Source organism: Eschrichtius robustus, chromosome 1 (genome assembly GCF_028021215.1).
Source record: "Eschrichtius robustus isolate mEscRob2 chromosome 1, mEscRob2.pri, whole genome shotgun sequence".
Lineage (NCBI taxonomy): Eukaryota > Metazoa > Chordata > Mammalia > Artiodactyla > Eschrichtiidae > Eschrichtius > Eschrichtius robustus.
In genome coordinates this window covers 184560334-185540973 of record NC_090824.1, presented here as the reverse complement: position 1 = coordinate 185540973, position 980640 = coordinate 184560334, and the positions used below count along the sequence as shown (strand labels likewise).

General features: G+C 36.5%; 2 protein-coding genes and 1 pseudogene across 2 annotated transcripts; 2 read left to right on the top strand and 1 right to left on the bottom strand.

Moving 5' to 3' along the window:
• Positions 1–65685: 65685 nt before the first annotated feature.
• LOC137765505 (E3 ubiquitin-protein ligase MARCHF2-like) lies at positions 65686–66325 on the top strand. Its single transcript, XM_068545410.1, has 2 exons — positions 65686–65759; positions 65812–66325. Exons 1-2 carry the CDS (start codon positions 65686–65688, stop codon positions 66323–66325), a joined length of 588 nt encoding a protein of 195 aa, XP_068401511.1.
• A 24593-nt stretch (positions 66326–90918) lies between these two features.
• On the bottom strand, positions 90919–710995 carry MALRD1 (MAM and LDL receptor class A domain containing 1). The gene is made up of 41 exons (XM_068545334.1): positions 710774–710995; positions 701238–701448; positions 689622–689762; positions 665070–665164; positions 664820–664981; positions 642420–642516; positions 630221–630322; positions 629409–629555; positions 621988–622154; positions 616769–616861; positions 613953–614160; positions 605141–605290; positions 590390–590487; positions 582565–582738; positions 574556–574676; positions 536415–536567; positions 535419–535524; positions 534573–534940; positions 530563–530975; positions 503789–503876; positions 490107–490283; positions 487467–487629; positions 459796–459952; positions 455862–455972; positions 452164–452377; positions 418139–418386; positions 414302–414593; positions 362138–362383; positions 360399–360556; positions 300098–300281; positions 268284–268412; positions 259672–259833; positions 239773–239930; positions 213042–213243; positions 196950–197213; positions 188116–188241; positions 181350–181416; positions 121563–121642; positions 121374–121470; positions 93947–94022; positions 90919–91238 (listed from the first exon to the last, which is right to left on the bottom strand). Exons 1-41 carry the CDS (start codon positions 710993–710995, stop codon positions 91158–91160), a joined length of 6708 nt encoding a protein of 2235 aa, XP_068401435.1. The 3' UTR covers positions 90919–91157.
• A 221296-nt stretch (positions 710996–932291) lies between these two features.
• Positions 932292–933191, top strand: LOC137761653 (zinc finger protein 771 pseudogene; annotated as a pseudogene).
• Positions 933192–980640: the final 47449 nt, after the last annotated feature.

Here is a 980640-nt window from a genome sequence, read left to right as displayed (position 1 = left end):
GGTGGAGTGTACGGCCAGGCCACTCAGGATGGCTGCTCTCCTGCTTTTTCTACATCCCCTCGTCCACCGGTCCCTACTTCACCTGCACCCTACTTATACGAACTTGCTTGCCCTCTCCCCCAGCTAGTGATTGTTCTAATCCTTAGGCCAGAACGGCGCCGCCTGCTCATTTATTAAAGAGAAACATCTGCCCTTGTGACGTTCATTAACCTGAGGGGCTGTAAAAGACGTGCCCACGCTGCTGGTTTCCCTGGTAACTGATGAACAAACCTGATGTCAATTCCCCCTATAAATGGTAGCCTCCTCCTTCCCCGAGTAGTGAAGATGGCTGCCCTGTCCCGTCTGCTGTACACGGTGAGGTGTTGCTCCAGGACCCTTTGTTTCAGACGTGTAAGGTCCCCTATCCAATATCGTTCTCTGTTGCCATTTTCAGGATCCTTCAGTCTCGGGTCTGGGTAATTACAAGGTATCCAGGCCTGCAGGGTGCAGCCTAGCAACACCTAAAAAGGGTAAGGGCATTAATAAATGAAACATATTAAGGAATATGCTGCACAATACCTAATATGGAACACTCAGAAAAGTTCTGAAAATGCTGATTGTTGTGGACATTGTCAACTGAGATTTTTCTGAACTGATTAAAAAATGTCTGAACCACAGGAAATACGTTTCGCAGAAGTTGTGCTTCTGCAGAGCCCCTAGTGGAGGCTATTATTCCTAGCACAGATCATGGGCCTTGTTTTAACTGCTGAAGTGCTCTGCACCACATGCCACCACATGACTAATATTCAACCCTGATGGCTTCTACTGCATTTCCTTTCCTCACCTTGCATTCATCTTGTTTTCTTTTTTCTCTTTTTCATCTTCACCATATGAATTTTTTATTGATTTATAATTGACATAGCTCTAGACTCACTTGTTTAAAGCGTACAATTCAGTGGATTTTAGTATACTCATAGGACCATCTAATTCCAGAACCATTTTCATCACCCCAAAAAACCTCATGCCCATTAGCAGTTACTCCCCATTCCCCTCCCCCACAGACTCTGGCAACCACTAATCTACTTTCTGTCTCTATGGATTTGCCTATTCTGGATCCCTCACATGAAAAGAATCATATGACATGTGACTTTGGGTCTGACTTCTTTCATTTACCATGTTTTCAAGGTTCATCCATGCTGTAGCATATATCAGTACTGTATTCCTTTTTATTGCCAAATAATATTCCATTGAATGGATATACTACACTTTATATATTCAGCAGTTGATGGACATTTGAGTTGTTCCCACGTTGGGGCTATTATGAATAATGATGCTATGAACATCATGTACAACTTGCACAATATATGTGGATACATGGATGACACAGTGACTCTATTTAACTCTGTGAGGAAATGACAAACTGTCTTCCATAATGGCTACACCTTTTTTACATTCTCGGCAATGTATGAGGGGCCCAATTTCTTCTCATCTTCACTAACATTTGTTATTTCCCATTTAAAAAAAATTATAGCTATCCTGGTTGGTGTGAAGTGGTATCACATTGTGGTTTTGATTTATATTTCCCTACTGACTATTGATATTGAACATCTTTTCAGGTGCTTACTGGGCATTTGTGTATCTTCTCTGGAGAACTGCCTATCCAAACCCTTTGCTCCTTTTTAACTGGGTTGTTTTTTTCATTATTGAGATGTAAATGTTCATATATTCTGAACACTAGCTCTTGTCAGATATATGAATTGCAAACATTTTCTCCCATTTTATGGATTGCCTTTTTACTTTCTTGATAGTCTTTTCATGCACATCTTTTAAAAATTCTGATTAAATACAATTTAAATGTATTTCTTTGTTTCTGCTTTAGGCACCATATATAAGAAACCCGTGCCTAATTTAAGGTCACAAAGATTTACACCCCTGTTTTCTTCTAAGAGTTTTATAGTTTTAGCTCTTAAATTTTTTTAGGTTTCCGATTCATCTTGTTTAAATATTTGTATTCAGTGTGAGGAAGGGGACCAAAATTATTCTTTTGTATGTGGATATACAGTTGTCTCAGCCATTGTGGACAAAATTATTTTCTCATTGAATGAACTTCGCATCATTGTTGAAAATCAATTGGCCATAGACTGGTTTATATCTGGACCCTTAATTCTATCACATTGATCTATATGTGTATCCTAGTGCCAGTAGCAAGCTATTTTGGTTACTGGGCAAAAATAGTAGTTGGAATTTTGATAGGGATTAAATTTACTCTGTAGATTAACTTGGAGACTTCTGCCATCTTAACAATAAGAAATCTTGAAAATCTTGCAATCCATTTAAATGCAATGTCTTTCTATTTATCTAGGTCTTTAATTTCTTTCAAAATGGTAGTTTTCAGTGTACTATCCTTGTACTACTTTTGTTACATATATTCCTAAGTGTTTTTTATGCTATTATAAATGGAATTTTTAAATTTCACTTCTGAATTGTTCATGGCTAGCATATTAATTTGCTATGGCTGCCAAAACAATACCACATGCTGAGTAGCTTAAACAACATAAATTTTCTCAGTTTTGGAACTGATCAAAGTGTCAGCAGGTTTGGTTTCTTCTGAGGCCTCTCTCCTTGGTTTGCGGATAGCTGCCTTCTCTAAGTGCCCTCACATAATCTTGGCTCTGTGCGAGCGCATCCCTGAAGTCTCTCTTTCTTTATGTCCAAATTTTCTCTTATTAAGGACACCAGTCAGATTGGATTAGTGCCTACACTAACAGCCTCATTTTAATATATCCTCTTTAAAGAACTGATCTCCAAATAACAGTAACATTCTGAGGTACTATGTATTAGGGCTTCACCATATGAATTTGGAGGGCATACAATTCAGCCAGTAACAACTGGTATAGAAAAACACAAATGATTTTTTGCTTATTAGTCATGTATTCTGCAACCTTGCTGAACTCATTAATTCTAATAGTTTCTTAATATGTATGGATTCTATAGTTTTTTATGTGTAAGATCATGTTATCTGCAAATATAGTTCAACATCTTTCTTTTGAAAATGACTGGACTTTTTTTTTTTTTTTTTGCCTGATTACCCTGACTAGAACCTCCAGTACAATGTTGAATAGAAGTGTTGAGAATGGATGTCTTGTCTTGTTCTTAGAGGGAAAGCTTTAGTTCTTTCATCATTAAGTGTAATGTTAGCTGTCGGTTTATCGTTGATGCCCTTTATCAGGTTGAGCAAGGTACCTTCTGTTCCATGCTTGAGTGTTTTTTTTTTATCATGAAGGGATGTTGGGTCAAGTTCCTTTTTCTACATCTACCAATATGAGTGTGCATTTGTTCCCTTTATTCTATTGGTATAGTATATTGATGAACAAACCTTGTAGTCATGATATAAATTCCACTTGGTAATGGGATATACTCCTTTTACTAAACTTCTGAATTCAATTTTCTAATATTTTTGGAGAATTATAGCAACCATACTGCTAAGAGATACTGATCTGTATTTCTTGTGATATTGTCTTTTGTCTAATTTTGGTATCGGGATAAAACTATCCTCATTAAGTTAGGAAGTATTCCCTCTTCTATTTTTTTTGAACAGTTTGAAGAATTCGTACTTAAACATTTGGTAGAACTCGCCAATGAAGCCATTTGGATCTGGGTTATTCTTTGTGGAAAGCTATCTTGATCACTAATTAGTGTTTTTACTTTTTATTAGACTGTTCAGATTTCATTTTTTAGTCTGTTTTCGTATTTTGTATCTTGTTCACAGTGTATCAATTCGTTACCTAATTTGTTGGCATACAATTGGTCATAATATCCCCCTAAACTTGTTTTTCATTTGTGTAAGTTTGGTAGTAATGTCTACTTTCATTCCTGATAGTAGTAACTAGAGTCTTCAGCTCTTGATGCTGTGCCACGGGTCTGTGTCTTTTTATGGTTTGATTACTATAGCTTTGTAATGTAATTTGAAATCAGGACGTGTGATGCTTCCTGCTTAAGAAGAAATTGCTTTGGTTATCTGGGATCTTTTGTGGTTCCATATGAATCTTAGGATTGTAAACCATCTAAGTGACTGTCTTAAGACAATTTAGATAATCATATGTTTTTCTCTTTCATTCTACTAATGTGGTGTATTGCATTTATTGACTTTCATGTGGTAACTATCCTTGACTTCCAGGGATCAGTCTCACTTGATCATGGTGTATAATCCTTTAAATGTGTTGAATTCGGTTTGCTAATACTTTGAGTATTTTTGCAACTATATTCATCTGAGATATTGGTCTGTAGTTTTTTATTTTTTATTGTTTTGTACTATCCTTATCTGGCTTTTGTATCAGAGTAGGGCTACCCTCTTAAAATAGTTTGGGAGTGTTTTCTCCTACTGTATTCAATTTTTTTTTTTTTTTGAGAAGAATTGCTGTTTAATTCTTTAAATGTTCAGTAGAAATCACCTGTGAAACTCTGATTATAGACTTTTTTTGGTCGTGAGGTTTTTGATGAATGATACAATCTGTTGGTCTGTTCAGATTTTGTTCAAGATTCAAACTTGGTAGGCTGTATGTTTCTAGAAATGTATCCATTTCTTCTAGACTGTCTAATTTGTTGGTATACAATTACTCATAGTTGTCTCTTACAACTTGCTGTATTTCTGTGGTAGCCAATGCAATGTCTCCCTTTTGACTTATAAAACTGAGTCCTCTTTTTCTTGGTAAGTCATCTAAAAGTTTGTTTTCAAAAAAGTCTTCTTAGTTTCATTGATTTTTTTTTTCCTATTTTTCTATTTACTTCATTTATTTTTGCTCTGATCTTTGTTATTTCCTTCCTTTATACTAACTGGACTTTGTTCTTCTGGTTCCTTGAGGTGTAAAGTTGGGTAGTTTATTTTAGATCTCTCTTGTTAATAGAGCCTTTATCTTTATAAACTTCCTTCTTAGAACTGCTTCTCCCGCATCCCATAAATTTTGGTGTATTGTGTTTCCATTTTCGTTTCAAGATATATTTTGGTTTCTCTTTTGACTACTTCTTTGATCCATTGGTTAGTCAAGAGTGTGTTAATTTCCACATTTTGTTAATTTTCCAGTTGTCCTCCTATTACTGATTCATACCACTGTGTTCAGAAAAAGATTTCAGTATTTTAAAATTTACTGAGAATTGTTTGGTGAACCCCTCTAGTAAATTTTTCAAGCGGTTATTATACTTTTCAACTCCAGAATTTTTATTTGGTTCCTTTTTATAATTTCTATTTCCTAATTGACATTTTCTATTTGAGATACCATTTTCATAATTCATAAAAACTCATTTGGGCATACTTTCCTTTAGCTCTTTTGAACATTACTTAAAACAGCTGATTTAAAGTTTTGTTTTCATCTAATGAAAACATCTGCACTTCCTCAGATTGTTTCTATTGATTGCTTTTCCCCATGCGTGGGCTATTCTTTTCTGCTTCTTGGCAAACTTCTTTTTTTGCAAACTGAACATTTCGAATAATGTGACAACTCTGTAAAGCAGATGATATCCTCTACCCAGGGTTTGTTGTTGCTGTTTTCTATAGCCACTGCTGTTTGTTTAGTGATTTTCCTGTACTAATGTGAAATCTGTATTCTTTGTCACATGTGGCCACTTAAGTCTCTACTTGGTTGGCCTCGCAGTTGCTGATCAGGTTTCCTTAAAGGACTGGAACCAAATTTTCTGTCCTTGCTGAGGGGCTTGTGTGTACTTTGTATGCTTTCAACATTCAGCCAGATTAATTTTCAGCTACACTGTAAGTTCCCACTTTCTGCTGACCATGGCCTTATGGTCAGCCAAAGATGAGGCACTGTAGTCTTCTAAGGTCTTTCCTCAGCAGGCACATAGCTCTACACATGCATGTGGTCTTCTAGATTCCCTGCAATATATGTCTGAGTCTTTGAGAGCCACTATAGGCATCTCATTTTTCAGGTTTTCCTTAAGATGTTTGGTTAATCTGTGTTCCCCAATAGTTATCAATCTCCCCAGGCAGCTGCAAAGATAAAGCACTTGACTAATTGTTTTCACTGCAATGTAAAGAAGAAGGCTTTTAGTATAGGGTGTGTTCCAAGTCAGCCTTGAAAGTGGGTCTTCCAGGGACCCTTCAGACAGGTAAAATAATGACCATACTTTGGAAATAAGGCTTTGAAAGAGATCCAGTTCTACTTGCTCACTGCTGTAGATGCCGTGCTGCACCGGGAATGCAGAATGTTACCTATTACAGCTACCACTGAGCTGGAGAGCAGCATAGGGCTAGAACATGATAAAATGCCCAAAAGCTCACTGTTCTTGAGAGTCAACCATTTTTCTTGCATTAATACTCCTTGGGTTGCTGCAAGCCTTTGGTTAATTTCCAGAATTCTGAAAAGATTCTTCTGATAATTTTGCCAATTGCTTTTATGGAAGAACAAATGTTCAGAGGTCCTTCCTCTACTATTTTTGCTGACATCCACCCCTGCTTTTTTAAAAACAGTCTGAAAACTTTGGGGATTAGGAGGGTAATAAATCTGAAAGAATTAGAGAATCACAGGAAGAAAAATATGTAAAGTTTAAAATATCTAATTTAATTCTTTGAAAATGTAGAAGAGAATAGTATAACATTTGTATGTTTTAAGAAGTTTAAGAGACTTACAAAATACACTGGTTCTCTCGCTTTTAATACACTTCACTTTTAAAAATTTAACATGTCAGCATAAAATATTCATATTTTTCAACTCATTAAGCTCATGAAGCCTGCTCCTACCTAAAACAGCTTTGTCATCTATTCCTCAGTTCCCCTTTGCATAATTTTTAACTAACGAGTTATTCACTTTTAATCTTTAAAATAGAAATAAACAACGTACATGGAAGTTGACTTGAGTTGTTAGGAATCTCAGCATATAATTTGACTGAACTTATTTTCTCACTTGTCTTTTTCTGAAGTTCTCTGTAAACAAATCTGTTTCAACTGATTCATGTCTGTTCAGTCTTAACAAATAAACAGAAAGAATGCAGTATAATATTCTGAACATTTCTTAAAAGTAGAATTTTCCTTAAATGTCTTTATATGCAAATGTTGACTAAAATGAGTCATTAAAATGATCAATTACATTAGAGAACAGCTATTTTACTGCTAATTGATATTGATCTTAGCCCACTATTTTGTGCTTCTCAACATCCTTTCTAGCTCGATTTCACCGTGTCCCTGAAGTGACACTAGGATCCCAAATGGACTCCCAAATGTTTCAAGCTCTCTAACCTCCTTTTGTAAAAAACTGTGGTATAATGTATATAAAATTTTTCCATCTTAACCATTTTTAGGTATACAAATCATTGGCATTAAGTATACTCACATTCTTGTGCAGCCAACATGACTATCCATATTCAGAACTTTTTCATCAAAAACTAGAACTCTGTATCTTTAAAATTCCCCATTTTTCCTTCTCCACCCTCACTACTACCCCAGCCCCTGATGACTACTATTCTACTTTCTTTCTGAATTTGACTATTGTAGGTATCTCATAAGTAGAATCATACAATATTTGTCCTTGTATCTGACTTATTTCACTTAGCATAATGTCTTGAGGGTTTATGCATGTTATATGTATCAGAATTTGATTCCTTTTTAAGGCTGAATAATAACTATCAACATAACTTATATCACACTTATTTATCCATTTGTCCACTGACAGACATTTGAAATTATTTCAGCAAGGACAATAATAACCCATATGAACAAAGAAGAACTGAATAGGAAAAAATTTCAGCAAGTGAAAATTAAATATAAATCTTAGAATACATGCATGTAGTATGCCACATTTACATGACTAGTATGTAGATAAAATTGAGTTTTTCATCCGTTTACCTGGACATGGATACAATACCAAATGCTGCGTGAAATTTAACTTTTACCTGATTTTTTTTCATGTTAATATACTGTATAAAAATCTCTATTCACAACATTAAGATTCATAAAACATAACACATACCGAAAGTTGTAAGGAATACTTGATAATATGTGCTTTATGGCACTGATTTTTATGGCACTGGTTGTTTGCAATAAGCATGTTTTGTATCCTGTTAGTCTACTTTTAGCCTTTATTCTAACCTAGGCTTCGCTGTCACTTGTTTCAGAATTTCCCTGGAGATCTGGCTTCCCCGTTAAGGTCTCCTTTGCTTCCTTAAATATTACTTTTTTTTTTCTAACTAGAAATTGTATTTTCATTTCTAGTTTCTTTTTTCTTCTCCAATAAGAAAATACCATATAGTGAATCAACTCTAAACACATTACTGGTAGGAGGAAAAATTAATAACACAATTACAGATAATGTACTATTTAAATTTGAGAAATGTTAATAGGTTATCACAAGTACAACAACCTTTACTAAGGAATGAAGTCCAACCCTCACATGGGATGTGGATGATTAAAATCAACATATACAAGAGGCAGGATTGCTCATGCAGTGTGATGCAAAAGCTTGAGAAGTGAAAGGGTGTGGTGAAAACTCAGCTGTACAGTCAACTGAAACTTGATGGCTCCAGCAAGTTTCCACACGCCCACATAAACAGGCTAATGTCAACCACAGTCATCTCAGGGATTCTTAACTGTGCCCCTTTTTTGGTCAGAATAAACCCAAAATTCAGGAGATCATTTTCACTTCACATGAACCCTCGGCAGATCTGGACTCAAATTTTTTTTTTTTTTTTAATAAATTTATTTATTTATTTTTGGCTGTGTTGGGTCTTCGTTTCTGTGCGAGGGCTTTCTCTAGTTGTGGCGAGCGGGGGCCACTCTTCATCGCAGTGCGCGGGCCTCTCACCATCGCAGCCTCTCTTTTTGCGGAGCACAGGCTCCAGACACGCAGGCTCAGTAGTTGTGGCTCACGGGCCCAGTTGCTCCGCGGCACGTGGGATCTTCCCAGACCAGGGCTCGAACCCGTGTCCCCTGCATTGTCAGGCAGATTCTCAACCACTGCGCCACCAGGGAAGCCCTGGACTCAAATTTTTAAAGACTATTTCTGTTGCTTGTTAAATACTGTAAAAATTCTATTATACTAGAGGGATTAGTAGACAAATACAAAGGAAGCTAGTTCAGAGTAATCTGATGGGCAATCCTCATTTTAATGGAAAAGAAGTTTAAAGTAGCTTTCAAAGAGTTGATGGAAATGCTATGGTCAAGTTGGATATGACTCCTTTCACAATGTTTTAAAACCAAGTGGCTCTAGCCAGCATCTTTAAAGAGAGGAAGATGCAAATATCCTGTGTTACAAAGGACCAATTCTGCCATTTAAAACTTTAAACCTCAAACAAATATTCCTATAGCAAACATATTATGGTATTAACATTCCTTATAACATATCACAATAAGTTGCCAGGACAGTCTAACTTTAGTTCGTAATACGGAAAGTGTATTTATTTCAGAAAAAGATTGTCAAAAGAAACATAATCATTAGCATTACATATTAAATGTGTACCTAAAAATATCCTATTAATTAAACAAAGTGCAAAGGACATAACATGGAAATACATGGGATAATATTGTGTTGCTAATAATAAGACATAAACTACAAGAGCAACTAAGGTAATCTTCAAGTAATACTGTCCACTTTTAGATTTCCTGCATATGCCTGTTGAGTTTGCCAGAGTAAGGAACTTTCAGATATATATAATTTTGTTGCCATTGTACTTTTGTGGTAGAACATCAGTATTTAGTTGTGGTTGATTCATTGAAATACACAACATTTATTGAAATTCTGCAGAAAAATGAAGGAACATTCAAATTTAGGTATTCTGTGACCCAGTTAAAATGACAGAAATCACAGGATAATTTGTATTAAAAAGCGAATGAAAGCTTTAGAATCTTCTAGAACATCAAAAAAACTTTAATAAATGCTAATGTGCTATTGTTAATGAATGCCTTTTGTACATAACTGGAAAAGTCTATTAGTTTCTTTTGATACTTAGAGGATTTCACTTATTATTAAAGAATCCAATAACCCATTTTTTTCCTAGCTCTACAGAATTTGGTCTGACGTATTTTACTACCTGTGTGCATTCTCTCCTTCTGATTTAATTCTAGTTGTCCTGATTAAATCATCCATCATTTTTAGGAAGATTTTTCTCCTTATTGACTTTTTGGTACTGCCTCAGTAGTTTTAGCCATTTGCTACTTTCTCTTCCCAATATGTCACTTTGAAAATATTACTGTGACTTTCTTAAATTTTCTAATAGCATTTTAGTTTTCATTTTAGTTTCAGTTCATTTCTCTATTTCTTATCCTTCATGCTTTTCATGTCTCTGGATTTCTATATCTACTTGGGACCTTCAATTAAATAAGCATCTCCTCCAAAGAAGAAATCTTACCCCTATATTGTCAACATATAACCTGTAAATATTCCATAACCCCTAAATCCGGTGACACCTAGAAGTACAAGTTTTCTAATGTATTAGATTTAGATGATCATTAGCTACTTTTTATTTAATGAGCTACAAAATGTTTTGTATTGATCCTGAAAAGACCAATTAAACTTTCCATTTTGTGCAGAAATAGATACCACCAAAGAATGATTCCAGAGAGAGGACAGAGCGATAGAGAAAACATCATCAAATGACAGTCATGTAGTTACAACCACATGATGATCTTTCTTCATTTCAAGTGATAACCCAGAGTCCTAGCATCATGAACTAGCCTCATGACTTGTGGAGTCAATCTTGTAAAGCTGTTAAGTTGGGTCATAGATTAATAATGGCAACTTGAATCAATATCTGAACTTTCATTTGAAACATGATGGTACTTAACAGAAATGTGATTCTCAACAGGATGGGCATGTTCATATTTCTTGCAGGGCTGTGGGGGATGTTTGGGGAAAAGGAGGCTGTGTAGAAAAAATTGATGTTATAGTTTTGTATGTGGGAAACAAAAGTCTACCTGTTAAAACACAAACTACAAAAAATAACATCTTCTCAGCTAATGGGAATATAAAAAAGATCATGATCCTTAACTGGCGCTGAGGTACAGAGGGCACACACTGGCAGGGGTCATAACAGAATCTTCATGAGAAGTGAGATTTTTATGTTATGGAGGACATGAAATGAAGCAGAAAATATTAGTGTTGTATAATGACTAATCCAGTGTTGTCACTCAAGTGTGTGTTCAAGTCAACATTTGAGTAGCTCTGGGCTACTATCAAAGCAAGAATTAAGACTAATTTAGTGATATTTAAAAATCCATAATTATTGCCATCATTTTGGGAAGTCCCACAAATTACCAATCATCAATTTAAAAAGAAGTCTCACAAAATATACAATAGATGCACATCTGACATTAAAGTGTACTTTAAAGAAGCTGGATAGAACACATCTTAGATGTGACAATAGCCCCTAAAGCAGGGCCACCTTAAGGTCACTCCTTGAACTAGCTCCATCAGTATCACCAACTATGCTTGTTTTGTATGCATTTCTGATCCACACCCCTGCCTGGTGATTCTCGGTCAATGAGTCTGAGTTGGGGTGGAACGTGGGAAACAAATTTTTAAACAAGCTCTTTAGGTGATTAAATAGCTCAAGTCATCCTAAAGCCACACTTTGAGAACACTGTCATAGAGTAAAGGAATGACAGAGACGTTTCATCATACATGTATGTATAAATGCATTTTATTTGTACTCTCTCTCAATTTTTCATGGTGACAGTAAAATTAAAAGTGACCATAAAATAATACATGCTTTTTAAAAAAGTTTTCTCTAACATATAAATTTCTGCAGTTTTATTAGATTAGAAAGTAAGATGCATTAATTAAAAATTATAAAGCACATTCCTCTATGATTAAATCAGATTACATAATGAGGTTGTAACTCAGAATTCAGAAAGTAGTAGTCAAGTTGAGGACAAGCCCATCTCATTAAATAGTTCCTCCTTGGTTATGAGTTAATAATCAGAGCTTAAATCCTTTTGATTCTAAAACAAGTTTCACTTACAGAGCCTTTTAGAGAGATTTGTGAGAACTCCTCTCCTTGTTTCATTGATCAGAATAAGTTAAAAATATATGGGGCAGTTCATTTTTCACATGTTTTTACTATTTTAAAGAGAAAATTTCTATCTGGGAAAATTAGCCCTTTAATTACCAATACAACCTCTCATTGTCTGTGTGTGTACTCTATAGACAGACATCTATTTATTGCTCATTTCTACACAAAAATTTTTATCATTGAAATTAATAAACCATGTTTGTAGCTTTATCTGAGAAGATAGTACAAGTTTTCTTGTGAGATGTAAGACATAAAACATTTTGTTTCTAGTATTGCACAAATACTACTGTTTAGCCTTACAGACTTTTGCTTATTTAAAATACATTATAGGAATGCAAAATTACTGCCTTTTCAATGGCAATAATTTATACCTTGTGGTTCTTACATAAATTATATTATCTAAACATTTGTGTGGAAATATTCAGATTGCCCAGAGTAAAACAATTGTGCTTCCAAATGAATCAAAATGACTGTTTCAGTGAAAACTGATAGTGGCATATACGCAAATTAGAATGTAAAAGGTATTAAAAAGTTACAGACCTTGACAGAATTTTATAGTTGAAAGTTTTTTATTCGGTGAGTCTATTACGTCAAACTTCTGGATTTTTGATATCCTACAAACACGAATGAATCTTTATCCTCATAACTGAGTTATGTTCTGCTTAAGTAGAGGGTGTGCCCAAATTATGACCAAGCTTGACAAAGGGATCTATTCTCAAAACTAGATTGGAAAGTTGCCACTGTGACACTCTAGTAAAACAGTAGAATTACAGTAAAAGAAACAATACCCTTTTCTTTCCATTTCATGACATGGGTCAATCTGGATAATTTGGGAACTGTGACAAAACTAGAAATGGCTTGTAAGTGCATAATTTGGAGATTCCATATGTTTAATAGTTTGTGAGATAAAATAAATGCATATGTAGAAAAGACTATAATCAGTTCATTAACTCCACCTTTATGATTCTTTTTAAATTTACTTTTTAATTGAGGTATAATTTACATATATTAATTTCAATTGGATGACATAATGATTCAATTATTTGCATAGATTGTGAAATGATCACCACAAAAACTCTAGTTAATATCCATCAGCATACATAAAGATTTTTTTCTTTAGATAAGAATTTTTTTTTAAACATCTTTATTGGAGTATAATTGCTTTACAATGGTGTGTTTCTGCTTTATAACAAAGTGAATCAGCTATACATATGCATATATCCCCGTATCTCCTCCCTCTTGCGTCTCCCTCCCACCCTCCCTATTCCACCCCTTTAGGTGGTCACAAAGCACCGAGCTGATCTCCCTGTGCTATGTGGCTGCTTCTTCCCACAAGCTATCGGTTTTACATTTGGTAGTGTATATAGGTCCATGCCACTCTCTCACTTCGTCCCAGCTTACCCTTCCCCCTCCCTGTGTCCTCAAGTCCATTCTCTATGTCTGCATCTTTATTCCTGTCCTGCCCCTGGGTTCATCAGAACCATCTTTTTTTTAATTTTTAGATTCCATATATATGTGTTAGCATACGGTATTTGTTTTTCTCTTTCTGATTTACTTCACTCCATATGAAAGACTCTAGGTCCATCCACCTCACTACAAATAACTCAATTTTGTTTCTTTTTATGGCTGAGTAATATTCCATTGTATATATGTGCCACATCTTCTTTATCCATTCATCTGTCGATGGACACTTAGGTTGCTTCCGAGTCCTGACTATTGTAGATAGAGCTGCAATGAACATTGTGGTACATGACTCTTTTTGAATTATGGTTTTCTCAGGGTATATGCCTAATAGTGGGATTTCTGGGTCATACAGTAGTTCTATTTTTGGTTTTTTAATGAACCTCCATAATGTTCTCCATAGTGGCTGTATCAATTTACATTCCCACAAACAGTGCAAGAGGGTTCCCTTTTCTCCACACCCTCTCCAGCATTTATTGTTCGTAGATTTTTCGATGACGGCCAGTCTGAATGGTATGAGGTGATACCTCACTGTAGTTTTATTTGCATTTCTCTAATGATTAGTGAGGTTGAGCATTCTTTCATGTGTTTGTTGGCTGTCTGTATATCGTCTTTGGAAAAATGTCTATTTAGGTCTTCTCCCATTTTTGGATTAGGTTGTTTGTTTCTTTGATATTGAGCTGCATGAGCTGCTTGTAAATTTTGGAGATTAGTCCTTTGTCAGTTGCTTCATTTGCAAATATTTTCGCCCATTCTGAGGGTTGTCTTTTCGTCTTGTTTATGATTTCCTTTGCTGAGCAAAAGCTCTGAAGTTTCATTAGTTCTCATTTGTTTATTTTTGTTTTTATTTCCATTTCTCTAGGAGGTGGGTCAAAAAGGATCTTGCTGTGATTCATGTCATACAGTGTTGTGTCTATGTTTTCCTCTAAGAGTTTTATACTGTCTGGCCTTACATTTAGGTCTTTAATACATTTTGAGTTTATTTTTGTATATGGTGTTAGGGAGTGTTCTAATTTCATTCTTTTACATGTAGCTGTCCACTTTTCCCAGCACCACTTATGGAAGAGGATGTCTTTTCACCATTGTATATCCTTGCCTCCTTTATCAAAGATAAGGTGACCATATGTGCATGGGTTTACCTCTGGGATTTCTACCCTGTACCATTGATCTATATTTCTGGTTTTGTGCCAGTACCATACTGCCTTGATTTCTGTAGCTTTGTAGTATAGTCTGAAGTCAGGGAGCCTGATTCCTCCAGCTCCATTTTTCGTTCTCAAGATTGCTTTGGCTATTCGGGGTGTTTTGTGCTTCCATACAAATTGTGAAATTCTTTTGTTCTAGTTGTGTGAAAAATGCCATTGGTCATTTGATAGGGATTGCATTGAATCTGTAGATTGCTTTGGGTAGTAGAGCCATTTTCACAATGTTGATTCTTCCAATCCAAGAACATGGTATATCTCTCCGTCTGTTTGTATCATCTTTAATTTATTCCATCAGTGTCTTATAGTTTTCTGCATACAGGTCTTTTGTCTCCTTAGGTAGGTTTATTCCTAGGTATTTTATTCTTTTTGTTGCAATGGTAAATGGGAGTGTTTCCTTAATTTCCCTTTCAGATTTTTCATTACTGGTGTATAGGAATGCAAGAGATTTCTGTGCATTAATTTTGTATCCTGATACTCTACCAAATTCATTGATTAGCTCTAGTAGCTTTTGGTAGCATCTTTAGGATTCTCTAAGTATAGTATCATGTCATCTGCAAACAGTGACAGCTTTACTTCTTTTTTTCTGATTTGGATTCCTTTTATTTCTTTTTCTTCTCTGATTGCTGTGGCTAAAACTTCCAAAACTATGTTGAATAATAGTGGTGAGACTGGGCAACCTTGTCTTATTCCTGATCTTAGTGGAAATGGTTTCAGTTTTTCACCAGTGAGGACGATGTTGGCTGTGGGTTTCTCATATATGGCCTTTATTATGTTGAGGAAATTTCCCTCTACGCCTACTCTCTAGAGGATTTTTATCATAAATGGGTGTTGAATTTTGTCAAAAGCTTTTTCTGCATCTATTGAGATGATCATATGGTTTTCCTCCTTCTATTTGCTAATATGGTGTATTACATTGATTTGCCTATATTGAAGAATCCTTGCATTCCTGGGATAAAGCACACTTGATATGGTATGATCCTTTTAATGTGCTGTTGGATTCTGTTTGCTAGTATTTTGTTGAGGATATTTGCATCTATCTTCATCAGTGATATTGGCCTGTCATTTTCTTTCGTGATACCTTTGTCTGGTTTTGGTATCAGGGTGATGGTGGCCTCGTAGACTGACTTTGGGAGTGTTCCTCTCTCTGCTATATTTTGGAAGAGTTTGAGAAGAATAGGTGTTAGCTCTTCTCTAAATGTTTGATAGAATTCGCCTGTGAAGCCATCTGGTCCTGGGCTTTTCTTTGTTGGAAGATTTTTAATCATAGTCTCAATTTCTGTGCTTGTGATTGGTCTGTTTATATTTTCTATTTCTTCATGGTTCAGTCTTGGAAGGTTGTGCTTTTCTAAGAATTTGTCCATTTCTTCCATGTTGTCCATTTTATTGGCATAGAGTTGCTTGTAGTAATCTCTCATGATCCTTTGTATTTCCACAGTGTCAGTTGTTACTTCTCCTTTTTCATTTCTGATTCTAATGATTTGAGTCTTCTCCCTTTTCTTCTTGATGAGTCTGGCTAATGGTTGATCAATTTTGTTTATCTTCTCAAAGAACCAGCTTTTAGTTTTATTGATCTTTGCTACTGTTTTCTTCATTTCTTTTTCATTTATTTCTGATCTGATCTTTATGATTTCTTTCCTTCTGCTAACTTTGGGGGGTTTTTGTTCTTTCTCTAATTGCTTTAGGTGTAAGATTAGGTTGTTTATTTGAGTTGTTTCCTGAGGTAGGATTTTATTGCTATAAACTTCCCTCTTAGAACTGCTTTTGCTGCATCCTATAGGTTTTGGGTTGTCGTGCTTTCATTGTCATTTGTTTCTAGGTATTTTTTGATTTCCTCTATGATTTCTTCAGTGATCTCTTGGTTATCAAGTAGTGTATTGTTTAGCCTCCATGTATTTGTATTTTTTACAGATTTTTTCCTGTAATTGATATCTAGTCTCATAGCGTTGTGGTTGGGAAAGATACTTGATACAATTTCAGTTTTCTTAAATTTACCAAGGCTTGATTTGTGACCCAAGATATGATCTGTCCTGGGGAATGTTCTATAAGCACTTGAGAAGAAAGTGTAATCTGCTGTTTTTGGATGGAATGTCCTATAAATGTCAATTAAGTCCATGTTGTTTAATGTATCATTTAAAGCTTGTGTTTCCTTACTTATTTTCGTTTTGGATGATCTGTCCATTGGTGAAAGTCGGGTGTTAAAGTCCCCTACTATGATTGTGTTACTGTCGATTTCCCCTTTTATGGCTGTTAGCATTTGCCTTATGTATTGAGGTGCTCCTATGCTGGGTGCATAAATATTTACAATTGTAATATCTTCTTCTTGGATTGATCCCTTGATCATTATGTAGTGTCCTTCTTTGTCCCTTGTAATAGTCTTTATTTTAAAGTCTCTTTTGTCTGATATGAGAATTGCTACTCCAGCTTTCTTTTGATTTCCATTTGCATGGTATCTCTTTTTCCATCCCCTCACTTTCAGTCTGTATGTGTCCCTAGGTCTGAAGTGCGTCTCTTGTAGACAGCATATATAGATGGGTCGTGTTTTTGTATGCATTCAGTGAGCCTGTGTCTTTTGGTTGGAGCATTAATCCATTCACATTTAAGGTAATTATCGATATTTATGTTCCTATTACCATTTTCTTAATTGTTTTTGGTTTGTTATTGTAGGTCTTTTCCTCCTCTTGTGTTTCCTGCCTAGAGAAGTTCCTTTAGCATTTGTTGTAAAGCTGGTTTGGTGGTGCTGAATTCTCTTAGCCTTTGCTTGTCTGTAAAGGTTTTGATTTCTCTGTTGAATCTGAATGAAATCCTTGCTGGGTAGAGTAATGTTGGTTGTAGGTTTTTCCCTTTCATCACTTTAAATATGTCCTGCCACTCCCTTCTGGCTTGCAGAGTTTCTGCTGAAAGATCAGCTGTTAACCTTATGGGGATTCCCTTGTATGTTATTTGTTGTTTTTCCTTTGCTGCTTTTAATATTTTTTTTTTGTATTAAATTTTTGATAGTTTGATTAATATGTGTCTTGGCATGTTTCTCGTTGGATTTATCCTGTATAGGACTCTCTGTGCTTCCTGGACTTGATTAGCTATTAGCTATTTCCTTTCCCATATTAGGGAAGTTTTCAACTATAATCTGTTCAAATATTTTCTCAGTCCCTGTCTTTTTCTCTTCTTCTTCTGAGACCCCTATAATTCGAATGTTGGTGCGTTTAGTGTTGTCCCAGAGGTCTCTGAGACTGTCCTCAATTCTTTTCATTCTTTTTTCTTTATTCTGCTCTGCAGTAGTTATTTCCACTATTTTATCTTCCAGGTCACTTATCTGTTGTTCTGCCTCAGTTATTCTGCTATTGATTCCTTCTAGAGAATTTTAAATTTCATTTATTGTGTTGTTCATCATTGTTTGTTTGCTCTTTACTTCTTCTAGGTCCTTGTTAAGCGTTTCTTGTATTTTCTCCATTCTATTTCCAAGATTTTGGATCATCTTTACTATCAGTACTCTGAATTCTTTCTCAGGTAGACTGCCTATTTCCTCTTCATTTGTTTGGTCTGGTGGGTTTTTATCTTGCTCCTTCATCTGCTGTGTGTTTCTCTGTCTTCTCATTTTGCTTAACTTACCTTGTTTGGGGTTTCCTTTTCACAGGCTGCAGGTTCGTACTTCCCATTGTTTTTGGTGTCTGCCCCCAGTGGGAAAAGTTGGTTCAGTGGGTTGTGTAGGCTTCCTGGTGGAGGGGACTGGTGCCTGTGTTCTGGAGGATGAGGCTGGATCTTGTCTTTCTGGTGGGCAGGACCACGTCCAGTGGTGTGTTTTGGGGTGTCTGTGACCTTATTATGATTTTAGGCAGCCTCTGTGCTAATGGGTGGGGTTGTGTTCCTGTCTTGCTAGTTGTTTGGCATAGGGTGTCCAGCACTGTAGCTTGCTGGTTTTTGAGTGGAGCTGGGTCTTAGCGTTGAGATGGCAATCTCTGGGAGAGCTTTCGCTATTTAATATTACGTGGAGCTGGGAGGTCTCTGGTGGACAAATGTCCTGAACTTGGCTCTCCCACCTCAGAGGCACAGGCCTGACACCCGGCCGGAGCACCAAGACCCTGTCTGCCACACGGCTCAGAAGAAAAGGGAGAAAAAATAAATAAATAAAAAAATAAAGTTATTAAAATAAAAAATAATTATCAAAAATAAAAAAAAAGAAAGAAGAGAGCAACCAACCCAAAAAACAAATCCACCAAAAATGGACAGACAGAACCCTCGGGCAAATGGTAAAAGCAAAGCTACACAGACAAAATCACACAAAGAAGCATACACATACACACTCACAAAAAGAGAAAAAGGAAAAAAATATATATATCGTTGCTCCCAAAGTCCACCGCCTCAATTTTAGGATGATTCACTGTCTATTCAGGTATTCCGCAGTTGCAGGGTACGTCAAGTTGATTGTGGAGATTTAATCCGCTGCTCCTGAGTTTGCTGGGAGAGATTTCCCTTTTTCTTTGTTCGCACAGCTCCCAGGGTTCAGCTTTGGATTTGGACCCGCCTCTCTGTGTAGGTCGCCTGAGGGCATCTGTTCTTCGCTCAGACAGGACGGGGTTAAAGTAGCAGCTGAATAGGGGGCTCTGGCTCACTCAGGCCGCGGGGAGGGAGGGGTACAGAATATGGGGCGAGCCCGCGGTGGCAGAGGCCGGCGTGATGTTGCAACTGCCTGAGGCATGCCGTATGTTCTCCTGGGTAAGTTGTCCCTGGATCATGGAACCCTGGCAGTGGCGGGCTTCACAGGCTCCCGGGAGTGGGGGGAGGTGTGGACAGTGCCCTGTGCTTGCACACAGGTTTCTTGGTGGCTGCAGCAGCAGCCTTAGCGTTTCATGCCCGTCTTTGGTGTCCACGCTGATAGCTGCGGCTCGTGCCCATCTCTGGAGCTCGTTTAGGCAGTGCTCTCAACCCCCTCTCCTCACGCACCCCAAGACAATGTTTTCTTGCCTCTTAGGCAGTTCCAGACTTTTTCCCGGACTCCCTCACGGCTAGCTGTGTCACACTAGCCCCCTTCAGGCTGTGTTCATGCAGCCAACCCCAGTCCTCTGCCTGGGATCTGACCTCCAAAGCCCGAGCCTCAGCTCCCAGCCCCCACCCTCCCCCACAGGTGAGCAGACAAGCCTCTCGGGCTGGTGAGTGCTGGTCGGCACCAGTCCTCTGTGTGGGAATCTCTCCGCTTTGCCTTCTGTATCCCTGTTGCTGCACTCTCCTCCATAGCTCCAAAGCTTCCCACCACCACCCCTGTCTCTGCCAGTGAAGGGGCTTCCTAGTGTGTGGAAACTTTTCCTCCTTCACACCTCCCTCCCAGTGGTGCAGGTCTCGTCCCTGTTCTTTGGTCTCTGTTTTTTTCTTTTTTCTTTTGCCCTACCCGGGTACATAGGGAGTTTCTTGCCTTTGGGGAAGTCTGAGGTCTTCTGCCAGCATTCAGTAGGTGTTCTGTAGGAGTTGTTCGACATGTTTATATATTTCTGATGTGTTTGTGGGGAGGAAGGTGATCTCTCACTCCTCCGCCATCTTGAAGGTCCCAAGAATTTTTAAGATTTACTCTCCTACCGACTTTTGAATAATGCAAAACGATATTAATAAGTATAGTCACCATGCTGTACATTACATCACCATAACTTATTTACTTTTAACTGGAAGTTTGTATTTTTTGATTCCCTTCATCCATTTTACCCAACCGTGACCCTCTGCCTATGGCAACCACAAACATGTTATCGGTATTTATGAACTTGTTTAGTTGATTTTTTTTTTTTTTTTTTTTTTTTTTTTTAGATTCTACATATAAGTGAAATCCTATTTGGCTTTCTCTGTCTGATCTGTCTGACTTATCGCACTTAGCATAATGCCCTCAATATCCATGCATGTTGTCGCAAACATCAAGATTTCATGCTTTTTTATGGCTGAATAATATTCCTGTGTGTGTGTGTGTGTGTATTTTTATCCTTTCATATATCAATGGACACATACGTTTCTTATATCTTGGCTACTGTAATTAATGCTGCAATGAACATCGGGGTGCATGTATCTTTTTGAGTTAGTGCTTCGTTTTCTTTGGATAAAGATTCAGACATGGAGTTTCTGGATCATATGCTAGTTCTGTTTTTAATTTTTGCAGGAACCTCCATACTGTTTTCCATAGAGGCTGTACCAATTTACATTCCTACCAACAGTGCACAGGGGTTCCCTTTTCTCTATATCCTTGCCAACACTTGTTATTTCTTCTCTATTTGATAATAACCATTCTAACAAATGTGCAGTTATATCATTGCAGTGTTGATCTGCATTTCCCTGATTAGTGACGTTGAACATCTTTTCATGTATCTGTTGGACATGTGTATGTCATCTTTGGAAAAATGTCTATTCAGATCCTCTGCCCATTTTTAACTGAATTGTTTGGGGGTATTTTTTGCTCTTGAGTTGTGTAAGTTATTTATATAGTTTGGATATTAACCCTTTATTTGACATGATTTGAAAATATTTTCTCCCGTTCCACAGGTTATCTTTTCACCTCTTGATGGTTTCTTTGCTATGTGGTAGCTTTTTACTTTGATGTACTCCAACTTCTTTATTATATCTTTTAATGTCAAATCCAGAAAATGATTTCCAAGATTGATGTTAAGAGCTTTACTGCCTATATTTCCTTCTAAAAGTTTGGTTTCAGGTCATACGTTCAATCCATTTAATTTTTGTGTGTGGTGTAAGAGAGTGGTCCAATTTCATTCTTTTATATGTGACCGTACAGTTTTTCCAACACCATTTATTAAAGAGACTGTCCTTTCCCCATTGTATATTCTCTGGTAATTTGTCATAAGTTAATTGACGATATACGTGTGGGTTTATTTCATGGGCTTTCTATTCTGTTCCACTGATCAATATGTCTGTTTGTATGCTGAAAGCATACTGTTCTTATTACCACAGCTTTGTAATACAGTTTGAAATCAGGGCGCACAATGCCTCCAGCTGCAATACAGTTTGCAATCAGGGAGCACAATGCCTCTTCTTCTTTGTAAAGATTGCTTTGGCTCTTCAGGATCTTTTGTGGTTCCATACAAATTAGATAATTGTTTTTTCTATTTCTATGAAAAATGCCATAGGAATTTTAATAGGGACTGCACTGAATCTGTTGATTGCTTTGGGTAGTATGGACATTTTAACAATATTAATTCTTCCAATCCACAAGCACAAAATATCTACTTAATGTGTCTTCTTCAATTTCTTTTCTCAATGTCTTACAAGTTTACAGTGTACAGGTCTTTCACTGCCTTGGTAAAATTTATTCGTAGGTATCTTATTTATATTATGAAATGGTACATCAGACTGTTTTCTTAATTTCTCTTTCTGATAGCAGTGTCTTTCTGTTATTAGCATACAGAAATACAATAGATTTCTGTATGTTGATTCTTCATCCTGTAGCTTTAGTGAAATCCTTTACCAGATTTTAGGTGGACTCCTTAGGATTTGGGTTATATAGTACCATATCATCTGCATAGTTTTACTCCTTCCTTCCCAATTTGGATGCCTTTTATTTCTTATTCTTGTCTAATTGCTCTGGGTAGTACTACCAATATTATGTTGAACAAAAGTGGCAAACGTGGGCATACTGGTCTTGTTCCTGATCTTAGAGGAATTGTGTTTAGCATTTCCCACTGAGTATGATGTTAGCTGTAGGCTTGTCATATATGGTCTTTATTATGTTGAGGGACGTTCCCTCTTCACCCACTTTGATAAGAATTTTTATCGTAAATAGATGTTTAATTTTATCAGATGCTTTTTCTGCATTCATCAAGATAATCATGATTTTTATCTTCTGCTTTGTTAATGTCATGTATCACATTGATTTTTGCAAATAGTGAACCATCCTTGCATTACTATAATAAATTCCAGTTGATCACAGTGTTTTATTGTTTTAATGTACTGTTGAATTTGGCTTGCTTATGTTTTATTGAGAATGTTTGCATCTGTGTTTATTAGGGATATTGGCCTGTAATTTTCTTTTCTTGTGGTATCCTCTGGTTTTGGTACCAGGGTAATGCTGGTCTCATAAAATAAATTTGAAAGTGTTTCCTCCTCTTCTATGTTTTGGATGAGTTTGAAATGGATTGGTATTAATTCTTCTTTGAATATTTGGTAGAATTTGCTAGTGAAGTTGCCTAGTTTTTCTAGGAAGTTTTAAAATTACTGATTCAATCTCTTCACTAATAATCAGTCTATTGAGATTTTCTATTTCTTCCTTAGTCTTTGAAGTCTGTATGTCTTTAGGAATTAATCCATTTACTTTAGGTTATCCAATTTGTTGTAATATAATTATTCATAGTCTCTTATGATCCTTTGTATTTCTGTGGTATCAGTTGTAATATCTCCTGTTTCATTTCTGATTTTGAGTCCTCTCTCTTGATTTCTTGATAAGTCAAGCTAAAGGTCTGTCAATTTTATGTAACCTTTCAAAGAACAAGCGTTTGGTTTGATTGATCTTTTCGATTGTCTTTTTACTATTTCATTTATTTCTGCTCCGATCTTTATTTCCATACTTCTACTAGAACTTTATTTATAATTATTTCTCTAGTTCCTTGAGGTGTAAAGTTAAATTGAGATTTTTCTTTTTTCTTGTGGTAAGCATTGATTCCATTTTAGAATTGTTTTTGCTGCATCCCACAAGTTTTTGTATGGTATATTTACATTTCCTTTTGTCTAATGGAATATTTTGATTTTGCTTTTGATTTCTTCATTGAACCATTGTTCAGTAACATGTTGCTTACATTCCACATATTTGTGAATTTTACACTTTTCTTTTTATAATTTATTTCTAGTTTCATACCATTGTGTTCGGAAAAGACACTTGATATGATTTCTTTTTTTCACTGAAGTACAGCTGGTGTACAATATTGTATAAGTAACAGGTGTACAATATAGTGATTCACAATTTTCAAAGGTTATACCATATTTATAGTTCTTATAAAATATTGGCTATATTCCCCGTGTTTTACAATATATCCTTGTAGCTCATTTTATACATAATACTAAATATTTCTTAATCCCCTACCTCTATCTTACCCCACCCCCTTCCCTCTCCCCACCGATAACCACTAGTTTGTTCTATATGTCTGGGAGTCTGCTTCTTTTTTGTTATATTCACTAGTTTGTATTTTTTAGATTCTACATTTAAGTGATATCATACAGTATTTGACATTCTGACTTATTTCACTTAGCATGATGCCCTCCAAATCCATCCATGTTATTGCAAATGGCAAAATTTCATTCTTTGTATGGCTGAGTAGTATTCCATTGTATATATATACCGCAACTTCTTTATACATTCACCTGTTTATGGACACTTAGGTTGCTTACATATCCTGGCAATTGTAAATAATGCTGCTATGAACAGTGGGGTACACGTATCTTTTCAAGTTACTATTTTCAGATATATACCCAGGAGTGAAATTGCTGGGTCATAGGGTAGTTCTACTTTTAGTTTTTTGAGAAGACTCCAGACTGTTTTTAACAGTGGGTGCACAAATTTACACTCCCAGAAACAGCGGACCAGTGTTCCCTTTTCTCCACATCTTTGGCAGCATTTCTCTGTGTTCTTTTTTTTTTAATATATAAATTTATTTATTTATTTATTTTATTTTTGGCTGCGTTGGGTCTTCATTGCTGCATGCGGGCTTTCTCCAGTTGCTGCGAGCAGGGGGCTACTCTTCATTATGGTGCACATGCTTCTCATTGCGATGGCTTCTCTTGTTGTGGAGCATTGGCTCTAGGTGCGTGGGCTTCAGTAGTTGTGGCACATGGGCTCTGTAGTTGTGGCTCACAGGCTCTAGAGCACAGGCTCAGTAGTTGTGGCACACAGGCTTAATTGCTCCACGGCATGTGGGATCTTCCCAGACCAGGGCTCGAACCCGTGTCCCCTGCATTGGCAGGCAGATTCTTAACCACTGAGCCACCAGGGAAGTCCTTTGTGTTCTTTCTGATGATAGCCATTCTGATAGGTGAGAGTGATATCTTGTTGTACTTTTGATTTGCATTTCCCTGATGATTAGTAATGTTGGGCATCTTTTCATGTGCCTGTTGGCCATCTGCAAGTCCTCTTTGGAGAAATGCCTATGGAGATCTTCTGCCCATTTTTTAAGTGTTTTTTTTTTTTTTTTTTAATGTGGAGTTCTATGAGTTGTTTATATATTTTAAATATTAACCCCTTATATCATTTGCAAATGTTTTCCACCATTCAGTAGGTTGTCTTTTCATTGTATCAGTGGTTTCCTTTGCTGTGCAAAATCTTTAGGTTTAATTAGGTCCCATTTGTTTATTTTTGCTTTGTTTTCTTTGACCTTAAGAGAGAGATCCAAAAAAATACTGCTAGGATTTCTGTCAAACAGTGTTTTCCCTATGTTCTCTTCTAGGAGTTTTATGGTTTCCAGTCTTACCTTTAGGTCTTTAATCCATTTTGAGTTTAATTTTGTATATGGTGTTAGAGATTGTTCTAATTTCATTCTTTTAAATGTAGCAGTCCAGTTTACCCAGTGTCACTTATTGAAGAGACTGTGTTTCCTTCATTGTATATTCTTGCCTTTTTGTCATATATTAATTGATGCTAAGTGCATGGGTTTATTTCTAGGCTCTTAATTCTGTTCCATTGATCTATGTATCTGTTTTTGTGCCAGTACCATACTGTTTTTGATTACTGTAACTTTGCAGTGAACTCTGAAGTCAGGGACTGTGACTCCTAAAGCTCTGTTCTTCTTTCTCAAGATTGTTTTGGCTATTCAGGGTCTTTTGTATTTCCATACAAATTTTAAAATTATTTATTCTAGTTCTGTGAAAAGTGCCATTGATATTTTGATAGGGATTGCACTGAATCTGTAGATTGCCTCAGTATTATGGTCATCTTAACAATATTAATTCTTCCAATCCAAGAACATGGTATACCTTTCCTTCTGTTTGTGTCATCTTCAATTTCTTTCATCAGTTTCTTAGTTTTCAGAGTACAGATCATTTACTTCCTTAGGTAGGTTTATTCCTAGGTATCTTATTCTTTTTGATGGGATGGTAAATGGGACTGTTTCCTTGATTCCTCTTTCTGACAGTTCATTGTTAGTGCACAGAAATGCAACAGGATCTGTATAGTAATTTTGTATCCTGCAACTTTACTGAATACATTGATGAGCTCTAGTAGTTTTCTGGTGGAGTCTTTGTAATTTTCTGTGTATAGAATTATGTCATCTGCAAACAGTGACAGTTTTACTTCTTCCTTTCCAATTTGGATTCTTTATTTTTCTTGTATGACTGCTGTGGCCAGGACTCACAATACTGTGTTGAATAAAAGTGGTGAGAGTGGGCATCCTTCTCTTGTTCCTGATGTTAGAGGAAATGCTTTCAGCTTTTCACTGTTGAGTACGATGTTAGCTGTGGGTTTATCATATATGGCCTTAATTATGCTAAGTAATGTTCCCTCTATGGCCACTTTCTGGAGAGTTTTTATCATAAACTGATATTGTATTTTGTCAAAAGTGGTTTCTGCATCTAATGAGATGATTATGTGGTTTTTATTCTTCATTTTGTTAATATGGTGTATTACATTGACTAATTTGTGAATATTGAAAAATCCTTGCATCCCTGGGATAAATCCCACTTGATCGGGGTGTTTGATCCTTTTAATGTATTGTTGGATCTGGTTTGCTAATATTTTGTTGAAGATTTTTGCACCTATGTTTATCACTGATATTGGTCTGTAATTTTCTTTCCTTTTTTTTTTTTTTTTAAATATCTTTGTCTAGTTTTGGCATTAGAGTGATGCTGGCCTCACAGAAGGAGTACACAAGTGTTCCTTCCTCTGCAATTTTTAGGAATAGTTTCAGAAGGACAGGTGGTAACTCTTCTCTAAATGTTTGGTAGAATTTACCTGTGAAGCTATCTGGTCCTGGACTTTTGTTTTTTGGGCGTTTTTAAATTAATGATTCAATTTCATTACTGGTCATTGGTCTCATATATTCTATTTTTTCCTGGCTCAGTCTTGGGAGAGTATACATTTGTAAGAATTTGTCCATTTCTTCTAGGTTGTCCATTTTCTTGGCATATAGTTGTTCACAGTAGTCTCAGGATCTTTTGCATTTCTGTGGTGTCAGCTGTAACTTTCCCTTTTCATTTCTGATTTTATTGTTTTGGGCACTCCTTTGTCTTCATGAGTCTCAGTATAGGTTTATCAATTTTATTTCTTTTCAAAGAAACAGCTTTTAGTTTCATTGATCTTTTCATTTGTTTTAGTTTCTACTGCTCTGATCATTATGATTTCTTTCCTTCTATCAATACTATCTTTGGGTTTTGTTTGTTGTTCTTTCTGTAGTTGCTTTAGATGTAAGGTTAGGTTGTTTATTTGAGGTTTTTCTTGTTTCCTGAGGTAAGCTTGTACTGCTATACACTTCCCTCTTAGAAACGTTTTGCTGAAACCCATAGGTTTTTGATCGTTCTGTTTTCGTTCTGTTTTCCTTTTCATTTGTCTCTAAGTATTTTTTTATTTCCTCTTTGATTTCTTCAGTGATCCATTGGTTGTTTAGTAGCATATTGTTTAGCCTCCACATGTCTGTGTTTTTTTTTTTTAACAGTTTTTTTTTTTTTTTCTTGAGGTTGATTTCTTATCTCATAGTATTGTGGTCAGAAAAGATGCTTTATATGATTTCAATTTTCTTAAATTTAGCGAGGCTCACTTTGTGGCCCAGCATATGGTCAATCCTGGAAAATGTTCCCTGTGCACTTGAGAAGAATGTGTATTCTCCTGCCTTCAGATGGAATGCTCTATAAATATCAGTTAAGTCCATCTGGTCTAATGTGACATTTAAGGCCTGTGTTTCCTTATTGATTTTCTGTCTGGATAATCTGTCCATTGATGTAAGTGGGGTGTTAAAGTCCCCCACTATTACTGTGTTACTGTCGATTTCTCCTTTAATGGCTGTTAGCATTTGCCTTATATGTTGAGGTGCTCCTATGTTGGGTGCATATATATTTACAATTGTTATATCTTCTTCTTGGATTGATCCCTTGATCATTATGTAGTGTCCTTTTTTGTCTCTTGTAAGAGTCTTTAAAGTCTGTATTGCCTGATATGAGTATTGCTCCTCCAGCTTTCTTTTGATTGTCATTTACAATGGAATACCTTTTTCCATCCCCTCACTTTCAGTCTGTCTTTTGGCTGAAGCGTTTAATCCATTTCCATTTAAGGTAATTATTGACATATACGTTGTTGTTGCCATTTTGTTCATTCTTTTGGATTTGTTTTTGTAGGTCTTTTTTCTTCCCTTCCTCTTTTGTTCTCTTCTCTTGTGATTTGATGACTAACTTTATTTAGTGTTGTGTTTGGATTCCTTTTTCTTTGTGTGTGTGTGTGTGTGTGTATCTAGTGTAGATTTTCAGTTTGCAGTTACCATGAGGTTTTGCTATAATAGTCTATATATATATATACAAGGTTGTTTTAAGTTGCTGGCCTTTTAATGTCAAATGCATTTCCAATATCCTGCATTTGTACTCTCCTCATGATTGCTGGTTTTGATATCACATTTGTGTGGTGATAATTTCCTACCTTTACTGTACGTTTTGCTTTTTCCATTCGTAATTTTCTTGTTTCTATTTGTGGCCTTTTCTTTTCCACCTAGAGAAGTTCCTTTAGCATTTGTTGCAAAGCTGGTCTGGTGGTGCTGAATTCCAGGCCAGGGAGCCTGATGTCGGGCTCAAAACTTTCACTCCTGTGAAGGACTTCTGTGATATAATTATCTTCCAGTTTGTGTGTTGCCCATCCAGCAGGTATGGCATTTGATTTTATCACGATTGTGCCCCTCGTACCGTCTCACTGTGGCTTCCTCTCTGTTTTTGGATGTAGGGTATCTTTTTTGGTAGGTTCCAGCTTTCTTTTGTCAATGGTTGTCCTTCTACTCTGCCATCTTTTCTCCACCTCTGATCCTGCCTCCAGAGTGGGGAAGATGCATGACCCCTGGCCACCTCCGAGAGGTTGTCCCTGCAAACCCCTCACCTTGTCACCGGACACTACCAGGGCAAGGGTCCCCTGGCTAGGGAATAAAGACCCAGGAGAATGTGGCATGCTGACTAGGTCCCCTCAACCTAAGAGCTGCCTGAACATCCCTCAGGTACACCACAGCAGCCCGTGCATGAGTGTGCTCTCCTGCCACGTCGCTTAGCAACCTGTGAAGCCATCCAGTCTTCCTGACACATCAATTCTTCCCACCCCTGCAGAGTAATTTTTTAAAAGATTTTGTTTCCGGGTCGAACCTGCTTTATGCAGCAGCAGGTCTCTTTAGCTCCCACGTTAACCCTTGGGGGAGGATCAAGTCTCCTTTTTTTTTTTTCTCTCTCCCTTAGAGAGGTTTAACATTTGTTGTGAAGCTTGTTTGGTGGTTTGAAGTCTTTTTGCTTTTCCTTGCCTGTAAAGCTTTTGATCTGTCCTTCAGTCTGAATGAGAGCCTTGCTGGGTAGGGTATTCTTGGTTGTAGGCTTTTCTATTTCATCGTTTTAAATACATCATGCCACTCCCTTCTGGCCTGCACGGTTTCTGCTGAAAAGTCAGCTGATAACTTTACAGGAGTCCCTTGTATGTTATTTGTTGCTTTTCCCTTGCTGTTTTTAATATTCTCCCTTTATCTTTAATTTTTTGTCATTTTAATTATAGTGTGTCTTGGTGTGTTCTTCTTTGGGTTAATACTTTATGAAACTCTCTGTGCTTCCTGGACTTGGATGACTGTTTCTTTTCCCAGTTTAGGGAAGTTTCCAGCTACTATGTCTTCAATTATGTTCTCAGCCCCCCCACCCCACCCTTCTCCTTTTGGGACCACTATAATGTGAATATTAGTGCACTTGGTGTCGTCCCAAACAGCTCTTAAACTGTCCTCATTCTTTTTTTTTCTTCTGTTCAGCATCACTTATTTCCACTACTCTGTCTTCTAGTTTCCTCTGTTTAACTTACCTACTGCTGATTCCTTCTAGTGTATCTTTCATTTTACTTATTGTATTCTAGCTCTCTGGTTGGTTGTTCTTTATATTTTCTAACTCTTTGTTAAAAACTTCTCTCTGTGCATCCATTCTTCTCCCAAGTTCTTTGATCATCTTTATGATCACTAACCTGAACTCCTTCTTTGGTAGACTCCCTGTCTCCACTTCACTTAGTTTTTCTTCTAGGGTTTTATCTTGTTCCTTCATCTGGAATATATTCCTCTGCAGCCTCATTTTGACAAGTTGCTGTTATTTTTATATATCTGGTAGGTTATGTTTCCTAACCTTGGAGAAGTGGCCTTTTGTAGGAAACATCCTGTGTGTCCCAGCAGAGCACTCCCCTCTCGTCACCCAAGCTATATGCTCTAGGGATTACCCCTATGAGGGCTCCATGGGTCCTTCTGTTGTGGTGGGCTGAGTATGTGGGTAATCTGGCAGGTCTGTTTGGCCCCCGATCTGGTTGGTTGCCAGGCCCTGCCTTTTGCAGAGGCTGCCATCTTCTGGTTGGCAGGACTAGGTCACATTGCAGCTAACTAGGGAACCCCAGGGGCCCTGGGACTCATGCTGGCTCACCGGAGGGCAGAGTCAAGATCCAGAGGACCCCAGGATTGTTCTCCGCTCACTGGTGGGTGAAGTTATGTTCTGGGCTTAGTGCTGGACTACTGGCAGGGAGAGGTGGGTCTTGGAGTCTGGTTGCAGAACCCAGGGACCTCAGAGCTGGTGTCAGGTCACTGCTGGGTGGGGTGGGGGGAGCAAGTTTCCTGACACGTTGGGTACAGAGTCTGGGGTGTCCTGAAGCATCTGCTGGCCTTCTCGTGGGCAGGGCGAGGGCTCAGCTGGTCTCAGAACAGCATCTGGACAGACTGAGTTCCCAGGATGCAGGATTATCGTTCCCTCGAATCTGGTGTCTACCCCCTAATGGGTGAGGCTGGCTCAGAGCCTACAGCAGGCTTCCTGGAGTGGAGGGCAGGGGCCCAGGGGTTTCTGAGGCTGGTGCCTTACCATTGGTGGGTAAAGTTGGGTCCTGGGACCTCTGGTGGGCAGGGCTGTGCCTAGAGGCCTGTCTAGAGGTGGCAGTGGGCTCAGGAGATCTTTAGGCAGCCTGTCTACTAGTTGCTTGGCCTGAGGCTGTGCCCACCCAGTTAGTAGCTTGGCCTAAGGCACCCCAGCAGTGGTGCCTATAGGCTATTGGGTGGGGCCAGGTCTTGGTACTAATGAGCTAAAGGGGGGATTCCACAATGGTACCTGCCAGCACCAGTATCCACATAGTAGAAGCTCTCAAGAATGGCTGCCTCCAGTGTCTATGTCCCCCAGGGTGAGCTGCAACCAACCCCCATCTCTCCAGGAGACTCTGCAAGATCAGCAGGCAGGTCTGGCCCATGTTACTATCAAATTACTGCTTTTGCTCTTGGGTGTCAGCATGTGAGATTTTGTGTGTGCTCTTTAAGAGAGAAGACTATTTCCCCAGTCTTGTGGGTCTCTGGAAAGAAGCCCACTGGTCTTCGGAGCCAAATGCTCTGGGTTCTTGTCTTTCCAGTGCAGGACCTCTGGGGTTGGGGAGCCTGCCATGGGGCTTAAGACTCTCACTACTGTGGAAGAACTTCTGCAGTATAATTATTCACCAGTTTGTGGGTCACCCCTGCCCCAGGGGTATGGACTTGACTATATCACGGGTCTGCCTCTCCTACATGGCTCGTTGTGGTTCCTTCTTTATGTCTTTAGTGGCAGGTCTTCTATGGTAGGTTCCGGTCTTTTTCATTGATGGTTATTCTGAAGATAGTTGTGATTTTGGTGTTTGTGAGAGGAAGTGAGCTTAAGGTCTTTCTACTCTGCCATCTTGGTCAGATCTCCTGGCTGATGTGATTTCAATATTCTTAAATTTGTTAAGACTTGTTTTGTTGCCTAATATATGATCTACACTGGTGAATGTTCCATGTGCACTTGAAGAATGTGTATTCTATTCCTTTTGAATAAAATGTTATGTATTATTCTTTCTCTTAATGCTTGTATTTGACTTTTCCTTTCTATGAAGATTCATTTTTAGTCTGTGTTGTTGACATAACCAAGGTTGTAAGATATTCTTTATGTTTCAAATTTTTTTTAAGATTAAAAGTATACTCTGGTGCTTGCTTGGTCAATATGTATACTAAAATTGAAACAGCACAGAGAAGATTAACACAGCTAAAGTGCAATGAGGGTTCACATGTTTGTGAGTCATTCCCTATCTGTCAGTCTTTGTCTTGGAAGAGATAGGGTTGGGGAAGCAGGATGGCAAAGGAGATTAAAGGGTACTTAACCTCTACCAATTGTATTTTATTTATTTTATTATATAAAACACCGGTGTTAATAAAGTAAATCTTGGTGTGTGAATACGGTCTCTGATTTTTATATTTTAAAGTAGAGAGAAAGTAATCACTATAGCAGTCATTCCATTTCCAAACCTATGAAAATTATCAGAAGTCCATTCCAAGATTTATCCATAAGGATATTCTCTTCAGCATTATTTATAACAAGAAAAAACTGGCAACAATGTAAAATTTGAACAATATAGGAATGGTTAAATTATAGTAGAGTCATGTGATTGTTGTATATTTATTTGGACATCTTATGTTCCCTATTAGTTTCTTATTGCTGCTGTAAGAAATGACCACAAACTTAGTGTCTGAAAACAAAACAAATTTATTATCTTACAGTTGTGGAGGTCAGAAGTCTAAAATGCGTCTAAATGTGAAAAATCAAGATGTTGGTAGGGCTGTATTTCTTCTGGGAGATTGTTTTTCCTTGCATTTTTCAGCTTGTGGAGGTTTCTACATTCAGTGGTTCTTGGCCTTTTCCTCACGTCACTCCAACCTTTTGCTTCCATCTTCACATCTTTCTACCACTGACTCTGACCCTCTGACACCCTCTTATAAAGACCCCTGTGATTACACCATACCCTCCAGAATAATCCAGTGGAATTTACTCATCCCCACATGATTAATCACATCTGCAAAGTCTCTTTTACCATATGAAGTAACATATTCACAGGTCTGGGGACTGGGATGTGGACATCTTTGGGGGACCATTATCCAGATACCACACTACTTAAGCAAATAAAGGCATGTGAATATTTAAAGTGTTCAGAATAGTGCCTGGGGGAGTTCCTTGGTAGCCTAGTGGTTAGGATTCTGGGCTTTTGTGGCCCAGGTTAAATCACTGGTCCAAGAACTGAGATCCCACACAAGCTGCACAGCATGGCCAAAAAAAAAAAAGAATAATGCCTGACACAAAACACCATCAATTATGATTTGTAAAATGAATGGGTAGATAGGCATACTCCTCACTGCTTTCACAGTCTAATCTAAACCACTATCATTTCTTACCTGGTTAATTTCCATAGTCTTGTCACAGGCCTCCCTACTTCTATCCCTGCCCCCATCTACTCTCAGCACAGCAACCAGAGTGATGTGTTCAAAACATAAATCAGATTGTATGCTATGCTGGCCCCTTAATGTTCCTTCATAACACTAGTCGTGTTACCACCTCAGGACCTTTTCACTTGCAGTCACGTCTGCCTGGAATAGTCTTCTCCCAGATATTCATATGTTTCATATCCCCATTTCTTCAAGTCTTTGCTCATATATCACCTCATTGAGGCCTACCCTATGCACTCCATTTCAACTGTTCCATCATTTCTATGTTCCAAATTCTTCTTACTCAGCCTTGTTAATTTTACATAGCACATCACCTTTTAGTATTCTAAATGCTTTATTAATTATGCTTGTATTTTCTCACCCCTTACTGAAATATAGATTCCAAAGGACAAGGAATCTTACATGTTTTGTTTAATGATATATTTTCACTTCCTTGAAAAATGCGTGGCAAATAGAAATCACTCAATAAACAGCTACTGAACAAGTGACTAATAAGATCCTACTATGTGCCACGTTACATCCTAGGTACTAAGATCATATCAGTAAATTTGACAGAGTATCTCCTTTATTGGAACTTGCTTTCAAGTTCTCTAGTCTCTCAAAATCTACTACACCCAAGTCCCCATGTTGATGAGATAGAAGAAAACACTAGATGAGAAGTAGTAAGACTGGAAATTATTAATTAGCCTTGCTTTCTTTACACACCATCCCCACCCTTACCACTCCTATACTTCTGTCCCAATTACTGGGTATTGTTTCACTGCTGTTTGGGAAATTAATTCAAATGGATGTAGATGTTAATTGTGGGTGCCGAAAAACAAACAAAACAAAACATGGCAATTTGTTTTTAAGGGTCACAGAATAAACCAGTGGGAAATTAGAATGTCTCTTTAAACATTCTATCATTTTACAAATATACATATAACATATATGCACATATTCAGATAAAACTGACTCAAAACTAATTAGCCTTTTTCAAAAATTATTTTCTTGTTGACTGTCATTTTTAAGCTGCATTGAGCATAAACCTTTGTCTTAAATGCATCCTTCAGTATGTTACATGGAATCCTGACACAATTATCAGGAGAGTTCTGGCTGGGATTTTTCAATTTATTTTGCACGACACCACACTACTATCTTCAGAAATAAAGCAAAGCAGGGGAATCAGTTATTTGTAAGCAGAATTTTTAATCTTTGCTTTACACTTTGCCATTTTCTTTCTACGTATAAAATACTCTTAAATTTTAGAATAAACATGCTGATGCTGCATCATCCCAAACTTTTTTTTTTAATCAGAGAATGCAGGGTCAAAACACGCCAAATGGTTGATATGGAACTTTCTGATCTCGATTATCAGGCTTCCCAAAGATGAGATTAACTAGATAATTTAATGTACTATCCCAAAACATTTTACTTTTTTCTATTACTATGAATATTTTATTGCAATTTACAAGTGTAAACATTTTTTAAAAAAATATTTATTTATTTGGCTGCGCCAGGTCTTAGTTGCAGCACATGGGATCTTCACTGCCACGTGTGGGATCTTTAGTTGCGGCATGCGGGATCTTTAGTTGTGGAAAGTGGGATCTTTAGTTGCGGCATGTGGGAACTTTAGTTGTGGCATGCAAACTCTTAGTTGCAGCGTGTGGGATCTAGTTCCCTGACCAGCGAGCAAACCTGGGCTCCCTGCATTGGGAGCATGGAGCCTTAGCCACTGGACCACCAGGGAAGTCCCAACAAGTGTAAACATTTTAAAACACTGTATTTTTAAAATTTCAACTATATGGGTACCATGACCAATCATGTCCTTTTGGTGTTTTAAAACATTCACCAAGACTTTCCTTCACATTTTGTGAGAAAAATATATGCAAGTCCAATTTCTCCTCAAATGCTAATCAACCATTTGAAAATAATGTAATATTTCAAAAGGCATCCATTATTTTATGATTTTTTGCTCTATGACAATCTACTAATCATTTTTTTCATTATTTGGAGGACTTCATAAAAATAAGATCTGGGAAGACATTTATTTATATTTTTGAAATGTTAGTAAAGTCTAGCTTGCTTCATCATCAACTACAATTTTAGTATTTTCAGATGTAGATAACTTCTGGTTATACTCCCAACTCAATAACATAAATGTTATTACAGTACAATTAACTACTGATTGGGTAAATTTATACTTTTTTACATAGCAATATTTTATAGGTTTACATGAAAACTGTGTCTTGCTTGAAGACAGAAATGTTAAACTCCACATACTTTTAAAGAAGTATTTACTAATACCTCTAAATAGCTGATAGTGATGTGTGTGTGTGTTCCTTTCTTCTGTTTCTTCTGTTTCTAGTTTCAACCAAAAGACCTAATTGTAACTTACATGTTCAGAGCAAGCTGCCCAGCACCTCGGAGCATCACTTCATCTTTGATATGCAGATAGTAATTCCTGCCCAACCTCACAGAGAGGTTGTAAAAATGACATAATCTGGTGGCATGTTGTAAACTCTAAAGCAACTGGAGATAAAATATAAGATATTAAGTGCTTACGTAAGTCTCCTCAGCTTAAGTGTAACTAAAATGTTCTCTCCCCCACTTTTTCTTCCATATTACCTCTCCTTAGAAAATAGTAGGCCATGTGACACATAAAGACAAGTACTGCATGATTCTCTGAAATAGTCCAACTCATAAAACCAAAGACTAGAATGGTGGTTACCAGGGGCTAGGGGAATGGAGAAATGGGGAGATATTAACCAACAGGAGTGAAATTTCAGTTAAGTAATAAGATGAATAAGCTGTAGAAATCTGCTGTAAAACACTGTTCCTATGGTCAACAATAATGTACTGTACACTTGAAATTTGTTAAGAAGATAGTCATGTTAAGTATTCCTAACACTATTTTAAAAAAAAACTTATTTGGTTGTATGATTCTATTGATATGAAATGTCCAGAATAGGTAAATCTATAGAAATGGAGGTAGATTAGAGGTGACCAGGGGCTGCGGAGGGAAAAATGGGGAGTTCAGTGGTCAGTACAGAGTTTGTTTGGGGTGATGAAAATGTTATGGAAATAGTGATGATTGCACAACACAGTGGCCATAATTAATGCCACTGAATTGTACATTTAAGATAAAGTGGTAACTTTCATATTATGTATATTTTACCACAATTAAAAAAAACAAAGAAAATAGGGGGTCATGAAATTCTGTTTTCTCCCCCTACATCAACAAATAGACGTTAAAAATCATGAATATGCATTTACTCAACAAATATTTATTGAGCGCCAATTTTGAGCTGGCCTTGTTTTAAGGATACCCCAAATGTCTACTGTTTTCCTATGTGGGAATACAGATGTTTTAAGTTAAAGGTATTCACAGATCCTTCTACCTCTAGTGTTAAGTCAAGAACTTCGTAGCTTGATGTTAACTCTTTGCTTAATTTTTTAAGTTGGAGATCAATACCCCCGCTTATTTCTTGCCTCACCCTCACTGTTACTGTGATTTTCACAATGAAGTAAAAAACCACACTGGCTCTAACTATGAAACTCTTGTTCACCACATAGGAAAATACGTTTAGATGATCTTTTTATCATAATTCTCCCAAAATCTACAGTTCTACCTGGTTATTCTGTTGATATCTCAACATCAGTACACCTCACACTGTACTTATCTCCCTTTCCTCACCCCTAAGCTGCTCCTTCTGACTTCACTATTTCTATTAACACCAATACCATTCGCTGAGGCCCTAGTTTGAGAAGTTTTTGTGTTTCTGACCTCATATATTTTATTTCTTCTTGTTTCCATTCTACCTCTATTTTGTTCCCCACTTTAAAAATTTCATATATCAGGCACTTACAAACTTGGGCCTGGATTTTTTATAATTACTAGTAAACCACACTTCTGTCTACGTTGCTTCTTATCCACTCAGTTGCCAGAATAATTTCTTGGAGATGTTATGCTCTTTCCCTCTCAGAAACCTTCACTAGGGTTCAGCCTCCTTGGAATATCATTCAAAGCTATCCTCAGTATTGTCCAACTTTTTACCTCTTCTTTCAGTAGCCTTGGAAGTCGATGACTTACTCTGCACGCTAAAACCTGTATTCTTTCTGTCCCTATTTGCTCATGTCATTAACTTTACCCAAAATGTACAACCAACTCCTTATTACATCTTCATTTCTTATCCTATCCATTATTGAAGACCTAACCCATCACCTTTATGACAGAAACCCTAGCAGAGAATGTGAACTTTATTCTACACGCACATTGCTTTTCAGAAGACCAACGGGGCTTCCCTGTTGGGGTCCGGGAAAATCCCACATGCCACGGAGCAACTAAGCCACAACTACTGAAGCCTGCGTGCCTACAGCCCATGTTCCACAACAAGAGAAGCCACCACAGTGAGAAGCCCGCGCACCACAACGAAAGGAGTCCCCACTCACCACAACTAGAGAAAGCCTGCCCACAGCAACAAAGACCCAATGCAGCCAAAAACAAAAAGACCCAACAGTTTCCATGCCCATGATTTGCTTTTCAGAACTCATATTTTTTTCTGTTTAATAATGTTGGTACTAAGCTCGGCACATTCATAAGTTGTCCTTGTACCTTACAGTGTACAGTCAATAGACTACAAATGAAAACAATCATGAGGGAGGATAAAAAGAGTGGAAAGAAGAGTTTTGAGATTCTGACAAAAGAAGTCACTATATAGGATAGAGGAGGAAAAAAATGATTTGGGGAGGAAGAAAGGAAATGTATTAAGGCAATAAGTATATTAAAGAAACAAAATGATTCATGTTCTTCTCTTGGCTGTTGGTTTTTGATAGTTTTAATGGCTACTCTGTGTGCTCCCTGGAATTATTTAAAGGCCTTTACAGTGCTAGATAAGTGAAAAGAAACAGACATTCAGCACTGATTGTTGCTTCATTTTCAGGTATAAGTTCTCTGAATTCCTCTCATTCTTGGGAGTTTTCTTGTTTCACTAATTAAAGATAATGAGGATGGTCATGACTTAGTACCATTTTGGTATCTCTGTGTTATAAGGAAATCTATAAATTTTGTTCATTACCTTTTTTTAAATAAAGATCTACTTTAACAATTAACTTTTTCTTTTATATTTCCATTTTTAAAAGTCTTTTAATATTTTTTAAAAAATTTTATTGGAGTATAGTTGATTCACAATGTTGTGTTAGTTTCTGCTATACAGCAAAATGAATCAGTTTTACATACACCCCTTTTTTTTTTTTAAAAGATTCTTTTCCCATATAGGCCATTACAGAGTATTGAGTAGAGTTCCCTGGGCTATACAGTAGGTTCTTACTAGTTATCTATTTTATATGTAGCAGTGTTTATGTGTCAGTCCCAGTCTCCCAATTTGTCCCTCCCCCACCTTAGCCCTTGGTAACCATTAGTTTGTTTTCTACATTCGTGACTCTTATTTTGTAAATAAGTACATTTGTACCTTTTTTTTTTTAGATTCCACATATAAGCAATATCATATGATATTTCTTTCTGTGTCTGACTTACTTCACTCAGTATGACAATCTCTTGGTCCATCCATGTTGCTGCAAATGGCATTATTTTATTCTTTTTCATGGCTAAGTACTGTTCCACTGAGTATACATACCACATCTTTATCCATGCATCTCTTGATGGACACTTATGTTGCTTCCATGTCTTGGTTACTGTAAATAGTGCTATGAAGAATGGGGTGCATGTATCTTTCTGAGTTGGAGTTTTCATCTTTTCTGGATATATGCCCAGGAGTGAGATTGCTGTATCATGTGGTAGCTCTATTTTTAGTTTTTAAGCAACCACCATACTGTTTTCCATAGTGGTTGCACCAATTTACATTCCTACCAACAGTGTAGGAGGGTTCCCTTTTCTCCACACCCTCTCCATTATTTATTATTTGTAGACTTTTTGATGATAGTCATTCTGACCAGTGTGAGGTAATACCTCATTATGGTTTTGATTTTCACTTATATAATAATTACCAATGTTGAGCACCTTTTCATGTGCCTGTTGGCCATTTGTATGTCTTCTTTACAGAAATGTCTATTTAGGTGTTATGCCCATTGTTTGATTGGGTTGTTTGTTTCTTTCATATGAAGTTGTATGAGCTGCTTGTATTTTTTGGAAATTAACACCTGTTGTTTGTATCATTTGAAAATATTTTCAACTAATCCATAGGTTTTCTCTTTGTTTTTTTGATGGCTTCCTTTGCTGTGCAAAAGCTTTTTTTTTTTTTTTTTAAGATCCTTATTGGAGTATAATTGCTCTACAGTGTTGTTAGTTTCTGCTGTATAACAAAGTGAATCAGCTATATGCATATGTATATCCCCATATCCCCTCCCTCTTGCATCTCCCTCCTACCCTCCTTATCCCACCCCTCTAGGTGGTTGCAAAGCACTGAGCTGATCTCCCTGTGCCACGCAGTTGCTTCCCACTGGCTATTTTACATTTGGTAGTGTATATATGTCCATTGTGCAAAAGCTTTTAGGTATGATTAGGTCCCATTTGTTTATTTTTGCTTTTATTTCTTTTGCCTTGGGAGACTGATCTAAGAAAATATTGCTACAATTTATGTCAGAGAATGTTTTGCCTATGTTCTCTTCCAGGAGTTTTATGGTGTCATGTCTTACTTTTAAGTCTATACACCACTTTAAATTTATTTCTGTATATAGTGGGAGGGAGCATTCTAATTTCACTGATTTACATGAGGCTGTCCAGCTTTCCCAAACCACTTGCTGAAGACACTGTCTTTTCTTCATTGTATACTTTTGTCTCCTTTGTTTAAGATTAATGGACCATAGTTGTCTGGGTTTATTTCTGAGCTCTCTATTCTGTTCCATTGATCTATATGTCTGTTTTTGTGCCAATACAATGCTGTTCTGATCACTGTAGCTTTGTAGTATTGTCTGAAGTCTGGGAGGGTAATGCCTCTAGCTTTGTTCTTTTTCCTCAGGATTGCTTTGGCAATTATGGGTCTTTTGTGATTCCATATAAATTTTAGGATTATTTTTTGTAGTTGTATGAAAAATGTCACAGGTAATTTGACAGAGATCACATTAAATTTGAAGACTGCTTTTGGTAGTATGACCATTTTGACAACATTAATACTTCTAATCAAAGAGCATGAGATATCTTCCCATTTATTTGAATCACCTTCAGTTACCTTTATCAATGTTTTATAGTTCTCATCATAGAGGTCTCTAACCTCCTTTGTTAGATTTATTCCTGGGTATTTTATTTTTTTGATGCAATTTTAAACGGTATATATATATATTTTACTTTCTAATATTTCATTGTTAATATAAAGAAATGCATGATTTCTGTATATTAATCTTGTGCCCTGCTACCTTGCTGAATTCATTTATTCTAATAGTTTTGTGTGACATCTTTAGGGTTTTCTATACATCTGCATATAATGACAATTTTATCTCTCCTTTCAACTTGGATACCTTTAATTTCTTGTGCGCTTGCTGTGGCTAAGAATGCCAATACTGTGTTGAATAGAAGTGGTGACAGTGGGCATCCTTGTCTTGTTCCAGAATTTAGTGGGAAGGCTTTCAGCTTTTCACCCTTGAGTATTATGTTGGCTGTGAGTTCTTCATAAATGGCTTTTATTATGTTGAGATATGTTCCCGCTTCAGTGGGAGTTTTTATCTTGAATGGATATTGAATGTTATCAAATGCTTTTTCCACAACTATTCAGATGATCATGTGGTTTTTGTCTTTTCTTGTTAATGTGGTGTACCACACCAATTGATTTATGTATGCTGAACCATCCTTGCAACCCTGGAATGAATCCAACTTCATCATGGTGTATAATTCGTTTTATGTATTGTTGGAGTAAGTTTGCTAAAATTTTGTTAAGGATTTTTGCTTCTTTATTCATCAAATATGTTGGCCTGTAATTCTCTTTTTGGTAGTGTCTTTGTCTGGTTTTGGTATCAGGGTGATGGTGGCTTCATATGGTGACTTTAGGAGTGTTCCCTCTGCTTCAGTTTTTTGAAATAGTTTGAGAAAGATAGCTATAAGTTCTTCTTTGTATGTTTGATAGAATTCCCCAGTGAAGCCATACAGTTCTGGACTTTCGTTTGTGGGGAGTTTTTTTTTTTTTTAATTACAGATTCTATTTCACTATTAGTGACCAGTCTGTTCAAATTATTGTTTCTTCTTGACTCAATTTTTGCAGGCTATATGTTTCTAGAAACTTCTCTGTTTCTTTTAGGTACTCCAATTTGTTGGCATGTAATTGTTCATAGTATTATGATTTTTAGTATTTCTGTGATATTGGTTGTTATTTCTCCTCTTTAATTTCTTATTTTGTTTATTTGGGTCCTCTCTCTTTCCTTCTTGGTGAGCTTGGCTAGAGGTTTGTAGATTTTGTTTATTGTTTCAAAAAACCAGCTCTTTGTTTTATTGATCTTTTCTATTTCTTTTTAATATCTATTTATTTCCTCTTTAATCTTTATTTCCTTCCTCCTGCTTACTTGGGGTTTTGTTTTTTTCTTTTCATAATTCCTTTAGGTGGTAGGTTAGGTAATTTGAGATTTTTGTCTCTTGAGAAATCTCTGTATTGCTATGAACATCCTTCTTAGAACTGCTTTTGCTGCATTCCGTAGATGTTGTAAGGTTGTGTATTCATTGTCATTTTTCTAGAGGTATTTTCTGATTTCTTCTTTGACTTCATCATTGACCCATTGGTTTTTTAGTAGCATGTTGTTTTGTCTCCATTTGTTTGTTTTTTCTCATTTTTATTTCTGTGTCTGATTTCTAGTTTCATACCAATGTGATCAGAAAAGCTATTTGAAATAATTTCTATCCTAAATATATTGAGGCTTGTTTTGTCTCCTAGTATGTGGTCTATACTAGAGAATGTTCTATGCGTGCTTGAAAAGAATGTATTTTTTTGGACGTAGTGTCTTGTAGGTATCAATTAAGTCCAACTGTTCTGTGTCATTTAGGATCTCTTTTGCCTTATTGGTTTTCTGACTGGAAGATATGTCCATTGGTGTCAGTGGGGCATTAAAGTTTCCTACTATTATTGTATTCCTGTCAATCTCTCCCTTTGATCAGCACTTGTTTTATATATTTAGGTCCTCTTATATTGGGTGCATATATGTTAACAAGTGTAATGTTCTCTTCCTGTATTGATTCCTTTATCATTATATAGTGGACTTCTTTGTCTTTGTTTATAGGTGTTGTTTTAAAGTCTATTTTATCTGATATAAGTATCACTAAACCATCCTTCTCGCCGTCTCCATTTGCATGAAATACTTTTTTCATCTTCTCACTTTCAATCTATGTGTGTCTCTGCCCTAAAGCGAGTTTCTTGTAGGCAGCATGCTGAACGTTCTTCTTTTATTATCCATTCTACCACTCTGTGTCTTTTAATCAGAGCATTTAGTATACCGACATTTAAAGTAATTATTGATAAGTACGTAGTTGTTGCCATTTTAAACCTTCTTTTCCAGTTGATTCTATAGTTCTTCTGTGTTTATTCCTTTTGTTTTTCCTTTTATGGTTTGATGGTATTCTTTTGTATTATGCTTGAGTTCCATTTTTTGTAAATTTTTATTGTTTTAATTTTTTTAAAAATTGTATTTTATATTGTAGTTAATTAACAACATTGTGTTAGTTGAATAGCGAAGTGATTCATTTATACATATACATGTATCTGTTCTTTTAAAAATTTGTTTCTCATTTAGGTTACTACAGAATACTGAGCAGAGTTCCCTGTGCTATACAGTAGGCCCTTGCTGGTTATCTGTTTTAAATATAGTAGTGTGTACATGTCAATCACAAACTCCCATTTGTCCATCCCCCACACCTTTCCCCTTTGGTAACCATAAGTTTGTTTTCTAAGTCCGTGAGTCTGTTTCATAGATAGGTTCATTTGTGTCATATTTTAGATTCCACATACAAGTGATATCATATGATGTGTACCTTTCTCTGTCTGACATCCTTCACTTAGTATGATAATCTTCAGGCCCATCCACATTGCTGCAAATGGCATTATTTCATTCTTTTTAATGGCTGAGTATTAATCCACTGTATATACGTACCACATCTTCTTTATCCATTCATCTGTCAGACATTTAGGTTGCTTCCATGTCTTGGCTATTGTACATAGTGCTGCAGTGAATACTGGGGTGCATGAATCATTTCAAACCATGGTTTTCTCTGAATATATGCCCAGGAGTGGGACTGCTGGATAATATCATAGCTCTATTTTTAGTTTTTTAAGGAACGTCGATACTCTTCTCCATAGGGGCTGTACCAATTTACATTCCCACCAACAGTGTAGGAGGGTTCCCTTTTCTCCACACCTTCTCCAGCATTTATTGTTTGTAGACTTTTAGATGATGGCCATTCTGACTGGCGTGAGGTGATATCTCATTGTACTTTGATTTGCATTTCTCTAATAATTAGTGATGCTGAGCATCTTTTTTGCCTTCTTTGGAGAAATATCTATTTAGATCTTCTCCCCATTTTTTGATTGGGTTGTCTGTTTTTTTGATGTTGAGCTACACGAGCTGTTTGTAGATTTTGGAGAATAATCCCTTGTCAGTTGCTTCACTTGCAAATATATTCTCCCATTCTGTGGGCTGTCTTTCTATGGTTTCCTTTGCAGTGCTAAAGCTTTTGAGTTTACTTAGGTCCCATTTATTTTTGTTTTTATTTCCACTACTCTAGGAGACAGATCAAAAAACATATTCCTGAGATTTATATCAAAGAGTGTTATGCCTCTGTTTTCCTATAAGATTTTTAGAGTGTCAGGTCTTACAGTTAGGTCTTTAACCCACTTTGAGTTTATTTTTGTGTTTGGTGTTAAAGAATGTTCTAATTTCATTCTTTTACATGTAGCTGTCCAGTTTTCCCAGCACCATTTATTGCAGAGACTGTCTTTTCTCCATTGTATAGTGTTGCCTCATTTGTCATAAATTAATTGACTATAGGTGCTTGGGTTTATTTCTGGGCTTTCTATCCTGTTCCTTTGATCTCTATTTCTGTTTCTGTGACAGTACCATACTGTTTTGATGAATGTAGCTTTGTAGTATAGCCTGAAGTCAGGGAGCCTGATTCCTCTAGCTCCATTTTTCTTTCTCAAGATCGCTTTGGCTATTTGGGGTCTTTTGTTTCTCCATACAAATTTTAATATTTTTTGTTCCAGTTCTGTGAAAAATTCCATTGGTAATTTGATAGGGATTGCATTGAACCTGTAGATTGCCTTGGGAAGTATAGTTATTTTGACAATATTGATTCTTCTAATCCAAAAACATGCTATATCTTTCCATCTGTTTCTGTCATCTTTGACTTCTTTCATTAGTATCTTATAGTTTTCGATGTACAGGTCTTTTACCTCCTTAGGTAGGTTTATTCCTAGGTATTTTATTCTTTTTGATGCAATGGTAAAGGAGATTGTTTCTTTAATTTCTCTTTCTGATCTTTCATTGTTAGTGTACAAAAATGCAACAAATTTCTATGTATTAATTTTGTATGCTGCAAATTTACCAAATTCATTGATGAGCTCTAGTAGTTTTCTGGTAGCATCTTTAGGATTTTTTTATGTATACTGTCATGTCATCTGCAAACAGTGACAGTTTTACTTCTTCTTTTCCAATTTTGATTCCTTGTAATTCTTTTTCTTCTCTGACTGCCATAGATAGGACTTCCAAAACTATGTTGAATAATGGTGAGAGTGGACAGCCTTGTCTTGTTCCTGATGTTAGAGGAAATGCTTTCAGCTTTTCACTGTTGAGTATGATGTTAGCTGTAGGTTTATCATATATGGCCTTTATTATGTTGAGGTAGGTTCCCTCTATGCCCACTTTCTGGAGAGTTATCATAAATGGCCATGGAATTTTGTCAAAAGCTTTTTTTTTCTGCATCTATTGATACAATCATATGGTTTTTATTCTTCAATTTGTTGATGTGGTGTATCACACTGATTGATTTGTGGATATTGAAAAATCCTTGTGTCCATGGGAAAAATGCTATGTGTTCATGGTGCATTATCCTTTCAATGCATTGTTAGATTAGGTTTGCTGGCATTTTGTTGAGGATTTTTTTCATCTATATTCGTCAGTAATCTCAGCCTGTAATTTTCTTTTTTTGTGGTATCTTTGTTTGGCTTTGGTACCAGAATGATGGTGGCCTCATAGAATGAGTTTGGGAATGTTCCTCCCTCTGCAGATTTTTTGGGAATAGTTTCAAAAGTATAGGCGTTAACTCTTCTCTAAATGTTTGATAGAATTTGCCTGTGAAGCCATCTGGTCCTGGACTTTAGTTTGTTGGGAGTTTTTAAATCACAGTTTCAATTTCAATACTTGTGATTGGTCTGTTCATATTTTCTATTTCTTCCTGGTTCAGTCTTGGGAGATTGCACCTTTCTAAGAATTTGTCCATTTCTTCCAGGTTGTCCATTTTATTGGCATATAGTTACTTGTAGTAGTCTCTTATGATCCTCTGTATTTTAGTGATGTCCATTGTAACTTCTTTTTCTTTTCTAATTTTACTGACTTGAGCCCTCTCCCTTTTTTTCTTGATGAGTCTGGCTAAAGGTTTATCAATTTTGTTTATCCTTCCAAAGAACCAACTTTTAGTTTCATTGATCTTTTCTATTTTCTTTGTCTCTATTTCATTTGTTTCTGCTCTGATCTTTAGGATTTCTTTCCTACTACTAACTTTGGGTTTTGTTTGTTCTCCTTTCTCTAGTTGCTTTAGGTCTAAGGTTAGGTTGTTTATTTGAGATTTTTCTTGTTTCCTGAGGTAAGCTTGTATTGCTATAAACTTCCCTCTCAGAACTGCTTTTGCTGCATCCCATAGGTTTTGGATCGTGTTTCCATTTTCATTTGTCTCTAGGTATTTTTTTATTTCCTCTTTGGCTTCTTCAGTGATCCACTGGTTGTTTAGTAGCATATTGTTTAGCATCCACATATTTGTGTGTTTTTTCTTCTTGTAGTTGATTTCTTATCTCATAGCACTGTGGTCGGAAAAGATGCTTGATATGATTTCAATTTTCTTAAAGTTACTGAGGCTCGCTTTGTGGCCCAGCATATGATCCTGGAAAATGTTCCATGTGCACTCGAAAAGAATGTGTATTCTCCTTCTTTCAGTTGGAATGCTCTATAAATATCAATTAAGTCTATGTTTTCTCATGTGTCATTTAAGACCTGTGTTTTCTTATTGATTTTCTGTCTGAATGATCTGTCCATTGATGAAAGTGGGGTGTTAGAGCCCCCACTGTTACTGTGTTATTGTTGATTTCTCCTTTTATGGCTGTTATCATTTGCCTTATATATTGAGGTGCTCCTATGTTGGGTTCATGTATAGTTACAATTGTTATATTTTCTTGTATTGATCCCTTGATCATGTAGTATCCTTCGTCTCTTTTAACAGTCTTTATTTTAAAGTCTATTTTGTCTAATATGAGTATTGCTACTCCTGCTTTCTCTTGAATTCCATTTGCACGGAATACGTTTTTCCATCCTCTCACTTTCAGTCTGTATGTCTCCCAAGATCTGAAGTGGGTCTCTTGTAGACAGCATATATATGGGTCTTGTTTTTTTATCCATTCAGCCAGTCTCTGTCTTTTGAAGTATTTAATTTGTTTACATTTACATGATTATTGATATGTATGTTCTTACTGCCATTTTGTTCATTGTTTTGGATTTGTTTCTGTAGGTCTTTCTTCTCCCCTTCCTCTTTTGTTCTCTTCGTGATTTGATAACTTTAGTTTTGTGTTTGGATTCCTTTTTCCTTTTTGTCTATCTATTGTAGATGTTCAGTTTGTGGTTACCATGAGGTTTTGACAGATCAGTCTATATATATATACACACACACACACACACACACACACAAAGATTGTTTTCAGTTGCTTGTCTTTTAATTTCAAGTGCATTTCCAATATCCTGCATTTGTACTCTCCTCACAACTGCTGGTTTTGGTATCATATTTGTGTGTGGATGATTTCCTACCTTTATTGTATGTTTGCCTTTACCGATGAGCTTTTCCATTTGTAATTTTCTTGTTTCTAGTTGTGGCCTTTTCTTTTCCACCAAGAAAATTTCCTTCAACATTTGCTGCAAAGCTGGTCTGGTGGTGCTGAATTTTCTTAGCTTTTGCTTGTCTGTAAATCTTTTGATTTCTCCGTCAAATCTGAATGAGAGACTTATTGGGTAGAGTATTCTTGGTTGTAGGTTTATCCCTTTCATCACTTCAAATATATCATGCCACTCGCTTCTGGCCTGCAGAGTTTCTGCTGAGAAATCAGCTGATAATCTTATGTGAATTCCCTTGTATATTATTTGTTGCTTTTCCCTTGTTGCTTTTATTTTTCTCTCTATCTTCAATTTTTTGTCAGTTTGCTTACTATTTGTCTCAGCATGTACCTCCTTGGGTTTATTCTGCCTGAGACTCTCTGTGCTTCCTGGACTTGGGTGACTGCCTCATTTCCCATGTTTGGGAATTTTTCAGCTATTACTTCTTCAAATATTTTCTCAGGGCCAGTCTCTCTCTCTTCTCCTTCTGGGACCTCATATTGCGAATGTTGGTGCATTTAATATTTCCCCAGTGGTCTCTCAGGAAGTCCTCGTTTCTTTTCATTCTTTTATTCTGTTCCATGGCAGCTATTTCCACCATTCTGTCTTCCAGCTCACTTATCCATTCTTTTGCCTCACTTATTCTATTGATTCCTTCTAGGGTATTTTTCATTTCAGTTATTGTATTGTTCATCTCTGTTTGTTTGTTCTCTAGTTCTTCTAGGTCTTTTTAAACATTTTTTTTCTCTTCTCGGTCTGTGCCTCCATTCTTTTTCTGAGATCTTGGATCATCTTTACTATCATTACTCTGGATTCTTTTTCGAGTAGATTGCCTATCTCCACTTCACTTAGTTGTCCTTCTGGGGTTTTGTCTTGTTCCTTCATCTGGGACATATTCCTCTGCTGTCTCATTTTATCTCACTTTCTGTGATTGAGGTTTCTGTTCTGCAGGCTGCAGGGTTGTAGTTCTTGCTTCTGCTGTCTGCCCCCTGATGAATAAGGCTGGTCTAAGAGGTTTGTGCAGGCTTCCTGGTGGGAGGGACTGGCTCGTGCCCACTGGTGGGTAGAACTGGGTCTTGTCCCTCTGGTGGGCAGGGCCGTGTCAAGGGGTGTGTTTAGTGAGCAGTTGTGGGCTCAGGAAGACTTTAAGTAGCCTGTCTGCCGATGGGCGGGGCTGTGTTCCTGCCCTGTTCATTGTTTCGCCTGAGGCATCCAAGCACTGGAGCCTACAGGCTGTCGGGTGGGGCCAGGTTTTGGTGAGAAAATGGTGGCCTCCAGGAGAGCTCATGCCAATGAGTACTCCACAGAACTACTGCTGCCAGTGTCTTTGTCCCTGCAGTGAGCCACAGCTCCCCCCACCCCACTCCGCAGTAGACACTTCAATACCAGGAAGTAGTTCTGGTCCATGCCTCTATGAGGTCACTGGTTTTTTCCCTGTGTCCTGGTGCACACGAGACCCTGTGTGTCCCCTCCAAGTGTGGAGTTTCTGTTTCCCCCAGTCCTGTGGAATTCCTGTGATCAAACTCCACTGGCCTTCAAAGCAGATTCCCGGGGGGATCCTCCTTCTGCTGTCAGACCCCGAGGCTAGGGAGCCTGACATGGGGCTCAGAACTTTCACTCCTGTGGGAGAACCTCTGAGATATAACTATTTTCCAGTTTGTGGGTTGCCAACCCGGTGGGTATGGGATTTGATTTTATCATGATTGCGTCCCTCCTACTATCTCATGGCTTCTTCTTTGTCTTTGGGTGTAGGAATCTTTTTTGGTAGGTTTAAGCATTTTTTTGTTGATGGTTGTTTAGCAGTTACTTGTGATTTTGGTGATTTTGTAAGAAGAGGTGTGCTCACATCCTTCTACTGCCATCTTATCTCTGCCTCTCCCAAATACAGTTTTGATCCCCTTTTCTTTCTTCTCCTTCAGGAACCCTTATGATGCACAGGTTGACACACGTTATACCACAGATCTCACATGTTGCTTTCATTTTTTCAGATTTGTCTTCTGTCTGCTGTTTTGATTGGATGATTTCCACTATTTTATCTTCCATATCATTTATTCGTTTTTCTGCATTATTTAGTCTGCTATTCATTGCTTTTAGCTTGACTTGTACCTTGGCAACTCAATTGCAATTGAGTTGTCTAACATTGTTTGGTTCCTCTTTATAGCTTCTAGCTCCTTGTTGCAGTGACCTGCATTTCTATCGATAATCTTTCTTAATTCCTTTCGCATTTTTATTACCTCCTTTTTGAACTTGGGGTCTAGTAGACTGGAGAGGCCTGTTTCATTGTTTCTTCTTTCAGGGGATTTCTCTTGTCCTTTTAATTGGGAGCAATTCCTCTGCTTTTTCATTTTATTCAAATTTCTCTGTCTCTATGGATTTATGAGAAACATTAACTACTGTGGTCTTGAAGGGCTGTTTTTATGTGGGAGCGTCCCTGTATAAACTGTGTGAGTCCAATATTTTTGGTGTGAGGGCTGTTTGAAAAAAGACATGGCAGACATACATACCAAAGGGTGTGGTGGCTGTCATCCCTTTGATAGGGGGTGTGATTGATTGGTGTTGCGGTGACCGGAGCCTGGTCTGGAATTGGGTGCAGCCTCCTCTTTGCTGTGTGGTTGTCACAGACCTGTCAGGGGTAGGGTCTGCTCCCCCGTTGTGTGAGTAGAGCCCCTGAGGGTCAGGTTTGATAAGGCTCTGTTGCCCTTGTGTGTGTGCTCTGTCCCCAAGGAGGTGAGCACTCAAGTGAGACCTGTGTGGTCAAAGACAACCTATGTACAACCATACAGGTATCCTCAGTTCTACCCAGAAGCAGCCCAGTGTTGCATCCCTTTCTCCATTGTGTTCATCCCAGATAATGCTAGGCTGGTGCTAGGGCCTAGGGCATTGTGGCTGCAGGAATAGAGGTGGTTGTGCTGCCTCCTAGAACCTGGGCTGCCTCTATGGTAGGACTCTCCCAGGGCCTGTCTGCCCCAGATCCAGCTCCCAGCTGTGGTGTGAAGTAGGTGGGACTGAAGCACTCCACTGGGAAAGGGCCCACTGTATACTCCTCCCTAGGGGCTGTCCGCAGAGTACACATGATTCTGTGATGCTGCCCGCCACCCGGTGTGTGCACCAACGAAGTGGCTGTTGCTGGACCCACCCTTGGACCCACCCCCACTGTGGGAGCACTGATAATAGGCTTAGATATCATCCACATCCCCACCGTGTGCTCACTCACAAAGCCTGCCACCAGAGCTGCTTGCTTCCTGCTGTGAGCATGCTGACAATGGAGCTCCTACGACAGAGCCACGCCACTCCCTGCATGCACTAACAATGGGAGCCTGGACCACACTCCAGGCCCTTCAGGCTGCCTACACAGCTAGACCAAGTCCTCTCTCAGAGTCCTTCCACTGAAGCCTGAGTTTCAGCACCTAGCTGCTGCACATACTAGCAGCCCCACCTGGCACGTGTTTCAGGCTGGGAAGTGCAGCAAAGTGGCAGCCGTCAGCATGTGTCTCTTTCTGCCCTGATTGCTAGCAAGCCAGCAAGCACACACTCCTTCCGAGCAGAGACCAGACCCCTTCAGCTCCCTATCTGTCTCAGCAGGCCTCCCAGATGGTGAAGGGGTTCCCAGGGCAAGGGAACCTTTCCTTTTTCACAGCTCCCTTCCAGGTTTGCCAGTCCTGTCCTGACGCTTTTATGTTTTTGTCCTACCCAGTTACGTGGGGATCTTTCTTGCAGCTTCAGTTGTATAAGAAGTCTTCTGCCAGTTTTCAGTTGGTTTTCTGTGAGAATTGTTCCACATGTAGATGTATTTTTGATGTGTTTGTTTGTGGGGGGGGGGTGAGCTCCACGTCCTTCTACTCTGCCATCTTGGTCTCTGCCTCGCTTTTAAGGGTATTTTTAAACGGAGAACCTTTACTTTCATTAAATTGTATCCATGTTTTAAATATAAAAGTAATTTACTCCAATATAATAGAACAAATAATTACTGTAATTAGTCCTCATGACAATAACACCATTTATTGAAGGTCTACTATATGCACATGCTTTATATACGTCTATACTTAATCTTCACAATAATATCAAGTGATCAATATTTTAATACACATTTTATAAATGAAGAAACTGAGTTTCTAAGTATATAAGTAACTAGTTCAGCGTTACGTAGCTAATTAATGATAGAGCCAAGCTTTTAATCCAGGGTTCGTACACATACACATTTTCCACTATGCCATGCTGTGCCAGTCAAGCATTTCTAAGGTTAACAAGTCTCCTCAAACTCTCAGAAACATTATTAAAAAAAAGAGGAAAAGCCCACAGGTGCCAAAAATTCCAAATATTTAAAATTCATAGAAGTCAACCCACTCTAGCTTCTCTAGCTCTATCATGAGGTCTGCAATGCTTGCGGGTCCCTTTAGGTGTCACTAACAGGACTAACGCAGAAGCAGAGAAAATGCACATAGGAACAATAAAGGTGACAGAAGAAGAAAAGAGAAAGAAAAGGAGAAATGAAGGGGAAGGATGCTTTTGGTGAGGAGTGGGAATACCACCACCAACTGGCTACCAGACACCCCCATTTGTGGGTACACTTTAACACTTAATGCATTTCTGATAATGTGTGAAAGTCTCATGTAAAGCAGTCAAATATTAGGCAAATACAGGAAGTTTCTCTTAGAGTCTGAAGAATAAAAAAGCTATCTTTTTTTGTTAGACCTAATCGTCAATGATGAAATTCCAACATTCTATACATGTTCTTAAATTTGGTTTTTTGTTTTGACAGTCAAATGCATAGTATACTTGCTTAAATCTAGTGAGAATCTCGTTACAATATAATTTTTTCAAACATTTTCCAAGGTTATTTAAAATAGAGTAGGCTTATGAGTCATGCTTCTTGCCCTCTGAGTCGGAGTGTTTTCCAGTTTTCATATTTTTCATAAAAGGATAAAAAATGTAGTAAGACATTAAAATAATTACAAAAACTAGTAAACATAAATGGTGATGTTACTGAAATTGAACTACAGCCTGAAAGAGTTCCTTTTTTGTGACAGCTTAAAATGTCTGTCAGCTAATCATAAAGGTCTAAATTCAGAGTAGTGAAGGATTTTTAGGGACATTGGTGGATAGTTTGTGAAAATTAAACTGCTATGGAAGATGAACACATAAACAGAAGTGCCTTTAATTACCAACGTTTTTGTCTCCTTGGTTCAAACTCTCTGAGGCCATCCAGTGTTTCCTTAATTACACTTCATCAAGGACAGAATTGCCTTTTCAAACCTGAAGGGGTCAAAAGTTCATTTCACTCTTTCTTTCTGCTCTACATTCATTAGCTTTTCCCTTAAAGCATCAACAGAGTAAATGCTCTCTTCTGTACACCATGGAAGAACATATGAATGAATCAGGCAGAGTCTTCCCTCAAGGAAGACAAACTCCGAACTCCATGAGAATGCAAAGACTGGTTGTTCACTGACTGTTCTTATCTTAACGGCTGAATTCCAGTAAGTGAAACAACAGCTGGTATTTTATCAGTAGGCATTCAACAAACACTTGTTGATGACTATATCTAAAACTGGGAAAGTTTGTTCGTTGACCCAAAAAGGAAGGAAGGAAGGGATGCCTTTTATTCAGTTATTTCAAAAATATTTGTTGATCATTTGTTTCAAAATGTACATTTAAAAAAATCCATACAAAACCGTAATACAAAACAGAAAGACAGAGAGAAAGAATGAGATAGAACAAGAAAGAGAGAAAGAGAAGGAGAAGGTGGGGGAGAAAGAAAGAAAACTGTAGGATTTACAGCTAGGGGAAACATTAGCAATTATGTAGTCTATGAAAAACCAGCCAAGGTATTCCATTTAGCAAGTGACACAGTTAAGAGTAATATTTTATTTATAATTCCCAATACAGTGTTTTCTCAACATTACAGTAAAATAAACAAATATGTATTAAATACTTAAGATGAACCCAGCCATGTTTAGGCTTTAAAAGAATATAGGAAAAATAACATATTAAATCTCCCAATCTTTGCAGAGTACACTGCACAATAAATGGTATCTAGAATAGTAATAATAATAATTATTATTAAGTAGCTTATATTTAGAATTCTGAGGATGCCTCATACTAATAAAACTATAACTACGAATGCCTCTCTCAAGAATTAGGAAAATAAAAGATAAAGGAATCATCAAACTGAACTTTAAACAGCACCATAACATTACTATATTTCACAATGCTTAATATATTAGTCTTAGTTCTTATAAATAAACAGCTTACTGAACATCTCTCAATGTCATGAGGCATTTATTCTTTAAGATAAACTAAGATTATTAATATTTCCTTTTTTAATTCACTTATACCTTATCTCTAGAGCTCTTTGGAGGCATTAAAGTTTTTCTGCTTCGATTTTCTAATGGTGCCTTTCCCTGAGGCTCTTATCCAATAAAAAAGCAGATTAAGCAGCACAGAGTACACTGCTCAGTTTTTCTGAAGTAAGCTAAGTAGCATATCTAAGGTCGGCCAAGTCCTGAAAAAGAACTTTCCTAATACCTGCATAGCAATGGCAGGTACACTCAGAAACTTGCTTCAGGGAGTGGTACTTTTTATTACTTGTTTTGTTTCTGGTTGTTTTTGTTTTGCTTTTGAAACAAGTAATAAAAATGTGAATCAGTATGGAAGACACTTTTTGCTGTAAGAACAAGTAACAACTTGAATTTGTCTATATAACAGCTGCATGAGAGGCCATGTTTATACAGTACAGTATACTACCTGCACCAGTTGGGGGTGGGGCAATATATAGTAATAACTCACATCTGATTTATGTATCTTTGTTAGTACTTACTGAAGTGTGGTTTAGAATATAAATTTGCTTATTTCTTAGTCTCCATATCTGAATTGTAAGCTTCTTGAGGTTACGAGTGCCTGATTTGTTCATTACCTGATGTTCCTAGCCCACATCTTACATATTGTAAGTGCTGCTCTAAAATATTAGTAAATTTAACTAATAATTAGTTAACTTCAGACTTAATTATATACATTACAAATTATACACTATAAATTATTTAATGTTGTCACTAAAATAAACCGTTTTAACATTCAAAAGGAATTCATGTTTGTTATGGAATATTCAGAATATTTAGAATATAGTATAAGCCATAATAAGAAATAAAATTTTCATATGGCCTCACAAATAAGAATATTTGTTCATTCAACAATATTGAACACCACCAGGAGTTAGGTAGGTCTTGCTCCAGGTGTGGGTAACATGGCTGAAAAGTTATGACAAGCTCCTCCTGACTTTACAGAGCCTATGTTCCAGAGACAGACAACAAACAAAATTCAAAACTGCTGGAAGGAGCATGTTCTGGCACAAAAGTTCTGAAATGGCAAGAACTTGATATGCATGAAGCTTTTGTTGCTGGAAAAGGTAAGCAAAGGGTGAGGTGGTACATGCAGGTGCTCATGCAGGCCACTGTTAAGAAGCTGAGTCTTTATGTACATAGGAAGCCACTGAAAACTCTTATGTAGGAAGCCGATGTGGCTTTATTGAAGAAAAAGCAAACAAACATAAAGGCAAAACCAAAGCAAACCACACTGGCACACTGGCTGCTGTAAAGAGAATGGGTGATGAAAACCGGAAGAGACCTGATAGGGAGTTCACTGCAATAATACATCTACCCAGGAGATGATGACGGCTTACATTAAAGGGATAGCAGAGGAATGGGAGAGAAGGTGATAGGTTCAAGATGTACTGTGGAAAGAAAACTAAGAAGACTGGCTGATAGATTAGATGTGGGGAGGAATCAAGAATGACCCTAGGATTTTTATCTGAATCACCAGGTAGACAATAGTTCTGTTTACTTAGATGGCAAGAACTGAAGAAGAAATAGTGTGGAAGATCCCTCTACCTGCCACACAGTTCCACTTCTCTCCTCCTTTGGTAACAACATTCAGAGTTTATATTAAAGATGGAAATGGGTCCAGCTAAAAATATTTTTGTCTTCTTTTCCTTGCAGCTAGGTGTGTGCCCATTGGCTGGGTTCTGGCCAACAAAACATAATTGGAAATAACATGTGAGATTTCTGGAAAGTTTATTTCAAGCTAAGTGATGTTCCCTTTTCACTCTTTTATCTTTCCCGTTTTCCTCCTGAAACCTGAACATGATGGGTGGTGTCCCAAGACCACTATGGATACTGAAATGATTTGAAAGACGGAGGCACCTGCCAAGACAGTGTGACTCAGAAACATAAAAAGAAACCTGATGACCAAGGAGCCTTCATAACTGCTTTGAATGAAGACCTTCAGCCCTCTTTCATATAAGAGAGAGAAAAAAATTTATATTTTTAAGTCATTTTATTGATAGTTTCTTTTATTTGCAGCTGAATTCAATCTCCACTGATACCAACTGGCTTGAGGAGAGGGGTGAAAAATCAAGAACTATTTCTGAAACACTAAGGTGAGGTATCTATTAGACATCCAAATGGACATGTCAAATAAACAACTGAATATAGAAATCTTGTCCTAAAATGAGAGACCAGCACTGGAGATATACATTTGGGAGCTACTGGTGAGTTAAAGCTATGGGACTGATAAAGATTATATAGATAGAAAAGGGCCCAGTCCTGAACCCTAGGACACCCAGATTTAGGTATCTGCACAAGAGAAGGAGCCAGAGAATGAGGCTGAGAAAAGGAGTCCAGTGAGGTAGTAAGAAAATTCAAAGATTGTGGTTTCATAGATGCAAAGGAAGGAAAATATACTAAGATATAGGGAGTTGTCAATTGTACCGAATGCATTCAGTAGAGAATTGAATTCAATGTAGAAGGAGTACATGGGAGGGCTTTAGTTTCCTGCAATGTGGAAAAATACATATCCTGGAAAGCCTCCCAACAGAAAACTTAGAAATACTGGACAAAGTACAACAAACACTTTCTTAAATAGGTAGCTAAGCTACAAGAAACTAAGGAGAATCCTAAAGGGTAGACAATGAAGAGGTGTTAAAGAAGAACAAGCTGAAACTAAAACTGTTTGGTTGCCCTTGGGTAATTTGCCAATCACCATTTAAATTTTTCTTAAAGAAAGACTGAATAGAAACAAAAATATTAAGTATTTGTAATATATGAAAATAATCATAACAAACAAAATGAACACTTACAAATACCTTTCAAGTCGCCTCTGAGCCCCTTATATTACCCTTTCCCCTCCTTGCTAAGAGTTAACCCCTTTCCCAAGTGTTATTACTACCTTCACTTAATAGTTTTATTAAAGCTGTGGCCCCCAAAAAGTTACTATTTATAACGTGTTCATAGCAAGTTTTAATCTATGTTTAAATGAATTCAGTCTTTATGTTATTCTACAGCTTCATTTTTTTGGCTTAATTGTATTTTTCTGATGTTTATCAATGCTGTTACATGAAGCCACAATTTAGTAACTGATGATGAAAGTAACACTGCAGTGCTGTGGGAAAAAGATGGTTTTGTCAATAAATGTGCAGGCTAATTGGAAAATACAAATGAAACTTAGCCCCTACCTAACCCAGCTCACAAAAAATAGAATGGTGGGTTTGAGAGCTAAATGTAAAAGTTAAAACAATCAAGGATCTAGAAGGTAACATCAAAAATCTTTATGACAACAGAGTACAAATATATTTCTTAAATTAGATGCAAAACTTACTAGCCCTAAAAAAGAAAGAGGACCGCATTAAAACTAGAGATTTTTGTTCATCAAAAGATTACTAAGAGTGTAAGAGAGTGGAGAAAGTATATGCAACAGGTATATCCAACAATGAGTTTGTAATGAAGAATATTCAAATAATTTTTACAAATTGACAAGTTTGACAACCCAATATAGAAAAATTAGCAAGAAATCTGATTAAGAATTTCACAAGAGAGTTTAACTAAATGACCAAAAATTATAAGAAAAGGTCTTGACGTGATTAAACAGGAGGAAAATGCAAGTAAAAACCACATGAGGTACACAATAGAATGACTGCAATTTAAAAATGACAATGCCAAATGTTGGAAAAGATGTGGAACAACAGAATCTGTCATGCTGGTGGGATAATAAATTGATACAGAAACTTTGGAAAATTCATTGGCAGTTTGTATTAAAGGTAAGCATTCATATATCCTCATGCATGTTTCCATTCTTAGGTACACGCCTAGCAAAAATGCATATATATGCATTGTTTACCCAGAGGCATGTCCAAGAATGTTCATAGCAGCATTATTTATATAACTCTAAACTGTCCAAACTAGAAACAAACCAAAATGTCCATGAACAGTAGAATGGATAATTTTCAGAATATCCATAGAGCCAATACTTGACAATAATGAAAACTGTAGCAAAATGCAACAAAATGAATTTCACAAATACAATGTTGAACAAAAAGCAAGACACAAGAGAATACATACTTACTATTCATTTTTTAAAAGTACAATAACTCACATATGGTGTGAGACATAAAAAGAGTAGTTAACCTTTGAGAAGAAGGGAGGAGTAATGATTGGGAGAATCATGAGAAACTATGAGGGAGGTTTCTGGAGGGCTGGTGACGTTCTGTATTTTGATCTGAGTGCTGTTTACATAGGTGGTCTTATTCATTTCTGCAATCTTAGCAACTGAGAATAGGGTTAAATACTATAGGTTTGCATTAAATGTTTGTTGACTAAGTTTTGTTGAATTTAAGATGAGAGGGAGAAGCCTTATAAATGAGATCATAGCTGTTATATTATTTCAGCACTCCATAATATATATCTCTACTGAAACCAAGAAACCAAAAGTGGTTCGCTTATGCTTCACAGATCCTTTTTAAAGCAAGGAAATGTTTGTCAACCATAAACACTTTTATACTTTTTAAATTTTTAAATATTTAAATTAGTAATTTCTGGATTTTTTTTTTTTCTTTTTTTTGGCCGCACCACACGGCTTGCAAAATCTTAGTTCCCCGACCAGGGATGGAACCCATGCTCCTGCAGTGGAGATGCAGAGTCCTAACCACTGGACCACCAGAGAATTCCCAGGAAATCTTCTTATTCACATTATCTTTTTCCCTGACGATTACAAATAAATTAGGTAGTGGGAATGAAAACGTACATCTGGTCACTAAATTGGTTTCTAGTGGGGATAACGAAGTCCTAAATGACTTTCACTGAATTTCAGGAATGCAATGTTAAAGTTAGCTCTGGAAGTTTTAGAAGGTGCCAGGAGAGAAAAATAAAGCTTAAAAATGTCCCTAAAATAATAAGGCTTCCAGCTTCACACTAACAGGAGGTTCCAATGAATAAATTGGAATGCTTAGGAACTGTTACAACATAACAAATGGAGAGTTAAAGTATTTCCTTCTTCTAAATGCTCTCAGAAAAATAAACAGAAAAACACTTCCTCAAGAACTACTGAGCCATAAAAATTCAGGACATTTCAAATTTATGAAATATTAAAGAAAGACAGGAAGTACTGCACATGAAAAAAAGAGTTCTCTAATCTTTTGTCTCCACAGTAAAGAAAGGAGATGGATTTCAAAGGGAAAAGGAAAAAAACCAAATACGCGCTTTTACGTTCTCCTTTCCCGTAATAAATAACAATTAAATTTCAGGTTTTCTATTTGCAGGTAAAGAGTGGATACTCTTCATTATGACAAGGTTGAGAAAGAAGGATATCATCTGAACCTTCAATTATACTTTGAAGCAGACTCAGACTGCAACAACACTCTATAAACATTCAAACATCTAAAGAGGCTATTAATAAATAATCGCCTGAGATTTAACAGCAATAACAACAACAACAACATCCCAAATGCTCCATAGCTACAGACCACTCTTCCAGCTCCAGGTAGCCACCTCCATGAGTATGCTCCTATTCAGAGGAACCAGGAGTGTAAAGGATTTAGCTCAGTGCAACCATTAAACTCACTGAAAAACAGCTCAAAGCACATGTCCTATCAATGGGTATCTATATTGCCATTTATCATTGTCAGTATTATAATGGAACACACATCTTGAGAGGCAGCTAAGCCTCATAGTTCAGAACACAAGTTCTAGAGCCAGACTGAGTATGAATTCTGCCTCCACCACTTATAAGCTATGACTTTGGGCAAGTTGTTCAACCACTCTGGCCTGCAAAACCATTAACTGTGAAAAGGAAATAATAATGTGTCTACCTCAGAGATCTATAGGGATTGTGATGGTTCATGTGTCAACTTGACTTGCCACAGGGTGCCAAGATTAAACATCATTTCTGGGTATGCTGTGAGGGATATCTAGGGATGAGATTAGCATTTGGATCGGTAGACTCAGTAAAGTAGATGGTCCTCCCCAATGTGGGTGGGCATCATCCAACCCACTGAAGGCCTGAATAGAACAAGAGGAGGAGGAAGGGGGAATTCATCTTCTACTGCCTCGCTACTCTAGCTGGGACATCACGTTTCTTCTTCTGCCCTTGAACTGGGATTTATACCATCAGCTCCCCTATTTCTCAGGTCTTCACATTGGGTCTGGGTCTCTAGCTTGCAGACAGCAAATCATGGGGACTTCTTAGTGTCCATAATTGCATGATCAAATTCCTCATAATATGAAACAAAACCAATAGGAGATATATACCTGGAGAACCCTAATACAGGGGTTAATAAGTTAATACATGTTATCTAGCACTTAGAAAGTCCTCAGTAAGTGTTAATTACCCTCATTGTTATTTTCATTACTATTACTGTGTAACCCAAAGAGTAGGAACAGCTCAAAGACTTACGAACTTTGTTCTAAGAAAGAAGGACAGTCAGTCATAATTAAATGGATTCAAGAAATCAAAACACATCCTGGAAACCAGGGCTGCTGTGGGGGCTGAGTGTGGAAGAAAGAATCAGTATCCAGAAAGGTCTTCCCCATAACTTCCTGGTCTTTAAAGGAGATATTCTACTAGCAGTAAGGCCATCCCAACTCTTTCTTGTGCACAGTGGGAAAAGATATGGGAAACCTCAGTGAGACGTCTCTAACCACTATCCACATAAAAGGAGAGAAAAACACTGTGAGGCTGAGAGGTAACACCTTGAGGCCAGGTGGTGTGAGAGATATATGATGATGAGTGAGCCATGGGACAGAGGACCCAGGTGAGGCCACTGGAGGACAACCTGGCCACATATTCAGAGTCTGGCTTCCTGCTAACAACTTTAAGGAGTTTTAACAATATTCTGTCAAACTTACGCCATCTCCTCTGTGAGCAGCTCCCTGCTCCCAACTCCCCACCCCCTACCCCTAGGTGATAGCAGATGCCTCAAGCCTTTCATGGGTAGCTAAGGGATGTAAGGCCAACCTCACTATCTGCTTGAGTTTCTGACTCTACTATGCAACTTCTGCCAAAGATTTCAGGGTAAGACTTATGGTAGGGAAAAATACCGCCTCAGGAGGGAAACTGCAAGGTGTGCAGACTTAATGAAGTTTGACTTTCACTAAAGGTAGTGAAAACGGGGAACTTGGGTGATTTGTTTTCAAGCACTTTTAGGACACAATACTCTCCTTGGTTATATATTACCGAAAGGACTCATAACCAATGGAAGGTGAAGGGCGGAAGTCCTGGTTCTCACCCAGCATCTGCTAAAGGTCTCCCTTTTGGGCTCATAATGACAGAACATCTCGTGAATATTTAAAAGGAAACACCTTTTTGGATACAGATTCAAATAAATGACCTTATTGTACAACAATGAACTCTTCTTTGCCAGGACCCCCTCCTCCTCCTCCCTGCTTCCCACATACTTCCAGGTTCTTTTGTAGGCACTGATCCATGTCACAGTTTTGAATATATATATGTGTATATATATATATATATACACACATATACATACACACACACATATATCCAGCTTTTTCCTGAGTGGGGTTGAGAGGGTAGGCATGGGGTAAAAATAATACACCTTTATCTTTCTTTACAAATTGTAAATTAACTCAATTTTCTAAGCTTCCCCCCCACCCCACCCCTTTTCTGTCTGTATCAACACAGAACTTGTTTAGCCAGAGGAGTTTGTTGTGGTGACACTGTCAAATATATGAATAGACTAGACTGTTGTCAAACAGCCTTGAAAAAACAAGTATTTGTTCACCATATGAAAGCACATTCACACAAACCTCTCTCTATCAAATCACTGAGCAAATACTCTTAAAATCTGTAGTGGGATAGATGTTCTACATCAAGTTTACAACAAAACAACAACAAAAAACTCAAAATGTATTATACACGAGGCACCATGCTTAGCATTGATGTGGACACAAAGGTATGCAAAACCTGTACTGTCTAGGTATACAGTAAAGCTATGAACTTGGGCCATTTGCTTAATGTCTCCTGGTGGGCTTCAGTTTCTACTTTCTTACAACAGGACCAAATAATTGACACACATCTGTGGTTGTATCTACCCTTAAAATCAACCTAACTAGAATGGCCAAACACATACACAGGAAATTTAGCCAATAATGTAAAAATACAAAGAATGGTAAGTGTGTGACAAGTGTTATTGCTCCTACACGAGTTCAGAGGAAAGAGTTCACTGCAGGCTGAGTGTTGCAGGGAAGGCTTCCAGGAGGAGGGAGGACCTCACCTGGACACTGAAGACAGAGTAGGCACTGGACGGCCATGAAGACAGGATAGGGAGTTCTATCAGTAACTTGGCAGCGCATTTGTGGGTGGTAAAGACTGGATGCGATAACATGAAAAGGAAGTTTTATTGAGAGCACAAGGTAGGTATGGGGAAATGTATTGCAGTTTGACTATGATTCATCCATTCTCCACTTTTCTTTTGTATGAAAAATCTCAAACTAAGAAACATGCAGTGCTCTGTGGGATAAAATCATTCTGGCAATGCTATTAATTGTTTATTTTTGTAATTTTCTAATTGTATTATGTATTTAATAGAATATAAAACTGAAAAATCAGCTTTCATAACATTTTCCAATTTGGATTTTTTCATACAGTAAAAAAATGCTAGCTTTATATATTAATAAACCATCTTAAAGTACTGGACAATACTAAACATCAAATGAAAAATAACTAAAAATAATTTTGTAAAATATTATTAGTCTGCCAATCAACAAATGTTCATTTGGCACCTACTACATGCTAGGCTCCATGGCAGGAGCTGGGGCAGATACGAACAATAAATGCGTTCTGGCTGGAATAAGAAACACTGATTTGAAATGCTGAAGAGGGTGTGGAGAAAAGGGAACCTTCCTGCATTGCTGGTGGGAATGTAGCTGGTGCAGCTACTGTGGAAAACAGTATGGACATTCCCGAGGAAACTAAAAATAGAATTTTACCATATGATCCAGCAATCCCACTCCTGGGCATATATACAGACAAAACTACAGTTCAAAAAGATACATGCACCCCTATGTTCACAGCAGTACTATTCACAATAGCCAAGACAGGGAAATGACCTAAATGTCCATCGACAGATGAATGGATAAAGAAGATGTGGTATATACACATATACAATGAAATACTACTCAGCCATAAAAAAGAATGAAATAATGCCATTTGCAGCAACATGGATGGATCTAGAGACTATCATACTATGTGAAGTAAGTCAGAAAGAGAAAGACAAATACCATATGATATCACTTATATGTGGAATCTAAAATATGACACAAATGAACCTATCTATGAAACAGAAACAAAATCAGGGACATAGAGAAGAGACTAGTGGTTGCCAAGGGGGAGGGGGTGGGAGAGGGATGGATTGGAAATTTGGGATTAGCAGATGCAAACTAGTATATATAAAATGCATTAAACAACAAGGTCCTACTTTATACCACAGGGAACTATATTCAACATCCTGGGATTAAACCATAATGGAAAAGAATATGAAGAAAAATGTATGTATGTACAACTAAGTCACTCTGCTGCACAGCAGTAATTAACACAACATTGTAAATCAACTATACTTCAACAAAATAAAATAAGGTGTACATAACAAAACCTGGTGCTCTGAATCTGATGTCTTGCATTTCCTCTAGGGGAGGTCTCTAAAAGAGTGAAATGACCTTATACGTAATAGAACTTGGATATTTATGTTCCAACACATAATTTTCACTTGTGGGACAAAATGGCTCTGTAAGAATATGTTTATTTTTTGAATCTATTTCCTCTTTTATTATGCAAACTTTGAAGTGATATTTCATAAAGTTTCTGCCTTCTCAAATTTCAAGGCATAGCTCCTCATTCACATGTGCCAAAATTTGATGAAAGTTAATTATTTCTGTGTATCCATCTGGTTCATGTCATTATACATCTCAATAAATAAATAACAATTAAAAAAAGAAACACTGGTTTGAAATGCTGGAGAGGGTGTGGAGAAAAGGGGATCCTCCTACACTGGTGGTGGGAATGTAACTTGGTGCAGCCACTATGGAAAACAGTATACAGGTTCCTTAAAAAACTAAAATTAGAGCTACCATATGATCCTGCAATCCCACTCCTGGGCATATATCCGGGAAAGATAAAAAAAAACTAATTTGAAAAGATACATTCACCCCAATGTTCATAGCAGCACTATTTACAATAGCCAAGACATGGAAGCAACCTAAATGTCCATCAACAGATGAATAGATAAAGAAGATTTGGTATATATACACAATGGAATACTACTCGGCCATAAAAAAGAATGAAATAATGCCATTTGCAGCAACATGGATGGATCTAGAGATTATCATACTAAGTGAAGTAAGTCAGAAAGAGAAAGACAAATACCATATGATATCGCTTACATGTGGAATCTAAAATATGACACAAATGAACTCATTCTCAAAAATGAACTTATTCTTGAAACAGAAACAGACTCAGAAAACAAATTTACGGTTACCAAAGGGGAAAGGGGGTGGAGGAGGGATAAATTAGGAGTATGAGATTAGCAAATACAAACTACTATATATAAAATAGATAAACAGCAGGGTCCTACTGTATACCACAAAGAACTATATTCAATATCCTGTAATAAACCATAATGGAAAAGAACACGAAAAAGAATACATATATATATTCAGATACATATCTATATATATCTGAATCACTTCACTGTACACCAGAAACTAACACAACATTGTAAATCAACTATACTTCAACAACAAAAACAAAAAACCCACTGGTTTTGAAACGAAGAATAGCTCAGTCAATAAAAAAATTTTAATAGGTCTTTCTGATAACTGAAGAATGTTGCCATTTTATATGTACTTTATCCCAAAGAAACCTGAAAATATTTTTTACCTTGACTTATTAATATTGAATCTGTCTTGTTACATACAGTTAATTACACTACACAAATACATTTTTATACTTGCCAATGCAGAATATTTAAATTATGTTGATTATTCCTATTTTACAGAGGTGACCAAACTTATCATACAACTGTTTCAAAATATCCATTAGAAGGAAAGGAATAAAAGTCTCATAAATATCTATGAGCTCCTTTTCCCTCATCTACAAAAGAAAAAGGTGGTGAGAGAATTCTGACATTACATCCTGTGAGAAAATTTTGTATCATGAATTTCTCAAGGCATAACCCAATCCCATCAGTTTTCAGTGTTTTTGGATTTTCCTTGAAAAAACAAAAACTACGGCTGCAGGCACACACAAGGCTAACTGCAATAGCTCCTTCTCAGGGAAGAATTTGTTAAAGGAAATAGATTCTAATGAAGGCATGGTCCTTCTGCTTGTTCCCTACATCCCTTTCCTTCCTTGCTTCTCAAGGACTTTTCTTCTACAATTATATTCTCTCAATTGACAAAAATGTCCACTAGTTTTCTCCTACAAGTGACTAAATGTTTAAATTCTAATTATTTAACCAAGGTGTTTAAGGTCAGCATTAATAACGGTGCCTACTTGTGTGTGTGTGTGTGGAAGGAGGGGGTGGAGTGGGGGGGGGCTGGGGACATGGGAGAGAGGGGTGTAGACTTGGCAATTGGGGGACAGAGACGGGAGAGGGCTTCTCACTGTTTATCTTTTAAATGCTTTTTGGTCTTTGAAGCACATAAGTATAGACCCTTAGCAATCAATCAAGCAGTCCATCAAATCAATAATACCTAGTAACAGCAACAATAACAACATAACTGGAAATTTTAAAAAAATTGTTCTCCAATCTCTATAGGATTATTAGAGCAGAGCTATGTAAGAGTTGTAACATGTAGCACAAGTTGCTCGTTAAATCTGTGTAAATTAGACACGAAACTTCAATTGTGGACTTTTTCCATAAAATATTCAGTGTATGCATTTTAAAAATTTGTTCTCACCATGTTTTTAAATATTCACTAATCTGCCACGTTAACACCATCGGCCATCTTTCCCCACGGGAAACACCTCAACCCTAATGCCGTCACCCTTTGAGTGAAGAGCACCAACCCAACGCCTCACAGCTTCAACTATGAAGGCTGCTGCATTAGCTCAATGTATTGCAATAACTTACCGCTCTGCATACTAAACTGGTGTCTGGACGCAGGTGGAGGCGCCGGAGCGGTGCTAGGGACTCGTCGCAACCAGAGGGGACCCGGAGGAGAAGAGGGATGTGCGTGGGCAACCGGCCACGGCTCAGGCTCCTAGGACCGTCAGGCTTTGAAGACACGAGGCTCCCTGCGTCCATGAGGAAGAGCGACTGCTCCGGCAGCCCTGCCTTTTCCATGGTACTGGAGGCCAAGAGCCTCAGGCCACCCCAGTACGCGCAGGTGACTTCAAGGGGTGGCCTGCTCCTCTCAACCGGCATCCAGGCCTTTGACGCGCCAAGAGACGGGACCTTCTACGGATCTGCCGGGACGGAGCGAAGGGGGAGAGCTTGCGGTCTCTGCAGGCTGCACCGGCCCGCTGGGCCCAGTGCACGAGAGCTGTCCAGAAAGGTGGCTCTCCTCGTCCACCACCAGCTACTGGAGCTCTGCCACACGGTGTTTGTGGCGGAGAAGTGGCCCAGCCCCTCACAGGCGGTTTGAAGGCCCCAGGGCCTCGCACAAAGGAGCACTCTGCTGCGACCAGGCCCGCTTCCAGCTCTTCACGCCACTGGCCGCCCTCTTCGCTGGCAGGGCCGGCGCGGGGCGCGGGCTACTTCCGGCTCCGCCTCCGCCTCGAGGCCAGGGGCTCACGCCTCACCCTGGACCTCTTCACCGCCTACAGCCTCTGACGCCGCTTACAGCCTCTGACGCCGCTTACAAACCTCTGACGCCAGTCTCCTTCCGCTGCCAAGTCCAGCTGTGCTCCGAGTGGGGAAAGTGCGCTGAAGAGCCCGGATAGGCATGGCTTCGAGGCACCCAGCTCAGCTCGCTGGCGTCTGGACTCCTGAAGAAGGCGGCGGCGGAGGAGACGCCATGAGAAGGCCGGGCTGGCAGGGGCAGAGGCAGCTGGTGATGCCCCGGCGTTTGGAAGGACGGAAACTGCTTGACCCTTCCTGCGTGGCTAGAACGCTTCTTAGGCCGAAAGATGCCAAGCAGAGCCTATTTTGTGACCCTGTGTGAAGATATTTTCAGGTATTTTTGCGCACCGTTGTACATAAGGAGGGCAGATGGACGTGGTCGTGAGCTTCCGACGGAGCAGGTACCCAGATCTCATTCTAAGGTCCATTTGGCCCCTTCCAGGCCAGCAGGCGTGGCCACAGGTGAGATGAGGGTGCCCATCAGGCGGGGAAGTTACACAACCCTCTTGCGCTTCTCTGCACCGCAGGCTTGACACCTTCTGTAAATTGCATCGCATTTCAAAAACCCACCCCAATGAGTAAAAGGAGACCTTGCTGGGGGAAAAAAAAGTGTTCAAAGTCAACAGCATCCATACATCAGTCAGGCATGATTTTGCATATGATAATTCACAAAAATCAACATTTTTCAAGTGTTTTCTGTTTTAGAAAAGCTCTGTTTCAATGATTTCTTAAAGAGTCCTTTTCATCGTCTTATTACATATTGTTTTTCTAGTGAAGAAAATATTTTAAGAACTTTTGCCATTTCTAAGGTCGAAGAAGAGTGCTAGATAAAAAGCACTGGGTTGGTTATTGTGGCTGCTATAATGCCTCACATCTCTAGAAAGTCTTCCATATGATACTTCAAATACATCACATTTATAGTGTTATAGTACAATCTTTATTTGATGAATGGGGGAAAAAAGGCTCAGGAGGCTGAGGGGCTCATCCACGATCACAGAGTCAATAGGAAAATAAATTCTCAGAGTGAACCCTTACTGATACACTTTGCTGATGACATCTGACCACAGGGTAGAGAGAATGGCTTCTCCAAGTGTGGAAATGAGTTCATGTATAAAGGGTTAATCAGTGACCTTACTATTGGAGAGGTTTTCTGACTCAAATATACATCTTTCCAGAGCCTCTGTTCAAACTGAATCCTGTGGCTTGTATGCCTTCTCCTTAGGCATCATTTTCCATTAGGCACCACAGGAACAGTGCTTGGTGACTGTGCGTTTCCCAAGAGTCTAAAAATGTCAATGGAAAAAAGATATTATACTAAATATAAGAAAAAATAATCACAAAATTGAATTAATAAACATTTCATTTTTTGTCCAAAATGTGGCCTTACAGCATCTTCAAATACAATCCAACTCATATGATTATGTATAAATTATAAAGTACACTTTAGTGTCTGATATGGTCACATTTTAAAAGTGTTTGATGTGACATTAAGTACTTAAAAGAGTATCTAGAATTTACAGAGAACCTCTTCCCCAGGCCTACCTGGAGACAACTATTCAACTGTCAAATGCCACCTTAAGTGCCACTTTCTCTGAGAGGCTGTTTATTATTCTGCATTTCTGCTTCCTCTAGGCTAAAGAGCTAAGCATTTATTTCTCTGTGCCCTGATGATAATTTGTTCATAGTATTAGTAGTTTATTATAGTTTTTGATTGTTTGCTGGTTTGTTGGTTGGTTGGTGTGCTTGAACATACTGCCTGGATTCAGGGACCAGGAATTACTCATCTCTGTATTCCCAGTATCAGGAACAGCACAGGTAATATGGTAGGTCCCATAGTTGTTTACTGATTTAAATTCCTTTTCTGTGCAGATGTCAGAGCATCTGAAATTCTACCATTACAATTATACTTTTTTGGGGGGGCCAAGTACGCTTATCATAAAATGCACATAATGTTCGGACTTATATTGGAGTGTTTTCCCCATATCTTTTTGAAAACCTAATAGTTTTTCGTAGGACTGGGTAGACATAGAATGTTAGAATCATATTTGACCATTTAACTTTTCCTCAAAGGATGACAGCTAGCCTGAAATTTCCCCAAAATGCTCTTTGCCTCCATTTTCTTTTTCTGTTTCTTCTATCCACCATAATTTTTTTCCCCCTCTTTACTCTTTCCATTTTGGACCTATCAATAAAGGTTTTAGCTAGAATCAATTTTCCTGAAGGTTATTTTTATGACAACTCTGAAGACTCAAGCTTTTCTTTTATATAAAACTTTCCTTAATTTATTGATACTTCCAGGAGGTTTGTTTTCTCTTTTAGTGGAAGGGGAAAAAAAAACAAGAGACAGAGCATGCTTATCCTCATACTTAATATTTTTACACTTACCCATTCTTGATTAATTACAATGATATGCTGCAGATGTCCAACATAAACTGGATCATTTAATGCATAATTATACCTTTTAGATGAATCTCAGATCTATTGCTGTTATTTTCCATGGGCTGGAGCTGTTATGTGCCTGAACAGAATTAAGTTCCCATCATTCCTGTGCCACGGAAGATGAGAGTGAAAAAGAAACTAGCTTGAGGAGAAACTGTTCTTATAATAGCAAAAGTAGCAGTTGAGGTTCCTGAAAGACAGCAAACTGCTAAATGCCACTATTAATTCATGTAAAAAATAAACTCCATTTTACAGATGATGAAACTGACTGTTCACATGGTAACGAATAATGCCACTAAAAGAGTAGGTTTTCAAGAAATGTTGTTTCATACACTTGGTAACAAAATACTGTTCCTATGCTTAACTTTCTTCATATAACAGGAGTACCTATCTTTTAAATGTAAGAAAAAAATTTAGTGTTGAACGGATAAAAGAGTAAAAACAAAAAGTCTTATAGCACTTTTTTTTTTTTTGGCTTCATTTTAAACTTTATCATATGGCATAGAGTTAACAAGATGTGTGTTTTTCTGTAAGGGTAAGTATTATTCAAGACAGCACTGAATATGTATGGCTAAATTTTTAGAGATAACAATAACCTTTTAAAATTTTGATTGATTTAATGCCATAACAGCATCAGAATTTCAACACTGACTCTGAAAAAAGCAACATCACCTATATCTCCAAAATATTTAATTGAATTGTGCACTTGACAGCTTAATTTGGTTGTAGTTTATGAACCTTTGTCTCCCTCTTGGAGATTTCTTTTTTTTAACAGGGGTGATAAACTACTGATGTGCTTTCAAGATCAAAAAGCTTGTTTATTAGGGCTGCCTTCCAAATACAGTATTTCACAGAGCTATTTTATTGAGGTCCAGGGCAAGTTCCACAGTAAGAGGATGAATGTTGAGCCACTGAGTGGCAGATTTGATGTGGGAGAGATGTAGGCGAAGAGTCAGAAGCCAGGCTTGCAAGATCAGTTTCATAACTATTCTTTGTGGCTGATCTTAGGTAGGTTAAGTCATAAGCCTTATAAAATTGAGATGATAATATCTGCTTCAAAGGATGACTTTTTTGATTTTGATGCTACACGGGAAGGCACTTTGAAAAGTGCAAAATTACACAACTTTTAAGCTCTAGATTTTCTCTTGATCTGCTATCCAAAGTATCAAACTTAACCTGAAGTTGGAGTATTTTGCTAACCCACAGAAAATGTACCTTGAAACACTTCTTTGGACTTAACTTCAGATACATTATGTACTCCCTCTGGATGATTTAATTCATTTCTGTTAATCCAAATAACTTCAAAAATAAATAGCAACAGAGCTGTCATTTATTGAGGCACTGTGTATATCTCATTTAATTACCCACTACAAACTTTATGAGGTAACTAGTATTATCTGCCTTCTAAAAATGAAATTTAAATAACTTGTTTAAGAAAACCAGTATGTAAATTTTCTGTTTTCGTCTTCACATTGTCCTGGAGCTGGAGACCCATATTACCTACTGTTTATTAGACTCTTCACTGGGATATCTAGGTTACTCAAATTTAACATGTTTAAATCTAAACTCATTATTTTCTTTCCCAGATCAGTTTCTTTCTCTTGCATTCCTAATTTAGTTAATTATATCAATATCTACTTAGCTTCCCAAGTCAGAAGCCAAGGATCATTTTACATTCCTTCGTTTCCCTAACCTACTGTAGCCTAATAATCATGAACTTGCCAATTATACCGTAAAAGTGAGTCTTAAAAATTTTTCTATCTATAGAGCCATGTTTTTACTCCAAATCCAAATAATTGTTGGTACATATGACAGCCTTTACATTGGTCTCACTGCCCTATCCAAAACCATCTACCACACTGAAACCAGAGTTATTTTCCTAAAATAATAATTTTCGAAAAAGTGTGGTTATGCCACTTCCTTGCTAAAATAACCACCACAGGTATTCTGGCCGATATAGGCTAGAATCCAAACTCCTTATCAAGACACAGTATCCTTTATTAATTTGCCTTGACTTATGTTTCTGGTCTTATTTCCTGCCTCTGTATCGTGTATTTCATGCCTCACACTCATTCCACTCTCCTAGAAATTACAGTGTTTTTCTATTTCTGCACTTTTGTTCTGGCTTTTACCTTACTGTACTTTCCCAGTACTTCTTGCTTTAAAAACTCTTGTTCATTCTTCAGACTTAGCTCTTGCTATCACCTTTATTAAGTCTTAAAAATTTTTAAGTTCTCTATCTTCTTCTGTCCAGCCCCATTCATGGAACAGAGACTCTACCTTGGTGCAGCATGCTTAAATGGGACTCTCATCTCTCTTGCCCTGACAAAGTGGTGGTTTCACACTAGAAGAGGAAGGCAAGAGGACCCCACCCACTGAACTCTGGGTTTCTAGAGCAGGATGTCATTCAGAAGATTGCAATTGTCCCCAGCCCTAACTCCAGAACACTGGCTCAGAGATTTTGCCTGGGGGGAGAAACAGGCCAAAAAAACAAATCATTACTAATTTATTTCCAAGGAATTGCCTTCATTTGCAACAGACTGAAGAAATTCCAGCCTAAAGGCACTCTGAAGAAGAGTTCGGGTTGTGGTGAAGGCAATTGGGAGAAGATTCCAGCTTCAGGCTAAACTGTAGGTCAGATAATTTGAAGGAGAGAAGTAGGAAATAATACAGCTGGGTTGAGTCCTCCTGGTTTCAGAACAAAAACCCAGCTGTTCATATCAGAAACTAGTCCTTCAAAGGGGACACATTTTATTAGATTGGTTTAATAATGCCCCAAGGCATTATTTTAAAATGATAGAGCAATCAGCTGGTAATTAGTATAGTTTAATAGTTAGGGGTAGTCAGGGAAAAGACATGAAAAGAATCCTACCAGTGCCACTGTCATCCCAGTGTGTTGTGGGCATACCCAAAGTTATACCACCCTGAGGAACAACGTCAGAGGCTGACACTGAGGGTGGGGGGAAATCAACTTCAGTGAAATGATCCAATCAGTTACTAGACAAATAAATAATAATAATGAGGTAGTACTGAAAGTTGCTACAATATATTATATAAAATGTCCAGTTTCCAACAAAAAAAAATTGTGAGACATGTAAAGAAACAGGAAAATATAACCGATACACTGGAAAAATATTCAGGTAATAGAAATTGCATATGAGAGAGATCAAATATCAAATATATCAGAAAAAGACTATAAAGTAGCCATTACAAACATGTTCACAGAACTAAATGAAACCATGATTAAAGAAGTAAAACAAGGTATGCCACATAAAATATATAATAAAAATAGAGATAGAAATTATAAAAAAGAAGCAAATGGAAATTATGAAATTGCCAAGTACAGTAATTAGAACATTCACTGGAGGGGCTCAATATTAGATTTGCTTAACAGGCAGAAGAAAGAATAAGGAAACTAGAATATAGGTCAATAGAAGTTATGCAAGCTGAAGAACAAGAAATGAGGAAAAATGATGAAAGAATCAGAGAAATGTGGGAGGCTATTAAGTATACCAACAAACATGTAGTGGAAGTACCAGAATGAGAGGAGAGAGAGAAAGGAGCAGAAAAATATATGCAAAAAGATTAATAATAATGGATGAAAACTCCCCAACTTTATTGAAAAACAATATTATACACATTTAGGAAGGTCAGTGAACTCCAAGAAGGATAAACCCAAAGAGAGCCACAAACAGACATGTCATAGTAAAAATGATGAAAGTTGAAGACGAGTAGAAAATCTTGAAAGTAGCAAGAGAAAAACTACTCACTACTTAAAAAGGAACCCCAATGAGATTAAAAACAGACTTTATGGTAGAAACAAGAGAGACCAAAGTGCAATGGCATAACATATTCAAAGTACTCAAAGAAAAAAACTGTCAACCAAGAATACTATATCCAGAAAAACTCTCTTTCAAAAGTGAAGTCCAAATAAAGACTTTACCAAATAAACAAAAACTGAGATGATCTGTTTCAGGCAAACCTACCTTCTAAGAAATACTAAAGGTACTTCTTCAAGCCAAAAGCCAGTGACTCTAGGTGGTAATTTGAATACATGAGAAAAAACAAAGAGTACCAGAGAACATAATTATGTAGTTGTAAAAGACAATAGATATACATATTTTTTTCTCTTAAATGATTTCAAAAGCAATTGTATAAAATATGTGCATAATGTAATCTTGGGCTTATAACATAAAGAAATGTGCCAATAACAGCACAAAGGAGGTGAGTGGGAGAAACAGTGTTTTGGGCTAAGGAAATGACTAGATTGTAGAGTAATAATTGTAGCAATGTATTGTTGGGTCTGTAATATTAACAGATATAATAAGTATAAAAATAGTACCTCAAAAAAGGGGAAGAGAACAGAGCTATATAGGAGTAGTATTTAGATATATATGGTAAGCCCTGAGCAACTACTAGAAAAACAACCAACTAAAAAATGTAGTGAAAAAAAAAAACCATTAGAGAACTTAAAATTGCTACATTTGAAAATATTCACTTAATGTTTAAAAAAGTCATAAAGGAGGAATAGAAGAAAAAAGAGGTGAGATATATAAAAAACAAACAGAAAAATGGAAGATGTAAATCTATCATACTAGTAATTACATTAAATGCAAATGAATTAAACTCTCCAATTAAAGGTAGGAATTTTTCAGATTTGATTTAAGAAACTGCCACAGTGAACATTCAAAAATGCAAACATATTGAAAGAAAAAAGATAAAAAAGATGTATCAAACAAACAGCAACCACAAAAAAGCTGGGGTGGCTATACTGATATCAAGCATAATAGACTTTAAAATAAAAGATGATACTAGAGATAAAGAGGGATGTTTTATACTGATGAAAGGGTCAATCCATCAGGAAGATATAATGATTTTATATGCACTCAATGACACTTCACTAAAATACATGAAGCAATACTGACAGAAATTAAGGGAGAAATAGACAATTCAACAATAATCATCTGAAACTTGAATATCTGATTTTAAATAATGGATAGAAAAACTAGACAGAAGATCAGCAAATAAACAGAAGATTTGAACCACACTATAGACCAACTAGACCTAACAGACATTTATAGAACACTCCCAAATAACACAATATACATTCTTCTCAAGTGTACGTGGACAGTTCTCCAGGATAGGCCATATGCTAGGCTATAAAACAAACCTCAATAACTTTAAAAGAACAGAAATTATACAAAGTATGTTCTTTGGCCACAATGGAATGAAATTAGAAATCAGTAGCAGGAAAAATTGGGGAACTCATAAATATTTGGAAATTAAACAACACACTCCTAAATAACCAATGGGTCAGAGAAGAAATCAAAAAGGAAATAAGAACATATTTTGATATACATAAAAATGAAGACAATGTACTGAAACTTATTAGATGAGACCAGAGCAGTGCTTAGAGGTAAATTTATAGTAGTAAATGCCTATAATAGGAAGAAAGATTGCAAATCAATAGCCTAAACTTTCACCTTTAGACACTGAAAAAGAAAAGCAAACTAAACCCAAAGCAAGCAGAAATAATAAAGAATAGAGCAGAAATGAATGAAATAGGGAATAGACAAACAATAGAGAATAATCAATGAAAACCAAAAGCTGGTTCTTTGAAAAGATCAATAAAATTGACAAATCTTTAGCTAGATTGACCAAGAAAAAAAGAGAGAAGACTCAAGTTACTAGAATCAGAAATGAAAGAGGAGACATTACCATTGCCTTATAGAAATAAAAAGGATTTAAAGAGAATACTATATACACTTGTATGCCAACAACTTAGATAATTTAGATGAAATGGACAAAATTTTTTAAATGTGTGAACTACTGAAATTGACTCCAAAAAATAAAAGGCAATCTGACTGGACCCTGTAACATAAAGAGACTGAGGAAATAGTTTATTTAAAAATCCAACAAAAAAGCCCAGACTCAGATGGCTTTGCCACTAAATTCTACCATACATTTAAAGAAAAATGGAAAACAGTTATTCACAACTTCTTCTTAAAATTAGAAGAGGAGAAAACACTTCCCAACTCTTTGTATGAGTCCAGTATTACCCTGATATCAAAATCAGACAAAAACATTTTAAGAAAAGAAAAACACAGACCAGTATCTCTTATGAACATAGGTTCAAAAAGCTTTAACAAAATACTAGTAAACCAAATCCAGCAACATAAAAAATGAATTATACACCATGACAATGGGATTTATCCCAGGAATGCAAGGCAGGTTCAACATTTGAAAATAATACATTACATCAATGTAGTAAAAAATAAAAGTCACATAGTCATCTCATTAGATGCCAAAAATGCATTTGACAGGATCTAATACCTTTTGATAATAAAGACACTCAACAAATTAGGAATAGAAGGGATCATTCTCAACTTGACAAAGGGCATCTATTGAAAAATCACAGCTAATATCATAGTTACTGATAAAAAGCTGGATATCCCCTAAGATCAAAAAAACATAAAGATATCCTTCCTCACTGTTTCTATTCAACATTGTAGTGGAGGTTTTAGTAAGGGCAATTAGGCAGGCAAAGGAAATAAAAGTCATCCAGATTGGAGAGGAAGAAGTAAAACTATCTCTATTTGTAGATGACATAACCTTATGTATAGAAAATCCTGACGAATTCACTAAAAAGAATTAGAACTAATAAATAACAAGACAAACAAGTGAACTGAAAGAAACAATTAGAACAAGTTCAGTTAAGTTTGCAGGATACATTATCAATATACGAACATCAATTTTATTTATATTGACTTGCAATGAACAATCCAAGAATGAAATTTTAAAAATCTTTTTATGATAGTGTCAGAAAGAATTAAATACTTAGGAATGAATTTAATAAAAGAAATATAAATCTTATACTCTGAAAATTACAAAGCAATAGTAAAATAAATTAAAGAAGATGTAATAATTGGAAAAGTTCCTTGTTCATGGATCAGAATACTTAATATTTTATGATGGCAATACTTCCCAAACTTATCTACAGATGCAACACAAACCTCATAAAAATTGCGGCTGACTTCTTTATAGAAATTAACAAGCTGACTCCAAAATTCGTATGGAATTTCAAGTCACCCAGAATAGCCAAAATAATTTTGAAACAGAATACCAAAGTCAGAAGATGCATACTTCCCTATTTCAGAAGCTACTGCAAAGTTTGAGTAACCAACACAGTGTGGTATTGGACCAAGTATAGACATATAGATCAGTAGAATAGAATTCAGAGTTCAGATATAAACCTATGGTTTATAGGTTTATAAACCTATATATGGTCAACTACTTTTCAACAAGGGTGCCAACACCATTCAATGGGAAAACAATCACCTTTTCAATAAAAATGGCTAAGACAACTGGATATCCATTTGCAAAAGAATGAATTTGGTCCCCTTCCTCACACCATATACAATGATTTACACAAAATGGATTAGTCTAAATGTAAAAGCTAAAGCCATAAAAGTCTTAGAAGAAAACAGAGAGATAATGTTAATGACCTTGGATTTGGCAGTGGATTCTCAGATATGACTGCTCCAAAAGCAGGAGCAACAAGACAAAAAATAAATAAATTGAACTTCTTGAAAATTAAAACTTTTGTGCTTCTAAGGGCACCATCTAGAAAGTGAAAAGACACCCGCCAAGATGGCAGAAGATATTTGTAAATCATGCTGATATTGTTGACCATGAAGGTGGAGCAAGAATACGGAGAACTTCTGGCACCTTTGTTCCCATTCTAAGCATGAGGTAATGATAACCAACTGCTATATGTGTTTGAAGTCTGTGGGAAAAGGTTAGGAGAGCAGCAACAAAACCCAAAACAAGCCAAGTCCTGATTAGAATAACAACCCCACACAATAGAAGCATGACAAAAGAAGAGGTATGCTCATTTTCAGGCATAAATACTATTTACTTTAGTCTCTGCTATTCTACATATGATATCCAGCATTCAATGCAAAATTATCAGACAAAAAAGCAAGAAAAGCCAATCCATAATCGAGGTAATCAGAAGATCCAGTTTCAAAATGACAGAGATGTTAATCTGATAAGAGAATTTAAAATAACTATAATTAGTATAAATCTTGCTGAAAAAGTTGATAACATGTATGAACAGATGCAAGATTCAGCAGGCTGAAAGAAACTATTTTAAATCTCAAATGAGAATACTAAAAATAAAACATACAATGTCAGAGATGGAGAATTCCTTTAATGGTATCATCAGCAGACCAAACACAGCTGAGAAAATAACTAAATTTGCAGGTACATCAATAGAAATTATCCAAAGAGAAACTCAGAGATAAAAACTGTGGGAAAAAAATAACTCAAAACAGAACAGAGCACCCAAGAACTTCAGGACAATATCAAATGGTCTAACATACATGAAATTTGAATCTCGAAAGAAGAGAGAAAGAATGAGATAGAATAAGAGAATGAAGAGATAATGGCCAGAAAATTTTTCAAAATTTATGAAAAAAAGCCACAGATCCATGAATCCCAAAGAACCTCTAAAAGGATAAATTCCCCAAAACACACCTACACACATTAGAGTCAAACAGCTAAAACCCAATGATAAAAAGAAAAATATGGAAAGCAAACAGAAAAAACAACAAAAAAATACATTACATAAAGAGGAACAACGATAATAATGTCACCGCTCTTTTCATTAGAAACTATACAGCCTAGAAGAATATGGAATGGCATCTTCTTCACTCTTCTTCAAAGTAATGATAGAAAAATCTCTCAACACAGACTTTGATACTCAGCAAAAATATCTTTTAAAAAGTGAATGCAAAATAGAGACTTTTTTCAGGGAATCAAAAGCTGAGAGAACTTATGGCCATCAGGCCTGTGTTAAAAGGAATGTTACAGAAAGTTATTTAGACAGAGAAGTATGATGTCGGATGGAAATTGAGAACTACCTAGAGAAATAGTGGAGTGGAAAGGGTAAAAATAATGTAACTTACAGTAGTTTTTTTTCATAATTTTAGTTGCTTTAAAAGATAATGCAGAAGAATTAACAGTGCATTGTGTAGTTTTGACATATATAGATGTAAAAATTATGACAAAAATAGCATATAGGATTAAGAGGGAGGGAATGGAAGAATACTATTGTAGGGTTCTTACACTATACATGAAATTATATTTCAAGGTTGACGTACATTCTAAACTCTACAGCAATCACTTAAAAATAATATAATAATTTACCTATATAATACAGGAAATCTCTTGAATAAAAAGTGCTATACTTTTAAAAAATCTTGTTAATGAAGACTGATGCTCTCTTCTTATAAAGCATTTGCTATAAATTGAAAGAACAAATATATTTTAAGTGTTTAATCCTAAAGTCAGTAAACTTTATCTTTTTTCTCTTTACAAATACAAATATAAAATAACTGGGATTAATATAGTAAAGACAAGGACAAGGTAGACAATATTTTGTTCTATATATACTTTCAGCACTATGGAACACAGTAGTGGAAGTTTAAAAGTATTTTATTCTAAGCAACAAGCAATAAGATGAAATGTTCCACTTTCTATTCCTTACCATGGTAGGAAAAATAATAAACTTGCATTATAAAATCACCTTCCAGGGTATCATGTTTCAAAATATACCAGACAGTGTGAAGAGCCCAAGACAATAAGAGGAATTTTAAATGTAGAGCTTTTATTGGAAATAACATTGTTTATTTGTTCCTAATACGTTTTACTTCATTTTCATTTATGCTGATATTTTGGATCCAAAAGCATAGGGAAAATAGAATATTTGTATTTTGAGTTGCCATAAAACACATTTCCATTCCAACAAAACAAAACAAAAAAACTTGGGCTTTTAATCCTAATATAAGCCTTCCTATTTTTTCAACTTCCAAATTATAGTTATTGCTGTAATATGATTGATAGAAACACATCAAGCACTGGCCGTTTTCTTGCATTAATTGAACTACATTCATACTAATCTTTGGGTTGCTAATGGTTTATGCTCTGCATCAGAATGAGCAGCCACTGGGCTAGTTTTCTGATATTCCCATCCCCCTTTCTTTCTTTTCAGTTCTGCTTCTAGATGCTGCAGTAGATCAAAGCTTTTTAAAAGCAGCAACATGCTCATTGTCTTTCGAGTCATGGTATGATAGAGAGTGACGAAGAGGAACAAGAGTGTTTGGAACAGCTACAATAGTATCCATTATGCATCAATCATAGAAGGACGAGCTGAATTATGCGGAATTGATACGTGACTATTGTCGAAGCTTTTTCTGTAACATCAGCTAGAAATAATCATTCCGAGGCAGGCTTTCCTGGGAAAGATATCCTCTCTCTTTTGGACGTGTATTTTCAGTATGGTAGGCGGTGCTGCGGTTAATGTAAGGCACATCAAATGAGTAATCCAGTTTCAAAGAATTGGTTTTAATTGCGGTGGCAATGCTAAATGACCAAGCATTGGAATGTATAATACCAAGCATGGAACTGGCACTCCTTTGAATTAGAAATTGTCTATTTTCATATTTATATCTGGCAAGCACCTTAAGTATGGAGAAATGCAAATGCTTCAGGGAGCTGCAAATGGGGATCTGCCAAATAGGTATCCATTAAGAGCAAAATGTCTAGCATTCTTGAGAGTCTTGAAATTCGTTTTCAGAAATCTCTAGATCATGAAAATCCTACCTGGCACGGGCCTAATTTGTCTTGTCTTTATACTTAGGGCACTGGATACTTCGCACCATTTTCTCCTGCTAACATTTATAAACTTAATTGATAATGTTCAATATTTTATTCTACTTAATTTTACAATATAATATCTCTGATTATGCTGTACTTCATCGAATGTGCTTCAAAAAGTGAAATTCCAAAGTCTTTTTCAATAAAAATTTCCCAGGGGATTCGTTTTGTAGAAAGATGTAAAAATTTATTAAAAACTAGGGGGATTTTTATAGTTTTATAGGCACTACAAAAAACCCATAAATTTTCTGATAGGCACATTATTAAAAATGTAAGTCAACCGATTTTAAGTTTATAGCTTCTCTGTAAGTTCCCTAATGTTTTTTACACGGAGGGGAAGATCTGCCTCCAGTCTGTTGCAGTGGGTTTTCTTGAGGAACAGAGCCCCCTGAACCCAAGAACTGTGCAGACAGAGAGGAGGTCACCTAAGAATTTGACCACTAGAAGCACTCCCTGTCTTGGCTCAGCTGGGCAGGTGTGGAGAGGTGACTTCTTTCCATGATGGCCATGGTAAGGCTGTCTTAGATTTGGATAAAGTAGAGAAGGTAGCAAAAGAAAGGATTAAGGCCTCAATCTTATGATTTGACACAAACCAGAGTGATATGATCTCTCTCTCTCTCTCTCTGTATATACACACACACATCTATATACACCCATCTGTATTTGTATCTATAGCTATCTACATCTATCTCTATCTCTATCTCTATCTCTACATTGTTCTTAAGAGCCTAACTTGCATCAATAGTTTGTTTGCTCCATCACTGCATATTGAATTGCATGTTGTCTGGACTAAGGACGGTTCCTTTCTCTCCATACAATGTAACACCTATGTACAGACACAGGACAGAATTATTCATGGGCCTGAGTATGCTACTTACCTACCTGGACAGAATTAATCTCATTTAAATGAATACATTTCCTACTTAGTACACTGGGAAATCATTACTAAATTGTGGACACACTTAAATAAATTATTATCATCCTTGATACTAACGTCATTATAATGTCAAGTTCTATCATAAGCCTGCTTTAATTTAGCACTAAATACCCTCCACTTCTTGAAAACTGTTGCCATGTGAAGATTAATAATGAATAATATTGAGACCTTTATTTTATTTATCTTGTTTCCAAGTTTAATACAATTCAGTACTTAAAATGTTTACATCTGAAATAAAAGTAAGGCCGTGTAAATTGATTTCTGAGTAATAATATATTTCCTAATCTTCACCACGAAATGTTTATTAGGAAAGTCAGAGTTTAGTGGAACTGTGTTCATTGGGAACAAATACAATTTGGCAAAGTTAAGAGGACTTGTGTTCTACTATATCAAATCTATGAAAAATTTGGCAAATAAATATTTTTTGTGATTCTTCATGACTTAAAGAATTTCAAAAATTTCACTCAGTGTTAATTAACCTTCTATGAGTTTTCATTTTTAAAAGTTTCTAAAACTGAAGTTTCTAAAAGTTAACCATCCTGCTCTTACAGTCTGTTCTCATATCACAGAATGCTTTCTGAAAATCTATAAAAATAATATTTTTACATTACTTTAATGATATTTTTATTAAAACAACTTTTCATTGATATGATTAATCCCTAATAATGGACAATATACAGACTGTATCTGTAAAAAGGAATGAAGGAATTACTAGAAAGCTGAAGGGATAGATTTTGTAATCCATTCTTGGTCTACAATCACAGGTCACTGTCTAAATGAAGATCTGAACTTTACATTCTTATTCTATTATTTTCTCAGCCAATTCTTAATATGTTTCCCACACCTATGATCTATGAAAAATGTAACAAAAAACCATTGCAGGTCCCATGTAACAGCACTGTTATGGACTGAAAGTTTGTATTCTCCAAAATTCACATGTCAAAGCACTAACCATAATGTGATGGTATTTGGAGATAAGGCTTTGCGAAAGTAATTAGGTTAAGATGAGGTCATGAGGGTGGGGCCTCATTATAGGATTAATGCCTGGAAAAGAAAAGGCACAAGGAGAGTTTATTTCTCCTTGTCTCTGCCCTAACACAAGGAAGAGGTTGTGTGAGCACACAGATAGAAGGCAGCTGCCTATAATCCAAGAGAAGAGACCTCAGAATGAAACCTACATTGCTGGCTCCTTGATCTTGGACTTCCCAGACTCTAGAACTGTAAGAAATAAATTTTTGTTGTTTAAGCCACCCAGTCTAAAATATTTTTTGTTACAGCAGCTCAAGCTGACTAAGGCAAGCCCCAATTTATGCTTCAGTTGGTTTTCTTTGGTTGTTAACAACAGAAACTTACCCTGACTAACTTAAGCAAGACAAAGGTATATTGCTTAATAGACTAATTCCCATCAGAAAAAAATCAATTAGCCTGCCTGAGAGTTGGTTAAATTTAATCCAGGACTTTGGTATCAATTTTTATAACTAACATGAGTCAAAATTATATTTTTCTTTGCTGTTTGCTATTTGTGATCTCTTGAATCAATTTTTATAACTGGCATTTCCCTAGAAAATTATTAATTTTATCCAGGTTTTCAAATTCATTAATATTCACTAATACAAATTACTTTTTTATAATAATTATATTTTTTACACTTTTATTAAAATATAATTGACATAAGACATTGTATTAAAGTGTATTACATAATGATTTGCTGTATGTGTGTACTGTGAAATGCTAACCACAATAAGTTTAGTTAGCATCTGTCACCACACATAGTTACAGTTTTTTTTCTTGTGATGAGAACTTTTAAGATCTACTCCCTTAGCACCTTTCAAATATGCAATAGTGTTATTAACTATACTCACCATGCTGTACATTATATCCTCAGAACTTACTTATAACTGGAAGTTTGTGCCTTTTGACCACTTTTACCTATTTCCCCTACCTCCCACTCCAGCCTCTGGCAACCATCAAACTGTTCTCTGTATCTATAAGTTCATTTTTGTTTTGTTTTATTTTGTTTTTAGATTCCACATATAAGTGAGATCATACAGTATTTGTCTTTCTCTGTCTGACTTATTTCACCTAGGTCACAAACAACCAGAGGAGAAAAAAAAAAGAAGATATACAATGGCCAGTAAGCACATAAAAAGATGCCCAACATTATTAGCTATTAAGGAAATCCAAATCAAAACCATATGATACCTCTTCATAAAAACTAGGGTAGCTATAAAAAATATATGGACAATAACAAATCTTCGTGAAAATGTGGAGATACTGGGACCCTAAACATTGCAGGTAGAAGTGTAAAATGATGTAGCAATTATAGAAAACAGTTCGGCTGTACCTGAAAAAGTAAACATAGAGTTAATTTATGATCCACAATTTCACTCTTTGGTATATACAAAAGAGAGCTGAAATCATATGTTCACATAAAAACTTGTACATGAATGTTCATAGCAGTTCTACTCAGAAAAGCCAAAAAGTGGAAACAATCCTGATGTCCATCAATTGATGAATGGATAAAAAAATGTGGTATATCCATTCAATGGAATATAAATCAAAAATGAAAAGTAATGAAGTACTTATACATGCTGCATGATGGATAATCTTGAAAACATTATTCTACGTGAAAGAAGTCAGACATAAAAAAGTCACATATTGTATGATTCCATTTCTATTAACTATCCAGGTCAAATCTGCAGAGACTGAAAGTAGATAAGTGATTGCCAGGGGATTTGAGGAGCCGGGAATTGGGAATGACTGCTAAAAAGCATACAATTTCTTTTGTGGGGGCTGATAGAAATATTCTGGAATTAGTGAGCGATGATGAATGCCTAGTAGTTGAATATACTAAAGACCTTTGAATTTTACGATTTAAAATAGTAAATTTTATGGTATATGAAATATATCTCAAAAACATTTAAAAATGCATAGTTCATGAATTATCACAAAGATCATACTTGTGTAACAGCACCTAAGTCAAAAAGAGTAGGGCATTGCCAATATTGCATATCTCCTTTCATGTTTTACCTTCTGGACTGTCACACCTAAATACTGTTCCTAATATATATGATATTTTTGCATCTACCCTATTTTACTCAACATTATGCTAGTGTGATTCATCACTGTTGTTGCAAGTACCTGTAGTTTGTCCACTTTCATTGTTATATATTTTTCTAGCTTATTAATATGCTACACTTTATTTAATATATGTATATACAATGGACAGATATTTGGAATTTTCCCTATTACAAATAATGCAAGAATCATTTCTTAATGCACATATGTATGCAATTTTGTTGATTGCACATTTTATTGGATGCATATATTTATTGGATTCACATATGTATGCAATTCCTGAAGAGGGTGAATTGCTGGGTTATGGGGTATGCATATGCTCAGCCTTAGTAGATAATTACAACAAATTTACACCATCCCCAGCAAGTATGAAGGGTTCAGTTGCTTCATTTCCTTGTCATTGTATACTTTGTATAGGCAGCATCCTTGGTATTTGCTCACTGTCTTAGTTAGCTCAGGCTGTCATAACGAAATACCATAGACTGGGTGGCTTAAACAATAAACATTTATTTCTCACATTTCTGAAAGCTGAGTAGTCCAAGATCAAGGTGCCAGCAAGGCAGGTTTCATTCTGAGGCCTCTTCTCTTAGCTTGTAGGCACCCACCATTTTACTTCGTGCTCACATGATCTCTTCTTTGTATGCTTAAGGGAGGAGAGAGCGCAGGCAAGCTCTCAGGTTTCTTGTCTTATAAAGTCACTAATCCCATCATGAGGGCCCCCCACTCATGACCTCAAACTAAATTGTGGGAGAGGGGCACAGATATTCGGTCCGCAACAGCAACATTTGGTATTGTCAGTCTTCTAAAATTTCAGCCATTCTATCTTGCATATAGCAATATATATTAGCCTAACATCTAGTGTTACCTAGTGGCACATTTAGTTTGGATTTGCCTGATGACTTATAAGGTTAAGGATTTATTCATATGTTTATTGACTCATTTTCTTTTGTAGACTTCCTATTCAAGTGGCTTGTCAATTTTTCTTTTTCTTTTTTTTTTTGATTTATAATGTTTTAAAACATATTAGACATATAAGTTCTTTTTATGGGCTTATGGGCTGCAAATAACTTCTCACACCTTGTGTTTCATTCTTCACTGTCTCAATTTTGTTGAGCAGAAGTTTCTAAATATAATGTCATCCAATTTATTGATTGTTAATTATGGTTAATTTTTTGGTTAAGAAGTCCTTCCCTTCTTGGAGATAATAATCACATTTTTCTATATATTATATTCTAGGTCAGTCTGGGAGGTTAATTGTTGTGCCTTTTACCTTTACATATACAGTAAAATCCACCTAGAGACGATTTTCATGTAAAGTTTATAGTGGGAGTCAGATTGCCCTTATTTTTCTAAATTGAAACAGAAGTTCGAGCCTATCATTGAAAATGTCCTCCTTTTTGCACTGTTCCACAATGCCACATGGGTAAGTCAGGTACCCATATATATAGTATTTGTTTCTGGGATCTCTATTCTGTGTCATTGGTCGATTTGGTTATCTTTATGCCAACACCACAATGCACTAATTATTCTAACTCTGTATATGATATACAGTAAAGAACTCCTCAGACCATATTCTTTCAGAGTTTCCTGGCTAAATTTGGCCCACTGTGTTTCCATATAAATTTGAGTCAGCTTCTCAGGTCTTAACCATCTGACAGGAATCTGATGGGGATTTTATTGACTTTACAGATTTGGAAAAATCAAATATTGTATCTATTTATAGGCCTATTTTAATATCTCTCAGTATTTTAGGCCATATATGTCTTTTGTAAGATTTATTATTCCAATGTATTTATTTAAAATTTATTATAATAGTTTCATTTAAAATAATTTGTTTTCTGTTTGTTCAAGATATATATTGAATTGAACATTATATATTATTCTTGTATCTAACAAACTTGTTATACTATCTATAATGACAATATATTTTTTCTTTTCCAATACTTATATATATATATTTTTTCTTTTTTCATGTCTTATTTTCTCACTAGGATCACCAGTAAACAGTTCAAATATTTTAAAAGAAGCGGTAATAGTGGCTATTCTTGGCTCATTCCTAATACCAAATTGAAATCAACATTCCACCATTAAGTATAGTCGTGAGTATTTTTGTAGCCACTTTTTATCACATTAGGAAAATTCTCTTTTTAGTCTTCTAAGATATTTTTTATTATGAACAGATGTTGTAGTGACCAAATGCTTTTTATGCATATATTAAAATGATCATGTGCTTTTTTTCTCATTCTGTTAATGATTGATTTTTAAAGTTAAACTTAGATTCGTGGAATAAATACGAAAACAGTAATATATTATATTCATAATAAAAAATATATATTTAGTACTTCACATCTGTTTTTATGAGTAACATTGACCTAAAATTTTCCTTTATTGTGATGTCTTTGTCAGAGTTTGTATCGAAATTTTGCTGTCCTCATAAAATGTGTTAGGAAGCATTATCTTTTTTCCTGTTCTCTTGAAGTGTTTATATGTCTGGCATTATTTATTTTTTAAAGTATTATAATATTTGCTAGTGAATCTTATGAACCTAGAGTTTCTGAATCTTCTGAAGGAAGATTAAGTATGGATCAGTTACTTTAACTGGTATAGGATTACTTAGGTCTTCTATTTCTTAAGTTTGTTTTAGAAATTTGTAATTTTCCAGGAATTTGTTTATTTCCTCTAGAGCTTGATATTTTTATATTTTTGGTTGTAAAGTTCTTTTTTTTTTTTTTTTTTACAATAGTGTCATTACCCTCTTATTTCTAGTATCTGTAATGATTTTATCATTTCCATTTCTGACACTGGCTATCTTTTTTCTTTGATTTGTTTCCTAAGGGCTTTTTCATTTTATGCTTTATTTCCCCAAAGTTTCATCAGGGGGTTATTACTCTTCTTAAAGAAACAACACAGTTTTATTGATCCACTTCATTTTATATATGTTTTCTATTTTATTAATTTCTTACCTTAGATATTTGAAGAAACTGGGGTGCTAACAATGTAGAGAAGAGTTATGAGATCAGCATCGAGGGGAGGATAGAAGTCCCAGATGGGATGAATCCACATTATATAGAGTGTTTGTTACTTACCTCTCCTCTCACTGTCTCACTGCCTTGTCTCACTTCTTTCACTGTAAATATTTCTTTACAGATATTTGTTGAACAAATTAATGACAATATAGTTATCCTACAGTGACTAATTTTTTTCTTTAGCCATTAGTTTATGGTTAGTGATAGACTAATTGTCTGTTATTAAAAATAAAAAATAAAAAGCTAGATAGAGAAACAAGGTTTCTTATTCCTGATCTCTTATGCTGACATTTCTTTTATTGGCCCCAAATTATATACTGACTGCAGATAATTATGCTAATTTCCTCAGCTGATTTCTTAGTAACACAACTCTGGGAAAATATTATAAAACTCTGAGGAAGTTGTCTTGAAAGGGGCAAGAACCACGCCTAAATAAATAAACATTTAAAAAATTAGAATAAAAAGCTCTTTATTATTGCTTCCACATTCTAGAGAAGAGAATGTGTTCTTTACTGTCTCAGAATGTTTAATGACATGTATCAGTGTGAATTTTTAAGTGGATCTTTAAGTGTCATAGTCATTCATTCATTCTTTTATTTATTTGCATGCATACTTTGATTCATAGTTAATGAGTTCTTTAATTCAAGATATGGCATGTAACCAGTTTCACTGAAATTTCACAAAGTGGGTGCTTGTAGAAAGTGGTGTCTTTTCACTTCTAATTATTTAAAGAGCAAGGTCTTGAATTTGATGATTACTTATTTTAGACATTAACCCTTGAACTGGTTTTCTAGATACAATAGCAAAGAAATCCCAAGCGTTCTGCAAGTTGATACAAAGAAAAGCAGAATAACTACTTTTAAGACTCACAAAGCTGTCATTGTTCAGACAGTGAAATATATACTTGAAATCTTATTTTTTAAAAGGCTTTTTGGAAAAAAATTCAGAGTCCTTTTATGGATGTTCCTTGGTTTTTATTTTTAAGAATAAAATTTAAGACTACTTATTGCGAAAGACATTGCCATGAATATAGTAGTTGGTTTACCTAAAGTACATGCCCTTAGATGCAAAATACAAGGCGGTTATTATTTAAAGGAGTCATGAAACTTCAGTTCTTGGTGTGATAAATGTGAAAAATGACAGTCATGAAGATGAAAAGGGAAAAGCAAATTTTTACACAATTCTTTCAAAATGCCGTCTAAATGTAGAAAAAAGTAGGCAAAGATGATATGGGTATAACAGAATGATATGTTATATTTATATGCCAAGAAAGCACTATTAAAATATGCTTCTTTATCACATGTTTGCTAGTTTGCTTACAGCTAAACATGCTTTGTCTTATTTATAACATTACTATGCTAAAATTTGGCTGATTCTAGTTAAAATATACATACTGGGAAATATTTTTAGTGCTTATTAGATTTATAGAGATTACTGCTGTGCTATTTACAGAAAAATATTTCAATATTGTTCTAAGCCAGTGCTCTCGGAGAGAACTTTATGGGATGATGGAAATGTTCTCTGTGTTGTGAAATACAGTGGCCACAAGCCACATGTGGCTACTGAGCACTTGGAATGTGGCTAGTACAACTAAAGAAATGCATTTTAAAATTTTATTTAATTTTAGCTAATTTAAATTTCATATTAAATATCCACATGTGGGTAACATAATATACAGCACATTATTTCCATGTATGTGAGTTAAAACACATAAACTACTTTGAACAGTATTTGGCAGACAATTAGTACTTATTAGCTTGTTATTAATGTTGCTATTGTTATTAATATGCTTAAAGTATATTTTGGGAAAGAGCAGGTTGGTCACGTGAATCCAGTTAACAATAAGATATTGTCTTAAGTATTTGTGCACTCAAAGTCCTAAGAATCTGTCAGCACTACTCATTAGTATCTGTTCTCCTTACATCCACCAGCTTAAAAAAAAAATTGTTTTCAATAGATTCTCTGTCCATTGTGAATTCTGAGATGTTTTTATGACTTAAAGCTGAGTTATATGATTTGTGGACTCTGTATACTTCCTGTTGTCCCTTCCTCTATTTTTCTTCTTCCTTTGCCTATTTTAAAAATCACAATGGTGCAAATCTGGACTTATATCAAAAAGTTTTCAGAGGAAGAAATATGCAAATAAAAATAATTTTTTTTGTAAATCTTACATTAAATTATGAAAACAACATAAGCATCTACCTCTTCTACTTATTGGAAAAGCAAAATCAATTTTATTCTTTTAGTATCATAGAATTGCCATATTTGATTTAAATATTTTAGAGCACATTTAACTTGCTCCCGAAGAAAATTTTGAACACTTTTAAGAGTATCTTAATTTTTAGGCTCTGTAGATTTTCTGTCATTAGTCTCAATCAGGAGCTACATATGTTATGAATTCCCGCAATATTCCTATAAAACAAGTCAATTTAAGTTGGATAATCATTTTTATTATCTCTTTTGCACTTTCTCTACATTTTTCATGCAGTAGCTTTGAGGTCTTTACTAAAACCATACCTGAATTTTAATTCACTGCTTCTTTAAGAGGTTAGGCAAAGATCCTGATTATATTTGTTTTGTTTTTAACAAATTTATTGGAGTATAATTGCTTTACAGTGTTGTGTTAGTTTCTCTTGTATAACAAAGTGAATCAGCTATATGTATACATATATCCCCATATCCCCTCCCTCTTGCATCTCCCTCCCACCCTCCCTATCCCACCCCTTCCCACTAGCTATCTATTTTACATTTGGTAGTATATATACGTCAATGCTACTCTCTCACTTCGTCCCAGCTTACCCTTCCCCCTCCCTGTGTCCTCAAGTCCATTCTCTACGTCTGAGTCTTTATTCCTGTCCTGCCCTTAGGTTCATCAGAACATTTTTTTTTTTTTTTTAGATTCCATATATATGTGTTAGCATGCAGTATTTGTTTTTCTCTTTCTGACTTACTTCACTCTGTATGACAGACTCCAAGTCCATGCACCTCAGTACAAATAACTCAATTTCGTTCCTTTTTATGGCTGAGTAATATTCCATTGTATATATGTGCCACATCTTCTTTATCCATTCATCTGTTGATGGACACTTAGGTTGCTTCCGTGTCCTGGCTATTATAAATAGAGCATTGTGGTACATGACTCTTTTTGAATTATGGTTTTCTCAGGGTATATGCCCAGTAGTGGGATTGCTGGGTCGTATGGTAGTTCTATTTTTAGTTTTTTAAGGAGCCTCCATACTGTTCTCCATAGTGGCTGTATCAATTTACATTCCCACCAACAGTGCAAGAGGGTTCCCTTTTCTCCACACCCTCTCCAGCATTTATTGTTTGTAGATTTTTTGATGATGGCCATTCTGACCCGTGTGAGGTGATACCTCATTGTGGTTTTGCTTTGCATTTCTCTAATGATTAGTGATGTTGAGCATCCTTTCATGTGCCTGTTGGCCATCTGTATATCTTCTTTGGAAAAATGTCTATTCAGATCTTCTGCCCATTGTTTAATCGGGTTATTTTATTTTATTTTTTTTTGATATTGAGTGGTATGAGCTGTTTATATATTTTGGATATGGATATTAACCCCTTATGGGTCATGTCATTTGCAAATATTTTTTCCCGTTCAGTAAGTTGTCTTTTCATTGTGTGAATGGTTTCCTTTGCTGTGCAAAAGTTAAGTTTAATTACGACCCATTTGTTTACTTTTGCTTTTTGTTCCTTTTGCCTTAGGAGACAGATCCAAAAAATCTTGCTACAGTTTACGTAGAGTGCTCTGCCTACATTTTCTTCTAGAAGTTTTATGGTTTCAGGTCTTACATTTATTTCTTTAATCCATTTTGAGTTTATTTTTGTCGATGGTGTGAGAAAATGTTCTAACTCCATTCTTTTACATGTAGCTGTCCAGTTTTCCCAGAACCACTTACTGAAGAGAATGTCTTTTCTTCATTGTATATTTTTGCTTCCTTTGTTGTTGATTAATTGACCAGAAGTGTGTGGGTTTATTTCTGGGCTATTAGGTTCAGAACAACAAAGCTTCTGAACATATATTTTAGCAATATTTTTTATATCTATGTAAGGATAGATGTTAAATGATTATTTGAATGAAAGGAAGTTTAGGATGATAATTTATCACATTTTTTCCAAAATGCAGAAATAAATTTTACTCATGGTTATATTGTTAGGATTACTATGATTTGTCCACCCACTCCTGCTAGTTAGTTTGTATACTAAGTCAGTTCAACTTTGTTTCTAAGGTCAATGGCATATAAATAAGCATTTTAAAACTTCTTTATATTCAGGATCTGAAACAATTTGATTCATCCTTTAAAAAAATAACCATAATAAAATGAAAACAAGAAACTTACGTGGAACATTTTATTAAAATATTCACATATATAATGAAGATAAGGTTCTGATTCAGATTCCATGAAAACATTCAATATATTCCATAAGAAAATTTATTTGTAAATGTAATAATTAGAGTAGTATTCTGAATCCCTCCTATTTTTACTATTGCATGAGTTTCTATCAGATTTCACGGACTGGAATATAAGATCATACTTGATCTTTTTTTTGTTGGTTGGTTGGTTGGTTGGTTTTTCTTTTTCTTGCCACACCATGCAGCACGTGGGATCTTGGTTCCCCAACCAGGGATCAAACCCGCGCCCCCTGCAATGGAAGCGCAGAGTCTTAACCACTGGACCACCAGGGAAGTCCCAAGCATACTTGATCTTGATGGTACTATTTGAGATGATTAGATACAGTCTCCAGGCTTCCTGATGTTGTGTCATATAACGGATTTGAGAAGGAGTATATAGAACTCTAAAGAAAAACACATTGAAAAAAGTTACAATTTTAGGTGTTAAAATAAGAGACTTCTTTCCAAATCATGCAGATTGAGGTGAATTTTTTAATGGATTTTCACTGCAGTAATAACTAGAGCATCGCCAGCTCCTACTTCAGCACCTCCAGTCCACACTGCCTGAACCACTGACACAGGCCTAGTCTTGGTGTATGCCCAGCGTCCTCTGGTGGCATAGGAGCCACTGCCTCATCCTCACCTCTGGTGGGATGGGGGAATGTAGTGGCCAGGATCTTGACTGCTTCTTTCTATGGTGCTGGTTTCTCTAAGTCTGCTGTTTTGATTATAGTTAGGTTAAACAAAACAAAACAAAAAATTTTTAAAAAACAACAACCAACAGCTTTCAGCTCAGAGAATTATATTTTGCAGTGTATATTAGAAAATCTAAAACATGGAAAGTTGTATAGGACAAACAACCTCATTTCTTCAACAAATAAACTGCAAGGGGGAAATAAGAGAGAGAAAATGAAACCTAGAGATTAAAAGAGACTTAAGAGACATGTCTACCAATTTGGATGCATATACCTTATATGGATCATGATTTTAAAAATATAGCAACAATAACAAAGTATAAAACCCCCTACTTACTTATGAGACAATTGGGGTAGGTTGAACACTGATTGAATATTTGATTGTGTCAAGGAATTATTATTAAATGTTTAAGCGTGTTACTGTGGTTACATATTTTTTATGTTCTTATCCTGGTACAACTGAAGTCTGTACAGGTAAAATTAAATGATATCTGGAATTTGCTTAAAAACACTCTGGTTGACACCAAGAGTGAACCATAATGTAAACTATGGACTCTGGGTGATAATGACATATCAGTGTAGGTTCGTCAATTGTAAGAAATCTACCCCTCTGGTGGTGGATGTTGATAATGGGGGAGGCTATGCATGGGTGGGGGCAGGGAGTATATGGAAAGTTTTAGGTTCTGCCCTGAACCTAAAACTGCTCTAAAGAAAATTTAGTCTATTTTAAAAAATATCACCACCATTCTGGTGGGTGAAGGGAATAGATGGCAGTAGAGGTGAAACAAGAATGACCACAGGTTGATAATTGTTGACGTTGGCTGATGGGTATGTGGTTTTCATTATACTATTCTCTCAATTTCTATATCAGAATATGAGAATTTTCTCTAAGAATGTTCAGAAGAGTATTTTCGGGGAAGTCTATTTTTCTGTTACAATGTCAGGGAAGGTGCACTTAGTTTAATTAATACAAAGTCATTTGTTTCTGAAACAACAGAAATCAAAATAGCAACAAAAGTCTAGAGCTATGACAGGATTTCTTCCTTAGCCATTCTTAATGGAAAGAAAAAAACATGAAAGAGGAATGATAAATATAAAAATGTCAAATTTAAAACACATTTTAATTCCTTACATCATTTGTAACTTTCAGATACTAAAAGTTAAACTAAGCTAAAGATTAAAAAGATTAAGTTTTCTTTTCTTTAGTAAAAATGAAAATAGGTTTATATTACACCTTCCTACTTTGTCAAGAAGATGTATTACATTTTGTTTCTTAAATATTCATTTATTTATTTGCTTATTATCCATTAAGTAGGGCTACATTTTCATTTTTAGTCTATGACTTGACTGACTTGGCAAATCATCCAAATTAATTCTCTCTGTGTTCTGGGAAATATCTTACTTCTTCCTTTCATTCCTAACAAAACAATACTAAAAGTGTATATGACATCATTATTGAAGATGCAATGCCCTTAATTTCTCCTTTCCTCTTTTTAAGTTATCAGGTAACAGAAATAAAAAAGTCAAGCGTTGTGTTAGACTTCAACCACATCACTCAAAAATACTAGAAACCACCTGATCTGAAACCTTTGCTACTCGGTTTCAGCAACAGTAACAACTGTTTTATGGAGGATTTTCATTAAAAGAATAATGGGAGAAAATGAAAGCTGGCTTTCTACCTGTTCACTTTCACAAGAGAATGAATTTGATACAATATTTCTAAAATCAGATGTAAGGAAGCTTTCATACAGAAGAAGTGATGTGTTATGCCTAATCCTGTTTTATACCCAGATGGATGCTCATATTACCTATTTAAGAAAGGGATGAGAGAGATTTTATTATACTTGCCATTTTCTCTTTAGCCTACTTCATATTGCACTGATAAGGAGTAGCCCTAAAAAAGGCCAAGAAAGATGTAACACACTTCACTTTCTCCTTTCTCTTTCTAAGTTATCAGGTAACGACCCTCACAGCCCACACCTGAATTGAAAGAGAGCCCAGAACGCTATTCTCCCTTTTGTGTTTGGGAATAAAATATGAAGAACAGTCAATGAAGAGTTACTGTGAGTAGATGACTAATACTTTGTGGGTTAAACTGATATTTTCCAGATTTGTCAGCTCTATTTGGGTATGAACAGTGACCACAAAGCCATTTAACAGTGAACTGATCCTACAAGCAGATTGAAACCATCCTGAAATGGAAAATTCTCATTGCATATTTAGAGAGACTGAAACTCCTTCCCATCCCACCTCTTTAGTGGAGAAATAACTCCACTAAAACACATCTTTTAACCATGATATGGGAACATGTCCAGACAACACTGTGTGTGTGTGTGGTGTGTGTGTGTGTGTGTGTGTGCGCGCGCATGTGCAGGCTTGTTCCCCGTTCTGAAACAATACAGTTCATTACCACTTACCTCTGTTTTCTCTGGGTTGCTCCAGTTCCCATAAATTGGATTAACAAGTGCACAGTTAACACTTCTTTTCGTTTTCCTTAAAGCACCCAGGGCCACAAAAAGAAAAGTAAGTATTAAAATGCACCACAGGACATTTTCAGGCTATTATCTGATAGAAATCTTTGGGAGACACATTATCTAGCCAGTGTACTTATTTTTATGAAGGTATTTCCATAAGTAAAGACTTTTTTGCAGGATGCCAAGGCAAACACATTCTTGAAAGCAAATGTAATTTGACCTCTGAATATTGAAATCCAAAAAAACCCAAGCACATAAAAAAAAGTTGTTCTTAAAATTGATTGCTTAAATATTATTCAAGTAATACCAAGGTGTACAAGATTAGAAAGAACAATGTTATATAAAGTCGAATTGGTTATAAGGAAAGGCCACCTTGAAGTCCCATGGACTCCAAGAGTTGCCAAACCCACCACATCCTGAGGACTATTTTCCATGACAGTGTCTGTCATAGAGATTTGTATGTAGTGCATGTCATAGTATTTAACATTTTAAACAGCTCATTTTAAATATGAGCATTTTGAAGAGATCTTTATGTTAGTATTTCCTTTCATGGATCATAAAGAGGCATGTCCTTGGTAATCTCACATACTGGTCTAGATCTGCATAATTTACTCTGATTAACTGAGCTCCTAAATGATCATTTCCTTTTTATACTTCAGTTACTTAAGAGTCAATAGACTTATCAGAAGACAACTAGCCCTGGTATAGCTGGTCACAACTGATGAAGAAAAAATGCTCATCACAGGAAAGAAATAAATATAACCAGATAACTAAATACATCCTATTGAAGATATAAGGAAAATCCCAAATACGCACACACACACACATACACATGCATGCATACACACACACACGTACACATACACATAGTGGAGAATGGAAGACCGATTCCAGGATGATTGCCAGTGTCTTGAAGAGGCAACCAGGAAGAAAAAATATATAATGCATGACTATTTTTGCCCAATCAGAGTATAATGACAATAAATGTTTGTCAGTAATGTACCCTTAAATCCTAAAAGAAAAGATAATAAAGAGGAAGTCTTACTGATTTACTCTTTGAAAAGAAATTGTCAGAGGTATGACCTCTCATTTCATCTACCAAACCGCATGGTCCTCTTCTAAAAAATAACAGTGTTCATGAGCCCAATAGCATAATCAGGTTAATTGTGTTTGGCTGACAATACATTCTCCCTGTGGATTCAGTGTCTTCTAAGCTTCCTGACCTCCGCTGTTTCTATGTAATTGGCTTAAATATTCAGTAGTTTAACCAGTTCACCTTCATTGCATCTACGTTTTGGTTATTGATGAAGAGGGCCATAGCAGCCATTTTTTGTGAGTTATTTTGTGAAAAAAAAAATCATAGACATACTCTTAAATGGTGAGGCAACAAGTTAATTCCTTAACCACTAATTGAAAACTTATGAGTTGCTCTCATTAAATTGAATGAGTGGTGCTTGATTCTTTGCCTTTTCTCTCTCCAAGACTAGTCAATGTTACGTTCTCAGAGTAGTAAGCTCAATAATTGGCATAGTTAGAGCAAGAGCCTAGACAGTGCTGCTCTCAAAACTGAGACTGGGTGGGACGTGACGTGGTGTTTTGAAATATGTCAAAATGTGAAAGCAAAGGCTGGTACAGGAGAAACAACATGCAGAGAGGGAGGATTAGAACAAAATGGAAATTAGGAACTAGGTAAAGACGGGACAGCCACAAACACCGACAGCTCAGAAAAATTATTCTTGGCTGAAATCAGGCATGAAGTCGGGAAACAGGAGGAAACCCAAACCATAAGACTAGGCAGGACAGATGGTCCAAAGACTGGGCAGGCAACCAGGAACTGGAGGGACAGGCTCGCCTGTCAGGTGGATAGAATTGAGGCACATGCAACACAAAAGATTTCGAGATGAGGTGATTATTTTTGGCTTTGAACTGCTGAGACCCCAGATGACCTAAACCAATATTGGCAGGCAGAAGCCAAGTAAATTGATCAATTTTCCAACCCTATTGATTCAGCTATTGAAGCAACTTTTCTTCTGAAGGATTTTAAGTCTTAAATAATTTTCTATTAAAATTAAGTGGCCAGCCTTTGGGGATTGGGTGACTATAAAGAAAGAAGGGTGATACATAAGTGTCAGGATACGGAGTTGTAATAAAACAAGAAAGGGTCACAGTAGGAGTAGTGGAAGGTGAGCAAATTTGTTTACTTCAAATTATGTTTATTAGTAATCTCAAACTTTAATTTTTCCTAGATCAAGTGTATGTCTCCCAACATTGGATATCCCTGAATTGTTGGGCTTAATTCTTAATGTCTTTCCTATTTAAAAGGTAAAAATATTACCCACTGCCCATAGATACTTCCATTAAGAAAAATTTTAAATGTCAACTCCATATATTTACCATTTCAAGTTCTATGATATAATTTTCCACCTTCATCAATTATATAAATTCAAACATAAACAATTTTACTTAAAATGATGGATCCTGATATGAGGAAAACAAAATGTTTGACTATGAAGTTTTCTACCACTTCTAACACTGTATGCTGCAATGATAGTCTGCATTAGGATAAAAAATGCTTGTTTAACTTACTGTATCTGTCATTAGGCAGACAGCTCTTTAAGAGCTGAGGTTTCAAAGAATGGAGCGACCTCTAGGAACCAGCAAGGCATTGACTTAGAAGCTTAGAGTAGAGGAAAGGAAGCTGCATGGATCACATGAGTTTTCCTCCCCTAACTTGTGATGAATTCACTTAAATTATTATTAAGCTCTGGCTACATCCAATATGTGCAGGCACTGTATAAGGTGGCATTGTGAGGGGGCTAAACAGAGAAAATGTTTCTGATGCAAGTTTCCAATTTAAATTTAGTGAGCATATGAACACCTCTAAAGGAATTGACTTCATGGCTTATTAACTAACAAAATTGTTTTAGTGTTGATTAAAAACATGAAAGTATTTAAAATAGATATCTGAAATCACTGTAGATGGGCAATGAGGAAAAACAAAAAATAAAACGAAACTTATCTATGTTGCATCCAGTAAACATGACTTTCACACACCATACACTTCACCCATTTAAAGAATATAATTCAAGTTTTTTAATAAAATTAATTTTATTAATTTAAAAAACTGTAAAATATATATAACAAAATTTGCCATTTTACCCATTTTTTAAAAGTGTACAATTCAGTGGCATTCACTGCATTCACAGTGTCGTGCAACCATTACCATTACCTATTTCTAAAACATTTTCATCAGTAGAAAAGGAAATTCTATAGCCATTAAACAATAAAAACTGTTCTCCTCTTCTTCCAGCCCCTGGTAACCTCTAACTTACTTTATGCCTCTATGAATTTACCTAGTCTAGGTACTTCATATGAGTGGAATCATACAATATTTATCCCTTTGTCTGACTTATTTCACTTAGCATAATGTTTTCAAGGTTAATCCATACTGTAGCATGTATAAGAACTGCAATAATTTTTATGGCTGAACAGTATTCCATTGTATGCATATGCTACATTTTGTTTATTCATTCATCTGATGATGGACACTTGAGATGTTTCCACCTTTTGACTATCGTGAATAATGCTGCTTTGAACATTGGCGTATAAGTATCTGGGCCCCATTTCAACTCCTTTGGGTATATAACTAGGAGTGGAATTGCTGGGTCATATGGTAATTCTATTTTAAGTTATGAGGAGGCACCGAACTGTCTTCCATAGCAGCTGTACCATTTTACATTTCCACAAATAATGTATGCAGGTTTCTATTTCTCCACATCCTCACCAACACTTGTTATTTTCTATTTTATTATTACTATTATTGCCGTCCCAAAAGGTGTGAAGTGGTATCTAATTATAGATTTGATTCACATTTCCCTAATGACTAATGATGTTGAGCATCTTTTCATATGGTTATTGGCCATTTGTATATCTTCTTTGAAGAAATATCTATTCAAGTATGCTTATTTTTTTCAATTGGGCTGTCTGTCGATTTGTTGAGTTGTAGGAGTTTTTATATATTCTGTATATTAAACTCTTATCATATATATATGATTTCAAATATTCCCATTCTGTAGGCTGTCTTTTCACTTTCTTAAGACCCTTTGATGCATGAAAGTTTTTGATGAAGTCCAATTTATTTTTTTCTTTTGTTTCTTATACTTTTGGTGTCATATATAAGAATGCATTGCCAAATCCCAGGTTATGAAGATTTACTCCTATGATTTCTTCTAAATGTTTTATGGTTTTAGCTCTTATATTGATGTCTTTGATCTGTTTTGAGTTAATTTTTGTGTGTGGTATGAGGTAGGGGTCCAATTTCATTCCTTCGCATGTAGAAATCCAGTTGTCCCAGCAACACCTGTTGAAGAGACTGTTCTTTCTTTTTATTGAATGGACTTGTCAAAAATCAACTGGTCATAGATGTATGGGTTTATATTTGGATTCTTAATTATAACCCATTAGTCTCTATGTATATTCATATGCCAATACCATATTGTTTTGTTTGCTGTGGCTTTGTGGTAAGTTTTGAAATCAGGAAGTGTGAGCCCTCCAACTTGATCCTTTAACAAGACTGCTTTGGCTTTTTGGTGCCCTTGCAATTCCATATGAATTTGAGGATCAATTTTCCATTTCTGCAAAAAAGGCTGTTGGAGTTTTAATAGGCACTGTGTTGAATCTGTAGATTGCTTTGGGCAGTATTGACATCATGACAATATTGTCTTCCTATCCATAAACTCGAAATGTCTTTCCACTTATTTAGGTTTTCTTTAATTTTTTTCAGTAGTGCTTTGTAATTTTAAGTGTAGAAATCTTTCACCTCCCTGGTTAAATTTATTCCCAGGTATTTTATCCTTTTAGATGCTATTCTCAAAAGTGATTGCATTCTTAATTTTTTTTTTCTGATTGTTTATTGCTGGTATTTAGGAGCACACCTGATTTTTGTGTGTTGATTTTGTATATTGCAACTTTGCTGAATTCATTTATTAGCTCTAGTAGCTTTTTGGTGGATTCTTTGGGATTTTCTGTATATGCATGATCATGTCATTTGTAATAGATTTATTTATTCCTTTCTAATTTGGATGGCTTTTTTTTTTCTTTTTCTTGTCTAATTGCTCTGGTTAAGGTTTCTGATTGGTAAACACATTTATCTCTAGCTTAGTGGCGCTATAAAACCTTCATTAATATAAAAATAAATTGTAATGCTAGTGTATGAGGCAAATTATTATGGCAACGTTTGGACAGTTTTGGGTAGAGTCTGATTGTCACTTAATGTGAAACCTTTAGACTGGATAAGTGAATAAACCTTTATCTAGGTTGAAAGAAAAACAAGGTGACAGTGAGCATAGGTGTCATTCTGCATGTTGAAGAATGGCTATCAGGAGGGTTACAAAGAAAGAATGACAAGACAATGCCTGAATTGTTTTTACTGACAAGTCTATACTTCAAAATAAACATCAATTTACACATATTGTAAGTTTATTAATTAATAATTTTAATCAGCTTTTATAATTTGTCTTACTGAGTATGTCTTATTAATTATTAATTTTATTTACTAAATTAATTGTTGTTTTTGGTTATCAATCAGTGGTTTACTTTCTTTCTGTTAAGAACAGACATGTTTTTCTCCAGTTTACTGGTATGTCATTTTGTGTGTCTGAGAAACTACTCACGCTTCTTAGTCAAATCCACCAAACACCTAGTGGTAGTCCCCACTACCATCTCATGGGAGTAAATCTGTCACAATGTATTCGTATTTAAAAATAGGCTTAGAAAATGTTCAGATGAGCTCAAAACTTTAGCACAAATTATAAAAGTAAGGTGGTATGCCATTTAAGATGGCCATGCATGATGATTCCTGTTACATCCAGGTGGATTGCATTATAAAACTCTACTGTAAAAACCTGTCTACTAAAAAGTATGGAGAACAACACTTTCTGAAATTGGGTAATGCTAATGCAGCTATCAAGGTGATTTGAAGAGATAAACATGATAATTTATTTACCAAAAGATATTTGCTGTGCATGTGTGTGTGGAGGAATTTGCTCTCATGCTTCCACTAAAGAAATGATTTCTATATTTGTTTCTAAATGCTGAAGAACATTCTAAGATCCAAGAAATAACTGTCCTGAGTTAAGGGCCTGAAGGAAAATGATGTCTATAATGTGGTGACTCACTCCTTAAGGTGGTGAAATGCTAGAATGCTGATTATGTTATTTATCATCTTTCATGTTTATTTAAATTTATCCAACATTTCTAGGACACATACTATTTATCAAACACTGCATTAGGTCCTATACTTACAAAGTTGATCATTATTTGTTCCTGCCTGTAGAATTTCTTTTGGAGGGCGGCAGCTTGCTAGATTTCTGTCTCTTAGATTAAATTACATTTATAAAATGCTTACCACAAGTAGATGCCCACTAACAGTCCAGTGCTATTCTTTTACCTTCTTTTCTTATTCTCTCCTTTTGTCATTTATATCTTCTTTTAAACTTCCTACTTGTTTCTCCTGACCCCCAAACTTGCGACCAATGAAAGGACATTGGGATAAAGGAAAAAAATAAGGAAGTGGCAAAATTAGTAATAATACTCACTGTAGTACTTTTAATTTTTTAAAATAAATTTATTTATTTAGAGCTAGCAAGGACCTTTGCAATCATCTTGTTCATGCCTTTTTTACAGATGGAGCAAATGAGGTTCTTCCCCCACTAGATTATAAGTCCTCTGGAGGATAAGGACCTTGTCTGGTTTACTCTTCTCTCTATCACAGCACCTAATACAGTACCTAGTGCGGCAGGAATCAACTGAATGTTTATAGAAAGAATACCTTAATGAATGCACATAGTCCGAAGGCTTAATGATGGAAAAAAAGCCACTAACCAGCTCTCTACTCTGTTCTTCCATGCCTACTCCCAGCAATATACTTCATCAATACTCAGAGAGAAAAGACATTCATTTTTACTATTGTTACCATGGAGTCACATTTGTATTTAGATTTCTGTTCCAGGTAGCCCAAGACTTTAAGTGGGCCAGGAGCCTACTTTTCTCTGTCTCTTTCCATTTTTGTTTTTTTTTTTTTCAGCTGGTTAAGTGCCAGCTCAGAGGAGCAGCCTGGGGGCTTTCCTGAAGATGAGCAGAGTATAATAGAATAGGGCTGGTCCTTCTATCTATTTCATTACATGGAAACTGAAAAAGTCATATTATTGGAGAAAAATTAATTTGGTACAAGTAACTCATTTTACAATATTTGAAAAATAAAGGTCTGTGTCCCTTATATCTCATATATATCTCTGAAAAATAAGAGGTATGAAATATCCATGTATAAATATCAGGGGTTGATGTGAGTTTTCAGGCTATGAAGTATTTGATTTGTTACTGCTGGGGAAAAATGTTTTCTAACCATAAAAGTACATGTGACATATTTTTTTAAAAAAGGGCCCATCTAAATTATGAAATACAATCATTTCACTGGTGGAAATGGAATTCATTTATTCTGGGAGTCATGCCTATTATATTAAATTTTGCTTAGCCTGATAAATGGTGAATCTGGAGTGTCTCAGAGAAGTAAATCTCAATTCTACTCTACTCATTTCCACCTATGTCATTTTAAACTCTTCAATTAGGTTTTTCCAAATGTTTCCAGTCCTAAGACTTTCTATGAAGTCTTTCTGAGTGTGCTAATCTTTCACATAAAGGGAAAATACATTATAAAATCCTAATAAAAATAATATATTTCTGGTCCCCACTTTTACTCATATCTATTTTTAATGTTCATTAAACATATTTCTGTCAAGAAGAGATCTTTTTAGAAATGTTTGTTTCTTAGGGTACTAATAATTTTTTTTTCTCTGTCTCATTATAAAAATTAATGAGTAATGCTCTAATTTTTGCTTCCTGATTTTAGAACCTATAAAAATGAGTTATTCTTTTTTTTTGGTTTGTTCATTTTTAACTTGTAGTAATAGGAGGAGATTGGTGCACTGCATTTCCTGTGCAATTATCGGTGCCAAACGATTCACATACATCATCTTTCTTTTCTCAAAACCTTAGACAAGTTTCATTTTACACCTGGTCTCTGTTTCCAATCCAAATTTTAGCCTGTCTGAATAGACTGTTTTTAAGGAGAGGTATCACACATTTTTTAATTTAGACACTACTTTGTCCTTTTTGTAATGAGAGCAACTTTATGGCAGTTTGCAAAGATAAGCACAATAGAAGAATATAAACCAAATGAGAAGGGACTTCCCTGGTGGTGCAGTGGTTAAGAATCCGCCTGCCATTGCAGGGGACATGGGTTCGAGCCCTGGTCTGGGAAGATCCCACATGCTGCAGAGCAACTAAGCCCATGCACCACAACTACGGAGGCTGCATTCTAGAGCCCGTGCTCTGCAACAAGAGAAGCCACTGCAATGAGAAGCCTGGGTACCGCAACCGAAGAGTAGCCCCCACTTTCCACAATTAGAGGAAGGCCACACGCAGCAATGAAGACCCAACACAGCCAAAAATAAATAAATTTTTAAAAAAATGAGAAACAGATAGGAAGTGGAGAAAAGAATTCTTAGAACTGGAAAATAGAGTTGAGCCAGAGGGAAAGAGATGGGGACAGTATATGACATCGGTATGGTAAGAGTCTATTTACTTACTTAATGTAGGATACAAATTTGACTTTAAGATTCTCCAATTAAAATTTAAGCAGGACAAAAGAATCAATCACATAGGTCACACTTTCAAAAAACAAACAAGAAAAAAAAACAGTTGCTTAGAAGCACATCTTCACCAACTCAGGAGAGAAGACTTTTATGGTATGCATCCTGTCACCATACTCTAGGCTAACAAGGTAACAAGTGCCCATAACATTATTTTAGGAAGACCAGCAATGGGTTTCACTAGGTTGTTTCAATAAATATCTTTCAAAATATCAGACTGAGACTATGACAAAGTGTGCCTCAGTAAAACTATCTAGGAGAGGGTGGTAGCAAGAAGGGAGAGGGATTAAATGGAACACTTGAAGCACAACAGTGTGTTAGAGAATTTGATTTGGGGAGCATTTTTTTTTTTTGGCTGCACTGTGCAGCATGTCGGGTCTTACTTCCCTGACCAGGGATGGAACCCAGCCCTTGGCAGTAAGAGGAAGGAGTCCTAATGACTGGACAGCCAGGGAATTCCCATGAGGGGCATCTTAATATGGTTGTGTTTATCATAAAAAAGCCAGCACCAAGATTACAATTTGTAGTGTGTAATTACAGTGTGGCACATTAAATCTGTTATAAGAATCTGTAGATAGTAAAACTGTCACTGTCTGCAGATGACATGATACTTTACATAGAGAATCCTAAAGATGCTACCAGAAAACTACTAGAGCTAATCAAAGAATTTGGTAAAGTAGCAGGATACAAAATTAATGCACAGAAAGCTCTTGCATTCCTAAACACTAACGACAAAAAATCTGAAAGAGAAATTAAGGAAACACTTCTGTTTACCATTGCAACAAAAAGAATAAAACACCTAGGAATAGACCTACCTAAGGAGACAAAAGACCTGTATGCAGAAAACTATAAGACACTGATGAAAGAAATTAAAGATGATACAAACAGATACAGAGATATATCATGATCTTGGATTGGAAGAATCAACATTGTGAAAATGACTATACTACCCAAAGCAATCAACAAATTCAGTGCAATCCCTATCAAACTACCAATGGCATTTTTCACAGAACTAGAACAAAAAATTTTACAATTTGTATGGAAACACAAAAGACCCCGAATAGCCAAAGCAATCTTGAGAAAGAAAAACAGAGCTGGAGGAATCAGACTCCCTGACTTCAGACTACACTACAAAGCTATGTAATCAAGACAGTATGGTACTGGCACAAAAACAGAAATATAGATCAATGGAACAGGATAGAAAGCCCAGAGATAAACCCATGCACATATGGTCAACTTATCTTTGACAAAGGAGGCAAGAATATACAATGGAGAAAAGACAGCCTCTTCAATAAGTGGTGCTGGGAAAACTGGACAGCTACATGTAAAAGAATGAAATTAGAACACTACCTAACACCATACACAAAAACAAACTCAAAATGGATTAAAGACCTAAATGTAAGGCCAGACACTATAAAACTCTTAGAAGAAAACAAGGCAGAACACTGTATGACATAAATCACAACAAGATCCTTTTTGACCCACCTCCTATAGAAATGGAAATAAAAACAAAAATAAACAAATGGGACCTAATGAAACTTCAAAGCTTTTGCACAGCAAAGGAAACCATAAACAAGACAAAAAGACAACCCTCAGAATAAGAGAAAATATTTGCAAATGAAGTAACTGACAAAGGATTAATCTCCAAAATATACAAGCAGCTCATGCAGCTCAATATCAAAATAACAAGCAACCCAATCCAAAAATGGGTGGAAGACCTAAATAGATATTTCTCCAAAGAAGATATACAGATTGTCAACAAACACATGAAGGGATGCTCAACATCACTAATCATTAGAGAAGTGCAAATCAAAACTACAATGAGGTATCACCTCACACCGGTCAGAATGGCCATCATCAAAAAGTCTACAAACAATAAATGCTGGAGAGGGTGTGGAGAAAATTGAACCCTCTTGCACTGTTGGTGGGAATGTAAATTGATATAGCCACTATGGAGAACAGTATGGAGGTTCCTTAAAAAACTAAAAATAGAACTACCATACGACCCAGCAATCCCACTACTGGGCATATACCCTGAGAAAACCATAATTCAAAAAGAGACATATATCACAATGTTCATTGCAGCACTATTTACAATAGCCAGGACATGGAAGCAACCTAAATGTCCATCGACAGGTGAATGGATAAAGAAGATGTGGCACATATATACAATGGAATATTACTCAGCCATAAAAAGAAACAAAACTGACTTATTTGTAGTGAGGTGGATGGACCCAGAGTCTGTCATACAGAGTGAAGTAAGTCAGAAAGAGAAACACAAATACCATATGCTAACACATATATATGGGATCTAAAAAAAAAATGGTTCTGATGATCCTAGGGGCAGGACAGGAATAAAGATGCAGACGTAGAGAATGGACTTAAGGACACTGGGAGGGGGACGGGTAAGCTGGGATGAAGTGAGAGAGTAGCATTGACAAATAAACACTACCAAATGGAAAATAGATAGCTAGTGGGAAGCAGCTGCATAGCACAGAGAGATCAGCTCGGTGCTTTGTGACCACCTAGAGGGGTGGGATAGGGAGGGTGGGAGGGAGACGCAAGAGGGAGGGGATATGGGGATATATATATATACATAGAGCTGATTCACTTTGTTACACAGCAGAAACAAACACAACATTGTAAAGCAATTATACTCCAGTAAAGATGTTAAAAAAAAAAAAAAAAGACTATTGTACTCACTTTGAATGGTGACAGGTGGTAACTAGACTTATGGTGGAGATCATATTTTAATGTGTAAAAGTATCAAATCAGGTGTGTTTTACACCTGAAACTAATATAATACTGTGTGTCACTTACAATTAAATTAAAAGTTAAAAAATAAAAAGGACAATTAAATAAAAAAGAATCTACAGATAGAATAAAATTGCACATCATAAAGCATTATAAGAAAGAATAAACTGAGTCTATAAATCATCCTTTTCTCATTGAATGTATACTCCTGTAAAATACTGTATTACCTGACCACTGCTAAAGAAAAAAGGGAAGACATCATGGGAGTAGTAAACAAAAATATTCACCTATATAATGGTCTCTACCTTTGGCAAGATGATGACATTTTTTTAAAAAAAGAATTACAACATCAATTTGTAACACAGGACAGAAAGAAAGAAAAGAAGCAAGTCAATTTGAAAAAGCAGGGATAATTTAGGGGGGATGTCCATGAGCTCAAGTTTTCATTTCCCAGTCCTTAAGGAAGAAGCTGAACCAAATGTTTTGGGTGAAAAAGTTCAGAAAGAATTGGGCTTGGAAATATAACCAGAAATGCCCCAAAAGGGAGAGGAAAGGATTAATCATCCGGGGTCACAAAACCAAACCACTGGGACACCAAAGTTTGCTAAACTCATTCACATGATACAGCAGCTGCCATATTTTTCTCCTACTCTTTTGAGGCAGGAAATAAATATCACTAACAACAAAACATGTCACTGTTTAATACGATCTTGCTGTGGCAGAGTGCTTACATGGGAACATGCCCAGGAACATGGAAGCAATTAGTATGAATAAAGCTGACCCAGGTTCCTGTAGCTTAACCCTAAGGAGACCCCATGTTGCCAATGGGAGGGCAGTCTCCACTGACTTCTAGCACATGCACAACCACCTAACATGAACCGGATGCACAGTGGAACACAGATTTTCAAGATGAAAGGTGCATGTACATGTGTGCACATTGATAAAAGTTTGGAAGAAGACACATCAAAATGGTAACAATCTCTATCTCTGGGTAGTGACATTCAATGTAATTTTTAATTCTTTTCTGGCACTTTGTTGTATTTTCCAAATTCTATTCATTAGGCTGCTGTATATCAGAATCTTGGGAGTGGGGTGGAAAAGATCATGAGGTGTTTCCCCTGCACGAGCTCCTCGCCTCCACCCTGCCCTGGCTCCTTGTAAACCATTTGCCTGAAAGGTAAGATCCCTACCGCAATCTTTCCTGGCTCCTCTCTTTTCAGCATTGCTTCTCAACATCTACCTGCCGTCCCTGCTGCACTTCTTAGGGGTTTTAAGTAGGTCGTAATTCCTGTTTTTGCTCTTAGATACCCTCCTCATTGGCCAGAGCCTTTGCCAGCTCTGGAGCCAGATAAACCGTTTCTCTTCTTTGTACTCCCCTGTGCAGTGTGCATTTTACTATCAGGATATATGGTATTTTTGTTAATTGGAATGAAATATTTTTCCCTGTAAATTGCTCCATATGAAAACTCACTCTAATTTCCTTATTGAATTCCCTTAGACACGTAATCTCTTTGCTTAAAAACCGATTGCAGTATTGAAGTTAATTATCAGTCTTTGTGATTTTCCCTATTAATCACCTAGCGACTGGCTTCTTTCTAAATCTTTTGACAATTTAAAGTTGACAACGCTATGTAAGAATCTGTCTAGAAAAATGAACTTAGTTGCATTTATCTATTTACATTCATGTCTCTCCCACTTGAATGCTAACTTCCTATGGGCAGAGATAAAATCTTTATTTTCCAATTTATCTCAGAAACGTTACTTGAGTCCCAAATATGTGCCATGTACTCTACTGCAGAGCTACTCAGAGTGTGATTTATGTATGGTAATGGTCTTATTCTGTTTATGGTTCCGTAATGAGATAAATACAAAAATTGAGGATAGGTGTTTAGAAATGTTTGTAGCTATCTGACAGAGTAAATTTATGTCTGTTGAGGCTCAGAATAAGAAATTTAGGCTAGTATTTTGTGTGTCTTTTAATTTCACTTTTCCAATACTTCTTACAAAAGCATTGGTATGTGATGGATTGAAAACAAAACAAAGCAAAACACATCCGGTCCTTCATCACACATAGTTTTGCTGGCTCTGTTCTACTAACACTGGGTGTTCAAATATGAGTAAATACACATTTGCCTGGCTAACTTTTTGCTAGCTACCTCTTCTGAAAATATTTTCTCTTCCATTCTCTTTGAATGAATGTGATACCTCATAGTCCCACAGTTGGAAAGGGCCAAGTACTATATAACTTTCTTCGATCAGAATGAAATATTTTTTCATGTAAATTGCTCTATATGAAAACACCCTCTAATTCTCTTATTGAATTCCCATAGACACATAATCTGTTTGATTGAAACTGATCGCAATGTTGAAGTTAATTATCAGTCTTCGTGATTTCCCTTAGCAGTCACCTAGCAACTTGCTTCTTTCTAAATCATTTTAGACAATCTAAAGTTGACAACACGATATGACAATCTATCTAGAAAAACTTACTTATTTCATTATGACTTACAAATACCTACAAATTCCTTTAAATATACCCTATTTTGGATTTATTAATACATTTACTTAAAACTCTCTTTGGTCTATGAATTAGTTCAGCTTATAATACTTAAAATTTGAAAAAAGCAATAAAATTGCATTTTCTTGTAGTTATTTTAGAACAACTTATTTTTAAAACATAAAGAGAAATTATAAGTACACAAGCACATGATTAGCATTCTATATAGATTTCTTAAAAATAGTCTATCCCTGTTGTTTCTCAGTAAATTTCCTATCATTTTTCCTTACCTGACCTATGTTTTATTCACACTAACCACACCATTCTCCATTACAGCTTGTGCCTTGACACAAGCTGTTCTGTCTGCTCTTCCTCATTTTCATCTTGGGGATTTCAATCCATGAATTCAGACTTGAGTGATGCAGCATATACTCACTAAATCCTTCCTCAATTTCCCCACCATATTATTTTCACCTTTGAAAGAGACTTGGCCTCTCTTTTACCTGTGTTTCTCCAGAGCTTTGTAGGAAGCAACTGCATGTGTTTCATATATGCTTGTTGAAGAATTGACATTATTTGCTTTTCTATATGCTGTCTCCACTCGAGTGTAACTATCATTTACTTCTATATTCCCAGCGACTAGCACAGTGCCCAGCACATAATAGATGCTTAATAAATTTTTGCCAACAAGTACATAAATGAATCGCTGAGAGTTTCTGATATATGTGTTTCTTTTCACAAAGACAAAAATAAGCTGGTCTTTCAAGTTCTCTTGTCATTCTGTCCTTTGATTCATTAGTGAACTAGAAATTCCAACCCAGTAAACAGATTGTTGAACTTCTAAGAGTGTCCCTAAGGATGCTGTTAAGGAGAAATTGTGTGAAACATAATTGAAAGCAGAAAAGAGTCTTTATCAGGAGGATGGCAAAGCAGTTATGAAGAAAAATTATGAAGCTGATCCCATCTTCCCCTCTTTGAAATTCCCTACCCTCTAGTAACATTAATAAAGAACAACATTTAGAATTCTGATTCTCCAGCAAAAGGAACGAAATGTATTTGCTACATGCCATAGCAGAGCTAAATGATTTGCTAAGAGCACGCTTTTCTTTACTGCCTGCCTGTCCTTCCTCATTTAAAGAGGTTACGTCTTTCAAGGAGCAACTCTGATTTCCTACAACACATTCTTCTACTCTGATTGCTTGGATATGAAGAAACACATGCAACACTGAAATATTTCAGGACTGAAATGCTGTCTTCCTGCTAATGTAAGATTTATAGTGAACAGAGAGAAGACGCTGAAAAGGGCCTTGAATCCTGCCCTGGGGACTATTTCTGCCAAATAGTCACCTGTATTAAAATGGCAAAATAGCTATCTTCAGATCAAATAATTAGAACATGGGGCTATTATACAGTAAAGTGCTCTTTATATTTTTTACACAGAATTTATTTCTTAGACTATTTGGAGTCTGTATCCAATGACAATAGATTTGAAACAACTTGGGAGAGTTTGCAGTGACAACACACACACGTACACACCAATGAAGCTTGCGTTATTCCAGACTTATATTCCTGACACATTGCATGTAAGCTGATTTTGCATAGTCAAATAATATAATAAATGACCAGGGAACTGGTTATTTAAAGAGCTACTACTTATTTAGTAAAAATAGCAAATCATTTTGAAATTCATGTGAAATTTCTAATTTTATTCATTTGATAAATATGAATATTACTTTAAGAGTTAATCTATGTACTCATGAAAGAAAGTAGAATAAGAGTAATAATATCCTTATAAATAAAACTGGTAATTAGATTACCAGTTATATTGATTAGATTCGATTGTCAGATGCCAGGCACTGTTTTCAGAAACTTCAGGGTGAAATCTGTCACACATATAGATACCCAAATTAAATGGTATAGTGTGAGGACAATATTGAGAGGAGTGAATATCGTCACTTTTTAAAGTAAATTGAATTTCCTGCCTCCCTGAAATGCCCAGGTGTTTTGATGCCCAGTTTCTTCCATAGATTATGAATGTTCATACTTGTAGGTTTTTGGTATTCCCTAATGTCCTTCATTAATATTCTAGGATGTAAGCTTCTGACTATGGGCTGATTTGGTAGCCCATCATGGACCCCAATAATAATTTTGCTAAGGGTACATGTAGAGCCATACATGTAGGGCTCATTTGGGATTCCTTTATTTGCTTTCAGCTTCTGTAGAATGGCATGAAGGTCAATCAAGTTAGATTGAAATTCTTCAAGAATACCGAACAATGATATCCTAACTTTAAGAGTCATCTGTGAGTATTCTAGTAGGAATAAATCCTGGAGCATTGAGGCCGAGTAAAATATTTCTTGGAAAATAAAATGTTCATTTGGGCTCAAACATCCTACTGGAAACAGGCTGAGACATTTGATTTAACAGATATTTTCTACGATGAATTTCTAAGGAATATCAATATAAATAGGACAAGGACCCCACCACTAAGAGGCTCACAATCTGTTATGGGAGACATCAAATCAAAAGTCAATGTGACGAGGGAAAAACAAGGCTGAGAACAAAGCGCTTTGGAAGCTCAGAGGTAGGAGTGCTTACTTTTTGTCCAACATGACTTCGGAAAATTTGCAGATGACACAACTTCTGTGGTTAGCCTTTGTGAAAGTTTTCCCTTTTTATGTTTTATTTTTATGGCAAAGGAAGAAGCAAGCCTAGCATTTCTGAAAATTTGTTCTATCTTACTTTGATCAACAAGTTCTTCTTGGCCATTAGAGTCTGGAAAGAGGCAGCTGGCACCACTCATTCAATGTCTCGGGCATAATCAGCCCATAGAGCCTGAATTCCAAGACTTTGATGTATTACTGCAAATCTACAGATCCTAGCCATCTTATTTTTCATCTGCCCTACATGTTACTTATGAAATGCACACTGTGTGTTAGGCAAGGAGCAGAGTAAACAGACACTGCTGTCTCTGCTTCCCAGAGATTTTATCAGTGGATAGAATTATAACCGAGTCCCAGATATTGCTGTTTTTAACCATCAGTCAGTTGCGTGGTCAAGACCACCATACAGAAAGATTTGCCAAGTGCCTGGTTTAATATCGTAAGTTAGATACTTTAAAATTTTAAAAAAATAAGCGTTAACTCTCTCAGAATGCAAAGATAAAGGTAGGACACTACTCAGTCAGGTAAAAGGCACTCTAATAGCTGAAAGGCTTAATGCAGTTACATTACAACCAGGGAATACTCAGGGCCCAAAGGACCAAACTCTGAAGTCTATTTAAAGATAAGTAAATAAATAAAAAGAATAGTAAACATAATATATAGTCATGCCCTAAATTGTGGAGGTGGCCTATATACATGACACACATTTGGGAAAAATTTAGTTCAACTTCCTCATTTTATGTATAAGAAAATACAGAATGTCAAAATAGTTTTCTTCCCTGTTGCCCAACCTGTTTTTCTTCCTGGATTTTTGGATCTCTGTTAGTGGCATTACCAACTGTGCAGTTGCCTAGACATGACATCCTCGGATCAACTTTGACCCCTGCTTTTTCCTCACCTCCTATGTTAGGTCAGTCACCACTGCTCAAGTTCAAGTTCTCACTGTCTCTCATCTAACCTCTCAAACAGGCTTATGTCCTCTAGACTGCAGATCACTCTCTTAATCTTTTCCTAATCTGTTCTCATGCTCTGCCTTCTTTTTTTAACCATAGATATGATCTTGTCATTCTTCTTACATTCTTAAAACACTTCTTGTCATTCTTAAAACACTTCCCTGGCTTGCATCAGTTAAGGCCCTAGCAGGAAATAGCTGACATACTCAAACTGGGAAATTTGAGGAGCGTTTGATCAAGTGACAGTTTGCAAAGGTTTGGCCAGAATATAAAGAAACCAGTAGCAATAGTGCAGTAGGCTGGGCCAATGACATCATGCCTGTTACCACCCTAGGCTGGAAGGAGGCAGACTGAGAAGGGTACAGCTGTGGAATGCATAGGGGCTCCTCATGGACCTGTCACTGCCAGCAGCCACCTGGAACCATGCTGCAGGCAGGAGCCAGGGTTATGAATACCCAGCCCCCTCTCTCTTTCCTCCCTCAAGGTGCTCCACTTTGGCCAAACATATTATAAATTCAGATGAATATAAATTCAGCCCGTTAATGCAGTGCATAGAGGTCAGGTCTCCAGATCCACCTTCTACCCTCTCCATCCTGTTTGGTGGAGAAGTGTAGAGGGTGGACTTGGGGGGACAGACAGAAGATAGCCAGCACTCAGCGCAATTTTTTAAAATAAGTTGAAATCTCCTTAAAATAGGCATTCAGAACTTTTAACCACCTCTCTACCATATCCTTTTCTAAGCGTAATCTAATTTGTTCTCCCACCCCCATTCTATAGCTATGTCAGCCAATTTGAAAACCATAAGTTTCCACATTCTCTTTTATTTTCAGGAACCCTCTTTCTTCATCTCTGCCTGGCTTCTCCATCCTTCAAGTCTTTATACGATTGCTACCTTCCCTTTGCAGCCCTCTTCATCCATCTAAATTGCTGGCTCCCCAGAATATATCACCTCTATGTGATATGCCAAGGCTTGCCCCGGTGCACTACTCACTCCACTCTGAATAAGAGGAGTTCTGACTTCATGAAATTCCCGGCCACAGGGTAGGGAATGGGACTCTTCTGAGAGGAGCAGAGATGTGATCAGTTTGGGACAAAGACTCTTTTTCCTCTGAGGCCTCTTTTATGGGCCTGTTCTACCATTTCAGGATAAAATAACAAACAAACAAAGGTGAGGATGAAGGGAAAAGTATAAAAGAATAGGCTGCATAAGATTCTTATTTAAAAAAACAAAAAGAGAAGAAAAAGAAGGAGGAAGAGGAGAAATCATCATTATCACACATGGTCCAATCCCGTTTTTAAGGGGAAGATTTCGAAACCCTGCTCTCCATTTGGCTTTTCTAGCTCAAAGTAAACATTTAGCAGGGTTTGGCAGAGCATGGCCAATGTATGCACAAAGGACTGAGACTGGGGAGTTCGGTTCGTGGATCTTAACAGCTGTACTTCTTGAGGGCAAATGCACATGTGGAGAGAGCAAATGTTCGCAAGCGTTATGAGACGACCTTGGTCATTGCCTCTAGTGGAATTCCAGTTTGCTAAGACTAAGTATTCATTTCAGGGACCAAGGACAGGCTCACTAGTGACATTCTAGCTGCAAGAGCAGCTGAATGCCTTGAGGCAGAGAGTAAGTAAGGTTTTGATTTTGACTAAGAATAAATACCCATCGCTGGGTCCAGGTTAGGTCTATGCCAGGATCTCACACTGGAAGAGAAGCAAAACTTCTGCCTCCAAAGAGCCATATTATCATACAGGGTGTCAGCAGTGGGAAAGGGTCGGGGAGAAAGAATAATATTACAGAGATAGATATTTTATTTGGAAGTCAGGGCCACTTATTCATAAATCTCAAACAAGAACATCTGTGATTCTCATGGGCAGCTGGTATAGCTTTCGGGATCCTAGTAACCTTCTTTCTTATCAGAAATACAAACAACAATCATTCTTTTGATCCTTCTTTCCTTCCATTTTACCCCCAAAGTATTTTGTTTTACATTTCTACCGTTACACATGCCATAGTCAAATATATATTATAATGGAGTTATGAGTCAGAAAGCATATAAGATGATAATCTTATATATCTTTGAGCTTTCTCAAGACTAGCACATGTTTGTGGCATTGAATAATGAGGCATTCCCAAGATCACATTCAGGTCTTATAATTTCCTAATCAGCAATCTTTTTACTGTTGCACATACATACAATCCTATGAAATTATTTAGAAAATTTTTAGAAAAGACATAGACATATCTTATTTCTCAGCATAACTGAATGAAATAGGTTTGTTAATTTTTAACTTTTGTTAGTGTATTTATTAAATTAACACAATTCTTTAGGAGTAAGTGCCACAATGCAGCATAATAAACAGCAATTTATTGCATATTTTCCCCCAGGCAAAGATGATATAATCCAAAATAGGAAAGCTGTGGGTGTTATGTGGCTTCAGCAAATTAAGAATAAATAGTCCACTATTTATTTTGTATCCTTTAATCTAGATTTCTAGGTGTAGGCTGGATTGTCACATCTACTTTGTATGAACCACAAACAGCTCTAGAAGGCTGCTACATTTGTTGCTTCCTCTAAAGTGTCATGAGTAAAAATCTGGTGGATTTTGGACCAGGGGGACAGGTGTAGTGGATACCTTTCAGAGACCTTTCATGATGACCCCACCCAGCAGCCATGTTTGTACTATTTTTTTTTTTTTTTTTAAAGGTAGCCATGTGCTATCTGTGTCATCAACATTTTTTTTTAATTAATTAATTAATTAATTTTTGGCTGTGTTGGGTCCTCGTTTCTGTGCGAGGGCCCTCTCCAGTTGCGGCAAGCGGGGGCCGCTCTCCATCGCGGTGCGCGGGCCTCTCACCATCGCGGCCTCTCTTGTTGGCGGAACACAGGCTCCAGACGCGCAGGCTCAGTAGTTGTGGCGCACGGGCCCAGTCGCTCCGCGGCATGTGGGATCCTCCCAGACCAGGGCCCGAACCCGTGTCGCCTGCACCGGCAGGCAGACTCCCAACCACTGCGCCACCAGGGAAGCCCCACGTTTGTACTCTTGATCTTGCCCCATAGCTCACCCACAGTTGATTTGACCAGAAATGGGATCTTGACCCAAGTGGGCTAATCAGAGGGTTATCCTTTGGAATATGGAACGGAGACGTAAAAACAAAGATATAGTCTCTCCACAGATCTGGGGACATAATGAGTAACAAACATCCATTCTCTAGTCCACACCTTTTTCTTATATAGACAGAGAGAAAAGGAAGTATGTCTTCAGAGAGAGAACCAACAAGAATGAAGCAAAAAGCAGCAGAGATGAGAGGCAGATGAAGAATACTGCTGGGTCCAGGCCTTCCTGAGGTCTGATCTCTTTATTCCTACCCTTGTGCTCTGGAAGACATGTGCATTGTTACACTAAATTCTTTATTTTGATTAAGGTGCTTGAGATGCTTTCTTCCCCTGCAATCAGAGTGTCCTCACTAATACATTCAATGGCAAGTAGCTAACAGAAAGGTCAGAGAATGTATAATAAAATCCAGGAACTGCATCTCTAAAAACAACTTTAAGAGTCTCGTTGCTGTGCTTAGCATTGTCTGAGCATGCAGTGCTCCATCCTATGTTTTTAAGAAATTAATACAAAAACGTTTCCTTCAAGTCACTGAAGGGCCTCTTATGCTACAGATTCTTTTTATAAAATCTAATGAAAAATCTTAAGGTTAAGGTTTATTTAGAGAGGATGATGAATTTCCTGCTTACATTAATTCCTGCCTATCTCAAAGTTTTGGTATTATTTTCAAGGTGAGTCATTTTTATCATTTAGCCATCTCTTGGCCAAGCATTCTAACTTGCTTTAGGGCTTAAAAGATTTCATGCAAAAAGACATTTTTTTTTTTTTTTCAAAAAGACATTTTTTAAAAGTTAACGTGCAACATTTTAATTTAAAAGTAATTAGTAGACAGGAGCAATGTCTTTGGTGATGGTCAGAAGTATGGATAATGTTCAATAAAGTATAGATAGCCTTCAGTGGGCGTGTATTGGGTATCAGTTATGCATACAATGCTAGAAACTGGGGATGTAAAGATAAGAACTGGTTAATATGGAAATAGTTTAGTAGTAACACTACATAATGGAGCTATAACTGTCTTCTTTAGGATAACATGCTGACAACTCAGTGACTAACCCTGAAGGGATGCCAGGATATTTTTGCTTAATATCAAAAATACATGAGTTTGTATAGCTCCGCCAGGCAGAGGGTGTGAAAAGCCATGCACTTTGGGGAAATGGTGAGACTTTTCCCAAGGCTAGGGTGTATGTGGAGGGTGCAGATGGTGGAAAATTAAACTTGGTGCGGTGGTCTTTGAACCCTGCCACTTGAGTTTTCCCTAAAATAATTTAGAAAAATACGCATCTCCTTTTACATTTTCATGTTAATATCTAAAGTTTTTATGATAAGTTTAGTGGTTGCAAAGAATATAATTTCTGAAATATTTTATATTGAGTTCTTTAAAATTATGGAATTTGTCTGCCATCTCATCTAAATGACAAAGCCAGTCCTGCTAACTATCCAATCAGCCAAATCAAACTTAATTTTCAGAAAAAGACTGACTTCATTGTTAAACTCAGATGCACATGTTAAAATGTGTCCCAGGGAATCTAAAAGAAAATGGTACAAATGGACTTATTTAGAAAACAGAAACAGACTCACAGACATAGAAAATAAACCAAAGGGGAAAGGGTGGAGGGAAGGGATAAATTAGGAGTTTGGGATTAACAGATACACACTAGTGTATACAAAATACTGTACTGTACTACTGTATGGCACAGGGAACTATATTTGATACCTTGTAAAAACCTATAATGGAAAGTAATCTGAAAAAGAATATATGTAATATGCACATATAACTGAGTCACTTTGCTGTACACCAGAAACTAACACAACATTGTAAAACAATATACCTCAATTAAAAGAAATCATGATTTCAAAATCTAAGTGGGAAAGGAGAGAAAGAGGAAGAGAGACAGAGAAAGATTGGGAAACTGAGAAGATAAATTTGGCAAAGATTCATCTCCTGTTCCCCTTTCAATATTGCTTATCTCAAATCTCTTTTGCTACAGGAATCTCTTTTTGGTAAGTTTCAGGATAAGTGTAAGGTAATGAGGACATCTGGGAAAGAAGCAACAAGAGAGGCAATGCCCTGGGGCCAAATGCACCTTTCTTAGCCAGAAGAGAACCTCTGAAGTTTGAGCATCTGTAAATTGACTCCCTGAAACTATTTGTGCCACAAATCCTTGAGAAGTCTCTGAGGCCTCAGGGTAAACCTCCCCCAGTCCAAAGGACTGGCAGAGGGATGGTGGTAGCTCTGGGTTGGGTCTTCCCCACTTTTGGGCCGAGGCAGGTCCAAAGTAGGAACTTCCTCACTGTGGCCTCTGGGGCAGGGTGTGCAGTGAACAATTCAGGAGATCACGTACAAGAGAAATACAAATATCACTGTCTGGAGTGATATTTGTTTGGGGGAGTTATAGGGAATAAAAGCACTGTCTTGAGATTTTGGAAATCAGAAGAGAAGGTACTAGTGAGAGAGAAGAGGGCAGGGCGGTAACTCAGCAGTGAGGAGCAAAGAGGAAGAGAAAGTGTAAACTTACAGAAGAATGACAGAAATGGAAGAGAGAAAGGAGAGGCGGCTCTGTCAGGCTGGGCTGTGCTGCCACCAACGTTTGCCTGAGAGGTCTCTCCATAGCCCTGACGGTACAGGCTGTCCAATAGGAATCTGGAGAAGGTGTGAAATTTAGGGTTGTTTCTGAGGACTCCCACTGGTTGTGTTAATATGACAGCTTATTTATATACTGCAATGATTAATTTTATGTGTCTACCTGGCTAGGCTATGGAGCTCAGCTGTTTGCTCAGACACTAGTCTAGATGTTGCTGAGAAGGAATTTGCAGATGTGATTAGCATTTACAGTCAGCAAACTTTAAGCAGATTACCCTCCGTAATGTGGGTGGGCCTCATTCACTTATTTGAAGGCTTTATGAGAAAAGACTGAGATTTCTTGAAGAAGAAAGAATTCTGCCTCAAGCCTGCAGCAGAAAATCCTACCTGTGTTTCCAGTCTGATAGCTTGTCTGGCAGATTTTGGACTCAAGCCTGCACCATCAACTCTTACTTGAATTTCCAGCTTGCAGGCCTGTCCTGCAAGTTTCAGGCTTGCCAGTCCCCACTATTACAGGAGCAAATTCCTTGAAATAAATCCCTCTCTCTTAATATATTACATTATTAATTTTCTTATTCATACAATTAAAATATTGATTAATTATTTCATTAATATTAATAAATATAATTTATGTAACTAATATTACATAAATGTAATATATGAATATGTAATTCTTTATATAGAGATATATGTTAATTTGAGATATCTTTATATATTATATATTATATACTGATATATTTAAACATGATAAGACAATATAGTAATATAACAATAACCAATGTATTAATGATATATACTGCATAATATATTATGTTTATACATTAAGTATATATTATATATTTGATATTTAAAGATATATATATACACAGAGAGAAAGAGAAAAACAATAGGATATCTAACCAGCTACCTAGCTTTCTATCTATCTATCTTATCTTTCTGTTTCTCTGGAGAATGCTGACTAATACATGTATTTCCTAGCACAAAACCAGTATTTCACTTAGTAGCTTTGTTTCTGTTTTTCCCCACTACGTTAAGTCCAGACTGATTTTCATTCATATTTGTATCCACACTGTCTGACATATTTTAGGCACATAAGAAAGCACTAAAAAATTAATAGGGGTCTTCCCTGGTGGCGCAGTGGTTAAGAATCCGCCTGCTAATGCAGGGGACACGGGTTCAATCCCTGGTCCTGGAAGATCCCATGTGCCATGGCGCAACTAAGCCCAGTGTGCCACAACTACTGAGCCTGCGCTCTAGAGCCCGCGAGCCACAACTACTGAGCCCACGCACAGCAACTACTGAAGCCTGCGCATTCTAGGGCCCGTGCTCCACAACAAGAGAAGCCACCACAATGAGAAGCCCGCGTACCACAACAAAGAGTAGCCACCGCTCAGCACAACTAGAGAAAGCCCGTGTGCAGCAACGAAGACCCAACGTAGACACAAATAAATTAAAAAAAAAAAAAAAAGAATTAATAGATGAGTAAGATCTTCTTAATAGTAATGGATTAAAATGTATTTTTTTTCTAACGAACACTATAATTCTATAATAAATTTGCCTTAATTGATGATATCAAGATTGGTGTCTGCTAATTAACATGATTGCAGACTGGACATCTGAGGAGAATTCAAGTGGGAGCACATACAAGTTGGCACCAACGAAAATGCAGTTATCCAGTGCTCTGTGACACAGTGATCTGCAGCAAATCTAAATCTCTGACCACAAACTCAGGTGTGCAAGAGATGATGCATTTAAAGGAGGCAAGGACATACAATGGAGAAAAAACAGCCTCTTCAGTAAGTGGTGCTGGGAAAACTGGACAGCTACATGTAAAAGAATGAAATTAGAACACTACCTAACACCATACATAAAAATAAACTCCAAATGGATTAAAGACCTAAATGTAAGACCAGACACTATAAAACTCTTAGAGAAAACATAGGAAAAACACTCTTTGACATAAACCACAGCAAGATCTTTTTTGACCCACCTCCTAGAGTAATGGAAATATAAACAAATGGGACCTAATGAAACTTCAAAGCTTTTGCACAGCAAAGGTAACCATAAACAAGACGAAAAGACAACCCTCAGAATGGGAGAAAATATCTGCAAATGAAACAATGGACAAAGGATTAATCTCCAAAATATACAAAGAGCTCATGGAGCTCAATATCAAAAAAACAGTTCAGGGCTTCCCTGGTGGCGCAGTGGTTGGGAATCTGCCTGCCAATGCAGGGGACACGGGTTCGAGCCCTGGTCTGGGAAGATCCCACATGCCGCGGAGCAACTGGGCCCGTGAGCTACAATTACTGAGCCTGCGCGTCTGGAGCCTGTGCTCCGCAACAAGAGAGGCCGCGATAGTGAGAGGCCCGTGCACAGCGATGAAGAGTGGCCCCCGCCTACCACAACTAGAGAAAGCCCTCGCACAGAAACGAAGACCCAACACAGCCATAAGTAAATAAATAAATTAAAAAAAAAAAAAAACAAAAAAACAGTTCAATTAAAAAATGGGCAGAAGACCTAAATAGACATTTCACCAAAGAAGACATACAGATGGCCAACATGCACATGAAAAGATGCTCAACATCACTAATTATTAGAGACATGCAAATCAAAACTACAGTGAGGTATCACCTCACACCAGTCAGAATGGCCATTATCAAAAAATCTAGAAACCATAAATACTGGAAAGGGTGTGGTGAAAAAGGAACCCTCCTGCACTGTTGGTGGGAATGTAAATTGATACAATCACTATGGAGGTTCCTTAAAAAACTAAAAATAGAACTACCATATGACCCAGCAATCCCACTACTGGGCATATACCCTGAGAAAACCATAATTCAAAAAGAGTCATGTACCACAATGTTCATTGCAACACTATTTACAATAGCCAGGACATGGAAGCAACCTAAGTGTCCATCGACAGATGAATGGATAAAGAAGATGTGGCACATATATACAATGGAATATTACTCAGCCATAAAAAGAAGTGAAATTGAGTTATTTGTAGTGAGGTGGATGGACCTAGAGTCTGCAATAGAGTGAAGTAAGTCATAAAGAGAAAAACAAATACCGTATGCTAACACATGTATTTGGAATCTAAAAAAAAAAAAAAATGGTACTGATGAACCTAGGGGCAGGACAGGAATAAAGACACAGACGTAGAGAATGGACTTGAGGACATGGGGAGGGGGAAGGGTAAGCTGGGACGAAGTGAGAGAGTAGCACTGACATATATACACTACCACATGTAAAATAGATAGCTAGTGGGAAGCAGCAGCATAGCACAGGGAGATCAGCTCGGTGCTTTGCAATGACCTAGAGACGTGGGATAGGGAGGGTGGGAGGGAGGCTCGAGAGGGAGGGGATATGGGGATATATGTATGCATATGGCTGATTCATTTTGTTGTACAACAGAAACTAACACAGTATTGTGAAGCATTTATACTCCAATAAAGATCCATTAAAAAATTTCATTAAATCTTATTCTTAGCCCTTACCTTGTTCAGGTTATGGGAAAGTCAATCGCTTTCATTATTGGGGTGATGTGTTTCCCATACAGGTGATGGGAAGATGGGTATTGGGTAGGAAGCCCCAGGGTCCTGAAGGGCACTGTAGGTTGTGAGGTCTTAGTTATGCATGAGCCCAGCCCACAGAGGTCCTCCAGGTGCAGCAGCTCTTGGCCTCTGTTCTGTATGTTGGCTAGAACATGGGAGTCTTGGTCTGGAACACTGGTGCTTAGAGCCAGCCTCCCTAAGCAAGTCAAGAAAGGATCCCTTTGGCAGTTCTGCTGCCTTCCCCAGGCACTACCAGAAAGTGGGACATCCATCGCCTCATGCCCTTTTAATTTGGGGAGAATGTCGGATTCTGTTTTCTGGTGTCATCAAAAATGTTCCTAACATAATTGGAAAAGTAAACTTAATGCTTCTTATTTAAAACAAGAGTGATTATCATTAAGTAGCTCTTGCTTTCTACCCAGAAAAATAAATCCATAAAGTATGGAAAACTAAAGTTACCAGTATGTAATATGGGGTGAAAGAAAATATAGCAAATGAAATGTTTCAGAAAATTGGTCTGCCACAGCAATCAAAGGCATCACTTACCTTACTGGTACTTTTCTCTTGGCAAGAAAACACAAGACCGCTACTGTTATATGAGTCGTCAGGAAAGCTAATCCAATACCCAGGAGGGTCCATATATCTGGAATTTCAAACCAATGAAAAATGTAAATATTCAGTGAAAAATATTAGAGACTCCAAAACTCAAGTGACTGTGGTCACAATGTAACCTACTGTTCTGAGTGTCCGTGAAATCAGCAATGGGAGGGTTAACCTTGATATGGCAACGATTTCCCTTCCATCCTTGTCCACATCTGGAAATGAGATAAAATGTAATAGTTGGCAAAAAAAGAAGTGGGAACATATTTTAGCAGTATTGTCATGGAATAAAATGATGAATGTCAATAAACAGTGAGATACCAGGAATGTGGGTAACTTTGATATGAAACCAAAAATGTTAAACCAAAGCAAAAAGATAATTAAATTGTATTCTTACATTATTGTGTAAGATGATTTTTTTTTAATATTTATTCCCTTCTTAACTTTATCTGTAAGGTGGGGACTTGATTTCTTTATCTATAAGGTGAGAACAAGGCTAATTTCTTGTTTTCAAGAATTGACTTCACTTTTCACCAGTGTCAAATATTACTTTACTTTTTCATTTGACTCAAACTCAAAAGCTAGCACATTTTTCAACAGTGAATGGATTTCAGTTCTTTCAGATACCAGTAGAGAATATTCAAATTATAGATTAACATAAATATAAATCAGTATTTTTATTTCTCGTTACAAGGGGATGATCCTTCAAGTTCATAGATTTGGAATCAGGTTAAGGATCAAATTGGATATACCATCAGTCCTAGAGGATTTCACTACCTCTGCTATATTTAGGGACATACGTGATGAAACTTGTAACACTAGGGACATCTCCTCTGATATGGATGGCCTTCAGAAAGTTCAGAATTGGAGGCTAGCTTGTGCCTCAAAGGGAGACGAGGTTTATTTCTAAGCAGTGAATGTGTCAGAACTTCTCTGGTGGAATGTGTTTGCATATGAATGTGAAAGCTTATGTATACATTCTTGTTTACCAAAAATAACAGGATACAAATTAAGAAGGGTTTGGTTGAATTTCCTGCCAAATTCATGGTACATGCTATAAAATAGGTTTAAAAACTAGCTTTTCAATGTGTGTGCTTAGAAGTGGTGTGTTAGAAGCAATGCTTCTTCAGCACACAGTTAATTTTTTTTTTCTCAGTCTCTCTTTTGAATTTGAAAATCTGGATGACCAATAGCAATTTCTTCAAAAAAGCAATAGCTTGTCTAAATATAAAAAGCTTAGTGGTTCAAGGAGGCCCATAAGAATGCCTTCTTTCCTTAGTAAATACTCTTTAAAAAGTAGAAATTTAAGATAATTTGATTGTTTTTGATGTCTCTGACATTCAAATTAAAATAAATTAGAATGTTTAAGATTGGAGTAATTGTTTTTTATTCTCATAAACCTTAATATGTATTCCTTATCAGTTCTCAGGTTGGCAATGTGAATCTGCATGTAAGTCCTTCACATTTTGCCTGGACTCCTTTAAAATCTTCCTGAATGGGGTGGGTCCTCAATGCTTGTCTTGGAACACGGAGACCTGCAGTGATGGTATGCTAGAATTGGCACACTGAAGTTCCTTTCGCTTTGACCAATGGCAGTGAAAGGAGTTTCTCTGGTCCCATCTCCCTGAGGACTGCAAGCTAGAAGTGAAAATTGAGCATCCTGTCTGCTCTACAGTTTGGTGGACTCATCTCCTCCAAGGTGACCACAGATCTGTATTAAAGATCATTGAGACGTTTTAAAAAGAAAAGGCTAGTCATCTTCTCTATTACTTTTCACAGGCAATCTGGGTAGGGAAGCGTAGACATTTCACTCAACTATTTATTTCTCCTTAGCAAATCAGCAATATTAGCATACCAAAGGAAAAATAAGAGACTGACTTTTCCTGAAGAGATAATGCAAAGATTGTTGTTTTTAGTAGTAGCGTGTTGGGTAATATTATAGTTGTTGGGGGTGAAGGGCGAAGGCTCTTGTGGGGAGAAATCAGATGGGGTAAGTGGATGAGATATTGGGAAGAACTGGGTGTGCTTTGGCTAAGTGGACGCCAGCCAACCAGAGCAGACCAGTCCCAGTGGCCATTCCAGCCACAGCAGTGGGAAAGCTGGGTGGCTGTTAGAGTCCGGTGGGTGTGGGGAGTGCTGCATAATTGGTGCCAAGAGTGAGGTCCCTAAGAGAATGGGGCAATGAGATTCACCTTATTTGCTTGACAATTAAGGACTAGATAGCGCTTTTTAGGTAATGTTTTAGCTATTTTATGATTAAACAAGATCAAATGCAATGGTGATTCCACCTCTTGTGTAATCCAAAAGGATCCATAAGGACGATAAACATTTTATAATATTTGTGCTAAAGACTAGGATACCTCAGTCTAAATTAGAATGCATGTTCGTTTTGTTTTAATGTCAGGAAAAAGGAAATGTTAGATGTGATGAAATTATTTTGCAGGTCTTTTTCATAATGAGTCATAAGAATCGGTTTAATGAAAAAAAATTAACTGATAACTTGACAAAAGGGAAGAAAGTGACTTGTTTTTATTCAGAAAGCACCCATAAGAAAAAGCTTTTAAGGAAAATTTGATTTATTCTGAGCTAATCTGAGGCTGTGTGTTTTATCACTTATTTCATATACCTGATGAGTGTAAGTCTAACACTGGAGAATTTCAGCCTTATTTTTAGAATGATGGAAGTTCACACTACCACTTAATTATCCCCCAGATTCATTTAACCACCCACGCTCCTTCCCTTCCCTCCACCAAATCATAAGCATTTCTATGGTTTGGTTGGGATGGAACCACAACCTGACCTCTAGAGTTAACCTCATTTTCCTTGGTGTAGTCTTTTGCCTCAGGACCCTGTCCAATGCATTCCTAATCAACAGTGATTGGTTCATAGAGAGACATGGACGTAAGTTTGTCCAGTAAGAATTTTGTCACCAGTGGGTGCATATTGATGGATATTTGTGGTAAGAAATGTCCTCTGCCCAACTCTGATGTAAAAAAGGAAGAGTATAGCCCTGTGAAGCTACCATTTTGTTACAAAAGCAAGCCTGAGGATAAAACAAACAGGAAGACAGAGCCTAGGAAATCATGGAGAAATGGAGGAACAAACTTAATGGCATTGAAAACTTTTCAATCCATTCCTGTTTCAAGCCTGCTCTGGGTTTAGACTTTTTAGATACATGAGTCAATAAATTCTTTAATTGTCTGAGCCAGTTTGAGTTTGGTCTTCTATTACGAGCACACACACAAAACCAGTTTTCCTACTCTTTCATTTTGATCCCTGAAGTTCTCCTCATTAAATCAATAATCCTTTATTCAAAAAATATTTATTGAATGTCTACTATGTACAAGGTGGTCTGCTAGATATAAAAAGGATGGGCAAGACATGCTTGAGAATTTGTAGGAGCATAAACTTGGGAGATAAAAAACACATTTAAAAATAAGTAAGAGACAAAGCAGAAAATAAAATATATGAAGTATAAGAAAGGTAAAGAAAAGTGCTAAAGAAGAAGATGAAAAAAATAGCTTCAAGAATCTATTTTTCCAGAGCCAGAGAGTGAAAAAATGTGTAGTCTCAACTAGACATGAACGGAACAGGTGATATATTAAGTTATATTTATTCCAAAGCATTATAAATTTATGTATGTATTATATAACAATGTTTCAGAGAAAAAGTATAAGAAGTATAAGATTTCTAAGTATATAGAAATCATCTATGACTGATGGGATCTCGAGAGATATGTTTGAATTATGTTCAGATTATTAATGGGATGCTAAACTAACCTCTGGATTTCCCAATTCTTTACTGCAGTATATTTTTTTAGCCATACTTACTCTAATTTTATAGTTTTTTTATGTCTGTAGAAGGAAAATCCCTTCATAAGGAGCATGCATTTTGAATATAGTCCAGATTAGATTTATCATTTAGCATTAGAGCAGTAGACTTGTTTTTCTTTTTATTAGGGATGTTTACAGCAACACGTTATGATTATTAAAATCATGAGTATCATTTTTGTTTATAGAAACCAATATCATCCTACAATGACATTCATGCTTCAGAAAAACTACAATATACTAAGCCCCATAGAGATTGAATTGAACACCTGCTGTGTGCTAAACAATATTCTAAATGCTTTAATGTATTACTTGTGAAACACTAATGTTACAAGATACGAGTTATTTCCCCATTTCATAGTTGAGGAAATAAAGGCCCAGAGTGGTTGAGCAGTAAGTCACCAGAGGTACACTCTGAACTAGACTTTAAACTACATCTCTGGCTCTCGTGTTATGCTCTGTTCACTACACGGTTTTGCTTCCCATGGTCTTCCTAAAGTTGGAATATAGTTGTTTATAATAGCAGTCAACTTCGCAATTTTTGTCTGTTAGGAGAGAAACAGTGGGGATATTCCTGAGCCTCATGGTCTGAAAACTCCCATTTATCACATTAAGCTTTACCTTGGAAACATCTAGGTGTAGGGGAGGCAGATGTAGAGCTGGGAAAAGAGTAAGTAATGAGAGTCAGGGCACCTGGATTTCAGGCTAGACTCTGCCACTTTCTAGCTATGTGGCTTTAGGAGAGTCAAATCACTTCAGTTTCCTATTTATAAACAGTAAGAATTACAACTTACCTAACAAGATGTGTAGGAGAATTAAATAAAACAATGCATGTGAAAGTACATTGTTAACTGTAAAGTGTTATCTGTGTCAGGCTCTTTGATACCCAGCCTTTTGCTTTCTGGTGTAAATCATGGTCCTGACCATTCCCTGCCCTAACATACTGGCCCTCCAGGGAGCTGGCATCTGACAACTGCCCTGTCTCCATCCCTGCCTGAGCATCAGTAAGACTTAGGGAGCAGTGAAAAGACATTGCCACAGCTTCTGTTTTCATGACTTATTAATTATGCCATTTAAAAAGCATTTTTACATCTGAATATGCCTGGAGGTTCTTGAGCCAGTTATACAGGGAGGGGAAGGAAAAGCAGGTGTTTAGGATGCTCGCTGCTTGTGATGAACATTTCTTCCCCCCAACCCCGCCCCGCCCCATCCTCTGTGGTTTCTACCCGTCGGAAGTACTCCAAGGGGGAGAAAGTAGTGCCGTCCCAACTTTGCATGAAAGCATCAGCTCAGACCGAGTACTTTCTGATCCCTAGGCTGAGCCTGTGCCAGCAGAAGGGGAGTGGGACAATTGAGGTAGCCCCTAATGGGCCATCCTTGTTGTCATGGATGAATTCATTTTAACAGAAAACAAGAAAGCAGGAGAAGCCACTAAATAATCTCTGAGTCACAAAGCACTGAAATTCCACATTGAGTACCAGTGATTAATTTGCTTGGACTAATTTCCTCCTTGACTAATTAGCTGCAGCATATTTTATAACATATAGAAGTATTAGGTAGAGCCCTCTTGAAAGAGAAAGATAAACTTCCCACTCTATCCATGCACAAGGGCCTGTTTTCTTAACACAAACAGGAGAAAGGGAGAAATAAAATGTGATTAGACTCTTTCAGCCAGAGCCAACACCCTAATCTTTCCTAACTTCTAACAGGTCTTCTGCTACTAGTAGGTAATAAGTGAGGAGTTATAATAAAATAACAACTTATTTCTGGGTGTGCTTGGGAACACCCATTCATTACTAACACCTGGAACAAAAAGATCTCCCATCCTTTCTGTCATTTGTGTGCAGGTCCCAGTTCATCTGTCTCATTGCCAGGAAAAACAAATGAGGAGCCACACATTTTCTAAGAATGTGTTCATGGATTAATTTGGTGGGAAGCAGCAGAGGGTTTACTCTGTCCTTTTTAAACTACTTGAATTGTTCAAATAAGTGTAAAGTAACAAAAGACAAATTTTATTTGTCAGTTATTTCATAGCATGTTGATATTTGAATATTTAACTTTAGATTTTAATTAGCTGACCTGATCCAATCCTTTTTACTGATTCAGGATAATGGGGAGAACACACTGGATTGCATTTTTCCTAACAATTATGAAACCCTTTAAAGGGAATCTTAATCTTATTTTGAAATATGACATTCCAAGCATCAGAAAGAGATAAGAATTTTATGTTTAAAAAAAAAAGATGTATAAGTTTAAAAGTTTCTGAATCCCCATATCCATTCTCCACTTCATCATCTCAATCACCAAAATTTCATCAATTTACCTGCTAGACATCTCATACATACATCCTCCTGCCCCATCCTGCTTTGGCCACATGGCCAAAGGCCCTCATGGCTCCAGTGCTGTAACAGGTCCGTAACTGGGTTTCCTGCCTACAGACTGATGTCACATCATGTAACTTCCCCGATTCTATGCCTTCACTGCGTTTACACAGCTGTGAGAATCCTGTCTGGATGAAGTGGTTTCATACAGAGGCTCTACTCCAATAGGGCCTCTTGATGGCACAGCAGGTTCGATCTCAGTTCTCCCTTTGCTCACACACCCTTTACTCTTATTTGAAACCCCTTCACTTAAGATACTCTTTCACACTCCTAGGACTTTCTAGGACACCCATTCTCATTAGCTGGAAGATGGCTTCACTTCTTATCAATCTAGCCAACTCATATTTATCCTTAAGGACACAGACCAAATAACATGTCCCCCTGGAAGCCTTCTTTATGCTCCCGCCTAAATTAAATGGACCATCTTTGGTTCTGGGACACTCTGCAAACTCCCATGACAGCACTTAACACACAGTACTGTTAATTGTCGGTTTCCTTACAAATTTTTCTAGACTATAAATTTTTCTAAGGTAAAGACTATACCTGTTATACTCTTGTATGCTCCAATGAGCACAATCCTGCTCATAGATATTTACTGAAAATATTCACAGTCATCACAATAATGGCAGTTAAGTGGATAAAGTGTTACAGTTATCAAAGCACTTTCATTTTAATTAAAGTCCAAATAGTCCAAATGGTATCTTGTTTAACCATGGTAACAGTCATTTACAACCTTAGTATGTAACAGAATCACCTGGAATGTTTGCTAAAACAGATTGCTGGCCCATCCACAGAGTTTCTGATTCAGTAAGTCTGAGGTGACTCCAGAATTCCATTTCTAACAATTTTTTAGGTGACACTGACTCTGCTGGTCTGAGGCCACACTTTGAGAACCACTGCCTTAGAACACCCCTTGAGGTTAAGTGTTATCGTTCCCAATGTACAGAGAGGAAATGGAAGCTCAGAGAGCAATGGTTTTGTAAGTGGTGAATTCAGGTTCTCGAAACTGCTTCGCCTATGTTCTTGTCATTGCACCATATGAATATTTGTAAAATTCTTACTATATTCCATTTCCTAACAAAAAAAGCAGCGTATATATGATCAGATTTTGTCCTTAGGGGATGATTACTTGAAAATACAAATCACATGCTCCTGTGTGTCTTTTACTGCTATTTCCACTTGGATTGGTAGTCAAGTTGCACAGAATTGCAAATGTAGGAAGGAAGCACATTCATGTTATTTCAAATGATTACAATAGAAACAACTTTAACTACTTCAGAGATGAAATAAAGCAGATAAAAATTGTCCTTCTTTTTCCCTTTTGCTCATACAGATAGCTGATGTGACACTAAAAAACCCCCAGAAAACTCCCGAAATTGATGTTTTGAGCTTCCCACTTCTGCTTTTTTTCGCAACTGTTATGAAGCATTATTTCCCTGGAGTTGGATGGAAGGGGGCAAAAAGAAAGAAGAAATAGAAAAGAAACTAAATAATTCACAAACTGGGCAACTGAAAATGGCTGCAAGTCAATAGAAACCAGTCTTGTTCTAAGATGAAGAAGATAAAGGCATTAAAGTTTTGCTGTGGAGTGTAAACTAGCAAGAAATAGGTTTCTGAACTTTTTCTCCTGTCATCCTATGAAGTGTGAAAGAATTTTCCTTTAAAACATAGATTGTGACTTAATTCCAGCAAGGCTTTATTCTTGTTTTCTCTCCTTCATTGAATATATGTGCTTTGAAATACATACGAAAACACACAAGATGCTAAGGCTGAAAATTAGAAAGAACAGACAATGAATTGTCAGCCTCTGGAAGGAACGTCCACTAACCAGAGTACTCACAAAGCCCAGGGTGAGAATCCACGGGTGTTTAGGACTCACTTTGACCTTTTGGTGAAGTAACAAGGCCCTCTACTTGCTCAGTACAAAACAAAGAATCTTCTAATGACTTTCCAGTCAACTGAGAAAAAAGTCTAAACCCTGCACTCTTTGCTCAGTGAGTAATTATTGAACACCTTCTGTATGCTAGGCCTTGTTCTAGGTGCATCATAATCTATTAGACCACATGTTGTCTGGTAATGCTCTTCCCTAAACACACTAAGCTTGTTCTTGCCTCGGGGACTTCATGTTTTCTGCTTTTCCTGACAGTTAAGTAGTGTGCCCAAATCTTGGAATAGCTTGAACTTTCATGGAATTGTGATCTTGACTCAAATTACACCTTCTCAGAGAGGCCTTAATCAGCAAGTTTATCTAAAATACATCACTGCCATCATCCCTTCCCCGTCCCTTCCTAGCAACCTGCTTACCCTAATGATTTTTCTTCATTGCACTTGTTACTATTCAAATTTAATGCACACATGCACACACAAGCATATATATTATACATGTGTGTATATTTAACATATATTTGTAAGTGTAAATATATATAGATTATATATAATGTATATAAAATAAATTTATTTATGTATTATGTGTATATACATACATATTTATATACTAAGCTCTATAAACAGAAACTTGAAAACCTCAATGAAATGAATGATTTTGCAATGATACTATAAATTATACAATTAATGTAAGCAGTAGAAATCTAGAGTAGTTCAATAACACATACGATATTGAAAAAGCCTTAAAAACTGCTTCAAGACCAGGCTATTTGGCTGTTTTGTCCTCTCCAAGTTTCGAGAAAAGGTAATTCTCATGCTTTATGTGCCGTTTCAGAGAATAAAAAGCTACCCAATTTACTTCAGAGATCTAATGCTTGTCTGGTAACAGAACCTCAAAAAATATTATACACAGAAGAAAACCTGGGAGCAATGTCACTTATAGATGCCAAAATCCTAAATAAATTACCAGCAATCTGAATATAAGAGTACATTGTGCTGTAAGATTTATTAAACACTTGCTTTTCACTGGGTATGTAGTTTTAACTCATGGGTAAAAGGCAAATCAATTTGTACAAGAAGCAGAGGACCCTGTGAGAGAGAAGTAAAAATAGTAGAAGAACCTATTGTTCTAAATTATCCACAGGTTCCTTTCAATAAAGTTTCTATCTCTGAATCACTATACTGATGAACTTTCTAAAGTTGTTAATGAATAAATAATCCTCATGTTATATAAACTCTTCTAAACATAGAAAATGGATAATAACAATAGAACCATTCTGTTATTAATGAAAAATCTCCTAACATATTTCCTGGTTTAGATCAATTTACTGGTGAATTCTCTCAAATGTTTAATAAACAGATAATTCCCAGCTAATTATCTCTGCCAATTACTTACCCTCAAATTTCTTTATAAGATTTGTAATTAGAAATTTATAAAATTTCTAATTCCCTTCTAAACATATGAAAAAGGAAGGTTAACTAATTTGTTCCATAAAGTTACATATCTCTGCTACATAAATCAAGTATAGCACACCCACAAAATCATAGATCGATCTCACTCAAAGATATGCAAAAATCCCCAAATACAATACAGAAAAAAATTATTACACAAACACATATATTTCCATTGTTTATATATCTTTGTTGTTAGAGTATGTGATGATCTCTTAAAACTTCACACCCTTAGACATAATGAAGAATGATGGTCCTTCATGTGTAACACCTGGTGAGGATGGAGCTCTGGATGACCGCCTCTGTGGGCGGAACCTCTGAATAAGAATAGGGTGGTGCAGCTGGCAACGGAAGAAAAATGACTCTGTTAGAGGCTATTTCACCTTGTGAAAATCTCATAAATTTTAAGGATAATAGGTCGTTAACCACCTGGCTTGGGATACTCTAGGTACATAGCAGGAGAAATTGGAAAAAAGAAAAAGTCAGGGCAAGAACAAGCTGGTGATGCTGATGGATCATTACCAAAGAGATGTTGCCTCACCTCTCCTTAGGTTTCAACAGTTTCTGTTACAATAAATCCCGATATTAGATGATTTTGTGACACCCCATCCACAGAGCAATAAGCATTTCCCGTTAGATTTTAAAAATATATATAGTTTAAATTATTTCTGAGCACGTTACTACATTTGCAAGGAAATAAACATGCACTAAAAATGGAATTTTTAAGCAATTAGAACTGACATGTAGCATGTATTGGTTGTGATTACATTACTAAATATTTAACTATTTTAGTGGGATGTTATATTTACATATACATAATATAAACACAGATTAGTGCAAAATAATTAAATACGTCTTTTCATTTGATTTGCATTGCATATTTGTATTAAATCAAATGTTTTTAAAAAAAGTATTCAAGTAATTGTCACGCTGTATGTCCAATATTGTGTACCATATATTATGCACTAAAATATCTTTTTAAAAATCATTGTGTTGGGCTTCCCTGGTGGCGCGGTGGTTGAGAATCTGCCTGCCAATGCAGGGGACACGGTGTTCGAGCCCTGGTCTGGGAAGATCCCACATGCCGCGGAGCGACTGGGCCCGTGAGCCGCAATTACTGAGCCTGCGCGTCTGGAGCCTGTGCTCTGCAACAAGGGAGGCCGCGATAGTGAGAGGCCCGCGCACCGCGATGAAGAGTGGCCCCCCCTTGCCGCAACTAGAGAAAGCCCTCGCACAGAAATGAAGACCCAACACAGCCATAAATAAAATAAATAAATAAATAAATTTAAAAAAATCATTGTGTTGTTTTGAAACAAAGATTTGATACTTAATTCATTTGTTTGAAGATATTTATTGAGGGCCAGGTGCTATGTCCAAAGTGTTGGGATAGCACCATAAAAGCCAAAGTCCTGCCCTCACAAAGTGTACATTTTATTGAGGGAGGGGGTTGTAGAGAAAGGCAATAAGCAAATATATCAGTAACTACGTTTATGGTGGAATTAGAGAGGTTGCAGTGCCAATGGAAGGACCAAGTTGGAGACAGTGAGCGTGGACAACACTTTGAAGAGGATAAGATGGATTTATTGGACCTGGAATAGCAAGTGGGAACAAGTGAGGGTTGTGTTGTCTTCTCTTTTTTAAGGGTATAGCTACAGAGCATGTTTGTTGATAATTCAGTAGATATGGAGAGGTTTCTGTCTGATAGAGAGAGGGGGGGGTGATGAAATTCTTGGGGTGTGGAGAAGGAATGGGCTCCAGAGCCCATGGGGAACAGGGTCTTTTCTGAGAGAGGATATGGATAAGAATGGGTCATTTGCTGATGGAAAGACTTGGGAGTTCTCCGCTAACAAATCTTATAAAGAAATTTGAGGGTAATTAATTGGCAGAGATGGTACTTTGGGGTGGGGGGCTTGAGGAAGAGAGGAAAATGCGTGAAACTGGAGTAATTTCTGACTCAAAAAGCACTCAACCTAGAAACATATAACAGCATGTTCAAGCAGTGCTGAGTGCTCATTTGAGGTCATAAATATGACCTCAAACAGTTGGGGTTACGGTTAGGGTTAGTGTGTGTATATGTGTGTGTGTGTGTGTGTGTGTGTGTGTGTGTGAGATCAGGGGGATTTTGTTATATTTATATTTTCATTACAGTATTGCATGCATATGGTTCAAAAACTCAAGTTGCACTAAAAGTCTTAAGCTCCTAAGACAAATACTTTCAATCTCCTTAACTGTTTCTTCTAGTGTGAACCTCTATTTTTATTAATGATACACATATGTGGTGGTTTTTGATTTATCTATTTTATTGTTATAGCTAAAAATTTCATTGTGTTATAAAACCAGCAGCTCCTTACTCACTGCCTCTTGGAGCCCTCCCTCCACCACTCCATATAATTAAATCCATATTCAGGGTTTATAATATTATTACTACATAAATATTGCTGTTAACTGCTGAGCCAATAGTGTATGAAAATTAACCATCCGTTTACTTTTTTTTTTTTTTGCTTTTTTCCTGGAGCTAATTATCCAATTTATTTTAATTTGCTAAGTTTTCTAGGCTTTATGGCTGATCCTTAATCTCTCCAATAACTTCTAAATACAATTTTCCACTAGATTAAAATATCAGACAGACTATTAATACACTATTTCTTTTGGAGACTTCCAAAATCCCCTTTGGGTTGATTCTTTGGGCCAACCTGGACTGCTTACTCTCTAGACCTGCTTTCCAGGGACTTTCCTGGGACTTCTCTTGAACATCACCCCGGTGTCCTGGATCCCATTTCCTCCTCTTCCTTGGTTTCCTCCTTCATTTTGCAAGGGCACAGACTATGTGGGATGTTCATTTTTTGAGATCTTTTGTTTGAAATACTACTCTCATATTCAATTTTTAGTTTGGAACTCAGTTTTGAACATCATGTTACCTAATAAATAAGCCAGAAGATGTATTGTCTTCTGGATCCCTCCATTCTCTTCTAGTTTCCAGTGTTTCTCGGATTATTCCTCATTCTTTGTATGTGAACTGTTACGTTCATGGAGAGTGTTGTCATCCCCAGGTTTTCTGAACTTCCCCCATGGAGAGTCTCTGTAGGGTTCTTTTTTCACTCACTGTACCTGACACTTCACCAATCTGGGGAAGTTTTTGCATTATTTCTTTTACAATTCTCTTCCTACTTTATTTTCTCTGTTCTTTCTTTCTGAAACTCTTATTTTTTAGATACTAACCTTCTGAATTGATCCTTAAATTTTCTTATTTTTATCACATATTTTGTCTTTATATTCTATTTTTTAGGAGAATTCTCTGCCTTTATCTGCCAACATTTTTATTAATGTTTTAAAATTCTGAGAGATATTTTAAATTTCTTTAAGCTCTTTTTTCTCTAATTATTTATTTTTTATAGACACTGGGTATAATATATTTCCTAACTCTCTGAGCACATTAAATAGAATTAAACATTTTTCTTTAGATTCCCCACACTGTTTCTGTTTCATATGAATTCCATTTTTCTACTTGAATCTTTTGATTTCTTAGTTTTATCTGTCTTTTATATTAGCATCTTTCCTCTACATTTGGTTATTCTTAGCTTTCTAGGTGTTAAGAGTAAAGCCCTGAAAAGATCATCACTGGGTCTCTAGCATGGGCTGAACTGGTTGACTAATGGGCTACATTTTAAGGCAACAAGCCTCCTTTTCTTGGCACTGCCCTATTATAGAATTTGTACGTCTTTTTTCTGGTGTCATTTAGCCTCTCAATTGAGAGACACTTCAGTCTTTCACTGTGTGGTGGTGGTGGAAGTTTGGCATGGGGAAGATATAAAATTAACTGCTGGAGTTTTGGGGGCTGTGAAGGAAAAGGAAAAGAAAAACAAGGTTTTTCATCATTAAAAATGCAAACTGGCAATTCTTGAAGCAGCAGCTCATGGCTGTTCTCTGCTGAACCTACTCTTCTTGCATCCAGAGTGACACAATTTCTCCAGAGAATACATCTCCTGAATGGGTGGGTACAGCTGGGGTTTGGATATCTAACAACTCCTTACAGGCTTTCAACAAGTTATTTTCCAACGTAGTGCTCCATTCTACCATTGAGGTACTCAGTTCTCCAACTGTTGGGCCCTGTTGGGTGTCTATGGGGTAAATGCACTTATGCCTCATTGGAAGCCCCTTCTGCAGGTGCTTAGGCGTCAGCTTGTTCCACTCAGATAAGTCATCCTTCACCTATGTTTCCCTTTTAAAATGTTATCAACTTCTCCTATCTTTTGTTGTCTATTCATCACTGCCTCGTCCTTGTGGATTTATATGGCTTTTGTTCTTTGTTGATATTTTGGTGATTATTTTTTTCTCCCTAGGACTTAGAACAGTATGTGCTAATTATACTCTTTCATATTAAAGTAGTCTGTGATTGTATTAACAGATGCTACATTTTTAAGATACATTTTCTTTTAAAGGAAATAATGAAGGAATGGGTGTTGCATTGAATCCATCTGTAGGTTGGAAAGTTAATTCAAAACCTCAAATTTTCTATCTGAAGCACCTATTTTGTCCATTGTGGTGCCAGCCATGGTACCACAGTGGTATATGCACTGCTTCTCACAATAGAAAGTGAGGCTGTCTCCCTTGGTTTGCTCTCTGTGATTACATTGCTGTTAATATCAATCTGTCATTTGTTTTCCTTTCTACCAAAGAAAAATTGTTAGTGTGTTAGGAATGATGGCATTGGAATAACTGATGTTATCTACCACCTCCTCCCACATGGAAACAAAAGAACCTGGGGAAAGAGAGTTTAACAAGAAAGTCCAATTGTAAAACAGTTCTTTAAAGAACTATGATCACTGTAGCTAATTAGTTTCCTTTTTTCGGAAAACGTAGGGAAGTAGAAAAACCTTCTAGAATTAAGGCCACTATTTTCATAGCATGCTATTTTGTTTGATTGGGAGCTTATGGGAGAAAATATTTGATGCTTTCAAGTGATTACAATTACTGTGAACTCTCAAAAGCAAAGCAAACCAAAGAAAAAACAAAACTGTTTTTTTCAAAGAGAGAAAGGTGAAGGTAGCTTATAAAATAATTTGAGCATTTTGAAATGATACCTGACTTCAGTAAATACACCTGGTATCCTCTTCTTCCATTTTCATACCCTCATCACGAATATGTAATAACTAGTTAAGAGCGTCTTTTCCCTCCCAGCCTCCAAGGCCCAGGATGGCAGCAGTAATGACTGTCTTGTTCACTGCTTTATCTGCAGCCTGGGACAAGAGGCGCTTTGTGGTCACTCAGTACACACGTTTTGAATTAAACTATGCTGAATGCTTATAACTTCTTGTATGGATATCTCTGATGAACCCCTAAAAGAAGAAAACTCAGAAATCCCAAACTAAAATTGATAGTCCACCTGTTGCCAGAGACTGGGAGAAATTTCTTCAAATAACAATTCAGGCAGATTACAACAAACATACCCAAGCTTCGACATCTTGTGTAAGCAGACTTTAATTGTAAGCTTAGTCTGTGCCTAGCAGAGAACAAGGAGTCATTTTATTACTGCCAAGGTGTGCTTTCATCTCTCTATGTCTTTTCAGTGGAGGGAACCCCCAGAAAGTATCATGACCCAAAGATACTGATTTTGGGGCACATTATGTCCTGTGAGATAAAGCCCTCACAGCAAGTCACAGAAGGTGACTATGGAATTAGGTAGAAAATCCTCCAATAGCTCAGGCTATGCTGTGCATTGTATCTTAAACAATTCAGCATCAAGTCAGCAACACATTCATCAAGTCGGCAGATCCAAGGGCCAGTTAGCATCATGAAGGAGAGCTGAAAATGGGTTGGCTTGTGCCCATCACCAAACTCCCCATTCGACTGGAGACGGGCTTCATATCACCCAGGCAGAAGGGGAGTGGGGAAGTGGGCGCCTGATATACTCTGTTTACTGACCTCAGTCCACAAGGAAAAATAAATATGCCACCTTAAATATTATGTTAGGAAAAGGTGAAAGGAACATTATCCTAAAGATCCAGACAATGATCTACTGTAAGAAGAAATGGCTTCTATGAAGCAGACAAGTGGTGGAGAGAGAAGAAAATGAAATAAGTATGAACAGGGATAAGATAAGGAAGAGTATGTGGAAATTTAAAACAAAAGAGTTAAAAAATTAAAATTAAATTATATGTTGGAGGTAATGAATATAGAAATAGGCATTTCAAAAAATAGTTTATTGATAAAGAAAATAAATTTGAAAATCTCATCCAGTATGTAGAAGATAAAGATAATTACTTAATTTGTGCTTCAGTTTCCTCATCTGTAAAATACATAAACATAATAACACCTATATACCTTAGGGCTTGACTCACTTAATATATGTCAAAGTGCTTATAATTGTACTTGATACATATTAAGCATTCTGTGAATGTTAGCTATTATCATAAACAAATATTTTATTGAGCTCCTAATATATGCAGTGTGCAGGGCTAATTATTAGAAATACAAAGGCTAAAGCAACTGACATATTGATGAAAAGTTAATCAAACGACTAGCAGAGCAAATATCAAAAGACTGAAATAGATAGGAAAGAGCTCCCTATCCTAACATGACACTGATGGCTAAAGAGTAAAAAGTAGGAAAATACACAGACGAGTCGTTGTTACAGTCAGTTCAGCAAACAGGCAGATTTCTGCTTTGCCGATTAAAACACTTACAAGATATCAAACCATTTGTCTTCCAGAGTAAACATTTAGCTCAATTGATTTTTCATTTGTTCTTTAAAAAAATCATGATTGTTTTTAATGGCATTCCTCTAACAAAGCAGTGCAGCAATATGATTACTTACACAGGTAAACTACCAAGAGACATGTAGAGTTTTTTCACGTGTGGTCAACATGACAGTGAAAAATAACTGGTATGAAATTAGAGGCTGTGCCGTGTACCATGGTGGGTAAATAGGAGAGGGTGGTAAAAATCCGCACTGGAAGGGCCCTTATTGCTCTTCTGGTCCAAGTTGCTGTCCCCGTTCCCATTTATATATAAGGAAATTGGAGATCAGAGAAGTGAATTAACTGCGTAGAAATGACCCAGTTGGGACTGCAGCCATCACAGCCCACAACTCTTGACCCTCAATATCAAGATCTCTATCTACATTATTTTGTCCAGTTCTCAAAATAGCCCTATGAAGCAGTCAAGACGAACATTGTCATCCCATTTTAAAGATGGAGAAATGAGTGTTTATAGAAGTCTCACAAGCAATAATAGCAGAAGACAAGTGTCACCTAAACTCTTAGTGAGGGGGATCATGAAGGTTTTTAATGATTCATGATGTGTACATTTTGAAAGTAGTGGTATATTTAACCGATTGTTGAATAAATGTGTATGTAATCTGTAATATTGATTCCTCTCTCTTAATTCCTTTATTTCTAAAGGAAACAAACAAAAACAGCTCTTCATTTGTCCTTGCAGTCATTTCTTGGTGACTGAAATGACTAGGTATTTCAATCACCAAGGTGGGGCTTGGTGGGGCTTCACCTTGACTAGGTATCTGGACCACCAGTACAGAGGTCCCGGATGTGGACACTGGAAAATGCTTTCATTGGGTTTTCTGGAGAAGCCACCCTGAACTCTGCATTCTCAAGAAAGAGAGAAGCAAAGGTCTGAGGATTGTGTGGGAGAATGCACATTGTTAGGATGTGGAAGAGGGAATGAATTCAATGAAAAATAAAAATCCAATTAGTGCAAAGGCCAAATCAGTCAACAAAGCAAAAGTTGAAGACAGGTTAAAGAGAAAAAGGATTGGATTAGATGATCAAGGGTGGTTGAACAACTGTGCCAGCACACCAAAAGACATGGGGTAAAGGTATGAAAAGATTGGGAGGGAATGAGGATAGCAGGTTGAATGTACAAATGGAGAAATTTGGTGACGGAAGGTAGGAGATACATAAAAACATCACTAACCATTTTGGCCAAACATTGTTTGATCCATATCTATACTAGTATTATATATTGATTCAGCAGCAACTATTCTCTTAGATCCTATAAATTTAAAAAAGTCTGAAGAGATAGTTCACAATAGAATAGAACTCCAAATGTTTGTAAGCAGATTGAGGAAAACCAACTGAGCAAAAAAGATTGAGGATGTCATACAGAGAAGAGTCCCAAAGGAAAATGGTTCATGAAGACAAGGTCAAGAACAGTATTGGGCAATCTGATGGACAACCCTAATGAATACATTGTTGTCTGCTGTAAAATCATCATGCTACACATAAAGCAGGTATATAGCTTAGAAACATTTCCTAGAATGCCAATTTTCTATCTACTTGGGAAGCTTTTATAAGATTACATGGAGGTTGCAGATAAACAAATGCATGAGGCTGGAGGTTAGTTCTGAGTCAGACAGAAAAAACAAAGTTGGTGTGTGAAACATTGCCAGAGTTCCCTAGGTCACAAGAGCAAAAGGAATACAGAGAATGAATGGTGGCAATTCAGCAAGAAGAAATTTGCCATTAATAGTATTTTAAATTCTATTTAATAAAGAAAAACATTTATTTATAGAATAGTAAATTGGAACTTTAGGTGAATCTGTTTCATTATTGTCTCAAAAAATATTAACTATAAAAGCTATATATTGGCCTTTGTGGACAATACCAAATAAAGCATTCTAAAAGAATTGATCTATTATAGATATTTTTTTCAAATATGAGATGATAAATGGTTAGCATAATTAAACATAAAAATGACCTGGGATGCTTAGACACTCCAATATATATGAGGTTTAATATTTGGGTCAAGACGTCAGATACTCTGATTTTTGATAAGCTCTGTTAAAGGATAGAGTTTTTTCTTAGTGCCAATCTACCAAATAATTATAATAGCTGCAAGAATCCAGCACTACCTATGTACTTGGCATTGTTTCAGATGTTCTATCAGTATTAGCCCAGTTAACCTTTATACCTACATGATGAGGTAGGTGCTGTAACAATCTACAATTTACACATGAAAATAGTGAAGAGAGAGTAATTAACTTGTCCAAACTCCTGCAGCCAGCTAGTATCAGAGCCAAGATATCAACTCAGACACCCTGAACCTTAAATTCTGTACACTTAATCATGACACTGTACTGTCTCAAATCAAGTTCACACACAATTAAGGTAAGTGGCCCTCTAGTGGAGCAGACGTGTGCGGAAAACTGTAAGAAGGGAAATCAGAAAGGCGGTAACAGGTCTTCCTACTAGAGTCACTACCTACCTTAAAAAATTGCCTTATCCTACTGGTGTTATTTTCAGCAATGGGTATGACATATGTCTAGATATATCTCACAGAGCAATCATTTTATCACAGTTAGGTATAATGGGAATAATTGTGGATAAAATTATTGTCTTATCTCCACAAACGCACGTGCCATCTTGGGATCTCTAGGTTCTGTGATGTCAAGTGTATCTTCAAATCATCAACAGTTACATTGAAGAAAGTCAGGCTCAGAGTAGTAAATATATGGAGAAATCAAGGCCAGAAATGGTTTATAAAATCACTTCCCTCTTCCTGCATACAAAGGTCAAAATCCTAGAAACAGACCCTTCCAAGTCTTACTGCAGAAATTTAAAAGTCCTTCAATTTGCATTTCATTTTTAGAATTAATTTGACCAGAAGACTGAGGGAGGAGTATAACAACGAACCCCCAAACTGAGCACACGTTTCTTTTTGATCTCAGATGCACCTTCTGTAACTTTTGCAGCATTATTCTGTCTACAAATTCCCACTATTTGTAATTTTTATCCCACACAACAGGGCAAAATATTGACCAACTATGTCATGTTCTTTGTTCTTTAAAATGAGTCTTTAGATTCACATAAATTCTGTGATTATTGTAAAGTTATTACCAGTGGAGGACTGATTTCTTTCTGTTAAATAAACAGGAAAAAAGTTGCCGTTCTTTACGTTCTACCAAAGCCAAATACCTCAAATCTTCATAAGACTTTCGTGTAGCAGGTGGGGCAGGAAGCTGAAACAGTCCATAAATATTCAAGCCCTCAGTCCCAGCACACACTGCTGTGTCTATCTTTTACATTTCTTGCTTGCAACTAATTCTCTTGATAGTCACTTTCTGATTTCCTCTCTGTATGAGGATATTTTCAGCTTCAATTTTCATCCTGCCTCATTTTCTCTTTTACTGTATTCAACGACAGAGGTAGTTTCTTTTGGGAACTTTGTTCCCTAACCTCTTTTTACTTTAAGAACATTGAATTTTAGATTCATCTGAAAGTTATTTGTTTGCAATTGGGAGTAAGTGAAAGCATACAAATGTAGCCATTTATTACAACAAAGGTTTCCTTTCCAAAATATAGTGAGAACAAGAAACTGCACTATTTAATATGATTCTCCTTTTGGGTTCATCTATGTAGAAATATGGATAATGGTCATTTGTCCCAGCCAAAGAGCCTTTATATCTGTTTTCCCTGGTGCTTACCATATAAATCAGCAAAGCACGAATGACATGAAACAGGCCTTCACTTAAAGGCTTGAACGATGACTGTGCTTGGTGAAATGTGTTATGCTACACATCTTGCTAATAAGATGCATAAAAAAAAAACTTCCCATTTTTTGATGAAATTTTTTTCTTTCCCTGTTCTTAATCTTGGTTTAGTCTTTTATCCATCAAAATTGTTTCTTCCCACCGGAGGGAGCATGCAAGGGGAAACATTACTCCTGCCAGGTGGATGGCAGTGCATATGGGAGGTGATAAATCATTTTGTCATTTTGAGGAAATCACAAATTCATCTGCCCCACAGGAGACAATATTATGCTGTAAAGTCTATGGCTGCCTATTCTTAATGCTGTACATGTCAGGAAGCCACTCAGTATATCCATGATAACCTTGCTCATTGTTAACAAAAATATTCATTAAACTGTTAACATGAGATTATGGTCCCACTTGGATTTACCCATCTGGGTGACTGTTGGAACCAAGGATCGTTTCTCAGCAACAAAGACATGTTCAAATCTCTCTCCATCAAGGATTCAAAAAAAAATAGAGGAAGGAGAAAAGACCTATATGATATTTTAGGTTCCTTTCTATAATCTATACACGTCTTTCTCTGTATTTCTATTATCCTGTTTCATTCGTTATAAAGTTAGTTAATTAATTAATTGGCTAATTAAACCCTGGACTGTGAGAGCTGTAATGGTGAAAAAAAGTCACATTTATCTTCATGGTTAGCTGCTACGTCAGTGAATTGAGAGGCACCTGGGTTTAAGGGAATGATGCTCATAATTTGTAGAATATCCAAAGGGTTCCACAGCAAACGAAACTAGCTAAAGTCTTTAGACAGCTGAAAACTTTATCCTGCATACATTTGCATATATATTCATAATGATAATTAGGAGCCACCAGCAATGTTGTGGAATTCAAAAGTTTTTTATTATTAATGGAAAAACTGTATTAAAATGGATCACCATGGACCACCAAAGAATAACCTAGATATTATTCTGAAGTGTAGACAGAGTGTTCAGAAGTTACCTTTGAATTATCTGCATAGAGGTAAAGAAGAACAAAGTCTTCTTAAAGTACAAAGAAAAAGAAAAGAAATTAACAAAGGTAAACATGAATAGAGGAGGGCAAATGAACTTTAAACTCTTTCCCAAGGATTCTTCTCTGCTATCTTTTCTTCCCCATTTTTAAACCTACAGAAAAATGCAACTTTGAGGAAAAATCATATTTAGTAATTGTTTAGGTTTATTCTTGCTAGGGATCAGAGGATTCTTTGCATTTCTAAACTGAAAGTAATTTTCATTTTTAAGAAGTGTCATTAGCTTCTAATATTTACCCCATATGTTTTATTTTTGAAACACTTGTCAGATCTATATCTCATGTACCTTCCCAATACACTGAGCCTGCTCTACGTAAGGTGGCTGGTAGCATTCTAGTTGTTCACAAGTGGACAATTTCTAGGCTTTATCTTACTGGGCTCTTCACCATTTGACAGTTCAGACGACACTGGTTGAAATTCTCTAAGATTCTCTGGTTGAATCCTCCCTAGGACTTCGTGACATCGACTCTCCCAGATATCGTCCTTACTCAGATTCTTCCTTGTATTCTTTTCTGCATTCTGCCCATCCTTTGTGTTTATGTACTGATGATTCCAAAATTAAAACCTCTAGTTCTAAGTGTTGAGAACTACCTGCACATCATGATTGATACACATTATCTTGTTCTTTATATATATGAACCCTAGAGGTAGAAATTATTCTCATTTTATAATTGAAAAACTGAGGTTCAGAGAGGGTAAGTAACTTGCCTAGGTCATACACCTAGACAATTAGTAGAGTGATAACATTTTTTAATTACTAGAGTGGTAACTCAAACCAAAGACAGTTTGTCCAAAAGCTTCAGCCCCAGCCATCCCACCACACTGCTTCTGATCAAGAATCTCATCTAAGTGCCAGACGCTCATACTGAATTCCTAGAGGATACCTCCATATAGATATTCCACAGGTGCTTCAGAATCAGCATATCCAAGGTGGAATTCAACAACATCCTGCAAAACCTTCTAATGCACTTGCCTTTCTTAGTTCAGAGACTCTTATTCCTTGCAACCTAGTTCTAGAAATCTGAGTGTTATCTTTTTTTTTTTTTTAGCCACACCATAGGCATGTGGGACCTTAGTTCCACAACCAGGGATCAAACCTGTGTCCCCTGCAGTGGAAGTGTGGAATCTTAACCACTGGACAGCCAGGGAAGTCCTCTGAGTGTTATCTTAAGCTATTCATTTTCACTCATCCCTATATATCTGGTCAGTTTTCAAGTCTCGCTGATTTCTCTTTTACATATTTTTATTTTTGTAGCCTCCTCTTTGTTCTCAGAGCCATAGCCATCATCCAGGCCCTCGTCTTTCCCCGCCTGAATTTAATTCAGTGGCCTCCTAACTGATCCTTCTTGCTTCAGTGTACCACTGACACACACTTTATTCCCAGAGCAACCCCTATTGTGCATAGGGATTTGTGTAACATTCAAATCCAAGAATGTCCCTTCCCATTTCTCCCAGGCTTACCCTCCTATGTGGCACACAGGAACCTTCGTGATCTGGATACTGTCTGCCTTTAGAAGTTTAGCTCCTACGCCTTTCTCACATGGGCCACGTACTTGATCAGCACATTGGGTAAATACGTCTTTACACATTTGCTCCCTTCTTCTTAGGATATGTAACTCCTTGCCTGTTTAGTAAACATCAATTTATTTTTCAAGATTCACCTCAAAGGCACTTCATATAAGAAGTGAGAGGCACAGCACACATCCCACATCCCATTATAGAAATTGAACACTCCAGACTTTTGCTTTTCCAGTTTCCATGGCAGCTAAGATGTCAAATCCTGGCTTTGTTTGCTGCTAATGTTGTGACTTCTTTCAACGTTCTCATCCATAAAATGAGGATATCTATAGTATTACTCCACAGAGGAGTTTTGAGAATCAGTTGAGATAATGCATAAAAAGTGCCCAGCAAAATGCCTGGCACTGAAAAACTCTAAAAAAAAAATCATACCATCTAAATCACATGGATAACCTCCAGGAAAACAAAAATGGGTCTGCTTTCTGAAAATAAAAACCTATATTATCAGAACTGTATTTTAAAAAAACTCATGTAGAAAGGATTCTTGTCACTCTTAATGCAGCATTAATAATAAGAGTGCTTATTCTAAATGGAAGGCTCACTATTTAGAAAGAGCTATGACAAAATCCCTGTTGGCAATAAACCAACAGAATATGTTGGCAGAATATAACTAGGAATGCACAAGGATATTCACCATCTACTTATATTGTTCATTTTTTTAAAAATAGAAAAGTAAATTAAACCTTAACTTTAATTAGCCTGACTAGAGGATTTTGGGTTTTATGGATTTTTGCAAAGAGCCGTCTTTTCATTGATTTTCTCTATTGTTCTGTTTTCAAATTCGTTGATTTCTGCTCTAATTCTTATTATTTCTTTTCTTCTACTTACTTTGGTTTTAATTTGCTCTTCTTTTTAGTTTTCTAAGATAGAAACAGATTATTAATTTCAGATCTTCCTCTTTTCTAATATAATCATTCAATGCTATAATTCTCTCTAAGCACTGCATCCCGCAAATTTTGATGTTATATTTTTTTCACTGTATCCCGCAAATTTTGATGTTATATTTTTGTTTTCATTTAGTTCAAAATACTTTCCAATTTCCCTTGAGTTTCCTTCTTCGACCCGTGTGTTATTTAGAAGCACATTGTTTAATGTCCATGTATTCTGGGATTTTCCAGTTATCTTTCTGTTACTGATTTCTGTTCTTTCAAATTTAAGGTGTGTTTTATGACCCAGAATGTGGTCTATCTTGTTGAATGTTCCATGTGAGCTTGAGAAGAATGTGTTCTGCTATTGTTGGATGAAGTAGTCTATAAATGTCAATTAGATCTAGTTGATTGATGGTGTTGTTGAGTTCAAATATGTCCTTCTGATTTTCCTCTTGCTGTATCTGTCCATTTCTGATAGAGGGGTATTGAAGTCTCCAACTATAATAATGGATTTACCTGTTTCTCCTTGCAGCTCAATCAGTTTTTGCTTCATGTATTTTAACACTCTGTTGTTAGGTGCATAATACATTAAGGATTGTTATGTCTTCTTGGAGAATTCACCCCTTTATCAATATGAAATTCCTTTCTTTATCCCTGATAATTCTCCTTGCTCTGAATGAAGTCTGTTGTGTCAGAAATTAACATAGCTACTCCTGCTTTCTTTTGATTAGTGTTAGCATGGTATGATTTTCTCTATTCATTTACTTTTAATCTATATGTGTTTTTATATTTAAAGTGGGTTTCTTGTAGAAAACATATAGTTGGGTCTTGTTTTTGATCCACTCTGACAATCTCTATCTTTTAATTGGTTCATATAGACCATTCATGTTCAAAGTGATTATTGATAGTATTGGAATAATATCTACCATATTTGTTACTGTTTTCTATTTTTTGCCCTTATTCTTTGTTGCCCTATTTTTTCTTCTACGCTTCTGCCTTTTTAATTAAACATTTAAATAACTGAGTTTTCTCTCCTTTCTTAGCATATTGGTTATACTCTTTTAAAATTCTTTTTAGTGGTTGCCCTACAGTTGGCAGTATATATTTGCAGTTAATCTAAGTCCACTTTCGAATAACAGTAAGTGGTAACTTCACGAGTAGTGTGAGTATCTTTTAATAACAAAATAATCCTAATTCTCTTTCCTGCCCCTTGTATCATTGCTGTTATCTATTTCACTTATATATAAACATATATAATCAAATATATTGTTGCTATTATTTTCAACTGTCATCTGTTAGATTAAGAATAAGAAAAATAAAAGTTTTTATTTTAGTTTCACTTATTCCTCCTTTGATGCTGTTCCTTATTTTGTGTAAGACCCTAGTTTCTAACGTATATTATTTTCCTTCTCTCTAAAGGACTTTTAACTTTTCTTATAAGGCATGTCTTCTGGAAACAAATTTCCTCAATTTTTGTTTGTCTGAGAAAGTCATTATTTCTCCTTCACTTTTGAAGAATAAATTCATGGGACCCAGAATTCTAGGTTGGTGATTTTTTTCTCTCAACACTCTATTTCATTCCACTCTCTTCTTACTTGCCTGGTTTCTGAGAAGTCAGATGTAATTCTTATCTTTGTTCCTCTATAGGTAAGGTATTTTTTTTTCCCCTGACTTCTTTCAGAATTCTTTATCTTTGATTTTCTGTAGTTTGAAAGTGATATGCCTAGGTGTAGTTTTGGGGGCATCTATTCTGCTTAGGGTTCTCTGAGCTTCCTGGATCTATGGTTTGGTGTCTGGCATTAATTTTAGGAAATTCTCAGCCATTTGTTTTTTTCAAATGTTTCTTCTGTTCCTTTCTTTGAGTATTTGAGAATTCCCATTATGCATATGTTACACCTTTTGTAGTTGTTGCATAGTCCTTGGATATTCTGTTCTGTTTTTTTTGAGTCTGTCCTCTTTGCTTTTTGGTTTTTGAGGATTCTAATGATATATATTCTAGCTCAGACATTCTTTCCTCAGCGGTTTCCAGTCTGCTAATGAGCCCATCAAAGGCATTCTCCACTTCTGTTACAGTGTTGTTTTTATTTTTTCTAGCATTTCTTTTGGTTCTTTCTTAGAATTTCCATCGCTCTACTTACATTGCCCGTCTCTTCTTGCATATTGTTTGCTTTATGCATTAGAGCCATTAGCACATTAATCATAGTTGTTTTAAATTCCTAGTGTGATAATTCCAACATCTCTGCCATTTCTGGCTCTGATGCTTGCTATGTCTCTTCACATTGTGATTTTTGCCTTTTGGTATGCCTCGTAATTTTTTTGTTGATAGCCAGGCATAATACACGGTAAAAGGAACTGCTATAAATGAGCCTTTAGTAATGTGGTAGTAAGGTGTGGGGGGATGGGAAGCATTCTATAGGTCTATGATTAGGTCTCAGTCTTTCAGTGAATCTATACCTCTGGACTGTGAACTTCACAAGTGTTTTTCAGGTTTGTTTTTTTTTTTTCTCCCCCAGGTGAGACAGGATAGCTAGAACTGGCTGGAGTTAGCTATTTCCCTTCATCCTGGTCAGTTAGGCTCTGGTTAACTAGTTTCCCCTGAGGGCAGGCCTTATTAAGAAGGACTGAGTGCTCTGGAGTATTCAAAATAGTTCCTTTTCCCCTCCCTCTGCTGGAAGCATGTGTGGATTTTTCTCTGATATTTATTGTGGGAAACTTGTTGAGCTCCTGGAGATAAATCTCACAATATTGTGGGGGCTCCCTGTGACTGAGTCCCTCTGAAGTTTTCAACTCTCAGACCGGTCCACACTGAGTCTCTGAAAATCTGTCAATTAAAATTCAGGCTTTCCTACCCCAGCACTGGTTCCTGCAGTGGTTTCTGCTGGGTAAACCTCGACTGCCTGTATTTGCCTGTCTCTGCAATCTTGGGAGCATCAGTTTGCCTTGTCCTCCCCTCTTTTAAGCTCCAAAAAGAGTTGTTGACTTTTCAGTCTGTTGAGCATTTTACTTGTTGTTATTATCTAGTCCATCTCGAATTTTTAACTTAGTATAGGTTCCAAATGTCTGTTCTGCAGTTGTTGGGTATAGCATTCTATAAATATCATTTAGGTTAAGTCGGTTGATAGTGTAGTGCAAATAATCTTTATACTTATTAAATTTTTGTCAACTTGTTCTATCATTTACGGAGTGTGAATTTATCTATTTCTCACTTTAGTTTAGCCACTGTTGGCTTCATGAATTCTGAAGCTCTGTATTAGTTGTACATGTATTTAGATAATTAAATCTTCTTAGTTAATCCCCCCTCTTATCATTATAAATGTGTTTCTTTATTATAGTATTTTTTGTCTTGAAGTCTATTTTATCTGATATTAATAGAACCAAGCTTTCTCATTCTTACTGTCTGTATAGTACATCTTTTCCAATTCTGTTACTTTCAACCTATTTGTGTCTTTTAAATTACTGAGTATCACCTGTAGACAGGATACAGTTGGGTCTTGATTTTCCATCCAATCTGAGAATCTTCCTTCTAATTTGAATGTTTAGTCCATTTACATTTAATGTAATTTTTTAAATTAATTAATTAATTAATTTTTGGCTGCATTGGGTCTTTGTTGCTGTGCGCAGGCCCTCCTTAGTTGTGGTGAGTGGGGGCCACTCCTCGCCATGGTGTGTGGGCCTCTCACTGCGGTGGTCTCTCCTGTTGCAGAGCATGGGCTCCAGGCGCACAGGCCTCAGCAGTTGTGGCACGCGGGCTCCAGAGTGCAGGCTCAGCAGCCGTGGCACATGGGCCCAGCTGCTCCGCGGCATGTGGGATCCTTCTGGACCAGGGCTTGAACCCACGTCCCCTGCATTGGCAGGCAGACTCTCAACCACCGCGCCACCAGGGAAGCCCCATTTAATGTAATTTAATGTGACTACTGATAATGTTATTTGTTTCCCATTTGTTCCTTCTTTTTGTTTTGCTTTTGGTTCTTTTAATGCTTCATCCCTACTTTCGCCTCCTCTGAATTAACTGAATATTTTTTGGTAGTCCATTTTAGTTCTTCTATTGACTTTTTAGCTATACCTTTAAAAAAAATTGTTTTAGTAGCTGTTTAGGGCTACAAATATGCATCCTTAACTTACCAATTTCTAATTAGGGATACTTCAACTTCCACTTCTCAATTAAATTTCCTATTTCCATTTCACAAATGTAATAAACTCACAACTCCATTTACCTGCCTCACCTGGTCCTTTTGCTATTGTTATTTACCTCACTGTATATCTCTTATTTCCTAACTTATAATCTTACTGTTTTGCTTTAAACAGTCAGTTGTCTTTTAAAGAAAAATGAGGTGGGGGGGGAAACTTTGTCTTTTATATATACTACTTAGTTGCCACTCCTAATGCCCTTATTTTTTCCCCATAGATGCAAGTTTCCACCTCATATTATTTCTCTTCAGCCTGAATGACATTCTTTTGCATTTCTTATAGTACATAGCTGCTGATGACAGATTTTCTTGGTTTTTGTTTATCTGACAATGTACTGTATTTCACCTTTGTTTTGAATGGTATTTTTACTGAACTGTTTCTTTTTCTTTCATTACTTTAGATTTTGGTCCATTGTCTTACTGCTTCTGTTGCTTCTGACAGGAAGTCAACCTTCATTTGTTTCTTTGTTTCTCTGTACATAATGCATACTTTTTTTTTCTCTAGCAGCTTTTAAGATTTTTCTTTTTTTTTTTTTTTAATTTATTTATTTTTGGCTGGATTGGGTCTTCGTTGCTGCACCCGGGCTTCCTCTAGTTGGGGCGAGCGGGGGCCACTCTTCATTGCGGTGCGCGGGCCCCTCACTGCAGTGGCCTCTCTTGTTGCGGAGTGCAGGCTCTAGGCGCACGGGCTTCAGCAGTTGTGGCACACGGGCTCAGTAGTTGTGGCCTGCAGGTTGTAGAGCGCAGGCTCAGTAGTTGTGGCGCACGGGCCTAGTTGCTCTGCGGCATGTGGGATCTTCCCGGACCAGGGCTTGAACCCGTGTCTCCTGCATTGGCAGGCGGACTCCTAACCACTGAGCCACCAGGGAAGCCCCTAAGATTTTTCTCTTTAAGTTTGATTTTCAGCAGTTTTACTACAATGTGTTTAAATGTGGGCTTCTTCATATTCATCTTGCTTGGGGTTTGCTGAGTTTCTTGAATCTATAAGTCGATGGTTTTCACTAAATTTGGCAATTTTTTGGTCTTATGTCCTTAAATATTTTTATGGACAATTCTCATGTTCTTTTTCTGGGGCTCTTCTTATAAATATGTTAGATAATTTCATATGTTATACTATTTAACACATCCCTAAGTTTCTGTTCACTTTATTTGTCAATCTTTTTTTCTCCGCATTTTTCAGATAGGATAATTTCTATACTCCAGGTGACTGAATATTTCTTATGCCACCTCTAATCTCTTAATCTTATCCAGGGAATTTTTTATTCCAGATATTGGATTTTTACATTCTATAATTTCCATTCTGTTCTTTTTTATATTCTCTGCTGAGATTGCCGTGTCTGCTTACAAATTAATACCATATTTTCCTTTAATTCCTTGAACCTATTTATAATAGCTGCATTAAAGTCTTTGTTAAATGCAAAAGTCTTTGTTAAATGGAGTATTTGGGGGTTGGTTTCTGTTGACTAACTTTTCCCTTGATTGTGAGTTACCTTTTTCTTCATCTCTGCATATCTGTATACTGGGTGTTGCTGATTATATATATATATATATATTTTTTTTTTTTTTAATTTTTATTTATTTATTTATTTTTGGCTGTGTTGGGTCTTCGTTTCTGTGCGAGGGCTTTCTCCAGTTGCGGTGAGCGGGGGCCACTCTTCATCGCGGTGCGCGGGCCTCTCACTATCGCGGTCTCTGTTGCGGAGCACAGGCTCCAGACGCGCAGGCTCAGTAGTTGTGGCGCACGGGCTTAGTTGCTCCGTGGCATGTGGGATCTTCCCAGACCAGGGCTCGAACCCGTGTCCCCTGCATTGGCAGGCAGATTCTCAACCACTGCGCCACCAGGGAAGCCCCGCTGATTATATATTGATGAGACTCTGGTCATCTCCCTCTGAAGAGTATTGTTTGCTTTTTTTTTTTTCCTAGTAGACAGCTCAATTATTAATTGATTACCTTGAAACTCATTAAGTCTTGATTTTAAGCTGTGTTATGTGTTATGGTTGATCTGTGGGAAACCTAAGGAGTTCCCCAAGCTCCTCTAACTTGGCATGACTCAACCTTCAACTTTCTCTCCCTGGCACATTTGTCAAGGTTTGGTTTTAGGCCCTGTTGGGATGGTTTAGATTAGGCCTTATTCTGAGATGTGGTCCTTAATCCTAAAATGAGGCTTTATCTCATGTCTGATTTTACGTATCTCAGATGAATAACTGGTGTTAACAAGGTGTTAATGAGGTCTTTCCACTGTGACTGAATTGGACTCCCAACACCCCACCCTTGACTTCTAGAATTTCTTTTCCATTTTTGACCTCATAACATTTGTTCTCTGGTAATCCTTGAGTAGTTTCACACTGTGCATGTAGAGCCCAACCTTCACAGACTTCCGGACCTCTCATCTTCATAGCTTCCTTCTAACTGGTGCCTTGCTTTGCAAATTCCAGTAGCCTCAGTTGCCCTAATCATCATGCTCTGCTTAAACACCTGCTTTCTGTGCCACAGTTGGGAAATTATGTCCAGGCAGAAGAGTCTATGAAATTGTGAGCCTTGCCTCATGAGTGTCCCTTCTCTCAGGGTTTGCAGACTTGTGCTGCCTATTAGTCCAATGTTTGAAAATATTTGCATCATGTATTTTACCCAGTTTTGTCATTGTTTACAATGAGATGGTTAGTCTGGTATCAGTTACTCCATAATAGCTAGAAGCAAAAGTCCTAATATTTTATATTGTTGATTAAAATATTCTATTTAGTATATTTCTGCAGTATTTTTGATACATAAGATATCTATATCCCAGGCTAAATCCTCTTGCTTTACCAGTTGCCCAATTTACTTTGATTTTCCATATATAAATCAGATTACTCTATGTCCTGGTGTGATACAGTAAGAAATATGTATTTTGGTCTTTGTCCTTAGTTTCTGACACAGAGTTTCTAAAACCTTTGGAGTTGCCTTAGTAACAGGGTTGACAGGAGCATCTTTTGATATTCATAACAACTCCTTTTGACCACATCTGAGTTTATGCTAATGAGGTGACTCCTGGTGGGCCCCTAGATAGCGTCAGCATTCGGTGTGGTTGCCAGAGGAACCAACCACTGGATTAGATGGTTGGAACTTTCAGCCCTACCCCTGGACCTCAGGAAGGGGAGAGGAGCTGCAGATTTGAGTTCAAACACCAATGGCTAATGATTTAATCAACCATGCCTAGGTATTAGAACCTCGATAAAAACCCCTAACTGGTGGCGTTTGGAGAGCTTCCAGGTTGGTGAACATATGGAGGTGCTGCAAGGGTGGCATGCCCAGAGAGAGATGGATACTCCATGTCCTTCTCCCATACCTTGTCTAAGACATGCATTCTATTTGGCTGCTCCTGAGCGGTATCCATTGTAATAAACTGGTTATAGTAAGTAAAGCGGTTTCCCGAGTTCTGTGAACTGCTGTAAGAAATGATTGAATTTGAGGAGGACATTGTGGGAAGCCCCAATTTATAGCTGGTTGGTCAGAAGTATGGGAGGCCCAGCGCTTGTGATTGGTACCTGGAGTGGGGGCTGTCTTGTGGGACTGAGACCTTTAACTTGTAGGATCTGGTGCTAATTCCAGGTAGATGGTATTAGAATTGAAATGAATTGTTGGACACACAGTTGGTCTCTTGAGAGTTGGAGAAGTGGTTGGTGTCAGGAAAATACAACAGCTGGTGTCAGAAGTGTTTTGAGTGAAGACAGTTCAGACCTGATTTACCTGGAGCGGTCTTAGCTAATTTATCCTGCTTAAATTGTGCCCACTTTCACATTCCAACATGTTCCAGTTATGAGAATACATTATATGGTCACCTTACTTACCTATACATCCCTGCTCAGGTACAGCCAATCCATAATAGTGACTTTCCTATGGAAAGTTAAATTGCCATGCACTCCTAAGGAGAATGGGCATGTAAAACTCCTTTAGGTTGGTTTTATTCAAACAGGTTCGTATAATAGTGGTGTGCTAAGGAGAACACAAAACATGATAGAAATGCTATACCTAATTTTACGGGCATCAATTATACTAAAAGAATCTTGAAAAACATTATTGTATATATGGAAATAGAGATATACCATGTATGCATCTCAAATTTTGCTAACTTCTTAAAGATAAAGCAGGAGACTATCAGAAAATGTCACATTTGCAGTAAGCTTCTACAGGCTGTACTCCTAAACTTCTCCAGGGATATGCTTTTGTTTCTTTCTGCTACTAGGGCTTTTTTGATGAAAAATTTGAGGAACGCTTACCTCTAGGTCACCTGAGGACATTTTTCAAACCTTATCCAGCTGTTAAAAATCTTCTCTGTGCCTTTCCCCTGTCTGCCCGTAGGTCTTTTATCACTCAGCGCTCCGCACGGTTCTTATAAGTTTTCTGTTAAGAACTACATATATGGGGCTTCCCTGGTGGTCCAGTGGCTGGGACTCCACACTCCCAATGCAGGGGGCCAGGGTTCGCTCCCTGGTCAGGGAACGAAATCCCACATGCTACAACTAAGAGTTTGCATGCTGCAGGCCACAACTGAGGATCCCGCACACCGCAACTAAAGATCCCGTATGCTGCAACGAAGATTCTGCGTGCCGCAACTAAGACCCAGCTGAACCAAATAAAAAAAAAAAAAAAAAAAAGAACTACATATATATCCAGCACATTTTATGTCCTAAACAATAAAGCAGCACACACTTCTGTCCTTTTTTACTCCTGAACCAGGACAAGTGAAAGGCCGTACATAGGTAACCCCATTCAACAAACCAATGGCTTTATGAAAAAAATGTATTATCATTTGCTTTATTATTTTTTTAAAGCATGCATGTGCCAACAGTGCCCTGAGTGCCAGGGACACAGACATAAACAGTACTTAGCTCTGTAACTGAGAAAATAACAGAGGGAAGCTTTAAAACCTACTTTAAACCTAAAATATTTTATATTCTACAAATATGTTGGGCCATTGGTTAACCAAAAGTTGGAAACAATGTAGTAGCCGAGACGTGGAATGAGCTTTCCCATTAATAATCCCAGCCAGCGGCCACATGCCAGCAGCCTCCCTAATGAACTGCTGAAAAAGGAAATGCTAACCTTTGGATGTGTCTCAGAGAAAATAAACAAAAGAAGAAACTGTCGTTTTTTAAGAAGAAAAGAAAAGAAAATTGGTGAAAACTGGATCCAAATTTAGCTTAGCAAAACTTTGCTTTTCCTTGTTTACATGAGCTACAAAATTTGTATTTTAGTCAACAAAGAAAACGCCAATAAAGGAAAACCAGAATTTGTTTTTGCAGGAAAAAAGATACACCATTGTTTAACGTAGTATTTGGGAGCTAAGAAAATAATTTGCTTCCTACCCATTTTTTAATATACTGAATTCAGAGATCATTGTTTAAGATTTTACAAGATATAATGGCACCGTTAAACAAGAAAAAAGGAGGAAAATTATCTGATAATGTCCTTCAATTAGAACTGATACATATTTTATCCCAAGTTATAATCAGTACAAGATAATTATTTATATATTGTTATCAAAATACAATTTTTACTTATCCCCAAAGACAATGTATAGCTTTATTAATGGTTGCTTTTCTACATATGCACCAGAAGGCTAATTATAAGGGTTAAGGGTTAGGAGAATATTATTTATAGTCAGAATGGGTTTACTTTCTGTTGCTTGTTAGCTGCATGACTTTGGGGAAGACACTAAATGTGTTCAGTCCTCAGGTTCATCATCTGAAAACAACACCCTCATGGACTTTCTAGTCTTAAAATTAAAAGAGACAGTGGTACCTGACCCATAGTATTCAAAAGTGATGGCCATTTATATTATTAAATGATAATATGTATCCACTAACACAACTGTTTTGGTCTTGTCCTGAGCTCTTGTCATGAGATAAGACCTTGCTAAGTGCTAATTTTTAAGGTGATCCTCACTTAAGAACTCTGTTTTATTACACAGAATCAGATGCTGTCTTGCCTATAAACATACAGGCCATATATTTACATAGAGCCCACCCCCCTCCCCCATCACCGCACATGATCCAGTTGAATGAACTGCTCTGATGTCCACAAGCAGAGCAATTGGAAGGGCAAGTTCCCTTCAACACAGCAGATTGATAGGCAGTTGTGGTGAGCATCTCCTAAGCCTTGTCTCTTTCAAATGAATAACAATGGGGTTTCTTTATTAGATCACTTACCTAAAATGAGCTCAGAAGATAGTGTCCCACAGGATCCCCGGTTCGTGTACTTCCAGGATCTATAAGCCTACAGAGCACTACCTTTGAGTCTTCTCCCCCTTTAAAATCAAGATTTGGGAAGGGAAGTGTTCGGTTAGGCTTTTGGCCGAAAACAGATGACATAGCCCTTGCAGTTCACTGAAGAGAGTTTAGTAAAGGGATATTTTACAAAAATGAAGGCAAGGCTTAGGCAAAGCCACAGGGATAGAGCTGTATATCAGGACAATTAACAGTAGGAAGCTGAAGGGATAAGAGGAGAGAGCTCTTTCCTGAGCTCAGAAATAGAACTGTAGCAGAGGAGGGTTCCTGGTCAGAAGCTATGTCTTAGAAGGTACAGCCAGCCTGCAACAACCCAGGAGGTAGGGGTCCAGGAAAATAATCTCATTCTCCTCCTGCTCTCCGCTCTCTACCAGTGCATCCCCACAGCTGAATTCAATTAGAAGCCAAAGGGCAAGGGAGCCTGTTGACACAGTCCAGGAAGGTCAGCATCGCCGGAACAGAGCGTGGGAACAGGGAGTGGAGAACAGATATGGGGGCAAATGGAGTACGTGCTGCAATGAGGGGACAGAATATGCAAGTATTCCTGGTCTTGACACTGCATACTAATAAATACGCCTCTTTTCAAAAAATCCTAATGTCAAACATTTAATTTGATCTGTTAGTGGAGTCAGGGGCCAAAATAAGAAGAATGGGTGCTGATTTTCCCCCTCTATTAACAGAATTCATATGAGATTACATTAAAAAGTATGTTAAATTTATTGGACAATTTAATCAAGTACAATTTTGGTTAACTGAAGAAATAATATGCACAGTCTTATTCACATAAACTTACATCATTTTATCTTACCCAAATGACTAATAATTACCATACTAGTTGGTATGCAAAATTTTTCCTACAAAGGAGAGAATATACAAAAGAAATGCAAAGGCGAACTAGACTTGACCATTACCCACAAGGAGATGATAAGAAGCTATGTTCAAACTAACTACAAAATTCTTAGAGCTACTAAGTCACAATATGAATCAAGTTCAGTGAGAGCCTGAAGAGACAGCTTTCCGGAGGCAATGGCAATGGCTTTGTTTGCATAACTCTGAGACCACTCCTTGAAAGCTCCCTCTAACCTCACAGCCATATCCCCTTGCTGAGTAATACATGGGTGCCAATTATCTTTAGTTCTTCCCCTCTAGACTCTCAAACTTGAGGCATCTAACCGAGGACTTCAAATTTTAAAAGGCCCAGATCTTCTCATAGGAACGTTACCTAAATTGAACTTGAGGATTTCTGTGCAGATTATACATTTTTTGTTCTTAGCTCTTTCTAAATTACTCAGACTATTGCACCTAGCCTTAGAAATAGGTTTGTTCAGTTGGATTATATGTGTATTTACAGTACTGATTATTTTGATCTTTTTCCCCTGCCATTCTATTCAATAAACTTCTTCTAGCTTGTTTTTATATTGTTTATTTTACCTTTGTTTTTTTTTTGTTTTTTGTTTTTTTTTTTTACTTTTACTGAAAAATTGGAAGTAACAATGTAGGAGAGTCAACTACGTAGGTAGGTAGAGTTTTAAATTAAAAAAAAAAAACCCTCAATATGTTTGGTTGCTTAGATTAGCTCTTTATAAGTAATTTCTATACCTCTAAATGGATTTCAAAAGAAGCGGCACCAAGCCCCAGTCAAAAATGTATCCATTTTGCTAACTCTGCAGATCACAGAGTTCAATATACCTTCACAGAAGAGTGATAAGATTAGCCACTAAGACAGTCCAATAGATTTTCTGAAATAGTCTGTTATCCTGTTTCTACAATGATTCAAGCCAATATAGGGAGATGCATAAATATACAAACAAAAACATTGTTTTGCTGGCCTAACCCTTAAAAACAAAGTATGTGGTAAAGTTTCAATAAATTTAGTCTGGGGTTGAGTTTGCCATATATCATTCAAAAATATCTTAAAACTGTGCCACAAATGATGACAATTAGTTTTAATTTTAAGGAAAAGTATGCATTAACCTTTATTCACTCAAAGATAATCTCCAGTTCCTACCATTATGGGCTTACTTGTTACTATCAATAACAAAAGGACAGGGTTTAGATGTATGGACTGTAATACAACTTGGGTCATTTAATATATGTTGAATTTACAGTTTAACTCAGAGGAAGTCATGTCTAGTGGTTGGGAAATATTTTGTATATATACTTGTAATAAAATTTTGTACCAGGCATTAAAAATCAACTGATGAGCTTGCATAAGAGACAGGCAAACTCACATTAGATTGTAAGGTAGCTACAATGCTCATTCTCTCCTAACAAAGTATTTTCACTCCAAGAATATAACAAATGGTTTCTATCATTCCATAAAGGTCTTACTTTTTCCATAATTTGTCTGTTGGATCCTATAAGTAATCTGTAAAGGAGAATTAGAGCCCCACAAACAAAAGTTCTAAACAAAGTCTAATACTGTACTGGGGAAAAAACATTTGGTCAAAAAGTAAAACAAAACTATTAATGTCTTAAGATGCTGTCTTTGCTTGTAAGACCATACTCTTTTATAAAGTATTATCCACTGCCATTTCCTTTCTGTATTTCAGAATTCACTTTTCCCTGTGAATGTAAAGCCTCTGATGATCAAAAAGCAATGGGTGTACATATAAGTATTGCTTGGTACTGCAATACATATAGTTTATTTATAATATCTTTAGTGGTATTCATTATTCACTTTAACCATTTTATCTAACAATAAGATTTTGAATGTTAATTCTAGAATGTCCTTATGTATTACTTGCTGTTTATAAGATTCATCATACTATATATGCTATCATATAAAAATATAACCCACCATCATAGGATTTATACTACATTAAACATACCTTTGGGATGTTTAAATCTGACCATTTTCTCTTTTTTTCTCTTATTTAAACCTATTTTTATCTTCCTTTGGGACCATTAGTAAAAATGAATGTCTAAGATAAAAAACACAGATGGCATTAAGATGATAATATGAGTAGAAAGCAATTCCTAAATGATTTCTAGTTGGATATGAAAATAAAATGAAAACCACATAGCACTGATTTTTTTTTCAAAGACAAAACTCCATTATTCTGACAAATTCCTTCTTCATCTTTTTTTCCTTTTCATATGAAAAACAAAAAATTATTATAGAATTTCCACATCTCAGCTCTTTTGCTGTGTAATACCATGAATACAGTTATTTCTGGATTGTGTAGAAAGGGGAAAGGGGGAAACTAGATAAGTTCAAGAAACAAAATGACAGGAACTTTTTAACCACAGAGTAACAGTGACCCAGAGAGATACAAATTAGAATTAGATGCTGTTGGATACCACATTTTCCAAAATAGTCTGGTGTTATGAGAATCCATAAAGTATCAGAATATTTTAAGTCCAGAATATGGTTAGGGTAGAAAGGAACATTAATAATACGTTGAGTGTTAAGTTTCAATTGTGGCTTTTGAAAGACCCCATAGACGTTTATCTATTTAAAAAATTAAAACAGACTTTCTTTTTCTCCTTCTTCTTTCTCAGGATTGGAGACACCCTCGGATACCGCAACAGGACTTCAGGAAATAGCAGCTGAGGAGTAGGACTCAATGAAGCAGTACCCCCTGGTGGGCATCATACTCAATGGGGGAATTACTGCAATACTTTCAAGTTGAGGGGAAGGGAGGTGACTTGCGCTAGTTTCATTTAATTTGCCCAGCTCTACTGTGAAAATCACCTCCATCTCTACTACCATCACTCCTAAAAAACATCCTATATATTCTGATATATGTGATATATAGACACAAAACCACACATTGACTCTTTAGGGCAATAGCAACTCTGAGGTTTATTTAATGGTGACTCAAACTATATCCTACCCTGCTAAGCTAAAAACATACAAATTATCTGTATTCTGAAAGTAATATGGTGGTTAGCTGCTGGCCAGATGTGTATACATTGCAAATACGATCAGAGAAAATATTAATGTTCGATGGTTGTATATTCATACTCTTTATTTAATGCCTTCTGCCAATGAAATAATTTGTATCTGCCATTTCTCACACTGATTTTATGGTGGAAGACTAGAGATGTATGCTCAGGTTCCTGTGCACTCAAGGAATGGAACACTGAGATCTCAGTGACCCTTTCAGGTATACTGCGGAGGGTCAAACTCGATTTTGAAGTGTTATTTATTTACTTATTTTTGCGTATTTCCCAAACGTATGGTGTGAGCTGGGGAAAAGTTGCTTTAAAGGGTATGGGAACCTCCATGTGTGATGGGCAGAGTTATTTTACAGGATTCTTGTGGGGATCAAAGACAAGTGCCTGTTGAATTTGAACTACTTCATTTCAGCCATTTTTCTATTCAAGGGCATGTAAAGATGACTACATCCTGCCAGCATCCTAGAGACAAATAAGCACATGAGTTTCATCCATCTATGTAGGATTGAACTCTATTTGGTGATGCGATGGATGCTTTTTCTAAAATAAAAGTGCAGTATCAAGATCAAATGTTTTTCTTTGCTATATAATTTTTTAAAGGAGAATAACACTGTATATTTTTGACACTGTATTTGTTTCTATGTTTGAACTTCTGGACCATTCCTCACTTCGACATCCTAACTTTTACTTTCTGTATAGTTGTATACCTTATGGAGCTCTGAGCTATTTCTTTTTTTTTTTTTTTTCCCCCTCAGATAAAGCAAAGTTTAAGAATTTAGTTTTCATGAGGCTTCAGTTAAGAAGAAAAAACCCTAGCCTTCCTGTTACTGTGGTCACCCACATGACAAAAAGGAAGTTAAACTGTTTGCTGACATGTCTCTTATGGTTTGAGTCTGGGCTTCCTTCTCTAGGACTCTTGCCAAACACTCAGCTTCCACAGACAATCTTTTGTGGGAGGTGACCTCATTGGAATCTAAGAGCAAAGGCTAAAAAAAATGCCATAATCATTGCAAACAAACCCTAGTTCTGGGGAGGGATTGGTTGGTTCACATTCCTGAAGTAGCTGGAAATATACTTTCTGAAGATTTAATAGAATAGTAGGTCTCTTCTCTTGAAAACAACTCTTCTAGACTCTCAGGCTCCTGTTTACAGTACCACCACTTTCCAAGTTGTTAACAAGGGTTAGGGTAATCTTTCATTCTTCCTTCTTCTTTATCATCTATCTCTCATATTTAATTAATTAGTAAGTTCTAAAATCTCTTTTCCAAAATTAATTTTCTGCTACTCCCTTAATGCAGTATCACTTTACTTTTAGGTGAATGGTGTGCCTGTAACTTTTATGATTAATTTCAGTCTCTTTAAGCATTCTCTCCACTTTCATCCCCACCTAACTTTTTGTCCTGTGCCTTTAACACACTTCACATGTTTTCATAGTCCATGGAGAGAAATCAATAGAGGAAAAAAATGTGTCCACTGGCATATGACCTTATTCACTGCCTTTGTTTAAACATTTAGCTTTAAATATCCTTGGCTTTCCTTTTGTTGATCTTTAGGACTAAAACTTTTGCCTTCTCTCCTGAATTCTTTGATCTGTTATGTGATGCTGTCTTTCTCGTACTGAGTGGTTCCTCTCTGGGAAAGTGACCCCAAATTTGTTTTGGAGATTACATCTTGGCATACTAGTATTGTGACTTAACCCCACGTGCCCATCCCAGCATGTGGCTGGTATGTTTGCTGATTCATTTCTTATTTCTGTAAATAAAATGGGGCATTAACCTTCCTAAAACAGAACTTTGACCATATGACTAATGTGGTTATAAACCATCAACGACTCCCCTTTGACTCTGGATCTGGAACCAGGTAGACCCGATATCCAGTTTTGTCATGCACTAGCACAGTGGCAATCTCCTGAACCTCACTAGGAATAAGTTACTTTATCTAGTAACAATTGATAAATTCAGTTTATGAGTATTTCACTTTTGATTTTTGCCTTTGTGTTTAGAAGTAAACGTGCTCTACACTTCCTCTGATTTGTCCTTATCCATCATTGGTATCAATATTATCCTAAGTCTCATAAAGTAAATTGGATGGTTTTTCTATTTCCTTTTATTTTTCTGAAATCATTAGTATAAAATAGGGATAATTTTTCCATGAAATTTTGGTAAAGCTCATTTTTAAAACCATCAGATATGGGAATCTGCTTTGTAATTGTTTTTTAAATTAACATATGTTTTCTTCAATTTTCTAAATATACGATATATTTCACATTAAAAGAGGAAAGAAAAAAACTTGTCTGGTTTCAATGGCCACTTGATGGGAATACCTTTTGTTTATTTGATTTATCTAAGGTGATTATTTTTGTTTCTTCATAAGTCATTTTTGGAAATTTAATTTTTTGAGATAAATCCCAATTTTATGTATTTTTAAAAAGGTATTAGCAATGCAACATAGTAATCTCATACTCTAAAAAATTAATTCAATCATGGAAATGAAGTTCCCTTGTAACTTGATCAATTTTTGCTATATGTTATTTTGATGCTGTCTTGTTATGTGCATTTAGGTTCATGAGGAATTATTCTTTTATTCACCTTTATTCCTATATAATACTTTTTTTCCTTTTCATTCCTATTTTAATTTTTTGCCTCATTTTTATTTAGTTTACTTCTATAGCAGCTTTATTTTTATTATTTTTTTCCTGGATGTGTTTTACATCCCCCCTTTTTCTCTTCAAAATTTTGTATATATCCCCTTAAGTAGCACATAATTGGATATTTTTTAAACCAATAATATAATTGATACCATTAAATAGTCAACTTTCATCTGTTTAAATGTATTGTGATTACTGATGTTTCAATATTTTTATTATTTTATTTTGTGCTTCCTGTTTAGTATTGCTTTTATTTGTTTCATTTTTTTCTCCTCCTATGGTTTTTGTTGGTTGGTAGACTGCCATTTATTTTCTTCTATCTTTTTCTTGGAAGTACACATTTTATTTTTATTCTTTGCTGGCTATCTTTATATTTTAAAATATATTCATAGTTTGAAAGCAGGAACTCTAACAGATATTTATATACCCATGTTAACAGCAGTGTTATTCACAACAGCCAAAAGGTATAAGAAACCCAAGGGTCCATTGATGGATGAATGGATAAACAAAATGTGGTAGGTATATCCATATAATGGGATATTATTCAGCTTTAAAAATGAAGGGAATTGAGACACATGTTACAACATAGACGAACTTTGAGGGCATTATGCTAAGTGAAATAAGCCAGTGGACAAATACAATATGATTCCACTTATATGAGGCACCTAGAGTAGTCAAATATATAAGAGACAGAAAGTAGAATGGAGGTTGCCAAGGGATGGGGTTAGAATGGAAGTTATTGTTCAATGGGTACAGAATTTCAGTTTTATAAGATGAAAAGTGTTCTGCAGATGGATGGTAGTGATGGTTGCACAACAATGTGAATATACTTAATACTACTTAACTCTACACCTAAAAATTGGTTAAATTTTATGTTATGTATATTTACCACAATAAAACTATGAAAAAATACATTCATAACTAATATTTCTCAAGCAAATCTTAAAGTAATTTGGAATGTTTATCTTCTTCTGAAATGAAAAAAGAATTTAGCCCATATAACTACCTTCTGAACTCTCTCTTTCCTCTTTAATGTTATTCCTTTCCAGATTTTAGCTCTGACTTTTAAAAACAGTATTATTTTTAGAGTTAATAGTTAATAAATTTATAGAAGGGTTTACCAACTTCTTTCATCACCATTGTTTTGTGAATCTACACTTTTCCTTTGGGATAAAGTTTTCTCTTTGTTTAAGTACTTACCAAGGAATTGTTTCTTTTACTGGAAAGTCTATGGGTAATAAATATTCCTGATCTTCATATGACTGACACTGTCTTTATTTCACTCATGCCTTATTTTAAAGAGTTTACTAGGGCATGAAATTCTAGTTTGACAATTATGTTCCCTCGGCATTTTCCATCTGTTGTCATTTGGCATCCTTAGTCTTGAGAGAAATCCATGGTCAATTTAATTGCTAAAGATTTATAAGTACTTTGTATCTTTTCTTCCAAATGCTTTTATCAATAAACTATTCTCTTTCCCCTGATATCCTGCAATTTTTCTATGACTCATTAAGGAGTGGATTTTGTTTTTTTGTGTTGTTTTTCATATTGTGTAGTACTTCATGTGTTAAATTTGAAGTCAATTTTACTCAAATGAAAAATATTCTTAGCATTTTTACTCTTTCAATATTGCTTTTCTAATATTCTATTTTTCTATGTTTCTAGAAATCATAGTGGTGTATATTGAAGCTCATCAATCTGTCCTTCATATATCACAACTATTCTTTCATATCTTTAATTTTTTTGTTTTTCTGTGTTGTATTGAGTTAATTTGTTAATAATATCTTCCAATTTACTTATTCTCTCTTCAACTGTGTTCAACTTAGAATTGGATTTTATTTTAAACTTCCATGACTAGTTTTCAGTTCATTTTTTGTTGAATCATAGTAGCCTTTTTACTTGAAAAAAATTATTTTGCTTTTTTGTGGGTCATACTTCTTCCTTTAGGTTTTTGAGGCTCTTTAACACACCTATTTAAAATTTATTTTAAATTGCTTTTTTATTTCACCAGGAGTATATTTCCAAATTGTTGATTTTCCTTACTCTCTCTCTTATGATTAGGCTTTCTTATTGCCTTAGAGTGTTATTTGGTGAGCTCATCATGAATTAGAGTTCTCTCTCATGATTCTCCCCTGTGTAGTGGTTTTAGGTTACTTTTCTTAGGTTGCCTTTCATTCTCCTATCAAGTCTTATTGTTTCAAGGCTACTGTGCTGTCATGATACCAGAGATCTCAAATTTGTAGTTCTTGCTCCCATAGGTGGCTTGGCCCAAGTACTAGATGCAAGGCAATCTGTGCTCTTTGCTGTGATAGGCATTCAGCTTTATAAAAGGTGCAGATCAAAGCCACAACTGCAATTTTCTTTTATCCTAATTTCATGAGTGCAGAATCTTGCTTTCATATCTCATTTCATATATTCTTCCACCAAACTGGAAGTATTTCTGGTACTGATTCTTCTTCAGGAGTTAAATGTCCAGTCAATTTTGCCCATTTTATAGCACTTTTTATTTGGCTCTCACCAAATAAGTCTCTGGAACCAAACTCTTCTTACTAAATTTTTATAGTTTACTTGCCTTTTAATAGCATATTATTTCTCATAGCTGTGCAGTCATATTTGAGGACCCTGAGTCTAGTTCATCCTGTTCAATCTGCATATGAGTTCTATAGAAGAAACTTCTGGGCACCATATCTGTTCTCTCCTCATTCCAAAGCAAACAAACAAACAAACAAAACCCTGAAAAATGCCCAACTGAAAACTAGTAAACCTGTGCATTGCACAAGCATGGCTTTTGGAATATAATAAAAATAAAATCCATTTTGTCTTCCATGGTCTTTAAATCTAGTACAGGTAAATAAAAATTCCAGTAGCCCTCATGACTTTCCTACTCACTTTAGGCAAATCAATAATGTGATGGTCACTTTCAGTGCCTTGTTTTGGTGATTTGAATGCTTAATCTTACGTAATAATCAAAACCCCAAACTTAAACTTGTGTTTCTTCCCCTCCCTTAGCAGGGGCCAGCTTTAAGAGGGCTGCCCCATTGGAGAAAAGGTGAACTGGCATTTTCTTTCTCCCTCAGCTCCTCCTCTCCCAGCTGCTTCTGGTCTACCTGGCATGGGAGTCTGGGGAAGGCCAGGGGAAAACAGATAAAGTGTATTCTTACTTGAGTTGTTCTTCCAGTTCTCTGGGCCTGGCAAGTGTTTAAAGAATCTGGATTTTTCAGAAGGCTGTTTTGCAGTCCTTTCTCTTTGGGGTCCCCTCAGCTTCTGGCAAAACCACCTTGAGGAAACCGTTTTTAGAACCACTAGGCTGACATTACTAACATGAGTAGAACATTCTGTCTCCAGGATTTGCATACTTTTGACTTACTTATAAGAGGAGGAATGCAGCTGTTTTCCGATGTCCCCTCTACTGCTTCACTCTGCCCTGACACTGTAGGACAACAGCCACTACCAACCACCTGTAGGTATCTCATGTGCATGACAAACTCCAGTCTATGAGCTCTTAAACGATAGGAAACATATCAGTGCTCTCCAAGAGGTCTCTTTGAAGCCAATTTCACTGTGCTTTGCCTTGAGGGATGGAGTGGGACTCAGCATAGCCAAGAAATCTTCATAAATCCACTCCTTCAAAATTCCCCTCTCAACAATTTTAATAGCCTCAGTGTTGCACAAGATGTCTAAAAGAATCACAATATCTTAACAACTTGATAATCTTACTGACCTTTACCCCTTAATCTAAACTGCCACTGAATATCTTGTCACAGGTCATTTCTTTGGAAAATGAGACAGATGTGGAAATTGTTAGGTGGGGCTTCTGGTTAAGCCTCTTTTCCCCGTCTGTCCTATCTTTTTTTGAGTTGTCTGGAAAGGGGTCATGATGGAGGACCAGGCCCAGAATGTAAGGTCAGAAGAATCATAGATTTGCTTTTGGCATCTTTGAGGAAGTGAAACAATGCCAGTAGTTATTTATCTCCAGAATTTTTATTATTAAAAAATATTTTTTGTCCTTAGGTTTTTAAGTCACTGTAGTCAGATCTGTATTAGTAGAAACTGGATGGGCTTTCTAATTGATACATATACTATTGTTACTGAGTCTAAGCTCATACTGCTTGCCACATGACAGGCCAATAATCGAGAGATGAGTTGTCGGGGCAAGGAATAACGACTTTATTTGGAAAGCCAGCAAACCGAAAAAACAGTGGGCTCATGCCCGAAAGAACCATCTTGCCTGAATTAGAATTCAGGCTCCTTTTATGCTAAAAGGGGAGTAAATCAAACACTTCCCGCTTCCCATCAGCCTCCAGAGGAGATGTGTTCATTTCTTTCTCCCTGCAGTCATTCACAGGCGGGCCTGGTCAGGATGTTTCTTGTGAGCTAAACAAAGGTATTTTAGCTTAATGCTCATTACCTGGGAGTCAGGGTTCCCAGAGATGGGCCATTATGTATAATTTAAGCTTATAGGCAACATTCCTTTAGTAATTAGCTTGTTAATAGAATACTACAACAGGTTCTCCCCTATTACACTATGATAGAGAGAGGTTAAAAGATTTACCGAGGTCACTCTACAGGTCACTCCCTTCTATGTCCTTATCTGTGGCCTGGGATAAGAACCACTATGGGTTACTTCCTTATCTATGGTCCCTGGTTGGCTTTCTGTTGGGTTTAGCCAAGGGGAGACAGAAGTTGGAGTTTGAAGGGCGGGAGAAGAGAGAATTTGCATATGTTTTATCTGTTTCCTCCAGCTTCTCTGCCAAGGCAGTTGCTTCCACAACTCCCACTCCTGCTACAAGGCCCCCTTCCCCACAGTTCCAGCTCTCACCAGGAACTGGGTATCTACGACCTACTCCTTGTTCCCTCAGTGTAGCCTTTCTAATGTTGCTAGTCTCTTGGAGTCTCAACATCACTTGTCATTTCTTAAACCTTGCCTATACCTTCATTAAAGTAAGTATTCTTGAAAGTTTTGTTATTTTAGCCATCTGGAGTGAATTGTCTTTTCTGATAGACTCCTGACTAATACTGCTATATAATTATTAAATGTAGTCAAGGCAGATCTTCTAATTATAAGTCCACTCTTTCTTCTCTTATACCTCACAATATTTCATATACTTGACATTGAATAAGTGACTAAGTTTTATGTATTGTGATGTTTTACCATAAAAATAAATTTAAAAAATAGCAAAATACTTGTCAATATGGATATATATTTGTTCCCTAGGGTGATTTATCCTAGTGAAAAATATACCATACAAAGAATATATTATATATCATCTATCAACATATACCTTTTTTTGTATAGAGCTTGTGTCCCTCCATAACCAATAGGAAAAGACAATGCATTATAACTTACATTGCTACAGAGAAAATTCTTGTAGTATCATTTTAAATTCCAACAAAATGGAAAAGAATAGTATATGTAAAGCCTTGTTTCCTTTATTGAAGTCTTTAGTCAAACTAAACACATTCTCATTCTGACATTCTAACAAGAGAATAGTGTTTTTCAGTTTTATCTACAAAATGAAGAAAGCAATTATTAGAAAATATTCTTACTCCAAAGTTAGAATTCCCCATATATATTCAGAGAGCATGTCACTTTAGTCCTCTACATTGTCAGATAGTGGTGACACTAAAACGAAAGTTTTGCTGTGAAGGGATCTTATATGTTTTCATTCTGGATCCCCAAGCAATAAATTCAAAAGGGACACACTTCTCTTTAATACCAAAATGCCTGTTCTCTCTTTTACCTTTTTTTTTTGCTACTCCTTTGGTATTTACTCCAGTGTATTTGTGTGGTCAGTCATTGCCCACATAGAGAATGAAAAGGCAAGAACGTCTACCAACACTATCATACTTTCCATAAAATTATTTGTTCCGTATTGTGTGTTACTTTTTCTAGTTTTCGTATATCTGACTCTCACAAGTTTTTACGTATCAATACATAGTGAACAGAAGGATAATATGGACCTATAGACTTACAGCTTATATAAAATCTAGCCACTGATAATGAGTAGTGATAATTTAATCCTAAACTTAGAGACATAAACAAGTTCCGTTACCTCCTTCTTCCTCCTGGCAAAAATAAGGAAAATAAACAAAGTCTTTCTCTGAAGAATACAAAGGGATGCCCTACATCTCAGAGTTACAGATGGACAGCAGATTAAGGCAATGGCAAACATAAACTAGGGCTTTCAGAGGATGAGAAAAGTCCCACGGGGGTTTCAAAATTAAAATGCATTGAACTACTTAGATGTGTCAACATTTCACTAGAAAGAGGGAGAAGTTCAAAAAGTTCTACCTCATTTGCTAGATTTTGCTTCTGTAAGGCAGAGATCAGCCACCTAGCAACACCACAAAAGATGCTACTCTGACATAGTTTAACTCATGCTGGCTGAGCAGGAAGAAAAGCTATGTGGGATCAGGGCAGAACTGGATGGCCTGTAGTTCCAGTGCCACTAGGGAGTCTGGTTTGGGAAATTGTGAAATTCAGTCTGAGGAATGACTTTTTGTCAGCATTCTTCGAAGTTCACGTCTCTGAGCACCTCTGCTGGGCTCTTTCTCTCCCATTCAATAGACTGCATTGGAAACACACACACACACACACACACACACACACACACACACGCATCACGCACGGTGAAGAAAGAAAAGATGTCATTTCCAATCAATGACTACCCCATTAAGGTTCAATTGTGCATATGCTAGGAAAAGTGATAAAGTAAAAACTGTGTCGATTAAGAGGAAACATTTTCCTATGCAGCTATTTTAGGATTGGTGAAGTACTGAGCTTTCCCAAGTTCCTGATCTTCACAACATAGACAGCTATCTCTTGTTCTCTCTTTTAAAGCCAGTCCGTTGGCATTAGATCCTGCCCCAGAAATAACCCACCACTTTTCTTCCAGGAGAAGAGAAATATCTACTTAACAGTCAGGTCATACCAGAGACTTTGGAAAATATCTGGATCACAAATCCCTGTCAGCAACGACCAGTGAACGAAATCTGGGCCATGTCCTTCCTTGGAGTATGTCCTCCCTGGATGAGTCCACAGGTCATTCAAGAGGCACTTGCATCAGATTGTCAAAGCAATGCCGTTTCCAGCTGTGAAAGCTTACGGCTGGCACGGAAAGTCTAAAAACAATTGGACAATTAAGTGTACCAACACACCACGAGGCTTCCTTTCTGGGAAAGGGTCAGAGAAGGAAAATTAGGTATTACTGTGCTTTTGATTTTCATGACTCTCTGGGAGTATGTGAGCGGAGAAGAATCCAGCTCTGGGAGTGAGGCAGGGAGGGAGGCTTGGGGAGAGAGGTTATTTGCTTCATCTTCAATCGCATTCCTGGCCTGCCTGGCTTGTCTGACTCTGCACGAGGCACAAAGTGTGTAATGCTTTCTGACAACAGGGGAGGAAAACCGAGGGACAGGCACATTTCATCTCAGAGCCGCTGCTGAAAGCAGCCAGCTGGCTCTGCCTTTTACTGTAAGAGGTGTTGTTATTTTTTAAATATTGTAACCGTTTTTAACATCTTTTTGGAAAAATGCGTTTCTAAGCTACGAAAGCAGTTCTTGTTAAAATACAAATGCAGAAACTAAAATATGAAACTGCCCTTTCCTCCAGAGCCAGCCTCCTTCTAGACAGGTCACTGACAACTCTGAATACTTTGATGTGTATGCTGTTAAACTTGTTTTGCATTTTCACATACTTTCTGTCCCTTGCATAGTATTTTAATACGCATATTATTTTGGAATTTGCACATTTCACCTAACAACACAGACACATTCCTATATCAGGATTTATATTTCCATTAAAAAAATTGTCACATAGTATCCTACATTTAAATTTGTTTTCAAAATAGTACTGCACAATATCAAAATCAACACATTTATCTGCATATTTCTTGTTAATATGACAGTAGGCTAGATTCCTAGGATTGAGGTGGCTGAGTTTAAGAGTATGAATATTAAAAATCTTGAATGGATATTGCCACTTTGTCTTTCCTACAAGTTTCTTTTCCTAAATGTTGTATGTTTAGTTTCCTAAATATACGGGTTATATTCTTATAATCTGTGTAAAAGAGGGTCAGTGTTTCTACATTCTCACAAATAGTAGATATTACTAAACTTCTTTTTTTGTCACTTTGATAGGTTAAACCAAGGTTTCAAGGGTTTAACTTTGCACTTATTTATTAAAGAGGGTTGAATTTGTTTAGATATGTGCTGACCATTTATATTCCTTCTTCTGTGAATAATCTTTGTCTATCATTTATTGTATAATTTTTATTGCTTTGAGGGAACACTACATATTATAGCTAATCCCCATCTGTAGTATATACGGTATATCTTTCTTGTGGCCTGTAACTGTGTTTTTAAAAAATTTTGTTTATGGTGTCTTTCACCATTACTGCAGTTTTATTTTTCTTTAGGAACCATCCATGTGGTCAGATTTCCAAAGCTGTTCATCTTTTCTTTTATGGCTGCTAGTAAGCTTATAAATGACTTCCATTCGTCAAGATTTTAAGCTATTCCCTTATTGTATATTTTCTCTAAGAATTTTTGTAAGATTTCCCTATTTATACCTTTAATAAATCTGGGATTAATTCCTTGGGTATAATGTCAATAACAATTTATATTTTAAATAAATGGCTAACCAACTGTCCTAACACCAATTATTACATAGTTCAACCCATCCACTCTCATAAGCTTGAAATGCCACCTATTTTACATTGCTTTCACATAGCTACATCAACCTATTAGTAGACTCTTTACCTGTTCCAATAGTCTCTTTGTCTCTTTCTGTCCCAGCTCCACAATATTTATTACCATGACTTTATGACAAGCTTTACTATGAAGTACAGCAAATACCAATCCTTAATTTTGTCTTTAAATATTATATTTATTTTTCTGGTGAACATTAAGACCCATTGGTCTATTTCAAAAATAAATAAAAATCTAAAACACTAAAAATGTCCTTTGTTAACTGTCATTTGTACACTACTGAATATGGTTAATTCTAGAAAGTAAGTTCATTTGCTTCTTTCTTATCCATTTGATCAGGTCTTCGAGTGTCCTTCATTTGTACCTTCAGTTTTCTTTATGTGGGTCTTAAACATTTACAGTTAAGTGTAGGCCTGCATATATTATAATAACACAGCTATTTCAGAATGGAGCTCTTTTCTAATTATCTTGCTCAATTGTTTTTCCTACTGATGAAAAGGAAATTTACTTAGTCTTGCATATTATCTTGTATCCATCTACCTTGCTGAACCCTTTTTATCATTCTAATAGTGTCACAGTTAATTTGCTTGAATTTCCTAGACTGTGAATATCTGCAATAATATTTGTCTTTCTTCTTTTTCAATATGTCTCACTCTTACTTCTTCTTCCTTATTCCTTTGGTTAAAACCTCTTGAGTAAATAGAATAATCTCAGTGGCAGCAGATCCTTTTTTTCTTATTCCTGGATTTAAGGGAAAATACTTTCAGTTTTTAAAAATAGATTCACAATTGGAAGAGAGGGACTACATCTTTGCCTTTTAAAATTTCTACTGTGTCATTTAAGCTACTCAACTTTAATACCTCTGCTTGGGCCAATTTTGGTAATTTATATTTTCCCATAAAATTGTTTCTTCCATGTGTTGGATATGAGAAAACTACAACCACATGGCCTCTTAAGCTTACTACACAAAAGATATCTAAATGCCCTCCTCTTTAAATTGACTTATTGAAACTTTGAAATAATTTTCATTTACAGAACAACATTCAAGTGTTATTATAAATATATTTGTTAGTCCTTAGCACTTGAGTACTATGTTTGAAAAAAATAAAAACAGGGGCCATGACGTTAAATTTTGATCATTTGTTCTGTATTCCACCAGTAAAGAACTATTGTTGGTTGCTATGGAGATGATTTCAACAATGTTAAATAAGAAACTGGCAAACGGATTACTAGTGCTTCCCACTTAGATACATTTTAAAAAGTGTTCTTAAGTAAATAAAATGATTATGAATTACACATTTCAGCAGTACAAAAGCTCTTTTCAATTCACAGCTCCATCATGGAGGAGAATGTTGGTTTCTTAGCGAATGTTCATTTTCCCCTCCTCCTTATAAAAAGGTTAGGTAATTTATTCAAAGTCATGGAGTTAGTAAATGGTGGATGGAGTTCATACCCAAACCCAGGTTTACGTGGTTTTAGGGTCATATCCCTGTCCTCTTTTGTATACTGCGTACAGGATACGGCTCATATGCATGTGGGTTCAGGAAAATAGAGAGGAGGTTCTACACAAGTTGGGACATAAAAGATAAATCTGGAGTTTTTCAGGTAGTCAAGGTGAGAAAGAGTAATATGGGCAAAAAGGAACAACATGAACACTCATAAGAATACTAGAAGTGCACAGTATGTTAAAGAACAGAAAACAGCCAAATGCAAATAAAGCTTAGTTCTAGAATTTCTTCAGGCATTTGATTCAAATCTATACTCACTGAATCCTGCAATCATAGAATCACGAGCCACCTAGTCAAATCCCCAAAGAGGCAAAATACCACGATGGTTCATAACTTAGGAGTACAGACGCTGGCCAGAAGACTGAGGTTTAAACCTGAACTCCACCACCTTTCTTGCTCTTTGTCTTTGGTAAAATTACTTAATTTCATGGTCTCATCGCCTTACCTGCCGAATTAGACACCATATCATCTGCTCTGTAGGTTTATGTGAAGGCCAAAGGCATGTCAAACACTTAAGAGGTGCCTGATGTGTGCCAGTAACATACCTCAGATTTTTAACATTTGCGTCAAATGAAAGAAAAGCCATAGGGTGGTTCTAGCAACTATGACTACATATTTTCATTTTCCTTTAGCCTGTCCCAGGCAACACCTGCCCCACACCTGGTAGAAGGGACACTCCTTAACTGTCCCACATTCCAATTGTACTCTGTTGTGTGGATGTACCATAGTTTATTCAGCCACTCTCCTATATGTGGGCATTTAGGTTGTTTCCAATATTTTGAAATTATAAAAATGCTTACAGCGAGTAACCTTGTGGACATTCATTCTCATAGTGCTGGAATTGTACCAACAGTATAAATTCTAGAAGTGGAATTGTTAGGTTCAAAAAGTAAATGAATACGTAGTTTTTTTAGATGTTGCCAAATTCATTTCCATAAAAATTATACCAGTTTGCATTTCTACTAGCAAAGTGCTTGTTTCTTTATATCCTTACCAACAGAATACATTGCTCATCAGAGAGGTGGGGAATAGCATCTTAGTATGGTTTTAATTTGTCTTTATCTCATGAATGAAGTAGAATTATTTTCATATGTTTAGGCATAATTTTACATATTTTTAAACTAATCATTGTCCATTTTCTTAATGTGATGTTTGGACTTCCCCATATTTTAAAACAGCTCTTTAAGTATTACGGACATTTTCATTTTTCTGAGATATATAATAATACAAGCATTTTCTTTCAGATTGCCAGCTGCCTTTTGATGTTGCATATTGTATATTTTGCGCCAAGCAAAAGATTCTTTCTACCCAAACTTCTATGTAGTCAAGTTTATTAGTATTATATTTGATTGCATTTGGACTGGAGTCATTGAAAAAAGCTTTAGTCTTACATCCAGATTATAGAGGAATTCACCATGTATGTAAATGGTTTTAAATTCACCCTAGCATGTATAGTTTCACTTTGAATTCTGATCTACCTGAAGTTTATTTTTATGTGTGTGTGGCGTGAGGTATGGTTCTAATTTTTATCTTTTTCCAAATAGCTAACTAGTTGCCCCAACACTGCTTGAAAGTCTATCTTGTTCAGTGACTTAAGATGCCATCTTTACCATTTACCAAATTTTCATGTGCAATTGGATATATTTCTGGAAGTTTTACTCTATTCTGTTAGTCTGAAATGTCTATAATGCCTATTGAAGTTCCTGTACCACACTGCTTTAATAATAAGCACTTAATTCAGTTTATACTGGTTGGGCTACTCAGCCTCTAGTAGCTTGTCTTTTTCAGTGTTTAACCAGTGAATTCCATGTTTATTTTTCCATAGGAACTTTAGTACCAAATTGTTTACCCCAATTTGTGGGTATTTTTGTAGGGATTGTGTTAAATTTATAGATTAACCGAGGGAGAACCAAGGTCCTTAAGATGTTGCATCAGCTACCCAGAAAAGGAAAATGTCTTTCTACTTGTTTAAGACTTTTGGGATTGTTTTTAAACATACAGGTTTGCTTTTATTTTTTAAATTTATTCCTAAATATTTTATCTTTTTATTTTTGTTGTGAGTAGGGCTTCCTTTTCCACTTTTTCCTCTAGTTTTGTGTATACAGACTGTTGATTTCTGAATGCTAATTTTATATCCTCCAAACTTATTGAATTGATTTTAACTTTTGAATTAATATTTATGATTATTTTCTAAGGTTTTCCAGGTATACTATCATGATAATTTAACTTCTTTCCTAATTTTTATGCATCTTTTTTTGTTTTTTCGTCTTGTTTTGTTTTTGGTCAAATTGTGTTGACTACTATCTCTCATAAAAATGTTAAATATCAGTGAAGATAGTGGTCATATGTGCCTTGTTCCTAACATCTTCATGGAAATGCCTTTTGTGATTCTCTATTAAGATACTGAATTTAGGAATAATGAATTTATATTTTATAATATTAAGGAAGCATCAATTGGATATCAATTCCTATTTTCCTTAATGCTTTTTTTGAAAAGACTTAAGATTTTTTTTTAAAACCCTGGAGAAAATCATAATAGGTTTCTTTGTCTCTCTGCTTTCAGAAGTCTAATGCTTGACTAATCCCTTTTCCTTATTATTTGGTCTTTTTCCCTAGAGGTCATGAGGATATTTTTCTTTGGTTTAGAGCTTAATATTTTTACTAGGCTATATCTTGGAGTTGCTAGGTTTGTGTCAAATTTCCCAGGTAACTGTTGGCCCTTTCATTATGTAAAATTCAGGTTTTCTTTCATTGCTGAAAGTCTTCTTGGATTATAGTTTTAACTATTAATTCTGTTCCCTTGTTTTGTTTTTCCTTTTTAGGGACTCAAACTGCAGTTGATCTTTGAACAACTTGGGGTTTAAGGACTCCAACTCCTGCACAGTTGAAAATCCATGCATAACTTTACAGTCAGCCCTCTGTATCTGAAGTTCCACATCCTCAGATCCAAGCATTCATGAAACGTGTTGTACTGTAGTGCATATTTTTTTGGAAAAAAATCTGCATATAAGCGGACTTATAATCTGCATATAAGTTGTGTGCAGTTCAAATCCATGTTGTACAAGGGTCAACTGTACATCCATATTCTTTGTCTTCCACTTCAAATACTTTCTCTTTGATTCTTTTTACTTTATGTCATTTTCATTCCCTTGGTTATTTCCCCACCTTTGTTCACAATTCCTTAATAAATTTAATTTGAATATGTCCTCCCTTGGGAGAACTGTAATTTAGTGTTTCTTTCTTTTTTATTTAATTTCTTTCCTGAGTTTCATTGATTCTTATTCGATTCTTACTGTTTTGTTGTCCATTTGTACTTAGACTTCGAATTTCTCAATTAAGAATTTTTTTCCAATATCCCTAAATGTTTTTTCTGACAATATTTAATTCACTTTGGAGTTGGGATCTTAGAGTATTTTCTTTTTTGCTTCATCTTTCTTTCTTTCTTTCCTTCTTTCGTCCTTCTTCTCTTTCTTTCTTTTTTTGGTGGGGGAAGGAGAGTGTTCATAAGCTAAATTTTATTTTAAACAGTGGTTTTGTAGAGATGGAAATTGCATTTATTCTTCATTTCAAGCCTAGGGCTGTAGATTTGAGGTAGTTTACAAGATTCCTAGTTTAAGAGCACCCTCTTCTGTCATTGTAGAATTCCCAGAGTTTCTTTAATGGGTGACAATTTTCTTTTTTGGTATCCATGCTGTCCTACAAACTGGAGAGTAATTTCTTTTTAGTATAATGAGCACATCATAGGCTCACTCAATATATTGGGTTGGCCAAAAGATTAGTTTGGGTTTCTCCGTAAGATGTTATGGAAAAACCCAAATGAACTTTTTGGCCAACCCAATACTTCTTGCAGCACACATAGAAAGTACCCAATAGTTCCTCTGTGGTTGATAGTTTGGGTTATGGTGAGGCCATACGCTCATATCAATAATTTAAGAACATATTTAAAAGTATTGATATTTTTTCCTTGAGACTTCAGAACTTTCTGTTTGTATTCATTTGTTCATCCTTCATTCAATATATCATTCAAATGGTTCTTACAATGTCAGGTATGAATTTGGTACTAGTCATGAAAAGGTATGGAAAACATACCTTTTGAAGACAATGGTCTTCAGAATGTTTGCCCACACACCCTAAAAGAGTTTTTGAAAAAAACTTCGTAGTCCCTTTAATTTTAAGTCAAAGTTAAATTTTTTTTCATCTTAACTTTAAGAAATTGCAAAGGATGCACTCTCCAGGCTACTATAAATAAAACTCTTAGACCGCTCAAATGTAGACACTGAAATGCAAATACCACGGTGATTGGACACACATCATCTTCCAACAAAAAATACATGAAGACATTTGCCTTTAATATTTAGAATTTTTAATAGTTCCTTTTCCTCCTTAAACTAGTATTTTGATTTCCCTTTCCAACTGATTTTTATCCTTCATATTACAGATTATTTTTTAAAATTTTCAGTGAGCATAACTGTCTAAGAGTTTATCCTTACATATAGAACTAGTAAAAATTGGGAAAAACAAATTTTGATAGTCATAAAAAATAAAATTGCATTGGAAATATATTTCTTAATAGGATAGGTAGGGCAGGTTTTAAATAGGTAATTTTGTAAAACAAACACTTGTAAAAAAACATAATGAGGGAAGCAATAGCGGAGCCCAGAAGGAGCAATGAGCCATTCTTCCTGGTTGGATGGGAAATGATTCCCAGAGAAAATGCCATTTATATTGGATCTTAAGCATTAAAAGGCATCCTTTGGGAAAATAAGGTAGAAAAAGAAAACTCTAGGCAGAGGGAACAGTGTGTGCAAAGCCTGGAGAAAGAGGAGAAGACGGCCTGTCAAGGCAAAAGGTCTTTTTGGACATGTTAAATGTGTGATGCTTATTAGATATCCAGATGCGATCTGGTGTCTTTTGGGGAACTGAATTTAAGAATGTGGAATTTAGTGGAATAGGTTTGGGCTGCTGATAAATTATATTCAAAGCCAATAAATTAACGCAAGCTTAGATGAGATCATAGAGTAAGTGAGGGTAGGAAGAAAAGAGAAGAATTTCAAGCACTGAGGATTGGAGCACTACAGTGTTGCAGGAAAGAGAAGGAACAAGTAAAGAAAAGTGAGTGATGGCCAGTGATATCCCCAAAATCAGGTAAAGGAAAAGGGTAATTCACTCTCAAATACTCCCATGTAGAGAAGGTAAGAAATGAGAAATTACCATTTTTATTGCCTTTTAAATTCCAGGTTAAAGTGCCATTCTAATATAAGGGCTTCCTAGAAATGGTATTTAAAATTTCCAAAAGGTATTTTTTTTTGTCACCCGTCTATTTTTTATTTCTTTTGGATATCTAGGAATTTTTGCTTTCTGTATTTTGTTACTATGTCATTTGATACATAGAGATTTTTGCCTGTTGTAACTTTTTAGAGTGTATCATTTTAATTTAAATTGATATAGCCTTTTAAAAATGTGCTTATACTATAATTCTGTGGGGTTTTTGATATTAATAAGGTCATTACTGTGTATTTTTATTTTTATTAGCCAAATCATTTTTTCTTACCTTTTGTTTCAGTTCTTCTAGATATATTTCTTGTTTAAAATGAAATCATGCATGAAATATAAATATAATATAAAATGTTTATGTAATAAGAATATATATGAAATAAATATATATAGTAAAATTCTATATATGTATGTAATTATATATGTATTTTAAATCTGATGTTGCTTCCTATGTCTCTCTTTTAGCCTGGCTAACTTGATTTTCTTTTCTTTCTTGGAACCTCTTTCCTGCCCTCCATATTAATTGGGAATTTATATTACATAGCTCACTCTATTTTTCTAATAAACATATTGGTATAATTGAAATAATGATCGAGCCTCCTTAAGTGAGGAATAATTTACCTCTTTCGGCTCACGGTTTGCGTCTTCAGCCCTCAAACATGCCAAGCTGTTAATGTTTCTCAAGTAATGGAAAACCATGGTTCGCCTAGTAGTTTCTACTCTTGTGGATAATTACAAGCTCCTAGCAACACAAATGACCTTATAAAGTCTCTCTCCTCTGGATTATAGATAAAACCTTAGATTCCAAGAGGAAATCCAAAGGTTGTTGTGAGAGGCTTCCGCAGGAAACCATGAAATTCTTGTATTCACAATGGCCTGGATGAGAGGTGGGCTTTGGCCTTCTGTCCTTACTTCTTTGGGTGACAAAGACAATGAATTCCCACTCTTGGGAATAAGAGAATAGGGCTTGACATAAAGCTAATACCTTTCCACAGTGCCCCATAGTTACTCTAAAACTATATTCTAAAGCTGTCTTCACTTAACCTTAAATCCAAAAATGACTACCTGTATGTGACAAATGAACTGGACACCAAATTTAACTGGAAATGAATCTGACACTAAGTGCAATTAGAAATAATTTCATTGTTATTTGGCATTTCAGTAAAACACATTATGCTTAAAGTAAGGAATTGTGCAAGGACAAGTCAAAGGATGGGTATTGCAAGATACTGTGAAACAAAATATTTAAGAACCAAATGACCAGGACTTCCCTGGTGGCGCAGTGGTTAAGAGTCCGCCTGCCAATGCAGGGGACACGGGTTCCATCCCTGGTCTGCGAAGATCCCACATGCCGCAGAGCAACTAAGCGCGTGCGCCACAACCACTGAACCTGCACTCCAGAGCCTGCGAGCCACAACTACGGAGCCTGCATGCTGCAACTACTGAAGCCCACGAGCCTACAGCCTGTGCTCCACAACAAGAGAAGCCACCGCAGTGAGAAGCCCGCGCACTGCAACAAAGAGTAGCCCCTGCTCGCCGCAACTAGAGAAAGCCTGCGCACAGCAGTGAGGACCCAATGCAGCCAAAAATAAATAAATAAATAAATTCATTAAAAAAAAATAAGAACCAAATAACCTGTAGTAGGATTAATGGGGTTAATTAAATGATGACAAGCCCATATATTAAATACCGTATACTACACAGCCTAAAACAGTGGCATAGTAATACTGATGGCTAGCATTCCTGTAATGTCTTTTATGTGTCAGGCTCTGTGCAGAATGTCTTACATATATTAACCCCTTTAAGTCTCATAACTGCTGTATGAGGTAAGTGCTGTTATTTTCTCCATTTTACCAAAGAAGAAGCAGAAACACAGTCAGATTGAGGGATTTACCCAATATTAGACAGCTGGTAAGTAGTGGATCTAGAGTCATGTTTACTGACGTGGAAGAACAGCATGATATTTCATGAAGAGATTAAAAAAAAACACAGCACAAAGTATATTGCAAAGTGTAATTCACATTTTGGTAAGAAATAAATGTGTGCTCGTGTGTGCATGTTTGTGAAAGGAAAGCCATATGGATGTAAGCCATAGTACTCAAGAGTAGGATTTAGGTGTTGGGATTTCTACTTTTTGCCTCATACACTATTTTATGCTTTTAAAAAATTGTATTGCAATACACATGTATCACTTTTGCAGTTCACAATTTACAGAAATAAAAATCTGAATGAAGAGACTACCATATTATACTATGAAAAAAATGGTCAAAAGTCTTTTTTTTTCACCCCTACATAGCGGATAGCACTCAGTCCAGACAGTTATTTTGATGGTAATTACAGTTATTTAGCTATTTGCAAAGTATTATTTACTATCAAAAGTAACATATTAAAATACTTCATTAGCTTTTTGGTTAGTGAATTGCTTTATACATTTTGCTGCGTTAATTTCCTTTCTTTGGTCCATCTCTCTGTCAATCCTCCTGTCACATCTTCTCCCCACATTAGAGTTTTGTCACTTGAGAGAAAGAAGTTTCGAACATCACCATCTGGATTTCAATTTTTAAAGTTTATTTAAGTACATGAGGACGTTGCCAAGAACGCAAAACTCTTTGCTTGCTCAGCTGAGACTAAGTACAGTTGGGAGCTTTCTTGTCTAACCATCAGGGTTAGAGAAGACAAAAATTCAAACGTCCTTACTGTAAACAGCTGACACTAAATAACATTACCCACTCAGTTGGTGTTTAATAAACATTTACGCCATCATTCTCAATTTCTTCCAGGAGATTTTTAGCAATTAATATTACTTATTCTGTATTTCCATCAAGTTGTAGTTTGTGCTAAGTTAATTTCCATGGAAACCGATACAGGGAAAAGTATAATTTTGCTAAGATGTTGTGAGATAAATTATGTAGTGCATTTGAGAGCCAAATACTTTGAGAAACCCATTAATATTTCCATTTCAGCAATGTTAAAACAGTGTTATATTTCATCATAAAATTTTTTGTTATTGTTTTACTTGGTAGAGGTTTTTGCTTTTTTTAGGGATAAACAACTTGTCCTAAAATATGAGTGTTGACTCAGAAGGATATAAGAATCTAAACAACTATTAATCAGTTTTTTTCCAGATACTCCTGTGTGCTTTGTTATGACTTGAGTATCAACCTGAAACCATTTCTCTGATAAGCAAGGTAATATATCCATCGGTCTGTTAGATTAACAAAGTCATAAACACTAATATAATGGAATATGCATCATTTCTTTTAGAATTTATGAATCAGTTTGCACAATTTCCTAAAGGGTGAGGGAAAAAAAAAATCAAGCCATCTTTGATATGCAATGTAAATAATTCCCAGAAGAAATCACAAGGACTGTTTTTGTTTATTTTTGCTTTAAGTATGCAAGTACATTCCTTATCTGTACCTTAACTTTAGCTATTCATAAGCATCCATTGAAAAAAACGGAAAAAGGTTTTATTTATGAATTAATTTTATCCTTGTTAGAAAAGAAAAATATGGAATTTGAAATAAAAAGGGAGATAGGAAATACAGACACTAAGCTCATCTGAAATAGGATGATACCCATATAAAACATTTTTATAACCTGATGTAAATATTAAAAAAAGGAATAATGAGTACTATTAAAGCCATATATCCCATACAATATAAAATGCTGAGAGACATAAAATCATGTGAAATAATTGATATTTTTCTAAAATACACTCACATCTTTCTTTCTCTTATTGAGACAGATAAGTGTAAATGGTGTCATTATCCACTATTTTTACCTTAATAACCACATGTTCATTCATTAGATCAGCCTCAAGAAAAATAAGACGACAACAATACATGTTAAAAAAAAAAAAAAGGCAATGGTTCTTACCGACACACAGGACCGTTTTTCTCCACTACACAAGTCCCACCATTTCTGCAGTAACCTCTTGGACACTCTAAAACAAAGCATTCGAAAACCCACAGTTAATTATAAATATTACTAGGAAGAAGAAGAATGTATTACTGTTAGTCATTGCATTAAATCTAATCATGGAGAGTCAATTGCTTCTAGTTGCTAAAAGCACAGAATTCTTTTAGGTTACTTTCCTGTACCCCCTAAATTTGTTCGATGCCGTCTGCTGTCCTGGACGTGTTCATTCTCTTTACATGCGCAGTGCTTGACCACAAGAGACTTTTTTCTCCCGTGGATTAGGTACAATCCATTATTTAGAATAATGTCTGCATGACATATTTGCGATTACACTGAAATGTTTTCTTTACTAAAACATTTCTTCAGCTACACACTGCAGTCACTGTACCACAGCAGACAAATGCTTTGCATGGGTGACTGTCATTTTGACAAGATGTCACTTGTGTGCACGCTCTTGTCCTAGCTCCACGTCCGTGACAGATGTCAGCACAGCTCAAATGGATCCTCGATGCCCTGGCCCTGCTTATTTTGCTGCTCGTATATTCCTGAGTTTTAGGTTAGCATGAACATTTATTTTCAAAGGTGGTTTGTTAAAGAAGCTAAATCGTTTCACATAGTCACGGTTGTAGAAGTGATTAGTGATTTCAGCTCTTTCCTTTACACTGTCTCCTTGTATTGTCACTACAAAATCCTGATCCATTAAGACCTGTCAATTTCCTTACTTAATCCCCTAGTTACTCTTCTTGGCTTTTTTAATACCTCCTCTCTTGTAGGAGACCATTCTTCCCTGGTTGGGCTCCCATAACTCTAATACTTGATGGAAACCTACACTGCCTTTAATTTGTAATCCAACACATCTATTCTGAGTCCCTGTTCAATGTCTGGCACTTGGCTAGGCACTGGATATGGAATGATAAATAATATAGGAAGCTTACACAGCTGTTAAGGCTGCGGGCACTGGAGCCAGACCACCTGAGTTGAAATTTCAGCTCAATTTATTAGCTGTGTAATACCGAGTAAGGTAACTAATCTCTCCGTGCCTCCGGTTTCTCTGTTAAACAGGGTTAAAAACACTACCTATCTCACAGGGCTGTTGAGAATGTTAGAACACTAGGCTCATAGTATGTGTTTAAGAAATGTTGATCTAAAAATGATATAGGCACAGTCTCTGCTCTCACTGACCTTCCACCTTCATGGAGGATGCAAAAAAGTGACGAGGGGATTAAAATACAGTATTAAAAGTAGTCTAATTTGGGATGAATGTAACAAGGGTAATGGGAACACCAAGGAGAGCACATAAGTCAAATCTGGGGAATAAGGAAAAGCTTTCCAGAAAAACTTTTATTTGGGCAGGTGTGTGTGTGTGCGTATGTGCGTACCTGTGTGTAAAGGTAAGCATAGAGACACAGAGGCATGAGAAGAGAGTGTGGTGTACTTGAGAAACTGAGGGAAGTTCAGCCTGGTTGGATTGTTGGCAATATGAAGTATAGTAAGTATGAGAGAAGGTCAGAGACACACAGGGGCCAGATCATCTGGGTTCAGTGAAGAGTTTAAACTTTATCCTAGGAGACCAGGATTTTAAGAAGGGAAGTAGTATGCTTTGTGCTTTAGAAAGATAATTCTGGCTACAGAGTTTACAGTCAACAGAAGGGCCAAGAGTAAAATCTGAGAACACAGTTAAGTCTTTGGTAGTAATCCAGGAATGCCTGAATGAAAGGGATGGGGTGGGAGCATTCAGAGTTGTGGGAATTTATAAGATATTTAAATGTTGGGATTGAAACATCTTGGTGATTATTTGGGAAAGTCAAGGATGATGTTCACATTTCTGACCAGGCTACTGGTTAATTGATGGCTTGATTCCTTGAGTTGGGGGATTTATGGGAAAGGAAGATTTTAAAGGGAAAGATGCTGTGTTGTAGGTGCCTAAGGGACATCCAAGTGGAAGTATTCAGTGGGCAGGATTTGTAGGTCTGAAGCCAAGATGAAATATTAACACACAGAGAGAAGCCATTTACTTGGGTAGAGGAAGAATGATGATCGTGAGGCATAGTAGGAAAGTAAAGAGGAGAAATAGAAACATTATGTAGGCAATATTCATTGAAGGAAAACGTGGGAGGATAGGGTGTCTCGAGAGAGTCAGATTGTCATGCCAGTCTCTGAATGTTCAGAAGGGGATAGAAGAGGCATTAGGAAAGAGGAAAATAGGGAAGGAAGGAGAGTGCCTTTTGGGAAAAAACTTGAAATATACCATGTGTTTGGTATCTTGTTTGCTTCAAAAGTTTCCAGTGTTTTGCTTTCCCAGGGGTGTATTTCCCATCTTGCCTTCCTCAAATCTTCCCATTTAACCGTAAGAGGGAAGTGCAGTGCTGGAGATGAGTGTAAAGACCTACAGCCCTCAGGCTTCGGGGGCAGACTCAGCTGAACAGAGCAGATGGGAAACTGCCTTCGTAAACAAGAGATTAGCTGGTCTCACTAAAAATAGCCCATCAGTATGATAAAGCATAAACAGATACATACCTTGTTAGAGAAACCACTTTATGGTTATTTTGGGTCTTAGGTACAATTTTAATCTTCCTCAAGTAAGAGTTGTATTTTAGAAAAGAATCACATTTAGAGTGTCTGATACTGCACCACAGCTGCACATGTTTTTCTGGGGTCATTAAAATTTGCTTTGATGCTTGCTTTACATCAGAATGATTCTGTGGGAATCTAAATATGTATTTTCTTGCACGAGATAGTGGAGCACAGTGGAAAGAACACAGGCATTGGCTGCAATAAAGAGTGAATCCTGGTGTCTGGGTGGACAGAAGATTTGTAGATTATCTCTGCGAGAAGCTTTTCTAAGTTTCTGCCTGAGACCCAGGTTCTTTATCCAGAAGATGGAAAGACACAGTACCAGTTTTTTCATCTTTAATTTACTCAAAACAATTGACAGCAGCGAGCAGATGAAATGGGGAAAGACACGGGTACGCTAGCTAGTAATGAAGAGATTAAATATTTTCAGTAGATAATAGTTGGAACCTAGAAATCCATAAGTGTAATATTAGAATTAGCACTATTATTGTCTCACTGCCTTGTACTCTCTTGAGCTGGTTATTATGACCATGTGTCTGGAAGCCAATAGGACTCACAGTTAGCTACATGGAAATATCATTCTGTAAAGGATTCACATTTAATCCCACTCTGGTGTGTTACTTTGGACGAGCAGAAAAACACATATAAGCTGGACAAGCGATCAGTATAAAAACAAAAGTAACTTTTAAGCTTAAATCTAAATAATTTGCAGTTAGGCACACACACAAACATACATATATTTTTTTCCTTCTAAATTGCATGGAGACTAGGGAAGTGATGGCTATTCCATGCTGGACTGTTGGGAAGACTGATAATCATGTGAGTCCTGGTTTTTCCTTCTGTGATACTCGGTTTAGTTAATGAGTTATGTGTTGTCGTTGGGCTAGGTATTTTAGGTATAATGTTCATCATGTTTAAAGTGAGGGTGACCTTTTTTATAGGACTGTTGGGAGGATAAAATTAAATTTATTTATAAGAATTGTACACTAGTGAATGGTATTTATAAAGTATTAAATGATTGTTCTCATCCATCTCTCTATATTTGGAGGTCCTTTGAGCTTGCCATGAAACCTAATTTCTATTACCACTGCTCTCTCTCCAAATTCTTCTCTTTCTTTTATTTTCCCTCTTCTATCCTCATCATCACCATCACCACTACTGTTTACTGAAGACTTGCTCTATGTCAGAGACTGTCCCAAGAGTTTTACTGGTGTTACTTCATTTATTCCTCACAACATTATGTGGTCTATCCCATACTTACCCTTTTTTTTTTTTTTTTTTTTTTTTTTTTTTTTTTTTTTTTTTACAGGGGAAGAAACTGGTCAATAATATAATTTGCTCAAGTTAATAGCAAGGGAGCACCAGATATTCAACTAAATTCTGGTCCTCTAATTTTAAAGCCTGTTAGTATAAAAATGTCAAATAATTATTCAGTTCAGAATTTCTATCACCCCTTGTGTTTCTTGATATTATGGGATCAAGAACCCCTTTGAATTGTATGGTATTTATGCATTGTCATGGATTAAATATATATATATATACACAATAAACTGCATGTCGTTTCAGGAGCTCTAAGGATTACAAGAGTTCACCAGAAGCTTGTGAAGCAAACCAAATTCCTCGTGGGCACGGACTGTTTCTTTATCTTGAAATCCCAGCACAAGAACTGCAGGAGGGATTAACCATATTTCAGAAACTTGAAGTAGCTTCACAGTACTTGTATGAGAAGTTTTGTGTTATGTTTTGGTTTGGTTTTCAAAAACTTCTGGGGCTTCCCTGGTGGCGCAGTGGTTGAGAATCTGCCTGCCAATACAGGGGACATGGGTTCGAGCCCTGGTCCGGGAAGATCCCACATGCCGCGGAGCAACTGGGCCCGAGAGCCACAATTACTGAGCCTGCGCATCTGGAGCCTGTGCTCCGCAACGAGAGAGGCCGCGATAGTGAGAGGCCCGCGCACCGCGATGAAGAGTGGCCCCCGCTCGCCGCAACTAGAGAAAGCCCTCGCACAGAAACGAAGACCCAACACAGCCATAAATAAATAAAAATAAATAAATTTAAACCTGACACTGTTTAAAAAAAAAACCAAAAATCTTCTGAAACATTGTTAAGCTATATTGTTATTATTCATATATTAAGTTAGTAATATCTCATCCTATAATTGTATATTTTTAGTGCCTTTCCCTAATTCTCCTTCAAATAGGTGATTATCATAATTATAGTATCACCTTAACATAACCTTTATTAACCTCTACTACTGCAAATGACTGGAAAAAAACTTTCAATTTACATGAACTCGGATGTATCCTGTTCAATAGTTTTCTGTTGCCTAAGCAATCAAAAGTTGCAAATAATATGCCTTTTTAATGTAATTTGGGAATAGATAGGACTCATTGAAATATACTTAACCTGCAACACTCATGCAATGCCTGAGCTTGATGTTTTTGTTAATGACTTAAACCTTGAGGTGAGGGGAGACCAGATGCTCACCATCTGTTGTGTGACCACTGGGAGAATTACTGGATGCTGTAAGGACTGGCCTCATAAATGTCTATGAAATGCTGACCTTAAAAGAATATGATGCTTGAAAAGAGAGAGGAAGGTGGAATGTGCATGGGCACAGCATGGATGAGACTTAAAGGCTTTCTTAAAAACAGTGACTTTATCATATTTGACTGACAAACTGAAAAGCATAGAAAATATAAATAAGAGAACGTATAATGTAATATGGATCTTATTTCTGAGAACTGTTTCACTAGTTCTTTATTTCATTTTAACCCAATAGCTGTGGCAATATGACCTATACTTTGTAAATGAACTAAATGAATTGGTGAGTGGCAGAAATGATGGACAACAAAAATGTGTTCTATGTTATTACGTATAGGTTGTCTATCACGCAGGATGAATGACAGGTCTTCTGTTTTCTGTTTCTTCGTATTTTTAAATATAGAACATGTCAAAGCAGACAATGAACTGTAATATGTTATAATATATTTGTTCTCATATAGGTCTATCCCGAAGAAAATCTCATTTTTATGTAAATACATTTGGGTACTGGACATAAGTGCTGTGTCTTAATAGTTTCAAAGAATGGAATTATCTCATTAATATCTTTCTTACTCTCTGAAGAGAGTAACAGAATTTCCTTTCTGGTATCTAATCTGATGCATAAGTATGCATAGTAGAGAAGTAATGCCAAAGAGCATTCATCTTCACATATTTTATGGAATCAGATTTGTGCACTTCTTGATTTCCCTTTGTACTCATAAAATTCAGTGCTGCACAAGTACTCATTTTTAGTAGCATAAAAAAAGATATTTTTTGCACTATGATTTTATTTGAATTATCATGCTTTTGTCACTTATAACATTATTCTATCTTGAAAGATACAAAAAATATATTCTTTCCTAGTTTTGATATGAAATATCCCCAATTTATTTAGAAAATATGATTGAATACATCTTTTATCACCAATTTATATTATTGTTTAGTTGTGACGTTTACATTGCCCCTAACTATCTTTTATTTTATATATCTCCTGCATGAAATAAAAATTCAATTACTCAGGAGAGATGTTAACAATGGACTATAATAAATTGAGACTATTAAAGCAGTTTTGATAAAAGTATAATCACAAAAACACATTATCAGATCTTATAAATATTCTAGGGTCAGAAGAAAGAAAAATGTTTAAAAGTTAGTCTGAAGTTAAATAAATTGACTTTTAAGCATGACTAGATCATGCAAATAGGGAGCTCTTATGAGGAAGTGAGAAAAAATTACAATTAAAAAAAATTAATAACATATTAGATCATGTAGGGGTTTCCCTATTATAGAAACCAGCAATTTGCATAGAAGAGATTATTAAATGCTAATGATGTTAAGTTATATTATATTAAATTAAAATGGTTTGATTTTTATTTTGTGAGCATGGTTTATGTAGAGTATACATGAATTCATTATATTATATACTTGTACATTTTTTATAAATGTAGCAAATTAATGTTAACATTCTTCCTGCCCCCAAACCAATAACAGTAATTCAATTATTCCATGCTTGATATTATTTAGAATTTCAAGTTTTAATATTTTTATTGTGTGCAGGTTAAGTTATTGGCTTATATTACAAAGAATTTTAAAGGATATACAGTACCTAAGCAGCTGGACTCATCAGGTTGGAAATCCATGCAGTCGGCAAAACCATCACAGCGCTTGTGTACTGGGATACAGCTGTTAGAAGAGGCACACATCAAAGCTCCATCAGAACAGTTTTCATTGGCTGAAAAAAAGAACAATAATTATCACTGTTTTTAAAAAACAAATTTCTTCTAATAAAATAATAAGACAGTTTATTGTTTTACCCCTCATTTTTCTAGCTCTACATTTAAACTATATATTAGAGCTCTTGGTGAAGAAAACTTCAATTTATTAAATTGAAATTTATTAAATTAAAAATTTCTTCACAAAAAGTTTGTCAATAGAATCATCTCCCAGTTGTGCATTATGTAGTATTATTCATGTATGTGTGTATAAAATGCATTGTGTGTACTATATAGTCCAAACTGATTTTAGACTAGAGTCAACTTTAACATCAAGGCAGATCTCTTCGTACTTCTGTTGCTCCCCTAACATCTCTATATTACGTGCAACTGAACTAACAGAGACTGTAATTTGTTTGAATGTTCATCCTTTTCCAATTGGGTTATAAGTCATGGGTAGTCACTGGGTATCTGTTAGATCTGCGTGGTGATGTAGATCACTGTAGCCCAAGGTAATATGAGTATGTGCCTTTATAGCATTGCCAATGCATGATGTAGGTATTTTACTAACTTCAGAGTCTCTTGTTGGCTTGATTTCAAGGGACAAGCATACGTCTTGTGCATAGGACTTTGGTTGTTTCAGAAAATTGTCCTTATCAATGAACCCATCAATGATACTGACAGTTCAACGGCAATCTGGTTCTGCAAAGTACTTGACCTCCCTTGGATGCTACTCTTAGTCCTGTAACTGTTTTCTTGTGTTCCTCCCTCTTGCTCTCTAGTCTCTTCAGGATTACAACTTCCTGTAAGGCAGTGGACTGTTCTACACTCCTTTTACAAGTTAGGGCTAAACCAGAACCCTTCATTCCAGGCCACCATCATGCATCTCCAGTCTCCTGTTTACTTCAGAACCTGCAAACCAGCAGGCCTGGTTCTATTCCAGTTTTGTTCCAGCCCTATATTAATCATGTCCCTGAGCCTTTTTAGGGTTATTTCTTCTATCTAGCATTGTTATGTGTTTGGAGTAGAGGGAAAGTGTCAAAGAATGAACCTACTGCACCATCTTGTCAGGATTTCTGGATCGATTTCAAAAGCACTAAATAATAATGATACTGATCTAAGCTGCATTTCTATTCCTGTTTCTTTGAGCCCTGGGGTTCTGCAGAGATATGTGGAAGGCAGCAGTGAAGAGCCAGGGCTTTCTGGCACTTACCCCAAGTTCAACAAGAACAGCTCTGCTTCTCTCTGATGTACTTAATGGTTTCATATACAATATCTTATTTGAATATTTTAACCCAAACCTATTGCCAAAAATTTAAAAAGGATTGATCTGGAAAGTTACTTCTACTAGAATAAAGACAATTAAGTTCAAATTTCTCAAGCTAAATTGATAGTTTAGAAGACTCAGGAGTAAATATCCCCATGCATGGGTCTTGCACAGATTTTGTCAGTTATGTCACAAATTTTTCTTTTTTTTAAGTATATTTATGGGCTGGAAGGAGTTGTTTATTTGAGTTATCATAGGTTACTGACAAAGTTCAGTTTGAGAACTGCCTATCAAAATTTATTGTCAAGTGGAACATAAAAATGTTTTTTAAGGCACCCCAATGTACATTGCAGCACTGTTTATAATACCCAGGACATGAAAGCAAGCTAAATGTCCATCAACAGAGGAATGGATAAAGATGTGGTACATATATACAGTGGTATATTACTCAGCCATAAAAGGAACAAAATAATGCCATTTGCAGCAACATGGATGGACCTAGAGATTGTCATACTGAGTGAAGTAGGTCAGACACAGAAAGCCAAATATCATATGATATCGCTTATATGTGGAATCTTAAAAAAGGATATAAATGAACTTATTTACAAAACAGAAGTAGAGTCACAGATATAGAAAACGAACTTATGGTTACCAGAGGATAAGGAGGGGGAGGGATAAACTGGGAGATTGGGATGACGTATACACACTACTATATATAAAACAGATAACTAATAGGAACCTACTGTATAGCACAGGGAACTCTACTGAATACTCTATAATGGCCTATATGGGAAAAGAATCTAAAAAAAGAGTGGATATATGTATATGTATAACTGATTCACTTTGCTGTACACCTGAAACTAACAGAACACTGTAAATCAGCTATACTCCAATAAAAATTTTTAAAAAAAGAGTATGTATTTCCATTGACTAAAAATGCTGGATCTGAAAAATTAAAGTGTTACTCTTCATTGAGCAATTCTTCCTGCTAGAACATTAATTCACACCAAAAAATATTATTGAGGTGCCACTATAAGTAAGACATTATGCTTAGCACTTCCACTAGTGAGTGCAGGAGAGAAATTTTTAAAAACAGTAACCAAAACATATACAGCAACAAAACCAAGATAACAATACAAGAATGATTAATGGTTCAAAATAATAATAAGAGAAATGTCATACGGCCAGACTTAGTTAGAAAAGCACTGGTATAGATAAGTATGATAAAAATAAGAGATTCCTTTAGTATAGGGAAGTCTGTAAAGGGTGAAAGTAAGAATAGAGTCTTGAGATATGTTTTAAATTTTAATGTTTCCAGAGAAAAGCCATTTAGCAGAGTGGAAATCAAGTCTACAGATTGGGAATCAATAAGTTTGATACTGGAACAGTGAGTAAAAGCAGTTTGCCTCGGACTGGGGAGTCTGTGTGAAGAGGTAGGACAGACAAATATAAAAAATGAGGCTGAAACCGGATTGTAGAAATGGCTAAGGTGCCAGGAGAATAGATGACCTTTAAGCTTTTCCAAAGGGTGACATAATTTTAGGATATGTAATACATCAACAAGATAAATAATATTCCAAACCAAGTAAACTAAGAAATAGAATAATTTTCCAACTCCTATAAGATGAAGAGATGTTTGTAAAAAATGAATGTGTGAATATATACATGTCTCAATATATCCATGTATGTGTATGTATTCATATTTTTTATCATTGTTTTTCATTGCAAGGAGCTGAGGGACCATACAAGATAATAGTTTTATGGTTTTAAACAATATAATGTGTTGAAATTTGTATACAAAGATGATAGATACTCATTTACTTGTAAAGCATTATTTTGGACCCCTCTTCTCTCAGAAATACTAATCCAATCCATATTCCTTAACCTAATTTCCAGTGTGACTGAGAGTTTATTTTCAAGTTGACTGTACAATGAAGAGTTCTAACTTGTAAGCAGTATAAATGCTCAACTATGGCCCAAACAGCATTGAAACACATAAAAAGTGTATAAGAAAATAAATGGTTTCATTTGTAGAAAGTTTTACTTTTTCCTTTTTATAGAAAGTTTAGTTTAGATAGTTAAAAATTGGCCTTTCACTTTATGAAATTTGAAACTAAAAGCTTAGTTTCTGTGGCATTTTAAATGGTATAACATTAAAGTTAGTATTTATTAATTTCCTCTTAAAAGTGGGTTGAAAATGAATTATGTATGCAATTAATACTTATTGACACCTATACAGCAAAGGACTGAACGCAGCAAAGCAAATGGAATCATTAGTTTCTTTTTATCCTCCATTATTAACACATATACAACAAAAACATTTTCCAAAATTAGTCCAAATCAGTTATAAATAAAATTTATAGGAAGGTCAGGTTTCAAAATGTTGCCCTGGACAAAACCTACTTTTGCCACATTCTCTTTCAAACATTATGGTTTAATGTCTATAAAAATACTTATTTCAATCTGTCATCATCCTAGAGGTTCATACTCTTTCTAATCGAAATAAGCTAAGTAACACAGAGAATTTTATGGCTTTTAGCTCATTCACTCAGGTAGATGATACATTAAAGATAAACAATTCATGAATGGCGCTCATCGGAGTTACTTCCGTAAAGCAAAATCCCTTTTGAAGATTATAGTTGCTGCATAAGAAATATACACAAAAGTAAGGCATGTATGACTATGGGTGTGTATCCATTTACTACTAAAATGAAACTCATGTATGTAGCAGATTAACGTTTCTAACAGCAAAGAAACTATGATCTTGGCCATGGGAATAAAGGCTACAAGCCCTTCAAGGCAGACACACACCTAGCGTGGAACAGGATGGATATGTATTCTATCCCTGAACTAAAATCAATCACTACTCTTATTGAAATATCTTAGCAGCTTAAATAATTTTAATAGAACTATAAATATAATTTAAAGTGGAGAGGATAATAATTTATTATGTTTGTATTATGCACTTTACCATATTAATTCATTTAATTCTCCAATACCTCTGTAAAAAAGACTTAATCTCTATGATTTTAATGTTGAGTAAACTGAGGAACACTCTAGTTAGAAGCTGTCAAATGCAGAGGATGATCTTTACGGTGTGATGGAGAAGCACCAAAGGATGCTGAGATCGTAGCTAACAAATTGAAGGGCCAATAATAAAACTGTTGATGATAGAGGCTGATCCACAAGTCTTAGGGGCATGATCCATTCCCAATCTTCAGAAGTGACACTCAACTTGATAAGACGTATCAACTACTATTGGAACATAAAGTTAGATAATAGGAAAGCTGTCCACTTCTCCATCTGTTTTTCCCAGTTATCTCTATTATTGATGGATAATGTGCCTGTCCTGAGCCATTCTCCATCTTTTCTCCCTGCTCTGAGCCCTGGGAGGTTGAACTCTAAGGGTACATCAATGTGCTTCTTTGCCTTCTAGCTTTGGTTGGGTTTGGTTGATAGGTAGCACCAGCAAGAGGTTGATGCAGAGAGAAGAGACTGTGAGATCACCACTGGTTAGCTGCTCCGTAACCAAATGCCACGCCTTTTATCAAGTAGCTCTCCTTGACTCTAGATTCAGGCAACTGTTCCCTCCTCTCACATCCTTTGCTCTATGGATGATAAAAGGCCCCGCTGTTACTATTCCTTATGGTTTCCCTATGCATATTATTTCCCTAATAAATAATCCCTTTATTAAAACAATCTCAAATTATATAATATCAGCGTGCCATCCATTTCTTGCTAGGATATTGACCGATACATCTGATGAAATCAAAATCTTCTTGGTGAACAGGAATATCAGAGGAATATCAATGAGAAGAATGCTCCTGGTTTTGCATTATTTTCCCATATAATTAAGCCATACTTATTTTTCCATTTATTTTAGGGAAAGGAAATATTTTTGGTAAAAGTATCACTTCAGTTTATAAAAAAACATGTTTCCAGTGGAAAGACAACATTAAATATGAATTATTTTAAAATTTGGACTCATCACATGCTTTGTTTAAGCATTCTGATCACTAAACATGTATTTTTGCAAGAATAAAAGGATTTCAAATATCAATTGCTATCTATTTTCCTGCACAAAATTGCAAACTTTTCAGAATTCTATTCCTACAACATTTAAACATGTGCAAGCCTCACAAAACAAACAAACCAAAGAACCAAACCTCTTATTTTATCCTATATCCCACTCGAAATGCCAGCTTCTTGAAGTTTTCTGTAGCCTGTTTCCCTCTGCCATTTCCCATCTTCTCCACAAAAGACTGACATCACAATTCTGCCCTACCACTCTAAGCATGTTCTTGCTCCAAGACCACCAGCAACCATTTTTGCTATTTCCCAGTCTGTATTTTTCAGTCCTAATCTTACATGATCTCTCAGAAACATCTGAACCTTTGAATATTCTCTGATACGTAGGCTTTCTACCTTTGACTTAAGATCATCACTCTCTTTTGTTTGCCCTCCCATGTCTATGACCACATCTCCGTGTCTTTCGATGTTTGGTTTTTCTTAACTGTCCTTTAGGTGTTCCTTAGGATTCTGTCTGCCACCTTACCTTTTTCCTCTCTCCATTATCTCACCTATATCTGCAGCTTGAATCATCGTATGCTGATAGCTATGTATATGTATCTTTATATATCTTCCTTTAGCTCATTCCTGAGCTCCAGACATCCATTTATAAATACATCCTGAACGTTCCACGTGGATGTGCCACAGATACCATAAATACAACATGTTTAAAAATGAAGCCGCATTCTTACCCTAAGAGGTCCTTCTCCTCCTATTTTTCCCAGCTCAAGGAATGGCTGATTAGCTGTCTTGTTGCCCACATCAGAAACTTGGAAACTATTCTCGATTACTTTCTCCTCCTCTTCACTTGAATGTCTCTTAAATCTATTCATAATCTTCATACCTCATGCCATTAATCTACTCAATCCCTTTATATTTCCACTGTAACAGCTCCTAACCAGTCCCCCGTCCTCACTGCAATCCATTCCATTTACTACTTAAACACTTCTTCCTGGCATGATGGGGTGGACTCTTCAAGACCTAGTCCCTGCTTATCTCTCCCAACCTATTTCTGCAAAAGTCCCTGTACTACAAACTCCCCTCTAGTTATATGAAATATGTTTCAATCAAACAACTTTTTCTCTATTCTTGGAACATTCTCCACTGGAACCAAGCATCTCTACTTGCCTAATGAGTACCTGTCTTTCCAAATTTGGCTCTGCAATCATTTTTCTTGTTAAAATTTATAGACTCCCTGGCACCATAGCTAGGGAGTACCCTATGTTATTCAATAACACTGTTTTTATCTCTGTCACAGAACTTATCACATGGTATTCCAACTATCACTAATCTCCTTCACTAATATGTAATGTATCTAACAACCTGAGCTTGTACCATGTCATGTCCATCTGGATCGTCAATGTCCAATACAACATGTGGCATAAAATACATCCTTAATTAAGATTTGTGAATGAATGAATGAAGGAAGGAAGGAAGGAGAGTTTACAAAATACCATTCTAAATAAATAGGTGAGCCCAGAGGGGGGGGAAAAAACTGTTAGGCTTTCAATTGTTTGGTAAATTGTCACCATCAGATGCTTTTATTCTGTAATTTTGCTCTAGCATTTTGTCCATGGTTTATTTTCATGCAATTTTCCCTACAGAGTCCTAACTCAATAAATATTTTGGACACGGAGAGAAGCAATTCTTTTACAATGCCATCTATTCCTAATGTGGACTTATTTCCCCTTAGGAGCAGAATTTTGTATATTACTATCCCATCAAACACCAATTTTCCAACATATGTCTGAAAGTATAAGGATACAGTACCTTCCTAAGCTTCTCTTTACATAGCATTGTTATTTGAAGTCAAATACCATATGACTATATTGAACTTAATCTGATGTCTATCAGCCAAATTCCATTAGAGCCTTGATGGGAACAGGGATAAGTAACTTGGCTTCCTCTTCCTCATTCACCTCCATTTGTTTAACTTGCTCCTGAGAAAATATTACCTCACAAATAGGCTTTCTTATAGAAAGAATATACAGGTAGGAAATAACAGGGGGATAGAAAGCCAATCTGCAAACCTAAACCAGCAAACGAAATTCACTGATTTAAGGTTAAAGCCTTCAAAACTCCAAGTCATCTTCCTTTTCCTTTATTCATCTTCACATCTTTTCCAATAGTTATCATAATTCTGGATGCCCACACAAACCAGGGCACTGAAATACCCTTCTATTTCTCCCAAAATCCCCCTCCTACAGTTACCTTCCAAACTTTACTGCTCCCCCCCCCCAAAAAAAGTGGCCACTAACATAGGGCTTATGGAGCTCCACCATTGCAGCCCAAATACAGTATGATATAATGTGAAACCAAGCAAACAAGTAATAAAATGTTAGTGATGCTCTGACTCCCCCATGATTATGTGCTCACCTTAAAGATTTGTGTAATTTGTATAATTACTTACTTAACACTCTTCCTTCCCTACCTGACATAGGCTAATTATAATAAAGACAGAAGTTGACGGATGCAGGACTGGGAATTTTACATGCATCCTCTCAAATCTTCACAGCCGTGTAAGTTAGGTATTACATGGATGGTAAGACTGACTCAAATAATGGTGCAGATTGTACAGGTAGTAGGTGATAAGGATAAGGTCAACCCTAATGTCCCACAGATTTACTTCTGCATTAACTTTCTGTTTTGTTTTTTTTTTTTAATTTATTTATCTTTGGCTGCGTTGGGTCCCCGCCGCTGCGCGACGGCCCCCCACCCCCCCGACCGCAGCGAACCCCCTTGCCGTGGAGCACGGGCTCCAGGCGCACGGGCCCCAGCAGCTGTGGCACGCAGGCTCCGCAGCCGTGGCTGGCGGGCTCCAGAGCACAGGCTCCGTAGCCGTGGCGTACGGGCCAAGCTGCTCCGCGGCATGCGGGATCCTCCCGGACCAGGGCCCGAACCCGCGTCCCCCGCACTGGCAGGCGGACCCCCATCTGCATTAACTCTAATGACATAACATCTACCCAGGTCCAGGTCCATTCCCTAGCTACATCTATTCACTACAATAGATATTTGCCCATTTGCTCGAGCCATCTTCATGAACATTTAGGGTGGGAAGAAATTATAATTACACGTCTTCAATCCATTCCCACAAACATTTGTTAAAAAGATAATGGATACATAAGAGCATCCCCTATATGAATGACCCAGTTGTAAATAAAAAAGGAAATCAGACACATTTAACGGAGATTAGTGTGACTACAAACAAAATGTTTCCAGAAATGCTAAGCAAGGACAATATGCTTTGTTTAGCAATATAACACAAACAACTATGTTACTGATGATACGATCATGGTAACGCTCTAGAGAACTCTGTTTTATCTGTCATGCTCTCTCTATCATTTCCAAACAGCATTTCCCCCCTGGCACACTGGGTGAATGAAAATAACTCACAGCAGCCGGATTCGTCTTCATTAAAGCGACAGTCAGGCACGCCATCACATAGCAGGAGGGATGGGATACACTCGTTGGCAGAGCACTGGAACTTCATTTGACCGCAGAGCTGAGGAGGGGGGCTGAGAGAACAATCCATTTCATCAGATCCATCCATGCAGTCTTCCTGTCCGTTACATTTCCCTGACAGGGGCACACACTGGAGGGTGTAGATGCAAGAAAACTGATCAGCTTCACACGGTGACGGCTGTATTGTGACAGGACCTAAAAAGAGAGCCAGTCATTTTCACGTTAGGGGAGTTATCTCTCTGTCTAGTGTTGAAACATTATAGGATACTCTCATCTCGCATAAACATGAAACATTTAGCTAAGTTAAGTAAATCAATTTTCTATTAGGAGTAATATGAACTCTAACAAAACAGGCCAACATGATTAGAGAATACACCTTATCTTAACCTCAGAAACATTTATATAAAGGGCATCATTACTGTGAAAAAATGACACTTTCAAATTAAAGAGGAAATTTTGATTCATGCTCTTAAATTTGATCATCAGATTTTCCTTGAGGAGTAAAGATACTTTTATACAGTAAGTTAGGCACTTTGAAAAGTTGCAATCACAATTTAAAAATTTAAGTAAATTGGCATTATGTCATTATATCAGTATACAGTTTAGTAACAGTTTCTTAGTGGCCTCAGCTAGGGGAATTTGGTTCCTGAGAACCTGGGGAGGACTGAGTCACAGACCTGAGGTCTGCTACGGTTTTGTCACACTGCTCTTTGCCCTTGAGTCTTGATCACATTTCAAAGGTCTAAAAAGTGCAGATATGTGTAGCCATATCTAAAGTGCAGATGCAATCATAGTTTAAGCTAAGATATTACACTAGTGAGAATCTTCAGGATAATGTGATTCACACCCAACCAACCCATTTTATAGATGAGGATACTGAGGCTCATAAATTTTTAGCGTCCAAAGACATGATGTAAATTTAATGAGATTTTATCATGTGAAACTATTCCATAGCAATGGTTTAAGTCAACACTTAAAGCATGAGCGAAGAGTGTTGACTTGCTGCTGTTTCTAGAGGTCAGGGGATATCTGTGAACATACAGGATTGCACTAATTTGCTGGAACATTCTTATACTTCGTATTGTGGAACAGTATTCGTATTAGTGGAAGAGTTCTTATACTTCATATTGTCTCTGGGACAGATGTTGACGGGCTCATCAGTATTTGAGGGAAAAGAAAATCAAAAGTAGTGGGGACCAGTTCAGGAATACCTTATTTTGTGTTTTTTACATTTTAAAACTACTATTATTTATGGATAATATAAGAATGATTTGTTTTATACATAAGGATGGTGGTGTGAATTCATTTTAGAGACGAAATTTAAAAGTTACTCTCCTTTACCACTCACTCAGTAGTGGTGACATATCTAGAATATATTTAAATTCAAACTCTGTGACGAAAGTCATGTATCTAAGACAATCTTTGTTCATGGAAATATGCATATTTAAGTGGGAGAGGGATAAATGTATGACTTTGAGACATTTGTGTCATATTCTTATTTAACTACCTAAGTCATAGCAGTGCATACAATTGCAGTGTTCCAATGGAAACATTCTGAATTCAAACTTAGAAAGTAAATTGGATTTCAATTTTTATAAATTTACATGTATAGCTATATATATCTTTTGATATTTAACTATTTAACCATGGTCAAATAGTTTCTCTTCATTCTTTTTATTAATCTCACATTGAAGACAGGGCAGACATCCTTACTTTCATTTTTTTCTCATATATTTTATGGACTAAACTTTCATCTTTATATACTCACCTCAAGGTTGAACGTCAACTGTAGGTTGAAAAGGCTGAATAAACGTTTTGCACGTGATGAAAATCTTGAACCAACCTTAGTAATACACCTATTACTTAGCTAAGCTAAGGTACCAACCTTTTGTGACAAAACACAAGGGAATAATTTTCTCTATTTCAAGACAAGCTTCTCGCCTTATTCAAAATGAGTTGCATGTGTGTGTTCCTTTATATTTTTGCTTACATCAGATGTGCAAAATAAAGTTCTCTTTTATTTGGAGGCAGCAATTCTGTTAAATTCTAGAATCATTTATATCAAAAGATATTCAAACTCACTTGTTCTAGGTCCTTCTTTACAAGAAACCTGGTGGGCTTTATTGTCTGTAGTGGATTCTGTCTTGCATTGTCTGGAGTTTTCTATCAAGATCAAGGCCCTCATGCCCCCAGCTGCTGGGAGGTTACCAGATGACAGCTCACAGCTGAGTCTACCTCTAGGATTTTCCCTCTAAAGTCACACAGCCTCCCAGGATCGGCTCCCTTCATTGGCGAATTGGGGATACGATGGTCCAGCCCCTAGGCATCAGTTTGGGACCAACGCAGCTCCCGAGCTCCCCATGGCATCAGCGTGAGACCCCCTATGGCACCTGTATCAGAGTTCAACCCTCCCTCTGCCCAGTCCTGCTTCCTTCACTTCACAGGGGTTGTTCCTGGGACAATTTCCAATAAACCTTTTGCATAGGAATCAGGCCCTCAGAGTTCACTTCCCTGGGAACCTAAGATACTATCCCACCATCAAAATGCATCTTGTTTTAAATTAAACGCCCTCCCCACACTGCCGAATCACTTCTCAAATTTTCCGTGGAAATACTTTTGATGCAAGAGGAATTTGAACTTGCACTCGTAAAGGGAGTCTAGGTAGACCCTTAGCCAGAAGTAGTTCTCCATAAGCTCAACATTTCTTTTAAGTCTCTGGTTTTATCTGATGAAAATTCTACATTCTACGACATAGGACATTCAAGCTTTTTCACTATAAAAGACTGCCTCCAGGAATTCAAATAAAATGAATACTCTTGGAAGATGTACTGTGTATATCTTCTGAATTGAATGCCTTCTACTGCATACCCTCTTTGAGAAGTTAAGAAGGTTTCCCTAAAATTTTAATATTAACGTGTTTATTCTTGGGTATCACCCATGGAGTTACCTAATTAAGACAGTTAATGTCTTTCTCATATAATTCTATAAAAAATGAACGATATTAATTGTTCTCTTTTATAACCTGAAAAAGGTTAGCACCACCTTAAATGCATATTACTAAGTGAAAACAGTCAATCTTAAAAGCTTACATATTGTCTGACTCCAGCTATATGATATTCTGGAAAAGGCAAAACAGTGGATATTGTAAAATGGTCGTTGGTTATCCAGAGATGGTAGAAAGGAAGGGAGGAACAAGGGGGGATTTTTAGAGCTGTAAAACTCTTCTTTATGGCTCTGTAATGGTGGATACATGCCATGGCACAGACTGAATGTTTACATCCCCCCCAAATTTCGTATGTTGAGACATAATTCCCAATGTGATGACATTTGGAGGTGGGGTTTTGGGAGCTGATTAGGTCATGAGAGTGGAGCCCTCATGAATGCAATTAGTGCTCTTATTAAAACTGGCCCTTGCCCTTTCCACTTTGTGAGGACCCAGCAAGAAGGCACTGTTTAGGAAGTAGTTTTGCACCAGACACCAAATCTGCCAGCATATTCGTCTTGGACTTTCTAGCCTCCAAAACTATGAGAAAGAAATATTTGTTGTTTGTAGGCATCCAAGTCTATGATATTCCGTTACAGCATTCTGAACAGATTAAGACATGCCATTATACATTTGTCAAAACTCACGGAAATTATAATACCAAGAGTGAATGCTAATGTAAACTATGGGCTTTGGGTGACAGGGATGTGTCAATGTTGATTAGTCAGCTGTAACAAACATAACATTATGGTGCTGGAAGGTTGATTATGGGGGAGGCAGGTATACCCAAACTCTCTGTAATTTACACCTAATTTTGCTGTGAACTGAAAACTGTTTTAAAAAAGAAAATGTGGGGCTTCCCTGGTGGCGCAGCGGTTGAGAATCTGCCTGCCAATGCAGGGGACACGGGTTCGAGCCCTGGTCTGGGAAGATCCCACATGCCACGGAGCAACTAGGCCCGTGAGCCACAATTACTGAGCCTGCGCGTCTGGAGCCTGTGCTCCGCAACAAGAGAGGCCGCGACAGTGAGAGGCCCGCGCACCGCGATGAAGAGTGGCCCCCGCTTGCCGCAACTGGAGAGGGCCCTCGCACAGAAACGAAGACCCAACACAGCCATAAGTAAATAAATAAATAAATAAAATTAAAAAAAAAAAAAGAATCCACAGCCAAGTTGCATGCGAAACACATATTAAGTAGATGTGTCCAGCTGTGTTAAAAAAAAAAAAAAAAAAGAAAATGTGTGTGTGTATGCATCTCAGCACCAACATCCCTCAGAATCTACATTCTAGCCCAAGCTCTTCACTAGTGATGGAAAGGGTGGAGGAGAGACACAGGGCAGTGGATGTTGGGTTACCTACGACATGAAGCTGTGATGGAGCTCGCTCTCTCCCCCAACACACAGAGGCTGCAGACTCGAAAGAAAATCAAGAATATATTTTCCGTGCTAGGGAAAATCAAGAGCTGAAGAAGCAGAACATATTAAGAGGCCCCCAAAGAGGTATCATTGTTACTCAGCATCAATATTTGCCACAATGATAGTGAATTCCTTCCTAACTATGAATAGTGATACCACTGCAAATGTCTGAAATTGCATAAATGAAGAATTTTCTGCCTTCATATAACCTCAAATAATCTAAAACATACATGAATGTGGAAACATATACAAAAATATGAAATGTTAGAGCAGTTGCTGGTCATTTCCTTCTTGTCATGAGGCCTGGAACCCAGAGAGACCCCAGAGGATAAGAGATACATTCCTCTTTTATCATCTCCAGATGGCCCTACACTATATTTCCTGGTCTGACATATCTGTGCTGGTATGGCCTCTTTTATACGCAATGTTGGGCCAGGTTATGTACTTGACCTAATTTAATGCTATTGTTCACTGATAGCTCTATTCCATATTAACTGAACTTTATTTAATAGTCAAAGAATTCCCCAAATGTTAAACTCTTAACTTCTACTTTAGGGCCAATATTATTAAATAATTCCCCTTTTAATTCCTGCTTCACATTGCTTCCCAAATACATTTCCCCAAGGAAGAATCCTGTTCAAAACTGGTTCCCCAATGCCTCACAGGGTGAAGTGCGCTGTCCTTACCAGATTAAGGTCCAATGTCCTGTGGTTATTCAATGACCAAACTCCTGACTCAGCCTCACCTATATTCTCCCAACAAAGCCTAAAATTGCAGAGGAAATCATGACTATTTCAATTATGACTGTATTGTACTCTTTGCCGGCTGGGATGGGGCAGGAAGGAGAATGCTGTTGTCATTCCTGTGCGTGGGAAGGTTTTCACTTACAGATATCATGAGTGGGTGTTTTGGCACCTATGATTACATCTTTGTCTCAGTGTAGAAGGCTTGAGATGGAGAGTGGGAAGCTGTCTCTTCATCACACACCACAAATATACACAATTGAAGGAAATCTAAGAGTCTTAGGCAATCTGTCTGTGAGGGAATATTGCCGAATTTCAAGTACACTTTGGGGACACCTGTTTTACATGTCTCAGGCAGGTCAAAGGAGAGAGAGGCAGGTACTGAGATGGAGATATCGAGGTGGGCAGTAGAGAAGACCACTCAGGAGTTAGACATGGTGGTTTCTCAGAGATCTCCCAGCTGTATTGTCTCGACTGCCTCGATGAAAGAGAAACTGGAGAAAGTGGCTGTGATACCCCATAACTTCCAGTTAACAGGGCATTGGCACTAAACACAGAGACAAATACACACAACTATGTTTAACTTAATATTAACTTCTGAGGAATATGAATAAGTAGCTTTACCTAAAGTTTGGAGTGTTCTACATGATTGAATTAGTTTTACTTTTAAAACCACATAATTTTAAGACTAATTTCTGCCTTTCTAATAAAATAATATAAAATGTACAGCTGTATAGCTGAAACTAACACAATACTGTAAATCAACTATACTCCAATAAAAATTGAAAAAAGGAAAAATACACTTGAAGTCAAAAAGAACTACTAGAAATAGTAGTTCGTTCATTGCTTAATAATAAACAAAACTTGATTTATTGAGAAGATAAAAAAATGATTAATGTGTGTTGGGTTATCTTGCCCCATATGAAACCCTACATGAGGCATACCCAACTAACGTTACCTTAATTACATTGTAATCAGAAAGAGCAGAAAGGGCAAAATGCAAGATCTGGATATTTTAGCACTTGAACTGACCTTTTAATTGATCAATCATCTGCTCCATCGGGCAGAGAAGACCAACCATGGGCCTGTCATTCCTTTAGACCCCTTTTTATCAAAAACTGGTTATTTCTCTAAACTCATGCTTTCTATTTTGACCAAGTTTATATTAGTGCAAATGATAACTCATACATATAAACCTATGTATTTACTCTTTGTTAAGCCAAGAAACTTGTTTTTTGTTTTCTATTTTCCCATTTCCAACTATTTCCACAAAGAGTAACTGGTCTTTTCTGGGTAAAATGTTCTCATATGCCAATAAGATGCTATCGGAAAAACTGGTCATTCTGTTGAAGTCACTTGTTTTCAATGAAAAAAAAAAACTTTTCTTAAAACAGATTTTTGTAGTGAAGCAGTGTCACTTTCTTATTTTATTTCTTAGGCAACAAACAAACAAGCTTGTTTTCATAAAGTCTGAATGTTTTCCAGATAACAATATATGTGTTCCAGGGAATCAGGAAACCCATAATAGAAGTAGACTTTAATAGCCCAAGAGAACAAAACAGGCCCAGATTGACCTTGGCTATTGAAAAACTCCCAGAATCCCTCAGACACACTTGGTCTGGTAAAACACTGGCCTGCTGAATATTTCCAAGTAAAAAGAAAAGAGTCAGCAAAGGTTATGATAATTTTCAAAAATGACTATACGGTAGAGAAATGACTAACTCACCATACCGTATTTTATTTTAAATATACATATATATTTATATACTATGGATACATAAATATATATGATTATGTGGTAAACATCATTGTTCATATAAAAGCATTCACCTTTAAGACAGTGTTGGGACAGTGAACTGTGGTTTATCTTCACATTCAATATGAGGAACTTGTCAAACCCAGGCTAATGGAGTATGGTTCCTACTGGGACTGATTTGTCCATGGTTGTCATTTAGATTTCTTCCCCCTAATTCAATAAAATTCCTTCCAGCCTGAAGATCAGCAGGAAACCCAATAAGAACCACCTCACAGTATAACAGACAAGCTCCACCAAATGTAGTTAAGAGGGAATCTAGATCTTACTCCCATAAGCCGGTTTGGTATTAGCTTTTAATGCTATTTTCCAGTTCTTGTGTTTCTTCCTTCTAATCTAATGTCCCTTCCAGGAATAAAGGGGAATTATCCCATCATTTGACAAACTGGGAGGACTTCACGACCTGCAATAATAGATTTAAAACCTAATAATATTCTATAAGCCGATAAGCGAATCAGGATTGACTGATAATCATTTTCGTTCAGCTTTTTGTACATTCATCACTATTTGTTTAAAAATTAGGCCCATGAATCACTAACTGAACCAAAATTATAAAAATGACCCATGCATTAAAACCATGTTCTAAATCATTTATCTACAGTGCTATAATATCTCTTCCAATATAAAATGGATATCTACTCTATATCATACACTTATTTCAAATTTATATTTTTATCAATCAACCTAAAGTTAAAGATACTCATACTCACTAAAATTTTCTTTAAAAGACAAGATAATGACAATGGAGATTTTTCAATGGAGAGGAACTGAAAATGACAGAAAACAAGCTACACATATCACAAAATACCATGCAAGATATATTACAGGAGAGCTGCAAACTTAAGGCCTTAACAATCTGGAACAGAGTTTGGTTTCCTGCTGGGAATATTAAGGATAAATTCATGAAGAAGGTGGCTTTTGCTCTGCCCTTGAAAGTGAAAAAGGATTTACACAAGAGGAGATAAAGGGCAGGGCATCTCCAGCCTGAGAGCAGTAAGATTAAAGTCAATGAGATGAGAGGACAGAATATGGGACATGACTAGAGAAAGGCAAGAGGTCCTATTTTAAGGGATCATTTCATGACCAGAATCAGAGAGATAAGACAGGAGCTGCGACAAAGGATTAGAGACATATTCAGTAGGCAATTGAGAGCCTCTAAGCATTTTTCTTCTTTATAACTCGTATGAATTTATGTATTTTGATTAGTCTCAGTTTTATTTCATCTCTCACCATTGGAGTATAGATAGAAAATTTATTGTTTCTGGTCAGCTTTGTAAATTGGTCCAAATGGTTGCAGAATATTCAAGCTCGATTATGATTTTTTAAAAAAGAAGAGGAATGGTCGTCAGCCAGAGGTGGCTGACGTGGAAATTAGAAATGAAAGTGTAACTTACAAGACTCTGAAGTGTAGACATATGATTTGGGCTTAGTCAACAGTATGCTTCCAACCAGCTCCTTTAATTTTGAGGGAGTGACAAAGTGACGATTAGAGATTACTCATAATGGTGGCAGGAAAGTAGATAGCCCAGCTCTGAAGGAGGTATTCATAGGCAGTGGACTTAGGTAGTTTCAACCTCTAGTTTACTCAGTCTTACTCACTTCCCACTTATTTTTCTGTCTTAGATTCTTAGTTTTACATTTAATTTTTGGAGCAATCCAATATTCTTTCAATAAACTTATTTTCTGCCTTTAAGTTAGCCCGAGTCAGGTTCTGTTGCCTGCAATAAAAAATTCTTTTTGTTATCGTGGTGAATAAGAAAAATGCAAGGTCTACTATTCTGGAACTTACACTATAGTAGGGGCTAGAAGATTAAGTCGGTAGTTCCGTGTGTGTGTAAATTAGATAAATCAGTTATGCAGCCGTAACAGGGATTCCGATGAGTAATAAGAAGGCCTTGAAGTAGAGTTTGAGCTGTAAAATGGAACTGAGGGGGAAAAAAGAAGGCAGAATCTCTGGTTTCAAAGTGGATATTGAGAAAAAGATAAAGGCACTAAAAAATTGATGACATCTCTTTATGGTTCATAACCAAGAGGTTTTTGAGCCTTTTTAAAAAAATATCAACTCATACAAATGGTACAAATATCCTTATTATGAGATGTTTTCATTAGCAAACTCTTCATCCATTATGAGAAGTAAATGTGCTCATTCTTTGCCCTGGACCACAGCCATAGTTTTCACTCCTCTGTCCAGCTGGGAGGAAGGGAGCATCATTAACCCTGAGGTTCCTTCCTCTGACATGTGTGTATGGCAGCCTGTTGTACTGCTTCACCAAAGCTGACTGTGTGCTTTTCTTCTCAAATACACCTTCAGTGAGGTCATACTGGCAACCTGAAATTAACCATGCTGGGGTATTTAACCAAGGAAATAGGGAAATGCTACACATCAGGGATTTTTTTCCCCCTTGAGAGCTAGTCTACCAACACACCACTGAATATTTCTCATGAATATTCATTGATGGGGCTTCCCTGGTGGCGCAGTGGTTAAGAATCCGCCTGCCAATGCAGGGGACACGGGTTCGAGCCCTGGTCCGGGAATATCCCACGTGCCACGGAGCAACTAAGCCTGTGTGCCACAACTAGAGCCTGCGCTCTACAGCCCGTGCGCCACAACTACTGAAGCCTGCGCACCTAGAGCCCATGCTCCGCAACAAGAGAAGCCACCGCAATGAGAAGCCCGAACACCGCAAAGAAGAGTAGCCCCCGCTCACCGCAACCAGAGAAAGCCCGCGCACAGCAACAAAGACCCAACACAGCCAAAAATAAATAAATAAATAAATAAATTTATTAAAAAAAAAAATCTATTCATTGATGGCTCAATAAGTTACTTCCATATACTTGATACTGCCTTCAAGTCAAATGAAATCATCTTAGAACTATAGTTTTAGAGCTGAGAGAGTTTCAAATGCACTTTATAATATTTTAAGCTTCCACGTATGCATCATTATCCCAATATGTCCTTAGTTTGTAAATTCCTGGAGAGTTGGCGATAATATTATAGGCACATATGTCCTTCCGATCTAAATCCAGGGCAGCACACAGTAGATTCTCAGCTTTGACTAAATGAAGGGCAGACTTACTCAAGTTCACAAATAGAGAAAGCAGCAAGAAGTCTTCTGTGTCTTCCTGCAATGACATTTCTGCCATAACCCTAGATCCCTTTGAGCTCCCTCCTCATTCTCTCTGGACTCTCTTCTTTTCTATGTCATTCTCTATGCCTTCCTTCTGCCTTCCTGATCCTCTTTTACAAACCAAGTCCCGTGTGATCATAAGACGGTAGACCTGAAAGGGACTTAAGAGATGGTCTATATCATTTCCCTGATGACAAAACATGGTCTAAGGAGTTTAAATTAGTTTCTTAAAATTATACAAGTATTTAGTGATACAGTCATGATTTAGACTCATGTCTCCAAATTTTTAGTATAGTTGTCATCTGTCTATCACTCAGTATAGCCACACAGAATCTACTGGATTCTCTCTGTGTCTCTCTTTGTCTCTGTCTCTGTCTCTCTTACCTCCCAAACATGGGTTTGAAGATAAGACTGGAGGCAGAGTTCATTGGTGGTAGTGAAAGGAGGTACCATATGTTGATAAATTCAGTTGATGACTTTTACTTATTCATCTACTCATCTGACATATTTCTTTATTCATAGGACATGTTTATTGAGTATCTCCTATATAACAGGACTCTTCTAGGCATGTAGAATACATCACTGAAGATGATATAAATGATGAAGATGATGAAAACAGACAAATGTCTCCATCTTTAAACAATGTGCGTTCAAGAGAATATATCTGTCCTGGAAATGCTCCAGAATAATACTTGCTGCTCAAATTCAGAGATGTGAAACAAGAATGAAAATCTCTATTCCAGAACGATGTGAGAGCCACTGTCGTTTAGCAGTGATAATATAAACAAGGAGAACTTGTGGCTGCTTATTCCCCTTGAATGCCTTATGAATTTCATTATTTGTTTGGCACCTTGCTAGTTGCTGTCATTTTATATTTACCAAGTCAATTTAAAAAAGGATGCCCTAGGATAATATTTCTTTTCTTTGGAATTACATTCACTTCCTGAAGATCATTTTCTTTCAATTTAACAAAAAAATCTAGTTGGAAAGTTTGTTCATAAAGTTAATTCCTAAAACTGGAGTTTCCTTAGATTTAAAATCCATAGCGGCATCCCTTGTTATTTACTGTGTATTTAAATAACGGCGCATCAGACTCAGTACATTTCAATCAGGAATGTTAATTAGTAGAAGACAGTATGTTGCAGAATTATTCTTAGGTTTTTTTTGACTGAAATAGTTAATGCTTCACAAAACAGAAGTAAAGTCATGGATGTAGAAAACAAACTTATGGTTACCAGGGGATAAGTGGGGGGAGGGATAAATTGGGAGATTGGGATTGACATATACACACTACTATATATAAAATAGATAACGAATAAGAACCTGCTGTATAGCACAGGGAACTCTACTCAATACTCTATAATGGTCTGTGTGAGAAGAGAATCTAAAAAAAGAAGAGTGGATATATGTATATGTATAACTGATTCACTTTGCTGTACACCTGAAGCTAACACAACACTGTTAATCAACTACACTCCAATAAAAATTAAAAAAAAAAATAGTTACTGCAACTCTTTTCAGGAAAGGCACATTTCCTAAATCTTGATAATTATTTCATGGATAAGAAAAATGGGGTCAAATGGCTAGTAAGTGTTTTAATGACAATTTGAACCCAGTTCTTGGTTATAAAGTAGACATCAGTGTTCCCAGTTGTATTAGTTTCCTAGGGCTGTCATAACAAAGTACCACAAACTGGATGGCTTAAAATGATAGACATTTATTCTCTCACAGTTGCATAGGCCAGAAGTCTGAAATTCAAGGTGCTGACAGAGACACACTATCTCTGAAGGCTCTAGGGGAGAACCCAGTCCATTCCTTTCTCTTAGCTTCTGGTTTTCCTGGCCATCCTTGTCATGCCTTTACTCAGAGATGCATCACTTCAATCTCTGCCTCCTTCATCACATGATGTTCTTCCTGTGTGTCTGTTGCTGTGTCCCTTCTCCTCTCCTTAGAGTGACACCAGTCATATTATATTAAGGGCCAACCCTACTCCAGTATGACCTCATCTTAACTCGCATCTTAATTACATCTGCAAAGACCTTACATCCAAATAAGCTCACATTTTGAGGACCTGGGAAGGCCATGGATTTGGAGGAGGACACTATTCAACCCAGAACACCAAAATAATCTGCTTCCTACCTATCATTCCCCTTCCAGCTGTGTCTACTGGTATTTGCCCCCTTATTAGACTCCTGAAAAAAATTCTGTAGATATGCACCGTATCTTCAAGTATGCTACATTTCCTCACTCACTCTTACTTCAAATACTGTACAATGTCTTGTATAGTTTTAAAGGCAGCAATGTCCTACCAGCCCTGTAAAATGTTTCTTCACCAGGGAGAAAAACGTGTTCCTCCTTGTTTCAAATTATAGAACAAAAATAGAAAACACCTTCCACCCTTGGAAACTCACATGGTTAAAAAAACCAGACCCTATGCAAATAAATGCATTTCTCTACTGACTCAGAATTGCTGGGGATGCTTTATTGCATCAAGGATGTCTCCATTTAGAAAATGTTTCCCTGGGAAACCTGAAGTAATTAAAGGAAGGATAGAGAAGTAATAACGCAGAAACTAAAGATCTGTGGGGTAGGGGAGGGGTCGCCATTATAGGGCAATCTTCTAAATGGAAAGAAAACTACAGGTAACTTATGGCGACAAATGCTGTAGTTCTCCATCCCTTCATATTATGGGAGAGTGTATGTTATTGGGGATGTGTGGGGAGAACGGTCAAAACAACCAAAAAACCTAATATGAGGTTGAAATGAAGTTGAGAGTTTTTAATCTTAGGATGCTGTTTTTAATCTTAGGATGTTAATCTGGACATCAGAAAATGTAATATGCTAAATGTAAAACTCTGGATGTCTTATTATAGATTTGGAGAATATTATCTAAGTCAATTTAGCTTGCTTAGTTCATTTGAATCGAGACTGAGCTAATTAAGGAAAGATGGAAGCAGCAAGTATTCAATAGTTTTGATGGTAGAGTATTTTTCACATTCTCTGAGAGCTGAATGAAGAAGGACACACATAGATGAATACTGGAAACATTTATCTAATCTTTCTCTTGCTTTGTTCAACAAATATTCATTGTAGAAGGCCCTGTACCATCTGAATTTTAACATTTTTTTACAACTATATTCCATTGGAAAACTGTGTCCCATCCTGGGCATTTTCATTCAATAAAAATAGAATATTTGGAGGGAACTTCATTGAAATTTGATCAGTTTTAAATTTTATGTGATAATAATGCTTCCTTTATACAGCATTACTAGGAAATGAAGTTTTCCCTGCTAAGTGCTAACACTTAAAAGACCATTTTTACCAAACGTTTCTGAGGCATAAATATATAATTGCTATTTTTTTCTTCTTAAAAAACCTTTAAAAATTCCGTGTGAGGAGAGTGACATCAGAAAGATGGTAGAATAGGAGGTCCCTAGCTCATATCCCTCCAACCCCAAACAACAAACTAGCAGTCATCCATGGACAAAAGTGCCTTCGTGGGAGCTTTAGGATCCTGGCAGGAGTTGTGAAACTCTGGTGAAGCCCAAGACCAAGGAGAGCTGCTTTGAGAAGGGAGGCCCATGCTCTGGTGGCAGGTTCACTGAAAGTGGTCCTGGATACAGACCAAAAGTAGCCCCATTTCCCAGTGGACTCAGCTACAGCCATGCTTGGCCACAGTTCTACAACCAGCCCAACCTGCCAAGAGGTGTGGGAGGAACCATGCCTGTCTGTGCCCCATTAAGAGGCCGGCTGACCATGGACTTGACTGCAGATCCTGCAGCAGTCCTATGACCCAGTTCCAGCCCTGCTCTACTGCATTCCAGGAGTTAGTCTTGCCTACACACATTTGTGCCCCTGGAAGCAGGCCCGCTGACGTCAGTCCTGGCTGTGGACCCTGGAGCTGTCCTGTGACTCAGGTCCAACCCTGTTCTGCCACGGTTCAGTTCCTGCTCACTCAGGAACCAGGAGGAGCACAGTGTGTGCTCCCAGTAACAGGCCTGCTGGCTTCAATCTGACTATGGTCCCCGAGGCAGCCTAGTGACCTGGCTTGAATCCTGCATCATGTGATTTCCAGAGAACAAGAGATAAAGAGAAAAAGGCAGAAAGTTTACCTAGAGAAATAATGGCCCAAAACGTCCTAAATCTTGGAAAGGATATAGAAATCCAGACTCATGAAGCTCAAAAGTGCCCAAACAGGATCAACTCAAAGAAGTCTACCCAGATACACATTATAATTAAATCATTAAGAGTCAAAGAAAAGAAAGAATTTTGAAAGCAGCAAGAGCAAAGTAACTTGCCACATACAAAAGAACCTCCATAAGGCTATCAGCAGATTTCTCAGCAGGATTTTTCAAGGGTTTTTTCCTGAGACGAATGGTGACAAAAATAATTTGGTTGCAGATACAGGCACATTTGGAGGAGGGAAAGAGAAAATTAAGTAAGTTTGTTACAAACGGGCTCTATTTTCTGTTCAAAGGATATAAGAACATTGGCAGAGTGAAGAAATTTCAAGGAAGAGATGAGGATTTGAGGATTGTTGTAGAAAAGTAGTGCCAGGCAATGGTCCTAAACCTGCATCTAGGACTGTTGAGAGTCCAGCTAAAGTGATAAGTTGAAATTTTTAGTGGTCCCAATGAGTATGACCAGTAGCGGTTTGGAAAATGCAAATGGCTATGGCTACTGTAAGTCAATTTCAAAGACTGATAAACCCATTATGACAGAACATGAGCTAGATACTTGTATCTATTCTACAGGGATGGTCTGATAAATAAATGTGTTAATACTTGCAAAGTACTTAGCAGAGTTCCTGGCACATAATTAGGATCCATATTTATGTTAAAATGAAAAAAATAGGACAGAATTCTAAGTGCTTGTTTAAGAATGGAATTGAGGTGTTAGATCATTAAATCTGAGACCATTAGGGGAAAAGTATAAAGAGGTCGTTTTATGGAAAAAAACAGGAAACATTGCAAATCTAGAGTTGTATTTTTTCTTATTACTTACGTTGGAAAACAGGTTTAGGAGGAGTAATCAAAAAGAAGAAGATATAATGATTAGATTATATCTTTCAACCCTAAATTTTCAGAGGGGATGATAAAGTTCATAATATAACTATGGGAGCTGGTTAATGAGGAAAAATATTTATGAAAGTGACTAGAATTAAAGAGGCCAATGTTTCACACAGTTTGATTCACCTGGAGATTGAGATTGCCCAGGATTTAGAATCCAGTGGAAAACCATGAGAAAAAGAAGAACCCAGATGTGTGGCTTTAAAAGAGAAGAAAATTTTGAATAAAGGCTGTAAGAACAGAATTTTGAAAGAGGCATGGAGTAGTCTGAAAGGCAATGACCCTACTCTCTAATGTTGATAATGTGAAGAATTTATAAGAGAACAAATAGCCACTTAAGTGGAAGCATCTTAAACATTAGAAATTCAGATTTCAGTTAAGGGGATGATTTCTAAGAAAAGGAGTTACTGACAAGATTTTTTTTTTTCTTTATGCAATAGAATAAGAGTTCTAGATTGTAGTGTTGAAACAGAAGGGAAATGGCCCAGGGAAAGGGAAAAGCTAATATGGATGGAAAAGACAGTCTGGAAGATGACAGGTGAACAGAGGAATCTTTACCTCGTGCAGTTGCTGTGAACCTTTGGAAATAAAGAAAGTAGACAATAAAGCTATATTGATGGAACTAAATTTTCTCTGGGTTTCTTAAAGAATTTTAGTCAAAGCTATTTTGTTGCCTAGAGGATATGAAAATTCCATGATAAAGTTTCATGGGGAGATAAACTTTACCTCCTACAGTATATACTGTTCTTTCTACAATGTATGAGTAGGACTGGACGTGAAAAGAAATGCAATGCCTCAGAAATTCCCCATTCTTCTATATTCAGATATTTAAAACAATCCTTGCACATCCCATTTTCTGAAGGGATGGCTTACCTCCAAATATACATTCTGGGGTAAAGGAGATGTCATCAAGGGCAATAAAGATGTTCTCTTTTCCGCTCAGATCAGCTTCAAATGCCACCTTAAATGGACTGTTACTGGAGAGAGGTACATGTCCATACATCCAACCGGTTCTTTTACTGCCAATCACTGACCACACCAGGATGTTTAGTCCAGATTCCTCTACAGTATACACCTAAAAATGGGGAAGAAAAAGAAACAAACAGAGAAAATCAACTCTTCATTGTTTGGATGTTAGAGGCGTATGGGCATCCAGGTTGTTGATGAAAGAATGGAATCCAGCAATGCAACAGCTCAATAATAATACTTTTAATCATCCTTGATGTACAATCTGTTCTGTAACATAGTGGGCAAGATCCAGCTTATACTCAGGCAAGTTGTGGTGGTAAAGTGAGACTATGGATGTTATATTTCCTCTGGTGACTTAGACCTTTGTTTAGTTTTGACATATCGATTTCTGTGTACCAAATTAGACATGGCCCCAAACTGTAACTATCTCAAGTATCTAAAAAGCTGGTGGAGGTGTACAACTAGAATTTTTCACCACTTAAAAAAACCTCATCCATCTCGACTAAGGTGTGTTACTGTAGAAAATCCTCATAGTAAATGAATATGAGAGTAAACAAGTCATTTCAGAAACCAATCTGTGCAAAATATTTAACATTTTGACAGACAGAAAAAATCTACGTGAATTAACTAACGTCAATATTCAGGACTTTTTAAAGTATAAGGACTAACAGATTCAAAAGGAAGAGAAATAGAAAGAGAGCTTGTTTTGAAACCAACCACCATGACAAGTTCTGATCTTTTTTTAAACAATAAAAACAATTCAGAACAAAACAAAAACAGACATTTCCTAGTGCTCTTCAAAAAAAAATCTATTTAAACAACAAAAAATAAAGTTGAAAAGATACTTTCCTACATTTTTTTGCACCAAAATTTTATGAGTACCATTTCCTTAGTTGCTATACATATGTATAATATATACATATATATTATACATATATAATGTAGTTTTAAGGTACTTCAGCAATCACTTATACAATCCTTTCTTTTACATGGGAAAAATAAGACTCAGAGTAAAGAAAACTCATGGATGGTAATTTTCTTCTATTGCAATATTCTTTTTCTTCAATGACATTTCCCTTTACTGAAAAATCTTACTTCCTCACTTTTTTCTTAGTGTCAAAATTTATCTACAGATAATTTATCCTATAAAAATCTATGCAAAATTTATACTATTAGAAGGAGAGGACAATATCACTCATTCTGTTACACATGATATTATATTGACATTCTAGGAGTCTTACCAAAAACCACCAAATAATTCAGACCAGAAATTAAGCATATTGCCAATGAGCACCACTACAAAAAGTCTAAGGTCAAGTCAGAAATCCAACTCTTAATGGACATTAAACATAATAGCAAAAATAAATCAAGATGACAGACTAAAAAAAAAAAAGAAAAAGAAAAACTTGCCTGAAGCTTGGAAACCTGAAAAGTGAGACTTTAACACCAACATTTTGGAAAAGCAGACAGTTCTTAAGTAAAAATTACCTTTCATATTTGATTTCTTGAAAAATAAAATAAGCTAAGATTCAATATGAAAGGAATTTGGGTCAGTTGACTGTTTCCCGTCTCACACATAAGCAAACACTCACTCCAAAGAGTCTTCAGTTCCAAGATTTAGTGAATACTTAGTTTTCAAATTCATACAAATATTCCCCATTTTTTAAAAGTTAAAAATAAATATGTATGAAGCTTCTGACTGACCTTGATAACAGGACAACTCTACAAAATCAAACTAAATTGAGCCCTCCTTTTGCATAAATCCTGGATTACATCACAGAGATTTAAAAAGAAATAGCTTTATTTTATTTATTTTATAACTCTTTTTCTGGGAAAATCATTTCAGAAAACCAAATTTCATGAAAATATAACACAACCTTTTCTGGTTTTATCCAAAACTCTAGCATATGTGTGTTTTATTTATTAATGTATCTTTTTTATTGTTTCAACATTTCATTTTATTCTCTGCTTTAGTCTTTTTAATCTTCAGTCGATCCTACATGCTCTTGACAAATTCCCTTTCCTTCCATTCTCCTTTTACTCTACTTCTCAAAACCCCACCATGACATCTCCTGGCCATCTCTCTTGTACCCTCTCATCATGAGCATTAACTCTCCAATATATGTCAACCTATTTTTATCCCATTATTTCATCCTACTACAGTCCAAATTAATTATGGTCGAGTTTACTAACTCACTACTTAATTTCAACAAAACTTTTTGACAAGTTCATTAGTTGTTTCAATAGTAATATATATTTATGGAACCATCAGTGTATTAAATTGAACAACTGCATGTCATGTAAAGTGATTTTTGTAGCCACAATGGCCAATGGAAAAACTAGAAGAATCATTTATGGACTCCTTTTAATGCTGGACTTTATTTATGGCCAATGGGACACCCACTAAAGACTAAAATTATGGTATGTATTTTTTGCCTTTCAGCAGAAATAATACTCACTGTCCCCTGAGATTTTTTTCGTGTGTATGTGTATGATAATGCTCAGCAAAATATTTATTTTAAAAAACTTTTAAACAACTATCACTTTGAAAAATTAAAGTGGCTAATATCTTCAAAACTAATTAATTCTAAGTTCGTTTGTTTCTAATTTTGTACTTTATTACACAGATTTTACTGAAAAGCAATTCATGTTGCAATAATAACATTATTTGAAATAGCTTTCTAAAAATCAACTGCTAGATAAATAATCTGGTTACTTCTATTTTGATAGTCTACATTTTGGTTGAACACTCACCATTAATATAATAATTGTTAACATTATATACTTAAAACAACCATTGTTACCCTGATTTTTATTATAAAAGCAAAATGTATTCAAAGAATATATAAAGATATAATGAAGTTTATACATTGATATTATAATCAAGTTTATATTATATTCAAAGGTGATATTATAATCCAAGCTTATAATGTAGGGTAGGAAAAACTTAAAGAGAACTTGCTAAATCAAAAACATAGATAGTCAGAATAAAATAATATTATACCATTTAAATACAAATATTATAATATTAACCAGTTAAATTTATGTCAAGGATTTGAGAAGCAACTCCTCAGCATTTATTTAGAATGAACATTCCTCTGGAGGAAAACACTCAGCAACAGGTAACAGAAAATATGGGAGATGGTGATTAAATTCCAGAAGAGTATGGCTCTTAGAGACCAGCTTCCTCAACAATATCCATGTATCTAGGTTGTCCAGGTAAAGAATGAAAAGAACTCGACCAGTAGCTTTTCCTAAAGTTCCTCTCCTTCAACTAGTCAGTCTCCAGGTTCCTGAAACATTGAAGGCAGGTCCCAGTGCTGATTTAGAGACTCTGAATGGACACTTTTGGATAACGGAAACATTTATCCATTTCATCACATACTTAGCTCACTAAAGTTAGGGTGTAAAATGCATCAGTGAGAGGAAACCTTGGCTTTACTTGGCCCTCAGTTACTCTCAGCTGTTCTGCTAGGTGTCTGCTCTTTAATCACTACTGATAGGCCAAAGCAATGAACTGAACTGTGCTTAATCCTTAGCAGTGCACAATTTCTCATGGTTTCATTTGAAAACACTCAAATTTTATATGAGAGGAAAGAAAATAATCAAAAGTAATGAAAAGGGAAATTTCCCTCAAAAGGGAGGTTACAGGCTTTACATTCATTTAATAAAGGATAGAAATAACAATAATATTGCCCATATTAATAAAATTTAGAACATTCACATATGTTATGTTATATGAACACTACCACATGTGTAGATGTAGGGTAAGACTATTAACTTCCCTTTACAGATCTGGGGTTAGAAATGTAGAGAGAGGTTAAACAACTCATTACATGTGTACAGCACAGACCTCTAGTCTCCAGGACAGCCATGTAAGGAGCTTGGAAGTTGTTACTCTAGTCCTCACGACAAGAGAAAAGCTGAATAAACTGAAAATCAACAACTCTTCTTAAATTCTTCAGTGAATTGAGGTCACAGAGCAATCATAACTGCTGCCTCCAAAATTGGAGGGAGAGACAGGTAGATGCTGAGATCACAACTTACTAAAGCAGAAACCAAGGGACAGAAACCCCTGTGGGGACCAGTAATGAGGTCAAAAAGCCTAAACTGTAGTTGATGAATTGCTGGAGACTCACTGTGGACAAGTTTGAAAGTTAAAAAATCTTGGGTGGCAGGGGGCAGTGGGGAGGATCTCCAAACTTTTGTGAGTTAGACCTCCAGGAGTCCTATCAGGGCCTCACAGGGAAAAATCACAGAAAAATTTCCCTCAATTTTTTGGCAGGAGGAGGGGAAAATATACCCAGAAATATACTTAGAGCATTCTGTGCTTCTCAGCAAGGCTTATCCTCAAGACAAATTATTTAAAAAGAGCTTAACTGACTAGGTTCATCGGAGCCTAACCGAATTGGGGAAAAGAAAATACCCAACTCCAGTCCCTGGTAGTTTTCCATGCAGGGGGAAATTACCAGTTCAGCTCCCTCTAGTCTTCCTGTATTACCTAAGGAGTGAAAAAAGCAAAAATCTGAGGGGAAATTATAAAGAATAAAACCCAGGGGTAGTAAAGGACTCACTAAAAGACTGAGACCTAATCGTAGCCCTACAGAGAGCTTTCTCTCACCCCACAACTTACCAACATATACGTAGGGCTTCTATGTAATAATAGGGGGATTCAACTTAAAGAACAGTACATTGTAGACCTTATTTAGGAAGAAATCTCTCTGGAAACCCAAAGACAGCAGAGGAGACAAAAACAAGGACAAAAGGGAAAATTAGAGCCCTGATCCTACGGTTAGAGCAAACAGCAAACACAGCTTAACCTCTAGCCAGATGAACATAAAACCTCATACTAAAGGCCTAATTTTTACCCCGTACATCATGTCAGGCTGTCAAGGCACAGACTAAGCATCAGAACCAGATTTAGGTATGGTGGAGATGTTGAAATTATCAGACAGGAAATTTAATACAAGTATGATTAATAAGCTAAGGGCTCTAATGGAAAAAGTGGACAACATGGAAGAACAGATGGACAATGTAAGCAGAGAACTGGAAACTCTAAGAAAGAATCAAAAGGAAATGCTAGAAATTTAAAAAAAAAAAACACTCTAACAGAAATGAAGCATGCTTCTGATAGGCTCATCAACAGACTGGACACAGCAGAGGAAAGAATCAGTGAGCTTGAAAATACATCAATAGACAATTCCAAATCTGAAATGCAAAAAACAAACAAACAAAAGAATGGAACAGACTATCCAAGAATTGTTGAATGGTTATAAAAGGTATAACATGCATAATGTGAATACCAGTAGGAGAAGAAAGAAAGAACAGAAAAAATATTTAAAGTGATAATAAATGATATTTTCCCAAACTTAATGATAGACAACAAACCACGGGTCCTGGAAGATCTGAGAACATCAACACGATAAATACCAGCACTAGAATTTATCTACACTGAGGCACATGATATTCAAACTGCAGAGAATCAAAGGTTAGAGAAAATCTATCTAATGAAAGAAGCCAGAGGGAGAAAACAACTTATAGAGCAGCAAGGATAAGAATTACATCAGACTTCTCTTCAGAAACCATGCCAACAAGAAGACAGTGAAACAAGATATTTAGAGTGATGAAAGAAAAACTCCAACCTGGAATTCCACATCCAGTGAAATTATCCTTCAAAATAAAGGAGAAAGAAAGATTTTCTCAGACAAATAAAAATTGAGGAAATTTTTTGCTAGTAGATCTGCCTTGCAAGTAAAGTTAAAAGAAGTTCCTTAGAGAAAAGGAAAATGATATGGTCAGAAAATCAGATTACATTAAAAAAAAAGAAAAGTGTTAGAGAAGGAATAAATAAAGGTAAATAAAATATTTTACTTTTCTTATTATTAATTGATGTAACAGATAATAGTTTAGTCAAAATAATAATAACAAGAATGTATTCAGTGATTTTAGCTTTTGGGCAAGTGAAATGTATGGCAGCACATTATGAGAAGGGAGGGAGGAATTGAGAATACTGTGTACTTGCACTACTCATGAAGTGGTATAATGTTATTTGAAAGTGGACTTGGATTATTAGTAAATGCATGCTGCAAACTCATGGGCAAACAACAAAAAAAGGTTTAAAAAGAAGACATGCTAAGAGAAGAGAAAAAAGGACTCATAAAAAATGCTCATTTAAAACAAAGGAGGCAAAAAAGAGTATAAGACACGTGCACACAAAAAGAACAAAGTTAACAAATGTAAAACAGTAACAGATATGCTAGGTATTGACTCAACTATCAATAATCACTTTAAATGTCAGTTTTCTAAATATACCAATTAAAAGACAGAGATTGTCAGAGTGGATTAAAAAGCAAGACTCAACTATGTATTGTCTATAAGAAACTTAAGTTAAATATAAAGACACAGGTAGATTAGAAGTAACGGGATGGAGAAAGATATACCATGCTAATACTAATGAACAGAAAGCTGGAAAAGCTATATTAATTTTGGGCAAAACAGACCTCAGAGAAAGAAAACTATTATGGATGAAGAGGGCATTACACAATGAGAAAGTGGTCAATTCTCTAAGAAGACAACAATCCCGAATGTGTATGCACCCAACAACAGAACATCAAATACTTGAGAAAGTACAACTTGAAAAGTGGTACAACTGCAAGGAGAAGTAGATGAATCCACTCTTACAGTTGAAGACTTCAACATCCCTCTATAAGTAACTGACAGAGTGGGAGGCATTAAATCAGTAAGGACATAGTTGAACTGAATAACATCAATCAACTGGATCTAATTCATTGGTAGACTACGTCATCCAGAAACAGCAGAATACACATTCTTCTCAGACTCATAGGGAACACTCACCAAGATTGAAGACATCTGGGCCATAAAACACACTATAGCAAATTTAAAAGAATAGAATCATACAATGTATCCTTTCAGATCACAGTGGAGTTTAACTAGAAATAAGTAACAGGAAAATAGCTGAAGAAAAATGCCAAATACTTTGAGATTATACAACACGCTTCTCAATAAAACATGGGCTAAAGAAGGAGTCACAAGAAAAACTAAAAGTATTTCAAACCAAATGAAAATGGAAATATAATTAATCAAAGTTTGTGGGATAGTGAAGCCGTGTTTACAGGGAAATTTCATAGAATTAAATTCATAAAGTAGAAAGTAAGAAAGATCTAAAATCCATAATCTAAACTGGTTCTTGGAAGGGAACAATAAAACTGATAAACTTCTAGCTAGGTTACCTAAGGAAAAAAAGAGAGAAGATACAAATATAAATATCCGAAATGAAAGAGTAGCCATCATCATTGATCCCCTGAAAGAATAATAAAGGGTTATTAATTATTAACAACTCCATGCCCACAAATTTGATAATCTAGATGAAATTGATCAATTCCTTGAAAAGCACATCTATGAAAACTCACACAAGAAAAACAGATAATGTGAATAGGCCTTTATCTATTAATGAAATTGAATCAATCATTAATAAACATTCCAAAAGAGAAAGCAATAAGCCCAGATGGGTTTGACGGTGAATTCTACCAAAATTTTAAGGAAGAAATGGTATCAACTCTCTACAGTTGTATCCAGAAAATAGAAGCAGAGGAAACATTTCCAAATTCATTCTATGAGACCAGCTTTACCCTAATACCAAAATCAGACAAAGAGACTACTAGAAAAGAAAACTATAGGCCAATATCTTCCATGAACATAAATGCAAAAATCCTCTCCAAAATATTAGCAAAATGAATCCAACAATGTATAAATGAATTATACACAACCATGAGGTAGAATTTATTTCAGGTATGTTAAGTTGGTAAACATTAGAAAATCGATTAATGTAATCTATCATATCAGCAAGCTAAAGAAGAAAAATCATATAATTTTATCAATAGATGCAGAAAAATCATATGACAAATTTTAACATCCATTCATGATAACAACTCTTAAGAAGCTAGGAATAGAGGGGAACTTCCTCAACTTGGTAAAGAACATTCTACAAAGAACCTATAGCTAATCTCATTCTTATTTTTATGTCACCGGTTTTTATTTTTATTTTTTAATGAAGAACATAGATGTTTTATGTTCTGAGTCCTGTTTTTCATTGTCATCACACATTCATTTACCATTTCATTCATTCAGTTAATAAACATTTATTGAGTTTTGGCTAAGTACCAGGCATTGTTTCACGTACAGCAGAAAAATCTTAGTTCAGTCTTACAGTCTTACCATAGTAGTTAATTTGTGCTATCCAACTTACTTATAAGCTTCTTTTTCAATATATTTAAAGTTAAATTTTTTTTTTTTCAATATGTGTCTGAAATTGCAGTTCTTTAAATCACTTTTGCCTGGTATATGGTGAGAAACTGGAGACTTTCCTGTTCAGATCAGGAACAAAGAAGAATGTCTGCTTTCACTGTTTCTATTAAACATTGTACTGAAAAACCGACATAATGCAATAAGAGAAGAAAACGAAATAAGAGGTATACTGATTATAAAGAAATAAAAATATCTTTGCTTGCATGTGACATGACTGTCTATGTAGAAAATTTCACAGATGCAACAACAATGAAAAAACTCCTGAAACTAATAAGCAATTATAGCAAGGTTGTAGGATACAAGGTTAATGTACAAAAGTCAATTATTTTCTTATATTCCAGCAATGAACAGTTGGATTTGACATTAAAAACATAATACCATTTATATTAGCACTGAAAAAAGAAATATAAATGTAAAAATGTAACAATAAAGTACATGGTCTATATGAAGAACACTACAAAAACTGATGAAAAAACTATCTAAGTAAATGGATGATATTCCATGAGGAAGACTCAACATTGTCCAGATGTAAGTTCTTCCCTACTTGATGTATAGATTGAATTCAATCCCAGCCAAAATCTCAGCAAGTTATTTCAGGGCTATTGACAAATTCATTCTAAAGTTTATAAGGAAAGTCAAAATACTTAGAATAGCCAACACAATATTGAAGGAGAAGAACAAAGTCGGAGGACTGACACTACCTGACTGCAAGACTTTCTATAGAGGCACGTTAATTAAGACAGTGTGGTATTGGTGAAAGAACAGACAAATTGATCAAAGGAACTGACTATAGAGCCCAAAACAGACCCGCATAAATATGGTCAACTGATCTTTGGCAAAGGAACAAAGGCAATTCAATGAGGAAGGTTAGTGTTTTCAACAAATGGTATTAGAACAACTAGATCCATGTGTAAAAAAGTGAATCTAGATTCAGAGCGTCCATGTTTCACCAAAATTAACTCGAAATGGTTCACAGACCTAGATGTCAACTGCAAACTATAAAACATCTAGAAGATAACATAAAAGAAACTATAGGTGATCTTGAGTTTTGCAATGACTTTTTAGATAGAAAACCAAAATCATGAACCATGAATGAAAAAATTGGTAATTGGACCTCAATGAAATTAAAAGTTTCTGCTCTGTGAAAGACACTGTTATGGGTATGAAAAGATGACCCAGAGATTGGAGAAAATACCTTAAAACACATATCTGATAAAGGACTATTACAAAATATATAAAGTACTTTTAAAACTCAAAAATAAGAAAACAAACAACCCAATTTAAAAATACACAAAATGTCCAACAGATACCTCACTAAAGAAGCAATACAGGTGGCAAATAGGCATAGGATAAAATGTTCAATGTCATACGTCATCAGAGAAATACAAATTAAAACAATTATGACACATATTAGAATGGCTAAAATCCAAATCACTGAAAATACCAAATCTTCTCAAGGAGCAACTGGAACTCTTTTTCATTGATGGTGGAAATGCAAACTGGTACAACCACTCTAGAACACAGTTTGGCAGTTTCTCACAAAACTACACACATCCTCACCACATGATCCAGCAACTGCGCTCCTTGATATTTACCCAAAGGATTTGAAAATTTATATCCACACAAACAACTCCATATTAATGTGTATCGCAGCTTTATTTATAATTGTCAAAACTTGGAAGCAACCAACAGGGTTTTCAACAGATGAATAGTTAAACTTTGGTATATCCATACACTGGAATCTTATTCAGTGATAAAAGAGAAGTGAGCTATCAAGCCACAAAAAAGACATGGATAAACGCATATCTCTAAGTGAAAGAAGCCAATCTATAAGGGCTACATACTGTATGATTTTAACTATATGAATTTCTGGAAAAGATAAAACTGTGGACACAGTAAAAAATGATCAATGGTTGCCAGAGGTGTGAGAGAGGTAGGGAAGGACGAGTAGATTGAGCACAGGGGAATTTTAGGGCAGTGACACTATTCTGTATGAAACTGTGGGTACACGTCATTATACATTTGTGAAAACCCATGGAATGTACAGCATGAAGAGTGAACCTTAATGTAAACTATGGACTTTAGTTAATAATAAAGAGCTAATTTTGGCTCATCGACTGTAACAAATATACTAGAGTAATGCAAGATGTTAATAATAGGGAAAACTTGGAGCTGGGGGTAATGAGAGTGGGTACTGTATACAGGAACCGTCTGGGCATTCTGCTCAATTTTTCTGTAAACCTAAAACTGCTAAAAGAAATAAAGTCTATGAATCTGAAGAATATTTTTAAAAACCCCAAATATACACAGTAGAGAATGACAGAGCTAGTGTGGAATTTTCCTGATTTGCTTTGATTCACTCAATTGCCTATTCTGTTGGAAAAACACAATTGCCTCATCCATTTCAATGCCAATTACAGCAATTATTCAAATGGTCACTTGGTCCTCTAAACACATTTATTCACCCTCTCTTTCCTCCCTACCCTCTTTCCATCACACTTTCTATTTCCAATTTTGGACATTTAAAAAAGTCAGGTGGCACATCACCTCTAAGCTTGCCAATGTCAGCTCCTTTTCCCAACTCCCTCTTTAAGACCAAGCTCCTTTGCCTGATCAGAGGCAAGAATTATCAAAGTACCAGGTATATTAAGCTATCAAAGGAGGCACTTAAGAACTCAGTAATAGCAACTTTCTAGAACTGGGTCCCACAACAAAGGTAATAAAAATGTCCTTGCAATGGTATAAAAGTTTTTTCAAGACCTCTCCCCATTCCCCTTCCTCTGTGTCTTCTTACTCTCTCCTCCCTCCCTGTGCTCTAGCCACAAGACTCCCTTGCCCATCTCCCTAAACCCCACGAACACGCCTGACTTGGGTCTTTGCACTGTTTTTTTCTCTCTGTCTGTTCTCCCACTCTGGGCCCTGTATCTGCGTGGCTCACAGCCTCACCTCCTTCAAGCGTTTGCTCTAAGCTTACACCCTTAAAGCGGCTCACTCTGACCATACCCAGCCCCACCAATCCTCTTACACTGCTTTACTTTGTCACAGAGTCTTGAAAAAGACTACTCAGCTTACTCACTGATCCCATTTCCTGCTGTTTAATGGCAGTTTCCCCATTATGACATAAATTCTACGAGAACAGGGAGTTGTCAGTTTTGTTTATTTATGTATGCCTTGAACACTGCCAGGTTCATAATAGGGGCTCAGTAAACATTTGCTAAAGAATGAAAGAATAAAAAAGCTAAAGATTTAAGAACTTTGGAGTTGGACAGGATCTTGGAGATGGTCTAGTCAAAAACTTTACAGGGACTAGAGACCAAGTAACTCGCTGACCAGTGGTGGAAGTAGAAGCAGCATTCTTATTGTTTCTCACTGCACAAGTTCTACCTTGGCAAATTCATCATTTTACCTGATAAAGAAAACGTATCTACTTATAAAAATCAGAATTGTTCAGGTACTGCCGTGAGAGCTAGCAATACCCTAATCACTATTTTTTACAAATAGTTCCTTGTTCGCACTAAAACATCACCACAATTTTCTTTCTGGGTTAGGCGGTCAGTGAGTTATAAATAAGCTATGGTGTCTTAAAATTTAAAAATACACCATAGGTAAGTAGGGGAATGGATGATTTAAAAAAAAAAAAACAAAACACCTTAGAACAATCAGAATTTGAACTGCAGAACAATCTACATTTCAGCTCTGTCCCTAAAGGCTGAGGAAATAGATCACTCTTTTTTTCTTTGCCTTTCTCATTGGAGATGAGAAAAAGGGAATCCAGTTTGTTCTGTAACATCTCAGAGCAAATTAAATGAGTTCACTGACATGAAAACCCTGTTCAAACTATAAAGGACCAGCCAAATTGGCTGGTGAATATTTGTGGTAAAAGGAGGCATTTCTGGTCCCTCTATCATATTTAAAAAGCATATAACTTTCCTTCAGGGTTTTACCTACCTATAAATAAGAAGGCTGAACAGTGTTATGGTCAGGGGCTAGGACCCAGATTCTAATTCTGGCTCTGCCAATGCTAACTGGATGTCCTAGGCTAAATTATGTAATCTTTTCAAGCTTTGATTTCTCTTTCGTTAAATGGAAGAAATATTGATATCTTCCTGATATGTCTGTTATTAGGTTTAAGTTAAAATAATGTATATAAAGTAAGTACAAAGACTAAATACATTTCCTTTTTATTATTATTCAAGAGCTTGCTATTACATATCATATATCATCCATTCAGAAAAAAAGAGTTAATATAGTAGGATGAGTCATGTTAATAAGAAAGTTAACTAGGCAATTTCACCATAACGAGCTGACAGATTCATGGGATTTTAAAAAATGATTTCAGGGCACAATTTCAGGTTTTTCAGATTTTTTACAAATGTATCACTAGGGTGCTTGTAAATAAGGGGAATGAGAACCAGAGAGCTTTAGAAACTCTCTAAGTTTCTAGTCATTAGCAACTTAGAAAGCTGGGTCTAGGACATAGGTTTCCAGTCGATTGCCTTTCCTGAACATCACTTGTTTGCAATAAACATCACTGGCTGTATCAGAGGAAGAAGAGCTGGGAAAAATTACAGCTACTATGCATGTGGAAATTGAAGTGGCTGATTTGTATTTAGCTCTACAACATTAACTTCACATTCTTTGAAAGAGACAGACTATTTAGGAGTAATCAGAAATAAAGCACCAACCAAATGTTTCTCAATAGTAGAAATGACCTGTGTAGCATTCAGTGTTAGCCTGATAACCTCCATGTTTTTTCTCCCAACTAATCACTGTACAGACTACCTTCAAAATGCCTTCAAAACATCTTCTCTCAAAATGAAGGAAATTTTGGACTGTAAAACAGCAAACAGAAAAAAAAAAAAGGGAGTTTACTTTTTTAGTGTATTCTGCAAAATTGTAAATATTTGGAAAAATGGTTCCTGGTTCTGACGGCTAACTGAAAACATATGTTTACTTATACACCTCAAGAATGTTCCACTGCAAAGACAGGAAAAATACTGAAAGAAATCCACAGAAGCACAGGAAAATTAGGAGCACATCTACCAACATACAAAAATAGTAAGGACTTTCTGGAAGTTTTAAACCAAGTGGAAACTGCTGGTTGAAATTACATAAACAAAACTGAGGAACTTGCAAACATCTACAGGTGAAAAAAAGACCAACAAAAAAGTGACTGTTCCCAGTGGAATCCTGGAATAACTCTAAGAGGTGGACAGAATAGAGAAGAAGCTATGCATGTGTCACTAGCTCATAATTAATCAAAGAACTCCATAAAAAGCCAGATCAGTCCTTATGCTAGGAGTTACTGATGCAGGCATACCTAGGACACACAGGGTGGATAAATACTGCTGGCGTTAAAAAGAAATGAAATGGAGGTATTTGTAATGAGGTGGATGGAGTTAGAGTCTGTCATACAGAGTGAAGTAAGTCAGAAAGAGAAAAACAAATACAGTATGCTAACACATATATATGGAATCTAAGGAAAAAAAAAAAAAAGGCCATGAAGAACCTAGGGGCAAGACGGGAATAAAGACACAGACCTACTAGAGAATGGACTTGAGGATATGGGGAGGGGGTGGGGTGAGATGTGACAGGGTGAGAGAGTGTCATGGACATATATACACTACCAAACGTAAAACAGATAGCTAGTGGGAAGCAGCCGCATAGCACAGGGAGATCAGCTCGGTGCTTTGTGACCACCTAGAGGGGTGGGATAGGGAGGGTGGGAGGGAGGGAGATGCAAGAGGGAAGAGATATGGGAACATACGTATATGTATAACTGATTCACTTTGTTATAAAGCAGAAACTAACACACCATTGTAAAGCAATTATACTTCAATAAAGATGTTTAAAAAAAAAAAATACTGCTGGCGTGGGAGATCTGACACAGGAGTTTTCACGAAAGGGCACTGAGACCAAAGAAATGAGGTGGTGGCCTTGTGACTGCCACAAAGTACTTGTACCTCCCTCAACAAATAAACAAGCCAGCAGTACATCAGAAATGTAAGTCCACTAGAAAATGCATCTCCTTCTTCACACCAGAGCAACAAAACTGGAGATCTTGAATTAGAATGCATATTCACTGCTAGGAAAATAAAATTTCTTACTTGGTCTGATGCAATGAAATACACATGGTAATATTATCCAATCTAGACTCATCCACATATAGGAATAGAAAACCAATAGTAAGTAACCTGACAGTTGAGGAAAATTCTGAAAGACAGGAATTAAATTGAGACCAGTACTGAACACCATGAGAACAACTGCCAATAGAATAAATGGGGAAATATATAAAGAAATTTAATTAATTCCCTTGAGAGATTGAAGTGTCCATCATATCTATAAAATAGAACAAACTAATATGAAAAAGAAGCATTCAGAGTTCTTGGAAATTAATGAAATGATTGCTAAAGTAAAGCCCCCAGAGATGAACTGCATAGCAGAATCGATACAGATTAAATTTCACAAAGTGAACTGGAAAACTGAATCAAGTGATCCTCCCAAGACTTGGTCAGAGGACCAAGAGATGAAAATTTTGAGAATATATGATAGGGGATAGCAAGGATAGATCCAGAAGTTTCCGCATCAGTCTAATAGATGTTTTTAGAAGGAAATAATTAAATAAATTACAGATGAAAACCTCCCGGAGGTGAAAAATGATGAGAGCCCATCAAATTCCCAGGAGAATTAATCAACTCCAAGGATTAAAAGAATATTTTACCCACTTCCTGCGAGAAAAGTAGGACATGTGAAAATCCTGGAGGAGAAATAATCAGTCAGATAGCTGTCTTCTACATGGCAGATAGATACTGGACATTAGAATACAATGCAGGAATGCCTTCAATTACTTAAGGAAAAATAATTTTGAACCTAGAAGTTCATACCCAAACTATCTTTCCAGTATGGATCCATGATATGTTTCTTTCAGCCAATCAGGAACTCAAAAAGCTTACCAGCCATGCACTGTTTCTGAAATACCTACGAATAAAACATGCTATGGGCTGCATGTGACCCTCCAAAGTTCATATGTTGAACCCTAAACCCCAGTACTTTAAAATGTGACTGTATTTGGAGATAGAGCTTTTAAAGAGGTAATTAAATTAAAAGGAGGCCATTAAGGTGAACCCTAATCCAATCTTGCTGGTGTCCTAATAAGAAGAGGAAATTTGTACATTGGAGGAGTTATTAAAAATGCACCCACGTAGAGGAAAGACCAGGACATGGTGAGAAAGCAACCATCTGCAAGCCAAGGAAAGAGGACTCAGAAGAAATCAAAACTGCCGACTCCTTGATCTTGGACCACCAGCTTCCAGAACTGTGAGAAAATAAATGTCTCCTGTTTAAGCTACCCAGTTTGTGATATTTTGTTATGGCAGCCCCGAGCAAACTGATATACATATCAAACAAAAAGAATCCAATATAGTGGACTGCAGAGGAATTAATAAAGAGTAGTGAGCACAGGTAACTGTAAAACATATAGTTTTACTTGATAATTATATACCGGTGAGGTCTAAGGCATTTTAAAGAATACGATTGCCAGGAGAGTAGATGAATTATTTACACCATGAATCTAATGTTCCAACAAATTTTAGTAAGTCATAGAGCTGTTTGGGAGGATGAGCCAGGTCAGTAAAATTTTGCCAAAGGTTTTCTTTTATTTGAGGGGTGGGTAGGTTAGAAGTATGCAATTAATTTTCAATAAAAATGGATAAATATTTTGAATAGATTTACTAAAAATTAAATGTCCACTTTAGAAAAAAGATACAGCAATTAAAACTTACAAACACTGGGAATAAGGAGGAATAAAGGAAATACAATCACTCTAATTAAAGGCAGAGGTAAAGGGGAAAATAATGAAAGAAGAAAAAGACTAATAGAAAACACACACGAAAAATGTTTTGTACATATGTGAAAGGACTGAATTGATTTATTAAAAAAAAACAGAAGCTCAGATTATGGAAAAAAATAATCCAGCCATATGCTGTTTATAACTGACATAACTAAAGTCAAGAGTCATGGGATTGTTGAAAATAAAGGGATGAGTAAGATGTTAAGGCATTTATTTATTTTTTATTTTTTTTAACATCTTTATTGGAGTATAATTGCTTTACAATGGTGTGTTAGTTTCTGCTCTATAACAAAGTGAATCAGCTATACATATACATATAACCTCATATCTCTCCCCTCTTGCGTCTCCCTCCCTCCCACCCTCCCTATCCCACCCCTCTAGGTGGTCACAAAGCACCAAGCTGATTTCCCTCAGCTATGCAGCTGCTTCCCACTAGCTATCTATTTTACATTTGGTAGTGTATATATGTCCAGGGCATTTATTTTTTAAATGGTAAGAATGTCCACATTATTAACAGACAAAATAAGATTTCAGGAAAATATAAAGGAGGTATTTAATACTGATAAAAGTTATAATTCCTTGAGCACCTATAACTGTCTTGAATCTTCATGCATTCAACCATATGGCTTTGAAATATAAGGGCTGAGACCAGTAAGAACAGAAAGACAAACTGAGACTTTATACTGGAGGAACTTAAAATACCTTTTTTTCCCTAAATTGACAAATTAAGTAGATAACAGTGAGTAAGGATGTAGAGGATTATGATTCAATTTATCTCTGTGTTTCTATCATCTCTCTGTGCATCTATCTTTGCATCCAAAGAAGAAACAATCATTCTTTCATACATCTGTAGAAAATTTACACATGCACATATGAACTTAACATATTATGAAAGCATGTCAAATCAACAGGGGGAGGACACAGTATTGAATCAGTGATGTTGGAAGAACGAGCTTCCTATTTGGAAAGAAAATCATGAATTTCTAACTTCTCACCATACATGTGCAAAATCAATTATAAGTGGACGAATGAGTTAAATCTAAAAAATCAAAATTATGAGATAACTTAAAAAAAAAGAGAATATTTTATTTTATGACAGGAAAGGGCTTCCTAAGCAAAGCATTAAGGCCAAAATCTACAAAGAAAATAGAGACTGACAGATTTCACAAAATAAAAATGTAAAAGAAAAGTTGCTTTAACTATGAATCTGTTAAATGTTTTTTTTTTTGGTTTGGTTTGGTTTTTTTTTAAGAAGCAATATTCAGCTTGGGACCCAGACTTCTAAGCGAAGCTGACTTTTGGTTCTTTCTCAAGGTGACTTTGCACCTAGCCTGCTTGTAGGCAGGTGTAAGAAATACCTTCTTTTGCAAATTCCCATGTCTCTGTCCTAAAACTGTGACTTGATTTTAATTTTTAGCAGCATAACTCTTCAACTTGAGGTCACTTTTCTTTTCCTGCTTTTATTATATTCTAAAGGGAAAGTCTAATTTGAAGGTCATATTCGATTAGCTCCTTCTCCTGAGTGTCACCCTTTGCATTTCATGTAGTGCCATCCCAGCCTGATAATTTATACTTTAATAGAAACTTGCAGCAGGGCTTTTTACCATCCTGAGGTTTATTTTTCTATTATCTACAATAAAAGATACACAGCACATGTCAGCATCGTTTCCTCTATCTGTCCTATCCAAGTATCTTTGCTGTCAAGGTCTGTGTGCCCACCTTTGCTAAGTTAACATAAGCTCATGATTCTCACTACGTGATGGATGATATGTTGTGTTTGACACACTATCCTTGGTGTCCCTCATCACAGGGTCCTGAGGGTCATGCAAACTGCTTGACAAAATGCCTGACACATCAGATACAACCTTACCTTTCTTCTCTTCTATTCAATAAGACCTGTCAGATTAAATACAGCATTCTGATAAAATATAGGGAGAATCTTGAATCTACACTCAAAAAGGGAGGAAATCACTAAAAAGTACTTGGGTTCATTTTAACTACTGTTCTTGAGTATTACCTGTGTCACATCTTACAAATGACTGCAACACAGCAGTGTGTGTGACACGTTGAGAATTACTGCCCTAGTACATTACTAGCCATGTTTATGCTAAATTAGTATGAAATGCTCAAATGTAGGGTATAATCTAGAGCTCCGACAAGTCTGCTTAGAGGGCAGAAATTTGCTAAGTACGCTCAATGACTCCAACACATACTTCCAACCTTTTATGCCTGGGGATATCTGCATATATTATTGGTTCTGCTTTTAAACACTATCTAACGTTGTTCTCAAAAGCTGCCTATGATAAGCAGTGTACCACCACCTGTGGAAATAATGACCATGAGGTTTAGCATGTAACAGGAATGAGAGAGAACTGGTTAGTCTGGGACAGTTAAAATGCATATAAAAAGGGAATAAAATTATTGACCGAATACTGATAGTGCCTCCCAACAACTTTCACAATAACATAACATCATAAAAAATGCTTTGTTAAATTAAGCACTAATAATAAAGAAAAGGATTAAACAAAAAAATCTGATGTGTAAATTGTCTTAAGCATATGCCATACAAACTAGTAGCTATTTAATTTTGTATATATATTTCTATATGAATACAAGTACATATTCAACTTTTAAAATATATTTTTTCCTTTTTGAAACTTAACATTTTTCTCCTTTTTCTTTTTACTCCACATATCACTGGAAGAATTTCTAGAGCACTAGTGATAATTAAGAAATGGGCCAGGTCCTCATCTATGTGGTAACATCTCATGGTAATAAACAGAACCTTTGGGGCAAGTCATTAACACAGGTTACCATTTTGTAAATTATTACTTCATTGCGCTAAGTGGTAACCCAGTGCCCTGATTAAGTGAATGTAAATCTAAAATGCATTTCCTTTGTTAACTAGGAACTGTTCATACACAATATTTCATTGATTCATTATTCAATTATTTCTGATTATATTATTATATATAGTGATAAGGGTAGTTGCTGATTGAGGTATCAGAGGTCCTTTCCAGAATATCTCGTAGTACCTGGCCCTCGCTGGTGCACTGTGCCTCTGCACCATCCCCCAGAGGGCCCAAGGTCATCCTGCATTTAAGAAACAAGGCTGAATTGAAGTGAGGCTATTTTCCTCCTCTGCTAAACTTCCTATTCTGAAGTTCATGAGCCTGGAAGCATCACAGGGAATAAACAGAAGTTCCTCCTGCATTTATCCTAGAAAATGGGTCCCTGAAAGGTCCAACTCTTCTAAAAGGACAGCTATAGGTCTAATGACAAACCCAAGAGGACTCTGAAACTGACCAGACGAGGCCTGGATCAGTTTGACAAAGAGGATGTATGTCTTCTGGTAGCTCTTATCCGTGGTGAACGGCTCATTCACAAGTTAATCATCAAAAGCAGCAGCACAAAAGGATTAAATGGTATGTCACACAGCCAATTATAGGAAAAAGAAATACCGATAGCATCTCCCACACCACCTCACACACACTACACATTTAGGGAGCACATTTAGGAGGACGATTTAAATAACTGTTACACTAATTTTTTTTGTTTTTTGTTACATTTGTAATTCAAATCAAATTTATACTGAAAACTACAATATGTAGAACCAGAAATATGCAAAGCACCTTTTAAAGAACCAGATTTCAGTAACTACTGGTAGAAAATAAAAGATGATTTTGAATAATAAAATATGGAAAATAAAATACGCCATAAAAAACCCATCTAGTTCTGAGAGGCAGTAAGCATAGTAATTAAAAGCATATGCTGGAGCCATTTCGTAAATAGCTCTGTGACCTTGAACAAGTTCCTGAAGCTTTCTGTACCTCATTTTCCTCATCTGTTAAAATGTAGGTAGGTAATGTCATTACTTGCCTTATGGAAGGTGTGAGGATTAGATCAATCAATACATGTAAACGACTTCAGTGTATGGCATACAGTAACCCTCCTATATTATTCTCAGCTTTTTTCTTTTTTTTTCCTCTGATCTTATTATCTTCCTAAATATCACATTAAAACAAAACAAAGCAGAATTCACATGCATGCGGCCACCGCAATAATGGCTTCCCGAATGGAATATTTACATGCTAAATTCCATAGGTTTTAGCAGAAATCATGTAGCTCTAAAACTCAACTTTAAAATAAAGACCACTTCAACCTGGTGGCTAACTGTTCTGATATATGAACAATAGCCTTCTAGAAGCCATTTAGATATATTAACCCATCTGTTAACACTGAAAGAAGTTTTAGGAAATAGTTCATTTTTTCCCTCCTGAGCAATTAGAAATTTCTATAAATTACAAAAAGTATTATGAAAAGTATTAATTATAAAAGTTCACTTCCTTTTTGTGTCTTTAAAAAATGAGTCTGGAGTAAAACAAGGATATTAGTCATTTGCAGAGACATTCTCTTGTCCTGTGTCAAACTTTACCTCTTTCCATAGATATTAAATAACTCACCTGAGCTAGCATTAAATATCAGAACAAGCCAGAAGCTAGAAAGATGAACTACTGAAACTAAATAATCTCATGGGAAATTAATTTGGTTTCACTTAGGGCTCTTTTGGCAATGTGAATCAGAAAGAGACCAGAACCATTTTAAAGAGTGCTTTTAATTTAATATGTAGGTAGGTAACTGAAAGACAGAAAGAAACTGACCTAGAAAATAAAGTATGTGGTAGCATTGTTCCATTATTCGTGAGCCTGTGAATCAAGGGATACTGATGCCTGTATAGATATCTTATTATTCTGAATATTATTCATTCACTATCCTGAATATTATTCACTTATTATACTACCAGGCTTTCCAGTTCCTGTAAAACATTTCCTCCATCATGCAGCACTCTACTTTACAGGCTGGGATAAAACTGAATTTGTTTTTACCCTAAAAAGTAATAGGGACATCATAATTGAATTTCACTTTGATCTCATCAACTGTATGTCTTCTTTGACTGCACTAGCTTTATATGATGTCCTTCACTAATATACTAATAAAATTAAAGTGTGCTTTATTTAGAAAATAATCTTAATATGCCAGTGAAGATCTAAGTCTTGTTCATTATTTGTAGCAATTGTTTTCCAGTTTATCCTTATACTCCACTTTAAACCAAGCCATATCTTCTCTGCCGGAGACCCCTGGAAATCATCTTCTAACTTGTCTCCCTGTTTCACTTCCACTTTCTGGCCTCCTCCTACCCCCAGGTCCTGTCCTTTTTCCCCTCAGCAGCCAGACAGATCTTCTAAATTCTCAAATGAGCTGTTATTATCCCTCAATTTTAAACTCTCTGCTATGGACTTAATGAGTCCCCTCAAATTCATATTGAAGCCCTAATTCCCAATGTTTTGGTTTTGGGAGGTAGGGTCTTTGGGAGGTTATTAGCTCATGAGGGTGAGGTCCCTGTGAATGAGATTAGTGTCCTTATAAGAAGAGACACAGAGAGATGATCTCTTTCTGACAGGTGAGCACACAGTGAAAAGTCAGGAAGAGGGTTCACAACAGGAACCAAATTGGCCCATACCTTGATCTTGAACTCCTCAACCTCCAGAACTGTGAGACATAAACTTCTGTTGTTTGAGCGATCTAGTCCATGTTAATTTGTTATAGCAGGCTAAGCTAAGAGACTCTCCAATGACTTCCCATGATTCTTGCAATAAAATCTAATCTCTTTACCATCCTTACAAGGCCCTGAAGGAGCTGGTTCCTACCTATCTCTTAGCGTCTCTCGCTCTCTTGCTTATTTTGTGCCAGCTATACTGGCCTTCAGATACCTCCCACCTTTGAGCTTTTCCATTAGCTTGTTTCCTCTGCCTAGAACATTCTTACTTCAGTTATTCACATGAATGGATCTTTCTGGTTTTTCAAATCTTAATTCAAACTTCATATTTTTCAGAGAGACTTTCTTACCATTCAATATAAAATAACTCTCTCAGCAGACCATGAGTAATTATTTATAACAGAGAACAGTTTACTTTGCTCCAGAGTATTGTATCACAAATTGAAGTTTTCATATTTGTGTTTTTTAAATGTCTGTCCCCCCCTACTAAACAGTAAGTTTTTAATAAGTTAATGTAAGGAGGACAAGTTTAAACTGAATGAAGCTCACTCAAAATTTTTCATTGTTTTATCAGTTAATGTCTTCAAAAGATTTGTGTTTTCATTTGGGTGGGCACTTAGACAGGGCTGAGTTAGAAAATATAAACTAACATATTTCAAATAGAGGCACTTTAACATAGGGAATGGGTACAAAGTTTGTGGAAGAGATGAGAAACTACCAAGGAAATTATGAGGAAACCTCTAGATTAGTGTGTACAGGAAGATATCTCCAACCCAAAAACTAGAGGGTCAAAGGGAGGGAGTAGTGAAGCTAAGTTGCTGGAAGAAGATGGCATTTGGCAGGCATCCTTGGTGGGAGCCAGAGCCAGGGAAGCAGGGACTCTCTAGGGGAACTGAGTCACAGATGAGACGCAGCAGAAACTCAGCCAGAGAGACAGAGACAGAGACAGATAGAGAGAGAGACAGAGAGAGAGAGAGAGACAGAGAGAGGAGGAAGGCTTGTCTCCTCTTTCTACCCTCAGATCTTTGGCCAGTACCTTCCGTTGGCCAAACTTATTCAGGAATGCAGACAGCAAAGGACTCGGGAAAGTATAGTTCTCTGGGATACAGAACAGAGCACAGAACAGAAGGGCAAGGAATACATAACACTTAATACAATTTCATAAAATTTGTGCTGACAAGAAAGCATTCTCACACAATCTGCAAGTTGAAATCTCTTTTAGGAATACCTTGTTATTTTTATGGCCTCACAGATGCTCTATCATGAAACTTCACTTTAGGTATTTTCTTTGCCATATCCTTTCTAAAGGATTTATGTAATCAGTGTAAGAAATAGTTTCAGATTAGCACAGTTATAATCTACCATATACTCCAGATTTGTATTTGCTATTTATTAACTCAAGAAGTCACCTATTTATGGCATATCCTAGAGCAGTGTCTTTCAACCTTTTCAAACATGAAGACCCTTTAGAAATATATATTTTTCTCATTAGAAAGGTAATACATGTTTAATGTAGAAAAATTATAAGAGTAAAAGTAATGAAAAATATCTTTTCATTTCACCATCTAGAGGTAACTACTTTTACCATTTTAGTGTCTATCCTTCCATATATTTTTCATATATATATATATATATATATATATATATATATATATACACACACACACATACACAGATACAGATATTTATTAAATTAATATATAGATATAGATATTCATATGTTAACATATACAAAATTAGATATATTTTTATATGGCATTCTAAAATACATATTTGTTAATTTGGTTACTTTGGTTATTAATGAATCATAAATACCTCTCTTTATCATTAATTATTCATTCATAGAATTAATTTCTCCATAGTATTTCATTGTAAGAGTGAATGTACTATATTTCACCAATTCTTAATATTTGACATACAGGTGGTTTCAAATATTTCCTACTATAAACAACAGTGAGATGAAGAACCTTATAAATAAAACATCATGCATATCTATCTTTATTTCTTTATAAATATTTATAGATGTGGAATGTTTTGATAGGTAGTATAAAAATTATAAAGCTTTTAATTTCCAAAATGCTCTTTATAATTGCATATTGATAGCAATGATTATCTATTTCTCCACATCCATGCCCTCAGTGAATATTATCATTTATTTTATTCTTTAAAAATTTATTTTTAATATGAAAAAGAGGAGGTTTTTCCTCACCACAAATCCAGATAATATTAGCTGGACTTTTGGTTAATTTAGAAAATACATGCACAAAGTTGGGTTCTCAGACCTTTTGTAAGAAGCTATCTGTCCATCAGACTTGGCAATGCAGTAACTACAGATGGTTCTTTCAAATGCAACACAGCAGTGGAAAAACCCCACCGTAGAAAATGTTGTAAAATGTGACACTGTTATACCCAAATTAGAGATGAAAAGAAAGAATTAACTTGCATGTGAACGAACAGCATGTTGCTGGAAAGCCTTGATTTAAAGGGTAAAAAGAACAGGTTTCCACTTAATTGATTCACTCACATATAAAAATATGGCATACTCAGGAAGTTTTTCAGTCTGGGAATAACTCAAGATTAAAAGCAATAGTTGAGAAAGAGACTCGCCACAGGAACTGTGACCAGCCAGAGACATAAGGACACGTTAGGAAAACAGTTTCTCCCTGGGTGTCTGTCACAGTTAGGAATTTTTCAATAGCAAGTAACAAAAAGAATTTTACTGGCTCAGGTAAAGTAGGCTCCAGGATTTAAACAAAGCAGGCACAATTCTGTTTCCTCCTTTTTTTTTTAGTCCTACGTCCCTCTGTGTGCTAGCTTCTTTCTCACACAATCTCTCTCCCCATATTGGGAAAGATGGCTTCCAATAGCCCCAGATTTAGCCTACTTCCTTGTGACTTGCAACACAGAAGAAAGAGAAAGCCTCTTACAAACACTGCATCAAATACTGTGAATGACTATGATTGGCCCCGCTTGGGTCATCTACGGAGGCGGTAAAAAAACAAACAAACCATGGTGACAGTCAAACCTACCAAGACAATCTGGAGTAGGGTACGGCAGTTCCTCTACAAAACCTGGGTGTCAGCCTGACTACCGCTGGCCTCCACTGTTCTTTCCAGTAGACCTCTGAAGGCAGCCCAGAGTAGAAAAGCATTGCTACACTTAACTGCTGGCCTCCAGTGAGAAAAACCTGTACTCACCAAAAGCAAGCTATCAGAAATCAAGACTTGAGGCCAACATTTCCATTTCAAAGGTTATTTGTAGAAGCATGGATTAAAGCAGTGGGCTGTTTAACTAGGTAACTGAACTAGCTGACTGTCTTAGTTAGACTTTAACATTTGAATTTTGGGAGACAAAAACATTCAGTCTATAGCACTGAATGACCAGCTGGCGAAGAGCTAAAGGATATACGGACACTGTTTTTGAATTGAGGAAGCAACATTTTGTGAGAAAGTGACTGGAATCTGCATGCATTCCATTGAATGGTTCATTGGCCTTTCCATTTCTTATTTGCTTCCGTGTGTAACAAATAACCATTGACTAGTGTCCTCTTCAATTGCAGCATCGATGTTTTAAAATGTCGGTAAAACAACATGTTAGAGAGTCTTTTTTAAGATCAGTAGTTATAAATTACCCTGGACAAAATTTAGCATAAGCAAAAGGCTAATCTACTGAATATTCACATACTGTATGTAAAAACAATGAAAAAAAATGTAAAGTTTTCTCATGATCTACATAGACTCACATGTATTGAAACTGTTAAAAATGAATCTCTTTTTCTGTTGTTTTTACTGGCTTCTCTTTAGGAAAATGGACATTTAAATAGAATCTGTATAACTCCTCCACTTTCTTTGCATGTTTTTATTTTTACCTGATAAGAGCTCTCTTTCCTATCAATGGCTAGAATTGATAAGGCCATTTATTCTTTCTTTCCCTCATGTTTCTCCTTAGACATCTCTGAATACTGCAGAAAATCTGAGAAACAATGCTGGATAAATGATGTCAGACCTTTGAAATCAGATTTTTGGCTAGTTGTGCAATCATGGAAAAATTACTAAGCCACTTTGAGTTTCAGTTTCTTCACTGAAAATTTGGGAAAAAGATACTACCTCATCAGGTGCATGTGAGAATTAAAACTGATAACACATATAAAGTTAAAATGAACAGCCAGAAAGATAGGAATCACTTAATAATAGCTGTTATTATTTATAAGGGACAATGTTTGAGATAAAGACAAAAATTCCAAATTGTATATATCCCAATAATAAATGACTGTATAATTTCAAACCAATAACACTACATGTTGTGTTCTGATACATAATCTTTTAATTAGAAATTAAGATTTCAAAATTGGTTCCTAATGAATGAAAAGCTCATTCATTGATCTCTCATGCAATAAGAAGTATAAATGCGGCAACTTGTTTCTTTAAAAACATTTGCATTTGGTGCAGATTCTTATATTAAATTAGTTAAAAATGAAGCAGGTATGTTGATGCTGTTTTTAGTGTGAGCTGATATATATTTATAATCTTAAGTGTGCTTTGCCTTTACTTTGTGGAAGAAAATTCTCTCCATTATTATCCCTCTCATCACATTTCTTCATTGTCCCTATCTAAGTTGTTATTAGAAGATATATGTAGAATCTGCCCATTATCTTTTATCTCTAGATAGTCTTTTAAATAGCATGAGCCATAATTGAGTTCAGGTGGCAGCCATGAAAGAGATAAATCTTGAATGAGATTAAGATGAATGACAGCACTGCTTGCCAAAGTCCCATCGTCCCAGAAAGAAATGAGAAGTTAATAGAATCAGGATGGGTGTTGTCTGACTACTAAAAAAAAAAAAAAAGTTTAAACACATGCTCTGAATATTTCAGTGAAAGACAAATCTCTATCTTCCTTTTGTACCTTTAATACTCCCATGCTCCTGGGATCGACCATGTAGAACCAGAACCGAACAGTACACATTCCAAGGCTTGCTGGGAAGCATTGAGAAGTAGTGATTCTTGCAGTGTATCCTTCTTTGGGGCCGGATGAGTTGACATACAGGAAGTGCTGGCCACTACCTTGTAACAGATGAATATATTTTTTATTTAGTGAAATATGTTTTATAGCATGAGGCAGAATATATTTAAATCAAGTACAGATTTCATTTTTTCCCCAAACACACACACACACACACACACACACACACACACAGAGAAAATTAAACACAACTCATTTTCTTTTTGTCAGTTATAGATCAATAATATTTAATTCTTTGAACCAATATTAAAGAGTGTCACTATGATTATGTGATTCATAAAATTCACCTTGGTATGTGACTTGTGCATAGAGTGATCAAATAGTTGTGTTGACTCTGAAAGTGTATTCCTTTTCTCCTAGTTTGCTCAAACCTGTCTGTCAGTTTCAAGTACATAAAATATTTTGTATGCTGTATGTAGAGCAGGTTCAGAGGCTGCTGGGGCTGATTGATATTGTATCTCATTTTTGGTTGTTCCGATTCCCACACTGACCAAAGTAACAGTGAATGGTAGGCAAGAACTGCAAAGTGAAATGTAATTCTGAAAGTCACCACGTTATTTTTCTGAGCAATAGATAACTTCTGTTCTTCTCAACTGCATTAGTATGTGAAAGATCTCTCCATTTAAACACAATTGGATTTTATTTTTCTGCCGACATCATCAAAATTCATCATAGTTATTATTCCCTCCGTGGCATTTACTGGGGGAGAATGAAAAAAAAAAAATATATATATATATATACACACTTTCTTATGTTAAATATTTATTTGTAGTTCTAAACTAAGGCTATTAACATATTTTCTAATTAAAAATATTTTTTTCCTGTGGTATTTATTATTGTTACTGAGATATATGCTCTTATATCATAAATTGTGAGTTAACAGTATGCCTTTTCCAGAGTGTCATATAGTTGGAATCATACAGTACATAGCCTTTTTAGATTAGCTTCTTTCAGTTAGCAATATGTATCATTTAAGGCTCTTCCATGTCTTTCTGTGGCTTGATAGCTCATTTATTTTTATCACTGAATAACATTCCCTTGTATGGATGTACCACAGTTTGCTTATCCATTCACCTATGAAGAACATCTTGGTTTCTTCTAAGCTTTAGCAAATATGACTAAAGCTTGTGTAAGCATCAGTGTGTTAAGCTTTTGTGTAGACAGACGTTTTCAACTCATTTGTGAGTATACCAAGGTGCACAACAGCTGGATCTTATAGTAAGACTATGTTTAGTTTTGTATGAAACTGACAACCTGTCTTCCAAAGCTGGCTGTCCCATTTTGCAGTCCCATCAGCAATGAATGAGAGTTCCTTTTTCTTCTCATTCTCATCCACATTTGGTGTTATCAGTGATTTGGATTTAGCTATTGCAATAGCCAATACTTATTTGTGTTCTCTCCTGAGGGCGGGTCTTGTTATTAAGAACACATTGTTCTGGGTAAATTTCAAAATGGCTACTTTTCCCCTCCACCAGCTCAAAGCAGAGAGGAGGTCTCTATCTTCACTGTGAGAAATGGCAGGACTCCTGAAGTTAAAACTTACAGAAGTGTGGAGCCCCCTAACACTGAATCCCCTGGGATTTTTTAATCTCTCAAATGTGTGCACATTGAGCCTGCAACAATTCATCAGTTATAGTTTAGGATTTCCTATCCCAGTTCTGATTCCTGCAGAGGTTTCTCTTCATGAGCTTCTGCCCCAGGAAGCTGTGATTCTGTTTCTCCTGTTTGTCTCCAATTTGGAGGCAGTGGTTTGCCTTTGGCCTCAATTCTCTAACAGATCAGGAAGAGTTGTCGATTTTTAGTTTATTCAGCTTTTTGTCTTGTTATGGGAATGGGAATAATGACTTCCAAATGACTTACATGTCAGATGAGAAACTGAAAGTGACTCGTATCTATTTTTTAAAAAATGTTCCTTACTGAAAATATTTCTCTCGCTAAGAACCCTTAGAATGTCTGGCAAAATAAAGTAAAAAAGCTTAATCAAGAAAAATAACCAAGGAACATGACATGTGAATTATTATAGCAAGATTTTCCTCAATATAAAAGAGTGGTAGTGGAAATAATTTGAAAAGTTGAAAAGTCTCCCTATTGCATCAGTGAACAGTCTTCTATCTTCATTGTCCTATGAAATATATTTTATGTGCTAGCAAATATTGGATTAGGAAAATTGTACACACTATTTTAATTCAGCAATGAAACAGTTTTCTAAGTTTTCTTTCACATTTCTTTGCAAGGCTGTCACTTGTTTGTTTTCTTGTTTGGAAAATGAAGACATATATGTGGCATGCACAACCAAGTTACACCTACACTCCATCTGTCAAACCTACCAAGAACCGTGGCTTATTCATTAAGAACATGCATTCTTTAAATCTATGCTATTTTTTAAAATTTAATTAAATTAATTTATTTTTTATACAGCAGGTTCTTATTAGTTACCTATTTTATACATATCAGTGTATATATGTCAATCCCAATTGCCCAATTCATCACACCACCACCATCACCCCCGTCACCTTCCCCCCTTGTAAACCCATGCTATTTTGATTAAACAAGAACATCTAAGTTTTCCTTCATTTTATTACTTTTTACACTCTTGATGACTTCCAGTACATTTAGACTACACTTTATGAAACATACTTTAAAACATTACCCTGAATGAGGAAATATAATACAATTAGCTATAATAATTACTTTTTTATATAGTTAAGACTTTATTGAAAATATGGAATCTATTCAACCCATACTGGATGTAAAGAAATAGCCTTGATCTAGTGCCAAACAAGGTAAATTAATGTTAACTATGTTTGTATGAAACTATTCCACATTTAGTAGCTCAGCTCTTAAATAGTATGGCATACATAATGAGACTGATGAACTTCTAACTCAAAAGCAGATTATGTTTAATTCAGACAGCAAATATATTTCATTCTATGCTTTACTGCTAACCTGATGCTGAAGATCAAATATTTAGGGCAGTGGGAAAAAAGTAATTGTGTTCACTGACACAAATTTAATCTGTTTTACAAAGTTAGGAATTCTGATTTAAAACCCTGTATTTCAGTAAATTTATTCCTCTAACTACAAAAATACATTAAAATGTCACTAATTTGGATGTTTCTCTTGAATAATTTTCATCAAAAATATTTAGTTTTAAAAGGTAAATTTTAAGTTTGCCCGGCAACCTGAGTTCAGTCGAACCAAGTTCTTCATTCTTAGTCATTGCCTATAGGCTCCCAGAGTGACTTAGATCACAGCATCCTTAGTGTCCAATGCCTTTTTCACAGCAGCCCAGGTGGGGAGCAATACTGCAGTTTTGTTTATTAAGTATTTAAGTCCAAAGAACTTAATGCTCATTGGTATTCCAACAATATTACAGGCATCTAAAAACTAAAACACACAAACTGAAAACAAATTACTTCATTCTTAATTAGCCACAATTACTTTCTATTGGAATGTGTGCCTACTGGGCACACATTATCAAACCTTGAAATCAGATCGAACACCCTCACCTTCATTCCCTATTTCACATTTATCTTCCCCAGTACTTACTTTTTCTTACAGCGACTACTGAAAAGCAGTTTAGCAAAGATACATCACTGAAAAGAACGTGGGACAATCTGATGTTTCTATTTTAGGGCTATATCATGGAACTCAGTGTCAAAAAAAAAACAGCGAAAAAACTAATAGTTCACTGGGGATGATAATTATCCATCATTTCACTGCAGTATACTTATTTCAGTACAAGACAAACAATGCTATATACGGCGAAACATCAAAGTTAGCAATTCCAATTATTAGTTAGGGGACTCGGGGTGAGTTTCCAAAGCACACCCCACCTGGCCTCTTCTGATTTGCATATTCAATTTTGGTCTTACAAAATCCCACAGTCAAACACAAAAATTAGAAAGTCAATTCCTGTGTGATGTATTAGTGCATGTAAATGTAAAGTTTTATCCATTAAAAAATTTAAGATTGCAAAACCGTGCACGGCAATTTAGAAGCTACCATTGCAAATTTGGTCTTTGGGGATTTTAAATTCTAGAACTCAAGCATATGTAAGTCTGACTTTGTAAATGGAATAGACTTGTTGCAATGTCATATTTTTCTGGAGAATCATCAAGGTGAAAAGTTGCTTAGCCTCTTAAAATTATTAATAGAAATTTATGAATTATCCAGGAACTATATACTGTATCACAACATTATAAAACCTTACATTGAATTATATTTTCAGAAATAGACTCGTGGGGCTTCCCTGGTGGCGCAGTGGTTGAGAATCTGCCTGCTAATGCAGGGGACACGGGTTCGAGCCCTGGTCTGGGAAGATCCCACATGCCGCGGAGCAACTAGGCCCGTGAGCCACAATTACTGAGCCTGCGCGTCTGGAGCCTGTGCTCCGCAACAAGAGAGGCCGCGACAGTGAGAGGCCCGCGCACCGCGATGAAGAGTGGCCGCAACTAGAGAAAGCCCTCGCACAGAAACGAAGACCCAACACAGCCAAAAATAAATAAATAAAAATAAATTAAAAAAAAAAAAAAAGAAATAGACTCGTTCTTTATCTAGCAAGCTCAGACTAGACCTGCTTTCGAACATTTATAAACTTTCAGTTGCTTCATTGAGAATTACCTATTTATATCTAGCAAAATCCTTGGGGAAGGTCAATCTAGCCTCCCACACAAAGTTCAGAACTTGTTAAAGCAGATAATAAAACTGAAAAGTCTCAACTGCCACAACATAGTTAGAATTTAATGATAAATCATTAAACCAGCTTTATTTAAATGTAACTATATGGAATGATCGACAACATTCATTCGTGGGACAGATTTCTACAGAAGCAGAATTTTTTGTTTGTTGGTTTGACTTTGGACTGTTTCACAGCTTTCTACCGGGCATTTAAAATGTTACTTAACTCTCATATATTAGACAGTATGCATTCAATTAAGTTTGTAAAATCTATCATACTTTAATTAAACACTACTAGATGTAATACTCTAGAACATAGGCATTCACTAAATATTGTCTGAATTTTACCTCTCCCCATACTTTCTGCCTCCTGATATTTTCTGTAAATTTTCAGATTAATACTTCAATTTTGCTTGTACAGGTGTAATGATTACAAGTTCTTAAGATTCTCAGGGTATAGCTTTTATATTTCACATCTTATTTAGTTAAAATAAGAACTGGATAGAAATTTCTCATTAATGTTCAATTTTTTACCTTAAAAACTTCAAAGAATTGGACATGTTTTAAAAAATTGACTTAGTGTCAAATAGGGCAAATTCAGCATCAAAGTGTACTTTGTTCAAATCACTACTGTTTCTTGACATTAGAGGCCAAAATATATTAGCCACATTCAGAATCCATCACCATGCTTCATGGACATTCTTTTTTAACTTTGGTGTCTGTAGAGAGTAAAGATTCTAATTTGTCTTTTAGATGTTATTAGCTACAATCTTGAGTTTTCAAAAATGTTTCATTGAGTTATTATGCCATAAGGTAATAAATTTGACATGTCTTTTTAAAATAGACAGTTAATACTTTTAAAAGAAAGCTGTATTTTTAAAGCTCCAGTGCCCTCAGCAGAATCATACTCGTTTGCACTAGGGTCAAATCATAAAAGACAATTTCCCACTTCAAGTGATCTGAATTCATTCCCTGTTTTAAATTGTAGGCAATTTTCATCTTTTTTTTTTCTTGCTCATAAAATAAAGTTGCCTAATGTTTTTTTTTTAACTGCGATGCAATATGTCTCTCTTTCAAGATAGCAATTCTCCCTTCCTCAGAGTCAGACTTACTTAGCTGGGCTCTACATTCTCTATAATTTCTACCTGTCTCTCACTCTAAACTAGAAGGGTGCATAATGACTATCAGTTGAAATGCCCTCAATCTCTTCTTTTACTTTCATTCCCCCCGCCCCCAGATTTTCAAGGTGCTGGCTATTTGCATCTGCAAGTTTTACAGCCTGTGAAATGTAAACATACTCAGAGAACAAAAGTTTCCTCAAAGTTGTCAAAATGGCAACCACAGATACAGCGCCTCTCAAGTCAAATGAAATTTTCTCATGGTATTTGATAGACATTGTCTGTCATTATATCACTCCTATTTGCTTTTTGTAGAGCTGTGCAATGAATAGATTTGGCATTTCTTTATTTTTACCCTTTCCAACAGTTTATTCTCTAGACATTATTCTCTTGAGAGTCATTACTACCTATTTTTTAAAACACGCTTTTCAGCTGACTGTCTCATTTCAGTACTATTTACTATTACCAAATTTGGTGCTGCAAGTTTTTCCCTTCAGTATGCAATGTTCTGATATAAAAGTGAAGCTTCTAGTTGTGACATGCCAACACAGGGTAGATTCATCTTATTTTGAAAGCTTCTAATTTGCTCAGAAGGAAGAATGTCTCAATCACACGAAGATGAAATATGAATGGAATTGGCTGGTTCTTCCTATAAGTAGGAATTTCAAAGGACTCTGTAGTTCTTAATTCTTATACTAAAAGAACACTGAACAACATCTTTATGTGCCTTTTCTTGTCAAGATGCCTTTGGAAATATTATTGGCTTAATAGCATTTCTGTAACTTGATTTCATTTGCCGAGTTGAGATTAAAAAGTAAAATAAAAATATAAATCATAAACCCTTTTCTTTAGGTAAGTGAGATATGGTAAGAACTTTGATTTTATTTGATCTATTACATGGAAAGCAAATAAGAAGAGAATATTTATTTTTATGGAAACAGAAAACAGGATTATCATATTCTTTTAATAAAAAAATAGCAGAAACTGTGGGCTGGATATTCCACTAGTTAAGCCTGCAGGTACTGGAGGCTTTGATTCAAATCCTGACTCTTCCACTTATTAGGTATGTGACCTTGGGCAGCCTATTTAAATTCTCTAGGACTCAGAAGCAATAAGATAATTATAGTAGATACTTCAGCCTCATGGGGTTGCAGTAAAGATTAAACAATACACTACATGTAAAGTGCTTAGAACACAGCTGCAAATTATTGTTACTCTCATGAAAAATTTAGAGAATAGATATAAATATGATTTTAGCAGTGGAAATAATCATTTAATAATTGATTAAATAATCAATCACAAGTTACTGATTGGATAACTATTATATAGAAGACACCAAGTCTTGCATTTGGATGTTAGGGAGATGGACAAGTTATGACTGGGAAAATATGAAACATACCCAAAAGACTCTAAGAATAAAAGCTAACAATATGTACTATTTAGAAGATAAGCTCTGGGTCAGGCTAGCTGGGTTCTAATCCAAACTCTGATACTTGTGAGCTTTATGACTTTGGGCAAAACACTAAATTCCCACTGTCTCTCATATTCATCATCTATCAAATGGGGATGATAATAATAATAATAATAATAACAATGATATACAGCTCATTGGGGTTACTGTGAGCATATAATACCAAGTATTGATGTAGATCATAGTTGTTATGCAGTTCAACAGATAAAAGATGGCTTAAATTTGGTGGATATAGAAAGACTTCATAAAAGATGGTAGATTATATTAGGATATTAAAGAATACAGTGGAGATGAAGTAGGCAAAGAAAGTTGTATAGGAGTGGGAAAAGATTATTCTAAAAAAAACAACGGGGGAAGACTTCTGGTTTCCAGTCCAGCATGTAAGGAGCTTCGAAAGCATCAGTTTCATCTTCACAGCAACAAAAACTCAAAAAACTCTTCTTAGATCCTTCAGAGAATAGAGATCACAGGGGAAACTGCCGCCCCAAAACTGAAGAGACAACAGGCAGATATAGACAGTGATAACTTAGCAAAACAGAAACCTGGGGAAAGGAACGGTGGCTGGAGCCTGTACTGGGTGAGGAAAAGGTAAACTGTAATTAACAAACTGCTGGAGGCTCAGTGTGGGAAAGCTGGAGGGATATGAACTCCAGGGGGACCAGTCTTAGGGGCACCCCAACAATGTTACTTCCAGGAGCCCTACCAAGTTCTCACGGTGAAGACTGGAGAGAAAAATCTCCTCTGCTTCTTAAAGGGAGAGGGGAAAAAGTAGCCATTTGGAAGTGTGCCTAATTTTCTTGGCAAATTCTAGATTTCCTATCTCACCTGAGGGGTCTGGGGTGGGGTCGGGTAGGGTGAGAGTAGTCACAGTGAAAGGACGCAGACTCACTAGAAGACTGAGCTCAAACCGTAGGACTGTAGAATGCGTCCATTCCCCTGACCTTACACTCAGCACCTTTCCACCCCATCATCACATCCGTAGGGCTCCGACATACTAACAGGGAACTGTACTGAAAGAGCATCATCTCTCAGACCTTATTTAAGAAGTTTGGGGCACGAAGATACAAGGGAGACAAAAACAAGGACACCAGAGGAAACTTTACCTTCTGTCATCTACAGCTGCAGTAACTAGTAAACACAACCTTACTCCTAGCCAGATAAACAAAAAACTTTATACTACAGGCCTGCTTACCTTGATTCCTTCAAACCAATTCATCATGTTCACCATTGACACAAAATTACCGGTCATACTAAAAAAATGATATGGCCCAAAGTTGACATTTATAATACCCAAAGCATATTTGGGGACAAGAACACAGTTTGTAGAAGAATAATAGATGAAATCAAAAATACAATTTGGGAAAGAACATAGGAAGACTTTAAAGCCAGTTAAAAGGCAATGAAGAGCTTCTGATGATTTGGAGACCAGGAGTCATTATTTAGGGATATTAACCCTGCATCTGTGTGAAGGGTGGCCTGGTTTAGGAGAATATTTGCATGGAGATGAGTTGCCTTGACACGTGCAATAGCCCAGGAGTTAACTAAGATGACAGAGGTGGAGATGCAAAGAAATAAAAGGATATAAGTCGAGAATGAAGAGGTGACAATTTGCAATTCAGAGAGAATTAACTGTGTTGATGATAATGTCAATAACTGAAATAATAAAATCAGGAGTAGGAGATTCTTTTTTTTCTTTTAAACATCTTTATTGGAGTATAATTGCTTTACAATGGTGTGTTAGTTTCTGCTCTATAACAAAGTGAATCACCTATACATATACATATATCCCCATATCTCCTCCCTCTTGCGTCTCCCTCCCACCCTCCCTAACCCACCCCTCTAGGTGGTCACAAAGCACCGAGCTGATCTCCCTGTGCTATGTGGCTGCTTCCCACTAGCTATCTATTTTACATTTGGTAGTGTATACATGTCCATGCCACTCTCTTACTTCGTCCCAGCTTACCCTTCCCCCTCCCCATATCCTCAAGTCCATTCTCTAGTAGGTCTGTGTCTTTATTCCCGTCTTGCCCCTAGGTTCTTCATGGCCTTTTTTTTTTTTTTCCTTAGATTCCATATATATGTGTTAGCATATGGTATTTGTTTTTCTCTTTCTGACTTACTTCACTCTGTATGACAGACTCTAGGCCCATCTACCTCACTACAAATAACTCAATTTCATTTATTTTATGGGAGATTCTTTCTTAAAGGAAGGTAAGTATGAGTCTGAATATGTGACTTGGAGATACTGGCAATTGAAAATATGGGACGAGGTTGTGGAAATAAGGGCTACATAAATGCAGGAATGAGCAAATTTTGAGCACTGAGAGAATAAAACCTCTAAGTAAGAGAAATATGTAGGAAAAGACATAAAAAGATCAAAGTCAGAATATTGGGTGAGACTCACAGTTAGGTCTTAGAAGGAGAAAGAAAAAGCACAAAATATGAATATAACATTAGGGGAAAAACCACAGTCCACTGTACTGAAAACACAGGTGAACACTTCAAGAAGGCGTGGCTTGATCAAACGCAGCATTAGAAGAATCAGGTCATTATGATTCTGAAATCAATAAAGTCCTCAAAGACAGCTAGAATACAAGCTCCATGAGGGTCAGGAATGTCTTTGATAAACAATTATCTCTACAGTTTTACATCAGTGACCAAAAGTCAGTGACCAATAATTATACGCTGAAGAAATAATATTTTTGCAGAAGACAGATTGTAGGGAGTCAAAGAAGATGTGTGTAGTGAGGTAGGGGATACAGACAATGTGTGGGAAATGGTAACTGGAGATTAAAAAAATAAAAAACAATAATACTTAGATGGGAAACAAAGTTAAGGTTAGGTAGTTAGGTATTTCATTTTGTTTGTTTTTTAAGGTAAGAGAGAATTGTGATGCTTGAAGGCACAAAGTAGTGATAAAGAGGCAATTTAAGGACACACAAAAAAGGAAGTAAATACAAGGAGGCAAGGTTCTGAGAAGATAGAAAGGGATAAGCTTAATGGTTCATTATTTTATTGAGAAATAAAGTCTGTAAATAAATATGCATTTAGTAAATTCCTTTTAGAGAAACTATGATTCCTGGATACTTGTAAAATGATAACTAACCTGAAAGATTTTCAGATTATTTATTCAGGGTTTAATCTTGCCCTACAGGATTCTAAAAGAATTGCTTCATTCACATGCCTTTCACTGAACACCATGTCTCACAGATGATACCTCCTGGTATTTCAAAAAAAAGAAAGCATCATCTGGGTCCTACCTGAAACAATTATTAAGTATTCCTGGAAGTATTTTCAGTGAACACAGACAAAACAAAGACAAAGAAAAGAAAAACAGAAATTAAGATTTTGTTTCTCCCCAGAGGCAGAAAAACGTGATATAAATTGGTTGCGGTATTGATTCAAATGGTACAGGTGGGGACTTCCCTGGTGGCGCAGTGGTTAAGAATCTGCCTGCCAATGAAGGGGACACAGGTTCGAGCCCCGGTCTGGGAAGATCCCGCATGCCGCAGAGCAACTAAGCCTGTGCGCCACAACTATTGAGCTTGCGCTCTAGAGCCCACGTGCCACAACTACTGAAGCCCGCGCTCCTAGAGCCGTGCTTCGCAACAAGAGAAGCCACTGCAATGAGAAGCCCACACACCACAACGAAGAGTAGCTCCGCTCACCGCAATTAGAGAAAGCCCACGCGCAGCAACAAAGACCCAACGCAGCCATAAATAAATAAATTAAATAATTAAATAAATAAATAAAACACAAATGGTACATGTGGATGATTGGTAGTGGTTCAAGGTTTGACACCAGCATTGCTTTTTGGCAACAAAATGGAAATCACTGTCAGATCATGAGAGTTTTTGAAGACACGTAGAGGACTTATAGATGATCTGGGCTTGTTCTTGCTGTCTAAACATCACCAAAGTCAAGTTTACCCTTTGTCTCAGAGTAAAATAAGGAAAAGAGGAATAACCCTGGCTTAACCACTCGCTTCATGAAGAGAACTGCCCTTGTTTTCTCACTTCATGAAGATGAAGTGAGAAAGAGAATTGCCTTTATTCTAACTCTGGTTAACAAACAAATGATGAGTGTCATTCATTGCCTTTTTGCAATGGTTTAGAGAAATCGAAACCTGCAAGACATATTCTGAGAATTATCAGCCAAAAAAGTCTCCTTTTTTTTTTCCCTTGGCATTGCTGTATATTTGGAGTGGAATGTTTGTAGTTCTAAGAAGTAACACAAGACAAAGAGAGTAGAAATGATACTGAACTGTGGTAAGAAAATGGCAACTAGAGTAAATAAGAAATATAGAAAAAAATACTTGTTTGCTTTGAGCTATTTTATACTGATAAAATGCCATCTTCCAACATTTTTGTGTTTTAGAAGAGAAACTACTGAGTATTCTTCACTTATCTGATCAACACATTTTACATTTCATTAAGTTTTGAGAATGTCACGTTAAGCCTTAGAGACTAAGGGTTACAAATGTAGGCTTTTGCTTTAGAGAGACATGGGTCCCAGTGCTGGATTCCACAAGTGTCTTCTGTGTGGCTGGGGGCAAGTTATTTATTCTCCCTGTGCATCCATTTCCTCTGCTGTAAAACTTCAAGGTATTGTGAGGGTTAAACAAGAAAGCCAGAAGAAAGCCAGGGACCTGGTGATTGGCACTCAGTGAATACCAGCTACACAGACATGACAATTTTTGACAACAAGACTTGTTCTATTTAGTTACATTTAACAATTATCAATTTTTAGTAGTAAAAAGAAATAAACGATAACAATAAAAAACCTCTCTTCATCTGCACTGTATGAAAGTAGACTCTTTAGTACTCTTTCATTCTAAAGTATATAATTACTGAATTAATACATTTTTAGAAAATATCAGAGCCAAACTACCTTTACAAGATGATATTAAAGGTTACCAAGGGCTTCCCTGGTGGCGCAGTGGTTGAGAATCTGCCTGCCAATGCAGGGGACGCGGGTTCGAGCCCTGGTCTGGGAAGGTCCCACATGCCGCGGAGCGACTAGGCCCGTGAGCCACAATTGCTGAGCCTGCGTGTCTGGAGGCTGTGCTCCGCAACAAGAGAGGCCGCGACAGTGAGAGGCCCGCGCACCGCGATGAAGAGTGGCCCCCGCTTGCCGCAACTGGAGAAAGCCCTCGCACAGAAACGAAGACCCAACACAGCCATAAATAAATAAATAAATTAAAAAAAAAAAAAAAAAAAATTAAAAAAAATTAAAAAAAAAAAATTAAAGGTTACCAGAAGTTATAATTAAGTCAGAAAAATATGTTATGCTATTTATTATTACTCATTTTATCCTAATATTCTACGTCTCCTTTTACCTAATGCTTATATGTTTTGGGGGCATCACGAGAGAAAAGTAAAGGGGAAAGAAAAAGGAGGTACAAATAGCAGGAAATGAGAAAAAAATACTAATATTCATAATTTACATACGTTCTATAATGCATAACTTGAGCATAAAGAAAAAATATTGACAACGAAAGAAAGTTAGAATAACTACATAAATATTTTGTAGTTATGCTAAACATAAAGGGATCTGTCTAGGCCAAGTCAAAGAAACAGCTCTAAAATTAAGTAGAACAGAGAAAGCTTTCAAAAGAATCTGAGATAAATTCAGAGATCCCACATGATACCAGATCCAATTATGGGGATAATGCCGTCTAATTCATTGTTAAAGCAGAGCATCCAAAGGAAATCAATTTATACGACCCGTAAAGGCCCAGGTGGCGGCACTGGCCATGCTGATGATCACGCTGGTGGTCACAGTTGTGGTGATGGTTGTAGTGGTGGTGGCGTTTGCGATTCATGATGCAGTGATTGCCACTATTTTCAACTCAATTCTGTAGTAAGACAAAGTTCTTCCTATTCAAGAAGCTTCAGAATATGGCTGTCTAGTAGTGAAAACCTATAGTGTTGATCCTGTGCAGCCCCATGTATGACCCTGTCTCTTTTTCAGGATCTAATTATCTCATGATAATCCTTTTCCAGGCAGGCAGATGCCCAGTTTTCTTTAGATGACAGTACTCTGATTTTATCCTGGGAGAAAAAGCTACTTTTGTGAGCAGTTGTGTTTGAAACACTGGTCCTGGCAGGGAAATACAAAGGGTGGGGCCAGGTTCCCAGCTCAGCCAGGTGTTCTGAGTGCTGTTCCTCAGTCAGTTACTCTCAACAATTCTTCATAACATTTCTCGGTATTTGTAGTAGCTCGGGCTGACATAACAAAATACCACAGACTGGGTGCTTAAACAATAGAAAGTTATTTTCTCACTGTTCTAGAGGCTCAAAGTCCAAAATCAAGGTGCTGGCAGGGTTGGTTTCTCCTGAGGCCTCTCTGCTTGCTTGCAAATGGCCACCTTCACTGTGGGTTCTCACAGGGCCTTTACGCTGTGTAGGTGCCTCCTGGTGTCTCTTCCTCTTTTTATAAGGGCACAAGTTCTACTGGATGAAGGCCCCAAATTTACGACCTCACTTGACCTTAAAACCTCTTTAAAGGCCCTTTCTCCAAATGCAGTCACATTGGGGGTTAGGGCCTCAACATCTGAATTTTGGGGTGGGGGGGACACAATTCTGTCCAGGACAGTGCTTTTGATTTTAATCTTAGAATATTTGTGTAGCTTCCTTGGGAAGATCTACAGTGAACCATGTTTCCCTAGGATGGGATTTCTGCTGTTTTTACTCCATTCTTTCTGATCCCATCAGCTTTTTTTTATTCCCTTCTGGAATACCTCAAACATTTCTCGTCCAAGGATTGGAACTTTTAAAAATGTGTTACAGTACAGTTATTATCTCTTTCTGCATGTGTATGTATGTGTGCATGAGTGTGTGTGGACATGGTCAAAGTGAGTGGTCTGATAAACATGTGATCGAGGGCTGGCTTTTGTGTATAACACACCATATCCCTGACCAAGCCTCCACCCTCCCTACTCTATCAGAGACCAGGGTGAGATGCCGATATCAATCTAGAAGGAATAGAGGTTAAGTGGCCCCAGATACGGATGTTAAGGAGATTCAGACAGAGCTGTATAAGGATGAAGGAAGATAGTGATGTCCTGGGAACGGGCTTGGATGAGGCTCCAAACACCAGGGGTTCATTTCTGGCTTTTGGTTCCTCAGTATACAGGCTCAGAGAAGACCTTTAACTGCTCTTGTTCCTCATCTCTAGTGTAGGAATAATAATATCTGTCCTGTCTGCCCAATAGGAATCACAGTTATCACCCATTAGCCTGCAGGGCTCTGTCAACCAAGTACCAACTAAGTTCTGTTTGTTGAACACTTAATACTTTAAACTGCTGTCATACACGTTAGAGCACTAGTGTCACTAAGATTGTTTGTGGGTACTTTTTGACCTTGGGCTGTGAACACAGAATTGCACAACAGTAAGCATGTGCGTTATATCAGGCAGCATATTCCATTCCAGTTACCTTCCAAACATTTACTTAATTCAGTTCCCAACACATTGTGTGTGGTGTTTAGTAGGCACTCAGGAAATATACGTTGCCTTAATTAATCCAAAATATTTGCAATAAATACAGAAGGAGATAGATCCAGGTCACATGAGGCCTACACAAGTATTCATCAAGTGCTATTCAAGTTTAAATGCTGGAGAGAATATAAAAATAGCAAAAGATGTGACTTCTGCCCTACCAGAGTTTACAATCTAATTGTGGAGATGGTTAATTTATTATAATATTAAAAAGAAAAAAAAGTTATGAGGGAAGGGAATAAAAAAGAGACAGCAGCCTTTTGAATTTTACCTCTGTTAATTCATGTCACGCAAATGTCATTCCTGCCATTAAATCCCATATATACTAAGCCCAAACACTATTTATTCATGTGCAGACTGGAGAGTGGATTAATGCTTGTAGTTTCTCTCTACAACTTTGGCAATGGCTCCAAAAAGACTCAAAAATAGGCCTGTGATGGGCACTGAAAATGTCCTCCTTATGTATCTAATGCTTCATCTTGGTAACAATAAGTGAAAAGAGCCATAAATGCAGCTTTAATTAACAGCGACGTTGTGATGCTTAGAAACAGACGGTAGGCTCTTTGAATCTGCTGGCCTTCTCATAAAGAATTTTGTTTTTCCCAGAGGGTCAACATTAATTAATGTCCTTATAATCTATTTAGCAGCCCATTGTCTCAGTGATGCCTAAACAAGTTTAGTGAGCCGTAGTGGTGTAGCCAGGATGATATAATCAGAGTGCTTTGAAAAGAGCACTCTGCAAAAATATACTGTCTTGTGTAGTGATTAACAGGGAGGATAATAAAGTATTCTGTCAGAATGATTAGTTTTCCTTATCTGTGGATGACATTACTTGTATACCATATTGCATAAATAACCAGATGGAAAACTTTTCATGTGGTCTTTAATGAACTCACACAAGCTATAAAAGTTCAAAAAAAGAAAATAAACACAACTATTAATAGTCCTTAATTGTTGCATTAAAAGGTATCGATAGATTACTCATGTTTGTCTTTTGGGACAATGTGTGGAAACTTTCTCATGTCCATCGATTATACTTCTACTTTTTTTTAAACTGAGCCTACAATACTTTTTGTCCCATTAGTAGTATTATACAAGCAGACATGCTCGGTAATTTTCAAATATTGTCTTAAGGAAAGATTGCTGCAGATGTTATCAAAAGAACCCACCAGCATTTGTTATCTAGATGTTACTGTCTGGATCTTAGTAGGAAATAAATATTGGTTTATTTCTTACAGTTTCTCAAGGAACAGAAACTAATATTTATCCTCAGGAACTATCAGAAAAGTAAAAAAAGTTCCATCTAAATGTATATTGATTACTGTGATGTTTAATATTAGGAAATAATTTAAGAATTTACCATTAGATAATTTTATAAATTATGGTATATCCAACAAGTAGAATACTATGATATAATAAAAACGATGTTGCTAAACATATTTCATAACATAAACTTGTTCACACTATGTTTTCTAAATTACTAAATCAAGTAGAAACTTTCTTTTTATTGGCCAATATGTGCATTAAGAAAGAATGGCAGGATACACAAATATGAAGCTTAAAGGTGGTTATATTACTCTACTGGAACAACTAGGGTTTTCTTTTTTCTGGTTATTTATATTTTAAAAATTTTAGAAAAAGATGTATTACTCAGTAATGTAAAATTGATGAAAAGAAATACTGAAGAAAAAAATAAATATTAAAAGAGTGAAATACAATAGTTCAGGCTTTTTAAGGAGTAAAACTTAAAAATATCCACCACATTTTCCACACACACATAAATGTGCTACCATCATGTACGTTAGAGTTTCTTTTGAGGTGTGATTCCTGGTTTCAATTATTTTCTTTTATTTTTGGATTTATTCCTCCTCTCCTCTCCTCCAACCTTATCACCCATCCAAGTAATTCATGTTAATAAATGAGTATGTATCCTTTTTCATCCTCTTTTCCACGTTCACGTAGTTATTCTGGAAATATCTAGGTATGGAGTTATACATATGCACAGATGGGGGGGCAGTCATTGTTTGTTTTAGAAATATTAGATCACACCATATAATCATTTTGCATGTTGCTTTACTCCTTTTAGAATATCTTTTGGAAATCCCTGCAAATCAGCTGTATGGCACTAAACTCTCTTTTTAGTGGCTGCGTGATATTGTGTGTTGTGGATGTAACCAGTTATGTTGGCTGTTCCTCTAGGTTCTCAATTTTGGCCCCTTGGGGATAGTTGTCAATTTCTGAAGACATCTTGAGTTGTCAGCACCCGGGAGAGGAGTGATGCTGGTATCAAGTGGGTAGAGGCCAGGGATACTGCCAAGCATCACGCAGTGCACAGGGCAGCCGCACAACAATTAATTAGATTACCCGGAACATCACTAGTGTCCAGGCTGAGTCACCCACCAGGCACACTCTGATCTCAGGGTGTTTGGCACTGGCTGTCCCTGGGGCTGGAACACTCTTTCCTTAGGTACCTATCTGTATCACTCTCTCACTTCCGTCAAGTCATTTTTCGAATGGCATTTTCTCAGTGCAGCCTATTCTGACCAGATTATTTAAATTGCCATCCTCCCCCAACCCATCCCCTGGCCTTCCCAATCCTACTTCCTCTATTCTTTCTTTCTTCTAACAGGCCATATAACTTATTTACTTATTATGTTTATTTATTATTGTTTCCCTCTGTCTAGAATGTGAACTCCACTGTGGCAGTGATTTTTGTCTGTTTTATTCACTAATGTATCCCCAGGACCTGGAACAGTGCCTGGCACTTAATAAATGAACAAATAAAAGAACAAAGGAATGAATAAATGATTGTATGAATGATGCATGTTCATTTTATTTCTCATTTTTTTCAACTGCAAACAATGCTGACGTAAATATCCTTACACACATGTACTTATGTCTTGGTCCTTGTATTTCTGTGTGGCCAGAATGCTTTCCAAAACAGAAAATTTCCCATAACCATCAATGAGTATCCTGTTCCCCCCACTCCATCTCTCAATCATCTGTAAGTGGCTTTTGAAAATCTCTTCCCATCTGATTATTTTAATTTGCATTTTTCTGATGAGTTGTGAACTTGAGCATCATTTAATATATTTGTTGATTATTTGAATTTGATCATCTGTGAACTGGCTAGGCAAATCTTTCCTGGTTGTTAAAATTGCCATTTCTAATAAGTTTGTGAGAGTTATCTGTATATATAGTCTACCTGTAATATGTAAAGAAAAAAACTTCAAATCTATTATATGCCTGTAGATTTTGTTTATGAAATTTTTAGATCATAGCTATAATTTTATATCTGGGCTTTTGGAAGTTAGATACTGCCTTTAAATTGCACATAGTTTACCCTACGTTTTCTTGGTAAGAGTTTTATTATTTTAATTTGTTACATCTACATCTTTAATCCATCTGGAATATATGTTGTATATGAAATATATAGAAGAAAAACTGGAATTTAATTTCATTTCCTTCCAGGTGGACAACCAGCTATGCCAGCATCATATTAAATAATACAACTTCTTCCCACTGAATTGGCCTTTGTTATATACTAAATCCTCTTAATTACTTATCTAAGTGTCTTGATTCTCTGTCCTGTTCCATTAACCTATAACATGGTGTATACTAATCTCATTTTTTTTTTTTAAGGAAAAAAAACTTAATGAAAGGCAGAAAAAATACAACTTGACAGGTCGAAAGGAATAGAAATATTCAATCTGAAGCTGAATTAGGAAACAGCTTTAAAATGAGAATGAACATCCGTGCTGTAATTGAACATCATGATATTTTCATGGAATATATAAATGCTAAAATTACTGTTCTCTTTTCACTGGACATAAAATGGCTAAGCCAACCTTGTATACTTTTTCTATGAAAACTTATTTTAACTCCATGTGTTCTTGTTCTTTTTCACTGTTCTACGCCTCAGTTTTTTTGAGGAGGTATTAGCTAGTGTTCTCCAGAGAAACAGAACCAATAGGATGTTGTGTAAATATAGCAAGGCATTTATTATAGGAACTGGCTCATCTGATTATGGAGGCTGACAAGCCCCACATTTGCAGTGTGGGCTGGCAGGCTGGAGACCCAAGAAAGCCAACAGGGCAGATAAAGTCCAAAGGCAGGCTGTTGGTGAGTTACCTCTTGCTCAGGGAGGCTGGTCTTTTTCGTTCTATTCAGGTCTTCAACTGATTGGATGAGGCCCACCCACATTATGGAGGGTAATCTGCTCCAAGTTCACCAATTTAAATGTTAACCTCACCCAAAAACACTCTCCAAGTTGACACTTAAAATTCACCATCACAAATATTTAAGATTATTTTTTATCCCAAAGAAAAGCTAGATTTTATCCCTAAGAAAAGTTTTGTCCCTAAGAAAAGTTATCACTGAATAAAGTTATTTTTAATTCCTAAGAAAGTTAGATTCCTAAGAAAAGTGCTGAGTATCAGGCAAGATTTCAGCATAAAAGTAAACAAGAATACAAGCTTCCTTCTACTCTGACTCTATTAATTGGAAAACCATTTAAGATTACATTGATCTCAGGTCACAGGCAGGAAGCAAAACTTGTTCAGAGTTTGTTGATGCTCATTCTTTTTATCACCACTTACCTTTTAAGTCTCTGCCCCTGTACTTCAGAGGGTCTGGAATGAAATTGGTGGCAAGCTAGCGATCATCGTGGCAGCATGCCAACTGTATACCTTTGCCTACTGCATGCATTAATCTGAATGTTCCCTACTTGTCCCTGCCCCAATTGGGGACTTTTAGGCCACCTTTAGGGTAGGGTAAATAAAATCTGTGAGTCTCTTAAATAGAGTCATTGATTTCCTTGTTGTAGCAATATCAATTCTAGGTCTATTAAATAATTCAGGGGTTACATGGAAGGAACTAACTCTCTTTTCAAAAAGGCTATTGAGCTCTACCCTCACAAAGACATAAGGAAGGTGCTCTGACATTCACTCAAATAGTTAAAGCAAATTTCCAGCCCAGTGAACTACATGGCCTGACTATCTCTACTGCATTTACCTGGTGTGTGATCAAGGTCTGGACTCAATGCTTCAGTAGGAATTCTGCTGCCAATGGCCCAATCCAAGTCATCTTGAGAGTCTTGAGTAAGACTGCAAGCTGTGGTCCAGCTTCCTGAAGTTATTTCAAAATTGCAGCTTCCTGTTGTGCTTGTATACTGGCCTAAGGAAACAAAAATATTAATGGAATGTTGTGGAAATGTATGTCACACTTGATATTACACTACATTTGTGATGATTTAAAGTTAGTATTTGCATACTCTGTTTATTTAAAAATTTAAAGAACCAGGGTATTTGCACTCACTGGAAATATCAGTTGTACACTGAAACTTTTTTTATCACAGGGTCTAGAAGCAGTGCATGAATACTGTCATTTAGCCATTAAGGATTTACATGGATTGACTAATAACATTTTAGATGATAGATAAAACTGTATCTACACATAAACAATGTACAAAACATTATGATAATATAGATAATTCAGGTCAAATAAATCAATATCTCCAGTTGTCTGGATGTTTAACTCCGTCCCTCTGTCCACTCTGGTGTTTGAACAGCATAGATCATTAGAGAGGAAAAGTCATTAACTAAAGAAAAGGTGCCTTTGGTAGAAGTAGTAAACCATATAGGATGCAAACCCTCTCAGCATACCATACCCATCACCCACGTACAACACTTCAGAGCCAGTCACTAAATAATGAAAGAAGTTCTCTTCTAAAAGTGTTGATTCATAACTCATTAAAAAATTAAGTTGTTCACAATGAGAAAAATTACTAGATAATAACTGATTGTCTACTACCTAGTCATCTGTGAAAAGTGCCTTCATAATACCCTGATACTGCTTTCATTTTTCTTTAATTTTCTTTTTGCATAGCAGTTATTATTTTTGAGCATTCACTGTAAAAACTGTGTTATAGAGACAGAATGAATTATTGGATGGTTTAATCAGAATGAATCAAATGAGATTGTCATTGACTTTTTTTTTTTTTTTTAGAAAGATGAAGTTTGTATTATTTTTAATGTTTCTTCTCCAGATGGTTTCTTGTTCATAACTTTCTCTTAACATAAAACTATTATTAGCATATATAGAAACTTTGTCAGCAAGGAAAAACTTGCTATTAAAATGGATGCCAAGCATTTGGCAAAACAAAGCTTTAATATTTTTATAGAAAATTTTCTGGATCTCTAAGAGTATTTTCATAAAATCTCAGCATTTTACTTCTCTGGCCTGATTGCATCTTATCCCTAAAAACTAGAATCGTTTTTAATTATATACATTTCTTTCACTCATTCTACATGACTTATGCTCCATTGGTTTTTATATGCTTATTTATGGGCTCTGTATATCCTTTTTATGCCATGCTTATATATAGGTTTATACCATGCTTATATAATATGGATAAAAGTGAGGAATGTGGTTCTCCAGGTGTTTAGTTAACACAACCGCAAACATGTAGAATCTTCCAATGTTACAAACAAGACAGCCATGTGTATTTGTTAGAATGATGTCACACACAGGTTCTATAGTACTTCTGTGTAACTGACTCCCCGACACATAGGCCCTACGATAATTATTCTTTTTCTATTCTCTGTGACCACTCTTGTCCTTCCTCTTACACTGTATTTAATATATGACTTTATCATTGACTCTAAAGATATCTACACAATCAGGATTCATTCTCTTACATTTCAGCCTCTCTAACTCAAATTATATCACTTTTACTTTTCCCTTTTCTAGGGTTAACCTTGGTTTATGATCTCAACTGCTTACCAAACACTGTTATTAGCATTCCACAGCTGCATTTATTTCAAAGTTATACAACTTTTCCACATCTTTCAACCACACATTCTCTACTAATTCCTTTCTTATATTGCAGAGTTAGCTGGGGTGCCCCTCTTGTTAAAAAATTACATAATTAAAAAAAGTCTCACTCTGTGTATCTTCACTCATTCTTTCCCATAGCCTTTCATACTTTTGTGCAGATGACCTACAAATCTACAGCTACAATGAAATGCAGGTGTTTATCTACAAATGTTTGTTGAACATTCCACTTGGAATATGCAATTATCATCTCAAAACCAACAGGCCTAAAATGAACTCATCATTTATCCCTCCAAATGGGTTCTTCTCTCTGAGATTATTGATTAATTTCATAGCATGAATCTTCTCTCTCTTTCTAAAGATTCAAACTATGAAGTTATCTTTGATTCTGCATTCTTTATTTCCATATCTAATCTATCACCAACATCTATAGATTCCCCCTTCGAGAACTTGTTTAATTCATTCCTTTCTTTGCAGCTCCATAGTCCCTGTTCCAGCTCCATTGGTTCAAGCCCCTGGTTTATGTTAAGAGCCTCTTTCTTTAGTGTAGCCTTCGTCCTATCAACCTTATACACCCAAACCACATTAGTCATCTTTAAGACTGCTCTCATGTTATTTCCCTTGCTTGAAATATTCAGGTGTTCACATTATTTGAAAATGCCCTCAAAACCTCTAGCCTTGAATACAATAACCTTTCTGTTGATGCAATGTTTTTTTTAGGCTGAAATCTGTCTTGTCTCCAAAACTGCCTCTACTTCAATGAAATTTTTCAGAAAAATTTCTTTTGAATAAAACTGACTTTTTTTCAACTTTTATGTTGAAGTATTTCTCTCTCTCTCTTTTTTTGCATATGTTCTCTAGCAATTCGATGCTCATTTGTCAGTCCTTCCTTCCCTCTCTTGTTCAGGGCAGAACTGCAGTTTTATCTAGGAATTCACCTTCTTTCACTCAGATATTTGTTTGAAGAGCGAAACGGCCCCCTGTAACTCCAGAGGCGGCTCATGGTTTATCTAAGCAATCATGATGCGATGTTCAAACTTCCCTTGTCTTGACTGGTTTAAGATAGTCTTGGGATGCTTTTCTAGACAATGAGACTTACTAGGGAAAAGACACCTAGGAAAAGGTTTCTTTATTCTTAAAAATAAATCAAAAGGAAGAAAACCTATTTGTCCTTTCTCAGGATATCATTGCAAAGATGCGATGCTTGGGACTGAAGAGATTCTATGGGGAGCTGACTTTATAAGAAAATCCATTATCTGAAGATGGCAGAAAATAAAGAATGAAGGAGGGCATATAGTTCTATACGTTTGATGACAAAAGCTACTAAATTAACCAACTCTAGAGCTCCCTTGCTTTTGGACTTCTTGCTATTTGAGCTAATACATTTTCCTTATTGCCTGTATTAGTTACAGATGCATTTAGTTTCAAGTAACTTAAAACCCAAATAATAGTAGCTTAAACAGCTACTATTCATTTATCTCAATTAACAATATGTCAGGAAGGTGTCAGTTTAAGGTTGGCATTGTGACTGTGGTTCAAATGTGTAGTTGTGAAGCACATATTTTCCATCTTTCCGTTCTGTCATCTTGTCACCCTCAGGCTCATTCATGGTTGCAAGATGCTGCGGCACCTTCCAGCAGTGAAAAGTTCACATATTCAAGGCATTGAAAGGAATGGGAAGAGGAAAGAAGAAAAAAGCGTTTTCCTATTCTGGTGCTTTTTCTTTTTGAAAGGGATTCCTTCCCCAAATTCCCACGTATATCTCACTGGCGGGCGAGTGCTCACGGGCGGCTACAAAGAAGTTTGGAGAAGATGGTACCTGTGGTTAGTCATAATGTTGCCCTGGATAAAACTGCAGTTTTGTTTCTAAGGAACAAAAAGAAATGGATAGGCAACAAGCAGGGACTGCTATGATGTCTACACCTGTCAAGGTTGGAATTTCTGTTACAAGTGTATTAATTAATGTATCTTCTCCATTCCATCTAGCAAATAATACTCTTTCTTGAATGTCCAACTTATGTACTATCTTTCTCTTTCCAGATCATGTCAGTTCTCAGGGTCTGTGTGTGTGTTTTATAACAGTAATCAGTTATTACTATTCGTTTGGCAACTTATTACTTCTTTATTTTGCACTGCCACCTTAATTGTTGTTTACCATTGAATTACTGTAAACATTTCCATGTGATCAGGTATTATTATTGAACTGCATTATATAAGCCGTGATTCCATACTAATTACTGAATGATAGATGATATGAAGACTTTGTAATATTAATATTCCTTGAAGATTAATATGTATCAATATTTTCAAAATGGCTATTGCTTTAGAAAAAATATTTTCCAAATTGTGATCTTTATTATGATCCCTTGAATGGATTCAAAGTATTACTAACACTGTTTTAAACGACTGGCATTTTTCCACTGGTACAATATTCAGCCATATTGTTGTAGGTCAGTATAAATATTAATCAACTGAGTTATATTAAAGAGATGGCTCCGTAATTAATTATTTTTAATTCTCACATCCACATAGCAACCTTATTTTGCCATACCATGATACATAACATAGAACTATTAAACAGTTTCTCCTCATTGTGAAATGCCTTCTTGGAAAGCTGCACTGAGAAGGATTTTGGAGAATCTGGGTACAGTGGGGAAGAGTGACATGACTGACTAATGATGTTTATCACTGTAAGATGCAGGAGAGAAAGTACCCATCCCATTCTGTGCATCCCTAGCCTAGAATACAAGGCACACTTACTACATGTTTTAGGTAATAATTTCCTCCAAGAAAAAAGCATATTTTCTAACTTAACTGTTTCTTTTAAAAAGAATTGATCTTATTTGTTATCAACCATGCATTTTTGCAACAAGAGGTAGCGATGCAAAAGAAGATTTTATCTTTGCTCATAGCCTAAGGTAAAAATTTAGTCATGAGGAATAGCTGCATTTATTGTCCAATAAGTATAAAGGACATGTAAATAAGGCATTCACAATGACTGACAAATTTCAAGAGAATATAAAAATAATGGCATGGAAGAAGCTAACATTAATCCTGAAAGACTGAACAAATATATTCTTTACATTATTTCATTTAATTCTCAAAGCACTCTGTATGTTATTATATGTACTATATAGATAAGGAAATTGAGCCTGTGAAAATTTAAATAATTGCCCAACAAATGATGGTCAAAGTCAAAACGAAGACTTCAGTTTAATAACCCAAAGGTCAATTGTTTCCTTATATTTCTCCAAAGGTCACTTTGAAAATGTTGTAATTTATTCCATTATCCACAATAGAGTCTCTGCCTGCAGGAATCCAGCCCTGATGCCTCCAATATATCCAAAAGACCATCAATATAAAATATTGATGGAGTCAGTTTGCAGCATCAATAAGTCACCTGTATATCTCTGTGTGCTGTGCAATGTTCCTTTTGGAGATGAATAAAATCTATCAAGAAGTTTTAAGAAAAGTGATTATTTCATTTGTCAACATATTGCTTTAATTTTAATAAATTCAAATACTTCTTGCAATTGTCCATCAAAGTCATGGGTAACACTAACAGACATGGATATGTAATTGACTTCAGTTTCTGATAATCAAAACTGCCTTTGTGTGTTTTATATCAATACCTCAAATAGCTGTGGGGAAAAATAAAAATCATATAAGGTACTCTGAGAAGAAAAATGAGTGAAGCAAAAAGAACATGGGCAGCATTCACATTTGAAAAATCAAAATACCTGTAACTCTTTCTGATGTTTTTAGGTCTATTTTTATATTTCATATACAGATGTACATACACACACACTTATTTTTCTTCATATGTACTCCCCACATAAGCTGTCATAACCTTATTCCTGATAGCACTTGTTACACTTAAAAAATAATCAGGAATCTTTTCATTTACTAACTACCTTTTCAAAAAGCAAAGAACATTATATTTAATACATTTTTCCCTCTAGTTTTTTTTTTTTCCACAGTAGAAAGTGAATTTCTGAAGCCTAACACAATGTGTTGTTCATTTTTATACACCCAATGTTTAGAAAGTTGTTCCTAGCCCTACTAGGAATAGGAATAAACGGAAGAGTATAATTTTTATATAAACATTTTCAATATATGTACATTTTTACATGAGAGGAAGATATTTACTGTCTGTAATAAGTTTTCTACATGCATGTGATAGCTGTCCTTCTCACCCCACTGGATTATGTATGTCAATGCCATCATATTCAAATTATTTTTTCTTTAGAACCTTCATAAATCTGGCCAACTTTCTAATGTTTTACTGGTGATTATTAAATGCTCTATTTGTTATGTCTTGTGGGGAAAATGGTGATTTCAAAATGCTTCAGAGCATTGTTTTAGAACTCTACTGAAATCAATTCCTAACAGTCAATATAAAAAATATATATATTTTTGGTGCACTTAAAAGAAGCTAGAAATAACCCTAGAAAGTATTATTTAATGTATTATAAATTTCATTTGAGAATATATATATTATAAAGGAAATAAATATTTTATGAAATTAAGATTATAATACTGTAGTATTCATAATACAGTTAAAAAAAGTGCCAGTCATTTTCACTTTCTTTTATGCTTGACTTAAAATTAAAAGAGGGGATGAATGTTGAGGATAATACGCTAAGTAAAATAAGCCGGTCACAAAAAGGCAAACACTGTGATTCCACTTACATGAGGCACCTAGACTTGTCAAATGCATAGAAACAGAAAGCAGAATGGTGGTTGTCAGGGGCTGGGGGATGGGGAGAATGGAGGGTTCTTGTTTAATTGGTACAGAGTTTCAATTTTTCAAGATAAAAAAAGTTCTGGATATGGGTTCTGGATGCCCTCTAAGGGAAAAACCTTTCTGATGACACTCATGCAAGCTGGCATCAGTGTGACGCTGTGGTGTTGGCTGCACAACGATGCAAATATACTTAATGCCACTGAGCTGCACAGTTACAAAGGTTAGAATAGTAAATTTTATGTTATGTATATTTTATGTATACTTTACCACAATTTAAAAAAAAATAGCGAATGCAAGAAAGAGAAATGAACACTTCAGAAGCAAACATCCCGAGGAATAAAAATAACACTGAGCTAAAAATAAACATTTAAACGTGCCTTGTGTAGTACGCCTTCCCTGTGCATGTGTGATATTTTCCCACTGAGAAAAGGAGTCTATTCCCTTCCTCTCTTTGAATCTAGGCTAGACTTTGTTATTTGAATGACCATTAGGAAGAGCCAGGAGGGACATTCTGGAACTTCTGAGGCTAAGTCATACAAACTCTTTGCTATTTTTCCTCAGGCTCTTGGAACTTTCTGTGAATGAAGAATGTTGCCTGCCATGTCAGTAAACAAAGGACATTGTAGCCGTCAGCCACTACCACTGCCCTGAGGGAACTCAGGGCAGAAACAACAGGATGCCCGCCATCAAGCCCTCAGTCACTGCAGCCACCCGCAAAGCTGCACCCTGAGGGGACTTAGCATGGGAAAAACCTGGATGCTGGCCCTAGATAGCTAAGGTGTATAGCAAAGGAATGACTTCACTGAGCACAGGTTCTTGCATCTTCCCAAACACAGAAAAGCACTGAACTCCTTAACTTGAGATATCTGGTTTTCTTTAATTAACAGTAATCTTTTGATGTTTGGGCTCCCTGGTCTTTGCTGCAAAACTCCTGTATATCCTGGCTCCCCCCCCTACCTCTTGGGAGCAGTCCCTCAGCGGGATCTGAGAGGCTGCCTCCTGGGCTTAAGTCCTCAGAAAGTCTGCCAATAAAACATACTTCTTAACTTTTACGTTGTGCATTCTTTTACAGGTGACACATGGTAAAAGCCAATCCCATGTAAGATGTCTGACTAACCTGTGATAGCCCAAGCCACAGGGATTGCCCTGGAGGTTGATTTCATGTTGATCCAGACAGAGAAACCAAAGAGTACACATGTGCCAAACATGTAGGGGATAAAGGCATCTTGGAAGTGATCCTCCAGGTCCAGCTGTACCAGTTTGAGCCATGTGGATCAGAGACAAGCTGCCTAGCCGATTTCGTCCTGAATGAATGATCCACAAAATTGCAAGCAAAATGAAACTTGTTTAGGCCACTAACTCTTAGGGTAGTTTGTTATGCTGCAAACATTAACGGCAACAGGCAGTCTGTATGGTATCAAGATTCCATATGAATGCTCATCAGTAAGATATATGAAAAAAAATTCTTTGGATTTAAATATGCGTTCGTATTTAAAAATTACACACTTGGCTTTATACATGAATTTTAAAATCATTTGAATCAAAGTTTGAACAAAAAAACCAAAGTGGTTCTTGCATTCCTCTTTTTCCAGGGCAATGTAATTATTAAAATTAATCATTAAACTAGTATTTATTCAAAGTGTTCTTTTTTCACCTCATCTATAAAATCAGTTATTTTGGGGGGAAAAAGGAATGGAATCAGTAATGAGAACTGATGAAGAAATGTAGGCTCTGCTAGTTCAGTTTCTGCCAATTTTAACCCTGACTCTGCACACAGTTCTATATAATGACATGATGGGAAATTTTGGTAACATGATTTGCTATACATTTGTTGCAGTTTTTAGTCTGGGGGTAAAAAGGATGGAAGGGCTGCCATTTAAATATTGGCATAGAGAAGTTGGAAAAATGTTTTGTCTATTCTAAATCTACTCTGGTGCATGAAAAGAACATTTCTTCTCAGTCATCAATGCCAATAAGTTACTCTGCTAATAAAGTGAAAATCTGTGCTGAACTCGCAGCGTTAACAACAGACAAATACACTTACCACAGTGAGCTTCATCAGACCTATCAGAGCAGTCGGGTTGATAGTCACAGACCTGGTGGGATGCAATACACTTCTTGTTGTGGCACAAGAAATCAGTGGCTTCTGGGCAAATCTCAGAAGTCTCTCCCACTGGGGGGAAAACAAAATAACAAACACAAACATCATTTGGTGATACCGGCATCAAATTTGAATACTCCTTTTAGTTCCCACACTATTAGATAAGTTAAAGATTTTAATTGTTGTCCAAGGTAGACTTGTAGACAACTCCCCATCTCAGTCCCACCTGGAACTGTTCAGCAAGTAACATAGATTGTACTTCCAAAATATCTTTTAATCAGTCAAGGGCTGACCATAAACCCAAACTCCCAATCAAGGCATTAAAAATAGTTTGGTTTTTGGCTCCAGCTTAGTTTTCCAGGCTCATTTTCTGCAACTCTTCTCTTAAGCACCTGCAGGTAAACTATATCCTAGGACTGAGGGCTTCACAAATATGCCACTTGGTCTGCATTTTGCCACGTGTTCACAAATGCCGCTTCCTTTACCTGTACTGACCGTTCATTCCCACTTGTGGTCTTGGTGGTCTGTTCAACCTTAGGACTCAAGGAAACAACTTCTCTCTCTACCCTTGTCTTGCCTTTCTCTTTGCCATCCAAGCCTCTGGTCGGACACTCCCTATTTCATGCTGTCTAAGGATACTTTTATTCCTATATTAAATGCTTACCACCTCGTATAAGAGCTGTTTACACTTCTGTCTGTCCTCCCAGACTCTAAGCTCCTTCAACACAGGAGTTTTTGCTGTGTTTTCTTGGGCCTAACACAGCACCTAATAATACAATTTGTGCTTTATAAATGCTGGTTACAATAACTGAAGGCATAATGGTTTCATCTAAAGGGGGCTTAGAAAAGCAAATTGACATAGAATTTTCAAAGCAATTCACATGTTGGCATATCATTTCAACTGATATTAAGTCTAATCATTTCAACTGATATGAAGTCTAATGATAATATTTTATAGCTTCAAAGTGATATACATTAAAGGTCTGAAACTATCTTTATCAAATTCAACAAATTAAATAAAGCTCAGCAATTCCTTTGTTACATAGATTAGTATGGGTTCAGGATAGGGTGTCTGCAGTGGGGGCAGGTTACTCAAGGTTAGGGAGTATTTTCATGAAGGAAAATAGTAAAACTCTACAGATTTCATAAAAGTGCATTTCTATAGTCTTTCCATAGTCATCCCCATAATGCAATAGCTAAAACCTCAATAATTTCCAGAAATAATTTACCAGTAAAATGTAGTCTAAATACGAAGATTGAGAGAGGGCATCTAAAAGAACAGCCAATATTTATTAGATCGTGGGTATCAGTAAGGTGAAGAATTAAAGGTCGTGTTCTTTGAGTGATTTAGAAACTTTGCCACATAATTTTAATTAACACTAGTGAGAATTTACAGTTAACCCAGAGAACTATGTAGACATTGTTTAGTATGCAAGTCTATGCATTGGAGATTATTTTATTTTTCTATGCCATAGGCTGTGGAGTCATAAAATTACTCCACAGAGGATATGGGTTTTGACTTATAATCTAAATAATTGGTTCTTTAGTTTAAAAAAAAATGACTGAAATAGACTCCATCTCTAAATGAGGATTATTACCTTAACAATATAGAATAGAAAAAACATGAAGAGGAATCAAGTCAATGCTTTGAATTATAGTAAACTGAGCATAAACCAGAGTATCTATGGTATATGGGTTGCACGAATTAAAAATAAAAAGAGACTGCAATTCTAAGAAAAGTAGATCTTCTTTAAGACAAGAATATAGTCAGTCAGACTGCTGTTAGCAAAAACAGCATTGTAAATAGAAGAGGAACATTACTTTAGTGAGAATGTCTTGCATGTGTTTAGCCATTTTCAGTTTCGTCATTTAGCCAAAATGATAAAAGTAGTACCTATTAACCTGGTCAACAAATATATGAAATGAAAGATAATCTAACACATACTATAGTTAATGATATGAGAATAGAAAGAGCATTGGTGCTCATAAGCGAGTTGAAGATGACCTGGCTGGCAGAATACGGCACATGAAACAGACTAAATATTTATTTTAGCTTAAAAAATAAAGGTTGACAGAGTCCAAAAGACCTAAAACTAAAACATGATAAATGGAAAAATCCTAGGAAGAAGAAAATGTCTGCAAAATAATGTAGCCATAAGAATCGAATATTTAATCCACTAAAAGCATGAGGAACATATAGGACTAATCCACTGTGTATTTGAATACACTGTCCCCAAAGTTAAAGTGACGTCAGTTGAAAACTCACATTATTCTTCTTTGAAATAGAAGTTACAGTAAAGAAATCCTTGCTCATATAAATTTGTTTTTGGATTAAAACAGCTTTGTGCACAGGATTCATTACATAGAATTAGATGTATTCATTTTACAGATTATATTTGTGGGTACACACTAGTTTTATCATCTCCTTCAAGTGATGATATTCAGTATGCTCTGGGATTTCAGACAGTAAATTTCCCGTGGGCACACATTTTTGGCACCTTTATTTCTCATGCAGAATATTACCACATGAAGGACATAAAAGACGTGATAGCAATGGCCAGACTCCCCCTCACTGAAGACCATGTTATTCAGGCTCCTTAGGCTGAAGGAGACTGAATAACCATGACCATGTCATGTCTCCTTAGGCTTCTCTTCACTGTGACAGTTTCTCAGATTTTCCTTGTTTTTGATAACTTTTACAATTTGGACAGTACTGGTCAAGTATTTTGTAGGATTTCTATTGGAATTTGATTTTCCCCCCTATAATTTAGGTAGGATTATGGATGTAGGGGAGGAAGACTACAGAAGTAAAGTGTTATTTTCATCACATCATGACCAGGGCACATACTATGACACAACTTGTCACTGTTCATGTTGACCTTGTCTACCTGGCTGATGTAGTTCTTGTCATATTTCTCCACTTTAAAGTTACTTTCTTTTCTCTATCTCTTTAAATACAACATTTCTTTGGAAGGAAGTCACTGTGTGCAGACCACATACTGGAGTGGAGATCTATGCTTCCCTCCTTGAGGGTAGAGAATCTACATAAATTAGTGTTCTTACATATGGGAGATTGGTCTTTTCTCTCCCATTTATATATTTATTTAGTAATTTATATCAATATGGACTCAACGATATTTATTTTACAATTTGAGTCATAATACAATGCTACTTTATTTTTTTATTGCTCAAATTGGCAAAGGGGAGCTCTTTCAGTTGGCTTCTATGTCCCTTTGACATACTACCATCAATGTAGCCTTTTTTTTTTTTGCACACTGCTTTCTGTTCTAACACCATAAGTTGCTTCAGCCTTACCTTGTATTTTTCCCAGCCCAGTCCTAGAATCAGCCATCAGTCATTTCTCTGAGCAGCCCTGGTTCCTTTTATTGGAGAATGCTGTCGAAAACCAAAATCTGGGTACTAGGTTGCCCCCTGCTACTGGGGTGTCATTGTTTCTATGCTATGATAACTTGAGGAGTCATGTCATTTTTAAATTACAGAAAATGATCAATTTTATTTCTTCAAGTACTATCTTTCCCTAAGTCTCTGTTTTCTATTTCTGGAACTTTCTTTTTTTTTTTTTTTTTAACATCTTTATTGGAGTATAATTGCTTTACAATGGTGTGTTACTTTCTGCTTTATAACAAAGTGAATCAGCTATACATATATATATATCCCCATATTTCCTCCCTCTTGCATCTCCCTCCCACCCTCCCTACCCCACCCCTCTAGGTGGTCACAAAGCACCGGGCTGATCTCCCTGTGCTATGCGGCTGCTATTATAAGTGTTAGATTCACTTAGTCTATCTTCAATGTCTCAATTTCTGTTCATATTTTTTTTTCTCTTTACCTTGCTGTGTTGCATTTTGGTGAGTAAGCTCACACTTATTTGATGATTTATCCTTCAGCTGTGCCTCTAATCTGTTTAACTTTTCCATTGATATTTATTTCAGTTATAATTTCTGGAAGTGAAATTTAATTATTTTATTTAGTATCCTGCCTATTTTATTTTATGCTTTCCTTTTTCTGTATTATGATCCCGATAGCATGTGGTCCTAACAGCATAAATTTACACTGGCTTCATGCATTATCCTTGAAGTTTCAGTGGTTCTAGAAATTTTAATATTAATGTGTTATTTTTGAGTTCTCATTTGCACAGCATGCACTGTCCTATATGTGGTATGGCACAAGTTTTAGGGTTTTGGTTTCATGTTGGTAGCTCCTGTTCTGCTTATCTATTTTTCTTTAATTTTTTCCAAGTCCCTGGACAGACAACAAATTTCTCTGGGCTTTCTCTGGAAAGGACCAGGCTTTATGCAAGGGTACATGTCTAGCTCTCCTACTCTGATATAGGGTTAAAACTTCCAGTCTCCAGATACCATTTACTATGTCCAGGTTCCCAAGTCCTTTAAGCCACTGGGAAGTTAGCTTCCATCTATGATCTATGTTTGAGTCCCCCTTTGGTTCTGGAACTGGTATATTTTCTTTTCTTTTTCAAATTTCAGTTTGGAGTATTAATAAGTGCTTTTTAAAGATATTTTTATATGTTTGTAGTGAGTGGGAAGCACATCCTATGATACGATTTTGTTAATTTTTCTGTAGTCTAATTTTCAATATAAATTTAATATTTAAAAACTGTTAAAACCTTATATCATGAATTCTAAAAATAATCTCAAGAAAGTCCCATAAAACAATTTTCTCCAAATCATGCTCCTTATTATAAAAAGAAACCCTCTGAAATTGGCATATATCATTTTCTTTATCTTGTGTTCCTATAAAGGTAAACATATATGAACATTTGAGTGCGTTCATTGAAACAGAAACATAAAGATATATTTGTAGTGGCTAGAAGAGGGAACTTTTTCATAAACATAGTTTCTTTCTGTTTGTTAATATATACATTTTCCTCGTCATTTGTCTGTTTTAACTTGTTAAATTATCTTTGGATAGTCTTTATTGTAGATATGCTTCAAAAGTTTTATCATTCTAAGTAAAAGTTTCCCTCTAGTTAAAGCTGGTAATACTGGACAGTAATATTGATTGATTGCTAGTGGAAAGTCAAAATATGTGTGGCCAATGTATTGATCTGAACCTCCATTCTCATGAAAGCTCTGTAACCTTAGGTAACTCATTTACTATCAATCTCTAAATGAAAACAATGGTAATCACTCTCTCATACAAAGTACTATACCTTTAAATCTAGTGACATCATCCATTTAGTATCTTTACTTATTCATCCTAGAAACATATATTGAACAGTTGTCAGACACCATGGTGGATAGTTCTTACCATCAAAGAATTTATAATCTGGTAGTGAAAACTTATGTGTAAAACAGGCTGTTTAGTGCTGTAATGGAAGATATTTAATGGCTTGCTGTCAGAGGACAACAAAATGTAGCCCTAGTTTGCACTGGTATGTTAATAAATATTTAATACATTTATTCAGTGCTGACCTTTCAAAATGCATATCATCTCAGCTTGTCATGTAGCCAATTAGAAAAAGAGGCCAGACCACTCAACTGAGAAGAAGCAGGTCCTTTATAAAACTCCATTCATTTCAGTTTCCTTATCAAGTACATTTGGCCACACGTTGCAAATACAGAAGATTCAATGTTATCTGAAGAATAACACTTGGGTAAAAAAAAAAAAAGGGGGGGGGAAATAGGCTCAAGAAAAAAATACTTTGGGAAAGATCACGCACCTGAAATCTTCCTTCACAGATGAACTGCTTATTTCACCTGACGGCTCTCTTGTTCTAGAAATAGGATCAGGGGCAAGTTTGCAAATAAAAGGAAATCTCAACACTGCTGATGACTACATATCTCATGACCAGGATTTTTAAATGTCCAGAAAATAACAATAAATACCTTTCATATTTTCTATTCAGGGTGAGCGTTTAAATCTATCTTATGTTAGAAAAATTGCTAGGTTTCAAGAAGGTCACTGCACATATCAGACAACTGAGAGCAACACATCTGAATGTGTAACCTCTGTGAGCTCAGTGACAGCAAAGTACAGTTTGTGCCAAAATTATCAGAAGTGTGGGGCTTCCCTGGTGGCGCAGTGGTTGAGAATCTGCCTGCCAATGCAGGGGACACGGGTTCGAGCCCCGGTCTGGGAAGATCCCACATGCCGCGGAGCAACTAGGCCCGTGAGCCACAACTACTGAGCCTGCGCGTCTGGAGCCCGTGCTCCGCAACAAGAGAGGCCGCGATAGTGAGAGGCCCGTGCACCGCGATGAAGAGTGGCCCCCACTTGCCGCAACTAGAGAAAGCCCTCGCACAGCAACGAAGACCCAACACAGCCAAAAATAAATTAATAAATTAATTAAAAAAAAAAAAAAAAAATTATCAGAAGTGGTATCAGAGTTACTGGACCATGTCTTAGAGGATAGCAAGAGCTTAGGAAAATATAAAAAATGCAAATCCACTTGTGCTACACAGAGGCAAGGTGTATACGAAGTGGAAAATATCTTAAAGATCAACTTTTCAGCTTTTTAAGCAAAAAGGTGACTTTATAAACTGATTCTATATTTGTTTGAAAGAAAATTATATACGTCAACCTCTCTTTTCAGACATGCAACTCAGATTTTTATCTTTAGCTTTTTTTAGATCTGGATATATTTTAAGTATCTAGTTTTCTAAATCATTAATTTAAAGGTTTAGACAAAAAACCTTTTTAGAAGGTTTACAATGAAGGAAAAGGAAATAATAAGAAAATAAAGCAAAATCAACAAAACTCAGAAGTGATGTATTTGACAATGACCAGTATGCTTTTCCGCTTTAAGAAGCACTTTTAGTGGGTTAGTGATTCAAAAGTCCTCATCCACCCCTCATCCCTTTTCAGGTCCTAATGCTCCCTTAAAAGAACGCTTGCTTCGTTTTCTGGTAATTTCCTAACTACCATTTTAAGAGAAATGTTGACCCTTTCCATTCTGGATTTTACTTCTGCATCTGATATACCAAAAATGTCTTCCTTTCTGTGACCCTCAATTCCTTTAGCTCCTGGCCACCATATTCCTACTACTCCATCACATCTTAACCCTCCTTCTCTCTCTTGGCTCTTTTTCCGGTTCAGGTCTTTAATGCCAATGCAGCAAATTGTGACCCTTTGTTCTTCTTTGGGCATCACATTTACTGTCATGATTTTACCTGACATCTGGGGGTTGATGACCTGATATCTACAACCCAATCTGTCCCTTTTCCTGAGTTTAGTCACTTAGGATACATTTCCTGCTGGATTTCTCTATAACATATCAGACACACTAAACGTGACCAAAAAATGCACTTTCGTCTCTCTTTTTGCCTCCTACTTTATCTTTCTCTATTTCTTGACTCACACTAAACCTCACAATGCCCATCTGTGGATGGTCCACAGAAGCATAACATCTTTTCTCACCTACTTTGGTCCTTACTCTTGTTTTTATGCCTTCATCCTGTCTCATCCGTGGGGTGGAGATGGCTGGCTGTTTACAACATATACCTTCAAATTTCTACAGCAGACGGTTGTTGCTGGGTAGCAGCTGCTCAGCCAGGCACTTGACTTCTCAACACCGTGTGCAACCAGGTGGGGCCACAAGGGTGAGTTCTAGCCAGTGGAGTGTGAGTGGAGGTGATAGTCACCACTTCCAGGCAAAGCCACAGAAACGTCCACGCACAGCTCGCCACGTTCTTTTCCTCTCTCGGCTGGATAGAAACAATGTGATGTTCACTAGGGTGGACCTTGAAGGTCAGAGACTAAAGACCGGCCTGGGTCCTTGAATAAATGCATGAGAAGAGTGGTCCCCCTAATCTGTTCACCTAACTACTGCAAGCTGAATAAGAAATGAACTTGAACTGTGATCTAGCTGTAGCCTCCCCTACTATAACTTGTATACAATGAGGATGATTCTGTTGATGAATATGGTGGCTCTGACTCTTAAGGAGACTAGATTGCATGTCTCATCCTGTTTAAGCACATTACATATATAAACTCATTTAATTCCGAAGATAGCTCCACGAAGCAGGTACTATAATTTTCTGTCTTATTAAAATTACTGAAGGTCACACAACTACTTCATAGCAAAGCCAGAATTCATGCTTTGACTACAGCCTTTACTCAACCAATAAACCCCATTCCTCCTCTCATCCTGCGCAAATATCCAATCCCATAAGCCATAAGTTAAGTGTTACTCTTTCCAAGTCCCATTTATCCATCCAGCTCTGTTGGTGCTCTGGATAATATCAATTATAGCACGTGGTATTGAAATACAGTACACTGATACATTTCCTGTTGGATTTATCCACTATACAACAGAAAACTAGACATGTTTCTTCTGGAAAAAAACGGAAAGAATCCTTAAAGGAAGGAACTATACTGTATTCATTACTACATCCCTAAACCATAGCACAGATCCCAGGGACCTTTTGGTGATTAAGTAACATTTGCTGAACTGTGTTTAAATTTGTAAAATTGCCTGGACTTTACCACTACAATCAGAATAGGTGGTTAATTAAACATAAAATAAATTCTAAACATGCTATGAGTACTAAGGACTAAGAATTACATTTAATGAATTTAAACTATATTGGGCAAAATCATTCCTATAGAACTTCACAGTTAAAAATGGTTACAAGAAAACTGTCAACTCTTGAAAACTGTTCAGAGGATAAATAGGTTGCAGGATAATTATTGTCACTGCCTAAGATAATTTCTGAGATGTAATATATACTGTGAGCTTGATAGTCTATATAAGCGCAGGTAATGATGCAATTTATTGCTTTCTACACAGACAAGTAGGCCCACGGTGTGTGATGACACAAGACAGAAAGCAAAGATAATCTAAAGAGAAGCGAGGCACAGGAACCTGGAGTATGGAGACAATAAATACTCTTCGTGAGGAAGACGACTTTGGTGTGAGACATAAAATTGTAAGGAAAGAAAATAACTCACCCAAGGAAATTGTAATCATCATTCACAAGTGGCCCTTTATTAAGGATGTCTGTCTACATGCTGGATTCCAACTCTAACTTGAAGAAGACCCATAATGGATGGAATATGTCATCTGTTTAGACCTAATTAAAATTTTCTAATTGCTGTATTAAGAGGGGAGTACACACTTTGCTCAAGTTTATCTCCATTCCACTGGAGATGAGGTGTAAGAGGAAATTTGCACATCAAAGCACCAATGTCATATATATCTGATAGAAAATGGCACAGGTGGCAAATGCAATTGCTTGTTTAGCTTTTGTCTCAGAATACTATTTTTTTTCCCTTGCTCAGGTAACTTTTGCATAGAAATTATACAGAAGTACTTGCTGATTTGCTCGAAATATTAATACATAGTAGGGATACAAGCTTATTTAAATATATTTTATAATAAATAGTTGATTCATTTTGACCAAATTGAAAACAACTATTTTTACACATCTTACTACCCAAGTCAGTAATTATCATGTGTGTTTGCTTCATGTTCTCCTACACCTACTATGGAGTGACAGAATAATCATTAAATTGAGAGGCAATAAGCTGTATTTCTGTTCCCACAGTGTCAAACCTCCAAGTAACCTGGAATGAAATCATTCAAACACTCTGGATCCCTAAGGTCTTTCCACTCTAAAGTTCTAGGGGTTTTGGGCCTCCCTGGTGGCGCAGTGGTTGAGAATCTGCCTGCCAATGCAGGGGACACGGGTTCGAGCCCTGGTCTGGGAAGGTCCCACATGCCAAGGAGCAACTAGGCCCGTGAGCCACAACTACTGAGCCTGCGCGTCTGGAGCCTGTGCTCCGCAACGAGAGAGGCCGCGACAGTGAGAGGCCCGCACACCGCGATGAAGAGTGGCCCCCACTTGCCGCAACTAGAGAAAGCCCTTGCACAGAAACGAAGACCCAACACAGCCAAAGATAAGTAAATAAATAAATTAAAGTTCTAGGGGTTTTGAATACTATCTCAAAGACACTTTCTTAGTTAATTCACTAGAAATTCTCTGGTTGCTTTTTAAAAATATAAATGCAAGTACAAAAATGCTGTAACAAGTAATCTAAGATTATTATTTTCAGCCATCCAAAAGCACATTTCTCTTACGAGCTAAAATGTAAGATGAAAATTCCATTAAAATTGTTGGGCATTAAAGAGTTAAAAGTTACTCATGTAGAATGTCTCAGCTATAGGCTGCCCCACTCCAATAACTATACTTCCACTAGAATGAAGAAATCAAGAGTTGTATAAAGTCCAAGAGTTTACCAGCATTGATCCTACATAAATAAAATGTGGGAATAACTGGAAAAAACCAAAACACTAACATTTTTACATACAAAATACATAAAAATAATTAGGCAAAAAGCTTAGTTTAAGGAGATGGAGAATGTGGAAGTCTGTGTTGAAATGTAGAGACATATTTCTGACGTGTACGTACCTCCCAAGAGCAGATTATGAATCATCTGTGTTTAATGTGTGAGAATATATCACATGGATATAAAACATGAATAGTTAGGGTCTTATAAAATATGTTATAGACTGATGTTCAGAATAAACACAAGGTGAATGAGCTTCCTGGTTCAAGGTGATGACGCAGGCTATGGCAATAGGTCCACCTTTAACATGCATGGGATCTGCAGTGGACACCCCAGTCTGTAGGTACAATCCCATCTTCATCTCCATGGTCATCTCGTAGCTAACCTTGCAGCTCAGGGTATGCATACCAGCAGTGCAGTCCCTCCATGAGAAGACAGAACTGGGGAAGAGGTGAGGAAAGACCCCTGAAGCCAGCTTGGAGCTGCATGATCAGAGTAATCTGAGATTTAGAACCGGGAACATAGGCTCTGAGTGGGCATGTCCTTTTAGCTCTCAACAGACTCCTTGCCAAATGGGGCGGGGTGTGGCCTGAGGAAGAACAGAAAAGAGCCAGCTAATGTTCATCACCCAGAATCTCAGTGTGGTGTTACATAGCTGATTGATCAAAGGAGAGATAACTGATTAAAGATAAGCCAACAGGATTATTGCATTTGGGACTGAATGTTGTACCAAGACACACAGAAATAGCAGTTCTGGGGGGCACAGGTGTCTAATGGGCACTTCACTGGAGCAACTTTCCATGAGCCCCTGTTACTTAGGTCCTTGGAGCTTATTCATTTCAAGGATGGCTTACACAATTGTTTCTTCAATTCTCTGATCCATCCCAGAATCTTTAGAAAAAATGACCTCGATTTATTTGATTGGTAAAATTGGTTTCTAGTACGTGCACTAAAAAAGGATATAAACTGTTAGTTGCATCTATTATTACCTTATCTTGGTCCTACTTTAGGAGTGCTGCAACAATAATCAATGATATGTGTAATAAAGGAAAACAATACCACTTCGAGGAAATATACGGCCTCCTAAAAATATAAGATTCTAGAACCTCGTTGATATTGATACCATTAATGAGTTTTAATGAAGAATAAGATTTTTGAAGTGCTGAGCAATCTGATTCAGACTTCTGAATTGGTTTGTCTTGTCTATTATTTGTATAGTAAGGTCACTGCAGGACACTGTTAAATAATTTTCAACTTACATGCAAATTCCAGCATCAAACTGTGATCAAGTTATGTTTTTCTGCATAAAACGAATACAAGTAAGTCTAATCACCCCATAATATTATCTTTGACCCTTTCCTTTGAACGCTGCCATATATGTGAGATGTATAAAAATTTAATTTGCACTGTATTTTTGACATAATATTTCATTCAAATCTTCAGAATTTAATAAGTTTACTGTGGACTAAAGAAAAATATTTTGATGCACTTTTTAATTGTTTACAAAGAGTTTAGCCACAACAAAGAAACTTTACGATATTTTTTAACAAAATCTTAAAATCTCCCTGAGTAATATCTCTACCAGTTGTGTCATTTGGCTAAAGTAATTAATCTCTCTGAGGCTCAGATTCCTCATCTGATAAATGGAGATACTGAAGTTACAACATGAATAACAGAGGTGTATGAACATTAAATGAGATCATGTATGCAAAGTTTTCAGTACATGCTTGACATTTAATAATTAGTTATTTAATGTTACTTTTTCCAAAGTTTTTCTTGATTCTTGAGAACCTGACCTCTCAGAACCTTAGTTTCTTTATCTATAAAGTGGGTTCTTATAAGATTTAGTGAAAGGACTTCCCTGGCGGCACAGTCGTTAAGAATCCGCCTGCCAATGCAGGGGACACAGGTTCGAGCCCTGGTCCGGAAAGATCCCACATGCCGCAGAGCAACTAAGCCCGTGCACCACAACTACTGAGCCTGCGTGCCACAACTACTGAAACCTGCGCGCCTAGAGCCCGTGCTCCGCAACAAGAGAAGCCACCGCGATGAGAAGCCCACGCACTGCAACGAAGAGTAACCTCTGCTCGCTGCAACCAGAGAAAGCTCGCGTGCAGCAACGAAGACCCAACGCAGCCAAAAATAAAAATAAATAATAAATAAATTTATATGTAAAAAAACCAAGATTTAGTGAAGGTAAAGCATATAAAGCTGGTAAAACTGTCCTTGATTTAGAGATATTAAAAGTTCTAATTATTTTTGTAGTCATCCTAGGTCAGCATTCTCTCTACAACAAAACGCTTCTTTGAGAAATCATTAATAACATTTTACACTATCATTTACTTTCTAAATAGTGTTAGAAAATGCTATCTGTATTAAGAGATATTAATTTTTCACTTACAAAGGATTGGGTACTGGTTTAATCACTTTGCAAGGATTAAATCAATAGATTTCCACAATAATTCAATTGTATAGAAAAGGCATAGAGTTGTGAAGTAACTTGTCCCAGGTCACACACCTGAGAAACAGTGAAGTTAAAATTCAAACTGAGCTAATGATTCCAATGCCTATCATGTTATATAACCTCTAAGCTATTGCTTTTCCAATCAAAATGGTGATGAAAGAATATAAATTGCATATTCCATGATTTTAAGGAAATTTGAAAATGTTTAAAAGTATTTAAAAATACAGGATTTCTTGGAATATGAGATAATTCTTAGACTAGAAACTCCTGGAAGCTCACTTGATCCACTGTCAAATTCAACATAATATTTAAATTGCTTAATATGTTGCATAAGTTATTTTAAAGATAAACTCACCAAATAGTACATTATGTCCAAAAGAATAAAGCAGGACTTGACATCTTGAGAAAAGATGTACATTTTAAGTAGCTAAACATTAAAAAATGATATAATTTTCCATAAAATACATTATAAAACACTGCAAAATACCTTTGTGTTAGTAATGTATTTTACATTTACATTTTAAAATATTTTAAATAATATTGATAGAAAATCTTTTTTTCACTTCCTTTTTTTGGCAGTATGAGATTTTAGTCACTGTATTAAGGCCAACTGAGAGAAAATATCTACAATCTGTAATAAAATACTGAAATATATTTTCAAATGCAAGACTCTTCAAAGTCAGAAATGAAATGAATTCAGCCAACTGGAATTTCTATTGAAATCTGGAGATAACTTCACGGGCTAAGGACTACCCAGGGCAGGAGATTTATTGGAGGTTCCCACACAAAACTGGAATCAATAAGGTTTATATTTGCAGCTTTAGAGTAAATGAGAAATAAACCTGCCTCTCAGAAGTGGTGGAGATATAGATATACATGAATCACCTGAATATCTATCTCTCTATCTATCTATCCATCTCTATAGATATATACCAATAGGAGATCTCCCTCTCTCTCCCTCTCTCTCCCTCTCCCTCTCCCTCTCTCTCTATATATATATCTCCTGAATCTAGAATTTATACAGAATAACAAAAGGCTAACAGGAGCCAAGACACTCCTGAAAAAAAAAATCAAAATCAAGAGACTATATACTTCAGATAACAAAACTTATTTAAACATTATGATAAATAAGAGGTGTGGAATAACAGAGATAGACTCATAGACCAGAGAACATAATAGAAGACCTAGAATTGAACCCCATGTGTTTAGATATTTGATTTTTGGCAGACTTGGCATGCACATCAGAAGGGAAAGAATGGACCTATCATGTATAAGCAGTCTTCAGGCTAAGTTATGGGTGCATCAGAGAGTACATAAAAATTGTTGCAAGGGAGATAAAGGCATACAGTTTTAAGGAAATCAATTTCTAGATCTTCGTTTCCAAATATGAAGCTTCCTGAAATTGATGTGCCAAGAATGCACCTATGACCATCTTGGTTCTCCTTCACACACTCTTTCACAACCACACTCCACGCTTTATAGAAGGTAGCGCTTTGCATCTTTCCCTCTATTTGACATTCAAAAGTATACATGGGCAAGTTGTGACAGTAGAAACATGATAATGTTTAGCTCATTTAAAGTCTCACTTCTTTTATTCCCTATTTTCAAAGAATGTTTCAGCCTGATGGAGTTTCATGAGATTGAAGGGAAAAAATATTAGCATGAAACAATTTTATCATGCAATGCTATTTACTAACAATGCATTCATAACTAAAAATAAAGCTATATTTTAAAATGAATAAATCTGAATATATAAGTACAAATATAAATAACTTTGATATTTTTAAGCTCCCATCGAAGTGTGAAAGTTTGATACAAATTAGCATTGCTCACAGTGGAAGCTAGGGAAACATGCACATCCATAGAAAAATGACTGATGTACTGTGAATAGCCGGAAGTTAAATGTTCATTTCAGCATATCAGAAAGTTGATTCCCTGTAATGACATCACTGTGCTTCATGAATGAATGTGACGGAAGAAGCCATTGTTCAACAGAGTGCATCAAAAATCATGGTAGATTAAAATAATGCTATGCCTTAGAGCAAAGAAAGGTATGTTACTACTGAGATTACAACAAGTGAAGAAGAGTTTGTTGAAATTTAGACACTTTTGCACAAGTATATTTGGACTTACATTGGGAATAAGGTATTTTTATAAATGTTTATATATTTGTATTTACATTTGTTTATTTTTTCTGATATAGCTGCTCAATGACTAAGCAGAAGGGTGCCCTTATTGCTCATATTCATTCCTTTACTCTTTTTAAAAGTATTTGCTTAAAATTCAACAGCAAAAAAACCACACAAATAACATGGACACAGGACTTGAAAGATATTCCTCCGAAAAAGATATACAAATGGCCAAGAAGCACTTGAAAAGATGCTCACCATCACTAATGCAAAATAAGGAAATGCAAATCAAAACCAAAATGAGGTGTGACTTTACACCCATTAGGATGGCTACTATATTTTTTAAAACCCCCAAAACAAAAAACTCCAGAAAATAACAAGTTTTGGTGAGGATGTGGAGAAATTGGAATGCTTGTGTAGTGTTGGCAGGAATGTAAAATAGTGTAGTCACCATAAATAATATTGAGTTGGCCCTCAAAAAATTAAAAATAGAATTACAATACGATCCAGCAATTCCACTTCTGAACATATACATAAAATAATTGAAAGCAGGAACAAGAACAGATATTTGTACACCCATGTTCATAGCGGCATTATTCACTATAGCCAAAAGGTGGAAGCAAATCAAGTGTCTATTTTTTTTTTTAAAGATTTTTTTGATGTGGACCACTTTTAAAGTCTTTACTAAATTTGTTACAATGTTGCTTCTGCTTTATGTTTTGCTCTTTTGGCCGTGAGGCATGTGGGATCTTAGCTCTCCCACCAGGGATCGAACCTGCACCTCCTGCATTAGAAGGCAAAGTCTTAACCACTGGACCGCCAGGGAAATCCCCCAAGTGTCTATTGACAGATGAATGGATAAACAAAAAGTGGTATATACATATAATGGAATATTTTTCAGCCTTAAAAAGGAGAGAAATTCTGATATATAGTACAACATGGATGAACTTGGAGGATATTATGCTAAGCAAAGTAAGCCAGTCACAAAAGAACAAATACTCTTATGATTCCACTTGTATGAGGAAACTAGAGTAGTCAAATTCACAGAGAAAGAAAGTAGAATGGTGCTTGCCAGGGGCTGAGGGTAGGGGGAAATGGGGAGTTATTGTTTAATGGGTACAGAATTTCAGTTTTGCAAGATGAAAAGATTTCTTGGATGGATGTTGGTGATGGCTATACAACAATGTAAATATACTTAATGTTACTGAATTGTACACTTAAAAATGAGTAAGCTGGTCAATTTTATGTTCTGTGTATATTGCCACAGTTTTTTAAAAAATTAAAAATATTTGCTGATTGTCTACTGATAGGCACTGTTCTAGAAGCAGGTATTATGGCAGAGCCTGACTTTATCCTCTGCTTAAATTTGGAAACATTTTTACTGACAAACAAGCTTTGGATTGCCAAAAACATTTAACCTTGATTTACATAAAATATAGGATATTGCCATTAAAATGGAAAATACTATTGTCTAGGATATTAAACTTTCATATTTTAAAAAGAGACATATAAGGAATAAGGTATAAATTAATATTCAGCAATTATTGCATCTAGAAGTGGGACAGCTGTCGGGAGGACGTGTATTTACACACTTACGTAAAATTTAAAAATATACTCAGGCTTATTATGATGAAAACCAGCTGGTTTGAAAATGAGAACTGTTTTGAATTTTGTCTAAAGCTTTTTCTGCACCTATTGAGATGATCATGTGATTTTTTTTTCTTTTATTTGTTAATGTGGTGTATCACATTGCTTGATTCGTGATACTGAACCATCCTGGCATCACTGGAACGAATCCCACTCGATCATGGTGTATAATCCTTTTACTGTGTTGCTGAATTCAGTTTGCTAATATTTTGTTGAGGATTTTTGTGTCTATATTCATCAGTGATATTGGCCTGTAATTTTCTTTTTGTGTGATGTCTTTGTCTGGTTTTGGTATCAGGGTGATACTGGCTTCTTAAAATGAGTTTGAAAGCATTCCTTCCTCTTCAATTTTTTTTTTTGAATAGCTTGAGAAGAAAAGGTGTTATATCTTCTTAAAAGTTTGGTAGAATTCACCTGTGAAGCCATCTTTTCATGTACTTTTGTTGTTGTTGTTTTTTATTACTGATTCAACTTTATTACTGGTAACTGACCTATTCATATTTCCTTTTTCTTCCTGATTCAGTCTTGGGAGACTGTATGTTTTAAGGAATTTATCCATTTCTTCTAGGTTGTCCATTTCATTGGAGTTTAATTGTTCATAGTACTCTCACGATCATTTGTATTTCTCTGGTGCTGGTTGTTAACTTCTCTTTCATTTCTGATTTTATTTTTTTTATTTATTTTTTTAAATAAATAAATAAATTTATTTATTTTTGGCCGCATTGGGTCTTCATTGCTGCATGTGGGCTTTCTCTAGTAGTGGCAAGCGGGGGCTACTCTGCAGTGTGCAGGCTTCTCATTGCGGTGGCTTCTCTTGTTGCGGAGCAGGGACTCTAGGCGCACGGGCTTCAGTAGTTGCAGCATGCAGGCTCAGTAGCTGTGGCACACAGGCTTAGTTGCTCTGCAGCATGTGGGATCTTCCCAGACCAGGGCTGGAACCCGTGTCCCCTGCATTGGCAGGTGGATTCTTAACCACTGTGCCACCAGGGAAGTCCCCATTTCTGATTTTATTAATTTGGGTGTTCTTTCTTTTTTCTTGATGAGTCTGGCTAAAGATTTAACAATTTTATTTGTCTTTTCAAAGAACCAGCTCTTTGTTTCACTGATCTTTTTTTTTTTTTTTAGTTCCTATTTCATCTATTTCTGATCTCTATTATTTCTTTCTTTCTACTAACTTTAGGTTTTGTTTATTCTTCTTTTTCTAGTTCTCTTAGATGTATGGTTATATTGTTTACTTGAGAATTTTCTTGTTTCTTGAGGTAGGTCTGTATCGCTATAAATGTCCTTCCTGGAACTGCTTTTGCTGTGTCTCATAGATCCTGGATTATTGTGTTTCCATTTTCATTTGTCTCCAGGTATTTTTTTTTTTAATTTCCTCTTTGATTTTTTCAGTGACCCATTGGTTGTTTAGTAACATGTAAAGTATGCTTGAATCATGTGGTGAATAAACTTATTTTATCACAAATAATTGACAAAGGTATATTAAAATTATTTGTTTCAAATTTCTCACATCTTTGAGTATATTATGTTTAAAAAGGAGCCACTAAATGGAAGAGTAAAAAGGATTACTAATAGTGTCTTTTAAAGTCTTGTTACATAAATCATTCTTGGATATTATTCCCACAAATTGAGAGAATGAATAATTCTACTGACTATATTGTAATAAATGCTTTTATAAGTCAAGTGGTTTCTAATTTGTCGCTTCCAAAAATTTGAACAGTGACTTAGTTTTCAGATGCTAGATCAAAAAATAATTTTTGATTATAAAATATTGTGATTTTTGACTTATATTTTTGGCAATCCAGTTCAAGCACTTGAAGGACGATGCTGTAACAAAATTCAGTCTTAACAAACATCACAATCTTATGTGAATAAGGTGTCTTAGCACTTATTTCAGTAAAAGCAAAAATTAGAATTAAATTCTTTCTTATTCTAGGAATATTCATTCATAAATACATAAAATTGAGGTAACGAATGAGTCACAGTTTCATGCGTAGTGAAGAATCTCAAAAATACTTTAGCTAAAAAAGAAGCAAGTCACCAAAAATACATACAATTTTACAGTATGACTCTATTTACATAAAGTATGAAACTGGACAAAATTAAATAATATGATTTAGGAATATAGTTATGCCAAAACTAAAATTAAATTCAAGAAGACGATTATCATAAAAGGCAGGGTAATGATTTCCTCTAGCGGAAAAATATATGATTGGAGAAGTGCATATAAGGATTTCCGAAGTACAGGTAATAAGAATAATTTCTGTAGAGTAACTTGGGGGAATCATTTTAATATTAAGCTAAAAATACACATTTAAAATACACTTTTATATGTATAATAAGGGCTCATATAGCTGGCTGCACATTAGAATTATCTGAAGCTTTAAAAATTATGGATGCCTGGAGCTCACATCCGGAGATAATGATTTAATTGGTCTGGAATGGGGCCTGGGAAGAGATATTCTTTTAAGCTCCCCAAGAGATTTTGGTGTGAGGCCAGAGTTAAGGGCCACAAACATTGATGCATTTCACAATAGGAAGTAAACCTGGTTAAAAAAAAAGAAAGAAAAAGAAAAAAGAAAGAGTGGGGGAAAAGAGAGAGAGAGAGAGAGAAAGAGGTTGACCAATCCTGGAAAGTGGGAGATTCTGAATTTTTCAGATCATCTAAACACTGGGGCTATGTTTTATGCCTTTTTGAAGGCCTCCATATGCTTTACTGAGCATACGTTATGTTCTCATGATCTCTTTCAGACATTGCATTAACGTATTGGGCAATTGCATCCAATGCTCAAAGAAAGCTGTATTCCACTCAACTTCATTTCAATGTGTTTATAATATTTAATATATGAGATAACTTTCAATGATTCAACCCATAAAAATATATCTAGGCATAAAATAACACACTCAAATGACCTAGAAATATATTAACAAGAGTAAAAAATCAATTAATGAATAATAAAATTATTAATTAATACTTTCATATTTTTGTTTTCTTTTTTTATTAGTTCAACCCACACATTTAGCTTTTTATAGATTAAAAGACCCTTTTAATACTTTGGGCTATGCTTATATTTAAAGCAATTAAGGAAATGAAAGCATCACCCTTCCAAATGAATTCCCACGAGTCTTTGATAATCAGGATAATCACCTAATTCCACATTTTAATTTCCACTAGATTGGGACAATTAAGAGAATTCTAATTAACCACTAAGCACTAAACAATTGAAATGAATGTAGGGTGTTCCCTCAGTGCAAAGTACAACAGATTAAAAAAGAAAAGAGTAGATTACAATACTAGGAAAGTAAAATGTACCAGCATGTTGCAAAGGAAAAAGCAAACAAACAAACAAACAATCTTACAGTGACTTTTCTTTCTGGTAGAACACTTGGGAAGAAGGAATAACCAAAAATATAAAGCATAATTAAAGTTAATAAAAATATATGTGGTGATGAAGTAGTATGGTTCAAGAACATTTAAATATAAGCACCAAAATGTAAAGATGGAAAACAGAAAGAAACATGAAGAGTATTTAATCTCAGGGTGTTTCTTAAGCTAGACAACAAAGCAAACTTATAAAGTAAAATCTTGATTAACTTAGATTAAATAAATTGGATGAGGATGTTTTCATCAAAAGTACCATAAACAATATCAAAAGACAATAAAAAGCAAGAAAAGCATACTTATATTTTATCTTATAAAAGAATGTTTATATAATTAGTGAAGAAAAAGCATGTCCAAATCAATACAAGAAGCGAACAGCTCAACAGAAATTTTTGACAAGGAAATGAATGGGCAGTTCTCAAAAGATGAAATGTGAATGACCAACGACAGGCTTACCGGTTTAAAGAAAAAGATTTAACTGCATTATTAACCACATATGTAAATTAAAATGCTATATCTATCATTTCACCTACTAAATTAGAAAAAAACTCCTTGCAGAAATCGAATGAAAACCGATGTTGAGCAGGATTTAAAGAAATAGATAAATTAATTTATCTAAACTAAAAAGGGAAAGCAATCTTGATGGAAGAGATGGGGGTTTAAGAAAGGTTCAAGGTGTTGAATTACGGAGACAGGCGAACATGGCCAAAGGCTGAGGAGAACTAAGCAATAAGCAACCTTAACAGGTGGCATGTGAAGAAACAGCAAACAACAGTGGATGAAGGGTTGCCAGTGGAAATTTACATTTTAATAATCATTCTTATTGACATTATATATTAAAGTCATAATTTTGTATACCCTTAGACTGGGATATTACCTGGTAGGAACTGGTGGTAGGCTAGTCATTCTCTAAACAAATGTCCATTTCCTTCCTCATCCTTAGTTTTGAATAAACACATTTCCTAGATTTCCTTCCAGTTTGACCATGCAACAAAATTCTGGCTAATTAGTTATAGGTGGAATTGATGTGCAACAGCTTCAAGGAAACCTTTTAAAGGACAGTTGGTATGTGCCCTTTGCTTTTTTCTCCTACCTTATTTTTTTCCTGCCAGCTGGGAGGTTGACATCATGACTGGAACTAAAGCATCCATCCTGAACTAGTGTCTCCCCCCACTAGTTCATTCAGCCATCTTCCCCTCTCTATTTCTGTTGCAATACTCTAGCGCAATTTATTACTTTTTACCTACTCCATTAGACCAGCCATCTATTGGAATAACCAACTCATCTGTGTACTTATTTGTGGAGGTATTGTATTAGTACTTGTTGAATGAATACTATTCTAAGAATACTTGTTCAGTGAGTCGAGAGTGGACTTGTTTACCCCACTCCCTTCATCTGATGACTCCCCCTCATCCCCTCATCCATATGGTCACCAAGGTGGGAGCTCAGTAGGCATGTTTGTACATATCCCTGACATCAGACTAGTTAACTAGTCTGAAGATGGCTGTTTGACCCAAGATAGGTCAATTGTAATCACCTACCAGAGAATTTAGAAATATAACTAATGGGTTTTTGCAACAGTGTTTTGAGGCTCTTGAATCCTGCGGTGTAGTCACATTTTCTGCCTATGTATGGTGAAGCATAGAAAGCTGGTTCCACAGAGAGGGGCCCGAAACAGATGTGCAGAGGGAAGCAGTTAAAAGAGACAAGAGGCACAGAAAGATCACAGCTCAAGTTCCCTCTTTTCAATCCCTGGTTTTAGAACCTTCCTGAAGCTGAACTGCGCTCCTGAGCTTGGGTTTCCTGAGGTTCCTCATACCCTTAAATAAACTCTTTATATTTAACGCTACTGGCAATTAAACTAGACCTAATTAAACTAGAGGCTTCCCAGAAATGATCATGAGGATGTATAAAGACTGAAAGGCCAAAAAGTAAATGAGTGGAAAGAAATCCAAACCGCACTTTTTTTTTTTTTTTTTTTTGCTGAGCTCCTTCCTGACCTTTTAATCAACAGTTTAAAACTGTATTTCCCAGTTCCTCTGAGGCAACTTTCCAAACAATGTGTGTGACTCATTTTGCTCAAATCCCTCAAGAATCCCTTCTGTATTAAACATCTTTATTCCCTTCTGAAAAGAGATGTGCTGGGTCTAGTTTCATGATGTCAACCACAATGGTAGGTGTTCAATATATATTAGTTTCCTTCTATTGTCTTGAAGTTCATGTATGCTACGCAGGTCTCTGTAAAACAGTGAAGTTTGTATGCAACTAATCAGCGAAGGAATTAAGTCAATACAACACAGAATTTGTGTGGATGCCTGCATGATTCTTCCCTCTACAGTAATGTCTTGTGCCTCCAAGGCATAGCAGATGAGAGGGAAGGACACTAACACAGCTGAGCCGGAGAGCCACAGAAGAATGACGGGCTGTTGAGTATGCACCTCACCCCGTCTTTCTTTTCTCTGTTTCTCCACATGCTCTCTTTTGGAAATGCTTATTTGTTGTATGTTTTTAAAAATTTTTCCTGGTCTTTTGTCACTTTTCCCATGTCTCCATAATTCAACAGCCTTAAACTTTTTTTTACACCACCCTTTCATCAAGATTCCTTGCATCGTACCCTACCCACCTTTTTAGGTAAAGTAGTACATTTGCTGAAAAGTTCCTCTATTTATTAGGATTTTAAAATGCTTTAAACTGTGCCTGTATTTTTATTATGGTTGCTTTTGTTTATACTAGTGCTATATAGCTCGGTTATCTATGCTTATAGTGGTTTGACCTAATCCTGTTTTCCCATAAGCCCTTTTATGTGATCATTCAAAATAGGAGATTTTTTAGAAACTCATGCATGCCTCTGTGTATATGTATGTGTGTGTGTGTTTCATCAAATAGATAAAAAATTGGTTTCTGGTCCTGGCCTAATATTTGTGCATGTATAAATACCTGTGGATTTAGTTGAAACCTATTTATGTTTGAATCACCTGGATATAAATTTATTGAGTTCCACATCTACTTATTTTGAGTACACCTGTAGCTTGTATATCCTACATATATATATATATATATATATATATATATATATATATATATATATATATATATATATATATATACATTTGTTTCAGGACTGAAGAGTTTATCTTTCAATAGTGTAATGGAAAAAAAATATATATATATCAGTGTAAAATGGAAGTCTCATTGATAAACATTAATATTCACTTTGATTAGAAAATAATTAATAAAACATAATTCAGTAAAAATTGAAATGCCATATTGTCACAAATTCTCTATGTAATCGTCTTACTGATCTAGATATTAAGTGGGGAAATGTTCATTGTAATTGAAACAAATTCTACTTAGAAACTGCATGAATAGAGGATAATGTTAGGATTCAGATTTACAGTAGCCTTCATTTGAACCTAGGGACATTTCAAGGGCTGTTTAAGGCTTACTAAAACGTATGCTCAAGTAATTATATTTTCTTAATATTATGAACGAGCCAAGTTATATCACTGTGCTTGATTATAATCAAGTATAATCACATTAATTATAATATTCAGTTTATCACTATGATATGATTACAGTTACATCTTTAAATGTAGACCTTTTGACATTGAAATGCTAATTTTATCAAGATTATTGAAAGATAAAGTAATATCTGATATTTTCTAGGTATGTAATAATGGTTGCCTTGAACACAACATTAAAGTAATTAGATCCATTCATGGTTTTGATTTTTTAATTTAAAATCGCTGATTAAAGATATAATAAACTCAATTACTTAGTCCTATTGCCTAAAATATGGTCATGGAACCAGGAATAAGAATCTATTCCCTGATTTTACGAGAAGCAAATAACTTGGCTCTCAGGCTTAATGAAGAACAATGTTGTTGGTTGACCATGACAAGGAAGTCTCTCCCCTGAGGCCTGGCTCAAATGAACTCAAGCAGTAAAGCAAAGTGAGGGCTACAGCTGTCAATGACTGGAAGGAGAGGGTTGATGCCACAAGGACTTTCTCTACTTATTGGTTTTGAATTTTGTTTAGTGTGGACTTCATTTTCTGACTATTTTCCCCATAAGACTGGAGCTAGGGATGCTGTTAGATGTTCTTTCTTAACATATTTGGAGTATTAGAATCTGAAGGGTACATATATTTTTTATATCATAGCCTTAACTGTAAATAATATTCTTCTATTTAAGGTAGGAAATTGCACTGTGTGTTAGTTAGATCTGACTAGATTATAAGACACTTAAAAAATAATCTCCATATCTCAAAAACACCATTTTTTGGGTCACTTGCTATATATGTCTAAAACAAGTTGGCAGAGGGACTTTCCTCTACAGACTCAAGGGGACCAGGCAGAGGTAGACACATCACCTGGAAAGTGAGGTGTCCTCTACCACAGCAGCAGAAGGGAGACCAGGTGGGTTGTACACCAGCTTGGAAATGCTTCAACCTGGAAGTGACACATCTCACTTCCTCACAGCACTCTGGCCAGAGCTTTTTTACACAGATCCACCTACCTGAAAGGGTCTGGGACACATGGGGGAGAAAATGGATATTTCGAAAATAGTAAATATCTCTATAACGTACAATGGTAGGTTTAAAATTTTTGCAATAATTTGTTTATAAATCAATGAATTGAGATCACCATTCTTCCCTTTTGATAAAGAATTAAACTTTTGAATCAATAAAAATTAGTTACCTTTCTTTGACTGAAAAGTCAAAATGCTTAATTTCTGCATAATATACGGTATATACTTAGTAAATATGCATTTATGTATGGATGGATATCTTATTGATACTGATATGTAAGTTGGGAGAGGAATATGATCAGGATATATATTAATTATAATGAAATATTTTTAAGCATGACTTTGATACTTTTTGTTAATCAAGAAAAGATATTTGCAGAAATGTAAAGTAGTTACTTCAAGTTAAGACTACTTTTTCATAGTCTTTTTCAGGACTATTTGAGAACCACTGGGCATTTCACCAGCCAACAGATAAAGTTTCACAGAAAGTATCAGGTTTAATTTAGAGAGATGAATTGGCTCTGACATATAGAATATATTTAACAAATTGCATCAATTCTTGGCAGAAATTTTTAGCCTTATTTACAAAAGGTGTTTAAGAAAACCTAGAATAAAAAGTTATATATAATCAGATAAAGAAAGAAACTGCTGTGAACTGGATCTCATTCAAGTCCTATAACATCCGTTCATAAAGTTTGTTTTATTTTCCCTCCCTCCTCTTACTGAAAAACTTTCTGATCCAAAATAAAACAAGTCTGTAACAATGAAGACTGGTTGAACATTAAATTTTTAAAAAACAGGATATACCATGTTTAAAATATTTCAACTAGTGTTACTAAAACACATCATTGTTAGGAGTACAAGTGATATGTCTGATATTGCCTGTTTTCTTTCAAGAGCATTTGAAACTACTGGCAAACTAGATGTGGCAGGTGTTGTCTGATTGCTTTTACGCCATAGTATTCATCATGATTTTTGTAGTATTCTATGCTGTTACGGCTAAATATAGCTGTTTCTGTGCCATTAAGCATCAGTAAAGAAATCAAGCTGGCTGGTATTATTTAGTGTAACCTCTGGATCCCTCAATTTTCCAGAGTTGTAATGAAAATTAAATTAAACATGATGGTGAGGATTTCAATGATAATCATGTCTAACATTTACTGAGTAGTTACTACGAAGAGAGTTACTGTTCAAAGCTCTTGGCATATATTAACTTGTGAAATCCTCACAATTACCCTATAAAGTAGGTTCAATTTTTACTGCCATAAAGAAACTGAGATAAAGAGTTGATAAGCACTTATTCAAGGTCACACAGCAACTAAGTGGCAGAGACAGGATTTAAACCTAGGAAGCCAGAGTCCGCTTGCTTACCCTCTGTGCTGTGAGATGATCGTTAGTACAGAGCAGGTGTTTCTGATGACAAAGTTCTGCATGATGAGGCCCACTGCCATCTCCCCACCCTTACTTCCTTCTGCTCCAGCAAAACGCTCCCTCCTAGTAAGTCTGCCTTGCTGGTCCCGAGACCTGGAGTGCTTTTTTCAGGGCATTTGCGTGGTTGCCTCTTAGTACATTTAAGCCTTTGCTCAACTGTAACTTTCAGAGTCTGTTTCTGACTACTCTATCAGGGTAATAATTCTCCCTCACTTTCTCCCTATATCATTCACAGCACCTAATACTACATGACACAATATTACACATTACTTTGCCTATTGTCTGCATCAGCCAGCAGAATGTAACTCAATGAGGGATCTGTTCTGAATTTTCACACATGTAACAAGATTTGAATAAATGTTTTCTATCAATCCATCTGTCTGCCCATCTATTTGTCCATCTATCTATCCATCCATCCATCCACCCATTCATCCATCATTTATGTACCCTTACATTATACAGCGCTACATATTATCTAGCCATTAGTTATTAAAAATAAAAGTCACTTTTAATTATTTCTTTAGGGTGAGATATTTATTTTTTCTACTGACCATCATCTTCCTTTCTTTTTTCTTTTCTGACACACATTTACTTTAAAAGAAAACTGTGGGAGACCTAAATGCAGCACTTGGAACACTCACGTGTTGAGAAGAAATACAGCTTTTCATCTAAACTAACTGAAGAAACTAAGTTTTGAAGTCACTCCACAGGGTTCTGTGTATAGATTTATGTATTTGTGAACTCTGTATAGAGCAATCACTGTTTTGTGATCTCCCAAGTTCAGTTTAATTCAGAGTGATGCTGCCCTGAAATCATTATCATCAAGCCACTATTTTTCACTCCAAATCAGTTACTGCTGACAGTACACTTAGGAGTCATACACACAGTTTTCAAGGGGTTACAATAAAAAGGAAAGTCTTTTCAAGTTATGTGTGAAGACAATGTACTAAACATCTGAAATTATAATGATTTTGTCTTCTCTTACTTTATCCCCAAGGTATTTCCTTCCTTTCACATTTAGGATTATCTAGGGAACATGATGTGCTTTGCTCTGTATGAATTTAGAGACAGACAGAGTAGCTACTGTGCTACTGTCTACTTAGAAGATTTTATTGACTTCTGGAAGCATTTGCTAGTCCCTGAATTATTTCTTCCTTTTCCCCCAATGGAAAACTGGTCATCATTCAGTTGGATCTTCCAGACTTTTCAGTGGAAAAGGCAACGTCTTATAATGTTATCGGCTCCCACCCTGAGGTCCTGGGTTTACCAGTGTCTTGGAGACTGTTCACAGAGCAGTCCTGGCAGCAGAAGGCATGGTGACGGGGGAGAGGCACACGGGGAAGAGGAGGAAATGCCGGGCGTCAAGAAAGGGGCAGTGAAAGTGGAAATGGAAAAATCAGGAAAAGCCAAACGCTGTGTGACACAGGCATTTCAGCCCTGCTCCGGGGAGGTGCACACAGTTCATTGCACAGAGTTTTCTGCAGGCTAGCCAAGCGATAAAGGCTTGCTGGACATGTGAACGGAACAGAACAAGCTTTTAAACGTTGATATGTTTAAAGGTGTTGTGCCTAGAACAATGTCAAGATTTTTGCCAATGTTACTCATCTATATTTTAGCCAAAAATATTCAGTGCTTTCTGTACCCCATGCATTCTTCAAAGTACTTCATATAAAGTAAATGATTTAATCCTTGTGAGAGTTCTTTGAGGTGGAAGCAGTATTCTCACCATTTTCCGGCTGAGAAAAATAAGACAAAGGAAGATTACATAACTTACCTAAAACCATGGAGCAGGTACAAGTGGGTAAACCAGGATTTGCACCTAATGGTCTTGTTGCAAAACTGACATAAATAATATTTAGTATTAATAGTAGACTCAATAAGTATCAGCTGGATGATTGTATGTAATAAATGATTGCACTTAATAACTAATGTTGATTGAAAATGAGTAACCATTTAAATTTAGAATTGGCACTTTTATAAATTACAGTGATGGAATATTCCTTTCCTCTCTATATGAATTCTCTTTCTACTTTTCTATTCCATAGAATGGTGGTTGCATTTTATAAGATTTTTGTACAAATCATCTTTAAATCAACTTGAATTTAAAAAGAGGAAATAACTGAATTCATAATGTCACTTTGTAAAAATGAATAAGCTACTTGCTTCCAAAAAGGAGATATGCTTCTTAATGTATCTTTGGACAGAACAAAGATATGCCTATTCTTTTACTTTATTTTTCTTTTTAGAAAAATATGATAAATTTGATAGTAAATTGAAGATAGCACCATGATGTGTTCAGAATGCAAAGAAATAAAAAAGCGTATATCTAGCTTTATGTTGGCCATGTACTAAATATTATCTAATAAACTGAGTTATATGTTTTTGAACGGAAAGTAAAAAATAAATATGAAGCTCAAGTAGCTTTCTTATTTGCGGGTAAGGTAGATAACCATCAAATATATATCTCATCTATATCCTCTGCCTTCTCCACTTTCACTCTTAATCAATTTAAAACTTTGTTCTGCATTACTTTGAAGTCTAAAAAACTATGCAAACATTACAGAGTTGTCAGAAAGTCCAAGAAAAATTTCAGAGGTAGTCTGTTAGGACCCTAAAAAGGATTATAAGTCTATAGATTCTATATAAATCTATAAAAATATGATGATTTGCTTTTTGAAATTTCCTGGCTCTATTCCCCTCCAGCTCTTTGATGTGGGTCTTCACTATCCTTCATCTGTATTTAGTCTATTTAATTTTGATTCTACTCCCAGGGATGTTTTTATTTGTTTGTTCATTTTTTGTTTTGTTTTTGAATGCAGGCTACTGTCCTAGAAAGGAATCCTGATGGATCCCTTTGAGTTTTCATGGGGTCTAGACTGCTCTAGCCCCGCAGACCTAACCACAGACCCCTTGGACCCACTTATTCTAAAAGTGGGTGAAACCCCTCCCAGTTTTACCTGTCATTCTCAAACCATGTGACTGCATTTTTCCAGTGAATATCTGTTGGCCCTTTCATGATTCTCCTGGCTTCTCTCTTATAGACATAAACAGCGTACAGATCCTGTTTATACTGGGTTTTATAGGGATGTATTTTCACTTAATTTTGTTGCATATGTTTTCCATAGCTTATAGGCTTTGTTAACTAGGCTTTGACTTTTTAAAAATATTTATTTAAAATACTCTTTAAAAATTGAAGTATAATTTACATACCATTAAGTTCACCCATATAAAGTTTACAATTTAATGGCTTTAGTATATTTATGAAGTTGTATTACAATCACAATAAAAATTTAGAATATTTTCATCACCCCATAAAGAAACCCCATATTCATTAGCAGTCACTCCCTACCCCATACTCTTTAGCCTTAAGTAACCACTAATCTACTTCTGTCTCCACATATCTGCTATCCTGGGCATTTCATATAAATGGTATCATACACTATGTGCTCTATTGTGATTGGCAGGATGTGACAGAGAAATGAACACTGCCATTTTTTAAGTTCTTCATCTCAAGTGGGGAACAGCAACAATTCCATGATAGATTTTATGGTGACCTGTTTGCATATGATTTGAAGCTGGTTTCCTAATATGGGGCAATAAAGCACCACTTGAAAATATGGCATAGTTAATAATAATGATGATGGACTATAACAATAAAATGTAATACATAAATTTTACTATATGCCAAGACTATTCTAAGCACTTCTCATATATTAACATATTTAACATTCACAGAAATCTATGACGGAAGTGCTATCTTTATCAACCCCATTTTATTGATGAAGAAACTGAGGCAAAGTGAAATGAAGAAACTCACCCAAGCTACTCAGTGGCAGAGCCAGATTCCACATGCAGGTAGTCTGACTGGACACCTTGTTCCTAACCGCTATTCTACACTGCCTCTCTGATGTTTAGGTGTTTTGTCAGATACCATTCTCTTCCAAATTGGCAATACTAGAAAACAACATAGGGTAACTTATGCTCTAATTTGCTTCCTGTTACTCATTTTTCACAGCACTGCTACTTTACTGGAATATAATTTAAAACTAGGGGGACAAAAAAAATCATTGTTTTTTAGTTCCAAACATAGTCTTTTAAACTTTTGCAAAATACTTTTTTTCCTATCTTAACTAAAACATAATTTGAAAATCCTCGTTATTTGTAGCAGGCTGGCTATTTAAAAAATGGTTACTTCTTCCTAAAATATATTCGACATACAGTTGACCATATTCACTACAATTAACCAAAATTTGCCTCTTTATTTATGACAAAGAAAGCCTTAAAGTAGTATATCACTAAATGTATAAGACATTAAAGTATTAGTCAGTACGGTGAATGTTTGATCAACTTGAACGAAATGAGTTATAATCATGTAAATTTTCACAGGACTTTAAGAGAAGAAGGGAAAGAAATGAAGGGAAAGGAACAGTCCACATTTCTACATGAAACTTGGCAGAGCTGGGATAATAACTTTCAGTTTTCTTCTGCCCTGAATCAGCCCATCCAAGAATCATTCTTCTTCCCTCGAGAGGAAAAGAATCTCTCCTGTTTAATAAAAGCTTCTTTCTTTCTAAAAATCTTAGAAAAAGCTTTGAAGAATTTTTCCTTTTGAACTTGCCAGAATCATTTATAAGTTGAGTAACAAACTCTAATAGAAATTTAGCATATTACTAGGAAAGTTACTAGAAAAGAGTTTAAAAAGCACGTTCTAAGATACCTTTTCATGATTATATTTTCAGATCCCATTTTCTGTGGCCCAGGAGCTCTCTCCTAAACATCTCCAAGCCCAAACCCTGTCTTTTGCTTGACATAGATACCTGGGGCTCTGTGTTCCCTGTGCTCACCTAGGGTGCATGAATTCTGATTTTATGTAATATATATGTACCTATGTATATGTGTGTGTATGTATGTGTATATGTATGCATGTATGTATATATATATATAGTAGCTGAATATCAGCCGCCTTTGCTGGAAACATGGTGGGGTGTGTGGGAGAGACTCAAACGCCAAAAGACTGACTTCTAAGCAGAATCCTTTTCACCAGCCCTGGTCTTAAAGAGAGCAAATGCTTTAACAGCACCAAAAACCAAAGTCACATTTTTGAACTGCCTTGGTGTAGTGATATTTTAATATGAAAGCAGCAACAGAATTAAACAGCATTCAGGTTTAGCTCTTCAGTCCCAGGGGCTTGCCTCTAAGTGAGTCAGTGTAAGAAACCACAGAAGGCATATCTTTCATGGGCAGGATATATCACACTGTACTATTTTGGAAATCAGATAGAATGACTCCTCAGAAAGAAACTTTGCCAGCTGTGAAACTGTACAAATGTATTTATAATTATTCTTGACATTTTCTGGGTAGTTTTGTAAAGAAAATCTAAGTGTAATTATACTTCACATTTAGAAGCATGATAAATGATAGCATATTTTTTCAAGCTACTATTCACTTGCTAGGGTAGCATTTTAAATCCCTTAAGCATAGCTCTCAATTTAAGTTCTGCTTGAATTATACCTGGTTGTATGTATTTCTTATATATCCACTAACTTCCAGCTTTCTAACCCTTTTTACTGATTCATTTAAAATTAATTAAATTACATAAATGTATGTGAATATTAGGCTTATATTTTAAACTTTGTTGAAAATTAATTCAAAGGACAACACTTTTGCAAGTTAGAAAGGGGATGATGCAGAAGGAAGAGAGGAATTACTTGTGTAATTAAAGGAAGGAGAAACTATTATCTCTTAACACGAAACTAAGTTCAACCATTATGAAATTATCTCTTTCCATTGATTTTTATGTATGTACAAAATACGTAACTGCAGAACAATTTATAAATATGAAGCAAAGATAAAATGGCTAGATTATAAATGTGCTTCCAAATGGCAGCGCTTTCCAGAAACTTACCAGTCATGCAGTTTTCAAATTCAATGTCATCAATTGCAGCTCCTCCTCCCAGATCCCTTGTTCTGATACCTTGAAATATGACTTCAAAATTCCTTAACTTTCCTAGAAGGATGACAGCCTTTTGCCAATGATCACCAGAGTTCTGCTTACTTTCTTGCCATACTTTTGATAGTCCTTTCTCTGTCTGAAGGTAAAGAAGTTTGCATTAGGCAAATAATTAAACACAAAAGAAGGAAAAAACAACAACAACAATTATTTAGAACAGAAGCATTTGATCAGTGAAAACTGATTAAAAACACTGATAATATTCATGATATACTTTACCTCGTCAAAACAGAGGCTCACTAATCTACTAAGTATTCCCAAAAGCAATACTAGCAAGATTAGCAGTAAACTTGTTTCGCTATTTTCAGAGACATCATTATTAGAAAGTGGCCTACTCAGTTAAATCCACTTCTCCTTGCTTGCACACAAAATTCTCAATGGATATTTGATGGAATCTGAACAGTTTACAGAAGCCCTGGGTTTACAGCTCTAGGTACCCTTCCCACCAACTTTCTACTCACATTCTTGAATCATTGGTATTGCACCTTCCTTTACAGAGCTTAAATAACTTACATAAGGAAAGAGAAAAGAGTGATAAGAGGAGGAATATGTGGGAGAAATCACATATCCCTGATAGATATGATAAGAAATTGTGAAGTGAATTGAGCACAGAGGGCAAGTGATCATTTCTAGGACCAGATTTCAAAAATTCGATTATATGATTATATGATTTTGGATATGTATAAAATTCTACTATAATTATTATATGAGCACCAACAATAATTATTTTATACCAAATTATTCAATGGTAAAGGAAAAATTAATTTTCTAAGAAAACTTGTTTAAATATCTCCTCTTGAGACAAAAGTTTCCTTCAGCAACAGAATACAAAGAAACTATAAGGGACGCATGCATGCACAGTTGGGGCAAATTATGAACAATAAGATACAAAAAGACTGAAACCCAACTGCCACTTCTGAGGTGCCAGGAGCAAAAGCAGGGGACTGTGCATGATTCCTGCACACAGCACCACCAAGGGGGTGGGCAGACCACCTAAGCCATTCCTCCAGCCCGACCCCATACCCTCATGCCATTTAAGGGACCCCCCCCCACTCAGGGAGTGAGCAAGGGAACCTGGCACTTGTTTTCGCTCGCTTGTGCTGTATCATGAGTCCCAATAAAGCCTTGCCTGAATTTCTTGTCTGACCTCTTATCAATTTCTATTGATTAAAGAGTTCAAGAACCTGGGTCAGTAACACTCTGAATGTCTAAGGTTGGTCTGCTAGCAGTACAATATTCTAATATATGAACAATCCTGGTATAACATGACATGACATGACAAGATATGACATGACATGTAGCATAACCCTAATGACACAAAAAAATGATACCAACAGTAAAACAGAATATAAGTCAGTCGAGCACAAGGACAAAGCTTAGACTGTATATGTTGCTCTTTGCTATTCTGGGCATAGCCCTTACAGGGAATTAGAGGTTAACACATCATGGTGATGGATATATAGCAAAGAAAGAGAAAAAACATATATAGAGAGGATTAACCAAGATGGCGGAGTAGAAGGACGTGCTCTCACTCCCTCTTGCGAGAGCACCAGAATCACAACTGGCTGCTGGACAATCATTGACAGGAAGACCCTGGACTTCACCAAGGAGGATACCCCACGTCCAAGGACAGAGGAGAAGCCACAGTGAGACGGTAGGAGGGGCGCAATCAGAGTAAAATCAAATCCCATAACTGCTGGGTGGGTGGCTCACAGACTGGCGAACACTTATACCACGGAAGCCCACCCACTGGAGTGAAGGTTCTGAGCCCCACGTCAGGCTTCCCAACCTGGGGGTCCGGCTACGGGAGGAGGAATTCCTAGAGAATCAGACTTTGAAGCCTAGTGGGAATTGATTGCAGGACTTTGACAGGACTGGGGGAAACAGAGACCCCACTCTTGGAGGGCACACACAAAGTAATGTGTGCATCGGGACCCAGGGGAAGGAGCAGTGACCCCAGGGGAGACTGAACCAGACCTACCTGCTGGTGTTGGGGGGTCTCCTGCAGAGGCGAGTGGTGGCTCTGTTTCACCGTGGGGATAAGGACACTGGCAGCAGAGGTTCTGGGAAGTTCTCCTTGGCGTGAGCCCTCCCAGAGTCTGCCAATAACCCCACCAAAGAGCACGGGTAGGCTCCAGTGTTGGGTTGCCTCAGGCAAAACAACCAACAGGGAGGGAACCCAGCCCCACCCATCAACAGTCAAGTGGATTAAGGTTTTACTGAGCTCTGACCGCCACAGCAACAGGGAGGGAACCCAGCCCCACCCATCAACCGCCAAGTGGATTAAGGTTTTACTGAGCTCTGACTGCCACAGCAACAGTCAGCTCTACCCACCACCAGAGCCTCCCATCAAGCCTCTTAGATAGCCTCAACCACCAGAGGGCAGACAACAGAAGCAAGAAAAACTACAATCCTGCAGCCTGTGGAACAAAAACCACAGTTACAGAAAGATAGAGAAGATGAAAAGGCAGAGGGCTATGTACCAGATGAAGGAACAAGAAAAAACCCCAGAAAAACAACTAAATGAAGTGGAGATAGGCAACCTTCCAGAAAAAGAATTCAGAATAATGATAGTGAAGATGATCCAGGACCTCGGAATAAGAATGGAGGCAAAGATTGAGAAGATGCAAGAAATGATTAACAAAGACCTAGAAGAATTAAAGAACAAACAAACAGAGATGACCAATACAATAACTGAAATGAAAACTACACTAGAAGGAATCAATAGCAGAATAACTGAGGCAGAAGAACGGATAAGTGACCTGGAAGACAGAATGGTGGAATTCACTGCTGCGGAACAGACTAAAGAAAAAAGAATGAAAAGAAATGAAGACAGCCTAAGAGACCTCTGGGACAACATTAAACGCAACAACATTCACATGATAGGGGTCCCAGAAGGAGAAGAGAGAAAGGACCAGAGAAAATATTTGAAGAGATTATAGTCGAAAACTTCCCTAACATGGGAAAGGAAATAGCCACCCAAGTCCAGGAAGCGCAGAGAGTCCCATACAGAATAAACCCAAGGAGAAACACGCCGAGACACACAGTAATCAAAGTGGCAAAAATTAAAGACAAAGAAAAATTATTGAAAGCAGCAAGGGAAAAACGACAAATAACATACAAGGGAACTCCCATAAGGTTAACAGCTGATTTCTCAGCAGAAACTCTGCAAGCCAGAAGGGAGTGGCATGATATACTTAAAGTGATGAAAGGGAAGAACCTACAACCAAGATTACTCTACCCGGCAAGGATCTCATTTAGATTTGATGGAGAAATCAAAAGCTTTACAGACAAGCAAAAGCTACGAGAATTCAGCACCACCAAACCAGCTCTACAACAAATGCTAAAGGAACTTCTCTAAGTGGGAAACACAAGAGAAGAAAAGGACCTACAAAAACAAACCCAAAACAATTAAGAAAATGGTCATAGGAACATACATATCGATAATTACCTTAAACGTGAATGGATTAAATGCCCCAACCAAAAGACATAGACTGGCTGAATGGATACAAAAACAAGACCCATATATATGCTGTCTACAAGAGACCCACTTTAGACCTAGGGACACATACAGACTGAAAGTGAGGGGATGGAAAAAGATATTCCATGCAAATGGAAATCAAAAGAAAGCTGGAGTAGCTATACTCATATCAGATAAAATAGACTTTAAAATAAAGAATGTTACAAGAGACAAGGAAGGACACTACATAATGATCCAGGGATCAATCCAAGAAGAAGATATAACAATTATAAATATATATGCATCCAACATAGGAGCACCTCAATACATAAGGCAACTGCTAACAGCCATAAAAGAGGAAATCGACAGTAACACAATAATAGTGGGGGACTTTAACACTTCACTTACACCAATGGACAGATCATCCAAAATGAAAATAAATAAGGAAACAGAAGCTTTAAATGACACAATAGACCAGACAGATTTAATTGATATATATAGGACATTCCATCCAAAAACAGCAGATTACACGTTCTTCTCAAGTGCGCACGGAACATTCTCCAGGATAGATCACATCTTGGGTCACAAATCAAGCCTCAGTAAATTTAAGAAAATTGAAATCATATCAAGCATCTTTTCAGACCACAACGCTATGAGATTAGAAATGAATTACAGGGAAAAAAACGTAAAAAAGACAAACACATGGAGGCTAAACAATACGTTACTAAATAACCAAGAGATCACTGAAGAAATCAAAGAGGAAATAAAAAAATACCTAGAGACAAATGACAATGAAAACACGACGACCCAAAACCTATGGGATGCAGCAAAAGCGGTTCTAAGAGGGAAGTTTATAGCTATACAAGCCTACCTAAAGAAACAAGAAAAATCTCAAGTAAACAATCTAACCTTACACCTAAAGAAACTAGAGAAAGAAGAACAAACAAAACCCAAAGTTAGCAGAAGGAAAGAAATCATAAAGATCAGAGCAGAAATAAATGAAATAGAAACAAAGAAAACAATAGCAAAGATCAATAAAACTAAAAGTTGGTTCTTTGAGAAGATAAACAAAATTGATAAGCCATTAGCCAGACTCATCAAGAAAAAGAGGGAGAGGACTCAAATCAATAAAATCAGAAATGAAAAAGGAGAAGTTACAACAGACACCGCAGAAATACAAAGCATCCTAAGAGACTACTACAAGCAACTTTATGCCAATAAAATGGACAACCTGGAAGAAACGGACAAATTCTTAGAGAGGTATAACCTTCCAAGACTGAATCAGGAAGAAATAGAAAATATGAACAGACCAATCACAAGTAATGAAATTGAAACTGTGATTAAAAATCTTCCAACAAACAAAAGTCCAGGACCAGATGGCTTCACAGGTGAATTTTATCAAACATTTAGAGAAGAGCTAACACCCATCCTTCTCAAACTCTTCCAAAAAATTGCAGAGGAAGGAACACTCCCAAACTCATTCTATGAGGCCACCATCACCCTGATACCAAAACCAGACAAAGACACTACAAAAAAAGAAAATTACAGACCAATATCACTGATGAATATAGATGCAAAAATCCTCAACAAAATACTAGCAAACAGAATCCAACAGCCCATTAAAAGGATCATACACCACGATCAAGTGGGATTTATCCCAGGGATGCAAGGATTCTTCAATATACGCAAATCAATCAATGTGATACACCATATTAACAAATTGAAGAATAAAAACCATATGATCATCTCAATAGATGCAGAAAAAGCTTTTGACAAAATTCAACACCCATTTATGATAAAAACTCTCCAGAAAGTGGGCATAGAGGGAAACTACCTCAACATAATAAAGGCCATATATGACAAGCCCACAGCAAACATCATTCTCAATGGTGAAAAACTGAAAGCATTTCCTCTAAGATCAGGAACGAGACAAGGATGTCCACTCTCACCACTATTATTCAACATAGTTCTGGAAGTCCTAGCCACGGCAATCAGAGAAGAAAAAGAAATAAAAGGAATACAAATTGGAAAAGAAGAAGTAAAACTGTCACTGTTTGCAGATGACATGATACTATACATAGAGAATCCTAAAACTGCCACCAGAAAACTGCTAGAGCTAATTAATGAATATGGTAAAGTTGCAGGATACAAAATTAATGCACAGAAATCTCTTGCATTCTTATACACTAATGATGAAAAATCTGAAAGAGAAATTATGGAAACACTCCCATTTACCATTGCAACAAAAAGAATAAAATACTTAGGAATAAACCTACCTAGGGAGACAAAAGACCTGTATGCAGAAAACTATAAGACACTGATGAAAGAAATTAAAGATGATACCAACAGATGGAGAGATATACCATGTTCTTGGATTGGAAGAATGAACATTGTGAAAATGAGTATACTACCCAAAGCAATCTACAGATTCAATGCAATCCCTATCAAATTACCAATGGCATTTTTTACGGAGCTAGGACAAATCATCTTAAAATTTGTATGGAGACACAAAAGACCCCGAAGAGCCAAAGCAGTCTTGAGGCAAAAAAATGGAGCTGGAGGAATCAGACTCCCTGACTTCAGACTCTACTACAAAGCTACAGTAATCAAGACAATATGGTACTGGCACAAAAACAGAAACATAGATCAATGGAACAAGATAGAAAGCCCAGTGATTAACCCACGCACCTATGGTCAACTAATCTATGACAAAGGAGGCAAAGATATACAATGGAGAAAAGACAGTCTCTTCAATAAGTGGTGCTGGGAAAACTGGACAGCTACATGTAAAAGAATGAAATTAGAATACTCCCTAACACCATACACAAAAATAAACTCAAAATGGATTAGAGACCTAAATATAAGACTGGACACTATAGAACTCTTAGAGGAAAACATAGGAAGAACACTCTTTGACATAAATCACAGCAAGATCTTTTTTGATCCACCTCCTAGAGTAATGGAAATAAAAACAAAAATAAACAAATGGGACCTAGTGAAACTTAAAAGCTTTTGCACAGCAAAGGAAAACTTAAGATGAAAAGACAACCCTCAGAATGGGAGAAAATATTTGCAAATGAATCAACGGACAAAGGATTAATCTCCAAAATATATAAACAGCTCATTCAGCTCAATATCAAAGAAACAAACACCCCAATCCAAAAATGGGCAGAAGACCTAAATAGACATTTCTCCAAAGAAGACATACAGACGGCACGAAGCACATGAAAAGATGCTCAACATCACTAATTATTAGAGAAATGCAAATCAAAACTACAATGAGGTATCACCTCACTCCTGTTAGAATGGGCATCATCAGAAAATCTACAAACAACAAATGCTGGAGAGGGTGTGGAGAAAATGGAACCCTCTTGCACTGTTGGTGGGAATGTAAATTGATACAGCCACTATGGAGAACAATATGGAGGTTCCTTAAAAAACTTAAGAATAGAATTACCATATGACCCAGCAATCCCACTACTGGGCATATACCCAGAGAAAACCGTAATTCAAAAAGACACATGCACCCCAATGTTCATTGCAGCACTATTTACAATAGCCAGGTCATGGAAGCAACCTAAATGCCCATCAACAGACGAATGGATAAAGAAGTTGTGGTACATATATACAATGGAATATTACTCAGCCATAAAAAGGAACGAAATTGGGTCATTTTAGAGGCATGGATGGATCTAGAGACAGTCATACAGAGTGAAGTAAGTCAGAAAGAGAAAAACAAATATCGTATATTAATGCATGTATGTGGAACCTAGAAAAATGGTACAGATGAGCCAGTTTGCAGGGCAGAAGTTGAGACACAGATGTAGAGAATGGACATATGGACACCAAGGGGGGAAAACTGCGGTGAGGTGGGGATGGTGGTGTGCTGAATTGGGCGATTGGGATTGACATGTATACACTGATGTGTATAAAATTGATGCCTAATAAGAACCTGCAGTATAAAAAAACAAACAACTAATACTAAACTTTTATTGGGTTATTTGTATGGAAATATGTTAATATAAATGTTTCAGACATTACATGAAATTTCTAAAAATCTTATATTTGTATGGAAATATGTATGGAAATATGTTAATATAAATGTTTCAGACATTACATGAAATTTCTAAAAATCTTATATTTGTATTTGTATAAAAAAAAAAAAAACATATATAGAATTATGTTTATGCTTAGGCCCCCAAAATTAATATTTCAGGGTCCAGTATTGTGTTTTCATGATGAATTCACAAGTAAACTTTGTCACTGAAGCTTATAATCAAAACAGTGGAATAGAAGAGAATATTTAATGGAACGGCATCTAGAAAAGCAAGCAAAATGTTCCAATTGATTTATAGCACACAACTGTGATATACATAATCTACGGATTTTTTAAAAAAATGTACACTAAAGAAAAAAAGAGAAATGCTTGAAGAGGGGATCCAAAAGAGTTTCACATTCATAGATCCATGCTTTAGGGGAACTAATGTTAATAAATGTGGCTGACACTTCGTTCTGTTACGGGAGATACAGATCAATCAAGCGGCTCTTCTGTAGAATAACAGAGAGAAAGTAGAACTCTGTATCAGTTACTCTAAAACTAACTTTGCAAAACAACTAACAGTGCATAGAAAGAGCTTTCAAAATCCTCCCCAAAACAACAAACACATTTTTACACCCAGAGACACACGTAGCTTCTTCATTGAAGAGGATGGGAAAGTCACACCTAATTAATGGAATTTCATATGTTTTTAATGACTAAGGAAGAGAAGCTTTTTCAACGTTAGTCTTTGACTGTCAGTGATGTCTTAGTGATTTGGAACCAAAGGAATTATTAGTTAAATTAAAGATTAAAGTAGAGGGCATCTAACACTTAGCAATATAACAGGCATAGATAAAAGTCTGTTTTAATTAACAAACTTAATTCACTTTGCTAATTTTTCCTATTAGTTGGTTTCAGCAACTCATACACTATGCCAATCCCCAAAAGGGTTTTCAACAAAGAAGATTGTGTGATCACTTTAACCAGTAAAATACAAACCATTTCTTTACTCTGACAACTGGCTTTCTAATACATGAGATTTAAATAATATACTCATTGTCATTTTATGTGGTAGGAAAAAAAAAATGAGGGTTAAGTCTTTAGAAAACCAACCACGGATCAACCTAATGATGGGTTATTGTAATATATCATTCTAATATATTTGCTCTCATTCAACTCTGGATATAACATACCAAATCATATTCCCATAATTATCAAAAGTATTAATCCAAATGTGCAATGGAGATTTATTTATCTATTGATTCATCCAGCCAGCGCCTTTCATCATTCATTCAGCAAATATTTGATGCTCACACAGTTGCCATATACTACATTAGACACCAGGAATAAGAAGGTGAAAAGAGAGGAAGCCTACCCTGTGATGGTAATCATTTAATAGAGGTGAGTCATAAAAGTGAATTACCATAAAATTACTATAGAAACATAAAACAGAGCAACTTTTAAAGAAGTGGTTATATATCCATTCCCCCAACTGTTGTTCTGCACACATTGTTGATTTAGAAAGAATTGGTATCAGAATTTTAACTAAATACTTTAAGAAAGAGAAAAATCTCTCAATTCCAATCATGGCTTTGCTACTGCCCAAGGATACATTTATTGCGTTCATGTGGTTGTTACATTCAAGAACCCAAGGCAGTAAACATTTGAAAAGTGAGTAAACACACTAATAACTGTAAAAAATAGACATTAATACAATAATGGTTAAATTATAGAAATTGAAAAAATACTTTCTTCTTACAATTCAACATTTTACACAGCTTTGAATTTATTTCCCAAAAGTATTATGCATATCGATGATTTACCTTATGTATTGCGTATTTGTTTTGGCAGTATGCTTGTCTTCCTGCTTTATGCCAGTCTCATTCCCTTTGGGTTATGTAAAGAAAGGCAATAAGAAATGCTAAAAAGATAGAGCCACTTCAAGTTATAGGTATGTATTAATGGAGTATAGCCACTTGGAATTTGTTTCATATGTTTGAGGTAAAGATATAAATTTTCCCCAAATTATGAACCAATATTTCCAAAACCAATTGATCAAAACTCTTTCCTCCACTGACACCTTTAACATATTTTGAACCTGTTTCTACAGTTTCTAGATGAATTTCTGATTTCTATTCCTCCATCAATGTCATACTTATTAAGCCACTAGATTTTCTTCTTCTGGGAAGATTTGAGTGGACTTCCTTTTCTATATTCCTCCTGCTATGAACAACTAAAACCCCTGGAGATCATACATAATTATGTATAAACAGAAGAAGACTCTGAAAAGTGGAGAGAAGGCAGATTAGCTAGGGACCTTGGGACTCAAGGGAGCACAAGGTGGTGAGTTTCCTAGCTTTTCCTTTTGCATCATATATTCCAAAATTGACACAAAAATCTGACAACCTGGAAATGAAACATGAGCAGACTACTTTCTTTAGCCAAGGGACCAGGAAAGGGGAAGTCCAGCGAGAATGAAAATATTTAGATAATAATAGCTCTACAACAGCCAAATACCATAGAAAAATTACTATCTGACCCCCACTCCCAATAGCAAAGGCTGACCAGAGAGCCTAGACTTTCACCTATATCATGCCCCAAGGGCCCCAAGACCTCTCCTCCTAAGATTTTTTTAAATGAAGGAAAACTAAAAGTATACATCACCTGTAGACCTACCCTAAATGAATGGCTAAAGGAACATTTTAAACAGAAAGAAAATGATAAAAAAAAGAAATCTTGGAACACCAGGAAGGAAGAAAAAATAGCAAAAATATTAGTAAATACAATAAAATTTCCTTATCCTCTTTAATTTCTAAGTTATGTTTGATTGGTTAAGGAAAAAATTAAAACACTGTCTAATATGATTCTAAATGTATATAAAGGAAATAATTAAGGCATAAATATTATAAATGGGTGAGAATAAAGACATGTAAAGGGAGTTAAGCTTTCTACACTTGAGTTGGTTACATCTTAATGTTATAATTTAATAGGTCACATTTTTTTTTTTCACACACACACACACACTGTATTTTATTTTTACAAGAGATAAATAGACTGACACCAAGCATTGTACATGGATGACCACAACAAAAGCAACAATGATTGCAATTACCAAACATGAAACACACTCATACTATGTCATAATATTGACATTCAGTCCAGTAATCGTCCACTGTAACAGCTCCTTTACTTTGCAGTGAAAATTGATTTGTATATTCTTTGCCTCTGAATAGGTCACATTTTTATCCTCAATATTTTTTTTATTCTTTTGGTTTTCTCATACACTCACTCTCCCAAATGAATCTTAGAATAATTTAATGCGTAACCTAAATATTTAAATATTGAATTATTTTACCCTGAGATACCATTTATGTTTCAACTTGTTTAGGTCTCTTTTTATGCTACTAACTAAAATTTTATAGTCTTTAATATAAATAACTTAACACTTACTATAAGTTTATCTCTAGATATATTACAGTGTGTGTTATAATGGTGATACTTCTCCATTACGGTTTTCGGACTACTGATAATACAAAGAAACAATCATATTGTCAGGATGGTGAGCTAACAATGGCTGGTGGCTCCATCACCCACTATCAATCCTGAAAAACTACAGAATCTACTGGGATGGATGGATTTGGGGAACAGTAAAAGGAAAAGAAAGGGGGGGGGAAGGAAGGAAGGAAGGATGGAAGGGAGGGAGGGAGGGAAGGAGGGAAGGAGGGAGGAAGGAAGAAAAGAAGGAAGAAAGAAAGAAAGAGACAAAAACTGAGAAACACCTGGGAAGGCTATACGTTGTCTTGAACACTGGTGTCGAATAGTGGGGGTGGTGATGGTGGTGGTTTGCAGCAGTCTGGGGAAGGAGGTGGCTGGAAATAGCAATAAGAGTGTAGGTTGTAGTCGAGAGCTCCTGTATGGTCATGTTTTCCTTCCTCCTTGCTTGGAACAATGATTGCCAGACTCTTCAGAAAACAGTAATTCAACTTCAGGCTGTAATATCTGTGAGGTATCAAAGCAGTTAAAAACCCTGCTCAAATGAAGAGGTGATAAGTCCACTCTTCCTACCCAATTCCCCTTCAAATTCTTAGGGATGTGAATTACAATCTACAGAGTTTGCCACCTACACTTCTGCTTCCAATATTTAAAGGTTCAAATGATGATAGGAGAAGAGATGCTGCCCAGTGGCAACTAATGGAAGTGATCAATAGTTGTTTTGTGGTCCTTAGGTCTCTCTGCTGTAAGGCTCACCCTTCATTCACATTTCCTTAAATTCACCTGGATGGACACAGGCAAAGGGCTGGTATTCTGCTTTTTCCTAAATCACCAGAGAGCACCTCACATTACTATAGATGCAAGAGTTCACAGGCCAAAGTAACTAGACTCTAAGAGGCCAAATATCTACTAAAGGATGACAATAAACTGAACAACGTATAACATCTAAAGCAGAATTTTAAAAACAGATGGAATCAGAGTTTTAACAGGCTTTGTGCAAGGTTTCCTTTGCTGGGCAAAAGCTTTTAAGTTTACTTAGTTCCCATTTGTTTATTTTTGTTTTTATTTTCATTATTCTAGGAGACGGATCCAAAAAAATATTGCTGTGATTTATGTCAAAGAGTGTTCTGCCTAGTTTTCCTCTAGTTTTATAGTATTCGGTCTTGCATTTAGGTCTTTAATCTATTTTCAGTTTATTTTTGTATATGGTGCTAGAGAATGTTCTAACTTCTTGGATAATGATGCCTTTTAAGATACAACAAAACACCAAGGACATGATCTATGAAAAAAATAATTGTTAAACTGGAGTTCATTAAAATTAGAAACTTCTAGCCTGTGAAAGGCAAAATCAAAAGAATTAGAGACAAGCCACAAACTGGGGGAAAATATTTGCAAAAAATACTTCTCAGAAAGACTGTTATCCAAAATACACAAAAACGCTTAAAACTCAACAATAAAACAAACAACCTGATTTAAAAATAGGGCGAAGACCTTAACAGATACCCCCCCAAGGATGATATACAAATAGCAAATACACATATAAAAGGATGCCCCACATTATATGTCATTAGAGAAAAGCAAATTAAAACAGTAATGATATACTACTGCACATATGAGAAAGGCCAAAATCCAGATCATTGACAACACCAAATGCTGGTAAGGAAGTAGAGCAACAGGAATTCTCAAATTGCTAGTGGAAATGCCAAATGCCAAATAGCAGAGCTACTTTGGAAGACATTTTGGCAGCTTCTTACAAAACTAGTCATACTCTTATCATATGATCCAGCAATCTCACTCTTGGGTATTTATCCAAAGATTGCAAACTTATTCCCATACAAAAACTTGCACATGGATGTTTATAGCAACTTTATTCATAAATTATGCCAAAACTCAGAAGAAACCAAGATGTCCTTCAGTAGGTGAATGGATAAATAAACTGTGGTGCATTCATACAATGGAATGTTTTTTTTTTTCAGCGCTAAAACGAAATGAGCCATCAAGCCATGGAGGAAACATAAATGCATATTACTAAGTGAAAAATGCCAATCTGGAAAAGCTAGGAAAGGCAAAATCATGGAGACAATAAAAGGATCAGTGGTCACCAGGAGGAGGGGGAGAAGAGATGAAGAGACATAGCACATAGGATTTTTAGGACAGTGAAAATACTCTGCATGGTATTACATATACCACTATATACTTTTGTCCATACCCATAGAATGTACAACACCAAGAGTGAACCCTAAAGTAATGGACTTTGGGTGACGATGATGTATCCAAGTAGGTTTAATATACTTAGTAAAAAAATGTACCATTTTGGTGAGTGATGTTGATCATGAGGGAGGCAGGGAGTAGATGGGAAATCTCATTTGTTGTAAACCTAAAATTGTTCTTTAAAAAATAGTTTGTTTTTTTTTTTTAAAAAGAAACTACCAGAAATCTTAAGGAAGTTTAAGAAGTAGTTGGAATGGGTAATTTGAGAACATAAAGGATTGAGGGATATTAAAAAAATAATTGATTTCAGAAAAAAACTGAACTAGGATTGAAACTTCTAGAAGCCAAATATGAGATATGAAAGATGAAATGGAATTATTATCTCAAAATACAGTATGTGTCATACTGATGTGCCTCCAGGCTCTGAAGTCAGACAGTCAGGTTTAAACCTGAGCTCTGCCCCTACTAGCAGTTATTTAATCTATAAAATGGAGAGTAAATGTGTTTATCTCACAGCATTGCTGTGAGGATTAAAATAAGTAATGTTAACAGAGAACCTACATTAGTTGTTGATATTATATTGTAATAATATTTATTATTAACAAATGCAAAAATGCTAAATGCAAAAATAAAAAGAATTAAACATTATGAGTGAAAAAATAAGAGACGTGAGTAGATTTAGAAAGTCCACATTTGAATGCAAGAGTTCCAGGAAAAAAGAGAGAATAGATTTTGGAGGAGCAATAATCAGAAAGAACAATAAAAGAAAATTTCTGAGATAGGAACAACTCAAGATTTTAAGATCAAGGCACTTCCTGGTGAAATCTCTAACCTCAGAGTTTAAAAGAAAATGTCTCAAACTTCCAGAAATAGGAAGTAGTTTACTTACAAAAAATGAGAATTATATTGGTAACCAGGGTCCTCTCAACTAAAATATTAAATATAGAAAACAGTGGAGCAAAATTTTCAGGCTTCTGAGGAAAACAAAGCAGAAGCAAAAGAAAACAAAGGATAAACAAAAATGGTGATCCTAGAACCTACACCTAAGCCAACAGATCTGTGTTAACTACAAAGTAAAAGCATAAAAATTGTGTTCTTGCCCTTTTGAGGTGCTTGTCATTTATTCTTGCTGTGGAAATGTCTAGAACAAATCACACTGCCTTTGCCAATATTCATAGCACCTCTAATGTTAGAAGGATCATTATATTCACTCTAATATACTCCTCTAGAATACCACTGCCATGAAAATTGTCATGACATTCTGGAAAAGCCAGAACTATAGAGATAGTAAACATATCAGTGGCTGCCAGTGATTCAGGGTGTGGGAAGGGAATTGAATAGGTAAAGCATAGGGGATTTTTTAAGGCCATGAAACTTTTCTGTAGAGCATTATAATGGTAAGTGTAAGACACTGAGCATTTGTCAAAACCCACAGAATTTTACGGTAAGAAAGTAACCTTAATGTATGCAATTAAAAAAACATCTTTAGGAGGTTGCAATATCCCAGGAAGGAAGGCAAAATGTGACCAAACTATATAAATGTATTACAAATGTATGAAACAAGGTCATTGAGGTTAAGACTCATGTCTATTGCAACAGAAGAATGATATTAAGGAAAAATAGAAGATCTGAATAAAGTATGGACTTCAGTCACTAATAATGTATTATATTGGTTCATTAATTGTAACAAACGTGTCAACCTAATGTAAGATATTAATAATAGGGGGAACTTGGGTGTGGGGTATACAGGAACTCTCTGTGCAATCTTTGAAACAATTACACGAATCTAAAACTATTCTAAAATAAAACATTTAAATAACTGTCATTTAAAAATATATAAATGTATATATTTATATGAAAATATACAGTGTACTTCCCATGAGTAACTAAAAATTATCAAGTCAAATTTGAGAAAGTCAGAAAAAGTAAGAACTATAAGAACTATTTGATCTCCACTCATTTTTAAGATAATAGAGCACAGCTTCCAAATATTCCACTTAAACAAAACTTTCTTTTTGTGTTTGGCATGTTCGTGAGTTATTTTTGCTATTAATTTTTTTTGAAATTTCATCAACTTTTTAAAAATTTAAAATGCTTTTAAATAAACATAATGCTCACAAAAGATTAAGCACATAAATGATACATTAAAAAGATGCAATGTCATACAGGAATCATTCTGAACCAAACAACAACAACAAAGTCATTTAATACATGTTTGGTCCTAATCACTGGTATAGAAACCAGATTTTGTCTTCTGCCTCTAGATAAGACTAAAATATTGATTAATGATGCCACATGGTATTAAAACCCTTCATTGCCATAATAAAATATTTTTTAAATATCTTTTAAGAAATGGAAAGGAGTGGCTAGAATTTAGTATAATATCTGTATCTAGCAGATAAATATTTACAATTCTTTAAATCATCTAAATATTAAGTATTTGAAAAAGTAAATACTAGAAATTTATAGTCTTTAAACCTCCAAACATTTTCAAATGTTTAAAGTTTATATATAGTTTAATCCTATTTTGAATTTTCAAAACTAGAATGAAATCAAGTACAGGCTATTTTAAATGTACATCAAATCTCTTCCACAGAAATATCTTGCAAACAGCTATTTTTCTGGGAGTAAAATCTGTGGTCAGTGGCTCTTGCGTTTACAGGAGGTTTTCTGCCCTGACAGAATGATTTTGAAGTTTTGACTAATATGCTCACTGAATAGACATGTGTGGTTTTAGACGTACATTTGTTGAAAACATTTTAAACAGTATGTCCTCATGTTTTCCTAGAATAATGTTCCTTTAAATTTAAAACATTTATTTCTTGATAATTTTCTTTAAAATTTTAGGCAACCGATATGGGGATCTTAGACAATGTAGGCAGTTTAATGCAAAGCATAGAGATCAGTAAAGCTGCAGTTGTATAATTTCTTACAATCACTTTTTTTTTTTTTTTTTTTACCATTCCAATCTTTCTGTTTTCCAGGGTTTCCAACTACAGAATCATAACCTCATTTAAACTGTACAAGATAGAAAGTTTAGTTTCTCTTTCATTCATACACATACACAAATTTGATATGTATATTTCCCAGTATGAGTGATTATCTTTTTCCCTTCAAATGTCACCTTGGAGAAGCCTTCCCAGGACCTTCAGGGTGGGTTCCATTCTCACTCATATGGCATCACCCTGCTTTAATGTTTATTGCACTTTCACCTCTCATTTTCCAATATCATCTCGTGTTTTAATTATTTCAATAATTCTTCATTGTCTGTCTTCACCACTACAATTTAAAGTCCATGAGGACAAGAACCTTCTCCATCTTATTAACCTCTGCATCTCCCATGCCTAAAACAAGTTTGGCATTGTGTAGGCACTAAAAAAGCATTTGTTTAATCAATGAATACATACTTAATTCAAACTGGTGAATTAAGATGTTGCATGGAATTGTTAGTCCTGGCTGAAAATTGGCTTCTTTATAAAAATTCTACTGGATTTCACATTCTTGCTCTGATATAGGTAAAAACTAGTTTTAATGGGTTTAAATTGCATAGCTTGTCATAACAAACATTTAAAAATTCACTAACAGATATGTTCTCTAAACAGTGAGTTACTATATTCATAGAGATATTTCCTCAGACATACTGTAATTGTTTTAAATCTTAGTTGATACAAAAAGGAGTAAGAATTATTTATAATAAGAAATAGGCTGTGGAGCTGATTGTTCTGACAAAGTTACATTCAGAATGATTCCTGCAAGGTCTTTACTCACTTTAAAGAAAGGGCTCGCTAACCCAATTAAGCTTCCCAATCTATGATATTCAAGGTGATTTCCTACTTAGTGGTTGATGGCTTGTTTCTACTGTCTTTCACACTACCTTTGGTTCCTGAAGGAGAAAAACATTCATATGGTTGAACATAGAAGAACAACGGGAAAAAATTTTAAATGAGGAGTATTTAGGAAGCATCTGACAGGAAGAATAAGGAGAGGTGGCAGCAAGGTCTGGAGCAGAATGTCAGTCATGAATGATTGTATGGCACGCTGCCATTCATGAGGGTTGATAACCGCCCGATGCAAACAGAACAGCATTTTATGACAAAATTATTGGACATAACTCAGCTCACTGTCTTCCTCCAGGGGTGGGGAATAATGAGAGAGAAAATAAAACACATATATGTGTGTGAAACAGCAAATGTGTACAAAGCAATGACAAACCTCAAGGTAAGATCCTTGTGCAAAGTTTTCTTCCAAAAGGGACACTGGTATACAGTGTTTATACAATGTGAATAATGGTCTTTCAGTAGAGTATTTAAAAAATAAAATTCTCAATTTAAAATAGTAAATAGTAGGCACAAAAATTATAGGTATAAAGGTATTACTACCCAGAAAAGTATATATTATGTGTGTATAAAGAATGAGAATGTTCTGACTTGCATAAATCATTGGATTCACCAAAACAGGAATGCTGTTCGGTATTTAACAGAGTCAAATATATCCACACTTTTACTCTGAAAATATATTAACGAAATAAAAAGTGAATTGAAAAAAGGATTACAAACCTAAAATCTGAGCATAAAGATGAAAAGATAATACTAGTATGAAAATTAAATCAATAACAAAAGAATAAGTCTAGTCATCAATTCACACAGGATAGGAATTAAGTTGGATAAACAAAGGTTTATTCATTACAGATTAGAACCCCAACATGATAAAATGAACTTATCATTTTTCTACTTACTTAACCCGTATACTGAGTATCAAGTCTAGGTCAGACACCCTTCTACTTGCTGATAAAATGTTATAATGATAGAAACACAACCTAATATTCAGCTTGTTTTACATAATCTCAAAGTAGACATGTTTAACTTGCTCACTACATTTTAATATTCCCTATTGCAAGTAATGAAAGAAATGAATAGCTATGATTCACATGAATGTTGAATTTTAATTTAAATCAGTTATTATTAGGTTCTTCTATAGGCCATTAATTGACATGGGTGTCAAGAAGAAAAATAAGAAGCTGTTATGATTTAAGGGACTCACAAATAAATGGAAACAAAACCACCATGCAACTATTTAACTTGAGTGTGAGCAAATCCTATTATATTACAGAAAAATACTATAGTACTTTGGTGGGGTTGCAGTAAAATGAAGGACCTGTGCGAAATTAGGAAGGTGTAATAAAGAGCATAGCATTTGAAATGGGCTTTGAAACTGAACAGAATATCAACAAGTACATAAAGTATATGAGGACATTCCAAGTAAAGAAAATCACATGACTGCAGACAGTGGGGTATGGAAGTATTGGAATATTTGGGGAACCCTGAATAGTCTGATATGATTAGAATATCAAAAGTATGTTAAAGACTGAGGATGTAAGACTCAGACATAGAGACCAAGACCATACAATGGAAAGTGTCTTTAATTCCATTGTGAGGGTTTAAGAGCTCAATCCTGTAGCCAATGGAAAGCCACCTACAATTTTTTTTTTTAAAGTTCTCCTAACTAGGGATCAAACCTGGGGCCCAGCAGTGAGAATGCCAAATCCCAACCACTGGACCACCAGGGAATTCCCTACAATTTTTAAATAAGGGGGAGTAACCTGACCAGATCTGCTTTAGAAAGATCTGCTCTTTAGTAGAAAGAGCTGAAGACCCTGGGCAGGATGGATTCATGGCAATTAATCCTGGAGCTATGGAGGAAAGAAATGGATGCAATATACAAGTAGACTTGGATAGGGCAGGTGTCATCAAGAAGGTATGAAATGTGGGGAGCAAAGGCTGAGGGGGTCTAAGAGTAAATATTACTATGGAATGAATGGGAGACTTACGGGGCTGCATTGAAGACCTAGTTGAAATTGGAAATCAAATTCCTAATGGAACTGATCAATATAATACACGGCTTTGCCAGTAGTCCAAAAGCAAAACTAGAAATCAGATAAAGATTGTGGAAAATGTGGATGTAAAATGTGTAAAGCAGAGCTGAGAAAACTTAGGGCTACAGCATTTGTCAGAAGAAGGCACATGCTTAGAAATCAGCCTCTACATACAGAGTGACTCTGTTTGAATCTTAGCTATGTCACTTACTAGTGTGTGACTTTGGGCAAGTCACTCAATTTATTCCAGCCTCTGTTTCCTTAGCTGTGAAATGGAGATGACAGCAAAACTCATTCACAACCCTTTATTTCAAACCTCTGTGACAAAAAATGAGATTTTTTTAATTCAGAATTTTTCAAAATTTAGGCAGATATTATGGTTCACATACTATATTTTAGGTGTATGTCCAGCAAGTTTTTACTATCAATTCCCTAATAAAATATATGAATACTTTGGAAGTAAAATATATGACTATTTACGTTCAATGGGATAAATAAAGACTACCAATAGCCTCATGTCAGTTTGTATCAGGTTTTCATGTTGAGTGAGTTAAAACATTTTTTAAAAAATTTCAGAGCTTTTTATATTTTGAATTTATGGGTAGGGTAGTGTATGAACCGGTAGCACCTAATTCATAGGGTTGTGATGATTAAAAGAGTATGTAAAGTATATGTAAAGGATTTTGAAGATCACCTACCACATGGGAAATGATAGCTCTTATGATGGGGATGATGGCTGTGACCATGACAAAGAGGAGGCAGAGATTAAGAGAATAAGGAGGATTGGGGGTCACCATGAGATAGAAGATAATGATTAGTAATTTGAGAAATAAAGTAACAAAAGGTAGTATTCAGAGATTAGTATTTCAGAGTTAAAGAATTCAGAATTAGAGCAATTTCAAGTAAAGAAATGTTTTCTGAGGTGTTGCAGGAAGCAGGTAAACATATTGCTTGTGCTTTATAAAGAAGGAATACCTTTGATGAAATTAACAAAAAATGTAGCATGCAGTGAAAAGTAGGTAAAACTTTTAGAGACTATCCATCCACTCACCTCCTAATCACCAGCACTTCGTCTCCCAAAGTCTCTCTCCCTACCTGAAGAAGACATGAAGGTAGTAATGGAAAGTGATATTAGGTCAAACTGTTGTTTATTCTGTCCACAAGGTGGGGACATTGACCTAGAACAGTTGACACTGGTCGGAGCTTCTCGACAGGTGGTGAGAAAGAGGTCAAGTCTTTCTAGCTCCTGATGTTTCTAGTTCAGGAAGTTATGGTATGTGTTTGATATTTGGCCATCTTGCACATGTATGTGTATGGTTCTATGTAGTATACATATGTATCTTTTTGGGATGAACTCATTCATGGGAAATTCCATGTCTTATTTCTCTGTGTTCCTCTATCAAAGATGCCTAGTACAACTTGTCTTATATAGAAGATGCTCAATAAATCATAAAATAACTGATCCTCTTTGGCTTTCATGCGTATGTACTGTATATAAATTATAATAATAACATAGGAGCTACAATTATACTGGGGTCTTAGATACAGTCTCTATGATGCTCATAACAATCCTGAAAAGTACCTATTATGAATCCATTTTATAAATAAGAAAACTGAGGCTCAGAGTACTTAGGACTCTTGAGACTGAGAACACATACCAAGAAATATAAGGATAGAGCAGAGGTTGGACTCAGACTTGTCTGAATCTAATGCTCATGCCACCACCTGCTACCTGGAACAGGAAAGCCACGCTAACAAGAGGTCTAATGCGGCATGGTTTAAGCCTCCGCTAAGCCAAATGGAATATTTCTCTTTAAAAAGGTAATAACAACACTCAGTCTATAATTTATTATCTGAACATTTTAGCTGCTGAAATGCCAGGGTAAGAACTAAAAAATGAAAGTTTGATTTGGTTTAGCCTTTCAATTTATTATGCATATAAAAAATATGAGAGACATGCTCATTAAGGTTTAATACAAAGAGCTGTGCATGTCCCTTGAAGCCTCAGGCAACAGTACCGAGACCCAAATGCCCATGAATGGCGGATTAATTACTCAGCAATAAATGGTAAGAAGTTTACTAAGGACAAGAATAAGAAATAATTATTGCATTTATTTATTCATGTCCTTGTTCCAGGGATGAAAGATGGGGACACTAGAGTATAACAAGATGAAAGTAAGTGATAAAAATGTGGTTAAGGGAAAACTCATGAGGTAAAAATTGGGCAAATCCTAGTACACTGACCTAGACGTTGGCCACAGATATTCCTCGTAGCCGCACCTGTTAGTAAACAGAAGCTGCAAACACACACACACACACACACGCGCGCACACACACACACGATCTAAAAGAGGAGGGTAATTAGAAAAGGGAGAACATATTTAAAAGGGTGAAAAAAACATAAAGTTCTATCCATAGATTTGAGATGCTAGAATTTCCTCTCATCTATTAAAGACTAGTATTCCAAAACTGCTTGTGGGCTTAGCAGTAACGAATGTCACAGCTTCCAAGAATGAGGTTTGGATGGCAGAACACTGCTGCTTTCTATAGGTATTTCCTATCCCTCAAGCCACAGGGTAAGTGATAAATGAATTAAAATGTCTCACTATTTTCAAACTTGACTTATCTATACTTACTTTATTCTGAGCACAATGGAGTATAATGGAAATAACCCCGATCTGTACTAATTAGGTATGTTTTTCAACCACTACGAGCCTCATTTTCCTCATCTGAAAAATGAAAACTATCATATTAACCTTGCAGTCTTTTGTAAGGATTGGAGATCAAGTGCTTGAAGCATCTAACACAATGTCTGACATAGAAGACATTCACATTTTACCAATATATGTTCATACATGAATATTTTATTAAGATCTCTAGCAAATTAAAAATATATTTTTAAAATATAAATCATAATTGTTTAAACAGTAACATCTCTCACCCTATTTATTTCCAGTGAGATGTTTTGGGAGTGAGATGAAGAAAAATAAAAATAAGAAAAATGTATATACATATATACATCTTCATACTCAAGAATTAGATTAATGCTCTAGGATTTGGTGGGGAGGGGAGACTAATGAATGGGCTGGTAGCTTGTGGCTCAAAGGAGACTCTAAGGACAAACAATTTCTCTGCAATCATCCCACTCCACAATGCCCAGGACCACAGAGGTCTCCACGTAAAATCCATCTGTCCTCTCAAGAAGTAGAGCCAAATACCCACTGAAGGTCTTTTCCCTCTTATTTCCCTCTCCAGTTCTAAGCAACTCAGGACAATGTACAGAGCTCTTCCTATACAATAGACAGAAAAGGCACAGAATCATTCATTTTTTGATTCACCCTTGCAGTTCACGACAACCCACCAACAACAATCACACCCTTTTTCTGATTCCACACTTGTCAACCTCTAGTTAAAAAAAAAAAAAAAAATATATATATATATATATATATAAACACATGTAGATACGTATGTATACACATACATGTACATACACATAACACCATACTGAGTATATATAGACACACATGTATATCTACCATAACTTATTCAATGCTACTATTTCTTGAGAGTCACTAGAAGCCATTCTTTCTTTCCACAGGGGTGAGGCACTAACAATAAAGGGAAGAAGGAAGAAATCATGAATAACAGGTAAAGTCAAAACTGAGGTAAAAATCAAAATAAACAGCCAAACCTCCACTATTAGGCTAAGAATAAGGAAAAGACTGATTTTTTCTTGACATCTTGACTGGGGTATAATTGCTTTACATTGCTGTGTTAGTTGCTGCTGTATAACAAAGTGAATCACCTATACATATACATATATCCCCATATCCCCTCTCTCTTGAGTCTCCCTCCCACCCTCCCTACCCCACCCCTCTAGGTGGTCACAAAGCACTGAGCTGATCTCCCTGTGCTATGCGGCTGCTTCCCACTAGCTATCTGTTTTACATTTGGTAGTGTATGTATGTCAAAGCCATTCTCTTACTTCGTCCCAGCTTATCCTTCCCCCTCCCCGTGTTCTCAAGTCCATTTTCTACATCTGCGTCTTATTCCTGTCCTGCCCCTAGGTTCTTCAGAACCCTTTTTTCCCCCTAGATTCCATATATATGTGTTAGCATATGGTATTTGTTTTTCTCTTTCTGACTTACTTCACTCTGTAGGACAGACTCTAGGTCCATCCACCTCACTACAAATAACTCAAGTTTCGTTTCTTTTTATGGCTGAGTAATATTCCATTGTATATATGTGCCACATCTTCTTTATCCATTCATCTGTCGATGGACACTTAGGTTGCTTCCATGTCCTGGCTATTGGAAATAGTGCTGCAATGAACATTGTGGTACATGACTCTTTTTGAATTATGGTTTTCTCAGGGTATATGCCCAGTAGTGGGATGGTTGAGTCATATGGTAGTTCTATTTTTAGTTTTTTAAGGAACCCCCATACTGTTCTCTGTACTCGCTGTATCAATTTACATTCCCACCAATAGTGCAAGAGGGTTCCCTTTTCCCCACACCCCCTCCAGCATTTATTGTTTGTAGATTTTTTGATGATGGCCATTCTGACTGGTGTGAGGTGATACCTCATTGTAGTTTTGATTTGCATTTCTCTAATGATTAGTGATGTTGAGCATCCTTTCATGTGTTTGTTGGCAATCTGTATATCTTCTTTGGAGAAATGTCTGTTTAGGACTTCTGCCCATATTTGGATTGGATTGTTTGTTTCTTTGATATTGAACTGCATGCGCTGCTTCTATATTTTGGAGATTAATGCTTTGTCAGTTGCTTCGTTTGCAGATATTTTCTCCCATTCTGACGGGTGTCTTTTCATCTGGTTTATGGTTTCCTTTGCTGTGCAAAAGCTTGTAAGGTTCATTAGGTCCCATTTGTTTATTTTTGTATTTATTTCCATTTCTCTAGGAGGTGGGTCAAAAAGGATCTTGCTGTGATTTATGTCATAGAGTGTTCTGCCTATGTTTTCCTCTAAGAGTTTTATAGTGTCTGGCCTTACATTTAGGTCTTTAATCCATTTTGAGTTTATTTTTCTGTATGGTATTAGGGAGGGCTCTAATTTCATTCTTTTACATGTAGCTGTCCAGTTTTCCCAGCACCACTTATTGAAGAGGCTGTCTTTTCTCCATTGTATACTCTTGCCTCCTTTATCAAGGAGGCAAGAGTATATTATTTTATTCTGTTTGCTAGCACTTTGTTCAGGATTTTTGCATCTATGTTCATCAGTGATACTGACCTGTAGTTTTCCTTTTCTGTGACATCTTAGTCTGGTCTTGGTATCAGGGTGATGGTGACCTTGTAGAATGAGTTTGGGAGTGTTCCTCCCTCTGCTATATTTTGGAAGAGTTTGAGAAAGATAGGTGTTAGCTCCTCTCTAAATGTTTGATAGAATTTGCATGTGAAGCCATCTGGTCCTGGGCTTTTGTTTGTTGGACGATTTTTAATCACAGCCTCAATTTCAGTGCTTGTGATTGGTCTGTTTATATTTTCTATTTCTTCCTCATTCAGTCTCAGAAGGTTGTGCTTTTCTAAGAATTTGTCCATTTCTTCCAGGTTGTCCATTTTATTGGCATAGAGTTGCTTGTAGTAATCTCTCATGATCCTTTGCATTTCTGCACTGTCAGCTGTTACTTCTTTTTCATTTCTAATTCTATTGATTTGAGTCTTCTCAAATCTTTTTGTCTTGATGAGTCTGGCTAATGGTTTATCAATTTTGTTTATCTTCTCAAAGAACCAGCTTTTAGTTTTATTGATCTTTGCTATCGTTTCTCTAATTTCTTTTTCATTTATTTCTGATCTGATCTTTATGATTTCTTTCCTTCTGCTAACTTTGGGTTTTTTTGTTCTTCTTTCTCTAATTGCTTTAGGTGTAAGGTTAGGCTGTCTACTTGAGATTTTTCTTGCTTCCTGAGGTAGGATTGTACTGCTATAAACTTCCCTCTTAGAACTGCTTTTGCCACATCCCATAGGTTTTGGGCCATCGTGTTTTCATTGTCATTTGTTTCTGGGTATTTTTTTATTTCCTCTTTGATTTCTTCAGTGATCTCTTGGTTATTTAGTAGCATATTGTTTAGCCTCCATTTGTTTGTATTTTTTATAGTGTTTTTCCTGTAATTGATATTTAGTGTCATAGCGTTGTGGTCAGAAAAAATATGTGATACGATTTCAGTTTGCTTAAGTTTACCAATGCTTGATTTGTGACTCAAGATATGACGTATCCTGGAGAATGTTCCATGAGCACTTGAGAAGAAAGTGTATTCTGTTGTTTGTGGATGGAATGTCCTATAGATATCAATTAAGACCATCATGTTTAATGTATCATTTAAAGCTTGTGTTTCCTTAGTTATTTTCATTTTGGATGATCTGTCCATTGGTGAAAGTCTGTGTTAAAGTCCCCTACTATTACTGTGTTATTGGCATTTTCCCCTTTTATGGCTGTTAGCATTTGCCGTATATATTGAGGTGCTCCTCTGTTGGGTGCATAAATATTTACAGTTGTTATATCTTCTTCTTGGATTGACCCCTTGATCATTATGTAGTGTTCTTCTTTGTCTCTTGTAATTGTCTTTATTTTAAAGTCTATTTTGTCTGATATGAGAATTGCTACTCCAGCTTTCTTTTGATTTCCCTTTGCATGGAATATCTTTTTCCATCCCTTCACTTTCAGTCTTTATGCGTCCCTAGGTCTGAAGTGGGTCTCTTATAGACAGCATATATACGGGTCTTGTTTTTGTATCCATTCATCCAGACTATGTCTTTTGGTTGGAGCATTTAATCCATTTACATTTAAGGTAATTAATGATATGTATGTTCTTATTACCATTTTCTTAATTGTTTCGTGTTTGTTTTTGTAGGTCTTTTCCTTCTCTTGTGTTTCCTGCCTAGAGAAGTTCCTTTAGCACTTGTTGTAAAGCTGGTTTGGTGGTGCTGAATTCTCTTAACTTCTGCTTGTCTGTAAAGCTTTTGATTTCTCCATCGAATCTGAATGAGATCCTTGCTGGGTAGATTAATCTTGGTTGTAGGTTTTTCCCTTTCATCACTTTAAATATGTCCTGCCACTCCCTTCTGGCTTGCAGAGTTTCTGCTGAAGGATCAGCTGTTAACCTTATGGGGATTCCCTTGTACGTTATGTGTTGCTTTTCCCTTGCTGCTTTTAATATTTTTTCTTTGGATTTAATTTTTGATAGTTTGATTAATGTGTCTTGGTGTGTTTCTCCTTGGATTTATCCTGTATGGGATTCTCTGTGCTTCCTGGACTTGATTGACTATTTCCTTTCCCATATTAGGGAAGTTTTCAACTATAATTTTTTCAAGTATTTTCTCAGTCCGTTTCTTTTTCTCTTCTTCTTCTGGGACCCCCATATTTCAAATGTTGCTGCATTTAATGTTGTCTCAGAGGTCTCTGAGACTGTCCTCAATTCTTTTCATTCTTTTTTCTTTATTCTGCTCTGCGGTAGTTATTTCCACTATTTTATCTTCTAGGCCACTTATCCGTTCTTGTGCCTCAGTTATTCTGCTATTGATTCCTTCTAGAGAAATTTTAATTTCATTTATTGTGTTGTTCATCATTGTTTGTTTGCTCTTTAGTTCTTCTAGGTCCTTTTTAAACGTTTCTTGTATTTTCTCCATTCTATTTCCAGGATTTTGGATCATCTTTGCTATCATTACTCTGAATTCTTTTTCAGGTAGACTGCCTATTTCCTCTTCATTTGTTTGGTCTGGTGGGTTTTTACCTTGCTCCTTCATCTGCTGCATATTTCTCTGTCTTCTCATTTTGCTTAACTCACTGTGTTTGGGGTCCCCTTTTTGCAGGCCACAGGTTCGTAGTTCCCGTTGTTTTTGGTGTATGCCCCCAGTGGGTAAAGTTGGTTCAGTGGGTTGTGTAGGCATCCTGGTGGAGCGGACTGGTGCTTGTGTTCTGGTGGATGAGGCTGGATCTTGTCTTTCTGGTGGGCAGGATTGCGTCTGGTGGTGTGTTTTGGCGTGTCTATGAACTTAATATGATTTTAGGCAGCCTCTCTGCTAATGGGTGGGGTTGTGTTCCTGCCTTGCTAGTCGTTTGGCATGGGGTGTCAGCACTGGAGCTTGCTGGTCATTGAGTGGAGCTGGGTCTTAGCACTGAGACAGAGATCTCTGGGAGTGCTCTAGTCAATTGATAGTATGTGGGGCTAGGAGGTCTCTGGTGGACCAGTGTCCTGAACTTGGCTCTCCCACCTCAGAGGCTCAGGCCTGACACCCGGCTAGAGCACCAAGGCCCTGTCAGCCACACAGCTCACAGCTCAGAAGAAAGAAAGAAAAATAAAATGAAATAAAGTTATTAAAATAAAAAATTTAAAGTAATTATTAAAATTAAAAAAGTAATAAAAAAAAAGCAACCAAACCAATAAACAAATCCACCAATGATAACAAGCGCCAAAAACTAAACTAAGATAAACATATAAATCAGAAACTAGTCAGTCGCATACAGCAAACCCCAAGTCTACAGTTGCTCCCAAAGTCCACCTCCTCAGTTTTCGTATGATTTGTTGTCTATTCAGGTATTCCACAGACGCAGGCTACATCAAGTTGACTGTGGGGATTTAATCTGCTGCTTCTGAGGGTGCACGGAGAAATTTCCCTTTCTCTTTGTTCGCACAGCTCCTGGGGTTCAGCTTTGGATTTGGCCCTGCCTCTGCATGTAGGTCGCCCTCTGGCATCTGTTCTTCACCCAGACAGGAGAGGGTTAAAGGAGCAGCTGATTAGGGGGCTCTGGCTCACTCAGGCCGGGGGGAGGGAGGGGTAAGGAATGCGGGCGAGCCTGCCATGGCAGAGGCCGGCGTGACATTGCAACAGTCTGAGGCATGCTGTGTGTTCTCCCAGGGAAATTGTCCCTGGATCATGGGACCCTGGCAGTGGCGGGCTGCACAGGCTCCCAGGAGGGGAGGTGTGGATAGTGACCTGTGCTTGCACACAGGCTTCTTGGTGGCTGCAGCAGCAGCGTTAGCATTTCATGCCCGTCTCTGGGGTCCGCGCTGATAACCGCGGCTCGCACCCGTCTCTGAAGGTCATTTAGGCGGTGGCCTGAATCCCCTCTCATTGCACACCCTGAAACAATGTTCTCTTGCCTCTTAGGCAGGTCCAGACCTTTTCCCGGACTCCCTCCCGGCTAGCTGTGGCGCACTAGCCCCCTCAGGCTGTGTTCACGCGGCCAACTCCAGTCCTCTCCCTGGGATCCGACCTCTGAAGCCCGAGCCTCAGCTCCCAGCCCCCGCCCGCCCTGGCGGGTGAGCAGACAAGCCTCTCGGGCTGGTGAGTGCTGGTTGGCACCGATCCTCTGTGCGGGAATCTCTCCACTTTGCCCTCCGCACCCCTGTGGCTGCGCTCTCCTCCATGGCTCCGAAGCTTCCCCCCTCCACCACACGCAGTTTCCGCCCGCGAAGGGGCTTCCTAGTGTGTGGAAACCTTTCCTCCTTCACAGCTCCCTCCCACTGGGGCAGGTCCCATCCTTATTCTTTGGTCTCTGTTTTTTCTTTTTTCTTTTGCCCTACCCAGGTACGTGGGGAGTTTCTTGCCTTTTGGGAAGTCTGAGGTCTTCTGCCAGCATTCAGTAGGTGTTCTGTAGGAGTTGTTCCACATGTAGATGTATTTTTGATGTATTTGTGGGGAGGAAGGTGATCTCCACGTCTTACTCCTCCGCCATCTTGAAGGTCCTCTAATTTCTTATTTATTTATTTATCAGCTGATAGGAACTCTGAAGCTCAGATGCTCTCCTCAGAAAGTTCAAGATTCAGATTCCAACTATGGCACGGATAGCAGCCAACGGCAAGATGGCACAGAGGCAAATTCCACACCTGTCAACTCTACTGCCTGTTGGGGGGGGGTCAAGACTGATTTTTAAAGAATAATTGAAAGGGCTGGGGTTTACTTCACATTGTCATTAGCTGTTTAAGGGCAGGTCACCACTGCCTTGCAAAGCCCCTCTGGCAGATGAAAAGATAGGGAGGAAATAGCCCCCAATCATTTTTTTAATGATGTGATTAAATATACAACTACAATATGTAAGAAGACAGAGCCCAAAATAATTCAGGTCAACCATTCCTACACTTTTTGGAAAAGTGGTCCCCCTGTTCCAATCCTATCCTCTTACCCTTTGTTGCATTATTCTTAAAATTTTATTTCTTTGAATCTCTTGACATTCAGTTTTAGTGAGCTATCCTTTTGTCAGCTAGAGACCCAGACTTCTCTGGTACCTGATGTTGATCTGGTGGCTGGTATTGGCTGCCAAGCAAACTCAGCTCAGAATTTTATCACTTTTGGATAAAGGCCATTTCAAGACTCAGAGAGCAAGAACTAATGTGATTTTTAAAGCAAATGTTAACACTTAAAGCCAACACAATTGGGGCAGTTTTGAGTACAAAAGCAGATTATGGTGAACTGTCCATTTCACAAAAGCAGCAAATACCTTTCTGTAATATTTTAATTGTAGCACTGAAAGTGACTTTAGCTCCGGTTTTTGAAGTGTCCCAAGTAAAGAGGCAAACCTCATAATAATGTATGTTTCTGTGTAGGACAGTCAGTGATGTCTCTTTTTTAGTTTTGTTTGAGTTGAAATCAGTTAAGATTACATTAAGGAACAACTGTCATCATTCCAGAAATATGAGCTAGATTTCCTAACTCTTGGCTCAATTGATTTAACTGACTGTATATTCTAAACAAATTGCTTTTCTTGTTTTCTTTTGTTTGTTTTCTTTTGGCTGTACATGTTACATCAATCTCTTCTGTGATTGGTTTCATCCATATTTTTATGTCATCCCTGTTAGATGAATGCCCAACATAAATGATTCACATGACATAATCATCTCATTTCACGCTTATTTTTCATCCTGTTCCTATGTCAAACTGTGCTCATTGTTAGAATGGTCGTCCTTATGCTGATTGCAATCAGACTTCCTGGTGCATCCTGGCCCCCATGAATGACAGAAGGAAGTGCTTCAGGGTGACATGAAGCTGCAAGGCTTTTTCAGCCTTGTTAATAGTTAGGCTCTTCGCATCACATGGGGAAGGAACACACAGCCTTCCACCCCAGGCCTCAACCCCTGATTTCTCCTCCTTTCATTATTGACACCAAGGTTAGTTGTCTCATCTCTCTAAAAGCATGATGACCTGCCACTAGAGTATCTCAATACTCTGATATTCTTCCATGGACACTCAAAGTGCCACATGTACTATACTTCTTGCAGGCAGAATGACTCAATGCTTACTGCACTTAGTTTAAACTTTAGCATCACCATTGGCATAGAGAACTTCATTGTAGGGTCATTTTTTTTTTGTGATTTTAGTATCATATTAACTTGAAACCCTATTACTCCTAAATCATGATCATTTGAGTTAAACTACCTTAAAGATAACAGAAATAATTATTATGATATTTGTGCCTAGAGTAGTAGTAAATTTCTATCTCCCGAAGAAACAGTTTTACTTAGTAAAACTAAGTAAATTTCATTTTACTACGGAATGATGAGAATACACAATATCTAGATCTGTGCTTTGTTGGAAGAGTATAAACAATTACAACTATATAAAATATTCTAAGCCAGATTTAGCTGAACCTCATACAGCAATTATTAGGCTTCACAAAACTTCTTCAATTGGAATGAGTACTTTTTTTGGTCAAATCTCAGTCTTTCCATTCTAAGGGGCATCTTCCAACCTGACAGCATGGCCCAGGCAGACATGAGTGCAGAGTGAGCACTGCACGGGCTCAAGAATCTCATTATGGGCTCCACTCTCAGTAGTGGATTAGTTACAAACACTACCAGTAGGAGCATAGCCTGATTAGTGATGGAATTGCCCGAAAGTGGGACAGAAAGTGAGTGCAGACCCAAACTACTTCTCCTGGGGGCCTTCTTGGAGCACACGAGTGAAGAATGAAAATGCTATCATTATTCTGCACTTTGCATTTTAGAAATGTCCAGCCCAATTAGTGAGGCTTCATAAACTTCCCGCATGGAAAGGAAAATGGAAATTCAGATGAATAAACTTCAGGAAGGCAATCTAGAGAGAAAGTGAAATCTGGCTTAGAAGATTATATAATGCATTAACTATTTTACATTGTTCCAATAAACCATAGATCCAGAATATTCTACATCTCATCACTAGGTATAAAAAAATGCAATTCTCATTTGGTACATTTCACTCTGAACCTGTAGCTTTGGAGCCAGAAAGCAATTACTACACTATGCACAGATATTATGGGGTAATAATTATCTTTGTCATTCTTAAATTCTCTCTAGCAGGCTGGCTCATAAGCCTTCAAGCTTTCATTTCAGGACTTCTCCAAAAATTGTAGCTATGCTGGTTTTAGTCTATGTGTTGCTGTGTTTATTTTTTGCATATGGCGTTTTTACATCTAAAAGATATCTGTCTTGCTAATACTTTTATTATTGTTTTGTTTGAAATTCATTTCTCATACATTGATTACTATGTTCTGGAATAAGGATATTTTATTGATCATAAAATTGCAAAGATATTGCAGAGTGACATTCCATCTCAGGGCTTCACCGTCAATTTTAATGAATATTATTAGTGCCAACATGAGGTTAGGAGAGAATGTAAATGTGACGGAGCCCACAGAGAACCATAAGACTTTAAAAGTTAAAGAAATGGATTTTCCTTTTCAAAATTTCTTCCTGGAAGAAATGTTATGTTTTCTGCACTAGTATCTTTATCAGTCTTCCAGAGGATTTTGTTCATGACTGGAATCATTCACTGTTCTTTGCTGTGTTTTCATTATTTTTTGTCGCATCATCAAAGGCAATTTGCTACAGATGGGTCCAGTCATATGCTCCTTCCACCCTTCTTCTTGGCACAAGCACTCTAACCTTGGCTCTGGTCTTTGAAATCCCTGTCTCTAAGCCAAACTCTGGACATGTCTTTCAAGTTAAGGGTTTTAACCCTGTCCTGGTCCAAAAAAAATGCCATAACAATCTGCCATTGAAGACTAGAGATGGATAGGATGAATTACCAAAATATTCTTTCTTACTGACAAGCTGGCTCTCTGATAGCAGAAAAAGCATAAATGGTATTTTTAGCTATATTAATTTCAGTGGATTATACAGGATATTTTAACTAGAGCAGTAATTAATCATTGCTGCATTTGGTCAGATTTGCAGTCATAAAATGTGGTTCTTTCTTATACTTGTCAGTGTGCAAAGCTTTTAAACATTCTCTACTTCTGGAGTAATTACCCAGGGACACAGTAATTATAGGACTTTGGTGTCTGTGATATCTTGTACTCATTTCACTGTGGCCTCTAATCAAGAATTAAAAGTGCTCTCTTTTACGATTCCCTGTCTTCCCCTACAATGACTTCAGGTGAATCAGGTATTACTTATTATTCCCTATTTAAGTCAGTGAGCTTCTTTACACATCTCCAAAGCCAGGATTATAATGTCAGTGCTTAGAACCAGAATGCATTAGAGAGCCAGGGTTCAAATGCTGGCTCTTATTAGCAGAGTTTCTGGAACATAGTGTATAACAAATTCTAGGTTTAACACATGCACACACACACACACACGCAGACAGAGCCATCAGAAACATCTATGGTGACAGGAAAAGATAACAATAAATATTAAAACTTGTATTCTTCCACTTAATAAAGGGCAGTGAAAGTAACAGATACAATTCTGATTATTGAAATTCCTACAAAATGAGGACTTGCCTTATTCTATACATTAAACACAAGCAAAAGTTTCTTTCAGAGGCACATAGAGAAGATGTCTTCTCCTCTATGTAAGAAAAAAAATGTATATTTCTATTCCCAAAGTCATACCTAGAAGTAGTATATTAGGCTGAAAAATATAACCTTTAACTATTTTTAGTTTAGAATCTTCTAAACCATGGCATTTATGTTTGAAAGCAATGCGTACATGTGTGTGGCAGTGAGGTGGGGCGAGTGGTGTGTATTTTATCCATCTACCTATCCATCTATCTATGTCATTTAGCTAACTAGGTTACTAGATGGCTAGCTGAATATATCTAGCTCCTAAGCGCAAATATAACGATAGCTTATCAGCACATAGTTATTTTTGGAGATCTACATTTATACTAAGATTTTGCATTCTTTATGATGAACTCATAGGAGTTCATGAATACAGAGAAAGTTGTCAAGACCTTTCATAGGTTAGTATGTTTGCCTTAAGAGAAGTGAATCCATAGGGCAGGGGGCGGTCTATGCATGTGTTTGCTGTTGTAACCCCAGTGCCACGCACACTACAGGTACTCAGTAACTATTTGTTGAAAGGTAAGGAAATGGTATTTCCACTACATCACATACCATGATGTGATATGTAACATAATACATGTTACATTACAAATATACATATATCTAACATACACACATATATGCTGTATGTACACTATATATTAGATATAAATTATATATATTACATATACATTTTATATCTGTATCTATATACAGCCACTCTGAACTGAGATCTCTACACTCTACACTGTGGTAAAGGAATGAGTAGAAATAGCACTCAGCAACTATACAAATAATACACAAAAATGAATGATGTCAGTCTAGAAAAAGCATATTGTATTCATTTAAGGATATTTCTTAAAGCATATTCTATCCATTTAGATGTGCTATGTATGCTTACTTAAGTTACAGTGTTAGATATTTGTGCTCATTTGAATTATTATAGTAAGGTTAATTAACAACTTCACTTAGAAGTAAATTTGATTCACTGCCTAGAATTGAGACAACCTTTATTTTATAGTGTGTACTTGTCCTGCCATATTGATATATTATTTGATTTCAGTGGGCATTAAGCACCAAATGGTTCCCTCTCATTGTGTTATGTGTCATAACAAATATAAAAGTGTAAAATGCATTGTTGAAACTCTATTTACAAGCACTCTGGGAAACATAAGTCATATACACATGAAGCTATTATAAGATCAGGGAACTTAAAAGCATGCACCAAAATCAAAGTTTAATTTGTATATGTTAAACTTATTGGAAATTCAATTCATTAAGTCATTTGATGTGAGACAACGAACAAAACAGTCAACATTTAAAGCTATATGAAGAACAAGAAAACATAAGGAGACTCGAATAAAGAGAATAAGGAGGCAAAGATCCTGGAAGAAGAGTTAGGAAAAGATATGAAGAGGAAAAGATGGAGAAGTTAGAGTATAACCATGAAGGTATAGTATCCCATAAGCTAAGACAAGGAAAAGAAAGTGTTTCCAAGCAAGGATGGCCACAGATGTCAAAGACTGCTGAGCTGCCAAGCAATTTGGGCCTAGAAAAGTGCTAATTGGCTTTGGTGAGATGAAACTGGTAACCTTTCCAAGAGAAGATTCAGTGGCGTTTTGGGAAGATGAATACGAGTTGGTTGAGGAGTGAATATAAGTTGAAGAAATGAGAGCAAGAATAACAACTTCTTAAGAAGTTTTACTGTGAAGGGAAGCCAAGTGAAGAAGTGGTAACTGAAGCAAGAAATTAGATAGATAAAGGAGTTTTAAAAGATTTAAAAAGCTGATTGGATGACGCAGTGAGAGGGTGAGACGAGACTGAAAACAGGAGAAAGGGCATCATCATGGGAGCAAGTACAGAAGGAAGGAGGGATTACAATCCAGAACATACCCAGATGCTAACCGGAGAGGAACTGAATGAGTAGGGATGTCAAAGTTGGCCAATGTCAACAGCTGAGAGTAATACCCGAGCTTTACAGGTTTGGTTTTTTTTTTTCCCCAGCTGGGAATGAGGAACTGCTGAATATACATGAGCAAATGAGAACACTTAGCATTTACATCAATGAAGTTTAAGCTGGGAGTGGATATCAGGATGTCCCTGTGGCAGCCAGCCTCCAAAATGACCCCACTCTCCATCCTCTTGTATTTACTGAGTTCTAGCCTGACCGACCTTTGTGTAGCCCCCTCTCACATTGAAGAGTGCTGGCCTATATAACCATGGGTAATTGTGGAAATGACAGTGTGTGACTTCTGAGGCTAGGTTGTAAAGACATTGTGACTCCTGTCTTGTTCTCTTAGGCAAATTCGTTGACTATAACCAGTGCTATCTTAGAAACATATAGTTTGTTTACAGCCAGAAACAAGCCACAAAACATCCCTTACTTAGATTACATTATTTTTCCTTAAAAACCCCATTTCATTTAGTAAGTGAATATCTGAGTACCTCTCTTTATCAAGCCCAATTCCTGATGCTTGGGATCCATCTGTGGACAAAACAGACAAAAGTCCCTGACTACTTCAAAACAAAGTTTATTGTCCAGAGATCACAAAGACCACGAGCACACCCTTTCCTATTGGCAGTATTACATAGCCAGGGTTTTTCACTTCTTAAAATTCTTAAACTATCCCCAAAAAACATGAAAACTAAACTAGGATCTTTTAAAAAAAATACTTCTGTGAAAGTCTGCAGAAGTCATCCATTCTCTAGGATCTATTTCTTAATTTTAAAAAAATACCCAACCGTTAACATGGTCTGGTAATTTGTATATGTCCTATTAAAAAAAATATCCTGCTTCCTTGTCTGGTCTACATGTAGAAATGGCATTTTGATTGCCATTTATCATGTTTAAATATGCTAATTAACTTAATTAGCCTGAAGACAGTGTAATAATACATTATTTATGAAAATACAAATCATCTTTAACAGATTCTCAAGAATCAGAGGGATTATATCTTTGAATTATTGATTTTACCTAATAACTCAGAAGGGGAATCCCAATATCATTAACTATTTTTTTTGAAAAGTTTATTTAACCAACCTTCATTTAAATGAATACAAATCTTCTACAGATCTGAAGGTATGATCAATGCCCAAACAGAAGAATCCTCTTATGGCTGTGTCGTATTAGTATATTTGCTTAGCTGGTTGGCAGTATGTGGGTGGCTATTGAGGTTCTTGTCATGCCCACCCAAGTTCCCCATACCCTGCCCGTTTCCTGGTGGGCATCCATTAATTTTAGCTCTTTGACTCAACAGACTCGTGGACCACCCTTCATGCCCACAATACCCGATTTAGAAGTCTCCTTCTCATCCAGTCCTACTTCTTCGATTTTGAAGATATGATGCTATTTTTGGTAAGAGTCCATAGTGTTCCATGACCAATTCCTTAGAGCATGTCTCTAGAACCTCCATAATGTCTTAAGTCCTATGGTTTAGTTTAAACCTCTGGGATGGAGGAACCTGAACATGGGACTGGGAAGTGCCAGCAGTCTGAGTTTCTTATGGAGGGATACCTGCCTTAGGGAGGGACACTGTGTGAAGATCTGGGACTCAGCTCAGAATCTTCCGGCTAAAAGCTGAGGTCTGGCCAGAGACACAAAATAAACAAAGAATACGTAAATGAAAAAGGAGAATACTGATGTGTCAGGAGGGATCTACCACTGAGGGAGAAAACAACAAAAAAAAAACTTAAGGAAAATACAGAAAAGTAAGATAGAGAAAATCAATCCAAGGGAGAATAAAGAAGGAATTTTTAATTATGAAGGATTAGGGGAGGTGGTTAGTTAGAAAAGTTTGGTGTTTTCAAATAAAAATGTTTCCTTCAATTAAAATCCAAATAAATAAAATGAACCTAATTGTTGGTGTGGGCAATATACCAATACCAAGGGGAAAAAAATGAAAAGTGTTGAAATACAATAAACAGAAAAGTACAATAAACATTCAAGGACTTTGAGATTGTTCATGAAATCCCTTTAGTCTCCACATCTCTCCATCTACTTTATCACTCCCAAAATAAATTTAATTTTCCTCACGTCAACATTCAAAAGTAAATCTAATAATTAGTGATGTTGAGCATCTTTTCATGTGCCTTTTGGCCATCTGTATGTCTTCTTTGGTGAAATGTGTATTTAGGTCTTCTGCCCATTTTTTAATTGGGTTGTTTGTTTCTTTGATACTGAGCCCCATGAATTTGTACATTTTGGAGATTAATCCTTTGTCCGTTGTTTCATGTGCAAGTGTTTTCTCCCATTCTGAGGGTTGTCTTTTCGTCTTGTCTATGGTTTCCTTTGCTGTGCAAAAGCTTTTAAGTTTAATTAGGTCCCATTTGTTTATTTTTGTTGTTATTTTCATTACTTTAGGAGGTGGGTCAAAAAAAATCTTGCTGTGGTTTATGTCAGAGTGTTTTTCCTATGTTTCCCTCTAAGAGTTTTACAGTGTCTGGCCTTACATTTAGGTCTTTAATCCATTTGGAGTTCATGTTTGTGTATGGTGTTAGGACATGGGATGGGGGAAGGGGAAGCTGGGGTGAAGTAAGAGTAGTAATGACATATATACACTACCAAATGTAAAATAGCTAGCTAGTGGGAAGCAGCAGCATAGCACAGGGAGATCAGCTCGGTGCTTTGCAACGACTTAGAGGGGTGAGATAGAGAGGGTTGGAGAGAGGCTCAAGAGGGAGGGGATATGGGGATATATGTATGCATATGGCTGATTCACTTTGTTGTACAACAGAAACTTAGCACAGCGTTGTGAAGCAATTATGCTCCAATAAAGATGTATATATATAAAAAAAGTAAATCTAAAAACTCATCTTATTCAGGGCATGTTTTCCATTTGGTTTAATTATCTCTAACTCAACACATTTAAAAATCATTGTATCCACCAAAGATTATTCTGACTGTCCCATGTGCTTAATTATATTTTTGGCATTTAGAAGAAAAAAAAGATGTTTTCTATACCTATTATTTTATTTTCAGATGTAGAGCCATATTATGGTTTCAATAGGGTTTTATAGACTAGTTTCTGAAACAAACCATGATTTACAATATTGTTTCTACAGAAAAATGTGTTGCAAGTCCCAACCAGTGGATTTACTGATGATACTTTGGAAGATAAATCATTCACACATTTGAGGCTGCCTAAGAACAATATGATGTCTGAAGTATTTGGCCTGTAGTAAAGTATTATGGTGCATCAAGATACTCCCTGCATTTTTCATATTTATGTAGAAAACTATGCCATGTATAAATTTTCCAAGCAATTTCATAAGACCCCGATTGTTCAAGAAAATTGCTAGCCTACAGAATTCTTGGGGGGAAGAGGTGACTCAGAGGATGCTGGTTACAATACTGATTATCAATAGCTGTCATTAAGTCCTTACATTTGCCCTATATACTGAAATGTAATCATTACATCCTTTCCCAGAACTTTAATATATTTCTGAGAGTAATTACCAAAATTTCACTTCCAACTCCAACATCTTTCCGGCCACATGTACATAATTCAGATTACAAGCTGTGTGTCACGTAAACACTAAAACACAACCTAACACTAATTCATCAGCTTTGTCCCCCACACTAGGTTGATCTTCTTCCTGATTTCTCTATTCTTCCTACCTATAATTTTTTACCCTAATCACTCACACTAAAAGTTAGGATTGTTGTACCTCTCTTTACCTGGCTTCCCAATTTCAAGTCACAAACCACTTAGTTGACAATGTGTTTTCAAAAATGTATCCTATGGTTTCCATCCTATTTGTGACAAAACGGTTTATCAATTATTACTTTATGACAGTTTTAAATTACACCTGAATGGATTTTACTCTTTCCCCCCTTATAGTGCATCCCATGTGTTAACGTTACAATAACCTTCTGGAAAAGGAGTAGAGATAATTTATCCAGGAGTCTAATTACTGAACACTGTACGCCATCATATAAAATTCTGCATGGTCTAGAACTAGGAGAGCTTCACTGAAAAAACTACTAAACGATGTACCACATTTAAAAGGAAACTGAACTCAGAGGGAAGGAGTTAGGAGCAATGATGGGGAAAGAAACTGGTAAACACTCTATTTAAAAAAAAAAAACAACAAAAACTTGCTGGCTATGTAGTGGGGGTAGAAAAACAAGGAGAAAATAGAGAAAAATAATCTGGTAGATGGATAGAGAAGGGTGGGGATACACATTAATGTTTCCTAAAATTCTTATATTTTTCATGATTAAAAGAGAAATAGTCAAATTAAATTGTGTCCACTAAATAAACAGATATTTAACATATAATTTTCAAAGCACAGGTCAAAAATTGCAAAAATGAGAATCTCTCAAAATCAATCTAATAGAAAGCAGGAAATTGGCAAAAGAAGCCCAGGGCAAGTATAGTAACTGAGAATTATTATTGAAGTATTTTTTTTGTGTGCTTTCTCTGAGAACATAAATCTATCAGTGTCTCAGACCTAGATCTGTAGTGTTGCCAAACAATAAAAAGTTAAAGCCATTTTACAAAATGTCAGTGTAAAATTATTAATAGGTCCCAAATTTCAAAACTATCTAGTAGTAGTTCATTGTTATCACGGGCTATGAAGTCAGAGAGACTTAAAAATTTTGAGCTTAAGTTCCTCATTTGTAACATGGGTAACTGTTTCATGATACTTTTAAGGGAATTATAGTACATCATGTATTGACATATGGTGTGCCTGCACATAGAAGGTACTCCAAAACTGATGTTTATTATCCCTTCTTTCCCCAAAGGTTTCAATCCATGTATAGGAGTTCAATTTATAGGAATAAAATTATCTTCTAAAATAAATCATACAAGAATGACATTTTTTCCCTGTAAAATGAAATCTTTGATCTACATAGCAATAACTTTTAATTTACTCAATGCATTAAGTATCTATACTTAACATTACTATGAGAGGAAGTAAGTAATAGACAGATCATGGATTTCCCTAGACAATGAGTAGGATTTTCATGGGAAGAATGGCAAGAGATTACTATTTTTATTAGTTAACACTAACATGATAATTCTTTGACTTTCTAGTGGCTGACTCATCCTCCTCATGGCTCATTTTCCTACATTGATTTGTGAGTTCATTTCATTAGGTTGTGTGTTTAAATTCTGAATGTGTCCCTATGGGGTTTTAAGTTCAACCCTACAGGTTCCAGTTGTCCTACATTTATTTTAATGCTAATTTCTTAGCTCAGCATGTCTCCATCATGCAGATAGTACACACTGGGATTTATCTTTGAAGCATTTTACAAATCTGGGTTTTCAAGTTATTTCGGAGACTTTTTAGCCCCACACAAGACTCCTGAAAAATGGCAAACTCCCCTGTTGCTTTTCTTTGCTGGTTGACGGAGTTTTTCTAGTACTGTTTTTATTAATTATTGATTCAATTTATGCAGGGTAATTTATGTGAGCCCAAACGCACTTGCCCTTCTTTAAAAGAGTAGATTCCATTCTAAGCTTTTTCTAAGACAGTCAGGTATTATGCAATTTACTTACACAATGATCAATATGAAGTAAAGAGATCTGAGAACGTGTGTGTACCATTCTCCCACAAAGCTCATACTTTCTTTAAAATTCTTTAATATAGTTTTATAATTAAATAGCAAAATTTTCTCATACCAAACTCCAAATCACTGTTATGCTTGGAGAAGTCTAGGAAAGTACTTAGTGTCTCTTGGTTGTCTGCCTGCTAGTTGTTGAGTGAAGGCTGTGTGTGGAATTCATAAATCTCTACATCCTACAAACTGAGAGACAGCCTTATGTGATGGTTAAGAGCTTGAGTCCTCAAGCTGGACTAGCTAGATGTACACTCCAGCTCAACCACTTCCTCAATTTAGCAAGTTAATGAGTACTCTGTAATGTAGTTATCCCATCTGAAGAAGAGTATTACAGTAACACCCTTTTCATCGAGTTAGTGTAAAGAATAAATGAGATAATGCATTTAGTTAAAAGGGTGCTTAGTTAATAGGAAGAGGATAAGAATAGCTACCATTCATTGCTCCATTAAGCACACATTTATGCCTATTACCTGTTAAGTGGTGTTTGGATAATACTGATATTAGAGAACCCTAGGTAAATGCTAGCAGCTGCTGCAGCTACCAGTTTTCAGAATTAGCTATATCTATTCACAAACCTAAATATTTTAAATTATGATTTTCATATCTTAGCTGAAAAGGGTAAGATGATGGAGTCTAAACAATATCTCCCTATAACCCTGAATTTGATACATTCAGGGCTGGTCCATACATCATGATAGACAATTGCTACAGCATACTTTAAAAACAGCCTTCTTCCACTCACCGTTGCCTAAGAGGGTGACCCAATATTCAACTTCTTTTCAACCCAAAAACTGTCCACCATCATACCATACTAAATCATGTACTCATTGACAATACTTTCCTGAAAATCAAATTGTAGCACATTTACCAAAAACGTCCAGTTGAGAGATAGTTAATGAAACTAACCTGGAAAAAAACCTTTATGGTCAAATAACATCAAGAGAGACTATGTTGCTAGGAAACATTGACACCAAGAAGGTTCTTTCTTTAATGTTCTTTTACCAAAGTTCAATTTTTGATAGAGTGGGTGTTCAAGTCTGTAACCTCTGAGCTATCCCACAAGCTAAATGGAATTCTTAGAATAATAAATTAATGATCAATTTGCTGCTATCATGTAACATTTATTCCCAACTATGGCTGGTTTAAAACAGGTCCTCACTAAACACTGGAAGGAAGGAAGGAAGGAAGGGGAGGGAAAGGGAGGGAAGACAGTTCACTAACTTCTATTTCCACTCTCCTTGCTTTTACCAGCAAGGTTATTTCCTGAAGTGTACAATGTTCACACTTAGCTGAGAGATTTAATTTAGATTTCCAGAGGTCAAGAGCCAGGCTTGTACTATGCAATTCTTTTGATTTGAAATGCCTGACTACAGCTTCATCCCAAATGCAAATTATTTCACCTCAAATTTTAAAGTAGTGAGAAGAGTGTCTGTTTCCTAGACTTGACATTCACAAGGACTGCTTCAAGGTTCATTTAGAGTGATTTGAAATGAGGTAAAAATAATCTAAACTAAATTTGGGTACAAAGTATCAAAACTATTTACCCAACATTACTAATTTTTTAGAGAAATGAAAATCAAAACTACAATGAGGTATCATCTCATAACAGTCAGAATGACCATCATCAAAAAGTCTACAAATAATAAATGCTGGAGAGGGTGTGGAGAAAAATGAACCCTCCTACACTGTTGGTGGGAATGTAAATTGGTGCAGCCACTGTGGAAAACAGTATGGAGGTTCCTTAAAAAACTAAAAATAGAACTATCATATGATCCTGCAATCCCACTCCTGGGCATATATCCAGAGAAAACCATAATTAGAAAGGATAAATGCACCTTAATGTTCATTGCAGCACTATTTACAATAGCCAAGACATGGAAGCTACCTAAATGTCCATCGACGGATGAATGGATAAAGAAGATGTAATACATACACACGATGGAATATTACTCAGCCATAAAAAAAACCAAATGAAATAATGCCATTTGCAGCAACATGGATGGACCTAGAGATTACCATACTAAGTGAAGTCAGAGAAAGATAAATATCATATGATATCACTTATATGTGGGATCTAAAAAAAAAAATGATACAAATGAACTTATTTACAAAATAGAAGCAGACTCACAGACATAGAAAACAAATTTATGGTTACCAAAGGGGAAACGTGGTTGGGGGGGGATAAATTAGGAACTTGGAAGTAACACATACACTCTACTATATATTAAATAGATAATCAACAAAGACCTACTATATAGCACAGGGAACTATACTCAATATTCTGTAGTAACCTATATGGGAAGAGAATCTGAAAAAGAATATATATATGCATACATATATGTAGCTGAATCACTTTGCTGTACACCTGAAACTAACAAAACGTTGTTAATCAACTGTATTTCAATAAAAAAAACTAATTAATTAAAAAGAAACATTTATCATACTATCAGCTAAAATCTAAAACCCAACATGGGATAATACAGGCAATATGAAAAGCAAAGTGTATGAAAATAATACATTTGAAAATAAGGATTGCTAAAATAAGAGTAAAATTGACCTGTAAGTAGCCACAAATATTATCTGTGTATTAATTTCAGAACATGGCTTATAACAGACACAGAGCAAGCTACCAATTAACCAAAATCTGGAACACCATAAACTAAGATTATTAGTGTCCATTTGTGGTAATATAATGACCTACAGATTCCACAGAGCTAAATATAATGTCATGATTAAGAAGATGGAAATACTTTCACATTGTATAAATTGCAGAGAAAGTTTAGCTGTATATAAAATGAAACAAAATCACCATTTGGATTTGAATCTAACATTTAACGATTATTTTAAATTAAACTTCTTATTCTGAGATAATTGTAGATTCACATACAGTTTTCAGAAATAATACAGAGATACCCTTTGCTCAGTTCCCCCAGTGAAAACATCTTGTAAAACTCTAGTACAGTATCATCAGCAGGATGCTGACATTGGTACACAACATTCTATCACCACAAGGATCACTCCTATCCCTCACTGTCCTCTTGTAGCTGCACCCACTTCTCTCCCACCTCTATCCCTTCCTTAACTCTTAGCAAGTACGAATCTGTTCATTTTTTAATAAATTCATCATTTCAAAAATGTTATATAAATGGAATCATATGGTCTACAAACTTTGGGGATTATCTTCTTTTACTCAGCATAATTCTCTGGAGATAGATCCAGGTTCTTGCATATATCAATAATATGTTCTTTTATCACTGAGTCAGTATCCATGGATGTACCATAGTTCATTTATCCACTCACCCACTGAAGGACATATGGGTTATTTCTAGTTTTTGGCTATGACAAATAATGCTGCTATAAACATTTGTGTACAAGTTTTTGCGTGAACATAAGTCTTCCTTTCTCAGGAAGGAACACCTGGGAGTTTAATGACTAGATCATATGGTAGTTGCATGTTTATTTTTTTTTAATTTGTTTAAGAAACTGCCAAACTGTTTTCCAGAGTGGCTGTACCATTTTGTAGTCTCCTCAGGAACATATGAGTGACCCAGTATCTCTACATCCTTCTTAGCCTTTGGTGTTGACATTTATTTATTTATTTATTTTTGTTTTAACTATTCTGATAGGTGTGTAGTGATATTTCATTGTGGATTTAACTTGTATTTCCCTAATAGCTAATAATGTTGAAAACCCTTTCATAATTTTTTTGTCATCTATTATAGTCTCTTTAGTGAAATGTCTCTTCATGTCTTTTGCCCGTTATCTAATTAAATTGTTTATTTTGTTTGTTAACGTATTTCACTAATGTATGATCTTCACTGTTTGAACATACCACACGTTATTTGATGGAGTCTATATATGCATTAGGAGGATAGAATATGTGTGATTCCTTGAAAAGACTCAAAGGAGGGTCAAAACTGAAGTGAAGGAGCAAAGATGGGAACCAGAACGTGCTGAAGGAAGAGCATGTGTGAAAGTTTGATATTTGCTTTTCCTTTTGTGCTATGGGAATAGTCATATTCAGTCATTCTTCTATTGACTGACATTTGGGTCAGTGCTAGCTTAGAGCTTTTATAAACTCTCTGCTTTGAATTTTTTTCATGACTCTTGGACACACAAGCAATTATTTCTCTAGAGAATATACAAACAAGAAACAGAGCTGGGTAATGGGATATATGCCATCTCAATTTTACTTACTATTGCAGTTATTTTCCAAAATTGTTATACCAATTTACACTCCTACCGAGAATATACAAAACATTTCATTGCTTGTTCTACTTTCTTGGCAACACTCGGTATTGCCTTTTAAATTTTTGCTCAGCAATTGCATACAAATAATAGCTGCTTGTGTTTTGATTTGCATTATCCTGATTACTACAGTGGGGGAGCATCTCTTCATATGTTTAGTGGCCGTTTGTACCTTCTCTTAGGTGGAATACCTATTTATGTCTTTTGCCCATTTGGCTATGCTTTAGCAATCTGCAGGAATTCTTTATTTATTTATAGAGGAAATAGGGTAAGTTGGTTTAAAGTACAGATTCTGGATCTTAAATCTTGAGACTTAATCCAGGCTTATGTCCAGCCAGGTTTTAGAATGGATGGGGGTACAATCAAGACCAGAGGTAAAGGAGTTAGCCTTCATCAGCCAAGAGAGATCCCACCTGATTTAAAATAGGAAGAAAAGTTGTACTTGTATTTGGAGAAAGAAGGTGGACACAAGGGTTATACATAGAAAACTAAAAAAAAAATAATCAATCTAAAATCATATTAATCATTAGATTATCCTCCTCATATTCAGTGCTTTATTGGAGAACTGGTACTCTGATAACAAAGTGTGGGCACTGGATTTTTTCTCCGTACAGAGCTACTGAATGAGTTGTCTATGGCACTACATCATGTTAACACACTTCTATCTGTGAGATATGGTGATTATTTGAACACTTGTCATGTGGGAGATGGGGAATAATGTTTTTTTAATGGACTATGTTGGCTTATCTCAATGCCTTTCCTTTACTTTAAAAACAAATATCTTAGTTTTACCTAGGTATGTATTTGTCACGAATAACCCACCTCATGACAACATTCTGCTTTTCTAAACATTATCTCCTAAATGACAGACATCCTTAGCCAGGTTACAGGAAGCAAACAATAACAGCCTGTGCTCTAAGCTTAACGCCTGATGGAATCTCATCATGGCTCAGCTATCAGTGAACACAGGCACAAAGTTCTATGCATCCAAACAGACAATGTGTGAAAATAAACACAGATAATGAATTCTGGCACCAAGGAGAAGGACACTTAAATGGAAATAATATGAAAACTCCTGTTTAGACAAGTCACAGAACACATTTTTGGATGACACATATATTCATACAGTTTATTTTTGACAAAAGAACAAAAATAAATATTCTAAATTTTACTTTTTCTCCCTTTCCTAAGCTCACTTTTCATTAGGAATTAATAGAAAAAAATGACCTAAAACTTGTTAAATGCTTTATAGTTTCCAAAGCACACTCTCATCTATCATTATTTGGGTTTGATGATCCTAAAACTGTTTTAGCTCATATTATGACCATCATTTTATACACATACACACACATATATATATATATATATATATATATATATATGGTGGCTCATAGATGCTAAGTGATTTACCCAAGGTCATGAGTAATAAGTGGCACATCTGGGATTCAAATCTATGTCTTTCTCTCTCTGGCTACATGTCCAGTAATCTTCTGACATATCCTGAAGCCCACTGTGAAATTCTGTCAGTTAAATACCTCACACCTTGGGAGATTAACTGATATAAGTTGTGGTGTCTTTTGATCACTCTGGCAAAAAGGAGAAAAAATGCATCCAAAGTCAAGAACAACTGCTATGTTTAGGAGTGGTGTTACCTGAAACTGGCATCTATCTATGCATTGGAAGGACAGATCATGTGATTCCTTGAAAGGCTCAAAGGAAGGTCAAAACTGAAGCAAAGGAGTAAGACTGAGAACTAATTTTGTTTCCCTTCTTACTTTCCAAAATACTCATTAGATCCAACCCTTCCGTAAAATCTATGACATACACCTAAGTCTTGTGTTGGTGGTTTTGTTTTGAATGAATGGATAAGATCAAAGGGGAATGTGGTTTTCTATGTTTAGTGAAAACAGCAAGGTAATTGTAGCAGAGCATCAAGTCAGGGGTCTCAGAGTCCCAGACAGAAACTAGAACAGAATAATCAATGGCTGAAAAGATTGTTGAGGGTTTCAGGTAAAAGTACACCATGCTGAGAAGCAGCTTGCTGGTAAGCAATTCACTGGGGGGTATAAAAATAATCTCAAAAATATTAGATAATGGTTACCTTTCAAAGGGGAGAGAAAAGGGGAGATGGCTCTTCTTATGAACATAAATTTCCATAAAAGTAATGATTTTGTTCATGCAGCTCCTTCTACATTCTACTTGTAGTTCTTACTTTCTTCTTCAGATATAGCAAGGAAGTTTTTTTTTAAAGATTCTTTTGATGTGGACCATTTTTAAAGTCTTTATTGAATTTATTACAGTATTGCTTCTGTTTTTATATCTTTTGGTTTTTTGGCCACGAGGCATGTGGGATCTTAGCTCCCCAACCAGGGATCAAACCCACAACCCTTGCTTTGGAAGGTGAAGTCTTAACCACTGGACCACCAAGGAAGTCCCAAGGAAGATGTTTTAAGTATTCTTACCAAATTCAGAAATATTAAGAAAATTAATGTCAATACATGCAAAAGACTACCAATGCCTCATTTCCAGTCTCAACTATTCTCAGAAATTAACCTTTTGCAAGACTGATTTTTTTGTTGTCATTATGAAATTCCTACTGAATAGAAGGCTAATTATTTTCATGAATATATACATAGACTTTTTATTCACATGGATATATTCATAGGCCATTACAAGGAAAACATTAGTTTCTTTCTCTTCTCTGTGTATAGGATTTCATGTATTTTCAAAGCAATTATCATGTATGAGAAGGTACAAATGGATGAATTGAGTACTGTGCCTTGTATAATGATTCTGATCCTAGTGATTCACTTTGAAGTTTTTAAATTTAACAGAACTTTTCAAAAGTGCTGACTTAAAAAAAGTTAATACACATTATGTGTGTGCAAAAATATAATATGGAGCTATCACTTCCCCCCAGAGATCTAGGAAAACAAAGTGAATCTACAGTCATCCATCAGTCATTCAAAACCATGCACTGCCATTTATTCGGCTCTAGGTCACTGTCCAGCTATGCTTGCATTTATAAAATTTTCTTAGAAATTTAATAGTATCTAAGCTACTCAGAAAAATCCTTTATGTTTGGGGCTAGAAAGTTTGGAGGAAAAAAATGGGAGATTTTCAAGAAAGCAGGATATCTCAGAAACTTCTAATGTGAAATAGAAAATACCACATCTTAGCTACAGATACATTATCTGGAAAAAAATTATCTGGAGCTCCAGATCAACAGCGTGCCTTTAATCATTTTATAAAGTATAAAAATATTTTTCAAGTACTGAGGTATCTGTTTGAAATATTGTATGAGTTTTTGCAAATGATGTTTATTGCTGTGTGGATAGAGTAGTAATAAAAAAGCATAAATGCACTATAAAATCACTACTAACTGTATATCTGTAAAAATAAAACTGTTCACAATCTTTCCTCATCTAAATAAAGTAAATTGCAAAAAAAAAAAAAATCAACTATATGTCCCCATCATATTTTGTGCTCAAATGTAGAAAGAAAATGAAAAAGAAAAAAATGTCCTCTAACTTTGACTATTTCTTTTTCTTAATTTATCTTCTGTTTAGACATCTTTAGGAAAAAAAAAAGAAAAAAACCTCAAAAGGAAAAAAATTGCTTGGCACAAACTTAGCTTGTTTAGTGCCATTTGAAGTATTATTTTCTGCTTTTCAATATATGTGTGTTTCCGTATATGTGTTTCTGTATGTTTTTTGACTACAAAGAAAAATTAGCTCTAATTTTAATGAAGCTAAGAAAGTTATTATTTTCATCCTAACTTATAACTTTTCTCAAAAATAATTTAAATATCCTCCCCTGCAAAATTGAGTCCTCCTCTAAACTAAATAATTTTCTCACCATTCTGTCATAATTCAGAAGCCATATGCATCTCTAACTTTGGTGAGATTTTATTTGCTGAATGACCCCCAGTGAAGTCAAAAAGAGTCAAGTTAACTCATTAAAAATATGACCGCTAAAAGTCTTTAGGGCTCATGAATGCTGATGAAAAGAAATCCATAAATTCACAGAAAATATTATTTTACCCTTCTCTTTAACCTCAAGTCTCTATGTCACTTCAATTGCTAGCACTCAGAATAATGATCCCTCAGCTCATAAAACTGAAGAAGTATGCTCTCTTGCCACCAGGAGGTTAGCATAAAAGAGGACAAAGCAATGTACAATGATCATCTGTAGGATGTAGTAAATGGCACATCTTGAATTGAAAATAAAATTGATCCGTATTTGTAATCCGTAACAGTCTTCAATGACTCAGTCATGGAAATGTGCATGTTAAAGTCTTGATATATGATTATATAATATAGGAAATAAAATGTTAAATTCTTGATCCATAAAGTAAATCCATAAATAAATGGTCTAATTCATAAAAAGAACAGTAATTCAGTGAAGTCCATGCTTATCTTTCTATTTTTCCATTCTTGAGAGAATAACATCAACCACAACATGATACAGGGTTTTAAATTAGGACCACAAAGGTAGTGGTTTTATAAAGAATAAAGACTCAGTCTAGACTGCATAGATAATTCCATCCTTATGTCCCACCCCAAATTTTCCCCCTGATCTTCCATTTTGTAAATTCCTTTTATTATATACTTACATATTGTTCTCCTTGTTTATATTTAAGTTCATTGAGATATTAGAAATCTGTCTTATTTATTCTAACAAGTATTTTATGTGCCTAAAACGAACTATTTATTATGGAGGAAACAAAAATAAATTGTACTTGTATCCTGCCTTCAAGATAGTGGTAGAAAGTGACAAGGGCCAGAAGAATGTAGAAAAAGTCATAGATTTTTAAAAGTTATGGATAATGAAAAGGCATGGATAAGAGCATAGAAGATAAATGTGAATGGATAATATGTGGCACTATTTACTTGATGAGAAATATTTTAAGGGAAAAATTAAGTTTAGCAATGGTGTTAAAAGTTGGAAAGCTTGCCCTTACAAACGATGAAGAATGATATCCCTCACAAAAGAAGAAGGTTCCCAGAACACCACAAATGGGACTTGCAGAGAGGCATGTAGGAGGGTATAACATATATTTTTTAATGGGGTTAAAAATTAGTTCTTGGGGAGTAAAATCTTAGATATTATAATGGTGTGTGGCCTTCCAAAGTTCAATGTTACCCAGAAAAATCTTATTCTTCAATATTTAATTAATCTTGTTGGGTTTTTTTAATATCACATGAGCAGCACTGACATGGAAAATTACATAAAATGTGTGCAAGACGAGTGCTACAAAATGCTGGTGAATAGATGGTTCTGACTGGAGAACCTTCTCTTGATTGATTGTTCAATCTTAAGGTCATATCATGAGAAGTAACCACTGTGGGCCTATTGGCTGCCATTGACTGTTTTGTCAATGCTGTTTATGTTTAAGCGTAAGTGATTTTGTATATAACTTGGGCTATAAGAACTAAATGAAGAATTTATATATTTTTTATTTAAATCTACAAAAGCTATTCAACCCATCATGTCAATTGCTGAAAAGAAAATGTCAACAACGCTTGAATGAATATCTAGCAGCTAAGCTGAAATGTGTTTTCTCATTCAAGCAGAAGTTAAAGTTAAGTTCATTAAAAATAATCTTTAAGAATTTGATTTTTCAATTGATTTTCTTCTGCTGTTCAAAAAGCAGTTTGGGATTATTTTAAATTTGATTAACGCTATGACTAGTGTTTATACAAATTGCTAATCTGCATTTATAATTTGGAACATTATTTAATATAAATGTATTACAAGTTACTCAATAAATATGGTTATAAAGTTAAAGCTAAAGATAATAAAAAGTCAGAAATGACTGAAAATTACAAAAACAGTAAAAGTAAGCAATACTGTATTAAATAACAAAAATTCATAGTACTAGATAAACAAATGTATGCTGTAAACTTTAAGGGGTCAAATAAATGCTTACTTTATTATTATCATTAATATTATATCTTCAATCACTACCTGATAATTGGTAAATTCAGGATCCACTGAATACATCTTAGACTTCTCTACCTTTATGCATTCTTTCATTTGAAATATTCTCCCTTCTTTCCTCTATTTATCCAAATTCTTCATACCTTTCAAGATCCAGTTCAAATTTCTCTTATTTCCTCTAAACACTTTCATTCCACAAATATTTTAATAGCTGTTGAATTCCTAGAATATTGGATGGTTTGTTCTCTATAGTTGGCATTTAATTATATATGGAAATCCTGTACGTTCACTCATTCATTTCAAACACCTATTATATGTTATACATGAGGCCCTATGCTACATGCTACAGATAAGACAGTAAACAAGGCAGATACAGTCTCTGTACCATGAAAGCTCCCTAGCCATCAGACAATAGAGCTCTACACGTAGACAGTCAGGATGCAGTGTGGTGGGGTCATGAGACGTAGACTCAGTGGTATGGGAACACATGCCACTCATTTAGGACCCACCCTGTGGACCTCAGAGAGCTTCCTGTTCCAGGAATATGGCACAGCAAGTCATAACTCATCTTCTCAGAAAGAGGACAACTTCAAAAGAGGGTAATTAAATATCAAAGAACATTCAGTTTTGGTGGGAGAGCTCCAACTGTTTCTGGTAGACTGAGTACCACACTGCTGCTTTTTGCCAACAGTTAAGTCCACTCTAAACTCACAAGCTCCATGAGCGCAAGGCATGTATATTCAGTAGAAGTTCATGGAAGATTGATTTAAATGCATGAATGGAGGCAAGGGGTGAAAAGAGTTGGGATTGAGCTTGCAAAGAAAAGTTGTAGTCCTAAACTAGGAATATTGTTAGTTAGCAGTAAACAGTCTAAGTTAGTACACAGTACATCCAAACTGCCCAGCTTTTCTTTATTTACATCTCTCCCATAACGGGATCCACAGAGGAAGGATCACAGCAGAATTTGCTACACTGCTTTGTTGACACCATTTACAGATTATTAGAAAAAATTCCTGACTTCTTTAGAAGATGTGGAGAGATGCAACAATCTGGAAAAAGTAAATTAAATATTTCTTCATTGTTAAAAATAGGTTTTAAACATTTGTTGTAACTAAAATTCACCAGAGATTACAGATAGGAATGTGCTAACTATTCACCTCTTATAGCGATAAGATTGCCAACATTATTAGAATTTTCATGTTCATTTTGATAATACACACAAGGGTGAATCATAGGGTTTTTCCCTACTCCAATTCTGTGATCTATAATTGGTAAAACATATCACCAACCTTGTAGCAGCCTCTGAGTCAGGCGTGTGATTCAGTTACAGCAGTCAGCCCACAGATAAACAATTCTAACAATTTTAGTAGAAACGTGTGTTGCAAACTCCAAAGAAAATTAACTGAGCAGGCGTTAAAAATTAATTGACGAGAACTTATGAGTTCCAGAAAGAGTTACTATCAGGTGCTGAAGACTATTTTAATTTTTCATGCACTGCCTCCACTCCCCCAAATGAAATAAAATGAAAAGGAATGTTTTGCCATGGTAAATTGGTTAAGATGCAAATACTATCGGGAAGTAAGCAAAAGGTGAAAGGAAATTAACCTGCCCTCAGGATTCCTACATAGGGCAGTCCATATACAACAATCGCACCTATGAAGTTTCTGTCGGCAGATAAGGAGTAAGCAAGTGAAGCTACGGGCCAATTATACCTTAAAATTAATTTAAAATTTAAAGTTAAATTTAAAAATGAGGTAAGTTACAATATTGTTTTTCTTCCCTTTCTTCTCCCAGATCTTATATTACACAGAAAGTCAATAGCGTGACTATTTACGACATTTGAAAAGACACTCCTGAACCTGGGTGACAAATCTCGCAATGTTTTAATCCATCAGCAGTCAGTTTGGAAGTTGCTGACTCTACCTGGCTGTGAGCCTGATAACCAGAGGCTGAAACAGCTCTTTGCTGTGGCAGCACCTAAGCCCATTTAAAACTACCCTGCTCTGAACTTGGTTCAGATTGAATGTTATCTTCATTTTATGTTTATGTTTCAATGCCTTTATGTTTCAATTATTGGGAACTGGAGTTGCTTTTCCATGCAGAAAGTTCCTACTCAGATAAGGTATGTTGATTATAAATGTAAACACTGAACATATAAGGTAGATACCCTTACAAAATAAAAAATTCTCAAGACCCCTTATATACAGAATATTGGTTTTCAAGAGGGTTGGAACATGGATGAGGGAAATACATCTGTTTTTACTAACTTCAACTAAAATTTGGTATTTTCTTCAATTGTGAATACAGGCAACAAATCATAAGTATTAATTGTACCTGTGACTTTCTCACCAATAATAATAACAAATATTTTAATATCACTTTAAAGTGCCGTGATTATCTCAAAAATATCACTTATGTTTATCACCCTTTGAAATAGTAGCAATTATTTCATCCCCTGCTAGATTTTGTCATTTAACCCAAGTTTACTAAGTCACAATTTTGGATTTTAAAAAATATTTTAATAATTAGTATTAATTTAACTTGTTTCTTTGTAATTCTAGTATTTTATGCATTTATAACAGTACGCCGAGAAGTAATTCAGAAGTTCATCAGACTGCCAAAGAAGTCTGTAACACACACAAACACATACACAGACTATTGATTAAGAACCCCTGATCTTGAAGATTTCTGCTTTTACTTTAGAGGTCTCAGTTTTCAAAGAGGGAAAAATAGTTATCAAGTTTGATCATACTAGAAAGCAGAGAGAAAGAGAGAGAGAGAGAGGGGAAGATTCTGAAAGAATAGATGTTTGCAACAGTTTTAAAGATTTCGTGTTTGAATAAAAATTAAGAGCTTTCATCTAGCTAGTTTTGTTCTTATAAAAATCAAATTACATTGCTTCCAATTCATTCTTTCTTCACCAACATTAAAATGTAACTATTAAACATGATTTTGAAATTTTTGAATTATTTAGATATGAGGTAGAGTGATTTAGATAAATACGGTTATTATTACTAGATGTTGACAAGCTGTTAAAAAACAAACAAATGAAACTACAGAAGCTGCTAAACACAAAGTAATCCCCTCCCCTCTCTAACATGTGTGGGGACAGGCCAGTGGATTTATTGATATGCAGAGATGGAAATCTCTAATTTGTATGATCTCAGAGCCACTGGAAAACTTTGATGAACAGTAATATATTTGCTTCCTGGGAATGAGAATGTTTTAAAATCTAACAGCAGAAGTTGAATGCAGTGGTTTAGAGCATGGATTTTGGAGTTAGAATTGGCTTTAATCCAGATGATACCACTTATTATTTATGTATGTGACCTGGGTCTCAATTTCATGGTCTGTTAAATTAGGACAAAATATCTACCTTACAGATTTACTCTGAAGATTAAGTGAATTACTATGTGTAAAAAAAGACTTAGCACATTGTATAGAAAAAAGAAATTGGCCACGATATGGAAGTAACCTAAGTGTCAATTGACAGATGAATGGATAAACAAGATGTGGTGTGTGTATATATATATATGTATATACACATATACACACAAATGAAATTTTGCCATTTGCAACAACATGGACGGACCTAGAGAATATTATGTTACGTGAAATAAGTTAGAGAAAGCCAAATACTGTATGTTTTCACTTATATGTGGAATCTGAAAAATAAAACAAATGAATGAATATAACATAACAGAAACAGACTCATAGATACAGAGAACAAACTGGTGGTTACCAGTGGGGAGAGGGGTGGGGAGAGGGGCAAGATAGAAGAAGGGATTAAGAGGTAAAAAGTACGAGGCATAAAATAAATGAGATACATGGATGAAATGTACAGCATAGTGAAAATAACCAATATTTTATAATAGCTTTTAATGGAGTATATCCTATAAAAATATTGAATCACTCTGTTGTACACCTGAAACTTATATAACACTAAATCAACTATACTTCAATTAATAAAAGGAAAAAAGAAATCAGGCAATAACTAGAGGCTTGTCACAAGAGCAGTAGTGGGAACAGAAAGGGAAGTGAAACAGCAGTAATAGTAGTGAGAACAATCTTTAGAGCTGACCATATGAGTCTCTTGAAAAGTAAAACTCTGGGATCAATTTAACTAAGTTGCTAGCATCTTAATAGAAATCTTAATAGAAGGGACTCCACTGGCTGCCTGTGAGTCCTAGTGGGCAGCACTAGGAGGTAAAGGAAGAAGTGAGAATTGAGAAGTTCAGAAAAATCTCACTTAGTCAAAAATAAACCTGGAATACATATTATCATGTTCTCTAAGGAACATTTATTTTACATAAATCATGGCATTGTGATCTTGTGGCAACTAATTAATAAAACTCTGGGTGTGTTGATCTCTTGCAAGGCTATAGCTTGAAATGCAAAGATCAACTTTTCTCCCTTGATTTGGTCAAGGTCACTAATATAGTAGCGCCCAAACTACGCAGATTGAATTGTTAACGTGCTGAAACAATTCCAGAAAAGCAAATAAAGTTCTGGTACTAAAGTTTAGTTTAATGGATTTACAGCCCCCAATGCACATGACAGTCTTTGAAAAATCGATTTTCTCTATCCAGCTTCCATGTATCCTCTCTACACATATTCTCTACATCCTTTACTCGGAAATAATGAATAAAATCTCAACAACGTGACTAAAATAGCATCAGTTATTCAGTAGGCTGAAGAGATCAAAAGATGCCTAAATATAAAAATCTGTCTGACATACTCTTAGGCACATTAGTATTAGCAATTAGTTGTAAACCTTCTCACATTAGGACTGTGGTGAGTGTGTGTGCCGGGGACAGGGTAGTGGTGGGTTAGGATGGATGGAGAATGCCCACTTTTGTCAGTTGACTCTTAAACCCAACTGATGCTCACTGTTTGCTAGGTTGAGGGTAAAACAGAACCAGAACTTCCAGGCTTCGAAGTAGGCAAAGGAATCTGGCCTTTCCTTTGTTGATCTGACATTTTCCACTGCCTATTGAACAAAATCTGTATTTCCATATTGAATATGATTTTTAGATAGAATTTCCAGGAAGTATGTAAGCGCTCTGAATTAGAAGTCAGAAAAATTGGATTTACATCTTAACTTTTTTCTTAAAATACCGTATGAGCTGGGACAAGAAATACAACCTCATAATCTTAATTCCTTCATCTGCAAAATGAATAGTTTAAACATATTTCGAAGGACCCCACCAGCTCTAAAATTCTCTGAATCACTAAGCAAGATAAAGCAATAAGCTAATTTAATTACGTTCTTGCAGCATAACTAGGTTGCTATAATCAGGAGGGCTCTCCTGAAATGCATTATTTTTCTCCACTTCTGGCTTGAATATATATTATGTTTTCTATCACGATGGCATAATGGATAGTCCTGAATGCCTTCAGTCAAATAGATTCAAATTCCCTACAGCATGCAGTCATCTTGATTAAAATATCAACAGTTTATCAAAGATGGAGTATTTCTAAAACACAATAATGCCCTTCAGGTAGCAGGTGTTCCTGCATTTTATTCACATGGCTAGTTGAAAAGATACAAAGGTCTTTTGTTTCGTGATGAGACTAGACAGACTTTTTACCTATGAAAACACTTTATCAAACAAAAGTAAATTTTAAAATTCCCCAAAAATTCTTTTTGGCATATTAAAATCGACATATTACTCATAATTAATTAACCCCATCAGAAAACAAGTGACGAGAAAAATGTGTAAAATTAAATATATTTGTAAAAACAAGTTAATTTTTATGTTGTGGAACTCTTACTCTACCCCTGAACATTTGTTTCATATTTTGTTTTAAATCTTAGATGGTTTGAAAAGTAATACATTTAAATTTAATGCAAAATTTAATACTGAATGTAAATGAGTTAAATGGTAGGTAAAAATGATAGATGTTATCAAGAACAAACATACTCTTTTCAAAATGAATTATTACTACATTCAGAAAAAGATATGACCCATGTATTTTAATTTAGATTATGAACTTTCAATCTTCTCTCATAGAAAGACAGAAACCAGATTGTGTAACATTCTCATCTTAATTTTTATAATACCTGAGTTCAAGTCCTAGTTCATCCACTTACTTATAACCTTGGACTTCCTACTTAGGCCATCTGAGTTTTGACTGACTCACCCATTAAATGAACACAGTGGAATGGCAGGGAGCACAAGCAATTCCCATGGACTAAATCCCACTTACAAAGTGGCTTGGCCCAAGCAGTGAGGGGTAGCTAATAATCCTTCTACCTGGTAGACTCTTTGTTCTCATTAAAAAAAAAAAAAAAAAAAAAAGCAAACTATTGTATTTTAAAAAGTAATTTCTCTTGAAAAACTGTAGCTACTTCATTTTATTGTGTGTGCTTTACATTTATAACTAAAGCAGACTTCAAGGAAAGAAAAAAATTAAGGTTAATTTCTCAATAAGATGCTCTTTCCCTCTTCTCAGAATTCACCAATCACTTTAAGACACATAGATTACATTTGATTTAATTACATCTCTTTAGTGAAAAGGAGTCTTCACGTGACTGAAAGCAAGAAATATAGAAGGAAAATATAATACAAACAATATGTAAAATAGTACTGTTCTTTACTGAGTGTTTCCTAAAACAGTAGCTTTGCCTTGCTGGGGTTTCCCTGAATTCACTCCTTTATAACAGGATAGTTTAAGAATCACACATATCCATTATAAGAATCATTATTCATTTTTCCCCTTAAAAAATGATTCTGTGTGATGAATATGGATCTCAGTAAAACAGAATCTCTATTTCATTATGAAGAGTAGAAAACTCAGTATTATCAGTGAGGAACACTGGGGATAAGGGTGAGGGGTGAACACATAAGTTTGGGATATAAACATACCTGGATTCAAACTCCCATCTGCCACTGACTGGCGTTGTGGCTATAGGATGATTAGGTTATTTCTATGGGACCCTCTTTAGTAAAATGGGGCTCACTTTATTTACCTCAGAGGGTTGTGCTAAGAATTACCTGAAATAGTGTGTGTTAGTAAATGTAACTCTCAGTATGTATTATTCTGGTTGTGATCTGTAATCGATACTACCCTTTAAAACTAGATTGTCATTAAATTCTTGGTCAGTGGTTACATGCCTTTTGCATCTGATTGCATGTATATATTTCAGACCTAGATTTCAGATTCTCCAGATTAGACTTTAATGTTGTGCATGAGGCATAACAGCCATTCCTGCACAAGGATTATCTCAAACAAGGGGTGTCCTGAGCCCAGCACTGGGCTCTGCAATCCCTTTACCCAGCAGTCCCTTCTCTGAAGAGCTGAGAGACATAAGGACTAAAGCCTCAAGGCTTTGCCTTAAATATTTTATAATGTATCTATTGAAATAGAATAAATATAAATGAACAGCCAGTGAGCAGGAAGAATTTCTGGAGTTGTGATGGACACTCAGATAAAAAGGAATAATCATGGTGGGCAAAAGCGGTCAAGGAATGTTTTGTGAAAGGCTGAATCTACCAGATTGTGTTGGCCTTGGTATGGAGGGAAGAGGGGAACACAGAAGGAGGCATTCCTGAGGAAAGGCAGAGGAAACTGGGCCAGGGGCAACATATGTATAGATTGGGAACATTTTAAAAGATGAGGAATAAAGAAAGAAAGAAAAGGTAGCATCCCTGCCCCTACTGTGTTTGCCATCTGGCTAGGACAATTTTCAACGAATGAGCAAGGTAAAAATCCAGCATGGTTCCACACAGAGAGAAGCCTAAGAAGTACTTTGTAATGATGATCAAAAATATGTATTGTTAATTACCAAAAAATGAAACAATTGACCTAAAATTCATGAATATAAAATCAATATATATTATGAAAGATTTCTCTCCTTTGTAATAAATGTCACTGAATAATAATAGGCATATTTTTTTATGTGTTTTTTTAATACAGTAGGAAAACGGGTCTCTAAAGATGCTGTTAAATGTCCATAGGAATCAATTGGAGGAACCATGGGAGCTCAACGTGACTTGATAGGAAGACTTATATCTCAAAATAGTTTAACTTTGCATTTTATAGTAATATAAAGTTTATTACTATAAGAGAGGAGAAATGTAAATATGACTGAAACAAATAATAAAAGGAAAATCCAGTGCACCAAGTCCTTCACATGGTACTGTTGAAAAAAGAGAAAAGAGGTTCAAAATGGAGTCACTTGTGCTAAGCCCCATGACAGGAAACTAACACTTAACACTTAACCTAACTGCAGTTTCAAGTTCCCTCAGGACTGTAATCATAACCAGTCAGTACTAGGAAAGTAATCTGCCCAACAGAACCCTTCCATCCTCCTCCGAAGGGCAACCTTCCCTGAAGCAATGCATTTTTTGCTAGTAATTTCCTTTTTCTGCCTCCTTTCTGCCTTTAAAAACCTCTCCTTTTCCACAACTTGGCAGGGCTCCTTTCTATTTATTTGCTACATGGGATGCTGTCCAATTCTTGAATCGTTCAATAAAGCAATTTGATCTTTAAATTTACTCAGTTGAATTTTTGTTACTGAGCAGTACAGACCATATAATCCAGTATCACATTCAATAGAGTACTGGCAAAATACTCTTACAAGAACTTGAAGCCTTACATTTCAGTAAGTTTTCATATTTAAATATAAGAATAAATCACTGTGGTATTGTTGCACGTATTTTATTAGGCAGGCCTTTCTGCATTATTATAGAAGAGTCCTAACATATAAAGGTAACTCAGGTTTTAGATAAAACATGAACTATGCAGCATTAGCTATTCAGATATATGAGGCCTTTGGTATTCTGGTCAGGCATTTTCTATCAGTGTCAGGGCACTTCACCAAAGCCCATGTGTGATAAAACAGCAATGGCCTCTAGAGCATGGTTTTAGAGTAAGCTTGCTTGGAATTCTAACGAGATTCTTGAAATGAACACACATGTGTGCACACACACACACACACACACACACACTTATCTGCTTTTTGCTGCTGTTGTAACTTGCCAAAGAGTAAAGGTATATGAACCACGTCTCATTAATATTAATGTATACTTTGGTATTTTGGTCCCTGAACACTGTGACTCTCTTAAACGAAATTAAAGCCCTGACAGAAACATCTAATTAACCCACAGTAAGAAAATGCATTACTGTGTCACAGTTAATAAGCAGTTCAATGTAATCACACCTTCATCATTCTCCTGATCGGTTCTGTCCTTTGCATGGTGTGTGCTTAGAACCAGAATGTCTAATATTAATTCCCTTAATGATTGTTCATATATGAGTTAAAATGGATAGCTGCTCTCCTTTCAGATGTACAAATAATCTAGTTTCTTTTACTGAGAAGGACTGGGAAAGAAATACCTACACTTGTGTGTCTTAGACTTACTGTTACCATAAAAGGAGTCTCTGGGATTCAGTCATAACCACAGGGCATGACACTGGGCTCAAAGCTGCTTCCCACGCCCAGTTTACCAAACTCCACAGAGCATCTGAACCACAAGTAGCAGCTCCCTCTGATGGGAGGAGGCTTCCCAGGGCCAGGTAAGCAGAGTTGTGATAATCTCCTTTTGGCCATGTGCTGTCTCTAGGAAACTTCACTAAGCTCAGAGGCATTGCAGGAGAAGATCCTACCTTAATGAGGACCTGAATGGACCCTGTGGCTTTTCTGGATATAAAATACCAGAAGCTCATGGTACAGGCAGCGCTGGCTTCTTGCCACAGACCACTCTTGAGGTGCGCTTCTTCGCCCCTAAGGCCCACCGGAGTAGCCTCCAGATACAAGAAGTGCCCTGCGAACAAGATGGGATTCAGATAACTCAAAAATGACATTGAGGGGATTATGTTAGCTTTTCCACCTTCGGGTTTTTAATTACATTTCTATGATCTGAACTGCCAAAGGTATTTCTGCTTGAAAGAGAAAGGAAATCTAATAGCGTTGCCTCTGGCTCACTGACAGAACAATTTCCAACTGTCTCTGTTTTAGCAAAGTGCTTCACGGTATGCAGATTAACTGATCTGACAGGATATTTATGCCATGGACTCAACAAGAGAGTTATAGAAATTATTTCATGGACTCCTCAAACTCTCCAGTTATTGTAAAACAATGCAAAGATTGTCTATGAAATACAAACAGAGGGATGTGACATACTTTCAAAAATTCAGTCATCTGTTGAGTACATAAATGAAATGCTGAGGATTTTAATATATAACACACAAGGAAAGATATTGAGTTTTCTGCTTGTGTATCCAAATATCCAAAACATCTTATGTATGTATAGCTGAGTGTTCGAATGAAACTTACACCTACCTTTCTTTGGCATGGTTGGTCTGGCTTGGAGAGCTCTGTTTTATCACAGGCCTGTGAAATGCCAATATTTCCTACTCTGTAGCATCCAGGAATTCAGGATCCCTTCTTTATTCTCCTAATGTCTTTTGCCCCTTGACCAATGAATCTGAGACCTGACCTCAGCTCACTGTAAAAATGAGCCATACCTAGCACCCTTCACATAGATGATCTTACAGCTACAACTGCACGCCTCTACAGCTTTCTAACTGCTTTCCCCTTCATACAGATCATCTCATTTGGTCTTGACAATCCCTGTTTGGTACACAGGGCAAATTCTATTATCTCCATTGGACAGATGAGAAGTTTGAGAATCTGAAAAGTTAAAGGACTCTCTAATGATCAAATGAGTGGCAGAATTCACGGTTATTGATTACAAGTATGTGTCATTTAGGAAAGGTACCTGAAAGCAGCATATATTATCATCTATCTACAATTATCAAAGTAATATTCAATTTTAATTACTCACTGTTATATGTTAAATGGTGTCCCCCAAAAGATGTGAAAGTCCTAATTCCAGGCCCTGTGACTGTGACCTTATTAGGAAATAGGGTCTGTGCTGATGAGCAAGTTAAAATAAAGTCATGAGGGTGGGCCCTAGTCCAATAAGACTGTTGTAATAAAAAGGGGAATTTTAGACACAGAGATAGACATGCATAGATGGAAGACAATGCAAAGACAGAAGGAGAGTACCACCTACAAGCCAAGTAGTGTCCGAAGCTACCAGAAGCTAGGTGAGAGGCATGGAACAGATGATTCTCCTTCAAGGACCTCAAAAGGAACTAGCCCTACTGACACCTTGATTTCAGATTTCTAGCCTCCAAAACTGTGAGACAATAAATGTCTGCTGTTTACACCACCCAGTCTGTGGCAGTCTGTTATGTAGTCCTGGGAGACAAATACACTTGTTAAACGTTCAACTTAGTTGCCCTGGCACCACGGTGGTCTCTCCAGATGCTCTCAGGGAAGATAACGTGATGCTCAAGGTGAATGTGATTAGAATGCCTGGAACAACCTAATAACCTACCATTTTCATTTCCAAGTGTGTGGTCTCTGGGAGGTCTTAGGCTTTGAGGAGAGCCAACCCCCAAAACCCAATCAAAGTTTTCAGCCAAAGAGTTTTGCCAACCACACCAGCCTTTTTCAAAAGTACAGGAGCTACCGCAGTCATTTTCATCAGTATAATCTCCACAGTCGTCTACAAAATTACAGCTTTGCTCCGGTTTATAACATTTGCCGTTCTGACATTCCCGATAACCATATGGACAGTAATCTAAAAAACAGAAAACAAACAAAGAAAGGATGAGGAGACACTCCTAACACATGTTTATAAAGAAACATGGTGTCCTTCGGAGTTTGGGGCATCTGACCCCTACCTCTCTCTCTCCTAATCCCCTCTAGGTTCTGGTCTATAGATCACTCACAAGCATCATTCAAAATGAAAAAAAAAAAATTAAGCATCAATTTACTGATCTAGGAAAGTACCCCAATCCTCCTCAAATACAGCACTTCCTGTAAGCTATACTCAAAAAATATAAAAGGCAAAGTGAGGCTTCCCATTTTTTATCCTGAAACAAAACCTTTAGGGTAGTAAGAGTTTATATATTACAGGGTATTTGAAAGTACATTCCATCAGCATCCTTGCACTCCAACATTTATCAGAAGCCAAACATATATGATACTTCCTCAGAAGCAGGGACATGAATATACAAGTAATATCCAACTTTCCAACAGATTTTTTTCTCCAAAACACTTATTTATTTGTCAGTTGTTTGGAATTTTAGGAGCAATTTCCTGACAAAGCAATGTCAACCACAAAGACTTTTCCACAGAGTTTAAGATAAAGAGCAATGCTTTTGAACAACTGAGTTTGAACTGATTCTGATACTTATCAGTTATGCGACTTGGATCATACTTACACTTGATGAGCCTTAGTGTCCCTATCTAAAGAGAAAGAAAAATAGTAAAAACTAGAGAAGTTAAGCTAATTAGAGAGACTAGTTTATATCACCAGTGCCTAGAACAGTGCCTGGCCCTTCATAGGCAATCAGTAAATATTAGTTAAATAAATGAATGAGTCAAAGTGTTTTGGAAATGATAAACCAGTTCAACACGCACAGTCAAGGTACTATTATTGTCCTGCTCCAATATGACAATAGAATATAACCACCATGGGTGACAATATTTCAGCAGGAAAAGTTGTTCCGAGATCCAGCTTGGGACATCAGCTTCACATTTGCTTTGTGACACTATAGTATCTGAAAGTTTTTTCCTTCCCATCGTCCTTGTCTGCCAGTTAGGGGAGCTGGTAATACCACTTTCTACTTCATTTTTAGATGGTAGCTTCCATGGCCTGAGGCAGAGTGTCTGAAGATTGAGGATTGGTGTGCATTAGAGGTAGGAAGTGATTCAGGGATTTAATGGAAGGTGTTCTGGGAATTGGAAACTCCTGCTGATAAAATCTCATAGAAAAGCTTTTATGTTCTGGATCGGTCTCACCTTTTAGAAAATAGATGGCTAAGAGAGAAGAAGTGGCCGGAGAGGAATGGAAGGCCATGTAGAAACCACTGGGGAAGAGGCTGGTGTTCTGAAGCCTCCTAGCCATTTTGTGTGCTAAACTCTTCTTGGACTGCACGCTCAAGATTGCCTAATTAAATGGCCTTCACACTTGCAAAGCCTTTGAAAATAAGTTTCAACCGTGCATTCTGTCTCTAACAAAACTTTCTTGTCTGGGTTAATTGCTACCATTTTCTTTTCTTGCAGTGTGGGATTAAACTATTTTTATTTAGGTGCCCAGTTCAGCTAGCAGATTGGAGGTTAAGACAAAATACATTTGATGTTTCAATTACAGAGCTTGACTCAGAATTGTAACATTAAAGCATTTTTGAGCTTTAATGGAAATGGAGATCACTTACATTAACCCTCTCATTTATAGATGAGAAAACTGAGGATTATAGATGTAAAATGACTTGCTGATTTTTCAAGAGCAGAAATGCAATTTGGACCCAGGTCTGTTGTCTTCAGAATTATTTTTTAAAAATCCATTGACTTGAAGAGCAGTGATAGGTCAACTATTGCAAACACAAGACCACCGAGGGACAGAAATGGTGGTGTTGACTACTAGATGCAGTTTCTCTCATGGATCTGTTGAGAACCTGAGAAATTACTAGATCATTTGATGTTACACGATAGATATTTGTATTGATTCTGTCAATTCCAATTTGTTTGGGGAGTAAAAACAAATTTACTGGTTTTAAAGATGCTTTTCTCCAAAGCAAGTGAATCAAGCTAAAATCCAATTCTTTTAAAACACACAAGAAAATAATTTGGACGTGTTTCTAAATGGAAACATAGAGCCTGATATATCCCACAATCAATATAGCTAGTATTTTAAGATAGTCACAGTGATTAAGTTTTATATATCTAAAACATAAATACCTGCATAATTTAAAAACACAGTAATCCGAATATTACCCAAGATTAATTTTGAACAGAAAGCCCTCTATGTTAATAAAGAAAATTTCACTGCTATAATGCATTCTATTCATAAAATAACAAACAACATTTTTTGGTAAACATCAAGGGAGGTTATCAACTAATGTTATTTACCTATTTCTAAATTATTTTCCATGCCTGTTGTTTTGTCCAAAGAAATCAGCTACCTGAAAGTAGGGTGTATACCTTTAAATGATTCTGATATTAAGGCTCTTATGAAACTGTGTTCATTTTTACAGAAAAAACTATTGTTTAAATTAGGCAGTGAGCTGTTGATAGGCAGTTTAATTTTGTAAGAAAGAACAAATTATAAAAGTTAAAAACCTCCCATGTAAACCTTAGAGACATCTGAAACTTAATACGCTTAAATTCAAACTCTGATTCTTCCCCTCCAAACTTTCTCACTGAACAGTCTTTCTCATCTGTATTCATGGCAACTCCAGTTATTCAGAGAAAAAATATCTTGTGAGGAGCTCTGTACGGTAGAGTCTGACTCCACTTTTTGGTGTATGACGTGATTGCTGAGAGCCCTTCCCATTGTCTTCCACATCTGCGAAAGCTGGTGAGAAAGTCCAGGTGCTCCCCCTGCTGGTAGAAGATTCAAACTACGCAAGCCCCTACCTGTGCACAGGAATCCTCAGCCAGGTCCCACCACCTAACCACCATAAAACCCTATCCCAGTTTTCTTTCCTCGTTCTCTAAAACTACTTTTGGACGTGCCTAGGAGCTACCCTGATTTCCTAGAAAGCCTCATTATGTGAGTAACAGACATTTTCAAACCATCTTGGTGTGTATGTGGTGTCATCAGTCTTGATATCTGAACCAAATTTTGGATGACGGACCATCTTGTAATTGAGGATGGCCCCAAGTGCTAGGAGCTGTAATAATAATATACACATTTTATCTCATAACTCACATGTAATCTTTCAGTGAATTCTGTCAATTGTCAATCCTACCATTAGAATATATCTCATTACCTCTACTGCTACTATTTTGGCTCAAGCCACTATCATTTTTTTGTGATTGTACTGCAGTGCTTCCCTTCCTGATCTCTGCACCCAACCCTTGCCCTGTATGGTCCATTAAACAATAAAGAACCATGCTGAGGTTAATAGATATAAGCTATTATATATAGAATGGATAAAAAACAAAGTCCTATTATATAGCACAGGGAGCTATATTCAATATTCTATGATAAACCATAATGGAAAAGAATATAAAAAAGAATATGTGTGTGTGTGTGTGTGTGTGTGTGTGTGTGTGTGTGTGTATATATATATATATATATACACACACACATAAGTGAATCACTTTGCTGTACAGCAGAAATTAACACATTATGCATCAACTATACTTCAATGAAAATATTACAAATATTTACATGGTGATATTTTAAATAAATTGAATGTTACTCCTCTGCCCCAAACTCTACGTTATTTAAATACTATTCCCCATTACAAGGAACTAGGTCTTCTTGGGAAAATGGTCTGTTTGGAGCTAAGGAAAAGAAAGTCCAAGATGAGCCTGGGAATTTTTTTGTGTGTGTGCCAAAAATTAATGAAGTTCTCCAAAAATTACATCATTGTGATGAAAGGTTGAACTACTGGTCAAATCAGAAATAATTTCAGCATCAAAATAAGTAATGAGAGGACTCTGGCTCTTAGCACACGTAGTAAGAAAGAGTAAGAAGGTATGAAATTATCCCCAGCCGTAAACAACTAGAAACCTGGGGAAAATCTATGAAACAAGTGTTCACAGACACTGTGCACAACAGAAAGCACAGGACTGTGATCTCTTAGAGAAAGGGAAAAAAAGGCAAATCCTATATAGGATCATGCCAGACTTCTTCTTGGAGGAACTTTCTAGACTGTAGCTCCAAAATGGTCAGCCCAGCAGAAAGTGAGGTTGCAGTGAGTTGAGAAGACAGAGTCTCAGACAGATAGAATTTGCAAGGCAGGGTGGTGGAGGAACAGGAGGTATGTAGCTAAGGAGATCCAGAGATATACTTAAGACTTTGCTGAATTCTAATTTTCATGTTTCCAGGGTAAAATCCACAAAGAGAGACAAAGAACAACTTCCAAGAAAACAATAACTAGAAGATATAAGCTGAAAAATTACCAGAATTTACAGAAGGCCAGATATCTTTGAGTTACTGCCAGCCAGAGTGGAGAGTCCTTGGTGAATAACAGGGCATTCAGTAGGAAATCCAGAAAGAGTACAATTTAGTAACAAGCAAGGAGACTCTAGCAGGAAGTAGTCTCTAGACCATGGATTGGAACTATAGTCTCAGGACCAAATCTGGCCCACCACCTGTTTCAGTAAATAACATTTTATTGGGACTTAGCCATGCCCACTTGTTTATATATTGGTATTATCTATGGTTATTTGCACATTGAAATGGTAGTTGAGTAGCTTCAGTCAGGACCATATGACCTGCACAGCTGAACATATTCACACTCTGAACATACTGTTCTCTTAACCTCAACTTGTTTTTATTTATTTACTTATTGTTATTTTTAATTTTTTAATTTTTTGGTAAGAACACTTAAGTTCAACTCTCTTAGCAAATTAATTTTAATTATACAACACAGTGTTATCAGCTATAGTCACCATGCTGTACATTAGGTTCTTAGACCTTATTCATCTTTTTTTTCTTTTAATATTTATTTATTTATTTGGTTGCACTGAGTCTTAGTTGCGGCAGGCAGGCTCCTTAGTTGTGGCTCCAGGACTCCGTAGTTGCGGCTCACCGGCTCCTTAGTTGCAACACGTGGGCTCCTTAGTTGTGGCATGCGAACTCTTAGTTTCATGCACGTGGGATCTAGTTCCCTGACCAGGGATCGAACCCGGGCCCCCTGCACTACGAGTGCAGTGTCTTATCCACTGAGCCACCAGGGAAGTCCCTCAACTTGTTTTTAAACTACACTGCTTTAAAAAGAAGACTAAATAAAGTTTCCCTTAAGTTAAAAAAAAAAAATTGACTAAAAATTTGCTGACTTCTATCTTAAACCTGTCTTTACAAAAACTTAAAAATAAGACTTAAATGGACCAAACAGAACTGTAAGCAACTTAAGTTTCTCTAGAACAAAGTTCAATGCTTTTTAAAGGAATTTACCAAACTTCAGCACTTAGCAACATAGAATTCACAATGTCCAGCATCAATTTAAAAATTAAGAGCATATGAGGAAGTAGGAAAATGTGATCTAAAACCAGGAGAAAAATCAGTCAATAGAAGCAAATATAGATAAAACAGAGATGATGCAATTATCAAAGAAGTTAAAGCAGCTATCATAAATGTGCTCAATGTGTTCACCTACAATTCTATAAAATCTACAAAAAAGCTATTTGTACCAGCAAGTAAGCTTAGCAAGGTTACATGTCATCAATATACAAAAATCAATTACATTTCCATATGTTAGAAATAAATAACTGGAATCTGAAATTTTAAAAAATCCTTTAAAATGGCATCCCAAAACATGAAATTCTAGGGATAAATTTAACAAAATACATGCCCGGCCTTTACACTGATAACTACACAATATTGATAGGAAAAGAGACCCTAAATAAATGGAGATACATATCAGTTTTATGGATTATAAAACTCAATATTGTTAAGAACTCAATTCTCTCCAAATCTAAGTATAATTTCAATATAACCCCAATCAAAATTTCAGTAGGATTTTGTATAAATTGACAAAATGATTCTAAAATGTGTATGGAAATGCAAAGCACTTACATTAGCTAAAAAGTTGGCAGACTTACAGTACCTGATTTCTATATACACTATAAAGCTATAAAAATTAACACTGTATGGTACTGACTTATGTACAGACAGATTGGTTAGTGGATCTGGATATACAGTTCAGAAATAGACTCACAAATATATGATCAACTAATTTCCAAAAAAGCTGACAAGTCATTTTCACCCAAAAATGTATAAACTGAATCTAATTATGAGGAGAAATCAAAAAACACGAATTGAGGGATATTCTACAAAATAAAAGATCTGTACTTCTCAAAGGTATCAATGTCAAAAAAGACAAAGAGGGGCTTCCCTGGTGGCGCAGTGGTTGAGAATCTGCCTGCCAATGCAGGGGACACGGGTTCGAGCCCTGGTCTGGGAGGATCCCACATGCCGCGGAGCAACTAGGCCCGTGAGCCACAATTACTGAGCCTGCGCGTCTGGAGCCTGTGCTCCGCAACAAGAGAGGCCGCGATAATGAAAGGCCCGCGCACCGCGATGAAGAGTGGCCCCCGCTTGCCGCAACTAGAGAAAGCCCTCGCACAGAAACGAAGACCCAACACACCCATAAATAATAAATAAATTTAAAAAAAAAAGTAGAGGAATTTAAAAACAAAAAAAAAACTCCTAAAGAAACTCAACATTAAAAAAAAAAAAAAATCCTTGACTGGCACATGGAAAGAGTAGCATGAATACCTAAAAGGAGACCCATTAGGAGGCTATTATAGTTAGGGATGAAGTAGGTTCAGACTAGCAGGAATAAGAGTATTAAATAAGCAGCGCCTGGAACATAATGAGTAATCAACACACGTGAGTTGTTATCATTGGCATTAGAAGGGTAACAGGGTTGATGGGGAAAACTGGCTGAAATCGGGAAATATTTTAAAGACAGAGACACAGAAATTTCTGATAGATTAAAGGTGGATAACCAGCATGGGAGAGGTCAAGAACTGCTTTTAGGTTTTTGGTATGAAAATCTGGCTGAATGATTTAAGCATTTATTCACGTGGGAGTTTTGAGTAAAATCTGAGGCAGAATAAACTCCTATTCCATTATTATTTGCAAGAAAAGAGAAATTAATATCATACTAGATAATAACATAAATACCTTATTTTTATAGAACATTAACATGTATTATCTTATATTACCCTCATCTCAATTCCCAGGGAGATTAGAGACCAGGATTCCTTTGTATAGATGAGAAAATTGAGCTTGAAGGAGGTGTAAATGGCTTCAAAGACTATAAATCCACCAAGACATATTATCACGGCATAGCATGCACTGGCAAATATTGACCATCTGCTGTTTTCAAGTGTTCTCTCTGGAGAACGATAATGCTGAATCTTCCTTGAAATTTACTGACAAGTAACCATATATATGATGTATTTAAAAAGAGAAGGGGGAAGAGTCATACATTGTGTGGGATAGGTTGAGAGATGGAATGAAGGCTGAAACAACTTAAGTAATGAAGCTAATCAAAGGTAAACAAATAATTTCCTCCTGAAGTTTTTGAAAAATACAAGAAAAAACTTAAGTAACAAAGAATCAATGGAAAAAAAAAATCTAGATTTTTTTCAGGTTGTCTGCTGCATAATCGAGAGGCCAAAAAATTTTGATGACTATATGTAAATGCCAGATAGTTTTAGGACTATGAATTCCAGTTTTGGTGAGAGAAGGCTAATTGCTAATAGTTAACTAAGCATAGCAGCTAAAGTCACCACATTAAGGTCAATTCACAGACCTTAGTGATTCCAAGTCTGGTCTTAATCACTTCCTTTAACTTTCCTGTACAAAATTTTCCATTACTAAAATTGTTGTTAAAACTGACTTCATTTACAAGGCTGTTTTGAAATATAAATAAATGATTGTAGATGTTTTGGAAAAAATGGATCACTACTTAAATAACTATATAAAACCAAATTTAGGTGAACACATGCTTTGGTTAAAAAAAATGAAAACACCGTTTAATAGTCATCACTTTCATTATCATAACTAAAATTAACTGAATGCCAACCAAAGCTGGACATTTTATACATATTATCCCTAATTCTCATAACATTGAAAAATAAATATTATCTTGATTTTACGCCAATATTAATTAACTTGTGCAAATTCACGTTATTGGTATGTGGCAGAGCTGGGATTTAGACCCAGATGGATCTAACACTGAGGTGTGTGTTCTTTTTCATTATAGCTCATTACATAAAATCCTAGGCCAAATAGAAAAACTAACAAATAACAAGAAGCAAAAGACGACATCTCTGTCCTAATAGAGTTTATAAATAACAACAATGTACACAGTTAAACTAAAGGTTCACTGAGAATACAAATCAGTATATGATGGGAGAACTGAATGGCATAAGTGAATCCTATGAAAGATCAGTGACACCAGGAGACATAGCACTGGGGTCACCAGTGATGGCTCCACAGAGGAGTGCGGTACTTAACAACCTTAAAAAGAAGAGTAGGATTCATGGAAGAAACACAGAGAGCAGAAAATGCCTTTCCAGCAATCAGCAAGTGCTGTGAAAAATGAGAATTATGATTCACAGCATGCTTGTGGATAAGAATTAAATCAACCTTGTTTGAGATCCAAACTAATATTTTTGTAGCATTTATAATTTACAGAGCACTTTCATATGTGTGTGTACCTGTAGAAGTGTATGTGCACGTACATGCATGTACACATGTGTATGACGGTACTTATTCTGCATCAAACCTTAAGAGCAATCATGTAGAGAGTAAACTAGTCAATACTGAAGCCAGAACTCAAAATCTGTGTCCTCTCACTCCAAAATTCATGTATGGAATTAGTAGAGATATGATCATATAGGATTCTCAGCTGTCCGCTTGGTGGTGAAAACATTTCCTCACTCCTCTTCTTTAATGGGATTTCGTCTAAACTCCTGTGCACATCATTCAAAGACATTCACATGCCAGTCCCAGCCCATCTTCTAGCATCACTATTTCAAATCCTCACTATAGCATCACCTTTTCATTCAACCAGATATCTCTCCATTCCTCTAAACACACATGGACCTTTATGTCCCTGAGTCCTTGATCATGTTCTTCCTAGTTTTAAGTATATATTTCTCTCTCTATTAAAAGGCTACTATTCCATTAGATCAAACTAATCCCACTTTACCAGATCCTTCATTCTTTAGGAAAAAAATATAAAGAAAGAACCTGGGTGTGGTAGTCTGAACAATGACTCATCATAATGTTCCTGCCCAAATCTCTAGTACCTGTGAATATGTTACTTTGTGTGTGGGGGGTAGGGGTGGGGGGAAGATGTGATTTTGGCAAATGTGATTAAAGGTAAGGATCTTGGGATGGGAATATTATCCTGGATTGTCCAGGTGGGCCTGATCAGATCACATAAGTCCTTAAAAGCAAAAGAGGAAGGCAGAAGAGTGAAGTACAAAAACTGAAGAAGAGGCAGAAAAGAGTCAAATTATGAGAGAGACTTGACCCACTATTACCAGCTTTGAAGATGCAGCAAGAGGGCCACCAGCCAAGGAATGTGGGTGGTCTCTAAAAGCTGGGTATGACCTGCAGCTGATAGCCAGCTAGGAAATGGGGACCTCAGCCCTACAACCACAAGGAACTGAATTCCACCAAAGACCTGAATGAGCAAAGAGGCAGATTCTCTCCTAGAGCCTCTGGCAGGAGTACATCCCTAAAGACACTGTGACTTTTCACTCAGTGGGACCCATGCCAGACTTCTGACCTAAAGAGCTTTAAGATAATAAATTTGTTTTCTTTTAAAGCTACTAAACTTGTGGTATTTTGTTATGGCAACCATAGAAAACTAATACAGTGGGACATGGATGTTGTAATTAGGCAAATATGAGTCTGAATCTCACTTTTATTCATACGCTTTTGGGTAAGTCATGTTTTCATTGAGTTATATCATTTGTAAAAGGAAGATAATCTTACACACACAAAAAAATGCATCTAAAATGCCAAACAGTGCCCTGGTACACCTTACGTGGCAGACTATCAACAAATGATGGCTGTTATCATTATTACTATTACTTTACTATTTATTTATTTTGGGGTGACTCTTATAACACTGATGTTTATCATAATACTATAGCACACAGTAGGATTTTTAAAAGTCATTATTCATTTACAAGGATGCCTCTTCTACTAAACCCTAAGCTCCTTAGAGAAGAGCAAGAGGCTTATGATATTTATCTTTGCATCACTAGAGCCTAGAACACTTTCATATATACACTGGCCACTCAATAAACATATGTTGAATAGAACCAAAGTGGAATACCCATCTAAGAAGTCTGAACTTTAACTTTTAGCATAGGAAAGCTATTCAGTAATTCTAAGCAGAGTGATGTGGTCAGAGTATTGTTCTAGAAAGTTTAATCTTTTTAAACTGACTGACGAATTGAAATTGGCAGTGATTGGAGGCAGTGAGACTAGTTAGGTTTCAATTAGTTAGTCTCTTTCATTTGATACTTAACATATTAGGAAGCTGACGCAGAGAGGTGAAGGGACTTACTTAAGGCTCTATTTTTAACTCTGAGCTGACAAAGGGCTAAAACTCATTAAAAAAAATTCAAGTCCAATATTCTTCCCACTATATAGCATTGCTACTTGTGGTTCAGAGTCTGATGGTGAACTTTAATGCAGAATCCTAAAAAGCACCTGCCAGACAGTACCCACTTTTCAAAGTATAATGGGAAATTAACCAGGGACAACCTCCCCTGGTCCAGCTTAATTTCCAAGGAAGCACCAATTCAGAGGACTGAAACTGGACATAAAATCATGTAAAGCTATTCCTGTGAGTATATGCCTACAGTAGTTTCAGGTTACATTAGGTCTCATAAGACTAATAATATTAAGAATAATGAAGAACCAAGTATAATAATAATTACTGGAGGCAGAATTATAAATAGAGATCATTTAGCCTAATAGGATTCTTTGAATCAAAGGGAACTGTTGTGGGCCTTAGGATGGTTTTTAGAACAACCAAACCAGGATGCAAATAAACTAGATTATATGTTTCAAATACACTGAGGCAAAATATAAAATAAAAATATTCTTTAAAAATTTTAAGATTAAGTTTAAGTTCAGCTATAATAAATGATAAATTCTTTTAAAATATATATCTTGAATTGGGGTCCAATTCACGTTGGACCTGGCAGGAAACATACAATTTAAGCTATGATCCCTACCTTCTATGAGCTTAAAGTCTTCCTAGTAGAATAAGACATTCATACACGAAACATAAAATAACCAATAAAGACTTGTTTGCCTATATCTGGTCCAAGGCAAGAGTCTTTTAGAGTAGTTATTGGGGCTGGATGGCTGCCGCCACCCAGTGGACATTATCAGCTTTCAGGTTGGCCAAGCCATTGATAAACTAAGTCCACACATCCGTGAGAAATTCCTGGAAGGACTACCAGGGTGCCAAGGTAGTCAAGGCTTCCTCTGTTATTGATCGAGGGGGAGCTAAAGGTTCTAAAGATGTGCCTGTGACATTTTTACCTAAGGAAGACACAACTGCAGAACCAGATGGGGGTGTCTCTTGAGTATACCATCTCCATCTCATAAGAGAAGACGGTTGAACCTTTCCAACTCCATGGTTAGCACCTGCATGGCCCCCCACGCCGGTATGGGAATATTTGGACACAGTGTTACCTGGAAATCGTCTGAAAGGTACTTGGTCTCCAGAAGTTCCCATCAGCAGGCCGGTGTCTATTTCTTGAGTGAATGTATTGGGTAGACCTACAGAATGAATGTATTGGGTAGAACCTTAGTTCCCTAAAGGGAACCTCCAGGGAGAAGCTGCCTCCAATTGCCAGAGGCTGAAATCAGTTTAGTTATCAGTAACAGACACCTATAGTTCAGAGGGGGCCCTGGGGAATTTAGGTCCCAAGAGGAATGATGCTGGGACAGCCTGTTGCACTGTCTCTAGCACTGTGTGCTGCTCAAGACCCCAGCTAAAAAGTTGGCACATTTTCTGGTCAACTTGTACAAAATCCTTAGATGAGGCAAACATTGTTTCTAATACCCAAACAATCGATTTGGTGCTGGACTTCCTTTTTGCTGGTAGAGGGGGACACAGGGCAAGTACATTTATTCTTTCCCATCTTAGGGATCAGTCTCTGAGCCTCAGCTTATACTGTTTCTCAGAATTTGACCTGTATGTCAAGAATTGTGAAGGGTCTGAGATTCTACCTGAATTGCAAGCTAATAAGTTAGCCTGTCCTTGTTTTAATGGATGCTACTTATTAGGAAACAGAAGACTCCTGGATCAGAGATGGACAGTCTATCATTCACAGTAACAGAAGTAGCCAGAGTATCATCACTTTTGCATGTGTTAGTTCTCTGAATCTCAATTTCCACAGGATGAAGTGAAGAAGAATATACAGCACCTGCACAAGTAAAGGGCTGCATTACAAGAGAGGAACTCTGAGCATAAACAACCTGAATCTTGATAATGGGCAGTAAGCACGCCTGCCCTTTGCTTCAGAAAGAGAAACTCGACATTCCAAGGCTCTTAGCAGACCTGAACTTTGCTTTGCGGGGAGACAATGCTTGTATCTTCCAAGGTTGTTTATTATACAAACATCCATATAAAGGTGGTTCAAAACAAAGAACAGAAATGTGCAGAAATGCAAGACATCCATGGAAAATCGTCTCCCAACATTGGGTGATTGGTCCCTAATATTTCACCAGTACTAATGAGTCATTTCTGGGGTCTCATGTGAGTTAGTATCCACTCTAAAGCCATTGTCATTTATTCTTTTTGAGGTCTATCATCATTATATCATCTATATGATAGAGCCAATTAACCTGTAAGGGAGAGGGCTGTTTGTTCTATGTCTCAGTCCATCCACGGGTGAATTCAAACACTCTTGTTGCTTGCCTGCTTCACTTAAAATAAAATAGGTGAATTCAAACTCTGTTAGCATATTAATTATGTTTTGGAGGCCTAACTAGGTGATGTCAAATTGATCTTGATCTGGTACCAAAGGGATCAAGACAAAGGCATGAGCAATGGCCCTGGTGGCATAACAGATACTGTCAGTTGTACATTTGCTTCAGTTATAGTCACAATGTCTGAAAAGCTAGGGCTACCTTAGCCACACTAAATTCAACTGGTAACAGTCAACAGTACACTTTTAACTGGGCACGCAGGGTTGATATTTTGAGATACTGCATCTTTCAGCAAAGGAGCTCTGCTGTCTTGAAGTCATTAATGAAAGCTGTCGTCTCCTTTTCCCCCCCTGGAATGCTGTATTGTTTTCAATATAACATGGGAAGCCTATCTGGTGGTCTGTTAGGCACTGGTCCCACTACTGCCTCCCCACAAGATGCTCTTTGCAGTCAGCTAAGCCCCACCTGGACTTGATGAGCACTCACGGGATAAACAGGTAAAACATCAGTGCCAATTATACTTTCAGAGGCATCCATGGTGGAAGACAGCAAGTGTCTGAATCATCTTCTCCAAATGGTTGCAGTTACTTCCCTTCCTGATTCTATTTCATTTCCAAATCCAGCCAAATTAATGCCTGGCTCTCACCTTTCAAGAGAACATGATATTCAAATAACATAAATGTTTGTATCCATCACTTTTTGCCTGTACCCTGTCGTACCTTCACTGGGACGTAGGGTCTTCTGTTTCACCTGGAGATGGGAAACCTGAGGCCCACCCTTGATCTCCCTTTTCCTTGAAAGCTGTCAAATCAGGATATTGGGACCTAGGGTCAGATAGTGGAGGAGCTAAAGGAGTAATTTGTTCTAAGGGCCACAACCTTGCCTTAGTTTCTCCAGTATAGGAAGATTCATCTCTATGGAAGAGTTTGGTCCTATAGAGGCACCTTCTGTTTCAGCCAGTTGCACAATTGCCTGATTGGCTTGGATTACAGACTTTGCTGGCTTAGGGGACAGTCTATCCTGATTCTGGGCATCTTTTTGCTCAAAATATAATCAAGCAGGATCCTATGGGGCCTTCTGTGACAGACCCCTTCCTCCATGTCCTCTGCCTGCCTCTTGTTTGTAGAAAGCTGTAATCACAAAAGCCTGGTTCAAGAATTAATGATTGAAAGGATGTGAACATGTAGTGACAAAAGTAGCAGTTGGGCCAGGAGAACTGGTAAGAATTTAAACAGTAAATCAGCCATACGGCAGTCACAGATCCTTAGCTCCTCCCTGAAGTACCCAGATGACAGTATCTGATGCACATTTCCTGTGTTGTTTTACAGATGCTAAAACCCCCAGCAAACAGAAGTTAACTACTTGATGACCATGAGCACATAGCCGTTAGACCTACTGAAGCCTGAGGGTTGATAATGTTGACTCCTGTGTCACTGTCCTATTACCTCACCATCAACAAATCAGAAAATGGTGTACAAGCTGATCACATACCTTGCGACTCCATTCTCTCACCTTGCCATTAAAATTGCTTCTCTGAAACCCATCCAGGAGTTCGGGTCTTTTGAGCATGAGCTGCTCTGCTCTCTTTGCTTGGCCCTGCAATAAAACTTCCTTGGCTCCAAAATCTGACATTTTGGTGTGTTTGGCCTCACCGTATGTTGGGCACATGAATATAAGTTCGACAACAAAAATGATCACAGCCTCCTACATAGAGTCTCCTGGTACCTAAGACAAATTTAGTGGAGTCCTTCACACTGGGGAGTAGGGTGGTTGGAGCAGATCTTAAAATTTATCAATTATTCTCTGTGTGAGGGACTCATGGTCAGGGCTGTCATTCTATCAAATTATGTAGCCAGAATGAAGCAGCTTTGACTAACATCCTCCACGGGATTGTATAAAATTTTACTGGCCTTGGAGAAGTATCCCTGTGTTAGTTATAATATAGTCATAGGAAGAGAAATCCGAAGTAGCAAGCTTTGTTGTGGGGCGGATTCTGTCCCCAACTGTATCACTGTGGCTTGCAGCATGAGGTCATATGTGAGATGACCCAGGTGCTGCCATTCACCCTCTAAGAACATAACTTTTCTCATCTCCTCAGAGAGGCACCAGCCAAGGCTCAAACAGCTCTGCAGTCTATTGTCTAAAGTGGTCCTGGATTTCCCTTCCTTTTCTCTAATTATAGGTCAGCATCTCAGTACTACACAGGCACCCTGACATCCAGTGATGGCTCTACATGTGCTACCTCGGAGGCACCTAAGACCTCGGGCTCAACTCTTTTTGAAACAAGCAGCAAACAAGCCAGTTCCTCTCCCCCATGGAGGAACCAGTCATACGATATATAGTCACTCTCTGGTCACTTGAACCTACATAATTGCCTCTGTGACTAGCTACAGAGACTGCTCAACATCAAGGCATAGGTTGGCACACTGAACAAGGACATGAGTAGTGCTGATGGTAGACTTTCTCTCCCAACAATAGATGAAAACTAAGGAGTAGTTGTTGAATTATTTGCAGAAGCAATGACAAAATGGAGTCAACTATTATCACATGATGCATGCTATGCTAAACTCTACTTTTCTGGATTTTAATACAATATATTGTAATAAAGTTGATAAACTTTGAGATGGCAAAGTAAAGCCAATACAAATACACATCTATAAACTTGAAAAAAGTCCTAATTTTTTAGTTGATTTAAGGGACTGCTTTTTAGTAAAGGATACAAAGTTAACACAAACATTAGTATAAGAATATATGAATTTGCTCCTTTGCCCAAGGGGATAACCAATCACTGCATATGTGAAATGTGCTTATCTGACCCCCTCCTCCCTAAAGCCCAACCCCAACTCCTTTCTTGACACTAAGAAACAGGAAATATAAACAAAACCCAGAAAGGAACCTCCTTTGTCCCTTTCTCTCATTTACTTCATAAGACAACAACTTAAACCTACTCATCACCTGAGCCTCTTGTTCCTATTACCTTAAGCAATACCCACCATGCTTCATGACTACAAAGGTATCAGTGAAAAAAAAACCATCTGATACACAATCTAAATGGGGACTGAGTAAATACAAAATATTTTTGATGTATCATTTAAAACCAACATTCCATTTCTAGGATTGTATATGAGGAATTTGATAGCAATTACAGCTCACATGTGTCTTGCATGTTGTAGGCACTCTAAATACATATGTTGAACTGCAATCTGGTCCTAAGAATATTCACAATTTTGATGAGAATTGCTTGTTGGTCTTGGAGTAGTCAGAATACACGTAGAAAATGAATAAGATGAAACACAATGAATACTAGTCAAACTATCACAAAATATTTTAAGTAGTGCAGTAGATACATAGAAAACCACTTGGAGAGCTACGATTTTCATTCAATTAGCAAAGACAGCTGGGGAAATCTTATGATTTATTTTGATGTTCTTTCAATGCAATTTCCCAAGTGGGTAAGGGTCATGCTTCCAGTTTTACTATCCATATCAAGCATGTATTATTTAAAGAGAGGATAAGAGGGAAGGATGGAAGAGGGGAAAGGCGAGAAAAGGGAAGAGGGGGGATGAGTTTATTTAAAAAAACATACAAACTTATTCTTAGCTCTTTATTGCTGAAATAAATGATATTAACAACCAAGAGTAACAGTGACATGGTACACAACCACATCGTCATCAATTGTAGTCTTCCTTATTTCTGTGACTTTTGCAGTTAAGGCTTTGGTGTTTGGTGTATTTTATGGTTCCTAGCTCTCCAGGCACATGAGGCTTAATTCTATTTCCTGTTATGTACTCACTAAATATTTCTCCCCTATAAACATGCCCACCATTTAAGGGTTCTTTTAGAGAAGGAAATGAATGGCAGCATAACCTCAAGCAGGTATTTATCTGGTAGCCTTATCCGCTGGTTTTAGTATATAAGACAAACTACTCTGTGGCTAGTTTGTAAAAAAAGAGCTCTTGAGTATTCTCCATGGTACATAAAGTCAGAGTGGAGCAATTCATTTACTTCCTATACCTTTAGTGTTACTGGTCTCTGGACTGTGCACTCGTTTGACAGGACAGCAAAGGAAAGTGTTCTTACTCCCAACAAGAGATTGTATAAAGGACTCAGGAAACATTTTTAGAAGAGATTGGAATTAGGAGAATTTAGGTAAAATGGACACATTTAAAACTGATTGAGAGATGCATTGGAGTGGCACCTATTGAATCATTTTGATAGGCAGTATTTTCATTTCAATTCAGTTCAAAATGTTTTTGAGTTTCTCTTGTGATGTCTTCATTGAAAACTGATTTATTTAGAAGAGTATGACAATTTTGTGTATTTGGAATATTCCAGATATGACAATATTAATGCCTAATTAAGTTCCATTGTGTTTACAGAACATGGTCTGTATGATTTCCATTCATTTAAATTTACTGCTACTAGATTTAGGGTTGAACATCTTGCCGAATGTTCCATGCGCACTTGAAATCAGTGTTTCTTCTACAATTGCATGTAAGTTTTCTATTCTCATGTTACAGATTTCCACAAATTTGGCAGCTTACACAATACACATTTAGCTCAAAGTTCTGGTTGTTAGAAGTCTGGACAGGCTATACTGGGTTCTCTGCTTAAGGTCACACAAGGCTGAAGTCAAGGTGTTGGTTGGGCTGGGCTCTTATCTGAAGACTTTGGGAAAAATATTCTTGGAAGGTCATTCAGGTTATTGGCAGAGTCCAGTTACTTGAAACCATAGGTGTGAGATCCCAGTTTTCTTGCTGGTTGTCACCCAGGGACTGCTGTTCCGCTTCTACAAGCGACCTGCACTTCATTCTCAAAATCAACAATAACTTCTACCTACCACCCAGAGAAAATGCTCTGCTTTTAAAGGGCTCACTTGAGTCAAGCTCAGAGGGATAAACTGACTGGAGACTTTCATCACACAGGTAAAACACCTGGATTAGTGTTTGACTGAACAAACATGGAACAGGAATCTTGGTGGGGATGGAAGGGCACCATTACAATTCTTCCAGCCACACACTGGGTGAAGGGTCCCATAACTGTGAATTATGACAAAATGGTTGATAATGTTTTATAAGTCTTCAACGTCTTTACTGATTTATATCTCTTGTTCTTTCAATTACTGAGAACAGAACACTAAAATTTCCTAGTACAATTGTAATTTTTCCATTTCTCCTTTCAGTTCTCTCAGTTTTCCATGTATTTTGAAATTTTGCTGTTGAGTGCATACTCTTTTAGGAATGTATCCTTTTCTTATTAGCTGATCCTTTTGTGGTTATAAAATTTCCCTTTTTAGGCTGGTAATATTTCTTGTTTGGAAATATATTTTGTGTGAAATTATTACAGCCACTCCAGCTTTCTTATTAGTAGTATTTTCATGCTATATCCTTTTCTATCCCTTTTTGAAATTTAAATATTTTCTACCATTTTTTTAAAAATTATTTGCTTATTTATTTATTTTTATTTTTGGCTGCATTGGGTCTTCGTTGCTGCGTGCAGGCTTTCTCTAGTTGCGGTGAGCGGGGGCTACTCTTCGTTGCGGTGTGCAGGCTTCTCACTGCGGTGGCTTCTCTTGTTGCAGAGCACAGGCTCTGGGCGCACGCGGGCTCAGTAGTTGTGGCTCGCGGGCTCTAGAACGCAGGCTCAGTAGTTGTGGTGCACGGGCTTAAGTTGCTCCACTGCATGTGGGATCTTCCCGGACCAGGGTTCGAACCCGTGTCCCCTGCAATGGCAGGCGGATTCTTAACCACTGCACCACCAAGGAAGCCCTGTTTCTTTGTTTTTAAAGTGAGTTTCTTGTAGCAGCATGTAGTTGGATCTTGCTTTTTAACCCAATACCTGCTTTTTGACTGTTTAGGGTATTTAAAATAATTGACGATTGTACTTAAATCTCCCTTATTGGACTTCCCTGGTGGCGCAGTGGTTAAGAATCCACCTGCCAATGCAGGGGACACGGGTTCGAGCCCTGGTCCGGGAAGATCCCACATGCCGCAGAGCAACTAAGCCCGTGCACCACAACTACTGAGCCTGCGCTCTAGAGCCCGTGAGCTACAACTACTGAGCCCACGTGCCACAACTACTGAGCCCATGTGCTACAGCTACTGAAGCCTGGGCACCTAGAGCCCGAGCTCCGCAACAAGAGAAGCCACTGCGATGAGAAGCCTGTGCGCCACAGCAAAGAGTAGCCCCCGCTCGCTGCAACTAGAGAAAGCCCACGTGCAGCAACAAAGACCCAGAACAACCAAAAATAAATAAATAAATTAATTTTTTAAAAAAATCTCCCTTATTATTAATTGTTTTCTATTTGCCCCATGGAGTCTTTCTTGCCTGTCTTTCTCACATTTTCCTTAGCTTCTATTTTGTATTTTTTTTATTACACAAGCATTATTTTGCATTTTCTTTCTTGCATTATGTCCTTCATTTCCTTTTCTTCCTCTTTTTTAAGTTTCTTTTGAGTATTTTTTAATAATTCACTTTATCACCTCTATTGACTTATTACTTTACTATATTTTTTACTTTGGTTTAAAATTATGCATCTTTAACTTATAATAATAGTCTACTCTCAACTAATATTATCTCTGTTCAAATATAAGAATCTTACAAAAGTACGCTTTATTATCCACGCCCTCCCTTGTGCTTGTGTTCCACATATTTTACTACTTTATTGTTGTTTTTGTTAAATCCCACAATTCATTGTAGATACCATGCTCTTAAACAGTCAATTATATCTTAAAGTCTTTTTAATGAGGAAAAATATGCAATATTTATACACATATTTAGTATTTCTGGTGTTATTTCTTGTTTAGATCTGAGTTTCTAGATGATATTATTTCCTTCCACTTGTGGAAAACCCATAAACAATTCTGTAGTGTGTCTAGGGTGGTGAAGAATTCTCTCAGCTTTTAAAAAAGTTTCAGTTTCATTCTGATGGCTTTTACAATCCTTTCTTGATATTGTTACAGCAATTTTTTTACTTATGTCTTAGTGGCTTTCTTTTTATGTAACCTACTTGGTATTCACCAAGATTCTTGAATCAGTGGGTATACAGAATTCACCAAATATGTGGATGTTGTAGACATTTTTTCAAATTATTTCCTACCCTTTGCTTCATTCTAGGGTTCAAACTACCTGTATTTTAATTCAGTTGATATTGTATTGCAGGTCACTAAAGCTCTGTTTATTTATTTTTCAACATTTTTCTCTTTCTCTGCTTTAATTTGGATTATTCCTTTGCTATGTCTTCAAGTTCACTGATCTTTCTTTCTGTCGCATCTAACCTTCTGTTAATCCTACCTACTGAATTTTATTTAGTATTTTTTTCATCTGTATAAATTCCATTTTTTTCTATGGATCTTCCATTTTTCCTCATTATGTTCATATTTTTCTTTAAAATTTTGATTATATTTATAACTAATGTCTTTATTTCCTTCTCTACTAGTAATTCTATTATCTCTGTCTTTTTTGAGTCTGTTTCTATTGATTAATTTTTCTTGTTATTGTTCCTTTTTTGGCTTTTTTTTTATCATATCTAGTAAGTTTTGATTGCATGATGGACATTGAAAATATAACTTTATTGAGTATCTCATTGTTTCTTTCATTTAAAGAGTCTGGCCTTGAGAGTGGCATCAGCAAGATGGCAGAATAGGAAGTCCTTGCCCTTCTCACCCACAGAACACCAATTTGATAATGACATGTGAACCAAAATACCTTTATGAGAATTCTAGAAGCCAGGTAAGTAGTTACAGTACTCCAGGCAAGCACAAAACTGACAACAGCCACGTTGCAATGGATAGCAGAGCAATTTCACTTTACCTGCATCAGCCCCTCCCCACAACTGGCACAGCTCAGTACCAAGAGAGATTGCATTAGCCTTCAATTTCCTTCTTGGGGGAAAGAGAGAGTGGAGTGTGCATCCAGTGTCCTAGCCTTTCCCTGCACTGCCTGAGGGACGGGTTTCTATCTCACCTCACACATAGCATTGATACAACTGGCATAGTTTTGATGTCTGGAGGCTGCTAAGAACAAATAAATGGTGCTGGCAGCTTACCGCTGCCAGCATGACTGTAAGATTGGGAGAAGGTGCACACCTGTGGCTTATGGACATAGGGAAAGAGTGGAGCTTATCTCCAACATCCTGCCCTTTCAGTGCACTGACCTAGGGACGAGTTTCTGTCTTGTCTCATCTGGAGTGCTGAGGGAATTGGCATAGTTTGGATGTGTTGGAGCAGCTAAAATAAAGTAAAGGGCTGGGAATCTTACTGTATCCACCACGGCTCTGCAAGACTGGGAAAAGGTGCACAACACCTTAGGCTTCTCCCCGAGGCAGAAGCGAAAGGAATGGAGTATGCTTCCAACACCCCATCCTTTCAGTGCACAGCCCAAGGGACTTGTTTCTATCTCACCTCACCTGAGATGCTGATGGAACTAGCGTGGTTTGGTGGGGGCAAATAAAAACAAAGGAAAAGGGACTGGTAGCTTACCATGCCCAGCACAGCCTTGAAACATAGGGAGAAGGTGCAGAACTCAAGGTTCTCCACAAGTGAGGAGGGAGAGCCCACACTACAGCAGTAAGACATGAGAAGGCACAAGAGATTATGTTATCTTGTGAAAAAAGAAACCAGTACATCTTTCTATTTAGGAATTTATACTCACAAGTCCAGAAAACACAATCCATAGAAAAATTTTGAGAAGCTCCTAGACTCTCTAGCTGTGCTCACTGTTGAAGGTCTTTTCCTGTTGAAACTAGACTATAAGACTGGGAGAGGTGAATATTTCTTCAAAGGAACCAAACAGAAATTCTGGAGCTGAAGAATATAATAATGTACTGAAAAATTCAATAGAGAGCTTCAGCAGTAGACTTGATCAAGCAGAAGAATCAGCAAACTCAGAGAGAAGTCATTTAAAATTATCCAGGTGAAGGAACAAAAAGAAAGAAAACCAGAAAATTCACAGATATGTGGAATTTAACACATTCTTGAACAACCAATGGGTCAAAGAAGAAATAAAAAAAGAAACTAGGAAATATCTCAAGAAAAATGAAAACATAACAAAATTTGAACTACAGCAAAAGTAGTACCAAGACGGAATTTAGAGTGATAAATGGCTACATTATAAAGACCAAAGAATTCAAACAACCTAACTTTACACCTCAAGGAACCAGAAAAAGAAGAACAAATTGAGCCCCAAAATAAGCAGAGGTATTAGAGCAGAAATAAATGAAATTGAGACTAGAAAGAAAATAGAAAGGATCAAAGAAACTAAGATTTTTTTTTTAAGATAAGCAAAGTTGACAAAGTCTTAGTCTAACAAAGAAAAAAGAAAGAAGACAAAATCTGAAATGAAAAGAGAAGACATTATAGCAAACATCACAGAAATACAAAGGATCATAAGTGCTATGAACAATTATACGCCAACCAATTGGAAAATCTAGAAGAAGTTAATAAACTAGAAACACACAACCTACCAAGACTAAATGATGAGGAAATAGAAAATCTGAACAGAGCAATTACTGGTAAGGATTCAATTGAAAACTTCCCAACAAACAAAAGCTAAGAACCAGATCGCTTCACTGGTGAATTCTACTAAATACTTAAAGAAAAAGTATTATCAATCCCTCTCAAACTCTTCCCAAAAGTTGAATAGGAGGAACATTTCCAAACTCATTTTAAGGCCAGCATTACCTTGATACCAAAACCAGACGAAGACACTAAAAGAATAAAACTACAGGCCAACATGCCTGATGAATATATATGCAAAAATCCTCAACAAAAATACTATTATATCAAACTCAGCAGCACATTGAAAGGATCACACACAATGAACAAATGGAGTTTATCCTTGCAATGCAACTGATGGTTTAAATTATGCAAATAAATTAATATGATATCCTGCATTAATAAAATAGGAGATAAAAATCACATAATCATCTCAGAGGAAAAAAATCATTTGACAAAATTCAAAATCTGTTCACAATGAAAACTCTCAACAAGTTAGATATGGAAGAAAGATACTTCAACATAATACAGGGCGTATATGACAAGCCCCCAGCTAACATCATACTCAATGGTGAAAAACTGAAAGCTTTTCCTTTAAGATCAGGAACAAGAAGAGGAAGCCTCCTTTCTATCCAACATAGTACATGTCTGTTTTCAGATGGTATGATCTCATGTTTAGAAAACCTTAAAGACTCCATTAAAAACTGTTAGAATTAACAAACAAATTCAGTAAATTAGCAGGACACAAAGTTAAAAAAAAATTTAGTTGTGTTTTTATACTCTAACAACAAACTACCTGAAAAGGAAATTAAGAAATAATCTTATTTACAATAACATCAAAAAGAATTAAATACTTAGAAAGAAACTTAACCAAGGAAGTGATAGACTTGTACACTGAATTATAAAACATTCATGAAGGAAATTTTAAAAGATACAAATAAATGGAAAGATATCCTTTGTTCATGGATTGGAAGAATTAAGATTGTTAAAATTACCACAAAAAGCAACCTACAGATTCAGTGAAATACTTATCAAAATCAATCCCAATGTCATTTGTCACAAAAAAATCAGTCCTAAAATTCAAATGGAACCACAAAAGACTCCAAATAGCCGAGTGAATGTTGATAAAGAGAAACAAAGTTGATGGCTACATATTTTCTGATTTCAAAATATATTGCAAAGTTACAGTAATAAAAACAGCATGGTACTGGCATAAAGACAAACATATAGACTGAAGGAACACAATGGAGAGCCCAGAAATAACTCAGGCATATTTGTTCAACTGATCTTCAATGTTGAGTACCAAGAATACACAATGGGAAAAGGATAGCCCCTTCATTAAAATGGTTTAATTAATTAAACACTCCCCTAAATTTTGCTAAGAACTTATACAAAATCATTGCTTCTCTCAAAAATTTTGTTATAAAACAATGTGTTAGTTTGTGTTCTTCCAGAAGGTGACTCAAGACAAGGATTTGCACTGGAGTAGTTTAATTGAGATAATTATTTGAGAGGTAAAGAAAACACCACTAAGTGAGTAGAGAAATAAAAAGGAAAGATAGGCAGGCAATTAAGATGGATAATCAAGCTATTTGCAACTGTGGATAAGAGGTTACTCCCACTCAAGAATATGAGGGCAAGTTTAGAGCATGTTTTACATATTTGCCCTCCTCCACCATATGCAGGCAAGAAAGCAGGGTATTTATACACCTGCTCACATCACTCATGGGCTCAGCCTGCTGGGCAGCCAGGCATTGAATTCCTGGCACTACTTACCTGATCTATTGGATCGGCCAATAAATTCGTTCGGTTTTAAGTAAATATAAAAGACACATTTTTCATTTTCACAAAGAACTTTTTGAACGTATTCACTAACCGAATGAACTTTCTGGCCAATCCAATACTTGGCTTCTGTGGTCAGAGGATGCTCACAAGCAAAGCAGTGCAAGTTCTGGCATTTGGAAGCCGGGTTTCATACTCTGAAGTAGTAAGGACCAGGGGTTATGGATAGGGGGCTGTCAGGGTCTACTCTTTTGATTCCTTAGTGTTATGTAATTATTCTGAGCAGTGGACTCTTTTTCACACATCCTTACAGTGTGTACCCTTGGGAGATTTAATTCATCTCTCCAAGATTACTTAACACTACCTACCTCATGGAGTTTATACCAAGATCAAATGAGAGAATGTTTATCTCAGAGACAGGCACATAGTAAAAAGCTGATCGTTTTTTGACCATCTTCTAATTCTTGTCAAGGGAAGTATAAGGATGTTCAGTATTGGGTGTTGTGATAGATTCTGTTGGAAATTTCATGGGTCCCTGCTTGATTTTTAATGAATGATCAAGCAACCTTGGGTGGTGACTAAGTGTCAGCAGGAGAGCAGGAAAAAGCACTATTTTTGAGGTTTTCTAGCTGAGAGCTTCATGTCTGTGCTAGAGGATTTTTGTTTTGTTTGTTGTTCGGGTCTCCTGCCACCCCCTATGTTTGACATGGTAACAGAAATTATTGGCGGCCCTATATTTTGACCTGGCACGACTGTCCAAATTAATTACGAGCAGAAGTGCACAGCCTCTTGTGTCTCCATCCCCAAGTGTCCTCTAAATACCCCCATTGCCTCCTCCATTCCGGCAACTGCTTATAGGAATTAGCAGCTACCACCTGGCTTCTTCTGGAGTCTCTTCCACACTGATGTCCTATATAAGGTGTTTTTGTTCACATGTGTAGAGCATGGGATGAGCTAACCTTTTCTCCAGATGTTCCTCTCTGAAGTACACTGAGAAGAAATTCCTCAGTTAAGTCTGGTCTGGACATGCTGCCTGTACACAGTTTCCAATGCTCATGCAGATTCCTACTCCCCCCCGGCCACTATTCATATTATAGGGACCATGGCAAGAGCATCTGAAGAAGTCCTCCTCTATAATTTTTTAGACCTACTAATTTAAAACATAGTAATAGTGCTATACCATTTTGTACCTAATTCTTCTCTACTTCTTTTCATATTAGGACTTGTCTTTCCAACGTTTCTGCAAGTTCCTTGAAGACCCGTGCATAAAGTTATTTTCTTTATATCAAAGTCAAGCACAGAAGTGTTTGTATAGGTACTTGTCAATGAATATTTCATTGATTATATTATATATTCTTTTTGTTATTGAGTGTAAGAGTTCAGTTACATTCTGCTTGAGGTACAATATGCTCTCTTTGTTCCTCTAGAAAATATGATTAAAATGGGCCTTATTTACCATTAACGCTATGGTCTCCAGATAGTAGCCACTTTGACTAAAGATGTTATAAATTTGTATGGATCTAGCAATAGATGCCTATCTAAGTCGGTTTGGTATTCTAGTATGCATAATAAATAATAGATTGAATATCACTATTGTTTGATTTCAACATCTTGAAGATGCCTTGTCAAACTATTATATAAACACATTGGAAATCATCTTAAAACAAACAAACAAAAAATAACTTTGCTTAAGATGCTCTACACCGTTATTATTGAATCACATCCATACTATCAACTGTACAAATCTTTAGTGTGCTGTTATCTTAATTGAAAATGTCAATATCATATTTCTTCTTCCTTTATGTAACACTTAATTGAACTACCAATATGTCTCTCTTTAGGACATAAAATGTGTTAAGGAACATGTTGGTTGTGTGTTAAACATGCTAAGCCTTAGATCAGTAGAATTTTCACAAATAATTAAAAGAGATGCCAATGGATACTAACATTTAGTTACCACTAAATACCACTTAAACAAAGGATTCTTCAAAAGTAAAGACTTCCCTTGGTGAGGAAAAAAATTGTATCATGCTTCTTGTCTCTCCATCCTATTTCAATACCACCATCATTAACATAAAGTTGAATATTACTTTTCAAAAGAATTATGTGTAAAAATATCTGGTCCATACAATCCACATTGGCTTGTCTACATAAACCAATGCACCCAAGGCTTCTTAGCTCCTCTATCCACTTCCCAGTAAGATTAGCTTACAGGAATTAGAAATAACTACTTCTACTAAGCACAATGATCCCTAACAAAGATTCAAAAATAAAGGAACTAACCAGATATTACTTATGTGTCATGTTTTTTTCTTCTGTGTCTCACTTTGTATGGTGTCTTTAAGATCTTAGCACATTAATCAGTTCTTGCTTTTGCCCCTATAGCAGAATGCTTATCTTTACATCTTTATATCCAATGCCCTTAGCTTTATTTTGTGCTCATTTTTCTTTATTTTCCATTTTCAGATACGCTGTATTTTTATATTTATGCACATTTGTCTGACAAAAGAATTTTTAACTTTAAATTGTGACAATACTCCCACGTTCATTGAACTTAGTAAGAAGAGGAACCAGGTAAGAGTAACTTTATGCTATTGAACTCATTCTATCATCCCTGCAACAAACATTAACTTAGGTCTGTTTGTCCAGAACAATGTTAAGCACAGTGGTTAAAAATACAGAATACTCTATTGTAAAACTGGATTTCTCTAGTATCTGGAGGATTACAAGAATTGCTTGTCTCTATAATGTCTTATTTACATTCAGCCGTAAATATTTCTGACAGTTTTTTTAATCTTCCATGCCTGTTATGAGATTGAAGCCTATGACTATATTGGAATGGTCATGCTACATAGCACTTCATGGACACAAAATATTTGCTTGATGGCTTCACTGAAAGGTTAGTCATAAAAAATAAAAGAAAATAGCTATAAAATTTGGCGGCCTCATGTTTATGTTTTGTATTAAGCGTTGGCTGTTTTCAGCTTATTCTTGTTGCCTTCACTTCAGGCCTCCTGCCAATTTTTTCTGTCCTTTCAGCTTGGCATGCCTTCGTTAGGCAAATAACCCATACAAAAACATTGTTTTGTAAGTGTGTGTATGCTTCTGTCAATTGTTAAAGGTCAACGTTTACCAAATTGTTTAATGTTTTTTAAAAAATTTTTGCAACTTCCTATTGCATCTTGCGTCTTACATACAAAGCGTGTCTGTCAGCAAGAAGCCAAACGTACATGACCATCACAAAGGTAGTGGAATTAGCAAAGGTTTTTTGTAGAATATGCTAGGAGGGGAATTGTGGTTTCGCCTCTGTCTTAGCTCTCTTAATCTGTTTAACACTCAGGAAAATGTCTTTGGTAAACTGTAACCTACCAGTGTATTTGTAAGGACTCATAAAGGTAAATTTTCTAGCAATGTCGCTGTTATAGTTACTCATGTTTTTTCTCCTCCTTCTCTCCTCACATCATTCTGTTGGGGAGGGTATGTGGCTATTATGATGTAACCAAGACTACTCCCATTTAGTTATCAAAAATGCCTCCAGATTTCTGAGGTCACTGTTATGGAAAACCTGGAGATTTCTCTGGATTATAAACATGTGTAGTTAATGGATTCCTCACTCACATAAATGCTACCTATTCTCCCTTTTAGTAAAAGTAAAATAAAGACTACTATGTTTCTTATGCCAGAAACCCAAGCTTTGTCTTGATTATATCCCAGATTCTACCAATCTCTATGTCCAGTTGCTTCTACAACCTAAATATCTCTTTAATCCATTTCTCACCATGGTGGGCAACAATCAACTACTCTCTGGCCTATTGCATTAGGGAGAATTATCCAATACTTGAGAATAAAACACAAAAGAGGACTGTACGTCCTTTCAGTATCATACTGGGACACTAATAAGCCCACCCAAAGATTATTTGATTTTTTAGGAGAATGTATCATTTTTGGTTTTGCTAGTTACTATTAAGGGATAGACTCTAGGAAATTACATAGTAACTTGTAGGCTTGTGATCAGTAGAGATACAAATAATTTCCGACCAAAAAAAATTCACCAAAAACCAAAAAAAAAAAGTTCCAAAAAAGTTCTCTAGTTTTTTGTCCTTTAGGAAATTAACCAAATTTATCTCTAACCAAAAAAAAAATTTTTTTTTTTGGTTCCTCAAATGCTGTTTGAATTCATTTTAAGATCTTGGTGAGTTCACTCATTAATTTACTGGTTAAATAATTTTGACATTTATTTCTCTTCTATTTCCATGAGAGTTATGTTTTAACTTTTGAAAATTATACTGTGATGACTGTAACAGTCTTTATTGCTCATCCTAATCTGGTTGCCACACTATTGCTGGAGTGATATATCTAATAAGCAAATCTCATCATACATGTATGTGCATATATACTTCAATATAAATATTATTTAAGTGCTTCCTCAAATCAATTATAAAATAAGATGCAACATTAGAGTATGTAACTTCCTCTAAAAATGTACATAGAGCTTCAGAATATATACTAACTAGATTTGTGATACCTTGACGAAAACAGCCTATACCATTTGTGCTGCTGGGCTTTATACCAATTTTCAAATCTTTAATGTGAACATTTATCATGAAGAATATTACACTGAAATTTTTTTTTTTGAAATCCTCTGTCACCTCAACTGAGTTCTTTTTATTATTTTATTATTATTTTTTTATTGGCATATAGTTGTTTTACAATGTTGTGTTAGTTTTGACTGTACAGTGGAGTTTCCTGTGCTATACAGCAGATTCTTATTAGTTATCTATTTTATACATATTAGTGCATATATATGTCAATCCCAATCTCCCAATTCATGCCACCACTACCCTCCTGCTTTCCCCCCTTGGTATACACTGAAATTTTTATTTTATCTGAAATAGGCTATACTATTAATATAAATTGAAATCTGAGCTGTAGACACTGGCAAGATTATGCAATATAATTTCCAGTATATTAAAATGTTCTCTGTATTATAAGAAAATGGATTTCTGCATCACTACTTTATTGTACCACGCATGCAGTCTAAGTAACTAAAGCATTGAAAGAAATAGTACTGTGTGTTTATAAATGCAGTCTAAGTCATTGAAAACATTTAAAAAGTAGCTAATGCATGCACATATTTAAATAATCTTTCTTTGGAAAGGCAATAAAGATGCCAAAATTAAAGTCCCTTCACAAATAGCTTCTCAAACAACTTCCTGTACAAACAATAATTTATGCTAAGTGAGCAGTAAAGAACTGCAATTCATTCAGTTCAATTGCTTTTTCATTATCCAATGTGAGGGAGAAACAACCTAGTAAGAAATTGTTTTGAATTCATAAATGTGTGTTCTTTTATATTCAGTGCAAATCTAACCAATAGAAACTTCCAATTTTTCAGTTTCCATGCTGACCTATATTTTCACTCTGAAGTCTGGGTCAGAGGCACAAAACAGTGTGAAAACTGCCAAAGCTTCTTGGCCAACTGACATTCATAATTTTTAGAAAAACATTGTAAATAATGTCCAGCCTATAGATCCAAGGGCAATTAATTCAAAGTGAGGAACAATACACATTAAAGTGTGAAGAAACTTAGAAGTCATTTCCTTAAAAAGTGTTATAGAGATGTTTTCCCTTACAGCTTACCTTGTCATTCATTTTTGGTGTGTGTTTAGAATATACTAAAATGCAAGAAGTAGATTTTCTGGAAAAAACTGAGATCAACTTCTGTCTTTCTTTTCTGTCTATTGAAACAACATAAATTTCAGCAATGGCTTATTTTTTTCCACAAAAGTGTAAATTCACCTTTTTAAAGAATTTTAATCTTTAAAAGTCTACTTGAGAATAAGCATTTGGCCAGGGGACTTTAATTCACAAGCATACTCCTTTTATCAACATCAATGGTCTTACTATAGATTATCTATGAAGACTATAATCACAATGAAAAATACATGGTTTGATGGTAATTCCAGTCTTGAGAAACCTAATGATTTTTTTAATAACTAGAACAGTCTTATCTATTCATCATACATAACCTCTCTTATCCTGATAAAATTTCCTTTAAATTACTTGTAATTTTTATTAAAATGATACATAAATGGAGTTTTAAAAGTTGAAGACTATTTCAAGTAGCCCATGTCTCGTTCCACCCTCACTATATTGCCTTACTTTGCATACATTCATTTTTAACTCTTTTCTATTTTGTTTGGTGTTTTCTGATGTGTCTAAATAAGATATTTATAATGTTAATTCTTGATTTTTCAATTTTAGGCATAATCTATTGCTTTTGTCCTATGGGGAATAAGGATATAAGTCACGCTACTCCCTTCCCCAACACATATATTCTCTTTCCACATATATTCATGAATTGTTACAACTTTTTGTTAAATTCATACTTATTATATTGTGCATATATGAATATATGTTCATATTATTATAGCTATACAAATATTGTTCTTGACTTAATCACATATGTATATTTACATTTATAACACAGTAAAGTTCTTAAACAATTATTATTTTTCCTGTACTTAACTATTTCCTATTTTTCTTTCACTTGAATATATAAATTAGATATAAAATTCCTCTAAATAGAGTCAAATCTATGAAGTAATTGTCCACTTGTATGTTTTCTGGAAGATATTGCTATTGCAATTTATGCCTCCTGACCCAATCTTAGTTGACTGCCTTGTGGACCTCCTGCACGCCCATATCTGTGGGAGTTCCCCTTGGCTTTCTTCTCAATCTATTTAGGAAATAATTAGTGAGCTCCTACTATGTGACAGGCAGTAAAAAAAAAAAAAAAAAACGGGGGCAATTTAAAATATGCTTTTAAAGCAATTTTAAAAATGCAACTTAAATTTCTGTGAGAGGAAATACAAAGTAAATCTATAAATATATGTGATATATATGCTATGAAAGATGAAGTCACTATAAGAAAAATTACCAAAAAAGGAAGTTACAAAGCAATGCTTGTCATTAATATAAATGCAAAGATACTCAAAAACATTATCAGCTAAAACGTAGCAATATGTAGAGAGGATAATACATTCTAATCAAGTGGGTTTAATTCTAAGACTACAAGGCTTATTCAAGATTTGAAAATCAATTAAGGTAATATCTGCAGTTAGATAATAAAGGACAAATATTATATGATTTTTTTCTTCACAGATTCAAAAAGAACATTTGACAAAATTTAATACCTAATCATGATTAAATGTCTTAGAAGATTAGGAATAGGAGGAAACGTCTTTCAACTTTAGATAAAGCTGTACATTAAGCACGCACAGGCAACATCATACTTAATGGAAGAAAGAATGCTCCCTGCTAAAATCAGAAACAAGGCAAAATGTATCTGACCACCACTTATTCTAGATATTGTACTGGATATTCTAGCCAGCAAGAAAAATAAATAAAAGCTTGAAGTTTGGAAAGAAAGAGTGACATTGTGTTTTATCACATGTTCCATGATTTGAAGTCATAAAAAACTTATGAAAAGGATACTATTAGAATTAATATGTCAATTCTGCAAAGATATAAATTTATCACACAAAAATCAATTACAGTTTCATAAATTAGCAATGAACCTCGTAAAATAAGATAAAATAAAACATTACCAATAACAATAGCACTAAAACATTTAAAAGTTAGAGGTATTTTTTGGAGAATTTTTGTAAGTGGACAAGATCAATACAATTAAACTACAGAGCATGGTTTAACATCCATGAATCAATCAACATGATACAACACATTAACAAAACAAAGGATAGAAATCATACGATTATCTCAGTAGACACAGAAAAAACTTTTGACAAAATTCAACATTCATTTATGATAAAAACTCTGAGCAAAGTGGGTATAGAGGGAACGTACATCAACACAATAAAGGCCATATATGACGAACCCACAATTAATCTCACACTCAGTAGTGAAAAGCAGAAACAGTTCATCTAAAATCAGAAACAACACAAGGATGCCCACTCTTGACCACTCTTATTCAACATAGTATTGGAAGTTCTAGCCACAGCAATTAGGCAAGAAAAGAAAAAAAGGCTTCCGAACTGGAAAGAAGTAGAACTGTCACTATTTGCAGATGACATTATACCATATGTAGTAAACCCCAAACACTCCAGCAAAAAACTATTAGAACTAATAAATGAATTCAGTAAAGTTGTAGAATACAAAATTAATTAATATCCAGAAATTTGTTGCATTTCTATACATTAATAATGACATATCAAAAGAGAAATTGAAAAAAATCCCATTTATAATTGCATCAAAAAGAATAAAATACCTAGGAAAGATCTGTACTATGGAAACTATAGAACAGTCAGGAAAGAAATTGAAGATGACACAAATAAATGGAAACATATACAGTGCTCATGGATTGGAAGCATCAATATTGTTAAAATGTCCATACTATCCAAAGCAATCTACAGATTCAGTGCAACCCCTATCAAAATACCAATGAGATTTTTCAAAGAACCAGAAAAAATAAACCTAAAATTTGTATAGAACAAAAAAAGACCCTGAATAATCAAAGCAATCTTGATAAAGTAAAACAAAGGTGGAGGTATCACACCACCAGACTTGAAACTATACTACAAAACTATAGTAATCAAACCCATGTGGTACCAGCACAAAAACAGACACATAGATCAATGAAACAGAAGAGAGAGCCCAGAAATAAACCCATGCTCATATGGTCAATTAACCTATACCAAAGGAAGCAAGAATATACAATGGTGAAAGGAGAGTCTCTTCAAAAAATGGTGATGGGAAAACTGGAGAGCTACATGCAAAAGAATAACACTGGACCACTTTCTTACACTACATATAAAAATAAACTCAAAATGGATTAAAAACTTGAATAGAACACCTTAAATTGTAAAACTCATAGAAGAAAACATTGGCAGTAATCTCTTAGACATTGGTCTTAGCAATATTTTTGTTGGATCTGATTCCTTAGGCAAAGGAAACAAAAGCAAAAATAAACAAATGGGACTACATCAAACTAAAAAGCTTTTGCACAGCAAAGGAAACCACCACCACCACCACCAACAAAAAATGCCACCTAATGAATAGGAGAGGATATTTGCAAATGATATGTTGGATAAAGGGTTGATAGCCAAAACATATAAAGAACTCATACAACTCAATATAAAAAACAAAAACAAAGAAACCAATTAAAAAAATGGGCAGAGAAGCTGAATAGACATTTTTCCAAAGAAGCATGCAGATGGCCAACAGGCACATGAAAACATGCTCAATATCACTAATCATCAGGGAAATGCAGTTAGAAAACACAAGCTATCACTTCACACCTGTCAGAATGGCTATTATCAAAAAGGCAAGAAACAACAAGTGTTGGTGAGAATGTGAAGAAAACAGAAGCCTTTTGCACAGTTGGTGAGAATGTAAACTGGTGCAGCCACTGTATAAAACAGTATGGAGATCCCTAAAAATTTAAAAATAGAACTACCAAAGAACCCAGAAATTCCATTTCTGTGCATTTATATGAAGAAAACAAAAACACTAATTCAAAAAGATATATGTACCCCTTTATCTATTGCAGCACTACATGCAATAGCCAAAATATGGATGCAACCTAAGTGTCTATCAATAGATGAATGGATAAAGAAATTGTGAATAAGGGAATTCCCTGGCAGTCCAGTGGTTAGGACTCCACACTCTCACTGCTGAGGACCTGGGTTCAATCCCTGGTTGGGGAACTACTATCCCACAAGCCGCATGATGTGGCCAAAAAATAAAACGAAGTGAAATGAAATGAAATGAAATAAAGTAAAATAATAAAGCTTCTTTTTTAAAAAAAGAGATTGTGAATATGACTCAGCCATTAAAAAAAAAAAATGAAATGTTGCCATTTGTAGCAACATGGATGGACCTGGAGGGTATTAAGTAAAATAATTAAGACAGAGAAAAACAAATACTGTATGATTTTACTTATATGTGGAATCTAAAAAACCAAAGGAAATGAACAAACAAAACAAAACAGAAACAGAATCATAGACACAGAGAACAAATTGGTGGTTGCCAGAGGGGAGTGGGTTGGGTCGAAGGGTGAAATAGGTGAAGGGGATTAAGACATACAAACTTCCAGCCATAAAATAAATAAGTTATGGTGATGTAATGCACAGCATAGGGAATATAGTCAATAATAGTGTTAACAACTTTGTATAGTGACAGATGGTAACTAGACAATGTGTTAATCATTTCATAATGTATAAAAATATTGAATTACATTAGTTTCATTGTACACTTGAAACTAATATAAAATTGTATGTTAATTGTAATATAATTAAATAAGTAGTTGGACTAGAGTTACTTGTGCTAGTACTTTACTATTTGATTCCTATATAGAGTAGGTTTCAAAAAAAATATTTTAAAATATTGTATGATTCCACCTACATGAGGTACCTAGAGCAATCGAATTCTTAGAGATAGGAAGCAAAGTGGTGGTTACCAGGGGCTGGGAGCACTGGTAAATGGGGAGCTATTGTTTTATGGTTATAGCATTTCAGTTTGGGATGAGAAACAGTCCTGGAGATGGATGCAGCGATGATTACACAACAATGTGAATGTACTTAATGCCACACAACCATACACTTAAAAATAGTTAAAATGGTAAATTTTATGTTACATATTTTTTACCACAATAAAAATTAAAACAAAAAAAATATCTAACAGAAAACAATGGCCAAACTAAATCTGGATATCCAGTGCAACTACCTTTCAAACATTTAATCTAATTAGAATTTACTATCAAAAGATGGTCACCAAAGGATCTTCTTCTAGATATATTTCAAGGAGCAAGGAGATAATTTCAGAAGGAAGATCAGAGATCTAAATAGAAACAAATAAGGAAGAAAACTGGATCTAAAAATTTTACGCCTTTTTCCTTTACTATAATCTTTTTAGGTAAGAAGATTTCAAAGAAAGAATATGTATATCTTGACACAAAATTTTGTATCAGCAATTTGGGGCTTTTAAATGACATTCTGAATAGATAATTTTATTTTGATTATCTACCCATATGTCTGTTAAAGCAGACAATGTGCAATAATAAGATCAAATATCAGTTAAAATAATAGCACCAGATATTCTAATTCCCAATATTCTTTCCACAAAGTAATAGAAATAATTTATGTAGAAAAAAATCCTAAATTGAAAAAAGGACATGTTCTTGGAACAATGATATAGTTAAAAATTAAACTGCATATCCCTCCTCCACTACATTGGTAGAGTAGAGCCAATGGGCATTTCAAATGAAGCTGAAATTTTCCAACATATTAAGTTCATTGGGACATAAAATATATTTGATTTCACACGATCATACTTTTCTTCCAAGAGAAATGTAATCTATGTTGTTTCACTTACATTCAACCATTAAAATAGCTTATCATACAACCTTTCTTGGCTTTTATTTAACTAGAATATACTTCGGGGGCTCAAACAGTAAAAACAGTTTAATTTTAGCTTGATAACCAAGATAATGCCAACAACATTGTAATTTCTAAATTTGCTTATAATATAAATATTTCAGTAAGGATCAAGTTTATGAGAAACACAAACACATATATTATTTAAGAGAATGCAAATGTAGTGTTTTGTTTTAGAGTTCCTAAGAACCAAATTGTAAATGTAAAGGAACATATCTAAGATACAAAAGCATATTATTGAGAATTATGTAACAATATCACTATTACCAATCATTTAACAGGAAATGAGATAATCATTACAAGCTAGTATATCAGGTACTAAAATTTAAATCATTTCAGTAGTTATTCAACAAATACAGTGTAAGGCATTACCAGTTCAAAGTTCACAGAACACTGTCTTTAGATAATTCCATCCTTGACTTTCATTATGATCCTAACACTTTAACCAAAAAGAAGTGATTTCCAGGTGCCAATATTTTCTTATTCTCTCATACAAACACTGGGTTTTCCTTTCTTCTCCCATGCTTTTTTTTCTTTTTTCTTTCTGTTTCCCTTCCCAATCGTTTCCATCATGCCCTATGATTCAATTTGTAAAGAAACTCACTATATTTTCAAGGCTGGTGATCCTCCAAACTACAGTCTACAGCCAAAGTTATCCTTTCTAAATGGAAGTCAGATCATGTCACTCCTTTTAAAATGTTGCGTGGCTCTTCATTTCATTCAGAGTAAAAGCCAAAGTCCTTATAATAACCCACAAAACCTACCTCCCCATTGTGTCTCTGATCTCCTATTTCACCACTTCCACTCTGATTCCTCTCCAGCTACACTGGCCTCTTTTTATACATGTCAGGCATGCCCTGCCTTGGGGACATTCGCCTTCCTATTCTTGGAATGCCCTTTGATAATTGATTGGCTAATACCCAAGCCTCCTTTAAGTCTTTGCTCAAATAACCTCATTACATTAAATTTTCATTGTCCGTTTTTATCTGTATTATTTACATGATCTGATTAGATTCAGAAGAAGTGAGGTTCTATTACCATTAGAAGAAAGTTATTACTAGCACTCCACTCTACTCGGTTATCATTTAAATATTACCTGTAGTTACCTAGAAAGCAGTGTTCATTAAAAGTGAAACTATACAAATCCAAGTGGTAGTTTCCGTAGGACAATGTGCAACGCATAAGAAATTCAGGCATTACTGGAGTGAGCTGGCTACATTGGAGTTTATAGCCAGAGAGTTTATAAAAAGAAATTACTGGCTCAGAACTTTCAGTTCTTGGTTTAAGGCCTGGTCAGAGATTCAGGATGTTGCCGCGATGGTCCTAAAGGAATTTCTTTTTGCCTGTAGGCACGAGGTTGATGTAGGCAAAAATCAGACACAGAGTTTGACTTACCAGATTGCAGAATTATAACAGAGGGTTGAAATCAAAGCTGGCAAGCAAGGTTTTTTAAGTGACATTTGGCACACTGGCTGGGAAGAAGTTCTATCATTAGAATCAGAATGGCATGTTTAGAAAATTCATACAAACACAAGTGATCCAAACAATAAAATCAAACATTTGCTACCAAATGCTGAGATCAGTCAGCATTTAAAAGCAGATAATACAAATCACTCTAAATATTTGAAACAGAAAGTGATTTCATAGAGAGACTTATATATCTAAAAAACTGTTCAAATAGTTGGAGAAGTGATGTATAGTGAGTTCCCACAGGAATGACTCCCGTAATTGACTCCCCAAGAGACCAACTAACGATACAGAGATCACAGAACATTGTTCTTGGTGACAGGTGGAAAATTAGAGATCTTCTAAGAGTAACTAGGGACAAGCCAACATCCAAATAAACATCATAATTACATAGCATGTAACAACTGAAAATAATAAGTTCCTTTATTAAGAAATACATTTTGGCTGCTGTTCCAAACCACAAGATTACAGCGACAAAGTGAGAGTTTTTTCCCCTCTCACTTAATAGGGTGAGCTAAACAACCATGGGCTGATGTCCTAGTTCTTTGGTGTTTCGGAGACCAGACTCCTTCTATCTGTTGGGCTCTAAAGAGGCAATTACTCAACCTCATGAACTAAGATCACAACCATATTCCAGCCTGTGGGGAGAAGAGATGGAAAATGGAGGGAATGTCTTTTCTTTTTAATTGTACAACCTATAGGGTGCATGTAGTATCTGTTCAGATTCCACTGGCTAAAATTTAGTCACATGGTCTATACCCACTGAAAGGGAAACTGAGAAATATAGGGTTTTTTTTTTTTTAATTAAAGATGGGTTGATAAGAGTATAAGGTCAACATACAAAAGGCAATTATATTTGCATATACCAGTAACAAAAACAAAGAGAAATAAAATTTTAAGAGACTATTTTTGAAAATCATTTGCCTTTAGCATTTAAAATATTATATAATAATGCTCCTTCCATAAAAACTATAAAACATTACTGAGAAAAATTAAAGATTACCTAAATATATGTGTTTACCCTTACCATATACAAGGTTAATATTTTAAAAATCAATTGCTTTTCTATATTACAGCAACAAAAAGAAAACAAAAATTTAAAGATACCACTTACAAAAATTATAATTTTCGAAAGCATATAAAATATTAAATACCCTTACCATGAATTATAATACATTCTTGAATATTTCAATCTATGGAAATAACATGTTTTTCCATTTATTGCAGCGGTGAAATGTTTAGCCATGTGCCTATCTAAATATAGGTATATCTTACATACTACAAGAAAAAAAAAATGGCCATTTCAGAACAAATAGCCGACTACCACAGCTTCAGGCTTGGGTGATTCAATAAAAAAATGACACCTTGTTTAGACAGCAGAACTTACTTTTATATAGTTAACTTGTATAATAATCCTACTGTAGTAAAGCTATATGAAAGAATAAACTTTAATAAAAATTCATTAGTTGCTTACCAAATAAAGAGAATTTAAAAATTGATATTATGCCAATATTAACTAATATGAATTATAATTAACAATATGCAATATTAACACTTTATTATTACTACCTTATACTAAAACATTCTAAGATTTTTAAATAAGACATAATGATGTCATTTATTTAAATTTTACTCAGCAGCTTCTCCCTCATAAGTAATGAGGGAGAAACTGCTGGACAAATATTTATGAAACAGCTTATCAAAATTAATTTCATTTTTTTTTCTTTTTTTTACTGAGGTATATTTGATGTACAATATTACATAAATTTCAGGTGTACAACATAGTGATTCACAAATTTTAAAGCTTATATTCTATTTATAGTAATTATAAGATACTGGCTATATTTTCTGTGTTGTACAATATAGCCTTGTAGCTTATTTATTTTAAAAATAGTAGTTTGTACCTCTTAATCCCCACCCCTATCTTGCCCCTTCCCCCTAACCTCTCCCCAGTGATAACCACTAGTTTTTTCTCTATATCTGTGAGTCTTTTTCTTTTTTGTTAGATTCACTAGTTTGTTTTATTTTTTAAATACACACACACACACACAGACATAAAAAGATGAAATTTTGCCATTTACAATGGCATGGATGGACTTGGAGGGCATTATGCTAAATGAAATGAGTCAGATAGAGAAAGAAAAATACTGTATGATATCACTTATATGTGGAATCTTAAAAATAAAAAATAAAACAATAAATAAAACCATAACTAATTTTAAATACTCTAAAAATGTTGGCTAGCATTTTCAGGAATGTTCTTTATACAAGTTGTAGAGAACTTTATACAATATCTGTTCTATTATATCTGAAATTAGAAGAAGGATAATTTATAAAATATAGTTATCACTAGCAATAGAGAGATTTGGGACGTAAGAAAGAGGAGGGCTGGGCAGGCACCTTGCTACCATAGTGAGGAAATTTTAGTTCTCCTTGTAACAAATATGTAAAAAAGCAGAAGGATTCCAGAAAAAAAAAATGTATTGTACTAAAGGAGAAAGGAGAGGCTATAGAGTTAGTTAGGCTTTCAACAGACGTAGGTAGCACAAAAGAAATACAGCTTTCAGACTTGAAAAGTCCCAGTCCATCTCTGCCAATTCAAATCTGAACCCTCACAAGTCCAAGTGCTGTCCAAACGTATCTACCATCATGTCCCCTTGAAAACTTCAAGTATAGCTCCTTCCTACATAGTGTTAGTAACGTGTTTCTAAAATTCAGATGTTCTGTTTTGAAATGCTATATCCATAGCCAATTTCCCATTATTTAAGTGTGAAAAATTATAATGCATGACACATCTACCTATCTAACCCCAACTAAGTTCTAAAAATGCAAATGAAACACAGAGGAACACCAATAAAGGTATTATGTTTATCCCTACATTTATAAGAGCCATAAATTCTTTCAAGCCAGTGATGTCTATCATTTTGATTAGCTGGTGTTTTGAGTCTTCCTTAGACTAACATTACATGTTTACATGAACAAACTTAGTAGTGAATCCTTCAGTGAGATATTATAAGAGCTCTTTAATTATTTTTTAAACCTACGTCTTCAAAGCCAGCTCTTTTGTGAGAGTAAATTCTTTGAAGGGAATAGGAGGGGCAGAGGAGGTCTGAACCTTTGCTTTAAGCAATGAATGGAACACGATGAAGGAAAACTAGCAAGTATACAACATGCTTTTAAGAAATTTCAACTTATGCACGCTTTAATTTCATAATCTCTTCAGCAGCGAAGAGGACTCGCAGAAAAAAGGGAGATAACATTTACTAAACACTGACTGTATGCCAATGGTTGTTTAAAACATACTATACATGATCTCAACTATCTTTCAAATCACTCAGAAATAGATTCCAAGAGCCCCATTTTTATAGATAAGAAAGATAAGAGAGAGGTTAGTAGATCAAGTGACATTTCATAGGTAGTAAGCAGTACAAAAGTCCAAATTCATCTCTTTAAACCTCAAACACATGCACTTTGCACTAAACATTGTGTACAGGGTTCACTAAATTATAAAGCCAAGTATAATCAGCCAGATTTCCCTAACTCAGGACTCTGAGTTGCTATGTCAGCATTCTCATCAGTAGAATGAATAAATGGATAAATTATTGCCAAGTATTTCAGGGAAATACTTGACCTCAAAGAGAAGCTAATCCATTCAGCCCCCATTGCCTTACATACATTTTCTTAAACAAAAGTTGATTCCCATGTTATATCCCAAAATATAATTGCTGTATAACTCATATTTGGAAATTACTATGGGGATTTAAAATACACATGCACATGCCCACACAAATTAAGACTTGATCCCTGTCCTTATTATACTTAAATTTTTTATTAAATATCTGCCAATAACACAGAGAATATGACAGTGGCTGAATCTGCATATGGACATTTAGAAGAGGAATCTTGGTTATCTTTTTCTTATTAAAATTCTTTAAACAATTATTTTTATCCATCATCATTTAGCAATTAACAAAATTGCCATCAAAATACGCTCTTAAATATAACTTCTAGAGACTCAATAATAACTTAAAATTATTTTGCTAATAAAACTCTGGGTCTTATTTGACTGATTAGAATCACTGATTCCAGATTCAGTTCAATTGCATCTTCCTAAATATATATGTTTTGCCTCCTCTTGTCTTTTCTATTTTAACCTGTCCTTGACGAAGTTGTTAGCCTACGTACATGAATATAGATGAAAAGTGTGCATGAATTAAAGTCACTTCCAAAAGTTTAATGGATGTAGCTACTGCTTGTGGAACATAACGCCATTTATCCTTCTTTAATCTGTGAAAGTCCCAAGTTAAGTGTTTTTGCAGTAATGAGAAACGGAGAAACATTAAACATTTTAAAGATACACACATACATACACATCAGTCATGACAAATCAAAAATACTGAATTAAAGATGTTTTCAATAAATGATAAGATTGAATGATTACAATGTAATATAAAATAATTATATGTTTGTGATCTCTGCAAGAAAGAAAATTTTGCTAAAACAAATGGTAGAAATATATCCTTAATAAAATGCAAATAATGGAGGCTTACACTCAAATGTCTACTCCATCTAAGGAATACTGGTAAAGATGCCCAAAATATAGGATAATGTAAAATGATATGATTTTTATTGAATAAATGCCTACCATATACCAGACATGAGACTAGGCAAATTATGTAGGTGATTACCTCTTTTTATTTTTAAGAGTCTAAGAATCTAAGAAATAGGTCCTCTCTGCTTTATAGATGAGGAAATTGAGTCTCAGAGAAGTTGTACAACATATAGCTAGTAAGAAGAAAGTCTGAAATTAGTACCTGGTCCACTAGAACATGGTACCTGTGCTTTCCCATTTAGCCTGGGAGTATATTTTTTTGCTTCTATTCAAATAAGAATACAACTGCAATTCTTGAGAATTCACAAATTTTACCCCGACTAATGGAACCCCATTGTCAGGGACAGACATGAAAGTGCCCTACTGCATTCACTTCATCTCCTGTGCTGTCCACTGGGGTAGCCACTAGCCACGAGTGGCTATTGAACAATCAAAATGTGGCTAATCCAAACTGAGATGGGCTGCAGGTATAAAATACACACTGGATTTAAAGACTTAATATGAAAACAAGAATATAAAATACCTCATTATTATCTTATATTGCTTTTGTGTTAAAATGATAATATTTTGGGTATACTGAGTTAATGCAAATATATTCTAAAAATTAACTTCACTTTTTTTAAAACATAACTACTAGCAAATGTAAAATTACACATGTGGCTTACATTTGTGGCTTGTATTATACTTCTGCTAAACGTCCATGATATTCCTGAATTCTCTTGCACCAACTTTCAGTAATATCAATAAAAATCAGTTTGGCTTTTCCTTTTTATTTGTTCAGGATACCCCCCAAATATATTTAAATACATATATCCTTATATACACAAGTGTATACATATATACACATATACATATATGTACACATACATACTGCCTTCCTTTAAAATGTCAGAGACTCCAAAAAGAGTCCTCTGAACTCACGATGCAGTCATAGTTCTCCTGAATCATTTCACAGTTTGAGTCTGAAAATGCTTAGCTTTTCACTTCTACCAAGAGAAAGGCGTATACTTTTAATTTCTGGAGGTACATAAAGGTACATCGAGTACTTTTTAGGAATGTTAACTCCACAAGCATTTCTTTTATTTGCTGCATTTGAATGTAAGCATCACAGCCGAGATAGCTATGAAAACATTAAATTATTTCACCTCAATTTTCAGAATGCTCCTGATAATATAAATAATGGCAATTGGTTTTTTTCAGTTCATTGGTTTTTTTTTTTTTTTTTGGCATAGACTCTTTCTACTGCAGCCATCCCTACCAGTTATCATACCTCCTATGAACGAATACTGTATCTCTTTTTGGCTCACTTTGTATTCTTTCATTCTTTTATGTGTGCTTGTTTTCTAAGACCATTCAATATCCTTTCAGTGTATGTTCATTTTGAGGAAGAAAATTGATATTCAAGGTGGTCCCACTATAGTTCCCGTTTAAAACCCAGTTTAGCTTTATAAAGGAAATTATCTGAGGTACTTCTACACAAGGTCCTGCTTCAGTCAAACTACCCGCCCACATCCACCTCCAAGGTTTGCATGACACAATCTCTGCTCTGCCTTGTGCCTTAGGGCCTGGCCACAGTGCTCTCCCCACCTCATTCATTACATGGTCCGACTGTGCTCACACTTGGTCTCCCTGCACCGCAAAGGGTTTCCCTTCTATGAGCTCCAAGTGTGGTTCCAAACTCCTGCCCATACTGTGCAGAAGTCTCAAACTAGCTCCCTCCACTGGATGTTTTCTTTATCTTCTTTACATCCTCATAAAGTTTTATATATTTCTCCTGGCACTTTATTATATCCAACCTAATATTAGAGTTATTTGAGATGTTTTTCCTATTCTCCATTACCATGTTGAGATATTCTTAAGAGCAGAGATTCTCTTAATTTCTATTCATTAAAATTTTTAATAAACACCTAAAATAGCAAAAGGATATACAAATTACTCTAGCAATATATACCCTTAATTTTATAATTAATATATAATTTATACCACTTTGTATATATTTTTGAATTTTCCTTTTGGAAGTCTTTTTTTGTTTGTTTAAGAAACTTTATTCCAGATTTCACAGATTTAAAAATTTTAAATTCTCAATGAGATTGGTTTGTTCCTCTGACATCCCACTTAGTAGTTGTTTGCTAAAGTTTAAAGTGGTTCAACATAAAACTTTTGCTTCCCTCACTACTTGGATGCTATGAGATTACTTTTTATTATGATCAAAAATTTCTTATTTAAAAGGCCAGACCTGTACAAGAGCTAGCAATAGCTGCCAACAAACCTCCTACACAGAATGAAAGGTGAAGGTTTTTCTCAAGAAAGTAGATTAGGGGTGGAGTCAAGTTGGCATACTAGGAGGATGTGGAATTCGCATCTCCTCACAACTAGGGCACCTACCAGGGACCACAGACACCTAAGGGGACAGGAGGAAGCCCCAGTGACCAGGTAGAATGTGGGGCATGGGGGGAGTGAAGGGGGAGGAGAAGTGGAGGCAGGTGCCCCTGAGGGGTGGCTGGGGGAGGGGAAGGGATCCCATGCCCAAAGGGGGAAACTGGGGAACCGTTGGGTGGGCAGAGGATCAAAAGAGACCATGGCCAGGTTTCCCCTGCCCACTTGGGCCCCCAGGAACCTGTTGAGATGCCAGGCCTGATCCTCTGCCTACCTAGGCCCCCTCCAGCCGCACACGTCCTGAGGGAGTGGGAGGGAGGGAAGGGGGAGCAAAAGTAAAGGCTGGACCTCTGGCATCAGCACGCTTGAGGGGCAGCTAGGGGAGGTGAGGAGTTCCTACACCCAGCGGAACCCACCCACGGTTAGGGGTAGAAGGGCGACGGGGAGACCCTAGGGGAGATGGTGGGGGAGGGGCACAAAGGAATGGAAGGGAACACGGCCAGTGCTTTCCCTGTCTACTCAGACACCGGGCAGCCTGTTGGGTTCCGGGGCCTAAACTTCTGCCCTCGGAACCTTCCTCCTGCCATGTAGAGCCCAAGACCCGCCCCTACACCCCCACCTAGGGCCCCACCTCTACACTCGGAGACCCCCTCCAATGCACTGGGCCTAAACCATACCCACATACCCTCACCCAGCGCCTTACCTTCAAACTCCAGAACTCCACACTCCAGAGGCACTCCTTTCGACATGCTGCCTCTCCCCTTCTGCACAGGTCCTAAGCAGAGGCCCCGCCACATACTTGAACATCGCTCCCCCACCTGCCTAGGTCCCACCCCACCCTAAACCGTGCCCCTGCCTAAGTTCCACCCCCACCTAAACTCCGCCCCCATAGCCAAGGGTTTTTTTTTTTATTTTTCCCCTTTTAGATGGGTTCTGTTTTACCTTGTAGATTCATTCCTATTGATTCTTTTATATATATTTTTTCCTAATAAATCTTTCATTTTTCTATTTTATTTTATTCTTTATACTCTGTTCTTGCCTATCCTTTTGGCTTGTTCCCCACCCTCTTTTTAAAAAATTTTTTTTATCTTTTATATTTTCTGTTGTGGATTTATTTTACCTTGTTGCAGTTATTTCCATTACAGTTTTATTTTTCCTAATATATTTTTTAATCTTTCTAATTTTATTTTGTTTTTTATTCTTTGATATTATACTGCTCCTTTTTTTCTTTCCTCTTTTTTTTTTTTTTTTTTTTTTACCGTGCCACAAAGCTTGCAGGATCTTGGTTCCCAGGCCAGATTTGGACCGGAGAGCCTATAGTGGGAGCTCCAAGTCCAAAATGCTGGACTAACAGAGAACCTTAGACCCAAGGGAATATTAATCAGAGTGAGGGCTCCTGGAGGTCCTCATCTCAGCACCAAGACCTGGCTCTATCCAACTGCCTGCAAACTCCAGTGCTGGATGTCTCAGGCCAAACAACCAGTAAGACAGGAATACAGCACCACCCATCAAAGAAAAAAAAAAAAGAAACGACAAAATAATATGTTACAGAAGAAGCAGCAAGGTAAAAACCTACAAGACCAAATAAATGAAGAAGAAATAGGCAAACTACCTGAAAAAGAATTGAGAGTAATGATAGTAAAGATGATCCAAAATCTCAGAAATAGAATGGAGAAAATACAAGAAACATTTAACAAAGATCTAGAAGAACTAAAGAGCAAACAAAGAGTGATGAACAACACAGGTGGTGAAATTAAAAATACTCTAGAAGGAATCAATAGCAGAATAAATGACAAAGAAGAAAGGATAGGTGACCTGGAAGATAAAATAGTGGAAATAACTACCACAGAGCAGAATAAAGAAAAAAGAATGAAAAGAATTGAGGACAGTCTCAGAGACCTCTGGGACAACATTAAATGAACCAATATTCAAATTATAAGGGTCCAGAAGAAGAAGAGAAAAAGAAAGGGACTGAGAAAATATTTGAAGAGATTATAGTTGAAAACTTCCCTAATATGGGAAAGGGAATAGTCAATAAAGTCCAGGAAGCGCAGAGAGTCCCATATAGGATAAATCCAAGGAGAAACATGCCAGACACATATTAATCAAACTATCAAAAATTAAATACAAAGAAAAAATATTAAAGGCAGCAAGGGAAAAGCAACAAATAACATACAAGGGAATCCCCATAAGGTTAACAGCTGATCTTTCAGCAGAAACTCTGCAAGCCAGAAGGGAGTGGCAGGACATATTTAAAGTGATGAAAGGGAAAAACCTACAACCAAGATTACTCTACCCAACAAGGATCTCATTCATATTTGATGGAGAAATTAAAACCTTTACAGACAAGCAAAAGTTAAGAGAATTCAGCACCACCAAACCAGCTTTACAACAAATGCTAAAGGAACTTCTCTAGGCAGGAAACACAAGGGAAGGAAAAGACCTACAAAAACAAACACAAAACAATTAAGAAAATGGTAATAGGAACATATGTATCGATAATTACCTTAAATGTAAATGGATTAAATGCTCCAACCAAAAGACATAGACTGGCTGAATGGATACAAAAACAAGACCCATATATATGCTGTCTACAAGAGACCCACTTCAGACCTAGAGACACATACAGACTGAAAGTGAGGGGATGGAAAAAGATATTCCATGCAAATGGAAATCAAAAGAAAGCTGGAGTAGCTATACTCATATCAGATAAAAAGACTTTAAAATAAAGACTATTACAAGAGACAAAGAAGGACACTACATAATGATCAAGGGATCAATCCAAGAAGACGATATAACAATTGTAAATATTTATGCAGCCAACACAGGGGCACCTCAATACATAAGACAAATGCTAACAGCCATAAAAGACGAAATCAACAGTAACACAGATATAGTAGGGGACTTTAACACCACACTTTCACCAATGGACAGATCATCCAAAACGAAAATAAATAAGGAAACACAAGCTTTAAATGACACATTAAACAAGATGGACTTAATTGATATTTATAGGACATTCCATCTAAAAATAACAGAATACACTTTCTTCTCAAGTATTCATGGAACATTCTCCAGGATAGATCATATCTTGGGTCACAAATCAAGTCTTGGTAAATTTAAGAAAATTGGAATCACATCAAGTATCTTTTCTGACCACAACGCTATGAGACTACATATCAATTACAGGATAAAATCTGTAAAAAATACAAACAAATGGAGGCTAAACAATACACTACTAAATAACCAAGAGATCACTGAAGAAATCAATGAGGAAATCAAAAAATACCTAGAAACAAATGACAATGAAAACACGATGGCCTAAAACCTATGGGATGCAGCAAAAGCAGCTCTAAGAGGGAAGTTTAATGCAATAGAATCCTACCTCAAGTAAAAAGAAAAATCTCAAATAACCAACCTAACCTTACACCTAAAGCAATTAGAGAAAGAAGAACAAAAAACCCCAAAGTTAGCAGAAGGAAAGAAACCATAAAGATCAGATCAGAAATAAATGAAAAAGAAATGAAGGAAATGATAGCAAAGATCAATAAAACTAAAAGCTGGTTCTTTGAGAAGATAAACAAAATTGATAAACCATTAGCCAGACTCATCAAGAAAAAAAGGGAGAAGACTCAAATCAACAGAATTAGAAATGAAAAAGGAGAAGTAACAACTGACACTGCAGAAATACAAAGGATCATGAGAGATTACTACAAGCAACTATATGCCAATAAAATGGACAACCTGGAAGAAATGGACAAATCCTTAGAAATGCACAACCTTCTGAGACTGAACCAGGAAGAAACAGAAAATATGAACAGACCAATCAGAAGCACTGAAATTGAAACTGTGATTAAAAATCTTCCAACAAACAAAAGCCCAGGACCAGATGGCTTCACAGACGAATTCTATCAAACATTTAGAGAAGAGCTAACACCTCTCCTTCTCAAACTCGTCCAAAATATAGCAAAGGGAAGAACACACCCAAACTCATCCTATGAGGCCATGATCACCCTGATACCAAAACCAGACAAAGATGTCACAGTAAAAGAAAACTACAGGCCAATATCTCTGATGAACATAGATGCAAAAATCCTCAACAAAATACTGGCAAACAGAATCCAACAGCACATTAAAAGGATCATACACCATGATCAAGTGAGTTTATCCCAGGAATGCAAAGATTCTTCAATATACTCAAATCAATCAATGTGATATACTATATTAACAAATAGAAGGTTAAAAACCATATGAAAATCTCAATAGATGCAGAAAAAGCTTTCAACAAAGTTCAACACCCATTTATGATAAAAAGTCTCTAGAAAGTAGGCATAGAGGGAACTTACCTCAACATAATAAAGGCCATGTATGAGAAACTCACAGCCAACATCGTTCTCAATGGTGAAAAACTGAAGCCATTTCCTCTAAGATCAGAAACAAGACAAGGTTGCCCACTCTCACCACTATTATTCAACATAGTTTTGGAAGTTTTAGCCACAGCAATCAGAGAAGAAAAAGAAATAAAAGGAATCCAAATCAGAAAAGAAGAAGTAAAACTGTCACTGTCTGCAGATGATATGATACTATACATAGAGAATCCTAAAGATGCTACCAGAAAACTACTAGAGCTAATCAATGAATTTGGTAGAGTAGCAGGATACAATATTAATGCGCAGAAATCTCTTGCATTCCTATACACTAATGATGAAAAATCTGAAAGAGAAATTAAGGAAACGCTCCCATTTACCATTGAAACAAAAAGAATAAAATACCTAGGAATAAACCTACCTAAGGAGACAAAAGACCTGTATGCAGAAAACTATAAGACATTGATGAAAGAAATTAAAGATGATACAAACAGATGGAGAGGTATACCATGTTCTTGCATTGGAAGAATCAACATTGTGAAAATGACTATACTACCCAAAGCAATCCACAGATTCAGTGCAATCCCTATCAAACTACCAATGGCATTTTTCACAGAACTAGAACAAAATCTATCACAATTTGTATGGAAACACAAAAAACCCCAAAGAGCCAAAGCAATCTTGAAAAAGAAAAACAGAGCTGGAGGAATCAGGCTCCCTGACTTCAAGCTCTACTACAAAGCTACAGTAATCAAGACAGTATGGTACTGGCACAAAAACAGAAAAATAGATCAATGGAACAGGATAGAAAGCCCAGAGATAAACCCATGCACATATGGTCACCTTATCTTTGATAAAGGAGGCAAGAGTATACAATGGAGAAAAGATAGCCTCTTCAATAAGTGGTACTGGGAAAACTGGACAGCTACATGTAAAAGAATGAAATTAGAACACTTCCTAACACCATACACAAAAATAAACTCAAAATGGACTGAAGACCTAAATGTAAGGCCAGACACTATAAAACTCTTAGAGGAAAACATAGGCAGAACACTCTATGACATAATTCACAGCAAGATCCTTTTTGACCCACCTCCTAGAGAAATGGAAATAAAACCAAAAATAAACAAATGGGGCCTAATGAAAACTTAAAAGCTTTTGCATGGTAAAGGAAACCATAAACAAGATGAAAAGACAGCCCTCAGAATGGGAGAAAATATTGGCAAATGAAGCAACTGACAAAGGATTACTCTCCAAAATATATCAGCAGCTCATGCAGCTCAATATCAAAAAAATAAACAACCCAATCCAAAAATGGGCAGAAGACCTAAATAGACATTTCTCCGAAGAAGATATACAGATTGCTAACAAACACATGAAAAGATGCTCAACATCACTAATCATTAGAGAAATGCAAGTCAAAACTACAACGAGGTATTACCTCACACCAGTCAGAATGGCCATCATCAAAATATCTACAAACAATAAAGGCTGGAGAGGGTGTGGAGAAAAGGGAACCCTCTTGCACTGTTGGTGGGATTGTAAATTGATATAGCCACTACGGAGAACAGTATGGAAGTTCCTTAAAAAACTAAAAATAGAGCTACCATATGACCCAGCCATCCCACTACTGGGCATATACCCTGAGAAAACCATAATTCAAAAAGAGTCATGTACCACAATGTTCATTGCAGCTCTATTTACAATAGCCAGGACATGGAAGCAACCTAAGTGTCCATCGACAGATGAATGGATAAAGAAGATGTGGCACATATATACAATGGAATATTACTCAGCCATAAAAAGAAATGAAATTGAGTTATTTGTAGCGAATTGGATGGACCTAGAGTCTGTCATACAGAGTGAAGTAACTCAGAAAGAGAAAAACAAATACTGTACGCTAACACATATATATGGGGTCTAAAAAAAATGGTTCTGATGAACCCAGGGGCAGTACCGGAATAAAGACAGAGATATAGAGACTGGACTTGAGGACACGGGGTGGGGGAAGGTAAGCTGGTACAAAGTGAGAGAGCAACACTGACCTATATACATTACCAAATGTAAAATAGAGAACTAGTGGGAAGTAGCTGCATAGCACAGGGAGATCAGCTCGGTGCTTTGTGACCACCTTGGGGGTTGGGATAAGGAGGGTGGGAGGGAGACTCAAGAGGGAGGGGATATGGGGATATACGTTTGCATATAACTGATTCACTTTGTTATACAGCAGAAACTAACACAACATTGTACAGCAATTATACTCCAATAAAGATGTTAAAAAAGAAAAAGAAAGTAGATTAGTCTGAGGTATTTGAAATGCTTTTACATTAAATTCACATAAGTATACTTATCCCTCAACACAGTCTTGAAATGTTTCTTTTCCTCTGTACTATTCCATATAGTGCTGGAAACATCAGGCAAGGAGCCTGGCTTAACTATGTGTCAATGGGAAAATATTTATCTGGAAACCTACTCTTAACCAAATTAAAACACTCCCTTTAAAATGTATGAGGAAGTTATGGCAGAAATGGCAGTGTTCCCCATTCCACCCACCATGTTAAAAGTCAGTACAAACAAACTAGTTCATTCTTCTTAAAGCACTTTTGTTTTTGTTAATTACAAGATATAATTCATATATAAAATGAATGGCACTTTTATTTTCTACTCCAAACTCATGGTTTAAATATTAATATATGTCATATTATCAACTGATAAAATTTGGTTTTTTGTTTTTGTTTTTTTTGCCCCGCCATGCAGCATGTGGGAACTTAGTTCCCAGGCCAGGGATCGAACCCATGGCCCCTACGTTGAGAGTGCAGAGTCTTCACCACTGGACCGCCAGGGAAGTTCCAAAATTTGTTCTTTTGTCATTTTAACACTATATACTGCATTTTCATCTCATCCTCTAATATTTTATATGAATTAATGCTACTTGCTATTTCCACTTCTTACAATATTGTCACTGTATGTATTATATTGGACATCTACCAATAATCTAATTATTTAGACAAATTACCCCTAAATTTTTAGGTGAATGGATGGACATATTCAATCATCTAAACTATTTAAATATATAAACTCAACATTCAAATGAATAAAGTATTGGTCTAAAAAGAATACAGTAAATAACGTAACCACAGTAACATCTAATTAAAGTTGAGTAAGTCTGTTCTTGATGTTCTTATATTGTATTAAGAGTGAATTGATATTTACTAAGGACTGAATTCTGAATCAGACTGAAAACAAAGGAGTCTTAGTTTATTGATCTAAGAAGAAATTGACTAAACTAGGAAGTGGGGAACTGGTAAATATACCAAAGCTTGGAGAAATGTTGGAAGGCAAGTTTATGAGTAAAGGCTTGAAAGATAACATTTTAGATTCAAAAAGATTTTTCTTTATGAAAACAATAATTTACTAGGTGTTTATGTCACTTCTTTTCCATTTCCTTCCTTCCCACCTACCACTCTGTAAAAGCACCACACAAACAAATTAAAATGTACCTGCTGGAAGAGGCACGTTGAGTTCCTCTTTCATGGAGTGATGGAATGATAGACAGTTCTTTGTAAGCACAATGTCATCCAGTGCAATATCTCCATGGTGGCCTTTCCCAACTCTGCCTTCAAATTTGAGTTGGAAGTCCTCATCACCAGACAGGGATAGTTCTTCCCGCTTCCAGAAATTGCCTTGTTCTACAGTGAGGTTAAGTAGGACCTTCGTTTGGTTTGAGACTGATACCTGGATCAAAGTGAGCGCTCCAATGCCATGTCCATACATGTGATAATGAAAAATTATCTGTAACCAAGAATCAGTATATTATATATAATTAGTATAATTAATTTCACCTTATTTTCAATTATATCATATTGTCCTCTCCTTTCTTAACAGATTCCTGAAGGAAAATTAGATCTGTATGTTCTATTGCTCTGTGAGTACTCTACCAATGAATGAAATTAGGCCAGCCTTAAATCATATGTTGCAAAACATGCAAAATAGTACAATAAGGATCAAATAGAAACTCAGTTGAAAAATGAGCAGAGTTCACTTCCTTTCTGTGACTTATAAAAGTAGGATTCCTCCAAAAACTCTTAAGATCCACTGTCAAAGGAATAAAAATATCATTAAAAAGTGATGTATTATATAGAAAGACTTTTCATGATTAAGAAATATCAGGTACTAAAGAAAATCATTTCTAATCTCATGAAACTTAAGTCATTTTCTTCAAAATAGCAGAGTACTTTATTGCTTATTCCACCACATCCTTGCACTTGAAACACATCTTTAGTTCTACAAGATCCTCAGGGCTGTACTATACATAGCAAAACCACCAGAATAGCAATTTCTAAATTTTACTTCAAATGCTTTAGAAGAGCAGACTTGAGAGTTGTACCCCCAAGTAAAAATTAATGTAAGTATTTCCAGGGATTAACATTTCAATGTTTCAAAGGAGGAGTTTACCAGATTTTTAGTGATTGTTACACAGATGGAGAAAGTCAGGGGAAATTCTAGGAGGAAGAAGAATATGAGTTAGGAACAATAGGGACTGAGAGTGTTTTTAAGCTTTTGTCTTGTCTTTTTTATGAATGAGGGAAAAGAGTAATGGTGGGTGATCTTCACACAGGAAAATCACATTTTGGAAACACTAGCACTCATGGATATTATATTCTAGAGAAGAAAAATGAATGTGTTTAAAGGGTAAAGAATGTGATTAGACAATATATGCAATGCATACTTCAAAGAGCACCAAGAAGAGCTAAGCCATGTAAGTAACTCTATGCAAATTTCCTAGCTGATGAATAATACCTGAATTTCAGGTATTATTCTATGATCCAAAAATGTTTCTTCTATTGATTAATCCATTACTGTTGGAAAACATGAGCTCTATGACCACTTTGGCTGGTTTGGGGAGGACTGGTCAAACCTGAGTGTCACAAAGTGAGAAACAAAAAGAGTCTGAGGACAGTCTCTTGAGCAGCGTCAATAGGCAAGAAAGGAAACTACCCAACAGGCATAGCACATGTCTGTCTGGAGCCCTTGCAGTCATAGGTGTGGTCTTCCCAGTATTCTCCCTTGTTTTGTCTTCTTATTTGCACAGAAAGTATAAGGCATATGTTTTATGTCACAGTAAATACTTCCTTATCTTCTTGAGGTCATTTTCTGAATGATGCCATTGGGTCAACATGCAAACAAGCATCTAAATACTCCATTTCTACAGAGAACACTTGATGACAATGTAACCTAATCACAGGACAACATGAGTGAATAAAAATCTCTTAAGTATTAAATTCTTCTAAGGAGGCATTTTCACTGGAACTTCAATCATCATCAATCTATGTCTGCATCCCTTCCTGCCTTCCACCCATCCCTCAAAAGGAAGAAAAATCTCCAATTTGATTTTTTCTGCCTGAAGTTTTCCACAAGGTCAAGTGACAGAAATGATTTTCATGAAAATATGGAAGGTCACTCTGCTTACCTGATAAACAAATTTTTATATATGAGGGACCCAATCATTCCCAGCATGACCTTTCCTTACTTCTTTGTATTCAATCTATATCATAAATATTCATAAAGTGAACCATTCATCATTAATATTTTGACATTTCTCCTAGACATACTTCATTATTCTCACACAGGTGTTTAAAACAGTGGGAACTATAGTGCTGGGACCAGGGGAAAATAGAGATGAATGAGATCCTTAGTAACTACAGTATGAAAAAAAAAATCTTTTGAACATTCTTAGAGGAAGTCTAAAAAGAAAAGCTAAGGAGTCTGTTTTCGATGTCTTTCAAATTACTCAATACTTTCTTGAAAATAAACCCCAGCATACCAGATTTTATATATGTTGAGTCTCTATCAATAAATCTATATACCCATAGATATTCTGAAATTTGCAAATTAGTTCTAGTCTTAGAAAGCTAATTAAAAATTAAACATGAAATATATACAATTTCAGTTTGACTTATTTGCTTTTCTAAAACTCAACGTTTGCCAAACTAATTAAATAAAGTTTAATATAATTGTGTATGATTCATTACATCCATTCTGGACTGCTGACTGAGTTACATCTTTAAAACTCTGAGCATGTCACTTTCTTGCAGAAAATCTATGAAATTTGCCTGAAGAGAGAAGAGAGATGTGATTACTCCCTGAGAATTAAACTATGAAATCAATTTAAGATGACACAGAAAAGCTCCTAAGACAAACTGAAGGTTTAACATGTATTAAGACTGGGAAAATGGTAGGATGTAAAGGATGGTCAGTATAAAACAGAGGAACAAACATCTGTAATAAGTACAGGTACAGCTGGGGAGCCTTTGAGCAAAGATTTAATATGTCCCCTTCTGGGGTTAGGGCTCTCTATTGTGGAGACAGATACACAAGAATATTACAATTTGAAGATAATATAGATTTAAATCATGTTATTGTCTCCCAGCCTGATTCTTTGATCGGCTAGCAACTTTCTGAATATAATTTGTTTTCCTTTCAGTGTTCAGACATTGGGGAATATACCAGTCAGAATACATGTGTTCAGAGCTTACGGAGATTGCATTTCTTGCCGTAAATATAAATAAATGGCAAATTTATTCATGCATTAATCTCTTATAAGCAAGATTCTGTGAAATCATCTCTGAGTGCTTAATTTATATGTAAAGATAAATTTAGCCCCTAGCCTAGCTGACGCAAATCCTTTGGGGAATAAAAATAGACAATCATGCAAACAATAAATAAAGTGAAGGTCCTTGCAAATGCATAGTCATCATATGAAGGTCCAAATTTATACTTTTAACACTCTATAAATGTTTTCTTCAAATTTCCACAGCATAATGGCCAAACCATTTTTTCTTCCTGCCCCTAGAAATTCTACTTTTTAAAGGGTCAATTTCAGTCTTTCCTTTTCCATGAAGACGTCTTCAAACATTTTATCATGGTGCCAACTATGACTCGCATTAGTTCTTGGAAATATTTAACTTTATACTATTTCTCATTGTTTAATTCTCTTTCTTATGGTGAAATTCCCATAATTCCAATAAGTACCAAGTTCCCTGAGTGGACACAACTGATATTTTACTTCTTGTGTTCTACCCATGGTTATGGATAATAACCACGACATTTTCCAATGGTTTCCAAAATTCCTTATCTATGGAACTTATCCACAGGATAAATTCTTCCAACAGCTCTAATGATCCTTCCCTTTCACCCTTACTTCACTTTCTCCCTCCCTCACATATTCCAAGTTGAATACATTCAAACTCATTTGTTGGTCTGCTGCCGGCCATTTCATTTTCTGTACTTAACTCCATCAGAAGTTGTTCATAATATTTCTGGGTTTCTTCCCATACCTTGCAGTTTTTGCTTCTTCTGCTTATGACTGGGCTTGAAATTCTGGCTGCTCTCATGGGCTGCTGAGGGAACAAGCTCTTTATGAAGATGTAATGACCAGATGAATTTCGCCAGGTGTGATCAGCAGCTGGCTCTGTGCCCGAGGCAGGGATGCTGCTAGCCTTCAGATTCCAGTCAAAGTCGTCATCCTGCTCCTGCTCCCAGGAGCAAAGATCAAACTCAAAATCACAGCACCCACTGGAGGTACCTGGAGAACATTTCCCAATTTATGGTGGAGAGAAAAAGGAAATTAGTAGATAAAGCATGCAATCACAAAGTACAGTAATCTTATTAAACACACTCATGTTTCAGGATCTTTGAACTTGCTACTCTCTCTGCCTGGATTCTTTCCCAAATGGCCTGTCCATTCACTTCTAACAGATCTGTATTTGAGCATCACCTTCTCAGTGGGTCCTTATTTATCAGTGTACGTAAAATCTCCTATCCTCAACTCTGTCCTGCTTCACTTGTTTATTTTTATTTTGGGCACTTTTCTAACACATTATATGTTTTACCTACTTATTTTTTGTCTTCCCCCACTCCTCACTCATCAGAATGCATGTGTTATAAAGGAGAGAATTTGCTCAGTTTTGTTGTTATAGTCCCAGTGCCTGGCAAATAATTGCTCAATTTGCTGAATAAATAAATGAACTTTTAAAAAACAAAAAAAATACAGTAATCTAATGTAGCTTTTATATATAGAATGGATAAACAACAAGGTCCTACTCTATAGCACAGAGAACTATATTCAATATCCTGTGATAAACTATAATGGAAAAGAATATAAAAAAGAATGTATATATATGTATAATGGAATCATTTTGCTGTACAGCAGTAATTAACACATTGTAAATCAACAATACTTCAATTAAAAAATTGAAAATATTGCAGTAATCCTGCCACATCATGTAATGTTAGAAACCTTACAATATTACCCTGACAGCAACATTAAAATAGAAAGTTTAGTTTGTTACACACAGGTATTTCCATGGCTCATTTAAGTTTATTTCTTCAATAGTCTGGTCCCTGTGTCAAAATCCATGAGAAAATATTCCAGCATTACACACATTTCCTCCTGCAAACACCTATTTGGCCAATGTAATTTATTTCTTTTCTCTTCTCATCTTTGCTTCTCAGATCTTGGTAGGGAATTTAGGAAGTTTATTATTCTGCAACACAGTTTAGCTGGGAAATCCTTCCTAAAGCAAAAGTTATTAATCATGGTAATTATTTTTTAAAACATAGACTTATTTTAGAGATAAGAAAATTGTGAAACAGAAAAGGTTAAAACTGTAATGATTTTATTATAAGTTGCAGAAATTAAATATGTTGAGTCACATTAAATACCAACTATCTCTTTTAAAAATATTTTATTATTAACATTGCTTAAGTTTTTCTTCCATTTCCAGGATAGTGAGAATTCTAAGTCCAACTATGTCCTTATTGATTTTCTGCCTGCTGGATCTATCCATTTCTGACAGAGGGGTGTGAAAATCTCCAACTATGATACTGGATTCATCTCTTCTCTTGGCAGTTCTAGAAGTTTTTTATGTCACACAGGTTGACATTCTGTTGTTAGGTACATACACGTTAGGGATTGTCATGTCTTCTTAGAAAAGTGACCCCTTTACTGTTGTGTAATGCCCGTATTTATCCCTGATAATGTTCCTTGCTTTGAAGTCTGTTCTGTCTGAAATTAAAATAGCTATTCCTGCTTTCTTTCGATTCGTGTAAGCATGATATATATTTCTGCATACGTTTACCTTTAACCTATAAATATCTTTATATTCAAAGTGGGTTTCTTGTAGACTACATGTAGTTGGGTCCTATTTTCTATTCAACTGTTAATTCAGTTTTTTTGTTTTTGTTTTTGTTTTTTATTTATTTTATTTATTTTATTTTTATTTTTTTTCAGTTTTTAAATTACATTTGAAACTTATTTTGAAAATTTACTCTGTTCTAAAATAGACTGTAATTCCTACAGCCTCTTTTAGTTCAGAATACTAAAGTTCTCCTAAGTATCCTGTCAAAGGACTGGGAAGTAAATCTCACTAAAATAATAATGAACCCCAACTCACCATCTTGTTTATAACCTGAACTCTTATCTTGGTTAAGAATATAAAATGAAGTAACTAATTCAGTTGCCCTTATGTTGGAAAATTTAGCAGCCCATGAGGACCAGATTTACATATAGACCAGCATCTAGAAAGGCCATTTGTATAAGGAAATGATGTGCGTTGCTGAAAAACAGATTTGTTTAAAAAAAGATCATACAAATACTGCTACATAAATCTCTATAGTGTAAATCATATTTCTGCTTTTGATATTTACTATAGTTCTGAACATATATTTCCTTGGAAAGTTTAATTCTAAAATATCAGTGGAGGAAAACACAGCAAGCAGGCCTAAGCTGTTTGAATTTCACACCACTGTGGTAAGAGGGAGCAACTTATAATTTCATTTTCTACTATTTCCCACAGGTGCCATGTGAGACAAGTAGCAAATAGCCTTCTGTGCAGATGCCAATTCCTAGCATTTCATGGAGCAATTAATGCCAGTGCCAGACAGGTGTGCCATCAGGAAGAAAATGATCCCTTTGTCTACAGCTGTACCATTAGTCAAACCAGTTTCTCCCCTTCCAAATGCTACAATTTTTCCATCGATCAATCTTTATAAGTATAAAAATGTTTCATTTAAAACAGACATGATTTTGAAAGAACACAACCTAATGCCTTTTTTTTTTTTTTTTTAAAGTTTAATTTTTATTTATTTATTTATTTATGGCTGTGTTGGGTCTTCGTTTCTGTGCGAGGGCTTTCTCTAGTTGTGGCAAGTGGGGGCCACTCTTCATCGCGGTGCGCAGGCCTCCCATTATCGCGGCCTCTCCCGTTGCGGAGCACAGGCTCCAGACGCGCAGGCTCAGTAATTGTGGCTCACGGGCCTAGTTGCTCCGTGGCATGTGGGATCTTCCCAGACCAGGGCTTGAACCCGTGTCCCCTGCATTGGCAGGCAGATTCTCAACCACTGCGCCACCAAGGAAGCCCCAACCTAATGCCTTTTAAGATCCTACCATCAAATTTTTAAAATATATCATTCTATTCATTTATTCATTTCATATAAAATTTTTATTTATTTTTTAAATTGATAGTTTCTGTAAAAGAGTGTATGTTACAGGTGTACAATGTAGTGATTCACAATTTTTAAGTTATACTCCATTTATAGTTATTATAAAATATTGGCTGTATTCCCTGTGTTGTATAATATATCCTTGTAGCTTATTTTACACCTAATAGCTTGTACTTCTGACTCCCCTACCCCTACATTGCCCCTCCCCCCTTCCCTCTCCCCACGGTAACAACTAGTTGGTTCTCAGTATCTGTGAGCCTGCTTCTTTTTTGTTTTATTCACTAGCTTGTTGTATTTTTTAGATTCCACATGTAAGTGATATCATGCAGCATGTCTTTCTCTGTCTGACTTACTTCATTTAGCATAATGCCCTCCAAGTCCATCCATGTTACTGAAAATGGCAAAATTTCATTCTTTTTTATGGCTGAGTAGTATTCCATTGTGTGTGTGTGTGTGTGTGCGTGTGTGTGTGTGTGTGTATATATACCACATCTTCTTTATCCATTCATCTGTTGATGGACACTTAGGTTGCTTCCATATCTTGGCAACTGTAAATAATGCTGCTATGAACATTGGGGCGCATGTATCCTTTTGAATTAGTATTTATTGAGCATATTCTATAAATAAAGCACATTTAAGAAAATGGGAAACTGCCTGGAAACAGGGCTTCTGTGTATTGAGCATAACATATATCAGGGCCTGAGTAGTCTCTTCATATGTTTTATTTCACTTAATTCCCACATCTCTACATAATTGTTACTGTTCTTACTTTGGTTTAAGAGATAGCTGGAGTTCAGAGTTAAAGTACTTTGCTTAGTATTACCCTGTAAGTAGCAGAACTATGAGTTGAAGAATGATATGACACAGCCCCTGTACCAGGACTCCCCTTTATAATGTGGTATGCAGCAGTTGGGGATGGCGGCTGCAATAAAATAAATCTACAAATAATGAAGGATAAGAAAATGCATATGTCTATAAAGAAATGCTCTAAAAGACCTCCTCCCCTAGGGTAGGTAGCTACATGAAGATGGCAGTCATCCAGTTTGGCTTGATTCTTCTTGAGCTGGCATGATGTCATTCATCACTTCTTTTAACTCTGTTCATATGAATATGAACGTTCTATGGATGTCAGTTTGTTCTGCAAAGGAAGAATGTTCTTCAAACTTGCTAAGAGAATAGAATATGATAAATCCTATAAATTATATCTCTCTCTGAGAGATTTAAAAATACACTAGCATATTAAAGCCTCCATGAATTCCAACAATATAGAAACTATTTCTTTATACAACAAGTATATTCCCAATTTATTTGACTAAGGAACCGTTTTACTTACTTGTTTATTAGAACTATGAACATCTTTAGATTACTACACTACTGATAATGCACAGAGCAAGTTCACAAATCCTAATTAAAAACAAACGAGCAAAAAGCATAATTAGAGAAGTTCACTTCCATCAGTTCTGAGTGGGGCACTTTTCTAGCTATGTGACTTTGGGAATTGTATTCATTTCTTAGGGCTGCTGCAACAAAGTACAACAAACGGGGTGGCTTTAAGCAACAGAAATTTATTCTCTCTCAGTTGTTCAGGCTAAAGATCTGAAATCAAGGTGTCAGCAGTACCATGTTCATCCTACCGGCTCTAGGGGAGAATCCTTCCTGACCTCTTTCTAGCTACTGGTGGTTACTGGCAATCTGAGCATTCCTTGGCTTGTCTACACCACTCCAGCCACATGGCATTTGCCCTGTGTGTTATCACATCGTTTTCCCTCTGGGTGACTCTGTTCATATTTCTTCTTATAAGGACACCAATCATTGGGTCTGAACCCACCTAATCCAATATGACCTCACTTTAATTCATTACATCTGCACAGACCCTGTTACCAAATAAGGTCACATTCACAGGTTCTAGTTGCAATTTAGGGGGTACACTATACAACCCAGTACTGGAATGTTTACATTTTTTAAAGTAAATCTCTTGGGCTTTTAAGGTATATAATCATATCATTAGAAAATAATTATAAATTGCGAAGAGAGAAGATCTTAAAAGTTCTCATGACACAAAAAATTCGTAACTATGTATGAGGATGGATGTTAGCTAGACTTACTGTGGTAATCATTTTACAGTATATACTCATATTGAATCCTTATGTTGTACACTTGAAACTAATATAATGTTATATGTCAATTATAATTCAATAAAAAAGAAAATGAATATAATTTGGTATTCCTTTGTTTCATTTTATGTCTTACATATCAACCACGACCACAAAAAGAATACAAATAGTAATATAGTGTCAAGTAGTTCTCGACATGACCTTGATTTTAATGGGAATACTTCCATTGCTTCCTTCTTTAATTTGATATATCATTTTAAATATGTTAAAGTAATACCATTCTATGTATAATAAATGGTTATTAAATTTAAGTGAATATTTTCAGAACCTATCAGTTTATTGTGACATGTTTCAGTGACTTATTTGTTACATGAACAGTTGTTACTTTAAAATATCCTTAAGATGTTGCAAGATCCTCATCTGAAAGCAGATGATATAATTATTACATTACTGAATTTAGTTTGCTCATATTTTAAGTTTTGCACATTTATATTCACAGGGAATTTTAACTATAGTTTTCATACTTTTCTGATTTCTGGAGGCTTCACTGTCAGTGATACATTAGCTTCATAAAATAAATTCTATCATTTCATATGCTTGGAACATTATCAGTTCATTAAAATTTGATAGAACTCAGCAGTATCTATCCCAGGAGACAAAATTGGAGGACGTTTGTTGATAACTTTATTTGATAGTTAATGGTCTATTCAGGTTTTCTCCTTCATTAGTTTGATTTTGGTCATTTTTCTCCTAAAAAATTAACCATTTCATTGACATCTCCAAACTAGTGCAGTTATTGGTCTCCATATATTTATTAATTCCCCTTTAGCAAACCTGCATTTGTGTTTTTCCTTTTTTAAAATTAAAAAATTGGAGTTTTGTCTATTTTTAAAAATAACATACTCTTGTATTTATCATTTGAATTGGTTTTGTTTCTACGTTAGTATTTCTTTCTCTTGATTTTCTTAATATGACGTTATTCTTTGTAACATTTTATTTTGAAATAATTTCAAGCTCATAGAAAAGTTGCAAGAATAGTATAAGTATTTTCCATCTATTCTTTAACTAAATTCACAAATATTTCTATTTCCCCATTTGTTCTATCTACATATGGATATACATCTCTATACATGCATTTTCAGAAGGATTTGAAAGTAAATTAGAGATAGTCATTTTATCAACACTTTCATGTTTCTTTCCTATAAACAAAGATGTTTCCTTACATAATGACAGTAAAATCGTAGAACCAGAAAATGGGACATTAATATCTAATCCACAGTTCATATTTAAATTTGTCAATTATCCTACCTAATTCCTTTATAGTTATCTTTTCCCTTGGTTCAGAATCCAATCCAAGATAGATCATACATTATATTAAGTTGACATGAATCTTTTTCTTCCTTTGCCTGGATATAATCCATGAGGGCAGGCCAGTTATTTTAGCAAGTATTTGAATTTGTGTTTGAGGAATCCTTATGATTAGATTCAGGTCATGCATTTTAGCAGGAATACCACCGAAGTAAACATGGATCCTTCTCGCACATGGTATCAGGAGGCATGATATTAATTTGTCCTAATATCCTTGGTGTTCACTTTGAACAACTGGTTAAGGTGGAATCAGTCACACCTCTCTACTGAAAAGTAACACTTTTTCCTTAAATAATTATTAATTTGTATGCAAATACAGGTGACAATGAAAATATGCTTCCCTTGTCAAATATTTAGCAACTAGTTTTAACTTCCACTGATTTCCTTCCTCCCTCCCTCCCTTCCTTTTTTTCTTGTGGTAAGAACACTTAATGTGAGATCCACCCTCTTAACAAAATTGTACATGTATAACAGTGTTGTTAACTACAGGCACTACACTGTACAGCAGATCTCTAGAACCTTTTCATCCTGAGTAACTGAGACTGTGTACCCACTGAATAACAGCTCCCCATTTTCCCTCTCTCCCTAGATCCTGCCAACTACCACTCTACTCTCTGCTCCTATGAGTTTGACTCTAGATGCTTCAAATAAGTGCAGTCATGCAGTGTTTGCCCTTTTGTCACTGTCTTATTTCACTGAGGACATTCCAGGTTCATTCACGTTATCATATATGGTAGAACTTTCTTCTTTTTATGACTGCATAATATTCCACTATATGTATATACCACGTTTTCTTTATTCATTCATCCATCAGTGTATATTTAGCTTGTATCTATATCTTGGCTACTGCGAATAATGCCGCAATGAACATGGGAGTGCAGATATCTCTTCAAGATCTTTATTTCAATTCTTTTGGATATATACTCAGAAGTAGGACTGCTAGATTATGTGGTCTACCCATTATTTTCTAACAGTTCATTACACATAAGTTGGTTTTCTAATGTAAAGAAGAGCTTTGCCTTCACTTTATTTATTTAATTAGTTAGTTATTTAGTTTTTAATTTATACTTATATTTACATTATTTTCACTCTATTCCCGGCCTTAGGGTGAAAGTATTCAATATTTCACTTTAAGTATGATATTAGCTATATGTTCTTCACAGCTCTCCTTTGTCAGTCTGAGGAAGCTCCCTTCTACAAAAAGCTCCTTGTTTACAAAAAGTTTTATCACGACAGAGTATTGAATTTTTATTGATGCCTTTCCTGAACCTAAATGAGAAGACCACATGAATTTTCTTCTTTCTTCTGTTAAGGTGTGGATGTTTTTCATTATTTCATTTTTTGAACGTTAAGTCAAACATATCCCTTTGTAAAATATATTATTAAAGATTTTTGCGTCTGTGTTCATCAGGGTAATTGATTTCTAAATTTCTTTTCTTATAGCTGCTAGTCTGACTTTGGCATCAGCCTTATACTGGTATCATAAAATGAGTTGGGAAGTGTTCCCTTTTCCTAATTTATGTTCTGAGAGTCCTGGGTAAGTTGGTATTATTTTACAAGTTTGATAGATTTCACCCATGAAGTCATCTGAGATTAAATATAGATATGTGGAAAATGTTTTATTATAAATTCAATTTCTGTAACAGATGTAGTCTTATTCAGATTTGTTTCAGTTTTGTCTTTTTAAAGTTTTTGCTCATTTCTTCCAAGCTGTTGAATTTTTTAGGAATGAAGTTATTATTTATAATAGCTATTCCTTATTATGCTTTTAATGTCAGTAGAGTTTGTGGTGATCTTTACTCTTTTGTTCCTGACATTAGTAAATTGTGTTTTCTGTCTTTAATTTTAATCAGTTTATTCAGGGATTTATTAATCTTTCAAATAAACAATTTTGGCCTTTTTAATATTCTCCTTTTGTTTAAATATTTACTATTTTTAATTTGTGCCCTAATCTTTACTTTTTCCTTCCATATAATTACTTTGTGTTTGATTTTTTTTTTTTTTTCAATCTTCTTAATTTGGAAACTCAGATCAATGATTTTTGATCTTCCTCCTTTGTAATATAAATACTTACTGCTATGTATTTCCTTTTAACCACTGATTTAGCAGGAATTGTAACCATATTTTATTCATCTGTGAATTTTAATTATCATTCATTTTGAAATACTTTCCTCTTTATGTTTGTGATTTCTCCTTTGGATGCATTCATTATTTTTCAGTGAGTTATTTCTCTGCCAAAATTTGGACATTTTATAGATATATATTATTATTGATATATCAATTATGGTGTGATCAGATAGCATACTCTGTTAATATTTAATCCTTTGATATTTATTTATACTTGTTTTATGCCTTAGCATGTGGTCATTTGGTGTGAACATTCCATTCACACTTGGAAAAGAATGTGTTTACTGAGGAGTGAGCTATAGCTAAATTAGATAAAGGTAGTTGCTAGTACAATTCAGATTTCCTATATCCTTATGAATATTTTGTCTAGGCATTCTGTGAATGCATGAGAGAGGTGACCAAATTTCTGACTACAATTGTGAATTTTTATATTTTTATTTTAGTTCTGTCAGATTTTATTGCAGGCATTTTGAAGCTTTGTTAAAAATACATATTTTTGATTGTTAACGTCTTCTTGATAAATTGCTTTATTATAATCAAATGTCCCTCTACCATTTCTTATGTTCTTTTTCCAAAAGTCTATTTTTATATTAATTTAGAAACTATGAATGCCTTTTATTTGCTTTTACAAGAGAAATATTTTAAATATAAATTCAGAGATAGGTTAAAAGTGAAAGGATATCAAAGTACACACCAAGCAAATTGTTGTATCATGTTTTTTAAAAATCCATTCATAAATCTTGGCATTTTAATTGGTGTATTTAGGCTAGTTACATTTGATATAACTAATGTTATTGCAAGATTTAGATCATTCTTTTATTATTTTTATATACATCCATTTCTTAATTATTATCTTCCTCCTTTTCTGCCTTTTTTGAATATTTTTAGTATTCCACTTTAATTTTTTATTGGGTTTTTAGCTATATCTCTTTATATTTTAATAGTTGGTCTAATGATTGTAGTATGCCTACTTAACCATCACAATCCAGAGTTAATATTGCTCTTCATGCAAAATTTAAGAACCTTGGTAAAGTTTAGTTCCATTCACCTCCTGTTAATTGTGCTATTTTGTCATATATATCTACATATGATATAAAAGCTTCAATACTGTGTATGTCTTCTTTTAAAAGCATGCCTTTTAAAGAATTTAATGAAAGAAAAGAGAAAAATTTAGTCTTGTATACTAACTCACATAATTATAAACTCTTATTATTCTCTTTATTTCTTCCTGAAGATTCAAGTTTCAACCTGGTGTTATTTACTTTCAGCCTGAAAAATATCCATTAGCACTTTTTATAGTGTATGCTGAAGTATGATGGCATCTCCTATTTTCCATTTATCTGAAAATGTTTTATTTTGCCTTAGTTTTGGGAAAATATTTTCACTGGATACAAAATTCTTTGTTGACAAGTCCTCTCTCCAACCCCATTTTAGCATTTTAAATATATTCTTCTAATATCTTTGGGCCTCCATTTTTCTTTTGACAAGAAATAAGCTATCAAGCATATCATTGTTTCATTTTTAAGTTGTTTTTTACTTTTCTGGTGTCTTTCAAGATTTTCTCTTTTATTTTGGTTTTTATCAGTTGAAATAGAAGGTACTAAGATGTGGTATTTTCATTTTCTTTGTCTTGATCTTCCTGCTCATTTTATTTAAGTTTATGTTTTCCATAAATTTGGAATTTTTTGATAATTATTTATTCAAATATTTTTCTGTTCTTCCCCCCACCTTATGTTCCTTCATTTACATGTATATAAGAATGTTTTATGTTGCCCGGTGGATCACTAAGGCTCTGATCAATTTATTTTCATTTTTTTTTCTTCTTAAGTAATCAGATAACTTCCATTTAGTAGATCTGTCTTCAAGTTCAGTGATATTTCTCCTGTTGTCTCTAATCTGTCTCTAAGGTCATCCAGTAAATTTTTATTTCAGGTATTTTACTTTTCAATTCTAGAAATTCCCTTTGGTTCTTCCTCCTATTCCTTTTTATCCTCCTTCTCCTCTTCTTCTCTCTCATTTCCTCCTCCTCTCTCTCACTTCCTCCTCCTCTCTCTCTCTTCATCTTCATTTTTATTTCCTTGCTGAGATCTTCTATATCTGCTTATTCATTATTGTGATATTCTTATTAAGTCCTGGAACACATTTGTAATACCTGCTTTAAATCCACTGTTTACTAAATCTCAGTTTTCCATCATCTTGGAATCAATTTCTATTAATTTTTTTCTCAAATATAGGTCAAAATTTCCTCTTTCTTGATATGTGTAATTTTTTTTACTTGTATGCTGAAATTGTAGATGATACATTGTAGAAAATTTGGGTTATGTCATGCTCTTTAAATGTGTGTTATATTTTTTCTCAGTTTCTGAGAGGTCTTTTTAGTACAATCAGGCTTAGTTTTATTATTTTTAGGTTAGACCTATTGAAAATTTCAACTTATTCCTAGGTTATGTTGCTTATTAATAAATTGGGTTTTTACTGTAGTATCATTTTAAAGCTTGAAGTGTTTAGTACCATCTCAATTCTGGCTGTGCTGGAATTTTAATGTGTTCCCAAATTGCATGCCCTCTAGAATAACTATTGATCTCTCTCTCAGTCCTGCACCATGTCATCTCTCCTCATGGGGTCTCACTCTGTGCATGTACAGTCTAACTCTTAGCCAAGTTAATCCCCATAAAATCTTCTAGAACAGTTGTTTTGCCCAGTTCTCTTTCCTCAAGTATTCAGCCACTTCAGCAGCCAGGAATTATTTCTTTCTCAGCTTAGTGGCACTGCTACTATTTTGGGGTTCTATCTCTGTTCTGTGGAAGAAGACTTTCATCATAAGAAATGTGACAGTCAGTGGGTGATCATGGAGGTCACCTTTTGTATTCCTGTCTCTCAAGATCACAGTTCTATGCTGCTTGTTGTGTAATGTCTGAAAACATTTGCCTCATATATTACGTCCCATTCTATTGCTCTTGACAAAGAATAAACCCAGTATCAGCTTTTTCTATCATGAATGTATGCATAAGTCCCTCAACATTATTTGATATTCTAATGTCATAAGTTTTCTGATTCTTTTATTAGTAATCTATTGCCATAATAAAAATCTTATATGATACACTCACACATGGGGGGGAGAGAGAGAGAGAGAGAGAGAGAGAGAGACTGATTTATATATCTATCTATCTATCTATCTATCTATCTATCTATCTATCTATCTATATACACACACACACACACACACACACACACATATATATATATATATACACCCCTCAGGGTAAAAGTATGCATGCATATAATATGTTATGATATCTAACCTTTTCATATTTATTGTTTTCTTTTAAATATACTTTTTATTGTGGTAAATCAAAAACTTTTTATTCCTCTTTTGTTCTACATTCATTTAAGAGTATAAAATTATGTATCTAACTGACTCAACATTTTAGCTTAAACTTTTAAATTAATATTTAGTTTTATATTTTGACTGTATTTTGATCAAATAATATGGATTATACAACTTTTCTATATGGAATGTATCGACTGTCTCCTAAATTGTGATGAATCTGTAAATATACCAAATATGGTTGAAATAATGCTTTTATTTATAAGGTCCAAAATTTCATATATATATTAATATATATATAACTCTATCATATTTTATTATATATAAATAAAATATATCATATTTTATATGACTTATATATACATATAAAATATATATCATATTTATTATATATATATCATATATATAACTCTATCATATTTTTCCAAATATTCTATGCCTTTATTATTTTACTTTTGCTTATCTTATCAGCAAAAGCCGACAGAGGATTTTGAAATATGATTCAACAACTGATTTTCATCTTTTTCTTGTTGTACTGCTAACTGTTTTGCTTCATATATTTGGTTATGTCATTTTAAGCAGAAAGCTTCAAAACTATATTTTCATTCTAGATTTCACCTTTTAACACTCAATAATTTTGATTCAGAAATTAATGTTTAATTAACTACTCTTTAATTGCATCATAAATCTTTGTCCATGTTTCCAGTCTGTTTACATCACTAGCTACACTTTTTAGAGTTCACTAACAATACTCTTTTTATATCATGATTTACTAAGTTCTTATTTTTAATTTAGCTTAATTTTAAGTAGCTTAAATATTTTTAACTTTATGAAAGTTATATTTCTTATATATATTAACTATTATTTATATATATCTATTGTCTATATATATTATATATATACGTATTATTTATATTATATATATCCATTGTCATCATCACCAATTATACATAGTATTAATTCTCATCCCCTGTCATATCCCTTATTTCCTCTCAGTCTTTTCATTTTATTGAATATTTCTTCTTTGTACTGAGACATATTTTCAAATTTGTATTCCTTGGCAACAATTCACTTTTCCATAATGTCATTCCAGTGTAAAATTTCATTTAGGATTGTAATTGCTTTACTTATAATTCTACCTTGTCTTATCCAATTTCATCTTAATCTTTTCTCTCTTATGGTCCTCTTCTCATATTTCACACAATCCAAAATTTCTTATAACATGTTGAATATGCATGACATATATATTTGATTTATCTGGGTAATTGTAATAAATACATTTTATAATTAGATCCCTCTGACGCTCCTAATTTTTGTTGTTGTTTTATTGGTCCCCATTTAAATAATGTTCCAGAGCTGGTTTTTGTCAAAAGATGGAGTGTGTAGCTTTCCTTTGGCTCATTTAATATTATTTGTTCATTTGTGGAAGCCCTTTCTCAGAACTATGCCTAGAGTTCATGCACTGTTCACATTGCAATTTCTAGTACACAGTAGATTGTAATTAATGTAATGTTTTATAATAAGGTGGAACTATTTCTTACCCCACTTCCTGGCCTATGACTCTTTAATCAAGAGAACACAAAACAATCGTTAACAGCGACAACTCAACAAACCAGAAAACCTACACTTATAACTTGCACCAATTCCTAGCATGTTCTTGACTGCATCCTTATTCAATTCCTGTATTTTAAATTCAAATGACAGTCCTCACTAGTCCTGTATGAGTCAAATGTAGCCTCTTCACTTATTTTGTCTCTCACTTCAGGGAATCAATAATTTGGGGATAACAGAAATATAAATAGGTCTTCTTTTGATAAAATTATGGAGGGAAAACTGACTCTTAAGAAATTGGACACTAGTTCATGTTACTAAAAAAAATGTAGTTATCTTTATATTGACGAGTGTAATTCAAAAGCTGTAGATATATAATTTTATTTCTCTTCATATAGGTAGAGGAAACACATTTGATTTTTTAAAAATATTTAACTGAAGGAAGGTTATGGAGGGTATGTAAATATACAAGTAGACTGTTTACATTGATTACATTAGCCTGGATAAGCTCAGTGATTGGTAGAAACCAAAATAATGGAATTTTAATATGAAAAAATGGCAAATCCCACCTTTCAGTTTAAAATGTAAATGGCTGAGACAGGTGTGGGCCAGGGTGACTACAGGTGAGGAAGAGATTTAACACCATTACATGCGAAAAGTAAGGTCCAAACCTATATTGCCCTCACATTCTAACACTGACAAAGTGATACCAATTACCTTCTTGTTATTAAATATAATAGAAATTTCTCAGGACTTATATTATTTGATGTTTACACACTTGACAATGTCACATATTTCTTTTTAGAATTATAACTTTCCTGACCTTCTGTGACACCAATGTCTGTTCTTTTCTTTTCCTTCCAGGCACTCTCCTTCTGTCTGCTTTGTAAGCATCTTTGTCTTAAATATCGGTGTTAGTTGGGGTTCTATTCCTATGCTATTCCTTCTTTTCCCACTGTATCTACCTTCCCTATGTGATATTATCCACTTAATGGATATATATATATCAATATCAATCAATATATATATATATCTCCACTATATATTGATGTTCCCCAATTCTTTTCTTTTTTAACATCTTTATTGGAGTATAATTGCTTTACAATGGTGTGTTAGTTTCTACTGTATAACAAAGTGAATCAGCTTTATGTATGCATATATCCCCATATACCCTCCCTCTTGTGTCTCCCTCCCCCCTCCCTATCCCACCCCTCTAGGTGGTCACAAAGCACCGAGCTGATCTCCCTGTGCTATGTGGCTGCTTCCCAGTAGCTAATTATTTTACATTAGGTAGTGTACATATGTCCATGACACTCTCTTACTTCGTCCCAGCTTCCCCCTCCCCATGTCCTCAAGTCCATTCTCCACGTCTGTGTCTTTATTCCTGTCTTGCTGCTAAGTCCTTCAGAACCTTTTTTTTTTTAGATTCCATATATATATGTTAGCATATGGTATTTGTTTTTCTCTTTCTGACTTACTTCACTCTGTATGACAGACTTTAGGTCCATCCACCTCACTACAAATAACTCAATTTCATTTCCTTTTATGGCTGAGTAATATTCCACTGTATATATGTGTCACATCTTCTTTATCCATTCATCTGTCGATGGACACTTAGGTTGATTTCATGTCCTGGCTATTGTAAAAACTGCTTCAATAAACATTGTGGTACATGAATCTTTTTGTATTATGGTTTTCTAAGGGTATATGCCCAGTAGTGGGACTGCTGGGTCATATGGTAGTGCTATCTTTAGTTTTTTAAGGAAGCTCCATACTGTTCTCCTTAGTGGCTGTATCAATTTACATTCCCACCAAGAGAGCAAGAGGGTTTCCTTGTCTCCACACCCTCTCCAGCATTTATTGTTTGTAGATTTTTTTGATGATGGCCACTCTGACCGGTGTGAGGTGATACCTCATTGTAGTTTTGATTTGCATTTCTCTAATGATTAATGATGGTGAGCATCTTTTCATGTGTTTGTTAGCAATCTGTATTTCTTCTGTGGAGAAATGTCTATTTAGCTCTTCTGCCCATTTTTGGATTGGGTTGTTTGTTTTTTTGATATTGAGCTGCATGAGCTGCTGATATATTTTGGAGATTAATCCTTTGTCAGTTGCTTTGTTTACAAATATTTTCTCCCATTCTGAGGGTTGTCTTTGCGTCTTGTTTATGGTTTCCTTTGCTGTGCCAAAGCTTTTAAGTTTCATTAGGTCCCATTTGTTTATTTTTGTTTTTATTGCCATTTCTCTAGAAGATGGGTCAAAAAGGATCTTGCTGTGATTTATGTCATACAGTGTTCTGCCTATGGTTTCCTCTAAGAGCTTTATAGTGTCTGGACTTAAATTTAGGTCTTTAATCCATTTTGAGTTTATTTTTGTGTATGGTGTTAGGGAGTGTTCTAATTTCATTCTGTTACATGTAGCTGTCCAGTTTTCCCAGCACCACTTATTGAAGAGGCTGTCTTTTCTCCATTTTATATTCTTGCCTCCTTTATCAAAGGTAAGGTGACCATATGTGTATGGGTTTATCGCTGGACTTTCTATCCTGCTCCATTGATCTATATTTCTATTTTTGTGCAAGTACCATACTGTCTTGATTACTGTAGCTTTGTGCTAGAGTCTGAAGTCAGGGAGCCTGATTTCTCCAGCTCCGTTTTTCTTTCTCAAGATTGCTTTGGCTATTTGGGGTCTTTTGTGTTTCCATACAAATTGTGAAAGTTTTTGTTCTAGTTCTGTGAAAAACGTCATTGGTAGTTTGATAGGGATTGCATTGAATCTGTATTGCTTTGGGTAGTACAGTCATTTTCACAACGCTGATCTTCTAATCCATGAACATAGTATATCTCTCCATCTATTTGTATCATTTTTAATTTCTTTCATCAGTGTCTTATAGTTTTCTGCATACAGGTCTTTTGTCTCCTTAGGTAGGTTTATTCCTAGGTATTTTACTCTTTTTGTTGCAATGGTAAATGGGAGCTTTTACTTAATTTCTCTTTCAGATTTTTCATCACTAGTGTATAGGAATGCAAGAGATTTCTGTGCATTCATTTTGTATCCTGCTACTCTAAAAATCCATTGATTAGCTCTAGTAGTTTTCTGGTAGCATCTTTAGGATTCTATGTATAGTATCATGTCATCTGTCAACAGTGACAGTTTTATTCTTCATTTCTGATTTGGATTCCTTTTATTTCTTTTTCTTCTCTGATTGCTGTTGCTAAAACTTCCGAAACTATGTTGAATAATAGTGGTGAGAATGGGCAATCTTGTCTTGTTTCTGATCTTAGAGGAAATGGTTTCAGTGTTTCACCACTGAGAATGATGTTGGCTGTGGGTTTGTCATATATGGCCTTTATTATATTGAGGTAAGTTCCCTCTATGCCTACTTTCTGGAGAATTTTTATCATAAATGGTGTTGAATTTGTCAAAAGCTTTTTCTGCATCTATTGAGATGATCATATGGTTTTTAGCCTTCAATTTGTTAATATGGTGTATCACACTGATTGAGTTGAGTATACTGAATAATCCTTGCGTTCCTGGGGTAAACTCACTTGATCATGGTGTATGATCCTTTTAATGTGCTGTTGGATTCTGTTTGCTAGTATTTTGTTGAGGATTTTTGCATCTATGTTCATCAGAGATATTGGCCTGTAGTTTTCTTTTATTATGACATCTTAGTTTGGTTTTGGTATCGGGGTGATGGTGGCCTCATAGAAGGGTTGGGGAGTGTTTCTCCCTCTGCTATGTTTTGGAAGAGTTTGAGAAGGAGAGGTGTTAGCTCTTCTCTAAATGTTTGATAGAATTCACCTGTGAGCCATCTGGTCCTGGGCTTTTGTTTGTTGGAAGATTTTTAATCACAGTTTCAATTTCAGTCCTTGTGATTGGTCTGTTCATATTTTCTATTTCATCCTGGTTCAGTCTCGGAAGGTTGTGCTTTTCTAAGAATTTGTCCATTTCTTCCAGGTTGTCCATTTTATTGGCATATAGTTGCTTGTAGTAATCTCTCATGATCCTTTGTATTTCTGCAGTGTCAGTTGTTACTTCTCCTTTTTCATTTCTAATTATGTTGATTTGAGTGTTCTCCCTTTTTGGCTTGATGAGACTGGCTAATGGTTGATCAATTTTGTTTATCTTCTCAAAGAACCAGCTTTTAGTTTTACTGAACTTTGCTACTGTTTCCTTCATTTCTTTTTCATTTATTTCTGATCTGATCTTAATGATTTCTTTCCTTCTGCTAACTTTGGAGTATTTATTGTTCATCTTTCTCTAATTGCTTTAGGTGTAAGGTTAGGTTGTTTATTTGAGATGTTTCTTGTTTCTTGAGGTAGGATTTTGTTGCTATAAACTTCCCTCTTAGAACTGTTTTTGCTGCATCACATAGATTTTGGGTTGTCGTGTTTTCATTGTCATTTGTTTCTAGGTATTTTTTGATTTCCTCTTTGATTTCTTCAGTGATCTCTTGGTTATTTAGTAGTGTATTGTTTAGCCTCCATGTGTGTGTATTTTTTTCAGATTTTTTCCTATAATTGATATCTAGTCTCATAGCGTTATGGTCGGAAAAGATACTTGATACACTTTCAATTTTCTTAACTTACGAAGTATTGATTTGTGACCCAAGACGTGATCTATCCTGGAGAATGTTCCATGAGCACTTGAGAAGAAAGTGTATTCTGTTGTTTTGGATGGAATGCCCTATAAATATCAATTAAGTCCATCTTGTTTAATGTATCATTTAAAGCTTGTGTTTCCTTATTTATTTTCATTTTGGATAATCTGTCCATTGGTGAAAGTGCAGTGTTAAATTCCCCTCTTATTATTGTGTTACTGTCAATTTCCTTTTTTATGGCTGTTATCATTTGCCTTATGTATTGAGGTGCTCCTATGTTGGGTGCATAAATATTTACAATTGTTATATCTTCTTCTTGGATTGATCCCGTGACCATTATGTAGTGTCCTGTATCTCTTGTAATAGTCTTTATTTTAAAATCTATTTTGTCTGATATGAGAATTTCTATTCCACCTTTCTTTTGATTTCCCTTTGCATGGAATATCTTTTTCCATCCTCTCACTTTCAGTCTGCATGTGTGCCTAGGTCTTAAGTGGGTCTCTTGTAGACAGCATATATACGGGTCTTGTTTTTGTATCCATTCAGCCAGTCTATGTCTTTTGGTTGGAGCATTAAATCCATTTATATTTAAGGAAATTATCGATATGTATGTTCATATTACCATTTTCTTAATTGTTTTGGGTTTTTTATTCTGGGTCTTTTCCTCTTCTTGTGTTTCCTGCCTAGAGAAATTCCTTTTAGCATTTGCTGTAAAGCTGATTTGGTGGTGCTGAATTCTCTTAGCTTTTGCTTGTCTTAAAGATTTTAATTCCTCCATCGAATCTGAATGTGGTCCTTGCTGTGTAATCTTGGTTGTAGGTTTTTCTCTTTCATAAATTTAAATATGTCTTGCCACACCCTTCTGTCTTGCAGAGTTTCTGCTGAAAGATCAGCTGTTAACCTTATGGGGATTCCCTTGTATGTTATTTGTTGCTTTTCCCTTGCTGCCTTTAATATTTTTCTATTTAATTTTTGATAGTTTGATTAATATGTGTCTTGGCATGTTCTCCTTGGATTTATCCTGTATGGGATTCTGTGTGCTTCCTGGAGTTCTTTGACTACTTCCTTTCCCATATTAGGGCAGTTTTCAACTATAATCTCTTCAAATATTTTCTCAGACCCTTTCTTTTCTTTCTTTTTTTTTTTTCTGATCGTACACGTTCTCTTTTATTCTTTGGCTCGAAGGTGATACCATTGGTCAGAAGCAGCCTCATGTCCTTTCCAAAAGCAAGGGGTCTTGGCGAAATCATCTTTTGTATGTCAAGAATGAAATGAGAACTGTGTAATGTCTACTGCAGCCTTTCTTTTCATCAAATACTCTTTTTTTCTGAATTTTATCATATTTATTTTTTTATAGAGCAGGTTCTTATTAGTCATCCATTTTATACACATCAGTGTATACATGTCAGTCCCAATCTCCCAATTCATCACACCACCACCCCCACCGCCCCACCACTTTTCCCCCTTGGTGTCCATACGTTTGTTCTCTACATCTGTGTCTCAATTTCTGCCCTGCAAACTGGTTCATCTGTACCATTTTGTACCATTTTTATAGGTTCCACATATATGTGTTAATATACAATATTTGTTTTTCTCTTTCTGACTTACTTCACTCTGTATGACAGTCTCTAGATCCATCCACGTCTCAACAAATGACCCAATTTCATTCCTTTTTATGGCTGATTAATATTCCATTGTATATATGGAATATATATTCCACAACTTCTTTATCCATTAGTCTGTCAATGGGCATTTAGGTTGCTTCCATGACCTGGCTATTCTAAATAGTTCTGCAATGAACACTGGGGTGCATGTGTCTTTTTGAATTATGGTTTTCTCAGGGTATATGCCCAGTAGTGGGATTGCTGGATCATATGGTAATTCTATTTTTAGTTTTTTAAGGAACCTCCATACTGTTCTCCATAGTGGTTGTATCAGTTTACATTCCCACCAACAGTGCAAGAGGGTTCCCTTTTCTCCACACCCTCTCCAGCATTTGTTGTTTGTAGAGTTTCTGATGATGGCCATTCTAACTGGTGTGAGGTGATACCTCATTTTAGTTTTGTAGTTTTGATTTGCATTACTCTAATAATTAGTGATGTTGAGCAGCTTTTCATGTGCTTCTTGGCCATCTGTATGTCTTCTTTGGAGAAATGTCTATTTAGGTCTTCTGCCCATTTTTTGATTGGGTTGTTTGTTTTTTTTGATATTGAGCTGCATGAGCTGTTTATATATTTTGGAGATTAATCCTTTGTCCATTGATTCATTTGCAAATATTTTCTCCCATTCTGAGAGTTGTTTTTTCATCTTGTTTATGCTTTTCTTTGCTGTGCCAAAGCTTTTACGTTTCATTAGGTTCCATTTTTTTATTTTTGTTTTTATTTCCATTACTCTAGGAGGTGGATCAAAAAGATCTTGCTGAGATTTATGTCAACGAGTGTTCTTCCTATGTTTTCCTCTTAGAGTTTTATAGCGTCCAGTCTTACATTTAGGTCTCTAATCCATATTGAGTTTATTTTTGTGTATGATGTTAGGGAGAGTCCTAATTTCTTTCTTTTACATGTAGCTGTACAGTTTACCCAGCATCACTTATTGAAGAGACTGTCTTTTCTCGATTGTATATCCTTGCCTCCTTTGTCATAGATCAGTTGACCACAGGTGCGTGGGCTTATCTCTGGGCTTTCTACCTTGTTCCATTGATATATATTTCTGTTTTTGTGCCAGTACTATATTGTCTTGATTACTGTTGCTTTGTAGTATAGTCTGAAGTCAGGGATTCTGATTCCTCCAGCTCCGTCTTTTCCCTCAAGACTGCTTTGGCCATTCGGGGTCTTTTTTGTCTCCACGCAAATTTTAGGATTTTTTGTTCTAGTTCCATAAAAAATGCCATTGGTAATTCAATAGGGATTGCACTGAATCTGTAGATTGCTTTCGGTAGTATAGTTATTTTCACAATATTGATTCTTCCAATCCAAGAACATGGCATATCTGTCCATTTGTTGGTATGATCTTTAATTTCTTTCATCAGTGTTTTATAGTTTTCCACATACAGGTCTTTTGTCTCCCTAGGTAGGTTTATTCCTAGGTATTTTATTCTTTTTGTTGCAATGATAAATGGGAGTGTTTCCTTCATTTCTCTTTCAGATTTTTATCAGTAGTGTATAGGAATGCAAGAGATTTCTGTGCATCAATTTTGTATACTGCAACTTTACCAAATTCATTGATTAGCTCTAGTAGTTTTCTGGTAGCATCTTTAGGATTCTCTATGTATAGTATCATGTCATCTGCAAACACTGACAGTTTTACTTCTTCTTTTCCAATTTGTATTCCTTTTATATCTTTTTCTTCACTGATTGCCGTGGCTAGGACTTCCAAAACTATGTTGAATAATAGTGGTGAGAGTGGACATCCTTCTCTTGTTCCTGGCCTTAGAGGAAATGCTTTCAGTTCTTCACCATTGAGAATGATGTTTGCTGTGGGTTTGTCATATATGGCCTTGATTATGTTGAGGTAGGTTCCCTCTATGCCCACTTTCTGGAGAGTTTGTATCATAAATGGGTGTTGAATTTTGTCAAAAGCTTTTTCTGCATCTATTGAGATGATCATATGGTTTTTATTCTTCAATTTGTTAATATGGTGTATCACATTGATTTATTTCCGTATATTGAAGAATCCTTGCATCCCTGGGATAAATCCCACTTGATCATGGTTCATGACCCTTTTAATGTGTTGTTGGATTCTGTTTGCTAGTATTTTGTTGAGGATTTTTGCATCTATATTTATCAGTGATATTGGTCTGTAATTTTTTGTGTGTGTAGTATCTTTGTCTGGTTTTGATATCAGGGTGATGGTGGCCTCATAGAATGAGTTTGGGATTGTTGCTCCCTCTGCAATTTTTTGGAAGAGTTTGAGAAGGATGGGTGTTAGCTCTTCTCTAAATGTTTGATAGAATTCGCCTGTGAAGCCATCTGGTCCTGGGCTTTTGTTTGTTGGAAGATTTTTAGTCACAGTTTCAATGTCATTACTTGTGATTGGTCAGACCCTTTCTTTTTTCTTCTTCTTCTGGGACCCCTATAATTCGAATGTTGGTGTATTTAATGTTGTCCCAGAGGTCTCTGAGACTGTCCTCAATTCTTCTCTTTCTTTATTCTGCTCTGCAGTAGTTATTTCCACTATTTTATTTTCCCCATCACTTATCCATTCTTCTTCCTCAGTTATTCTGCTAATCATTCCTTGTAGAGAATTTTTAGTTTCATTTATTGTGTTTTTCATCACTGTTTGCTTGCTCTTTAGTTCTTCTAGGTCCTTGTTAAACGTTTTATGTATTTTCTCCATTCTATTTCCAAGATTTTCGATCATCTTTACTATCATTACTCTGAATTCTTTTTCAGGTAGACTGCCTATTTCCTCTTCATTTGTTTGGTCTGACAGGTTTTTACCTTGCTCCTTCATCTGCTGCATATTTCTCTCTCTTCTCATTTTGCTTAACTTACTGTGTTTGGGTTCTCATTTCACAGCTGCAGGTTTGTAGTTCCCGTTGTTTTTGGTGTCTGCCCCCAGTGGATAAAGTTGTTCGGTGGGTTGTGTAGGCTCCCTGGTGGAAGGGACTGGTGCTTGTGTTCTGGTGCATGAGGCTGGATCTTGTCTTTCTGGTGGGCAGGTCCACGTCTGGTGGTGTGTTTTGGGGTGCCTGTGAACTTAGTATGATTTTAGGCCGCCTCTCTGCTAATGGGTGGGGTTGTGTTCCTGTCTTGCTAGTTGTTTGGCAGGGAGTGTCCAGCACTGTAGCTTGCTGGTCGTTGAGTGCAGCTGGGTCTTAGTGTTGAGATGGTGATCTCTGGGAGAGCTCTTGCCGACTGATATTACATGGGGCCAGGTGGTCTCTGGCAGACCAGTTTCCTGAAGTCGGCTCTCCCACCTCAGAGACCGAGGCCTGATACCCGGCCAGAGTACCAAGACCCTGTCAGCGACATGGCCAGGTACGTGGGGTGTTTCTTGCCTTTTGGGAAGTCTGAGGTCTTCTGCCAGCAATCGGTAGGTGTTCTGTAGGAGTTGTTCCACATGTAGATGTATTTTTGATGTATTTGCAGGGAGGAAGGTGATCTCCACGTCTTACTCCGCCATCTTGAAGTTCCTCTGATATTCCCCAATTCTATGTCTCCTGCAGAAATGCCTCTCCCAGGCTTAGATGTCTATTGGCCACATCTTCATTTTTAAGATCTTAAGATATCTCAAACACAAATTAAGCAAAATCACATCTTTTAAAACCTCCTTATCCTTTTGCTTCATTAATTAAGAAGAGTGAATGAAACTGCCAGTTATTCATTTGTCCAACCCAGAAATCCTCCACAGTAAATTAATCATCAGATCTGTAGACTTTTCTCCCAAATATTTATTCACTTCTTTCCATCTTCATTGAATGCACCTTGTCATCATTATCTCTTTAGTGAAATACTGGAATAGTCTCCTGACTGATCCTCCTGCCTCCAAAATTGCTATCATCTACACTGCTCTTCAGAGTGATTTTCCTAAAATCCAAATTTGATTATATTATTCCTCTGTATAAAATCCTAAAATGTCTCTCTGTTACTCTAAGTTAAAAGACACTTCTTAACACAGATGACCAAGTACCCCTGCTTGTCTCTCTGGACTCATTCCTAGCTACTCTCCACTCTCAAATGAAATGCTCCAGACATGCTAAGCTTTGTCTCCACAAACTCATCAGGATCCGTCTTTCCTCTGGTTTTTTGCTACCACCCTTTGTAATTCCTATCATCTGGAACCTTCTTTACTATTCTTTATTTAACCAACTCCCTATTCATTCTTCATAGATATAATCAACACAAGGCTAACTAAAAAAATAAAAACTAAAGTATTAAAATTCTTAAGATTTGTGAATGTTATCTTATGCAAAAAAAATGACACAATATTCTGATAATTTACTCATAATTAGAGTACTGTGGTATTTGCTGAATATTTAATTCCCATGTTTATGAGAAACTTTGAGAATTTAAACCATCCAGTGAGAGGGAGACTAGATAATAGAGGCCTTGAACTGTGCATATAAAATGCTACTAAAGGATTCTAAGAATATATATATTGACATCATAACTGTGAACAAGAGAAAGGGGAATGTGAAAAAACGTGCAGAATCAATGGTACCTGTTTCTGAATCTTAAAGTTGTATTATTATGAAGAACTACAAGTAGTAAGAAATACTATCATCAAAAACCCATACTGAGCAAAGATGGAAACATAGATTCAATATTAGGAAAATCATTATATCAAGGGGTGCCTGACAGTTGAAAAGGCTTTTTATATAAGACAGAGTATTCTCTCCTATGAAAGTGTTCAAACAGCAATCAGGTGATTTTTTCCTTTCCCACCTCTGTTGTCTGCCAGATCAGAGAAGTTATAGAAATGATTCCTTCATTGGTTGGTGACTCATTTACCAATTCAATCAGTAGCAATTCAGTAGATGTTGGAACTGATTCATCAATAAACATGTCTTAGTGGAGTTCTCTCATATATTAATAGACTGTGATAAGTGCTAGGATATAGATAAAAAATTTACGATAAATTGTAACTGAGTAAAAGTGAATCCCTCACAGAAATCTTAGTGTTAGATCCCTGTTTCAAAGAGCATGGAATAACTTCTTTTATTCTCTCCAACTCTATGATTCTTTGATTTTATGATTCAATAACTTGAACTTTATATCATATTTTGACAAGTTGTTTATATTGTATTTATAAAAAGGTTAGTAGCTATACCTATTATTTCTAGATTTTTCTTCTTAATGAATTAGTATTTTCAGTCTCAAAGGAATGTCAAAGAAAAGAGAGAGAAGACACAAATTACCTATGACAGTAATGAAACAGGGGATATCATAGACCCTATGGATATTAAAAGGATGATATAAGAATACTATTAATAACTCTAATGCATTAAATTGACAACTTCTATGAAATGGACCTATTCCTTGCAAAGAACAAACACAAAATGATTTGAGCAGCTTTATAACTTTTAAGGAAATGGAACTCATAATTTTAAAATTCCTGAAAAGAAATCTCCAGGCTCAGATAGTCTCACTGGAGATTTCTACCAAATCTTTAAGGCACACAGATCAGAAAGGAAGACATAAAACTGTCCCAATTTTCAGATGACATGACTGTCAACATAGAAAATCTAAGGAATGTATTATAAAACTTTGAGAACTAATACATGACTCATCAAGGTTGCAGGACACATGATCTACATATAAAATTGTGTTTTTATATACCATCATTGAATATGTAGAAAACAAAATTTAAAATATAATATCATTTATAATCCCTTAAAAAATGAAATACTTAGGTGTAAATCTTATAAAATATGTACAGGACTTGTAAGCCAAAAACTGCAAAACACAGGTGAAAAGAAATCAAAGTCTAAATAATGGAGAGACAAACTGCTCATGGATTGGAAGACATCCTATTAAAGATGTTATTTCTCCCAAACTGATATATGTATTTAATAAAATTCTTGTCAAAGTTACATCACTTTTTTTGGTAGATATAGAGATGATTTTTTTTTAATGTGAAAGCAAAGCCAAAGGAACTGGAATAACTAAGGCTATTTAGTTGGAAAAGAAAAATAAACTAGAAGGATTCTCTCTACCTAAGTTTAAGATTTATTATAAAGCTTTAATTTTCAAGACTGTGTGGGACTGATGAAGGAACAGACACTTGGATCAATGGAAGAGAACCAAAACAGCTTCACATAAGCACAACCAACTAACATTTGACAAAGATGCAGATGCAGTTAAATGAAGGGAGGACAGCTTTGTTAATGGTGATGAAGCAACTGGATAACTATTGGCAAAAAAAAAAAAAAAAAAAAAAAAAACCCAAACCTCACACCTTATACAAAAATTAACAAAATGGAGCATACACTTAAATGTAAAATATAATACTATGCAACTTTTAGAAGGAAAAATAGAAGAAAATCTGGGACCTAGAACTCAGTGAAGTGTTTTTGACCGTGATATCAAAAGCATGATCCCTAAAAGGAAAGATCAATAAACTGGACTTCATCAAAATTACTCTTTCCCTGTAAAGAGAATGTAAAGATAATCTAAAGCCTGTGAGAAAACATTTGCCACTCACACATCTGCCGAAGGACTTATATCTATAATATATGAAGAACTCTCAAAACTCAACAGTTTGAAAAATTCTGATTAGAAAATGGGCAGAAGACATGAAGAAACATTTCACCAAAGAGGATATACAGATAACAAAGAAACACATGATAAGATGTTCAACACCACTAGCTATCAGGGAAAATGCAAATTAAGACCCTGATGAGATATTATCCTATACCTATAAGAAGAGCAATAATAAAAATAAAATAGTTACAATACCAAATGCTCGCAAGGATGTGGACAAACTGGATTTCTCACACATTGTTGGTGGTAACATAAAATGGAATTACCACTCTGGAAAATAGTACTATGGTATGTTACATCCATGCATGGAACATGAGTCAGCAATAAAAAGGAACAAATGATTTACACACACAACAACTTGGATGGGTCTCAAGGAGGTTATGCTGAATTAAAAAAAGACAGTCTCAAAAGGTCACAAACTGCATTTACATATTTATATAACTTTCTCAAAATTACGAACTATAGGGATGGAGAACAAAATAGTGGTTTCCCAAGGTTAGGGATGGTGAGACTAAATGTGACTATAAAGGAATAGCTCAGGGAAGATTTTGGTGGAGACAGAATATTTGATTGTAGTGTGATGATTACACGAGTTTTTCACATATAATAAAATGCCATACAACTATACACACATATTGAACCATATTGTTTCCTGGCTTTGATATTATACTATACTATAAAATGTAACCACTGAGGGAAACTACATGAAGGGTACACAGAATTTCTCTGTACTATCTTTGTAACTTCCTATGAACCCACAATTATTTCAAAATTCAAAAAATTAATGTCATGCGCCAATTATTATTGCGTGACATCATCAGGAAATTGTGATACAGTGATTTCCTTTGTATTGCCTTAGTCTATGAAGTAATAATAATAAATTCTGTAAACAATACTTTCCAAACTGTTTCACAGAACAATTGTTCTATAAGGAGTATACTTATTTCCATGTAAAAAAAAAGAGTTTGCGGGTAATTTGGAAAAATCCTATTTATAATACCAGGTTTTCAAAATTTCTCATAATTTTTTCTTCAGTGATGACTACCTGATTTCATAATTCTGAAAATATTACCCTAATGCATGCCACTTTACAACACTGAGTTCATGAGAAAGGGATCAGTGTTGATAATCTTGGAAAGACAGTGAAAGCTTTCTAAGCCTCAGTCACTAGGCTACAGCCTGCAAATAATGAATTCCTGAAGCTTAGGACAGCGGATCCTTCACAGGAAGCCTGGTTTATTAACATTATGATACCTGACCTACTTTTGAACATAATCTCCTAAAGAAAACAAAAGCTATTCATAGTGCATGATTAACAAAGTCTCTGAAAATACACTAGTTGTTTTCCAGGTGATGTAAAAATCCATGCTGGGATTAGTATTTAAATACCCTAACTAAATTATTTCCCCCTCACCCATCCAAAAGTGCTTTGTACTTATTCTAACTCCCATTCACAAGGTGAATGTTTATGTACCTATTTCTCTAACTAGACAAGAAGCTCCACAATTCTTCAGGTAATATCTTATTTTTCTTTGTTTTTGCTCCAGGGCCACTTATATTAGAGATGCCCAATGTTTAACCAAATAAATAAATGTCCAGTATGCAAGGCTAGGTCAGGATGGTGTACACTGGTGCCAGTAGAGTCCCACAGAGGCACTCTACAACCTTTAAATTCATTTTTTGCCACAACTGAGCACAAATTCTGATATGCTAAAAAGCTTTAGATGGAGCACTGGATATGGTGTAGAAGTAACAGCTATAATATAACCTTACTGTGAGTAAAAAGTCACATATATATCATAGCATCAAACAATAGCCCATTCTCCCCCCAAAATTCATCAGTTTACTTGAAACAGAGAGAATTCTGCTATAACAAATGAGAAAGGGTAGTCAGGATGTAAATGAGTCAACTCAAATGTGTCCTGAAGGATAACTGTTTAGGTGAATTACAGTTATACATTCATAGAAATCAAAGGAAATTGTTAGTGATGTGGTGATAATATAGAAAGGACCGTGTTTAAATTATTGCTGACCTTTTAAATGTTTTTTGAATTTTTAAAAAATTCATTCAAATACATCAAATATCACTTGGCTCAAATCCATTATTTTTTCCATCTTTTTTGTTTGTTTGTTTTTTAACATCTTTATTGGAGTATAATTGCTTTACAATGTTGTGTTAGTTTCTGCTGTAAAGTGAATCAGCTATATGTATGCATATATCCCCATATCCCCTTCCAACTTTATTTAAATGTCAGTTTCTCAGTGAGAACTTTTCTGATGGCCCTATTTAAAACTATAACCACCACTCCAAGCATCTTCTTTCTCACTTTTCCCTATTTTACTTTTTGCCAGAGCACTTATCATTATGAAATATGTTGTGTTATTTTACTTACTCTGTTTTGTCTGTGTCCCCTTCCACTACCACCAAACATAATGCAAGCTCCATGAGAGCAGGAAATTTGTCTGTACTGTCCACAGCATTATTCTTAGTAACTAGAACAAACCCTTGCACATAGTAGATGCTCAATAAATATTTGCTGAATAAATGCATAAACGTCAATTCTTTAAAACTTCTTAAAATTGCCAATAAATTATATCAGGCAATTAAATACATATGTAGGCATTAAATTTTGACTTAACTATAAATGGTTCAATTAAATTCATTAAGAAAAATATACACAGAATCATTTTTAATATTTAAAAAGCTAATTATTGCCCCTATTAAAATCCTGATATATTTGTATATGTCAATAAGGAAACAACGAATAAAATAAGAGCTTTTCCTTCTCACCAGAAAACTTTTTCAAATGTTTGTATTGTTTAGATGATTGCTTCTCGAATTTTAGTGCACATATACTTGTTAAAATGCAGTTTATGATTAAGTCTAGGGTGGGGCCTGACTTCTGACAAAAATGCTGTTTGTCTCTAGACCAAGATTTGAGGAACTAAGTTTAGATAATTTTTCAGCAGTGTTAAACTGCACATTGATGTAACATTAAAAAATGATATTTTTAAAAACATTCATCCAATAGGAAAAAATGTGTTTAAAAATATTTGTAATGACTTTAGCAAGGTTACTATAAGTAACTGAGTATAAGAGTTTGATTTATTGTTAATCACGTGTTCTTTCACCAAGAGGGAACCCTAACATAAACTATGGACTGTGGTGATAATGACATCTCCCGTGTAACAAATCACCACTCTGGTGGGGGACATGATAGTCTGGGGGGGCTGTGCATGTGTGGGGATTAAGTTCTGCTGTGAACATACAACTCCTTTAAAAAATAAATTCTATTGAAAAATTTAAAAGACAGCCTCCAGAATGAGACAAGATATTTGCAAATCATACATACGATAAGGGCTTAATATCCAGAATATATAAATAACTCTTACAACTCTACAATAAAAAACACACAATCCTGTAAAGAAAAGCACAAAGAACTTTGACAGTTCTCCAAAGAACATACACAAATGGCCAATAAGCACAAGAAAAGATGATTAACATTATAGTTATTAGGGAAGGACAAATCAAAACCACAATGAGATTCTACTTCATACACACTAGGATGGCTATAATTTAAAAAAAAAGAAAAAGAAAGAAAATAACAAGTATTGGCTAAGTCCCAGATCTCCTTCAAGAATTTGCCCAGGAGGGGGAATTAGATGAAGGGAGTCCAAAGGTACACACTTCCAGTTATAAGATAAATAAGCACTAGGGCTGTAATGTACAACATGATGACTATAGTTAGCACTGCTGTATGGTATATTTGAAAGAGATTACACCCTAAGAGTCCTCATTTCAAGGGAAAAAACATTTTTTTCCTCTTTTTATTTTTTTGTACCTATATGAGAAAATGGATGTTAATGGATTACCACTAAACTTATTGTGGTAATCATTTTGCAATATAAATAAGTCACAATGATGTATACCTTAAACTTATACAGGGCTGTATGTTAATCATATCTCAGTAAAACTGGGGGGGAGAATAAATAAGTAAAATGAAAAAAAATTGTTTAAATATCTTTCATCAGACCTATCCTCATCAAGCTCCCTAATATTGCTATTTGCTCTCCCTCCATTTTTCATCTCCTTTAACTTACTCTATATTTTCTCATAGAAAATGTATCACTTAGCACCTTCTGACAAACTCTGTAATATACATACACACAAACACACACACACGGATAAAATGTGTGTGTGTGTATGTGTGTGTGTGTAGAGGAAGAGAGAATATTTTCTGTTTAACACAGGAGAATGGGTAATATGATTTTTGTCTGTTTCATTTATGGATGTACACTAGATGTCTCAAACACTGCTTGACATATACCTTTTCAGTAAATACCTGTTAAATTAATTTGATATTTTTGTCTTCTCAATTTCTCTTGATCATTCTTGGCAGGGTCTTGAAAATGTTATCAGTCTTTCCAAATCCTCTCTCTCTGACATTTGTGTTCTATTCCATTAATTTGTATTATCAGCTAATTAATTTCTTTGGTAAGGATTTAAGTATATAAATTTTTCACTACGCATTTTCTTAACTAAATACCACAGGTTTTTTAATGCACTATTATTATTATTATTTATTTAAAACATTTTCTAATTTTACTGTAATTTTTTTGGTGGAGAGATGGGTTATTAAAAGTGTCTTCTAACTAACAGGGAATTTTCTAGCTTTTGTCTTACAACTGATTTCCAGCCTAATTCAAAAGATGTAATCCATGTCATTTTAATCCATTTAAAATTAATGAAGTTTGCTTAGTGCTTAATAACATATATTCTGTGTGTACTTGAAATAGATGTCTGCAGTTGGGAAATACAGTATTACATGTGCCCATTAGGTTCAGATTCCTTACTAATTATTCTGGTCAAATATCCTGCATCCTTACTAATCACAGTACAGAATTAAATTATTTTGAGCATGCCTGAGATACTCTTGTGTATCACCAATAAATATGCTAATTGGAAAGTACAGAGAAACAAAAATATGATTGTTTGCCAAAGGAGCCTCTATACCAATGGCAAAATATGTTCAACTAAGATTTCAGATTTCTCAGATACACAAATCACTTTCTTTTTGACTATGTCCTATACTTTAGCTATATTTATATTATAAAGCAAAAAAAAAAAAAACCAGTTTAATCTTTCTGCCAAATCTTGCTTTCTGAGCCTATATTGGTCTACAGAAAATTAAAGCCACAGGTACTTTTGTTTTATAAAGGATTATTTTCTTTTCCTTTGTCAGAGACAGTCTATGCCTTTACAAAGAGCTCAGCAGTTTCATTCTTTCTTCTATTCCTAGGTGGTGTATTTATACCAAATGATATTTTAGACGTTTTTTTAGAGTCGTGATACATGTTCAGCCTTTACTAAGACTTCTCACACACACACAAAAAAAACCCAAAACAAACAAAAAGAACCTCACACAAGTTCCAAAGATCATGAAACGTAAGCCTATATTCTTGGTTGGTTGTCAGCCAAACTTCTGAGATCAGTTGCTATGGTGATTTTTTTTTTAAGTTTTTCTTCCTATTCTTCTGGGTCTAATTAAACATCAAAGTTTATAGTATATGCAGGAAAAATAACAGCACTCATAATTCATATAGCAGGTTCTAGCCACTCTATAATTAAAACATTTAAAACCATTAACATAGGAATACAATTGAATTTTTAAATACATAATAAAATAAGCAGTGTTACATAAAAATAAATCATATTCATGTAATAAGAATCAATATTAAAATGTGGGTTACTTTTAAGGTTTGTTCTAACTTTTTGGTTGTTTATTTGTTCTAAGGAGCTGAAAAAATTTTCTTCTTCTTATATAATACCTGGAACTAATTCATCTCTCTTGCTCCAGTATTACTGATATCACAGCCCCATTCAAATGTTACAGTGATTTGGTAATCAGTTCACCAGAAAGCACCTTCTGATAAAACTTTCCCTCCAAGGGCTTGTAATTACTTTTGTCTTTATTTTCCATACAAAAGAACTACCAAGACAATAAATTTCAGTACATTTCTCTGACCTTCTTAGTATATTAGTATACCCTCCCAAACACAGATAGAGGATTCCTAGAAATATTCGCAAAGTTATTATCTAAATACAAAGAGTTCAAGGAAAATTTAGCCAGAAATAAAATACCTTAAACACTGAAAAAATTGCATTAAATCACATCTTGGGAAAGAGATAAGTTGGCAACATGACGAATAAAATTCAAAAGCATAATATCTGTTCTGTTCGACTGATAACCTAATAGATTTGTGAGATACTCAAATGAAAATGGCAATGAAGAAAATGTAAAAGCATTTGATGCAGAAAATAACTAAAAACTCAGCAAAGATATTCATAAGATAAAGGTAAAAATTAATAGAGAATACAAGATTAGCCAAACAGTTTTGCTTGGTTCATATAATAGTAATAATTGATGTTATAAGATATAATTCACACTTGAAGAAACAAATAGTTATTGGATATACACAGGATTTCTACATCTACAACTTTTTTGGTTTTCCTAAGATTCAGTTGTACACAGAGGTGGTATGGTAGCTTGGGCAAAGCAGTGAATCATAAATCAAAGTACTTGGAAACTAGGATCAACTCTGTCAGTACCAGTTTTATGAAATTTGACCAAATCTTAGCCACTCTTGTTCAGCAGCTTTATCCATGGAATGCACTAATAATATCTGCCCCACTTACCTGTCGGGTTTCTGCGAAGATCAAGTGGAGATTAGTAGACAGAAGGGCTTTGAAAGTTAAAAGTTCTACGTAAATGTGAGCTCTTATTATACTGACGTTGTTCTTGTGATTCCAGATTTGGTTTCAAGAGGCAAAAAAGAGATCAAACTGTAATACGCTAGCTCAGAAATTATTATTGGTAATAGTGGAATAATTTGTCAACCTTAATTCTGACAATTTGTATTCACCTCATTTGCAATGAAATGAGGCAACAACGCACTGTGTTCCATGATTTTACAGACTTCCCTGAATGAGCACATATGGCCCATTTAGCTAAGGATATTTTAATAGGTGCCATTTATTATGATCTCTTGTAACAATATTACACAGCTGATATGTATTTCTCTTAGGAGATCATTGTCTATTTTATACATTATCTGGATATTGACTTTTTTTGTTTTTTTAGCCACTTATCCCAGCTCATAATTGACCCAAGGGAATGACAACTCCCTGAAATCCGTCAAAGCACAAAGGCTTGTCAACCTTGCATGAGTTGCCGTTGATGGATGTTTTGCTTGCCTTCTTTCCCAAAATTTATTTCATATGGAAAATACTTGTTTGCATTCTGTTTGTCTTTGAAGACACCTGTTTTCCAGTTAATCTCCAATCCTTCACATACAAACAGAAAGCCATTGATTAGTTTTAAATGACTTTCCATTCTAAATTAAGTATTGAGAGGGAGAAAGGAATGTATTTAAGTGGTTAAATCACCTTACCTGCCTTGGCTGCTGAGTTATATATACTCTGTATTTTTCATCAATGAACCCATTGCACAGAGGAAGGTTGTGGGAGACAAAGGCAAAAGTAAGGAGACAGAACACTTCCACTCACCACAGATGAAAGGAGTCTCATCTGAATTATCAGCACAATCGTTCACAAAATCACACAGCTTGTCCCTGGCAATGCAGTGCTTGTTCGCGCATGTGAATTCTTGAGCCGTACACGTTCTGTCTGCGCTAAGTAGGGGGGAACAATCTTGAAAGGAAATATCATCCACTGCTACATCTCCTATGTAACTGATACCACGTTTTGCCCTGAAGACAATCTTTAAAAAAAAAATAAAGCCTATATCAGTTGACTCGTCCATCAAGAATTCAAAACTTGGGGCAAACAGTAAATACAGTACAGAACTTAAGGGCTTGAATCTGATAAAAATGACCCCGTAATCACTACGATGAAACTGACCCAGGAAGTTTGAGGGATATCGAAGATCTCTACCACACTCAACAGGCAAAGAATGTGGGAGTGGCAACACCACTGTCTCTTGTCTAGATTTTTAGGATACAGGGCCTAAGAAACTGGCAGGAGTCACCTACCACCGCAGCCTCTGCAACTCGCAGACCCCAAACAAGACCTGCTCACTTCTGACAGCCCCATCACACGTGGAAGCAGGAGGTCAACCAGGTGACGGAATGCACCAAGAGACAGAAGATGCAAGCATATCTTTTACTTTAATTCATCCACTTCTTGCCATTCCTCTGATATGTTCAACTCAACTATTTGAAATCGAAAACATGTCTAACCTCACAACTATGAATTTTTTAAATTGGCCACATCTTTGGACTTGAAATGATTGTGATTTGCCTTTGATTAATGTATGTGATGAATGAAATTCTCCTGTGTGCCACTGCTGGACAGTGAGATCCCACTTCTACAGACTTTGATAGAACTGATGAAAAATAGTCACAGGACTCACTAAAGTTTCCAAAGTGAAACTAATTCAGACAGCTTCTATTGAATTTGTCTGCAAGCTAAATATGTATTTGTGTGTTAACATAAGAAATATTCATATATTTTAAAGTAAATTTAGGACAATTAGAGATGCGTTAACAAGAAATACCTATTTACCTCCATGATTTTTATACAGAATAGTTATTGTCATCAAACTCCCAAACATCTTTTTACCAAATCTAAACAATTATTTTTCTTGAAAGAAGTAGTTAGTTTTTCCTTAAGATGTGTTATGCTTTTATACTATTGTATGAAAACCTAGTTGTTTTCCTTTTAAGATGAGAGAATAGAATAACTGAAAATCATGCCTTTCACATTATTTTAAAAAAGCAAATAAAGGTACAATTTTTATATAAATTCATGTATCAAATTTACATAAAAGGCATACATTTTTTTTTTTCTTCAGAACAGATGTGCTGGAAAAGAAAAATAAATTTGTAAGATAGATTAAGAGCTTGGATGTGATTAAGACGAGGTGAAACTAGAAAGAATAATGACTACAACTCTTTTATAAGAAAACTGAGCCCAAGAAAAACATGGATACACAAATTGAAAAAGGTACTGTATTATCTGGATATATCTGAACATTTAATTTAAATCTGTGAGGCAATGCTCTGTGATTAAGAAATCAGATAATCCAATGCCACACGATGTTGGGTAAGATTCCATAGATTTTAATACTGAACGTGATTAAACTTTTTTTCAAGAGCAAATATGATATATTTTTTTCCGGTAAAATAAAAGCTGGGTCAATCATTTTGTAGAATTTAGGAAGCAATAGAGCATAGCATTTGTATTATGGACTTGTATATGACCTGCCTGTGTTTAAAGCGTATCACTGCCATTGTAGTTATATAAGTAGGGCAAGTTACCCAAGTTCTAGGTATTTCTGTGCCTAATCTATAAAATGCAGGTAATAAAGGTAGGTACCTCATACAGTTACAGGAGTAAATTTTTTGTTCATAGAACAGAACTTAGCACTTAGTAAGTGCCAGGTATGTGATTGCTCTAGTTATAAAAATTATTATAATTAAATGTTATGTTTAAATTGGGGGTTCCCAAATATAACTCTGAAAACTACCCAATGCTGTATACTTTTACTCAAGGGTTAAAGGCACTCATGTTTCTGAGGCTAAAGGGACTGATACTGTAAAAATGGAAGAACCATGGATAGTATGTGTGTCTCACCACTATTTCTCCAGTGCGTAGTAATATGCTTGCACATAGTAGGTTCTTGATATGTTTTTACTGAAGGAATGAATGAATCACATTAAACACCAAATATTCAGAAACCATTAATATTTCATTTTAAGATTCAAACAACATGGGCATATTTCTCTTCAAATTTCAATATGTGAAAAATTAAATTTCAGAAAGGCTAAATTAATAATTGATTCCTCTGCTTAAATCCCTCTTAATGTTGTTTTGAACATGATTTTACCATGCAAATATTCTACTTGCACAGACTAGTTAAGAATTCACTGCCCGAAGTGGAAGCCAATGCCTGGCAGCAGCACAGCCTTCTGCACGTTCTTGCTGATGATTCTTCTTCCCTCAGTTAAAAGATCTTGGAGGTTAAACAGGTGGAATCCTCTTAATGATAAATTTCATACTGTGCAAGGCCACTAAATTGCTGTCCAATCTTTTCTTCTTCAGGTTGAACTACTTCTTATCCATTTCCTAAATTATCTACAAATGACCCATAAGAAAACTGGGTCCCAGCAAGAGGTCAAAAATATATGGGATTTATTATAGCTAACATTCTAAGAAATTGGGTATAATGTTGTATCAGTGCCTTTAAACAGCTGTATCTAGCCTGTGCTTCCAGCGGAGTTGAAAGGGGCTGATCTATCAGATATGGCATGTGATTGTAGATACAGTTACTGAATATTCACAGCTGATTTGGTTACTCTCGCTACATGTTGCATTTCCTGTCCTCTGTATAATTAGCAAAGATATTATACCTTGTATCTATAGATAAGTGGCTCTAAATTCAAGGAATTAAGCCCTGTGCTGTTATGACTAAGAAAATGTTCTCTGACATAAATGGCTCTGGATTCCCACTCTCCCTTATCTAATCTTAAATCTTAATAGCTAAGCTTTACCTTCCAATAAACACCCCTTCTGCCAAAAACAAAACAAAACAAAACAAAAACTCCAAAAGCAAAAAAACACACACATCCATGGAGCTCCTGTTTTCCTGATAATCCATAAAAAAATAAAATTCACACTAAATATTTTGGCACATAATTACTTTCAGTTTAAACCTTTTATTCTATGTATTACTTGTTCTTTTCCTTTATTTTTAGGTATTATCCTCCTAATATTATTGCAATCTACATGAAGACAAATACAGCATCACCCAGTTTTGTGCCTCTGAAAATATTTTTCAGTCAAGTAAATCTGTTTTCTCTAATAAGGTTCAACAATACAGCGTGCTTTCAAAGGTCTCTTTAATTGGGTTTGAAATAAACTAATGTAATTACTCTGCAGTTTCTGAGAATATATTTGAAAAATAGTGGGAGGTGTTCTTAATATGTAGGAGGCTGATTGTGGAGGCAGGAGATGGTTGTCACTAAAATGAGATGTTCCTAGAAAAATGGTTGCCTCTTTGGGAAAAAAAATTAGGGCATTTCAGAACCACAAATTCCTTATGGAAAATGCTGTATGGAGTGGTAAACGTTCATACAGCACATCAGAAAGGGAAAGAGAGACAAGAAGACAAGGGGTAGAGGAAATAAATTAAAATTAAAGAATCAACAAAACTCAATCATCACCTAAATACTTGGATTACAAACCTGTATATGGGAATGAACGCCTAAAAACACCTCTATTTTTTTCCACTGTGCACCTTGCTGTCCTCTTTGAGCCCACAGTTTAGAAGTAACATTGTCTTTCTTGCTGAGTACCTGCAGAGATAAATCAAGTAAGAAGTGTTGAAATATTTTACCTTGACAAATTCTAAACATGTAGAATTCTCCCAGTAATTTTTTTTCATTTTAATATCAACATGAATCCCTGAGAGAAAAGCTCAGACATTTTTCATTAGATGTCTTTGTTTTCTAGAACAGCACTGTGCCCCCAGGGTACCTCATGAGCTTTGTGTAATAAAGTTGTGCATGAATATCTGTCAGTCAAGTCTGAAGTTATCTGGGCACCATTGGATTAAGAACTCTTAACTACCTTAGTTTTTAAAAATCTGACAGCAAGAACAATTGGAAGTCTCAATATTAAATAATATTCATGTAGTCACATGAAAAGCACAGAATTATTTACTAAACACAGTTTTGAGAATGACATTAGGTTCAGTGGGGATGGTGATGTTACAATGGGAGTCCATTCAATTCCAACAGCACATATGGGTGATGTGAGTGGGCACCTACTCATCTAAGCCAGCAAGAGCTCCCCACCCAACAAACTCTCACCAGTACTACTGGACCCTCATTCTAAAGGGAAATTGAGACTCATCTCAGCAGACAAATTATCATGGCTCCTCTTTTAGAATGACACAAAATGAGCCATCAAGAAAGTAATTAAATAGGGAAGAGCAGTAGAGTTCCACATTTTAAAATAACTGACTTAGATAATGTATTTAATTATTTCACAACACTAATTTTTAACAATACAATGTGTATAACCAATTCATGACTCACATAAAGGGTTTGGGGAGGTTTTGACTTTTGAAAGTGAAGGTAAATTTGAATGCTTTCATGATCAGTTTTTTAAAAATTAGATGCAAATGGTTATTTTTATAGAGCTAGAGTTTCTAGAGTCATATAAAAAGTCATATGTGGCTAGCAAAGATGTCACTAAATTCTTGAATTCAAGTTGAATCAACATATTATTAAAGTCAAGAAAATAGAATTTCTAAAAAATATAAAAATCATTTTTGAAGGATACTAAAAAGAATATATAGGAATTAGATCTTCTTTGTATGAATACTGCTCTATACACAAATCACTAAGGAAAACTGTGTTCATGCAACATAGTAATGCAACATTTAATGTTATTTTACTCAGCTGTGCACAAAATAAGGATCATATGTATTACCATTTTAATTATTTGATAATTAACTACTTATAAAATTTTAAGGTTGTTTTATAATTTTTCATCTACTAACACAAAATCTTATTCTGAAAAAATGAAAGCCTATTTCAGATAATTAATCTCAACCACAAAATATACCTGGTAAGTAATTCTCATTTTTCTGATGCAAACCCTGTAGTTAGCTGTATTGATTGTTTTGTCTAAAACCATTTTTAAAAACTCAATGCGACACAAATGGTAAATTGCCACATCAATCCACAAGACTACTTGGATGCTTTCAGATTATTAAACATGCACACATACATATACACAAACAAGTTTACTCTTAAACTGTTTTTGGTGAGAAGTCTCACCTATAATAAATAAAACTATTCTTCCAAAATTGCTTTATAAATTTAACATGTTTCCAATAAAAAAAAGTAACAGCATTTTTAAAATAAGATATGTTTATCTAATTTGGGGAGGAAAATAATATTTAATATGGCCAGGAAAATCCTAGAATAAGACAGTTAAAAAATGAGAAAAAATACCTAATATTAAAATTACATCAAGCTACTAGGAAAGAAGTGGTTAAGCAGCTGATCTGCAGTCGATTTCTATTTATTGGGGAAAAATAAAGCAGGTAGCCCAAGTGTAATCTCTTTGCAAATATACTAAACATAGACTTCTTGGAAAACAAATTAATGCTATTTGACAGGGGGAGAGACCTTACCTATGGCTGCTTTTGGCGAGATATCCCTGGTCTAAAACTGCTCATGTAAACAATTCTGAAATCTGGGGATTTATTTTTCAGACATGGCTTCTTGGAAAATGTCACGTAAGCTATGAAACAGAGTATAAACGGAGATGCTTCAAAATTGAGTTGGCTTCTCTGTGTAAATGATGTGTCTATACATATACTTACAAACCTTATCTATTATATAAGGCATGTCTAATAGGGGAAGACAGGATCTAGGGGATCTGCGTTAAAATTGCAGAACCTCTTTCTGTTTTGTCCGTATAACTTGGTCGTCTAAAAGAAACCAGGACCCCCTGGAAAATAGTTACCTCCAGGGATGGAACAGGATAACAAAAAGATGAGTCTGGAACATCTTCTTGGCCAGAAAGAAAGGAAATGATCAAAGAATGATTGGACTTGTCAAAAAGACATAGAAATCAGTTTAAATGGTCTCCTATAACTGTATCTGGGACAACTTAAGAACCAATAAATAGTAATAATGTTGACAACAAATTGGATAAAATAGGAATCCATGAGTCCACACTGATATAAATCAATAAATGGAGAATTTTTTTAACAAGAGAAAACCAACCTACAAATGTAGACAGAATAATGGAGTTAGACACAAATAGGCAACCATCATAGTAAAATTAATGTGGCAAAAAATACTAAAGGAAGCAAAAATTAGTGGGTATAATTGAGTTGAGATCAGGATTTTACATACTCTCAAAATATCTCATCGCAAAATATTTATTGATAACAAAGGGAACGAAAGTACTGAGAACAATAGACATCATGTACTAACCAATGGGATGCAATAAAAAGAATACAATATTGGTGATATTACAGGGGGAAAAAATGCTTAACATTGAACAAATCCAATTTGAAGGACATTTCACAAAATGACTGGATATAACCTTTAAAAGTATCAAGATCATAAAGTTTAGGGGAAATGAAGGAATTACTTCAGCTTTAAAGACACTAGGGACTTCCCTGGTGGCATGGTGGTTAAGAATCCACCTGCCAATGCAGGGGACACGGGTTCCATCCCTGGTCCGAGAAGATCCCACATGCCACGGAGCAACTAAGCCCATGCGCCACAACTACTGAGCCTGAGCTCTAGAGCCTGCAAGCCACAACTACTGAGCCCACGTGCCACAACGACTGAAGCCTGCGTGCCTAGAGCCTGTGCCCCACAATGAGAAGCCACCACAATGAGAAGCCCGTGCACCGTAACGAAGAGTAGCCCCCCTGCTCGCCACAGCTAGAGAAAGCCCGCACGCAGCAACAAAGACCAAACGCAGCCAAAAATAAAATAAAAATAAATAAATTTATAAAAAATTAAAAATAAAAAAATAAAGACACTAGAAAGAAATAACAGTGGAGTGTGATAAGTAATTCTGTATTGAACTCAATTTTTCCTATAAAAGATGTTATTGGGACAATGAGCAAAAAACAGAATCTCTGAGTGAAAGGTAGAATGCAGTTGTCTGTGAGATTCTTGCAACCTTTTGTGAGTATGAAATAATTTAATTTCTTTTCTTTTTTTTTTACAAAGAAACAATTTGAAAGAGAATATTGGAGAATGTAGCAACACCATATCAAAGACAGCAAGAAGGCACATCCGAATATCACCAAAATGTGTATATTCATTTGATTGTGTTATTCTCAGAATATTGATACTGAAACCTATATGACATATTTCAAGGGTAAAACAGTGTTACATAGAAGCTGCAACCTCAGAATAAAGACCATAATCATAAATAGAATAGTTTAAAGAAATCCTATTAGCCATTCAGGTCCAATTCTACTAAAGCTTTTTTTCAATCATACTGTTTTCAAACCAGTGAAGTGTTGATAACTGCCCATTTTCATTTATTAGCAGACTACATATTTTAATAACACTAAATTATACAATATGAATTTTTGTAGAAGAAATTCAGAAAATGCAATTGCCTAAGCAGTACCTGGAGAGAACCAACTGTGGCACCATTCATATGAGTCCAGAACACCAGGGTACATTTTGGTCCCGTGCGTGAAATAACAGGAGTGAGGATGTCAGCCATGTCACCAAACTTTCCATTTGAGCTATCAGCATACAGGTACCAGCCATCTGCGGTATTTCTGGGGAAAGAATGATGCATTTATCAGGTAAAAAAAGAAAATCATAAAATACAGTTTGTCATTAACCATATTTTAGTGTTCTAAAATTTGTCCTAAAAGTACAACAACATTTTTAGAACAATGGTGATGCATAAATAATTCTACTATTTTGATTTTGAATCCATGTGTCCATTGGTACAATGTACAAAAATTATGGTAAAGGTTGAAATCATTAGGCCTAATATGTAATAACTTGGTTGAATTTTTTATAATAATACTGCTGATACTCTGATCAGTTTTGTAGAGTTTTTTTATGTGGGTAAAATGAGACATTGAAGCATTGAATACATTTAGAAGAGGCATAAAAAGAACAAAAATATAAATAATTAAAGTATGAAAAAGAGAAAGGAAACTGTCTTGGAGTTCTACTCACTGGTCTAAAAGGCTTTCAGGTTCAAATTTATTTTATCTATTAATTTAAGTCAGTTTTACTTAAACATATTTTAATAAGCAGGTAGATAACCTTTTAATGTTGTTTTAAGTAAAGAAGGGTATTTATTGGTTCACATAACTGAAAAGTACAGGGGATACACTAGCTTCAGGCACAGTTGGATCCAGGGGCACAAACACTGTTATCAGGACTCAAGTCTCTCCATCATTTGGCTTAAGTGGGTAGATAATTTTTAAAGTGTTTCTTTTTTTCCCCTAGTTCCAAACCAGAGAGGGAAAAAAATGATGGAAACACTTAAATTTCAATGTAATCTTGCCATAAGGGATAGAGTTTATGCCCCCACTTTAATTACCAATTCAAAAAAGAGACAATAAAACATTAAAGACATGTTATGTAACACACAGCTTTTCAAAATATTAAATAAGGAAGTGATTCCTCAAAATTTGGACATTCTGGCACTCTTTAATTTCTTTAATTATATTTCATCCCACTTTTTCACCACATGTGATACTAGTACTTGCTACTTATTAAAACCATTTTGAAAGTTTTATCATTTTTTTTTTGAGGAAAGACATGAATCATTAATAGAAAGTAGATGGCGAGAAAGAGAGAGGTATTCACTCAGTCACCACGTATTTATTGAGTCAGTCTTTCCAGAGTTACTTGTCCAAGGCACTGGGAATGTGCTGTGGTCAAAAGACATGGCAGGGTTGGCCTCTGACCTCAGCACTTACTAGACGGGCAACATTAGGCAGGTTATTCAACCTCTCTGAACCTATCGGTTTCTTCATTTATAAGACAGGATAGCTCCATGTTATTACTAGGAATTAGAAATAAAATAAGTGGCCTTTCTATCACAGTACTGGCCCATCTTAAATATTTAATAAATGGTAGGTGTGATTTGTGGTTATGTTTATGTCATTAGTTGCTGCTAATAAAGAATTTAGTGCCCTGTGAACTACACAGGGTATGAATTAAGACTGATTTTAAGAGCTAGGATTATTATATTAATTTGTCTGAATTGTGTATCAATGAATAAAAAGTTCCAGCTTTGTTCCTTGTGTGTGTTTAATATCCCAGGACCCCACAGATGCTGAGAACAAAGATGAATACATGAATTTTTCATTGGTTCACAGATTCACTGTGATCCAGCACAATTTTAGTAGATGTATTTTCCCCGAAATTGACACACTGATTCTAAGCTTAATATGGAAATCCAAAGGACTAAGAATAGCCAATTTTATCACAAAGGAGAACAAAGTTGGAGAATATACTCTATCAGATACTGATTCATTATAATGGTAGAATAATCAAGACAGGGCGGTATTGAAGTAAAGACAGAAAAATGGGCCAGAGAAATGGATAAACGAGTCCTGAAAATTCTACATATATTTATACATCTGATTTATGAACAGCTTAGCTCTTCAGAGCAGTGAAGGAAAGGACAATCTTTTCAATGTGGATTGAATAAATTAGGTAGCCTTGTGGGGAAAAAACAAACCTTGACCCCTATTTAACAGCATTCAAAAATAATAAATTACAGGTAGAATGTACCTGAAATGTGAAAGGTAAAACAACAAAGCTTGCCTAAGATACATAACAATATCTTCATGATATGAGACTGAGAATTAATTTTTAATAATATATAAGGATTACTATCCATAAGGGGAAATACAAAAAACAGGACTGTATTCAAATTAAGGATTTCTGTTTATCAAAGATACCAATATGATGATGAAGGCCAATCAGTGAATGGGAGAAAACATTTGCATCCCATTTAACGAATGTTACACTTACTATCTACTATATGTCATGCACTATGCCAGATGTTCAACAATGCCTGTGTGTGTGTGTAGTGTATGTATGTTTTTATACATACATATTATACAACTACATACATACAAGGAAGAACAGAATGAAATGTCCCCAAATGCTAATATGTTTTTATCTTTGTTTGGGGGCCACGGCTATTTTGTTTCCTACACAGTGCCTGGTTCACAGTAGACTCTCCAAAAGTACTTGATAAACAAAATACACAAGGTAGTTTAAAATCAGTAAAGCACATGTGGAAATAAATAGACCAAGGGAGTGACAGAACTGTAGAGTCAGATGAAATTACACAGAAAAAGTTGATAATAATATATTCCAGGCTGGGGGAGAAAAAAAAACATTAAAAGACAGAACAATGTTAGAGACCATGGAAGAATTAAGTGACTAAAAGTCCCAATTCTAGTAATGATAAAAGCATCTACTCAATGGTTCTTCAACTAGAGGTCCCTGTACTAATTTCCCAGAAACTACACGATGAAAAATGTTAATGTTTAATTTCCCCAATACAGTATAACTTGAGAAAATTCAGTCACAATAATAAATTTAAAATAAATTATTGAAACAATTCTTTATAATTATATATCCTTGAAATATACATATTTCAACTGCAAGGAAAATGAAAAAAGGGAGACATGCCAGGAGATCAATTTGAAAAATGCAAATAACAAAACTGCATTTGTGTTTTTACACTGCCCCACAAACACCGTACTAGTGTAAAAGTATATCATTCGGTCGCCAGTCTTTTATGCATTAATTGGGGGCACATGATGTATGTATGATTCCTAATGGAAAAATGAAGAATTATACAAACACTTGCCTATGTCTGAGATGAGATTATCTGAGCATGTACCTGCAAAGGAAATCCACTGCCCTCCTGGGATGAACACAGCAGTAATGATCACACCTAACAGTGCTGTCACTCATAAAATATCAGCATCTCTCTACCAGCCTTCAAATTGTCATTTCTCATACAGGGCTGGAAGTAGGATGTTTTATAGAAATATGCCTTTCCTAACAAAACACATCATAAACCACACAGTAGTAAAGGTTTAAAGAAAGCAGTGCTTTACACTCAGGTGTTGCAAAAATAAAGATCCCAGGTGATGATGTATAAGTCATTAAAAAGTCATTTATTAAAAGAGATCTGATTTACAGTCCAAGCTATTTTAAAAAAAGTTGCCTACGCCTCATAGGATAATCAGTTTCTAAAGTCTTAATATTACACATATTATGCAATTTAAAAATTGACATTTTTCCCCCTTATTTGAGAATCTCCTGGGTATTCACCCTAATTAAATTAATAAGAAAAAATACCCTTGCATGGACAAATAAAAATATTCTTGAGTTAGGTCAACTGACCTTTAATACTTGTACAGTGTAAGGGACATATTCTTCAGGCTTATCCTTTGGGTTGAGATATAGCCTGTGATTGATTATGATAATGTAGGCTGTTATAACATACCTGATGGGATATGAGCTACTGAAAGTTGTCATGAACTTGATTACTTTCATGAGTAACAGAAAATACAAACTGTTCAACAGTACAATCCTCCTAGGGGTTTCCATAGTATTACCCTCGTGTCTGTGGTGCATCAACCTTGCTATGTGCAACTGCTCCCCGCCCCTCCCACCAACTCCACGGTTTGACCCACCAACTGCTGGAGCTTCTTAAATAAGACGGAACACTCAGAGTTCTTATGTGGGATTTTTAGAATATAAATTAAGGAAAAAGGAACATTCCTTCTTGAATGTCAAGGCATGCTTCCCCTCCAACCTCCCACCCCACCAACCAAGGTTTGAAACCGGCTCTGTCAGACTCCAAAATTCCACACACGCCCTCTAGACTCTGCTGGAGTATTGCAGAAGAGACCAAACAAACAAACAAAAAAGTTTCTATTTGACCTTATTGGTCCTTTATAATACACATCTGATCCTACCATCCTGCTAGAAATCTTCAACACACCTTTACTGACTCAAAGTGAGATCCTTGAACTAAACTGTATGTTCCTGGATTGCAAGTACATAAGAAGCCTCAGTAAAATACACATCAATTCATTACACACACTGTCAGATCAGCTGACACTTTTTTCCATAGTGAGACTTTCTTGATAATTGAAGCAGTGAATTAATTTGCATTCTGGTGCAAGCTCTTTTATATCGTTATGTATTTGTAACTAACAGTCCACAGGAGGTGGGAGATAGATGCGCCCCTGGGCCAGACAGCTGGTGCTTGTCAAGTGGAGTAAAATTGAAGCTTTGTTCTCACCCAGGAACTCCAAGGACAAAGCTAGTGGCAGAAGCTGAACTCCGCTGAAGTAAAGAGATAAGGTGCCCACTCCTGAGGTCAAGGAAGACTTCCCTCTGCACATGTGCAGGAAGTCTTCTTGGGGGTCAAAAAAGGGAGGGGGACGCCACCCCATAATATGTGTGCACGTGCACCCACAGGCCTCTGTGGTGGGATCAATCTTAGCAAAAAGTTGAGCACGCATGTTGGGGAGGGTCCTGGAAACGTTCAGGTGTGAAAAAAAGAAACGAGAAAATTGGCCAAAGGTAAACAAAGACCTGGAAGGACTGTCCTGTGTAAGTGATTTAAATCACGTCTTTACGGCACTCCTCATTCAGGATGCCCCCAGTCCCCTCCAGGTGTGTATCCCTGCTTTGCTTCTGACTTACTGCTCTCCTTCTTAGAGAGGACACCATACCCTTTCTCTCTAGATGTGTATTTCTGCCTTGCTGCTGTCTTAAGTAAACAAACTGTTTGTCTGTGTGCTCTCCCACATGTTATGCTGTGTCTCCAATAATAAACTTTGTACCTGTTTTTACAGTTTTTGCCTCCTTAAAACATTCTTGCTTTCAAATGGGGGAAAGAGCTAGGGCCACTTTGCTTCTAGCCCCTAGCCCCTGGTGGTCTAGTGGCTAGGATTCCTGGTTTTCATCCAGGCTACCCAGGTTCAATTCCTGGGCAGGAAACTAAGATCTCCCTTCAGGACCACTCACTGCTGTCTCTCCGAGATCACCCAGAGTGGTCTTTCATACTGAATTGGTATATAACCGGGGTCAGAGAATATTTTTCTGTAAAGGCCATACGGTAAATATTTTAGGCTTTGTGGGCCATACGGTCTTTGTTACAACGATCAGCTCTGTCTTTGTGGCATAAAAGCATCTATGGACTGCTTAAATGAATGATTATAGCCATGTTCCCAATACAACTATATTAACAAAAACAGGCATCAGACCAGAATTGGCCCACAGGCCATAATTTGTTCACCACCATTCTATGGATAAAATTCTCAGCTCATCAGGATCTGAGAAGTAACTTTCTATACTAATATCCAGCTTCATCTTTCATATATTACTTTACTCAGACACCAAGATTTATACCCATCGTATGTGTTCATGCAGTTACTTGGGATACATCATGTACTTTATTTTCTCTGTCTCCCTTACACTGGTCTTTCTCCTGGGCACACATATAACCTCTACTCTTGGTCTTTCCCCTATACTACTTTGATTTACCTTCCACAACATATCTCAAGTACACTCTCATTTCCAAGCCTTCTTAAATTCCTACACTCAAAATTCCCTGATTGAAAATCACCCCCTCACTTAAAAATTCCATATCATTTTATACATAACTTTTTAGATGCATTTTTCATATTAGATTTTAATTCACTGAATATGAAGTTATATGTCCCACTAGATCATAAATATACCAAGACACATATTTTAACTTACTTATTAAAGTATCTAGAACACCTTATAAAATGGCTTAAACTCAATGTTTCCTGAATATGTTGCTAAATAAGGAGATATTTCTTTTCTATAACAAAATTCTCCTTTACACATACAATTTGCATCTTAATTTTGAAAAAGGATTTACAATTTTAGCAGCTTTTGAATTTCTCTTTCCTAGTCTTATGAAACCACAAATGAAGAAAAAGCATTTGTTGAAATTTTATATAACCACTTGTTTTACCAATTCAAATTCAATAACAAAGGTATTACAGTCAACTACTTTAATTAGGAGCACCATTGGTTCTTGTTTCAATATTGTACGACATTCACTGGAGAAGAGCTCTTTGTGAGGCAAGAAGAAACACATTTAAAAAATAACCAACTGATAAATTTAAAACTCTAAGAAATTACACAATGTAGTTATATTTATTTATGATCTAATTCCAAAACAGGAATTTAGAAGGCTCACTAAAGTATGTATATTCTTTGTTAAATAGATTTCAGGTCAAAGAAACACTAGCTTCTACAATGTATAAAATATTGGAATTTTTAGAATCAGTCTTTAAATTAGTAAGCCTTTAAATTAGGGAGTATTAAATAATAGTTTATTATTTGATACTCAAAACAAGCCTAAGAAGATAGGATTATACATTACTATTTCATACATGAGATATCTAAAATTAAACAATTTGCCAATGGTAATTCCCTTGGTAAATATTGAAGTCAGGACTGGAGTTAGATTAATCTCCCCATATTTTATACTCTAAACTAGTTGTCCTCTAAGGATGGTGTCTGAACCAGCAGCATCAGCATCACCTGGAAACTTATTTAAAGTGCCAATTCTTGGGCCCTATCTCAGACCTACTGAATCAGGAACTCTGGGGTAGGGCTCAGCAATCTGTTTAAAAATTGTTTCAGCTTATTCTGCTGCATGCTAAATTTTGAGACCCACTGCTCAAAACCACTGACACTAATAGTTAAGAGTATTTCCAATTCCAAGTTGTTAAATCAAGATGCTAATCCAAAAGGAATACATAGAAAAACAGCTATTTAAGCTTTATTATCCTTCCTAAAATAAACACTGTGGGGAAAATAACTATAAGATTAAAGAATTTTTTGACATTTGTTATTACAATACCTCATTTTCCATTACATAATGTGTAGAAAACAGCTCCTATGTTCAAATAGTAGAAGGAGAAGAAGAAGAAGAGGAAGAGGAGGAAGAAGAAGAAGAAGAAGAGGAGGAGGAAGGAAGGAGAAATGAGGAAGAAGGAAGAGAGGAGAAGGAGAAGAAGACGGGGAAGGAGAACGAGAAGGAGGAGGAGAAGGAAAAGAAGGAGAAGGAGAAGAAGAAGAAGAAGAAGAGGAGGAAGAAGAGGAGGAAGAAAGAAGGAGAAGGAGGAGAAGAAGAAGAAGAAGGGGAAGAAGAAGGAGAAGAAGAAGGAGAAGGAGAAGAAGGAGGAGGAGGGTATTCTGTAGTGGAAAGAACTTGGGGTTTTAGGAGGAGGAGAAGGAGAAGAAGAAAATGGTTGGGAGAATTATGGGTTGAAATTCTTAGTTGAGTGTATTTGAGAAACACAGGGCACAACTCAAGGGTTCCATTTAAACACACACACGCACACACACACACACAGTTTGATGTAAATAGTCCTTCAGGAGTTCTGTAGACAAGAACTGTAGCCATTATATTCTTTTTTTTTTTTAACTCATGCATCCCTAATGTATTTGAACAACAAGAACAAAAAGTCTGGCACATGGTAAGTACTCAATAAGTATTTGTCAGCTGAGTAAATAAAAAATACTAATGACTTGTTTTTGAGAATCACTAAATACCTTTTAATAAAATTTTTTGACCTAGCTTTCAAAGCAAGTTAGAATAATTTAAATTTTTGAGAATTTTAAAATAATTTTAAAATTAAAAAAATGCATCATAGTTATAAGAAACGACTCATATTTATGCAAGAATTTACTCACATGTAATTGTGAATGAAAACTCTATTTGCTCCAGACAAAACAGACTTCAAAGTAAAGAAAGTTATCAGGGATAAAGAAGGTATTACGTAATGACAAAAAGTTCAATAGTTCAAGAAGACATAACAATCCTCAACATATCTGAGCCTAACAACAGAGTGTCAAAGTGAGGCAAAAACTAATAAAACTGCAAACAGAAATAAATGAATCCACTATCATTGTTAGAGACTTCAACACCCCTTTATCAAAGATGAACACACACAGCAGGCAAAAGAACAGTAAGATACCCATTTGCAAAATAATGAAGTTGGACCTTTACCTTATATCATACACAAATATTAACTCAGACTAAATCACAACCCTAAACATAAGAGCTATAAAACTCTCAGAACAAAGCCTAGGGGAAAAACCTCATGACATTGAATTTGGCAGCTATTTCTTGGATATGACACCAAAAGCAAAGGCAACAAAAGAAAAAATAGATAAATTGAACTACATCAAAATTAAAGATTTTGTGCATCAATGAACACTATCAACAGAGTGAAAAGTCAACACATAGAATCTGAGAAAATATTTGCAAATCATAACCTGATAAGAGATTAGTATCCAGAATATATAAAGAACTCCTACAACTCAACAACAAAAAAACAAAAAACCCAATTCAAAGTGAGCAAAAGAATTTAACAGATATGCAAATTACCAGTAAGCACATAGAAAGATGGCCAATGTCACTAGCATTAGGGAGATGCAAATCAAAACCGCAATGTGATATGACTTCACACCATTATCTTGGCTATTGTAAAACAAAACAAAACAAAAAATAAGTGTTGTCAAGAACGTGGAGGAAGAAATGCTTGTTATATATGTAAAATTTTATGTTACATATATTTTATCATAATAAAAAAATTTTTAAAGATTTATTTTAATAGGAAGCAAATTAAAGATCTTATCACCTTTCAGGAGAGAAGAAGCATTAGCTCTATTCAAATCCAATATTTAATATCTTCCAATATTTTGCTTTATTCCTCTTACCATAATTATATAAAGAAAACATAAAGACTTTTTATCTTAAGTATCATGTATATAAATATACCCTCAAATCTCTAATTTACCCAGTGGATATTACAAGTATTATCATTTTCTATAGGTTCCATGTCATGAAAAACATTGAGAAGCCCAGCTATATTCCAGCTTCCTTTCCTATCTATTGGCTAGTTAATTTAGTTGTAGGAATATAGGAATTGAAAGTCAAAGGAGAAATGAGAGTAAGCAGAAGTATAGCACTCTGTCTCAAAAAAGTAATATCTGTAATGGGGAGATAACAACTGCTTGGAAAATCTTCCTTTGAAAAGCAGTTTGGCTTATTCCATAATCTAAAATCAGTATAAGCCTGCTAATGCCAAGGGGATAAAATCTATGTACAAGCAGTCTACGTTAACAGGTAATAGGCTTGTCAGATGTAAATGACAATCACAAGTATGCAAATGAGTCAGGTTTTCCAGTCAGATTCTGACTCCTTCAACATTACCAGGGTCTGAAAAAAAGTGAGCTGTCCTATGCTCAAAATTTAAATGATTCCTGTATTTGAATACTTTTCAAGATGATTAAAGCTATGGTGCCTTGAGATTAAACACTTCTCCCTTTGCACCATTTTTTTCTAAAATGCCACACTGTACTACAGATTAAATTAGTAATAAAGCATGAGTAAGAAGCAGCTATGATGTCTAAAACTACCTGCTCTCCTGTGTTACACACAGAAAGCTGACCCTCAGATTTGTGTATTTGTAGAGAGAGCAGATGATTTGGTTCTGGTTCTTAACCTCCTCACAATCACATTTATCAAAGGGGATTCATGTTGTGCCATTTCTTCTCTGTGAGCTGCCACCAGAGTTCAACATCAGCATTTTAACACCTGTATACTTTGCTAAGGATGATCATGAATTATCATTCTTTGACCTTTACATTATTCTACAGCATTGCTCATCAGCAATTGCTGTTATCAGTTATTTATAGTATCGCTGGTCTGTGATGGAAAGGACAATCTAAATTCTGAATATATAAAAGATGGAGATCATGTTAGAAGCATTTGAAAATGTAAACAAACACTATCACAGTGTTTTGTGGCTGATTCTGTTTTTCTAATAACGTGAATACAGAATGTCACAACTAGAATCTATACTAAGGCAATGCTAGTAATGAAACAGAAATGGTACAAGCTATGACAGCTAAGTGCTGTTAAGAGGGAAATCTTTTTTGAATGGAACATGAATAGTGAATGGGTCTAGTCCAGGAAAATTCTGGAGCAGATTTTTCCACTTTATAAAAAGCCTCTCATGTCCTTTCATTTTACACTGGTCTTTGAAATACACCAATTCTATTGATTAGAACTACTGGGTGTTCATATTTATGTTTCAGAAATTTTGTTGATAAAAACTGAATTACTGAATTTAATATTTTAATTAAAAAATAATTTAATAGTAAATAAAATAAAAATCATTTAATTTTAAAAATCTACATTTTCTAATTAACTCACTAAAAGCTTTCCCAGAATACTATTTTGAGTTCATGACATCCTAACCAACAGTATAACTGTGTTTGGTTAGAAAACTTTGTATTTAACTTAAAAGAGACTGAAAAGTAATCCCTGGCAGGAAATTTAGATCCCACTTTAAAAAGAATATGAGAAATTTTTATTTTAAACTTAGTGATTTCCTCAAAGAAATTCTAGGTCAAGATATTTTTCTGTGTCTTTCTTCTCTTTTACAAGAAACTGCATATATCTCATGTAAAATATATCCAAAGTTAATAAAAGTAATATATCCGTGCATATGAGTTAAGAACATAACAGATCAGGAAATAATCCATAAAAGCTTTATAATTCTATCTATAGCAGCTTAGAAAAGAGAACTAATTTTATCCTCAAAATTTTATTATTGCCACCAATCTCCTCTGGCTTTGCTTTCAGCTTCGCTTTATCTTTTAAGGACTCCTACATTGGTCCAAATATTAAATGTTTCAACTGTGTTGTCTTATCTTTTCATCACTCCTCTTTTCTCACAGTCACTTGGTATGAGACCAGCACTATGGTAGGTGTCATAAAACAGTCAAGGGGCTTCCGTGGTGGCGCAGTGGTTGAGAGTCTGCCTGCTAATGCAGGGGACACGGGTTCGTGCCCTGGTCTGGGAAGATCCCACATGCCGCGGAGCAACTAGGCCCGTGAGCCACAACTACTGAGCCTGCGCGTCTGGAGCCTGTGCTCCGCAACGAGAGAGGCCACGATAGTGAGAGGCCCGCGCACCGCGATGAAGAGCGGCCACCGCTTGTCGCAACTGGAGAAAGCCCTCGCACAGAAACAAAGACCGAACACAGCCAAAAATAAATAAATAAATTAAAAAAAAAAAAAAAACAGTCAAATTGTCAGCACCCTTTCCCTCGAGATACTTACAGTATCATGAAGGAGTTAGACAAGTAAATTAACATTGGTGGTATTCTGGGACACATGCTGTACTACAGCTAATACCCAAAGAAGAACTATTTGGATTTGACTGGAGACAGGAATCAGTGAAAAGTTTCCCAGAAGAACTGACTTCCAACTAAGTTTGAAAGGATGGTTAGGAGACTGTCGAATGAAAGTACCATGGCATGACACAGAGTCACATTTAGAGAATAAACAGATTTGCTGGATGAACGGGAGAGTAGGCTGGTGATGATGGGACCAAAATAAGGAGCCTGAGTCAGACAAGAAAACATCTTAATGATGGATGTATTAACTAACCTTACTCTGGTAATCATTTTGCAATATGTACAAATATAGAATCATTACATTGTACAGCCTAAGCTTACACAACGTAAGCTTATATGTCAGTTTTATCTCAATAAAGTTGGAAACAACAAAAAAATTATAATACCAAGCTAAGGAGATGAAGAACGTCGACTTGGATGTTTGCTAAAGAACTCAAAAACAAAATCAGGTATCTTTTTCTGTTCCCACAGAAAGGTCATAATTGGACTTCTGCCAACCCAGGCTTCCAAGTTAAAAACTAACAGTGCTCTTCAGCAGCTCTTTGTTTTTTGCCTTGCATTTCCAATTAATCCAACTGTATTGCATTTATGTGATACATGTATTACATCAAATTATATAGCCTTTCCTCTTTTTTGTCCTTCCTAATTTCACTCCTTACTCATCACTTAGAGTATTTCAACAATGGAATAGCTACCAAGCACAAAGTGACATGCTACTCCAGTCAGTCATTGTTACCAATAACTTTAGAAAAGCAAATCCAAGCACATCTTTCCCTTCATTAACTGTCTGTTTTATCACTCTACTATTGCAGAATAGCCCCAACTCTGAAGACTGTTATAGAATGAATCACCCAGGTTCCATTAGCTTCTAACTTCCAATTAGAATTGGCTGGTGTAAGACACCGGCAGAAGACTGTAGGGTGGAAGGAAAGAGCATTAAGGGTATTTATTCCCACAACCCCATCCCCTTCCCTCTCTGCCTCACCATGGTTGTGGCAGGGAGACACAAAGTGAAGAGTAGGTGGGCAGTCTACCCGAAAAAGAATTCAGAGTAATGATAGTAAAGATGATCCAAGATCTCGAAAAATGAATGGAGGCTCAGACCGAGAGGATACAAGGAATGTTTAATAAAGAGATAAAAGCTTTAAATAACAAACAGAGATGAACAATACAATAACTGAAATGAAAAATACACTAGAAGGAATCAATAGCAGAATAAATGAATCAGAAGAAAGAATAAGTGAGCTGGAAGACAGATTGGTGGAAATCACTGCTGCAGAACAGAATAAAGAAAGAAGAATGTAAAGAAATGAGGACAGTCTAAGAAACCTCTGGAACAACATTAAACTCACTGACATTCACATTATAGAGGTCCCAGAAGGATAAGAGAGAGAAAAAGGGCCTGAGAAAATATTTGAAGAGATAATAAACTGAAAACTTCCCTAACATGGGAAAGGAAACACTCACTCAAATCCAGGAAGCGCCGAGAGTCCCAGGCAGGATAAACCCAAGGAGGAACACATCGAGACACATATTAATCAAATTGACAAAAATTAATGACGAAGAGAAAACTAACATTTATTACTGCTCCATGATGGGTATAACTGCTACTTTATCTTTGCTTGGTGAATTTCTGTGCAGCTCTTTAAAGCCAGCTCAAAAATTACTTCTCGTAACACTTTTTTTTTCTTTGTGTACTATCAACTCTCCTTCCTCTGCACCCAAATAACACTGTACCTTCTTTATGATCCTTGTATTCTGTTTTAAATGATATTTAATTTTTAAAATTTCTCTTATCTCCTAGATTTTAAAATCCTTGCATCTCCTTCTATTACTTGCATAAAGTATTTCTCATAACTGGTATGCAAAAATATCTCTTAAATTGCATTATAATGTGTCTTCAGAAGTAATACCTCTTAGGGAATATAAATGATGTCATGAATATAGTTTACACATTTATGAGGCTGTGTATGATGGCATTACAGTCATAAAAATTTGACTAGATATATAGAGACAAATCTGAAAAAAAACAATGATGATACAGTTTTTAAAATCTAGAATCTGACCCAAACATTATCCCAGAATGTATTATTTGTACTATTAGGCCACAAATAAAATATCTAAATATTTTTAGTTGTCTAAAGAAAACATCATGTATATATACTTGTTCTTTTAATCTTATGATTAAAGAATTTTAAGAACTCTTTCTAATTATTTTATGCTGAATAGTAATAATGAGGAAAATGGAATTATTTATAAAAATGAAAATAGTTATGTCAATAATTATTCCAATTAAAACAAAGTTCACAGAACTAGTGCATTTTAGTGAGATCATTCATATTACTTATACTTCCTTAACTTAATTTTTATTGTTAACTCTCACCTTGTTCTCAAAATGTACTGCTATTTACAAAAATATGTGATACGGTATAACATCATAGACTAAAAGATACATATACACAAATATATATATTTTGTTCTTACCTCATATATACATATGAGGTAAGAACAAAAGAAAATAAGGATTCAGACACTAAATGTAGCCACAGGTAAAACTAGATCACAAAATGCATTCTGTAAGTTTTATAGAATCACTAATACTAGATTAAAATTTTCATTCTTTCTGTGAGTCAATATGAACAGGGAAGTATAAATAGCAAAATAATTCAGAGCCTCAAGAAAATACGAAGCCAAAGTGATTGTATTAGCCTTTGGCATCAATGATTTCTTACAGTCACAGGGAACATACACACACTCTTGATGGTCTACCTTTCTCAATATGACAGAAAGTTGATAAAGGTAAAAAAATAAGCAAAGTTAGAAACCCATTTTGGAGCCATTCATGTATGAGTATCAGGGCCAAAAAAAATAATCCCCAGAGGTTATGTTTTGGGTTATTGGTATCTTTTAACAGTGTCTCCAGGTAAGTCCAATGTGCTGCCAATCTTGAGAACCAGAGCTTGACTAAACAAATGGGTCTTCAAAGCATGGCTGCCAGGCCAGCAGCACCAGCAGCACCTGGGAACTTAAAAATGTAAATATTAGGGTCCACCCCAGACCTACTTAATCAGAAATTCTGGAGTGAGCCCAAGATTCCTGTGTTTTAATAAGCTCTCCAGGTGATTCTGATGCGTGCTTGAGAACCTCTGGACTAAAACAATCCCCAGCAAAGCAGAATAAGATTGCCTTATACCAACAAAATTTGTGTTTTGGACATTAAGAATAAAAGAAGGCAAGAATGGATTTGGGCACTGGACATTTCTTATTATTGTTTTCTCTCCAGGTTACCATCACTAACACTTCACCTATCTTCCCTTCCTTTTTCTTCAGAATTATTTATAGAGTACCAGTTTTCTGTTTCTCCATCTCCTGTGGCATAAAACTGCAATCAAATCAGGTCAGAACCACCTAGAGGGGTGGGATACGGAGGGTGGGAGGGAGACGCAAGAGGGAGGGGATATGGGGATATATGTATACATATATTCACTTTGTTATACAGCAGAAACTAACACAACATTGTAAAGCAATTATATTCCAATAAAGATGTTTAAAAAAAAATCAAGTCAGAAATCTTAAAAATGTTTGGTTTTTAAGCAGGAGATATTCCCAAGATGTGGGATAGTGTTTAAGAGTACAGATTTGAGCATCTGTGATTTGGATTCAAAGGTTCCAGCTCCCAAGCTTACTAAATAGTGTGCACAAAGGCAAGCTGTTTAACATCTTTAAACCTTGGTTTGCTAACATGTAAAACAGGGATAATTATACAAGCCTGCAAAGTTCACTGGGAGGACTTAATGTGGATTACATATGAAAGGCATCCACCTAATGCCTATCACATAATAAACACTCAATTAGTATTGTTTTCATTTCTAAGATGCTTCACTATATGAAAGCTACCACTGCTCATTTGTCAGACCTCCCTGTTAGTTTTGTGTAGTCAAAGAGGACATGCTGGGGAACACAGGCCTATGTAAATATCAGAATTTATAAATTTATAAACTTGGCATTTTCTCCTTTTCATTAACAGCCTCCACTTAACTGTTTAGGTATTATTCTTTGAAATAGGAAAATCAAAGGTAGGTTTTAAGTATAAATTAGATATAATTTTTAATTCTATTTAAAGTTTATTAATCATAAATAAATCACCTGAAGTTTCCGGAGAAAAATGATTTAAAGAAGATATAATTGAACTCATATAACATCCTTCCATTAGCCAATACATTAACAACAAATTGGTGAGCATATTGGCATTAGTACCTATTATGTATAAAACTATGCATGTTTTTTTAATAAATACATTTAAAGTATTTTTTTTTGTAGATACTTTTAAAATAAGCACCGTGGAGTAAATCTATGAAGAGATATATTCATTCATTTGGGCATGAAAAGATAATAGTTATTCTATATGTCATACCTCAATCTTTCATCCTTTGGTTATTTGGCCATTAATACAGAACAAAAATAAAACAAACGTTTTTTTGTAAACTATTTTTAATAAACTATTTTTAGTCGATCTGCTCCACCTGAATAACTCAGGCAAAAACTACTTTTCTTGGATAGTAATGTTACGAAGAACTTGAAGAAAATTAGTTCTAAACAGCAAATTTACTGAGCTTTACTCAAACCATGAGATTAAGGAACTATGTTTTGAATTTCATTATGTCTGCAATTTCTAAAAGATAGACTTTGTAACATCAATGTAAATAATTCTTCGGAGAAAGTCTGTGCCAGATAGGATTACTAAATAAAAACTATCTTTGCTCATAGTTTATGGTTGAATTTAAGTATCATATAAACTCTCAGGAACAATTTATGTTCTTAATGTCAGAGATATTTGAGTGGCTACCTTAAAGTCATATCACCTTGCAAATAAATATCTTTTTCAATATGCACACACAGGCATCATATTTAAGCAAAAACCTTCACACCATACAGAAAATGCACTGTCTTTCCTTACTTGTATCTCTGTGTCTATTGAATGAACACACAACAAATGTAGGAGACAATAGAGACAATAAAAAATAAATAAATTTTTTTATTCTAAAGCCTTATGTAGACTTTGGCAACTCTTGTTCAATTTATTTTAATATCTCAAAACCTAAAGTTTAAATTCAATTCAGTAAATTTCTTTTAAATGGACAGAAATTTTAAAAAACCACTTTTATGGTAATCCTTTGTGATTGAAAACATTAAACTAAGTTAATAATGTTTACAATGAAGTTCGAAATGTCAAATTGAAAGTAGAACTAAATCAAGCAGGTTCAGGTGAAGAAATGTTTCCATTAGAATAAAATTACCTAAGGAGTTTAAATACAGATTACAGTAAGAGATGAATTTAGCTAAATAGGAAGCCACTTTATAAACTCAAAAGAAGCATCTTCAAAGCACTTTACTTAGTGCTTGTATTTAGGAAAAGGGAAAATACTAAGTGACTGGATTCTAATGAGACTTACAACCTAGCGGAAAAAGGAAAATAAACCCAGATGGATATATGCAGAAAACTCAATTGATGGAATTAATGTTAAATATTTGGAAAGTAACGATAGCCATGAAGAATATTACTGAAATAAATTACAACTCGAAACAGAAAAACGTTTCTCATTCCATCTCAACCACTTCTATCCTCCACTTGCAAATACAGTTTTCTTAACAAATATTCTGAAGTTTAAATGATACTACTTCCTTCCTGGCATCTTGATCACAGCAAAATATGCTCTCCACTATCACCATCAACTTCTGGTCAAGGTTCTCATTCGACTTAATTTTGATATCAATACTCAGTGCCCTTAAACCTTAATATAATGACGTTGCTTTGGGGATTTATAATGTTATTTTCTAGACATATTCTGCACATAATACTTTTTCACACTATTTTCCACTGCTATCAAAGATATGATGCCGACATCAGAAGCAAGTTACTGTTACTTTCTCTAGAGTGATAACTTGTTTACATTTTTTTCCTTTATTTTTGTGAATTTTTCTATTCCCTTTTAGAGAACCATTCTCTTTCCCTTATACCTGATAGTAATTCATAATGTACTGGGAGTGGAATGTGTTACAACATAGCAGAAAATTCTTCTCTGTTACCCTAAAGAGGCAATCACTCATCATCAGTGTTAAGCAAAATGGCATTACCTCTGCCCTCCTGAGCTTGCGGTCCAGGAAAGACATACAAGGTCTTTACTTTATAGAAATAGTGTTTCTCTCTAGTTCATGTCAATAAAACCCCTTCACACACTTGGGAGACATAACTACGTACATCCTAAGAATTTTAAGATGTCAAAAATATGATAAACGGTAACAAAAGGCCAATAAAAAACAGGGGAAAATCTCTACAACATTCGTAAGAGATAAAAAATCACCTCACTGCTTTAAAAGATCTTATAAATCAGTAAGAAAAAACAAGCACTACAAACTGAAAACCAAGCAAAAAGCACAAACAGGAAACACACACACAGAAATACACATGGACAAGGTACAAAGAAAAAAAACAGGTTACCCTCTTTTTGAATTAAAGAAATGAAAAAATACAATTAGATGCTACTTTAACCTATTAAATTGGAAAATACAAAAAAAAAAAATTAAACATTCAAGTGTTTGGCAAGCATACAGAAAAACAGACACCATCAAGCACTGCTTTCAAAAATGGTATTTTGCAAAGTAACACAAAATTATAAATCAAATGTTTTAAACTATAAATAACAACAAATATAAAAATTCTACTCTGTACTCTCAGGATATAATCTACAATGTGTGTAAAGCTGCATAGTGTTCAGTGCAGATTGATTAAATCTGTGTATACCACAGGGCCCACATCACAAAGGTGATGAGAAAACACCAAAAACCAAAGGGCCTTCATCAAAAAGGGGATGAGACACAACCTCACACCACAGGGCACACATCAGAAAGGGGATAAGGAACCACCTCACACCACAGGGCCCACATCACAAAGGGGATGAGAAACCACCTCACACCACAGGGCCCCCATCACAAAGGGGATGAGAAACCACCTAACACCTCAGGGCCAACATCACAAAGGGGATGAGAAACCACCTCACACCACAGGGCCCACATCACAAAGGGGATGATTAACCACCTCACACCAAAGGGCACACATCACAAAGGGGATGAGAAACCACCTCACACCACAGGGCTCACATCACAAAGGGGATGAGAAACCACCTCACACCACAGGGCCCACATCACAAAGGGGATGAGAAACCACCTAACACCACAGGGCTCACATCACAAAGGGGATGATTAACCACCTCACACCACAGGGCCCACATCACAAAGGGGATGAGAATCCACCTCACACCACAGGCCCCCCATCATAAACGGGATGAGAAACCACCTAACACCACAGGGCTCACATCACAAAGGGGATGATTAACCACCTCACACCAAAGGGCACACATCACAAAGGGGATGAGAAACCACCTCACACCATAGGGCCCACATCACAAAGAGGATGAGAAACCGCCTAACACCAAAGGGCCCCCATCACAAAGGGGACGAGAAACAACCTAACACCACAGGGCCCCCATAACAAAGGGGATGAGAAACCACCTAACACCACAGGGCCCACATCACAAAGGGGATGATTAACCACCTCACACCAAAGGGCACACATCACAAAGGGGATGAGAAACCACCTCACACCACAGGGCCCCCATCACAAAGGGGATGAGAAACCACCTCACACCACAGGGCTCACATCACAAAGAGGATGAGAAACCACCTAACACCACAGGGCCCTCATCACAAAGGGGATGAGAAACCGCCTCACACCACAGGGCCCACATCACAAAGGGGATGAGAAACCACCTCACTCCACAGGGCCCACATTACAAAGGGGATGAGAAACCACCTAACACCACAGGGCTCACATCACAAAGGGGATGATTAACCACCTCACACCACAGGGCCCACATCACAAAGGGGATGGGAATCCACCTCACACCACAGGGCCCCCATCACAAACGGGATGAGAAACCACCTAACACCACAGGGCCCCCATCACAAAGGGGATGAGAAACCACCTAACATCTCAGGGCCAACATCACAAAGGGGATGAGAAACCACCTAACACCACAGGGCCCACATCACAAAGGGTATGAGAAACCACCTCACACCACAGGACCCACATCACAAAGGGTATGAGAAACCACCTCACACCACAGGGCTCACATCAGAAAGGGGATGAGAAACCACCAAAACCCACAGGGCCCATCTCACAAAGGGGATGAGAAACCACCTCACACCACAGGGCCCACATCACAAAGGGGATGAGAAACCACCTCACACCACAGGGCCCACATCACAAAGGGGATGATAAACCACCTCACACCACAGGGCCCCCATCACAAACGGGATGAGAAACCACCTAACACCACAGGGCCCACATCACAAAGGGGATGAGAAACCACCTCACACCACAGGGCACACATCACAAAGGGGATGAGAAACCACCTCACACCACAGGGCCCACATCACAAAGGGGATGAGAAACCACCTCACACCAAAGGGCACACATCACAAAGGGGATGAGAAACCACCTCACACCAAAGGGCACCCATCACAAAGGGGATGAGAAACCACCTAACACCACAGGGCCCCCATCACAAACGGGATGAGAAACCACCTCACACCACAGGGCTCACATCAAAAAGGGGATGAGAATCCCCCTCACACCAAAGGGCCAACATCACAAAGGGGATGAGAAACCACCTCACACCACAGGGCCCCCATCACAAAAGGGATGAGAAACCACCTCACACCACAGGGCCCCCATCACAAAGGGGATGAGAAACCACCTAAAACCTCAGGGCCAACATCACAAAGGGGATGAGAAACCACCTCACACCACAGGACCCACATCACAAAGGGTATGAGAAACCACCTCACACCACAGGGCTCACATCACAAAGGGGATGAGAAACCACCTAACACCACAGGGCCCACATCACAAAGGGGATGAGAAACCACCTCACACCACAGGGCCCCCATCACAAAGTGGATGAGAAACCACCTCACACCACAGGGCCCACATCACAAAGGGGATGAGAAACCACCTCACACCAAAGGGCACACATCACAAAGGGGATGAGAAACCACCTAACACCTCAGGGCCAACATCACAAAGGGGATGAGAAACCACCTTACACCACAGGGCCCCCATCACAAAGGGGATGAGAAACCACCTCATACCACAGGGCTCACATCACAAAGGGGATGAGAAACCACCTCACACCACAGGTACAACATCACAAAGGGGATGAGAACCACCTCACATGACAGGGAGCACATTAAAAAAAAAAAAAAATCTGTGTACAATCAAAAGCAACTCAGATATCAAATAGTGAATTAAATTAGTGAATTATTGTGCATCCTGTTAATGGAAAACTATTGCCCCATTAAAAAAAGTATTGGTAAATAATTGCTTATAGATTGTAAATAAAACTAAAAGCATATTACGAAAATGTGATTGATAGAACCTATTTTTTGCTAAATATATATGTATACATGCACAGTGCTTTTATCATAGTGGCAAGATTATAGTTGTTAACATTACTTCCCTTTCTTATCTATATTTAAATGTTTCCCTACAGTAAAAATACATTTCTTCTTTTGTGGAAAAAAAGTTATTTTTGTAACAATAAAAAAGTCAAATTCTTAGAATAATCAGTAAATGGTCTTTACCCATAGTATTATTTTAGTTCATTTATATTAGCCACTAAAATTCAAAGTTAGAGAGTTTTTTCAGGTATTATTAAATACAGAGACACAACCAAGATAGACCCATAGACCTGAGGGTCCACAGTGGGCCTCTCTTTCTGCTGGGCATTACACATCTATTCATGTGTGTGCTGGTTTCATGTCTGATTAAGCTTACTATTCTCACAGACCAGATGCTCAGGAAATACATGCCTAGTGTAAGAATGAATTGTGTGCCTAGTCAAGGCTACTTCTCCTCCAGACGATAAGGATCTTTGAGTATTTGATGTATCTGCATATATAAATGTCATTAGATCATACTGATATTGGTTCATATGTGATATAGTGTATTCGTATTTTCAAGTCCTTGTCTTAATATAAGAATTAAATCTAATTTATCTTTACTTAGTTGAGAAAACATATTTTTTCCTCCACATTTTGTATAACTATAACAATTTTGTGCAGGAGTTGGAATGCAAATAAATTTATATCATCTTAATGTGGTTAAAGGGAAGGCACATTCAAAAATTATATAATGAAAATGAATTTTTAATTTCTGAATGCAATTTTAACCATGATATAAAAGTTATTATTTTATTATTAAACAGTGATCTTTAGTAACATAACATAAGTCATACACTGTATTATGAATACATTCTTAAAACCTTACCATGTACAGCAACTACATATTACCTAACCCCTGTATATATATTATTTTAGGTACGGTTTACAAGTATTATTTTCAGCATAGATTTCTCTTAACACCACAAGAAGTCATTCTTGTCATTGTCTAGAAGTCATTTCAAGTCATTGTAGTTAATTTTTAAAATTATTATCAAGCTAAAATACACTGAAATAAAATTAAAGTGATTTAAAACAAATTATTGATATGTATGCAAAAATAAAGAATAGGTGCTTAACTCAAGGTCAATCTAAAATAAAAGCGATTTTTCTTGTGTTTTAGAGGTGCAATTATGCTTTATATTCAGTCCTGTGAAAACACTGCCAGAAATGCTATTTCCCACCAGTATTAAAACACTTAAGAGAAAATTACTACGGTTAAATTTATTTTGCCTGTTTGCATTTTTATTTTTATTTTAGCAAAACTGTTTCTAAAGCCTGGTATTTAACCATTACTCTGGATTTTAAAAACTGGATCTTTTAGAAATTATATTGGGAGAGTGTTAAGGCATCTAAATTGGCCTATAAAAAATTGGCTTATCAGAAAAGGCTCCGAGAAAGCAGTAATTCTGGCATTTAATGTCCGAGACTAAAGCTTTGAAAACTGTTACTGCTGCAGAGCAGAAAACATTAAAATATTTTCAGTTTTACTGAAGCTTGATCCACATTTATATCCAGCACTTAGATACATTATGATATGCACAGTTATGTCACAGAGACAGCTTGCATTATTTATGTGGCTTTGAGTTTATAATGATGTCAAGCCTGTACAAATGCATAATGTAGATAGGAATGTAGGTGCATCTGCAGCAGCGGGAACTATAACTCATTTCCACCTGAAAGACAATGATCAGTGTCGTGAAATAAAAAGAAAAATCTAAGAAAAAGTACTTCTACTTCATAAACAAGCAGCACAAAACTGTGTTCTATCTAATCTGCATTTTGAATGAGATAGTTCATATTCAAATAGTTTCTCAACAGTCTGTAAGCAAACCTAAAAATGCAAAATATTTTAAAATATCTGTTTTTTCCAGATGATAATAAAATTGGTACGCTTGGTTTTGATCCAAAAGACAGACGGATCATTTTTTAGAGGTAGAGAAGAGAACACATGGGCAAAAAGATTTGAGAGAAATGGCTGGGTGCTTTACAATGAAAGAGGCAGCATAGAGGGTGCCTTGAGTTACATGTCTTTTATTTTTTATTTTTTTTATGTATTTATTTTATTTATTTATTTTTGGCTGTGTTTGGTTTTCATTGCTGCGCGCAGGCTTTCTCTAGTTGCGGCGAGCAGGGGCTACTCTTCGTTGAGGTGCGCAGACTTCTCATTGCGGTGGCTTCTCTTGTTGCGGAGCACGGGCTCTAGGTGCGTGGGCTTCAGTAGTTGTGGCACACGGGCTCAGTAGTTGTGGCTCGCAGGCTCTAGAGTGCAGGCTCAGTAGTTGTGGCGCATGGGCTTAGTTGCTCCGTGGCATGTGGGATCTTCCCAGACCAGGGCTTGAATCCGTGTCCCCTGCACTGGCAGGCGGATTCTCAACCACTGTGCCACCAGGGAAGCCCACATGCCTTTTAGATTAACACAGGGTAGAGTTTTCTCCCAAATGATTTCTCAATTATATGTTACTTTATAACACACAAATTTTATTTTTAACTAAAATCATCTTAGGATATTTATTGTTTCTTGATTTTTCCTGAAATATTTTGTACTATTTTTTTTAAATTAGTCACTGGATTTAGAGGAAAATGAGTCTGCTCTAATCAAAATTGGAATTAGTTGATAAGAAAGCCACCCTCTGTCTTTTAGCAATACCCTCCCCACTTTCTGCCTTGGAGGGCCCCTAAGAATGAGGTTCTAGAACCACCTAGGAATTACACTAAAAATACAGAGCCCCAGGCTCTATTCCCAAGATTCTGATTCAAGTGTCAGAATCTGCTTTTAAATATATTACATATTTAAGTATTAATAAACACACAAACATTTTCGGCGGTACTTGATCCACGCTTTGAGAAACTTCCCTAAAGCTTCTGTGAGCACAGTTAGAAACCACAGACCCAGAATATGCATACGTACTCCACTAGGTGTACTTCCATATGAGCAATAAATAGGAAGAGCTTAATCTTGCTTGAGGGAATGATTTAAGACTCCTAAGAGGCATTTATATTAAACCTTATTTAACCAATAGATGGGCATTTACTGCAGTCAAATAAAATGGATTTGAGGGCCAAGGGCTCAAAATGTTGCTCTCCTTGGCTTCTAGCTGTGAAAAGGAAGTTGGGTGAAAAAAAGTTTTCCTATGAGTAAAAAATGATCATAAAATTTATGGTATTTAGGGGCTTCCCTGGTGGTGCAGTGGTTGAGAACCTGCCTGCCAATGCAGGGGACACGGGTTCGAGCCCTGGTCTGGGAAGATCCCACGTGACGCGGAGTAGCTGGGCCCGTGAGCCACAATTACTGAGCCTGTGCGTCTGGAGCCTGTGTTCCGCAACAAGAGAGGCCGCGACAGTGAGAGGCCCGCGCACCGCGATGAAGAGTGGCCCCCGCTTGCCGCAACTAGAGAAAGCCCTAGCACGGAAACGAAGACCCAACACAGCCATTAATTAATTAATTAATTAATTAATTAAAAAAATTTTATGGTATTTAGTTATAAGCTAGTTTACCAATTTGCATACTAATGTAAAACTGCCTTGGCTTATTGAACTGATTATGGAGGTCAGAGTACAGGATACTAAGATCTTATGAAATTACAAACCGCGAGGAATCATTACACAACACTTCCAAATCTTCAATGTTCTAAACATATTTAAATTTGAATTAGCTACAAAGCTCAGATGCTAGGTAATCCAAATACCTTGATTCAATGATAAGCAAATAACAATTTTTTTAAACAATTCTCAGCTGAGTAAGACTAACGTTTTTGCCAAGTTTCCTAGTCGTTCCTGGAGCATGAATGGATATAAACTCATTTTTCTTCTGTGGTGTGTGTGCGTGTGTTGTTGCTGTTGTTGTTGAACTAGATTAGGGTGCTTTTCCCAAAATACCAAGAAAAGAATTTTTCTATTAACTATTCCCTCTCACTGCATAAGTTAGAGGAAACAGAAATTTCATCCAACTCCAATCTCAAAAGAACATGCAAATTGCAACTGATGATATTTACACTGAAGGGGTTTTACTTTATTTTTTCTCTGGTTGTAGTTGAGAACAATATTTATTTCTAAACAAATATTTAGATTCCAATCCTAGGAAAAAAAATCATGCCAGGTGCCCTTAGTTGGTCCCTGCTGAGCGGGATGAAGAAAGAATCCACTCACCAAGCCCCGTGCTAAGACCATGGCCACACAGAAGAAGCCCTAGAAGAAGAGATGACTATTTCTAATTCATATACAAATGCTGAATGCACCAGCTGTATGGAATGGTGTTACTCTCCCACAAACAAACAAGTAAAAAATAAAGATGCAACCCTTAATTTAGACCCAGAGTGCACTTTACATCCTCAGGTACAAAGAACAGTCCATTAAAGTGTGAACACAAAACAGTAGATTGTGACTTGGACTATGACTTTACTTACCTTGTTTTCCATCATGGAAATGAAACGGTAAAAGCTAAGACGTAACTGAAGACCCATCTGCACAATGAAAACTGCCCTACATATTCCTACCCCACCATGACTCTTCTAGATGTTTTATTGCTTCATTAGGTGTATGAAGTGAGAGAATATTTTGAAATATAGTAATGTGATTTTTTTTTTTTCTTTTGCACTTGCTTATGAATGTTCCTTACCAACCCAAGCCAGAAGCAATCTTTACCTTAGGGTGAAGTGGAATCATAGAAAGTGAAGAGAAAGAAAGAACTGGTGTAGAGCTTTTTGATTTTCAAAACTGGTCTTGAAAACTGTTTCAGAGACAGTAGTCTAAAAACCTGGCTTTAAATCTCTAGAGTCAGATACCTGAGAGAGAAAAGCATTTTCTAAATGGAAAAGCTCCCCTTTAAATATAAAGAAAAAACCCCCATAATTTGGACAAACTGAGCTTGGAGTTCTACTATAAGCCATAGAGTAGAATAAATGATGCATAAGAACTATTTGACAAAGTAAAAATTGTCAGACCTTCCTTGGCTGAAGAAAGAACCTAGAGAGAAGGGGAGAGGAAAACTAGAGAAGATAGAAGCTGAGGAACTGCCCCCTTCTCCAGGATTTTGTCATGTAGAGCACATCCATTAAACATTATCTGATTATTAAGTATTCCTATTTAAAATATATTTAATTTTGTGCCTTGTAGCCTTTAATTATAAAGCATAAATATATTGATCCTAATCATCAAACTCACTCAACAAATAACTACTGGGACTTAATACATAATGAGCCTTAGAAATAATGCAATAAATGGGAATCACAGTCCTTGAAATTCCTCAAGGAATTTGCAGTCTATTGGAAGCAGGGGGTGAGGGTCAGAGACAAGTTAAAAGCCGATTATATTCCTTTGCTTATATGCTGTCATATTTCTGTTTATACTTTTACCACCTAGAAGTGAGATTCTAGTCTACCTTTTTCTTTACAGAAATATAGTTTATTAATGAAGTATGGCTTATTTGCATGAGCCACAGAAACTTTCTGAAATTACCCTGTACTTTTTTATGTCAGAAGCAGCCCAAGGAAATTTTGTATCCTGAAATTTCAAAAATTACTTGCCAACTGTCAAATGTGATCAAAACAAAGCAGTATGAATATCTACTACTCTATATACTTTGGGCAACCTGGCTGCAGACATTTAAATAAAATGATGGTAAAACTGGAACCATTTTAATAGAACAAAAAGAACAAAAGGGAGCTCAGAAAACCAGGGTGAAAAAGTCAGCCCAGGGAAAGAAAAATCATTGTACACTTAAGATACCGTGGTCCCCTTGAGTGCAAGGTCAAGTTGGCCAGGGCAATGATGGACTGGACAGTGGATATACCTTTAGTTTTCTTTGAAGCAGCAGCCTAGGAACTGGGGGTCATGAAGCTTTAACTGAGGAGAAGTGTGAAGGCATAAAGGTTTGGAAAAGATTCTCTGTAATATAAATGGGGATTCCTTTGTTGTCTTCAGTAACATTTCCTTGAAATCAATAAAAGGAAAGAGGAAGAATGGGACCTTGCAGGAAGTGAGCACTCAATATATTTGTGGACTACAAAACAGGGGAAAGGTATGAGTTATTAAACCTCGAAAGAAAAGACCAAAATAAATGAGGATAAAGAGCAAAGACTGGAAGAAGAGGGAAAGGGGCAAGGTGTTGGAGGAGGAGCTGAAAAAGGAAGAAAAGGAGAAAAGAAATTTGGAGGGGAAGGAATGAATAGATAATTCTAAAACAACATATTAACAGTGCTTTTCGATGAGTGGTGATATTACAAATATTTTTTCTTTATTTACTCATGTTTTCTCTGGTTTCTATGACTTTTATAAGAGCATTTACTATTTTTTAATTAAAAAATTTTTTAATTTTGTAAGAAAGAGTACACTTAGCCCACTTATGCTTTCATTTAAACCTTCATCTTTACAAGAGCACTAACTTAGGGTAAGGTGGTGTGGCAGGAATTTGGGAACTGCTTAATAAATAGTCCCTAACAGACATGTTCCAAATGCGTGGTCACTTACGTTGTATGATCCACCGACGGCCTGTGATTTTCCTCCCCATGATGAATACTGGTTCCATTACCAAGTCCCCACCTAAATGTGTTTGAATCTTGAATTACTTTTTCTGAGATTGGCTGGTACCATTTACACAGGCTTCCTTTTTCAAAGCTGCAAACTTCCATAGCTTGAATAGGATGGGACAGAGATAAGATGAGCTAATCACAATAAACGTATTAATAAATGGCGATTTCCATCTGCATCAGCACTTTCTTACTCTTGGGGTTTCTTTAAATTATAATCTAACTTTTAAGCATAACTGAAATAATTAGGCAAATTGTTTACATAATCACTAGAAGAGTTTTAAAGAAATCTAGGTGTATTATATTCAAATATCTATATTAACTGAAATGTGGAAATAAATGCACATACTGAAGATTCTGCTTTCATAAAGAAGTGAGATTTTAATTCGCTCTGAAACCAGCAATTTAAGAATTGCCACTCTCTTCTGACACAACACTTACATTGCTTATATGACCTGCAAGTTCTGATAAGTCTGTTCTTTTTTCACAGTATTATCGCAAAGCTAAATCCCAAATTCCAAATTACTTAAATTCAAAGCTATAAGATTTACAACAGCTTTTATATTGAACCTCTTCCGTTGAAAGTTTTCAATATTCTTGTAATGACTGTATTCTAATATCAAACAAAATTAAAAGTCCAGTGATTTTTTAAATACATAAGTTGTGTGTGAAAACAAATGCTCTCTTTTTCTCTCCTCCTCTCTCTGATGTGTTCATGTGTCTGTCTGTCTTAAATCCTCTACTTCTTGAATAAAAGAAAAGATTCAGTTCAGTGAGGTCTTGTGTATACAATGGAAAGCCTGGTGTGTACTCCAGGTTTTAAATGGCATAAACGGTGATGGCATAGGCTACCACTACTATATCACTTACAAACTTGGGTTCACGATTTAACATAAAATTTGAGAAGGAAAACTCCATCAAAAAAAGTGATTTTAATCATGACATTCAGGTGTGTTATTTAATCTCTGATATTAATATTGATCATATAATTATACTTATTTTGTGAAGAGATTTAGAATTCAATAGAATCCTGTTCATCATATTATTAAAAGAGATTTTTAAAATTGTAGATTTTTTAAAAATTAGAGGACATAGAGTTTCAGGCAAGCTAAGATCTGCTGTACAACATTGTACCTACAGTCAACAATACTGTATTGTACACTTAAAAATTTATTAAGAGGGTAGATCTTATATTGTATTCTTATCACAATGAAAAAATAACAAAATATGACTGTAGATGACAAGCAGATTTATCACAATAGTTCATTTTACAAAGAGATGGCGAAGGCAAGACACAATTTGTTCAGAAATAAACGGTAATAATTCATGTTTAATCAAAATAAATAAATATCCCCATGATTTTAATAATTTAATAGTAGACATTCATTCGGGACATTTACAGAACTTACCAAAACTTCCCATCCAATCATAAATGGCACTACTAAAATTTCAAAGTTGAACTAAGAAGAAAGTCAGTATTTACTAAAGATGCTCACTAGGTGTAATTAATTAGATTTTGTGTAAACTTTTACAAAGACGACTTATGTGTGATCAGAAGAGGATTTTAGTGTCTTCCCATGAGGGAGTCTGAATACCACAGCATCGTCCATTATATTATCTTACATCTGTGATGCACAGTACATCTTCCGGACCAACTTGAGTTAATTACTGTCCCATCTTATTCACAGAGTGAATTAGCTTTGATTTTATGAGGTTTTTTGGTCTGGATTAGTTTATTGTGTATTTGTATTTTTTAAGTTTTAGAATTCCTTGACGAGGCTGACATGAGACAAATTAGAATTTCACTATACTCTGTATTATCTGTATGTTCTAAACTGTCAGTATTATCAAGACACTTGAGCAATTTTATGGTAAATTCACGTACAACTTAATAAAGAGCAAGGAAGGGGAAAAAAAATCACAAGTGTTTATTCCTTCTGATCCTGTGTTTTGCCCATTCAGACACAGATTAATTTTTCTCCTCTCAGTTTGTATCTTTGACTGAGAAGTTCACTTCTAAATTAAATAATTTGCCTTGATCCATTTAGGAGAAGCCATAGATTGGCAAGTGTCAATAAATGAAAACCATCTTTCAACATTACCTAGCCGTTGAAGTGTCTACATGTATTAGGATTGGTTTTCTTATTAACTCTGCACATTTGACATAGTATTCATTTTATGTGTGCATTTTGACAATGGCAAAATTTGAGCAGATTCATCTAATTTGAGGGTATTATGCTTCTTCCCTAAACATTTCTATTTAGTGATTGTGACAAACAGAGACAAAAAGGGGGATGAATAAAAATGATAAATGATAGCTCTGGAATCAAGCTAAGTCCATGAAAACAAGTATTTTGAATTTAAATATTAATTTAAAGACACCTCTTGTTGGACATGATACAAGAATGTATGCTGATTTTTCTATCATTTCCTATACAAATAGTCTTTATGTTAAGAAACTGCTTTAAGCCAGGTTGAAATTTTCTAACTAGGACATTATGCCACGCTACTTGAGATAACACTAGTATTTTCTTATCAGTTTTATGGCTATATTTAATGCAAAATTTAGGAATTCACGTACCGCAGGATGATTCATCTGATTTGTCAGGGCAGTCATATCTAAAATCACATTTCTGGATATTTTCAACACATTGACCATCAGACCTGCAAACAAATTCATTGTCGGTACAGTTGTGTGGAGGTAAGGTTACTGGAACTGAAGTTTCTGGTGGAGTTGGAAGGTCCACTGGCAAATTACCTTGAAATAATAGACAAGTATTATTTTGCAGATTTTTCCATTTCTTTAAAGATTTCACACAATAAACTTTATTAAGTATGCTTCACACAACATTATAAAGAATATTTGATAGTATTTGCTAATCTGCTGAACTTCTTTATGTAAGCATATAAGTTGGGGTTCATGGCTTTAGTCATGGCAAATAACTTTAGATATCTTTGATTATAAAAATAAGTGAAGGTGCAGATGGAAATTATTGAAAAGCTCTTCAGAGCTCACTGAACAAATGGGAGGCTCAAGAACAGGGCTTGGAAGATCAGCAGGAACCAAGTGAATCCCGGGTGCTGGCGTAGGAACCAGAGTCAAGGTCACGTTAAACCTCCTCGTCCACTAGGTGAACAAACTTTGTTCTTCCACTGCTACAATGAACTTAACATCTCCTCTTTGTTTCACATATCCCCACATAGTTGGGATTCAAGGTTGCAAGATAGACCCAAACCAAAATTATTCACCCAGAAATATTTAAATAAGCTATAATTTCTGATATTACAGAGTTTAGAAGAAATTTATAGAAGTTGATTAATTTAGACAGTAAGCTATCCAATAAGCACTTATTAATAACATCTCTGTGTCATATACATGGTAGATGTAGTGGATTTAAAGCCAAACATGCTGTCACTGCCATAAAAGAGTTTACAGACTAGTGGATAAGGCAGTCAGGAAATTCTTTCATTACAGTCTCATGGGATAAGTTTAGGACAGAGATTTTAACATGATGGAGGCAAGAATGACACCTATCCCTTAACTCCTGTATTCACATCCACAGACCATGGTATATGGTGGGTACACTATCATTGTGAAGTGAGTGAATAGATATACAGATGGATGGAAGGATGAAGGAGAGATGGAAGGATGAAGGAGGGATGGAAGGATGGGAGGAGGGACGGAAGGAAGGATGGATGGATAACAGAGTGAATGAATGAATAGATGAACAAAGGTTAAGATTGTACAGTATATTAAGAGAACACAGGAAAAGTCTGTATCAGATGGGGAAGACTTCCTGGCATGGTGATGTTTAAACTAAGTTTTTAGTTTTGGTTTTTTTTTAATTTTTATTTTATATTGGAGTATAGTTGATTAACAATGTTGTATTAGTTTCAGGTGTAAAGCAAAGCGATGCAGTTATACATATACACTTTTTAGTTTTAAAGGATGATTTGTTGCTGGGTAGATAAAGAAGGGTACAAGGTCTTTTGAGGCAAGGAGAAAAGACTCATGTGAAGACAGAGGAATATATTTTCCTGTTGTTTTCTGGAATACTGTGAGAGCTTGACAAGAAGACTATCTTGGGATATGGTAAGAACGCATCTGATGGAGTCATTAGATACAGGACTAGAGAGGAGAGGGTTATCGGGTCACAGCTAAGTGGGACCAACTAGGATTTTGAAGTAAATATAAAAAGCTGTGGAGAAACACCAAGATATAAAATTTCCACTTCAAGAACTACTTATCAGGCATTAGCATGGAGAACGATTTGCCGGTGGCTCTGACATGGGGAAGAGAGAACAGCTGAGCTTTTACTTTAATTCCAGGCAACTAATAAACCAAAGCAGAGATGTTTTGCAGGGGACAGCAAAGACCTGAGCAATATTACACATCCAGTGTCTAGAGGACTGGGGATTTGGGTGCTTTGGGGAATTTGAGGAGAGTCCAATAAAGAGTACTTTATTTCTTAGCTCAGGTTTTGAAGCAACTAAGAACTAAGACTGAAGTGTAGGGCAGCTAGTAGATCAAAATATCAACCTTTTTACGGATGAAGTTGATACCGGAAAAAAATAGCCTATATCTGTAGGCAGGTAATCTTTCAGAGTGTGCAACTCAGACATAAACAGACTAAGTTATAACCTGTGCTGGAAACTTCTATACAGAAGCTGACCATTGTGAACTACAGCAAGGAGGAGCTGAGCAGATCTCATGCCTCCTTCAGCTAACTGTCTCCAGAAAAAGAGGGAACTAAGAGACCAGGTATGCATGCGCAGGCTCTCCTTGCAAACTCAACAATCCATTGTTGCTTTTCCACAGTTCACATTAGCATTCACTGTTGGTGTTTTACATTCTGTGGGTTTTAATAAATGTATAATGACAGGCTTCCCCCATTGGCGTGTCATACAGAATAGTTTCACTACACTAAAAAACCTCTATGCTCTATGCTGTCTTGATTACTGTAGCTTTATAATAAGTCTTGAAGTTGGGTAGTGTCAGTCTTCCAACTTTGTTCTCCTTCAATATTGTGTTGGATCTTCTGGGTCTTTTTCCTCTCAATATACACTTCAGAATTAGTTTTTCTATATTCACAAAATAATTTGCTGGGATTTTAATTGAGATTACATTAACTCTATAGATCAAGTTAGGAAGAATTAACATCCTGAATATAGTGAGTCTTCATGCATGTTTTTGTATCCTTATCTCAAACATACATGTTCCATTTCAAATATATACTATTTTGTGTCTTAGAAAATTTTACATAAATAATATTCATATTTCTTTTGAATTTGCAATCTTGACTCAAAACATATTTTTCAGATTTATCTCTATTGTTGCATACAGAATCAATTCATTCATTTAACTGGTTAGGGTATTCAATTAAATGAATACCTGGAGTCAAATATTTATTGTATGAATAGTCTGTAGCTGGTATATCTCTTCTCAAGCAGGACAGTAAGAATATCTATAAAGTGTGCTACAATGGATGTCTTTGTACATTTCTCTTTGCAAACATATGCCAGAGTATTTCCAAGGCAAGGTACCTTGAAATGAAATTTCAAAGTTACAGGGTATGTAATCAGTCAACTTAAGTAGTTGTTTTCAGAGGTGGTTTACCCATTTCCACCCAGAAATGTGTGCATTTCTCAAATTCCAGCCAACAGTTGGCATCATCAGATTTTTTTTAATGTTTGCCAGGGTAACAGGTCTGAAATAATAATTCCTTGATATTCTAACTTGTATTTCCCTAATTATTGAGACTTTTTTTAGGGGCCACACAGTATCTTACTCTCGTTTTTGACTAACTATTCACATACCCTGCTATTTTTCTCTACTGAATCTTTTTCTTATTAATTTACAGGTTTAAATTAATCCCATATTCTCCATACTAATCCTCAATCATTTGTCTAAGTGACAAATATGCTCTCCTAATCGAGTCTTTCCATTTTCTATGGTGTCTTTCAGAATAAAAAAACTCTAATTTTAATATATCAATCATTTCCTTTATGGTTTGTGCTTTAAAATTTCACCAAAAAATAATCTTCCCTATTCTAATATCATAAATATGTTTTCTATAATTTCCATAAAATTTTGATAGTTTTTCATATTTAGATCTTTCCTCCATCTGTGCTCTACTGTTATCTATTATCTGTGATGAGAATCTAAATACAATTTTTTTTCACATGAATGGCCACTTTTTGATCTATTAATCTATTGGAGCAACTCAAACTTCTCTCACTTATCATTTTATATTTTATTATGAAATATATTATACATATATAAGAATGAACATAAAATATATGCCTGGTTTAAAGAAGAAGAAGAATAGCCATATATTTACCTTCCAGTTTATGGAAATGAAATTCACAAACAGTTTTGAACTCTCCAGTGTTTCCCTGCTGACTCCATCCCCTCATTGGCATCTCTCCTGGTTCACAGTACACTGAAATTTGTGTTTTTTATTTCTTTGCTTTCATTTGTGTTTACATTTTCTTCATTTGCATATATACCAAATAACGTCTTACAGTGCTTACTTATTAGCTTATGTGACTAAATAACTTACTGTGAAATTCTTAGAATAGTGACCATATACATGGAGCACCATTTAGGTCCTTTTTAAATAAATAAAATGTTGTTTAGATTCAAACTTTAGATGAATGGACTCCATTCTCTATATAATCTGCAACTTGATTTTTTTCTGAACATTGTACATTCATCCAACCAAACTAATGTGTGTTCTTGCAGTTTAGCGGCGTTGACTGCTGTATAATGTTTCACTATATGAATATGTAACATACGTTATATAGCTATTCTACCATCAGTGGTTTTTGAGTTGACTCTGAGGTTTTGTTTCTTTGTACATTTCTCCTGAGGTACCAACGTGTGGAATCGCTTGGTCACAGAGGATGCACATCTAACTTTACCAGATAATGCCAAACTGCTTTCAAAAGTAGTTGTATCAATTTCTATACTTCTCAGTAGTGTATAAACATTCTGGTCATACCACATGCTCATCATCCACTGGTATATCTAGAATTACCCGCACGTTTGCCATTTTCTTTGCTGTCTCTTCCCTTTTGCATCTCAGCCCTTGTTGAGCTCATTCTGTCTCCTTTAAATGTTCACATTTACATAGTTCATTTGGTAGGAGTCTGGTGCAGTGAAATCATTTTTTGTTTGTTTTTGGATGTCATGCTCTGAGTGCCTATTTTCACCCTCATTCCTGAAAGAATTTTGCTTTGCTCTAGACTAACAGTTATTTTTTCTCAGAACTTTGAAAATAATTTCAACTGTCTTCCTACTTCCATTCTTGCTATTGTGAAGTCATCTATTAATCTGATTGCAGTTCTTTTGTAACTGTATTTTAATCTCTGGCTATTTTTACCATAATCTTCTCTTTCATTAATTTTTTTCTAATTCATTTCCATAAGTCTAGACCTGGATTTATTCTAATATTTTGCATGAGGTTGAATAGGCTTCTTAAATCTTATGTTAATTCTTAGCCATTATATCTTTGAAAATTGCTTCTCCTCCATTTTCTTTATTCTCTCTCTGGAACTCCATTAGCTTTTGTGATCTATCCTTCAAGTAAATCTATCCCTTCCATTTTCCTTTTCTATCTCTCTCTGCTGCTCCCTGAAATTTCCTCACAGTTATTCTCCAGAAGACTAATCACAGCATTGATTCAGCTATTTAATTCATCCGCTGGGATTTTTATTTCATTGATTTTATTTCTCACTTCACGATGGCCAATTTGATACTTTCAAAATTTTCTGGGTTTTTTTTTTTTTTTTTTTTTGGACAACATCATGCTATTTTCTTATGGCTTAAGAGTCCTTTAATATTTTAAATTATTTATTAGTTTTCTATTTGTTGCACAACAAATTTCCACAAACCTTAGAATTTTAAACTAATAAACACTTACTATCTCACACAACTTCTGTAAGTCTGAAACGCAGAAGAGGCTTAGCTTGGTGGGTTCTAATTCAGGGTCTCATAAGATTACTGTCAAGATGTCAGCCAAGGCTGCAGTCATCTGAAGGCTTGACCGGGGATGGAAGACCTGCTTTCCAAGGGGGCTCATGCCTGGGAATTTAGGCTACTGTTGGCAGGAGGTCTCAGTTCCTGGGCTTTCTCCATAGGGCTGCTTGTGTATCCTTCGGACATGGTGTCTGACTTCCCCCAGAGTGAGTGATCCAAAGGAAGACAGCAGAACCCTAGCTTTGGAAATCACACCCAGTCATTGCCACATGGGTCATTAGTTACACAGGTCAGTCTTACTCAATATGGGAGGGGCCTGGTCCACAGATCATGAATACCAAGAGGTGGGGATTACTGGGGGCTATTTTGGAGGTTGGCAAGCATAATTTTTTGTGCTTGATTTTTATGTGAGAATCCTTTATCATTTAGTTTGCAGAAGAGTCCTTCTAGATTAACTTTGAGTTGTTCCTTTTGGAACCCCACTGGTACCTCCACCCAGGAATGATATACCCCTTTTGGCCCTCCTCTCCCCTTTCCCTGCCTCTCATCCATCGTATATTCTCTTTACTCCTTAACTCTGGCAATCACATTATGCTTTCTGTTCTATTTTTCCATTTTCTATTTCTCTCATGTGGGCATTTCTTTTTTTTAACCTCAGCTTAACATTTAAAAAAATGCATGTTATATTTGATATTTCTAGGTATATGTAGTGTTAGTTTTCAGATCATCTGGTCTGCCACATTATTAAAATCAGTAGTCTTAACTGCATCTTTAGGCCTGGTTTCAATTTATACTAGGAAACAGTCCCTCACTTAAGAAGAAATCATAGACATGCGTGGCTATCTTAGAAAAAGGAGGTAGATGAGTCCATACTCAGGAAAAATAGAGACAACTCACTTTCTATCTCAGAAATGATCCAGGTAAAATGACCTGGATCCCAGGTAGGTAAAAATATCACTACTCTAAAAAAGAAATAGGAAAATCTTAAAATTCTTTGTCCTTTCCTCATTACTCTTTGTTATTCTACCAGAATTAGTGAATCTTAAAAGATAAGTGTAATATGTTTGTATTTGAGAGCACCAAAAGAATTATTGGAAGAAAGTGTTTCTTACTCCAAAGTCCAATTCTGGAAATGGTGGTATAACTGGAAAGATGGAGTTGCCATCCTTGGGATCTGCCATGTAGAAGTAAAACAGAGCCCAGACACATGGTTAGACCAAGACATCATTTGGAGCCTGAGGCATGGCAAGGACTGCAAGCCTCCTGACACATCTCTGACCCTCACAGATGGTTTATACTTTCATGTAAGGAACACGAAGTCAGTTTGTTTTACTTTGCTATGACTCAGAGCAGTATTTCTTATTAAAGAATCATGCTCTTAACTCAGGTGATACAAGAAATGACTTCATACAGTATATGGATAGACTTCACATTTTTAAAATATATAAATTGTGAACAACCTTAATAGTAAAACATACCTAGAAAAATAAGCCCATCTTAGTCAGTCTGGGCTGCTATAATAGAATCCCACAGACTGGGGGGCTTAGACAACAATTTATTTCTCACAGTTCTAGAGGCTGAAAGTCCAATATCAGGGTACCAATGTGGCTGGGTTCTGAGGGCTCTCTTCCAGGTTATGTCCTTACATGGCCTTCCTTGGTACATGCATGCAGAGAGAGAGAGATCTCATATCTTTTCCTCTTCTTATAAAAGCACTAATCCCATCATGAGGGCATCAACTTCATCAACCCAAATTACCTTCCAAAAGCCCCACCTCCAAATACCATCACATTGGGGGTTAAGGTTTCAACATATGAATATTGGAACATTCACTCCATAGCAAAACTTGTGATTTTTTTTAAACCTATGATTGTTTAGAAGTGCTGAAGTTGGTAGCAATGGTAGAGTTAATACTCTTAAAATAAAAAACACTAAAAGCTTTGCAGATGAGACAAAATTGAAAGGTGAAATGCAAATAACTGAACACCAAGAAGCAGAGATTAGTCTGGTTTGATCTGATTTTCTTCCACATCCCTAAGCCAAAGGGAAACCAACTCACCTGCACAGCTGTCACCCTAGATGACTCAGGCTCCAGATGGACTCAGTGTTCTAATTCCTTGCTCTGTGAATTCCTTGTAACAAATATGATATACTTCATGCTACCCTAATATAATCTTTCTGGTAAAAACAGATTTTCCAACTTGTTTTATACTAGACTTCCCTCCCTACAGCTATTCCCACACTGGTAATTAAACAAATAAAACTGATATTTTAACATCCTGAGCCCTTGATATATTATTGCCAGCTTTAGACATATCACAACTGTGTGAATTACTTGACTAATATGCATGGTTGTTCTTTATCTCCAAGGAACAATGCACATGTTTTTCTTGTGACTTCTGATGTTAAGAAATACATTTAATTTAAAAATCTAAAAGTCTACTTGAGGTTTAAACATAATCAATCTTCAGAAAAAAAATTTGAAATATCTACAGCACCAGGAGAAAAGCGTTTCCTATTTTTCCTATTGCACTTAACATAATAACCTGGAGTTATAACCACAAGCTGAAACGACTATATTTAGCATAATCGTACTAAAGTGTCTGTGCTAGGTCTACTTCCTAGGATAGTAGGTTTTACTGAAACATAGCTACTCTTTGGATATGATTTATTAACAATTGTAACACAGCTCTTTGCCTCATATTATGCATTGTCTCTTTTTTTTTCTTTATCCAGTAGCAAATCAGCTCTTTTTGAAATATTTTTGCTCTACCACATGGATTCAATAAAATTTTCCAGGTAGCACAATATATTTTCTATTTTTAAAGACATTCTACCATCTTTCAAAGATAGTTATTTGTCGAATTTTATAAACCAAATAAATTCAGTTATTTGTCGAATTTTATTTTCTAGAAATTTATTGGGTTGGCCAAAAAGTTCGTTTGGGTTTTTCATAAGATCTTAAAAATAAAATACTAAGTTGCATGGCCCATAGGCTTTGGGCAAAATTTTTCCCTAGGTATATGCTAAATCACTTTACGACACTACACCAAAGACACTAAAACCAGAATATTTTAGATTACAATCACTGAGTCTCACATTTCTTCATTTTTGCCTTGAAGTCTTTTACTGAACTGCAAATATTTCCCACATTTCTAAAACTTTCTTCAGAGTCTGTATTTCCTTTTGAAAAATACGGATAAAAGAGGACCTCAAAGCAAAATGCTTTCATTTAATTTACTATCCTGAAAAAAATGTAATGGATACACCAAACAGCTTAGTATTAGAAGGTAAAAAGCTGCAGGTGATATCTGAAAAATGAACACAAAAGAACTCACATTTTGCCACTGAAACAAACATTACTCTTTGCAGAAGGAAGGGAGACTTGATCAAGCACAAATAAAGCTGGTGAGATATTGAGGTGAAGGATGAGGGATGTCAAAAAGTCAATCAACTCAGCCAGTTTAGCAATAACAACAACAAAAACCATTCGGTGGGTAGGGGAGGAACATCATAAAAAATTGTTAAGCGTTCTCTAAAGAGTTACCATACTTTCGCAATTTTAAGGTATCATCAGTTGCAAGATATGCCACTGACTTAGTAAAAACTTTCCTGGGAAAAGCAAAGCACTAATACCTTAGATAGTGATACTCATTCTAATAATTAGTAGTTCTAGTAACTAATAAATCTAATACACATGCTGAATTCTGAAATTTTAACTTCGATGAAAAGCACGTAGGTATTTTTTTTCAGCTTGCAAACAGTGTGTTGTGATGCTATGTCGTCACAGATTTATTTTTCCAAATAACCCAGCTATCTCACCAATAATCTTGGACACAAGAAAGAAAACTCCTGTTGCATGTGTTCTGCTAAAAGAAACACACTCCTTGCTTTTCTGATGGAAGATGGAAGGAATAATGCAAAACAGATCCTTCCTTTGGGATAATATTTTAAAATCTGAATGTCTGGCAACAATTCTTCCTAAATAATCTACTCTGAAGGTCTAATTCAAGGTGAAGGGAAAGCTATTTAACTTTGCCATTATTCCGCATCATTATCTACTCTGGGAACAGACAACATCTTCACACACTGATGCAAAGAATCATAGGATTCTATTGCATGGTTAAGACTGTCTACTTTCCCTAGAAATGTAATTAATCTTGCATAAACAGCCGTTTCTCTATTTTCCTCCTGAATTAGATTTAAGATGATAATTTATATCATCAAAGTATTGAAACAAAGGAGATACGATCCATAATTGAGAATGGATTTGAAAATTGTTAGAAACAACTAGAAGTTAGAAAATGAGAGACACTTGACCTAGAGGAGCAAGTAATGATGGTCTAGGACAAAGTGAAAAGTAACTAAGTTTATGGCATAAAAACTATTGAGGAAAATTAATAGAAGTTTGCAGTTAAGAAGCTCAGTCATTCGAGTCAACACTGTTTTGAACCAAGGTCATGGCAGAGGTAATGGAAAAAGCAGAACAGATGTGAGAAATATTTTGGAGTTTAAGGGGAAACTTAAAAGTTTAAAGGGAAAGCCAAAGACGACTATGGTATTTCAATCCTGGGTTGCTCGAGGATACTGAGGTCATCAAAAGGAACAAGGGAGACATAGAGGAAAGAGAAGCTGATTTTGAGGAAATAGGTAAAAATGAAATAATCTACTCCTTTTTATTCACTTTTAGTATAAAATAAAATTACAGGTTACAAATCTGCTCTTTGGACATGAGGTCAATAGTTTGTGTTGTTTTAGTTTTTTATTTGTTTTGTTTTGTTAATCAAGGAGGAAACATGCTGTAGATAATGTTCATATTGAAAGCAAATCAATGTCTGTAAGTGAACCTACACGGACTGATCCCACCTCAGCTAACATGATGTCATGACAAAACACTGACTGATAATCAAGAGCAATATTTCTATTAAAAACCTAATTTTTATTTTTGTTTTCATCTTATGGTAAGATCACATCAGCTTCCTTTATGAAACCTATGGCTTCAGCAGGCTTTGTGGTTTCTGCCCAAAGTTTCTTTTGCTATGAAGCCAACATGAAAACCACGCAGTTGAGTCTTTAAAATTCCATATTTTTCTTCCAAAACTTAAAGCAGAAAATTGGGACTAACGGTGTGTAACTGATACTTCACATCTCTGCCCTTGTTTCTGGCAGCTCTTTTCCCTCTACCTTGGAAACATCAGCCACAGAATGCATGTAGCAGGATAATTAAAGCAGCAACAGTAGCGACCATGACTTGTGTTCCCTTTCTGTATTCCTTTTTGTTCCCCTCTGCCACTGGGGTCACAGCCATTCTCCCTAAGCAAAGAGTGGGAGGCGATTTGGCCCTGAAATCAGACCCCTTAGGTGAAAAATCTCATTCCTACCCTCAATTGTGCATTCTTACCCAGGTCATCGGTGCTCTTTAAGTTTAGTTTTTCACACCCATAAAATGGAAATTGCTTTCTCTTCCTTGGGCGGTTAATGTATTTGATGAACAATATAATAATAGTGATAAACATTATGATCCAAAGAAGCAGACATTGTACTCTGCCACTTTATAGCTAGATAGCCTTGGGCTGGTTATCTCCTTCCCAGTTTGCTCCATAAAATTGGGATAACAAAGGCATCCATCCTATTCAACATTCAAGATCTCTTCACCTGTCATGGACCAGGCACTATTTTATACTCTTAAAAGAAAATAGGATTATATGAGATGATACACAGAGTGATAGATGGTATTAATGTAACCATTTATCAGCTCCCTCCCTTGTAAGGACTTTCTGTATTCTCTGTCCCTGCCAAGCTCCCTGTCTGTGGCAAATACTTCCCTGCGCCATTGTTGGGCTTGATCACTTGACTTGCTCTGACCAATGGAAGTGAATACACATGATGTCCTAATAAAAGCTTTAAGTATGCTTTCTTTTTCCAACCCTCTGACTTAAAAACAGAATGTGTCAGACAGGGACTTGGTCCATCAGCCTGGGTCGCATATAGACAGGACCCACAGAACAGAGATACATAGATTGGAACTACATAGAATTATACAGAGCTATGAACAAGAATTACATGTGTTTGCTGTTATTATTCTCACCAAACCACAAACTTAAGAGTAAGAAATAAATGCTTGTGGTTGTAAGCCACTGAGATTTGGCTGTCAACAGAAGCTGACATATAACATAGTATCTTACATATAGAAGTAATTAACATTTTAACAATAATAATAATAAACTAAAATATATAAACACTTAAAAAGATATAAACATCTCTCCACCTATCCAATAGATGTTTATTGAGTATTACTATGTGTCAGATACTGTTTATGCTACTGAAGGTATGGCAGTGATCAGATATAATCCCTGCTCTCATGCCACTAACATTATTATGGCGGAAATAAAATTTGACTATAAGGGGATACGTGTTGTGGAGAAAACACAGGGGAAGGAGAGAGAAAATGTCAGGTAAGGAGATAAGAAGAGGTGGGTGGGTGTGTGTGTGTGTGTGTGTGTGTGTGTGTGTGTGAGAGAGAGAGAGAGAGAGAGAGAGAGAGAGAGAGAGAGAGAGAGAGAGAGAGAGAGATTGAGAGAAGGTTTCACTAGAGAAATTTTCCAGCAGAGATAAGAAAGAAGTAAGGGGGTGAAGGGGATATCTGGGAGAAGTACATTCCAGGAAGAGAGAATAGCAGGTATAAAAGCCCTGAGGCATGAATGGGTTGGAGTGCTCAAGGACCAGCCAAGAGGTCTTGTAGTTGAGAGACATCAATTAGAGGCACATTGGTAGAAGGTAAAGTCAGAGCCGTATGAGAGGGCCGATCATTTATTCCTTGGAAGTTATTGGAAGAAGTTTGGCTTTTGTTCTGAATGAGATGGGATGTCACAGGAAGACTCATGATAGGGTAACATGAGCTTATGTAAGTTTGAAAAGGATCATTCTGGCTGTTGTTTTGAGAAGAGATTATGTGGTTCAAGGGTAGAAGCAGATAGATCATTTACAAAGCAACCACAGTAATCTGTATAGAGACGACAGTGGCTTGGACCAAGGGGAGAGTATCGAGAGCAATGAGAAGCAGTAGACTCCGGATATATGTGAAGGTAGTGGCTGATCAGATTTGTTGATGAAGAAGAAGCAACTGGAGATAAACTATCATTTACTGAGACAGGGAGGCGTGCAAGAATGGTCAGATTGAGGGAGCAATGGGTCATCAAGAATTTACTTTTAGACACTGAGGGATAAAGGTAAACTTGTTGAATTCTGATTTCCTTCTGCTGGCTTTCCAGAGAGGGGTTTGGCTTTCTGCAGAGTTTCATAGAAACCACTGCACAGAGAATGGTAATTAATCCTGCCAGAATGATGAGATGGAGAATCAGAGGTGTGACATTAGCTACAGCAGAAAGAACTGGAATTCAGCCCTGTGATTATGTCTGGGGAGAGGCTGGTACTCCTCTGACCAATAATGCTACACTGTGATGGACCAGGGCTGCAGGTTAAGTTTTCAGCACATGAAAGTGCTCTCCACATGGATTATTGTGATTGATTTTTAAATTATCCAGCCTCTGATCAGTCTAGGAAGGAGACTGTGCTTTCCCTTGTCATGCAATTAAAGAGTCTACAACCTCAGTCCCAGGAGTTTGAATTTCAGCCCTTTCAGATCACTATGCACTGCCTAGAATGAGTTTCCCCTGGGGTGTGTTTGTTTTAGGTTATTTTCCCTAGTTATCTTTGAGATGTCTAGTACATCTAAGTTTGGATGTTGGGTAGGTGGGTAGTATCTAAGTCAGGAGTTCAGGGGAAAGGTTGAGGATGGAGATATAAATCTGGAAGACATGTATTAGATTTTTAATGGAAAGAAGTCTATAACTTGGAAAGGAAATGGCTGGCAACAATCCTCAGGAATATTTAAAGTGCAGCCCGAGAGTAAACCATCACTGAAGGTACCTGAGAGGTTATTAAAGTCTCCAAAACAATGTGATTATAAGGCAACCAATTCTGTTCTTATAACCCCCCAAATATGATGGAATTACAGTTTAACTTCAGACACAATTTCCTAATATTTTGCATATGATAAGACACAAACACAACTGATTCAAACCTCTTTACTACGTTTGCAAAGATTTTAGACTAATTACTAGAAAAGATTCACAACCTTTTCCAGGGTTAATATATTAGTAGGATAGAGTAGAACTGAGAGTATTTTTGAATATTTCTGGAAATGAAATATTGATTTCCTTGGCAGTTTTTCCAAGTAAACAGGTTTGAAAAAACTCATATACTAAAATATCCTTCCTTACCAGGGTAGAAGGTGCAGTCCATAAATGACAAATCATCAATTGCGATGTCTCCAGTGAAGCCATCTCCCACTGAAGCTTCCACTGAAATCTAAGAACAATATAAGAAATTTGATAATACTGTGAAGGAAAATAATTTCTGGAAACTCATGGTTGAAAAGGAATTCAGAATTTAGCTAAAGAAAACCTTCTTCTGAACCATTAAAAACATACTTTGCAGAAGTCTCCGTAAGTAGGTATCTTGTCTCTACCTGAATACTTCCAGTAATAGGAAGCTCCACACCTTACTGGGCCCATTAAATCCATGAAGCCCATTCTACTTCTGGTGAGTACTGATTTTTTGAAATTTCAGTATATCAGATTGATATCTACTTCCTTATAACTTTCAACCATTAATTCTAGACTGGTCCTGCTTTCTTCTGAGCCTTTAAGTATCTGAAGGCAAATTACTGAACCTTTTCCCACCGTTGCCCCAATAGTTCAGCTGTTTCCAAGGTTAAACCTCTTCATCCTTCAAGAAACCAAATTTGTTGCCAGAGGTACTCTGGCAACAATCCTCAGGATTTAAAATTTTTCTCCCATCGACCTTATTCTGTAACATTTTATGGAACTGGCGAATTGTTATTAGATCTCCTTCAGAACCTCATTAATCACAGTGAACTCAGGTGACATCGGTGTTGTTACAGGAGCTGCAGTTCCACTGAAACTCCAGTAAAATGTGAAATACTGACAAACCACTATAGTATATGGCAGATTGTGATTAGGGCTGAGATTTACTGTAATAGAATTAATCATGATGAATTATTTTAATACTCATGCAAATATGTTGCATATTTACTAGGAATCCTGCTATAATTTAATAATGAAGAACATTAAGCAAACTCAAACTTAAAAAACACATTTCTTTTTTCCACTATTATATGAATATATGTTTCTGTTTCATTTTTCCTCACAAATGCTATATGTGGAAGTTGAAATTTTATTTCATTTTTCAAATTCTATCCTCCATTAAAAGTTGTTTCATACATTATTTATTCCTAATTAAAGAAGATAATTAAACGGTCAAATTACTGACTTTAAGCCTCTTGACATCTTCCACCAACTTTCTAGGTTTTCTTGAGAATTACTAGAATTTTCTCCCTTATTTGTCACTGAGGAAATGACTCAATTTGGAAAAGGTTTATTCATTTAATTAATGGGCAAATATAGTTCACCTAATACTGCCTGGGGAACAGGCAGTCTCCTACTGCTTTAAAATGGGTCACTGCAAATATAAAATGCACCCTTCTTTTCACCACCAGCATGATTAAAAGAAATATTATAAGCAGAGAAAACAAAAACACAGAAAGAATACTCAGTACAAAATCATACAATTATTCTAATAAACAAAAAGCCAGCAGTCAGAATTTGGCAGAACATACTGTAATAAAATATCTTCTGTTTTATAGGAAAAAAAAGACTGCAGTTGGGTGAACAATAGGGAAAAGGTGTAAGCAAGGACTGATTAATAACTAATACACTAATTAATTACAAATACATTCTTTGGATCAATATTTGTCTATCCCAATACAACACAGGACATGGTAATAAAAAGCTCAGAAGATGCAAGAAAAAGGAAAAACTAGGATAAATAAAAATAAACACTACCAATGTGACTACACTGCTCATGATTATCTTAGTTTATTCATGAGAAGGGATAGAAAATTGATATAACAGAATCTCAAGTCTATGAAAAGCATACCTGTACATATAAATATCTGTAAGCTAACTTTAGGGATATATACACATACATAGCTCCATTTGAGTGTGTAGGTGGACTTAACGGTTCCAAAGCATTCCTTTTGTTGTCTTTATATGGTCACAAGTTAAAGAATTGGCCATTTGTGAAAGTTACAAATTTTCTCATTTATGGTCTACACCAGGTGAGCAGCATTTCTGAGTGGATGTTGTCTACACAAGTAGTATTTGTATTGGAGTTTACTTCACATTACATGATAAGCATTTTGATATTGCTTCTACTAGCATTCATTGCCAAAGGGAAGACACAGAAATAATCCAAGGCAGTGACAGTTGGGTCTTGCTCTAAGACACAATTCAATCACAATTTTTTACCAAAATATCTTCTATTTTCTAGTCTCTAAATGGTAGCATTCTTGAGAAAGAGTGAACAATAATTTCAAGCTGAGATACTAAAAAATGTCAATTTGCATATATAACTGCAATCTCAGCCTCTTTTGAATATTTAATTAAGCCAGTCATTAAAAAAGAGCCTACCTGATAACAAATCACATCTTGAGAAAAAGTTATGAATGCTGAAGTTCAATTTTACTTCTGTCCTGTATTTAATTTAGTCTTGCAAAAAGTTTTGCAAATTACCCTAAGAAACTAGTCACAAAAAAGAGCAAACCCAAGTGTGTCTATTCTGGAAAATCCACTTTCACTTTTGGTGTTTTTCCAATAAATGGAAGGGTATTAAAACACTAATGTTATTGTATGTGAGGCAGTATTGCCACTCTAGACATTAGGGAAGCCAAATTTTACCCTTCAGTTTCATTAGCACCTTACTGAATGACTTAAAGGGCAATTGAAAATTCCAGTTTGGTCTGAATGACCTGCATTATCTGCAGAGGCCAATTCTACTTACATTAGAACCATTACTGCCATGGAAATTTTCTAAAGTAATCCAGGTTTTCTAAGTTTTTCTTCTCATGGGCTGTTGCATGCTCCAAATAAAGATGGAGTGGCCTTGTCAACTACCTTGGAAATTTTAGTTCTAATATAACCAAGGACTCTAATATTAAGGAGGCTTTAAAGACTTGTCTTAACAGATTTTTATTTCTATATTTAGGAAACTTTGAATTATTCATCAAAATATTTAAATGATATGAAAACTATTATACATATGTAAGAGAATTTAATCATAATTTTTACCAAAATATCTTTGATTTCCTAACATATATATAATTAACACACATATATATATATACACTTATAAATAAAATAGTCTCTATTAACTCATAAGAAAGAAAAATGGAATTGACTCAGCCTGCCACCTAGTTTAACCAACCTGTGTTTGGAAAAAAATATGAAATTCCAGCATAATATACCAATTTTTAATATAACACATCTTCAGAAAGACTTGAAAGAAAGGAATTGTTGTTTAAAATTTATAAAAAGCATGTATCCTATGTGGAGCAACTGGAACTCCAATGCATTACTGATGGGAATCCAAAATGGTACAGCCACTTTGGAAAATGGTTTGTCAGAGATAAACCTATGCACTTATGGTCAATTAATCTATGACAAAAGAGGTAAGAATATACAATGGAGAAAAGACAGTTTCTTCAATAAGTGGTTCTGGGAAAACTGGAGAGCTACATATAAAAGAATGAAATCACAACATTCTCTAACTCCCTATATAAACTCAAAATGGATTAAGGACCTAAATCTAAGACCAGAAACCATAAAACTCCTAGAGGAAAACATAGGCAGAACACTCTTCAACAAAAAATCGTAGCAATATTTTTTTTGGATCTGTCTCCTAAAACAAAGACAATAAAAAATAAACAAATGGGACCTAATTAAACTTAAAAGCTTTTGACAGCAAAGGAAACCACTGACAAAATGAAAAGACAACCTACTGAATGGGAGAAAATATTTGCAAATGATGTGACCAATCATGGGTTAATATCCAATGTATATAAACAGCTCATACAACTCAACAACAGAAAAACAAATAACCCAATTAAAAAATGGGCAGAAGAACTGAATTTTTCCAAGAGGAAATACAGATGGCCAACAGGCACATGAAAAGATGCTCAACATCACTAAGCATGAGGAAAATGCAAATTGAAACCACAATGAGATATCACCTCATACCTGTCAGAATGGCTATCATCAAAAAGAACACAAATAACAAATGTTGGTGAGGACGTAGTGAAAAGGAGATCCTCCTACACTGTTGGTGGGAAAGTAAATTGGTGCAGTCACTGTGGAAAACAGTATGGAGGTTTCTCAAAAAATTAAAAATAGAACTACCATATGACCCAGCAATTCCATTCCTGGGTATATATCTGAAAAAATAATAATACTGTATTTCTTCTTTGCTAATGTCAGGCTTTACAATATATGGATTGCTAAGAATTTTTTTATCTTTGAGTGTCTACTTTGGTATTGTGCCAACTGTTTCCTTGGTTACCAAGCAGGAAAAAAGTCTGGAGTTTCTCACCATCAACGACAGAAGAGACTAAATGGTGATGACCCAATTCCCATGAGTTTAGTTTAACCCAAACAGTGCTTTCAAGTAGAATAGTTTGCCAAGTACTTTTAAAGTAGGATATTTCACAAGAAGATACTGCCTGTAGTTGCCATAATCCCCATTACTCCCTATCACATCTAACTCTAAGGCGGAGGGTCAGTTGCCATTAATTATTTTACACCTGAACTACTTCTCTTAATTCACATCCCTTGCTTCCAGGGGCACTTGGGTTTGCAATTCCTTTTGCATACTAGTTAGGTCAGAAACCATGAAGGGTCTGAGACTTTACCCTACTCGCAAGCTAACGTTAGCCTGCCACTGTTTCATATACACATACTGACAGAAGACACAAGATCCTTGATTTACAGAGATAGCAAAACTCATCAGCCAGAGAAATATCTTCCACTGGTTCTCCACTTCCCACAGGGAAACATGATAAGTGCCAGATGTTTCCCTGCATGAGTGGTGGGTTGCACCATAGAAGAACCCCAACATTAGGAATTTCTAGCTGTTATAGGCTGCTGGCACATCTGAGGGAGAGGGAGGAGGAGGAGGAGGTGAAGCAAGAGGGAAGGAAGGGGAGGGGCAGTAGGTAGGTAAATTACTCCAGAATGTAAGCAAACGTCTCAGGGTAAACTCCATGCAATACATCCTTTGCTCAGAAGCTGAATAATGCAGGACATAAGAAATGCATGGAGAACTGTCTCCCAATGGGGAAGCTGGACAGTGCTACATTGCTGATATATTTAATTTGTGGAAGTATGATGATCCTTTCATGTATGTGTAAATTGAAATGTTTATCTAAATTCAGCCTCCTTTCCTCTTATACCTCATTTTATACTATTCTGAACTGAATGAGTGTAACTTGTTAGAGTCTCTCAGAGATGGCCACCCACCTGCTGTTAGCCCAGGTCCTTTTCCACCCACAAAATCTTTTCCCATCAGAGCTTCTGCTATGTTAAGAGTAAAGATTTTTTTTAAGTTTTTTTTTTTTAATAAATTTATTTATTTATTTATTTTTGGCTGCGTTGGGTCTTCGTTGCTGCATGTGGACTTTTCTCTAGTTGCGGCAAGCATGGGCTACTCTTTGTTGCGGTGCACAGGCTTCTCATTGCGGTGGCTTCTCTTGTTGCAGAGCATGGGCTCGAGGTGCATGGGCTCAGTAGCTGCAGCACGCAGGCTCTAGAGAGCAGGATTTAGGGCACAGGCTCAGTAGTTGTGGCGCATGGGCTTAGTTGCTCCACGGCACGTGGGATCTTCCCAGACCAGGGATCAAACCGGTGTCCCCTACATTGGCAGGCAGATTCTTAACCACTGCACCACCAGGGAAGTCCGAGAGTAGAGACTTAAAAAAAGAAAAAATAATCAAGGAGGGAAGGATGTGGTTGAAGAAATAAGGTCACTGAAAACTTCATTCATGTTTCTTTATTTAGACAGAATTCTGTTATTCATCTTGAATGAAAGAAAGCTAAAAAAAATCATCTCTGAGTTATTCAGGTCATATTAGATTGATTTGCTTTCCACGGTTTTAAAGGGTTGGCAAATCACAAAGGTTATTTCTGCTACGTTTTTCTCTAAGCCATTTTAGATGTACAGGAAGGGCCAAAATTTGGGTGAGTTTTTTTTCCCCCTCTAATTCTTCACAGTGCCTTTGTGGAACTTGCCTAACTGGATTTTAAAAGGGATAAATGTTGATCAATTTGAAATTAATTTGCTACCTAAAACTCTACAAACTCACATGCTATTTTAAAGCATCTTCCAGGGACTCATATAGCACATAACCCATTTCACATCTCATCTATTATGTGATGAAGACAAATAAATAGTTCTCAGTTTCCCTAGTTCTAAGAATTTATACGGAACCTATTTGATTGGAGGTTACAAAGACGCATTTAACTGAAAAAAGCCTGATCAATATTAGAGAAAAGGGAATTAGAATAATTCTAATAATAATTGTCTGATATGACAATTGCTATGCCAGCTTTCTTTTGATTTCCATTTGCATGGAATATCTTTTTCCATCCCCTCACTTTCAGTCTGTATGTGTCCCTAGGTCTGAAGTGGGTCTCTTGTAGACAGCATATATACGGGTCTTTTTTTTGTATCCATTCAGCCAGTCTACGTCTTTTGCTTGGAGCATTTATTCCATTTACATTTAAGGTAATTATCGATATGTATGTTCCTTTTACCATTTTCTTAATTGTTTTGTGTTTGTTTTTGTAGGTCTTTTCCTTCTCTTGTGTTTCCTGCCTAGAGAAGTTCCTTTAGCATTTGCTGTAAAGCTGGTTTGGTGGTGGTGAATTCTCTTAGTTTTTGCTTGTCTGTAAAGGTCTTAATTTCTCCATCAAATCTGAATGAGATCCTTGCTGGGCAGACCAATATTGCTTGTAGGTTTTTCTCCTTCATCACTTTAAATATGTCCTGCCGCTCCCTTCTGGCTTGCAGAGTTTCTGCTGAAAGATCAGCTGTTAACCTTATGGCGATTCCCTTATGTGTTATTTGTTGTTTTTCCCTTGCTGCTTTTAATATTTGTTCTTTGTATTTAATTTTTGATAGTTTGATTAATATGTGTCTTGGTGTGTTTCTCCTTTGATTTATCCTGTATGGGACTCTCTGTGCTTCCTGGACTTGATTAACTATTTCCTTTCCCATATTAGAGAAGTTTTCAACTATAATCTCTTCAAATATTTTCTCAGTCCGTTTCTTTTTCTCTTCTTCTTCTGGGACCCCTATAATTTGAATGTTGGTGCGTTTAATGTTGTCCCAGAGGTCTGTGAGACTGTCCTCAATTCTTTTCATTCTTTTTTCTTTATTCTGCTCTGCAGTAGTTATTTCCACTATTTTATCTTCCAGGTTAGTTGTCTGTTCTTCTGCCTCGGTTATTCTGTTATTGATCCCTTCTAGAGAAGTTTTAATTTCATTTATTGTGTTTTTCATCATTGTTTGCTTGCTCTTTAGTTCTTCTAGGTCCTTGTTAAACGTTTCTTGTAGTTTCTCCATTCTATTTCCAAGATTTTGGATCATCTTTACTATCATTATTCTGAGTTCTTTTTCAGGTAGACTGCCTAATTCCTCTTCATTTGTTTGGTCTGGTGGGTTCATACCTTGCTCCTTCATCTGCTGTGTATTTCTCTGTCTTCTCATTTTGCTTAACTTACTGTGTTTGGGGTCTCCTTTTTGCAGGCTGCAGGTTCGTAGCTCCCACTGTTTTTGGTGTTGGCCCCCAGTGGCTAAGGTTGGTTCAGTGGGTTGTGTAGGCTTCCTGGTGCAGGGGACTAGTGCCTGTGTTCTGGTGGGTGAGGCTGGATCTTGTCTTTCTGGTTGGCAGGTCCACGTCTGGTGGTGTGTTTTGGGGTGTCTGTGGCCTTATTATGATTTTAGGCAGCCTCTGTGTTAATGGATGGGGTTGTGTTCCTGTCTTGCTAGTTGCTTGGCATAGAGTGTCCAGCACTGTAGCTTGCTGGTCATTGAGTGGAGCTGGGTCTTGGTGTTGAGATGGCGATCTCTGGGAGATTTTCGCCGTTTGATATTACATGGAGCTGGGAGGTCTCTTGTGGACCAGTGTCCTGAACTTGGCTCTCCCACCTCAGTGGCACAGCCCTGACGCCTGGCTGGAGCACCAAGAGCCTGTCCTCCACAAGGCTCAGAATAAAAGGGAGAAAAAAAAGAAAGAAGGAAATCAAATCAAATCAAATCAAATCAAAGTAAAATAAAATAAAATAAAGTTATTAAAATAAAAAATAATTATTAAGAAAAAAAATTCTTTTAAGTAATTAAAAAACAACAAAAAAAACGGACAGACAGAACCCGAGGACAAATGGTAAAAGCAAAGCTATACAGACAAAATCACACACACAAGCATACACGTACACACTCACAAAAAGAGAAAAAGGGGAAAAAATAATATATCTTTGCTCCCAAAGTCCACCTCCTCAATTTGGGATGATTTGTTGTCTATTCAGGTATTCCACAGATGCAGGCACATCAAGTTGATTGTGGAGCTTTAATCCGCTGCTTCTGAGGCTGCTGGGAGAAATTTCCCTTTTTCTTCTTTGTTCCCACAGCTCCGGGGTTCAGCTTTGGATTTGGACCTGCCTTTGCGTGTAGGTCGCCTGAGGGCGTCTGTTCTTCGCTCAGACAGGACGGGGTTAAAGGAGCAGCTGATTCGGGGGCTCTGGCTCCCTCAGGCCGGGGGGAGGGAGGGGTAGGATGCGGGGCGAGCCTGCGGCGGCAGAGCTCAGCATGACGTTGCAACAGCCTGAGCGGCGCTGTGTGTTCTCCCGGGGAAGTTGTCCCTGGATCACGGGACCCCGGCAGTGGTGGGCTGCACAGGCTCCCGGGAGGGGCGGTGTGGGTAGTGACCTGTGCTCGCACACAGGCTTCTTGGTGGCGGCAGCAGCACCTTAGCGTCTCATGCCCGTCTCTGGGGCCCGCGCTGATAGCTGCGGCTCGCGCCCATCTCTGGAGCTCCTTTAAGTGGCGCTCTTAATCCCCTCTCCTTGCGCACCAGGAAACAAAGAGTCAAGAAAAAGTCGCTTGCCTCCTTGGCAGTTCCAGACCTTTTCCCGGACTCCCTCCCGGCTAGCTGTGGCGCTCTAGCCCCTTCAGGCTGTGTTCACGCCGCCAACCCCAGTCCTCTCCCTGCGATCCGACCAAAGCCCGAGCCTCAGCTCCCAGCCCCGCCCGCCCCGGCGGGTGAGCAGACAAGCCTCTCGGGCTGGTGAGTGCTACTGGGCACCGATCCTCCGTGCGGGAATCTCTCCGCTTTGCCCTCCGCACCCCTGTGGCTGCGCTCTCCTCCGTGGCTCCGAAGCTTCCCCCCTCTGCCACCCACAGTCTCCACCCGCGAAGGGGCTTCCTAGTGCGTGGAAACCTTTCCTCCTTCACAGCTCCCTCCCACTGGTGCAGGTCCCGTCCCTATTCTTTTGTCTGTGTTTTCTTTTTTCTTTTGCCCTACCCAGGTACGTGGGGAGTCTCTTGCCTTTTGGGAGGTCTGAGGTCTTCTGCCAGTGTTCAGTAGGTGTTCTGTAGGAGCTGTTCCACATGTAGATGTATTTCTGATGTATCTGTGGGAAGGAAGGTGATCTCCGCATCTTACTCTTCCGCCATCTTGAAGCTCCTCCAATAGGATTTTAATAGAATAGAATGTAATACTGTCCGAGTGGTTGGTTCACATGTGCCAAAATTAAATTCTCATTTAAGAAACACAGTACTAAAATTCCTAAAGGTTATCTTTCTTCAATTAACACATTTTTTCTACCCTCCACATCATTAAAACTAATATTTAGAGGAAAAGGAGTGGAACTGCAATGTATTATTTTAATATACAGTAAGCCTTTTTATAAAAATAATCATGTGCCCCTCATTCTCCTCATGAAAGGAAGCTCCAAATTTACCCCTACCTCTACGCAGGTGCTTCTTAAAACTGATCTCGACCAAAAGTGAGAAAATCAGATCACTCATTTAAACCCAAATGATAACACACATTTGTCCTTTGTTCTAGTTCTGCATCTCATAATAGCCACCCAATGATGAGTGTGAATTAAAAATCCCATTTCAAGTCTCAGTTTAGATATTACTTCCTCAGAAAAGCCTTCCTTAATCACTCAAGCTGAAGGTATTTTCCTTTAAAAACTTCTCACAATTTTTAATTATATTGGTATGTGTGCATTTCAATGTCTGTCTCTTCTTGGAGATTTTAAGGACAAGCAACATGAAGCTCACTGAGGGACACACAAAGCTGTACACACGGCACCCAGCACCCTGATGAGTGCATAGTGAGCACTTGACTATGTTAGGGAAAAACAAAACTTCTCATTTCAACTAAAACTATAGATGTTACTCTTGATGTCATACTTCATTGCCCACATTTCAAATGGCAAATGATTATTAAAGAGACAGAAAGGTGCAACATATACTGATTTGTCCCAGTATTTCATATGATACACCTAAACTGTTTACAAATCCTGCTTCTTTTTTCTTTTACAACTCCCTGTATCTTTCTCTTCTTTACACAGCCCTCTTCCTGGATTCCAACTCAGGGTCTACTTGTATTTATATGGTTTTGCTAACTTCTTTCCCCTTTTTCCTAAATTTACTTCTATATTTCCAGACCCTTCTTCCCTTCAGCTTCCAGCTATTCCTCAAGCATCACTTTCTATCTGGAATAATACAAAGCTTATTTATTGGAGGATTTCTTCTAAGCTATCTATACATATTTGATAGCTATATCAATTATATGCACACTTATGCAACATTTTAAAAGATCTTTTAAATTATTTAAATTTAAGTGCAGAATGGGGCCTTACAGAGCATTTAGAATCCAAAACCTTTATTTTCTGTTTGAATAACTGAGACCCAGAAAGTCTAAATAATTCACCCATAGTCTACAGATATGCTCAGTTGGTAAAATAATGTCCAAAACATTAAAAAAAAAAAAAAAAAAGTCTCATTCTTGACTGGTTTAAAAATCCCAAATGCTTTAATCAAATTTTCACTTTTCATTTTTCCTTCTACTTTTATTAGGCTTCTAAACTTTTTTACTAATCTGATAGTAATGATAGGAGTTAAACAATGGGGGAAGTTATGCAAATAATACAAGCCCAATTCAGGCAGTTCTTTGTATTTAGATAATAATGAATCCTGATTATAAATATGTAACATCTACTACGTGTTTAGCACTGTAATAATATTAATAATAAAATATCTTCTATATGTGTGACACTTTAAGTTTTTGTGGCACATTAATACTCATTATGTCATTTGTATTTCAAAGTCTTAGCATAGATGAGAATGTCCCATATAAATGTTCTTCCAAAGCAAACATTTTTTTCATTTCAGATTTTTGAAGTATCACATTAGTTAAAATAATTGCTTTTGAAACCAGTGCTTTTAATGACATTTTTTTTCTTTAAAAAGTTATGGCATGTCATTTGAGATTTATCTTTTAAGTATTTGCTATTGTCAGATACATGTGCATTTTCTAATTGTTCTTCAAATTTGACTTCTTGAAATAAAAATCTGATTTTATAGTTATCTTTCTTATTACTTACAGGGGGAAATGTAAGTATCCCCATGGGGGATAGTAAAATGGTGTTTGAGTGTATTTTGATTGTTAACTTTAACACAATGAGCATTATAATGTAGTTTAGGGGGAAAATATCTAGTTCATCAAAATCCATAATTTTTCATATATTTGTGCTTAGGATAAGGCTAAAGTATACAACAGACCTTATTACTGAACCGCAGAATTACAAGAACAGCATACAGGAATATCCATAAGTGTTGCAAACTCTTTAACATAGTAACTAAATATCACTCCCTAACTGCTTGGAAAGTGGATTATTTTAATTATAGAAATCTAAAGCAAAATCTACATAGTGTTTTATGCCCTGGGAAGTCCTTGCAACCCAAGTTATGCTTGAATATTTAAGAAATATCTTTATTAAGTTATATTATTTCTTACCATAAAAATATTAAGAGAATATTTTAATGAAGCTATTAAATTTTCTATCATGCTAAGGGTGATTAATTTCTTAAGTTTTAAATTTTTTTCTCAGTTTGAGAAGATGTGGCAGCTAGCACAAAAACTACTCTTTCAATGTGAAAGCTGTTCAGCTTTTCTATGTAAAAAATCTTTATACATCGATCTATGTGTAGGAAGAACTTTCTGGATCTTGAGTCTGTGAGATTGGGTGCATTATCTAGTCTGGCCGGGCAAATTCAATTTTCTTGTGCGTGTGTGTGTGTGTGTGTGTGGGTACTCAAAATTTTGCCATATATTGTTCATAAAAATGTTTACCAGGGCTTCCCTGGTGGTGCAGTGGTTGAGAATCTGCCTGCCAATGCAGGGGACACGGGTTCGAGCCCTGGTCTGGGGGGATCCCGCATACCGCGGAGCGACTAGGCCCGTGAGCCACAACTACTGAGCCTGCGCGTCTGGAGCCTGTGCTCCGCAACAAGAGAGGCCGCGATAGTGAGAGGCCCGCGCACCGTGATGAAGAGTGGCCCCCACTTGCCGCAACTAGAGAAAGCCCTCGCACAGAAACAAAGACCCAACACAGCCATAAATAATTAAATAAAAAAAAAAAAAAAGTTCACCAAACGGGGTAGCTGCCCTTCTCACTACACACATTTGTATAATAGGATTCCCAATGTTGGTCAAAAGCAAAACAAAAACAAACACATGATTGATACAAAGCCACATCTTCATATTAAACTAAGTGATAGAGAACACCCCTCACTTCTGATGATTTTGCTCACTAACTTTTTTTTCTAAACTCATAAAGCATTGCATTTTTTGTACAAACAAAAATAAAAATCAAATATCAATTTCTGACAAATTAGTGTATCACTTCCCCTTGAACACAGGGAACTTATTCTCAAAAGCTCTCTCTTTGCACTCTGATGGCTCAGCAGGACAGCTTTCTTCCCAGTTCTGCCTGAGGAAGACATTCACACTCAGTCACCTCGTCTACATCTGACAGGAGGAGTTAAGCCTAAGTCTTTTTCGTTCTTGCCCTCTGGTGTCCAGTCTCTGTCCCCAGGTTTCTTTTTAAGAGGATGAGTTAGTCTCCAGCAGTGCCTCAAACCAGAACTGACTCTAGGGCACTGGGTCAGAAATCCCAGATCAATTTCCATCCGGGGTTTTCTCCTTCATACCGAGCCATTCTGCAGCAGAAGAAAAACATGCACTAGTGTCTCAAGCCAGCCTTCTCTCAGTGTCTGCTTCCTGACACAGTCACCTTGGGTCTGGTCTTCAGTGACCCAGGCAGTTTCTCCAGAAACTGAAAATAAACTAAAAATGCCAATTTATTAATGGAAAATAAAAACATAACTAGAAATGTGTCTGACTACCTATGCCAGCTGGTCACCAAATTAAGGTAATCAAATTAAGGTCATCAGGAGAGGAAATCTTGAACAAAATCAAGATCAGAAGCATGTTTGGTGAATAGACAGTAGAGGGAAGGCAGTGTGGAATACTCTGAAGAGACAGTATCAGCAAGCTAACACAGTCAGTTGTCTATCAGATAGAAAGGGAGAATGTCCTTTGGCAGAATTAAAAACAGATAAAATCTTCACCAGTAAGCAAAGCTTGTGCTAGAAGTGTAAAACATCATAATTTATTATAATTCAGCTATCTTCTATTAACTACATTTAAGTTGGTGTTTTTAAATATAGTTTAAGAGAGAAAATAGGCCTCTTGATGCCATTTAAGAGATAAGCTTGAATGCATAGTCACACTTACAGTACATCTTCAGGTATTTTTAAAATAAATTCATAAATAAATATAAAATCAATAAATATAAATAATAAATTATTTTTAAAATAAATTAAATAACTGTGACACCTAATTTAGATATCATTTAATATTTCCTAAACTTGTCTTACCATCAGAATCACCAAGGGTTTTTATTAAAAATGCAGGTTCTTAGGACTCTCCTCTGGGGCTTCTGATATGGTACATGTAAAGATTGAGAATCTGTATTTTTTTTTTAAATGCTCCAGATGGTTCTGATAATTAGGAACATTTGAGAACTACTAATCTAATCCTAATGCTGTGTTTGAAAGGATAAAGTGGATTCCTAGAGAAATAAAATCCCTTGCTAGATAACTTAGACACTTTACACACACACACACACACATACACACACACACACACACGCCTTAGAGATAAAAAGTATTCTACCTAATAACTGAGATAAGACATAGTGTATGAATGCCTCTTAAACCAGATTCTGTCTACTCAGTGCTACCAGGAGAATGTACATTACGCACAGATTTGGTTCTCAAAAGGAAAAGTTTGCTGTCTTTTTCCTAAACTCTGGAGATCTTTAGTTTTATCTTGTAGCCTCCTGTATATCAACTAAAGCCTTGAGAGAAAATTATTTTCAATTTTGATAAGCCCCCTCTTTCTACTTCCTAAGAATCTATTCCTCTAGGTGTCTACCATCACCTCTGCTATACCTAAAAATAATACTGCATCTCACAGTGAGCTCTCAGCACTCAGGCTTATGCAGAATATGAGCCTCCTTTAACGGTAGTATTTCAGTGTTGAAACAAAATTAAAACTAGCACAATATGCAAGCCACTTAGTACAGACTTCATTTAAACCTGCTTCTCATCTCCAGGATTTTAAGAGGTATGCTGGGCAATGCTGCAAGTTCACGGATAGAAATCAACAGTTACCCTAATGCAATGAACATCAGTTGAGATACCATCCTCACTGCCCCGTCCTCATTGTCCTGGTTCAATGGGGCCTCTGCAGGAGGTACAGACAGGCGTCCACAGGACAGGGACAGCTGTCTTTGTTCTTAACTCACACCCAAGGCCACAATGTTTTCAACAGGTGTTAAAGAGACCAAGACACAAAACCATTCGTCTACATTTTTTCTGGTAGGTAGATGAACTTTGCAATAATTAAGTCTCAAAGTAAATCTAAAATCGAAATATACATATAAAACAGTTTGCTTTCTGAATTGCACGTTGACATATCTGCTGGTTCTGTAGAAAATGCAAGTAAGCAACGGCCTTTAAAAACAAAAGTCATGAGCCCTGAAGCCCTCCTAATTTTGAATCCCATGGAAACCAAAGTTTCACCTCTCACTAATCTCTTAAAAATTAATTTTACATAAAATTATCTAAGTAAGCAAGGGAAGGTAAGACACCTGAGGAAGCAGCGAATGGAGGAATAAATGTAGTAAATCATGCGTACAAACGGCATGGTGTGATGTGGTTAATACAAAAATCAATATCACCTAACATCTTAAACCTTGGGTTAAAGAGACTATTCTTTAAAAACTAGACAGTTTAGGACACAGCGTTAGGTAGGAGAATGGAAAGTCATACCATACAGATTATTAAAAGTGTTTCCTTTGGCGTAATTTAAGGATAGGACATTCACTTCCATATAATTCATAAGAATCTGAGAGTTAAAAATAAGGTTGCCCTGTCAAACCCTCACTTTCATGCTCTTTTGCATCTCCTCCATCCTTGTGTTAGTGACTTCTTTTCAGCCTCTTCTATTAAGCCTTCGGAAAACATACATTTTGTTTTCACCTCATCAGAAAACCATTACTTCACATCCTAGCCTTCTGAGTCGGCAGAAGACCGTTTGTTTTCCAAGCTTGTTTTTAGTATGTATTCCTAAACCTAGATGATTGGGAAGAATTGATACAATTCCCCATATACCTTTCAGTTAATAATCAGTGTGATCTGTCTACAGGGTAAGAGAAAAAAGGCCTGAAAGTGTTGTCTAATTATGCAGCCTTTTAAACAAACGTAAACAAATGATAATGCTTGGAAATATTCAAATGTTATGTTCAAACTGGTAATTGGTAATGAGGCAACATGAGAAAAACAGAAACAAAACAAAGAATCATGTCTAAGGATGACATACAATTTCTAAGATCAACAACAACAATAATCCTATTTCTATTATAATATTGAAAGAATATAATGATCTTGTGGAATCCATAGTGGCATATTGTAAAGATCGGGGTTCAACAAAGTCATAAAGTTTTTTTTTCTTTAATTGGAAGCTTCATTAAAAAAAAAAGTTTGTTTTCTCAATTGGAACACAGACATACCAATTTTTTTACTCTCAATTTGTTTTTAAGTCTCTAAGTTGCCTTCATTCTACCATGACTCTGTTGAGTAGTCACAGAGCAACCCTATGGCTCATGGTGCCTAAAATATTTACTACCTCGCTCTTGATGAGAAAAGTCTGCAAACCCCTGGTATAGATTAAAACTGTTTTGACTGTCAGAATCAATAACAATTGAAAGGTTCTTTCACAGCCTTTCATTTTTTAAGTAAATAATTTAAAAATATAAAAATATCTTAAATCACTTAATCCTGAATAATTTAGGCTAAACTGTTTTGAACTTGCCGTTTTTAGAAACCTTATTTCCTTTCTATCAAAGTTGAAAAGTTTTGTGTTCAATTTAGATCCAAAACCGGAAAAAAAATGTGTTAGGAATATTTGTAGATGCTCTCAATTTTAAACGTCTTAGATAAACTTTTGAAATGCAAAATATATTTTATGTACTCTACTCTTAGGTATAACCTTGGGTGAGCCCTGCTTTTAGGTGAAGCTTACAAAAATGAAAAGCATAACCGTGACAAGATTTTTAAGTATTTTGGAAAATTATAGCTTAATCTGTAAAGCCATATTTTCTATATAGTAACCTTCCATTTTATGTGCTTTTGGTGGTTTTAGAGGCAGGAGTCTAGGTTTTGGAGATATAAATAGAATATCAATGTATTTTACCTAATATAAGGTTAAATACTGAAAGTACATATTTTGAGAAGTTAACTCAGGAAGAAAGAATGAGGAGAGTGAGACATGGAAGGAAGCAAGGCTGCTTATAAGGATGACTTATCAACTTGGCTATCACTGTGATGGAAACTAATGGGCCATGAGAACAAATGCAAAATGTAGCAAAAGACAAATGAGTAAAAGTTAAATTTATTGTACCAAAAATACCACTTAAATCTGAGCTACTGAAAACACAAACTAAAATTAACTCATATTTTACACCAAACAGTAGTTCAAAGTCGATGTAAAGTTCTCCAACACTGCATAAATTGTGGCAGCAGTATAGCACTATAATTTGCAATGTAAGAATAACACTAGGAATTGTAGTTCCAAATGCATAAAGTTGACTTAGATAGAATGACACATAATACACCTACCTTGATCATTAGCAGTTATCTGAGCAAAGATAATGCCAAGAGTTATAGAGGAAGCTGTCACTACCTATGAGAGCAGAGAACCCAAGAAAGTAGCAAGAATAAATCTTAGAATGTAATCAAATCAAAGATCTGAAAGTCAGGGACAACAACATAGGAGGGGCAATAGAGTCTTGGAGGTCAAAACAAGTAGTTACACAAGGTATTTGATAAAGAAAAATACAGCCTTATCCTAAGATAGAGCCTGGGTGCTCCCTAGCTTTTTTGACACTTCCTAGTATATTTTAATTGCTTTTGACTGTGTTATAATTAAGATGAAGTTACAGCCAGGAACACAGTGGGCAAAGGACTGCTCTGTACTGATTGAAGCAATAATCGGAGCCCTGCAGTTAAAAGGATGATCATATTTATGATACATACAAATGAAAACCACAGTAATCCTGCTAATAATAGAAAATATATTTATATGCATTTGCCCATATACATATGTGCATGGAGACACAGAAGTATGCAAATAGCCTATACCTGATAAGGATGTATTTATATACAAGGACACACATTCCAGATTTTCCAGGATAGTCCTCATTTCAAATATCATAAAGTAGTCTTACAAACCTCTCAAATGTCCTGAAAATTTCAAAGTTTCCAAATGCAAATAAAATTTCCATAGATAGCAACTTGCAGAGAAATTGGGAAGAAAAAAGTCCTTTGTCAGATATTCAGTGTAAAGGCTTTAGGTACTTCACAGAATTCCCCAATAGATCATAAGTTTGGGATTATGGGGCCTGACTTCTATTTTTCACCATTTTTACAATTTTTCTCCATCTTCATTCTCCACCCTTAATCCTCCTGGAGACTGGTTCAGGGATCAGTAAACATCTTTAACCTTAAACGTTTTTAAGAATTACATTTATTCATGTTTTTTTTTTCTCCCCTTGGCAGAAGGCTTTATATCATAAAATGTAAAGAACATCTTCTACACAAGTGCAAAATGGGCCTAATCATTTTTAAGTTCAATAAAATGTTCAAGATGGTAACAATGAAATATTGTGTTTCCAACACAAATAATGACATGACAAAGCAAACTAGAATGAGTGTTTGGGTAAAAAAAAAAATGTTACTTGGAAGATGATTTCTTGAATTTTATTTCAAGAAATTAGCTTTCAAAAGTTTATAATCAGATTTCAGTTTGGCCATAGTTGACAATGCTGTTTTGAAAATAATTTCCATACACGTCCTAGAGCAGTTAAAAACGGCAAGCCTGATAAAAGAGGGGGTAATTTTGTGAAGACCAAGAACACTGAGTTTCTTTTAGACACTGAAATTCTGGGAAGCACTAGAATAATAATCACCTACAATCTCCTTTTATCTTATAAAGGAACACTTTACTAAAAATTTTAATATAAAAATTTGGATTAAACCAAAATCATCAATCTGACATGTTTAAGAAGGAAGAAGGCATTGTGTCCCTAATCTGTTGTGAGTTGATACATTCTATAAACAATTCTGGAAGGAGGCTGCACTCAGAGCATAAATTGGTATATATCTCTTTGTTCTCACAGATAGCAACACAATATTTTCTGCTGAATGCGAAAAAGTTTAAAGGTATAAATCAAGATAAAGCAATCACCTGACAAAGAATTACAAACAGGTCCCATACCTTTTTCTTGGCGAACACTGACACACTGATGTTCTACTGAAGATGAAAGCCAAAATCATGTGTCATTAATATAAGCAAGCAAAACTATTTGGTTCAATATGTTATACTGTTAAAAAAAAATCAAAAAAGAAAACACTTGCAAAGAAAAGGCAAATTTGAAATGTTACACGTGATTAAAATAAGTTTGTATCAGCAGAGAAAAACACATTTGAAAGACATTTCATAGAGTTTATTCCTAGAGGGTGAACGATACATCAGAGCGGAATAAACTATTGCTTTTCTTTATCCAGATTAATACACAGACATTGTCTGAATAAGAAGACACATATCCCGTATGCTACCTAGAGAATAGTTTTTAGCAAAATAATCCTGCCCTGATAATCTAATGCACTTTTCCTCATATTGCAGCTTCACACAAGTGTAGTTTAAAACTTTCTCGAAAAGAGACCAGCATGGCAGCTGTTAGCATAGCCAGCACTTTTGCGCAAATTCCAAAATGGCAAATAAACCTCACAACTGAGATTTCAACCGCATTCAGAGCCCCTCAGCTGTACAGCCTCGCTATGGCAAAATCAGACACAGCGACACCCCCCTCCACACACACACACACACACACACACACACACACACACACACACACACACACACACACTGCGTCTATGTTTTCTCACTCCATTTTACCACTCTAGCCAGAAGGGAGGGTAAAAGGATTTGGAATTGGAAGTATGCATGAGTAGAAAGGACCCAAATGGCTCATATATGCAACACCAGGGACAAAAAGAAACCAAACCAGAGACAAAAGCAAACCAAAGCATAGTTACATGAAGTTTCAAATAGGCCACAGACTGAAAAGGGATAAGACACACTGGAATTAAAACATTCATAATTACTATTTTTCTAACTTTTTTTTTTTTTTAACCAACCGATCAGCGATTTTAAAAAGTTAAACCCAACAACCCAAGTCTGTCTTTCTCTCTCTCTGTTTCTTTTCAGCATGGATATATAAATATTTTGGATACTACTATAGCATGTATTAATTTCTATCGCTTTCTAAATGACCCATAGTATATAATATATATTAATAATATAAAGTATATTTCCAGTGTTTAATGACCCATATTAATATTCTACTGTAATTTTGGAGGGTCAAAAATATTAGATGCCATTTAGTATTACATAAGTCATAATGAGTAGGATTTAAATAATGGATTTATTAAGAAATTAGACTTGCTTTCTGAACCTTGCATTCTTGTAATACTCTCTACCTAAACTTTTCTTCCCTTCTCTACTCACACATTCTTCACACCAGAAACCAAGCTCATCACTTTGTATCAGGATGTGATAAAGAGCTGACACACAAAGCTGTGGTTATATTTGAATTCAGTGGAAGAACTTAGCCCATGAGAAACTTAAGACTGTAAAGTAAGATTTAGTATGCTGTTCAGTAAGCAACAGATCTATGAGTGTTGCTTACACAGGCTTCAAGCCAGCAGATTCTATTCAAAACCTTTCAATGCAAATTCTAGCAAACTCTACACACTTGGAAGACAAATGTTATATGAGGCTGCATAAATAATTTATACTTTTAGCATTTCTGTATATAATTTCGCAAAAAAGTGGGATCAACTTAACATTATTAAACATGGTCCTATTTTATTTGCAACATAACTTATGAAACATTTTCCCTAGAAGTACTGAAAAATGATGCATCACCTAGGATTTAAAGATATATCCCACATATGAAAAAGTAAATTATGATTATGAATAAGATTTTTAAAATCTTTTCACAAAATCCATCGGGGAAAAATCTCTTTTTCTTTATTACTGAAGGATGTTACCAGAACACTACACAATTCTTTCAGATTTAGTCAGAAAGTTCTGTGGCATTAAGAGGTCTGGCCAAAGAATATTTTCTTTGAAAGCCCATGTCCTCTCCTTGGGCCTACCTCATACACAAAGATATACTTCAGAAAACAAGGTCATGTCAGGAAAAAGTAAGCAGAAGCTTGTAAATACTGGTTCCTGTGGTGCCAAAGAATTAATAAGTTGCATTAAACAAGGTTTTTTGCAGTACTTATCAGTGACTGCTGCTGATACTGAATCCATGCCAAGAAACTCAATCCTCCAAGAGAAAAGCAAAAGGGAGACAGATTTCAATTCTGAATAAGAAAATATTTTCTGTCAGTGTGTCCAAAGGTAGGATGGGAAAACCCCGTGAAGTAATAAATTCTTACTATTGGAGGTTCAAGAGTACAACTCGGTCAAATACTCAGTGAGAAAGTGCCTGAGCTGATTTTATTGTTAAATAATTCAAAATGGAGTATTTTATGATTCTGATATGGTGCACCACCAATAAAGGCTGCTGAAAACATCAGATAATAGGTATTTGTGTGAAACAGTTACTTCTCATTATGTACCTAGACCCTCATTTAAGTGTAAGTAAAAATGTGATGTGTAGGTGAGAGCAGAAATGGTGAAGAATCTCATTCTGTTCCCTTTGTTAGAAATGGTCCTTTCAGCAGGGCAGGAGAATGATCAGTATTATAAGAGTTGAAACCTCTTTAGAAGCTATCATTTGAGTTTCCTTCAAAATAGTTGTAATAAAGTGTCCCTTCTTTCTCATTTTCATTCAGCAACCTCTACAACTGAGCATGGCTCAAATATTTTTCCTTGCTGACATGCGAATATGACCCTGCAAATAGGGTGCTCTATTAACAAGTTCTGATGCACTGATTTTTCATGGAAATTTCCTGCCGATGGTATAAACTCAGAAAAAAGAGAGATGTCTCCTATCCAAAATGCATGCTGGGGAAATGAATTAGCAGGGAGTTCTAAGAAATTCTAAATAATGTTTTAAAAAACTGAAGGAAGGCTTTTTTTTTTTTTTGAATTGAAGTATAGTTGATTTGCAATGTGTGTTAGTTTCAGTTGTACAGCAAAGTGATTCAGTTATACATATAAATATGTGTATATATATTCTTTTCCAGACTATATATATATATATATATATATATATATATTCTTTTCCAGACTCTTTTCCCTTATAGGTTATTATAAAATATTGGGTACTGTGTTATACAGTAGGTCCTTGTTAGTTATCTATTTTACATATAGTAGTGTGCATATGTTAATCCCAATTCCTAATTTACCCCTCCTTTCCCCTTTGGTAACCATAAGTTTGTTTTCTATGTCTGTGGGTCTATTTCTGTTTTGTATATAAGTTCATTTGTATATTCTTTTTTTAGATACCACATATAAGCAGTATATTTGTCTCCCTCTGGCTTACTTCACTTAGTATGACAACTTCTAGGTCCATCCATGTTGCCGCAAATAGCATTATTTCATTCTTTTTTATGGCTAATATCCCATTTTATATATATATATATATATATAAATATATATATATATATATATAAATATATAAATATATATATATATATATATATATATATCCCATCTTCTTTATTCATTCATCTGTCGATGGACATTTAGGTAGCTTCCATGCCATTATTCTCCTACATAAGGCTATTACAGAATAATTTTTTTTTCTGTATTATGGAAATCTGGAAGTGTCCTCTAAAATATATTTAGGAAACATGTAGGGAAAATAGGTACAATTTCACAACATTCATATATTTTGAAAATTAGCCTTTTGGAATCAATCTATCATTCTCCATAAATAAACACATTTTTCAGACCACCAGGGTAGCATTTGGAGAGTCAAAATTATTAGTTTACTAAATTGTGATCTTATTGGAAAAACAGTTTACTCAAGGAATCACTGGAATTATTAATCTTTGAGTTGTTACATATTGAATTTGAAAATCAAAACATTCAAGATAATATTATATTTTTCCGGTTTCCCAGTACCATTTACTAAAGAGAGACTATCCTTTCCCCATGTATTCTTGCAACCGTTCAAAAAGATTAGTTGACTATATGTTTGGGTCCACTTCTAGGTTCTCTATTCTGGGTTCTCTATGTGTATGTTTTTAAGCCAGAAACAAAATGTTTTGAGTATAAGTACTGTGTACTACAGTTTGAAATCAGGAACAGTGATGACTCCAGCTTTGTTCCTCTTTCTCAAGACTGCTTTGACTATTCAGGGTCTTTTGGGATTCTGTACAAATTTTAGCATTGTTTTCCTAATTCCATAAAAAGTGAATGTCAAGAGAGATTGCACTGAATCTATAGATCCCTTTGGGTAGTATGAATACTTTAACAATATTAATGTTTCCAAATCATGAAAATAGGACATCTATCAATTTACTAGTCTTACAAATTCTTTCAATAATGTCTTACAGTTCTCAGTGTACAGATCTTTCACCTCTTTGGTTAAATTTATTCCTAAATAAGTTATTCTTTTTGGTGATATTGTAAATGGGATTGTTTTCTTAATTTTGTTTTCAGATCATCCACTGTTTGCATAGAAATGAAACTAATTTTTGTATGTTGATTTACTATCATACAACTATATTGAATTCATTGATTAGTTCTAAAAGTTCTTTGGTGGAGTGTTTAGAGGTTTCTATATACAAGATCACGTCATCTGCAAACACAGACAGTTTTACTACTTCCTTCCTGATTTGGATGCATTTTATTTATTTTTATTGCCTAATTCCTCTGGCTAGGACTTCCAGTACTACCTTGGATAGAAATGGTGAGAGTGAGCCTCTCATTGTCTTGTTTCTGATTTTAGAAGAAAAGCTTTCAGCTTTTCATGACTGAGTTAATGTTATCTGTGGACCTACAATATTTATTATGTTGAAGTATATTCCTTCTGTACCTAATTTGTTGAGAGATTTTTAATAAGAAAAAAATTGCTGAATTTTGTCAAATGCTCTATCTGCAAGTATTGAGATGACTGTATAACTTTTAGTCTTCATTTTGTTAATGTGAGACAACTTCGAGCAGCTTAATTTATGTGTAATTGATGTTTCTAAAGGAGAGGAGAGAGAGGAGGAGAAAGTTCTGGGGAGTCTGAGTTAGTTAAAGCTTTCTTAGATACAACCCAAAAGCTTGATACATAGGATAACATATTGGTAAGTTGGACTTCACCAAAATTCAAAAGAATATGCTCTTCAAAAAAATCTCTTAAAAGAATGAAAGGACAAGCTACAAACTAGGAGAAAATACTTGTAATTCATATATAACTGATAAAAGGTTTGCATCCTGAAAATATTTTAAAAGCTCACAACTCAATAATAAGAAAACAAAAAACCCCAATTTAAAAAGAGGGCAAAAGATTTGAACAGACAATTGAAACTAGACGTTCGTTTGGCAAATAAGCACATAAAAATACGCTCAACATAATGAATGCTTAGGTCAATGCAATCAATACCACAATGAGATAACCACTGTATACTTGGAATGGTTAAAATTAAGAAGACTGATAATAACAAGTATTAACTAGGATGTGGAGGAACTGGAACTCTCATATTTTGCTGGGAATCAAAAATGGTATACTTTGTTGTGACCACCTAGAGGGGTGGGATAGGGAGGGTGGGAGGGAGGGAGATGCAAGAGGGAAGAGATATGGGGACATATGTATATGTATAACTGATTCACTTTGTTATAAAGCAGAAACTAACACACCATTGTAAAGCAATTATACTCTAATAAAGATGTTAAAAAAAAATGGTATACTTTGAAAAACAGTGGAAGAGTTTCTCAAAAAGTTAAACATACTCCTTCTATATGATCCAGCCATTCCGCTCCTGGGTATTTACCCAAGAGAAATGAAAGCAGATGTTCATATAAATACTTACACACAAATATTCACAGCAGATTTATTTATAATAGCCCAAACTACAAGCAACCCATATTCTGATCAATAGGTAAATGGAGCAGCTATGCTGTATCCATATAATGGAATACTATTCAGCGACAGAAAATGAAGTATTGATATATTCTGTAATAAGAATGAATCTCAAGATAATTATACTGAATGAAATACATCAGAAAAAACGTACATACTGTACTATTTCACTTATAGTATAAAAGTTTGGGAAGTGTACGTTAATGTATACGGAGAGGAAGTTCAGTGGTTATCAGGGATGGAAGTGAGGGCCAGAAGGAGGTATTACGAAGGGATATCAGGAAAGTTTTAGAAATGCAGTACATTTATATTTGAATTATCTCGATTGTGGTGATGGTTTCAAAACTTTCAATATGTATAGTTTATAATACATCAATTATATCTCAGTAAAGCTCATAATAAAAATTAGAAGTTTGACCTGAAGTTTTATATGCAATGACTTGCTGACCATGCCACACATAAAAGCAGTGGCTGATTATTTCAACTGACATTAATAAGCCAAACAGTTCCTATACCTGCATGTACAATCTGGTCCTATCCTATGTATTTCATTTTAAATGAATGATCCTGAAAAATCTTTGAATTTTTCTTTTAAACAAATATTTAATGAGTACCTGTTATCTGCTGGGCATGATACCAGGTAATTTCACCTGCAGGATCACAGTTAATGAAAACGTTGGTTGTTGTTGCTCTTGCTCGCTAGAACAGAAGCTACGTGTATCCATTTCCCAATGAACAAACACATCCTGTTGCTTAAACTGGACCCAGTCCTTCCTATCTTAAACAAATCATCTACACAGCATGCAGAATCTCTGATTTCATCTTTTCATGCCTAAAATTCATTTTTTAAAAAAAGAACGCTTGGATAAAATCAAATAGAGCATTCTGTGTAAGCCAGGATGGGTTTCAAACCTCAATATTTATGTTTTAGATTCACAACCAAAGGATTCCTTGGTTAGTTCCATGGTCAACTGACTCTGAAGCTGTTCCCGTGTCAAGCTGATTTTCTTCTGGAAACCAATGTTCGACTAAATATCATTAGCAGAGTTTATCCATTAAATACTAGCTAAGCCCAAATTACAATTGACCTGATTAGACTAAGAATTAATTTGAAGTGGATAAGCCATTATTAAATAAAAGTCAAAGATCCCGCTTCAATTTCATTTCACACCATTACATGCATCTTACCATTGGGGCTGAACTGCAAGATATCACTCTGCACATGGCAGATTAGTTCTCATGATTTCAGCTTATGTCTATCTGGACAAATCACCAATCCCAATGTGTTCTCTACTGAGCACGTACAATGTACATCCATGATGGCATTGATGTACCAGCTGACCTGGAGCTAAGTTCTTGGCTACAAAACTGTTAACTCAAGACATTCAGATAAAGACAGTGCTTTCAATTAGGGTAACTGAGAAGTTTGGTATATGCAAAAAAAAAAAAAAAAAAAAGTTTAGCCAGTAAAGGTAAGAATTTTCTTCCAATATATCATATGTAGATCTATTTGGCCAAAAGGAGAAAACAATATTCAACGCTCCTACATGTTACAGGCTGTATGATATATTGGAAGCAGAAAGAACATGAATTAACTAGACACTTGTGGGTCCTAGTCCAAGTCCTTGCTTTCCTGCTTACCATCTATTTGGCCAGGGATAAACAACAACATGAGTTTTTTCCTTTATATCTATAAAATTGGCAAAAAGGATTTCTGACTTAGCCACTTCAAGGAATTGCTGAATCAAATAGATAATATATGCAAAAGTCCTTCACAAAATTGTAAAAGCCACATAAGCATTTGAACTTTCCATTGCAAGTCTGACTCTCAGGAGAAGGTAGGTAAGATTTAGAGTAAAGAATATTCCACCAGGAGTACGAAACCTAGATTCAAACTCTGGTTCTGCCCCAGAATAGCTTTTCCAACAAAGCCTGCACTCTTCCTGGATGTTTTTTGCTTACCTACGAAAATGTGAAAAAGTCAAATGATAGATTCAAAATAACAAATTTGAGAGTCTGAACTTTTTGCAGAAGACAAAAGATTGCGTGAAACTCTTTTCCTCCAAGTTTTTCATTTCAGCACAACAATTACTTAAAACTGGAGGAACCTGCAGCTGCGTCCAATGCCATGTGTCCAGCTTTAGAGACTTTAATCACACATTAGTGTGGGTAGTCAAGGAGGAAAGCAACCTAACGAGCTTTGGTACACCCTTAATTAAATGACAAATGTGTGTCAAAGTAACTGATCAAATTTCACTTACTTTTAATTCAAGAATATAGTGATCTTTCATATTCCTTACACATCCTGACGCATTTCTAATACACCTTGTGAAGCCCATTATCCATACCTGAAAAGGCCTCCTGCTAAAAATGTTGAGGTGTTTCCTTATCCAAATGTTGCCTTGATTCCCAAATATCTGCCATAGCAGCTGTCCTCTTGTGTTGTTCCAGATTCGCTGGTAGATGGCCAGCTTGTAAATGTGCTTTCCGAACATGTGGTAATAAAAGCGGAAGGTGCAGCCCTCTACATCAGTGGCATTAAGGATCGGGCTGAGTAAAGCAGCTCGGTGTTGGAAAACCTGTGGTTCAGAAGATTCTATGTAGAGATAGTGTCCTTTAGCTGTGCCCAAAGTATTATCCTTCATCGGCCCTGTATTAAGTGTTGACGTTGGACCCTGGTTCCAGGTCCAATCAAAGTCATCTTCTGTATCTTGTTCCCAGTTACAAATTCCATTTTCAAAGTCACATTGAAGTTCAGGTACTGAAATTGGCATGACATAAAATCAAAAGATAATCAAGGACGAAAATAACTATGAATGGGAATACTATCAATAGTTGATACTTTGCTCCTGCCAAGGTAAACCACTTTAATTTTTTTAATGCAACATTAAAGCAAAATGCTTAAAAGAGTAACTAAATCCTAGATAATACATCAAATAATAATATTTTATAGCCAGAAGGTGGAATTACTTTGGCCATTATTTCCCAAATGCCTTTTCTACCCATCCCTTGCCCACTGTTATTACCATAACTCTATGCAAATGATCACTACCCCATGGCTGGTTTGCTGCAACAAACTTCTGGCTCAGTGGATTTCAACTTTAGCTGAATGTTCCAATCACCAGTGAACATTAAAAAAAAATAACAATAAAGCTCAGAATTCACCTCCAGACATGTTGATTTAAGTAGTTCAAATGGTGTAGCCAAACATCAGGATACTTTACTAGCTCACTTGGTGACTCTAACATGCAGGGCTAACAAGAGTCATAATTTAACAGATCTCTATCTTTCAGAATCCCCTGGGGTGCATGGTAAAATTGCTTACTCCATGGTAAAGTCCTGCACAAATACTACTATGTTAGGTATGGAGTGAAGCCCAAGACTCCATATTTTTAACAAGCACCCAAGATGATTCTGATGCAGGTATTCTCCAGACCTCACTTTGAAATCAAATTCTTCTCTCTGGTTCCATCCTGCCCCAGTTTCAAGCATCCCTCCACACTTGTAAAAGAATGACCATCTTTAAATGGTAGTTTATCATTTTTTTCTCTACTGAGAATCCTTTAATATTGACTCATTTAATCTCAGCTTAAATATAAACTTCTCTATCTTTCAAGCTTCACTCTTCCCAGATTAAAATAACTTCCTGTTCGTCCGCAACTACTTTTCCCCTTGGCATGCACCAATTTACCAACGTGCCCTAAACCTCTCACCCCTCTCTCTATCTCTATTTATGATTATTATACCTATTTTGCCAGTTCTTAGCTGTGTCTCCTCAGTGGTAATCTTTTCTTCTCACTGGATTGTGGCTCCTTTGAGCTGGTGCTTTTAAACCTCTAACTTCCTTCAGTCAGTAGAAGAATTCAAAGCACTTTTAAAGAATTGACCAGTCCCTTATCAACTGAATACTCTACCTACATTTGTCGGATATAGGAATGTATGCATTTTTCAAGATGTGATGATTTTGTCAACACCAAGTACTTGTTTAGAATAAATGGGATAGAATATACAAATACTGTATTTGTATACAAATACATTTGCCAGTATTTGGGCAGAAGGGACAGGATTTTAAATTAAGGAGGAGTTCCACATTTTAGCTTCATTTACATAAGTTAATATTTTTGAAAGACAAACGTCAGCTGGCCTTTAACCATTCATCTTATAACGGCACTTGGCGCCAAAGTGAACAAATATTCTGAAACAATAAATAAAAGGATATGTGAATAAATGCAGCCAGGCAAGAACAAATCATCTGTCTCTGAAAACCACAGAACAGGAGCTTAGACCTAATGAAGGGAATCAAGTGAGTAAATGGCAAATGGGAGATGAGCTTTCTTTTGATGTTTCCTCACTTGTGACTAATCAACGCAGCTGGGACGTGAACTGGACCCCACAGGTCCCCTGCAGGTGTCAGTCTTGGGTTGTGCAGAGGAAGGGGGATGTCAAGCTACTGAGGTTTTTGACATAAAACTGGCACTAAAGCCAACAGATTTTTACATTGCCTGTCTTCATACTGACTGCATGCTCAATTTTTATTTCAAAAGGGAAGGCACGTGGCTCCACCCTTAAATGAAAGACCACGTTCTAAACATACTTTAGAAAATAGAGCAACAATTTCTGGATGTCTAACGCATTCTATGTTAATAAATTACTATGTCTAGGGACTTCCCTGGCGGTCCAGTGGTTAAGACTATGCACTCCCACTGCAGGGGGTGTGGTTCGATCCCTGGTTGGGGAACTGAGATCTTGTATGCCGCGTGGCGCAGCCAAGAAAAAAAAAAAAAAAAAGTAAAAAGGAAGTCTCCATTTAAAAAAAATTACTATGTCTAGATGGAAGGCTGCGAGAGAAACTGACAGTCACTACTATTTCCTTTCACTGATACTTAGTCACAAGAAGTATTTTGATAATCCCCTTCTACTCAGTTAATGCTGAGAAGTTTGAAGGATAATTTGCTTATTTTCAGTAACAGATCAACGTTTTTTAAGAAGTGGGATTTGAAGTGCATGAAAAAGATGAAAAGGCTTTCTAAATTTGCAAAAATAAATTACTTTAGGACAAGCAACACTTCTTATAACAGTCATTGTCGAAATCATCAATTTTATTTATATGCACTAAAGGTATTAGCTGTGTAACGAGCTGCATGGTAATTCTGACTTTAACGTGCCTGACTATTAAATACCACATATGTGCAAAACTCTCTACAATGGTTTATATGGAAATTTCTCAATGTAATGTTTCCTGTGATGTACCAAGCATTTGATGGCTTTACTTTGGTTTATGGTAAGCCTCCCAATTTAATAGGCACATAACTTGAATTTAAAGAATTGTTGCTATTTCTGGGTAAAGAAAGATGCAAACTTTCTCTGACTGATGTTGGTAATTAAAAAAGAAAAACATCTCTTAGCCTCTGACTCATTTTCAGGAGCAAATGCACTAGGCACTACCAGGAGCCAGGTTTATTAAATTGCAAGACATACATAATCACCAGGTACGATAAACTTTTTGGTAATTTAAACCGGAAGCTCGGGGCTTATCTTTGACACCTCACTCTCTGCTCCCTATAGCCAGAAGATTTTTAAACGTCTCTACTAAATATCCCTCCTCCAACTTTAGTCCATCCATTTCCACCACTTGTCACTGTGATACAGGCTGCCAACCCCTCTCCGGGGAACTACTGCCAACGGCCTCCTAGTAAATCTCCTGAATCTACTCTCCTCTAATCCATTCATTACATTGTATCCACAGTGACATTTTTAAATCTGCCAATTTTATCATATTACCTTCCTTCTTAAAAACCTTCAGATGACGGAAAACTTCCTTAAGACGGTCCACAAAGATCTGCTAATCTGGCCTCCATCTCCATCCTTATGTTGCATCCTGTTTCCCCTTATTGCCTTACTCCAGCCATACTGGGTATCTTGCAGCTGCCATGCAGTCATCTATCAGGGCTTTGCATACATGCATTTACTTATTATTTTTCAGATCTCAGCTAAGTCACCACCTCTAGAAAGTCCAATGCCATAATTATAGAAAGCCATAGCACCCCCATTTGAAACTCCTGTCAAAACTGTCATTTTACATTTATTTTTTAAATATGTGAATATTTATCTGCTCAATTGGACTGTAAGCTCCCTGAGGTCAGGGACTCTGTATAATTGTGCTCATCACTATATCTCTAGTATCCAATTCATAAATGTACATAATAAATACTGACGGCTTGACTAATTAATCACACATAACATTCATTGACTTTGGAACAATGCTTAGGGCCTTTGTCTTGACTGACTAGAAAACAGTGAACCAATCAAGATCATCACATCAAAATGAGTAAGAGGGACCAGAAAGAAAAGTACTTACCACAGCTGACCTCATCAGTATAATCACCACAATCATCCACCAGATCACATAACTGAAGCTTTTTTATGCAAGTCTTAGTGTGTAGACACCAGAAATGACCTGGCCCTTTGCAGCTCTTCGAAGGGGGTGGGAGAATACAATTTTCAAATCTGACATCATCAATAGCCGAGACCCCATCATAAATGCCAAGGCTGACTTTATGTAGTGACAGATGGAAGGGCTGAGTAAGGCGTCCAAGCTGAACAGTTGCCTGTGACCACTGGTTGCCCTGGTTATATAATACTCTCCAGAGTACTGTGGAGTCACTGGAATTTTCCATGTGTAGCTGTAACTCAGCTGCTCCCACTGATAGGCCATAGTTATAAAACCTGAAAGAGAACAAGCAAAAGAAATGGAAATGATTTATGGAATAGACTAAATATTTAACTTTTAGACTCTTCCACTCAGTTAACAGTCAATTAAAAATGAGTTATAAAACTAGATGCCTTTATTTATTATTGCAGTAATTGTGGCCACCTATTTGCAAGAGCTTATCTGCCGAGGTGCATATTCTGGCTCTCAGGACCCCATGAACCTTTCTCAAGGAGTTTAGTCCAGAACACAGGAAGCAGTGTTAATTAAATTATAATCCATTGTTGGAGGGAGAGTCCCTTTCATCTTAAGAAAGAACACAACAAATACTGATAATGTGCTCCTAAGTAAAATGTTAATTGTGTGGCTCTAATGCAATAGCTATTTTTAAAGCAAAGCCAGATTACAGGACAAATTACAATATCTAGTAAATGCCGGAGTATGCCTGGAACCGCCGGGCTGCTAGAGTAGTTGACCATTGTTTTTACTATTTACCAGAAGGAAAATGTGCATCCAGGTCCTGTCTGGCTGAAAGTTGGGCTCTGGAGTTTAGCAATTTGTGATAAGCTGTTGCTTTTCTTCAGAATGAACATAAAGTGCCCTATTGGGATACAGAAAAGAAACCATAAGTTTAATCTACTAAATTCTAAAATGAGACATCTGTCTGTAAACCCTACACTGAAGATTATACAACAATTAAAAATCAACAAAAGTGACTGTTAGTCAAATTTACTCTTATAAATATTAAACTATTATCTAGAGCTAGGTCAAAATTATGCCAAAAACAACTGGTAATTCCAGTTAATTCAGCCAAAAATGTATCTATATTCTATCTCCAAAACCCATAAAGGAGTGGTTCTGTGTTGACAACATAAATATAATCGACGATATTCAACTATCCTACTATTTGTTGTAGTTGACACAGAACTTTACTGCTTCTCTTTCTCTTCTCAGACCCGAGCAAAGGTAAAGTGAACTACAGATCTTCCTTGACTTAAGATGAAGTTACGTCTGATAAACCCATCGTAAATTGAAAATATCAAAGTCCAAAATGCATTTAATACCCCTGACCTACCGAACATCACAGCTTAGCCGAGCCTACCTTAACCATGCTCAGAAAATTTACATTAGCCCACAGTTGGGCAAAATCATCTCAGGGCCTATTTTATACTAAAGTGTTGAATATCTCATGTAATTTTTTGAATGCTGTACTGAAAGTGAAAAACAGAACGGTTGTCAGTGTATCAATTGTCCACCATGGTGATTGCATGGCTGACTGGGAGCAGTGGCTCTGCCTCTGCCCAGCATCAGGGGAGAGTATCACAAGTATACTGCTAGCCCGGGGAAAGGTCAAAATTCAAAATGTGAAGTACAGTTTCTACTGAACACGTATCTCCTTTCACACCATCATAAAGTTGACATATCATTAGGTCAAACCACCGTAAGCTGGGGAAAGTCTGTAGGTACAGAGACACTGTGCATGCTTCTTACCTTGAGATGTGTTGCGAGTGTGATCCCAAGGTGGAGCCTGTTGCTCAAAATCAGCAGAGAGGTTGCTTCTAGAGCTCCAGGTCCAGTCAAAATCATCCTCACTAGCTGCTTCAAACCAACCACAGCTATCTGCTTCAAAGTCACATTCGGAAACTGAAGAACAAAAACGTAGCTTTTAGGTTGGCTCTCCAAGGTGATCACACACTTTAAGAAGGGTAGACAACCCTTCTTCCCTTGGAAATCACCTTGTTACTCTTCCCTAAGTACATTAAAGCCACAGTTGATGAAAAAAAGGATCCTATCTGATCCTCCCAAAAACTCAGAATTGTGCTTTTCATAATGGAAATTGATAAGGCAAAATTATCAATTTAAGAATATTTTCCAAATATTCTAAGAAACAGCATCATTCAGCCACATTGCTTATAGAATTGCCAAGGTCTGCCTGATTTATTTTGACACTCATGTTAGTTTCTCTGCTGCTATTACATCATCTGGAAGACTGCATTGTTCCTACAAAGTATTTTGAAAAGCTACTTCTAAAAAATTTAATGTTTGAAAAATTCAGATCCATTATATTTAATATGAATGTTCACCTCTAATTTTTGTAGAGCTTACTATTTCCCAAAGCATTGAATACATCACCTAATTGGCAGAAGGCAGAATAATTTGACCTACTTTTCAAGTAAATATGAAGAGAAATAGTTAAGTTACACAAATACATTCTGGAGGAGGAAAAGAAGAAAAGAGAGAGAAAGGGAAAGAATGGGATGTTATAATAATAGCAGTATCAAATTATAGCTAATATGTGGTGAATACCTAATGTAATAGACCCTGTACTGAAGGCTTTATATAAATCTAGCTTTTACAATAGCTCTTGGGAGAAGGTATTATTATTGCTGCTTTACAGAGGAAGAAAGGAAGGTTTAGGGAAGTTTTTAACTTAACCAACGTCATATAGTTAGAAAGTTGTAGAGGCTGATTGAAATCCAAATATTCTAACTCCTAGTCTAATATTCTTTCTTCAACTGTTGACAATAACTTTTAATTGTCATTAGATTGGAAAAGGGATGAACCAAAAAGGCATAATCTGAATTTGCTTACTGTGGATATTCAGGTGTTACTACAGACTCCAGTGCAAAATAAGATTTGCCCCCATTGATGATTACTACACTGGGATCCTTGGCCATTGGATATTTTTATCCAAGGATATAGTAATAAACTATATAGATTTTCCCTTAAAAAAATAACTTAGGAAGTAAACAATAAATTTAGAAGATAAAAGTATAAAGTAAATCACTCAGTGAGATTTAAAAAAGTTAAATTGTAAAGGCATTTTTACCTAATGATAAATCATGCTTAATTTTGAAAATGCTTCCTTCCACGTGGGGAGGAACGTGAGTTGAGTAGTAACATCATAATCACTATTGATTTTTTTTAAGTTTCTACGAAATATGTGATCTCAAAAAATATTTGTTTTCTATCAGGTCTCCTGGTCCAAAATATGGCCAGCAGAATACTTTCAAATTTTACCAAAAGTCAATGAGAATGCATGAATACATTTTAAAATAAATACTTTAAGAATGTTGCATCAACTTTAATAAGCAAGAGATAACTATATTTCAATAGAGACAAATAGAAACCAGCAAAATGGAGAGACTACTGCTATACCTAGAATAAAGATTTCTCAAGTTTAGAAATCTGTGGTGAAGCAAAATTAAATGCTACTCAAAAGTGAAAAACAATAATGATAAGACAAGTTAGGGATAAATGCTAAGAATATTTAACTCTTCGTATTTTCAACAGCCATCTCTATAAATATAAATAACCCATAAATATATATAGATTCCAGTATGTAGATGCTATTTCAATCCCAGGGAAAGCAAATACTTTTGATTCCTATTTCAGATAATCCAAAAAAATAGGATCCCGCAGTTTTTGTTATGCAAATAGAGAAAGAAAACAAGTTATTGCTACTATATATCTATCCCACATAGATCCCTGGAAAGGGAAACTTATCATCTGCTATCTCAGGAGATATTGCTGTGGAAATAAATGAATATTCAAATAGTAGTAAAATTTAAGAAACTATTGCAGCAATTCTGTAGTTCTCTTAGATAAGGTTCTTCAAAGATAGTGATTTTTAAGGGATGATTATGCTGTTAAAATTCAAATGTGCCTTTCTAGTATACTTTGTTCCTATATATTTAGATTTCTCTACACATTAAAACCTCACCTTGATTAATCAGAGATGTAATAATCAGATGAAATTAACCTTCTTGTTAGCCAGGAATCAAATATACACCTCATTAGAACAGTTTTTTGAAAAATATGTAATCTTTTACTTAGAAATACAATATCCTGGGTAAGTTTTAGTAATTGAGGGTGAAGGATTTTTCGCTGTTTTCTAGAGCAACATTATGGACTTTCTCAATTATCATCATCATCATCAGAATCGACATTTTGCAATAACAACTGCAGTTATCATTTATTCGAGGTTTATTGTGCACCGAGCTTTGTGCTAGGGGCTGTTACATTCAAAACAGGTTGTCTGCTGACACAGAATTTCCAAAAATTATGCTTGTCTATTCTATGGCTATCGATAGAAAGGCTAGTAACTCTAGCAGCTTTGAATTTTTTGAGTAATATTACCCTGTGGCTTCTACTAGTTATGTCAGTATAATTATAGTCTCTGTCCCTGGGGAAAGGGTGCTAGGGGGTATTTGGTAGACTAACAAATAGGTCCATCACCCTACACTATCCCTGCCATTTTTAGAGCTTTTCACTGAGGGAAAAGAAGATGAATTTCTGTAGGAGCCAAGAAAACTTGTGGCGGGGGAAACAACAGAATCAGATGCTGTCTCATTTCAGATTCACCGTTTTAGAACTTCTTTGATGGCTTGGGATGATTCCTACCGAGGTTCATGTGTAAGGAATAAACATGAAGTATACAAAGGTGAAATCTGGCTGACAATTTGGGCCTCACATAAAGACTTAAAAATGTATAGAAGAGTACTTATTGGTATTCACCCAAAGGAGTTGAAAACTCTGTACACAGATGTTTATAGCCGCCTTATTCACAATTGACAAAACTTGGAAGCAACAAAGATGTCCTTCTGTTGGTGAATGGATGAATAAACTGTGGTACATCCAGACACTGAAATATTATTCAGTGTTAAAAAGAAGTGAGCTATCAAGCCATGAAAAGACATGGAGCAACCTTAAATGCATATTACTAAGTGGCCAATCTAAAAGGCTACATACTGTATGATTCCAACTATTTGAAATTATGGAAAACACAAAGCTATAAAGGTAATAAAAAAGTCAGTGGTTGCCAGCAGCTGAGGGTGAGGGGAAGGAGGACGAGGTGGAGCACAAAGGATATTTTATGTGAAAAGACTCTATACGATGCCACAATGATAGTTGTCATTATACATTTGTCCAAACCTATAGAAAGTACAACACCAAGGGTGAACCCTAATGTAAACAATTGACTTTGAGTGATTATGATGTATCAGTGTAGGTTCGTCAATTGTAAACAAATGTCCCAGTCTGGTGGGAGATGTTGATAATGGAGGAGGCTATGGATGCCTGGGGGTGTGGGGTATATGAGAAAACTTGGTGCATTTTTCTCAATTTTTCTGTGAACCTGAAACTACTCTTAAAAAGTCTTAATAGTTAACTACTAATTCATATAAGTGCTCTAAAGAAAACACAAAATTTATAGGCAGAAATATGTCCTGACACATCATGTGGTTAAACTTCAAACTCCCTTTGGTCTTAGCCACACAGGCAAAAGATGCCCAAGCTTAGGGGGAAAAAAATGGCTAAACATGCAGGTGGTAATTGTAAAAAGTTAGAAAACTGGAGCCTACCACTGTGGATTACAGAGAACCAGCAAAGGCACAAATGCAGTGTGGAAGACATGCATTCAATACGTATGTTATCTTACTTATTCCTCCTGAAATATACATATGAATATTGTCCCCAGTTTAGAGCTGGGAAACATAAGGCTGAAAGATGAGTAACATATAATTTCTCAGGGCTCATTATTGTTGACACAATTCCTTCCCAGACCTTTGATGTCAAAGCCTGTGCTCTTAAAAAAATTATACTGTTTCTAGTAGTTTAAAAAGTAATAATAATTATATCTAACAATTTTTGGACAATTCTTATATGCCAGGCACGTACTATGTGTTTTTAATGCAAGATCATATAAAATCTAAACATGCATAACCACAGGATATGCTCCGGAAGCAGACTCTAAACTATATAATAAGTCCACTAGATTGGCTCTCCCTGTTTATTTGAAGCTTTTTTTTTTTTCTCTAGCCTTGTGACCTTCCTAAAAGTTCCATGAAGGACAAAAGTTAATTGAGTATTCCAGTATGTTGGCTTCAGTTCACTGAGGTTGTACTTTGTTTGATTAAGCAGAGGTTACTACAAACGTCAAATGCATTAATACTATATATCCTATTTTAAAACATGTTCTCTACTAATTATATTGCTTTGAGCTTCAGGCTTTTCCATTCATTCAAATGGTCATATGTTTGGAATTACGATAAGGTTGAAGTAACTGAACTCTAGACTTCATCAATAGTTAATATTCATTAGTTATTTAAAACATATAATAGTAAGGGAATATTTGCAAAAGTACCATGAAATTTAAAAAGCCTATAAAAATAAATAGCAATAATGAAATATTTTAAAGAATACTAAAGCATAAATAACTAAATAACATTTGGCATTCAAAATTACTGCATTTGAAATAAGAATGATTAATTACATTATTCTACATATGACTTTCAGGGTCTCCTGTGATCTGACCAATAAAGACACTGCTGGAAGACAATTCCCCATAGGTCTCTCATATTTCTGCATGTGTTATAAGCTGAGTCATTAACTGTCTATTTGTTCCAAACATCTTTTCAAGGATGTTTAAACAGCAAATAATCATGAAGAATAGAGATAGTGATTCTGTCTACCAGAGGGCAAGTTCTTACCCAATATAATATAATAAAGATAATGTTTCCCTCTAAAGCAAAGGTCAGACAAATTTGTTTGAATCCCACTATAAAAGATTTGGATTCCATAAGCTCAGGCTTTCTTAACTGTAATGCCAACCCACTTTATATGTACATCCACCTGGGCCCCTCTGTGTTGCCCTGGGACTCAGAAAGCAAGAGGAAACAAGGCAAACATGATGCTTATTATGCTGTTTGTTATACTATTAGTAATAAAGTCCTTTGTCTCTGACCCAGGAGTCTCACCCCTCCTGACATCCATAAAACTATGGCAGATAACTTGTTAGCTTATAACTAGGGTAAAGTTTCAGACCCTTCACAGTTGTCAACACAAACTACATTAAACTTTATATGTATAGTACCCACCATTAGGTAGCTTAAAATCTAGCATGGGAAATTTATAAGCAAATAGGCAATTGTAATAGCATAATAACTATCATGTATTCATTCATTCATTCTTCATTCATCTGACAAATATTTATTGAGTACATGCTATATGTTTGGCACAGATATATAGCCTAAGAACACAGCAGTGAAAAAAAGCGGCGGGGCGGGGGGGAGGTCGGAGCGGAGCGGAAGAAACCAGAAAAAAAAAATCTGTCCTCATGGACATAAAATCAGAGAGGTTACTTTAATTTTTTGGCTTTAATTTTGAGTCAGATTGCAGAAAAATTGAGATGTTTTAAGGAGAGAAGTGACAAAATCTGACTTAACCTGATCACTGTGGCTGCTGTATTCAGAGAAGACAGAGTGGGTGGGGTGGGCAAGAAAAGAAGCAGGAAGATAGTACAAAAATCCAGACCTGACAATGGTCTGGGCCAGAGTGATTGCAATGAAAATGAGGATGAGTGAGGTGTTCTGGATGTATTTTGAAGGTAGACATGATAGGATTAACTGACATCAGATATGGAGTGTGAGAAAGAGAAATGAATCAATATGATCTCAAAGTCTTTGACCTGAAACAATGGAGGTACCATTTTATGAAGTGGAGAAGACTGTGAATAAGTAGGTTTGGGGGGAAGTAGAGGAAGAGGAAATACTATAGTTTCAGAAGTACTAGAGTTGAGATTCCTATTAGGTATTCAAGAGATCACGTCAAGTAGAGAGCTGGATATACAAGTCTGGAGTTCAGATCAGAAGTCCAGGCTGGAGATATACATCAGAAAATAATCAGAGTGGCAAGAATAAAGCATAAACATAGGAGAAAAATCAGAAGAGGGGTTCCTAGTGTCATGGAATCCAAGGCAAGTAAGTGTTTTAAGGAAGCAGGTAATATTATCTCTGTCAAGTGCTGTTGATGGGTCAGGTGAACAATGAGAATAGACCACTGAATCTAGACCACTGCTAACTTCGATGAGAACAGTTTATTTTGAATAGTGACAGCAAGGCCCCCACTGATAAAAAGAAATCAGAAAAGTTGAAGACAGTAAAATACAATTAATTCTTCTGAGGTTTATACTTTGTAAAGGGGAAAAAATGATGTGATAGCTGAGGAGGAAGTGGGATCAAGAGAAGATTTTAAGTCATGAGAAATAAAAACATGTTTTTATGCTGAAGAAAAGATCTGGTAGACAGGGAAACTCGCTGGAGCAAGGTTGTTGAACAGGCAAACAGAGATGGATTCTACTTACAAGAGAAAGAGTTGACCATTAGAAGGAGCATGTTATTCAGAGTAAAGGAGAAAAGAGTTTAAAGTGGGTAGAAGGGATACTGGAGCTCATGAAAGTCCTTTTCCGGGTGTTCCTATTTTCTCAGTGAAATAGGCTGTAAAAGCATCAGCTCAAGCTAGGGAAAGGGAAGTAAGACAGATGTTGGAGAAGACAGGAGAAAAATGTTATTCATTGAGGAGAGGGGGAGGGGGCAGAGGGAACGGAGTGGGGAAGCATAATGTGATTCCTAGGGAGTACGAGATTCCATCTAGGGTTGTGAACATCTATTTAAAGTGAGAACAGATAACACTGTTTTGTTTTCTTCTCCAGCCACATTCCGCTATGCAGATTCTGGCTCTGAGAGGGTTGAGAGCCACATTTAAACAGTTGGTGCTTTAGTGACTATGATATACCAGAAGACACCAAGGCAGTTAAAGGTCAGTGTATGGCAGTCATTACAAGATTAGACCATGGAGTTTAAACTGCATAAGAAAGGAAGTGAGTGCATGAGGGGATGAAGGATATAACTGCTTTACCTGGAGGGCTTTTTCTTTGGTTTCAGTTTTAACTGTTGTACTTTATTTTCTTTCCTGTGGCCTCATCTCCTTTGTGTCTAAGTGCTTGACAATGTATATAACAAAAAGTAAAATAATTTGGGGCCTAAGATGTTTTCGCCCTTCAGTAAGATTTATGTTTGTTTCTGCAGGCACATAGAGTAAATAATACTTGAGGATTACATCAAACTAACTTCAGGGATTGAGAGTATTTGGGGCTGGGTTTGAGGCCCTGTGAGGAACAATAACTTGCAGTTCACACAGACCTCTTGGATGCAGACTTTTAGGCATTACAGATAAAATTCTGTGGAGTATACCAATCCATATTTATACTAAGCCTGGACTCCAATTTCCAAAGTGCTATAAGATTTCCAAAGTGCTATACTCAGATTCCCAACTACTTGTTCCATGTTGGCATATGAAAGTGGTGTTAAATACCAGGTTCAGATATCAAGGTCTTTATTCTTACTTCGTCACTTAATTTGTCCCTTCCTTTTTACATCTTCAGTGAATTCAAGTAGATTTTTAAAAATCATTTTGTTTAGATTTTCTAGTTGTTCTCAGTTAGAGGGTGTCCCGAATTACTCAATCCACCATAACTGGAAATAGATGTTCTAGCATTTTTAATTTCCATTTTTTAAAATAGTACTTTAGAAAAAATTTTATATAATAATAGTATATACAGTAGTCCCCCCTTATCCATGGGGGATATGTTCCAAGACCCCCAGTGGTTGCCTGAAACCAGCAGAGAGTATCAAACCCTACATATATTTACTAAGTTTTGTGCTACACATACACACCGAAGAGAAAGTTTATCAGTTAGGCACAGTAAGAATAATAACTATATAGAAGAATTATAACAATATACTGTAATAAAGTTATGTGAATATGGTCTCTCTCTCAACATATCTTACTGTACAAATTTAACGCCTTTCCATCTTAGCTAAGCACTTATCATGCATTGTGGCCATGACTTTTGTAGTTTGAGATGCAACAGTAAACTAGAACTAATTTTTTTCCTTCTTCACAATTTCACAGATAAAAGATTCATTCTTACTGTAGATCTCAGCATATTTGCATACATTTTTTTTCTTTCCTTATTAAGTCAAGAACTTTCACCTTTTCACTTAAAGGAAACACTTTACAGCTTCTCTTCGGCATAATCCAGATTGCCAGAAGTACTACTCTTGTGTTTTGGGGCCATCATTAATTCAAATAAGAGTTAGTTGAACAAAAGCACTGTAATACCATGACAGTTGACCAGATAACTGGGATGATACTAAGTGACTAAAGGGTGGAATACAGTGAACAAAGGGATGGTTCACGTCCATGGCAGGACAGAGCAGGACAGTGGGAGATTTCATCATGCTGCTCAGAATGGTGTGCAATTCAAAACTTATGAATTGTTTATTTCTGGAATTATCCATTTAATACTTTCAGACCGCAGTTGACCACAGGTAACTGAAACCACAGAAAGTGAAACTGCTGATAAAGAGGGACTGCTGTATTAAAATATTTGTAGAGTAATTATGGGTGCATAATGCTCTGGTAGAATTATATAATATTGTGGAATGGGGAAAAGTTATTTTTCCTGATGTCAAATTGTTTATTATGAAATAAAGAACAAAGAAAATATATGTGTGTGTCTAGATGTGTATATAAGGTGCAAATTGACCTATATGTGATACACAAATACATAATACAAAATATTCACTTAGTAACTTTCCACTCTACTTTGTGTATATTATGTTAATAGTTAAACTTAATAAATTTTTGTATTTATACAGATTCTAAAATATTTTATTAACAGGTGTTATAATGGGTTCTCTATATCCAAAACAGTAATTACTATTAAATACATTCATAAGATATTAAGTCAAAATGGATACATAGTCAAACTTAGTTATAAATGGTCTTTCATTTTTGTTTGGGAAAGGAAAAGAGTGGAAAAAGTTGGAAGAGCCAGAAAAAGCTAAATTTGAGCACTTCAGGATTCTTTTAAAGTCAGTGAATTATTAATGTCAATACGTTTTTCAATTTGAGGTCTCTCCCAAAGCTAGAGCTCCAAGAGGTACTAATTCATTTATCCATGAGGATGAGAAATCCTTAAAAATGCACTGAGTCCCACAATGAATACTGAAAAGCCAATAGTATTCCACCACATAATAAAAATTATAATTTTAACAAGGATATGGGATGTAGGAATAAAATAACTTACAAGATAAGCATACAAAATCAAGGAATAAAAAGGCATCATTAAGAAGTGATACAGATAGGAAAATACTAATAAAACTGGACTTGACTTGCATCTTAAAAATGGATAAAATAATAATATAAGTGACTCAGAAGTGACTGAAGAACAGGATATCTTGGGTACTGAAATATCCCTATGAATTTTAATGAAATAATCTGAGCTTATTAACTCCACAGATAATTGGGCTCTTCCCAAAAAGTACAAAACATTAGAAATCATTAGGTTAGTTAGAGGAAGGAAATATATTAACTACACAAAGAAGATATAAATAAAAATCTAACAGGATAGAAAAAAAATTAACCATTTAAAAAAATTCATTTATTTCTGCCTATCTTAGGCAAAGAATAGTACGACCTTTTACAAACAGTATTTTCTGTTCATTCATATTACTGCAGTATACATTTAAGGTGATTATTATCTCAAAAATTGTTCCTAGAAAGTTCAGGTTAGGGAGATGAACATAATGAGTTTATTACATGCCTGTGCCATGGTTTATTCTTGTTCTGTGGTAGCAGGCACAAAACAAGAGGTTACTGGACATTTTTCCACGTAAATGTGATGAAGCAGAATCTCTGCTCTTATTCAGCAAAAGGTAGGGAGTTCTCTTCATTTATATTTCTGAACTGGGAAGGCCTTGTGATATTCTTGAATTATTACTTAAGGCAGAGCTAGTCTAACACATGGTTATCCTAATCTAAGATTCTCTTAACCTTGTTCAAGTTTTAAAGAGAGTTAAGAATAAGAGAATGAGGTGGAGTCAAGACAGCGCACTAGGAGGACACAGAATTCACGTCTCCTCACAACTAGGGCACCTACCAGGCACCGGTGGGGGACCACGGACACCTAAGGGGATGGGAGGAACCCCCAGTGACCGGCTGCGGGATCTTGGTTCCCAGGCTGGAGGTAAGGCCCAAGCTCCTGAGGTGGGAGCTCCAAGTCCAAACTGCTGGACTAACAGAGAACCTCAGACCCCGGGGAATATCAATAGGAGTGAGGCCTCCCAGAGGTCTTCATCTCAGCACAAAGACCCAGCTCTACCCGACTGTCTGCAAACTCCATTGCTGGACATCTCAGGCCAAACAACCAGTAAGACAGGAATACAGACCACCTATCAAAAAAATAAAAAATGAAATGACAAAAAAATGTGTTACAGACAAAGAAGCAAGGCAAAAACCTACAAGACCAAATAAATGAAGATGAAATAGGCAACCTACCTGAAAAAGAATTCACAGTAATGAGGGTAAAGATGATCCAAAATCTTGGAAACAGAATGGAGAAAATATAAGAAATATTTAACAAGAATCTAGAAGAAATAAAGAACAAACAAACAGTGATGAACAATACAATTATTGAAATTAAAAATACTCTAGAAGGAGTCAGTAAGAGAATAACTGAGGCAGAAGAACGGATAAGTGCACTGGAAGATAAAATGGTGGAAATAACTGCCAAGGAGCAGAATAAAGAAAAAAGAATGAAAAGAATTGAGGACAGTCTCAGCGATTTCTAGGACAACATTAAACGCACCAACATTCAAATTATAGGGGTCCCAGAAGAAGAAGAGAAAAAGAAAGGGTCTGAGAAAATATTTGAAGAAATTATAGTCAAAAACTTCCCTAACATGGGAAAGTAAATAGTCAATCAAATCCAGGAAGCACAGAGAATACCACACAGAATAAACCCAAAGAGAAACACGCTGAGACACATATTAATCAAACTATCAAAAATTAAATACAAAGAAAAAATATTAAAAGCAGCATGGGAAAAGCAACAATTAACATACAAGGGAATCCCCATAAGGTTAACAGCTGATCTTTCAGCAGAAACTCTGCAAGCCAGAAGGGAGTGGCAGGACACATTTAAAGTGATGAAAGGGAAAAACCTACAATCAAGGTAATTCTACCAGCAAGGATCTAACTTAGATTCGATGGAGAAATTAAAATCTTTACAGACAAGCAAAAGCTAAGATAATTCAGCTCCACCAAACCAGCCTTACAACAAAAGCTAAAGGAACTTTTCTAGGCAGGAAAAACAAGAGAAGGAAAAGACCTACAAAAGCAAACACAAAACAATTAAGAAAATGGTAAAAGGAACATACATATTGATAATTACCTTAAATGTAAATGGATTAAATGCTCTAACCAAAAGACATAGACTGGCTGAATGGATGCAAAAACAAGACCCATCTATATGCTGTCTACAAGAGACCCACTTCAGACCTAGGGACACATAAAGACTGAAAGTGAGGGGATGGAAAAAGATATTCCATGCAAATGGAAATCAAAAGAAAGCTGGAGTAGAAATTCTCATATCAGAGAAAATAGACTTTACAAGAGACAAAGAAGGACACTACATAATGATCAAGGGATCAATCCAAGAAAAAGGTATAACAATTGTAAATATTTATGTACCCCACATAGGAGCACCTCAATACATAAGGCAAATAATAACAGCCATAAAAGAGGAAATCGACAGTAACATAGATATAGCAGGGGATTTTAACACCCCACTTTCACCAAAAGACAGATCATCCCAAATGAAAATAAATGAGGAAACACAAGCTTTAAATGATACATTAAACAACATGGACTTAATCAATAATTATAGTACATTCCATCCAAAAACAACAGAATACACTTTCTTCTCAAGTGCACATGGAACATTTTCCAGGATAGACCATATCATGGGTCACAAAACAAGCCTTGGTAAATTGAAGAAAACTGAAATGGTATCAAGTATCTTTTCCGACGACAACCCTATAAGACTAGATATCAATTACAGGGAAAAATCTGTGAAAAATACAAACACATGGAGGCTAAACAATACACTACTAAATAACCAAGAGATCACTGAAGAAATCAAAGAGGAAATCAAAAAATACCTAGAAACAAATGACAATGAAAACACGATGGCCTAAAATCTATGGGATGCAGCAAAAGCAGTTCTCAGAGGGAAGTTTAATGCAATACAATCCTACCTCAAGTAAAAAGAAAAATCTCAAATAAACAACCTAACGCAATTAGAGGAAGAAGAACCAAAAAAACCCAAAGTTAGCAGAAGGAAAGAAATCATAAAGATCAGATCAGAAATAAATGAAAAAGAAATGAAGGGAATGATAACAAAGATCAATAAAACTAAAAGCTACTTCTTTGAGAAGATAAACAAAATTGATAAACCATTAGCCAGACTCATAGAGACAAAAAGGGAGAAGACTCAAATCAATAGAATTAGAAATAAAAAAGAAGTAACAACTGACACTGCAGAAATACAAAGGATCATGAGAGATTACTACAAGCCACTATATGCCAATAAAATGGACAACCTGGAAGAAATGGACAAGTTCTTAGAAAAGCACAGCCTTCCAAGACTGAACCAGGAAGAAACAGAAAATATAAACAGACCAATCACAAGCAGTAAAATTGAAACTGTGATTAAAAATCTTCCAACAAAAAAAAGTCCAGGACCAGATGGCTTTACAGGCGAATTCTATCAAACATTTAGAGAAGAGCTAACACCTATCCTTCTCAAACTCTTCCAAAATATAGCAGAGGGAGGAACTCTCCCAAACTCATTCTATGAGGCCACCATCACCCTGATACCAAAACCAGACAAAGATACTACAGAAAAAGAAAATTACAGACCAATATCTCTGATGAACACAGATGCAAAATCCTCAACAAAATATTAGCAAACAGAATCCAACAGCACATTAACACCATGATCAAGTGGGGTTTATCCCAGGAATGCAAGGATTCTTCAATATACTCAAATCAATCAATGTGATACACCATATTAACAAATTGAAGGATAAAAGCCATATGATAATCTCAATAGATGCAGAAAAAGCTTTTGACAAAATTCAACACCCATTTATGATAAAAACTCTCCAGAAAGTAGGCATAGAGGGAACCTACCTCAACATAATAAAGGCCATATATGACAAACCCACAGCTAACATCATTCTCAATGGTGAAAAACTGAAACCATTTCCTCTAAGATCAGGAACAAGACAAGGTTGCCCACTCTCACTACTATTATTCAACATAGTTTTGGAAGTTTTAGCCATGGCAATCAGAGAAGAAAAAGAAATAAAAGGAATCCAAATGGGAAAAGAAGGAAAGCTGTCATTGTTTGCAGATGACATGATACTATACGTAGAGAATCCTGAGGATGCTACCAGAAAAGTACTAGAGCTAATCAATGAATCTGGTAGAGTAGCAGGATACAAAATTAATGCACAGAAATCTCTTGCATTCGTATACACTAATGATGAAAAATCTGAAAGAGAAATTAAGTAAACGCTCCCATTTACCACTGCAACAAAAAGAATAAAATACCTAGGAATAAACCTACCTAAGGAGTCAAAAGGCCTGTATGCAGAAAACTACAAGACAATGATGAAAGAAATTAAAGATGATACAAACAGATGAGAGATATTCCATGTTCTTGGACTGGAAGAATCAACATTGTGAAAATGACTATACTACCCAAAGCAATCTACAGATTCAGTGCAATCTCTATCAAACTACCAATGGCATTTTTCACAGAGCTAGAACAAAAAATTGCACAATTTGTCTGGTAACACAAAAGACCCCGAATGGCCAAAACAATCTTGAGAAAGAGAAACGGAGCTGAAGGAATCAGTCTCCTGACTTCAGACTATACTATAAAGCTACAGTAATCAAGACAGTATGGTACTGGCACAAAAACAGAAATATAGATCAATGGAACAGGATAGAAAACCCAGAGAGAAACCCACTCATCTACGGTCACCTTATCTTTGATAAAGGAGGCAAGAATATACAATGGAGAAAAGACAGCCTCTTCAATAAGTGGTGCTGGGAGAACTGGACAGCTACATGTAAAAGAATGAAATTAGAACACTTCCTAACACCACACACAACAATAAACTCAAAATGGATTAGAGACCTAAATTAAGGTCAGGCACTATAAAAATCTTAGAGGAAAACTTAGGCAGAACACTCTATGACATAAATCACAGCAAGATCCTTTTTGACCCACCTCCTAGAGAAATGGAAATAAAAACAAAAATAAACAAATGGGACCTAATGAAACTTAAAAGCTTTTGCACAGCAAAGGAAACCATAAAGAAGACGAAAAAACAACCCTCAGAATGGGAGAAAATATTTGCAAACAAAGCAACTGACAAAGGATTAATCTTCAAAATATATAAGCAGCTCATGCAGTTCAATATCAAACAAACAAACAACCCAATCCAAAAATGGACAGAAGACCTAAATAGACATTTCTCCAAAGAAGATATACAGATTGCCAACAAACACATGAAAAGATGCTAAACATCACTAATCTTCAGAGAAATGCAAATCAAATCTACAATGAGGTATCACCTCACACCAGCAGAATGGCCATCATCAAAAAATCTACAAACAATAAATGCTGGAGAGGGTGTGGAGAAAAGGGAACCCTCTTGCACTGTTGGTGGAAATGTAAATTGATACAGCCACTATGGAGAACAGGATGGAGGTTCCTTAAAAAACTAAAAATAGAACTACCATATGACCCAGCACTCCCACTACTGGGCATATACCCCGAGAAAACCATAATTCAAAAAGAGTCATGTACAACAATGTTCATTGCAGGACTAGTTAAATAGCCAGGACATGGAAACAACCTAAGTGTCCATTGACAGATGAATGGATAAAGAAGATGTGGCACGTATATACAATGGAATATTACTCAGCCATAAAAAGAAACAAAATTAAGTTCTTTGTAGTGAGGTGGATGGACGTAGAGTCTGTCATACAGAGTGAAGTAAGTCAGATAGTGAAAAACTAATACCATATGCTAACACGTATATATGAATGTAAAAAAAAAAAAAAGGTTCTGGTGAACCTAGGGGCAGGACAGGAATAAAGACACAGACATAGAGAATGGACTTGAGGACACAGGGAGGGGGAAGGGTAAGCTGGGACGAAGTAAGAGAGTAGCACTGACATATATACACTACCAAAAAAATAGCTAGCTAGTGGGAAGCAGCTGCATGGCACAGGGAGATCAGCTCAGTGCTTTGCAACCACTTAGAGGGGTGGGATAAGGAGGGTGGCAGGGAGACGCAAGAGGGAGGGGATATGGGGATATACATATGCATATAGCTGATTCACTTTGTTATACAGTAGAAACTAACACAACACTGTAAAGCAATTATACTCCAATAAAGATATTTAAAAAAAAAAAGATACATGCACCTCAATGTTCACAGCAGCATTATTTACAATTGCCAAGACATGGAAACAACCTAAGTGTCCATCAACATATGAATGAAGTTGTGGTGTACATATAGTATGTTTGTGTGTATACACACACACACACACACACACACACACACAAAATTGAATATTACTCAGCCATAAAAAAGAATGAAATGTTGCCATTTGCAGCAACATGTATGGACTTTGAGGCCTTTATGCTAAGTGAAATAAGTCACAAAGAGGAAGACAAATACTGTAGGATATCACTTATCTACGGAATCTAAAAAATACAGCAAACTAGTGAAGATAACAAAAAAGAAACTGACTCACAGATATAGAGAACGAACTAGTGGCTACCAGTGGGGACAGGGAAAGGGGGAGGGGCAATATAAGGATGGGGGAGTGGGAGGTACTAACTGTTGGGTGTAAGATAGTCTTAAGGATGTATTGTACAACATGGAGAATACAGCCAATATTTGTAATAAATATAAATAGAATGTAACCTTTTAAAAGTGTATAAAAACAAAAAATTTAAAACCTTTAAAAATTATATAAATATACAGAATTTATTTTAAATAATAAACAAAACTACATGTAAAGAAAAGAATAAGAGAATGTTTTTCATAATTGACTAAAAATTTCAGTAGTAAACTAAAATTAAAAGGAAACATGCACATTAAAAATACCCATAGACACAATAATCTAAAGATGGTAATAAAATTAAAATTTTTAAAATAATGTCATCTCAAAGCTTTCTTCTCTTACTAAAATGGTTTTCTTGAAGAATATTAATGGCTCAGATACCAGCAGTATGAATAGCGGCTTCTAAAATGTATGTATCTGATTAGCTGAAAAAAGGTGATGAGAAAAATTTGAAGTTTGCTTTTTCTTTTAAACTGAAAAGTAAACACAGAGAATATTCTCTTTATAATGGAACTCAAAGTGGTCTTTTGAGCACAAAAGATGTTTTCACTTCTAAAATGGTGTTCCAGAAATCTGCTCTATATATGTATTGCCATGGATAGATATAGCATGAGCTTTAGAAACAGATAAGCCAAGGTGGAATTTTATCCTTGCTATTTACTAGATTTGTGATTTTAGTTGTTAATCTCTCTGAACTTCAATTTCCTCATAAGTAAAGTGACAACAGCACCAACCTCAGATAAAATACAATGGTATATGACAGCATCCAGTGCACTCTCACAATATGTAAGTCCAAAAATGGTAGACATGATTATTAGTTTTCAAATATGGGCAATAAGAGAGGATATCTCTTTACTAAATCCTCAAATTAAAAAGACTGAGTATTTGGAGAAAATCACACTGGTGGATGGGGTGTTGGTGCTGAGGAAGAAGGGATGATTTGTAAGAAATCTTAGAAGCCAAGCTCATGTAATTGCTTAGGGAAGTAGTGAATTGAGGCAGGAAAAAATGTAGACACTCAGGGAGAGGTAGAATGAGTCTAGAAGAGAGTTCCTGATCCCTTGACCACTACTCAATAATCTTGTCGAGTACTGAAGTCATAGCAACCCTTTTAAAATCACTGAGAATTTGGCCATTCTGTGGCTCTCCTAGGTCTTCTGTCTGCTACCGTAATAATTTCCTGCTTCACATTTTCTTCTTTACTCAGTTCCCAACCGTACTCTTCTCAACTCCCAACTAGTAAGTCCTTCTCTGTGTTTCACAGGACAACATTCACACCAGAGTCTTACACTATCACTTTGTACAGTAATTTTTATTTCACTTATCCTTCTCTTATATATCTCCTTGATGAAGTAGACTCCCCATTACTTCATGCTAAATCCAATCTAGTCCAAGGCGGGGAATCTAGTAAGGATTAAAACAATGTCAGGTGAACAATAAAGCAAATAAAACAACTGTATGTTAATGGTCCACATTACAGTCACTTATAGTTTCTTATTTTCTTTCTAGCCACGCCATCTTCCATGCTTGGTGGTTACCCAGAAATTTGAGAACATAAATCCAGACACTATCATAATAATTACTGACTGAATATCAACTACATTCTAGGCCTGAAAATAGGGCCTGGGAATAAAAGGAACTATAAGTCATGCCCCTCTCCCCTACTGGTTTGCAGTCTGGCAGGTCGTAGCATTATTTCCATTTAACATTTTCCAACTTGATTCTTCATCCCTCTAACAAAATCTTGATTATCCTACTTCTGTCTTACCTAGTCCATCTTGCAAGTCTGATAACAATCCACTACATGTTACCAGAGCACTAACGCTCTTCCTGTAAGTATAAGCACAGTAATGGTTATTATTAATTTCACTGATTCATTAATGAAATTTCACAATTCAAACATAATTATGGGGGTCCCTTAGAGACTCTGATGAGCCTGACTTAACATATATTTATTTCTAAATATAACTCAAAGAAAATAAATTTAGGTTCTTGAGAATTCTTGAAAAATTTAATACGGGTAACTGTACAGTTCTCCCCTGTCTTTCTGAAATATTTACAATAGCCGATTGACTCCTCTTCCCTTAAGGAGTCTAGAGATAGAAGATCCAAATTAGGACTCATAAACCCAGTGACAACAAAAATGTTTTCTTTTTCATTATCAGAGCTTTGCTACTACTCAGTGGCATCTATTCATCATTATTCCTACAGTTTCTGAAATAAAATTTGCACAATTATCACCACCTTCTAGCATCTGTCTCCATAGATTCCAGCTTCTTTCTGTTACCCTAGATGAAGTGTCCAGGCTCTTGGCCAAGGCCATTCTCCACTTGTGCACTCGATTCCATCCTCTCTTGTTTATTCAATAGCATCTCTCCAGAAACACACCCCCGCCTTCTGCATCACACATTGTCCCTCTTCTACTGTATTTTCTCCATAAGCCTTTATAAACTTGTCGTTAAGCTCTCTTGACCCCATTTCATATAACAGCTACCACCTCATTTCTCAATCTTCCTTTAAAAAGTCTTAGAATTAGGTTGTCAAAAGTTATTCTTTCCTCCAGTTTTCTACTCTGACTTCTAGATCTTTAGCTCTTTCATCTTCACTAGTTTAAGAAACTCTTCTAGCTCAGGCTTTAAATGCCATCTATATGTCGATGTCTTACCAGCTGTAATCTATCCTGAACCTCTCCTTTGAACTCCAGACTCATATACCTAACTCTCTATTAGACAGCTTCACCTGGATATCTAATTGGCATCTCAAACATGTTCTAGATTTCCTGGGTCAGAAATGGCAACACCACTCTTCCAGTTTCTATAGGCAAAGACCTTGGAGTCCTCTTCAACTCCACTCTTTCTTCCTTCCCCCATATACAATTAACAAATCCTTTTACTTCTACCTACTTTCAAAATACATCCAGAATCTGCCTACTGCCTCCACTGCTTCATCCTGATTCAATTTACCATGATTTCTTCCCTCAGTTTTTGGAATATTCTAACTGGTCTCCCTGCTTCCAACCTTGCTCCTGATGGCCATCAGACAGCAGTTTGCCTGGCACTTTCAGCTAGACCTTGGTGTTGCTAGAGTCTGGAAATGACAGTAGGGCTACATTGCTCTCCTGCTGAACAAATAGATTTTCACGTACCATGAACCAAAGACATTCTGTAGATTGAGAAAAAAGAAGATAAAAAGAGGACCACTCTGTAACATGTCTGAGTACAGGAAGAGTACTGTGCAAATTCAAAAATTGCTCAAATATCCCACTCACCTGGCTGACATGAGTGACTGCTGCATCCTCACCAATTACCATGTTTGTTCTATTTCTCTCACCTCCTAAATAAAATTTATTTAGGTACGCAATCACAGAATTATCCTGTTTCTTGAAAACACCCAATCCAGAGGGAATTCCTGCTCCCTTGAACCCTCCCGCAAATTACACAACACAAGCCTAAACCCAATAACAAGTTCCTCCTAACACTCCTGCTGAGATGCCCCACAGGTCTCCGTGGTAAGCCATTTTCCTTGTTCAGCAAGTATCAATAAACACAACTTTGTTAGGGGTTTTACTGGTGTTCTTTGATTGATAGGCATTAATACCCTCCTGTCTGTTCTCAATATAGAAAGCATAGTGATTCTGTTAAGTCAGATCCCATAAGTCCTCTCTTCAAAGTGCCACAATGGTTCCCTCTCACTCATTTAAAGCCAGTGTCCTTACACTGACCTGTAAGGTCTTAGCTGAATGGCACTCAAACTTGGTTGTATATTAAAAATCACATGGGGAGCTTTAAAATTATTAATGCCTGGGTTCCACCTGCAGTGCTTGCAATGTAATTGGCCATGGCAATCACAGCTTTAGAAGCTCTCCAGGTACTTCTCAAATGTCGCCAAGGTTGAGAACCACAGCTCTAGATGGTTTGCTTACCTCTTTGACCTCATGTCCTATTACTTTTTTCTTATAATCACTCTCCTCCAGCCACATAGATCATTTGCTATTGCTCAGACTCACCAGGTTCCTTCCTATCTCAATCCCTTAGTTCTTTCTTTCTGCCTGAAAAACTTTTCCCTGAGATATTCTCCACGCTTATTTCCCTTACCTTCTTAAGTCTGCTTTAAATCACCTTGTCCTTGAGAGCTACTATGAAAACCCTATTTAAAATTGCCAGGTCCCTCCCTCTATCAATACTTTATTGCCTTCACACTGCTTTATTTTTTTTATAACATATATCCGCTTCCAAAACACTATGCACTTTACTCATTTATCATAGTGTCAGTGTCTCCCTGACTAGGAAGCAAGCTCCAAGAGGAGAGGGATGTCTGTCAGTTTTACTTACCACGGGATCCATATGCCTGGAATATAGCAGGCACTCAAAACGCACTTGTTAAAAGCATTAGTGACCTTCCTTTTTCCAAAACTTAATTTTTTCTCATTTCTTATTTTCCCCCCAATTCTTGATTCTATTACAGAGTTAGACTACTTAGTTGGTACCCCAATACTAGCCGACTTATCAGCCCTCCACTCCTAATTTTTTTTCACTAGGTTTCTCTTTTGGCATAGTTCCCTAATTGTGTGTTTCTCTTTAAGTTCTACTTGACCTTTTATTTTTCTTATTTATATTTGTATTTAATTGCCTCTCGAAGGAGAAGCAATTAAATATCATACTTCATCTGGAATGGAAAACTGCAAGTGGTGTCACCATTTCCAGAGTTTTAGTTAAAAATATTGGCTCTTAGTCCACTCTCTCTCTCTGGTTAACTCCATCCAATATCAAAGCTTCAATTACCTTATTATGTCAATAAAAAGAATCCAATAATTATTTCTCCAACTCACTCCCCTCTTGTTAGTGCCAGAACTGTCCAAACTATGGACAATAATGATCTCCTCCCTCAACCCTACTTACCCCTCTCACTCTATATTCTGTGACTCCAGATAGAAACTGGTAAGTATTACTTAAAATACCCCTTTTCCCTTTCTTCCAAAATTCAATCAAATGTTTCTTTATTCTACGCCATAAATTTTTATTATGACATATCTCCACATGTCAGTTCAGTCTATGATAATTTCTCATATTTACTCTTAAATTCTTCCAACTGAAACCATTACTTCCATACTCTCCCCTTCAATTCATGCTACACACTACCACCAGAGTATAAAAATTTAAAGGCCTTAAGAATTCAAACTTGATCTTGCAACTCCTTAAAAATCCTTACATTTTTTCCCTATTATTTAGTATAATGTCCAAAATCTTTAACATTAAGCTAATTCCCAAGAATATCTGTGCTTCTCCTGCCCTTATGCTCAAGCTACCTTTATTACTTCAGTTTCTTTAATAAATCAAAAATACTTTCCTCCTCACACATTTTAATGCCTTGTCACAGTCTAGTTTTTCTATTTGGAATCTACTATTTACTTTCACCTAGCTATTCAAATTCTTTCTATCACTTCCCTTTAAAAGTTAATGCAACCCACATAAATATAGTTGATTGAGCTTGACAAAGGAGAAGATAATACAATGAAGAAAAACAGTCTTTTCAACAAATGATGCTGGAACAACTGGATATCCATATGCAAAAATAATAAATCTAGACACAGACCTTACACCCTTCACAAAAATTAACTTAAAATGGATCACAGTTCTAAATATAAAATGTGAAACTATAAAACTCCTAGAAGATAACATAGGAGAAAACCTAAATGACCTTGGGTATGGTGATGACTTTTTAAGATACAACACCAAAGCATAATCCATGAAAGAAATAATAAGTAGGACTTCATTAAAATTAAAATTTTCTACTCTGCAAAAGACAATGTCAACATACAGTATTTGCCTTTCTCTGTCTGACTTATAAGTCACAGGGATGTAATGTATAGCATAGGGAATATATAACTTTGGTGCATAATCTATAAAAATATAGAATCACTATGTTGTACACCTGAAACTAATATAATACTGTAAGTCAACTATACTTCAATTAAAAATAAAAAAGACAATGTCAAGAAAAGAATGAGAAGACAAACCACAGACTGGGAGAAAATATTTATAAAAGACACATCTGGTAAAGGACTCTTACCCCAAATAAACAATAAAATCTTAATACTCAACAATAAGAAAATAAACTACCTGATTAAAAAACAATCCAAAGACTTGAAGACACCTCACCAAAGAAGATATACAGATGGCAAATAAGCATATGAAAATATGCTTCACATCTGTGCATCATCAAGGAAATGCAAATTAAAACAACAACGATATACCACTGCAACCTATTAGAATGATCAAAACCTGGAACACTGACAACCAAATGCTGATGAGGATGTGGAGCAACAAGAACTCTCATTCATTGCCGCTGGGAATGCGAAATGGTATAGCCATTTTGGAAGAGAGTGTGGCAGTTTCTTACAAAACCAACCATGATCTTACATATAATCCAGCAATCATGTCCCTTGGTATTTACCCAAAAGGAATTGAAAACTTATGTCCACACAAAAACCTGCATATAGATGTTTACAGCAGCTTTTCTCATATGGAGTACTGGGCAATGGAATATTATTCAGCACTAAAAAGTAATGCACCTAAAAGCCATGAAAAGACATGGAGAAACTAACACAACATTGTAAAGCAACTATACTCCAATAAAAATTAATTAATTAAAAAAAAAAGACATGGAGAAACCTTAAATGCATATTACTACATGATAGAAGCCAATCTGAAATGTCTATACAGTGTATGATTCCAACTACATGACACTATAGAAAAGGCAATAAATACTATGGGGACAGTAAAAAGATGACTGGATGCCAGCAGTTGGGAGCAGGTAAGGGATGAAGAGGCAGAGAACAGAGGATTTTTAGGGCAGTGAAAATACTCTGTATGATACCGCAATGATGGATACATGTGTTTATACATTTATCCAAACCCATAGAACACACAACACAAAGAGTGAACCATGAGGTACACTATGGACTTTGGGTGATTATGAAGTATCAATGTAGGTTCAGCAACTGTAAGAAATATCCCACTCCGGTGGGTGATGCTGTTAATAGTAGGAGCTATGCATGTGCCGGGGCAGGGGTTATATAGAGAATCTCTGTACCTTCCCCTCAATTTTGCTGTTAACCTAAAATTGCTCTAAAGATTATCTTTATTTAAAAAAAAGGTTAATGTACTAAAAAAAAACCTGATGTCTTCACACTAGGGCCAAAGAGTCAATCTATAACTTTCATAGGCCACCCTATAACTTTTACATACTTCTCATTAGAATTGGAATTATAGCTATATTAGTGTAATGTAGTTCTCCCCACTAGATTGTAATCTCTAGGAAGGCAGGAACTACATTATGTCTTGCTCACTCTGTAAACAGCTGTAGAGTCAGTATAGTGCTTGATAAATATTTATTGAATGAATGAACTAACCCCAAGGACAGCAAGTGTTATACAACACCTGCTTCCTATTATTATCTTATCTCTCCAGACACTCTCCCAAAGCACCCACTCGTCTACCCCAGTGATACAACACTAATGCCCCAGGTAAAAACTTTTCTAGCTAACTTGCCTCACTTTACTTTTAGCAACAATTTGATTCTGCCATTGCAAACAGTGCTTCTAGCCAACTTCCCCTGTGCCTTATGGAATGTCCAACTGAAGTTGGGATTGACATATATACATTAATATGTATAATACAGATAACTATAAGAACCTGCTGTATAAAAAAAATAATAAAATTCAAAAACAAGCAAAAAAAAAGAAATATGTTTATTCCCAAACTTTTCATTAAACCTTCCCCTCAAGCTCCTCTTCTCAGAATCTCATCCATGCCTATCTTAGTCCATCCTTACTGTCTATGGAGCAAAACCAGCTTTTTCTAGTAGTTACATTTTTATGCCTATTTTCATCTAAATTTAAACTACTCACAGCAGAGCAAATATACTAACATCTTTTCATCCTCTGCATACATTTCTTTCAGCAGGTGTTAAGTAGTTGTTTATTATTATCATTATTATTATTAACTAGATTTGACTGGCAATAGATTATCACAGCTTCTTTTATGCACACATGTTTAGATTCTCTCACTAGAGTTTTTCCCTAAAGTAAAATCTCCTTTCTGCGTCTACCATACAAAACTAACAAAGTGTTAGAAATGCTCAAACACTCTTAAAATACAAAGTCAATGGAAATACTAGCCTATTTTAAAGCCTCTCTTGTAAATGCCCATGAGGGTGAAGAGGTTTACATTCTTTGAGAACTTTACAAATTGAATTGCCCTGGAAGACTCAGTAGGCAAAATGAAAACCAACCTGAGGTCCATTTTCCACTCCCACCTCTATCTCTATTGAACTAACTGTGTGACCGTGACCGCAGGAAGAGCCGTGACATTCATTCTCTGTGTGCCTTGCTTTTCTTATCTATAAATTAGCTAATACATATAAATGCCTTTCCAACAATGCCAGGTACAAAATAAGTGCTTTATAAGTGTGTGACAGTATTTATATTGAATATCATTATCATACAATCCTTCAGTCTGTTTTTAAATCTAACCCCAAAGATAGGGGTTTATATAAACCCTGGAAGGAAACGTAAATCTCACTATCCACAGTGGTAAAGTTCTACAAGGCAAGGAGACAGGATTGCTAAGAAAACCTGGTGTTGAACAGGAGAGGATCATTAAGTCTCATACTTGTCATCACAAACCTCACTAACCTGAAAACAGAAACAAAAGGGACAAGAGTAGCAGGTGTGAAAGAAAAGAGAAGGACTGAAGTAGTTTGGGTATACAAGCAAAACAGAAATGCCACTTATACTTCTAATTTATAATTTTCAAAATGAAGAAGAACAATGATCTTGCTGAAAAATAAAATCCAAATGAGCTCAAAGTAATGACACACACAAAACCTTTCCACAGATACTGATGATCACAGAAAAAGACTTTATTATATACATAGATTTTTATTCTCAATAGAGTTTTCAACTGAGAGAACTTATTATCTACTTTATTGACTACTTTATTATTTTCCCTCTACCGTCCTGATTTCTCAAACAACATAATTATCTACAGCAAAGATTGATCAAAATATCATGGGTTATTTACCAGATTTTACTTGTCTACAAAAATCATTTCTATTTTTTTTTTCCCCTCAGTGATCAATGGCTCCACAAATGAGAATGAATGGATTTTTTCTCCACTTCTCAGTTTTATGTCACAGAAATGATGAGCCTTCACCAGAACAAACTTCCCATTCCAGTCTTACAATTACCCCCGTCTAGGGAGATTTTTTTTTTTTTTTTTGACTGGCAAACAGTATCTAAATTGTTGAGGACAATATGAAGAAGAGAAAGAGAATCCAGTTCACTAAGAAAAAATAGCAATATAGCCTTCTTTCTACAAGAATGGGCACACTGATGTGCATTTAATAGAAAAGCAAGATGCTAAATAATTAGCAAATTTAGGTTTATTTTGAGACACTTTTTTTCCCTGGAAGTTAGGCCTGTGGAAAACAGCATAAGATAGAAAATAGAAAATAGCAGCTTATTTTCCCATCTTTTATTAAAATAAACAGCAATTTATGGTTATACAGAGAGCTGCATTTCAGGAAGCCTTTAATTCTACAATTAAGTTTAAATATGTTCAATCTCACCAAAAAATACATTCTCAAAAACATTTTTTTTTAGAAAATAGGCAGTAAAAACACAGCCCTAATTAGATCTCTCTCTCTCACACGCACACACAGACACAAACATACACACATTCTCAACAAATACAGAGCAGAAGAAGCATAGCTATAAAAAATTCAAGCTTTCTCCCAATGCACTTATGTGATGAAAGAAATTTGTAAGACTCAATGCAGAATATAACAATTACTATTGGAAGGTAATGAATTAGTAAAAAAATACATGGAGATGGCCTCCAAAGCATCAGCACATAAAATCACTTAGCCTCTACCTTACTGTCAGCTGTGGAAATGCCAGTGTTTAACACATACATTTGCATATTGAGCAGACACAGTAGTTTTGGAAAAATATACAACCAGTATTTAAGTTTGAAAAAGCAAATGAGAAAAATAATAAATCACTCCTTCTTCCTATACTGCTCAACCTGCCTTTGCTTAGACTTTTTTGAATTCAAATACTAAGTATTGATGTATGTGGTTTTTCCTGTGAGCAGAGAGAAAAGTAGAAAATGAGAAATTGTGTAGATCTATTTTTAGGAAAAAAGCATATGCATTTCAGACTAACCAATTTTTAGACCGAAATAAATTACAGTGCTCAGAAGATGATGTTTGGGAATATTAAAATACCTTTACAACACACAGAGTTGTTTAAAATTTTTTTGGCTTTCTCATCTATATGATAAACTATTTCTTTTACCAAAATTGGTTAAAACTTACATTTGGTATTTTAGTCTGAAGATATTTCAGAGGCACAGAAAACCTAAATCATAGTAAGTTTAACAACTCTTTTGAGGTAAGCCATACTCAGTCTTACTGTAATGAAAGAGAACTCAAATTGGGTTAGAGATAGTTGTGAAAATGAGAAAATTAGAATAAATTGCATTAAAATACTAATATTTGAAACTCTAGAGTAGCAAGGTTCCTTTAAGGAGGATTTATGTTTATGAGTAGAAATCCTGAGACTGGTATTGTCTTTTTCTCCTTACAGAAAACCCCTGTTTCTTCCAAGCAATTAAGTTTTCTATGGAGAAATTGACAAGTGGGTTAGAGTTCGATGCTAGACTCTCAGCCTAAAATCACTGTGCTTACTTCTCTCCTTTTTTGCTGTAAAGACGACAAAAGACTCCTGCTTTTACTCCTCTAAATTCTTTACTGTGCCTTTACCTCATCTCAACTCACTGCTGGAATCTTTAATGTATGAATTCATAAAAATGGGATGAAGAATTAGCATTTCTATGAATAAACAGATTCCCAGCATAAGATTCTAGAGACCTGGAGTTTATGCGCTTTTTTTTTTTTTTTAACTCAGTTCACCACGATCATGGGTCCGTTGCCAAACAGTGACCTCCATCTTCTTTTTGTGTCTATAAAACAATATTTTAAGTCCCTGAAACACACTATAGGAAATGAAGCCTATTTAGTACATTTCAGATTTATGAAATGTAATGTGATAAACAAAATAATTACTAAAGGGAAAAGATTAAGGTTTTTTGGGTTTTTTTTAGAGGACATTAATCCTTTCAAACTTCTAGACAGAATTACTAAATTACCATTTGACATTCTAGGGGCCTAAGAGCCTGATTTCTCCTCCAAAAGTGAAATCTTTCACTGGCTTCAAATTCCCTATTGCTCAAACTGATCAAGGAAGCAACTTTTCATTTCGGGCAAGTATCATTTTCAATTTAATGATGACCTTGAAAGGACAGAAAGGTTGCATAATGTGTGGTTAAGAACGTGTTCTGGGGGCAGATTAACCAGATGTAAGATGGGCTTCCACCAATTATGAACCACACAACATTAGGCACGTGTGCCAGCTCTACATGTACTGTGTCTCAGCTCCAAATCTACCCTCTCTGCCCTGCTTTGAGATCTGGAGCTGGATGGTGCAAACATTTCTCTTCTGAATAGCTCACACAATGCTTGGCTTCGTTAGTAAAGAGCACAGGACGCCACAGAGCATAGCAGAGGAAGGAGCTTCTCTTTTTGGTTCCAGTGTATGTTTTGTTGTTGCTCTTGGGCCATGACTGCCAGCAATATAAAGCAACCCAGTTACGGTCACCCTTCAGTGAGTTCTGCAGGCATCCTGGTGGATAATTTCTTCCTTGGACACTAAATTGTTAACCAAATCTGGCCCACATCATCCCAGCAAATTTCTCCACCTTCCAGAGGGTTCCAGTCACACCCTCTCCAGTAAAGTTTAATTCTCAGTGTTGGGATGTGGAGGCCACCCCTCCTCCAAATGTATCCTTTCCTTAATTCTCTGTCCCAATCCTAGAGGTAGTAGCTGCTCCCTACATTTGTTAATTCCTTTCTTCTCTACTGTTCTTTTAGTTCTTTTTGCAGTTAACCATGTCTCAAAAGGTAATAATTCTTCATATTACATTTTCTCTGTTCAAATTACTAGGGTGGTTTCTGTCTCCTGAATGAATACTAACTGATAATGAAAGTCTGTAAAATGAGGATAATATTAGGGTTGAATTCTGCGATTTGTTTTGATGATTAAAAGAGTTTATATAGATAAAGTTCTTAAACCATGTACATTTGGTAACAGTCTTAATGTATATCAGGGACAGGCTTACAACTGTAAATCCCAGGCAGATATTTCAATAGATAACTCTTCTGATATAGTAAGAAAAACAGAAAATATTTTAAGAAATTCCTACTTGGGTTCTAATACAAGATGGTGACATAGGAAGATCCTGAACTTACGTCCTTCCACAGACACAATGAATCTACAGCTACATATGGAGCAATTTTCTCTTGAAAAAAACAAAGAAAACAAAACTAAAGCCTAGGTGAGTGACTCTTACACATTGCGCAAATGAGAAAAAATCCACTACAAAGCGGGTAGAAGAGGCTGAGACACAGTCTTGCCCTAAACCTGACACCCAGCACAGCGATTCACAATCACGAGGAAACTCAAAACCCAGAGCTTCTCCCCAGGGAGTGAAAGACTGGAACCCCGACATCAGGTACCCCAACTTTTAAGACCTGCACCTGAGAAAAAGCCCCCCCCCCCCAAACATCCAACTTTGAAAACCAATGGGGCTCACATCCAGGAGACACACAGATTATAGTGAACTGAGAAATGGCTCCTAAAGGGCTCACAGTCTCAGACTCACCCCAGGGACCAGTGCAGAAGCAGTTGATCGAGAGGTGCCTACCTTTATGTGAAAGAGGCTTATATGCTTATCTAAAAAGTGTCAGCCTAAAGGGCAGACGTTTACTTTAACACACATCCAGGGCCGGCTGGGGAACTCCCCAGGAATGGAGGCTGGTAGACGCCATCTCTGCACTAGCTCTCTGTCTCCACCCAACTTGCTGTACCTCTTGGAAATGGCTTGCCCCCTCCCCAGTTCTTGTGCCTGATGCCCAGGGAACACCTCTAAGTCACCTGTCACTGGCTTATGTCACCAGCAGGGCTTATGCTAGGAGGACCCACAAGACTGTAACCAACAGAGAAAAAGTTCTTAATTAGCTACCACCCCCAGGAGACAACAGACAGAGATACCCAGTCTTTCTATGAAAAAAACATATTAGCTTATCTTCATAGCTGTGGCCTGAAGGGCAGGCTTCTAATCACACAAACATGTAAGGATCCAATCTAATCCACTCCAGAGACCTCAGAGGGTGGGCAATATCCTCATGTCCTCCCTCTGCCTGATTCCAGAATGCCAGTATCTCCCAGAGAGGAACTGCACAGTGTCTGGTGTCCTGGTTTTCATGGCTGCCGCCCAGAGGACAGCCCTTGATTGCCCAGCTCTGGTGGCCAGTAGGGTTTACATTGCCAGGTCCTGTTAGACCGTAAACAATGGAGAGACAGAGCTTGGCAGGCTACCACCCCCAGGGCCCTGTGCAGACAGCAAACCAAAATACACCCCCAATATTTCTGTGAAAGAGGCCTATTTGCTTGTCCCAGACCTTTGGTCTGAGGGGCAAGCTTCTGGTTTGGCACACTTCTAGGGGCCTACCAACGTGCATTCCAGGGATGGAGGTCAGTGGACGCCATCTTTGCAATCTCCTTCTGCCTTGCTCCAGGTCACATGGTGTCTCCCTATAAGAAACTCATCTGGCATCCTGATTTTTTCAACTGCCTCAGAGAGGACACCTCTAGATGGTCTGGCTATGGGGGCCAGGAGGACTTAGGCTTGCAATCTCACAGGAATGTATATATTTGCATACTTTACAAGTTGCTGCCTGGAGGTCTGGCTGCCTGAGAGCCCGGCTTCCAATCAGCCTGAATCTAGGTGCTGACTGAGAGCCTCTGCTTTGGGACATTGACAGGACTTAGCACACCCTCAACTACTGGGAGCCACTAAAAATAAAATAAGCTACTTGGACAATCACAAATGTTTTAGAGATAACCCAAGAGCTAGGTTAGGGTTGAACCATAAAGTTCTACACGAGGCTACTTCTTCAAGACTGGGAGAGGTAGCTGTTTTATCCAATGCACAGAAGCCAACATAGAGAGACAAGAAAAGTGAAGAAATGGATGAATATGTTCCGAGAGAAAGAACAAGATAAAACCTCAGAAAAAGTCCTTAATGAAATGGAGTTAAGCGACTCATCTCTTAAAGAGTTCCATGTAACGGTCATAAAGACGTTCACCAAACTCAGGAGGAAAATGGATAAACACAGTGAGAACTTCCACAAAGAGACAAAAAATATAAGAAAGTACCAAACAGAAGTCACATAGTTGAAGAATGCAATAATTAAACTGAAAATACACAAGCAGGGTTCAAGAGCAACAGAAAGGATCAATGAAATCAAAGACAATGCAGTGGAACTCTTCCAATCAAAGCAGAAAAAATAATTTTTAAAAAGTGAAGTTAGTTTAAAGGACTTATGGGACGACATCAAGCAGGCCGACATGTGCATTATAGAGGTCCCAGAAGGAGAAGAGAGAGAAAAGGGGGCAGAAAATTCACCTGAAGAATAAGTTGAAAACTACCCTAAATTGGGAAGGAAACGTCCAGATTCAGGAATCCCAGAGAGTTCCAAAGAAAATGAACCCAGAGACCCACACCAAGACTATTATAAATTTAAATGTCAAAAGTTAAAGACATGGAGAGAATTTTGAAGCAGCAAGAGAAAAATAACTTGTTAAATACAAGGGAACCCCCATAAGGAACTAAGCATATATTTCAGCAGAAATTTTGCAAGCCAGAAGGGAGTGACACAATATATTCAAAGGGCTGAAAGAAACTTCCACTTAATACTCTACTTGGCAAAGTTATCCTTCAGAATTGAAAAAGAGATAAACAGTTTTCTACCAAGAGCTAAAGAAGTTCATCACCACTAAACTGTCATTACAAGAAATGTTAAAGGGACTTCTTTAAGCTGAAAAGAAAGGATGCTAATTAGTAACAGGAAAACAAATGAAAGTATAAATCTCACTGGCAAAGATAAACACACAGTAAAATTGGTATAGTCTATTCTTGTAAAGGTGGTGGTTTAATCACTATTAAAGATAGTATATAAGTTGCAAGAAAAAAGTAGTGAAAAAAAACTGTAACAACAATAATTAGTTAAGAGACACACAAGATAAAAAGATGTAAAATGTGACATCAAAAACAAGAAACATGGGGGTTGAGAAGAGTGAAAATACAGAGCTTTAGAATGCATTCAAATTTAAGTTATCATCTTAAAATAGACTTAATAAATGTAAGTTGTTACATGTAAATCTCATGGCAACCACAAAGCAGAAACCTATAGTAGATACACAAAAGATAAAGAAAAAGGAACTAAGCATACCACTATAGAAAATCATCAAATCAAAAAGGAAAACAGCAAGAGAAAATAAAAGGAATGGAGGAGCTACAAAACGGCCAGAAAACGATTAACTTGACGGCAACAAGTACCTACCTATCAATAATTACTTTACATGTAAATAGACTAAATTCTCCAATCAAAAGGCACAGAGTAGCTGAATGGATAAAAAATAAGACCCATCTATAATGCTACCCACAAGAGACTCACTTCAGATATACAAACTGAAAGAGTTAAGCTTTGGAGATAAGTGATATCAGACAGAATAGACCTTAAAACAAAGACTGTAATAAGAGACAAAGAAGGGCATGACATAATGATAAAAGGATCAAACCAACAAGTGGCTATAATGTTTGTAAATATTTATGCATCCAATATAGTTTCTCCTACATATATAAAAATATATTAACAGACCTAAAAGGAGAAATAAACAGCAATACAATAATTGTAGAGGATTTTAGTACCCCCATTTTTATCAATGGATAGATAATCCAGACAGAAAATCAAAAAGGAAATATTTGGACATGTTGGACCAGATGGACTTAACAGATATATAGATATACATGAAACATTCCATCCAAAAGCAACAGAATACACACTCTTCTCAAGTACACATGGAACATTCTCCAGGACAGATTATATGTTAGGCCACAAGACAAGTCTTAATAAATGTAAGAAGGGTGAAATCATATCAAGCATCTTTTCTAACCACAATGGTATGAAACTAGAAATCAATTACAAGAAAAAACTGGAAAAAAACCACAACTATGTGGAGGTTAAAAACATGCTACTAAACAACCAATGGTCAAAGAATACATCAAAAGAGAAATCAAAAAATTCCTTAAGACAAATACATATGGAACTACAACATACCAAACTTCTGGGATGATACAAAAGTTCTAAGAGGGAAATTCATAGGGATAAATGCCTATCTCAAGAAACAAGAAAAACCTCAAATGACCTAACTTTACAACTCAAGGAACTAGAAAAAGAACATAGCCCAAAGCTAGTGAAAGGAAGGAAATAACAAAGATCAGAGTTGAAATAAATGGTATAGAGATTAAAAGGCAATAGAAAAGATCGATGAAACTAAGAGCTATTTCTTTGAAAAGATAAACAAAATTGACAAATTGTTAGCTAGACTAACAAAGAAAAAGAGAGGGCTCAAATAAATAAAATCAGAAATAAAAGAGGGGACATTACAACTGATAACACAGAAATACAAAGACTTATAAGAAACTACTAGAACAATTATACACCAATAAATTGGAAAACCTAGAATAGATAAATTCCTAGAAACACACAACCTGACAAGACTGAATTATGAAGAAATAGAAAATCTAAATAGACAACTATGAGTAAGGAGACTGAATCAATAATCAAAAACCTCCCAACAAACAAAAGTCCAGGACCAGAAGACCTCACTGATGAATTCTACCAAAAAATTTTTTTCTACCAAACATTTAAAGGAGAAATAATACCAATCCTTAAACTCTTCAAAAAATGGAAACACTTCCAAACACATTTTCAAGGCCAACATTACCCTGATACCAAAACCAGAAGAGGATGCCACAAGATGAAAAATTACAGGCTAATATTCCTGATGAACAGAGATGTTCATCAAACACCTCAATAAAATATTAGCAAACCAAATTCAAGAGCACCTTAAAAGAATCATACACTATCATCAAGAGTGGTTCATTTCAGGGATGCAAGGATAATTCAACATCAGTGAATGTGATACATCATATTAACAAAATGAAGGATAAAAATCATATGATCATCATATCAATAGATGCAGAAAAAGCACTTGACAAAATTCAACATCCATTTATGACAAACACTCTCAACAAAGTGGGTATTAAGGGAATGTATCTCAACATACTAAAGGCCATATATGACAAGCCCACAACCAACATCACAATCAATGATGAAAAGCTGAAAGTTTTTCCTCTAAGATCAAGCACAGGACGAGGATGCCCACTCTCCCCATTTTTATTTAACATAGTATTGGAAGTCCTAGCCACAACATTCAGGCAAGAAAAATAAAATTAAAATAAAATAAAAGAGCATCAAAATCAGAAACAAAGAAGTAAAACTATCACTATTTGCAGATGACATGATTTTATACATAAAAAACCCTAAAGATTCCCAAAAAAACTGCTAGAACCAATCAATGAATTAGTAATGTTGCAGGATACAAAAGCAATATACAAAAATCTATTGCCTTTCTATACATCAATAATGAAGTATGAGAGGTAAATTAAGAAATGAATACCACTTATAGTTGCATCAAAAAACACAAAACATCTAGAAATCAATTTAACCAAGGAGGTGAAAAACCTGGGCACTAAAAACTATAAGACATTGATGAAAGAAATGGAAGACGACACAAATAAATAGAACAATATTCCATGCTCATGGATTGTAAGAATTAATGTTGTTATAATGCCCATACTACCCCAGGCAATCTACAGATTTAATGCAATCCCTGCCAATATTCCAGGAGAATTTTTCACAAAAATAGAACAAACTATCCTAAAATTTTTATGGAACCACAAAAGACCCCAAATATCCAAAGCAATCTTGAGAAAGAAGAACAAACATGGAGGCGTCTTGCACCCTGATTTCAAACTATATTACAAAGCTATAGTAATTAAAACAGTATGTTATTGGCATAAAAACAAACATAGATCAATGGAACAGAATGGAGAGCCCAGAAGTAAACCCACCCATATATGATCAATTAATTTTCAATAAAGGAGGCAAGAATATACAATGGGGAAAGGATAATCTCTTCAATAAATGGTGTTGGGAACACTGCACAGCCACATACAAATAAAATGAAAGTGGACCACTATCTTAACACCATACACAAAAATTAACTTGAAAGGGATTAACGACTTGAACATAAGACCTGAAACCATAAAAATTCTACAAGAAAACATAGGTAAGAAGCTCCTTGACATCAGTCTTGGCAATGATTTTTGGATTTGACACCAAAAGCTGAGTCAACAAAAGCAAAAATAAGTGGGATTACATCAAACAGTTTCATCCCTGTTTCTGGCCCAGACTTCCTAAAACCCTTGAAATTTCCGAGGTGTTACGCGTGAAAAAGTTGTCTTTTGTTATGCTAATGGGGTGACTTTGGACAGTATCTAAAGATGGAGGCTGGTTGCCAATGGAGCCAACTATATGATTAGAGGGTTGGAACTTTCAGTCCTACCCCTGACTTCTGGGGAGAAGAGATGGGCTGGAGGTTGAATCAATGGCCAATGATTTAATCAATCATACCTGTGAAATGAAGCCTCCATGAAAACCCAAAGGACAGAGCCTGGAGAGTTTCTGGGTTGGTGAACATGTGGAGGTGCTGGGAGAGTGGCACCTGGAGAGGACAAGGAAGCTCCTCGTCCTTTCCCCATACTTTGCCCTATGTTTCTCTTCCAGCTAACTGTTCCTGAGCTATATTCTTTTACAATAAATGGGTGATCTAGTAAGTAAAATGTTTCTCTGAGTTCTGTGAGCTGCCCTAGCAAATTAATCAAACCCAAGGAAGGAGTCTTGGGAACCTCTGACTCATAGCCAGTCAATCAGAAGAACAGTAACAACCTGGGCTTGAGACCATCATCCGAAGTAAGTAGAAGAAAAGGGGAGGCAGCCTCGTAGGACTGAACCTTAGTCTGTAGAACTTGACGGCATCTCTGGGTAGGTACTGTCAGAACTGAGTTAAATTGCAGGACACCCAACTGATGTCCTGAGCACTATCTGGTGTGGGGAACACCCCTCCCTACACCAGAATTAAGTCCTTGGAACACAAAAGATGGGAATTTATCTGAAGAAAACAAAAACACTAACTCGAAAGGATATATGCACCCCCATGTTCACTGTGGCATTATTTACAATAACCAAGAAAAAGTGGTACATATACACAATGGAATAATATTCAGCCATAAAACAGAAGAGAATCTTGCAATTTGTGACAGCACAGATGGACCTTCAGGGCATTAGGCTAACTGAAATAAGTCTGACAGAGAAAGACAAATACCATATGATTTCACTTACATGTGGACTCTAAAAAACAAACAAACTAACAAAAAACAATAACAAAAAACCAAGGTCCTAGTTCAGAGGACAGATTGGTGATTGCCAGAGGCAGGGAATTAGGGGGTAGGGGCACAATGGGTGAAGGGGGTCAAAAGGTACAAAGGTATATTCTAGTTATAAAATAAGCAAGTAAGTCATGAGGATGTAATTTATAGCATGGCAACTATAATTAATAATATTGTATTGCATATTTGAAAGTTAAGAGAGTAAATTTTGAAAGTTCTTATCACAAGAAAACAATTTGTAACTATGTATGGTGATGGGTGTTAACTAGACTTATTTTCATGGTTATTTTTCATTATATACAAATATCAGATCATTATGTTGTACGTCTGAAACCAATATAATGTTATACATCAATTATACCTCAATAAAAATATTTTTAAAATTTAATAACAAAAAAAGAAACATTCTTATTTAAACAACACTCACTTAAGTAACATGCACTTTACATTCAGAGAGTAAATATGCACACACAAATCTTAGTCCAGTCAGTCAGGACTTTCACTCACCACAATTGGCTTCATCTGCTCCATCTGGGCAGTCAGATGTAAAATCAGAGAGCTTGCTGGATGAAATACAGCCTGCATCTTCATGTGGCCCAAATCCAGCTTCAAAATTAAGAGATCGAGAGAATAAAACATCTTTTTTTCTCCAACATAAATGGGATGCATAATTGTTTCATGAACACTAGTTTTTAAATATGCTAAAAATGGCAAGCACAGGAGGATCTCAATAAACCTCTGGCCATTAATATAACATAAGTCCCTATCAGTGGGACGTGATAAGTCCCCTTCCACTCCCGTCCCTAAACTCCTGGCCGGTAATAATACTAAATTCAATGAAGGAGATTCTATAATTGCCTATTGGATAAATTTACAAAAATGGTGAGAAAGTTTTTTTTTCCTTTGTGTAAAATCATTGGTCTTTCAGGAATAATTCATGTAAGTTTGGTCTAATGAGAATTATGCTCTAACCAACTGAGCTGGTGTTCAGATTGATGCACACATAAATGAGTTTTGAGTTAATTTATGAAAATAATTCTCTGTATGTGAGATCGAGTATTCTCAGAGCCTTCCGCTAAGGCTAATTTTAGTGATAATTTAAAATATTTAACCACACTTCTGCTTCCAAATACATTCTCCTCAATGTCAACTCTAATGCCTTCCTACTATTCCAATTCTGGTGATGCAGTATATGATTAGAAGAATGAAAATGTTTAATTAATTAACAGAAATAAGTAATTCTGGTTAACCCTCCAAAACTCATTAATCATTAAATCTGCAGCTTTGCATTCTTTAATGTCTATCAAAACAACTCACATACACAGAGCTTAGAAAGGTTTATTATAAATTCAGGACACACATTCTGAGTAATGTAAATGCATGTTAACACAATACAGAGTTCGGACATAGAATATACAGCCTTACCAATGAAAGATGTCTTTAATAAAGGACTTTTAAAAATTCTTTAACTCGGATCTCAATCCAGAATTGATTCTCCTATATCATCCTTGATTAGTGAGTGCATTTAGCTCCTGTTAAGAATGCAGCTTTTCCTCTCACTAAATATGTTGTTTAAGGAAACATAACTTCAGAATGTATGACATGCCTGATGTCCACATGCAGTTATTTTTCATGTATGGAGAGTAAGAAAAATGAAGTGTTTCAGTTTTCAGGCAACATTTTTAATATTTATTTCTATTTGTTAATTGAGACCTGACTGTAGGGGTGGTCAGAAAGAAACATCAGTTAGTGTTAAAATAACAAAGTAACTGCAGGCACAATGTATACCATTTCAACACACTCTCAGAACCTAAACTACGGTTAGATTTTCAAAAATGCCTATTCTACTATTTGGGATCATTTTTATGACAATATACCTGTCTCTTAACTGAAATTCTCTACAAAATATTTAGTCAGAGAATTAGCCGAACTCCATCTGTTTCTTGAAAATATTATGTTCTGAATTTAAACACAGAATTTTAGGGTCAAATTTGAAATTTTTCATTGGTCTTAAGTCACTTTTTCAACCATGATAATCTTTTTGAACTCCTGAGTGATTCTGAAACATGAATTTAATTACATATTCACTTGAAGTGTCAAACAAAATTAAAATACAATTGAATTTTTATAGCGGTGTTTTAAAACATGCAAAATATTTTAAATTCATAACTTTCATAATTTAAAAAAAATCTGTATGTGACAATTTTAGCCACAAATGTAGAATGTTATTAGAAGAGAACCTAAGGCCTAGATTGTGATATAACATATTTTTTTAAAAAGGTAAAAATATATTTTTAAAAGGTAAAAAAATATGCTTTAGTTTTCAGGGACACGTGATATAATCCACATCTTGGTATTAGGCATTAGTGAACTATATTATTGAAGGATTCTAATATATTTTATATTTTTATATCACGGAAAACTAATTATTTTAACGTTCAAAACTGCAGCGACCACAAGAAAAAAACTTACCTTTGCTTTGAACGCTAGTACTTGGAAGTGTCTTATATGAAATTTCACATTCCTGGGATACACTGATGTCATCTAAAGCAACGGTAGCACGTGATGATAAAACAGTAGCTTCTAAAATTAACTATAATTACAGAAAGATAAATTATTAAAAATATACTATAAAAGTCTTGAAATAACTTTCTAGGCCCAAAATGGAGCCATTCCTGCCCTGGATGCCATGACAGCAAACCAAAACTTAGATAACTTTCATGACCCTTTAATGCTCCCCTTGACCAGAAACAGTATATTCAGCAGTCAATTCCCCAACTTCAAACCAACTCTGGGCTCTATATTTCCTTGTTCCTTCTCACCCTAAACAAGGTTGACTATATGGTCCCAGTCAACTCGATATTTTCTGTTTTACTCTTTCTTATTCTTTATTCTTTACCCTATAAAGCTTCCTGCCTTCCACCCCATTTTACAGTTCTCCAAATAGAGACTGTCTGCTTCATGAAGTGCTGAATAAACCTTGTTTGTACCACCTAAATTGTCTTCTTTAACCATTTTTTAACAAAAGTAAATTTATTACAATCATACTTTTTGGTGTAGAGAAGCTCATTTGTATCTGTCCCAAACTTCCAAACTAATTTTAGAAAATTGTTTGACCAGAACATTCAAATTAGGAATTTATAAAGTCATAACTGCTTTGACAGCACCTTAGGTAACCCTAATATCTTAGGTAACCTTGTTTCAATTAGAAGTTGTAACATTCATCATGACTGAAGGCTGCCTTCCCATTGGAGCCATTAAGAGTCATAAGCATTTAAAATGAGCTCTTTGGGGTAATCAACTGTGTGGTTCACAACTCAGTTTAATTGAAATATGAATTCATTTATAACAGGTTGGCTGAAGGCAACGATTCATTTCTGTATCAGAACATTTAAATACTTATATATATATTATACATACATATATGGAAACCTACTTAGTGAGGTAAATAACCCCATACAGTGGTTAATAACATTCATATGCTAAAGCACTTGGAGGCACCTATTTAAGTTTAATTTATTCTAACATTCTAAATAATGACTGGTATAATTTGTTTTCTTTCTTGTTAATCACTCACATTATTATGTTGTTACTCCACCATGGAAGGAAGGAAGGCAGGCAGGAAGGCAGGAAGGCAGGCAGGAAGGCAGGAAGGCAGGAAGGCAGGAAGGCAGGAAGGCAGGAAGGCAGGAAGGCAGGAAGGCAGGAAGGAAGGATGAATTTATATCCAGAGTCTTAAGGATGCATAGCAGGACCACTAGACCAGGACACGGCTAGTAAGTGCATCTCCACGTAGTCAGGGAGGATCTCTGGTCTCAAAGATCTTACAATTTACTTGATATGATACATTAACAACTAAGCTATACCATAAGTACTATATAAGAGAGAAATACAAGATACTAAAAATCAAAGAAAAGCACTTCATTATTTCTGTCAAGAATATGAGATAGAATTTGAAAAAAAAAAAAAAAAGATTTAGCAAAGAGGTAATGTTAAACTTCAGTTTTAATTGTTGCCTAAGATTCTGTTACCATGAGAAACTGGTAACATCACAAGAAAAAAAAAGGAAATGTGAACATGTAGAGTATATTTAGAAAACTTTGGGCATTGTAGGATGATGGGGTTTAGGACATGCTGTCCCAAAATAGGGCACCTATGCAGCATATGGAATATTTCTAGCCAAAGGAATTTGAGAAATGGTATGTGCAGGATGGACTTTTTGACCTTTCCTCTAAAGCAGATCAAACCCTCATGTGAGAGGAGCCCTCCCTATGCCAGCGATATCCTTATCTCTGAAGACAAAAGGACACAGAGAAGCTGAACAAAGAGGCCTAGCTAAGTTCCCCAGTTTATTACACTGGGCTCATATCTTTGCCCTATCGTACCTTTCTACAACTATCCACTCTTCATCAAACCTCTCACAAAAACACTCAGGTTTAACTATTTCTTCAGGTCTTCATTTCCTTATGAAGGCTCCCACGTCAGATAAAACTAACATTAAATAATTTTATATGCTTTTCTCCTGTTAATCTGCTTTATCAGTTTAATTTTGAGACCCAGTCAGGTACTCTAAGAGGGTCAAGAAAAACTATTTCCTCCCCTATGGTAGGAGTATAGGATTTTTTGCCTAAATGAATTATTGCCTAAATACTTGTTAAGAGAAGAGGACTGATCGCATGAATTGGTGCAACCCAACTGGACAGCAATTTGATGACATCTATTAAAAAGATAAATAGCATAGACTACAAAAATTAAGCCCATCCTCAGGGTTTACCTTAGAGAGACACTCATAGGCACACATATGAAGACCTGGGCAGGAATGTTTGCTTTAATGTCGGTTTTGATAGCAAATGAATCAGAACAACTCAAATGTGAATCAATAAATAAATGGTGATACAGATCATGGACTACTGAGCCAGTTAAAAAAAAATCTCTCTCTGTATGCTAATATGGAAAGACCTTCAACATAAGTTTCTGAGTAAAAATTAAATTACAGAAAAAATGTATAGTATGGTACTACTTAGGCTAAAAATACACATGGTTCAGATTTCTAGATATATGTGGTACATACATACATATTAATTAAATAGAAAAGGGTCTAGAGGTAAAAATAAACTAGTGTTATAGGTACCTGAAGATACAGACTATGATGGAAGGTAACGATGCTCAGGAGGGACTATTTCTTTACCTGAAATTTTTGATACTTTATAATGAGATGTATATAATTTTAATGATTTTTAAAATTCTGATTAGATCTGGTTTCTGTAGAGTCTTAGCCAAGAAATTTGGCCTTCATACAAGAGAGGCAGAAAATAGTAATAGATTTTAAAGAAGGATTTTGATGAAATGTATACAAGCATTGTGAGAAATAAATTATGCTTAACATCATTAAGTTATTGTAATGTATTTGGACAGCTTTAATTTGGAAGATTTTTTTTTTATTCATTATTGTAGTATGTCCTACATTGAAGTCAATTAAAATACAGATGTTTAATTCTTCAAACTCATTAGACAGGTAGTTATGACCACCATATTTGAAGGACTACACTACTCAAAGGAAAGCTGGAAAAAGACAGAATGTTTGTTTGGGGGCACTTCTGTGTCCCAGGAGAGGTACATGCTCCTATTCTTTGAATGGACTGGGTGCGCCCTGGGATGAGCTGAATGATGGGATAGGTCTTTAAAATATGGTTACCTCATTTTGTCCGAAGAAAACCACTAGGCTCTTTTATATCTTCATATTAAAATGTAAGTATAAAACAACTCCCAGAGCAAAATAAAGATGATATTAGGTCATCTACATGTCTGCTTGCTTACTTCTATATAATTAAATTCAGGACCATGTAATGAACGATTATAATTTGACCATTAATTAAAATTTTCCACCTTTAAACAGAGAGTAATGTTACTTCCTTTAAAAAAAAATATATCTCATATCTGTAAATAATATCACCTGATTATTCCAAAATCATCTTCACTGTTCCTATTTTGTATTACTTGCTTTAACCAAGCTGATCGTTCGATTTGTCACCAAAGGCAGTTCCCTTTGGGAACTACAGTATCAGTTAATAATTGGTATGTGAGCCAGAGGTTGCTCAGAAGAAATGTTTCAATCATTGACAAAGGCAGAGTGAAAACCTCATTTTATAAGTTTCTCAAGGTAATCTGAGAGTTAAAATTTCAAATTATATGTAAATATCTTTCCTTCTAAAACTATTTTTTAGGATCTTGCTGATTTTTGTCTTATCCAATTATATTATATTACTCCCTGAGAGAACAGAATCACTTCTTGTTTTTCTTTCAGGAAGCACAGCAACGTGTAAATATTGTTTATAATCAAGTGATTACTTTTTAGATCTGCAAAACAGAAAGAAACTTTTCCAGAGAAATACTCAACTAGCATATTTAAATTTTGGTTCTTTGATATCTTGCTTTAAAAAAGAATAATGAGAATGAAAAAATATGAATCTAAGAGGAAATGGAGACAATAGGAATATAGTAAGAAGCAGTACAGAAAAATTCAACTATAGTAATTTTTGATAAATGATGGTGGTATTAAAAATAAGATCAACAGCAAACTTTTATTTAGAGCTTACTGCATGCCAGGCACGTTCACTTATTTTAACACTGTGAAGATGGTGTTATTTTCTTCCACATTTTAAAGCAAAGGAAACAGAAGCTTAGAGAGTTGAAGTTATTGGTTGAAGCTCACATATCTAGCACGAAAAATGTGTGACCTGAGCCATGGATGACTTTGCTGTACTATATCACTACCATGAAATAAAGAGATAACTGGTCTTTAGCAGATACTGCAGAACAGAGCTACCTGGCAAAACAAGATTTAATGAAGCCCTAGGTTAAGAAGGCTGAGGACAGAGCCACATTACAGACACTAGACCAGCTTTTACTTTGTATTATAAATCTTACCCTTCACTGAATCTTCAAATAATATCAGGAAATTGTTATTGATCTATCCCATTGACTCTGATCAAGAGCGAACATGGTATCAATCATTGTGGAAAATTTCACAAAAGGGTCATTTTAAATGAAATCTGAAATATGACACAATTATACTTTAGTAGCAAACTCAAAGACAGTAGATCAACTGGAAATCAATGGACAGTATTCAGAAAAAGTACTACCTCTAGGTATGAAATTAAGAAGAGCAGTTAGGAAAAAAGAAACTGTAAATTAAATGAAAATATTTGTGTAAAAAGCTGAACATATAAAATGAGTAGGCCCAGTTAAAACAGATTGAAAAAATTCTATTAACTACTTGACTTACATTCTTCCAATAAAAACTGCACAGGAAATGGAGAGAATATTGAAATGTTGTTAATTTGCTGTTCATACAAAACAAACAGTAAGCCTAATCCTTTTCCACTAGGAAAAATGAAAGCCCTACCTAACCAGGGGTGCTGATTTCCTAAGGAACTCAGAGCAATTTGCATTCTGTTGTGATGTGTACAAGATACATAAAAGGACCACAATGAATCTGAATTTCATGGCTACAAGAGAACGAACAGAGAGGTCATACAGTCCTATGCCTTTCTCCTTTCCAATGTTTATATAGGATGACTCCATATAAATACATGTTCAGAGTTTAGTCACATTGAACTGATGACCAGGCAATGACAAAGGTCACCCTTAAGTAATTCAGTCCACTAAATTTAACGTGCCAAAGGAGCCTGTTTCCAAGAAGATAAACTTTAAATATTTGAATATTTAAAAGCTAGATTGACTATTTGTGGGTATAATCTCTTTTCCATTTGCTATTGATAAAAGAATGAAGTAGAACTGCACCTAGCTAGAATCCTCATGCATATTTCCATAGTTTTGAAAATAGACTTAGAAAAATCAGGTTAAAAACAACATATTAGAATTTTTTTTTCCAGTAAAGGACAAGAAATGGAATAGAAAAGGGTACCAAGAGGACAAAAGCTGCATCTTTAGAAGCAAACCTATCAACATTATAAGCAAACAAAATGTTCATATTAGTTCATTCTGAGGTGTGAGTACATGGGTATTTGCCTCTCTATATATTTTCTATTTGTTTGAAAGATTTAATAATATATCTAAGTAATACTAATGTATTAAATAAAACCGTGTATATGTATCTGTGTGTGACTGTGTGTATTTATGTATCTTGTATGCGTGTGTATGTGTATAAAATCTGGACTTATTCATACCAGAATGTTAACACAGGCTCCAAATTCCTTTGCCAAAGTCTTTGAGTCCAGCTGGGTTTTGAAATCTGAATAGTTCAGAGTTGAGGATGTTCATCTAAAATGTATCATGTATATTACTTGATACCCTCAGGGAGACTGGGGGCAGCACTTTATCATCAAACACATCACTAAATGAACTGCCTAACACTGGTTCAGGTCAGGAGAAATTTTGCCTCTAAATTTGTTTTTCAAAAGCTTATTGCTTTCCAAATTTTAATTTTCCAAATTGCTGATTAGAGACTGTGGACTTGTAATGAATGGCCTTCTGAATAGTGACATCTGAGAGAACAGTTCTTATTTTTCTTTTCACTGAACTGTAGTTTCTAAAACAAGCCTGTACTTCGGCCAAGTAACAGGATTACATAAGAAGGAACAGAGGTGCACGCTAAAATCCTTACCCTCTCGGGCTGAATTAAACATGGCTGAGGCTTAGCAAGAACCCAGGACAATTCATTCCCCTCAAAAAGCCAGCACAATTAAGCAGAGGCTGGGAATTCCCTGGCAGTCCAGTGGTTAAGACTCCGCCCTTCCAATGCAGGGGGCACAGGTTCGATCCCTGGTCGGGGAACTAAGATCCCACATGCCGCATTGGTGCGGCCACAAAAATACATTAAAAAAAAAGAAGAAGAAAAAGAGGCCGATTGGTGCTGACTGGGAGCCCCCAGGTAGGAGAGAGAAAAGTCAACACGTGGTGCTGATCCAGCACGGAGGGGAGTGAAGACAGAAAACATCACCAATCTGTGGATACCAAATTACAAAATTCCATCAAACCACTGGTCAATTTAAAAACTAGTTAATATGCCCCCAGATAATAAACAGCAGTCTCAATTTGCACCTCAAAACAAAGCAAGGCAAAAATCCCCAAAGAAGAAATATTAAACAGGAAAAAAAAAAAAAAAAACCCAGTGCCGAAACTCTTCAATAACGATGGTAGGTTAATGAGGCCAAGAAAGAATGGCACAAGCTTCAACTCATAATATTTCTCAAATAGCCAGTTCTAACAAAGAACATTCTGGGTTTTGTCTTTTGTTTTTTTATTAAGACTTTTAGAGCAGTTTTAGGTTCGCTGCACAACTGAGAGGAAGGTACAGAGGGTTCCCACACACCTCCTGCCCCCAGGCGTCCGATAGCCTCCTCCATTATCAACGTCCTCCACCAGAGGGGGACATGTATTCCAACCCATAAAATAACACTTACACATCATAATCACTCATGGCAAAAGGTTTTCCCCAAAGGATGAGTCCTGTATTCTCTAGCAGTCTGTTGTTCTCTGGGTGGAGCTGTTCGTTCTGAGGTGAGGTATTATTTTAACTACATCTTCTCCAAAATATCTTGTGCTCTCTCTGTTGGATTTCTGTATTTACCTCAGTTTGGAAATGAGTATCAGATGAGGTGTGTTATTTTTCAGAGGCTCCTAACACCCCAACAATGTTCTTACTTCCCCACCCCCATTTACAGAGGAAGAATCAGAAGCACGGAAGGATTAAGCAACTTCCCTCTGACTGGACACCTGGGTTTGAACCCCAGGCTCCAGAGCTCATGTTCATAGCTACCATTTTAGCTACATTCTCTTTAATTCAGATTCCTCTCAAGAATTGCTTTTATTATCACTGTGGTTTTCACAGATTGGAAAATTTGAAGCTCAAAGATGTAATGTACACAATCACTTAACAACCCATGGGGTGAGCAGAGATGGGAACTCAGACTATGTGACTCCTAAGGCCGTGAGTGTTCCACTATGTTCCACCATCTAATCTAGTTTCTAAACTAGCTCTTTTCAAACATCATCTAGAAGGGAGTCATGTCCAGGAGGGTGGAAGCTGGTGCACCCATTTGATAAGCTACAGTTTCCTTCTTTCATTAACAAAGTAAATGACATAAAAGTGTGATAAAATTCTCAGCATTAATGGGCAGCAGAAAATAAGGCAATAGGATTAAAATACGAGTGCAGCCCGGATTTTTTTCACTACCTCATATAATCCACCATCCTCACTTAAGAAAACAAATATTTTCCCGTTAAATTACTCTTCTCTCCGCCATCCTATTCAATTCTTATCTCCATTTTTGCTATGCTTCCACAAGTAAGTCTTGAGCAATTAATCAAGATAACCTCTCTACTCATCCCTGATTGTGAATGTTTGCTTTATTAATATCAGATACATTTATGGGATATATGTACTATATTATTATCTGGAAAGATCAGCATTAAATAAGCATCTTCTGCTCAGTTGTATTAATTTCTTACGTGCTTACCTGAAAAGGCAGAGTAGATTCTCCAGCCTTCGCCAACAGATTGATTTTTGCTTGTTTCCACTGAGATTTGGAGATTCCAATTAGATCACCGTGCTTCTGCAAATCCCCATCCAGTGATGTTCTTGTAAAAACCGAGAGATGTGAATGCTGAGACAAACGATACCAAAACTGCACCTGGTGAAAAATGTGTTTGAATGATATAAATATTCCATTTACCTGTGTCCAGTAGCTCTTCTATAGTTAAAAATATCCCAAACTACTTCTTAGTTCTCCTCCAAACATGCAGACCCAGAAAATGCTAAGTACATCTTCTGCCAGCCTTTGTATTCCCTCCTTAAAAAAAAAGCTCAAGGTAGCTACATTAACTGATATTTTTAACACATGTCATAGAGACATCTAAAGAAATGGGACACTAGCATCCTGCTCAGACAAGTGTGAGGACATATATTTGTCCACACCGTCATGGAAGTTTTACAGGACCTTCACTATTGCTTCTTATGAATCTGGGGAGATACACGTTCTATATCTGACTCAAAAATTACAAAACCATGTATTACTATTCATTCTCCTTGATGTCTCAATCCAAGAAAAAGTTATCTCAAAAAACTTGATTTCTCAGGTAAGAGAAAACTGCTATGAATACTTTTCATTAATTCCTTCTCCATTGTGACATTATCAAAAAACTTGGGAGATTATATAATACTGTTCATCAATAATTTAATCCAACTAGAAAATGTTCTCTTTCAGGCTAGGGAGCCTTGACTTTATCAATTTGGTTCCTACTCACCACCAGTGATGACATAATCTAAACGACTGACAGGTTAACTAGGTAGTGGAGAAAACACAGAGTAGTATTTTAAGGTGCCAATAGCAGTAGCTATAATGTGGAATTCAGCACTATCGTTTATTCAGCAAATACTTACTGAGCATTTACTAAATACTGGGCCCTGTGCAAGGCGAAAACTAATTGCCTCAGTGGTTGGACGACCCAATACAAAATATGTCAAAAAAACCCCACAAAAGCAAGTGCAGACACACAGCAATTTTTTCTTGTTCTCATTATGCCATAGAGAGTTCTAATGCTGCAGATTTCAAAAAAAACACAGTATCATTCAGAGATGAGGCCCCTGAGAAATGATATCACTCTCTTTGGACTCAAAGTGACTCCTTTTCAGTTTCACTACATTTTAAAGTTTTGGTTTTTTTCCTTTGTCATTGGGCTTTTATTTTGTTATGTGGACAGATGTTATCACATATATTATTTCTTTATTATCCCATTAATTTCACTGTTGGTACCAATTTCAGTGGAGATGAAAGTTGGAAAAAAATTTTTAATGCTCTTTTAAAAAATTGTTCAAAACATCAAGCATTCTCTGTTCCAATGTGCTACACATTTTTTTTCAATGTCTACTTAATTGCCACCACCTGATCAAAGCATTCTTTCTGACTGTCCATTTCATATTAGATTTACTACCAAGCTCACCTACACTCAGGCCTTTAAGCAAGAAACGCAAAGTCAAACAGAAGTGTTTGATTAAATTCTATGGAAAGGGAGGATGTATGTTCCTCAACCGCAATTAAACTTTAGATCCCTGCTGTAGTTTCAGCATGTTCCAAGCTTGTAAATATGCAAAATGGAGCTTTAAACCTAGTTGTACAAGAGCTGTGCAAGCCCCATCAGAATTTCAAGCTGTCATGTTGTCACTCAGTACATTACCAGTGCGAAGTTATTTTAATAGTGCATTAAGAGTAAATACCAATGGGATTTATATTCAGTAAGATAAGAGCTTAGAACTTATATTTAATTTACTTTTTTAAAAACAGAATTGGCATTGTAGAGATTTAAGGAGAATTCTTTAGTTCGGTATAGACCAAGAAACTTTCCAGAGTCTTTTCAAATTTAATATTGGTAAGGGTAAAATCACTGAACAAAAGTTATAAATACAGCTGTGATTTTCGATAGGAACTTAGCCAACATCGTGGCTCTCACTGTGATACACACTAGCAGTGGAACACTAAGTCTTAAACTCAGAATCACAATGCACGTTGTGAATTCCTCTTAGAACATATCAAGGCACTTTGTATTTAGCAGGTATTCAGTTAATAGGTATTGAAGAAAAGAAGGACGTTTGAGTGGGACCATCAGCATTCTTGCTAAAGCAAATGTCTATAAACCTTGAAAGAGAGACCTGCTCTGTGTTATAAAATGTGCAAGGAATTAAGTGTCCTTAAGGACCTCAGAGCTTTATGGGAGAGAGTGAAAAGAAAAGGAACAATTAAGTATAGTGCATATGATGACAAAGGTATGAAAACAGTGTGGCTATTTACATGTAAATGAATTAAACAAAATGAAAAAGTCACTTTCTTGGTTACACTCATCACATTTTAAGTGCTCAATAGCTATTTGTAGCTAGTGACTTCCATAGTGGACATAGCAGAGGAAAATTTCCATCACAGAAAATTCTATTAAAAAGAGCTGTATGTTAAAATTACACCAACCATTTAAAATTTATTTACTACTTTTCATTTTAAAGGAAATTATTGTCTTGATTCATGCCTGATTCATTAAAAAGCAGTTATATAAAATGTTAATATTAAAGGCTTGCTTTTATTTCTCCTCGGTTTTCACTAAGTTGTATATACATGTACAACTTGGGTTGTATGTATAGGGTGACTATGCAAGACCGTGAATCATTTTATTCAAGAGAATTTCCTGTGGTTAAAAAACTTCCAACAAAGCAGTTCCTTTAATTGCAAATTGGAAAGAAAAGAAATGAAGCTCAAATTACTTTACTGTTTTTAATTGTATTCTCTGATTTTATATTATTTGTATATTTTTAGAAATATTGAATCTGGGACATCCCTGGAGGTCCAGTGTTTAAGACTCCACGCTTCCACTGTAGCAGGCATGGGTTCCATCCCTGGTTGGGGAACTAAGATCCCACATGCCACTTGGTGCGGCCAAAACACACACACACACACACACACACACACACACACACACACTGAATCATTCATTTTACTATAAAAAGAAAGGACACCATATCAGGTGACTTATACTACTAGTTACCGAGTGTAGGTGAATAACTAATCTTGCTCTTTGGTTTCTACAGGGCCCTGTGATATTCCCAGAGGAATGGCCAGTTCTACAGAAGAATGTAATTAGGAACAATTAGTAATTACTAATTAGTAAATCTCTGAGACTAAATTTTGCAAAGGACATTAACAGGACATTATTTAGAAGTTCAAAATAATGTCTTCTTTATTTCTCTTTTCTGTTTCATTTTATTTTGGTCTGTCTCCCGTTGGAACTCTTCAAATTTTCTGCTTTTTTCCTCAATTTTCCTATGGTCTTTGTTCCACTTGCTTCCCTATTAGGGAGCTTTTTGGTCAGATCTTCATGTCTTTTCACAGTTATTCTCCAAATTCTCAGCTACCTCTGCCTTCTCTGCTTCATGTCGACCCCTGTCTGGTATTTGCTACACCTGTTATATCTTCAAGGTCTAGAATAATAAAAAGAGTAAAACACAAAAAAGTTTTAAAAAAAAAAGGAAAAGAAACAAGATATCTGTAACTCCTCAAAACTCAAGTGGAATAAGTCAGTGTAGGGGAGGGGGAGCATTCATCTCTCTCTCACACACACACACCCCTCATCATTACCATAGTGATTCTTATGACTCCTATTCATTATCATGTTTTTGCCTATTTTTATCTGAACAAGCTTAAGTAAAAGTTTACAATCTTCAATAAAATATAATCTGTTTTTCTCATCTAAATGATTAATCTTCATGTGTTTTGACAATGTACAACTGGGGAGAATATCTGCTCAACCTTTCCCCAATAAACCATTGCTTCCTCTAGATTCCATCTCATGCTCTAATACTATCATTGGAGTAAACAAAACAATCAGAGAACAGATCATGAGTGCACCATTCCAAGCCCCATTGTATATTACTTTTTTTTCTAAATTTCTCTCTGCTATGAGCTCATCACTCTACTTGGGGAACATTACAAGAGATGGCCTTTTCAAACTCATTGAGAGAGTTGTTATAAGTGGGTTATCACTTATATATATGGTTTATACGTATATATGTGTATGTTATATATTATATATAATATATATTTGTTTAATTTATATACTGTTACATTATATATTATATATACTTACATATAATATTACATATTATATGTATTTTATATTTTTCTCACTCTCTGTAGCACTTCACACTGAACTGCTATCAATATGCCTCACTAAATTCTATATTTTGTTATGGCAAACGTGTTTACATTGTCCCTAGTACATTCCCAGCATTAAAGGCTATGATGAGCACGGAGTAGGGAAGCAATAGGTGTGCACTGAATCAGAGAAAGAACATTTACACTGGTATGTGTGCAAGCAGGGGAGAAGTCTCAGAAGAACTATTTTTGTTTTGTTCTTTACTTCCTTGAATCTGAACCAAATGAGTTCTCACATGTCTCTCTCTGCATTGGCTGCTGGAAAACTTAGATTCAAATATGTAGCCTGGCCCTCATAAACTTTATTTTTGGAGCCAACCTATCTTTCATTTCATCTGTCTTTTTCCTGGTATCTCTATTCACTTCTTTTTAATTTTATGAATTTTTTGATTAAAGAGGATTAGAATAGCAAAATGAGTTGGGGAATACAAAAAAACAAAAGACACACACACAAAGTGGCATTGAAAGCGGAAGCTTCATGTTACCAGTCCTGCTGTATTTAATTATGAAGTCCTAAAAGTGAGATATGTCTTTTATACAGTAACTCAAATATGAGAGTGAGAAAATATTAATATCCACATAAATCTTCAGATTTTACATTTCCTAATTTATTAAAAACAGTAACAGGGCTTCCCTGGTGGCACAGTGGTTAAGAATCTGCCTGCCAATGCAGTGGACACAGGTTCGTGCCCTGGTCCAGGAGGATCCCACATGCCCCCGAGCAGCTAAGCCCATGCACCACAGCTGCTGAGCCTGCGCTCTAGAGCCCGTGAGCCACAACTACTGAGCCCGCGTGCCACAACTACTGAAGCTCGTGTGCCTAGAGCCCATGCTCCACAACAAGAGAAGCCACCGCAATGAGAAGCCCGAGCATCGCAACGAAGAGTAGCCTCCACTCGCCGCAACTAGAGAAAGCCAGCTCACAGCAACGAAGACCCAACGCAGCCAAAAATAATAAACATCAAAATAAAATAAATTAATTTAAAAAAGAAAAAGTTTAAAATAAGAAAGAAACAGTAACAGTATTTCGACAGCAATAAGAAATAGTAGCTTCTGGCTCCCACATGTTCTGTTTGTCCTATCTCCTGGCTATTCCAAGGAAAAATGCCAAATTTCCACCAGTGACCAAAGGAGCTTTTGAAGCTTTTAAATAAAAGTCCACATCTTGAACAATGAGTAGTTACAGGAACAATTCTGCATGTTGATGCCATGTGTTGGCTACACATAAAGTACAGGGTAATTCATGCAAAAAGACCCTAAAAAGCTGCTGTTAGAAAAAAGGACTCAAAAGAAAGCTTCATATTCCTTTAAAGTCCTTTCAAACAAATATTCTTAACTCTGTTAGCCTGGTATGATTATGTAGAGAAAAAAATGTAATTTCATAAAATGAAGGCTTTAATCATATCAAAGTGCCCAACTTTGGTTATTTCACCACCCCACTTTACCATTTTATAATAAAGAACATTCGCTATTCCATGAATACAACTATTATCAATCAGTATGTTCCAATTAGGAAGATCAGCTGGATTTTCTGATTACTCGAGAAGATAAGAATTTGGTTTGTTAGCTTATTTTGTAACTTTCATGAAAGAAAAAATCCCACATTACCACAAACTTATAAAACAGTAATAGTATATTCTTAGAATACTCCTATGGGAGAGAACTTTGGCCATGTGTATCTCAGACTATAAATAACCTCTAACAATCTAATAGTAATGCTAAGCTGGAAAGTACTATAAAGTAATCCAAATATCCCTCCCTCTAACTCAAAGATTACCAACATTCAAGCAGATATAGATAAAAGGGAAAAAACAAATACCTCTTTGGCAGTCTGTAATACTCTTACTTTTCCACAAACCAAGGCAAACCTCTAAATCAGTATCCAAGGCCTTGGAAGGTTGAGGACTTGGTTCTGAGAGATAAACCACCAAGTATCTAAATTGTCCATTGCTTTCACTGAGGCTCCGCCCCAATAGCTCCCACAGGTAAGCTCCAAACTTAAGCCACAATAGAGAAAAATGTCAAGTAGAAACAATCATAAATTGTGGGTCAATCCCTATGACCACAGATTAATGGCTACCCACATACAACAATGGGAAATGCAGATCATCTTTAAAAAGAAGAAAACTGTATGATTTCTCAGTGAGTCTCAGAATTTCTAATAAGCTCTTAGTGTTAGTGTTCACATTTCTGTAAAAGAGGCAGAATTAACAAATTCTATTCTTTTTTTATCCAGTGTCATTAACGAATTTAACAACAGCAATTGCATTACTTTGGTATATGACATTAAATTAAAGTTCAGTAAGCCTGTAAGGTACTTTTAAAGAGCAAGTAAATGCTTCAGGAGTTCTCAAAAAAAACAAACAAACAAACAAAAAACCCTACATCTATCACATAAGATTTAATTAAAATAAACCACAGGTGGGAGACTCCAGAGTCCATCTGGGTGAGGTGGAAGTGGAGTCCAGGCAGTTGCTTTAATCCAAATTCCCACAGAGAAATGGGCAGCAAAAACCAAAGGGGAAAAAAAAAGAGAAGGACAACCTATTAAGAGTTCTGGACACACTCACTGAGAATTATATCAAGCTGAAAGTATAATTAAATTTATACTTTAATTAAAAAGGTCTGATGATCTGTAATTTATCATCAGGAATGCCTGTGTTAGTGCTGTAACCCTGAGTTTCTAGGTAATGAACTTAGTGCATGGCACTATTGATCCCTTCATTATTTTCTGATAACCAAGAAAAAAAAAAAAAAGCTGAAATCCTAAAGGCTTAGGGACATGTCAGAACTCTCAAAAGGACGGAAAGCAAGGCAAGCTGAACAGAAGCATCTAATAGGCATTCATGTTAAGGAAAGTAAAGGGATTATGTTTATTGAACACCTAATACCTGCCAAGTACTTTTCCAGGTGCTTTACTTAATCACGTTTGAATTCTCACAACCATGTGAAGAAGGCAGGCTAACACTATGCTTCCAGTGTGGACACTGAGTCTCAAAGGAAGCATATCGTTTGTAGCAGAACTGAGATTGGAACCAGGTGGAACTAGGTCCATCTGACTCCAAAGTCCCTCTTCTTTCTTCTCTGTTGTGCTGTGGAAATGACCTGAGTATTTTATCCCTTGGTCTGTGTTTACCTGGCACCAGAAGGACTAACTGAAAAAATAAAATTTTGGAAATGTAATTATTTTTTCTGCACATATTTATCTTTCTTTATTCATCCTTTCATTTTTCTTTCAGTAGAACTTGTTGAACTGCTTTTATTTTCCTCAACTAACACTGTTGGCCAAGATAACAAGCAGTTTGGGCAACCTGTATCCACAGCTTTAAATTATTGAAAGAACTACATGGAAAGAATGCAAAATGACAGAAATATTTTTGAATAGGCCCCCCAAAAGAAGGGTGTAAGTTATATACTGCAAATGTCTTCCGGAACAAAATGACATTTCACGTTGAAATAGCTCATATAAATCTCTCAGTTCATTGTGAAAATATTAGTAAAACACAGCAGGCATGTACTAGCTAGAGTAACCCAAGCTTAACAGTTTACAACTACAGAATGGCCAATGGAAATTCCAATAATTGGGTACCTGACACAGGGTAGAGGCATTGAGTGATTTTGTAAGAACAGGACTTCCAAGCTTGGCCACTGCAGGTGATCCATGTGCCCCCAAATAAATAAACGATCCTGCAAAAACAAACGTAAAGCCATAGGGATACAAGTTCTACTGTTGGACATTTAGTCGTTCTTTGCCCTAAGGTGCACACATTCAACTGTCAATCAGATAAAGAAAATTACATTTTTACTTCTTAACCATTAAGCTCTGTAGATAACAAAAAAAGTGCTTTCATATGGATAACATTAAATATCTAAAATAAAACCCAAGTGATGAAAAACAAGCTCTTGATCTAAATCCTCTCAACAAATATGTTTATTGGCTTAACTCACCTCACAGTTAGAAATCAAATTAAATGAAGCTTCTAAGTTTACAATTAGATATTCAACATACCCTTACAAAATTCCCATGAGACATTTGCTTGTAAGTTTCTTCCCGATGTACTGAAGGATAGGAGCCTATAGAATGCGTTTGGTTTCTCCTGGGGCTTACATGTTTGACACTGTTGTCTGTGCTAGTGGGGATGAAAGCTTAATTAAAGATCTAATCTAGTGTTAACAAAATAACTGCTTTTAGATTTTAACTACAGTGGATGTGCTCATGGCAAATGTAGGCGCGGGATAACATCTCTTAGCAGCTGGAAGGATCACACATTCTGAACGGCTGTCAGGGGTAGCTTCCTTGAATAATGAAAATTTACAAGGAAGGTTATGCTAAACAATGTCAAGTCCTGATCCTGCCCTTTGATAATCATAGAGTGATGGGCAACTTGGAAAGCCAACTATTTTGATGAAAAAAACACATTCAAAGGTGATTTTCTTAGACACAGATCAATGCTGACTGCACAGAATGAAAAGGATTTCAGAATTAAAACATATTACTTTATAGATACCACCACATGTTTAACCAAACAACCAAGGTTGCAAGTCAGCAGTGTGGTCTCTGAGTGGGAAAAATAGAACCCAGTTTATATGGGTGTTAAATCTCAAAGCCAATTGGGAAGGATAAAGATCACTGTTCCCAAAATCTAAACTAAGAGTAATAGAAACAGCATATATGAGCTCATTAAATTCTCTATTTCACCTATAAAAGAGTAGAGCAGGAAAAGATGATTTTGAAAAATTAATCCAGCTTAAAAATCCTTTACTTGAGGTTCAAGTAAAACTCAACTGAATAATGTCAAGAGTAATTAAAATTCTAAAATTAACATACATTCAAAGATCTTACTCCCCTGGTCATTTAAAACAATATGGATGATTTCAAACAAGCAGTTAATGAAGGATGAAACATATAAACACTAAAACTCCAAAATCTAAAGGAAGCAAAGGGTTTGAACAAATTGATTATGCCACAAAAGTAACTGGAAAAGTGATAGGAAAAAAATCTACCAGAACATATGGCACTACAGCTGAATTTTATTTAATTTTATTTAATTTTATTTAATTTTTAAAGAATACTAGCACATGACTTGCATATATCTCAGGTCTTAGAAAAATATGGAGAGCTCCCTGACTCATTTTATGATGCCAGATATCTCTGTTAAGAATGATGAAAATAGAATAAAAATAGAGCAATATCACTCATGATCATACATACAAAATTCAAATTAAAATGTTTCAATTGCATCTGAAATTCTTATCAAAAAATAATGTATCCTGACGAGTGAGCTTTCCAAGAATAGAGGTTTGGTTTGATTTAACAGACCTATCAACAGTCAATGAGATCAACAAATTAAAGAGTAAAATCATAGATTCATATCAACAAATATTGAAAAGACTGTGAAAAACAGTCAGCCATTCCAAATAACCTCAATAAAATATTTTAAAAAAACAATTAATAAAGATTAGTGACCAACCACAAAATAAATAACATTTTCAATGGTAAACAACAAAACTATTTAATTACAATGAGAAACTACCTAGAGAATTGTGTCACCATTAGTAATTAGAGGATATATGAGATAATATTAATTATCGTGGACCAGGATTATCTTATAAATCTAGTAAATGTGAAAGTCAAGAGAACAAAATTTCTAGTAAACACAATAGAAAAGTAGAGATAGAGTTCCACAAGTATTGCCAATAATATAATTGTAAAAATAGAAACCCCAACAGATGTTATCTTTTAATAAAGACAAGTATGAATAAAAGAATTTAGTAAGGTAAATAGAAACAGAGAAACACTTTTAAGTCATTTTTATTTATTTTAGCAGTAAGACACGGGATGTAGAGTGGTAAGAAATTTTCTACTCACAGTTAACAACAATAATACAAAATACGTAGGAATAAATTTAACAAGAATGGGACAAGACTTATATGAAGAACATTATAAAACTCCATGGAGTAAGGCCAGACACTATCAAACTCTTAGAGGAAAACATAGGCAGAACACTCTATGACATACATCACAGCAAGATTCTTTTTGACCCAGCTCCCAGAGAAATGGAAATAAGAACACAAATAAACAAATGGGACCTAATGAAACTTAAAAGCTTTTGCACAGCAAAGGAAACCATAAACAAGACCAAAAGACAACCCTCAGAATGGGAGAAAATATTTGCAAATGAAGCAACTGACAAAGGATTAATCTCCAAGATTTACAAGCAGCTCATGCAGCTCAATAACAAAAAAACGAACAACCCAATCCAAAAATGGGCAGAAGACCTAAATAGACATTTCTCCAAAGAAGATATACAGATTGCCAACAGACACATGAAAGAATGCTCAACATCATTAATCATTAGAGAAATGCAAATCAAAACTACAATGAGATACCATCTCACACCGGTCAGAATGGCCATCATCAAAAAATCTAGAAACAATAAATGCTGGAGAGGGTGTGGAGGAAAGGGAACACTCTTGCACTGTTGGTGGGAATGTAAATTGATACAGCCACTATGGAGAACAGTATGGAGGTTCCTGAAAAAACTACAAATAGAACTACCATACGACCCAGCAATCCCACTACTGGGCATATACCCTGAGAAAACCATAGGTCAAAAAGAGTCATGTACCAAAATGTTCATTGCAGCTCTATTTACAATAGCCAGGACATGGAAGCAACCTAAATGTCCATCGACAGATGAATGGATAAAGAAGATGTGGCACATATATACAATGGAATATTACTCAGCCATAAAAAGAAATGAAATGGAGGTATTTGTAATGAGGTGGATGGAGTTAGAGTCTGTCATACAGAGTGAAGTAAGTCAGAAAGAGAAAAACAAATACAGTATGCTAACACATATATACGGAATCTAAGGAAAAAAAAAAAAAAAGCCATGAAGAACCTAGTGGCAAGACGGGAATAAAGACACAGACCTACTAGAGAATGGACTTGAGGATATGGGGAGGGGGTGGGGTGAGATGTGACAGGGTAAGAGAGTGTCATGGACATATATACACTACCAAATGTAAAATAGATAGCTAGTGGGAAGCAGCCGCATAGCACAGGGAGATCAGCTCGGTGCTTTGTGACCACCTAGAGGGGTGGGATGGGGAGGGTGGGAGGGAGGGAGATGCAAGAGGGAAGAGATATGGGAACATATTGTATGTGTATAACTGATTCACTTTGTTATAAAGCAGAAGCTAACACACCATTGTAAGGCAATTATACTTCAATAAAGATGTTTAAAAAAAAAAAAAAAAAACTCCATGGAATACTATAAGCCTTCTGATTAAATGAAAAGAGATAACATGTTATTAGATGGAAAGATGATATTATGAAAATATTATGTTAGTAAAAACTGATGTGGACGCTAAATGTAATCCTGAGAGAATTTTAACCAAATATTTGAAAAACAGATAATACTCACTTAAAGTTTATATACGCAGGTTAGGCCTAAAGATACTGAACTCTGACCCCAGACCCATGTACTTCCAGGAATACGTCTCTGGATTTATTTTCTTGCAAGCCTGCTCCACAGAATACACTGAGTTAAGAGACCTGTGGAATTACAGTATGCCAAAGAGACTGTTCCTGTTAATCCAAACTGTTCATTGTAAAACTCTTGTACACCCATATACCCCAGACGGGCTAGCTGAGCAGCACAGTATAAAAATAAAGAATGGAGGGGTGATTTTTGGCTGTGTTGGGTCTTCGTTGCTGTGCGCAGGCTTTCTCTAGTTGTGGCAGGCAGGGGCTGCTCTTCGTTGTGGTGTGCGGCCTTCTTGTTTTGGTGGCTTCTCTTGCTGCGGAGCGTGGGCTCTGGGCACACGGGCTTCAGTAGTTGTGGCGTGCAGGCTCTAGAGCACAGGCTCAGTGGTCGTGGCTTGGTTGCTCCGCTGCATATGGGATCTTCCTGGACCAGGGATTGAACCTGTGTCCCCTGCGTTGGCAGGTAGATTCTTGTCCACTGCACCACCAGGTGTATAGTGAGGAGGAACCAAGATGGCAGAGTAGAAGGACATGCTCTCACTCCCTCCTGTGAGAACACCTGAATCACAACTAGCTGCTACACAATCATCGACAGGAAGACACTGGAACTCACCAAAAAAGATACCCCACATTCAAAGACAAAGGAGAAACCGCAATGAGACGGTAGGAGGGGCACAGTCACAGTAAAGTCAAATCCCATAACTGCTGGGTGGGTGACTCACAGACTGGAGAACACTTATACCACAGAAGACCACCCACTGGAGTGAAGGTTCTGAGCCCCATGTCAGGCTTCCCAACCTAGGGGTCCGGCAACGGGAGGAGGAATTCCTAGAGAATCAGACTTTGAAGCCTAGTGGGATTTGATTGCAGGACTTCGACAGGACTGGGGGAAACAGAGACTCCACTCTTGGAGGGCACACACAAAGCAATGTGTGCATCGGGACCCAGGGGAAGGAGCAGTGACCCCAGGGGAGACTGAACCAGACCTACCTGCTAGTGTTGGAGGGTCTCCTGCAGAGGCAGGGGGGTGGCTGCAGCTCACCGTGGGGACAAGGACACTGGCAGCAGAAGTTCTAGAAGTACTCCTTGGTGTGAGCCCTCCCAGAGTCTCTCATTAGCCCCATCAAAGGGCCCAGGTAGGCTCCAGTGTTGGGTTGCCTCGGGCCAAACAACCAACAGGGAGGGAACCCAGCCCCACCCATTAGCAGTCAAGCAGATTAAATTTTTACTGAGCTCCGCCCATCAGAGCAACAGTCAGCTCTACCCACCACCAGTCCCTCCCATCAGGAAACTTACACAAGCCTCTTAGATAGCCTCACACACCAGAGGCAGAGAGCAGAAGCAAGAAGAACTACAATCCTGCAGCCTGTGGAACAAAAACCACATTCACAGAATGATAGACAAGATGAAAAGGCAGAGGGCTATGTACCAGATGAAGGAACAAGATAAAACCCCAGAAAAACAACTAAATGAAGTGGAGATAGGCAACCTTCCAGAAAAAGAATTCAGAATAATGATAGTGAAGATGATCCAGGACCTCAGAAAAAGAATGGAGGCAAAGATCGAGAAGATGCAAGAAATCTTTAACAAAGACCTAGAAGAATTAAAGAACAAACAGAGATGAACAATACAATAACTGAAATGAAAACTACACTAGAAGGAATCAATAGCAGAATAACTGAGGCAGAAGAACGGGTAAGCGACCTGGAAGACAGAATGGTGGAATTCACTGCTGCGGAACAGAATAAAGAGAAAAGAATGAAAAGAAATGAAGACAGCCTAAGAGACCTCTGGGACAACATTAAACGCAACAACATTCGCATAATAGGGGTCCCAGAAGGAGAAGAGAGAGAGAAAGGACCAGAGAAAATATTTGAAGCGATTATAGTTGAAAACTTCCCTAACATGGGAAAGGAAACAGCCACCCAAGTCCAGGGAGCGCAGAGAGCCCCAAACAAGATAAACCCAAGGAGAAACACGCCAAGACACGTAGTAATCAAATTGGCAAAAATTAAAGAGAAAGAAAAATTATTGAAAGCAGCAAGGGAAAAACAACAAATAACATACAAGGGAACTCCCATAAGGTTAACAGCTGATTTCTCAGCAGAAACTCTACAAGCCAGAAGGGAGTGGCATGATATACTTAAAGTGTTGAAAGGGAAGAACCCACAACCAAGATTACTCTACTTGGCAAGGATCTCATTCAGATTTGATGGAGAAATCAAAAGTTTTACAGACAAGAAAAAGCTAAGAGAATTCAGCACCACCAAACCAGCTCTACAACAAATGCTAAAGGAACTTCTCTAAGTGGGAAACACAAGAGAAGAAAAGGACCTACAAAAACAAACCCAAAACAATTCAGAAAATAGTCACAGGAACATACATGTCGATAATTACCTTAAACATGAATGGATTAAATGCTCCAACCAAAAGACACAGGCTTGCTGAATGGATACAAAAACAAGACCCATATATATGCTGTCTACAAGAGACGCGCTTAAGACCTAGGGACACATACAGACTGAAAGTGAGGGGATGGAAAAAGATATTCCATGCAAATGGAAATCAAAAGAAAGCTGGAGGGCTTCCCTGGTAGCGCAGTGGTTGAGAACCTGCCTGCCAATGCAGGAGACACGGGTTCGAGCCCTGGTCTGGGAAGATCCCACATGCCATGGAGCAACTAGGCCCGTGAGCCACAATTACTGAGCCTGCGCGTCTGGAGCCTGTGCTCCGCAACAAGGGAGGCCGCGATAGTGAGAAGCCCGCACACCGCGATGAAGAGTGGTCCCCACTTGCCGCAACTGGAGAAAGCCCTCACACAGAAACGAAGACCCAACACAGCCATAAATAAATAAAATAAAATAAATAAATAAATTAAAATTAAAAAAAAAAAAAAACAAAAAAGAAAGCTGGAGTACCAATACTCATATCAGACAAAATAGACGTTAAAAGAAAGCGGGAGTAGCAATACTCATAACAGATAAAATAGACTTTAAAATAAAGAATGTTACAAGAGACAAGGAAGGACACTACATAATGATCAAGGGTTCAATCCAAGAAGAAGATATAACAATTATAAATATATATGCACCCAACATAGGAGCACCTCGATACATTATGCAACTGCTAACAGCTATAAAAGGGGAAATCAACAGTAACACAATAATAGTGGGGGACTTTAACACCTCGCTTACACCAATGGACAGATCATCCAAAATGAAAATAAATAAGGAAACAGAAGCTTTAAATGACACAATAGACCAGACAGATTTAATTGATATTTATAGGACATTCCATCCAAAAACACAGATTACACTTTCTTCTCAACTGCACATGGAACATTCTCCAGGATAGATCACATCTTGGGTCACAAATCAAGCCTCAGTAAATTTAAGAAAACTGAAATCATATCAAGCATCTTTTCTGACCACAACGCTATGAGATTAGAAATGAATTACAGGGAAAAAAACGTAAAAAACACAAAACACATGGAAGCCGAACAATACGTTACTAAATAACCAAGAGATCACTGAAGAAATCAAAGAGGAAATCAAAAAATACCTAGAGACAAATGACAATGAAAACACGATGATCCAAAACCTATGGGATGCAGCAAAAGCAGTTCTAAGAGGGAAGTTTATAGCTATACAAGCGTACCTCAAGAAACAAGAAAAATCTCAAATAAACAATCTAACCTTACACCTAAAGGAACCAGAGAAAGAAGAACAAACAAAACCCAAAGTTAGCAGAAGGAAAGAAATCATCAAGATCAGAGCAGAAATAAATGAAATAGAAACAAAGAAAACAATACCAAAGACCGATAAAACTAAAAGCTGGTTCTTTGAGCAGATAAACAAAATTGAGAAACCATTAGCCAGACTCATCAAGAAAAAGAGGGAGAGGACTCAAATCAATAGAATTAGAAATGAAAAAGGAGAAATTACAACAGACACCGCAGAAATACAAAGCATCCTAAGAGACTACTACAAGCAACTCTATGCCAATAAAATGGACAACCTGGAAGAAATGGACAAGTTCTTAGAAAGGTAAAACCTTCCAAGACTGAACCAGGAAGAAACAGAAAATATGAACAGACCAATCACAGGAAATGAAATTGACACTGTGATTAAAAATCTTCCAACAAACAAAAGTCCAGGGCCAGATGGCTTCACAGGTGAAATCTATCAAACATTTAGAGAAGAGTTAACATCCATCCTTCTCAAACTCTTCCAAAAAATTGCAGAGGAAGGAACACTCCCAAACTCATTCTATGAGGCCACCATCACCCTGATACCAAAACCAGACAAAGATACCACACACAAAAAAAATTACAGACCAATATCACTGATAAATATAGATGCAAAAATCCTCAACAAAATACTAGCAAACAGAATCCAACAACACAATGAAAAGGTCATGCACCATGATCAAGTGGGATTTATCCTAGGGATGCAAGGATTCTTCAATATACGCAAATCAATCAATGTGATACAGCATATTAACAAATTGAAGGAGAAAAACCATATGATCATCTCAATAGATGCAGAAAAAGCTTTTGACAAAATTCAACACCCATTTATGATAAAAACTCTCCAGAAAGTGGGCATAGAGGGAACCTACCTCAACATAATAAAGGCCATATACGACAAACCCACAGCAAACATCATCCTCAATGGTGAAAAACTGAAAGCATTTCCTCTAAGACAAGGAACGAGACAAGGATGTCCACTCTCACCACTATTATTCAACATAGTTTTGGAAGTTTTAGCCAAAAGAGACAAGGATGTCCATTCTCACCACTATTATTCAACATAGTTTTGGAAGTTTTAGCCACAGCAATCAGAGAAGAAAAAGAAATAAAAGGAATACAAATTGGAAAAGAAGAAGTAAAACTGTCACTGTTTGCAGATGACATGATACTATACATAGAGAATCCTAAAGATGCTACCAGAAAACTACTAGAGCTAATCAATAAATTTGCTAAAGTTGCAGGATACAAAATTGATGCAAAGAAATCGCGTGCATTCCTATACACTAATGATGAAAAATCTGAAAGAGAAATGAAGGGAACACTCCCATTTACCATTGCAACAAAAAGAATAAAATACCTAGGAATAAACCTACCTAGGGAGACAAAAGACCTGTATGCAGAAAACTGTAAGACGCTGATAAAGGAAACTAAAGATGATACCAACAAATGGAGAGATGGGCCATGTTCTTGGATTGGAAGAATCAATATTGTGAAAATAACTATACTACCGAAAGCAATCTACAGATTCAGTGCAACCCCTATCAAATTACCAATGGCATTTTTTACGGAACTAGAACAAAAAGTCTTAAAATTTGTGTGGAGACACAAAAGACCCCGCATAACCAAAGCAGTCTTGAGGGAAAAAAACGGAGCTGGAGGAATCAGACTCCCTGACTTCAGACTATACTACAAAGCTACAGTAATCAAGACAATATGGTGCTTGCACAAAAACAGAAACATAGATCAATGGAACAAGATCGAAAGCCCAGAGATAAACCCACGCACCTATGGTCAACTACTCTATGACAAAGGAGGCAAAGATATACAGTGGAGAAAAGACAGTCTCTTCAATAAGTGGTGCTGGGAAAACTGTACAGCTACATGTAAAAATATGAAATTAGAACACTCCCTAACACCATACACAAAAATAAACTCAAAATGGATTAAAGACCTAAATGTAAGGCCAGACACCATCAAACTCTTAGAGGAAAACATAGGAAGAACACTCTTTGACATAATTCACAGCAAGATCTTTTTTGATCCACCTCCTAGAGTAATGGAAATAAAAACAAAAATAAACAAATGGGACCTAATGAAACTTCAAAGCTTTTGCACAGCAAAGGAAACCATAAACAAGACGAAAAGACAACCCTCAGTATGGGAGAAAATATTTGCAAACGAATCAACGGACAAAGGATTAATCTCCAAAATATATAAACAGCTCATGCAGCTCAATATTAAAGAAACAAACAACCTAATCCAAAAATGGCAAGAAGACCTAAATAGACATTTCTCCAAAGAAGACATACAGGTGGCCAAGAAGCACATGAAAAGCTGCTCAACATCACTAATTATTAGAGAAATGCAAATCAAAACTACAGTGAGGTATCACCTCACACCAGTTAGAATGGGCATCATCAGAAAATCTACAAACAACAAATGCCGGAGAGGGTGTGGAGAAAAGGGAACCCTCTTGCACTGTTGCTGGGAATGTAAATTGATACAGTCACTATGGAGAACAGTATGGAGGTTCCTTAAAATACTAAAAATAGAATTACCATATGATCCAGCAATCCCACTACTGGGCATATACCCAGAGAAAACCATAATTCAAAAAGACGCATGAACCCCAATGTTTATTGCAGCACTATTTACAATAGCCAGGTCATGGAAGAAACCTAAATGCCCATCGACAGATGAATGGATAAAGAAGTTGTGGTACATATATACAATGGAATATCACTCAGCCATAAAAAGGAACGAAATTGGGCCATTTGTTGAGACGTGGATGGATCTAGAGACTGTCATAGAGAGTGAAGTAAGTCAGAAAAAGAAAAACAAATATCGTATATTAACCCATGTATGCAGAACCTAGAAAAATGGTACAGATGAACCGGTTTGCAGGGCAGAAGTTGAGTCACAGATGTAGAGAGCAAACATATGGACACCAAGGGGAGAAAGCCGCGGGGGTGGGGGGTGGTGTTGGTGGTGTGATGAATTGGGCGATTGGGATTGACATGTATACACTGATGTGTATAAAATTGATGACTAATAAGAACATGCTGTATAAAAAAAATAAATAAAATAAAGTTCAAAAATTAAAAAAAATAAAATAAAAAAGAATGGAGGCGTCAGTCTCTCCATGTTAAGCTTTCCAGGCCAGCCTCAACCTCACCTGTTGCAAAGGATGGGCCCCCTTAATACAATGGCCCGGAAGGGACTCCTTACATGCTGTGAGAACATTTATAATGACTTTATAATGAATTTAGGTAAAAATATCACAAATATTACCATTAAGAAGGAAGAAAGAAATCATAAATAAAACCAACGAAAGGAGGTTTGGATCAGGAATGCAAGGATGGTTTAATATTTGAAAAATCATTCATTTTATTAGAAACAAAAAGGATAATATCATGATCATATGATTATCACAACATATGCTGAAAAAAGCATGTGACAAGTTTTAACATGCTAACATACGTGTGTGTGTGTGTGTGTATATATATATATAAACTTAACACACTATGAATAGAAGGAAACATCTTTTTTTTTCTTTTAGCATCTTTATTGGAGTATAATTGCTTTACAATGGTGTGTTAGTTTCTGCTGTATAACAAAGTGAATCAGCTATACATATATGCCCACATCTCCTCCCTCTTGCGTCTCCCTCCCAGCCTCCCTATCCCACCCCTCTAGGTGGACACAAAGCACTGAGCTGATCTCCTTGTGGTATGCTTGGAAACATCTTTATCTGAAACAAAACAATCTTTTAGGATCTACAGCATTCAAGGCTGAATTACTGACAGCTTTTCCCCTAAATAGGAACAAGAGAAGTACAGCAGCTATCACAAGCTCTATTTAACATTTTTCCGAAGTCCTATCTAGGGCGATAAAACTAGAAAAAAAACAAAAGGCTTAAGATTTAGAAAGAAGGAAGTAAAATTGTCATTATTTGAAGACAAAGTAATTATGAACCCAGAAAATTTGAAACATTTATAAATTCTTAACTATAATAAAAAAAATTAACAAGGTCATTGAATACAAGGTCAGTATTTAAAAATATAATTGCACTTATATATACAGCAACCAAAAAAAATAAGGTTTTAAAAGGTGACACAGTAGCTGCAAAAATATTAAAAACCTAAGAAAATACTAGCAAAATATTTTTAAGTCTATGCACTGAAAGCTTCAAATATTTAGAGAAATTAAAGATCTAAATAAATTGAAAAATTAGGAACATCTGAAAAATCATTTTTCAGTGAAAGACAAATCAAGGTTACACACGAAAAATCATTTTATACCCATAGTTTTTTAAAAATTAAGAGAATATAATGTCTATTGATGGTAGGCAAATAGAAAAAAAGCACTCTTTTTTGCTGCTGGAATTTTAAGTATTAAAATTTGAGGGGAAAGTACATATCTTTTGGTAAAAAAATAGGAGTCTCACTTTTAGTCAGTTACTGCATAGAATAAAAGTTCCCCATATAAGAAAATGCATATAAGTACGGATTTTGCAGCACTGTCATAATATTGTCACTCAATAAGATTATGGCTAGATATATAATGGCATATCCAGACAAAAGAAATAAAGCAAAAAAACAAAAAGAATTAGGCTTTTTCTGTTTCCAGGCAAGGTTGAGTATCAGGGACCAGATTTAGTCTTCTGTCTAACAGTAGCAAAGAAATCAAAACAATATATACTAAATAATAGTTTTCAAATGTAGGGCAATGGGAATGTAGAACCACAGGATAATGATCTCTGAGAGGTGAAACAAATGAACTAAGCCATACAATTTCCCCAGCTTACTGCCTAAACCGCGTTTCCAGCTGCCATTCAGGGAGGGGGAAGCCAGGAGGAGTGTGGTGGTCTCCTCAAGTTGAAAAGATAGCACCTCGGGGAGACTCAGGTGGCTATAGTTCATAAAGCAGAGTTCCAGGAGGGGAGAGCTGCAAAGAGAGAGAGCTCCAGAGATCTCCAGAGAGTTCCCCCCAAATTTCCACCTGAGTACTGACCAGGATATGGATATAAGGAAACTACCTGAGGCTGGAGGAAAAGCTTCTAAAAGGGGCAGCTGAAACATTGCCCCAAGGTCACAAAGGGCCAGCAATAGTAGGGTCTTTTCACTAACCAGAGTGGAAATGTTAATTATGCATGGGAATTGGAAAGAGTGCTCAAGTTAAATGAAAACTTATATCCAGACAAAACCTGTAGGCAAATCTTATAGAATATTCATAATCACCAAAACTTAGAAACAACCCAAATATCCTTCCACCTGTGTACACCCAACTCTAGTAATATGATATATACTCAATAACTGGTTTGAGAAAGGAAAAAAAAAAAACATTATATGAGCTTGGAGGAAATGTACTATTAATACATATAGTTCTAATAATTAATAGTCTCCTTCCTATCATAAACTTTAAATTTAATCCAATCTGTCACAGAATCTTAAGGGAAAAATAAGGCTCATTGGCACAAAAGCAAAAATTAAGATCTCACTCCACTGTTAAATTATAAGCTGCATTTATAGTTTTAGATAACGGATGGATAGCCAAAGTCTTCCTCCCATCCCCTAACATCCTCCCCAACTAACCCCAATTTCCAGTGGCTAAAGACACAGTCAACACTGTTAGTTTTCACGTACTTCTTTGGAAATCTCAAAGGAGAAACAAATATAATAATGTCCAGTGGGGTTATACAAGCTTAAAGAGGATCTACAGTACAGTTGTCTTATTATTAAGTTAATATGATACTAATGTACCTTTGTAATGTTATCCAAACAAAACCCTTCTGTTTTCCTTGGAGCTTCACAAAGCCTTATTGGAATGCCATATGTAGTTATGGTTGCTCTACTTTAAGGGGATATGTAAAAATTGTACTGCTGATTAAAAGTATACATGGGCACTTAGGTTGCTTCCATGTCCTGGCTATTGTACATAGAGCTGCAATGAACATTTTGGTACATGACTCTTTTTGAAATATGGTTTTCTCAGGGTATATGCCCAGTAGTGGGAACAGATGAATGGATAAAGAAGATGTGGCACATACATACAATGGAATATTACTCAGCCATAAAAAGAAACGAAATTGAGTTATTTGTAATGAGGTGGATGGACCTAGAGTCTGTCATACAGAGTGAAGTAAGTCAGAAAGAGAAAAACAAATACCGTATGCTAACACATATATATGGAATCTAAGAAAAAAAAGGTCCTGAAGAATGTAGGGGCAAGACGGGAATAAAGACACAGACCTACTAGAGAATGGACTTGAGAATACGGGGAGGGGGAAGGGTAAGCTGTGACAAAGTGAGAGAGTGGCATAGACATATATACACTACCAAACGTAAAATAGATGGCTAGTGGGAAGCAGCCGCATAGCACAGGGAGATCAGCTCGGTGCTTTGTGACCACCTAGAGAGGTGGGATAGGGAGGGTGGGAGGGAGGGAGATGCAAGAGGGAAGAGATATGGGAACATATGTATATGCATAACTGATTCACTTTGTTATAAAGCAGAAACTAACACACCATTGTAAAGCAATTATACTCCAATACAGATGTTTAAAAAAAAAAAAAAGAATAAATATACAAATGAGAAAAAAAAAAAGTATATATGGGGAAGAAGTAAGATTGTTTATTACAAAGAAGCCATAAGAGTGATTACATTGCATTCAAGTATTTGTAGATTTATTTTAAAGATAGTGCTAACTCTCTGTTCTCTGTTCTTAGAAAAAGGATTAAACTATTTTTCTTTCTGTTTTATGAAATTTGGATTGCTCTAAAAAGACAATCCTACTGTACATGATTCATGACAACTAGAGAAAATTACCAGAAGACTTTTCCCCTCTTCATGCCTTCAATCCAACCTTTTAAAAAGTGTAACAAAAAGTTTTGTTATTAAAACAATGCTCCTTTCAGGAAACTCAATTAAGCACAAATTATTAAGTTGATCAGGACAATTTAAAGCAAGACAAACCAGAGTTCCATTTATAAAGTCTATATATAGAAGTGAAAATACATAGTATCATCATTCCACAACAGGAAAGAAAGACAACAATTTTGGGGGGGAAGAAAAAAAAAAAAGAGGAAAATGTCCTACCATGATTTGTGTTTGTTGTGTTCTCAGCATCAGGAAGATGGTGGTCTACACTCGTCAACCTTTTCACGAATTCCCAGTGTGAATCTTCTTCTGTGAGAAGTGGCTCCCAGCCACAGAAACCAGACTCAAAGCCACACCTGAGATGATTTGCTGTTATGCACGAAAAGAAAACTGGTAAGGAGAAATGAAGGGGAAGCAAGCAGGGAAACATTGACTCTATGTTAGCCAATCAACTTATGCAGTCAGAACTGTCACTCCACTTCGTAAAGAATGTTTCCTGATCATCAGAGTAGTTTTACTTTTTCCAACCTCACAAAGTGTTCCATGTGCTGTGTGAGGCATTGCCCTTCTACACTCTTCTGTCTCCAAGCCTGGCACATTCCACCCTGGTTGGCCATCTCCACTGCATTTAATGACACAGGGTGAAACTCTACAGCTTTTCAGAGAGTAACCAATTCACCTGCCAAGATGAAAAAGATTCACCCACCAAGATGGTTAAAAAAAATTTGAAAGGATGGTATTTAAATTAATTCTAGACACCTGAAGAGCTTGAGGTCAGCACCTTAGAATTCATTCTATTATGCTAGTTTGTTTCTCAAAAAAAAAAAAAAAAAAAAAATCCCTAGCCACTTTGCATTGCAGGTAAATTAGATATTTTGAACTTTGCTTTGTTTCCCCTTCTTAATACACAACTAAAAAGTTGAAAAATACTTAAGTTCCTACATTTATCACAAAGCATGACTTCTAGAGAAAGTCAGGATTTGGGGTAAGCTTCCTAAGCACCTTTCCTAGCTTTTTCACCAAGTTAGTGAGGAAAAACAAAAGTTTCAGCGGACTGGGCCATACACCAGAAGTTCTAACAACTTGATTTGTGCCTTCAAGAAATTAGCTTTTATGTGTTTAAATTTTCTTTTCCTGAAATAAGAATCATAGTATCAGCCTATCTTAGTTTGGGGGATAAATTAATACAATTAATTTAAAACGTATTTCCAGGTATTCCTCTTTATGCAGACACATTTTCATAACAGATGGGAGGACAAAATAATTCTTGGTCAGAAAACACCTAAAGTTTTGGCAAGCTCCCTAACAACACAATTCTATCATCTTTAATAAAAGTAATAATAGATGTGTTCCCACTGAGCTCCAAGTATGTGTCAAGTATTTTGCATATATTACCATTTGTTTTCACAAATGCCCTACACAGCAAGCGTAATTATCCCCAAAAGATTTTCTTTTTGAAACTTTAGCACTAAGCAACTCACCTATGGTAAATTTTAGTAAATGGAATATCCAGGCTTTGAGTTGTTTGACACCAAAGCTTATACTTTGAAGCCTCCCTGCACCTGGGACTCTGTCTCAAAATTTAAAAGACTGCTTCTCTGTATGCTTGCTCTGAACCATTATTTTCAGTTTTAAATAATGTGAGCAATTTTATCAGCATATTGAATAAGCCCACTATATCTTAATAATCAAAGGATCTTCAAATTTCTATACAAATGGATGCCTGGTTTCATGACCAGATATTTCATCACTAACGTGTCAACTCTTAAAACACTGAAGTGCACTTTGCAAGTGACAGGGCCACTTAAATTTTCTCTACATGTAAATTAAACGTACAGATCTTAGAGCTATGCTTGTTTAGACAGTCATATAATGGATATATAATGAAAGATATTTTTCTTTACAAGCAGATATTATTTTCCCCTTAAATATATTTCCCAAAAAATAAAAACAAGCAAATTAACTATCATATAATAATGAAAAACTGTTGCACATCACCTAATGGTGAATCAACATGACAAGGAGATGCTGTTCACCCACATAGTACTTAGCTGGAAATCTATTGCTTCTGGATGTTTTCCTTTTCACAGCTCTGGCTACAGAGTTGATAAGATACTGTTATTGATAAAAAGTTAATGCTCCAAGGAGAGCCTCTTCTGTTTTGTGACAGTCTTAAGAACCTATGACCTAGCTGTGACTGTCTCCCTGGGCATCCAGGAAATCCTCTGATCTAGTTCTTTGGTCCTCTGTGAACTTTGCCACCTGCCAAGCCACCTCCCAGCTCTTCTAAGTCACTTGGTAGAATGTAGAAATAGACAGGATTTGAAATATATACTTGACCTCTGAAATGTGCTTACAGGTTGCAAATTCTTGGTTGTGAACTTGGTCAAGGAATCCTTCCACCTCCCCCACCACGGGTACCCTCAATTCCTAAAGGCACACATCCTTGGAATAGAAAATCTTCCATCTGGGTTGGCCCGGGATTGTCCCAGGTTACACCCGCTGTCCAAGGATAATAATATCTCTCCTCTCTTTCCTCTCAAGTGACTCTGTTTGGGCAATAAATTCAATATTGCCCTATTGGGGCAATAAATTATATATTAATTCACAAAGGAAGCAAGTCCATGCAGATAACAATCTTATTGTTATATGCAATGGTGTGAAATAGCTATAAGACCAGTGAGTGTGGAAATGGAAAGTCAAAGTCACCCAAGCATCACCAAACCCTTCCGCAGAGTCTTCACATCTGTGCCTGTGTCACTCAACTGCAAAAATGTAAAGAAGATTTCAAGACAAAATAACTTTGGATTGAATAAATGTTGAAATTTGGCTTTAGGAGAAAAGTTCAAACCATTTCTTTCATTACCTGGATGTTTTATCAGTTAAAATGTCAATCATTGCACTTTCCACAGAACACTAAACACCACTGTCCTTTGAAAAATGAAAATTAATTTTTAAAGTCCATCACTATAAAGATATATGAAAGCAAAATGGTGCAATCACCTCTGTAAAAATCTTGGTGAACTTCCCAGGTGTTTTTACCAAAGACATTCGTTCCAGTACACTTCAAAGGACATTTTTTAAAGCTAAATATTCTAGAACTTAACTGCACTATAAAATACAAGTCAAGCTTCAAACCAAAGTTGAAGTTCTTCCATTAATATTTCCCCTACATAATTCAAAACATTTAAGGTGAAGTTATAAATATCTGAAGAAAACCAGGAGGGCCAAACACATTCTGGCAGCTAATAAATGTCTTATGAAACCACATGTGTTAAATGTTAAATGTTTACAAAATCTAAAAAATCATGTATTCATATAAACAAAATGTATTCATTAAAAACAGTGATTTTGATTATGTGGTTTCTTTTATTAAAACTTCTGTAACTACAAAACACATTTCATCATCTCTAATCAGAAGATGAGATATGCCACAGTTCATAATTTTAGTGAAATTTCACTGAGTTCATCAGTTAGAGTAATATTTTTAAATTATGACGAAGCTTTGTCTTGCATATTTAACCACTGAAGCATATTGGCAGAAGAAAAAGAATTTCATTGTGTCAGCTGAGGAAAATTCTGGATCATGAAAATTAAAATATTTATGAACTCTCCAGTTTGGAAGTAAATCAGTTCTCTATTACGTAAGAAAAAAGTTTGTATGGGAATGTTCCATTCAATAAGCATATATTAGGCTTTAATATGATTATAATATATAAACATTTTGTTAATATTTATTGAGAACCCACAAGGATCTTTTCTCCACTAAATATACATGTATTTCCCTTACTCTCAGGAAGTATTTTTAGTATTCAATATTTATTTTTCAAAATATGGAAGACATCCAGAGACAGTATCACAGTAAAGATTAAATGCATTGCACTGGATTCTTGGTTTAAGCTTCTTTCACTTGAATATTGTACCAACTTCTACTTTGAAGTGTAACAATTTATATTCGCAGGTTAAATGCTCTAGCAACTCCTATTTATTCAATTAAAAGAGCTTTTTTCCCCATGGAATTGTCCAAACGGTTTTGATTTAAACACACATCTGTCAATCCTGCCGTCCTTTTTGGAACATACACACAGTCTTTTTCTGTATGTTATGATTGAAAATTAGATATATATATATATATATATTCGAAATTTTATTGTGGTAAAATATACGTAATATAAAAATTACCTTTTTAACTATTTTTAAGTGTACAGTTGAGTGGCACTAAGCACCTTCACACTATTGTACACCCAACACAATCATGTATCTCCAGAACTTTTCCATCATCCCAAATCCAAACTCCATACCCATTAAACACTTACTCCCCATTTTTCTCTTCCCCTCACCCCTGGCAACCACCATTCTGCTTCCCATTTCTATGAATTTGATTCCTCTAGGTAAGAAGAATTATACAATGTTTGTCCTATTGTGACTTGCTTATTTCACTTAGCATGTCTTCAAGGGTCAGCCACGTTGTAGCATGTGTCTACATGTAAGCATTAGGTATATTTTCTTTGAAGTTGTTCAGCTAGTCAATGTATACCTTTAGATATGCCTGGCACATGTTATATTTTATTAGAAATGTTTTTAAAATATATTGCATATTTATTTTATTCTTAAATGTCCCTATTTTATACAGGATCATGTTAATAACGATCAAAAATCTATTGTTTGGAATCATGCAGTATTTGTCCTTCTGTGACTGGCTTATGTCACTTAGCATAATGATTCCACTTATATGAGGTATCTAAAATACTCAAACTCATGTTGTTCAGTTGGTATAAAGTTTCAGTTATGCAAGGTAATGTCTGTAGTCAACAATACTGTATTATGTACTTTTTTGGTCAATTGTTTTGCAATACTTAATGCTTTTAAAATACTTTTGCAAAACTTAATACTTGTCAAAAATACAGCCTTTTGTGAAGTATTTTGAGAAGGGAGAAGCAGAAAGGAGGAGCATGAAAAAAAGCTCACTTGTCTGCCACTAACACCGGTTCAGCAGGGCCTTTTTTATGTTCATGTGAACTATGTATTTGAAGCTGAAGGTGCTGTGGAGGACAGGCGTTTCCTGTGCATCTCCTGCACCAATCGTGAGGATGGAGACTTTTAGGGTGGAATTGACAAAGTTTTACTGGGCAAGAGCGTCTAGACTGTTTAGAACTTTTACAGGTGACATCCTCCACTCGGTAAGGGTTAGATGACTTCGGACAAGTTCTACAAAACTGCTTTAAGTAAACCTCGTGAGCGCGGTGTACACACCTGGCACCTGCACTTTCCCATCCTTGCAGTAATCACAGTCTTTTTCCTGCTCTAAGAACTGGAAACGCCCGCCGCGCTCCTCGCTGGCTCCAGGCTCTAGCCACCACCTGTTCCCGCAGCGGCCGGCTCGCCTCGGTCACGGTCACGGCCGTCTGGGGCCTCGCCACCGGCGGCGGCTGCTTCGGGCTCCTGGGAGAACGCCTCCCCAGGCCTCCCGCGGCTCCCAGATCACCCGCACCATGGCCCGGGCCATGCCCTCCTCCAGGGACCACGGCCACTGGGGCGCCTTCCTCGGCGACACCTCTCCTGCCTCGGGGTGTCAGAGATGGTGGCCCTCCCTCTCCCTCCGGCGCCCCCAGCTCCGCTCGCCCTCTCGGCCCCTTCAAGGAAGGTGTTGCGGCGGGAGGCAAGGACTCGGGACAGCGCGGGAAGCGCACGCGTCCCGGGGCACCGCCCTGGGGGGATGCCCTGCTCGGGGAGGCCCCCAACCTGGGCGCCCTGCGGGGGAGGCCGAGCCACCTGCACCCGCACCCTCAGGTCCGGAATCACAGGGGCAGGGGGGCGCGGGTCTGCACAGCCCCATGCACCGTCCCAGCGAGGGCTGCACCGCGATGTCGTGGCGCGTGTTCACCTGCAAGGGCCCATCGAGGCTGCTGACTGCAGGGCGAGGCGGGGCCTCACCTGCGGCAGGTGGTCCGTGAACCGTGCCCGCTGGGAGATGTGGAAACACTCGTCGGCCCTCAGCTCACCGTAGCCCCGGAAAGACCACGAGGCTGTGCAGAGGAAGTGGGAGGGTCGCGCCGGCTTGGGTGCCGCCAGCGGCCCCGCCCAGCCGCGCCCTTGGCTTTGGCTGCCAGCGGATAGGGGTAAGGATCCTAGCGCGGGGGCGCAACCCGGGTACATGCAACCGTCCAGCACCTCGGCTTCCAGTGCACTCATATGCATAGCCCCACCTAGTTAAGAACATAAATCTTGAGTCAAGTGTTCTTACTACAAAAGCGGGGGGAGGGCAGGGGAGGACAAGGAAAACTTTGGAGGTGAAGGATGTGGTGACAGTTTCACAGGTGTATGCATATGTCCAAACTAATCAAACTGTATACATTGATTTTGTGCCGATTTTCGTACAATAATTATACCTTAATAAAACTATTTTAAAATGTATTGTTTGGAATTATAATGATGCCCTTAGGGATTAGCGAAGTACTGGGAGTTTTGTTGCTATCATGAAAGGCCTCCAATTGCCTCTTAAAACTACTTTTTTTTTTATTGCCACCTGTTTTCTCTCTCAGCCATCTCTTCAATTCTGAAGTCTTTTAGGCACAGTGGTTCTCAAACTTTAATATGCAGGTGAATCACCTGGGACATTGTTAAAATGAAACTCTGGGTTCTGTAAGGCTGGGTTATATATCCTGAAGTTCTGCATTTCAAAGGAACTCTCAGATGCTGCCGCTGATACTGCTGGTCAAGGAAGTAACGCTATAATAGCAAACTCTAGCAAAACCCATTTTCCCTTTACCATTAACTGCTTTTGAAAAGGCACTAGGCTACAGGCTCAACCAACTACATTTGTCAAAATAGTATAAAAGTAAGAGGAACTTGGTAAAGAAAGAACACCTGAGTGAATGTGCCTTTTGCAAAAATCACACAGACTACAGATACCAACTGACAATATTCATGAGTTAATATTTACCGAGTCTCCAGAATATGGTAAGTACTCCTGGTGTATTCAAACTATATCTATGAGCTACACCGTTCTAGAGATTCATCCTATACTGGGATAAAAAGAAGATATAAGAGCATTTTCCTTGTGCTTCATGAACTTTAAAATTCTATTTTTAAGAAAAATTTGTATAACAAATTCAAATTTGTAAAGTATAAATTTAAAAGTATGTGGAAAATGTTTCAAAGTGGTTTTAAATTTCAAAGGAAAGCCTCTTAATTTGTAATAACATATGTATGCATGTGTATATATGCACAATATGTTAAACACTTTAGTGCAGAAAATATTGTAACATTATATTAATTCTAATAATTCAATTACTATATAAATAATTTCCTCAAAGCAAAAATGATTGTACAAATATTTACATGAAATACTCATGCTGACATCAAAGTATATGGATATTTTGTAATATGTAACATGGCTACCTTTTTTTTTTTTGGTCATATCCCTTATATAAAGTTGATCTCAAGCAAGCATGACAGGTTTTCTTTGGCCAAATGAGCTTACATTATTTGGAATACTTATCAGACTAAGAAGTAACACTATCTGTCGATAAGCACAGCCATCTGTCCCTGAATTCACATAAAGGAAATAGCAGGATGGTATCAAGATATACCCTATGGGGAAAATGCCAGATAAGTAATCAATAAAACTTCAATAAAGGAGGAGAAATGGGAAAATATGCCCAAAATCAAATGCTAAAGTATCTACCAATACTCTAGGTGGAATTCGATTAAGAAAACCAATTAAAAGGAGAGCCTTCACCAGAGGAAAAAAAGGAGAAAAGAAGCTAAGTTTCCATATGTAGAATTGAAAAGATAAGAAATATATTTACTTTCAGTTATTGGAATTGAGAGTAATACAAACCATTAGAAAGGTGAATTTCTCCAAAAGAAATGAACCAAATTGTCTGTAAAAAAGCATTTAAATGAAGTATAAAGAGGAATGTGACACTCACATTAGAGAAAACGAATGGTCCTCATATTTTTTAATGAACAAAAAGAGAGCACCGAAAATATCCACAGAGATCATATTGGTAAGGAGATTATTTTGCTTAAATCTATGGTTAAGACCAGGTGTCTGAGGAATTAATTGAATTCCTGCTTACAAACAGGCAGAGGATTTCTCGCTTGCTTTCCCATCTTCTCTTTTCTACACCCCAGTCCACTGCTGCTAATAAAATGCTTACTCGCCCATCAGCAGAAGCATTTTCATTAAAAAGGTGACATTTATCTTAGTGCCATACTCTTCTCTTGCTCAACAAAATATATCACTAAAATAAAACACTGCAGCAAAATAAATGTCAAATTTTTAATAATTAAAAAACCCTCTTGTTTGTGACATAAAAATTGGATGCATGTAGTCTTAATTCGTTTCTAAAGAGACACAAATATCTTAGTTGCTAAGTTACCTCCTATGAGAACCATCATGTAGGTTGTAAATTACGTTATATTTCCTTTCTAATACAACTAGGTTTGAATAGTAATGGAATTTCTCGTCATTACTCCTATCAAAGACTCTCCATAAACGGTCTGAAATGAAGTTGTTGGGCTTTCTTGCCTAGTCATGAATATCAACCATGGCTGACATGATTTCTATGTCACCATGGTTGTCTGGAAGGCCATGGCAGCCCTTCTCCTCTTTACCCTTTCCCCACAGCTTCCTACATGATTGGTCAGAATGGAAAAAGCCCTACAATTAATAAAGGTTAGCAATCCATAATATATGTCTCCAAAGAGCAGAGTACAAATAGGTTCCCTCTCCCATCCATTTTCCTCTTTAATCAAAACACACACACACACACACAACTAATCACAACTATTCATTTGTTGAACAAATAGAGAGATTTCAAGTGTTAGCAAAAAGCACCAAAACATCATAGAGATGTTAGCATAGAGATGCCCACAAGGAGTAGTACTAATGGCGTCAGAATGAGAATGTACATTCATCTTACTTCATACAAATTAAATGTACCTTGCTCAAGACAAAGACTCTTAAATCCAAGCGTAGTCATGAATGTGAGCATATGAGTGAGTAAACCATTAATTTACTTACAGCAAGTCGCTGGATCCTCGTCACTCTCATCAGAACAGTCCTGCTGAGAGTCACAGACCAGTTCTTGGGCAATGCACTGGCCGCTGGCACAAGGGAATTCATCTGCAGAGCAGAGCTGTCTGGATGGGGCCTGTGCACAGGCGTAGACCCAGAGCTGATCGAGCCCAATAAAACCTTTCTGGCTCAAAATAGTCCCTTCAAAAATAATCTTCAGGGAAAAACAAAGAACAATTTGTGAGCTTACAATCTCTTCAAAAAGACCCAAAAAAGAATAATAGAGATTAAAGAATTGTTAAGAAAAATGTCTGTTTAAAGAGCAAGCCAATAACAACTAAGAACAAAGTTCCTATTTGATCAGCTTGACCCACACACATAAGACTGATGGGCACATTAGATCCACTGAGGCCTCTGAGAAACGACCCATGATCTGAGGAAAGCATCCCATTTAACCACCGACAATGTCCCTGACTGCAAACTTGTTGTTTGGTCATCTTCACAGTCCGCTTACTTTAATATTCAAGGAAAAGAATAAGTGTTATCACTACTTATACGAGAGCTATATAACTGCATTTGGTTTTTTAACTACTAAAATTAGTTATTGGAATGCATGAAGGGAAATGTCAGGCAGACAGTAAGATACACAACAGAAGAGAACATTTAAAAGAATAAATTTAAAAATCTATTAATTTTTATAGAAGAATTGCTCTAATAATCAAAGAAGCACTAATTAAAGGAAATGAATCTCATTTTCTCCAATCGAATTGCTAGCTTTCTGAAGGTATACAATACTAGCAAGTGAAACAACCATACATTGCTAGTCTAGTGTGAGACAATGTCCAAGTATTAATATCCCTTGAGGTTCTAACAAGAGCAATGGTTAATTAACACCAAGAGTGCAGGAGAGATAGAAATCAAAGACTGTATAGCAAATAACTAATTATTTGCTGTCCAAACCGGTAGTCACTAGCTCCATAGGGCTATTTAAATTTAAATTAACTAAAATTAAATTAAAATTCAGTTCTACACTTCAGTAGTTACATTACAACTGTTCAATAGCCACATGTGGCTACTGGCTACTATACTGGAGAGCATAGATAAAATTTCCATTAACACAGAAAGTTCTTTGGATCAGCACTGAACTAGATACTGGGTTTTGTTTTGTTTTCATGGGATAGAGCAAAAGTATTTCTTTTTTACTGAAGTATAGTTAATTTATAATATTGTGTTAGCTTCAGGTATACAGCATAGTAATTCAGGGTTTTTTGCATAGATATTGTTAATGTGTAAATAAGATGCTAGGAACAAAGACTGACTCCTTTTAGTCTCTTTCAGCTTAAAGTTTCTGACAGAATTTCTTTTCAAAAACATGAGCGATATATATTTGTTTATTAAGAATTACTTAAGATGAAGTTTGTATAAATATTTAACAATTTATAAAATAATATCAAATTTAAATATTTCATAAGAACACTTTGTATCTTTCTCCATAATGAATATCTTATATGTTAAAATTATTGGACCTACAGCTGTGTATTTTCATAGCAGCAAGATAACAGATATGCAGAAATGATAAGTTTAGGTTTCAAAAATTTATGCATTTAAACTTTGATCTCAAAAGTCTGCCATTACTGAAAAGCCAGTTACATTTAGTATGTACTTGGAAACCTCAGATAACTCCAATATTATTTTCATTATATTTTTTGTTTTATCTTTGAGTTAAGCATAAAAACAAACTTTAATATTCAGCTTATGTAAAAAAGAATAAAGGTCCAATCATTCAGTACTTCCTTCAGAAGTTATAAAGATATCAGCTTAGAAAAATTAAAATAGTGTCAAAATTTTAACTCAACGTGCTATGATATAAACCTCAACTCTTCTGAGATTGCTACAAAAATGCTGATTCATAAATTCCAACTTTAGCAGTAAATTGGATTCTAAAAACCTCCATGGTCACAGTTCAGTATCATTTGGGCTCTCCCTTTTAATACCTAGAAAAATGTATGAGTGTGATATTACCTTAAACGAATGAAATTGGTTCCCTAAGCCACACATACAATCAGCCTCATTATTTTACACTCACACTCCAGCATAAATATATTTATGTACTCTATATACAAAACAAAATGGGTGGAAACTTACAGTACTACACTTCAAAAATAAAAATCTAAATAGCAATTAATTATACCAGTATTTCAATGTTGATCTCTCTGACGCTACTACACTTTGCAATATTGCCATGATATTAGAAAAGAAAGAAATGACAGTCAAACACTTGATATGAAAGTTTAAAAATATTATCAGATACATTTTTCTGCACAATCTCAGCTCTATATACAACACAAAACCCCAAGTTAATATTTTTAAGAGATAGCATTCCCACTGAGCCTATGTTTATTTCAGATGCATCTTTGTACAGGTAGAGTTACCCATGTGTTATAAAGGTATGAATTACTGCATTCAAAACATTTAAATATACTCTACTGATTTTCCAATACCAGTTTATTATTTATCTGCTTCATAATGTACCTGGCTTCCCTGGTTGTACTGCATGGCGTCTGGGGATCCTAGGGAGGGAACCCATGGAGGGTGAGGATGCTTTAAACAAGAGTAGTTATGCTCTTGCCCCTCCATTCAACAAGATTTGACCTGAGCAGGGCTATAGGTACAATGAAAAGTAATTGCTCTCCCCAGACATACAAGTCAACATCCCTAATTTCAATGCTAATTTAAATGAAGCAATGGGTGATAAATTCATAACTACAAAGCTAAAAATTGAACTCATGATAAAAAAAAATACTTGTTTTTCCCTTTTATACCTTAAATGTCTTCAGTCCTTCTGGTATTAATACATCCGCTTTCACCCATTTTCTGTGAGTTGATATGTTGTAGGTCCAAAATATTTCTTCTTCCTTTGATCCAAAGAAAAAGACATCACTCATTCCGCAAATTCTACTCTCATAGTTATATATGTGCTCTCTTAATTATATTTCAGTAGATTTTACCCTACCTGTAGGATATTAAGTACTAAGAAATCTAAAGTATTGGTTAAAAAGCTATATAACATTTTAAAAGAAAAATGAAGAAAAGGAGAGGGGAAGGGATGAAAAGATAGAGCACAGAGGATTTTTAAGGTAGTGAAAATACCCTTTATGATGATACAATGATGGATACATGTCATTCATTATACATTTGTCCAAACCCATAGAATGTGCAACACCAAGAGTGAACCCTAATGTAAACTAGAGACTTCAGGTGATAATGACGTGTCAGTGTTGATTCATCAGTTGTAACATGTGTACCATTCTGGTGGAGGATGCTGAAAACGGGTGAGGCTAAGTATGTGTGGGGACAGGGGGTGTGTGGGGACAGGGGGTATATGGGAAATCTCTGTACCTTCCTCTCGATTTTGCTGTGAATCTAAAACTGCTCTATAAAAATGATTGTTTTTAAAAATAAGGAAATAAAGCATGTCTACATAGTAAAGCTGCCTATTTTTTTTTCTGATGGAGAGTAAGGACAGAACAAAAATTTGAATGGAATCTTGAATAAAGTACTGCACTTCGAAAAATAAAATTCTAAATAGCAACTAATAAACCAGCTATTTATATCTTAATCCCACTGACATTACTTCATTTTGCAATATTGCCATGATAATAGGAAAGAAAAAATGGCAGGCAAATACTTAACATGAAAGTTAAAAAATTGTTATCAGATAATATTTTCTGTACAATCTCACCTTAAATATTTTTTCCTATGGAAGAATTCATTCCAAGTTCCAAATAATACAGTTGTTTTCTGGAGATTATATTTCTATTTGACTCTCCAGTCACTCAATCAAAGACCTTTTCATGTCTTCTAAAGCATGCTATGTCATGCATCTGTATGATGATCATTTTCTAGGTTGCAAAGTGTATCCAAAATTATGTTACTATATACTATGAGGTCAGATATTCGATAAAAGTCTATAACGTACTCCACAATTTTGCCTATGGTACTGGACTTTATGATTTACGACTGTGCTTTTATGTTCTGAAATAATTCTATTTTTCCTTAGATTTAGTGAAATATATGTATAATGAACTATAGTGAAAATGCAGACAGTGGCATAAATATGTCTCAGGTTGAGCTCTGAGACTATCTCTGTGCTCTCCTTCTGCGAGACAGGAAACAGCACTGAAAGGTGACAGCTAGTTGTAATTCAAATGACACATGACACTCATACTTTTTCAGACTCTCGTTAGCCTTTATTTCCTCACTTGGTTTCACTTATTTCATTCATACTTAAGGTTTTCTAAAAATGAATCTATTTTTAACTTAGTCCTTTGCCCTTTGTTATCTACTCCAATTTCCAAGTCTGAAGTATTTCAGAAGATAGTCTAAACCAATTAAAATATACTTCATTCCATTACTTATTCTATCAACGGTTAAGACTTCCACAAGACAATGAAACATACATGGTGGACACATTTTCAGCTGATAGCTTCCAGGTCACATCACAATGAAGTGAAGTTATAAAAAGTTGATAAATACAGCAAATTTTTCTTTCAATAATTTCTTATGCAACTTCAATTATTTAGCATCCAGACACTACACTCTCCACAGATGCTTTTAGTGACACTACTTGGCAAGCTGCATTCACCATGTCCCCTCACTTTAATTTTATGAGGATAATTTACAGCTATTGTGCTCTTTCTTCACAGTGCCTAATTGATTCCCCCCGTTCTACTTGAAGAAGAATGCATTTACATTTTTTTCAGAAAGCTGAGCAGAATTCTTTCTAAACTTAAATGGTTTTTCACACAAGAAGTTAATGGTATACTGTGTATGAAATCCAGATTTTTCTACCACATTTTCCTATCTGACAACAGAAGCAATGAAAAGGAAAAAGGATTTACCCCAACTAAATGAAATCAGCTTTTATTTTATTTTTGTCCTTACTCTCAGACTCTTATCTAGTTACTTTCAACAGGAGTCAATGTAAAAAAGAAACCCTCAGTTCAGAAAAGCCTTTCAAGTGATGTTCTAATTTTCTATTATCTTAAAATCAATCAATCAAAATTATTTGTCTTTATCCCCCTAGACCAGGATCAATAATGCCATTTTACCTTTCAAGAAAAATATTTATCACTAGATCTCTTAGAGACCAGCTTATCCTTCCCCCTTTCAATGAAAAAAATCAAGGTATCAAATTCAAGGTTTTTTTTTTAAACTACTTTTGATTGCATGTGGTGATAGGACCATGTACTGTGGCAAAAACCTTCCTTCAAGGAGAGCTTATTATAGCTTTAAAATCTGTATCATACAAGAAAAGATATTTTCTAAGGCATTTTCTCTCCTGTCCCAGCTATGTATCCTCCTATTTATTTGCCAGTGGGAATTTTAAAATATATAAAAGGCACCACAAGCTGGACACCCCCACTATCCTTGGCTCACTGACATGGCAGCTGTTCTCAGGATAAAAGATAGGTCGTTGCTATGATTATTTTCTTATAGATGATGGACAGAGACTTGATCCCAAGAATAGTTCAATGGTACAAACTAGAACTGCTACACACTGAAGCTGACTTTAAAAGTTTCAACTTTTTAGTTAACTTGTCTTTTACCTATTTTCTATTTCTCAAGTTCTAAAGTACTCTGAAAATAAAGAAAATTACCCTCAGCATTCTCACTAGATATTTCTTGGTTCATCAGCACATTTCATCCTAAGGGTTGTTTTCGTTATTCTATTCATGGAATATGTAAATGATCATTTTCATCAAGAGCTAATTTTTTAAATGATAGGTTTGAAGTCCTTTTTAACTTTGTGATAAAACATCAACTTGTAATTTAAATGTACTTTGATGCAGTTTGCATTGGTGACCAACGTTTTACGTGTATAGAGCACAGCAAATAGTGTCAGAAAAGACTGGACACTGCCTTGCAGAATACTGGGTAAACTAATGGATCAAACATCAGTCAATGCTCTCTAAGATGTACCCCCAATTGGTTTTGATTAACACATTAGGTCAGTTCTCCAGAATTAACTTCTTCTTTTCTTATAATGTGGGAAATGGAATCTTGGTAAGTCTATTCTTATTATATGAGGCGGTATCTGAAGCCAATTTGTTTGCACTTTTTTCTTGTGCAATCCCAGAGCCACCAGAGGAATGATATTGCTCACTTTCAATAATTCAAAACTCCATATCCACATGCTGAAACTTAAAATCCATCACTGATGTTCAGGGTAGATTAAAATAATCCCTAGTATTAGAAGATAGATAACAAGTTTCTACTCAAACTTAGGACAGTGATTCATTCAAAATCTAATGACTGTTGATTACCCACCATGTGAAAAACACTATTGTAGGACCGTGTATTTTTAAAGCATCTTTAAGTATAATATAAGCTCAACAAAATTATTCCAGACTTTTTTTTTATTATGCCTTTGTTGAAGAAGGATTTGGAAATTACAGAAAATTTCAAATTGCATGAAAGCTCAATGGGCTTGGTTTACATGGCACAGGTGATAATAACTAAAAGGTGCTTAAAGCTTGAATGGTATAACATATACGGATAAGGTTTAACCTATTTTTGGGGTAAAATTTCTCCCAATTATCTGGAAAGTTTGGAGTATTACACAAAGGGCAGGGAGAGGTTTCTGCCCCTCCACCCACCCCACACCATGTCAAATTGAATGAAATATATCAAATAGATTCTAGGGCAGTGGACTGCCAAATATTGCTACAAAAAAATGTACAAAATATAGTTTAAAAATGCTACAAATTGTGTCTCATCTGGGTAACAAAGGACAATGTATTAGGCCATCTAATGAGAGTATTCATTCAACTTCATGCTTTAGAAGTCTGGAAAAGAGAAGTAGAAGAAAAAAGACTGGATATGATGAAAACAACACAAAAGGAAAAGGGAGAGGTGATATGACAGAACTCAGAAGAAAAGGGGAATGCCTCTTGAATGTTCAAGTATCTTTGTAATAAGCAGTCTGATACTTGCAGATTCATTATGAAGTCACTGCAAACTTCAGAAAAGAACAGAAGAAAATACTGTTGACAGATGGTTAGTGGCACTTGTTAAGTACAGATGACAAACTTTTGTTGAATAATGAATCTGGCTGATGTCATGCAGAAGTTTCAACTGGATTTATCCAAAGCATCCTGAGCCAAAGGAAACTACTTGCTTGGATACTTTTACTGTCTTTCTTTTTCAATGTCAGAATTCCTGCAATTATTGTCAAATGTTTCCCATTTGTAGGATAACTGCTGTTTACCCTTATGATTTTTTTACTCCTACGTATAAATAAATTCTTCTTCACAATAGAAGTTCTCAAAGTGTCTCAAGTTTTTCCCAATTGTAGAGAATTGTTTTTAGTTAGTTAGGTTAAGGAAAAAAAAAAAAGCATGGATTTGTTTATTCACTAGCATTACCACTACAACTTTCACTCTGCCCAGCACACCATTTTTTAATTTATATGACTCATTTGGCTGTATTTAATCAGCAATTACCAATCTTTTAAAACTGTATCTACTGTACCAGAACAAGTAATTTGCTTCCATCATATTTACAGCTTTAAGTATACAGAGATCAAAAATCCAGAACAGATCACATCAGAGCTTCAGTATAGAGTTAATAATATAGAATCCCAAATATATTATTATACCATAGTTTTTAATATATTTTCATGAATTTTACCAATTTTATGAAATATTTTGCAAACAACCACAGTGGACATGACAATATCTCCTAAACCAGCTTCTTAATACTTCTTTTTAAACGTATACCAATTAAACAACATTTGTGCTATTGTATAGCACAGGGAACTATATTCAGTATCCTGCAATAAACCATAATGGAAAAGAAAAAAACAAATTCGCCCTCAGAAGCAAAAAAAAAAAAAAAAAAAAATTAAAGGTATACCAAATAAAGTCAAGATAAGGAATACCTATAGCCTACATGCAACTGAGAAATAGAAACAAAAGTTGCCAAGAATAAAAATTTCATTTATTCAATGAATTTGAAATTAATGCAAGTTTCTTCTCACCTTTTGATTATACAGTCCTACTCTCAGAACACTGTTTTCCATAGAGTAATAGAATTGAAGATGACAGCTCTTGCCCAGGCAGTGACACACAGAGCTATTTAGATAAGCCCTGCTGTCTAAATGGTTAAGAGTAGAAGCATGCTTAGCTCCTACCCATATATAGTAACCTGAAAAATAAAGGGGAAAAAAGCAACTTAGAAGAAATTAGCTGCTTTCTCTTTGAACAAAATTATTGTATTACTTTTCCAAATCAAGCTTGAAACACAAATATTTTATTTAAAAGAATACGATGATTAAACAAGATGGACTTAATTGATATTTATAGGACATTCTACCCCAAAACAACAGAATACACATTTTTCTCAAGTGCTCATGGAACATTCTCCAGGATAGATCATATCTTGGGTCATAAATCAAGCCTTGGTAAATTTAAGAAAATTGAAATCGTATCAAGTATCTTTTCCGACCACAACGCTATGAGACTAGATATCAATTACAGGAAAAGAACTGTAAAAAATACAAACACATGGAGGCTACACAATACACTACTTAATAACGAAGTGATTACTGAAGAAATCAAAGGGGAAATCAAAAAATACCTAGAAACAAATGACAATGGAGATACGACGACCCAAAACCTATGGGACACAGCAAAAGCAGTGCTAAGAGGGAAGTTTATAGCAATACAAGCCTACCTCAAGAAACAGGAAACATCTCGAATAAACAACCTAAACTTGCACCTGAAGCAATTAGAGAAAGAAGAACAAAAAAACCCCAAAGCCAGCAGAAGGAAAGAAATTATAAAGATCAGGTCAGAAATAAATGAAAAAGAAATGAAGGAAACAATAGCAAAAATCAATGAAACTAAAAGCTGGTTCTTTGAGAAGATAAACAAAATTGATAAACCATTAGCCAGACTCATCAAGAGAAAAAGGGAGAAGACTCAGATCAATAGAATTAGAAATGAAAAAGGAGAAGTAACCACTGACACTGCAGAAATACAAAAGATCATGAGAGATTACTACAAGCAACTCTATGCCAATAACATGGACAACCTGGAAGAAATGGACAGATTCTTAGAAATGCACAAACTGCCGAGACTGAACCAGGAAGAAATAGAAAATATGAACAGACCAATCACAAGCACTGAAATTGAAACTGTGATTTAAAACCTTCCAACAAACAAAAGCCCAGGACCAGATGGCTTCACAGGTGAATTCTATCAAACATTTAGAGACGAGCTAACACCTATCCTTCTCAAACTCTTCCAAAATATTGCAGAGGGAGGAACACTCCCAAACTCATTCTACGAGGCCACCATCACCCTGATACCAAAACCAGACAAAGATGTCACAAAGAAAGAAAACTACAGGCCAATATCACTGATGAAAATAGATGCAAAAATCCTCAACAAAATACTAGCAAACAGAATCCAACAGCACATTAAAAGGATCATACACCATGATCAAGTGGGGTTTATCCCAGGAATGCAAGGATTCTTCAATATACGCAAATCAATCAATGTGATACAGCATATTAACAAATTGAAGGAGAAAAACCATATGATCATCTCAATAGATGCAGAGAAAGCTTTCGACAAAATTCAACACCCATTTATGATAAAAGCCCTGCAGAAAGTAGGCATAGAGGGAACTTTCCTCAACATAATAAAGGCCATATATGACAAACCCACAGCCAACATTGTCCTCAATGGTGAAAAACTGAAACCATTTCCACTAAGATCAGGAACAAGACAAGGTTGCCCACTCTCACCACTATTATTCAACATAGTTTTGGAAGTGTTAGCCACAGCAATCAGAGAAGACAAAGAAATAAAAGGAATCCAAATCGGAAAAGAAGAAGTAAAGCTGTCACTATTTGCAGATGACATGATACTATACATAGAGAATCCTAAAGATGCTACCAGAAAACTCCTAGAGCTAATCAATGAATTTGGTAAAGTAGCAGGATACAAAATTAATGCACAGAAATCTCTTGCATTTCTATACACTAATGACAAAAAATCTGAAAGTGAAATTAAGAAAACACTCCCATTTACCACTGCAACAAAAAGAATAAAATATCTAGGAATAAACCTACCTAAGGAGACAAAAGACCTGTATGCAGAAAATTATAAGACACTGATGAAAGAAATTAAAGATGATACAAATAGATGGAGAGATATACCATGTTCCTGGATTGGAAGAATCAACATTGTGAAAATGACTCTACTACCCAAAGCAATCTACAGATTCAATGCAATCCCTATCAAACTACCACTGGCATTTTTCACAGAACTAGAACAAAAAATTTCACAATTTGTATGGAAACACAAAAGACCCCGAATAGCCAAAGCAATCTTGAGAACGAAAAATGGAGCTGGGGGAATCAGGCTCCCTGACTTCAGACTATATTACAAAGCTACAGTAATCAAGACAGTTTGGTACTGGCACAAAAACAGAAATATAGATCAATGGAACAGGATAGAAAGCCCAGAGATAAACCCACACACATATGGTCACCTTATCTTTGATAAAGGAGGCAAGTATATTCAGTGGAGAAAAGACAGCCTCTTCAATAAGTGGTGCTGGGAAAATTGGACAGCTACATGTAAAAGTATGAAATTAGAACACTCCCTGACACCATGCACAAAAATAAACTCAAAATGGATTAAAGACCTAAGTGTAAGGCCAGACACTATCAAACTCTTAGAGGAAAACATAGGCAGAACACTCTATGACATACATCACAGCAAGATTCTTTTTGACCCAGCTCCCAGAGAAATGGAAATAAGAACACAAATAAACAAATGGGACCTAATGAAACTTAAAAGCTTTTGCACAGCAAAGGAAACCATAAACAAGACCAAAAGACAACCATCAGAATGGGAGAAAATATTTGCAAATGAAGCAACTGACAAAGGATTAATCTCCAAGATTTACAAGCAGCTCATGCAGCTCAATAACAAAAAAACCAACAACCCAATCCAAAAATGGGCAGAAGACCTAAATAGACATTTCTCCAAAGAAGATATACAGATGGCCTACAGACACATGAAAGAATGCTCAACATCATTAATCATTAGAGAAATGCAAATCAAAACTACAATGAGATATCATCTCACACCGGTCAGAATGGCCATCATCAAAAAATCTAGAAACAATAAATGCTGGAGAGGGTGTGGAGGAAAGGGAACACTCTTGCACTGTTGGTGGGAATGTAAATTGATACAGCCACTATGGAGAACAGTATGGAGGTTCCTGAAAAAACTACAAATAGAACTACCATACGACCCAGCAATCCCACTACTGGGCATATACCCTGAAGAAAACCATAGGTCAAAAAGAGTCATGTACCAAAATGTTCATTGCAGCTCTATTTACAATAGCCAGGACATGGAAGCAACCTAAATGTCCATCGACAGATGAATGGATAAAGAAGATGTGGCACATATATACAATGGAATATTACTCAGCCATAAAAAGAAATGAAATGGAGGTATTTGTAATGAGGTGGATGGAGTTAGAGTCTGTCATACAGAGTGAAGTAAGTCAGAAAGAGAAAAACAAATACAGTATGCTAACACATATATACGGGATCTAAGGGGAAAAAAAAAAAAAAAAAAAGGCCATGAAGAACCTAGTGGCAAGACGGGAATAAAGACACAGACCTACTAGAGAATGGACTTGAGGATATGGGGAGGGGGTGGGGTGAGATGTGACAGGTTAAGAGAGTGTCATGGACATATATACACTACCAAATGTAAAATAGATAACTAGTGGGAAGCAGCCGCATAGCACAGGGAGATCAGCTCAGTGCTTTGTGACCACCTAGAGGGGTGGGATGGGGAGGGTGGGAGGGAGGGAGATGCAAGAGGGAAGAGATATGGGAACATATTGTATGTGTATAACTGATTCACTTTGTTATAAAGCAGAAGCTAACACACCATTGTAAGGCAATTATACTTCAATAAAGATGTTTAAAAAAAAAAAATACGATGTTTTTAAAAGATTGCATCAACTACAAATTACAGATTTTCGTTTCCATATTTGATTTCTAAAATGCATTGTAATCTCCTCCTAATTCCTAAAATCAAAGTTTGACAATACCTTCAATATGAAAATTCAATATTCTTATAAAAAGAAATCTACTGATATAAAAATCTCTGAACCACCAAATGATCATTCTTTTAAATATAACAATGCAATCTTTCTTTAATCAAAAATTCCTCATCTTTCTTCCCAGAATTATTTTCCCTTTTGATTATTTTTTCTATTCTTCACAGAAAAACTTTTATCGTTTAAGGGAATGTAATTTAAACTGCCCTCTTTCTTACCAAACTACATGGAAGCATCATATACTTACAGTCCTACTAAACTACACATATGGATTGTATAGTACTTAAAAATATTGTCAATTTTTTCCATCTGATTCTTAAAACCAATTTGGATTACTTCTGAACTCAATAATATATACAATGCAGAGATACAAAGATATTTCTACGTTTTATAACTTCAATTTTCAAAGATAAAGTCTTTCAAATGTTTTATTTCTTTGTAAGAGAGCAAATATTCCTGCAACATCTAAAAACTTTGAACTTAAATTCAGTGAAATTTATTTACTAGACATGTTAGCCTTTAATCAAAGTAGTATATAATAAGTTAATACTTTTCCTCTGACCTATACGTAAGGAAATGATAAATAAAATGAAAAAAACATTTTTACAAAAGCAGAGACAGATTAAACAAGACAAAACATCTCAGAAGATAAGGAAAAAATAGATATGCCAAGTGATGAGCAGGGCTGAAACCACAGAACTCTTGGATGTTGGGACCAGAAGCAGGCTGTAGTAGCTAGAATTTTGACTAATTTAAATGTTGCAAAATCCTGGATGAACAGAGTCAAATTCTCTCAATGAGGTCAAAGATTAGGGCTGGAAATCCTTCTCGTAAACTGAGGTGGGAAAGATACTGACCCTCACTGCTGTGGGCTATGGCTAAGTGACAGTATGTGCAAAACTCCAAGCACTACTATCAAGTATGAAACCTTAAACCAGGATTGTTACTCAGATAAGGTTCTGGGTTGCTGAGTAATACCACGATAAAATTGCTGAACAAGGAGGTAGGAACAAAGTAAAAGAGCAGGAAAGAGTAAAGGGGGTTTAGAAAGAGAACAAATCTAATTGAAAAAAAGCCTGCAAAATTTCCAGTTTCTGGACCACCATGTAATAAGCTTGGAAGTTGTTACTCCTGTCCACTTAGCAAGAAAATATATGAACAAACTGAAAATCAACAACTCTTCTTAGACCCCTAGGAAAATTGAGGTCATGGCACAAACCACTGTGCAAGAATTGGTGAGGTAAGCAGATACAGAGAATCACAACTTTCAAGAGCAGAATCCCAAAATTGTATGGGAAAGTACAGGGGTGGAAAAAACTAGATTGTGATTGGTGAACTGCTGGAGGCTCAGTGTGAACACGTTTGTGAGTTAAAAGCTCCAGGCAGTCCCATCTTAGGGAGGACCCCACTCTTTTGTGAGTTTTACCTTCAGGAGCCCTACCAGGTTCTCACAGCAAGAATCAGAGAAAAATCCTCTTGTGCCTACAGCTGGGGGAGAGGAAAAGTAGTCATTTTGAAATATACCTGGACTGTCCTGTTATTCTTAATAAGGCTTTCACTCAAGAGAAGCTTTACAACCAGCTAACCGACTGGAGATCCTAACTGGAAGAAGTGAGATATCAAATCCAGCAGGTTCTAACCTTCCAGATAACAGGAGCAAAATACCCAGATCCAGCCCCCACTGGATCAAAGACTGAGATCCATTCATAGGACTATAGGATGCTTCCCTTCCTCTCACAACTTATCACCACATCAAAAGTGGTCCTGTATGATAACAAGGAAATACTACCAAAAGAACTGCCGGTCTCAGACTTTATTTCAGAAGATATCTTTAGAGAAACCCAAAGACAACAGTGGGACCAAAACAAGAACACTGCATGAAATTTTAGCCTCAGACATTAACGGCTACAGCCAACAGTAAACAGAGCCTAATCTGTAGCTGGATAAACATAAAAGCTCACATTAAATACCTATCTACCTTAATTCCTTTTATGCAGTACATTATGCCTGGCTTTCACACACAAAAAACTTACAAGGCACACTAAAAGGCAAAAAATATATAGTCTGAAGAGAAAGAATAGACATCAGAACCAGAACCAGAACCAAACCCAGATCTGGCAGGGATGCTGGAATTATCAGACTGGGATAAATAAGTTAAGAGTTCCAGTGGAAAAAGTAGAAAACATGCAAAAAAGATAATGTAGGCAGAGAGTTGGAAATTCTAGGGAAGAATCAAAAAATGCTAGGGGTGAAAAACAGTATAACAGAAATGAAAAATGTCTTCAAAGGGCTCATTAGCAGACTTGACTCAGCTGAGGAATGAATCTCTGAGCTTAAGGATACGTCAATAGAAACTTACAAAAACTGAAAAGCAAACAGAAAAAAAAAAACAGTGAAGAAAAGGAATGATTCTATCTAAGAACTCTGGGAAAACTACAAAAGGTGCAACATATGCATAATGGAAATATGAGAAGAAAGAGAGAAAGGAAGAGAATCAATATTTGAAGTAACAGTGACTGAGAATTTTCATCCAAATTAATGTCAGACACCAAACCAGAGATCATGGAAGCTCAAGAAACACCAAGCAGGATAAATATCCAAGAAACTACACCTAAGCACATTACTATATTCAAAGCTGCAATCAAAGACAAGCGAAAATCTTGAAATATTCCAAGAAGAAAAAAATCTTACCTATAGAGGAACACAGATAAGAATTGGATCAGACTTCTCTTCCAAACCATGTAAGCAAGAAGAGAGTGGAGTAAAATATTTAAAGTATTAAAAGAAGAAAAAAACTCAACCTAGAATTCTATGTCCAGCAAAAATTATCCTTCAAAAATGAAATACAAATAAAGCCTTGCTCAGACAAATAAAAATTGAGGGAATTTGTGGCCAGTAGACTTGCAAGTAATGCTAAAAGGCATTCTTCAGTGAGAAGGAAAATGATACAGGTCAGAAACTCAGATCTACATAAACAAAGGAATAGTATCAGAGAAGGAATAAATGAAAGTAAAATGAAACATTTTATTTTCAACTTGCTTAATCAAAAAAATAAGTTTGTTCAAAACAGTAATAGACCTAATGTATTTGATAATTAAATGAAATGAATGACAGCAATAATACGAGGGAAAGGAGGGAAGATTTAGGAGTATTTATTATAATGGTCTTGCACTACCCATGAGGAAGTATAGAGTTATTTGAAAGTAGACTTGGATTAGTTGTAAATGTATTTCACAAACTCTAGAGCAACCACTAAAAAAAGTTAAAAAGGCAGCATAATCAATATGATTTTTTATTTGCTACCTTCATCATCACCGCTTTGATCCTGCTGAGGTGGAGATTCTAACACAGAAATTTCTCTTGCTCTTGTGCGCATCCAGGAAGTTTGCCCAGCAGATGTTTCTGATACCCAGTCACACATGTCAAAATCAAATCCACAGGCCTGACACACTAAAGAGAGGAGAAAAAGATATCGGTGGACTATCACAGTCTACTAGAGTGGCTGCTTAACAATGGTTATAGTTGCAATCAAGGCTTAAACACACCACACACACACACACAAATTCATATCTGGAAATTTTGATTCAATAAGTCTTAGAGTGTCCTCTACTTTTTAAAAGTTCTTCATTTGATCCAGATGGGCATCCTCCGAATGAGAACCACTGCCGCCAAAAAAAAAAAAAAAAAAAAAATGAAGAGATTTCTACTTTTTCTTGTTACCACTGCTTCCATTGTGGTTTTTTAAATGGCATAATATCTGACCTTACCTACTTTATGGAAATCAGTTAACTTAAATAATTTACTATTCACAATCACGTTGAAATTTTAAAGAAGAAACATTGTATATAATTCCAAGATCTTTAATGTAATTGTTTTACAAAACAACATTATCTTAACATATTTACTGTCTTTCACTTTTTGAATAAACAACAGACTTGCAATAACACTCCAGCTAAAACCCCAATGATACTCCTGATAAAACCAAGACATAGATGTCAACAGAGTTTGTCAAGTGAGTATCCCTACTAGAGGTCTGATATTCCCGTTAGGCTTCTGAGTCTCATGGATGGCCTACACACTGACAAGGCAGGCAGACATCTCATTTTAACACTTACACCTCAATCCTTCATCTGTAGAATCAAATCTGCAGAGACTTATATCTGGATGGCATTGTTCCTTCTTGGTATTCGATGTTTCTTGACATGGTAAAATTTCATCTGTAAGATTGGCAAGAAGTGAGATGCAGGTGTCACTAGAAAGGATCATTATTTCTTAAAATGTTAACATTTGTTCTACAGAGCATGCTCAACCCAACTCCTCTGTATGGTGGCATCATGCCTTAGGGAGACTCATTACACAGACAGAAAAAGAGAGATCGATTCAGAGAGAGAAGAGAGAGAAAAAAGCAACCATGCCAGTGTGCTTCTGGATTTTAATCAGATCTCTGTAAAACTCTTAGAGGAAAACATAGGCAGAACACTCTGACATAAATCGCAGCAATATTTTTTTGGATCCATCTCTTAAAGTAAAGGAAATAAAAGCAAAAATAAACAAATGGGATCTAATTAAACTTAAAAGTTTTTGCACAGCAAAGGAAACGATGGACAAAATGAAAAGAAAACCTACTGAATGGGAAAAAATATTTGCAAATGATGACTGCTAAAGGGTTAATATCCAAAATATATAAAAAGCTCATACAACTCAACATCAAAAAAACAAACAACCTGATTAAAAAATGGGCAGAAGAACTGAATAGACATTTTTTTAAAGAGGAAATGCAGATGGCCAACAGGCACATGAAAAAATGCTCAACATCACTAACTATCAGGGAAATGCAAATCAAAACCGCAATGAGATATCATCTTATACAGTCAGAACGGCTATCATCAGAAAGAACACGAATACCAAATGTTGGCGAGGATGTGGAGAAAAGGGAACCCTCATACACTGTTGGTGGGAATGTAAATGGGTACAGCCACTATGGAAAACAGTATGGAGGTTTCTCACCTTCCTAAATATCTGAGCTTTGAATCTTTTGACATCTTGTTACAGTCATCTACAGACACTGGTGCCCTACCCCTCAATCCCTGACTACTTTACCCGTTGGCTCAATGTCACTCTTTGTCATTTCAATGTTCACATTCATCTTGCCCCTCAGTTTCTCGATTTTTCTTACTAATGCTCATGAAGGAGAACTGCTGATGTAAAACCACTTCTGCCACCACTCGGCTGAATATGATCATAACTAATGGTGATAACACTTCCTCTATCTTAATTATGAGGGGCCCACTCCCCAACCATCACCTCTATCTTTCCACTCACTCCCTCTAGTATCTCTACTGTAAAAAGTTTTTGACAGCATCAGGACCTACAAGATAATGGTCCTCCAGTTTTGCAATTCCTTTCATCCTCTCTCATGTCCTCATTTCTTTTCTTACTGACGTTAGAAAACAGTCACCTGCTGGCTCTTCTCATGCTTCCACAAACTCAGGACAAAAGCTCTGATAAGTACAATCCTTCACGTAGTGTAAGTGCCTGACAATTAGCTTTCCTGATTGTAATGTAAGTGTCTGACATCAACCTTTTGATTGCTGAGGCATCCATTTCAAAGACATCCATCTCCAATAAACACATTGCCCCTTACACACTGGATAAAGAGCCAGGCCGTCCCACCCATGAAGTTCCCCTTTTCAAAAGCCCTCGGTGACCTAGATAACTGAGCACTCGAGTGACCCAGCTTTTCCCTTACTGCACTTTAATTCCCACTTGTATGTTTTAAATTCAACTATAAAAAGTAAAACCGGAGGCACCCCACCCTCGACCCCAACAAAGGCAGAACCCTAGGTTTACTCTCTCTCCCCACAACCTCGCTGTATGGCCCTTGGATGCGCTGGGTACCCTCCAGGACCTGTAAGAAGCAAACCTTGTTTTTCCAAAGTTCCCTGATGGTTGTGGCAGAGGTGTGTCTTGTAATCATAAGAACCGCAAGGGCTGGACTAGCCACAGCATCACAACACTGGCTCTGGTCTGGGAAATGTCTGTGGGGACTCACCACATGCAATCTGGGCCCAGGTGAGCGCCTGAGATTCCTGGCAGATAGCGTCACTGTGAATAGGCTGAGACCGACACGACACACTCGACCTGCATCCGTGCAGATGAACGGGAGTGATGGGTCAACACCAAGCTGACTGAAGTGACTTCATATCCCTGACTACTCACTTCATTGCACTGGGGCCATCCCACTACATCTTCCTAATTCTTTCCTTTTCTTCCATTTCTAAACAACTGCTCAAAACCCTCTACCCACTCCTTAAATCTCCAACTCCTCCTCCCCCTCAGCTAATCACCTTGCTTTATGTTTCATTGGGAAAATGAGAGAAACCAGAAGAAAACCTCACAAGCCCCACCACCTGCACCGCCACCCACATGTCTTTCCTCCTCTTAACTGTGATCAACCAGTCCTGCTTCTCTCTAGGTCTACTCCTTTCATTTACCCAGGAAATGCATCTCCTCTCCCCTATTTTGCAATCATTCCAGCGATTTCCTCCCCTCTTTTACATCCCACATGCTTTCTTTCCCTTCAGTATACAAGAGGCCACAATTTCACCCATCTTAAGAAAATCTCTTAAACCTCCAACTCCCTCCAACTAACTTCTCCAAGTTCTGCCTATTCTCACTGATTCCAGCACCACTTCTTCTCCCCCCATTCTCTCTTGCATCTGTTCCAATGAGTTTTTTTTCAATTTTTTAAAAAATAAAGTTAAAATTCACATAACCTAAAATTCACCGCTTTTAACCATTTAAAAGTACACAATTTGGTGGCTTTTATACATTCTCAGTGTCATGCAATTATCACCATTATCTAATTCCAAAACATTTCCATCACTCCAAAATAAAACCCTGTACCCGTTAGCAATCACTCCCATTCTCTCCCCCTCCTCAGCCTCTGGCAACCACTGATCTGCTTTCTGATGACTTTGCCTATTCCGCACATTTTATAAAATGGAATCACACATTATATAGCTTCTTGTGTTTGACTTTTTACTTCTCAGATGTTGTCAAGGTTTATTCATGTTGGTGTAACATATATCAGAACTCTATTCCTTTTTTTTTTTTTTAACCCTTACCACTGCGCTGAAACTGCATATATCAAAGTTGACCTCTCCACTGTTAATCTACAATAATAAATAATATTTAAATTTTCCTTCCCAACATACCTGACATATCAGTAATATTGATATAGTTGATCATCCCCTTTTTCTTGAAATGTTTTCTTCACTGGATCCTGGTACCTAATTTTCTCCTGGTTTTCGTCTTAAATGACTAGCGTTTATTCTCGTCTCCTTGGCTGGTTTTCCCTCATCTCGTCGATGTTACACAAGGTGACATTAGCCTTGGATCTCGTCTCTTCTCACAATCTTATTAATATCATCTAGTCTCATGTTTTTAAAGCATTTCCAATGCCAATAACTCATAGAACTATAACTTAGGTCCAAGACCTTTCACTGGACTCTGACATATCCTGTTGCTGACTTGGCCACTTCACTTGGATAACCAACATGCATTTCAAAAGAAATATACCTGAAACTAGGCATATTTTCTGATTTTCTCGGCCCAAACTTTCTCCTCCCACATTTTTCTCATCTCAGTCCATGACAACTCCATCCTTCTAGTTCAGGTAAAAAGAGTAGAGTCATGTATGGTACATCTCTTACTTTCATCGGACGTGCCATCCATCAGCAAATCTTTGCTTGATCTATAAAACACATCCGGAATCTCACTACATCGAGGTACTCACTACTACTACCAATTCTCAGTCAAGGGAACATCATTCTTTCTGGATTATAGTTAAAACTTCTTATTTTGCCTCCTTGTCACTGCCCTTGCCCCATTATTATCTTTCAGTATCCTCAGACTAAAACAAAATTAAACTACAAATCTGGGAAATCCACATTTATTAGGTAATTAAATATCACACGTTTAAATAAAACAGACTTTGAAATAACCAAGTATTTTGATCTGAATGAAAATATAACTTACTAAAATTTGTGTCATATAGCTAAAACAGTACTTAGAAGGAAATTAGTAATTATAAAAGTTTTCATTAGGAATGAAAAATGTTTGACCTCAAATCCTGTAATTTAACTATCCATTTACAGAAAGAAGGACAAGAAGAACATATTAAAGCTAAATCAAGCAGCAAGTCAGATCATGTCTCCTCTGCTCAAAATCATCACACGGGCTTCTATCCTACAAGAAATGCATGCAAAAGTCCTTTCCATGATCTTCCTCTTACAAACCAGGCTTACTCTTGCTTCAGGACCTTCACCTTGACACGTGGCTTCCTTCCAATATACACGTGGCTTGACCTCTCAACTTTTTTTTTTTTTTTTGCTCAGAAAATACGTTCTTCATGTGACCATGCCTGACCACTCTATTTAAAACTTATCTCCCCCTTACCTGTGGCACCCTTATCTCAGTTTTCTGTTTTATTGTACCCATAGCACATAACACCACTTGACATAAAGTACATTTTTCTATTTACTAGCTTAGCTTCTTTCTCTTTCTGACTAAAATATAAATTCCATAAACTCAGGGATTACCATTTGTTTTTTCACTGCTTCTCCCTCATGTCTAGAAAAATTCTTGACATAACATAGATGTTCAATATATACCTGTTTAATGAATGAATGAATTAAATGACCTAAGACTAATTCAACGAAATCTTTTACAACAGCACAGACTCTATATAAATTGTTCACATTTGTATTGGAAATAAAATTGAAGCAACTGGTTGTGAAAATGATTTATGAATAACATCCATAATCTGGTTTCTCATAATGGAAGCTAACAAATGATGAATATGCAAAGCTTCTTGAGCATAAGATCCACTGAAAATAAAACTGCATATGCAATTAAGGGAGTGTGGGCAATAAATTAAACTAAGATTGCACAATAACAATTACCATGAAACAATTAAAACTGTAATTTTTGTAGATTCGTATAATAGGTACAAATCTTCAGCCCCTGGAGCTGCATAATTAAATGTTTGCCATAGTTCAATTAAATGCTGTATATTATCTATAATTTTTCACTATTTATACAATAACCACAAAAGTACTGTAAACAAAAATAGCAAAATAGCCAATTATAAATTGCATGGAATTTAAAATTCAGCTTGTATCAGTTGCTATTAAATATCTTTCACCAATGTCAACCAATTCTATTACCTTTAGTCCCCCAAATTGGAATTTGCAAGCACAAAAACAATGATATAGGGGGGGTTAATAAATTGTCAATCAACTAATCTCCTGGACAGCTTTTTATTTTAGTGCATTCTATTTCAGAGCTCAAAGCTATTTAAAGATGTCATCTATATGTATATTCATATTCATTTTCTCTCCCTCCCCACACCCTCTCTCTTTCATTTTTATATTGCACTACAATCCAGCAGTAGAAAATTATGTTTGGCATTTTAAAATTCTCCATCAATGATGTACAATCAGCAGGATGAAGCTTTGCCAACAATTTCAAAGTCTCTATACCAATGAAGCCACGTGTAGAGCCTGCCATCCTTCAAATCTTATCTTGTACAAACAGGTTATGTGAAATTGGCCACATAACTCAGATGGAAGAGAAAGAAGTCCAAGCCTCAAGGCTATTGCAGCAAAAGTTATAATTGACATCCACTTTTGACTCCAGGGGCTTTTGACAATTTCTTTATCAGTTTTCTTAAAACAGTAATGAACTTCAATGAATAGTCATTAGATCTTTAACGGTAGCTAGACGTTAATAAGATAAAAAAAGGTAACTAGTTAAATAATGCTTATTTAACTGGATAATATATAAGCATTATTCAGGTTCTCATTAAGGAATAATTTGTATATTTGGAATGTTTATAAATGAGACTAAGGCAAAGTCCTGGCAAACCAACCTAAAAATATTCACAGAATATTCATGATATTTGATTATGAGCCCTATCATGCAATCTTTATAAAAATATACAGTAATTTGTTCAAGAAGCAATGTATTTAAGAATCAGTGATTGAGCACATTCTTATTTAGTCACAGTCACAAACCTGGGTCTTTTTACACTTTGATAAAGTCTAAACAGGTCTTCCTTTCAATAAATGTACAGTGAATACTCATATCTTGGGAACGGCAGTAATTAGAAAGATACTGTTTGAAAGTGTGGGAATAATCTAAAAGATTTCTTTAATATTATAAAAAGAATTTAGTTTTATTTTCCATCTTGAAAAATATTCAGAAACCACGAAAATACCTATATTTAGCGCTTTTATAAAGAGAGCTGTATTTCTATAGTAAAGAGTAAGTAGAGAGAATCAGTTATGTTTTTCCCCTAAAGATAATACTACACTTAATAATCTATACGGTGGACTCCTCATCATCAGAATTTTTCCAATTGTAAAAAACTACTATTTCTTTTTAAAATTTTTTTTAAAAATTATATACAGTAAAATTATACTTTTGGGTACTTATTTCCATGAGATTTGACAAACATAGAGCCATGATCTGAAAATCCATCAACATTTCATTTATTCAGTCAGGGCTGTCCCTAGTTATTTAGTACCTTGCTCCTATGGGCTAAACTGTACCCGCCACCCCCAATTCATATGTTGAAGTCCAAACCCTCAGCACCTCAGAATGTGACCATATTTGGAGGTATACAGAGGTAATTAAGGTAAAATGAGGTCATATTGGTGGGTTCCAATCCAATATGATTGGTGTCCTTATAAGAAGAGGCATTTAGGACATTGACACACACAGAGAGAAGACTGAAGATCCAGAGAGAAGAGAGTCATCCACAGGCAAGGAAAGAAGACTCAAAAGAAAGCAAACTTGGTGACACCTTGATCTTGGACTTCCAGCCTCCAGAATCATGAGAAAATAAATTTCTGTTGCTTATTAAGCCACCCAGTCTGTGGTATTTTTTTACGGTGGTCTTAGAAAACATGCACTGACCCTGGGGTGATTAGGGCAGGTACATAGTGACCCAGAGTGTGAAAGCCTAAAGAAGTGGCTATGGTGGGTGCTCTGGATTGGTTGGTTTGCATTTGAAAAATACACTGTAAGGTGAGCTGTTTTACTGTCTCTAGGAATTGGCTCACCCTGGTAGAGACAGTCCCTCCAGGGTCAGCACGATCCCAGACATCAAAGCATCAGAACATAGAAAATAAAAACACAGTAATAGAATTGTTCCCTAGTCTCAAAAAAAAAAAAAAAAAAAAATAGAGCAAATTTTTGAAAACACACTGGTTTGAAGAAATAAGAAAATAAAGAAATCTTGTCAGAAAACCTATATATCTTAGAACCATTTTTATAACCAAAATAACCACCAAAAGACATATTACAGCATTCACTTCCAAGCAGTATTCATTTCCAAGTACTATATTGCGACTATAAAATGACAAAAACACTATGTTTCTACTAAAATATGGCAAATGCTTGTCCCAGATTAATTCATCCCAGACAAAAAAATCACATTATATAGTTTGAAGACATATCTTTATTTTTGATACTAAAACAAAAACCTAAAAATAATATAATATTTCTTAGCATAAGTGTAAGTACTGCTTTAAACATATTCCCATGATATTTTATTTAAACCTACTTTTTATAGAATGGTGCTGTAGCTTAGAGGAAAGAAGAGAATTCATACAAAATCCCAAATACTTGATATTTAAATAATTGCACATATTCTTAATTCAATCAATTATTTATTAAGTACTTGATCTGCACTCGGGATCCACAAATGAGTAAGACACTAGTAACTTTGCCCTCAAGAAACTCAGCATTTAGTTGTAGAGATAAATTAATACAGTGTGTGTGTGTGTGTGTGTGTGTGTGTGTGTGTGTGTGTGTGTGTGTGTGTGTGTGTGTGTGTGTGTGTGTGTGTTTGTAGAGGGAGTAGGAGTGTGGGGGGATTTTCTGTAAGAGAAGGCTTCTCAGAAAAGAGACATTGACTCAGTCTGGAAGGATATCTAGTAGCAGAACAGGCCAAAAATTTTTTTCATGAAATAAGAAGAGGGAGCAAGGTTTGAAAAGATACCCAAGAATGAGATAACACTGTGTTGCTGGATTCACAGGTAGTTCTTTTTGGCCAGAATATGGGAATTCTTGGGGAAATTAAGATGGAAGAAGTTGGGTTGGTGTCTAAGAGCAGGATCCTGGTGAGCTTATGTCATGACAAAAAAATTTCAATTCCATTCTGAAGGCAATGAGAGTTACTGATGGATTTAAACAAAATAGAGGTTGGTCACATTTGGATGTTAGAAAGTACAATCTGGTGGATAGCAGGGTGTAGTGAATAGCGGGGTGAAATAAACTGAAACTGGAATTTTTTAAAATCCAAGAGAAAAAAAATGGGGCAAACAAAATCAGAGTTGGATAAAGAATAATGAATAAATAAGTGGAGACAATTTGAGAAATATAAGGACATGCCCTCAATAACGTTTTTAACCAAATTAATGCAGAGATGAGAAAAGGAAAGAAGGATTTAAGGACGACTCCCTGGCTCCTGAGTGAGACCAAATAGACGCCAATGACTAAAACAGGGAACGCAGGAGAAGGAACAGAGTTTGAAAGAAGATTGGAATTTCATTCTAAACATACTGATGTTGAGTTTCTGTAGCAAATATATTTGTGCCCTCAACTTATAAACTTGTTCTCCTTGCCTGCCTTTATTACAGAGGCCAAATCTAAATCTTCAGTTTTCTTAGTCTCCCTAGAAACTAAGGTTGTCTGCCTGAAAATCACCTAGCCGATGAATGACATGTCCAAAACTACGTCCCTTCCCATTCCTTCCTTCTTCCTGCCCTGAATGCGAGACATTATTCTATGAGCATAAGATGACAAGCATGAGGGAAACACAAAGGAAATCCCTTAGTCCTTGAATTTAGCAGTATCAGAGTTGAAGAACCTAGGCCATGACTGGTTATATCCTCTATTAAGTCATCTAAGCACACTTTTCTGCTTTCTTGCTTCCAAACGCATACCTAGCCCTATTGTCCATTGGAGTAGGATTTTCTGATGGAAATGTCCAGAAGATGTTGGGTTGTCTCTGCCTGCTTCCCCTACCTTGGCTGTCACCACCAGGACCGCATGAGACTGAAACCACAGACTCTAGTCATCCAGAACCCTGCTCCAGCGCAGTCATTGCCAAGTGCAATAATCAACACGAGACTAGGTCTTGCGGTTCCCAAAAGGTTAGTTCTGTTCTTAAACCTAGGATTGCCTGACTTCACAAAAACTTCCTGAGAACATTACTTTAAATGTAGGCTCTATCCTCAGTGATTCCCATCTAGCAGGTCTGGAGTGAATCCCAGAATCTATCACTCTTCTATGTGATTCTGATGGTTAACTAGGTGTAGTCTATCATGATAGTGCCTGAATGTGACTGGAGAGTCTCATTTGAAAATTTAATGCTACTTAATGTTTACCGCCTCTCCCATTCTCACCATTTACAAAATGGAACCCCATCCAAGTGCCAGTCCTATCGCATAATGCTTTATCCTTTTTCTCCATTATTAATCCTCATGCTGCTGTGTTTTCCTCCCAGAAGTTTAAATATCCCCTCAATCCTCCTTCTATTTGAAAAACAAAACTCTTGCACTCTCACCTTCAAAGAGTCAAAGAACACTCTGTGACCTTACCTGAGTACTGGTTTTCCCCAAAAAGACACCACTTCCTTTGTAGCTCTCCCAAGGGGAGACCTTCTTTTCCAATGCCCCATAAAACAAAAGGCCTAAAATTAAAATTGCCATCCTTCTAAATCCCCAATGTTGCTTCTATACAATGATTCATTCTTCCATGTTGCAAAAACATCTTGGCCCATGACATCCAACTTATAGCCCTGTGTCATCCATGCAGGAGATCTGATTTCCATGTTCACTTAAGACTTCAGTCTTGGATTTCAAAGTCTTCTTCTCTAGGCCCTTACCTTGTAATATTGTATAACTTTAATATCCATGTAAAAGGCCTGCCCAATAATTTAGCTTTAAAGTTCGTGTCTCATCTTCAGTAAACTTTATTTCCACACCACCTCAAAATAATACGGTGATAACACTACCTAGAACTATTCTTAGAAATTGCAGACTCCAATATTATTCTATGTGACCACAACTTTTCCTTGAATGTCCAACTTTCTGATGCTCTCACTCCCACTACTATTGCTTTTTTTTTTACTTCTATAGTGATTTTAAGGAGTTCTTTTAAGTGATAACTAAAAATCTGGCAGTCGTCTTCTGAATAATTATTATGGCCCATCTACACCGGCCTCTGTCCCAGTGTATGGATCATGGGTAATTAGGGAAATGGCTTTGGTTCCCAGAGCCAAAGATGAAGAGTAAGTTCATGTCTGAAATGATAGCAGAGTCCTATTACAAGCGATCTCAAGTCCCAAGCACAACCCAAGCATTCTTCTGTGTAAATCTGTAATGTAAACAAAGTTTCAATGGCAACAGCCAGTTCCTAACTTCCTGATGGTTCAGAAAGTCCAGCCAATAGCTGATTTCACTGCTTTACTCTCCTTTGAGGGTGATCAGTCAGACCGGGCAATAAATAGAACTATTAGGGATCATTTTGTTTGGCAGACCTCAATTTCTGCAGAAACTACAAAACTGAGATATATAAAGGCCCTGCTGAAGTGATCAGGGACAGGGACTAGGTGTCTCATTAAAAATCAAGCATAAGGGCTTCCCTGGTGGCGCAGTGGTTGAGAATCTGCCTGCCAATGCAGGAGACAAGGGTTCGAGCCCTGGTCTGGGAAGATCCCACATGCCGCAGAGCAGCTCGGCCTGTGAGCCACAATTACTGAGCCTGCGCATCTGGAGCCTGTGCTCCGCAACAAGAGAGGCCGCGATAGTGAGAGGCTTGCGCACCGCGATGAAGAGTGGCCCCTGCTTGCCGCAACTAGAGAAAGCCCTCGCACAGAAACGAAGACCCAACACAGCCATAAATAAATAAATAAATTAATTAATTAATTAATTTAAAAAAAAATCAAGCATAAGCAGGCTGTGCTCTGGCCTCAGGAACAACCATGCAGGGTAACAGAAGAGGAATTATTAGGGGACATTTGAATGGCAGATCATGCTTTGCATGGAGTTAACAACGTATTCTACACTGGTATATCGATTCTATTCTGCTAAAAATCTAATAAATATTATCTTCTTTTAGTGAAAAGGCACTGATGCTTATACATAAATTATTTACTTCTAGGAATGGGTGGAGGCTATAGTCTGTTCCTTTAAAGTTCTCCATTTCAATTTACCTATGTTTCAATTTATCCTATCATGATTTCTTACTAACATATACTGAGAACTGACAGTACAAAGATGAAAGAGACCTTTATGTGTTCCAGTGTTTAGAAGGTGCTGTCATCAGCTCCTGTAAAACCTTATCTTGGTTTGAGTGGCAAAAGACACATACCTGTAAGCTCTTATCATAACAGTAGGAGTGCTTTTTAAACATCAAAGTGCAATACAAACACCCTTTATCAAGTTTCCTTGATTTCTCTTAGGTAGACCAATCCACCTCTTCTGTTACTGGAATATTTTTTACCACGACTACCATATCTTTGTACAAAATTAGAACTGGGAATACTCTCTACGAAACAGCTATCTTTATTCTACTATATCATAATAAAATTTCAAAAGGAAAAATATCAAATATCTATAATCACATATATCTGAATATGTATAGTTATTGCTTATTCGACTAAGTTAATTTTATCATTACCAATTTATATTTTAAACACTGAACATTTCTATTGAGAACAATGTGACTGGTGAATTGAATATTATACAGTTAATATAGTCAAGGGACCGATATGGATAACTTTTTAGATCTGTGTGGTTTATTGATCTAGTTGTTTCAGTCTAAATAGAAAATAGATTATAATTAATATATTTCTCCATCTGTGTCTTTCAGTGGCATAGTCAAATTGATTCTCCAAGAAGACAATTTCAAGTCTATGGAGGCCAGTTTTCTCCCAATCTCCTAGAAGGCATAGAGTTCGCTGGGTAAGATTTAACTAAACAGTGTAAACGTTGCTACAAGGTTCCAAATCTGAGACTAAATTACACCTTTCAGCTCTTTATAGCATCAGCAGTGAAAAATACCGTCTTCACCTCTAGCATAAATCTAGTCATTGTTACACAGTGTACTAGAACAATGGAAAATAGCTCACTCTAAAGCATTAAGTAAAAATAAAGAGCAGATCAAAGTCATTACACAATATTTAAACGGCACTGGATTTATTATACAATAAGGATCAAAATAAGAAAAAGTTCTTACCATTTGCAGGCAAGCAGCCTGAGCTGAAGGATATATCATCAATAGCTATGACTTCATCCTGTTCATGAGTTGAAATCATCTGGCCTTCAAAAACAATCTGGATAAGAAAAATGAAATAAAACAAAAACAAAGAGCAAAGAACATTACTACCTCACAGTCTTATAGCACAGAGCCTACAAATGAGAAACATGTCACTTCCTAGAAGCACTTGGGTGACCATGCCAATTCCAAGTGGAAAGAGATCTAAACATACATTTTGAAGAACAAGAAAATGTACAGTCATCTCTATCCCACATGTCTAGGTTAGGTAACATGTTTGTGAAATGAAGCAACAGTCACCTGGTTTCTGCCCCATATCATCTCCTGAGTTTGGTTCCTATGCATTCATACTATTTAGTATTTACCAGTTCTTGGACCCATGCTCCATCTTGAACTCTTGATTCTTGGCATTTTTCATCTGTGCTCCATTTCCACCTCTGGTTCTCTGAATTTTACTCACAGTCCTGCCTTGGATGTCCTTGTGGTATCCTCTTGCACATTTTCTGCCATCATCTAGACATAGCTTGGGACATTGACTGGAAATCGTTGTTCAGTGACTTATTGTTAAAATGACTGAATATTATATTGTGATGTGAAGCCAGCCCAGTCTCCACCAGGAAATAGTCTGGTATAATGAATCTAGAAACTTGGAAAGATCAAGTAATCCTAATTACTTAAATCAATAGAAAACTGGTGTGTTGGTGGAAAGTATTATCCCACTTTCACTAATGAATACCAATGATGTGTGAGGCTTAATTCATGGATGCATTAAACTTGTGTGCATTGCTCAGCCTTGTTCATAATATAAACATTTTATTATGTCAAAACATCACACTGCTTCTTAGCTTAACAGATGGTCTGCATTTTTCTGTGCTGCATTCTCTTTTGTTTCTGTACAACAAGAAGTACTAACACATTTCTTCTTGAACCAGATGCTATCTACTAGTCTATTAAAAATATAAGAAACATCCATAATGTGTCCAGCAAACCGTCAATATGTAGCCCTCAGAAAGTCATCTCCTCTTCACATAAAACAGAATAACCATGTGACTAATTATAAGTCAGGACCATGCCGGAAAAGGTCTATCAAAGTTTGTTACATAGGGATATTTCATATGAGGCCAATATAGCACAGTGATTAAAGTGTATATTTGGAACCAGACTCCTTGAATTCAGATCCCAGATACACCACTTCATAGCAAGAAGACCCCGGAGAAGGTACTTAATATCTCTGTGCCTCAGTTTTCTTTGTAAAAAGGTACTGATAAAAATAATAAGTTATTACTTATATGATAAGGTTTATGTAAGGATAAATTAGTTATTACATGTACAATTGCACTTGGCCTATAGTTGGCATTAGTGTTAGCTATTATTATAACATAGTGATTAAAATATTTAAGCTATTGGATGAATAGTGTCTACCAATTAAAAAAAAATGTACTCTCTACAGATTAACTTTATTCTTCTTGAAAGCTTTCTCACATAGATATATTCCCTAGTTCTTGCCAAACTAAGCAAATACCTGTAGCAGCCACATTTAAAGAGAGAAGTGGAAATAAGTGTTAACTAATCACCAGTCTCTTCTTTTTTCCTCTACACCCTTCCTGCAAACCCATTCATCCTCAGGGCTTTAACTGTCACCCAGGCTGATGACAAATTTACATCAGGAATGTCAACCTCTCTCTTGAGCGCTCCTCCCACATCTTCATAGCCTGCTGGATATTTTCACTCCAATGACATGAGGTTACTTCTGATTCATAATGTTTTTTCTCCTGAACTTGGACCTCTCCCCTGACACTCAAAACTTCAGAAGACTGCTCAAAACTTCAGTGTTCAAAACTCTAAAATGACCTTTGGAATGACTTTCTCCTCCAGTCACATGTCCAATCAGTCAGGACCTATTAACACCCCCTCCTTTCCATCCTTGTTTCCACTTGTATATCTTCACACCTGATCTAATGAAGTAGATTTTAAATTACCTTCTTACCTTCAATCCTCTCCTCACCAGAGTTTGCAATATGAATTTATTGGATTCAACTGAAGAAATGTTAGTATGAAAATCAGCTGCCTTTTGAGCCCACTGGCACAGAAAGAGGAAACGTTTTCCTTAGGTAAAGAACTATTTCTCTAACTGTAGGGAAATTACTAATGGATCTGTGTGGCTATGAAACAGAAGACCCACCAGGCACAATGAGATACTCCAGTTAAACGTATTTAACAAAAAGATTTTCCAGGGATTTTGGCTGGGATCCTGCAAAGAGGGATAGGTTGAATGAGCTAAAGAAAGTGGAACCCCATGATAACTTTCTAAAAAGAGAGGCCCTATAGTCAGAAGCTGTGTTTGTAATATGGTAGTTGTGTTTCTAAGAAAAGTGATTAACATTCTTTGTTTTCTCCAAAACGTTGGCAAATAAGGATTTCCAAACATCCCCACCTCACTTTTTCTGTGTTAGGTGAAATAAAGAAAAGAAAAGGGAATTTCCTGGTGGTCCAGTGGTTAGGACCCTGTGTTTCTACTGCAGGAGGCAAGGGTTCGATCCCTGGTCAGGAAACAAAGATCCCTCAGGCCGGGGGCATGGCCAAAAAAAAAAAAAGAATAGCAAAGTAGCAAAATAAAAGCAGATCACAACACAGATAATGGAGTTAGGAGTCTGGCAACATCACAAAGTCAGGTATGGCCTGCACTGATGCAAAAATAAACATGAGACACAGAGACCTCTGGGACAACATTAAATGCAACAACATTCAAATTATAGGGGTCCAAGAAGAAGAAGAGAAAAAGAAACGGACTGAAAAAATATTTGAAGAGATTATACTTGAAAATTCCCTAATATGGGTAAGGAAATAGTCATCAAGTCCAGGAAGTGCAGAGAGTCCCATACAAGATAAAACCAAGGAGAAACACACCAAGACCATATTAATCAAACTATCAAAAAATTAATACAAAGAAAAAATATTAAAAGCAGCAAGGGAAAAGCAACAAATAACATACAAGGGAATCCCCAGAAGGTTAACAGCTGATCTTTCAGCAGAACCTCTGCAAGCCAGAAGGGAGTGGCAGGACATATTTAAAGTGATGAAAGGGAAAAACCTACAACAAAGATTACCCTACCCAGCAAAGATCTCATTCAGAGTCAATGGAGAAATCAAAAGCTTAAACACAAGCAAAAGCTAGGAGAATTCAGCACCACCAAACCAGCTTTACAAAAAATGCTAAAGGAACTTCTCTAGGCAGGAAACACAACAGAAGGAAAAGACCTACAAAAACTAACCCAAAATAGTTAAGAAAATGGTAATAGAAACATACATATCGATAACTACCTTAAATGTAAATGGATTAAATGCTCCAACCAAAAGATATAGACCGGCTGAATGGATACAAAAACAAAACCTGTATATATGCTGTCTACAAGAGACCTACTTCAGACCTACAACACATACAGACTGAAAGTGAGGGGATGGAAAAAGTTATTCCATGCAAATGGAAATCAAAACAAAGCTGGAGTAGCAATTCTCATATCAGACAAAACAGACTATAAAACAAAGACTACTACACGAGACAAAGAAGCACACAACATAATGATCAAGGGATCAATCCAAGAAGAAGATATAACAATTGTAAATATTTATGCACCCAAAATAGGAGTACCTCCATACATAAGGCAAATGCTAACAGCCATAAAAGGGGAAATCGACAGCAACACAATCATAGTAGGGGACTTTAACGCCCCACTTTCACCAATGGACAGATCATCCAAAATGAAAATAAATAAGGAAACACAAGCTTTAAATGATACATTAAACAAGATGGACTTAATTGATATTTATAGGACATTGCATCCAAAAACAACAGAATACACTTTCTTCTCAAGTGCTCATGGCACATGCTCCGGGACAGATCATAGCTTGGGTCACAAGTCAAGCCTTGGTAAATTTAAGAAAATTGAAATCATATCAAGTATCTCCTCCAACCACAACACTATGAGACTAGATATCAATTACAGGAAAAAATCTGTAAAAAATACAAACATATGGAGGCTAAACAATACACTACTGAATCACTGAAGAAATCAAAGAGGAAATCAAAAAATACCTAGAAACAAATGACAATGAAAACGCGATGACCCAAAACCTATGGGATGCAGCAAAAGCAATTCTAAGAGCAAATTTTACAGCAATACAATCCTACCTCAAGAAACAAGAAACATCTCAAATAAACAACCTAAACTTACACCTAAAGCAATTAGAGAAAGAACAAAAAAACCTTAAAGTTAGCAGAAGGAAAGAAATCATAAAGAACAGGTCAGAAATAAATGAAAAAGAAATGAAGGGAACAATAGCAAAGATCAATAAAACTAAAAGACGGTTCTTTGAGAAGATAAACAAAATTGATAAACCATTAGCCAGACTCATCAAAAAAAAAAAAGGGAGAAGATTCAAATCAACAGAATTAGAAATGAAAAAGGAGAAGTAACAACTGACACTGCAGAAGTACAAAGGATCATGAGAGATTACTACAAGCAATGACATGCCAATAAAATGGACAAGCTGGAAGAAATGGACAAATTCTTAGAAAAGCACAACCTCCCTAGACTGAACCAGGAAGAAACAGAAAATATAAACAGACCAATCACAAACACTGAAATTGAAACTGTGATTCAAAATCTTCCAACAAACAAAAGCCCAGGACCAGATGGCTTCACAGGTGAATTCTATCAAAAATTTACAGAAGAGCTAACACCTATTCTTCTCAAACTCTTCCAAAATATAGCAGAGGGAGGAACACTCCTCAATTCATTCTATGAGGCCACCATCACCCTGATACCAAAACAAAGATGTCACAAAGAAAGACAATGATGCCACAAGGAAAGAAAACTACAGGCCAATAACACTGATGAACATAGATGCAAAAATCCTCAACAAAATACTACGAAACAGAATCCAACAACACATTAAAAGGATCATACACCATGATCAAGTGGGGTTTATCCCAGGAATGAAAGGATTCTTCAATATATGCAAATCAATCAATGTGATACACCATATTAACAGATTGAAGGAGAAAAACCATAAGATCATCTCAATAGATGCAGAAAAAGTTTTTGACAAAATTCAACACCCATTTATGATAAAAACCTTACAGAAAGTTGGCATAGAGGGAACTTACCTCAACATAGTAAAGGCCATATATGAAAAACCCACAGCCAACTTCATTCTCAATGGTGAAAAACTGACATGATTTCCTCTAAGATCAGGGACAAGACAAGGCTGTCCACTCTCACCACTATTATTCAACATAGTTTTGGAAGTTTTAGCCACAGCAATCAGAGAAGAAAAAGAAATAAAAGGAATCCAAATCGGAAAAGAAGAAGTAAAGCTGTCACTGTTTGCAGATGACATGATACTATACATCGAGAATCCTAAAGATGCTACCAGAAAACTACTAGAGCTAATCAATGAATTTGGTAAAGTAGCAGGATACAAAATTAATGCACAGAAATCCCTTGCATTCCTATACACTAATGATGAAAAATCTGAAAGTGAAATTAAGGAAACCCTCACATTTACCATTGCAATAAAAAGAACAAAATATCTAGGAATAAACCTACCTAGGGAAACAAAAGACCAGTATTCAGAAAACTATAAGACACGGATGAAAGAAATTAAAGATGATACAAACAGATGGAGAGATATACCGTGTTCTTGGATTGGAAGAATCAACACTGTGAAAATGACTATACTACCCAAAGCAATCTACAGATTCAGCGCAATCCCTATCAAACTACCAATGGCATTTTTCATGGAACTAAGACAAAAAATCTTAAAATTTGTATGGAAACACAAAAGACCCCAATAGCCAAAGCAATCTTGAGAAAGAAAAACGGAGCTGGAGGAATCAGGCTCCCGGACTTCAGACTACTGTAGCTGTGTAGCATGCTACACAGCTACAGTAATCAAGACATTATGGTACTGGCACAAAAAACAGAAATATAGATCAATGGAACAGGATAGAAAGCCCAGAGATAAACCCATGCACATATGATCACCTTATTCTTGATAAAGGAGGCAAGAATATACAATGGAGAAAAGATAGCCTCTTCAATAAGTGGTGCTGGGAAAACTGGACAGCTACATGTAAAAGAATGAAATTAGAACACTCCCTAACACCATACACAAAAATAAACTCAAAATGGATTAAAGACCTAAATGTAAGGCCAGACACTATAAAACTCTTAGAGGAAAACATAGGCAGAACACTCTATGACATACATCACAGCAAGATCCTTCTTGACCCACCTCTTAGAGAAAAGGAAATAAAAACAAAAATAAACAAATGGGACCTAATGAAATTTACAAAACCTTTTGCACAGCAAAGGAAACCATAAACAAGACGAAAAGACAATCCTCAGAATGGGAAAAAATATTTGCAAACGAAGCAACTGACAAAGGATTAATCTCCAAGATTTACAAGCAGCTCATGCAGCTCAATATCTAAAAAACAAACAATCCAGTCCAAAAATGGGCAGAAGACCTGAACAGACATTTCTCCAAAGAAGGTATACAGATTGCCAACAAATACATGAAAGGATGCTCACCATCACTAATCATTAGAGAAATGGAAATCAAAACTACAATGAGGTATCACCTCACACCAGTCAGAATGGCCATCATTAAAAAATCTAGAAACAATAAATGCTGGAGAGGGTGTGGAGAAAAGGGAACCCTCTTGCACTGCTGGTGGGAATGTAAATTGACACAGCCACTATGGAGAACAGTATGGAGAGTCCTTTAAAAACTAAAAATAGAAATACCATATGACCCAGCAATCTCACTACGGGGCATATACCCTGAGAAAACCATAATTCAAAAAGAGTCATGTACCACAATGTTCATTGCAGCTCTGTTTACAATAGCCAGGACATGGAAGCAACCTAAGTGTCCATCGACAGATGAATTGATGAAGAAGATGTGGCACATATATACAATGGAATATTACTCAGCCATAAAAGAAATGAAATTGATTTATTTGTAGTGAATTGGATGGACCTAGAGTCTGTCATACAGAGTGAAGTAAGTCAGAAAGAGAAAAACAAATATTGTATGCTAACACATATATATGGAATCTAAAAAAAAAAAAAAAAATGGCTCTGAAGAACCTAGGGGCAGGACAGGAATAAAGACGCAGACATAGAGAATGGACTTGAAGATCCGGGGAGAGGGAAGGGTAAGCTGGGACTAAGTGAGAGAGTGGCATGGACATATATATACACTACCAAATGTAAAATAGATAGCTAGTGCAAAGCAGCTGCATAGCACAGGGAGATCAGCTTGGTGCTTTGTGACCACCTAGAGGGGTGGGATAGGGTGGGAGGGAGGGAGACGCAAGAGGGAGGAGATATGGGGATATATGTATATGTATAGCTGATTCACTTTGTTATAAAGCAGAAACTAACACATCATTGTAAAGCAATTATACTCCAATAAAGATGTTTTAAAAATAATAATAAAATAAATAAATAAACAAACAAACAACAAACATGAGACAAATTCCTTTCACACCAAACATTTTAAGAGAAGATGGCTTTTGAAGCGAAGCTTAGGGCTCAGAACACTTGATTTAAATCTTAGAGGAAACTTTGATGGTAGGTGAATAATGGACATAAACTCACTTGGATTACACTAGTAACTACATGAACAGAAACCCTTGTAGTTATAGTTATCGTGTGAAAGTTTTCTTAATTAGTAGTACACATTCAATATTATTTCTCAAGCAAACACGTGAAACACAAAAAGATGACAGTAATCTTTTCTCCATCATGTGTTCACACAGTAAGTATTCTTGAATTAAATGATAAAATGTCTCTCAGATTATGATTTTGAAAAGTTTGAGAGTAACACTAACAGTTTATTATTATTAGTAACATCTTCTGTTCATATCAATAAAGCCTATTGTTTCTGAATAGGAGAGTGGTGAGAACTCTCTGGCATTTCTAAATGGAATATCAAAGAAATAACAAGTAGATAGTAGCATATTAAAAATGCTTCAGTACCTTTTTAAAATTCAGGCACTGACTTCTCAAGAATCCAGACATTCAACTTGCAAACCAGAGTCAGTGATATAATTAGTAACATAGTATTCATTCCTTCCTACCCATAAAACCAACAGGTGAACTCCCTTCAAGAACCAGAAAAAAACATGGATGAGGGAATTTTTCACTTGAATTTGAGACTAAATTTTTGCTGTACATTTAGCCTATATTCTTTGCTTCTATGAATATTTGAAGACAATAGTAAAATTAATTGCTTATATCTGCAATTTTGAGAAATGTGATTGCAGTTAATCAGCACCATGCAATGCATAGTAATGTTTCATCTAACACAGCAGACAAAAGAATATTTAATGAGTCACATTAGATCTGACCAAATCTAGAGGTTGGAATTTTTTTCGTATATTTTATAAATCCTTATACTGCTTCAACATGATACAAAATTATCACGGCTCAGTGACTAAATGATTGAGATCTGAAATCAAACTATCCTAGGTTCTAATCTTATATGGGATTTGGTAGGTTATTTCATTCTCTAAAGCTTATAATACAAATGTGAACAGTGGGGTAAATTATAGTTCAGAGGACTGCCGTGAAGGGTCAATAAGATAATATACATGAAGGACTAAATGCAGTGCTTTACACATAGTAAGTGATCAATCAATGCTAGATGCTATTCCTTAAACATCTTCAGAAACTTTCTGAAATGCTGCCATCTTTGTGGACTAAAGGTGTAAACACCATTCCTTGTTTATTCTCTCAGAAATTAACATATGATTCAGGTTTACTAAGAAATGGACCTAGTCCTTTACAGATGAAGGTGACAAAGCCCACACACAAGAGCCAGATCCAGAGGCTTTCTCAGAAACCCATGCTAAGCCAGGGTCCAGCTGGGATTAAAATCTACTATTTGGGTATTTCTAAAGGAAGCATAAACGGCTTTAAAACTATCAGAAGGCAGAATGGAGGAGAAATTGCAAAAAACAGAATAATTCTCGGAGGCCTGTAGATTTATGAGGCAGCAGATAATTGCTTGGAGACGCTGGTTACAAAATGCCCTCAAATACGCCTCTTGCTAAAGCTTTTTAGGAAAGAGCTACTACATGGTGGCAGGCAATATTCCAAGCACTGCGCATCTCTGTGGCCCAGCTCAACAAAAGCAAATGAACATCTGTTCACTTGCTGACAGGATAGAACTAAAACATACCTACAATCTTAAAGATTGGTGTAGCCAAAGGATCCCAAGAGAGTCATAGGGTTTTCTAATTTTTTACAAAGCCTTTAAGGTAGAAGCACTGTTTTCATGTCAGCAATAAAGTATTTAGAGAAACAAATTAATATGCTACACGTGCATCTGCTTTGGTTGAAGATACTGCTGCTTTTTCAAGTGTGCAGGTGAATAACCTCGCTGCCTCTGCTGAAGCTGAAATGCCCTGGAGATACTGTATTTGGGAATTTTAAGTTTTATGTTTATCTACTACACATATTTAATCATCAACCCCCACAGTATGCTATTTGGGAATGGACAGCCGAGAAAAGCAAAGAAGTTATTTTAAAAGGTTTAACCTACAAGCAGCAAGTTTCTCCTCTGCCCAGCATCAAATCTCCGTTGTGCTACTAATAAAGACCTTGACTGAAAGACAGAGACAGTTAAATATAAGAAGGCACAATGCCCGACAAAGACAGCTTAAGACTCTTTTACCATCCACTCTGTTTCAAAGTTGGAAAAGACGTATAAATACTGATAAAGTTTATACATAGACAAGAGTCCCATTTCAGTCCTTAAAGTCTAGACAAGCGTGCAGAGGGACTTCAGCAAGCCCATCCGTCAGCATCTAGTCAATGTGACTCAGTCCCTTCAAAGGCACTCTTGGCTCTGTTTTGTTGCTCTTGTTGTTATTGAAAAAAGAGGGAGACACAGGGATGTAAAAAAAAAAAAGTATAAGAAATAAACTAGAAACTTCTCTATAGTAATTAATGACACCTGAACATCCATAACAAATTGGATGCATTACTGGTGGCCGGGGGTTCTCATTCTGCACAGCACTCGTCACTAAAGGCAGGGACACAGGGTGTCTTGGCCCCATGCCTGATCAATCCCTCACAGGAGGACTTAAATGCCTGATGGCTTAAAATACCACCTCCCACCCCCATATACACCAATAATATTGGATTTCAAGAGAGTACAATGCCTCAAATGACAGAATTATGTTTCCAACTACACAGTTCTGTTCTCCTTAAGTCCTATGATCTAGGAGTCACTTAACTGCCTACTAAGTGATTTTCTTTCATCTTCTTTGGAACCCCATTTAGTTTTACAAAACCCTGAAAATTCCAAACTTCAGTGATTTTATGACAGATAATTAAGAAAATGTGCCATTCTTATAATTCAATTTAATAATAATAAATTTATAATTTAATAATAATTCAATTTATAATTCAATTTTTATAGTAGAAGTCCTGCTCATTCTCCCATCTTCCCTCTTCGCCACTCAAAATTCAATCCAATTCAATCTCTATATTCAGGCAAGTGCTAACTCCATCACATATCAGATGATTTTCTATTCTGTATCAAAATTATAAAATTATTATACTAATCTAATAATAGATGCTAAAAGAAACCTACATGGGTTAATTTGGCTCACAAACCAGGTTTAAAAAGCAAATTTGGAGAGATAGCTTCAAGATGGCAAAGGAGTAAGACGTGGAGATCACCTACCTCCCCACAAATACATCAAAAATACATCTACATGAGGAACAGCTCCTACAGAACACCAACTGAACGCTAGCAGAAGACCTCAGACTTCCCAAAAGGCAAGAAACTCCCTACGTAGCTGGGTAGGGCAAAAGAAAAAAGAAAAAACAGAGACAAAAGACTAGGGATGGGACCTGCATCTCTGGGAGGGAGCTGGGAATGAGGAAAAGTTTCCACACACTAGGAAGCCCCTTCACTGGTGGAGATGGGGGTTGGGTGGGGGGAAGCTTCGGAGCCATGGAGGAGAGCGCAGCCACAGGGGTGCGGAGGGCAAAGTGGAGAGATTCCCGCACAGAGGATCACTGCTGACCAGCACTCACCAGCCTGAGGGGCTTCTCTGCTCACCGGCCGGGGCGGGCAGGGGCTGGGAGCTGAGGCTCGGGCTTCAGAGATCAGATCGCAGGGAGAGGACTGGGGTTGGCTGCGAGAACACAGCCTGAAGGGAGCTAGTGTGCCACAGCTACCCAGGAGGTAGTCCAAGAAAAGTCTGGACCTGCCTAAGAGGCAAGAGACCATTGTTCCGGGGTGTGCGAGGAGAGGGGATTCAGAGCACCACCTAAGTGAGCTCCAGAGATGGGCACGAGCCACAGCTATCAGCGTGGACACCAGAGACAGGCATGAAATGCTAAGGCTGCGGCTGCAGCCACCAAGAAGCCTGTGTGCAAGCACAGGTCACTATCCACACCTCCCCTCCCAGGAGGCTGTGCAACCCGCCACTGCCAGGGTCCCATGATCCAGGGACAACTTCCCCGGGAGAACACACAGCATGCCTCAGACTCTTGCAATGTCACGCCAGCCTCTGCCACCACAGGCTCGCCCCGCATTCCGTACCCCTCCCTCCCCCTGGCCTGAGTGAGCCAGAGCCCCCGAATCAGCTGTTACTTTACCCCCGTAATGTCTGAGCGGGAAGAGACACCCTCAGGTGACCTACACAAAGAGGCGGGTCCAAATCCAAAGCTGAACCCCAGGAGCTGTGCAAACAAAGACAAGAAAGCGAAATATCTCTGTGCAGCCTCAGGAGCAGTAGATTAAATCTCCACAATCAAACTGATGTACCCTGCATCTGTGGAGTAACTGAATAGAAAACGAATCATCCCAAAATTGAGCTGGTGGGCTTTGGGAGCAACTGTTGACTTGGGGTTTGCTTTCTGCATCTAACTGTTTCTGGTTTTATGTTTATCTTAGTTTAGTATTTAGAGCTTATTATCACTGGTACGTTTGTTTATTGATTTGGTTGCTCTCCTTTTTTTTTATATATATATTTTTCCTTTTTTCCCCTTTTGTGACTGTGTATGTGGATGCTTCTTCGTGTGATTTTGTCTGTATAGCTTTGCTTTTACCATTTGTCCTGGGGATCTGTCTGTCCATTTTTTTTTTTTTTAGTATAGTTTTTAGCACTTCTTATCATTGGTGGATTTGTTTTTTGTTTGGTTGCTCTCTTTTTTCTTTCTTTTTATTACTTCTTAAATTTTTTATTTTTAATAATATATTTTTTATATTTTATTTTAATAACTTTATTTTATTTTATTTTTCTTTCTTTCTTTTTCTCCCTTTTCTTCTGAGCTGTGTGGCTGACAGCGTCTTGGTGCTCCGGCTGGGTGTCAGGCCTGAGGCTCTGAGGTGGGAGAGCCGAGGTCAGGACACTGGTCCACAAGAGACCTCCCGGCCACACATAATATCAAATGGCAAAAGCTCTCTCAGAGATCTCCATCTCAACGTGAAGACCTAGCTCCACTCAACAACCAGCAAGCTACAGTGCTGGACACCCTATGCCAAACAACGAGCAAGACAGGAACACAAACACACCCATTAGCAGAGAGGCTGCCTAAAATCATAATAAGTTCACAGACACACCAAAACACACCACCGGACACAGTCCTACCCACCAGAAAGACAAGATCCAGCCTCATCCATCAGAACACAGGCACCAGTCCCCTCCACCAGGAAGCCTACAAAACCCACTGAACCAATATTACCCACTGGGGGCAGTCACCAAAAACAACGGGAAAAACGAAACTGTAGCCTGCAAAAAGGAGACCCCAAACACAGTAAGTTAAGCAAAATGAGAAGACAGACAAATACACAGCACATGAAGAAGCAAGGTAAAAACCCACCAGACAAAACAAATGAAGAGGAAATAGGCAGTCTAAATGAAAAACAAGTCGGAATAATGATAGTAAAGTTGATCTAAATCTTGGAAATAGATTGGAGAAAATACAAGAAATGTTTAACAAGGACCTAGAAGTACTAAAGAGTAAACAAACAATGGTGAACAACACAATAAATGAAACTAAAAATTCTCCAGAAGAAATCAATAGCAGAATAACTGGGGCAGAAGAACGGATAAGTGACCTGGAAGATAAAATAGTGGAAATAATTACCACAGAGAAGAATAAAGAAAAAAGAATTAAAAGAATTGAGGGCAGCCTCAGAGACCTCTGGGACAACATTAAATGCACCAACATTCAAATTATAGGGGTCCCAGAAGAAGAAGAAAAACAAAGGGACTGAGAAAATATTTGAAGAGATTATAGTTGAAAACTTCCCTAGCTTGGGTAAGGAAATAGTCAATCAAGTCCAGAGAGCACAGAGAGTCCCATACAGGATAAATCCAAAAAGAAACATGCCAAGACACATACTAATCAAATTATCAAAAATTAAATACAAGGAAAAAATATTAAAAGCACTAAACTAAAAGCAACAAATAACATACAAGGGAATCCCATGAGGTTAACAGCTGATCTTTCAGCAGAAACTCTGCAAGCCAGAAGGGAGTGGCACGACATATTTAAAGTGATGAAAGAGAAAAATCTAAAACCAAGATTACTCTACCCAGCACGTATCTCATTCAGATTTGCCAGAGAAAGTAAAACCTTTATAGACAAGCAAAAGCTAAGAGAATTCAGCACCACCAAACCAGCTTTACAAAAAATGCTAAAGGAACTTCTCTAGGCAGGAAACAAAAGAGAAAGAAAACACCTACAATAACAAACCCAAAATAATTAAGAAAATGGTACTAGGAACACACATATCGATAATTACCTTAAATATAAATGGATTAAATGCTTCAACCAACAGACATAGACTGGCTGAATGGATACAGAAACAAGACCCGTACATGTGCTGTCCACAAGAGACCCACTTCAGACCTAGGGAAACATACAGACTGAAAGTGAGGGGATGGAAAAAGTTATTCCATGCAAATGGAAATGAAAACAAGCTGGAGTAGCAATTCTCATATCAGACAAAATGGACTTTAAAACAAAGACTACTACAAGAGACAAAAAAGCACACAACATAATGATCAAGGGATCAATCCAAGAAGAAGATATAACAATTGTAAATATTTATGCACCCAACATAGGAGCACCTCAATACATAAGGCAAATGATAACAGCCATAAAAGGGGAAATCGACAGTAACACAATCATAGTAGGGGACTTTAACACCCCACTTTCACCACTGGACACATCATCCAAAATGAAAATAAATAAGGAAGCACAAGGTTTAAAAGATACATTAAACAAGATGGACTTAATTGATATTTATAGGACATTCCATCCAAAAACAACAAAATACACTATCTTCTCAATTGCTCATGAAACATTCTCCAGGATAGATCATATCTTGGGTAACAAATCAAGCCTTGGTAAATTTAAGAAAATTGAAGTCGTATCAAGTATCTCCTCCGACCACAATGCTATGAGACTACATATCAATTACAGGAAAAAGTCTGTGAAAAATACAAACACATGGAGGCTAAACAATACACTACTAAATAACAAAGAGATCACTGAAGAAATCAAAGAGGAAATCAAAAAATACCTAGAGACGAATGATAATGAAAACACGACGATCCAAAACCTATGGGATGCAGCAAAAGCAGTTCTAAGAGGGAGGTTTATAGTTATACAAGCCTACCTCAAGAAACAAGAGAAATCTCAAGTAAACAATCAAACCTTACACTTAAAGGAACTAGAGAAACAAGAACAAACAAAACCCAAAGTTAGCAGAAGGAAAGAAATCATAAAGATCAGAGCAGAAATAAATGAAATAGAAACAAAGAAAACAATAGCAAAGATCAATAAAACTAAAAGCTGGTTCTTTGAGAAGATAAACAAAATTGATAAACCATTAGCCAGACTCACCAAGAAAAAGAGGGAGAGGACTCAAATCAATAAAATCAGAAATGAAAAAGGAGAAGTTACAACAGACAATGCAGAAATACAAAACATCCTAAGAGACTACTACAAGCAACTCTATGCCAATAAAATGGACAACCTGGAAGAAATGGACAAATTCTTAGAAAGGTAAAACCTTCCAAGACTGAACCAGGAAGAAATAGAAAATATGAACAGACCAATCACAAGAAATGAAATTGAAACTGTGATTAAAAATCTTCCAACAAACAAAAGTCTGGGACCAGATGGCTTCACAGGTAAATTCTATCAAACAGTTAGAAAAGAGTTAACACCCATCCTTCTCAAACTCTTCCAAAAAATTGCAGAGGAAGGAACACTCCCAAACTCATTCTATGAGGCCACCATCACCCTGATACCAAAACCAGACAAAGATACTACAGAAAAAGAAAATTACAGACCAATATCACTGATGAATATAGATGCAAAATTCCTCAACAAAATACTAGCAAACAGAATCCAACAACACATTAAAAGCATCATATACCATGATCAAGTGGGATTTATCCCAGGGATGCAAGGATTCTTCAATATACGCAAATCAATCAATGTGATACACCATATTAACAAACTGAAGAATAAAAACCATATGATCATCTCAATAGATGCCGAAAAAGCTTTCGACAAAATTCAACTCTCCAGAAAGTGGGCACAGAGGGAACCTACCTCAACATAATGAAGTCCATATACAACAAACCCACAGCAAACATCATCCTCAATGGTGAAAAACTGAAAGCATTTCCTCTAAGATCAGGAACAAGACAAGGATGTCCACTCTCACCACTATTATTCAACATAGTTTTGGAAGTCCTAGCCACGGCAATCAGAGAAGAAAAAGAAATAAAAGGAATACAAAATGGAAAAGAAGTAAAACTGTCACTGTTTGCAGATGACATGATACTATACATAGAGAATCCTAAATATGCCACCAGAAAACTACTAAAGCTAATCAATGAATTTGGTAAAGTTGCAGGATACAAAATTAATGCATAGAAATCTCTTGCATTCCTATACACTAATGATGAAAAATATGGAAGAGAAATTATGGAAACACTCCCATTTACCATTGCAACAAAAAGAATAAAATACCTAGGAATAAACCTACCTAGAGAGACAAAAGACCTGTATGCAGAAAACTATAAGACACTGATGAAAGAAATTAAAGATGATACAAACAGATGGAGAGATATACCATGTTCTTGGATTGGAAGAATCAATATTGTGAAAATGACTATACTACCCAAAGCAATCTACAGATTCAATGCAATCCCTATCAAATTACCAATGGCATTTTTTACGGAACTAGAACAAAAAAATCTTAAAATTTGTATGGAGACACAAAAGACCCCTAATAGCCAAAACAGTCTTGAGGGAAAAAAACGGAGCTGGAGGAATCAGACTCCCTGACTTCAGACTATACTACAAAGCTAGAGTAATCAAGACAATATGGTACTGGCACAAAAACAGAAACACAGATCAATGGAACAAGATAGAAAGCCCAGACATAAACCCACACACCTATGGTCAACTAATCGATGACAAAGGAGGCAAGGATATACAGTGGAGAAAAGACAGTCTCTTCAATAAGTGGTGCTGGGAAAACTGGACAGCTACATGTAAAAGAATGAAATTAGAGCACTCCCTAACACCATACACAAAAATAAACTCAAAATGGATTTGAGACCTAAATGTAAGACCGGACACTATAAAACTCTTAGAGGAAAGCATAGGAAGAACACTCTTTGACATAATTCACAGCAAGATCTTTTTTGATCCACCTCCTAGAGTAATGGAAATAAAAACAAAAATAAACAAATGGGACCTAATGAAACTTCAAAGCTTTTGCACAGCAAAGGAAACCATAAACAAGACCAAAAGACAACCCTCAGAATGGGAGAAAATATTTGCAAACGAATCAACGGACAAAGGATTAATCTCCAAAATATATAAACAGCTCATGCAGCTCGATATTAAAGAAACAAACAACCCAATCCAAAAATGGGCAGAAGACCTAAATAGACATTTCTCCAAGGAAGACATACAGATGGCCAAGAAGCACATGAAAAGCTGCTTAACATCACTAATTATTAGAGAAATGCAAATCAAAACTACAATGAGGTATCACCTCATACCAGTTAGAATGGGCATCATCAGAAAATCTACAAACAACAAATGCTGGAGAGGGTGCGGAGAAAAGGGAACCCTCTTGCACTGTTGCAGGGAATGTAAATTGATACAGCCTCTATGGAGAACAGTATGGAGGTTCCTTAAAAAACTAAAAGTAGAATTACCATATGATCCAGCAATCCCACTACTGGGCATATACCCAGAGAAAACCATAATTCAAAAAGACACATGCACCCCAATGTTCATTGCAGCACTATTTACAATAGCCAGGTCATGGAAGCAACCTAAATGCCCATCGACAGATGAATGGATAAAGAAGTTGCAGTACATATATACAATGGAATATTACTCAGCCATAAAAAGGAACGAAACTGAGTCATTTGTTGAGACGTGGATAGATCTAGAGAACGTCATACAGAGTGAAGTAAGTCAGAAAGAGAAAAAGAAATCTCGTATATTAATGCATGTATGTGGAACCTAGAAAAATGGTACAGATGAACTGGTTTGCAGGGCAGAAGTTGAGAAACAGATGTAGAGAACAAATGTATGGACACCAAGGGGGAAAAGCGGTGGGGTGGTGGGGGTGGTAGTGTGATGAATTGGGCAATTGGGACTGACATGTATACACTGATGTGTATAAAACTGATGACTAATAAGAACCTGTAGTATAAAAAATCAAACAACAAAAAACACCAACTAATACTAAACTTTCTTTCGGTTATTTGTATGGAAATATGTTAATGTAAATGTTTCAGACATTACATGAAATTTCTAAAAATCTTATATGTTCTGGTATAATATTATAAGTCATAATTCTAGTTATTACTTTAAAATGTATATCTCAGAAATAACTAAATTTCCTTGTCAACTGCATTATTATGAACTTTCATCAAATCTTTAACTGTGGTCATTTTTAAGTCTTTTGTCATTTGCAGACAGTTCTGGGTATACTCTGATGCTTTTGCAAAAATGTTCCTATAAAACTGTTTCATCTTCAAGGAATTCATGGAAAAGACTCTGACAAGTACAGGTTTCTGGTAACTGACTATACTGCTGAACCGAATGATTAACCATTTTCAGAACTCTAATCGAAAACTGATGAATTCATAAAAGTGCTAACAAAAGATCAAGATGAAAAAAAAAATTAATTACATGGGACTGAGTGAACTGATGAGGATGATTATAATTTTTGTGACTTTCTGTTTGAATAAAAAAAAAATCCCACAAGGACTCAGAGGCAAAAAATATACAAATCAATTTTCACTGCAAAGTAAAGGAGCTGTTACAGTGGAGGATTGCTGGACTGAATGTCAATATTATGACATAGTATGAGTGTGTTTCGTGTTTGGTAATTGCAATCATTGCTGCATTTGTTGTGGTCATCCATTTACGATGCTTGGTGTCAGTTTAGTTATCTCTTGTAAAAATCAAATACAGTGTGTGTGTGTGAAAAAAAAAAGGGAAAAGACTCAAATCAACAGAATTAGAAATGAAAAAGGAGAAAAAATGACTGACACGGCAGAAATACAAAGGATCATGAGAGATTACTATAAGCAATGATATGCCAATAAAATGGACAACCTGGAAGAAATGGACAAATTCCTAGAAAAACACAACCTTCCAAGTCTGAACCAGGAAGAAATAGAAAATATAAACAGACAATTCACAAGCACTGAAATGGAAAGTGTGGTTCAAAATCTTCCCACAAACAAAAGCCCAGGACAAGATGGCTCGACAGGCAAATTCTATCAAACATTTAGAGAAGAGCTAACACCTATCCTTCTCAAACCCTTCCGAAATATAGCAGAGAGAGGAACACTCCCAAACTCATTCTACGAGGCCACCATCACCCTGATATCAAAACCAGACAAAGATGTCACAAAAAAAGAATACTACAGGTCAATATCACTGATGAACATAGATGCAAAAATCCTCAACAAAATACTAGCAAACAGAATCCAACAGCACATTAAAAGGATCATACACCATGATCAAGTGGGATTTATCCCAGGAATGCATGGATTCTTCAATATATGCAAATCAATCAATGTGATAAACCATATAAATAAATTGAAGAATAAAAACCATACGAACATCTCAATAGATGCAGAAAAAGCTTTCAACAAAGTTCAACACCCATTTCTGATTAAAAAAAACTCTCCAGAAGGTAGGCATAGAAGGAACTTACCTCAACATAATGAAGGCCATATATGACAAACCCACAGCCAACATCATTCTCAATGGTGAAAAACTGAAACCATTTCCACTAAGATCAGGAACAAGACAAGGTTGCCCACTCTCAACACATAGCTTTGGAAGTTTTAGCCACAGCAATCAGAGAAGAAAAAGAAATAAAAAGAATCCAAATCAGAAAAGAAGAAGTAAAACTGTCACTGCTTGCAGATGACATGATACTATACATAGAGAATCCCAAAGATGCTACCAGAAAACTCCTAGAGCTAATCAATGAATTTGGTAAAGTAGCAGGATACAAAATTAATGCACAGAAATCTCTTGCATTCCTATACACTAATGATGAAAAATCTGAAAGAGAAATTAAGGAAACACTCCCATTTACCACTGCAACAAAAAGAATAAAATACCTAGGAATCAACCTACCTAAGGAGACAAAAGACCTGTATGCAGAAAACTATAAGACACGGATGAAAGAAATTAAAGATGATACAAACAGATGGAGAGAGATACCATGATCTTGGATTGGAAGAGTCAACATTGTGAAAATGACTCTACTACCCAAAGCAATCTACAGATTCAATGCAATCCCTATCAAACTACCAATGGCATTTTTCACAGAACTAGAACAAAAACTTTCACAATTTGTATGGAAACACAAAAGACCCCTAATAGCTAAAGCAATCTTGAGAAAGAAAAATGGAGCTGGAGGAATCAGGCTCCATGGCTTCCAACTATACTACAAAGCTACAGTAATCAAGACAGTAGCTTTGGCACAAAAACAGAAATACAGATCAATGGAACAGGATAGAAAGCCCACAGGTAAACGCACATACATATGGTCACCTTATCTTTGATAAAGGAAGCAAGAATATACAATGGAGAAAAGACAGCCTCTTCAATAAGTGGTGCTGGCAAAACTGGACAGCTACATGTAAAAGAATGAAATTAGAGCACTCCCTAACACTATACACAAAAATAAACTCAAAATAGATTAAAGATCTAAATGTAAGGCCAGGCACTGTAAAACTCTTAGAGGAAAACATAGGCAGAACACTGTATGACATAAATCGCAGCAAGATCCCTTTTGATGCACCTCCTAAAGAAATGGACATAAAAACAAAAATAAACAAATGGGACCTAATGAAATTTACAAAACCTCTTGCACAGCAAAGGAAACCATAAACAAGACGAAAAGACAACCCTCAGAATCGGAGGAAATATTTGCAAATGAAGCAACTGACAATGGATTAAACTCCAAAATATACAGGCAGCTCATGCAGCTCAGTTTCAAAAAAACCAACAACCCAATCCAAACATGGGCAGAAGACCTAAATAGACATTTCTCCAAGGAAGACATACAGATGGCCAAGAAGCACATGAAAGTATGCTCAACATCACTAATCATTAGAGAAATGCAAATCAAAACTACAATGAGGTATCACCTCACCCCAGTCAGAATGGCCATCATAAAAAAATCTAGAAACAGTAAATGCTGGAGAGGGTGTGGAGAAAAGGGAGTCCTCTTGCACTGCTGGTGGGAATGTAAATTGATCCAGCCACTATGGAGAACAGTATGGAGAGTCTTTTAAAAATTAAAAATAGAACTACCGTACGACCCAGCAATCCCACTACTGGGCATATACCCTGAGAAAACCATAATTCAAAAAGTGTCATGTACCACAATGCTCTATTTATAATAGCCAGGACATGGAAGCAACCTAAGTTTCCAGTGACAGATGAATGGATAAAGAAGATGTGGCACATATATACAGTGGAATATTACTCAGCCATAAAAAGAAACGAAATTGAGTTATTTGTAGTGAGGTAGATGGACCTAGAGACTGTCATACAGAGTGAAGTAAGTCAGAAAGAGAAAAACAAATGTCGCATTCTAACACATATATATGGGATCTTAAAAAAAAAAAAAAAAGGTTCTGACGAACCTAGGGGCAGGACAGGAATAAAGACACAGACGTAGACAATGGACTTGAGGACACAGGGAAGGGGAAGGGTAAGCTGGGACGAAGTGAGAGAGTGGCATGGACATATATACACTACCAAATGTAAAACAGATAGCTAGTGGGAAGCAGCCACATAGCACAAGGAGATCAGTTTGGTGCTTTGTGACCACCTAGAGGGGTGGGATACGGAAGTTGGGAGGGAGACGCAAGAGGGAGGAGATATGGGGATATATGTTTATGTATAGCTGATTCACTTTGTTATACCGCAGAAACTAACACACCATTGTAAAGCAATTACACTCCAATAAAGATTTTTTTTAAAAAAAAAAGCAAATTCGTTCAGAATAAAATGCTTTAGGATCCCATTTTTACTGGAAAATTTTGCTTGGCTGTCCAAAATGTTAAAGTGGGCAATACTTTTCCAAGAACTCCCATAATAATTATTAGATTATAATTTCCACCATCCATAAGTTTTATTAGGCTGCATAAATAAGTTTGTCTTTTATAGGCTTGCATTGGTTTTAATTCTAAAATTTATTTTGGAAAATAAAGGCTGTATTGAATAATTTGACTTTCACCATGAAATGAATATGACAATGATTCCACTTCAACAGCATTTGGAATTAGTATTTAAATCAAACTGTCTATTTCCTCATTACCTAAGATAGTACCGTTCTTTCAAAAGCATGAGAAAACTTTGGAAGGGAAGTGATTCTTAAGAATAAGAAATGAAAAAAAAGAGAGGATTGGAATAGTGAGAGTTTTTAAGAAAAGTGGAGGGATTCAAGAAATTAGGAAGAGTATTAGAAGGTCATATTTTACTTATATATCAATATATGTTAATACATAACAACCTTAGTTTTGATACATAAATTTAAAACTTTTTAAAATTGTCCTTTAGGGTGACTGGCCATCCCAATTTTCTGACTGTTTGGTTTCAGCACTTAAAGTTCTGGCAAATTCCTCAGTCCTCAGACAACTGGGATGATTAATCATCCTGCTTTTAATTCACCTGGTGCAAAACCTCTATACTTTATCGTTTTTCCTTCAAACACAGAAAATACAACGTGCATACCTGAAATCTCTGGGGGCTCTGGATTTTGAGGACAGTCCTCTCCCACTGATTTTGGAGCCCAGCCGTGCTTTGCCATAAATGCTGTGTAGGACCACCACAGGTAGTTTGAAAGCCAACTGTTAATTTGCCATTCATCCGGCTGGAGAAGTAATAAAATGTAATCTGTGAAAAATAATGAATGTCCAAATAATTATAATAAAGAAGTTCCCAAATGTGGAAAGTAATTCAAATGCTGTGTGCTTTCAAATACCTGACAAGCATGTTGGTTATTTGTGGAAAGAAAAACTCTGCTTCGTAAGTTTGAGGAAGGAGAATCCACGTTAGAGACCAATGAGAGGAAGTGAGCTGTTAAAAACAAGGGTCAGTGTGTTAGATGCAGAGCCATCACTGGTAAACTTATTTAATACACCAGGCAATAATTCAGGCCTATATCCACATTGGGTCAATATATTTTTGTTTAAAGAATGAAATATTTAACCGTACCATTTATTTTTGCAAATGGTCTGGCTGATATTGTTACTTCAATATATTCCCCAGTAAAATAACTAATTGTGAGTATACTCCCTAAAACACTGTTATGGGCTGTAGTCCATGACCAAATTCATCTCATAACTTAGAAAGTTATAACCCAGCAAAGATGATATCCAGGGAAAACATTATACTGGGACTGCCCACCAAAATAAGTAATTCAATGAAGAATTCAAAAGAGATCCTATTTTGTTGTTTTTCTCTGGAAAGAATTGGATCAAATAGTTCCAGCTTTTGCCAGGACTATGGAAAAGGATACTGAGTCCCGATGCTCTTCTGTATGCTGCAGTACAGACCATGCCGGTCAACTTACTATTTAGCAGCCTATAAAATAAATGTGGAACATTCCCTGGGCTTTCATAGATTTTTTGCAATGCTTGACAAGGTTATAGTGTATAATATGGGAACCACTGTTTCCTGCTCATCTATTTGGTATGCCATTATTTGTCAAAAAGAATGAAAAAATGATGTTGATGATGATTATGATGGCATACCTACCCAAATTATTCACTGGTATTTGAAAGCTGTCTTGGAAATCAAATTTTATTGTCACATCATTGAGAGAATCAATAGTAAAATTATGAAACCTAAAAAACCTCTTCTTCCCTACAGCTATTCCAAAATTGTACCCTAATGAAGCAGAAAAGAACATTAATGATTGCATATAACATAGTCATAAGCATAACTGAAGTCCCTGCAATAACAGAAAATTGTTCTCAGAATGTACTACCTGGAATAATTTTATAAATATAATTTAGATGAAGAGCTGGTATCATGGTGATACAAGTGGACAACCATTAGTTTGCTCTTGCTTCATATTCAGCAGGGAAAGCAAATGCTAAGCAAGTGAATAATCAAACGAGCATAATAAGCCATATGGATTTATTGTTTGCAGTTTAAATACAATTATTTGCAATATAAATGGTAATAGTATTCAACAGGCCTTCAATTACTGTTTATAAATACTCAGCTACTAAAAAGCATTTGTGATACATACATACAGTAAAAATTATTTTCATTTGTCAAGGAAATCACTTAAATTAACCATATTTATTTTTGAAAGTTTGGTCTTAAAAATCAGATTGATACATTAAGCTATTAAATAATAGAACAGCATTTTCAATAAAATAATAAATTATATGAATATTTAAGCTAGGTGTTTTATAAATACAAACTATGTCATCTGGCACATTTTATGACACTGTAAATTATTCTGTATTTTGTCAAAAATTAAATGAGGTTAACCTTCAGGTTATCATAAAAAGTAAAGTTTTAAATTCAGAAACAACTTGAGATCCTTTAGCATTTGTTCTAGTAATACGATTTCTTTTCATGGGGTAAAAAAGTATTCAAAATGCACCCAATAGCAATACTTGTTTTTTTGTTTTTTATTTATTTATTTATTTAAATTCCAATGTAGTGACAATAGCATTCTTTCAAATGCACACTCAATTTTACCTTGCTCCCTATGAGTATAGAAGTTCTTTAATTCACAGTTGGAGATGTTCCTTAGAGAACATCATCTTATAGAAAGTTATCTTGCTTTCCCTAGGACTTTAGTTATCAGGTCTATGAGTATAAAAGAAAGAAGCAGATCCTTGGCAGCATAAGTTTTTCCCATATGCCCATTCCCTCATCTGATATCCTCTCCTACTGCTGGCTCTAAGCATCAAGAAGAGACTTTCAAAGCTGATAAAAAAAACAAAAACAAAAAAAGGTATTCAATATTCTCTCCACACACCCCTCTTAGTCCTTGAGGGAGCCTAGTAACATCATACCACACATACACACAACACCATCCTCATCACATGTCTCCTATTAATCTCTACCATATTCATTTCAGTTTGTTCATATGATTCATAAATTCCCATTTTATTACCGCATCAATAAAAGCAACTGCATAGCCTATCTTTGAAACAGATTTAAAACCACCTTGTGGTGAAGTCGTTAATTATTAAAGCTACAAAATAAGAATTATTAAAATTACAAAATAAGACAGGATGATTTCATTTATAATCTTAAAAGTTCATGTTAAAGGGCTTTTTCTTCTTAGTAGCTGGGTGCATGTAGGAGTAAAACCCCAGAAGTATATAAAATATGAAAGCAACAAAAACCATGAATCAAGTTTTGAGGGCTAATTCAATAACTTTGGCAGTGAATTCCACCAACCTTGATCCTTAGAAAAGATAAGGTAGAATTTTCAGTCTCACTTTCTTCAACTACTGATAGGCAGTCTTGCCTTTCCTCCATTTCCCAAGTTCTAAGTGATTAATGGGAATGAATGTAAGCAGGAGAAACAGAAATCCTATTGCATGCTGTAGAGTAACCAATGGGCTCAAAGGAACTCGAAAAACTGAGTATTTTAACAGTAAGATAATATCCAAAAAAATCAGGCTGCAGGAATGGATCATTGTGACAAGATCCAAGGCCTGAAGCAAAGGTTAAAATGTCAAAACTTCTGGAACAGGAAAAGTGTGTTCATTTGTGACAGAAATATGGCTCAGTTCAGATAACAGAGGTTAAATAACAGTCTTAGATACAAACTCCTTCAAGTTGGTAATTTCTATTTATTAAATTCCATTTTTATTGAATCATAAAGTTTTGCCTCATTCCTGTTCATTAAACTAACAAGTTTGACATAGGCACATAATATTTGTTAAAACTGTATCAAAGGATACCCTCAAATAGTAATCCCCTATAATTGCTAGCAATGTGTAAATAAATGCTGCCATACACATTTAAGTCTGCTTCAGTGATAAAGGGCTAGGTGAATCACTTTAGGGAATCATAAAATATGCAATAAAAATGAGTGATATTAATAAAAATGTCAATGTAAAGACCTCTGAAATTTTTCTCCTCAATAAAAGCAATGAAAATATTGGCAAAAATGGCCACAGTAAAGCTTACGGCAAACTGGAGACCTTTTATTCAATAAATAACTGAATCTCAGTAAAAACAGTAAATTTTGGGGGGGGGGTTCTTTTCCTTTTTTTTTTTTAACTTGGCCCTATTCCCACCACTCTCCAGCTCCACAGCAACTATAAAAAATGGCAGCCCACATTCCTGGTGCAGCATGGCAACCACAGAAATGAGCAGAATAGAGTTAAAACTCTTTCAAACCTCATTACCAAATAATTATCAAATAATTATCATTATTTGATATGTCTGGTGTTTCCTGAAAGACACCACTTATAAGGCTGTCTGAAATTGCCCAGTGCAAATAGACTCTTTACAGTAGGCATGTGTTGAAAACAATTCAAGTGTTTTAACTTTACTGTTGCTTGGTGCAGTACATAACATATGGGGCCAACAACAGACTAACCAAAAGCTTAAAGCAAAACTGGAAACTGAAATGTCCCATAGGAGCTTTGAAATGCTCCAACATCTTCCCGCAAACCTATAGAGACACGTGCATGCATAGGGCTGTACACATGCTCTGGAAAGACCTGAAAAGGCCCTAAGCTCTCATCTCTGGCTGACTTTGAGGCTCTCTTAAGGTAGGAAGTGAAGAATAAGACAGAGATATCAACTGCCTAGGTAAGTATTGAAGATACACCACAATAGAGTCCCTCAACAAACACTGGGAAATTTACTGGTTCCAGGAATTTAAGAAACTCTCTTTCCAGCTGACCACTTAGCTGACCAAGCAGAGAATTCAATGGACACACATGACAGGAATAAAGACTTTACAGAATTATTCCAGGAAAGTCACTAAAGTAAAAAACAACAAATACAACAAACTACAACAAACTGTAAAAGTGAAGGAAAAAGATTTCCACGCTTGCCACGTTATATTGTTGTAGATGTCCATGTTTCAAAAGAAATTGTGAGAAATGCAAAGAAACAAAAAAATGTGACTCATACAAAGGAAAAAAACAATCAAACGAAAGTGTCTCTGAGAAAGCCCAGACATTGGACCTACTGAAAAAAAGACTTTAAATCAGCTATTTAAAATATTTCAAAGAGCTAAAGGAAACCATGTCTAAAGAACTAAGAAACCATGAGAATGATATCTTACAAAGTAGAGACTATCAGTAAAGAGATATAAATTATAAAATCAATAACTAATCACTATAATTGATTGTTATACTTGATAAAAATCAAACTCAAAATTCAGTGTTGATGGGCACGCAATATATTGATGCAATTTGTGGCAATAACAGCATAAAGGTGGGGAGAATAGAGCTAGGTAGGACAAATTTCTTAAATACTATTGCAATTAAATTGTACTAATCCAACATAGATTGTTGTAATCCCTAAAGCATCCAGTAAACTAGTTCAAAATATTATATATATACATGCAATATATAATACATATAGAAAATATATACGTAACAGAGAAGAAAACAGTAATGGAGGAACAGAGTAACAAGAAAGACATAGACAGAAAACAAATAGCAGATAGCAGGTGTAAATCCTATCTTATCAGTAATTATGTTATATGTAAATGGATTAAAGTCTCCAATCAAAAGTCTGAGGTTGATATATTATATAAAAACATAAGCCAACAATTCAACTACAAAAAAAAAGGCTGAAAATAAAGAAATATAAAAAATATACAAACAACTAAAAGAGAGCTGGAAATTCAAAAAACATATTTTAATGCACAATAAAAATGTTATTAGAGACATAAAAGAACAATTTATAATGAGAAAAGAATCAACACATCAAACAAATAACAATTATAAATATATATGCACCTAAAAACAGAGCCCCAAAATATAAGAAACAAAAACTAATAGAATCAAAGTGAAAACAGAGAATTCAACAATAATAGTTGGAAACTTCAACACCCCATTTTTCAGAATGAATAGAACAATTAGACAGAAGATCAGTAAGGGTATAGAAGACTTGAGCAACACTATAAACCAATTAGACCTAACAGACACATGTGGAATCCTCTATCCAACAGCAGCAAAATGCATATGCTTCTATTGTGCACACAAAATGTTCTCCAGGAAAGACCTTATTTTAGGCCACAAAACAAGTCTCAATACATTTAAGAGGATGTTAACCATACAAGTATGTTCTACAGCTACAATGGAGTGATTTGAGTCAAGAGCAGAAAGAAATGCAGGAAATTTGCAAACATGTAGACATTAAATAACACACTCCTAATGGGTCAAAGGTGAAAATCAGAAGAGAAATTAGAAAATACTTGAGATGAATAACTAATTTAACTGCATCTCATGCATTTTGAAGCATTGTGAAAATACAATATATCAAAATGCATGAGATGCAGTTAAATTTGTGCTTAGAAATAAATTTATAGCTATAAATTATTAAATTTAAAAAAAAGTTTTAAAATCAACAATCTAAACTTTCACCTTACAAAGCTGGAAGAAGAGCAAACTAAACCCAAAGCAAGTAGTAGAAGAAAATAGTAAATATTAGAGCATAAATAAATCAAATAGAGAATAGACAACCAATAGAATAAAATTAAATAAACCAAAAGTTGGTTTTTGGAAAGATCAACAAAATTAACAAATCTTTCACTAGACTGACCAATAAAAAAAAGAAGACAACTCAATTTACTGAATGAATAGTGAAACAAGGGTCAGAACTACCAACTTTACAGAAATAAAAAGAATTATAAGGAAATATTATCAACAAATGCAGGCTAACAAATTAGATACCTTGATAATATGAAAAAAATCCTAGCAAGACACAAAAACTGATTCAGGACCAAAACTGACTCTAGTAGAGATAGAAAATCTGAATAGATAACAAAAGAATGAATCAGTAACCAAAAAGCTCCCCACAAAGAACTTCTCAGTCACAGAAGGATGAACTAGTGAATTCTATAAAACATTTAGAGAATTAACACTAACTTCACCAACTCTTGCACAAATTATAAGAGGAAAGACTTCCCGACTCATTCTGTGAGGCCATTATTTCCTTGATATCAAAACCTGGCAAACATATCACAAACATATCAAAAAAAAGAAAATTATAGATCAATATCCCTGATTAACATACATGTAAAAATACTAAACAAAATACTGGAAAGCCTCATCAAGCAAGACATAAAGATATAAAAAGGATTATTCACCAGGACCAAGTAGAATTTATCCCAGGAATGCAAATTTGGTTGAACATATGAAAACCAATCACTATATGAAAACTAATCACTATAAAACACCATATAAATAAAGGCCCAAAATGACATGATCATCTCAATAGATGCAGAAAACACATTTGACAAAGTCTAACACTTTCTCGGGATAAAAAACACTTCATGTATTAGTCAGAGACGTGAACATGCTTACCTGATAAATGACATCTACAAAAAACCCTCAGCTAACATCAAACCTGATGGTAAAAGTTTAAAAAGTTTTCCACTAATGGAAATAAGGATATCTGCTATCACCAATTCTATTCAACATTGCACCCAAGTTTCTAGGTGGGCAATTAGACAAGGAAATGAAATAAAGGGCAGTCAGAAAGGGAACAGAAAGTAAAACTCTATTTGCAAATGACATGGTCTTGTACATAGAAGGTCCTAAGGAACCATGCAATTACATCAGCCCATTTGAACAGTCGATGATAATCTTCCAATGTTAAGATCAGCTAATTGGTAACTTTAATTACAACTGCAAAGTCCTTTGATAGAAGTACCTAGATTAGTGTTTGAATAACCAGGGGATGAGAATCTTGGGGGGACATCTTTAGAAATCTGCCTACTACAATCAGTAGTCACTAATTTGGTTCCCTTGTTCCATTTGCTATGCTATAAGGTACTGACCAAAATCTATGAGGCCTAAAGCAGTTATGTTCCTACGAGTTCTCCCTTTACTGATTCGGTTGTAGGACACTGAATCAGCATAACTAATCATCAGAGTTGCGAGACTTCATTTGCAGAGAACTAAAATCTTCTGGGTCCTTTCCAACCACTTTAATTGGTAAAAGTCCCTGCCCACTTTCATTTGGCAGAATCTCAGTCTACTGACCATTTGGCTATGATTCAAAAGGTACATTCTTTGAAATTTGGATCATATTTATTTCAATATACATTTATTTTATTTTATGTATTTCTGTTCAGTGTGGATTCAGTATAAGGCTGAATTAATACTCATATAAATTTAACAAATAAGTCACCTGCCTGTAAAGATAAAATTTCTGCCAAAAGGAAAGCAAATGATATAAAGGAAAAAATTCTATGTCTACAGATAAATTGTAGCACATATTATTTTTTGGCTCTAATTAGTGAAATAATATCATTTACTTTAAGATAGGTTGACTACTAATTTATGTGGAGTAATTTCATTGATGTCATATCAGTTAATTCAAATAATCATCTGGGTTGTCAATTATGATTCCCTGACTGATATATTACCTGAATTTGAAATAAAAGGAATGAGGAAATAAACAAATATATTATCCAGTAAAAAATAAGCATCACATTTATAGAAGAATTATGTAAACCTCATGTAGCTTATTTTAAATGCACACACATGCAGGCACACATCAAGAACCCTGATATCGGGGGGGGGGGGAGAGAAGATGGCGGAAGAGTAAGACGCGGAGATCACCTTGCTTCCCACAGATACAGTAGAAATACATCTACACGTGGAACTGCTCCTACAGAACACCCACTGAACGCTGGCAGAAAACGTCAGACCTCCCAAAAGGCAAGAAACTCCCCACGTACTTGGGTAGGGCAAAAGAAAAAAGAAATAACAGAGACAAAAGAATAGGGACGGCACCTGCACCAGTGGGAGGGAGCTGTGAAGGAGGAAAGATTTCCACGCACTAGGAAGCCCCTTCGCGGGCAGAGACTGCGGGTGGCGGAGGGGGAAGCTTCGGAGCCACGGAGGAGAGCGCAGCCACAGGGGTGCGGAGGGCAAAGCGGAGAGATTCCAGCACAGAGGCTTGGCGCCGACCAGCAGTCACCAGCCCGAGAGGCTTGTCTGCTCACCCGCCGGGGCGGGTGGGGCTGGGAGCTGAGGCTCAGCTTCGGTTGGATCGCAGGGAGAGGACTGGGGTTGGTGGCATGAACACAGCCTTAAGGGGTTAGCGCACCACAGCTGGCTGGGAGGGAGACCGGGAAAAGTCTGCAGCTGCCAAAGAGGCAAGAGACTTTTTCTTGCCTCTTTGTTCCGCGGCGCACAAGGAGAGGGGATTCAGAGCGCCGCCTAAACGAACTCCAGAGACGGGCGCGAGCCGCGGCTATCAGCGCGGACCCCAGAGACGGGCGTGAGACACTGGGGCTGCTGCTGCCGCCTCCAAAAAGCCTGTGTGCGAGCACAGGTCACTCTCCACACCGCCCCTCCTGGTAGCTGGTGCAGCCCACCACTGCCAGGGTCCCGTGATCTGGGGACAACTTCCCTGGGAGAACGCACAGCACGCCTCAGGCTGGTGCAACGTCACGCCGGCCTCTGCCACCGCAGGCTCGCCCCGCCTCCTCCGTACCCCTCCCTCCCCCCGGCCTGAGTGAGCCAGAGCCCCCGAAGCAGCTGCTCCTTTAACCCTGTCCTGTCTGGGCGGGGAACAGATGCCCTCAGGCGACCTACACGCAGAGGCGGGTCCAAATCCAAAGCTGAACACCAGGAGCTGTGCGAGGAGAGAAGAGAAGGGGAAATCTCTCCCAGCAGCCTCAGAAGCAGCGGATTAAAACTCCACAAACAACTTGAGGTGCCTGCATCTGTTGAATACCTGAATAGACAACGAATCATCCCAAATTCAGGAGGTGGACTTTGGGAGCAGGATATATTAATTTTTCCCCTTTTCCTTTTTTTGTGAGTGTATATGTATATGCTTCTGGGTAAGATTTTGTCTGTATAGCTTTGCTTTACAATAGCTTTATTTTACTTCACTATATTATAGCCTCTTTCTTTCTTTCTTTCTACTTTTTCTCCCTTTTACTCTGAGCCGTGTGGACGAAAGGCTCTTGGTGCTCCAGCCAGGCATCAGGGCCGTGCCTCTGAGGTGGGAGAGCCAACTTCAGGACACTGGTCCACAAGAGACCTCCCAGCTCCACGTAACACCAAACGGCAAAAATCTCTCAGAGATCTCCATCTCAACATCAAGACCCAGCTTCACTCAACGACCAGCAAGCTACAGTGCTGGACACCCTATGCCAAACAACTAGCAAGACAGGAACACAGCCCCATCCATTAGCAGAGAGGCTGCCTAAAATCATAATAAGGCCACAGACACCCCAAAACACACCACCAGACGTGGATGTGCCCACCAGAAAGACAAGATCCAACCTCATCCACCAGAACTCAGGCACTAGTTCCCTCCACCAGGAAGCCTACACAACCCACTGAACCAACCTTAGCCACTGGGGACAGATACCAAAAACAACGGGAACTACGAACCTGCAGCCTGTGAAAAGGAGACCCCAAACACAGTAAGATAAGCAAAATGAGATGACAGAAAAACACACAGCAGATGAAGGAGCAGGGTCAAAACACACCAGACTTAACAAATGAAGAGGAAATAGGTAGTCTACCTGAAAAAGAATTCAGAATAATGATAGTAAGGATGATCCGAAATCTTGGAAATAGAATAGACAAAATGCAAGAAACATTTAACAAGGACGTAGAAGAACTAAAGAGGAACCAAGCAACGATGAAAAACACAATAAATGAAATTAAAAATACTCGAGATGGGATCAATAGCAGAATAACTGAGGCAGAAGAAAGGATAAGTGACCTGGAAGATAAAATGGTGGAAATAACTACTGCAGAGCAGGATAAAGAAAAAAGAATGAAAAGAACTGAGGACAGTCTCAGAGACCTCTGGGACAACATTAAACGCACCAACATTCGAATTATAGGGGTCGCAGAAGAAGAAGAGAAAAAGAAAGGGACTGAGAAAATATTTGAAGAGATTATAGTTGAAAACTTCCCTAATATGGGAAAGGAAATAGTTAATCAAGTCCTGGAAGCACAGAGAGTCCCATACAGGATAAACCCAAGGAGAAACGCGCCAAGACACATAAAATTAAATATAAGGAAAACATATTAAAGGCAGCAAGGGAAAAACAACAAATAACACACAAGGGAATCCCCATAAGGTTAACATCTGATCTTTCAGCAGAAACTCTGCAAGCCAGAAGGGAGTGGCAGGATATACTTAAAGTGATGAAGGAGAAAAACCTACAACCAAGATTACTCTACCCAGCAAGGATCTCATTCAGATGTGATGGAGAAATTAAAACCTTTACAGACCAGCAAAAGCTGAGAGAGTTCAGCACCACCAAACCAGCTTTACAACAAATGCTAAAGGAACTTCTCTAGGCAAGAAACACAAGAGAAGGAAAACACCTACAATAACAAACCCAAAACATTTAAGAAAATGGGAATAGGAACATACATATCGATAATTACCTTGAATGTAAATGGATTAAATGCTCCCACCAAAAGACACAGGCTGGCTGAATGGATACAAAAACAAGACCCATATATATGCTGTCTACAAGAGACCCACTTCAGACCTAGAGACACATACAGACTGAAAGTGAGGGGATGGAAAAAGAGGTTCCATGCAAATGGAAATCAAAAGAAAGCTGGAGTAGCAATTCTCATATCAGACAAAATCGACTTTAAAATAAAGACTATTACAAGAGACAAAGAAGGACACTATATAATGATCAAGGGATCGATCCAAGAGGAAGGTATAACAATTGTAAATATTTATGCACCCAACATAGGAGCACCTCAATACATAAGGCAAATACTAACAGCCATAAAAGGGGAAATCGACAGCAACACAATCATAGTAGGGGACTTTAACACCCCACTTTCACCAATGGACAGATCATCCAAAATGAAAATAAATAAGGAAACACAAGCTTTAAATGATACATTAAACAAGATGGACTTAATTGATATTTATAGGACATTCCACCCAAAAACAACAGAATACACATTTTTCTCAAGTGCTCATGGAACATTCTCCAGGATAGATCATATCTTGGGTCACAAATCAAGCCTTGGTAAATTTAAGAAAATTGAAATCGTATCAAGTATCTTTTCCGACCACAACGCTATGAGACTAGATATCAATTACAGGAAAAGATCTGTAAAAAATACAAACACATGCAGGCTACACAATACACTACTTAATAACGAAGTGATCACTGAAGAAATCAAAGGGGAAATCAAAAAATACCTAGAAACAAATGACAATGGAGATACGACGACCCAAAACCTATGGGACGCAGCAAAAGCAGTGCTAAGAGGGAAGTTTATAGCAATACAAGCCTACCTCAAGAAACAGGAAACATCTCGAATAAACAACCTAACCTTGCACCTGAAGCAATTAGAGAAAGAAGAACAAAAAAACCCCAAAGCCAGCAGAAGGAAAGAAATCATAAAGATCAGATCAGAAATAAATGAAAAAGAAATGAAGGAAACAATAGCAAAAATCAATGAAACTAAAAGCTGGTTCTTTGAGAAGATAAACAAAATTGATAAACCATTAGCCAGACTCATCAAGAGAAAAAGGGAGAAGACTCAAATCAATAGAATTAGAAATGAAAAAGGAGAAGTAAACACTGACACTGCAGAAATACAAAAGATCATGAGAGATTACTACAAGCAACTCTATGCCAATAAAATGGACAACCTGGAAGAAATGGACAGATTCTTAGAAATGCACAAACTGCCGAGACTGAACCAGGAAGAAATAGAAAATATGAACAGACCAATCACAAGCACTGAAATTGAAACTGTGATTAAAAACCTTCCAACAAACAAAAGCCCAGGACAAGATGGCTTCACAGGCGAATTCTATCAAACATTTAGAGAAGAGCTAACACCTATCCTTCTCAAACTCTTCCAAAATATTGCAGAGGGAGGAACACTCCCAAACTCATTCTACGAGGTCACCATCACCCTGATACCAAAACCAGACAAAGATGTCACAAAGAAAGAAAATTACAGGCCAATATCACTGATGAACATAGATGCAAAAATCCTCAACAAAATACTAGCAAACAGAATCCAACAGCACATTAAAAGGATCATACACCATGATCAAGTGGGGTTTATCCCAGGAATGCAAGGATTCTTCAATATATGCAAATCAATCAACGTGATACATCATATTAACAAACTGAAGGAGAAAAACCATATGATCATCTCAATAGATGCAGAGAAAGCTTTCGACAAAATTCAACACCCATTTATGATAAAAGCCCTGCAGAAAGTAAGCATAGAGGGAACTTTCCTCAACATAATAAAGGCCATATATGACAAACCCACAGCCAACATTGTCCTCAATGGTGAAAAACTGAAACCATTTCCACTAAGATCAGGAACAAGACAAGGTTGCCCACTCTCACCACTATTACTCAACTTAGTTTTGGAAGTGTTAGCCACAGCAATCAGAGAAGACAAAGAAATAAAAGGAATCCAAATCGGAAAAGAAGAAGTAAAGCTGTCACTATTTGCAGATGACATGATACTATACATAGAGAATCCTAAAGATGCTACCAGAAAACTCCTAGAGCTAATCAATGAATTTGGTAAAGTAGCAGGATACAAAATTAATGCACAGAAATCTCTTGCATTTCTATACACTAATGACAAAAAATCTGAAAGTGAAATTAAGAAAACACTCCCATTTACCATTGCAACAAAAAGAATAAAATATCTAGGAATAAACCTACCTAAGGAGACAAAAGACCTGTATGCAGAAAATTATAAGACACTGATGAAAGAAATTAAAGATGATACAAATAGATGGAGAGATATACCATGTTCCTGGATTGGAAGAATCAACATTGTGAAAATGACTCTACTACCCAAAGCAATCTACAGATTCAATGCAATCCCTATCAAACTACCACTGGCATTTTTCACAGAACTAGAACAAAAAATTTCACAATTTGTATGGAAACACAAAAGACCCCGAATAGCCAAAGCAATCTTGAGAATGAAAAATGGAGCTGGGGGAATCAGGCTCCCTGACTTCAGACTATATTACAAAGCTACAGTAATCAAGACAGTTTGGTACTGGCACAAAAACAGAAATATAGATCAATGGAACAGGATAGAAAGCCCAGAGATAAACCCACACACATATGGTCACCTTATCTTTGATAAAGGAGGCAAGTATATTCAGTGTAGAAAAGACAGCCTCTTCAATAAGTGGTGCTGGGAAAATTGGACAGCTACATGTAAAAGTATGAAATTAGAACACTCCCTGACACCATGCACAAAAATAAACTCAAAATGGATTAAAGACCTAAGTGTAAGGCCAGACACTATCAAACTCTTAGAGGAAAACATAGGCAGAACACTCTATGACATACATCACAGCAAGATTCTTTTTGACCCAGCTCCCAGAGAAATGGAAATAAGAACACAAATAAACAAATGGGACCTAATGAAACTTAAAAGCTTTTGCACAGCAAAGGAAACCATAAACAAGACCAAAAGACAACCATCAGAATGGGAGAAAATATTTGCAAATGAAGCAACTGACAAAGGATTAATCTCCAAGATTTACAAGCAGCTCATGTAGCTCAATAACAAAAAAACCAACAACCCAATCCAAAAATGGGCAGAAGACCTAAATAGACATTTCTCCAAAGAAGATATACAGATTGCCAACAGACACATGAAAGAATGCTCAACATCATTAATCATTAGAGAAATGCAAATCAAAACTACAATGAGATATCATCTCACACCGGTCAGAATGGCCATCATCAAAAAATCTAGAAACAATAAATGCTGGAGAGGGTGTGGAGGAAAGGGAACACTCTTGCACTGTTGGTGGGAATGTAAATTGATACAGCCACTATGGAGAACAGTATGGAGGTTCCTGAAAAAACTACAAATAGAACTACCATACGACCCAGCAATCCCACTACTGGGCATATACCCTGAGAAAACCATAGGTCAAAAAGAGTCATGTACCAAAATGTTCATTGCAGCTCTATTTACAATAGCCAGGACATGGAAGCAACCTAAATGTCCATCGACAGATGAATGGATAAAGAAGATGTGGCACATATATACAATGGAATATTACTCAGCCATAAAAAGAAATGAAATGGAGGTATTTGTAATGAGGTGGATGGAGTTAGAGTCTGTCATACAGAGTGAAGTAAGTCAGAAAGAGAAAAACAAATACAGTATGCTAACACATATATACGGAATCTAAGGAAAAAAAAAAAAAGGCCATGAAGAACCTAGTGGCAAGACGGGAATAAAGACACAGACCTACTAGAGAATAGACTTGAGGATATGGGGAGGGGGTGGGGTGAGATGTGACAGGGTAAGAGAGTGTCATGGACATATATACACTACCAAATGTAAAATAGATAGCTAGTGGGAAGCAGCCACAAAGCACAGGGAGATCAGCTCGGTGCTTTGTGACCACCTAGAGGGGTGGGATGGGGAGGGTGGGAGGGAGGGAGATGCAAGAGGGAAGAGATACGGGAACATATTGTATATGTATAACTGATTCACTTTGTTATAAAGCAGAAGCTAACACACCATTGTAAGGCAATTATACTTCAATAAAGATGTTAAAAAAAAAATTAAAAAAAAAAGAACCCTGATATCATGAACCTGGCAATCAAATAATTTGTGGGAAAGAAAAACAAAAACGGAAGCTCTCTGCAAAACACTACTTGAGGCAGAATGAATTATGAAGTACCAAACGTGTATGCCTTTGAAATTAATTATGTGGTGTGGCTGAGGAGTTGCATTATCCATCAACCCTCTCGTTTCCACTGCCTGATTGGACAGTATTGGTAATTATTGGTAATAGGACTGTCAGCTGTGAAGGAGTTTGGGTAGAGATGGGAAAAGAGGGAAGGAAATGGTACTGATGAGCAAAATCAGTAACCTTTGGGTGACGTAATTCCTGACATTCCCAAATACACTTTTGGCCTAATCTTCATTTCCAGAGACGGTATTCTCTAGCCATAGCAGACTGCTGTATCATTGCCTGGGCACACCAAGTAACTCTATATGGTCCTTATGTGGTTCTTTCAGTTTGAAATATTTCTTTCACTTCCTTGTCCATTGAAATACCATTCATCTTTCAAGTCCTTTCTCAAATGCCCTTCTCCTTTCCAGTGTCAGAATTTGCCTATAGCCACAGAGCAATCTGCTCAGACTAATATTACAGTACTTTTCAAATTTCTCCCTGTATTAAAATTAACTGGGTTATTCTTGAGAATGCTTTCCAAAGAGATCATAAACACTCTAATATGCAACATGTATCTTAAAAGTCTTTATAACATTCACAGCCTTTATCATGATGCCTTACACACACTGGGCTTAATAAGAGCTTTTGAACTGAAATTAACAATTGATAACAACATATAAAAATATATGTTCATAAACATAATAAATTTTTCATCATTAAGTAATTTTTACTTTTAAACTAGTGTAACTACAATATTAAAGATGCACAAGTGGAAAAATACACTGTATACCCACTTAATGAACACAATTCTTATTTTTATTTTTATTATAAGAAACAGGCTTAACTACTGTAACAAAATCTCTTCCATAATTGAAAATTCAGATGAATTTTTAAATAACAGTGTAATGAAGTTGATTTCTTTGCAAAATCAGAGTATAGATCAAAGTAAGCTTCACCTATGTTTGCTACAAAAATGAATTGAATACTGACCACTAAAATTAAGATTATAACTTATCTGTTAGTGGAGGAATTTTATCCTTTACTTATGTATCTCCATTGCATATTGTCAGATGCAAAAATGCTCAATTAATGTTTATTGAACAGACTAAGGGACAGCAAACTATGACCTGCAGACAAATCTCACTTTCCACCTGATTTTGCATGGCCTGAGAGCTAAGGGTTTTTACACTTTTAAGTGTTTAAAAAAAATTCAAAAGAATAGTATTTTATGACATGTGAAAGTTATATGAATTATAAATTCCAGTGTCCATCAGTAAAGTTTTATTATAAAATAGTCATGCTTTATCTTTAAGTATTGTTTATGGCAACTTTCGCAGTATAGTGGCAGAGTTGAGTAGTTGGGACACAGACTGTATACCCTAAAAAGCCACAATTATTTACTATCTGGCCCTTTAAAAAAAATATGCAGATCCCTGGAATAGAACATTAATGTTCAGGTTAATGTCTCCATTACTAAATTGCAGCTTCACTGGGGACAAGATCTGTGTTCTTGTTCACTATTATAGCTACACATACACAATGTGTGGAATAATATATATGCCCAATAAAAAGTTTTTAAATTAATATATAAAATAATAAATAAACATTACTTTTTCACTAACATCAAAATAAATGGATATTAAGACTATAAAGGCTATAAAAACTTGATCTAGAGAGTGAGAATATGAGACTCTTTTCTATTTTTTGTCTTTTGCTGTTTCTTATTAATAAAAGAATCTAAATCACTGTCTAAATAACACAGCCTGCCATGTATTGAGAAATAGATTATGGTTCCTAGTGCCCTTCAGAAAGGGCAGCATAGATCAGTTTAGGACATCCTGGTGTTAGAAAACCCAGTGATGAATATAATGCTTATATTAAAAAAACAAGGAAAACCTAAAAGCTTTGGCCTGAGGTTAAGCTACCACTGCAGCTAAAACACTGATAGAAAGGTTGCTATTTCCTTAGCCTGAAGAATCAGGTAAAGAAGCCAGGGACATGCAGGTCCGCCATAAATAAAGGGCAGAATTCTAGAAAGAAAAGAGACAGAAAAAGGGGTGACCCATGTTCTATGAATAAACTCTACCCAAATCTCTGCCTAAAACTGAAGCATGAATGTGCAGGGAACACTGCTAGTAACTAAAGCTAAAAGAGCTGAATTGATATTTGACTACTGAATTGATATCTAAACTACAAAACAGAATTCTCAATTTGAGTCTAAGCAAGCTAATCATCTACTTAAACGAAATCAATCATAAATACTCTCAATAAATATAACAGACTGCAGAAACTCTACAGTAGTAAATTTACAATGTCATAGATATGATCCAAAATTATCTGACAGAAAAAGGACCAGGAAAATATGACCATGCCATGGGAAAAGACAGTCAACAGAGGTCAATTCTGAGATGAAGGAGACAAGGATTTTAAAATTACAATTATACTGATGCTCAGTGAAGGACAATACACTCATAATGCATGAAAGGATAAGAAATCTTAGTAGAGAAATTAACACAATTTAAAAGCAATCAAATGAAAATTTTTATAGAATATCTGATATTTTTTAAAAGATCATTGGATAGGCTTATAAGCATATTAAAGATGACACAGAAAAAAATCACAGAACTTGAAAATAAATCAATTGAAATTATTCAACGTGAAAAAAGAGAAAACAATCAAAATGTATAAGACCCTCAATAACAATATGTTAGACATGTTGTCTAACATCATGATGATTGAAGTCCAAGAAGGAGAGGAGAGAAAGAATGAGATGGAAAAATATATCTGAATAAATAAGGGGAGAACACTTTCCAAAATTGGTGGAAAAACAATTTAAAATTCATGAAGCTTATTTAACCTTATTAGGACTTTTAAAATCTCATGCCTAGGCACATTATAGCCAATTGATTAAAACCAACATAAAAGATCTTGATAGCATTAAGAAAAACAAAGCTATATTAAATATAGCAAAACAATCATTTTAATAACTGTGAATGTCACATCAGGGAATAGGGAGGCCAGAAGACAGGGAAATAATATCTTTAAAGCACTAAAAGAAAAATATGTCCATGAACAATTCTATATCTAATGAGAATATATTTCAAGAATAAAGGGAAAATAAAGACACTTTCAGTAAAGGAAAACTAACAATTTATCATCAGCAGAACTGGACTATAAGAAACACTAAAGGAAATTCTTTATGCTGAAGAGAAATGATACTAGAGACACACTCAGATAGAAGAAATGGAGATTATTGTAAGTAATGAATATGATAAAAGAATATTTTTCTCTTAATTTATTTTTAATAATATTTAAAGAAAAATAGCATTGACTTGTAAGATTTATAACTTACATATTATAGATTATAGACATAATACATGGGATCACTATAAAGTAAAGGACAATGAGAAAGGGATAAATGACCTATGCTTTTCTAAATTTTCTACATTATAAGGATATTTTACAATATCAATTTTAAGTATACTATAAAGAGTTGAGTATATGCCATAATCCCTAGAGTTACCACAAAATTAAATGTTAAGACATACATCTAAAAAGCCATTTAAAACAGGATTTTAAAAAATATTCAAATAATCCCAAAGAAGGCAGAGAAGGAGACCAGAAGGATCAAAAACAGAATGTTCAAACAGAAGACAAATAATAAAATGTTGAGATAAATCTAACAATACCAACTATTATATTAAATTAAATGGATTAAACATTCCAATGAAACGAATTATCATAATGGATACAAAAGCAAGATTCAACTATATGCTGTCTCCCAGAGACACACTTTAAGTATAAAGACACAGATAGGTTGAAAACAAACAATAGGAAAAAATATATCGTAAAAACAACATAAGAAAAGACAGATGACTTGCACACTATTTTATCACCTTAACCTAACTGATAGTTATAGACCCCATACCCAATAATTGCAGAATACACATTCTTTTCTAATTCACCTGGTATTTTCACCTAGACAGATTATATGCTGTATCATAAACTAAGTCTCAAAATATTTTAAAAGATTGAAATAAAAGAATGCATTAACCAAAAGGTAATTAAAATTAGAAGTCAATAATAGTATGTCAAAACCCCACAAACATAATATTTGGAAATTCAACAGCACACTTCTAAATAATCCATGGACCAAAGAATAAGTTACAAAGGAAATTAGAAACTGTTTTAACTGAATAGTATATATCAAAACTGGTGAACCAAAATGTCCACATCAGGAAATAAGAAAAAAAAGAAAAATAAATAAAAGGAAAATCCTAGGTAGAAGAGAAGAGAAGAAGAGAGGAGATAAAACATAAATAATCAACAGCAGGAATAAGGGGGGTTGTTGCTATACATTCTACAGACATTGAAAGGATAACTGACTCTTAACAACAACTTCATGCCAACAAATTTGACACAGTAAAAATAGAAAAAGTGGATTCATAAAATTAAAGACTTCTCATCAAAAATATCAATAAGAAGATTAATATACATTCCACACACTTGGAGAAAATATTTGTAAGCATAAATCTTAGAAAGAATGGGAAGCCAAGATATATAAAAACTGGTACAAGGAACTCTCATTCATTGCTGATGGGAATGCAAAATGGTACAGCCACTTTAGATGACTGTTTGGCAGTTTCTTATAAAACTAAGCATACTCTCACCATAGAATCAAGCAGTCATGTTCCTTGGTATTTATACAAAGGAGATGAAAACTTACGTGCACACAAAAACCAGCAGCTGGATGTTTATGGTAGCTTTATTCATAATTGCCAAAATGTGGAAACAACCAAGATGCCCTTCAGCAGGTGAATGGGTAAACTACTGTACATCCAGACAGTGGAATATTATTCACCACTAAAAAGAAATGATCTATCAAGCCGTGAAAAGACATGGATGAAACTTAAATGCATATCAATACATGTCATTATACATTTGTCCAAATCCATAGAGTGTACAACGCCAAGAGTGAACCCTAATATAAACTACGGACGTTGCGTGAAAATGATGTGTCCATGTAGGTTCACTGATTGTAACAAATGTACCACTCTGGTGAGGAAGTTTTGTAGTGGGGGGAGGCTGTGTGTATGTGGGACCATGGGGTGTACAGGAAATCTGTGATGTCTATTCAATTTTGCCGTGAATGTACTCCAAAATTAGAGCCTATTTTAAAAATTACAACTCATTCATAAAAAACAAGTAGCCCAATAAAAATGAAGCAAAATATGAGCAGAAAATTTACAAAAGAAGATATATTAATAGTCAATAAGCTCATGCAAAAGAGACCAATATCAACAGTCATCAGGAAAGTTCAAACTCAAACCACGGTGAGATACCACCACATACCTAGCAGAATGATCAAAATGAAACCAGTAAATAGAAAATATTAACAAAGTTGTAGAACAACAGAAAGTCTCATAGATTGTGGTAGGAGTGTGAAATTGTACAGCTACCTTAGAAAAAGCTCCGGCAGTTCTCATAAAACTAAACATCCATTGACGCAGCATTTCAGTTCTAGGTATTTACCAAAGAGAGTTAAAAACATATATTCACAATGACTTGTACAAAAACGTTCATAGCAGTTGTAGTCATAATAGCCCAAAACAGGAAGAAAACACAGGTGTCCATCAATAGGAGAACGGACGAGTAAACTTATTCAATTGCAAACTGCTCAGCAATAAAAATGAAAGAACTCATGTTACATGCTACAAGCTGGATGAATCTGAGAGCAAAGTGAGAAAAGCCTTACACAAAAGGGCATATAATACACTAGTTCATTTATACGAAGTTCTAGAATAGGCAAAGCTAATCTATGGAAGAGGAAAAGGGATTAAAGCAGTGATTATTTTGGGAGCAGAGGATGGGAGTAAGGATTGCTAGGAAGGGACCTGAGGGAACTCTCTGGTGTGACAGTAATGTTTCACATTTTGTTAGGGGTTTGAGTTGCACAGGTGAATGCATTTGTCAGAACTTATCCAATAGTATTGATAGATTTAAATTGGTATTTTCATATAATGTAAGTTTTACTTCAGAGGGAAAAAAAAAAAAAAAAAGAACTGTAATGAATACCTAACTCCAGCACAAGGACAAACTTTTTCTTGAGGGATCAAATAGTTTAGGCTTTGTCAACATATGGTCTCTGTCACAACCACTCAACTCCAAGACTGTAGTACAAAAGCAGCCACAGACAATTTGTGAACGAATGGGCATGGCTGTGTTCCAATAGAACTGTATTTACAAAAATAGGAAAATGACCCACAGGACATGGTTTGTTGATCTCTACGTCTAGTTAATGATACCATGTTGCCGTATTTGCGGTAAAGTTATTCCTGCAACTTTCTCTGAATGCATAGAAAATATGACAGATTGATGGATGGAGAAAGGGATGGGTGGATGGATAGATGTTGAAAAACAAACACAGAATAGTAATTTTAATTATATAACCTAAGTGGTAGGTATATGGTTAGTCACAGTAAGTTTTTTCAAACTTTTTCACCTTCTTGAAAATTTTTATAATAAACTCTTGTGGGGGGGACATACAAATAAAACATAAGTGGGTTCACAGATCCTGTTCATAGCTTACTAGGCAAAATGGAGCTAATATGGCCATAAATTAAGAAACACAGTGTAGATGAAACTTTCAAAGCTATTATGTGCTGCCCAACAATCCCACATGACCAAAGAAATGCCCCAGAAATGGGTCCTGCAGGTGTGTCTGTGGAGAATAGCAAAGGACCTCCAGTCCTAGACTATTATCATCATACCTCCCTAGAACAAAATAAAAAGACTGGATGCTGTTTAATAGTGTGTGTGTTTCATAATATAATATATGGGTTTTAGACCCAATTTAGCCATTGGGTAAAATAACAAAAGTTCTCATAATCCCATTTAAACCTAATTTTAAATACCCAAATAAGAAAAATAATCTGTGGTATAAAAGGAAATATTAACTTTCCAAATAAATTCTTTTTATCTTTGATAACCTATACAGTTTAGGTTTACAGAGAACTATACATTTTAAAAACCTCACATATCACCTTTACCATGAGCTGAATTCTAGAATTATTTAAAACTCTTTATTTTTATAAGAATTAAGAAAAACTCATATTTTATAAGAAAAACTTTTATATTCTTATAAGAAAAACTATTATATTCCATTCTTTTAAAAAAGTTTTACTGGGCTTCCCTGGTGGCGCAGTGGTTGAGAGTCTGCCTGCCAATGCAGGGGACACGGGTTCGAGCCCTGGTCTGGGAAGATCCCACATGCCGCGGAACAACTAAGCCCGTGTGCCACAACTACTGAGCCTGTGCGTCTGGAGCCTGTGCTCTACAACAAGAGAGGCCGCGATAGTGAGAGGCCCGCGCACCGCGATGAAGAGTGGCCCCCGCTTGCCCCAACTAGAGAAAGCCCTCGCACAGAAACGAAGACCCAACACAGCCAAAAAATAAATAAACAAATAAAATAAAATTTTAAGAAAATCAAGCATCCTTCCACCATCATGCCTTTAAAAAAAAAAAAAAAAAAGTTTTACTATCATTGCAAAGATGTATTTGAATTTCTGTAATGATACTATTTTATCTAATTACAATGCTATACACTTTTAAAAATCAATACTACATCTTAATCACTCTGCCTCAAGCTTTAGTAGACTTCAAATATTGACACAGTGATGTTTTTAATGTTCTAATAGATTTTCAAACTTAGCTCTGAAAACTTCTCAAGGCATTGATTACATGATGAAAAATATTAATCTGGAGCACTGACAAATGATTTCAAGTGTAAGTTAATCAAAAATTTTATTAATACTCATGAAATAAGGATTGTTGAATGGAGACAAGATTCCAGCATGACTATTTTTTCCATAAACATTTTCAAGCACCTTATATCTGAAGGCAAACCATTTGCTTATTTAAAGCAGCCTCTAGGGAAATACTCATATTTTAACATTTAATTGTAGTTATAAGAGATGCATCACTATTATTAAAATCACTAGCCTTCAATTATTACGCTAGGCAACATTTTGCCCCTCTTTCCCTATGAGGCTTATAGTATTATTATTATTTCTATTTTACAGATGAGGAAACTGAGACCACACAGCTAGCAGGCTAGCAGGGCCAGGGTTCAAACACAACCAGTCTGACTCCAGAGATCTTAAATTAAACCAAGCGATATAGCTAAGATAGTGTCTGCCTATATAACATCTCAATTTTGATGTGAATTGATCCCATTTTATCTCTTTACTAGGCTATCAAAAAATTAGCATGGCAAAATAAGAGAAGGAAGAAAGAAAGAGGGAGGAAATGGAGGAGAAAAGAAAAGAGACGGAGACCCTGATGTTGTCTAACTTCAAGACGAGGCGGCAAGAAGAAGAGAATCAGAGCCACATATAACATAAAAAGAAAATACGAAGTACGCTGCCCATGATGGAGACTAAGGTAAGTAACTGTACACTGTGAAAAATCTTCTTCTAAGTAAAAGGAAAAAACAGTGAGGAGGTCCTAAAAGGAAAATGGTATCACAATGGCTAAAATTTGGGAACCAGATTTAATATCACCATCTAACACAACTGTATCCATAATAAATGTTTTACGTAATTCCAGTGAGTCGGTCCTGTTTGTGAAGTCTGGCTCCCCCCGTTTTTATTTTTGGTGATAAAGTTGGCTTATTCCTAACAATTGTTAAAAATTCTTTTTTAAAACGTATTTTTGTCATCAAAGCCAAGGACAATAAACTCCATTTTACTTACATAAGGGTTAAAATCAGGAACACCAAAATTATTCAGAAATGTACTAAACATCAACTTTTATCAGATATTTTATGACAAGTTCTACTTAAAATATCTTACTTAGCTCTCAAATCCTATCTTATGATAGATTTTAGAGTTGAGAAAACCAAGGTTTAACAAAGTAAATTGCTCAAGATTATATAGCTAGTAAGTCACAGCACCAGGATTCTAACCACATGTATAGTATTTATGTAAACATTTCCAAACTACTAACATCTAATCGCTTTAAATTGTCTCTAGGGAATACTCATATTTAACATTTAATTGTATTTATTTGAGAGAAGTATAAATTTTATTAACAAATCACCAGGCTTCAATTAGTTATACCAGGCAAAAGATTACCTCTTTTCATACCATGTGTAAGCCCATCAGATGAAGGCAGGCACAGAGTCAGGGTTTGCGCACTAAAATATCTTAATCACCTGGTATAAAATGGCAAGTGAATGAACTTCATTAGTTAACAAATAAAGAAATTAATAAATATCTGGCTCCAGAACTCGCATCAGAGCTTTCTAGTCAGCCAAAGAAAACAAGTATTACTAGAGAAAGCTAAAATCAGTCTAAACAAAAGCAAAGATATTTGACAAATTAATCTATGTAGTACTATGTTTAAATTTCACAGTTTCCTTACAGAGTCAAAATAGCTAGAAAATCCCAATTATTATCTAGATAGACCTTTGGGGTCCCAGGAACCCAATTATAATAATCTAATATGACATTTTAGAATCATAAATATCTTGAATATAGTTAAAGAATGTATAAAATTAGACATTATCATCATTAATATCTAACCATCAGCCATGATTCTACTGTCCTTACCAACCACTTGACCAAAAAAAAAAAAAGAAGTTCAAAGCACTTACCAGACGTATCACCGCTGTGGTCATGAAATGGAGGTGATGGGCCAGTCATCCCATTCCTCTTTGTCCAGCCAAGTCGCAGACTCTGATCTTGCATCATGCTACAGAGTCCATCCTCAAAATCACATCTTTCATAGTTTGAGCCTAATGAGAGAAAAAAGAAATCCACTTTCACAACCCCACATGTGGCTTTTTTTTTTTTTTTTAATGGGTGTTTTTTTTAACAGATTTTTTTTTTAATTTATTTATTTATTTATGGCTGTGTTGGGTCTTCGTTTCTGTGCGAGGGCTTTCTCTAGTTGCGGCAAGTGGGGGCCACTCTTCATCGCGGTGCGTGGGCCTCTCACTATCGTGGCCTCTCTTGTTGCGGAGCACAGGCTCCAGACGCACATGCTCAGTAATCGTGGCTCACGGACCCAGCTGCTCCGTGGCATGTGGGATCCTCCCAGACCAGGGCTCGAACCCGTGTCCCCTGCATTGGCAGGCAGACTCTCAACCACTGCGCCACCAGGGAAGCCCCCACATGTGGCTTTTTAAGAAATAAAACAATAGGTGAAAAAGAAAGCTTAGGAACAAATTACAGAGAGATTAACATCAGGATAATTTCTCACAATTTAAGTCTACTTTATCAATGCAAAGCTTTTTTGCCTATGACATTCGAATAAATCACCCCATATTAAAAACCAGTGTGGTCATACAGGAAGAATGCCACACATGAGGTCAAAAGACTGAGGACCTAACCTTGATTTTGTCTCTTATTCACTGAGGGCCTTGCTAAACCACTTAACCACACCAAGCCCTTTTCTTCACCTGTGAAACTGAAATAATGGCATCCTGCCTTTTCTCCCTCAAATGATTGCTGTGGGGATCTTATGACATAATGTATATATAAATACAACTCTTAGGCACCACAAAATATGAGGCATTATTATTAAGGGTATATCTTCAAATCCACCTTAATGTTCCAGCCATATCAGAATTTCAGGTTTGGGCAGACCAACTCAGAGAGGACCCTCTGATAGAAATTCAGCCACTGTGGCTGTGATGGAGCCCTGGAATTAAGCATAGCACTCCCTGTTGAATCTCAATGTTCTTGAAATCCCTGGTGTTTTTATCACAGCAAGGCATTTTCTGGCTTTTTTTTTTTCTTTTCTTTTTCTCTTGGTATAAGTGATCCAAGAGGCTTGGGAGAGGGAGAAAGATTTGGACACTTGGCTGCTCACAATAACCCCCCAGGGAGGGCTTTATTCCATTATCCACCATCTGTAAATGTCACTCTAAAAAACAGATTAATTCAACGGCAACTATACCATCCCTGGGTTGTAGCTCTTAGTAACTGGAGATGTTCCTTTGACAAGCTTGTTCTTGTGCTAACTGGTTGCATTAGCCACAGTGGTTATTCTGATTAATAGACAGTGCCTGGCAACCCAGTCACAAAAACATAATTTTTATTTAATCACATTTCGGAAAAATATTATTTAGTAATAATATATCTGGTGCATATCTTTGAGAACATCCATGTGAGTACTGAAAGCTGAATTAGAAACTACACTTTTAAACATTATCTAAACCTGCTTTATTACCAATGGTCTATTTTATTATTTTTAGTCCTAGATTCCTTATTTTGAAAGATTTTACAAAGCAGCTGTATTCTGTAATGTTAACAGGTATCTTAATAGCCACAATTTACTGAGGGAGATCAGTGCTAGGCATTCTAATTGCGGTAGTTTATTTACTCCTTACAAAAACCTTATGAAGCAGGCAGCCAGTGAACGTTGGGGCCAAGATTGGAACCAGGTCTTTTTTGACTCCAGAACCTGAATTCTTAAAGCTCTGTTCCAAGGTCGCATTGTTAAGCCACTACCCCATTTTTACCAAAGACCTAGAATTAGAGGCCTGTCAGAGTTTCTAATACTGAGGAAACCAGTATTTCCAGGCAGAACTCATGTCATTCTATCTAAAAGCTAAGAAACGTGATTAGTCTGTGAATCATACCGTGGTTAAATTTACAATTGCCTTAAGGCCTTTGAAATATTTAGAATATCCAGAATATCCTAATCATTACCTCATGGACCCCTAGTGGTCCAGGGAAGCTGGTTAACCAGAAAATGAACTAAATTATATAGTTATTTGTATATGCATGTGCATGTCATTCAATTAGTTATGCATGTATCTTCATAAGTATGTATCTGTTTTCAACTCTCTTTTAGTCCCAGCATTTTTTCCAATGATCTACTTGTGATTACAAAATATTCTAAACTATTTTTTATCACCATATTTCAGCAATTATGTGTATGAAATGTACACACACACTCACATAGGTGTCAAACAGTTTTTAAATACCAAGAAATTACCTTGCATTACAATTACTTAGTTGATGTCTGTTTCCAATGTTCTTTGTTCTCTTTAATAAACAAGGATAATGATCATGTATTCTGGAAGGTTAGAACTAGAAAAATAGCTAAATAAAACATTTTTATTTCTGAATAGTCTCAACAGGGGTTCCTTTTGTTACAAAATGAATCTAATGTGCATACATTTTTCAACTAATTGTTATTAAAAAAGCAATCATGAACTTCTAATAACTGCCAGATTATTCAAAAATGCATCAGAAAATTTTCTAAGTATTCATTTTCCTCCCAATAGAGAATTGTGTATTTTAAACCACCTGAACAAATTTTCCTGAATTGTGGTTGATTTGCCTTTTATAATCTCATATCCCACACATCTACATTCAAATCTGATAGTACTTAATATACTAAAGTCTATCTGCGTGGAGATTTTCCTGCTACCACAGCAACGCTGCAGTTGGACAACATATGGAACAGGAGGAATGGGATGCAGGAACTTAGGAGAATCCATGTTCCTGGGCTTTTTGAACTTGAGCAACTCATCATTTTGTTTTTAATTTTGTGATCCCACAGGTCCAGCATATTGCAGTGAAAAAGAGAGGGTATCTCCATGTTGTGCTTTGAGGTTGCTTGGAAGACCCAATTATCTTCTGAATTGGCTGCCACCATGCCAGATTCTCTCATTAAAATTTGACCGCAGAGCCATTCATGGATTCAATCATTAACACCAGAAGTGGAGACAAATATTAAACTATATCCTCAAGTGATAGTTAACATAGGGCACACTTCTGAGAAAATGGTAAGGAATAGAAAAAAATTTTAATAGTGGTAGTGGTGAAGAAATTGATGCAGAACTCGGGATTAACTTAGTATAGTATGAGTAGATCATCACAATATAAAGTTCTTAGAAGACAGGGAAACTGTAAGAGTTAGGAGAACTCTAAAAAGGAGAGGTAGAAGGTATTAAAAGCAAACCATTTATTTCACAATTTTGCCTGGGCCTATATTAATAATGCACATTTCTTTTCCTCCTGAAAGTTCTATGAGGCACAGTTGTAGACTTTCCTTAATGTTAAATCCTGCTTTTCTTGGAAAACTGTGCCAAAATACAAAATGCATCATTTTAACCATTTCACATATATAGTTCTGTGATAAAAAACAATAATTCACATTGATATGCAAACATCACTACCATCCAAGTCCACAACTGTTTGATTTTCCCCAACTGAAACTTTTCATTCTTCCCTCCCCTCAGCCCCTCAGAACCACCATTCTACTTTCTGTCTAAAAATTTGACTACTCCAGGTACCTCATATAAGTGGAATCATGCAATATTTGTCCTTTTGTGATTGGTTTATTTCACTTAGTATAATTGTCCTCAAGGTTCAGCCATGTTGTAGCATGTGTCAGAATTTCCTTCCTTTTTAAAGCTGAATAATATTCCACTGTATGTATCTACCATATTTTATTTATTCTTTCACCTGTTGGAGGATACTTGGGTTGCTTCCCCCTTTTGGCTATTGGGAATAAGGTTGTTATCAACATGGGTGTACAAGTATCTGTTGGAGTCCCTTCTTTCATTTCTTTTTGATATGTCTCCAGATTCGAATGGCTGTATTATACAGTAATTCTATTTCTAATATTGAACGGAATTGCCATACCATTTCCACAGAAGCAAAAAGGCTTTACATTCCCACCACCAATGCACAAGTGTTCCAATTTCTCACCATCTTTGCCAATACCTGTTATTTTCTTGGGTTTTGTTTGTTTGTTTATAATAGCCATCCCAATAGATGTGAGGCGGTATCTCATTGTGGTTTTGATTTGCATTTTCCAAATGATCAATGATATTGAACATCTTTTCATGTGCTTATTGGACATCTGGATATCTTCTCTAGAGAAATGTCCATTCAGGTCCTTTGTTCATTGCTTGTTTTTTGTTGTTGAATTGTACGAGTTCTTTATTTATTCTGCATGTCAATGTCTTAGATATATAGTTTGAAAATATTTTCTTCCATTCCATGGATTGATTTCTCATTCTGATAGTGTCCTTTGACACACGAAAGTTTTTCATTTTGATGAGCTGTAATTTATCTAGTTTTTCTTTGTGGCCTGTGATTGCCAAAAAATCATTGCCAAATCCAAGGTTATGAAGCTTTTCCCCTGTGTTTTCTTCTAAGGGTTTTATAGTTTTAGCTCTTACATTTAGGTCTTTAACACATTTTGAGTAAATTTTGGATATGCTGTAAGGTAGGGGTCCAAGTTTAATCTTTTTGCATATAGATATCCAGTTTTTACCACACTGTTGAAAAGACTATTCTTTCCCCATTGAATGGTTTTGGCACCCTTGTCAAAAATCATCTGACCATCTATGAGACAGCTAATTTCTAGGCTCTCTATTGTATTTCATTGGCCTATGTGTCTGTCTTTATGCCAATTCCATACTCTTAATTACTGTAGCTTTGTAGTAAGTTTTGAAATCATTAAGTGTGAGGGCTATACGGTGGTTCTTTTTCAAGATTGTTTTGGATATTTAGGGTCCCTTGGGATTCCATATGCATTCTAGGATGAATTTTACTATTTCTTCAAAAAATATTCTTGGGATTTTGAGAGGGATTACTTTGAATCTACAGATCACTTTGGGTAGTATTGACATCTAAACAATATTAATTCTTCCAATCCATGAACATGAGGTGCCTTTCCATTTATTTGTGTCTTCTTTAATTTCTTCCAGCAACAATTTTTTGTTTTCATAACCTCGGTTATGTTTATTCCTAAGTATTTTATATTGTTTGAGGCTATTATGAATGGAATTTTTTTTCTTTATTTCCTTTTTAGATTGTTCATTGTTAGTGCACAGAAATGCAACTGATTTTTGTGTGTTGATTTTGAATCCTGCAACTTTGCTTAATTTGTTTCTTTGTTCTGACATTCTTGTCATAGACTTTTTAGAGTTTTCTACATTTAGGATCACATTTTCTGTGAACAGAGATAATTTTACTTGTTCATTTCCAATCTGAATTGCTTTTATTTCTTTTTCTTATCTAATTGCTCTGGCTTGGACTTCCAGTACTATGTTGACAGAAGTGATGAAAGAGGGCATCTTGTTTTGTTCCAGATCTTAAAGTAAAAGCTTTCAGTCTGTCACCATTGAGTATGACATTAGCTGTGGGTTTTTCATATACAGCCATTTGTGTGTTAAGGTAATTTCCTTCTATTCCAAGATTGTTAAGTGCTTTTATCTCCTTCCCTTATTGAGGAAAGCTATTTATTACGTAGTCACAAAATTTTATACATTTTACTGTTTAGAAAATGATTTCCTTCATGTAGATAGCACAAAAAAACATTTGTACAAAGAATTATCTCCCTTACTCTCATTTAATGTAAAAATCAATGGCCAGTTCCTGCAAAGGATGAAATAAATCCAAAATAGTCCAATTAAATGAAAGTAAAATTTATTCTCAAAAGTAGATTTCCATGAAAAAGTGCTATTATTTGGCCTGGCAATTTGAAACCATTAATTAATTTTTATCAGGCAAATGTTTATCTTTCACACTGAACTAATTTTATTAGTTTCATTGAGACAAAAACAGGAAAAACTGTAAATCAGAAAAGTATGTGATAGCAAATGGAATTAGAACTTCCATAGCTCACACCAGAAGTATCTAATATTACTTAAGCTGGAATCTTGTCATATAGTTGCCTTTAATCTCAAGCCATTGAGCACATCTTTGGCAAGAATTTGACATAGATACCATCAGTGTCACATGAGAAAAAGATTTCCAAACCATATTTTAACTTTAACACTGTTTCAAGATTAGTAAATTTCAAAGGAGTCCTCCAAGTGTTTGTAATTGTCTGGTGATTTCTGCAGAAATACTGACAATGTGTGGCATTCACTCCAGCCTGCAGCAGGACTCACATGAGTATTATAAAAGTTGCATAGCTGTTTGCATACAATTCTCTATTCCAGAGTAGCAGCTTGGCCAAAAGATCTTATGACTTTTCACTAGTTTCTATAATGGTGAATACAGGGCCTTAGGAAAGTTATCTCTCTTGCATAGAGAAAACTTCCATCAAGTAAACTAATTCAGGAACAAAGGAACTGTCATTTTTTTTCCCCTAAATAGGTTTTCAATTTCTCTCAAAATAAGTATTCTTCCAAATCCAATCAAGCATTTTAAGACTTATTCACTGGAAAGTCACAATTATTTCTGGGTAGTAGAGAACATTATATTCTATTCTTGCTTCTTTGATGGAAACGTATTTAAAAGCTGTGATTCAAGGTCCTTGCCTTCATTAAATTGGTAACTTTGACAACAGAATGCAAGCCTTCTCCCAGGATTCCTAGTTAAATCTTTAGTGGCAACACTTACACATAGAAATGATAATCATTGACACACAAAAAAGGTATATGGGATGACAAACATGGCAGGAATTCTATCTATATACATTGACTTCAGCAGACATTTTGCTTGTGGAAGAAACAGTTCACCATCTGATGTCACTAGGCGTCTTTGAGATTTTCAAAGAGAGCTCACAAACTGAACGTCCTTCTTGGATTATGTCAATTTGCACACTTGAGCCACAAAACAAGAACAGACCACACTGCAAGACTGAGTAGTTCTAGCCAATTCCAGGATGAAAGAAATAGTGCAGATGAGAAATTCAGCCAGTCGGTAAACCAGTAATCAGTCACTCTAATATTTATTGACTCTATGTGTGACTCAGTCTTCTAGGAAATGGGGAAAACTAGGTAAATTTCCTGCCCTAAAAGAGCTAACATTTTGATTTTTCATGACCTCCCTGAAAATATTAAAGAAACTGTTGGCAGCTCTGGAAGGATGGCATCATTTCATAAAAGCATGACTCCACCAAGTTTGCCTGAATTGTTATATGGCTTCTTTTGTTGAAACCATGATAGAAACCCTGTAGGATGGGTCAAGACAAAATTCAAGTTTTAGCTTCTCCTTTGTGAGAAAGAGTCACCATCCAGCCAATTTTCAGAATGCTCTGAGAGTGCCTGATACACTATTATAAACCCACTAATGAAAGTTATTCATTTTCTTATATTTTTCTTATCCCCTTTTCCAGCTATTCTCATTTTTCTAGCTGAACTTGCAAGTCATTTTATTAGAGTTAAAACTTATCCTGGTTATATTTTGTATTAGAATTTAATTAACATGTAGACTGATTTCACTAAATTGTATATATTTACACCATTGAAGCATCCCATAAAGAAACAGTCTTGTCATGAATCTTTCTTCCAGATATCTGTAATTATTTTTCTAATTTTCTTCAAGTTAGTCTCCCCATATTTATTATTAGATTTCTTACGCTTATAATTCTGTTGTGCTATGGATTGAATGTTTATATCCCTCCAAAATTCATATGTTTAAGCCTCAATCCCCAATGTGATGGTATTGGGAGGTGATTGGGTCATGAGGATGGAGCCCATGAAATAGGATCAGTGCCCTTATAAAAGAGGAGGAGAGACCAGAGCTCTCTCTCCCTCTCCCCACGATGTGAGGACACAGTAAGAAAATAGCTGTCTGCAAACCAGGAGGAAAGCCCTCATCAGACACCAAATATGCCAGCACCAGGATCTTGGATTTCCCAGCCTCCAGAACCATGAGAATTAAATGTTTGCTGTTTAAGCCACCCAGTTTACAGAATTTGTTATAATAGCCCAAATTGAGACATTTTGCTATGATGAATAGGATTTTTAGTTGATTAACAAAAAAAATACGGCTTCCCTGGTGGCGCAGTGGTTGAGAATCTGCCTGCCAATGCAGGGGACACGGGTTCGAGTCCTGGTCTGGGAAGATCCCACATGCCGCGGAGCAACTAGGCCCGTGAGCCACAATTTACTGAGCCTGCGCGTCTGGAGCCTGTGCTCCGCAACAAGAGAGGCCGCGATAGTGAGAGGCCCGCGCACCGCGATGAAGAGTGGCCCCCGCTTGCCGCAACTAGAGAAAGCCCTCGCACAGAAACGAAGACCCAACACAGCAATAAATAAATAAATAAATAAATAAATAAATAAATAAATAAATAAATAAATAAATAAATAAATAAATAAACCCAAAAGTTAAAAAAAAAACAACAAAAACTAGCACTGCACATATTTCTAAAAAAAAAAAAAAAATGCTTAAAACATTTTGCATCCAATGTAGTGGTAAGATAAATATTGCTCATGAAATCTCACATTTCACTCTATTAATGCTTATCTTCAAGTATTTCAATCAACTTCTACAACTACTTTTAAAAGTAGTTGACATTTATGTCATCCTACTGAAGAAACAATGTACTTACTATCATCTGATTAAACACTATCACGTCTCAGATTTTCAGAATGCACCTCTAATTTAATTTTCACACATTTCACATCCAAATTTAGATTTATATGAAGTAAAGATCTTTTGAAAAAATTATTATTCCTAAATCCAAAAAAGTTTGCAAAAGAAGTTAGGTAATACTTCAAAACTTTATATTTCATCAAATCAAAGTATTAAAAATAGACCAAATGGAAATGTTCTTAAGCAAGACATGTAGGTAGGGGAGAAATTATTTAACTGAATATATTTTTCCATTTTGAGTCACAGTAAATTTAGCTCTAAAAGTAAATGTATGAAACAGTTAATGTTAATACTAACTTCAGGTATGCTAAAGTAATTACCTAATTACTGGAGTAATTTCTGAGAAAATATTGGAGTATTTTCTGGTAATATTCCAGTGGTAGAAACCCATTGCAGGGGATATATCTCAACATTGTATCAATAGTACAGATTATAGTCTTATGGTTGACTTGGATCTGAACAGCAACGTAAGTAATATTACTGTTTTATTGTTGAGTAAAACTAAAACAGAGTAAAGCCTTTATACATCAAATAATTCTGAGCGATTATTAGAAGAGAAACTAGATTATTGCTGTGCTTAATAGAATGAGGAAGACCAAGCAATGGGGTTCTGCGTAGAAGCAGACATTGCAACACTAGAAACATAATTTTTTAAAAATACCCAGATCAGTACCACAACATGTACTTCCCTGGCTCAGGATATTAATAAATTCTAATAAAGAGAGATTCTTGTCAACATTAGAACCAATAGTTGTTACACCTAAAAATTATTTTTCTTGCTCACGATTTATTGTGTTCAATATTGTGTATAAATAGAATTTATTTCATTGTGAAGATTTAGTCTTTTTAAATCTAATATCTTAAAAAAAATACTGAGTTAAAATAATAGGTTCAAGTATTCTGAAAAACAGGTCCATCATGTAAAATAAAAAAATTTTCAAAAACACTATTAATAGAATCAGTTGCATCTGAAATTCAACTTCAACTATGCCAATTTCATTTCGAAAAGTCCACATATTAATCTATTTCTTTAAAGCTCACACCATTTGGACTTTAAAGAGGGTCACAGATAAATTTTTTCCCAAAATGTGACTACTGAAACATCATTATAAAGTCAGCTTCAGTTAAAAGAAAAAATCTTGTCTATAAGTTTAGCATCACAAATTTTCAAGAGAAAAACTGCTTGGCCATCATTATTCCTCCACAATATTTTCCCCCTAGTGTGGTGTACAAAAGAAACTCATGCTTTAAAGCGATTCTCAATTTTATCTACAGGTTATCCCATTTTAAATAAAATACCAAAGTGGAAACTTCTCAGAAATGAAAATGAAAAGCGAAAAAGCCAAAAGGTGACCTCCCAGTGTAACATTTAAAATGAAATTTGTTTATTCGACAAATCTGTTCCTTCACTCTCCTCTAAGGCTCGGGTTATTAGTATCTTTCATGCAGCTGAGACCTTTCCCACTCAGCGGCTTTCCCCTTCTTTCGCATTAACCTTTTCCCTGAAGCAGCACTACGCATGTTATCACAGCAACCATGCTAAAGGAAGCTTCAGAGGGATTAACAATGGAAGGGACTTTGCATTTCTTGTCGAACCAACCGAATGGTTCGTCTTAGCTGCTCACCAAAGAACAGCAAGGGCTTTCCCCAGACAGGCCAGAGAAAGGGCAGTACATCCACAGGTAGCGTCTCTGGGGAAATGGGACAAATATAAAATGAATCCCCATCTTAGGAATTGTTAAACACAAAGTGCAATCAAACAGCACGATCACAATCCCCAAACTATGGGCAAAAAATCCTCCACCTGTTTCCTTCTAAAGAGAAGAAATTATTCAGTAATCACTCCTCTTGCTTTAAAGGAATAACACCTGAATATTTGAATAGAATTCCAACAATAGTAAAATCAAACATGTAGAACCTTATGTAGGAGAAGAAAATGAAGAATTCTGTAAACACTAATTAATATAGTATCTGAATAAAAAGTAGAAAATACGTTTGAGCATATTGCTCTAAAATACTAGACTTAGTGCCTCCAAATAATTGAGTCAATAGTTACTGAAAATCAACATGAATGAACCTATTTAATTGTATGATAATGTTTTTTATGAAAGGTGACTGTAGGAAGGGCACTAGTTCCATTGATGAAATGCAGTCTTCTTTCAGGATGTGATATTGCAAATAGAAACTACAGAAACATGCATGTCTCCTACCCGTATCTTCCCTTGGTGAACTTTTTATTAATGTTATACCTGGGGTATTTTCCTGCCAGTGAGATCAGTTTATCTCACTTTATGACCTCCTAATAAACTGGAGGTTCAAGATCACACAATTAGTAGATGGTTTACCCAGGATCCAAGTCTAGGCCCTGCACTCTCTGAGGCTTGCACTCTTTCCTCTGCCTTAGGATCAAAGGATATAAGTCAGAGTTATGCTCTGTGTATGAGAGGTACCAACTCACTTGGTGGTAGTGTCCTATAAGCAAAAATAAAATCTTCTCACCCAACTTAAAATTCATTTCAAATATTCCCATACTGAAACTCAAACTTAAGCTCATAATTTCCATCACAGCATTTTAAAACTGCAGTCACAAGCTTCTTTCAAATTTTGTTTCACTGATATACCATTAAAAGCTACCTTTCTACATTTCACTCCTTCTTTATAATCGGGTAAAAACTGATTCAAAATACATCCCATTTAGTTAGAATCTTAGCAATTTGATACCATTTAATTAGAGTTATTTTTATTTGTGGATCTGTCTCTTTCTTAAAAAGAGTATTTTAGTTTCTGACTGACTCTAAAGGCATATAAATGGGATCCATGCAGGGCCAGGTGTCTTAGCCTCCCCAGGCAGCTCAGCAGCCTCTGAACGAAAGGTGCACAGGACTTGGAGGAAGGAGAGGAAGGGAACTTACATTGCTGTTCATCGCTCATGTCGCCACACTGATCTGTGAAGTCACACACATTGTCAGGAGGCAAGGAGACCCCATTGTCACACTGAAAGGCTTCCATTCCTTGCTGAACCAGTACAGAGGTGAAAATGCAGGAAATCCAAAGGATACCAAAAGCTTCATTCTTTGGGAAAGCTAACATTCTGGCCAGGCAGAGGAGCAGTGCTTGATACGTCTTCTCAGAGATCAGGCCGTTGTAATGGGTGGGTTCATAATTAAAAACATTCTTTCTCTTTTCTCTATTTTTTGATTTCCAGATTTGCCTCTTATGACTGAAACTGCTGGTAACTATCTGCAACTCTTGACAAATGAGTCCAAGGCAGTTCATTTACTCTTTCAGGGGAGTGTCTTTAGAAAATATTTAACTTGAACAATTGCACCATTTCTCTATCTAGCTAAGCATAGATGTTTATTGCCCTATGTATACCATGTTTAAACAATTTAAGCCCTTATGAGAAATTTTTCTTTCAGGAGATAGCATTAACAACTAAAGGGCAGGCACATAAATGGGAGGAAAATTACAATAAAGTTATAAGTAACATAAAAATGTTCTATATTAATTCCTATGCTTAATCATGTTCATGTAATTTAGAACATTATTGTCACTAAAACTTATACAAATACTTCAGGCCCAATTATTAGAATTGTTTCATGAGAATGAAATGCTTGTCCTCTATCACTGAATGGAAACTTTGCATTGCTTGCTTTGATAAACTGAAAACCACAGGATTTTAAAAACTGAAGGGACATCGGGGATCATTATTTTCCAAATCACATTACTTGGACCCAAGAAAGTTAAGGGATACTTATGAGGAAATACAGTAATTTGGTATTAGAAACTGGAATTCAAATATCCTGCTACCGAGTGCAGTGTTTCTTCCTCTGCAGTACACGGATTTTCATGTCAATTCATCTTCATATGCTTTTACAAGTGAAATATACAATATCAGGATCCATATTCAGAATGAACAATACATAAAGTTCAGAACACCTGAACTTTATATTATAAATAGTAAAATTTTATGAAGGTGAATAATTATAGAAATTATATGGAGTTAAATATTCAAAATATTCCTTTATACTTGATTTCTTAAAGGCATCTTGAAGTTCTATTCAACTATCTTCTTTTAATTTCTGCAATATAACTGCAAGAGATGGAGACACCAAGACTATAAGAAGCGACTGGAGAATGCAGGTGGAAAGAACCATAGATCAGGGACAGAAAACGCTTCTGTGCTTTTAAAGAAGATACAAAGAAAGCAGATTTTCCAAATATTCTAAGAAAAAAGACTCAGTAAAAACAATGTTCTAAGGTATGAGCATTCAGGATTCTAGGAGGAAAATCCATAATTTGACCTATTATATTTGACCACTCCACATAATTTAGCATTTCATTGCTCTGTGCTCCGTTCCAATTTCAGAAATATTTATTCTCCTTACCTCTCTGCTTTGTAAGTGAATTCTAAGAAACACATTGCCTACTTCTCTCTCTTTTTGTATCTCTTAAATGTTGACTATCCTTATAGTTCCACATTAGTCCTCCTCTCTGCTAAGATTATACTTTTTTCTAGGCTTTCTCTTCATGCTCATAATTTCAAGTAATATCTGTACATTGTTGTCTCCCAAATTTATATCTGAAGTCCTGATATGACATGTTACTCAAACCAATATCTTAAGTGTTCTTCCGGAACACACACACACACACACACACACACACACACACAAAACACATAGCCTAATTGACTTGCCTACTTGAATCAAAAACTAATTTCATCTTCCTTACCCCCACCCAACCAACCAGTCTTTACCCGCCTATTCTATATTTCAGTGAATGGCACCTTCTTCTGTCCATCTTGCCAAGCCAAGAACTTATATGTTGGTCCTGGACTACCCTTACCCGTTCTACCCATCAATCATCAAGTCTCACGCATTCTATATATGTCAAGACTCCATCAGTTCTCATCTCAGCAATACCCTGAACCAGATGTTTCCACTACCCAAAACTCATTTCCCATTCTTCAGGCAGAGTGATCATTCTGAAGCATAAGGCCACTCCTACATATTTCCGGAAGTGCCATACTTCCTAGCACAGCTTGCAAACACAGCTTATCTTCTGCAGTTCACTGCTGATTACATCTTCCTCTGTGCTCTCAATCACGATCTTACTCAGTTATTACACTAGCAGTTTTCTGAACATGCCACCTCTAGACTCCAGATCTGAGATCCCTTTCCCACACCAAGCACCAGGTGAATACTAATTATTCTTTAGTTTCCAGCTTCAAGGACTACCTCTAAAGTATCCTGGCTTATTTTCTCAGGCTGAGTTAAATTTCATTCCTGGGTTCTCTCACAGCCTTCTGTTCTCACTGATCTTAGCACTTCTGGGACTGGTGTGGTCATCACATGCTTACTTCAGAGATTCCTCCGTTAGTCTGTAAGACTGGAGCTGGATTGTGACTTTCTCACTATTGTATCCCCAGTTACTAGCAAAGTTCCTGGCAGATAGATGTTGCTCAATAAGTAATTCCTTATTGAATGTAATTTATGAGGGCTTACCATCATTTCAATTTTTGCTAGGCACATGTAAATAAATGCAAGATGTGAAATTTTTAAATGCCATTACATAAAAGATATATAATTCTTATAGGTAAGGACAAGAGAAAGGGCCCAAATTTGCTATCTCACTGAAATAAGAGGTATTTATCCAAAAAGAAAAAATAAGATATACATTTCTTGTGTACAATGTGGCTTTTCTATTTCTAAATCTCATGCTATTTTTAAAGGTCCTTTAGATTTTGAAATTGCAATTTGTGTTTCATTGGCAATGCACTACACCATCCCCCTACACTAAATAGGAATGCATCATGTCAAAGCTCATTCCAGGTTTTCCTTTTTAAGGAAGGAAGGAAGGAAGAGAAGGGAGAGAGTAAAAATGAGAAAAAGTTATAAAGAAGAAGGAAGAGAAAGATGAAGCAGAAGAGTGTAAAAAGGCATGCAAACATAGAAACATTTCAGTTTTACATCCGGATTCTGAATTCAGGTCCCGTAACATTTTATACGTCCACTATTTTCCATTTGGGAAAAAAATCACATATTTCATTGCTGTCATAGCTGTTTATTGCCTAGTTTCAGCTGGGAAACTCCTTTATTAACTGTTACCACCTACTAAAAATAACATTACTCTATACTGTTTCAAGTGCCATTCATCATTCAGACAAGAAATGAACTGGAATGGTGGCACCCAAGGTAAATCAGTATAATCCAGTAGTATAATAGTTTATAAAGCAAATTTATATTTTGTTGCCAAAAGAAAAAATTATATTCAACTGATAATTTCTTTATCACTTTTTCTCTACATATACCAAAAGGGGCAAAAAAATAAACTGATACTGGTAGCAACCAGGGTTGTTTTTATCTAGTTTATTGAGGAAAGCTAACAAGTCTTAGAGATCCAGTGTTGTAACACTGGGCTGCAGGCATCATACATACTGTCTCATTATGTCCAAAACATCTTGCATTGTTCCCTACTTCTACTTTAAAAAAAATATTACTCAGTTGTCCAAGATCACAAATGATGGAGCTTGACTATATAATTTTAATTGAATTATATTGCTTCTGGCTGAGACTTCCAAGAGGCAAAGTGACAGAGCAAATTCATTTTAAAAAGAAATGACATACTGTTTTATCTTTTTTAAAAGATTGAGCACCTACTTTACACTAGATATTGTGCATAGGGAGATAGGAGAGATACAATGAAAGATAAGACAATATACCTAACTTACAAGAATTTACAACCTGGGAAGTGCATATAAGACCTTTATAAAAAATGTACACACACTGCTTCTAATTTTGGCTTAAAAAGAGTGGATTATATTTTCTATAAAAAAATAAGCCAACTCTCAAGCTACAAAAAAGGTAGATGATGGATGGAGTGAGATATAAAATGCTTTAAAATATATAAATGAGCCCTGAGCCTACAAAATGCAGAGCAGATTCCCAAGAGTTGAAAGGGAGATAGAAGGAGACATAGCCAACGCAACAGAGTTTATTACTGAATGACCGTCCTAAAGGACGGTATTTTAAGGAATATTTTAAGGAAAAACTCCAGAATTAATGTGAAATAATCATTGAAAGAAGGTATGAGATGCAAGAAGAAGCGGTGAGTAAATACTGAAGCTCTATTGCAGATTAAAGTGACCCAGAACCCTAATCTTGAAAGATGAACTGAGAAAGGTCATTAAAAGATTTCTATTTACGTAAGATAGGGAAATAGAAGTGCTATCACTACAGAAAGCCAGAGGAAGAGTATGCTAGGAAAAAAATTCCTGGCACCTTCAATAAGGATTCCCATAGATTATGACCATCCAAATAAGAGCTCACAGTGAAAAATTAACCAGCCAATGACAAACAAGACTCTATGACTCAGGGCCAGCACAAAAAAATAAGCAAAGGTACAACTAGATAACTGATAATGTCATATATTGGCAGTATGTCATCGTGACTACAAAATAATTATGTATCAAGTGTTAAAAAGATTAAGTTTTTAAAATAAGCACTAGGAAGAAGGGATTAGCCATGCTTTTGTTAAAGTGACCAGGAAAAATATAATCATTGAGAATGAAAGAAAAGTAGATGGTATAAGTAGGAAGAAAATAAACAAATGAATAAAGAATTTAGTGAATTGGAAGATAGATATTTTTTAAATGCACAAAATGCACCATAGAGATGTATGCACACATTTTACAATATAGTTTAAGACAGTGGAACACAGAATGGTAGGGTCCAAAATATGACTAAATGAAACTTACAGGGGAGATTTTAAAAAAAGAATGGAGAGGCAGTATTTGAAATAAAACTTTTCCAGAAATGAAGAAAGTCATGCACTCTGAGGATTCAGATGACTGCAATGACTGCAAGTACTTCGAACCCCTTACCCCTCCCCTCCACCTTCCCTTGATAAAGGAAGTAGTCCTTTCAATTATTCCAATTCTCTACAATCTCTTCTAGAAAACAGAAGCAGAGGGAATGCTTCCTAACTTATTCTGTGAGGATAGCATTACCCTATTATCCAAATCAGACAAAGACATTAAAAGAAAGAAAAGTTACAAACCAATCTCTCATGAACATAGGTATAAAAATCCTCAAAGAACTACTAGAGAATTAAATCCAAAAATGTATAAAAATAATTATATGCCACTGTATATATTACCAAGTGGAATTTATTCCAGGTATGTAAAATCAGTTCAATATTCAAAAATCAATTAATATAATCCATCACATCAAGAATCTAAAGAAGCTATATGATCATATCAACTGATGCAGTAAAAGCATTGGACAAAATCCAACATTAATTATAATAAAAACTCTCAGAAAACTAGGAATATAAAGAAATTATCAACTTGATAAAGAACATCTACCAAAAACCTATAGCTAACATCATACTTAATGGTGAGAAACTAGGTGTTTTCTCCCTAAGATCAGAAACAAGGCAAGGATGTCCGCTCTTCCTATTCAATATCACACTGGAAGACCTAGCTAATGCAGTAAGACAAGAAAAGAAAAGAAAAGATATACTGATTGGGAAGGAAGAAAGAAAACTGCCTTTGTTCACAGGTGACATAATTTTACATGTAGAAAATCTTTTAAAAAAATCACACATAAAAAACCCCTGAAACTAATAAGTGATTGAAGCAAGGTTGCAGGATCCAAGGTTAATATACAAAGTTAATTGCTTTCCTATATACCAGCAATAAACAATTAGCATTTGAAATTAAAAACACAGAACTATTTTTATTAGCACCCAAAAAATGATATGTATAGATATAAATCTAAAAATATATGTACAAGAGTAGTATAAAGAAACCTATAAAATTTTGATTAAAAAAATCATAGAAAATCTAAGTAAATATATCCCATGTTTATGGATAGGAAGACTTAATGTTGTTAACAGCTCTTCCCAACTTGATATATGGATTCAACACAATTCTAATCAAAATTCCACCAAGCTATTTTATGAATATACACAAAGTGATTCTGAAGTTCATATGGAAAGGCAAAGACCCACAATAACCAACACAATACTGAAGAACAACAACATTGGAAGACTTCACAAGTGTGAATATGCCACCTGACTTTACAAGTTAGTATAAAGCTACAGTAATCAAAACAATGTGGTACTGGTAAAAGAATAGGCAAATTAATCAATGGAACAGAATGGAGAGTCTGGAAATAAACCCACACAAATACAGTAAGTTGGTTTCTGACAAAGGAGCAGAGGCAATTCAATGGAGAAAGAATAACCTTTACAACAAATGTGTTGGAAAAACTGGACATCCACACGCAAAAATAATATTAATATAAACACGGACTTTAGAACTTTCATGAAAATTAACTCAAAATAGATTATAAACCTAAACGTAAGAAGTTTAACTATAAATTCTAGAAATTAACATTGAGGAAAATCTAGGTGACCTTGGGTTTAGCAATGACTTTTTAGATATAACACTCAAAGCACTATGCATAAAAGAAAAAAAAATGGGTGTTTGATTTTATTAAAATTAAAAATGTGTCTCTGAAAGACTGTTAAGTGAATGAAAAGACAAGCCACAGACTGAGAGAAACTCTTTGCAAAACACATATCTGATAAAAGACTTGTAATCCAATATAACAAAGAACTCTGAAAACTCAACAACTAAAAAAAATCTAATTCAAAAATGGACAAAAGAAAAATGGATTATAGACTTTAATCCAAGACCATAAACCATAAAACTCACAGAAGAAAGCACAGGGAGTAAGCTTCTGGATGTTGGTCATGGCAATTTTTTGTTTGTTTGTTTGTTTATGGATTTGACACCAAAAACAAAGGCTGCAAAAGCAAAACTAAACAAGTGGGACTATATCAAACTAAAAACCTTCTGCAAAGCAAAGGAAACCAACAACAAAACGTAAAGGCAACCTATGGAGTGGGAGAAAATATTTGCAAATCACATATCAGATAAAAGGCGAATATCCAAAATATATTTTTTAAAAAACTCACACAGCTCAATAACAAAACCCCCCACAAATAATCCAATTAAAAAAATGGGCAGAAGAACCGAATAAACATTTTTCCAGAGAAGACATACAAATGGTCAAAAGGTACATGAAAAGGTGTTCAACATTACTTGGGAAATGCAAATCCAAATCATAATGAGATATCACCTCACACCTGTTAGAATGGTTGTCATCAAAAGACAAGAGATAATTGTGGGTGAAGATGTGGAAAAAAGGGAACTCTTGTGCACTGTTGGGAATGTAAATTGTTACAGCCACTCTAGAAAGCAGTATGTAGTTTCCTCAAAAAATTAAAAGGAAAACTACCATATGATCTAGTAATCCCACTTCTGGGTATATATCCAAAGGAAATGAAAACCGGATATCAAAGACATATCTGCACACCCATAGTCATTGCAGCATTATTCACAGCAGTCAAGATATGGAAGCAACCTAAGTGTCTGTCAACAGATAAATGGATAAAGAAGATGTGGTATACGTATACAATGGAGTATTTTTCAGCCATAAGAAGAAAATGGTGCCATTTGGGACAACATAGATGGACCTTGAGGGCATTACGTGCAGTGAGCCAGACAGAGAAAGACAAATAGTGTATATCACTTGTATATGGAATCCAAAAAAGCTGAACTCATAGAAGTGGAGAATAGAATGGTGATTACCAGGGACTGGAGAAGGGGGAAATGAGGAGATGTTGGTCAAAGCATACAAAGTTTGACTTAAAAGATGAATAAATTCTGGGGATATGATGTACAGCATGGCAATTATACTTAATAATACTGTATTAATAATACCTGAAAATTGCTAAGAGGATAGATCTTAAATGTTCTCATCACAAAAAAAGAAATGCTAATTATATGACATAACAGAGGTGTTAGCTAATTCCATGGTGGTAATCATTTTTCAATATATAAATGCATCAAATCAACATGTTTTATACCTTAAACTTACACAGTGTTATACATCAATTGTATCTCCATAAATCTGGGGAAAAAACTTTAATGAGGAAAAGGTATGAATAGTTACCTCACCTAAGAAGATATACAAATGGCAAATAAGCATATGAAAAGATGCTCAACATAACACGTGTGCAGGTCACTGTGAGTTAAAACAATGATATAATACTACACATCTATTAAAATGGTTAAAATCCAAAAAAGGAGGAACTCTCATCCCCTGGTGATGGGAATGCAAAATAGTACAGTCACTTTGGAAGACAGTTTGGCAGTTTCTTATAAAACTAAACACACTCTACCTTATGATCCTGCAATCACACTCCTTGGTATTTAACCAAATTATTTGAAAACTGTGTCCACACAAGTTATTTATAACACTTTATTTATAATCACCAAAAACTGGAAAATATGAAGAAGTCATTCAACAGCTGAGTTGATAAACAAATTGTAGTACATCTATACAATGGAACAGTATTTAGTGATAAGAAATGAGCTATGAAAAGACATGGAGGAAATTAAATACTCTAAGAAGTAAGATTGGATTCCAATTGTATGACATTTCAGAAAAGGCAAAAACTATAGAGGAGTGGGATAGAGAGGGTGGGAGGGAGACGCAAGAGGGAGGAGATATGGGGATATATGTATATGTATGGCTGATTCACTTTGTTATAAAGCAGAAACTAACACAACCATTGAAGAGCAATTATACTCTAATAAAGATGTTTAAAAAAATAAAGATTTTAAAGTAATTTAAAAAAAAAAAACTATAGAGAAAGTGAAAAGATAAGTAGTTGCTAGGGTTCCAAGGAAGGAAGAAATTGATGGGGCACAGAATTTATAGGGTGTTGAAAGTATCCTATATGATACTGTAAAAGTGGATACATGACGTTATGCAGTTGTTAAAACCCATAGTCCTGCACAACACAGAGTGAACCCTAATGTAAACCATGGACCTTAGTGAATAATAATGGCAATATTGGTTCATCAGTTGTAAGAAACATACCACACTAATGCAAGATGCTAATAATAGGAGAACCTGTGGGGGTGAAGCAGGGGAGAGGGGTTATGCCAAACTCTCTGTACTTCCTGTGCAATGAGCAATTCTCAGTAACCCTAAAACTGCTCTAAAAAGTAAAGTCTATTAATATAAAAAAATTAGGCTGAGTCCAGGAACTGAGCAAGAGATCGTGATTTTTATTGGGCTGACAACCATCTGCACCTTCATTTCTCCCTTTTCTGCTGGCAGATGCGAAGCAACGCCCTCATGGGCTGCCCATCTGTGTTTCCCCTTCCGATGTCAAGCTCTAATAACCATATCCACAACTTCCTGCAGGTCAAGGCCATTCAGCTGCCCCTCTGACCTTGAGGATCATTATGGAACCTCAGTTACAGACTCTTGGCTTCTGGCAGTTAGATCCTGCTACCTGGTCTCTATTACTTCAGGGCCCCACCATTCCCTTGGATAAGAATAAGCCACATTCTGTGACCACTTACCCTATCAAAAGGTCTGGACTGCAAAGGAGAGTCACCACTGAACGTGGTGTTGCTGGTGACCCTTTCATCAGCACATTCCTCGTGGTCTTGGTCAGTGATGTGCCCTTTGGGCTCCCCCCAACCCTCTAGCGTGACTCCCTCAGCAATACTCTCTGCCCCGGAAACTCGGGCACATCTACTTTGTTTGCCTTTGTCCGTCACTTTCTCCAGGCTTGTAAGCATCACCCGAAAAATGAGTTCACCCCACCCCCTGGACTCTTTGCTAGGGTTTAAAATCTTGTGTTGTGAAAAAGTTCTCCCAAGTCCTTGAATTATTGCTTATTCAGGCTAACATTCCGGAACCTTCAAAATCCAGTCCTGGGGCTCTCTTTAGGCTCTGGATGGTATGGCATGTATGACTGATTCTTACAACTTCTATAGTGTATAATTTCTTTCCTTTGTTATCAAGCCCAGCCCATCCACAGCCAGGTTATGCTGGATTTAACTCTAGTTATGGGCCTGGCAGCCAAGGAGAGGAGATAGGGACAGCTCCTAAGGAGGGCATCTGTTGCCTTGAGGAGAGATCTCTGCAGCATCTTGTAGCATGGGGGAAGTGCTGGCCCTTGGAGGGCCCTCTCCTACTTTCCCCCAGCCCCCCAAAGGAAAGATTTCAGAGAGGGTGGGGGAAGAGAATGGGGTAGCATGTGGGGAAAGGAGCACCAACTACAAGAGAAAGTGCCAAGGTGCAGCTGTTGGAGCCGCCCTGGTGAGAGACTGAGTAGAAAAATAGACAGCGACCAGATCACATGGGATGATAGAACTTGACCCACCACTTCTGTGGCAACCAGGCCAGGAAACTAAACCACAGCCACTGCAGCAACTGGCACAGAATGGTTAGGACTTGCTCAATAACTGCCAGCTTCTCTCCTTTTATGCCCCTGCTTCCAACTCAAGATCAACCAAAGAAAGTCAAACACGGTCCCCAAACCAATCAGATAACATGCCTCACATTTTATTTGTTAGTCCACCTCTGGCTTCCCCATGACAACAACATCCAATGAGGCCACACCTGAAGCCCTTTTTTTCATTATAAAACTTCCCTACTTCCCCGCCTGCCTTTGAGTCTGTGCAAATGATGGCGACTAACTCTATTGCTATACCAAGCTCGGAATAAAGAGCCTCTGTGTGTTTTCATTTGGGTGGTCTTTGTTTATTTCCACATCAGTAAGAAGGTTAACACCCGTTCCCCATGCCTTCATTCTAAGCTGTTCTGCCCACTCTGGGAGAAAGGATGCATGAACTCAGGATTTCAGAGATGAAAGTGCATTAGACGTGTTTAAAGTACAGATACTCAGTGTGTGCAGAAATTTATGTTATTTCTAGCAGCTAGCCACTCTTTTCGTGAATGCCATAGCATGCCAGCTTGGGGCGGGGACAGCCAGCACACCTGCCGAGAGGGGCTCCCGGCCAGCCCGTTACACCCACAACCAGGACCCCCCCCCCACTCCCCATGACTCCAGGGTGGAGAGAGAGGTCAACAGAAGGTCAACCTTCCCTCACCCCTTGACGATACCACACCACCCATAGGTTCTGAGGGTTCGGGGCATTCACGTGGATGTTTTAATCTCACGTTTCAGGGTCTAAGGTTTTCCCAGCCAGGGCGTGACCTTAGAATAGCAGGCCTGCCCGCTCTCACTCTGAGCCTTGAACTGCTTGCTAAGGACCTGCAGTTTCTCATCATCCCTCTGCAGGGCACCAATACCACTTAGCAGTAACCAGCCAACTCTGCTGTCTTTGAAAGCTTTGGTTTCAAATAACCTAATCGTTGCATCCTCGACGGCATTTATTTCCCGGGTCACTACTGGTAAAATCATTAGCAGTTGGGCTGTCACCTTGTGTCAGGAATTATTTTGCCCCACATACCATTCTGAGTGGTGTCCATTTTACCCACGAGGTCATGAGTGCACCAGTCCCCAAACCCCATCTTACCACCTTTTCTCCTAGACCATTCTTGTTATGCAGGTCTAAGAGCAGATGCTAAAATGGAAGACAAGATACTAAGTAGGCAGTAGGAGGGGTGGTCCTCATGAAGAATAAAGGGCTGGGAGATGGAGGAGCAGGAAGAGTCTTCTAACACCTTGTAGAGAAGCGAGAAGGGAGCTTGGATAGCAAGAATCTGGGTCTATAGCACAGAAAGTTTTCCAGAAACCATCCCTTCACTGTTTAGACATTATAACAAAGCTAATGACATCACCTTAGGGAAAGTTTTGTGCTATAATAGCCTTTCCCCCCCCCCAAACTAAACATATAATGTTTGCCTTTAAGACTTGAGAATGTTTTGCTGACAATTTTGTTCCCACAGGACTTGGGCATATAGTGTGATGATCACATTCTTAGTTGAAGCAGAGCCATCCAGAGACCCTGGCATAATCAAAATTGTATGATCTCTCAAACTGCGGGGTTCTATTGCTTTTCTCCACAGTGGGGTGGGTGTTTGTTATTACTGGTTTCTGCCATAAAATAAATACAACTCTATAGAGAGCTAACTGTGCAGAAGTGAAGAGGGTGTAAAGAGATCAGATTTTCCACAAATATTAGAGTATCTCTTTCAAGGTATCTGTGAGCACACGGCTAAACTTTTTCTCAACCAAAGTCTTGACAGCAGGTGGAGGCAGGTGATGATCTCAATCGACCACCAACCCCAAGTTCAAAGTCCATCCCACTGAAAAGTGACCTTGCGAGATTCAGGAGCATGTCGGTTCAGGTCCCCAGCTCGAAGTCGAGTTTACTGAAATATGATGCCGTAGTAGCCAGGCTGTCTAACATAGCCTTCTGGCCGCACTGGATTCTTCTTTCATTGTATTTAATATTGATTTTGATTATAAGAAGATCAAACATTGATTTCAAATTTAAGGGAAAGGGCATATTTTGAAATGAATCTCTTCTGATTACTCTCTATTCAACTAGCTTTAAGAAAACTTTATTATTAAACTTAAAGACATATTTTCTAAAAATTATAACCAAACCAGAAACTTACCTCGTGGATTTTAATATAAGGGTACTTAAAAATGGTTTATGTAAGATAACTTTTCATTAAGCTATAATGAGAATATCAATAGTGGTCTCACAGTCTTGCTGGAAATTCATAGGAATTCTAGTTGCACAGTTGCAAAAAAAAAAAATGCTTCTATTGGAAATTAAAAGTGATTCTCTGATAGAGTAGGATGGTAGAGAATATCTAAGAAATATCAAGTAGTAAATGAAAGATGAAGGAAATAGGGCCCCTTTTTTCTACTAAGGGTACTTTCCATGAGCAGGATGGTCAGCACACAGCTTAAGCTGAGCAACCAGCAAGCACTCACTGGTGCATAGATCCCAGAAGAGGAGAAACTAGACTGCTTGAGGTCCAAGTGTAAACTTCAGGATCTCATGCTGAAGCAACAAGCAAGCTTGACGGGAAGCCTCGCCATATTTCCCACAATGGGGACAGCGTATTTGCATAAGGGTAGAATTTGGTAAGGTGGAATAATTGGAGAAGGTAGCCAATCCACAATCTTATTTGATCTGAGTTTACCTCATTTATTTAATTCTGTATCAGACTGTGAATGGTACACAGGGAAGAACACTGTTTTAGTATGATAGATATTCCCAGGTCAAAATCTATACCAAAGAAAGCTGATGCGTATATGAAATCCCTAAACTTGGCAACACTGAAATCCTGTTTAGGAAAAGGAATTCTATTTAAAATAAAATTCATATAGGTTTACAAATCTTCACAAAGATATTCTATATGATTTAGAAGAATCTCACACTCCAGTCTTCTCACAAGTTAATTTTTGTACTTAAACCATATATGTAGGCATCTAGTACAACTCCATCCTTCCACTGAACAGTTATTGAATATTTGTCTTATCAAAAGCTTTTGTTGTAATGTCTGGGAAGCCAACCCTTGACAAAGACAGCTAGAGAAGAGTGACAACAAATAATAATCGTTACAGAGAGAAGGATTAGAAACCAACATATTGGAAGATTAAAGTAGTAAGGCATTAACAGCTTGGCAACATCACAACAGTGATGGACATTCAGATGTTAAGGTGACCAGTTCAGTTCAGGAAATACATGATTATAAATAAAGAAAACAAATTCATTGGGTGTTCATATGTGTCTGTGTTTAGAAAAAAAAAGTAGAACTTGGACCATATTATGTTAACTAACAAGTGACCAAAACTCTTATCACTCCACATGACATACAGAAGACCTGGCATTGTAGGCTTAAAGATAGAAGCTACACAAATAAATCAGACATAGAATATGCCAAATGTGATTAAATCTTAGTGATGCACGGTTCCTTGACATTTGCGCTTTTTTTTTAAAATTTATTTATTTTTTATTTTTAACATCTATGACCTTTGCTTTTGTACTTGCCCTTTACCCTTTGTTCTTTGGCAAGAGTGCAGAGGTAAGGGTGGAAGGGAGGGAGCCATGGGACAGGCTGCTTGTAATTATTAAAAAACTTCATAGAAGGGTGCTTCAAAAACTTGCAGGGCTTCCCTGGTGGCGCAGTGGTTAAGAATCTGCCTACTAATGCAGGGGACATGGGTTCGAGCCCTGGTCCGGGAAGATCCCACATGCCACGGAGCAACTAAGCCCGTGTGCCACAACTACTGAGCCTGCGTGCCTAGAGCCCGTGCTCTGCAACAAGGGAAGCCACCACCATGAGAAGCCCGCGCACCACAACGAAGAGTAGCCCCTGCTCCCTGCAACTAGAGAAAGCCCACGCACAGCAATGAAGACACAACGCAGCCAAAAATAAAATAAAAAATAAATAAATTTATTGAAAAAAAAACTTGCAAGAACAGAAGATGTCCAAGTGAATAATAGAGAATGATTTTTTTCTTTTTTTGCTCTTCAGTGGTAAACAAGGACACGTCTGGTATTTCTCATTCTATTCACCATTCTATTCTCTCTTGAACTACTTTTGCTTCAACCTATTAAAGGCCTGTTTGTGTTCAGAGTTCTTAGAATTACAGCTGAATAAAATCCAGTCAGAGAATATAAGATGTGTATGGTATGGGTTTGAAGTGAGAAAGCATGAGTCAGAGACACTTGCTGCAAGACACTGAAAGGTACATTTAAGGCAGATGATTAACAAAAGCAAGCAGGACTAACAAAGAAATTAGAAAGATTCACTAAGGTAAACATAAGATCAAATTATCAATAAGAAGTTGGAATAGTACCTATACAGAAGGCAAGACAACTATCATTGCTTCACTAGTAAGTAGGAAGCAAAATTAGGAAAGGAAAAATGATCATTTATGATGTGTGGGTATGTTGTAGAAACACAGGGAAATTACTTATGAAACAATCCAAAGGTATACAGTTATATAGTAAGTGTAATTTAACGCAGCAAATTAGCGTTGAATAGAGAGCATCCAGCCTGAAATAAGATTGTAGAATATGATTGTTGTAGACAATTCTGTAATCTAATGAAAAGATATATTTTTGTCAAGGCTCTATTTGGAATACTTAGAGGAAAATGTAAATGATATTCATTGCTCACTGCCTTTCTTTGGAGAATTGTGAAGTAGTGATGAAAACTAAAGCAGCAGGGGATGGAAGAGCAAAACTGACTATGATAGGAGAGCCAAAAAGTGTGAAAGAGGAGAGAATTTACCCACTGGATCTCATGTCCCAGTGGTGTAAACCCCGGGCTGCACAAGTAGGGATGGGTTCCACAGGTGCAGAGGTCTGCAGGTGGCATTAACCGAAAAGCCTCTTGCAGTGTCTTAGTCCGTTTGGACTTCTGTAACAAAATACCACAGATTGGGTGGCTTATAAACCATAGAACGTTACTCCTCATAGTTCTGGAGACTGGGAAGTCCAAGATGAAAGCACCAGCACATTGAGTGTCTGGTGAGGACTCGTTTCCTGGTTCACAGACAGCCATCTTCTCCATGTCTTCACATGAAGGAAGCAGGGAGGAAGCAATCTGAGGTCTTTATAAAAGTGAGGTCTCTGATTGCATTCACTTTGACCAAATCATGTCCCAAATCTTGGGGATTTGGTTTCAACATATGAGTTTTCAGAGAACACCAATGATCTATGGCATGCAGGAGGCAAAAAACAAAAGGTGCAGGGGTGCAGTTCGAAGGCAATGAAGAGCTGAAACAAAAGAATCTCTGAGGATCTGAAATGGTACCCGAGAAAAGCTGATGCAAACTATATTGAAGACCATGATGCAGATGAGAGCACCAAGGTAGTGCACAGAAAAACTTTGAATGCTATTCCACTCCAGCATTTCGAGGTCAGAAAGATAAGGAACAAAAGTGGCAGAGAGGCAACAGTTGGGAAGGTAGGATGAAAGCCATGACTGTGTGGCATTCCGGAAACTAAACTAAAGACGGGATTCAAGAGGAGAGAGTGATCATCTATGTCAAATGCAGCTGAGAGATCAACTAAGAAAAGATGAACAGATGGGTGCTGCAACAACGTGAAGCTCATCAGTGCCTGTCAAGAGCAGCAGACAAGAGCCTACTCAGAGTTCAAGGCTGAACGGGAGAAGAGGAATTTGGAGAATTGATTACAGGTAACTCTTTCCAAGAGTTTTATCACAGTGGGGATAGGAGTGGGAGAGTAACTGACAAAAAGATGTGAGATAAAAGGAGTTTCTCTTTTTAAGAAAAGAAATGAAAACTGGTTTGGATGCTTATGAGACTAACCCAGAAGAAAGGGACAAATTAACAATACAAAAGGGGAGAAAGTTGCTACAGGAATATCACTGAGTAAAGGGGATATGCTCTACTATCTAGGGGAGGAGCTGCTGGGACAGTTGATCCCATATCCACTGGAGGTGAGGCAGAGTATATATATGGATGCAGATTTAGGAGGACGGGGAATTAACAGTGGTGGAGAAACAAAGTCATGAGCTGAGAATGTGTGTAGGAGAGGAGATACTGGAGGTTCGAGGAGAAAGGAGATGTATAAAAGAGTCGTACAGGAGAGGAGGGGAGAAGAAATGCACCAGGGACAAGTATGTGACAGGGGGCGGCATTCAGAGCCCACTGGGGGATGACGTGGGGCTTCTGGGCCAGATTCTGGAGTCAGAGAGCTTGAATGAGAACCCAGCCTCCAGCACCTTTCACCTATGTGATCTGGGCAAGTTAGCTAAGCTCTCTCTCTAACCCTCCCTTTCCTGCTCCATAAAATCAGGAATAATAATAATACTTTCTCATAGAATAGAAGATTCGCTGATTGGATGGATGGATAGATGGATAGATAGATGGAGATAAATAGCATAGAAATGTGCCTGAAACAAAGTTTTATATGATAGCTATTATCTATCCTGATGTTAATGACCATGAATTTAAATTCAAGATAAACACCAAAGATCAACATTTATCAAAGTCACTTAACTCCTTCCTCTTTCACCACCGAATGCAATAAGTTACCAAGTCCTGTTAATTCTAACTGGAAAAAAAAACAACTTTAAAATATCATGTTGCATCATATAAAATTACTGATATTCAATTGCTGATTTTCTACAGATCTGTATACAGTTCAACCTATTGTGTTCCCTAACTTGTGTCAGACTGACTTCAGATGAGGGACCCAAACCCTAATAGACGGTGGAATTTTTGTCCTGCTTTATTGGAAAGTTCCTTCAAATGCCAAAATACATCTACCTTCACAGCCTTCCCATATCTTTTTCTATGTCTATTCCTATTCTATTCTAGAATCTCAGGACACACACACATATACACACACACACACATATACACACACACACACACACACACACACACACACACACACACACACACACACACACACACACACACACACACACACACCCCTTCTAAAAACTTTCTTTTAAAAAAATCACTGGCAAAGGTATTTTTCTAAACTGAAGAAAGAGGCATTTAAGCCGGTCAGGAGAAAAATGAGTGATGAGCTCTCATGAGCTGAAAGGAAAGTGTTGGATCCACTGAGCAGAAAGTTCAACTGAGGCCTGAAGGGAGCAAAGGGAGCTTCACTAGGGACCATCCCTGCGCCATGCCTGAAACAGATTTTCCAGAAAAATAGCATGAAGATGAAAGATGACGCAAAGCCCTGAGAGGCAAAAACCCTGAAAACAAGAACAACCAAACAAACCCTCTAAAAAGTCAACTCTCATAAAAATATATACATATACCACACACAGAAACCTCAAGCTTGAGACCAAATGACTTGCGTTGTTTTCTTTCAATACATAATGCAATAGGTTCCACTGAATCAAACATTCATCCATCCCGAAAACTTCATAGGATACTGCAGTTACTCCAGTTTCTACCCAAAGAGTCAATTTTTTTAAAGGAACCTCAACTCTTCTGAACAGGCTTATACACCTGCTGGATAATAATTTACCTTTTTAAAAAATGTGATCACAATTTCTGAAGAGCTGAAAATATCATTTACATTCAATCTGCTGCTTGGGTGGTAAGTGAAACTGTGTTTGCAGTACCTCCGAGCTGCCTTCCTTTAAACCAGTGAGAATGCCGGGCAGATGAACAGGCTGCACAGTCTCCCTGGACTCCGTGCTGGAGGAGAACATCTCACAAGCATAATGGACTTTAAAATATGCAAACTACCGCCCATGTTTACACAGGGACAATTTTATTTTCTAACTTAAAATAGCAAAAATAAGTTTTATCTCCAAGTGGAATTCACTACCCAGCTACTTCATTTTGAAGCTGAGGTGCCAAGATGCATAATGCCTATATAATTTATGTGATTTCTACACATTTTAATTGCCAAATTCAAGTTGAATTAACTGTATTCATGAAAACCCAAGCAGTTTCAGTAACCCTTGGCTTAATCCATATTTAACAAGTATTGACAGGCTTGTTTTTTATTAGGAAGGCAATAATCACACACCATCTGCTGCCAGTTAAATGGAAATAATTCAATTGTTAAATTACAAATGTAAAGGACTGAGTTATAAATATGTTTGATTAAAACAGACACTGGGCAGATTTCTTTTGGCAGTGTCTGGTGCAGCCAACTCTCGATTATTGAAGGGTGGATAATCCATCCCCCTTTCCTTTTTTCCCCCTCATGCTTCGCAATTTCAGTGTATGAGCACTTTTGTCAGAGAATGAGCAGAACAAGAAGTGATGAATATACATATATCCCTGCCAGGTATATGACTCCACGTTAAAAACAGTAATAACATTCCTTGTTTTAAATGACAAAAAAAGTGACCAAAACGCTAGTCACCTACATGGTAACTATGAAACAGTATTTTTCATTGTACTATAGTGTTCAGATTCATGAATTTCTAGACATAAACATTTAGTAGATGAAATTGTTATTAATCACTGTTTAGTTCATTCAATTCTGAGTCCATTTATGAAATTTATATTCTCCATGAGTCAACTTATAAAAATATCTAAGAATTCTCATCACACATGGCAGATGGTCTCTCTGATCCCTAAGCTAACTGATATAAGGACAAAAGACAAAGAGATATAGATACAAAGATATTAGGAAAGGAGATGATAGCAGAAACGAGATCAACAAATTCTGAAAGACGGAAAGTAGATAGAGAAATTGTAAAGGAGTTGGCAGAGAAGAGGAGGACTAAAAAGCTGTATGTCTCACAGAAATCCTGAGAATTTCAGCCACTGGAGGCACTGATGATTTGGAAAGCAGAGCTGAGTTGCAGGAATGAAAATTAGGACTTTATTAAAAGCTGGTATACAAATCTTAGACTCTCAGATCTCTCCCTAACCCAGCACATCAGGTCACTGTCCTCAATTCTAGTCCTTTCTCCCTCCATTCATCACAGAGCAGACCAAAGATCAGCCACGAAGAAATCCTAGAGTCTCAAATTATACAGCATCATTCACAAATGAGTGCATAGCAAAGGATCACTAATATTTTAAGGAGGCTCAGTGCTAGATATTCTCCCTTTGTCTCTCAGAGCCATCCCCTTCCATCTCTACCCTGCAGTGTGACCCAGGAGGCCAAGCCCTAGAGACTATACCCAGGCTCCTGAATTCTGCCCCCTATGTGGATTAGGTGAATGGGAGGCACCAGCCAGAGATGGCAGGGCAAGAGTCAAATCTCCCTCTCTGCGGGGCTAAAGGTTATCAGTAGCAACATTCCCTTATTAGACAATATAATATTATTTATTATAAGCAATATAATCATGATTTCTTTAGTAGCCTCATTCAGGCAACCCTCTCCCCGAGCTGCAGCTATAACTAGTGCTCTCTTCAGGTCCCAACAATTTCTCCCTCCATAGCCCTTTAGGTCCAGGGACATTAACAGCTCTTTGCTGCTGTAAACCTCTGCTTTTCACCATCTCTTATTTACCCTAAACCCTGCAAACAGATCTTCCTAAGTGTGATAATAATATCTTCCAAATATTATTACCTACTAGGATCCTAACTGATACAGCCTCTGACTTGAAAGAGAGAGATCAACTCAAACTAGCTTTTTAGAAATAGCTAGTAACATAGGGACAGAAGATACAAAAAATATCAGAGAAATAAGATATTAAGATAGTACATCTAGTAACAAGAACAGAATGTTAGAGAATAGAAACAATCAGAAGGAAAAACTCGGAGGAGGTGGGAAGATGGCGGAAGAGTAAGACGCGGAGATCACCTTGCTTCCCACAGATACAGTAGAAATACATCTACACGTGGAACTGCTCCTACAGAACACCCACTGAACGCTGGCAGAAAACGTCAGACCTCCCAAAAGGCAAGAAACTCCCCCCGTACTTGGGTAGGGCAAAAGAAAAAAGAAATAACAGAGACAAAAGAATAGGGACGGCACCTGCACCAGTGGGAGGGAGCTGTGAAGGAGGAAAGGTTTCCACGCACTAGGAAGCCCCTTCGCGGGCAGAGACTGCGGGTGGCGGAGGGGGAAGCTTCGGAGCCACGGAGGAGAGCGCAGCCACAGGGGTGCGGAGGGCAAAGCGGAGAGATTCCCGCACGGAGGACCGGCGCCGAGCAGCACTCACCAGCCCGAGAGGCTTGTCTGCTCACCTGCCGGGGCGGGCGGGGCTGGGAGCTGAGGCTCGGGCTTTGGTCTGATCGCAGGGAGAGGACTGGGGTTGGCGGCGTGAACACAGCCTGAAGGGGTTAGCGCACCACAGGTAGCCGGGAGGGAGTCCGGGAAAAAGTCTGCAGCTGCCGAAGAGGCAAGAGACTTTTTCTTACCTCTTTGTTTCCTGGTGCACGAGGAGAGGGGATTCAGAGCGCCGCCTAAACAAACTCCAGAGACGGGCGCGAGCCACGGCAATCAGCGCAGACCCCAGAGATGGGCATGAGACGCGAAGGCTGCTGCTGCCGCCACCAAGAAGCCTGTGTGCGAGCACAGGTCACTCTCCACACCGCCCCTCCCAGTAGCCTGTGCAGCCCACCACTTGCAGGCTCCCGTGATCCGGGCACAACTTCCCCGGGAGCACGCACGGTTGCGCCTCAGGCTGCTGCAACGTCACGACGCCTCTGCCTTCGCAGGCTCGCCCCGCCTCCTCCGTACCGCTCCCTCCCCCCCGGCCTGAGTAAGCCAGAGCCCCCGAAGCAGCTGCTCCTTTAACCCCGTCCTGTCTGGGCGGGGAACAGATGCCCTCAGGCGACCTACACGCAGAGGCGGGTCCATATCCAAAGCTGAACACCAGGAGCTGTGCGAGGAGAGAAGAGAAGGGGAAATCTCTCCCAGCAGCCTCAGAAGCAGCAGATTAAAACTCCACAAACAACTTGAGGTGCCTGCATCTGTTGAATACCTGAATAGACAACGAATCATCCCAAATTCAGGAGGTGGACTTTGGGAGCAGGATATATTAATTTTTCCCCTTTTCCTTTTTTTGTGAGTGTATATGTATATGCTTCTGGGTGAGATTTTGTCTGTATAGCTTTGCTTTATAATAGCTTTATTTTACTTCACTATATTTTATCCTCTTTCTTTCTTTCTTTCTTTTCTAATTTTTCTCCCTTTTACTCTGAGCCGTGTGGATGAAAGGCTCTTGGTGCTCCAGCCAGGCATCAGGGCTGTGCCTCTGAGGTGGGAGAGCCAACTTCAGGACACTGGTCCACAAGAGACCTCCCAGCTCCACGTAATACCAAACGGCGAAAATCTCTCAGAGATCTCCATCTCAACATCAAGACCCAGCATCACCCAATGTCCAGCAAGCTACAGTGCTGAACACCCTATGCCAAACAACTAGCAAGACAGGAACACAGCCCCATCCATTAGCAGAGAGGCTGCCTAAAATCATAATAAGGCCACAGACACCCCAAAACACACCACCAGACGTGGATGTGCCCACCAGAAAGACAAGATCCAGCCTCATCCACCAGAACTCAGGCACTAGTTCCCTCCACCAGGAAGCCTACACAACCCACTGAACCAACCTTAGCCACTGGGGACAGATACCAAAAACAACGGGAACTACGAACCTGCAGCCTGTGAAAAGGAGACCCTGAACACAGTAAGATAAGCAAAATGAGACGACAGAAAAACACACAGCACATGAAGGAGCAGGGTCAAAACACACCAGACTTAACAAATGAAGAGGAAATAGGTAGTCTACCTGAAAAGGAATTCAGAATAATGATAGTAAGGATGATCCGAAATCTTGGAAACAGAATAGACAAAATGCAAGAAACATTTAACAAGGACGTAGAAGAACTAAAGAGGAACAAAGCAATGATGAAAAACACAATAAATGAAATTAAAAATACTCGAGATGGGATCAATAGCAGAATAACTGAGGCAGAAGAAAGGATAAGTGACCTGGAAGATAAAATGGTGGAAATAACTACTGCAGAGCAGGATAAAGAAAAAAGAATGAAAAGAACTGAGGACAGTCTCAGAGACCTCTGGGACAACATTAAACGCACCAACATTCGAATTATAGGGGTCCCAGAAGAAGAGAAAAAAAGGGACTGAGAAAATATTTGAAGAGATTATAGTTGAAAACTTCCCTAATATGGGAAAGGAAATAGTTAATCAAGTCCTGGAAGCACAGAGAGTCCCATACAGGATAAACCCAAGGAGAAACACGCCAAGACACATATTAATCAAACTGTCAAAAATTAAATATAAGGAAAACATATTAAAGGCAGCAAGGGAAAAACAACAAATAACACACAAGGGAATCCCCATAAGGTTAACATCTGATCTTTCAGCAGAAACTCTGCAAGCCAGAAGGGAGTGGCAGGATATACTTAAAGTGATGAAGGAGAAAAACCTACAACCAAGATTGCTCTAGCCAGCAAGGATCTCATTCAGATGTGATGGAGAAATTAAAACCTTTACAGACCAGCAAAAGCTGAGAGAGTTCAGCACCACCAAACCAGCTTTACAACAAATGCTAAAGGAACTTCTCTAGGCAAGAAACACAAGAGAAGGAAAACACCTACAATAACAAACCCAAAACATTTAAGAAAATGGGAATAGGAACATACATATCGATAATTACCTTGAATGTAAATGGATTAAATGCTCCCACCAAAAGACACAGGCTGGCTGAATGGATACAAAAACAAGACCCATATATATGCTGTCTACAAGAGACCCACTTCAGACCTAGAGACACATACAGACTGAAAGTGAGGGGATGGAAAAAGAGGTTCCATGCAAATGGAAATCAAAAGAAAGCTGGAGTAGCAATTCTCATATCAGACAAAATCGACTTTAAAATAAAGACTATTACAAGAGACAAAGAAGGACACTATATAATGATCAAGGGATCGATCCAAGAGGAAGGTATAACAATTGTAAATATTTATGCACCCAACATAGGAGCACCTCAATACATAAGGCAAATACTAACAGCCATAAAAGGGGAAATCGACAGCAACACAATCATAGTAGGGGACTTTAACACCCCACTTTCACCAATGGACAGATCATCCAAAATGAAAATAAATAAGGAAACACAAGCTTTAAATGATACATTAAACAAGATGGACTTAATTGATATTTATAGGACATTCCACCCAAAAACAACAGAATACACATTTTTCTCAAGTGCTCATGAAACATTCTCCAGGATAGATCATATCTTGGGTCACAAATCAAGCCTCGGTAAATTTAAGAAAATTGAAATCGTATCAAGTATCTTTTCCAACCACAACGCTATGAGACTAGATATCAATTACAGGAAAAGATCTGTAAAAAATACAAACACATGCAGGCTACACAATACACTACTTAATAACGAAGTGATCACTGAAGAAATCAAAGGGGAAATCAAAAAATACCTAGAAACAAATGACAATGGAGATACGACGACCCAAAACCTATGGGACGCAGCAAAAACAGTGCTAAGAGGGAAGTTTATAGCAATACAAGCCTACCTCAAGAAACAGGAAACATCTCGAATAAACAACCTAACCTTGCACCTAAAGCAATTAGAGAAAGAAGAACAAAAAACCCCCAAAGCCAGCAGAAGGAAAGAAATCATAAAGATTAGGTCAGAAATAAATGAAAAAGAAATGAAGGAAACAATAGCAAAAATCAATGAAACTAAAACTGGTTCTTTGAGAAGATAAACAAAATTGATAAACCATTAGCCAGACTCATCAAGAGAAAAAGGGAGAAGGCTCAAATCAATAGAATTAGAAATGAAAAAGGAGAAGTAACCACTGACACTGCAGAAATACAAAAGATCATGAGAGGGCTTCCCTGGTGGTGCAGTGGTTGAGAGTCTGCCTGCCAGTGCAGGGGACACGGGTTCGAGCCCTGGTCTGGGAAGATCCCACATGCCGCAGAGCAACTGGGCCCGTGAGCCACAATTACTGAGCCTGCACGTCTGGAGCCTGTGCTCCACAACAAGAGAGGCCGCGATACTGAGAGGCCCGCGCACCGCGATGAAGAGTGGCCCCCGCTTGCCACAACTAGGGAAAGCCCTCGCACAGAAATAAAGACCCAACACAGCCATAAATAAAAATAAATAAATTTAAAAAAAAAAAAAAAAAAAAGATCATGAGAGATTACTACAAGCAACTCTATGCCAGTAAAATGGACAACCTGGAAGAAATGGACAGATTCTTAGAAATGCACAAACTGCCGAGACTGAACCAGGATGAAATAGAAAATATGAACAGACCAATCACAAGCACTGAAATTGAAACTGTGATTAAAAACCTTCCAACAAACAAAAGCCCAGGACAAGATGGCTTCACAGGCGAATTCTATCAAACATTTAGAGAAGAGCTAACATCTATCCTTCTCAAACTCTTCCAAAATATTGCAGAGGGAGGAACACTCCCAAATTCATTCTACGAGGCCACCATCACCCTGATACCAAAACCAGACAAAGATGTCACAAAGAAAGAAAACTACAGGCCAATATCACTGATGAACATAGATGCAAAAATCCTCAACAAAATACTAGCAAACAGAATCCAACAGCACATTAAAAGGATCATACACCATGATCAAGTGGGGTTTATCCCAGGAATGCAAGGATTCTTCAATATACGCAAATCAATCAATGTGATACAGCATATTAACAAATTGAAGGAGAAAAACCATATGATCATCTCAATAGATGCAGAGAAAGCTTTCGACAAAATTCAACACCCATTTATGATAAAAGCCCTGCAGAAAGTAGGCATAGAGGGAACTTTCCTCAACATAATAAAGGCCATATATGACAAACCCACAGCCAACATTGTCCTCAATGGTGAAAAACTGAAACCATTTCCACTAAGATCAGGAACAAGACAAGGTTGCCCACTCTCACCACTATTATTCAACATAGTTTTGGAAGTGTTAGCCACAGCAATCAGAGAAGACAAAGAAATAAAAGGAATCCAAATCGGAAAAGAAGAAGTAAAGCTGTCACTATTTGCAGATGACATGATACTATACATAGAGAATCCTAAAGATGCTACCAGAAAACTCCTAGAGCTAATCAATGAATTTGGTAAAGTAGCAGGATACAAAATTAATGCACAGAAATCTCTTGCATTTCTATACACTAATGACAAAAAATCTGAAAGTGAAATTAAGAAAACACTCCCATTTACCATTGCAACAAAAAGAATAAAATATCTAGGAATAAACCTACCTAAGGAGACAAAAGACCTGTATGCAGAAAATTATAAGACACTGATGAAAGAAATTAAAGATGATACAAATAGATGGAGAGATATACCATGTTCCTGGATTGGAAGAATCAACATTGTGAAAATGACTCTACTACCCAAAGCAATCTACAGATTCAATGCAATCCCTATCAAACTACCACTGGCATTTTTCACAGAACTAGAACAAAAAGTTTCACAATTTGTATGGAAACACAAAAGACCCCGAATAGCCAAAGCAATCTTGAGAACGAAAAATGGAGCTGGGGGAATCAGGCTCCCTGACTTCAGACTATATTACAAAGCTTCAGTAATCAAGACAGTTTGGTACTGGCACAAAAACAGAAATATAGATCAATGGAACAGGATAGAAAGCCCAGATGTAAACCCACACACATATGGTCACCTTATCTTTGATAAAGGAGGCAAGTATATTCAGTGGAGAAAAGACAGCCTCTTCAATAAGTGGTGCTGGGAAAATTGGACAGCTACATGTAAAAGTATGAAATTAGAACACTCCCTGACACCATGCACAAAAATAAACTCAAAATGGATTAAAGACCTAAGTGTAAGGCCAGACACTATCAAACTCTTAGAGGAAAACATAGGCAGAACACTCTAAGACATACATCACAGCAAGATTCTTTTTGACCCAGCTCCCAGAGAAATGGAAATAAGAACACAAATAAACAAATGGGACCTAATGAAACTTAAAAGCTTTTGCACAGCAAAGGAAACCATAAACAAGACCAAAAGACAACCAGCAGAATGGGAGAAAATATTTGCAAATGAAGCAACTGACAAAGGATTAATCTCCAAGATTTACAAGCAGCTCATGTAGCTCAATAACAAAAAAACCAACAACCCAATCCAAAAATGGGCAGAAGACCTATATAGACATTTCTCCAAAGAAGATATACAGATTGCCAACAGACACATGAAAGAATGCTCAACATCATTAATCATTAGAGAAATGCAAATCAAAACTACAATGAGATATCATCTCACACCGGTCAGAATGGCCATCATCAAAAAATCTAGAAACAATAAATGCTGGAGAGGGTGTGGAGGAAAGGAAACACTCTTGCACTGTTGGTGGGAATGTAAATTGATACAGCCACTATGGAGAACAGTATGGAGGTTCCTGAAAAAACTACAAATAGAACTACCATACGACCCAGCAATCCCACTACTGGGCATATACCCTGAGAAAACCATAGGTCAAAAAGAGTCATGTACCAAAATGTTCATTGCAGCTCTATTTACAATAGCCAGGACATGGAAGCAACCTAAATGTCCATCGATAGATGAATGGATAAAGAAGATGTAGCACATATATACAATGGAATATTACTCAGCCATAAAAAGAAATGAAATGGAGGTATTTGTAATGAGGTGGATGGAGTTAGAGTCTGTCATACAGAGTGAAGTAAGTCAGAAAGAGAAAAACAAATACAGTATGCTAACACATATATACGGAATCTAAGGAAAAAAAAAAAAAAAAAGGCCATGAAGAACCTAGTGGCAAGACGGGAATAAAGACACAGACCTACTAGAGAATGGACTTGAGGATATGGGGAGGGAGTGGGGTGAGATGTGACAGGGTAAGAGAGTGTCACGGACATATATACACTACCAAATGTAAAATAGGTAACTAGTGGGAAGCAGCCGCATAGCACAGGGAGATCAGCTTTGTGCTTTGTGACCACCTAGAGGGGTGGGATAGGGTGGGAGGGAGGGAGATGCAAGAGGGAGGAGAAATGGGAACATATCGTATATGTATAACTGATTCACTTTGTTATAAAGCAGAAGCTAACACACCATTGTAAGGCAATTATACTTCAATAAAGATGTTTAAAAAAAAAAAAAAAAAGAAGGAAAAACTCTTGGAATTCAAAAATTTAACTAACTGAAATAAAATAATAGGGGTGATAGAAAATAAAAAAGAAAATCTATCAGAAAGAAAATGAAAAACACCAGGACACGAAAATGGGAGAGAAAATAAGGTCTTAGCATTGACCTAGGGTATCCAATATCCCACTAATAAATAATCCAAAAAGAGAGCAGGGAAAACAAAGAGTGAATGATTAAGAATTAAAGAAATCATGGAATCTGGGTGAGCGATATACAAGAATTTTGTGTGTTATTTTTGTGACTTTTCTGTGATTTAAAAATTATTTCAAAATGAAAAGTTTATATATATACGATATATGTACATACATATATACATAAAATTTTATTTGGCTACATATTCAAGTAAGAAAAAAATGTTACTTACAAAGGATCAACATGGCACTGGACTTCTCAACAGCAACAGTGGGGATGTGAAAGTAATGAATTTATAATGTCAAAATTTTGAGGGAAAATTACTTTCAACCTAGAATTTTGAGCCCAAACTGTTCATCAAGTTATAAGTTTAAAATAAGGAGATTTCAAAAATCACAAGGACTGAAGAAAATTTATCATGGATGCTCTTTTCCTTAGGAAGCTACAGTAGAATGTGTTATAGCAAAACGAGGTAGAAAACCAAGAGAGGAAGACACGGGATTCAAGAAATAGCATTTCTAACCCTGGGGCTAGACAGTGGAAAGCCCCAGGATGACAGCTGGCAGCACACCTAGAGCCATCGGTTGAGGTGGGAGCAGGGGTGAATGGCTAGAGCAGGACATTTGTTTTCCAGGGGAAACAAAAAGGAAGTTGTGGGTTAATTGATGTGTTTGAATATTTTGAAAACTATTGGTCTATTGAGTATTTGGTGGGAAAAGATATGTAAAAAGAAAACTAAGCAAATGAATGAAAAAGGAAGAGAGAGATGAGAAACAAAGAGACAGAGACTGCCATTAATTCCAGGAGAAAAAGACAAAAGGCTGTGCCAGAAAGAAGACTGTCAACAGTGGTCAAATCATAATAATAATGGTATGCACTGTGAATAATAATAATATGCACTGACTGTTGGCATAAATAAAAACTGTAATACAACTCATCAAGACGATGGTGTTGGTGGTAAACGAGTAAGATGGTCTAAGAGAGGCATACTGTCAATCACCATAACAGGAAGCAAATAAAGTCTAAACATTAATAATTAAGAAATCACGGGACTTCCCTGGTGGTCTAGTGGATAAGACTCAGTGCTCCCACTGCAGGGGGCCCGGGTTCGATCCCTGGTCAGGGAACTAGAACCTGCATGCATGTCGCAACTAAGAAGTCCACATGCTGCAACTAAAGATCCTGCATGCCACAACTAAGGCCAGGTGCAGCCTAAATAAATAAATAATAATAATAAAAAAAAAAGAAATCACAACATTTGCATGTTGTTTTAAAACATGAATGTAAATGCCAGAAGAAACAGCAAGGGAGTTAAAGGTTATTGCCTTTGCAGAAAGAGACTAAGGGTTGAATGGGGTTAGGGAGGCAGACCCCTGTTATTTAGGGTAAGCTTGGCATTTTAACATTAAGTGCATACATTACTTTGATAAAAATAAAATTAATAACAAATTAAAATACAATGACCAAGTATTCCTTATATGTCCTATCCTTCATGTAAAATATATTATATCTATATTACTTATATCTATAATTATAGATAAATGTCATTATCTTCAAGGAGCTTTTGGGAAATAAATAACCCATGGAATGGAAGTAATGATGTACCTTAAAATCAGTGAGACCCATGCTCATCTGTTCATACCTCGTTAGATTTTCCAGAATAGTTACAATTTCAAATATTTAATCCTACTATTTTGATAAATATGCTTATGCTTTTCAGATAGTGTGACCTAATTTTCTGCTTGAAAATTACTGTTACTCTAACTATACATTTAACCTATCACTAATTGAACTTAGGCATATCAGATAACTTAATGCTGTGCTATTGTCAACCTTTTACACCAGATACAGAAAAATCTATTGCCTATATCTTCAGTGTGATAAATATCACCTTCAGATGAAACAATCATTGTGCTGTTTTAGCCTTGGCATTTAAAGAATTACAACTACTATTCTAGAAATATAGATCTATTTTGAAATCACCTGTCACCGTTTGCTTAACCTTTTCAGATAGCTAAATCATAAGGTATGTTGCAAGTAAAGTGAAGAGCTTTAAAAGAGAATAAATAAATGGTGGACAAGGAGGCAAAGGCAGAAAAAAGAGACAACAATGTTTTCATATCCATCAGTTCATCGAACTCTCTTAACTGAATGAAGTAGATTACACCTTACAGATGAGGAAACTAAGGTTCAGAGAGTTTTCAATTTGCCAAAGATCATAGATGATAGATCAATTTAACTGAACAATTATTGAACAGCTACTGTATACCAGATACTGCACCACCACACACTAGGAATGTTATGGTGATGGTTTTCAGGGACCTTACAAAGTCAGAGAGGACAGATGACGAAACACTAATGGATAAGTAAGGTACTATGGCAGCTAACCCAGGTTTCCTGGAAAACTAGCAGCTAAACTGAAACCTGGAAAACAGGTAGGAATTATCTGGGCAAAACGTATTAATTTTCATTCTAAGTAATATTAACTTAGTATTTGTTGATGAGAATTTTAGAGCATATCCAATATATACAACACATTCTTCCCATCTGCTATGGATAAAATGTGTCCTCCCAAAATTTGTATTCTGAAGCCCTAATCCCAATGTGATGGTATGTGGAGGTGGGGCCTTTGGGGGTTAACTAGGTTTAAATGAGATCATGAAGGTAGAGCCCACATGATGAGATTAATGTCCTGAAAAGAAAAGGAAGATAGACAAGAGGTCTCTCCCACCATGGGAGAACACTGAGAAGGCTGCCAGCCAGAAAGAGGGTTCTCACCAGGAATCAAATCAGCCATCATCTTGTTCTTGGACTTCCAGCCTCCAGAACTGTGAGAAAATTCATTTCTGTTGGTTAAGCTACCCAAAATACCTGGGTTAAGCTACTTAGGTATTTTGTTATGGTAGCCCAAGTCAACTAAAACATCATTTTTTATAAAATTCAAAATCTACCTAGGAAGGCAGAATAAAACCACAAAACAATATCAGAAACAGGCAGAACTGAATAAAGCGACCTGGTTTTGAATCTAAATTCTTCAAGTGGCTAAACTTCTCCAAGACAGAGTTGTCACATCTCTAAATTAATAATCATATTGACCTCATAGAATTGTTGTAAGGATTAAGTGAGTTAATAAACGTGAAGTCCCTGTAAAAAGTTCAAAAAGTGGTAACTATCACCATTATGATAACAAAAGATGTCATGAGACTGTCGAAGAAAAATTAATCAGTTGATCTAGAAAAGAAATGGGAAATTTTATTCAAGAAAAATTTGAGGATTATAACCTGGGAAGAGCATCTCAGAAAGCTCCAAGACCTGTTCCATTCATTAGAAGTCAAGGCATAGTTATATAAGCTTTTTGAAGTAGAGGGCTGTGTATTAAATGATGTATTATTGACAGTTCACACAATCCAGATCCAAGTGTCTTGGGCCCCTTAGAAGATCAAGAAGGAATGTTATCTTTTAAGGAGTTGCCTTGTTGCTGCTAGGAGGAGGTTGCTCCTTCTGGTTAAACAGGTATTTCTGCCGACTGGGGAAGGTTTGGTTGATGCATAAAGCAGATACACATGCACAGCAGAGGGGAGAGAGGAGGCCAAAGGGCAGAGACAATATTTTATGTTTAAATTTTTCTTGTCTTGCCATAAAATATGAATTTTATTTCACAAGACAATACCTAATTACGTGCCAAATGATTAATTAGTATAAAAAACATACTCATTTTTCTCTTCAGCATTTTTGCTCCTCCCTCCCTTTGGAACTCACTCCCACCAGCTCTTCACAGCCCCCCACCTCTTATCATCTTTTAGATCTCCATTTAATTACCCACCCCCAGGACTTGCCTCAACTTCCCTGAGCCTAAGAAAGCCTCTCCTTCCTTCCTCCCTCCTATGGCTCTATCTCAGCCCAGGATTCTTCAAGGACTTGTTACTACATGAAATCACCCATTTTAATTGCATACTTTTCTTATCTCTCTCCTACTATGATAACGTAAACTTTATAAAACCAAAGGCATTTTCTTAGCCAATGTCCTTACGCAGAAACAGTATCTGGCACGTAGTAGTGGCTCAATGAACATTTTGAACAAATGACTGACCGCTGTTGGATTAAGAATGCATACATCAGATAAAGAGAATTCAACAGTTTCTTGGGAAGTTGGCATCTATGTAGAACCTTGATAGTATCTGTGGGGGTCACCACAAGGAAAATAATATTCTATCCAGGAAGCCAGTGTCCACAATTTGGGTAGCTGTCCCCATAGTGCATTAGAATTTATCTTGATCTTGACACACAGTATGTTAGTGTGAGATCTTTACATCTCACCCAGTAGCTCTTGAAAAACCACCCCCTTTGGGCATATCTTTTTGTTTTATTTTCTCTTGGCTATGGGGTATTTTTTGACAAATGTACACAATGAACAGTACCTGCAGAGTTTTGCTGGCACCTAAGGCCTGAGAGTGAGGGATGCTAGATGTCCTGAAATGCAATGAGCAATCCCTCACCACAAAGAATTACCCTGAGGGGAAAAAAAACAACAACACTAGTACTGCTCCCCTCAAAGACAATGCAGGGCAAGGCTTCATAGCTTTCCCAGCTGCTGAGGCTAAGTAGCTGAGAATTTGGTGTTTCTCTTTTTGAACAACTGAACCCGCTTGCTGTCTAGTTTAAGAATTCTCTCCCTCTGCTGACATGTTTACCCTTAGCCAAGAAACTTTTCCTGAGCTGCCTCTTCCAAGAATTCTTCAATTCTGATTAAGGTAAAACTCTCAGTTGTGTATCTCACAACTTTAAATCTGTAACATTTTAGTAAATACCTGAAAAGTTGATTTTTTTCCCCACGATCTATGGTCTCAAAATGAGTTGAACTGACAGCATTATAGCTCTTAAACAAAATTTAAAAGACAATGGTTTTTTAAAAAAATAGATATACCAAGTTGGTATGGATCCATAATGCTAGGATTTAGGCAGATGTAGACAGCTGCAAGAGGCCGTATAATCGAGTTTTTTATTTACTCAACTCATATTTCTTGAGCCACTACGTGTAGAGGCACTGGGCTAGGGATACAGGTGACATAAGCATATGTCTTAGTCAGTTTGGGATGCTATAACAAAATACCATAGACTGGGTGGCTTAAACAACAGACGTTTACTTTTCACAGTTTGGGAGGCTGGAAGTCAGAGATCAGGGTGCCAGCATGCTCACATTCTTGGCAAAGGCCCTCTTCTTGGTTTGCAGATGGATGTCTGCTTGCTGGGTCCTCACATGGCAGAGAGCAGAGAGAAGAAGCAAGCTCTAAATTCTATCGTGTCTCTTTTCAGAAGGCACAAACCCCATTCATAAGAGCTCCACCCTCATGTACTAGTTACCTCTCAACACCCTACCTCCTAATAGTATCACACTGGGGGTTAGAATTTCAATGTATCAACTTTAGGGGGGACACAAACATTCAGTCCATAATAGCATGTACGAAGCTTGGTCCTTACACTAATGATATTGAAAGAAAATTCCCTATTGGTCTCTCATGATTCTGCACATCTTCTGAGCAGGGGCACCAAATGCTTTTTGTTTCAGACTATCTTTTCAAAGATGTTTGTAGAGTGAACAGGCTTGGAAGACAGAAAGAACAGCGGGCAAGTTTGTTGATTGTCCAGTATAAAAATATGTCTCCTTTCAGAGAGTCTACAAGACTTATTTGTAGCCCACTGTAAAATACTCCCTAAGTTTGGGGTTCCTCTACTGTGGTACAAAGCCCCTGAGTACAAAGCATCCACCTGGGCTTCTCTGTGTTACTCCCATGGGACTCAGGGAGCAAGAAGAACCAACTGAACAAAGCTCATGCTGCCTGCTATGCCATAAATATCAAAGTCCTTCGACTCAGAAGTCTCATGTCTTCTGCCAGAACCCATGAAATTGTGAATTGCTAACTTTTTAGCAAGCAATTAGGATAAATTCGCAGATTATTCATAATATTTGACAATAGGAAATAGCAATCATGGTATAAACAACCATATAGCATACACCTTGAAAAATATAATAAAATTGCATTAGAAGTGAGAGGAAGAAAAAAGTGTCCTCAATAGCATTTGTATATGATCTCATAAACAAATGTTTAAATGAATTAAGAAAATAAATTTCAAACAGGAAGAAATGTCATGTGTAAAAGTACAGAACTGAGAAATAGGATACAAGTTTAGGAAGTGACAATTCTTCTGGCTGGACGAGAGAAGTGATGAAAACAAAGCTAAATATAAAGGCATTGCTTTCTGGCATGCAGTGTTTTTCGGGGGCTTAGACTGGAGAATCAATGATCTATTGCCCTCAGAGGACAATAGCCTAGACTGAATAGTCTAAATCTTGTCCCTTCTGCTTTGGGGAACATCTAGGCTGTTTTCAAGATTAGAAACTAGCTGCATAACTACCTCTCAGACCACATCAGTCCTCACTTGAATGACTGTAACAGCCCCCTAGCTGGTCCCCCAACTTCTACATTTGGCCTACCTACCACACCACTTTCCTGTCTCCATAAGTTGGCCAGAAAAACCTTTTAAGAGAGTAAATCAGATCCAATCACCCTTGATTTAAACCTTCCAAGGGTGTCCAATCATACTTGGAATAAACTCTAAATTCCTATCAATCTAGTCCTGGCCTACCCCCCTCCCTCCCTCATTCTGAAATTTCTAAAGGGTCAGTATGGACAAGTCTAAGAGTTAAAAACTCCAAGGGGAGACAGTTAAGGGGAGCCAGGGGCTCACACTATTTTGAGTTTTACCTCCTGGAGCTCTACTATGTTCTCACAGTGAAGATGAGAGAAAAATCCCCTTGGGCCTCAGGTACTGGGAAGGAAAAAGTGACCATTTTGAAATATGTCAGAGCATTCCATCCTTAACAAGCTCTGACCTCAAGAGAAACTATTTTATTAGAAACTATTTTAACGTATTGGGCTTTTATCAGAGCCAAACCAACCTGAGGGGAAGGGAAAATACCCAACACCAGTCCCCTTTAGCCATCCTATACCACCTAATGGGGGGGGGAAAGCTAAGAAGCACTTGTAAAGTTCATTCCAGAGGCACAGGGTCACTAAAAGACCAAGCCCTAATCATAGGACTCTATGACACTTCCCCTACTCCCATACCTTACCACCACATTACTAACAGCTTATTTACTGCGGTTCATCTTATCCAGTACATCATATCTGGCTATCAGGAAATAATTACAAGGCATACTACAAGGCAGAAAACACAGCTTGAAGAGACTGAGCAAGTTTCAAAACCAGAGTCAGATACAGCATGAATGCTAGAATAATCAGATTGTACATTTAAGACAACTATGATTAATATGCTAAGAGCTCTAATGGAAAAAGTAAACAACCTGCAAGAGAAGATGGAAAATGTAAGCAGAGTGATAGAGATTCTAAGAAAGAATCACAATGAATGGGTAGAAATCAAAAACACCATAAAAAATTTGTAAATGCCTTTAATAGGCTCGTTAGTAAACTGGACATGACTGAGGACAGAATCTCTGAGCTTGAGGATATGTTAATAGAAACTTCCAAAACAAAAAATAATGGCCAACAATTCCATAAATTTGGTAAAAAATGTCAACTTCTAAAACCAAGAAACTCACCAAGTCCCAAGCAGGATAAATACATGGAAAGCACAATTAGACACATCATAATCAAATGCTAAAATCAAAAGAAAGATTCCTGAAGTAGCATGAGAAAAATTATTTTAAAAATTACTGCTAACTTCTCATTAACAACAGAAGAGGCTAAACGACAATGGAACAACAATGTTTAAGCACTGAGGGAAAAAGAAAACAGTCAACCCAGAATTCTACCTCCAGTAAGACTATTCAAAAATTAGGGTAAAACACAGACATTTCAGATTATTAATAAAATGTAAAAATTCAGCACTAACAGAAATGCTTCCCAAGAAATACTAACAGAAATTCCTCAGGCTGAAAGCAAATGACACCAGGTGATAATCGGTGGAAGAAATGATAAGAATATGACTACATTTTCTATAACAGCCTAACAAACCATCCCAGAAGTTAGTACCTTAATATAAAAATGTATCATTCTCTACCATGGTCCTGTATATTAATTGAGATCAGTTGGGCAATACTTACTTGGGATCTCTCATGTGGTTTCAGCCAGATGATGGTTGAGGCTAGAGTCATCTAAAGACACAACTTTAGGTGACTCACACCATGGCTGCTGGTTAGAAGCTTACCTGAGACTTCTCCATATAGCTTGAGCTAGTCACAGCATGGTGGCTGAGTTATAAGGGGAAATGTTCTAAGAAACACAAACTGAAGCTGCAAGGCTTTTTATGAACTATCATTGAGAGAATAACATAACTTCCACTGTATTTTATTGATGTAGCTTTAAAGTCAGCCCCAAGTCAAGAGGATTGGAAATTAGACTCCACACTTCAACAGAAGTAGTAGCAAAAGTAAATATTTGTGGCCATGTTTAATCCATCACAAGATATAAAATATAATCAATCACGAAATGCTCATTTCTTTGTGTTATATAATAGTTTAAAACAAAAATTATAACACTGTATTATGAAGTTTATAAATGTATGTAATTGTAAGTATATGGTGCAATGGCACAAGGGACAGAGAGGCAAGCAGTATTACACTGATGGAAGATTCCTATACTTTGTATGGACTAATACAATATTAACTCTAAGTAGATTTTTATTAAAGATGCAAATTGCAAATTCTAGAGTACCACTAAAATGTTTTCAAAGGGGAAGACCTAAAATGTCAACATAATTATCAAAATAGAATATTTTTCAAATATTTGGTTTGCCCTAAAGAAAGTAGGACAAAGGAAGCAAAGGAAGAAAAAAGAAAGAGTTACTAAAGTGGTAGATTCAAATCCAACCATAACAATTATGTTAATTTTAAATGAGCTGAACTTTTCACCAAAAAGGCAAAGATTTGTCAGGCTAGATAAAAAATATCAGGGCCCTATAATATGTCTTTAAAAGATGCACTTTAATAGAAATGAAAGGGAGGAAAAAATGATTTCTCATGGGTTATACTGACACTGGACGAAACAGACATCAAGACAAGCAGTATCAAAAATAAAAGACTTTTCATCATGAAAAAGAGTTAGTTAATACATCATGAAGATGTAACACTTGTAATGTGTATGAACCTAACTACAAAGCTTCAAACTACAAGAAGCAAAAACTAACAAAATTAAAAGGCAAACTAGATAAATCCAACAATATCAGAGTTGGATAGTCTTGTATCCCTTCTCAGCAACTGGTAGAATTACTAGGCTATCAACCAGCTTGATCTTATTGACATTCATAGACACTATACCCTAAAACTGTAGGATATATTTCTTTTCAAAAGCACGTGGACATTCAGCTAAAGAGACCACATGCTGAGCCATAAAACTCCAGTCATAATCCCAGCAAGGTATTTTTACAGGAATTGATCATCTATTTCTAAAATTCATATGGAAATACAAAGGACCTAGAATATACAAAACAGTCCTGCAAAAGAAAAAACAAAGTTGTAAAACATATGTTGTCTGACTAAAAGATTTACCATAAAGCAACAGTAATCAGTTTGAGTTTGGAATACAGGTAGAAAATAGAGTCCAGAAATAGACTCACAGTTACATGGTTAATCAATATTTGACAAAGGTGTCAAAGCAAAGCAATTGAGTGGGAAAGAAAAATCTTTTCAACCAACAGTACTGAGACAGCTGGACGTCCAAATGGAAAAATGAGTAAATAACCTCCACCCCTATTTCACACCATATACAAAAATTATTCTGAAATGTAGCAGAGTCCTAAATGTAAAAGATAAAACTATAACACTTTTAAAAGAAAACATAGAAAAAAATCTTTGCAGATTTAAGCAAAGATTTCTTGGAAAGCAGAAAGAAATAATCACAAGAGAAAAAAAAAGGAAAATTAGGCTTTCTCAAAATTAAAAATTGCTCATCAAGAGACATCATTGAGAAAATTAACAGCAAATCACTGACTGGGAGAAAATATTCACAAAACATGTAGCTGACCACAGTCTTGTACTCAGAATATATAAGAAATTCTTTTTGACAAATCAACAGTAAGCACATCAAAAAATGCTCAATATCATTTACCATCAGGGAAATGCAAATTAAACCCATAAAGCATCACTAATGGAAATATAAAGTGGTACAACTACTTTGTAGATATGCTTAGCATTTGCTATACAAAAAAAACATACACTTTAGCCTAACAGCTCCATTCTTAAGCATTTATCCAAGAGAAGTGAAAACATATGTCCAAAAAAAAAAAAAACAAAAAAGACTTAAAGAATGTATATAGCAGCTTTTGAACCATAGCCAAAACCAAACTCATTTCAATTGCACATGAAACATTCAGCTAGATAGACCACATAAAACAATGGCAAATATCCATTATTGGGAGAATGAAATGACAAATTGCCATATATTCATACAATGGAACACTACAACAGGAAGAGGAACTAATTAGTATTAATACATGTAAAAACACGAATGAATCTTGCATTGTTCTGAGTGAAAGCAGGAAAAAATGAAGAATCCCTGACATACGGTTCAACCTAGAGGTGAAGTTCTAGAACAGACGAAACCAAGTTAAGGTGAAAAAAAATGAGAACAACCATTGCCTGGGTTAGGAGGAAGGGAGATGGTGGCAAAAGTAGATTGCCTTGGAAGGCACTCGAGTGAACTTTCTGGGCAGATGAAATGTTTCATATCACGATAAAGACATGGTATACTAAGGTATATATATTTGTCAAAAATCATACAGATAAGATTTATGCATTTCAATATATATAATTTTACCCACTCTCCCCCCAAAAAAGAACTGTGTCCCCATTGAATTATCAAGCACGGGATAAATAGGCTAAATGATATAAGAATGGTAGAATGATGGAAACTGTTGAAGCTGGGTGATTGGTACAAGGGGTTCATTATACTATTGTCTTTACTTTGTATATGTTTGATATTTACTATGATATTAATTTTAAATTATTGTATAATCATTCATTCAACAAACATTGCTTTGTGTTTATGTGCTAGGTGTTCTCAGTTTTGATGATAGAGCAATTAATACAACAAACATTGCTACTGTCATGGAGGTCACATTCTAGTGGAGGAAGATTTAAAAAATAAAACAGTAAATAAAGAAACAATAAATAAGTTAAAGATGAAGTACAACAGGTGGTCATAAGTGCTTTAAAGGAAAAGTGGACAGAGAGGGGAATTCATGAGTGACAAGGGCCAGTGATGTCATTTCATAATAAATAGAGTGATGAAGGACTCACTGAGATGGTGATATGTGAGGAAGAAATAGATCATGAGAGGGAACAAAACAGGCAAAAATCCCAAAGTGGGAGTATACCTGGCATGTTCAAGGGGCAGCAAAGTGGGGAGGGGAACAGGTGATTAAGGAACCTTGTAGGCCAGTGTAAAAACCGGCTCTTTTTTTTTTTTTTTTTTTTTGGCTGCGTTGGGTCTTCGTTGCTGCACGCGAGCTTTCTCTAGTTGCTGCAAGCAGGGGCTACCCTTCGATGCGGTGCTCGGACTTCTCATTGTGGTGGCTTCCCTTGTTGTATGCATGGGCTCTAGGCGCGTGGGCTCAGTAGTTGTGGCTCGCAGGCTCTAGAGCACAGGCTCAGTAGATGTGGTGCATGGACTTTGTTGCTCCACGGCATGTGGGATCTTCCCGGACCAGGGCTCGAACCTGTGTCCCCGGCATTGGCAGGTGGATTCTTAACCACTGCACCACCAGGGAAGTCCCAAAACTTTGGCTCTTAATCGTAATGAGATGAGAAGCCACTGAAGGGTTTTAAACAGAGTAGGGATGTGATTTTATTTACATTTTAATAGAAACGTTCTGGCTCCCGTGTTGGGAATAAATTTAAGAAGGCCAAGGTGGGAGCAGGGAGAACATCCAGATGAGAGAGAAACTAGATCTGAGGATGTTGGTTTGTACCACAGTGTCTGAGTTATGCAAGTTGTGTCAGATCCCGGGCACATTCTTCAGTTAAAGCTGCCAAGCTGTGCAACTTTATTTCTGAAATCAAGAACAACTCCCAAATATGGCCCTGACAAATATAAAGATGGAACTTCCTTTTTATGGAAATGGGGAAGACTGTAGAAAAAGTAGATCTGGGGATGCACTCCATCCTAGGAGGTCAAGGTGGAATCCTGGGGGTTTTAAACATCTGTCATCGTTCCCCCTAAAGGTTCAACATCAGATCTCACAGGTTATAGGGTTTTTCTCAGCTCTTAAGAGAGGAGCTCTTCAAGGCAATCCAAATTTTTCTTGTGTCTTGTCCAAAAGCTTCTTTCCAAAGAGGGTGAAGGTGGGAAATTTAGAATGGCGTGAGGGAGAAAGAAAATCCAACTCTGTTCTATGGAATGTGAAGCCATGTGACTCTCAAATTTCAGACTGTAGTCATTTATTGTCCAAAATACAATTCTAGATTCCTAGTGCATAGGAAGAAGGAAGTTAGATGGAAACAGCATTAAGAGATGGTGGAAACAAGAGTGTATCATGGAGAGAATTCAGAGAAATAGAAAACCAAAAAGAAAGGTAGGCAGGGAGGGAGAGAGTCACCAGGATGATATAAGCAATCAGTGTTTCTGTGTCATTTCAAATATCTTGTGGAAAACAAAAGCTAGAGGAGACCTTTTCCTAACATCTTGCAAGTTTAGCTCTGATGGTTGTTAGTTAATTATCAGCAGTCATTTCAATCCTCCCCTTCCTCCTTTTTGGATGAGGGTTCCCACTGGAGACACTAAAAATATCTACCCCTCCATTGTCTTGCTTCTGAATGCTGTTGGACTGCTTCCTAATGCTTGGAGCTGCCGAAGCTGTCCAGGGATAGGTGGAAATCATGCCCAGTGATATGAGGAAGACATAACCAACACAGTGAGGATGTCACAGAGGATGGAAAGGGTGTGGGCTCTTGACCTTCGTGCCACTGAACAAACTCAGGGACTTTCTATTTCTGGATTTCTGATTATGCGAGATAATGCTTTCTATTGTTAAATCATCTTCAGTCAGGTGTTCTAGTATTTGTTACATAAAGTAATCCCACCTGCAGCACTTCCTCTGCACCAGTGGTTCTCAAAATGTGATCCCTATCCTAGGACTCTTAGTCTCACCTGGAAATTTATGAAAATAAAATTCCCAAGCCCTAGCCTAATCTCTGGAGATGAGGTCCAGCAATCTATTTTAACAAGGTGATGCTGATACCCCTCTATTTTGAGAATCCCTGCTCAGTATTTTAATGAGCAGAAACAGATGGATTAAAAAAAATTTTTTTTTTTTTTTTTTTCATTCCATTCCCCTAGATTTTGACTCCTAAATGCAGGTCCTACCAGGGCAGGACTGAGAATCTACCTCAGTTGAAAGATCCACGCTTACATCTTGGAAACCACAAACAAGAAATCTATGGGAATAATTGTGTTAAGTCTGAAGCAACTGTGGTCTCTGCCACAAGTTTATTCTCCAAAGCATAATTATTCAAGAGATATTGAAAATTTAGCTACTGGAAGGAGAGGGAGGTAGTAGTTCCTACGACAGGCCCTACCCCTCAACAGGCCACATCATGGTCAAAGCTAATTTCACAGCCGTTGCTAATACCCTTTCTATATGCATATTTTAACCACCTCACCTATAATCCCCAAACTTGGTTCCCACTGTTAAATTTATGTATCAGTTGCTGGCAGCAGCTAAGTTTTCTAAGCATGGCCAATCATATTTCATACACTCTGAATTTAAAACATTTGAAGCTAATTTAGTGGTTATGTCTAGCATTAGATATTTTAAGTGCAGCAATAAACTCTTATTGCTCTCCTGACTGATGGAACATGTAATACAGTTGCCACTGTGTGTGTTGACTGTCAAGATGATTCATTAGGTCCCACATAAACTTTTTTCAGAAGAGAGAGCAGGTTACATCAAATAACTTGAATAAAAGTTTAAAACCAAGGTCATCAAAGTGCTTGAGACTCCTTTTAGAATTAATTGAAATTCAGGTACATTCTCTGGAATGATTTGAAGTCTCTTCCCAAATATACAAGCCGTCTGAAAGCAACAACTTGCTGCCGCGCTAACTGAGCTGTTAAGCAATTATCAGTGACAGCTGTAACTCAGGGCTACGCCAAGCGGGACCTACACACAGCCAGCTTTTTAATTCTTTCAGCTGACAGTTACTGGATTAATATATGACACAGTTCAACCAGCTCCACTTTATTGGTGATCCTGGGACCCCAAGATACCGAGAGCCTCCTACATGCCAAACTCTCTGCTGCACAAATTCACACCTATAATCTCACACTCGTTTTTTTACTACAATTTCAAGCAGAGAAAACCAGAACCCAGAGAAGATAGAGTTTTACCATGACTCTAGGACTAGCCACATATGAATTCAGATGTTTCTGACTCCAAAGTGCTTTCTCCTTGTACAGCACGTTAGGGTTTGTGTGTCATCATTTGCCTAATTCTTAAAACCATCTTGTGATGGGAGAAGCCTAATGTGTAAGAAATTAGACATCTTCCATGTTTCACTGTGCATTTTAGAAAGAGCTGTTCCACTGTAAGCCATTCCTCAACTACACCATAAGTGGTTACACTCTTAAATGGGAAAAGAATTTGAAAAAGAATAGATACATGGATATGTATAACTGAATCACTTTGCTGTACACCTGAAACTATCACATTGTTAATCAACTATGCTCCAATATAAAATAAAAAATTTTTTTAAAAAGTGGTTACGTTAATTTCTAGGACCTCTCACTTCCTTCTGTGGGGGAAAGAGAGGAGAGAAAGAATGAGCAAAGAAGGAAGATAAGCCAGGACCCAGCCACTTGCTCAACCCCTACCATGTGGTAGCCATCATGCCTGATTATTTACGCACATATTAACTCATTTAACATTATTCTCCCCACTAGCCAGTGAATTAAATATTTGTTCCAATGGTGAAACTCGGTCTTCAATTGGTGAGATAATTTGCCCAGAGATTACAGAACTACACAGAGGTGCAACGGAGATTAAAATTGAGTTCTGCCTGATCAAAAGTAATTGCTTTTCCCATTACATCTTTAAGATATATGCACTCTCTCTTCTCTCTCTTCCTGGGATAAAACTCTAATAAAAGAATTCCAGACAACAGGGCAAGTCCCCTATTCCCCACTGTAGACAAATGCCTCTTTTTAGCCACCCTGGCTTTGGTCCGAATTGACATCAAAAAAATATATGACTGCATCACTCAAAAACTTCATTTGTAGCCAAGCACTTGAACCACTATTCTTCATCTCTTTGCTATTGAGCTTGGTAGTAGGGTTTCACCATCTTTGATGTCCCCTAGACATCTTCCTGATGGATTCACTGTGAACTAAGTAAGAGGTGAAAAGAGGAAAAAAGTCAACTGAAGAAGTTTATAGTGTTCTGATTAGAAAATTAAATGGAACTCCCTTACAAAAAAAAGGTACATTTTATTTAAAATGCAAATATTCATTACAGATTGATTTACTTTAAGTATCGCATAGGCATTTTCACTAGGAAACTAATGGTTTATAATTCTTTTGTTGTTACCAAACAGGAAGTTTTCAAAATCTAGGGTGCATTAAAGGGCCTACTTTATATAACAGAGTAGGAAATTTTTCATTGTAATGTTTTCCCCCATTTTAATGAGAATCTCAGCAATTCTCAGTATTGTATTTACCGGTGCACATTTATCAAAATAAAAAAGTTTAGACTTTCACATACGGTTAATCTGCAATGATTGTCAAATGTATTCTAATTGATTTAATGCCCATTAAAATTCTATTTTGAAATATAAAACACCCAAACATGAAATAAATGATCAGTCATCTAGCACAACCAGAAAAAAACACATTAATTATAAATTATTCAAGTGAAATGGTGTCTCAGCAAAATCTTTAGACCATCTCTGTCTGAGAATTAGATAAATAAGGAAGAAAAAAATCAAGGTTTTAAATGGATTTTCATGGTTAAATTGGTATTATGCTTCAAACACCCATTAGGAGTTACTAGAAAATAATACTAAAATAAGCCCAATGTTTATATTACTGTTGCTATATTTAATGGAAGAAGATAAAATCAAGAATGTTCCACTAAAATTATGAAGATTATTCATTTTGAGGTTATATGTTAAACAACTACTTTTTCAGGACTGTAATATGCTATGAAATGAATCTTAAATAAGCCTGAAGATATTTTCAAAAAACAAGATGAATTAGTGCTTATGAAAAAAAAAAAAAGTCACACAAAGCTTAACAGACTATAAACAAACAAACATACACACATATAGATATAAATAAATTATATAGCTATATCTACATATCAAAGAGAGGCAGGGAGAGAGAGTATAAGAGCATAAAATCTGGAAAGACATCAAAGATTTGGTACATGTGACCATGTTAAGTGTGTTAAGGAACTGGTCAGATGATAATCTGCAAAACTGGACTGGATGAACCTAGTGGCCCTGTGGAACAGGCTGTGTGCTTGCCAGATCGTAACTTTTCAATTACTACTTCTCTTGGGTTATGCTAAATGCACACGAATATCCAGCAAAAAATCAGAAACACAAATCATCTGGCACAATGTACCACATATTCACGTACAGGAATTGAGGAAAAAGCTGTGTTAATGCATAGTGTTCATTGTAATTCTGTCCTGCATATATAACTTTCTTTGGGCAAACTCCCTTCCTCTTGTTTTTTAGGAATGGTTTAACCATACCTCCATACCTGGTTCAAGATGTTCAATCTATACCTGAGGTTAGGGTTAACAGGTTATAGTTATTAGTTCAGAAGTGGATGAGTGACTCACTTCCTGTCACTAACATGTAAGAAGTTTACTGTGGATTCTAAGAAAGATGTTTAGCCACTCTGTGAGAGACCTTCTTGATGGGTCTTTCTCTTTTCCTAGCATTGACAAGAAAGCATGTACCCCTGGCAATGATTGGCAGCATCATTACCTAAATGAGGAAGAATGAGAATAAAGCTGACATTGTCAAAGGCAGACTGGAGAGGTATACATGAACTTGACCCTTGATGAACTGAATGAGCCACTGTGTCAAACCAGCATCAAAGACCCTTTCACTTTTGTACTTTACTGATATGTGAACCATGAACTCTCCCCACACCCACAGTCTAGGCCAATTTGAGATAGTTTTCTTTTATTTAGAACCAAATTCATTAAAAATGATATACTCACTTTACAAAGTGTTTATTCAATCAAAAATATTTAGCTTCTACTTTTAAAAAGGAACTAAAATTTATGAAAATAAAAAAGGTCATAGTTCCAGACTACATCTAGACAATAAAACAGAACTCTGCATCACTCAGATTTTATTAAGTTACACAATGGCAACAAACTACCCCAAGATCTCCGTGGATTACAACAATACAGGATCATTTCTCACTTCTGTTGCATGTCCAATGTGGATCTTCCCCACGTTGTTTTCATTCTGAGCACATAGTGGCAATGGTACCACCCACACGCAGAACCCAGCCTAGAGTCTCACCAAGTAGTGCAGCCCATACAGCCCTGCCTGATTGCTAAAAATCCAGACTCACTCAACTGTGGGGGGTTCATCTGAAGGCCCTCCCCAACCAGAGAGCCAGACCAGTGACCTCAACCAAAGGCAGAACACAACCAATGGCCTACCTGATTGTAAAGCCCAGCCTGGAGCCCTGCCCAACTTTGGGGCACAGCCTGATGTCCCATCTAACCATGAAGCCTGGCATATAACCCTGCCTGCAGGGACCTCCCTGGCAGTCTAGTGGTTAAGAATCCACACTTCCAACGCAGGGGATGCAGGTTCTATCCCTGGTTGGGGAACTAAGATCCCACATGCTGTGCGGCCAAAAAACAAACAAAAAACCCTGCCTGCATATGCAGTCCAGCCAGTGTAAACATCCAGGCTGGGAGCACAGCCTAAGGCCCTGCCCACCCAAAAGCAAATGTGGAGCATGGCCCACAGCCCTGCCCAACTGTGGAATCCAACCACTGGCACCACCTTGCCAGAGAACACAGCCTGCAGCCCTGTCTGACCAGAGGTGATTGCAGAGCCCACCTGACTGTGGAACATAGCCAGCAGCCCTGCCCAACCAGGAAGCCCACCCAGTAGACCTACTTGAAAACACAGCCCAGCCAGCAGGCCCACCCAACTACAGAGCCCTGCTAGCAGCACTCCCTCCCCCGCCCCCCGAAATCAAATCACAGGCTGTGGCCTTGCCCAACTAAGTACCCAAATAGCAAGACTCACCTGCCCACAGATGCTACCAGATGAAACAACAGTACCCCAAGCTGAGTTAATGGTGAGAGTATGTCCCTGCTGAAATGAACCCATAAAGTCTGGGGAAAAAAGACCACTTACTAAAATGCAAACACCAGTGCAAAGATATAAGGATTATGAAAATCAGGCAAACATTACACCACTGAAGGTAACTAATAAAGCCCTAATAACAGACCCTAAAGAAATAAAGATCTATAAACTGAAATAGAATTCAGAATAATTCTCTTAAAGAAGTTCAGGGAACTACAAGAACACACAGACAACTAAAGAAAATTAGGAAAACAATGCATGAACAAAATAACTGTTTAGACAAAGAAATAGAAACCATCAAAAAACCAAAAAAACCCCTAGAGATGAATAACACAGTGGGTGAACTGAAGAATTTCAACAACAGACTCAACAAAGAAGAAAGAGCCAGTAAACTTGAAGACAGATCATTTGAAATTATCCACAGGAGCAAAGGAAAAAAAAATTTTTTTTAAAGAAAGAAAGAAAGATGAGAAGAGTGAAGAAAACCTATGGGATTGATAGGAAACAAGTAACAATACACTCATGGAAATCCTAGAAAAAAGAACAGGAAGAGAAAGGAACAGAGAATTTATTTAAATAAATAATGGATGAAAATTTCCCAAACTTGGAGAGAAAAATGGACACTCAGATCCATGAGGCTCAAAAGACCACAAATAGTTTGAACCAGAAGAGATCTACACCAACACACATTATAATTAGATATTCAAAAGTCAAAACCAAAGAAAATTCTGCAGGCAGCAAGAGAAAACTGACTTGTCACATACAAGGTGGCCCCCCATAAGATGATCAGTGGTTTCTCAGCAGTAACTTTGTAGGCCAGGAGAGGGTGGGAAGATGTATTTAAAATATAAGAAAAAAACTCAACGAAGAATTATATTTTTCTGAAAAAGCTGTCCTTCATGTAAATTGTTGCAGCCATTATAGAAAACAGTATTGGATATTCCTCAGAAAGGTAAAAATATAACTATTTCATGATTTAGCAATCCCACTTCTGGGTATTTATCAAAAGGAAATGAAAATACTATCTCTAAGAGACATCTGTATTCCCCATGTAGCATTATTTATAATAGCCAAGGCACGGAAACAACCTAAGTGTCTATAGATGGGTAATTGATAAAGATACACACACACACAATGGAATATTATTCAGCCATTAGAATAAAAGAAATCCTGCCATTTGCATCAGCATGGATGAAACTGAAGTGCATTATGCTAAGTGAAATAATTCAGACAGAGAAAGACAAATAATTTGTGATCTCACTTAAACATGGAATCTAAAAAACTGAACGCATAAAAACAGACACTAGATTATTGCTTGCCAAGAGTGGGGGTATGGGAGAAAGTGGTCAAAAGGTACAAATTCCCAGTTATAAGATGAATAATTTCTGGGGATCTATTGTACAGCATGGTGACAATAGTTAACAACCTTGTATTGTATACTTGAAAGTTCTTAAGAGAATAAATCTTAAAAATTCTCATTCCACACAACACACACACACATACGGTAATTCTAGAGGTAATTTTTAACTAAAAAAGAAAAAACGAATTTTCAGAATACCATAGCTATTAAAAGGTCCCACAAGTCTTCAGAAGAAAAAAAAAGTATATATATACACAAAGGATCGAGAGCCGGAATGTCATGAGACTTTTCAACCAGAACCCTAGAAGGTAAAACAATTGTATCAGTGCTCTGGAATTATGAAGTACAAATTTTTAACCTAGAATTCTACGTTAACACTGAACACTCAATTAAAAGTATGGGGAGAATAAAGATTTGTTACCGAAGCAACCTTTCTCAAAAAGGTTGATTATATTGAGAGGAGTTTTACAGTTTGGTCCAAAACTAAGCCAAAAGCCAAAAAAAAAAAGTATCTTCCAAGGAAAAAACTGTACATCATGGCAAACATTATTATTGATGCAATGTAGTTCACTTGTCAACAATATTTACATACTATCAATATTATTATATTAACAATATTATCAGAGGGTTGGGACAGGGAACTGCTTTTTAATATTATAAGTCTTATGGTACTACTTGACTTTTAAATTACGACCAGCTATTTCTTTGATTAAATTTTTTAATTTAAATAAAAGAAAATAAGGAAAACAATTTAAATGTTTAAAGTTCTTTCCAAGGTTTTCATTTTATTTTAAATAAGCTTAATTTCCTGTCTCTAAAATGAGAAGCTGGACCAAATTATTTCTATGTTCTCTCCCAATTCTGTTGTTTATTCTATGAGTCTATGTGTCCATAGACAATTTATTCCATTCCACTGGTGGAGAAGAATTATGAATGTGTAAAGAAATAGAGCACTGAATTCATTTTTTGAGCTCTTTTCTAGAGTTCACATTTGCTGAGTTAATACATTGTTTTCGAGACTCATCCAGGCATCACCCTTAGATTATTATTGATGTAATGTAGCTCATCTTCATCTCTCCACTCCCACCTTTAAGCAGCAGCATATCCTTAAAAGCTGATGAATGTCTGTGAATTTCACGGTAGAATGATCTTTTAAGAAAGAGATGGCTTATTGGGATACAAAGTAGTTTCCATTTTCTGCACTTGCCCATATTTTCCAAATGACTTTAAAGACATTTTTGTTTTTTTGAATTTATAGTTATATTTTTGAAAATGAATTTTGTGCTAAGACTAATGTGATAGAGAGAGCCCTGACTGGTTTATGACAAGGTAAATTCCAAAACCAAAGAAGCACAATTTGCTTTTTCACATTAAAGGTCAAATTTACAAAATGTCTCTCAAAGGCACAGCTCTGCTTGTCAACTTTATCAGATAAGACCTAGATGTATTGATTCAATCACCTTGATTGGTAACCCAAATATACAGTATAGGCCCTACTAGGAAGGTTACTGAATGCTATATCACATTCTGCTAACAGATACTAAAGGTAAAAAAGCAGAACCAATTTGGTATAGTTATGCATGAAATCTTTTACAGTACACAAGCTTCAACTTTCTTATACAAAGCATCTTAGAACTCAAGAGCAGTTGTATCTGAACCTTCCCACTGAGACAACTAATGCAATATTACAGACGTGATCGTTTGATTTTTGCCCATATTGTTTACGGCTAATTCAATCTATTTTAACTCAAAGAATGGAGAAGTCAGCGTTTTTTCTTTCAAAATAGAAAAGCATTTTTAAAACACAATGGAACTGCCTCTGATGCATACTTGTTGTCAAAATATTCTAAGCCAAGGTGAAAAGTGTTGTATCTTATTTAAAATATTTTCAGTCTTAAACAGGAATTCGAACAACCAGAGAAATGTATAAGTTAATATTGAAGTAGTATTTGAGCATCTCCTTGGTGCTATTCTATGTTTAGTGAGCCTTTATAGGGCCAACCACAAACTCTCCACAGGTTAGGAAGGATTCCTAGTACATTCCTTCTTCAAAAATAAATCACTGCCCACTTCCGTCTATATTATGCTAAGCAAGGCAACATGTGAGATTTGATGCTAAAGCATTCATCAGCTCTGAAATTTGGGACTGGCAATACTTGGGTATCTGCATCTATTAGTACTCTTAGTTGTAAAATTTTAAAATCTGAATAAAATTAGTATTTTTCATTTAAAAAAGGAAGCTATTGCTAAGACAGCTGAAAAGTCCAATCCAGAATGTGAAGCACTGTCACAGGACTCAGTTTCCTTCTCTCCGATCTGTCTTTCCCTGGATTGGCTTCATTCTCAGATTTTATCCTTGGCTAAGACAGCCATTCTTCTTGATTACAGAGAGCCAAATGGAACAATGAAAGCACACGCGTCTCTCCTCCAACAGTCCCAGCAGACATGTTCTTGGCTCTGATGTGGTTTCAAGTCCATCATTAAATCAATCCCTTTGGCCAGTGAAACGTGGTGCTCAGAGAGGCCAAGACTGAGTTAAAGGTCTACTACTCAAGCACCTAGACTCTGACCCAGATCCCTATTAATATTTGGTCTTTGATTCCATTTCCTAATTTCCTAACATAGAGCTCCTAAAACCCTTGAAATTTCCTGAGTGACAGGAGTATGTGACACAGGGCTCCCAAATCTCTTGATACTTCCTTGGTGTTAGAAGCATCTTTTGTTCCAGTGAGGTGACTCTCAGTGGATTCTTGGAAAGGGGCTAGTCATCAGAGATCAAGCCATGATTTGAAGCTTGGAACTTTCAGGCCTACCCCCATTTCTAGAGCGGGGAGAGGAGCAAGAAATTGAGTTAAAAATTGATCATGCCTATACAATGAAGCTTCCATAAAAATCCTAAAAGTATGGAGTTCAGAGAGCTGTCAAGTTAAGAAACAAATCCACTTGCCAGGAGGTGGCACGCCCCAACTTCATGGGGACAGAAGTTACCAAAGTTCCCATGTTCAGGACCTTTTCAGACCTTAGCTTAGGTATCTCTTCATATGGCTCTTCATCTGTATCCTTTATTATAATAAACTGGTAAACTATAAGTATTTCCTTGAGTTCTATGAGCTGCTCTAGTAAATTAACAAACCCAAGGTTCCCAAGACCTCCAGTTTATAGCAAATTGGTCAGAAGTACAGGTGACAATCTGAGACTTCAAAGCCCTTACCTTGAGGGATTTGACAGTAATTCCAGTAGGTAGTATCAGAAATGAATTGAATTGTAGGACACCCAGCTGGTATTAAAAATTAGCTGATGTGAGAAAAAATCCACACATTTGGTGACCAGACGTAAAGGTACTGAGTGTAATGGAAAGCACAGTTAGATTTTTTTTTTCTAGGTAGAGAGGAATATATGGTTCTCCAGAAGATAACAGGTGTATTCTCCCCAGAGAAAAATAAATACCCAATGGCAAAACCAAAAGTCATCTATTAAAGTCCCCATCTGGTCTTCATTCTTTTTCTCCCTAAATATAACTTCCAGCTCGCTCCATAAGTCAAGGAAAAATTCTGTATGTATACATACTGTTGTTACATATATTGTTGATTCATTAACATTGAACTCACAGCTAACAGCTGATTCATTAACACTAGAACTCATGCCTGAAAGAAACTTATCTAACACACGTATTTTGTCCATAAGACACACCACTGTCTTCTTGCACTTGTGTATAGTAGGCAGTACTTCAGCACTATCCTTGGGGCCAATTTTAAACAACGAAGTCATCAACAAAAAGCACAAAAATGGAATTCACTCAATCCAAGACGGATTTCCACATGGACCTCTAGGAGAGGGTCCGTATCATGGAGGGTGCCTTCAAGATGGCAGAGGAGTAAGAGGTGGAGATCACCTTCCTCCCCACAAATACATCAAAACTACATCTACTTGTGGAACACTACAAAACACCTACTGAACGCTGACAGAAGACCTCGGACTTCCAAAAAGCTTTGCTTTTGCCATTTGTCCTAGGGTTCTGACTGTCCGTTTTGGGGGATTTATTGTTTTTCTTTTTTTTTTTTAGTATAGTTTTTAGTGCTTGTTATCATTGGAGGATTGGTTTTTTGGTCTGCTTGCTCTCTTCTTTCTTTCTCTCTTTCTTTTTTCTATTACTTTTTTATCTTTTACTTTTTAATAATACTTTTCTATTTTGATAACGTTATTTTATTTTAATTATTTATTTTCTTTCTTTCTTTCTTTCTTTTTTCTCCCTTTTCTTCTGAGTTGTGTGGCTGACAGGGTCTTGGGGCTCTGGCCGGGTATCAGGCCTGAGCCTCTGAAGTGGGAGACCCAAGGTCAGAACATTGGTCCACCAGAGACCTCCTGGCCCCACGTAATATCAAACAGCAAAAGCTCTCCCAGAGATCTCTTTCTGAAGCTAAACCCAGCTCCACCCAATGGCCAGCAAGCTCCAGTGCTGGATGCCCCACGCAAAACAACTAGGAAGACAGGAAAACAAACCCACCAATTAGCAGAGAGGCTGCCTACAATGATAACAAGTTCACAGAAACCCCAAAACACACCACCGGATAAGGCCCTGTCCACCAGAAAGACAAGATCCAGCCTCATCCACCAGAACATAGGCACCAGTCCCCTCCACCAGGAAGCCTACACACCCACTAAACCAACCTTACCCACTGGGAGCAGACACCAAAAACGACGGGAATTATGAACCTGCAGCCTACGAAACGGAGACCCCAAACAGAGTAAGTTAAGCAAAATGAGAAGACAGAGAAATACATAGCAGATGAAGAAGCAAGGTAAAAACCCACCAGACCAAACAAATGAAGAGGAAATAGGTAGGCTACCTGAAAAATAATTCACAGTACTGATAGTAAAGATGATCCAAAATCTTGGAAATAGAATGGAGAAAATACAAGAAATGTTTAACAAGGACTGAGAAGAACTAAAGAGCAAACCAACAATGATGAACAACACAATAAATGAAATTAAAAGTTCTCTAGAAGGAATCAATGCAGAATAACTGAGGCAGAAGAAAGGATAAGTGACCTGGAAGATAAAATAGTGGAAATAACTACCACAGAGCACAATAAAGAAAAAAGAATGAAAAGAATTGAGGACAAGCTTCGAGACCTCTGGGAGAACATTAATCACACCAACATTCAAGTTATAGGGGTCCCAGAAGAAGAAGAGAAAAAAAAGGGACTGAGAAAATATTTGGAGACATTATAGCTGAAAACTTCCTTAATATGGGAAAGGAAGTAGTCAATCAAGTACAGGAAGCACAGAGAGTCCCATACAGGATGAATCTAAGGAGAAACACACCAAAACACACATTAATCAAACTAACAAAAATTAAATACAATGAAAAAATATTAAAAGCCACAAGGGAAAAGCAACAATTAACATACAAGGGAATCCCCATAAGATTAACAGCTGATCTTTCAGCAGAAACTCTGCAGGCCAGAAGGGAGTGGCAGGACATATTTAAAGTGATGAAAGGGAAAAACCTACAACCAAGACTACTCTACCAGCAAGGATATGATTCAGATTCAAAGGAAAAATTAAAACCTTTATAGATAAGCAAAAGCTAAGAGAATTCAGCACCACTAACCCAGCTCTACAACAAATGCTAAAGGAACTTCTCTAGGCAGGAAACACAAGGGAAGGAAAAGACCTACAAAAACAAACACAGAACAATTAAGAAAATGGTAATAGGAACATATATATCAATAACTACCTTAAATGTAAATGGATTAAATGCTCCAACTGAAAGATATAGACTGGCTGAATGGATACAAAAACAAGACCCATACATATGCTGTCTACAAGAGACCCACTTCAGACCTAGGGACACATACAGGCTGAAAGTGAGGGGATGGAAAAAAAACATTCCATGCAAATGGAACTCAAAAGAAAGCTGGAGTAGCAATTCTCATATCAGACAAAATAGACTTTAAAATAAAGACTATTATGAGAGACAAAGAAGGACACTACGCAATGATCAAGGAGTCAATCCAAGAAGAAGATATAACAGTTGTAATTATTTATGCACCCAACATAGGAGCACCTCCATACATAAGGCAAATGCTAACAGCCATAAAAGGGGAAATCGACAGTAACACAATCATAGTAGGGGACTTTAACACCCCACTTTCACCAATGGACAGATCATCCAAAATGAAAATAAAAAAGGAAACACAAGCTTTAAATGATACATAAAACAAGAGGGACTTAATTGATATTTATAGGACATGCCATCCAAAAACCGCAGATTACACTTTCTTCTCAAGTGCTCATGGAACATTCTCCAGGATGGATCATATCTTGGGTCACAAATCAAGCCTTGGTAAAGTTAAGAAAATTGAAATCATATCAAATATCTTTTCCGACCACAATGCTATGAGAATAGATATCAATTACAGGAAAAAATCTGTAAAAAAAAATACAAACACATGGAGGCTAAAGAATACACTACTAAATAACCAAGAGATCACTGAAGAAATCAAAGAGGAGATCAAAAAATACCTAGAAACAAATGACAGTGAAAACACAACAACCCAAAATCTATGGGATGCAGCAAAAGCAGTTCTAAGAGGGAAGTTTATAGCAATACACTCCTACCTCAAGAAACAAGAAACATCTCAAATAAACAACTTAACCTTACACCTAAAGCAATTAGAGAAAGAAGAACAAAAAACCCCCAAAGTTAGCAGAAGGAAAGAAATCATAAAGATCAGATCAGAAATAAATAAGAAAGGAAGGAAACAATAGGAAAGATCAATTAACCTAAAAGCTGTTTCTTTGAGAAGATAAACAAAATTGACAATCCACTAGCCAGACTCATCAAGAAAAAAACGGGAGGACTAAAATCAGTAGAATTAGAAATGAAAAAGCAGAGTAACAACTGACACTGCAGAAATACAAAAGATCATGAGAGATTACTACAAGCAACTATATGCCAATAAAATGGACAACCTGGAAGAAATGGACAAATTCTTAGAAAAGCACAATCTTCCGAGACAGAACCAGGAAGAAATAGAAAATATAAACAGACCAATAACACGCACTGAAATTGAAACTGATTAAAAATCTTCCAACAAACAAATGCCCAGGACCAGATGGCTTCACAGGCGAATTCTATCAAATATTTAGAGAAGAGCTAACACCTACCCTTCTCAAACTTCCAAAATATAGCAGAGGGAGGAACACTCCCAAACTCATTCTACCAGGCCACCATCTCCCTGATACGAAAACCAGGCAAAGATGCCACAAAAAAAGGAAACTACAGGTCAATATCCCTGATGAACATAGATGCAAAAATCCTCAAGAAAATACTAGCAAACAGAATCCAACAGCACATTAAAAGGATCATATACCATGATCAAGTGGGGTTTATCCCAGGAATGCAAGCATTATTCAATATACGCAAATCAGTCAATGGGATAAATCATATTAACAAATTGAAGGAGAAAAACCATATTAACAAACTGAAGGAGAAAAATCATATGATCATGTCAATAGATGCAGGAAAAGCTTTTGACAAAATTCAACCCCTATTTATGATAAAAACCTTCTAGAAAGTAGGTATAGAGGGAACTTACATCAACATAATAAAGGCCATATATGACAAACACACAGCCAACATCATTCTTAATGGTGAAAAACTGATACCATTTCCTCTAAGATCAGGAACAAGACAAGGTTGCCCACTCTCACCACTATTATTCAACATAGTTTTGGAAGTTTTTGCCACAGCAATCAGAGAAGAAAAAGAAATAAAAGGAATCCAAATCGGAAAAGAGGAAGTAAAATTGTCACTGTTTGCAGACGACATACTATACATAGAGAGTCCTAAAGATGCTACCAGAAAACTACTAGAGCTAATCGATGAATTTGGTGAAGTAGCGGGATACAAAGTTAATGCACAGATATCACTTGCATTCCTATATAATAACAATGAAAAATCTGAGAGAGAAATTAAGGAAACACTCCCATTTACCTCTGCAACAAAAAGAATAAAACACCTAGGAATAAACCTACCTAAGGAGACAAAAGACCTGTACTCAGAAACCTATAAGACACTGATGCAAGAAATTGAAGATGATACAAACAGATGGAGAGCTATACCATGATCTTGGACTGGAAGAATCAACATTGTGAAAATGACTCTACTACCCAAAGCAATCTACAGATCCAATGCAATCCCTATCAAACTACCAATGGCATTTTTCACAGAACTAGAACAAAAAAATTCACAATTTGTATGGAAACACAAAAGACCCCGAATAGCAAAAGCAATCTTGAGAAAGAAAAACAGAGCTGGGGAAATCAGGCTCCCTGACTTCAGACTATATTACAAAGCTACAGCAATCAAGCCAGTATGGTACTGGCACAAAAATAGAAATATAGATCAATGGAACAGGATAGAAAGCCCAGAGGTAAACCCACGCAACTATGGTCACCTTATCGTTGATAAAGGAGGCAAGAATACACAATGGAGAAAAGACATTCTCTTCAGTAAGTGGTGCGGGGAAAACTGGACAGCTACATGTAAGAGAATGAAATTAGAACACTCCCTAACACCATACACAAAAATAAACTCAAAATGGATTAAAGACCTAAACGTAAGGCCAGACACTATAAAACTCTTACAGGAAAACACAGGCACAACACTGTATGACATAAATCACAGCAAGATCCTTTTTGACCCACCTCCTAGAGAAATGGACATAAAAACAAAAATAAACAAATGGGACCTAATGAAATTAAAAGCTTTTGCACAGCAAAGGAAACCATAAACAAGACAAAAAGACAACCCTCAGAATGGGAGAAAATATTTGCAAATGAAGCAACTGACAAAGGATTGATCTCCAAAACATATAAGCAGCTCATGCAGCTCAATATCAAAAAAACAAACAACCCAATCCAAAAATGGGCAGATGACCTAAATACACATTTCTCCAAAGAAGATATACAGATTGCCAACAAATACAGGAAAGGATGCTCAACATCATTAATCATTAGAGAAATGCAAATGAAAACTACAATGAGTTATCCCTCACACCATTCAGAATGGCCATCATCAAATAATCTAAAAACAATAAATGCTGGAGAGGGTGAGGAGAAAAGGGAACCCTCTTGCACTGTTGGTGGGAATGTAAATTGATACAGGGAGTACAGAGAACAGTATGGGGGTTCCTTAAAAAACTAAAAATAGAACTACCATACGACCCAGCAATCCCACTACTGGGCGTATACCCTGAGAAAACCATAATTCAGAAAGAGTCATGTACCACAATGTTCATTGCAGCTCTATTTATAATAACCAGGCCATGGAAGCAACCTAAGTGTCCATAGACAGATGAATGGCTAAAGAAGATGGGGCACATATATTCAATGGAGTATTACTCAGCCATAAAAAGAAACGAAATTGAGTTATTTGTAGTGAGGTGGATGGACCTAGAGTCTGTCATACAGAGTGAAGTAAGTCAGAAAGAGAAAAATAAATACCTTATGCTAACACATATATAAGGAATCTAAAAAAAAAAAAAATCATTCTGAAGAACCTACGGGCAGGACAGGAATAAAGACGCAGAGGTACAGAATGGACTTGAGGACACAGGGAGGGGGAAGGGTAAGCTGGGACGAAGTGAGAGAGTGGCATGGACTTATATATACTACCAAATGTAAAATAGATAGCTCTTGGGAAGCAGCTGCATAGCACACGGAGATCAGCTCGGTGCTTTGTGTCCACTTAGAGGGGGGATAGGGAGGGTGGGAGGGAGACACAAGAGGGAGGAGATATGGGGATGTATGTATATGTATAGCTGATTCACTTTGTTATACAGCAGAAACTAACACACCATTGTAAAGCAATTATACTCCAATAAAGATATTTAAAAAAAAAGAAAAGAGGGCTTCCCTGGTGGCGCAGTGGTTGAGAATCTGCCTGCCAATGCAGGGGACACGGGTTCGAGCCCTGGTCTGGGAAGATCCCACATGCCACGGAGCAACTGGGCCTGTGAGCCACAACTACTGAGTCTGCATGTCTGGAGCCTGTGCTCCACAACAAGAGAGGCCACGACAGTGAGAGGCCCGTGCACCGCAATGAAGAGTGGCCCCCGCTCGCAGCAACTAGAGAAAGCCCTCGCACAGAAATGAAGATCCAACACAGCCAAAAATAAAAATTAATTAAAAAAAAAGAAAAAAAAGCGCAAAAATGTGATAACTCCATACCATTTTGCATAGCAGTGGTACCATTTTGCAATTCCACCCAGTCATCCTAACAGGTGTGGTTTTCATTTGCACTTCCCTGATGACTAGTGACATTGAGTAAGATGTGGTACTAAATTGACCATGAAAAGGGTATTTTTTGTTGTGTTTTGTTTACAGTTTGACAGCTGAACCAAGAAGGAAGAACATCACCTGTTCAACTTCAGTTGAGAACATGAGCTTCAGCCAACTCCAATATTTCACCACTCTGCATTTCCACAAATGACGACAAACGCAGAGTAAGTATTAATTTGGGGGTTACAAATAATCTTTGGCAAGTAGGCAAATTTGCAAATATGATATCTGTGAATAATGAGGATTTATTTTATCTCCTATCCATGAGTTTTTGAGTCCTTTAACATCTTACAAAGTCCTTGTTTTATTCTCAGCTATATAGGTCAGTATTTTTTTTTTTTTTTTTTTTTTTTTTTTAGTTTTTATTTTTATTTTTAGGCCAGTATTTTATTTGTTGTAAATTTATTTCTCTCAAAGGTTTCATAGTAATTTTAGTTATTCCTCTCTATTTTTTAAGGCTGAACAAAACATGTTTTATTTCTCGTTATTTCATATTCCATTTCCATTTTGAGGAATGAGAAAAATGTATATTACCCTATTTGTTAATGCATGACACATTATCTTACTCCAGCTTTTCACATGTCATTTGCTGTTTCTGTATTAATAGCTCATTTCATGCTGCAAATTGGACATTGGTTGAAATTTTTAGTGTTCTATAAGTGGCAGCTTCTGGGTGCTTGAGGTTAAAATGAGATTTGCATGATATGGCATTTACAGATTAAAAACAAAGCTGGAATTGAAACCTTATTTGGGAGGAGCTTCTGCAATACTACTTCTTTCTTCTAAATCTAGATTGAAAACAGAATCAATAGATACCTGAAACTAGAAATATAAGGCCAAGTAAAAACTCTGAGGTATTTCAATCCTCTCCATAATAAATATATTTTTCCTTAACTTTATATTTGAGGACCAGGAAGTGTCACAAAACTATTAGAACCTTTAAATCCAGTCCCCAAAATCACCTTAACACCTGTTATAGCTCTTTTCCAATTGCCTGTGCTAATTAGGGATATAGGGGGAAAAGGAAGAAAATAATATATTAATTTTCAGTAAAAAGTAACCTATAATTTCAAACTACCATTCCTTTTTACCAAACCATTTATTTGTAAGAGATTAAAAGTTACTTTGTGTACAATCTGGATTATACTTTGAAAGATTAGCCTTAATAGACGCAAAGAAAGAATTCTTTGGCTGAAATGGTGTTAACAATTTCTTGAATTTTCTGGATAGCTCTTGACTGTTTCTTAATAGCTTTCTTTTATCATTTCTCCTTCCCACTGACAAATGCTATTTTTTTGCCTGGTGTCATTTCACTTGCCACTTAGTAAAACTAAGATTTTATCACCAAGAAGCAGCAGCAGATCAAAGTTCAAATATATGTTGCTTTATCTTTGTTCCTTGTGTCTGAACCTTGGCCTAATAAATCCACAGCAGTAATTATAACCACAGGGAAGATCAAGATGAGGATAAGGGTTGAGTTAGTGTTATAAAAGAATCAAAAACAACATTGATAGTGACTTTCATTTTAAAGTAATCAGTCTGTTGGTGGTTTTTATCTAAGTTGCAGTTCACCAGTTATTAAACTTGGATGTTCTGTTTTCACGTTTTACTATTTGGGGAAACAAATTTCTCTCTTTGCTGTTGAAAATCCAATCTTGGGAATTATTATGGAAATTATTATTTTAGATGTCAAATGGTTGTTTATTTAAGGAAGTCAAATAAATTTGAAATAAGAATGTATGCTAGTCTATATTATCTCTATATAAAAGTCCTCCAAGTTGAAGGTATAATATCACAAAGACAGAAACATCCGTCTCTCAGAGTAACTGGCTTCAGCACGGAGTAAAACCATGGCTCAGTAGATGCATTTCTTAGGTGTTAACCCTTCTGATTTTTCCTTTCAGTGTATACAACGTGAAAATCACAAATTGCCCCAGAATCTAATGAGTCTAATGAATTAAACCTTTAATTTAGTCATCCGTGATCAAAAAATTATTAGACAAACACTGCTCCAGAGTGTCTGAACTGGAGACCCAGCTTCCTTTACATTGTTGACTGTCATAGCTGGTCTCAATCTCACAGTCCAAGATGGCAACATTCAAAGAGTAGGATGGAGGAAGGACCAAAGAAGAGAAGGAGAAAGACATGAATCTGCTGTCTCCAGGAAAGGATCCCAGATGATTATAAGCTATTACCCAGAATGTGGCCATACCAAACTGTAGAGGGGGCCGAAAAATAATTTTTATCAACTATCTTTATCTATAGATTACATGATTTTTCTCCCTTCTTATATTAATGTAGAAAACCATACTAATAGATTATCTAATGTTAAAGTTAAATCATTCTTAATTTTCTGAGATAATTCTATTTGATCATCATGTATTCTTCTAATATATTGCTAAATTATGTTCACTAATATTTGATCTAGGATTTGAGGATGATAATGAGTTAATCTATGTAAAGCATTTAGAAAACTATCTGGCATATAAAAACAGTAACTGTTAGCTTATTAAATTTGTAAGTCAACTTGTCATTTTTTCAAGATAATAATAGCCCTTTAAATGTATAAGTTTTTTTAACTTGAAGTTTACATAAGTTTGTATCAGCATGTTCTTTATGAGTAAATTTCTAAATATCAATTTAAATTTTATTTTAAAAAGATGTTGGGGGCTTCCCTGGTGGTGCAGTGGTTAAAAATCCGCCTGCCAATGCAGGGGTTCGAGCCCTGGTCCAGGAAGATGCCACATGCCGCGGAGCAACTAAGCCCATGCGCCACAACTACTGAGCCTGCGCTCTAGAGCTCGCAAGCCACTACTAAGCCCGCATGCCACAACTACTGAGCCCACGTGCCACAACTACTGAAGCCCGTGCACCTAGAGCTCGTGCTCCACAACAAGAGTAGCCACCGCAATGAGGCGCCCACGCACCGCAATGAAGAGTAGCTCCCGCTCGCCGCAACTAAAGAAAGCCCACACACAGCAACGAAGACCCAACACAGCCAAGAATAAAAATAATTTTTTAAAAAATGTTGGTTTATTCATGGTTTTCTCTTTCTTCATGACAAGTTTTTGTAATGCATGTTTTTCTAGAAAGTTGTTTATTTCATCTGTCTTCAAATTTGTGAGAAAAAAAGCTATCCATGGTATTTTCTCATTGTTTCTGAAATCTCCAGAGTGTCTGTGAGTCATTTTCATTCCTAAAACTCTTTTTTACCTGTAATTTCTCATTTTCTTTATAATTTTTGATGGCATTTTCTGTTCTACTAGCGTAAATGATTTTATTGCTTGCAACCATACAGTATTGAATGTTATTTTCCCACTGGTTTTTCCCTTCATAACATCCTGACCTGATTGCATACCATTTAAGTTAGTATACATATTTTTATTTATCTCAGTGATTTATTTTTAAAATATTTAATCTCAAAATTAGTTATCACTATATTTATTGTTATTGTTGGGGTAATTCTTACTGCCTTTTGTTGTAGTCAATAGTTATACAGAATTACTCATATACTGAACTGGTAAATACCAGTTCTCCTTACACATGATTGCTTCTTGAACCCCACTTCTTACTTCTGGGTTCAAGGTCCTGCTTATTGAAGTGCAGTCTTTATCACAACTTCTGGCAATTATCTGTAATCAAAAGGTTTTGAGTTTTAGGTGCCAACTTCCAAAGATATTGTTCCTGTTGGGACACCCTAGAGTTAAAAGTCTGTTTTTGATATATTTGTCATTTTTAAAATAAGTGTCTTTTCTCTGATTGCTTTTAAGTTTTCTCATGTGCCTAGTGTTCTATTGCAATGTATCTAGGTAGGATCTGTTTTATTTATCCTATTTAAGAATCAGTAAGTGTCTTCAGTTTAGATTCTTGTTCATTCAAGAAAATTTCTACCAATTATCTCTTACTAAATCTGTCTCTCTCTCTTAGTCTCTATTTTCTCCTTGTAGACTTCTAATTGATTGTATTTGGTGATCTATGTACAACATTTATACTTTTAAATCTTTCATATTTTTTCATTTCTTTGTCTTTCTGGAGTCTATTCTGAGTCCCTTAGCTATATCTTCTAATTTACCAATTCTCTCTACAGCATTGTCTAATATTCTCTAAAACCATCAGATTGTTAATTTCAGATTTTGTCAGGTTAATTATAATGAACATATTTTTCATTTCTAGATGTTCTGGTTGATACTTATAACAATATTGTCTATTCTTTCATCGTGTTTTGCTCTTCACTATAGTTCCAATTTATTTTTTACTGCTTGAAGAATTTCAAACATGTTGTATTCTTAGATTTTATTTATAATCTTGAAAGCATCAATTCTCCCATTATTTTATCTGTTGACTTTACCTTCTGATGGTTCCCTTCCTTGTAAGGTTTATAATTTTTTAATTGTGAGATAACCTTTAATGCAAGGTTTTTATCGTGAGAGTCCAGTGTGCTCTAGTTCATGCATATGTCCATATATGGACTGTTTTCCCCTTATTTTTCTGGAGATTTTGTTATTTTTCCACCTCTGGACTAATGTTTATGTTTACAGTTTAGCTTGGATTTTGTACAGCAAGTATATTGTGTAAAGTCAGACCTCACTTCCATATCTTGATGTTTGACTTCTCTGATGGAAATTCTGTAACTTTTTTTTTACTGAGCATCTGAGATATCACTACTTAGCCATGGTCATTAGTTTTTCTACTCTAGCTCACTGACTGGAAAACAATTCCAAGAATTCAACTTCATACAAATAAAACTGGTTGCAGCTCTCCACTCAGTGCAGAACCAGGGCCATAAGCCCTGTCCCCATATTCTGGTTAAAATTAGAACCTCCTTCCCCAAAGGTCAACATCCAGGTCTAATGCCTCATGGATTGTTTTAACATCAACTATAATTTGCAACTATTCCTTTCATTTTTGTCTTTTGCATCTGGAAATGCCTCCCTTACCCTGTTTCTTGAACTTGATAATATTTAAAAAGTGTATTGTACTGTACTGTATTGTATCCAGTATTTCTATGTATTTGTACCAGGAAAATACTTATATATCAACTCAAACTATTCTGTTTCCTTAACACAAACTTCCTCTTTTATAAAAGATTTTCAGATTCCCCATTCCCTAAAACACACATGTAAATCAGAGAAGCGAGATTCAAGTGACAGACACCATGATGTATTTAGTATCACCCCACACATGACAACTGCTCTAATTTGTGGCGGGTCAAGATTTTCTGCCTAACTTGCTCTGCCTTTTGGAACAGTTCTCAAGGAAACATCTCAGTCCCTCAGGCAAGTAGGATTTTAACACACATTCCCTATTAGTTTTCAGACATGTCTGAGTATCACTTATAGGCTAGCATTAGCTCAATCTGGGACCCTCTTCCATATGTAGAGATCACCTCACAAATAAAATATGTATGAACAAAGTTAGTGATATGGGTCCTGAATAAAATAGTGTACATCATAGTAAAGAAAAAAAAAGAAATAAGACAATGTGGACCGTGAAGAAACAGAAAGAAAAGGAACACTGCAAAAATTATCTTAGTCACTCTGATTAAACGATACCACAACAATTTCCTTAGTGATAAGGAACTAGACACATTAAAATTCAATACAGGTCTTTTATTTTTCAATCTGGTCTTCTTTCCAGCTTCCCCGTGAATGACTTTATCATCTTTTCAGCTGTGCAACCAAAATCCAACACTGGATTTAATTAATCCTTGGTTATTGGTCATTATCAACCTATGCATGGCCTTACATTTAGTCAATTTAAAAAATATAATGACCAATTTTAATTTACAACTCAAACTAAGAACTAGTAAATTAACAATAACTTAAATCTACCTACAAGCTCCTCTTCTATCCCATTCTTTCTCCTCCTTTAAACCCCTCCTGGAGATAACAACTAATCTAAATTAATGCTAATCCCTCTATAGATGCCAAACAATACGTTGCTTAGTGTTTCCTGTTTTTGAACTTTATATCCAGCACATAGTCTTCTGGGACTTGATTTTTTCTTTCAAAACTATACAACAAATATTATCTATGCTGTTATTCATAGTTGAAGTATTCTATAGTGGGAGCATTGCATAATTTATCACTCTTTGATAAAAAATTAGATTTTTTCCCCCAATTTTTTGCTCTTAAGAATAGGAACATTATTTTTTATTTTTCTTGGAGCATGTGAGTAAAATTTTCTATTGAATTTATAGCTAGGATTGGAATTGCTGCATTATAGGGTAAGGGATTAAAATAGAATGGCCAATGTTTTTAAGTAGTTTTACTAACAGCATATAAGCTACCAGCAATGTATAAAGGATCCAGCTAATCCATATCTCTAACACTGGTAATTGTCAGCCTTCTCAATTACTGCCAGTACAAGTTTCTCCTGTCAAATATTTATTCATATATTTTACCCATTTTTAGTATATGTGCTGCTGAAGCGAGAACAATTTTACCCATTTTTATGCTGTGCTGTTTTGTGTTCCTAATGATTAGTAGCAGTTAATTAAATAATCTGGTTACTAGTACTTTGTCAGATATTTGTAATATAAATATCTCTTCCTAGGTGTAGCCTCCCTTTTCATGCTCTTCAAGGTATTTTTAGCAAAAAGAAGTTCTTAATTTTAATGTAACAAATATACCTATAATTTCTCTACTGGTTGACTTGTTTGTCTTAAGAAAGCCTTTCTAATGCTAAAGACAGCAGGGCATTTCCTTGTATTTTCTCCTAAAAGTTTTAATTCTTTACTCTTCATATTTATGTCTTCAATCCATTAGGGGTTGAATTTTTATTATTGTTTTCATATAGTTAACCCATTGTCCCAATCTCATTTATGAAATAGTATCTCCACTATAAATCTGTTTTGTCACCTCTGCCAAATATCAAGTGCCAAGTATGCTGGTCTATTTCTAGTCATTCTATCCTTTTTCATTATTCAATGTGTCTACCTCTGCACTAACACCACAGGGTCATAATTACTATAGCTCCAAAGAATCCTGATATAGGGTAACACAAGTAAGTTTTTTTTTTTTTTTTGGAGTGTTTTGACTTTTCTTGACCCTTTGTTCTTCCCTATAAACAAGAAAATTACTTTGTCCAGCTCCATGAATAACTCTGTTGCGATATTTATTGGCCCTGCATGGACTCTATAAACAGATTGGGAAAAACTGAATTATTAATGATATAAAGTCTTCTCATTCCTGAATTTGGCAGAACTCCCCATTTTCTGAGGCTTATTTAATGTTTTTTATAAAGTTTTATAACTACATATCTTGCTCATCTTTTGTTAGATTCATTTATGTGTTTTCTAGTTTTTGTTGCTACTATAAAAGGTGCTCAAAAAACGATTTGCTGGTGAATGAGGACATAATTGATTTGTTTATATTGACCTTGCATTGAGTCAGCTTGCTAGCCTTTCCTTTAGATCTAATAATTTGTAATAAGTTGTTAGTAGATTTAAAAAAAATTTTATGTAGACAATTATATCAAACAAAATCAACAATAGTTGTATTTCCTTTCTAAACTTTATGCTTTTAATATTTTTTCCTTGACCTACTGCATAGCCAAAACCCCCAGTAAATTGGTGAATGTAAATAATGGCAAGGGAACATCTGGCTTTTGGCAGATTTTTTTTTTTTTTTTGGCAGATTTTAAAAGAAATGCTTTTAATGTTTCTTCACTTAGAAAGTTGATTGTTGTGTCCATATAGTAAGTGCTATTCAACTATTAGCAATATTTACTGCCATTTTATTGTTAGCCACTTTTACTGCATTGACTTGATTTTATACAACTGTATTCTATTCCTTCAAATAATTTGTATATTTTCACCAGTATTTATAGTGAATATAGTATTTATATACTAGAATTTACAGTATAATATAGTAAATACTATGTATTATAATATTTTTGTCTGCCTATCATCCCTCCTTCCTTCTTCTCAAATATAAACACTTTTCATCACGAAGAACAAAATTTAATGTTTTGTGTGGGGATAAACTATCACCTGCTCCAAACACTGGCATGAATAACCCATCCTTCCAAGCCATAGTAATTGCCAGTCCAATAAGAAGCCATCTGAGCTGGGACAATAGAGAAAGGAACATTTATCTGCTTCTGAGATCATTGGTGCTAAGAACCATGTAAACCTGCAGTACAGAGTCATCTCGGCTAAGACATAGAGAAAGCCTGTCTGATAAACTACCCAAGGTGAGCAAAGCTGGGAAATGGAGAACAGCAGTCCATTGGTCCCAGAAGGTCTGAAAAATAACCTCCACTTTTCAGTTATGTGCCAAAAATTCCTACCCACATCTACCGCTTTTATCTCCACCATGTTGATTTTCCATTTGTTCTGCTTACAATCAAAAGAATCCTATATATCACACAGATGGTATTTATTCTCTTTATATCCTAGTCCATAAACTAGGAAAACAGAAGCCATATCTATTTCTACCCACAGTATCCACCACAAAGGCTGGCACATAGAGATAGTTCATTTTTGAGTGCATCAATGACTAGACTAATGAGTATGTAAAAATTGTATTTCGTTTTCTATATAGAATATAAGCTGATATATTTTGTCACATCAACCTAAATTTATTTTGACTACTTAATATTTTATGTACAACCCAATAATGATAAACAAATTTTTATGAATCTTTTTCCATCATTTTAAAATTGTCACTCTTGTACATTTTCTCCTTTTATTAAAAGGATATAAACTCTTATTACTAGTCTTATTCTCCTCTCCTTTAAGCATTCATTCAACAAGCAGGTACCCAATGCCCATATGACATCATGTTAGATACTCCAGGAGGTTCAAACTGAATAAGGTATGGTCACCACCTCCAAAAATCTTCCCCATGAATTCAAAATGTCTTCAGTGTACTTCATAGAAACCAAGTATAAGTGGGGAAGAGTACTGTGGTCATTCAATAGCTTTCTAGTAATCAAAAAAAACAAAAAGCTCTAAGTATATGATCCTGCCTAAGACAAGTGCAAAAGTAAAGAGGAAAAACAATAGCAAGAAAAAAAGTAGCATGATGAAGAGGTAAAAATAAAGAGAAATGAAGACAGCCAGAAGCATGTAATTAGAACTGAAACATGTTGAATTACCAGCAGCATCTTTAAAATCACATTTACAAACCACCAATCATTTCTAAAATCTTTATCTTTGAGCATCATTTTTCAAACAAATTGCCTACGTAGGGCTATAACTTCAGGAGTTTGCATTTATGCCAGGAGACTCGAGAAAGCAAAGCTCTTACACAGCACTCAAGCTGTTGTTCTTGCCATTATTAATCTGGCCATTTATACTGGTGAACCGAAATGCAGCCCGCAAAAAACTGAACTTCAATTTCCTCATCTGTAAATGTAAAATGTAGAATTTCCAACATCCTAATTCACACTGATGTTGGGGAGATTAAAGAAGATGATGCATTTGAAAGTACAACATACACACAGTGGACTTGATACAATTAAACAGTGAAAACTGAGAGGCCACTACAGCAAGAGAAATATTTTCTATTAACACAAAAGAAGTGTCATAAGTTCTTTGTGCCAGACAAGACTTTTTCCAGGTTACTGTCAAGTCCAGAAGTTGCTCTTTTCTTGTCCAAATCCTATAAACTCCTCCCACTGGCACAGCACAGATCAGCAAGTTCACAAAGATCAGACTAAACTCCATAGTGGATAGAAACCCATTCCTAGGATAACAGGCTACAGGTATTTCTCAGGAACTTTAATGAAGAATCTTCTTATGAACCATCTTTCCTAAGATAGTCACAAGTCAACAGAACGGAGGGGACACCGTTAGCTGATTCTTAGCAACCTGCAGAGACCCTGAGCTCAGATTAGTGCTGTTTCCTAGCGGCGCCACCCCACTATCCTGCTAGGTGCCCAGACTCGATAAGCTAAAGCTGAGCTTTCCTGTACACATATTAAGAGTTGACCAAAAAAAGGGACAATATGGTATGAAGAGGAAGATCAGAGGATGATGGCCCAGGATCAGACTACAGAAGTGGGAATAATACTGCATACTCACTAGTTATGAATGTGTTAAATATTTGTTATATATGTGATTACATGTATATGCATATGTATATAATATACATAATTGTGTATACATACATTCATACATATGTATATATATTCACATTTTAGCCAGTTGATAATAAGTTAATTGATAAGTAAAAATAAATAGTGCTTATTTCATTGAGTGGACTCATTCTAAGGATGTTTTTAAAATTCTTACATTAAGAACACCCATTTTTTTTTTCTTAATTTGTCCTAAATGTAGTGCTGCAATTTAAAATGGTGTGTAGGCACCAACACTTCAGTTGTCAGATCCGTAATGGTGAGAATATTCAGGAGGGTCTCGACAGCTTGGAGGGAGAAGGCAGGGGAAGAAAGCTACTTAGGAGGAACAGGGAATTATTTGAATATTTCAACAACTACTTGACTGGGTCAGTATGTACTCTAAAAGCACCTCCAATGAACAAGTGCAGTTAAGATTATGGCACCCAGAGTAAACCAACCAAATAAGCAGCATCCCTTACAGCACGATGACTGAATAAGGCCTGCCCCTGCTTGAGTGAAATCTACTATATAGGAGAGGCTGTTATATGACCCAGCAGAAAAATAAAATATTCACTGTAAATACGTGCACATTCAATACAACCATGCATGTGTTGCCCAGGTGTTCTGGGCAAGAAGAAAAAAGAATAAAGATACTGTTAACCCACCAAGGATCAGAGCTTAATCCTGTGTTTAAATCTTTTTCCAACAATGATGCCGCTCATGTGTTTGTTTCCAGACTCCTGCAATTTCCCCATGGTAACCAGCCACAGCCTTTTCATCAAGTGGCCAAGAGAAGGTTTCAGCATGTCTTGTGTTCCAACAGAAGTAGACCTTGAGCAAGTATTCAAGTACCAGTAGTTTGAGAGGTGCAGGAAATTCCTATCAAGGAGTGAGGATATAACAGCAAAGGGAAGGCAGCCAAAAAAGGCTCCAACACCAAGCCAGATACCAATGTGGATAATAAATGATGCAGAACACACCCTCAGAGTTATTCTCCAGAGGCCAGGAGTCAGACACCAACAGCCAGTGGTTGAGAGCTTTAAGGGTTGAGAGAGCATTGGTTAATTTCTTGGCACTTCTCAGACTGCAGACTGAACTGCCTTTGGATGCTTCAGAGAAATTTCTCAGACAAGGTGCAGAAAATGGTTATTGAACCTGACCTTTAGGCAAGAAGTGGTGATTTAGCTTAGGCTGCCACAACAAAATATATAGATTGGGTGGCTGAAACAATAGAAATTTATCATCTCACAGTTCTGGAGGCCAGAAGTCCAAGATGAAGGTGCAAGCATGGTTGGTTTCTCGTTCCTGGCGTGTAGATGGCCAACTTCCCATGTGTCCTTACATGTCTGGGAGACAGCAAGCTCTCCGGTATCTCTTCTTATAAGGGCCTTAATCCCATCATGAAGACCCACCCTCATGACCTCATCTAAACCAAATTATCTCCCAAAGCCTTATCTCCAAATACATTGGGGGCTATGGGTTCAACATATGGATTTGAGGGGTACACAATTCAACCTATAATATTGGTAAGGTCCTTAAGACAGGACACAGGCTACCAGCATATTTCCAGACCTAACTTGGCCATATGGAAACAGGCTACAATCTTGATCCATTAGCCTCTTGTCTAACCATATGCAGTCATAAGATACCAACCTTTGCATTAAGGGCAGACTTGAAAATTAGCCCTCTCTAAAGTGATTAAAATCATACTTCCTCAAAAACATTTTACTTACAATTATTCAGAAATAGGATGAACTGAATTACAATGTCCCCAATTCCCTATGCAAATGTAAACTTCACAAGAATTAAGTGGAATATTTTTTTAATTTAATTAGCAATGAACCTTGTCTTATCCAAAAGAGTATTCCGTTTTATGATAAAACAAAAAGTAAAAATATCAGTGAATATGGTTTAAATTGGAAAATCATTCACTGTGTAAGAGAAGCATCAAATGGATTTGTAGATGGAAAATAAATGAGCTGGAAATGAAGGAGTCATGCATTAGGGATGTTATTCTTTATGGAATACATTTCTGCATCTGATGGAATCTGAATTGACCACCTCTCCAATACCTCATGAGATGGAAATGCCAGCAAAGAAGAAAAATGCTAGAACTAAAATTCTTATTGTCCAGGGTATTCATTGAACTCTTATCATATGAAACCTTAGAGTTTCAGTTATCTTTCTATGCACACATGTATTATCTTCCTGCTACTAAATTATAAACTGAGGTCCTGGAGGATTAAGGTCATATCTCAACAAACCATATCTTTCCTTTTTTCAAACCATTTAACTATTTCAACCTTAAACCAATTAAGAATACACAATGATGACCCTTAGTACAACCAAACTAACACTTGTACATTTTTTGTCTTCCTTTGAATATTCTCATCCATATTCACACAGTTTTATAGTTATCATGATGGCTTACATAGAATTTCATGTTGCCAAGTAGCTAGACTGTCTTCAAATAATCCATCAAGTTGATTTAACAATTTCTATAACTGTTTCCCTATATGCCTAGTGGGACAGTAAGGATCTTAAAAGTCTACCAATTGAACCCACTGGATGAAAATAAACAGCTTGCATTACCAGGAGGAAGAATATAGGATAATTTAATAAATTGAGGAAAATGAAATTTAGTTTTAAAATCTAAAGATCGAATCCGTACAACATTTTTTTGATGGTAATATAGTATCGTGTGGGCTTGGGGCATACTGCTCAGAAGGTGGCTGTCCTCTGACCCAAGTCCTGGCCCTCCACACAGTCATCCTTGGACCTGAACCCTGGGGGTTCCACCTCCTCAGCTGGCTCCCCAGAGTTTCAGTATTAGTGGCTGAGACTCTGCAGTCAAATACAATTAAATCTCATCCCTTCTGGGAAAGTTCTCTCTCTTTTCTTCCCCCGCATTTAAGAAAAATTAGCCAACAAAATAAACTTTTTAATAATGTCTTACACCTCTGCTATTCTGGACTCGGCTAATTGGAATTACAGATCACACAGGGTAGAATACTTTGTTATGTCAGTAGGAAAACTATGTTTTGATGGGTAAGCAGGACTTCTTTCATGGTACCTTTCTAAATATGACTTACATGTGACTGCCTGGCCCATCTAATTATGTATAAAAAGACCTACTTTTATGTAAAGTCTATTTAGTATCTCATAAATAATTCTAAATTAACAGCATAAAAGAAAAATTGAAGCTCCTTCACTCTTCTTCACAGTTATTGCATTTACAGGCATATTAAGGAGGCAGAATAAGAAGCTACCTAGACTAGGAGGACTTCAAGCAAGCCCAGGGGTCACTGCACAGCCAAGAAAAAATGGAACAAGTAACCTTATAGATTGCTGAGTGGTATAAATTTATATAGCCCTTTTGAAAAACAATTTGATACTACCAACAGACATTTATAAAATGTTTTCTTATCCTTTGAGCCACTGAATTCACCTCTAAGAAAAATCTTAAGTAAATAATCTCATACATAAAATATTTCATGCCCAAAACCTTCTTCTTGGAAATATTTATAGTGAGAAAATTATAAACAGCTTAAATGCCCATTTATAGAGACCTGAGTATGAATCTTGGTTCTGCCACTTTCTGGCTGTGTAACTGTAGACTGTAGGCAAATTACTTAACTTCTCCTGTGTCTGTTTCCCTGTCTGTAAAATGGGGATAACAATATTACCTACCTCATAGCCTCATGAGATTCTTGTGGGAATTATATGAGCGAATTAGTGTAAAATGCGAAGAGAATGTAAAGATGGCAGATAAGCAAATGAAATGATGTTTTAACCTCATTAGTCATTAAGTATACGCAAATCATGATGAGCTACTACTCCACACCTATTAGAATAACTAAAATTACCTTTAATACTAAATTCTGGCAATGATGCAGAACAACTAGAACTCTGATGCTTTGCTGCTGGGAATGCAAAATGATACAGCCACTCTGGGAAAGTTTGGCAGTTTCTTACAATATATAAACTGCTGGGTCATATGATAATTGAAATCTCACTCCTGAAGAAAGGAAAAATTATTTTGCAAAAAAAACAGATGTGAATGTTTACAAAAACATTTTTATAATCCCTCTCCAAACTGGAAACATAAATGTCCTTCAACTGATGAATGGAGAAAATAAGTGTGGTACAGCCATACAATGGAATACTACCCAACAATAAAAAGATGTACACTATCAATACACACAACAAATTGCATGATTATCAAAGGCATTAGGATGAGTGAAAGAAACCAGTCTCAAAAGGTTATGTACCATACAATTTTATACATATGTTGCTCTACAAAAGACAAAACTAAGTTCAGTGGTTGCCAGGAGTAAAGGGCAGAAGGAAAATTTGACCACTAAGGGGTAGCAAAAGGTTGTTTTGGCGGGTGGGGAATAATGAAACTGCTGCATATCTTGATTGTGGTGGTAGTTACATGAATCTATACATGTGTCAAAACTCCTAGAACTGTATACCAAAAAGTCACTTTTATTATGTAATTTTTTAAAGATTTTTTTGCTGTGGACCATTTTTAAACTTCATTGAATTTGTTACAGTATTGTTTCTGTTTTATGTTTTGGGTTTTTGGCCACGAGGCAAGTGGGACCTTAGCTCCCCAACCAAGGATCGAACCCACACCCCCTGCATTGGAAGGCGAAGTCTTAACCACTGGACCAGCAAGGAAGTCCCCAGTATGTAATTATTTAAGTCAAAAATAAAAATAGTAAATATAAAGTACTTAGAAATGTACCTGGCACATAGGTGCTTTATATATGTTAGATACTTTAGACCATATATCAAACGGGATATTAAGCATTAATTGTAAATGATGTTTAAATGACTAGATGATATATGCAAAAGCTTATGAAATCATGTTGCTTAGAAATATTCATCTATGTAGTATAATAGTAACTGTAGTATAAAATATTTAAAGTTTTTGTTTCTTTCTAAGACTTGTTCAGACTAGTTCAACTTCACAGCAAGATTCAAGGGAAGGTACAGAGATTTCTCACACTCTCCCTGCCCCCACACATCCGCAGCCTCCCTCCAACTAACACCATTTCTCACCAGAGGGTGCATTTGTTACAATCGATGAGACTACATTTACACATCGTAATCCCCTAGAATCCATAGTTTACATTACAGTTCACACCTGGTATTGTACATTCTATGAGTTTGGACATTTGTATGATGACATGTATCCATCTTTATAACATCATATGGAGTGTTTTCTCAGCCCCCCAAAATCTTGTGCTCTGCTTATTCATGCCCTTCACCCCCAACACCTAGCAATCACTGATCTTTTTACTGTCTCCACAGTTTTGCCTTTTCCAAAACTTCTTACAGTTGAAAATCATACATTGTGAATATACTTAATGCCACTAAACTGTATGCTGAAAAATGTTGGATAGTCATTTTTATGTTAGTTGTATCTTACCATAGAGAAAAAAATCTCAAAAATAAATAATATCACAAGAGTTCTGAATAACAAAATTACTGCTTTGTTCTTAGAGAACACAGATAATAATCTGGTCAAAATACTAGCTTAAAAATGAGATTATTCTAGAAGATGTACTGTTTAAGTGAAGAGGAGGGATTTCTTCACGATAGTTTTTTTTTTTTTTAAACAGATCTTTATTGGAGTATAATTGCTTCACAATACTGTGTTAGTTTCTGTTGCACAGCGAAGCGAATCAGCCAGATGCATACAGATGTCCCCACATCCCCTCCCTCTTGCACCTTCCTCCCATCCTCCCCATCCCACCCTTCCAGGTCATTGCAAAGCACAGAGATGATCTCCCTGTGCTACGCTGCTGCTTCCCACCAGCCAACTATTTTGCATTCGGTAGTGTACATATGTCGATGCTACTCTCACTTCGACCCAGCTTCGCCCTCCCACCCTCGTCCTCAAGTCCATTGTCTAGGTCTACCTCTTTATTCCTGCCCTGGAACTGGGTCCATCAGCACCATTTTTTCTTTTTTTTAGAGTCCATATATATGCATTAGCATATGGTATTTGTTTTTCTTTCTGAATTCCTTCACTCTGTATGACAGACTCTAGATCCATCCACCTCAGTACAGATAACTCAATTTCTTTTTTTTTTAATGTCTGAGTAATATTCCATTGTATATATGTACCACGTCTTCTTTATCCATTCATCTGTCGATGGACATTTAGGTTGTTTCCATGTCCTGGCTACTGTAAATAGTGCTGCAATGAACATTGTGGTACATGTCTCTTTTTGAATTTCTCAGGGTATATGCCCAGTAGTGGGATTGCTGGGTCATACGGTAGTTCTATTTTTAGTTTTTTAAGGAATCTCCATACTGTTTTCCATGGTGGCTGTATCAATTTACATTCCCACCAACAGTGCAGGAGGATTCCCTTTTCCCCAAACCCTTTCCAGCATTTACTGTTTCTAGATTTTTTGATAATGGCCATTCTGACAGGCATGAGGTGATACCTCATTGTAGTTTTGATTTGCATTTCTCTAATAATTAGCGACGTTGAGCACCTTTTCATGTGCCTCTTGGCCATCTGTATGTCTTCCTTGGTGAAATGTCTATTTAGGTCTTCTGCCCATTTTTTAACTGGATTGTTTTTTTGATATTGAGCTCCATGAGCTGTTTGTATACTTTGGAGATTAATACTTTGTCTGTTGTTTCATTTGCAAGTATTTTCTCCCATTCTGACAGTTGTCTTTTTGTCTTGTTTATGGTTTCCTTTGCTGTGCAAAAGCTTTTAAAGTTTAATTACATCCCATTTGTTTATTTTTGTTTTTATTTCTGTTACTCTAGGAGGTGGGTCAAAAAAGATCTTGCTGTGGTTTATGCCAAAGAGTTTTTTTCCTATGTTTTCCTCTATGAGTTTTATAGTGTCTGGTCTTACATTAAAGTCTTTAATCCATTTGGAGTTTTTGTGTATGGTGTTAGGTAGTGTTCTAATTTCATTCTTTTACATGTAGCTGGTCCAGTTTTCCCAGCACCACTTATTGGAGAGACTGTCTTTTCTCCATTGTATGTTCTTCCCTCCTTTGTAATAAATTAGGTGTCCATATGTGCATGGGTTTATCTCTGGGCATTCTATCCTGCACTTTTTGTGCCAGTACCGTACTGTCTTGATTACTGTAGCTTTGTGGTATAGTTTGAAAGTCAGAGAGCCTGATCCCTCCAACTCCGTTTTTCTTTCTCAAGATGCTTTGGCTATTCGGGGTCGTTTGTGTTTCCACACAAATTGTAAAAATTTCTGGTCTAATTCTGTGAAGAATGCCATTGGTAGTTTGATAGGGATTGCACTGACTCTGTAGATTGCTTTGGATAGTAGTCATTTTCACAATACTGATTCTTCCAATCCAAGAACATGGTATATTTCTCCACCTGTTTATGTCATCTTTGATTTCTTATATCAGTGTTTTATAGTTTGCTGAGTACAAGTCTTTCACCTCCTTAGGCAGGTTTATTCCTAGGCATTTAATTCTTTTTGTTGTAATGATAAATGGGAGTGTTTCCTTAATTTCTCTTTCTGATTTTTCATTGTTGGTGTATAGGAATGCCAGAGATTCCTGTGCATTTATTTTGTATCCTGCAACCTTACCAAATTCATTGATTAGTTCCAGTAGTTTTCTGGTGCCATCTTTAGGATTTTCTATGTATAGTATCATGTCATCAGCAAACAGTGACAGTTTTACTTCTCCTTTTCCAATTTGTATTCTTTTATTTCTTTTTCTTCTCTGATTGCTGTGGCTAGGACTTCCAAAACTAGGTTGAATAATAATGGTGAAAGTGGACATCCTTGTCTTCTTCCTGATCTTAGTGGAAATGCTTTCAGTTTTTCACCACTGAGTACGATGCTTGCTGTGGGTTTGTCCTATGTGGCCTTTATTATGTTGAGGTAGGTTCTCTCTATGCCGATTTTCTGGAGAGTTTTTATCATAAATCGGTGTTGAATTTTGTCAAAAGCTTTTTCTGCATCTATTGAGATGATCATAGGGTTTGATTTGTTTTGTTTTTTAAAGAGCTCCTGACTTTATTTTATTTATTTTAATTTTTTTGGCTGTGTTGGGTCTTCGTTTCTATGCGAGGGCTTTCTCTAGTTGTGGCAAGCAGGGGCCACTCTTCATCGCGGTGCACGGGCCTTTCACTGTTGCGGCCTCTCGTTGCAGGGCACAGGCTCCAGACGTGCAGGCTCAGTAGTTGTGGCTCACGGGCCTAGTTGCTCTGCGGCATGTGGGATCTTCCCAGACCAGGGCTCGAACCCGTGTCCCCTGCATTGGCAGGCAGATTCTCAACCACTGCGCCACCAGGGAAGCTCCATATGGTTTTTATTCCTTAATTTGTTAATGTGGTGTATCACATTGATTGATTTGTGTATACTGAAGAATCCTCGCATCCCTGGGGTAAATCCCACTTGATCATGGTGTATGATCCTTTTAATGTGCTGTTGGATTCTGTTTGTTAGAATTTTGTTCAGGATTTTTGCATCTATGTTCATCAGTGATATTGGTCTGTAATATTCTTTTTTTGTGATATCTTTTTCTGGTTTTGGTATCAGGGTGATGGTGGCTTCGTAGAATGAATTTGGGAGTGTTCCTTCCTCTGCAATTTTTTGGAAGAGTTTGAGAAGGATCAGTGTTAGCTCTTCTCTAAATGTTTGATAGAATTCTCCTGTGAAGCCATCTGGTCCTGGACTTTTGTTTGTTGGAAGATTTTTAATTACGGTTTCAATTTCATTACGTGTGATAGGTCTGTGTATATTTTCTAATTCTTCCTGGTTCAGTCTTGGAAAATTGTACCTTTCCAAGAATTTGTCCACTTCTTCGTGGTTGTCCATTTTACTGGCATATAGTTGTTTGTAGTAGTCTCTTATAATCCTTTGTATTTCTGTGGAGTCAGTTGTGATTTCTCCTTTTTCATTTCTAATTCTATTGATTTTGTGTCCTCTCCCTTTTTTTTCTTGATGGAGTCTGGCTCATCAATACAAACTGGGAACACTTTTATAAAAGCCTTCGAAAAATATCTGACTACTGACTTCATATATACATAAAATCATCAATTGAGGTTACACAACAGAAGTTCACCCCCAAAATCGGAGATACAGGCAAACACAGATGATCACAGTATACCAGGAGCAGGAACCATCCTAGGAGCCAGTAACTGGTAGGAAAACTTAAAGGGTAATTAATGAATTGTTGCAAAATGAGCAGGGACAAGATTGAGAGATAAAACTTCCTGAGAACCCAGCCTTAGGGAGATTCCCCACTTCCACCACTTTCATGAGTTGACCTCTAGGAGCCCTATCAGGTTCTTAGGGTAAAGACTGGTGAAGAAGCCTCACCTATTTCCAGCAGGGAGAGGGAAAAAGTAACCACTTCGAAATACTCTCAGAGGTTTCTGTTCTCCTCAACAAAGACTTGCCTTCAAGGAAAACTATTTTACCAGATCCTAATTAATGTAGGTCCCACCACAACCTAACCAACTCCAGCCCCCTCTAGCCTTCCTGTCTCTCCTAGGAGGGTGTGAGGGGTGTGGATGGCTGAGAAGCATTTGGACAAGTTTACAGTCCAGAAACACAATCAGACACTGGTATGATAGCAGATAATTACAGCTCCAAGAACTAGAAATCTCAGACCCTATTTGAGAATTTTCCAGAGAAACCCAAAGACGACAGAGGAGACAATAACAAGGCCACCAGAGGACATTTTAGCCTCTGAGACCTCCAGCTACAGCAAAGAGTAAACACAGCCTAACTTCTAGCCAGGCAAACATAAAACCCCAAACTAAAGGCCTGTTTACCTGACCTTTTACCCAGTTCATCATGTCCACCTTTTCGCAAAATATTACAATAATGCTAAAAATAAGCACATACTGAAGACATAAAGCAAGCATGAGAAGCAGACTTAGATATGGCAGAGATTTTGGAATTATCAGATGGGGAATTTAAAGAACAATGATTAATGTGCTAAGATCGCAAACGGAAATTCAAGACTGAAGCAGAGAACAAAGTCGGAGGACAGGCTCTGCCTGACATCAAGACTTACTATAGATCTACAATAATCAAGACAGTGTGGCAGAGCCAGAAAAACAGACAAATAGACCAACAGATCAGAATAGAGAGCCCAGAAACAGATATACGCAAATGTAGTCAACTGATCTTTGACAAAGGAGCAAAGACAATTCAATGGAAAAAGGAGTCTAATAGTGTTGGAACAACTGGACATCCACATGCCAAAAAAATCTACAAAGAATTAAGAGATATAAGCTACTATAAAATATACAAAGATGTTATATACAAAACAATATTTGACAATAACATTAAATGAAGTATAATCTATAAAAATATTAAATCATTATGCTGTACACCTGAAATGAATGTAACATTGTAAATCAAGTATACTTAAAGTTTTTTAAAGTATCTAGAAAGAGATTTTACACCTTTCATGAAAATTAAGTCAAAAATGGGTCATAGACCTAAATGTAAAATACAAAATGATAAAACTTCTAGAAGATAACATAGTATGAAAATCTACGTGACCTTGAGTTTGGTGATGACTTTTTAGATAGGATAACAAAAGCATGATTCATGAAAGAAAAAAATGGATAAATTAGATTTCCTTAATAAAAATAATCAATTGCCCTCCTAGGTATTTACTCAAATGAGTTAAAAACTTATGACCACACAAAAACCTGAACACAAATGTTTTTTTAAATGCTCTAAAAAATAAAGTATATTATAAAAAACTAAAGGAGTAAAAACAAAATAAATGTGGGAACTGCATAAGTTATAAAGGGTAACATTAAAATCACCTTTAATAATATCCCCCAGAGCCAACTGCTCTGATTTTTTTCTACTTCCAATTAATATATTCTGCTCTACTTATAAATAGGTCACACCATATATTCATTCCTCTATTCTGTTTTTTCCATTTAACATCACACCATGTTTTACTATGTGTGTAAGATGTTTCACCAAGTAAAAATTGTGCAAAAATGTCAGTTTTTATAAATTTTATGAATGTAATAGGTTATTCTTTTTCTATTGCTGAATATTTAATTGTATCTTCATATATAAGTAGTATTATAAGCAGATAGGGTAGGGGGTCCCCAGAGAAAGAACCAGGCATGCTTTCCTGACGTAAGAGAAGCCATTTTTGACCTAGGCCATTTTGTGATCTAAGCCTGGCTTCAATGATTGTCCTTGAACAGGTCTCAGGAATTAGTGATCTTAAGGGAACAATTAGTGATCTTAACAGAAACAAACTGTTATCAGGAAAGAGAAGTAACAATAGCAAAGATATGTATCAGTTGTAAAGACCCCCAGTTCTGTTTCAATGGTGAAGATTAGCCTGAGGCTCAACTACCAGATCAACTGGCACCTAAGGGATGATGATGTAGACCTTTTCTGACCCTCGTGACTTCAATCAACTAAAGCTTGGAATCTGTCCCCCATCCAGGCCCCTTCATGAATATGCATGAACCCTTAGCTTAAAACTTCCAGTTTTGCAGACTGGGGAGACATTGCTTTGGGAAAGATCCCTGGTGTTCTCTTGCTGCAAGTAATAAATCCTTCATTCTCCTGCTCTTTGCCTTGGTTGTGCCTTCTGGTTCAATGACCACCAAGAGGTGAACACAGTTTTCAGGTAACAGTTTCTACCTATTTATTCGTATCTAGAAACAGTGATGTGGCAAAAATCTTTGACCACAATTTTGCCTGGTTTTTTCATCTTTTAAAAAAAATTAATTTATTGAAGTAGAATTAGTGTGGCTAACATTCAAGGAATTACTTAAGAGGCTAGGCTGCACACTTAGAAAAAGTTTTATGAACATTTTAACAAATGTGTAAAGCCTTTCACACATAAGACATTACTAGTATCTGGCAAGAGTGTGCCATGTCATGGTCATGCTCTGATTTTTCCCATTCTTTCTCAATTAATGAAAATGTGAAGCTATTTCATTGCTCAAAATACAATTGTAATGCCATATTGCTAAATACTAATGTAAATGAGAACTTTATAAATAGCTACATGTTTAACTTAAAAAAATTTTATATCAGATTTTTGACATTGACAGTATATAGAGAAATAAATTAGATCAGGACAACTAACAGAGATTAAGCATTCAAAAGAATTAAAACTACAAAGTACCTGGATGTTTTCATTCAGAAAGCTATCAATGTGTCTGTCACTGAACATTTTCATCCCACTTTAAATTCAGGATCTCCAATCATAACAATCACCAAAGTAAAGTGTGCAAAACCATTTCTATTAAAATTTCCTATTTTCACTAGCATATAACTCCTCTGAACAATCTCTGCTGGTTTTACACTTTACCTTTCCTGGTTACAGTTTAATGGTAAATTTGAGAGATGTGGTGAAAATCCTTTCAGCTATAATTAATTTTACTTGTTAGATTTACTATCAAATTTTAAAAGTGAGACTTTTCTCAGTTTTTTTCAAATTCTTGGAATCAGTAACATAACGAGGCACTGATAGTTTGAGGAAGGAAATAAACAAGGAAGATAATGAAAACATATCAGGTAGAAACAGAGGTACTGTTAATGCTTACAGATAGCACTATGTACCATATGACTTTCCAACTGGAGTCAATTACACCAGAAAAATCCATGCCATTCATTCCTTGTATGAATGAGTACTTAACTATTTGCAGAGTACTATGCTGGGTGCCAGGAATTTATGTGCAAAGGCTGATAAAAACCCAGTATGACTTTTCAGTAGGACATGTTATGTCTTTATGGAATGATTGAAAGGTTAAGTCACTTTAAAAGTCATGTTGTCCCGCCTTCTCAAATGACAAGGCCCTCAGAGATCATGCGACTTGCCCAACACATATTCCCCATTTACCAGATGTCCCCAAATGTTCACATCAAAAACGAAAAGTTGGGGCTTCCCTGGTGGCGCAGTGGTTGAGAATCTGCCTGCTAATGCAGGGGACACGGGTTCGAGCCCTGGTCTGGGAAGATCCCACATGCCGCAGAGCAACTGGGTCCGTGAGCCACAACTACTGAGCCTGCGCGTCTGGAGCCTGTGCTCCGCAACAAGAGAGGTCGCGACAGTGAGAGGCCCGCGCACCGCGATGAAGAGTGGCCCCTGCTTGCCACAACTAGAGAAAGCCCTCGCACAGAAACGAAGACCCAACACAGCCAAAAATAAATTAATTAATTAATTTAAAAAAAAACAACAAAAAAACGAAAAGTTTCCCATTGATTTCAAATAATTTACCCCCACCCACCCAAATCCCACCTTGAGATCACTGAATTTTAGCTTCCTATTTTTTTTTTCCTTGTATCAGGCATAGTCAAAAGAAAGTAAAATGATTAGTTGGGGTTTCAAAAGGGGTCAAAAATATGCAAGATAGAGAATGAACAAAATCCATTGCATTACAGTCATTTTAAAATAAAGACTTATCACAGGAAATCAAAGAATTGGATTCTATTATGTAGAAGCACTTCTGCTCTTACATTAAAGGAAATATGAGCTCAGGGCAGAAGACTTAGGAGAAGGAAATAATGGAGAAATGTCCCAGCACTGCAAATAAAAAGCAGGTCTTTATCAAATTTCTAGCAGAAGAGAAAAGCTGCAGGTTTTCCTCATTTCTTGTCAAACAACAACAAACCAGGAAATATCTTTGAAAGTGTTTAACTTTCTTTTAATGATTTTGTCTCACAGTTTACTACACCATATAGATTGATTAGTTAATCAAAAAGGGGGCCTTTACAAATACTTGAACGTTTTCTCACTGCGTAAATATGTCCTCATGAACATCACCAGTCTCCTGTGCAGTTTCAGCATCTTTCCCTTGCCTTATCAGGACCAAGGTTCTGATAATTTTTCACTATCAGTTTTCTGGACAACAGCTTGTCTTCCTTATCAGTAGGTAAATCAAACCCTGCCCCATTAGTCAACCTTTATCTCTAGGGCTAAACTTTTCAAATAAATCAGGTCTAAAGTAATGCTAAGGGCTTGAGTGTCATCAGGCCTTTTTTCCCAGATCCTACCTACATACCTAACACTCATTTGCACACCTATGTATCTTCTTCACCTGTGTGTCCGAAACTCTACCCACTGCCTAACCTAATAGGGCTTATCCTTCAAGTTAAAAACCAGGGTTCCTAATCTTATCTACCCTATACTCCCTAAAAAATCATTATTTTGTAGTTTAATATAATTTCTTATCCTCACAATTAAATTATTCATCTTATTTTGCATTTCTGAGTGCCTAGTATGGCAGTAAACAGTTAAATACTATTTGGTTGATTTGATCAAGGTAATTCTTCAACAGCAGCCATTTTGTTTCCTGCATGCATTTCCAGGTAAATGGTGGCCTTATCTTATTAAACGTGGAGAATCAAATTATGTCCTTCTAAGAAGTATAAATTTTAAATCTTCATCTTAATGTGGTATTAAGTAAATTGCCATTCTACTCCTCTTAAGAATTACTTGAAACCCTCCTGCTATTTTTATTCCCAGAAAGGGCACGCCTGTTAAAGCTGACCCTTTTATCTTTTCCCCTGCACTTCACCACTATCATTACTTTATTTTTCCTTTGGGTAAAATAAGTGTGGACTACCTGACAAGATGTGATATACGTGTGTGTGTGTGTGTGTGTGTGTGTGTGTGTGTGTGTGTGTGTATGTGTACGTTATTTGGGAAGGGGATAAGTAAAATATAATTCTACATTAGCCTTAAGTAATCCTTTTTTGAGTAAATTCCACATAGATGCAAAATACAAAAGACATTTAGATAACGCTGGTCCTTTTATTTTTCTAAATGTGTACAAAGACATGAAGAATATAGGTACTGAATGATTTACTTTGAATTGATTTTATTGGGAATAAAAAACTCTTTCGGGCCTAGACCTAAAGTATTTATTTCATTATGTTATTTGTTAGAAATATTTTATGGGAGTGTCTTTGGGTGCTACCTCAAATGATTCCAATAACTCTGAAAATTTTGAAAAAAAATTAGAAATAGGAGAAAACTACAACTTTTAATATCATAGAACACTATAATAATTTCAATTAATATTGTTACCGGCAGTTGAGCAGAGCAAAATTATAAGTCTCACAATGCCCTTGCCCATATGTGACAAACAAAATAGTAAGAGACATAGCAGATTATTACTTAGAAGGATACTGAAGCTTGAAGCACATGTATTAAATTTGGGCAGTCTTGGTGAAAATGAGAATAGGTTCCTCATTATACAACCTGACATCCTTCACCTAAAACCAAATGAGATAATAAAGAGAAACGAGACATAGTTTCTGCATAAAGAACCATATAATCCTTTACCTCATTTAAATAATAGATCCATAATTTTATTCCAAGTAAACTATTCTGTGAAACAAAAACATGCTTGATAATGCCACATGCCCAAAACATACATGATATTCCTGTATTATTATTATGTGCACAAGTTCTCACATATTTTGATTTTGGTCTAGACATTTTTATGGAGTTTTTCATGTGCCATATACTATAAACTAGAAGGAGGTAATTTTCCAAAAATAGGATGATAAACAGTTTTTAATATAAAACTGACAGTCAAAGAGATTGAACTGACAATATTTAATGCACCTATTGAAATGTTAAAATAACTAAAGTGTACCATTTCTGGAATATCTCATTTAGAAATAGGATTTTTAGTTCTTGGAGATAGAAATAACTTTCAAGAATCAACTCAAATTTTTAAAGATTTCATTAAAATGTAATTGTTACTTACTGTGCTTTCTTATGTTTAAAATCTTTTCCAAATTCTGAAGCTAAATAAGTGATAGGCAAATAATATTCATCCTATTAGCCTCTACACTTTCCTGTACCCTTGAAATCCTTCATTATATAGAATTTATTCAGTACTTTAAAATTTTTCATTCCACAACAACAAAATCTCTGAAACTTAGAATTTTACGATTATACCTTCATATTCAAATATTTAATACAAATGTATAAACATAAATTTCAAGTAACATAGTCTGTTATGCCTAGTACAATATTATACTTTTAAGTATGAACTAGCAGACACATCCCAATCCTAACAACTCTATCAGTTTCTCCCCGAAATTCTTAGAAGCAAATAGGAAGCATAAAAATTAATCAGTTTTCCAAGACTGAGTAAAAAGGGTAATAAAATTTAGTTACCTAGCTATTCCCTCTTTCACATACCCTTTATGAAGACACAAAACACAAATTCCTTCACTCAGTTCAACAAACATTGAATAAAGATAGGGACCTTGCACATAGGAATTCAAAAGCTAACGGGGCCGTCGTAGTATTACACCAGCCGATACTAATAGAAGTGTTTTCATTAACTTGGTTTTATACTCAATAACTCATATTAAATACAGTTCACTTTTATTGAGCTACATTCTCAAAGTTTTAAAACAAACAAAAAAAATCTATCTCCAAATTCAAAATGAGGAGGAAAGCGGTTCCCCAGCAGCTGTGAGGTTCTCAACAGCCACAGGTGTCAAGGGGGAATCTTGGGCTCCAGCAAAGGGACAGTAACACTTATCATCCTCTTTCTTCTTCCAGCCCGATCAGCATCATTGTAATGACGTCTACATTACATCCCTCTCTACTCTAAATACCCAAAGTGGTTTCTTTTCTCTGACTAGACACTACTGACTGATAATATGAAACAGATCCTTCTGTTTTATTTTCAATTTATCTGGGTAGTTGGTATATATGAAAGAAACTAGAAAAATATCAACAATATTACAACTATGGATTATTCTTACTGTCATTTCATAGAAGTTGCATAAAAAGGAATGGAAAAACACAAGGTCAAAAAAAGAGTAAAGTTGGGAATAAAGGGCAATTGCATAATATGCTATATTACAGACAATTTATCTTCATATTCATGATCAACAGTCCCAGTACATATTAGGTGAAAAGAAAACAATGAGCATTGGGGTGGTCTTTTCCTAAAATAAGTCTTGGGTTGGTATCCACTCACTGACACACAGCCCTTCTAACAAAATCCTTGTCAGTCAGAATAATTGCAAAACACAGAACTCTTCATCATACTGTGTAATAGCTGCCAGAAACAGTAAACAAACAGCAAATCTAAACAAGTTAACATATGTAATAAAATTCTACAAAAAAAGGGGGAGGGATAAATATATTTAGGTAGGTCACTGAAAGTTATTATATTTGAAAATTCTGATGGAGTGTGCAAACATGAAATGGATTGCTCTTATTCTATGAATTTTTTCTCATTGACAGTTTATTAGCTAAGAAATATTAAGACAACATTTTAATAACATTTTAGCATTCACTCTCCATCAATTTAATGCAACATTTATTGATTTCCCACTATGAGCTAGGAATTTCAAATAGAAAAACCAGAATAGTACAACCATCACCTTAATATTCTCATAGTCTTCTCATTTTCCCCTTTAAACAATGGTCTCCCTTAGCTATGTTTGAATTTTAAAATTTGAAACTGTTTCATTTTCAAAGCAGGAGATCTTAGTTTTTAAATTTAATATTTTACTTCAAGAATAAAGTTTTTTCTTATCCAATAAATTATGATAGTTTAAAGAGGAAATTTATCTAGAATTGAAGTGTTCATACAAAGACTATATGGCATGAAAATAATGTGTAAAGTGATAGACATGATAAAAATCCAATGATCTCAATTATTCTTCATTGCTTGAAAAATATATTTATAGTAAAAAACACTTTTGGGAAAACATATGTTTTGATTTTTACTGTGAGTCAGGTACTGTGTTAGACACCAGAGTACAAAGGAGTATGATACAGTTCCATCTCCAAAGTACTCATTCTAATCTATCTTTACATACAAAACTAGTCACTTTAAGACACCTCAAAAAGAAGAATGCAATATTCTTAATAATTGACTATTATTTCCCATACAAGTTCATTACCAGATATGCCTAAAACATTGAAATTTGCTCTTTTTGCTTCTCTTCAACAACCTACAAAAGCATATATTCATAGTAAGGAAAAGTATATAATGACTCTGGTTAGTTTGTTTTTAACAAATACATATTATAAAACTCGTTTCATAAAAATTACAGCCTTCTTGGCAAAAAAGGCAAAGAAAAAGAAAATGTGATTTAAAAGAGAGCAAAAGGTCACCTTGAACCCATTTTATTCATCCAATGTAACCAAACTTTAATTGGCTTCGGTGACATGAGAAAGGAAATAGCTCGTCATTTCAACCAGGATGTTTTGAGTAACTTTTACCTATACTCATTTCCAGTTTCCATATAAATAGTTTCAAAAACACAAAACATTTTTCCATACACTAATCCTAAGGCTCCAAAGTCCATGTTGCCATTGACATTTTTTTTTTTACATGTTTTTATTGACCCATGAACTTTCAAGTCCACATATAAATCTATCCATTGATAAACAAGTACTCATCACAAGGTTCAGCTTTGCTACAAATTAGCTGATCAGCCTTTGTTTTTTTCTAAACACACAGTACTTACTATGTGTTTAGGAGAAACTACATTAGGCAACAAGCTAGAATATCTATAATTGATTTATTTCACAGTGTGAACTGGATGAGTTGCAAATAGAAAACATTTATTGTTTGATTGATTGTTCATTTAAAAAATAATAATCTGTGGCTTCAAAAATGCTTTTTGGCTTTTCTTTCCCAAGATACCTTAAGACAGATTCCATAATTTATGGCTACTTTAGCATACTATAAATCAGTACAGATTCTTCTTCCAGTAATGGCAGAGTGGATAACTCTCCCATAGATAACAATTATAAACTCTAGACAAAATGTGAATAAAAAAATCATTCTAAGTTAAGGGACTAGAAAGTGAGCAAAACTTTCAGAATCGAAGGAGAAAAGACTTTTGAAAGAGTAACTGCAGTGTGTGAAATTTATGTTCACACAGCTTTTTCTGTGAGGGCACTTTCCAGCCTGAGCAGCTCAGTACAATGTGAACTCAGATCTGAGAGAAAACTGCCTATGAAGAGAGCTATAAAGGAGGGGGACTAAATCTGTTTACAGACTCTACCCCAATCCTTCTCTGATTCCTGAACTACATGGACGTCAGGTCACCAGGTGAAAGAAATAGGTGGATGCTTAAAGAACTGAGAGGGAATTTCGGCAACTTGCTCACCAGAAAGGTTACAGAGCTGGGAGCTGCAATTCATATTACATTAAAATGCCTGCTAGGACAAAAGCCAAGATTCTACAGTGCAAGACAAAATCCACAACCCCAACAATATATCAACAGTAATGCCCATTGAACAACAACAACAACAAAATACTTGACATTAAAAAAAAAACATAGAAAGAAATTAAACAATCTCATTTACCACTGCATCAAAAATAATAAGATACCTAGGAATAAACCTATCTAAGGAGGCAAAAGACCTGTACTCCAAAAACTTTAAGACACTGATGAATGAAATTGAAGATGACACAAACAGATGGAAAGATATACCGTATTCTCAGATGGGAAGAATCAATACTGTTAAAATGACCATAGTACCTAAGGCAATCTACAGCTTCAATGCAATTCCTATCAAAATACCAATGGCATTTTTCACAGAACTAGAGCAAATAATTTTAAAATATGTATGGAAACACAAAAGACCCCAAATAGCCAAAACAACCTTACCAGACCTAGAGGAATCATGCTCCCTGGCTTCAGACTATACTACAAGCTACAGTAATCAAAACAGTATGATACCAGCACAAAAACAGACACATAGGTCAGTAGAACAGGATAGAGAGCCCAGAAATAATGCCATGCACTTATGGTCAATTGACCTATGACAAAGGAGACAAGAATATAGAGAAAAGACAGTCTCTTCAACAAATGGTGATGGGAAAACTGGACAGCTACATGTAAAATAATCAAATTAGAACATTCTCTAACACATATAAAAAAAGAAACTCAAAATGAATTAAAGACCTAAATCCAAGACCAGAAACCATAAAATTCCTGGAGGAAAACATAGGCAGAATACACTTTGACATAAATCATAGCATTATTTTAAACCTGTTGCCTAAAACAAAGGAAATAAAAGCAAAAACAAACAAATGGGGCCTAATTAAACTTAAAAGACTTTTGCACAGTAAGGGAAACCATTGACCAAACAAAAAGACAACCTACTGAATGGGAGAATATATTTGCAAATGATATGACTGACGAGGGGTTAATATCCAAAATATATAAACAGCTCTACAACTCAGTATCAAAAAAACAAAAACAACCCTATTAAAAAATGGGCAGAAGACCTGAATAGACATTTTTCCATAGAAGACATACAGATGGCCAACAAGCACATGAAAAGATGCTCAACATCACTAATCATCAGGGAAATGCAAATCATAACTACAACAAGGTATCACCTCACACTTGTCAGAATGGTTATCATCAAAAAGAACACAAATAACAAATGTTGATGAGGATGTGAAAAAAGGGAACACTTGTATACTGTAGGTGGGAATGTAACTTGGTGCAGCTGCTGTGGAGAACTGGGTGGCAGTTTCTCAAAAAACGAAAAATAGAACTACCATCTGACCCAGCAATTGCACCCTGAGTATATAGCTGAAAAAAACCAAAAACACTAAGAAGATACACCCACCCCAACGTTCACAGAAGCACTATCTACAATTGCCAAGATATGGAAGCAACCTAAGTGTTCATGAACAAATGAATGGATAAAAAACATGTGGTATGTAATATATACAATGGAATACTACTCAGCCATGAAAAAGAATGAAATTTTGCCATTTGCAGCAACATGGATGGACTTGGAGGGTATTATGCTAAGTGAAATAAATTAAACAGAGAAAGACATACTGTATAATATCACTTATACGTGTAATTTAAAAATACAACAAGCTAGTGACTATAACAAAAAAGAAAAAGACTCACAGAGAGAACAAACTAGTGGTTACCAGTGGGGAGAAGTTAGGGGGGAGGGGCAACATAGGGGTAGAGGAATAGAAAATACAAACTACTATTTATAAAATAAGTAAGTTACAAGGATATATTGTACAACACAGGGAATCTAGCCAATATTTTATAACAACTATAAATGGAATATAACCTTTAAAAACTGTGACTCACCACATTGTACACCTGTAACTTAAATACTGCACATCAACTATACTTCAATTTTTTAAAACTCTTAAAAATTAAAAAAAAAAAATAATGTAAAACTAGTATTCACATCAACCAAAATATACTTTCGAGAACCTGGAATTCATAAGATACTTTGGAGGAAAAAAAAATTCAAAACAAAAAATTGTCCCACAGTCAAGAGGAAAACCATTCAAGAGAAACCAACTCTAAGATTACCCTGATGTTGGAATCAGCACCTAATTCAGAGTGGCTATGATAAACATGTTCAAAAATCTAACGAAAATTTTTTTCAAATGAACAGATGAAAGTGTTATAAATTTGGAAACCATAATAGTAAACCAAATAGCAATTATAGAATTGAAATTCACAATATTTAAAATTGAAATTTTGTTGGATAGTCTTAATAGCGTATTTGAGATTCCAAATGACTAGAACAAACTTGGAGAGATAAATTTAAATATTCCAATCAAAGGAATAAAGAGAAAAAAGTATTTTAAAAATCTTTGAAATCATCTTTATTGAAATTTCAATGGCATTTTTCACAGAAACAGAACAAATAATTCTTTGCACAAAACCATGAAAAACCCTTGAATAGGCAACACAATCTTCAGAAAGAAGAACAAAGATGGAGGCATCACACGTCCTGATTTCAACCTATATTACAAATATATAGTAATAAAAATAGTATGGTCCTGGCATAAAAACAGGCACACTAATCAATGCATCAGATTAGAGAGCCCAGAAATAAACCCACACATATATGGTCAATTCATTTATGACAAAGGAGCTAAGAATATACAATGGGTAAAGGGTAGTCTCTTCAATAAATGATGCTGAGAAAACTGAAAAACCCCATGCAAAAGAATGAAACTGGACCACTATCTTGCACCATATACAAAATACAACTCAAAATGGACGAAAGACTTGAACTTAAGACCTAAAACCATAAATCCTCTGGAAGAAAACAAGCAGTCAACTGTTGATATCAGTCTTGGCAATGATTTTTTGGATTTGACACCAAAAGCAAAGACAACAAAAGCAAACTTGAACAAATGGGACTAAATCAAACAAAAAAAAAGCTTCTGCACAGCAAAGGAAACCATCAACAAAGGGAAAGGGCAATCTTCTGAATGGAAGAAAATATTTGTAAATCATATATCTGATAAAGGGTTAATATCCAAAATATTAAATACTTAAAAAGCTCATACAACTCAATACCAAAAAAAATCTGATTAATAACTGGGCAGAGGATTTGAATAGACATTTTTCCAAAGAAGACATAAAGGTTAACAGATACATGAAAAAGTACTCAGCATCACTAATCACCAGGGAAATGCAAATCAAAATCACAATGAGATATCACCTCATACCTGTTAGAATGGCTATTATCAAAAAGGTAGGAAGTAACACATTCCGGCAAGGATATGGAGAAAAGGGAACCCTTGTGCAAGCTGTGTCTAGCTTATTTCACTTAGCACAATGTCCTCTAGGTTCATCCAGGCTGTCACAAATGGCAGAATTTCCTTCTTTTTAAGCCTGAATAATTTTCCATTGTATATACATACCACATTTTCTTTACCCATTTATCCATTACAGGAGACTTAGGCTGTTTCTGTGTCTTGGCTATTGTAAACACTGCTGCAATAAACATGAGGGTGGAGGTATCTTTCTGAGCTACTGTTTTTAGTTCTTTTGGATAAATACCCAGAAGTGGGATTGCTGGATGATATGGTAGTTCTATTTTTTTTTGAGGAAACTCCAGAGTGTTTTCCACAATGGTTATACCAATTTACAGTTCTACCAACAGTGTAAAAAGTTTTTTTTCTCCAAAATCCTCAACAAAATACAAGCTAATAGCCCAATTCAACAGCACATTAAAAGGATTACACACCATGATCAAGTGGGATTCATCCCCGAGTTGCAGGGATGATTCAATATACACAAATCAATGTGATACACCACATTAACAGAATGAAGGCTAGAAATCATACAATCATCTCAACAGATGGAGAAAAAGCATTTGACAAAACTCAACATCCTTTTATGATAAAAACTATCAATAAATTAGGTATAGAAGGAACATACCCCACTATAGCAAATGCCATGTATGACCCACAGCTAACATCATCATACTCAATGGTGAGAAGCTGAAAGATTTTCCTCTAACATCAGGAATAAGACAAGGATGCTCACTCTTGCCACTTCTACTCAGCATAGTATTGGAAATCCTACCCAGAGCAACTAGGCAAGAAAAACATATTAAAAAGACATCCAAACCACAAAGAGTCCAATTTTTTAAGCATTTAAATAATACAAAGTATGTTATCTGACCACAGTGGAATTATTATAAATTAGCCATCAGTAACAGAAAGAAAAATGAGAAACCCCCAACTATTTGAAAATTAAACACCACCTTTAAATAATATATGAGCCAAAGAATTCACAATGGAAATTAGCAAATTTCTTGAACTGAGTGAAAGAAATCATAATCTATCAACCTTCAAATAATGTAGCTAAAGTACCCAGATTTGACCACATTAATCTGTAGAACTGTGGCTCAGAGAACCTGGATGGGGGGCAGAGAATTATGGAACTATGGCTATTGTTATTGTGAGTAATAAACTGTCCTTTGCCTCTGGCTCACGTGACTTTTCTCCCTGAATCTATAAAACTGTGGCAGACTCTCTTGTTAACTTAGAAGTAAGGTAAAATCTCAGAGCCTTCATAGTTGTTGGAAGAGAAGTGTAAAACCCAATTCAGAAACAGATCTAGTGTATTTGAGAAGTTACTGTTTGACAAAGGAGGAATTTTATTTCAGTGAAAAACTGACATTTAACAAATGCTATCTGAACAACTGGCTTTCCATCTGGAAGAAAATTAAAGCAGATTCATTCTTTCCTCATAAACAAGTTTTAGAAGAACAAAAAAACTTAAATATAAGACATAAAACAATAAAATGCCTGCACAATATAGAATCTAAGGAAATATTCTTTACCATGGATAGAACCCCAATAGCTATAAAAGATAAACTTACTTGAGCATTAAAAGTTTTACAATTTTATATGATAGAAGATATCACAGCCTAACAAATGAGTAAGATTTTGAAAATATCACAATCCAAACAAAGGATTAATGTATAATGTAGTGTAATTTCTTACCAATAGCCAAGGAAAAGATAAACTACCTGTAGAAAATGCACTAAGGATACAGGAAGGCCATTCACAAAAGATTTCATCCAAATGACATAAGATAGATTAGAAAAAGATGTCCAACTATAGTAGCAGTAAGGGAAGTGCAAATTAAAGTTACTGTGAGATATCATCTTATCCCCATAAGATTGGCAAAAACTAAAAATTTTTTTTTATCATCTCTTACAGGTATAATGAAAAGGAAAGGGTACTCTGACACACTTTCTATGGAAATAGGGCCTCTTACTACCTTATTGTAAGCCTGTTGGAAAGCAACCTATCAACAACAATTAAACTTAAGAATATTGTACCCCTTCAACACAGCAACCATACAAAGACATATGTATTATAATAATGTTAAATCAGCACTGCTGATAGTGGCTAAAATTGCAAACAAACTGAAATGCCCATTGTGGAGGGAATACTGTACAACTTATAGTATGCCCAACCATGATCTAACCTGTAGTCAGTAAAAAGAATGAATGAGAAATAAAGCTTAAATTAGGAGAGATTTCCAGACTGCATTATTAAGTGAGAAAAGTAAAATGCAGACAACTGTGTATATTATGTAATTATTATTCATCTTCATGTATATGTATATTTTAAATGGTTATTTAAGCATGAAGAAAATAGGAAGAAGATGTCTTTAGCATTGGATACCTGTGTTACAGGTGGAGGATCAGAGTGATTTGATGGGAGAGGGAAAAAACAGCAGAGGAGAAGCTCAGAAAAAAAATAGAGGAGGATGCATAATATAACATGAACTTATGGAATGCCCACGTGTGTATGCACATGTGAAGAATTTAACCAAAGAACTGTTTTAATAAATTATCAGAAAATAATAGACTCTTTAAATCACTACAGTAAAGGAAGAAATGTATTCATTTCAATTAAGTGACCTGGCTTCAGATTTTGCCTTTGTCACTATGGCCAAGTTAAATAACCTCCCAGACCCTCAGTTTCTTCATTTGTAAAATTTAATTAGAAATATCACCCATAGAGGTACTTCCGCGAGGTTGTTACAAAGGTTTAACTCTATAATGTACATATAATTTTAATAAATTGCAAAATTTGCACTGCATGACTGTTATGGTTGGAATTACATAAATTATGAAAATGTCAGGATGAAATCTATACGTCACTAAAGCCATCACTAAACAGGAATTACCCGGTCTTACTTCCAAAGTAATAATTTCACCAAACTGGAAAATGAAAATAATCATAAACATGGCACCAGACCGTATTGCACTGTAAGCTTTTCCTGCAAGTACCACCACCATTGCCATCACCGCTTACCCTCCCACATTTTAGGTTAAATACAGGGCAGCCTGAACTCCTTCCTTCAGAAATGCTAGTCATGCACAATTTGTATTTGACCTTGTTCATAAGAAAATGGAATACTTAACATATACTATTTTTCTAACTCTACATTACTACACCTCAAGGACGATCAATGTCACAGGCATCCTGCATCAGGGAGACAAGGATGTGCGTGGGTAGGTGATGTTAACAGTAGGCAAATAAAGGATGATTGTTTTTGAAGTGATCCCATTTGGACCCTCCCGCTACCTCATGTACCCTCATGAGACTTGGAGAAATACAGGTTACATTACACAATATTTCTATGTTTTTCCTTCTAAGACAGAATCTGAATGTGGTTAACCCATTATTTCTTAAAGATGTCGAAATTTATAGGACAAAAGAGTTTCTGTGTATTCAGCATATTTGTCCACTTGGAAGCACAAATACAGGAGATTGACTTACATAGTGCTAGTGGTAATATTATAGTTAATGAAAGAATCAGCTTTCACCTCTTAAAGCTATTTTTCCAGGATGACAAAAAATGATTGCTAATGTTATCTTGCTTTTAGACTACATTTTTTCTTGTCAGTGGCAATGAAAGCATACTTTTTAATGAAGATTTTAAAAAGATGTTTTCCATATTCTTAATTGAATTTGGTGATTATATAATCATTTCTCCTCTAAGGGAGACCAACAGCACTGTATTTTTTTTTTCCTACTCTGAACTAAACCCCTGCAATCAAATAGGGAGGAGGCAGGGCAAAAGGGTATATTCATTTATAAGTAAAATAAATTGAGCCTTGACTTTTAGAAAGTGCAATTTGAGAACAGAAAAATTACTTTCTTCATATAATGGCTTGGCATTTCTCATCCTTACATAAATCTGTTCCTTTTAAACTCTTAGCTTTTAGGCCTTGGCTGCTCTCATTATATTCAGGAAAATTGTCTTCAATTACATGACCCTAAATAAGGCCCTGGGCTCTTTACAAATCCATTTCTAATGTGTTGATCTGTATGCCGTACCTTAAGGGCTCATATCTCAGACTGAATGGAACTGCATCATGGTGGAGAATTATTATTCCCAGCATCTTAGACACTGAATGAATAGTGAAGCAAAAGAGAATCCTCATGATGTAAAACTGTCCCTAAGAAGCTAAAATACAAGATTTTCCAGATGCCAAATATCAGCTCAGCTTCTCCCATCATATAATCTCCCTTACAGAGGGCTTATAGCATGTGTTATAAACAAGTTTTTGACAATTACTCAGAAAAAATGTATTAAACACCTACGACATTCTAGGCACTGATCCATCTAGGGGGTTAGAACATGAACAAGATATATGGAATTGTTAGTGATTATATTTGTCTCAATGTAACTTAATTGATTCTACGTGTAGATCCAAGAGGAAAATAACCACGTACACCAAATTAAAAAAAAAACTTTAATGAGACAAGGTACCAGTTGTTCTGGCATCAACAACACGTGAAAAAGAAAAGTATAGAATAAAGTACAGTGTTCACCTGACATTAAGTGTTATTCAGTTCCTTAGCTCCTACTTCTTATTGTACCCCATTTTAAATCATGAATAGAGACAAAAGAATTGAAAGAAGCATGGCCTTCACTCTTTACTGATTCAATAGTAAGTCAAAAGCTCAAGCTGAGGACACAAAATGTTGCTTCCCAAAGCAGAAAACAGTAAACTGGGGAAGCAGCCTTTTTCCTGAACTTAGATTAAAAGTCTCTTACCATAAACACTTTCTCTTCCTTTCACTGAAAAATAAAATTCTAGATTTTCTTGGAATGTATTCCTATTTAAAATTTAAATGTGGCCATAATGTATTTATATGTAGTAACATGTTCTTCACAACAATGTTAGTAACAGTGAAAATGAGAAGCATTCAATATCCATCATGGGGGTCAGATTAATAAATGCTGGTATGACCACGGCGTATTAAAATCATGTGGAGATTCAAGATGGTGGAGGAGTAAGAGGACGTGGAGTTCATCTCTCTCCACAGATGCATCAGGAATACACCTATAGATGCAACAATTCTCACAGAACACTGGCTGAAAACTAGCAGGAGACCTTGGACACTGGAAAGGACTAAAGATCCCTGCCTAACTGGGTAGGATGGGAAAAAGAAAGGAGAAGGAGGAGGAGAGGAAGCAGGACGGGACCTGCACCCTGGGGCAGGGGAGCTGAAGCAGAGGAGAGATTCCCGATTCCAGGGAAACCCCCTCTCTGATAGGGAAATCGACTGGGACAGAAGGAAAGCATTTGAGGCTGCTGGAAGAGGATGAAGTGGGCAATCGGTAGCAGACGGGACAGAGTGAGAAATACAGATGGTCTGTACCACAGCCATATGTGCCCCAGACTGGGACGTATGTTCACAGGTGTGAAAGGGGGCTGGAAGCTGGAGTGCGGGATTGGAAAACAGGCCCAGAGCAAGAACTGCCGTCGGCTGTGGGGAGACGGACTGAGGGGACGGGAGGGAGGAAATCCACAGCAGGGAATGCCTACAGAGAAAGACCGGTCTGCCATGGAAGCAGGGCACTACCTGCTGAGTCACACGCAGTGGGTGGAACCACTATTGTAGCCTCTCTCTCCCCACACGCCAGCGCCTGCCAATGAACGATAAAAGAAGCCCTCTCAGGGCTGGCTCTTGCACACCAGCTACCTAGCAATAAAAAAGCCCCCTCAGGGATGGCCCTTGCACACCTGCTGCCAGGCACCAGAAAAAGCCCGGCCAGGGCTGGCCCTCACATGCCTTATTCCGAGTGCCAGAAAAGACCCTCACTAGGGCCATATCTCTTGTGCCCGTGGCCACCAGCTTCCCTGTGAATTTGGTGCTGCCAGCGTTCCCGCAATCCAAGCAGTCATACCACCCTGCGCACTGTCCTCACTGAGGCAGACCTACGAGCTCCAAGGCAGCCTCAGGACCAGACTCCTGTGGGTCCTGAGGTGGGGATAAAACCAAAGCTGAACCCCAGGGATGGGGTGACTAAGGAAGAAGATAGAACATCTTTCCATCAGCTGTATCAGCTGCAGATTAAATCCCCGTGATCAGCTAGATAGACCCTGCATCTATGGAATATCTGAGTAGACAATGAGTATTCCCACAAAGGAAAATGGTCTAGCTCTGGCAGCTGTGGACTTTGGGGGCAGCGCACACAGGAATTGGGCCAGATCAGAGTGGTCCCCACAGGACCCACTGCAGGTCCAGAGACCAGCCCAGAGGCAGAGGAGAGCCTCTTGGGGAGGCAGAGGTGGGCTGTGGCTCACAGCATGTGCAAGGACACTTTCAGCTGAGACCCCAGGGAAACATAATTATTACCATTAATTTCATTATGTTTTGATTCATTCTGTTGTTGGTTCTGGGTTTTTGTTTTCTTTCTTTTTCTGTTTGTTTGTTGTTGTTTTAGTATTTTTTTATTTAGTCTTTTGGGGATCTTCGTGTTCTATAACATTAATTTTTTTATTTTTATTTATTTTATATATTTCTACTTTTACTTTTTCTGCTGTGCTGTATTCTTTTCCCTTATTTTTTTCTTTTTCTTTAATATAGTCTTTAATCTTTCTTAAACATTTCCATTTCTACTTTGTTTTCCTGTTGTCCTGTGTTTCTTCCCTATTTTATTTTGTTATTTTTTAATCATTTTTATCAGATTGTTATATTTCCTTGCTTTATCCTTCAGTTGGCACACTGCTTTGGTTTTGTTTTTAGGTTTTGTGTTGTTAGTTTTGATTCTAATTGTTTGATTTCATTTTTGAGTTCTTCTGTTTGTCTGGTTGTTCTCTTGTTTTTGTTTTATTTGTTTCTGTTTTTGTTTCTTTTGCATGTGTGTGTGTTTCCCTGTTTCTGTTTTTGTTTGATTTTGTTTTTACCATTTCCCTGGGGTTTTGTTGGGGTTTTTTTCTTTAATATATTTTTCTATTTTATTGTTTTTATATTTCTATTTCTATGTTGCTTTTCTGTTGTACTGTCTTCTTTCCCCTCTTTTTTTTTTTGCATCATTTTTGTTGGTTTGTTTTCTTTCTTTGCTTCATTCTTCAGTTGGCACTCTGCTTTGGTTTTATTTTTTGGTTTAGTGTTTTTTTGTCAGTTTTCTTTTTAAGTGTTTGATTTCATTCTTGGGTTCTTTTGTCTGGTTGTTCTCTTGCTTTTTGATTTTTTGGTTCTGTTTTTGTTTCTTTTGTGTGTGTACGTGTCTCCTTGTTTCTGTTTTTGCTTGTTTGATTTTACTATTTACCATTTCTCTGGGGTTTTGTTAGTCATGTCTTTTTTTTTTTTTTTTTTTGATTCCCTTTATTGCAGGGACAAGTGACTTGTGGGGTCTTGCTTCCTTGACCAGAAGTCGGGCCTGAGGCTCTGGGGTGGGAGTACTGAGTCCAGGACGCTGGACCACTAGAGAATTCCCAGCCCCAAGGAAGATTAATCACCAAGAGCTCTCACGGAGCCCTCTATCTGAATCCAAGACCAGCCTCCACCCAACTGCCAGCAGCTCCCTGCGCTAGACATCTCACACCAAACAACAAACAAGACAGGAACACAAACCCACCCATCAACACACAGACTACTTAAACTCATACTAAGCTCACAGAAATGCCAAAACACACCACCTGACATGGCCCTGCTCACCAGAGGGAAAAGATTCAGCTCTATGCACCAGAATGCTGGCACCATTCTCTCCCATCAGGAAGGCTATGGAAGCCACTGGACCAACCTCACCACTGGGAACAGAAGCAAGAAGAACTACTACCCTTCAGCCAAGGGACAGGAGACCTCAAATACTGTAAATTACACAAAACGAGAAGACAGAAATATCTTGCAGGCAGTGGAGCAAGATAAAAACCCACAAGAACAAATAAATGAAGAGGAAATAGGTAAACTACCTGAAAAAAAGAATTCAGAGTAATGACAGTAAAGATGATCCAAAATCTCGGAAATAGAATAGAGAAAATACAAGAAACGTTTAACAAGGACCTAGAAGAACTAAAGAGCAAAAACACAGTAATGAACAACACAATAACTGAAACTAAAAATACTCTAGAAGGAACCGAGAGCACAATAACTGAGGCAGAAGAATGGATAAGTGAGCTGGAAGATAGAATGATGGAAATAACTGCTGCAGAACAAAGAAAAAAGAATGAAAAGCATTGAGGACAGTCTCAGAGACCTCTGGGACAACACTAAGCACACTAACATTCTAATTATAAGTGTCCCAGAAGAAGAAGGAAAAAAGACAGGGCCTGAGAAAATATTTGAAGAGATTATACTAGAAAACGTCCCCAGCATTGGAAAGGAAATAGTCAGTCAAGTCCAGGAAGTGCAGAGAGCCTCATACAGGATATACCCAAGGAGAAACATGCCGAGACACATATTACTCAAACTATCAAAAACTAAACACAAAGAAGAAATATTAAAAGCAGCAAGGGAAAAGCAACAAATAACATACAATGGCATCCCCATAAGGTTAACAGCTGATCTTTCAACAGAAACTCTGCAAGCCAGAAGGGAGTGGCAGGACATATTTAAAGTGATGAAAGGGAAAAACCTACAACCAAGGTTACTCTACCCAGCAAGGACCTCATTCAGATTTGATGGAGAAATCAAAAGCTTTACAGACAAGCAAAAGCTAAGAGAATTCAGCACCACCAAACCAGCTTTACATCAAATGCTAAAGTAACTTCTCTAGGCAGGAAACACAAGAGGAGGAAAAGAACTACAAAAACAAACCCAAAACAATTAAGAAAATGGTAATAAGTACCTATTGATAATTACCTTAAATGCAAATGGATTAAATGCTCCCACCAAAAAACAGACTGGCTGAATGGGTACAAAAACAAGACCCATCTATATGCTGTCTACAAGAGACCCACCTCAGACCTACGGACACATACAAACTGAAAGTGAGGGGACGGAAAAAGATATTCCGTGCAAATGGAAATCAAAACAAAGCTGGAGTAGCAATTCTCATATCAGACAAAATAGACTTCAAAATAAAGACTATTACAAGAGACAAGGAAGGACACCACATAATGATCAAGGGATCAATCCAAGAAGAAGATATAACAAATATCTATGCACCCAACATAGGAGCACCTCAATACATAAGGCAAATGCTAACAGCCATAAAAGGGGAAAACAGTAACACAATCATAGTAGGGGACTTTAACACCCCACTTTCACCAATGGACAGATCACCCAAAATGAAAATAAATAAGGAAACACAAGCTTTAAATGACACATTAGACAAGATGGACTTAATTGATATTTATAGGACATTCCATCCAAAAATAACAGAATACCCTTTCTTCTCAAGTGCAAATGGAATATTCTCCAGGACAGATCACATCTTGGGTCACAAATCAAGCCTTGGTAAATTTAAGAAAACTGAAATCGTATCAAGCTTCTTTTCTGACCACAACTCTGTGAGACTGGAAATCAATTACAGGAAAAAGCTGTAAAAAATACAAACACATGGAGGCTGCACAATACACTACTAACAGCCAAGAGCTCACTGAAGAAATCAAAGAGGAAATCAAAAAATACCTAGAAACAAATGACAATGAAAACATGACAAACAAAAACCTATGGGATACAGCAAAAGCAGTTCTAAGAGGGAAGTTTATAGCAATACAGTCCTACCTGAAGAAACAAGAAAAATCTCAAACAACTAACTTAACCTTACACCTAAAGCAATTAGAGAAAGAAGAACAAAAAAACCCAAAGTCAACAGAAGGAAAGAAGTCATAAAGATAAGATCAGAAATAAATGAAAAAGAAATGAAGGAAACAGCAAAGATCAATAAAACTAAAAGATAGTTCTTTAAGATAAACAAAATTGATAAACCATTAGCCACACTCATCAAGAAAAAAAAGAAGACTCAAATCAACAGAATTAGAAATGAAAAAGGAGAAGTAACAACTGACACCACAGAAACACAAAGGATCACGAGAGACTACTACAAGCAACTATATGCCAATAAAATGGACAACCTGGAAGAAATGGACAAATTCCTAGAAAATCCCAACTTTCTGAGACTGAACCAGGAAAAAATAGAAAATATAAACAGACCAATCACAAGCACTGAAGTTGAAACTGTGATTAAAAATCTTCCAACAAACAAAACCCAGGACCACAGGCAAATTCTATCAAACATTTAGAGAAGAGCTAACACCTATCCTTCTCAAACTCTTCCAAAATAAACTCTCCCAAACTGATTCTATGAGGCCACCATCACCCCGATACCAAAACCAGACAAAGATGTCACAAAAAAAGAAAACTACAGGCAAATATCACTGATGAACACAGATGCAAAAATCTTCAACAAAATACTAGCAAACAGAATCCAACAGCATATTAAAAGGATTATACACCATGATCAAGTGGGGTTTAACCCAGGAAAGCAAGGATACTTCAGTATATGCAAATCTATAAATGTGATACACCATATTAACAAATTGAAGATGAAAAACCATATGATCATCTCAATAGATGCAGAAAACGCTTTTGACAAAATTCAACACCAATTTATGATAAAAACTCTCCAGAAAGTGGGCATAGAGAGAACCTACCTCAACATAATAAAAGCCATATATGACAAACCCACAGACAACATCATTCTCAATGGTGAAAAACTGAAAGCGTTTCCTCTAAGATCAGGAACAAGACAAGGGTGCCCACTCTCGCCACTATTATTCAACATAGTTTTGGAAGTCTTAGCCACGGCAATCAGAGAAGAAAAAGAAATAAAAGGAATCCAAACTGGAAAAGAGGAAGGAAAACTGTCACTGAGAGTGATACTATATATAGAAAATCATAAAGATGCCACCAGAAAACTATGAGAGCTAATCAATGAACTTGATAAAGTAGCAGGATACAAAATTAATGCACAGAAATCTCTTGCATTCCTATACACTAACAATGAAAAATCCGAAAGAGAAATTAAGGAAACACTCCCACTTACCACTGCAACAAAAAGAATAAAATACCTAGGAATAAACCTACCTAAGGAGGCAAAAGGCCTGTATGCAGAAAACTATAAGACACTGATGAAAGAAATCAAAGACGATACAAACAGATGGAGAGATATACCATGTTCTTGGATTGGAAGAATCAACATCGAGAAAATGACTATACTACCCAAAGCTATCTACAAATTCAATGCAATCCCTATCAAATTACCAAGGGAATTTTTCACAGAACTAGAACAAAAAATTTTACAATTTGTATGGAAACACAACAGACCCCGAACAGCCAAAGCAATCTGAGAAAAACAGAACTGGAGGAATCGGGTTCCCTAACTTCAGGCTATACTACAAAGCTACAGTAATCAAGACTGTAATGGTACTGGCACAAAAACAGAAATATAGATCAATGGAACAGGATAGAAAGCCCAGAGGTAAACCCATGCACATATGGTCAACTTATCTTTGACAAAGGAGGCAGGAATATACAATGGAGAAAAGACAGCATCTTCAATAAGTGGTGCTGGGAAAAGTGGACAGCTACATGTAAAAGAATGAAATTAGAACACTTCCTAACACTATACCCAAAAATAAACTCAAAATGGATTAAAGACCTAAATGTCAGGTCAGACACTATAAAACTCTTGGAGGAAAACATAGGAAGAACACTCTTTGACACACATCACAGCAAGATCCTTTTTGACCCACCTCCTAGAGTAATGGAAATAAAAACAAAAATAAACAAATGGGACCTGATGAAACTTAAATGCTTTTGCACAGCAAAGGAAACCATAAACAAGATGAAAAGACAACCCTCAGAATGGGAGACAATATTTGCAAATGAAGCAACTGACTGACAAAGGATTAATCTCCAAAATATACAAGCAGCTCATGCAGCTCAATATCAAAAACAAACAAACAAACCAATCCAAAACTGGGTGGAACAACTAAACAGACATTTCTCCAAAGAAGGCATACAGATTGCCAACAAACACATGAAAAGATGATGCTCAACATCACTGATCATTAGAGAAATGCAAATCAAAACTACAATGAGGTATCAGCTCACACCGGTCAGAATGGTCATCATCAAAAAATCTAGGAACAATAAATGCTGGAGAGGGTGTGGAGAAAAGGGAACCCTGTTACACAGTTGGTGGGAATGTAAATTGATACAACCACTATGGAGAACAGTATGGAGGCTCCTTAAAAAACTAACAATAGAACTACCATATGACCCAGCAATCCCACTACTGGGCAGATACCCTGAGAAAACCATAATTCAAAAAGATACATGTACCACAATGTTCATTGCAGCACTATTTACAATAGCCAGGACATGGAAGCAACCTAAATGTCCGTCGACAGATGAATGGATAAAGAAGATGTGGCACATATACACAATGGAATATTACTCAGCCATAAAAGGAATGAAATTGAGTCACTTGTAATGAGGTGGATGGACCTAGAGTCTGTCATACAGAGTGAAGTAAGCCACAAGGAGCAAAACAAATACCGCATGCTAATGCATATATATGGAATCTAAACAAACAGTACTGATGAACATAGTGGCAGGGCAGGAATAAAGACACAGATGTAAAGAACGGACTTGAGGACTCAGGGGGGAAGGGGAAGCTGGGACCAAGTGAGAGAGGAGCATTGACATATATACACTACCAAATGTAAAGTGGATGACTACTGGAAAGCTGCTGCATAGCACAAGGAGATCAGCTCACTGCTTTGTGATGATCTAGAGGGGTGGGAGGGAGGCTCAAGAGGGAGGGGATATGGCAATATATGTTTACTTATAGCTGATTCACTTTGATGTACCGCAGAAACTAACACAACATTGTAAAACAATTATACTCCAATAAAGATGAAGAAAATAAAATCATGCTGCATTTGTATTGTGGTAGACTGTATTAATTATGTCAATTTTTCACGTCTCCCAGTACTTACATCTTTATTTGTATGTTCCCACACTAATTCTGCGCTTAGCCTTGTGATACGCTTTGGGACAAGAGCAAATGTGATGCAAACAGAAGCCTGACAAACTCTTGTACGCTTCTTCAACTCTGATTCCTGCCTCCACAATTATAACATGCATGAGCTAGCCTCTTGAGGTGTGCGAGACACATGGAGAAAAAGGCCATGTCTTTCTATCTGACTTATTTCACTGAGCATAATACCCTCAAGTGCTTAGCAATGGATGAACGGATAAAGATGGTATAGTATATATATATATATATATAGTGGACAGGCTTTCTTTATGGGAATTTAAAATATAAGAGCAGGAATTTAACATGCAGGAAGACAAAAAATAGCCCAACTGGTCGGCTATTAAAATCAACCAAGATCTCTAAAACAAAGGAACCTCAGTTGGGGGAGGCCACCTGGCTCTCTGCCGAGTCATGAACCGGATGCCTCAGCAATCATAGCTTAAGCCAGGCACCTGCTTTATCAAAGCAAAAAAAACAAAAACAAAACACCCCCCAAAAACCGTCAGGGCTTACACTACAATACAATCTTTACTTAAATTTTCTTCTCAGTGAGTATATTTTCACATATTACTGACAGAATTTTAAGAGCATCTTTAAAATAAAACATAGCTATAGCAAACTTGCACAAGGAGGTATTTTCTCTTCTTAGCCCATTTTTTAAAAGAACATTAGGCTACAGCTGATAAATATTTTAGTGAGTTTCATCTGACTTGCAGAACACTTCGAAAATCTAGGAACTTGAAAGAGCCTCTTCAAGAAAGGCATAGTTAAATGGGTGGACAACAGACCTAAGGGTAGATCCCTGGTTGACAGAGTTGTTGATACTATTTAATGGTGGCCTTAATTGTGGTAGATGAGAAACAAGACAGAGCAACACTCAGAATCCTATTGAACTACCTGGGAAATCCTACCTTGTCACCATACTGGATATAAACACCATTTCCTTGAGCCCAGAATTGTCTCCAATGTTTGGAGATGTGTCATTCTAGGGCACCTAATTCTTAAACATCTCTATTAAAGAAGTTTCCATTAAGAAAGTTGTTACAGTCTGAAAGTTTGTGTCCCTCCAAAATTTATATGTTGAAATCTTAATGCCCAATGTGATGATATTAGGAGGTGGGGCCACTGGGAGGTGCTTAGATCGTAAGGGTGGAGCCCTCATGAAGGAATTCATGCTCATATACAACACACTCCAAAGAGCTAGTTCATGGGGTCCACTACTTGCAGATACAAGAAGTCTGCATGCAACCTGCATGGGCCCTCACCCAACCATGCTGGCACCCTGATCTCAGACTTCCAGACACCAGAAGTATGAAAAATACATATCTGATGTCTAGAAGCTATCCAGTCTGTGGCATTTTGTTAGAGCAGTGTGAAAGGACAAAGACAAATGTCACAGCTTTTCAGTTAAGGAATCCAGTTTTTTCATCCCAATTTGCTCATTTTCTCAGTCTTTTTCTGAACTTCTATTTTTATCGGTGCAAAAGCGTGAAATGTTATGCTCTCGCAAGATAACTGTGGAGATTAAATACAATATGTAGGGGAGGAAAAAGTGTTCCTCAGCCCTCTTAGAGTCCCTGGCTGGGTCTGAGAATTAAATTGGCAAAGAGAGATTAACAGGAGAAAAGTATACAAATTCATTTAATGTAAGACCTACATAACATGGGAGCCTTCCTAAGAAAATTAAGACCCAAAGAAACAGAGCTGTGTATTTTTATGCCATGTTTGATGAAGAGTGGACAGTTATGGAGAAATACAATAGGTAGGCGAGTATGAGGTAAAATGGGTAAACTGAGAGAAACTTATCAAGGACAGTTTGTTCTGATTATTCTCGGTGCCCCTTTGTTTTCAGAGATAAGGATGCTCCTTTTCCTCTGGGTGTAAAAAGGGCACCTTTCACATGAGTGTTTTATGACCTGTTTCAGGGTCATAAAGGGAAGGGTCAGAGAGAAGGTCTGATTCTGCCATTTTCTCAAATTCCTTCAGCTTAAAATATTCAATATGCCAAGGTGCCATATCTTGCAGTAACATGTCCTGACCCCCATTCGGATACCTTTCCTCACTGTATAAATAAATGGAATTATATCATTTAAACACCATTGGAATCCACCAATGAGGCACACAAGCAGACCATCACCCATGTGATAAGGTTTCAAGAAAAGCAGAGATTATGTTTCTGTCCCTCAATACCATCCCTTTTCAGTTATTCTGGATTATTGAAATTTTGCATTATAGAATCATTCAATTGGATTAAAGAATGTTCCTTTAAAAATCTAAAGTCCCCAAGGGGTGGGGAAGTGAAACCATAACGTGAGAATAGTGAATCAGTACTAGCTATATAATGATGACTACAGTAAACAACTTACTTTGCCAATCTGTAGAAATCAAATTAGGATGCTCAATATGTAATGCCTATTACAAAGCCTGGCTGACAGAGAGCAATAAACATCCTGTTGGTCTTTCTGACAAGTGTAGTCATATTATAGTAGATTCCTAAAGCCTTTATAATGAGTCTGAAAAAAGTAGCTTAACAGAGGTATAATATATATACTTAAAACACGACCACCAGATAGAGCTGTTAGATAAACTTGTATTGAGGTGCTGCCATCCCCCAAGTACTATAATAGGCCCTACAAATCCAAAGTCAAATAAAATAAAAGTAACTTTCTCCCCGAAATTCACTCTCTGGGTCCAAAAAAAGTTTAAAAAGAAATAATGTCATTAAACAATATATTAAATGCAAGAGCATACCTAACTGTATGTGTGCCCAGGGTGCTATGAAATTAGCCAACACAACAAAGCCAGATCTCTACACCAGTGCTATCTACTATGGTAGCCACACAGGTGGCTTGGTGAGACTAAAGGGCTGATTTTTTATTCTATTTTTATTAATTTTAAATAGCCATGAGGCTGGAAGCTACCATAAGGAAGAGTACAAATTTAAACATGTCCATCTCTACAGAAATTTCTATTGAACAGTAGTGCTGTAGACTAGGGATTAGAAAATTTCATCTGTAAAAAGCCCAGATAATAAATATTTAAGGCTTTGTGAGTCATATGGTCTCCATCACAACTATTCAACTCTGCCACTAGAGTTCAAAAGCCATAGACGATACATAAACAAATTAGTGTGGTTACACTATTTGTACAATACAACTTTGTTTATGCACAATGAAATTTGATTTGCATATAATTTACATTATTATATTATTAATATATTAATAATATTAATTATTAATAATAATATTAATTCTATTCTCCACAATATTATTCTCCTTTGGATTTTTTTTCCCAACCATTCCAAAATGTAAAAAACATTCCTAGCATCAGACCATACAAAAAACAAAGAGTATGCCTCACTTGTTCTGCAGACCATCCAATTCCTACTCTAGATGTTCAAGAATGCATCCAAGAGGGGTTTTATTTCGTTGAAACCTAAAGAAGTAGAACTCATCAGGATAATAATATTCTGGAGGAAGAAAAGGGAAGCAAGGACAGAGGGAAAGGAGAAGGGAAAAAAGAGGAAGAGAAGGAGGAAGAAGAAACACATAACAAGATATGAGGATGAAGTATAACACATTCAGAGAACTACAAATAGAACTGCTGTATAAGATATGAATTTGAGTGGATGGAGATAAATGCGGAAAGCAGGAACAGGAACTGGTAAGTCATTGCCATGTCCCCTTCTTGTTGATCTTTGAGTTCAGCTAAACCATCAAGCCCACAGGACTGTAATCATCTATGCTTGGCATAAGATTAACTTAGAAGGACATGGACATGCCAGCAGGGCAGTATCAGGCATATTTCCTCAGAAGAAGCCTTCATGGCCTTACAGAGTTTAGTGTTCTTTGGCCCCATCCCAACCAATACTCTGGTGCCAAAGAGTGAGGTCTTATTGGTGAGTGTAGGAGTCACAACAGTTTAGCAGCCCCATGACCCACACAGAAGCCAGTATCTCTTGTAACAGTTCTATAGACAAAGCTTCCAGGGAGCCAGAGACATGTCCAGTTACAAGCACCACCACACTTGAGGAGCCCAAAGCTATGGTTTTCCACTCAAAACTCTCCTGGACGAGATGCAGTATCCCAGTGACAGGCGACTTTACCATTAGAAATATTGCCTCGTAATACAGCTGATATTCTACCTTTACCAAGTTTTCAGGGGGAAGGAAGCACTTAATTCATGATAAATTTCTCACGTAGAAGAGAAAAGAGTTTTGTTAACACTTTACTCACAACCACGCTAAGGAACCTGGTCTTCATCTTACAGGCAACAACAACAACAAATAACAAAAGCAAGCTTGCATTTTAGGAAGGACATTCTGGTAGCAATGTGGAGTAGGGACAGAAGAGGAAGGGGAGGCTTGGATTTTGAGAAATCAATAAAGAAGTTGTTGCAATAATCCACAGGGTCATAAACTAAGGCAGAAATAATAGAGAGAAAATTGAAAGTACTTGAGGACTAATTCAATATGGCAGGTAAGAGAGAGGCATATGTCAAAGATAACCCACACATTTCTGGCTCACAGGACTAAGAATTTAGTGACTTCAGTCATTGAAATAGAAAATATGGATAAAAGAATGCTTCCAAAAGTTGTATTAAATGTACAAAAGAAAATAATAGCAATTCAGCACCATTTGTAAAGGAAAAACACAAAGCAGTCTTGATTTATGTATCTTGTGTGATATCTTGACCCAGAAAGAATGCTTAATTTTCAGCTTAGAGTTACCTATAGAGAGTAGTGCTATAAAATGCACTCACCTAAACAGAATATTTTATATTAGAAGGAAAGATGGTAGTTTTCTATTCAACTGCTCACCTACAGAATAGATTTCCATAAATCCAACTTGATGTACTAATTTAGAGCCCCCCCATTAACAAAATAAACAATGATGAATCTGATGCTAAAGCCAAGATCATTTTTAGTGCTTCATTCACGTGCACTCATGTAAACACATGTACTCACCCCATATCTTCAGGTTTTTCCTTTTGAATAACACATATGCTTTGCCCTTGAAAGTACCCTTATAATAAGGGATAAATCTTATCATTGTGCTAAACAGGCAATGGTACGGTGTGACGATAACAAATAGTATTATCCTTCTAGACCACAGTTACTTCATAGTCAAGTCAGATCAGCACTTTCCAACCATTTTTCCATCATGATATACCTGTAACACGGTCATGTGTACAAGGAATACTGGAGTAAATGGAAGGCCTTTCCAGGTCCGGTCCGGCAACTCTACAGTGCACTGGTCTGTGAGTTCTGCACTAGATTATACATGGAATTTTCACTTTCTAGTATCTCTCTAGCTTCCATTTCATTTAAGACCCAAAGTCAACTGCATAATCTATTTGAAAAAGATTTCTTCAAGGTCTGATGGGCCTGAGCTTTGAGAAATATCCTTGGACCATCACCAAATTCATACCTTTTCTGTTACTGCTCCATTTGTAATACATTTCTATGCCTTGACCATCAAAGGGGCAGGAAAGTAAGGCTGACTCAAAGAAGGAGGTCTTCTTTTAACTAATATTTCTTATGGATTAATTAATCCCTCATGAATTCTAGAAGGATACACAGAACAATTCTTTCCTTCAGCTAAGTCATACATTGTTATCCACATAGAGTCCATCTGGAATGGGTTCTCTATGCTCTTCAACTTGTCCCACTAGAACCTTGACAATCCAAGGAAGACTTCCATCCTGTTCCTCAGGGTCACCCAGAAACACAGCACCTTTGCCATGCACTTAACATTAGAATGGAAATAGGATACCACCCATAAATTCTCCTAAAGGTCTTCCGACAGCTAACATTACAACATTTGGGTCTGCACAGATGTGTAGAGCAATCTTTCACTACAGGTTCATGCCACGTTAAAATCCATAAATTACCCTATTCAGTTCAATCCATCTGCTTCGTACAAACCTAACAGGCCTTCACTTTCAACTGTAAATATTCCCAAATTTTCTTTCCTCCATTCTCTTTTAAAAGGATGTTTCTATGTCCTATAAGCACTTGTTCACTCAGTTTCTTTTCCTCGTCAGTGAAGACATTTTGCCTCCAGCAAACTTTTTTTTATTTTTTTCTTTAGAAAGTTGCAACCATATCCAAAAGAATACAGAAAATGAGTGAAAGAGGGAGGAAGAAGATTGGAGGAACTCAGAAGAGAGATTAGTTTCAATATATAATATAAAAAAAAGTTTTAATCCGGGAGAAAATGGAGAATGAGACAAAGATCTACAGTGCAGGCCCCGACATGTGGTGTTCCCGGGCAGTTGTGGATGGGGGCGGGGGGGAGGCATTCCGCACAACACAGGCCCTTCACACAAACCTCAAGGCTTCCTGAGGCTTTTTTTTTTTTTTTTTTTTTTTTTTTAACATGCTTATTGGAGTATAATTGCTTTACAATGGTGTGTTAGTTTCTGCTTTATAACAAAGTAAATCAGTTATACATATACATATGTCCCCATATCTCCTCCCTCTTGCGTCTCCCTCCCTCCCACCCTCCCTATCCCACCCCTCTAGGTGGTCACAAAGCACTGAGCTGATCTCCCTGTGCTATGCAGCTGCTTCCCACTATCTATTTTACATTTGGTAGTGTATACATGTCCATGCCACTCTCTCACTTTGTCCCAGCTTACCCTTCCCCCTCCCCGTATCCTCAAGTCCATTCTCTAGCAGGTCTGCATCTTTATTCCCGTCTTTAACCCTCTTCCCCTTTGTGACAACCACTCATACCTGTCTGCCCAGACAGACCTGTCTGCCCAGGTTAACTCTCACTGCTGAGTAGCAAACATTCAGGAGCTGTTTCTCTCGGCTCCTGTTGATGCAGACAAAGGGCTTTGTCACTGCAGGTGGGAGTCTGTGGACCACCAGGGAATGAAGAGGCACTGTAAGAACACTTCTGCACAATTCTGCCCAAACAGGTAAATTAGAGGGCTAATTTAAGACTTAAAACCTCACGAAATCCCCTTTCTCTGATGGAAATAAGTTGAGCTATTACTATTAACCATGTTTCCAGCTTCTGCAAACTTGATGTTTCACCATCTGCGCTACATGCATATGCTGGACATGCCTTGTTCTGGACAACAGGACAATGTGCTCGATTCACTTCCACTTGGCCCCCTGCCTCCTTCAGCATCCACTCTCCTTGCAAGGAGTCCTACTCTCAGAGGGTGCACTTTTCAAATACAAACCAACCCATCCAGGGTCCACACTCCCAACCAACTTCCTTTTTGGGCTCTCACATTCCAGGCCACCATACACCTGCCTAATCACCCCGGAGCCAGGTATCCAACAAATAGGGACAGCCCCTGTGCCCACTTGCCAATCCTAAACCTGCTTGCTCTGCCTCACCCATTCCCTCCCATGGAAGCCACAGTAAAGGTTCGTGGGCACAGTTCCCCCACCCCCACCAGCCCTCAGCCTCATGACCAACCCCGATGCTTCCCCAGGTGGTCCCTCAGGGCATGGCATGCCCTCTCCCCTTAGGAACTGTGAGTAATAAACTATCTTTTTAATGAACATTGTGTGCCGATACGTTAGCCTTACTATACCTCAGGTTTTCTATTAATCCAGAGCATTTTAGAACAGCTGCTCATAAAAAGGAATGAAATTGAGTTATTTGTAATGAGGTGGATGGACCTAGAGTCTGTCATACAGAGTGAAATAAGCCAGAAAGAGAAAAATACCACATGCTAACGCATATATATGGAATCCCACAAAATGGTACTGATGAACCTGGTGGCAGGGCAGGAATAAAGACGCAGACATAGAGAATGGACTTGAGGACATGGCGGGGGAGGGGAAGCTGGGACCAAGTGAGAGAGGAGCACTGACATATATACACTACCAAATGTAAAATGGATGGCTAGCGGGAAGCAGCCACATAGCACAGGGAGATCAGCTCCGTGCTATGTGACCACCTAGAGGGGTGGGATAGGGAGGGTGGGAGGGAGACGCAAGAGGGAGGGGATATGGGGATATATGTATACATATAGCTGATTCACTTTGTTGTACAGCAGAAACTAACACAACATTGTAAACCAATTATACTCCAATAAAGATGAAAAAAAATCACAAAAAAGAACAGCCGCTAACTCTCACTATGAGGTAGCAATGGAGGAGTGATCAGTGATTAGATGGGGAATGTATAAACCAGACACTAAAGCTAAGACGTCACTCCCCAGTAACTGTCATTTGGAAGAGAAGACCAGCAGCAAGCAACCCATCTCCCAAGCGGCCCCACGCTTTGAAGCATCACCTCTTCCTTCAGAAGGACAGAGTAGGGTATCAAGAGTCTAACCCCTCAAGTCTTACAATCCCAGGCTGGCTCCGTTGCTGCCCTAACATATCTGACCATCAGTTTCCTTGACTGTAAAATATGAATAAGATAATGCTTGCAAACTCATGGTGTGTGTGAGAATTAAAGAAGTAACAGCTGTGAAGTTCCTGTTACATTGCTTCATACATAGTAGGTACTCAATAAGCAGTAAATGTTATTACCGGTATTATTAATATCACTGTAATTATTTTAAAATTTTTGTTTCATGTCTCATTTGCTGCTGAAATGGTAGTTAAGATCCAACAAGGCCCCACATTTCTGAATTATTTCAAAATTTTAAAAAATAAATGAGTCTTTCATCAATGAAAAAACACAAGATTTGGCACTTCATCACTCAAATATTCTGACTTGTTTTCACAGTAACCAGCCAGCCTGTCATGTTATAGTCAATACAACTTGTAAATTGTTCACTCCAAAAGGGAGAGAAATCATAATGATTGTGACAAGGCAAGGAACCATCAAGCATTCAGTAATAAAGAGGGGTGAACCTAACTATGAAATATTTTAATAAAACATTTAAACATCAATAAATCTCAGTCAAAAATATGACAGAATATAGAAACTAGTTATGCATAGTGTTGATGTTATGTTTGATGGTTTCCATGCTGTGCGGATTAATTTTGTGTCAACCTGAATGGACCATGGGGCAGCCAAATATTTGGTAAAATATTACTCTGGGTGTTTCTATGCACATGTTTGGGGATAAGATTAACATTTAAATTGGTAAACTAAGTGCAGCAGACTGCCCTCCCTAATGTGGGTAGGCCTCATCCAATCAACTGAAGGCCTGAACAAAAACAGAGTAATAGGCCTGCCTGTATCTTATGCTGAATAATAGACAATTCCACCTACCTGACTGCTTTCAGAATGGGACATCAGCATCTTCCTACCTTTGGACTCAAACTGAAACATCAGGTCTCCTGGATCTCTGCCTTGCTGATTCACCCTGTACACCTTGGGACTTATCAGCCTCCATAATTGTTTGAGTCAATTCCTTAAAAAAAAAAAAAAATCCTATTGGTTCTGCTTCTGTGGAAAACCCTAAGTAATACACATGCTCAAGAGCAGAAATAACAATGAGAAGAAATAATTACAGAATGTTTACTATACAGCAAGCACTGTCCTAGGCCCTTTATAAAAATTTCCTCATCACTTACAATCCTATGAAGCAGATACTATTGATATTTACAGTAAACAAAGGCATAGAGAGGTAGAATAACTTGGAAGAGCTCATACAACCAGAACTTGAATCTATGCACAATGGCTCCAGAATTTGTGCCTCTAACCACGATGGTACCCTGCCTTTTATATTAAGAAACAAAATACTTGGGATGAAGCAGACCATCATTGGAAACCCAGTATCACCGTGGATGATTCAATGTGATGTCAGGCCCATATTCCTGCCTTTAAAAAAATAACTCATAGGATTTCATAAAAATTGAATATTCAATTCACAATATCAATGCCTACCATATTTTACTAACAGAGGGTCAGTATTCAGTAGTTAATTACTTTTCCTATCATGAATGAAATCATTTTGATTCTATTTTCATTAACATAGACTATATTGACCTGTGAGTATTTCTTCTCATCAGAAAGCAGTACACTACTATGTGCTTTCATTCTTTCCTTCTTTGATGATGTATTTCCCCATACACTTTGAAAATTAGCAGTAAACATAAAAGTGACCCAATTTTAATACCCACATTTCTATCAAGTTATACTATGCTTTCCATGTTGTAAAACAAATTTTCATAATTTCATTATCATAAAAAGAAAAAGAACTGCTTTCTGACATTAAAATAATATACCTTCTCTAAGAGCTCTAATTCCAGCTTCATAAATGTGACAGGTGATTTTTTTATTCTGTTCATACTTTATGTGGGGAATTTACTTGCTAGTCAAACTATATATAAATTGCATTGTTTATTATTGCTTACAAGACAGAAACCACAAGTGCTCATAATTTTTGTCACATGTGAATTGGTATCAGTGGCACTAATGTTTTGTATACTTTGCATTTCTTTACAGAAAGCTGGCTGCATTAATGTCATTAGTACAGTTTCATCTAGAGAACAGTCAAGGTCATTACATAGGCTCACTTGTCTGCAGCCAAGGAAATGCTTATGTTTTTTCTCACCTTTTTATTCTTACTTGGCTTCAGTTTGAATCTGGATATATAAGCAAATATAATTTTTTAACAGATTTATATATATTGCCATTCAATAAACTATATGTTTTACTATATAATTTGATATGTTTGGACATATGTGTACACCCATGAAACAATCACCACAATAAAGTGATATATCCATCACCTCCAAAAGCTTCCCTCTGCCACTCTGTAAGTATATCCCCCATTTCAGCAGTCCTCCTATCCCCAAATGTGGTGGACAGACTCTGAGGTGGCCTCCTGTTGTTCATGCCCTTGCATAATCTCCTCCCCTTGAGTGTGGGCTAGACCTGTGACTTGTTTCTAACGAACAGGATACGGCCAAGGTGATAGGATGTACATGACTGTGCACATAGATTGTAATGTCCACCTAATCTCTCCCTTGCTAGCCTTGAGGAAGCAACCTGCCAATTTGTGAGCTGCCATATGGAGAGGGCCATGAGGCAAGGAACTGAGGGCAGTTTCCAGTCCGAAACCAGAGAGAAAGTGATGTCTTCAGCTCAGCAGCCTGCAAGGAACTGAATGAACCAACAACTACATGAACTTGGAACCCGATCCTTCCCCAGTCCGGCCTCAAATGAGAGCCCATTCCTGGCCAACACGTTGATTGCAGCCTTGTAGAGGACCCAGTTAAGCTGTGCCCAGACTTTTAACCCACAGAAAGCATGAGATAATAAATGGATGTTGTCTTAAGCTGCTAAATTTTGATGATATTGTTATATAGTAAGAGATAATGATATACCAGGCAACAACTGACCTGCTTTCCATCACCATGGATTAATTTGAATTTTATATAAAAGGAAACACAGAGTACGAACTCTTTTTGTCTAGCTTCTTTTACTCAATGTATTTGAAATGTATCCATGCTGTTTGATGTATCAATAGGTCACCCCATTTTACTACTGAATAGTATTCTATCGCACAGACACACCACAGTAGATATCTGGGTTCTTTCTACTTTTGGGTAATTACAAATAAAGGTGCCATGAATGTTTATGTGCAAGTCTCTGTGTGGGTATACATTTCAATTCTTCTTGGGTGAATACCCAGGAGGGGAATGGATAGGATCATACGGTAGGTCTCACTATTTCATATTCCTACCAGCAGTGTATGAGAATTCCAGTTCTTCTCCCTCCTCACCAGCATTTGATATGCTCAACCTTTTTAAAAGGTGTGTTTAAGTTGTATCCATTGTAGTTTTCGTTTGCATTTCCTTAAAGATAAATGATGTTGAACATCTTTTCAAGTGCGTATTTTCTATCTGTATGTCTTTTGTTTAAATCGCTAGCCCATTTTTAAAATTAGGTTGTTTGCTCTATTATTGAGTTTTGATACTTCTTTAATATATTCTGAAGACAGGTCCTTTATCAGACATGTTATTTTAAAATATTTTCTCTCAGTAAGTCTTTTCATTCTCTTAATATCTTTTGAAAAGTAAACATTTTAAGTTTTGGTGTCTAATGTATCAATTTGTCATTTTATGGGATCATGCTTCAAACTAGTCTTCAAGTTGGTCACAGTTCCAAGAATTTTAACTAACCAGTGTATCTTTCTACTTTTAAAAATCATGATACTATTCAAGTTCTACTTCTGCATTGAGACCTAATCCCATCAGTCTTCAGCAATAATGACTTATTTCAAATCTATGAAGCTTATTTGGCTGCGTTTTCTATTTACAGATCACTTGTGCAATCAAATACAGTGATTACCTTATCAACTCTTCCAAGAAAGGAGTGACAATATCTGTTTCTGGTCTCTACTGTATCATAAGTTCCTAAGGTAATATCTGGCAAATAAGTGATCAACATTTGCCTTTGAAAATATAATCTGATTTTGTATTTCTAATACTTAGTGCTAGGTGGGGATCAAATAATGTCAGTTGATGACTATGATTAGAAGAGAAAAATGAGAGAAAGTAGGGAGAGATCTAGCAAAAGAAAACAATAGGATTGGTGGAGAAATGCAGTGAGTGCTTTTTTTCCTGCCAACTTAATGTTCATTTTTTTCCTTTTACTTAATGACCATTGCAATCATTTGATATTGAATTAAGCCCTGTTTTATACCAGAAAATACTAGATGATTTGTCCTTATTGTTGAGCAAAATATTTAAACTCTCATGATCTCACTTTTACGTGGAATCTAAAAAACAAAACAGAAAAACAAAACAAAATGAAAACAAACTCATAGATAAGGAGAACAAACTGGTGGGTTGCCAGAGGGGAGGGCAGGTGGTAGTAGAGGTAAAATATGTAGAAGGGATTAAGAGGTATAAACCTCCAGCTATAAAATAAGCCACAGAATGTAGTATACAGTGTAAGGAATATGGTCAGTAATATATTAAGAACTTGGTATGGGGACAGATGGTTATTAGACTTATGGTGGTGATCATTTCAAAATGTATGTAAATGTCAAATCACTGTGTAGCTCACCTGAAACTAACAAAATTGTACATCAACTATATTTCAATTAACTGATATATTACATCAGTTAATATATATATATTATATATATATTATATAAATATAATATATATATTTCAATAACTGATCTCAAAACTGCAGCTTGTGCTTCCTATCAGGTCAGATCAATGTACATCTATTGAGCACTGACTATATGACAGTTGTGTTTAGGTACTGGGGATAGAAGATGAATAGGAATGGTCACTGTCCTTGAGGAAATTTTATTTGCACTGTGGACTTAGAAACATAAGTAGAGGATTCCAATGCAATGTATTAAAGTACAATGAGTTATCAAGACGGTACAACTTCAAGGACTTAAAACCTACATAGTAGGCAAGTGGCTGTGTTGGAAAGATTTGTTCTCCAGGTTTTATCAGAAATATTTCCACATGACTTTGCTATTAAAAATCTGTCACCCTGCCAACATAAGCCCCAAAATCAAAATGTATGAACTACAAGAAAAGAGAATTTGAGAACAAAATCAAGGGGAAAAAAATCAAACCAATTTTTCTTTTATCATCATCCTCAGAGTCCTATCTCTACTCAATATAAAAGGTCCGTACATTCTGTTGAATGGCTAATGATATTGGAATGAGGCAGAGGAAAAGCCTTCTGATTGTCCTAATGAGATGTTAGAAGTTCAATGTTATAAGTTTTAAAAAAGATATAGGAAAGCTGCGTGTGGGCTTTCTCTAGTTGTGGCGAGCGGGTGCTACTCTTCATTGCGGTGCACGGGCTTCTCATTGCGGTGGCTTGTTGTGGAGTACGGGCTCTAGGCACACATGCTCAGTAGTTGTGGCACGCGGGCTCAGTAGTTGTGGCTCGTGGCCTCTAGAGCACAGGCACAGTAGTTGTGGCACACGGGCTTAGTTGCTCTGCAGCATGTGGGATCTTCTTGGACCAGGGCTTGAACCTGTGTCCCCTGCATTGGCAGGTGGATTCTTAACCACTGCACCACCAGGGAAGTCCTATTTTTTTTTTTTAATTCTACATTACAAGTTGTATTTAGATGTAGAATTAGAAGAGACAGGATAAATGCAGATGAAGAGGAATATAGCACACCAAGCTTCTAAATGGTTCATGGTTTTGCAAAAAGAAAAATGAGGTATGGAGAAAAGTGTTTCACCTTTGTTATAAAAATTAAACTAAGGTCGAAGTACGCACTGTTCAATTTAAATTGCTTTCTTTAAAAATAAATTGATTACAGTTTAAAATCACAGAAAACTCAGATTTAATAACACTAAGCATACATGGAATAATAAGTTCACTTAGCAGTTGCTGTGGTTCATTTCACTTATAAGTGAAATTTATATTTATTTAGTTCCTGTAGTGACAATGCAAACTTTCCTGCAGAGAAAAACCAGAAAGCTGCATAAAATGTTTTAAAGATCTATAATCAGCAACAAGTGGCTAATGAGGCATTAAAAAAAACCCTGCATGGCCAAGACCTGGATAAAGAGGAATATCCAAAGAGACGAAGCTAACATTTGAGGCTATTTCCCCCCTGGGGATATTTTCTAATTCCCAAAGAGGCAGAAAGGAGGAAGAGTAGCTGAGCAGGGCTTTACAAAGATTCATGAGGCTAGTGGACCAAAAATTGGAGTTCAAGATCAACTAAGAAGGGAATATCAACCTGAGTGCTTTTCCATGGTCCTTCCACCTGACTTGAGCTTGTCGTATCATGCTAAGTGAATTCCAAGAATAAGCATCTTCATGGATAACATGCCAAGAGACTCAGATGGAAGCTGCAAGGCTTCGTGCGACTTAGCCTCAGTAACAATATGGCATTATTTTTGCCATAGTCTACTGGAAAAATTGAGTCAAAGTGTCAGTCTAGACTCAAAGGTAGGGGAATATACAATGCTGTGAATACTGGGGGACATGATTCACCGAGGAGGACATCTTTGGAGACTGCTTACTATAGAAGAACTTTACGTCATAGGAAAGAACTTAATTGATCGACAACCCCAGCTGAGCTCCCAACCAGCATCAACTGCTGACCATGTGAGTGAACCATCGAAAACACCCAGCCCAGTTGAGCATTCCAATGATGCTAGCTCTAGTCATCATCTGACTAGAACCGTAAGAGAATCCAAGTGAGAATTCTCCAGGTAAGTCCAGTCTCCACAGAAACATGAGACTAATAATCAATTATTGGATTAGGGCATTAAGTTTTGTGATGGTTTTTTGTGCAAAATTAGATAGCTGAAACACCTTTCGTTGTCTAGACATTAAGAATAAGGTAAAAGTGTATGCTGTAATATAATACCTAGGGTAAAAACTAAAATAGAGAAATAACTATATAACTACAAATCCAACAAAGAGGGGAAGAAGGATAATAAAAATAACCAATCCAGACAAACTTTAGTTTATAGGTATTTCACAGCAGGCCAATGCTCCTGCAGCAACAACTAGTAAAAAATTAATTATTCAAAGCATGTTTTTAAAAGGTACTCAGAATCTGTGGAAGCGAAGAGTTAGATGAAATAAAATTCTAAGGAGAATTCTAAGAAGTATCTAAGAGGAGAAATTCTCTTAGGGGAGCTAATAACATCCAATTACTTTTCCCATGGAACATGAAATAATTTCTGTTGTAGACTCAAGGTCTGATTTGTCCAAGTTTCAAGTTTGCCTAAGAACAGAGCCTCTAATGGGGAAAATGTAAAGTGAAAAGCTTTGAGTAATTAAAGAAATAGTGTGGCAAATTGAAAACTTGAGAGAACTAGAACAATAGTTCATATATTCAACAGGAGATTTTCTGAATTTTGAGGCTATAAAGGTATGAGAAGACATAGGTCAAAATCTAGAAGCAGACTGAAATTCTTAGTTTCTCAGTGCTTAGGCAAACAAAAACTTGCTTCAAGCACACTGTCAAGTTCTTCTTTCAATATTTGTCACATTTTGAAAATATGCAGGGTGTGAGCCTGGAGATTTGGCTCTGAAGCACAGAACTGGAACTACAACAATATTTCACACCTAAGAAAAATAAGACCATCCAGGCTCTAAACCAGAGGTCTGGGAGAGCCATATCCTTGAACAAAGATGAGCCAGAGGTAGACTGTGTAACTTAAACTCAAAGTCAGCTTCAACCCAGTTCAATTTTTAACTGTATTGAGATAACAAGATTCTCACTCTTATCTGCACAACATAAGAAAGAATCCTCTCTAGTGGAAGTTTGTAACATCAGGAATCTCTAACATTATTTATATGCCCAACATATGTAAATGGTGAACATATAACTTAAAAATTACTAGAACAGCAAAGAAGAAAATGTTACTGAAATTGAAAAAGAAATGGTAAATAGAAATGGAAATACAGATAAACTATAGAGTTAGTAAAGACTTTAATATGTTAAAGAAACAAAATATGGATCAAATAGATAAAAGAATGGAGAAATTTAATGGAAAATTGGAATCTACAAAACAGAATCAAATGGACAATCTAGAACTGAAAATTGCAAAACAGAATATATAAAATAAAGAACTCAGTTGATAGGTTAAATAACAGACTGAACACAGAACATGAGAATAGTAAATTGTAAAGCAAGTCAATAAAAATAACTAGATGAAGAGAAAGAAATGGGGGAAAAAAATAAAAGAACAGAGTAGAACAGGCAAATGGTAAATGCTCAAAAAATCTATCATATGTATAATTGGTGTACCAAAATGAGAGGAAAGAATGGAGCAGGAAAAAAAATACTTGAACAGTTAATGCATGAGCTAACTCCAAAACTTATTAATATAAGACTTCAATCCACAGATTCAAGAAGCTCTGTAGATCCTAAGCACAATAAACCAAAGACAAATAAAACTTAAAAGTAAACAATGTGGGAAAATATACCTTCAAAGGAACAACAATGACAGAATGTTTAACAGTGATGATAAAAATAAGAAGGACGTGGAAAGACAATTCCAGAGGCCTAAGACAAAATAACCCTCAACGTAGAATTCCATGTCCATTGAAAATAATTTTTAAAAATAAAGGTTAACAAAGAAATGTGCAACCAATGACTGAGTTTTTCTTCCTTGCAGTTATGAAAAAAAGTAATAGTAATGAGGCTTCTCTGGCAGAAGAAAAATTATTCCAGAAGAAAATGTGTAAACCAAGAGAAAATGAAGATCACCAGTAAAAATAACTATAAATGAATACTGGATATATATGAACATATAAATAAATGTTAATACTATGCAAATAATATATATGAATGAATAAGGATGAACCCAGATAATTGACTATAATTGTGATATTTTGTGAAATTTTAATTATATGTAGAAAAAATACAAAAGAATAAAAGGTAGAAAGTTGGTAAAAAATGTTAGAGATTCTAAGATTCTATCCATATTAGGGAAATGGTAAAATTAATACTTTTTTTAGTTAGTAATAAGGCAATGATGTATAGTAGCATTTCTATAGTAATCAGTAAAAGAATATTAAAAGAATGTATAATAATTTGTAGTACAGGGAAAATAACAAAAATATTTAATACAAAAAGAGAAGGAAGATAAAAGGAACATTAAAAATGTGAATCAAATAGAAAATAAACAACTCCAAACCTAACTACCAATTAAAATAAATTTAAATCGACTAAACTTATCAAGGATAAGACTAATATTGTCAATCTGGAATTAAAATCAACAAAAATTGTATGTTGCTTACAAGAGATTGACTTTAAATATAAGGATCCATAAAGGCCAAAAAATAAAAGGATGGAAAAATGTATACCATGCAAACACCAATCAAAAGAAATCTTAACTATTTTAAGAAATTATACATATTAATTATACATATTAATACATATATTAACTATAGCTAGTCACAAAAATTTGGATGAATCACATTAGCATATTAGTCAACAACAACCACAGCCACATAATAAACATATGATTCCAATTATATAAATATACTAAAGCTGATAAAGGTGAAACTAAACCATAGTGTTAACAGTCAAGATTGTGGTTATTTTTAGAAAGAAAATAGGGAGATTGAGAGAGGACATTAAAGGGTCTTATGTGATGTTGGCAAGAATCAGTTTTTTTACTTAGATGGTGGCTATACACTTGGTGGTAATTCCTTAAAGTGAGCATGTATAATTTGTTGGGTGTTTGGGGGATGGGTATGTCAATAGAGAAATGTCAAGTCATAAAAATAGATTTGTTTTTAAAAGATAACATTTTTATGGGAAAGAACTAATTAGTGTGAGGGTGCTAATTAGAAGCAAGAAAACATGAAAAAATAAATCTCATGGGAAAGATAAATATATAGTAAAGGTAGTGGATTAGTCATTTATACAGTTATTATAAAAGACAAAAGTAGTATAAAAAAGCTACAGTTACAGTAATTATTTAAGGGATACACAAGATTAAAAGATGTAAAATATGGCATCAGAAACATAAAAATGTGGAAGAAAGTAAAAACACTGAACTTTAGAATGGGGCCAAACTTAAGTTGCTATCCACTTAAAATAGACTGTTATAGATTTAAGTTGTTATGTGTAAGCCTCATGGATTAAATGAATGTTGTTAAAATGTCCATACTACCCAAAGCAATCCACAGATTCAATGCAATCCCCATCAAATTTCCAATAGCATTTTTCAAAGAAACAGAAGAAATAATCCTAAAATTTGTATGGAAACACACACACACACACAAAAAAAATAGCCAAGGCAATCTTGAAAAAGAACCAAGCAGGAGGCATCATGCTCCTGATTTAAAACTACTTTACAAATCTATAATAGTTAAAACAGTAGGGTATTTGTATACAAACATATAGATTAATGAAACAAAATAGAGATCATAGAAATAAACCCATGCATATATGATCAATTAATTTACTACAACAAAATAGACTCTTCAATAAATGGTATTGGAAAAACTGGACAGCCACATGCAAAAGAATGAAATTTACCACTCTCTTACACCATACACAAACTAAAATTGATTAAAGACTTGAAACTATAAAAGACCTAGAAGAAATTTTCACTACATCAAATCACAATATAAAAACATGAAAATAAATTGAGGTTTAAGAAACACTTAAGAAAAACATTTTACCGAATTGTCTTTCTCATCCACAGAAATTCATTTGACTAAGCCTGGTGACATAAACAGTCACTATCAAGTATACAATCACGAAATTTAGGGCTGAAAATTATCTGAAATCATATTTAGAAAGTAATATGATTTTGAGAACGCCAATATATAATTTTTTATTGGATTATTTGAATAGTTGTGTTGGAATTAGGCTTAATGAATGCTAAAGAGAGAGAGGAGAGAGAGAAACTTCATCGTTATTCAGTTGGACCTTTCCTTAGTGGAAGTGCTGATTACATAAATCAGGACTCCAGAAGTCCAGGTCTCTAGACCTCCAATTCAAATATCACTCACCAAAATAACAGTAATAGCATTTAATATTCCTGACAGCATGCTACAGTAGGGAAACAAAAATGAAATACATTACAACATAACGTTATAAAGTGTACTATGTGTACTATGTTAAAATAGAGCTATGATCATCTAATTATACTCAGGCAAAAACAATCTGATACTGTAGGAAACTGTGATTGTACTGTGTACAATCTGTGATACTGTAGGAAATACAGTATGAGCAACCTCTGTTCCAGTTCATAAATTTAGTGATGGTTTCTTGGCTTACTGTGCTTCACAACTTACAGATACATTACATATTTTTGTATATATCGTTATATATATTTTTAATGTAATGTTCCTAGAGAAATGCATTTTTAGATTAGATTACTGAATTGACATGTCTTTAGATTAATGTGGCTTAGGGGAAATGTCATTGTACCAGCCCTTCTAAGGCCATGGCTTGCTTTTCATCAGACCAGCTACGCTAATTACCTGGTCCCAATCATGGGGAAAATCAGCAGCCTCGGCCTAACATAAGTTAAGAAGAGAGTAAGAATGACAATAACAGATACTGAAAATAGTAGGTATATTAGATTCCTAGGGCTGCTGTAACAAAGTACCACAAACTCGGTGACTTTAAACAACATAAATTTATTCTCTTACACTTCAGGAAGCCATAAGCTTAAAATAAACTGTATTGGCAACACTGGTTCCTTCTAGAGTTCCTGAGGGACAATCTGTTCCATGCCCCTCTCCTAGCTTCTGGTGCTTGCTAGCAATCCTTGGTGTTGCTTGGCCTGTAAATACATCACTCTGATCTTTGCCTCTGTAGTAACATGGCCTTTTTATAAGGACACCAGCCATCGGATTGGGGACCTCTCTCTACTTCAGTATGACCTCATATTAACTAGTAACACCCACAAAGATGCTACTTCTAAGTAGGGTCACATTCTTGGATTCCAGGTAGACACAAATTTGGGGGAAAAACCCTTCACTCCAATACCATTGGTATGCCCCAAAGAAAGGGATTATGCTTCTGTACTAGAATACAGAAAATTCTTAAAATCATCATGACAGTATTGGCAAGCACATTGTTTAGGGACCATTCAGGAAGACAGAAACCACTCCTAATATTTAAAACAGAATTAATTTAATAAAAGTAATCGGCTACAGTGGCATTTGGAAGGTTGACAAAATCAAACAGGATGATGAGGTGACCCAGACAGTAGCACAGAAGAAGCCCCTCCCACTCCTCCACTGGAGAGACAGGGGAAGTGATGTTATCAGAGTCCAGGGATGCCAATCACCATGTAGTAGCTAAAGCAACAGTGAGCCTGCCAGGCACAAAGGGGACGCGTGAGGGGATAGAGCAGCTGGCAGAGATAGATCAGGGGTGGGCACAGGGGAGAGAGCAGTATGGGGATACCCTGGCTTTTTCTTCCCACTGCCATCTAATCCCCGCCCACTGCCCCTCCAGCCTCCCATTTGCCAGGCCCAGCTGGAAGCCAACATCACCTGGGGGGAGGGGGGGAAAAATCACCCCGACGATGTTGACCCCTACACTGCCAAGCAAGAGAAAGGCTGGGAAGGAATCAGAGAGCAAACAGGCCATGGCCAGCCCAGCAAACATGGACAGAGGTTAAAACAAAAAAAAGTCAATTCCTCAGATGCCATTAATTCAAATTTAAGATTAAAATTAAATATTTTAGGAGGCAGTCATGGCTTTAAATGCTTCCACTCTCTTCAGTCTTCTCACTGACAGGAAATGTTGCTGTATTATTAATTCTTGGAAAACTTACCATTTAATAAAACAGTGAATGGACTTAGGAAAATCCTTAAAAGAGCTTAGTACATTTTTTAATGTGTGCAGCCTCATATGATAAATATGTTATTGACCTAAAATTCTAAATGTCTGTTTTCTAACTTTACCTTTTCTCTAGGCTTGTTATGAGCGCATATAAAAGCATTTTCCATAGGAGAAGCCACATTAATAAAGTAACTAACAGTCTCCTTTTCCTTTCTCCTTCCTCCCCATTAGAATTAAGAAAATTAAGGAACATAAGAGTATACTCTTCCTTGAAAAAAAAAATCCACTTACACATTCTGATTCCAACTTTTCAAGCAATTGTAAACTATTACAAAGCATTCTGATTCTCCTATAAAAGTGCAGAAAAAGTGGTTTCACCGTGCACTGATTTATTAAAAAGTATGAAAATGCTGTCAACATTTATATTTTGTGAATTATCTATGACCCGAGTATAATTCAGTATCTCCAGTAACAAAAAGCTTAAGAAAGAAAAAGAAAAGGAAAGAAAAAGAGTTTTGAAAAAAAATCCTGCCCTCTTAAAATGCTTACTGATACTTTAATGGCTTTGGTGCAAACCCATCCGCACAATGACAGCACAGCGGATGATTAGGGTTGTGGCCATTCTGTTGGACTTCAGTGTTAACAACATAACACGCAGAAAGACTGAACAAAATGAGACTTAGTTGGAGGATTTGTAACCTAAAGCTTAGCAAACAACATCCTTGGCAGATGGCACAAAACTGTCAAATCATCTTTGGAAAGTAGCAACAGATTATTTAAAGCTGCCCTTTAGATATTAAGGACTTGGTTGACAGCAAGGACCCACAGGTGTGAGGGGTTTTGTTTTGTTTTTACTAGCTAAGGTTCTGCTGGTCATTTGGGTCAATCTCAGTAAAAGCACGAACAAATGGCTAAAAAAGTGGCTCATGTATTATTTAATAAAGGCATTTATGGAAAGTATCAGTGAAATGATCTTTTAACAAAAAATGTCCAAAAGTCATTTAGACAAATTTATTGTCAAGTAATCTTGAAGATTTTCTTAAAATTTAAATAAGTAACAAATTTGTGCTTTCAAGCTATAAAAGAGATGTGTTCTGTGCCCTGTGGTCTCCAAAGGTATGAATATACTTGAAGTGCAAATTAATGGACTTTTAGGCCCAGTAAAGTGCTTTCTTTCCCTTTCAGCTGTGAAAAGATATTATAGTCACAATTGTTTTTACACAGATGAAAGTATTCTGAGAGTAAGAAGAGCCGACAGAAGACCCATTTGAAATATAATTTGCTGACCAAACAGGAAATTTCACTATACATTTAAGCATCTGGTTACATAACAAACAATTAAGCATAACTGAATTATGCCTTCGGTTTGAAATTGTAGTTGTTTTAAGGGGTGTCTTGACTGGACAAATACAGGCCTGCAGAAGTTAGGAATCCAGGCTTTGGAGTCAAGTACACGTGGCTTAGAAACTGAGCTCTGACACTCACCACGTGTGTGACTCCGGGAGTTATTTAAACTAAGCTTCAGTTTCACTGTTTTCAAAACAAGATCCTCAGTGTATCGCATGCGTTTCTTCTAAGAAATAGTGTAGAGAGACTGCTCAGAGCCTGGTACTGAGTAATTGCTCAGTAAGTGATTTTACTGCTGTTTTAATATTATTACTGAGGCATAAGACCACCGACCACACTGTTTTAGCCAAACTAGGGCTAAAACAAGTCAATCGTGTCAGTTGAGTTGAAAAGTATGTCCTTAAAATACCTAAAGAAAATCTTTTATTCCTTTGGGAAGGAGAAAACCCAACCCCTATTCTGAGAACTGTTTGTTGTTCAAATTCTCAGAAGGTTCAGGGAAATAGGTTGGGTTAACCATGGGGCTGGGCACCAGAAGTAAGACGGCAGCTCAGCAGCTGTTAGTGGACAATTTGGGTTTTAGCAAGAGGGTGGGGAGAAACATCTAGGGGCCAAGGTTGCGTAAAGGTCGTACCAAAAATGTTTAGTTGTTCAGGGTCTTTTGAACATATTTTATGATGACAACAAAATAATTACTTCACAACTACTGCACTTACACTAGAGAATGAGCTATAAACTAAGTGAACGTAAACTTGTGGTTATAGTTTTAGGGTTAACACAGAACAAGGTGGAAGCTAACAGAACAGTTAGGAAACAAAATGTGACAGAAATAGTTTCAGCAGAATATTTAAGGCTGGGAGGAAGATGGCAGGAGTGTTTAAGGTGAGAATAATTCCTTCAGAGGTTAAGGGTGAAGCCCTTAGCCACGAATGGCTAGGGTGTACCTACCCACTCAAGTTATTGTCTAGTTTTCTTTGTCGGCAGATTAAGACCACAGACTCTGGAGTCAAGTGTAGAGGTTTGAAGACCTTGGGCTAACCCTCAGTTTCCACCCTTGCGAAGTGAGAATAAAAATACCTGCCTCATAGGACAGGCTTTGAGGATTAAAGAAGATAATATATAAAAAACCCTTGTACGAATCAGTAGTCACTCCAGTGATCACTATTATTTCATTCTGTGTCAGCCATTGATGTGCTTCTATAATTCATGTCTGAACTTCTCACATTTGCATTTGAAAGGAATAATAAAAGACTCTCCACCTCTTGAATTTCCTACATTCTCAAGAATAATGCAAGAGCTGTTAGGAACAAAACTAACTAGAAATGACCCATTCATTTCTCTTCTAGTAATATTTCCTCAGGGAATAATCTGAAATATTAGCAAAGGTTTACATACAGACAGGAATATACTTAAAAATTATGCTTACCAGAGTTTTAGCCAGAGGAAAGTTCTAATATTGTCTGTGAAAAATGACTTGGAATTTTATCTGCAGTCCAAATTCAGCTATTTTAAAATGCACAGAGAAAAAGACCGCCTGGAGACAAATGTGCTTTGAAACAGACCTCTAACTTCTACACGATCCCTCCCCACCACAGACTTTCTTTTGCACAAGGTGATGTGTTTTTTAGACCTTCCTAGCTTTAGGCATGGGCATTGTATCCTCCAGGCCAAATGTTGCCTGAAAGAGTGTCTTACATTTTTCAGAATCTTATTGCTTTATGATTGTTCCCTATTATTTGCAATTACGCCTGGCCCAGCTCAAATGGCTGATGTTAAGAGCTGTGTTTTTGCTACAACAGTGCATTGTAATATATGAAGTGGTATTTATCCCATGCGGTAGAATTATTTCTTTGATGACCTTAGAGTAAGATCTAGAGGACACCAATCCCCCAGCCCCAGCTCTCTCTGAACAATCCTCACTGTCTTCAACACTCTCCAGGCTCTTCCCACCACTGAGCCTTTACACCTGCTCTGTCCTCCACCAGAAACATTCTTCTCCACTGACCTCCCAAAATCTCATGGCTTTCTCATTCACATCATTCAAATTTCTACTCAAATGTTACTTTCAGAGAAGCCTTCTCCAACTATCCTGTCTGAAATAACATCCTTCTCACCTTTTGACCACACGTTATTCCTTTCCCTGATTTTTTATTTTTGTAGCATTTATTTATATGATTCAGAGCATTTGTTTTCTTGGTGGAGACTAAGTAAATAAATAGTGTCTAGGTCATATGTAAAAAAAGAACTCTGACCCACACTCTATAGCAACAAGCCCAGGAAGCCAACCTATTTTCTACAAATCAGACTTGTCGGAAGTCAGACTACAACCTCTAACAGCCATTCCAGGAAGCCAAACAATAACCTCTGTAACAAATTGGCCCCTAAATGACCAGTGTTAGTAACTGCTTCCCTAATTTTTGACCCACTTCCAACTTAGGGTCAACTGGACAAAATCAAACATGTATCCCTAGCTAACCCCATAAGGTGTCCACTTTTATTAGCCTGCCTACAGCTTCCCCTGCCAACAGCCTTCAATCAGGGCACATATGAAGCCTTCCCTTTTTCTCTATTATAGTTTTCCGACTCTTCTGCCTGTCTCTGGGTCTCTGTCAAATTCAAGTGATGGCAGTGGCTGACTCCCTCGCTATAACAAGCTCTGAATAAATAGCCTTTGCTTATTCTGAATTTTCATTGTTAACAATGCAGAAATAAATGAAGACCTATCTATCTCAATAAGTTTATAAACTCCATGAGGACAAAGCATGTCTATCTTCCTTATCACTGATTCTCCAGCATGTAGAGTGGGGCTTAGAGCATATGCTAAATAAAAATGAATGATCAAATGAATAAATGAATGTGTTTTCCTGAATATGACAGCCACAATGCACCCCTTATTTCTCTGTAATCCCATATAAACCAGCCTCGATCACCTGTGTGGACCCTATCAGTCTGCTCTGTAATGTAGTACCTTGTGCCCCTGCATTATCTTCTCCTTACTGTAAATTACTTGAATACAGAGAATGGTGTATATTTTTTTTTTCCAAAGTAAAAGCTCATGCTATCCTCCAAACATGCCTCGATTGTTTTGTGCATGTCCATCTCATCTCTAAACAGGACTGTCCTCATTTCTGTTCTCTCTTAACTTACGGCGTGGCCTCAGGTGAATCAGAGCTGCTCTGAACTGTAGCTTGCTTGTGCATAAAAGGAGTTGGTTGGACCACATGATCCAAAGCCCCTTCTAACTCTAACAAGCTCTGATTATCTTCGGGCCTGAAGGTAAAAGACGAAGAGGGCAGAAAGTTCAGGTTTCTAGATGACTTTCAGTTTAGTGTATTCCATTAATAAGTAAGTTATAAAGTCAGCTGTTACATATTGCAGGTAAAGCTTATTTATATTCAGAGAATTAGGAAAGCTTCCATGTAGAATACAAGAAATGTCCAGCATGCTGATGAAGTTTCTGTCCTTTGAGGACAATCCAACTTGAATTGCTAGGGGTAAAATGTGTCAATCTTTTATGTCTTAGGGCAAAAACACTACTAAGGAGTTTCCCACCAGATATAAATAAAATCTTTAATACAGATATAGTTTTACAGTCTCCACAAATTATGTAACCTGAACACCAAAGGAAAATGCATTAGTATTAGATGTAGAATTTCTGACTTTGTGTTTAAATTTTTCTTTAAACAGCTACCTGATATTATGTTTTCAAAATATATTTACTGACTATCTACAGTCCAGCTCTGGGCTCTGCATTACTAGCTAAGCGAGTCTGAGCAAGTTATTTCATTTAACTTGTGCCTTAGTCTCCTCATTAGTTGAATGGGGATAGTGATAAAGCCCAGTAGAGAGTTGCTGTGTGGATTAAATGAGTTAATACATACAAAACCCTAGAACAGAGACTAACACACAGTTAACACTATTGAAGTGATTTATATTGTTATTGGTGTTACTGCTGTTGTTCTGTTATTGTTACTTTTCCATGCAAGGCACTCAGCTAAAGATGTTAGAGAATTTAAAAAGAGGTGATGGGGGGAGAGAGGGCTGAATAAGCAGAACACAGAGGATTTTCGGGGCAGTGATAATATGCTGTTTGATACTCTAATGGTAGATACATGTAATTATATATTTGCCCAAACTCAAAGTACAACATCAAGAAAGAACCCGAACGTAAACTATGGACTTGGTGTAATTTTGATGTTTCGATGTAGGTACATCAGTGGTAACAAACGTACCACTCTGGTGAGGGAAGCTGTGGGGGGGCGGGGTTGGTGGGGAAGGGGTAAATGGGGTATCTCTGTCCCTCCCCCTCAATTTTTCTGTAACCTAAAACTGCCCAAATAATTGTCTTAAAAAGCACACAACATAATATCTATACTTTGCACCTCAAAAAGTTTGAAGTCATAGAAGTCAGAGAGAACTACTAAAAGGTGAAATAATGTCATGAGAGATAAAGATAAAATACCGTGAAAACTGAGAAAGAGAAAGGATCACTTGTATAAATTTCCACTTTAGCCCTTACCATACCATGTGATTTTTTTTTTTTAAACACGCTTTCTGTCCCTCCTACCCACCCCCATTGGGTTGAAAGTCACCTGGAAGGTAAGTACCATGGCTAATCCATCTTTGACTCACTTTGCCTTGCACAGAATAAAACATAAAGGAAGACTTCAATAAATCTTGATTTAATGGGGGTAAGTGTAACTAAGCTCAGTTCAGATAGGTATCATTTGACTGTAAACTGAGCATCCGCATAGAAATTTCTGGCAAGAAGTTAGAAATAGAAATTAAAGTTCCTTGAGTAAAGGAAGGGTCATGTACTGAGATCTGTACTTTAAGAAAATACGGGCTTCCCTGGTGGCGCAGTGGTTGAGAATCTGCCTGCCAATGCAGGGCACACGGGTTCGAGCCCTGGTCTGGGAAGATCCCACATGCCGCGGAGCAACTAGGCCCGTGAGCCACAACTACTGAGCCTGCGCGTCTGGAGCTTGTGCTCCGCAACAAGAGAGGCCACGATAGTGAGAGGCCCGCGCACCGCGATGAAGAGCGGCCCCTACTTGCTGCAACTAGAGAAAGCCCTCGCACAGAAACGAAGACCCTACACAGCCATAAAATTAATTAATTAATTAATTAATTTTTTTTAAAAAAGAAAATACTATGATAGTTGTCTGCAGGATGAATTGAAATGGCAGGAGGTCATTTAAATTTTCCAGTGTTATTCCAGTGTCAAGAAATTTAACTCAACATATTTTCAGTTTTCCCTGAGTTTTACATCTTTAATAAGATTTATTTTAAAAAACACTTTAATTTCATTAGTGGAGTGGTATCACTTGGTTCATTATTAAAATTAAGTCAGGACACTCAAAATGTGAGGCTATTCAGCAGATACTGAATTTTATCAGTTCTAAGATAACATTCATGTCGTAGATAGTGTCAAAAAGAAGGATCTTAGAACAGAGACTTGGCTAAGAAAATTTTATTACAGATTCTATAATTGAGATTTTCTATACATCTAGTCCTCTCCATGAGGATTTGACTATAATCTATAGCCCTTAGAAAGTAATTTAGGGCAACAGTTCACAGTTAACACAGAGAACAGAATTTATGAATCAACCTCTTCTATACTGCAGGCATTGCAGAAGCTGTGGTTACAGTAAAATGTCTTCTCTTAATGATATTTAGCCATACCACCTCCCAAAATGTTGAGATATTTGCAAAGTACCTTCCCACATTGCCAGGCAATTATTTATTTCCTTTATTTCCTTCTTCTCCAGAAGCTCAGAGTAACTGAAATGTTGTTTCATATATATTTCTGGAAAGACACTGAGACATTTGTTTCTGGCCATTTGGGAATTAATACTCTGAACTCGCTAGGCCAACCTACTGCATTAAAAAATTGGTATTTGATAAAATACAAAATCATATTTTTAAAATGCATTGCTCTTCTAAAAAGGAAGTCTGGGAAAATCCCCAAGAGGCAAGAAATAATGATGATAAGCTAAAAATAGAGTGATAAAGAGAATATGAAGCTGGAAATGTTCTGGTGACAAATACCAACAACAGGAGTCTAGAGCCCCACCATGCTGATATCTGAGGACAGGACATTTGCAGATGGAAACTGGACAGAGGTCCCCCCCAGCCCCAACAAAGAAACCACCAGAGGGAAAGAATGACTTGACAACTCAGCCCTGCAGCAAAGGGAGCTAAACCTGTCTGTCCTAGTCTTGGTTCTAGGGGAGAAATAAAGAAGACAAATGGTCTCTCATAAAAATAGTTTAGCCATGGACCTGCCACCACATGCATCTTGGGCTTGACTTCATATCACACATATGATCTGTGAAGTAAAAGCCAAAATATTTATTCAAGTGGACCCAGGATGATCACACAAGTCCTCTCTGGAGGAAAGTATCCTCCACTTAGCTCCCATAGGATTTTCCCACAGTCAAATATTAGTCCAAAATAATTAACAAATACATATGAAAACCAGTCATCTTGGGTGAGAGCCAGTAGAAACAAAGACAGCAGATTTAGATCCCCGAGGAATCTAATACCAGAATACATAGAAGATAAAAACAAGCAATAAAATGTTTAAAGAACAAAGAATCAAACCATAGACAAGGATCAAGACACTATTAAAAATGACCAAGCCAATTTGACAAAGAACCAAGAAAAAGGTCTAAAAAAGATAATCATTGAAGTTCAAGACTCAAGGGAAGAGTTAAACAGCACATGAAACAAAACCAAAGAGAGAATTAATAAAGCAGAATAAATCTGAAGAAATGACCCAGATGCAGTGCAGTTAAATAGAATTTAAGAGGTACAGAAAATAGAATGAGAAACTTTGAAATATATTGAGTCACTCTTCCAGACAGAAAGAATGCAGAGATTGGACTAAAAACCATCTCAAGAATGTCGTCTAATGCACACGTAGAAAATGGACTTGAGGACACAGGGAGTGGGAAGGGTAAGCTGGGACAAAGTGAGAGAGTGGCATGGACATATATACATTACCAAATGTAAAAGAGATAGCTAGTGGGAAGCAGCTGCACAGCACAGGGAGATCAGCTCGGTGCTTTGTGACCACCTAGGGGGTAGGATAGGGAGGGTGGGAGGGAAATACAAGAGGGAGGAGATATGGGGATACATGTATATGTATAGCTGATTCACTTTGTTATAAAGCAGAAACTAACACACCATTGTAAAGCAATTATACTCCAATAAAGATGTTAAAAAAAAAGAGAATGTCGTCTAAGAATTTTCTAGACATAAAACATAAAACACACAAACAGGATTTAAAAATATAGAAAATGACACTCCAGACACATCCTATTAAAAATGCAGAAAACCAAAGATGCAGAAAAGATTCTTTAAAAAGTCATTTGGAAAAAAAACAAAAGAATAAACCAAAGAAAGATAAAGGAGAGAATCAATAGCAGAATGAAACAGAAACTAAAAATAGAAATGCAAAAATTTTCAATTTATCCCTGTCACACCAATGAACACGTGGCTCCCCAGTGGGGCCCTCAGGAATAAAAAGCCCTAAAGTTGACCCTTATATACAAGGAAACATGATATATGACAGGGAAGGCAATGCTGATCAGTAGAGATGAACTAGGAGCTTAAATAATGATGGAAAATGGATTAATAAAACAGTGATGTTGGAATACTGATTAAACACATAAAAAAACAGAAATGGGAATTCACACCATACAGAAAAATCATTTTTAGAAGATCAGATACTTAAATATGAAAACTTTTTTTAATTTAAAAAGTAAATATAGATGAAAAAAGAAAAAAATTAAAAAGAAGAAAAATAAGAAAAAAAATATACAGATGAATATCTTCAGGACCCTGTGAGCATGACTTTCTTAAACAAGACACAAAAGCATAAATCATGATTGAAAAATAAACTTGACTCATTACAACTAGGATCTTTCACCAGAAAGTATTTTACAAGAAAATGTAAAATCAAGTTCCAAACCTAGAAGGTATTTTTGCAATTCATAGAGCATAAATCAAAATATATAATCAAGTCTTGTAAACCAAAAAGAAAAAGATAAACAACCAATTGAAAGATGAGCAAGAAATATGAATGCCTTATAAATAAATGAAAATATGCCCAATCTCATTTTTAACCAGGGATATGAAAATTAAAACTGAGAGAATATTTTACATACATCAGATTGGTGAAAACTTAAAAACCTGACTTTTACACGTAATGATAAATAAAATGAACAAACAATACACCATTAATGTGCGGTAACCTCAGTCAACAATCTTGGTAAACTTATTTTGCCAAATTATAACACCACTTGCCTGTGATCTACATCACACTCTGCTTTAATGCTTACAGGATATAAAATTGTTTTCTTTCTCTTCTGCCTTCGTGGACAGGTTGCCTGGGTTGGCAGGAGATTTTGTCTTTAGCTACATTTCCTCAACAATTGCAAAAGCAAATCACAGAAAAATACGGAGCAGGATGCAATTTATAGATGGTTCAAGATCCAGAATTAATAAATATATTGTTAAGAATATGTACTATGTATTTCAAAAATGCAACCGACAATGGAATTATAATACAAAAATCAGAATAGATTTCATTGGGAAGGGGAAGAAGAGGATTTGAAAGGAGAAGAGATATCTAGGAAGCCACAGTGTTACTGGTTATTTTTATTCTCCTCCTTAATCTGGATGGTGAGTACCTGGATATTCCACCTCATATTCTTTGTATCCGTTATATACTGTTGCTGGAGTTCAGTACATGGGACACCCTTGCCTTGCTGTCTAGACAGAGCAACCCTCTGAGGTGACAACTCCTAGTCCTTCATGTGTCTTGGCACAAGTCGCCCCTACCTCTCCACACCCCTCCCTGTGCACCTCGACTTCCACCCTGGACGTCCCCTGTTTTTGCTGAGGCACACGATCAATGATGCAGGACAGAAAATGCAAGGAAGGTGGCACTCTGACAAGATAAACTTTATCGATTGAGTTCTTCCTCTCATTTGTCAAATTCTTTTTTCTTGCCCCCAGTAGACTATCTGTTGGACAATAGCTTCATGAAGCCCCTCCGAGGACATCAGGGCACAAATGACCATTAGGCTCCCTGAGAAAGCTGTGAGCATCGGTGACCTACAGCTTCGTGTTTGCTCACCCTTCTTCCCTGTCTCACACGCCTTTGTTCGGTCCCCATAAAGCTTAGCACAGAAAGCTTTTGCCTCGGGCTCTATTCTGCCTGCAAACAAGAACTAAGACTATTATTTTACATCTGTTTTTTATTATTACTATTAAAATTTATATTATCTTATATATTTAAGTTTTTATGTAAATCTATATAGTTTTAGGAAACCTAGGAGACCTCTGGGACAACATTAAACGCAACAACATTCACATTATAAGGGTCCCAGAAGGAGGAGAGAGAGAGAGAAAGGACCAGAGAAAATATTTGAAGAGATTAGAGTCAAAAACTTCCCTAACATGGGAAAGGAAATAGCCACCCAAGCCCAGGAAGCGCAGAGAGTCCCATACAGGATAAACCCAAGGAGAAACACGCCAAGACACATAGTAATCAAATTGGCAAAAATTAAAGAAACAGAAAAATTATTGAAAGCAGCAAGGGAAAAATGAAAAATAACATACAAGGGAACTCCCATAAGGTTAACAGCTGATTTCTCAGCAGAAACTCTACAAGCCAGAAGGGAGTGGCATGATATACTTCAAGTGATGAAAGGGAAGAACCTACAACCAAGATTACTCTACCCGGCAAGGATCTCATTCAGATTTGATGGAGAAATCAAAAGCTTTACAGACAAGCAAAAGCTAAGAGAATTCAGCACCACCAAACCAGCTCTATAACAAATGCTAAAGGAACTTCTCTAAGCGGGAAACAAAAGGGAAGAAAAGCATCTACAAAAACAAACCCAAAACAATTAAGAAAATGGTCATAGGAACATACGTATCAATAATTACCTTAAATGTGAATGGACAAAACGCTCCAACCAAAAGACACAGGCTTGCTGAATGGATACAAAAACAAGACCCATCTATATGCTGTCTACAAGAGACCCACTTCAGACCTAGGGACATATACAGACTGAAAGTGAGGGGATAGTAAAAGATATTCCATGCAAATGGAAATCAAAAGAAAGCTGGAGTAGCTATACTCATATCTCACCACTATTATTAAACATAGCTTTGGAAGTCCTAGCCACGGCAATCAGAGAAGAAAAAGAAATAAAAGGAATACAAATTGGAAAAGAAGAAGTAAAAGTGTCACTGTTTGCAGATAACATGATACTATACATAGAGGATCCTAAAAATGCCACCAGAAAACTACTAGAGCTAATCAATGAATTTGGTAAAGTTGCAGGATACAAAATTAATGCACAGAAATCTCTTGCATTCCTATACACGAATGATGAAAAATCTGAAAGAGAAATTATGGAAACACTTCCATTCACCACAGCAACAAAAAGAATAAAATACCTAGGAATAAACCTACCTAGGGAAACAAAAGACCGGTATACAGAAAACTATAAGACACTGATGAAAGAAATTAAAGATGATACCAACAGATGGAAAGACATATATATCATGTTTTTGGATTGGAAGAATCAATATTGTGAAAATGACTATACTACCCAAAGCAATCTACAGGTTCAATGCAATCCCTATCAAATTACCAATGGCATTTTTTTTTTTTTTTACAGAACTAGAACAAATCATCTTAAAATTTGTATGGAACACAAAAGACCCCAAATGGCCAAAGCAGTCTTGAGGGAAAAAAACAGAGCTGGAGGAATCAGACTCCCTGACTTCAGACTATATTACAAAGCTACAGTCATCAAGACAATATGGTACTGGCACAAAAACAGAAACATAGATCAATGGAACAAGATAGAAAGCCCAGACATAAACCCACGCACCTATGGTCAACTAATCTATGACAAAGGAGGCAAAGATATACAATGGAGAAAAGACAGTCTCTTCAATAAGTGGTGCTGGGAAAACTGGACAGCTACATGTAAAAGAATGAAATTAGAACACTCCCTAACACTATGCACAAAAATAAACTCAAAATGGATTCAAGACCTAAATGTAAGACTGGACACTATAAAACTCTTAGAGGAAAACATAGGAAGAACACTCTTTGACATAAATCACAGCAAGATCTTTTTTGATCCACCTCCTAGAGTAATGGAAATAAAAACAAAAATAAACAAATGGGACCTAATGAAACTTCAAAGCTTTTGCACAGCAAAGGAAACCATAAACAAGACGAAAAGACAACCCTCAGAATGGGAGAAAATATTCGCAAATGAATAAACGGACAAAGGATTAATCTCCAAAATATATAAACAGCTCATGCAGCTCAATATTAAAGAAACAACCTAATCCAAAAATGGCAAGACCACCTAAATAGACATTTCTCCAAAGAAGACATACAGGTGGCCAAGAAGCACATGAAAAGCTGCTCAACATCACTAATTATTAGAGAAATGCAAATCAAAACTACAATGAGGTATCACTTCACACCAGTTAGAATGGGCATCATCAGAAAATCTACAAACAATAAATGCTGGAGAGGGTGTGGAGAAAAAGGAGCCCTCTTGCACTGTTGGTGGGAATGTAAATTGATACAGCCTCTATGGAGAACAGTATGGAGGTTCCTTAAAAATCTAAAATTAGAATTACCATATGATCCAGCAATCCCACTACTGGGAATATACCCAGAGAAAACCATAATTCAAAAAGACACATGCACCCCAATGTTCATTGCAGCACTATTTACAATAGCCAGGTCATGGAAGCAACCTAAATGCCCATCGACAGACGAATGGATAAAGAAGTTGTGGTACATATATACAATGGAATATTACTCAGCCATAAAAAGGAACGAAATTGAGTCATTTGTTGAGACGTGGATGGATCTAGAGACTGTCATACAGAGTGAAGTAAGTCAGAAAGAGAAAAACAAATATCGTATATTAACGCATGTATGTGGAACCTAGAAAAATGGTACAGACGATCTGGTTCGCAGGGCAGAAGTTGAGACACAGATGTAGAGAACAAATGTATGGACACCAAGGGGGGAAAGCCGCAGAGGGGTGGGGATGGTGGTGTGCTGAATTGGGCGATTGGGATTGACACGTATACACTGATGTGTATAAAATTGATGCCTAATAAGAACCTGCAGTATAAGAAAACAAAAAAAAAAACCAATACTAAACTTTCTTTGGGTTATTTGTATGGAAATATGTTAATATAAATGTTACAGACATTACATGAAGTTTCTAAAAATCTTATATGTTCTGGTATAATGTTGTAAGTCATAATTCCAGTTATTACTTTAAAATGTGTATCTCAGAAATAACTAAATTTCCTTGTCAATTGCATCATTATGAACTTTCATCAAATCTTTAACTGTGGTCATTTTTAAGTCTTTTGTCATTTACAGACAGTTCTGGGTGTACTCTGATGCTTTCGCAAAAATGTTCCTATAAAGGGGTTTCATCTTCAAGGAATTCATGGAAAAGACTCTGACAAGTACAGGTTTCTGGTAACTGACTATACTGCTGAACTGAATGAATAAGCATTTTCAGAACTCTAATGGAAAACTGATGAATTCATGAAAGTGCTAACAAAAGATCAAGATGAAAAAAAAAATTAATTACATGGGACTGAGTGAACTGATGAGGATGATTATAATTTTTGTGACTTTGTTTAAATAAAAAAAAAAATCCCACACGGACTCAGGCAAAAAATATACAAATCAATTTTCACTGAAAAGTAAAGGAGCTGTTACAGTGGATTACTGGACTGAATGTCAATATTATGACATAGTATGAGTGTGTTTCGTGTTTGGTAATTGCAATCATTGTTGCTTTTGTTGTGGTCATCATTAAAAAAAAACAAATTAGAGAGCTGGAAACAAACTGAGAAACTGAGAAAATAGCTGGAAAGGATAAAGAGGTGGAAAATTTTTTTCAAAGTTAAAGAATTTGGAAACACATAAGGCAAGATACAGATGTAAGAGTCATGAGAGAAGAAAAGTAAAATATTGAAGGGGCAAAGTATGAGAAATAGAGATAAATGTTTCAGAATTGAAGAGGGGTGAAAGAACTCAGTTCAAAAAGGGCTCAGAGTACCAACTATGGGAGAGAAAAAAACCCAAATAAAACAAACAACAGTACGTTTTAAGAACATCAAATAGAAAGTTCTAAAAGCCTTTCAGAGAGAAAGAGCTGATCATCTACAAAAGAATAAAAATCACTGAGTGAGGCCCAAGAATATGCATTTCTAACAAGTTCCCAGGCGATATTAATGCTGTTGGTCCAGGGACCACACTTTGAGAACCACTGTAATATATTTCACTCAGAAACTATCAAACAGAAAAAAAAAAAAAAAATTCAGAGACATGGAATAGCTAAATAAACTAATATGTTATTACATACATACAGAATCTATATCTAACAGTGAACACACGTTCTTTTCCAGTACATGAAGGATATTTACTAAAATAAACTATTAGGCCCCAATATAAGGGAGCCTCAATAAATTCCAAAGCAAAAATGTTGTGCACACTCTTTTCCAAACATAATTATTATTACAAAAAATTTTTTTGGCATTAACTCCTTTAGAATGAAACTGGTGGTGCTGGACTGTAGTCAGATTATCATAATGTTTTTAAGATAGAGAGACAGAGACAGAGGGAAATGCAGATGTGTGTATACATGGGTTACTACATATACATGTATTTCCTAGTTCTATTTACTGAGGGGTATTAGAAGCAATGAAACCAGTAAAAAATAACACATCTGAGTACTCAAATCCTGGTTTCCAAATATTGATACCATCCTCCAACACAAGGAGCAAGTCCTTAGAAGACTGTTTGATTTCAAGGGTAGGGATTATAAGATTGAGTCTAGAGCATTTTCTGGTGTCAGAAACTAAAGAAGAAAAAGGACGATAGCATATCAAAGAGCATAGGAATAAATCTGGATGTTAAAAACAGGGTATTAGACTCAAAGCATCTCCCCCAAAATACTCAGTAATTTCAAAGGCAAAATAGTTACTTGTCTATTAGAAAATCCTGACAAAACACCTTAATCGAGTGATCAAGATTAATATCACTATTAATATACAGACATTAAAGACCCCTGATACTATGTTCTGATACATCAGTGGTATCCTTCTCAATTATGCATAACCACATTCTAGTCATGCAGAATCATCTTCTCAACCCAGATTGAGGGACATTCTACATGACCCACACTTTTGAAGAGCACTGGTTGAAGTAACACAAGAAAAGACGGAGGAACCGGCACAGATTGGAAGAACTTAAAATACACAGAATTAAATGTGATGCAGAATCCAGGATTGGATCCTGGCAATAGAAATAGGGCTTTACTAGAAAACTGGTGAAATCCAAATATGTTCTGTATGCTAGTTAATAGTATTATACTTGGTCAATTTCTTAGTCTTGATCATTGCTCTGTGGTTACAGTAGATTCTGACGTAGGGGAGCAAAACTTGCCACCCCAAAGTATCTTTTTGGCATGAATTTTATTTCCAGCTGAAAACAATCAAGGCCTAAAAGACTCGGGAAGAATCTTTGACCTTGCCCCTGACTGCCTAAAGAGTGTAGGTAGAGGACCTGTTCCAGGAAGGGCACTCTCACCGTAGACAACTATAATATGAACTAGGTGTGGTAGACAGGGAAGGACCTAGCAAAGTCTGCTAAAATTCCTCTCTGCTCATCGTCTCAGCATGGCCCAGCAAACATTTGTTTACCAAATATTTTCTTTCCATCTCTATGTAAATTGCCTTCCTCCCTGTTGAGGTCCCAAACCATTACCCCCAACATCCTCTTTTGTCCTGAACTGAAGATGGCATTCAAGGTGAGAATTTCAGCCATTTTGGCAAGTTACTCAGTTCTCCTGGGTCTCTCCTGTGTACACATGTTATTAAACTTTTGATTTTCTCCTCTGAATCTGTCTCATGTCAAATTAATTCTTAGAGCATCCAGAAGAAACCAGAAGGGTAGAAGAAAGTTTCTTCTTCCCCAACACTGACATAAGAAAAGGCTGAATGAAGGGGATCCAAATACTCTGTTCTATTTTTCCGCAACTCTTCTGTAAGTCTAAGTTATCACAAAATTAAAAGTTCATTAAAAGTTAAGTCATACCTAAAACCTCAACAAAATGGAAAATTTTAAATTTATAGCTGTGCCCATAATGGAATTTAACACTCAAATGCACTTTTTCATTTTTAAATTATTAGTAATTTAATATATACATCAGATTTTTGTTTTCACGGCTTTTCCACTCATTTCACAGCAACTCAAAACCAACAGAAAATCTAAGAGTAAGTATGGAAATGTTTTGTGTTGCCAAAATATTGAAAGTAAAATTCGAGAAAATGTTAAAGAACAGTATTCAATAGGCAGCGTTTGTAATTCTTGTCCCCCACCCCGCCCCCGCCCCTTGCCTGAGAACCTTCCTTTAGCACCTTCTTGCCATGGCTGATGAAGGCTGGGGTAGACACCTGAGCCTCAAAGAGGCTCCTCTGACTGGCCTGATTCACTCAGATTCTCTCATGTGAATGACAAATGTTGCCTGCCAAATCAGTAAACAAAAGATGTTGCAGCCCTGAAGCCACTACAGTCGTCCCCAGTAGTGAGCCCTAATGGGACTCAAGACGAGAAAGAATAGGAGACTGGCCATACATAATTAAAATACATATCAAAGGAATGATTTCAATAAGCCCAGACTCTTGCATCTTCTCATACATAGAAAAGCGTTAAATTCATTAACTTGAGATATCTGGTTTTCTTTAACTAACAGTAATCTTTTGATGTTCCCACTACCTGGTTTTTATTGTAAAAACCCCTATATATCCTGGCTCTTCCTTTACCTCTTCAGAGCAGTCCCTCAGAGCTATCCCAGAGGCTGCCTCCCGGGCTTGAAGTCCTCAGAAGGTACAGGGAATTAAACATAATTCTCAACTTTTAGGTTGTGGGGTTTTTTTGGGGGGGGGGCCACACCATGAGGCATGCGGGATCTTCCCTGACCAGGGATCGAACCCGTGCTCCCTGCAGTGGAAGCTTGGAGTCCTAACCACTGGACCGCCCGGGAATTCCCAGGTTGTGCTTTTTTAGTTGACACTCTATCCAGTGATTTAGAGTCCAGACACCAGACACTCTAGTATCACATTTCATTGATGCTAAGATGCACATTTTTGCACATTTTATAATTTATAAAATCAGAAGGCATCTTACAGAAGCTTGTGCATCATATTTGATAGACAATATATTTTCTTAGTAATACACAAAGTAATGGTGCCTCTTAAAGTATTTGGGATATAGTATGTGTCTCCTGTACACTTGGGTGGGAGACCACATAGGTCTGGAGCTGTTATGAAGATAAAGAATGAAGCAAACATATAGAGGAAAGACAGATGAGAGACCTTGTGGCCCCAGAGAGAGACAAGAGAATATTTATGTGGGATAGTAAGAATCGCTACTTTGGCTCCTGACAATATTCCATTTTGCTTATCTAAGCTTTTGCATGGCCCAGTGACACTTTCATTATTAGGTTCTGCAAGTTACTTTCATACACTTAAGTTATTCTTCACTAAAAAATATATACTCAGACACCTAGGTTATTCAAGGACACCAAAAAGATTAGTAAATCAGCCAAATCTTCCAGGATTTCAGGAAGAAATTTGTCATATGCATGTGTTTAATGTGAAATGTGCTACTGTTTGGTATACATTCATCTTATCAAAGTGGTTATTACCAGGCCAGAGCAGGACAAAGATCACATAGCAATGTTTAAAGATGAAGCCAAATCTTACTAGGAAAAGACAAAGGCAAAAATAAGAAATTAGGAAGAAAATGCAAGAACATAATTGTGTTATACATAAATTCAATTAAGCTGCTAAAACAAAGATTCCAACCATTATGTGTTCTCCCTTTTAAAAACATTGCTGGGGTAGTGAATTCTTTGCTTCCCATATTTTCTTCCTCTTTCATAACAGTGGTGCTTCTAATCTATTCTGTGGTTTTAGTTTTTCAATTCTATAAGCATGGAGAGTGAATTCCACATGAATTTTACATATTCAGTAGCACCATTTTTATGGGTTGACTTGTGTACTTGAATTTAGAATTGAGCAAATGAAAAACACTCATAGGGCACAAATCATTGACGAGTTTTTTTTATTTCATATACCATCATGCTTACTTGTAAATATCTCCATGATGTCATTGCCATGGAGATTGGATAGAGTGTTGTGCAGCACACATTTTGCATAACAAAATAAGAAGAGCAGCGTCTCAAAGGCAGTGATGGAGAGCCCAGTGAACAACTAAGGTTCTCTTGTGTTTAGGAATACTTGAGAACATGATCCTTCCTGCCTTTGCCCTTTTTCCTATCTTGGCTCAGTTTCCCCCAAAAGACAGAATCTGAGACAAGAATTTACATGCAGCTACTTTAGTCTGGAAGGTAATCAAAAGAAACAGAAATGGGAGACTGGCAAAAATAAAAACAGAAGGTATGATCATAAGAAATAAATATTTGGTCTTTGTCCCCAGTTCCTGACAGAACTTCTAAAACACTTGGAAGTTCCTAGGTGATAGGGGTGATAGGAGCATCTTTTGTTATTCATAACAAGCCCCTTTCAATCATACCTGAGCTTATGCTAATGAGGTGACTCCTGGTGGGCCCCTATATAGTGTCAGGATGGGGGCTGGTTGCCAGAGGAACCAACCATGTCTTAGAACCTCCAGGGAGCGGAGAGAGAATGGAGATAGACCTCAATCACAAATGGCCAATGATTTAATCAATCATGCCTATATAAAGAAACTTCCATAAAAACCTTTAAACAATAAGCTTCAGAGGGCTCCCCAGTTGGTGAACACACTGCGGTGCTGGGAGGGTGGTGCACGCAGAGGGGGTATGAAGTTCTGTGCACTCCTCTCCCCTTGCCCTATGCATCTTTTCCATCTGGCTGACCCTGAGTTATATCTTTATACTGTCAACTACAAATTGGCAATTGCCATCTACCTCTACAAGGATTAAATCATGTGTTGCTGCAGCTGCTGACTTTCAACACCCCCTGAAAGGAGTTCTGGGTGGAAAGCAGAAATGAGGCATTCTGTGCTCTAGGAAAAACTGGCAGAACAGGTCTTCAGGTAGATATTTTCAGGAGCCGACTTTATGAGCCCAACTCTTGTATCTCCTCATATCTAGAAAAGCACTAAAATCCTTCACGGTGATGTCTGCTCCTCATGACTAGCAGTAACCTTCACGAGACTAGCAGAAACCTTCTGCTTGAGTACATGTACTCCCCCTTCACCAAAATCACATATATACTGACCTTCCCCCCTACCCTTTGGAGCAGTTTCTTAGAGCTATCTGAGTTGCTGTCTCACAGGCTATAGTCCTCATTTTGCCCCCAATAAAACTTAACCCACAACTCTCACGTTGTGCTTTTTTTTTTTTTTTTTTTTAAGTTGACAATAATATACCAGTAAACATAAGTATTTCCCTGAGCCATTCTAGCAAATCATCAAACCTGAGGAGCAGGATTGTGGGAACTGCCTCACTTTATAACAAAATGGTCAGAAGTACAGGTGGCCCAGTCTTACAACTGGCATCTAAAGTGGGTGCACTTTTGTAGAACGGAGCCCCTCACCTGTGGGGTCTGTGCAAACTTGAGGTAGTTAGTGTCAGAACTGAAGTGAATTATAGGACACTCAATTGGTGTGGGAGAATCGGTTGATGTGGGGAAATAAACCTCACATTTGGTGTGAGAGTGATGGAATAAAAACACATAGGAGGAGGAAAAGCCCATCTCAATGTGCATTACTGAGCTGACCACAACTGTGGGTGGTCCTGCTATCCTTGCTGAATTCACTTCAGAATTGTTTACATGAAGAACAGAAAAGAGAAGTATTCATCTATAGGTTTCTGCTCATTCGTGAAGGGCTACCCCCATGAAGTGTTCATTCTCTCACCCTTGCAGATGTATGCATAGGTCCAAGGGGCTGAGTATACCCCCATGGAATCCAACACAACCATAGCAGAATAGTCCTGAGGCAGAAACATTAGATCAGCTGAGACAAAGTTGTATCAGGTTATACGTCCATACGACCATTGCCACAGCAACAACTGGAGTAAAAAGGTAGGTCATGAGGATATAAACAAGGGGGGAGTGGGGTCAGACACAAGAGGTGAGCAACACTGCTGATTTCCTATGCCTTTTAAACATCATTTTAATTATATTTTCAAATATATGCTGTAGCTTCAGGTGAACTATTTTAAAAAATAAATTATTTCTCTCACTATGCACTAAAAAAAGCAAATATAAGTATATCTTAAAAACATTATGATAATCTTACTAGAGTCCAGCACCACCAGTTTCATTTGGTCTTTCATTTTAGTAGTGTAAGTATCAATGCATTTACTCTTAACATAATTGTGCATGATATTATGGCAAAAGCAATTAGTTTAAAGTATAATCCCAAATCCTTATTGGATGTGGCTGTGTTTGTTTGTGATTCACAAGACTCTTTCAACAGATGATTATTTCTCTACAATATTTCTGTTAGTACAAAAGGCAGGCTTAAACTTACCATGGACAGCAAGGAGGTAGTTTATGCCAATAATGAAAAGCAAGTAGAACTATACAAAATGGAATGGACTGCTTTATGGAATAGAAAGATCCATATCCATTCAATGAATTACGGTATTATGGCATATCGAGTGAAGGAAATGCACACATAGCGAAATAAACCATAACTGACAGGAAAATGCCATCACAGGTGAGTGCTAATTGCCAGGAGCACAGAGAGAAGTGCCAAGGAATTAGGTATGCTTGAGGAATTAGAAAACCCTTCATGGATGGTGACCAGAATACAAGCTACTCTCACATGACCATCTCCTTCCTCCTCAGAACTCCTGGAAGGTGATGGGCCACAAGAGATGCCCTTGCTCTTATAGGAATCTTCAGGATTTAGCTTTGGCTAGTATTTTCAGTGCCCCATATTAACTTCAATTCCCCCTTATTTGACTCATAGTTTCTCCCCCCAAAAAACTCTTCCCATTTTAGATTATTTCATATCAGGTTTATGTATCGTCCAACCTCAACTGTTCTAAAGCTATATTTGCGCTAAAGCTTTTGAAATTGTGCTTCGGTGAACATTTTTAAAGACTTGAGGCCATTCTTTTCGCTCAGTTACTCCAACTCTCTCTCAATATCCAGAGCTGCTTAAAAATCCTGCTACTCTACGCCGAGCTAAAGTTCACAAAGGCCACTCTACCCCAATGTGTGGAGCGTTTTCTCTACCTTGATTGTGACTCCTGCCCTTTCTTGCTGAGGATGCTTATCAGTGACGTTGATTAGGAAGGTGAGAATGTCATACAAATACACGTGTATGAGCACAATTTATCAAAAACTGACCACTAGTTCTGCTTTGTGCTTTCCTTGTGCCGATGCATTGATATCACATTGAATGAGAATTTCTCAGTAACATGTTATATTTTTCCTAATTCAAATCATATTGCCTATTTTTATGAGAGCCTTGAATACTTTTAGAGATAAGTGGCAACAAATAGGTGGCATTTTTCTTCTGTTTTATAGTCTTTTTTTTCCCCATTTCCTCCATTTGAATTTCTCACGTGAATGTATGAAATAAACGACTCTGAAACCGAGCAAAAACCTACAGGGACCCCCAAGTACAAAGGCCCCTCCACATCCCCTGCCTCTTGTTTGTAGAAAAGTTGAAATCTCCCAGGCCCCCCTGAGTCACAAAGAGCAGGTTCAAGCAGTTAAAGATTAGGACAATAGGGTCACAGACTCACTGTCGGATGCACATTCCTGAGTCTTCTTACAGATACTATAATTGCCACCAGGGGAAAAAGCTAACTGATGACCAGACTGTAGCCATGACATAAGTTGCTCCATCTTGAGCACTACTGAGTCTATAGCTAACACAATTCCAAGAACTGGCCTCAAGAGAATGGGATTAACACTATTGCTCATAATCTGTATCTTTGTGGGCATCAAAATAATTGTAGCTTGCTCTGCCCATATATGTAAGCGGGAAACTGTCAGCAAAGAGATGCTACAGACCCATGCCGACATCTTCCACTCTAAGAATATGATGCCCATGTGAGCATGAAGAAGTTAAAGACTGCTCTTCACCCCTAATCTCATGGAAACAGAATGATGTCTGACAAGTGAGGATTTGTAAGCAGCTCTTTTTTTCCTGTCTATTTCTGTTCCACTTAAACCTTAATTATAAAAATGAGATCACCAGGTAACATTTAACCTAACTCCTGACTTCTGCTCTACTGAATGTACACAATGCCTTGCCTAACCTGTTGATTCCTTTCCTGGATTAAAAGGGGTAAGAACAAAGAATTAAGTAGTTAAAAGAATGACTGACTCTCTACACCCAGCTTCCCCCTTAGAAAATCTGCAGGCAGACCACACAGGCAAGATAGCATCCAGAGGAAAATCACAAGTCAGCAGGTCTGCACACAATGGAAAAATGAAGTATCTGATCTTCTGCCTCAAAGACTAACAGATTGTTTCCCCCTTTTTCCCCTTAAAAGTTGTCATGGTTGAGCATCTTTGGAGTTGGTTTTTGGGGACATGAGTCAAACCTGAGTTCAGTAGCAACTCTAATGGTGAAGGCAGATGTAGGATATCAAGTGATAATTCATATTTTTATAGGGAAAAAGAGTTAATCACTGGGAAGGCTATGTACGATGGTCCATGATATATTGTCAGTAATTCAGGAACCATCTATAGGATGTGGTGGTTGTTTTGTTGTTTTATACTCCTCTCATTAAAAGGTAGCGTCTGTGTTCCCTCCCCTTGAACTGGAGATCTGTGAAAACTTGAAAAACATAGCAAAAGCAACACCGCATCTGTTTCTGAGCCCAGGTTTTATGAAACTGGCAGCTTTCACTTCCTGTCTCTTGGCATACTTGCTCTTGGAACCCAGCCACCATGCTGTGACGAACTATAAACTGCCCATGGAAAGGTCCAGGTAAACAGGAACCAGAACCCCAGTCCACAGGACTGACTGAGTTCCCAGACAGTGGCCTGTACCAACTTGCTAGCCATGAGACAAGAGCTAGCAAAATGGATAAAAATGGACCTGCTAACCTCCATACAAGCAGCCCCAGCTGATATCCAGTAAAGATGAGCTGCCCCCTTGCAAGTTCTGCCCAAATTGCAGACCCATTAAGAAAAAAGGGGGCGGCAACATTGTTGTTTCAAGCCACCAAATTTGGGGGTGATTGGGTAACCCCTTAATAAACTCTTAAACGCTGCACAAAATTTTAAAGAATTAAAATTAACAAATACATATACATTTTATGGCCATATGTCAGATATATTTACATATATCAGTTTAAGAGATGTTCATGTGTTCTCGTTATAAATAAGACGGTCACCAAAAGGTTAAGAGATTTGCCCCAAATTAAGAATGTAATGAGGAAAGTCATCAAGATTAAAATACAATCCTCCAGCCTTATACTTTGATGTTTTGCCGATAAGTTGTGCCCCTCTGCAAATGTTTGAAAGGTATTTATTTTCTAAGGCAGGTCTGCACTTAATTGGCATTCTTCAAAAGATAATTCCAGCACTAATCAGGGCAAAGGAAATTAACATCATGCAGAAGTCAAATGCATGTCCCAAACATAAACATTTTAATATCAAAGTTCCGTTTCTAAGCCTTAAGAGTAGTATTTATGAATAATTGGCAACAGCACTCTATCCAAACATCTGGGCAGTACAGTCAATTATACCATTAAGCAAGGAGAACAGAATAGCGTCAACTCCAGCAATAACAACAACAACAAAATAGCCAGCCAAATTAATTGTTAAAGGTTAGCAAAAATGTCAGATGATAGGCTCTGACTGTATGCAACTCGAGAGTCCACTGATCCATCTGTAAAAATAAACTTAAAAACGTATACCCACCTACCATTCCAGAAAATATCATGTGATGTTTCCACTTTTAATTTACTGAGAAGGGACCCTATGTAACTGGTATTTCCTACAGTGCTTGCATATCATTAACACTCAGTAAATATATAACAACAAAATCAAAGAATAAAATACCACGTGGAAGAGGTTAGACAAACCTGGGAAAGCCAAGCACACAAAGGAGAAAATGTAAGCAGACTATCAATCTTGTTTATATACTCAACGAAAATACTGGAAGCACTGCTCAGGACTCCCTTCCACACCAAGCCAATGAAACAGAAAACCTTTTGTCCTTCTGCCTAGCAAAATAAAATAAATATTTCCTTCTCCTGTCCCAATGTTTTGGCCCAGATGAATCAGATGAATATATAAATCTAAATCATTGTTCGTGTTTCTGGCTTTCCTAGCCAAACAATCTCAGCAGCCAATAGACAATGTCCAGGCCTGGATGGAAGACAATTTCTTTTTTATATATTTCCCTCTAAAAACAACTTCTATAACTGCAATGACAGATGTCTTTTCTGGGGATGTTCTCAGCTTTGATTTCTCTGGCCTTAGCACAACTGTGTCTTCTAAGAGTAGTTCAGAATATGCTTTAAGGATATGTTGATGAAGCTTCTCCCATAAATTTTAACTACTAGATGTAAAATGCCCATTATAGATTATACCAGATACTCCATGGATTTGTAATAATACAGTGGTTAACAATTCAAGATTGGGAGTTGGAGAGACCTTGGTTTGAATCCCAACTCTATCTTCTATTAGCACTATGACACTGGGCGAGATACTAAACCTCTCCAATCTGACCTGCTTTTACAAGGAGTAAATTGGATTAAGTACGAAAAAAATTTTGAGGATTTTTAAAATTTGCCCATGGGTGAAGAAACAGCCCAATTAGCAATAAAGCTTACTCTTGTCTGTCTCCAAAGCCCCACTGTATCTACTGCACAATACCATTTCTAAAAACATGTATGAAATGCATACTGCGGTACATGGCACAGAGCTATTATTCTATGCAGGGATTTTTTTAAACCAGCATTTAAATATATTGTCATTGCAAAACTTCATGCATATGATCACATTTTCTGGAAAAATACAGCAACATTGCTGTAAGAGCTTCTCATGAGAAAACATCCCCTCATAACAATTGTTGGAAGACAATTCTCCACAAGGCCTTTACATCTCTGAATGCCTTGCAAGCAAGGTACCAACTGTCCTTTGTTCTGGACTTCCAAGGATATTTGATTAAAAAATAGCCTTGGAAGACAGGTAATTTCCCCCTCAGGAGCAAAAGAGAGTAAGTTTGCTCCCTTGGCAGACAGAAATAGTATCTTTCTCCAGAGCAACTGTCCAAAATAGAAGATTCAGATTCCCTGCAGGGTTCCTCTCCTGCAGTGCAGTCCATTATGTTTGCAGGGATCTTCGGACTCTCTTCACAGCACCTGGTAGGAAAGGAGGCTGGGAAACTGGTGTAAAAATGCTAATACTCTGTTACTACTATGAATAATAGCATTATCTCTGACCCAGGATGCTGGTTTGTTCTACCAGCATCCATGAAACTCTATTAGGCTGACTTGTCAGTCTGCAAGTACGGTAAAATCTCAGACTATTCACAGCTCTTGACAACAACTTACAATACATGTTTAATATAATGCTCAAATTTTGATATTGAACTTCTAGGTAATGATAGCAGAGTTAAGCTGGACCACAGATTTCCTCCTCATAAAACTAATGAAATTAATAAAAAGTAGCAGCAATAGGTATACCCCAAACTCAAAAGATCTCAGAGTGGTATGTCGAATGGAGAATAGAAAATTCTGTCTCTGTGTGACTGCTAATCTCACTAGCAACCTTTAGAGAGGGTATTGGTGAAAAAAGAGAATACTAAAAACTCTATTATTCTCAATCTTAAAAGAAACCTGTCATGGGAGGAAGATGGAAAACCCCCCAAAATGTCAAGAAAAAACTACTACAATCGCTATAGGATATTCATGTTTGCAGTGAACACTAGCCGGATTCATCATTTCTATGACTGGTATAGGTTGTGTTAAAGATGTGTTAAAGGATTAGCCCCCTGTACTTCAGGATGTGACTTTATTTGGAAATTGGGTAGCTTCAGAGGTAATTAGTTAAAATGACGTCATACTGGAGCAGAGTGGGCTCCTAATCCAATATGACTGATGTCCTTACGAGAAGATAAACAGACAGGAAGACAGCCATGTGACAATAGCCGCAGGGATTGGAGAGATGAATCTACAAGCCTAGGAACACAAGGATTATTAGCCACCACCAGAAGCTAGGAAGAGTCCAGGAAGGATTCTACCTAAAGTCTCAGAGGAAGCATGACCCTGCTGACCCTTCATTTTAGACTTCTGTTCTCCAGAACTTTGAGAGAATAATTTTCTTTTTTTTTTTTTTTTACATGTTCAGATTGTGGTACTTTGCTATGGCAATCTAGGGAACTGACGTGATGACCACAGTGGAGGAAACAACCTATATCTTGGGGACAACAGCCATGAGCACAGCATATACAAAGCCGCATAAAGGCCAAACTGAACTTCAACAGTCCCCCACCTACCATGCCCACCCACTCCATCCTACCACCTCCCCAACAAGACAGAAGGGGTATAGGACAAAGTGTGTTGTTCTGCAAATCAGAAAAATAGGTCTTAGGTTAATCTCTCTCACTCCTCACATCCAATCCATCATCAAATCCTCCTTCCATCCAAATACATTCAGAACCCTCCACCCCTCACCAATGCCACCACAATCACCTCTCCCACTTCCACAACTATCTCCCAACTGCATTCTTGCAGCAGCTTTTTAACTGATCTCTCGCGTCCTTATACTCTATCTCTTCATTGCAAAAAGAGCAATCCTATTAAATATAAACCGGATCGTGTCTCTCTGCTCAAAATCCTTCAATGGCCTCCCATCTTTCTTAGCAAAAAAACCTAAGTCCTTACAAGAACCACAGGGTCCCACATAATCAGCCATCTGCTACTCTTCGAAGTTCCCTCCTACTGTTCTTCCCCTACACTGGCTTCTTCGATGACCTTCAAACATGCCAAGCCTCCTGGTGTGTTCCTCTGCCCAGAACACACTTCCTCCAAACAGGTAACTTTGTGGTTTATTCCCTCACATTCTATAGATCTCTGGTCAAAAGATCCTTTATCAAAGTTGCCTCCCTTAATCACTCAAAAATGGTAAATCTCTCTTCCCTACATTCCCTTACCCTGCTTTATTTTTCTTAATATGTCTTTATATGTCTATATCTAGAGATATATTGACTTACTGGTTTATTGTTATATTTTTATTGGTTTTTTATCTGGTTTCTCCTACTAGATTGTAAGCCCCTTGAGGTCAGGGACTTTGCCTGTTTTGTTCATTATTATATCCTCAATGCCTAGAACAGTGCCTGGAACATGATACCTGTTGAACAAATATTTGTTGTTAAGTAGGTGAAGATCAGTTCCATGTACTATCTAGTGGTTATCTTTGTAAGAGTAACTAGGAGGTCTGGACAGATGTCCCACATGGGCCGAGTAAGATGAAATGTGCTGTGCTTAAAAAATAAAAATAAAGGAAGGAATACAGCCTATAGTCCTCAGAAGAGGGATGGCAAAAGAGAGAATGTATGTCCTATTTACTCTGACTCACGATTTTTAATATACATTTGTTTAAGTAATTTTGTTTTATGAATATCACACATTTTAGCAATAGTTAGGTCAAAATGGTAATTTATATGTTTCCCTTCCTATAGTCTATAATATCACTCTTTTTCTCACTCAAAACAACCAATATTTGTAATAATTCACTCATTCATAATCCCATTCAGTGATAAATATGGAAAAATTCATCTTCAAAAAAATTGATCCTATAGACAATGTCACAAAAAACAATTTCAATATCTAAAATGAATGCAAATTTAGCAAGTAGCTTTCTTTCAAATTTGATGTTTTACTCAAACATAGGTATATATTCACAGTAATTACTAATATGCCTAGTGTTCATTAACCCTCACCAATACATTTTTCTCAGAGTCAAATTTACCTTTTTTAACTTTCATGCTCTTAATAACTATGCATAAACTAAAACAACCGTGCTAATATTTTACAGTTCCTTCTAATTTTCATTACCCCCACAAGAATGTATAATACCCCTCAAAAATAATTTTAATAGGCATATAAGTTAGGGAGTAGAATTTACAATGACGTTCTTCAAACTAAATTCTAAAAGTTTTTGAAAAGAGTAAAATATTCTTCAAAGCAATGATTCCACACCTTGAAATTACACAAACATAGAATTCCAATGTATGGCTAAACTAACACATGGCCAATGGGTATGCTCTGCACTGTGTGAAATCCTATTGCCCAAAGTTAATGGATAAACTTGTCAAATATAGTAATGAGCCAGACACAACAGTGTACATCACAAGCCTAGCAAGGCATTTACAAGTATATAAACCGTTGGGATAAATTATTTCCTTGACTTCTTGGATTACAATGTTATTGGAACTTGGCATTTGGGGGGAACTGGAACTTAATGAACTTTAGATGAACTGGGATATGGGCGGTTGCCTCTAATGAATCACTGTGACAGAGGCTTCTTTCCTCCCCACCCCCTTTTTTTTTTTAATAGGAAAGTGAGCTGGGTGAGAGTCACAGTTTACTTCCATCAAAAGCTCAATGAGGATTTGCAAGCCTTTGTTTTGATGAATAGCTAAAAGGGTTCACTGGCTGAACACTAGATATCCAGCCGTTTGCCAAGCATCTAGAAAATAGAACCTTCCACTGTGTTTTACAAAATACACTTGGAAGCAAGTTTAGAGTACAACGATTCTCCAAAACAGTTCATCAGTCACAAGCAACCTAACTTCCCACTGGCACACTCTCAACATCAACCCAGGGAACTGCCCTTCAGTTCTCAGGCATGAGAAGGTTTTGCTTGAATTTCTAAGACAGGAATTCCAAGGCAAAATAAAAATGATGCAATTACACAATTCTGGACCTCAAACCAAAAGATACGAATTCTGACATCAACTGACCCCCCCTTGAGAAGAATTTCACTTATAAGTGATGATTTCCATGTACCCAATGTCTGACTCAGAGTATCACACTTCTTAACAAAGGAGACAAATTTTATTCTACCACATACTCAGTTTTCCCTCCTTTTCTCCTTTCCCTCTTCCTACCAGCACCACAGCTGTATGTAAGTTTGCATCCCTATCCATTTGCCTTTGAATTATGGGGTAACAAAGGTACCATTTCAGTCCCTAGAGCAGGCACGAAAACCACTACTAACCATATAAGCAATTAATCTGAGTGTAAGTCGCATAATATCCTGAATATACATAGGGAACTAAAAAAAAAGATCAAGAGGAACATCTTCTTCCTTATGCAATTTTTTTTACTCTGCTCTAGTCCAGATCAAATAACGATGCTTATTAACGACTGAGATATTATGTAGTTTAAAGTAACATGATGATCTGGTGGACATGCTCCAGGCAGAGCCCGGCACATCTGAATTCAGCATGGCCGAAACAAGGTCCACCTGGCAGTTACAAAGCCTCTAGTTTCATTTCCCCCGAAAGGCTTTTCAGAGGCTGACCCTGCCAATGTATACTACCATTCTCAATCGTACACATCATTAGGTTACCAGCCTCTTAAACACAAGCAGGCTAAAGTCTGCCACTTATTTCTGAATTTTCTCTGCTTTCTTTCTGACTTAGCAGCTCAGACTACAAGAGAGATAGACCCAGATAGGCCACTGCTCTAAATGATGTTGGTGCCGTCACACAAATATTTGCTCTCCTTGTGGAGATGGAGATCAAAAGATAGAGAGGGGTGGGCTGGCCGGTGAGACTAGCAGGCTGTAATTTCTATATCCTTTCGTCATATCACCAGTCATTCTAGTTACTTACGAGTTGCTCTCCCTAACAGACTGTACCAGTTCTGGAGCCAGACCATCTGGGTTGGAAACCAGCTTCACCACTCTTGGTCAAGTCACTTGTCCTCTCTGTAACTCAGTTTCCACATCTGTGACATGGGCATAATACTTACTAACCTCATGGGATTCTTGTTCTATAAGAACTGATTCAGTTATTCATTACAGATCTATCAAATACTTGATGGTGGTGGTGATGTTGAAAAGGACCAAAGCTTTGTGCCTATATTCCCAAAGACTCACCCAGCGTTTAACCCATAAGAGAGACTTGAAAAGCATGCTAATTGTGTAGCCTTGGGCAAGACATTTAAATTCTGAGCTGTAGGACAGGAAAACATGGTAGAGATGCAGGAGAGAAAGCACAAATGAAACAAGATTGGCCAGTATCAGTAATTCTTAAATCTGGATTTCATGGGGTTCCTTTACACTATTTTCCTTATTCTTGTGTATCTTTGAATACTACTGTAGTAAAATCTAAACAAAAAATTTTATCTGACCCTCGTTTCTTTCACCTGGAAAATGATACATTGTCCTTGTTTGTTATCTATTTTATATATAGTGGTGTATATATGTTAAACCCAAATTCCTAATTTATCCCTCCCTCCACCCCCCTTTCCCCTTTGGTAACCATAAGTTTGTATTCTATGTCTATGAGTCTCTTTCTGTTTTGGAAATAAGTTCATTTGGTTTTGTTTTTGTTTTTGTTTTTGTTTTTTTTAAAAGATTCCACATATAAGCAGTATCATATGATACTTGTCTTTCTCTGACTTATTTCACTTGGTATGATAATCTCTAGGTCCTTCCATGTTGCTGCAAATGGCATTATTTCATTCTTTTTATGGCTGAGTAGTATTCCATTGTGTATATATAACACATCTTTATCCATTCAGCTGTTGATGGACACTTAGGCTGCTTCCATGCCTTGGCTATTGTAAATAGTGCTGCTATGAACACTGGGCTGCATGTGTCTTTTCGATCTTACACTCATTCTAAGTTGGCTGCCACACTCATAAATGCTACTCTCCACCTCAGGTCACTCATGACCTCACTGCCTATTAAATGTTAGTAATACAACATTTTAGTCTTAGAGTTTTACTATTCTATTTCACATCTCCACATCATTCTACACTGATGTCCCCTCTTTCCTTTCTAAAGCCATCTTTTTTCCCTGACATCACACTATTCTGGTTACTTCTTCATGTTCTGGCCTCACCTTTGCAGGCTCATCCACCACTCATTGCCTTTAGAGGTTATTATCTGGCCAGGCTCAGTTCTACCCCTTTCTTTCACCATTATATGCTCTCTTCCTAGATTCACCAGTATTCCCTAAGTTGACATTTCTCACCCAGAACTCTTTTCTGAATTTCACAACTACATAAGCACCTATTTGACATCTCTAAGATGTCACAGTTATTTTGTAATATATAAAAAACTGTATTCATCATCCTGCCCTCAACCCAACTTGCCTCCTGTGTTCCCTACAAGACCTAGTTCTACATGACAAAAAAGAAAGTTTCCCTGACATCTCCTTTTCATTGATTTCTTCATTTCATATACATGCATCTGTACTTGTACACATGTGTATGTGCGTGCGTGAGAGAAAAAGCCTCCTAGGAGCATTGATGGATAGTTGAGTTCCTATTTGAAGTTTTTGGTAATTAAAGTGAAATCAGTCAACAGAGTATGTGATTTGCTCTAGAAACAATAAACAGCTCAGAGCAGGTACAGAGGTCAAACAGTTGAGTTTAACGGGAGGTTAGGCTTTGCAAGATGAGTATCATGCAAGAAGAAAAGGGCAAGGGATTGGAGAATTTAAAGAGAGTAACTATAATGCTGGATCATAAAATCTATGTTGAGTAGTAGAGAATATAAAAGGGAATAAGGATTGATAGAAATAATGGTGAAATCAATGGATTAGAGGTGAAATCAGTGGATTAGAGGTCTCCATGGAGTCAAAGAAAATGAATGGAACAGGTTGGAGATCATCAATGAAATGCTTAAAATTGAGAGCTTGAGAGGCCAAGTTTTGAGGGAGGAGAAGAAATATGTTAAAGTCATTGTTAACCATGATAGGGGAGAAAGGCATCACCAAATCAAATTCATTCGTTTTTACCACAGCACCCCAGGATATGTTACCATGTATGGAAATGTCCAATAATATTAATACCAGATTATTATAATATACATAATTTTTACATTTACTTCTAAGGGCAGGACCAAAGTTATTTCTAAATTACCTATAGCAATATTTTTCTTAGAATAAAAAATAAGTATACCTACTGAGGATAATATCAATGTTCATTGGAGTCATAAAAAATAAATAAAATCAAAATGAACATTACAAGAAAACAGCTATAATATACACATTAGTAAAATTCTGCACATGTAAAAAGTCTGGGAGAAATATCTAAAAATAGAAATTGAAAAAATTATATTCCTGTAGTAATAGCTTAAAAGGTAAATGTGGATAAGCAACATAATCCTCAATATGTTTTATTCTGCAGAAATACCTTATGGGGACTTCCCTGGTGGCACAGTGGTTAAGAATCCACCTGCGAATGTAGGGGACACAGGTTCGAGCCCTGGTCAGGGAAGATCCCACATGTCATGGAGCAACAAAGCCCATGAGCCACAACTACTGAGCCTGCACTCTAGAGCCCACGAGCCACAACTACTGAGCCCGAGAGCCACAACTACTGAGCCCATGCGCCTAGAGCCCATGCTCTGCAACAAGAGAAGCCAACACAATGAGAAGCCCGAGCACTGCAACTAGAGAAAGCCTGCGTGAAGCAACAAAGACCCAATGCAGCCGAAAATAAATAAATAAATAAATACATTTATGTGGGGGAAAAAACTTTTAAAAAATACCTTATACATGGCATTGTAAAATCATGACACCTTATCTAAGGTTAAAAAAAAATGCAAGAATTTGCATTGGTAGTAAATAGCTACGGCATGGGAGATGCAATTTAGTGCCTCTCATAAGGCAATAGAAACAATTATGTTTACATTACGTTTCTTCTTTAACCAAAAATATCTGAGTTGGCAAATGAACGAATCATGTAGTAGAAACTCTATGACAAAGTTGGCTAAGACATTCTGGCAGATTGTAAAGATATTCCAACCACTCATAATTGTATGATTTCTGGTCAAGTACTGCAATTAACACTTTTATTTTAAAAAAGAATATTTTAGAAATAAATGTTTTGTTGTATATAGTGAACAGTAATATTTCAAAACAATTTTTAAAAACCACAATGTGTCCTGATCACCTCTAAAGTACATTTAGCTCTCTTATGAATACAGTTCTATAATTCAGTTATGTTAAGATTTCATATTTTTCAAAATTCCCTAAATTAGCGTTATTAGAGTGAGATTCAGCACTACTGTCTAAATTACTCAGCATAGCACTTACCAAAACCAGCAGTATAAATATGATTTCTTAGTAATGATATAAAAAATTTAAGCCTATGACCTGCAGACAAAATGATCAGTTTTAAATGTCTACAGAAATGCTTCTAAAGAAAAGGAACTGTTCAGTTACCTTATAAGCATATCCTTTAAAGTAGAATTATCCTTTAAAATTGCCAGACCTGGATGATAAAATATGCCAGGCCAAGTTCCACCTGTACAGATAAACTCTTCAAAATACAGGTTTTGCAGTGCTTTAAAAATTTTTTATTTCAATGTAACTGACAGACCAAGAACAGATTCGAAATCCAAAGATATGAGAACCATATCTTATCACCACTTCCCTTGAAGTTTAATCACAGAAACAGCACTGAGAGCACACAGATTGGTCTTTCCTATTTTTGAGACTACATGGGAAAAGGCATTTTTCTAAGGTAACTAAAGTCCAATCACAACATTTTTTTCATTTAAACCCAACATCTCAAATTGCAACCTGGAGGAGAGTCACAAAACTGATATAATGCCTGTAAGCCTCATACTTCAAGGAGATGGGCCAGAATGTCCAAATTAAAGAAAGAGTGATATTTCCCAGATATCATAAGGCCCTTGCCTGAACAGAAAGGAAAGCCTTAAAATGCAAACGATACTTTGTGAGATTGTTTTGAGCACCAGAAAGTGTATTGGGGGAGGAAACTGCAGAGATTATAGAAATGAAAAAATAACTAAAGTGGTTTCTCTTCAGATGTCAGGTGTTAAAAGCGCTACTGATACAGTATCAATCGTTCAAAAAATTTTTTAATATTTCCTAAATTTTTAAACATAAAACTTAGAGAAAAACAGCATTTCAAAAGTGGAAGTCATACTTTTCCACCCTTTCCATTGTTTGGCTACTCGTTACCAGAGAACAGGTTGGAAACAAGTTAGATCTCAAACCAGGTAAGCTTTGCTACTTACTCCTAGTTTCCAAGAATGTTTTAGGGGTGGTGGGCAGGTGTGTCATAGAAAGGATGGCTTATGGTAGAAAAGTGACTAGATGAAAGTAGAGAGGTACTTATGATTCTGGTCTACACCTTCCTGTCCAAATACCATAGAAATATTGTCTTGAATTCTAGTCATCTGATATTTAAGGAATAAAAAGGTAGACACCCTAACTAGATAACACACATGTACTATGGGGCTAGCAGGTCCTAACCACAAGGCAGTACCATTGTGTAACTATCACCAAGTATTGTAATAAAAGGCTTTGACTAAGTAATAATTTTAATTACAGTTAAATGTCTTTAATTCTGTTATTTTTAGATGTTCAAGCTAACTCCCCTAAAACAACATATGGAAGTAGAGAAGGGGCTAGGTGTGAATAAAGCTTGCAAACACACTTATTCACATTTGAGTCGCACTGAACACTAATTCTTTGTGAAGAGATTCTCTTGATTTGTAATTTTTTTTCTTTTTAACAGTGTGTGGTCTGCATTTATTTCTAATTGTATAGATGACTGCAATGTGACATTAAAATAGATGTTTCAGCTGACACTCAAAAACAGCGTTTCTCAGTGGAGATACCACTGATATTTGAGGCGCAATAATGCTTCAGACTTGGTCTACGAAATCCAGCCTCAACATCTCTGAACTGGAGCAGAGACCACAGGGATGGGATACCAGAGAACTGGGCTTTCAAAGGAAAAGCAATGGACCAACACATCACTTCCTGTTCCCTCTCATTCCTCCAAATCCCCCACTGTGCCCTCAGGCCACTGCTGATCTACCTTCTGTCACTATAGATTAGTTTACATTTTTTGAGAATTTTATATAAATTAAATCATATAGTGCATAATATTTTTTATCTGGCTTCATCCACTCAACATAATTATTTTGAGACAAATCAGTGTTGTCGTGTGTAATAAGAGTTCATTCTATTTTCCTACTGACTAGTATTCCATTGTATGAATATACCATGATTTGTTTATCCGTTCATGAGCTATAGACATTTGGGTTGTTTCCAGTTTTTGGTTATTACAGAAAAAGCTGCTATGCTATGAACATACACTTACAAGTCTTTGTATGGCTGTATGCGTTCTTTTCTCTTGGGTAAATAGCCAGAAGCAGAATGCACAGGTTATATGGCAGGTATATTTTAATTCTGTAAGAAGCTGCCAGTTTTCCAAAGTAGTTGTAATATTTTACATTCCTATCAGCAGTTTATGAGAGTTCCAGTTCCTTCACACTCTGCGAACATTTGCTAGTCAGTCTTTCTAATTTTATCCATTCTATTAGATACCCAGTGGTATCCCATTGAGACAATTTGCATTGCCCTAAGCACTAATTATGATAAGTATCTTTTCATGTATCTGTATACTATCTGTATAGTTAGTTTTATCCAATCTTACAACTCTTGCTTTTACTGGGATAATTATTCCACACTACTGAGGCAAGACCCTCTGAGTACTCTACTCAGGGCTCCATAATTGTAAAGTTTTCCAGTCTAGCTGATGGGACAGGCACTATTTTGACCTTGATTGCCACATAACTGCCCCAGCTAATCCCTTCAAATGGTTTATTCCCTCAACTCAGGTTTGTTGGTTTCTCACATGATGAGCTAGTCAATACTCTGCTAAACACTTACAATAATCTTCTTGCAGATCAAGGATTCTTTCTTTGTACAAGGCTTTTGCAACTCTTTTCCAGGACTCCGCCCCATGGACTCAAGCTGATTTGGTCACCTTGAATTCTCAGTTATATTTCTTCAATTCAGGGAGTCAACTGGATTCTACCTGAGTTCCCCCACTCTGCACTACAGCCTAGGAATTTTCTCAAGGCTATTGCAACAATCATAGGGCTCAACTAATTTGCTTTCTGTCCGTCATCACTGTCTCTCCATGCCTGATGCTCAATGCCTTCAAAACTGTTTCATATATTTTGTCTAGTTTTGTTTGTTTCAGGAGTTAAAGCAAATCCAATAGACACAAGACATATTTAATATTAGAAATTTATGACTTAAGTGATGGTAGGACTTTCTATTTCTTAAGAGTCATCAGATAAGGGCTCCCAGGGTTTTCAGTCAGGGCAGAGGACAAGTCAGACCCACCAAATAAACGTGGAGGGACCATTAGAGAAAAAAAAGAGAGAGAATTACCTTTTCATTATATCCCACAAATTGTTTCTGTTCATTGTACTAGTTATTCAACTACTAGAAAAACTTTGATGACTCTATGTATGGGATTCACTCATTCATGCAATCCTTTACTGCTATTAAGTATAACTGCAACCTCCCTCTATTCAATGATAATTGTGAAACTTTCTCATAGAATGAGGCATTTACTTTGTCCTTGTAAAGTTTACCAGTCAACATTTCCTGCCCATCAGCTGCCACTGGAACTTAAAGGAAACCTGTTACACCCTGGTCATATTTACTGCTCACACAAAAGGATTTGACAATGGAATCAGGCTTCACCCTGCAAGTTGTTTTGGCAGGGTCACAGATAGAAGAATCTTTACAATATCACCAAATTGGATTCTACTGCTCCACACACTGTGTTTGATATTCCTCTGACATAAACCTACCCTGGTCTATGTCTTTGACTCCATGGAAACACTAAGTAAAAGCTTTCAGTCAAGAACTTTTTTGTACTGCAGCAAGAAAAATGCTTCCAAAGGCAAGCGAAACATTGACTGGTGGGCTCATTATTGTATAAAAAGGAACCCTTGAGTCCTTTCCTTGTTTCAAGATTTTTAGAATTTTTATTTCACTTGAAGCAGCCTAAAAATGTTTAAACACTTGATGCTTCAGTTAAGATGTCTATTAAGTATCTATTTAGTGATGGGCACTATACAGTGCACTGAGAATATAGAAGTGAAATAAATCCATTCTGCCTTTAAGATGCTTGTGGTCTGGAATGGGTCTCAGGGTTATATAGGCAAATAAGTGCAAAATTATAAAAATTTGTTCTGTTTCCATAAAAGGTCATATCCAAGATGAGCTATTACAGAATTTTTAAAGTATAAAATAATCAAGTTTTTAAAAGTCACAGAGATAGAGTTTACTTGTTATCACTCCTCTTAAACTCAACCAAGCAAATTTTCAAGTCTTACACAGGAAAGTGTTACCAGCCCACAGGTTTGGCAAACTATGACCCAGGGGTCAAATCCCACTTGCCTCCTGTTTTTAAATAAAGATTTATTGGACACAACCATGCTCATCATTTACATATTGTTTAAGGCTGTGTCATCCTACCGCATCAAAGTTGAGTAGCTGCAACGGAGGTCACATGGTCCCCTACACTAAACATATTTACTACTGACACTTTATAGGAAAAGTTTGCTAACTCCTACATCAGATGATTAACTCGTCAGACCTGTATCTAAACAAAGAGCTCTACCTAAACAAAGATTAATACTTGGCTGCTTTGAAATCTGTATTAAAGGAAATGAAACAACCCATGAGCCAATTTTATGTTCAACAGTGGCTTTCCTTCCACTTAGCCCATCCTATCTGTTTTGTTTGCTTGTGTAATGCCTGCACCCACAGTGGAGGTGGCGAATACTTGACCATTAAACTCTTCATTACAGTCCTCTACATGTTTCTTTATATGCCACCCCTTCCCTCAAAAGCCCAAATATTTCAAGGTTCTTAGAATCATCATAATGCAAAAGACTCAGTGAAAACCTGGACTCCAATCCCACCTGCCATGTGCCTCTCCAAACAAATGAATCTCAGTAAACCGTTTTCTTTGCATTACCCTGATTTAGTAAACGTCATTAAAAAGTATCAGCTGGGACTTCCCTGGTGGCGCAGTGGTTTAGAATCTGCCTGCCAATGCAGGGGACACGGGTTCGAGCCCTGGTCCAGGAAGATCCCACATGCCACGGAGCAACTAAGCCCGTGTGCCACAACTACTGAGCCTGCGCTCTAGAGCCCACGAGCCACAACTACTAAGCCTGCGTGCCACAACTACTGCAGCCCGTGTGCCTAGAGCCTGTGCTCCGCAACAAAGAGAAGCCACCACAATGAGAAGCCCACACACTGCAACAAAGAGTAGCCCCTGCTCACCGCAAGTAGAGAAAGCCCCGTACACAGCAATGAAGACCCAACGCAGCCAAAAAATAAATTTATTAAAAAAAAAAAAAAAAGTATCAGCTATTTCTAATACTATTTTCTTGAGAGGTTTTCTTAGAGTCTTTTTATAAGAAGGGAATTAGTCCCTCAATATCAACTTCTCACATTCTGCTTTTCTAATTTCACCTTTTGCCAATAACACAGGTGTTCTCATTTGTTTACAAATACTTCTTTGAGATACCAAACAACTTACCATGACACAGCAGATTTCTTAACGCCATTTACTTTGGAATTGCTTGCATGAGGTAGAGCTGCCTTAAAATATTATCAATTACTCCCAAATCATTAGGCAACTCAAGGTACAATAACTTAGAGTATCAAAAAATATCTAAAGAAGTTCAAAAGAAAATAGTTAACTATAAATAAACTTCCTTAAAAAACAAGAAGTCAGTGTTAACAGGTGTTCCTCTTAAAAGTGTAACAGAGAAAATGTTTTCATATATTTCTGTACGGACAGGTTGAAATTGGTAGTTGTCTTAGTCAGTATGGGCTGATATAACAGAATACCACACACGGGAGGGCTTAAACAACAAACACTCACGACTCACATTTCTGGAGGCTGGAGGTCTGAGTTCACGGCGCCAGCGAGGTCAGGGTCCCGGGCAGGACTGTCTTCCTCGTAGGTCCTCACGCTACCCCGCACCCCGGGTACATGCTGGATAGAAGCAACGAGCCCGCGTCTCTTCCTCTTTTTATAAGGGCGTTAGTCCACGTGAGGGCCCAGCCTCATGACCTAATTACCGCCCAAGGCCCCACCTCCAAACGCCATTCCACTGGGGATTAGGTTTCAATCCATGAATTTAGAGGAGACACAAATATTCAGTCCACAGCAGTAGTAATTAGCCGCTATGATAAAAATACCCTTAGATAGGAAATCATCTTTACAGACCCCATGTTTTTAAGTGAGCTTTATTTCTGCTTCACTCAACCTACTCCCTCCTCAAATCACTTCTGGAGTCTCAGAGGATACTTGCAAAATGAGATTGCCTCAAGGGTCCCCAGCTGAAGCAACTACACAGAAAGAGTTCAGATTTTTCTATTTATCCAAATGGGTCGATCAGTGAGTAAGCCGATTTCCTCAGTGGCTATTCCCCAGGCCCAGCCACTGTATTCTTTAAATGTAATTAGAGACATTAAACACCTTTGTGAGTTTTCAGGGGAGTTTATGCTGTTGCTCTTGTAATATTGTACTTTAAATATTTTAAACGAGGTTATGTCTAGTCACTGAATTATTTGTTACTTCTTAGAAAAGTCAAAAATTCACCCTGAAGCTTCAAAAATAAAAAGGCAGAGCTAGTTTTCTAGCTTGTGGTATTTACTTATTTCAAGGTAATAGGATGCAGTTCAATGAGACGTTTTTGGTTACTTTTATATTTTTACACAGCAACACTTACATACATTATATGGAATAATATGCAATAATAAGACAAATGTCACCACTCCAGCTGCTGTCTTCATTTAATAAATTAATTGCTCCATGGTTTTACCTAAAAAATGCATTCTGTTTATTTGGCAATTAGTTTACTTTCCATTCCTGTTTCTCTTCTGAACTCTCATTTTAAGTAAATATTTATCTTTTTCAGTTTAAGTACCATCAGAACTACCTATAAAAATCCATTGCCTTCTCATATTTCTAGATTTGTTATTTAAAAAATCAGTGGATAGAGATCATTAGTTTTCCTTTTATATTTTTTATTTTCTTGACGAGGCCCTCTAATGAGAACAGCTTTAGAATAATAGAGAGAAAATAAGTAGGATAGGCTGCTTTCTCTCCAACAACTTTACATGTAAGGATGTGGTATCCATGACAAAGAAAGCATCATGTAAACCACTGAAATATCAATGTGGCTTGCCAGTCCCTCACTCTTAAGTACTGACCACAACAGAAACATCAAGGCCTCCACATAAACCCCTTTTGACATTGACTACTGCCCTCAAACTGATTTTTTTAAATGTCGAGCCACTCCCTAATACAAATTCATATTCCAAAAGATTTGTTTAAAGAGTTTTACTGGAAATACTAGCAAAACACATCCATACGGGAAAATATAAGGACTTTTTTTCTAGTAGTATTTACTTGTACAACTCTGGCATCATAGCTTCTGTTCTACAAATTGTTACAGGGCTTCCCTGGTGGCGCAGTGGTTGAGAATCTGCCTGCCGATGCAGGGGACACGGGTTCGAGCCCTGGTCTGGGAGGATCCCACATGCCGCGGAGCAACTAGGCCCATGAGCCACAACTACTAAGCCTACGCGTCTGGAGCCTGTGCTCCGCAACAAGAGAGGCCATGATAGTGAGAGGCCCGCGCACCGCGATGAAGAGTGGCCCCCGCTTGCCGCAACTAGAGAAAGCCCTCGCACAGAAACGAAGACCCAGCACAGCCAAAAATAAATAAATAATAATAAAATTTTTTTTAAAAAAAGAAATTATTGTTACATCTAGAAAGGATGGAATTTAATAATAACAATGACAATGATAATAATAGCTATCATTTAATAAGCACTAAAATGTGCCAAACTTGTACTAAGTGCATTAAATATAATCTATTTAATCCCCACAGCAATCCTATTAATATTTCCTTTTTGCAGTTAAAGAAATTGAGAACCAATGAGATCAAATGCAATGACCAAGGGCAGGTAGCTAATAAGCCTCTGAGCTAGAACATGCGTCAGTACCTGAATCCCGACCTCTATACAACGTGGTCTCTCGTTAAAAATGGCTTCACTTGGTTTTAGACTTTTAGAGGTTTCTATATTAGAGGCAAAAGAATAGGCTAAACATTTCAGAGTAACCCCTCATAATCTCTCTAAATTAATATAGTACTGACTAGAAAATTCAAATGGCAAATATATCTTCAGAGTAACCTGAGTCTGTCATGAACATCCCTCACTTACTTTACCATACTGAATGTAAAAATTTAGATTGTGAGGCTAGATGTCTCTTATTTGGGGTTTTAGAAATTTCTGAAAACCATCCGACACTTAGCATCCTCTCCTGAGAGATCTACTGCCCTTTGCTATTTTGCTTACTTTCCCCCTCACTCCTCTGTGAAGGCATTTTCTAGATCATTTCTGCTGAATGATAGAAGGCAGTATTATCATAAGTTGGTGGATCCACATAGCACTAAGCATTGAATTTTGGTGGAACAAATAATGTATTTAACACATGTACTTATTGCATTTCAAATAGATTTTAGTGATTAATACATTACAAATTTTTTGAATGTATTTTAAAATTCACAGCATTTTTGTCATGTCAACCACCATAAAAATTATAAGTAATATAACATGAATGTTTCTATTAATTTCTTACTTTAAAAAGAACTCCTCAATAAAAATAAGAAAAAAATAAATAATTTTAAAAAAGAACTCCGCATAGTGAAAAAGTCGAAAATCAATACACGTCCTTGAGCAGTAAAATTTTCTTTCTACCACGTCTATCATGATTTGAACATTAAAAGTAGTCTGACATCTTTTCCATAATTGTGCAAGACTACAGCATTAGACAAAAGAAAAAACCCACAAGCAAAAGAATGAAAAGTCCCCCAAATAGAATAGCTCATTGACTTCACCCAAGAAATTAATGCAAGAATGTAAAAGAACAAAAAGCACTAATACTGACTCTTAGGATACCCCTCTGTCTTCTCTCCCAGCATAAATAATAGCCACTGCTGCAGCCCCTTAATGCGAAGAACTGGGATACAGAGTCTGAAAAGAAATGTAGTCTAGACTGTGCTTCTCCTCAGTTATTAGTATGTGCTTTTTAAAGGACTTAGCAGCATAAAAGTGAGGCATGGACATTTTAGGCAAAATATTCAAGAGCCACTCTTTAATTAACTTCACCAAAGATATTCAGCATTATACACCAGTAATTAGAATGTAGAGCTATTTGCTCTGTAATATTAAAGAATGTCAAGACTTCCATTATTTATAAAGCTCTATTTTTTTCAGCTTTTCATTTCACTTGCTCAAATGGTTCTGAAAATATATTTTAAATTATCTAGCTTCACCATTAAGCAAAATCATCTCAGAATTCCAGTGTGTTTTCATTGCTAATAATGGTCACCCCTAAATAGATACTTACTCCACAAGTAAGTATTGACCTTGATGTGATTGACCATGATGAACACTGACATAATGTCTCTCCAACAGTTACGTGAGAAACAGAATGCTGCCTGTCGGCTAGTCTTTGATCCACATCATTTCTCTTAGTCTTTTATCCAAAACCAGTAGAAAGAAGTTAACTTCAGAGTTAAATCTATCTGCCAATCCCAGCTCTGTTACCTACCATTGTTTCATTTAAGGCAAATTGTTCAACTTCTTTGAAGCCCCCTCCCAACAAAATTTACTTCACTATCTAATGAGAATTACATGAAGTAATGTTTCTTTATACACAACTGACGAAAGCACGATTTAAACCAGCATTGTTTTATTCCCTCAAGTAGCCCACCCCCACTCTCCTAAATGTTTTTTTATTCACATCTCTTCCTCGGCTCTGAACACTCCTTTCAGTCCACACTGCCCAGTGGCTTTTACCTTGCCCATGAAATATGGGGACTAGCTAGAATCAGGTAGAAGCTAAGTAACTTTTCTAAGAAAAATCTACCTCCAAAGTATTTCCTTTAATCATTGCAGTCTTCTGCCTCCCTCCAAATTAAAAATTTGATCAATGTTGGGAGTATATGATCACACCCTGAATCCCTATTACAAGTTTTTGCCTCCTTATAATTATCATTGGCCTATCCTCAGGTTGTAAAAGGAAGATCAGGAGAAAAGAACTGAGTCTTCTGGCAAATGTTCATATCCAGGCTAATTATAACAATTATATCAAAAATCACCTCTATCTTTAGAGTGTTTGGTACACCAGAAATAGGCTAAATTGGCTAAAACAAGAATAAAGTAATTGCACTGGAGGAATCACACTGGAGAATCTTGAATGCAAGCCAACTAGTTTAGGCTTTATTATCCAGCAATCACAATAATAAAGAACCTTTAAAGAATCTGACAAAGAAGTTAAGAACATGTGCATGTGGTCAGGTATCAGTTTGAGCAACAAAAATATAACAAACCTGTAGTAGTCAGTGGTAGGCAAGAGGGATTCCAGGAAACCACAACTATTTGGAAAGGTCCACCTCATGTGTCACAAGGGTCAGGACATCATTATTCCCATTTTAGCCTTCTGCAATGCAAAAATCCTAATAAGCAATAACAGTTGGGTTCACTTTGAAGGGAAAAGACAGTTCTGCATTTTAATGCAAACACTCATAACCACGGAACCACTGGTTTCTCTGAGTCCTTGAATTCATTCTCAAGACAAAACAGAAAAATGCTATTGTCTTTCAATAAGAGCCTCCTGGTAATACACAGGCAAACATTTTTCCCTCAAGGATGTGTTCCAGGCAGACCCTCAAATGTGTTCAACAGCTGCTTTTCCACATCTGCATTTGACAGCCAAAGACACATGGACATTACTCACTTTGGTGCTAATGGGTTTAGGGCTTGGTAGCTTGAGTTATGTGTCTCTAGTGGTAAAATTTCTGTAGGTGATCGCCATTCTCATGTATCCTCACATTTTTCTACCAAAGAACATATCCTAGAAGTGCTTCTCAGAGCTAACTACACTTCAGAATCCCTGTGGTTTTCTTCCACACATGCCCAGGCTCCAATTCCAGAAATTTTGATTAATGGGTTTGGGGTAGAACCCGAGAAAGTACTTTCTTTTCCAAACTCCATGGGTGACTGGTGCATAGCAAGGTGGAGAACTATACCACTGCAGAAAAAAGGTTGATAGTAGTTAACAATTTTTGCATGCTTGCCATGTGCCAGGTGTTTGGCTGAGGGATTTACATGTCTCAGCACACTTGATCTCCATAATAACCTTCCAATACTGGGAAAATTATTATCTCTATTTTTCAGTTAAGAAATCTGAGGCAGAGATAAGTGGAATAACTTTCGCAAGGTCACAGAGGAAATGCATGGTGGAGCTGGGATTTAAACCCAGGCAGTCTTCGATAGAGAAATAGATAGATAGATATTGATACATATATATGTGTTCCTTACATCAAATAAGAAAGAGCAATTTTTTTCTATAGCCCTTGTCACGGCTTAAGATCTTAAATCTTATAATCTTAAAGCTTAAAGACCTTAAAATTTAAATGAGATTGGCTTGAACGTCCATTGTATTATCTGTGAAAGTCTTATTACCTTCCCCAAATTTCTACACAGGGTCTTAAAGTGGTGAGTTCTAACTCCAAGCCCTGACCTTCACTGAATTAGTCCATCCTGAGCTTGGTCTTGCCCTTCCTTATGTTTTATTCTTTTTTGGCCCATGAGACAACCATACATGGTAATCGGCCAATTCCCACTATTTTAAAAAAGAAAAAACTAAGCTAAATAAGTCATAATATGTTTAATAAGGCAGTATGTAGCAAACTACTGATTTCTTGGGTGAGACAGAGTTTGTTAGTTTTTTTTAATTGCAGGAAGAGAAACAACTTAAAATTGAATAATAATGTTCTTTCTTTGAAATTTCCCCAGCCACCTACTATGTTCAGCCATACTCTACTTTCTTCTGTTTTTTTCTCACCTCTCCACTCCCAGGTTCTATCTCATCCAGCCTTTACTTTGTCCTCACCCCTGGATTTCTCTTCATCTCTAAAGCAAGGATATTTAACAAGCTTATTGGTTGCCTCAGGTGTATCCTTCTACTAATACCAACTTCAGGTTCTCACATTCCATCATAAATGATTTATCAATTATTTTCTTATGCAAAGATAGTGCTTTCTCTGAGTGGTATCTTCTCTTGCCTCTTTTTTTTTTTTTTTTTTTCACCTTTATGTACCTTCTCTTTGCCAGGGACTAGGCTGGGTTCATGGTTATACAAAATAAGTTTGAGATACAATCCCTAATCAAAGAGTTGACAATTTAGTGGTGAGGCAAGACCTGTGTAAGATAATTTGATAAGGAATTAATATATAAATGTGTTCTAATACTATAAGGATACAGTAAACTTGGAAATTCAGATTAAGACAAAAAAACAGACCAGAGATATGGACGAAAATTTTACAGAGAAGAAAACACTTTAGTTAAGTAGGATTCAGATCAGGGATATAAAGTAGGAAGACACCTGTGTCCCACCCCAGATCAATTCAATCAGAATTTCTGTGGATGGCACCTGGAGTATAGTTTAATTTTTCAAACTCTCCAGGTGATTCTAATACAGCCATGGTTGATCATCACTGTACTATTTAGTGCCTCATGGCTTGACTTGTTAAGAAAATATCAAGCAAAGTAAATGAAATTCAAATTTTGATGAGATAATTTCCCCAAAGTTTTAATTGGCCTTTACACTATACACACAGTAGGCTTGAAATATTGCATTTTATAATGCTTTACTAAACATCCAGTATATTCTATATTATAATCAGAATATGAGTCAAAGAAGTCTCCTGAATTCTCATCCCCTAATTTTATTGTTTATCTCTCTTGTAGTTATTACAACAGTAATTACAGCAGCATTAGGAATGGGGTACCTGTCAACCAACTGTGAGATGGACAGAGCTTTCCACTTAAGAGAAATATTGTAGAAAGCAATGTATTATTTCAGCTTTAGTGGATCATGAATTGTTTTTGGTAGAGCAGGGGCAACAACAAAATCAATGTGATTCCACAAAAATGCTGGAGTTTGTTTTGAGGGAAAAAATCAGTGAGCTTCCAGACAAAGCCTCCATGAAAGACTTCTACTTACAGCTATGGGGGACTAGCTGCTGTCAGACCATTCTCTACTGAAAACAACTAGAAAAGCTGGGTAGATTTTTAAAAAAAAACAAAAAACCTGAAGGCAATGTGCTACCAAGGCAGCAAGGACTTGAGGAGGAGGAGCCAATATCCCCGAGAAAAGGAAAGTACAAAGAGGTAAGGCCCAAATTCATCATTATATTTTCCCTTCAGTCATTGGCTTTTTACAGGTGGTGGCCAAGAGGCTGAAAAGTCAAAGAGGCAGCAACTCAGAGGCCAAAAAGCTGAGTAGAGTTCAACAGAGTTCAGTGGTCTCATTGGACTAAGAAAATAAAGATGAGATCCCACCAAGGGGAGGATCCTAGTAAACACTCCTAGCTTTCACTTAGGACTCATCAGGGGCTGTGCTATAGGAATAAGAGCAACTTGAAATAGAATAGTTTTCAAAAAAATTTAAATACAGCTGCAAATCAACTCATTCCCAGATGAGTCTGAAGTACTCCTCCTCTAACTTCCTGCATGCCAGAAGCAAAGGTAAATTCTCTCGGCAGGAGGATAGCACGCAGAGCCTCAAAATCATGCTACAATTTTTCACACACAACTACAAGAAATAGTCATTTCTATAAAATGGGCTAACAAAATTTACCCTATGCTGTAGTTATGAGGCATGTAGAAGAGGTCTGTAAATGTTCTGGCACACAAATGGTCAACAAATGATAGCTCTAATAGTGGGCACTGAGAAAATATAAAGTGTGTCATGTTTTTTTTTAAAAATATGCTTTTATTCTTTCTGCCAGAGACACTGGGGTGTTGACTGATAACTTTGTTATATAAGAGAAAATGATGTGCTGGATTTAAGATTAGATTAACATTAGTATTAGAAACTAGAGATGGACACTTTTCCCTTGTCAGTTCCACAGCAAGTAACCAGAAGTCAGCAAAAATGACAGTTCCACATTAATGAAACAAGCACAGCTTGGAAAGCACTTAAACCTGGCTTTTCTAGTCATTGTCACCATGTCATCCCAGGCTGTTCTGTTTATAATTAAACAAAATTTCTGCATACAGCATCACAACCTAATGTTTCATAATCAAGGGAAAATAATTACCTTTTACTATGGGTGTTCTTTAATGGCTGAAAATGGAAATGCATTATCCATGCTTTCAATGCCTCTAATTTGTACCGCACTTGGAACATCAGAATGTACTGTTGATATTAGGAATTAAAGGCACTTCAAAGTTATAAAGTGTTTTACAAACATATGTGTTCTTATTTTTATACCCTTAAGTAAGGATTGGGTTTTTATACGTAAACACATATAAATATGAGGCCTAGGAAATCTAAATGCCAATAATAGCCCCAGTGATACTAAATTGGGGTAAAATTATGGCTAAATTGAGCAGAAATAGTGGTTTTAATTTTCCTTGTGCCATTTAGTCATGAGGTTCTTTTTTTCTTTTGCCAAATCAAACATTTGTTTTTTTTAACATTTTTATTGGAGTAGAATTGCTTTACAATGGTGTGTTAGTTTCTGCTTTATAACAAAGTGAATCAGATATACATATACATATATGCCCATATCCCCTCCCTCTTACATCTCCCTCCCAGCTTCCCTATCCCACCCATGAGGTGGTCACAAAGCACCCAGCTGATCTCCATGTGCTATGCGACTGCTTCACACTAGCTATCTATTTTACATTTGGTAGTGTATATAGGTCAATCCTACTCTCTCACCTTGGCCCAGCTTACCCTTCCCACTCCCCATGTTATCAAGTCCATTCTCTACCTCTGCATCTTTATTCCTGTCCTGCCCCTAAGTTCATCAGAACCTTTTTTTTTTTTTTAGATTCCATATATATATGTGTTAGCATACGATATTTGTTTTTCTCTTTCTGACTTACTTCACTTTGTATGACAGACTCTAGGTTCATCCACCTCACTACAAATAACTCAATTTCATTTCTTTTTATGGCGGAGTAATATTCCATTGTATATATGTGCCACATCTTCTTTATCCATTCATCTGTCAATGGACATTTAGGTTGTCCCATGTCCTGGCTATTGTAAATAGTGCTGCAATGAACATTGTGGTACATGACTCTTTAGGATTCATGGTTTTATCAAGGTATATGCCCACTAGTGGGATTGCTGGGTCATATGGTAGTTCTATTTGTAGTTTTTTCAGGAACCTCCATACTGTTCTCCATAGTGGCTGTATCAATTTACATTCCCACCAACAGTGCAAGAGGGTTCCCTTTTCTCCACACCCTCTCCAGCATTTATTGTTTGTAGATTTTTTGATGATGGCCATTCAGACTGGTGTGAGGTGATACCTCACTGTAGTTTTGATTTGCATTTCTCTAATGATTAGTGATGTTGAGCATTCTTTCATGTGTTTATTGGCAATCTGTATATCTTCTTTGGAGAAATGTCTATTTAGGTGTTCTGCCCATTTTTGGATTGGGTTGCTTGTTTTTTTGATATTGACTGCATGAGCTGCTTGTATATTTTGAAGATTAATCCTTTGTCAGCTCCTTCACTGGCAAATATTTTCTTCCATAATGAGGGTTGTCTTTTCGTTTTGTTTATGGTTTCCTTTGCTGTGCAAAAGCTTTGAAGCTTCATTAGGTCCCATTTGTTTATTTTACTTTGTATTTCCATTTCTCTAGGAGGTGGGTCAAAAAGGATCTTCCTGTGATTTATGTCATAGAGTGTTCTTCCTATGTTTTCCTCTAAGAGTTTTATAGGGTCTTGCCTTACACTTAGGTCTTTAATCCATTTGGAGTTTATTTTTATATCTGGTGTTAGGAAGTGTTTTAATTTCATTCTTTTACATGTAGCTGTCCAGTTATCCCAGCACCACTTACTGAAGGGGCTCTCTTTTCTCCATTGGGTATTCTTGCCTCCTTTATCAAAGTTAAGGTGACTGTAAGTGCGTGGGTTTATCTCTGGGCTTTCTATCCTGTTCTGTTGATCTATATTTCTGTTTTTGTGCCAGTACCATACTGTCTTGATTACTGTAGCTTTGTAGTATAGTCTGAAGCCATGGAGCCTGATTCCTCCAGCTCCATTTTTCTTTCTAAATATTGCCTTGGCTATTCGGGGTCTTTTGTGTTTCCATACAAATTGTGAGATTTTTTTGTTCTTATTCTGTGAAAAATGCCATTGATAGTTTGATAAGGATTGCACTGAATCTGTAGATTGCTTTGGATAGTATATTCATTTTCACAATGTTGATTCTTCCAATCCAAGAACATGGTATATCTCTCCATCTGTTTGTATCATCCTTAATTTCTTTCATCAGTGTCTTATAGTTTTCTGCATACATGCCTTTTGTTTCCTTAGGTAGGTTTATTCCTAGGTATTTTATTCTTTTTGTTGCAATGGTAAATGGGAGAGTTTCCTTAATTTCTCTTTCAGATTTTTCATCATTAGTGTATAGGAATGCAAGAGATTTCTGTGCATTAATTTTTATCCTACTACTTTACCAAATTCATTGATTAGCTCTAGTAGTTTTCTGGTAGCATCTTTAGGATTCTCTATGTATAGTATCATGTCATCTGCAAACAATGACAGTTTTACTTCTTCTTTTCCAATTTGAATTCCTTTTATTTCTTTTTCTTCTCTGATTACTGTGGCTAAAACTTCCAAAACTATGTTGAATAATACTGGTGAGAGTGGACAACCTTGTCTTGTTCCTGTTTTAGAGGAAATGGTTTCAGTTTTTCACCACTGAGAACGATGTTGGCTGTGGGTTTGTCATATATGGCCTTTATTATGTTGAGGTAAGTTACCTCCATGCCTACTTTCTGGAGAGTTTTTATCATAAATGGGTGTTGAATTTTGTCAAAAGCTTTCTCTGCATCTATTGAGATGATCATATGGTTTTTATTCTTCAATTTGTTAATATGGTGTATCACATTGTTTGATTTGCATATATTGAAGAATCCTTGCATTCCTGGGATAAACCCCACTTGATCATGGTGTATGATCCTTTTAATGTGCTGTTGGATTCTGTTTGCTAGTATTTTGTTGAGGATTTTTGCATCTATGTTCATCAGTGATATTGGCCTGTAGTTTTCTTTCTTTGTGACATCTTTGTCTGGTTTTGGTATCAGGGTGATAGTGGCCTCGTAGAATGGGTTTGGGAGTGTTCCTCCCTCTGCTATATTTTGGAAGAGTTTGAGAAGGAGAGGTGTTAGCTCTTCTCTAAATGTTTGACAGAATTCGCCTGTGAAGCCATCTGGTCCTGGGCTTTTGTTTGTTGGAAGAATTTTAATCACAGTTTCAATTTCAGTCCTTGTGATTGGTCTGTTCATATATTCTATTTCTTCCTGGTTCAGTCTCGGAAGGTTGTGCATTTCTAAGAATTTGTCCATTTCTTCCAGGTTGTCCATTTTATTGGCATGTAGTTGCTTGTAGTAATCTCTCATGATCCTTTGTATTTCTGCAGTGTCAGTTGTTACTTCTCCTTTTTCACTTCGAATTATGTTGATTTGAGTCTTCTCCCTTTTTTTCTTGATGAGTCTGGCTAATGGTTTATCAATTGTGTTTATCTTCTCAAAGAACCAGCTTTTAGTTTTATTGATCTTTGCTATTGTTTCCTTCATTTCTTTTTCATTTACCAAGGCTTGATTTGTGACCCAAGATATGATCTATCCTGGAGAATATTCCATGAGCACTTGAGCAGAAATTGTATTCTGTTGTTTTTGGATGGAATGTCCTATAAATATCAATTAAGTCCATCTTGCTTAATGTGTTTTTAAAGCTTGTGTTTCCTTTTTTATTTTCATTTTGGATGATCTGTCCATTGGTGAAAGTGGGGTGTTAAAGTCCCCTACTATGACTATGTTACTGTCGATTTCCCCTTTTATGGCTATTAGCATTTGCCTTATATATGAGGTGCTCCTATGTGCATAAATATTTACAATTGTTATGTTTTCTTCTTGGATTGATCCCTTGATCATTATGTAGTATCCTTCCTTGACTCTTGTAATAGTCTTTATTTTAAAGTCTATTTTGTCTGATATGAGAATTGCTACTCCAGCCTTCTTTTGATTTCCATTTGCATGGAATGTCTTTTTCCATCCCCTCACTTTCAGTCTGTATGTGTCCCTAGGTCTGAAGTGGGTCTCTTGTAGGCAACATATATATGGGTCTTGTTTTTGTATCCATTTAGCCAGTCTACGTGTTTTGGTTGGAGCATTTAATCCATTTACATTTAAGGTAATTATCGATATGTATGTTCCTATTACCATTTTCTTAATTGTTTTGTGTTTGTTTTTGTAGGCCTTTTCCTTCTCTTGTGTTTCCTACCTAGAAAAGTTCCTTTAGCATTTATTATAAAGCTTGTTTGGTGCTGCTGAAATCTCTTAACTTTTGCTTGTATGTAAAGGTTTTAATTTCTCCTTCGAATCTGAATGAGATCCTTGCTGGGTAGAGTAATCTTGGTCGTAAGTTTTTCTCCTTCATCACTTTAAATATGTCCTGCCACTCCCTTCTTGCTTGCAGAGTTTCTGCTGAAAGATCAGCTGTTAACCTTATGGGGATTCCCTGTGTGTTATTTGTTGTTTTTCCCTTGCTGCTTTTAATATTTTTTCTTTGGATTTAATTTTTGATAGTTTGATTAATATGTGTCTTGGCATGTTTCTCCTTGGATTTATCCTATATGGGACTCTCTGTGCTTCCTGGACTTGATTAAGTATTTCCATTCCCATATTAGGGAAGTTTTCAACTATAATCTCTTCAAATATTTTCTCAGTCCCTTTCTTTTACTCTTCTTCTTCTGGGACCCCTATAATTCGAATGTTGGTGTGTTTAATGTTGTCCCAGAGGTCTCTGAGACTGTCCTCAATTCTTTTCATTCTTTTTTCTTTATTCTGCTCTGCAGTAGTTATTTCAATAATTTTATCTTCCAGGTCACTTATCCATTCTTCTGCCTCAGTTATTCTGCTATTGATCCCTTCTAGAGAATTTTTAATTTCATTTATTGCATTGTTCATCACTGTTTGTTTGCTCTTTAGTTCTTCTTTAGGTCTTTGTTAAACATTTCTTGTATTTTCTCCATTCTATTTCCAAGATTTTGGATCATCTTTATTATCATTATTCTGAATTCTTTTTCAGGTAGACTGCCTATTTCCTCTTCATTTGTTTGGTCTGGTGGGTTTTTACCTTGCTCCTTCATCTGCTGCATATTTCTCTGTCTTCTCATTTTGCTTAACTTACTTTGTTTGGGGTTTTCTTTTCACAGGCTGCAGGTTCATAGTTCCCATTGTTTTTGGTGTCTGTCCCCAGTGGGTAAGGTTGGTTCGTATCTTGTGTAGGCTTCCTGGTGGAGGGGACTGGTGCCTGTGTTCTGGTGGGTGGGACTGGATTTTTTGTATCTGGTGGGCAGGGCTGTATCTAGTGCTGTGTTTTGGTGTGTTTGTGAACTTAGTATGATTTGAGGCAGCCTCTCTGCTAATGGGTGGGGTTGTGTTCCTGTCTTGCTAGTTGTTTGGCATGGGACATCCAGCACTGGAGCTTGCTGGGCGTTGGGTGGAGCTGGGTCTTAGCTTGCGATGGAGATCTCTGGGAGAGCTCTCACCAATTGATATTATGTGGGGCCGGGAGGTCTCTGGTGGTCCAATGTCCTGAACTCGGCTCTCCCACCTCAGAGGCTCAGGCCTGACACCAGGCCAAAGCACCAAGACCCTGTCAGCCACACAGGTCAGAAGAAAAGGGAGAAAAAAGGAAAAAAATAATAATAACAAATTTTTAAAAAGATAAAATTATTAAAGTAAAAAAATAAAAAAATTATTAAAATTAAAAAATTTAAAAAGGTAATCATCAAAAAAAAAAAGAAGAGAGCAACCAAAGCAATAAACAAATCCACCAATGATAACAAAAGGTAAAAACTATATGAAGATAAACAAAAAATCAGCCTAGAGACTGTCATACAGAGTGAAGTAAGCCAGAAAGAGAAAAACAAATATCGTATATTAACGCATATATGTGGAACCTAGAAAAATGCTACAGATGAACCGGTTTGCAGGGCAGAAATAGAGACACAGATGTAGAGAACAAACGTATGGACACCAAGGGGGGAAAGCGGCGGGGGGAGGAGGGTGGTAGTGTGATGAATTGGGCGATTGGGATTGACATGTATACAATGATGTGTATAAAACTGTTGAATAAAAAGGACCTGCTGTATAAAAAAGTAAATAAAATTAAATTAAAAAGAAAAAAAAACAAGTCAGTCACAGACAGCAAATCCCAAGTCTACAGTTGCTCCTCAGTTTTGGGTTGATTCATTGTCTATTCAGGTATTCCACAGATGCAGGTACATCAAGTTGATTGTGGGATTTATTCCGCTGCTCCTGAGGTTGCACGGAGAAATTTCCCTTTCTCTTCTTTGTTCGCACAGCTCCTGGGGTTCAGCTTTGGATCTGGCCCCGCCTCCACGTGTAGGTCGCCTGAGGGCGTCTGTTCCTGCCCAGACAGGGCGGGGTTAAAGCAGCAGCTGATTCGGGGGCTCTGGCTCACTCATGCTGGGGGGAAGGGAGGGGTACAGAATATGGGGCGAGCCTGCGGCGGCAGAGGCCAGCGAGACATTGCAACAGCCTGAGAAGCACCATGTGTTCTCCCTGGGAAGTTGTCCCTGGATCACAGGACCTTGACAGCGGCGGGCTGCACAGGCTCCCAGAGAGGGTGTGGGGGTGTGTGGACAGTGCCCTGTGCTCGCACACAGGATTTGTGGTGGCGGCAGCAGCAGTGTTAGCGTCTCATGCTCATCTCTGGTGTCTGAGCTGATAGCGACATCTCGCGCCTGTCTCTGGAGCTCGTTTAGGCGGGGCTCTGCCTTCTGTGAGCAGACAGGGAAGAAATCCCCTTTCCTTGCACACCCCAAAACAATGGTCTCTTGCCTCTTATGCAGGTCCAGAGTTTTTTCCGGACTCCCTCCCGGCTATCTGTGGCGCACTAGCCCCCTTCAGGCTGTGTTCACGCAGCCAACCCCAGTCCTCTCCTTGGGGTCTGACCTCTGAAGCCCGAGCCTCAGCTCCCAGCCCCCGCCCGCCCCGGCGGGTGAGCAGACAAGTCTCTCGGGCTGGTGAGTGCTGGTCGGCACTGATCCTCCGTGCGGGAATCTCTCCGCTTTGCCCTCCGCACCCCTGTGGCTGTGCTCTCCTCCGTGGCTCCGAAGCTCCCCCCCTCCGCCACCCGCAGTCTCCGCCCGCAAAGGGGCTTCCTAGTGTGTGGAAACTTTTCCTCCTTCACAGCTCCCTCCCACTGGTGCAGGTCCCATCCCTATTCTTTTGTCTCTGTTTTTCCTTTTTTCTTTTGCCCTACCCAGGTACACGGGGAGTTTCCTGCCTTTTGGGAGGTCTGAGGTTTTCTGCCAGCATTCGGTAGGTGTTCTGTAGGAGCTGTTCCACATGTAGATGTATTTCTGATGTATTTGTGGGGAGGAAGTTGATCTCCACGTCTTACTCCTCCACCATCTTGAAGGTACCCCTAGTCATCAGGTTTTTAAGGTGACTTTAAACTAGATTTCAAATATCCAAGCATTATTTTGAATAACTGTGCCCAAGATTTTAGATATACCATACCACAGCGTGGGAAGTGTATTGATCTGACAAAATTAAAAAAGAAAAAAATTAAGATTAAAAAAATTTTTCTACTTCCCCCTACCACCCCACTTCTTCCACATTGCTGCCCCAACAGGACCCAGCAGGGCAAGGAACACAGCAGGACAAGGGACACTGCAGGACAAGTCAACCAGGATGGCCTGCGGCCCTGTTCTACCCTGGCGCCAGCATCCTGCACCTCCGCTTCCAGGTCACTAGCCCAGACAGCTCTAACAACATCTTTAGCCAGTGGTACCTGGAGGTGAATCACTTCTGTAAGGAGGTGCCCATAATCGTGGGCTGAAAGACTGACCTGTGCAAGGACACGTTGCTGGTGAACAAGCTGAGGTAGAATGGGTTTGGAGCTGATGACCTACCAGAGGGGCTAGGAGATGGCGAGGACCGTGGACACAGGGCCTTCGTCCAGTGCTCAGCTTGCCTGCACAGAACATCTATGCCATCTTCCAGGAAGTGGTCAAGGTGGCCTTCACCCGCAGTTGCAACCTCTGGCGCAGGATTACGTGGAGTTTTTGCGCGGTAACCCGATGGCCTTGGGCCCTCCCTGCTGCAAAGGACCTGGCAGCGTGGGAAGAAGATGGTCACCGACCTTCTGCCCAGTTGGCAGGGCTGGACGCCATCCCCACTGTGACAGCTGAACTGCACCTCAAACAGATGGGCACCACCAAGGCCTGGCCCTGGCCTCGAAGCTGGGCTCCCTGGACTGGAGAGAAACCCCACTGAGGCTAAGGCCTGAGGGAGGGGGGTTCCCGGGCCCACCAGCCCTGTAGAGGCCCGGCCCTGGAGTCTTCTGGAATTGCTGACAGATTCCAGCTCCCAGCCCCAGATCGCGCATCCCGGAACGTGCATCCTGGAGCGACCTGTGCAGCCTGGCGCCACCTCACGGCTGTTTCTGGGTCTGCACCTTCAGGACCTGTACGCCTAGGACATAAACCCACAACCTGCCCCATTCCCCTTTGCCCTGCCCATCCCAGTGGTACTAACAACTAAAATGATATCACTTGTCCAAAAAAATTTGTTACATGAAATAAACAATCATTTATTTCACAAAATAAACAACTGTCAGCAAACATGATACCCCAAACCCTACATTGGTAGTGACACACTTGAAAGAGGACACTATATTGGAAGAATTGTGATTACCTGAGTCAAAGCTTTCTTGGTGTTCTTATTCTTTTGCTACAATAACATATTCCAAGAAGTAAGGTGTCCTTAAGTACAATAAAACTTTTGTACTCCATATGATGAGTTTCTCTTTCCCCAAGGCTGGCAAAAATAAATTCAGAAAAATGGAGAGAAGCAAAGAAGGTCCAAGACCTCTGATGAGCACCAATAAACAGACAAGATCTGAAATTAAGAACAAGGAGATATAATAAAAAGGAAATGACAGTTACAAACATTGGCAGTTTTAAGTGGTGTTTGTTTTATCAAGCAAAACATTTTTTATGATAGGAAATAAAATATTGGATTCTTGATTTTTAAACAGTTTCAAAAAGCCACTTACATATTAAAATATATTCTGAGACTTGCAGACCACAATATGATATCATATGATATAGAAGTTGGATAGTTCAAGTAAATAACAGTTTTTGACTGAAGCACTATTTTTCACTTTAAGAAAAATCCAGTTTATAATAGCAACAAAAACTGTAAAATACCTATGAATTAACAGGAGAATTGATGTACAAGAGATATATCAAGAAAGCTATTAAATTTAAACTTTATTCATGGACACAGACAAGACCTGAAAACATAGAGAATTATACCATGTTCAGGAGTGAAGGTAAAAATATTGTAAGCCTATTAACTTCCCTTAAATAAATACATAAAATCAAAGCAATCTTAATCAAATTTAAAACAGAAATTTTATGGAACTTTACAGTGATTCTAGAATTTAACTGAAAAACTAAATGTGCAAAATAAGTTATAAAAATCTTAAAGAAATAAAAAAGAATAGTGAAAGAGTGATTCATCTTCCAACTCCAATACCAAAACAATAACAAAAAGTTTCAGTACCTAAGAGAGTCTGATTGTCTTAGAAATGGTAAAGTAGATAAATGGAACCAAATACTGCAAAGCAGACCTATCCACACAAGAATAAGTAATATATGATAGTGTTGACATTTCAGATAATTGAGAAAAACAGCATTTAAAAATGTGACTACCCATTTGAAAAACTAAAGATAGATCACTATATCACAAATTCACAAAAATAAATTTCTGTCATACTAAAGGCCTAAATGTAATTGTCAAAAACTACAAATTTTAGAAGAAAATATAGGAAATTTTACTATGTTTTTATAGAAAAAGTCTTCCTAAACAAAACTAAAACCCAGAAGCCATAAAAAATTTGTATAATTTAAGAAAAAAAAATTTTAGTAAGAAAAATCCCTTAAACAAAGTAAAAATGAATGAGAGAATAAGGATTATAGTGTACAAAGGATGTCTACGCATTTATTTTTTTTAAAGAAATAGAAATGTCTTTAGGACATATGAATAAGCAAATCACAGAAGAATAAATACAAATCTCAAATCACCATTTATGATCAAATTAGTAAGAACCTTAGGAATTCAAGTTTACCATCAACTTGGTATAAAGTGAAAAAAACTAATAAAATCCAATGTTTGCATGCTCTTATACTATTGGTAAGAAGACTATACAATGTTACAACCATTTTGAAGGACATTTGACAAAATCAGTCAAAATGTAAAAATGGGCACAGATATAGATCCAGGTACTTCAATTCTTCAAATTTATCCCTCAGAAATACTTGAATAAGTGTACAAGGGAATATGTACAAAAGCATTACTTAAAGCATTGATTATAACAAAAAATTAAAACAACTTAAACGTCTATCAATTAAAGAATTTTTATATATCATGATAATCCATTTTACAAAATTACATGTTAAGAAAAGGGAGACCTATGTGTTCTAACACAGAAAATGCTCCCAAAATGTCAGTAAAATAATTGAGGTGATACATAATGTGTACATTAAAATACAGTTTATGTTTAAAAAATACAGACATATACATATATATGCAAATTAGTAGAAAGCTATATGGAAATATAACACCAAATATGAACAGTGATTCATCTTAGCGAGAGGTAAATGACTAATATAACCTATTTTAAGTGGCAAGAACTTATAGCCAATCTACTTTATAACGCTGTAATATGTACCTAACAAATATTACACTGTCAATACATAATACACGTGTAACTGATTCTGTATATTGACTTTTTATTAACACAGAAGAAAAGCAATACTAACATACATCCACAAAAATACAATCAATAAAACTACTTTCTTTGAGTTTGCATTTAGATTCCCAGTCTTTTAGAAATACATGTGACAGTTGTTTTTACATGAATAAATAGCTAGATATGGAATCGAAATAAAACAAAGCTTAAAATTATCATCATCCTTATCAATTCTATAATATCAGGTCTAAAATTAATCTTGCCAAAGGTTTGCAAGAGCCAGCCTATATGTATCCTAAAAATCGTTATTTTGCTCTTATGTCTGTAGAGACCCACAAGATAAACTTAAATAATAACTGTAGTTTTGCAGAGTTATTTATTTTAACCAATATTTCAAGGCATTTCAAAAATTTGCATTGCAAGTGTCTGCCATACAATACAAAAAGAAGTCTATGAGAAGGTAAAAACAAACAATTTAATTAACTTGTTCAACTGAAGCTTATCAGAATTATTCAGGGAAACTGAGGAACAAGTCAAAAAATTATACATTTTTGCTTCATGAGACCAAACTACCCATTCAGATGTGATCAGAGATGAACTATCATTTCTCTTAAACACCACTCTCAAACATTTTTGTGACAGAATTCCTAGTGATCTCAAGTTGTTACATCCATATTCCGTGTTCCAAAGTCCCCCGTTAGGAAAAATAATATGGACGAAGTGCAAATTGCATTAAGGATGACTGAACAAATGTTAAATTGCCTCCTGGGGCAATCAAATCAAGGCATTTTCACAGTATCATTGGAAAGGAAGAAAGATTTGAGTTTCACAAGTGAAAGGCCCATTGCCAGTTAGTTGCTATCTGTGTAGCCTTGAATACTCTCCCTGGAGTTTATTTTCTTGTCTGTAAAATGAAGTGATTGGACTAAATGATCTCTAACATGATCCAACTCTTTATTCATTGAGCTTATGGGCCAAGCCTCCAAGCTTAAAAGCTCCAGAGAAAGGGCATCACTAACAAACATAAAAGTAAAACGGGGAATGAGGTGATGGGGATAAAATTAGTTATCAGTTAATTTCATTTAGTATCAGTTTATACTGCATAACAAACCACCCAAAACTATAAGGTTTGAAACAACAAATATTTATTATTCCTTATGATTTTGTGCTTTGGCTGGATGGTTCTTCTGGTCTTGGCCAGCTTGCCTGGGATTGGACGGTTTAGGGCAAGAGTCAAAAAACCTTTTCTGTAAAAGACTTGGTAGACCATGTGATCTCTGTTGTAGTTACTCGACTCTGCTTTTGTAGCACAAAAGCAGCCATAGACAATATATAAGTGAATGAGCATGGCTGTGTTTCAATACTACCTTATTGAAAGGTAGTACACCTGCTATACAAAAGCAGATGGTGAGTTGGATTCGACCCACAGATCATAGTTTGCCCATCCCTGGTCTACGTGGTCTAACACACATCTGGCTGGTTAGCTTAATATCAGCTGGGATGCTTCGGTTCTTTTCTACATTAACCTCACATTCTCCATGAGGCTAGCCTATGTTCGTTCACATGCTGTACTTGGAGTTCCAGATGCAACAAGATAGCAAGTCAGATTGCAAAACATTTTTCAAGCTTCTGCTTATGATATTTTTTCCCCATTGGCCAAAGCAAGTCATGTGGCCAAGCTCTGAGTCAAGAAATGGTGAAATAGACTCCACCTCTTGATGGGACCAATGGGCAAAGTCAAAAATATAAAGTACATAAAGATGGAAGAGATCTGTTCCCATTTGTATAATATGCCACAGGGAACTATGTAAAATATAACCGCAATGAATCCAAATTTCTAATCATTTAGATTTAACTAACCCCAAGTCAATTAGAAAGATAACATTTTGAGATAACATTAAAAATATTTTATTTCTCCTAAAAATAAGTTTAATCTTGTGATTATTTCAAGCTTCTCCACATGGAAAGAAATATTATCACCTGAGGAACTACAGAGTTCCTCTGACAATATAAATTGTAATTTATATGGTGGTGGAGATTAGACCGTAAAAGAGTAGATTAATAAAATCTTTTTAAGTTGGATTTTTTTTCCTATCTTTATATGAAAAGAGATGTCTATAGCCTACAGCAGTAAGTGAAGAGTACATTTATCACTTGAGAATAAACATACACACTTCACTCCACCATTTTCACTCCAGTTTGATATCTATCCTCTAGGCAACAGAGGCTTGCAATGATAGAGGCAGTGATCACTTCCAAAATTGACTGGTGTTATTTTATAGCAGGAAAGTATCTGAGACAGTGGTCTAAGAAAATGAAGAAGCACCCATAGAAAGCCAAAAGTGGAATTTCCCCTGAACATTTTGTCAAAAATATAGACATAAAAGTGAGAATGTTTAGTTATTTGATATGGCTTTTTAAATAATAGATGGACTATTACAGCAGCCATGGTTGAAACTCGTCCTAAGACACATTTATTTTTTAAAATATTTTATTTATATTAAAGTAGATCATCAATCTGTCAGCAACAGAGAAGCAGAAAGATATACAAAATAGAGAGGCATCTGAAATAAAAGTGAAAGTTTCCTGTGCATGAGTGATGCCTTCTGTGTTTGGCATGATTTTATTTGACATTCTCAATGATTAGCTTCGTGAGAAAACGGACCCCTGCCTACCTTCTAACTCTCAGGAAAGGAAAAATAAATTTTCAGGTAACCTTTTCAGAGAAGACACAATCAACATTCTTAAGCATGAAAAGAACAGCACGAATTATTTTATAGATTACCTATTGGGGGGAGGTCAGAGAATGGAATGAATTCACCTAAAAACAGGGGTCTTAAAGTGTGGTCCCTTACAACAGCATCAGCATCAACTGGGGATGTGTTAGATATACAAGTTATCTGGCCCCACACCCTACTCAGTGAATCAGAACCTCTAGGAGGGAATTCCCTGGCAGTCCAGTGCTTAGGACTCCTCCCTTCCACTGCAGGAGTCACAGGTTCAATCCCTGGCCAGGGAACTAACAACCCACATGCCAAGTGGTGCAACCAAAAAAAAAAAAAGTTGGAAAAAAAAACAAAAACAAGAACCTCTAGGACTGGGACCCAGCAATCTGTTTTAACAAGCCCTCCAGTTGATTCCGATGCACATTAAATCTGGATTATTCAAAGATAACCCAATTTGATTATTACATTAAGAGGGACCACTAGAAGCCAATCATGTCTGATGATTTTAAGCTATCTGCTTTCAGCAATCTTCATGGGCCATTCACTTTTTTTTAAATTAGATATTCAATCAGGAATTTCTAGTTACAGGAAGACAAGTTAACTATGGACAACAGGCTTGATTGGCAAATCACCATGCTGTGAATGCCTACACTCATTTCTTATTCAAGTCAGGTAGGATCCATGGAGCTAAGGAAGCATTCGTTAAATGAACAAAGTTAGGACATGAAAATTAGATAAACTTCCATTTCTTTTTTCACTGTAGTTTTCAGGAGGTGTGTACTTCCTATGACTCCAGGGGGTCAATTTAGATGATAAGAAGAGTAACAGAAAGGTGTCATTCTGGGTCATTCAATGCTATTCTATTTAAAGCATTGAAATCACACAATATAAGTCCAACATATATAGATTAAAAAAAAAAAAAGATTTTCTCACTTACCCAGGAAAGTACAAGTGGTATGTTTCTTGTTTTAAGGAAAAAGTTCAAAATAAACAGACACTTGAAATTATTAGAAAGACATAGAAAGGAAGATAACAGACTAGATAAAAAAGCAATCTAGCAAAATTGAGGACAAAATGATGGCTGGAGGGTAAACTGGGCATAATATGGAGTAGGAAAGAGCTCCAGAAATTCAGAATGTTTTCACCTATGTGGTGGGCTTCCGTGATTTCACAACTGTATTTAGTTTTGCTGTTTTCTACCTTCATGGAAGACGTTGTGAATAGCCAGGACACTGAAGGTACAGGTAACCTGTTCTTTTCTAACCAGCCCTCCATCTGCAGCTACATTCTACATTCTGTTCTCATTTTTGAACATGGTGTTTTGGTAGAAATCCATATCTCATGGATTTTCTAACAATGAGTAACTTAATTGTAATCGCTTTCCAAATACTTCTCTACCTAATGAAGCATGAGGATGACATTTCCAAGTGCCTTTACCAGCCTGTGGGAAATCTTAAGCCCAAATAATGTAGGGGTTGATGGGGTTCAAGATACCAAAATATGGGGGCTCACTACCCCAAAATATTGGGCATATTGGGCATATTGAATATTTTCAGCCGAAGGAGTTTGAGAAAATGGCAGAAGCAGAAAGGGCTCTCTGACCTTCCTCTCACTCTTCTCGCCCGAAACAGGTCATAAAACCCTCACAAGAGAGGTGCCTCCCTGTACCCAAAGGAAAAGGGCATCCTTATCTCCAAAGACAGAGGGACTCCAAGCATAATCTTAACACATCAGGCCTTGCTAAGTTTTCTCCAGTTTATTACACTTATACTCCTTAACCTACTAAATTTCTACCTGACTACCTACTCTTCAAACCTCACATAAAAATACATAGGTCTGACTGTTTCTTTGGGTCTTCATTTCCTTATGAAGGCTCCCATGTCAGGTAAATTTTATATTAAATACATTTGCATGTTTTTTCCTATTAATTTGTCCTTACCAGTTAAGTTTTCAGACCCAGCCAGGGACGCTAAGAGAGTCATGGAAAACGTTTTCCTTTCCAACAAGGTTATAGAAACTCATGAGGGAAAAGGTCATCTTAAAAGCAAAAAATTGGTCTTTTCTGTATGTATATTTTATATAGTTGGTTGTCTAGAACCATAACTAATCAAGGCAGCTTCAGAGGTGACTGTTGCTGGGAGTACGGCTTCCTGAAATAAAGGTGGGAATGAGAGACATTTACTAATTTAGACTACCTCAAACCTAAAGCAAAACATCACTAACTAGTGCTGGTCTCAAATATTCAAAACAGAAATTTCTCTTTCCAAAGTAAGTCTCAAACTTAGAAATGATATTTTATGTAGAATTATTAGAGGAACTGACCTAATAATATGTTCTTCTTTTATATTGTATGAAAGATGATTGGTTCTTACATCTTTAAAAAACAAAGACGCTATAAAACATTTACACTAATGAGAAACAGGATATTTCATGATGCATTATATTGTTTGACAAGCTTCCTGCAAATAATTATATGCTGATTTTTAAAGCTTTGTACATGAATGACAATAATCTACCAACTGTGAAGACATTAAAAATATAATTTCCACAAAACCAAACGGAGACTGAGAATCCAAATCATTGCCTGAGTATTCCTACTTAGTTAAGTAGTAGCTGTTTAAAAATTGTAAAGCATAAACATGATTTTAACCTCGATCTATGGATGTGATCCATGACTTATAAGCCTTATTGAACTTATTAAAATGAAATTTTTCTCAATTGATCAGCCTTATTGTCTTTTTATGATTTGTATCCACAAATAAAATCTAAGTTACATGTGCTTTTTGTGGAAGGAAAAAGGGGATGTTGAGGTTGATAAAAATCCAAACGATCAAATTATGTAGGATTCATCAATGTTCATAGCAGCATTATTTGCAATTGCCAAGACATGGAAACAACCAAAGTCCATCAACAGACAAATGGATAAGGAAGAAGCAGTATACATACATAAATATATATAATGGAACACTACTCAGCCATAAAACAGAATAAAATTGTGCCATTTTTGCAACAACATGGATGGATTTTGATGGTATCATGCTAAGTGAAATAAGTCAGACAGGAAAAGATAAATACTGTATGATATCGCATGTGAAATCTAAATAATACAACAAACTAGTGAATATAACAAAAAAGAAGCAGAATCACAGATATAGAGAGCAAATTAGTGGTTACCAGTGGGAAGAGGGTGGAGGGAGGGAACATAGGGGTAGGGGATTAAGAATTACAAACTATTAGGTATAAAATAAGCTACAAAGATATAATTGTACCATACAGGTAATAGAGCCAACATTTTATAGCAACTATAAATGGAGTATAACCTTTAAAAATTGTTAATCACTGTATTATACAACTCTAACTTATATATTATTGTACATCAATTATACTTCAATGAAAAAAATTAAAAATCAAAATTAAATAAACACAAATTATGTAGGATGCAGTGAAATTTATGTCATTGAATGCATATATCAGAAAAAAAGAAAGATCTAAAATCAATAATATAAACTTCCACCTTAGGAAACTAGAAAAAGAAGGATAAATTAAATGCAGAGTAGGCAGAAGAAAAGAAATAATAAAAATTAGATATCAATGACACTGAAAACAGAGAAGATCAATGAAATCAGAAGTTGGTTCTTTGACATCACCTCCCTGGCAGTCCAGTGGTTAAGACTCCTTGCTTCCACTCCAGGGGGCACGGGTTCGATCCCTGGTCAGGGAACTAAGATCCTGCATGCCGCATGGCCAAAAAGAAAAATAAAAGTTGGTTCTTTGAAAAGATCAATAAAATTGATAAACTTCTAGCCAGAAAAAAGAGAGATGACAAAAATTACTGATATTAGAAATGAAAGAAGAACTATTACTACTTATCCCATGTACATTCAAAGAATAATAAAGAAATATTATCCATCTCTACAAATTTGATAGATGACATTGACAAATTCCTTGAAAGATAGTTTATCAAAACTTGCACAAGAAGAAATAGATAATCTTAATATATCTATATCTATTAAAGAAATTGAATAAGTGATTAATAATCTTCTAAAAGAGAAAGCACCCCTCCCAGATAGGTTCACTCATGAAGTCTACCAAACACTGAAGGAAGAAATTAAACCAATTCTCTACAACCTCTTCCAGAAAACTAAAGCAGATGAAATAGTTCCTAACTCATGGCCTAACTGAGGCCAGCATTATCCTAATATCAAATCAGACAAAGACATTACAAGACAGGAAAACTACAGGCCAATATCTCCCATGAACACAGATGCAAAATCCTTGACAAAATATTAACAAATAACAAATCAAATCCAACAATTTATAAAAAGAATTATATACCACAACCAAGTGAAATTTATTATAGATACAAACGGCTGCTTCAACATTTGCAAATCAATTATTGTGGTCCACCATGTCAAAAGGTTAAAGAAGAAAAATCATATGATCATATCAATAAATGCTCAAAAATCATTTGGCAAAGTCCAAAATCCAGTCATGATTTTTAAAACTGTCAGCAAACTAGATGTGATGGTCAGTTTTATGTGTCAAGTTGGCTAGGCTATGGCACCCATTTGGTTGTCCAGACTTCAGTCTAGATGCGCTGAGATCCCCTGGAAAGGAAGTTATTCTGCTTCCAGACTGCTTTTAGACTCAAGACTGAAACATCAACTCTTCCCTGAGTCTCCAGCCTACACTACAGATTTTCAGTCTTCCCAACCTTCACAATCACGAGTCAATTTCTTACAGTAAATATATATCCTGTTGGTTCTATTTCTCTGGAAAACCATAACTAGTACACTAGGAATAAAGATTAACTTCCTCAACTTGGTAAAGACAATCAACAAAAAAACCTACAACTAACATCACACTTAATTATGAGAAATTGCATATTTTCCCACTAAGATCAGGTACAAGGCAAATATATCCACTCTAACTTCCCCTATTCAACATTGTACTGAAAGTCATAGCTAATGCAATAAAACAAGACGAGGAAATAAAGGCATACAAATTGGGAAGGAAGAAATAAAACTATCTTTGTTCACAGATTACATGCAGGAAATCCCAAAGAAGCAACAAAAAACTCCTGGAACTAATGAGTGATTACAGCAAGGTTAAAAGACACAAGTTGACATATAAAAATCAATTGCTTCCCTATATACACAATGAGCAACTGTTATTTGAAATTAAAAACACAGTACCATTTACATTACCATCAAAAAATGAAATACTTAGGTATAAACCTAACAAAATATGTACAAGATCTATATAAGGAAAACTACCAAAGTCAGATGAAAGAAATCAAAGAAGAAAGACCTAAATAAATGGAGGGATAGTTCATGTACTTGGATAGGAAGGCTTGATATTGTTAAGCAAACAGTTCTTCCCAACTTTATCTGCAGATTCAATGCAATCCCAGTCAAAACTCCGGCAAGCTATTTTGTAGCTATTGACAAACTTATTCTAAAGTTTATGTGGAAGGCAAAAGACTCAAAGTAGCCAACATATCAACATCGAAGAACAAAGTCAGAGGACTGACATTACCTGACTTCAAGACTTACTATGAAACTACAGTGATTGAGACAGTGCAGTATCAGCAAAATAATAAAAGAACAGATGAATGGAACAGAATAAAGAGCCCATAAACTGACCCTCACACATAGAGTCCACTGATCTTTGACAAAGAAGTAAAGACAAGTCACTGGAGGAACGATAGTCTTTTCAACAAATGGTCCTGGAACACTAGACATTGACATGTAAAATAATGAATCTAAACACACATCTTCCATCTTTCATAACAGTGAACTCAAAATGGATCATAGATCTAAATATAAAATGTAAAACTATAAAACTATACTATCTTCTATGTAGAAGATAACATAGAAGAAAATCTAGGTGACTTTGAGTTGGCAATGACTTTTTTAGACAGAACATCAAAAACACTAGCCAGGGAAAAAAATGGAAAAATTAGACTTTATTAAAATTAAAAACTTCAGCTCTATGAAAGCACTAAGAGAATAAAAAGATAAACCACAGACTGTGAGAAATTATTTGCAAAATACATATCTGGTAAAGGACTGGTATCAAAAATACAAAGAGAACTCTTAAAACTCAATGATAGGAAAACAAAGAATCCAATTTTTTAAAATGGGCAAAATACATGAACGGATACCACCCTGAAGAAAATAGACAAATGTCAAAGAAGCATATGAAAAGATTCTCAATGCCATATGTCACCAGGGAATTGTAAGTTGGCTATATGTATACCATTTTGTTATTCACCTCTGTGAAAGAAAAACTTCTGTCAATTAATGTATAAATAACTATACAATAATAAATACAATGTATATTACAAATGAACATAAACAAATATATAAAAACAAATAATGCATTTATTACTTAGAACTACAATTTTGCACTAATTGAAACTCATAAATACAATACTTAGAAATTGGTTGTTAATTTATAACAATTGTGTGCGTGCCCTGAGAAAAGGAAAAGAGAAATAAAATGGTAAAGATATCCTCAGAACAAAATTTCTTCACATATGATATTGTCCTCTATGCCATCAAGAGGATTGGCGAGACATCATTTATTAAAAGATTATCAAACTTGTCTCCAGAATTTCCTTCCAAGCTGCTGACATTCACCCTGCAACGTTTCATGTCAGTGCTTTCTTAATCTTATCTAAAGATGTCAACAGAAGGTTTTCAAACAGCACAGACTCAGATTTCTTTCAAATGATCCTTAAAGATTTGTTGACTGAAACATCAAAGGGTTGCTATAGCCAAATCATGCCACAAAGAATACTAAGCAAGTTGCACTGCTTAGTGGCAACTACATCATAAGTGTTGCCTAGACATGTTACAAGGTATTTTGAATTTCAGAGTTGACAAGTGTGAAAATAATATGCATCTTAGAATGAATGAAACATAGTATTTGGTTTCATTTTCTTTAATGAATCTCAGAGATTGTGTTAATGGATTTAAACCCATCTCTATTCATAATTATTAGTAATGTATGTGGACATAGTTCTGCCATCATATTTTGTGTGTGTTTAAAATGGTAACAGGAACTTTCAGCTTCTATGCAATCCAACATTTCATACATGAATCTTCTAAAATCCACTCTTTTAAAAAAATTCCTAATGCATAATAAAAAAATAAAAATATCCTTTAATTATTCGTTGTATCCTAATAGCTCACTTCCTAATGAAATGTAAATTTTTGCTTCAATTAGTGATGGAAAATAAAGTCACCAAATAATTATTGTTTGATGATGCAGATGTAAAATACGTAGATGGGGGGAAACCACACTATTTCTGCTTTTAGTATAAGACATGTACCTCATAAAACTGAAAGGTAAATTTTTCTGAATTGTGAAGTGTCTATATTAGGGTGATTCCTAACAGCAGAATGTACTCCCTATGGGAATACAATATTTGCACTGAGTCTTTACTATGTGTCAATTTAATTCAACTAAAATCCCTCCTGAATGAAATACTTAATATTTCACCTGGAAATGGATTTAATTATCTGTGTTGTCATTTTTACTTTCTGAATAATCCTCATAAAAAGATAAAATTTCAAAAACATTATAAAATTCTAAATCCAAAAATGAAAACTTATTTGGGTACAGCTTGGAGAGTAAATGTCAGATACCTGCAGGAGATATTAGAATGACTGCACTTACTATTTACTTTAAACTATGACAATGTTTTTCAGGAAACTTTAAGGTAGAAAACAGTAAGTCATTTTCTTTGAGAAAAATGTAGTTTTATTCTGATGGTTTTTAAACCCAATCTTTCTTCAAAAGAACACTTTGCTTTTAAATACAGCTCATGATTATTCCCTTTAAAAAATGCAAAGAATGGTGTGAAACAGGAACGGATTATTATTTCTACTTTGACTATTATTCCTTCCCCTTACACCACTAAATGTGTGAGCAAAGGAAGAACTTCAAGCAGGAAAACAAGCACAGAGATTGAACAAACTATAATGAAAAATAATACACATAGGGCAAGTTTTTTTTTTTTCTCAGAATCAGGGTCTCATTAAATGCCATCTAACTTTAACAAGTTTAGTAAGTTGAAAATCACCTTTTGTGTTATCTTACTGTACACCAAATATTCTTTATACACTACAGACTCACTGAATACCAAAAGGCACAGAATCTCCTAGGATAAATAGACAAAATCTTAGGGAAAAACCACTGTCCATTTTTCTCTACAAATATTTCAAGCATAGGACATAAAAAAGCATCAGGCCACCCTTTCTTTAATTATTTTGGATTGCAGAAAATAAGTAGATTGCCTATTTCAGGCTTCAGTGACATTACGTAAATTACCTTGCCAAGCTTGGACACTGAAAAGGAGAAAAATTGTTTAACCTCCCATACAACATAGACATAAAGGATGATAGCAAATGGCCCAAGTAAGGTATCGTTCCTTCTCTTTTAACTCATTTTCAAAGCTGCAGAGTGGTCTTCATCCAAGAAAGTTCACCGAAAACAAAACAAGGTTTTGTCTTATTTTTCAATGTATCCACAATGCCTTGCAGAGAGTTGAGTTGTATCGTTGACAAATGTGTGATGTCTGTTGTTTATTGAAAGAAATTTTAAGTGAGCTGACCCAACTATATAGGAAAATAAGGACTTGCCATCTCTCCTTGATTTTTACCTCTTTCACACACACACACACACAAACACACACACAGACACACTTTAAAGAAGTCAGCAATAATCATTTTACTTTGTTAATTCTCTTTTCCTTTAATATAGCAACTACATTTCCATGTGTCCTCACATGAAGCTTTCTACAGTTTTCTAAGTACGCTTCCAGAGAGTCAAGGGGAAAGAGAGTTTAGTTGAGGAGGCTCTCTCTTTGATTTGTGCTATAAATTACCTCTGACAATGACATTCATACTTGCCAGAAATTCAGTTGGGCAATATGACTACCGTGGCAGTGTAAATTTATGCAAGGCTATATAATTGCTGATGATGGGGGAAAGATAATTGAGCTTAATATTTAATGAGAAAGACAGAAAAATTATGATCCTTTCTAGTCCCCAATATGCTGAGTTCCCAATTATCAGGATTTGAAGCTGAGTGCCACAATAAAATGAAAAAAATAATAACAGTGGGGAGCCTCATCAAGAATTATAACCTAGCCATGGGGACAGATTAGGGCCTGCTAAAGATAGGTGAAGAATTGGTCCAGGAGATTCAGCCCAGATAGAAATCAGAATACACAGAATGCCTCTAAATCACAGAGTAAAAGACAAGACTGTAGCTGTAGGAAGGACAGGGAGGGTAGAGGGATGGGGTAATAACAGGAGCAGCCAGCATGCCAGAACAGCTCAGAAAAGACAGTTTTGAGCCAATGAAGTGTGGAAGGTTTTTCATTTCCATTTAAACCGACCACTGGCCAGTGAATCCAGTCCTGTATGTGCAGCAGAACCCAGGATTGATACCTGGCTCTTGGACTTCAGAGGTGATCAAATCAGCTTCGCAGGCCATGATGCTTTGCTCTGGACGTGAGAAGAACAGACCATCCTCGGCATCAATGCACGTGGACTGATTCCTCCTTGACGGTAATTCCGTCAATGGACAGTCTTTAGCATTAGTGAAGTATCACCTCCCAAAATAAATACAATTTTATGCACACATCCATTTACTTCAGCCTCCATAAGACTTTCAAATTTTGAAATGAAGGTTTTACTCTGACTAGACGGAGTAAATCAGAGGCAGAAGCTTTGGGGTGTGAATGGGAATTTAGAAGTAAATAAAAGTTAAATATCATCATGTGGTCATGACTGTAGAGACAGATATTTTTTTTCTGAGCCAAATGACGTTCCAGCATGCTCATTTAATCACCACATATTTGAATATGTCCATATTTTGTTTTATACCTTACAAATTCCTGCTAAAAGATATGATACTTTTTTGTCTTTTGCTTCTTATCAAATTCTACCAATTACAAAAATTTGCCCTATGGCATATCAATATGTAGGGCTAGATAATATCTGAAAGTATTTTCTGAGTGATCTATAAGGGTCCATGACCATTTTTTACTTTACAGGGGCCAGAGAGGAGTATTCAGTGGCCTTCCGTATCTGAAAACAAAATTTACCCCGGGACTTGCCCACCCTACTGAGGGAAGCACTCCAATCAAAAAACTACAAGAGGACTTCCCTGGTGGCACAGTGGTTAAGAATCTGCCTGCCAGTGCAGGGGACACAGGTTCAAGCCCTGGTCCAGGAAGATCCCACATGCTGTGGAGCAACTAAGCCCGTGCACCGCAACTACTAAGCTTGTGCTCTAGAGCCCGTGAGCCACAACTACTGAGCCCGCATGCCTGTGCACCTAGAGCCTGCGCACCTAGAGCTGAACTACTGAAGCCTGTGCACCTAGAGCCTGTGTGCCACAACGAGAAGCCACCACAACTAGAGAAAGCCCACGCACAGTAACGAAGACCCAACACAGCCAAAAATTAATTAATTAATTTAAAAAAAAACTATAGGAAAACCAATGACGAGCCTTTATGTCATGCCTTAGAGGTAAGTGGATAAGTCTCTGTGACTGTAAAATTATGTTGCTAATGGATACAGACTATAACAAAAATAAGTATGGGGACATTACAAACATTACAAAAATCTTTTATGTCATGGTTCCTTGGATTACCTCGAGGTTAAAAAAAAAATCCATTCAGACAGATATTAATCCCTGGCATACTTAGGACAATGGCCTTTGTAGGAAAGTGTCATTGAAATCCTTGAGCTTTAGGAGTGGATCTGACCAGTGGAAAAACCCGTAAAAGCACTCAAACGCGTGGGGAAAAAAAAAAAACAAGGAAAACATGATGTTATTTTTATGCTATCCACGCGTTTCAAAAGAAAACAACGTGATAGCAAGGGTGAGAAGGGAGAATCGCTGTGTAACAGACAGAGCCAGCTGCATAATTTGCAAGGCCCAGTGCGAAATGAAAATGCGGGACCTCTTGTTCACAAAACTGGCAGAAAGCTTTCCCCTACATTTCCCCGTCCGTCTCTCAACCAGCCACGGTGTTTTTTACTTGCTGTTCAATGTTGCACTCTCCTGGGAGAGCCGAGACCTCACAGCCCCGCCCCGCAACTGCGCGCATAGGGTGCTTCCCAACTCCAACCATCCCGCCCACGCCCCCACCCCCCTGCCGGTGGAGGCATAGGGTGCTTCCCAACTCCAACCATCCCGCCCACGCCCCCACCCCGCTGCCGGTGGAGGCCACAGGGCGCATGCTGGGAGGGACAGGAGAGCAGGTGCCTGAGCGTCTGTTCTGGGAGGCACTGAGGTGGCAGGAGGCGGCCCCCGCCTGAAACAAGGCTCCAAGCCCCTCCCCATCCCCCGCATATTCCATTGCTCCATCAGAATTCACTTATTTAGCACAAATTCAAAGATTAAGAATTTCAAGGTGGCAATTGCAGAGCATTAAACCGCAAGTTGCCTGCACTGGTCACACACAGGTCCTGATAACTCACAATGGTCCAAACCGAGGGCATAGGGAGTAATTAAATGATGACAAATTAGAGCGGACAGAGCCAGTGGAAGTGGCTACTTTGGCCCAGGAAAATCCTCCTTTCCTTACCTTTCTCTGCTCTGGTGAGCTGCCAGGGAACAACAAAGGAGATTTAACCAAATCTGCGAGGACGGTGAGACTTTCTGGGAAACGCTTCGCGTTGGCTCATTTTTTTTTACTATTATTGGCGATACTATTATTAACAGAGTTCCTGTTACCGGATAACTATAAAATGTTAAGGAAGTAAATCTTTTTTTTTTTTTAACCTCTTTCTGCCTCTTTACTCAAGCCACATATTTTTCTGTTCACTGTAGTGCCAAGGAACTTCACAAATTTGAAACAAGTTTTGATTGAATTTAATTCTCCCACTAGTTGAAAGTTAACTGATAAAAGAATATAGAACTATGTGCTTGATATATGATAATGAATCAGAACAATTTTTTTTCTTTTTTTTTAAATTTATTTATTTTTTTCCACACACACACACTGTATTTTATTTTTACAAGAGATAAATAGACTGACACCAAGCATTGTACATGGATGACCACAACAAAAGCAACGATGATTGCAATTACCAAACATGAAACACACTCATACTATGTCATAATATTGACATTCAGTCCAGTAATCCTCCACTGTAACAGCTCCTTTACTTTGCAGTGAAAATTGATTTGTATATTCTTTGCCTCTGAGTCCTTGAGGGATTTTTTTTTTTTTTAATTCAGACAGAAAGTCACAAAAATTATACTCATCCTCATCAGTTCACTCAGTCCCATGTAATTAATTTTTTTTTTTCATCTTGATCTTTTGTTAGCACTTTTATGAGTTCATCAGTTTTTCATTAGAGTTCTGAAAATGCTTATTCATTCAGTTCAGCGGTACAGTCAGTTACCAGAAACCTGTACTTGTCAGAGTCTTTTCCATGAATTTCTTGAAGATGGAACCCTTTTATAGGAACATATTTGCAAAATCATCAGAGTACACCCAGAACTGTCTGTAAATGACAAAAGACTTAAAAATGACCACGGTTAAAGATTTGATGAAAGTTCATAATAATGCAGTTGACAAGAAAATTAATTATTTCTGAGATATACATTTTAACGTAATAACTAGGATTATTACTTATAACATTATACCAGAACATATAAGATTTTTAGAAATTTCATGTAATGTCTGAAACATTTATATTAACATATTTCCATACATATTTCCATACAAATACAAATATAAGATTCTTAGAAATTTCATGTAATGTCTGAAACATTTATATTAACATATTTCCATACATATTACCATACAAATACAAATATAAGATTTTTAGAAATTTCATGTAATGTCTGAAACATTTATATTAACATATTTCCATACAAATAACCCAATGAAAGTTTAGTATTAGTTGTTTTGTTTGTTTTTTTATACTGCAGGTTCTTATTAGGCGTCAATTTTATACACATCACTGTATACATGTCAATCCCAATCGCCCAATTCAGCACACCACCATCCCCACCTCACCGCAGTTTTCCCCCCTTGGTGTCCATATGTCCATTCTCTACATCTGTGTCTCAACTTCTGCCCTGCAAACTGGCTCATCTGTACCATTTTTCTAGGTTCCACATACATGCATTAATATACGATATTTGTTTTTCTCTTTCTGACTTACTTCACTCTGTATGACAGTCTCTAGATCCATCCACGTCTCAACAAACGACTCAATTTCGTTTCTTTTTATGGCTGAGTAATATTCCATTGTATATATGTACCACATCTTCTTTATCCATTCGTCTGCTGATGGGCATTTAGGTTGCTTCCATGACCTGGCTATTGTAAATAGTGCTGCAATGAACATTCGGGTGCATGTGTCTTTCTGAATTACGGTTTTCTCTGGGTATATGCCCAGTAGTGGGATTGCTGGGTCATATGGTAATTCTATTTTTAGTTTTTTAAGGAACCTCCATATTGTTCTCCATAGTGGCTGTATCAATTTACATTCCCACCAACAGTGCAAGAGGGTTCCCTTTTCTCCACACCCTCTCCAGCATTTGTTGTTTGTAGATTTTCTGATGATGCCCATTCTAACAGGAGTGAGGTGATACCTCATTGTAGTTTTGATTTGCATTTCTCTAATAATTAGTGATGTTGAGCATCTTTTCATGTGCTTCGTGGCCGTCTGTATGTCTTCTTTGGAGAAATGTCTATTTAGGTCTTCTGCCCATTTTTGGATTGGGGTGTTTGTTTCTTTGATATTGAGCTGAATGAGCTGTTTATATATTTTGGAGATTAATCCTTTGTCCGTTGATTCATTTGCAAATATTTTCTCCCATTCTGAGGGTTGTCTTTTCGTCTTGTTTATGGTTTCCTTTGCTGTGCAAAAGCTTTGAAGTTTCATTAGGTCCCACTTGTTTATTTTTGTTTTTATTTCCATTACTCTAGGACGTGGATCAAAAAAGATCTTGCTGTGATTTATGTCAAAGAGTGTTCTTCCTATGTTTTCCTCTAAGAGTTTTATAGTGTCCAGTCTTATATTTAGGTCTCTAATCCATTTTGAGTTTATTTTTGTGTATGGTGTTAGGGAGTATTCTAATTTTATTCTTTTACATGTAGCTGTCCAGTTTTCCCAGCACCACTTATTGAAGAGACTGTCTTTTCTCCATTGTATATCTTTGCCTCCTTTGTCATAGATTAGTTGACCATAGGTGCGTGGGTTAATCTCTGGGCTTTCTATCTTGTTCCATTGATCTATGTTTCTGTTTTTGTGCCAGTACCATATTGTCTTGATTACTGTAGCTTTGTAGTATAGTCTGAAGTCAGGGAGTCTGATTCCTCCAGCTCCATTTTTTTGCCTCAAGACTGCTTTGGCTATTCGGGGTCATTTGTGTCTCCATACAAATTTTAAGATGATTTGTTCTAGCTCCGTAGAAAATGCCATTGGTAATTTGATAGGGATTGCATTGAATCTGTAGATTGCTTTGGGTAGTATACTCATTTTCACAATGTTGATTCTTCCAATCCAAGAACATGGTATATCTCTCCATCTGTTGGTATCATCTTTAATTTCTTTCGTCAGTGTCTTATAGTTTTCTGCATACAGGTCTTTTGTCTCCCTAGGTAGGTTTATTCCTAGGTATTTTATTCTTTTTGTTGCAATGGTAAATGGGAGTGTTTCCACAATTTCTCTTTCAGATTTTTCATCATTAGTGTATAGGAATGCAAGAGATTTCTGTGCATTAATTTTGTATCCTGCAACTTTACCATATTCATTAATTAGCTCTAGCAGTTTTCTGGTGGCAGTTTTAGGATTCTCTATGTATAGTATCATGTCATCCGCAAACAGTGACAGTTTTACTTCTTCTTTTCCAATTTGTATTCCTTTTATTTCTTTTTCTTCTCTGATTGCCGTGGCTAGGACTTCCAGAACTATGTTGAATAATAGTGGTGAGAGTGGGCAACCTTGTCTCGTTCCTGATCTTAGAGGAAATGCTTTCAGTTTTTCACCATTGAGAATGATGTTCGCTGTGGGTTTGTCATATATGGCCTTTATTATGTTGAGGTAGGTTCCCTCTATGCCCACTTTCTGGAGAGTTTTTATCAGAAATGGGTGTTGAATTTTGTCAAAAGCTTTTTCTGCATCTATTGAGATGATCATATGGTTTTTATTCTTCAATTTGTTAATATGGTGTATCACATTGATTGATTTGCGTATATTGAAGAATCCTTGCATCCCTGGGATAAATCCCACTTGATCGTGGTGTATGATCCTTTTAATGGGCTGTTGGATTCTGTTTGCTAGTATTTTGTTGAGGATTTTTGCATCTATATTCATCAGTGATATTGGTCTGTAATTTTCTTTTTTTGTAGTGTCTCTGTCTGGTTTTGGTATCAGGGTGATTGTGGCCTCATAGAATGAGTTTGGGAGTGTTCCTTCCTCTGCAATTTTTTGGAAGAGTTTGAGAAGGATGGGTGTTAGCTCTTCTCTAAATGTTTGATAGAATTCACCTGTGAAGCCATCTGGTCCTGGACTTTTGTTTGTTGGAAGATTTTTAATCACAGTTTCAATTTCATTACTTGTGATTGGTCTGTTCATATTTTCTATTTCTTCCTGATTCAGTCTTGGAAGGTTATACCTTTCTAAAAATTTGTCCATTTCTTCCAGGTTGTCCATTTTATTGGCATAAAGTTGCTTGTAGTAGTCTCTTAGGATGCTTTGTATTTCTGCGGTGTCTGTTGTAACTTCTCCTTTTTCATTTCTGATTTTATTGATTTGAGTCCTCTCCCTCTTTTTCTTGATGAGTCTGGCTAATGGCTTATCAATTTTGTTTATCTTCTCAAAGAACCAACTTTTAGTTTTATTGATCTTTGCTATTGTTTTCTTTGTTTCTATTTCATTTATTTCTGCTCTGATCTTTATGATTTCTTTCCTTCTGCTAACTTTGGGTTTTCTTTGTTCTTCTTTCTCTAGTTTCTTTAGGTGTAAGGTTAGATTGTTTACTTGAGATTTTTCTTGTTTCTTTAGGTAGGCTTGTATAGCTATAAACTTCCCTCTTAGAACCGCTTTTGCTGCATCCCATAGGTTTTGGGTCGTCGTGTTTTCATTGTCATTTGTCTCTAGGTATTTTTTTATTTCCTCTTTGATTTCTTCAGTGATCTCTTGGTTATTTAGTAACGTATTGTTTAGCCTCCATGTGTTTGTCTTTTTTACGTTTTTTTCCCTGTAATTCATTTCTAATCTCATCGCGTTGTGGTCAGAAAAGATGCTTGATATGATTTCAATTTTCTTAAATTTACTGAGGCTTGATTTGTGACCCAAGATGTGATCTATCCTGGAGAATGTTCCGTGCGCACTTGAGAAGAACGTGTAATCTGCTGTTTTTGGATGGAATGTCCTATATATATCAATTAAATCTATCTGGTCTATTGTGTCATTTAAAGCTTCTGTTTCCTTATTTATTTTCATTTTGGATGATCTGTCCATTGGTGTAAGTGAAGTGTTAAAGTCCCCCACTATTATTGTGTTACTGTCGATTTCCTCTTTTATAGCTGTTAGCAGTTGCCTTATGTATTGAGGTGCTCCTATGTTGGGTGCATATATATTTATAACTGTTATATCTTCTTCTTGGATTGATCCCTGGATCATTATGTAGTGTCCTTCCTTGTCTCTTGTAACATTCTTTATTTTAAAGTCTATTTTATCTGATATGAGTATAGCTACTCCAGCTTTCTTTTGATTTCCATTTGCATGGAATATCTTTTTCCATCCCCTCACTTTCAGTCTGTATGTGTCCCTAGGTCTAAAGTGGGTCTCTTGTAGACAGCATATATATGGGTCTTGTTTTTGTATCCATTCAGCCAGTCTATGTCTTTTGGTTGGGGCATTTAATCCATTCACGTTTAAGGTAATTATCGATATGTATGTTCCTATGACCATTTTCTTAATTGTTTTGGGTTTGTTTTTGTAGGTCCTTTTCTTCTCTTGTGTTTCCCACTTAGAGAAGTTCCTTTAGCATTTGTTGTAGAGCTGGTTTGGTGGTGCTGAATTCTCGTAGCTTTTGCTTGTCTGTAAAGCTTTTGATTTCTCCATCAAATCTAAATGAGATCCTTGCCGGGTAGAGTAATCTTGGTTGTAGGTTCTTCCCTTTCATCACTTTAAGTATATCATGCCACTCCCTTCTGGCTTGCAGAGTTTCTGCTGAGAAATCAGCTGTTAACGTTATGGGAGTTCCCTTGTATGTTATTTGTCGTTTTTCCCTTGCTGCTTTCAATAATTTTTCTTTGTCTTTAATTTTTCCCACTTTGATTACTATGTGTCTCGGTGTGTTTCTCCTTGGGTTTATTCTGTATGGGACTCTCTGCGCTTCCTGGACTTGGGTGGCTATTTCCTTTCCCATGTTAAGGAAGTTTTCGACTATAATCTCTTCAAATATTTTCTCTGGTCCTTTCTCTCTCTCTTCTCCTTCTGGGACCCCTATAATGTGAATGTTGTTGCGTTTAATGTTGTCCCAGAGGTCTCTTAGGCTGTCTTCATTTCTTTTCATTCTTTTTTCTTTAGTCTGTTCCGCAGCAGTGAATTCCACCATTCTGTCTTCCAGGTCACTTATCCGTTCTTCTGCCTCAGTTATTCTGCTATTGATTCCTTCTAGTGTAGTTTTCATTTCAGTTATTGTATTGGTCATCTCTGTTTGTTTGTTCTTTAATTCTTCTAGGTCTTTGTTAATCATTTCTTGCATCTTCTCAATCTTTGCCTCCATTCTTATTCCGAGGTCCTGGATCATCTTCACTATCTTTATTCTGAATTCTTTTTCTGGAAGGTTGCCTATCTCCACTTCATTTAGTTGTTTTTCTGGGGTTTTTTCTTGTTCCTTCATCTTGTACATAGCCCTCTGCCTTTTCATCTTCTCTATCTTTCTGTAACTGTGGTTTTTGGTCCACAGGCTGCAGGATTGTAGTTTTTCTTCAATTTTTTTTTTTAATTTATTTTATTTATTTATTTATTTGGCTGTGTTGGGTCTTCATTTCTGTGCGAGGGCTTTCTCTAGTTGCAGAGAGCACGGGCCACTCTTCATCGCGGTGCGCGGGCCTCTCACTGTCGCGGCCTCTCTTGTTGGGGAGCACAGGCTCCAGATGCGCAGGCTCAGTAGTTGTGGTTCACGGGCCCAGTTGCTCCGTGGCATGTGGGATCCTCCCAGACCAGGGCTCGAACCCGTGTGCCCTGCATCGGCAGGCAGATTCTCAACCACTGCGCCACCAGGGAAGCCCAGGATCAGAACAATTTTGCCTGGTTATTTTGTATATCTGCTGGGGCAGCCTAGAAACATCTTTGTATATTGCTGAATTTTTTTCATCTGCTTGGTGAAAATTCACAGTAGAGGGATTGAAACTCATAAATTTCACAAAGAGGGCAGTTAGTGATTTTTTTAAAATTCTAACTTCTCTTTGCCAAACTCAGAGAATCTAGAACACATTAACCAAATCATCAAAAAGATTAAATCCCCAAAGCTAGAGGAAAATGTCAGTAACAAAGGGCTGCCAACGAGATAGTCAAGTTTTATCACAACTTCCTACAGTTCTTTCAAAATTATGAAATGATTTATAAGGTTCTGACAAGGGAATAATATAGAATCAAATGCAGTCTTAGTAACTGTAAGGTATCTAATTCTTGAACAGATGCAGTATCCCTATTCAATCATCTCCAGGGGCTAATTCAACACCACAGGATTTAATTTGAGGGAAAAAGAGAGTACCTTTTTGGTTCTTAATATCATAGTTTCAGCCTGCTCTGCTGCTCTATTTTAAGAAAAGGACACAGGAAAATAGCCCTGTTTGAGTCCCAGCAGCAAAATCACCTGAGAGGATGAATCCTTCCCAGGGCTTTTGCCTATTATTATTTTCAACCCAACTGGAGAAATCTGGGAAGATCAACATAGAATCTACAGTGGATAAAAGCATAGTGAAACTGAGTTTCTAATGGGGCAGACATTCAGCAGGAGACAGGATTCATAATCTTTGCAGAGCCAACCTGCTAACAAAAGATTCCTGGGAAGAAAAATAGGAATTGTATTCTTTAGAATGAGCTCTTCAAAGCAGCCGTAAATAGTTTCCTTTTAATTTCAAGCAGAGCAAACAGAGTAAATAGAATTGTGGACTTATATTTGGCAAGCTTATCACACCTATAATGACAAATAAATGAACCTCAGTTGTTCACTAGATGTGCTTCAGAGAAAATGTATATTTGTGCAATAGCTGTCTCCTTAATCAACATCATTAAAGGAAACATTAGGTGGCTCTGATAATAAAACACAGTTCTAAATTCTGATCTTTCTTGTACGTTTCACATCCCCCAACTCTGACATGGAGCCATTTATTAACTGCTCTTTACCCTGTGAGGCATATTATTATGTTGACTGCAGGGATGTTCTAGAGGAGATTATTCCCTAGAGAGTCCTCTTCAAGAAGATGCATAAAATAAAATTCTCTCGGGCCCATGTACATAGCAGAAATATGGATGTATGACATTTAGCAAGTTATTTCTTTTTATTCTATGATCATTAAAGAGCAAGTAACCATCGTTAATCATCAGGGAAATGCAAATCAAAATCACAGTGAGATACCACTTCACACCCACTGTGATCGTTAGAATCAAAAAAAATCAGATAATAGGGGCTTCCCTGGTGGCGCAGTGGTTAAGAATCTGCCTGCCAATTCAGGGGAATATGTTCGAGCCCTGGTCCAGGAAGATCCCACATGCCGCAGAACAACTAAGCCTGTGCGCCACAACTACTGAAGCCCGCACACTTAGAGCCCGTGCTCCGCAACAAGAGAAGCCACCACAATGAGAAGCCCGCGCACCGCAACAAAGAGTGGCCCCCACTGGCCGCAACTAGAGAAAGCCCGCGCAGCAACGAAGACCCAACACAGCCAAAAAAAAAAAAAAAAGGATAATAAGTATTTGCAAGTATGTGAAAAAACTGGAACCTTAATACACTGGTAATGGGAATGGAAAATGGGGCAGCTACTTTGGAAAACAGTCTGGCAGTTCCTCAAATGATCAAACACAGAGTTACCATGTGATCCAGCAACTCCACTTGGGTATATACTCAAGAGAAGTGAAAACAAATGCCACACAGAAACTTGTACACAGTGTTTAGGGCAGCATTTTTCAAGATAGCTAAAAGGTGGAAATAATCCCATTCATCAATGGAGGAAAGGCTTTTTAAAAAAGCAGCATATCCATATAATGAAATAGTATTTGGCCATTAAAAAAATGAAGTATTGATAATATTCTACAGCATAGGTAAACCTTGAAAACATTATGCTAAGTGAGGCAAGCCAGTCACAAAACACCACATACTATGTGATTTCATTCATATAAAATCCAGAATAAGGAGATCTATAGAGACAGAAAGTAGATTAGTGGTTTCTTATTGCTGAAGATAGGGGGTAGGCTGAAGAACCGAGAGGTAAAAGCCAAGGTATACATATTTGAGGTGATGAAAATGTTCTACAATTAACTGAGGTGATGGGTGCACACATCTGTGAATATACTAAAAACCACCAAATTGAATATTTTCCAAGTGTGAAGTGTATTGTTCTATCTCAATAAAGCTGTTAAATTTTTTTAATTAAAAAAGAAGAAAATGATATAACATTTTTATCTCCTACTATGAAGAAGTCAGTCAAACTTGTGTACAACTCCAGTAAATGTATAAACTTTACAGATTATGTTTTTGGATACTAATTTCATCCCAGCTTTATCTGCCATTTTCTTGCCCTTGTCTTTTCATCTCTCCTGTCCCCAACCCTCTAGACTTGATTTACTCACTTATTTATTTTGCATCGATTTATTCTCCAGGTAAACTTGTACACTGTCTTATTTTCTCTCTGGAATGATCACACTATTCACCATTAATTAAGCTGTTATTATTAACTTAATTAAACTTCGTTCTTTTAACCAACAGGTTTGGGCATACCTAGTCTATAGTAACAATGTATACCAGATTTACAGTTTTTTAGAGGAGACAAAATTAAAATTCCTACAAAAATGTAATTTACTGAGTTTCACATATTTGAAAATCTCATCTTCATTTAATTATAGGGTAATATTTTCCCTTTGTGGCTACTATTTTAAGAACACTGGTTATGTCTGTGCCATCTCAAGGAATTCTGTACATTTGAAACAGAATAACCAAAAGAACTACCAAAAACTTTTACCTTGAAGCAACTATTAACTTGAAGAATCGATTGCTTAAACTACAGCTATTTTTACTCCTTCTATGACATATTCAGTTTTGGCAGGTAATACAAAATGAGCACAGCCTGCTCTAAAATCAGTTTGCTTTTGTTACAAAAGGATTGTGTAAAGTTAAGCAAAACTTTCACATAAAAGTCTAGTATATACAATTTAAATGGAAGATAAGTTAACACGATTAAGCTTCTTAGGAAAAAAAAAGTTGTACAAGAATAATATTTTTGTCAAAAACGTGAACATCTGCACAACCACATCTTAGTTCTCAAAAATCAGACGTCTCTTCCTGCATCCCAACAGAAGGCAGGAAAAGAAAGTTATGAACTTCACAGCAGCAAACATGACTAAAACAACATTTATTATCACATTTTCTTCAGTTTGCCAGTTTCAGCCTCATGTCCAATTTCATAAAAGCACAATGCAGAGATTCTCCTGAAGGAATGTAATTAATCCTACTTACCAGGGTACAAGGCACTTTTATGACTTTGCTTTTTTACCCTTTTCATATTACTCAGCCGCTGCTAACTGTGAGAAATGTTAACACTATCGAAAATCCAGTTAACATGCTCCCTCTGCTGGTAATAGCTGTCTTTCTCAAAGCATAAATTCATCATCTTTTCCTCTCATGTGCGTTTCCTTTCCATATTAGATTTTCTATTTCATGTTTTCTTATAAAGAACCAAGTTACCTAAGGAGGCTATGAACAAACTAGTAAATGAAAACTTTTAAATGAAAACCATAGGTTTTTAGTGAACTCATTATAAGCAAAACATTCCTTCTTGCCAAATTCCAACAACTTTGAAGAATTTACTAACACCATCCTATTGTGACCCTCCTTTCTTACATCTCCCACAAACTAATCTGTGAAAAATACTATTTTTCCTTCATTTACAATAGCCACTTCTAAAAACTTCAACTGAAGTCTTCTCGCTTCTAAAATAACTAACGACGTAACCGCTGATACCATAGAAGGCTTCCTAAAATATTTGGAACGTTAAACATCAAAATTTAAACACACACAGAAAATGACTCATTGCATTTCATCCATTTAAAAACGTGTCTTCAGTTAATTAATGAGCAATACCTTCCATTAATAGCTTTAATCTCCATTCCTACAGCTGCCCTTTTAGTCCAGGGCGTCTTCATTTTATATTTACATTTCTCTATTTCCAGCTCTTTCCTGGCTCCAATTATTTGTCATACTGCTACCAGAAAAATTTCCCGAAAGCAGGAAAATATCCTTAAACACAGTGTAACCATTTCAGTCCCCTGCTCATAAATAAGTAGTCATTTTGAAACCAACTACTTCTGCTTCATTTCCTCCATTAGTCTTGAAAGAAGTTGTAAATCCCTAAAATTAAATACAAAGTTTTGCATTTGTATACATATACATTGTTCTGGAGAAAAGACTGCATAGCTTTCACTAGCTTATCAAAAGGACTCAGGACACCCCTCCAAATTGTACTAACTTCTTCTGTGTCTGCTATACCCCGTCCCTCTACACATACATTAATCCACGTTCCACATTGGCCTCTTTGCTCTGCTGGGGCTCACACGTGAATGGCCTTTTATTCCACACTCCTCTATCCAAGTCCCATTCTTTTTCAGGACCCACCTTCTGCATAAAGCTTATTCCAATTGCTTCTCAATTCCTATTACCCTTTAAACAGCAGCACTCTACTTTCCCCTTAATTATTCTGTAATAATTCTCCAACCATGGTCAAATAACAACTTCCTAATATTTGTGTCACGTGTATTGGTTTTATTTTCCCAACTAGACTGCACATATGTTATCTTATCACTGAACATGTCTTTTCCATTCATTCAGTGTGAACTCCCTGAGGGCAGAAAGCTATTTGTGTATTCATTCCCAATGGCCAGTATTGCATCGTGTAGAGATTCCCTAAATGTGTGATAAACAGAAATACAAATGTTCTGAAGGAAATGTAATATCTCATTATTTTACTTCCTTCAATTATACAGGTATTTCAAAATACACTTATTTATGGACTTTTAAAAGATTTTGTGAAAATAATTACAATCTAAGGTTTTCCTTACTTTGATAATTAATAAATAAATTATTTATTTATTTATTTAAATAAAGAAAGAAATATGCTGTGTCATGTCCTGGAAGTTATAAGGCCTAAGGCCTAAATACTTCAGTCTCTAAGGAAGGTGCATAATTCACTACAAATATACACATACACACACACCATGGAATATTAGCCATAAAAAAGAATGAAATAATGCTACCTGCAGCAACATGAATGGACCTAGAGATTATCATACTGAGTGAAGTAAGTCAGGCAGACTAAGAAAAATATCATATTATATCACTTATATGTGGAATCTAAAAATTATACAAAGAAAATGGATAGCAAGACAGAATCCCAAATCTTGGTTTTTTGGGGACTATATCCTTATTTCCCATTGATGATGTCAGAGCTTGGTGGTAAGTGCTCAGGTTACAAGGTACAAAGTAATGTCTTATCACATTGTTTTCTTTTTTACCTCCATGAAACAGTTTACCATCTCATTAAAGTCTATCCTATAAAATATAAATTTTTGCATTAAAAAGATATGAGAAGCAACAACAAAAAAAGGCAGAATGAATGCAAAAGATCTCAGTCCTAACTTTAAAACATGAAGGCCTCAGTGACAAACAAAATGAACTAACTAGTTATTCTTAAACCTGAACACCATTAGAATCAACTGGAAAGCTTTCAGAAGAATATACATAGCAGGACTCTAGCCCCAGATTTAATTACTCTGAGGTGGAGTCCAGGCTTTTTTTTTAAGCTCCCCAAGTAAATCTAATGTAAGGTTGGATCTGAGAAATTCTGCCCTAAACCTAATCACAATTGTATATTAGGGTTTACTGAGATAAATTATACAACTCAGTAAACTGAATTCTGTAATAGAGATTCCAAGCATGAATGAAAAAAGGGAAGGCAGGGAGTTAGGAAGGAAAATGAAAAGAGAAGACTAGAAGGTACTAGAGAAGATTGTTTCGGCTGTCTTCAGACCAACAATTAGAGAAAATATTTCTCTAGAATTCTACCACTTCCCATATGTTAGCTTGAGATCTACTGCCTATTCAAAAGATCATTTTATTAAATTGTCTCATAAATTCTTTCTTCCAAAGTCCCTTGAAATTTAGATGACTGGTTCTCAAAGGTAGCCAAATCATCAGATTCGATTCAGATTTATCTTTTAAATACAGGTTTCTTGTCCCACCTCCAAAAGATTCTGATTTGATAAAATTGCAATGAAATTCAAGGATTTATATCATTAAATGTTTCCCAGGTGTTTCACAGTCAGGATTGAGAATTACCGGTCTATATTATGAGATAATAAACTCTTTTTCAGCAAGAGTGTGCCCATTTCAGGGGTTCTCAAATAGACCTGTTCAAAATACTGTGGGCCCTCTATAACTGCAGGTTCTGCATGTGTGGATTCAACCAATGGCAGATCAAAAATATTTGAAAAAAAATCCAGAAAGTTCCAAAAAGCAAAACTTAATTTTGCCTCACCCTGGCAACTACTTACATAGCATTTACATTGTATTTACAGCTACTTACATAGCATTTACACTGTCTTAGGTTTTAGAAGTAATCTAGAAATGATTTAAAGTATACAGGGGAATCTGCGTAGGTTATATGCAAATACTATGCCATATTATACAAGGGACTTAAGCACCTATGGATTTTGGTACTGTTGGGGCTTGGTGGGGGCACATCCTGGAACCAATCCCTTGTGGATACTGAGGGACGACTGTATACACATTCAGACTCAACCCAAGAGATACTCATTCAGCAGGCAAAGAGTTTGGGTTGAAACATTTGTATTTTTTTAAAGCACCAAAGGTAATACTGAAGCACCCAAAGTCGAGAGCCCCCAGCATAACATATAAAATTTCAATGAATAGTTGTTGAATAGATCAAAGAATGATTGGCTATAAATTTCTTTGACTTTTCATCTTATAACTCATCTTGCTTTTGATTTATAATAGTATTTTTTTTTTTTTTTTGGCTGTGTTGGGTCTTCGTTGTTGCGCGTGGGCTTTCTTTAGTTACGATGAGCGGGGGCTGCTCTTCGTTGCGGTGCGCGAGCTTCCCATTGTGGTGGCTTCTCTTCTTGCGGAGCATGGGCTCTAGGCGCACGGGCTTCAGTAGTTGCGGCACACAGGCTCAGTAGTTGTGGTTTGTGGGCTCTAGACCGCAGGTTCAGTAGTTGTGGCACACGGGCTTAGTTGCTCCACTGCATGTGGGAGTTTCCCAGAACAGGGATCGAACCTGCATTGGCAGGCAGATTCTTAACCACTGCGCCACCAGGGAAGTCCCTATAATAGTATTTTTATACCTCTTTCTCAATTCAGGTACAGGATGTTCCTTCACAAATACTGGTCTCTTAATTCATAGGAAGACTGGATGAAAACAAGACCAATCTGACTTAGATATTTTCTTCATGAAGCCAGGACTCCAACTGGTGGTAGATAATATCATGTCTCAATCCTGTCTGAAAGGTGTACTTCATTCTTCAATGAAAGCATAGCAGAATCTTGACATTAGTAGCTATCTTGGAACAAAAGGTGTGGCTTGATCATTCCTCAAGTCCAGCATCAATAAGACAACCAAGTACTTAAATAGTATGCATCCTTATATTATCCACTTACTAAATCAGAATCTTGGGACAGGGGAGAATATCCTGGGACTGGGTTTTTCTTTTTAACAAGCACTTGCAAGTAATTCTGTGATTAGGCAAGATTTGGAAACACTGAATAAGGGGAAAAATTAAAATCAGTCAAGACATGTAGGAAACAATCAGTGCTTAATCCAATAGATAAGGAAAGGCAGCTGATGATCACATTACCTAATGTAGATTGTAAGTCATTAAAACCATGCCTTAGATGTAAAGAAAAAGGAAGAAAATATTTCACCAGAGCATAATGAATAGTCAATAAATGCAACTTTTAAAAGTAACTTATTCTCATTGAGTCCACCCATTCTTTCCAATTCAAGAAACGACTTGGGCTGGCTAACAATAAAATACAAATACATGGACATTTAATAATTATTATAAAATTTAAATGCCAGTTTATAAAGATGGAAGATAACAATTAACATCCATAAAACTCTGATGGATGAAAGCTATAAAAACTGAACTCAAAGCTTTGCCCTGAGCTTCCTAGCATCATAAGTAACAAGGAAATTTTGATCTGTTATATACCTCTCCTTGTCTGGTAGGAGAAAGCACATCAGTTCATCAGAAGAAACAAACTTTTTCTCAAATCTGAGTGTTATGAAAAATTGGTCCCAAGGGTCTTTATATAAGGAACATTGAGAATGTAATGGGCTGTGAATGCTAAAGCAGTAAAGAATAAAGAATGTTGTTATTCAACATATGGCTATTTTTCAATCAAAGCATCAGTGAAAGCAAAGGACATAGTAGTAATGATCTTGTAAAGATATGCAGACTTCTGGTAACTTCTTCTAACAGAAGAATGATGAGTATCACATTATCCTCAGAAAATCTTGAGAAATTAACAAGTCCATTAAGCCTGTGTTTCCCCTAGTTAATCATATGTAAGAATTACACAAGAGCAGTTAAAAAATGTAAATTCCTATACTGGTCCCTAGATTTTGGAGTTGGGATCAGAAATCTACACATAGAACAAATGATTCTCAAGTGATTGTGGAAAACCACCTCCTAGAATTGCCACTTTCAAAAATCAGTTGCCATTGCTGGAATTGTTCTGATTCAAGGTAGAAGACCCCAGTGAAAGTTTGGCAGGTACACTGGTTGAAAGTAGGAGGAACCATGGTCTCCAAGATAAGTTTGCCCATTCCTCTTGGTAGCTTCTAAAAATACATATTTTTAAAACTCATCCCAGAGCTGGAGAATCCCTCTGTTAGTGGTAGAATTCAGGAATCTGCATTCTAACTAATACTGCAGGTGATTCTTTGCACAATAAAATTTGAAAAACTTTGTTATAGCCTTTGTATAAATCTTTGTTACATTGGACATATAAATGGGGCAGAAAGGATTAAAAGATACTTTAGTATGAGAAGTAAAGTTCCTGACTTGAAATATGACCACAGGGGAAGCCTGCTGGAAGAATTCTTACAAGTTGTGCCGAGATTTCCTAGAGAGAAATTTCAGATCTGTTCCCATGCTCAAACCAGAAATCAACTGAATGTTGTACCATCTGTGGCAAGTAATTAATTTCAAGTTTCCAGAAACTTTTAGCTGTAGGAAATGTCCTAATATGGCATCAGTGGGCATTGCAGACCTATGCTTCCAAATATAATCATCCTTCCTCTGAAATCCTTCTTAAATAACACTCAAGCCAGAAGAGACTTTCCAGTTTATCTAATTAAATTCTCTCAATTTGCAAATGGAAAAAGCTGAAGACTAGAGGTCACGTCCAAGGTGACATGGCTAATTTTGGCACATTTAGCTCAAAACTCTGGGCCCCTGGTACTACCATAACCCAATTCTATTACACACTTGCCAATGCAAACCATTTTAAAGAAAGGCTTAATTTAGAGGCAATGAAAGCAAGAAGACAATTCTTTTAATATGCTATTTTTCATAAATTATCCTCCATAAATGTTGATTCTCTTTTAGGGAACGCATGTCAAGAGTCTGCTGACATGTAAGAAAATACTTACAATTCCTTGTGCTAAGTGCTAGAAGATGTTTAGATGCTAAACATCTTCTTTTGGTCTTGGTTTTGTCTTGCTGTTTTTTGTGTTCTGTTTTTTGTGTTCGAGAGATAATATTTTGGTTGATCTAACTACTCTCTTTACCCAGAACCCAGGTTTATAAACGTCCCACTGTGAGTACAGGTTAAACCTGGGCTTTTGAACAAACTGACCCCAACAGTCTGCTCATTGATCTTCAGTATAGCTTTGACCTTTGTGCTATGACGTTTTAAAGTCAGAATGGCTCTGGGTCAATTAGAAACTTACCCCTTCATAAAAACAGTTCCCTCCTGACATTTTCTAAAGATACTTCCCACTTTCTTGACATAAATTAATCCTGGCTGTAAATGAGTTTTAGTCCCCAAAAACTCAACTATAAATCTAACCCTTATATTACACATTCTGAGTTTATATTCATAAAGAACTCAGGAAGAAATGTGCTTTTTCTCTGGAGTTTTTCTTTGCAAACGTGTTACCCATTAGTCTTCCTAATGAACTACAAATCTGCTTTTAAGAAATGTCTTCAAAGGGAAAAACTAGAAGTAAACACTAATTATTTTCCAGAGACACTTTAGAGTTTGTGTGTATCTGTATACACTTTTTCTTTTTCATTTTACCTTTTTCTGAGCAAGGCCTTGTTAGAGTTTGATTGGAGTGGTCCTAAAAGCCTGTTAATGGCAGCTATGAGGAAGAGAGGCATTAACACACATTTCAGAAAAACAGGCTGAGCAAACAAGTCCCTACACTTAACAGAGGATGAAAAGTTCTTCTACTGGAAATGCTGTTTCACTTGAGATTCTATTCAAGGAAAGGACATTTTTACTAAAACACAAGAAAAAGATGTTGTGAGCAGACATTCTTTGTTTAGATTTATGGAATTTAAGAAAACCTATCAAATGGAACAATCATAATTAACAAATACTGCCAAAAAATGTTGAAATTGGGTGTGATTTCTGTAGTCTTGAAAAAAGTGTCAAGTAAGATAGGCGGAATTTATTTTTTTAAATTTTGGTCCATTATGATTAAAGTTTTAAAAATCCACGTACATTTCAGGAAATATAGTCAAAAATAGAAGGTTTTCACCCAATATATCATTCATTGATTATTTCCTAGCTGCCATGCACTGGTTACCATAAACCAATTGGAAAGAATTTTTTACAGTAATTCAACAACCATTTCCTGTAAGTCTTCTTTGCTTCTGGGACTAGAAACACAAAGAAGAATAAGAGCTGAGCTCTTCCTGTCAAGAGTCTGTTGACACGTAAGACAATAATTACAATTCCTTGTGGTAAGTGCTAGAAGATGTTTAGATGCTAAGTAAGTCCTTGAAACAATCAACTCTTTTCCTGGGATGAAAACAGAGATTTATTTCAAAGCCCTCTTCAAACTGACATTTATAGTATAAGGAGTTGATCAGGATATGTGCACATCCTAGAAGGCTTTCCCAGCAGAGAAAAATCAGGACTACATGTGCAAGGGCAGAGTCACGAACAGACTTAGCATGTACAGAAGATGATTAATATTTTGTTGTGTGTGTCTATGTTGAGGAAGGAGATGGTAAGAATGTGTAACCAAGCAGGACCCTACAGGGACTTCCCGGGACAGACCCACACCACACACACACACCATGTCCTCTGCCTGATGCTTGTTTGTAGAAAAATTTTAGCCACCTAGGCCTTCCCCGAGTTTCAAAGAACAAATTTAATCAGAGAAGTGAGAAAAGGCAGAAACAAAGAAAAACCATCTAGCAAGACAAAATAATAATAATTTAGCCATTAAACAAAGACAAACACCTTTAGTTCCTCCTAAAGGGCTATAGATAATGTTCTGAGCCATACCCTTTATTTTGCAGATACTGAAACCCCCACCAGGTGGAAGAAGTTAACTGCCTGCTGACCATAAGCACATAGACCCCAGACCAGTTGGAACCAGAAGGTTGATGATGTTAACTCCCAATTACCTCACCACGAACCAATCAAAAGAATGTCCGTGAGCTGATCACATACCCCACAAGCCTCTCCCTTACCCTGTCTTTAAAAACCCTTCCCTGAAACCCATCTGGAAGTTCAGGTCTTTTGAGCATTAGCCATCCATGCTCCTCGTTTGGCGCCTGCAATAAATGCTGTGCTTTCCTTCGCCACAACCCAGTGTCAGTAGATTGTCTGTACTGCGCTTGGGCAAGTGGACCCAAGTTTGCCTCAGTAAAAAATGGTAGGAGATTAGAGTAGAAGAGCAGGCAAATGCCAGATTATAAAGGCTTTATATGCTCAGTATTCTATATAACTTTTTTTTAACTTTACCCCATAAGTGTTGGGGGTCAAAGGAAGTGAAGATAAAAAAAGATGAGAAACATGTAAGAAGTATTTATATATCTGATTATAATATAAGATAAACTGTTTAGTTTCACAAAAAATATGACTACAAACGTAGTTCACATCTGTGAACATAGGTAAATTTGAGGCTGTCTTACTTTTACTCGTGATGGTGAATTTAATTTAAAACTATAAATATGGGGATGTTTTTGGAACAGCAAATGACAGCTATTATGTCCTAAAGCTAATATTTATGCATTCACAAAACTAAGTGCTTCTATCCTTTCATGCCTGTAGTCTATCTCGGTTCCACATTTTTATCATTTTGTATTCTGACTTCTACCAGCATCCTGCTGCAGTCTGGCTTGAATGGGTCCTGAATCATTACTCTTGCTTAGCATCACCTAGAGATTTCCTCTGTGGAGCAGTTCAGGTGAATGTCAATTGAACACTCACCTAAAAATAAAATAAAAATACATAAATATGCATTGAGAGCTTTAAAAATTGAACTGTAAACACCTAATGCTAAAACAGAACAGAAATATAAAAATGCAATTTTGTAAGGGCTTTTCAAGGTCTTAGAGAAGTAATTCTCATAGAATACAGATTGATAAAAATACTGACTTCCAAGGAGGCTCTTCCAGGGCTATTTTAAGTTTCATCCTGTCAATAGATAGTGTATCAGTTACAGATGTCAATCCATCCCCTACTTTAACACCAGTTACACACACACACACACACATACACATATACACATGCATGCACATATGTTTACAGTTAATAGGAAGTTATCAGGGCTGGTCAAAATTGTAATGGAAGTGACATGTGTTTTTTCTTTTGTTCTCCACTGATTCTTTTTTTTATTTTTAATTTTTTTAATTTAGTTATTTAGTTATTTAGTTATTTAGTTATTTATTTATTTATTTATTTATTTATGGCTGTGTTGGGTCTTCGTTTCTGTGCGAGGGCTTTCTCTAGTTGCAGCAAGTGGGGGCCACTCTTCATCACGGTGCGTGGGCCTCTCACTAACGCGGCCTCTCTTGATGCGGAGCACAGGCTCCAGACGCGCAGGCTCAGCAATTGTGGCTCACGGGCCTAGTCACTCCGCAGCATGTGGGATCTTCCCAGACCAGGGCTCGAACCCGTGTCCCCTGCACTGGCAGGCAGATTCTCAACCACTGCGCCACCAGGGAAGCCCCCTCCACTGATTCTTTAACATTTTTCTCTTTTATGAATGTTTTCTCAGTCCAAAGCTGCCAAGTCATCTCTTTCTCTCACACCTTCAGTCACACTTGTTAGTATGCTCTATTGGCTCTACCTTCTGAATATCTCTAAAATCTGACCTCTTATCACTACTTTCATTTATAACCCCCTTTTCAGAATTTTGTGATAAAGAGATCAGGAAAATGGGATGGGAGGAAAGGAAGCTTTATGATGTGCATGTACTTGGTGAAAAGAAGGTACTACCAAGGGGAAAAAAATTGTCAGTGGAGAAATAATCCATGAAAAAAATTTTAAAGCATTTACTATTTACTTATTGTCTCCTTAATAACATTTGAGTAACACAAGTAAATATTTTAATTACTTTGACTTAGACTTGGTGATACCTTATGCTGCTGGGTTATCACCCTGCTTTATGTCTGGGCTATCTGAGTTCTAGCTTAGTAGCATTACTGTAGAGTCTTCCTTGGTTGTTTTCAATCATTCCCATAACTTCTATATTCTCCTTATATAGATTAATATATTTATAACTCTAGTTCTGCTTTCTGCCCTGAGCACCAATCTTATATTTTAACTGCCCACACCTCAAACACAATTTCCTTAAAGTTAATTTGCCAGAGTTTCTTCTCAACTTTCTCCTGGTTTTCTGGTCTCTGTAATAGCCTCTATTTACTAGTTAAACAACACAGACTTTGCCTCTTCCCCTCCTCTGCTCCAACATAGTCAGTTGCCGAATCTTATCATTTCTGCCTTTGCATCATCGCATCGATAGTGTACTGATTAGGTCTTGTCAGGAACTAGGACGACACACTCAAATTGGGCAATTTGAAGAGAGGTTAATAAAGATACAGATGCAATAATGTGGAGGGAGGGGGCAGAATCTGTTACTACCCCTAGGTTTAAAAGGTGAACAAGAGTAGAAAATTGTTAATGGAGAGAGGAAGCTACTTGGAGAAGGCTACCTAACGAGAGCTATGGCCTTGGGTCACAGTAAGACCATGACAATCCCTGACAGAAGGAGCTGGTGGTGGTGTTGGGGAGTGGGGGGGAAGGAGGTATAAATACCCTGAGCTCATCCTCTTTCATTCCTCTGATGTCCAGCCAGGGCACATCATTGTCTGAACTTAATTAGAAGTCAGAAAGTAAAAATACTCATTGATATAGTCCAAACTGTTCAGCTTCTGGATTCTAACACTCTGTAGAACAGGCTCTGGAAAGACAAATGGAAGGTATCAGCCCAGTTGGCATCCCCTTTATCTCCCTTGTCACTCCATTAATTCAACACCTTGTTTTCTCTCACCTGATCTGCTCTCTTCTAAAGATCTGCCTCCTTCCTCCTAGCATACCAAACGACCCTGCCTTTTATTCCAGAAGACACTATGTCTACTATGTTTATTCTATGTTCACTATGTTTACAAACATCCTGGAAAATAGTCCAGAAGAGCCTAGATCCTCTCAATAACCATGCGTCAGAAGTCTGGTCCCTTGTCCAAGACGGAGCACAAGAAAGCCCCATTCATCTCCTTTCTGGATTTCTATGGTATGCTCTATCCCATGTCGGCTTTTGAAACCATCAAAGGAAGAGCATCTTGGTATCTGAAACTAAAAACTGAATTTATTGTTTAGCTAAGTAAGGGAGAGCTATGCTGACCAAGCACAGTCTTACTGGACAAAATAAATTGCTGATTTTATACAGGGTTTTAAGGAAGCATTCATTTCAGAGCTTTGTTGGTTATGTTAGCAGGAATGAGTTGATGTGGACATGTTTTATTTTGGTTACAGAGATGGGACTGGGTTACCATCAGCCTCTTAGAAGCATGATCATCAGAATGACTCCACCATCAATTGTCCAATTTTCAAAATGTGAAGCTGTCATTCATGGCTGGCTTTTAGATGTGTGTTTAACTGAAGTGGTTTGTTATTAGTCGACTAAAGAGACGTAAACCAGGTCTGTTGGTTGTTACCATGCCTATAGAATTGTCATTGACTGATTAAACAGGTTGAAAACAAATTTTGTTGGTTTACTAGTTTCCTTGAATATAGAACAATCAGCCCTTTCAGTAAGTGTATCTAATGTGAAATCCTCTTTTTATGAGACTTTTGGCTCCATGACTTCCCAGATGACATCTCCATGGGCTAAAGGCTCATAATCTTGTCTCACGTCTGAGGTAACCTTTTCTGAGTCTCAGATACGACTGTACTTCCTTCCTGCCATACAGCTGATCAGAGCAGATAAGTTAACTTCAAATGCAAGAAACAGCTTTAATTTAACTCAAACTTTTAGAAAGACTATTGCACCATCCATTTGTCCCTGGTGCAAATCAGAAACTATGCCAGAGGATATATCCTTTCAGGGCATCTCTTGGTCCCCAACCCTGCTATATCACAGCTCCTGCTACTATTCTGTCCACCTCGACTACTGCTCAGTCCTTCAAGAGCTAAGGCGTTTGACAAGAAGATAAAGGGACTGTATTTCAGCAAGTCTAGGAGAGGCACAGTACCACAATTGATAGGTCTCCCAAAAGAAAGGAGACTATAAATCAGAGGGCAATTCTGGAGTGATATTCATCTCGGAATATCTGCTCTTTACAGCCCTGATGGAGTATCAGTGTTTGACTAAACCGGAGAGCCCAGGGGTTTTGCCTCATGTTCCCTTCCATTCCCACTGCCACCTCCTTGCCTATCCATCCTGTGTCCCACCAGACCCTCTAAGTCTGGGAGTCTTCCTTTAAAGTTACAACTCATTCATAGAAATTTCGTTATATAGTACTGAGAATCCTAATAAGGTTTTAAGTTATAAAATGAGTTTTAGAGAATGTTGGGATTTTGGATCTTACTCATCTCTTTCTTTCCATTCTTACATTATTAGTAAGAACAAATTCAGTTCTGAAAATCTTCATAAACTATTCCTGGTTTACCAATTCATGAACACTAAATGTCCCTGCGTACTTAATAGCACAGGAGGCCCTGATGTTACTAGTGAACAAAACCCATCATTTTGCCAAATAAATGCATGGCTCATCAGCCACTTGACTCCTCCACTGCAGATCAGGGTCCAAACTCTCATACTCATCAGAACAGCTTTGTGCAAGTGATACAGAGACCTCAGCTAAACCCTGGAGGTGAGTGACATAAAAGCAGCATTGTGAAACAATTACAGAAATGGAAACTTAGGTTAAATTACTTTTAAATCCATTGTGTTCCATTAAGTCATTTGCAGAAGCCTGAGCATAAGTAGGAGCATAAGTATGCTCTGTGGAGTTATTCAAATGAAACACTTTCTGGCCTAAAGCAGTATATAATTTAATGGAAAGTGAATAAACAAATAAAAAACTCAATAATGTGAGAAAAAGAAAACCTAAGTACAGCTAAATACAATCACCCATCTTCAGTTAAATGCCAGTTCTTTAAAATTTCCTGATCTCTATTATTGTTCTTCCTCTCAGAGCACTGTTATAATTTCCTTCATTTGATGTGCCAAGTCGTTAAGTTTTGTGTGATTATTTGATGAATGTATATCTCCTGTGCTGGACTGTAATCATGTAGGTGGAGCCCATGCCTGCTTTTTGCTCACCATTGAACCCTAAAACCTCATTTAGTGCCTGGAACCTAGAAGTACTACTCAGTAAGTATTTCTGAGTCAATGATTGGGTGTAAAATGTTTCCATTATATTTTTACCACTAGTTATAACATCGAAATAGCATCCAATGGTGGAAATAATCCACTATTGTACTGACGCTAACTTACTAGGAGACCCTGAAAATATCACTTCCTTCTCTGTCTTTGCTTGTACTTCCTCAGCACCAAAATGAGGATTAAAACCATCTGAATCACCTACCTTTCTTTATATGGTTGCTGTGCCAGTTACTATTGCTGCATAACAAAAGCACTTAAAACTTAGAGGTATAAAATAATTGTATGATGCTCACAGTTTCTGTCGGTCAGGAACTTGAACAGGGCAGAGTGGACTTTATTGTTTCTGCTCCAAGATGTTTGCAGCACACCTGGGAAGACTCAAAGATTGGAGATGACGCTTTGGCTGGGAGCTGGAATTATCTGGAGGCATCTCCACTTACATATTTGGTAATTGATGGTGGCTGTTGACTAGAATCTCAGCCGGGCTGTTGGCCAGAAAAGCCTATGAGTGGTGTTTCCTGGTGTCCTCTCAAGTGGACTGGTTTGGACTTCCTTGCATCAGAGAAGCTAAGTTCCAAGGGTGAGCATCAAAAGAGAACCAGAAAGAATCATTTTCTATGATCTAACTCAAAAGTTACATACCCTCACTTACACACCCAAGTCCGCCCAGGTTCAAGGTGATGGAGTTCACAGACCCTACCAATTAACGGAAGGAGTGTGAAATTCACATTGTAGGAAGAGCATGTAGATTGGAAATATTGTAGCATTTTTGGAATGTACACAGTTGCTTTGATGACCAAAGAAGGTACCAGGAGAAATACCAAACTGCACCTTTAAGAGTTAATTTTTGTACAAATCTAGACCCTTAGTTAATCTAACAAAATCTTTGACTTATGCATTTCTGAGGCTTCTTTATGGTTTTTATTGTTATCTTTATGCTGTTGTATTGGTTCTTAATGGAAATTCAAATTCCAGGAAAGAAATGAAACACTGATTAAAACAAAATGGATGGACATAACTATAAATTAGAAGTGAAAAAAAATGGTTAATAAACATGAGAAAATTATTAACTAAAATGTGCAAATAAAACAATAAGATGATTTTTATCTGCCAAATTAGCCTACAAATGACAATGTCAGCAAGGACTCTATCCCAACTGCTGGTAGGGGTGCGTATTATTTATCTATTGATGTGTAACAAATTATTCCAAAATGTAGCAAGTTAAAACAACAAATATTTATTATCTTACTTGGTTTCAGAGGGTCAAGAATCCAGCAGTGGCTTAGCTGGGTGGTCCTGGTGCAGGAGCTCTAATGAGTGGCCATCGAAGTGTTGGCCAGGACTGCAGTCATCTAAAGGCTGAAACAGGGCTGGAAGGTCTGCTTGCAAGATGGCTCACACCTATGGCTGTTGATGGAGGCCTCAGGTCCTTGCTGGCTCTTGGCAGGAAGCCTTAGTTCCTTGCCACGTGTACCACTCTTTGGGGCTGCGTAAGTGTTCTCATGATATGGCACCTGGCTTCCTCTAGAGCATGGGATTTAAGAGACAGCAAAGGAAATGCCACAATGTCTTTTATGACCAGCCATAAAACATTTCTATAATAAAATATTGATTTACACAGGTCAAGCCTATTCATTATGGAAGGAATTAGACAAGGGCATAAATAACAGGAGGTAGGTTTATTTGGCATAATCACCAATAAATTGGTATGACCACACTGGATAGCAATTTTATAATATGTATCAAAAGCCTTAAAAATGTTTCATAGCAGAAAGCTGGCTTTCAAAGAATGTTTGCTCAAGGAATCATTAAATAAATAAACAACCCAGTAGTTTCAATTCTAGGAATCACTCTAAGGAAATAATGAGAAGGAGATGACAAAGATTTATACACCAAGATGTTAATTATACATAAATTGTTACAGGATCAAGTAGAAATAAACTAAATGTACAAATAACAGAATCAAGTAAATTATAACACACTATCTTTTTACTTTTTTTGAATTTTTGAATTTTATTTTTTTATATAGCAGGTTCTTGTTAGTTATCCATTTTATACATATTAGTGTATACATGTCAATCCCAATCTCTCAGTTCATCACACCACCACCACCACCGCCACCACTTTCCCCACTTGGTGTCCATATGTTTGTTCTCTACCTCTGTGCCTCTATTTCTGCCCTGCAAACCAGTTCATCTGTAACATTTTTCTAGGTTCCACATATATGCGTTAATATATGATAGTTGTTTTTCTCTTTCTGACTTAGTTCACTGTGTATGACAGTCTCTAGATCCATCCATGCCTCTAAAATGACCCAATTTCGTTCCTTTTTATGGCTGAGTAATATTCCATTGTATATATGTACCACATCTTCTTTATTCATTCGTCTGTCGATGGGCATTTAGGTTGCTTCCATGACCTGGCTATTGTAAATAGTGCTGCAATGAACATTGGGGTGCATGTGTCTTTTTGAATTATGGTTTTCTCAGAGTATATGCCCAGTAGTGGGATTGCTGGGTCATACGGTAGTTCTATTTTTAGTTTTTTAAGGAACTTCCATACTGTTCTCCATAGTGGCTGTATCAATTTACATTTCCACCAACAGTGAAACAGGGTTCAATTTTCTCCACACCCTCTCCAGCATTTGCTGTTTGTAGATTTTCTGATGATGGCCATTCTGACCGATGTGAGGTGATACCTCATTGTAGTTTTGATTTGCATTTCTCTAATAATTAGTGATGTTGAGCAGCTTTTCATGTGCTTCTTGGCCATCTGTATGTCTTCTTTGGAGAAATGTCTATTTAGGTCTTCTGCCCATTTTTGGATTGGGTTGTTTGTTTTTTTGATATGGAGATGCATGAGCTGCTTGTAAATTTTGGAGATTAATCCTTTGTCCGTTGATTCATTTGCAAATATTTTCTCCCATTCCGAGGGTTATCTTTTCGTCTTGTTTATGGTTTCCTTTGCTGTGCAAAAGCTTTTAAGTTTCATTAGGTCCCATTTGTTTATTTTTGTTTTTATTTCCATTTCTCTAGGAGGTGGGTCAAAAAGGATCTTGCTGTGATTTATGTCATAGAGTGTTCTGCCTGTGTTTTCCTCTAAGAGTTCGATAGTCTCTGGCCTTACATTTAGTTCTTCATTCCATTTTGAGTTTATTTTTGTGTATGGTGTTAGGGAGGGTTCTAATTTCATTTTTTTACATGTAGCTGTCCAGCTTTCCCAGCACCACTTATGGAAGAGGCTGTCTTCTCCACTGTATATTCTTGCCTCCTTTATCAAAGATAAGGTGACCATATGTGTGTGGGTTTATCTCTGGGCTTTCTATCTTGTTCCATTGATCTATATTTCTGTTTTTGTGCCAGTACCATACTGTCTTGATTACTGTCACTTTGTAGTATAGTCTGAAGTCAGTGAGCCTCATTCCTCCTGCTCCGTTTCTCATTCTAAAGATTGCTTTGGCTATTCAGGATCTTTTGTGCTTCCATACAAATTGTGAAATTTTTTTGTTCTAGTTCTGTGAAAAATGCCACTGGTAGCTTGATAGGGATTGCACTGAATCTGTAGATTGCTTTGGGTAGTAGAGTCATTTTCACAATGTTGATTCTTCCAATCCAAGAACATGGTATATCTCTCCATCTATTTGTATCATCTTTCATTTCTTTCATCAATGTCTTATAATTTTCTGCATACAGGTCTTTTGTCTCCTTAGGTAGGTTTATTCCTAGATATTTTATTCTTTTTGTTGCAATGGTAAATGGGTGTGTTTTCTTCATTTCACTTTCATATTTTTCATCATTAGTGTATAGGAACGCAAGAGATTTCTGTGCATTAATTTTGTATCCTGCTACTTTACCAAATTCATTGATTAGCTCTAGTAGTTTTCTGGTAGCATCTTTAGGATTCTCTATGTATAGTATCATGTCATCTGCAAACAGTGACAGCTTTACTTCTTCTTTTCCGATTTGGATTCCTTTTATTTCTTTTTCTTCTCTGATTGCTGTGGCTAAAACTTCCAAAACTATGTTGAATAATAGTGGTGAGAGTGGGCAACCTTGTCTTGCTCCTGATCTTAGTGGAAATGGTTTCAGTTTTTCACCATTGAGGACGATGTTGGCTGTGGGTTTGTCATATATGGCCTTTATTATGTTGAGGAAAGTTCCCTCTATGCCTACTTTCTGGAAGGTTTTTATCAAAAATGGGTGTTGAATTTTGTCAAAAGCTTTCTCTGCATCTATTGAGATGATCATATGGTTTTTCTCCTTCAATTTGTTAATATGATTTATCACATTGTTTGATTTGCGTATATTGAAGAATCCTTGCATTCCTGGGATAAACCCCACTTGATCATGGTGTATGGTCCTTTTAATGTGCTGTTGGATTCTGTTTGCTAGTATTTTGTAGAGGAGTTTTGCATCTATGTTCATCAGTGATATTGGCCTGTAGTTTTCTTTCTTTGTGACATCTTTGTCTGGTTTTGGTATCAGGGTGATGGTGGCCTCGTAGAAAGGGTTTGGGAGTGTTCCTCCCTCTGCTATATTTTGGAAGAGTTTGAGAAGGATAGGTGTTAGCTCTTCTCTAAATATTTGATAGAATTCGCCTGTGAAGCCACCTGGTCCTGGGCTTTTGTTTGCTGGAAGATTTTTAATCACAGTTTCAATTCCAGTGCTTGTGATTGGTCTGTTCATATTTTCTAGTTCTTCCTGGTTCAGTCTCGGAAGGTTGTGCATTTCTAAGAATTTGTCCATTTCTTCCAGGTTGTCCATTTTATTGGCATATAGTTGCTTGTAGTTATCTCTCATGATCCTTTGTATTTCTGCAGTGTCAGTTGTTACTTCTCCTTTTTCATTTCTAATTCAATTGATTTGAGTCTTCTCCCGTTTTTTCTTGATGAGTCTGGCTAAAGGTTTATCAATTGTGTTTATCTTCTCAAAGAACCAGCTTTTAGTCTTATTGATCTTTGTTATCATTTCCTTCATTTCTTTTTCATTTATTTCTGATCTGATCTGTATGATTTCTTTCCTTCTGGTAACTTTGGGGTTTTTTTGTTCTTCTTTCTCTAATTGCTTTAGGTGTAAGGTTAGGTTGTTTGAGATGTTTCTTGTTTTTTAAGGTAGGCTTGTATAGCTATAAACTTCCCTCTTAGAACTGCTTTTGCTGCATCCCATAGGTTTTGGGTCATCGTGTTTTCATTGTCATTTGTTTCTAGGTATTTTTTGATTTCCTCTTTGATTTCTTCAGTGATCTCTTGGTTATTAAGTAGTGTATTGTGTAGCCTCCATGTGTTTGTATTTTTTACAGTGTTTTTCCTGTCATTGATATCTAGTCTCATAGCGTTGTGGTCGGAAAAGATACTTCATACGATTTCAATTTTCTTAAATTTACCAAGGCTTCATTTGTGACCCAAGATATGATCTATCCTGGAGAATGTTCCATGAGCACTTGAGAAGAATGTGTATTCTGTTGTTTTTGGATGGAATGTCCTATCAATATCAATTAAGTCCATCTTGTTTAATGTATCATTTAAAGCTTGTGTTTCCTTATTTATTTTCATTTTGGATGATCTGTCCATTGGTGAAAGTGGGGTGTTAAAGTCCCCTACTATGATTGTGTTACTGTCGATTTCCCCTTTTATGGCTGTCAGTATTTGCCTTATGTATTGAGGTGCTCCTATGTTGGGTGCATAAATATTTACAATGGTTATATCTTCTTCTTGGATTGATCCCTTGATCATTATGTAGTGTCCTTCTTTGTCTCTTGTAATAGTCTTTGTTTTAAAGTCTATTTATTTTGTCTGATATGAGAATTGCTATTCCAAATTTCTTTTGATTTCCATTTGCATGGAATATCTTTTTCCATTCCCTCACTTTCAGTCTGTATGTGTCCCTAGGTCTGAAGTGGGTCTTTTGTAGACAGTATATATATGGGTCTTGTTTTTGTATTCATTCAGCCAGTGTATGTGTTTTGGTTGAAGCATTTAATCCGTTTACATTTAAGGTAACTATCGATACGTATGTTCCTATTACCATTTTCTTAACTGTTTTGGGTTTGTTATCGTAGGTCTTTTCCTCCTCTTGTGTTTCCTGCCTAGAGAAGTTCCTTTAGCATTTGTTGTAAAGATGGTTTGATGGTGCTGAATTCTCTTAGCTTTTGCTTGTCTTTAAAGATTTTAATTTCTCTGTCAAATCTGAATGAGATCCTTGCTGGGTAGAGTAATCTTGGTTGTAGGTTTTTCTCCTTCATCACTTTAAGTATATCCTGCCACTCCCTTCTTAAAAGAAAAAATAAGTATTAAAAACATTTTTTTAAGTAATAAAAAAACAAAAAAAAAGAAAGAAAGAAAGAAGAGAGCAACCAAACCAAAAAACAAATCCACCAATGATAACAAGTGCTAAAAACTGTACAGAAAAAAAAACAACAGAGAGACAGAACCCTAGGACAAATGGTAAAAGCAAAACTATACAGACAAAATCACACACAGAAGCATACACATACACACTCACAAAAGGAGAAAAAGGGGGAAATATATATACATCGTTGCTCCCAAAGTCCACTGCCTCAATTTGGGATGATTCGTTGTCTATTCAGGTATTCCACAGATGTAGGTACATCAAGTGGATTGTGGGGATTTAATCCGCTGCTCCTGAGGCTGCTGGGAGAAATTTCCCTTTCTCTTCTTTGTTCCCACAGCTCCTGGGGTTCAGCTTTGGATTTGGCCCCACCTCTGCGTGTAGGTCGCCTGAGGGCGTCTGTTCCCGCCCAGACAGGACGGGGTTAAAGGAGCACTTGATTCAGGGGCTCTGGCTCACTCAGGCTGGGGGAAGGGAGGGGTACGGAGTGCGGAGCGAGCCTGCGGCTGCAGAGGCCAGCATGACATTGCACCAGCCTGAGGCGCGCCGTGCGTTCTCCTGGGGAAGTTGTCCCTGGATCACAGGACCCTGGCAGTGGCGGGCTGCACAGGCTCCCGGGAGGGGACGTGTGAATAGTGACCTGTGCTTGCACACAGGCCTCTTGGTGGCGGCAATAGCAGCCTTAGCGTCTCATGCCCATCTCTGGGGCCCGCGCTGATAGCCGTGTCTCATGCCCGTCTCTGGCGCTCCTTTAAGCGGCGCTCTTAATCCCCTCTCCTTGCGCACCAGGAAACAAAGAGGCAAGAAAAAGTCTCTTGCCTCTTTGGCAGCTCCAGACTTTTCCCCAGACTCCCTCCCGGCTAGCCATGGCGCACTAGCCCCCTTCAGGCTGTGTTCACACAGCCAACCCCGGTCCTCTCCCTGGGATCTGACCGAAGCCCGAGCCTCAGCTCCCAGCCCCTGCCCGCCCCAGCGGGTGAGCAGACAAGCCTCTCGGGCTGGTGAGTGCTATTTGGCACCGATCCTCTGTGCGGGAATCTCTCCACTTTGCCCTCCGCACCCCTGTGGCTGCGCTCTCCTCCGTGGCTCCGAAGCTTCCCCCCTCTGCAACCCGCAGTCTCCGCCCGCGAAGGGGCTTCCTAGTGTGTGGAAACCTTTCCTCCTTCACAGCTCCCTCCCCGAGATGCAGGTCCCGTCCCTATTCTTTTGTGTCTGTTTTTTCTTTTTTCTTTTCCCTACCCAGGTACGTGGGGAGTTTCTTGCCTTTTGGGAGGTCTGAGGTCTTCTGCCAGTGTTCAGTAGGTCTTTTGTAGGAGTTGTTCCACATGTAGATGTATTTCTGATGTATTGGTGGGGAGGAAGGTGATCTCTGCGTCTTACTCTTCCGCCATCTTGAAGCTCCCTCCAACAATATAGTTTTGCAAATACAATATTTCTATAATCAGAAATAGTACATATTTGAATGTTCATTTATTGCTCTTCCTTCTCATGCACATTCTTCTCAACAATTCATGCAACCCTACACAGTCTTGGCAAAAAAGACATAACTAAAGTTTTGCACTTTCTATTATGTTAATATTTAAATGTTACGCACATGGAGAACTAACTAAGTTCCTTATCCTAAGGTCTATGATCACTAGAAAGTCAGCAATCTGCATAGCAACTTATCAAACTATATTTTTGCTATTATAAATCGGGGATCGTTTTTATTTGCATGTCACAAAATTATCTATTCTGGAAAATATTGCTATTAAAATCATAGAAATCACTGAGTAAATATACAATGAATACCATTTGGAGATAAACATCCTTTTTTTTTTTTTTTTTTTTCTTTTCCTTTCGCCAGATAATTCTAGTGACTTTAGACTCTACAAATAATCAGTCTGGTGTTTTATGTCCCAGCAATTCTGAAGTTCACTTTGTCTGTTCTGTCTACATGTCATAGATTCACTAAAATCTTTCACCCATAAATTCTAAATCTTTTTACAAATGGTGTATTAAGACACATATCCCTGCAAGGAAATGAAGTAATTTGATTGCATAAGTAAGGTAACACAAGCAAGAGTTAAATGACAAACAGTACTCCCAAAGCAAATTTTGGAAAGCCCTTGAATGAAGAGGCTTTTTCCTGAAAGATCAGCCTCTTTCATCAAGAGTCTTTAGGGCTTCCCTGGTGGCGCAGTGGTTGAGAATCTGCCTGCCAATGCAGGTTACACGGGTTTGAGCCCTGGTCTGGGAAGATCCCACAAGCCGCGGAGAAACTAGGCCCGTGAGCCACAACTACTGAGCCTGCGCGTCTGGAGCCTGTGCTCCGCAACAAGAGAGGCCACGATAGTGAGAGGCCCGCGCATCGCGATGAGGAGTGGCCCCCGCTCGCTGCAACTAGAGAAAGCCCTCGTGCAGAAACGGGGACCCAACACAGCCATAAATTAATTAATTAATTAATTTTAAAAAATAAAAAAGAGTCTTTAATATTCTTGTCCTTCTTTGCAAATAACCATAAAGAAAGAACTTGAAACTTTGCACTGGAATATTCAACGTGTCCAAAACATCTCAATGCAACAAATGAAAAATTCAAATAAAAATTTAAAATAGAGCTATCATATTCCATTACACATTAATAAGACCATTTTCTGTACTTCTTTAAAAATTAATTAAAATCAACCAATCCGTGTTGAAATAAATAAATATATCCTTGCTGTATCTTCCTTGTTTGAAAAAAAAAAATGCTTCAAACTAAAAACCAAGTTAAAAGAAATTATAATTGGGACAAGACCAATAAAATGTTTTCATACATTCATTTTGAGGTCATTAATATTTTCTCTCTCCCATCATTAAACTCAGAACAAGTCCAGTCAGATATGATATTAATTCAAATGCTCTACACTTCTATCAGTGTTGATTAGTTACTAATACAAATGTTAGAATTTTTATGAAACAACTTAAAAATTTACCCCCAAAGAAGATGGAAACCACATATTTAATAACAGATGCCAAATATGAGATTGTTTTCTCTTTAGAAGTATAATTCACCACTTAAATACTAAGAACTGGAGAAGTGATATACTCTTCTCTATGGGTCTTTTTCTGTCTTCAGACATAAGGACTGAGGACTCATCACAGTGAAGCTGAAAACAGTTTATTGGCACATTAGTAAGTTACCCAAAAGCTGTTCGGCAAATTGCCCACCGTATAAAGGAAAATGTGTGGGTTTTGCTACAAAACCTACAATCAATTAATCTAATATGTAGAAAAGTCCGCCTTTGGAGTCTGTATATAGTATGAATCAATCACTTACGTTTACAATTGCAAATAGTAGGTCTGATAAATCGACATCTCAAAATACAAAATTTATATCTGGAAAATATAAACTATCATTTTAGAGGCATTTGAATAAATAGATGGACGTTATCTCTGCTCTTTTAAAAGCAAATCAAGGAAGAAAATTTTAAAATTTATCTGTCATCATTCTATTTTGAAAGTATATTATCTATCCTTAACTCAAACAATATGCTATGTTGAAGAAACAATTAAATGCTACCCACGGGATAGAGATGGCACTGTCTCTCTTCACATACAATATAGAATTTCCAAATGCTATCTAAATTTCTTCATAAACACGCCTTGTACCCATTGGAGAGAGAGGCAATGGGATTTAGCAGTTAAGAGCAGAGACTACCGTCATGGATGATTATAATGGTACATACCCCATAGTTTTTGCAAGGAATAAATGAGTAATGTAATAAAGAACTTGTTTTACTTATTTATCTTTTGGCTGCCTCATGTGGCATGCAGGATCTTACTTCCCCGACCAGAGATCGAACCTGTGCCCCCTGCATTGGGAGCGTGGAGTCTTACACTGAACCACCACGTTAAGTCCCCAAAGTAAAGAACTTAGAAAAGTGTCTGCCACATCACAAGTGCTACATGGGCCCGGCGCCCTGGCCTGGGGCAGCGCGAGCGCCCGAACCTGCGGCTGGACACCAAGATGCCCGGTGAACAGCAGACAGAGGAGGAGGAGGAGGAAAAGATGCAAGAAGAGATGGTGCTGCTGGTGAAGGGTGAGGAGGATGAGGGTGAAGAGAAGTATTAAGTGGTGAAACTCAAGATCCCCATGGACAACAAGGAGGTCCCGAGCGAGGCGCCAGCGCCGTCAGCGTACCCGGCGCGCCCACATGCATGCTGGGACTGCGGCCTTGCCTTTGCGCGCTGCTCCACATTGGCCAAGCACGCCCGCATACACACGGGCGAGCGGCCCTTTGCGTGCACCGAGTGCGGCCGGCGCTTCTCGCAGAAGTCGGCGCTGACCAAACACAGCCGCGCGCATACGGGCGAGCGGCCTTACGAACGCCCGGAATGAGACAAACACTTCTCAGCCGCCTCTAACCTGCAGCAGCACCGCCGTCGCCACACGGGCGAAAAGCCGTACGCATGCGCACAACGCAGCCGCCGCTTCGCGCAGAGCTCCAACTATGCACAGCACCTGCGCGTGCACACGGGCGAGCGGCCGTACGCATGCGCCGACTGCGGCACGCGCTTCACCCAGAGCTCAGCGCTGGCCAAGCACCGGCGCGTGCACACGGGCGAGAAGCCGCGCTGCTGCGCTGTGGGCGGCCGCGGCTTCGGCCACCGCTCCAACCTGGCGGAGGATGCGTGCACGCACACAGGCGAGCGGCCCTACCCATGTGCCGAGTGCCGCCGGCGCTTCCGCCTCAGCTCGCAGTTCGTCTGCCACCGTTGCGCGCACATGCACCGTATCTATATCTGCGCGGGCGGCGGTCGAGACTTCAAGCTACCCGCCGGAGCCACTGCCACCGAGCGCTGTCCAGATTGTGAGTGCAGTTGAACCGCCATTCTTGTCTCCGCAGGGTGCGAACTGGGGAGGGGCGCGCTGGTATCCCGACCTGGGGCTGCGTTAACCTGGACAACTCCCCGCTCCGCCACCTGCGTCTCAGGGTGGGACGGCAGCCCTGGCTGCCCTGGAACTGGGAGACAGGGAGGATACCCTACCGGGGTCCCTGGAAACGCGCCCACCTCCCCCTCATTACATCCCCTCGTCCCGTGTTAGAGTGAATAAAGTATTATATCCTCACCCCACCCGTGCCTGTGAATGAGGTGGGTGGGGTGTGAATTAGGAGGAAACTTGGGAGTCTCCCCAGGCTTAGGTGATTTAGGTGAATTGTCATGGAGTCAAGTGGGGCTATAAGCCCAAAAGTGTTCCAGGAACTGATTTTGTGTGTGTGTGTGTGGAGTCATTCCACGCTTGGCCCTTGGTTATGTCTTCATGACCTCAGACCTAGAAGGGTCCGTAAATTTAGCGCGCTCGTGATCAACAGGCAGTGCATTCTGCAGAGCTTTGAGTGAGCCGGCATGAACCTCATGGAACTCAGTCTAGTAAAGAGGAGCAATAGTGGAAACTTTAGCACTAGGTTAAAGAACTTGAGTGCTACATTATTATTAGCTCATTTTCATCCTCAAAGCATCCCAAAGTTAGGTAACTCTTTTACCTCCATTTCTGCAGGTGAATAAATAGGTACTGACAGCCAGTGAATGGCACAGTGGGGACAAGTACACAGGCAAGTGCAGTCCCTTGTCATTGGAACTCTAATGGGGGAGTTGTTGGATAGGAGAGGTCTTCAGTGCAATCTTGGAGTTTAGAGAGGCTCTTCTCAGAGGTGGCATTTAAGCTGGTCTTAAGGTCAAGAGAGTTGGGGTTGGGGACCTATGGAGAGAACCCCTGAACCTGCATGCCAGACTTGTTAGAGCTTGCAGATGTCCTCTGGGGTGGAAGGTAGGGACAACAAGCAAGGACGTTGGCAGGAGACAGACCACTGAGGACCCTGGAAGCCAGCGTAAAGGTTCCAAGGCCACAAAGAAGCCTTGAGGGATTAGAGGGGAGGGAGGGATATGGCATATTATTGAGCTAGAATTAATAGGAGTTAAAGTGGATGTGGGGAAAGGAGAGATGGGGCTGATTTCATTTCTTAGCTTGGGTGACCGCAGGCAGTGTCATTGAGATGGGGACACGGGATGAGGCGCAGGACCAGAGTTGAAAAAAACAAAAAGAAAAAAAAAGAAAAAAACCCAAACAAGTGCTACCTGTTAGCTTTTTTTTTCCCTGATCATTTCTGTTCTTGTTGACACAACTAGCTCACCAAAACTTCCTGTATTACTGTGAATCCACGCTAATGTGACCTGCTACCCATACATAAATACTAAAATTCCTTATCTGGGATGCTCATTTGGGTCCTTTGTCATACACTGCCCTGAATTTCAGTATTTCAGGATATAATTCTGATATAAATGTGAGACAACATCATACCTCATTTTTAGCATTCCTCTCAAACAATTAGCCTGCTTTTCTGAGGATCAGGACTGTGTTTTACTCATCTTTTATCGGAGCCACAGCCAAGCACATAACAAGTACTCATGGAACTGATTTGAATATTTATGATCCCCATCTAAGCCAACATCATCATATTAGCATATTAGCATCTGGTAACTGACAAAAAAAAAAAAAAAGAGGGGGAAACTGCTGGGAAACTCATGAAAAATTGCACAAAATTCACTAGTTGATTACCCAAGTTTTGTCTTTGGAGCAAGAGGAATATATTAGAGCAAACATGGCGACTGTGAGCCCTAGCAGCTGTCTTGGTGTCCCGTAGGGAATTCCCAGTGGCCGGGATTTCACCTAGAAATCTTAACACTAATCCCTGTCAAAGGTGTGAGGCTGTGACTCCAGTGGCGACATTGTGACTACTTTAACTTATTGCTGTCCAATGACTAGATTGTCTGATTTTATTTTTCTTTCCATTACTTGGATTGTATTTGAGCAAATGGATTAGAAGTTTGTGTATTGTGAAGCCAGCACCTTGGGGTTCCGTCAGTGCCTTGTCCCCAGCCCCTGCAGAACACTGGGGAAAAGTTCCACCTCAACAAGTCCCAGCAAGCCACCTAAAGAATGTCTGCATTCTCTCTAATCTGAAGCCTCAGGGATGGAGACACAACACTTCCTCCTCCCAGCAAGCCCCTCCCAGTGTCTTCCCACATCATACCCTCAGCAGCTCTTTTCAGGACATCCCTAATTTGCTAGAGTATCAGATTGCACCATAAAGGTAAATGACAGATAAAGCCAAAATTATTTTTATACTTGAGGACTCTTATGGTGGAGGGTTTGTGTAAAGAATTAATAGATATGGAATGTTTTTAAAACCATTATCGTAAAATACATGTTCTAAGCCATAATTGCTATCCATCTGTCCAGACAACCAATGTAGCCACATCCCTTCCTAGAAGGCTTTGGAGCCACCACTTTAATTATATGTATTTCAATAATATATATAAAGACTATACCACTCTACTATTTTTAGTGTTTATTTTCTCTTCTTTGCTACTGTTTACTGTTTTATTTTCCAACTGGCCATTTATACTCCCTTTATGTCCTCTACTCTCTTAAAAGTGTTGAACTCTAACTTATTTCTGGAACAATCTCTTTTTCTATCCCTGTGAAGACCCAGATGGAAGTTGAAAGAGGGGACTGTCCACCAACTGGCCATTATGGGAAGATAAGGAGGATATGCAGCCTCACAGGAGGCCTGCAGGGAGTAATTGCAGAGCTGCAGATGTGGGGAGAAGGCTTAGCTAGCCCCACCAGCGGTAAAGATTTTATCTCAGTGAGTTGTTGAAAGAGACATGCAGATCATCAAGTGAGGCAGAGGCCAAGAAAGTCATAGTAAGAAGTCTGATCACTCCAGGAGATGCATATAAGGTGATCAAGGGCAAGATAATGGCCACTTTCTGAAAGTGGAGCTGGACAGGAACCACCCAACCCTGCCATCTGCCAAGACATCAGGCTCAATTCCCAACTGCCACTGGGCGCTAGTGCCCTGGAGTTGGGGAAGAGGAAGCACCTGTTCCTTCATAGACTAGGACCAGGCAGCAGCCTGGCCACCTGCAGCAGAGACTCAGTGTAAACAGCCAGAGCATCGTCCATCCTCCAGCAACCGTAGCGAACTGCCTGGTGCCATGGCCCTGTGCTTTCGCGTGAGATGTCCCCTGTGCCTGGAATTTCAAACTTTACTCCTTAAATTGGAAAAAGTGCATTTATCTTTTAATCTCAAGTGTAACCTTCTCCCTCCACCTCATGGATAAGGTGTCCTTCCTCTGTGCTCTGACAATAATCATATTGGAGTTGAATTACCTATTTGTTTATCAGATCAATAGACTGAGAGTCCCTTGAAGACATAATTTTTTTTCATCTCTGTATCCCCAGAAATGCCCTACACGTTGTGCTCAGTACATACATGTTGATGAGCAAGTGAGTAAGTCAACAAATAAAAGAAGGAAAGGATGAATGGATCCTTGAGCATTTGTGGTTTTGACAGAGAGACAACCGACTGTGGGGACCCTTCTGGGACTGAGGGTTTTGGCGGGTGGGATGAAGCGATGATATGGAATCCTGCCATCTCACTGAGCCTGAGCAAGGGACAGAGCTGCCTGCAGGACACCAGGCACCTCGGAAACACAGGGACGGCACCTGGACACATGCATCACTTCTGATAACAGTGACTTCTCAGGGAACCAGAATCTCTTTCCTCTTCTTCCTACCTCCAACCAGAGTTAAGAAATAAGAAACCGCATACTGCTGACATTTCTCCTTTAGAATCTTTTACACTAGAATGGACTTTCCTGCTTGGGAAGTAAGCCCTTTGAGAAATAACAGCAACTGTATTCTGTCTAGCAGAAAGCATGTTATCACCATGGAGATAACAGCAATGCCACTTCTGAGGCTAGTGATAAGTTAGTTTAAACTTCTCCAGAGAACTGAGATTAAAGACAAGAATAATTACAATCTTTGGGGGCAAATCTACAATTTTGAATAAGGGAAATAAAAGATCTCAGGTAAAGCCTCTTCAGTCAGTGATTTCAGTGGTGTTTTATCCTTATTAATGAGTTTATTCTTACACAGTATGTTGGGCTATATTAAAATGATTGTGGGGAATTCCCTGGTGGTCCAGTGGTTAGGACTCTGCACTTGAGCTGCAGGGGTCCCGGGCTCAGTCCCTGGTCAGGGTACTGTACTAAGATCCTGCAAGCCTCGTGGTGCAGCCAAAATAAATAAATAAAATTAAATGATTGCGTTTTATAATGAAGAGAAGGGAATATTGCTACCACAAAGCAAGGACCTGACTCTTTTTCACTTACTAGTTTGTTCAAACAGTGTTTCCTAGAAATCATGTTTAGAAATGTCTCATCTGACTCCCCCACCTCAGAAAGTACCACTCACTTTTGTGCTTTCAAACATCAGTTTGTCAGACCGTATCAGAGAAATTAATAAGTCTAGTAACACTCTCAAGCCTAAATAATAGAAATGAATGAATGGTATTATTAGACCATATGATCTGCATATACGTCTTTATTTTTTAGGGTATAAAGCAAGTTTTTAAAAGTTTAATACCATAACTTAGAACATAAAGAACCAAGATCAAAGTCTAAATACAATCCACATTCTTCATTCCCCAACCGGAAACATCTAAAGTGACATACACATATGTATATTTTTTGATTATAACAAAAATAAGCCTGATGCTGTTACTCTGTCTTACAGGTTTAGAAAGCTTAAGGTCAGAATCATGAAGCAGGATGCCCAAAGTCATATAGTTCACATGCAATAGAATTTAAATTTGAACTTCATCCCTTGAATTAGTGAAATGTAAATAAATAGGGGGTTCTGGTAGATGGATAAATTAACTTTCATTGGACTATGGGCATTATTAAAATTCTGTAGGGTTTTTTCCTTCAAAATAAATAAGAACATGATTCATCATAAATGTTAAAAATTACATAAGGAAAGTTCTCCAAATAATGTGAAAAAGCAAATAGGTTCAAAGAAAGTCTCTGCAACAACAATAAAAATTAGGATATCCCTTTGGGCAGTATTTTTCAAACTGTGCTCTTCAGAACACTACTTTCACAGGATATTAAGAGATAATTATATGAGGGGCGGGGAAGGATTCACCAAAAATTAGTTTATTTCTATTTAATAACAATGAACAACCTCAAAAGGAAATTAAGAAAACAATTCATATTTAAAATAACATTGGGAATTCCCTGGTGGTCCAGTGGTTAGGACTCTAAGCTTCCACTGCCGGGGCCTGGGTTTGATCCCTGGTCAGCGAACTAAGATCCTGAAAGGATCAAAATAAATAAGTAAATAATACCAAAAATAAATAAAATAGCATCAAATTATATGAACTAACCATACTGAAGTAATCATTTCACAGTATATACATGTATCAGATCATCATGGTGTACACCTTAAACCTACACAGTGTTAGATATAATGTTATATATACAGATATATATATAAAATTTACACAATGTTGTGCACATATAAACAACGATTTTGAAAAAGAAGAACAAGATTGGAGTTCTCACACTTCCTGATTTCAAAACTTACTAAAAAGCGACAGTAATCAAAACAGTGTGGTACTGGCATAAAGACAGACATATACTCCAATGGCACAGAATAGAGAGCCAAGAAATAAATGTGGTCAAATGGCGTCGACAAGACTTCCAAGACCATTCAATGGAGAAAGGACAGTCTTTCCCGCAAATTGTGCTGAGAAAACTGGATATCCACAAAACAATAAGATTGGTCCCTTACCTTATACCATATTCAAAAATTAACTGAAAATGAACCAGAAGGTGGCTCCTCCCACACTGTTTTGTATCTCAATAAATGGCAATCCCCTCTGACCAGTTGCTCAAGCAAGAAGTCTCAGTCATGGTTGTCTTCTCACTTAACATCATTCAGTCCATCAGAAGACCTATCAGCTTCTAAATAGATCCTGAATCTGACCACCTCTACTGTTTCCAAGCTAAAGTTACCTCTCTTTTGTACAGAGATTGCTAACTGGTTTTCCTTTTTTCGTTCTCATTTTATATTGTCTCTTTATACAGTCAATTTTCCTCGCTGCAGAGTCACTCCCTTAAAGGAAACCTGACCACATTTCTCCACCAGTGGAAACCCTGTCTTGGATTCTAATCTCACACTAAGTAAATGCCAAAGTCATGACAGTGGTCTAAAAGTCCTACACCACCTACACCCCCACCACCCTCCTTAACTCATCTAACACCACTCCTGACCCCATTCACTCTGCCCTAACACATCTGCTTCATTGCTTCCCTGGACAATACCCAGAATGTCTCCACCTCTACACCTTGGCACTTGCTATTATTTCACCTGGAAGTTCTTCTTCCACAGACCTGCAGGCTGTTCCCTCCTCCCCTTCAGGTCTTGATTCTAATATCTCAGACTTGGAAGATTGTCTATGACCACCTTATATAAAACAGGTCTGCCTACAGTGTTCTTTTAGTTTTTATTTGTTTTGTTTTTTACTGTGCATACCAACATTTGAAATTTTATATGTATTTACTCGTTTGGGATCTAGCTTAAACTTAGTTATGTATTTTGACGGTGGCATTCACTGCTAGAGAATAATATATTTTTAGCAAATATTAAAAATTATCTATATTTTTCCATCCTCAGGATTTATTTGAAGTGGCATATTCAATATAATTTCTGTCATACCATACCATACATCACAAAAATCCTATGAAATCTTGAATTTCTAGCAGTATAATGTATGCCTCTGATTGACATTTTATTTTGGCTGCAAGTGATTTTGATAAGCACTAAATAGCCAATAAAAATATTGACTCCAAAGTCAAATTTGGACAATCTGGCCGCAGAGGAAACATTTTCAGTATATCCTTGCTTTAGAGCAGTTTACCCCCAGCATCCTCCCATAAAATAACACAGTAATGAGTCTACAAAAGAAGGTTCCAGAAAATAATTAGATGGAGTTGAAAATAAATCCTGCCCTTGTGAAGAAGTGACCAAAGGGTGCTGATCTTGTTCAATCCCTGATCTATCACTGTTGGAGTAGGAGAGATCTTCAGTGGTGTTGCAGAGGAAATTTCTCTAAAATCATGTTTCTTGATAGCGGTGGATCAGTTTTCCAGTAGAACTCCAAGCAGGAAGAGAGTCTTCTAGCAAAGCCCATTTAGAATGAATCTTCCATTACCCTGTATGAGCTCAGCAAAGGAACAAAGAGGTAAAGAGTCATAGAGTTGATTAATCGTAGAGCCACAACCAGCATTTTATAGATTTTAAATAAGAAAATCAAATACTTCCATACCGATACACTGAAAACCGTCTACTATTTCTTCTGTTCGTTCATTGAAAAAAAAATTTATTGAGCACCTGCTGCAGGTCAGGTACTCTTCTAACACTGAGACTATAAATGCAAAATAAGGGGGGGGGGGAGTGGTAAACCCTGCTTTTAGGGAGCCTACATTCTACTGGAGAAAGGCAATGATCAGTCAACTGAATCAATAGGTAATTAATGTTGATAGGTACTCTAAGGAAAATAAAGGCAGGTAAGAGGACAGATAGTTAAAATGCTGGCAGGGCTCATATGTTTGATAAAGGTTCAGGGAAGGACTCTTGGATCAGGTATCATTATATAGAAAACCTGAAATGAGAGTGAGCTATGAGGCGAGCGCATTAATGCTTCTGGCGGAAGCATCCCTGTGTGCCAAGGCCGAGGGCACTTAGCATGATTGAGATGCCACAGGGCCGCAAGAGTGGCTGAAGGCGAGTGAGTGAGGCCAAGATTGGCCAGAGATGCAGATAGAGAAGCAGGTGAAGACCATTTCATAGAGAACGTTACTTGCCAAGGTAGGCACTTGGTATTTCATTTGTAAGCTCTTACTGGGGTGGATGAGCACAGAGCAAGAGGAGAAGCTGGGAGACACATTACGAACCTGATGCAACAGTCCAGGTGAGAGACGATAGAGGCCTGGACTAAAAATATTTAATTGATAGCTCAAGATTAGAATATATTTTGAAAGTAGAGCTGACAAGATTTTATGATAATTTGAAATACGGGGCTTAAGGGGAAAACAGATAACATTTGCGAGTCAAATCTCTGGGTCAAGATACGTCAGTTGAGTGAATCTAGACAGAGAAGAGGAAAGATCCAACAACGATACGCTGAGAGACTCCTATATTTGAGGTCTTAAAGCTGAGTAGGAGCCAACAGAGACAACAAAGAAGCAGTGGTCCAGTAAGGTAGGTACAAATAAAGAGGGAATGATATTCTGGTGACCAAAGGCAGACACAGTTTCAAAGAGGAAGGGGCAACGGATGATGTCAAATGCTGCTGCTCCATCAGTAAGATGAGGACGGGGAGTTGACCGCTAGATTTAGGAGCATGGAGGACATGGACGAGAAACAGCGGTAGGAGGATGTAGAGACAAGGCCCTGCTGGAGGGGGTTCTGTGGAGAATGAGAAAGCAAAGTGCTCATTACCATTTTAAAGAAGTTTGCTAGTGAAGGACGTAGAGAAATTGGACAAGACCTGGTGGGAAATGCGGAGTCGAGAAGGTTTTTGGATAGAAAATATTTCAAGCAGCTTTTTTGTTTTCAAAGATGTGAAAAGATCCATGCTTATATTATCCCTTGGCAAATATCAGAGTTTTGGAGCTTCATTATAAAGTCAAAGGGGGAAAAGAGCCAAATAGGTATTTTTCTCAATCCTATCATTTCCATGGCAATCTTTAAAGCATATTTTTTAAGGAATCTTCAGGGTACACTCCCGTTACAAAAATGCGAGCCATTTGAAGAAAATATCGTTTTAAGTTCTTGATATACATCAGTTAAGCACAAAATTTAACATTTGGCTTCCCACAAAAAATAATAAAACTATTCATGAAATGGAAAAGAAAGAAAATGATTGCTACCAATTTGTTTCTTATTTTCAGGAGAGAGAAAGTCTCCTGCCAGTAACCTCATTCAGAATATTTAACAACATAATGAATATTGCTAAATATTTAGTCCATGTGGCTTTTTTTTTTTTATAACAATCTTCTGAAAACAAAACCTTAGGACATACTTTGTAATTTTTTGTGGGAATTTCTACAGAAAATTAATGTCATCTAAAGCATCAATCCAACTTTCTGGTGGTATTACATTAGAAAATCCAGAAAATTCATGATACACTTACCTCTTGGACCAGATCTTTGGAGACTTTTTCAGACCCACACGTGTCCCTCCAAATGGCCTTGAACAAGCCTATCTACAACTGCAGGAGACCAAGGACTTGGTATCTCTGCATACCCTCAACCCACCTGTGGAAATACCAGTTGAGAAGAACCTTAGATGATGACTCTCAAACATGAAGTGTCTTCATCTGTCTTTTGAGAGAGAAGAATAGTATAATCCAGACCAGACTCTCTGACAAGCACCTAAGACACAAAATAAAGATCTCATTTGCTTTAAGTACCTTAGTATGCCAGGGACTAACTTGGATTGTTTCCATAAAAGTTTACAAACCACATTGATTGAAAATAATCTCAGTGTAGGCACTCTAAAATGTCACATTTGTGAGGAGTATCAGAGTCCAGTACATCCACTTTTGGGGAGATGACTATGGTTTAATGGCTTATAAATTCCACTGGGGAAAGTACAAGAATTCCCACTGTATTCCAACTGTTTTATTCATGTACTGCTATATACCACCATATTTCCCATGCTTAGAATGATGCCTAGCTTACAGTAAGTACTCAATAAATGTCACTTCCAAAAGTATTCATTCAATGAATATTTTATTGAGCACTTACAACACACCAGGCACTGTTCTAATATAGCAGTTCATGACTAGAACACTTGGGATGAGCTATGGATAATGGAAATCTGATACTGATAAATTCTACCAAAACATTTTTTGGCCAGAGTTAGATATTGAAATACTACTGGGGAAGACTTAGTCTACAGAATCACTTGCTTTTTTAAAGAGCTCTTTCAGTTCATTTGCTTCAACCTTCTTCATTCGACATAACAGCCTTAAAAATTGTCATACTCATAGAAACAGAATAGAAAAGTATTTGCCAGGGACTGGGTGGGGAGAGGGGTTGGGAAATAGGGACAGATTGGTAAAAGGGTATGAACTTTCAGCTATAAGATGGATAAGATCTGAGGATCTAATATAAAACATGATGACAATAGTTGATAATACTGTATTGTATAATCAAAATCTTCTGAGAAAATAGAACTTAAACGTTCTCACCGAGAGAGAGAGAGAAATATATAAGGTGATGGATGTGTTCATTAACTCAATAGGGGAATCCTTTCACAATGTATACATGTATCAAATCACCACTTTAAATATCTTAAAATTTTATGTGTCAGTTATACCTCAATAAATCTGAAATTTAAAGAAAACCAGGCTGATTCTTGGATCATCCCCACTGGGATTTAGCAGCCTCCTCAATGATCATCTGCTCACCCTTTCACACCAATGACCACTTATTTTGTTGGAAATATCAAAAGTCCTCCCAAAGCAAAATATAAAACTGTAGCATTTTCCTCAAATGAACAAGAAAATGAATAAGCAAGTTCACTTTTCTATGGAGAGCATTTTTTATCTGTTTAGACTAAAATAATGCAAATATGTCTCCTCTACCCTCCTATTTCTTCAGAACACTTATAACAACTGAAAACATGTTTTGCTTAACTTTTTAGAACCATATTGCTTTCTTCCAAATAAAACCAAAAGTAAGTACCCAATAGGATACAGAGCCTTTTCAATTTAATGATTATAGGAAAATGAATCTAAAAGAGAAGTATCTGCAGCCATGTATTATGCAATGATGAAAAGAGCTAAGTTCAGGATTCCAAAAGAAATGTCTTTGTTCAGAGTACCTAGCGTGTGCTGGGAAAGATGGAGGAAGAATGAGAAGCTGACACTGAAGCTGAGAAGGGATGCTGCAGCTGAAATATAAAAGATGAAAAGGATATGAGAAGACTGTTATTTACACTCCTAGAACAAGGCTAAGTCCATGAACCTAAAAACACCCACAAAAATGAAATACCATCAGCGTCCAGAATTAAGTCAAGTATATTTTATCGAGTTCTACCACTCAGTGTGAAATGAACTCACAGAGGGATTACAATCCAGGCTCAGATGCTTTAGATCACCAGTTTTCCAAGTGCTAGGACTTGAAACATTCATCATCATGTTTACTTTAGAGGATTTTTCATATATGCAGTTTCCTAGTAAGCCTGGGTTTTTACATTTCTTCACTATTAATGTACACATATGTTGAATAGAGAAAAATCATTAATAAGAAATAGCATCTATCATTATAAAACAAAACAAGGTTGTTTCCAGATTTTGTGCTCTCTAAAGGGATAAATGTATTATGTCAGTTAAAAACTCATGGATGATCTTGGTCTTAGTACTCACTTAGTTGCAGTCTAGCTTCTTATCAGTCCTGGGCCTTAGCCAGGACATAAGTACACACACACAACTTATTATATCCAACTTCACTTGCTAAATTTTAGAGCATTCAGAGACAACAAAAACAAAAAGAGTGTCTTTTGGAAATGATTCAGCTCAGATTTAGGAAGTTAATATAGGATTTCCCTGGAGGTCCAGTGGTTAAGACTCCACGTTTCCACTGCAGGGGCTGCGGGTTCATTCCCTGTTTGGGAAACTAAGATCCCACATGCCACACAGCGTGGCCAAAAAAAAAAAAAAAAAAAAGTTAAAATCAGCACAGATGTTTTACTGCCAGGGAAGCAATCCTATTACAAGTATTATTTGCAAGGCCCACAGGTTTTTGCTATCACTTTATTATGGGGATGCTTGTAATGGGCTGAGGCAATGATAAACAGGCACTGTGACTCGAATGCTTTTCTCTAAGTATTAGTCGTATTTTTATGCCTTGTAGTACTTTATAAAGTGAATGTTGTGGGCATTCAGTAATAATTTTTAAATTATTGCATGGAATAAAATCAGTGTAGCATAAATCATTCACAGATCATGGTGTTCATTTGAGAGAGGCCAAGTAGGCCTGATGAATCAAGGATCAAATTCAAAACCAAACAATTTGTCAACATTTAGTAATGTAAATACCCATGTCTGCTCTTGCTCACAAAATATCTTCACAAGAAGATGCTTGAGATTCAGGCTTTGAGACCCTTGCTGTAATGGCCATGAAAAACATTAGAAGCAGTTTTCACATAGATGAAGGTATAGAATGCTTAGGTTTAACAAAGCCAATATTCCTAACAATCGCTCTGGTCTAAAGGGTTAACCACATTTATGCAGACCTCTCTCCCTTGCCATTTAGAGATAGGCAAACAATTTAGATGCTATCCTTGTGACTGAGTAGATTTGTCCATATGAGCCCTTGATGAATGTTTTAGATCAGCTATTCATTTGCTCTGTCATGAATAGTCTCTCACTAAGTTCCCTGCCACTTACCCTCAGTCTTCTACACAGTTCACCAAGTTTATCTTTCATACATGCACACCAGGATTCATCATACTTCTACTAAAGACTGCCAAGTTTCTCCCCTGCCAACAGAGTAAAATCCGAATGTGTTACAGTACTAAACACTTTTAGACAAACCTAACATTTTAGTCTAATATCCCCGTTTTAAATACACACATGCATATCCCAACTCCAGACCTCTCCGATTCCTCAGTTGTTTCCCAAGTATCACAATACTCCTGCTTCCAAGCCTTTCTTTGTGCTATTTTTTTTCCTAGAATGCCCCTGAAGACCTGAAAACACCTATTCATTCTTCAATGCCCAGGTCTAACATTGTCCTCATTGTGAAGCCTCCAGACTTCCAGGCAGAATAAATCAGAGTTTTCTTTGTTTCCATAACTCTTGGTATCTGTGTCTTGTAGTGAGATAATATAGTTATCTGTCTGTCTTCCTAGCTTGATTTTAAAGTCCTTGGAAATGGAGAATTCATTCATTCAAGAAATCATTATTATTATTATCATAATTATTTTTAACATAATTATATTTATTATAATTATTATTCAGTACCTACTAAATGCCAGGCACTACTCCTGGAGATGAGGATATAGCAGTGAACACAACAAACGAGATCCCTATCCTAATGGAGCTTATATTCTAGTCTGAAGAGAGATAAGAAACAAAAATAGTACAATAGAAAGTGATAAGAGCTATGAAAAGAAAATTAAGCAAAGAAGCAAGGTAAGGAGTACTGGTGTTGATGGTTGCAATTTTAATTTGGGTGAGCAGGAATGGACTCACTGAGAAAGCAATATTTGAACCAAGATACAAAGATGATAAGGCAGAATGCCATGCAGATATTTAGAGGAAACTTACTGGAGGCAGAAGAAATAGCAAGTACAAAAGCCCTGAGGTAGATCATGCACATTTGAGGACCATCAAAGAAGTCAGAGTGACTGGAGAGGAGTGAAAATAAAAAGTAATAGAAATAAAGTGAAAGAGGTAATGGTAGCCAGATCATGTAGGACCCCTTAACCCCTTGTACAGAGTCAGCTGTTTTTCCGAATGAGAAGTTAAGCCATTGGAAAATTTACAGCAATAAAGCAATTTGATTCTTACATTTTAACGAGCTCACTGTGACTGCTGTGTGTTCACCAAATAATTTTATTTCCTCCCTGTATTCACATTCAATGCAATTTCTTAGCTTCTCTTGCAATTAGATAAGACCATGTGACTGACTTCCAGCCATGCAAAGCAGTCAGAAGTGATGGATGCAGCATCCAGGCCTGGCAAGAAAACTCACACATTGTCCACATTCTCTGCCACATGCAGAGAATCCAGTGGAGAATTTCATGTCCTAGAGAAAGATGGAGGAATCCTGGGTCCCTGAATGACCATGTAGGTCAGCGCCCCTTCACCCACTCACTGTCATGTGAGCAAGTAATCAACATTTGTTGCATTAAGCCACTGAGATTTTGGAGTTGTTACAGCAGTTAATGCCATGACTAACACAGGAGGCTATTGCAATAATCCAAGTAAAATATGATGATGGCTTGGATCAGAGTGGTAACAGTGATAGAAGCAGTCAGAACCTTAACATATCTTGAAAATGAGCCCCATTGGTTCATACAATACTGAGAGATTGTATTGGGGATGGGAGCTTAAGACACTAGTCAAAGGTGACTCCAAGATTTTTGGCCTGAGCAACTAGGAGGGTGGAATTACATCTCTCTGAGCTGGAGAAGAGAGAAAGGACCAGGCTTTGGGGAAAATCAAGAGCTCAGTTGAGGACATGTAAAGTTTGAGATCCAAGTACAAATGTTGTCTAGACTGTTAGACACATAAGATTGAAGTTTAGGGGCAAGGTCTGGGCTGAGATGTTTAAACCACATAATATATAGCACATATTTAAACCACAAGATAACAATATTTATTATTATTATATGATATTTAAACCACAAGACCATATATATCTCCAAGTTTGTTTGTGTAGATGGAGAAGAGGGCCAAGGACAGAGCTCTGGGACATTCCAATTTCAAACCTCAGGGAAATAAGAAATACCAGGGAGTAAATTGGAAAAGAAAGAGAGTGAGGTAGGAGGGATCCAAGACAGAATGAAAAACAAAGCGTTTCAAAGATGGCAGAGTAATTAACTGCAGCAAGAGCCAATGATAGATCACTTAAGAATATTTTTGTCATCTTTTTACTGTTTAGCACAGTACCTGATACACAATAAAAATGAATAAATATTAATAAATTTTGGATGATTCTAAATAATAGCTATAAATTTGCTTCAAGCAATGGGAAAGATGAAAGAATGGCATGAGGGACACAGGAGTCCAGAATTATGCTTAAGGGAAGTGATAAAATGAAATTCACCTAAAAAGCTATTTTTAAATTAAATGGTACTTTCACCAATCCCCAGCAGCAAGACATATTTTTATTATCTAAATGGTAGGAGGGGTTACTTTCTGGTGGGGAGAGAAGCTTGAGAATGCACAAAGTACTCAGTTTTAAGCATTATGATGTATAACCTCATAAATAGTCTTTTTTGTGATGTATATTTTTATTTTGGAAAAAAGGCTGTTTTTTCTTAAAAGCCTGACTATTTGAAACTATTATATAAAGAATAGTTTGAATTTTACATGAGTGAGTAATTATTTCATGCATAGCTCTGTCTTCTGTGATAACTACCATTATTAAGCTTTCCAATCTTTGCACACTTCCCATTTTCTTTCTTCTTAATTCTCCTCAATATGTTGAAAATACAACACTGAATTTTAAACTAAGATATTCCTAGGGAATTAATACAAAAGTGAACTAGCATTTCCAGAAAGTTGATAATAAGAGAAATATTATTTAGAGGAATTATCTACTTACATATATACCAAGACACAAAGGATATGAAGCACTGACAAGTACTGACAAACTGACAGCTTAATTTAATAAAATAAAATATTGGGTTGGCCAAAAATTTCATTCGGTTTTAAATAAAAATAAAAGACACATTTTTCATTTTCACCAAGAACTTTATTGAAAAACGTATTCATTAACCAAATGAACTTTTTGGCCAACCCAATATAAACAAGTGAATATAAAACAAGGTCAGAAAACTATAAGATAAACCTGAACTATAAGACTAAACATTAGTATATAGTTATGGATGTTAATAGGTTCTAAAGTTATAAAAATTGGGCCACATATTAATTCTAGAACTTCCTGATGGCCAACAAAGGAATAATTTTTAAGTCTATAATTCCCTATATATGCCTTGGATCTTCCTTACAAGGGCCACTCAGTGACGTAGTAGATGATATCTTCAGCTGCTTTCCCAACTGCTTACAATAAATGAAAAAATATATGCATCCTATAATGTAATTTATGGGAGGGCATATGCAAGAGAAATTTAAAAGGAATTTTGTAAGGAAACCAAAATAATATGGACCACTCCATAGCTCTTTGATGCTCTGGCTTAGTTCACAGAGAAGAATGAGTTGCTTCAGACAATCCTCCATAGAAATCATTTATCTCAGTGGGGCTTAAGAAATACTAAAAATAATAAGTTCTTGAGAATTTGTTGTGTGCTGCCTTCAGTTTAACATCTGTCCCAATTGTGTGTCTTCAAATTTCTTGGAGATAAGAACTGTCATTTTAACATAATTACGTAAGTGCCTAACATGACATCTTGCAGGGGCAGAGGTTTTCAAAATACAAAAATAGATGCATTCCTTCATCTAAAAACTTTCTTTGACAAAAAAGTGATAGAGTGCCTCCTCTCAGCTAAGGTGGTTGCTTTCCTCATTGTTCACAACTGGTCCTTGATTGTCACACAATGAGAGTAAATGGAATGGAGAGAGATACTCAAGTTACCATTCCTACCATGAACCTCTAGAAAAGTGCCACTAAGGCTGTAACCATAAAGTCTTTTTTACAGCTTTAAGCATAAGTTGTAGACTCCATTAGTTCTTTCCCCACAAATTAAATAAACTTGAGCTAATGAGCAGAATTGACCCAAAAATAGAAAAGCTGATTTTTTGAGTACCTGTGTTGCAGTCATCACATATATTTTACTTAATCAATATAAATAACAACCCTGGGTAATATTCAACTTATTTTACATTTAAGCTATTTGAAATTTGTAGAGATGCAATGTTTTTCTGGGGCTACATATCTGGTGAACAGCAGAGCTTGACTCAAATCTCAAAATTTACCCTCCTTCTATGATATCAAATACCGCTCTCAGTCTTCCATACTATTTTCTGTTTAGAGATATAAAGGAATGCTTATTAAAATAATACTTTTTTCAGAAATAGAGCCTTATATAAAGTTATCATGCATCTGAAATACAAATGCACAACTAACAAACTTTAATGTGCATTGCAAGAAGTGACAACTTAGAAAAGTTTTATTCAAAAAAAGTAAGAATGTCCTCCAGAATGATACATAATAAGGTATAATTTAAAAATCTCCTTCTTCATTAAAATATATCAAACAAATATATTTAGGACATTGATAACAGTAACAAAATAACACAGACATCTAAATTAGTTCATTAAAATGCTTAAATAAATCTTTCAGAGCTAAAAATCAACAATGCATATTTCATTGATATATATGCTTATGTATGTATGTGTGTGCATGATCAATTTGACAACCTATAAGTACAGTTATTCCCCTGGGAGATTTGGGAAACAGCTAAAATTGTCTTACATAAGCAGAAGATAGCATGGTGGCCAATGCACATTAGGAATACTGAAGCTCAAACTTGTTTAACACCACCACAATATCTGAAATTCAAAGGTTCTATAAAATAAAGTAAAATGACTATGAAATGACTAGGTATCAAATTCCTAAATATTGAGAATAACTTCTCTATTGAATACAGGTTTAAATTGTCATAGTTTAATAATAATAGAGTTAAAACTTTCTATCAATAAGTTCTGTCATTTCTGAAATATTATTTCACCAACCTAGAGAAATGAATTGTTCCTTTTTCTTTTAATATTGCCCTGTCTGAGAAGATCTTCTTCACAGCTACCAAATTTTGCTTCGTGTAATTTTGAGATCATTTTGAAATACAGATACAATTTCTAATGTGAACTGTTAAGAAACAGTGCACCCTTTGCAATATAAGCTCTTGTTCAATTTACGTCTTTGGTTTCATTGCAATCTCATTGGAAACAGACCTCAGATTATTCAATACCACTAAAGCAAAATTTCTTCAGGATTTTCTGATGTGTTTTGTGTTTATAAAGTCTCTTTCAGCTTATGAAAACATCTTTAGACCCTGAGCTATGTAGTGATTAAGGGATAATTGTTAAACAAGAATTTAAATATTAATGGATATATCATGATAAATTTTTCCAATGACATCATCTGTACCATGCAGTTCCATCTTCTGACAGTAGAGACTGGGTTCCATAACTGATCTTCTAATTCAAAACAAGTTAAAATGATAAGTAAAATATATTTTAAAATCTTTTCAAATGCCTAAGTCCAGCAAGAAAGTAAGGAGTATTCAGATGCCAAAAATTAAGTGAGGGCAGAAACCCAGCTAGGTACTAAGAACTTAAAACAGATTATTCCTTGAAGGAAGCCAATTTCTGAGCTTAGGAATTTTAAGCTTTGGTTTCCATGGTTTTAAAGGTGCAGGAATAAAAAATAATGCCCAAATAAAAGAGTTTAATAGAAGGAGAGGAGAAAGAGAATGAAGTAAAGAAAATATTTGAAGAAATAATGACTTCAGCTTTCTAAAATTTATGGGAGACCCCTCACCACAGAATCAAAAAGCCTCAAATATCAAGCAAAATAAAGAGAAATCCACATCACAATGAAACTACCAAAAATCAAAGAAAAAAAAAAGGAGCCTTTAATACAATCAGAGGGGGAAAAAAAGACAGATTACCCTAAAGAGAATCATAATTACTAATAATTACATTGACAGCTGATTATCATCTATAACAATGGAACCCAAAAGACAGTAGAATTACATGTATAGAGAGTTCCCAGTTGATGATGATTTGATTTATGATTCTTTGACTTTACAATGGTGTGAAAGCAATCCACATTCAGTAGAAACCATACTTTGAATTTTGAATTTTAATCTTTTCCTGGGCTAGCGATATGTGATACGATACTCCCTTGTGATGCTGGGCAGTGGCAGTGAGCAGCACCTCCCAGTCATGAGGTCACAAGGGTGAACAACCAATACACTGACAACCATTCTGTACCTGTGCAATCATTCTTTTTTTCACTTTCAGTAGAGTTTTCAATAAATTACATGAGATATTCAGTAAGTTTTGTGTTAGATGATTTTGCCCAACTGTTGGCTAATATAAGTGTTTGAGCATTATTAAGGGATGCTAGGTTAAACTATGATGTTTGGTAAGTTAAGCATATTAAATGCACTTCAATTTAGGATATTTTCAACTTATCATGGGCTTCTCAGGTTGTAACCCCATCATAAGTCGAGGAAGATCTGTCTGCTAAGAAAAATTAGCTGTTAGAATTTGAAACCCAATTTAAATCACATTTATTAATCACATTTATTGATGTAGAATGTATTTAAAATGAACTGTATACATTTAATAAAAACCCAACTCAGTGGGTTTTTATAGATTAGCACAACTGTAAAACAACTGCCACAACCAAACTACAGAACATTTCTATCACCCCAGAAGTTTCCTCAAGCCCTTTTGCAGTATATCCCACCCTCCACCAGTAGCACCTGATAACTACTGATATATATTTTTTCTAATATAGCATTTTCTATTCTTTTTTACATGAATGGAATCATACAACATGTATTTTCATATCTGGATGCTTTAACTTAGCATAATGATTTTGAGGTTGATCCATGTTGTAATGTGAATCAGTGGTTCATTCTTTTTTATGTCTGAGTAATATTCAGTTGCATAGGTATACCATATATTTTTTATTCATTGATAGACACTTATGTTGTTTCCACTTTTTGACCATTGTTAATGAAGGCTTCTAAAGGAAGTGAGTTGCAGTAAGGGGACAACTAAGTAAAACTATTGCTTTTTAAATAATTAAGGCATAATCTACACACAGTAAAACCACCCTTTTTAGTGAACAGCTCTGTGAGTTTTGACAAGCACATATAGTTACGCAATTTGCACAATCAGATATAGAACAGTTCCATTACCACCACCCCCAAATTCCCCTTCCCTCTTTGTAGTGAATTCTCCCTGCACCCCCAGCCCCTGGTAACTACTGATCTATTTTTTGTCTTTTGAGTTTTGTCTTTCTCAAAACATCAAGTAAATGGAATCAAACAGTATGTAGCCTTTCAAATTTGACTTCTTTCACTTAATGTATAGGAGATTCAGGCACATTTTTATGTATATCGGTTAGTTTGTTTCCTTTATTGTTGAATTATACTCCATTATATGTGAAACCAAAATTCCAATTCATAAAGGAAAAAATGTGATGAGTTAGACTTCAAAATTAAGAACTTCTGCTATCTAAGGGGATCAAGAGGTACAAACTTCCAGTTTTAAGATAGATAAGCCAGGATGTAATGTACAGCATGGAGAACACAGTCAATAATATTGTTTTAACTTTCTATGGTGACAGATGGTATCTAGACTTATTGTAGTGATCATTTCACAATGTATATAAATGTCGAATCACCATGTTGTACACATGAAACTAATATAATACTGCATGTAAATTGCACCTCAATTTAAAAACTTATAACCACATAAAAAAGAACTTCCACTCCTTGAAAGACACGTTTAAGATATTAAAAAGACAAGGCATGGACTAAGAAGAAATATTTGCAAATAACATATCTGACAAAGGACTTGTATGCAGAATATATAAAGGGCTCCTAAAACACAATAATATTTAAAATTATTTAATGGGCAAAAGACTTGAACAGCTACTGCACCACATAAGATATATGGTTGGCAATAAGCACATGAAAAGATTCTCAACATCATTAGTTGTCAGGGAAATGAAAATTAAAACCATAATGCAATACCACTAAACACCTATAGAATGGCTATGATTTTTTAAATTAACAATAACAAGTGATCAGAAATATGCAGAGCAAATGTAACTCTCCTCAATTCCTAGTGGGAATACAAAATGTACACCCACCCAATTTAGAAAACAATGTGGCAGTTCCATTAAAGTTAAATACACATTTACTGTACAACCCAGCGATATTTATCCAAGTGAAACAAAAACTTAGATTCACATTAAAAGCAGTATAAAAATGTTTATAGCAGCTTTATTCATAATCACCAAAAACTGGAAACAACTCAAATGTCCTTCTACTGAGGAAGAGGAATAGATAAAAACTATTATTTTTCAATGCTAAATTAGGCCATTTATGGGTATATAACAAGGGTTCCAAAGTTTGGTATATGGACAAGTTATCTCATATGAAACTGTAACCTTAGTTCTACAAGACTGTTTTAGAAAGTAAAGTTTGCTCTTTTGTTTTCAATTTCTCATTTTGTTGAACTATCACTTCTCTTCAAGGAAACAGTAGAAAGAAGAGAAGAGAGTAGATATCTGGTGTGAATGTGTGATATTGAAATATCTGTTGGGCTAAGAAAGATTGTGAGACAGATTACTCCAGATGAGACAGTCAGCCACTGGCACTAAGCAATTCAGCTGTGCCCTAGATTCCAAAAGCAAAGTCAATACTGAGCACAACACTTCTTCAAAAGCTCATGAAGGTCTTATTGACAACTGGGCTCTCATAGTGTGTATCCATTTCCCAATCATTAGGCCAAAGTTGCACGCTATTAATACATTCTTAGTTCAAGACAACATTATATGTGAGCCATTCAGAGTTTTGACGTACCTAGGCATAAACCTAAACTACTTGGTTTTAAAGAAATGCTTGTTGAATGCTATCTTTGTCACCCTTAAGTTTATTTTATTTTTTTTTTTGAGTTATATTTGACATATAACATATTAATTTCAGGTGTATAACATAATGATTCAATATTTGTATATATTATAAAATGATCACTGCAATAAGTCTGGTTAACATGCATCACCATATATAGTTACAAATTTTTTTTACCTGTAATGAGAAATTTTAAGATCTACTCTCTTAGCAGCTTTCAAATATGTAATACAGTATTTTTAGCTACAGTCACCATGCTGTACACTACCTCCCCAGGACTTATTTATCTTATAACTGGAAGTTTGTATGCCACCCTTAAGTTTAAGTGCTATATTTTTTGTCCATTTCCAATTTTTAATTAATGCTTCATTTTTTATAATTAATTTTTAATTTTCTCTAATTATTATAGAAATTCCCAATTTAATTCTCCACAACCTACTTACAGAAGTCTATGTTATACATTAGTAAGTGCAAAGCTTGTCACCTATGTGTTGTAAAAGCTTTGACAAGACCTGTGTCTCATCTGGTGACAGAATCCTAGGGAGGTGGTTGGCCAGAAATATAAGGAAAAAAGGGACCAGATTTCAGGGAAGAGGGGCTGATGCAAGATAGAAGGTTCTCAACCACATCTGGGGATCATCAGAATCATTCAAAGACACACACTGGTGGTGGGGGATCAGTTTTACATCCTAAAAGGAGTTCCCACAGCACAGTGAGAATGTGAAAACACAAAGCCGTCATCACCTACTGCAGGAGACAGAAGTCAAGCCATCTCAGCGGCTGGTCTCAGGTAACCACATGGAGGCATCTTGCATAGATAACATCGGCAACTGAGCTGTGGAGAAATGCTTGACTGGCACAAGCTCCAGGCTTCAGATTCTTAGGGGGCTCCTTAGGTAAGCACTTCAGAAGTGTGACATCCCTGACATCAATTGGAACACAGAAGATACATAGCAGTTTGTGTAATGTCTCAAGGACCACCAATCCCACCCCCAGACATAGAAAGAACTGTAGAGAGAGGCTAGGTTCCAGCGACCCCTGGAGGAGACAAACTGACCTGCATGGTACCAGGTTCATACCTGATCCCTAGAGTCTCAAAATCCTGCAACCAGGACAGACAGCCGTCAGAAGAGTAATATTTTATTGCTTTTTAGTATTCAGCAAAGAGCAGACAGTTCATTGAAGTATTTACTTTATCTATATGCATGGTAAAGAGCTCTCAGAACATGTCTCCCAAAGCAACCTTGGGCTTATCCTCACAAGTAAATGAAGTCCAGATTTAAAAAGAGATAGTATCCAGTGTTAATTTTCCCTTGTCACTTCTTATATTCTTATTTCAACCTCTATAATGTAATTGGAAACTAATTGCACTTTAATGGTGAAAGAAATTGAGTCACAGGCAATCGATTCTATTTTGTTAGGTTGAAAACATATTTGCTGAGGGCACAAGATGAACAGGAAAGGTTAACACACTATTTTGATCTTTCTCAAAAATCAACTACACTGACTTAGGTTTCTCCGCAGATTAAACAATAAATGTTTTCCTACCAAGGTTAACTTTCTATTAGTATTTACTGGGTAAAAATTATAGGAGAAAACAGAAGGAGAATACCCTGGATGGACCAATCTTTTAGAAATAAAAATGGATTGTCTCATATTGTCAGAAGAATTTGAAATTAATTCTAAATTGCATCCATGTTCTAAAATAAAATGGTATTTGGAAATAGGAGTCAACTGAATGACTCTTTTTTCTTTGGATAAAACCATCAGAAAAGCAACATTTTGAGGAGGTAATATACCACAACAGTTAATGACAGTCTTTAAGGTCAGTAAATCTGAGTTGAAAGCCCACCTCCTAATAACACCTCAAATTAAGTATGTCTTCTTTAGCAATTTCCTTCTTTGCTCTAAGCTTCACTTTCCCACCAACAAGAAGACAGTGTTAATACCTACCTCTCAACTGAGCAAGTCAATTAATCTTTGTGATCTGCAGTTCCTCTAGCTATAAAAATGGGCTGTTAATGCTGGTCTCAGAGACTCATTGTTAGAACTGAATGAAACCGGTTAAAACACATTAAATATAAAGAACTATGTAAATATCATTATTGAGTTGCTTCCTATTACTTGTGGAACATGGTGTTGTATAAATTAGTAAGTAATTAAATACTGTTTAAATATAAAATGGAGATCAGACTTGGAAATTCTCTGAGCAGACAAATATTTGGGAGGGATGGGAGAGTGGAGGGGGAGTAGGGAATACCTTGAGACAGTGTAAAATCCTACTTCTGATTAAACTTTTACCCACTAGTTTTAACACCCATTGATGAGTATTACCTGAAATTCTTTTTTCTTTTTTTTTTTTTGCCGCGCCGCATGGCTTGCGGGATCTTGGTTCCCTCACCAGGGATTGATTCCAGGGCTATGGCAGTGAAAGCACAGAGTCCTAACCACTGGACCACCAGGGAAGTCCCACCTGAAATATTATTAATGTGGTGGTTACCAAGTGGTGATTTTCAAAAATTTTTTATCAGTCCTTCTATAATTCATTAACTTGAAATTAATTTGTGATATATGTAAACCTGGTTGATTTTTTAAGATATCACAATAGGTTTATTGATTTTTTGAGAGATAAGTTACATTTTTAAAATTTTTACTGAGATATAATTGACATATAACATTATATTAGTTTCAGGTTTGCAACATAATGATTCAAAATTTGTATATATTGTGAAATTATCACCACAATAAGTCTAATTAACATCCATCACCATAGGTAGTTACAAAATTTTTTTTGCTTTGTGATGACAACTTTTACAATCTACTTTCTTAGCAACTTTCAAATATGCAAGACAATATTATTAACTATAGTCACCATGCTGTATGTTACAAACAAATGACATTTATTTTATAACTGGAAGTTTCTACCTTTTGAGCCCCTTCACCCATTTCACTCCCCCCCCAAACCCTTGCCTCTGACAATCACCAGACAAAATCATTTAAGCCATATAAGCAAAACTAAATCTAGTTTATTTCAACATAAGTGAAACTTAACTTAGATTATTTCTTGCAAATACCTCTGATAATCATGAAAGAAACTTAAATCATCATCCTAAAAACGGTATAAGATAATCACTTTTAACCAGTCTCCTGCCATATGGAGACCCCTACTGTGATAACCAATCATTGTACAGTTTAATGGACTTCCTCATTTTCACTTTATAAGCCATCCTGTAACTCCATGCCCCTGAACTTCATATCAGTTTTGAATTTCAAAGCTCCCAGTTCAAAAACTGTTCTTACATGCACAATAAACTTTTACTAAATACTATTTTATTGATCTGGTAGTTTTAATTTTGCTACTTCTGGAGTTTTGACAATACATATAATTATTAACATAATTAGCAGAATTATCTAGTCAATTGTCAGACAGGGCCTTATGTAAAATAGAAAAGCTGATTTACATTTGGAAATGGCTTGTTTGCACTATTCTTGTCCTTTCATCATTGAGTGGGTTTGTCATGGAGATAAATGTCTACCAGGCATGAACAGACAAACACAGTTTACCTCCTGACCTGGTCAAATATGAATGCAGGTGGGCATGTGAGGTAAAAATGCAGCTGAACCTTGGCACTCACTAGTCCTGCTTCATCAGTTTTCACCTCACGTTTCTCCCAAAAGAAAGTTTATTTTTTATTGCTTCATCTCTGCTTCCGAAACCCTAGAATATAACATTTCTAGAGATTTCTGCACAGCGATGAGGATTTTTCCCATACAAAAAAATTGTCTCAGACTTCTGTTGTTCTGACATGTTCTTTAAATATATTTCTCCTTCAGACATCAATGCTAAACTCGAGGGTCACTTTATTTAAACTTTTTAAAAATATTTCACAGTCATATAGAAAATTTTAATACACTTACAATGTCCCTTAAATCTTCGTTTTTAATACCCCCATGTGATAGCATTCACTACTCTCACTTTTATTACAGTTGTTAAGGATGGGATGTTATTCTTAAATGGGACTTCAAGGGACTATATTACTATATGTTATATATATCTATATTATATATATAGATACTACTATATTGCTGTATATTACTTTAAGGTACTATATTACTATAGACCTTAGACTTCATTGTGTTCAGGAACTGACAAATTCCTGATATTTAAGTATTTTTATGAGTCTCTGCCTGAGCATGTTGTCATCTTTGGAACTTGTATAAGGCAGGTGTAATAGCATACATAAAGGCAGAATATTTTTAATTTTTATAATAAAATATTTAATACATACAAATGTACTATATATACAGTGTAAAGAATAATACTAAAATAGGCACAATATAGCCACCACCCTACCTTTTTTTTTTTTAGTTTTTATTGAAATATAGTTGACTTACAATGTTGTGTTAGTTTCAGGTGTACAGAAAAGTGATTCTGTTTATATACATATATATATATATTCTTTTTTAGATTCTTTTCCATTGCAGGTTATTACAGCATATTGAGTAGAGCTCCCCGTGCTATACAGTGTTCCTTGTTGGTTACCTATTTTATATATAGCAGTGTGTATCTGTTAATCCCAAACTCCTAATTTATCTATCCCACCACCACCCTACTTTAAAAATAATATCAATATTTTAAAATTTTCCTCTTTGTCCATTTCATGTATCAATTACATATCCCTCCCTCCTCAACAAAACCTCTGAATTTTATGAACTGTCGTATTTATATTTAAAAGGTTGTGTTATGAATAACTTATCATTGAAAAACACTTGAAATACCCATGGAAAAAGAATATAGTATCAAAACTAATATCTAAAAGCTGTTACTTTCTAAAGTAATTTTACATTTTATATTTAAATCCAATTTTAATATTATAAATGATATGCAGAAAATGTTGAAAGAGAGGGAAAATTACAAGATAAAACAAAATTTACAGGAAAATATATTTCTTAAAGGCAATTATTTTTCCCCAGCTTTATTGAGGTAAGATTAACAAATAAAAATTGTATATATTTAAGGTGTACAATATGATAATTTGGTACACATATACTTTGTGAAATGATTACCGCAATCAAGACAATTAACACATCTATCACCTCATATAGTTACCTTTTTGTGTGTTTGGTAAAAACACTTGAGGTCTACTCTCCTAGTGAATTTCAAGGATATAATACCTCATTATTAATTATAGTCACCATGCTATACATTAGGGTTCCAGAAATTATTCTAATTGTAGTATTGGGATAATGCTGACCTTATCGGATAAGTTACAAAGTCGTGCCTCTACTTCTATCCTCTGAAAGAGTTTGCAGATAATTGATATAATTGCTTCCTTAAATGTTTGGTAGAATTCACCAGCGGGCCCATGTTGGCCTGGTACTTTCTGTTTTGGAGGGTTATTAATTATTGATTTAATTTCTCTAATAGATATAGGCCTATTCAGATTGTCTATTGGTCTCTCTTTTTTGACTGTTCTTTATTAGAATTTTAGTATTTTCTTATCAATTTGCAAAAAGTCCATATTTCTTTTCAACAGCTACTATACTCCGGGCCATTGGAAGCACTGATTTTCATGCATGCAGAACTTAACTGGCAGCTTATTAACGCCAAATTATCACAGGTACCTTCTCTAGAAATCTCTTTTTTTTTTTTTTCTTTTTTAAAGTCTATAGGCAGAGCTTTTTTTTTTTTTAATTGAACCATCTTTTCCCTTTTATTTATTTATTTATTTATTTATTTATTTATTTATTTATTTATTTATTTATTATTTATGGCTGTGTTGGGTCTTCGTTTCTGTGCGAGGGCTTTCTTTAGTTGCGGCAAGTGGGGGCCACTCTTCATCGCGGTGCGCGGGCCTCTCACTATCGCGGCCTCTCTTGTTGCGGAGCACAGGCTCCAGACGCGCAGGCTCAGTAGTTGTGGCTCACGGGCCTAGTTGCTCCGTGGCATGTGGGATCTTCCCAGACCAAGGCTCGAACCCGTGTCCCCTGCATTAGCAGGCAGATTCTCAACCGCTGCGCCACCAGGGAAGCCCAAAATCTCTTTTTTTTTAATTTTGGCTGTGCCGCGGGGCTTGTGGGACCCTAGTTCCCCAACCAGGGATTGAACACAGGCCTCGGCAATGAAAGCCCAGAGTCCTACCCACTGGACCACCAGGGAATTCTCCTAGAAATCTTAATATTAAAGTTATAATGGACCACACCAACTGACTGATCTAATGCCTTCAGGTTCCAGATGAGAAGAGGTCACAAGGCCAGGCCAAAGAAAAAACATAAAAGGAAAGTAATATTTGATGAATACTATAAGGGAAACAATTATCACTTACTTATCCAACAAATATTTCCTGGCAGTATTACATGCCAGGCACTGTGTTAGATGCTGGGGATTCAGACAGCTCTCCCAGACCTTATACAATTGTGGACATGACAAACAACAAACATGTAAACAGGTAGTGTGTTACAATAATTTTAGTTTTTGGTATGTGCTCTGAAGAAAATTCAAGCAGACTAGAGGGATAGAAAGTGGTTGGAGAAAGAAGATGCTATTTTGGAAAAGGTGTCAAGCTGGGTCATTCTAAACTGATGACACTGAAACAGAGATTTATATGAAGTGAAGGAACAAGCCATCTCATTTCATCTTACAAGAAATAGCAAGTGAAAAAGCAAAATCCCTGACCCAGGAATGAGCTTAGTAAGGTTGGAGACAGCTAGAAGGCCAGGGAGGCTATAATGGAATTAAAGAGAACAGTGGAAAGAGAGATGTCTAACCATTTAGAGACAAAGGACACCAAGCAGTTTAAGATCCGTGGCCCAAATATTAGCAAGAGCATAATGGTCACGTGTCAAATTTTTCCTAACAGAGCATGTATCTCAGTTCTGCCTGTAGGCAAGTGTGCTCTGCCGGGACCTGAATCTCCCTGGTCACACTTTTGTTGCTTTTCAGAAGAGAAGCTTCAGGTCAGAGAAAGGTTCCCATGAGTTGTCCCACCCTTGGGGCAGGACTGTCCAGCAACATTGTTGTTTTTGTTGCACTTTTGAGTCCTGCCACTCAAAAGTAAAATTTCTGAAGCTAATGGAATACAGAGGAAGGCATCTTTTAAATCTAATACAGAATATCAGGTCCTGGTGGATGGTAGAGTGGCCAGCAGGGTGTAGGGATTAGGGACCACTGGATGTATATCCCTGGTGGCTTCATTACTGTCCTGAGGTCCTGTACCATCCAGTATTCCCCAGTGGGTATCTTTATGGGGAGAATGGGGGTATTACAGGCTGATTGGCCTGGTCTAATAAGGCCCTGCTCAATTAGGTCCTGTATTACAGGGGCGATGTCCAGCAAGGCCTCCGGATAGGGTACTGTTTTCTATTGGGCCATGTATGTCTGGATTTTACATGGACTATCAAGGGACTGGCTCTTCCAGCTTGTCACACCCATCCCTGGGCCCAGACCCCAGGATTTACTCTGGGGAGATCGACTTATTCTGTCTGGGAAGGTTTGTCCTCAGTCATTATCACTTGTGCCCTTTATCTAAAGGGATGCCAATCTCCAACTTGTCTCCCATTAGGTGGATAGTAGCCCCCAATTTATGTGATATCTCTTCTTATCAGGGGTAGAAGGCATTCAGGGACATACAGGAAGGAATGGGTGAGTAGTGTGTATTCGTCCAATTTGCATTCTAATGACTCTATGAACGCCCGTTCTTGGGCCTTCCTTGATAGCTGCATAATTTTACAACTCTTGTGACCGAGTTTGCCAGGATCTGGTGTTCAGGATGGAGTAATGGCACCAGTGTAGACTAAGAATTTGACAGGCTCTCCTGCTATGTCCAGTGTCAGCCAGGGCTCCTCCAGGGTCAATCAGAGTGCCTGCTTAGGAGCCCCTGGCCCCGCCATTCTTCATCTATTTGGACCACCTGCCTTTGAGGGTAGTGGCCGGGATCTGCTGTTTCTGTCCCCCTTCGGGGGTGGCAAGGACAGTCTCCCTTCCAGTGTCCCTCTTGCTTACATATGATGTACCGATTGGGTCCTAGTTTCCTTGGCTTGCTGTCCCTCATTGGGGGCTGGGGGTCACTCAGCAGAGTTGAGAGTCTCCGTGGGCAGTTAATCCACATTCCCATGCTGACCCGTTGAAACTGGAGGACAACAGCCTGGAGGTGGGTTTGCCTCCAGGTCTTTTGATCCTCTGACCTTTCCTCCTCTAGATCTCAGTTATTAAACACCCAACAGGCGAAAGGTAGTGGTATCTGGTTCCATTTCTAGTTTCTGAAGTTTATGCCTAATGTCAGAAGTGCTTTAGGAAATGAAATACGACCTCAGGATTGCATTCCCTTCCAATGACTCGGGGTCAGCGGTAGAATAGATTCAGAGGCATCCCCTGAGGCGCTCCAGGAATGCCGGAGGGTTTTCTATTGGCTCCCGATTGACTTCCCTTATCTTATTCCAACTGGTTTCTTTCCAGCTGCCTGGATTCCCTTTGGGATCATATTTTTATCAGCCTCTGTCTCCACCCCTTCTCCATTGTCTTGGTGGTCCCAGTTTGGTTTCGTTAATCTGAAACCGCTTGATCTCCTGGTCTGAAAACAGGATGACCTGCATTGTTTCTGTTCTCTTTGTCGGCTTCCTCTTGGTGGCTTTTCTTCCCCCATTAGGGGTACATTGAGGAGGCTCTGGATGTCAACCCAGGTGGGGTCATGGGTCTGAGAGGTGCCCCTAATCAGATTCAGGAACCCCTCTGGATCTTCCCTCAACCCCTTACTATGACTTTTCCAGTTATATAGATCAGAAGTGGTAAATGGGATGTGTACCTGGATGAGCCATCCTTCTCCACTGGGGACCTGCCTCAAGGAGAATACCTTTCCTGGCAGGTTGTTGGACCCTGGCTGGTAATTAATCCTACTTCATATACTTGCTGGTCTGGGCTCTGGGGAAGGGGGCTGGTATGGAGGGGGGGGCCTCGGACCTGTGGCCCAAATCGGGTTATATAGAGGAAGGAGGGAGGGAGGGAGCAGTAGGAGGAGGGTTAGGCAGGAGATCAAGAAAGTCCTCAGGGGACAGTCAAGGACTGGTGTTACTGTTACCTCAGTGGAGGAGAACCCACACCCCTTCTGAAAGCCTTTGTTCTGCTGTAAGGCCACAAAAATCTGAACATGGGGAATTTCATCCATTTATTTTGTCTCTGGCATAGTAGGCCCAATTATAAAATGGTGTTGTAATTTAGACACCTACTGATGGGCCAGCTTTCTCCATCTCCCAGCAGGTATTGGGCTAGGCTGTATTACATAGGATTTCTGGTTTGGGAAATTTGGGACTAGCACCAAACTGTTAATGGATTCCTCAAAAGTCCAAAATAGGAGGCATCCAAATGGCATGAACTCTGATATAACTGGGGGTCCCCCTTGAGTTTGTAAACAGCCTGTGCTTAAGATAGGTAGTCCCTCCTCAGTCAGAATAACCTACAGGAGGTTAGAGAGGACTGCCTCTGGCCCAGGGAAGCTTAGACATGTTGGTTCCTGACCAACTTGGTCCATTAGGGAGAGGCTCCCCAGATCGAAGTGCCAGGTGCAGTATCTCTGCACACACATCATCACCATCTTGAAATGAGTGTCGTGCGAAGCACTTCTGCACACAGCCCACCAAGTTGAAGTGTTGGGCGCAGCCATTTCATGTTATAAACTCTGGTCTGAAGTGCTAGGTGCAAAGCATCTGCACACAGCACCCTATGAGCAAGTGAAACTAAACTAAGCACAAAGGAAGAGAAAAAAAGGTTAGACTTTGTTGTATTACCCAGATTCTATTTTTATTTCCCAGGAATTGTTGGTTTTTTTTTTTTTTGGCTGCATCGGGTCTTAGTTGCGGCACACGGGATCTTTCATTGCGGTGTGCGGGCTTCTCTCTAGTTGTGGCTCGAGGGCTTCTCTCCAGCTGTGGCTCACGGGCTCCAGAGTGCATGGGCTCTGTAGTTGAGGCGCACGGGCTTAGTTGCCCCTCAGCCTGTGGGATCTTAGTTCACTGACCAGGATGGAACCTGCGTCCCCTGCATTGGAAGGTGGATTCTTAACCACTGGACCACCAGGGAAGTCCCTCCCAGGAATTTTTAATGGGCTTGGCTAATGACAAGACTGCATGGAACAGGTAGCAAAGGGAATGGAAAACACTGGGGTCATAGTTAACAGACAGAAAGATAGTCAGCACTTCCTTAGCTCCTTTTTTTCTCTCTATGGTTGTATGTACTACTTAAAAAGACACCATGTCAGGTGGGAGAAAATAGACACAATACATTGTTATGTAAACCACTTTTACAGATTAGACATTATATAAATTAGACTAGCCATTTGACGCTTTCATAAAATGAGTGTTCAGTAAACATTTTTTGAAAAAATGAAAACACAGTTTTACATTTGCACACTTTATCCTCACAAAAATCCTCTGAGATAAAGAAAGGGAAAGTGGCCCCCAGAAGTGATTCTTTCTGATCAAGAGATGTTATCTTTCAATTTACTAGGGGTAAGGGAATCATTTCTAAAATTTTTGCTTCAAAGACAAAGGCATTATTTTTTCCTACTGCTTACGGCATAATTTCTTTCATATCAAACAGACATAAAATTTATCATTTTATCATGTAATGCTCTTTTCTTTGATTAGGTTACTTCTGGGCTTCTCAGAAAGGAATAATAGAATGACACTTGGGTATAATAAATGACATCAATTTTCTGATTAAAAAGTGTGAAAGGAAAATAAAAATGGAGTCGGTATTGCTAAGAGAGCTGTCTAAAGTGGAGCCAGGAGGCATTGAGAGAGTGTAGCTTACACATGTCTCAGCCTGGATGGAATCTGAACTTTGACCACTTATTGTCTTAATGCAGGCATCCAGAACATCTGCCCAATGTTCCAGAAATTTTTTGAACGCTTACCCTAAAATAACTCGTGATAGCCTATGCCCTAAGGACAGATATTTCCTTTCTTGAATCAAAGTCAGTCATAATTCTTGCCAGACAACTCTAACAACCTTGCGGCTTTTGCTCCTATAAGCCCCTGACTTTCTCTTCCGCAGAACAGTCTTCTGGTTTTACCCAAATCTGTGTCTCCCAAACTGTGATTATTAGACCCCATATAAACTCTTTTCTTGTTTACAGCCTTCTGCATTTCTTGGTTGACAAAAGACACTAATTTTCTATTAGAAAGAATTTCAGTATGCATGCTTATACATTTATGAAATACAAAATTATAATGGCTTAATAATAAAGCACTTTGTAAGATTAGTGAGTTTTTCACTTAAAAACCTTCAGAATGACAACAATTGATAAATATTAGCCTGATTACTATTCTCTGGTTCCTCAGGACACTTCATACCCTGCAAATTCTTAGAGAGAGGTAAGCACTCCAACCAGACCGCTGTCCCACGTGGTTTACTCAAAACTCCAGGTCAACATTCTCACCATGGAAGGAGAGTCCACTTATTTTTGAGAATATTTTGTCTGACTGATTCCAAATATCATCATTAAAATTTCAGATTTGGGGAGCCAAACAGAGAATAAGTCCATGAAGCTTGTTCAGATATTTTTCAGAGGGTTCCCTCACAGAGTAAGCAAATCTTGACTCGGATACACAGCAAAGCTCTAGTTTACAAAAAAATTCACTCCCTAGTGGCCTGAAAGAGTCACTTCAGCTTCCAAATATGATTAAATTACTCCCACTATCAACACTGGGAAAATTATAACTGATAGGATTTCATGTCTTGAGATCTTTTAAGTAAAGGTTTTTATTTTTATTTTAGAATTTTAATATCTGAATGGATTCTGAATCACTTAATATTTCTTGTCTTGAATTTGCTACATTAAATTTAGACAGATTCAAATAGATACCCAAGTCACTAGATAGCTGGCTTCTGTCCCACGTTGTCCCTATATGAGGTAAACAGTTCCTATATAAAACTGTATATAAATTTAGTCACCTTGAGAATGGTATTAGAAAAGCAATCTCTGGTTTGACAAAGTTCCCCTAAATCTATCCAAAACGTCATAACTAACAACATAATTTCATGGGATTTTTGGATTTGTAATGTATAAATGAATGGCTTTCTAAGAGTAAAATGTTCTAAGAAGGTAAGGTTATGACTAAAGATATTATGGTTTAAACTGAAATTTTCATTTTAAAAATACATAAAGGGGGAATTCCCTGGCGGTCCAGTGGTTAGGACTCAGCACTTTCATTGCCGTGACCCAGGTTCGATCCCTGGTCTGGGAGATAAGATGCTGCAAGCCACGTGACATGGCCAAAAATTTTTTTAATTAAAAAATAATAATAAGTAAGGAAATAGACCTTTCTGATACAGTAATTATTTGGCATAAGCAAAATGGGCCTTTAAATTCTAGAATTCTGGCATGAGGGGTGAGTGAAATGGGTGAAGGTGGTCAAAAGGTACAAACTTCCAGTTATAAATAGATAAGTCATGGGGATGTAATGTTCAGCATGGTGACTGTAGTCATTAATATTGTTTTGTATATTGGAGAGCTGTTAAGAGAGTAGATCTTAAAAGTTCTCATCATAAAAAAAAATTGTAACTATGTGTGCTGGTGGATGTTACCTAGACTTATTGTGGTGATCATTTCACAATATATACAAATATCAAATCATTATGTTGCACGCATGTAGCTAATATAATGTTATTTGTCAATTATATCTCAATTTTTAGAAAATTCTAGAATTCTGGATACCAATTTCTCATGGATGGTGTATGTATGCGGGTGAATGCATACATACAGCTCTCTCTCTTTCTCTCCTTGGCTCTGATAAGCAATAGGTTTGATGTCTGCTCACATTTACAGTTTGTTGGAAAGTGAGTAATGGAGGTTAGTCTCACCACTGGCCGTACATGATCTTGAAAAAAATAGCAAAAATCCTCAAAGAAATTAATACTGGAAAGTAAGAAAGTAAAGTCCTTGGAAATCAGATTATTCAGCTCTATGACGACCTTTCTAAACTTTTCACATTCTGAATGCTCCCTGGGTTCGGGGAGGCATCAGTAGCTAAAGTGAAGCCGAGAACGACGTGGCGATGCAGACACTTGGGACTAGAAGGTGACAAGATCTTGACACCTAAAGATCAGCAAAAGCCAAATGGCCATTGAGTGTCAGAGCACAGGAAAGGCTTGCTGTAGATGCACTGAGCCAGGGAGTGGCGTGCCCCAGGGAAGGGGGGGACAGATCTGCCTTTGTTAGGATACTCTCCAGGCTGGCCGGAGTGGACAGAGTTTGAGTGACAGTTGGCTTCTGGATGTTAGTCCTGTCTTATCAGATATAGTAACTTGGAGTGAATAGCCCAAGAGGTCTCCCAGAAAGAATCTGGGGTGCACATTTGAAGGTGTGTTGGGGCTGATAAGTTTCAGCCCCTCTTCGAGGAGGAGTGTCAGGGAAATTGAAAGAAACTCAACTGAAGTGAAGACAGTTGGTAGGAAAGAACAGTGTCAAGGATTTTCAGCTTCTGCTGGGTCAGATGAATGGAACCAGTTCTCTTTTTTCTATTTTAAATAGGTCATCTTGTTTGATATAAACTCATTGGTGTGTGTGTATATATATATATATATATATATACACACACACACATATATATATATATATCTTTTAAATTCCCACAAAGTGCAAAAAGAAAAATTCTCTAAACACACAAATTGACCCAAAGGTTACATAGCTCTCAGAAAAGAAAAGAGTACGTGTTTCTTATCTGTTATTGAATAGGGTGTGCTAGTTTCCCATCTTCTCTTTCCAGGGTAAGTAAAGGATAACATCATTATATTTGTGAAATCTGATTTTCCCAGGATATAGGCAACTCCCTGGGTTAAGAGACATGAACTTGTTCAGGCCTAGGTGGCAGTGCTTATTTAAAAGCCTCCCTAATGATTTTTTTAAAATTAACACATCATCTGCAAATACCAAAATCACTAACTGAATTTAAGGAGCCACAAAAGTGTCTTAGTACTTGTAATGTTGGGCTAGAGCAATGCATTCTACCCAATAACTCAAAGATTTTGAGCCCAAAGCTCCAGGACAGAAAGCATCGGATGTTTTAGAAAGAATTTCCAATAAACACTTGTGAGTTTTCACACAGTAGTATTTCACAAAAAGTAGTTGTTCTGTCATTGTAGTTACAGGCCCCCCAAATCTTTTGTTAGCAAACCATTGTGTATCCACCACAAAATGCATATTCACAATGTTTTTGTGCTTACAGTGAGTGTCAGCATCCATTGCCTTTTTTTAAACAAGAGTAAGAATTTTGAAAATTGTTTTTCCTGGGCTTACAGTAGCATAAAAGAACACAGAGAAATAACACATTTTCAAAAGAACTTCCGTCACACTTTCATCTTCTAATAGTAGCATCTGCCCACGAAGATGACATTTTTGTCTTTGCTTCTCTACTTTAAATTGTTTGCCATCACAGTGTCAATCAAAAGCAAATTTTACACCCCAAGAAGATGCAAAGCATAGCTTTTTCCACAGTATTTTCGAAGACAATGGGTCATTTGTCTATCAGCCAAAGTCTATATGCAGTCTTATTCACACTGCAACAGGAACTTGCTTTTCAGAGTTGCTGATAGCCATAGTTATTTTCTGCGTAGCAGGATCACTCCCTCCTAGACTGTAGAAAGGCTTTTACCTTTACCAAACTGTAGAAAGGCTTTTAGTTCCAATTTTGCCCCCTTGGATCCCCTTGCTTGTTACTACCTGAGTGAGTTTTCTCATAAAAAGTGTAGCATTGGCAAAGCCATCCAGCAGAGGATCTTGCTTTTTAAAAAATCTCAGATCCCTTTGAGAATGCAAGAAAAACTTACGAATAATTCCCTAGAAATAAAAACACAAAGGGGATAATTGCAAACGTGTACGTGGTTTCAGGAGTTCACATATTCCTGAAGTTCACCCATGGACGCCTGGTTAAAACTCTTGCCCACAGCTTTTGAAATGGGTTCAGTTGCCCAGGGAGGTTATTGTGCATCTGTTTTATGCTCCCCATGTCTGCTTAGTGGCTTAAGAAGGTGACCAGTGGACAGAAAACATTTGACTATGAACTACTGTTCAAAGTGGCTGGAGTTTCATTTCCCTGCAACCAGTCCCCAACACTGCATTCCATTTCTCACCCATAATTAATCATTAAGGACCAAGTTTGAGATAGCCTCTTTCTCCCTCTACACACAACCTTTATTTTTAGAAACTTTTTCACCCTTCCAGGAGGCCCTTAGTATCTATTTTAGCTGTGTTTTACCCCCTAGGCTACACACACAGAGACTCATTCTCTAACCCTCTATGAATTGCTCCACCACTGCTTCCCCAACTTTCTTTTGTGGAAAAATTTCCCTTACTGTAGATTAACTGCTGGTTTAACACAGAGATTGGCTTTCTTGCTATGTGTCCCACATAACTCAGTTTTCCTGGTACATCTAGAAAGCATCAAAGAGTCACTGCCAAGCCCTCTGTCAATGTCCTTTCCCCATTCTATCTTGAGGCCTTGACATTGAGAATAAGGATTCTCTTGGTTAATCTATATATCAGGTCTACCCTGCAACCTCTCTTGAAGTCCCCTCATTGCCTTCTTTTTAATTTGTACTGTATTATGTTGTATTTAATTAGTGATTTGTATTGTCTGATTGACTAATCTGAAGAGACTGTACTCTGAATAAACCAGCAGCATTTGTTTTTTCTAGACACAAAGGTCTACTCTTAGGTCAAAGGCCAGAGAAACCTGATCTCCTAGGAGTTGATGACGCTAATTGTCAAACTCTCGTCTTTACTACTGTGCAGTATCTGTGGGTTATCAATTAACCAACCAAGAAAAGAAGAAAGAATTTATTCATTTACTCATCCAAGAAATATTTATGTAGCTCCAGACTGTTATCAGACTGGAAGTATGGGAGTAGGGTGGGGAGATAGACAATGGCCCTTCTCTGTGGAGATTACATTCTTGTGGAGGGAGAACAAAAATTAAACAGAGGATTGAACAGGATAATTTCAGATAATGAAAAATAGTATTTAAAAATAAAGGCCAGGTGACGTGATGTTAACTGGGATCAAAGTTACCCTTAGGTTTGGAAAGCAAGGAAGACCTTACTGGGGAGATAACATTTGAGTGGAGACTGATTAAACAGCCAGTCATGCAAAAACCAGGGAGCAGGGCTTTCAAGGCAGTGTGAACAGCAGTGACAAAGATCTAAGATAGAACTGAAGCAGGCAGTTGAAAGATGGTCTGTATGATTAGAACAGAGATTAGAAAGAGCCAGTGGGAAAGTGTCATGAGATGAGCTTGGAGAGAAAGGGTTCATTCTTTTCAGCTTCAGAACAAGAGTAAGGGAGTTCAAATTTTAAATACAAACCAATGGAAAGTTAAAGCAGAGGGTGACATAATCCTATTTACACTGAGAAGATTACTCTAGTTGTTATATGCAAATAGACTATACTGGGGTAAGAGTAGAAACAAGAAATTAGAGAAAACGAAACACAACTACTCTGTACTAAGGAGAAACTATTATTCCTCACCCAATTTTTGAAAAGTGAATTTGCTTGGCCTCCTAACAATACAAATCCATACAACAAAAGTCACCACCAAATCAAAACATTATAATGATAAAAACTCAAATTGTCACTACTGTCTAATGAAATATTTTTGAATATCAAATCAAAAGGGAGGACCCTTTTTGCATGACCTTGTCAGCCAAGTGTTCCTTGTGGGACCTTGGAGCATTTAACTTTCAGATGCAGACAATTACCTAATGTTAATAGCTGCTTTGCAGGTTTTTATCAGTTGATTCATTTGAAATAAAGCATATATAATATGATATTTTAGTTGTGTTTTGACTATAGATTTTAAGCTTTTAATAACAGTAGATTGCTTATAATATTACATAATTGGATACAAACATTTAGGAGTTTCCAAATTGTATGCAGAACAGGGATCTAAGTCTGGGTAAAATGGTTTCTACTGCTATTACTGTTTCAGTCATATTAATTGCATTTTGAATAGAAGAAACTGCAGGCACAGCTAGTAGTGAAAAAAAAGAAAAGAAAATGCAAGAATGTGTTGATACGATAAAAGACCTATTTTTCATTCAACACCCCTGAATATCAGAATCTTCCAGATCCACAGTTGAGCTCTTGCTCTAGAAGGTTTAGTATATTTATTTTTGTCCATCCTTCCACTTCCAGCAGAAGTAGTCCCACCTTTTTCATCATTGCCTACTGCCCAGTGCATCCTCATCCTATTTTAGTGAGTTTTTCTCACTGCTGGGAGGAAAACCGGTAATCTAGAACTCTGATGGTTATTAATGTTTAAGATATTCCTCTGTCCTGATAACAAGAGCATTCAGCAACACAAATTATGATGCAAAGATATGTGTCATTTTAATGACAGAAACTGCAGACATCACTGAATATTCCAGAAGCATAGTGATGGAAGGAGGCCCCCCATGCTCTGCACAGATCCTACCTCTAAAGCCCTACTCATGTCCTGCATGGAAAGTTACCTCTATCAATTGCCACGGCCATCACTATCATTTCCACACATAGAAGAGGCTCAGTATTTGAATGTGGATCAGCTAGAGGAGAATCACCATGCAACAAGCACTGCCATATTTTTCTTCCTTACAGTTCAGTCTTCCCCCAAAGTGCTATCTTTGTAACTTTAATGACTTCTTCCTCTTACTCAGTCCTTTTCCACACATCCCCTTTCTAAACTCTCAGCTCTCACGATGCCAAACAGCACTGTAAATTTTCTAGCTAATTTGCTAGTATTTTCATAATTCAGATCCGACAGGCCAAAATAAAAAAATTTAATTTCTGTCTCTGATGACATATAAGAAAAGCCAAAATATGGTGAAACGGTGGCTTTGTCAGTGCTTAATGAATACTGCACGAAAGGAATATCCGGATTTTTTTCCCATCAATCAATAGGCACACTCTCCATTTTTATATTAATCCACTCTGCATTCAGACCTAGAATTGCAGATTAAGGCTTTCAAGCCTCTATACTCATTTCCCAACGTGCTCTATTTGGTAATGTGTTTTTCCTAGACATTGAGCAATTGTCAGTCATCCCTACATTTCACTAGGTCTCTGCTAATAAGTTATTTGCTGACATGCTGATCTTTAAGTAATGTATGAAGAGAGGCACAAGTGTGTGTTTTCAATGAGTCACAAGAAGCTTGAGAAAATCCAGCAAAGGGTGGTGAGCAAAGGAACACTAAATTAGTTCAAGGGAAACTGACTCAGAGAAAAATGCTAATTTACTGACCCTACCAGGATCTGATATTCTTGAGAACAGACTTCCGTGGCTGTTTCATCTAAGCTAACCTTTGACTTTTAAATTACATTCGTGACTATAGACTGTCACAGGCTCCACACTTCAGAGCCAGGATTGGCATGGGGTTGATGACAGAGAAGAGCATCCGGGCAGGAAAGCCAGGCCTGGCTCAATAGGGGCTGTTCTCATGGTCAACCCCAACAGGGCTCCTACATGGGGGTCGGGGGGAATGTCACCTACAGCTGAGAAGGCATAACAAGCAGATGGGAGCAGCTGAGAAGGCATAACAGGCAGATGCCAGAGTTGGTCCTAATCAGGATGTCGAAGTGCAGGTCTGGGCTAGTTGGTGAAACAAATAAAGGGGTCAATGTGAGGCAGGTTGTGTCCATTTCAGATGCTGCTTGGGGACGAAAGGTTTTCTTCTACCCACGTTGAGGTGACTTCAGGAACCATGGGTCAAGTGAGAATTATATTGTGATCTGAAGGAAATTCTTCCCAGTATCTCTGAAGAAGCACCTGCCTTGATAAGTGAAAGTGTCTTAGGGCAGGTTGACAGGCGAAAACCTGAGGCTCCAGATAAAAAATATAACGAACATTTTCCTCAGAGCCTTCATGGGAAAAACACCTTGCCTGGGTGATTTTCAGTCCCCAGGACTAAATCCCAAGATGGCTGTGTGGGTCTCTCTGGAGTCTTGTCTGTTGAAACACGGTTCTTCAAAATAACAGGCTGCTCCTCTCCTCCTTCCCGTTTCCTGTGGGGAATTAGCAGCACTGAGGCCTTTGAGGGAAGAGGTGCAGAAGTGGTGGACTGGGGTGACAGCAGTGTGGTCAGGAGATTGGGATCATAGAAGGGGGTTGAGCAAACAAGTCAACCTATCGGGGTTAATGGAAGCCAGGTTTCTCACTATCGGACAAGGAATTTACAGATACAGAAAGTTGGAAAGCCATAAAGAACCCAGGTGTTGGGTTGGAATAAGGGTTATTGGTGTCAACTCATGACTTTTAATATGTACATATACGTGAGAAGAGATGTAGAAATAGACACTGCTGTATTTGTGTGTATGAGTGTGCATATGTATGTATACACATATATACGTATATGTATACACATTTTTTCTAGCCAGTTCTCCAGATGTGGGGCAGGGAAAATATAAGATGGGCACCTTTTGAGGCTAGAGTGTAAGAAAGTACTCGAGATGAGTTTAAAAAAAAAAAAAGCAGCGGGATGGGGACATGTGAACAGGATACAGGAGACAACCTTAAAGATCTCCCAGTGCCCAGAGCTGGGAAAATTTGAGCAAAGCAATAAATAGTAGTAGTGGATGATAACACAATAAAATAAATATCCATGACATGAGTAAATGATTGAATACATAAATAAATGGGAACAAAACTTTTTTTACAAAAGGATTCCAAAAATAAATGTAGCAGAAATGACAGAAATAGAAAACCATCATTAGAATGCCACAGTGGTTATTGCTGCAGGAATATTCCACTGATGGATACTAAAATTAGTGGGCAAAACTTTAAGGAGAAACAGGATATTAAACAGGATATTAGCATAGCCTCAAAGTATCACCCCACAGTATTTATTAATTATTGTGGTGCCTGTTAATTAGTATGGTTCCAGGAGGTGGAATGGGGTCCAGATTTAGTGACTAGCCTCTAATGAACAGAACATGGAATGGGAAATTTTGTAACTTTACAGGAGAGAAACCTGGCACACACCACCTTAACCAAATGATCAAGGTTAGTATCGACAGTATGAGTCATGTTGATGTCATGTCCCCATTAATATGTCAAGATCAGAAGGGCACCTTACCTCTGTGGTATTCTTCCCAAAACTCCATAACCCCAGTCCAATTAATCATGAGAAATTGAGACATATTCTACAAAATACCTGACTGGTACTCAGGTAAAAGTGTTAAAATCATGAAGTACAAGGAGGGACAGAGAAACCATAAAAGTTTGGACACTAAGGAGATGTAACAACTAAATGCAATGTGATATCCTCTGTGGGATCCTGGAATGGAAGAAGGACATTAGTGGAAAAGCTGATCAAATCCTAACAGTCTGCAGTTTAGCTAAGTGTTGTTCTGATGTTAATTTCTTAGTTGTGATTATGTATCAATGTTATGTAAGATGTTAACATTAAGGGAGGCTGGCGGGAAGGGTAAACCAGGACTCTGTACTAACTTTGCAATTCTGCACATCTAAAATTATTTCAAAATACAAATGTTCTTTAAAAGACTAGAAAAGCGGGGACTTCCCTGGGGGTCCAGCGGTTAAAACTCCACACATCCAATGCAGGGGGTGCAGTTTCGATCCTGGACCTGGTGGGGCACCTAAGATACCACATGCTAGCGCAGCGAAAAATTTTTTTTTAATTAGGAAAAAAAAAAAAAAAAAGGACTAGAAAAGCAATCAAGTCACTTAGTATTTTTTCAGCGAAAATTTAAAAATATAAACCAAAACACTACACCCTTCTTTGGTTTTTCAAATGTTGTTTCTTGTCACTCTGTTTTAAGTTTCTAATTTAATGTTTTTCTAATTAAAAAAACTTTTTTAATTTAAAAGATTGACTTAGGTCAGGAGAATGAGAAAACAAGCCACAGACTGAGAGAAATATTTGCATAAGATATACTTGATAAAGGACTGTTATCCAAAATATACAACAAACCCTTAAAATTCAACAATAAGGCAAATAAACTAATTAAACAATGAGCAAAAGAATAGACACCTGACCAAAGAAGATATGCAGATGACAAGTAATCATATGAAAAGGTGCTCAACACCTTGCATCATTAGGGAATTGCAAATTAAACAGCAATGAGATACCACTACAGATCTATTAGAATGGCCAAAATCCAAAACACTGACAACACTAAATGCTAACAAGGACGTGGGACAACAAGAACTCTTATTCTCTGCTGGTGGGGATGTAAAATGGCACAGACACTTTGGAAGACAGTTTAGCAGTTTTTATAAAACTGAACATACTCTTACAATACAGTCTAGCAATTGTGCCCCTTAGTATTTATCCAAATGAGTTTAAAACTTATGTCCACACAAAAGTCTGCACACAGATGTTTATAGCAGTTTTCATTTTTATCTATTTATTTATTTTTATTTTTTGGCTGCATTGGGTCTTCACTGTGATGCACGGGCTTCTCGTTGCGGTGGTTCCTCTTGTTGCAGAGCACAGGCTCTAGGCGCGTGGGCTTCAGTAGTTGTGGCACATGGGCTCAGTAGTTGTGGCTCATGGGCTCTAGAGCTCAGGCTCAGTAGTTGTGGTGCACAGGCTTAGTTGCTCCGTGGCATGTTGGATCTTCCTGGACCAGGGTTCAAACCCGTGTCCCCTGCATTGGCAGGTGGATTCTTAACCACTGTGCCACCAGGGAAGTCCACAGATGTTTATAGCAGCTTTATTCATAATTGCCAAAACTTGGAAGCAACCAAGATGTTCTTCAGTAAGTGGTTAAGGATTTAGTAAACTGTGGGCATCCATACAATTGACTATATTATTCAGTGCTAAAAAGAAAGGAGCTGTCAAGCCATGAAAAGATATGGAGGAAACTTAAATGTATATGACGTACTAAGTGAAAGAAGGCAATCTAAAAAGACTGTATGATTCCAACTATATGACATTCAGGAAAAGGCAAAACTATGAAGACAGTAAAAAGATCAGTGCTTGCCAGAGATTAGGGGGAGGGAAAGGATTAAAAGGTCCAGCATAGAGGATTTTTTAAAAATGGACTTTATTTTTTAGAGCAGTTTGAGGTTCCTAGCAAAACCAAGAGGAAGGTACAGAGATTTCCCATATATGCCCTGCCCCACTCACACACAGCTTCCCCCACTGCCAACATCCCCCACATCTGTTTCAATCAATAAACCTACATAGGAGATTGGTTCAAGATGGCGGTGTAGTAGGACGTGCACTCACTTCTTCTTGCGAGAGCGATGGAATCACAACTAACTGCTGAACAGTCATCGACAGGAAGACACTGGAACTCACCCAAAAAGATACCCTACATCCAAAGAAAAAGGAGAAGCCGCAATGAGATGGAACAAGGGGCACAATCACAATAAAATCAAATCCAGTAACCGCTGGGTGGGTGACTCACAGACTGGAGAACACTTATACCACAGAAGTCCACCCACTGGAGTGAAGGTTCCGAGCCCCACGTCAGGCTTCCCAACCTGGGGGTCCGGCAACAGGAGGAGGAATTCCCAGAGAATCAGACTTTGAAGGCTAGCGGGCTTTGATTGCAGGACTTCGACAGGACTGGGTGAAACAGAGGCTCCACTCTTGGAGGGCACACACAAAGTAGTGTGCGCATTGGGACCCAGGGGAAGGAGCAGTGACCCCATAGGAGACTGAACCAGACCTACCTGCTACTGTTGGAGGGTCTCCTGCAGAGGCAGTGGGTGGATGTGGCTCACTGTGGGGACAAGGTCACTGGCATCTTTACTCCAATAAAGATGTTAAAAGAAAAAAAAAATAGTGTATTTGCAATATAGACAATTTGAACATCACTAATCATTAGAGAAATGCAAATCAAAACTACAATGAGGTATCACCTCACACCAGTTAGAATGGGCATCATCAGAAAATCTACAAACAACAAATGCTGGAGGGGGTGTGGAGAAAAGAGAACCCTCTTGCACTGTTGGTGGGAATGTAAATTGATACAGCCACTATGGAGAACAGGATGGAGGTTCCTTAAAAACCTAAAAATAGAACTACCATACGACCCAGCAATCCCACTACTGGGCATATACCCTGAGAAAACCATAATTCAAAAAGAGTCATGTAACACAATGTTCACTGCATTACTATTTACAATAGCCAGGACATGGAAGCAACCTAAGTGTCCATTGACAGATGAATGGATAAAGAAGATGCGACACATATAGACAATGGAATATTACTCAGCCATAAAAAGAAATGAAATTGAGTTATTTGTAGTGAGGTGGATGGACCTAGAGAGTGTCATAAGAGTGACGTAAGAGTGAAGTAAGTCAGAAAGAGAAAAACAAATACCATATGCTAACACATATATATGGAACCTAAAAAAAAAAATTGTTCAGAAGAACCTAGGGGCAGGACGGGAATAAAGACGCAGATGTAGAGAATGGACTTCAGGACACGGGGAGTGGGAAGGGTAAGCTGGGATTAAGTGAGAGTGGCATGGACATATATACACTGCTAAATGTAAAATAGATAGCTAGTGGGAAGCAGCCGCATAGCACAGCGAGATCAGCTCAGTGGTTTGTGACTATCTAGAGGGGTGGGATAGGGAGGGTGGGAGGGAGATGCAAGAGGGAGGATATATGGGGATATATGTATATGTATAGCTGATTCACTTTGTTATAAAGCAGAAGCTAACACACCATTGTAAAGCAATTATACTCCAATAAAGATGTTAAAAAGAAAAAAAAATTATCATATGACCCAGCAATCCCACTACTGGACATATACCCAGAGAAAACCATAATTCAAAAAGACACATGCACCCCAATGTTCATTGCAGCACTATTTACAATAGCCAGGTCATGGAAGCAACCTAAATGCCCATTGACAGATGAATGGATAAAGAAGATTTGGTACATATATACAATGGAATATTACTCAGCCATAAAAAGGAACAAAATTGGGTCATTTGTAGAGACGTGTATGGACCTAGAGGCTGTCATACAGAGTGAAGTAAGTCATAATCAGAAAAACAAATATTGTATATTAACGCATATATGTGGAATCTAGAAAAATGGTACAGATGAACCAGTTTGCAAGGCAGAAATAAAGACACAGATGTAGAGAACAAACGTATGGACACCACGGGGGGAAAGTGGGGCTCAGCGGGTTGGTGGATGAATTGGGAGATTGGGATTGACATATATACACTAATATGTATAAAATAGATAACTAATAAGAACCTGCTCTATAAAAAAATAAAATTCAAAAAAATAAAATAAAAAAATAAAGCTACATTAACACATCATCACCCAAAGTCCATAGCTTGCATTACAGTTAGCTCTTGGTGTTGTATATTCTAAGGGTTCAGACAAGTGTATAATGACATGTATTCACTATTACAGTATCATACAGACTAGTTTCACTGTCCTAAAAAATCCTGTCAATGTAGGTTCATCGATTATAACATATATATCATATTGGTGGTGTATTCTGATAGTCAGGAAGGCTGTGCATGTGTGGGAAGGTGGTTTTGGGAGAACTCCCTACACTTCTGGTCAACATTCCTATAAATCTAAAACTGCTCTAAAAAAAAAGTATATTTTTTAAAAAAAGATTGAAGTGGGGTAATGAATGAAGAAAATTTACCAAGTAAAGAAAACAACTTCATCTTTATTGATAAAGTAGTAGATTTACTGGCACGCAGAGTTTGCTATATCAGGCATATTCAAAAAGCTTAGTGTACATAACTTACTTAATAATCGAATTTATTTAATCATCACATTTCGATGAGGTAGCTACTTTTATAATTACTCCGGTACAGGCAAGGAAACAGACCAGGGAGGTTAAGAGAGTTGCTGAAGAGGCAGAAAGATATGGAAACAGGTGAAGTCTGGTTCATACTTTCTAAGGAAACAAGAAGACAGAAACTGAGGTACATTAAATTTACAAGAGATTATTTGAGCAAACAACCATTTGAATCAGGCAGTGCCAAATAGAAAGCGGTTAGGAGCACTCCATGGATAGAATCTAGGAAAAAGGCTTTTCTAGGACAGAGCAGAAGTAGAGCAAGGAAATTATCTGATTGGCCATAGCGTACTTGGTTGCTTTATTTGGGAAAACCTAATTGGCTGTTTGTGATCGGTTGTTCCTAAGTTTCCTTTCCTTAGATTCGAGTGCATTTTCTCTGGCTTAGGTTTCTGTTTGCTTACATAGGCTCCCAAGGTATTAGAGCCACCTCAGTCTAATGGTCTCCTTATTTGATTAATATAATACAGCTAAATTTGGGGGCATTAAATAGAGTCCTACTCAAGCAAGAGTTTGGAAATTTAATATTTTTATACTAAACTGTAATACTGACCAAAAAATCAATTTACATGGAAATAAAGTTGACCCTTGAAAAATAAGGGTTTGAATTGCGAGTCCACATATACGTGGATTTTTTTCAATAAATGTATTAGAAAACTTTTTGGAGATTTGCGACAACTTGAAAAAGTTTGCAGACTAACCATGTGGCCTAGAAATATCAAAAACATTAAGAAAAAGGTTTGTCATGAATGCATAAAATATAGGTACATACTAGTCTATCCTTATACAGGCATAAAGTGAGTGATATTTAATATAAAATTAATAATGCATCTGTTTTTTACTGTTTTGTAACTATGCCTCCAAAGAATTACATTACCAGCCAATATGCCTCTGTCTCATAATTAGAGAAACTGCTTATCAACCGATCATGACAGGTAAGTGATTTTTTTTTAAATGTAACAATATTTCCAATACTGTATTACGAATATGACTATAATGCTGTCTGTCATAAAAGTTTTATAACAATTCATTCATTAATGTATAAGCTACAGTGAAGCAATCATACCAATGACACCAGGCGACCATAAAGCAAGCATACTGCTGCTTTTTTTGTTATCAATGCATGAATCATTATACCTGTAAATAAATATGAATTTCTTTTTCACATTATCTTTTCATTTTTGTTGTCTAGTGTTGTAATATGTACAACATCTACAGTGTTTTATATCATATAAGACAATATTGATGTAGGTACAGACAGAATTCATCTTATAAACAGGCTTG

Bases quoted from the DNA above. Each gene is read 5' to 3' on its own strand.
- LOC137765505 (XM_068545410.1), top strand. From the start codon at position 65,686: ATGAGGAAGAGCGACTGCTCCGGCAGCCCTGCCTTTTCCATGGTACTG. The intron at 65,760-65,811 runs GTACGCGCAGGT...ACCGGCATCCAG, and splicing joins AAGAGCCTCAGGCCACCCCA to GCCTTTGACGCGCCAAGAGA.
- MALRD1 (XM_068545334.1), bottom strand. From the start codon at position 710,995: ATGCTTACAAGCCTGGAGAAAGTGACGGACAAAGGCAAACAAAGTAGA. The intron at 503,877-530,562 runs GTATGGATAATG...TATTGTTCTTAG, and splicing joins TTAGCAGGAGGCCTTTTCAG to ATTTCAGTGGAAGCTTCAGT. The intron at 181,417-188,115 runs GTACTGTATATC...GCTTTGTTTTAG, and splicing joins TGATGAGTCCAGCTGCTTAG to AGTGTCCAAGAGGTTACTGC.